Source organism: Lissotriton helveticus, chromosome 1_1, assembly GCF_964261635.1.
Source record: "Lissotriton helveticus chromosome 1_1, aLisHel1.1, whole genome shotgun sequence".
NCBI classification, from domain to species: domain Eukaryota; kingdom Metazoa; phylum Chordata; class Amphibia; order Caudata; family Salamandridae; genus Lissotriton; species Lissotriton helveticus.
The window spans coordinates 1,665,304,021-1,666,457,453 of record NC_136057.1 but is presented as its reverse complement, the minus strand read 5'-3'; the positions used below and the strand labels follow the sequence as shown (position 1 = coordinate 1,666,457,453).

Genomic DNA, 1,153,433 nt, shown 5'->3' with positions numbered 1-1,153,433 from the left:
CCTCACTCAATAGGTGGGTTTCCTGCAACATGAGAACAGAGGGCTGGAGACGTTCAGTGTACCGGAGAACAGCTATATGTTTAATGCGATTGAGCATGCCATTCACATTACAGGATAGAACCTTAACGTCTATCATGGGGGTGGTCATCCTTGTGCTGGAAGCCTTATGTCATGAGTGGACCTCGGGGAGCCGCTAGTGTGGAGGCGACCTGGGCCAAAGAGGCCTGTGTGGGTATAATAGCTAAGCATGTGCTCTCACTGTCTGTTACTTAAAAGCTGTAAAGCCAAACAAAGACAAACTAACATAATCCACATTGCCCCCAATAACCCCTTACCCCATACTTCTACCCCTGAAGCATTTGTCGCCCTAAACCAAGATATAACAACCCACAAACAAAAAAGTAAACTGTGCAAATAATAGACACCTCCTCAGTTGCAAGATAATATTACAAAACCTACACTTGATAACAATATGTCATTAGAACAGTTCCTATCCACCCAGCCGGGACATCAACTGCCTCACTAAAATAGCTGAAACAAGTGGACTATTGTGATGAAGCATTAGCTGTCCTAGTCTGAGATCCGGAAAATTCCAGTGTGAACCCGGGGAACGCAGTGTGGTTGTCCTCGCCAGTGGCCGCACACTCTATGTTGGAGCCAGAGGAGTCCAGGCAGCCGCAGGGGCATGCATGGCGCCTGCGGGATCTTGTTAATTTCTTTATTGATGGCTTCAAATATGGGCGTAAGGAGTTCCCTAGGGGCCCTGGAAAATCATCTTCAGTCTTGTTACCCTGGCTGAGCTCTTTCATCTCAGTCGCCCACTCGCAGGTCTTTTCGGGCATTTCGAAGACATAACTCTTAGAGTTGAAATTCACTTTCAGTTTCGTAGGCAAGATGCACATATACTGAAGGTCAAGAGCACACAGTTTTTGTTTGACCTCTTCAAGAGGGTCTGTGCTCTTGGACGGCCCAGGTATAGATGTGAAAATCATGATACGTGAGTCCTGGAAGTAGAGGTCGGACCTCTCTCTGGCCTCAGAACGGTATTCCTGTCGTAGTGATTAAGGAGCCGGGTGATTAATGGGCGTGTGGGGTCCCACAGTCTCTCACTTCAGGTATCGGGGTTGACTTTATCCTGGAGGGATTCTTGGCTCCACACCTACATACATGCTGGGTACACTTAGGTACATCTAGTTAGGGTTTCATCGTAGGAGTATGCATTATTACTGTAATGTATTTTTATACCTGCCTGTATTAATTGTTTTAGCAAAATGGTAGGAATCTACCATCCTTTTACTCTGTTGGTGATTACAAGCATGTACATCTATTTCTGTCTTATGGTTGTTTCAACACACCTATTTTACACTAGAATTACGCTGGTTCAATAAATACTTATTGAAAACGTCCCCACCGTTTATTCTGTGTATTTCTCTGAGACGAGTGACTGAGCGAAAAGTACTGTATCCATAATCCCTGATGGGACAGAGTAGTCATGTTAGATAGTTGCCAATAACCATTCTCTCCTTGGTAAGAGGAGTTTACCGTGGCACTGTGAGCTAGCTGGTATACAGGCGAACATACTCGGTGGGGGTGTCTGGAATCAGTCTGAAAACCAATACAACAGTCTATGTTGTGTAATCGCGCAAAAACTATATAGGTTCATAGGAATTAAATGGCACACTGTGTGGTTCTTTTTCATTTAACCTACACTAATAGATCTGGTCAAAAAACCTGCTTAACCTTTCTTCTGGATAAGCCTGAAGGCTGCTCCCCACAGATACCACTAAGAGAGCTTTCTAAAGTTGTCTAAGAACACTAAAATCACCATAAGATTTGCCTGGATTAGTGCAAGGTGCTTCAATTAGATAAGTGTGCACCATATAGTAAGCAAGCCTCTTACAAGGACTATCAGGATAAGGAAGGTGGGTACACAATGCTGGGGGGATACTACTCTGAGAGTTAGTGGAAGTCGTTGGTAGAGATAGACCGCTTACACTAAAGGATGAGGTAGAAGAATCCAACCCACACACAAAGACAGTCCTTTTTTGAGCTGGGACAGACCATTTTTGAGCTCTTTGGGCTCACACCTGAAAAGTTCAGGCAGACTTTTTGTACATCACAGAGGGGGCACCACACACCTGGGTGGACTTTATAGAGGCATCAGGAGAGGCAATGGATGGTTGGGTAACAGGGTGGAAACTTATGAAGGGCGTTACCATTTGTTGGTTAAGGAACACATTTTGTCTACTTGTCCATCAAGGAAGGTACACCAGCACCGTTGTGGACTCAAAGCTAACTAGTTCTGGAGAGCTGGGCAAGATATCATATGAGTGAATTATGGCAAGAGTGTGGGAAAGGGCCCCTTTTTTGACATGGTACCCCCACTTTTTGGCTGTTATCAGGTGCAAATTTGACACAAGTGCACTGTCCAAGTCCTAGTGTCAGATCGGTTTTGGTGCAGATAAAATCCCTGTGTGCCATGACTGCAGACACATCATGCAGTAAAGGTAAGCAACCCCTACAGCAAGGAAGGGTGCACTATACTACACATGTGGACATATCTGCATGAGCAGATATGCCCCTGTGATGTCTAAGTCAATTATTGGATATCAACAGTGAACAGAGAAGCCAAGTACGAGTGATGAACACTGATAAAAACGAATTCCCCAGCTACATGATGGTTTCCCTGAAATCTATGGCGTTTGGTATCGAACACCTTGTATTAATAAACCTGAGATTTCAGTGGTGGATTTATTAATATGCACTGAGAGGGCACCTTAGAGATGCCCCCTGAATACCTTCCAGCCTCTGGTGTGCTGGCTGACTGGTGTCGACCAGCCTGCCACTGCAGACAGGTTTCTGACTTCCTGCAGGCCAGAGCCTACGCTCTCTGAGGGCAGAAACAATGCCTGTTCTGGCCAGAGGTGTTGTCACCTTCTCCAAGCAGGGTGGCTAAGTTATCACCATATCAAGGCAAGAGGCCTCAAAGGTCTCTGCTGACTTTGATATGTGACCATGGCTTCCCAGACAGGAGAAATGGCAACTCCCTGCCCTGGGTCCATTTAGCACCAGGACAGGTGGGAAATTATATATCTACAGAGGCGTGGTGCACTACCAGGCCAGACACACCCCTAAGGTGAGATGCCGGATGTGCTCCCCTTTAGGAACATTCCACCGTCTTGGTGATGGCACAATTAGGAATTCTGGGACATGGTTATGCCCACTTCTCTCAGGAAGTGGTCATATAGGGGATGCAGTGACCCCAAAGCTAAGTAGCCCATTGGCCACCACCATTCACCCCCCTTAACACCCCTAACTCTATTATTTAGGGGGGGCCTGGCACCATACAAGCAGAATGTCAACCTAAGAAGAAGGAGGACACCGAAGAGCAGACAGATGCTGAGTCCTATGATCTCATGAAAGATACCTTGACTGAGGGTTTTGGACTAGTCACTGAGGAGTACAGGACCAGGTTCAGGGAAACTGCAAAACCTTGTATTAGACATGGGTAGCTTTTGTTGATTTCTCAGTCAAAACACTAAGTTGCTTGTTAAAAGGTAACAAGGTACATGACTGCTGGGCTTTATAATCTTATTATGAAAGAGAATCTCTTAAGTAACCGTGTTTCTGAAAAATTGCATCAGTACTTGGTGGGCCTTAGTCCAGGCTCTCCCCTAGAATTGGGAAAGAAGGCTGACCACTGGGTCAAGACAAGGGTAACCAAGAAAACCCATGGTAGGGGTGGCCAAAAGAAAGGGAGTTCTAAGACCCCCGAAGGTAAAGATGGTGAGCAGTCTAAAGACAAAAACAAAGAATCTTCTAAAGGCCCCCAAAAGCCTATTAAGGAGGGTGGTTCCTGAGACAATACACAGACCAAGGGTGGGTATCAGGGTAAAAACTGGGATTCCTAAGAAGGCTTGGTGCTTTAATTGCAGAGCCAATGGGCTGTGAACTGGAGACCTTATCTGTTCCAAAAAAGGCTGCCCTAGTGCACCTGCAGACCCTAATGCAGTGTTAAGTCTTGAGATGGGATCCTTGATGTGCCCTGACCAGGTCAGAGTGCACACTGAAACAACTCTAGTCCCAGAGGGTGGAGTGGATGTAGCTGCCCTGGATGTCTTTCCCAGTAACCTGGAGAAATACAGACAACAGCCACATATTAATGGGGTTAGAGTTAAAGCACTGGGGGATACAGATGCAAGTGTTACTATGGTGACTGAAAAAAGAATATCCCCAGAACAGTATCTGACTGGTAAGACCATCACAGTCCTCAATGCTGACAACCCGGCTAAGGTCCATCCCATGGCAATGGTGTCCTTGGAATGGGGAGGGGGTTACTGGCCGAAAGAAGGAAGTGGTATCCTCTGTAATTCCTGTAGCCTGTCTGCTAGGAAATGATCTGGAGTCCTCAGCGTTGGCTGAGGGCGAAAGAAAAACTCATGCATCCATCCATCCCAGACCAATGATGGTGTGTTATTTTTCTAAATAGGTGTGGATCTTCTAGTGGATCTTAGAGTGTGTGTATATCATGTATTGACTGTGTGAATGATACAAATGTCTAACACTCCTCCTTGATAAGCCTAATGCTGCTCGACCACACTACCACAATAAGAGCACCTTGGGATTGTTAAAGCAAGCCCCTGTCCACTCATAAGGGATACCTAAACTCTCTACACAATTTACCTTTTTTTGGTATATCATGTAAAGAGCCAGCGTCCTATAAAGAGTAACCAAGAAAACCTGGGGGGCGATCCCAAGAAGGGTGGATACTAGGCCCACAGAAGAGCAAAGAGGGAGGTAGTAAACCTACCAATCAGGTTCCCTCAGAACCCTAAGGAGGTCAAGACCTAGCCCACCTTTAGCAAGCAGTGTAGTGGGGACCAGGGGTTGAGGAAGTTGTGTGGTTTGACTGTCTGCAGCCAGGACACCACAGAGGAGATGCAGCATGCTCCAAGAGAAGGGTTACCACTGGGATGGCTAGTGTGGCCTTTGATAAGGACTCCTCAGATGATGAATTCCTAGTAGCTTTTAACTGGGAGAAGGGTCCAGATGGTAAGCTGGTGATCCATGATGGTGGTAGTAGGAACTTCCACCAGACCAAGGTGAAAAGGATTTCAATCAATGCCCTGAGAGACACAGGTACCGGTCACACCCAACTGGTGGAGAGGCTAGTCTCCCTAGGCCGGTATCTGCCAGGAGAGGTAGTAATTGTAAAGGCAGTCCAAGGGCAAGTCACTGTACGCCCTGTGGCCTTAGCGTTCCTAGAAATAGGGTGTACCATTAGGTGGCATATGGTGATAGTCAGTCCTGACCTTCCACCTAAATAGCCTCCTAGGCAATGACCTCCTAGAGGTTGACTTGGATTCCGTAGGGGTGCCCACCCAGAGCGCTACCAATCCCAAGGATTCTGGAGGACCTGTGCCTAGGGTTAGGAGATGTAGACACCAGAGGAGAGGAAAAGGTAGAAAGGGAGACCATCCTTAGATGGAGACCCAGGGAGCCTGGGGCAATCCACATGAAGTAGGGCAGGACACCAAGACTGACATTGGCAATGCCTTTTCTGTCCCCATGTGAGACTGAGCCAGCCCAAGAAGTCCTGGAGTGTCAGGTAACTGCTCAGATTGAGTGCCCCCCAGAAGTAAAAGAAGGAGGGTGTCTGCTGCCTGAGGAGGTACCCCTCCACACTCTGAGGAACTGGGGAGCTAAAGGAATCCCCAGCTGCCCCTCAAGGAGTACATCCACATGTCAGTGGACAGCTCAGGGTTTGGTTGTAGGTACCCCCTTTGCTAATTGCAATGAAAGCAAAATTACTGCCCACAATAGCATACGGCAGCGTCTTGCACCACGGAAAAAGTGCCACCCTCCTGGACAAAATACAAACTAAAGTCTTAAAACGGGTTTTTGTGCTACCAAATAGTTCTTCTCCAGCTCAAGTTAGACTTGATTTCGGACTACAATCTCAAGTTTTACTGAAAAAATATGAAGCCATCAAATTCTGGTACAATGTCTGGAGGAACAAGGAGAATATAATGAACGGCGCACTCTGGGAAGCAATCCAGACTAGTCCGAACTCCGACTATTCAAAGTACCTAAAACTTTCATTGGAAGCAACCGAGCTGGGAACCTTGTGGGAAACAAAACTGCCAGTTCCTTCGTTCAACCAGGTGGTTAAAAGGATTGCTAAGAAACACCTGTTTCTTATTGACAAAATAACTTTTAGCACCCGAACCCACGCCTGGATGACCATTAAATCGTACACAAGGCCCGCTCCAGCAGTTTACCTAGACACCGCATTCTCGCTGACACTTAAACGTAAATTCCTCCATTTACGGATGGGCATTCTGCCCACAAAACTAGAACAACCTAAATGGAGACTGCAAGAAACAACGGAATGCGATCTTTGTGGTGCAGGTAAACAAGACATTATGCACATAGTTTGTATCTGTCCTGCCATGTATCAAGGTCGGAGGCACTGGCTGAAAGACAAACTCAACGAGCAAGGAGTCCGCACCTGTCGATCCGCGATAGTCCAGATTCTATGTTCAGTGGACCCACAACTGATCTGCCGATCAGTAAAATTTCTGGACAGCTTTGTGAAAAAAAACGAGGCCCACAGCCATCGAACCGATCCTCGTCGAGACCTAAGAACACTGTTTGAATGACAATTTTGTGCTCCAGCAAAGCTCACTGGAACCAGTGACAGTCTTTTTGTAATATAGTTTTTATATTCGTCTTTTAAACTCTCTTCCCTTTCCCTTCTGCTACTTATTATTCCTTCCCCATTCCTTAAAAGTTGTTTTAAATGCTGCAGAATGTTATACATTGTAATGGTTTTAATTAACCGAGCAATAAAGAATTTACTTACTTACTTACTTACTTACTTACTGACAACTGTCAGTAATGTCTTTTGGGTGCTTGGCTTTGTGGCAGCCCAAGTCTTGGCATGGGAATTAGACCATATGCTACGAAAAAAGGTAGGCCCCCTATGTGAGAAGTTGGCCTGATATATGATGTTCACTAATTCTAGTGATCACTTTGTATCAGTCCAAACAACCCCTTATGGTGATTGGTTGTAAGTCAACCTTATAGACCAGCTATCCTAGTAGCGTGGACAAAAGCAGTCTTTAGGCTAAACTCTTTTGGCATGTGAAGCCAGCTGTTTTACCACAATATAACCCCTTGAATACCAGATGAAAGGACACCACACAGGTTGTTATGAAAATAAAAGGATATTTATTAACTAACATACACCTCTGAACTCTTTATGAGGTCAGAGGGCTAAGCACATGACAATACTACAAAAGAAATACGAGTTCGCACAATATTTACACGAGTGCCTTAGGGGCACGACAAACCATATACTCAAAACAATGGAATGCGAGGAAGGAAAGTACTGTAAGGAGATCCAGAGACTGGAGGATAGGTGGGACTACACTACGAACTAGGTAAGTAAGGAGCAGGAGGCCCACGGGACTCACGTGCAGAGTGGGAACTCTCACACGGGATGCGTACCAACGTCTATGGATCTTACAATTTAGAAAGTTACGGATTCCGGACGAACCCGGCTGGATGGAGGGAAAACAACAGTGGACCTGGACACTAGGATAGTGAACACTGACTTCGGCACCTAGAAGCTTTAGTTACCTAACCCACAGGCTGCGGGTGCATAGGGCTGAAGTGGTGTCGGGTTTGCTGCGTTGATCCCGGTGATGCCTGAAACAAAGAGTTGCTGGCAGGCAGCCAGATGGAGGAGTCCGGTGGTTCCAAGGATGGAACTGGGAAGAATTAAGTCCTGAAAGGGAAGGGGACAGAGTCTTGGTCACTAGCCAGTGACGGTGCTGGAACCAGGAGGGAACCAGATGCTGTCGCCGCGTTCAGGTGGAGGAAGGTTCGCTTCTCTCTGTAGCTGCGCGGACCAGGAGCTGTTCTTCATGACCAGGCTGGAGGCACGAGCTGTCCCACGTAGTCTGCTGCTGTTAGCGGTGTCGGATCGTCGATCTGGACAACAGGCCTTGGCTAATGCAAGCCACGCGGTGGAACAAAGATGGCGTCTGGTGTGGACCAGGAGGGTCCGGGGTGCTTCTCTTTTGCAAGGAAGCAAGGGCCAGTCTGGGGAACCAGACTAGCAGTGTTGAAATCTTCGGGTCGTCGTCTCAGAGGTCACGAGCCAGCCAGCAAGTGACCAGACAACAGGAAAGCAGCAACCAAGTAAAAGGGGCCCCACGCAGATCACGGGGATGCTGGGGGGCTGGTCTTTGGAGCAGGAGCTGCGTCGGTGTGGGGCTTCTCAGTCCCCAATGCACTCACTCGAGGAACTCTCGGGGGTCGTGCTGGAAGCGCTGTGCAGGTTTCTTCAAGATGGCCGTCTCCACATTGCTCGTCGCACCCACGGGTCCCAGCTGTGCTGTGGATGTGGGTAGAGGTCAGAGGGGTCTGGAGGTCCGGGTCTTGTCGAGCTGGATGGTCGGATTCCGGGCTGGAAGGACTTTACAGCAAACCGCACAGGAGCTTGATGGTGCCTGCGAAGCAGGATGGTCACTCCCTGACCATAGGGGAGATTCTTCAGTCTTCTGATGTTCAGGAGGTCGAAGGTCAAGAGCTTCTTCGTGGAAGTTGTCAAGATTAATCTAACTGGGAATGGGACCAGCTCCTACCTTTATTCAGCTAAAGGGGGCTGCACTACGACTAGGTCCCTCCCCTGGGTGGGACCAGGAAGGGGGGTGGTTACAGCCCCTATCCTTTGTCCGGTTTCCCGCTAGGGCTGGGGCTGGAGTGCCCCAGCAACTGGTTGGAACCGGTGTATGCACAGGGCACCTTGTGTGCCCCAGGCATGTCTCATTCCTTTCAGCCTTGGCCTACCTAATACACAAAATCCTGTCTGGGGTGGTGCTAGCACCTCCCAAGGCAGGAAACCCTTTGTCTGAGCCCCCCTTGCTGGAAGGACTCCCAGCAGTAGGAGGTCAGACTTGTGTCTGTGGTGGCAGCATCCATCTTGTGATGCTGAGGCTCGAGTTTACTTTAACCGGGGTTCACAGTTACATACATGTCGTGTCCCTCTAGAAGGGTGGAATGCTACCCCCGTCGCCAGAATTGGCGAGGGGGTAGTATTCCAATTCGTATGACACCTTACTCGACATGTTTTGATAATGTTATACCAGAGTTAGCATTTAACCGCGAGGATTATAATGCACTTAAGAGTATATGGTATAGCGTTATCATGGAACAGCTATTAGGACTTGGTTCCACAAGCTGCAAACGGGCTCAGCTCAGGCCAGAGCACCGTCTCACATAATTCCAAGCACTCTGCCTTCAGGATTGATAAGGCCTTCCATAGGGGTGACTGATAGGAATATATGTGTCCATTTTTAGGGTTAGATATAGGGAACTATATCTAAAGCAAAGGGTGATTACACCACCTTGCCCCAGCTGTCGTGCAGCCAGTTGTGTCTGTTTTGGATGGCCAGCCAGGGGTGGCATAATACATGCTGCAGCCCCTGGTAGGCCCTGGGTACACCTATGCCCTGGATACCTAAGGTATACTGTACAGGGACTGATAAGGTGGCCCAGTACCAATTGGTAAATGCACCTAGGGTACATGGTTGTAATTTAGAGAGAGAACAGCTAGGCTGTGGGTCTGATTAGCAGGCCCACAGCCAGGGAAAGTCGTAAATCAGTGAAGCAAAAAGCAAAAATCTGGGGTGGCCATGGGATTGCAGACCCCACTCTCCTACATAACCCCCCCCCCAAACTTAGGGACATCAAACTAACCTTGACCAGGTGAGTCTTCTTGTTCTAAGTGGAAGTACCTGGAGAGACCATCTGCATTACCATGGTCAGTTCCTGGGCGGTGCTCCACTGCAAAGTCCATCCCCTGTAGGGAAATGGACCACCTAAGAAGTTTGGGGTTTTCACCCTTCATTTGATTTAGCCATAAGAGGGGCTTATGGTCGGTCTGAATCTTGAAGTGAGTACCAAACAAGTATAGCCTCAACTTCTTCAGGGCCCAAACCACAGCAAAGGCCTCCCTCTCAATAGCTGACCAACGTTTCTCTCTAGGGGTCAGCCTTCTACTTATAAAAGCAATGGGCTGGTCATGACCATCAATATTCAGCTGAGATAGAACAGCTCCCACACCCAACTCAGAAGCATCTGTTTGGACAATGAAAGGTTTGGAGTAGTCTGGACTTTTGAGAATAGGTGCAGTGCACATGGCCTGCTTTAGGTCATCGAATGCCTTCTGACAGCTAACTGTCCACTGAACTTTCTTTGGCATTTTCTTACTTGTCAGGTCATTAAGTGGAGTCACAATGGTTCCATAATTTCTGACAAATTTCCTATAATAACCAGACAGGCCGAAGAAAGCTCTGACCTGTGTCTGGGTGGTTGGAGGAGCCCAGTCCTTTATGGTCTGTATCTTGCTCTCCAGAGGTTGAACTTGGCCTCCACCTACAAGGTGGTCCAAGTATACAACTTGACTCTGCCCTATCTGGCACTTAGTAGCCTTGATAGTGAGGCCTGCCTTTTGCAGGGCCTTAAAACTTTCCTTAGGTGGATCAGGTGATCCTCCCAGGTGGAGCTAAAGACAGCAATATCATCCAGATATGCTGCACAAAAGTCATCCAACCCAGTGAGAACTTGGTTCACCAACCTTTGAAAAGTGGCAGGTGCATTTTGCAAACCAAAGGGCATCACCACAAATTGGTAATGACCTCCTGGGTAGAAAATGCTGTCTTGGCCTTGGCATCCTCAGCTAACCTGATTTGCCAATAACCAGCTGTCAGGTCAAATGTACTTAAGAAAGTTGCAGAAGCCAACTTATCTATCAGTTTATCTGCCCTAGGTATTGGATGGGCATCTGTCTTAGTGACAGCATTGAGACCCCTGTAGTCTACACAAAACCTCATCTCTCTCTTACCATCCTGGGTGTGAGGTTTAGGCCCTAGAACTACAGGATTAGCCCAAGGGCTCTCTGAGGGTTCAATGACTCCCAATTCCAACATCTTTTGTACTTCAGTTTTTATGCAGTCCCTGACGTGGTCAGGTTGCCTGTAAATTTTACTCTTTATAGGCAGACTGTCTCCAGTGTCCACCTCATGTGTGCACCAGTTTGTCTGACGAGGGGTCAGAGAAAACATTTGTCTGAAGGATTGAAGGACTTGCTTACAATCCTTGTGTTGATGCTCAGAGAGGCTGTCAGAAAAGACTACACCATCTACTGACCCATCATCAGGGTTCTGAGTGAGCAGGTCTGGGAGAGGGTCACTCTCTTCCTCCTGTCCCTCATCTGTGGCCATGAGCAAGCCCATGTCCTCCCTGTCAACAAATGCTTTGAGCCTATTCACATGAAGTACTCTGTGAGGGCTCCTGGGAGTTCCCATGTCCACCAAGTAGGTGACTTCTCCCTTTTGCTCAATGATGATGTGGGGTCCAGACCATTTGTCTTGGAGAGCTGTTGGGGCCACTGGCTCCAACACCCACACCTTCTGTCCTGCATGGTAAACAGTTAGGACAGCCTTTTGGTCATGCCAAGCTTTTTGGAGTTCTTGGCTGGCCTCCAGGTTTTTAGATGCCTTCTCCATGTACTCTGCCATCCTGGAGCGGAGACCAAGTACATAGTCCACTACGTCAAGTTTAGGCTTTTTGAGAGGTAACTCCCATCCTTCCTTCACAAGACATAGGGGTCCTCTTACAGGATGTCCAAACAAAAGCTCAAAAGGGCTGTAACCAACCCCCTTCTGTGGGACCTCTCTGTAAGCAAACAGAAGGCAGGGTAAAAGGATGTCCCATCTTCGCCTAAGCTTCTCAGGTAACCCTTTTATCATCCCTTTGAGGGTTTTGTTGAATCTTTCAACAAGCCTATTGAATTGTGGGTGATAGGGTGTGGTGAATTTGTAATTTACACCACACTCCTTCCACATAGCAGTCAAGTATCCTGACATGAAGTTTGCACCTCTGTCAGAGACAACCTCCTTAGGAAACCCCACTCTGGAGAAAACTCCAACCAGGGCCCTAGCCACCACAGGAGCTGTAGTGGTCCTAAGGGGAATAGCTTCTGGATACCTGGTGGCATGATCCACTACCACCAGTATAAATCTGTGCCCAGATGCTGTTGGGGGGTCCATTGGTCCAACAATGTCAATCCCCACTCTTTCAAAGGGAACCCCCACCACAGGTAGTGGTATAAGGGGGGCCTTTGTGGTGCCACCTGATTTGCCACTGGCTTGGCAGGTGACACATGAGCGACAAAATTCCTTAGTGTCCTCAGACATATGAGGCCAGTGAAAGTGTGGGGCAAGCCTGTCCCAAGTCTTGTTCTGGCCTAAGTGACCTGCAAGGGGAATCTCATGGGCTAAGGTGAGAAGGAAACCTCTCAGAGACAAGGGGATGACCAGCCTCCTGGTAGCACCAGGCTTGGGGTCTCTTGCCTCAGAGTATAGGAGTCCATCGTCCCAATATACCTTATGGGCACCTGTAGCATTCCCTGCAGCCTCAGCAGCAGCCTGCTGTCTGAGGGATTCAAGAGAGGAACAGTCTAACTGTGCCTGCCTCAAGTCTGCCCTGGAAGGTTCCCCTGTCCCAAGAAACTCAACCTGTTCAGGCTCAAGCTCTTCTAGGACAGTTCCTTCTGGGGTCTTGGGGTCAGTCTCCTGAGAGAGCTGATCCTCCACCTGAGGCAGGGGGGAAGGGTCAACCTTACCCCTACTGCTCTTTCTCTTGGGTAGTGTCTGGTCCATTCTTCCAGGATCCAGCACTAGTTCAGCTGGGCATTTCTTGGCCTGTGACCTAGTCACAGCAAGGACATGTGCTGATAAACCTAACATTTCCACATGAGTCCTATACTCCACATCTGACCATAAGGAGGATTCCAAATCATTGCCCAAAAGACAGTCCACTGGGAGGTCTGAACTAACAACAACCCTTTTGAGGCCATTTACCCCTCCCCAGGAGAAATTAACAAGTGCCATACTATGGGAGGTAGTGGCATTGCTAGCATTGGTCACCAGGTAGTCTGAACCTAGTATTACCTGGTCAGGGTCCACAAAGTTTGGTGTCACCATAGTGACACTGGCACAAGTGTCCCTGTAGGCCTGAGCCATTTTTCCATTGATTAAAGGCGTCTGCCTGTACTTGCCCAGAGTACTGGGACTTATTGTAGGGGTCATATCCATGTCCCCAGTACAAACAAGAACAGCCTGAGTAGGTATCCTGACTAAGTCAGAACCCGCCTCAGTTCCCAGGGTTAACCCCACTATAGCCTTGGGAGGATTACTACCACTACTAACTGTACTAGGGGGTGCAGATGCCTTAGGGGCAGTAGTGGTAGGAGTTGGGCCTTTCTTGGTGCACTCACTAAACCAGTGAGTATTACTTTTGCAGTATTGGCACCATGGTTTCTTCTGACCATTATTCTTCTTCTTTTGGGAATTCTGGGACCCACCCTCTTTAGATTGTTGGGGCCCTGTTGAAGACTTCTGGTCATTTTGCTTATTCTCATTACCCTTGGGGTCTGCTTTCTTTTGGCCACCACCCTGGTTCTGGTTCTGCTGCTTGACCCTAGTCCTGACCCATCTGTCTGCCTTCTTTCCCAATTCTTGGGGAGAGGTCAGATCTGAGTCAATAAGGTGCTGATGCAACAACTGATTTTGACAATTATTTAAGATTTGTTCTCTCATAATTAGATTATACAATCCTGTGTAATCAGTAACTTTACTTCCCAGTAACCAGCCTTCAAAAGCCTTAGTGGCACAATCAACAAAGTCAGCCCAATCCTGAGACTGAATTTTCTGGGTGTCTCTGAACAGCAACCTGTACTGTTCAGTTGTTAAGCCAAACCCATCAATCAGTGTATTCTTCAGGACTTGGTAATTGTTAGCATCCTCAGCTCTAGTAGTGAGGAGCTTATCTCTACCTTTACCTTCAAAGGAGAGCCACAATATAGCTGCCCACTGACTCTGGGGAATGCACTGGACAGTGCAGGCCCTCTCCAAAGCAGTCATCCATTTGTGGATGTCATCCCCTTGTTTAAAGGGGGGCACTATTTTACTCAGGTGTCTAGTATCAAAACTCCTGTCTTTATCCTTAGGGATATTGCTGCCACCAGTGGGGACTACCCCACTCAACTGTTGCTCTCTAGCAAAGGCAAGCTTCTCCTTGGCAAGGGCAAGTTCTTCCCTCTGGATCCTTAGATTAGCCTGTTTCATCCTTGCTTCATGTTCTCTCCTCTGAGGGGAAGTCATTCTCCTCTGGGGAGAAGTCATTCTCCTCTGAGAAGAGGCATGAGAGTGCACAGATCTATTGGAGTCCCTAGAATGAGACCTATCTCTTCTAACTCCAAAGTTAGGCCTGCTTAGGGTCAGTACTGGGGTCCCCCAGATCCTTCCCTATGTAGGTCTAAGTTGGCCCTAGTAAGTCTGCTGACTAGCTCAGGACCTCTGTCTGCCTCATCCCCAGAAAGAACCTCTTCATCCTCCTCCTCCTCTACTTCTTCAGTTTCAGGGAGGTCAGGATCACCAAGGGTACCTTCTAAGGCTGGCATGCTCCCATCTGTATGAGTAGCTTTTCTAGCATCATATGTCTCTAAGAGACCTAACAGAAAGGGAGTGGTAGGGTTAGAACCCTGTTTCAATTTCCTGGAGGTACACAATTGTCTCATCTCCTGGAAACTGAGAGCTGCATATCTGGAAAGGACCTGTGGAGGGTCACTAGCCACTAGGGGAGTCTCTGTGGACTCTCCATGGGTAGACATGCTTTCTAGTGAGGTGTAAGTGATGCACCTACCTACACTATGGGTTTTCCTACTGATCCCTTGCTAAGAGTTGTAGTCAGGGTGTGCTAGGCCCTTTCTACTACAACAGCTGGTTCAGTAGAACTCAGAGTATTTCTAAGCTTGTTATATGTACCTAGGTACCTTATGTGATCTTTCAAACGATATCTCAAGATTATACGTGGTAAGACAACAGCAAGCTCAAATCCCAACCGCTGCACACCAATGTGAGAAGTTGGCCTGATATATGATGTTCACTAATTCTAGTGATCACCTTGTATCAGTCCAAACAACCCCTTATGGTGATTGGTTGTAAGTCAACCTTATAGACCAGCTATCCTAGTAGCGTGGACAAAAGCAGTCTTTAGGCTAAACTCTTTTGGCATGTGAAGCCAGCTGTTTTACCACAATATAACCCCTTGAATACCAGATGAAAGGACACCACACAGGTTGTTATGAAAATAAAAGGATATTTATTAACTAACATACACCTCTGAACTCTTTATGAGGTCAGAGGGCTAAGCACATGACAATACTACAAAAGAAATACGAGTTCGCACAATATTTACACGAGTGCCTTAGGGGCACGACAAACCATATACTCAAAACAATGGAATGCGAGGAAGGAAAGTACTGTAAGGAGATCCAGAGGCTGGAGGATCGGTGGGACTACACTACGAACTAGGTAAGTAAGGAGCAGGAGGCCCACGGGACTCACGTGCAGAGTGGGAACTCTCACGCGGGATGCGTACCAACGTCTATGGATCTTACAATTTAGAAAGTTACGGATTCCGGACAAACCCGGCTGGATGGAGGGAAAACAACAGTGGACCTGGACACTAGGATAGTGAACACTGACTTCAGCACCTAGAAGCTTTAGTTACCTAACCCACAGGCTGCGGGTGCATAGGGCTGAAGTGGTGTCGGGTTTGCTGCGTTGATCCCGGTGATGCCTGAAACAAAGAGTTGCTGGCAGGCAGCCAGATGGAGGAGTCCGGTGGTTCCAAGGATGGAACTGGGAAGAAGTAAGTCCTGAAAGGGAAGGGGACAGAGTCTTGGTCACTAGCCAGTGACGGTGCTGGAACCAGGAGGGAACCAGATGCTGTCGCCGCGTTCAGGTGGAGGAAGGGTCGCTTCTCTCTGTAGCTGCGCAGACCAGGAGCTGTTCTTCACGACCAGGCTGGAGGCACGAGCTGTCCCACGTAGTCTGCTGCTGTTTGCGGTGTCAGATCGTCGATCTGGACAACAGGCCTTGGCTAATGCAAGCCACGCGGTGGAACAACGATGGCGTCTGGTGTGGACCAGGAGGGTCCGGGGTGCTTCTCTTTTGCAAGGAAGCAAGGGCCAGTCTGGGGGACCAGACTAGCAGTGTTGAAATCTTCGGGTCGTCGTCTCAGAGGTCACGAGCCAGCCGGCAAGTGACCAGACAACAGGAAAGCAGCAACCAAGTAAAAGGGGCCCCACGCAGATCACGGGAATGCTGGGGGGCTGGTCTTTGGAGCAGGAGCTGCGTTGGTGTGGGGCTTCTCAGTCCCCAATGCACTCACTCGAGGAACTCTCGGGGGTCGTGCTGGAAGCGCTGTGCAGGTTTCTTCAAGATGGCCGTCTCCACATTGCTCGTCGCACCCACGGGTCCCAGCTGTGCTGTGGATGTGGGTAGAGGTCAGAGGGGTCTGGAGGTCCGGGTCTTGTCGAGCTGGATGGTCGGATTCCGGGCTGGAAGGACTTTACAGCAAACCGCACAGGAGCTTGATGGTGCCTGCGAAGCAGGATGGTCACTCCCTGACCATAGGGGAGATTCTTCAGTCTTCTGATGTTCAGGAGGTCGAAGGTCAAGAGATTCTTCGTGTCAGTTGTCAAGATTAATCTAACTGGGAATGGGACCAGCTCCTACCTTTATTCAGCTAAAGGGGGCTGCACTACGACTAGGTCCCTCCCCTGGGTGGAACCAGGAAGGGGGGTGGTTACACCCCCTATCCTTTGTCCGGTTTCCCGCCAGGGCTGGGGCTGGAGTGCCCCAGCAACTGGTTGGAACCGGTGTATGCACAGGGCACCTTGTGTGCCCCAGGCATGTCTCATTCCTTTCAGCCTTGGCCTACCTAATACACAAAATCCTGTCTGGGGTGGTGCTAGCACCTCCCAAGGCATGAAACCCTTTGTCTGAGCCTCCCTTGCTGGAAGGACTCCCAGCAGCAGGAGGTCAGACTTGTGTCTGTGGTGGCAGCATCCATCTTGTGATGCTGAGGCTCGAGTTAACTTTAAACGGGGTTCACAGTTACATACATGTCGTGTCCCTCTAGAAGGGTGGAATGCTACCCCCGTCGCCAGAATTGGCGAGGGGGTAGTATTCCAATTCGTATGACACCTTACTCGACATGTTTTGATAATGTTATACCAGAGTTAGCATTTAACCGTGAGGATTATAATGCACTTAAGAGTATATGGTATAGCGTTATCATGGAACAGCTATTAGGACTTGGTTCCGCAAGCTGCAAACGGGCTCAGCTCATGCCAGAGCACCGTCTCACATAATTCCAAGCACTCTGCCTTCAGGATTGAGAAGGCCTTCCATAGGGGTGACTGATAGGAATATATGTGTCCATTTTTAGGGTAAGATATAGGGAACTATATCTAAAGCAAAGGGTGATTACACCACCTTGCCCCAGCTGTCGTGCAGCCAGTTGTGTCTGTTTTGGATGGCCAGCCAGGGGTGGCATAATACATGCTGCAGCCCCTGGTAGGCCCTGGGTACACCTATGCCCTGGATACCTAAGGTATACTGTACAGGGACTGATAAGGTGGCCCAGTACCAATTGGTAAATGCACCTAGGGTACATGGTTGTAATTTAGAGAGAGAACAGCTAGGCTGTGGGTCTGATTAGCAGGCCCACAGCCAGGGAAAGTCGTAAATCAGTGAAGCAAAAAGCAAAAATCTGGGGTGGCCATGGGATTGCAGACCCCACTCTCCTACACCCTGGTCAAGGTGGGGTTTGTCCTTCGTGAGAAAGAAGTTAAAAGGGCGAAGTTCTACAATTGGACTAAGCCCCCATCCTTCTTTGGCACCAGGAAATGACAGGAATACCATCAGATGCACACTTCTGATGGCGGGACCCTCTCTATAGCTCCTTTGGCCAAGAGCCTAAACGTCCTGCTTGAAGATGGACAAATGTTCCTCCAGCAGATGGTCTGTAGCTGGAGGAAAATGTGGCAAATCACCCAGGAATGGTAAGGTATATCCTTTGTGGACAATGTCGTGCACCCATTGATTGGATGTAATGCTCTGCCACCCTTGGAGAAAATGTTGAATCTTGTCTTTAGCAGTGGGGCCAGCCTAAAGCTGTTTTGTGGCTGTGGTGGGGGGCGAGGGATTGGGCAGTGCGCTATCCCTGAGGACTTGGATGCTACCGACTAGGTCCCTGACCCCAGTCTCGAATGACTGGGCTGTCTGCTGTTGCAGTGGTGGCCTGTGAATTTGTTGAAGCATCGCAAGGCCGAAACAGCATGGTGTTGCCCTACTTTCTTTAAAGTGCTGTAAAGCAGAGTCTGATTTATCACCAAACAGACAAGTCACGTTGAATAGCATGACCATCAGGGATGCCTGGACGTTGCCTAAAAAAAAAGAAAAGTACTTCTTATCCAGTCGTGGCGCTGAAGCACCATGCTGGTACTGACCGCCCTGCCGAAGCAGTCAGTGGTGTCCGGTACTGATTGAATGATGTACTTTGTGGCATCCTCCCCTCTTGGATAAATATTTTCAGGTAGGCTCTATATTCATCTGGGACAGTTGGCTTGGTCTTGTTAACCATGTCCCATGATGCTTGTGAGTAGCTTCCAAGGAGACAGCTGGCATTGACTGACCTTAATGCTAGACCAGCTGAAGAGAACATCCATGTCCCAAAGACTCATACATTGTGACTCCCTTTCTGGAGGTGTAGTGGAGAATTAATTTGGGTTGGTGGTTGCTGGTCAATGCTTGGACCACCAAGCATCCCACAGTAGGATATTGAGTCAGGAAGGTTAGGTCTCCTGTAGTAGGTCTATGCCTCTTTGCCACTTGCCTATTTATGGTCGGGCAAGAATAGGGTTTTTGCCTACGTACCCATTAATGTGTCTGTCAGTGCTTCATTTAACGACAAGAGTGGTTTAGAAGTCTCCCCATGCTGCAGGACTTCTGTGAGCACGTTCATTCAAACTTCCACAGAAGGTAATTGAAGATCAAAGACTTCTGTCGCATGTTGAATGACCACTGCGAAAGAGGCTGGTTCTTCAGTAAAGAGTCTGGTTGAATTCAATCCTGTGTCTGGGGTAGTATCTAGCCCACAGACTCCCTAAAGGTCCATATAAAAACTGCTGTCATGAATCTGATGCTTATCTGTGTCATCCTTATTGTCATTAGGACCATGTAGACTAGGATCTTAACACGAGCCAAAGAAATTGTCTATTTGGGGTAATGATAGAGTCCTATTTGAGACTGAGAAGTGTTGTGATGTTGGTAGGGACAAAGTTGGGTACGGGATGCAACTGTAGCCCAAGTTGTGTTGGATTTGGTTCGGAGTCTGGGATGGATCCACCAGCAGTAACCTGACTGAAGGCCTCCTCAGATCCATGGGGCCCAAAGGAGCACCAGAGGGAGCCATTAGGTTGTTGAAGATGTGCAACATGGTCTCTTTGAAGGCTTTTATCTGTTGCAGCATCGCTAATGGCCCTGGAAACTCTTGCTGCATTGGGATGAGTTGGAGGATTGGTTCCTCGGCAGAAGTTGATGACTGGCACCAGGACATCTGCACAACTTTTCAGAATGAGATTGGCAGAACACAGGAGAGTCATGCTTATACTTCTTTTTGAAATTGGATTTACCCGAAGCCTAGCAGTGGAAGACAAACATTCAGGTTAACGGCATCAAGCACAGGAGCTGGTCCAGTCTATCAGCTGGGAGCAGCCTCTCTTCGTTTTCTGATGATGCTCTGTGATGTAGAATTTGGCTTTGCATTCCCGTATCACCTTGCTATTCATCCTGGAACAATCTCCGCAAGTCTTTTTTTTTTAATACATTTCTTTATTCGTTTTCATTTTTTTTCCTAGTCTGCAAGGACATTGCATGTGCAGTTACAGTTGTCACAAGCAACCTGAGTTACATTGTTGCTTTAATGACCTTACAGACAGTGATTCGTGCGTATCTAGAGGAGTTGAGGCACGCCCTAAGTGGGTGTAGTGTCAGTCATATGATCCTTACATGGGATCCCTGAGCCTACTATGATGGAGTATGGACGCTTGTAGGAGTGTTATTAGGTGTTGTGTACTGCATGTGCAGGGTGGGTGGGACTGAGGGGGTGTGGAGGGATAGGAGAAGACGGGAGTAGATATTGAAGGGTTAATCGGGTGCTGTGTGAACATGCCTAACGAAAGACCCTGGTGATCTGAACCCTATCATCTATCCATTAACTCGTTGCTATCAGGTGGTTTCTCAATCATGTGCAGAGTATATTCGGTTCCATGTGAGGGGAAACTGAGATTTGAGGATATCAGTATGAGCGTTGGTCATTGTCTTTGTTAGGTGAGCCTATTGTCCCCACTCGCATCTGGTGCCCTCTACGGTTCAGATTATGGGAATTAGGGCCCTCGCCATGCCTTCTTAAAGTCCAAAAGTATAGCATTCTGTGCAGCCGCCAGCAGGGTTTGTCATCTCGCCTCCATGTTACACTCTCTGCCTGCACCCAGTTCATGAGGGAGCAATCCCACGCTTCCCTTGGTGGGGGTGTAGGACATTTCCATCGCTTGATGATCAGGCACTTTGATGTGATTAGGCCTAGGTCTATAAACAAGGATGTCACCTTACATTTTTTCACCCTGTGGAACAGACCCAGGACGCATTCCTCCGATGCGTTCTCCACTGTGTGTTCAGTGCAATCTGAGAGGTTGGAGGTGACTGCTAGACAGGAAGAGGTTAGGGCGTGTGGATCAAATCTGCATTTATTAGCTTGCAGAGCGGGCAGTACGCAGTGTGCTGAAAATATCTATCTTTTCAGGCGTGAGGTACGCCCTTTCGATTATGTAGTGTTGAATGAGGTGGAATCTGTCATTCCTGAGTATGAGCACTGGCCCTGCTAGGATGCCTTCCCACTCTTTCTCAGTGCTAGGGCGGTGGAGGTCAGTATTCCAGAGGTTTCTGAGTAGGGTCAACGGATGTGCCACGTGCATGCGTGGCGATTTAGCGAACCATTTAACAAGGTGTCTCCCTGCGCTCATGACATGGATGTATTGGATAGTGTGGTGTGTTGTGGCATGCTGTATCGCGTCTCCACACAGTGATCTCAGTGCTCGAAGCAGGGAGGCATGCAGTAGGAATTGTCCTCTTAGCAGTCCGTCTCCTGTCGCTAGTGTGTTAAAGAGTGCTAGTTGTCAGTCACAGTAGAGGTCTCCCAGTGTGTGCAACCCAGCTGCTTCCCATGTTAGGAGGTCATTCCTGGTAATGCTACTGCGGCCTTGCTGTGTGCCTAGTATGGGTAAAGCAGGTACATATGGAGTGTGGCGCTTGGTAAGGAAGAGGGCATGTTTGAAGAATTTGTATGCCACTACCAACATCAGTTGTTCGGGTGTCTTGCCCCACCTTCCAGGGTGAAACAATTGCGGGATGGATGGATAAGACCAGGCCTGTTGGTGTGTGGCCGTGTCTCCCAGGTGTTGCCTGCTGATCCACCTGGCTACCCATTGCAGTTGTGCTGCCAGATAGTAGTGTTCCATGTGAGGCACCGCAAGTCCTCCCTGTTCAACCGGTAGGTATCATTTGGACAGCGCGACACGGCATTGTGTGCTGTTCCAGATACAGTTACATATTGTGCACTCAAAATAGCGGAATAAGGGAGGACAGATATATAACGGTGGGTTCGTGAAGGAGTATAAAAGTCAGGGCAGCACAACCATCTTTAGTAAAGCTATACGGCACATGACCGTTAGTGGTAGGCCCCGCCAGAAGGCCATCTGTGATCGTATGGCCGTTTTGCTCGCGTAACATTCCCATCCAGTAGGTCATCAGCTTAATGGTATATCCTAACCCCCAGGTAGCGGAAGACGTGGGTTGCTATCATATGCTTACATAAATGATGGTCATTTCTGGATCTAAGGCGGATGGATCAAATGGGTATAGGCACGATTTTGTCCAGTTAACCCGGTCGGATAGAGATACGAAGTCAGTGAATATTTCTTGCAACATCGTCACAAGGTGCCTTAATGTCACTGATGTAAAGGAGAAGGTCATCTGCATGGAGTGAGACCGAGTGTGTTCCCTCTCCTTGTGGTATCCCATGTTACCCCTCCTCACCAGAGGGCTGCCGCCAGCAGTTCCACAGCTAAAGTTAACAAGAGCAGGGACAGGTGGCATGCCTGTCTGGTGCCGTGTCCAATGGCCACCGGACCCGACAAGTAAGGGCCTGCCTTCACTCTTGCCTTGGGGAGGGTGTATAAAAGTTTGACCAGATGTAGGAAGCGATTGCCTAGGCCATATCGGAGCAGGATAGCAAATATGTAATCCCACTTCAGCGTATCAAACGCTTATTCTAGATCAAGAATCATGCATTCTGAGTACGGCCATTAGACCGTTGAGTACTAGGCTAAGCATAGGTGAATTAGATGCTTAAACGCCATTTTGCCGTTTTTGCACACAACACTATATGCCTCTGTTCTTGTTAGTCAAACTGCTTGCTTTTCTTCACATTAGAACGGTCTGTTTTTCACATCTCTAGACTTACACCGCGATCTCAAGTCTGTATAGAGTGTTCAAGGTCAAATAACAATGTATGCTGTTGATTCAAGTTGATCGGCCCACGCTCTAGACATAACACGCACACAGCTGCAAATAACTGAAACTCTGGTGCTTTTAATATTGCATTGCATGCATGATAGGGGCACTTTGAGAAAACCTTTCCATCTACAGAGAGCTGTGCTGACCCTGGGATGTGATTCACTTCACCTGATCTTGTAGGTATGGGGTTCCCCGTTTTAACCTAGAGATCTTCTATTATTATAAAAGCTATCTCCTAGCAAGGGGAGGGTGGTACACAAGGCGCTATAGACCTGGTTCCACTATCATTCCACTATCAATATAATATGATTTCTCCCTTTGTATTTTATGGAATTGTAACAATGCTGATTGTTTTATTTCTGTGTATTTGTTTGCTAATGTTGGCCAAAATACTGCATCTTAGAGCACGTGATCAAAATAAACATTTTAAACTATACTGTGTCTCTAATTACTCACGAAGTGGACTTGTATGAGAATAAAAACAAGAGTGTGCTTGGTTTCCACTATTCCTGAGAGTTAACTAAGTCGCTTGTTCTGGGTTGTTTAATCATTGGTAGCTTCACTGTAACACGGAGAACGAATGAGACACTGATGCTAGACGGATTGGGGTTCTGGGCACAGGTTTTTGTACTACAATTTATATGAATTGTTTTTGTCTTCTTTGTCCTTATGAGTGAGATTGACATTGCACTGCATAGTTGCGCAGCCCTAGGGCGTAATCTGACGCAGTTTAGAGTGCCTGACGATGGTATGTCGGTGATCTTTGTTGTGAGGGCAGATACAGCGTTCCCCTTTGAGCTATTCTACTCTTGGGTTACGTTTGCTGCAATAGATGCGGATGATGAAACGTTCCACTCCTACACTCACACTGTGACACCTGCGAATTATACTCCATATAGGACACACAAAATTCCAATCTCTGAATGGAAGCATCGGACTTGGTTTAGTGGTGCCCTCCCCCACACCGTGACTCCGGTCCGGTTAGGCACTTTGTCAATCCCTGGGGCCACTTGGCCAGACTTGGACGGGTTCACACCATGTCCGCAATATCTAAATGTCCCTGTAGACGAGTTGCGTCTACTACATACCTACTTGATTGGGGTGCATTGGGCTTTAGTATAATACGTTTATCTCAACTCCAGGTGGGGGCACCTGGGATTGCGCTGCAACCAGTTGGACCGGCCGGGACGTCTATTAGTCCTGTCATGGTTAATTCGGTAATGGGTAGCGCCCCCAAACTAAGGACAATATGCCTTATTGGCTTGCTGAGAAATTTAACCAACTGGAAGCAGTGTTTCCTAATACGACACCTGTGGAAAAATACAAGATCCTCACAATTAGTTTGCAGAAAGACTTAGTACTAGAGGTAGCCGATTGTGAGAATTGAGGTAAAGTATTTGCAGCAGTATATGCCAAGTGCTTCGGCACTACGTCTATGACTGTACTGCCCTCCGTGATCAAGCGTGTTCAGGATAAGCACGGTCCGGAGGCGGCAGTTGAGTTGGGTATGAGGCTGGTTTGAGTGTTTGACATAGTTGCTGATCTCATCCTGGCGAATGTGAAGGGAGATGCGGTTAACTTTCAGGTGTCTAATGCTTTTCGCATTGTCGCCGACGCAAGAAACCATGAGCGTTATTGCAGAGGCTTATAAGACAATTGGCCGCAACAGTTTGGTTTTAAGCCTTTTGCTAAAACAGCAGCTCAACCGCAAACACAGACAGCGAAGTCTAATAAAGACGACCGTCCAGTTTTTCCTAAACAGAATTGGACGAATAAAAAAACAGGGAAAGCAGCAACAGAAACAAGGGTCACGTCCTGTATCACCGATACCCATGTCTAATGAGTGCACATATGATTTGCGGGACTGCACAAGAATTAGGCCTCCAGGTAGAGTTTGGGTTCCTAGTCAACGTTCTCGTCGTTCTTCACAGGAAACATCGGGCTCACAAGCCGGTGGAGGAGAATGCGGCAGAGGTCGAGATGCCCCGCAAGGAAGCGAGTAACCTCGTTCGACTGATGGTAAAGGCAAGCAGGACGACTTTCCACGTCAACACCCCCAGTTTCAGAAAAATTAATTTGCTGCGTTAACCGCAAGGTATGCCACCGATAGTGAGAATACAGCTTCGGAACCTGACATGGGCATTAATGCTGCTAGACAGCGCAGTGGAGGTTACAATAGTGCGGCAAGCACTGTTTCCATATCTGAAGGTGACAGCAACTGACACTTACATCACGGTGGAAACTGCTGACACTAGAGTGGCTCCCCCTGACAGACTATATGATATAGTATTTTTAATCGATAGTGACATACAATGTGTAATAAAACAGATTTTTGAGAAAATCTGACCTCTACTTATGACATTTTGTTAGCTGAGGGATATTGTCCCCCACCTTTCGTTATTGCCGCTCCCAGGGGGGAGGAGGTAATCATCACTAGTTTTCACACACTGTGCCATGGAGCAGGTGGAGAACTTTGCAGAAGAGTGGGCTCTGGTGCTTGCACCAGCTTTGTACTATAATCAGGACGGATGGGATAAACTTTCGCCTAGGCATGAGATACCATTGCGATCTATGCCACAGCCACAACCTCAATATCCCATGCGGCGGGAAGCGAAGGCTTCCTTTGCAGAAATCCTTGAACACTTTGAATATCATGGTGTGATTGAGACATGCATGTCACCCTTGAATAATCCTCTTTTCACTGTAACCAAACCTGATGGGTCGTACCGCCTACTTTTGGATTATCGGCATTTGAACTCTCATTGTCGTACATGCGCGGTACAGAACACCCACAGTTCTGCCCTCGTAGATAGTCTTGTGAGGAAAAGGTTTAAAACCACACTTGACATTTCCAATGGCTTTTTTAGTCATAACCTGTCCGCTATTAGCAGTCAATGGACAGCTTTTACTTCTGGCGGCAAACAAAAACAATTCAAAAGATTAGCCATGCGCTATAAAAACAGCCCGGGCGCTTTTGCCGCACGTGTCGTCTCTTTGTTAGACGGCACAGACCTGGATGCGTACTTGTACGTTGATGATATTTATCTCACGGAACACGAATTATGGCCGCATCTCTCACGCGTTGACCGCATCATAGTCATGTTTGCGGACTACGGATACAAATTTAGTTTTGCAAAGTCACACCTTGCAGAGTACACAGTGTCATTTCTGGGCTATGAGCGCAATAATGAAGGTCGAGGTCTGGCACCTCACTTCCTGGAGAAATGCGCATGTTTGCGATCACCTACAACTCTGAAAAAACTACAATCTTTGCTGTTTTTTTTAAATATTTTGGACGATAATACATTCCCGATTATGCCCAGCGTATCAAGCCGCTATATGCCTTGATACAACCTACTTATTCTGCAGTCCAGCTACCTTGTTGTTTGGGGGAATTTACCTCGGAGCTGCTGCCTCCTCATTTCCCTGCTCTGTTGCTGCTTGTGCCGGTGTCCTCTCGCCGCCTCAGTCCATTGCACCGCAGCGAGGCGAGCGAGGTGCAGGGAGACTACAGCCCCCAGCACTCCTTGCGGCGGAAGCCGCCTACGCCCTCACCGCGCCCGGAGGCGCATAAAACACAGCTGAGCCCCGGTGGAGTGGTGGTCCAGCTACCTTGTTGTTTGGGGGAATTTACCTTGGAGCTGCTGCCTCCTCATTTCCCTGCTCTGTTGCTGCTTGTGCCGGTCCCCTCTCGCCGCCTCAGTCCATTGCACCGCACCGAGGCGAGCGAGGTGCAGGGAGACTACAGCCCCCAGCACTCCTTGCGGCGAAAGCCGCCTATGCCCTCACCGCGCCCGCAGGCGCATAAAACACAGCTGAGCCCCCGCCCTGGGACGCGCCGGGAGAAGCCCGGGACAACGGCGGGACCATCTGCGGCCGTCCGCGGTCGATAGCGGTCGGGCGGGCCACCCTTCTAAGTTGCACTTGAGGTGAGTGCATATTTGTACTATGGGGAAACGCACCACTATTACTTCCGCCCAGGCTTCCAAGAATACGTCTATCATTTCCTCTTCCTTTGAAAGCATGCTTGAGAATGCCTTTAATATGGTTACAACAGAGATCGCAAATACCAAAAGAAGAATGTCAATGGGATTATCAGTTCCTGATTTAAACTCTCTTAATGGCTCCGAAAATGGCGGTCTTATAACTTCTCTGCCGTTATCGCCGAGCATAATAATTGTTCAACCCACCCATAATGATAACCCATCTGTGGGCTCGATGACGGATAGTAATGTGATTGCCATTTCTGACTCCCAGCAGGACACTGAAGCTATAATTGGTAACAGCACCCCGGTCTCTAATACTAAGATTGTAGGAGAGAAGAGGAAGAGAGGTCCCTCAAAAATGCCAATTAACAAGAGGAAACAACCACCCCGCTATAAAAGTCAACCAACTCCGCAGAGTATGTGGTCACGTGGAAAAACTGTAACAGGCGGAGTACCAGCCAGTGTGACCAAGCAACTAGATGATAGTACTGTAGATTTAATTACAACGGGAGTGGGACTTAATTCCACTTGCACACAGACTGAGCTAATTCCTGCAAATGGTAGTTTAATCTTATTTTTAAACGTTTGGATAGATTAGAAAGCTTGGTGAAGAAAGAAGACGCTAAAAGAAAAGGTGTTACTATTATTGACCAAATCAGGGGCGAACAGCTTTTGAAAGAAATGGAGGCTGTCAATAGGGGCATTGGGGGGGGATTGGTCAACCATAATACATCTGGTATTAAAAATGTATGTGAAAAGTGTGATGTTGATAAAAATCATCCGTCCTCTAATGTCATGTCCACTATTGTGGTGGGCACATCGTCGCCGCCATTGTTGTCCGTAGTAGACAGGCCCCGTTGTCAAACCTCCGTGTCTACGGCAGCCTCGCCTGCCCTATCCGTGTTAGCCCCCGCAAAATCAGTGAAAGACTTAAACAACAAGCCTATTCCTGCCATATGGGCCAAAAAACATATGGAGGCTGTCCTCCATCTGCCCCCAGAAGCATGCCCCTATGTTATAATTTTAGCTGGAGTACCCCTCTGAAAGAAGAGCAAAGCGAGTCCTGGGACCAGCTTAAAAATAAGTGTATTGATTGGCTGTTCAGGCACAAAGGGATGGGTATGGAGATCACTAATGAAATCCTGATGGTATGACGGGTGGGATGGGTAGGACCTTCGGTTAAGAACATCATGGGCGACTGCATAGTCGTGTAGACATCCTTCCCTGGTGAAATATCTATTAAAAGGTAACACCAATCGCTTTAGTTTCCCAACTGTCATAACCTCATTACCCCTAGGTTTCTTTTACAGACCTCCTCAGAGAGCCTATAACCCAGTTACACCAACATACTCTATACATAATCGGTTTAGTGCTCTATATGACCTGGAGAGCCAGGACTGACTACCAAAAGAACTCCTGAATATTGTAGAACGGCCCCAGGATGTAGAAATGGTCAATCAGGTCGTGATCAAACCTAGGTTCACTAGTACCTCTCACAAAGTTTACTTGGAAGAATCGCTGCCATCCTGCCCTGCCACGGATGACCTTGGTTCCTCAGAACAAAATTTAAACATACTTAGTTGGAACATCGCCGGTTTAAAGTCAAAGATGGAAATGGTAGAGTGGACCGATTGGATTAGTAATTTTGATATTTTAATGTTCCAAGAAACATGGTGTACTAGTGGTTTGCTTCTTGAGGGATTTTCTTGTCATAATAATATTGTACCTATCCCTGTAGCAGGCCGACCTTGCGGGGGATTATCTACATGGATAAAGATTACTGCAGGAAGTAACATTAAACCCCTGGAGACAAATGATAGTAACTTCCAGGCCACAATCTATTCTAACGGGATCACATTATGTTTAATACATTTTTATAATAATGATTTTATCTCACAACGCAATAGGAATTTTATCAATTTGTTTGATTTTATTGACAAGATTGTAGATGAACAAAGGTATGGCAAACTGGATGGCATCTGTTTGGGGGGTGACTTCAATGCGCATTTGCACAAAAGCATGGACAACCCAGCTGTTACAACTGTTCGGGTAATCCCCTGCAAAAGAGGGGAAGAACTGCATAATCATGTAGCCATTCGGGACTTAATTAACGTTATGGAGAAAGTTGGTTGCACGACAGACAAAGGTTCACTGCCTACCTTTAGAGGACGTGGTTGCTCATCTACAATTGATTATGTTTTTATATCTTCTTCCCTTGTGAATTGTTTAGTAAAGGCCGATGTTTTAAGTACTGCTCACAGTGACCATAACCCAATTCTGACAATTATTAAATTTGCTAACAAATTTACAAAACGTAAGGAAATAGGGGCAAAGAATCTGGTTGCATCAACCGACAAACTTAAAGTAATTTGGAAGGGCATAGATAACAAGGACCTCCTAGCACGTATTATAAAATCTTATCCCATATTTGTGGAAACGTGCTTGTCTAGTAGATGCCTAGGTTCAGAGATCATTCAGGCTTTTACTGGGTTATGCGCGGGCATTAAACAAGAAATTTCTAAACCCGTTAGTAACTCAAGTAAAAACCCTAGATGGTTTAATGGCACTTGTTCACGGGCAAACCGAGAATTACGTGATGCACTAGCTGCGGAACCCAGGGACAGGAATATGGTCAGAATCCTGAGAGATCACTACAAGAAAGCAAGAAAAACACGCATAGAGGAGTTATTGAAGGAGCGGTGGGAATCTCTCGCACGCTCTGCTGTACTCAAAGATGTCACTGGGTTTTGGGGTGAGGTAAAATCTATGAGGTCTTTGGGCTCAAATATCACCCCGATAAATTGCAATATAGCTAGTAAAATGTGGGAAGAGCACTTTTCAAGAATATATACAGCATCAACAACGACCACCGACAGTTATTGCCCAGTTAACACGGTTAATATCTCTATAACTAAAGTGGAAGATGCCATAAACCAAAGGGCAGGAAATAAAGTGCCAGGTCCTGACGGATTATCAATCGACCTAATTAAATCTGAGCCAGATTTCTGGTCCCCCTTATTATGTAACGTTTTTAACAATTTGTCCCATACTACCATTCCAAATACCTGGTCGAATAGTATCATTGTTCCTATCTTTAAGAAGGACGATAGACTTAATCCTGGTTGCTATCGCCCTATATCCCTGATTGATAATACTTTGAAGATTTTAGGAAGAGTTATTTTTAATAAGATCAGGAATTGGGCAGAGGACACTCAAATTTTAAATTCTTGTCAGTTGGGATTTAGGAGTAACGTGGGAACTGTAGAACAGTGCTTGAACCTAAATCTGATACTGGGCAAATATACTATTGCCAAAAAAGCCCCATTGTATTTGGGTTTCATGGATTTAAGTTCGGCATTTGATTTTGTTAATCGTTCATGGTTATGGGAGATTCTTTTAAATTACGGGCTGGATAAGGCACTTGTATACTTTTTGGCGCATCTCCATAGAGACCTGAAAGCGCGGGTCAGGATAAACAATGAAGGAGAGGTCTCTGGGGATATTTTAATTGGTAGGGGGGTTAGACAAGGTTGTGTCTTAGCTCCCCTACTTTTTATCCTTTATATAAATGAATTAAGTAAATCCCTGTCTAAATCAACTTGCGATGTCCCAAAAATCAATGGCAAATTGCTCCCCGTAGTTTTATATGCGGACGATGCGGTCCTGATGGGCTGCACACCAAAAGCACTTCGCACTTTAATAACGGGTTTTGTATCCTTTATGGCAGATTTGGACCTGTGTACCAACTTTAATAAATCATATATAATGTCTTGCGGGCCTAAAAAGCACCGCATTCATTATATTGTGTCAGGAAAGGAGCTCTTAAAAAGCACTACTACTTTTCCCTAACTGGGTCTAGTTTTCTCAGACTCAGGATCCTGGCAGCCACATGTGGTCCATGGGAAAAACAAACTCGATAAGGCCATAAACTTAATTATCAGCCTCCGACAGCCAAAACAGGCAGAGGTTGTAATTCCATTATTACAGATCTACAGAGCCCAGTGTATACCGACGGCGACTTATGGCGCAGAGGTGTGGGGGTATACAAATTGCAGCAGTATCCAAACTGAAGAAAACAGATTCTGTAGAAAAGTATTAGGGGCCATAATTTCAGCACCTACCTTCATATGTCATAAGGAATTAAATCTTCATTATGAGGAGGATTTCATCAAGTCGCGGCCAGTATTATTCTGGCTAAAGATATGGCGAAATCCTGCCGCACTTTTAACACAAGAAATAATTACAGACTGTCTTAAATGCGACAGGGGTAGTTGTATACACTGGCTAGGAGCAGTAAAGAAAAGCCTAGCCAGTGTAAGATTGGAGCATATTTTCCTCTCTCCTCCATTTACAGACGGTAGAGACTTAAAGTCCGTGAGAGGGGCATTGTATGATTTATACCGCAAGGAAAGAGAAAACATGGAGCTCCACAAACCGTCAATCATTAGATACACCCCTCTCTTGGTGTCACCTGGCAGGAATAACAATATGCCCCAGGTATACAGGTATATCTCAGAAAAAACCTTGGGAGATGGAATAGGAGTCTGCTATTTCGCCTCAGGGACGGGAGTATAAAATACTCACTTTGTTTCCCGTTAGGTTTTAACAAAAGCTTAGAGAACCTGTCTTGCCAGTGTGGCATCGGTTGTAAACAAACATTGTTACATTTTTTGCTTTTCTGTGGATTTTCTGTGAGATATACTAAACTGTATTTAATCCCTTATTTTAAAGTACATGCCATTATTGATTTTAATTTGGCATTTAATTAAATACTGCAGTTAGGTAGTGATGACCTGATTTTTAGAGCAAGCTCCTTTCTGAAATCTGCGATACGCTCGCGAGTTTCTATGAATATGCCATAGACAAAAGTGAACCTTTTTGCACATATACCTGCTTTTTTGCACATAGTCTAAAGTTTACGTATTGCAGATTTGCACATAGATTTCGCTAGAACTGTTGTTTACATAATGTATATACAGTAACTATTTGTACTTTATTGCCATTCTTGCACATTGGTCTCATGACGATACTGAAGTTTGTATTTCCAACCCGTTTTTATGTATTGTTTTATGTGATCAAATATTTATGTACTATTGGCTGTGATGATTTGTACTTTTTATGGATATTTTATATCCGAATAAAGACCATTTGACTTGACTTGACTTATTCTGCAGTCTTTGCAGTCTGCTCTTCTTGAATCTAAATACTTACTGACTTGAGACAACCACACAAACCTGGTAATAAGATTTGTGCCAAGATTTCACGTACTTGACGATTAATGAGGGAGACACAGTACCTATTGCTTACAAGTCACACTTGTACACTTCGGCTGAAATGCGCTTTTCTTCTGTTGAAAAGGTTTTGACAGCTTTACAGATTGCGATTCTAAAAGAGAGAGCTCTGTCACAAGGAAAACGCATGTTGGTTGTAACACTGTATCCTGCCTTTGAAGCAGTGACAAAAGGCAGTGTACAAAACTCTAAAGCTTTACATCCACGTTGGATACAATGGGCCACTTCACTAGCGTCTCCTGATGTCACATTTATCTGTGATTCCACATTGCAAACACAGGAGTTTTTACAGTATGAATTTGTTCATCCTGCTCCTTTGTCAATGCTCCCGCTTGAGGATTACCATTGTATCATTTACACAGACGGTTTGGCGCAACCGGCAACAGAATCTAAACATTCTTACTCAGCGGCTTGCGCAATAGTGGCTGGTACCATTGTGAATTGATTTATTATTTTATTTATTTAACGACAATTTATTCTTTTGGACTCAGAATGACTATCGGAATTCCAAAGGTAGCACAGTTAAGCATAAAATGCTATGGGTTCGAGTTACAGAACTTAAAGAACGTCTGCCTCCCGTAAGTGTAATTCATACTCTTGGTCAAAAGCGCATAGGAGTACATGCTGTTGGCAACAGTTTAGCTGACGAAGCCGCGCAAACAGCAGTGGCAACTTACTTAGTAGCAGCAGTTACAAGGTGTAAAAGTAGGATTGATGATAACATCTTGGCAGCTATTCAGGCTACAGAGAAGGTTGATAATTACCCTAGGGGTTTCTCTTCTAAATACTCTTATAATTTAAGTCCTAATAAAGTTTCCTAAGTGAGAATTAACAACATTGGTGACAGGTTGATTCCCAACGTGGAACGCAGGATTTCCTTGATAACAGCCGCTCACAAAGGCATTGCCTCGGCTTATGCCAGCGTCTCAGCGGTTGTCTCTATCTAACAGCAACGTTACTGGTGGCGTGGGTTATACTAACAAACTCGTAATTATGTCCTCTCTTCTGACATATGCCAGCTGATTAAACCTTTGACTGCTGCACGTCCGCCACAAACTCAGCTATACATATCTAATAAACCACTGGGTTGTGTTTATTTAGATCATTGCAGTCCTTTTCCTTTTGATACTGCGTTTAAGTTCATCTTAGTTGCATGGATTTGTGCACACGTTTTCTATGGGTTTGGCCACAACGCAGTGCTGATGCTCAAAATGTCGTACAAGGAAGCCATGAGGTCGTTGGGGTGCAGGTCAAATTTTCGTCTCCATACCGGCCTGAGGGCAATTCTGTTGTGGAGCAAATTAACCTTGACTTAATGCAATCCTTGACAGCTAGAGTTTTAGACACTGGCAGCAACTGGTTCGCCCATTTGTATAGTGTACAATGTGCACTTAATAATCTCCCTAGAAGATCTCTGGGTGGGCAGACCACAAACGAAATGCTCTTTGGCATAAAAATGTTTGTCCCAGACCTTGATGGTCTAGACATGGCGGCAACAGCCGTACTCTTTGACGTAGATAATCATTCTGCTTTATTACAGAACCTAGAAGAGACTTGTGATAGTCTTGCAAAGGAACATTTGCCCTCCACAGCTGATGCTGCACTACAGATTCCAGTAGTTGGCTGGCTGCTTAGAGTCGGAAAACTGGCCCGTGAGAAGGTGGAGAACAAGAAGGAGTTAGGCCCCTCTTATTGTGCACCTGTTCCAGTGCTTGGCGTGCAGGGCACAAAAACAGTCCTTTTACCACCACTTTGTGGTCGCAAGCATAACAGGTACATCTCCATAGACAATGTCAAACTACAACAAGTGGCCGATTCTTCTTAGTATGACTCCTGTGGTCTCATTTCCAGCGATGCTGAGAAATTCTGTTTTGGCCTCGACAAATGACACCAGGCCTGACATTGCCATTGAGATGCACACAGTTGCTAATCCGTTATTAAATCCGGCAGCTGGCGATCCACATGAAGATTCTGAGTATACCTATCCCACAGATGTGTCATTGCCTGGTGGGCAAGCAAGTGCAGTTGACCAGTCGTGTTTTTCATTTAACACTAACTCCACAACATCGAGTGCACCATCGAATTTTTCTATTTTTGTTACTTAGTTCAAAAGACATTTTTTAATTCCACCTTGGACTTAAATCTGGTTGGTCCTCATCTCCATTTATTTGTTCATGTTGATTGGGTTTGTGATAGGTAAAGTCCATTGACTAGACGAAAAAAGACTAACAGAACGATCTACAATTAGGTTAATTGATGGAACTTAGGCCCCACACTCCTCATCGAACATCATGAAGCGAGACAAGACTTTTGTCAACATCACGGCCTGGCCTGTGTTAGATGGGATTGTATGAGATGCTGTAAAATTTCAAATTCATGGACCTACAGAGGTGGTTAATGTCCTGAATGAACTTCGTGTTTCTATGGGGATGTTGTGAAACAAAATATTCGCTCTGATGATTGGGATGTCCAAGCCGTTGAAGCTCTTTTTTCTGATTTGAAATATTATGCTGCATTGGATGCTGAAGATTTGCATTTGAACTCTGCAAATTATGCAGATTTCTTTTGTTATCAACACTACGGCCATCATTTTCTGCATAAAGCTAATACTTTTAGAAAAGTGGTTAATTTTACCCAATGGGAACATTGCCCAGCTCCCATCGAAGGCAGCTCCAGTACCTTTTTGAAAACATTTACATATTTCACTAACTTTCATTGCTCCAATACAGACTCTTTTTATTTTAGGATGAGTTCTAAGTCCACCTCGAAAGTTAGGCTCACTCACACTAAGTTGCTGTATTCAAATTACTTTATGGGTCAGTTAGCTATAGGTGGCTATGAGCTGTGGAAGGATACAGTTGATCTTAAATCTGTTTGGGGTCCTAAACCCTTGCAGGTGCAAGGCACAGAAGCTTTACATCGTGCGTGCCTTATCCCGAACCACATGTTGTTTTTGAATAGTGCAATTTCTCAGATAACTTATTTTGGATTGGCAACTTCAAAACAAATGAATGCCCCTAAAATTCCTAATCTGTATGCTTATGTTTGAACCACTATGCCCTAGGCAGGTATGAACCACTGGGTACCGCCTTTCTCCATGAAGTTTGGTCTTTGCCTCTCTCATACAGATACCTGAGAGATGGCAAAGAGGTTTACTAAGAAGGAGAAGAGTGCACTTCCACACCTGATCACTCACTCGTGTGTAAGAATATACCATTGCCCAGCGCTTGTAATACACAGGCTCCAAATTTAGCTTGCATTTTAAAAGGAAATCCAGTGCCGGCTATTATACCAACTTTCATGCTGTTAGCTAACGGCAGCTATTTACTTTTAAATAATAAAGCTTGCTGCGGGACTTAAGCTGGGATCCCTTACATTGTGACGATCTCACAACGTGTAGTTTGTTGTAAACATGTGCTTTTCCTGCCCCCGCATGGGAGGCTCGACATCTCAATTTGGCCTTCCATTCTGACCCTGAAAGCAGAGTTCAACAAGTTGAGCAGAATAAGGGCTCTATTGTCCCAAAAATAAGTCGCTCTTACTTCTTCTCTTGAAACATTTGTCCTCACATAGCTAACACCCTAACAGAGGTGCATGCGCTTTTAAATACCGATCTCCCACTTCATTTCGGTGCCGTGATCCACACTATTTTCAATGCCTCTTCTACAACAGGCTTGGACCATTTTTTAAACTTGTGGGCTCCGGCCTTTTGACCTCATTCCAAACTAGGGGGCCGATTAGGATGGCGCATCCCAGAGGTGGAGGGACCGTCCGCATGGGCTGTGGCGGTCCCTCCGTGCAAATTAGGATGTGACCGCCACCCTGGCGGTCACATCCTGGATATTTAACATTGCGGCGGGTGCTGCTTCAAGCAGCACCCGCCGCAATGTTAAAAGTGCATGTTTTACATTTACATGCACAAAGCGGCAGGCACCGCGCGGTGCCTGCTGCTTTGTGCATGTAAATACTGGGGGGTACCATAGGTACCCCCCATGTGCACCCCCCACCCGCCTACACCCTGGGGGCCCACAAGGGGCCCCCAAAATCAAAAGTACACATGCTTTTCCACGGCGGAAAAACCGCCGCGGAAAAGCATGTTTACTAATGCATCCTAATTTGGCTGGCGGTGTCTGATAGACACTGCCAGCCAAATGAGAGCGTTTCCGCCGCGGTTGTAATCCGACCGCGGCGGAAAAGCAGCGGACAGAAACCAAGACCCACCAGCCATCGTAATGCGGCGGTGGGTCTTTGGTGACTCCGCAGAGGATTTTCCGCCTCCTCCGGGCCGGCGGTGGCTTCCGCCGGCCCGGAGGAGGCGGAAAATCCTCCATCCTAATCGGCCCCTAGATTTGGTGTGATACCGGCATTTTTTCATTCTATTTTTTCCAGCATCTTTGGCGGTTTCCCTCTAATTCTCGCATTGGCTGCCGATGTGCTGCTGTTGATTGGCTTGCTCCCGAATGGCTGCACTGTCTGTTCCACAGCTGTCAGACTGGCTCTACAAACTTTGAGCAGTACCTGTGAGTGCCGGTAGGTGGAGTCATTCGGCTCTGCATCAGCTGCAGTGTAAGTGACGTGCACAATGCCTACATAGGTGATACCCCAGCATGCTGACATCAAATACGTTCGCAACCTTTTCACGCCAGAAGGCCGGAGCCACAAAGGTTGCTGATGTACCAGTGTGTAGATAGTAAGGATCTGATAAGGGTTACCATATATATAGAGAAATCCGTTCACGTAGCGGGGAGGATGGGAGGCTCGCTAAGGAACCTGCAGCTGGATAGAGTCTCTACTAGATAAGGAAGTACTGAAGGTAAGTAGCTTGTTCATCTGATAGAGAGTTCTAGCTGCAGATTCCTTACCTTAGAATAGATACCCAAGCAATACCTATCCGGAGGTTGGTCTGAGAACAGATTTAGCCCAAGAAGTCCTGGAGTGCCGAACCGGCATGGCCCGGACTGTCCAGGTAGTAGAGCTAGGTAAACATTTGCAGAGATGCCCACGTTGCAGCCTGACAGATGTTCTCGATAGGGATTCTGTGAGCTAACAAAGTGGTCACAGCTTTGACTCTAGTTGAATGAGCTCTCTCAAGACTAAATGCCTCTTAGGGCCCTATTCCGATCTCGGTTGGAAGGGCTTCATATCGGATTTGGTTTTACCTAAACCAATCCGGTGCCCTTGTTTCCGACCGACTCGTTCCCAATTCCGAAGGACCGAGTACGATGCCTGGAAACTCTTAGCGCTGACCGAATCGTTTTTGGAAGGCATACGGGGAGATAGAGCCCTCCGGAGCCGAATAGTACAGTCCTATGAAGTAGGTTTTCCAAGCGAGCAAGTACGATGTGCGATTCAGAAAGCCTTTACGATTCCTTTTGCCTGGATCGAAAAGGCTGTGGGAATCGGTCTTTGGGGGCCTGTATTCGGCTTCCTTTCACCCTGTTCCCTCCGACTTGTGCCCGTGGTGGTACCCATGGGTCCCCCCTTTCAGACTATGCACAGTGTGGCAGGCACCAAGGGGTGCCCGTCACAGGGTGCATGATGATCCCCAACCACCCCTTTTGTCAATGGGAGCTTGTGTATGCATTTAGTACACAGGCTAACATTGAATTCAATTAGAGTCCAACCAAATCGTATCCGGATGCATTCAAATGTATCCTACTTGTTCGGTCGGCCTCCCCTGACACAAGTCATATGGAAAGCATTCCAGACACAAGTCGTTCGGTTTGCTTTCCGAATGAGATCGGAATCAGGCCCTTAGAGTGAGATTCACCTTGGAAACTCCAGGGCACAGCAGTTCTGACATTGTCCATTCTCGGTGGTGGTAGATAGATCTAACCAAGGTTCTCCCTAATCCCTGAAGAGATCTTGCACCACCGCCAGTTGGAGATGCCATTCGTGATCCGCTAGGCAGCAACAGCTGAGTTCATCAGCTCTGGTGTTCAGAGAGCCTGCCTGATGTTGAACCACCAGGGAAATACTCTGATGTTTCAGCCATGTCTAGAGACGAAGGCTCTCTTGATACAGGTTCCATGACATGCCACCACCCTGCTTGTTGCAATACCACATGGTGGTGGTGGTGTCCTTGAATACCTGAACTTGCCTTCCCTATAAGGAAGGAAAAAAGACTTTCAATGCCAGTTGGGTCGCTCTCAACTCCAACAGGTTTATGTGGAGCCAAGACTCCTCTGATCTCCACCTCTCCCAGATGACAGCCTCAGCCCTGGAGTAACGTATCGGTCACTACAGTCAGCTCTAGATGAGTAAGGAAGAGGGGTCTGCCTCTCATCCAATAACTGTTCATTAACCACCACTGCAGATTTTTCACAGTTCCTTTCAATATCTGGACCAGGCCGGAGAGATTCCCTGGATACTGCACCAATTGGGACTTCAGGTCCCATTGCAGAGCCCGCATATGCCAAGGAGCTTGTTTTATCAGCAGGATGCAGGAGGCCATGTGGCCCAGCAGTGTTAGAGTCAGTCTCACCAAAATCCAGAACAGAGGCTGAAACATCAGATTCATAGCCTGAATGTCCTGGAGTCTCTGCTCCGAAGGATAGGCGTGAAACCACACCATGTCCACAATAGCTCCAATGAAAGGGAGCATCTGTGAACGAGACAGGTGTGACATCGGCATGTTTATGATCCTGTCCTATCATAAACCACAGGTAGCGCAGATGGGCTAGCAAGAATGGTATATGGAAATAGGTGTATAATGAATAAGTGCCACAAGACAGCATATGAAAAGTGTAACCACCCAATCAACCTATTAATAAATGTAGACAATCAATTATGGAACTGAAGTATTGAAAAACAAAAAGTTCCCTTACCTGCTTTAATGATTTTTCTGGTGGACACTATCTATCTGTAGATTCCTCTACTGTAAAGCAACCCCAGGAGTCTGTATCCAGAAAATGTTAAAGCTCTCATGTCACTGATAGAGAATGCTGGTTTCGGATGACGCCCAAAGTGACGTCGAGTGATGTCACTTAAACCATACAGCACCCACCCTGGTGCAAAGACGTCAGACCCCATCCATTTTTTACCAGCCTTAGAGGCGAGCAGACAGACTAACATTAACAGAGATGTGTGGTACCAAAATGTAAATTAGGAACTTATTAGCTTGTCCTATAACACATTCGTCAAACAGGAAGTTGCACGGGCGGGTTTGGTGTGGAATCTTCAGGTAGAGTATCCATAAGAACAATTGTTACTGCATGCAAATCAACTTCTTCTGATGGATACTTCTACCTGCCATTTCCTCACCTGTAGGACAGATTTCAGAGTAATACTCTCCACCTGGAGGAGGTTTGGTGGTGGTTAAAGGTGAAGGTGTGTAGGGACACCCACATTGCCACCTTGCAGATTTTTGCGATAAAAGTGCCTCTGGCGAGGGTTGAAGAGATGGATTAAGCCCTGGTAGAATAGGCTATGATCCTACTAGAGGGTCTTTCTTGGCCAAAGTTTAGCAAGTACTAATGCAGAGAACAATCCACATAAAGAGATCTAGTTTGCATTGTTTTACAGTTTTTAGCACCTCAGTATCATATGAAAAACTGGTCATCCAGTCGTAGGTCCTTATTACGGTCCAGATAGAATTTGACAGCCGATCTAGGATCCAACCGACGAAATTCCTCGTTCTCTTTAGCAGGCTAAGGCGGGGATAAAAGGATGAGTGGGTGATGGGCTGGCCCAAATGGAAGGGAATCCTTACTTTTGGCATTAAAGCAGGCCTGGTTCGCACCAACAGTTTGTCAGGATAAAAAGAGGTAAAAGGGGGAATTGGAACTGGGACCTTGTAACTCACTCACCAGTCTGGTTGAGGTTATAGTTACTAAAACAGTTGTGAGAGTTGACATCCTTAAGGGACAACTATTTGGGGGAGAGAGCTCAAATCGATTGTCAGTCAGAAAAGTCTAGACTAAATAAAGGTCTCGCTGGCGCACAACAAAGGGGGCTGGAGAGTACATATGCGTCAACTACTTAAAAAAAAGCATGACAATGGGGACTTGAAAAGAGTTAGCTGATCTGGTAGAGAAAGGAGTGCAGATAAGGCAGCTAAAACCCCTTCAAAGTGTATATTGCACAACCCCTCTGAACAAGCAAAATGTATATTGCAGGATCTGAGACAGCTTGGTCGGCAATATTATTATGTACACTCCATGCAACACAATTGCTCATTTGAGTTTAGTCCTTGGTTACTGTTAAAATCGGTGAGAAACTTGGCATGTACTTCAGTTATTCATTATCTTTTTAAATTTACATCAACATGTCCCTTAATACCTAGGATTCAGGGACCATTGTAATTTTATTTATATAATAGTCAAAGTATGACAGTGATTCTGATTCTAACATTTATGCACAAGTAAGGATCACCCAAAAGGGGAATTCTTAGCCAAAACTGGCAATGATAGTTCAGTAATAATTGTATTCTATATTTTTCAGTAACATAAAAGTGTACAAATGAAAAAAAAACAAAAATGATAAAAATGTTTCACATTAAGAAGGAAAAAAAAAATCACACACACAATAATTTCCGTATATACATTGCGACTCAAAAACGAGGAAAAGTGCCCATTCAACGTCCAATTTTATCCACTCTAACAGCTAATTTTTATACAAGGGGATTTGTTAGCTGGTAGATCACTAAACTTTTCAGTTATTACAATCATCTTAAAAATGCTTGAAACTTAGTCATTACAAAAGTCCACATATCAATAAAATCAAACAATAATCATGCAGGAATATACCTTACTGAAGGAACTTCCACCCGCAGGTTTTTCCTTGAAGCTATTGCACAACACAAAAGTGGAGTGTTTAATTGCTGTAAAAATAAAAGAGCTGGTCTGCACTGTCTAAACTTATATGTTTTAAATATGGGCAATAACATTTCTTCCTGTGAATTTCATAATATCGACAAAAAAATACAATGTGCAAATTTGTTTGCACGGGCACAGTGCAAGCTCTGACAGGGAATGACAATTGGACAGCCCACCATCAGAGTCAACATATTTGCCCGATATTGGGTCAGTATAAACCTTTGCTGGTCATTTTGTACCAAAATCGGGTAAGATTTCAAGCCTTCCTGGTGGGCCGTCATACTATAAGCAAGAACAGATGGTTTAGCTCTTTCCCCCACCCATTTCTCCCGCATAGCCTTGTTCTGGACACAATATTACAGCTTATCTTTGGCTAGCAATCTAGAGGAGTCTGGTTTATTAAAAAGATCCACTAAGCCAATCTCCTCACATAGGGATTTTACGTATTTTAGGGATAGGATCTCCATTGCATGAAAATGTTCATGGTGTACCTGAGGATTAATTTGTTCAGCCCTATTTCCACTTGCGATAAAAATGAGTGCCAGAGCATGATATAAGCATCGTATAAGATATATATGGGGTTCCCACTTCAGAATGGGCTATGCAGTTCGAGCATCTTGGAGGAAGATCTACTATATGTTTAAGAAGTGAATCTTTGACCCTTTGGATATTCCGTGCATTAGCCAGTCCCCAGACTCCTGCGGCTTATGAGGCCACTGCCACAATCTTGCTCACATATATAGTGAGGAGTTCCCTTACTGCCTTAAATACCAGCTTCTTTATAAAATAAATTATGAGATTAATGGATTTCTCCATTAGCGCACACCTATTCACTATCATGGGGGACCAGGAATTTTTACTCTCAAAAAGTATTCGTAGTTAGCAGAAGGTAGGTGATTTGCTCAATGTATGCCCTGCTGCATAAATGGCAGGTTTTACCACGTAGGTCATGGTATATGCCTTAGTGCCATTTACTTTCAGGGTCAGGTCCGACATAGAAGCAATTAAGTCATCAATTGGACCATGCAACCCACTCCCGGTTTGGAAAGGAGTACGGCATCATCTGCATAAAGTAAAATTGGGAGGGGGGGCAAACCAATCATCGTTGTATCACTAGAAGATATACTTAGGACTGATTGTACCCAGTTCGAATATAGGGAAAACAGGACGGGGCTAGGAGACAGCCCTGCCTAACCCTTCCTCTGATGTTAAAACTGCCCGTGCATTCGCTATCCCTTTCAAAATGCACACAGGTATTAGCGCCTGAGTACAATTGCCTAGTGAAGGAAATAATTCCTGCCTCAACCCCTAAATCCTCCACGATTTTCCACAGCTTTGAGTGGGAAACACAGTCAAAGGCTGCTGACAAATCCATGAAGGATAGATATAGCGATCCCTTCTTAGCGACTGTGTACTTCCCAATGATGATACTTAAATTCAAACATCAGTGGGCTGTACTCAGCCCTTTTTTTTAACCCAAATTGAGTGCCAACTAATAGATTGTTAGTGAATGCTCCGTCTTTCAACCTAATGAGTAATATATGCCCCAAAACGTTTGCAGTGGCATCCAGCAGTGATACGGGCTGATAATTTTGTAGTAGGGATTTATCACCTTTTTTATAGATCGGGATTATAATCGAGGATTTCCATGATGTGAAAGGGGGGGCATATTTCTACACTGGCATTATAGACATTCATGGGTAACAGGGCCCACAGGTGTTGCTGCTCCCGATACGTATCCAAAGGATTCCTGTTGGGGCCTGGGGCCTGGGGCCTTCCCTTCACTGCTTTCATCCAGGGCGCTTTTTTTAAGTTTAGAAAGCTTTATTGAATAGAATAAACAAAGTAAAACATCATTACATGAAGTGATGACAACAAAACAAAACAAAAGCCTATGATGATGACATAACAAGTTCCACCAGGCATTATATGATATTTTTGTAGTATCTTTCCAGTTAGTTGTAATTATCTGAAAAGAAATTGCTATACAAAGATCTATAAATGTACGTACATTACAATGAACATTCCATATAGGCGAGGAACCACCTAAGAAAATGTGTACAATCTGAAAGGGAAAATTAGTGTTTAAAATAATGTTTCGTTTTGACCAAATGCGAGACCAAAGGGACTTAACCAACGGACAATGAAAGACCATGTGTAACAAATCACTGTTATCATGTGAGCACTTTTTGGAATCAAGTAACTTGAATTTGTTGAGATCATAAGGAGTAAAATAGAGTCTGTTATAAAAAAAAAAAAAAAAGTCTGTGTGGTGCTGGCGGATCGGGAAACTGAGTGTGCTTTGGACCAAATATTATCCCAAACCTGTAAAGATAATTCTTGGGCTATGTCTTTTTCCCATAAGAGCTCAAGTTTAGATTTGAGCCTGTCAGTAGTGGGCTGGGAGAGTATTTTGTAGATAGCAGCAGCTCTGAGAGGAATGGAAAAGTCTGGTGGAGATGGGGCAGTGGTAATTGGGGAGCTATTTTGAGAAATAATACAGGTTAGAGCGTGGCTAAGCAGGGGAAATTTGGAAGAATACGCATTAGAAAGATGAAAGGTGTCTCGTATGTCTGGAAAAGATCTTAAAGAATTATCAGTAAGTAAGAGGTCATAAGTGATAATACCTTAAGCAATCCATTCATTCCAGAAAAGTGCTCTATTATTAATCTTGAGGAATTTAATATACCAGATCGGAGTAAGAGAGTGAAGATCGGCTTGTGAGAGAAAAGAGCGAAACAATGGAAGGGCTAATGCTTTGGAGTGTTTAAATATTGGGGTAAGAAATCTCTTTGGAGGTTGAGATAAATGAGTAGCTGTAAGGAAGGAAAATGGAGCGAGTTATGCAAGTTCTAGTGAGCTCCAGGCTGCTAAGGGAAGAGAGGAGGTGTCTGTTAAGAAGGGCCAACTTTCTTTGAGAGTAAAGGCTAAATGAAAGCGAGAAATATTAGAAATATTAGAAAAATTGACCCCACCTAAATCTTTAGGTTGTTGGAGGCGAGAGAGAGAAATCCTAGCTTTGCGATTATTCCATAGGAATTTTGTTAGAAGGCAATTAATCTTTTTGAAAAAAAAGTGCGGGAGAGAGATGGGGAGCATTGAAAGATAAAAATTGACAATAGGGAGTAACATAATTTTAACAGTTGCAAGCCTCCCCCACCAAGATAAGAAGAGAGGGGACCAACCGTCTGTACAGATGGCGATTCTAAAAGAGAGAGCTCTGTCACAGGGAAAACGCATGTTGGTTGTAACACTGTATCCTGCCTTTGAAGCAGTGACAAAAGCCAGTGTACACAACTCTAAAGCTTTACATCCACGTTGGATACAATGGGCCACTTCACTAGCGTCTCCTGATGTCACATTTATCTTTGATTCCACATTGCAAACACAGGAGTTTTTACAGTATGAATTTATTCATCCGGCTCCTTTGTCAATGCGCCCGCTTGAGGATTAGCATTGTATCATTTACACAGACGGTTTGGCGCAACCGGCAACAGGATCTAAATATTCTTAATCAGCGGCTTGCGCAATAGTGGCTGGTACCATTGTGAATTGATTTATTATTTTATTTATTTAACAACAATTTATTCTTTTGGACTCAGAATGACTATCGGGATTCCAAAGGTAGCACAGTTAAGCATAAAATGCTACGGGTTCGAGTCACAGAACTTAAAGAACGTCTGCCTCCTGTAAGTGTAATTCATACTCTTGGTCAAAAGCGCGTAGGAATACATGCTGTTGGCAACAGTTTAACTGACGAAGCCGCGCAAACAGCAGTGGCAACTTACTTAGTAGCAACAGTTACAAGGTCTAAAAGTAGGATTGATGATGACATCTTGGCAGCTATTGCTGCTACAGAGAAGGTTGATAATTACCCTAGGGGTTTCCCTTCTAAATACTCTTATCATTTAAGTCCTGATAAAGTTCCCTATGTGAAAATTAATGACATTGGTGACAGGTTGATTCTCAACGTGGACCGCAGGATTTCCTTGATAACAGCCGGTCACAATGGCATTGCCTCGGCTAATGCCAGCGTCTCAGCGGCTGTCTCTATCTCACAGCAACGTTACTGGTGGCGTGGGTTATACAAAGAAACTCGTAATTATGTCCTCTCTTCTGACATATGCCAGCAGATTAAACTTTCGACTGCTGCACGTCCGCCACAAACTCTGCTATACATATCTAATAAACCACTGGGTTGTGTTTATTTAGATCATTGCAGTCCTTTTCGTTTTGATACTGCGTTTAAATTCATCTTAGTTGCATGGATTTGTGCACAAGTTTTCTATGGGTTTGGCCACAAGGAAGTGCTGATGCTCGAAATGTCGTACAAGGAAGCCATGAGGTCGTTGGGGGTGCAGGTCAAATTTTCATCTCGATACCGGCCTGAGGGCAAATCTTTTGTGGAGCGAATGAACCGTGACTTAAAGCAATCCTTGACAGCTAGAGTTTTAGATACTGGCAGCAACTGGTTCGCCCATTTGTCTAGTGTACAACGTGCACTTAATAATCTCCCTAGAAGATCTCTGGGTGGGCAGACCCCATACGAAATGCTCTTTGGCATAAAAATTTTGGCCCAGACCTTGATGGTCTAGACATGGCGGCGACAGCCGTACCCTTTGACGTAGATAATCATTCTGCTTTATTACAGAACCTACAAGAAACTTGTGATAGTCTTGCAAAGGAACATTTGCCCTCCGCAACTGATGCTGCACTACAGATTCTAGTAGTTGGCTGGCTGCCTCGAGTCGGAGAACTGGTCCGTGAGAAGGTGGAGAACAAGAAGGAGTTAGGCCCCTCTTATTGTGCACCTGTTCCAGTGCTAGGCGTGCAGGGCACAAGAACAGTCCTTTTACCACCACTTTCTGGTCGCAAGCATAACAGGTACATCTCCATAGACAATGTCAAACTACAACAAGTGGCCGATTCTTCTTAGTATGACTCCTGTGGTCTCATTTCCAGCGATGCTGAGAAATTCTGTTTGGCCTCGACAAACGACACCAGGCCTGACATTGCCATTTAGATGCACACAGTTGCTAATCCGTTATTAAATCCGCCAGCTGGCGATCCACATGAAGATTCTAAGTATACCTATCCCACAGATGTGTCATTGCCTGGTGCGCAAGCAAGTGCAGTTGACCAGTCGTTTTTTTCATTTAACACTAACTCCATAACATGGAGTGCACCATCAAAGTTTTCTATTTTTGTTACTTAGTTCAAAAGATATTTTTAAATTCCACCTTGGACTTAAATCTGGTTGGTCCTCATCTCCATTTATTTGTTCATGTTTATTGGGTTTGTGATAGTCTTTTTTCGTCTAGTCAATGGACATTACCTAACAGAACGATCTACAATTAGGTTAATTGATGGAAATTAGGCCCCACACTCCTCATCGCACATCATGAAGCGAGACCAGACTTTTGTCAACATCACGGCCTGGCCTGTGTTAGATGGGATTGTATGAGATGCTGTAAAATGTCAAATTCATGGACCTACAGAGGTGGTTAATGTCCCGAATGTACTTCGTGTTTCTATGGGAGATGTTGTGAAACAAAATATTCGCTCTGATGATTAGGATGTCCAAGCCGTTGAAGCTCTTTTTTCTGATTTGAAATATTATGCTGCATTGGATGCTGAAGATTTGTATTTGAACTCTGCAAATTATGCAGATTTGTTTTATCATCAACACTATGGCCATCATTTTCTGCATAAAGCTAATACTTTTAGAAAAGTGGTTAATGTTACCCAATGGGAACATTGCCCAGCTCCCATCGAAGGCAGCTCCAGTACCTTTTTGAAAACATTTACATATTTCACTAACTTTGATTGCTCCAATACAGACTCTTTTTATTTTAGGATGAGTTCTAAGTCCACCTCGAAAGTTAGGCTCACTCACACTAAGTTGCTGTATTCAAATTCCTTTATGGATCAGTTAGCTATAGGTGGCTATGAGCTGTGGAAGGATACAGTTGATCTTAAATCTGTTTGGGGTTCTAAACCCTGGCAGGTGCAAGGCACAGAAGCTTTACATCGTGCGTGCCTTATCCCGAACCACATATTGTTTTTGAATAGTACAATTTCTCAGATAACTTGTTTTGGATTGGCAACTTCAAAACAAATGAATGCCCCTAAAATTCCTAATCTGTATGCTTATGTTTGAACCACTATGCCCTAGGCAGGTATGAACCACTGGGTACCGCCTTTCTCCATGAAGTTTGGTCTTTGCCTCTCTCATACAGATACCTGTGAGATGGCAAAGACGTTTACTAAGAAGGAGAAGAGTGCACTTCCACACCTGATCACTCACTCGTGTGTAAGAATATACCATTGCACGGCGCTTGTAATACACAGGCTCCAAATCTAGCTTGCATTTTAAAAGGAAATCCAGTGCCGGCTATTATACCAACTTTCATGCTGTTAGCTAACGGTAGCTATTTACTTTGAAATAATCAAGCTTGCTGCGGGACTTTGGCTGGGATCCCTTACATTGTGATGGTCTCACAATGTGTAGTTTGTTGTAAACATGTGCTTTTCCTGCCCCCGCATGGGAGGCTCGACATCTCAATTTGGCCTTCCATTCCGACCCTGAAAGCAGAGTTCAACAAGTTGAGCAGAATAAGGGCTCTATTGTCCGAAAAAGAAGTCGCTCTTACTTCTTCTCTTGAAACATTTGTCCTTCACATAGCTAACACCCGAACAGAGGTGCATGCGCTTTTAAATACCGATCTCCCACTTCATTTCGGCGCCGTGATCCACACTATTTTCAATGCATCTTCTACAACAGGCTTGGCCCATTTTTTTAAACTTGTGGGCTCTGGCCTTTTGACCTCATTCCAAACTATATTTGGTGTGATACCGGCATTTTTTCATTCTATTTTTTCCAGCATCTTTGGCGGTTTCCCTCTAATTCTCACATTGGCTGCCGATGTGCTGCTGTTGATTTGCTTGCTCCGGAATGGCTGCACTGTCTGTTCCTCAGCTGTCAGACTGGCTCTAGAAACTTTGAGCAGTACCTGTGAGAGCCGGTAAGTGGAGTCATTCTGCTCTGTATCAGCTGCAGTCTAAGTGACGTGCACAATGCCTACATAGGTGATACCCCAGCATGCCGACATCATATACTTTCGCAACCTTTTCACACCAGAAGTCCGGAGCCACAAAGGTTGCTGATGTACCAGTGTGTAGATAGTAAGGATCTGATAAGGGTTACCATATATAGAGAGAAATCCGTTCATATAGCGGGGAGAATGGGAGGCTCGGTAAGGAACCTGCAGCTGGATAGGGTCTCTACTAGAAAAGGAAGTACTGAAGGTAAGTAGCTTGTTCATCTGATAGAGACTTCTAGCTGCAGATTCCTTACCTTAGAATAGATACCCAAGCAATACCTATCCGGAGGTTGGTCTGAGAACAGATTTAGCCCAAGAAGTCCTGGAGTGCCGAACCGGCATGGCCCGGACTGTCCAGGCAGTTGAGCTTGGTAAACATTTGCAGAGATGCCCACGTTGCAGCCTGACAGATGTTTGCGATAGGGATTCTGTGAGCTAACGAAGTGGTCACAGCTTTGACTCTAGTTGAATGAGCTCTCTCAAGACTAAATGCGTCTTAGGGCCCAATTCCGATCTCGGTTGGAAGGGCTTCATATCGGATTTGGTTTTACCTAAACCAATCCAGTGCCCTTGTTTCCGACAGACTCGTTCCCAATTCCGAAGGACCAAGTACGATGCCTGGAAATTCAAAGTGCTGACCGAATCGTTTTCGGAAGGCATACGGGGAGATAGAGCCCTCCGGAGCCGAATCGTACAGTTCTATGAAGTAGGTTTTCCAAGCGAGCAAGTACGATGTGCGATTCGGAAAGCCTTTACGATTCCTTTAGCCTGGATTGAAAAGGCTGTGGGAATCGGTCTTTGGGGGCCTGTAGTAGGTTTCCTTTCACCGGGTTCCCTCCGACTTGTGCCCGTGGTGGTACCCATGGGTCCCCCGTTTCAGACTATGCACAGTGTAGTGTGGCAGCCACCAAGGGGTGCCCGTCACAGGGTGCATGATGATCCCCAACCACCCCTTTTGTCAATGGGAGCTTGTGTATGCATTTGGTACACAGGCTACCATTGAATTCAATTAGAGTCCAACCAAATCGTATCTGGATGCATTCAAATGCATCCTACTTGTTCGGTCGGCCTCCCCTGACACAAGTCATATGGAAAGCATTTCGGACACGAGTCGTTCGGTTTGCTTTCCGAATGAGATCGGAATCAGGCCCTTAGAGTGAGATTCACTTTGGAAACTCCAGGGCACAGCAGTGCTGACACTGTCCATTCTCGGTGGTGGTAGATAGATCTAACCAAGGTTCTCCCTAATCCCTGAAGAGACCTCGCACCACCGCCGGTTGGAGATACCATTCGTGATCCGCTAGGCATCAACAGCTGAGTTCATCAGCTCTGGTGTTCAGAGAGCCTGCCTGATGTTGAACCACCAGGGAAATACCCTGATGTTTCATCCACGTCTAAAGACAAAGGCTCTCTTGATACAGGTTCCATGACATGCCACCACCCTGCTTGTTGCAATACCACATGGTGGTGGTGGTGTCCTTGAATACCTGATCTTGCCTTCCCTATAAGGAAGGAAAAAAGACTTTTAATGGCAGTTGGGTCGCTCTCAACTCCAACAGGTTATGTGGAGCCAAGACTCCTCTGATCTCCACCTCTCCCAGATGATAGACTCAGCCCTGGAGTAACGTATCGGCCACTACAGTCAGCTCTAGATGAGTAAGGAAGAGGGGTCTGCCTCTCATCCAATAACTGTTCATTAACCACCACTGCAGATTTTTCACAGTTCCTTTCAATATCTGGACCAGGCCGGAGAGATTCCCTGCACCAATTGGGACTTCAGGTCCCATTGCAGAGCCCGCATATGCCAAAGAGCTTGTTTTATCAGCAGGATTCAGGAGGCCATGTGGCCCAGCAGTGTTAGAGTCAGTCTCACCAAAATCCTGAACAGAGGCTGAAACATCCGATTCATAGCCTGAATGTCCTGGAGTCTCTGCTCCGAAGGATAGGCGTGAAACCACACCATGTCCACAATAGCTCCAATGAAAGGGAGCATCTGTGAACGAGACAGGTGTGACTTCGGCATGTTGACAGTGAACCCCAACGTTAACAGGTTAGCCATAGTCTGGAGGAGGTTGATGACTGTACGGGGTGAGCTCGCCTGCAACAGCCAGTCTTCGCAGTATGGGAAGACTAGCAGGCCTGACCCTTCGAAGGTGCGTCACTACCACCGCTATCACTTTCATGAACACCCGAGTGGCACTGGTGAGGCCAAAGGCAAACGATCCTGTCCTATCATAATCCACAGGTAACGCAGATGGGCTAGTAAGAATGGTATATGGAAATAGGTGTATAATGAATAAGTGCCACAAGACAGCATATGAAAAGTGTAACCACCCAATCAACCTATCAATAAATGTAGACAATCAATTATGGAACTGAAGTATTGAAAAACAAAAAGTTCCTTACCTGCTTTAATGATTTTTCTGGTGGACACTATCTATCTGTAGATTCCTCTACAGTAAAGCAACCCCAGGAGTCTGTATCCATAAAATGTTAAAGCTCTCATGTCACTGATAGAGAATGCTGGTTTCGGATGACGCCCAAAGTGACGTCAAGTGATGTCACTTAAACCATACAGCACCCACCCTGGTGCAACGACGTCAGTCCCCATCCATTTTTTACCAGCCTTAGAGGCGAGCAGACAGACTAACATTAACAGAGATGTGTGGTACCAAAATGTACATTGGGAACTTATTAGCTTGTCCTATAACACATTCGTCAAACAGGAAGTTGGACGGGCGGGTTTGGTGTGGAATCTTCAGGTAGAGTATCCATAAGAACAATTGTTACTGCAAGCAAGTCAACTTCTTCTAATGGATACTTCTACCTGCCATTTCCTCACCTGTAGGACAGATTTCAGAGTAATACTCTCCACCTGGAGGAGGGTTGATGGTTAAAGGTGAAGGTGTGTAGGGACACCAACATTGCCACCTTGCAGATTTTTGCGATAAAAGTGCCTCTGGAGAGGGCTGAAGAGATGGATTAAGCCCTGTTAGAATAGGCTATGATCCTACTAGAGGGTCTTTCTTGGCCAAAGTGTAGCAAGTACTAATGCAGAGAACAATCCACATGAAGAGATCTAGTTTGCATTGTTTTACAGTTTTTAGCACCTCAGTATCATATGAAAAACTGGTCATCCAGTCGTAGGTCCTTATTACGGTCCAGATAGAATTTGACAGCCCATCTAGGATCCAACCGATGAAATCCCTCATTCTCTTTAGCAGGCTGAGGCGGGGATAAAAGGATGAGTGGGTGATGGGCTGACCCAAATGAAAGTGAATCCCCACTTTTGGCATTTAAGCAGGCCTGGTTCGCACCAACAATTTGTCGGGATAAAAAGAGGTAAAAGGGGGGAATGGGAACTGGGAGCTTTTAACTCACTCACCAGTCTGGTTGAGGTAATAGTTACTAAAACAGTTTTGAGAGTTGACATTCTTAAGGGACAACTATTTGAGGAGGGAGCTCAAATGGATTGTCAGTCAGAAAAGTTTAGACTAAATTAAAGTCTCACTGGCGCACAACGAAGGGGGCTGGAGGATACATATGCGTCAACGACTTTAAAAAAAGCATTACAATGGGGACTTGAAAAGAGTTGGCTGATCTGGTAGAGAAAGGAGTGCAGATAAAGCAGCTAAAACACCTAAAAAGTGTATATTGCACAACCCCTCTGAACAAGCAACATTTATATTGCAGGATCTGAGACAGCTTGGTCTGCAATATTATTGTGCACACTCCATGCAACACAATTGCTCATTCGAGTTTAGTCCTTGGTTACTGTTAAAATCGGTGAGAAACTTGGCATGTACTTCAGTTATTCAGTATCTTTTTTAATTTAAATCAACATGTCCCTTAATACCTAGGATTGAGGGGCCATTGTAATTTTATTTATATAATAGTCAAAGTATGACAGTGTTTCTGATTCTAACATTTATGCACAAGTAAGGATCACCCAAAAGGGGAATTCTTAGCCAAAACTGGCAATGATAGTTCAGTAATAATTGTATTCTATATTTTTCAGTAACATAAAAGTGTACAAATGAATAAAAAACAAAAATGATAAAAATGTTTCACATTAAAAAGGAAAAAAAAAAATCACACACACAATAATTTCCGTATATACATTGCGACTCAAAAAGAGGAAAAGTGCCGATTCAACGTCCAATTTTATCCACTCTAACAGCTAATTTTTATACAAGGGGATTTGTTAAATCACTAAACTTTTCAGTTATTACAATCATCTTAAAAATGCTTGAAACTTAGTCATTACAAAAGTCCACATATCAATAAAATCAAACAATAATCATGCAGGAATATACCTTACTGAAGGAACTTCCACCCGCAGGTTTTTCCTTGAAGCTATTGCACAACACAAAAGTGGAGTGTTTAATTGCTGTAAAAATAAAAGAGCTGGTCTGCACTGTCTAAACTTATATGTTTTAAATATGGGCAATAACATTTCTTCCTGTGAATTTCATAATATCGACAAAAAAATACAATGTGCAAATTTGTTTGCACGGGCACAGTGCAAGCTCTGACAGGGAATGACAATTGGACAGCCCACCATCAGAGTCAGCATATTTACCCGATATTGGGTCAGTATAAACCTTTGCTGGTCGTTTTGTACCAAAATCGGGTAAGATTTCAAGCCTTCCTGGTGGGCCGTCATACTATAAGCAAGAACAGAGGGTTTAGCTCTTTCCCCCACCCATCTCTCCCGCATAGCCTTGTTCTGGACACAATATTACAGCTTATCGTTGGCTAGCAATCTAGAGGAGTCTGGTTTATTAAAAAGATCCGCTAAGCCAATCTCCTCACATAGGGATTTTACGTGTCTCAGGGATAGGATCTCCATTGCATGATAATGTTCATGGTGTACCTGAGGATTCATTTGTTCAGCCCTATTTCCACTTGCGATAAAAATGAGTGCCAGAGCATGATATAAGCATCGTATAAGATATATATGGGGTTCCCACTTCAGAATGGGCTATGCAGTTCGAGCATCTTGGAGGAAGATCTAGTATATGTTTAAGAACTGAATCTTCGACCCTTTGGATATTCCGTGCATTAGCCAGTCCCCAGACTCCTGCGGCTTATGAGGCCACTGCCACAATCTTGCTCACATATATAGTGAGGAGTTCCCTTACTGCCTTAAATACCAGCTTCTTTATAAAATAAATGATGAGATTAATGGATTTCTCCATTAGCGCACACCTATTCACTATCATGGGGGACCAGGAATTTTTACTCTCAAAAAGTATTCGTAGTTAGCAGAAGGTAGGTGATTCGCTCAATGTATGCCCTGCTGCATAAACGGCAGGTTTTACCACGTAGGTCATGGTATATACCTTAGTGCCATTTACTTTCAGGGTCAGGTCCGACATAGAAGCAATTAAGTCATCAATTGGACCATGCAACCCACTCCCGGTTTGGAAAGGAGTACGGCATCATCTGCATAAAGTAAAATTGGGAGGGGGGGGGCAAACCAATCATCGTTGTATCACTAGAAGATATACTTAGGACTGATTGTACCCAGTTCGAATATAGGGAAAACAGGACGGGGCTAGGAGACAGCCCTGCCTAACCCTTCCTCTGATGTTAAAACTGCCCGTGCATTCGCTATCCCTTTCAAAATGCACACAGGTATTAGCGCCTGAGTACAATTGCCTAATGAAGGAAATAATTCCTGCCTCAACCCCTAAATCCTCCACGATTTTCCACAGCTTTGAGTGGGAAACACAGTCAAAGGCTGCTGACAAATCCATGAAGGATAGATTTAGCGATCCCTTCTTAGCGACTGTGTACTTCCCAATGATGATACTTAAATTCAAACATCAGTGGGCTATACTCAGCCCTTTTTTAAACGCAAATTGAGTGCCAACTAATAGATTGTTAGTGAATGCTCTGTCTTTCAACCTAATGAGTAATATATGCCCCAAAACGTTTGCAGTGGCATCCAGCAGTGATACGGGCCGATAATTTTGTAGTAGGGATTTATCACCTTTTTTATAGATCGGGATTATAATCGAGGATTTCCATGATGTGAAAGGGGGGGGCATATTTCTACACATTCATAGACATTCATGGGCAACATGGCCCACAGGTGTTGCTGCTCCCGATACATATCCAAAGGATTCCCGTCGGGGCCTGGGGCCTGTCCTTCACTGCTTTCATCCAGGGCGCTTTTTTTAAGTTTAGAAAGCTTTATTGAATAGAATAAACAAAGTAAAACATCATTACAGAAGTGATGACAACAAAACAAAACAAAAGCCTATGATGATGACATAACAAGTTTCACCAGGCATTATATGATATTTTTGAAGTATCTTTCCAGTTAGTTGTAATTATCTGAAAAGAAATTGCTATACAAAGATCTATAAATGTACGTACATTACAATGAACATTCCATATAGGTGAGGAACCACCTAAGAAAATGTGTACAATTTGAAAGGGAAAATTAGTGTTTAAAATAATGTTTTGTTTTGACCAAATGCGAGACCAAAGGGACTTAACCAACGGACAATGAAAGACCATGTGTAACAAATCACTGTTATCCTGTGAGAAGGACCAACACTTTTTGGAATCAAGTAACTTGAATTTGTTGAGATCATAAGGAGTAAAAAAGAGTCTGTTATAAAAAAGAAAAGTCTGTGTGGTGCTGGCGGATCGGGAAACTGAGTGTACTTTGGACCAAATATTATCCCAAACCTGTAAAGATAATTCTTGGGCTATGTCTTTTTCCCATAAGAGCTCAAGTTTAGATTTGAGCCTGTCAGTAGTGGGCTGGGAGAGTATTTTGTAGATAGCAGCAGCTCTGAGAGGAATGGAAAAGTCTGGTGGAGATGAGAGAGATGGGGCAGTGGTAATTGGGGAGCTATTTTGAGAAATAATACAGGTTAGAGCGTGGCTAAGCAGGGGAAATTTGGAAGAATACGCATTAGAAAGATGAAAGGTGTCTCGTATGTCTGGAAAAGATCTTAAAGAATTATCAGTAAGTAAGTGGTCATAAGTGATAATACCTTAAGCAATCCATTCATTCCAGAAAAGTGTTCTATTATTAATCTTGAGGAATTTAATACCAGATCGGAGTAAGAGAGTGAAGATCGGCTTGTGAGAAAAAAGAGCGAAACAATGGAAGGACTAATGCTTTGGAGTGTTTAAATATTGGGGTAAGAAATCTCTTTGGAGGTTGAGATAAATGAGTAGCTGTAAGAAAGGAAAATGGAGCGAGTTATGCAAGTTCTAGTGAGCTCCAGGCTGCTAAGGGAAGAGAGGAGGTGTCTGTTAAGAAGGGCCAACTTTCTTTGAGAGTAAAGGCTAAATGAAAGCGAGAAATATTAGGGAAATTGACCCCACCTAAATCTTTAGGTTGTTGGAGGCGAGAGAGAGAAATCCTAGCTTTGCGATTATTCCATAGGAATTTTGTTAGAAGGCAATTCATCTTTTTGAGAAAAAAAAGTGCGGGAGAGAGATGGGGAGCTTCGAAAGATAAAAATTCACAATAGGGAGTAACATCATTTTAACAGTTGCAAGCCTCCCCCACCAAGATAAGAAGAGAGGGGACCAACCGTCTGTACAGATGGCGATTCTAAAAGAGAGAGCTCTGTCACAGGGAAAATGCATGTTGGTTGTAACACTGTATCCTGCCTTTGAAGCAGTGACAAAAGCCAGTGTACACAACTCTAAAGCTTTACATCCACGTTGGATACAATGGGCCACTTCACTAGCGTCTCCTGATGTCACATTTATCTTTGATTCCACATTGCAAACACAGGAGTTTTTACAGTATGAATTTGTTCATCCGGCTCCTTTGTCAATGCGCCCGCTTGAGGATTAGCATTGTATCATTTACACAGACGGTTTGGCACAACCGGCAACAGGATCTAAACATTCTTAATCAGCGGCTTGCGCAATAGTGGCTGGTACCATTGTGAATTGATTTATTATTTTATTTATTTAACAACAATTTTTTATTTTGGACTCAGAATGACTATCGGTATTCCAAAGGTAGCACAGTTAAGCATAAAATGCTACGGGTTCGAGTCACAGAACTTAAAGAACGTCTGCCTCCCGTAAGTGTAATTCATACTCTTGGTCAAAAGCGCGTAGGAATACATGCTGTTGGCAACAGTTTAACTGACGAAGCCGCGCAAACAGCAGTGGCAACTTACTTAGTAGCAACAGTTACAAGGTCTAAAAGTAGGATTGATGATGACATCTTGGCAGCTATTGCTGCTACAGAGAAGGTTGATAATTACCCTAGGGGTTTCCCTTCTAAATACTCTTATCATTTAAGTCCTGATAAAGTTCCCTATGTGAGAATTAATGACATTGGTGACAGGTTGATTCTCAACGTGGACCGCAGGATTTCCTTGATAACAGCCGGTCACAATGGCATTGCCTTGGCTTATGCCAGCGTCTCAGCGGCTGTCTCCATCTTACAGCAACGTTACTGGTGGCGTGGGTTATACAAAGAAACTCGTAATTATGTCCTCTCTTCTGACATATGCCAGCAGATTAAACTTTCGACTGCTGCACGTCCGCCACAAACTCTGCTATACATATCTAATAAACCACTGGGTTGTGTTTATTTAGATCATTGCAGTCCTTTTCGTTTTGAAACTGCGTTTAAGTTCATCTTAGTTGCATGGATTTGTGTACAAGTTTTCTATGGGTTTGGCCACAACGCAGTGCTGATGCTCAAAATGTCGTACAAGGAAGCCATGAGGTCGTTGGGGGTGCAGGTCAAATTTTCATCTCGATACTGGCCTGAGGGCAAATCTTTTGTGGAGCGAATGAACCGTGACTTAAAGCAATCCTTGACAGCTAGAGTTTTAGATACTGGCAGCAACTGGTTCGCCCATTTGTCTAGTGTACAACGTGCACTTAATAATCTCCCTAGAAGATCTCTGGGTGGGCAGACCCCATACGAAATGCTCTTTGGCATAAAAATGTTTGTCCCAGACCTTGATGGTCTAGACATGGCGGCAACAGCCGTACCCTTTGACGTAGATAATCATTCTGCTTTATTACAGAACCTACAAGAGACTTGTGATAGTCTTGCAAAGGAACATTTGCCCTCCACAGCTGATGCTGCACTACAGATTCCAGTAGTTGGCTGGCTGCCTCGAGTCGGAGAACTGGTCCGTGAGAAGGTGGAGAACAAGAAGGAGTTAGGCCCCTCTTATTGTGCACCTGTTCCAGTGCTTGGCGTGCAGGGCACAAGAACAGTCCTTTTACCAACCCTTTCTGGTCGCAAGCATAACAGGTACATCTCCATAGACAATGTCAAATTACAACAAGTGGCCGATTCTTCTTAGTATGACTCCTGTGGTCTCATTTCCAGCGATGCTGAGAAATTCTGTTTTGGCCTCGACAAACGACACAAGGCCTGACATTGCCATTTAGATGCACACAGTTGCTAATCCATTATTAAATCCGCCAGCTGGCGATCCACATGAAGATTCTGAGTATACCTATCCCACAGATGTGTCATTGCCTGGTGGGCAAGCAAGTGCAGTTGACCAGTCGTTTTTTTCATTTAACACTAACTCCACAACATGGAGTGCACCATCAAAGTTTTCTATTTTTGTTACTTAGTTCAAAAGACATTTTTTAATTCCACCTTGGACTTAAATCTGGTTGGTCCTCATCTCCATTTATTTGTTCATGTTGATTGGGTTTGTGATAGTCTTTTTTCGTCTAGTCAATGGACATTACCTAACAGAACGATCTACAATTAGGTTAATTGATGGAAATTAGGCCCAACACTCCTCATCGCACATCATGAAGCGAGACCAGACTTTTGTCAACATCACGGCCTGGCCTGTGTTAGATGGGATTCTATGAGATGCTGTAAAATGTCAAATTCATGGACCTACAGAGGTGGTTAATGTCCCGAATGTACTTCGTGTTTCTATGGGGGATGTTGTGAAACAAAATATTCGCTCTCATGATTAGGATGTCCAAGCCGTTGAAGCTCTTTTTTCTGATTTGAAATATTATGCTGCATTGGATGCTGAAGATTTGTATTTGAACTCTGCAAATTATGCAGATTTGTTTTGTTATCAACACTATGGCCATCATTTTCTGCATAAAGCTAATACTTTTAGAAAAGTGGTTGCCCAGCTCCCATCGAAGGTAGCTCCAGTACCTTTTTGAAAACATTTACATATTTCACTAACTTTGATTGCTCCAATACAGACTCTTTTTATTTTAGGATGAGATCTAAGTCCACCTCGAAAGTTAGGCTCACTCACACTAAGTTGCTTTATTCAAATTCCTTTATGGATCAGCTATGAGCTGTGGAAGGATACAGTTGATCTTAAATCTGTTTGGGGTTCTAAACCCTGGCAGGTGCAAGGCACAGAAGCTTTACATCGTGCGTGCCTTATCCCGAACCACATAATGTTTTTGAATAGTACAATTTCTCAGATAACTTGTTTTGGATTGGCAACTTCAAAACAAATGAATGCCCCTAAAATTCCTAATCTGTATGCTTATGTTTGAACCACTATGCCCTAGGCAGGTATGAACCACTGGGTACCGCCTTTCTCCATGAAGTTTGGTCTTTGCCTCTCTCATACAGATACCTGAGAGATGGCAAAGAGGTTTACTAAGAAGGAGAAGAGTGCACTTCCACATCTGATCACTCACTCGTGTGTAAGAATATACCATTGCACGGCGCTTGTAATACACAGGCTCCAAATTTAGATTGCATTTTAAAAGGAAATCCAGTGCCGGCTATTATACCAACTTTCATGCTGTTAGCTAACGGTAGCTATTTACTTTTAAATAATGAAGCTTGCTGCGGGACTTTGGCTGGGATCCCTTACATTGTGACGGTCTTACAATGTGTAGTTTGTAGTAAACATGTGCTTTTCCTGCCCCCGCATGGGAGGCTCGACATCTCAATTTGGCCTTCCATTCCGACCCTGAAAGCAGAGTTCAACAAGTTGAGCAGAATAAGGGCTCTATTGTCCCAAAAAGAAGTCGCTCTTACTTCTTCTCTTGAAACATTTGTCCTTCACATAGCTAACACCCGAACAGAGGTGCATGCGCTTTTAAATACCGATCTCCCACTTAATTTCGGCGCCGTGATCCACACTATTTTCAATGCATCTTCTACAACAGGCTTGGCCCATTTTTTTAAACTTGTGGGCTCTGGCCTGGCTTGTGGGCTCTGGCCTTTTGACCTCATTCCAAACTATATTTGGTGTGATACCGGCATTTTTTCATTCTATTTTTTCCAGCATCTTTGGCGGTTTCCCTCTAATTCTCACATTGGCTGCCGATGTGCTGCTGTTGATTTGCTTGCTCCGGAATGGCTGCACTGTCTGTTCCTCAGCTGTCAGACTGGCTCTAGAAACTTTGAGCAGTACCTGTGAGTGCCGGTAGGTGGAGTCATTCGGCTCTGCATCAGCTGCAGTGTAAGTGACTTGCACAATGCCTACATAGGTGATACCCCAGCATGCCGACATCATATACTGGTCTGATGTACCAGTGTGTAGATAGTAAGGATCTGATAAGGGTTACCATATATATAGAGAAATCCGTTCACATAGCGGGGAGGATGGGAGGCTCGGTAAGGAACCTGCAGCTGGATAGGGTCTCTACTAGATAAGGAAGTACTGAAGGTAAGTAGCTTGTTCATCTGATAGAGACTTCTAGCTGCAGATTCCTTACCTTAGAATAGATACCCAAGCAATACCTATCCGGAGGTTGGTCTGAGAACAGATTTAGCCCAAGAAGTCCTGGAGTGCCGAACCGGCATGGCCCGGACTGTCCAGGCAGTAGAGCTTGGGAAACATTTGCAGAGATGCCCACGTTGCAGCCTGACAGATGTTTGCGATAGGGATTCTGTGAGCTAACGAAGTGGTCACAGCTTTGACTCTAGTTGAATGAGCTCTCTCAAGACTAAATGCGTCTTAGGGCCCAATTCCGATCTCGGTTGGAAGGGCTTCATATCGGATTTGGTTTTACCTAAACCAATCCAGTGCCCTTGTTTCCGACCGACTCGTTCCCAATTCCGAAGGACCAAGTACGATGCCTGGAAACTCTTAGTGCTGACCGAATTGTTTTCGGAAGGCATACGGGGAGATAGAGCCCTCCGGAGCCGAATCGTACAGTTCTATGAAGTAGGTTTTACAAGCGAGCAAGTACGATGTGCGATTCGGAAAGCCTTTACGATTCCTTTTGCCTGGATCGAAAAGGCTGTGGGAATCGGTCTTTGGGGGCCTGTAGTAGGCTTCCTTTCACCCGGTTCCCTCCGACTTGTGCCCGTGGTGGTACCCATGGGTCCCCCGTTTCAGACTATGCACAGTGTGGCAAGCACCAAGGGGTGCCCGTCACAGGGTGCATGATGATCCCCAACCACCCCTTTTGTCAATGGGAGCTTGTGTATGCATTTGGTACACAGGCTACCATTGAATTCAATTAGAGTCCAACCAAATGGTATCCGGATGCATTCAAATGCATCCTACTTGTTCGGTCGGCCTCCCCTGACACAAGTCATATGGAAAGCATTCCGGACACGAGTCGTTCGGTTTGCTTTCCGAATGAGATCGGAATCAGGCCCTTAGAGTGCGATTCACCTTGGAAACTCCAGGGCACAGCAGTGTTGACATTGTCCATTCTCGGTGGTGGTAGATAGATCTAACCAAGGTTCTCCCTAATCCCTGAAGAGACCTCGCACCCCCGCCGGTTGGAGATGCCATTCGTGATGCGCTAGGCATCAACAGCTGAGTTCATCAGCTCTGGTGTTCAGAGAGCCTGCCTGATGTTGAACCACCAGGGAAATACCCTGATGTTTCAGCCATGTCTAAAGACGAAGGCTCTCTTGATACAGGTTCCATGACATGCCACCACCCTGCTTGTTGCAATACCACATGGTGGTGGTGGTGTACTTGAATACCTGATCTTGCCTTCCCTATAAGGAAGGAAAAAAAGACTTTCAATGCCAGTTGGGTCGCTCTCAACTCCAACAGGTTATGTGGAGCCAAAACTCCTCTGATCTCCACCTCTCCCAGATGACAGCCTCAGCCCTGGAGTAACGTATCGGTCACTACAGTCAGCTCTAGATGAGTAAGGAAGAGGGGTCTGCCTCTCATCCAATAACTGTTCATTAACGACCACTGCAGATTTTTCACAGTTCCTTTCAATATCTGGAACAAGCCGGAGAGATTCCCTGCACCAATTGGGACTTCAGGTCCCATTGCAGAGCCCGCATATGCCAAAGAGCTTGTTTTATCAGCAGGATGCAGGAGGCCATGTGGCCCAGCAGTGTTAGAGTCAGTCTCACCAAAATCCTGAACAGAGGCTGAAACATCAGATTCATAGCCTGAATGTCCTGGAGTCTCTGCTCCGAAGGATAGGCGTGAAACCACACCATGTCCACAATAGCTCCAATGAAAGGGAGCATCTGTGAACGAGACAGGTGTGACTTCGGCATGTTGACAGTGAACCCCAACGTTAACAGGTTTGCCATAGTCTGGAGGAGGTTGATGACTGTACGGGGTGAGCTCGCCTGCAACAGCCAGTCTTCGCAGTATGGGAAGACTAGCAGGCCTGACCTTCGAAGGTGCGTCACTACCACCGCTATCACTTTCATGAACACCCGAGTGGCACTGGTGAGGCCAAAGGCAAACGATCCTGTCCTATCATAAACCACAGGTAACACAGATGGGCTAGCAAGAATGGTATATGGAAATAGGTGTATAATGAATAAGTGCCACAAGACAGCATATGAAAAGTGTAACAACCCAATCAACCTATCAATAAATGTAGACAATCAATTATGGAACTGAAGTATTGAAAAACAAAAAGTTCCTTACCTGCTTTAATGATTTTTCTGGTGGACACTATCTATCTGTAGATTCCTCTACAGTAAAGCAACCCAGGAGTCTGTATCCATAAAATGTTAAAGCTCTCATGTCACTGATAGAGAATGCTGGTTTCAGATGACGCCCAAAGTGACGTCAAGTGATGTCACTTAAACCATACAGCACCCACCCTGGTGCAACGACGTCAGTCCCCATCCAGTTTTTTACCAGCCTTAGAGGCGAGCCGACAGACTAACATTAACAGAGATGTGTGGTACCAAAATGTACATTGGGAACTTATTAGCTTGTCCTATAACACATTCGTCAAACAGGAAGTCGGACAGGCGGGTTTGGTGTGGAATCTTCAGGTAGAGTATCCATAAGAACAATTGTTACTGCAAGCAAGTCAACTTCTTCTAATGGATACTTCTACCTGCCATTTCCTCACCTGTAGGACAGATTTCAGAGTAATACTCCCCACCTGGAGGAGGGTTGATGGTGGTTAAAGGTGAAGGTGTGTAGGGACACCCACATTGCCACCTTGCAGATTTTTGCGATAAAAGTGCCTCTGGCGAGGGTTGAAGAGATGGATTAAGCCCTGTTAGAATAGGCTATGATCCTACTAGAGGGTCTTTCTTGGCCAAAGTGTAGCAAGTACTAATGCAGAGAACAATCCACATGAAGAGATCTAGTTTGCATTGTTTTACAGTTTTTAGCACCTCAGTATCATATGAAAAACTGGTCATCCAGTCGTAGGTCCTTATTACGGTCCAGATAGAATTTCACAGCCCATCTAGGATCCAACCGATGAAATCCCTCGTTCTCTTTAGCAGGCTGAGGCGGGGATAAAAGGATGAGTGGGTGATGGGCTGACCCAAATGAAAGTGAATCCCCACTTTTGGCACTAAAGCAGGCCTGGTTCGCACCAACAATTTGTCGGGATAAAAAGAGGTAAAAGGGGGAATGGGAACTGCGAGCTTTTAACTCACTCACCAGTCTGGTTGAGGTAATAGTTACTAAAACAGTTTTGAGAGATGACATTCTTAAGGGAGAACTATTTGGGGGAGGGAGCTCAAATGGATTGTCAGTCAGAAAAGTTTAGACTAAATTAAAGTCTCACTGGCGCACAACAAAGGGAGCTGGAGGATACATATGTGTCAACGACTTTAAAAAAAGCATTACAATGGGGACTTGAAAAGAGTTAGCTGATCTGGTAGAGAAAGGAGTGCAGATAAAGCAGCTAAAACACCTTCAAAGTTTATATTGCACATCCCCTCTGAACAAGCAACATTTATATTGCAGGATCTGAGACAGCTTGGTCTGCAATATTATTGTGCACACTCCTTGCAACACAATTGCTCATTCGAGTTTAGTCCTTGGTTACTGTTAAAATCTGTGAGAAACTTGGCATGTACTTCAGTTATTCAGTATCTTTTTTAATTTAAATCAACATGTCCCTTAATACCGAGGATTGAGGGACCATTGTAATTTTATTTATATAATAGTCAAAGTAGGACAGTGTTTCGGATTCTAACATTTATGCAAAAGTAAGGATCACCCAAAAGGGGAATTCTTAGCCAAAACTGGCAATGATAGTTCAGTAATAATTGTATTCTGTATTTTCCAGTAACATAAAAGTGTAGAAATGAGTAAAAAACAAAAATGATAAAAATGTTTCACATTACGAATGAAAAAAAAAATCACACACATTAATTTCCGTATATACATTTCGACTCAAAAAGAGGAAAAGTGCCCATTCAACGTCCAATTTTATCCACTCTAACAGCTAATTTTTATACAAGGGGATTTGTTAAATCACTAAACTTCTCAGTTATTACAATCATCTTAAAAATGCTTGAAACCTACAGCCTTATTCATCAACGGGCCGTTTTGCGAGCCCCAAATAGCGATTCATAGCGAATCGGTATTAAGGACTCGCAAAACGGTATTCATGATGTATAGCGAGAAAAAAAAGCGATTCGCACGCGGCCGCAAATACCGTTTCCGATCATCGAAAATCGCATAAAAATCGCTATTTCCGGCAACATCCGTGTCGGAATAGCGATATCGCAAATAGCGATATCGCTAATAGCGAGATCGTCAATAGCGGGACCGCAAAAAGCGCGAGATCGGGAAAACGGGAAGTCGCATTTCGAGCACAGTGATGACATCACAACCAGGAAGCAGCCAGTTCCCACCCCCATTCACCACAGTGAGGCAGACCTCGAGGCAGCAACAGAGACAGCTCCTGCAAGGACAACTGCTAAGTTGGACTACCACCTCCAATACCACTGCAGCAATGGCTGAGGAGGCAGTACCTGGGCCCAGCAACCCCGGGCGCAAGAGGAAACTCAAGTTTTCGGAACAAGAGTTGGAGCACCTAATTGAAGGGGTGGTGGAGAACCACTCCAAACTTTTCGGGAAAGAATCAAGGAGGGTGCCCGAGCAGGAGAGGCGCAGGATCTGGCTCAGGATAGCGGCCGCAGTGAACTCTGTGGGTGTGGCCGACAGGTCACTGGATGACCTGAAGAAAAGGTGGTACGACCTCCGAGGTCGTGCCAAGGAGAGGGTCGCGGAGAGGCTGGGAGAGTCCCTGGGCACTGGAGGGGGAGGACCTACAGTCCCTCCAAACAACCCCCTGGAGGATCGCGTTGAAGACACGCTGGAGGAAGAGGCGTGTATTGGAGTCACCCGAATGGACTCATCCCGCCCCACCCAAGAGAGCCAAGGTAAGTGGCATGCAACTGCGACCCTGTCCCCTATGAATGGCCATGACCCTATAGCCTCCCATAATGTTCCAAAGTCATGCCATCGGTGCACATCAGTTAATGCCCTAAAGCATTGTGGGACATGTAGTGTGGCCACAATGTACAAGTACCCCAATGCCGCCTGACAGGTCCAAAAGTACGCAATTCTATAGGCAGTCAGGGAATGTCACCCAGCATGCATGTAGCAACTGTACGTGTGACAGATACATGCAACTAATGTACGTCCACTTCCCCTCACAGGTGGCGCTGACAGCAGCGACAGCGAGAGGCTGCACATAGATGAGGATGCACAGGATTACGAGGAGGTGCCGTTACACACACAGCCTCCTGCGTCTGCCGCAGCAACTACACCTGCAGCCCGGCCCACTACCACTGTGCCTCCAGCCTCTGCCCCAGCACCAACACCTGCATCCCGGCACACTGCCACTGTGCCTCCAGCCTCTGCTGCAGCACCAACACCTGCATCCCGGCACACTGCCACTGTGCCTCCAGCCTCTGCTGCAGCACCAACACCTGCATCCCGGCACACTGCCACTGTGCCTCCAGCCTCTGCTGCAGCACCAACACCTGCATCCCAGCACACTGCCACTGTGCCTCCAGCCTCTGCTGCAGCACCAACACCTGCATCCCGGCACACTGCCACTGTGCCTCCTGCCTCTGCTGCAGCACCAACACCTGCATCCCGGCACACTACCACTGTGCCTCCAGCCTCTGCCGCACCAGCAATGCCTAGCTTGACTCCACCAGCAGCTGGCGCTTCAACATCAGGTCACGCGACAGCGGCGACACAGCGGCAACCCACTGTAGCAGGCCAGCAGAGCAGGCGTGGCAGGGCTCGCCTGCAGACCAATGCTCCCAGCACCTGGAGTGGGAATGGACAGCGGCTGCCGAGCATGAGTGTCGAACGTCGCATGCTCCGGATTCACCAGCTGCAGGCACGCCGGCAAGGGGCCATACAGCTGCAGCTGCATAACATTGGCCGCAATGTGGTAGGTGTGGGGGACCGGATGGACCGCATGACGGCTGCCATGGCAGGTGTGGGGGAGGGGATGACCCGCATGACTGCAGCCATGGAGGCCAACACAGCTGCAATGATTACACAGCGCAACACGGACCGCCGCTGCCACCGTCAACTACTGACCCGGCTGATGGCTTACACCCGGTCAAACTATGTTATTGGCAATGCCACCTCGCAGCTATCGCGCCGGTGCCTGGCGCAGCAGCAGCAGCTCATTCAATGCTGCGAGGATGTTGCCAGGGTACTTGAGGGCCTGACCACTGCCGTGATGGCACTTCACCCTGCTGTACCTGCCACTGTCGGGGGTGACGATGCCAGTGAGGGGACATCAAGTGTGAGCAGCCACTCTGCCTCACATGTAGGGGCGCTGAGACGCAGCACCAGGCCCAATGCAGGGACACGTGCGGTGGATGAGGAGGAGCCGGAGAGGCGCTTGGGTGCTTCGCGCCGGAGGCGCACCTGACTGAATAGTACTTGTACAGGCACAGGCTGAACATAAGCCTGCCCTGTGTATTGGACGCAGCAGTATGCTGAAATACTGTTTGCAATGAAAGGATGTCAACTGGAAACATTATTGTGATTCAAACAATAAGATTTAATTTGGCATCACACATTGGCGTAGTGTCATTATTAAATTTTGCATGCAATTGTGATTTGTTGGGTGAGGGGAGAGGGTGCACTAGAAACAGTTCATTGTGATGTGGTTGCGGCGTCTGTGGCCTTCAGCTGGGTTCTCCCCGTGTGCATGACGCCCATGTGCAGGTGGCCGGTCGTCCCCTTCCGACTCACTGCCAGATATGTCAACAGGTATCCTGCGCTTGGTAGCAATGTTATGTAGTATTGCGCAGACAGCCACAATGCGGCAACACAATTCAGGACTGTAGTACATGGCCCCACCTGTCTTGTGCAGTATGCGGAAACGGCTCTTCAGTAGCCCAAAAGTCCGTTCAATGCAATTCCTTGTCCGTATGTGTGCAACATTGTAACGCCGTTGCTGTGGTGTAGCAGGGTTGAGGTATGGGGTGAGGAGGTATTCACGGAGGGCGTAGCCACTGTCACCTGAATGAGAGGAGCAGAGGGTGAGTGCCTGTGCTGCGCAGCTACTTCATTGCAATGTGACATTGTTGAAAAAGTGTACTTACCAAGTAGGTGTCCTTCCCCAAAGTCTCCCCTGGCCAGTCGTGTGTGGAGGCCGCTGTGCCGGAATATGAATGAGTCATGGGTACTCCCTGGGTACTGGGCCACTATGTCCGTGATGTATGTCTTAGCATTGCAGACCATCTGTATGTTAAGGGAGTGGTAGGACTTGCGATTGCGGTACATGTACTCCGTTGCAGCTGGTGGGCAGATGGCGATGTGGGTACAGTCTATGCATCCTATCACATGTGGGAAATGGGCCACATTGTAGAATTGTAGCTTGGTCAAGTCCAGATCCTGTTGGCTGGTGGGAAATTTGATGTGTCGGTGTAGCTGGGTCGGCATTGCGTCAACTAAACTCCTGAGGCAGCGTGACATGGTGGGCTGGGATATCCCCCCAGCAACCGCTACTATCCCCTGGAAGCTCCCGGAGGCCAGAAGGTGCAGGCTACACAATACCTGGACATGTGTAGGCACGGCATTGGTCCGCCTTGTTGGGTGCTGCATCAGGGGGTCAAGGTCCTGTATTAGCTGGATTATCATTTCCCCATTCAGGCGGTACTTTGCATATATCTGCTCTCTGGTTTGGCCCAGCAGGGTGACCCGCTGGCGGAATATCCTGTCCTGGATTCTGCGTCTCCTCCGTGCTACTCGCTGTAGCCTTCGCCGCCTGACCACCATGTACATTCCTGGCATTGTGAGACTCCAACTGCTGCTGCTGAATCTCCTTATGTGTGTTTGGTCAGGCCTGCACCTGTTCCTGATTGGCCAACGGTTTTTCAAAAAAAAAATTCCAATGGCTTTTATGGTTACCACCTGCTTTGGGTTGTCCTTAATTTGCGCCTCCCAAACAGCGATTTTGTTTTTTTTCGCTATTTGAGAATTTTCATGAATACCGATTGCGCTTGTATAGCGAATTCGCAATTTCTTTTCGCAGATTCCGTGGTTTGTCGCACTCCTGCAGGGATTCTGAGAATATATTTGCGAATTCGCTATTTTTGGATTGCGCTTTCGCTATTTTCTTGGTGAATGCCGATTAGGGAAATTGCGCCCGCAATAGCATTTTCGCAGCTATTGCGGGCGCAATTTTGCTTCATGAATCAGGCTGCTAGTCATTACAAAAGCCCACATATCAATAAAATCAAACAATAATCATGCAGGAATATACCTTACTGAAGGAACTTCCACCCACAGGTTTTTCCTTGAAGCTATTGCTCAACACAAAAGTGGAGTGTTTAATTGCTGTAAAAATAAAAGAGCTGGTCTGCACTGTCTAAACTTATATCTTTTAAATATGGGCAATAACATTTCTTCCTGTGAATTTCATAATATTGACAAAGAAATACAATGTGCAAATTTGTTTGCACGGGCACAGTGCAAGCTCTGACAGGGAATGACAATTGGACAGCCCACCATCAGAGTCAGCATATTTACCCGATATTGGGTCAGTATAAACCTTTGCTGGTCGTTTTGTACCAAAATCGGGTAAGATTTCAAGCCTTCCTGGTGGGCCGTCATACTATAAGCAAGAACAGAGGGTTTAGCTCTTTCCCCCACCCATCTCTCCCGCATAGCCTTGTTCTGGACACAATATTACAGCTTATCGTTGGCTAGCAATCTAGAGGAGTCTGGTTTATGAAAAAGATCCGCTAAGCCAATCTCCTCACATAGGGATTTTACGTGTCTCAGGGATAGGATCTCCATTGCATGATAATGTTCATGGTGTACCTGAGGATTCATTTGTTCAGCCCTATTTCCACTTGCGATAAAAATGAGTGCCAGAGCATGATATAAGCATCGTATAAGATATATATGGGGTTCCCACTTCAGAATGGGCTATGCAGTTCGAGCATCTTGGAGGAAGATCTAGTATATGTTTAAGAACTGAATCTTCGACCCTTTGGATATTCCGTGCATTAGCCAGTCCCCAGACTCCCGCGGCTTATGAGGCCACTGCCACAATCTTGCTCACATATATAGTGAGGAGTTCCCATACTGCCTTAAATACCAGCTTCTTTATAAAAGAAATTATGCGATTAATGGATTTCTCCATTAGCGCACACTTATTCACTATCATGGGGGACCAGGAATTTTTACTGTCAAAAAGTATTCGTAGTTAGCAGAAGGTAGGTGATTCGCTCAATGTATGCCCTGCTGCATAAACGGCAGGTTTTACCTGCGTTTTGCCACGTAGGTCATGGTATATGCCTTAGTGCCATTTACTTTCAGGGTCAGGTCCGACATAGAAGCAATTAAGTCATCAATTGGACCATGCAACCCACTCCCGGTTTGGAAAGGAGTACGGCATCATCTGCATAAAGTAAAATTGGGAGGGGGGGGCAAACCAATCATCGTTGTATCACTAGAAGATATATTTAGGACTGATTGTACCCAGTTCGAATATAGGGAAAACAGGATGGGGCTAGGAGACAGCCCTGCCTAACCCTTCCTCTGATGTTAAAACTGCCCGTGCATTCGCTATCCCTTTCAAAATGCACACAGGTATTAGCGCCTGAGTACAATTGCCTAATGAAGGAAATAATTCCTGCCTCAATCCCTAAATCCTCCACAATTTTCCACAGCTTTGAGTGGGAAACACAGTCAAAGGCTGCTGACAAATCCATGAAGGATAGATATAGCGATCCCTTCTTAGCGACTGTGTACTTCCCAATGATGATACTTAAATTCAAACATCAGTGGGCTGTACTCAGCCCTTTTTTTAACGCAAATTGAGTGCCAACTAATAGATTGTTAGTGAATGCTCCGTCTTTCAACCTAATGAGTAATATATGCCCCAAAATGTTTTCAGTGGCATCCAGCAGTGATACGGGCCGATAATTTTGTAGTAGGGATTTATCACCTTTTTTATAGATCGGGATTATAATCGAGGATTTCCATGATGTGAAAGGGGGGGCATATTTCTACACTGGCATTATAGACATTCATGGGCAACAGGGCCCACAGGTGTTGCTGCTCCCGATACGTATCCAAAGGATTCCCGTCGGGGCCTGGGGCCTGCCCTTCACTGCTTTCATCCAGGGCGCTTTTTTTAAGTTTAGAAAGCTTTATTGAATAGAATAAACAAAGTAAAACATCATTACATGAAGTGATGACAACAAAACAAAACAAAAGCCTATGATGATGACATAAGTTCCACCAGGCATTATATGATATTTTTGAAGTATCTTTCCAGTTAGTTGTAATTATCTGAAAAGAAATTGCTATACAAAGATCTATAAATGTACGTACATTACAATGAACATTCCATATAGGCGAGGAACCACCTAAGAAAATGTGTACAATCTGAAAGGGAAAATTAGTGTTTAAAATAATGTTTTGTTTTGACCAAATGCGAGACCAAAGGGACTTAACCAACGGACAATGAAAGACCATGTGTAACAAATCACTGTTATCCTGTGAGCAGGACCAACACTTTTTGGAATCAAGTAACTTGAATTTGTTGAGATCATAAGGAGTAAAAAAGAGTCTGTTATAAAAAATAAATAAAAAAAAGTGTGGTGCTGGTGATAGAGCGCGCAGGTCACCCGACTAATTATTTTACCATATACGTATCGGGCCCATAAACTTTAATTTATCATATTATTAATCGGGCGACCATACACTCTACTACCAGTATTCCTTGTTCCTTCCTATTTATTTCCAGTGTACCCGACTTACCATTCCTCCGTTACGGATACCTAAGATCACAATGGATCAGGGAGCTAGCTGTAAAAGAAAGGCAGACACCAAAATACTTATACTTTATATATTCTATTTGTACTTTTATAATAACCACAAACTCAAGAAGTTTTGAAAACCTTTATCTAAAATTCTTCAATCTCAGAAAGCATGAGGTTCACAATGAACAAACAGTCGATAACCAAAATCATAAAGAGCACATATCCATAAAGGAAATAAATGAAACCAACCATTGGTGAGTCTCAAGGAAGGTAAGAACAAGGAACATGCTAGGCAGCAATTTCAGAATTTTGACTTAATATGGAGAGACTAAAGGACGGGGAAGAATAAAGAGCATACTAGAATTTCACAGGGAAATATTTCCCCATAAAGAGGAACTATAGGTAAAATGCAAATAGACCATACTAATAAACCGGTGCAATTACTTGAATCGACTAAACAATGGGTAAAGACAAGGAACATCTATGTATCATGAACTGAAAAGGAATGAAATTAAAGGATGGGTAAGAAAATGGAACATGCTAGAATAAACGACAATTTTATGTATGACTTGTTCATTCAGAGATGCGAAAAAGCATGGAAAAATCAATTTTGCAAGAGTATGACTTTGTTAAAGCAAAAGAAAGGAAATAATAGAAGGTGCACAGTAGACTTTCAGCACTATATTTACCTAAAGTGGTGTGAAGACCAATCCTGGCCACGGGTCAGTTAAGGACGGGAGAAACCCCAAGGATGGACAGTCACCAGTAGGACAGCAAGGGCGGAAAGGACACCCCAGGACAGGACAGGAAACCCAGATTAGGATCAGGACAGGACCACCAAGGCACGACCAGCACCCGCAGTGCGGAAGCAACGCCTGCGCTCCACCCTCTCTGCAGCTATCAGTCAGAACCCCGATTGGGTTATCGAACTTCCCAGCAAAGTGCTCCGCCAGCACTTAAGGTTTCTTAACAAAACCCTCGAGTCTATGGAAATTTCGGACAGAGTGCTCCGCAGCCCTCTGTATCAAGTCACCTATTGAGTGCGTTGGGTCAGTGACAGGTCAGCTATTCGGACAAGTCGGACAATTTCTCTAGCTAAACCTAGGCTAGTTATACTGTTTTCGGGTCAGTGTACCACCCCCCAAATGTTGCAAGTGTAAGAATTTGAATTTTCGATTGGTCCACAAGTAGGCCAGGTTAACACACCAACCACATTTCACCTTTACAAGTCTTCATTTACATATTCTGGGACCGCCTATTGAATTTGGGGTTCCCATGAGATGTTCTACAGAATACAATGGAATATATACAAATGTAGCTTTTGCAGTACAGTTCAGCTTCTTTCTGCTGGGTCGCAGGTCACTCTCTCAGGAGCATCTTAGCTGTGGCTGCCAGCTGGCAGAGTTCCACTGTTCAAGGTTTTCTTCCCTCTGCCAGGGTGACATGCGCAGTAGGGACTTCTAAGATGGGGTTTTCTTCCCTCCCAGGCCCATGAATTACGATACATGAAAAGTAAGCGAGAACAAATTAGCAATACAAGGAAAAAATGAATACACTGTATACCATGAATAGCTACTCTATACCCCTTACTTTATAATACCTATAGCATTAGTATTAGAGGCACACGAAACAGTAGCGCAAAAGTAGCAGCGCAAGCTTCGGCATGTGAGAACACAGAGTGGCCATCTTAATGCTAGTGCGCAAGTGCAAAATATTCCCACCAGAACTGCGAGTACGTCACGTCAGGTGAGTGTGACTAACGCATGCGCAGAAGAAACCCCGCCAAGCAGCGGCCATTTTTAATGACAAGCATTGTTGAGGTTAATACACACATAAGCAAGCATCTCTCGGATACCCCAAATGTCAGAATAAAGGGGAAATTAGTAAGACGAACAGGTTGAGTTAATTTATTATAGTTATTCGAGGTTCATGAGTACGAGCAAGTCGCGTAACGTGCAAAATCTTGGTCCATCAATCCCCTCTTTGATGATATTTACTATCATCACAAAACAATAGAATCAGATGCCAACTTTCACAATTTTCCCAATTCAATCTCTTCCAACATTCGATGACATTTTTCTTTCGTTTCTTTGTTAGGGTGAGAATTTTTCACCCTTTTATAAATCTGATTATTCAGTTCCTCTAATTCAAGTTCATCCACGTTCCGTTTCACGCCTCTCTTATTCACAGTATATTTTCTTTGGTGTTTGCGACATTTGCAACAGACAAATATGAGGAATATGACAAACCCTATTCCTGCTATTGGCATCAGTACCGTAAACAATAAACCTCTACCTAAATTTGCAAACCAATGACCTACAGCTGAAAGACCGTCAGTAAGTCTTTTCCAGGCACTGTCAACCTCCAGTGGTTTGAGTTCCTTTTCCAAATTTGTAATGTTTCTTACATACCTTTGGATTCCCACACTTTTATCAGGTATGTAAGTGCAACAATGTTGCGCTTTCAACATTCTGCAGACTCCACCCTCCTTTGCTAATAAGGTGTCAAGGGCAAGTCGGTTCTGTAAAACCATTGATCTGATCGCAACCATTTCTGTATTGACCATCAGGAAACCTCCAGCAGTGTCGGTAGATAACCGATCTACTACTGTTGACAGTTTGCAAATTTTGTTCGAGTTCAGAACCACTCCCACTGCAGGTATTATTGCACTAAAAATATCTCCTACAATCTCACCTGCAGTTTCTCTTTTAATGCGTACTACTTTGTTAGTTTCTTCAGCGCTTCCAGTGATTTTCCCCACATGGTATATCTTTGGGAAGACAATACCAAAATAGCAACTCCCGTACCAATGGTCGGGTAATTTGTAAGCCTTGTTCCCACAAATAAAATAAATTCCAGGAAACACCGGCTCTGTCTCATCTTTGAAACCCCACCCTCCAATTACTTTGTAATTATGCTCGCATTCACTGGAACCAATGAAAACATTGTTATAATAACTAGTCATTTCCCTTTTTAGACAGAGCGTCCCCTTCTTTTCGAAGTCAAGGAGCATAGCAGCATTTGCTCCACCATTTGAGGTGCTCCCTATATTTTCTGCCCATTTAGGAACTTTATGGTTCCTGTCTTTGGCTTTCTTTTGGAAACTCTCTCTTCTTTTCTCTACCATGTCCAGAAACTCCTTTTCCTTCTCATGTAAAGAACAGGTCAGGTTATTTTTATGTGCATCATCTATATTAATTTTTCCTACAGTTAGAAAATAATCACTCATAAACTTAGCTACATCCCTAGTCGTATGTACAGGGTTCAGGTTTCGTCGAACAGGAAGTTCAGAAAATGTCACGTCAGAGTTTGAATAGTAATACTGTAAAGGTCCTCTTTTATAAAATAAACTAGTCAGTATACTACAGGAAATTCCATAAGTTAAGGGCAGGTGATGGTAAGTCACGCCTTCAGCTACTGAAGTAGGTAGCTTCATGCAGACATAACAGTCGTCTATTTCCATAGTTTCTACATAATGCAATAGCAGGTTTGCAAAAACATTTAAATGCGTCTTGTTCTTAATCTTGTTAAAGTGTAATCCTTCCTCATCTGATGCTTCTAAGTTTAATTGTCTTCGTTTTAGACTAAGTGGTTTGTCCAACACGTCTACTCTTCGTGGTGTCTTTCTAGTATGTGTTTCTACAGTGTCGTCAGGTAGATTATTATTTGGGTACAAACTTGGGTTCTTGCTCATCATAGATGGAAGTGTTACAGTTAATCCTATCCAAAGGATCAGTACTATTGCTACACTACATAAACATACTTGACAGCACGTTTTACACCAACTTCGTCTCGGTCTTCCATTCACATTTGAATCGGACATTTTCGCTCAAAAGAAGCTTTTCCACCCCTCTTTGTAACTTTGCACAGGTAGCTTACACTGGGCAATTTCAGGTTGGTTCGTCTTCTTCGGCAGACTGGTCACCAGTCAGTTCTTCGTCACTTTCGTCACTTATCTCAAGATCCTCAAATTCCTCCAACACTAGGTAAGTCCATTCAGGATCCTGATACTTTTCGTTCAGTCTTTTTATTCGGGCACTTCTTCGCTTAGTGCTTTCTCCAGGTGGCTCTGTTTTATTGGAAGCTTGTTTCCTCTGCTCACGCTTCTCTTCTACGGTTTTCAGTCTTAGTCTCAGTCTTTTGATGTACCTTGGTTCTCTATTATTTTCTCTGAATCTTTTAACTGGCACTGTTGTTTGGCTCTCTTCTAATGCTCTTTTATTTTCGTTCTGTTGTGGCACTTCTGCTTCTGTTTCCTCCCTTTCTATCTGACTAGTCCCAGGTCTTATTTCGGTTTCTTCTGCTTGGTTGCTAAGCTGGCCTTGTTCTGGTGTAGGCTGGATTTGTCTTTTGGACGTTTCACTTTCTGTCTCCTGAACACATTCGTCTATTTCTATCTGATCCTGTTCAAGCACTTCGAACCTTTGATTTTCTTCCGCTTAAACTTTCGCCCTAATTTCTATCTGTCCCTTTTCAATCTCAGGAGTTCTTGGAGGTGTGTCAATAACTTGTTCTGTCCCTATCTGACCTTCCTCCTCATCAGATTTGACATGGATTTCGATGATCTGATTATCTTCTCCTATTCCTGTCTCTTCCTCACTATCCCACTCTCTGTCTGCATATGTCTGGCTTCTGGTTCTTATCGGATCAACAGTCAGGTCGATCACTGGGATCCATTCATCTTGACTGGTGCTTGGTTGTTCATCATCAGCTACTTCAGGCCCAACCTCTGGAGACCCCTCAGCTGGACAACCTTCAGCGTCAGTTTTTTCGTCTTCAGTTACCTTCTTCGTATGACTGGCATGGATCCACTTTGGTACTCCTGCACACTTCACCGCTGTCGTGGTCACCAGGATCACCTGTCTTGGCTTTCCCCACTTCGGTGCAAGACAACTCGATCGGGTGTGCTTCTTAAGTACCACCCAATCGACTGGATTCAAGTTATGGACTGGAGTTGCTGGACTGGCGACGGCGTCTTCCCCAATCTGGTGAGAGATAGAACGCACTTGGTCACCCAGTTGCTTGCAGTACTCAAGTACCAAATCATCAGAAATGCTTATCAATTTGTGTCCTGGTACCCATGCTTGTCACATTACTCTTCCCATCAGGATTTCATGGGGACTCAGGCCTGTATTTCGGTCTGGAATACTTCGGATTCCCATTAGAACAAGAGGTAAAGCCTCTATCCAGTTCATGCCAGTAGATTCACACATCTTTCCTAGTCTCGACTTGATAGTGCCATTCAGTTGTTCCACCACTCCAGAAGCCTCTGGGCGATATGCACAGTGCAGTTTCTGTGTAATTTTGAATGCTCCACAGATCTGATCAATTACTTCATTCTGAAAATGCCCACCTCTGTCTGATTCAATGGTGACCGGAACCCCGAACCTAGGTATCAGTTCTCGTGGTAACATATTGGCTACAGTGATGGCATCATTCTTCTTGGCCGGGTAAGCCTCTACCCATTTGGAAAATAGGCAAACAATGACAAGGACGTACCTTATTCCTTTACAAGGGGGTAACTGAATGAAATCAATTTGTAATCTTATAAAAGGGCCTGCTGCTTTTCCAATTTTTCCCAGGGCAACTACTGTTCTCTTCCCGGCATTGTACTGCTGACATGTCAAGCACCTCTGGCAGAGTCTCTCTGCTATCTTCCTGAACTTCGAATTGAACCATGTCTGTTGAAAGACACGAACCATGGCATCCCTACCAATGTGTGTACTTCCATGTATTAGCCGGGCCATTGGAACAAGCAAGCTGTCAGGCAATACAGGCATACCATCAGGGCATACAACGACACCATCCTCACTCCTCTGGTGACACCCAAACTTTCTCCATCTTCTCCTTTCCTTAGGTGCTGCTGCATCCTGCAATTCTTTCAACTCCTCCCACGTATGTACACTTTCAAACACCATAAGTTGGCAGCTGTTTCTGCTCCCTCCCAATTTGATATTGACTGACATTTGATGTCTTGCACAATGTTGGGCTAGTTGGCCAGCATAATTATTACCTACTGTCACATTGTCCTCACCCGATTTGTGAGCAGCACACTTGACCACTGCCAATTCTTTTGGTAACTGGATTGCTTCCAGTAGTTCTTGTACCACTTTTCCATTTCTGATAGGAGTACCTGAAGAAGTCAGGAACTCTCTTTGCAGCCACAATTGGCCCAAGTCATGCACAACCCCATAACCATACTGACTGTCAGTGTATATGGTTATTCTTTTATTTTTCCCAACTTTACAGGCTCTCGCCAATGCAATCAATTCGGCTACTTGTGCAGACTTTACTCCAAATAGATAGGATGCTTCTACAGCACGTGATACTGTGACTACAGCATAGGCAGCACTTAGGCCTCCATTCTCGTGTCTCAGACATGAGCCATCTACAAACCGCTCATAATCTTCCACAGGTAGGGGCATTTCCTTGATATCTGGGCGTGGTTTGGTACTAAACTCTGTCAGGTCAATGCAGTCGTGCTCGACCTCTCCCTTTGCTTCTGCAATCAATGTCTCTGGTAATAGGGTAGCTGGATTCAATATGTTACACCGAGTAATTGTTACATTTGCAGCCCCCACAAGAATCCTCTCATATTTAGTCAGCCGACTAGGTGTGAGATACTGGGTTTTAGTTCTGGTCAGTAAGATTACAACTGCATGTGGAACATACACAGTTACAGAATGTCCCATAATAATGGATTCACTCTGTTCAAGACTCATGCAAGTCGCAGCTACTGCTTTCAGACATCCAGGTAATCCAGCGGCCACTGGATCCAAAGTAGCAGAGAAGTATGCTACTGGACGTCTAGTCAGACCATGCTCTTGAGTTAGGACTGACAGTGCACAATTGTCTCGTGTATCACAAAACAGTGCAAATTCTTTCAAATAATCAGGCATTCCCAATGCAGGAGCGGTACACAGATATTCTCGTAATTTTGTAAACGCTGTCATGCCTTCCTCATTCCCTTCCACTGGGTCCTTTACTCCTTTCCTCGTCATTTTTATCAATGGCTTTGCTAGGACTGCAAATCCCACAATCCACTGTCTGCAGTATCCTACAACCCCAAGGAACATTCTGATCTCCTTTTGAGTGTTAGGTAATTGCATGTTTCGAATTATCCTAATTCTTTCTGAAGTAACTCTCCTGATACCTTTCTCTATCTGATGCCCCAGATATTTTACTGATTTAGTACAGAACTGCAATTTGTCAGGTGATACTTTATGTCCTCCTTCACCTAAATGGTTCAGTAAGGCAATGGTGTCAACAACACAGACTTTCTGACTTTTAGACGCCACCAAGAGGTCGTCTATATATTGCACCAAAACTGAGTCTCCAGGTAAGACTAAGGATTCAAGGCACTTTTTCAGAATCTGATTAAAGATTGAGGGGCTTTCTGTATACCCCTGAGGGACGCGATACCAAACGAACACGTGACTGTCGAATTCAAATGAGAAAAGAAATTTGCTATCTGTGTGCAATGGGATTGAAAAGAATGCATGACATAAATCAATAACGGTGAACCATTCAGCATCCCATGGAATTTGATACAAGATCACTGCTGGGTTCGGAACAATAGGACAGCAAGGAACAACAATTTTGTTTACCTTTCGCAGGTCCTGCACTACTCTGTACTTACCACTAGGTTTCTTAATGCCAATTATCGGGGAGTTACAAGGACTACTCAACACTTCTTGTATGATGTTTGCTTCTAGCAATCTTTTTATTTCAATGGCAACTCCTGCTTTCACATCTGCACTCATTTTGTATGGTTTAGTATTTGGGTAAACTGCATCTTCCTTTATGGCTATTTTAATTGGGTCAACATTTGCCATTAGTCCTACATCTTTTCCAGTAAAATCCCATACTTCTGGTTTCACTGTCTGTTGGAGTTCTTCAGGTAAGTCTTGTACCGTCAATATTTTAATTTCTGAGTCAGGTCTTATGAGCATTCATTTGTATATTCCATCTTCGTCTGGGGTTTGTATCTCGACGCCCTATGGTGTGCAAAAGATGGTGCAGTTCATTTTACACAACAAATCACGTCCCAATAAGTTTACAGGACTGGTATCACAGACAACAAATCTATGCATTTCTTTGAAATTCCCTATTGTAATCTCCATGGGTTCAGTAACTGGGGTAATAATCAGTTGATTAGATACACCCACTACTTGGATTGCTTCTCCCGAGAGGGGTAGGTTGGGAACATCTGCTGTTCTTACAGTAGAACGGGTAGCTCCAGTGTCCAACAGAAAGGTGACATCATTGCCTTCAACCTTTCCTTCAATGTATGGCCCTGACTGGTCTACCGGCAAGGAGGCGCCAAGTACGCCAGGCACAGTCAGTAAGGTTCATCACAGAGGAAAGTGTCATTCAACAGAAATTGCGAAGTTGCTGCATTTCTATCCTCCTTTCCTCCCCAAATTTCTATGTCTTCACCCTGCTGTGCTTTTCCCTTAAAATTCGGTCTAGGAGCTCGGGGCAACTGATTCGCTTTTACCTGTTGCTGGGTCTTTCTTGGCTTTTCATTCTGCGTCTGTGGATTTAAATCATTAGTTTGGGGGTTACTATTTTGTGCGTATGGACACTCGTCTCTCCAGTGCCCTATCTGTCCGCACCCGTCACCGGGAAACTTCTTTTTGGCTTCCTCACGGCTCATTTTTACTTTGGGCTTCCCTCCACCCCCAAAACCTTGGTTGTGGGTAGTAGTATTCATTTTATTTAACTGCTTTCCTTGTTGCTCAGCTAATTTTACTTGTGCCCACATGACTTTTCCCTTTAAGGCCTTTCGTTTGTCCGCCATCTCATCCTCGCAGTACTTGGCGTACCTTTTTTTTTTTTTTTAAACTTTGTTTATTAGAGTTTTTGTAACAAGAGAGAACAAGACAGAACATACAATGCGACATTACAGCGGCTGGGGTATGTGGTCTACATATCAGTATCAAAGTAGGGGCAGGAATCATAGCACAGTTAATTACATCGAGGTGGCCAGTGCATCAGCAATGCGGCAACTGGCAGATTGTTTACCATGAGCAGGGGTAGTTCAGTGGCAATCAGGCATAGGAAATAAACAGGAGGGCCACATACACTACATCAATGGGTCGACAAACATATGGAAATATACATGAGCAAAATCAGCAAGTCAGTAGGTAAGCGACAGGACTACAATGCAACATATGCATCCGAAAGGCAGCACAATAGTCATATTAGCATAGGCAATGCATAACGATTGGGTGTATGAGGTACGTTACGCCAGATTATCATCACCATCTCCAGTGGGGTCCCCCGTGAGCTCTCCATCACGAGCCGTCTGGGCTCGAAGATAGACTACCAGGGGCTGCCAAATGTCTCGCGGCCTGCTGGATACGGGGAGCAGGTCAGCGAATGTCGCGTGTTGATCCTGACTGTGTGTCATATCAGCAAGCCATTCTTTGAATTTGGGAGCTCTGCCACGCCCCCATCTGCATGCTACGCGCCTCTTTGCTAGGAGGAGCGCGATGTCTACAAACTTTCTGCATTGTGAGGGAATGTGCGGTGTGTGTCCCAACAGCATGAGCAGCGGTTCAGGTTGTATGGATGACCCATTCATGGAGGCTAGAGCAGCATGTACTTGTTGCCAATAGGTCTGTATGGGGGGGCATTCCCAAGCAAGGTGCAAGAAATCAGCATGTTCTGCGTGGCAGCGGTCGCAGCGGTCTGTATCAGCTAAGCGAAATTTATATTTTTTCACGGGGGTATAGTACAAGCGCTGTAAGTATTTGTAATGAATTATTTTGAGCCTACTGCTTGCCGATATACGAGCCGTAAGAGTACAGCAGTATATCCATTGGTCCTCAGTTATGTCAAGAGCTAGTTCAGTAGCCCAGCGCGTTCTCGCTGAGGTCACCGGCAGCGGGCATTCCGCTCGTATATGACGGTACATTCCCGAGACCAAATGCGATCCATCACGCGAATTCAGCAGGAATTGAAGCGGAGGCGAAATGGCAGGCTCCGCAGGGTAGTCAGGAAGTAGGGCGCGCATGCCCTGGTGGAGTCGTAGATAGTAAAATACCTCGAGCGGGGTACGGGCATGCTCTTTGAAGAATGCATCAGCGGATTTAAAATGACCCGCGGTGAACATGTCACCCCAGCACGTAACCTTTAGGGCCGCGCAGAGGTTCTGAAAGCCTTTCTCCTGCAGGAGTGCAAGCTCGGGATGATATGTCAATGGCAGCAGGGGAGAGTATAATAGTTCGCAGTGTAGTCTTTTGGCCAGTCGACGCCACGCATCAACAGTACATGTGACCGACGTATGAGGCGTCGTTATGGCTGAGGGCCGACAGTGCAGCAGGCCCTCCAAAGGCAGGGGGCTGGCAATCCAGTCCTCCACCGCCAACTGAGGCATAAAGGGAGTAGGGCGAAGCCAGTGGTACGCATAGTGCGCCTGCGCGCAGAGATAATAGGCTTCGAAATCCGGAAGGTCAAACCCCCCTTTGTCATACGGTAGGATCAACATTGACCACTTAAGTCGCGGGCCTTTGCCTCCCCAGAAAAGGCGACAGAGCTCTGATCTCAGTGTCTTGAAAAAATAGGCTCCCGGGTGAAAGGGGATATTGAGAAAAAGATAGAGAAAGCGTGGGAGCACCACCATTTTAATGAGGGAAGCTCTCCCTGCCATGGAAATGGGTAGGGTGATCCAGCGGTCAACCAGGGCGGTGAGTTTCGTCACAGCCACGCCATAATTTGAGCGAAGAATCTCATCCTTGTCGCGTGAGATCTGTATGCCCAGATACCTACGGTCAGATCTGCACCGCTCCAGGGGGTAATCCAGGGGAAAGTCGGGTACAGCATCTGTGAGCGGAAAAAATTGGGATTTCGTCCAGTTTATCTGCACCCCCGACAGTCTTCCAAAGACCACAAACTCTCTGAGCAGGGGGTTCAGGTTGTGCACTGGGTCCTTAACGAACAAAGTCATATCATCTGCATATAAGGACACATCAATTTGGCGCTGGAGGCAGCGAATTGCTCCCTCACCGTGGAGCTGGCGGAGCCGGCATGCAAGGGGTTCGACAGCAATCGCAAACAACAGGGGGGACAGTGGGCACCCCTGCCGTGTGCCTCTGGAGATATCAAGTGGCGCGGAGAGATGACCGTTGATCAGAACTCTCGCAGTAGGCTGAGTATATAACAGTCGAACCCAGGAGATAAAGATGGTGGGGAATCCCATGCGGGACAAAACGGTAAACAAATAGGGCCACTCAACAGAGTCAAACGCTTTTGAGGCGTCCAAGAAGATTGCTGCGACGGGAAGGTCAGGGTGGATCGTATGAAGTAGGGAGAAGAGAGTGCGAAGATTATGTGAGGTGGAGCGGCCCGGGACAAAGCCAGACTGGTCGGGTAATACTATCCGGGTCATAAGGAGTGATAACCTAGTGGCTAGAACTTTGGCCAGTATTTTAACATCACAATTTAAAAGTGACAGGGGGCGATACGAATCACAAGATGTGGGATTTTTGCCAGGTTTCAACAAGGAGGTAATGACGACCTCCCGCATGGAGCATGGGAGGACGCCGTCCTCATAGGATTCCGTGAACACCTCTCGGAGGACCGGGGCCATGACATCCACGTAGGTTTTGTAGAATTCCGCGGGAAGACCGTCCAGTCCGGGCGCCTTCCCGTTACGTAGCGACATTATGGCATCCCTTATTTCTCCCAGTTCGAAAGGAGCAGCAAGGAATTGCCTGTCGACATCGCTTAACCAGCATAAGGCTATGTCACTTAGAAAATCGTCGTACTGGATGTCGGGAGTGGTGACTGTGGTATAGAGTGTGCGATAGTGTGAAACAAAGGCATCCAACAATTCATCTGAATCCCTAACAGTGTGACCTCGGCTATTAACCACTTCAATGACAGTATTGTCTACGCGCGGCGGGCCTGTCAGTATAGCCAATGCCTTGCCAGGCCTATCCCCCTCACAATATTTCCTCGCCTGCCAGTGTTTGTTCCTAAACCTAGTCTCTCTGTTCGCTTCATCTTCATAGTGTGTAAGCTTATCCCTGAACTCAGCATGTGCATCAGTGTTATCGCCCTCCACCATTCGCGCCTCCAATGCCCTTAGCTCATCCTCAAGCTTCCGGATCGTGAGCTGTATGTCACGCAATACCCCAAAGCTCTTAGACATGCAATGGCCCCTGATAGTGACTTTGAATGCCTCCCAAATAGTTTCTACAGATGCAACAGAGCCCTTGTTCCGAGGGAAGAAGGCAGTAATCTCATCCTCCAATTCAACTCGGAAGACCTCATCTAGCAAGGCCGTCGGTTGCAGGCGCCAACGTGATCTAGGGCAATCCCAGCCGGGAAGCAACAAAGACAGCAGAACCGGGCTGTGATCCGAAGAAGTTCTTGGGAGGTGTGTCACTGCATTCACCCCAGGCAGCGTTTCACGGGTCAGAAAAAAATAATCTAGTCGCGCCCAGGTACCAGTCTGTGACGTGAAGTGTGTGCCCTCCTTACCGCTAGGGTGCAGCTGTCGCCAGGCATCCAGTAGGTTGCCCTCCGAGAGCACACCCACTAACGCCTCCCTTGATCTGGGTTTGTAAAGTGTTGCCCCATCGGCCCTATCCAAGTGAGGCGCTAACGCTATGTTGAAATCACCCCCCCAGATGACATGGCGGGATCCCACATCTAAAATCTTACCCCACAATGTGGTAAAGAAACAAGGCATGTCAACATTAGGGGCATAGCAGTTAACCAACGTGACTGTGTCGCGGCCCAGCCGCCCCCAGAGTAGTACGTAGCGGCCATCCTTATCTGCCATCTCTCCACATACCTGGAAGGGAACATTGCGTTTAACCAGGAGGACAACTCCTCTGGCATAGGAGGAGTATGACGAGAATGACTGAGTAGCAGCCCATTTACAGCCAAAGGTAGGGCGCTCTTGTGGAGCCAAATGTGTTTCCTGCAACATAGCGATCTGTACCTGTTGGCGATCTAAATATGCAACAACATTTCTACATTTTTTAGCATCGTTGAGCCCTCGGACGTTCCAGGACAAGCATTTCAAAGGTACAGTAGTCCCAGAGCTAGCCATTATCCGGACAGGGCCTAACTAAAACATTGTGCCACCACAGATTCCAGTATTGCAGCATCTCATGTATAAGATCACAGTACACCGGTACCAACCAGCCAAATGTCGTCTTCAACAAACCAACCATCCCCAAAACAAGTCCCACCCCCCCACCCACTACTGCATCCCAATCATGCCAGCAGCCAGTCAGTCCCTTACCCACCCACCGCCCATTACCCAGATATTCCCAAAACTCGACTAGAACAGCGGGGAACTCCCGTAGGGGGAACATCAGCAAAGGCGCACAGCCACCCCCTTTCCCAATCGCCTCACAATCGAGACCATCCATGGTTGAGGCAGGAATAGTGGGGGTGGTTCCTACATATCTTGGACCGTCTGGGGTCTCAGTCACATTCAGCTCTCGGTAAATACATCATCGCCACCTGAAGCAACAGTCATAAGTTAATGATAGTAAGGCAGTCCCAAAACAGATACTTGCGGGGAGGGCAGAGCCCGTCAACCTTCATCGACCACTGGGGGCACATCCTCCTCGAGTCCCTCACGAACCTCTCGCCGATCCCTCTGTGCTCTACGATGTTGTTTTAGGTAGTCCTCAGCTTTACTCGGATCCGTGAAGAAGCATTGTTTACCCTGGTGTGTCACCCTCAGCCTGGCTGGGTAAAGCAGAGCATAGTCTATCTGGGCCTCCCTCAATTTTTTCTTGACAGCCAAGAACTTCCGTCGTTCCTCCTGCACAATGGGGGTAAAATCGGGATAGAGAGAAAAAGCAACTCCATTGTAGTGTAGGGTACGTTTGGTTCTGGCAACTCTTAAGGCGACATCCCGGTCACGGTAATTCAATAGTCGGGCAATGATAGGCCGTGGCGGCAACCCAGGCTGCGGCACAGGAGCCAGGGATCTATGTGCTCTCTCCACAATGAACTGTGACGAGAAGGCATCCTCCCCTATGGACGTCCGGAGGAGTGACTCGATGTACAGTTCCATTCTTCCAGTGGCTGTGGACTCCGGAATACCCGTGACGCGGATGTTGTTGCGTCGGCTACGGGCTTCCAAGTCCTCGTTCTTGGCCGCTATGACCCTAAGCAGGTTGTCCATACGAGCAATTTGGGAGGTGTGGGTGGCAGTGAGGTCATCGTTGTCCGATATGCGTTGTTCCGTCGCAGTTATTCTCTCCTCATGCTGGTCAACCTTGTGAACCAGCGCGTCCAGCCTGGAGGATATGCTGTCCACCTTCTCCACCACAGTGGCAAATCCTTGGCGCATTTCTTGGAAAAGGCCCTGCAGATCAGGCGCTTTCGTGGGGGAGGGCGCAGCAGTAGGGCCCGCGCCGCTGGGCCCAGGGTCCACCCCGTTCGTCTTCGTACCCTTCTTGGCGCTCTCAAAGCTGAGCGTCGCTTGACGGTGCTCCGGGCGCACCATCGTGCTCCTGCGCCGCACGTGAGCAACCGAAATGGGATCTGACAGGGCAGAGATGGGTCACTACGTGATCAAGCAGGATGGTGAGTCTCACTGCCCGTGGTCCATGCAGCAGACAGAGCAAAGGAGCGAGGATGAGACGTCAGACCCCGGGAGTCACATGCAGTCGCAGCTGGCCGGAGGGGTTAGGGCCGCCAGGAGTATGGTGCGGAGGGGGGGCAGGGAACTGCAATATCTATAGTGCCTACTTGCTTCTTACAGGCTGGACGGCCGCAGATCAGTCTATGCACTTCCAGGGCCCCCAGCCGAGTGTGAGTACAGTGCAGCAAGCCTTCAGTTCAACCTGAGCAATGTGGAAGGGCAGGCCAGTCCGCTGTGAGGGCCGGGCCCCAGCGAATCGCAGCAGGGATAAGTCAGCTCGCCTACCGGGGAGCGCCGGCACCACCACCTCAAAGGCGCCCGCAAGCGCCAACGAAGTCCGCTATGTACCAACTTCGTTAGTTGGGTAATGCCCCAAATGTAGCCAGTTACTCACTGCGCAAGTTTGGGTGTCACGTAGATGGAGGCAGCTCAGCAGGGGCAAGTCTTCTCAGCGTAGTTTTGACTGGCGACCGCCCTTAACGGGTGATCGAGCCCGCCAAATAGCACCAGTGCCGCGTCCTCCTCAGCCAGTGCCCTCAGCTAGGCAGCACGTAGGGAGGAAGGCGTGCGCAGTCCTGCGAGGGTAACCGCCGCAGTTGAAGATAGCTCAGCCCAGCCCAGCCCGTCTGGCAGAGCGCGGCGGGTTCCTGCGACAAGCCCCCGGCCAGGGGCCCTCCGCCTCGTGGTCCGCACCGGCCTCGCGTGAGCGCCGGAGGCCGATTCCCCCACCTCTGCGGGGTCCGAGAGTGCGCCGGTGAAAGTCCCAAAGCAAATATCTTGGCTGGGGTGGCTCCCAGCAGTCCCAAAGTTGGACCGAGTGTAGAGGAGGCTGATGGACGTCGGTTCCGCCGATGCACGGAAGGGCAGCCCTCCAGACGGTAAGGATTAGTGCAGGATCAAGGTCGTAGGAGACGGGAGCCACTTAGTTAAGCGGCCATTCCGTTTGCGCGCTAAGCCACGCCCCCCGTACTTGGCGTACCTTAAAACCTCATCCATTTTCTTAGACTGCCAACAAATGTTGTTGTCTTTGATCCATTGGCAAATTTCAGGTCTTAAACCGTTTAAAACCTGTAAATGAAATGGGTCATGTCCTTCATCTCAATGTTATCTATACCGCTGTATGTTTTGAACACCTGCAACAGTCTTTCGTAATAGGAATGCACAGTTTCATCTCTATCCTGGGTAGTTCTATCTATTCTGGTCCAATCAGTTTCCTTTGCAGGCACCTTTCCTTTCAGATGTAACATTACCTGATTGTATTTGTTCATTACATCATCAGAAGGAGCCCCTGTGAGAGGGTCCCGCGGGTATTCCTTACTAGGCCAATCAACAGCAATTTTACATTCTGTCCACAAATCTACGGGAACTACGATATCGAAAAACCCATCCAGATCTTTCCACAGGCATTTTTGAACCTTCACGAACCTCTCAACCTGTCGGTACCAATCTACAGGATTCTCTCGCAATTTAGGGAAGTCATTTGTAAAGGCCACAATATCCTGTCGGGACCATGGAACATGTACATACTTTCCACCTGGCACTTCTCGCATCGGATATAATTTTTCTGCCTTGTCTGCTTCTTTTAAGACGAACTCGGAAGCCATCTGTTTTGACCTAATTTCCTCCTTTTTCTTTGCCCACCTGGCTTTCCATTTTTCTAATTCTCCCCATTTTTGCAACAGATTCACTAATTCTCTGATCTGTACCTTCTTCCCCGATACATTCATATTTTCCAGATCTTTGTCTCAGAACTCTGCTCTGTAGGGTTTCTGCAATGATTTAGATTTCCCAATATCAATTCCCATACTAGCCGCGGTGTCCACTAACTTCTCATGGAACACCCTAGTATTACGAGTGATGCTCTTACAGATAAACAGCAATTCTTCTTCAGAAAAAGTATTTAGTCTGTCTAACCCTACATTCCCAGCCATCAGTTCTTCCAATTCTATTCTTAACTTGTAAATATCTAATGGTCTCGATGGGGAATTTGGTTTTTCTAATTCTCGACTCCATCTCTCGATTTCTTCACGAGTTACTACAGTGGCAAGTTTAGTACCAGAAGCTGACTCAATCTGCACTTCCCCTGAACTGAAAGGAGTGTTCCTTCTCTGTGAACCCCTTTCCAGCTCCCTTACTGGCAAATCCATCAAGGAAATTACAGATTCGCATTCGCTTGCCTGATCATCTACAATTAAGGGCTCTTTTCTTGGCTGTACTATAGCCGGGGTAATAATCGGTGTCTTGGGACACCCCTGTTTATCCCCATATAAAGGAACGACTGGTCCAATAGTTACTGGGATGGTCAGGGCTTCAGGACTTGTATTTAGCTGGGAGATTTTCTGAATTAATTCTGTTCTCTGTTTAATTAATGCCTCTTGCTCTCTCTCCTGTAATATTCTTTCCAGGCTTACTTCAGGTACTATTTGCTGAGTCAGGGTTGGGGCCGTGGGATGCGTCATACTTGGTCCCTCACCATAATTAGGTTTCATGAATGGATTTCCTATGCTAAAAGGTCTCGGCATCTCCTGATAAGGAGGTATTTGACAGCTGTCTCTTACATTTACAGGTCTAGACCCCTCTTGATAAGGAGGTTTCAGGCAAGCATCCCCTACACTAGAGGATCGGGGTCCTTCATTATAAGGAGGTGGATTTTTCATGAATAAGTCATCCAAAAATCGTCATCTGAATTCCCACTGGTCATCAGATGCTTAGTCTTTTCGGTCCTTTTCCCTCCCATGGGATCTTCTAGGGCCATCATAGGATACAGTCCTTCTAATATCATATTCTGCCTCCATTGTTTCATTCTTTTCTCTCGTGTTTCGGGTTTCACTTTAGGATACCATTTGGTCAACCCTTTATCCATTCGGGGTTAGTCCCTCTCAAATGCCTCTATCTCCCATTCCTCGAGGGCTTCGTACTGCGTTAATCTGGGTCTGGGATGTAAATCTTTCATTCGGGTTCTCAAGTTGAACAGAATCCTGCCATTAAATGTACCCTCTAACGGAAATGCCAAAATTCCGTCATCCTTTGTGTATTCCACCCAATTTTCCAACCATACACAAGAGTGGTAACCTTTATCAAACATCATGAATGATGCGGGAGTATTTGGAGGTGGGATTACAACTCCTTCTCTAGTCTTGATAGGCTTGTCTCTTTTGAAGTAATTCTTTACTTTGCTTACTAAGGTCATCTTCCTCTTTTCTCCGTACATGACGCTTTTACGACCTTTCCAGTGATCTTTTCCAAACCCTAGTTATCTTGGATCAGGTCTAGTCTCTGGAGTATACGAATGCCACATATACTTTTTCCGCAAGCGACTTTGTTTACAAAATCACTTCCAATCCAAAAGCGTCTCTTATTTTCGTGCAACCAATCAAATGCGCGATTTCAAATAACCTCGACCAATGGGTGCGTGGCCTTTTCGTGAGACAGGTTCTCACGCTTCGGCACTCACCCCTCCTTTACAATACTAGCTCCGCTACACACCCGCTGTCTCTACCAATCCCAGCGCGGCACAGAGTGACGTCAGAGCAGCCCCGCAACTGACTCCCTCCTTCACAAGGTAACGGAAACTATTATTTCTTTCTTAAAGTGCAAGTGCGTTATTTAATTTACAACGTAAAAACATTCGCCACTGTACTCGAGTGTTTAGAAAGAAAGAGTTTGTTTCACTGCAAGTAAACCTCTTCTGTCTACTTTTCAAATACTACGAGTAGATCTCTTCTGCCTACCCTTCACTCAAGCATCAGAGTGCCTGCTACTTCTTTGACTCATCCACTTCTTTCTGGGATATATATTAAGTCTAAAGTTTCACTAGGGAACTCCTTTGCTATCTATCAAGTTTAGACGTACCTGCTACTCCTTCCGTGTGACCCTTACTAGGTTATATCACTATAGAAGTTTTGCCAGTGAACTCTTTGCTACCATTTATTCAATCATACATTTAGAAAACCCTAATTAGTGCTTCCAGTTCTACCTAACCTGCACCAATTTTCCTCTAGCCAGTGACCTCAAAGCGAAATGGATTCTCCTCACCACTCGCTATTCAATTCCCCGGGGATTCCAGACAAAACATATAACAGTCACTAACGAGTTTTGTTAAAACATATATCAATATAGCAGCAAGAAAAACAATTTAAAACATTTCATAATTTTTAAAGCAAAAACATTTCACGTGATTGATCAATCTAGCAGCAATAAAATGTTCACAGTTTAGCAGCAAATAATCCTTTTAGCAGCATCCAACCTACCTATCTTAACTAGTCCTACCTAACTTTAACTAGTCCCTAACCATAGCTCTGCTACCAGAAAAATACTGATAGAGCGCGCCCAACTAATTATTTTACTATATACGTATCGGGCCCATAAACTTTAATTTATCATATTATTAATCGGGCGACCATACACTCTACTACCAGTATTCCTTGTTCCTTCCTATTTATTTCCAGTGTACCCGACTTACCATTCCTCCGTTACGGGTACCTAAGATCACAATGGATCAGGGAGCTAGCTGTAAAAGAAAGGCAGACACCAAAATACTTATACTTGATATATTCTATTTGTACTTTTATAATAACCACAAACTCAAGAAGTTTTGAAAACCTTTATCTAAAATTCTTCAATCTCAGAAAGCATGAGGTTCACAATGAACAAACAGTCGATAACCAAAATCATAAAGAGCACATATCCATAAAGGAAATAAATGAAACCAACCATTGGTGAGTCTCAAGGAAGGTAAGAACAAGGAACATGCTAGGCAGCAATTTCAGAATTTTGACTTAATATGGAGAGACTAAAGGACGGGGAAGAATAAAGAGCATACTAGAATTTCACAGGGAAATATTTCCCTATAAAGAGGAACTATAGGTAAAATGCAAATAGACCATACTAATAAACCGGTGCAATTACTTGAATCGATTAAACAATGGGTAAAGACAAGGAACATCTATGTATCATGAACTGAAAAGGAATGAACTTAAAGGATGGGTAAGAAAATGGAACATGCTAGAATAAACGACAATTTTATGTATGACTTGTTCATTCAGAGATGCGAAAAAGCATGGAAAAATCAATTTTGCAAGAGTATGACTTTGTTAAAGCAAAAGAAAGGAAAAAATAGAAGGTGCACAGTAGACTTTCAGCACTATATTTACCTAAAGTGGTGTGAAGACCATCCCTGGCCACGGGTCAGTTAAGGACGGGAGAAACCCCAAGGATGGACAGTCACCAGTAGGACAGCAAGGGCGGAAAGGACACCCCAGGACAGGACAGGAAACCCAGATTAGGATCAGGACAGGACCACCAAGGCACGACCAGCACCCGCAGTTCGGAAGCAACGCCTGCGCTCCACCCTCTCTGCAGCTATCAGTCAGAACCCTGATTGGGTTATCGAACTCCCCAGCAAAGTGCTCCGCCAGCACTTAAGGTTTCTTAACAAAACCCTCGAGTCTATGGAAATTTCGGACAGAGTGCTCCACAGCCCTCTGTATCAAGTCACCTATTGAATGCGTTGGGTCAGTGACAGGTCAGCTATTCGGACAAGTCGGACAATTTCTCTAGCTAAACCTAGGCTAGTTATACTGTTTTCGGGTCAGTGTACCACCCCCAAATGTTGCAAGTGTAAGAATTTGAATTTTCGATTGGTCCACAAGTAGGCCAGGTGAACACACCAACCACATTTCACCTATACAAGTCTTCATTTACATATTCTGGGACCGCCTATTGAATTTGGGGTTCCCATGAGATGTTCTACAGAATACATAGGAATATATACAAATGTAGCTTTTGCAGTACAGTTCAGCTTCTTTCTGCTGGGTCGCAGGTCACTCTCTCAGGAGCATCTTAGCTGTGGCTGCCAGCTGGCTGAGTTCCACTGTTCAATGTTTTCTTCCCTCTGCCAGGGTGACATGCGCAGTAGGGACTTCTAAGATGGGGTTTTCTTCCCTCCCAGGCCCATGAATTACGATACATGAAAAGTAAGCTAGAACAAATTAGAAATACAAGGAAAAAATGAATACACTGTATACCATGAATAGCTACTCTATACCCCTTACTTTATAATAACTATAGCATTAGTATTAGAGGCACACGAAACAGTAGCGCAAAAGCAGCAGCGCAAGCTTCGGCATGTGACAACACAGAGTGGCCATCTTAATGCTAGTGCGCAAGTGCAAAATATTCCCACCAGATATGCAAGTACGTCACGTCACGTGAGTGTGACTAACGCATGCGCAGAAGAAACCCCGCCAAGCAGCGGCCATTTTTAATGACAAGCGTTGTTAAGGTTAATACACACATAAGCAAGCATCTCTCGGATACCCCAAATGTCAGAATAAAGGGGAAATTAGTAAGACGAACAGGTTGAGTTAATTTATTATAGTTATTCGAGGTTCATGAGTACGAGCAAGTTGCGTAACGTGCAAAATCTTGCTCCATCACTGGCGGATCGGGCAACTGAGTGTACTTTGGACCAAATATTATCCCAAACCTGTAAAGATAATTCTTGGGCTATGTCTTTTTCCCATAAGAGCTCAAGTTTAGATTTGAGCCTGTCAGTAGTGGGCTGGGAGAGTATTTTGTAGATAGCAGCAGCTCTGAGAGGAATGGAAAAGTCTGGTGGAGATGAGAGAGATGGGGCAGTGGTAATTGGGAAGCTATTTTGAGAAATAATACAGGTTAGAGCGTGGCTAAGCATGGGAAATTTGGAAGAATACGCATTAGAAAGATGAAAGGTGTCTCGTATGTCTGGAAAAGATCTTAAAGAATTATCAGTAAGTAAGTGGTCATTTTTTTTTTTTTTTTTTTTTTTAAAGACGTTTATTAATTTTTCATAGCACAGTACAGATGGCGCAGCCTACAACCCTGTGGGCCGGCCGCAACTTGAGGAGGCATGTACGAAATAAATGAGCACAAGCAAGAAGCATGCAATTTCGTGCCGGCCAACAATCATTGCATATGATGTACAATATCTTTCACGGTATAGGTGCCTCTGCGCACAACATGTGTAAAATGAACGTCATTTTTTTATGTTCATTTTGTATATATAAGCAAAACATTGCAACTTAGGAAACTGGACAAGTCTCATCTGTGTGTCCCATTCTGTCGGCTGTATCTTCAGCGAACATTACCGCACCCTCGGTACCAAGCCCAGGAGGAGTTCTCGCTGACCTCAGCTGCGTGTCAATAATGTGGATGCGGATGAGGCACTTGTGCGGCCTACCTGCGCTGCGAATCGCTCCACCTGCCAAGTAATAGCAGAGCTGTACTTCCCATCTCTACTTCGTGCAGCGACTCGTGCGGGTGGCTCTATAGACTGACATGCAGCTGGTGAGAGAGACGTGGCCTGCGCCAGTCCCCTCTCCTAAGTCTGTGGTCGCTTGCGCATCCTAGCTGACAGACTACGTGTGGGAGGTAAGAGTCCAGAACATATAAACGGGGGTGGTTGTGTGGGGGGGGGCCGTGGGCAGAGCGGGCGCGTTAAAGGGAGCGACCTCACGGAGAGCGGTCTGCGAGACATCGCAACAGGCCTGTACTGTTATGCGTCTGCGTGTGAATGACTATCCAGACCATCGATTAGCGTATTGGACATGGGGTGTTCACAAGCGCCTGCTGGCTAAACAACTGGGAAGGCGGCAGTCCCCACTGGTCAAGAGACGCCACACCACCAGTGCCCTCAATGTGTGTATGACGTGGGGGGGGGGGGGGGAGAGAACACCTATTCATACACCCAGCTTCCCTACAGCTATGTGGTTCGTGTCAACGCGCTTATTACGGACCCTATATGAGCCCTCTGGCCGTCCTTTCTTCCTGTAGGGATCGCACAAACCCGTCCCAAATCTGCGCAATGGGGAATTGTCTCAAGCCCGCAACTTCTTCCTTGTGCAAAGCCACGCTTTCCGCCCCAGCCCAGTTAGTAAAGGAGGCGCACCAGTATTTAGGGATTGGCGGCCTCCTCTCCTTCCAATGTTTAGTAATCAGCCGCTTGGCCGTGATGAGGCCTAAATCCCAGAACCTGGCGTGCGTCTTATTCAGTTTGTTCCTGCCATATAAACCAAGTATGCATGCCTCCCAGGTATGTGGTAGCCCAGGGCCAGCGCTGTGCGTTAGGAGAGACGCCACCTCCCCCCAGTACGAATCCAGTGAGGGGCAATTCCAGAGCAAGTGTAAAATGTCCGCACCTATCAAATCGCATCTGGGACAGGCGGCGGTGTTAATCTTGAAGTATTTGTTGATACTATCTGGTGACAAGTATGCCTGATGTATTATATAAAATTGGATGGTTCGGAAGCGGGCATTGCGCGGGATGTTCATAGGGCTGGCTAAGATCATTGCCCACTCCTTATCCGTCCATTCCCGCTGTCGGTGGGTCGCCCACTTGTCCCGCGCCGGTTGCGTGGACCGCTGCGTGTGTAGGAGGAGAGCCTGCGCCAGCCAGTGGATTATGTGGGTGCCGTTGCCCATTACATGTAGGTACTGCATCACATGATGCATCTGCGGTTCCTCCCCAACGCCCCCCCAGGAATCCGCGTATGCCCTTAGTATGGACGCATGGGTCAGGAACTGCCCCGCCGGTAGACCTGCGCCCTCTGTCAGCTCCTCGAATGGAAGCAGAGCACCGTCCGCATAAAGGTCACCCAGTGTCTCTACTCCAGCCGCCGTCCAACACTCTAGGATGCGCGCTGTTACCGCTCCGCATCTCCTGGGCGTGCCCAGCAGAGGAATCGCAGGGGCATATGGCTTTACTTCCCCGGTCAGTTTTAAACTGCGGAGGAAACACTTGCGGGCCACAGCCACATGCAGGGGCAGCGGGCGTGGGCCTTTAGTTAGGGGGTGGAACAGCGCGCATATCTGCGCGTCTGTCCATGTGTACGTAGCGGTGGCCGTGTCATCCAGGTGCGTGCCACTCAGCCAGTGTGTCACCCATTGCAGCTGCGCAGCCAGATAATACAGTTCCATATTAGGAACTGCCAGCCCGCCCTCTGTTGTCGGGGAGTATAATTTCGACAGGGCCACTCGGGGTCGCCCCCCATTCCAGATTAGGTTACGGACCATTGTTTCTAGGTCCCGGAAGAGTTTAGCGGGGACGTAGGACGGGATGTTGGCAAAGTGATAGAGCAATCCTGCTCGGTACATTCAGGGGCAGTGTCTTCCAGAAAGCCATCTGCGCACGTAGAGAGGACACGGCACGTCCCAGGTTACCTTCCAATATGGTCTCCGGGTCTCTATAGATATGTATCCCAAGATACTTAAAGGAGGTGGGATACCAGGTCAGCCTGGCACCTCCAAGGGTCACGTCGCACTCCTGCGTTTCTTGGCTGAAGGAGTACACTCCGGACTTCACCCAGTTGACCCTGAGTCCTGATACTGTTTCGAAGGTCTGGAAAATGTCCGACAATTCATCTGGCACTGCTGTGAGGTCTCGTACATACAGAAGTAAATCATCTGCGTATAGTGAAACGATATGTGTACCATCCGCCAGTGGGATTCCCCATCCCGCCCCCCGCGACCGTAGTAGCGCCGCCAGGGGTTCAATTGCCAGAGAGAAAAGTAGGGGCGACAGCGGGCAACCCTGTCGGGTACCTCTGCGCACCAGTACTTCCTCAGAGAGTAGCCTGCCCATACGCACCCTGACACCCGGCCGCTGATAGATAAGGTCCACCATTTCTTCGAACGCTCCCCCCAGGTCAAAGCGGTCCAGTACTGCCCCCAAGTAAGGCCACTCCACCGAGTCAAAGGCCTTCTCGAGGTCTAGGACCAGACAACCCGACCTCGGCCATTGAGGTACTGCTTCCACCTGTACCCGGAAGAGTCGACGAATATTACGCGAGGTGCTTCTCGCTGGCACGAAGCCATTTTGGTCAGAATGAACCAGGGCAGGGACCTCCGCAGCCAGGCGGCGAGCTAGCAAAGAGATGAATATTTTATAGTCGGTATTCAACATGGCCAAGGGCCTGTAAGAGCCCATACTGGTCCCATCTCTACCAGGCTTCAGAAGAGAAACCAGGTTAGCCTCATTCAGCGTGGCAGGAAGCGCCGAGTCCTCTATTGCAGCATTGTACATTTTGAGCAGTTCCGGGATCAGTATATCTGAACAGGTCTTAAAGAATTCGGCAGGCAGGCCGTCTGGGCCTGGCGTTTTGCCATTGGACAGTGCGAAGATAGCCTCACGCAGCTCTTCCCTCGTGAAAGGTGCCCCTAGCTCCCCCCGCTGCACTTCCGTAAGAGTTGGTAGTGGGATGTGCTCCAAGTATTCAGCTATGGTCGCCGACGAAGCCCTCAGCTGTGACCTATACAGTGCCTGATAATGCTGCACGAAGGCCTGATGTATCTTACTCTGTGTGTGCACTACGTCCCCCAGGGTCGTCCGGATGGCTGATATTGGCTCAGCGCGGTTTTCTTGTCTGACTAGCCAGGCCAGCAATCTACCGGGTTTGTCGCTGTGTTGGTGTGTTCGCGCCAAGTGTGCCGCAAAATTGATGTGTCGCAGGCGTTCTAGTAGCGCCTCATGTTCCGCGCGGGCCTCATCTAGCTCGGCGCCCGTCCCCTCCACCGCCTCCTGCTCCCGGCGGAGCAATTCAGCCTCCACCCGGCATAGGTCGACCTCTAATTGTTTCCGTATGCCGCCCTGTGTCCCCAGGCAGTGACCCCGCATCACCACCTTGAATGCGTCCCACTCGACCTGCGGGGAGGACGCCGTGCCTGCGTTATCAGTGAAATATTCTGCTGCGCGTGCCTGCAGGGAGTCTCGGAATGGGGCGTCTAGCAGCAGGGCCGGCTGTAGGCGCCACATGGGGATGGGCGGGTGGGGGCGCTCCCAGGCTATGTGCAGTGTGTGCGGGTTGTGGTCAGAATGCGTCCGACCAAGGTATTGTGTATCTGTTATGTGCGGCAAGAGCTCCGATGACACCATATATCTGTCCAGGCGGACATGCAACGAGTGTGCCCCTGAGTAATAGGAGTATATTTTAATGTTAGGGTTGTGTGCGCGCCAGGCATCCCGTAGGTCCCACTGTGTCGCCCATTGGGTGAGTGCCCTTAATTGCCCCCTGAGACGTGGCATTGGGCCCAGGCGGGGCCGAGCGGTCCAGTGCGGGATCCAGTACCGTGTTATAGTCCCCTCCCAGAACCCAGGGGATGCCATGCCAGGGTGCCAGCTTTTCCGAAACGCGCGCCAGGAAGCCCCCCTGTTCCGTATTTGGAGAGTATATGGACGCTACAACTATAGATTGCCCATCCAGGCGGCCCTTCACTAGCACATATCTGCCCTCCGGATCAGTCTGCACTTCGGACATCGCAAAGGGAGTACCCGGCTGCACCCATATGAGCGCCCCCCTGGCATACGATGAGTACTCGGTAGCATACAGCTGCCCCCTCCATCTACGCCGCAGTGCGACTACCTCTGCTTTGTTCAAGTGTGTTTCCTGCAGAAGTGCGATGCGTATCTGGTGTCTCTTCAAGTATGAATATATCTGATAGCGGCGTGCTGGTGTGTGCATACCCCTAATGTTCCAGGTGCATAGTTTGGTAGACTCCATCATACAGCAGTGTGTTCCTCCATCCCGTCCCCTCAATTGCAGCCCAGCGCCCATCCGCAACAACTCCACCGCCAGCTCTCCCCCGACCACCCCCCCCAGCGCGCCCACAAAAGGTCAGGAAGACATCAAAAAGGGGATACAAAACACATTGTAACAAAACCCAACTGTAGGGAAACACCCCTGAAATACCAAAAGGGCAGTAGCAAAACGGGCCACCGTCCATACTCTATAAAGAAGAGGGACAACTATTCAAATCTGGGGGGATCGTGTGCTACTCACAGTCCTGACAGTTCTATGAGGTGTGCAAGAGGAAAGGTCTAAACCCTTCCCTGGGCCTCATGGGCCAGTCCAGTTACAGCCAATGTCAGCGCGCCAGAGCTGGACGTCTTTAGCTCCATGGGGGACCCACCCCTGCAGCCTGTCTTTGGATTGGGTATATAAATGTTTGCTGACACATTGCCTGCACAGTGCGAGAAAGTCACATGCTGCAGGGGGTCAATGCAATCCCCGGCCATGTAGGGAAGCCAGGGAGACGGTGCCACAGACCAAGGGAGGGGGGGAGTGGGAAGCGTGGCATTAGTGTTCCATCATCACCTTACCTTCTCGAGGGTCGTTGGAATAGGAGAAGTACTCACGGTGCGCTGGTGAGGCCAACCGCCAACCTAGCTGTGGGGGCCCCCCCGACAGACGCCCAGCATGTAGCATTACCAAGCGACCCTTCGGCACCATGTCGATCTCGTCTCTGCAACAGAGTTCTCATATTACGTGCGACTTTTCCTTCAGTGGAGCAAGTCTGCCGTCTGCGGTGTGACCTCCGGAAGTTCCACAGACATCTGGGAGTCCGGCAGTCCATAAATGGCTTCTTCATCGCTGAGATTGGTCTGTTGGCCAGGGTCCACGGCGACTTCCGATCCAGGAGAGTTGCTCATTTGGGAGATACGTCGGAGCGTAATCCTGTTGTTCCATAAGCATTTGGTCAGCTGGTGGGGAGTGACGCGACGGTTCCTCCGGTCGTCGGTTCCGCTGGTCCCTGTTCCCACGGTGGCGTCTCGGTCCGCGCCTTCGCGGCCGCGTCCCGTTCTCCTGCGTCTGCCTCGGCGTCTTATCAGTACCACTGTCCAGCCAGTCACCGACCTCCTCTGGGGTGTTAAAGAAGTAAGTCTTGTCCCGCGCCACCACCCTCAGTTTGGCAGGAAATAGGAGGGAATACTTCAAGCCCGCCTCCCTGAGTCTCCGCTTAGCCTCCAGGAAATCATGTCTTTGACGCTGTACTCGGATTGTGTAGTCCGGGAAAAACATGACGTGTGCATTGTCAATGCGGACTTCGCCTAGACGCCTGGTTTCCCGCAGCACTGCGTCTCTGTCTCTGTAATTGAGGATCCTGAAGAGGAGCGGCCTTGGGTTCATGCCCGTGGTGTGGGGTCTCGTTGGGACTCTGTGTGCCCTCTCCACCACAAATTGCGGCTAGAGCGTGTCCGCAGGTAGCAGCTCCCTGAGCCAGTCCTCCACTCTTTGTGCGGGTCGGGTCCCTTCCCATTTTTCGGGGACTCCCACCAGGCGAATGTTATTGCGTCTCGCCCGCCCTTCCGCATCCTCAGCCCGGTCCTCCAAGAAATCCACCCTGTTGAGGAGATCCTGTACGTGTTTGTCCGTCTGGGCGACCCTGGGTTCAAGGTCTTTCACCGCACCCTCCAGCGTCTTGGTCCGGTCCGCCAGCTTCCTGTGGTCATCGCGTAGGTGTGTGAGGTCAATCGCGACACTGTCAATTTTCGACTCCAGGGAGGTTCTGGTCTGCTGAAGCGAGTGCTCCATGCGCTCCATAGCCGCAAGCACGCTAACCAACCTCGCAGCCACCTGATCAGCGGCCATCTTGTCCAGTAGCTTGCTGGTTTTTCCTTTTGGAGGGGCTCCCCCTGTCCCGGTGCGCGTCCTCACTCCACCGGACATGTGCAGGTCTTCTCTGCCAGTGTCCTAGATGTTGTAGGACAGGATTGTTCGCATGGCAGGTCCTGTCATCAAATGGCGCCTCCCCAGCGTCCCTCCAGCGTCACACGCGGCTCCGCAGCTCAGTCGTCTCGTGTGTGGGCTCAGCAGGTCCCTCCTCAGGGCCGCGCTCGCCGTCCCGCTCTCAGTGTGGGCCTGGACTATTTGCGGGCTCCCTTCCGCGGCAGGTATGTTTGTGAGCCGTTCATTCAGTGCCAGTCGCCCGGCCCGGCCCCTGCCCTCTGTCCGCGTGCCTCGCCAGGCGGGCGGTAATGTTCCTCGCCGGGAGTGTGAGGGCCGCGTCGCAGGCACCGGCGTGAGCTCCCAGGTAGTGAGCAGCCGGCAGTCACGTGCTGCCGCCCTGCAGCAAAGTATGAGGCTGTTCAGTCTTATGCAAGGGTCCGTAGGGCCAGGGTAGCACCAACAGTCATCCGGCAGATCTGCCACGTGGGCCCGTGGGTCCCCCCCAGTAGCCCCGTCAGCACCACTCCAGGGCGCTGCTCCCCGATCGCGGCAGTGGGGGGGCCAGGCAGGTCCGTGCCGGAGGGCGAGCCCAGCTCCACTCAAAAGCTCCTCGCGGGCAGCCGCAGCCGCCGTGCGGGTCGCTCAGCGCAGTGCGGGATCTGCAAGTTTTTGGCCTGTGCCCCCGGTCTCCCCTCCCGGCCGGGGGGGAGTCCGTTGTCTCCGGAAGCCACTGGGAGGGTCGCCGCAGGCCGTGTTGGTTCTCCGGCTTGCTGGCCCTGGTCGCTACTCCGCCAGGTTTGTCTCCGCACAGCCGTGCAGGGGTGTTCCGCTCCCGGGTCCCGGCAGCCCCTCGGTCAGGCAGGTCCCGCCAGGCGCCCGCTCCGCACCCACAGCAGCCCCCCCGTGGGCATCCAGCCACGCGGCAGACAGGGCATCTAGTGGCTATCGTGCCTGTTCCTCGGTGAAGGACTCTGCGGGGTACGGTCCCGCCCCGGTGAAGTGCGCAGTGTGGGGCCTGTGTGGTAGGCCCAAGCCGCGGCCTCCCGTGATCACTCCACCGACCTCGTCACCGCCGGCACCGCAGGCGGGTCTCAGGAAAGGACGGTGCTCGGCCCGTCGGGTCTCCGTTGCCAAAATCGGCCGCAGTGCCGAGAATCACCCCGGGAAGGTCCGCTGAAAGTTTCAGGCGGCTCCGTGCTGTTTTAGCGGATAACTGGCCCAGGGAAGGGGAGCTCAGCACGGAGCTCTACCCGTGCACGTCCACCACCATTGCGTGCTTAGCCACGCCCCATCAGTAAGTAAGTGGTCATAAGTGATAATACCTTAAGCAATCCATTCATTCCAGAAAAGTGCTCTATTATTAATCTTGAGGAATTTAATATACCAGATCGGAGTAAGAGAGTGAAGATCGGCTTGTGAGAGAAAAGAGCAAAACAATGGAAGGGCTAATGCTTTGGAGTGTTTAAATATTGGGGTAAGAAATCTCTTTGGAGGTTGAGATAAATGAGTAGCTGTAAGGAAGGAAAATGGAGCGAGTTATGCAAGTTCTAGTGAGCTCCAGGCTGCTAAGGGAAGAGAGGAGGTGTCTGTTAAGAAGGGCCAACTTTCTTTGAGAGTAAAGGCTAAATGAAAGCGAGAAATATTAGGAAAATTGGTCCCACCTAAATCTTTAGGTTGTTGGAGGCGAGAGAAAGAAATCCTAGCTTTGCGATTATTCCATAGGAATTTTGTTAGAAGGCAATTAATCTTTTTGGAAAAAAAGTGCGGGAGAGAGATGGGGAGCATCGAAAGATAAAAATTCACAATAGGGAGTAACATCATTTTAACAGTTGCAAGCCTCCCCCACCAAGATAAGAAGAGAGGGGACCAACCGTCTGTACAGATGGTGATTCTAAAAGAGAGAGCTCTGTCACAGGGAAAACGCATGTTGGTTGTAACACTGTATCCTGCCTTTGAAGCAGTGACAAAAGCCAGTGTACACAACTCTAAAGCTTTACATCCACGTTGGATACAATGGGCCACTTCACTAGCGTCTCCTGATGTCACATTTATCTTTGATTCCACATTACAAACACAGGAGTTTTTACAGTATGAATTTGTTCATCCGGCTCCTTTGTCAATGCGCCCGCTTGAGGATTAGCATTGTATCATTAACACATATGGTTTGACGCAACCGGCAACAGGATCTAAACATTCTTAATCAGCGGCTTGCGCAATAGTGGCTGGTACCATTGTGAATTGATTTATTATTTTATTTATTTAACAACAATTTATTCTTTTGGACTCAGAATGACTATCGGGATTCCAAAGGTAGCACAGTTAAGCATAAAATGCTACGGGTTCGAGTCACAGAACTTAAAGAACGTCTGCCTCCCGTAAGTGTAATTCATACTCTTGGTCAAAAGCTCGTAGGAATACATGCTGTTGGCAACAGTTTAACTGACGAAGCCGCGCAAACAGCAGTGGCAACTTACTTAGTAGCAACAGTTACAAGGTCTAAAAGTAGGATTGATGATGACATCTTGGCAGCTATTGCTGCTACAGAGAAGGTTGATAATTACCCTAGAAGTTTCCCTTCTAAATACTCTTATCATTTAAGTCCTGATAAAGTTCCCTATGTGAGAATTAATGACATTGGTGACAGGTTGATTCTCAACGTGGACCGCAGGATTTCTTTGATAACAGCCGGTCACAGTGGCATTGCCTTGGCTTATGCCAGCGTCTCAGCGGCTGTCTCTATCTTACAGCAACGTTACTGGTGGCGTGGGTTATACAAAGAAACTCGTAATTATGTCCTCTCTTCTGACATATGCCAGCAGATTAAACTTTCGACTGCTGCACGTCCGCCACAAACTCTGCTATACATATCTAATAAACCACTGGGTTGTGTTTATTTAGATCATTGCACTCCTTTTCGTTTTGATACTGTGTTTAAGTTCATCTTAGTTGCATGGATTTGTGCTCAAGTTTTCTATGGGTTTGGCCACAACGCAGTGCTGATGCTCGAAATGTCGTACAAGGAAGCCATGAGGTCGTTGGGGGTGCAGGTCAAATTTTCATCTCGATACCGGCCTGAGGGCAAATCTTTTGTGGAGCGAATGAACCGTGACTTAAAGCAATCCTTGACAGCTAGAGTTTTAGATACTGGCAGCAACTGGTTCGCCCATTTGTCTAGTGTACAACGTGCACTTAATAATCTCCCTAGAAGATCTCTGGGTGGGCAGACCCCATACGAAATGCTCTTTGGCATAAAATGTTTGTTCCAAAGGAATATTTGCCCTCCACAACTGATGCTGCACTACAGATTCCAGTAGTTGGCTGGCTGCCTCGAGTCGGAGAACTGGTCCGTGAGAAGGTGGAGAACAAGAAGGAGTTAGGTCCCTTTTATTGTGCACCTGTTCCAGTGCTTGGTGTGCAGGGCACAAGAACAGTCCTTTTACCACCCCTTTCTGGTCGCAAGCATAACAGGTACATCTCCATAGACAATGTCAAACTACAACAAGTGGCCGATTCTTCTTAGTATGACTCCTGTGGTCTCATTTCCAGCGATGCTGAGAAATTCTGTTTTGGCCTCGACAAACGACACCAGGCCTGACATTGCCATTCAGATGCACACAGTTGCTAATCCGTTATTAAATCCGCCTGTTGGCGATCCACATGAAGATTCTGAGTATACCTATCCCACAGATGTGTCATTGCCTGGTGGGCAAGCAAGTGCAGTTGACCAGTCGTTTTTTTCATTTAACACTAACTCCACAACATGGAGTGCACCATCAAAGTTTTCTATTTTTGTTACTTAGTTCAAAAGACATTTTTAAATTCCACCTTGGACTTAAATCTGGTTGGTCCTCATCTCCATTTATTTGTTCATGTTGATTGAGTTTGTGATAGTCTTTTTTCGTCTAGTCAATGGACATTACCTAACAGAACGATCTACAATTAGGTTAATTGATGGAAATTAGGCCCCACACTCCTCATCGCACATCATGAAGCGAAACCAGACTTTTGTCAACATCACGGCCTGGCCTGTGTTAGATGGGATTGTATGAGATGCTGTAAAATGTCAAATTCATGGACCTACAGAGGTGGTTAATGTCCCGAATGTACTTCGTGTTTCTATGGGGGATGTTGTGAAACAAAATTTTCGCTCTGATGATTAGGATGTCCAAGCCGTTGAAGCTCTTTTTTCTGATTTGAAATATTATGCTGCATTGGATGCTGAAGATTTGTATTTGAACTCTGCAAATTATGCAGATTTGTTTTGTTATCAACACTACGGCCATCATTTTCTGCATAAAGCTACTATTTTTAGAAAAGTGGTTAATTTTACCCAATGGGAACATTGCCCAGCTCCCATCGAAGGCAGCTCCAGTACCTTTTTGAAAACATTTACATATTTCACTAACTTTGATTGCTCCAATACAGACTCTTTTTATTTTAGGATGAGTTCTAAGTCTACCTCGAAAGTTAGGCTCACTCACACTAAGTTGCTGTATTCAAATTCCTTTATGGATCAGTTAGCTATAGGTGGCTATGAGCTGTGGAAGGATACAGTTGATCTTAAATCTGTTTGGGGTTCTAAACCCTGGCAGGTGCAAGGCACAGAAGCTTTACATCGTGCGTGCCTTATCCCGAACCACATATTGTTTTTGAATAGTACAATTTCTCAGATAACTTGTTTTGTATTGGCAACTTCAAAACAAATGAATGCCCCTAAAATTCCTAATCTGTATGCTTATGTTTGAACCACTATGCCCTAGGCAGGTATGAACCACTGGGTACCGCCTTTCTCCATGAAGTTTGGTCTTTGCCTCTCTCATACAGATACCTGAGAGATGGCAAATAGGTTTACTAAGAAGGAGAAGAGTGCACTTCCACACCTGATCACTCACTCGTGTGTAAGAATATACCATTGCACAGCGCTTGTAATACACAGGCTCCAAATTTAGCTTGCATTTTAAAAGGAAATCCAGTGCCGGCTATTATACCAACTTTCATGCTGTTAGCTATCGGTAGCTATTTACTTTTAAATAATGAAGCTTGCTGCGGGACTTTGGCTGGGATCCCTTACATTGTGACGGTCTTACAATGTGTAGTTTGTTGTAAACATGTGCTTTTCCTGCCCCCGCATGGGAGGCTCGACATCTCAATTTGTCCTTCCATTCCGACCCTGAAAGCAGAGTTCAACAAGTTGAGCAGAATAAGGGCTCTATTGTCCCAAAAAGAAGTCGCTCTTACTTCTTCTCTTGAAACATTTGTCCTTCACATAGCTAACACCCGAAGAGAAGTGCATGCGCTTTTAAATACCGATCTCCCACTTCATTTCGGCGCCGTGATCCACACTATTTTTAATGCATCTTCTACAACAGGCTTGGCCCATTTTTTTAAACTTGTGGGCTCTGGCCTTTTGACCTCATTCCAAACTATATTTGGTGTGATACCGGCATTTTTTCATTCTATTTTTTCCAGCATCTTTGGCGGTTTCCCTCTAATTCTCACATTGGCTGCCGATGTGCTGCTGTTGATTTGCTTGCTCCGGAATGGCTGCACTGTCTGTTCCTCAGCTGTCAGACTGGCTCTAGAAACTTTGAGCAGTACCTGTGAGTGCCAGTAGGTGGAGTCATTCGGCTCTGCATCAGCTGCAGTGTAAGTGACGTGCACAATGCCTACATAGGTGATACCCCAGCATGCCGACATCATATACTTTCGCAACCTTTTCACGCCAGAAGTCCGGAGCCACAAATGTTGCTGATGTACCAGTGTGTAGATAGTAAGGATCTGATAAGGGTTACCATATATATAGAGAAATCCGTTCACATAGCGGGGAGGATGGGAGGCTCGGTAAGGAACCTGCAGCTGGATAGGGTCTCTACTAGATAAGGAAGTACTGAAGGTAAGTAGCTTGTTCATCTGATAGAGACTTCTAGCTGCAGATTCCTTACCTTAGAATAGATACCCAAGCAATACCTATCCGGATGTTGGTCTGAGAACAGATTTAGCCCAAGAAGTCCTGGAGTGCCGAACCAGCATGGCCCGGACTGTCCAGGCAGTAGAGCTTGGTAAACATTTGCAGAGATGCCCACGTTGCAGCCTGACAGATGTTTGCGATAGGGATTCTGTGAGCTAACGAAGTGGTCACAGCTTTGACTCTAGTTGAATGAGCTCTCTCAAGACTAAATGCGTCTTAGGGCCCAATTCCGATCTCGGTTGGAAGGGCTTCATATCGGATTTGGTTTTGCCTAAACCAATCCAGTGCCCTTGTTTCCGACCGACTCGTTCCCAATTCCGAAGGACCAAGTACGATGCCTGGAAACTCTTAGTGCTGACCGAATCGTTTTCCGAAGGCATACGGGGAGATAGAGCCCTCCGGAGCCGAATCGTACAGTTCTATGAAGTAGGTTTTACAAGCGAGCAAGTACGATGTGCGATTCGGAAAGCCTTTACGAATCCTTTTGCCTGGATCAAAAAGGCTGTGGGAATCGGTCTTTGGGGGCATGTAGTAGGCTTCCTTTCACCCGGTTCCCTCCGACTTGTGCCCGTGGTGGTACCCATGGGTCCCCTGTTTCAGACTATGCACAGTGTGGTAGGCACCAAGGGGTGCCCATCACAGGGTGCATGATGATCCCCAACCACCCCTTTTGTCAATGGGAGCTTGTGTATGCATTTGGTACACAGGCTACCATTGAATTCAATTAGAGTCCAACCAAATCGTATCCGGATGCATTCAAATGCATCCTACTTGTTCGGTCGGCCTCCCCTGACACAAGTCATATGGAAAGCATTCCGGACACGAGTCGTTCGGTTTGCTTTCCGAATGAGATCGGAATCAGGCCCTTAGAGTGCGATTCACCTTGGAAATTCCAGGGCACAGCAGTGCTGACATTGTCCATTCTCGGTGGTGGTAGATAGATCTAACCAAGGTTCTCCCTAATCCCTGAAGAGACCTCGCACCACCGCCGGTTGGAGATGCCATTCGTGATGCGCTAGGCATCAACAGCTGAGTTCATCATCTCTGGTGTTCAGAGAGCCTGCCTGATGTTGAACCGCCAGGGAAATACCCTGATGTTTCAGCCATGTCTAAAGACGAAGGCTCTCTTGATACAGGTTCCATGACATGCCACCACCCTGCTTGTTGCAATACCACATGGTGGTGTCCTTGAATACCTGATCTTGCCTTCCCTATAAGGAAGGAAAAAAGACTTTCATTGCCAGTTGGGTCGCTCTCAACTCCAACAGGTTATGTGGAGCCAAGACTCCTCTGATCTCCACCTCTTCCAGATGACAGCCTCAGCCCTGGAGTAACGTATCGGTCACTACAGTCAGCTCTAGATGAGTAAGGAAGAGGGGTCTGCCTCTCATCCAATAACTGTTCATTAACCACCACTGCAGATTTTTCACAGTTCCTTTCAATATCTGGACCAGGCCGGAGAGATTCCCTGCACCAATTGGGACTTCAGGTCCCATTGCAGAGCCCGCATATGCCAAAGAGCTTGTTTTATCAGCAGGATGCAGGAGGCCATGTGGCCCAGCAGTGTTAGAGTCAGTCTCACCAAAATCCTGAACAGAGGCTGAAACATCCGATTCATAGCCTGAATGTCCTGGAGTCTCTGCTCCGAAGGATAGGCGTGAAACCACACCATGTCCACAATAGCTCCAATGAAAGGGAGCATCTGTGAACGAGACAGGTATGACTTCGGCATGTTGACAGTGAACCCCAACGTTAACAGGTTAGCCATAGTCTGGAGGAGGTTGATGACTGTACGGGGTGAGCTCGCCTGCAACAGCCAGTCTTCGCAGTATGGGAAGACTAGCAGGCCTGACCTTCGAAGGTGCGTCACTACCACCGCTATCACTTTCATGAACACCCGAGTGGCACTGGTGAGGCCAAAGGCAAACGACCCTGTCCTATCATAAACCACAGGTAACACAGATGGGCTAGCAAGAATGGTATATGGAAATAGGTGTATAATGGATAAGTGCCACAAGACAGCATATGAAAAGTGTAACCACCCAATCAACCTATCAATAAATGTAGACAATCAATTATGGAACTGAAGTATTGAAAAACAAAAAGTTCCTTACCTGCTTTAATGATTTTTCTGGTGGACACTATCTATCTGTAGATTCCTCTACAGTAATGCAACCCCAGGAGTCTGTATCCATAAAATGTTAAAGCTCTCATGTCACTGATAGAGAATGCTGGTTTCGGATGACGCCCAAAGTGACGTCAAGTGATGTCACTTAAACCATACAGCACCCACCCTGGTGCAACGACGTCAGTCCCCATCCATTTTTTACCAGCCTTAGAGGCGAGCAGACAGACTAACATTAACAGAGATGTGTGGTACCAAAATGTACATTGGGAACTTATTAGCTTGTCCTATAACACATTCGTCAAACAGGAAGTCGGACGGGCGGGTTTGGTGTGGAATCTTCAGGTAGAGTATCCATAAGAACAATTGTTACTGCAAGCAAGTCAACTTCTTCTAATGGATACTTCTACCTGCCATTTCCTCACCTGTAGGACAGATTTCAGAGTAATACTCTCCACCTGGAGTAGGGTTGATGGTGGTTAAAGGTGAAGGTGTGTAGGGACACCCACATTGCCACCTTGCAGATTTTTGCGATAAAAGTGCCTCTGGCGAGGGTTGAAGAGATGGATTAAGCCCTTTAGAATAGGCTATGATCCTACTAGAGGGTCTTTCTTGACCAAAGTGTAGCAAGTACTAATGCAGAGAACAATCCACATGAAGAGATCTAGTTTGCATTGTTTTACAGTTTTTAGCACCTCAGTATCATATGAAAAACTGGTCATCCAGTCGTAGGTCCTTATTACGGTCCAGATAGAATTTCACAGCCCATCTAGGATCCAACCGATGAAATCCCTTGTTCTCTTTAGCAGGCTGAGGTGGGGATAAAAGGATGAGTGGGTGATGGGCTGACCCAAATGAAAGTGAATCCCCACTTTTGGCATTAAAGCAGGCCTGGTTCGCACCAACAATTTGTCGGGATAAAAAGAGGTAAAAGGGGGAATGGGAACTGGGAGCTTTTAACTCACTCACCAGTCTGGTTGAGGTAATAGTTACTAAAACAGTTTTGAGAGTTGACATTCTTAAGGGAGAACTATTTGGGGGAGGGAGCTCAAATGGATTGTCAGTCAGAAAAGTTTAGACTAAATTAAAGTCTCACTGGCGCACAAAAAAGGGGGCTGGAGGATACATATGTGTCAACGACTTTAAAAAAAGCATTACAATGGGGACTTGAAAAGAGTTGGCTGATCTGGTAGAGAAAGGAGTGCAGATAAAGCAGCTAAAACACCTTCAAAGTGTATATTGCACAACCCCTCTGAACAAGCAACATTTATATTGCAGGATCTGAGACAGCTTGGTCTGCAATATTATTGTGCACACTCCATGCAACACAATTGCTCATTCGAGTTTAGTCCTTGGTTACTGTTAAAATCTGTGAGAAACTTGGCATGTACTTCAGTTATTCAGTATCTTTTTTAATTTAAATCAACATGTCCCTTAATACCGAGGATTGAGGGACCATTGTAATTTTATTTATATAATAGTCAAAGTAGGACAGTGTTTCTGATTCTAACATTTATGCAAAAGTAAGGATCACCCAAAAGGGGAATTCTTAGCCAAAACTGGCAATGATAGTTCAGTAATAATTGTATTCTGTATTTTTCAGTAACATAAAAGTGTAGAAATGAGTAAAAAACAAAAATGATAAAAATGTTTCACATTACGAATGAAAAAAAAAATCACACACATTAATTTCCGTATATACATTTTGACTCAAAAAGAGGAAAAGTGCCCATTCAACGTCCAATTTTATTCACTCTAACAGCTTTTTTTTTATACAAGGGGATTAGTTAAATCACTAAACTTTTCAGTTATTACAATCATCTTAAAAATGCTTGAAACTTAGTCATTACAAAAGTCCACATATCAATTTAATCAAACAATAATCATGCAGGAATATACCTTACTGAAGGAACTTCCACCCGCAGGTTTTTCCTTGAAGCTATTGCTCAACACAAAAGTGGAGTGTTTAATTGCTGTAAAAATAAAAGAGCTGATCTGCACTGTCTAAACTTATATGCTTTAAATATGGGCAATAACATTTCTTCCTGTGAATTTCATAATATTGACAAAGAAATACAATGTGCAAATTTGTTTGCACGGGCACAGTGCAAGCTCTGACAGGGAATGACAATTGGACAGCCCACCATCAGAGTCAGCATATTTACCCGATATTGGGTCAGTATATACCTTTGATGGTCGTTTTGTACCAAAATCGGGTAAGATTTCAAGCCTTCCTGGTGGGCCGTCATACTATAAGCAAGAACAGAGGGTTTAGCTCTTTCCCCCACCCATCTCTCCCGCATAGCCTTGTTCTGGACACAATTTTACAGCTTATCTTTGGCTAGCAATCTAGAGGAGTCTGGTTTATTAAAAAGATCCGCTAAGCCAATCTCCTCACATAGGGATTTTACGTGTCTCAGGGATAGGATCTCCATTCATGAAAATGTTCATGGTGTACCTGAGGATTAATTTGTTCAGCCCTATTTCCACTTGCGATAATGATATAAGTATCGTATAAGATATATATGGGGTTCCCACTTCAGAATGGGCTATGCAGTTCGAGCATCTTGGAGGAAGATCTAGTATATGTTTAAGAACTGAATCTTCGACCCTTTGGATATTCCGTGCATTAGCCAGTCCCCAGACTCCCGCGGCTTATGAGGCCACTGCCACAATCTTGCTCACATATATAGTGAGGAGTTCCCTTACTGCCTTAAATACCAGCTTCTTTATAAAAGAAATGATGCGATTAGTGGATTTCTCCATTAGCGCACACCTATTCACTAACATGGGGGACCAGGAATTTTTACTGTCAAAAAGTATTCGTAGTTAGCAGAAGGTAGGTGATTCGCTCAATGTATGCCCTGCTGCATAAACGGCAGGTTTTACCTGCGTTTTGCCACGTAGGTCATGGTATATGCCTTAGTGCCATTTACTTTCAGGGTCAGGTCCGACATAGAAGCAATTAAGTCATCAATTGGACCATGCAACCCACTCCCGGTTCTGGAAAGGAGTACGGCATCATCTACATACAGTAAAATTGGGAGGGGGGGGCAAACCAATCATCGTTGTATCACTAGAAGATATACTTAGGACTGATTGTACCCGGTTTGAATATAGGGAAAAGAGGACGGGGCTAGGAGACAGCCTGCTTAACCCCTCCTCTGATGTTAAAACTGCCTGTGCATTCGCTATCCCTTTCAAAATACACACAGGCCTTAGCGCCCGAGTACAATTGCCTAATGAAGGAAATAATTCCTGCCTCAACCCCTAAATCCTCCACGATTTTCCACAGCTTTGAGTGGGAAACACAGTCAAAGGCTGCTGACAAATCCATGAAGGATAGATATAGCGATCCCTTCTTAGCGAGTGTACTTCCCAATGATGATACTTAAATTCAAACATCATTGGGCTGTACTGATCCCTTTTTTTAACCCAAATTGAGTGCCAACTAATAGATTGTTAGTGAATGCTCATTTCAACCTAATGAGTAATATATGCCCCAAAACTTTTGCAGTGGCATCCAGCAGTCATACGGGCTGATAATTTTGTAGTAGGGATTTATCACCTTTTTCATAGATCGGGATTATAATCGAGGATTTCCATGATGTGGGAGGGGGGGGCATATCTCTACACTGGCATTATAGACATTCATTGGCAGCGGGGCCCACAGGTGTTGCTGCTCCCGATACATATCCAAAGGAGTCCCGTCTGGGCCTGGCGCCTGCCCTTTACTGCTTTCATCCAGGGCCCTTTTAACCTCAAGCAAACTAACAGACTGGAGAGTGTGCTGCAAGATATCTGTCTCTTGGTTTCCTACACTATTTTGTGTCAATTGTTCCATGCTCGTCGGTGGGTGATTATCGTAAATTACAGTAAAATAGTCTAAATGAGGGGGGACCCCCGACACTACAGTGATACACACCATTCTGCATATGGGAGCGGGCAGACACCTGGTCACATGGCTCTACAAAGCTGTCCGAGAACTGATCCTCAACCCCCTACATTTGTTATGTCAGACATGGGAAACTGAAATATGGCAGGTGTTTAATGATAAAGAGTGGGACACAGCATTAGAATACTCTAAAAAGGTCTCCAGGAACGCGCGTTTCAGGAACATAAAATTAAATATCCTCCACAGAGCATACCTAACACCACACCGTTTCCACCATTTTTATCCTGACACGCACTTTGCATTCACCCGATGTCAAACCCCCGAGGCAGACTTCAAGCACATGTTCTGGGACTGCCCCACTATTCAAGAATATTGGGATCGCGTACACCGGACAATTTGGGTGACAACCAAAATTACGACCGTGTCCATTTGGGAAGAATGCGCCCTTGGGATCTTCCGCAGGCGGAAGACCGAAAAAGTGCAGAACTGCTTTGCATCCCTAGCCATTCTCTTACCAAAAAGAGGAATAGCCATGCACTTGTGGGTCTTCTCGGGACCCCCGGAAGCAGCCTGGGAGGCGCCATGAAGAAATGGGGTAAGGCGGAAGAAGAGGTGTTGAGAGAAGAAGTAAAGGGAATTCGTAAACATCCCACATCTCTTGAATGGGCACAAATATTACACCAATTCAGACACGAAACAAACCCGGCGAAAGTACCGGTAGACTCCCAATCCCAGACCCCACCCCTATCCCCCATGGTGTCGACGGCAGATGGACAAAGACAGAGCCCAATCACCTAAATCCGGTGCTCTACCAAAGACACGTCAAGTGACCTCAACAATTACACCAGGATGATTCATCATGAGGCCCCCCACATACGTAACTCCGCACCGTACAAAGGTAACACAACCGTCCACATAATCGATCTCTCAGATATACATTCCGATAGCTCCCCAACATTTCCCCTAGTTTTACCCCCCAGTTTGCAGTTTGTATTTCCTCATCGCATGTTATGAATCCGATGATTTTTGGACGGGAACGCATTTAGGTAATATCAGATGACACATGGGAGGAAAACATGGGAGTAAAACTTGTGTACACACTCACTGGAAGCAAGCCCAGCCAGGTTATAGTAAAATACCACCGAGGAACACAAACCGGTAGGGTTGTCTCTCCCAGGAACTTTTCACAGGGTCTAGCTTTATAATGCTTGTTATGCAGTAATGATGTGCATGCTATTCTTTACAATCATATCGCTCCTAACTGCAGTCAAGTGTCAATGTATTACAATGATATAAGATGTTAATATGTAACAAGGAATGTAAAAATACCAATAAACACATTTTAAACAAAAAATGACAGTATAATGGTCAACTCAAGCCTCCTCTGCAATGTGCACTTCAGTTGAGGGTTCATGGGGCCCCCTGAAATAGTTCTTATTAATCACCTTTCAAAAGGATCTACTATCCTTGAGGGCGATGGCCTAGACCAAACCCTCCCATGCTGATTTTATTATGCGCTTCTTTCTCCAGGCAATGGTCTGTTTAAAATGCACACGCGCCAAACTAATTCATATCGGATCCTTTGGTTGCTGCTGTAGAGCTATGTGCAGCTGCTTTTTAGCTAATGTACTCTCCGAGTCAAACCATCCCGTCGCTCATGCTTGCGATGGCTGTGACCTACTACTCAGTGCCTGTTTAACAGATAGAGTATTAGCTGAAAAAGAAGAAATGATTTGTAGTGGGTCAGCCTCATAATCTAAGCATAGCTTTATCCTCTGGCATAGTGTGCTGTAAAATAAATAGGAGGAATGCTAAATGATCTACTTTCACCCATTTAATAGAGTGTCTACTAGTCGTTGCAAGGATTGGATCAAATCCTAGCTTTAATGAAGTTTTACTTTTCATAGCAAGGATCACCCTGACCTCTAACATTGCGTGGTCGCTATACCCCGAAAGGGTATTTTAAAAGCCTTTGATAACTGGGTCACAGGCTTGAGAGGCCATGATATAATCAATGGTGGACTCAATTATTTCTAAAGAATGTAGCTGCTAAACTTTCGCTCCCATTCAGCTTTCTATTTTGTATCCTGAGGCTTAACTGCACCACTAGACTATTCAGGGCTGTTTCATAAGTATCATGTTTAAAATGAGCGAGGGCCTCGCCTTGCAGATCTGTAATTCCGCAGATTGGTGTGTCTACAAATTAGCAATAAAGTATATTAAAATCTCCTACCCAAATAATGCTCACAGAATCATAATGCGGGGATGTGACTGGATGACTAGCTCCAGGTTCATCACTACTTGGGTGCTCGAGCTGTCAAAACAATTATTGTAAAAATTAATTAGGAGAATGTACCATGGCTTGCCAACCTCACATACCAATAACGGAAAGTAGGGAGATTCATTAATGGATTTCAAGATTTTTCAATACATGGTGTTCAGGATGTAGATCGCTAGCCCCCCTTCTGGGGTAAAAAAAAAACCAAAAGATATATCCGTCAACAGGGTGAGCCACCGTCTCCCATGTTTCCTGTAAATAAAGGATATGGCCACCAATCTGTGCCAATCAGGTACACCAATCTTGTTTTTGAGCCCTGCCACATTCCATGATATGAGCCCTACCCCTGGGTGTGTAGATGCATGTAGACCTTTGCTATAACCTGCGATTTCCTTCACTCCAGGGAGTGCAAAGGGAATGGGATTTCTGATAGTCGTCATATAATCCTTACAGGTCTTTGGCACAGGTGTTTCACTGCTATCCTTATTTCTCATACATGTGTAGAGTTACCTAATTCAGGGTCAATTCAGCTCAGATAGTCACTCAAACTTGTTTCCCGCTCTCCATGGCTCTCTCTTGTTCCTAGGTAACATCCAAGGCTTCGGAAGGCTATGCGACCTCTTTGGGTCTATAAAAAAAGCCATGGGGACAGTTGAGATCTTGTTTGATGCCAGTTCAGTTGACCTGTATGGATGCAGAACCCTCATAACTAGGGCAGGGTTGTGCAAGTTTCACAATCATGCAATCTCCTGTGATAGAGTTCTCTCCTCTACCCACCCAGCTCTCCTGTCTAACAATTATTATTGAACAGCTCACTGACTCCCTTCAATCTAGCCCTTGCCCCTATCCAGTGAACCCATTCATTTTAAGTTAACTCCAGGTTTCATCCTTTTCTCTGGAGATCAGGGAGACACCTACAAGGGCAACCACATACGGTACACAAGCGGGCGGCAGGTCCATGGTCCTGGGGGGAGATGGTCTGTTTCCCATTTCCTTCTGTTGCTTCTATACTGGTACATGTTTAATAGCTGTATTCATGTTTACATCCAACCCATGATTCCAAGACCCTACATTTAATCTGGTATCCTCCCTCTTAGGACCCCCTTCTGCTTCATTCCCTCTTTTCACCTTTGGGTCTCTTTGATTTAGGGCAATTTTGTTACATACAGCCCCCTTCATAATCTTGTCCAAAAATCAGCTACAGACTGTAATAGAGTTTCAACCGACGTCCGTCGACTAGACACCAATGAGATCATGGAGGACACCCTCTGTTCCATAGCGACCAATGTGTCATTGATATCTCTATAAATTCTTGTCACAGATTCAAGACCTCCCTATACATCCCAGATGGACACACTTTTCTTATCCATAGCCACAGCCTGTCGCTTTCCCGCCTTGATACCAGTTTGCAGGGGAGGGAGCTTAGAATGACCCATTTGTGTGCCCTTATGCTTCGATTTCTTTTTTCCGCGGGGTTATTGCGCAGGTCCCAGGGGATAGTACATTTTTTGGGGCAGGGTAGAGGTTGCCCCCCGGGGGCAGGGCTGCTCAGGGGTCTATATCTAGTGGTGTGCTCTCCTGTGTGGTTTCAACTAATACCATGGGAGCAGTTGACTCTGTAATTATAGTGCCAGCTTTTAAAGTTGCCTCGAGTTTAGTTTCAGTGTGTTTGATCTTGTTGTTTAGAGCTCCCATTGCCCCTGTTCGAAACTTTTTCTAGAGGGCCACTAGTGACACACTCTGTCATGTTAAGTTTCCCTTTTCCCATGATCTCTCAGGTTTTTTGGTCTCTCCTGGACGATCCAATGGGAAGTCAATACATTTAAGATCCAAGGGCCGCCTTGATGTCGATGGGCGAAACCAAGGAAGTTGGCCCGTCCCGGCCTCCTTCGGTCACGGATGGGCCCGGGCGCGTTGCGGGTGAGAGTGTGGCACTTTCTAGCACCCTGATGACAGCACTCCTCCCCTTCCTCTGGCGTTCGCCTCCTGGCGCAGATACCTCTGAGACCTGAAGTCCAACAACACAGGTTCGTCTGCAATGATAGTAATTAAAATGGCCCTAGACAGACACCTGGCTGCGCTCTAACCTGTATGAAAAAGGGCATGTCAATAACACCCTGCAAGCTGAAATTGTGACTATGAGAAAAAAAGTGCATCTGCAGGAACGACTCCAAAATCTGCTTTGGGAGTGAGAACGGCGCAGATCCTTCTTCTGCCGCACTGCCAGGAGCTTCATTGCCAGCTCTCGAATTACTTTGGGGAGCATCGACTAGCACTCAGCGCAGACCTTGGAGTCATGACTCGAACCCAAGCACCAGAGACAAATCAAATAGGGATCAAGCACAGACATTTTCCTGCGACATTCCCGGGAAGGTTTAAACCATGTAGGTTCCATAGGGGACATATCCCTAGCACACAGAGAGCAATAGCTCAAAAACTGACAAAACATGGTCCAAAAATGACAGAGGTAGCTCTCCGGATCTGTGCAGTTGCACAGAAAGAAAGGAACTGATGTCTTCACGCCGGTGCAGCGCTTACATGGGAACTGCAACGTCACTTCCGATAGGGCCACTGCCAAGATGATGAATGCCACCTACCGGCGCACAGAGGTACTGTTCAAGGTTTTCCGGATCCAGTCTGATGCCTGGGGAATATTCCAAGGTGAGGAACCACAGCTAGAAGTCTATCAGTAAGAGACTGCCGAACGCAAGTAACTTGTTCTTCTGACAGATTTCTCCCCTTTATAATGGGTACCAAAGGAGAACTATTTGTAGGTGGGTTTATGGATGGACTCAAACCAAAAAGTCCTGTATGACCAAGCATGCAAGAAAAAACCTCTTGGTGAACCTGGCAGCCCAGTAATGCTTTGTGAATGAGTGGGATACGGCCATGTAGCTGCCTGGCAAATATCCAGAAGAGGAACTCTGCATGCCAGCACGGTGATATCAGCTTTGGCCCTGGTGGAATGAGCAAGAAGTCCTTCCCAAGGCAGATTCTTGGCCATGCACAGCAGATTATAATGCAGAGAACGATTCAGTGAGGGCTGGTCCTCCTCTGAATGGCCTTGCCTTTTTTTTGCTCCAGCTAAACCAACGAAGAGCTGATCATTCACCCAATGTTCTCTTGTGTGTTCAATGTGAGTACTCAGTGCACTTTTGGGGTCCAAGCAATGGAGTCTATCATCCTTAAATGGGTGAGGTGGAGCAAAGAATGCCGTCAAGGTGATATTTTGACCATTGTGGAACAGCATCAGAAATGTAGGCAAAAAAGAGGCCCATATCTGCAAAACCAACGTATCTCGGAAGGTGGTGGTGAACGGGCAGATTGACACAGAGACCCAGAAGCTTGCTCCCCTGTGATGCTGATATTATGGTGACCAAAAATCAGTCTCAAGTGTGAGAGGTCGTACAGGGCAGCTATGAAGCAGCTCAAAGGGAGTGCACATCAAGTATATGAGGACAAAGTTAAAGTCCCATTGTGGCATGACAAAGGTTAAGGGAGGAAACAAATGTTCCAAACCTTTTACAAAACTAATTACAACAGGTGATTTAAATAATGATGGCTGGTCGGACAACCGTAAAAAGATCAAAAGAGCTGAAAAATACCTTTTTAACTGTCCTCAAAACAAAGTCAGAAAAGGGTTCAAGTTACTCTGACTGATGGAAGCCTGCACCACCAGAGTCTCAGTAAAAGTGGTGGTGATACAAAAAGGTGAGTTCACCAATGGAGGATCGCAATTTGGCAGTTCACTGGGGTGGTGGTGGGGGGAAGAGAGCAAGGCTTGGGCCATGCCCTTAGGAGAGTATTGGTGAGTGCCCCATTAAAAGAAGTTGGGACTCGGACTAGTTTGCCATGGCTGGAGTACTTTGGTAGAACACTGGTTTTGACCTCTAAGGTGGAGAACTGGAGGTCGAGAGGTTCGGCCACCCTCCGCATGACCACCACAAAAGACACACTTTCCTAAGTGGCAGGACCTGGTGGTGAAATAAGACCAGCATTAGGAGAGATGTCAATGATCATCATACCATTTGCCTTTGTGGTAGGGTTTTCAAAGATAAATAAACTGCTGTAAAGCATCTGGGGGTTCCAGAAGTCAAATATTTCAACGTAAAATACAGAAAACAATTCCAAATTGTTTTGAATTAGTTGTCCCAATTCATTCCCTTTTTACAAAAATGAAAATTAATTGAATAACATGATTTTCAGTCCATTATACTTGCATTGTCTCCAAATAATACAGTTCACCCCAGACAGCTTAGTCCAATTAATTATCCTTGAACAGACAGCCTACAACAACCAACACGTGACAAAAAAACAGAGGACTCGGACAGCACACCTCTTATTAATTAGCGGTTTAGTAACCTTCAATCACAATTGTGGGTATATGTACCCCTATTTACTTAAGAAACCGAGACAGCAGTAACAATTTTAGACAAACATAGAGATCCAAAACACGTATTGAAGCTTGATATTCTTTTTATTCCAAACTGTGACTTCCAGTAAAAGTTCCCAGCACGCGACTTGCCGACACTTGTTACGTCTTACAAAGACTTTCTCAAGGCTGGAAATGTTAAAATATACACCAATCAATAAATTGTACACATAAAAACACTTAGACGCAGAACAACATAAATAAATCCAGTACTACATACATATTCTTGTGAGCATAACTTATCTGTATGAACCAACACAAACATAATTTGTACAACAACAGTCATAATGGAGTTGGTACTCAGAAACACAATAGACAGATATCAAAATCAATCATAGTCCTACAAACCATGGTGTGAAGTATCAACATTATTATATAAATTGTTAAAAATTATGAGAATTTATGATTTAGAGAGATTCAGGAAATATAGGAGATGTGAGAAATGTTGTGGGAGAAAGCTGTAGTAAAGAATAGTCAGAATGAAGAAGCAAGTCAAGCAAAAGCAACCCAGGAATACGCCACCAGAAAGGTTGAAATTATCTAGTGGTAAGAGTCCAAAAAAGATAGAACTATTATTTATAAAGAATCTATGAGCAAATAATAGATTCCTTATAAATAATAGTTCTCTCTGTGGTTTGTATACTCCTTATTGAGCCAGGTCTGGTGGCTCAGTGGACTAATGCGTCTACTGCAGGGGCCTGTGTTCGACCTCATGGTCACAGGTTCAAATCCCGGTGGGTCCACTCAGCCTTTCATCCATCTAAGGTTGATAAAATGAGTACCATTGAGTTGGGTAACAACAAACATCTGTTATTCAGCGCCAAGGTACCCGTAGTGAACGTGCGCTATACAAATACACCTGTTATGTTATTGAGACGGCTAATGAAAAGCTTTCCTCAGTCGGATGGACACCAACCCAGTATTGGGTGAGGGATCTAGCCCCCTGGGGCACTACATACCAATTGCCATCATCACAAAATGAGACAAAACCTTCCTCATCCTCATCATAGTCGTCTCCATAAGGATAGCTGTGGTCAGAGTATGCACCAAAGAGCTGGTGCAATGTTTGTCCGTGGCAGGGGAATTGCATCAAAGTCAGATCGGCTCAGAAGATGCTGCAGCTCATCAAATTATCAATGTGTCCAAGGTCAAGACAATGCTGGCTCAGAGTCAGACACCACAATGGGTTGCAGATCTTCCTCTGGCAGTGAGGTCAGTGCCAGCACCGATGCTCAAGGAACCTATCAGATTTTGGCACTAACTTCTATGCCAGTATGGTACCGCACATTGGTTCAAGGGGCCAAGATAGCACTGAGGGGTACCCCAACTGGGAGTCCTTGTGGATCCTTGGGACCAAAGGCAGACCAGAGGGAGTCAGAAAGATGCGCTGATGGCCTCACAAAAGGCCTCTACCTGCTGCAACGCTGCTTATGAACCTGGAAACTTGGTGTGCCTAGGGACCAGAGATGCAATTGGATCCTTGGTGAAACGGAGCAAGACCTGGAGGTAAAGTAATGCCCTCGCATCTTCTCAGGAGATAAAGAGTGGCAGGAAAAAGCTGATTCTCTCTTGGACTTCTTGTGTTTTTTCTTCCAAGAGTTTAGCCTAAGGCTGCTTGACCGCACTACCCACTAATAGAGCACTTTGGGATTTCATAGCTAGCCCCTGTCCACTAATAAGGAAATCCCTGGACTCTTTACATGGTATATCATCGTATTGATGTATCCCATAAAGAGCCAGCTTCCTACAATGAGTATTAACATTTTCCAAATTCTGAAGGTCATACGCCACCATCACTGTGACACTCCAATGCCTATGCCCCACCACCAAGTACAGATGATGGGATAGGAGCCAGACCCATTCCTTGTCCCGAGAGCCAGTCCCTCCTGCAGACTGAGCAAATATACTTTCCATTAATGAACAAGTTACATACCTTCATTAATGCCTTATCTGTTAAAGACTCTATCTAGACACAGATTCCTTACCTTAGAATTATCCCAAGGCGTGAGATTGGATCTGGAACTTTTTCATGAGCAGTACCCCTGTGTGCTGGTAGGTGGCATTGTTCAGTTTCACGTGGAGTCTTCTGCAATGTCTGCGCAAAAGTGCCATGCACCGTACTTATATAGGCGTCACACCAGCACATTGACCTCAGTTTCTCTTCGCGACTTTCCACGCCACCAGTGAGGATTCACGGAGAACTCTGACAAATGGTGTGTAAAACTATGGCCCTGACAGGAAAAAACATTTTTCTAAAAATCCGTTCACAGGGCAGGGAGGATGGGATGGTCAGTAAGGAATCTGCGGCTAGATAGATTCTCTACAAGATAAGAAATTACCAAAGGTAAGTAACTTGTTCTTCTGAGAAAGACTTCTAGCCACAGCTTCCTTACCTTAGAATAAACACCCAAGCAATACCTACCCGGCATGGGTCTGTGAAACAATTTCACACGAAAAAAGTCCTGCAGGACCGAACGGGTAAAGTGCCCATCCTAACTGACCCGACTGTCCAGGCAGCCATGCTTTGTAAGCATGTGAAGAGAAGCCCACGCGGCTGCCTGGCAGATGTCAAGGACTGGTACTTTGTGCAGTAACGCAGTGGTGGCAGCCTTTGCTCTGGTGGAGTGAGCATACAAACTCTATGCGGGTCGCTTCTTGGCCAATCGTAGCATATTTCAATGTACAACATGACCTTTCAGATGTGGTCCATTTTTGCATGGCCTTCCCTTTTTTGACTTCAACATACCCTACGGAAAGTTGGTCGTCCATCTGGAACTAGTGGGCCGTCAAGATAGAAGGACCACGCTCTTTTTGGGTACAATTGGTGGAGTTTCTCCTCTTGTTTAGCGGGATGTGGCAGAGCAGGATAGGCAGGCAGGGTGATTGATTGGCTCACATGAAAGGGAGTGACCGCCTACGGAAAGAAGCGCGCCCTAGAGCGAAGAAGCAGTATGTCAAGGAAGATGCTCAGGTACGGAGGCTTAGTTGACCAAGCCTGGTGCCCACTAATCCTCCAGGCAGATGTTATGGCCACAAGAATGGCAGTTTTGATGGTAAGGAGCCTGATGGGACAATTGTGTAGCGGATCAAAGGTAGCGCACAAGGAAAAAGGTAGCACTAAATTTAGCTCCCACTAGGGTATGGTAAATAGTGAAGAAGGAAACTTGTGTTGGAGACCTCTCAAAAACCTATTTACAAAAGGGGATTTGAACCGAGTGGCTGATCTAGCAGTCGTAGAAATGCCAATAAAAGAAAGATAGCCTTTAAAGGTGCCCACAACAGAGAACTACTGGGCAAGAGAAAGAATAAACAGAAGTACCCGAGTTAGGGGAGCAGAAAGGGGATCAAACAGTTTTTTTGCACACCATGCCACAATCTTGCTCAAACTGTAGGAGTATACTGTGTCTTGGTGGAGAGACGCCTGGCTGCCACAATAACATTGAAGACTTAGGCGAAAGGTCGAAAACTGCCAACTGTTGCGGCTCAATCTCCACGTATGAAGGTATTGGCATTGATAGGTTCAGGTGTAGAACTCTCCCCTGTTGCTGCGACAGAAGATGTTCCTGAAGGGTCAGCCTGATCGGAGGACCGACACTATTGGTCAGAAGCTCAGGATACCAGACTCTCCATGCCCAGTCTAGAGCCACAAGGACGACTTTGGCCTGGTCATTCCTGATCTTCTTGAGAACTCTGGGAAGGAGTAGTATAGGTGGAAAGGTGTACAGGAGGTCTGACCTCCACTGGAGACGAAGTGTCTCCGAGCGAGAGACACCTTTGTGCTGACATTGTGCATTCTCTGAAGTGGCTAACAGATCTAACTAAGGCTCTCCCCACTGCTGGAAGAAACCTTGCACCACCTCTGGATGGAGACATCATTTGTAATCCACTAAGCATCTGCGGCTGAGTTCATCCGCCTGGCATTCAGAGAGCCCGCTAGATGTTCAACCACCAGGGATATGCCCTGATGTGCTAGCCATGTCCAGAGGTACAGGTCCTCTTGACACAGGGTCCACTAGCCAACTCCACCCTGCTTTTTGCTGTACCATCCACATGGCTATGGTGTCCGTGAACACCTGCACGAGCCTTCCCTTGATGGAGGGTAGAAAGGCTTTTAATGCCACTGGATCGCTTGGAGCTCCAGCAGGTTGTTGTGGAGTCCAGATTCCGCTGGAGACCAGAGGCCACTTTTAAAAGCCCGTTTACAAAATTTCTCGCAGAGCAGCGCATCAGCTGGCTCAGCGAGACCTAAAAAAAAGAGTCAGCCTTGAAAGAAAAGCAAATGAAGATTTACTGGATGGGAATTAAGGTCAAAGCATCAAGAGCTATAGTGGTTTGAATGATGTAGTTTGAAGGATGCAAAAGCTCTCGTTCTTTTCTAAATCTGATAAGTTGGTTTCGGCTGACTATACTTCAGGCAAGAAAAATAAGCAGTGTAACCTCCGTGAGGGGGAAGGGACTATAAAGCATCCTGTCCACTAAGAATTGCAGAAGGATTTGATTAAAAAAAAAAAGGCATTCTATTTTTCAAACAAGTGGCAATTTATCCAAGACCGTATCAGCCAAAAATTGCCTGCATTACTCACCAGGTGAATTTGTTTTGCTAATTCTACACAGTGTTCAGGGCACATAATATTACCTGAAATTTAAGGTCCATAATATCACCCCTGAAGATTAAATTGGTGAAGTAGTGGAATCAAAGTCAAGTACCTGCTTTCTCCTCTTTTGCCTTTTCTTGTACTTCTGTTTAGATATTTATTACGTCGGAAAGAACATACATAAAATGGATCTATCTCCAAAGTATGATTTGACTTAGATGTAAGCAGCCTCGTGGTTAGTATGGATGATTGGATTTATTTTGTACCAAACCCATGGTCCTAGATACCCCCAGTATCAATGAAATGGTACTGGTACTCTTGAGAAGACAAACTTAACCCCCAATTTGAAGGGTCTGCTCACAAACATTTCTACCTCATTGGGTGATTTGGCCTGAGGAACATGATCAAACCGAGAATACCCAAGCACCAGTTCTATGGGAATGCAAGGAAAAGTGAATGTAGTGGAGAGGGAAACATGTATAATTGTTTTTGATGCAGAATGGAGAGTTAAGAATAGTGTTCGTACTGAAATTTTAAGAAGAGCAGTTTTTAGAATTCATGATCATCATCTGAAATGACTGATTAGGAAAATGATACACACTGCGATTTCGGTATTGTTTAAGCAAATTATGAGGTTTTAAATGTGCATATGATTGAAAAAGAGTACAAACCAAAGACGCACAAGGTTTGTATGATTCCACTGGATCAAGGTGGTAGTCAGAGTTCGATCTGTAACTGCTCTTTGAAAGTCACATGATAAAACAAATTGAGGCATCACTGTGGCTTTTTCCAGCGTTGATTAAAAAGAAGGCAGTGTCTCCGATTTTAGAGTGTGTGTCGACATGCGCAATTTAAATGAGACTATCTGCATTGTTCTGCAGTGACATCTTCTAGAGTTGTGGGGTCCTGGGTAATTATTTTTTGGGGCCCTCTGTTTGGAACAGCTTTAAATGTATCACCCCTTTTCAGCTCATGTAAGCCCTCATGATGACGAACAATACTGAATTATATGTTAAACCTTCAGAAATGGGGATAGGCAAAAAAAAATTCACAAATGGCAAACATGTCCCTTGTATGGCTTCCAGGTAGGATCCCCCGTATCCTCGCTTCCGTCGAAAAAAGGGAAAAAGAAGAGGCCAAGGGATCCAAATAAGGTGGAAAAATCCTGGTGACGTATCCTATGGAAATTTACACTTTCTTAGGTGGGTGTTGAGGGGGAGAATAGAATGAAAAATGGGATATGTACGACATCATTAGGTGTCCTAAATCCATTCACCTGGACAGTACACAGGTCAAAGCCTATAGAATAATGTTCTCCCTCCCGCTTTACACATCTCCGGCTCAAATAAGACTGGAGTTCGACCTGCAAAAACAAGACCTAGCCAGGTATGGGGCATATATCATATGTTGGCACAAACTAAGAAGTGCCACTACAAATACACTAAACTCTCTCTTCCATGTACAGGGCACCTACCACCATGGTTGTGGGAAGATGGGAAAGAGACCTGCAGGCTATGTAACTCCAACAACGGTGACATCCTTCACGTAATCTGTTTATGTGAAGAGCTACACCAAGCACGAGAACTGTTCCTTAAAGACCAATTCAAGCAAAAAGGGATTTGCACCACAAGGCAAGCAGTGCTTGTCTGTCTGAATCCGTCAAACACCAAATTAAATTGCAGATTTGTGAAATTTCTGAAGGTGGTCGAACAGAGAATGCCAAAAATGGTGGAAATCGCTATAGAGCCAGGCTGATTCACAGATGGACAATAGGACCTAATGACATCTTATTAAACATGTCCATCGAGCACTAGGGGGGGGGACAACTTTGTGTAAGTAGAGTCCACGCGGTAAACACAGTATATGGTTGAACTGGACGAGAGCAAGTTAAAACCGGGATCAGTACTTTCCAGCAGTTAGTGTAAAAAAGCGTGTCTTAACCAGTTTTATTGAATTATCTTTTTAAACTGTAATGAATTTCTTACTTCTTGATTTTTCTGAAAGGTTTTAAACAACAATGTTTTAGGAATTTTTGTAATACGTATTGCAATGGTTTTGATTAACTATGCAAATAAAATAAACTTCATTCAGGTTGACATGTTCCTGCATCTAGATATATTTTTTTTATTTGCAAAAATGTTGTATATAATTCATGGTCCAACAAGATAGGTACTCCCTTTGTAGCAAAAAAACATAAGAGTGATGTGTTATATGTTTAGTGGACTAGAGAATTATATTAATATAAGACACATACACATATCACTTCAAACTAAAGCTTTAGTTGCCTAATATTTATAATCGCAAATCCCCATCACTACTGACCGTCTTGCGTTAACAGTGAAAATGTAAGAGCTGCTCTGAGGATTGTCACCATTTTATTGATAATCCTCTAATTGTCTCCTAATTGCTCTTCTCCTGCCTCATCCTTCTCCTTTTCATGAGTGTGTACTTCCCTTGCTAAACAGTTACCTGTACCTCTGCTGAGTAAGAGAAATCGAATACAGCAGGATACAGGAAATGGACAAAAATAAAGGGAACTGTATAGCAAGAAAAGTGAAGTAGAGGGATAAGTGAGTAGAGATAGAGATGATGTAAAACTATATGTAAAGTAAAAATAAATGATGAGGTTGCCAGATGGAAAGATAGAGTGGTAAAAAGAGGAATGTTGTTAGAGGGCAGTAGAGAGATAGAGGGAGAGATATATGGAGAAGGACATTTAGATAGAGGCAGAGAAGTAGAGTAATCCAAGGGGTAAGGTAGGCAAAGAAGTATTGCAGAAAAAGAGGTTAATTAGGGAGGTAAAGGCAGTGAGAGGTACAATTAGACTTGAAGAAAAGCAGAGATGGAAGGTAGGCAGCAAAATGCAAAGAGTTATAGAAAAACAGCACAGGTAAAGACAGGAGTGGGGAAGAGAGAAAGGTGTGAATGGGTAGAAAGACGAAGATTGTTAAAGCAAAACAAGTTAGATGAGAGATGTGAAATAGAGAAAAAGATGGGGTTTACACAGAGCTAGAGAGAGGGAGTTGGGAAGGGATGGTCAGGTAGAGAAATTAATTAAATAAAGCAAGAGGTTCATAGAGCTAGTTGAGGTGGAGGAGTACGTTGAAATGGAGAAAGAGTTCCAGAGAGAGAGAGGGGGGGGGGGAAGAGAGAAAGAGTTCCAGAGAGAGAGAGGGGGGGGGGGAGAAGAGAGAAAGAGTTCCAGAGAGAGAGAGAGGGGGGGGGAAGAGAGAAAGAGTTCCAGAGAGAGGGGGGGGAAGAGAGAAAGAGTTCCAGAGAGAGAGAGGGGGGGGGGGAAGAGAGAAAGAGTTCCAGAGAGAGAGAGGGGGGGGGGGAAAGAGAGAAAGAGTTCCAGAGAGAGAGAGGGGGGGGGGAAAGAGAGAGAAAGAGTTCCAGAGAGAGAGAGGGGGGGGGAAAAGAGAGAGAGAGAGAGAGAGAGAGAGAGAGAGAGAGAAGAGAGAGAGAGAGAGAGAGAGAGAGAGAGAGAGAGAGAGAGAGAGAGAGAGAGAGAAAAGTTGATGGCAGTGTAAAAGGGGTAGTTGTAGAGCAATAGAGGTAGCCGGAAAGGATTAAGACATTGACAGCGGTGAAGTAAAGCTAACCAAATTATAAAAGGGGCGGTAGGGAGGCTTGGTAGCGAACTAATGCTGAGGTAAACTGAGAGATTAGGTTGGGAGAGAGCAGTGCTATAGAAAGAGCTGAGGAAGAAATTAGAAAGATGTGAGGCTAAGTGGCGAGGTGAAGAAAAGACTAAGAGAGAACTAGAGAGAGGTGAAATAGTAGACAGCGAGAAAGACAGAGAGGTGCGGTAAAAATAGACATGAGGTTGTGTGAGAAGTGAAGCAGATGGAGGCGAGATACTGGGAGGTCAGGTGGAAAAAGAGCAGTAAAGTACAGAGAGCAGGAGGAGGTAGAAAGAGCTGAGGCAAAGCGAGGGGATCAAAAGTGACAGATATAGATGTAGGAACAGAGTGATAAAGAGACGGACATGGTCGCAAGAGAGATTCAGTAAATTATGGTATATTGAGAGAGGTGAGGTAGATAAGTACAGAGAAAAAGAGGTGCTGTTTATCAGAGGTAGAGCCTTGATAGTTGAAGAGATGGTGAAGTAGATCAATAAAGAAAGATTGTGAGAGTTCAGGTGGAGGGGGAGCTGAAATAGAGAAGGAGTTCCAGAGAGAGAGATGTGTTTGTGGGAGAAAAAGAGAGAAGGGTTGATGATAGAGTATAAAAGAGCACAGGTATTGAATCACAGGTGGACAAAAGGGAGTAAGATAGTTTTGAAGGAAAGGGAACAGATGTATAATGAGGGAAAGGTGAGGCGAAGAGGGTTGGTAGTGAACTAGTGAAGGGGCAAGTTGAGAGGTTAGGTAGTGATGAAAGAGTGCAGGTCAGAAAGCCGTGAAGTAGAGGGAGAAAAGAAATAGAGTTGCGAGGAGTGGTGAGGTAGGGAAAGCTAAGAGACATAGGTAGGGTAGTAGAGACAGAGAGCTGCAATAAAGTTAAATAAAAGGTTGTGTGAGAAGAGAAGTAGATTGAGGAAAGATACAGGTAGGTTAGATGGAAAAAATAATGAGGTGTATAGAGAAGTCCGGTAGACATGTGAGATAGATAGAGAGGGAGGTTCAAGGTACATGGAGAAGTAGAACTAGAGTGAGGTTAAGAGAGAGGGTGAAGGTAGAAGAAGTGAAGAAAGAAAATCCCATAGAAAGAGTATTTCTTTAATTTAATTGGCACCAACTGCCTGAGAGTGCTAGGGTTAAGGCTAGATTGGGCAGGCCAGGCATGCACACCAAGGGGCAGATTTTCTTTATCGCAATGCAGCACAGCAACAAAAGTTACTGCACAAGGGTGAGAAAGCAGCACAGAGCCGTATATATTAGATATGGCCTGCTGCTGCTCACTATTCGCTCGTCACGTTTCTTGCCCTAAAGTGCGTCCTCAGGGCAGCAGTGGGCGTGGCAAACACAGGGAGGTCAAAATTACTATTCTAACTCCAGTCTTGAAATATTCGGGGAAAGGTCAACTTTCCCTCAAATATTCCAGGAGGCTTATTTAGTATTTCAACTCTAGTCCTGGATTATTTTGAGGAAAGTTATAAATTCCCCAAGTATTTTTCGGAATAGTTGAGAAGTAGTAATTTTGAATGGCAGTAAGTGCTGCCTGAAGGGCGCAGCTCAGGGCCAATCACTAGGAATACTCCACTACCCCTATGGTGGCGCACAAACAGGCTGCTTAGCGCCTTGCACAATCTTTGCACCATGGGTAGGGAGTACTGCCTGACCAACTTTGGCGTTTTAGCGTGCTAGTATATCCACACAATAAAGTTTAGTGAAAGTGTGTTGTGGACCAAGTTGCTGCTTTGCAAATGCCAGCTATGGGGATGTTCGCTAGGAAAGCAATAGAGGCCCCCTGTATCGTGGTAAAATTGGCTCTAAAAGGAATATGCAAAGTCCTCTTTGTATAACATGTTTGGATACAATTAACTATCTATCTGGCTATGCCGACTTTGATAAAGCCTTCCTTTTATGGGGTTTGGAAGAAGTAACAAAGAATTGTTGAGTCTTTCAAAATGGTTTTGTCCTATCCACATAGTACATTAAGGCTCGCTTAACATCTAAGGTGTGGAGGGTCTGTTCTGCAACTGAGTTAGGTTGAGGAAAGAAAACTAATAGTTCTATAGATTGACTAAGGTGGAATGGAGAGACCCGCTTAGGAAGAAATTCAGGGTTGGTGCAATGGACAACCATATCTCTATGAACCTGAAAAAAGGTTCTTCCAATGTCAAAGCATAGAGCTCACTGACATATCTGAGTGAGGTGATATCAATAAGAAATGCCACCTTCCAAGGGAGGAATTGAAGGGGCCATGAATGAAGGGGCTCCAATGGCGGACCCATACATCTTAATAGGGCGGTATTGAGATTCTACACCAGGGTGATGGGTGAGTCCCGTGGAGGAATGATCCTTTTGAGGCTCTCCATATTAGCTTAGATTACGGGAATTCTAAAGAGAGATAAGCAGCCACTGCAGCTAGGTGGAGATGGATGGAGGTGAAGGCTAGTCCATAGGTTTGTAGGTGCAGTATGTAGCAAACAATGTCCTGGACGTTAGCTGCTAAGGGGTCAATGTGTTTGGAAATGCAGTAACAGATACACCTTTTCCATTTGGCAAATTAGCAGGCATAAGTAGTAGGCTTGTAAGCCTCCTAGAAAATATTCATGCATTCAAGAGGCAGATTGAAGTAACTGAACTCTAAGACTTTAGGAGTCAGATCATGTAGTGTAGTTCCTATATTCCCAATAGGCTCTGCGCATTGGAATAATATATCCTATAGATGTGACCTAGGACTGAGGTCGACTAGGTCTCTATCGAATATATTAAACTTAATTGTGAATGCCAGCTAGCTCAGAGGTCACTAGAAACTTTCTCGAATACACAAGAAGGGATTTGTTTCTGATAACCGCCTAAACATGACAACTTTGTTTCCCCTAGATAAAAACGTATCTTCAGAGTCGTGGAAACAATAGATAGATATTTTACTCAGTCAATCGTGCATGCTTCGTTTCACCAGAGGTGCAGAGAAATAGAGAGACAGGCGTTTTCAATAAAAGGGTTTTATTGAACAGTCTTCTTTCTCATGCAAAAGAAATTAACTGCTACAATCGAAATACTGGTTGAAAAGTATAATGCGTACAGTAAGAAGAGTATTATAAAATAATACTGTAAAAGCATTGTATGGTTTCTAAATCATAGATAAGTACATACATAAATAACGGGGGCTAAAAAGTACTCAACTGGTGCTTCTAAAATACGCCTACCCCAATGTACCTAACCTAAGTCTAGTATGAGGGAAGAAGTAAGTATGGTGTAGCATAGGTTTAGTTTCTTTGCCAAGAATCTATCCAAGATTTCTCTTAGGGTCTAATCCGCTCCGTACCTTGGTTTTAGAATGGAGGAGGTCTGGTATCTCTGTGTCGCACTCGATTTCCCAACACCCCGCAAGGGGAGCTTGGAAACACTGGAGCTGGATTCTCAGCGAGAGAAAGGCAGCCTCTCTGTCAGTGCGTCAGCTGGAGGGTCGGCTTCCTTCGGCACTTGCTGTAGCGAGCTGCGTCGGGCAAGTAGATAGTCGAACTGCTCCAAACCACCGTGTGTTTGCTAGGGCAAGTGTAGGCATATTTATACCTTGAAGGTGCCTGGTTTGATGTAAAGTCAGACATAATAACGTCACCAAAGAACCCCAAGGGAATGGTAGTTCTTAGAAACTACCATTCCCTTGGAGAATTTCTAGGGCAAATAAATATTCAAGAAAGGGGATGTCCCTGACTGCTGAAGCCGAGTTTTCCAAGAAATCGTTGTGGCTTTTTGGAACTAGTGGAAGTAGCAATGCCTGTATTTGGACTGCATGGGCTATGTCTAAATATGGGTATGATTTCTATGCCTATATAAGGGCAATGTGAATTGTACCTATATAAGGGCATGAACCGTGAAAATTTCACTTGGGACCTAAAATGCTATACAACAATCACAAGGTTGAGGCTTTTGGGGTCAGGGTGCCCGATTCCTCTATGGTTCTGCATGAGAAGGTCTGGCCTGTTGGGGAGCCTCTCATGCGGAACAACCAATAGCTTGATGAGAGTGGTGAACCAGGGTTGTCTGGCCCAGGTGGGAACCACTAGAATGAGAGTGTGAGGTTTGCTGAAGCCTCTGACCCACAAACAGAAGGAAAGGGAGAGGTAGAAAAGCGTATTCACATATCCCTGACCAGTTCATCCATAATGCATAGCCCACGGACTGTGGGAATCTGGAGGCGAAGTTTAGGCATTTTGCCTTTTCCGCTATGGCAAACAGGCCCAAGTTAGTCAACCCTGTCCCTGGAAGTATGAGAGGATGACTCGCAGCTGGAGTTCCCACTCATGGACTTGTTGCTGCATCCTGCGGAGGAGGTCAGAAAAGTTGTAGTCTGCCCCAGAACATCCCCCAACAGCAGGTAGAATATATGATGGAGACCCCACGCCAAATGGTCAGAGCTAAGCTGGGGAGAGTGGGTGCCTCCCTGTTTCTGTATGTAATACATGGCTGTCCTGTTGTCTGTCTGGATGATGACTATGTTGCCCATAGTGTGGGGAAGGAAGGCCTTCAATGCTAGAAGGACGGCTAACAGGTAGGGGTGGTTCCTCTGCTAATGCGGAGGAGCATTGCCCGCTGCACTCAGAGTAAGAGAAAGGAAAAATAAATTAATAACCTTGTTATTATAATTTTATTTTTAACTACCGGGCTGGGTTAGGGTGGGGCCGATGGAATGAGGGAGGAGTGGTTTACACAGCCAAACAGTCATGTGCACTTTACATGTTCCCCACCGGGCTTCAATGCACAGCCTGGTGAGGAACATTCACAGGCTCCCGCTACCTGTCTGAGCATCGAACCACAGCACTCAGACAAATCACAAAGGGGAGGGAGCCTGGGTGCTTCCTGTTTGCAACAGAAGCTGAGGAGAGATGGCGGTGTCGGAAGAGACTGGAGCTGATGAAAGACGGCGGCCGGCAAAATGTAAGCGCTCTTTTTTGTTTGTCCCTCCACCCCCGTTCCCTGATAGCCGCCACTGCTAACAGCTCTAGATAGTTGATGTGGAGACCCCAGTGGCTGGGTTCCCACTTGACTTGAACAGTCTGGTTCTGTAGATACACATGCCACCCCGTGAGAGATGGGTACATTGTTATAGTCATCTGCAGAACTTGGTCAAGCAAAGGCTGCACTTGAAACAAATTGTAGGTGTTCCACCACTGCACAGAGTGATGGGTGAGGAAGCTGAACAAAACTAGATCATCCCAATGACCCTCTAATACAGACCATTGATGAGTTAAATATTGTTGCTTGTAGTGGTTACATGTGTAACCTGGCGTGGGGAACTATGGCGATGCAGGAGTTTATCATGCCAAGGAGGTGCATGGCCATCTGTACTATGACCTGCTCATCTGGCTGAAAAAGAGGCAGCAACACATGGAAGGACTGGACCTTGTGGGACTAGGAGAAGTCTGGGGCACTTCTGCATTGAGGATTACCCCTAGATATGGTTGGATCTGAAGGGGTTGAAGGTGGGACTTTACAGTATTAATGGTAAACCCTAGGATGGTGAAGAAGTTTATGGTGGCTTGTGTGTACGTGCGACACTGCTGCTGCGTTGCTCTCGTTATCAGCCAATCCAGTTGCAGAAATACTTAGATGCCCTATCTTCGTAGGTGCGCGGCCACTACTGTGAGTCGTTGTGTAAACTCTCGAGGTGCAGTTGTGACTCTGAATTGAAGCACCTTGAATTGATAGTGTTTGTCACTGAGGTAACGACGATGCGCTAGATGAATCGTGATGTGGAAGTAGGCGTCTTTGAGGTTACTTTGCTGTAGCAATGAAATGGAAAGAAAATTTATAAAGCGCGATAGCTGCCCTGAGGTGTCCTAGCGCTACAGACTAGTGAGTACTGGTGGTAGGGAGATAAGTTAATCAGGGTGTGAAAAAAGTAGGGTTTTTAGATGCTTGCGGAAAGATAGTAGATTGGGGTCTGCACGCAGATGGAGGGAAAGGGGGTTCCAGAGTTTTGATGCATTGTATGAAAAGGACCGGCCTCCGCATCTGTTTTTTTTTTATCCTAGGGACTGTCACCAAGAAAGAGGTTGATGATCTGAGGTGTCTTGCGGGGCTGTATGCAGTGATCAAAGGATGATTGATGGGAGGTCCAGTTTTCCAATAGGCTCGGTGGGAGATACAGAGAGTCTTGAACTCAATTCTTCGTCTCACTGGCAGCCAGTGAAGGCTCCTCAGTCCGGACTTAACCGAGAGGCGACGGGGGATTTGGAGTAGTGTGCGTGCCGCGCAATTCTGTACAATTTGGAGCGTATTCAGGGTGGATTGGGGGGCTCCTAGGTACAGGGCATTTTCAAAATCCAGTCTGGAAAGGACAAGTCTCTGGATCATTAATTTCCTGTCTTGGAAGGGCAGTATAGGAAGGATCTTCCGTATTAGCCTAAGTAGGCCAAAACAGGTCTCCGATAGTTTGGTGGCTTGGGCGTTTACATTAAGAGATTTATCAAGCCATATGCTAGGCTCTTGATTTTATCCTTAGGAGTGGAAGGTGTACCTAGTGAGGGAGGCCAGAGTGCCTTGAGAGCTAATGGGGAGGGGTTGCCTAAGAACATTAGCTCGTTTTTTTCGCCATTCAGTTTAAGGTATGACAGGGTCATCCAATTGGAAATCTCTTCCAGGCAGGTCTTGAGGTTGTCGGGGTTTGTGTTTAGTTGGTTGAGGGACACCACTAGCTGGGTGTCATCCGCGTATGTAATGATTTTTATTCCGAACGGACGGACTACCTCAGCTAGTGCCCCATATAGACATTAAACAGTGTCGGGCTCAAGGACGAGCCCGGGGGAACACCGCAACGAAGGGGCTTACTCGGGGATGTGATGCTACCCTTGAATACTTGGAAAGAGCGATCGGTGAGGAAGGATTCAAGCCAGGATCTGGCCTTACCCGAGATCCCGATATTCGCAAGCTGAAGGAGTAGTGTGCTATGGTTGACAGTGGCGAAGGCGGCACTTAGGTCCAGGAGGATTATGGCGGCTGAACCTCCCTGGTCCAAGATCTTCCTTGCCTCCTCCGTCACTGCCAGTAATGCGGTTTCGGTCCCATGCTTGGGGCGAAAACCAGTTTGAGAGTCATCGAGCAGATGGTTAGACTCGATAAAATCTACTAGTATGGTGTTGGTATGTTTTTCGAGTATTTTGCTCATCCAGGGGAGTAGGGAGATAGGCCTATAGTTTTTTAGGTCTGTCTGGTCAAGGTTGTTTTTTTTTTTTAAGAGGCTGTGGGAAGCGCTGTGATGGCGCTCCACTCCCAGCTGCACTGCTATATAGGATTCAAAATCCATTACGTCCATTTACCATTACGAGGTAACATTATGCAAAAACGATTATCACTTTCTTTATCAAAGTTTTATCTCCATTTTTTCTTTTTTAATCAGTTTGTCTAATCCAAGTCCACATCTATCACAAAATGCATTTTTAAAAGCTTCTCATTTTCTCGTGTGCCCATCCGAGCCTCTTCCGGAAAACGATAAAAAACGCAACTAGTAGTTCCGAGCAGCAGTTCTTTATTTTGACCCAATGCATTTTGGGCGGATTATTGGCCCTTCGTCAGGGGTAACTGTGAAACAATAGTTACGAGAAATTCATTAGCATTCCATAATCTTCTAAGTTTAACATATATAACCAATTACTAGACGATTTCAACTAAATTCAAATGAATACAAAAGTGACTTCTCATGTGCATTGACAGTTCTAACATAAAACGAAAATAAACCCTCCACATTCATTTTGCTCTTTTAAGACTGAGACATCACACCTCACAAAACGTGATCCCCACGTACCCATTAGAATACCAGCTTCTTACTCTCCCAACTAATTCTTTCGTATAGTACAGCGTCGAGCATTTTCTCCAAATTCACCTCGGATTCGGGTGAGTCCTCCAATCAAAACTCTATCCCTCTTCTATCTCGTCTTTTTCACAACTACATATTTAACATGACATGTTTTTCAATCACTTCCTCCCATGCCTTCCAACATTCATGTTGTTTGCTTAATCTACCCGAGACCTCATAGCCGTATATCTTCCAACCCCTTCACTCCACATACCTGCTCATTCTGCCGTAACTCTCACTGCGCTGCACGCACTAGAAACCGTTGGTTATCTCCAGTCCCCCACTTGCGGGTTTAAACACTAGTACTCCACCCCCTTTCCACGTGATTTAATTAATCACCTGACGCACTATGCTTCCCTTAAACTACAACTCCCATAGTACTTTGGTGACTCAAGGATAAATATACGCAAATGTACCGACTAACAAACATAATCAATTTCTTTGGATGCACTATTAAATTCACAGCATGTCCACTCCAGTTGTTCGGGATTGTTATGGGGTCTGGTATTGTCCAGATTCGTCCGCCAATCAACCAAAGGCAGTTTGGGCCAGTTTCTATGTAGAGAAGTATTAGTTTGTTGCGGGGAGTGTGAATTAGGAGCCGTCCAGGCGAAGGAGATAAAATAGTGGTCAGACCATGGAATGGGGGAAGGAGTACGGACTTCCAGCTCCGGACAGTTACTAAAAATGGGGTCGAGAAGGTGGCCTTTCATGTGGGTTGGGTTGGCTACTAACTAGCGCTTGGACGCCCCAGGGCAGCAATCGCGCTCTACAAATCGACATTTCATTCACTGGGTGAGTTGTAAGGCCGCTAAACTGGCGAGCAGGTGAAGGGCAGTGGGATTGGAGGTGTCGTCAAAGTAGATATTGAGGTCTCCCAGAAGAGTAAAATTAGCTGGCGTGGTCGCTAGACAAGCCACTATGGGAGGAAGGCTAGTGACTAAGTCTCTTAAGGTTCCAGGAGGACGATATAAGAGGAATCCCGAAAACATATTGGTGGGGGAAAAGTCTATTGCAAATGGTAGGCTTTCACAATCTGGAATAAGGTAGTGAGAACTACGGCATTGGAACGTGTCCCTAAAGATAATCAATCAATCAATCAATCAATCAGGTCATTTGTAGAGCGCACTACTCACCCGTAGGGTCTCAAGGCGCTGGGGGGGGGGGGGTGCCGCTACTGCTCGAACAGCCAGGTCTTGAGCTTCCTCCTGAAGGAGAGGTGGTCTCGGGTCAGGCGCAGATTGGTCGGAAGTGAGTTCCAGGTCTTGGCGGCCAGGTAGGAGAAGGATCTTCCTCCTGTTGTCGCTCTTCGGATGCGGGGGACGGCAGCGAGGGCGTGGTTGGTTGATCTGAGGAGGCGCTTGGGAGTGTAGAAGTTGATCCGGTTGTTGAGGTAGGTCGGGCCTTGGTCGTGTAGGGCTTTGTGCGCGTGGGTGAGGAGACGGAAGGTGATTCTCTTGTTGACCGGGAGCCAGTGCAGATCTCTCAGGTGTCCGGAGATGTGGCTGCGTCGGGGGATGTCGAGGATGAGTCTCGCCGAGGCGTTCTGGATCCGCTGGAGTCTCTTCTGGAGTTTGGCAGTGGTTCCGGCGTAGAGGGCGTTGCCGTAGTCCAGTCGGCTGGTGACGAGGGCTTGGGTGACCGTCTTCCTCGTCACGGTGGGGATCCACCGGAAGATCTTCCGTAGCATGCGCAGGATGTTGAAGCATGACGAGGAGACGGCGTTGACTTGTCTGGTCATGGAGAGGGAGGAGTCCAGGATGAAGCCCAGGTTGCGTGCGTGGTCCGTCGGTTTGGGTGCGGTGCCCAGGGCGGGGGGCCACCAGGAGTCGTCCCAGGCGGAGGGCGTGGAGCCCAGGATGAGGACCTCCGTCTTGTCTGAGTTCAGTTTCAGGCGGCTGGTCGTCATCCATTCGGCTACGTCTCTCATCCCTTCGTGCAGGTTGGCTCTGGCGGTGGCGGGGTCGTTGGTCAGGGAGAGGATCAGCTGGGTGTCGTCAGCGTAGGAGATTATGTTGAGGTTGTGTTGGCGTGCGATGGTCGCGAGGGGGCTCATGTAGACGTTGAAGAGGGTGGGGCTCAGTGAGGATCCTTGAGGGACGCCGCAGATGACTTTGGTGGCCTCTGACTTGTACGGTGGTAGGCGGACTCTTTGTGTTCTTCCGTCGAGGAAGGAGGTGATCCATTCCAGTGCCTTCTCCTGGATTCCGATGTTGCTGAGGCGCCGTACTAGGGTGCGGTGGCAGACAGTGTCGAAAGCCGCGGAGAGGTCCAGGAGGATGAGGGCCGCTGTTTCTCCGTTGTCCATCAGAGTTCGAAGGTCGTCAGTGGCGGCGATGAGGGCGGTCTCGGTGCTGTGGTTCGCTCGGAAGCCGGACTGTGAGGGGTCGAGGGATCCATTCGTCTCGAGGAAGGCGGCCAGCTGTTTGTTGACGGTCTTCTCGATGACTTTGGCCGGGAACGGGAGAAGCGAGATGGGACGGTAGTTCTTGAGGTCGGTGGGGTCTGCTGTGGGTTTCTTGAGGAGAGCGCTGAGTTCGGCGTGCTTCCAGCTCTCGGGGAAGGTGGCGGAGTCGAAGGAGGTGTTGATGATGTCCCGCAGGTGGGGTGCGAGGACAGCGTCGGCTTTGTTGAAGACGTGGTGAGGGCAGGGGTCGGTCGGAGATCCGGAATGGATGGAGTTCATGGTGCGGATGGTGTCTTCGGTGCTGATCGGGGTCCAGGTGCGGAGGGTGGTGGTGGGTGGCGTCGTTGCGGTTGTGGCTTGCGTTGGTTGGTTGTTGAAGCTGTTGTGTATGTCCGTGATCTTGTTGTGGAAGTAGGACGCGAGGGAGTTGCAGAGTTCTTGCGACGGCGTTGGGGTTGGATAGCTCTTTCACGATGTTGAAGAGTTCCTTGCAGTTGTGTGCGTTGTTGTCCAGCCGGTCCTTGTATGCATTTTTCTTGGTGGCGCGGATCAGTTGGTGGTGTTTCCGGGTGGCGAGCTTGAGGGTGGTCATGTTGTCCGTCGTTGGTTCCCTTCTCCAGGCTTTCTCGAGGGCTCGACAGTTCTTCTTGGAGCTCTTGAGTTCGTCGGTGAACCATGGTGTTTTTCTGCTGCAGGATCTGCTGGGTGGGGTTCTCAGAGGGGCGAGTTCGTCCGCGCAGTCGTTGATCCATTTCGTGAGGTTGTCGGCGGCCTGGCTGGGGTTCGCTGAATTGGCGGGAGGGTGCTGGCTCAGGGAAGCGGTGAGCTGGTCGGCTGTGATCTTATTCCAGCTTCTTCGAGCAACCTGTTGCTGGTGGTGGTGGATCGTCGTTCTTCTGAAGGTGAAGTGGACGCAGCTGTGGTCCGTCCAGTGGAGTCCTGTTGCGTGGCTGAAGGTGACGTCTTTGCTGGATGAGAAGACGGCGTCGAGTGTGTGTCCGGCGAGGTGGGTGGGGGTGGTTACCAGTTGCTTGAGTCCGAGGTTGTCGAGGTTGTCGAGCAGGCTGATGGTGTTGCGGTCGTTGTTGTTCTCCAGGTGGAAGTTGAGGTCCCCCAGGAGGATGTAGTCGGCGGAGGGGAGAGCGTGCGGGCTGACGAAGTCGGCGATGTCCTCGCTGAATCGTGTGCGTGGACCCGGGGGTCGGTAGATCAGGGTGCCTCTGAGGGTGGTCTTCGGGTTGGTGTGGATCTGGAAGTGCAGGTGTTCAGCGGTGGTGAGGGTGTCATCGGTGTTGGTAGTGATGCGGATGGTGTCTCTGTGGATGATGGCGATGCCTCCTCCGGTCTGGTTGTCGCGGTCCCTCCGGGTGATCTTGTAGCCCTCTGGGATGGCGATGGCGATGTCTGGGGCTGAGGAGGCGTTCATCCAGGTCTCGGTGATGAAGGCAACGTCGGGGGCGGTGGTGTCGAGCAGGTTCCAGAGTTCTACAGCGTGTCTGTGGACGGAGCGGGTGTTGAGCAGGATACACTTGAGGTGGGTGCTGCTGGAGTTCGGCTTGGCGGGTGCAGGGAAGGTCCGGATGCAGGTGAACTTGCAGGCGTGGCAGCTGAAGGGTCCGTGGGTGTGCTTCGGGGCGGCTCGGTGACATCCTGGGATGTGGCCGGTGTTGAGTGCGATGAGGTCGGTGGCGCTGTAGGTTCGTCGGGTCGGCTTCCGTCGGTGGGGGCCAGGGGTCCTGGCGCTGGTCGCGGTCCGGTCGCGGACGGGCGCAGACGGGCTTACCTTTGGCGCGCCTTCGGCGCACCCGCTGCGCGTGACCGCTGCGCGTTCGCACGGTCGCCATTTAAGGCGAAGTGCGCGGGTGGGCGGAGCAGCTGGGAGGCGGGAGCGGGGAGGGAAACAGAAGAGAAAAGGGGCGGGGCTAAAGGCGGTGGCGGGAAGCGGGAGCGGGGGGCGGCGAGGTGGGCAAACGACGAGAAACGGCAGATACAGCAAAACAAGCACAAATTTAAGTGAAAACGGGGGAAAATACAGTGATACACGATCTGGGGCACAGGAAGAAAAAACAAGCACAAATTCAGGACAAAAACGGGGGAAAAAGACAGTGATACACGATCTGGGGCACAGGAAGAAAAACAAGCACAAATTCAGGACAAAAGCGGGGGAAAAGACAGTGATACACGATCTAGAAAAACAAGCACAAATTCAGGACAAAAACGGGGGAAACCAAAGGAGAGCGCTCAGGGCGGCAGCGAGGCCGGCGCTGAGGCAGAGGCAGGCACTGGGGGCACACGCAGCAGATGGTGGCCGTGCGGCGCGGGGGTGTCCCACAAGTGGGTCACACTCACCTGCGTCGCACGGTCGCCATTTAAGGCCAAGTGCGCGGGTGGGCGGAGCAGCTGGGAGGCGGGAGCGGGGAGGGAAACAGAAGAGAAAAGGGGCGGGGCTAAAGGCGGTGGCGGGAAGCGGGAGCGGGGGGCGGCGAGGTGGGCAAACGACGAGAAACGGCAGATACAGCAAAACAAGCACAAATTTAAGTAAAAACGGGGGAAAATACAGTGATACACGATCTGGGGCACAGGAAGAAAAAACAAGCACAAATTCAGGACAAAAACGGGGGAAAAAGACAGTGATACACGATCTGGGGCACAGGAAGAAAAACAAGCACAAATTCAGGACAAAAGCGGGGGAAAAGACAGTGATACACGATCTAGAAAAACAAGCACAAATTCAGGACAAAAACGGGGGAAACCAAAGGAGAGCGCTCAGGGCGGCAGCGAGGCCGGCGCTGAGGCAGAGGCAGGCACTGGGGGCACACGCAGCAGATGGTGGCCGTGCGGCGCGGGGGTGTCCCACAAGTGGGTCACACTCACCTGCGTCGCACGGTCGCCATTTAAGGCCAAGTGCGCGGGTGGGCGGAGCAGCTGGGAGGCGGGAGCGGGGAGGGAAACAGAAGAGAAAAGGGGCGGGGCTAAAGGCGGTGGCGGGAAGCGGGAGCGGGGGGCGGCGAGGTGGGCAAACGACGAGAAACGGCAGATACAGCAAAACAAGCACAAATTTAAGTATTAAGTATTAAGTAATGGCTATTCCCCCCCCCCCATTACCTGTTTTGCGATCAAGGCGGGCTATTTGGTACCCATGGGGAATGGCCTGGACAAGATCTGGTTCAGAATCGTCGGTAAACCATGTTTCGGTCAAAAAAACGATATCTGGATCGAGATCCTGGATAAGTAGATGGATTTCTAAGGAGTGTTTTACAAGAGATCTATAGTTTAGAAGGAACATCTTGTACTTATTTGTGGGAGTTTTGTTAGGGGATGCTCCCTTAAAATGAAAGCCACACGATGAGCAAGTGGTCTGGGGGACAGCCGGGTGTCAAGAATGGTCGCATGATTTAGGGGCTTTGCACCTTAGTTCGTGGAGTTTACAAGCGCTATAGGTTGTTATTACTGGTGCCCAAGATATAGGGTTTATTGCCCCTGGACCCGGGCGGCCGCGGACGGGCGCAGATTGGCTCGCTTTTGGCGCGCCTTTGGCGCGTCCGCTGCGCGTCCGATAAGGTGTGGCCATTTAAGTCAATGAGGGCGGGAGGGGTGACCAACTTGTCCACCGACCCAATCCTCAACTAAGATGGCGGCTGGAGAGAACCCCACCCTACAGCACCTAATCGGCTGCGGTGGGAAGGTGAGAGTGCTGGTTAGTGCAAAAGAAGCAAGGACACAATTTTTAAAAGTACAATCTGAAGAGTGACCATGTGGAAATGTTCTGACAGGATGTATGTGTTGAGGGGGCCTGAGGTCCAGGATAGGCCTGAGGGACCCGTTCTGCTTTGGAATGAGGAAGTAGAGGGAATATACTCCTGTGCCCTGTTGGTGTTGCGGCACATGCTCTAGGGCCCCTTTGAGAAGGAATGCTTGAAGCTCTTGTTATGTTATATGTTATGTTATACTGGGGTTTTATATAGCGCACGGCTACTCAAAAGAGTGTCCCGGCGCTTTGTTTTGCAAGCTATCTACAACACAACACGAGGAACACAGACAGATATTGGTGCTCTGGGGAGAGGTCGTGTCTGCTTGGTGGTATGTTGGGAAGTGTGAAAGGGAGCTCCACTGGTCTGAAGTGATGTGCTGCCAGATGTGGAAGAACCTTTGAAGTCATCCCCCTACAGGTAGTGTGTGGTCAGGGGGAAGGTGGACAAGTCACTTCTTTTAGGGGAACTGCCCTTACCTCTACCTTGTGAGCTGCTACCATGGTATACCCCTTGGAAGTAGCCCCTTGTGGAGGGTTGCTGAGCCTGCTGACGTTCTAAGGAAATGGAGGCGTCTGGGAAGTGTCCTTAGAGCCACCTCAGCAGGCAGACCTGCGAAAGGACCTATGAGGCGTTGTTTCCTGTAGGGCACCCATGGCTTTCATGTGTTTTTTTAACTTCTTCAGCATCTCATCAACCTGTGATCAAATTAGGTTCCCCCCTTATCAAAGAGAAGGTTGAGGAGATGCTGTTAAACATCAGGCTTAAAACCAGAGATACGGAGCCATGCTTGTCTGCAGTGTCCGCAGCATCTGATTGTAGTGTTACAAATGAGCTTGCCTGCTGAAAATAGCTAATTCTCTTGTTTGCAGTACTCCTCTGGGAGATGTTGATGGAGCCCCCATCTTCTCCCAGTGGGCCCAGTCCTATCAAGAAGGTAAGCCGATGGAGTTGGCAATGTGCTGTTGGTTGGCTGATTGCGCTGTAATGCGTTTACCTGCTGCGTCAATACGCATTTTTTCTTTGTCCGATGGTCGCCGGTACTGTGTGCATTGGCTTGTTTGCGAGCCGTATGCACACAGGAGTCAGAAGTGAGTTGACCCCAAATGTAGAGTGCGCCAGAAGGGGAGGCCTTGTATTTTTTTTGTCTACCCATAGGTGTGACTACACGCGCTTTAACTGGCTCCCTAAAGATGTCCGTAACCAATTTAAACATGCCTTTGAGTACGAGTTAGTGCAAGGAGTGTTGTGCGTAAAACAGTAGGTGGATGCCTAGGCTGCCACTAGCATGTAATATTTTATGTTAGCAGGCACCAGGTGGCATCTTTCTGGTACAAAGAAGTGCACCATCACCCAAAGTAGCAAAAATGCAATATCTGGCCGTAGGTGTTGGAGAGGGAGAAGTAAGCGGGAAGGCAGGTGAGAAATCGAGAGGAGTGGGAAAAATGATAACCGTGTAAAGGGAAATGTGTATAACACCGTAGGGTGATAAAAAGAGGGCCAGAGAAGCAGATGTGAAGGAAGAGTGTGATGGATGCGAGGATAACTGAGGGCAAATAAAGGTGAAACAAAGGGAAGGTGGGGAAATATTGCCAAGAGAACTGAAAGCCGGAAAGGCGAACACGATGGAGAAGCAAGGAAAGAGAAAAAAGAGGAAAGGAGTGAATGGATAGAATGGGGGTATCTAATAGACAAGAAATTCTCTCTCAGACGGTGTAATGGCAAGGGAGGGAATAAGAGCAGCATGGGGTTTGACATTTTTTTATTAAACAGTCCTAAAGGCTCTCGGGGTTATCGCGGTATAAAGTCAACTCTTACAGCCTCCAAACCTAACATTTGCTGCTCAAAAAAGCAAAAATTGCATTTTTTTAAAAATAATATCCAGAGTTGGTTTGTTTGCCGTTTCTACTTACTCATATATGTCAACATTACCACATGCCTGTGGGGGGGGGGGGGGGGAGATTAACTTCAGCCTCTCCAAATAATTTCTATAAGCTGTCCAACTGACCAGCAGCTGTTCTGTTGGCACTCTATACACTTTCTTCAAGTTACCGTTACATGCCCTTTTCCACCTCTTTGGTAAATACAGACACTTTGATTGACGACTGGTGCTCTCTAAGAAAGGTGCATACAAGGACACCGATACCTGCTTAGTGGATGCCTGTGGCCGCAGTCCCCTCTACGGGCAGAGAATGAGAGGGAGTTGCCCTCAAGGGTAAAGCCAAAAAGGTAATTAGTGTAGCAAGTTTAGTGACACCGGGCTCTCTGGGTCTAAAGGGCCCACTGCTCCCTACTAAGGCGAGCTTTTAATACCAAACCGGGGTGGGAGGGCGGCATCTTCCTTGCACGTATTAGACCAGTGGGACCATTGCTAAGCAACTGCTCCAACTAACAGTACAGTAGACCCAACACCAAAACGACCAACCAGTGCCCTGCTAAAATAGAGAGACTACTTCCTCATAGATGAAAAAATCTGGGAATAGTGAAGTGGGAGATTTAGAAAGAAGAAAACAAAACAGGAAAAATGTATTTGTTCATTACCTATCGTACCAGCTCCCTTGGCTATATTCTTAGCATGAGCTGACCAGGAAGTGTATTCGGCAATCCGTTGACTTCCGTCCTCTGAACACAGTTCCAATAAACAAATAGAACGCTAAATTGGTTCTTTGGTATACGAGTAGCGCCCACCATGCTGCAGGACAAAACAGCTTTCCCAATTCCCCCCATTCCAAACAATAGAGGAGGCAGAGTTTGTCTTAAACCAGTGGTGCACCCGCACCACAGAGGAGCGGGGGAGGGAGCGCGGCAGCGAGGCGAATGCACTGATGCGCGTGCTAGACACGGACGGGAATGGGCGTTGCAAAGGTGGGACATGTGCCCGCCTTTGCCCAATCGCGAGCCTTTTGTTTTTTAAAAACGACATGCGAAAGCCAATGCCTGCCGGCGAAAGCCTGTTCACACGCACGAGCGTGTGGTCAGCTTTTAAAACCCCTTACGAGAGGTCTCGGGCTGCGCGAGCAATGCTGTGCACTGCAACGCTAGGCGCGAGACCTAAAAAGAGGGGGGGTGGAAGGTAGGCTCCAACCTGGAGAAACCAGAGCATAAAGGCATCGAAGTACCTAGAAACCTATCCTCCAATATGCCAAAAGGGGAAGAAAAGGAACAAATAAACAGGACAAATCTCCTGTCAGAAAAAGGGAAAGAATGTACTCAAAGAAGGCACAGCCCCCCCACAGGGAGGCAAGTGCAGAAGACCAAGCTAAAAGGCCTCGCAGAACGGGGAGGAAGGGCAGGCCGTAAAGGAATCTGCGGCTAGAATCGTCTCTACCAGATACATCGTTACCGAAGGTAAGTAACTCGTACATCTGATAAAGACTAATAGCCGCAGATTCCTTCACGTAGAATAGATACCCTAGGCATACCCAGGGGAAAGGAAGGTCTGCAATAGGACCCCACCAGCCTGGTCATAACAGAGGTATCCACAGGGGCTGAGTCCCAAAGACAGGACGAGGAGCCCCGTCCTCCAGGCAAGCGGAACCACCGCAAGCAGAAGACCACCAACCCCCCAAGGGGATGCGGGGAAAAGTACAGAAGAGGTAGCCCATCCTCACACAGCAGAGGAAACAAGGCAAGTCAAAAGGAGGCCAAAGCACCCCACGCCCATACAAGGCGAAAAAACCTTCTCCCAGGCTAAGACAAGGAAGAGGAGCACCGAAAGAGAAGAGCAAGCTAGAGACTCCAAGGAGAAAAAGCAGAGCAAGGCAAGCCTCCCCCCACCGGAAACACACCCCGTGAAGAGGGCAGCCGAGCCTAACCCAGCCAGAAGGCAAAGACCAGACAGAACGGCGCTGTCCGCAATAAGCAGGCAGAAGCCGAAAATGGCAGCTCAAGGTCACCCAGGAAGAACCGTCCAGCGCCCCGCAAGGACAGACTGCACCCGAAAGGGAACAAGACTCAGGGACCATCTAATCTCACAGGGAGGAGAGGCAGAACTGAGAGCAAGGCCCACTGGAAGGAGCGGACAAGGCAAGGATGACTGTCCCCCCAAATCACCAGGAAGGCACAATGGTGCAGAAAAACAGTAGGTCAGCACCAGCAAGTGCAGCCAGACGCCAAGAGCACCACGGAAGGATGCGCTCAGGGCAAGCCAGACGCCAGTCGAAGACTGAGAGCAAGAAGGCGAGAAAGGTCCAGACACGCTCCAGGGAGGAATCCGCACACACAGCCCAAAAAGAAATGGAACCAGGCAGATCCAAGACGCCTGGCCGCAGACAGCAGGCCGGACCAGGCAAACAGCGTAGTGACCCCGGATAAGGACAACCCGGGCACAACTCAAGCCAACCCAAGCCATCAGCAAGAGGATTACAACTGCAACATACTTTAACACCACGGAGAACAGAGGACCGAAGGCAATCACAACTCCCCAGCGCATAACAGCTATGTAACAGCTACCACTGCCCCACACAAGGCATGTTACGTCCCAAGACATGGGAATCTCTTAGGAAAAACTTCCGCATCAGAGGACAACAGAAAGTACCTGCGGAAAACCACAGAAGGCTTGTCAAGCAGCCAAAGAGAAAAACAGAAGGCCTAGTTTCAGGGCCTGCATGGTGTAGAAACCCAAAGAAAAAAAACAGTGAAGAAGATGGGCCGGCCATCAACCAACAGAACCACAGTCCCAACAAGGAGGACTTGAGTGGTCATGAAGCACACAGAACACACAACTGGGGCGACCCGCCCCAACGGAAGAACATCTCCAAGAACCAGATCAACTCACAGGTCACTGAGGGGTAGAAGGAGGAGGAGAAGGGGGGAGAGAGGGGGGGCGAAGCCCCGCCAAGAACCTCTGAATGGCCGAGTCCGCAGGGGCGTGGAACAAGAGAGCACCATCAAAAGGAAGGTCCACCAGCCGTTCCCGAACGGGAACACCCTGTCTCGAAGCCAGGCATGGCGGCGAAGGGCAACCGAAGAAGCCATGGCACGACCCATCACCTCCGAGATGTCCAGAGCGGAGTGAAGAATAAACGCCGCCAGCACCCGGCCATCCAACACATGGTGCCTCAAATCAACATAGCGGTACAAAAGGGGGTGGTGATGGACGGAGCATCTGAACCAATCAAACACTCACACCCAGTCAACAGATCTGGGTTTAATCCATCACCGTTCTTTAGCCCACTCTGCCACCCCAGTTCAGACATGGCCATATGCAAATCAGTCTGACCCTGTGCCTCATGGGAACAGTCCAGCCCGAACTGCCAAGCCATGCCTGCCCTAGAAACAAACTTCCTAGGACTGGTTTCTGGCATTTCAGCCGTCTTCAGCCAGGCTTGCTTGAATCCAGTGGCAAAGTGAGCAAGAGACTCACGTCTGAGCATACCCTGCCAACTTATGGCGAACAAAGCGGTACAAAAGGGGGTGGTGATGGACGGAGCATCTGAACCAATCAAACACTCACACCCAGTCAACAGATCTGGGTTTAATCCATCACCGTTCTTTAGCCCACTCTGCCACCCCAGTTCAGACATGGCAATATGCAAAACAGTCTGACCCTGTGCCTCATGGGAACAGTCCAGCCCGAACTGCCAAGCCATGCCTTCCCTGGACCGGAAACAAGCTTCCTAGGACCCGTTTCTGGCATTTCAGCCGTCTTCAGCCAGGCTTGCTTGAATCCAGTGGCAAAGTGAGCAAGGGACTCACGTCTGAGCATATCCTGCAAACTTATGGCGAACAAAGCGGTACAAAAGGGGGTGGTGATGGACAGAGCAACTGAACCAATCAAACACTCACACCCAGACGGCTGTAATGCGTGGAAACGTGAAATCCTTCCATGTAGTATTGCTACTTCAATATACTCTATTTGGGTGATTATTGTGATATTGTTTTTATGTGCAATGTTTTTTAAATTGAGTACTTTTGCCAATTTTATTGTATTGATTGTGTATTGCTAATTAAATGTACATTATATAAAGAACAAATTCTTTTTTTTTATGAACTACTGTGTTGTGTATCCCTATGGGGGTGTTCTTAGTGTGGCTGATCAAAATGTATGATAGCGGGGTGATTGGATACTAACATTTTAAAATACTATTCTATTCCAAAGGGAATCTTATTTTGACATTGCCTAGCCAAATCACACAGCGTGTTAAGGGCCTGAAGAGACGCATTGGTTGAGGTGAACATATTGCGCCCCCAGGAGTCCAGGCAGCGTGCCTCCCGGTGACGGGGGAGACAACAGCGGCGGCAGAGATGAAAAGGCACTATGCAAAAGTGGGCCTCCGGTAGAGGGGTGGAGGGAAAGACACACCGGATCACGCGGCGCCGGATGGTGGCTGTGTAGGTGGTGTTGGGGCACCGGGTCCTCCGTGGCGGGACGGACCCAAGTCCCCAGAGAGAAGAATAGAGTGAACCCTCGAAAGGAAGCAGCAGCTCCCTACCACCAGAGCCCTGATGGAGAACCTCTAGAAGATGATCCACGGGGAACTGAGTAACTAGATCACCCATGAGCAAAATTCCCACAGCCGTGGAAACAGCACGAGCGAAGGCCGCACCCGCCTCCTTGGGGCCCCGCAGAGGGGAAAGCAGCACCTCAGTAGCGACGGCTGCAGGCTAAGATGGCCATCTCCCAAGCCAACCGGATGGAGAAAGGGCCAGGTCCAGAAAGAAGGAAGAGGGACCGAGGAGTGGGGGACCTGCGGCTCCTCTGGCGAAGACCGCGGCCGCAGAGTTGGCATGGAGCCGCCTTTAGATGACGCCGGGGAAAAAGCCACGACGCGTCGGCCCGTCTCCGGGGATGATGACAACAACAAGCGTCGAACCTGTGGAGTAGAAGCATTCGAGGACGAGTCAATGATCCGACCCATTCCTGGCGCCGTAGAGTCCGCAATCTGAGGCAGGACTTCGTCTTCCGATGCCAGGGGAGACGCCGGAACGATCTCCACCACAGTGCTTGGCTCAGGAGACCGGGGCTGGGCCGGAACTGGGGCGGCACCGGCCTGACCTCCGACGAGGCAGCCGCCTGTGTGGAGGAACAAGAGGGACCCGGGGAGGGATGAGGAGATCTCCGCCAGCCTCGACCCATGACGGGACGAGAGGGGCCCTCTGCCGACCCCTGTGGCGCCGCCAGGAGCCGCTGGCGCCGAAGCGGCATCACCTCGGCCTCAGACAAGATTGCCGCCCATTCAAGGACCGTGAGAGGCTAGGGGGTGCGACCCGAGCCACGGCAACCTCCCACAACACCACAGTGTCTCCCGTGGGAGTTTGCGGCATAGCAGAGGCGCCGGGGGCCCGAAGGAGGGGCCCCCGAAGGGCCACACCCCAACAGCACCACGTCCTCCGAACCTGGATCCGAGCCATTCGGTGCCAGAGCCGCCAGGGACGCCACAGAGGGTCCCGGACACTGCAAGGGATCTGCTGACGTCCCTGGAGGGGAAGGAGGAAAAGGAGAAGCCAGCGAGGCCTGCAAAGCCGCAACATATGTCTCCATCTGGGCTCTAGTCGCCCCCACACTGGGAAACGGCGGATAGGGGGATGACACAGGCCGCACCACCCGCGGAGAGCCCGTGCCCCCAAATGGGCAGGAACCAGCGTGTGGGGACAAACTGCAACACTTACCGACAGGTGAGCGATGCTCCTCTGACCTCGGAGAGGGATGATATCGATGAGGGAAGTAGCGGGTTCGACAACCCTCCGCAGGGGCCGGGCAGGGTAATGACGCTGACCTGGACATGTGAGCCGAAAGAAGTTTTATCCGCCACTCCCGCCGGGACTTCGGTTTCATCTGCTGGCACGCCTCACAATCGGTGGAGTTTTGGTGTTCCCCCAAACACCACATGCAGATGAGGTGAGGGTCCATCACCGACATCAGGAATCCACAAGACAAGCACATCTTAAAACCCGAAGGCATTCGCACACTGTCCCCACAAGCATGCAATAGTGTAAAGGGACAAAAAGGCTTAAACAGTCCCAGAGCACGAACCGGATCCGCGTTGCACGAACCGGATCCGCGTTGCACGCGGAAAAAGGAAAAAACTGACGTAGGTGCGCCCGGGTGGGACTTATGTGACCTCGCTGATGTCACGTATGTGGACAACGCCTGGGCGGAGTCACGTGATGCCGTCCCCCCAGCGTGCAGGGATGCTGTGGCAAAAAGTTTTCAGGGTCCAGTCTCATGCCTGGGAATAATTCTACGTAAAGGAATTTGCGGCTAGTAGTCTCTATCGGATGTGCCACTTACTCTGCTTGGGTGGTGGTGGAAGTTCTAGAGCCTCATCAAGGCTGAGATTCCTTTTGGATGTCTGCTTGGAAGGCGGGGTGCATGGGTGAAGATACGATCCTTGTGGTCTGGAGCGGATGTACATCAAGGGAAAGGTTTTAAATGTGAGGAGTCTCTGGTTATAGATTTTCCAGGTCGTTGGGCAGTTCCCTTATGTCTTTTGCTCGCCACAACTCCTAGCGGCATCAAACAGAGAGTCCGCCTTGTGTGTTCTCTTTTGCTTGACAAGAACTCTGTCTCCTTTCTCGAAAACCGAGTTGCGAGCATGTTGGTGTAAGCCTTCATTTTGCATTTGAGAGAGTGGGCTGTGACACGAATCTCATCGGGGTCTATTGACCGGCTGGTGGTCCATTGAGGTATCCTCATTCAAAGATTTCTCCCAAACAACAAAATCGCAGGAATTTCTCCTGTTGTGGAATGAGGTGTGGACAGTAGGCATGAAGGCCTTGGCGCAGAGGAGACTTGAGGCTGATGCCTTCCAGTGCAGCATGTTGAGCACCCTTTTCTAAGTACTCATAAATCATTTAACAACGCCATTTGCCTGGGGCCAGATAGCTGTACTTTTTTGATGTTCAAACTATTAAGAAAGTCTTTGAACTTTCTGGTATTGAAAGGTGGGCTGTTCTCAGATTTGAGAATGGAGGGAATACCCCATGTTGGGAAAATGTCATCCAGCATTTAGATGACTCTGTTATGAGTGCTTAATGACAAGTCTTCCACTAGAGGAAAACGTGACAATTACCATAGAGATGATATCTGTTGGGAAGGGGTAGGGGGGGGTTTGAAGAAATCAACGGCAATCTTCTCCCAGGGTTGCTTAGGTAGATCAGACATGTTCAAAGGGTGCTTAGACGTTATGGGAGACAGGCAGTTGCATAGATGACAAGCTTTCAGCTCCCTTAGAACTCGCTCATCAAGACCAGGAACCACACTCGATCCCCGAGGGCTCTCTTGGTTTACGGCAATGCCATGATATCCTTCATGTTCCCGTTCAATAACTTGTTGCCTCAGGCTTTCAGGAATAACCCTTCTTGCCCCTCATAGCATGACACCATCATGTGTAATAGAAAGTTATTTATGAACCTTTTTTTAATTTATGGTACTTAACATCTGTAAGAGGTTGAATATGCTTCCTCCATGATTGTGTTGTAATGATTTCCTTGAGCGTAAACATGTCTGTCAGTATTCGTATGTGTCAGAATCTGTTCAATAAAAAGAGTTGCAGGCACACTCAACTTTTCTATTAAATTGATGTAGGCCTAGGCCGCCTTGGACGTTGTGCTATGACACTGTAGTTGCAGTTGTGAAAAGCAGTCTTCTGGGTTTTCATCGTTCTCCGGGTTGTGCACAACAGTGTAATCATACTCCTGCAGACGCAACCCCCCCCCTCTCGATGCGAAGGGGCATCCTGGCTTTCAAATTTCCACAACCCCTACCTCTCGATGCAAGGGGGCATCCCAGCTTTCGGATTTCCAAAGATGGTGAGCAGCGCTTGATGATCAGTGACATGGGTGAGATGCTTTATGTTTAGAAACATATGGAAATGTTCACACACCCACACTACTGCTAAGCTTTCTTTCTCTGGCTGAGAACAAGCACGTTCAATCTGAGATAGACTCCAGCTAGCATAGGCCACAATATGTCTCTGAGCGTCCGGCTGTCCATTGTGTTGGTCAAGGATCGCATCCAACCCCACCGGGCTTGCATCCACCACAATTTCTATATGCAATTTAGGATTAAAGTAAGCCATCTCAGTTGCAATTTCAATTGCGCGTTTAATTTTATGGAACCTTTGGTCACATTCACTTAACTATGCAAATGGAACATCTCGCTTTGTTAGTTCTCTTAAAAGGGACACTCACAGTAGCAAAGTTACAAATGTACCCGAAGCAAAAGCTGGCCCTGCCTAAGAAGGATACTCCATTAGTTATTATTTAGACAAACCATAAAAATGAATCTATGTCAGCCTCAAATACTAGTTGAACTTTTTTTTTCTCCTTTTTCCCGGACAAACTTTTACATAAATACAATATACAAAATCTCAATCAGCTTTCTATCCACAGACATCATACTCTCACTTCGTCATCTATTTCTCACATCCAATCATCTGAATTCAAACCCAAACAACGGCAAAAATTCTACAACAGTCTTTCTAGTTCACTAAAGTACAACATTTACAAAAAATCACAAAGTGACAAAATATTTACAGTTCACAAAAGCCAAATTATTACCAAACGTTTGTTTGGCAAACAATGCAAGGTCGACGCGTTTCGAACCCCCTTCCTTTTGAGGGTTCTCTTCAGGACCAAAATGGCTTTACTTATTATAGAACGGCCTACCGCTCTCAATATCTTAAAGGGCAAGTGGTAAGCAATGTGGTGTCCAAATCTTATAGCTGTCCTGTATGTAATCTATGTCTTTGGCACGCAGGAGCTATTAATGTTCAAACAAGGCGGCGTTGCCTGCTTTTCAATGGTGGCTGGCTCCTCTGTAATGATTCTTTTATTTCTTAGGGCCAAGGCAACAGTGTTTCCTTGTTCGATGGCTGACTCCCTCTCAATTATGCCTTTCTCACGATAATCGTCTCCTGCCGGTGATTAAGCCTCCATCCGTAGTACGCCTATAAATAGCGATTACCAGTCGGAAGCAGGAAGAGTAGCCCGAGGCACCCAGAAAGACCGGGCAGGCTGCACCTGAACGAGGGAATTGGACCTGCAACGTGCATAAACGCCATGGAGAGCAGAGGCCCAAAGGCGACCACAACACCCAAGCACAGAACAAGCTATATAATAGCAACCACTACCCCACATAGGGTATGTTAAGTCCCAAGACATGTGAACCATCCTAGGAAGAAACTTCCGCAGCAGAGGACAACAGAAAGAACCGCGGAATAAAACCAGCAGATGGCTTGTCAAGCAGTCAAAGAGAAAAAGATAGAAGGCCTAATCTCGGGGCCAACCTGGTGTAGATAACCCAAGCAAAAACACACAGTCAAGAAGGGCTGACCAGCAGCCAACAGAGCCACAGTCCCAACAAAAGAGGACTCGCAGGCACATGAATCACACAGATCACACAACTGGGGCGACCCGCCCCAACGAAAAAGAACAGCTCCCAAAAAACAGATCAACTCACAGGTCACTGAGGAGGAGAAGGAGGAGCAGCAAGAGGAGGAGGAGGAGGACGAAACCCCACCAAGAACCTCCGGATAGCCGAGTTAGCCGGGGCGTGGAACAAAAGAGTGCCATCGAAGGGAAGTTCCACCAGCCGTTCCCGAACATTTTCCGGAAACACACTGTCCCGAAGCCAAGCATGCCGGCGAAGGGCAACCGAAGAAGCCATGGCACGACCAAGCACCTCTGAGATGTCCAGAGCGGAGCGAAGAATAAATGTCGCCAGCTCCCTGCCATCTAACGCATGGTGCTGCAAATCAACACCAGCACCCTCCTGCGAAGCTGCAGATCCAAGGGACTCCGCCGAGTCCCACAAGCAAGAGGTGGCCCTAGCCAACACACAAAGCGTTAAGGGCCCGCAGAGCCACACTGGTCGAAGCGAACATATTTCGCCCCCAAGAGTCCAGCCAGTGGGCCTCCGGTGATGGTGGAGACAACAGCGAAGACAGGGAGGGAAAGGCAGTCCGCAAAAGGGGCCCACTGGCAGAGGGGTGGAGGGAAAGACACACCGGGTCAAGCTGTCCTGGAAGGTACCGGTGGAGAAGGTGTTGGGGCACCACTTCCCCCGTGGCGGGTCGCCCCCATCAGGGAAGAACGGAGTGAACCCTCAAAGGGAAGCAGCAGCTCCCTCCCACCAGAACCCTGGTGAAGAACCTCCAGAAGATGATCGGCTGGGAAATGGGCAGCCGGATCACCCATGTGCAAAATTCCCACAGCTGCGGAAACCGCGCGAGCGAATGCCGCACCCGCCTCCGTAGGGCCCCGTGGTGGGGAGAGCAGCTCCACTGTTGGAGACTGCTACAAGCTAAGGCGGTCATCACCTAAGCCAATCGGAGTGGGGAAGGGCCAGGTCCAGAAAGGAGAAAGAGGTGGAGAGGAGTGGAGGAGTAACTTTGTTGTTTCATGTGGTGATTCTTTTCAGATTTGTTATTCTCCTTGCAAGCGGCCAATCCTACATGCACATGTCAGTCTGTGGCTGACATCACCATCACACATCCATTTTCCTCACCAGCACTCAATGACATCAACGAACAGTTGGAAGATGAATTTGATAACAATCAACTTTGTTGCTACTTGCCTTAGTCGATGTTGCCAATTGGCCTTCTGGGAGTGGCTAGAGTGCTTCTGGAACTGGTGTCCATTTTCTTGTTTATTCCTGGCGCACTTAGTTTGTCTTTGGACAACAGTTATTAAATGTTTTTCCTTCCTGCAGCCTTTGCATATTGTCCGATGGCAGGACATTTACCTTCATGTGGAAAGGAAGATGCACAGTTTAAACGCAACTTTTTTCTTCTGAGGCATTACTCTGTGGGCCTCTGCATCATGTTTCTGCTTGCTTTTTATGCTCAATGCGGATTCCTGGGTTGCTCCAGCTTCCATATCAGCAGCTTGTTGATCGGAACGTTCCTCTGCTCTTGCAGCCATGAGCACTTTCTCCAAACTGAGCACTACTGTCAGCATGCATCTTCGGAATGAATCAAAGAGGCAACCGTTGATAACCTGTATGGCTTCTTCATCATTGATTTAATTGAACTTGCAGTGCTTTATAAACGTGCCAAGTCTCTCAACAAACTCATCCATTGTCTAACCAGGTTGCTGTTTTGCTTGGTTGAAAGTGTACCATTCATAGTCGACACGGGGTTGAACTTGGCCACCAACGTCTACTTGATCTTATGTTGCTATTTCAACAGCTTGTGATATCTTCTTTATCACCTCTTTTAATCTGTTATCTGCTAGGTTCTTTAAGTATCTGATCTTTTTGTAATCTGCTTCTTCTATAGCATCTATGAAGTTATCGAATATTTCAATTCAGACAGAACATCTGGTGCCAATATTCTGCTTTTAGATGGTATCGAATGGAGATGGTGGATTCAAGATTGTGGCTGCACCATACTTAGTACTCTTTTCAACAGCCGTCGGAGAGCTTCAAAGCTCGAAAATCTTTTGAGTTGCACTGAGTGCAACCAGCTGCCACTGTGGTTGCTCCTGCGGGGACCAATGGCTTTGTAAGCATAACCCCAGTGCTTACATCTGGGTTGTTGTAGATGCTGTGTGCTACCTTGAGCGACAGCGAACTCTTGATTGGAGGTCAGGTGGCACTATTCTCGTTTACTTCAGTTTGTAAAATTGTAGTTTTTATATCAGATTTTCTCTACATTTAGCATGCTGACTCAATGTTATGCTGAGGTGCAGTATCTCCACTTTTGGACATACCAGTAGATTTATGGCAGGCTTACTCACTGTGCTCCTCTGTAGGGCCTCCGACTTTGTCGAGGGCTTTGAAGGAACAAGTTACTTACCTTTGGTAACAATGTATCTGTAAGAGGGATATTTTAGTTATAGGTTCCTTACCTTAGAATTACCCCAAGGCGTCAGACTGAATCCGGAGAATATTTCTTCAGCAGTACCCCCTGCACATTGGTAGGCAGAGTCGGTTGACTCCACTTCCGTCGTCTGCGTTGCCGGGATGATGCTGTGGTGCCTACTTAGAAGCCGCCCCTGAGCGCTGACGTCAGTTCTGACACAACTTTCCACGCCAAAAGTGCAGAGCTATGCAAGTCACTGACCACTGGTACGCCACACTAGGGACCTGCAACGGAGTCCCTATCCCTAGAAGTCAGTTTGCAGAGCGGGAAGGATGGGTGGGGCGGTAAGGAATCTATAACTAATATATGTCTCTTACAGATACATCATTACTGAAGGTAAGTAACTTCTTCGTCTGAAAGACACTATTAGTTATAGATTCCTTACCTTAGAATAGATACCCCAGCAATACCAACCCCGGAGGAGGGTCTGTGAACCAAGTTCACACCAGAAAGTCCTGGAGGACAGAACAGACATCCGTCCCTCCGGACTTGACTATCCATGCAGTAATGTCTGGTGAACGTGTGCATAGAAGCCCACGAGACCACCTGGTAGATGTCAATAATTGGGATTACATGTGACAGAGCAGTGGTTGCTGCCGTAGCTCTAGTGGAATGAGCGTGCATCCCCACTGGAGGTTCCTTTTTAGCTAAAGCATAACAAATCCTGATACAAAGGACGACCCACCGAGAGATGGTACGCTTTTTCACAGCCCAACTTTTCTTGGCAACCACATAGCCAACGAAGAGTTGATCGTCCACCCGGAATTCCTTCTTGCGGTCAAGGTAGAAAGACAGTGCACGTTTCGGGTCCAGATGGTGCAGAGGCTGGAAAAAGGTGGGCAGAGTAATAGTCTGTCCGATGTGAAAAGGAGCAACAACTTTAGGCAGGAACGAGGGCCTCGTTCGAAGCACCACTTTGTCCAGATAGACCGAGAAGAAAGGGGGTTTAAAAGAAAGAGTCTGAAGCTCACTCACTCTTCGAGCAGAGGTGATGCCAACAAGAAAGGCAGTCTTCAGAGTAAGGAGCCTGAGAGGACAGTTGTGAAGAGGCTCGAAGAGAGCACACATAAGGTAAGTCAAGACAAGGTTCAAGTCCCACTCAAGCGTTATGAAAGGAGAAGGAGGAAAGAGATTAATAATGCCTTTAAAGACCCTACTTACAATAGGGGACTCGAACAAAGAAGGCTGATCTGGAAGCCGAAGGAAATCAGAAATGACTGCCTGGTAGCCTTTAAGAGTGCCCAGAGCAGAGCCCTATGGGGCCAAAGAGAGAAGGAACAAAAGAACCTCAGAAAGCAGGCAGAGAGGGGGTTCACAGCCTTTGCTGTGCACCATGCCACAAACTTGTTCCATCGACAAGTGTATACCGTCTTAGTGGAGGGACGCCTGGCTGCCAAGATGACATTACAGACTTCGGGAGGAAGGTCAAAAGCTGTCAACTGTCACCGCTCAATCTCCATGCAAGGAGATGGAGGCTGGACAGGTCCGGGTGGAGGATCGTCCCCTGCTGCTGCGACAGAAAATCCTCCCGAAGGGGCAGTCGTATCGGAGGATTGATAGCCATGCTCAGGAGATTGTGCCAGTCCGGTGCCACGAGAATGACTTGAGCCCGTTGCGCTTGATCTTCTCCAGCACTCGGGCAGAAGTGGTACAGGTGGAAAGGCGTACAGGAGGCCGCAACTCCACCCGCGACAAAAAGCATCACTGAGCGAGTGCCGCCTTAGAAACTCCAACACACGGAACTGCTGACAATGCGCAGTCTCTTCAATGGCGAACAGATCTAACCAAGGCACTCCTCACTGCTGAAAGAGACCTTGCACCACCTCTGAGTGAAGACGCAAAACGTGATCCACCAAGCACCGACAGCGGAGTTCGTCCACCCTGACGTTCAGAGAACCTGCCGGGTGTTGAACCACCAAGGTCATGCCCTGATATTCCAGCCATGTTAAAAAATGAAGAGCCTCTTGACAAAAGGTCAAGACCCCACTCCACCCTGTTTCTTGCAGTACCACATGGCGGTGTTGTCTGTGAACACTTGCAATGCCTTCCCCTTGAGGGAGGGAAGGAATGCCTTCAGTGCCAAGCGAATTGCCAGGAGCTCCAACAGGCTGATAAGGAGCCCAGACTCCACCGATCTCCACCTCTCGCAAACGGCCGCCCCGTCCCAGTAGTGATGCATCGGTCACCACCATGAGTTCTGGTTGGGGGAGGGAGAGGGAGGTGCCTCTGACCCAATCCTGGTTCGTTAACCACCACTGCAGTTGTTGCAGAGTTCCCTCCGAGATATGGAAGTAGTTGGAAAGATTCCCCAGATGCTGCGCCCACTGGAACTTCAGGTCTCACTGCAGAGCCCACATATGCCATCTGGAATGATCCACCAGCAGGATGCAGGAGGCTCAACAGCCTCAGTTATTTTCACCAAAATCCAGGACAGAAGCAGAAACATCGGTATCGGAAAAGCCTGAAACTGCACAGTGTGCAGAACATCTCTGATGAAAGGGAGTGACTGAGAGGGAGTCAGGTGTGACTTCGACACATTAATAGGGAACCCCAGCAAATGCAGGAGGTCTGCCGTAGTCTGGAGGTGGGAGACAACAGCCTGGGGTGAGCCCGCCTTCAACAGCCAGTCGAGATAGGGAAAGGCCGGGACACCTGATCTGCGCAGATGAACTGTGACCACCGCCATCACCTTCGTGAACACCAAGGGGTACTGGTAAGGTCGAAAGGGAGCACGATGAACTGAAAATGCTTGTGGCCTACCGTTAACCGTAGGTAACGTCCGTGGGCTGGCTAGATGGGATGTGGAAAGAAGTGCCCTGCAAGTCCAACGCTACCATCCAGTCTCCAGGGATTAGAGCAGATAGGACCTGAGTCAAGGTTAGCATTCTGAACTTGGAGGCCCTGAGGTCCAGGATAGGACGCAGGCCTTTGTCCTTATTGGGCCCTGGAAAGTAGTGGGAATAGCAACCAATACCTACTTCTGGTGCAGGAACCCTCTCGATAACTCCCTTAGCCAAGAGAGCTAAGACTTCCTGGCGGAAAAGCGCCAAATGATCCTCTGACATGCGATCTAAAGATGGTGGCATGGAGGGAGGGGTAGTCTCGATGGGGCGGGAGTAGCCTTTTCAGACTATCTGCAAAACCCACCTGTCTGACGTGATGGATTGCCAGTGGGAGAGGTAATGGCGAATACTGGTGCCCACTGGTCGTAGATGGGCCTGAAAGGTCAGACTAGGAGGGTTTGGCAGCTGCTGCAGGGTGGGGAAAGGGTGTACTGGCCCGCCCGCCCGCTTGTTCCCAGACCCGGGTCGCTGGGTCCACGCCAGCGGCCACACAGGGGCTGGCTAGCTTGCGTAAGCCGGTGGCTTGACTAGTCTAGGGGTGGTGGGGTGCCCCTTCTGTAGCAGCGAAAGTGGCAAAAAGCAGACTGTGGGGATGGGAGGACGCAGTGAGGCCCAAGGATCTGGCCGTAGCCTGAGAGTCCTTAAAAGCGCTCTAGCGCCAAGTCTGCCGTGTCACCAAAAAGGTGACAGCCATCGAAAGGCATGTCCAGCACAGTTGACTGAACATCCCCCAAAAAACCAGACATCCTCAACCAGGCATAGCGACGAAGGGCTACCGACGTGGCAATAGTCCTGCCCAGTGAATCGGTGGTGTCCAGTCCAGGGCAGATTGTGAATTTTGCTGCGTCTCTCCCATCTGCCACTGCTTAAGAGAGAACAGCCAGGGCCTCCTCTGGGCACTGAGGCAGCACCTGTGTAACCGAATCCCCAATGGTATGGGAGTACCGGCCCAAGAGGCACGCAGTATTCACAGACCGCAGTGTCAAGCTGGAGGAAGAGAACATGCACTTCCCAAGATGATCCAGCTTCTTGGATTCCCTGTCCGGGGGTGCAGAAGGGAATGCGCCCTTGGAAGAAGAGGCTTGGACCACCAAGCTCTCGTGGGAAGGGTGTTGGGTGAGGAAAAGGAGATCGCCGGGGTCCTGGCGGTGGGCAATCGTCCATTCCACAAGAGCCCCTGTGCTGGGCTTGGACCAAAGTGCCCAGAAGCATGTCCGTGAGGGCTTCATTAAAGGGCAAGAGGGGTTTGGAGAAAGTTGACGCCAGTTGAAGCACCTCCATCAGGAGATTAGTCCTGACTGCCTTTGTAGGGAGCTCCAGGTGTCCTATGCACCACCACTGTATAGGTTGCACCTTCCTCCATAGCCATGGTAGGGGGAGAAAGCATGCCAAGGTCTGGGGAAGTATCCAGACCACTTGCGTCACCCAATTCCTCTCTCCAGTTCAGTTCTTCCAGCTGGTCTGTCAAAGGGCGACCCCTCCCAGACCTCATCACCACACTCAGGGCGATATTGAACACCTGGGATGAACAAGAGAACAAAAGTACCCTTCGGCATTGGATTTGATGTCGGCCGACGTCAGTCCGGCTCCAGGTCCATCTCAGGGGTGAGGAGGGGGACGGCTTCGGCCGGGGGCAGGGTTGGCGCCGTCATCGCCGGGGAAGGTTGAGTAAGGTCGACTGGTCGTCGATCTGGATCCAGGCCTGGATCCAGGGGACCCTCTGATGCCAGAGCCAGTGCCCCCACCATCGATGGCCCAGTGCCCCCAACCCAAACACATGGTGAAGGGCTTTGTAGGGGATATCCCAGCTCCAGGAAATGGGGGGAGGCGCAGAGTCGTCCCTGAGTCAGACGCCAGAGACAGGCTTAGAGAGACAATGCTCCGGGTTTTGTGTCGCGTCAGTCAACTGATGGGGGGACGGCAAAGAGCGACTGTGCTCCTTTGCCTTCTTCTTGTGCTTCAACTTACCCAAAGAGTGCGAAGACTTGGACGAGGTGTGGTGGCTCCACGACTGGTCTCGAAACCTTCCTCTCGAGCGAGAGCGAAGCCGACTGCTGGGCCTCCAAAAGCTTTCAGGACCGCTCCCACAAAGACTTAGGATTCATGGCCAAACTGTAGGTGCACGACTTCAGGTCGTGGTCACGCTCCAGGCACCAGAGGCACCCGAGGTGCAGATCCGTCATGGACAACAGTTTGTGACAGGAGTCATAAGGCTTGAAGCCGTTCCGACGATGGGACATCCCTCGCGCACCAGGAGTCGAAGACTCTAAAAAGACATCAACAAAAGTCGAAAAAGGTTTAGTCAAAAAGTGGCCAAAGAGAGAAGGAACAGAAGAACCTCAAAAAGCGGGGTAGAAAGGGGATCCACAGTCTTAGCTGTGCACCATGCCACAAATCTGTTCCACCTACAGGTGTACAGCGTTTTGGTGGAGGGACGCCTGGCTGCCAGAATGACATCACAGACTTCAGGAGGAAGATCGAAGAGTGTCAACTGTCGCCGCTCAATCTCCAAGCATGGAGGTGGAGGCTGGACAGGTTCGGGTGGAGGATCGGCCCCTGCCGCTGCAACAGATCTTCCCGAAGAGGCAGATGGATCAGGGGGGGGGGGGGTCGATGCTCATACTGAGTAGCTCAGGATACCAAACTCTTTGAGCCCGGTCTGGAGCCACAAGAATGACTTGGGCCCGGTCGCGCCTGATCTTCTTAATCACTCTGGGCAGAAGTGGTATAGGCGGAAAGGCGTACAATAGACTGCAGCTCCACTCGCGATGAAAAGCGTCGCCGAGCGAGTGCCGCCTTGGAAATTCCCACGCTCAGAACCAATGACTGCGCATTCTCTTCGGTGGCGAATAGATCTAACCAAGGCTCTCCCCACTGCAGAAAGAGACCATGCGCCACGTCCGAGTTCAGACACCATTTGTGATCCACCATGCATCGGTGGCTGAGTTTGTCCGTCCTTGCGTTTAGAGAACCTGCCAGGTGTTGAACCACCAAGGTAATGCCTCAATGTTCCAGCCATGTCAGGAGGCTCTGCGCCTCTGGTCCACGACCCCACCACGCCCTGTTTGTTGCAATACCACATGGCGGTGGTGTTGTCTGTGAACACCTGCTCTACACTTCCCCGGACAGAGGGAAGGAATGTCTTCAGTGCAAGCAGGATCGCCCGCAGCTCCAGAAAGTTGATATATCAAGCCGGGACTCCGCTGGAGACCAGAGGCCTCTGACCTCCGCCTCTCCCATGTGGCCTCCCCATCCCAGGAGAGAAGCATCAGTCACCACTGTGTGCTCCGGTTGGGGAAGGAAGAGGGATCTGCCTCTGACCCCATTGCGATTCGTGAGCCACCACTGCAACTGTCGTGCAGCGCCCTCCGAGATCTGGACGTGATCGGACAGGTTGCCCTGATGCTGGGCCCACTGGAACTTCAGGTCCCACTGAAGAGCCCTCATATGCCACCGTGCATGTGCCACCAGCAGGATGCAGGAGGTCATCTATCTAGACTGAAACCTGGGATAGAGGCTGAAAGAGCAGAATCATAGCCTGAATAGAATATCCCGGACTCGCTGCTTTGGAGGAAAGACCCGAAACCGTGTTGAATCCAGAAAAGCTTCAATGAAGGGGAGCTTCTGAGAGGGACTCAGGTGTGACTTCGGCACATTGACGGGAGAACCCCAGCAAGTGCAGGAGGTTGGCCGTAGTCTGGGGGTTGGTGACGACTGCCTGGGGTGAGGCCCCCTTCAACAGCCAGTCATCGAGGTAGGGGAAGACTGACACCCCTGACCAGCGCAGATGAGCTGCGACCACCGCCATCACCTTCGTGAACACCCAAGGGGCACTGGTAAGGCCGCAGGGGAGCATGGCAAACTGAAAATTCTCCTGGCCTACCGTAAACCGCAGGTAACACCGGTGGGCCGGCAGGACGGGGATGTGGAAATAGGGACTAGGAAGTAGTGGAAATAACAACCACTCCCTACTTCCTGACCGGGAACGCGCTCAATAGCCCCCTTGGCCAAGAGGGCCGTGACTTCCTGACAGAGAAGAGCCAAATGATCCCCCGACATGCGGTGGTGCCGAGGAGGCATGGCCGGAGGGGAGGACAGAAAGGGGAGCGAGTAACCGTGACAGATTATCTGCAGCACCAAGGTCCGAGGGAATTGCGCGCCAGTGGTGGAGGTGGTGACATACCCTGCCTCCAACTGGCATGGGGTGCTCCCTGAAGCTCAGATTAGGAAGGCTTAGAGGCAGAAGCAGCGGGGTGGAGGTGGACTGACCTGATCGCTGATTACCAGACCCGCCCCTGCGGAAGCCACGACCTTGGCCACGCTGGGGCTGGTTCTGCACAGGCTTAGTGGAGGAGCGTGCTTGGGAGCCCTTAGCCTGGCCACGAAAGGAACGAAACCCAGACGTGGCAGGGGGCTTAGTGTCAAGACCCAAAGACTGGGCCGTGGTGCGTGAGTCTTTAAAGCGCTCCAGGACATTGTCCGCTGTCGTGTAGTTCCTATATTCCCAATAGGCTCTGCGCATTGGAATAGTATATCCTATAGATGTGACGTAGGACTTATGTCTACTAGGTCTCTATCGAATATATTAGACTAGACTTAATAGTGAGTGCCACCTAGCTCAGAGGTCATTAGAAACTTTCTTGAATTCACAAGAAGGGATTAGTTTCTGACAACTGCATAAACATGACAACTTTGTTTCCCCAAGATAAAACTGATCTTCAGAGTTGTGGAAACAATAGATAGATATTTTACTCAGTCATTCGTGCATGCTTCGTTTCACCAGAGGTGCAGAGAACTAGAGAGACGGGCGTTTTCAATAAAATTATTTATTGAACAGTCTTCTTTCTCATGCAGAAGAAATTAACTGCTACAATCGTAATACTGGCTGTAAAGTATAATGCGTACAGCAAAAAAGAGTATTATAAAATAATACTGTAAAAGCATGGTATGGTTTCTAAGCCATAGAATACATACATAAATAAATAAAGACTAAAAGTACTCAACTGGTGCTTCTAAAATATGCCTACCCCGATGTATCTAACCTAAGTCTAGTACGAGGGAAGAAGTAAGTGTGGTGTAGCATAAGTTTAGTATTCTTTTTGCCAAGAATCTATCCAAGATTTCTCTTAGGGTCTAATCAGCTCCGTACCTTGGTTTAGAATGAAGGAGGTTTGGTATCTCTCTATCTCAGGACTCGATTTCCCAACACCCCGCAAGGGGAGCTTGGAAACACTGGAGCTAGATTTCTCAGCAGGAGAAAAGACAGCGTCTCTCTGAGTGCGTCTGCTGGAGGGTCGGCTTCCTTCAGCCCTAGCTGCGTCGGGCAAGTAGATAGTCAAACTGCTCCAAACCACTGTGTGTTTGCTTGGTCAAGTGTGGGCATATTTATACCTTGAAGGTGCAGAGTTTGACGTAAAGGTGGACATAACGTCATCAAAGAGTCTCAGTTCTTTGAAAACTCCATGAGTTCTTGGACAAATCAATATTCAAGCAAGGGGAAGTCCCTAACTGCTGAAGCCGAGTTTTCCAAGAAATAGTTGTGCATTTTCGGAACTAGTGGAAGTAGCCATGCCGTATTTGGACTGCATGAGCTATGTCTAAATATGGTTATGATTTCTATGCCTATATAAGGACATGGTGATTTATACCTATATAAGGGCATGAATCCGGAAAATTACACTAGGGTCCTAAAATGCTATACAACACCTCCTTGTCACCAAAGAGACGGAAGCCATCAAAGGGCATGTCCATGAGCGAGTTCTGGACATTGGGTGAGAACCCAGTGGAACGCAACCAGGCGTGGCGCCGCAACACCACCGTCGTGGAAATCACCCTGCCCAACGAATCAGCGGTATCCAACCCACACCTGATAGCAAACTTCGCCGCATCCTTGCCCTCCGCAATCGCTTGGGTACGGACAGCCTGGACCTCCTCAGAGCACTGAGGCAGAACCTCTGCCACCGAATCCCACACTGCGTGGGAGTAACGGCCCAATAAGCAGGCGGTATTAACCGACCTTAACCCCAAACTGGCCGAGGAGAACAACCTCTTGCCTTATTGGTCCAGCCGCTTAGAGTCCTTATCCGGCGGAGCCGGGGGGAAGGCACTCTGTGATGTCGAGGCCTGAATGACCAGGCTCTCAGGCGTGGCATGAGTGGTCAAAAAAGGCGGGATCACCAGGCGCCGGACGATGACGCCTCGCGACGTTTTTATCCGCCGAGGCCGGCCGCAACCAAGTCCCCAAGAGGACTTCGGTAAGGGTCTCATCATTGAAAGGGAGCAGGGGCTCCGATGACGTAAACACCGTCTGGACCCCCTCCGTAAGTAAGTTGGTCTTAAGGGCCATCGTAAGGAGGTCAAGGTAGAGGGCCTCCACAGCTCGACGGAGCACTATGGTTTAGGAAGCGCCCTCCTCCGTAGTAGGCGGAAAGGATGCAAACCTTCGGTCCGAAGACACATCAAGTTCACCCGCATCTTGAAGGTCATCCACCCAATCCTGCTTGGAGTCACACTGCCGCGCAAGGGAGTCCTCGGAGCCATCCCAGTCCTTGTCTGGCTCCGGGGTGGAAGGAGCCGGCCGCTGCGGCAGGGCCTGAGCTGGAGAGGGAGCAAGCGGCGCCGGGAGCGACACCAGACGAGGCGGCACTGGAGCCGCATCCCAACGCGTATCCCAGGCCGAAACAAAATGGTCCGGAAGAACGGCACCCAGTGTGGCGACTGTGGCCGAGCCTTGGGCGGCGCTGGGGCCGGAGTCAAAGGCAACGCCGGAGCCAGCGGTGCTGCACCTTGAGGCGCGGGGGCCGGAGCCGAGGGCGCTGAATCCAGTGGCTCCGGGGCTGGCGCCAGAGGCAGTGCTGCCAGGCCAACAGGATATAGACACTAAACCGCGGGCCCGCAGGCGCGCCAGCGGGAGCCCGAGACCTAAACAGGCAGTCCATGGCAGCAAGGAACTCTTGCACCTGTTCGGGAGTCGCCGACGGACCCAGGTATAGCGGGTAGGCCGCGGGACTCCCAGGCTCTGGGGAGCGACGGGGGGACGTCGGAGAGCGAACACGCTTCTTCGACTTTTTCTGGCGTTGCTTACCGGAATCTGAAGATGAAGACTTAGAATCCGAGGAGCGGCGAACGTCCCTTAGATCCGGAGCAGTGGCAAAAGGAGTGCCGGACCTCCAGCAACTTCCGGCGCCGCTCCCTCAATGCCTTTGGGCCATGGCACGACCGTCCCGACAATCCCGGGATCCATGATCCTGCTCCTGGCAGTAGAGGCAGACATCATGGGGGTCCACCACCGACATATTACGGTGGCACGACCCACAAGACTTAAAGCCAGGCATCCCTACGTGCACCAGGAGACAAGAAAAAGAGACAAAAAGTCTAAAAAAAGTGGTAAAAAAAATGACCAAGGTACGTGCTCAATCCGGATCTGTGCTTTCGGCGCGGAAAAAGAAAGAACTGACATCATCTCGCATGAGTGGCGCCTAAGTACTCTCTGTGATGTCATCTTAGCGCCTACGATGCCAGTGATGGACGCGGAGCCGCAGGATGCTACCTACTGGCACGCAGAGGTACTGCTAAGAAGAAAAACTTTTCCGGATCCAGCCTGACACCTGGGGATATTCTAAGGTAAGGAATCTGGGGATATTCTACGGTAAGGAATCTATCACTAACGCGTCTCTTTCAGATACAGTGTTTTTAGTACAGCTTGGCCTACACTAGCTTGTTGTATTGCTTGTACATCCACACAGTAATGTAGAGTGAATGTGTGTGGGGTAGACCATTTTGCTGCTTTACAAATGTCATCTATGGGGATATTCCCCAAGAATGCCATAGATGCCCCTATTTTGCGTGTGGAATGCACTTTAAGGGGAATTGATAATGTACACTTTGCTTTTTGATAGCATACTTAAATGGTTTTAACAATCCACCGTGTAATTCCAGATTTTGATATAGGATTGCCCTTATGTGGTGGTGAGAAAGCTACAAAAAGTTGTTTAGTTTTTCTGAAACTGTTTGTTTTGTCAATTCAGTAAAGAATAGCTCTTTTAACGTCAAGCGTATGAAGAGCTCGTTCAGCTACGGAGTCTGGTTGAGGAAAGAAGACTGGGAGCTCAACCGACTGGTTAAGGTGAAATGGAGAAACCACTTTAGGTAGGAATTTAGGGTTTGTCTGAAGAACCACTTTGTTGTGATGTATTTGCAAAAATGGTTCTTGTATGGTTAAGGCCTGGAGTTCACTAACTATTCTGAGTGATGTGATGGCCACAAGGAAGGCTACTTTCCATGTGAGAAATTGTAACTCACATTTGTGTAAAGGTTCAAATGGGGGACCCATGAGCCTGGTAAGGACAATGTTTAGATTCCAGACTGGAGAGGCTGGGATTCTGGGAGGAATTATCCTTTTGAGACCTTCCATGAATGCTTTAATAGCAGGAGCCCTAAACAATGACAATTGTTGTCTGTTTTGCAGGTAAGCTGTTATGGCAGCAAGATGTAATCTTATGGATGTGTATGCTAGATTACATTTTTGTAGATGCAAGAAATAAATAATGTTTTGAATGGAAGCATCTAATGGATTGATTATGCTTTTATTGCAGTAAATCACAAATGTTTTCGATTTAGCTGCATAGCAAACTCTAGTAGTAGGACGTCTAGTCTCCTTGATAACATTCATGCAGTCTGGTGGGAGGTTGTGGTATCCAAACTCTAAGACATCAGGAGCCAGATCGCTAGGTTCAGTTGAGCTGGATCTGGATGCTTTATGACTCAATGGTTCTGTGTGAGAAGCTTTGGTGAAAGGTGTAACTTTTGGTGTGGAACTACTGAGAGTTCCAGAAGTGGTGTGAACCATGGTTGCCGGGTCCAAGTTCGAGCAACTAGGATCATTGTGAGAGACTGTTGTTTTAGCTTGCGGACTAGTAGCGGAATGAGTGGGAGAGGTGGAAAAGCGTACGCAAATCTGCCTGACCAGTTCAACAATATTGCATTGCCCTTGTACAGTGGGTGTAGATATCTGGAGGCATAGCTTGGGCATTTTGTGTTTAAGTGTGTGGCTGATGACTGAGCAGATCTGCTATCTGATTGTGTGTCCCAGGTAGATGCTGTGCTAAGAGGTATATCTTTTGAGGAATGGCCCATCTCCATATGCTTTGTACTAGTTGTGAAAGCTGTAGGGAGTGTGTCCCCCTGTTTTTGTATGTAATACATTTCTGTCATGCTGTCCGTCCGGCGAGGACAGCTTTGCCTATGAGATGTATCGGAAATGACTTGAGAGCGAGAAATATGGCCAGTAACTCCAGATGATTGTTGTGAAGGAGTTTCTGTTGAGGGGTCCATATACCCTCAATGGTATGGGTTAAGAGATGAGCTCCCCAGCCGGTGAGCGATGCGTGCTCTGTTGGCACTATTTGTGGAACCGGGTCCAGGAACGGCCGTACTCTGGAAAGATTTTGTGTGTTCCACCACTGCAGAGAGCGATGTGTGCGGCTGTCCACCAACAACAGATCTGTAAGCTGAGCCTGGTTCTACTTATGTGCCAAACATTCCAGTAATGGATGCATTTGGAGTCTTGCATAAGGGACAATTAAGATGCAAGAGGCCATCATCCCCATGAGCTGCATAAAAACTCGAGCTGGTAGTGATATTTGTGGTTGAAATGTTATGAGAGCTAGCATACTGGTGATCCTGGCAGGATTGGGGCTTGCTAGTGCCTTGGAAGTATTTATCGTTCCACCTAGATACTGCTGGGTGTGGGATGGTTGAAGATGTGACTTGATAAGGTTTATTGTAAACACTAAGTTGTGAAGCAGCTGGATTGTCGTGTGTTTGTTGTAGACAATATGTGTGTGACTTGGCTTTTATGAGCCAGTCGTCCAGGTAAGGAAACACATGAATGTGTTGTCTTCTTAAGTGGGCTTCTACCACTGCGAGGCATTTTGCGAAGTCTCTGGGCGCTGTTGTCACTCCGAATGGAAGGACTTTGAACTGGTAGTGTTGACCGTCCACTACAAACCGTAGGTATTTCCCGTGAGCAGGGTGAATAGGAATGTGAAAGTAGGTGTCCTTGAGATCTAGAGTGGCAAGGAAATCGCCTTGTTAGAACAGTGGAAGGATCTGTTGCAGAGTGACCATGTGAAAGTGGTCGGATTGTATGTACAGGTTTAAGGTTCTGAGGTCTAGTACTGGCCTAAGAGTACCGTCCTTCTATGGGATGAGAAAGTAAAGGGAATAATCCCCTGTACTTTGATGATATAGAGGAACCGGTTCTACTGCATGTTTTTGCAAGAGAGAGAGAATCCTCTTGCTTTAGAAGCGTAAGATGTTCAGTGGACATTGGCCTTTGTCTGGGTGGTATGTGAGGAGGGGTAGAGGTGAGTTCCAGGCAGTAACCATACAGGATAATTTGTCTCACCCACCTGCCGTGATGTTGTTCCAGACAGGTAGGGACTGTGATAGTCTTCCTCCGACCGGAGTGGAATGGTCTGGAGGAAGCAAAGGGAAGTCATTGTTTGGTAGTATGGGAGTTACCTCGTGCTCTCCCCTTGTTATTATTTCTTCTGTACCCACCTCTAAAATATCCCTTGTTGGAGGATGTTTCTATAGGATTTTTATAGGAGGAAGTTGTAGCCTCTGTGGTAATGTGTTTAGATCCACCCCTATAGAAGGAGCGACAAAAGGACCCCTCTGTTGTCTGAAATTGTAATGCTCCCTTAGATTTAGCAGTGTCAGTGTCTTTTTTCATTTTTTCTAGAGCTGTGTCTACAGCTGGCCCAAAGAGGTGTTCGTGATCAAATGATTGATTTAAAATAGTTGTTTGCACTTCCTGTTTGAAACCGGATATGCGTAACCATGCATGTCTGCGGAGTAAGACACTAGTGTTAACAGATCTAGATGCAGTGTCAGCTGCATCAAGGGCACATTTGATGGAGGCATTTGTAATTTACTTACCCTCCAGGACTAAATCATTGGCCTTGGTTTTGTATTGGTCCGTTAAGTGTTGACATTTTACAGCTCATCGTAGAGAGTCCTGTCATATCTGGCAAGTAGAGCTTGTGCATTGGCTATTCTCCAATGATTGGCTGGTTGGGAAGCAACATGTTTACCTGATGCATCCAGCAGTTTAGATTCTTTATCTGGGGGTGGTGCATCACCAGAGGTTTGGGAATTAGCCCGTTTTCTTGCATTGAACACTACCAAGGAGTCTAATGGGAGTTGTGCCTTGATGGGATCTTTAGGGGCAGGTCTATATTTTTTCTCAATGCATGTATTGAGAATCCTGGCCCTGACAGGGTCTTTAAATATATCGGGTGCATGTTAAATTACCCCTTTAAGCATGGGCAATGTATGTATGACTTTATGGGACTGAGCAAAAGTGTCCATTAAAAAAATCTTCTTCCATGGGGTCTGAATATAGTGACATGCCATGGTATTGAGCAGCCCTATTAATAAGTTGGCTAAATCCTATATTGTCGTCTGGGAGTGATGGCTTAGATGGGTATGCATCTGGATCAGGAATGTCTGGAATCGTCAATCATCCCATGTATCCTGTGGAGGGGTAGTGTTATCATTAGGGTCATCTACAGGATCATTACAGTGTTCTTCCCTACCCCCTAAACCATCATCATCCTGGGGTAATAAGGGTGAGCATGGAGATACTCTAGGAGATTGTATTGGAGAGTTTATGGGAGAGAAAGGTTTAGCAGGAAGAATAGGAGAAGAGGGTCTTATGGGTTAAGTTGCAAAGTCTCTCTTCTTAGCAGGCACCTCAGGTGTATGCGAGGTATCAGATTTCCTCATTTGCTGTAATACTGATAATATGGCCTGTTTTAGGGTCCACCTGTAATATTTTTGTTTTGGGTCGACAGGATCTGATCGAAACAGTTCATCCTGGTCATCTGTTTTCGGTGCAGATTTTTTCGGTTAAGAGCGTGGCTTTAGTTTGGTCTCTGGAGCCTTGGGAGGAATTTTGTGCTCCGTCTGCATCGAAGTTGGCGTCGAGTCAGAACTTTTTTCGGAGCGGAAGATTTTTTGTGTTTGTCCGGTTCAGAGGCCTTATGGTCTTTTGGTGCCAAAGGGCTCGGTATCGAGGCCTTTTTTTGAATGGGGTGTACCCCCGATTTCAGCACGGAAGGTGGTTTAATCCCTTCGACGCTCATGACGAGCTGAGCTCGTCATGAACCGCGGGTTTTTTAAAAGTGCCGCGCACAGCGGGAAAATGCGCCACACGGATGGCGTTAAGGACAGTGCTATGTGGCTTGCTTGGTCCAGAGCTGCCGGAAGGCTTTCTTTTTTCTTCGGAACCGGAGGCAGGGCTTCTGAAGTTTTCTTCTGGTCTTGACTAGGGCCTGCAGGCGAAGTCTTGACTAGAGCCTTTTGCTTTTCTGGTGGGGCATGAGCAGGGGCTTTTGTACTCACTCGTTGACTGGAGTAATGTCATCGGACCCCAAGTCATCCTCTTCGGAGACGATCTCGAGCTCCTCTGTATCCTCTGCCTCTGGAACATCGGGCATTCATCGAAGATATTTCCAGTATCGGTGCAGCTTGTTGAGCCATGACGTTTCGTCGAGCCCGGCGATCACGGATGGTTTTCTTCGATCGAAAAGAGGCCCAGGCTTCGCAATCCTTTTTCTCGTGTTCTGGTGATAGGCAAAGGTTGCAGGCCTGGTGATGGTCACTGTGTGGAAATTTAGCTCCACACTGGGGCATTTTTTGAATGGAGTTCTTTCGATTAGCCGTAGGCCCGAATGGTGTCGATAGGCCCAACGGCCCGCGTCGACAACCGGAGTCGAGAGATTTGAGTTAGCGCATCGAAGGCACGTGAACGAGACAATACCGTTGAATATGATAGGTTGTGTGTCGAAAAAGTTGAGAAAACACGGTGCCGAGCTGAAGCGCAGAAAGTCTAATCCGAACCCTATGGCGGAAAACAAAAATCTGGAGATAGAGTCCATGCCCATGCGCACTACTAACCTAAGGAGAAGTCAGCTATCTCGTGACTACAAAGACTTCTACAATAACAAAGTGCAAACATCCGAGCCCAACACCAGATGGCGATCTATGCTACAGTATACAATCTACAGCTCATGTGCCTCAAACACATGGTTCCTAAAACTCATTCTCCAATCTAATTAAAGAAATTCACTAAACAAGTATTGGCAAAACCAATAGACCTTTACTGCACAAGAGTTGTTGGCATTTTCAATGTTTTGTTTAGAAATGTTGTGCAGCAGTGTGGCTTAGCCGAAAGTTAAGTAGAAAAAAAACTGTATGATGTGGTCACCACCCACCGCATTTTTTCTCTACTTTCAGCCAAGCTGCACTGCTTCCACGCACACACACAACATGGCTTAAACACATTGGCAAAACCAATATCTCTTGCATAGATCTCACCTTTGTAACCTGTACAGTTGCCATGCTGCACTGCAGCTTGAGTAAAGTTTTTTAAAATAAAGGCTCTGATGCGGCTGCCATTTTATATGCACGTGCACCACACACGCGCACCTACAAATGGCTGGTGTTTTTTTTTCTTTTTAGTCATAGATCTGAGTTGGAACATAAACTAAAAATAAAATAAAAGTTGTAAGCAATTTCTTTTTAATGTGTGAGAGGGACACAACAAGGGGCTGGGGGGAAACAACACAGAGTTCGATTGGGGTGTGGGAGGAACAGTGAGAGAAGGACGCTGCCGGTGGGGGGCAACAACAGGGAGGGAGTGGGCACGCATTTGGGTGAAACAGAAGGGCAAGGTAAACGGGGAATGACAGGGAGAAGCACTCAGGCGACAGAGAAAACACGAGTACAGAAGGAGAGAAGTACATGTTAGAGGCAGCTCAAAAACAAATGCACTACAATGGAGAGCTTAATACAAAAGAAAATAGTGCTTGAAAAGTAAGCAGTAAAAGCAGGGATGTCAGTCGAACAAAGAGATGGCAAAGAGACACTGCTCCATGGGAAGAACAAACACAAGACTGACTATCTGGGCCACCAGTAAGATGAAAAGAGTGACAGGAAAGGCAACCAATGGTAAGGAATGGGTGGGCACCAAGGCCCTCTATGTTCTTGGTAAGCTACAATATGTATCGCAACAAACAGGTCATGCACTCCAGGTCCATGCGTTATCTTCTGCTTCAGACCAGGTTTCTTATTTGAATTCTGGGACTTGTAGTCCTGTTTTATAAGAGAATGAACAAAACAAAAAATCCCACAGTAGAAAGAAGAAGCATGGACTGGAGCAACACCTCACGCATAGACCTGGGAAACTTGGCAGGACTGCTGACTAGTAAACTGAACATAAAAAGACAACTTGCAAAGAAGCGCAAACAAGGGGCGAAAGGTACATGAATATGTGGATGTTTACGAGAAAAACACATCTGTTCCTGTCACACACAGGGATGAGATGGCCTCATAGCGTCACTTGCAACTAATTCAATATTGTTACACAGAGGCGAGTTAAACTTGCCGTGCTGTCACACTTGGGTGAGTTACACATTTGACTGTCATACAAAGTTGCGAGATAAACCTGGTGCAGTCACATGCAGGAGTGAGATAACCCTATTGTTTTCACCCACGGATGTGATAAACAATGTATTATGAAACACGTGATATTATCCTCGTATTGTTACTCACTGGAGCGGAAGGAATAAACGTTTAGTCACAAACTGAGTGAGGTGAACCTCTTGCGGTTTATCTCATGTACTGGTGAACATAAACCTCATGTGGTCACAGGGTGGGAAATAATCCCCTTATTGGGAAACACGCCTTGAGGTCAACATTTATGGGCAGATTTAGCAAGAGATAAACCTCGGGGAACATACTCTGGGTACTAAATCTCATGCAGTTACATACTGGGTGAGAAGATCCTTGTGTTGGTAAACATTGGCGGGAATAAATCTGATATTGTGACGCACAGTGTGTAATAAAGCCATTATTGGGAAACCCGAGGACGAGAGAAACTATTTTTTACAGGGCTTAGCGTGAGATAAACAGCATGTCCCTACAACTGTGTAATAAAACAGTCATTACAACACCCATGTGAGATAAACCCCCTTTTCATACTGAGCTTAAAATAAACCTTGTTCTCACTCACGCACTGGAACACTGAAGATATTAACACACACTTAGTGCTTGGAATAATGTCAGTTCAGTATTTGGCCGAAGAAAGATTAATATCCTCACCCTTTGTACTTGAACATTTTGCAATCTAATTCAACCTTTTTGCAAAATAAATAATAGTTCTCAAGTATCCAATGTACAAAAAATTAAATTAAATTAATATAGGACTTCTGCAACTGAGGCACTGCGGTGACCTTGCAAACAATGACGAATACGTTCTCTAGTAATACTAAATTAGCGAACAATGCTGAACAAAATAACCTACGAAGACACAAACACACACACCTCACTGAACTACCTGCAAGTTCTTGTAATTATATTTACACAGAGTACACTTTCGCAGCAGCATGCTGGGACTCTGAGTTTTGGTCTGTTTGTTTACCTCAGCATGCCTCTTGGAGTGCTCGCCTTCGAGAGTGGAAATGTAAACTTTGCTAATGCTCTTTGTACGGCCCCTCGAAGACTGCATGAACTAAGTATTAGGCAATCTCTATCGTGCAAGAAATCATATTTTTTTCCGCTGTAAAAATGGTAAAGAACACACAATTGGAACAAGCATTTGCAATGCAATAGGTCTCGCATTCACACATGTTTGAGCTATTGGCATTGTAAATGACAATGCCTTTTATTTATGTTTTGGGTTTTAATCCCTTGGCCGCGGCGATAATTCCGCCGCGGCGCTAGGGGGCAGGGGTGCCGCGCGGCGCCGCCATGCTCGTGACGGAACCATTCCGTCACGAGCCGCGGTGGCGCTGTACTTGTGACGGAATGGTTCCGTCACGGGCCCGCCGGCTCAATAGAACGCGCCGCGCAGGCGCGGCGGCCGGGCCATGACTGAACCATTCCGTCACCAGCACAGCCCCACCGTGGCTCGTGACGGAATGGTTCCGTCACGAGCATCCGTTATGAGCACGCAAGGGGTTAAAACATAAATAAAAGGCATTTTCATTTACAATACTAATAGCTTAAACTCTCGCAAATGCAAGACCTATTGCTTTGCAATAAAGGGCCTTCTCGACCACTTGTTAGATTGTAAATATCAGAGGAAGAGACCGGCCTGCAACATCTTCAAAGTAGTGATAAATAGTGCAGTGAAGAAGATGAGTAAGTGTTGTAAATTACACAGACACAAAGTGTGAAGTGAGAGTTGCATATGATAAGAGCTATAAACACTAACAAAGCGCTCCAATACCTTTCGCTCTGTGATTACACTGTTGCGGCTCAGGAGGAAGAGGGGGGGTGGCATTTCCTGCCCACTCGGTGATTTGAGTGTGCAGTGTGGCATTGCGTAATGTCATTGTTATCTTTGGCCTAATGAAAAACACTCCAGCTGTAGTAGGGTCCTGGCTTCACCTCCTGGTGCAGGGCGGGCTGTGTTTTATGGTAGGCATGGAGGGAGGAAGGGATGGTCTCAGCTGCAGCTTGAGGCTCGTACAGTGACCGTGCTATTACTAGTGAGCGAGAGGCGCTGAGGTGGTGGTATTGGTGGTGGTGGTGGTGGTATTGGTGGAGGTGGGGGTATTGGGGGGTATTGCTGGAGGTGGGGGTATTGGTGGTGGTACTGGTGTTGGTGGCGGTATTGATGTTGGTGGCGGTATTGATGTTGGTGGTGGTATTGGTGGTGGTAGTGGGGGTATTGGTGGTGGTGGTGGGGGTATTGGTGGTGGTGGTGGTGGGGGTATTGGTGGTGGTGGTGGGGGTATTGGTGGTGGTGGTGGGGGTATTGCTGGTGGTGGTGGGGTACTATTGGTGGTGGGGGGGTACTATTGGTGGTGGTGGGGTACTATTGGTGGTGGTGGGGTACTATTGGTGGTGGTGGGGTACTATTGGTGGTACAATTTTGAAAACAACCACTCAGGTGGCTTTAGTACAGATGACATGTAGCACAGATGTGCTGTTGTCAACTTCAGCCCATTAGCACAGGATTATGTGCTACCTGGAATTCACACTACCTAATTAGCTAATCATTTCTAAATCTATTTTACTGGGGCGGGGGGGGGGGGGTTGAAACAGATACGAGATAATGCTGGGTTAAAGTGATTGAAAGAAGGGGCCCGTGTTACGGGGCAGCCGTGCTGCTTAAAAAAAGCACAAGCGTTTACAGCTGAAGCTGCAGTAAGACAAAATTAAATAAAACCAATAGTGCTTACACACTAAATAGCAGGTCCCATGAAACAACCGAAGTAACAGGGCCAGTCGCCATGGGAGGGTTCAAATGAAGACAAGGCTGTACTAAGGAGGGACTAACAAGCATATTAACGAATCCGAAGGAAGCATTTACGAAAGACAATGTCACAAGCCAATGCAAAATATGGGAGGAGAGTGGGCGCTGCTTCTCTCCCATACTCTACTACAGCAGTCTCTCAGAGTGAGCAGTGCATGCACGCTGCTGCTAGGCTCGACCTAAAAAGCAGAGGGTTGCGCCCTTGACAGAGATTATCTCTCTAAAAGATACATTGAGGACAGCAAGTATTGGGTAAAGACCGGTAGAACAGAGATTGTTTGGATGGAGCAGGAATACCATTTGTAGATGCTTTGGAAGGGAGAAAAGGAGGTAGCCTGACAGGTAGGGATCGTGAGAACAAAGGATGAACAAACACTCTGTTACCCTAGAACTATGAACCACTTATCCTAAGAGGGAGTCTCATTTTTTAACAGAAAACATTTTACTATTTAACAATTTTCTCTCATTATCCTTCACAACCAAAGAGTGACTCTTTACCCCTTTTCTCAGTCACACAGATATTTCTCATCTTCATTCTTTACCTTCCAAGCCTGCACACTACCATACAGAAACAAATCAGTTCATCGTGCGCAGATCAAACAACTAGCTTAAAACTTACAATGAAGATCCATGGTTGACCAAAAGAGGTTCAGTTCACTTAACCAATCTTTAAAGACGGAAGGGAGTAACCCTCAACTAAAATTCGTATAATGGGTTAAAACAGTCTTGCTTTTCATGCAGGTTATTGATTTTGACATTCAGCACTTTTAGGTAGTACAGGTCGGAATTCTTTTCTATTTATGGAGTGATCCATTTTTATTTAACATCAATTATTAACACTAAGTAACTCGGTTCAATTACCATCAAGCTAGGTTGTTCCCCAAAATGTTGCACGAGACTGCTTATTTTAATATATTGAAGAGGGCCTCCACTGTCTCTCACAACAGGGTCTAACCTGCAAGGAAAGAACGAGCTGGGTGCTGTGGGTAGATTGAGGGCACAGAGACACTCCCTGAACAGTGAGATTTCCAGACAGGCAAACACTATTAAACCATAGCAGTAAGTAAAATATCACAAGCGCCTTTATTTAAAACATACTGGTTATTTTCAAGAACACGCTATCGCAAGTGAACGCCAATGCAAACAAACTGAATTTAGAAGCAATGAAATAACATTCCTACAGCATACCGTAATCCGATAAGTCCTTGGCTAGCAACCTGTGTTCTTTTTAAGAAGTATTTGCGCCCCCTTTGTCTTTGTATGATGGCTTGCAGGGGGGCTCCCCTTCCAGAGGTGCCTGCACTGCATCTTAGGTGTTGGCAAAGTCCTTGGAAAAAAACATTTGTGCACGAGCCCAGGGCTGCTAAACTGCAACGAAGAGAGTGTATTGTTGTTCACAAATCAACAGACTTCAATGTTATTAACTAGTGGATGTGCCGATGGGTGTTAAAAATGTGACTGACCACTTTAGCAAACTGGTAACTATCACCCAATACCATGACGTTTCCTCTGTGTCACAAAAACTTGACTAAGTGAAGATTTGGGACCTATGCAGAAGGACTTGGCCCCTTCGGTGTTAAGTACCAATGCCAAGTACAAAGGATAAAACAAGACGTGCGCGCGCACTGGCAAAAACGAAACCTATCGTGGGGCGGGACTTCCGTTTTGTGAAGCCCGCGCCCACGGAGTGCCTGGCCAGAGGAGCAGCGCGGAGGCTGCAGATGTCCGGAGTGGCGGTAAGTGGGCCTTAGTTGTAAGGGGGGGGGGGTGGGGGGTGCGCTTCTGTGTATGTGTGCGGCGGGGCGGGGGTCTCTGTATGTTTGTGTGCGTGCGTGTATAGGTGCGCTGGTGTGGGTGTGTGTCTCTGTGTGTGCTGCTGCGGGGGGGAGGGAGGTGTCTCTGTATGTATGTGCATGTGTGCATGGGCGCAAGTGTGTGTGTGTGTGTGTGTGTGCGCATGCGTGTGTGGTGTTGGATTGCGAGAGCATGTGAATGGCAGGCAGGGGATGTGCACAGCGCCGTGCGCGCCCTCGAGGGCAAATCGGAGACGGCAGAGGCTCGTGCTTGTACACCGTCTCACATTCCCCCAGACACGCCAGCAAAAGATCTTTCGCAGACAAAAGCATGCTTCGCATGCTTTTTAGGTCTGCTCGACCTAAAAAGGGGTGAGGGTGCGATGACAGGTGAAGCAACAATAACAAGATGGGGAAGGGTGTGGGTGTATCTGTGAGTAAAGATGGTGGGAGGGTTGGGAGCGCAGGGGCAGCAACATCGACAAGCGGTGGGTGGGAGGGGGCAGAAACAGCACGAGTACAAAAAGTTATCTCAATCAAAGCACGAGCAGTGGAGAGATGCCAATCAAGAAGAATCAATCTGTGCTTTGTCCATGCGCCAGAGAAGAAACAGGAAGTGATACTTGGACTGCACTGTCTAATTAGGAGGCAGCAGAGAAGAGTGACACTGATGCTAACGAATGGGGGAACTCTTACCGCCCTGTTGCTGCTGCTCTACTGTGGCCACGAACTTTTTGCTGAACCTTTTGCTGACCCCTAGCTGACACTACGGACCTGCCCGCCTGTCTCCCGCTGCCCGGCTGCTCTTTTTCCAGCTAGAGCGGGGCCGCCGAGAGGAGACTGGCGAGGGGCGAACTACATCCCCCAGAAGCCCTTGCGGTGATCCGTGTCACTGGGAGCGCCAGGCGGCGCTTTAAAACTGCATCAGCCCCATCGAGTGGGGGAACTCTTACCGCCCTGTTGCTGCTGCTCTACTGTGGCCACAAACTTTTTGCTGACCCCTAGCTGACACTACGGACCCGCCTGCCTGTCTCCCGCTGCCCGGCTGCTATTTTTCCAGCTAGAGCGGGGCCGCCGAGAGGAGACTGGCGAGGGGCTAACTACATCCCCCAGAAGCCCTTGCGGTGATCCGTGTCACTGGGAGCGCCAGGCGGTGCTTTAAAACTGCATCAGCCCCATCGAGTTGGGGAACTCTTACCGCCCTGTTGCTGCTGCTCTACTGTGGCCACGAACTTTTTGCTGAACCTTTTGCTGACCCCTAGCTGACACTACAGACCCGCCCGCCTGTCTCCCGCTGCCCGGCTGCTCTTTTTCCAGCTAGAGCGGGGCCGCCGAGAGGAGACCGGCGAGGGGCGAACTACATCCCCCAGAAGCCCTTGCGGTGATCCGTGTCACTGGGAGCGCCAGGCGGCGCTTTAAAACTGCATCAGCCCCATCGAGTGGGGGAACTCTTACCGCCCTGTTGCTGCTGCTCTACTGTGGCCACAAACTTTTTGCTGAACCTTTTGCTGACCCCTAGCTGACACTACGGACCCGCCCGCCTGTCTCCCGCTGCCCGGCTGCTCTTTTTCCAGTTAGAGCGGGGCCGCCGAGAGGAGACCAGCGAGGGGCGAACTACATCCCCCAGAAGCCGTTGCGGTGATCCGTCTCACTGGGAGCGCCAGGCGGCGCTTTAAAACTGCATCAGCCCCATCGAGTGGGGGAACTCTTACCGCCCTGTTGCTGCTGCTCTACTGTGGCCACAAACTTTTTGCTGAACCTTTTGCTGACCCCTAGCTGACACTACGGACCCGCCCGCCTGTCTCCCGCTGCCCGGCTGCTCTTTTTCCAGCTAGAGCGGGGCCGCCGAGAGGAGACCGGCGAGGGGCGAACTACACCCCCCAGAAGCCCTTGCGGTGATCCGTGTCACTGGGAGCACCAGGCGGCGCTTTAAAACTGCATCAGCCCCATCGAGTGGGGGAACTCTTACCGCCCTGTTGCTGCTGCTCTACTGTGGCCACGAACTTTTTGCTGAACCTTTTGCTGACCCCTAGCTGACACTACGGACCCGCCCGCCTGTCTCCCGCTGCCCGGCTGCTCTTTTTCCAGCTAGAGCGGGGCCGCCGAGAGGAGACCGGCGAGGGGCGAACTACATCCCCCAGAAGCCCTTGCGGTGATCAGTCTCACTGGGAGCGCCAGGCGGCGCTTTAAAACTGCATCAGACCCGTCTCGCGGGATGCCGGGCGAAGCCCGGGCCAAGGGTGGGCCCGTCCTAGCCCGTCACAGACCGGAGGAGACTGGACTGGGCCCCCCCTCCAACAGTGCATACAAGGTAACTCCCTCATGCTGCCTGATATCATCTTACTGTACTCATAGTGCCTAGATAGCTTGCTATCATACTATAAAAATACATAACATTGGAGTCGGCCAGTCCTCGCTTTTCTACAACTGTTAGATCATCCTCCCTCCATAATAAATGTCACCGAGGGGCTCCAGAAGTAAAACGCTTCAAAACATGGCTAAATCTGTTGGCCCCATTGATCAATTTATTACTAAAGCCAACCAAACCATTGATCAAACTATAATGTTATTAGATCGTCGAGTATCCTATGAACTGGAACAAGCAAGACGCTCGTCATTGGGACCCCTGACATTAGCGCAAACACCTATAACTCATCAGGAGAAGGCAGTTGCCCCGGAAACATGCGCGGACATTCACAGCATCCCAAATCTAGTCAATCTGTCCGCGTCTCTGTCATTGCTGGACTCACAACTGACCCAGGCGCTCGAACAAACACCTGATATTTTTCGAGTCCACCCTTGCTGGACAACGATCCTGTCCAGAATGAACATAGGGGGCTAAGGGAGGGAGCAATTCCGAAACAGAAGAGCACAAGTAAAAAAAAACACCATAGACATTAAAACTTCAAAAACAAAAAAGTTACAACACAAGCCACGTCCCAAGAACCAGAGAGAGAGAAATAAATTAAATGAGCAAAGGCAGAAAAACAACATCCCTAAAGAAGCAACAGCAGACAATAGTGCCATTAATTCTCATCTCATTGCTGTGGACCATAGCGTGAATGAAAGTAATAACAACAGTGCCTACAAGGAAGACCTAGATCCCCATTCAGACAAGGGAAATAGAATAACCGAAATAGATCAGCATTTGATGGTACGGATAGCTGATATAATAAAACATCAGCTACAGCCTATCCAAAGGAGTTTGGAAGTTATAGAGAAGCAAATAGCAGTATTAGTTGCTATTTCAAAAAACCCTGCAAATTTAAGAAACCAAGGGCCGACAAACATGGGAGGACCAAAAAATATAACTGTTAACACCAAGCCAGGACAATCTTCCAATAACGTCATGACTGCAACTAACACCCTTACCACTAAGGTAGGAGAAAATGTCAATAATTCAACTAAGTCCTCTGCTACGCTAAAAACTAAGTCCCCCCAAAAGCTCCCAAGGAAAGTTTCAGACTTACAGCAAAACCCTCCCCCAACAAATATCCCCCCCAGGCCACTTCTAATAAATACTCCACATCATGAACAGCCACAGAGGTATAACACTCAGGCAGAACGGATAAAGAAGAGATGGACTAAACCCATAAACCTCTCCCCTGAGGCAACCCCGTTTGTAGCAATTCTAACAGGGGTCCCTGAACTGAGTCACGATACAGATGAACCAACCTGGTCCTTATTAAATAAAGTTCGCTATTGGTTGAACATCAACAGACCAAACCCGCAAAATCATGCTACCAGAATCACCACAGCAAGAAGGGTTTCATGGATGGGACATCAACAAAAAACAATCCCGGGAGATTGTGTTATAGTTAATTTTGAAAACCCTCGGGCAGTGGACTATATTTGTTCCTGGGATACAGTGGATAGGAATGGAGGTATAAACATCAAACGTCTATCCTTTTTTTATCCCCCGATATGCCATTATCCTGAAGGCTCAAATTGGTCCTCAAATTGGTCTTGGAACCAGCCAGAGAACGGACAAAGGGGCTGGAATCAGGGAGAATGGGGGTATGAAAATAGAGATTAGGCCGATTTGAAAACCAATAGTAGGAGAGTACAACAACAATCACATAGGGAACTTTGGGGTGGAATACCAACCTTCAATAGTTACAGCTGTCTAGAGATGGTTGATTGACCATCATCACAAAGGGAGTATGACATGATTAGCCCAACAAACATCAGAGACATAACTATAAATACATCAGAACACCCTACAAACATCTGCTTCAATGAGGGTTCGCCTATATCAGCTAAAGGGTCAAATGGATTAAATAAGACAATTGTATACCTAACCATGGTAGATCCAACACATGAGCTCCTTCTCTCTCCTGAGGATTTTACTGGTACTCTCTTTCCTATACAAGATAGCCCAGAGGTGCGGGGAAGCGTTCTAAATTTGAATGGCGAACTACAGCCAAGTTACCCTGAAGAAAACAGCACCCAGAGCAGGGCATCAATCACCACAAGTCTCAATTCTGAACTTAGGCTATTATTTTGGAACTTGGGGGGTCTAGCCACTAAATATTCTGAAAACAGTTTCCTCTATTTGACAAATTTAAGCAATGTAATTTGCCTTCAGGAAACTTGGCTCAATGACCCTATCCACCTCATGGGCTATAAAACATACTTCTCAGAAGCTATAAGATCTAATGCAGGTAGGAGTAAAGGAGGGCTAATAACATACGTCTCGAATCTCTGGCCCTGCTGTGAAATAATCCCCTTAAAGTTAGAGCAGAACTATCAGCTTATTAATCTGCGTGGAACTAGACAATAGGTCTACACCATTATTAACTTTTATAACAACATGACCTTACTCGAATCAACTAGGGTTTTAAGCGAGATTTTCCATCTGGTACACGATCTCGCAATAAAATATGTAAAGGATTCCCATACAGTAATCTGGGGAGGAGATTTTAATCTCCATTTATGTAACAAAAGCGATACCCCCAACTGCGGGATCATTGATGAAGACGGAAATTGTCTAACCCACTTTACTCATACATCTGAGGGTAACAACATGCAGACGATGATGACTGGACTGGACATGGGGTTCGCCAATAAATTAAAAACACCTATAACTGAATTTGTGCCAACCTTTAATGGCAGGGGTTTTAAAAGCTTGATAGATTACGTTCTAGTGTCTACCAATAAAGCTTCAAACATTAAGACCTTTGAAGTACTTAACAATGCACTCAGTGACCACTCCCCCATTAGCATGACACTCCAGGAACCTAAACTGCAGAATAGAGGAGACATAGTCCAGCTAAGCTTGTTACATCAGCAGTCACTAATATTGGATAGGCTAAATGGTTTCGCATTAAACTGGGGCAAACTAGATCAGGATGCCACAACCATAAAGATAGTAAAACCATGCAGAAATGAGATAGAAAGATGTTTAGACCCCTCTACAACTCCAACTGAGATTCTGGTCAGCTACGGTGATATTGTGGAAAACATTAGGAAAGAACTAACTAGGTCCTGTAAACAAAATAAGACCACTAGAAAGGGTTGGTTTAGTACAGAATGTACGAAAGCTCATACTAACCTAAAGAAGGCTCTAGCCAAAGCAGAAAGAGATAGAGAGGAGGTCATAAAATTAAGGAAGGCTTATGCACTCGCAATCCGAACCAGAAAAAAGGAATTACAAGTTAATTTATGGGCCCAACTACAGAGAAGTAGCATCCTAAAGGATAGTACAGCCTTCTGGCAGATAGTAAAATCTCCTTTTCCAACAGAAAAAGTAGACGTACCATCTCTAGACGTCGCAATCAACGCAGGGGAATGGGTGCAATATTGTTCTGAGGTTTTTAGTGGGAAAAAAGTTCCTGAATCAGAACATCCGGATTCCCTGATACCAGTGAAATACCCATTAGCCCTCCACTTTACATTGAACGAGACGGAGAAGGCAATAAAAACTGAAAAACCCGGAAAAGCACCAGGACCGGACTCAGTCCCCATGGACCTTTTTAAATATATCCCAGATTTGTGGTCCCCACTACTTACCAACGTATTGAATGCGGCAAAGGAGATCGGCTTGGTCGATTCCTGGTTGGCTTCGATACTGGTTCCCATATTTAAGAAGGGAGATAGAGACAGTCCTGCCTGCTACCGTCCCATCTCACTCCTGGACTCACTCGGGAAGATGGCAGGGCGCATTCTTCTCGACCGTCTCCAGGAGTGGACGACCGACCATGGGGCAATCTCGGACCTGCAATACGGGTTCAGGGCAGGACTGAGTACAGTGGACCAGACCCTAAACTTGACTTTACTGGCCGGAAAGTATGTAGATGCAAAATGCTCTTCATTACACATGGTATACGTGGACCTTACAGCAGCGTTCGACTGCGTTGAACATCCAAAATTATGGACAATTATGCTGCAAATGGGAATTGACCCACCAATAGTCGATTTCCTTCGTGAACTATATACAGGGGCAACGGGAAGAGTGAGATTTGGGACTGGTGGCCAGCTAACTGACAGCTTTCTAATAGAGAAGGGGGTCAGACAAGGGTGCGTGCTGGCCCCTTTCTTATTTACCTTGTATACTAATGGGCTAGAGGCTACAATGTTAGAGGGTGCAGAAGATCTTCCAGCAGCCGGTCGTCGGCAGATACCAGCTTTATTATATGCCGACGACGCGGTGATTCTAGCCCGAACCCCAGTCCAGCTCCAACGGGTTTTGAACAAGTATTGTTCGTTTATGGCCAGCTTGAATCTCAGAGTAAATATAAAAAAGACGTACGTGATGCACGCTGCCATAAAGCGTAAAAAAACCAAGAAAATTTATGTGGATAAATCTCCCCTTGAAAGAACGGAGACATATCCCTATTTAGGGATTTTAATTGACGAGGCCTTTAAGTGGAGGGAAGCCGTCAATTCCCGCAAATTGGCTTTTTTAAGGGCCGTTGGCGCAGTGAAGGCTTTTGCACTTCGGTTAGGTAAAAGACCTCCGACTGAAATGCTTAAAATATATAATGCAAAATGTCTCAGTATTGCGACCTATGGAGCAGGGGTCTGGGGTGGGGCAAACGTAGATCAGCTTCAAAAAATTGAAAATTCTTTCCTAAGGTTCTTGTTGGCAGTCCCAAAAAGTACCACAACATATGGTTGTCATCTTGAACTCGGTTTGGATTATGTTTCAGACATCATTAAAATCCAACCAGTCATGCTGTGGCGAAGGATATGGGCAACGGAACAATGTTATCTTACGAGAACAATTGTCAAAGACTGCATGAAACTTGACAACATGGGAAAGATTAGATGGCTGGTTTACGTTAAAACATTTCTCACGGACATTGGATATGCAAGATTCTTTGATGACCCCCCCTTCAGTAACAGACCTCTCAAAAAAAGATCTAAAAACAGTATGTTTGTCTCATTTGTCCCAAATGCGTTTGCTAAGTGAAATAGGGAAACCAACTGTGCAGCAATGTTTATTGATACAATTTGTTCCTACTATCCAACCATACCTACAGTTTAATTTAAATTATTATGGGAAATTTTTGTTGACCCGTTTTAGGTTCAACATGTTTCATCGTATGATTTCCTTTCCTTCCCAAAACGACTGGTCTCCTAATCTCCCCCCCTGCCCTTGTGATCTAATTTCTTTACAATCCACCATTCATGTACTTTTTTTTACAAATTTTATGTTTTACCACGTAGGCGGTGGATAGTACCACTTTTGAAGGTTCTGAAGATGCGTCAATGCCGCCCAGCTTATCTGGCCTTACAGTTTCTGGAAAATGAACCCATGGCAAAATCTATAGTACATTTTCTTAAATTTTGCGTTAGGCATCGAACAAATCTGTGAGAAGTGGATCGAATTGTTTTACGTGTAAATGAATATTGGTGAAAATAGGTTTTTAATACTTGAAATTTAAAAATTTTAATTTTTTATTCTTTTTAATGTGTTCTTTTTATGAACTTTTATGGTCTTTCAAAAATAATGGAAAACCGAATAAAGATGATTTGATTTGATTTGAATGGTAAGCGATGGACGGACTCAAATCCCTTTTTAACAATAGTGTCTCACAAGCAAGAGCACATGCTAATCCCACATGCTCAATCCTAAAAATGGAAATCCTCAATGTTGATTGTCTTGTCGAAGATTGATGCCTGAATTCTCTATGCTCTTCCAAATTTTTCAGGTCTTTCTAGGGAACTCACACCAAATAACTCCAAACACTCCAGTGGAAAAAAATCCAAAATGGAGGTCACTCTAGTCTGCATCTTAGTGAGAAATACTGACTCTGCCCTGAATGATGACCAGAGTTAAAAAAAAAAACTACAGCACCATACACTGGGCTGTATGTATGGCGAGAACAACATGGGGGGAGCCAGAAATACACTTTATTCTTGCACGTTAACCGAACATACTCCAGAATAGATTATTTGTTGACGAGCAATGCCCTGACCCCATTAATAGCTAAATCGGAGACTGGCAACATCTTTATTTCAGACCATCTGGCCATCACCCTACACCTAGACCTAAGACTAGGGAAGTATAATCCAATAAAATGGGTTTGCACCCCTCTCTACTTCAGGATCCCATCCTTAAAAAGGAAAAGCAGACTGCACTGATGCCTATTTTGTAATTAATGACACAAACGCTATGTCCCCAGTCACAATTTCTAAGCAATACTAAGGCGGAAATTAAGCTCAATTATGGCCAGCTTAAAGAAAAGCAGCCCCCTGAAAATCCAAACAGAGTCTGAAATTCACAATGTAGCACGGCAGTAGGAAGACACCCCCTGTAACGAGTCCCGCGTGGTGACTGACATCTGGGACCCCGGGAGCACTGGGAAGGTGCTCTTGAGCGGGACCCTCCCCTTTACATCAGCTGCAGCCTCACAGACTGGAAGACAAACCGGAAGTACAAGTTACTTACCATTGGTAACGATGTATCTGGTACACACGATTCTAGCCGCAGATTCCTTCAGTAGAATTATCCCCAGGCGTGAGACTGGATCCGGAAAACGTTTGCCACAGCATCCCTGTGCGCCGGGGGCGGGGCAACACCACGGTACTCCGCACAGGCGTTGTCCGCATATGTGACGTCAGCGAGGTCACATAAGACCCACCCCGGCGCGCCTATGTCAGTTTTCTTTGGAAAACTTTTCAATGCGGAGCCATCAGACAAAAAACTGTGGGAGCATGGGAACAGTGTGCGAAAGAGTAGAAAAAAGGAGAGAGAAACGACACCATAAGGAACAATGCAACACTACAGTGTCCAAAGACAGGGGCATAAGAAAAAACAGAGCAGAGCCCTGAGCAGCTACCCTGCCAATACATAGACAGCCTTCCCCCTGAAACAAGGAACATGTGTAAAAAGCCATGATACATGTAACAGGCCCACCACCCCCATCCAGAAATAAGGAAGGGGCACCAGTCCCAAGACAGGCAGAAACACAACCTCCAAGCCAACCCAGCATAGAGGGCAACCACCCCCCGAGGAATAAGGGCAAGGCCTAGCCAGATGACCCCTATTCGGAGGTAAGCAGAGGGGCCAGGACCCTCAGCAGCAACACGAAGGGAGGGGAGGGGAGGACAGAGATTGGAGGGAAACCCACCCAAATCTGGAGTAACCAGAGCAGCGGGGCACAGAAGCACCGTAACCCCATCTCCAAGGAACCAAGAGGAGGAATGAACCACAACCAGATGGAGTCACCCGTCAGGAGCAAAAGAAACTACTCACAGGAGACACAGCCCCCACCAGGAGGCGAGTACCGAAGACCAACCCAAGGGTCCTCGCAGAACGGGGAGGAAGGTGCGGGCCGTGAAGGAATCTGCGGCTAGAATCATCTCTACCAGATACATCGTTACCGAAAGTAAGTAACTCGTACATCTGATAGAGAGTACTAGCTGCAAATTCCTTCCCATAGAATAGATACCCTAGCAATGCCCACGGGGAAGGGGGGTATGCGAAATGACCCCACCAGCCCGGACGGAACAGAAGGTCCCACAGTGGACCAGATCTGCGGGCTAGAAGAGAAACTTCATCCCGCCAGGCAAGAGGAACCCCCACAAGGAGAACACCACCGACCCCAGAGGGTGTATGAGGAAGAGGAGACTGAAGAGGCATGTACCCTCACAGCAGAAGAACCAAGGGCAAGGCTAGAGGGGCCGAAGCACCCCACTCCCTTACAAAGCAACAGAGCTTCCATCCACTGCCAAGACAGGAAGAGGAGGAAGAAGAAGAAGACGAAGCCCAGAGAGCCCAAGGAAAAGAGGGAAAGGAAGGTGAGCTCCCTCCAGATGGAAGGCAACAGGCTAGCCAGAACAGCGCCAACAGTCATAAGCTGCAAAAAGCGAGAAGAACAGCCCGGGTCCCCAGAAAGACCGGGCAGTCTACGCCTGACAAGGGAGCATTCAGAATCACCGCAGCCTTCAGGATAGCGGTAGGAAGGTGAGAAAATGGCCGGCCACAACACTACGAGGAGCCGCGCACACAACCTCAAGAAGCAAAAGCAACATACAGAAACACCATGGAGAACCGGCACCCGAAGGCGACCAGAACTCCCTAGCAGAGCGCAAGCTATATAACAGCAACCACTACCCCACATAGGGCATGTTAAGTCCTAAGATATGGCAACCCTCTTTGGAAGAACTTCAGCAGCAGAGAAAAAACAAAAGGGCCACGAGGAAAAACACTCTCGCAGAAGGCTTGACAAGCAGCCCAGGCAAAGCAGAAGGCCTAATCTCAAAGCCAAGTCTGTGCAACAACTCCAACAAAACACACACATAGTCAACAAAGGGCCGTCCAGCAACCAACAACGCCAAAGTCCCAAGGAGGACTCAATAGCCAGAAAGAACACTCCACAGTCAGAACAAGCGGCCTAAGAAGGCCCAGAACCAGCCCAACTCAGCAGTCACTGAGGAAGGGAAGGAGGAGGAGGGGAAGGAGGGGAAGGAGGAGGATGTTAAGGAGGAGGATGATAAGGAGGAGGAGGAGGAGAGCGACGAAGCCCTGCCAGGAACCTGGATGGCGGAGTCAGCCGGGGCATGGAACAACAGGCTGCTGTTAAACGGAAGATAAATGAGCCGCTCCCGAATATTTTCAGGCAACATGCCATCCCGAAGCCAAGCATGGCGACGGAGGGCGACTGAGGAAGCCATGGCCCGGTCCAGCACCTCCGAGATGTCTAGAGCGGAGAGGAGAATAAATGCCGCTAGCTCCCGGCCATCCACAGCATGATGCCGTAAGTCCACCTAGACTGTCTCTTGGGAGGCTGCGGATCCCAGACACTCAGCCGAGTCCCACAAACAAGAAGAGGCCCTAGCCAAAACACACAAGGTGTTAAAGGCCCACAGGGCAGCGCTGGTAGAGGCGAACATGTTACGCCCCAAGAATCCAGCCAGCGGGCCTCCCGGGACGGCGGAGTCAACAGTGGCGGCAGGGAGGGAAAGGCGGTCCGCAAAAGTGGACTGGCAGCAGAGGGGTGGAGGGAAAGGCACGCCGGGTCACGCGTCGCCGGAAGATGCCGGTGCAGAAGGTGCTGAGGCACCGGATCCCCTGAGGCGGGATGCCTCCAAACCCCCGTCGGGGAAGAAAGGAGCGAACCCTCAAAAGTAAGATCTCCCTCCCACCAGAGCCCTGGTGGAGAACCTCCAAGAGATGGTCCGCTGGAAAGTGAGCAACCGGGTCACCCATGCGCTGAATGCCCACGGCCGTGGACACCGCATGAGCAAATGCCGCACCCACCTCCGTAGGGCCCCGGGGTGGAGAAAGCAGCTCCTCCATGGGTGACGGCTGCAAACTAAGGCAGCCGTCCCCGAAGCCAAGCCGGACGGGCAAGGGCGAGACCTGGAAGTCAGAAGGAGCCGAAGAATGAAGGACCTGCTGCTCTTCCGACGAACACCTCTGCCTCAGGAAAGGCGGGAAGCCGCCCTTCGACGACAACGGTGAAAAAGATGCCACACGGCGACCAGTCTCCGGGGAGGACGACACTAATATACAGCCTGCCTCTCGAGAAGATGGAGTGTACAAAGACGAATCCGCAGCATGACTCCTGCGCGGAGGCGTAGAGTTTACCGTCTGAGGCAGAACGTCGGCACCACCCGGTTTTGCCGGACAGGGTTTCTCCAGGTCACACTGCGTCGGGGACCAGAGTGGAGCCGGAGCCGAGGCAGCCGCCTGCGCGAAGGAATGAGAAGGGCCAGGGGAGTGGCACAAAGCCTTCCGCCAGCCGCGGCCCAGAATGTGGCGGAGATCGCCCGGCAAATCATGTGGCGGCGCCAGGGACGATTCAACCTCCAACTCGCCCTCCGACGAGGCAGCTGCCCGTGGGGAGGGACGAGGGGTCCCCACACAGCCATGACCCAGAGTGGGATGAGGTGGGTCCACCGACCCCTGTGGCTCCGCACGGTCCAGCCGTTGCCGGCGCTGTAGCGGCGTCAACCCGGCCTTAGACAGGACCACCTTGTCAAAGGACCGAGAGGGGCTCGAGGATGCGACCCGAGCCCCAGCGACCTCCCGCGACACCACAGGGACTCTCGCTGGAGTTTGTGGCAAGGCAGAGATGCCGTGGCCTGAAAAAGGTGCCCCAGAGGAGCCGCACCCCAACAGCACCACATCCTCCAAGCCTGGATCCGAACTAGTCGGCGCCGGGGCTGAAGCCGCCGGTGGTGCCACGGAGGGCCACGTGCAAGGCAAGGGATCCGCCGATGCCCCAGGAGGGGAAGGAGGAGACACCAGCGAGGCTGCAAAGCCGCCACGTGTGTCTCCATCTGGTCTCTCGACGCCCCAGCACCGGGAAACGGTGGATGGGACGACACGCGGGCCGCATCACCCTTGGAGAGCCCACACCCCCAGCAGGCCGGAAACCAGCCCCCGGGGACAAACTGCAACACTTACCCACCAGGGAGCGACGCTCACCTGACATCGGAGAAGGGCGAGGACGACGACCACGGCCGTATCTGAAGCCGTCCGCCGAAGCAGACCGAGGGGAGGACGTCGACCTGGAGAGACGCGCCGAGAGAAGTTTCATCCGGTGCTTCCGCCGCAACTTCTGCTTCAACTGTTGGCACGCCACACAATCAGTGGCACTGGGATCCTTCCCCAAACACCACATACAAATGAGGTGAGGGTCCGTTGCCAACATAAGACGCCCACACGTGCAAGTCTTGAAGTCCGAAGGCATTTGCACACAGATCCACAAAAATAAGGGCTAATGGATGGAAAAAGAGGGCCCAAACAGGCCCGTAGCAAGGACCGGATCCGCGTTGCACGCGGAAAAGGAAAAAACTGACGCAGGCGCGCCGGGTGGGTCTTATGTGACCTAGCTGACGGCACGTACGCGGACGATGCCTGGGCGGAGTCATGCGGTGTCGCCCCGCCCCCGGGATGCTGTGGCAAAAGTTTTCCGGATCCAGTCTCACGCCTGGGGATAATTCTACGTGAAGGAATCTGCGGCTAGTAGTCTCTATCAGATTAAAGTACCGGGGTCACTGGGTCAGCGTTTCTGCATCGAGTAGGCAGGCTGGCAACCGGGACAAGGACATCAAGGGACTAGTCAGGACACGTGAGGCCAGATCTGGCAGTTGCTGCAGTCGAGGGATGGCGGTGAGAAGAGGAGGCAGCCCAGTAAACCAGAGCACTCGAGGGAAGGTGAGACAGGTGAGGCGGTCGTGACACGGCTTCAGGCAAGTGGCACAAGAGAGTGCGTGTGGTATATGTGGCTGATTATTTGCACATGCATATCCGATTGGGATATAGGGCTCCAAACCAAAAGCATGTTAAAGGCCTCTGGGAGCAGGGTCTTTTGTTGGGCACTCCTTACTGCACAAAGTGCACGTACAGATAGTTGTTGCAGGAAGGAGAGTTCTCTTTCATAGTATGACCTGTTGGAAGAGGTGTCTATCACAAGCAACATTGGCTTTAAGTGTACACAAAAAGGTGGAATGGTGACAACTTGTTGAAATCAACATAACCCAATTCTAATAGCCTTATGGCTTTGTTTTCCCCGAGGGTGCTATCCGGATACTGAAAGAAGTCCTGAAAGAAACTCCAAGAGAGATATACTTTGTAGAAAAATAAAAAGACTGAGACTTATTATTTTGGCTTATGAAGAATCAGACTGTGACACAATAAAACTCCCAATTTTCACAATAGTGCGTGGGCTGATCTTTCTTGTCCTGTAACACCCCCACACTAACCCTCATGCAGCAATTGACCACACTTTGGGGCAAACTCAGAGCCATCATGCTTAATAAAGTGGTACACACCTATGCATCTGCAACGTAATTCGTACAAAAGCCACAATAAAGTAGGACCCTATTTCGTGCATCTAAGGGGGAAAAAAGCCAATTCATATGTTGAAGAATTGCTCACTGCCAAAAGGTATAACCCTTCGGAAAGAACTCGAGAAACGGAAGGAATTCCAGTCCTTTCATGAGAAGCTGTACCTATATGAGGAATATCCATTTGCCTTCCAAAACGCTATATACTTTAATTACGAGTTACTTACCTTCGGTAACGATGTATCAGGTAGAGATGTTGTCTTGCCAGATTCCTTAACTTGGAATATCCCCAGGCGTCAGACTGGATCCGTTTTTTTTTTTGCAGGAGCACCTCTGCGCTCCGGGGGACAGCGCCTCCCGACCCCGCCCTGCCTTCGCCCACGGACGGGACGTCAGCAAGGTCATATTAGTCCCTCCTGGCATGCTGACGTCAGTTTTCTTTGGAGAAACTTTTCCGCAGCACAACGCTGAGCCACCAACAAAACTGTGAAAATATGGGAACAGTGTGCAAAGGATGAAAAATCCGTAAAAGAAAGAAGGCGGATGGTGCAAAACACCATTATAAAAGACAGAGTCAGCCACTGTCTGAAAATAAGTGAAGTAGTAACGACAGAGCGAGCTCTCATAAAAAACCTGTTAGACCTGGCACCTTGGCGTGAGTTTCCCTTCCACTTTTTGCTGATGTGCCTCAGATGTTTTTGCTGGTGTCCGCTGCTCAGGGCACTGCGCCATGGCCAACCCGTGCCGCAGTGCAAGTGCTCCCAATGTAAAGTGGAACTGTGATTGATATTCCTGATTGGTTCATTGGATTTACTGTCAGTCCCCAGTAAAGTGCACCAGGAGTGCCAGGGCTTGTAAATGCCAATACTGCTAGTGGGCCTGCAGCGCTGGTTGCGCCACCCACAGAAGCAGCCTTTTAAAATGTGTCTACGGTCTGCCATTGCAGAACCTGCGTGCAGTCTGGTACTGTCATGCTGGCTGGGCAAGTGCGCACACTTGCCAGCCTCTAAACCTTCCCTTAACTTCATATTAGTCACCCCTATGGTAGGCCCAAGGGTAGGGTGCATTGTAAGTGTAAGGTAGGACATGCTCTGATGAGTGTGGCATGTCCTAATAGTGAATTACTGCCAAATTCGTTTTTCACTATTGTAAGGCTACCTGTTCTCTTAGGCCAAGATGAGCTGCTGGAATTATTACACTCTATAATCCCAACAGGCTCGGGGAACATGGTAGAAAATAAAGTTTAGTATGCCTGAACTCAGAATAATAAAATACTTCTTTTAGTAAAGTTTATTTTAATATCCTGTGTTTGCAAATGCTACTTTTAGAAAGTTAGCATTTGCTTGCCTAACCATTTCAGCCCACCTCTGCTTGGATGTGTATCTGGCTGTCTGGGATATGTGAGTGACAGGGCTGGGGGATGACAGGTGGTGAAAGCAAGGATTACCCCTTGGTGGGAGATGGGAGTGCCCCTGGACTCTGAATAGGGCTGTGCTCTGCCACCACAATGCTGGCTCCGCCCCCTGGGGAGCGACATATGACTTAGCCGGTACCTGGCCCAGGAAAGGCGAAGCACTGTCAACAAGGTACTCCTGGCTGCACCTGTCCACACAATGCTGGCTCCACCTCCTGTGGAGCGTCTGATGTGCCTGCCCCTCACACTGAAAGCAGAAATCAGAGTACACCCAACAAGTGCTCAGAGACTGAATGAAGTTATGCAAAGGCCCCCCTGGCCTGTGAGAACAAAGAAAACTCTGTATAAAAGTAGGAGCCCTGCTCCTTGTAAATCAGAATCCTGTTTCCTACAAAAAACCTCTGCCCAACTAGAAGGAGAAGAAAACGCTGGAAGGACTGGCCTGCTGCTTGCCTTGCTGAGGAAGGAGAGGAAAAGACTTTGAAAAGACTTTGCAGACTTGTGCTTTGAAACATTCTCCAAGGGCTTGTCTGAGCTTGCCCCCTGACCTGAACCCCAGGACTAGTGGGTTCTTGGTGCCTTTGCTCGTCCTGAAACTCGAGCCGTGTGTGCATCCCGCCGGAGTAAGACTGCGCTCTCACCCCTCCCGCAGGAATTCCTCTCCGAAGATCGTGATCTACGCCGGGTTAACAGCTGCACGGGCCGTGCCCTGTGACCCCGCTTCACTATCTCGGAATCTGATCAGGCCGCACCGCCCCCGTTGTGGAGACCCCCGCACCGCCGTGCTGAGGGTCGTGGGCCGCGCCTGCCTGAGCGCATGCACCCGCTGACGCCAGGATCCAAAGGTGCCCCTTGATCATCTGAGTCGCACTGACCCGTGTCCGACTCACACCAAGAACTAGCAACGTTCGTCAAAGATTCCTGCAACGGGCTCGGGGCCCGCAATGTGTTATTTTCCCGTCATCGAGGCGTGTGCATCAAGAGTGCTGGAGGAGGAAGCCTACGCTCCCACGAGAGTCCTTGAGGGTGAGTGGGAGTCGAGCGTATCACTTCCGTCCTCCTATCTTGGCCCCCCAGCCCCCTGACAAGCGCCCTGCTCCTCAGAACCCTCCCGCTGCACGAGCCGCACAGTTCAGCCCGGCTCGCACCAAGCTCTGTCCTCGCTAAGTCCCGAGCCGCTGGGAAGGGCCATACGCGGCGAAGGCTTGCTCCCGCTAGATGCGTGGTCCGCGGTAGGGCTCCGGTCTATTTCGTCGGGGAGAGCAAGCGAAGCGCACAGAAGGCCTAAGACTGGCCTGAGGTCCCCAGAACCTGCCCAGGAAGTAAGATTAAAGTAACTGGAACTAAGAGAACTATTTTGGAAGTAATTTGAAGTGAAAAGAAACCTTTTGTGAACTAGAACCAAGAAGAAAAGCTTGCCTATTTACAATCTGTGGCCTAATCTAAAAAAACTTTATATTTGGTCTTGTGATAAATCTTGTCTGCACATATATATATTTTTATATAAAGGAACGTATTTTTATATATTCACAGCTTGGTGTCCATTTGTGGGGGGATTGGTACATTCTACTGTGTGTGTTATTACAAATGCTTAGCTCAGAAACGCCTGAAGAATAGCCTTGGCTGCTCACGCCACACACCTAGAGGGTGAGCAAGGGTAATTCTAAGGGGTCATCCTTTGCCCTGACTTAGAGGAGAGGGTCCCTGCTTGTCACAAGTGAATACTTGCGCCAACCAGAGACCCCCAATTCTAACAGAACCCCACAAAAAGAAGCATGGACCCTTTCACAGGCTGAGTACCAAGGGAAGAATATCTCAACAGACAAAGATATATTGCTATTACCACGTAGTACTGCACCAGCCAACAAGGACGGGCACAGGAAGAACAACAGTCTATTGCGAGAAGGTATGAAAAGAATAGCACTTCCAATATAGAACAAGCATTGGCATAGCCAATAGGTCTCGCCTTGCGGACCTTATAAGTGTTTAGCCATGCAACGGTTGATGTTGTTGCACCAAGGATATTGTGCTGCATAACTAAATACTTGTAAGGTCCCAAAAGCGAGACTTATTGGCTATGCCAATGCTGGTTTACATAGTAACTTGAGTATCAGCTACGTCCTATTTCCAAATAGACATCTAGCATGTCAACCGACCAGAGTGAGAGAGATATAGAGAGAGAGAGAGACATGTAGAGAGAGATTCAGAGAGATTTAGAGAGCGGGAGAGAGAGATTTAGAGAGATATATTTAGAGAGATTTAAAGAGTGAGACTTAGAGAGAGAGATTTAGAGAGATTTAGAGAGAGATTTAGAGAGAGAGATTTAAAGAGAGATTTAGAGAGGTTTAGAGAGATTTAGAGAGAAAAGAGATTTAAAGAGAGATTTAAAGAGATTTAGAGAAAGATTTAGAGAGAGAGGGATTTAGAGAGATTTAGAGAGAGAGTGTGAGATTTAGAGAGTGAGATTTAGAGAGATTTAGAGAGAGAGACACACGAGGATGCAGGAAGTGGAAAGGAGAACTCGGGATGAGACGAGATCAGGGACAGGATGTGAGAATGAAAACGGGGGGGCTGTAGTGGTCGAGGGAAGGAGGAATGTGGGGGAAGGGGGTGTTAGGGGGTAGAGGGTCACACAGAGGAGTAAACATCAAGGGGCAGGAAAGCACTATAGAAACGCTACTTACAGTACACTGCTAGGTGGTGACAGACATACGAAGAGAAGAGAGCCTGGAGAGAGCGAGACGGCTGGGGGCTTGCCCAGAGGCCGGGGTGGGGAGGGGGCACAGAGATGCAGGAGGGTATGAAGGAGATTTGTGGGGAGAGAGGTGGTGGGAGAAGGACGCCCTGGCACAGAAACGGGGACGAGGGCAGCGATGAGACGGTAGGAAATGCGAGATGCGAGAGATGCAGGGAGAGGTGAGAACAGGAGGGAGAGAGGTACAAGATACGGACTTGCTCTCTTTTTTCCCCATGTGCAACAAACTTGAGTAAGGCTAAATACCGGTTTGCCTCAATGCACAGGTTACTACTTGTGTAACGATATATCTGTAAGAGACATTAGTTAGTGATAGATTCCTTACCTTAGAATATCCCCAGGCGTCAGACTGGATCCGGAAAGTTTTGCTTAGCAGTACCCTTGCGCGTCAGTAGGTGTCGGCCTGCAGCTCTGCGTCCGTCATTGGCAACGTCAGTGACGTCACGGAGAGTACTTAGGCGCCACCATTGCGCGCGGACGTCAGTGCTGTACACGACTTTCAGTGCCCGGTAAGCAGAGCCATGCAAGATACTGACCATTGGTGCAAAAAACTAGGGCCCTAAAAGGGGATGACCTTAACCCTTGTAATCAGTTTGCAGAACGGAGAGGATGGGCAGGGCGGTAAGGAATCTATCACTAACTAATGTCTCTTACAGATATATTGTTACACAATTAGTAACTCGTGCATCTGAAAGAGACACATTAGTGATAGATTCCTTACCTTAGAATAGATACCCCAGCAATACCAACCCCGGTGGTGGGTCTGCGAACAAAATTACACCAGGAAGTCACGGAGAACAGAGCGGCCAAAGAAGCCGTCTCTCCGTACTGGACTGTCAAAGCAGTAGTGCTTTGTAAACGTGTGCAGCGAGGCCCACGTAGTTGCCTGACAAATGTCCTGCAAGGGAACGCCGTGTCCCAAGGCAGTAGTGGCTGCAGTTGCCCTGGTCGAATGGGCACGCAGCCCCACAGGAGGCTCCTTCTTGGCCAAGGAGTAACATGCTTTGATGCACAGAACGACCCACCGGGAAATGGTCAGTTTGTGCACAGCCCAACCTTTTTTGGCGCCCACATAGCTAACTAAGAGCTGATCATCCACCCGGATCTGTTGTGTACGCTGCAGATAGAAAGCAAGCGCACGTTTTGGGACCAGACAGTGGAACCTCTCCTCTTCCCTGGAAGGATGCGGAGGTGGGCAAAGTGATGGTCTGCCCGATGTGGAAGGGCGCGACAACCTTTGGCAAGAAAGAAGGACGGGTCCTTAAAACCACCCACCTTGTCTGGATGAACAGAAAGAAGGTTTAGAAAAAAGAGCCTGGAGCTCACTCACTCTTCTGGCAGAGGTGATAGCTACCAAGAAAGCCGTCTTGAGAGTGAGAAGACATAAGGGACAGTTATGATGGGGCTCAAAAGGAGCGCACATCAGAAGAATCAAGACAATATTTAAGTCCCATTGAGGCATTATGAAAGGCACGGGAGGAAACGTGTGTAATGCCTTTGAGAAAACGGTTAACAACCGGGGACTTAAAAAGAGAAGGCTGATCAGGAAGCCTCAGGAAGGTGGAAATGGCAGAAAGATAGCCTTTTATAGTGCCCAGAGCAGAGCCCTGCTGAGCCAAAGATAGGAGAAACAGAAGAACCTCCGAAGAGGGGCCAAAAGGGAATCCACAGCCTTTGCTGTGCACCACGCCACAAATTTGGTCCATCGGCAGGCATATACCGTTTTAGTGTAGGGACGCCTGGCTACCAGATCGACATTACAGACTTCGGGAAGAAAATCGAAAGCCGTCAACTGTCGCCGCTCAATTTCCACGCATGGAGGTGGAGGCTGAACAGGTTCGGGTGGAGGACAGTCCCCTGCTGCTGCGACAGAAGATCCTCCCGAAGAGGCAGACGGATCGGGGGATCGATGCTCATACTGAGTAGCTCGGGATACCATACTCTTCGAGCCCAGTCCGGAGCCACAAGAATAACTTGGGCCCGGTCACGCCTGATCTTCTTCAGCACTCTGGGCAGAAGTGGTATAGGAGGAAAAGTGTACAGTAGACCGCAGCTCCACTCGAGACAAAAAGCGTCTCCGAGCGAGTGCTACCTTGGAAATTTTCAACGCCCAGAACTGATGACATTGTGCGTTCTCTTCATTGACAAATAGATCCAACCAAGGCTCTCCCCACTGCTGAAAGAGACCTTGCGCCACGTCCGAGTTCAGACGCCATTCGTGATCAATCAAGCACCAGCGGCTGAGTTTGTCCGCCCTGGCGTTCAGAGAACCGGCCAAGTGTTAAACCACCAAGGTAATGCCTTGATTTCCAGCCATGTCCAGAGGTGCAGAGCCTCCTGACATAGGGTCCAGGACCCCACCCCGCCCTGTTTGTTGCAATACCACATGGTGGTGTTGTTGTCCATGAACACCTGAACTACACTTCCACGAACAGAGGGAAGGAATGCCTTCAGTGGAAGTCGGATTGCCTGCAGCTCCAGAAAGTTGATATGGAGCCGGAACTCCGCCGGAGACCAGAGGTCTCTGATCTCCGCCTCTCCCAAGGGGCCTCCCCATCCAGGGAGGGACGCATCCGTCACCACTGTGCTCCGGTTGGGGAAGGGAGAGGGATCTGCCATTGACCCAATCGCGATTCGTGAGCCACCACTGCAGTTGTTGTGCAGTGCCCGCCGAGATCTGGACAGGTTGCCCTGATGCTGTGCCCACTGGAACTTCAGGTTCCACTGCAGAGCCCGCATATGCCATCTGGCATGTCGCACTAGTAGGATGCAGGAGGCCATCAGGCCCGGGGTCCGGAGGGTCATCCTGACTGAAACCCGGCATAGAGGCTGAAAGATCGGAATCATAGCCTGAATATCCCGGACTCGCTGCTCGGGAGGATAAACCCAAAACTGCGTCAAATCCAGAACCGCTCTGATGAAGGGAAGCTTCTGAGAGGGACTCAGTTGCGACTTCGGCACGTTGAGGGAGATTCCCAGCAAATACAGGAGGTCGGCCGTAGTCTGAAGGTGGGTGACGACTTCCTGGGGTGAGCCCGCCTTCAACAACCAGTCGTCGAGGTAGGGAAAGACTGACACCCCAGACCTGCGCAGATGAGCTACGGCCACCCCCATCACTTTCGTGAACACCCGAGGGGCGCTGGTAAGGCCGAAGGGGCGCACTGTAAACAGAAAATGCTCCTGGCCTACCGTGAACCGCAGGTAACACCGGTGGGCCGGCAGGACTGGGATGTGAAAGGAAAATGCTACTTACCAGTATGTATCTGTTCTTGGCATGTAGAGCTGCAGAGTTGTACACTTAGCATTAGATCGCCACCTGGTGTTTGCATGCTGTAGTCGTCTTGGAAGACGTCTTTTGTAGTTACGAGATAGGTGACTCCTCCCTTGGACGATAGTACGCATGGGCATCGGCTCCATCCTTAGATTGTATTTCGCCATGATGGAGTTAGTAGGAATAAAGAAGGGATGTCCATGTGTATATCTAATTAATATGAAACTGGAACAGATACAGGTCCCAGGGAGGCGGGAGGGCGTGTACAACTCTGCAGTTCTACATGCCAAGAACAGATGCATACTGGTAAGTAGCATTTTCCGTTCAAGGCATATGAGCTGCAGATTGTGCAGCAGTGTCTCCCCTAGCGGTGGTCGTCTGTGTCTGTTGTAGTATTTTGAAAGAGAGTTTTTAGAACAGCTTGGCCTACTGCAGCTTGCTGCTTGGCTTGCACATCAACACAGTAGTGTTTAGTGAAGGTGTGTGTTGTAGACCATGTTGCTGCCTTGCAGATGTCTTCTAGGGGAATGTCCCTAAGAAAGCCATAGAGGCTCCTAGTTTGCGTGTGGAATGCGCTCTAGGAGGAACTGTTAATGTATGTTTTGCTTTTTGATAGCATATTTGTATACATTTTACAATCCACCTTTCAATTCCAGCGTTAGAGATGGGGTTGCCCTTATGTGGTGGAGAGAAAACTACAAACAATTGCTTTGTTTTGCGAAAGGATTTGGTCCTATCTATATAATAGAGAAGAGCTCTTTTACCATCTAGTGTGTGTAGAGCTCTTTCTGCTACATAATCTGGGTTTTGGAAAAACATTGGTAACTCTACAGATTGGTTTAAATGAAACAGAGTAATGACTTTTGGAAGGAATTTAGGATTTGTTCTGAGAACCACTTTATTACGGTGTAATTGTAAAAATGGTTCCTGTATAGTGAAAGCTTGAATCTCACTAACTCTCCTAAGAGAGGTAATAGCTACTAGAAAAGCTGTTTTCCATGTGAGGAATTGCAGTTCACATTTGTGTAGAGGTTCAAAAGGTGGTCCAATGAGCCTTGTAAGAACAATGTTTAGTTCCACACTGGAGAGGGTGGTAACCTAGGAGGAATGATTCTTTTTAATCCATCCACAAATGCTTTAATAGCAGGCACTCTAAATAAAGACAGATGTTGTCAATTTTGTAAATATGCTGCAATTGCTGCCAGATGTAGGCTTATAGATGAATATGCCAAGTTACATATTTGTACATGTAGAAGGTAGCAAATGATATTTTGGATAGAAGCATCTAGGAGATCAATTTGGTTATTGTTGCAGTAAAATGGCAAATCTTTTCCATTTAGCACCATAGCAAGCTCTAGTAGTAGGTCTTCTGGCTTCTTTAATGATATTCATACAGTCTGGTGGTAGGTTAAGATAACCAAACTCTAAGACCTCAGGGGCCAGATCGCCAGATTCAGTTGGCTTGGGTCTGGATGTCTGATGTCTCCATGGTTCTGCGTTAGCAGGGATGGTGTCAGACATAGTTTTTGGTGTGGAACTAGGGACAGTTCTAGCAGTGTTGTATACCACGGTTGGCGTGCCCATGTGGGAGCTATAAAATCAGTTTGAGCGACTGTTGTCGTAGCTTGCGCACTATTAGTGGTATTAGTGGTAGTGGAGGAAAAGCGTTTGCAAATCTGCCTGACCAGTTCATCCATATCGCATTGCCCTTGGACAGCGGGTGTGGAAACCTGGCGGCGAAGGTTGGGCATTTTGCATTTTCGTGTGTGGCGAACAGATCTATGTCTGGATGACCCCACTTGTGAAAGAATGGTAGAAGAACTTGCGGATGTAGTTCCCATTCATGAATTTGTTGTGTCTGTCGACTTAACAGATCTGCTATCGGATTGTGAACTCCTGGTGTTCTGCTAACAGATATATGTTTTGTGGAATGGCCCATCTCCAAATGTTCTGTGCAAGCTGGGATAGCTGTAGAGAGTATGTCCCCCCCTGTTTTTGTATATAGTACATGGCTGTCATGTTGTCCGTCCGGATTAAGACAGCTTTGTTTTGTACTTGGAATGTTTTGAGCGCTAAGAATATTGCTAGAAGCTCTAGGGGGTTGATATGGAACGATATTTGTTGAATGGTCCATTGCACTTGAGTTGTATGATGTAGGAGATGGGATCCCCATCCTGTGAGTGATGCGTCTGCTGTAAGTAATATTTGTGGAACAGGTTCGAGGAACGGCTGTCCTTTTGTCAAGTTTTTGGTGTTCCACCACTGCAGAGCGATGTGTGAGGCTGTCTACCAACACCAGGTCTGTTAGTTGTCCTTGAGCCTGATTCCACTGTTGTGCTAGACATTCCTGTAATGGACGCATTTGTAGTCTTGCATATGGTACAATAAAAATGCAAGATGCCATCATGCCTATTAGTCTCATGAACACTCTGGCTGGGAGAGAGTGTTGATGTTGAAACGTTGTGACTAAGGCTTGAATGCTCTGTATCCTTGCTGGACTGGGATACGCTAGAGCTGTAGACATGTTTATTGTAGCCCCTAAATATTGATGTACATGAGAGGGCTGTAGGTGCGACTTGGTGTAGTTGATTGTGAACCCTAAGTTGTGCATTGTTTGAATTGTTTGATGTGTGTGTTGGACGCACTGTTTGAACGACTTGGCTTTTATGAACCAATCGTCTAGATATGGGAAGACATGCATCTGTTGTCTTCTGAGATGTGCTGCTACTACTGCTAGGCACTTTGTGAACACTCTTGGTACAGTTGTTACCCCGAATGGAAGGACTTTGAATTGATAATGCTGTCCTTCCAGTACAAAGCGAAACCAAAGGGGATGATGGAGCAAATCAAACACTCACCCCCAGTCAACTGATCTGGGTTTACTGGGGGTGAGTGTTTGATTTGCTCAAACGTTCCGTCCATCATCCCCTTTGATATCGCTTTGTTCGCCCGAAGTTGGCAGGGTATGCCCAGACGTGGGTCCCTTGCTCACTCTACCACTGGATTCAAGATAGCCTGGCTGATGAGGATTATGAATCCGAAATCGGTCCCAGGATGCTTGCTTCCGGTCCACGGAAGACATGGCTTGGCAGTTCGGGCTGGAATGTTCCCATGAGGCACAGGGTCAGACTGATTTGCATATGGCCATGTCTGAACTGGGGTGGTGGTGTGAGCTAAAGAATGGTGATGGATTAAACCCAGATCAGTTGACTGGGGTGAGTGTTTGATTTGCTTAAACGCTCCGTCCATCATCCCCTTTGGTATCGCCTGCGAGAAGGATGTATGGGAATGTGGAAGTAGGTGTCCTTTAGATGTAGTGTTATAAGGAAATCGCGTTGTTGCAGCAATGGGAGCACTTGTTGTAAAGTGATCATATGAAAATGATCTGAGTGTATATATTGATTGAGGGGCCTGAGGCCGAGAATTGGTCTCAGTGTCCCGTCCTTTTTGGGTATTAGAAAATACAGCGAATGAACTCCTGTTCCTTGATGTTGTAAAGGAACTATTTCTATTGCGTTCTTTTGAAGAAGTGATAGGACTTCTTGTTTGAGCAGTATAAGATGTTCTGCAGACATTGGACGCTGCCTGGGTGCTATGTGTGGAGGGGTAGCTGTAAGTTCGAGCCAGTAGCCATACTGGAAAATTTGTCTTACCCACTTGTCTGTTGTGATGGAATTCCAAACAGGCAGGAACTGTGTTAGTCTGCCCCCCACAGGAGTGGAGTGCTGTTGGGGGAGCAGAGGGAAGTCACTGTTTTGTGGTGGAAGAGGTTTGATTATTGTGGTTACCTCGACCTCTTCCTTTATTGTTGTTGCCTCTATATCCTCCTCTAAAATATCCTTTACTGGAGGATGTCTGTGTATTGGATTTGAAGGAAGATGTATTGTCTGCTCCAGTCGGTTTGGAGCCTCCTCTATAGAAGGAGTGACGAAAAGAGCTTCTAGCTTGTGTGGATTGCAAAGCTCCCATAGATTTGGCTGTATCGGTATCCTTCTTCATTTCCTCAAGTGCTGTGTCTACCTCTGGTCCAAACAATTGCTGTTGGTTGAATGGCTGATTTAAGATGGTAGTTTGCACTTCCTGCTTAAATAATGAAAACGCGTAGCCACGCATGACGTCTAAGTAGAACACTAGTGTTTACAGCTCTAGATGCAGTGTCTGCTACATCAAATGTGCACTTGATTGACTCATTTGAAATTAATTTGCCTTCTTGTATAAGGTCGTTTGCCTGCGCCTTATATTGGTCAGGTAGATGTTGTAGTAATGTCTTAAACTGATCATAGTGAGCCCGGTCATATCTTGCAAGGAGGGCTTGTGTGTTAGCAATAAGCTATGTATTGTTGGTAGCTTGTGCAGCTATCCTTTTGCCTGAAGCATCTATTACCTTAGATTCTTTATCAGGAGGTGGTGCTTCACCTGATGTCTGTGAGTTTGCTCTTTTTCAAGCATTTAAGACATGACACGGGAATCTAAGGGTAGCTGTCATTTAATGTAGACAGGATCCCAAGGAGCAGGCCTGTACTTTTTCTCAATTCTAGGGTTTAGAATCCTAGCACGTACAGGATCTTTAAATACTTCTGGAGCATGTTTGATGACCCCTTTAATCATAGGAAGAATTTGAACAGACCTTTGTGATTGTTCAAACGTATCTAATAATAGTCTTCCTCTACCTCATCTGAATGCATGGTGACCCCATGATAGATGGCAGCCCTATTCAATAAGTGCCCAAAACAAATGTTGTCTCCTGGGGGAGAAGGTTTTGATGCATATGAATGTGGGTCAGGAATATCTGGCACATTTTGTAGGTTTGGGTACTCCCAATCTGGATCATCAACGGGGTAGGTAAAAGGCTCATCTGGGTCTACCCCTCCCCCTATGCTATACTCATCATCATTTGGAGGTGTATGTGGTGAAGAATGAGGAGGAGAGTTTTCAGGAGAATTTTGAGGTGAAATATTAAGAGGAACAGGAGATGAAGGAGAAGGAAGTATAGGAGAAGAAGGGTGCATAGGAGATGTGGCAGAGTCCTTCTTCTTGACAGGCACTGCAGGTGTAGGTGCTGTGTCTGATTTCCTCTCCCTGTGTGGTGTAGTGGATACATGACCTGTCTTTGGGTCAATGTAGATCTTCTTTTGTAGAGGATCAGGTTGGAAAAGGTCTTCTCCTTGCGGAACCTTTGCCGGTGCCGATTTTTCGGTCCCGGGCGTGGTTGCTGCTTGTCTTTAGCCTTAGGAGTTGTTACTGTGTCCTTTGGCGTAGATTTCGGCACCAAAGGTATTGTTTTCGGAGTTGTAGGCTGTTTTGAGGGCTTGAGCGCATCGGAATCAGGCCTTGTAGGTTTTGGTACCAAAGATATTGGCTTCAGAGTGGAAGCTGGCTTCATCGGCCTCGAGGTGTCAGACGCTGGCTTCATATTTTTGTCTTTAGAAGTCGACGGTTTTGGAACCGGGACTTCTTTCGGTTTTGGTGCCGAGGGAGCGGGTGGAATCCCCACGTGCGGCTTGCTCGGTAAGGAGCTATCGGAAGGCTTGAGTATTTTCTTCGGAGCCGGGCTCGATGACGGGGCTTTAGAAGTGTTTTTTCGGTCGTGACTGGGCCCCAGAGGCGGAGTGTTGACCATTGCCTTCGATATGGGTGGTGGGTATGGGGCAGGAGCAGTAATACTCACGCTCTGACCCGATGGTATGGAGTCGTCTGCCTCGGATACGATTTGGAGATCGTCTGAATCTTCTTTGAGAACGAGCGGAACTTCTTCCTCGAAGATATCCATCGGTTCTGGAGCCGATCTCTGCATGTCGTGTCGACTGGCCCTCCGATCTCGAATTTTCTTCTTAGATCGAAAGGACGCACAGGCTGTGCAGCTGGATTCGTTGTGTTCTGGTGATAAGCACAGGTTACAGACCTTGTGATGGTCACTGTGTGGAAACTTTGCTCCACACTTGTGGCATTTTTTGAATGGTGTCCTTTCCATGAGGTGTAGGCCTCACAGCGTGGATAGGCCCAACAGCCCGCGTTGACGACCGGAATCGAGCTGATGGAGTCGAGTCGACGTTTATCGATATCGAAAGTAGTTTGGTGAAGTTTGAATACGTTTTTATGCGTCAAAGTACTTGAAAAGTAGATTTCGAACCGGAGCGGAAAAGTTTCATCTCGACTACTAACTCCATCATTTCCAATCATGGCGAAAAACAATCTAAGGATGGAGCCGATGCCCATGCGCACTATCGTCCAAGGGAGGAGTCACCTATCTCGTGACTACAAAAGACTTCTTCCAAGACGACAACAACATGCAATCATCCGAGCCCAACACCAGGTGGCGATCTAATGCGAAGTGTACAGTCTGCAGCTCATATGCCTCGAACAAATGGGTCCTGCAAATCCAATGCTACCATTCAGTCTCCAGGGTCGAGAACAGTCAAGACCTGAGCCAGGGTTAGCATCTTGAACTTCTCCTTCCGGAAGAAGCGATTCACGTCCCGGAGGTCCAAGATAGGACGCAGACCCCCTTGGTCCTTCTTGGGGACCATAAAGTGGTGGGAATAGCAACCACTCCCTACTTCTGGCCCAGGAACGCACTTGATGGCCCCCTTGGCCAAGAGGGCTGCAACTTCCTGTTGGAAAAGAGCCAAATGATCCCCCGACATGCGGTGGCACTGCAGTGGCATGGTTGGGGGTGGGGACTGAAAGGGAAGGGAGTAACCCTTGCAGATTATCCGCAGCACCCATTTGTCTGACTCATCTTGCGCCAGCGGGGGAGGTGGTGGCGGATCCTGCCTCCCACTGGCGTGGGGTGCTTCCTGAAGCTCAGATTAGGAGGGTTTAGAGGCGGAAGCAGCAGGGGTGGAGGTGGATGGACCCGCACACTGGTTCCCCGCCCCTGTGGAAACCGTGACCTTGCTGTGGCTGGTTCTGCACAGGCCTGGTGGAAGGGCGCGCCTGGGCGCCTCGACCCTGGTTACGAAAGGAACGAAAACCAGGAGTGGCCGGGGCCTTAGTAGAAAGACCCAGGGACTTGGCCGTAGCCCGCGAGTCTTTAAAGCGCTCCAGTGCACTGTTGAACAAGTTACTTACCTTCGGTAACGATATATCTGTAAGAAACAGTAGTTAGTATTAGATTCCTTACCTTAGAATATCCCCAGGCGTCAGTCTGGATCCGGAAACTTTTGCGTAGCAGTACCCCTGCGCGTCGGTAGGCGTCGTCTGCAGGCGTCCCCTGCGGCTCCGCGTCGTCGGCGTCGTGCGCCGTGATGACGTCGCTGGAGTATATAGACGCCGCCTCCGCGCGCTGACGTCAGTTCTTTGCACACAGCTTTTCCGCGCCAGAACACGCAGAGCCATGGGAGAACCAACACTGGTGCCATTCGAAACTAGGGCCCTGAAAGGGATGTCCTTAACCCTAGGTATCAGTTCGCAGAACGGGGAGGATGGGCGGGGCGGTAAGGAATCTAATACTAACTACTGTTTCTTACAGATATATCGTTACCGAAGGTAAGTAACTTGTTCATCTGAAAGAAACAGGTTAGTATTAGATTCCTTACCTTAGAATAGATACCCCAGCAATACCAACCCCGGAGGTGGGTCTGCGAACCAATACAACCTACACCAGAAAGTCCTGGAGGACCGAACGGCCAAAGAAGCCGTCCCTCCGGACTTGACTGTCCAGGCAGTAATGCCTCGCAAAGGTGTGCAGCGAGGCCCATGTAGCCGCCTGGCAAATGTCCTGCAAGGGGACTCCCCGGCCCAGGGCGGTAGTAGCCGCCGTGGCCCGAGTGGAATGGGCCCTCAGCCCAACAGGAGGCTCCTTCCGAGCCAAAGAGTAGCATGCCTTGATGCAGAGGACGACCCACCGAGAGATGGTCCGTTTCTGTACCGCCCTTCCCTTCTTCTCACCCACGTAGCCAACAAACAGTTGGTCATCCACCCGGAACTGGCGTGTGCGATCCAGGTAAAATGAAAGCGCACGTTTTGGGTCCAGACGATGGAGCCGCTCTTCATCCTTTGAAGGATGCGGAGGCGGGAAGAAGGAGGGCAAGGTGATGGACTGCCCAATGTGAAAAGCAGAGACTACCTTGGGCAGGAAAGAAGGTCTAGTCCGAAGAACCACCTTATCAGGATGAACAGACAAGAAAGGAGGTTGAATAGAAAGAGCCTGGAGCTCACTCACTCTCCTGGCAGAGGTGATGGCTACCAGGAAGGCCGTCTTTAAAGTGAGAAGACGGAGAGGACAGGAATGAAGGGGCTCAAAAGGAGCGCACATCAGGAAAGTCAGAACCAGGTTCAAGTCCCACTGAGGCATCACGAACGGAGTTGGAGGATACATGTGCGTGATGCCCTTCAAGAATCTTAACACAATAGGGGACTTGAATAAAGATGGCTGATCAGGGAGCCTCAAGAAGGCGGAAAGGGCAGAAAGGTAGCCCTTGATAGTGCCCAGAGCAGAGCCCTGCTGGGCAAGGGAAAGGAGGAAGAGGAGAACCTCAGACAGAGGGGCAGAAAGGGGATCCACAGCCTTTGCTGTGCACCATGCCACAAATCTGTTCCACCGGCAGGCGTATACCGACTTTGTGGAGGGACGCCTGGCTGCCAGAATGACATCACAGACTTCAGGAGGCAAGTCAAATGGCCTCAACTGTCGCCGCTCAATCTCCACGCATGGAGGTGGAGACTGGACAGGTTCGGGTGGAGGACCGTCCCCTGCTGCTGCGACAGAAGGTCCTCCTGAAGGGGCAGGCGGATCGAGGGACCGACTGTCATGCTGAGTAGCTCGGGATACCAGTATCTTCGAGCCCAGTCCGGAGCCACAAGGATAACTTGTGCCCGGTCGCGCCTGATCTTCTTCAGCACTCTGGGCAGAAGTGGTATAGGCGGAAAGGCGTACAACAGACCGCAACTCCACTCGCGCCGAAAGGCGTCGCCGAGCGAGTGCCGTCTTGGAAACTCCAACGCGCAGAACTGATGACATTGCGCGTTCTCTTCTGTGGCGAATAGATCTAACCAAGGCTCTCCCCATTGCTGAAAGAGGCCTCTCGCCACGTCCGAGTTCAGACGCCATTCGTGATCCACCGAGCACCGACGGCTGAGTTCGTCCGCCCTGGCGTTCAGAGAACCTGCCAGGTGTTGAACCGTCAGAGTCGCGCCCTGACGTTCCAGCCATTGCCAGAGACGCAGAGCCTCCTGGCAAAGGGTCCACGACCCCACACCGCCCTGTTTGTTGCAGTACCACATGGCGGTGGTGTTGTCCGTGAACACCTGCACTACACTCCCGTTGACAAAGGGGAGGAATGCCTTCAGTGCTAGGCGAATCGCCCGTAGCTCCAACAGGTTGATATGGAGCCGGGACTCCGCCGGAGACCAGATGCCTCTGATCTCCGCCTCTCCCAAGTGGCCACCCCAGCCCTGGAGGGACGCGTCCGTCACAACCACGTGCTCCGGTTGGGGAAGGGAGAGGGATCTGCCTCTGACCCAATCGCGATCCGTAAGCCACCACTGCAACTGTCTCGCAGTGCCCTCCGAGATCAGGACATGGTCGGATAGGTTGCCCTGATGCTGGGCCCACTGAAACTTCAGGTCCCACTGCAGAGCCCGCATCCGCCACCTGGCGTGATGCACCAGTAGGATGCAGGAGGCCATCAGCCCCAGAAGCCGCAGCGTCAACCTGACCGAAACCCGGGATAACGGCTGAAAGATGGGAATCAGAGCCTGAATATCCCGGACCCGCCGTTCCGGGGGATAAACCCGAAACTGCGCCGAGTCGAGAACCGCTCCGATGAAAAGGAGCTTTTGAGAGGGACACAGGTGTGATTTCGGCACATTGATGGAAAACCCCAGCTCGTGCAGGAGGTCTGCCGTCATCTGAAGGTGGCGGACGACTGTCTGGGGCGAGCCCGCCTTCCACAACCAGTCGTCGAGGTAGGGGAAGACTGAAACCCCTAACCGGCGCAGATGAGCCGCGACCACCGCCATCACTTTCGTGAACACCCGTGGGGCGCTGGTAAGGCCGAATGGGAGCACGATAAACTGAAAGTGCTCGTGGCCTACCGTGAACCGCAGGTAACGCCGGTGGGCCGGCAGGACGGGGATGTGAAAATACGCATCCTGCAAGTCCAACGCTACCATCCAGTCTTGCGGGTCTAGAGCAGCCAAGACCTGAGCCAAAGTCAACATCTTGAACTTCTCCTTCCGGAGGAAGCCGTTGACGTTCCGCAGGTCCAAGATAGGACGCAGGCCTCCCTTGTCCTTCTTGGGTACCAGAAAGTAGTGGGAGTAGCAACCACACCCTACTTCTGGCCCAGGAACGCGCTCGATGGCCCCCTTGGCCAAGAGGGCCGTAACTTCCTCCTGCAGAAGTGTCAAGTGGTCCCCCGACACACGGTGGTTCTGTGGTGGCATGGCTGGAGGAGTGGACTCGAAGGGGAGGGCATAGCCCCTTCGAACGAGCTGCAGCACCCACCTGTCCGATGTTATCGCGCGCCAGCGGGAGTGGTGATGGCGAACCCTGCCACCCACTGGCGTCACGTGAGCCCGAAAGCTCGGACTAGGAAGGCTTGGATGCAGCAGCGGAGGGAGGCGTGGACTGACCCCGCCGCCGGCCTCTACCGCCACCACGGCGGAAACCACGGCCGCCACCGCGCTGGGGAGCGTTCTGCGGCGCGTGGCTGGCAGCACGCGTGGGACCGCCCCTCCCTTGGCCACGAAAGGGGCGAAACGAACCCGTCTGCTGGCGCTGGGTCGAAAGACCCAAGGACTTGGCCGTGACCCTGGAGTCCTTGAAGCGCTCCAGCGCGTGGTCCGCTTTGTCACCAAACAGGCGACTGCCATCAAATGGCATGTCCATGAGTGTATTTTGGACGTCTGGCGAAAAGTTGGCAGATCTCAGCCAAGCATGGCGACGAATCGCCACCGTCGTGGACATGGCCCGTCCCAGGGAGTCGGTCGTGTCCAGACCACAACGGATCGAGTACCGCGCCGCATCCCGGCCTTCAACCAAGGCCCGGGTGAGCTTGTCCCGCACTTCCTGGGGGCATTGCGGCAAACACTCTTCGACCGTATCCCACAGGGAGTGGGTGTAGCGGCCCAAGAGGCACGCGGTATTACAAGACCGCAGTCCAGCGCTCAAAGAGGAAAAGACCTTTTTACCAAACTGGTCATACCGCTTTGATTCCCGATCGGGCGGAGCCGACGGAAATGCGGACTGCGAAGTGGAGGCCTGGATCACCAGACTCTCCGGGGAGGGATGGGTGGATAAGAAGGCAGGGTCGTCCGAGCATGGACGGTGACGCCTTGCCACATTCCGGTCAACCGGTGCACCGGAAGCGGGCCTGGACCAGGTGCCCAAAAGGACATCCGTCAGGGCCTCATTAAACGGCAGCAGAGGCTCCTGGGGGCATGACTGCGGTTTAAACACTTCGGTCAGAATGTTCGGTTTGACCTTCGCGACGGGGAGCTCAAGGTGCAAGGCCTTGGCAGCCCTCATCAGGACCACCGAATAGGCAGCACCTGCCTCAGACGCCACAGGGGACGGGGAGACAAACCCAGGGTTGGGCGACTCGTCCAGGCCACTGGCATCACCCAGATCACCTACCCAGTCCACATCATACTGGCAGGCACGGGATAAAGGGTCCTCAGACCCCTCCCAACCCTCTCCATACTCATCCTCATCATACCCATATTCTGGGTCGACGATATAGACATCGGGGTCAACGGGCCCATCGGCGTCGGATCCGGCGTCGGCCGACGCCGGTCCGACTCCGTGTCCGGAGTCGGGGAGGGAATGGGGGTGGCGCCGCGCGGCGTCGGTGCCGGGGACCCGACGCCGGCCGGAGCCGACGGCGGAGTCGCTGCACCACGCGGAGGCGGTACCACGGGTTGGCCCAAAGGAACCGACGCCGGAGAGGCCGGGAGACCAGCCGGCGACGAACCTGAGGGACCCAGCGGCGCCGGGACCGGAGCCACCGGCGGCGTCGGGGCAGAAGCACCCGAACCGCTCGGGCCCCCAGACGGGACCGACGGCCCCGCAGGCGCCGTAGGCCCCGCCGGAGGAGACCTCGCCCTCATAGCAATGAGGAAGGCCTCGATCTCCTCACGCGACGCGCCTTCCCCAGGGACCGACGGGTATGGGGTAGACGGCGTCGGTGACCCACGCGGGCCCGCGGGGGTGGGGCCACCCGAGCCCCCGGCCGCATCACGCGGGCGTCGGGGGGAGTCGGGGTGCGATGGCGACGCCCCGACTTCTTGTGCTTACCTGACGAACCGGAGGAATGGTGGCGACTCCCGGAGCGCCCATGGCGGCTCCGCGATCGTTCCCTCGACCGCTCCTTCGACCTCCGACCGGACCGGGACCGCTCTCGACGCGGGGCCGACACTCGGAGCTCGAGAAGCTTGCGGGACCGCTCCCGCCTAGCTTTTCCAGTCAAGGCCCGACAGTCGACGCAGGACTCCACGTCGTGGTCCGCGCCCAGACACCGGAGGCAGAGTCGATGGTGGTCGGTGACCGACATCATGCGGTCGCACTCGTCGCAGCTCTTAAACCCAGGCATCCTACCGGCACCGTAGAAAGATTAAGTTTTACAAACACTTGGTCAAAAGACCGGAGTACTGCTCTTCGGATCTGCGCTAACTGGCGCGGAAAAAAGAAGAACTGACGTCAGCGCGCGGAGGCGGCGTCTATATACTCCAGCGACGTCATCATGGCGCACGACGCCGACGACGCGGAGCCGCAGGGGACGCCTGCAGACGACGCCTACCGACGCGCAGGGGTACTGCTACGCAAATGTTTCCGGATCCAGACTGACGCCTGGGGATATTCTAAGGTAAAGAATCTAATACTAACCTGTTTCTTTCAGATAGTCTTGTTTCCAAACAGGCAGGTGCCATCAAAGGGCATGTCTATGAATGAACTCTGGACATCGGGCTGGAACCCCGTAGAACGCAACCAGGCATGGCGCTGCAACGCCACAGTCGTAGAGATCGCCATGCCCAGGGAGTCGGCCGTGTCTAACCCACACAGGATGGCAAACTTAGCCGCATCTTTGCCCTCAGCAATCGCCTGAGAAAGGGTAGCCTGCACCTCCTCAGTACACTGAGGCAATACATGATCAACGACGTGGCGGCCCACACCGCATGGGAGTAGCGGCCCAACAAGCAGGCGGTGTTCACCGACCGCAGCCCGAGGCTGGCCGTAGAGAACAACCGCTTCTCAAACTGGTCCAGCCTTTTAAAGTCCTTATCCGGCGGGGCCGTGGGAAAGGCACTCTGGGATGTCGAGGCCTGAATGACCAGGCTCTCAGGCGTAGGGTGAGTGGTCAAAAAAGCGAAGTCACTGGGCGCCGGTCGGTGGCGTCTGGTGATGTTTTTATCCACCGGGGCCCCCCGTGGCCGGCCTCGACCAAGTGCCCAAGAGGACACTGTAAGGGCGTCGTTAAAGGGAAGCAGCGGCTCCGCCGAAGTAGACGCTGTCTGGAGCACCTCGGTGAGGTTGTTGGTCTTGAGGGCCACCCTGGGGAGGTCAAGATTGAGGGCCTCAGCAGCCCGACTGAGGACCATCATATAGGAGGCACCCTCCTCCATAGTAAGCGGGGGAGAGGCCAACCACGGGTCAGAAGAGACATCGAGGTCGCCTGCATCCTCCAAGTCGTCCACCCAATCGAGTTTGGAGTCACATTGCTGAGCAAGCGGGTCCTCGGACCCTTCCCCGTCGTCGTCCGCCTCTGGCGTAGAGGGGGCCGGTCGTGGCGGCAGAGCTGGAGCCTGAGATGGGAAGAACGGCGTCGGGAACTGCGCCGGCCGGGGCCGTACCGGCGGCGGCTCCCAATGCGGATCCCAGGCCGGAGCAAAATGGTCTGGGAACCGGGTCAAGGGTGGGATGAATGGCACCCAGTGCGGTGCCGGAGGTGGAGCCAAGGGTGGCATCGGGGCTGGAGCCAGCGACGCAAGATCCTGTGGCGCCAGGGTTGGAGCCGATGGCGGAGCCGATGGCGGAGCCGCCGGGCCAGCAGGATCTGGACACGGGTCCACGGGGCCCGAAGGCTCACCGGTGGAAGCCCGAGGCCTGTAAAGGCGATCCAAAGCAGCAAGGATTTCTGCATCTGTTCGGGAGTTGCCGACAGACCCCGGTACGGCGGGTAGGCCACAGGACTCTCTGACTCCAGAAGAGCCGCAGGGGCGAGGCCCCTGTCCCCCTCGTCCGCTTCCGAGGAGGGACGAGGGGACGTCAGAGAGCAAACACGCTTCTTCTAGTTCTTTTTATGGCGACACTTACCGGAATCCGAAGGCGAAGACTTGGAGTCCAAGGAGCGCCGTCTCCGGTCCCGCGAGCGGGCCCGGGAACGGCCCCTAGACCCGATGCTGGACCTCCAGCTACTTCTGAAGCCGCTCCCGCACGGCCAGTCACGGGACTCATGGGAGTCGTGGTCGGCCTCCAGGCAGTAGAGGCAAACATCGTGGGGGTCCGCTACCGACATGTTTCGGCGACAGGTCCCACAGGACTTAAAGCCGGGCATCCCTACGTGCACCAAGAGAAAAGTGGGGAGACAAAAGTCTCAAAATAGTGGTCAACAAGCATTTACAATGCAATGGTTTTGCCTTTGTTAAAGTTAGAGCTATTGGCATTGCTCTTGACATTATTTTTATGTATGTGTTTTTTTAAAAACATAAATAAATGGCATTGTCATTTACAATGCAACTAGCTTTATCTCTCGCAAATGACACACACAAACACCCACAGAGAGCCCCCCACACACACACAGAGCCCCCCCACACACACACACAGAGCCCCCCACACACACACCCACACAGAGCCCCCCACACACACAGCCACACAAAGCCCCCCCACACACACACCCACACGGAGCCCTCCACACACACCCACACAGAGCCCCCCCACACACTGCGACCCCCCCCACACACTGCAAGCCCTACACACTGCGACCCCCATTTCAATAGATGTGTGATGCTTACCTGGTACTAAATTGGTCCATGCATGGCTGAAAGGTTGAAATGGTGTAGGAGGCAAGGGGACAAATGTGAGCATGGAGAGAAAGGAGTATAAGTTTGAGATTAGTGACTGGGTGAAAATAAAATCAGGAAGGACACAGGGTGGTCTTTCCAAATTAGATGGTCTATTTCAGGTAGAAAATGTCAGTAGGTTCTTTGTGTTCTTGAGGGGGGGATAGGTCCAACCGGCACCATAATCGGACGTTTATTGTTTATACCCATTCACAACAGGTAACTAGGCAGGATGGTCGTCTCAGAGCCCAATCAGCAGTGAAGCAACAAGGTCCCTAAACCTCCGTAGAAGCATGTGAAACACTGAGGGGCCCTCCTCACCACACACAGGGCTGAATCTGCACTCTGAATCTGCACTCTGCACTCTGAATCTGCACTCTGCACTCTGAATCTGCACTCTGAATCTCCACTCTGCACTCTGAATCTGCACTCTGAACTCTGAATCTCCACTCTGAACTCTGAATCTCCACTCTGCACTCTGAATCTGAATCTGAATCTGCACTCTGAATCTGCACTCTGAATCTGCACTCTGAATCTGCACTCTGAATCTGCACTCTGCACTCTGCACTCTGCACTCTGAATCTGCACTCTGAATCTGCACTCTGCACTCTGCACTCTGAATCTGCACTCTGCACTCTGAATCTGCACTCTGCACTCTGCACTCTGAATCTGCACTCTGAATCTGCACTCTGCACTCTGCACTCTGAATCTGCACTCTGAATCTTGAATCTGCACTCTGAATCTTGAATCTGCACTCTGAACCTCCACTCTGCACTCTGAATCTGCACTCTGAATCTGCACTCTGAATCTGCACTCTGAATCTGCACTCTGAATCTGCACTCTGAATCTTGAATCTGCACTCTGAATCTTGAATCTGCACTCTGAATCTTGAATCTGCACTCTGAACTCTGAATCTCCACTCTGAACCTCCACTCTGCACTCTGAATCTGCACTCTGAATCTGCACTCTGAATCTGCACTCTGAATCTGCACTCTGAATCTGCACTCTGCACTCTGAATCTGCACTCTGAATCTGCACTCTGAATCTGCACTCTGCACTCTGAATCTGCACTCTGCACTCTGAATCTGCACTCTGAATCTGCACTCTGAATCTGCACTCTGCACTCTGAATCTGCACTCTGAATCTTGAATCTGCACTCTGAATCTTGAATCTGCACTCTGAACTCTGAATCTCCACTCTGAACCTCCACTCTGCACTCTGAATCTGCACTCTGAATCTGCACTCTGAATCTGCACTCTGAATCTGCACTCTGAATCTGCACTCTGCACTCTGAATCTGCACTCTGAATCTTGAATCTGCACTCTGAATCTTGAATCTGCACTCTGAACTCTGAACCTCCACTCTGCACTCTGAATCTGCACTCTGAATCTGCACTCTGAATCTGCACTCTGCACTCTGAATCTTGAATCTGCACTCTGAACTCTGAACCTCCACTCTGCACTCTGAATCTGCACTCTGAATCTGCACTCTGAATCTGCACTCTGCACTCTGAATCTCCACTCTGCACTCTGAATCTGCACTCTGAATCTGCACTCTGAATCTGCACTCTGCACTCTGAATCTGCACTCTGCACTCTGAATCTGCACTCTGCACTCTGAATCTGCACTCTGAATCTGCACTCTGCACTCTGAATCTGCACTCTGCACTCTGAATCTGCACTCTGCACTCTGAATCTGCACTCTGAATCTGCACTCTGCACTCTGAATCTGCACTCTGCACTCTGAATCTGCACTCTGCACTCTGAATCTGCACTCTGCACTCTGAATCTGCACTCTGCACTCTGAATCTGCACTCTGAATCTGCACTCTGCACTCTGAATCTGCACTCTGCACTCTGAATCTGCACTCTGAATCTGCACTCTGCACTCTGAATCTGCACTCTGAATCTGCACTCTGCACTCTGAATCTGCACTCTGAACTCTGAATCTGCACTCTGCACTCTGAATCTGCACTCTGAATCTGCACTCTGAATCTGCACTCTGCACTCTGAATCTGCACTCTGCACTCTGAATCTGCACTCTGAATCTGCACTCTGAATCTGCACTCTGCACTCTGAATCTGCACTCTGCACTCTGAATCTGCACTCTGCACTCTGAATCTGCACTCTGAATCTGCACTCTGCACTCTGCACTCTGCACTCTGCACTCTGCACTCTGCACTCTGCACTCTGCACTCTGCACTCTGCACTCTGCACTCTGCACTCTGCACTCTGCACTCTGCACTCTGCACTCTGAATCTGAATCTGCACTCTGAATCTGCACTCTGCACTCTGAATCTGCACTCTGCACTCTGAATCTGCACTCTGAATCTGCACTCTGAATCTGCACTCTGCACTCTGAATCTGCACTCTGAATCTGCACTCTGAATCTGCACTCTGCACTCTGAATCTGCACTCTGCACTCTGAATCTGCACTCTGAATCTGCACTCTGCACTCTGAATCTGCACTCTGAATCTGCACTCTGCACTCTGAATCTGCACTCTGCACTCTGAATCTGCACTCTGCACTCTGAATCTGCACTCTGCACTCTGAATCTGCACTCTGCACTCTGAATCTGCACTCTGCACTCTGAATCTGCACTCTGCACTCTGAATCTGCACTCTGCACTCTGAATCTGCACTCTGCACTCTGAATCTGCACTCTGCACTCTGAATCTGCACTCTGCACTCTGAATCTGCACTCTGCACTCTGAATCTGCACTCTGAATCTGCACTCTGAATCTGCACTCTGAATCTGCACTCTGCACTCTGAATCTGCACTCTGCACTCTGAATCTGCACTCTGCACTCTGAATCTGCACTCTGCACTCTGAATCTGCACTCTGCACTCTGAATCTGCACTCTGCACTCTGAATCTGCACTCTGCACTCTGAATCTGCACTCTGCACTCTGAATCTGCACTCTGCACTCTGAATCTGCACTCTGCACTCTGAATCTGCACTCTGCACTCTGAATCTGCACTCTGCATCTGCACTCTGCACTCTGAATCTGCACTCTGAATCTGCACTCTGCACTCTGAATCTGCACTCTGAATCTGCACTCTGAATCTGCACTCTGCACTCTGAATCTGCACTCTGAATCTGCACTCTGAATCTGCACTCTGCACTCTGAATCTGCACTCTGCACTCTGAATCTGCACTCTGCACTCTGAATCTGCACTCTGCACTCTGAATCTGCACTCTGCACTCTGAATCTGCACTCTGAATCTGCACTCTGCACTCTGAATCTGCACTCTGAATCTGCACTCTGCACTCTGAATCTGCACTCTGAATCTGCACTCTGCACTCTGAATCTGCACTCTGAATCTGCACTCTGAATCTGCACTCTGCACTCTGAATCTGCACTCTGAATCTGCACTCTGAATCTGCACTCTGCACTCTGAATCTGCACTCTGCACTCTGAATCTGCACTCTGCACTCTGAATCTGCACTCTGCACTCTGAATCTGCACTCTGAATCTGCACTCTGCACTCTGAATCTGCACTCTGAATCTGCACTCTGCACTCTGAATCTGCACTCTGCACTCTGAATCTGCACTCTGCACTCTGAATCTGCACTCTGCACTCTGAATCTGCACTCTGAATCTGCACTCTGCACTCTGAATCTGCACTCTGCACTCTGAATCTGCACTCTGCACTCTGAATCTGCACTCTGCACTCTGAATCTGCACTCTGAATCTGCACTCTGCACTCTGAATCTTGAATCTGCACTCTGAATCTGCACTCTGAACTCTGAATCTCCACTCTGAACCTCCACTCTGCACTCTGAATCTGCACTCTGCACTCTGAATCTCCACTCTGAATCTCCACTCTGAATCTGCACTCTGAATCTGCACTCTGAATCTGCACTCTGAATCTGCACTCTGCATCTGCACTCTGCATCTGCACTCTGCATCTGCACTCTGCATCTGCACTCTGCATCTGCACTCTGCATCTGCACTCTGCATCTGCACTCTGCATCTGCACTCTGCATCTGCACTCTGCATCTGCACTCTGCATCTGCACTCTGAATCTGCACTCTGAATCTGCACTCTGCATCTGCACTCTGAATCTGCACTCTGAATCTGCACTCTGAATCTGCACTCTGAATCTGCACTCTGAATCTGCACTCTGAATCTGCACTCTGAATCTGCACTCTGAATCTGCACTCTGCACTCTGAATCTGCACTCTGAATCTGAATCTGCACTCTGAATCTCCACTCTGAATCTCCACTCTGAATCTCCACTCTGAATCTCCACTCTGAATCTCCACTCTGAATCTCCACTCTGAATCTCCACTCTGAATCTCCACTCTGAATCTCCACTCTGAATCTCCACTCTGAATCTCCACTCTGAATCTGCACTCTGAATCTGCACTCTGAATCTGCACTCTGCACTCTGAATCTCCACTCTGCACTCTGAATCTCCACTCTGCACTCTGAATCTCCACTCTGCACTCTGAATCTCCACTCTGCACTCTGAATCTCCACTCTGCACTCTGAATCTGCACTCTGCACTCTGAATCTCCACTCTGCACTCTGAATCTCCACTCTGCACTCTGAATCTCCACTCTGCACTCTGAATCTCCACTCTGCACTCTGAATCTCCACTCTGCACTCTGAATCTGCACTCTGAATCTGCACTCTGAATCTGCACTCTGAATCTCCACTCTGAATCTCCACTCTGAATCTCCACTCTGAATCTCCACTCTGAATCTCCACTCTGAATCTCCACTCTGAATCTCCACTCTGAATCTCCACTCTGAATCTCCACTCTGAATCTCCACTCTGAATCTGCACTCTGAATCTCCACTCTGAATCTCCACTCTGCACTCTGAATCTCCACTCTGCACTCTGAATCTCCACTCTGCACTCTGAATCTCCACTCTGCACTCTGAATCTCCACTCTGCACTCTGAATCTCCACTCTGCACTCTGAATCTCCACTCTGCACTCTGAATCTCCACTCTGCACTCTGAATCTCCACTCTGCACTCTGAATCTCCACTCTGCACTCTGAATCTCCACTCTGCACTCTGAATCTCCACTCTGCACTCTGCATCTGCACTCTGAATCTCCACTCTGCACTCTGAATCTCCACTCTGCACTCTGAATCTCCACTCTGCACTCTGAATCTCCACTCTGCACTCTGAATCTCCACTCTGAATCTCCACTCTGAATCTCCACTCTGCACTCTGAATCTGCACTCTGAATCTTGAATCTGCACTCTGAATCTTGAATCTGCACTCTGAACTCTGAATCTCCACTCTGAACCTCCACTCTGCACTCTGAATCTGCACTCTGAATCTGCACTCTGAATCTGCATCTGCACTCTGAATCTGCACTCTGAATCTGCATCTGCACTCTGAATCTGCACTCTGAATCTGCACTCTGAATCTGCATCTGCACTCTGAATCTGCACTCTGAATCTGCACTCTGAATCTGAATCTGCACTCTGAATCTGCACTCTGAATCTGCACTCTGAATCTCCACTCTGCACTCTGAATCTCCACTCTGAATCTCCACTCTGAATCTCCACTCTGCACTCTGCATCTGCACTCTGCATCTGCACTCTGCATCTGCACTCTGAATCTGCATCTGCACTCTGAATCTGAATCTGCACTCTGAATCTGCACTCTGAATCTGCACTCTGAATCTGCACTCTGAATCTGCACTCTGAATCTGCACTCTGAATCTGCACTCTGAATCTGCACTCTGAATCTGCACTCTGAATCTGCACTCTGAATCTGCACTCTGAATCTGCACTCTGAATCTGCACTCTGAATCTGCACTCTGAATCTGCACTCTGAATCTGCACTCTGAATCTGCACTCTGAATCTGCACTCTGAATCTGCACTCTGAATCTGCACTCTGCACTCTGAATCTGCACTCTGCACTCTGCACTCTGCACTCTGAATCTGCACTCTGAATCTGCACTCTGCACTCTGCACTCTGCACTCTGCACTCTGCACTCTGCACTCTGCACTCTGCACTCTGCACTCTGCACTCTGCACTCTGCACTCTGCACTCTGAATCTGAATCTGCACTCTGAATCTGCACTCTGCACTCTGAATCTGCACTCTGCACTCTGAATCTGCACTCTGAATCTGCACTCTGCACTCTGAATCTGCACTCTGAATCTGCACTCTGAATCTGCACTCTGCACTCTGAATCTGCACTCTGCACTCTGAATCTGCACTCTGAATCTGCACTCTGCACTCTGAATCTGCACTCTGAATCTGCACTCTGCACTCTGAATCTGCACTCTGCACTCTGAATCTGCACTCTGCACTCTGAATCTGCACTCTGCACTCTGAATCTGCACTCTGCACTCTGAATCTGCACTCTGCACTCTGAATCTGCACTCTGCACTCTGAATCTGCACTCTGCACTCTGAATCTGCACTCTGCACTCTGAATCTGCACTCTGCACTCTGAATCTGCACTCTGCACTCTGAATCTGCACTCTGCACTCTGAATCTGCACTCTGCACTCTGAATCTGCACTCTGAATCTGCACTCTGAATCTGCACTCTGAATCTGCACTCTGCACTCTGAATCTGCACTCTGCACTCTGAATCTGCACTCTGCACTCTGAATCTGCACTCTGCACTCTGAATCTGCACTCTGCACTCTGAATCTGCACTCTGCACTCTGAATCTGCACTCTGCACTCTGAATCTGCACTCTGCACTCTGAATCTGCACTCTGCACTCTGAATCTGCACTCTGCACTCTGAATCTGCACTCTGCACTCTGAATCTGCACTCTGCATCTGCACTCTGCACTCTGAATCTGCACTCTGAATCTGCACTCTGCACTCTGAATCTGCACTCTGAATCTGCACTCTGAATCTGCACTCTGCACTCTGAATCTGCACTCTGAATCTGCACTCTGAATCTGCACTCTGCACTCTGAATCTGCACTCTGCACTCTGAATCTGCACTCTGCACTCTGAATCTGCACTCTGCACTCTGAATCTGCACTCTGAATCTGCACTCTGCACTCTGAATCTGCACTCTGAATCTGCACTCTGCACTCTGAATCTGCACTCTGAATCTGCACTCTGCACTCTGAATCTGCACTCTGAATCTGCACTCTGAATCTGCACTCTGCACTCTGAATCTGCACTCTGAATCTGCACTCTGAATCTGCACTCTGCACTCTGAATCTGCACTCTGCACTCTGAATCTGCACTCTGCACTCTGAATCTGCACTCTGCACTCTGAATCTGCACTCTGAATCTGCACTCTGCACTCTGAATCTGCACTCTGCACTCTGAATCTGCACTCTGCACTCTGAATCTGCACTCTGCACTCTGAATCTGCACTCTGAATCTGCACTCTGCACTCTGAATCTGCACTCTGCACTCTGAATCTGCACTCTGCACTCTGAATCTGCACTCTGCACTCTGAATCTGCACTCTGAATCTGCACTCTGCACTCTGAATCTTGAATCTGCACTCTGAATCTTGAATCTGCACTCTGAACTCTGAATCTCCACTCTGAACCTCCACTCTGCACTCTGAATCTGCACTCTGCACTCTGAATCTCCACTCTGAATCTCCACTCTGAATCTGCACTCTGAATCTGCACTCTGAATCTGCACTCTGAATCTGCACTCTGCATCTGCACTCTGCATCTGCACTCTGCATCTGCACTCTGCATCTGCACTCTGCATCTGCACTCTGCATCTGCACTCTGCATCTGCACTCTGCATCTGCACTCTGCATCTGCACTCTGCATCTGCACTCTGAATCTGCACTCTGAATCTGCACTCTGAATCTGCACTCTGAATCTGCACTCTGAATCTGCACTCTGAATCTGCACTCTGAATCTGCACTCTGAATCTGCACTCTGAATCTGCACTCTGAATCTGCACTCTGAATCTGCACTCTGCACTCTGAATCTGCACTCTGAATCTGAATCTGCACTCTGAATCTCCACTCTGAATCTCCACTCTGAATCTCCACTCTGAATCTCCACTCTGAATCTCCACTCTGAATCTCCACTCTGAATCTCCACTCTGAATCTCCACTCTGAATCTCCACTCTGAATCTCCACTCTGAATCTCCACTCTGAATCTCCACTCTGAATCTCCACTCTGAATCTGCACTCTGAATCTGCACTCTGAATCTGCACTCTGCACTCTGAATCTCCACTCTGCACTCTGAATCTCCACTCTGCACTCTGAATCTCCACTCTGCACTCTGAATCTCCACTCTGCACTCTGAATCTCCACTCTGCACTCTGAATCTGCACTCTGAATCTCCACTCTGCACTCTGAATCTCCACTCTGCACTCTGAATCTCCACTCTGCACTCTGAATCTCCACTCTGCACTCTGAATCTCCACTCTGCACTCTGAATCTGCACTCTGAATCTGCACTCTGAATCTGCACTCTGAATCTCCACTCTGAATCTCCACTCTGAATCTCCACTCTGAATCTCCACTCTGAATCTCCACTCTGAATCTCCACTCTGAATCTCCACTCTGAATCTCCACTCTGAATCTCCACTCTGAATCTCCACTCTGAATCTGCACTCTGAATCTCCACTCTGAATCTCCACTCTGAATCTCCACTCTGCACTCTGAATCTCCACTCTGCACTCTGAATCTCCACTCTGCACTCTGAATCTCCACTCTGCACTCTGAATCTCCACTCTGCACTCTGAATCTCCACTCTGCACTCTGAATCTCCACTCTGCACTCTGAATCTCCACTCTGCACTCTGAATCTCCACTCTGCACTCTGAATCTCCACTCTGCACTCTGAATCTCCACTCTGCACTCTGAATCTCCACTCTGCACTCTGCACTCTGCATCTGCACTCTGAATCTCCACTCTGCACTCTGAATCTCCACTCTGCACTCTGAATCTCCACTCTGCACTCTGAATCTCCACTCTGCACTCTGAATCTGCACTCTGAATCTGCACTCTGAATCTGCACTCTACACTCTCAATCTGCACTCTACACTCTCAATCTGCACTCTTGAATCTCCACTCTGCACTCTGAATCTCCACTCTGCACTCTGAATCTCCACTCTGCACTCTGAATCTGCACTCTGAATCTCCACTCTGCACTCTGAATCTCCACTCTGAATCTCCACTCTGAATCTCCACTCTGCACTCTGCATCTGCACTCTGCATCTGCACTCTGCATCTGCACTCTGAATCTGCATCTGCACTCTGAATCTGAATCTGCACTCTGAATCTGCACTCTGAATCTGAATCTGCACTCTGAATCTGCACTCTGAATCTCCACTCTGCACTCTGAATCTCCACTCTGAATCTCCACTCTGAATCTCCACTCTGCACTCTGAATCTGCACTCTGAATCTTGAATCTGCACTCTGAATCTTGAATCTGCACTCTGAACTCTGAATCTCCACTCTGAACCTCCACTCTGCACTCTGAATCTGCACTCTGAATCTGCACTCTGAATCTGCATCTGCACTCTGAATCTGCACTCTGAATCTGCATCTGCACTCTGAATCTGCACTCTGAATCTGCACTCTGAATCTGCATCTGCACTCTGAATCTGCACTCTGAATCTGCACTCTGAATCTGAATCTGCACTCTGAATCTGCACTCTGAATCTGCACTCTGAATCTCCACTCTGCACTCTGAATCTCCACTCTGAATCTCCACTCTGAATCTCCACTCTGCACTCTGCATCTGCACTCTGCATCTGCACTCTGCATCTGCACTCTGAATCTGCATCTGCACTCTGAATCTGAATCTGCACTCTGAATCTGCACTCTGAATCTGCACTCTGAATCTGCACTCTGAATCTGCACTCTGAATCTGCACTCTGAATCTGCACTCTGAATCTGCACTCTGAATCTGCACTCTGAATCTGCACTCTGAATCTGCACTCTGAATCTGCACTCTGAATCTGCACTCTGAATCTGCACTCTGAATCTGCACTCTGAATCTGCACTCTGAATCTGCACTCTGAATCTGCACTCTGAATCTGCACTCTGAATCTGCACTCTGAATCTGCACTCTGCATCTGCACTCTGCATCTGCACTCTACACTCTCACTCTGCATCTGCACTCTGCATCTGCACTCTGCATCTGCACTCTGCATCTGCACTCTGCATCTGCACTCTGCACTCTGCATCTGCACTCTGAATCTGCACTCTAAATCTGCACTCTGAATCTGCACTCTGAATCTGCACTCTGAATCTGCACTCTGAATCTGCACTCTGAATCTGCACTCTGAATCTGCACTCTGCACTCTACATCTGCACTCTGCATCTGCATCTGCACTCTCAATCTGCACTCTACACTCTCAATCTGCACTCTCAATCTGCACTCTGAATCTGCACTCTCAATCTGCACTCTGCACTCTGCACTCTGCATCTGCACTCTACACTCTCAATCTGCACTCTACACTCTCAATCTGCACTCTCAATCTGCACTCTGAATCTGCACTCTCAATCTGCACTCTGCACTCTGCACTCTACATCTGCACTCTGCATCTGCATCTGCACTCTACACTCTCAATCTGCACTCTACACTCTCAATCTGCACTCTCAATCTGCACTCTACATCTGCACTCTGCATCTGCATCTGCACTCTGCACTCTGCACTCTACATCTGCACTCTGCACTCTACATCTGCACTCTGCATCTGCATCTGCACTCTACACTCTCAATCTGCACTCTACACTCTCAATCTGCACTCTCAATCTGCACTCTCAATCTGCACTCTCAATCTGCACTCTCAATCTGCACTCTCAATCTGCACTCTCAATCTGCACTCTCAATCTGCACTCTCAATCTGCACTCTCAATCTGCACTCTGCACTCTCAATCTGCACTCGGCACTCTCAATCTGCACTCTGCACTCTCAGTCTGCACTCTCAGTCTGCACTCTCAGTCTGCACTCTCAGTCTGCACTCTCAGTCTGCACTATCACTCTGCACTATCACTCTGCACTATCACTCTGCACTATCACTCTGCACTATCACTCTGCACTCTGCACTCGCACTCTGAATCTGCACTCTGACTCTGAATCTGCACGCCTTAAAATCCACTCTCGGTTCCTTTGTTTGCCTGATGTTCGTTACGAAATTTTATTAAAAGGTGAGCAGGAAGTTTCAAAGTGCGACAGCATAAACATTTTTTTTTAACTATCAGCTTACGATTCCTACCTTATTTGGAAGTTTATCTACTTGAAATATTCCCTTTGTTCTGTAGTAAGCAGACCTTTTTATTCCTCGTGTTAATACGCATGCAATGTTTGTCAATGCCCAGCGGGTCAGGCAGTGTTCAGTAGCACAATATTGCTGCCTCGTGGCCTTTCGCTGCCGCGGGAAGTGCACAATTAGGCGATGCTGTGATCCCGGGTGCACTTTTCTGGTCGGAAAGTGGAAAGTTAGTGGTTTCACAGTGGGGGTCGGTGCCCTATAATAGGTAACACATGGGAAGCTCTAAATAAATAACTTCATCTAATGAGGCTGTCATTAAATAAAAAAAAGTAGCATGCTCGCCACTGGGACATTTATCACCGCACAAATTAGTCTGTTTTCGCCTCATTAAAATAAAGAGAAACCAGCGTGAATTCGGTATACTTTACTCCCATGAAATAAAACACATCCAGCAAAGGACCTAACTCTAAAACGGATATTCACATATTTGTACATCATTTCAGTCCTTTTTAATGTCCACAACGCTAAAACGTATAAAATAAACAAGCTTATAGTAACAATGAAAATGCTGCATCGGAAGGCGGGTGCCGGCTCAATGCCGGGACAGATTCGGGGGCGTTCCCGGCTTTTGGCTGACGTCGCGTGACGTCGGCAAAAGCCAAAGAATCTCGGGAACGCCCCCGAATCTGGTCCGGCATTGACGGACAGGCCCCTCGTCCAATGGCTAGCCTCCATTTATGGAGCTAGCCAATCGGAGGAGGGGGCGTATCCCGACCCACACACACAACTCAAGAGGTTTTTTTGGCACATGCGCAAAGCGCATGGCCAGTCAAAACCTAAAATACGCATGCAATGTTTGTCAATGCCCAGCGGGTCAGGCAGTGTTCAGTAGCACAATATTGCTGCCTCGTGGCCTTTCGCTGCCGCGGGAAGTGCACAATTAGGCGATGCTGTGATCCCGGGTGCACTTTTCTGGTCGGAAAGTGGAAAGTTAGTGGTTTCACAGTGGGGGTCGGTGCCCTATAATAGGTAACACATGGGAAGCTCTAAATAAATAACTTCATCTAATGAGGCTGTCATTAAATAAAAAAAAGTAGCATGCTCGCCGCTGGGACATTTATCACCGCACAAATTAGTCTGTTTTCGCCTCATTAAAATAAAGAGAAACCAGCGTGAATTCGGTATACTTTACTCCCATGAAATAAAACACATCCAGCAAAGGACCTAACTCTAAAACGGATATTCACATATTTGTACATCATTTCAGTCCTTTTTAATGTCCACAACGCTAAAACGTATAAAATAAACAAGCTTATAGTAACAATGAAAATGCTGCATCGGAAGGCGGGTGCCGGCTCAATGCCGGGACAGATTCGGGGGCGTTCCCGGCTTTTGGCTGACGTCGCGTGACGTCGGCAAAAGCCAAAGAATCTCGGGAACGCCCCCGAATCTGGTCCGGCATTGACGGACAGGCCCCTCGTCCAATGGCTAGCCTCCATTTATGGAGCTAGCCAATCGGAGGAGGGGGCGTATCCCGACCCACACACACAACTCAAGAGGTTTTTTTGGCACATGCGCAAAGCGCATGGCCAGTCAAAACCTAAAAAGAGACCAAGTTACGTGCTCAATCCGGATCTTCGCTTACTGGCGCGGAAAAAGAAAGAACTGATGTCAGCGCGCATGGGTGGTGCCGAAGCACTCTCCGTGACATCATCTCGGAGCGGACGACGCCAGTGACGGATGCGGAGCCGCAGGACGCCACCTACTGACGCGTAAAGGTACTGCTAAGCAAAACTTTGCGGATCCAGTCTGACACCTGGGGATATTCTAAGGTAAGGAATCTATCACTAACGTGTCTCTTTCAGATATAATTATGTAAGCTGGGAGAAAAGCGCTTGTTCGTTTTGCACCATTTTGCCCAATACGTGGCATTTCAGCAAACCCCTTTTGTTCCCCCGTATAATATCCAAGAGGTAAAAATGCTGCGCATTCTAGTATTTATAAAAGGCAGGCACAGCCCCGTCACCCCAGGGCAGGTCGAAAAGCGCTAAGGATTCTGTTCAGGCAGGTAGCGCACAGAAAACGTTCAGTGTTCAACGGGAGGTGGGTGTGGGGCTCTGGCTCGTACCCAGCCGAGGTATCGCGAGTACAAACTAATCGGCGTAGCAACGGCATTGTGCAGTATTTCAGTCCTGAGAGACTGCTGTGTCTTCAGTTTATGGAACAAGAGTGCTGTGTCTTAGTAGATTAGGTGCAGACTGAGTATTGATTAAGGGGTTGGGGGGGGGGGGGGGGGGGAGTATGCGCTCGTGAGAGAGCGACATGAGAAACTGAATGGAGAAATATAGCGAGCATGCGGAGAGAGAGGAAAAGATTATAAGAGGGGGCGAGAAAAGATGTGAACACTTGGAGGAAAGAAATATATGGAAAGAGACGGGAAGATACAGAGGGAAAGAGAAAGTAGAATACAGCCGCAAAAAGGACAAGCCCGGCAGGGAGTGGTGCGCGCGCACTCGTGTTGCTGGTAACTACATGGAAGAAACAAGCCCGGGAGTGGTGCGTGGTACGCGTGCAGTCTGCTAATTTTCAAGCACTGCACTCGTGCTTGTGGCGTGCCCCTGCTAGCTCCCGCAAGGTGGATGCCGCCACGAGCATGAGTGTTTGCTTCCAAAAGAGCAGAGCGACTGCTAAAGGTCCTCCTATGCAGCGGAGAGGTCTTTACACTCTCTAGATCTCCAGAGGGTTCTGAAGTTTTACCCGGCTAAAACCCTTCCACTTAGGAAGTCTGACCGGCTTTTTGTTAATTATGGAACCACTAATACTGGTCTGTCAGCCTTGAAAAGGTCAATTTTTTGCTGGATAGTCTCCTGTATAGCTCTGTCTTCCCAATTAGCTAACAAGGCTTTACAGGGTAGACCTCATGCACACTCCACTAGAGGGAAAGCTTCTGCTATGGCTCTCCTTTGTAATGTTCCAATCTCTGAAATTTGCAAGGCGTCTACATGGCGTTCGGTTCATACCTTTACCCGCCATTATTGCCTAGATTCAGACACAGGCCGATGCCCAAGTGGGACAGGCCTCTTTGAGAAATGTATTTGCATAGTTGTATGTAAAATGTGAAGTTTATTCATGTCTCTCTGTATACTTATTTGCTTGTCCGCGAGACTATGGGTATGAGCTTGCTAATCTATTCATAGATTATGACTATTGATGAGTATCCCCTGGATGAGAAGGATTAGTTACTTACCTGTAATCCTAGTTCTCAACCAGGGGTATACTCATCAAAGTCATAAGCTCCCGCCCACCTCCCCGGGCGAGCATAATCATAAAGTTATGAAAGGTTTCTATGGATTTACTCAGGTGTCATGCACCATCAAAAAGAACTGACCCAACTGCCACCTGTGGTGCATCATGGGAGCAGGGGGTCGCCTTCAGGTCTTAAAGGGACGGTACTCCTACTCTAATGCCTTAAAGGCAAGGTGTCAGTCTTTCTTTGTTTCTTTATACTCTGCTGCAGCCTACTGGCAAATGCCTGCAATTACAGGTTTTCCTATGGCAATAAAGCATTGTTGTATGCAAAAGTTTACTGCTCTCTTTCTTCCTTCGGGGTTGGGAGAGTACTACTGTGTGTATGCTAATTCATGTAATGTTGCGGCAGATTTGACAGTTGGGAAATGTTTTAGGCTGCAAATATATGTTTTCACATATGTATACATATATATTTATATGTATTTTCTGTATGCTCCGGGATCCCGCACATAGGCGGGGATTATTCATAGATTATGACTATTGAGGAGTACCCTCTGGATGAGAACCCTTATTGCTTGAAGATGCCGGAAAGGACACCACCGTGCACTTAAACGTACTAAGAAAAGACACCACCGTGCAGAACGAGGGCAAGCTTGAGAACAGCACTGAAATGCTCCTTGAAACACGGAGACATAGGACCAGACCTCGCAGTAGCGAAGAGAGGCGGAGATGTAGAAAAGGGGATATCCCCATGGGATATATATATATATATATATATATATATATATATATATATATATACACACATATATATACATATATACAGAAATGCAGAAACGGGTTTCAAAGTTTCATGATTTTGTTTATTTCACCCATAATGGTCCAGACAAGTGTCCGATATATATATATATAGCAAAGGGGGGGCGAGCCACGACCACGCAACTACGGGTGCCATAGGAGGAACCCACCTAGTGCACCAGTGGCAGGAAGTTGCCGCATTTTGAAGTGCGTTAAAATACGGTGAAAACCTCCAAAGGAGGAGAAGGAGGCACAAATGCAAGGCTCAGGCAAGGCGACCCATGGCGTATAGGAGAAAGCGCCAAAAGGCACAACACTGAACACCGCGCAACGGTAAGACAATGGCGTCATTGGACGTAGAGAGCCCAAAGGGGCCGCTATGCCCGCCTGACGTATAGCAGAGCTATACAATAGCTTACAGGTACCCCACTTGGAGTATGGCACATCCTCAAGAACCCCGGGGGAACATTTCTTAGGACAAACTATAATCAGAGGACCGAACACAAACAACCTGTGGAACACCGCCACAGAAGGCTTACCGCCAGCCTAAATGCATAGTGCAACTGGTGTACGCTGAATAAAAGGATAAACACCCCAGAACATATCAAATAGAGACCTGCGAAATACAGACCTATGGGGGGGGGGGGGGAGGACGAAAGCCCGCAAGGAGGCGCTGAACAGCCGAATCGACATGGGCATCAAACAAAAGGACCCCATCAAAGGGTAGGTCAACAAGGCGCTCCTGGATATTCTCCGGAAAGACGTCATTCTGCAACCATGCATGGCGCCGTAGGGCAACCGAACCAGCCATAGCACGGCCTAAGGAATCCGCAGTATACAAGGCTGAGCGAAATGTAAATTCCGCCAAATCACGGCCATCACGGAGAAAATAAAGGAGGTCAACACGAACACCCTCAGAAGTGGCCGATAAGAGACTCGGCAGAGTTCCAAAGGGCAGAAGTAGCCCGAGCCAAGGCACACACTGTATTTAGTGATCGAAGCGCTGCACTACTGGAGGCGAAAATGTTACGGCCCCACGACTCCAGCCATCTGGACTCCCGGGAGGGAGGAAGCAGCAGCTGAGGCAATGAAGGGAAAGCAGTTTGCAGAACAAACCCCATAACATCTGGGTAAACAAATAGGCAAACTGAATCATGTGCAGCAGGACAATGGCGGTGCAAGATAGAACGAGCCACCGGATCACCGGAAGCTGGCCGAGCCCACATGCCCAAAAGGGCATCATAAAGAGAGGCTTCGAAGGTTAAAAGCGGCTCTACATTTCCCGAACCGTGGTGGAGGACATCCAACAGAGGGTCAACTGGCAGGGGGACCAAACAGGGTTGCATACTCAGGTAACGAGCGGCCACGGAGACAACCTTAATGAATGCCGCACAGGCCTCGGTAGCCTTCCGAGGAGGGGACAGCCACTCATCTGTGGGTGAGGGCTGTAAACTAAGTCTCCCACCCCAAGGAGGTTGACAAATGAACTGAGGATGTGACCAATGCCCAAAAGAAAGCCCCATTGAAGAATGAGGGTCCTGATGGGGCTCCAGAGGAGGTGGGGAGTCTGCTGGGGTCACAAATTCCAAGGGTGGAAGAGGCAAGGATATATCCGGCGCTGCCGGACGTTGAGGCGACGTCGAACTTCCCCCGGAAGCCTCCATAGAGGAGTCAATAATCCGGCGTCGGGGCGACTTTGGTTAGTGCGGACCCCACCCCGGCCCGACTCAGCCCCATCCGGCGCAGAGTCGGCCGCATCCATTCAACGTCAACCACGAAAAGCTCCGCGTCCGAAGGGGACAGTGCCGGAGCCGGGGAAGCAAGCCTACGGCGCCGGACCAGCGCCAACCCCGCCTCCGGACAGGCAGCCGACAGTCCGGAAGAATGAGGCGTGCTTGAAGCAAGGCTGCGAGCACCAGCCAACTCCTGCGGCGCCACAGGGAGCCCCACTGGGCTATGCGGCACGGCAGGGGTGCTATGGGTCAAACGAGAGACCCAGCCAGGGCACGCCCTGACGACACCATATCTCCATCATCCCTAGAGGCAAGGGGCTCAGCCTGGGCCAAACCAGACGGAGACCCCGCATGTAGCGGAGGCTCTGAGAATGCCCCAGTGTGAGGAGGGGACGGAAGGGAGGCCTTCAGGGCCGCGGCATAGGCCTCCATTTGGGTCAGAGTCACACCCGCACCAGTATAAGGAAGGGGCGACTCACGGGGGCGCACGTCCGGAGGATTCTGGGAACTAGTGCCCCAGACAACAGAAGGAAGTAAGGTCGAGGACCTCGGCGACATGCGCTGTGACTCACCCGTGCAAGGCGAATGATGCACCTGGGATCCAGAGGGCGACCGGTGCCGCAAATGGAACCCACTGCCAGAGGGACCTGCTGCCGATAAGGAGGCCGGGGGCCGAGACGACTCCGGCCGGGACAGGCGAGCCGAAAGCAGCTTCATCCTGTGCTCCCGATGGGACTTCGGCTCGAGGTTTTTAGCAGGCGTCGCAGTCCATCGAGTCGTGTTCGCCCAGACACCACATACAGATAGGGTGTCGCGAACAGGAGGTACATGTTTTAAAGCTCGAAGGCATCGCACATTGCTCCAGACGCGAAGCGTAAAAAAAGGGCCTGAAAACAGGCCAGAGGAACCGCTTACTCTAGATCCGCATTGCACGCGGAAAAGAAGGAAACTGATGTCAGTGCGCTGGGAGGGACTTATATGACCTTGCTGACGTCACGTCTGTGGGCAATGTCAGGGTGGAGTCGTGAGGCACCGTCCCCCGGCGCGCAGAGAAAAATCCGGATCCACTCTGACACCTGGGGATATTCTAAGTTAAGGAATCTGCGGCCAAATGTCTCTATCAGATGTGAAGCTTTTCTAAAATTGCAGTTGAGTACAATTGGAAACTCGCATATTAGAAAATGAAGTTAAAAGCGCAATGCACAAGTTACTACTTGTGTAACGATATATCTGTAAGAGACATTAGTTAGTGATAGATTCCTTACCTTAGAATATCCCCAGGCGTCAGACTGGATCCGGAAACTTTTGCGTAGCAGTACCCTTGCGCATCGGTAGGCGTCGTCTGCGGCTCCGCGTCCGTCGTCGGCATCGTGGGCGCCGTGATGACGTCGTCGGAGTACTTAGACGCCGCCTCCGCGTGCTGACGTCAGTTCTTAGACACAGCTTTTCCGCGCCAGAAACGCAGAGCCATGTCAAAAAACCAACACTGGTGCCATTGAAACTAGGGCCCTGAAAGGGGTAAACCCTAACCCTAGATAGCGGTTCGCAGAACGTGGAGGATGGGTGGGTCGGTAAGGAATCTAATACTAACTAATGTCTCTTACAGATATATCGTTACACAAGTAGTAACTTGTGCATCTGAAAGAGACACGTTAGTATTAGATTCCTTACCTTAGAATAGATACCCCAGCAATACCAACCCCGGTGGTGGGTCTGCGAACCAATAATCACACCAGAAAGTCCTGGAGGACGGAACGGCCAAAGAAGCCATCCCTCCGGACTTGGCTGTCCAGGCAGTAGTGTCTTGCAAACGTGTGCAGCGATGCCCACGTAGCTGCCTGACAGATGTCTTGTAAGGGCACTCCCCGGCCCAGGGCAGTTGTAGTCGCCGTGGCACAGGTAGAGTGATCCCGCAATCCAACAGGGGGCTCCTTTTTAGCCAAGGAGTAGCATGCCTGGATACACAAGATGATCCACCGGGAGATGGTCCTCTTGTGCACCGCTTTCCCCTTCTTCGCGCCCACGTAACCAACAAAGAGTTGGTCATCCACCCGGAACTGGCGTGTGCGATCCAAGTAAAATGAGAGCGCACGTTTTGGGTCCAGACGGTGGAGCCGCTCTTCCTCTTTAGAAGGATGCGGTGGCGGGAAGAAGGTTGGCAAGGTGATAGACTGCCCCATGTGGAAGGCCGTGACAACCTTGGGCAGGAAAGATGGCTTAGTACGCAACACCACTTTGTCCGGATGGACAGAAAGGAAAGGTGGAGTACAAGAAAGGGCCTGGAGCTCACTCACTCTCCTGGCAGAGGTGATGGCAACCAGGAAAGCAGTCTTCAGAGTTAGAAGGCGTAGAGGATAGTTGTGAAGTGGCTCAAAGGGAGCGCACATCAGAAATGTAAGAACCAGGTTCAAGTCACACTGAGGCATCACAAACGGAACAGGAGGAAACGTGTGTGTGATGCCCTTAAGAAATCTACTCACAATAGGGGACTTGAACAAAGAAGGTTGATCAGGCAGCCTCCGAAAGGCCGAAAGGGCAGAAAGGTAGCCTTTGATAGTGCCCAGAGCAGAGCCCTGCTGGGCAAGAGAAATAAGGAAGAGAAGATCCTCAGAAAGAGGGGCAGCAAGAGGATCCACAGCCTTTGCTGTGCACCATGCCACAAATCTGTTCCACCTGCAGGCGTATACCGACTTTGTGGAGGGACGCCTGGCTGCCAGAATGACGTTACAGACTTCAGGAGGCAAGTCAAATGGCCTCAACTGTCGCCGCTCAATCTCCAAGCATGGAGGTGGAGACTGGACAGGTTCGGGTGGAGGACCGTCCCCTGCTGCTGCGACAGAAGGTCCTCCTGAAGAGGCAGACGAACCGGGGGATCGACTGACATACTCAGTAGCTCTAGATACCAGTACCTTCGTGCCCAGTCCGGAGCCACAAGGATGACTTGGGCCCGGTCGCGCTTGATCTTCTTCAGCACTCTGGGCAGAAGTGGTATAGGCGGAAAGGCGTACAGAAGACCGCAGCTCCACTCGCGACGAAAAGCGTCTCCGAGCGAGTGCCGCCTTGGAAATTCCAACGCGCAGAACTGATGACATTGCGCGTTCTCTTCGGTGGCGAATAGATCTAACCAAGGCTCTCCCCATCGCTGAAAGAGGCCTTGCGCCACGTCCGAGTTCAGACGCCATTCGTGATCCATCATGCACCGACGGCTGAGCTCGTCCGCCCTGGCGTCTCAGAGAACCTGCCAGGTGTTGAGCCACCAGGGTCACGCCCTGGCGTTCCAGCCATTGCCAGAGGCGCAGAGCCTCCTGGCAAAGGGTCCACGACCCCACCACGCCCTGTTTGTTGCAGTACCAGATATTGATGGTGTTGTCCGTGAACACCTGCACTACACTCCCCCGGACAGAAGGGAGGAATGCTTTCAGTGCTAGACGAATCGCCCGTAACTCCAACAGGTTGATGTGGAGGCGGGCCTCCGCCGGAGACCAGAGGCCTCTGATCTCCGCCTCTCCCATGTGGCCTCCCCAGCCCTGGAGGGACGCATCCGTCACAACTACGTGCTTCGGTTGGGGAAGGGAGAGGCATCTGCCGCTGACCCAATCGCGGTCCGTGAGCCACCACTGCAGCTGCCTCGCAGTGCCCTCCGAGATCAGGACGTGGTCGGATAGGTTGCCCTGATGCTGGGCCCACTGAAACTTCAGGTCCCACTGCAGAGCCCGCATCCGCCACCTGGCGTGATGCACCAGCAGGATGCAGGAGGCCATCAGCCCCAGAAGCCGCAGCGTCAACCTGACCGAGACCCGGGATAACGGCTCAAAGATGGGAATCAGAGCCTGAATATCCCGGACCCGCTGCTCGGGTGGATAAACCCGAAACCGCGCCGAGTCCAGAACCGCTCCGATGAAGAGGAGCTTCTGAGAGGGGCACAGGTGTGACTTCGGCACATTGATTGAGAACCCCAGCCGATGCAGGAGATCTGCCGTAGTCTGAAGGTGGCTGACGACTGTCTGGGGCGAGTCCGCCTTCAACAACCAGTCGTCGAGGTAGGGGGAAGACTGAAACCCCTAACCTGCGCAGATGAGCTGCGACCACCGCCATCACCTTTGTGAACACCCGTGGGGCGCTGGTAAGGCCGAAGGGGAGCACGGTAAACTGAAAGTGCTCGTGGCCAACCGTGAACCGCAGGTAGCGCCGGTGGGCCGGCAGGACAGGGATGTGGAAATAGGCGTCCTGCAAGTCCAACGCTACCATCCAGTCTCCTGGGTCCAGGGCAGCTAGGACCTGAGCCAGTGTCAGCATATTGAACTTCTCCTTCCGGAAGAAGCCGTTGACGTTCCGTAGGTCCAAGATAGGGCATAGGCCCCCTTTGCCCTTCTTGGGTAACAGAAAGTAGTGGGAGTAGCAACCACACCCTACTTCCGGCCCAGGAACGCGCTCGATGGCCCCCTTGGCCAAGAGGGCCGTAACTTCCTCCTGCAGAAGTCGCAAATGATCCCACGATACACGGTGGCTCTGCGGTGGCATGGCTGGAGGAGTCGCCTCGAAGGGGAGGGAGTAGCCCCTTCGGACGATCTGCAGCACCCACCTGTCCGAAGTGACGGTGCGCCAGTGGAGGTGGTGATGGCGAACCCTGCCCCCCACTGGCGTCACATAGGCCTGAAAGCACGGACTAGGAGGGTTTTGAGGGGGATGCTGCGGGGGAAGGTGTGGACTGACCTCGCCGTTGCCCACGACCGCCCGGACGGCGGTTCCTACGGCCGCCACCGCGTTGGGTATTGCCCTGAGGAGCGTCGCTGGCGGCACGTGTGGGCGCACCCCTTCTGTGGCCACGAAAGGAGTGAAAAGCAGCCGATTGCTGGCGCGGGGCCGAGAGGCCCAAGGACTTGGCCGTAGCCCTGGAGTCCTTAAAGCGCTCGAGCGCATGGTCGGCTTTGTCGCCAAAGAGGCGACGGCCATCGAACGGCATGTCCATGAGTGTGTTCTGGACATCTGCCGAAAAGTTGGCGGACCTCAGCCAGGCGTGGCGTCTGACCGCCACCGTCGTTGCCATCGATCTACCTAGCGAGTCGGTAGTATCCAGCCCACACCTGATGGAATATTTGGCTGCATCCCGGCCCTCCACAAGGGCTTGGCCGAGTTTTGCCTGTACCTCCAACGGACACTCTGGCAGCACTTCCGTGACCTTATCCCACACAGAGTGGGTGTAACGGCCCAAGAGACAGGCGGTGTTGGAAGACCGCAGACCCAGACTAAGGGATGAGAAGATCTTTTTCACATACTGCTCATTTCTCTTGGATTCCCTGTCCGGCAGGGCCGGCGGGAACGCGGTCTGGGAATTGGAGGCCTGGATGACCAGGCTCTCGGGGGTGGGGTGGGTGGACAGGAAACATGGGTCGCCCGGGGCTGGGCGGTGGCGTCTGGCCACGTTCCTATCTACGGGCGAACCCGTAGCGGGCCTGGACCAAGTGCCCAGAAGAACGTCGGTCAAGGCCTCATTAAAGGGCAGCAGAGGCTCGGCCGAGCTTAACTGCGGTTTAAGGACCTCAGTGAGGAGATTAGTCCTCACGGCCGCGACGGGGAGCTCAAGGCCCAAGGCCTTGGCAGCCCTCATCAGCACCACACTGTAGGTTGCCCCCTCCTCCGAAGCCACGGTAGGAGGGGAGACAAAACCAGTGTCTGGAGAGGTGTCCAGGCCACTGGCTTCCCCAAGGTCTCCTGTCCAGTCCTAAAGAGACTGACACTCTCTGGTCAGAGGGTGCTCAGACCCCTCCCAGTCCTCCTCAGCACTCATCTCCTGAAACTCAGGGTCCTCAACTAATGGGGCCTGTTCATAGAAGTGAAACTCCCCAAACAACGTCTGGAGCGGCGCCCATCGGGGCCGCCCGGCGCCGGAACGAGGGTGGAACCGGGGACGGCGCCGCCCGAGGACGGCGCCGGAGGCGACACCTGAGGGTCCGACGCCGGGGATGTCGTAAGGTCCACCGGCGACGAACCAGAACCCGAAGGAGGTCCAGCGGCGTCGGGCCCAAAGGCGCTGGTGGCGCCGGAACAACTGAACCCCTCGGCGCTGGGTCCGAAGGCGTCGGGATAGCGGGAACCTGTGGCGCCGGGCCCGAAGGCGTCGGCGGCGTCAGGGCCGTAGCACCCGATGGCGTCGAGGCCGATCCCCCCGACCCGCTAGGGGTCCCAGACGGGTCCGCTGGGCCCGAAGGCGCCGCGGAGCCCGTCGGAGGAGAGAGTTTCCTCATGGCCATAAGAAAGCGCTCAATCTCCTCCAGCGTCGCGTTAAGCCCAGGGACCGTAGGGTATGGGGCTGGACGCGGCGCCTGCGACTCCGTCGGAGCCGCGTGGGTGGTGTCACCCGAACCCCCCGGCCGCATCGCGCGAGCGTCGGGGGGAGTCCGAAGAGCGATGACGCCGCTTGGACTTCTTGTGCCTCTTACCTGACGACGACTTCGACCCGGAGGAGTGCGGCCTACTCTCGGAGCTCTGGTGGCTCCGAGCCCGCGACCTGTCCCTCGACCTCCCATGGGACCGAGACCTCTCGCGGCGCGGGACCGACTGACGGATTTCGAGTCGCCTGCGGGACCACTCCCGCCTGGCTTTCGAAGAGAGGGCCCGGCAGTCGGAGCAGGCCTTGTCGTCGTGATTGACGCCGAGAAGTTAAACACCGGCGGTGAGGATCCGTGACCGACATCAGGCAGTCGCAATCCTCGCAGTGCTTAAAGCCGGGCATCCCTATGGCACCGTCGGAGTCGAAGACTTCGAAAAATTATCAAAAGCGATCAAAAAAGTTAGTCAAAAATTGACTAGGGTTACGGCTTTTTCCAGATCTGCGCTTGCTGGCGCGGAAAAAAGAAGAACTGACGTCAGCATGCGGAGGCGGCGTCGAAGTACTCCGACGACATCATCACGGCACCCATGACGCAGACGACGGACGCGGAGCCGCAGACGACGCCTACCGACGCGCAAGGGTACTGCTACGCAAAAGTTTCCGGATCCAGTCTGACGCCTGGGGATATTCTAAGGTAAGGAATCTAATACTAACGTGTCTCTTTCAGAAACTCCAATTGATATTGGGTAAGGCACCAGGCCCTAACCACTGTACAGGAGCATGTCCTAAAGCCTTTTTGCACAAATTACTCTTTAGGTTGACCCTTCTATTCAACAAGTTTGCCTCATGCGGCTCAACTACAACCTCTATCACCAAGACTGGCATCTCCGTCACATTGAAGCCAGGCAAAGTCCCCAAAAGCTGTTTATTTATTTATTGAGTTTTATATAGCGCTGGCTAGACCCGGAGGTATCCGAGCGCTTTACATGAGGAAGAAACATGGTTTCAAAACAATTTTACATCATTTACATGTTTTTCGCTCAGTGGTTTCGTTGTTGCAATAAATTGAGCCACTCCAGGATTCCACATCACCTAGTCCCTTTTCACCTGGTATTAGAATCCCATATTAACCTGTTCTGTACCAAATGTAGCTACTATTGTCATCTTCTAGGTTTATTTAACTTGATGCGCCAAACTATTGTCTAAAACCCTGGCAAACAGACTAGACAATCTCCTCACTGGAATCATACACCTGGACAAGTCTGGATTTGTTGAGAGGAGTCAAGTAGGAAAAAAAAATGTATCAGCTCTCCTAGCCTTCTTGGACCCGGAGAAAGCATTTGACTTGGTAGACTAGCGCTCTACAAGGCACTATAGTCCTAAAGAAGTCAGTATAGGCCCATTTTTATATAAATGAATATGGCTAACTATAAAGCCCCAAACGCCAGAATAGCGCTCAATGCTCTGGACTTTATGACAAGGGAAATGAGACAGGGGTGGCCTTGGCCTTCCCTTCTATTTGCTCTAAGCATCAAACACTCATTTCACAACAGGGAGGTGAAAAACGTACAGCAAAACAGTTCAGCACTGAAACGCACAGATTGGTGCTCTTAGTACTCACATTGGAGGTTTCAGTCACTGCACTTGGAAACACTTGCGTAATTGAAAATATTTGAAGAATTAGCAGAAAGTACATATAACATGTTAACATCTTAAACTTCAAAATCGCTAACCCAACTGTAAGCAACTTAAGGACTAAATTTCCACTTTGATCGGCGTCTACACACCAAGTTATTACTGAGTAAATCTTTCACCAAATGTACAGGACTTGTATAAAGCCAACTACTCCTGCCTACGGTTAGAAATCCCACAAGATCTCCATAAATGGGCCCTGTATATCCTCTCCTAAATGGGCTGCATCAATGTAGCAAAAATGTATATTTTACCCAGAGCCCTAAATCTGCTCCTGCCACTCCCAATACTGGTTGAGGACTGTTTTTTCACCTCTCTCCAAGACTCAATAAATATGTTTATTCGAAGGGACTCTAAACCAAACATCCCATTAAAATTACTACAGTAATGCAGGGGAGGATTAGCCCTGCCTAACTTTAAATTATACTGTCACGCAACTCAATTAAGAATTGTGATTGAGTGGTCTGGAGAGTAAGTGGCTACATGTTGACCCTCACATAGAAATGGCAGTCACGACAAGGCCAATGAGAGGGGTGGTTTGGCTATGCAAAAATTAGACAGCACAACGCATATGTAAGCACTTCAATTAAAACAACATTTCAGATTTGGGATACTGTAAATAAAAAATAGCTAAATTAATAGCTTCGTCATTTACAATGCCAATAGTTATAACTTTCGCAAATGTGATACCTATAGCATTTGTAATGCAATATGTTTTGTATTTACAAACCGTGAGAGGACAAAAAAAAGCTCCGGACCACCGCCTCCTCCCAGGCCTTCAAAAGGGACCTCAAAGTTCTCCTCCTCCAGAGACACCTCCAAAAGTAATTCACGTCCTCTTGCTATTTGTGAGGAAGACTTCCCACTACTGATAATTTCTACTTTCCATGACCATGGAAGTGCCTTCCCAGTGTATGCCTGTGATTGGAGGGTCTGCCTTTTTGCAGTATTTTCCATGTACTGGTGTTCGGTGCCCTTTTGTAACATGCACACACCACTCTGCCCTTGCAACACACGGCTGCTACCTCTCACATGTCTTTGCCTTTGATACTTGCACAAGTGCCACCTTGCCCATGTAACGCTTGTTCCTGAGCCTGAGTGTCTAGCACTTATTGCAGGACTATACCTCTAATTATACTCTGTTTTCTCTTATAACTGCACACTTGTCACTTTCATTTCCTCTTGTGCACTTTTGACTACCTCATGTATTTTGGTTGCTCACAATTTTTACTCAAGTATTTTGTTTGCTCACGATTGTCACTATTACCTTTACTACCCATGTATTCTGGTTGCTCACAATTTTTACTCAAGTATTTTGTTTGCTCACGATTGTCACTATTACCTTTACTACCTCATGTATTTTTGGTTGCTCAGTTTTTACTACCTCATGTATTTTGTTTGCTCACAATTGTCACTATTACCTTATGTAAGTAACGTATGTTTTTGCAACCTGTTCTTTTGTAATGTTTCTCATTATGTTTCATTTCTGTTCCTAATGTGAAGCGCTCTGACGCCTTCGGGTAAAGTCCGCGCTATATAAAAATGCATAAATACATAAATAAATAAATACCGCCTTCGGGTAAAGTCCGCGCTATATAAAAATGAATAAATACATAAATAAATAAATACCGCCTTCGGGTAAAGTCCGCGCTATATAAAAATGCATAAATAAATAAATACCGCAAATCAAACATCCTCGTCACTCTGCCGGCCTGCGACCAGGAAGTCAGGCAGGCCGGCGCGACAACCGGAAACAGGAAGTAGGAGGGCGGGAGCCTACCCCGCCTCCCACGGAAGAGCCGCGATTGTTTGGAGCACCGGAGCAGGCAGGAGCCTACCCTGCGCCCCGGTGCCGAAGGAGGGAAGAAGATTCCTGCTGCCGGGCCCTGCAGCTGAGGAGAGCCGCCGCACGAAGGAAGCCGGTGAGTGGGTTGCTGAGCTGCGGGGGGGGGGGGGGAAAGCATGTGTGTGCGCGCGTGCGGGGGGGGCGGGCTGTGTATGTGTGTGTGCGTGCGTGTGTGTGTGTGTGTGTCTTGGAGTGCGCGTGTGTCTGTTTAAGGGAGGGTGCGTGTGTGTATGCAGTGTGTGTATGTGCGCATGCGTGAGTGTAGAGTGTTTGCGCAAGGGAATGAGGCAGGAGAGGGGCACGGCGCCGTGCGCGCTCACGAGGTCAAAACCGAGCAGATCTGCGCTCGTGCACCCTCTCCTGTCCACATTCCCAAAAACGGGTAGCAATAGTTGTCGAAGCACACTGCAATCAATGCTTACGCATTGAATGCAGGTCGTGCTTCGACCTAAAAAGAGGCCTGGACCATGTATCCTTCTCCATACACCCTGATCTGTTTCAACTCAGACTTCACCCCAGCACTGGATCAGGGAGCCTTTGCTAAATGGCAATATGGGGTATAGATTGATAGTAGATATAGGTCATCATGGCAAAATTAAATCCTTGATATGTCATCTTGATTCAAAGATACCAGAAACATAACAACAGTGATATTGACAGCTGCAGCATTGGGTAGTGCAATCCGATAGTAAACTAGCTGCAACAAGAGATAAGACAACCCTGAGAAATTACTAGCCTGACTTACCTTCCTAAGGGGACTAATATCTAAACTATACGCAATTCCGATGAACATGAACACTGCTTCTAGATGTGCTTTTTAGAGCAAGTGGGTGAGAACACTGAACAGATGGATTTCTGTCAGAGAATTGGAAGGGCTATGGACAGATGTCCACAAGACCTGGGCCTCCATTAAAATGATTTTTTTTAATTATAAACTCCTTTATGCTTGGCACTTTTCCCGATGTCCAGCCGTATGTGCAGGCGACAGTGTGATCAGACGGTTCCTTCATCCACATTTATGCAGAATGAAGAATGAGAATGCATACACTTGCAACCCATTTGGTAGGTGGCACCCAAGGCCCTTCAAGAAATATTTATTTCCTCTCCATTTCACTCCCACTTTATTTTACTATCTCCGAAACCCTAAACTTAAATGTACAATGCATGCCAAGGCATTAATTTGGAACTGTTGGCAGGCAGCAAATCAACCATAGCAATGTGGTGGAAGAGGAGAGACCCACCATCGACCAACCACTGGTGTGGACGCCTTGGACACTGTAGAAATAAATCGCCTGATTTGCAATGTTAACAGGAAGCACTTCGCATTAGAGGCGTGCAAGACTCCAATAACTGAACTTGTCAACACACCACCAGAACACAATGTGCCCACCACAACTACATGCTTTCGTTATTATTAGACAAACTGCAATCAAACGCATGTTGCAAGGAGAATCATAAAAGGGCACTGAAACTCATGAAGGAACTGATGGGCCACCGATTTGAGGTGTGACTTATTAAAGCCTGATGCTTAAATACTTATCTATCTGGATGGGGGGGGGGGGTGAGTTTTTGCAGCAGGACCATTGTTTTGTTTGGTTTACCAAATTTGTAATTAAAAAACACTCATTGACAAATAAATACTGTGTACATATGATAACTGTGTGATTCCATAACAATGTGAGCATTAATAAAATCATGTTTAAAAAGAAAAATGTCGCAGTATACACACTTCCAAATCTAAACACTAGATGTAGGAATAATCCACAGAATCTGAATCTAGAAAAGCTTTCTGGCTGCAAAACCACACATATGATTTGATATTACCCTGTTAAACAGATTCTGCTTCATGAATTACAAAATGTAAGGGAAGTGGAAAACATAAGTTCCATCATTCTCGAAGAATCCACAATGTGCTCTGAATAAATGCATGCACGGTCAAAGACTCTGATCCCCACAAACACGAGACAAGCACAGAAATATAAATAATGATTCTAGAGCTTTAAGCAACATCTATCTCACTAAATAGTGCACAGAGATGGTTCCTCTTGCAAATCTCAACTTTATTGCATCTGCAACAGCTTAAAATAAAGTATACCTATTCACATATTTTTTTCTACAGAAACACAAAGAGGCGGAGGTACGTTTGGGCCATTACTATTGTGCAATTTTGCTTTCAGATTAAATCTATAAATTAGCAATTGAACCAATATATTTTCTTTTAAGTTTGAAAACAACTTTCATTTGTTCAGATAACATACATAGTACATGTATAGCACATTCCTTCTCGTCTCCCCGAGAATATTGATGGTAGAGTTTTTTGTTAAAGAAGGGGAAAACATCAGAAATAAATGCTAGATGTGTACGAGCCAGAAAACACATTTGACCAAACTCATCAAAATCTTTTCTGCACATTAACTAACATATAAGCTAAGACATTATTAGAGAAAACGCACATTACAGGTATTGGAAACAACTACTGACAGTTTTAATAAATAGGTTTGAAATGAGCCCAAATGTTGTACATTGCAAAGGAAATAGTTCAAGTGATAAAAGTTTACTGCGGTAAAGGAAAACATTCACATAAGTTTCAAGTTTTTCTTTTTGTAAACATGAATTTCATAGGCTAAATATAAAAAAAGAATGAGATACTGAACTTATGATCTCTACAGTAGGTCCAAACAATTTAGCTGAATAAGCACTAAGGGTATTCCAGTTTTAAAATTAGTTGAAATCTACTAGTATGGAACTGTAACCCAAACAATTATGTCATTTTTTTTTAAATTCACGGGAAAAAAGTACTACATATCGGGACAATGCAATAATAAAAAATACAATAAAAAAAAGGACAAAATGTAACCTATATTAAGTTTACCTAGCAGAGCCAACAGGGTAAAAAAAAAAACAAGTACGTATCAATATCTATACCTACTGAATGCTTGCAAGATATCTTAATTTTCTAATAGCCAACAGTAATTTGTTGACTATTCATATATCATGAGAAGAAAACACATTAATGGAATGTCTTCCAATGTTCGCTGAAGGCTGGTCAATGATTTGCCCAAGTACATACATCAACAACTATTAACAGTATGATAAATAAAAAAATAAGACAAAGGAAACACATTCAATGTGTTAATGTATTAAAAACAAATCAAGATTTTGAATTTTAAAATTGTATAATCACCCTAATTTAAAATAAATAGGAAAAACTTTTTATACATAATTACATGGTATGGCATTCTCAATTTGACAATGGTTAATAGTAAATAAAAATACAAATAATTGTATTTAGGATCAGCAAAACTCTTTCAAACATGGTTTATTGAATGCTCACTCCACTATGCTCTGTACTACTAGAAAAAAATAAAAACAGAGGTGCATTTTGTTTGTCTCCAGTGTAGGACATGTACTATCCATGAAACTGAAGTCTTACTGATATCGTATGCCATACACACTTTTGTTACTATAGCAGAGTAGTAGTCAGAATGGCAAAAGGAAAAACAAAGAAAAGAAGCGTTATATTTGTGACAATAAAAAGAGTACAAAAACTAACCTGTCCTTAATTTAAAAATGAATTATGAATACAATGAAGATCCAGAGAGGTTTTTGTTGTACTTGGATATCTTATACTGAGGATACTGTAACAACCATTGAGCACAGTCCAACATTTTATGTCAAACGTTGACAAATGTTAACCATTTGCGCCTGGGAACCAAATCATGAAGTTGACAGCCTGCTGGAGGAGCAAGTTGGTTACGTTTGCTACTATTTTACGTTGCTAACAAGTACCCTGCTCCTCTTCCCTTTCCAAATTTAACCAACGCTAATACATAATAGTCCACTTAACCTCTCCATAATCTAAAACAAATTGTCAGTGGTTTTCCTTGGATCAGCACTAAGATTAAATGCTAGCATCCTTGTTTCACACTGTTAACTTATGTTGAAGGAAAGGCTCTCTTCAGTCAAAATGGATAAGTGGAAAAGTTCTGTCTTGTGTTGAATTGAAGATTTCCTTATTTTCGATCCTCCACGTACATCAAATAATGACTGCAGTAGAGAAGTGGGATGAAATGTCCTTTTTTTTACCGTGGCCGATTCTTTAGCAATTCTTTGGTTAGTAAAGTAAAGCACCATGATGTTTTCCATCGGGAAAATGAATTTCCAACTGCTAAACTCCTATCAATCATATTGTGTCTCTTATCTTGAAACCAAAAAAGGGCAGTTATCTGATGTGAAAGTAATTTCCAAAAGGACTACAAATTTGCCATGCTTAGTTAACCACTGACATACTTTCATTTTATGCCAAGTAACAGCAGGTTGCCACCTTGCTTCATGTCGACTGGGCACTAGGTGTACAGATCAGTGATTTCACTTCACACCAGAACACATCTGGAATCTGCAGTTTTAACTTGCTTTGGCATACAGTACCTAATTAGAATTTATGACCGAAAAGCCCAGGACTGGAAATTTGCTCTCCAAATGTAACTCACATCGGTTTTTATACTCCTGGGGCCACTCACATAGAAACCACCAGCATGCTTGCACAATTATTTTTCAGATTCACTTTTCACTGTAAAACGAGGAATATTTTCAAATCCTTCTCCCAAAGAAACGAAAACAGAAAGCTGCTAAAATAGCAGTATAGCACCATGGACAGAAAAAATAAACGACAAAAAATACCTAACAGTGGAATCTTAAAATGGTTTAAAAGGCACCTCAAGCCCTCAGTGCATGGGGGCTTGCATGTCACCCAAGGACGCATTCATAAGGCAATGGATTGAACAGATGGGCCACCAATGTACAGCACCAAGTAAAAATCTAACTAAGCATTGTGGCTGTATCTTAAACTATAACTCATATAGAAAGGTGAGTAGAATGTAGTTGGCCCTCCCTTTTGGCGAACCTTCATGTTTTACATTGGAAGTAAGATGTAGCAGAACATTAAATATCCAAAGGCTAATGTTGGAGATTTGCCTGGAGCACCACCTAATTTAGTTTAATTAGATAATGGAACAGATGTGGTAGGAAAAGAGGAACAATCAAATGTTGAGAATAAAAAGAAAAAGAATGTGTCTTTGAGTTGATATTTCGTATGCATTCCTAATCATTCTGTGGCATATGTTTGTAAAATGTACAAATATGCTTCAGTTATCATGAATATAAATAAGCATGAAATTGTCTTATAGAAAATACAACTGAACATTATAGACTGTCCTCTGCCTGGGGAAGAGGACAATAAGGAATTATTTATGGAAAAGGAAACAACAAAAAGGAGTTATCAAAAGGCTGCGGCATACACTGTGAAAAAGGGAATAAAGAAAAACTGGAAGAAAAACAAATGGCATAATTCAAAATGAATTATACAAAAGTGCATAGTTTTAGAACATGGACCAGCATTGACTTTTCATTTAGCGACATTTTGTGGCGGGTTTGCATGAAAGGAAGCAGTTGGCAAATCCCAGGGTTGGACAAATCCTGGTTAGCAATAGAAAACTACAAGCGGAACTAAGAATAGGTATGTGCAAAGGATTGTTATGTTACAGCCCTCAATCATAACCCTGTCGCATTTCATAGCTACAAACACAAATTTTCTAGCTCAAAAGTATATTATATTACTATTTACATATTTAAAATATAGGCTGAGTCTTTCTTTTTATATCTAAAGGAGCAGGGGAATCTTAATTCCACCAGTTAGCAGGTTCAGCCATTGCACTACGTGGTTAAGCAGTGACTTATGGCACTACACTATCAGTTGCATTGGTTAAAAGGAACGATGTAGGACTAAGATGAGTGTTTTCTCGATTTCACTAAATTAAACCCTTCTGCAGAACAAGTACATAAAAATATCTTTTTTATCTGTTAAACACATTTTTAACATTAACGTCACGGTTAGTTTGTCAGCTCTGGCATGTGCAGGAGATAATGATTATTGTCCAGTAATGCTATCCCTTTTGACACATCAGCGATCACAATGTGGTCATAAAACCAAGGGTGGGCGTGATCCAAGACAAAGTAGACATCAATATGATTTCAAATCAAGTGTTAGTTATTCTTTTCCCACCAGCGTCAAGGTTGTCCTAGACCGTAGTGACACAGTAGAGTTTCACATGGTGAAATCCGCAAAGCTTGCCTTCCTCCATTTACATGTTATAGGCTACGTAGATAGGATCGAGCTGGTCAGCCAGAAAACTGTCCCTAAGGTGCATGCGTTGCTTCTCTCCTCGAGAATTGATGGGTATGACCCCAGGATCCACCACCACCACTACTCCAACAATTAAGTAATGTTCATCTAGGACCACATTTGTGACCAAGGGCACCAAGTCCAGGGCTTCCTGCTCCGAGCCACACAGTTCGACCACCACTACTAGCAGGTTCGTCCACGTGAAGACAGCACTAAAATTAAGGAAAACAATGGAAAAATCAAAATCATCCAGAGACAACAAAGATTGGAGGTATTTTTACACACCATTTTCCAGAGTACCTCTTTTTTCCAAGTTTAAAAAAATTACACTGAATCGAAGAGAACACTATCAGAAACTGGTGTCGGAGGAAAATACCTGTCATTTATTGATTATTTCCTACAAATATTATTTTTCTCAGCCTCTTGAGAACTTCCAATGAAAGGTGAAGACTTCTTACTGAATGGAATCCCAACACCTGATACTATTTAGGGATTTCAAGTGGTAATACTGCAAGAAGAAAACTAGTGTACACAAATCAATAGGTACAGTTTTTTGAGGCCTTTATTCTGCACTTCTCCATTTAGCAATTTTACTAGTTACAGATTTTGCACCCCTAAGTTAATCAAACATATTGTGATTGTTTAATAGCAGATGTATGAGTTACTTACCTTCGGTAACGATGTATCTGGTAGAGACGATTCTAGCTGCAGATTCCTTCACGTAGTATTATCCCCGGGCGTGAGACAGGATCCGGAAAATCTTTTGCCACAGCATCCCTGCGCACCGGGGAACGGCATCATGCGTCTCCGCCCAGGCGTTGTCCGCATTCGTGACGTCAGCAAGGTCACACAAGTCCCACCCCGGCACGCCTACGTCAGTTTTCTTCGGAGAACTTTGCCGCGCCACAACGCGGAGCCAGCTGCAAAACTGTGGAGTATAGGAACAGTGTGCGAAAGAGCAGAAAAAGTGGAAAAAGGAATGGTGAGGAACACCATAAAGAGCAGTGCCAGGCACTGCAGTACCCAAAGGCAGGGAAAACAAAATAAAGAACAGAGCCCAGCCCTGAGCAACAACCCTGCCAGGACGGAGATAGCCCACCTTTGAGACAAAGAACATATGTAAAAATATCATAACATGTAGCAGGACTACAACCCCAACCAAAAACAATGAAGGTAAATCAGTCTGGGACAAACCAGGAACGGCAAGACTCCAAGACAGCCCCATCACAGAGTGTGACAACCGTCATAAGGAACAAAGGGCAGAGGCACAGCCAAAAGACCCCAACCTAGAGGATAGCAGAGGGCCCAGAACCCTAGTAGTAAAGGGGGAGGAGGGGGGGGGTGGAAGGAAGGCCCCAACCTGGAGCAACCAGAGCATAAGGGCACCAAAGAACCTATAACCTATCCTCCAATATGCCAAAGGGGGAGAAAAGGGAACAAATAAACAGGACAAACATCCTGTCATAAAGAGGGAAAGAATGTACTCATAGAAGACACAGCCGCCCACAGGGAGGGGAGTGCAGAAGACCAAGTCCTCGCAGAACGGGGAGGAAGCGTGGGCCGTGAAGGAATCGGCGGCTAGAATCGTCTCTACCAGAAACATCGTTATCGAAGTTAAGTAACTCGTACATCTGATAGAGACTACTAGTCGCAAGTTCCTTCACGTAGAATAGATACCCTAGCCATACCCAAGGGGAAGGAGGGTCTGCGAGAGGCCTCAGCAGCCTGGTCATAAAAGAGGGTCCCACAGGGGCCGAGTCCCAAAGACAGGACGAGGAGCCCCATCCCTCAGGTAAAGGAAACCCCGCAAGCAGAAGACAACCAACCCCAAAGGGGATGCGGGAGAAGAGAAGAGACAGCCCATCCTCGCTCAGCAGAGGAAACAAGGCAAGGCGAAAAGGAGGCTAAAGCACACCACGCCCATACACGACAACAAAACGTTCACCCAAGGCCAAAGGAAGAGGAGCACCGAAGGAGAAGAGCAACCTAGAGAGTCCAAGGAGAAGAGGCAAAGGCAAGACTTCCTCCACCGGAAACACACCCAGCGAAGGGGGCAGCCGAGCCTAACACAGCCAGAAGGCAAAGTCCAGACAGAACGGTGTAGTCCACAATAAGCAGGCGGAAGCCGAAAAAGGGTAACTCAAGGTCACCCAGGAAGAACCTTCCAGCGCCCTGCAGGGACAGACTGCACCCAAAAAGGAACAAGAACTCAGAGACCATCACATCGCACAGGGAGGAGAAGTAGAACTGAGTGCAAGGCTTACTGGAAGAAGCGAACAAGGCAAGGATGACTGTCCCACCAAAGCGCCAAGTAGGCACAATGGTGCAGAAAAACAGTAGGTCAGCACCAGCAAGTGCAACCAGACGCCAAGAGCACCGTGGGAGGATGCTCTCAGGGCAAGCCAGACGTCAGCCGATGACCGAGAGCCAGAAAGCGAGAAGGGTCCGGACACGCTCCAGGGAGGAGTCCGCACCCACAGTCTAAAAGGAAGTGGTACCAGGCAGAACCAAGACACCCGGCTGCAGACAGCAGGCAAGACCAGGCAACAACAGCGCAGTGACCCCAGAGAGGGACACCCCGGTCGCAACTCAAGCCCTCCCAATCCATCAGCAAGAGTAGTGCATCTGCAACATACCTTAACACCACCCAAGGAGAACAGAGGCCCAAAGGCAATCACAACAATCAGGACAGAGCTATATAATAGCTACCACTGCCCCACAGCGCTATATAAATACAAACTTTTTTTCCTCCTCTATCCTTCTGCTATCTTTCCAAATCCAAATAACTGACTAACCTATCCACCACTTAAAATGTACTTGCATGTTTCACTATACTAATTCAACACTAATCCTCTATGGGTCCCGGAGTAGCGTGCTACCCACCGAAAAAGGGCTTCGACGCCTCGTCAGGGGTAGGAAGCGCTATATAGATGCAATTACAATACAATACAATACATAGGGCATGTTACAAGGGAACCTCTCGTGAACAAATGTCAACAGAGAATACCTGTGGAAAAACCCGCATAAGGCTTGTGAAGCAGTCAGAGAGAAAAACCAGCAGGCCTAGTCTCAGGGCCAGCGTGGTGTAGAAAACCCAAAGCAAAAACAAACAGTCAAAAAGGGCTTGGCCAGCAGCCAACAAAACCACAGTCCCAACAAGGAAGACTTGAGTGGCCATGAAGCACACAGAACACACAACTGGGGAGGCCCACCCCAACGGAAGAACACCTCCAAGAACCAGATCAACTCACAGGTCATGGAGGGGAAAGATGAGGAGGAGGAGGACTTAGCCCCGCCAAGAACCTCCGAATGGCCGAGTCCGCAGGGGCATGGAACAAAAGAGCGCCAATCCAAGGGAAGGTCCACCAGCTGTTCCAGAACATTCTCCGGGAACACATGGTCTCAAAGCCAGGCAACCGAAGAAGCCATGGCACGACCCGGCACGACCCAGCACCTCCGAGATGTCCAGAGCGGAGCGAAGAATAAACGCCGCCAGCTCCCTGCCATCCAACACATGGTGCCTCAGATCAACACAGGTACCCTCCTGAGAAGTGGCAGACATACAGGACTCCGCCGATTACCACAAACAAGAAGTGGCCGTAGCCAGGAGACACAGCGTGTTAAGGGCCAGCAGAGCCGCACTGGTTGAGGCGAACATATTGCGCCCCCAGGAGTCCAACCAGCGGGCCTCCCGTGACGGGGGAGACAACAGCTCCTCGGTAGGTGACGGCTGCAAGCTAAGATGGCCATCCCCCAAGCCAACTGGAGGGAGGAAGGGCCAAGTCCGGAAAGAAGGAAGAGGGACCGAGGAGTAGGGGACCTGCGGCTCCTCTGGCGAAGACCGCGGCCACGGAGTGGAGCCGCCCTTAGGCGACGCCGGGAAAAAGGCCACGATGGGTCGGCCCGTCTCCGGGGAGGATGACAGCAACAAGCGTCGAACCTCTGGAGAAGAGACGTCCGAGGACGAGTCAACGACCAGACACCGTCCTGGTGCCATAGAGTCTGCAATCTGAGGCAGTACTTCGTCGTCCGACGCCAGGGGAGATACCGGAACGTCAGGAGACCGGGGCTGGGCCGGAGCCCCGGCGGCGAAGGAGCGGTGGCGGTAAGACACCGGCCTGACCTCCGACGAGGCAGCCGCCTGCGTGGAGGAACAAGAGGGACCCGGGGAGGGACGAGGAGTCCCCCTCCAGCCTCTACCCATGACGGGACGAGAGGGGCCCTCCGCCGACCCCTGTGACGCCGCCAGGTCCAGGAGCCACCGAAGTGGCGTTACCTCTGCCTCAGACAAGATCGACGCCTGTCCAGAGGACCAAGAGGGGCTCGGGGTGCGACCTGAGCCCCGGCAACCTCCTGCGACACACCACAGGGACTCCCGCGGGCGTTTGCGGCGTATCAGAGGCACCGTGGTCCGAAGGAGGGACACCAAAAGGGCTGCACCACATCCTCCGAACCTGGATATGAGCCAATTGGCGCCGGCAACGCCACGTAAGCCCCCGCACACTACAAGGGATCCGCTGACGTCCCAGGGGGGAAAGGAGGAGGAGGAGAAGCCAGCAAGGCCTGCAAAGCCGCTGCATATGGCTCCATCTGGGCTCGAGTCACCCTCACACCGGGAAACGGCAGATAGGTGGACGACACGTGGGGCCACACCACCCGCGGAAAGCCCGTGCCCTCAACAGGGTGGGAACCGACCCTTGGGGACAAACTGCGACGCTTACCGACAGGTGAGCGGCGCTCCTGTGACCTCGGAGAGGGGCGATGTCGAAGAGGGAAGTAGCGGGTTCGAGAACCCTCCGCAGGGGCCGGGTGGAGTGATGACGCCGACCTGGACATGCGGGCCGAAAGAAATTTCATGCGGTGCTCCCGCCGGGACTTTGATTTCAGCTGCTGGCACGCCTCACAATCGGTGGAGTCGTGGTGTTCCCCCAAACACCACATGCAGATGGGGTAAGGGTCCATCGCCGACATCAGGCTTCCACAAGATGAGAACATCTTAAAGCCCGAAGGCATTCGCACACTGTCCCCACACACACGCAATAGGGTAAAGGGAAAAGGTCTAAACAGGCCCAGAGCACGATCCGGATCCGTGAAACACGCGGAAAAGGTAAAAACTGACATAGGTGCGTCGGAGTGGGACTTTTTGTGACCTCGCTGATGTCACGCACGCGGACAATGCCTGGGCGGAGTCACGTGATGCTGCCCCCCCCCCCCCCGGTGCGCAGGGACGCGGTGGCAAAAGATTTTCCAGATCTAGTCTCACGCCTGGGGATAATTCTACATGAAGGAATCTGCGGCTAGTAGTCTCTACCAGATATATTATATCTATATACTTTCATGTGTGCATGCTTCATTCCAAATCCAATCACTGCAAAGTTGTGATTGTTTAACATTGTAATGTAAAAGATAGTGTAGGAAGCTGGCTGAGATGTATTGTGTAACGAGTCCAGGGGTTCCCTTATTAGTCACAGGGACTTGCTATGGCAATCCCAAAGTGCTCTGTTAGAGGTTAGTGTGGTCGAGCAACCTCACACTTAACAGAGGAGTGCAAGACATCTGAAAATACACACAATGGTCAATAAATGAGACAAATGACTCAAGAAGGCGATCCACACCGATTTATAAAAAATAGCAAGCATCTTTATATATGTTTAGGCATTAGAAGAAAATCGTTCAGGTAATAAATACCTTTCAGTTCAAAAAGTGGACGGTGCAATGTTAACCTATGGAAGGAAAATCTTATGCGGTATACCAGTTCGTGTCAACGACTTAGGGGACCCTCCCTTCTCCAGGAGTTAAGGTGAGTGGTGGGCAAGGTCCAAGGCAGAACTGACAGAACACCACCAGCGGCACTAGGGCAGCCGGGCGCAGAGGTGCAAAACAGTGTAGGGTGCCAATGTTACCTTATGGAGAAAGGTCGCGGAATAAATAGGCTGCAGGAGGAGACCGAGAGACCAGTCCGGTAAAACCAACAAGTAGCTTTGGTTCTTGCGAGGTTGGTGGAGGTGGGGACACTTTTGGTTCTCTTCTCCTCTGGACTCTGGGTTCAGAGGGTCCTTGGGTTGTCCATTTTCTCCATGCGGCAAGATTTGCCGTCAAGAGGGCCTGGCGGCAGGCGAAGTCAGGGAGTTCACGAGGAGTCACTTCACAGTGGACTGGATACCTTGAGGGCTTGGGGACCACACTGACACAATTGGCCCATTTCGACATAGGCTGGGGAGCTCGGTTGCAGGGGCGCTTAGCTGCATCGGGTTTTGAAAGGGCCGGTGATCCTTCTTTTGCTGTCTGCAGGATGCGTGGGACATTTCCGTTGTCCCTCAGGAGGTCTTGGTTCCTGGAGAAAGTACTGGCAGGTCTACTCGGCTTTGGGTACTCAGCAACTGCAAGACAAGTCGACTTTTGGTGCAATGGGCGAAGTCAGAAGGCAGGCTGGCAGGGTTAGCGCCAAGTCAGTTTCTGGGTCTTCTGTTCTTGCTATGCGACTCTTCTCGTCTTTCTTCAGGTCGTCAGGATCTGCTCTTCTGGTGCAAGGGCTCCCTAAATGTAAAATGCTACTTACCAGTTTGCATCTGTTCTAGGCACGTAGAGCTGTAGATTCGTATACTTGTGCATAGATCGCCATCTGGTATTGGGCTCAGATGTTTGCACTTTTTTTTGTCTTGGAAGACTTCTTTTGTAGTCACGAGGTAGGTGACTTGTCCTTAGGACCATAGTGCGCATGGCATCAAATCCATCTCCAGATTGTTTTGCCATGGAGGGTTATGATGGAGTTAGTAAGAAATAGAAAAGGAGGTCCATGTGTAATGTATCTAAGTAAGATAGTTTTGAAACTAATAGATGTATCCGGGGAGGCGTACAAGAATCTACAGCTCTACATGCCAAGCACAGATGCATCCTGGTAAGCAGCCTTTTCCGTTCGAGGCATATGAGCTGTAGATCGTATACTTGTGCATAGACTACACAGCAGTTACCTCCTTAGAGGTGGCTACCTGTATCTGTTGCACTGGTTTGAAAACGTGTTCTTAATACAGCCTGGCCCACACTAGCTTGTTGTTTTGCTTGCACGTCTACACAATAGTGTTTTGTGAACGTGTGTGGTGTAGACCAAGTTGCTGCTTTGCAGATGTCAACTAGGGGAATGTTGTCTAAGAATGCCATGGATGCCCCTAGTTTATGTGTGGAGTGAGCTCCAGGGGGAATGGTTAAGGTTTGTTTGGCTTTAGCATAGCATATTTGGATGCATTTTACAATCCACCTTGCAATCCCTGTTTTTGAAATAGGATTGCCTTTATGAGGTGGAGAGAAAGCCACAAAAAGTTGTTTAGTCTTTCTAAAGGATTTTGTTCTTTCTATGTAGTAAAGTATTGCACTTTTTACGTCCAGCGTGTGAAGAGCCCGTTGTGCTACTGAGTCTGGTAGAGGGAAAAACACTGGGAGTTCTACAGACTGGTTAAGGTGTAAAGCAGAGTCAATTTTAAGTAGAAATTTTGGGTTGGTCCCAAGAACCACTTTGTTATGATGGATTTGGAGAAATGGTACTTGTATGGTTAATGCCTGGAGTTCACTGACTCTTCTGAGAGAGGTGATGCAATTAGGAAAACTACTTTACAGGTGAGAAATTGTAATTCGCATTTATGCATCAGTTCAAATGGGGGACCCATGAGCCTGGTAAGTACCACATTTAGGTTCCATACTGGAGAGGGTGGAACCCTAGGTGGCATTATTCTTTGAAGTCCTTGCATAAATGCCTTGATAGCTGGTACCCTAAACAAAGACAAATGTCTGTTTTGGAGATAGGTTGCTATTGCCTCAAGATGTATACGCTAGGTTGCATTGTTTTAGATGCAAAAGGTAACAGCTGATGTTTTGAATGGAAGTATCTAGTGGGTTGATTTTGTTATTTGTGCAGTAAATTACAAATGTTTTCCACTTTGCGGCATAGCAAGCTCTGGATGCCTTATCTGTCCATGGTTCTAAGTGAGAAGCTTGGGTGAGAGGTGTAGCTTTTGATGAGGAACTACTGATAGTTCCAAGAGGGTTGTGAACCATGGTTGTCGGGCCCATGTTGGAGCAATTAGGATCATTGTGAGGCAATGCTGTTTGAGTTTCCGAACCACTAGCGGAATGAGTGGGAGACAAATTTGCCTGACCAGTTCATCCATAGGGCATTGCCTTTGGACAATGGGTGTGGATACCTGGATGCAAAGCTTGGGCATTTTGCGTTTTGGTGTGTGGTGAATAGGTCTATTTCTGGGTGGTCCCACATTTGAAAGAATGGAAGCAGAACTTGAGGATGAAGTACCCATTTGTGGATCTGCTGTTCTTGGCGACTGAGTAGATCCGCATTTTGATTGTGTACTCCTGGGAGGTGTTCTGCAAGGAGATATATGTTTTGAGGAATGGCGCATCTCCATATGCTTTGAGCTAGGTGTGAAAGCTGGAGAGAGTCCCCCCCCCCTGTTTTTGTATATAATACATTGCTGTCATGTTGTCTGTACGGACTAGGACAGCTTTGCTTAAACGGTGGATATGAAAAGATTTTAACGCTAGGAAGATTGCCAACAATTCCAGGTAATTTATGTGGAATTGTTTTTGTTGAGGGGTTCATATGCCCTAATAGTATGGGTCTGAAGATGAGCTCCCCAGCCGGTGAGCGATGCGTCTGTCTATCTATCTGTGGAACCGGGTTGAGGAACGGCCGCTCTTTGGAAAGGTTTTGTGTGTTCCACCACTGCAGAGAGCGATGGGTGCGGTCGTCTACCAACACCAGGTCTGTTAGCTGACCTTGAGCCTGGTTACACTGACGTGCCAAACACTCCTGTAAGGGACGCATTTGAAGTCTTGCATGAGGGGCTTTGAAAATGCAAGAGGCCATCATCCCAATTAATTGCATGAACACTCGCATTGGTAGTGAGTGTTGAGGTTGAAATGTTGCTATTAGAGATGGTAGTGTGCTTATCCTGACTGGGTTGGAGTATGCTAGAGCTTTTGAAGTGTCTATTATAGCCCGTAGATACTGTTGTATGTTGGATGGTTGGAGCTAAGATTTGGTAAGGTTTACCTTGAATCCCAAGGTGAGAAGAAGTTGGATTGCTTTGTGTGAGTGTGTTGCACACAGCTGCTGTGTGACTTGGCTTTTATGAGCCAGTTGTCCAGATAAGAAAAGACATGAATGTGCTGTCTTCTTAAGTGGGCTGTAAATACTGCAAGGCATTTGGTGAAGACTCTGGGTGCTGTAGTCACCCTGAATGGGAGGACTTTGAATTGGTGGTGTTACCATCCACCACGAACCTGAGATATTTTCTGTGAGCAGGGTGAATGGGAATATGGAAGTATGCGTCTTTTAAATCCAGAGTGGAGAGAAAGTTGCTCTGTTGAAGTAATGGGAGCACCTGTTGGAGAGTGAACATATGGAAGTGATCTGCCTGAATGTAGAGGTTTAACGGTCTGAGGTCCAATATGGGCCTGAGAGATCTGTCCTTTTTTTTGGAATTACGAAATAGAGGGAGTAAACCCCCATGCCTTGGTGAGGCAAGGGGACTGGTTCTTTTGCATGTTTTTGTAATAGAGAGAGAACCTCTTGCTTGAGAAGTGTTAGATGTTCCGAGGACATTGGACGTAGTCTGAGAGGAATGTTTGGGGGTGGGGGGACGAGTAGAGGTGAGTTCCAGGCAGTACCCATACTGGATAATTTGTCTTACCCACCTGTCTGTTGTGCTTGAATTCCAGACAGGTAGGAACTGTGAGAGACGTCCCCCGACAGGAGTGGGATGATCGGGGGGAAGTGCAGGGAAGTCACTGTTTGGTGGTAGGGGAGGTGCAGTTATTGTTGCTGCGACCTCTTCCTTTACCATTGTTGCCTCTGTAACCTCCACAAAAGTGTCCTTTGGAGGACCTTTGAGTGGGGATTTTGTAGGAGGAAGAGGGATGTTCTGAGCCAATTGTTTCGGAGCCAGCTCTGTAGAAGCAGCGGCGAAAAGAGCCTCTAGGGGGGAATTGAAAGGCCCCTATGGACTTTGAAGTTTCTGTATCTTTTTTTCATCTTTTCTAAAGATGTGTCAACTGAAGGCCCGAAAAGATGCTCTTGATCAAAGGGCTGATTTAGGATAGCAGATTGCACCTCCTGTTTGAATCCAGAGACCTGGAACCAGGCGTGCCTGCGCAACAAAACGCCAGTGTTAATGGCGCGGGATGCGGTATCAGCCGCATCAAACGCACATTTATTTGAGGTGTTTGTGATCAATTTCCCCTGTTGTATAAAGTCGTTGGCCTTTTGTTTGTACTGGTCAGGAAGGTGTTGCATGAGCTGTACAATCTCTTCATAGTGGGCCCTGTCATATCTGGTCAATAAAGCTTGGGCATTGGCTATCCGCAAATGATTTGCAGCCTGGGACGCAATCCGTTTACCAGATGTGTCTAATTTTTACTCCTTATCAGGAGGGGCGGTGTCGCCTGTAATCTGTGAGCTTGCCTTTTTACGTGCATTAGAAACCACAAGAGAATCCAAAGGGATTTGGCCTTTAACGTAAATTGGGTCATTGGGAGCTGCCTTATATTTTGTATCTATCCTGGTGTTGAGAATCCTGGCTCTGACAGGGTCTGTAAAAACTTCTGGGGTATGTCTGAGCATGCTTTTTAACATTGGCAGGGTGTGTGTGGACTTTCAAGTTGAAAGTCTTCCTCTAAGGGATCAGAAGTACGAGTTACTTACCTTCGGTAACGATGTATCTGGAGACGATTCTAGCCGCAGATTTCTTGAAGTAGAATTATCCCCAGGCATGAGACTGGATCCGGAAAACTTTTCTGCCACAGCATCCCTGCGCGTCGGGGGATAGCACCACATGACTCCGCCCTGACGTCGCCCGCATTCGTGATGTCAGCGAGGATACATAAGTCTCACCCCGGCGTGCCTACGTCCGTTTTCTTCGGAAAACATTTCCGCGCCACAACGCGGAGCCATCAAAAACGAAACCCTGAGAATACTGGAACAGTGTGCGAAAACCCAACTATACAGAAGGGAAAGATATGAAAGGTGAGGAACAGAACCATCCAAAATAGTGTAAGGCACTAAGGCACCAAGTTATGGAATGAGAGAATAGAGCACAGCTACTGCAAGCAAGCCTGCAACCAACAGAACGGCCTCCCTGGAGGCAGAAAGCATGTGAAAAAGGGCACAGCAGACAAAGAAGTCTGCAGCCACCGCCCGGAGCCAAGAAGGGGTCCATGGCCAGAAAGGAAGAGCAATGACAAGTCATCCCCCAACAACACCAGCGGGAGGGGGGGTCCCCTAAAAGAACCAAGGGTCGAGACACAGCCAGGGGACCTCAATCTCAAGGACTGTAAGAGTCAGAAGTGTAACAACACAAGGAAGCTGGGCACAAACGAACCATACATTGAAGATCAAATGCATGGGCACCGAAGCACCCAGGCTTTCGTCACCCAATCACCAGAAAGAAGGAATGGAGCAACAACAACCACGCGGGCATCCTCCTAGGGAGGGAGTAAGAAAAAGGAACTTGCAGAAGAACGCGGTCCTGAAGCAGGCGAGTGCTGAAGACCTAGAAGGGTCTTCGCAGAAACGGGGAGAAAGGGCGGGTCGTAAAGGAATCGGCGGCTAGAATCGTCTCTACCAGATTCATCGTTACCGTAGGTAAGTAACTCGTACATCTGATAGAGACTACTAGCCGCAGATTCCTTAACGTAGAATAGATACCCTAGCCATAACCAAAGGGGAGGAGGGTCTGCGAGAAGACCTCCATCACAGACGAGCACAAGACACCCAGCAGGGGACCAGTCACGGGGACAGGGAAAAATAGCCCCGTCCACCGCAACAGGGGATGAGTCACAGGCCTTAAGATGAAGAGAACCTCCGCAACGTCGAAGAACACCTGCCCAATAGGGGATGTATTAAAACGACAAAAAAGGGCAATCCCATCCTTCACCAACAGGAGAAGCAAGGGTAAAACGAAGGAGGCCAAAACACCTCAAGCCCAGTCAACATACCAGGGACCTCCACCAGAAGCCGCAAGGTACCGACAACACAGAGGAAGAAGAGGCACCTACTGACTCCAAGGAGAAGAGGCAGAAGAACGGCAAAGCCCTCGACCGGGAAACATACCCAGTGACGAGAGCAGCCGAGCCCATCACAGCCTGAAGACAAGACAGAACGGTGCCTCTGCAATAAGGCAGGCGGAAGAATAAGAATGAAAGTTCACTATGGCCCGCAGGACAGAAGCAGGAGCGCCAGGGCCCACGCCAAGGCCTCCGGCCACAGAACAGAAGAGCAGGCGGGGCAGCCAGCCGCTGACAACGTTACGAAACTAAACGCCCGGACCACGTCGGGCTCAAAACAAGGGCAAGGCCAGTAAATCATCCTGAACGACCCCTAAAGGGGACCACCCGGACAGAACCGATCCACGAAGCAGTGTGATCAGCTGGAAGAGAAGAAGAGAAACAATTAGGATGGACCAGGCCGTCAACACAGGAAACGGCAGGCAAAGGGCAAAACAACGCGGCAAAACGCCGTAGACGGCCTAGCCATGCCCCAGTAAGGGCCAAAGACCGCACCATCGTAATACAGCCACACCAGGAAGGGCGACAAACCCGCAAGGAGGAGTCCACACCCTCCCCGCGTAAGACAGGGCTATACAATAGCTACATGTACCCCACATAGGGTAGGACACGTCCCAAGAAACCATGGGAACCAATCTTAGTGAAAAAATAATAGCGCATCAGAGGACAAAATCAGACTTGCGGCAGAAACCACAGAAGGCTTAGTAATCAGCCAGAAAGTACAGGCGCACCAACAAAGGGGGCTGGACCTACAGCCAACTGAAGAGAGGGGCCAACCAAGGACCCCGAGGGCACAGTAACCCTCACAGAAAGTGAAACAGCCACTCCCAATACCAGGAGCAAGTGGGATAACGCCTCCCACCAAGATCCGGAAGATCAGCAAACCAACTTACTGAGGAGTAGAAGGAGGAGGACGGAGCCCCGCAAGAAGACGCTGAATGGCGGAGTCTGCATGAGTATTAAACAGCAGGACCCCATCAAAAGGGAGGTCGACCAGATGCTCTCTAATATTTTCAGGAAAAACAGCATTGTGTAGCCAAGCATGGCGACAAAGAGCCACAGAAGTGGCCAAAGCACGGCCAATAGCATCGGCAATATCCAAAGCCACACGAAGAATAAACGCGGCCAACTCTCTACCATCCAACATATGGCCCCGCAGATCAGCACGGGCACCCTCATGAGAAAGAAGGCCCTCCACAGAATCCCACAGGCTAGAAGTAGCCCTGGTCAGCACACACAAAGTGTTAAGCGCGCTCAAGGCAGCACTGCAGGAAGCGAAGACATTACGTCCCCATGAATCTAACCACCGGGCCTCCTGAGACGGAGGGAACAACAAAACAGGCAAACACGGAAAGGCATTTCGCAGTAGAGCACCTTGAGTAGAAGGGTGAAAAGAAAGACAGACCGGGTTATGCGGAGCAGGACGATGGCGGTGCAGTGGTGCCTGAGGCACTGGATCACCCGTGGCAGGGCGCCCCCATAAGAGAATTATGGAGTGACACTTCAAAAGGAAGGAACGACCCCCGTCCACCAGAGCCCTAGTGGAGAATCTCCAAGAGGTTGCCTGTAGGAAATGGAGTGACAGGTTCATCCATCCTCAGAATATCAGCAGCCGTGGAAATAGCTCGAACAAAGGCAACACTGGCCTCAGCAGGACGCCGCGGAGGTGAAAGCAATTCCTCCGTGGGTGACAGTTGCAGACTGAGCCGCCCATCCCCAAATCCAGGGAGAAGTGGCCAGCCCCGGCATAGAGGAGGATCCACACAGGAACGAGGGACCTGTGGGGCCCTCAGGGGAAGGTGGAGAGGCCGGTGGAGAAGCCAGCCGCGAGCCACGTAAAGAAGGGTTCGAGAATTTTGGCGATGGGGACGGCGAAGAGCCTTCCCTGGAAGATGCCGGTGAAAAGGCAACTACATGGCGCCCTGTCTCCGGGGAGGAAAACACCAAGATGGCAGACCTCAGGAGACGAAGGGATCTCAGGAGACTAATCCAGAACCCCGCACCGGCACGGCTCCGTGGAGTCCGCCATCAGCGCCTGATCAGCGTCGACCGGCACCAGACTGGGACTCCGTGGTGCCGGGCCAACTCCTGCCACCACGTGCTCTCCAGGACAATGGGGCGAGGCCGACACCGGACTGGCGACGGGGCAGTCGCCCACGCCGAGGACCGAGAAGGACTCGGGAAGGCACCCCAGGCCCCGGCCTCCACCCACGACTCCACCCAAGCCAGGGAGGAAGGCTCCTGGCGTCGAAACGGGCCCGGCTCAACCTCTGGTGAGGCAGCCGCCAGCTCAGAGGATCGAGGGGCGGGGCTCGGGGGCAAGCCCGGAGTCCCGGTGATCACCTGCGATGCCACAGGGAGCCCCGTAGGGATTTGCGGCGAGGCAGGGACGCTAGGCGCCGAAGAGGGGAGCCCCGAAAGACCACACCTCAACGACACCACTCTCCTACGACCTGGAGCCAAAACCTTCAGCACCTGAGCCACCGGCGACTCCGCGGAAGTCCCCGGGCGAGGCAAGGGATTTGCGGACGTCTCAGGCGGTGGAGGAATGGCCTAAGAAGCCTGCAGAGCCACAGCAAAGGCTGTCATTTGAGCCCTAGTCGCCACCGTGCCCGGAAACGGGGGTAGGGTTGGCGACAGGAGGGGGCGCCCGCTCCGGGGAAGACTGCGCCCGCCGCGTAAGGAGGACAGGGCCTTGGAGACAAACTGAAGGACCTACCAGCTGGTGAGCCACGCCCAAGGGCCCGCGGCGAAAGACTGACACAGACGAAACCGGTGACTCCTTGCCACCGAGGTAGCGGACGGACGCTGGGACGACACTGTCCTGGACAAGCGCGCCAACAGCAACTTAATCCGGTGCTCCCGCCGTGATTTAGGCTTAAGGTGCTGGCAGGCGTCGCACTCCTCCGAGTCATGGTGCTCACCCAGGCACCACATGCAAATTGGGAGAGGGTCCGTCGCCGACATGGGACGTACACAGGAGGTACACGTCTTGAAGCCAGAAGGCCTTCGCACACTGCTCCAATATCGCCAAAGCGTGAAAAAGAAGAGAAGGCCTGAAAACAGGCCAGGACACAATCGGGTTCTGCGTTGCACGCGGAAAAAAGAAAAAACTGACGTAGGCGCGCCAGGGTGGGGCTTATGTATCCTTGCTGACGTCACGAATGCGGACGACGTCAGGGCGGAGTCACGAGGTGCCGTCCACCTGGCGCGCAGGGATGCTGTGGCAGAAAAGTTCTCCGGATCCAGTCTAAGGCCTGGGGATAATTCTACGTTAAGGAATCTGAGGCTAGTAGTCTATCAGATTGTAATTGTACCCCGTGCTATTGGGCAGCCCTATTTAATAATTGGTGGAACCCAATATTGTCATCTGGTGGTGATGGCCTAGATAGATAGAGGTTCGGGTCATTGTGTGGGTCGGGATCTGTGTTGTAGTCATCCCAAGGGTCTACGTCATGTGGGATGGTATGTGCATCATCATCCCCATGTGGCTCTATATTTGCTCCCCTGTCAGTATGATCATCCTAGGTATCTGATGTTTGAGGTGAAAAAGTATGTTGTGGGAAGTGAGGTGGAGAAATCAGAAGATTCGGATCAACTGGAGGAGGAGAAGGAGGTGGGGAGGTGTTAGTACTCATCTCCTTTCGCTTCAAGGGTATTTCAGACTCCTCTGAAGTGTCCAGTTTCCTCTTTTTGGGTCAATAAAAAGAGTCTTTTGTTTTGGATCCGAAAAATCTGGTACCTGTTGTGTGGGTAAAGGGTCTTTTTTTCAGTGCCGAAGGTTTTGAATCAATGTTCTTTGGACCGAGTTTCTAAGGCTTTCTGTGGGGTTTTAGTCTCCTTAGGTTTTGTTATAGGAGTTTGAGAGTCCGAGACTTTTTTTCGGCTCAGACAATTTTTTCGGCTCCGAAGGGGTACCATTTAGTAGGGACCTTCAGAGCTAAAGGTTTTGCCAATTGGGGGAAACACTTACACAGTTTTGGGAAAGAGCTCTGGCACTGGAGAACTGGTCAGCAGGAACACAGTGCACTTCCAGTTGAAATCACATCAGTTACCAGCCAAAAAGTGGGGGTGACCATGTAAAAAGGGCTACTTTCCTACAGATGCACAAGTTACTACTTGTGTAACAATATATCTGTAAGAGACATTAGTTAGTGATAGATTCCTTACCTTTGAATATCACAAGGCGTCAGACTGGATTCGGAAAGTTTTCTTCAGCAGTATCCCTGCGTGTCGGAAGGTGGGGTCGTGTGGTTCTGCGTCCGTCATAGGCGCCGAGATGACATCACAGACTACTTAGGCGCCACCCATGCACGCTGACGTCAGTTCTGTACACGACTTTCCGCGCCAGGAACGCAGAGCCATGCAAGAAACTGACCACTGGTGCCACGAAACTAGGGCCCTGAAAGGGATGACCGTAACCCTAGAAATCAGTTCGCAGAACGGGGAGGACTGGTGGGGCAGTAAGGAATCTATCACTAACTAATGTCTCTTCCAGATATATTGTTACACAAGTAGTAACTTGTACATCTGAAATAGACACGCTAGTGATAGATTCCTTCCTTAGAATAGATACCCCAGTAATACCAACCCCGGTGGTGGGTCTGCGAACAAAGATCACACCAGAAAGTCACGGAGAACAGAACGGCCAAAGAAGCCGTCCCTCCAGACCCGACTGTCAAGGCAATATTGCTTGGTAAACATGTGCAGCAAGGCCCAGGTAGCTGCCTGACAGATGTCCTGCAAGGGGACGCCGCGTCCCAAGGCAGTAGTGGCTGCCATTGCCCGGGTAGAATGGGCACACAACCCCACAGGAGGCTCCTTCTTAGCCAATGAGTAACAAGCTTTGATGCACAGAACGACCCACCGAGAGATGGTCCATTGTGCACGGCCAGACCTTTTTTTGGGCCCACGTAGCCAACAGAAAGTTGTCATCCACCGGGAACTGTTGTGTGCGCTATAGATAAAATGAGAGCGCACATTTTGGGTCCAGACGGTGGAGCCTCTCTTCCTCTTTTGAAGGATGCAGAGGCAGAAAGAAGGAGGGCAAAGTGATGGTCTGCCCGATGTGGAAGGGCGTGACAACCTTTGGCAAGAATGAAGGACAAGTGCTTAAAACCACCTTGTCCAGATGAACAGAGAGAAAAGGAAGTTTAGAAGAAAGACTGGAGCTCACTCACTCACTCTTCTGGCAGAGGTGAAAGCTACCAGGAAAGCTGTCTTTAGAGAGAGAAGACGTAGGGGACAGTTATGGAGCGGCACAAAGGGAGCGCACATCAGAGAGGTCAAGACAAGATTTAAGTCCCATTGAGGCATTATGAAAGGCACGGGAGGAAACGTGTGTAATGCCCTTCAGGAAGAGATTAATAACCGGGGACTTAAAAAAAAAAGGCTGATCTGGAAGCCTTAGAATGGCCGAAAGAAAGCCCCCGATAGTGCCCAGAGCAGAGCCCTGCTGGGCCAAAGAGAGAAGGAACCGAAGGACCTCGGAAAGAGGGGCAGAAAGGGGATCCACAGACTTTGTTGTGCACCATGCCACAAATTTGTTCCACCTGCAGGCGTACACCGTCTTAGTGGAAGAACGCCTGGCTGCCAGAATGACATCACAAAATTCAGGAGGAAGGTCGAAAGCTGTCAACTGTCGCCGCTCAATCTCCACGCATGGAGGTGGAGGCTGGACAGGTTCGGGTGGAGGACCGTCCCCTGCTGCTGCGACAGAAGATCCTCCCGAAGAGGCAGTCGGATCGGGGGATCGATCACCATGCTGAGTAGCTCGGGATACCAGTATCTTCGTGCCCAATCCGGAGCCACAAGGATGACTTGGGCCTGGTCGCGCCAAATCTTCTTTAGCACCCTGGGCAGGAAGTGGTATAGGCGGAAAGGCGTACAACAAATCGCAGCTCCACTCGTGACGAAAAGCGCCGCCGAGCAAGTGGCGCCTTGGAAATTCCAACATGCAGAACGCAGAACTTATGACATTGCGCGTTCTTTTCGGTAGCTAACAGATCTAACCAAGGCTCTCCCCACTGCAGAAAGAGACCTTGCACCACATCCGAGTTCAGCCGCCATTCGTGATCCATCATGAGTTCGTCCGCCCTGGTGTTCAGAGAACCTGCCAGGTGTTGAACCACCAAGGTAAGGCCTTGATGTTCCAGCCATGTCCAGAGGCAAGCCTCCTGACATAGGGTCCATGACCCCACCCCACCCTGTTCGTTGCAGTCCCACATGGCGGTGGTGTTCTCCATGAACACCTGCAATACACTTCCCCGGACAGAGGGAAGGAATGCCAGAAGGTTGATGTGGAGCCGGGACACCGCCAGAGACCAGAGGCCTCTGATCTCCGTCTCTCCCATCTGCCCGCCCCATCCCAGGAGGGACTCATCCGTCACCACTGTCTCCCCGGTTGGGGAGGTTAGAGGTATCTGCTATTGACCCAATCGCGATTTGTGAGCCACCACTGCAACTGTTGTGCAGTGCCCTCTGAGATCTGGACGTAATCGGGCAGGATGCCCTGATGCTGTGCTTACTGGAACTTCAGGTACCACTGCAGAGCCCGCATATGCCATCTGGCATGTTGCACTAGCAGGATGAAGGAGGCCCAGGAGCCGGAGGGTCATCCTGACTGAAACCCGGGATAGAGGCTGAAAGATTGGAATCATAGCCTGAATATCCCAGACTCGCAACTCGTGAGGATAAACCCGAAACTGTATCGAATCCAGAACCGTTCCGATGAAGGGGAGCTTTTGAGAGAGGACTCGGTGCAACTGCGGCACGTTGATAGAGAACCCCAGCAAATGCAGGAGGTCGGACGTAGTCTGGAGGTGGGAGCAGACTGCCTGGGGCGAGCCCGCCTTCAACAACCAGCCGTTGAGATAGGGCAAGACTGGAACCCCTGATCTGCGCACATGAGCTGCGATCACCACCATCACTTTCGTGAACTTCCAAGGGGCACTGGTAAGGCCGAAGGGGAGCACGGCAAAGTGAAAGTGCTCTTGGCCTACCGTAAACCGCAGGTAACGCCGGTGGGCCGGCAGGACGGGGATATGAAAATACGCGTCCTGCAAGTCCAATGCTACCATCCAGTCTCCAGGGTCGAGGGCAGCCAAGACCTGAGCTAGAGTCAGCATCTTGAACTTCTCCTTCCGGAGGAAGCGGTTGACATTCCTGAGGTCCAAGATGGGACGCAGGCCCCCTTTCTCCTTCTTGGGATCCAGAAAGTATTGGGAATAACAACCACGTCCTACTTCTGGCTAGGAACGTGCTTGATGGCTCCCTTGGCCAAGAGGGCCGTGACTTCCTGCTGGAGAAGCGCAAAATGGTCCCCTGACATGCAGTGGAACTGAGGTGGCATGGCTGGAGGGGCAGACTCGAAGGGGAGGGAGTAGCCCCTTTGGACGATTTGCAGCATCCACCTATCCGAGGTAACAGAACGCCAGTGAGGAAGGTGATGGCGAATCCTGCTGCCCACCGGTATGGGGTGTGCCCCAAAGCTCGGACTAGGAAAGCTTTGAGGCGGATGCTGTGGGATCGGAAGTGGACTGACACGCACGCTGGCCCCCTGTCCCACCGCAGCGGGAACCACGTCCGCGCAGAGGTTGGTTCTGCGCAGGCTTCTAGCTGAACTAACATGTCGGGCGCCCCTTCCGTGGCCATGAAAGGAACAAAAAGCAGACGTGGCTGGGAGGGTGGTGCAGAGACTTGGCCGTAGCCCAGGAGTCCTTAATGCTCCAGTGCACTATCTGCCTGATCACCAAACCGGCGAGCACCTTTAAAGGGCATGTCCATAAGAGAACTTTGTACATCCCCTGAAAAACCAGTTGACCGCAACCAGGTGGGGCTACTGTGTAAATCACCCTACCCAGTGAGTCTGCGGTGTCCAGTCCACACCTGATGGCGAACTTTGCTGCATCTTTCCCCTCCGCAACAGTTTGGGAAAGCACTGTCCGAACCTCCTCCAGACACTGAGGCAGCACCTGCGCAACCATGTCCCACACAGCGTGGGAAGAGCGGCCCAAGAGGCATTCAGTGTTCACCCACCACAGCCCTAAGCTGGCAGATGAAAACAGTTTCTTGTCGAACTGTTCCAGCTTTTTGGATTCCTTATCCGGCGGAGCGGTAGGGAATGCGCTTTAAGAAGTGGAGGCCTGGATGACCAGGCTCTCTGGGGTGGGGTGGGCGGACAGAAAAGCAGGGTCACCCAGGGCTGGCCGATGGCGCCTTGTCACATTCTTATCCACGGGGACCCCAGTGGGTGGTCTAGACCAGGTGCCCATCAAGACGTCAGTTAGGGCCTCATTGAGAGCTTGCTGCCGGCTGAAGCGCCTCGGTGAGGAGATTGGTCTTGAGGGTCACTGTAGGCAGATCAAGGTCAAGGGCTTCAGCTGCTCCACGGAGCACCACAGTGTATGTGGCGCCCTCCCCTGCCACAGCAGGAGTAGAAAGAAACCGAGGGTCAGAGGAGAGGTCAAGGTCACCGGCATCCTCTAGCTCTTCTGTCCATTCCTGTTCCGACCCGCACTGCCATGAGAGAGGGTCCTCAGACCGCTCCCAGTCGTGCCCTTCCTCCACTGCCCGTGGAACAGGCTGCAGAGGTGGGGGAGGGACAGGGGAATACAAATTGTCGACCGGCGCCGGTCTGGCTCCGTGTCGTAATTAGGGTCCCAACCAGAAGAAAAATTGTCCGGGAACCTGGGCAGGGGCGGTGGTGGAACGAACGAAACCCACTGCGGCTCTGGGGCCGAAGCCGCCGGCGGAGTGCCCTGCGGCGCCGGGGGCGGAGCTGCCGGCAAGGGAGGGTCCTCAGCTGGGATCGTCGGGCCCGAAGGCGCGCCAGAGGGATCCCGAGGCCTGAAAAGGCAGTCCATGGCTGCAAGAAAATCTTGCACCTGGGCAGGAGTCGCCGACGGACCCGGATAAGGTGTGTAGGCCGTGGGACTCACAGGCTCCAAAAGGTGCCGCAGGGATGGGACCCCCGGCCCCCTCGTCCGCGTCCGGAGACCGACGGGGGGGCGTAGGAGAGCAGAAACACTTCTTCGACTTTTTCTTATGACGTCTCTTACCTGATTACGAGTGTGAAGACTTCGACCCCAAGGAGCAATGATGATGGTTCTGCGGTTGGGCCATCGATCAACCCCTGGACCTCGAACGGCACGAAGACGACTGCCGGGCCTCCAGCAGCTTACGGGACCGCTCCCGTAAGGCCTTCGGAGCCATGGCCAGACTGTCGGAACATGACCGGGAGTCATGGTCGCGCTCCAGACAGTAGAGACAGATGCCATAGGAGATGGCCACTGACATCGTACGGCGACAGGCCCCGCAGGATTTAAACCCAGGCATCCCTACATGGCACCAGGAGTCAAAGACTCAAAAAAGGAGGAGACAAAAAGTCTCAAAAGTATAGTCAAGGGGGCGTGGCTTGCGGCCAACCAAGATGGCCGCGACCTAGTGAGGCTCAGAGGGTGAGACCGACTCCCCCGATACATCCGGCCAGTTATCCTGCTTGAACATTGTCCCGCAGTGCATATCTCCGTGGCGGAGGTGAAGCGGAACCAGGCGATCCCTCTCTGAGGCCCCTACGACCTTGGAGCACGAAGTAACGTCGGAAGGGAAATTGAGGCCTCTGCCCACGTTTCAGGCACCGGCCTCGATCTTGGCGACAACCCGGCGGGTGGACGCCGCGGCTGCCACGGCACGGAGGCGGCACAGATCTAAGCGCCGACACTAAACGACACGGACGACTGCTGCGGGCGGGGACTGCCGGCGGATGGTGCGAGGTGAAGGTCCCCCCCGTGTGGATAGTGAAGACTGATGCGCGGTACAATAAAGATTGTCTTCATGTGCTGAGTGGTGCGGAGACAGGACCATTACGGAACAGTGAGCCGCCAGTGGGGACAGTCTGTTGGTGCCGGGGTTAACGTGCCACTCCATAAGGCTGAGAGACGGCGATAGGAGCCCCCGTGTGTGGTCGGGTCGGGCGCCCCATCCTCCCGCTGCTGACGGCGGCCCCCAAAGAGAGCCCATACCTATCCTGTTGCTCTCCGGTGGCAGTGAGCGGGGGAGATGGGGGAGTGTGGCGTGAGGAGCGCTAAGCAGGCGAACAGTAAGTGAAAGGCCCCTGCCTGAATGGCCATGTGATATGCTGGTTCATCTCCAGGCATGAAAGGACAGTGGTGAGTAGACACGTGCCACACCACTGTGGGGGCGCATCACATTGGTGCCTCTGCTGGTGGCACACTGCACTGTCCGCAGTGCGAAGACGGCATCGCTGGGACTGTCGCACCTTGAACACCAAGTATCCGGAATATACTCCCTGAAGCCTGGCGGCTGCGTGTAGGGCCCACAGACATGATCACTATGGGCCTTGGTAGGTGCAGGGCTTGACCGCCCCCCACTAGCTTGTCTGCTATACATATCATTGAGGCCCGGGGCGGACTGATCATCTCGAACGATCACAAGCCAGAAGATTCAAAAACTGCACTTAGGGTCCTGTGGGTGCTGAACTGACAGTGCTGTGGGCGGGCTGGCAGTGTATGTGCCACGGGGACTTGCACGGACTCCTCCTGGACGCGCCTGCTTAAAGTACGGGGGGCCGGGTGGGGCAATGACCACACCCCCCTGGGACCTGAAATAAACAGCAGCAAAGCCTGCACCTGCTGGTAAAACAGAACAGATTACCCTCCAACCGGGCGGGTTACCTATAACGCAAACGACACATACGTCGTCCGTAACAGTGTGGAGGGGAACAGTGGCAGTTGATCCATCCACAATGAGTGGCAGAGGCAATCGTGCACCCAACAAAGCAAACTTGAAAAATTTGCATATGCTAAGGATTTTCCCCCACTGACGGATCAAAAGGGATCTAGTACTAAAGGAGCAGAGGTGGGGAGTAACCCCACAATAACGCTGGAGGATGTTATGGCGGCCCTGCTTCAGGTGCAAACCACGGTGGGTACGATTTCCACGGACGTTACGCTCCTGTGGGTATATCTGCAAAAAATGTCGTCCGGAGTCACTGCGGTGGAACAGGTGACGACCAAACTCACCACAGACACTGCACTCCTGGTTAAGCGAGTCACACAACTGGAGGAGGACAACAGGCATATGGCGGACAAGATGGACGAACAGGAAGGGCGCTCCCGTCGCAATAACATTCGCATCATTGGGCTTCCGGAATCAGAAGGGGGACCTGCCATGGACCTCTACGTGGAGGATCTCGTAAAGAATACGCTGTAACCTAAAGGCCTTTAAAATTTTTCTCTGTGGAGCAGGCCCACAGGGTACCAGGAGGACACCCACGACCTGGAGCCCGTCCGTGGCCTGTATTGGCACGCATATTTAATCTCAGGGACCGAGACGCCATTCTTCAGACGGCAAGGGTGGCACCGCCCATACGGATCCAAAATTCGGAGGTCTCGTTTTTCCCAGACTACACGACGGCAGTGGCGGCGTGACGCAGGAGCTTTCTTGAGGTAAAGAAGACGTTGAGATCCCGCGAACTGCCCTACACCTTGCTCTTCCCGACACGACTCAGAGTGGTGGCGGATACAAAACCCCAGTTTTTTTGATACGCCGGAGGAGGTGCAGAAGGCTAAGACAACAGGGAAAGACTGGCGAATCTGAAGAACCTGAGCGGGAGGAGAGAGAAGAGGCCAACATGAACAAGGACTCTGGGGATTCCTTCAGGCACCAGGGAAGTATCTACTCTTTTCCTCTGTTTAGTGTATAATGCACTGTTTGTAGCCGATGATTGGGACTCACCTCCCCCAACTAATGACACTGGTACTGATGGTGGGTCTGGACTTTGTAATTGTTGGGGACTGCTTGGTCCACCTTGGACTTTCACCCTCCTGTTCATATAAGCAACGATGTTTCGGGATAGGGATAATAAGCACTCTGCTAAGTTGGGGTGGCGGGCAGTTTGGAGTCCGCAAGGCAGGAAGGGGGATGGAGAGGGGGTAAGTTTATTATTCTTTTTGTTTAATGTTTATGCTATGCACAGATGTGATTTTTATTGCACGATGTCACTGCTCACAGAAACTCTCCGTAGCCTTAATATTCAACAGGTCGTTTGTAGACCTGGATCTCTTCACTCTGATGATGGGGGATGACTCACACGCTAATTCACAGGGAGGACCTGATGTCATAACACCGTCCCTGTCTATACTTACTTGGAATGTTCGCGGCTTGGGTGACAAAATTAAACGGGGCCTGGTCTTGCAATGCATTAGGCGGGGAGGCGAGGCAGTGGTGCTCTTACAGGAGACACACCTCACAGGTACAGCTACTAAGGCATTGGACAGATGGGGTTTTAAGATGGTGTCCCACTCTGAATTCACCTCAGGCTCTAGAGGGGTTGGTATACTGGTAAAAAGAGCAGTTCCCTTTAATCATACAGACAGTTAAATCCGACAACACAGGTAGATTTACTGCTATACAAGCACAATGGGAAGGGAAGTCTGTTAATATTGTCTCGGTTTATATACCACCGGCCCTACAGGAGACGGCCCTCACGGATCTTAGTGTATTTCTGTTGGGGCTTCCGGAGGGTGAACTACTTATTGGGGGGAGATTTTAATTTGGTGGTGATGACTTAACAGAAAGATTCCCTCCCAGATCAGTCGCGTCACGAACATCGCGGCTAGGAAGCTTCATAGCAGCTATGGGACTTGTGGACCTTTGGAGGAAGTTTCACTCTCTGGATCATCAGTTTACCTATCATTCTGGAGTACATAATAGTGTCACCAGAATTGATTATTTTATGGGGTCAGTGGGAGGGCCCGGCACTGTCGCTAGTGTGGAAATCAAGCCGCGGGGCATCTCTGATCATTGCCCCCTACTGATTAGTTACATACACCACCAACAAAAACGGCGTCGGACCTATCAGATACGTCGTAGCTACCTCTACAATCACAAGATCAGAAGGGAACGGAAAACAGTGACGAAACATTATTTTCAAGACAACACTGGTTCTGTGACCTCTTCTGTTACATTATGGGAGGCCTACAAGACAGTGCCTAGAGGACAGGCAATAGCCTCAATTGTGACGCATAAACGTGAGGGACAAATGGAACTCCTAGCTTTGGAAATGGCGGTAACTGATGCGGAGACGCAACACACCAATGACCCAGCCCCTGCAGCGGCCCACAGCTTACAGATAGCGCAGCGCCAACACAGGGCACATTTGACTGAGGCGGTCAAGCAACAACTGGCCCATACACGACACAAAATTTATGAGGTTGGAGACAAGGCAGGCAAGCTACTCGCGTGGCTGGACAAACGGGACAGATGGATAGCACAACTTGCGGTGGTGGGAGGGCAACCTACTACGGACCCACACATAATAGTAAACATGCTAGCATAACTCTACACAACAATATACTCCTCCAATTCTACTATCTCGGAGGAGGAGGCATTCACATACGTCAAAGACCTTAAAATGCCCAGATTAACCCCGGAAGAAGCACAGTCCTTAGACGAGGACCTCACGACAGATGAGGTGACACTAGCTATTAAAGCGTTACAGTCGGGCAAGGCGCTGGGGCCCAACAGCATACCAGTTGAGTTATATAAACAACTGTCGGACACGATTGCACCACATCTGCTTAATATGTTTGATGAAAGCCTAGAGGCTGGGGAACTTCCACTGGACCAACGCACAGCTACCATTGTAGCTATATTAAAACCTGGGAAGCCGGCAGACCAATGTACCTCTTATCGGCCGATCTCCCTCATGAACGCCGAGGCTAAGATACTCGCTAAATTGCTAGCATTACGTCTCTCGCCACATTTATCTAAACTCATACATAAAGACCAGTCTGGCTTTATGCCTGGCAGAAACACAGCGCTCAATTTGAGGAGAGTGCATGGAGTCCTGGCGCGTGCGGAATACCTCCAAGAACCGGCGGTAATACTCTCGCTGGACGCACATATGGCGTTCGACACGGTCCATTGGCCATTTCTTTTTTCGGTGCTGCGCCATTTGGGGTTTGGCCCGCGGTTCTGTGCCTGGATCGGCTTATTATATGAGAAGCCCATGGCGCATGTCACTGCTAACGGCTATATATCACCAGACTTCCCCTTGGCCAGAGGCACACGTCAGGGCTGCCCACTGTCACTGTTGCTATTTGCCCTACTTTTGGAACCTTTGGCGGAATGGATAAGATGGGAGCCTACTATCAAGGGCCTTAAATGGACCGATGATTGGGAAGATAGGATATCCCTGTATGCAGACGATATCCTGTTATACTTCGCCTCCCCAGAGCGCTCTATTGACACTCTTTTGGATGTCTGCACGGCCTACGGACGAGCATCCGGTCACTCTATTAATTGGGCTAAATCCACCATGTACATACTACACGGTCCACCGCCGCACTTACCGGACGGCTGCCCGTTGCGAACTGCAGGCAGTACATTTAAATACTTAGGGGTTCACATCACGGCTAACTCAGCCGACTTCTATCACACAATTTACAACCCCCTCTTGAACGTCTCAAGGGTGACATACGTCACTGGGAATCGCTACCGCTGACTTTGCTGGGCAAAGCAGCGCTTTTTAAGATGATGGCTCTGCCCCGCTTTCTATATATTTTGGAAAACACGCCGTACCCCGTGCATGCCACCTATTTTAAAACAATCGCAGCGCAGATGTCGGTGCTGTTATGGGGGCGTAAGCCCACGTGTATAGCACAGGCCAAGTTAGTGAGAAGCTGGTACGATGGTGGTATAGCGCTACCAGACATCTGTCTTTATTACTGGGCAGCACAGTTAAAAGTCATTAATCAATGGTTACATCTCCCACAGTCTGAACCGGCTTTTAAAGCAGACAGGGCACAGTTGGGACTATCTGGTATGCTGGCCCCCCTATACGATACACCACTATCCCTCAAAGTTTGGGCCATTGAAACACACACTCACCATATGGCATACAGCACTGGCCAGGTTGGGATGGAGGGGGGTATTGACACAGTCGACTCCTTTGTGGGACACGAAGAAGCTGGGGAAGCTCAGGCACACTAAGGGCTTCGACCATTGGGACACCATAGGCATATCGACGATTGGGGATTTGTGGCAGAAAGGACAAGTGCTACCCTTTGATACCTTGAGACAGCACTATGACTTAGCCCCATCAGAACGCTTCAGGTATATACAGATACGCCACGCCTTAACGACGGCACTAGCGCCTGAAACTGAAGTCCCAGATGCGTCCCCTCTCGAGGACAGACTTTTAACAGACTACATGCCATCGAAGGCGACATCCCTAACTTATCATAAATTAATAAATAATTTACCCGACCCAACAGGGCCATTACGGGAGAAGTGGTTCATGACTGTGGGGAAGTTGATGATTCGGAATGGCAAGAGGCGCTGGCATCCCCGAAAGAAGTAGGCATCCCCTCGCGTCTCCGCTTTGTGCAGTTGCGTATACTACATCGATCATACTACACTAGAAACACACTGCATAAGATAGGACGGATAGCACACCCATACTGCCTGAGGGGTTGTGGTGAGGAAGGGACCTTCTACCACACCATATGGGATTGCCCGAGAATAGCAGCTTATTGGACACAGGTAATGAGGACCATGTCTCAATCGGAGGGGATTTCCCTGCTACCGGATCCTAGGCGTTGCCTTTTGAATATATGGGAACCCAATGATCTCACACGTTCGGTACAAGGCTGGATGACGCTGGGTTTGTTGATAGCTAAGAGAAGCATAGCACAGAGGTGGGGTGGGGTGTAAAGGCCTACCCTAGCGGCTTGGAAACATGATATGGATGCAGCGATGATTTCGGAAAGGGCAGTGTTTCGCAACAGGGGCTGTCCTAAGAAGTGGAGTAAAATCTGGGGGGCATGGAATGAGTATAGAGGAAACATTTGCGAACCTCCCTCTGATGATGACGATGATAGCTCCGATTCAGATTAAGACCTTAGGAACACTAAATGTGGTGAGAATCCCGACCACGACTGTTGAACTAAGATATATTTGTATTTGTGTAATAATCAGATTTGTTTCTGTTGAAAGGATATTGTGCATAATCTGTTCTGTATATCTAATGAAAAATGTGCTGCATTGTTTTGAAATGCGAATAAAAATATTCCAACAAAGAAAAAAAAGTATAGTCAAAAAGTGACTAGGGTACGTGCTCTAACCGGACCTGCGCTTGCTGGTGCGGAAAAAGAAAGCACTGACGTGAGAGCGCATGAGTGGCGCCTAAGTAGTCTCCGTGATGTCATCTTGGCACCTATGTGCCAGCGACGGATGCGGAGCCGCACACCACCACCTTACGACGTGCAGCGGTACTGCTGACAAAAACTTTCCGGATCCAGTCTGATGCCTGGGGATTTTCTAAGGTAAGGAATTTATCACTAACGTGTCTCTTTCAGGTAGATTTTATTGCACTTTTCACCTAAATGACTACTGCATCATAGTAAAACTAGGCTGATTTTCAATAAAGCATCTCCTTTGTTTTGCAATGATACACATTTAATCAATTCTTAAAATATATTTTAAGCTCTTAAAGCCTAACTCAATATAGAATTCAGTACCTAATGAAACCATTACTTAAACCCTAACCTTGATACTAACTCGCCCCTTCAGACGCTTGACTCCAAAACCAAATTTGACCCCTAAACCTAACCTTGACTCCAATATAGACATCCCTTAACTATCTGTCATTTCTACCTTTACTTTTCATTGAGCTTGTTTTACAATTAAATGTTTCTACTGAAAAGTATTCGAGGAAAAAAAGGAGATAAATCCATTGAGAGCATGTGTGGCTTTTTCAAACTAGTCCACTTTACCTGTTGGTACAGAGTATATTGCCAAGATGTTTGCTTGTCCAGGAAAAGTGCCTTTTCTGACTAAAATACCTTTCACTGGACCATACAAAATACAAAGATAGTACTACAGTAAAAGCATGCCAACTGTTTCGATACCAGCAGGGTGGATTCAGCATTTTATCAGAGTTGAAAATCACTCAGTTGGGTTATGAGCGCTCCAGGTATGTGAGCACAGAGAGTAAATTAAATTTATGGTATGTACTAGCAGGGCCATCATCATTAAACAATGGGAACTGCCCTGTTCAATTGAATGCTAATGAGCGGTGACATAATGGCCAAATGAGTTAAGACCTTGCTGCAACATTTGGTGAGACCTATAAGTCATAAATTCTAATCCCGAAAGGGCCCGCTCAGATATGTATCTTTGCTCTGTGGATAAACAGGGTACCATTAAATTCGCCAGTAGTAATACCCATTATTTTGGAAAAGGCCCAAACGTGAGATGTATTTTAATATGACGGCAGGAACACCGATACTAATGACAGATGAAGCCGGACAGATGAACTGCACAGTCCTTTACTGACTGTAGTGCTGCATACTCTCAGGTACCATATTTTCCTAAATTCCACTCAGACAATTAAGCCCCCACAGTGTCTCTCACGAGGAAATCCTCTATAATCCCATTGCTAAGGGGACCCTCAAGGTAGCATTTGTAATCCAAGTTGTCATGGGAGAGATCAGGAAGATGGCCTCAATGTCTGCAATAATAGGACTATGTTATCGTTTATGGTTATGCCCATTCCCATGGTATGTACTTGCCTCTCTCATGCTGTAATCACAGTTGTAAAGCAACTGAAAATCTGTATCATGTTTAGTTGCCTGCTGAGAAACATTTGTAGCAATTTAACTTGCAAAGCGACTATAGAGCAGTCATACACTAGGCATTTCTTCAGCTGGACACAATGTTACTATCAATAAATGTTTTGGCTTTGTAATACATTTAGAAAACATGGCCTGGCAATCAGCCTCTGTATGTTAAAAGGCTGAAAATGTCAGGCACTTTCGAATGGCAATAACAAAACTATCCGCCACCTGACATATCACTGTGAATGTTCATTCCTAAGGACTTATTTATTATTGTGATTTTTTTTTTTTTACTCACCAGTCAGATCAGCGAAAGGCAGCAAATAGGTTACAAGCTAGGAAGCTAATGATCATTGTGATGACGGGACCTCAGGTATGGTTTAAAATACGAGACAAAATGAAAGGAGAATGGATCACGAAACCTGGTAATACCAGGGTCTAGGGTTCTGATGTATCAAAGACCCTCATTCACATTCGACAATAGGTGTGGTATATCTTGGTTCTCCGCCCTGCGGCTATGTGAATAGCCTCATCATTGGATCTTTTATCACTTAAACACTGGGTTCTCCAGCTGACCTTTTTCCACCCGGAGGTAGACTGTCTGATTGTTTGACAGTTGTGATAAAAAAGTGAAGAGTGTTTTAGAGTTGTGTGGGTTATAAATACCTCCTGTCCTCAGTTTGAATCTTTAATTGCCAAGGATGAGGCAAGATTAAAAAGTGTATTGTGGTGCTAAGGTGGAAGTGCTACCGTTACACTGCACCTGATGATGGTTTGTGGAAGTGGAAGGTCGACATGTTTCAGCCCTTGATAGCCCTCACGGGTCTGTGGGACTTCTTCAGGACCAGATCAAAGTTAGTTATTATCAAAATAGCCTTTGAGTGGTAAGTACGTTACTCACTAATCTTCATCATAGAGCTCAATCGCTCAACTTTGTTTTTGAGTGATAGTTGCTGATTTAGTCTACAACTCTTGTGAAGGAGAACAATTTGGCTCTTTCGGGGGTCATGAAGGATTCTCGCCCTCCTTGAGCTCCTGGTCGTGCTTGTGTTAAAAATACACTAACAAAATTCACAAGTTAATTAAGTTGATTAGTTTGTGGACTTTTCACAATTTCACATGAATGCAAAATGACATACAAATGGCAGTTTTTATTTTCAGATTTTTCTCATGAAAAACCAACTATTCGTAGATTTTCATCCACTTCTTGGAAGACAACATTCTGCCAAATGTAAGAATTCTTTTTCAAATACTTTTTGCCCAACCTCGTAAGTGCCCTAAAGGACTAGTAGTAATGAAGTGGGTTGAAAGAACAGGGTCGTCTTTACTAACTTACTGGAGATAAAGAAGAGTTACTCTAGAGGAGGTAAAGTTAGAAAAAGTGCACTACAGAGGAGGTCCTTGAGGCAGGTAAGAAAGTGTGATCCTGCTACCAAGTGTGGGGGTGTTTGTGTAGCAACCAAGATCATGTTATAAAATATTTATAAAGTGCAGCTTTTACTCCGAGGAGCATCATGGCGCTATCCAACTAGGAAATTCCACATTCTGAAAGAAGCTGGACCAATCACATGAAGCTGTTACACATAGGTGCAAAATATTCCTCCTGCCAGTATTAATTAATGTAGGTCCTTACCACTCCGCAATGCTCCTGTGTGTCCGAGATACAGATGTTTCAATGTCGATTGGGTGGTAGCGAAGTCCTCTTAACTCCAGTGTTTCATCTAGAGCACCTACTACGTACAGGGCATCATGGCGTTCTGCAGAGAAACAAAATTATGAGGATTTCAAAGTTTACAGAAACTAAAGTTCAATTTGGATACAAACTGTCAGTGCGCCAACCTAGCTCAAGGTACAACACTTTTTGAGAAAAAAACTGCGGATTAGATGGACACATGTATTAATAGTTATATAGGGGAAGACAAAATGCTACTGTGAATATTAAACATTCAATTGCATATACATGCTCTTTGTAAAAGGTGCCTGAAGCTTATCTGAATTAAAAAGAACTTTAAACTTTCAAGATATCTGCACTATGTGTTCATGCCAAGCTCAGTGGGGTGAAGTAGTATGTAGCCCTTTGTATGGTGGTTCGTGCTTTTAGACACCCAGACCAAAAATCTCATTCAACTTGTCAGGTAAAACACAATACTACTTAATATTACCAGCAAGCTATAACCAAAATATTTGTTATGTGTTTTGGCATTGCATAAATATAAGCTATGTGTGCACAACCAGAAACTAAACTAAACTGAAGCTCAGGCAAATGAATAGCTCAGTGATACAACATCTGAAAGTGCCAAGGCAACCCTCTACTGCGCGTAACGCTGTGACATTCTAGCGCTGCTTGATAATTTTAAATCCCCGTTTTGTCTAATTTTGATTTAAATATACTTTACTGTTTTCCCTTGTTTTTATAACTTCCTCCACATTATTGCACCATAATTGTATCCCACACTGTGGTGTTAGCGGCTCACCTGCGCGCTCCCTCGGAGTCTCCTCGCCATCTTGGGGGGTCGGAAGAGGACGTCGGCCGAACGCCACTGCGGTTAGCGCTCGAGCAGTCAGGCTGACTGGCCAGAGGAAACCGAAAAGCTTATTTAAGGCGGAGTGAAAGCGGGTTTCATACAACAATGACCTGCTCCTGATCAGCTCTATGGCTGCAAAGACTTTGCTCTTGTGGCAGAGGAATTGTATACCTTCTATCAACACAATCATGCACACCGTTGCAATTTTGGGTCTGGCAATATTGCCAATATGTGTGTGTCTACCGGTTCCACCACCAAGCTACATGTATCCCCTATCTTCCACATGTGAAAAAGGGGGAGGGAAGGTTGACAGTGTCTCACGGAAGCAACACCAAGGGGAGGATTGTATCAGACTGGTACTCGCCTGATTCCTCTCCTCATCATTGGCTACTGTCAACCCCAAAAGAAATGGGAGAAAAACAAAAATAAAGAAAGTGCATATAGGTCAGACAGCCATCAAGTGTTGTATGTGCTAGAACCCGATGTGATATATCCGTGCCCAAAATAGTGAAAAACAAATATACCACTTTAAAAAGGGTGAGGCTAACTAGCAACTCATGACTTTATTCTGTGCTGTTAGCTCACTCTGTTAAAAGTCAACCGACATGTTTCATCACTTTACCTTACTTTTCAGTGATTTCTTCAGGGTTTCTGGGTGGGTCAGCGTTTAACATGCACCTTTCTTAGTCTTCCCTTATTGTACCTGTAGCGGATGGTAGAACACAACACACAAACACATATGTACATAAAAATATCTCAGTGGGTAGCACCGAGCCCGGTGCTCACTGGCAAATGACCAATTCCTGCATTATAGATTGTATTACCAGGTGGCCTTCTGTGGCAAGCCTACCCGGCCCCCGTGGAAGACTGCTTGACGTGTACCGTCCCCGGTCTCAGTAGTGGGACGCTGTGAACCGCCAATAGGTCGGTATCTATGGCACAAACGAAAAGCGGGATGAGCATTTTTGTAAAACATCGCACTTCGCATATGCCTGTCAGTTTGAGGGCAAGCGTGATTTTACCAGTTCCCCTTCCCCCTTTAATTACAGCCCCCACTCGTGATTTCCCGAGAGGTTCCCCTCTATCTATTAACAGCCTGGCTTGGAAACTCCTTACCGCTAACGCGTGCAGGTGTGGTCTCGGCTCACCCTTCGTGTCTCGTAGCGGTACCGGACGGCTGTTTACAAAGCCCGTTTCCTGGTCACGTGAACCAACGCGTCGAACGTGACGTTACGCGTCGCGTCAATTGCGGGCGCCATCTTTGAACGGGAAAGTATCTAAAAAAGGTATATCTTTATCGCCAATGTAAAATACAATTGGGCAAATGTTTCTAATGGGGTAAAGTACGGGAATGAATATCAGGGGCTAGTAGGCATTAATAATTCCGTCCCTCAAATAGGATCTAAGGAGAAATGGTATGTTTCTATTGTCAACGTCCATGTCTCAACATGACATGTTGCTTCACATGAATATCGGGCGCCATCTTGGAGTGGAAAATTACCTCAAAGATGTATCACCACTGTCAGTTTATAGACGGACAAAGGATCCTGATAGAGTGATATGTGGGGGTCTATACCAGAGGCCAGTGTATATTTATGACTCTGGCCCTCAGATATAGTTAGGAAAATCAATCTGGTCCTATTACCACCGTCCCAAAAAGATTTTTGTTTATAAAGAGAATTAAGTGAGTTTAAAACAGGTAACGTCATACCTTGGCTAGGGTCCCCTATGATTAGTACACATTACAATGTTCATATTTCTTGGTGTGCAGCTAATCTCAGTACTTAGCTGCTCGATCCATATATAATCTCATCAGTGTTGCACTCTAGGTCATTGAGACCTTATTCCACTCAATAATATCATTGAGGCCTTGGTCAGCTGTTAACTCTTCATAGATCCATCGTGCCTCTTTCTTGAGTAGTCTATTGCTCATATTGTGTACATCCCCTTGCACTCTCTCTATCACGACCCAGCGGAGATCCCTGGGTTTGTGTTTCAGGCTGATAAAATGTTGTACCAATTTGGTTGAGAGTTTTGCTGTTTTTAGTGTGCTAAGGTGTTCCTGAATTCTCACCTTAATTTTTCTGGTGGTTAGCCCTATATAATGCAATCCACATGGACAGGTTAATCTGTATATCACGTTACACGTGTTACAGTTACTAAAACTGTTTAGGTGCCACGTACTTCCATTAGTCCTAATGATGGAATCAGTTTTCATTGTCAGTGGACAGATGGTACATTCTCCACATGGATGATGGCCAAATGGAAGGTTAGAGTGGGGCAGCTTAACTCGAGGTCGTGTACGGACCAGACGATCCTTAAGACTGGAGGATCGCTTAAAGGCGAACCTAGGAGGTGGCATTCGCATAGAGTTAGTGTTCAAGATGTGCCAGTGTTTCCTCACTATTTGGCGGATTTTGGTGGAATGTGGTCCAAAGGTAGTAATTACTGGGATACAGTCTTCAGTTTCCTTCGGTTGTCGCTCCAGTAAAGCCTCTCTTGGAGTATTTAGTGCGCGTTTCTTGGCCTTTCTGGAGGATAAGCAGTTCCGGGTGGACTGGAGCTATATAGCCAACAAGTGCACCCGGGACTGGCTTATTTTAATCATCAATACTGCCAAACGCCTCAGTGAGGAGTTGCTCACCGAAATATTGGATATGGAAACCACGATAAAAAACGACACCACCATACTTGATGCAAAAGAACAACTAGCCAAAATCCAGACTGACTTGGGAGAGTACCAAACATACATGGTGAACCAAAAAATAAAAGGCCTAAAACGTAACCTGGATAGGTTTAGTCATGAATGGGCTTTCCCATATACTGAGGATGAATATTATCAGCAGACCAAAGCCCAAAACCCAGCACCTCAACGTGGAAGGGGAGGTAGACAGCAGGCAAGGAGAACTCCACACAACTGGGCGTTTGAAAATACAAGCAGCGAAGATGATGATCTGGACATGCAAGCCCCACAGGGCAATGCCCGAGTGAGATTCCAACCCCAGGGCACCTCTGACCAGGACCTAGGAGCCCTATTTAGGGCTTTTTTAGAGCAACATGAATCCAATCAGAGGGGGGCCAACACGAGAGGCAGAGGCAGAGGACGGGCCAGACATATAACCAACACAAACCAACAAGCCAACTCTCCAAGGATCACCCGCAGCAGGGGTCGAACGCCAATATAACTCCTCTAGAGAACATAGTGGTAAATCTATCAGATTATCCACTGACACCAAATGAAAATACTGTGTTGAATAAAGGCCTTGGCTTCGTTCCCACCCCCAAGCATGACAGTTTTCAACTACGAGGTGAACTCAGTGGAGTAATGAGAAAAATCAAATTACGTAAGTTCTTTGAGGGAAAAGATAATACCTCTACCAACACAGGTTTTTCCACAGACTTAAGGCGACCTTCAAACTTTACACCTTTGAATCAGCAAGTGGGCCCCGAGGTGATAGTATTTGAGCAAAAAGTCCTACAGGACATCGCGGACTTGGAGAAACAACAACATCTCAATAAACCCAGTAATATGTCAAAAACTGACTGGATGGCAGTCAAATCTTTGCAAGACAATGATCTTATCACCATCAAACCGGCCGATAAGGGCGGGGCGGTGGTGGTAATGAATACCTCTGATTATGAGGCCGAGTGCAACAGACTCCTAGGAGTCAGGGAACATTACCAACCTTTGGCTAGAGACCCCACACCTGATCTACAAACCACTATACAGACCATGGTGGCAGCTGCTCGAGAAAAGAAGTGGATCACAGCAAAAGAGGCCGATTTCTTGATCAATCCATCCCCCAGAATACCAGCGTTTTATATTGTGCCGAAAATTCACAAGCCACAACGTCCACCGCCTGGAAGGCCGATAGTCTCTGGTATAAACTCCATACTTGAGCCGCTTTCCCAGTTTGCGGATTTTTTCCTGCGTGAATGCGTGATCACACAACCTTCATATGTGCAAGACACAACAGATATTTTGAGACACCTCCAAACGGTCACATACAATCCTGAAGAAAATCTACTGGTGACGATTGACATCGAGTCACTCTATACTAGCATACCCCAGGAGGCGACGCTGGTGGCAGCAGCCCGCTCCCTGGGGGAGCTAGAATGGTTTTATGACACAGCACAGACTCTAGTACTGCAGTGCATTGAACTAGCTTTAACCCGCAATTTCTTTGCATACAAACAACAACTGTTTTTGCAGACCTCAGGGACTTCGATGGGGGCAACTTTTGCCCCCAGCTTGGCATGCATTTATGTTGGCCAATTCGAAGCCAACCATATTTACCATGCAACTAATCTCTTCCAGGGGAACATTGTCCTCTGGAAGAGATACATAGATGACATTCTGTGCGTCTGGAGGGGAACTCCTGAGACATTGGACTGTTTTCTGGCGTGGCTCAATACACTGGATAGGTGTCTCAGGTTCACTTGGAATGTGGACCGACATAAAGCCACCTACTTAGACTTGGACATCATTGCTACAGCCAACAAACTGGTAACATCAGTACATCAAAAACCCACAGACAAGAACTCGTTGCTACATTATAGATCATTTCATCCAAGGGCTCTGCGAGACAACCTCCCGGTGGGACAATTCATGAGGTACCGGAGAAACTGTACCACTACCAACAGCTTCATGGAACAATCTGAAGAACTGGCTGACAAACTCATTGCTAGAGCATACCCCCGGAAAACGGTAATACAGGCCAAGAAACGAGCACTAAATACTCCAAGAGAGGCTTTACTGGAGCGACAACCGAAGGAAACTGAAGACTGTATCCCAGTAATTACTACCTTTGGACCACATTCCACCAAAATCCGCCAAATAGTGAGGAAACACTGGCACATCTTGAACACTAACTCTATGCGAATGCCACCTCCTAGGTTCGCCTTTAAGCGATCCTCCAGTCTTAAGGATCGTCTGGTCCATACACGACCTCGAGTTAAGCTGCCCCACTCTAACCTTCCATTTGGCCATCATCCATGTGGAGAATGTACCATCTGTCCACTGACAATGAAAACTGATTCCATCATTAGGACTAATGGAAGTACGTGGCACCTAAACAGTTTTAGTAACTGTAACACGTGTAACGTGATATACAGATTAACCTGTCCATGTGGATTGCATTATATAGGGCTAACCACCAGAAAAATTAAGGTGAGAATTCAGGAACACCTTAGCACACTAAAAACAGCAAAACTCTCAACCAAATTGGTACAACATTTTATCAGCCTGAAACACAAACCCAGGGATCTCCGCTGGGTCGTGATAGAGAGAGTGCAAGGGGATGTACACAATATGAGCAATAGACTACTCAAGAAAGAGGCACTATGGATCTATGAAGAGTTAACAGCTGACCAAGGCCTCAATGATATTATTGAGTGGAATAAGGTCTCAATGACCTAGAGTGCAACACTGATGAGATTATATATGGATCGAGCAGCTAAGTACTGAGATTAGCTGCACACCAAGAAATATGAACATTGTAATGTGTACTAATCATAGGGGACCCTAGCCAAGGTATGACGTTACCTGTTTTAAACTCACTTAATTCTCTTTATAAACAAAAATCTTTTTGGGACGGTGGTAATAGGACCAGATTGATTTTCCTAACTATATCTGAGGGCCAGAGTCATAAATATACACTGGCCTCTGGTATAGACCCCCACATATCACTCTATCAGGATCCTTTGTCCGTCTATAAACGGACAGTGGTGATACATCTTTGAGGTAATTTTCCACTCCAAGATGGCGCCCGATATTCATGTGAAGCAACATGTCATGTTGAGACATGGACGTTGACAATAGAAACATACCATTTCTCCTTAGATCCTATTTGAGGGACGGAATTATTAATGCCTACTAGCCCCTGATATTCATTCCCGTACTTTACCCCATTAGAAACATTTGCCCAATTGTATTTTACATTGGCGATAAAGATATACCTTTTTTAGATACTTTCCCGTTCAAAGATGGCGCCCGCAATTGACGCGACGCGTAACGTCACGTTCGACGCGTTGGTTCACGTGACCAGGAAACGGGCTTTGTAAACAGCCGGCCGGTACCGCTACGAGACACGAAGGGTGAGCCGAGACCACACCTGCACGCGTTAGCGGTAAGGAGTTTCCAAGCCAGGCTGTTAATAGATAGAGGGGAACCTCTCGGGAAATCACGAGTGGGGGCTGTAATTAAAGGGGGAAGGGGAACTGGTAAAATCACGCTTGCCCTCAAACTGACAGGCATATGCGAAGTGCGATGTTTTACAAAAATGCTCATCCCGCTTTTCGTTTGTGCCATAGATACCGACCTATTGGCGGTTCACAGCGTCCCACTACTGAGACAGGGGACGGTACACGTCAAGCAGTCTTCCACGGGGGCCGGGTAGGCTTGCCACAGAAGGCCACCTGGTAATACAATCTATAATGCAGGAATTGGTCATTTGCCAGTGAGCACCGGGCTCGGTGCTACCCGCTGAGATATTTTTATGTACATATGTGTTTGTGTGTTGTGTTCTACCATCCGCTACAGGTACAATAAGGTAAGACTAAGAAAGGTGCATGTTAAACGCTGACCCACCCAGAAACCCTGAAGAAATCACTGAAAAGTAAGGTAAAGTGATGAAACATGTCGGTTGACTTTTAACAGAGTGAGCTAACAGCACAGAATAAAGTCATGAGTTGCTAGTTAGCCTCACCCTTTTTAAAGTGGTATATTTGTTTTTCACTATTTTGGGCACGGATATATCACATCGGGTTCTAGCACATACAACACTTGATGGCTGTCTGACCTATATGCACTTTCTTTATTTTTGGTTTTCTCCCATTTCTTTTGGGGTTGACAGTAGCCAATGATGAGGAGAGGAATCAGGCGAGTACCAGTCTGATACAATCCTCCCCTTGGTGTTGCTTCCGTGAGACACTGTCAACCTTCCCTCCCCCTTTTTCACATGTGGAAGATAGGGGATACATGTAGCTTGGTGGTGGAACCGGTAGACACACACATATTGGCAATATTGCCAGATCCAAAATTGCAACGGTGTGCATGATTGTGTTGATAGAAGGTATACAATTCCTCTGCCACAAGAGCAAAGTCTTTGCAGCCATAGAGCTGATCAGGAGCAGGTCATTGTTGTATGAAAGTAATTTGAGTGGGGGGCGGCCTGCTTCTTATCCCCCTAGGCTCCTGTTAATTGAGAGGAGTGAAAGCGGGGTCAGTCTTGACAAGGCAACCCTCTACTGCGCGTAACGCTGTGACATTCTAGCGCTGCTTGATAATTTTAAATCCCCGTTTTGTCTAATTTTGATTTAAATATACTTTACTGTTTTCCCTTGTTTTTAAACTTCCTCCACATTCTTGCACCATAATTGTATCCCACACTGTGGTTTTAGCGGCTCACCTGCGCGCTCCCTCGGAGTCTCCTCACCATCTTGGGGGGGTCGGAGGAGGGCGTCGGCCGGGCGCCGTTGCGGTTGGCGCTCGAGCAGTCAGGCTGACTGGCCAGAGGAAACCGAAAAGCTTATTTAAGGCGGAGTGAAAGCGGGGTCAGTCTTGACAAGGCAACCCTCTACTGCGCGTAACGCTGTGACATTCTAGCGCTGCTTGATAATTTTAAATCCCCGTTTTGTCTAATTTTGATTTAAATATACTTTACTGTTTTCCCTTGTTTTTAAACTTCCTCCACATTCTTACACCATAATTGTATCCCACACGGTGGTTTTAGCGGCTCACCTGCGCACTGCCTCGGAGTCTCCTCGCCATCTTGGGGGGTCGGAAGAGGACGTCGGCTGAACGCCATTGCGGTTAGCGCTCGAGCAGTCAGGCTGACTGGCTAGAGCTCTTCTTAATCTTGCATATGCATGCGCACGGCGCATGCGCACGGCGTGTGTGCCGTAGTAACGCCGGAGTCACGCCAGAGTCCAGCCCGTCTGCGCCATGGACGAGCTGGACGAAGGGGCGATGGGCTCTACTAGGGGCAGACTCGGCTGCAACAGGTATTCTCATCATGATCTGCTGAAACTTAAACCTTCTCGGCAGTCGTGCCATTATTCGTTCTCCCCTGAGGCTTTCCAAAATTCACCTGGCTGTAGATGCTTTGGGACAAGAATTATGGGAGTGGGGGTATCTCCTGGACCCACTAATGCAGGCACTATTAGTAAATCTATGCAGAGCACAAGTAGGGACCATGGATTTCTTATTAATGCGACGTCCTTAATAAAAAACAATGTGCTTTTTAAGGATTTTGTTTTGGATAGAAGACCCTCTTGGGTCTTCATTACAGAAACATGGGCTAAAGACTCGTCTGGACCGGATTTGGTTGAGGCAGTACCGGAGGGCTATACTTTAGTTAGGCAGGATAGAGTGGGACGTATAGGTGGAGGGTTGGGTATTTTGTATAAGGACTCTTACTCATGTCGCATTACTCCAGTATCAGCCCCCCATGATGCCTTTCAGGCTCTCCATTTCTCCATCAATGCATTATATGCTGTTCCATTCATGGGTTTTCTTATATATAGACCCCCTGGCCCCAGAGTACATTTTGGACAGCATCTGTTCGGTATTCTGGAACCTCATTTTGGTTGTGAGCATCTAACTGTATTGGGAGATATTAATTTCCATCTAGAAAATCTAGAGGCGAGCGAAACTCTTTCTCTCCTTGATACCTTATCTGCTTGTGGCCTGCAGCAGTTAGTTAAGGGTTCTACCCACTGAGCGGGCCATACGTTGGACGGTTTTTTTTTCGAATGATAGTCGGTTGACTGTCGATGCCCCTATCCCGCTCACCTGGTCGGATCATTTCGCAGTCCCCTTGAAATTGGAGGTTACCTCTGTAAATAACATCCCGAAGGGCCCCAGTAAAATGGAACTTAGGTGAAATTTTAAGAATGTAACTAATGATTTTCTGGCGCCCCTGATTCCCATTTTGTCGATTTCTTCGGACGAGGATGTGTGTTCAGCGGTGTCTAAGCTAGAAAGCTCCATTATAGTAGCTATGGATGAACTGGCACCTGCCTCCCTACGCTACTCTGCCAGAAAAAGGCCGTCTGCCCCCTGGTTTTCGAAGTCATTAAGACGTCTAAGACAGGGGTGCAGGAAGCAGGAGCGACTTTGGAGGGCCAGCTGAGATATACAGGATAGGGAAACCCACAAAATCCTTTTGAGGGGATATAAGGCTGAGTTCACGAGAGCTACGCAGGAGTATTTTGTGAAGCTTACCACCGCCCTTACTTCGCCTAAAGAGCTGTTTAAGATCGTGGACTCGCTGACCTCCCTGCAGACCCCGGACCCCGTTACCTGTACTCAGCAGCTTTGTGACGACATCGACCTTCATTTCCATACAAAGATTATCGAGATTGTCTCGACTTTAGAGCTACAAAGGGCTTCAACTTGCTCTCCCCCCATTCAATTAATTCCTTCTCTAGTATCGGTTGGGCCTTCTACTCTGGCAGGTCTGTCTAGTTTTCCCCCTCTTTCCCTACAGGAACTGGATGTCCTTCTGACTAGGACCAGATCGGGGTCTCCTCTTGACCCTTGTCCTCTTAAAATCCTTAAACAGTGTAAGGAAACTTTCTTGCCCCCGTAACTGGAGATCATGAACAGTGCAATGCGGGAGGGCATTTTTCCTCCTCAGTGGAAGAGAGCGGTGGTTAAACCCCTGTTGAAAAAGCCTTCCCTAGACCCGGAGGTTCTTAAAAACTTTCGCCCCATTTCACTGCTCCAAGCTCCTGCAAAGATGTTGGAAACTCACCTTAACAAACATCTCGGATCTTTTCTGGAAACCTCTGGTCTTCTGGATCACTCGCAGCACGGATTTCGGAGGGGCCATAGTACGGAATCGGCCCTTACCATAGTGCTCGATAACATCCGCACTACAGTAGATAAGGGCATGAGTACCCTCCTTATCCTGTTGGATCTTACGGCTGCATTTGATACCCTATCTCCCTCTGTGTTAATATCTCGGCTGAGGGAGATAGGGGTGGAGGGGTCAGCCCTTAGTTTGTTGGCCTCCTTCCTGGACCAGAGGGAACAGAGTCAAGCTGGGGGATTTCCTATCTCCATCCAAGCCTGTGCAGTGTGGGGTCCCACAGGGGTCGGCATTAAGTCCGACCCTGTTCAACATCTATGTGACCCCACTTGCCAGGCTTATTAGATCGTTTGGGATGGAGGTAGTCTCCTACGCCGATGACACTCCGATCCTGGTGTCTCTCGCCCAGTCTGCCCAGTCTCCTGCCTCCAATTTTAGACACTGTATGGAGGCAGTTGTTCAATGGATGATTGACAATTCATTGAGGCTGAATGGCGAGAAGACCGAGATCCTAGTGTTCGGCGGGAAGGATGACATTTGGTCTGCTGAATGGTGGCCTTCATCTCTGGGGACTTGCTCTGTTCCTACGCTCTTGGCCCGAAACCTTGGGGTTATGATTGACCCGGTCCTTGCAATGGGTCAACAAGTAAACCGGACTATCTCCACGTGTTGGGGCATTATTAAGATCCTGCGGAAGATCAAGCATTATCTGTCTCTCCAAGCCCGGAAGTAAATTGTGGTAGCACTAATAGCTTCTCGGCTTGATTATTGCAATGCTTTATATGCAGGAATAAATAAGTGCCTAATACAGCGCCTACAAACTGTTCAAAATGCTGCGGCTAAGTTTGTGCTGGATTTGCCCAGGAGGTCATCAGCCACTGCCGCTAGGAAGTCCTTGCACTGGCTTCCGATCGAAGCCAGAATCTCCTTCAAGGTTCTTTGTCTGGTCTACGGGGCCTTGACCAGGAAAGAGAGGGCAGGAATAAAAGACCTGTTGGTCCCTTATGCTCCTTCTAGAAACCTCCGTTCTTCCAAGAAGTTTCTATTATCAGTTCCTCGAGTTCGAAGAGCGAAGTGGGGAGGCGGGGCTTTTTCGAGCCTTGCCCCGAGATGGTGGAATACTTTACCCTGTGAAATTAGGTCCCTGCCATCGATGCAAGCCTTTAGAAAGGCTTTGAAGACTTGGCTCTTTGCCAAAGCTTACCCTTAGTTTTGGGCTCTGCTTTTTATGATTTTATTTTATAGGCGCCTTGATGCCTTCGGGCAAAGTAGCGCGATATAAGTTTCTATTCATTTCATTTAATTTAATTTTCATTTCATTTCATTTAATTTCATCAGCATCAAAAACTCTCGCAAGTACAATTCACATTGCATTGAGTGGCAACTCAGAACAAGTTACTTACCTTCAGTAATGCTCTTTCTGGTGGATAATATATTTAACCACATATTCCTGTACTTATGAATACTCTCCAGGCACCAGACTAGATTTGGAGATTTTTCTCATCAATTCCCTTGTTCGCAGGTAGTTAGTGTTATGTAACTCAACGTTGAGACTGCTGCTCCCCGGAAAGAACACCGAAGCACCAAATTTCCGGCATCCCCTGCGTGCTGACATCAGTCTCTTTCTGAATTCTGTCCAAAAGCGCCAGAGGCAGAGCCCTTCATGAATCAGGTTTGACCAGGTGCAGATCATTCTTTTGGGACCTTTTTAAGGATGGAGAACAGTTCATTCCAAGAACGAGTAGGTGGGAGGATCAGTCAGAAATCTGTGGTTAGACCGAGTATCCACCATAAGGAAAATGCTACTTACCCAGTATGCATCTGTTCTTGGCATATAGAGCTGTAGATTCATATGCGTTAACAGAAATCGCCATCTGGTGTTGGGCTCGGATGTTTGCACTGTGTTTTTCTACGAAGAAGTCTTTGTAGTCACGAGGTAGATGACTCCTCCTTTTGGTAATAGTGCGCATGGGCATTGACTCCATCCTTAGACTGTTTTGCGGTAAGGGTGATGATGGGGTTAGTAAGAGTAGAAAGTCATGTCCATGTATAATGTATCTAAGTAAGATAATACTGCAACAGGTAAAGGTACCCAGAGAGGCAGGTGGGTGCATATGAATCTACAGCTCTATATGCCAAGAACAGAAGCATCCTGGGTAAGTAGCATTTTCCGTTCGAGGTATATGAGCTGTATGTATGTATGTATGTAGGTATACTTATAGAGCGCAGACCTGTCACCCAAAGGGCATCCTGGCGCTTACAGTTCGGACAGCCGCTCTTTACGCTGCTCAGACATTTTTAGGGAAAAGATGCGTTTTTAACGCTTTCCTGAACGGGAAATATTCCCTATGGCTTCTCAGAGAGAGTGGCAGGGAGTTCCAAAGTTTGGCCGCCGCTACACTAAACGCGCGGCCACCCATCCTAACTCTCTGGAACCTCGGGACCACAAGCAGTTGTGCCGACGAGGAGCAAAGAAGCCGCGGGGCAGAGTACCAGGCGAACATATTCTGTAAAGGCACTGGGCCCTGTTGATGTACCGCCTTAAACACCAGGCACGCCGCTTTATACAGAATACGCAAAAGCTGTAGATCATATGCGTTAGCATAGACTATATAGAAGTTCTTTCCCAAGCGGTGGCTAACCTGTATCTGTTGCAGTGGTCCGAAATAGTATTCTTAAGACAACCTGGCCCACACTAGCTTGTTGTTTTGCTAACACATCTACACAATAATGTTTTGCGAATGTATGTGGCGTAGACCAGTTGCAGCTTTTCAAATGCCATCTAAGGGTATGTTCCCTAAGAACGCCATGGAAGTCCCTGTTTTGTGTGTAGAATGTGCTTTAGGGGGAACGGTTTGTCTTCCTAAAGGACGAGTTACTTACCTTTGGTAACAATGTATCTGGCAGAGACACAGTCTAGCTGCAGATTCCTTAACTTAGAATATCTCCAGGCGTCAGACTGGATCCGTAAAACTTTCCGCAGCAGCACCTCTGCGTGCTAGGGGCAGGCCGCACGGCTCCGCCCTGACATCTTGCACGGACGTGACGTAAGCGGAGCCATATATGCCCATCCCGGCGCGCTGATGTCAGTTTTCGTTGGAGAAACTTTTCCGCGCCACAACGTGGAGCCACCACCAAAAACTGTGAGAATATGGGAACAGTGTGCAAAAATTTAAGAACATTTTAATCACAAAGGATAGTGCCAGGCACTGTATAATGCAAACCAGTGGAAGGAAGAGCAGAGCACCGCTCTGAGAAGCACCCCCAGAAATGCGAAGGCCAAACCACCTGTGGAGGTAGAGGAAGATGTGGAAAAACAGCATGGCAGACAACAGAAGCCTGCACCTATAATGTATAACATTGAAGGACGACAAGTCCAGAACATAGGATCAAGGACAATTTCACCATAATACTTTACCAGAATAGACGTCACAACTCCAATAAAAGACCGATAGAATGTGGCAACATAGGAGCAAGGACAATTTCACCATAAGACGTCACCAGAAGAGACGATGCAACCCCAATAAAAGACCGATTAAATGTGACAGAGCCGATAAGACTTGAACCAATGGGTAGCAGGGGTGGTAAGAGACCCCAAGGCGACGGAGTAGGGGAGAGCGGAGGGTGGGAAAAAACCTGAATAGATCCCACACCGTACAATCCAGGTACATGGTGGAAAGGACACATGACATATGAGCATACCGCCACATCACGAGAAGGGGTGGAGAAGAACAAGGAAAACAGAATGAACACTGTCGGAGTGAAGTGAAAAAGTCCCCCTGTAGAAAGGCAAGCCACCCAGAGAGAGCCGAATACAGAAAACCCCACCTGAAAAGGTCCTCGCAGAATGGGGAGGACAGGCAGGCGTTAAGGAATCTGCAGCTAGACTGTGTCTCTACCAGATACATCGTTACCGAAGGTAAGTAACTCTTCCGTTCCGATAGAGACATCTAGCCGCAGATTCCTTAACTTGGAATAGATACCAAAGCCATACCCATAGTGGAGGCGGGTCTGCGACTGAACCCCATGAAGTTCCCGAGGGAAAATAGCTGTCAACAAGGTGACGAAACACATTGGGGACCGCAAGCCAGCGCAGCCACACCAGACCATGAAGCACATAAAAGAGCACAAAACATGGGGAGGCAAAGGCACCACAAGCCGTCCAAGAACAGCATGAAAAACCCCTGTATGTATACCGGGTGAGAGAAAGAAAACACATACTAGATATGATGGTGTGGAAAGGAAAGTGCAGGACTTTGCAAGAAGTGGAACTGTACCTAGAGTCTGATAGATCTGCAGGATCCAACGTGCCGACCGTAAGTAAGACCCAGAGAGATGGCAACTGGTATGACAGAGTTAGCGCATATCAGTGCAGGATGCACAACAGTGGAAAGAAGCACTGTTGAAACTCGCTCCCGCAAAAAATACGTGTGACAGCAGAGGCAGGATGCCAACCCACATCCAGAAAATACTGGTGGTACGAGAAACAGAAGACACGCCAGTACATAGTCGGTCTGTCACAGATATGTGAAAGGGCCGATGGCAATCAGCAAATGCGCCCAAAACAGGACTTACAGAAAGAAGGATAGTCAAGCGGAAGACTGGAAGGTACATAAGCAGACCGTGTGGAAGTTAGAACCACACGAAGAAAAGCAAATTCCATCCTAAAGGGTAGCATGAACAGCCCAGATGCGGGAGACGCAACAGCAAGGTAACCAGCAAAAAGGGGACCAGGCAAGCCAGACACCTATATAAGAACTTGTAGCACAAGCAGACCGGGTCATAGACCACGGACACCTCATGAAGGAACGTTGCCAGCTGGATTCTACTGTGCAAGAGCACAGCAGACAACAAATAAGAAGAAAGACGCTAAAAAATGAAGCATAAAACAACAATAGACTAGGGCATGCGAAAAGTACCAACAGACATGCGGAAGCAGAACTGGACAGGACAATGTCCTGGTCTATAAGCAACATGCGCCCGGGAGGAACAGCGGCCCCCCACAAGACAGAGGGGGAGAAGGAGCTAGGCATGATAGTGGGAACAGTCGGGACCAACCTAGAGGTCCCGGGACCCAAGAAGCGAATACTCCCTTTGAGAGTATCAGAGAATGAACCCAAAGCAGAAGAATGGAAAACACCTGCGGGGCAACCGCAGGGAATGAAGAAAAACTGCTATTGGGAAAGTGGCCAAAAGACGAGGCCATAAGACAATGCACAGCAGAGACGGACATGTAATCCGCTACCTTGAATCACAAGCCCAGTAAGGGCTGATAACAAACAGACCAGAGAGTATCCAAGTTTGCACTAATAGTAATAAACCTACTTCATAGCGGCGTTTGTCCCTTGCAAAGCAAGTACAGGGCGTCAGACGTGAAAGAACAGCCCCTCATGTGAAGGGAACAAGGGTCCCGAGAGACTGAGACCGGCAAAAGGAGAGCAGCCATTATAGATCAGAAGATCACTGCAGTGCTGAAAAACAGAAGGACCTCGTGAAGGTAGGCGAGGGAAAGCCGCACGGCAAGGAACCCATGCCTAGGCCTGGAATCACAACAGACAACAGGAGCCAATTGCAACCGAAGTGCAAGAGAGGGGTGCTAACGGCAGAAAAAGAGAACAGCCTGACCCCTAGAAGGATGTCTGTAATGAAGACTCCATAGGAGCGTACCAATGCTAAGGCAGGTACCCAAAAGCCCGCAAATACCCCACATAGGGTAAGTCTCAACCCCTGCGAGGGGAGTCCTATAGGGCAAAGCACACATTCAGAGGACTGAAAGGAAAGACAGAAACAGACGTCCGGCTGTATGGAACGAATACTGAGATGGCAAAACCACCGCCTACACTATCCGGGTGCTACGCAGAGAACCAAGACATGTTTGAAATCAAACCAACAAGGCAACATCGCCTACTCAGAATAAAAGAATACTCATAAGGCAAAAAGACGTGCAGCAAGAGTCACAGTAGCCCAGACATGAGGCGGGAAACCGCTGAATCTGTGTGGCTATCAAAAAGGTTCACGCCATTGAAAGGCAGATCCCTAAGAGCATCCCGAATATTGTCCTGTAAACGACTGTCGCGCAGCCAAGCATGGCGGCGCAAAGCCACAGACCGAGCAAGAGCTCGTCCCACAGAGTCAGTGGTGTCAAGGGAAGGGCGGAGGGAAAATTGCACCATTCCCATGCCATCATCCTGAATGCGGATCAATTCTACCCGCGGACCTTCTGGAATTGAAGGAAGAAGGTTCTCAACCAAGTCCCAAAGGGTAGAGGAAGCGCATGTGAACACAAGCCATATTCAATGCACGGATGCCAGCACTGGCAGAGGTGAAAAGCTGGTGACCACATGCGTCCAACAACCTAGACTCCCTGGTGGGAGGTAATAGTGGCAAGGAGGAGGAAGACTAAGTCAAAGGCCGCCTGAACAACTAGGCCCTGATCTCTAGGGTGAAGGGATAGACAGAGCGGATCATCCGGGGCAGGACGGTGTTGACGAGCTATGGCCCAATCAACAGGGTCACCAGAGGAAGGCCTCGCCCATGTGCCCAGCATGAGGTCAAACAAAGATGCCCCAAGGGGCAGCAAAGGCTCCACCTCAACCGGCTCCATCTGGATAAGATCCAACGAAGGACCAGAAGGCAGAGAAATCACAGGGTGCTGAAATCAAAGACTAGCTGCCGCCCTGTGAATAGCCCATGCTTAGGCAGCACTAGCCTCAGTTGCTATCCGGGGTGGGGACAACAAACCATCAGTAGGAGACGGTTGGGAGACTGACCTTTCCACTAGAGAGCAAAAGTGGAGGAGCTGGAGGCTGATCCGAAGGCCACGCCAAACAAGGTACCTACACCATGGACCGAAACTACCTCAGATCAGTGGAGCCCAGAGAAGAGTCAAACTCTTGAATAAGAGGAGGCGTAGGCGCTGGCGTCGACCGAATCTGCGTGGGAGTAGCACACCAACCTCATGTGATAGAGGAGGCGTGGACATCGGCACCAACGTCGGCACCGGCGTCGACTGACGTCTAATTGGAGTTGTCTGGACATCGACGACCTCCAAAGGGGACTCTGCCTGGGCGCCGTCCGACGTCGACCCCACTGCAACATGTGGTGAACAGGGTGCTGAGCCCAGCGACTCCTCCGACGTCAGCGCAGGAAGCCGCTCAGGGCTATCCAGAGACTGAAGGGGTGGGCTGGACAGGTGACTGGAAGGACCCTCTGGGCAGTGTCCCGTCGGCGTCGTATCGGCTCCGGAATTGGAGTCGATGCACACAGCCGGTGCCAAAGACGAATCAGGTGGTGCGTTCCCGACATGAGTGCCTTCCACCTTTATGGGACCCGAAGGCGCACCAGGGAGAGGGCGTGACCCAAAGTAAGAGGGGAGTGTTTTAGAATAAGCCTCCATTTGGCCCTGTGTCGCTCCAGCACCCGGAAAGGGAGGGTACGGAGGAGGTGACTGCCAGACACCTGAGCCCAGCAGGGAGCGAGAACAGCGGGCGCCAGCGTCACGCGTATGGGAGGAAGACCCCCCCCCTAGACTTGTGCTTACCACTTTATTTTGGTGAATTTGTAAAAGTGGTTCTGGTATGGTTAGTGCCTGGAGCTCACCAACTCTCCTAAGAGATGTAATGGCTATAAGGAAGGCTACTTTCCAGGTTAGAAACTGTAATTCGCATCTGTGCATAGGCTCAAATGGTGAGCCCATGAGCCTTTTTAGGACTATATTAAGATTCCACACCGGAGATGGTGGAAGTCTAGGAGGAATGATTGTTTTGAGTCCTTCCATAAAGGTTTAAATAGCGGGTACTCGAAACAAAGATAAGTGTCTGTTTTGAAGGTACGCCGCTAAAGCGGAAAGATGTAATCGTATAGACGTATATGCTAAGTTAGCACATTGTAGGTGTAACAGATAGGAAATAATATTTTGAGTTGAGAATCTAATGGATTGACTTGTTTTTTAGTACAATAAATTGCAAATTGTTTCCATTTTGCTGCATAGCATGCTCGTGTGGTAGGACGTCTAGCCTCTTTAATGACGTTCATGCAGTCTGATGGGGGGTTAAGATAATCAAATTCTAAGACTTCAGGTGCCAGTTCGCAAGATTGAGTTGATTGGGATCAGGATGTCTTATCTCTCCATGGTTCTGAGTGAGAAGCTTGGGGAGAGGTGTAGCTTTTGATGAGGAACTATTGATAGTTCTAACAGGGTTGTGAACCATGGTTGTCGAACCCATGTGGGACCCACTGGGATCATTGTGAGTGATTGTTGAGTGAGCTTCCGAACCACTAATGGAATTAGCAGGAGAGGTGGAAAAGCGTAAGCAAATTTTCCTGACCATACCGCATTGCCTTTGGACAATGGGTGTGGATACCTGGACGCGAAGTTTGGGCATTTTGTGTTGTGGTGTGGCAAGCAGATATATTTCTGGGTACCCCCACATTTGGAAGAATGGGAGGAGTACTTGGAGAAGTAGTTCCCATTCATGGATCTGCTGTTTTTGACGACCGAGTAGATCTGCAATCTGATTGTCTACTCCTAGGAGATGTTGTGCAAGGAGGTATATGTTTTGAGGAATGGCCCACCTCCAAATGGTTTGAGCTAGGTATGAAAGTTGTAGAATGTGTATCCCTCCCTGTTCTTGCATGTAGGACATTGCTGTCATGTTGTCTGTACAAACTAGGACAGCTTTGCATAATAGATTTGTCTGAAAAGCTGTTAGTGCTAGAAAAATTGCAAGCAGCTCCATATGGTTTATGTGGAGCTGTTTTGTTGTAGAGTCCACATGCCCTGAATGGTATGTGCCTGAAGATGAGCTCCCCAAACAGTGAGGGATGCGTCTGCTGTTAACACTATCTGTGGAACCGGATCGATGAATGGCCGCCCTCTGAAAAGGTTTTGTGTATTCCACCACTGCAGAGAGTGATGAATGCGGCCGTCCACCAACACCAGATCGTTTAAATGATCATGAGCCTGCTTCCACTAATGTGCTAAGCATTCCTTATGGGGACGCATTAGGAGTCTTGCAAAAGGAACAATTAGAATTCAAGACACCATCATTCCAATCAACTGCATAGACACTCGGGCTGGTTGGGAGTGTTGCGGTTGAAATTGTGATATTAGTGTTTGCATGTTGATATTCTGACTGGGTTGGGGTACGCTAGAGCCTTGCAGGTGTCTATTGTAGCTCCCAGATACGCTTGCATGTTGGAGGGTTGCAGATGAGACTTGGTGAGGTTCACTGTGAATCCCAAGTCGTGAAGTAGTTGAACTGTTTTCTGAGTGTGGTGTAGGCAGCTGTGTTGCGACTTGGCTTTTATTAGCCAGTAGTCTAAGTAAGGGAATACGTGAATGTGTTGTGTTCTTAAATGAGCTGCTACTACTGCTAGGCACTTGGTGAATACTCTTGATGCTGTAGTGACCCCAAATGGAAGGACTTTGAATTGGAAGTGTGGTCCATCCACCACGAACCTTAAATATTTCCTGTGAGCCGGGTGAATGGGAATATGAAAATAGACGTCCTCTAAATCTAGAGTGTAAAGAAAGTCACCTTGCTGAAGCAATGGGAGCACTTGTTGTAGGGTGACCGTGTGGAAGTGGTCCGATTGCATGTAGCGGTTTAGCTGTCAGAGGTCTAGTATGGGCCGGAGAGAGCGTCCTTCTTGGGAATCATAAAGTATAGGGAGTACACTCCTGTCCCTTGGTGATGTAAGGGGACTGGTTCTATTGCATGTTTGTCTAAAAGAGAGAGGACCTATTGTTTTAACAGGGTGAGATGTTCTGGTGACATTGCCCGCTCTCTCGGAAGGATTGTTGGTGGATTGCTAGTAAGTTCCAGGCAATATCGATTTGTATTACCCACTTGTTGTCATCATTTGTCTGTGTTCTTAGGCGCCGGGAAACCCTTTCTGGGTAGCTGTTTGCGCCATATAAGTTCAAAAAATAAATAAATAAATAAATTGTCTGAGGTGATTGAATTCCAGACAGTCAAAAGACGAAGAGGACAGTTATGAAGTGGCTCAAAGGGAGCACACATCAGATAGGTTAACACCAGATTCAAGTCCCACTGAGGCATTACAAAGGGAACAGGAGGAAACATGTGAGTAATGCCTTTCAAGAATCTATTTACAACAGGAGACTTGAAAAGAGAAGGCTGATCAGGAAGCCTCAAGAAGGCTGAAACAGCTGAAAGATATCACTTGATGGTGCCCAGAGCAGAGCCCTGCTGGGCCAGGGAAAGAAGAAAGAGGAGAACCTCAGAAAGAAGGGCAGAAAGGGAATCCACAGCCTTTGCTGAGCACCATGCCACAAATTTGTTCCACCTGCAGGCGTATACCGTTTTCGTGGAGGGACGCCTGGCTGCCAGAATGACATCACAGACTTCAGGAGGCAAGTCAAATGGCATCAACTGTCGCCGCTCAATCTCCAAGCATGTAGGTGGAGGCTGGACAGGTTTGGGTGGAGGAGCGTCGTCCCCTGTTGCTGCGACAGAAGATCCTCCTGAAGAGGCAGTCGAATCGGGGAATCGATTGACAGACTGAGTAGCTCGGGATACCAGTATCTTCGCGCCCAATCCGGAGCCACAAGGATGACTTGGGCCTGGTCGCGCCTGATCTTCAGCACTCTGGGCAGAAGTGGAATAGGTGGAAAGGCGTATAACAGACCGCAAATCCACTCGAGACGAAAAGCGTCTCCAAGCGAGTGCCGCCTTGGAAATTTTAACACGCAGAACTGATGACATTGCTCGTTCTCTTCGGTGGTGAATAGATCTAACCAAGGCTCTCCCCACTGCTGAAAGAGACCTTGCGCCACGTCTGAGTTCAGACGCCACTCGTGATCCATCATGCACCGACGGCTGAGTTCGTCCGCCCTGGCGTTCAGAGAACCTGCCAGGTGTTAAACCACCAGGGTGATGCCCTGATGTTCCAGCCATGTCCAGAGGTGCAGAGCCTTCTGACAAAGGGTCCACGAATCCAGCCCGCCCTGTTTGTTACGATACTACATGGCGGTGGTGTTGTCTGTGAACACCTGCACTACACTTTCCCGGACAGAGGGAAGAAATGCCTTCAGTGCAAGTCGGATTGCTCGCAGCTCCAGAATGTTGATATGGAGGTGGGACTCTGGCAGAGTCTAGAGGCCTCTGATCTCCACCTCTCCCATGTGACCCCCCATCCCAGGAGGGACACATCCGTCACCACCGTGTGCTCCGGTTGGGGTAGGGAGAGGGATCTGCCACTGATCCAATCGCGGTCCGTGAGCCACCACTGCAACTGTCTTGCAGTGCCCTCCGAGATCAGGACAAGGCCGGACAGGTTGCCCTGATGTTGTGCCCACTGGAACTTCAGGTCCCACTGCAGAGCCTGCATGCGCCACCTGGCGTGATGTACCAGAAGGATGCAGGAGGCCATCAGCCGTAGGGCCATCCTGACCGAAACTCGGGATAAAGGCTGAAAGATCGGAATCAGAGCCTGAATATCCTGAACCCGTTGCTCGGGAGGATAAACCCAAAACTGCGCCGAGTCCCGAACCGCTCCGATGAAGAGGAGCTTCTGGGAGGGACTCAGGTGTGACTTCGGCACGTTGATGGAGAACCCCAGCGAATGCAGGAGGTCGGCCGTAGTCTGGAGGTGGGAGACGACTGTTTGGGGCGAGCCCGCCTTTAACAACCAGTCGTCGAGATAGGGGAAGACTGGAACCCCTAATCTGCGCAGATGAGCTACGACCACCGCCATCACTTTCGTGAACACCCGAGGGGCACTGGTGAGGCCGAAGGGGGGCACGGTAAACTGAAAAGGCTTGTGGCCTACCGTGAACCGCAGGTCACGCCGGTGGACCGGCAGGACGAGAATGTGGAAATAAGCGTCCGTCAAATCCAAAGCTACCATTCAGTCTCCAGGGTCTAGGGCAGCCAAAACCTGAGCTAACGTCAGCATCTTGAACTTCTCCTTCCGGAGGAAGATGTTAACGCTCCTGAGGTCCAAGATAGGGCGTAGTCCCCCTTTGCCCTTCTTGGGAACCAGAAAGTAGTGGGAGTAACAACCCCGTCCTACTTCTGGGCCAGGAACGCGCTCAATGGCCCCCTTGGCCAAGAGGGCCGTAACTTCTTCCTGCAGAAGTTGCGAGTGATCCCCCGACACGCGGTGGTACTGCGTTGGCATGCCTGGAAGGGTTGTCTCGAAGGGTAGGGAGTAGCCCCTTCGGACAATTTGCAGCACCCACCTGTCCGAATTGATGGTACACCAGTGGAGCAGGTGATGACTCCCACTGGCGTGGAATGGGCCTGAAAGCTCGGATTAGGAAGGCTTTGAGGCAGATGCTGCGGGAGCGGATGTGGACGGACCAGCTCTCAGTCCCCCTGCTCCGCCATTGACCACATTGAGGTTGGTTCTGCGGCCTGTGGCTGGACGAACGTGCGGGGGTACCCCTTCAGTGGCCACGAAAGGGCGAAAAGCAGAAGTTTGCTGGCGCTGGGTCGACAGGCCCAAGGACTTGGCCATAGCCCTGGAGTCCTTAAAGCGCTCCAGCGTGCCATCTGCCTTGTCGCCAAAGAAGAGATGGCCATCAAAAGACATGTCTATAAGAGTGCTCTCGGCATCCCCTGAAAAGTTCGTGGACCTCAGCCAGGTGTAACGACGAACCGCCCCCGTCGTTGCAATCGCTCTGCCCAGTGAGTCCGTGGTGTCAAGTCCACATCGAATGGAATACCGTGCTGCATCCCGCCCCTCAGCAAGAGCCTGGGCGAGTCGTGCCCTGGCCTCCTCCAGTCACTGGGGCAGCACGTCGGCCACCGTGTCCCACAGAGAGTGGGTGTAACGGTCCAAAAGGCATGGGGTATTAATGGACCGCAACCCTAGACTGATGGAGGAAAACAGTTTTTTGCCAAACTGTTCCAGCCTTTTGGATTCCCGGCCTGGTGGTGCGTGCTGAAGGCGGTTTGGGACGTGGAGGCCTGGATAACCAGACTCTCAGGGATGGGGTGGGTGGACAGAAAGCAGGGGTCGCCCGGAGCTGGGCGGTGGCGCCAGGCCATGTTCCGATCCACAGGAGGGACTGTGGTGGGCTTGTACCAAGTGCCCATCAGAACGCCAGTGAGCACCTCATTAAACTGCAGCAGAGGCTCTGAAGAGCTTACTGGTGGTTCAAGTACCTCGGTGAGGAGGTTAGTCTTCACGGCCGCTGCAGGGAACTCACGGTCCAAGGATTTGGCCGCCTTGCGCAGCACCACAGCATAAGTGGCTCTCTCCTCTATAGCCACGGGAGGAGGAGAGAGAAAACCAGTGTCAGGCGAAGTGTCTAGACCACTGGCCTTCCCTAGCTCATCTGCCCAGTCCTGACTTAACTGGCACTGCTGTGCCAGTGGGTCCTCAGACCCATCACAGTCCTCCCCTTCATACGTGTCCTGATAAACAGGCAGAAATGACGGAGCCGGGGCATAGGCGAACAACTTACCAGTCGGGTCGGGGACAGCGCCAAATGGCGCCGATCCGACTCCGAGGCTGAAACCGGGGCCGGCGTTGCCCGAGGACGGTGCCAGTGGTGGCTCTGAGGAGGTCGGTGCCGGCGGAGGAGTCGTGAGGTCAACCTGCGTCGACCGGGATCCAGGCCTGGATCCCAAGGGTCCTGCGGCGCTGGGACCGAAGTCCGCCGAGGCCGGAACCGGCAACACAGGGCTAGGACCCCTAGTCGGACCCGCGGGGCCCGAAGGCGTTCCGGCGGGTCTCGACGGTGGAAAGAGAGTCCTCATGGCCATGAGGAAGTCTCGAATCTGCTCCGGAGTCGCATTGAGCTCAGGGACCGGAGGGTGTGGGGCTGGATGCGACTGAGCGGGCTCCGCCGGAGCCGCGAGGGCGGCACCACCTGAACCCTTGGCCGAGTCGCGCGACCGGCGAGGGGAGGTCGAAGAACAATGGTGTTTCTTTGACTTCTTTTTGCCATGCCTCGACTTACACGAGTGCGAGGACTTGGATCCCGACGATCGGTTATGACTCCGGCTCCGCGACCAGTCCCTGGACTTCCTCCTCGACGCGAACCTCGAGCGGCGCGCAGCCGACTGCCGGAGCTCGAGTAGCTTACGGCAACGCTTCTGCCTAGCTTTCGACGTCAAGGCCCGGCAGTCGGGGCACGACTTGTCATCGTGGTCGGCCCCTAAACAGTAGAGACACGGGCAGAGGCGGTCGGTTACCAAAAAGATAGACAAAAATGTCCAAGAAGTTAGTCAAAAAATTACTAAGGGTACGCTCTTCCCGGATCTGCGCTTGCGGGCGCGGAAAAAAGAACTGACGTCAGTGCGCGAGGGCGGTGTCTAAGTACTCCAGCGACGTCATCCCGGCGATCACAGCACAGACGCGGAGCCGCAGACGACGCCTACCGACGCGCAGGGGTACTGCTGACGAAAACTTTTCGGATCCAGTCTGATGCCTGGGGATATTCCAAGGTAAGGAATCTAACACTAACGTGTTTCTTTCAGATACCTAATCCTTCCACCAATGGGCTAGTCGTGCCGCTGATGGCAAGCTAAAGGGGTTTTTAAGCATTAGAGGAGGCGGGGTGGGGTAGTATGTTGCTCCTAAGGGCCTGGACATTGTTGCCTGGTTGCCTGACCTTGAAAGACTCTTGTGTCTGCTGTTGAGAAGGCAGACTTTATATTTTCACTGTTGAAAGTCCCTTCCAAAGCCCTGAAGAGGGTGACATTGCAGTGGATACCGCCACACTGCCGGTGAAAGCCTGAGGGAACACACTGGGGCTTTGCTCTCTTTAAAAGTGCTCCAGGGATGAGTCCACTTTGTCTCTAAAGAGAAGATTTCTATTGAATGGCATGTCAAACTTGTAATGCCCATTGAGCTTATTCACATGTGACGCTAAAGCACCATGTTGTTCCTGACTACTCTGCTTGAATAGTATGTGGTGTCCAGCTCAAAATGGATAATGTACTTTGCAGCATCTTGTATGATCTGCACCAAATGAGCAAAGCTTTCTCAGAACTGTGGGCAAGATCTGGACTACCACTCCCAGAAAGCATGCGAATAACGCCCCACAAGCCAACTGGCATCTAAAGCGCACACAGCGAGACTGGCAGGGGAAAATATTCACTTCCCAAATGCTTCCATGCACTTGGATTTCCTACAAGTGGGTGTAGCTGCAAATGAATTTTGATTGTCTGCTTGTGAAGCCTGAAATACAAGTTGATGAAGGATGTTAGAGGAGCAGTCCTGTGTCATCTGAAGACCAATTTATTGACTGGTTGACACGATCCAGATTTAGCCCACGCACCCATTAGGGTAACTGCATGTGCCTGGTTGAAAGAGAGGAACAGTTCTGAATAAGTATGACCTTTATTAGGACTTTCATTCAGACCTCAACTGCAGGAGTTGGAGATCCAGAACTTCCACCGCCGTTTTGATGACCACAGCACAGGAGGCAGGTTCCTCTGTGGAGGACCCAGGTGGGAAGTGTAGTTTAGTGTTTGGAGAAACATCCAGACCACTGGCCTCCTGAAGGTCCAGAAATAAGTTCTCAGTTTCATAACATTGAGATTTATCATCTCCAACATTCCCTTCATCATGGTACTCAGAGTCTGAAACCAAAGGGATTTGTTTAGGCAAAGGTAGCGTGGCGCCTACATACAAATGGGTTTGAATCTGCTGAGGATAAGTTGGATGTGGCTTCGCCAGAGGTTGTGGTGGATTTGCATCAGAGTCCGAAAGGACAATCCGTGCTTCCTCCGACTTCAGTGCCGGCATCGACCAGCAGGACACCATCAAAGAACCTGCCACCTGGTTCAAAGTTGGGGTGAGGGGGCTCGCAGCAGTGTCAAAAGAGACACCACACTATGGGGGACCCATTCAACATTGGTAAACCAACTGGTTCCCTCCTCGGATCCCTGGGGCCCAAATGTGCACCAGAAGGAGCTGAAGTGTGCAATATATATCCAACATGTTCTCTATAAAGACATAGACCTGCTTTAGAGTCACCGATGCACCTGGAAATTCAGGCTGGATCGGGATGAGCTCAGAATGAGCAGGGTCCAAATGATGTGTCCTGACAAGGATGGCAAGATGAAGGGAAGCCCTGTTTAAACTCCCTATGTTTGTTTTTTCTTGGATTTCAATTTACAATTAGACTTGACATCAAAAGAGGACTCTATTTGAGCAGTGGCGGCCGGCACGGATCTGGGGTGGCTGGGGGCACAGGGGTAAGTGGGTGTAAAAAAAGAAAACAACACCTACCTCTTCGCTGCTCAGTCCCACATCGTCTCCCCTCAGCGTCCCCCGAACAGGAAGTCGCAGTCCTCTCACCACTTGGAGTTGTGCAATGAACTCAGGTTGTAGAGACAAACTTGGTTAGGATCTGATGAAGATCTGTCACAGACATCTGTTTGTCACAGCGCTTAAATCCAGTAGTTTTGAGTGGAGACATATCCTTTGCACATTTTATAAAAAGTTTAGGAATATTCCGGTCAGGAGACAGATAAATGAGGGAGCTAGCTCCTGATCTGTGACCAAAGGTACGGAAAGAAACTGACATCAGGACGCAGGGAAGGTGGTTATATGTGGCTTCAGTGTTCTTTCCGGGGCTTGACTGAGTTGACGTGAAACTGCACGCCCATCTACCAGGGCGCAAAGCAATTTCTGAGAAATTTCTCTGGATCCAGTGTAGTGCCTGATGGGTATTCACAAGGAGGGGAATCTGTGGTTAGAAGTATCTACCAGAACAATAGGGTTGTACAGCAAACCTTTAAAGAAACCTTGCAATATAGGATAAGAGAGACCAAATTAAGAGTTTAATTGGAACTGTCTACTGCTAAATTGTTCACGAAGACAAAACTGGCAAGTTAGGTTAAGAGTCGTCTTGACTGGAAAGGCCAAAGTTCAGTTTGGAGTTTACCACTTTTGAGGGGAGGGAAAAGGGTTGAAACTGCCCATTTGAGTAAAACAATAGTTACCAATTCACAAATTACGGACGCTCTTGAACACCAAATTTAAAACATCCCCACCTTGTATAAAATGCTGAAATTGTCTCAGTAATTCAGAATGCTTACACTAGTTACAGCTTATTATACCCAGATCTGTGGCTGGGGATGAATTTTGATTTGTTCAGCATTCCGTCCATCATTTGATCTTTTAGCTCTTGTCGCATAAGTGGGTAGGGTGTGCCCAGACGTGGGTCCCGTGCTCCCTGTGCTACTGGATTCAAGATAGCCTGGCTGATGAGGGGTGATACCATGAAACCGGTCCCAGGATGGTAGTGTTCGGTCAAGGGAGGACCTGGCCTGGCAGTTCAGGCTGGACTGTTCCCATGAGGAGCAGGGTCAAGACTGATTAGCATATGGCTAGGTCAAAACTGGGGTGGTGCGGTGAGCAAATAAACTATGGATTAATCCCAGAACTGTGACCGGGGTGAATGTTTGATTTGTTCAGCATTCCGTCCATCATTTGTTCTTTTTACTAACTAGGGTGCCAACATCTATGTTCAACAATAAGAACACAAAGCAAACAGCGTTTATGTTTTTTTTTAGTTATCTGAGATTAGGAAGGTGGATTCTACTGACTTTATTCACCAATAACAGCTATTAACTGCAAGTCTTACAATGAGGCACCCTCATCTTTGGCCCACATTTCTGTGGGGAGGAAATTTCAAGACGTGTGCACTGACATCCAAAGAATTTGAATTATTGGACCAGAGGATAATGCCTTGGAGCAGGCTTGGTCTTTTCCAACATTCCCGCTGTGTTTTAATTATTTGTCATTCACCATGAAAAAATCTTTGAATTCCCTGTGCATATGACTTCTTTCCTTTTTTTTTTTTTAGAGTATATTTATTCATTTATTTTATCCTTATGGTTTTCTAATGCCCATTGCAGAAAATAAGTCAATTGCCGTTTTCAGAAATCATAACTTGAGTGGGAGAAACCATGTTTTACACAATGTTATCAAGATGTTTCAAATTAATTACTGCTTTTTCTTCCTGACATTCACATTTGAGCTCTTACCTCCACTGGCATCTGTAAGCTCAGTGCGCCGAACAAAACCAAGGTATCCTGTTCTTGCCCAAAGTGTCTGTGTGTCCCCAAAGCTCAATTTGGTGTTGAAATGATCAGCCTGAAGACTTTCATTGTCGTAGATGGTGTAATACCCGCTGGAGGTGTGAGGACTGTTCACCCAAATCTGTAGGCATCACAAACAGAGGTTTTACTCTCAAGCTGTTAATCAATGACCCAGTAAGAAACTTTCAGGCATGATATATTTATTTATTTGAACTGTTTTTTATAGTGCGAACATGATCCTTGCGGGAATCAGAGCTCTTTACAATGATAGGGAACAGAGAAGTATAGAACCCATAGTGTCATAAACAAGAACATGAGAAGGCAAAACCCCAGAAGAGGGCGTTGACCCTTCAATGTTAAGACAGATAGGTAAAAAGACAAAACCATGACAGGCGATTAATAATAATAATTACAAAAACTAGCACAGTACAGGTTAAGGCAACACCCCAGATGAGGATGGTGATATCAAAATGTAAATACAGATAGTTCAGAAAAGGCAATAACATTACAATCGAGCAATAATCATGATGTCAATCTAGAACCAAACAGGATCAGGCTACGCCTCAGATAGGGGTGGCATCAACAAAATGTAGAAACAGGTAGCATAGACTGGATAGCAGTAATCCTGAGTGTAGTTGACGAGTCATAATATGCTAGGAGTTCTTAGGGTCAAGGGCGGAAATTTGTTCATAAATAGTAGTTTAACTTCTTTCTTCAAAGATGTAGCTGAGGGATTCAGTCTAATTTCAGGGGGGGGTCCAAATTCTTGGGGTGACGCCCTAGATGTCTGTGCTGTAGCTTTTCTCTTTGCTGAATCTCGGTGGTTTAAGCAATAGAGTGCTGGAGCTTCTAGAGGTTCTGGAGCCTCCCAAAAGTTCAAGCTTCTGAGCAAGGTAGTTAGGAATATTGAAGTGTAGGGCTTTTTGGGTCATGCATGCAATTTTCAGTTGACTTCTTGCTTCGTAGAGGGGCCAATTGAGGGATTTCAAATCAGGGGTTATATGATTATTTCTTTTAGATCTGTGATGTGCCTTGCTGCATCATTAAGGGGAGCACTTAAAGGGACTGTTTTGGATCTAGGCAAGCCACAGAGTGTGGTACTTCCATAGTCCCACCTGTGAATCATGAGTGCTTCGAGATGGCAGCTTTGAAGTTATCGAGGGGGAGGAAGGGTTTTAATGTCCTTAAGATGTTCATTTGGAAACCCCTGGCCACCACGTGTTGGGCTTGTTGAAAGCTGAATCGACTATACGGGTCTGGTCCCCTTTACTCATCTCATCTACCGATTTCCAATAACCACTTTTGGTCACTGAACTATATAAGGCATGTATGGCACTCCGGCCGGGACGGGATAGCGGGGCACGTCAAAGATGGGAATCTGATATTGGACGTCCCCTTACGGACAAGGAATGGACCTACTGCTTGGAGCAGACACACAGGGTATCCCCTAATCATAGACACAAGTTACTCCATTTTAAATTTCTCTACAGAATTTATGTGACTCCTGTGCAATTGGCTAAATTTGACCCTTCTAAACTGACAAATTGCCCCACGTGCAACGCCTTGGATGCTGACTTCGCCCACATGTCCTGGTCCTGCCCCCACGTCTTCCCCTACTGGAAAGAGGTATTTGATGTGCTATCTCAAATCACTGAAACGCCCTTGGTTCCCTCACCTGAATAGGGGTTGCTGGGATTGGTCCATCGACTCAAACTATGCTATAGATGTTTTACAGCGCTTGCCCTACTGCTTGCAAAGCGCAAAGTAGCCTCTCTCTGGGGAACCAGGAACCGTCCCACAAAGGCGGCCTGGCTCAGGAGCATGGCATACTGCAATGTTCACTCTGAGATTTACGCCTTGCTCCAGCCTCCATCCTCCAGGCCTCGTGATATCTAGTGCATATATCGCACATTTCTACAACGAACACTTCACGCTTCCCAGGCTGTCCCTGCCTCGCCAAGCCTCGCCAAGCCTCCCCGCGAACTGAGAGGACGCGTACAGGACCCCTGGCTGCACCACACGGAGTGCTATTTGCAATGGGTGTATCCCCCATGGCTCTGGAATAGTTATAGCATGCACGCCAATGATGCCATTACTGGCACTGCACTACTTCTTTATGTGCGGTAATGCGCAGAGTCCACCTCACTTAATATGATATGTTTTATATTTTTATTCTTTTGGGTAATAAGTATGTATGTATAATTAGATTTTTTTAAATTCATTTATTTATTTATTTTCTCTTTCTTTTGGCATATCTATCCTATTGGTATTTTCAAACCACTCTCTTGTCTGTTGTAATCCATGCTTTATCCTACCCAGATGTAATGTCGATATTCCGTCCTGCTTCTGATTCAAATGCCTGCCTTGTCTATTATTGTATTGTCTTTTGCGTTGTTTTGTATTATACCTCTGGAAAAATAATAATAAAAAAAAAAAGATGTTCATTTGGAGGTTTGCTTTGTTTGTGGTAGCACTAATGTGCTTCTGCATATTAAGGTTCTGGTTTAGTGTTATTCCCGGTGATCTTTTTTTTTTTAACATAACATTTTATTGAAAAGAAAAATGAGTCAATAAGTCAGTCACATATAAAATGACAGTGGAAACGAGGTACAAATGATTAGAATGACATATCAGCGCACAATTCGAGATAAGGGTCTAGCTCTATCCACGGCCAACTCTGTCGTCGGAGAGTCACAGAGTTCCCCACGTTATTTATTCCAGTGTCCCCATTTCTTATCCCACTTTGCAGGGCAGCCTCTTAGTTTGTATACTGTTTTTTCAGCAAGCATACAGCGGTCCTTCTCAGCCACCCAACCCACCACCAATGGCCTCTCAGCAGAGCCCCATTTTATAGAAATTGAGCGTTTAGTAAGCAGGATACCCAACGCCGCCCACTGTTATTCAAGTTCGTTCAGGTCTGTGGCCCCCCATATGTTGAGGACACTTTCCCTCGGCGACAGTGGGACTGGCTTCCCCAGGGAGTTTCTCATCTTTTGAACAGTTCCCTCCCAGAATTGTTGTATCACCGGACAGTCCCACAATACATGATAGAAGGTGCGAGACAAACCGCGTCTCCTTAAACACAGGTCGTCAGGGCGTCTACCAATTCTAGCCAGTAGTGTAGCAGACATGTAGGCCCTATGTAGTACCTTTAATTGGATCAGACGGAACCGATGATTGATTGCTGTCTCTCTAGGGGACATTAGGGCCGCCCGCCAGTCCTCTTCTTCCAGGGGACCTAAATCTGCCTGCCATTTGTCTCGTAGGGGCTGGAAGGTATCAGGTAGGTTATTACAGAGCTTACGATAGGTGTAAGAGATGGCCTTCGCCGGGAGAGGCTCCGAAAGCAGTCTATCCTCCAAGAGGGATGTCTCAGGTATGGAGGAAAGATCAGGGATAGCGGCGAGGATAGCATGTCGGATTTGGAGGCAGCGGAACAGCTTTGTATGTGCGAAGGAATGTTTAGTTTGCAGGTCCTCAAATGTCAGTAGTTTGCCATTATGTATTAGGGCTCCCACTCTCGAAATCCCTATGGTGTCCCACCGGTCGAATCCCAAGTGGAAGCACAAGGAGCCTAATTGTTACGATGACCAGAGTGGCGTCGCTCTAGTGAGTTTATCCGACCATCCCATACACTTGTTGGCCCTATGCCGGAGTGCGACTGTTTGTGCCATGGGTCCCACGTATCTGTTCTTGGTCGGCTTGCTATAAAGGGCCCCTAGGTAACCCTCTCGCCCCGTCTGACATCTGTCTAGGTGAAAGGCTGGATTCAGGGGTGAGCCATGGATCCAATGGTTGGTGGCCACCTGCTGCGATGACCAATAATAAAGGCGCAGGTTAGGCAAGGCGATTCCTCCGTCATACCAACTCTGGGTGAGCTTTTGAAGGGCAATGCGGGCTGCCCCGCCATCCCACAGCAGAAGTCGTATGTCGCTCTCAACGGCGTTGAAGTAGGAGTCAGGAATCGGGAAGGGACAGTTCTGCAGGGCATACAAGAAGCGCGGGAGCGCCAGCATTTTAAATAAGGCCGCCCTGGTAAGGACATGAAATAGGATATTAATCGAGGACCGGGGGAGGTGACATATCAGGATGTCGTCGGCATAGAGGGAGATTTTATCAACTGTCTCAGCATTCCATTGGAGGCCCCTGATGGAAAAGTCTGTGAGAATCCAGTGGGCCAGGGGTTCCAGGGTGAGGGCAAAGAGTAATGGCGACAGGGGGCACCCCTGTCGGGTCCCCCATGGAGTCGAGATCGGCGAGACGTGTGGTTGTTAACCCGCACTTGGCCCAATAAGTCTGTACAGGAGCTGTACCCATTGGATGAACTTGGGTCCAAATCCAAATCTAAGCAGGACCTCAAAGAGGTAGGACCACTCGATCGAATCAAACGCCATCGTGGCGCAGAGGGACAAAATGGTGGCGTCCTGCTGTAGAAAGGGCTGCCGACTCAGAACATTGTTGACTCTCTGCAAGTTTAGGGCCGTATTTCGTCCCGGGAGGAATCCTGACTGGTCGTCATGGATGAGGGAGGGAAGCACATCGAGGAGCCGATTGGCTAGAAGCTTGGCCAGAATCTTGGCCTCCGCACTGATCAGAGAGATCGGCCTATAGGAACCACAGTCGGTAGGTGGTTTATTAGGCTTGAGGATTACCGCTATGGAGGCCAGTCTTTGATCGAGTGGCAGGGTGCCTTTGTCTAGACTGTCCTCAAACATATTTTTGAGATGTGGGACAATTCCGGGAGACATGCCTTTCAGGAATTCAATGGGGACTCCATTGGGACCCATTGCTTTGCCAGAGTTAACAGCAAAGAGCGCTGTCGTAAGCTCTTCTACCGTGATGTTAGCGTCTAGTGTCTCTTTTTCAGTCTCTGAGAGAGTAGGCAGGCGCATCTCCTCTAGGAGCTGTCGGGACTCCTCCGAGGTGTAGCGCCCTCCAGCGGCATAGATATGCGCTAGGTGGTCAGCGAAAGCTTCCGCTATTTCCTGCGGATCTACGGTTGTCGACCCATCCGGTCTCGCAATGGATGACACCCACCTAGCTCCCTGTTCTCACCTCTCCAACCACGCAAGCATTTTCCCTGCGCGGTTGCCAAATTCATATATGCGGTGGCGTGTGTGAAGTAATCTAGCCTGAGTCTGTAACCGCGCCAGAGCTTTATAGTCAAGTTGTTGGGTTCGGAGACGGGGAGCTGTCTCGTCCGAGGGGGCGGTGTTGTGGGACATTTCAAGACGCAGAAGGTTGGATTCGGCCTGATGGGTCAGGTCAGCATGTTTCCGTAGATAGCCAAGTTTGAGCGCCAGTGCCTTACCCTTAATGACCGCCAGGTATGCTTCCCAGATAGTGACTGCTGAACGTACGGAGCCAATGTTTTCCGTGAAATAAAGGTCGATATGTTCTATCAGGCTGTCTTTGATGTCTGGGATCTGTAGAAGCCAAGGATTGATTATTATGGGGCCTCGGGTGTACTGATGGTGGTATGTTAAGTCCACACTAAGAGGCTAATGGTCAGAAATGCCCCGGGGAAGACCCTTCGGTTGTGTGAAGAAGCCAACATCAGTTGTAGGGCAGAAAAAATAGTCAATTCGAGACATGCTTTTGTGTGCGTTAGAATAGTGAGTGAAGTAAGGAGTATCCGGATAATGGGTTCTCCAAACATCTTCAAGTCCTACAGCCTGTACAAACTCTGAAAGATCAGAACGAGGTCTGTGCGAGGTACTTCTAGGATGTCGGTTGAGTTCATCATTCATCGTCATGTTGAAGTCTCCCCCAATGAGAAGCGTGCCGGTGGGGAGGCCTGTCAGTCGGGTGCCCAAGTCTCTAAGGGAGTCTCGACCCAAAGTCAGTGGAAGATATGCCGATATAATATTGAGGGGGCATCCCTCCCAGGTGGCCTCAACAATTGCAAAACGGCCTAGGGGGTCAGTCCATGTCTTCATGTATGTGAGTGCTAGATTCTTTTTGACCGGAATCCCTGTGCCCCGGGAACCAGAGGTGAACCCCGCGTGTACCAACAGTTTATAACCGCCTCTTTGGAGTGCCTGACAAGTGTTGCCCACCAAGTGTGTCTCTTGCAACAGTACTATGTTGGGGGAGTGGCGTCGTAGGTATTGGAGGACTATGCCGCATTTGATTTGATGCCCTAACCCGTTGACATTCCACGACATGATCGTGATTTTTCTAGTAAGGGGCTGCGGCATAATGGTGGATATTGTGAGATCTATGAAGGAGTGACAAGAGGAGGACCACCCTGCGCAGCTGAGTGGTCGTGGCAAGGAGGAGCGCGGGATCAATGGATCCCGGGACCTCTTGGGGACTAAGTAACACCAAACGGAGACAATTCGCCATGGTTGGACCCTGTAAACGATGTGGAATGTGACAAGAAGAGACTCTGCTGTAGACAAAAGATATAATAACCCACAAAATCAATACAAAACCCTCTAGAACCCCCCTCCCATTCCAGCCAAACCCCCACCCTGCCCCCCTGCCCGCGGCCTTAAAACTATCCATTCCCCAACTAGGCAGAGTGCCTGTCGCCCTCCCAAATATAGACGGGGTGTGTGAAGAGCCATGATGCCCTCGCCCAAAGTCCACAAGATGGTGGAACCTAGTGCTACTTAGGTCAATGGATTTCAGCTGCGGCATTTACATATTACAAGAAACAGTGAGAAAACTGGACGGACCATATTGCCCAGATCAACAAATGGAATGCGTGAAGGCCGTGGTAGAGTACAAATCTGTCGCCACACGGCCGATCAAGAGTAAATGAGCTCAGCAGTATGTGGCCGGTCGTGGGGCAACAACGTGACCGACCATTAGAGAATGTCCCGGCAGTTGGGGCCGTCACTGGTCTGTTTGGCTAGCATCGATGAACAAGTCCTGGCTAACAGAGAGCATGTCAGGGGCGGAATGATCAGCCGATCCTCGGCGACGATTCTGAGTGGTACCTGACTGACGCCACCCTTCGAGCCAGTCCCAAACCTCTGTAGGGGACACAAAGAACCAAGTTTTGCCCTATGACTCCACGCGCAGTTTGGCGGGAAACGGCATAGCGTATTTTTTGCCCTATGACTCCACGCGCAGTTTGGCGGGAAACGGCATAGCGTATTTTTTATGATCTTATCACGGAGTGCCTTTTTGACTTCCAGAAAAATGTGCCGACGAGCCTGAACTTTCACCATGAAGTCGGGGAAGATCGTAATCTGAGCATTCTCCAGGCGCAGGGGTGGCCCCGTTCGCACCGTCTGTAGGATGATATCACGGTCTCGGAAGTTGAATACCCGAGCAATGATGGGGCGGGGGGAGCGCCCGGCTTCGGCCTACCCACGGGACCCTGTGCGCCCGCTCGATGGAGAAGTAATTAGATAGCTGCTTCGGCTGGAGATGTTTCAGGATCAAGTTCTGGACAAAGAGGTCAGTGGCTTGCCCCTCCATTCGCTCCGGAACCCCTAGGATGCGGAGGTTGTTGCGCCTTGCGCGCCCTTCATAGTCGTCGAGGAGCTCTCCCATTTGTAGCTGTTTGTGAAGTTGGGCCACCTGCTGTTGGAGGGGTCTTCCATAAGCGCCGTAGTTTTAACTTCTATGTCCTTTACTTTGGTATCCATTTTACGGAGGTCTGCCCGCTGCAGTGTAACCTCAATGTTCACAGAGTATATGCGGGTCTCCAGCGATGAGCGGACACCAGCTATCGCCTCCATCACATCTTCCAGAGTGGGGGACCGCGTAGCAGGGGGAGGAGTTGCGGTTTTAGGTACATTCTCAGGGTTTGCCTCTTTAGTCTCTCCTTTAGATCCCCATGAAAGTTATTGAGCTGTCGCTGATTTGAGGGCCTGTTGCCTTTAGAAGAGGCCATCATAGAATCATATGCGTATGGTATGGTCAAGCGGCGCGTGCCAAGTGCGTGCAGTCAGTGGAGGCCTCCGCCACCTTCGATCGGGCAATTTTCGCCACACCAACCGGGGATGGCGCCACTAGAACGTCTATGGGCCCAGGTGTGAGCAGGTAAAAAGAAAACAAAGCGATCGTAATGCGTAGGGGGTTGCGACCGCGCTACTCACTGTTTTGCTTGTTGCAGGTAGCACATATGAGCGTCCAGCACAGGAGGGAGCCCAGCCAGTCAGTCCTGGAGGAGAGGGGGGGGAGCCCCAGGACCAGGCCCCTCCATGAAGCTCCGCAATCCGCTGTAGAGTACCTTTTTTCACTGCGTAGTGTTACAGGTTGCCTGGGCGGGCCTCCAGTGTGTCCCAGGGCCAGGTCTGAAGCAGCGTCTAGCAGTCACCCGGTTGCAGCGTCCTGCTAGCACTCACGGGGCAGAAATGGCAAGGCCCCCCTCAGCGTGGGCCACCCCAGCCCCAGCAAGCTCCGGAGGGCAGGGCGGGTACAGGCAGCACTCGTAGATCTATTGGTGCAGGCCGTGGACACCGTCTCCCACGCCGTCGGTCGGAGCCCCAGTCTACGCCAGCTCCTCCTGAGCGATGCGGCCCCACAGAGCGTCAAAATGTGAATTGTAGCCCCATCCATAGGCCGCGGGGGCGAGAGGCAGTCCACCCAGGCGGCGCAGCAGGCGGCGGTCAGCGCAGGTAGTTAGGGCAGTCCTGGGCAATATGGAGGTGGTCCCCGGTTGCAGGCCCACAGCCGGCGACTCACGTAATGGGCGTCACGGGCACCAGGGAGGGCCCGATTACTGCAGCTGTACTCGGCACTCGTAGGGACCAGCAGGGCGGGATCGGCATAAATCAGAAGGCCCTCGTCCCCCGAAACTCCGCTATAGCCGGACAGTCTCCGCAGCGGCACCTAGGCTCTCGCAGCAGCTCCGGAATCAGGCTACATATCGGCCGGCGGTTCCGGCCGCCATTTTAAGGCCGGGAGATTGCGGAGCCTCGGGAGCCAGCTCAGGTCACGGGAGTCCAGAGGCCAACAAAGAGCAGGCGGTCACGTCCAGGCGTTGATGAGGTCATTACCCCCAAGTGTAAGGCTAATAAGCAGCACAGGCTCAGGATCAGTGATAGAAATAATGGCGAGGGCCGAGGAGCCGCTTCAGAACGCGGCCATTCCTCTCGGCTGCAGACCACACCCCTATTCCCGGTGATCTTGATGAATCAATAACATGATGTAAGAAACTGAAAGCTATTAGTTGCTTCATCCATTCATTAATGATGGTTGCATGATTGGAGGGGTGATTAGGAGGAAGACAGTTTTGAGAGTTAAGTTTGAGGTGGTTGCATGGAAAGTAAATTTTGAGTATTTTGTAGTGTTAAATTAAACTTGTGTCATTAGGAATCATCCTATCTGAGGATGATGTCAATGGTAGGAGACGTTTAAGTAGCTACTAATGGTGAAGAGGGATATGAACTAACATTCTATAATAAGACAAGCACAGGAAGTTACTTACCTTCGGTAATGATCTGTCTGGTTGACACCAACTGCAAATACATCACATTTAGAATATTCATATGGAGATATTTTTCAGCAATGCTTTCCACAGTCCTGCATGCAGGCTCCTTGATGACGTCATACTGCCCCGAAAGTTATAGAGTGGAGTCAAATATATGTCTCTACTATGCACTGACATCGGTTTCTTTTTTTAAATGTATTTATTGACATTTATCAATAACGAACATACATCAAGGGAGCACCAGCACAACTGTCCATTTGGCGTTTGAGTTACGTAATTTAATTTCACAATTATTAGTCTTTCTCCTTCTGCACCATAAGAAGCGAGCACTTGAATCTAAGGACAGGTGACCGAGTTCCAAATATCTAACTTGGGACCTTACTATGGTGCTGTTTCTCTGTCGAAATGTGGTAAATAAATAAAGTCCCTATTCGGGCGCCATTATGTGGTAAATAAATAAATAATACCCTATTTTTGAATGAATAAATGAATAACAGATAGCTCAATAAATAAGAGTCAAGATTCGAGGTAGTAGGAGTTTCGCAGGTTTATTACAGCATAAAGGACAGGAACAGGACAACCTGCATAGGAATAGGATGGCAGGGCCCAGCAGCGCTGCTGGTGTCAGGATCGGGACAAGGAAAAGGAAAAAGGATGACTTTTTTAATAACAGTGCATGAACATATATACATAACGCAAACACATAGCATTACATTGCAGTAGGCGTAGCAGTGGGTGGAGCAGAAGGCGTGACGCATAGTAGTCGCGAAAGATAAGGGCGAAAGTAGGTGTAACTGGGCGTATACATAGACATGTGATGCAAACGTAACAGAATATGTCATGAATGGGGCGGAAACAATGGAGGGGGCTACCTGAGGAGCCGGGACCTCTAACCTGATGGTGCGCGCAAACTAGCAATGACGTACCACTAGGAGAAGCTGGGGGCTATGAACTCTGTGCTAGGAGCAGAGACTGAAGTCTGGAGAGTCAGGGCGACATGTACCTAAACAGTATCTAGTATCTGATGTTTAGAGAACATGTTGATATAAACTAGAAGTCAGGAGGGGAAAGGCTAACTTGATTCTAAGACTGGACCATGCATTATTCTACATGTAGTGCGTGATGAAGAATATTAAATGACCATTAAATGCAGTATTTCTCTAACGTGGAGACGTGAAGGCTAGACAATGACGGAAACTATTGATGCGATTCAGTGGCTTAGGAATGCAGAGGAGGAGGACTGAACTGATAACTGGAACTATAACATACTTTTGGCAGACTCAGAGGCTGAGCCAGGGTGAGCCGGGCACTGCGAGGCAGGAAGTAAGTGAAGGGTCGAGGATACAGGTGGGGGCTGTATCGCTCCTCAGCGAGGTTTCAGGAGACAGGAGCTGAATCTGGTGTCCAGGCCCTTTTGAGGCCTAGAAACGGGGACTTTATAATAGAATAACGTACACACTGAGAAACGTGGCAACGTAGCTTTACATAGGCCTGATATTCGTAGTATTCACGAGAACTGGAAACTGGCATACTAGAGGTGGACACAACTGTAATTGCGTCATTAATCGGACATGGGGAATGCATATGCATATTTAATCATGCACACATAACATATGATGGATGACACGTAGGGACACAGAACATGGCAAAATTTACTTTTCCACATTCCCTCCTTGTCACTACGTTTCCATCAGGAAACATCAATTTTCATGATACCATCTATCATTTCATACAGTATCATTTGCTCGTCTCGAATTATCCTGGAACGGGATTTAGAACGGGGCTTGGGACTAGGAATACAAGAGGTAGCACAAATGCCGCAAATCGCAGGGCCACATTGTATACAGAGACAGCAGCTGAATATAATCGCTACTGCAATACCTAGAAAGGACAAGACTTTCCATCCCCAAGCGGAAATTATATTCCAGAACCAACCGGACCATGTCCAGGTGCCTGGATCTTGGTGTAACAGATGGGCAATTTTATGGAGTCTGGTTATAGCTGAATAAACAGACGGCGCGTTATTTGGAATGAAAATGCAGCAACTAGATCCGATGACTCTACAGGCCCCGCCCCTATCGGCCAGTATGACGTCAAGGACGAGACGATTCTGTAAAACGACAAATCTCATAGCAGATTGCTCTTCGGTTAAGTTACCTAGAGCAGAGGCAGTCTCATTTACTACAGCTTCGAGGGTTCTTGTTAACCTACGGATTAGCTTACTATTCTGGATAGGTCCTATAAAGAAGAAGAAACCTCTATTGAAATCTGTATACTGTTCTAGAGCAGTTTCAGTATAATCGACAATTGGGGACTCCCTTTTATGTCTATCGTGTACTAGATGTGTGTTTCTATGATAATCAGGTGGGGCTAGGAAAACAGGTGGCAGTAGGAAGGCAATGTAACAGGTTCCCTCCCAATCGAGGGGCAGACGAACATATGCAGTTTGACCACAAATAAAATAAGAATGACGTGAAGCTTTGAAAATAGATTTCCCACTGTCACTATACTTGACAATAGTAGTACAATCACTATGTCCTACATGTACGGAACCATAATTTCGGACACATAATTCGCCTTTGACTGGCAGTACTGAAATAGCAGGTAAGTCTGGAGTAGTATCAGACTGAACATTCAGGACCATGAAATTCGACGAATAATTACCTAAATTATACACTTCATTTTCTAGATCTAACCCGGTTCTGTGGGGGAGACCTTGCTTGTCTGGAAAACATGTACTGTTAAGAAAAAACATATCTGTTGAGGATGACGTTAACGTGGACCATGCTCCACACGAACCATTATGTGAGAATGGATAAGGAAAAAGTGGCAGAACTCCCTTTGGTATCTGGAAAGGGGGGAGTCGACCACACACCCAACAATTAGTGGCATTGCTGGACTGGTGTGAGTAATGTAACATGCGGATGAATGAGTTATTTCGCATAGCGAGGCGGTAAGAGAGTTCATGAGGAGGCAGATCACTAAACGTGTGCTCTACTGTAGCATTAGCAGACTTATTTACATGAAGAACTGGGAAATACAAGAAAAATGCATAACTGGTGCAGGAAATCATAATGCTGAGAAACAATATGAAACATAGAAAAACGATACATCGAATTGAGTTTTGACTAACTCTCTCACTATGGGGGTCTATTTTATACATGTCAGAAACAGTCTAACCGTTTCACCTAGGGGAGGACTTAGACAATCAAACTGACTGACTTATTTTACTAGACCGGAGTTTTAGTTTATACTCCTGTTGTGGAGTTTTCTCTAACAGGGGAGGGGTTGTAGCAATGTCTTTTGCGGGACAGTCCTTGAGAACAATGCTTTGGCAATCCTTCAAATCCTGGGAAATGTTCTTTAAGACGGGTTTCAGTCCATTAAAAAGTTTAATATGAGAAAGGTGTACCCAGCCTTTGCGTCCTTCCAACTTCACGGCTGTACGGGTGGTGAGGAGGACCTGTCGGGGCTCTTTCCAGCGAGGCTCCAGCGGACTTGATCTGTCAAAGTTGCGGACCATCACCATGGATCCTGGAACGATTTCATGCGGTGCCACCTCGGTATTGTCTGGAAATGCGGCGGCAACCTGTGAACGACATGAGTTGAGGGCAGACATCAAGGAAGCTAGGTAATCTGTCAGCATATTACTTGAAACATCGGTAATACTTCGGGGTCTAGGAGTACCCCACATATTTGGGGGGCGGCCGAATACGACCTCGTACGGGGACAGACCTGATCTGGAATGTGCGACCATGCGCATATAAAACAGAGCAACTGGTAGAGCTACTAGCCAGTCCACACCTTTCTCTTTACACACTTTTGCAATACGGATTTTCAGAGTCTGGTTATGTCTCTCTACGAGACCGGCTGCTTCAGGATGGCGTACACAATGAAACTTCCACTGGTACCCTAACAACAGGGAAACATGCTTCATCAACTCAGATGAGAATGGCTGGCCGTTGTCAGAATATACGACTCTAGGGAGTCCATAACGAGGGAAGAACTCACGAACCAACTGCTTGGCAGTGGTCGCGGCTGTGTAATCTGGGACTGGATATGCTTCTGTCCACCTGGACAAAGCGCATACAACTACAAGGACATACTTGAAACCTCGACATCGCTCCATCTGAATATAATCCATCTGGAGGACTTCAAAAGGGTGGTCAGGGGGCTGGAATCCACCTTGTTCCACCGGGACACTTTTACCTGGATTAAACTGACAACATATCATACAGGTACGGACTTTCTGCTTGGCTGCAGCTCGTAAATGCTTGTTGAACCAAATGTTCTGGATACTGTCTAACATAGCTTTTTCTCCTAAATGTGCTGGACTATGTGCGGTATTAATAATGACTTGAACCATAGAGTCGGGGAGAAACCATGTGGCTTTACCCTTCGTTACCCATCCTTGATCTGTCTGGACCCCTCCTTGTTCGGACCATTTCTTGATTTCTTCGGGAGTAGCATGTAACTGGATATCTATGACATCTTGTGTAGGGTCCTTAACTGTCATGCATGTAATCGGATCTGGAGTGTGTGTCATATTAACTGGAATGTCTAGAGTCTGTGCTGTAAGCTTGGCTGTGCGATCTGCTAGATCATTACCTTGGGAAATAATGTCAGTAACTTTCGTATGTGCTTTGCATTTCATGATAGCGATAGATGTCGGTAAATGTATGGCATCTAACAGAGCTTGAATAAGGAGACCATGCTGAATCTTGGTTCCATGAGAAGTCATGAAACCTCTCTCCTGCCAGAGCACTCCGAAGTCGTGTACAACTCCAAATGCGTAGCGTGAATCTGTGTAAACATTAACTTTCAAGTTCTTGGCGTGTATGCAGGCTTGTGTCAGAGCAACTAGCTCTGCTGCTTGAGCGGACAGGGTGTCAATGCGGTGTGTCTCAATAACTTCGGTGTCAGTAGTCACTGCATACGCGGCGACTAGTTCTCCTGTACTAGTTCTCATACATGAACCATCCACATAAAGTGTCAGGTCGGGGTCTGGTAACGGAGTATCCGTCAGATCTTGTCTTGGCTTTGTCGTAATGTTAACTACTTCCACGCAATCATGTGTGGCTGGATTTGAATTAACTGATGGTAACAGTGTAGCAGGATTTAAAATGTTGCAGCGTCTGATTTCTATGTGTGGCTGGAACAGTGTCAATTCATAACATGTTAAACGTGCAATTGTCAAGTGTTGAGTCTGTGTTCGGTTTAAAAGAACTTCCACAGAATGTGGAACTTGTACTGTCAAGGTATGTCCTAAGACTATGGAATCACTTTGTCTGATAGCTAGGGCTGTGGCTGCAACTGACTTGAGGCACGCAGGCAGAGCCTGGGCTACAGGATCTAATGTGCTCGAAAAATAAGCACAGGGCTTGTATTGTCCTGCTTGATCTTGTGTGAGAACAGATAATGCTGTACCTTCACGTTCAGTGACGAAAAGTGTAAAAGGCTTACTGTAGTTCGGTGTCGCTAGAACTGGAGCTTGGCATAAAGCTTTCTTTAACTCATTGAAACTAAGTGTATGTTCAGATGTCCAAGGGAGGACAGTCGATACGGCTGCCTCCTGTGTCGTTAACTGTATCAGTGGTTTGGCTAGAAATGCATACTGGGGAATCCATTGTCTGCAGTAAGAAGTGAGGCCGATAAAAGCACGTACCTCCTTCTGGGTCTTGGGCTGAGGAAGACTCGCTATCAACTGGATACGGTCTGGTGTCAACTGCCTACCCCTCTTGGACAGCAAGTGTCCTAAGTAGACCACTTGCTGGACACAGAATTGAAGCTTAGAAGGGGACACCTTGTGCCCCATCTCGGCAAGGAAATACAAGACTGTAAGGGATGCTCGCTCGCAAGCACGTTCAGAACGGGCTGTGATCAGTAGATCATCGACATACTGGAGCAGGGCAGTGTCAGTTGGCATGTGAATGTTGTCTAGTTGTCTCTTGAGTGCTTGACTGTAAATACTAGGACTTTCTGTGAAACCTTGAGGAGCGCGTGTGAACATATAGCTCCTTCCATTTAAACAAAATCCGAAAAGGAACTGGCTGTCTGGATGAATAGGAACACTGAAAAATGCGTTCTTGAGGTCTATGACAGTGAAGAACGTGGCTTCGGAATCAATGGCCGTTAATAGGGAAGAGATGTCTGGGACAACTGGGTACTGCGGAATAATACACTTATTAAGCTCTCGTAGGTCAATCACTAATCGATATACTGGGGGTGCATTTGGATCAGTACGTTTCATGACTGGAATGATCGGAGAATTACATACATTGGAGTCAGTTTCTACAACCACTCCTTGAGCCATGAGCTCGTCAATAATTTTGGATAAGGCTGCTACAGCCTCAGGTGGCAATCTGTACTGTCTGATTCGTGGTAACACTACACCTGGCTTGAGAGTCACACGATAGGGTGTGATTTGCATGTAACCTACATCAGTTGGACCTTGCGCCCATAGATGCTGCGGAACATTAGACAGTCTTGAATCAAAATCTCGTAATACATAGTGACCCTTGAAGTCACGTAGGAACAATCGTATTCCCTCTGGGGAACAGCATATAACTGCACCTAACTCTTTCAGTGTCTTAATGCCTAATAGATTTTCTGGACATAACTTAGTAAGTAACAGATCAGTAGTGCGGGACAATGGACCTACTTCTAGAGTAACTGGCTTTGAAATCTCATTTACGATAGGTTTTCCTGAAAATCCAAGGGAAACATTTCTTGAGCCTGAGAGCGGAGCCCCTGGAACTTCGGCGTGACTAATTGTGGTCCTACTTGCCCCTGTATCGATCAAAAACTTTCTGTCTTTCCCTAATACTTGACTATGAACATAGGGACCTTCTTGATCTACAGGTATCTCGATGAGAGGCAAGCCTACCTCCCTCTCTAGGCTGTTTCATGAATACTGCTGGTACTCTGGATACTCAGACTGTGCATACTGGTACATCTGCGATGTAACATGCTGTGTTGCAGCAATAGGCTGCGGTGCTGTAACTGTCTGTGGTGCATTCTGTGGCTGAGGAATCTGTGAAACTTGTTCTTGTCTAGGCGGACGTGGTCTTTCTTTAGTCTTACCAGTAGCTATGTTGTGTTTCAGAACTGCACACTCATTTATGAAATGACCTGGCTGTTTACAATAATTGCAATTCCCTTTAACGGGAGCTGTAGGATGACTGGCTTGATTCGGACCCCTCTTCTGACTGTCTTGAGGAACAGATTGTGCAACTAGTACTTTCATTTTCGTGTCTTTCATACGTTTTCTCTCGTGTTCCTGTTCTTCCCTGATTCTATTCTGGTGGTATTGAAGCATCTGCAACATCTGGGACGGGGTATTAGCTTGCCAGGTACTTTCGACTTTCAAAACTCGATTTTTAATTTGTGGGCTTGAATTCTCGACTAATTTAGTAACAAAAAGGTGAGGGTATGACTCACTACTTGTCTTGAGGCCACTGTTGATGCTGAAACATTTTTCAAATCTAGAATAAAAATCACTAATATCCTCATCTTGCTTCTGTTTACAGGCTGAGATTGCATCCCAGTCTTCTTTTCTAGTTGTCAATAATCTGGGTAAAACTTGTATTAATAATTCCGGTAATTCTTTACATTTATCTCCAAGACCGGTACCTGGTACTCGTGCCTTGTCTTCAGCTTCTAGAACTGCCCAATCGATCTTTTTCTCTCCCACCTCCCATTCTTTTTCCTTGAGCTTTTCATACACCCCTGCGGGCAGCAGAACCTTTAACATTTTAATTATATCTGGGTATGTGTATTCTCCCATACGGAGCATGTCTTTTAATTCTCTATGGAACCCTGCTGGATCTTTGTCATGACAGGGAATTAATTTCTTCATCTCGAGGAGTTCCATCTTTGTAATCGGAGTGTAAACAAACACTCGTTCTAGTTCGCCACCCGTTCCTCTGACTGGGTGGACTTCTCGTAACGGATTCTGTCTCTCCATGTAAAATGGTTTACTTTCTGGGGGTGAGACATGAACAAAATGCGGGTTCAGAAACGTTCTATATTTGTGACGCTGTTCTAGAATGACACTAATTAAGTCGGTACCTAGACCTTTCCATCTATACTGGAGTAACTCGTTCAGGACATCATGTAACGGGCCTGGATCAGAGTGCTGACCCTCATACAATGTAATGAGGTGCTGAATCATATACATACCCGCCAGTCGTTGTTCGGCTGGGGGCATTTTCAGAAACATTTGTGCCACTATTTCGTCTGGAAAAGTGGTAGAATCAGTAATCCATCGGACTGCTGATCGGGCTAGTTCTTGTTCATGCATGGTACTTAACTCACTGTAACCGATTCGTGATTTCAGAATGTGATCGGTAGCTTGGAATACTTGTTCTAGAGAACCTTGTTCTGGTGCTGGAGACTGAAAAATAGACTTGTGTTCTAGGCGTAAATGGCGATCTGGAAATCTAGATTTTCCTACATACGCTATTCTGGCGGGATTCTCGTCCTCTACCTCTTCAGTATCAGAGTTACTTTCTTTCTCGCTTACTTGTGCTGCTTTACGTTGTTCGTGTATCTTTATTATTTCTCTACGGATTTTCTTGTACATACTTTCCATAGCACCGACGGTCTTGTGCTTACCCTCGGCTATATTATCACTCCACCTTGTCAGGGTTCTCATTTCAGCCGGATCTTTAGACGGGTAATCTTGTTCTCTTATTAGACAATTGATCAGAAACTTTAATATCATGAGCTGGATCTCGGCTTTCCTTTGAGACATGGCCTCGCTAATACTTTCTGGATCATCCCCTGTACGGATGAAACGATATATTCTGTCTAGATCTTCTTTCATATTCGGTAAGGTGACTAGATACTCGGCCACCTTTCTTACGCGGAATGAATATAAAACCATATTATCCTCGCCTGGGACTGGATCATAGCCGCATTCGGCAAGGGATTTTCTTATTTCTGCTACAGTCTGATGTCTGGGCGTACGCTGTGACGCTTGTGCATGTAATTCGGCTGTCGTTAAACGCTTGTGTGGCGGCGGGGTTTGAGGAGGACCTCCCCCTGCGGCCCCTAAACTGGAGTCGTCTACTGAGGCTCTTCGTCCTGGCAGAGTGGGAAATGGAAAGGTAGGCTGGACTTGTATGGCGGGCTGGACCGGGGGTACCGTAACAGGTACTCCGGTGTCTGGAGGAGCGGGAAGTGCCTGATTTACAGGGACTGGCGGAGCGCGAACAGGATTTGCATATTCTGGGACTGTGTCGTCCAAATAGGACGAAATGAAAATATCAGCTGCGGTCTGTTTGTGACGTAGCTTGGTCGGAACTAATGGTGGCGGGAAATTACTGGATGCCTCTGGGGTCGCTTTTGGCAAGCCCTCGGCAAGGAGAGGATACATACCCCTAATAAGGGCATGCCTCTGTCTGTCTGACTGTTCGGCTTTGACTTGTTCACCTATCTCGATTAGTTCTTTTTCTTGTGCTCGTTCTAAGGATTCTCTACTTAATTCTGACTTTCTGATTTCCTTTTCAGTTCTTTTATGAGCTTCTTTGCGCCATAACTCGATGGCATCTTTCTGTGACTGTCTGGCTTTCTTTTTCCATAATGCTTCTTCTACTCGCATGATGCACTCGGCATCCCATGTACCCGATACGGGCCATCTATACTTTTCTTCTAACTGTTTGGTATACTCTACCCATAAATCTAGATACAATATGGCGCTTATGCCATGCTTCTGATACATAAAATGACCTGGACTGTCCCTAGGCGGAACTGGAACTGCTGCTTCCAGCAGACCCTTTCTGGTTTTTAACTGACGTAATTTCGAAAAGAGCGGCATGACTGAACTATAATCTAGACACAATACAATACACAATAAACACGATACTTATTCCCCATTCATACCACGACATTAAAATACATGAAGAACATTTAAAAATAACAGTTCGAACAGAATACTACCTGGAATACGGAACACAGAATACATGAATTTTCTCGAGAACAGAACTGACTAGAACAGGAACTAGATGCACTGCTGAAACAGTACGAAACTTACCGGTCTCATAAAGAGACACGTCAAGACCCGTATCCACCTAGGTGAACACTTCGTTTGTGAGTCTGTGTACCACCAACCCACGGACCAGAGTCAATTTAGATTGACCCTGTCTAGATACTACCCCAGTAATGGTACTCACCGGGCAGCAAGAACGGAAGGCCTCGGACTGGACTGGACTGCTACGACGACGGACGACGAACTTCGGACTTCAGTTACGGGTGGGCCTCCGGATACCTCGGACCTTGGACTCTTGGCTTGGGCTCTGGTCGGGACTCGCCGCGTTCCTCCACCGTCTCGTTTGGATGCTGGACCGCCTCCTCCGTCTCCTCCGTGGGCCTGAGGGATACTTGAAGCAGAAATATCTGCCGGTGCACAGAAGAGTTCCGTCACGACTGCAGAGGGTCAGGGGGTCGGCGTGGCTTCACCGACGCGTGGGGAAAGGGCAAGTCCCTGTTCGGGCGCCATTATGTGGTAAATAAATAAATAATACCCTATTTTTGAATGAATAAATGAATAACAGATAGCTCAATAAATAAGAGTCAAGATTCGAGGTAGTAGGAGTTTCGCAGGTTTATTACAGCATAAAGGACAGGAACAGGACAACCTGCATAGGAATAGGATGGCAGGGCCCAGCAGCGCTGCTGGTGTCAGGATCGGGACAAGGAAAAGGAAAAAGGATGACTTTTTTAATAACAGTGCATGAACATATATACATAACGCAAACACATAGCATTACATTGCAGTAGGCGTAGCAGTGGGTGGAGCAGAAGGCGTGACGCGTAGTAGTCGCGAAAGATAAGGGCGAAAGTAGGTGTAACTGGGCGTATACATAGACATGTGATGCAAACGTAACAGAATATGTCATGAATGGGGCGGAAACCATGGAGGGGGCTACCTGAGGAGCCGGGACCTCTAACCTGATGGTGCGCGCAAACTAGCAATGACGTACCACTAGGAGAAGCTGGGGGCTATGAACTCTGTGCTAGGAGCAGAGACTGAAGTCTGGAGAGTCAGGGCGACATGTACCTAAACAGTATCTAGTATCTGATGTTTAGAGAACATGTTGATATAAACTAGAAGTCAGGAGGGGAAAGGCTAACTTGATTCTAAGACTGGACCATGCATTATTCTACATGTAGTGCGTGATGAAGAATATTAAATGACCATTAAATGCAGTATTTCTCTAACGTGGAGACGTGAAGGCTAGACAATGACGGAAACTATTGATGCGATTCAGTGGCTTAGGAATGCAGAGGAGGAGGACTGAACTGATAACTGGAACTATAACATACTTTTGGCAGACTCAGAGGCTGAGCCAGGGTGAGCCGGGCACTGCGAGGCAGGAAGTAAGTGAAGGGTCGAGGATACAGGTGGGGGCTGTATCGCTCCTCAGCGAGGTTTCAGGAGACAGGAGCTGAATCTGGTGTCCAGGCCCTTTTGAGGCCTAGAAACGGGGACTTTATAATAGAATAACGTACACACTGAGAAACGTGGCAACGTAGCTTTACATAGGCCTGATATTCGTAGTATTCACGAGAACTGGAAACTGGCATACTAGAGGTGGACACAACTGTAATTGCGTCATTAATCGGACATGGGGAATGCATATGCATATTTAATCATGCACACATAACATATGATGGATGACACGTAGGGACACAGAACATGGCAAAATTTACTTTTCCACAGAAAAGCCAGGTCTTGAGTCTCTTTCTGAAGTTCTCCGGGGAGGGTGCTGTTCAGAGGTGGAGGGGAAGGTCATTCCCCAGGTCTTGGCAGTGATGTAGGAGAAAGAGCGGCCTGTGCGGAGGATGCAGGGGAAAAATCTCTTCACAGAGTGAAGAAAAGTAGCAGCATTGTTTTTGATACGTGACTGAAAGCACATAAAGAAACAACTGATGTCAGCACACATGGGTGGTGTTTGCATGTGGCTCCATTTGTCACTTCATGAATGGCATTGACACAAAGTCACACAGGGCCACCTTTTGGAGAAAAGGAGCGCTACTTATGAGTTTTTCGGCTAAAGTCTGGCGCCTGGGAAATTTCACAAGTGGGGAAACTGTGGTTAGACTATCCATCAGAAGTTTAATGTCATGTGGGATCTGCCGTGTGGATTTACTCCACCAAAATATATGACAGAAGTATATGGCAGTAAGGACGACCACTACATGATTTGGCTCAGCAGCAGTTCAAAAGCACTGCAATAATGTATAGACAGGAATAGTGCATTTGCCATGTGTGAAAACCTATTTTTGTTATATTAATAAGTGATACCTAAGATCTTGTATGTCTACAGTGCAGGTCTCTTAATAGACGTAAAAAAGGTGGCACATTACTTATTCAATGTAGTGTATCCTCACAGTGACGCAATACCTAAAAACAGTTTGCACCGTTTAGGTTCAGGTATATGCTCCATGAACATGTTTAGGTATAATTATCTTGTATCTCTGCCTGGGAAAATACCAGCAAAATGAATCAAAATTGTCCATGCTTTTTCAAAATCTAATTCGAAGGATGAATAGGATTTTAGCTCACGTTAGGCAAAAATAAAACTTTATAAAACTGTATTTTGTGCTGCATTAACCAAAAGTGGCTTAGAACCAGTTCAGCCACTCATCTCAACTGCAGAAGCCAATTCACATGTCTGCCTATTGTTAACAACCCTGCACTCTACAGGATATCATCCAGGCCTCTGGGCCCTGGAAGGTAGCGATGTGATAAAACACTAGCAGATTAGCCATCTGGGAGGGGGTGCAGGTACAGGTGGCATAAAAAGGGCATACTACCTCTTGTAATAAATGGGGCTAACGGCATCTGCTCCCAATCCCAGCACCTACCTAGACTCTTTGGCTCCAGTTCCAGCAGGATGGAAATTCAGTTCATGACCCTGAGTAACGGAATAAACTTCAGCTAAATAAGGGAGGGTCAGGGTGAGCCAGAGACACTTCTAATGGAAGAAGGGTTTAGCCATTTCGGATTTATGACTTGTTGGAATATTTATAGTAAAGAGTTGAGGAGGGTATGTAAAATGAGTTTAGCATGAAATTAGACCGGATTAGGTGCGAAGAATTCTAAAATCACTATCTAGTGCACTGGATAAGACTTGGATCGTACACAACTTCTCAAAAATTTCTAGACCTTGCAAGAGTACACCTGAAGAAGGCTTACTTGAAGAAAAATGACACAAGGACTCCAGATACCTGCTGACACCCAGGAACTAGAGCTGTTCTCCAAGGTTTAAGCGGCTGATCTCCTTTTTAACTACATCAGGGGCAAAAAACCAAAAAGACTCCTTACTACAAGAAGGCCCAGCTGAATTGACTGTAGAGAAGACCCAGCAAGAAAAAGACCTGCCTACAAATCTGCCCTGAAGAAGCGAGGGCTGCTGAAGTAACCAGGAGGATTTTTTCAATAGTTGGAAAAAAGTGAAACACTCTATACCTTCGGAGGACCAGGACAAGGTGTAAGAATTGCACATTTGTCCGTCTTTGACCTTTTTGCCAAGCTGAAATGAGGTGTCGAGTGAACCTATTATAAAGATATCTGGCCCGCAAAGAGCCTTGCCCAGTTACAGATGCCAGCCTTGCTCCGCAGGGAGATTCTAAGAAGGAAAAAAGTGACTAAGTCTGAAGGTAAAATCTTGGACTGTGTTGAGGCAACAAATCCATCCAAGCTGTGAAGCAAATTAGGTGGGTAGAACACCCAGCTTTATCCAACTCTGAGCTTATATGCCAAATTAAACAGCTTCAGCTGGACGACAACCTACTTTAAGGACCCCCTATCAGCTTTCTCCTTAGATCTTGCTAGAAGATTTTGACTTCTAAAAATAGACAAAGTCAGATGGTAAGAACTTTAGCCAGGGATGAAACATTTGGTGTATCTGACCGTTACTCCATCGCGGTCAGCCTGAAATCACGCCTATGTCACGAGCAACTGCAAATTGACCGTTTTGAATGATACATTAATTTTGTAGAGTTTTTTTTTATAGGTCCCTATAGCACCCTACCCCCATCGTGATTTGTCATTACTCATTACCTACTAGTGCTGTAGTGTCACACAGCTTGTGCAGGAATAATTTCTCCAAACCACAATAACCACTTACAGAAAAAAAAGACTATGCGGAACCCCGCTTAATGTAACCCTTCAAAATATTTAATTTCTCTATTAAAACATGCAAATCAACTTACCTCTCCAAGATGCGAATCTCCAAGAGGTCCTTTGGTCTCCGGATTGACTATTATTACTCGAACTCCAGGTAACATCTAAGCAGAATTTGTGGTTAGACAACAAAAAGTGTTAGCATTTCGACTTTGGTAACCAGAAATATACAAACATTTATGTTGGGAATACAGTCTTTAAAGACTTATGCCAAGAACAGACTACATTTTAAAAAAAAGGAATGGTTGTCTTCTAATTGATAATTAAAGGCCAGCCTAAGACATTTTAGGCCCTTACTACACATTTATAATCAAATAGAATCAGTTGAACTTAGTTTTCAGACTGCATTAACCAGAAATTCACTTTCCCTGTCCCATTCTTCCCTCAGTTTTTGTCACTTTTACACCCAGAGCTTTTGTGGCTTTTCACTGTGTGGAAATATAACAGCCTGGGGATGGGATTCCTTGGGGGAACAGCCATGACAACGCGGGGATTAGCCCGCACTGCCATTACAACGCGGGGATTACAACGAAAGTCGTTATAACGACTTTCGCTGGAGGGCGCTGTTGGATAGGGAATAGTTTAATTTTCTATCCAACACCTTCCCTACTGTCAATGTGGGCTAGAGTTGGAATAGAAAATTAAACTATTCCACTATCCAGCGCCCTCCAGCGAAAGTCGTAACGACTTTCGTTGTAATCCCCGCGTTGTAATGCATGCGGGGTAAAAGCCCGCGTTGTAATGCCATACAACCGATTCTTTGTGCTGTTAAAATATATTTGGAAATTTTACCCAAATAATTGCCAAAACCTACGCAATCTAACCAATGTAGAAAATATTTACTGTTACATCTGCAGGTTTTGAAAAGGGTTGAAATGTAAGTATTATTTTCTATACATCATGAACTAGACATAGTTCAGGCTGTGGTTGCGTCAAATGTGTTTTCAGCTTGTAAACAGTGAGGAAATGAGCTCTTTGCTTTTAAGTGCCAAGCCACACACCTCTTCGCCTTGATGAGCTAGAAATGACACAGCTGGTAGGATAGGCCCTGTAACATATGTACATAAACTGGGGGCGGAGCTTGCCACGCTGCGAGATGGCTGCGTCTTAGACGAGCTCCTCACATATACCAAAAATAAACATCATAATCCTACAAACATAGAAAACTAATCGCAGTAGCTTGGTGAGGATTGACACCACTAACATCTGACTGACGATTATGGCAGGTTTGAGCTGATCGTGGCACCAACACAGCTTGGGGCGAGACTAGGACCCCAGCAGAAGGAAACCGAAACTGAAGCAGCGGCCTGAGGTGGGATGCAAGGCGGAGACGCAAGGCACGTAAGGCAGACCCTGAGAAGGTTTAGCGCCCAATACGACTGGAACTCTGCGAGTTGGCGGAGACGTAGGAGAACCGGGACTATACATTAAGCAGCGGAAGGGAGGAGAGCGCTGCACCCACCGAGGTAAAGCTACACGGGCTAGGCCAGGTACGATTTTGAGAGAACATAGGACGAGTGGGGCGCCGGTCGAAGTGCGAAGGCGAGGCGAGTATCACAGCGGCGCAGGACTTATACAGCCCCCCGGAGGGAGGGACACGACTCTCGGGCTCGGCACTGGCGGTGGGAGCCTAGCGCGGCCTGATCGAGGGTGGAGGCGCCAATCGTGAGTGTCGGACCGGGCGTCCCCCACACAGCAGGACACCGCACTTCTGCCGAGACGAAGATCGGTGGCCTGCCCTAAGATCCAGGAAACACGACGTGGGTCCTGTAAAGCACTGCCTGCCGGAGTGTGCTTGGACACAACAGAGCTGGTCGCATCCACTGTCGGGCAGTTCAACAGTGCGAGGCCCGGGCACACGAAACTCTGGGAGTAGAAGGGGCCCCTGGCTGCTACAACACATACCCACCTAATGCTCCATTAGGAGCGCAAACTGAGGCAAACGGTACAATACTGTGCACTGGAAAGGGGGGCTGCCAGACACCCTGAGACTAGATTAAGCTTGAGGCAATAAGTGGGGCGTGAAATGGTGGTGGACACGCAGACCCTCCCCCCCGCCCTGACAACGTGAAATAGAGCAGAGACTGACACCCATCTTCACAGCAACCAGGCAGGCCTGCACAACGGCACCAACACAAATAAAAAAGGGAGCCTTTCCTACTGCAACGTCCACGCAGGGCGAGATTGTCAGGATCCTGTCGTATACTGCACTATTCTGAGGCCTTTGAACTTCAAGCCTAGACACAAATTTAAAGATTGGCAAGCCTGACAGGAACCAACCGGAAATCCCTTTTGAGCATACCAAAAAAGTCAACAGACCAGAGCACTTAGGAGCAACAGTTACCACAGACGTCGACGGGTGCAACGGGAGGAGTAACAAACGACGACATGCAGGCAATGTTCACCACGATACAGGCAGCATTAACCAATATCGATGGGAAAATTGACTCACGTACCGGGTCAACAGAATGTCGGAACGTATGGACAAACACACGGAGAGGCTAGATATGGCCGAGCGCCGTATATCCGAGGCAGAAGATGCGCATGTCCAGATGGACACTAAACAGGTGAAGATGGATAAACAGTTGGCTGACCTGGCAACTTAGCCTGAGGACTTGGAAGCACGGTCCCGCAGAAACAACATTCGCCTGATGGGCATTTCCGAGACTACAAACACGGGACCCATGGAAAGGTATGTTGAATAGTTGCTCATCTCAATGCTCGGACAGGAGACGTTCTCAGAGAGTTTCATAGTAGAAAGAGCGCATAGATCCCTGGCGACAAAAGCACTAACTGGTTCGAGACCACGGCCGATCATAACGAGAATACTTAATTACAGAGACAGGGACGCAGCTCTACGGAAATCTCGAGAATTGGGTAAGTAGATCCACGAAGGCATGGACATATACATATATCCGGACTTTACAGTGACGGTCCAAGAGGCCAAAAAGAAATTTGGCATGGCAAAACAAAAACGGAGAGATTTGAATATACAGTATGCCATGCTGTCCCCGGCAAGGCTCAAAATCACGGATGAAGGATGGTCGAAGATCTTCAATGAGCCTAAGGACGTATTGAAATGTATCCAACTGAAAGGTAACCAGAGGGGAGACCAGGATGAACACGCCACAACATAGGACGCCAAATAGTAGATGATGGAGGAGCACGTGGCTGTCTTCACTGGATTACTGGCCGCAAATAAGAATGAATAGATAGGCGCAGCCGGTTGGGATCTCTGCCGCTGAACAACTGGAACCATGAACTGCTGGGAAGCGCAGGGGTTACTTGGACTGAAGAGCTCGCCCCACATGGGAACGTTCTCTCCTCGGCCACCTGCTGAGAAGCGGCACCGGAAGCAGAACGCTGGCTGAGGATCACCACTGCTGATGATCTACTACAGATAAGTTGTAACGTGTGCAAAACGATCGCCAAACTGAGGAGCTGGCAGGTAGACAGTGACTGGAAAGTTTTATATTATCGTTGCTGCTATGTTTTATTACCATCCATCACCCGGAATTACTGAAAAAGTGTCATGGTATGATAGGTTTCTAAACAGACTATGTTTTGGCTGGGCATCCACCCATGTGGAGAGCATCCACAGGATCAGGGGCTTGCAGTTATTGCCCCTCTGTGCGCACCACACGCGTTTATGGTTCTTGTTCTTGGGGGGGGGGGGGGGGGATATGCTTCCCAAAAGACCCACAGGGGAGGGGGTGGTGGGTCTTTTGGGAAGCATAACGCTGGGATTGGCTCCGCCAAAGGGTATGGTGCGGAGTGGGCCGGGGTGAAGACTGGGGAAGGTAGAAAATGTCTGGTCGCAAGAGAAGGTACATGTACAGTTTTTACTTTACACTTGAAGTTTGCAGGGCAGTGACTATCACTAGTGAGGACAGATGAGCATGACTGACGCTAGTGTGCCAACCTGAAAAATAACGTTTGTAACGTTGAGTGTTCGTGGGCTTCAAAACCCACAGAAAATACGCAAGGTACTCGCATATTTCGATAGACACGGTATAGATGTGGCATGCATACAGGAAACACACCTTACGCCTACTACTGAAACACGGGTGGGGACACCCTGGGCATCATACCGCATGGCTTCTTCCTATTCGACGTATGCTAGGGGTGTTTTACTACTTGTCAGGCGAACTATCCCATTTCAGCTCATACGAGAGTTACATGATGATCAGGGTAGCTACGTCATAGTGCAGGGCAATTTTGGTGGCACAGTACTAACGGTAGTCACATCATATGGTCCTAATGCACAAGTTACTACTTGTGTAACGATATATCTGTAAGAGACATTAGTTAGTGATAGATTCCTTACCTTAGAATATCCCCAGGCGTCAGACTGGATCCGGAAATTTTTGCGTAGCAGTACCCTTGCGCGTCGGTAGGCGTCGTCTGCGGCTCCGCGTCCGTCGTCGGCGTCGTGGGCGCCGTGATGACGTCGTCGGAGTACTTAGACGCCGCCTCCACGTGCTGACGTCAGTTCTTAGACACAGCTTTTCCGCGCGAGAAACGCAGAGCTATGCTAAAAAACCAACACTGGTGCCTTGAAACTAGGGCCCTGAAAGGGGATGTCCTTAACCCTAGATATCGGTTCGCAGAACGGGGAGGATGGGTGGGTCGGTAAGGAATCTATCACTAACTAATGTCTCTTACAGATATATCGTTACACAAGTAGTAACTTGTGCATCTGAAAGAGACACGTTAGTGATAGATTCCTTACCTTAGAATAGATACCCCAGCAATACCAACCCCGGTGGTGGGTCTGCGAACCAATAATCACACAAGAAAGTCCTGGAGGACGGAATGGCCAAAGAAGCCATCCCTCCGGACTTCACTGTCCAGGCAGTAGTGTATTGCAAACGTGTGCAGCGAGGCCCACGTAGCCGCCTGGCAAATGTCCTTAAAGGGCACTCCCCGGCCCAGGGCAGTTGTAGTCGCCGTGGCTCGGGTGGAGTGAGCCCGCAATCCATCAGGGGGCTCCTTTTTAGCCAAGGAGTAACATGCCTGGATAGACAAGATGTATACAGCTTTCCCCTTCTTAGCACCCACGTAACCAACAAAGAGTTGGTCATCCACCCGGAACTGGCGTGTGCGATCCAAATAGAATGAAGCTTGCAAAAAACATAGTTGATCGACAAGGTTTGGGAAAGACATGGCTTGGTAGTTCGGACTGGACTGTTCCCATGAGGCACAGGGTCAGAGCTGATTTGCATATAGCCAGTGTCTAACCCAGGGTGGTGTGGAGTGCAAAAAACGATGGATTTAGGCCCAGATCCTAGTACTGGGGTGAATGTATGACATTGTTCTACATTCTGTCCATCAACTGTGTTTTTTACAATTTTCACCCCGAGTGGGCTGGGTATGCTCAGACGTGAGTCCCAGGCTCTCCACACCACTGGAGTCAAGCTATCCAGGCTGAATGAAGGCTGATAGCCAGAAACCGGTCCTTGGATGCTTGATTCCGGTCTGGGAAAGACATGGCTTGGTAGTTCGGACTGGACTGTTCCCATGAGGCACAGGGTCAGAGCTGATTTGCATATAGCCAGTGTCTAACCCAGGGTGGTGTGGAGTGCAAAAAAACGATGGATTTAGGCCCAGATCCTTGTACTGGGATGAATGTATGACATTGTTCTACATTCTGTCCATCAACTGTGTTTTTTCCACATAGAATGAAAGCGCACGTTTTGGGTCCAGGCGGTGGAGCCGCTCTTCCTCTTTAGAGGGATGCGGTGGCGGGAAGAAGGTGGGCAAGGTGATAGACTGCCCGATGTGGAAGGCCGTGACAACCTTTGGCCGGAAAGATGGCTTAGTACGCAATACAACCTTGTCCGGATGGACAGAAAGGAAGGGAGGAGTACAAGAAAGAGCCTGGAGCTCACTCACTCTCCTGGCAGAGGTGATGGCAACCAGGAAAGCGGTCTTCAGAGTAAGAAGGCGGAGAGGACAGTTGTGAAGTGGCTCAAAGGGAGCGCACATCAGAAATGTAAGAACAAGGTTCAAGTCCCACTGAGGCATCACAAACGGAACAGGAGGAAACTTGTGTGTGATGCCCTTCAGAAAGCGATTTACAATAGGGGACTTGAACAAGGAAGGTTGATCAGGCAGCCTTAGAAAGGCTGAAAGGGCAGAAAGGTAGCCCTTGATAGTGCCCAGAGCAGAGCCCTGCTGGGCAAGAGAAAAAAGGAAGAGAAGAACCTCAGAGAGAGGGGCAGCAAGAGGATCCACAGCCTTTGCTGTGCACCATGCCACAAATCTGTTCCACCTGCAGGCGTATACCGACTTAGTGGAGGGACGCCTGGCTGCCATACTGACGTTACAGACTTCAGGAGGCAAGTCAAATGGCCTCAACTGTCGCCGCTCAATCTCCAAGCATGAAGGTGGAGACTGGACCGGTTCGGGTGGAGGACAGTCCCCTGCTGCTGCGACAGAAGGTCCTCCCGAAGAGGCAGACGAACCGGGGGATCGACTGACATACTGAGTAGCTCTGGATACCAGTACCTTCGTGCCCAGTCCGGAGCCACAAGGATGATTTGGGCCCGGTCGCGCTTGATCTTCTTCAGCACTCTGGGCAGAAGTGGTATAGGCGGAAAGGCGTACAACAGACTGCAACTCCACTCGCGACGAAAAGCGTCTCCGAGCGAGTGCCGCCTTGGAAATTCCATGGCGCAGGACTGATGACATTGCGCGTTCTCTTCGGTGGTGAATAGATCTAACCAAGGCTCTCCCCATCGCTGAAAGAGGCCTTGCGCCACGTCCGAGTTCAGACACCATTCGTGATCCATCATGCACCGACGGCTGGGCTTGTCCGCCCTGGCGTTCAGAGAACCTGCCAGGTGTTGAGCCACCAGGGTCACGCCCTGGCATTCCAGCCACTGCCAGAGGCGCAGACCCTCCTGGCAAAGGGTCCACGACCCCACCCCGCCCTGTTTGTTTTTGGTCCACTTGTGGGACACCCCCGCGCCGCACGGCCACCAGCTGCTGCGTGTGCCCCTTGCCTGCCCTCTGCCTCGCTGCTGCCTCGTTTGCCGGTTGCCGGCTGCCTCCGCTGCAGAGATTGTTTTTGCCTTGTTTTGTCGATAATTTGTGCCTGTTTTGTTTAATTTCATTTTTCCCTTGTTTTGTCAATACTTTGTGCCTGTCGTGGTCAATTTCTTTTTGCCCGTGTTTTGGTTTTCCTTCCTTGTTGTCCGCCTACCTCGCCGCCCTCCGCCCTCCCTTCCCGCCACCGCCGCTTTTCCCCGCCCCTTTTTCTATTCTGTACCCTCCCCGCTCCCGCCTCCCAGCTGCTCCGCCCACCCGCGCACTTGGCCTTAAATGGCGACCGTGCAACGCAGGTGAGTGTGACCCACTTGTGGGACACCCCCGCGCCGCACGGCCACCAGCTGCTGCGTGTGCCCCTTGCCTGCCCTCTGCCTCGCTGCTGCCTCGTTTGCCGGTTGCCTCCGCTGCAGAGATTGTTTTTGCCTTGTTTTGTCGATAATTTGTGCCTGTTTTGTTTAATTTCATTTTTCCCTTGTTTTGTCAATACTTTGTGCCTGTCGTGGTCAATTTCTTTTTGCCCGTGTTTTGGTTTTCCTTCCTTGTTGTCCGCCTACCTCGCCGCCCTCCGCCCTCCCTTCCCGCCACCGCCGCTTTTCCCCGCCCCTTTTTCTATTCTGTACCCTCCCCGCTCCCGCCTCCCATCTGCTCCGCCCACCCGCGCACTTCGCCTTAAATGGCGACCGTGCGAACGCGCAGCGGCCATGCGCAGCGGGCGCGCCGATTGTGCGCCGAAGGCGCGCCAAAGGTAAGCCCGTCTGCGCCCGTCCGCGACCGGATCGCGACCAGCGCCAGGACCCCTGGCTCACGTAGACCCCGACCGACCCGCCTGTCGTACTCCGCCGCCACCCTCACCGCTCTCAACACCGGCCGACTCCCAGAATGCCATCAAGCCACTCCACGACGTACCCACGGACCTTTCAGCTGCCACGCCTGCAAGTTCACCTGCATCCGGACCAGCCTCGCACCAGCACCCGCCAAGTCGAACACCAGCAGCACCCACCTCAAGTGCATCCTGCTCAACACCCGCTCTGTCCACAGACACGCCATCGAACTCTGGAACCTCCTAGACGCCACAGCCCCGGACGTTGCCTTCCTCACGGAGACCTGGATGAACGCCTCTTCAGCGCCCGACATCGCCATCGCTATCCCAGAGGGCTACAAGATCGTCCGGAGGGACCGAAACGCCAACCAGATGGGAGGAGGCATCGCCATCGTCCACAGGAGCACCATCCGTCTCACGACCAGCACCGACAACACCCTGACCAGCGCCGAACACCTGCATTTCCAGATCCACACCAACCCGAACACCACCCTCAGAGGCACCCTGATCTACCGACCCCCTGGACCACGCACGCAATTCAGCGAGGACATCGCCGACTTCGTCAGCCCGCATGCCCTCCCCTCCGCTGACTACATCCTCCTGGGAGACCTCAACTTCCATCTGGAGAACAACAGCGACCGCAACACCAGCACCCTGCTCGACAACCTCGCCAACCTGGGACTCAAGCAACTGGTGTCCACCCCCACCCACCTCGCCGGACACACACTCGACGCAGTCTTCTCCTCCAGCCCAGACATCGACTTCAGCCACGCCACAGAGCTTCAATGGACGGACCACAGCTGCGTCCACTTCACCTTCAAGAGAACGACGAGCCACCAACACCAGCAACAGGCCGCCCGCAGAAGCTGGAACAAGATCACAGCAGACCAGCTCGCCACCTCCCTGAGCCAGCACCCCCCTGCCAGCTCAGCGAACCCCAGCCAGGCCGCCGACAACCTCACGAAGTGGATCAGCAACTGCGCGGACGAACTCGCCCCACTGAGGACCCCGCCTAGCAGACCCGGCAGCAAGAAGGCCCCATGGTTCACCGACGAACTCAAGAGCTCCAAGAAGAATTGCCGAGCCCTCGAGAAAGTCTGGAGAAGGGAACCGACACCGGACAACAGGACCTCCTTCAAACTTGCCACCCGGAAACACCACCAGCTGATCCGCGCCGCCAAGAAAACAGCATTCAAGGACCGGCTGGACAACAACGCACACAACTGCAAGGAACTCTTCAACATCGTGAAAGAGCTCTCCAACCCCAGCGCAGGAAACAACGACATCACCCCATCGCAAGACCTCTGCAACTCCATCGCTTCATACTTCCACAACAAGATCGCGGACATACACAACAGCTTCAACAACCAACCAACGCACAACATGACCGAGCAACCACCCCCACCACCACCCTCCACGCCTGGACCCCGATCAGCACCGAAGACACCATCCGCACGATGAACTCCATCCACTCCGGATCACCAACCGACCCCTGCCCTCACCACGTCTTCAACAAGGCCGACGCTGTCATCGCACCCCACCTGCGAGACATCATCAACACATCCTTCGACACCACCATCTTCCCTGAGAGCTGGAAACACGCCGAACTCAGCGCTCTACTCAAGAAACCAACAGCGGACCCCACCGACCTCAAGAATTACCGCCCCATCTCGCTCCTCCCGTTTCCAGCCAAAGTCATCGAGAAGACCGTCAACAAGCAGATGGCCGCCTTCCTCGAGACGAACGGATCCCTCGACCCCTCACAGTCCGGCTTCCGAGCCAACCACAGCACCGAGACCGCCCTCATCGCCGCCACCGATGACATCCGAGCCCTGATGGACAATGGAGAAACAGCGGCCCTCATCCTCCTAGACCTCTCCGCGGCATTCGACACGGTCTGCCACCGCACCCTAGTACGGCGCCTCAGCAACATCGGAATCCAGGACAAGGCGCTGGAATGGATCATCTCCTTCCTCGACGGAAGAACACAGAGAGTCCGCCTACCACCGTACAAGTCAGAGGCCTCCAAAGTCATCTGCGGCGTCCCCCAAGGATCATCTCTGAGCCCCACCCTCTTCAACGTCTACATGAGCCCCCTCGCGGCCATCGTACGCAAACACAACCTCAGCATAATCTCCTACGCCGACGACACCCAACTGATCCTCTCCCTGACCAACGACCCCGCCGCCGCCAGAGCCAACCTACACGAAGGGATGAAAGAGGTAGCCGAGTGGATGACGACCAGCCGCCTGAAACTGAACTCGGACAAGACGGAGGTCCTCATCCTGGGCTCCTCACCCTCCGCCTGGGACGACTCCTGGTGGCCCCCCCGCCCTGGGCACCGCACCCAAACCGACAGACCATGCACGCAACCTGGGCTTCATCCTGGACCCCTCCCTCTCCATGACCAGGCAAGTCAACAACGTCTCCTCGGCGTGCTTCAACATCCTACGCATGCTACGGAAGATCTTCTGGTGGATCCCCACCGAGACCAGGAAGACCGTCACCCAGGCCCTCGTCACCAGCCGACTGGACTACGGCAACGCCCTCTACGCCGGTACCACCGCCAAGCTCCAGAAGAGACTCCAGCGGATCCAGAACGCCTCAGCCAGACTCATCCTCGACATCCCGCGAACCAGCCACATCTCCGGACATCTGAGAGACCTTCACTGGCTCCCCGTCAACAAAAGAATCACCTTCCGCCTCCTCACCCACGCACACAAAGCCCTACACGACCAAGGCCCGAGCTACCTCAACAGCCGAGTCAACTTCTACGCTCCCAAACGCCACCTCCGATCAGCCAACCACGCCCTCGCCGCCGTCCCCCGCATCCGAAGAGCGACTACAGGAGGGAGGTCCTTCTCCTACCTGGCCGCCAAGACCTGGAACTCCCTCCCGACTGACCTGCGCCTGACCCAAGACCACCTCTCCTTCAGGAAGAAGCTGAAGACCTGGCTGTTCGAGCAGTAGCGGCACCCCCCCCCCCCCCAGCGCCTTGAGACCCTACGGGTATGTAGCGCGCTTTATAAGTGTCACTGATTGATTGATTGATTGATTTGTTGCAGTACCACATGGCGGTGGTGTTGTCCGTGAACACCTGCACTACACTCCCCCGGACAGAGGGGTGGAATGCCTTCAGTGCTAGACGAATCGCCCGCAACTCCAAAAGGTTGATGTGGAGCCGGGCCTCTGCCGGAGACCAGAGGCCTCTGATCTCCGCCTCTCCCATGTGGCCCCCCCAGCCCTGGAGGGACGCGTCCGTCACAACTACGTGCTCCGGTTGGGGTAGGGAGAGGGATCTGCCGCTGACCCAATCGTGGTCCGTGAGCCACCACTGCAGCTGTCTCGCAGTGCCCTCCGAGATCAGGACGTGGTCGGACAGGTTGCCCTGATGCTGGGCCCACTGAAACTTCAGGTCCCACTGCAGAGCCCGCATCCGCCACCTGGCGTGATGCACCAGTAGGATGCAGGAGGCCATCAGCCCCAGAAGCCGCAGCGTCAACCTGACCGAGACCCGGGATAAAGGCTGAAATAGTGGAATCAGAGCCTGAATATCCCGGACCCGCTGTTTGGGAGGATAAACCCGAAACCGTGCCGAGAACCGCTCCGATGAAAAGGAGCTTCTGATAGGGACACAGGTGTGACTTCGGCACATTGATGGAGAACCCCAGCTGGTGCAAGAGGTCCGCCGTCGTCTGGAGGTGGCTGACGACTGTTTGGGGCGAGCCCGCCTTCAACAACCTGTCGTCGAGGTAGGGGAAAACTGAAACCCCTAACCTGCGCAGATGAGCTGCGACCACCGCCATCACTTTCGTGAACACCCGTGGTGCGCTGGAAAGGCCGAAGGGGAGCACGGTAAACTGAAAGTGCTCCTGGCCTACCGTGACGGACTAGGAGGGTTTTGAGGCAGATGCTGCGGGGGAAGGTGTGGACTGACCTCGCCGTTGTCCCCGACCGCCGCCACGGCGGTTTCCACGGCCGCCAGCGCATTGCCCTGTGTGTGTGGGTACACCCCTTTCGTGGCCACGAAAGGAGTGAAAGGCAGCCGATTGCTGGCGCAGGGCTGAGAGGCCAAGGACCTGGCCGTAGCCCTGGAGTCCTTAAAGCGCTCAAGCGCATGGTCTGCCTTGTCGCCAAAAAGGCGACGGCCATCAAACGGCATGTCCATCAGTCTATTTTGGACATCGGCCGAAAAGTTGGCGGACCTCAACCAGGCGTGGCGTCTGACCGCCACCGTCGTTGCCATCGCTCTACCTAGTGAGTCGGTGGTATCCAGCCCACACCGGATAGAAAATCTGGCTGCATCCCGGCCCTCCACAAGGGCTTGGCCGAGTTTGGCCCATACCTCCAACGGACACTCTGGCAGCACTTCCGCAACCGTATCCCACAGAGAGTGGGTGTAGCGGCCCAAGAGGCATGCGGTGTTGGAAGACCGCAGTCTCAGACTAATGGAGGAGAAGATCTTTTTACCGTACTGCTCGTACCTCTTGGATTCCCTGTCCGGCGGAGCCGACGGGAATGCGGTCTGGGAATTGGACGCCTGGATGACCAGGCTCTCGGGGGTGGGGTGGGTGGACAGGAAACATGGGTCACCCGGGGCCGGGCTGTGGCGTCTGGCCACGTTCCTATCTATGGGCGAACCCGTAGCGGGCCTGGACCAAGTGCCCAAAAGAACGTCGGATAAGGCCTCATTAAAGGGCAGCAGAGGCTCGGCCGAGCTTGACTGCGGTTTAAGGACCTCAGTGAGGAGGTTAGTCCTCACGGCCGCGACGGGGAGCTCAAGGCCCAAGGCCTTGGCTGCCCTCATCAGCACCACACTGTAGGTTGCCCCGCCTCCGACGCCACGGTAGGAGGTGAGACAAAACCAGTGTCCGGTGAGGTGTCCAGACCACTGGCATCCCCAAGTCCACCTGTCAAGTCCTCATGAGACTGACACTCTCTGGTCAGAGGGTCCTCAGACCCCTCCCAACACTCCTCATCACCCATCTCCTGATAATCAGGGTTGTCAATGGATGGGTCCGGCTCATAGAAGTTAAACTCCCCAAGCGGCGTCGAATGCGGCGTCCAGCGGCGCCGCTCCGGCACCGGAGCCGGGTCGAGGGAGGCATCGGGGACGGCGCCGCCCGAGGACGGTGCCGGAGGTGACACCTGACGGACCAACGCCGGGGGGGGGTCGTAAGGTCCACCGGCGACGACCCAGATCCCGAAGCGGATCCAGTGGGTTCCTGCAAAGCCGGGCCCGAAGGCGGCGTCGGGACCACGGGGCCCCGCGGCGCCGGGGCCAAAGCCCCCGACCTGCTAGGGGCCCCAGACGGGTCCGCTGGGCCCGGAGGCGCCGCGGAGCCCGTCGGAGGAGAATGGGACCTCATGGCCATGAGGAAGCGCTCGATCTCCTCCTGCGTCGCGTCTCGCCCAGGGACCGGAAGGTGTGGAGCTGGACGCGGCGCCCGCGACTCCGACGGAGCCGCGTGGGCGGTGTCACCCGAACCCCCGGCTGCATCGCGTGAGCGTCGGGGGGAGTCAGAAGAGCGATGACGCCTCTTCGACTTCTTGTGTTTCTTACCTGACGACGACTTCGACCCGGAGGAGTGGTGCCGACTCTCGGAGCTGTGGTGGCTCCGACCCCGCGAACTGTCCCTCGACCTCCCTTGGGACCGGGACCTCTCGCGGCCGACTGCCGGAGTTCGAGTCGCCTGCGGGACCGCTCCCGCCTGGCTTTCGAAGATAGGGCCCGGCAGTCGGGGCAGGCCTTGTCGTCGTGGTCGACGCCTAGACATAGTAGACACCGGCGGTGAGGATCCGTGACCGACATCGTGCTGTCTCAATCCTCGCAGTGCTTAAATCCAAGCATCCCTATGGCACCGATCGGAGTCGTTCGACTTCGAAAAGATGATCAAAATGATCCAAAAAGTTGACTAAAAGTACTGCTTTTTCCAGATCTACGCTTGCTGGCGCGGAAAAAAGAAGAACTGACGTCAGCAGGCGGAGGCGGCGTCTAAGTACTCCGACTACGTCATCACGGCGCCCACGACGCCGACGACGGACGCGGAGCCGCAGACGACGCCTACCGATGCGCAAGGGTACTGCTACGCAAAAATTTCCGGATCCAGTCTGACGCCTGGGGATATTCTAAGGTAAGGAATCTATCACTAACGTGTCTTTCAGATATAGACGATCCCAGCTTTTATGAGGAAACTGGGACAAAGCTCAGGGAATTTCAATGCGCGCCTATATTATGGGGAGGGGATTTTAATACCTCTCTAGACCCAGCCCATGACAGATCAACGGGTAACGAGCGTTACGGCAAGCAAGCTGCCAAGGCCTTAAAAGACGACATGGAGACGTGGGAGATGGCAGACATTTGGAGAATGAGAAACGTAGGCAGAAGGGAGGGCACGTGCACGTTGACGACACATAACACATGGTCACGGATAGACTATTGGCTACTTACGACAGAAGCATGTACTTGTACGAGGACGATCAAACACCTACCTAAGACCTTATCAGATCATTCCCCGGTATATATTACATTAGAGATCCCCACACATATACCCAGACAATTCACGTGGAGGTTACAGGGTAGCGCCCTGTTAGATCAGGTGTTCCATATAGAGCTGCAACATTGAATAAGAGACTATTTTGATCTAAATGCTGGGTCAGTGAACAATGCAGGGACATTATGGGAGGCATTCAAAGTCACGATTCGGGCCATTGCATTAGTAAACATGCCGGGATCCTGAAGGACATTCAGCAGCAATTGAACATTATAGAAAGAGATATTGGCACACTCGAAGCGGAACATACCCAAACAGGTAACCCTACTCTATTGGGTAAAATAAGGGAACTGATGGATGACTATTTAACACACGCTAAGGATGAGATAAAATATAAAATCGAGAAGATACGCAGCAAGGAACTATGGTGAAGGAGGCAGGCCGGGACGCACTCTGTCCAGCAAGATCAGACCCTCAATTACAACATCATACATAACACAAATCAGGGATGAAGACGGCCACACACTGTACGACACACCGTCCATCTTAAACCCCTTCAAGGGGTACTACTCGCAACTGTATGACACACAACCGAAAACCACCGCAGATTTATTTGCAGGATGTAACACTGGCTTGGCTGTCGGACACCCACCGAAAATGTTTAGGCCACCACATCACGAAGGATGAACTTATAGATGCAATAAACTCCCTACCAAACAACAAAACCCCATGTCTGGACGGGCTCCCGGGTGAGTTCTACAAAACATATAAAGACCTGTTGATACCGCACTTCGCAGCAATGTATGAGGAGTCATATGAAGAGGGTAGACTTCCTGCCTCACTGAGGGAAGCACTTTTAGTGGCACTCCCCAAACCTGACATGGATCCAACTAGATGTGACTCGTATCGCCCCTTGTCCTTAATAAATATAGATGTAAAAATCTTAGCAAAGGTTAGAGCTACCAGTATTCAATTACTACAAGAAATATTGATTCTGCCGGACCAGGCAGGATTCGTCCCAACTAGATCCACCACCAAAACATATGAACCATTTTTGCCCGTTACCATCACCTGGATCCGGAGCTACCGGCGGCGGCCGCTTTGCTGGACGCTGCGAAAGCTTTCAATTCGGTGGAATGGGCTTACATGTTCGTAGTACTGCGCAGGATGGGTTTCCCAGAGCAGTTTGTGAGATGGATAGAGCTTTTGTATCATGACCCGACTGCTAGAATTAGACTAAATGGGCAAACGTCTGACCCCATTCATATAGGAAGAGGGGCAAGACAGGGCTGTCCACTATCACCGATATTCTTTACACTGATTTTAGAGCCCTTAGCCTGTAGAATACGTCAACGCCACTCAAAAGCTGCCTACAGTTAGGCCTACGCCCTCTCAACATTTCTCTATACGCTGACGACATGGTGCTATTCATTCATAATCCAAATACCCACCACAACAACCTTATCAGAGAATATATCCGCTTTGAACAGTATGCAGGGTTGCGAATAAACTGGGAAAAATCAGTGCTCATTCCTCTAACACTAGCTACGACTCAGCAGACACTGAATTACCCTTTAAAGTGGCAACCTGACCCAGTCAAATATCTGGGCGTATGGATACACAGGGACCCAGAACTATGGAAAGGCGCTGACTAAACTTGACGAGCAGATAACCAGGTGGATACAGCTGCCTCTATCGTTAGCAAACAGGATTGCGCTGCAAAAGATGATAGTCCTACCCAAATTTTTATACTTATTTATCAATGTCCCTATCTGGCTGACGTAGGCGTTTTTCTCCAAATTGCGATCCGCTTTGCAGAGACTCACATGGTCGGGTAAACCGGCCAGAGTAAGTTGGAAAGTACTAACGAAACCTTACCATCAGGGCGGTTTTGGAGCACCAGACATGCAACTATATTTTTACTGCGCACAGGCGCAGCACGCACACTACTGGACAAAACATCACTCGTACATCCCACATATAGCCGTAGCAACGGACAGTGTACAACAGGCTCCACTACTGGCTTTTGTATCTAACCCCACATCCTAAACATACACAGACACGATCTACCCTGTACACTGTACCTCAAGGGCATGGCACACGCTAGTCAGCAGGGCGGACAAATGACCTATTTATGCCCCGGCACTCCCCATAGCCAACCACCTGAGACTATCGGTGACACAGGAAAAAAAAAATGACACTGTTGCTGGAGGACATGAAGATCTCCACGATGAAGGATGCCTTCCCGCATGGCAGTTTTATATAAAGGGGCGGCCCATCATTGAGCATACATAACACACCAATGAGGATGTTCGCCCACCTGCGCCTGCAGATGGCGATCAGGGAAAAGTATGCAACTTATCCAGAGGAACCGCCAACACTACTCGCATTACAAGCTCTGCTGAAAGCGCCAACGCACCAGAAATTAATTACCCGCCTATACATTGCATCACAATCAGAGCAAAGAGAGATTAGGAACAAATCACTCATTAGGTGGGAAACACTGCTAGGAGAAACCATTCATGTACAGTGTAGGAGAGCGGGGTCTGCAATCCTATGGTCACCCCAGATTTTTGCTTTTTGCTTCACTGGTTTACGACTTTCCCTGGCTGTGGGCCTGCTAATCAGACCCACAGCCTAGCTGTCTCTCTCTAAATTGACAACCATGTGCCTTAGGTGCATTTACCAATTGGTACTGGGCCACCTTATCAGTCCCTGTACAGTATACCTTAGGTATCCAGGGCATAGGTGTACCCAGGGCCTACCAGGGGCGGAAGCATGTCTTATGCCACCCCTGGCTGGCCATCTAAACAGACACAACTAGCTGCACGACAGCTGGGGCAAGGTGGTGTAATCACCCTTCGCTTTAGATATAGTTACCTATATCTAAACCTAAAATGGACACATATATACCTATCAGTCACTCCTATGGAAGGCCTTATCAATCCTGAAGGCAGAGTGCTTGGAATTATGTGAGATGGTGCTCTGGCATGAGCTGAGCCCGTTTGCAGCTTGTGGAACCAAGTCCTTATAGCTGTTCCATGATAACGCTATACCATATACTCTTAAGTGCATTATAATCCTCGCGGTTAAATGCTAACTCTGGTATAACATTATCAAAACATGTCGAGTAAGGTGTCATACGATTTGGAATACTACCCCCTCGCCAATTCTGGTTCTAGAGGGACACGACATGTATGTAACTGAGAACCCCGGTTAAAGTTAACTCGAGCCTTGGCATCACAAAATGGATGCTGCCACCACAGACACAAGTCTGACCTCCTGCTTCTGGGAGTCCTTCCAGCGAGGATGGCTTGGACAAAGGGTTTCCTGCCTTGGGAGGTGATAGCACCACCCCAGACAGGATTTTGTGTATTGGGTAGGGTAGGCTTGAAAGGAATGAGACATGCCTGGGGCACACACGGTGCCCTGTGCATACACCGGTTCAAACCAGTTGCTGGGACACTCCAGCCCCAGCTCTGGCGGGAAACCGGACAAAGGATAGGGGGTGTAACCACCCCCCTTCCTGGTCCCACCCAGGGGAGGGACCTAGTCAGTAGTGCAGCCCCCTTTAGCAGGAGCTGGTCCCATTCCAAATCAGATTATCCTGAACATATTCTACAAGAAGAAACTCTGGACTTCGACGTTCTGCTCCACAGAAGACTGAAGAATCTCCCTTGTGGGCAAGGAGTGTCCACCCTGCACAAGCAGGCACCATCAAGCGTCCAGCGGCTTCCCTTTGTCATCTTCCTTCCAGGATCCAGACTTCAGAGCCCGACGAGACCCGGATTCCCAGACCTCTCCGACCTCAACCCACATCTGCAGCAAAGCTGAGACCTGTGGGTGCGACGAGACACGTGGGACCGGCCATCTTGGAAGAAACTGCACTTCGCTTCCAGCACGACTCCCGAGGTAAACTCGACCAAGTGCTTTGGGGACTGAGAAGCCCCATCCCAAAGCAGCCCCTGCACCGAAGATCAGCCCTCCAGCATCCACGAGATCTGCGTGGGGCCCTTCTGCTTTGTTGCTGCTCGACGCGTTGTCTGGTCACTTGCCGGCTGGCTAGTGGCCTTCTAGGCGACGAACCTTTGAATCTTTGCTGCTGGTCTGGTTGCTCCAGACTGGCCCTTGCTCCCTTCCGAAAGAGGGGCACCCCGGACTCTCCTAGTCCGCACTAGACGCTTTCTTCACTCACCGCGTGGGTTGCCTTTGCCAAGGCCTGTTGATGCCGATTCCGGATCCAACACCGCCGACAGCGAAAGCCTGCGTGGGACAGCTCGTGCCTCCATCCTGGTCGAAGACACCTCCTGGTCCACGTGGCTGTAGAGTCAAGCGTCCACTCTTCACCTGATCGCGACGACGACATCTGGTTCCTTCCTGGTTCCACTCCAGTCACTGGCTAGTGACTGTGAACATTGTCCCCTCTGCTTTCAGGTCTTCTTCTTCAACAATCCACCCTTGGATTGCACCGGACATCTTCCTCCTGGTCGCCTGCAGCATCTTTTCTTTCAGGCTCCATAGACTTCAACGCGAGAACCCAACGCACTTTGACACCTGTGCACCCGCAGTCCGTGGGTGAGGTAACAAGAGCATTTCGGTGCTCAAGGGTAGTTTAACTGTCCTAGTGTCCAGTTCCACAGTCGTTTTAGTCCTATCTAGTCAGGATTGTCTGTACTCACCTTTAACTTGAACTGTACAGTCCATAGACGTTGTTACGCATCTCGCGTGTGAGTTCACACTCTGCACACGCGTTCCGTGGGCCTCCTATTACTTACCTAGTGTTAGTGTAGCGTGGTCCCATCGATACTACAGCCTCTGGACAGCTCCATTCCTTCTATTGACTTTCACATTCCACTTACTTAGTATATGGTTTGTCGTGCCCCTAGGGCACCATTGTGATTTTGTGCAACTTAACGTATTTTTCGTAAGAGATTGTCATGTGCTTAGCCCTCTGACCTCATAAAGAGTTCAGAGGTGATGTTATTAATAAATATACTGTTTATTTTCATAACAACCTGTGTGGTGTCCTTTCATCTGGTATTCAAGGGGTTATATTGTGGTAAAACAGCTGGCTTCACATGCCAAAAGAGTTTAGCCTAAGACTGCTTTGTCCATGCTACCATTAGGATAGCTGGTCTATAAGGTTGACTTACAACCAATCACCATAAGGGTTGTTTGGACTGATACAAGGTGATCACTAGAACTAGTGAGCATCATATATCAGGCCAACTTCTCACATACAGGACTGGGAATATAGCTGCATGCAATAAAAGTTACTGACATCCAATTGTAATTTGTGTATCATACACTTCAAATTTCTGTATCAATTTTATTACTCCCCGACCCAATTACATAGATACGGCCTAAGAAAACATGACAACTGTCAAAGATGCGACGCTATGCACGCGGATTTCCTGCACCTAGCGTGGGCATGCCCGCAGATATAAAAAATACTGGCAAGATATAATGGATGCAATAACGGGAATGCTAGCCGAACTTGTGCCGAACACTCCTATGGTGTATTTGCTGGGGATATATAAATTAAAGCCCGCAAAGAAGCGGAAATTCCTAGCGGTGTCCCTGTTGTTGGCAAAACGACAGGTGGCCATTAGATGGGGCAGCAAGCGCCCCCCCCCCAGGTTTAAGGACTGGCTTGTTGACATGTCATACTGTAGGGAAACTATGGAGGTTTATGCGGAAGAACTACCGCAGGCATCAAGGCCCCGGGATTTCTGGGAACCACTAAAACAATATCTCCTAACTATGCAGAGTGAGAATTAAGATATGTTAGAAGATGTAAATTAAACTGTATGAGGTCTGAGGTGATTTCTGCTATATTGTGTGAGGAAAGTATGGACATGCAAATGTTACCTCTCTATATAGTTGCACAAGCGCAAAGGTGAATAATGCAATGTGATTATATATAATATTGTAGGCCCCATCGTACACTAGTAAATGTTAATATATCCATGATTGACCTTATGCATTCGCTGAACACTACCTGCTGCAGTTTGTACATGTTTATACATAATTACTGTACATCGTGAACTAAAGATTACGATTTAAATGTGAATTACTTGTCTGACCAGATGAAATGAACAAATTTAAAAAAAAACTTATGTACATAAGCTGATGTAACACCCTCTGCCACAGAAAAATAGAGACTGTTTATCACAAACTTTGATTTAGCAACTACTAGCATTTTTACCTTTTGTTCCATAATATTCAAAGCATTGAAAATATTTCAGATGGAGTACGCAAATTGTGCAAAGATTCAGCATTGAAAGATAACATGAGATTACCTTGCCAGATTCTGAAAGTGGCAAACTCTGTGGGGCTCCTCGTTCAACTAAACGCACCCTGCACAGCAAGGAAAGATATTTTAAAATATTTCAAAACAGGTTTCTACAAATGCTTGGCTTACAAGAAACGTTAGCATGATTAATGGATGTTGATGACTGTGAAATGATTGGCACCGCAGAGAAAGTGTAATATCCATCCAGACGTTTACACTGAAGCCAAAAGTTTTTTCCCTCCAGTAACACACACATAAATGCAAAAGGATGAAGGGAAACACAAACAACACCCAGCAAGGGAAATTTATTGGATGAAAAAAAGGATACAATGTAGGAGTTCTGTCTCTAAAATCTTCCCCAGAGAAAATCTTCATGTCTGACAGCAAATGGTCTGCATGCTCAAAATGATTATGTACAGGCTGGCAAACTTTCAAATTAATTTCTGCTCATTTCTGAAGCATATACTAAGATGATTTACAGTGCAGCTTACATACTGCTTTTTAGATTCTTGTGGCAAACACTGTATCACGTAATTGACCCAAGTGAATAGAAACACAAGATGCCTTATTCCATAGGCTCTTCCAGTAACACATTTCGTTATCCATGTTGCTCATAAAAGGAGATCACAATTCTTTCTTGGAAATGTATCGAGTGCTAACAAGCATAGGAACCTTACCCTCCACCACCTGACCAAGTCAGATGCATGGAAGCTGGAGAGGGAGGGGATGGGCAATAACATGTTAGTACTGCTGAGGAGAACGAAGAACCTGTGATATGAATTCAGCATCTTTCGCATGCATAAAACTCTGCACTCATTTTCAAATCAAAGCTTAGCTGACTCAGTGGTGTGGAGCAACTCAGCCTCTCAAATTCAGGAGGTTGCACTTGCAGTGACGAGCCTGAAGTACCAGGCTGAACCTTATTCATGACATTCTACAGAACCCAAGCAGGACACACAATAGAACACGTTCTACAAGATGCACCCGGCATACCAGACAAAAAGGCACTGAGCTTCAGAACTACACAAGTGCTACCAACACACTACCTAAAAGTTGCACAAATAAACATTAATGTAAGAAGACATTTTAAATTAATGTAATTCTTGCAGGCAAAATCCTTGATGAAAGCACTTTTGACAGGAGTTGTTGTAGAGAACTTTTTGCAACTTAAGTTTCAACGCAGATATATTCAACTTTTTTTTAAATTTTTTTTTATTTTTTTTTATTATTAAGACCTTTATTACAAGATTTCAGTTATACACTGCTGTGTGCCTACAACCCTGGGGCCGGCCGCAAATTTATTATGTATGTGATATCGAGATATTAAACATACATTGCTAGCCTTGTGTATTCTAACTACAGCTTAATATTGCAAGTCATGAGGTCTTAAGGTTTTTGATTCAAATGGTATCGTGACTACTGTGAACTCAAAAATTGCTACAATATTAACCTAACAAACTTGAGACTCCTACAGACAATCCAAGACAGTAATAATATGCAGTTGAGTTATGATGATCATGTACACATGGGACCAAATGCTGCACCAGTTCCCCCTGTTAAATCCATTTCTTGGTTAATCCTCTACGTCTGTGTTCCGTGACTGTAAATAGTCCGTGAGATAGCACCAGAAGTCTTTGGGCCTAGATTTTGCAGGTAATTCTTCCTCATAAGTCTGTAGTTTATCTCTACAACTGGTCATATCCAGTAGCCATCTGTACGTTTTGGGCGTCTGTCTGCTGTGCCAGCATTGTGCAATCTGTCTCTTGGCCAATAGTAGTGCTATCGCACAAAACTTACGCCTTGCAGCTCTTAGTTGTTGAAACACCCCCAGCAAACAAATGCGAATTGTACAGTCTATCTCGATTTGTAACATGGTAGACAGTGCAGTAGTTACCTCCTTCCAGTAAGCGTGCACCGCAGGGCAATACCAAGCCAGGTGCGTAAACCCTGCCCCTTCTCCATTACACCGTTTACACCTGTCGTTATCCTGTAGGCCAAATTTATACATACGTGCTGGTGTGTAATATGCCTGATGTATAAACTTGTAATGAATAATTCTTATATTACCGTTTGGCGTGAGGATTTGTGTTAGTGCACAGGATTGTTGCCATTCTTCTTCCGAGAGTGATACCTCTAGTACCTCGTCCCACCTCGCCTTAGCCCTGTCCCAGTTACCCGGTATCTCGGCCTGTGCCGTGGTATACAATCTAGACACCAGGTGGGAAATATCGTGTGTGGTAATGATCATTTGCAGTGAGTTCAGGGTCTCGGGTTCCACCGGAAATGTCAGGAAGAGTGCTTGCATTGCGCGTTTCAGCCTATAGTGTGTGGAACATTAGCGTTTTATTTTGAATATACCTCAGGTCCTCAGCGCTTACAAAGTTGCCCTCGTGAAACATGTCTCCCATTTTCCCAATGCCTACTTGTTGCAATAGTGACATTCCCACCCTTTCCCCGGTGACCGACAGCGCCTGGTGATAAGGTAAAGGCATCGCTGGTGCGTATATTGGCTCCTTGTGTGCTAACCGTGCCAATTTTCTCCAAGCTTTAACGGTGGTGTCAATTGTATTAATATCTTGATTATGTAGAGGCTGACGGACGTGTGACAGTATTGACGACAATGGAATGGGCGCAGCATCTCCCTCCTCAATAGCAGTGTGTGTGAGATATGGTATTTCATGGAACCAGTATGCTGCGTATTGCGCTTGAGCGCATAAATAGTACAGTAAAAAATCTGGTACCCCGAAACCCCCTCTGTTATATGGCAGTGTAAGTGTTCGAAGGGTCACTCGTGCTTGTTTTCAAGCCCAGATTAGTTTTAACACCAGGGACGTAATGCTACAAAACACTGCTGCCGGCGGCTCAATAGGGATATTATTGAAGAGGTACAGCAGTTTAGGCAGTATATTCATCTTTACGATCGCTATTCGATCCGCTAATGACAGAGGCAGCTGTATCCATCTCGCTACTTTATCCTCCAATTTGGATATAGCCGTACCATAGTTCGATCTGATCACCACTTCGGGGTCTCTGTGGTACATCACACCCAAATACCGCACCGGGTCTGACTGCCACTCCAACGGGTAAGTCTGTGTCCTGCGGGGTTGTCGCAGCCGTCAGAGGTATAATGGAGGACTTGGACCAGTTTATTGTTAAACCTGAATGTCCACCGAATTTTATATATTCGCGCATTATTGGGTTCAAATGGGTCGCGGACATACAGAAGCATGTCGTCCGCGTAGAGGGAGATATGCAGTGGTCTGGATGGAAATTGCAAGGCCGAGGTCTTGTAGTTTTGCCGTATTACACAGGCCAGAGGTTCGAGCGCCAACGCAAATAACAGAGGTGAGAGTGGGCAGCCCCGTCTGGTGCCCCGTTGAATATGAAATGATTCTGAGACATAACCATTAATGCGTACCCTGGCACATGGTTTAGTATATATGAGTGAGACCCACTGCACAAATCGTTTGGGGAACCCCATTCTAAGCAAAATAGTGAGCAAATAGTCCCATTCTATGGAATCGAAGGCCTTAGCGGCATCTAACATGACCGCTACTGCTCTGGTTGATGGGTGGAGGTAGTGGGATAGGGCAAACAACGATCTAGTATTGTGGGCAGTGGAACGTGTAGGTATGAATCCCGCCTGGTCTGGTAGGACCAGACTTGTCATTAGTGGTTTCAAGCGTATGGCCAATATCTTCGCCAGTATTTTAGAGTCGGTATTAATAAGTGAAAGTGGCCTATATGACTCGCAGACCTCCGGGTCTTTAGCAGGTTTGAGGAGCGCTATTATAACCGCTTCACGTAATGTTGGGGGAGTTCTGACTGTTCGAACGCTGTTCCAAACATGCCCACCATATGTGGAGTAATGATGTCAACATACTGTTTGTAGAATTCATTGGTGAACCCGTCAGGGCCTGGCGCCTTCCCGTTTGGGAGCGATTTTATTATTTCAGTTACCTCCTCAACCGTGATGGGCGAAGCCAACATTTCCCTCTGTCCGTCTGAGAGCCATCCTATTGCCACCTTTTCTAAATAGTTAAAAGTGTCGTCTCTAGAAGCAATCGGCCTTGACTTGTACAGTTCCTCGTACTCTGCAGCAAAGCAGTTTAAGATGTCTGCAGCTTGTGTGTGAATCGTGCCATCCTTCGTTTTAACACGAAGAACAGGTTTGAGTCCCTTTCCGTCACAAATCTTGGCCGCCAGCATACTGCCGGGTCTGCCACCCTCCCCATATGATCTGGCTGAGATTTTTCTATCCAGGTACTTAATCTCATCCTCGACGAACGATTGATGTTCGGAGTGCAGAGTTCTCAGTTCGCCCAGAATGGCAATGTCGTGAGTGGTGTCATAATCCAGCTCTAGTTCCCTCATGCGTTTTTCACAGCGTGCAATTTGGGTTCGGATATCTTTTAAAATACCTATCGTGGTGCTCATGCATATACCACGTAATGTGGCCTTGAATGCTTCCCACAATAGACCCGGGTCATCCACCGTAGGTTCATTAATTAGGAAGTATTCTTTGATCGCTTTGTGAATAGTGTCCACATAGACCGTGTCTGTGAGTGCGCGTGAGTTAAATCTCCAATGAAAAGGAGGAGCGCTGTAGTTCGGCAGCACAAGCGTCAACATCACAGGGTTGTGATCCGATAGAGTCCTGGGCAGGACCTTGACATCTCTTGTCCACAATGTAATGCTATCCGAGCCCAGCCAGTAGTCCAAACGTGACCAACTGTTATGAGCTGCAGAAATGTGTGTTGCTCCCGGAGTGTCCAGGAATTTGTGCCTCCAGATGTCTGTCAGCGATAGGTCTGAAAGCATGTGTAAAAATTTAGCCCTGGCCTGCTTGTGTGGTTCTAGTGAATTCGAGGAACGATCCACCCCCTCCACCATCGTCACATTCCAGTCCCCTCCGCATATTATGTGAGTAGCTAGTAATGTTTGGAGATGTGTCCATAATTCCTGGAAAAATTCCGGGGTGTCTGTGTTAGGGCCGTATACATTGAGAAGTGTTAGCTTTTGACCACGGAGAGTGCCTGATACTATAACATACCTGCCGCATGAATCACATATCACCTTATGTATCGCGAAGTTTACTCCTCTCCGTATCAGCGTGATCACCCCCCTCGAATAGGAGGAATAGTTAGCCATGTATGAGGATTCCGACCACCTTCCTCCAATCTGAGTATGTGTGTGAGGTGCAACATGAGTCTCCTGTAATACCGCTATATCTACCTCCCATCTCTTCAAGTAAGCAAACACCTGTCTAATTTTTTTCGGTTGAGTTAGCCCTCGTACATTCCATGTTAAGAAGTTAATGTGCTGCCTACTGGAGCCTTCTATTACCCGTGCCATTTATAAAAGTAAGCATGTAATCTGATTAGAGGATGTTTATCACGCACAAGACAGTACTCCATTTCCCCAGTGCAAAACAACTGTGTCTCACCAGTCCCCATCCCATCAACACTCCTTAGATATACATGTGTAATCTGTCTCAGTCTCAAAACTTCAACACCCCCCCCCCCCCTGCCCCCTCCCCCACCCACTCCAGCATCCCAATTCTGCCGAAGACATTTTCCCATTTTAAACCTCTTTTACTAACCGTACAATACAAACAACTTTGGTGGGGTTTACCCTTTTGGAGGTCCGCTTGGGGCACAACTCTACACCCACCTGAGTGAGTGCAGACGACACACTGCTACTATACATACACGTGAATTGTTTGTGTCCATCTCTTTACCCCCCGCAGACCCTGGATCTTCCGAAATGCCATTAAAAATTGCAGTAGTTGATCCCCTCCCAGCCACCATGCATGACCCCGTGTGTGTGGACGGGTCAGCAACCCCCACTCATCAATGCCTCTCAGTGATTGTCATTGCTCAATCCGGGCTCTCTTATGCATAGACGCTCCTTAGGGAGAGCCTCAATGTTCCTTTCTAAACTTTGCAGGCATTCCGTGTCTATACTGCTGTAAAATATCCTTTCCAGAACCTGGAAAGGGTCAATCGCCAATGTCCATGGATTGTCAGTCGTGTTATTCCTAAGCACTGCTCAGAGCACACGCACATGCACCAATATTACACAAGTCTGCATCTCGCATGTGTCATGCATGTGTCACCTCTGGGCTACCAAGAAAAAGAAAGGATCGTCTTACCACAAGTCTGGTCATTACCCCTTACAGCCTTACTCCGCACCATCAGAGTCCGTGTGTTGATCTTCTCGAGCACGTTGTTTGTTTTGCTGCACCACTTTTTTGACGAAGTCCTGAGCTGCCTTTGGGGACGGTAATATCACTGCCTTATATTTCCACATCACCCTTAGCCTCGCTGGATATAGCATGGAGTATCCCACGTTCAATTCCCTGAGTTTGGCTTTGACAGACGCATATTCCTTCCTCGCTTGTTGAACCGCCACGGTGTGATCCGGGTAGAACTCCAGGGTGTTTCCTTGGTGCGTGATCTTGCCCTTCTCGCGCGCCAGTCGCAGTATGGTGTCCCTATCGCGGTAGTTAAGTATTCTTGCCACAATTGGTCTTGGCGTCGCTCCAGATTTAGGTTTGGGTGCCAATTATCTGTGGGCTCTTTCAACTATGAAAATGTGGGATAGGGCCTCCGTTCCGAAAATGTCTCTGCATAGCTGTTCTATATAGATCTCCATTTTGCCCGTGTTGGTGGACTCCGGCAGGCCAGCAATGCGTACATTATTGCGTCTGGAGCGGGCTTCCAAGTCCTCCTCCCGTGCCTTGATCACCTCCAGGACTCGTTCCATACCGGTACATTTGCTAGTCGTGGCATGCGATTCGTCCTCCACTGCTGATATTCTTGATTCGGCGTTTTCTAGCCTCTCGTCGTGTTTCTCAAGTTTGCCCGACATTCCGTCCATCCTACAGGTAAGATTGTCCAGTTTCCCGTTAATATCTTGCGCATTTGCTTGTATGGACAGCACTATCTTTTCCATGTTGGATGTTGATTCCGCAATTACCGTCCCCTCCCCTTCTGGTGCCTGGTCCGTGCCTTTTGGCGTTTTCTTGTTCTCAAAAGAAATTTTCGGTTGTTGTTTATCCGGTTTCCCCATTTCGGGCGTGTCAGGATGTCCCGTATGCGTCAGTTGTCTTGTAGATCTGATGGTCCTGGCCGTCGCTGCTGTGGTAGCATTCCTAGTAGTTATCCTTGTGGTGAGCACCGCGGCTCCGTGGCCTTCCAGGTTGCGTCTACCCCGCTCACCTCCTCTTGTCGGTCCAGGGCTTTGCGGCTGCAAATTTCTTTTTTTTGCTCCACCCGCGGGCTTCTGCTTAGGTCGTTGCCGCAATACCACTCCCCCGTTCAGTGAAGAAATTGACGTACTATGTGGTCATCATTTACCCCACATGTCAAGGAGGACATGCCTTCTACATGTCAGCAGCATTGTGGCGCGAAGTCTTGGCGCCTTATGTGTTTCTAAATCCTTACAGCGTTCAGGCCCCCTATGCTCCACGACGTATGCAACGTGATAAACGTCTCTCAATTCGCACCAAAATCCCTCCTCTGCGATGCACCCTGGAGACACTCACTTTCGCTCCGATGCGGCGCACCCGCTCTCAGTTTTCTCCCGCTGCAGCCGCAGACGTGCGTGGGCCATGACAAGGGGTCGATCACCAGCTCCCCTGTTGTGTATCCTGTTGCTCTCCTAGACCAGGACCAGAGGTACACTCGATTCGCGAACAGGGGGGCGGGTGGTAGGGGTCAGGTTCCAAAGTTGTGGTCTGTCAGCTCGTGAATCAGTTTGTTTGGTGTCGTGCACTTCTCCTCAGCATCTGAGTGTCCCACACCACATCCGCTCACAGTCCGTTTTAAGATATGCCAGTTCCCTCACCCGCCGTCATGTACGAGTTCGCCGTGCTCCGGGCAAATCACTCGCCGTTCACGCTGTGTAGATGGGCGCCGCCATTTTGAGCGTCATCACCCGGGTCCAGTTAAAGGGGCCGTGCAAAATTCCGCCACAGCGGCGCCCGCTTATTTCTTCCCTCCATGCCCGGGTCGCACCCCTCTGCCAGTGCCTCACCTGCGAAATAGCGCTGATGGAGTTGCAGGGGCCGCAGGGGTCTCGGCGGCGCCCAGGGCATTAAAAGATCGCGGTGCCAGCCGCCATTTTGCGATCGCTCGCCCGGGGCTCCGGCGATCCCCTCCGTTAAAAGGTTGATTCAGCGCCGCACCGCAGCCGGCAGACGTTCCATTCGGGGCAGGATGACTTCACCTCCCCGCTAGTGCGTTTGCCGGTGGTCGCGAGGGTCAAGATGGACAGTTTAGGCCCATGTCAGTGAGCCGTCTGGCGGAGCTGTGTAGCTACCCAGCCATTCCGCTTTGCGCCCCCTAGCGCCTCATATATTCAACTTTAAGTAGCAACATTTAGATAATCATCCTATCAGATCTTTTTGGAAAAGTGTAATATGTTATTTTACAGGCATGACATTGCTAGAAAGACACACATTGTTTGTCACCCATGTGAAATGGTTCCAGGTTTGCATCTATAACCTTAGTATTCAGAATATGAAATGATATATGCACAAGAGATGCACAAATTGTTTTCTTTAAGTAATAGCATTGTATGAAAAGGGGAACAAGTCTTTGCTCACCTGTCGTGTCTTAGTGACTTGAGGTCCACATACACTGTTGTTGGATCAGGCCCAGAAGTTCCCTGTAAGAAATCAATAAAACATAGGATTTTATATCTTTGATGTTAAAATCAGTTTTTCACATAAGCCTAACTTCAACAAGAGAGTAAAGGTGAGTTAAGGAGGGGGTGAACAAACAATTTTCCAGAACTGATAATAGGAGACAGAATCTCACTTCCTAACTGAAGATGGGTACATTCCAGGACAGAAAAGCTATTGGAGTAGGATGGTGGATCAGCTTTGATGCAGGCAAGATTGCCTCAATGACAATGCTGTAATCTCCATACCAATCTTCCATTTTTCTGGGTTTGGTAATCACCCTAAAAATGGGGTTAAAGTAACACCAGCTATAACCAAATGCTTACTTACCAGTAGGACTAGTTTTGCAGCTTGAAGAGTTTTCTGGATTCACATGCTGTGAACTACTAAGCCATCTGGTGGCTGGGTTCGGAATGGTCTTTTTAAAAAAATGATTTATTCTTTGCTGTGGGTGTCGACCAACCACCATTTGGTGGTATATCCATCCACTGTGTGATGTCAGACAGCACCCCGGAAGTTCCTGTGCATAGTTGCCATCTTCAGATTCTTTTTTCCACCGAAAAAAAGTGGCATAAAGCCCAATATAAAAAAGCTAGGACTACTTCTTCATACATTGTGTTTTGCATTGATTATGTATTTTGGGTTCCAGTGTGAACTGTAAATGAACATTGTCAATACAAGTGTAATGTGTTGCTACAATAACATTACCTGAGCAACTGTTTAGTTTGGTATGGCAGCACAGTGCTTGACATCATTTGGTCTTATATAGAAGAACAGTGGTTCCAGTGGATAAGTAGGAAAACAATTTAAGCAATATGTACGCACAATGGCAGTAAGCTTGTAAAGGACTTAGAAATATTAGGGGGCAAAATGGACTCTCTACACAGTTTGTTCATTAGGGTTTTAATAAATACACAAAAAGATAGTATAAAACACTTTCTTCAATTCAAAAAGCTCTACACTTTGTGCGCTGTGTCCCCAAGTGAAACATGGAACCAAAAAGTGACTATATACAGTGAACAATTTAGAAGGGGTTTCCATAAATGCAAGAAGCGACCATACAAATATACATTGTCAGCAGCCTAGGTATATGGTGACACTAGCTGTGTGATGGTCCGTTTTGTAAACTTGTCGACAACTTTCGACCCTCCTATGAATGTGGGGTCTCCTCAGGACTGTTAATGTGGGGACATCTGGATCGTAAAAGGGCGCAACTTATGTGAAAGTGACGTGTCCCGTGTGTGGTGAAAAGAAGAAGGAAGGACTCACGTAAGGACCCAGCCGGGTTCCCACAGTGAGGAAAGCTGAGGAAGGCTGGCTCTTTTGGTGAAGTGCAGAGGGCTCTTCCGATGCCCTGCTACATCCGTAGCACTATATTTTCTTGTATGTAACACCCATTTGGTAGCCTGGTGGTCGAAGCACATTCCGTGTTAAGTATGTGGCCATATGCCCATACATATTTCAAATTCTTGTGCTAAAGCCCAGGAACAATCACAAATAAGCAGTAGCATTTTGCCTTTCATTTAATGTTCATGCTTATGCTGACAGAAGGAAACATTAGTAACCTGTACTCTATGTTCTCTGTAATTGGTATTCCCTGTGAATCCCTAAACCGAGGTGTATCTAGGCACATGCTTCGGACCAGCATAATGCCATTTGTTCAAAATAATTTTACAAAGACAAAGCATGTCTAATATAGTAATAGGCAACATTTTCTACATATTTTAATTTGCATTCGATGTGGCTGAAAACACCACTGTCACAAACATTTTTGTAAAAACCCAAAGTAAAGGGAAAACATAGCTTCTAATAAGCTTAGCACCCACAGCGATAAGTTACACTGCACTTTTAAGAAATTCTAAAGCTGCCAGCCTTCCCATCATGCAGTGTTGGGAAAGGGAGGTAGGTTGTTTTTCTGTCTTACCAAAGAAAGATCCACAAATACTGCTGCCTTTCTGAGGCCTATTTTGGCTGTTGTTTTTTAGATTCACTTAACATTGTTAAACATTCATTTCTTTTACTGAAGTAACTGTTCACTTCCCGAGGTCTCGCTCCTCACCTATATCCATGCCGAATGTCTTTGACAAATGCTCTTTGCAAGGAAGAAAGAAATCATGGAAGTATGAATGTGATCTGTGTGTAATCTACCTTACGAATTCTCACTCAATCTTTAAGTGCAATATATGCTCAGAGATTCCATATATGCCTTCTCGGGGACAGGGAGGGGCTTTGTCCTCAGGGCAAAGGATTGAGAATAAGGCTGTTCAACCGGACAGTGCACTGGCTCCAGAGTGACAAGCGGAGCTGTCACACTCTTCTTCTGCCACTGCTGTTATCAGGTCTGACTCCACATTGGCATTCTGTCACTGAAGTTCATGCACCATGGTGATCCAAGATATTCGAGACAAGTTTGACACACTAGACAGCAAGATGGTCAATGTCAAGCGCTTCCTCTGCCTTCAGGTACTTCTTCGACATTGAGGGCTTTGTCAACATCAAGGGGATCGAAGTCCACAAGAGATCCCTGTAGGAAGGTGGATACCTGACTATGGTTACCCCCAACTTTTTGCCTGGTGTTTAGCTGGTTTTCGACTTAGTTATCCTAGGATCCTGCTATTCAGGACCCCAGGCAATCTACTCTCTCTGTAAAATGGACACCATGTACTCTAGGTACATACACAATTGGGAATTGGTTCACCCTGTCAGCCACTGTAGAAGTGTACCCTAGGTACTCAGGGCATAGGTGTAACCAAGGCCTACCAGGGGCTGCAGCATGTATTATGCCACCCCTGGCTGGCCACTCAAACTGACACGACTGGCTGTTCACTCAGCTGGGGCAAGGTCGTGTAATCACCCCTTGCTTAGGTATAGTATTCCCATATCTACCCTTATATATAGACACACAGTAACCTATAAGTCACTCCTATGGCAGGCCTTGACAATCCTGGAGGCAGAGTGCTTGGTTATGTGAGATTTGGTGCTCTAGAATGAGCTGAACCTGTCTGCAGCTTTCAGAACCATGTCCTTATATCTGTTATATGATATTGCCATACCATATACTCTTAAGTGCATTATGAACCTCGCGGTTAAATGCTAACTTTGGTTTGGCTTTATCTAAACATGTCGTGTAAGGTGTCATACGCTTTGGAATACTACCCTCTCGCCAATTCTGGCGACGGGGGTAGCATTCCACCCTTCTAGAGGGAGAAGACATGTTGTTGCTGACTATCCCGGTTAAAGTTAACCAGAGCCCCAGCGTCACAAAATGGACGCTGCTGCCACAGACACAAGTCTGACCTCCTGTTCCTGGGAGTCCTTCCAGTCACGGAGGTTTGGACAATAGGTTTCCTGCCTGGAGAGGTGCGAGCACCACCCCAGACAGGACTTTGTGTCTTGGGATAGGGAGGGCTGAATAGATTGAGACACTGCCTGGGGCACACTAGGTGCTCCATGCATACCCCAGTTCAAACCGGTTTCTGCGGCACTCCAGCCCCAGCTCTGGCGCGAAACTGGACAAAGGAAAGGGGGTGCAACTACCCCCCTTCCTGGTCCCACCCATAGGAGGGACCTAGACAGTAATCCAGCCCCTTTTAGTTGTATAAAGGTAGGAGCTGAGTCCTAGGACTTTAGATTAATCCTGAATCTAAACTTGACAAGAAACTCTGGACCTACGACATTCTGCTGAATCTGAAGTATCTCCCTTGTGCCCAAGGAGTGACCACCCTGGGCAACCAGGCACCATCCAGCAAATCAACGGCTTGCTTTGTCGAAGCTCCCACCAGGACCCGAGCACAGAGCCTGACAAGACCCAGACTTCCAGACCTCTCTGACCCTCTCTTCACGTCTGCAGCATAGCTGAGATCCGTGGAGGCGACGAGACACGTGGGACCGGACATCTTGAAAAGTCTGCAACTTGCTAACTGTGCAGCTCCTGAGATATCCTCGAAGCTGTACACTGGGGATTGAGAAGCCCCGAATCCGAGCTCCACCTGCACCTAAGATCAGCCCTCCACACTCCACGAGTTCTGCGTGGGGCCCTTCTGCTTGTGTTCTGCTCGACGCATTGTCCGGTGGCTGGCCCGTTGGCTAGTAGCCTCTGTGACGACAATCCTTTTGAACCAACTCGCTGGTCTGGTTGCTCCAGACTGGCCCTTGCCTCCCTGCAAAGGTGAGGCACCTCAGACCTTGCTGGTCTGCACCAGAAGCCTTCTTTGAATCCTGCGTGGGTTGCCTTTGCCAAGGCTTGTTGACTCCAATCCGGCTGACGACCCCTCCATCTGCGAGAACCTTCGTGGGACAGCTCACCTCCAGCACCTGGTCGTCCTCGACGCCTCCTGGTCCGCGTGGTTAAAGAGACAAGCTTCAAGACAGCACCTGATTGCTCCTCAACGTCGTCTGGTTCCATCCTGGTTCCACCCGGTCACTGGCTAGTGACCCAGACTCTGTACCCTCTGCTTTCAGGTCCTCTTCATCCTCGATCCACCCTTGGATCCACCCGGACATCTTCCTCCTGGCTCGCCTGCAGCATCTTCCTTCAAAGGCTCCATAGACTTCAACGGCGAAACCCGACACTTATTCACACCTATGCACCCGCTTCCTGTGGGTGAGGTAACGCGAGTACTTCGGTGCTCCTAAGGGTATTGACAATCCAAGTGTCTAGGTTTTTAGTTGTTTCCTCCTAGCTAAACCGGAAGTGTCCTAAATCCTTCTTTATCTAACTTCTAAGTTCCCATTGACTTTGCATTGACTCACGCGTGTGAGTAAACACACTGCATGCGCCGCCTGTGGGCCTCCTACTTCTAAACTAAGGTTCAGATAGTGTAGCTCCAGCGATTCCCTAGGCCCTAAGCCTTTACTTTTTTCATGACGTGGGACTTATACCACTTCCTTAATATACGGTTTGCTTCGCCCCTAGGGCCTAACTGTAAATTGTGCAACTTAACGTATCCTGATTAAGTAACTTGTTATGTGCTTTGGCCTCTGATCTCAAAGTTCAGAGGAGTGTGTTAGTAAATAAATACATATATATTTTATATATATCCTGTGTGGTGTCCTTTCATTTGATATTCGAGGGGTTACATATGGTAAAACAGCTGGCTTTACACGCCCTCAAGAGTCTTTTAGCCTAAGACTGTTCTGTCCACGCTACCACTAGGATAGCCGGTCTATAAGGTTGACTTACAACCATCACCATAAGGGTTGTTTGGACTGGTGCAAGGTGCTCACTAGAATAGTGATCATCATGTACCAGGCCAACTTCTCACAATCTCCTTGTTAGTAGCTCTCGGACTTCGACCTCTAGTGAGAAGGCCAGAATATGGAGCAGCAAAGGCTTCAGGCGAGGCACCGGAGGTTGCAGGCGGGAGACCAATGACAGCAGAGATAAGTAGAGATGTAGGTGGTCGTAGGGGAACTGTTCTTTCAGCTCACCAAGGACCAGGGGCTTCGGGTGCAGGGGTGCTTTTCAATACCAGAGTCTTCTTACTGCAGCCAGTCGCAGTCAGGGGGAGCCTCTGGATTCACACTGTAGGCGCTGTCTTCGAAATCAGGAGAGGTTAACTAATGCTGGACACAAGGTCAGGATCACTAGGAAGACTTCACTGCACAGGTGAGTCACTCAGACTCAGGAATTGGGCGTCGGATGCAGAGTGGGCTGGGATCACGGTTCCAGCTGGATCCTGAGCGCTTGGAGTCAGTTTCTTCCAGACAGATCTTCTGTCCACGGGAGATTGGCGTTTTTTTTCTTCAAAGTAGCAGTTCTCCCAGGGTTTCCAGAGGTCACTGGCTGCAAGACAGGTCACAGGTTCGCAGAAGCTGGAGACAGGCCAGTAGAGCCGGGGCCAAGGCAGTTGTAGTCTTCGGTCTTATCTGCAGGGATGTCTTCTTGCTGCTTACATACTAGATTTAGGGGCGTTTTAGGGGAGTAGCAGGCAGGGTCAATGGCCACCTTACCCAGGATTACTACACCCCCCATTATGCCACCCTCCTGTGGAAAGGGGCATAGACATAGCCCTGATTGGTGGGGTCCCTCATCTTTATGATGGCAGGGATGAAGATGTGCTTCACCTCGCCTCCCCCACCTTAGGGGTGGAGTTGGTAGAGTTGGGCACATCGCCTCTCCTAAGTTTTCCCACCAGTTTTCCCAAAGCTGGGGTGTAATCCAGGGCCTGCCATCTGCTGCTAGCAGCAGAGGCTGGGGGTCGTATCACAAAGGCGGTAAGCCTTCGGAGCTTCCTCCTTCGAGCACTGGTCCATCCTGGGGAGGAGGTGTGACACCTCTGCCCAGGATGTGCATTGTTTCTGGTCCAAGAGAGCAGGGGGTCTCTACCCAGGGGTCCAGAAACATGTCTGGTAGAGACTTGCTGCCTAAAGCCAGTCACAGACTATACAAGGGTTGGGAGAGTTTTCCGGGGGCACCTCTGAGATGCCCTCTGGATACATGGTATAATAAATCACACACTGGCATCAGTGTGGATTTATTGAAAGGAGTACTTTGATACCAAACACTTTGGAACTCGAATGATTGAGTTTCCAGCCCATGTACTCTCTATGGCTTCACAGGCACTTACAGTATTAAGAAATGGACCCCAATATTGTAGGGGCATATCTGCTCTTGCAGATATGCCCTCACTTGTGGTATAATGCAGCCTGCCTAAGGGGGTGACTTACCTATGCCTTCAGGCAGCGTTAGCTGGCATGGCACCCAGGCAGGGTGCCATATTGACTTTGTCGGTTTCTCCCTCACAGGGGCATGCAAGCTGCAGGGGCATGATCCCAGTGAGGGGGTACAAAGGGACCCTCTTCAACTCCCAGGTCCTAGGTACCATTTACTAAGGATAAACAGGGGGTAGAAGTAGATTGGTGATTAGTTTTCAGGAAAGAAGCACTGGCACAGGGTACCTGGTTGGCTGGCAGGGACCCTGTGCGCTACATTTGAAACCACATCAAAAGCAGGCAAAAATTAGGTGGCTACCCAGGCAAAAGAAGCACTTTCTCACACTGGGTCTTCCAGGCACTCACAGGATAGGCGCTGAGTGGGGGGATGAGGGGTACCCTAATGTATGTCTACGTTGTGAGCATCATGGTCAGACACCACCCGCTGCCCAGGTAGTCCACAGACTGTAAGGAGGACGAAAGGGTGTGGAGCACAGTATATTGTTGAAGCGGATGACTAGATCGTGAGCTGTGGTATAGAAAGAGTATATGCGAACTGTAGGTTTGAGGGCTCAGTAAGCGCCCACCAATGCCCAGTATCTTACCCAATCCACGAACCGGCTCGCCTGAGCATAAGTCGAGGAGGGGAGGGGGGTGAGTGGAAAAAGAGCAGCATAGAAGGGCCGGTGTGAGTCTCCTCCCAGGATCCAAGAAAGGTGAGTCTTCTGGGATAAGACATGGGAAAGCGTTGTCTAGAACGTGTCTCAGTCAGTGCTAGGGGCGTATATGCTCCAGAGTAAGACAGGATTCCTTACTTCCATCGATTCTGGCAAATGAGGAGGCGTGGAGGGTGATGAAATGTACAGCAGTAAAAAAATGCACTCAGTGTGATGCACAGTACCCCAGGGCTGACCTGCACACGGTGTTCAATTTGACTTTTTATTCACACCAAAAGAACACTAAGTTTACCCTCTATCATTACCATGCAGCAGCAGTCAGTCAACACCACACCCAACATCTACAGCGAGGCACATCTGCTCGGGTCCGAGGAAGAAGGTTTCCTTCACACCAGCCGAGCTCACCTCAGGGGTAATCGACTCTGGAGCCGTAAGGCAGGAGAAGAAATAACTTGCAATGTCCAAGCCCTGCACTAGAAGGCAGGAGTATGTGGAGCATGTGTAGCAACAGCAGCACATGCTACGAAGCTACACATTCACAGTCAACAATCCAGAGGTCATCTTGAAAATCTGACATGGATCCAACCACCATGAACCCGTGTTAGACACCTACTGAAAAGCATGCCCATTTCATTAACTTGGTGCAGGGTCTATTTCTCTTCATTTTATAAAATATTATTTATTTCATCAAAAAAAGGAATATGTTCCTTACCCTGTAAGCATCTGTTAATAGCGTGTAGTACTGTAGATCCACATGCTCTGCCTACTCTTGCCATCTAGTGTAGGTCTTTGACGTTTGCAACTTTTATTTCTTTGAAGAAGTCTTTAAAGTCACAAGGTCTAGTGACTACTTCCCTTAGTTGGCAGTGCGCATGGACACCATCCCCACTGTTAGATTGTTTTCCACACAGTGGGTCAGCGTAAAGATGGAGCGTTAGTTAAGTGTTGTGATCATGAGAGAAATTATATACAAAGACCAAGTGAAAAAATGTACAACTGCAACAACCAAAGGCTTGTGATAAGATGAGTGCGCATATGAGACTCTTCAGCACTACACGCTATGAACAGATAATACCGGGTAATTAAAACATTCTGTAAATAGCATGTGTGACTTTAGACACAAATGCTCTGCACAGACTGTAAGAAAAAGAAGTACTACCCTAAGCAGTGCTTGAGATGAAAGGGGAAAATCACCTTGGGAAAGATTTTAGGGTTGGTTTTGAGGACAATTCTGTTGTTGTGAAGTCAAAAGGAAGGTTCTTATAAGTTGAGGGCCTGCAATTTGCTAACATGCCTTCAAGATGTATTAGAGCCAAGAAAAGCAAATGCCAGGAAATGAATTGGAAAGGGCACAAATGCAGGAGCCTAAAAAAGGGGGGGGGCAATGAGTTTGGCAAGGACTACATTAAGGAACAAGACAGGGGCGCGGGTATGCTGGATGGAATAAGAAAGCTTTGATGACAGATTTGGAATAAATAAGTGTTCCCTGTTCTGCATGTAGGGGGCAATAGTGGCCAAGTGAAGGCATATGGAAGTGTCATCTAGACCGGATTACCACAAATGAAGAAGGTAGCAGACAATATCCTGAATTGCATGTTTAAGTGAATCTATGCGCTTAGGGATGCCAGGAGGTGTATCCACTGGTGAAGTGAAAGTGCCAAGTGCTTTGTGATAGCGCTGGCAGATGCGATAAGTGTGTGGTGCCTTGCTATTGGAGATAATACAGGACAGCCATGTTGTCTGTTTTCATTAAGGTTAATTTATACTGAACCTGGTGAAAGAAAGTCTTGAGAGCTACATGGATGGCCAGGAGCTTGAGGTAATTGATGTGAGGCCCCTTTGTTGCAGCAACCACATGCCCTGAACAGTCAGTTGCTGAAGATCCACTTCCCACCCTGTGAGCGAGGTGTCAAAGGTGATGGTCACTGGTGAAACGTGGTCTATGAAGGGCCAGCCCTCCAACTGATTGTTGCGGTTGCCTCACCACAGTCTGCGATGGGAGCTGGCCCGTATCATCTCCAGATATTCCCAGTGACCCTTTGCTCGTGCCCATTGTTAGAGCAGATGCACATGAAGTCTGGCATGGGGAACTATTGCTATGCATTTGGCCATCATTCTAAGAAGGCACATAACCGCTGTGACTGGCAATTGGCAATTTGGCTGAAGAAAAGGCAATATCTGCTGGAATGCATGCATCAGTGCCTGACTGGGGCAACCTTCGCCAGTGACAGGATCTGAAAGGGTTGACGTTTGGAATTGACGATATTTATAGTGAAACCCAAACTGTGGAAGAGGGATATGGTGACTGTCTGGGGGAAGCTGGGTTTGCATATCAAAGGCAGCAGAGGCCTTTGAAGCATCCTGCCTTGATATGCAGATTACATAGTCATACCGCTTGGAGGAGGTGACAAAAAAGGAGGCACTGTTTCTGCCCCAGCGAGCATGGGTTCTCACCAGTGCAGGGTCAAAACCTGTCGGTGGTGGCTGGCTGGTCGGCACCAGTCAACAAGCAAACTAGAGGTTGGTAGGTTTTCAGGGGGCACCTCTAAGGTGCCCTCTGGGTTCATGTCTCAATAGATCTACTACAGACATCACTAGGTATTTATTAAAACAAAGTGTTTGATACCAAACACCATATGTTTTAGTGAAGCCCTCATGTAGCCGAGGAACTCGTAATGACTACTTAATATGACTTCTCTGTTCACTTGTACCGTCTAGTGACTGAACTAGACGGCACAGGGGCATATCTGCTCATGCAGAGTAGACGAAGACAACAGGGTCTGTTCAACGGACAACGCCGGAAGGTAAGGGCGTACAGGAAGATGAGTTTTGGGTAATGACGCCGGTCAAAAACACATGGAGTAAAAGTTGTGCTTTGTTCTGTAGACGGTGCAGTTGTTGCAGTACAAGGTTCTTGTGGCATACGGCAACATTTAGAAGTAAGTAGGTGGTGCATGTCAGGTGATAGAGGTTTTGGGCAGTCCACATCACTAGATTTTATATGAATTCCCCTTTTTGTGTTTCAGAATCAGTTTTTTTCTGTAACGGAGCTCAGATACAGCTACTCAGTATCCTAGTGGAATGTACGTTATCTTTATTATTATTATCAGTATTCTTCGGTAAAGGTCACTACCATGTCACGTGTTAACAGAGCGCATATGTTTGGTGCACTAGACTAAAACCTAATGGCATGTATAGGGAATACCACAGTAGTAACACTTTAGTGCTTGAGGTGCTGGTATGCATGGATATTTTCAGATATTATAAGTTGCATGGTAACAACTGCTGTAGTGTGTCCACACAGCATGTGATGTATGAACATAAACTTAAGATCGGAGATAACATTTGAGGAACATGTTTTGTTTGTTATGTTTTCTTACATGATACATTTTTCTTATACAGTAATTCCCCTGACGAAGATGCTTAGGCATCGAAATGCATTGGGAGTCGTCGCAAGCTCTGATAGAATTATTGTATTACACCTGTATGATTTTGACAATATGTTTTGAAGAAGTGCATTATATATTTGCAATGAAATTCAATTGTGAATATAAAAAAAAAGCTAAATAAGTGAAAAACTTACGAAAAAATCATATACTTTTGAAAAACAACAGTAAAGAGAACTAGACGGTTCAGATCATGAAACTTGTTTGCTTTTGTTTATTAAGGTGTTGATGATACATGTGATTTAATGAAGGTTTAATTGCACATGATTATGATTAAAAACAGTAGGTAGATAATTTTGGCACCTGAGCGAACTCGAACAGTGCATTCCTGCATGGGACACAGTTGTGTCTGATCATGCAGATATGTCCTCACATGTAATATAATACACCCTACCTTAAAGATTTAAGACGTGCTGTAGGAGTGACTTACATATATTGCATGCAGTGCATTGGGACATGGGACACAGGGTGTGTGCCAGGTTGTGTTTTCACTTTTGTCTGCACCATTTCATGCATACTGTTATGGCTGTCTGCATGAGTTTGGTGGTGGGTCCCTTAGGGTGGCACAATACATGCTGCAGCCCTTAGGGACCGTCTTTCGTACCCATGCCCTAGGTACCACGGGTACCATTTACTAGGAATTTACGAGGTACTAAATGGATTGCCAATTGTGGAACAATTGCACAGTTACCCTCTTTTTGGGAAAGAACCTTGGCCCTGGGGACCTGGTTAGAAGGAACCCAGTGCACTTAAGTCAACGTTTAATCAAATGCCAGGCAAAAAACTGGAGTGACCATGTAAAAAATGGGCACTTTCCAACAATTGGCGACTATGAAGCTGGATCCATTATGGTTCTTCTCTGACACAGAACTTAAGGGGTCGAGTGGGCATGGCTGTAAGTGCTATTAGGCACAGAACAGAGTCCAATCGGTACAGATGGCAGAAAAAGCATAATCTAACAATGAATCAGTGCCCATGCACATTTCTAACTAATGAAGAAGTCATTATACCACATGACTCGAAACAACTGTAAAGAAGTCTTTGAAGAAAAACAAGTTGCAAATGTCTGAGCCCAACACTCAAAGGCACAAGTAGGCAGAGCATGAGTATCTACTGTCGTACATGCTATGAACCATCTGTTGCCTCAACACATAAGGCTGTCAACAACATTTATCCCCATTACCCACTGAAGAACAGGGATAGGTTGAAGGAAGGAGTGCTAACCGGTATAAAATCTTTGTCTGATTACCAACATGGTTGATTTTCAAATCTGCAGGTATATTAGTTGCATCAAGCACTCACATCTAATTACAAGCACTGGCAAAGCTAGTAGGTGTGGGTTTAATGTACCAATACATGAAACACTGATACGCTGGAACAAGAGACATGGCAGAAAGTCAGCCGAAACAGAGAGAGTGGGTTATAGTCATAAAGATGCCTCTAAGGCAGTTACATTTAAGGATTCAAGTAGAGGTGAAAGGATAAGCCTAAGCAACAAATAGCACTAGCTGAGAGATGCATACTTCACTATTCTGAATCAAGGCATAACCAACAATTATTGTAAGTGCTGGTGGAGTAAATCCAATGGTTTAAGAGGGCAGTTTCATAGCCCACTGTATGCAATAGGCTAAGCTGTCAAAACCGAGACATAAGGAACAAGTTACTTACCTTTGGTAACCTTTCTGGTGCATACTCGATATAACCACAGATCACAGATTCTGCACCTTGTGAATACCCTTCAAGTGACAGAGTGGGATCCAGAGAATCTTCTAATCACTTACCTTGCGCACCAGTAGGTGGAGCAATGCGGCTCAGAATAAACCCCAGCATCCTACACTCTCCATCCTGGAATAACACAGGATGGGACCGTTTTAAGGACGGAGAAAAGAGTCCATTCCATGGAATGGGGTGAAGAGGAGGAATGTGTGGTTAGATAAATTATCTACTAGAGCGTTACCTAAGGCAACTAACTCCATTTATGATAGATACCTCTAACTCCAGATTCTTCACCTTGTGAATAGATACCAAGGTAGCATTGCCAAAGTTGTGGGTCCATAGAATGGCTCAACCAAAAAGTCCTTTATAATAGTGGAGGAAAGTGCCCCTTTTTGTCATGTTCACCCCACTCTTTGCTCACCAATACTAATGGTTTCGAACTAGTAATGACCAATGCAGAGTACATACACTTAAGATGGCACCCTGTTCACTTGTACTGTCTAACAATTAGACTAGACAACACAGTGGCATATCTGCCCATGCAGATATGTACTCACATGTAATATAATGTACCCTGCCTTAAGGCTATAAATCCTGATACAGGGGTGACTTACATATATTTCATGCACTATCTGAGGGCGTGACACACAGGGTGGGTGCCATGTCATGTTTACACATTTGTTGGCACTGTTTCACACAGTCTGCAATTGTCGGCAGCACGAGTTTGGTGGTGGGTCCCTTAGGGAAGCACAATGAATGCTACAGCCCTTAGTGACCCTCTTTGTACCCAGGCCCTAGGTACCAGGGGTACCATTTACTTGGGACTTACAAAGGTGCTGGGGAACAACTGGACAGTTACCGTGTCTGAGGGAAGGAGCACTGGTGATCTGGTTAGCAGGAACCCACTGTACTTCACTCACAATTGCATCAAATACCAGGCAAAAAGTGAGGGTGACCAAGTCACAAAATATTTCACTTTCCTACAGCCGCCTTGTCAAAGAAATCCTGAACATTCCTTTGTGGTAGAAACATGTTACCCTCTTGAAGTAGCTGTGATGTAGGTGGCGTGAGTAGAGAGAAAGGGTAAAGTGCAGCCATCCTAAATAGTTTTCAGCACCCATCTGTCTGGAAATCCACACCAATAAAAAATTAAAATGTATCTTTATATAATTTTTTACACCAAGAACTTCGTTATTGGGCAAGTACTTTTTAAAATGGCATTTGCTAAATACTCTTGTATTGTTGCTAATCCGGTGATGTTATCCTGTGGGGAAAAAACATATACTGCATACAGGTACTTAGCAGCGACTTTCAGGACCAATCTTCTGGAGTTAGTTTAAGTATGGGTAAGGTCCAAGGCAGCATCATTAGATCACCTCGGTAGGGTCTAGGCATTTGGGTGCAGAGGTGATTTTCGGTGCCAGGTGCACCACTGGGTTCAATGGGAACCGGTCCTGGGAGAAAGAGGCTGCCAGCTGGGACTGGCAGGCCAGTCCGGTGGAACCCACAGGGTGGCTTGGTCCTTGAGATGCTCTGGCACATAGGGACACCATCCCTCCACTTTTCTTAAAGCTGTAGGACTCGGTGCAGTGCTGTCTTTAGGTATCGGGTCCGTGCTGCAGGCCTGTTGCCAATTGGGGGGAACAATTGTTCAGTTCAGGAAAAGAAACCCTGCACTGGGGACCTGAATAGCAGGAACCCAGGGCACTTTTGTCAAAATTGCATAAGGAACCAGGCAAAAAGTGGGGTGACTATGTCAAAAAGCGTCACTTTCCGACAGTATTGAGCTTCATTATCTCCATCACCCCCTGCTTCATGGTGATCTGAATCTGAATGCAAAGGCATTTACCTAAGCAAAGTGTTGCATCTGAAAGGGACTGAATAGATGTGCCTGAAGTCGAGTCAGGCATTACTTTGTTCGTCGTTTGTGACAGATTGGCTTCTGAGTCCAAAAAGACAATTAGTTCTTCCTCAGGTGTCAGTGGCATCAATGAGGGCTTCAACACGCAAGGAACAGGTGAGGTTTAAAAAATGGGGGTGGCCCCGGTGTGGATGAAGATCGCTTAGCAGGATCAAGAGGCACAGGCCGTCTGAAACAGATCCACTGATGTTAATCTGACCAGATGCCTCCTTTGATCCTTTAGGTCTGTAGGCGCACCAGTGGGAGCAGGAAGGGTGCCAAGTATAAGTAACAAGGCTTCTCCAAGTCTGATTTTGAATTTTTTCTTGGATTTCCATTTACCTGAAGAATAAGAATGGGAAGAAAGCCTTGCACGTCTTCCAGTGGTCTATGGAGACTTACAACCAGGCAGCACAGTCCATTATATCCTTTGGGTTCTCATGGTGCAGCCAGACACCTCTTGGAGTTGGGGGATGAACCTAGGCACCAGAGACAAACTTGGTGAGAGTCTGTCACAGTCATCTGTTTGTGACAGTGCTTGCAGGGTTTAAATCCTGTCGTCATGGGGGAGATATATCCCTTGCATACACTATAAATTTTTTGAGAAATATTTCAGTTAGGTGACACTAAAATTGAGGGAGCCGCTCAAGATCATCAACTGAAGATGTGCAAAGAAAGGAATTGACATCAGGGTGTAGAAGTGGTATCTAGATGTGGCTTTGGTGTCTTTTCTGGGGCAAGAAAAGGTCAACTCGGAGTCTCAAAGAAAGTTCTATGGATGTAGGCTGGTGTCTGGAGGCTAGTTACAAGGTGGGTAATCAGTGGTTATAAGTACCCATCAGAAGACCTATGCATGTCCATTGCAGAAAGAAGAAACATCATTTAAACATGCTGTTTCCTATGTCACTAATTTGCAGTCTGATCGCGTTTCATCATTTCAATCCACAAAGTATTATTTGTTTTCTAAGAAGATAAAAAACTACCACTGAAACCAGATTTAAAATATTTGTGTATAATTTATACTCTCACCTGGCGACAGATGTCTTACCTGTAAACTGATAGCAATATTTACTCTTGAGCCAAAGGTGGTACTGACAGCTCGAGGTGACAGACCAAGGTCTTTAAATAGCTTGGAGAAGGTACAAGTTAGTGAAATTCTGGGGCGCTCTTCGGCTACCACCACGCATGTTCGCACATAGGCAAGATTAATTCCCCTTGCCTGCAGAAACAAAAGTAATAACAAGTAGCTTTACTGACACATGGAAGGAACGCTATTTTGAGTATCTTCATCAAGAAAGGCTTTACATTAATTTGTGGAATACTATTAACATTCTAGGTGGACTAGCATAATGCAAAATAAAGCTGTACCATAGAATTATAGAGCAATGCTCCAAATAGCATTTTATTTTAATTAACATGAGTAAATAGGGCAATTGATTAGACTGTTTAACTCCAAGTTCAGATATGTGATCTAATTTCATTGTGTCAACTCTTTCATAGAGCCATTTTTCTACTTCCCTGAAGTTGTTCAAAAGATAATATTTAGCAAACTATTATGTGTAAAAAGTGATCCCCCTTACAAGCTTATAGTGTTAAAATTCTTCACTTGCATTATCATGCAATTACTTTCAAAATGACCCTGATTATTATCATAGATATTTATAATGGTAAGTTATCTGCCAAGAATTGGACTAATTTGCCAAGATTAATGAACCTACACCTGTCATATTTTCAGATAGTTTAAACATAGTATTTAGAGTACAAATGTTTTTAAAAAAATGTAAGCAATATCTTACCTTTAATATCTCAGTCTGATTTCCAAGCCCCTTTGAGCACATTTCCATTACTGAATATGAACAGAATGTGTCCCTTATTTTGTACTGGCTTACAGTAGCGAGCCACAAGAACAGGTTTGTTTCCAACTCCATAGGAGGAATAAGGACAGACTGGTGCCCAGAGTACACACTAACAAAAAGAAAATACATTGGATCCTTAAAACATACTTGGACACTTATCAAACATTTTCAAAACATAAATAGCTTGCAGTACTGTTAACAGCAAGGACATGTTGAAAGCATCCTTACAAATTTCAAAAATACACACTTTCCAATAATTAACACTAAGCACCAAAGTGCTTCTTATGGCTTAAAACCCACTCTAAGATGCATGCTATGTGCCAATAATAAATGTCTGTAAGCTTGATGAATATGTGACATACGAAAGAGTTATTTTCCTGTAATGATATCTTAGATTTCCAGATTTGGTATTGTTCATAGAGTCAGATGCCTGATTCATCCAGTGGGAGTTCCATAATAACATAACAATAGCAGCATAATGGTAACAAGTTTTAAAGAAGCAGTAAACATTGTTACCTCATTCAACTAAACTTCAACATCCTTCAGTCACACTGCAACGGGGACCGGAGTGGGGACCGGAGCATAAGTGGCCAAAGGGCGGCACCGGAACAGCTCCGACTCGACCACCCCCGAGGCAGCCTCCTGCATGGAGGGATTAGAAGGACCGGGTAGTGACCCGAAGTTCTCCGCCAGCCGCGGCCCAGAATGTTGCGGAGGCGGTCCGGAGACACATGTGGTGGTGCCAGAGATGACTCAACCTCCCACTCGCCCTCTGACAAGGCAGCCGCCTGTGGGGAGGAATGAGAAAGGCCTGGAGGGGGGACGAGGAGTCCCCACTCCACCGCGGGCCAGAGCAGGACGAGAGGAGGTCACCGACCCTTGTGGGGCTACCCGAAGCAGACACCAGCACCTGTACAGTGTCAGCTCAACCTTGGACGAGGTCTTTTTACCTGCCCAGAGGGTCGAGCGGGGCTCGGGATGCGACCCGAGCCCCGGCGACCTCTCGCGACACCACAGGGTCTCCCGCGGGAGTTTGCGGCGAGGCAGATGTGCCGTGGTTCAAAGGAGGGACCCCATAGGGGCTCCACTCCAACAGCACCACATACTTTAAGCCTTGATTCAAACCAGTCGGCGCCGGAGCTGCCGGCAGCGACGCGGAGGGCCCCACGCGAGGCAAGCAATCCACCGACACCCCAGGAAGGGAAGGAGGAGGAGACGGCCGCGAGGCCTGCAAAGCCGCCGTGTATGTCTCCATCTGGACTCTCGATGCCCCCTCAGCGGTGGATAGGAGGAAGACACGCGAGGCCGCATTACCCACGGAGAGTCCACGCCCCCGGAAGGCCAAACACCAACCCCCGGCGACAAACTGCGACACTTACCCACCTGGGAGCGACGCTCTCGCGACATCGGAGAAGGGCAGGGACGACAACCACGGTCGTATCTGGAGCTGTCTGCTGAATCTGATCGAGGGGAGGAGGTCGACCTGGAGAGATGTGCCGATAAAAGTTTCATGTAGCGCTCCGGCCGCAACTTCGGTTTCAACTGTTGACACGCCTCACAATCAGTGGTACCATGATCCTCCCCCAAACACCACACACTAACGAGATGATGGTCTGTCACCGACATAAGACGCCCACACGACGTGCAAGTTTTGAAGCCCGAAGGCATTCGCACACTGTTCCACCAGACACAAGACAATTGGTGATGAAAATGGGGGCCCCAAATAGGCCCGCAGCAAGACCGGATCCGCGTTGCACGCGGAAAAGGAAAAAAACTGATGTAGGCGCGCTGGGTGGAGCTTATGTGACCTCGCTGACGTCACGTACACGGACGATGCCTGGGTGGAGCAGAGTGATGTCGTCCCGCCCCCGGCGCGCCGGGATGCTGTGGCAAAAAAGTTACCAGATCCAGTCTCACGCCTGGGGATAATTCTAAGTGAAGGAATCTGCAGCTAGTAGTCGCTACCAGATTTTAGAACATCCCCTAGCACCAGATTGTCTCTGGAAGTTTTTTAGCATAGCCCTTGCATGCCAGTAAATGGTGTTATGCAGCTCTGCGTTGACTTAGCTCCGCCCAAACAGTGACAGATTGCATTGCCTATAGGCATCACCTAAGCACGCTGACAGTTTCTTTCCGGACTCAGTCCGTGCCCTCAGACGTGGAACCCAAAAACTAAATGTTGATGATGCTGAGCATTATCTCGATATTGGGAACTGTTTAAATGTAAAGACTCCATTCCACAGAATGGGGAGGTGGGAGGGTGGTGTTGAATCTTCTGAGAATATCCACGAGAAAGATCATTACCAAAGGGAAGTAACTTGTTCTTCCGATGTATATCATTCAAACAGCAGAATCCTAACTTTTAGAGGAGATAGCAAAGCAGTACCTGACCAGGCCTGATCAAATGACATACTTGGCTGCATCCTGCCCATCTTGAATGTGCAAAATTCTTCCGGGACTGCTGGTAAGATTTCAGCCACCGTGTCCCATAATCTGTTTGGAGTACCTTCCCAGCAAATAGCTGGCGTTGACTGATCAGTGGGCGAGGATACTAGAAAAATATATCCTCTTCCCAAATGCCTCTCGATGACTGGAGGGGTGGTGGGAAAAGAATTGGGTTTAACCCTCCCAGTGGAAAACCTGTACTACCTGGCTTTCAAGAGCAGGGTTTTGCGTTTGCAAGGCAGTGTCACACAGACCAGGTCTGTTCCACCTGTGTTGTTGGGTGCATAAGAACAAGGTTTGGTCCAAGTGCCTATGAAGGTGTCTCTCAGGACCTCATTGAATAGAAGGAGTTCAGATGAGGATGGTCTGGGTTTTAACACTTCAATGAGGACTTTGGTTTTTAACTCAATGGAAGGCAATTGTAGATTCAAGACTCTAGCCACATGTCTAAAGACCATGCGAATGAAGCAGACTCTTCTGTGAAACGGCTGGGAGTCAACCAGTCCTGTGTTGAGGGAAGTGTCCATCCCACTGGCCTCTTAAGTGTCATTATTATATTGTGGGGAGAATTTGCCCCCATCATCACCAAATACTGGCTGGCTCTGGTCAGAGTCCAGTCCAAACAATTGTTGGAGCACTGGAGGGCAGCTCAAAAGTTAAAGAAGCTCTCTTACCAGTCAGAATGTATGGGGCCAGGTGCGTGGGGACTAAACACAAGCACAGCTTCAGCCGAGGTCCAGATGGATTCAGCTTAGCGTTGAAGAGGGCTAAAGGAATGGTGTCCTCTTTTGACCTCAGCAACAACAGTGCCAACATCGATAACACTGGAGCTGGCATGGATCATGGTGCTGGGCGTGAAGTCGGTTCCAAAGTGAGGTCTGAATCCGAAGTAGTATCAGGAGGCACAGATGGCGCGGAGGTTGGACCCGCTAGTAGTAACCTCAGGAGAGACCTCTGCAAATCCAAGGAACACGAGGGTGCACACGAGGAAGGCAGTAGGGTACCAAAGATGCAGAACATTGCCTCTTTAAATGCCTCAATCTACTTGCGTCATCTCCGACAAACCCATACATTTGGGTGCACTGAAATCAGCTGCAGTAGAGGAGCAAGAGTGCAGGGTACTTCGACATCCTAGCGGCTTCTCAGACGAAGTGTGGTGAGCCCAGACTGGACTTCTTGTGTTTCTTATTGGATTTAGACATACCCAAAGACTTGGATCACGAAGATGACCTGTCATTGGACCGGCCCAGAGTCCGGGAACCGGTATGTGTCTTTGATTGAGAGTGTGAGCAGCCCATACACGATTTCCATCGATGTTTGGGGACATACAGCTTTGCGGGTCTCGAATCCTCTTTAATAGCCTCAGGGTACAACACACCTTGCAAGACTTGGAGTCATGTCTCAATCCCCAAACGCCTTAGAGACACCTTATTGCACATTGGATATCATTTTTGGGTAGAAAAAAACTTGTCAACTGATGAGAAAGAAGTGGGAGCTAATTCTAGACCTGTATACGAATGCGCAGAAAGAAAGGGGCGGACTTCAGGGTGCTTGGATGTCGCCTACATGTGGCTGGAGTCGTCACTACTGGAGAAGAGGAGACTAACACCATTCCACTGACTTTCGTGCAGGGGATCTGCTGAATAAACATTCAGATCCAGTATGGCGCCTGAGGATACTCTAAAGGTGAGTAATCCGCCTTTAGAAGTATCCATCAGAAAGACTTCACATTTGTTTTGAGAGGTCGGTGTTTAGTTGCTGTGAAATAGAAGGGCTCCTCACACTCAAAATAATATAATGGTGAACTCTGACCAGTTTACTAACCACTTTTGACATAGGTGTGTTTAAGACCAGACTGCTAATTCAAGAAACTAGAGGAGACTCTGGCTTGAGAGCACTGCTAATGGATGAACATTGTGGTGCCCGATTCACAAAGGTAAACATTTGTGTAAGTTTACGCTTTTTCACTGTTTACACAACTGCATTTTAACCCGTTCGCTGCTGCCGTCGGCCGTTGCGCGAGCTACCTCCCTGGTGCTGCGCACGTCCAACAGCCGACGCGGCCGCACCCGTTTCTTTGAACGTTCAGCACTGGCGCTGAACGTTCGAAGCAGCAAACGGGTTAAGATTAAGTTTACGAGTGATGAGACTCCGCTGTCGAGAACTCCCCACATACAAAACTAAACCTATCTTTTTATGTGTGGGGTTCTCTGCCCAGACAGTCTTTGCACTCGTAAACTTACTATTAAAATGCAGTTTTGTAAATACAAAAAAAACTTAACTTATGAATGAGGCCCAGAGTCCCTACATCAAAATCTGAATCTTTTCGGTTTCCCCCTGGAAGGTTTATTTGTAGATGAGGCTCTGGGATGTGAAAGAATACTTTTGCATTTGTCTGGGATATCTAGGCAGTAAAACTCTTTGTGCTCAGAAGCCATGCTGACAAGATCACAAATGCTGAGTTAAAATGGAGAACCGGTACACTGGATAGAGATAACCTCTTCTTAGATTATGGTAGCAGTATCTGAAAGGAAAATAAAATCCATTAACCAATAGTGCCTGGGCAAAGCTGGAGCTATTAAGAATAGTGGTGCCTAGGCTTTGTCTCATTTTGCGCAGTATTCTCAGAATAAGAGGAGAGAAAGCTTAGGTGAAGGTCCCAGACCATGCTATCACAAGTGCCTTCCTTCATGACCTCTCTCTCTCTCTCCCTTCCTACCCCCCTCCATTGAAGACTTGTAGGGGTGCAAATGTCTGTGTGGCTGTGAAGGAGCAGACTGCATATGACAGCAGGGATCGGGAGTGGAGGCCTGTGACCGGGAGACAAACAACGACCCGGGTGTTCCTGCAGGGAACTTGATGGCGCAGGCTGTGGGAGCTGAGGCTTAGTGATGCATTTGCGGCCAGGAACAGCCCGGCGCAGTGCAGGGCACGTGAGGCCCGGGGAGCCGTGCATGTGGTTCGAGTCATGAGAGAGCAAAGGCTGGAGGCTCATGCCAAGAGGACTTGTGAATCTCTCACTCGAGTTTTCTTTTGCCGAACTTGGTGGTGAGGGCAGGCAGTTGGTATAACATCATACATCCCAGAGGCGTGAGAGGGACAGTTGAAACTGCAAGATTGTGAGGCCCGCTCCGTCATACAGACGCAGGTGGAAGCAAGCTGTGGGGGGTGTGCTGGGCTGTAAGAGCACTGCCAATACATGATTAATGAGGACCTGACTAACATTCTTCTCCTCTTTTATTATGCTAGCCTGTGGCTGCTGACCCATCCTCCCTTTCTCTCTCTCACTCATGCCACAAGATATCCAGGGATTGGATCAAACCCCTGGGTGTGCGATTGGCTGATAAGCGAAGGGAGGAATAGAGGAAAAGTTGATCCCCAGCAGGTCTCTCCGTACCGCTCGTGAGACCATTGGGTCGCCAGAGCAATGGCAAAAGAGAAAGACTCCAAACACTCATGGCAGGGAAAGATGGATCGCCACACCAAAGGGGTGGCTCCCTTGACAGATCCAGAGGGGAACACTAATCCTACGCTGGACAATGCTACACTATTGCAGCGATTCTGTCATCCTGTGTGGTGCTGGAGGGCAAGATAGGGGAGGTGTGCTCAGAAGTCTCCCTCCTGTGACAAGACTTACGGAACGTCTTAGAGAGGGTGACAGTTGCAGAAACCAGGCTCTCGGAGGTGGAGGACACAGTCCAGGACCTTAGGAAAGGGGTGGCGGAGCCCCCAAACCACAAATAAAGATGTTATATGGTGTCTTAAAGTTGCAGAAAATCAGACAAGAAGAAATAATCTCCACTTTGTTGGCTTTCCCGAGGGAATTGAGGGGACCAATTTGGGTGCATTCCTGATGAACTGGCTGAAAAATGCCCTTCCATCTGACTAATTCTCTGTGTGCTTTGTGATAGAACAGACACACAGGGCCCTGAGTGCTAGGTTGCCCCCCGGGAGCCCCACCCAGATCCATAATAGCAAGGTTCTTCAATTACTTAGATCGATACATGATCTTCCGAAAAGTACGCAGCAAAGGGGAGGTTCGATATGACAACTCAAAAATCATGGTATTTTATAACTAGACCCGAGAGGTACAATGTCAACGCCGCACGTTTGACTCGGTAAAGACAAAACTGAGAGCCCTCCAATTGCAATACATGCTGTTATTTCCAGCTAGGTTGAAGGTCCTATATCAAGGAAAGTCCATCTTTTTCCAAACACCAGAAGAGGCATGGGCCTGGCTAGTGGAAGACCCTGACTCTCAACACGAATGACAGAAGAGACTAGGCCGCAAACATCCCGAGACATGAGTGCAAGGCCCAAAGACAAACAGCTGAAGCAGTGGAGGTGGGGCTGTATATCTGCACCGAGTAACAGAGGGACTCTGTACCCAACCAAGAGGCCTGGACAAGGACTGGGAATGTCATTGGACACTGAGGGAGACCGTAGGAAGGCCCTACCAAGAAAACCAGGGAATTCAAACTATTAAGGAACTATCCTCAGACTCTGAGGGATGGCACACACTCGCAGAAGCTATAGCGGCCCTGGACCAAGGCACCAGTACTCAGGGGTCCTAGAAGCAGGACAATGCCCTTTATTCAGGATGACAAGGCCCCTAATAAGGCAACTACAGACTGGAGTGATGGACTAACACACTTACTACTTTAAAGCATGAAGGTGCCCCCCTATTTAGTTGAGGCCTAAGAGGAGGGGGAAGGAAATAAATACAACGAAAAACCTCTTATCTGGCCTATACTGCTTTTTAAATGGTGATAACTCTGCACAAAGCGTATATATTACAGCATAGACACTATAACAAGAATTCAATCTTATATTGAAGTTTGTTTATTTATCAAAAAATATATTTTCTTTTTTTATATTTATACACATTTATATTTTTTCACATTTTCTTTGTTATTTCTTGTAAACATAATACAGAGAAACACTGTTTTACATTGTTCTATCAACATGGACAGGAACATATTTGATTTCTCAAAACAATGTCATATGTGTTCCAACAACCCCCACATTTTTCTCCATCATTCTTCCATTCTCACCTATCATTCTACTCATTCTACTCATTCATACTCACTAGCATACCACACAATCTAAATCACAATAAAAACACATCTGATGTGACAAAGCCTACTCCTCATTCCTCTTTGATCTTAATCATAAAGTTCCAAAATTCTAAAAATGCAGGTAAGTTCCTCAATTTTGGTATTGTCTATTTCTTCTTTTTGGTTTGATCCTTGAGTAGGACTTTCAGACGCGTATCTCTGGCCTACGTACATTTCGGTGAAACATACAATCACCTTCCTCAGGGCCAAAGTGTTTCAAAATTCATTCTTGGGAATAGTATGGGGGAATATATGTCTCTCAGGAGACTGCGGATCTAGATGTTTACGACTTTTTGTGGTCAGAGTACTCTCCTTTTGTTTTTCACTCCTGTTGTTTTGTTTCTTTATTTGTCCTTCTTGTTCTTTTAAGTGTTTGGGTTGTGAAGTACAGTGGGAGGTGGGCGACATTCCTCTTCTTGCAGACAGTTGTTCCACTATGATGTGGTTAAATGTTGCAGTGAGACACTAGAGGGTGGGGTGGGGGGGGATGGTTGGTCGTTGGGTAGGGCATTCAGTTATTCTTTTTGTTACGTTGTATGCAATTGTGTTGGGAGGACACACAGAGGCACTTCGGTACACAGGTTCCACAGGCCACTACTTGACTATTCCACCAGGGTCCCCTATGGCATTAACTAAACCCTCTGAGTGCAAGGACCTAGAAAATAAGATTAAGTGTGGGCTGGTAGCAAAAAACATTAAACGTATGCAACTGGACGCAGTTTTATTACAGGAGATGCACCTGCAGGAAAACCATTGCTGATTCTCCTGATAGGGGGCATATACAAACCTGGCACGTACCGACTATACCTCTGGGTCTATGGGAGTGGCAATTTCTAATAAAAAAAGAATCCCCCTTAAATGGTGGTCCAGAGATGGGGCAACACCCAGGGCAGGTATGTGGGATTGCGAGGTACTTTGGGATGGCAGGAGGTGACACTGGTGAGTGGCTATGCCCCTCCTCGACTACAGGCTCCTACACTGACCAAGGTTGTGGATATCCTCTTGTAGGTGGGAACTTAAAAGATGAAATGCAAGTCACACTTGACAGGTCAGAAGCATGGCCCCACGAACCACCCTGCTGGCCCTGTTGGTCGCCACATAGGGGTTGGTTGACTTATGGGACGCAAGCCCCCACAGGCTGTGGCGGCTCCTCCACAACGGCAGAGGAGCGTAGCCTCACTGCCTGGCTCAAAGCCAGCAAATGAAAAATAAAACTATGTTCTAGCATTTGTCGGCTCTGAGTCCAATTGTGCAGGGAGGGGCTGGGCAGGGCATGGGAGGAGGAGTGCTATATTCGATTCCTAAGTGAGCATAAGCGTGTGGCCGGCAGCCTCAGGCATTGAACAGCCAGGCTGGAGACACCCCACAGACTCCCTGTCCAGAGCGGAGCATCTTTTCAACCCGCTAATCTTTTCAGGCTAATCCCCGTGCTGCTCTCATAGCATGAGAGCAGTACCATGATTGGATGGGAGTCTGTCCCAGGGGCTGCTTGGGCCCAGGAAGAGGACAGGAGGCACAACGTGGGAGGCAGCCGGGGACTTCTGGTACTTTTTTAAAATATGTTATTATTAACACCTCCCGGCGTGCAATGTCCTACTGGGGTGAATTTGTACAGTTACTGCAAAGCAACCTTGCAAGCAAATACGACATTCTCCCTGGAGACAGAAAAAACATGTGAAAAATGTTGCAGCAGATGAAAGAAACCTGCAACCACAGTCCATTAACAGTGAAGGACAAGAAGTCCAGAACAGAAGAGTAACGACAATTTACCCTAAAACAACACCATTAAGGAGAGTCGCATCCCCTGAAAAGAGCTAAGGGCTGAGGCACAGCCAAGAGACCTCAACTCAGAGGACTGCACGAGTCAGAAATATCAAGCAATGAAAAAGGGAAAAAGTATGGGTAGGCCCCACACTGGAAACACCAGGATGTAGGGATGCAGAAGTACACATGTACCTACCAATCAATTACCAGAAAGGAAGGAGTGGATGCAAACAAACAGAACAAGCATCCCGCTAGGGAGGAAGTGAAAGAGGGCACTCGCAGAAGACAAACCACCCAGAGGCAGGCGAGTGCAAAAGACCAAGCTAAGGGTCCCTACAGAACGGGGAGGAAGGGCGGCCCGTGAAGGAATCTGCTGCTAGAATCATCTCTACCAGATACATCATTACCGAAGGTTAGTAACTCGTACATCTGATAGAGACTACTAGCCTCAGATACCCATGCCATACCCAGAAGGGAGGAGGGCCTGCGAGAGAGCCTCCCAGTAGGAAGAAACACAGGGCCCCAAGCAAGGGATGTATAAAGGGGACAGGAAGGGCGGCCCAGTCCCCACCAAGCAGAAGGAAGCAAGGACGAGGCGAAGGGAGGCCCGGACACCCCAAGCTCTGTCAAGATACCAGGGACATCTGCCAGAGAGCCCCGAAGGGACAGACAACGGCAGAGTACTGAGGAAGAACGAATCACCCCAAGACTCCAAGGAGAAGAGGTAGTAACTGAGGCAAAGCCCTCCACTGGAAAACACACTCAGTGAAGGGGACAGCTGAACCGGCCACAGCCTTGAGACAACAGACAAGGCTGAACGGCCCCACAGTGCAAGGCTCCAGCAGAACAAGAGGTAGGAGCACAAGGACCCACGCCGGGACCCCCAGCCGTGGACCAGAAAGAGCAGGCGGCCGAAGCCAGCAGTTGGCAAGCACCACGAAGCCGAGCACCCAGAGCAAGCCAAGCTCAAGACGAAAACAAGGCCAGGGAAATTCAGAATGACCCCAAGGAGACCGATCCGGACAGAAACCAACCAACGAAAAGAAGCGGGACCAGCTAGAAAAGAAGAAGAGAAAGACGGAGGGCGAACCAAGCCGTCAACCAGAACACAGGAAAGTACCCCCCCCCCCAAATCAGTAAACCCAGCCTTTTCTTACATATTCACTGAATCTGTAGCGATTACAGAATCTGTAATCTGTGGGATTTGTTTGCGCTTTACAAATCCCAAAAATAAATAAAATAAATAAACACCAGACAGAGGACCCGGCCAAAACGCCGGACAAAAAAGGGGTGGAAACACCATAGCACAACGCCGCAGACGGCACGCCAAAGCTGGTCTAGCGATGCAATGGATACTGAGAATGACAGAACTTGGAGCAGCACAAGCTACGCCCAGACAGGGCCAAAGAAACTGCACCAGGAGAATACAGCGACACCAGGAGAGGTGAGGAACCTGCAAAAGGGAGTCCACACACACCCCGCATAGGACAGAGCTATACAATAGCTACAAATACCCCACTTAGGGTAAGACTCGTCCCAAAGAAAACATGGGAACCACTCTTAGGGAAAAAAAATCCTGCATCAAAGAACAAGAACATAAGACCTACGGTAGGAACCACAGACGGCTTTGCAATCAGCCAAAAAATACACACTTGCCAAAAGGGCTGAACCAGCAGCCAACAGAAGAGAGGGGCCAACCAAGGGACCCCGAAGGCACGTCAAACCACACAGAACATATAAACGGCCCACTCAAAAACACCAGCTTTCAGGAGCAGGTGAGATAACGCCTCCCATCAAGCCCGGGAGGATCAACAAGCCAGCCTACAGAGGGGGAGGCGGACGGAGTCCCGCAAGCAGACGCTAGATGGCGGAGTCCGCATGAGTGTTAAACAAAAGAACCCCATCAAAGGGAAGGTTAACCAGATGCTCCCTAATATTCTCAGGAAAACAGCATCCCGCAGCCAAGCATGGCGACGGAGAGCAACAGAAGTGGCCATAAGGTGACAGGTTCATCCATCCGCAAAATGCCAGCGGCCGTGGAAATAGCCCAAACAAATGCAAAACTGGCCTCCGTAGGGCACCGCGGGGGAGAAAGCAATTCCTCTGTGGGCGACGGCTGCAAGCTGAGCCGTCCATCCCCAAGTCCAGCTTTAGGGGGAAGCGGCCAGCAGTGGAATGGTGGGGGATCCACGGATGAGTGGGGAACCTGAGGGGCCCCCGGGGAGGGCGGAGAAGCCGGTGGAGGACCCAACTATGAACTGCGGAAAAGAGGGTCTGAGGTCTTAGGCCGTGGGGACGGCGAGAAACCCTCCCTGGAAGATGCCGATGAAAAAGCAACAATGCAGCGCCCTGTCACCGGAGAGGAAAAAACCAGCAGCTGACAAACCTCAAGAGAGGAGGGAAACTCCTCAGGAAATGACTCAAGGACCCGACGCCGGCACAGCACCGTGGAATCCACCACAGGCGCTGGCTCGACATCGAGCGTCACCGGAGTGGGCATTGGTGGCGCCGAGACGACCACCACCCCCAACGGCTCCCAAGGAGGATGGGACGGGATTGGAGCCAGGTCGGCTAAGGAGCAGCGCTGAAAAGGCGCTGGCTCGACCGCACACGGGGCAGCCGCCCGCGTAGAGGGCCAAGAGGGACTCGGGAAAGCACACCAGGCCCCGGCCTCCACCCGTGGCACCGCCGGGACCGCGGAGGAAAGACTGCCTCTGGTGAGGCAGCCGCCTGCTCAGAGGGACGAGGGGAACTCGGGGACGAACCCTGAGTCCCGGCGACCTCCTGCAACGCCACAGGGAGCCCCGTAGGGACTTGCGGTGAGGCAGGGACGCCACGTGTCGAAGAGTGGAGTCCCGAAGGACTACCCCTCGACAACACCACCTTCAAACCTAAAACCGAAACCTTCGGCGCCGGGGTGGAAGCCGCTGGCGACTCTGCGGAAGGTCCCGCATGAGGCAAGGGATCCGCGGACATCTCAGGAGGAGGATGAGGGGCCAAAGTAGCCTGCAGAGTCGCAGTGTAGGCTGTCATTTGGGCCCTAGTCGCCCGACGCCTGGAAAAGGCGGATAGGGCGCACATCCCGGGGGGAACCCGCACCCTCCGCCGAAGGAAGACAGGGCCTCGGAGACAAGCTGCAGGACCTACCAGTCGGCGAGCGGTGCCCTTTAATTCTCAGCAAAGGGGGATGTAGCAGCCGAGACCGGCAGCTCCTGGCTTTCGAGGTGGGGGACGGACGCTGGGACGACACCGACCTGGACAAGCGGGCCGACAACAATTTCATCTGGCGCTCCCACCGTGACTTTGGTTTGAGGTGCTGACAGGCGTCGCAGTCCGTTGAGTCATGGTGCTCACCCAGACACCACATACAAATTGGGTGAGGTTCCGTCGCAGACTTCTGACGTGCACAGGAGGTACACGTCTTGCAGCCCGAAGGCATTCGCACACTGTTCCGAAATGCAAAGCGTGAAAGAGAAGGCCTTAAAACAGGCCAGGACATGATCCGGATCCGCTTTGCACGCAGAAAAGAGAAAAACTGATGTCAGCGTGCCGGGGTGGGGCTTATGTGACTTTGCTGACGTCACACCCAGAGATGCTGTGGCAAAGAAAATTTTCCAGATCCAGTCTCACGCCTGGGGATAATTCTACGTTAAGGAATCTGTGGCTAGTAGTCTCTGTCGGATAACAAATGCTAGCGACATTACACCGGTTATATGACGTGGGGGACAAGGCAAGGAAACTCCTTCCTTGGCTCAGTAAAAAAAGAAATGGAATTGTGATGGATACAGTCTATTACTGACACTGAAGGGGTAATCCATAATACAGATATACAGATAGTTGCAGGCATTCGCTCAATACTAGAAGCTATTCTATGAGGTCCGTCCTCTTAGCAACCCCATAGATATTGCTCGGTACCTGGACGATATCCCTACTTCAATGCTGCAAGCAGAAGCAGTGGAGACACTTGAAGATGATCTCACACTCAGTGAAGTACAAGCAGCTATCTCTAAACTGCAGGCAGGTAACCCCCTGGACCTAACGGTATCCTGGCTGAATTTCATAAACACTAAGTGGATCTCCTGGAACATCAACTGTTGAACCTTTACCCTGGGGTGGGCAAAGCGAGCAAACGCCACCCAGATCTCCAGAAGGCCACAATTACTGTACTATATATGGAGGGCAAACCTAGAGAAAAGTGCAACTCATTCCACAGGATCTTCCTATTGAACGCAGAAATAAAAATTCTAGCTACAATACTGGAGACACAACTACTGAAAGTTATCATACCCCTTATTAACAATGACCAGTCAGGCTTAATGCCAGGTCTGGCTACATGGTTGAACCTACATCGCACTCATAACTGGCTGGCGGTAGTGAAGGACCGAACGTCTCCTCATGTTTTCCTGTCCCTTGACGCAGAAAAGGTATTTGACGATGAAGTCTGGCCGCTTTTAAAGCGTACACCGATTAAGTTTGAATTTGGGACCAAATTCCTGAAATGGGTGGCAGTCCTGTACATGGACCCGATGGCGACCGTAAAGGTTAATGGGATACTAACCTATGACTTCCCAATTAGACGAGAGACGTGGCAGGACTGCCCCTGTCCCTCCTCCATTTTGCTCTCACAAGGGAATCTCTGGCATGCAAGATACAAGCCTACCCTGAAATAAAAAAAGGATTCCCCATCACCCCCAATGATGACATATAGGAGAAAATTTCCCTCTACACGGACAACATCCATTTGTATATAACTGAGCCAATGACATCTACCCAGGAATTATTTCAAACACTTGAAGAGTGTGGGTGGTACTCGGGATGCAAGATTAACTTGGCTAAATCTATGTAATTCTCCATGGGATACTCACTGGACTGGCCACCAATACCCGGACACCTAAAGGAGATGCCTGAGGGTTTTAAATACCTAGGAATGTTTGTGACACCCCAGAAAGAAATATGCTACAACCATAATTTGTGGAGAATAGTGTGCAAGTTCCAGACAAATGTGGAATGATGGAGGGACCTGCCTCTCTCACTGCTAGAACAGGCAGCTCTCTTCAACATGATTACCCTACCCTAATTATTGTATTCCCTGCAGAATACATATTATCCAATCCCACAGGCAACGTTCACTAACATCAACTGGGAAGCGAGGTCTTTGATATGGACATCCCAGAATAGCACTGAAGACTTTAAAACGTAACTCACACAATGGAGGGATTACCCTCCTTGATATTGAGGCAGACTATTGAGTAGCACATTTAATCCCCATCAATGACTGGGTACACGCAACATAGGGCCACCCCACATATAGGCTGGAAAGGGCTCTCATGGAGCCTCGCTCTCACCTACATTATCTATGGTGGTCAAGGAGTTCGGAGATTGCTTCCAGCGACCCAGGTGACTATGGGAGGGCAAAAAGAGCAATTGGCTGGAACCGCAGGATTACCAGAGAGATTCTGTTATAGAGGGGGACATGGCTTAAAGAGCTAGTAAAAAGCTATGAGATTTTAGGGCATGGGGTTTGATTGGAATCTCCACTAATGGATATCTGGAACATGGAGAGCTTAAACCCAGGACGATCTTTTGTAGAGAATACACCCTACACCGGTTCCAGTTTCTTAAATGCGAACAACTGAGACACACCTGGGTAGCGGAAGGGCTGATGGGCACTGAGATACCTGAATATGCACCACTAGAAGGGAGATAGCTACAAGAAGAATTGACAAGGGGAGCAATTTCCCTTACCTATAAGACATTGAACAATAATATGCCTGATCATTTGGTCAAGCTTCAGGAGTGCTGTGAGCGAATTATAGGGGAACTAGAGAACACAGATTGTGAAGCTGCATTGAAGCACTCCAGAGAAGTGGCTCTTAAATCCAAATCATGCTTAATTCAGTTTAAAATACTGCACAGGATATATATGATAGATATTGATTACACACAATGGGTAAGGAGGCAACCCCAACAAGCCTTGGATGCCATGGAGCAAAGGGAAACTTTCTACATACATTGTGGGGGTGTTCCTACCTTTAACTCTACTGGGCTGAGATAATAAAAGAGCTTAGCTCCATCCTGGACGCCACTCTTTCGATGGACCTCAAATACATTCTATTGGGAATCCCAAATGGCATAGATGATTCACACCTCCAACTTCCATTTAGTGCCTGGCTCTGGTTGTTGCAAAAGAGAGGTGAGGCCAGGCAATGGGCGGGGGTGGGGTGGGGGGTGGCGGGAGAGCATGTATTGAGAGGCGGTACAGATACCCACTATTCAAGAATGGAGAAGAGGGATGGAACTCTATATGGCGCCAGAGAAAGTCACGTATCACAGTAGAGGCAGCCCTCGAAGGTTGCGTGCCTGATTAATGGGCTCAAGGACCCTCGGATAGCGCAGAATCCCACACCACTAGAAGGCTAGATAGTTAGCTGATGGGTATAAGACACACTATATGCAGGGATATGTCGTGATTTAATGTGCTTCAAGGAACTTTGTCAAGATTGTACTGAATTTTTCTCCTGGACGTGCCACAGTTTAGGAAGTTATTGTACTGTGTAATTGTCCTCCTTATACTGTTACTGTTTAATTGATCATATGGCTATTCCAGAAAACAAAAAATGTCTAACTTGTGTTCATTGGTTTTCTACTTCCTTCTGCAATGATCTCATTTTTCCAGTAGCAGCTAGCAACTTATAAAAGTGGTGAGGCATTTAAAAGTTAAATATGCTCATAACAGTAAGGCATTTTGCATCATATAAATATAAATACAATGTGCCCTCTTTCACCTCTGCAAAATAAATCTAATTTTGCAGCTTATTGCAAGAAAATAAACATAAACATATCATTCCGCTCCTCTTCAGCAGCACACGTCCAACTGCAAATCTTTGCAAAATAAACTACAGACCTGTGTCCTATCCTCACTAGCCATCTCTGTACTGCATACTGACAGAGAGAGAGACTATAGCAGAACCCCTTTCCCAGTATTTCACAGCGCACAGCACAATATCATGGACTACAACAGTGTCCCCCCTTCAGTTTATGTTATTTGTGCACTTTTATATAGCACAGATGTTGGCCGAAGGCATAGCTTGACCTATCTGCAGTCTCAGAGGCCCCACAGCTTCAATCCCTCCAGCAGCTTCACACCCAGGCAGATCTTTGGCTTGGATTGTGTCCACTTACATGGGTGTAGTCGCATGTAAATCGCAGCATGAAGGCTGCAGCACAACTCCAGCCATGGTATCTGCCGCAGCCTGCCATTTTCTGTAGAGCAGTGCCCTGGCTGCTATCCAGGTCAGGAGTTCTCCTAGATCAACGGCTGGCTGACACTGTTGTGTACCCAAGTACTTCTCAGCATTGATGTGACCCTCACTAACCCTGCGGCCTGCTGGATCACATAGAGCAAGTCACAGGCAGCCTGACTGCAGTTCATGGGAAATGTTCAAGGCTCCCACAGTCGGCATGCAGGGGTCACTGCGTGAATATTTCAACATCCAACAAGGGGTCAGTTTGAAAGCAAGCAAAATCCTTCTATTTTGCATAACACTCTCTTAAGCCAGTTCATAACTGCAAGAGTACCACTGTCTGTCTTTATTTCCAAGATGACTGGCATCATTGATATGAAAACTCACCCGAGATTAAATCCTTCCGCCTCGCATGCTGGCTGACTTTAAAAGATAAGTATTTTGTGCAATAGCATCACAGCCAACCCAAGCACTGCTCTTATGCAGCTTAAAATACTAGGCAGCATAAGAGTAGTGCCAGGATTGCTGGGATAGTCAAACACAGCACTACATCGGAGACCAATGGGGCTGAGTTTCTTCTGTCTTTGCTCCTTGGCAGCTTTAATTGTGAAAGCCTGAACTGCGCATGTCAGGCTGGCCAGACTGAAAACACCAGACAAAGTGACATGCGCAATTCAGTTTACACAGCCTCAGCTGGTCCTCACATCAATCACATCATGTTGCAGCTTGACTGGAGAGGGAGCTGTGTGGCCCCGCACCCACCGGGGAAAGTTGTTCAAGGGAAAAAATGTGACTAATGTGACTGTCACCTAATGGCTCACAGTCAGGGGAGGGGGTCACCGCCCCATGCTCTTATGGATGAGATCACCCCTATTTTTCTCCCTATCTTTATTTGTGAGTTTTATTTGAACATTTTAGTAACAGCATACAATATAACATTAGCTTACATCAGCACAGCAATTAAGAATTGTCGTCATTTTAAAACATTCTGTCATGAAGTAATAAGTCAGTGGCAATTAGAAACATTGCATCCTATTGTGTTGCATCCCAGCTCATACAGTATTTCCTACCGTTCCCATCCCTTCTGATTATCTAATGTCCACTCTGTGCCTCCATTCTCCCTGGCATTCCTCTCTGCCCTGTAGGGAATATCTGATTGTTAAACTATGATTGTCTCTGGGCTGTCGTCAAGCCACAAGGCTGTCCCCAGCAGGATTCTCTTCCTAGTGGCTATGAACTGCTTCACTCCCTCTTCTCATTGCACTTTGTGTAGTCTAATCTCCTCCGCCAGGCCTCAATCCTCCATCTCTTGGCGCCACCAGAGTGGGTTCCTCGCTGAGAGCCAGTAGCTCGCTAGCCGGCATTTGGCCAGTAGAAGGCCCAATATTTTGCATCTGTGCTGCACTTTGCTGCCTTTGGGCCTTGGGAATAAACTCAACAAACATTGTCTGACAGTTGCTGCAAGTTCACTGTATGTCACTCTCTTCAACTGCTTAGTCACTGCTTGCCAGTGTGGCTGCAGGTTACTGCAGGACCATGACATATGTAGGAACCAAGCTCCCTGTTCGCTGCAGCACAGGCATTCCGAAATTCTAGCCTGGTAAACTGTCTGTAGTCTGACTGCAGTCTAATAGGTGCGGTGGAGGTAGCTAAAGTGTGTCAGTTTAAAGCATGCATTGCTCGCTCTTTGGCTATGTTTAACATTCTACTGCTACAGTAAAGTTACAGTGTGACTCCCAGCTGGATGATTATGATGATTTCAACAGAGAGGAGATGATGCCGCTGACACTGAAGAATTAGATAGTATGTTGATCAGCAACAGCAGTGATTGGTAATGGAGAAGAACGTTTCTTTATGGTCTCTGATGCACATTAGGAAGAACTGGTCATATTTGGCAGATGAGCTCAGGAGTTCGCATTTATTACCATTGTCCTTGACCTTTGCTTTGAGAACAGCAAGTGGTAGATCTCAGTGTTGCTGCTAAGTCAAAATGGAAAGCATCTAGATGTTTACTGGGCTGTGGCCAATTTCCCTATGCAATTTGCAAGCTACTACAGAATTCACTTTTTCCATAGGGTTTAAAATTTGTCACTTACAAATCATTTTTGGGATATAGTTTGATTATAAGGAGGGGCTAGCAGGACTACGTTACTTACCCTGTAAGCATCTGTTCGTGGCATGTAGTACTGTAGATTCAAATGCTTTGCATACTCCTGCCATCTAGAGTTGGGTCAGGATATGCGCAACGTATTTTTCTTCTCCAAGAAGAACGTTTCGGAGTCATGAGGTAGAGCAGCACCTCCGTCGGTGATAATACGCATGGGCACCAACTCCATTGTTAGATTATCTTCCCACAGCCGGGTGTGAATGGAGAGTAGAGTAAATCTAAGTTATGAGATGTCCATGTGAATAGAGAGTAAAACAGCAACGGTCACAAGTTTTCAGGGAAGAGGGCGGACATGTGAATCAACACCACTACATGCCAAAAAAGATGCTTACAGGGTAACTAACATATTCCATTCGAGGCATGTGCGGCTGTAGATACACATGATTTGCATAAACTGTAAAGCAGTCCCACCGAAAAACTGTGGCTTACATGTGGGTGTTGCAGTTGTCTGGAAAAGTATACGTGCCCTATATTGGCTTGCTGGCGTGCTAAAACATCTACACAATGATGTTTAGTAAAGGTGTGTGGTGTGGACCATGTAGCTGCTTTGGATATGTCAGCTATTGGATTGTTTCCGAGGAAAGCCATGGAAGCTCCTTTCTTCCTAATAGAGTGTGCTCTAGGAGGTGTACGTAAAGTTCTTTTGGCTTTAGCATAACATGATTGAAGGCCCCTGACTACCCATTGTTTAGTTTTCATGAACGTTTTAGTTCTAGCAATATAGAACATAAGGGCCCTTTTAATATCTAATGTGTGGACAGCCCATTCCGCAACTGAATCTGGCTGTGGGGAAAAAAAGTCAATTCGATTGATTGAGGTAAAAATGAGAGACATCTTAAGGGAGAAATTTGGGGTTGGTGCGGAGAAGCACCCTGTTCCTGTGGAGCTGGAAGAAAGGTTTTAAGTGAAGTAATAAAAACTAGAAATGCCACTTTCCCAGACAGGAACTGAAGGGGCATGTATGCATTGGCTTAAATGAAGGGCCCATAAGTTGTGTAAGGACAATGTTAAGGTTCCATGAGGGTGCATGGCGAAATAATCCTTTTGAGCCCCTCCATGAAGGCTTTAATTACTGGTATTTTAAATAAGGAGATATGTTGTCTATTTTGATAGGCAGCTATTGCAGCAAGATGTAATCTTATAGATGTGAATGTCCAGATTTGTGGAGTGTAATTAACAGACAATATCTTGTACATTAGCTTTGAAAGGATCAATATGTTTTGGATCACAATAGCAGACATATCTTTTCCATTTTGCTGATTAGCATGCTCAGGCGGTAGGTCTACGAGCTTCTTTAAGGATGGTCATACACTCAGATGGTAGATTGAGGTTCTAGGATCTCAGGAGCAAGATCACCAAGTTGAGAGCTTTGGGATCTGGGTGTCTGATTTCTCCAAGGTTCTGAGGGAGAAGCTCTGGCCTGTTGGGGAGCTTCTTGTGGGGAACTACAGAGAGGTCCAGTAAGGTTGTGAACCAGAGCTGACGAGCCCAAGTGGGAGCCACCAACATCATCGTGAGATATGTTTGCATGAGCTTCCGAACCAGAAATGGAATGAGAGGAGGAAAAGCGTAGGCAAATATTCCTGACCAACTCATCCATAGTGCGTTGCCCGTGGATAGTGGGTGTGGGAAACTGGTGGTGAAGTTTGGGCATTTTGCATTTTCTGTGGTTGCGAAGAAAAGGTCTGTCTGAGGGAAACCCTATTTGTGAAAGTATGGAAGGAGTACTTGTGGGTGGAGTTCCCACTTGTGAACTTGTTGCCTCATCCTGCTGAGGAGGTCTGAAAAATCATTGTCTTTGCCCGGAAGGTATTTCACTAACAGGTGAATGTTGCGATGTAGGGGCCTCTCTCCACATGGTCTGTGATAGACGAGATAATTGTGGAGAGCGTATCCCCCAACTTCTTTTGTAGATAGTACATGGCTGTCCTACTGTTCGTCCGGTCTAGGACAACCTTGCGAATGAGGTGAAGAAGGAAAGCTTTCAACGCTAGTTGAACAGCTTGAAACTCTAGGGAAAAGGATGTGGAGACCTCTATGGCTGGCGTCCTAGAGAACCTGTACTGTGAGATTGTTAAAATGAGCACACCGTCCCATGAGTGAGGAGTCTGTCGTGACAGTGATATGGAGAACAGGGTCAAGAAAAGCAAGAAAAGGCTGCCCTTTCAACAGGTTTTTTTGTATGCCACCATTGCAGAGAGTGACGAGTTTGGCGGTCTATCAATACTAAATCCTCTAATTGACCCTGTGACTGAGACCTCTGTTGAGCTAAACATTTTTGTAACAGACACGTGTAGTCGGGAATGAGGTACAATGGCAATACAGGACACCATCACCCCTAAAAGAAGCATAACTGTCCTCACTGCGAATTGTTGATTTGCCTGAAATTGAGGTAATAGTGTCTGAAAATTCTGGACTCTGGCAGAATTGGGATAATCTGATGCTATTTGTGTGACTTGGGAACGTTCATGGTGAATCCCAAGTGGTGATGTAAGAAAGTGGCTCTATATATACTGAACCAAAGTAAGGTAGAGTGTGTATAGAGTCCCCAGTCTCCAGAGGTAAGGCAGAGGTTACAGTTAGATATAACCTTACTCTCTAAAGTGGTAGCTTGGTCGAGCAGTAAGGTAGTATCAGAGGATAGTGTAAAGCATTTGTTGTACACACTCCGCTAGCAAATGGTCTCACACACTCAAGAACTGAACTCTAGGCTAATTGTTTTTATATCAAAAGATATAGTGGTTTTATTTTTCGAACCAACAGGTATCAAAATATACTTTTCTCAATATGAGTGACTTTACGTAATTACTTCGCAGAAAAGGCAATAGACTTTGTAAGTACAATAGCTACAGTGGGTGCAATGGGCAACACAATTTCAAACACAATTTAACATTGAGCTCAATGGGTTTCTCTACATAAATGTAGTTGATTACTTTAAGGATTACTTTTCTAAGCACAGGACTGGATCCTGGATTCGGTGCCCGGGACCTAAGCTGTGAACCGTTAAGTAAAAGCGTTTTTGTTACAGTTGTGATTTATAAAGAATATAAATGTATTTTCAAAGTTGACACTTAGAAATTTTTCGGTGAAAACCAAGCAATGTTATCCTATGGGAGGAAATTAAAGTCACAGGGAATGTAGGTTCTCGTTACTTTTGTACTCCAGTACTGGACTCCTAAGTTCAGCACTGGGACCTCTACTTAAGACAGGTAAGTAATTACGTTTTGTTACGATTTTTAAAGAATATTTGTAGTTTGCAAAAATCGACACTTAGAAGAAATTTCACAGAAAAACAGTCAATGGTTTCCTATGGAAGAAAATTCAGGTAACTGGTAAGTACAGTTAGGATTACTTTTGCGGTTCAGAACTGGGCTGAAAGGTACGGTACTGGCTTCTCTCCTGATCACAGGTGAGTGATTCGGAATTCGTTATTCGGCTGATTTAGATTAATATTTTAAAGTTTCAAAACTCCACACTTAAAAGAAATTTCAAGTGAAACCAGTCAATGTAAACCTATGGAAGGAAAGTGAGTTATCGGCTTTTAGGTAAGTACTCGACTGGTGGAGTTAAGGTTCTGGGCATAGACTCAGGGGTCTCCCAGGGTCGGAAAGGTACAGTAGTTACACCCTCAGCAGTACAGGGGCAGCCGGGTGCAGAGAGAGTACGCCCAAAGCAATCCAATGGAGGGTAGGGGGCCGTTGGTTGGTGGTTGCAAGCAAGCAGGCCACGCGGCTGTGGGAGCTGGGCTACTGGTCACTTACTCAGAGCAAGTGGGGAAGTAGGTAAGGGTAGTTGTTGCACTTCCAGCGGCACTCGGGCGGCTGGGTGCAGGGTGCTTTTGAGCCGTAGGGCGCTCAATGTTATCCAATGGGAAAGTTAAAAAGTGAACAAAGCCTGCAGGCTCAGGGACGGAGATTCTTCATGTGCGACCACCACTTCGAGAGGCAAGTTGGGATCTTGGAGAAGAGGTAGGTACCCCAAAGGACAGCACAGGGAGCCACAGGGCGCCGGATGCAGCTGTGTCTTTTGGTGTCGGGAAATCTTACCCTCAGCTGGTCGCAGTTGGAGGGGTCCCTGGTTCTGAGGCTGCAAGCGTCATCTGGTTGGTCGAGGAGGGTCTTTGGGCACTGCACTTCGGGTCACAGTCGCCGGGGGGGTCGTCCTCTGGGTCTTGGATCACTCAGGCATAGGCCAGGCTTGGCGGGTGCAGAGTGTGCTGGATTCGCGGTTCCTGGCTGGCACCAGGGGTATTGCTGTTTGAGCAGAACCACTGCTCGTGGGAGTCCCAGTCATTTGGAAGGTTCCGGGCAGGCAGGTCCTCCGGGGTTTTCGAGGTTGCTGTCCGCAGGAGATACTGGAGTTTCGCAGGAGCAGGTTCAAGGATCAACAGGCCAGTAGGGTTCTGGGGCCAAGTCAGTGGGCGTTGTCCTTTTGTTAGCAGCTGCACAGCAGGTCTTCTTGTTTCTCGTTCTTCTTCTTGTTCCAATCGGAATATGCAGTAGAAAGGTTCAGAGTGCCCAGTCCTGGGGTGGGTACACCACCTAACCTGCTCCTCTCCTGTGTGTGTGTGTGTGTGTGGGGGGGTGGGGGGCAGGAGTCTAGCTGTGATTGGGCAGGGCTCCCCATCTTCAAGATGATGAGAGCCCAGAGTTGTGCTTCACCTCGCCTCTCCCACCTGAGGGGTGGAGTTGGCATAGGCTGGCACACCCCCTTTCCTCACTTAGGGTTTCCCGCCGATCTTCCCGCCAGAGTGGGGGTCAGAACCGGTGGGGGCCAGTTGCTGAGTACAGCAAGTGGCCTGGAGAAGCTCACAAAGGGTATGCCTTTGAAGCTTCCCTTGCCCATCCTGGGGGAGGAGGCTTGGCACCTCGTCCCAGGATGTGCAATGTTTCAGGCCCCGGAGAGCGGCAGGTTCTCGACCCGAGGGTCCAGAAACATTTCTGGTGGTGGCAGCCTCGGTAGCCACACAATCAGGACACTGGGAGTTGGTTAGGTAAGGTGCTCTCTGTTGTGCATTTTACATTAAATTCCACAATGGCATCAGTGCAGGTTTAATGCGCTGAGAAGTTTGATATCAAACTTCTCAGTCTTCAGTGCAGCCATCATGGTGCTGTGGAGTTCGTAATGACAACCTCCCAGCACCATATACTCCTAATGGCAGCACTGCACTTAGTGCCCAGGAATGGCCCTGGATACTGTAGGGGCAGAGGGCTCATGCACCTGTGCCCACACCACTGGTATAGGGCACACAGCTAGATGGGTGACTGATGGATGCCAGGGCAGTGAGCTTGTTGGCATGGCACACAGGGATGTGTGCCATGTCAACTCTCTGTTTAGTTCTGTACATAGACACTCAGCCAGCAAAAACAGTGTGTGGGTGTCAGGGTACAGGGCCCCTAAGGGTGGCACAATATGTGCTGCAGCCCTTAGAGGTTTTCTCTGGTCACCATGCCCTGGGTACCTAGGGTAGCATTTACTAGGGGCTGACAGGTAGCCAGAGATGCCAATTGGGTTTTACTTTCAACACAGTTTTAGGGAAGGAACACAGGCCCTGGGCACCTGGTTGGCAGGAGCCCAGGGCACACTCAGTCAAAGCAATTCAGCAAAAAGTGGGGGCATACCCATGCAGGAAAGATGGCATTTTCTCACAGTGGAGGAAATCTATTATAATTTGAGTGTGTTGACACTGTTGGCGAGTGTTAGTTTTGATAAGGCAATCGTCCAGATATGGAAATACGTAGACTTTGTCTGCGTAGATGGGCTGCTACCACCGTGGTGGCATGTGGTGAATACCTGGGGTGCAGTAGTCACCCCAAAATGGAGGACTTTGAACTGGTAATGTTTGCCGCCCACCACAAACCTGCAGTATATGTGGTGAGCTGGGTGTATTGGTATGTGAAAATAGGCGCCCTTTAAATCTAGTGTAGTCATGAAGTTGCCCTGTTGGAGAAGTGGGATCATATCTTGCAAGGTAACCATGTGGAAATGTTCTGACAGGATGAAGGATCTAGGATTGCTGTAAAGAACAGACCTTTTTGGGTATTAGGAAGTATAGAGAGTATACTCTTGAGCCTTGGTGTTGAGGAAGGACGGGTTCTATAGCTCCTTTAAGAAGAGGAGCCTGGACTTCCTGTTTGAGCAAAGTTTGATGTTCCAATGATAGCCTGTGAGTTCGAGGTGGAATGTTCAGAGGTGTGGTAGTAAGCTCCAGACAAAAGTCATGTTGGATAATGTTTAGCACCCACTGGTCTGATGTGGATAGAAAAGCCTGTAATCGACCCCAGACAGGTGTTATATGATTGGGGTAGGAGAGGGAAGTCATTGTTAGGTGCATTGTGTTGCTCTACGTGGGGAGGTACCCTTCCCGCTAACCTTGCCATTGTCGCATCTGTAGGCACCACGGTAGTAGCCCCTTGGAGAGGTATTTTGGCTTTGTTGACGTTGATAGACTGGGAAGGCGTCTGAGGAAGTCGCCTTTGAGGTACCATCATAACCGGGACAGCGAAAAGTACCTGTGTAATAGGTGTCTGAAGGATCCCCATAGCTTTTGCTGTCTCAGTACCGTTTTTGATCCTCTCTAATGTGGCATCTACTTGCGACCCAAACAGATCTTTCTTGTCAAAGGGCATATTAGGTAAGTTTAGTAGTACTTCTGGTTTAAAACCAGAAATTCGAAGTCATGCATGGTGCCGGAGTAAGATGCTGGTATTAACACGCCTAGCTGCGGTGTCAACAGCATCTCATTCACAGCGTATATCGGTGTTAGATACGAGTTTGCCCTCTACAACAAGTTCTTGCCCATGTTTCTTATGCTCTTTTGGGAGATATAGGAGATCCTCCATTTCATCCCAGTAGGAGCGGTCGTAATGCAGTAGAAGACCTTGAGAGCTGATGATGCACTATTGATTAGCCGCTTACGCCGCAACTGTTCCCTGCAGCATTGATACGCTTACTCTCCTTATCAGGAGGCGGTGTATCCCCAGTTGCCACACCTACGAGCAGTGGTAGTGACTAGCGAGTCTGGTAATAACTGACATTTAATGTATATGGGAATCAGATGGGGGAGGGCTTGTATTTTTTTTTTTATCAATTCTGGGTGGTATGACCCTAGCCTTAATAGGATCCTAAAATATATTTGGTGTGTGTGGTAGCATGCCCTTTAATATTGGGAGATATTGTGTGGCCCTATGTGTGCTTGATAGTGTATCATAGAGGAAATCCTGCTCTGGAAGCTCTTTATGTAATTCCACGTTGTGGAACGCAGCAGCTCTGGCTATGTTCTCCTGATAAGAGGTAGCGTCATCAGAAGGAGAGGGACAAGCAAGATATAATTCCAGATCTGAGTTCCCCTGGGCATCAGCATCATAGGCATCCCAGGGGTCATCTTTTGGTGGTGGCCCAATTCTATAATGTGCCCCACCATACTCCGCATTATTTGATTAAGGAAACCCTTGAGGTGAGATGTCCAATGGATGTTCCACAGACTGTGGTGGGGAGGGTGATGCTGGTGGTTGAGGTGGAGAGGCTGGTTGCCTTGCCCACTTTCATCCTGTGTTTGGGAGGAACTGGCATCTCCAAAGTCTCTTGAAAAGTTAGCCTCCTTTTAGGTGGAGTTGGAGGCGTTTGGTTGGAGCATTTGCAAGGATACATCTGGTGAGGGGGTTGATGTGGATCTGCTTTGGTTTCATGTCCACCTGTTCTCCGAATCTATGTAGAATTGGCTTCAGTGATGTGTCGGAACAGAACTTGGAACTTGGCTTCGAAAATTTCGGCTCTGAACTAGATTTCGGCATCGAAGCTCCACTCGACGGCGAGGAGGTGGATGTAGATGACGACGGTCCACATCGATGGTTGACTAGGCTCTGGCAGTTGTTCTTTGGCCAAAGTACTTGATGCCAAAAACGTAGGCTTCATTTGGGGTTTTGGAGAGGAGCCGGAGGGCGAGGCGTCTGAAACAATTGCTCAATGCTGACCACGGCCGGAAGACAGTAGTAGACAGAGGGCCTCTGATTGTGGATCCACAGGAGTAGTGTATCTCCTGGAGAGATTTGGATGATGTATGGGGCAGGGGATACCATACTTGCAGTTAGCTGAGCCGGTGTGACGTCCTCCATTTCCAGATTGACTATGAGGTCGGAGTCGGAACTGCCCTCAATGGAAAAAGCCTCTTCCTCCGCAGCCGACGGTTGAGGGTGGCCTTCTTTCTCCTCTGCATCCTCTTCACCGAAAATGTCTGGATTGTCATTGATGATTCTGCACAACATTTCCAGGAGACGCGGGCGTCAGTCCTGAAGAGTTTTCTTCAAGCAGAAAGATTTGCAGGCGTCGCAATCCACTTCCCTTTGTTCTGGCTGACAAACACAGGTTACAGACCAAGTGTTGGCCAGTGTGGGGATACTTTGTGTGGCAACAGAAGAGTGTTCATTCCATCATCAGTTGAGCAATCTTTAAAGACTGTGATGAAGTCTGAAGTAGGTCCCAAAGGGTGAGACCCAGCGAGGGCCACGGTGGTAGTGAATTGAATTGAAATACAGATAACTAGACACGCAAATGAGAAGACACTATTGAAAACAATACTAACAAAGGTAATGGGCATGTGAACCAAAAGGCAACCTGTGACGGAGTCTACAACGGAACAAAGGCACACACGTTTGAACCAGACGGCAGAACTGTGGAGCTGATGCCCATGTGTATTATGACAGAGAGGAGGAGTCACTCTACCTCGTGACTCAAAAGACTTCTTCGAAGAAAAACAACTTGCACACATGCGGACCCAACACCAGATGGCAGAAGTATGCAAAACATACGTTTCTACAGCCACACTTGCCTCGAACATGGTGATTTCTGCAGGGCAATTTTTGCACAAGTGTGATCGGGACAGAGTGGACTGTTCATTTCATTAAAGATGGAACTCTATATAGGATCTGTGGCAACTGGGAGCAAGCACTTGATGGTTTTGATTGATACAGAAAGGGGATGCTGGAGTGGAAACTTATTTGGATGTTCGATCTTTGATATAAAGAAGAATAGGAATTGCAAGCGGTTCTCTATAGAGAAGGGGTTGAAAAGTGTTGCTCATGTGTTGGGACTGAGCAGGAAACATCTTGTATTGGAGCATATTTCAGAGGTGTTGCTAGAGTGAGTTACATTAGGGGACAGCTGATATAGATCCCTCGCTCCACCTTCTACAGTACCTCTGAAGTGTTGCACTTGGAAACATTGCTAATCGATAGTTCACATATACCGCTAGAGTTTGCAATTCATACCTGCAAAGGCACCAGAGTGCAAAGCCGAGCCCGCAGTAAGGATCCAAGCAAATCGCTATCTGCCGGGACGAGTACAGCTCACACTGCAGCTTTATTGCTCTGCAAACTGCATTCACTGCTGCATGGGACATCTGGATCACGCAAGACAAAAAAGAGAATATGTTGTCACTAGATAAAAAAGCCCATCACTCTGTAATGTATCGAACAAACACTTAAAAAGATTTCTGCAGATAAGACAAACTTAGAACTGGAGATCACTTCTCAAAAGCTGCTCACATAGTCTGTACTATGTATGCACACCCTTCTATACAAAGATGTGCATCTTTACATGCATGTCCCGCACATTTCTCAGTAAAAACCTGTTGATGATAGTTTGATAACTACACCATTACCCAATGAGAACTGATACAGTAACTGAGTAACCTCCATACTTTCACATCACATTCTTCCATGTTCAAATTGTGTAAAATATACCTAGAGAAGACTCCACGCAGAGACTACATCATATTCCCAAGTGTTCAATGTAGTCCTTGTCACATTTAACATCTACATGGACCCCTTCAAAATACACCAATAAGCCAACACATAAGTTTTTTTGAATGTCATCTCTTCTTCAGACATTCAATAATTCAAAAACTGTTTGCATCTAATCCAGAGCAGTAGCTCAGTATTTATATGTGTTAACAGGAACAGTAGTACCAATGGTAAATAAAAAAACACTGAGTTCTTTTTTATTTTACAGACTTTATGTCCAAAATTGCAAATCACAAATGAAACCGATCAATACATTTTAGAGAGCTGAAAAGGTTCTCTATGCTCATTCAGTGATACAATGAGAACATAATACATGTATCATCAATAATAGACGCTATTCATATACACAACTGTAATATAATCAACATGCTTCAAGTGCAAAATGTCTACAAAGTTTCAATCCCATGATAATTAAGGGATTATCATCAAGACTGAGGATAATGTTGGCCTGAATCAAAGCATAACGAATAGTTTATTACCTGTCGGTGTAGTTTTGCAGCTTGAAGATCTTTCTGGATTCACTATGCTGTGGATTATTCCCCCGGTCTAGTGGTTGGGTTTGGAATCGTAGTCTTTTCTCTCTTTCTTTTTCCCGTAGCCCAGGTGGGCGTCGACGTCCCACCCTTTGGTGTACTTCCTGTGACATCGGCATGCTTCCTGCGGAAGCTTCTACCTTTGGGCGCCATCTTCGGATTCTTTTTTTCTTGTTTTTGTGTCATGTTCGTGAATCCTTTTGTAATGTTTTCAAGTTCTTCCTTAAGTAAATGAATTTCCACCTTGCCTCTTAAGGTGTCCGTTTGTATATTGTTCTTGTATTTCCACCTTCTCCTGCCTCATCTTTGTGGCGGAGGTGGGTGGGTTCGCTAGTGAATCCAGATAGATCTTCTAGCTGCAAAACTACACCGACAGGTAAGAAACTATTCGTTTTGCAGCGTGAATCTTTCAGGATTCACTATGATGTGCATATGCTTTGTAGCGGTTTGTTATGTTTGTGGCGGCTGTGTGAAAGATGAGCGTTGATTGTTGAATATATGTTGAAGCACTTTCTGTCCTACTTGTGCTTGCTTGTTTATTTGTATATCCACGCAGTAGTGCTTAGAGAACATGTGCACTGAAGCCCATGTTGCCGAAAGGCATGTGTCTTGAATGGATGTGTTAGCCAGGAAGGCTATTGTTGCTTCCTTTTTCCTGGTAGTGTGGCTTGTGCCCCCCTCTGTTAGTTCTTGCCCTGCCTGTTTGTGGCAGAATTGATTAGTTTGTGCGATCCATCGTGCGATGGTGTCTTTTGTTACTGGTCTACCCAGGAAACTGGTTGCGAAGGACACAAGGAACTGCTTTGTTTTCCTGTGCTCTTTCGTTCTTTCCATGTAATGCATTACTGCCCTTCTAGCGTCCAGAGTGTGCAGTGCCATCTCCGCGCTTGTGGATGGTTTCTGAAAGAAGCTCGGTATTTGCATTGTTTGGTTGATGTGAAACCTTGACACCACCTTTGGCATAAAATGTGGGTCCGTTCTCATTACCACCCTGTCATTGTGTATTTGGATGTAGGGTTCTTGTAGCGTCAGTGCTTGCAGCTCGACTACCCTGCGCAGCGAGGTGATTGCCACCAGAAAGGCTGTCTTCATTGTGAGCATTTGTAGTGAGGCCTTATGAATGGGTTCAAAGGGCGCTTTCATAAGCTCTGTCAGGACTAAATTAAGGTCCCATGCCGGTGGCGGCATCCTCTTAGGTGGTATGATCCTTTTTGCGCCTCCAGGAATCTCTCAACTACTTGTGTTGTAAAGAAGCTCTTTCCTGTCTCTCCTCTTGTGTAGGCTACTATCGCTGCTCGGTGTACTCTTAGCGAGGATGAACTTCGTTTTGCTTACAGCAGGTGTGTTAGATATTTTAGCACCGTTGATTCCCTTGTCATTTTTTTGTGTAGCTTTTCCTTGCTGCACTATTGTATGAACCTCTTCCATTTTGCCACATAGCACCTTCGTGTGGTAGGTCTCCTTGCCTCCCGTAGCACCCACAGAGTGCTCTCCGGTAGTCTTAGGTGTGCAAACTAAGGGGTCCATTAGGATGGCGGACAAATCGCCACCGCCATGCAGGCAGTGGCAATCCGTCCGCCATCCTTGCCCGTCCGTAACTCTTCTTCAACCCCGCCATATTACAATGGCGGGGGGGACCGTGGCGGAGGTGAAGACCGTCCACCGCTTTTCCGCCGCTGTCGCCTTGCGACCGTGGCAGAAAAGGCCTGATATGGTGGCGGTGTCTATCAGACACCGCCAGCCATATTAGAATGGTCTTGGAGGAATGCCGCCACGAAAAGGCATACGGTTCCTGCTTTGGGGGCCCGTTGTGGGCCCCCAGGGTGAAGGGGGGGTGCACATGGGGGGTACCTATGGTACCCCCTGCGTTTCACAGCACAACATGGCAGGCACCGCGCGGTGCCTGTCATGTTGTGCTGTGAAACGCGCAACAAGCATTTTTCACATTGCGGCGGCTGGTGCTTTAAGCACTGACCGCCGCAATGTTAAAAATGCGGGATGCACCCACCACTGTGGTGGGTGGATCCTAATGAACAAGTTACTTACCTTCGGTAACGCTTTTTCTGGTAGATACTATATCTGCCTGTGGATTCCTCACCTTGTGAATATCCCCCTTGCGCCAGCAACGTTCGGAAATTTTCTTCGTAGTACGCCGACGTGGGCGACGTCACAGGAGCACGGCATCGCGCGCGACTCCGTCTGACGTCACGACCCCATATCAGGCCCACGCCGGCGTGATGACGTCAGTTCCGCCCTTTTTTCCGTGCCTTCGAGGCACACGGACGGACCAACGATAGCAAATATGCAAATATACAATGTACACAGTACATATAGAACAAAATCAATACAATAGTATAAACCATATACACAGAAAGACCAGGTATAGCAGAGTGGACAACGGGGAGGCGGGTGGGTCAGTGAGGAATCCACAGGCAGATATAGTATCTACCAGAAAAAGCGTTACCGAAGGTAAGTAACTTGTTCTTCTGATAGATACATCTGCCGAGTGGATTCCTCACCTTGTGAATAGATTCCCACAGCAGTCCCCACTCCCGGAGGAGGGTGTCCACTCTGCTACACCAGGAAATCTTGGAGGACAGAGCGCGCGAAGTGGCCATCCCTCCTCACCTCGGTATCCAAGCAGTAATGCTTCGCGAAAGTGTGGAGGGAGGCCCAAGTTGCGGCCCTGCGAATATCCTCAACAGGTACACCCCTAGACAAAGCAGATGTTGCAGACTTTGCCCTAGTTGAATGTGCTCTAATACCCTCAGGAGGGTCCTTACCCGCAAGGGAGTAGCAGATCTTGATGCACAGGATTATCCACCTGGAAAGAGTGCGCTTGTGCACCGCTCTGCCCTTCTTGCAGCCAGCAAAACCAACAAACAGCTGGTCGTCCATCCGGAAGTCTTTAGTCCTGTCCAGATAGAAAGACACCGCCCTCTTAGGGTCCAGGCGATGCAGTCTCTCTTCCTCCTTGGAAGGATGTGGGGGAGGATAGAAGGTAGGAAGGGTAATGGACTGCCCAAGATGAAAAGGAGTCACCACCTTAGGCAGAAAAGCAGCCCTGGTCCTAAGAACCATCCTTTCAGCATGAATGGTCAGGAATGGGGGTTTAGAACTTAGAGCTTGAAGCTCACTTACCCTCCTTGCCGAGGTGATTGCAACGAGGAAGATCGTTTTAAAAGAGAGAAGCCTCAATGGACACTTGTGCAAGGGCTCGAAGGGAGAACCCATTAAAAAGGTCAGCACAAGATTCAAATCCCAGTGAGGAACAATAAAAGGGGTAGGAGGGAACATATTTATGAGACCCCTCAAGAATCTTAAAACCACCGGAGATTTAAAGAGAGAGGGCTGATCCGGCAAACAGAGAAACGCCGATAAGGCCGAAAGATACCCCTTGACCGTAGCCACAGCCAAACCTTGCTGCGCCAGACAAAGAGCAAATTGTAAAATATTAGATAAATGAGCCTTCAAAGGGTCAATATCTCTCTCCCTGCACCAAGAAACAAATTTCGACCACCTATAGGAGTAGATGGACTTAGTGGTGTCACGCCTGGCAGAGAGAATGACATCCACCACATCGTGAGGGAGAGAAAAATAACTCAAGTTGCCCCGTTCAATCTCCAGGCATGAAGGTGTAATGTCTGGAGGTGGGGGTGTAGAACCTGCCCCTCCATCTGAGAGAGAAGGTCTGCCCTGTGAGTGAGACGGAGCGGCGGGTGAGAGGAGAGGTGGAGTAGGTCCGAATACCACACCCTTCTTGGCCAATCCGGGGCGACCAATATGACTTGGGCCCGGTCTTGACGAATCTTCCTCAGAACCCGAGGTATCAAGGGTATGGGAGGAAACGCGTAAAGGAGTTGATTTCCCCAACTCAACTGAAACGCGTCCCCCAAGGCTCCTTGCATCGGATACTGGAGACTGCAGAATGACAGGCAGTGCGCATTCTCGCGAGTGGCGAATAGATCCACCCGAGGAGTCCCCCACATCTGAAAGATGTCGTGAACAACCTCCGGGTGAAGCCTCCACTCGTGGTCGGCAGAGAACTGCCGACTGAGACTGTCCGCACGAACGTTCAGAACTCCGGCCAGATGATTTGCCACCAGACAAATCTGATGGTCCTGAACCCAGGACCAGAGACGCAGAGCCTCTCTGCAGAGACACTGCGACCCTACTCCTTCCTGCTTGTTGATGTACCACATCGCAGTCGTGTTGTCCGTCAGGACTTGAAACGAACGACCGCGAAGGGAAGGGAAGGGAGGAAGGCCTTGAGCGCCAAACGTATCGCCCTCAATTCCAGAAGGTTGATGTGAAACAACCTCTCTTCCGGAGACCAAAAACCCTTGACCTCCAGGTCTCCCAGATGAGCACCCCACCCGAGAGTGGATGCATCCGTTATCACTGTGGCCACTGATGGAGGCAGTTGAAAGGGCTTTCCTTGCGACAGATTGCCTTCCACGCCCCACCAAGACAGATCCGCTGCAGCTTCTCTGGAGATCTTCACTGGCTCCCTGAGATCTCCGTTGTGCTGATACCACTGCCTGCGGAGGCACCACTGGAGTGCCCTCATATGCCAGCGTGCATGACTGACCAACAGAATGCAAGAAGCCATCAGACCGAGCAGACGAAGGACCTTCAGGACCGGAACAACCGCTCCATTGTAGAATAAAGGAATCATCTCCTGAATGTCGTGAATCCTTTGAGGTGGAGGGAATGCACGACATACAGTAGTGTCCAGTACCGCACCTATGAACAGGTTGCGCTGGGAGGGCACCAGGTGAGATTTGGGTACGTTTATCGAAAAACCCAACCTGTGTAACAACTGAGTTGTCTCTTGCAGATGATGGAGCACCTTCTCCGGCGACTCTGCTTTGATCAGCCAGTCGTCTAGATAAGGGAATACAGGAATCCCTGACCTTCTGAGATGCGCAGCCACCACTGCCATCACCTTGGTGAAAACTCGAGGCGCAGTAGTAAGTCCAAAGGGAAGGACCGCAAACTGGTAGTGCTGCGATCCCACCGTAAAACGGAGATACTTCCTGTGCGACTTCAGGATTGGGATGTGAAAATACGCATCCTGCAAGTCGATTGACACCATCCAGTCTTCTTCCATCAGCGCAAGAAGAACCTGAGCAAGGGTGAGCATTTTGAACTTCTCCTGCTTGAGATAGAGGTTCAAAACCCTGAGATCCAGGATCGGCCGAAGCCTGCCATCCTTCTTGGGAATCAAGAAATACCGGGAGTAGTACCCTTGACCCCTCTCCTGCTCTGGAACCACCTCTATTGCACCCTTTCGAAACAGTGCCAGGACTTCCTCCTGCAGGAGAAGCAGGTGGTCCTCCGAACAAAAACCTTGGCAAGGAGGGTAATTGGGAGGGAACTCCTGAAAAGGAAGAGCATACCCATTCTCTACGAGATTGAGAACCCAAAGATCTGATGTAACCGATTCCCAATCTCGTAGAAAATGAGTAAGCCGACCCCCTACTGGCCCTACATGATCCAGAATGGTGGATCTAGGGCTGCTTTGCTGATGCGGGTGGGGGCTGGGCATTATTGGAGGAAGTGGAGGAAGAGGAGACTTGACGTCCACGACCCTTTTGTCTACCTCTATAGGACTTATATAGAGGGTTCTGCTGCTGCTGCTGCTGTTGTTGACCTTGCTTGAAGGGACGAAAAGAAGATCTACCAAATCCTCTGAATTTTCTAGTCGTCGACCCTCTCATCTGTAGACCCAAAGATCTTGCAGTGGCACGGCTGTCCTTAAACCTTTCCAAGGCTCCATCAGCCTTTTTACCAAAAAGGCCAGTTCCTTCAAAAGGCAAGTCCAGCAATGTAGACTGCACATCCGCAGAGAAATCCGAGGACTTTAACCATGCGGCCCTCCTGGTCGCAATAGAGGAACCCATAATTCTAGCAACAGAATCCACAGTGTCCATGCCGCTCTGAATGACCATGCGCGCAGCAGCTTGAGTGTCAGAGATCACTTCATTAAAGTTTTTCCTATCTTCCTCAGGAAGTTTAGGTGACAATTGCTTCACTGAGTCCATCAGAGCATGTACATACCTTCCTAAAAGGCAAGTAGCATTTGTTGACTTAAGAGCCATGCTCCCAGAAGAGAAAGTCTTCTTCGCAGACTGATCTAACTTCTTTGATTCTTTGTCAGCTGGCACTTGAGGGAAAGAGCCTGCAACCCTATTAGAGCAAGCCGCCTGTACCACAAGACTTTCCGGAGATGGATGTGAAGAAAGGAATGCAGGGTCATCAGGAGCCACCCTATAGCGTCTTGCAATAGCTCTCGAAACTGCAGGAGCAGATAATGGTCTCTTCCAAACCTCTTTAATTTGATCAGTCAAGGCATCAGTAAATGGCAGTGTAGGTTCCACAATTGAAGAGGGAGAGTGCAAGACTTCAGTAAGGATGTTGGGCTTGTACTCAACTGTGGGCAGCTTCAAGTTGAGAAGATCAGCAGCCTTCTTAATAACCACGTGATAGGGAGCCACATCCCTAGATGGAGCATCCGAAGCCGAAGGTAGACCCCACTCGGGAGAGAGTTCCAGACCACTAGCATCCCGAAGTTCATCGAAATCATCATCATGATCAGGAAGTTCGCCTTCCTCCACATCAGAACTTTCATCATCCCTTTGTTCGAGAAGATGCTGAGCTCTTCGTCTCGACCACTCCAATCGAATCGAAGTCGACGGATTCGGTAACGACTCCGACGGAGCCGGTTCCGACGTCGATCGAGGAGCCGGAGCAGTAGGATGAGAATCATGGACAGGTGTGGTACCTCGATCTCGACTACGAGGTCGATCCGGAGTCGGCGAAGCCGTATGCGGAGTCGAAGACCTCGGTGGAGCCGTACCGAGCCAAGGTGGAAGAGGCGCCGGCATAAAAGGCATAAATGGAGCTGGGGCGTACGACTGAGGAATACCCAGATTGTACGATAATGGACCCATGGGACCAACAGGCGCTCCAGCGGGGTACATCGCCCTGGAATATACTCCAAACATCGCATTGAGAAAATGCGAGGGATTCTGACCAGGACCAGGAAATGGAGGGTACGGACCTACCGGATGTTCCAACGGCGGCCGTTCCGACACATTCTCACTCTGACCTTCTGGGTCTGCAGGAGTCTCCATTGGAGCCGGAGTCTGAGGAATCATCTCCTCTTCCTCTTCATGTTCCGAAGGATGTGAGGATACCGGATTCGGTTCAGGTTCCGGAGTCGGAGAACCTTCGATTGACAAGACAGGTGAAGGAGAGACAAAGTCCTTACGGTGTTTGTGAGACTTTTTCTTCGAGTCAGAGGATTCCTTCCCTGAATGATGTCTTGAACTGTGCTTCCTCCTCTTATGTTTTCTCCTCGAGGAGCTCGAAGCATGACCTGAAGCAGACTTAGATCTAGATCTAGATCTTTCCCTGGATCTTGACTTCGCTTTAGATCTCGACTCCTCCCCAGATCTCGAACCCGCTCTGGATCTCGACGCCGATCTCGACTTCGATCGAGACCTTTGCTTCGACTTCGATCGTCTCGACGTCGATCTCGAATATCTTCCAGTATCCTGTTTTACCTTCGCTAAAAGTAGTTTAGCTTCACGCTCCAGAAGCGCCTTTGGGTTCATTTTAAAACAGGAACTGCAGTTTTTAACGTCGTGATCCGAACCAAGACACCACAAACAATCCTTATGTGGGTCAGTGATAGACATCATGCGGGCACAAGACCTACATTGCTTAAAGCCTGTTTTCCTCGACGACATCTTCGGTGAAGAATTAAGTCGTAAAAGAGAAACAGTGACAATTAAATAATAGCTAGATACTAAGTATCTCAGAAGATCCCGAAAACCGTTAGCGTCGAAGACGCGGAAAAAAGGGAACTGACGTCATCACGCCGGCGTGGGCCTGATATGGGGTCGGTGACGTCAGACAGAGTCGTGTGCGATGCCGTGCTCCTGTGACGTCGCCCGCGTCGGCGTACTACGAAGAAAATTTCCGAACGTTGCTGGCGCAAGGGGGATATTCACAAGGTGAGGAATCCACACGGCAGATGTATCTATCAGAATGGGGGTTCCTCCGCCCTTGTGGCGGACGGAACCTGACCCCGACAGGATGGCGGACGGACTTTGTCCGTCCGCCATCCTAATGGACCCCTATGTCTTCAGGAGCCATGCAGCTAGGCTGAGGCTCTCTGGCTCTGGGTGTAGTACTTCTCCATTTTGCATGGAGAGTAAGTCTTTTCTTTTCCCGAACTTGTGGGGTGGACCCTGTGCCATTTCCATTATTTGTGAGTACCAGGTCTGCCTTGCCCACTGTGGTGCCACCATGATCAGTGTCATGTTGCTGGTTCTGCACTTGCTGAGTACCCTGCGTATCAGTGGTATCGGGGAAAAAGCGTAGGCAAATGTTTTTGTCCAACTTATCCACAGGGCATTCCCCTGGGATTTTTCCTCTGGTTGCCTGGATGCGAAGCTTCGGCATTTTGCATTCTGGTGTGTCGCAAATAGGTCTATTGTTGGTGTACCCCACCTCCTGAATAGCCTTTGCGTTTCCTGTGCATTGAGCTCCCACTCGTGGGATGCTGGTGTCTGTCTGCTGAGCCTGTCTGCTTCCACATTGTCATTTCCTGGTAGGTGTATGGCTAGTAGGTCTATTTTGAGTGGGATGGCCCATCTCCATATTTCCTGCGCTAGGTTAGATAGTGCGACGGATTGTGTTCCTCCCTGTTTGTTGATGTAGAACATCGTTGTTGTGTTGTCTGTTTGTATCAACACTCTCTGGTTGTACAGTTGTTTTTGGAAGGCCTTCAGGGCGAGGAGCACGGTCTTTAGTTCCAGGTAGTTGATGTGTCTGATCGCATCTGCTGGAGTCCACAGACCCCTCACCTTGAGCTTGTTCATGTGTGCTCCCCATCCCATCTGGGATGCATCTGTGGTGATGGTCACCGTTGGGGTTGGTGGTGTTAAAGGCTTCCCTTTTGTTATGTTCTCCTTGTTCCACCACGTTATCTCCTCCTGCACTGCGTGCGTTACAACCACTAGATCTACCTAACTTCCTGTAGCTTGTGACCATTGTTGTTGCAGCCATTCCTGGAATGGTCTCATGTGGAGCCGTATATTGGGGACCAGGTGTATGCAAGACGCCATCATCCCCATGATCTTGCTCGCTGTCCTCACTGTCGGAGCTCGCCCTGGTAGTGGCGTGTCTCCTTCAGCAGGGCAAGTGTTTTCTTGTTGTTGGGGAACACATTGCTCTGTATGGTGTTGATCTGTGCGCCTAGGAAGATCTTCACTTGCTCTGGCTCCATTGAGGATTTCCTCCAGTGTATGGAGAATTCCAGATCTGTCAGCGTTTTTGTGACCCGCTGTGCATGTTCCTTGCATGTCCTGTGGGAACTTGCTTTTATTATAGAAACTGTGTTATCCCTGTGCACACTTAACATAATTCTTATAAAAAAATGTTTTTAACGTTCTGGTCAGCGCTGCTCCTGTTGCACGTCGTCAATCCGTGCCTTGATACAACAAGGAAGTGGAGGGAGAAAGGACCTTCTCACAGAGAAGCGCGCTCAATTACACATGGAACAATCCGTTCCCTTTCACTGTTCCAAAACGGATTGTAATTCAAGAAACTCATTCCATTTTATTGATGATTTAAGCGTTTATTTTCATCTTTCTGATAATAGGTGTGTTCATCTTATCATGTTATTAAATTCATTTCCCAATCTTCAAAATAACACCCAATGCATTTCGGGTCAAAGAAAAACAAGGACCCTTCCTCAGGGCCCTGTAAGGAAAACATACAGGACCAGGTTAGTGACCTACTCACTGTCATAATATGAACAGTCATCTGAAACAATCAATGCTCCACTATTATGAACATAATGCTATATCATGGCATGTACTGTAAATAACGTAAAACTTAGCTAGTTAAACTCGCTAAATCGAGCTTAAATGCAAAGTTTATCTGACAAAAAATATAAGATATACCCATAGCGAGGATTTGCTTTAAAGTTCAGGCATACATCGTAATTCAAAAGCATCATTAAATGTTACAGGAATTTACCTGTATAAGTGCCCCTAACTTAAAATGAATTGGACCTTTGTGACGAATTCCTACTATTTCAAAGCCTGTTCTCACACTTACTTGAAGATACGGGACAAGACGTCTCCATGAACGCTTCAGACACCATAAGCGGCCGCTTCACTGTGCATTTATCCAATTGTGGGCAGGAATCTTAGCGTGTGACCAAATTAAAGGAAAGTAGTTCATGTAATACTGCATAACCACAAAAGATTAATGGGCTGATTCACGAAAAAGGACACAGAGGGAAAGAACAGGCACTGTCTCCCATGCTCAAATAAATTTATAAGAAACAAGTGTGTTCAATCCTGTCATTCATCCCCACAGGTTGTAGGGTATTAAGTTTTTTGATCCAGAAAAACTCTTTGTAGTCTTTGTTTATTAGGGTCCAGAGTTTTTTGTTTATCAGCCCATTAATCTTTTGTGGTTATGCAGTATTACATGAACTACTTTGCTTTAATTTGGTCGTTTAAATGCAGATATTATACACTAGAGACTATCTTTTGTCTATTACTTTGAACGCTAATGTTTTACATTCCACACGCTGTTTGCATGTACTTGATGAAAATGTTTACTTCGCATCTATTGTATTTTGATATATTAACATGGCAGTGTGAAGCGGTTGTACTCGTGTCATGTGACCCACGTCACATGCAAAGGTCGCGTTAGCTGATTGGTTTAGCAGCCCAGTGAAGTTGGTATACTCGTGTCATGTGACCGCGGTCACACGCTAAGATTCCTGCCCACAATTGGTTAAATGCACAGTGAAGCCGCCCGCTTATAGCGTCTGAAGCGTTCATGGAGACGTTTTGTCCCGTATCTTGAAGTAAGTGTGAGAGCAGGCTTTGAAATAGTAGGAATTCGTCACAAAGGTCCAATTCATTTTAAGTTAGGGGCACTTATACAGGTAAATACCTGTAACATTTAATGATGCTTTTGAATTACGATGTATGCCTGAACTTTAAAGCAAATCCTCGCTATGGGTATATCTTATATTTTTTGTCAGATAAGCTTTGCATTTAAGCTCGATTTAGCGAGTTTAACTAGCTAAGTTTTACGTTATTTACAGTACATGCCATGATCTAGCATTATGTTCATAATAGTGGAGCATTGATTGTTTCAGATGACTGTTCATATTATGACAGTGAGTAGGTCACTAACCTGGTCCTGTATGTTTTCCTTACAGACCCCTGAGGAAGGGTCCTTTTCTTTCTTTGACCCGAAATGCATTGGGTGTTATTTTGAAGATTGGGAAATGAATTTAATAACATGATAAGATGAACACACCTATTGTCAGAAAGATGAAAATAAACGCTTAAATCATCAATAAAATGGAATGAGTTTCTTGAATTGCAATCAGTTTTGGAACAGTGAAAGGGAACGGATTGTCCCATGTGTAATTGAGCGCGCTTCTCTGTGAGAAGGTCCTTTCTAACTCCACTAACTTGCTTTTATTAGCCAGTCATCGAGGTAAGGGTATACATGAATCCCTACCCTCAATAGGTGCGCTGCCACGGCAGCTAGACATTTGGTGAAGACCCTTGGTGCGGATTAAAGTCCAAAGGCTAGGGCTGTGAACTGGTAGTGTGCTTAGTTGATGGTAAATCTTAGTAGATATTTGTGCTGCCTGTTCATGGTAATGTGTAGGTAGGCATCTTTGAGGTCTATGGTGGACATGAAGTCTCCGTCCCTTATCTGAGGAATGACCACCTGTAGGGATGTAATTTTGAATTTTTGTGTCTTTATGTATTGGTTTAGGAACCTTAGATCCAGGATGGGTCTTAGCATTTCGTCCACTTTTGGTACTAGGAAACAGTTTGAGTACACTCTCTTGTTTCTTTCTCTGAATGGTACTGGTTCGATAGCCTCCTTTTGGAGTTCTTGTGCTTCCTCTAGGAGTAGCGCTAGTTCTTCTGCTGAGTGCGCCTTTCTTTTTGGTTTTCTGTTTGGTGGTTTCTTTTCCAGTTCTATGAAGTATCCAAACTGTATGATGTTGAGGATCCATTTGTCTGTAGTTATTTTCTTCCATTCCTGGAAGAAAAGTTTTAGCCTGCCTCCTACTGGTGTTGCATGCTCGTTGATGCTTAGTCCATGTAACCCTCCTTTGTTGACCTTGTTGTGCTCCACCCTTAGAGGGGTCGTGTGGGTGGGCACGCTTGGTGGGGCGGAGTCACTTTGAGGTAGGTTGCTGGCCCCCTCTTCTTGTTTGCCCTCGTCCATTCGCTCTCCCGCGAAAGGACTGGCCCCGAGGCTGGTACTGCCAGGTTTGTTTTTGCTGGCCATGCTGTACTTGATTGTCGCCCTGGTGGGTCTGCTGCATTGTCGGATGTGACGTTCCCGGCTGGTTTCCCCCTCTTCCGTTTGGTCTCCGTGTTGGGTTACCCCTTCTCATTCCACTGAATTGCAAGGCCTCCATGGACCTTGCAGTTTCATTTTCTTTTTTGAGCTGGGGGAGTTTCTCATCCACCGGTGCCCCAAACAGGGTTTCTTCATTGAAGGGGGTGCTCAGAATGTTGTTTTGTACTTCCGGCTTGAAGCCTGAGATCCTCAGCCAGGCATGCCTTCTTTCTGTGACCCCGATCATCATGAGCCTGCTGGATGTGTCAGCCCCATCCAAGGCTGATTTTAGGCATGACTTTGCTATATTCTTGCCTTCCTCCACCAAGAGGGACGCTCTTTGTTGGTATTGCTCAGGGAGGTGTTTGAGCAGCGGTCCGACCTCGTCCCAATGCTGGTATGAGTGTCTTTTCAGTAGGGCAATAGAGTTTGCAATGCGCCAGTGTACTGCTGCATTCCTCTCTATCTTCCTTCCGGTGAGGTCTATCCTCTTACTTTCTTTGTCTGGTGGTGGGCCTGAGGTTGTTGAACGTTTGCCCTTTTCCTGCCTGTTGCCGCAATAATGGAGTCAGCCGTGACGGATCCCTGAATGTAGGGGGGATCTTTAGAGGAGTGCTTGAATTTCTTCTCTGTCCTAGGTGTGACAGACCTGCAGGTCACTGGGTCTTTGAATGCCTCCCTCCCCCGGTCCAGGACACTTTGAAGCATGGGGAAGAATTGACTCCTTGTTTGAGTGGGGAGCAGGGTCTCTAAGAGGAAGCAGGCCTTTGGTTTTTCTTCCTCCAGTTTCACTCCATAAGCTGTTGCCGCGTTCTTGACGACCATGTTGTAGACCCCAATGTCATCTGGTGGCGAAGGCCTCGAAGGGTACGATTCCACGGCCTCTTCTGGGCTTTCGGCATCGAGGTCCTGTGCCATCGAGGATGCCAAGCCGAAACTCGTCCGCTGGTCTTCCTCGCCTTCCTCGTCGTAGTATAGGCCCCTTCCTCTTGGTGTTCCTAGGGCTCTGGAGTTTACGGCGGCCCTTCGGCGTCGAACTCTTCTTCTTCGATTTTGACAATCGGCGGCGGTGGCTTCGACGGAATCGTGAACCTTTTCATCTATTCGTCGAACTCTCTTTTCCTTTGCAGGATGTTATCCTATTTCAGCCTCAAGCCTTCTCTTTTTCCGATCCATTTCGGCAGCCTATTCGGCGTTGAGTGTTTCAGCCGATCTCTTGGACGTAGTCGTCGATATCTAAGTAGCCTTCTTGTCCTTTTCCTTCGGAGTCAAGCGGTCCTTTTCGGGGACGTGCTTCGACGACCTTGGCTTTTCGCCTGTTTTCACCGTCTGGGAGTCCTTTTCGAAAGATCCGCTGGGCTGTTTGTCCCTGGATGCAGCTGCGGGGATCGAGATTTATGGCGCCAGTGCTCCTTTCGTAGACTTAGACTCTGTTTTTCGAGAGTCTGACTCAGGCTTTCGAGAGTCTGTCGGGGTTTAGGTGTCGACGTCTCTCCTACCTGCAGTTATGGCAGAATTCAAAAGGTGTTTTGTCCATTCCTGCGCTCAGGGGGCCCCCTGTGTGCGCATTCTCCGTCGGACGTCGAAGTTCTTGAAGTTCTCCTCCTTTTTCGTCGTCCCGGTTCAGTGATCTTGTTTCTCAATGTCTTCTCCAATCTTTTTCGTGTAGAAATCGGTCTTTTCCCTCTTCTTTCCTCCAAAAACTCTGGAGCCTCTCGGTGACTATCCAGACCCAACGGCGGAAAAAAGAATCTGAAGATGGCGCCCAAAGGTGGGAGCTTCTGCAGGAAGGATGCCGACATCACAGTAAGTACACCAAAGGGTGGGACGTCTACGCCAACCTGGACTACAAAAAAAAAAAAAAAAAAAGGAGAGAAAAGACTACGATTCCGGACCCAACCACTAGACCGCCGAATAATGCACAGCATAGTGAATCCAGAAAGATTCATACTGCAAAACTGTCACAATAGGCGTGTTAAGAAGCCGGAACCATCATCTCCCAAATGGGCCACTTAAAAATGCAATCAGGAGGCACAGACGTACAGAACAGCCACCATCGGAGTGCAAAGAAGCTAAATTGCTGCGTTTTTCAAAATCAATTGGCATATTAGAGCAGAAGGCAACATGCTTCAAAAAAGCAGAAAATCTACACAATGGAAGATCCAGGTGGCTGCTAGTTAGGGCTGTGCGCGTGGAAATATTGTGTCTATTAATGATTCATGTATTATGCACCATTGTATCACTGAATGAGCACCTCTTCATTTCAATAAATTGTGTTGATTGGATTAATGTATAATCTGCAATCTTGAACAATATACATAGTCAGAAAAATAATAAAGAATGCTGTGCTTTTACTACTTACCATAGGGACCACTGTTACTGATAACATGATACTACCTCAGTTCCCAACAGATTCTTGTATTTATGCCTTGTCTTGTATAACACAGTATTTATATGTAGCATAACCTCATCAAAAAAAGGAAAATGATACTTACCCAGTATGCATCTGTTCTTGGCATGTAGAGCTGTAGATTCACATGCTTTGCATAGCCTGCCATCTAGTGTTGGGTTTGGATGTTTGCAATTTGTTTTTCTTCGAAGAAGTCTTTTCCTGTCACAAGGTAGGTAACTCCTCCTTTCGGTGCTAGTGCGCATGGGCATCAACTCCATTGTTAGATTGTTTTCCAGCAGAGGGTGATAATGAAGTTAGAGTAGTAGAAAGAGATGTCTATGTACATATGTATCTAAGTAAGATGTCGCTGAAACAGGTATAGGTACCTGGAGAGGCGGGTGAATCTACAGCTCTACATGCCAAGAACAGATGCATACTGGGTAAGTAGCATTTTCCGCTCGAGGCATGTGAGCTGTAGATCGCATGCTTTGCATAGACTATATAGCAGTTATCTTCCAAAGCGGTGGCTAACCTGTAGCTGTTGCAGTCCTTTGAAATAGTGTACGTAAAACTGCTTGGCCCACACTAGCTTGCTGTCTTGCTAACACATCTACACAATAGTATTTTGTGAATGTGTGAGGTGTGGACCATGTCGCAGCTTTGCAAATGTTATCTATGGGTATATTTCCTAAGAATGCCATAGAAGCCCCTAGTTTACGCGTGGAGTGCACTCTAGGGTGAATTGTCAATGTTTGTTTTGCTTTTGTGTAGCATGTTTGAATGCACTCGACTATCCACCGTGCAACACCTGATTTTGATATGGGATTGCCTTTATGTGGTGGAGCAAAAGCCACAAACAGTTGTTTTGTCGTACGGAAAGGTTTTGTCCTTTCTATGTAGTAGAGTAATGCTCTTTTCACATATAAGGTGTGTAAAGTCCATTCTGCCACAGAACCTGGTTGAGGGAAGAACAAAGGCAACTCAACAGATTGGTTGATATGAAAGGCAGAAATTACCTTGCGTAGAAATTTAGGGTTGGTCCGAAGAATCACTTTGTTTTGGTGTACTTGTAAAAATGGTTCTTCTATGGTTAGTGACTGATGCTCACCTACTCTCCTCGGTGATGTGATAGCTATGAGGAAAGCTACCTTACAAGTGAGAAATTGCAGCTCACACATCTGTGCAACGGCTCAAGGTGGACCCATCAGTCTGGTGTGGACAATGTTGAGATTCCACACTGAAGCAGGTGGAGGTCTTGGGGGAACGACTCTTAAGTCCCTCCATAAATGCATTAATGACAGGCACTCTGAAGAGAGACAAACGTAGTCTATTCTGGAGGTATGCAGCTATTGCTGCCAGATGTAAGCGTATGGATGTGTATGCTAAATTTGAATTCTGCAGATGTAATAAATATTTGTAAAAAATAGATAATCTGACCACCATATTTGTTTCCTGTTTTTTATTTTAGCGGAATAAGGACCAATATAGACCTATTTTCATTGACCAATGAAAAGATTTCTTTCTATACTGGTCCTTATTCTGCTAAAATAAAAAGCAGGGAACAAATAAGGTGGTCGGATTATGTATTTTTTACAAATATTTTCTTCGTCCTTTCTGACCATCAACATGAGACGTAACCCCCATTTTTTGCGGATGTAATAAATAGCATATAATCTTTTGAACTGAAGCATCAAGCGGTTGATTTGATTGTTATTACAGTACATCACAAACCACTTCCACTTTTCTGCATAACAGACTCTTGTAGTAGGACGTCTAGCCTCTTTGATGATGTTCATGCATTCTGGCAGGAGATTGAGGTAGCCAAACTCCAAGACTTCAGGTGCCAGATCACAAGGTTGAGATGACTGGGATCTGAATGTCTTATCTCTCTATAGCTCTGCTTGAGGAGACTGGGTGTGAGATGTAGTTTTTGGTGCGGAACTACTGAGAGCTCCAACAGGGTTGTGAACCAGGGTTGACGGGCCCATGTGGGAGCAACTAGGATTAGTGTCAGGACTGCCTGTCTGAATTTCCGAACCACTAATGGAATGAGTGGGAGAGGCGAAAAGCATAGGGAAATATCCCTGACCAATTCATCCATAGTGCATTGCCTCTGGACAATGGGTGTGGATACCTGGATGCGAAGCTTAGACATTTTGGTTTAGGTTTGTGGCGAACAGATCTGTGTCTGGAAAGTCCAACATCTGAAAGAATGGGAGGAGAACTTGAGGGTTGAGTTCTTCAGATAGTCTGTGCTAGTTATGACAGCTGGAGAGAGTGTGTCCCCCCTGTTTTTGTATGTAGTACATTGCTGTTATGTTGTCTGTACGAATCAGGACAGCTTTGCCTACTAGATGAACTTGAAATGCTTTGAGCGCTAGAAAAATGGCTAGCAGCTCTAGATTATTTATGTGAAGCTGCTTTTGCTGTAAGCTCCACATGCCCTGAACTGTGTGTGTCTGGAGATGAGCTCCCCATCCAGTGAGCAATGCATCTGCTGTTTGCACTATCTGGGGACCTGGGTCGATAAAGAGCCGGCCTTTTGAGAGGTTTTGTGTATTCCATCACTGCAGAGAGCGATGGGTGCGGCAGTCCACCAACACTAGGTCTGATAACAGACCCTGAGCTTGGTTCCACTGACGTGCTAAGCATTCCTGCAGGGGACGTATTTGAAGTCTTGCATAAGGGACTATTGGGATACAAGATGCCATCATCCCTAGTAACTGTATGAACACTCGAGCTGTTAATGAATGTTGAGGTTGAAACAGAGAGTAGAGTCTGCATATTGCGGACATTGGCCGGATAGGGGTAGGCCAGAGCTTTTTGTGTATCTATAGCGGCTCCCACATACGCTTGTCTATTGGATGCTTGGAGATGGAACTTGGACAGATTTACTGTGGCTCCAAGTTCATGGAACAACTGTACTGTTTTGTGAGTGTGAAGTAGACAGCTTTGTTGCAAGCTGGCTTTTATGAGCCAGTCTAAGTATGGGAAGACGTGAATGTGTTGTCTTCGTAGATGAGTTGCGACAACTGCCAGGCATTTGGTGAAAACCCTGGGTGCAGTAGTTACTCAATGGGAGCACCTTGAATTGATAATGATGACCTGCTACAGCGAACCTGAGGTATTTGCGGTGAGCAGGGTGTATTGGGATATGGAAATAGGTGTCCTTTAAGTCCAGAGTGGACAGAAAGTCGCCTTGCTGAAGGAGCGGAGCACTTGTTGGAGTGTCACCATATGAAAGTGGTCCGACTGAATGCATAGATTTAGTTTACTGAGTTCTAGTATAGGCCTGAGTGAGCCGTCCTTCTTGGGAATGAAGAAGTTCAGGGAGTATACACCGGCCCTTGATATTATAGCGGGACTGGTTCTATAGCTCCTTTCTCCAAACAAGAGAGAACTTCTTGCTTGAGAAGGGTGATATGTTCTTGTGACATTGCATGTGAACTTGGAAGAAAGTTTGGGGGAGTGTCTGTAAGTTCCAGGCAATAATCCTATTGGATAATTCGTAGAACCCATGTGTCTGAGGTGATTGTATTCCAGACAGGTAGAAATTGGGAGAGACGTCCCCAACAGGAGTGAAATAATCGGGGTAGAGGAAAGAAGTCACTGCTTATTGTTTGCGGGGTAAGTGCGTGCGGAGTTGCTTCTGCCTCTTCCCTTACTGTTGTTTAGTCTAAACCCACCTGTAAAATGGCCTCTTGATGAGAGCGATTGATTGTTGCCCTTGTAAGAGGAGGAGGTATTCTCTGTGGATATATTCTTGGAGTCACCCCTGTAAAAGACGCACGAAAGGATCCCCTATTTGAAGGTAACCGCGAACAGCAAAGTGTCAACTGCTGGGCCAAAGAGGTGTTCCTTTTCAAATGATTGGTTGAGAATAGAGGCATGCACCTCAGGTTTGAACCCTGAAATTCTCTACCAAGCTTGCCTGTGTAGCAGTACACTTGTGTTTACTCCGCGGGTTGCTGTGTCTGCTGCGTCTAAGGTGCACCTGATGGAGGTATTTGTGATTAATTTACCCTCCTGAATAAGGTCATTAGCCTTTGATTTACAGTCACCTGGCAGACATTGCATTAGCTTCTCTGACTCATCATAATGAGCCCTATCATAGCGAGCTACAAAGCTTGAGCATTAGCAATGCACAAATGATTGGCTGCTTGCGACGCTACCCTTTTGCCTGAGGCATCAATTAATTTTGACTCCTTATCAGGAGGCAGGGACTCACCTGTGGTCTGTGAGTTAGCTCTCTTGCGAGCATTGGAAACCAAAAGAGAGTCTAACGGTAGCTGACCCTTGATGTAGGTGGGGTCAGTAGGTGCGGGTTTATATTTTTTCTTCACCCTGGGTGTAATGATTCTTGCCCTCACATGATCTTTAAAGATCTCATCTGTATGCTTAAGCATCCCTTTAAGCATCGACAGTGTATGAGAAGCTTTCTGAGAGGAACTTGGGGTTTTGAATACGAAATCCTCTTCTAAAGCCTCCTTATGCAGCTCCACCCTATGATAATGAGCAGCCCCGTTAAGTTGCTCAATGTATCCTATGTTGTCGTCGGTAGTGAGGGTCTGGACAGATATAAATCAGGGTCATTATCCGTGTTTAGATCAGTGTCATAATCTTCCCATGGGTCAGTATCCTGTGGCCTATCCTCATCCCCATTACCATCCCCTTCATCCTGTGGGGCAGATGATAGTGGTGGTGGTGAATTTAAGGGTGTGATGAGTAAATTTGGATCAGTGGGCGAAGGAGGTGGAATGTAAGGTGGGGAAGGGTTAGTACCTACATTTTTTCTCTTCAGAGGAATGTGGTAATCCACCTGTAGGCCCATTTTCCTTTTCTCAGGTAGTTTGGCATGGATATGTCCAGTGTCTGGATGTATTACCAGTTCTTTCTGTTTCGGATCCGAAGGTGGAATGTTAGACCGAGGCTCTTTTGGTGGAGTATTTTTTACTTTGGTTGCCGTTTAGGGCGTCGAAAGTTTCGGCTCCGAAGATTTAATCTTTTGTAATGGTGGAATGGCTATATATGCTTCTGTTTGGACGACAAAGGTTTCGTCTCGGCACCGGCATTAGGCGACTCAAGCCGGAAGGCTTTTCCTTGTGTTTTGGCGCAAGGCCCGAGGGTGGGGCACCCAAAACTTTGTCTCGGTGCCAACCTTGGCCCAAAGGCAGAGGAAGGACCGGAGCCTTTTTGGTCTTGTGTTGCTGGGGCAAGGAGGTTTCTGTACTCACGATACGCTGACCCGGTGTAACTTGTTCCTCTTCTTCTATGCTGGAGTCGGCCTCGGAGATATGTTCTGCTACTTCGGCTCCTTGAGCGTGTAGTTCCTCTCTATCGGAATCTTCCCCGAAGATGTCTGGTGCGGAGCCACCCTGATGTTGCATTTCGTGACGTAGAGCCTCTTTTTCGAGCGAAACGATTGCCATGCGTTGCAGTCTTTTTGTCGTGTTCCGGGGATAGGCAGAGGTTGCACACTTCATAAAAGTCAGTGCGTGGAAACTTAACGCGGCACCTAGGACAGAGCTTGAATGGAGTCCGTTCCATCGACTGCTAGCGAGCCCGGCGCAGGTAGGCCCAACAGCCCTCCACAAGTTTTCAGATCGAAGGTCTTTGAGTGGAAACTATATGCGGAGTATGGGAAACGCGATTGAGAAACCATCGAAGGGAACCTAGAAACGGTGCTGAACCGGAGCGCAGCACTTCACATCCGAACCCGATGGCGGAAAAAAAACAATCGAACAATGGAGTCAATGCCCATGTGCAGTATCACCGAAAGGAGGAGTCACGTACCTCGTGACTGGAAAAGACTTCTTCGAAGAAAAACAAAGTGCACACATCCGGACACTAGATGGCAGGCTATGCAAAGCATGTAATCTACAGCTCACATGACTCGAGCAAATAATTATGTTATTCGTCAATAAGAACATTTTACTTATCTTTGGTAAAGTCTTTCTGGTGGATACTTTAACTGCAGATTCCTCACCTAAGAATACCACTCAGGCTGACTCCGGAACTTGTTTCAGCAATGCTCCTGTACGCTGATAGGTTCCACCATGCAGTCTGCCCTGTACAGCCATGGTTCTGTACCGTTCCAGAAGTGAGGAAGTGGAGCCGCATACGAGTGCTGACATCAGTTCCTGATCTCTTTACGCACCCTCATACGTAGAGTGAGAACAATCGTCATTACACGTGTGCAAATTCCTAACTTGGGCACTTTAAAATTTTAACAATAGGCTACTCCACAGAAAGGGGTGGAGGGAGGACAATGAGGAATCTGCAGTTGGATACAGTATCCACCTGAAGAACAAGTTGCTTACTTTCAGGAACATCCTTCTGGCAGATCTGTAAGTGCAGACACCTCACCTTGTGAATATTCACTGAGGCGTCAGATTGGACCAGGAAATTCAAGAGCAGTACTCCTGCAAGCCTGAAGGTGGCGCCATGAGGCTCCACACATAAATTGTTCTGCTCCAGAAGTGAGCAGCATATATTTAACACCCAGGCGCGCTAACGTAGCTTAGTTTTGTCTGTGTCCTCAGTTGCAGAACCCACTGGCAAATTAGCTTTACCCGTGTTTAGGTCTCTAGTTTGTGACCTTTTTAGATGGAAAAGAGTTAATTCCACAGGGAGGTGGGAGGAAGATGACGAATTGCAGTTGGATAGAATATCCACCAGAAAGAGCATTACCGAATTTAGTAACTTGTTCTTCAGATGGATACTTGTAACTGCAGATACCTCACCTTGTGAATAGATACCAAAGCAGTACCTCCCTAAATGGTAGGTCAGTGGAATGGCTCAGACCAAAATAGTCCTGTATCGTTGAACAGGCAAAATGCCAATTCCGGTGGACTTGACTGACAAGGCAAAAGTATTCTGTGAACATGGATACTGACGCCCACCTAGCAACAACTAGCCAGGGTAGGCACTCCACATACGCACAGTGCAGAATTAGCAGCTGCCTTTGCTCGAATGGAATGATCCCTTAATCTTTCAGGTGGCTGCTACTTAGCTAGTGCGCGGCAGATTTAAATGCAGAGGACTATCCACCTAGAGACGGTTCTTTTATGAGCTGCTATACTTTCCTCCCGAGAAGCACACAAAAGGTTAGTCAATGGGCCCAAAGGACTCTAGTACGATCAAAGCAGAAACTAAAGGCTCTCTTGGGATCAAAGCAATGGAGACTCACCTACTCTTTCGAGGAGTGAGGTGAGGCAAAGAATGTCAGAAGGGTAATAGCCTGTCTGAAATGAAAATGTGTCACTGCTTTCGCCAGTAATGCAACTTGAGTCCTCAAAACCATTTTGTTAGGGAAAAAAGTAAGTATGAGGTATGTGGACTGAGAGTGCCTGAGGCTCACTCAAAAGCCAAGCCAATGTTGATGAAATTAAAATGACAGTTTTTAATTTTAACCGACGCAGAGGAAAACTGAGCACTGGCTCGAAAGGGGTGCATGTGATGAAGTTAAGGAGTAGATTCTAGTCCTCAAGTGGCATCACCAAGAGCTTTGGTGTGAACAAATACTGCAAACCTTTGAGGAACCTCATCACAACAGGCAATTTAAACAAGGAAGGCTGATCTGGCAAATGTTAAAGGTCAAAAGAACCAAAAATGGCCTTCAACAGCTGGCGGGTGCAACACAAGCCATAAACATGTCCCAGCGTCCTGTGTAAGGAAAATGCTACTTACCAGTATGCATCTGTTCTTGGCATGTAGAGCTGCAGATTTCTACACTTTGCATTAGATCGCCACCTGGTGTTGGGCTCGGATGATTGCATGTTGTTGTCGTCTTGGAAGAAGTCTTTGTAGTCACGAGATAGAGGACTCCTCCCTTGGACGATAGTGCGCATGGGCATCAGCTCCATCCTTAGATTGTTTTCCGCCATGATGTGAAATGATGGAGTTAGTAGAAAGAAAGAAAGGATGTCCATGCTTGTATATCTAATTAAGATAAAACTGGAACAGATACAGGTCCCGGGGAGGCGGGAGGGCGTGTAGAAATCTGCAGCTCTACATGCCAAGAACAGATGCATACTGGTAAGTAGCATTTTCCATTCGAGGCATATGAGCTGCAGATTCTACTTTTTTTTTTTAAACTTTATTTATTGAAAAGTTCTTGCAGTCAGTACGCTAACATGTAGTTGCGAAAAAACATCATAGGGGAGACATAGCACACATAATTCGGACCCCATGACAGGGAAATACATAGATAAATACAAACATTTGGTCACATGTAACATCTTGAGTCCGCACAAACCACAGATGAGTTAAGAACTCTCAAACAGCAAAGCAAGATATTGCATGTTTTACCGTCCCATTTTGTGCTTAGGAGAGGACATCAGGGCTAGGCCAGAATGGTAATGAGCAGTGATGGATGAGCAAGAAGGGCTGAGGCAGCAGCTAATATGTACATGTAGGAGTAGGTGTTGACACGTCTTAAGGCGCAGTGCCATCTACAGAGGGGTGTTCCAATAAATATGTCTGCAGTGGGCCCCAAATGTCGTGGGGCCGGGAAGAGCATGGGAGGAGTTGGGCGTGAGTGTTGAGTTGGCCTTGCCAAAGTATCCAGTCCGATAACCAATCCTTAAATTGGGGCGCCCGCCCTCTGCCCCATCTACAGGCTACGCGCCGTTTTGCAAGCACCAGGTAGAAGGACACAAAGTGCCGATGTTGAGCAGGAAGTTGCTCGGTGTATCCCAAAAGAGCTAATAATGGAGATCTCGGGAGAGGTTTAGAGGCCATTGAGTGAAGGGCAGTGAGGACTGCATCCCAATAGGTGTATATAGCAGGGCAGTCCCAGGCAAGGTGCAGGAAGTCAGCATGTTCAGCGTTACATCTATCACATCTGTGTGTGTCTCTCAAGCCGAATCTATTAAGTGTAACTGGGGTATAGTAGCTCCGATGTAAAAACCTATAGTGTATGATGCGAAGTCTACTATTGGCTGATACCAGTCCAGTCTGTCCACAGCAGTAAAGCCACTGCACATCTATAATATCTTGGCCCAACTCAGCTGACCGCTGCAGATTCTACACTTTGCATCGATTGTGCAGCAGTGTCTCCCCTAGCGGTTGTAACCTGTATGCGTTGCAGTAGCTCTAAAGAGAGTTTTGAAGACAGCTTGGCCTAATGCAGCTTGCTGCTTGGCTTGCACATCAACACAATAGTGTTTAGTGAAGGTGTGTGTTGTAGACCATGTTGCTGCCTTGCAGATGTCTTCTAGGCCAATGTTCCCAAAGAAAGCCATGGAGGCTCCTAGTTTGGGTGTGGAGTGCGCTCTAGGAGGAACTGTTAATTTGCGTTTTGCCTTGTGATAGCATATTTGTATACATTTAACAATCCACTGTGCAATTCCTGATTTAGAAAAGGGGTTGCCTTTATGTGGCGGAGAGAAAGCTACAAATAGTTGCTTTGTTTTGCGAAAGGATTTGGTCCCATCGATGTAATAGAGAAGAGCTCTTTTGACATCTAGTGTGTGTAGAGCTCTCTCTGCTACAGAGTCTGGGTTTTGAATAAAACACTGGTAACTCTACAGATTGGTTTAGATGAAACGGAGGAATTACTTTAGGAAGGAATTTAGGATTAGTCCTTAGAACCACTTTGTTACAGTGTAATTGTAAGAATGGTTCTTGTATAGTGAAAGCTTGAATCTCACTAACTCTTCTAAGAGAGGTAATGGCAATGAGGAAAGCTGTTTTCCATGTGAGAAACTGCAGTTCACATTTGTTTAAAGGTTCAAAAGGGGGTCCCATGAGCCTGGTAAGAACAATGTTTAGGTTCCACACTGGAGAGGGTGGTAACCTAGGAGGAACAATTCTTTTTAATGCTTCCATAAAAGCTTTTATTGCTGGTACTCTAAACAACGACATATGTTGTCTGTTTTGTAGATATGCCGCAATAGCTGCAAGATGTAATCATCTAGATGAATATGCCAGATTACATCTCTGTAAATGGAGAAGGTAACAGATAATATTTTGGATGGAAGCATCTAAAGGATCAATTTGATTATTAGTGCAGTAAATGGCAAATCTTTTCCATTTAGCAGCATAGCAAGATCTAGTAGTAGGTTTTCTGGCTTCTTTAATGATATTCATACAGTCTGGTGGCAGGTTAAGGTACCCAAACTCTAAGACTTCAGGAGCCAGATTGCCAGATTCAGTTGACTTGGATCTGGATGCCTGATGTCTCCATGGTTCTTCGTTAGCATGGATGGTGTCAGAGACAGTTTATGGTGTGGAACAAGTGAGTTCCAGCAATGTGGTGAACTACGGTTGGCGTTCCCATGTCGGAGCTACCAGGATCAGTTTGAGAGACTGTTGTCTGAGCTTGCGTACCGATAGTGGTATTAGTGAGATTGGCAGAAAAGCGTACGCAAATCTGTCTGACCAGTTCAACCATATCGCATTGCCCTTGGACAACGGGTGTGGAAACCTGGCGGCGAAGGTTAGGCATTTTGCGTTTTCGTGTGTGGCAAACAGGTCTATGTCTGGATGACCCCACTTGTGAAAGAATGGTTGAAGAACTTGAGGATGTAGTTTCCATTCGTGAATCTGTTGTGTTTGTCAACTTAACAGATCGGCTATCTGATTGTGAACTCCTGGAAGGTGTTCTGCAAGCAGATATATCTTTTGTGGAATGGGCCATCTCCAAATGTTTTGTGTGAGCTGGGTCAGTTGCAGTGAATGTGTGCCTCCTTGTTTTTGTATGTAGTAAATGGCTGTCATGTTGTGCGTCCAGATCAAGACAGATTTGTTCCATATGTGCACTTGGAAGGACTTTAGTGCTAGGACAATTTCCAGCAACTCTAGGTGATTGATGTGAAGCACCTTTTGTTGAGCGGTCCATCTTCCCTGAGTTATGTGGTGGAGCAGATGTGCTCCCATCCTGTCAGGGATGCGTCTGTTGTCAGTACTATCTGTGGAACTGGCTCGAGGAACGGCCGCCCATAGGACAAGTTTTTGGTGTTCCACCACTGCAGAGAGCGATGTGTGCGGCTGTCCACCAACACCAGGTCTGTTAGTTGTCCTTGTGCCTGATTCCACTGATGTGCTAGACATTCCTGCAATGGGCGCATTTGCAGTCTTGCATATGGTACAATAAAAATGCAAGATGCCATCATGCCTATTAATTGCATGAACACTCTGGCTGGGAGAGAGTGTTGGTTTTGAAACCTTGTAGCTAAGGCTTGAATGCTCTGTATCCTGGCTGGACTGGGATAAGCTAGAGCTGTATTGGTGTTTATGGTAGCCCCTAGATATTGATGTACATGAGAGGGCTGGAGATGTGACTTGGTGTAGTTGATTGTAAACCCCAAGTCGTGCAGTGTTTGAATTGTTTGAGATGTGTGTTGGACACACCGATTGAAGACTTGGCTTTTTTGAGCCAATCATCTAAGTATGGGGAGACGTGGATATGTTGTCTTCTGAAATGTGCTGCTACTACTGCTAGGCACTTTGTAAACACTTGTGCTGCAGTTGTGAACCCCGAATGGAAGGACTTTGAACTCATAGTGTTGTCCTTCTCGTACAAATCTGAGATACTTCCTGTGAGAAGGATGTATGGGAATGTGGAAGTAGACGTCCTTGAGGTCTAGAGTAGTTAGGAAATCGCCTTGTTGAAACAATCAGGATCCCCCTCAGACCCCTGCTCCCCTAGAATTTTTCAAATGGCCCTTTCTGGTCTAGAAAGTCAAACAATTACTATGCTACACAACTCACTGGAGACCGGGTATCTGCCATCGTGCCTAAAGGAGGCGAGAGTCACAGCCCTCCTGAAGAAGCCAGGAGCCGACGTGGCCAACCCTAAAAACTATAGGCCTATCTCCCAGCTACCCTTCTTGGCTAAGGTCCTAGAACAACATGTTCTGAAAACACTCTCACCCTTCCTGGAGGACCCCCATCTCCTCCAGGAACGCCAAGCTGGGTTTAGAGCACATCATAGCACCAAGCTGGTCATGCTAGCAGTACTTGATGAGCTTAGAGCCATGGCTGACAGTAAAAGACCTTGTGCCTTGATTTTATTAGATCTATCAGCCGCATTCAATACTGTCAGCCATGCTCAACTACTGGATAGACTCGCCTCCTTGGGCATCAGGGGTCAGGCATTTATGTGGCTTGAATCGTTTCTATCTGGCAGGTCCCAAAGAATCCAACTGGGAGAGTGGGTATCCGATAAAGGCATGCTCAACCGTGGAGTCCCCCAGGGCTCAGCCCTATAACCACTCCTCTTTAATGTCTACCTGCAACCTCTGATCGCAGCCTTAGCCAACATGGGCTGTAAAATCTACAACTATGCGGATGACACTCAACTGCTCCTCAGCATTGACAACACCCCACTCGCTCAGGCACAAAACATCCTCAGATTTGCCGAGAGTTGGATGACACCTAACTCACTAAAAATCAACCTTGACAAGACAGAGATCCTGGTCATCCCCACAACAGTTTCCCCCTGGGGGGACCATTTCTGGCCCCAAGAGCTAGGTCCCACCCCCTGACCCATGCCAGTCGTGAAGAGCCTCGGCATAAAAATGTATGCAGAGCTCTCCATGGCCAACCAAATCTCCCTGTGGTCGGTACCTGCACCGGCCTGATTAGGCTATTGCGGAAACTGGTTCCTCTTCTCTCCACCTCCAGACGATTGTCTCGGCCACTATCGTCTCGAGGTTAGATTACGGCAACGCCCTATACATTTGTCTCCCTCAGAAACTGGCAAACAGGCTACAGGTGGTCCTTAATGATGCAGCCATGTTGATCCTTATACTCCCTAGAAGGTCCCATGCCGCTCCGAAACTGCACTGGCTTCCTATAAGGCAAAGAGCGAAATTCAAGGGCCTCTGCATCGCCCACAAAGCAGTCTACGGCCTAGCCCCTTCCTACATAAAAGAACGCCTGGTGGCTTATATCCCAGAACACGCACTGCGTTCCTCTGAGGCTTGTCTTCGGTCTTGCCCACTATACAAGTTCACCTCAAAAGGGGGCAGAGCCTTTTCCGTCCTTGTCCGCCAGCTCTGGAACCAGCTACCTGAGCAATTCCGAAAGGAACCCAACCTTCCCCAGTTCAGGAAACAGCTCAAAACCATCTTCTTTAGGGAAGCGCTAAGCACAGCTTAACCCTAATTTTCACCTGACACTGTCGTCTATGCAGCCCCCCTCCGCCCCCCCTAGCGCTAAGAGACCTGATGGCGATTTAGCGCTATACTTGTTGTAAAGTGATCATGTGAAAATTATCTGAGTGTATGTACATATTCAGAGGCCTCAGGTCTAGAATTGGTCTTAGCGTTCCGTCCTTTTGGGGTATTAGGAAAGAGAGTGAGTAAACACCTGTTCCTTTATGTTTTAACGGAACTAGCTCTATTGCATCTGTTTGCAGCAATGAGAGAACCTCTTGGTGGAGCAGTGTTAGATGTTCTGTGGACATTGGACGCTGTCTGGGTGGTATATGTGGAGGGGTAGCTGTACGCTCTAGGCAGTAACCATACTGGATAATTTGTCTTACCCACTTGTCTGTTGCGATGGAATTCCAGACAGGTAGGAACTGTGTTAGTCTGCCCCCTACAGGAGTGGAATGCTGATGGGGGGGCATAAGGTTGTCACTTTTTTGTGTTGGGAGAGGTTCGATTATTGTTATTTCCTCGACCTCTTCCCTTTTTGTTGTCTCTACAGCCCCCTCTAAAGTATCCTTTATTAGAGGATGTTTGTCTATTTGTTTTAAAGGAACCTGAATTGTCTGCTCCAGCTTGTTTGGAGCCTCCTCTGTAGAAGGAGCGACGAAAGGAGCCTCTTGCTTGGGTGGACTGCAGAGCTCCCATAGACTTGGCTGTGTCAGTGTCTTTTTTCATTTTTTCCAGAGCTGTGGCTACCTCTGGACCAAACGATTGTTGTTGGTTGAATGGTTGATTTAAGATGGAAGTTTGCACCTCTTGCTTAAATCCTGAAATGCGTAGCCACGCGTGATGTCTAAGGAGGACACTGGTGTTTAATGCTCTGGATGCAGTGTCTGCTACATCTAGTGCGCATTTAATGGAGGCATATAAGCTTACCCTCTTGTATGAGGTCATCTGCTTGTGCCTTATATTGGTCAGGTATATGTTGAAAGAGCTTCTCTAACTGATCACTGTGAGCCCTGTCATATCTTGACTCAAAGTTGTTTTTCTTGAGGAAGCTTTATGGTCCGCATCGTGAGTTGTCTCTCCTCCTCCTCAAGGTATTGCGCATGTTCAACAGCTCCTTTGTTAGATACGCTTTTTTTCACTGGCATATAGGAAGTGAGGGCATGGTCTGCTAAGTTAGCTTTGCTGTTGAACATGCTGAATGCGTGTGCATTTGTTTCACAATCTAATACCTGCCAGGGAGGCGGAAGGGTGCAGCACTACAAGCTACGACTAGATGCTTACAGAATAAGTAACGTACTCCATTCGTGGCATGTACTGGCTGCAGTTACACATGCTATGCAAAGCGCACAAGTTACTTACTTGTGTAACGATATATCTGTAAGAGCCATTAGTTAGTGATAGATTCCTTACCTTAGAATATCCCCAGGCATCAGACTGAATCTGGAAAGTTTTCATCAGCAGTACCCCTGCGCGTCGGAAGGTGGCGTTGTGCGGCTCTGCATCCGTCGCTGGCATCGTAGGCGCCGAGATGATATCACGGAGACTACTTAGGCGCCACCCATATGTGCTGACGTCAGTTCTGTACACGACTTTCCGCGCCATGAATGCAGAGCCATGCAAGAAACTGACCACTGATGCCATGAAACTAGGGCCCTGAAAGGGATGACTTTAACCCTAGAAATCAGTTCACAGAACGGGGAGGATGGGTGGGGCGGTAAGGAATCTATCACTAACTAATGTCTCTTACAGATATATCGTTACACAAGTAAGTAACTTGTGCATCTGGAAAAGAGACACGTTAGTGATAGATTCCTTACCTTAGAATAGATAACCCAGCAATATCAACCCCGGTGGTGGGTCATGCGAACAAGCTCACACCAGAAAGTCATGGAGAACAGAACGGCCAGAGAAGCTGTCTCTCCGGACGTGACGGTCAAGGCAATAATGCTTGGTAAACTTGTGCAGCGAGGCCCACATAGCTGCCTCACACATGTCCTGCAAGGGAACACTGCGTCCCAAAGCAGTAGTGGCTGCCGTTGCTTGGGTAGAATGGGTACGCAGCCCCACAGGAGGCTGCTTCTTAGCCAACAAGTAACATGCTTTGATGCACAGAACGACCCACTGAGAGATGGTCCATTTGTGCACAGCCCAACCTTTTTTAGCACCCACATAGCCAACAAAGAGCTGGTCATCCACCCGGAACAGTTGTGTGCACCTCAGATAGAACAAGAGCACACGTTTTGGGCCAAGACGGTGGAGCCGCTCTTCATCTTTTGAAGGACGCGGAGGCGGAAAGTAGGTGGGCAAAGTGATGGTCTGCCCGATGTGGAAGGGCGTGACAACCTTTGGCAATAAAGAAGGACGAGTCCTTAAAACCACTTTGTCTGGATGAACATAGAGAAAAGGAGGTTTAGAAGAAAGAGCCTGGAGCTCACTCACTCTTCTGGCAGGGGTGATAGCTACCACAAAAGCCGTCTTTAGATTGAGAAGACGTAAGGGACAGTTATGAAGTGGCTAAAAGGGAGCACACATCAGACAGGTTAAGACAAGATTTAAGCCCCATTGAGGCATTATGAAAGGCACAGGAGGAAGTGTGTGTGTAATGCCTTTCAGAAAGCGATTAACAACCGGGGACTTAAAAAGAGAAGGCTGATCTGGAAGCCGAAGAAAGGCAGACACGGCCGAGAGATAACCCTTGATAGAGCCTATGTGAGAAAGTGGCTTTAAATGTACTGGACCAAAGTAAGGTGCAGTGTGTATAGAAGCCACCAACCCCAGAGGTATAACCGAGGGTTAAGTCAGGGTTGACCTTCTCTCAAAAGTGGTAGCTTGGTCGAGCAGAACGGCAGTACCAGGGGACAGTGTAAAGCATTTGTTGTACACACTCAGTAAGCAAAAGGTTTCACACACTCAAGGACTGAACTCCAGGCCAATTGTTTTTCTATCAAAAGATAACGTTTTATTTTTAGAACCAACAGGTATCAAAATATACTTTTCTCAGTGATGAGTAATCTCAGGTTATTGCTTTGCAGAAAGGCAATGACTTTGTAAACACAATAGGTACAGGGGGTGCAATAGGCAACACAGTTCTACACACAATTTAGCCTTGAACTCAATGGGTTTTTCTACATAATTACAGTTCATCACTTTGTAGATTACTTTTGCAAGTCCAAGACTGGATCCTAGATTCAGTCCTGGGGTCTAAGCTGGAAACAGTTTAGTAAAAACGTTTTGGTTATTGCAATGATTTTTAAGGAATAAAAAGGTATTTTAAAAGTTCACACTTTGAAACTTTTCAGTGAAAACCTGACAATGTTATCCAATGGGAGAAAATTCAGGTTGCATGTGAAGTACGTTCCCGTTACTTTTATAATGCAGTACTGGGCTCCTAGGTCCAGCACTGGGGTCTCGACTTACGACAGGTGAGAAATTATGTTTCAGTAGTATGAGCGAATTTTAAATAATATTTCAAGTTTTCAAAAGTGGACAGACGAAATTTCTTAGAAAAGCAGACAATGGATTCTTATGGAGAAAATACAGGTTAATGGTAAAACCTGGTTCGGATTACTTTTGTGGTTCAATACTGGGCTACAAGGTACAATACTGGATTCTCTCCTGATCACAGGTGAGTACTTCGGAATTTGTTTCTCGGCTGATTTTATAGGAACATTTTAAGTTTTCAAAACTTCACAGAAGCTTTTTCGAGACAAACCAGTCAATGTTATCCAATGGCAGGTAAGTGAGTTACCGGTTTCAAGGTGAGTACTCAGCTGGTGAAGTTCAGGTTCTGGGCATAGACTCAGGGGTCCCCCCACGGTCAGGTAGGTACAGTTGGTTCACCCTCAGCGGCACTGGGGCAGCCGGGTGCAGAGGTAGTTAGGCCCAATGTTAGCCAATGAGGGGCAGGGGGCCTTCGGTTGGTGGCTGCTGGCTAGCAGGCCACGCGGCTGTGGGAGCTGGGCTCCTGGTCACTTGCTCAGGGCAAATGGGGAAGTAGCATAGGGCAAAGGTTGCACTGCCAGAGGCACTCGGGCGACTGGGTGCAGGGTGCTTTTGAGCCGTTGGGAGCTCAATGTTATTCAATGGGAAAGGTAAAAAGGGAACAAAGGCTGCAGACTCTGGGACGGTGATTCTTCAGGTGCGACCACCACTTCGAGAGGTAAGTTGGGATCCTGGAGAAGCGGTAGGTACCCTAAATAGAGTGACAGGGAGCTGCAGGGCGCCGGGTGCATGGGGTGTCGGGAAATCTTACCCTTGGCTGGTCGCGGTTGGAGGGGTCCCTGGTTCTGAGGCTGCAGGCTTCGTCTGGTTCCTCGAGGAGGGTCTTTGGGCACTGGACTTCGGGTCCCAGTCGCCGGGGGGACGTCCTCGTGGTCTTGGATCACTCGGGCACGGGCCGGGCTGGAGGGTGCAGAGTGGGCAGATCTTGAGCTTCCTGGCTGGCACCAGGGGTTGGTTGTTGCAGCAGAGCCTCTGCTTATGGAGTCCCAGTCTTGAAGAGGGTCAAGGCAGGCAGATCCTCCCGGTGTCCCAAGGTTGCTATCCGCAGGAGTCGCCGGGATTAAGCAGGAGCAGGTTCCAGGATCGACAGGCCAGTAGGGCTGGGGCCAAGTCAGTGGGTGTCGTCCTGTTGTGAGCAGCTGCAAGGCGGGTCTTCTTTCTTTTTTTATTAGGATCTGAGGAAGGAAGGTTCAGGGAGCCTCTAAATACAGAATTTAGAGGCGATTACAGGTAGGGCAAGGGCAGGGACCAATAGGTCTCTGTCCTGGGGTGGGTACACCCCCTAGCCTGCTCCTCTCCAGTGGGAGGGGGGCAGGAACCTAGCTGTGATTGGGCAGGGCTCCCCAACTTCAAGATGGCCGGAGCCCGGGGTCGTGCTTCACCTCGCCTTCCTGACGTAGGGTTTCCTGCCAGTCTTCCCGCCAGAGTTGGGGTCAGAACTGGTGGGGGCCAGTTGCTGTGTCCAGCAAATGGTCTGGAGAAACTCACAGAGGCGGCATGCCTTTGAAGATTCCCTTTCCCCATCCTGGGGGAGGAGACCTAGCACCTTGCCCAGGATGTGCATTGTTGCAGGCCCAGGAGAGCTGGTGGCTCTCCTCCACCCAGGGGTCCAGCAACATGTCGGCTGTGTGGCAGCCTAGGCAGCCCCTCAGTCCAGATGTGGATTGTAGGTTAGGTTTCAGGGGTCATCTCTAAGATGCCCTCTGGTGCATTTTACATTAAACCTCCCACTGGCATCAGTGCGGGTTCAATGTGCTGAGCAGTTTGATACCAAACTTCTCAGTCTTCAGTGAAGCCATCATGGTGCTGTGGAGTTCGTAATGACGACCTCCCAGCACCATATACTTTTAAATGGTAGCACTGCACTTACAGTGCCCAGGAATGGGCCTGGGTACTGAAGGGGCACAGGGCACCCAGCTAGAGGGGTGACTGATGGATGCCAGGGCAGGGGGAATTGTGGGCATGGCACACAGGTGACAGCGGCGCAGGAGGGACAGGGGAATATAAATGGTCCGACGGCACTGGGGACGGCCGTGCCGATCCGGCTTCATGTCCCAATTAGGGTCCCAACCCAGAGCAAAATTGTCGGGAAACCCGGGCAAGGCGGAGGTGGCAAGAACGGAAACCATTGCGGCACCGGGAACGGAGCTGAGGGAGGTGCCAGAGCCAGCGGCAAGCGCGATGGCGGGAGCCCGAGGCCTGAAAAGGCAGTCCATGGCAGCAAGGAATTCTTGTACCTGGGCCGGAGTCGCCGGCGGACCCGGATAAGGTGGGTAGGCCGCAGGACTCACAGGCTCCAATAGAGCCGCGGGGGAATTACCCCTGGCCCCCTCGTCTGCATCCGGAGACCGACGGGGGGACATCGGAGAGCGCAAACGAGTCTTCGACTTTTTCTTATGACGCCTCTTACCCGACTCCGATTGCGAATACTTCGACCCCGAGGAGCAATGGTGATGGCTCCGGGGTCAATCCCTTGATCGACCCCTGGACCTTGAACAACGCAGAGACGAATGCCGGGCCTCCAGCAGCTTTCGGGACCGCTCCTGCAAAGCCTTCGGAGCCATGGCCAGACAGTCGGAACATGATCGGGAGTCATTGTCGTGCTCCAGACAGTAGAGACAGAAGCCATGGGGGTTGGCCACCGACATCGTACAGTGACAGGCCCCGCAGGATTTAAACCCAGGTATCCCTACGCAGCACCAGGAGTCAAAGACTTAAAAGAAGTTGAGACAAAAGTCTCAAAAAAGTTAGACAAAAAGTGACTAGGGTACGTGCTCTAACCAGATCTGCGCTTGCTGGTGTGGAAAAAGAAAGAACTGACATAACCGGGTGGCGCCTAAGTAGTCTCGGTGACGTCATCTTGGTGCTTACGACGCCAGCGACGGATGCGCGGTACTGCTGATGAAAAACTTTCAGAATCCAGTCTGACGCCTGGGGATATTTTAAGGTAAGGAATCTATCACTAACGTGTTGCTTTCAGATCTTGTTGTTTTGTTCTGCTTAATAGATCCGCTATTGTTTTGTCTTGTCCTGGTATATATTGTGCTAGGAGGTGGACTTCGTGATTGTTCGCCCATTTCAGGATGTTCTGTGCTAGCTGTGATTGTTGTATGGAATGGGCCCCTCCTTGTTTCTGAATGTAGTACATTGCTGTCATATTGTCTGTTCGTAGAAGGACATTTTTCCCTGTTATGTTGGGTTGGAATGCTTTGAGAACCAACAGTTCTAACATATTGATGTGTAATGTCTGTTGTGTGAACTACAATGTACTCCATATGAGCAACCCAACCCACAAGTGATGCATCAATTGTGATTGTCACATGTGGGATTGGCTCCTCGAAGATCCTTCATGTTGCCCCCTGCATGGGACCACTGTGATGTTAAGCACTCCTGTAGAGGTCTTTATGCAGTCTTGCATGAGGAACTATCGCTATGCAAGGAGCCATCATACCTAGAAGGCGACTCACTGTTTTGACTTGTAGGCAACGATGTGGCTGAAAAATAGCAGGTTGGTTCTGGAGATTGAGAGTCCTTTGTGGGTTGGGGTATGCTGTCGCCGTGTGGAAAAGTAAATTTTGCCATGTTCTGTGTCCCTACGTGTTCCCCATCTTATGTTATATGTGCATGATTAATATGCATATGTATTCCCTTATGATCGATTAAAGACGCAATTTTAGTTGTGTCCATCTCTAGTATGCCAGTTTTCAGTTCTCGTTAAAGCTACGAGTATTAGGCCTATGTAAAGTTATGTTGCCACGTACAGTCTGCACGTTAATTCATTGAAAAGTCTCCGTTTCTAGGCCTCAAAAGGGCCCGGACACCAGATTCAGCTCCTGTCTCCTGAACCCTCGCTGAGGAGCGATACAGCCCCCACCTGTATCCCTGACCCTTCACTTACTTCCTGCCTCACAGTGCCCGGCTCGGCCTGGCTCTGCCTGCCAGTCTGCCAAGAGTATGTTATGATTCTAGTTATCAGTCCAGCCCTCCTTCTCTGCATTCCTAAAGCTACTGAATCGCATCAATAGTTTCAGTCATCGTCTAGCCTTTACGTCTCCATGTAAGAGAAATACTGTATTAATGGTCATTTAATATTCCTCAACACGCACTACATATAGAATGATGCATGCACCAGTCTTAGAGTCTGTTAGCCTTTACCCTGATAACTTTTGGATTCTATCAAGATGTTCTCTAAACATCAGATACTAGATAGTGTTTAGGTACATGTCACTCTGACACTCCAGACTTTCGTCTCCTCTTCTAGCGCAGAAGTCATAGCCCCCAGTTCCTCCTAGTAACACGTCATTGCCAGCTTGCGCGCACCACTAGGTCAGAGGTCCCGGCTCCTTAGGTAGCCCCCTCCATGTTTCCGCCCCGTTTATGACATATTCTGTTACGTTTACATCACATGTCTATGTATACGCCTCTTGTTCCACCCACTTTATGCCTTATCTTTCGCGACTGCTATGAACTCCACCCACTGCTACGCCTAACTATACTGAATGTAATGCAATTGTTTAACTATAAATATTGTGCACTGTTATTAAAAGTTAGCTGTTGTCCCGATCCTGCCCCCCGGCAGCTGCCATCCTATTCCCGTGCAGGTTGTCCTGTTCCTGTCCTTTATGCCTGATTAAAACCTGCAAACTCCAGCTACCTCGAATCTTGACTCTTATTTATTGAGCTATCTGTTATTATATATCTAGTCAAAAATAGTACCGGTATTTAATTATTTATTTACCACATAATGGCGCCCGAATAGGGACTTGCCCTTTCCCCACGCGCCGGTGAAGCCACGCAAGCCCCCTGATCCTCTGCAGCCGTGACGGAACCATACCGTGCACGTGCAGATATTTCTGCTTCAAGTATCCCTCAGGCCCATGGAGGAGACGGAGGTTGCGGTCCAGCATCCAGACGAGGCGGTGGAGGAACGCGGCGAGTCCCGACCAGAGCCCAAGCCGAGAGTCCAAGGTCCGAGGTATCCGGAGGCCCACCCGTAACAGAAGTCCGAAGTTCGCCCGTCCGTCGTCGTAGCAGTCCAGTCCAGTCCGAGGCCTTCCGTTCTTGCTGCCCGGTGAGTACCGTTGCTGGGGTAGTATCTAGACAGGGTCAATTGCATTGTCTCTGGTCCGTGGGTTTGGGTACACAGATCCAACACGAAGTATTCACTTAGGTGGATGCGGGTCCTGACGTGTCTCTCTATGAGACCGGTAAGTTTCGTACTGTTTTAGCAGTGCATCTAGTTTCTGTTCTAGTCTGTTCTGGAGAAATTCATGTATTCTGTTTTCAGTATTCCAGGTAGTATTTTGTCCGAACAGTTATCTTAAATGTCATTCATGTTATTTCAATGTCGTGGTATGAAAGTGGTGTTCTTCAGTAATTATCGTGTTCATTGTGTATTGTATTGTGTCTAGACTCCAGTTCAGTAATGCCTCTGTTCTCAAAGTTACGTCAGTTAAGAACTAGAAAAGGTCTGTTAGAAGAAGCAGTTTCTGTCCCGCCTAGGGACAGTCCAGGTCATTTTATGTATCAAAAGCATGGCATAAGTGCCATATTGTATCTAGATTTATGGGTGGAGTACACCAAACAGTTAGAAGAAAAGTATAGATGGCCCGTATCGGGTACATGGGATGCCGAGTGCATCATGCGAGTAGAAGAAGTATTATGGAAAAAGAAAGCCAGACAGTCACAGAAAGATGCCATCGAGTTATGGCGCAAAGAATCTCATAAAAGAACCGAAAAAGAAATCAGAAAGTCAGAATTAAGTAGAGAATCCTCAGAAAGAGCCCAAGAAAGGGAATTAATCGGAATAGGTGAACGAGTTAAAACCGAACAGTCAGACAGACAGAGGAATGCCCTTATTAAGGGTATGTACCCTCTTCTTGCCGAGGGCTTGCCAAAAGCAACCCCGGAGGCATCCAGTAATTTTCCGCCACCTTTAGTTCCGACCAAGCTACGTCACAAACCGACCGCAGCTGATATTTTTCTCTCGTCCTATTTGGACGACACAGTCCCAGAATATGCAAATCCTGTTCCGCCAGCTCCTGTAAATAATGTAAATCCTGCTCCTCCAGTCACCGGGGCACCTGTTACAGCACCTGTTACGGTACCCCCGGTCCAGCCTACATTACAAGTACCCGCTACACTGGTCACTCTGCCAGCACGAAGAGTATCAGTCGACGATTCCAGTTTAGGGGCCGCGGGAGGAGGTCCTCCGGGAACCCCGCCGCCACACAAACGTGTAACGTCAGTCGAGTTACATGAACGTGCGTTACAGCGCACGCCCAAACATCAGTCTGTTGCAGATATCAGACGAGCTCTTACCGAATGCCGTTATGATCCGGTCCCAGGTGATGATAGTGTGGTTATATATTCATTACGTGTAAGACGGGTGACCGAGTATTTGGACACCCTACCAAATATGAAAGAAGATCTAGACAGAATATATCGTTTCATTCGTACAGGAACAGACCCAGAAAGTATTGGCGAAGTCATGTTTCTAAGAAAAGCTGAGATTCAGCTCATGCTGTTAAAGTTTCTAATTAATTGTTTAATAAGGGAACAAGATTATCCGACTAAAGATCCGACCGAAATGAAAGTCCTGACAAGGTGGAGTGATAATATAGCCGAGGGAAGACACAGGACGCTCAGTTGTATAGAGAGTATGTACAAGAAAATTCGTAAGGAAATAATAAGGTTACACGAGAAACGCAAAGCAGCACAAGTAAGCGAGAAGGAAAACGACTCTTCTACTGAAGAGGTAGACGACGAGAATACCGCCAGAATAGCGTATGTAGGTAAAGCTAGACTTCCCGACCGACATTCACGTCTAGAACACAAGAAAACTGTTCCTCTTCCAGCACCAGAACAAGGTTCTCTAGAGCAAGTATTTCAAGCTACCGATCACATTCTGAAATCACGAATCGGTTATAGTGAACTTAGTACCATGCATGAACAAGAACTAGCCCGATCAGCAGTCCGATGGGCTACTGATTCTACCACTTTTTCAGACGAAATAGTGGCACAAATGATTCTGAAACTGCCCCCAGCCGAGCAGCGACTGGTGGGTATGTATATGATCCAGCACCTCATTACATTGTATGAGGGTCAGCATTCCGATCCAGGTCCGTTACATGATGTTCTGAACGAGTTACTCCAGTATAAATGGAGAGGTCTAGGTACCGACTTAATTAGTATCATTCTAGAACAGCGCCACAAATATAGAACGTTTCTGAACCCGCATTTTGTTCACGTCTCACCCCCAGAAAGTAAACCCTTTTACATAGACAGACAGCATCCGTTAGGAGAAGTACACCCAGTTAGGACAGCGGGTGGTGAAATGCAACGAGTATTTGTTCACACCCCGATTACAAAGATGGAACTCTTAGAGATGAAAAAGTTAATTCCCTGTCACGATAAAGATCCAGCAGGGTTCCACCGTGAATTAAAAGACATGCTCCGTATGGGAGAATACACGTATCCAGATATAATTAAAATGATAAAGGTCCTGTTGCCCGCAGGGGTATATGAGAAACTCAAGGAAAAAGAATGGGAGGTGGGAGAGAAAAAGATAGATTGGGCAGTTCTAGAAGCTGAAGAAAATACACGTGTACCAGGTACCGGTCTTGGGGACAAATGTAAAGAATTACCAGAGTTATTGATTCAGGTTTTGCCTAGGTTACTAGCCACGAAAAAGGAAGACTGGGATGCAATCTCAGCCTGTAAACAGAAACCAGACGAAGATACTAGTGATTTTTATTCTAGATTTGAGAAATGTTTTAGCATCAACAGTGGTTTGAAGACGAGTAGTGAGTCATACCCTCATCTTTTTGTTACTAAACTAGTCGAGAATTCAAGAACACAAGTTAAAAATCGAGTTTTGAAAGTCGAAAGTACCTGGCAAGCTAATACTCCGTCCCAAATGCTTCAGATGCTCCAGTATCACCAGAATAGAATCAGGGAAGAGCAAGAACACGAAAGGAAACGTATGAAAGACACGAAAATGAAAGTATTAGTTGCACAATCTGTTCCACAGGACAGTCAGAAGAGGGGTCCAAATCAAGCCAGTCATCCTGCAGTTCCTGTTAAAGGGACCTGCAATTATTGTAAACAGCCAGGTCATTTTATAAACGAGTGTGCAGTTCTGAAATACAACATAGCCACTGGTAAGACTAAAGAAAGACCACGTCCGCCTAGACAAGAACAAGTTTCACAGACTTCTCAGTTACCACAGAATACACCACAGACAGTTACAGCACCGCAGCCTATAGCTGCAACACAGCATGTTACACAGCAGATGTACCAGTATGCACAGTCAGAGTATCCAGAGTATCAAGCGTATTCATGAAACAGCCTAGAGAGGGAGGTAGGCTTGCCTCTCATCGAGATTCCTGTAGATCAAGAGGGTCCCTATGTTCACAGTCAAGTATTGGGGAAAGACAGAAAGTTTCTGATTGATACAGGGGCAAGTAGGACTACTATCAGTCATGACGAGGTTCCAGGGGCTCCGCTCTCAGGCTCTAGAAATGTTTCCCTTGGATTTTCAGGAAAGCCAATTGTTAACGAGATTTCCAAACCAGTTACTCTAGAAGTAGGTCCATTGTCCCGAACTACTGACCTGCTACTCACGAAATCATGTCCAGAAAATTTGTTAGGTATTAAGACATTAAAAGAATTAGGTGCAGTTATTTGCTGCTCCCCAGAAGGAATACGTTTGTTTTTACGTGACTTTAAGGGTCACTATGTATTACGTGATTTTGATCCAAGATTATTGAATGTTCCGCAGCATCTATGGGCGCAAGGTCCAACTGATGTTGGTTTTATGCAAATCACACCCCATCGTGTGACTCTCAAACAAGGTGTAGTGTTGCCACGAATCAGACAGTACAGATTGCCACCTGAGGCTGTAGCAGCCTTATCCAAAATTATTGACGAGCTCATTGCTCAAGGAGTAGTTGTAGAAACTGACTCCAATGTATGTAATTCTCCTATCATTCCAGTCATGAAACGTACTGATCCAAATGCACCTCCAGTATATCGATTAGTGATTGACCTTCGAGAGCTTAATAAATGTATCATTCCCCAGTACCCAGTTGTCCCAGATATTTCTTCCCTATTGACAGCCATTGATTCTGAGGCTACATTTTTCACAGTCATAGACCTCAAAAACGCATTTTTCAGTGTCCCCATTCATCCAGACAGTCAGTTTCTTTTCGGATTCTGTTTAAATGGAAGGAGCTATAAATTCACACGAGCTCCTCAAGGTTTCACAGAAAGTCCTAGTATTTACAGTCAAGCACTTAAGAGACAACTAGACAATATTCACATGCCAACTGACACTGCCCTGCTCCAGTATGTCGATGATCTACTGATCACAGCCCGTTCTGAACGTGCCTGCGAGCGTGCGTCACTTACAGTCCTGTATTTCCTAGCCGAGATGGGGCACAAGGTGTCCCCTTCGAAGCTTCAATTCTGTGTCCAGCAAGTGATCTACTTAGGCCACTTACTGTCCAAGAGGGGTAGGCAGTTGACACCTGACCGTATCCAGTTAATAACGAGTCTTCCTCAGCCCAAGACCCAGAAGGAGGTAGGAGCTTTTATCGGCCTCACTTCTTATTGCCGACAATGGATTCCTCAGTATGCATTTCTAGCCAAGCCACTGATACAGTTAACGACACAGGAGGCAGCCGTATCGACTGTCCTCCCTTGGACCCAGGAACATACACTTGCTTTTAATGAGTTAAAGAAAGCTTTATGTCAAGCTCCTGTTCTAGCTACTCCGAACTACAGTAAGCCTTTTACACTTTTTGTCACAGAACGTAATGGTACAGCATTATCTGTTCTCACACAAGATCAAGCAGGACAATACAAGCCCTGTGCTTATTTTTCGAGCACATTAGATCCAGTAGCCCAGGCTCTGCCTGCGTGCCTCAAGTCAGTTGCAGCCACAGCACTAGCTATCAGACAAAGTGATTCCATAGTGTTAGGACATTCCCTGACAGTACAAGTTCCACACTCCGTGGAAGTTCTTTTAAACCGAACCCAGACTCAGCACTTGACCATTGCACGTTTAACAGGTTATGAATTGACACTGTTCCAGCCACACATAGAAATCAGACGCTGCAACGTTCTAAATCCTGCTACACTGTTACCGTCAGTTACTTCAAATCCTGCCACACATGACTGTGTGGAAGTAGTTAACACCATGACAAAGCCAAGACAAGACCTGACAGATATTCCATTACCAGATCCCGACCTGACACTTTATGTGGATGGTTCATGTATGAGAACAAGTACAGGAGAACTAGTAGCCGCGTATGCAGTGACTACTGAGACTGAAGTTATAGAGACACACCGTATTGACACTCTGTCCGCTCAAGCAGCAGAGCTAGTTGCTCTGACCCAAGCCTGCATACGTGCCAAAAACCTGAAAGTTAACATTTACACAGATTCACGTTATGCATTCGGAGTCGTACACGACTTTGGAGTGCTCTGGCAAGAAAGAGGTTTTATGACTTCTCATGGAACCAAGATTCAGCATGGTCTCCTTATCCAAGCTCTGTTAGATGCAATACATTTACCAACAGCTATCGCTATCATGAAGTGCAAAGCACATACGAAAGTCACTGACATTATTTCCCAAGGTAACGATCTAGCAGATCGAACAGCCAAGTTTACAGCCCAGACTCCAGACATTCCAGTTAACGCAACACTGACACACACTCCAGATCCGACTACATGTATGACAGTTAAGGACCCCACTCAAGATGTCATAGATATCCAGTCACATGCTACTCCCGAGGAAATCAAGAAATGGTCCGAACAAGGAGGGGTCCAGACAGATCAGGGATGGTTGACGAAGGGAAAAGCCACATGGTTTCTCCCCGACTCAATGGTTCAAGTCATTATTAATACCGCACATAGTCCTGCACATTTAGGAGAAAAAGCCATGTTAGACAGTATCCAGAACATTTGGTTCAACAAGCATTTACGAGCTGCAGCCAAGCAGAAAGTCCGTACCTGTATGATATGTTGTCAGTTCAATCCAGGTAAAAGTGTCCCGGTGGAACAAGGGGGATTCCAGCCTCCTGACCACCCTTTTGAGGTCCTCCAAATGGATTACATTCAGATGGAGCGATGTCGAGGTTTTAAGTATGTCCTTGTAGTTGTATGCGCTTTGTCCAGGTGGACAGAGGCATATCCAGTCCCAGATTACACAGCCGCGACCACTGCCAAGCAGCTGGTTCGTGAATTCTTCCCCCGTTATGGACTCCCTAGGGTCGTGTACTCAGATAACGGCCAGCCATTCTCATCTGAACTCATGAAGCATGTTTCCCTTCTGTTAGGGTACCAGTGGAAGTTTCATTGTGTACGCCATCCTGAAGCAGCAGGTCTCGTAGAGAGACATAACCAGACATTAAAAATCCGTCTTGCCAAAGTCTGTAAAGAGAAAGGTGTAGACTGGCTAGTAGCTCTGCCAGTCGCCCTATTTTATATGCGCATGGTCGCACATTCCAGATCAGGTCTGTCCCCTTATGAGGTCGTATTCGGCCGCCCCCCGAACATGTGGGGTACACCTAGACCCCGAAGTATTACAGATGTTTCCAGTAATATGCTGACAGATTACCTAGCTTCCTTGATGTCTGCCCTACACTCTTGTCGTTCACAGGTTGCCGCCGCATTTCCAGACAATACCGAGGTGAAACCACATGAGGTCATTCCAGGCGACCTAGTCCTTGTGAGGAATTTTGATCGTTCGAGTCCGCTGGAGCCTCGCTGGAAGGAGCCGAAGTTAGTCCTTCTGACCACCCGCACGGCCGTGAAGTTGGAAGGCAGAAAGGGCTGGGTGCACCTGTCTCATGTCAAGAAATTTCACGGACTAAGAACTAAAACGTTCAATGATACTCCTACAGACATTTTCGAGTCTAAAAATTGCCCTATTCTCAAGGACGGTCCCGCTATTGACTTTGACTCAAAGCCCTCCCTGTTAGAGAAAACTCCGCAGCAGGAGTATAAACAGAAGCTCCGGTCTAGTAAAATAAGTCAGCCAGTTTAATTGTCTAAGTCCCCCTCGGGTGAAACGGTTAGACAGGTATCTGACATGTATGAGATAGACCCCCATAGTGAGAGAGTTAGTCAAAACTCTATCAGATGTATCGTTATTTTATGTTTTCTTCTATTTTTGAGTTTGATGGTTACCTGCACAAGTTATGCATTGCATTTATGTTTTTCAATTTCTCATGTAAATAAGTTTTCTAATGCTACAGTAGAACACACATTTAGTGATCTGCCTCCTCACGAGCTATCCTATCGTCTTGCTATGCGCAATAACACATTTATCCGTATGTTACACTATTCACACCAGACCAGCAATGCCACTAATTGTTGGGTGTGTGGTCGACTCCCCCCTTTCCAGACACCGAAGGGAGTTCTGCCACTCTTTCCTTATCCGTTTTCACATAATGGTTCGTGTGGAGCGTGGTCCACGTTAACGTCATCCTCAACTGATATGTCCCTTCTGAATAGTACATGTTTTCCAGACAAACAAAGTCTCACCCATAGAACAGGGGTAGATCTAGAAAATGAAGTTTATAATTTGGGAAATTATTCTTCGAATTTTATGGTCCTGAATGTTCAGTCTGATACTACTCCAGATTTACCTGCTATTTCAGTACTACCAGTCAAAGGCGAATTATGTGTCCGAAAAAATGGTTCCGCACATGTAGGACATAGTGATTGTACTACTATTGTCAAGTATAGTGACAGTGGGAAATCTATTTTCAAAGCCTCACGTCATTCTTATTTTGTTTGTGGTCAGACCGCATATGTTCGTCTGCCCCTCGATTGGGATGGAACATGTTACATTGCCTTCCTACTGCCACCAGTTTTCCTAGCCCCATCCGATTATCATAGAAACACACATCTAGTACACATTAGACATAGAAGGGAGATCGAGTCCCCGATTGTCGATCAAACTGAAACTGCTCTAGAACAGTATACAGACTTCAACAGAGGATTCTTCTTCTTTATAGGCCCTATCCAGAATAGTAAGCTAATACGTAGGTTAACCAGAACCCTTGAAGCAGTAGTGAATGAGACTACCTCTGCTCTAGGTAACTTAACCGAAGAGCAATCTGCTATGAGATTTGTCGTGCTCCAAAATCGTCTTGTTCTTGACGTCATACTGGCCGATAGAGGAGGAGCATGTAGAGTCATCGGATCTAGTTGCTGCATTTTCATTCCTAATAACGCGCCGTCTGTTTATTCAGCTATAACCAGACTTCATAAAATTGCCCATCAGTTACACCAGAATCCAGGCACCTGGACATGGTCCGGTTGGTTTTGGAGTATAATTTCTGCCTGGGGATGGAAAGTATTGTCATTCCTAGGTATAGCAGTAATGATCATTTTCAGTTGCTGCCTCTGTTTACAATGTGGCCCTGCGATTTGCGGCATTTGTGCTACATCCTGTATTCCAAGTCCTAGTCCTAAGTCCCGTTCCAAGACAATTCGAGACGAGCAAATGATACTGTATGAAATGATAGATGGTATCATGAATATTGATGTTTCCTGATGGAAACGTAGTGACAAGGAGGGAATGTGGAAAAGTAAATTTTGCCATGTTCTGTGTCCCTACGTGTTCCCCATCTTATGTTATATGTGCATGATTAATATGCATATGTATTCCCTTATGATCGATTAAAGACGCAATTTTAGTTGTGTCCATCTCTAGTATGCCAGTTTTCAGTTCTCGTTAAAGCTACGAGTATTAGGCCTATGTAAAGTTATGTTGCCACGTTTTACAGTGTGCACTTTAATTCATTGAAAAGTCTCCGTTTCTAGGCCTCAAAAGGGCCCGGACACCAGATTCAGCTCCTGTCTCCTGAACCCTCGCTGAGGAGCGATACAGCCCCCACCTGTATCCCTGACCCTTCACTTACTTCCTGCCTCACAGTGCCCGGCTCGGCCTGGCTCTGCCTGCCAGTCTGCCAAGAGTATGTTATGATTCTAGTTATCAGTCCAGCCCTCCTTCTCTGCATTCCTAAAGCTACTGAATCGCATCAATAGTTTCAGTCATCGTCTAGCCTTTACGTCTCCATGTAAGAGAAATACTGTATTAATGGTCATTTAATATTCCTCAACACGCACTACATATAGAATGATGCATGCACCAGTCTTAGAGTCTGTTAGCCTTTACCCTGATAACTTTTGGATTCTATCAAGATGTTCTCTAAACATCAGATACTAGATAGTGTTTAGGTACATGTCACTCTGACACTCCAGACTTTCGTCTCCTCTTCTAGCGCAGAAGTCATAGCCCCCAGTTCCTCCTAGTAACACGTCATTGCCAGCTTGCGCGCACCACTAGGTCAGAGGTCCCGGCTCCTTAGGTAGCCCCCTCCATGTTTCCGCCCCGTTTATGACATATTCTGTTACGTTTACATCACATGTCTATGTATACGCCTCTTGTTCCACCCACTTTATGCCTTATCTTTCGCGACTGCTATGAACTCCACCCACTGCTACGCCTAACTATACTGAATGTAATGCAATTGTTTAACTATAAATATTGGGCACTGTTATTAAAAGTTAGCTGTTGTCCCGATCCTGCCCCCCGGCAGCTGCCATCCTATTCCCGTGCAGGTTGTCCTGTTCCTGTCCTTTATGCCTGATTAAAACCTGCAAACTCCAGCTACCTCGAATCTTGACTCTTATTTATTGAGCTATCTGTTATTATATATCAAGTCAAAAATAGTACCGGTATTTAATTATTTATTTACCACAGCCGAGATTTGCTTTTACTACACATTTTGTGACCTCTTGAGGGGCTGTTGTCACACCGAATGGTAGCACTTTGAATTGATAGTGATGACCGCTTACCACAAACCGGAGGTATCTGCGATGTGCTGGGTGGGTTGTGATGTGAACGTATGCGTCCTTCAAATCAAATGCAGTCATGAAGTCACCTTCTTGAAGCAATGTATTACACCCGGAATTGTTACCATGTGGGAGTGTTCTGGTAGTATGTAGTGATTGAGTGGACGCAAGTCTAGTATGGGACGTAGTAAAGGAGTTTAGTCCTTTGGTGTGATATTTGAATGGAACTGGTTCTAAGGCCTTTTTCTCTAGTAAGGTTTTTACTTCTTCCTTTAGCAGATGGAGATGCTGTGGATTTACTATGATGTCTTCTTGGTGGAATATTTGGTGGTTGCTGTATTGCTTCTAGGCAATATCCCTGCCTGATGATTTCTAGAACCCATAGGTCTGATGTTATTATGGAAGGAGTAGTTTCTGTCCTGTAACTCAGCAGTTCTGTAGTGGGGGTATCTCTGTTATAGTCATTATCTAGTCATAATGGCAGCCTATGGTGCTTGTCTGTCCACTTCTTCCTCTCTATCATTCCAGAGGGTTTTGCTGTTAAAGGCAAGGTTTTTCTCTTAGAAAACCCTGGACAGTCTGGGCTGTTTGTGGATTTTGGTGGAATTTCTAGTTGAAGTACTGGACAGTGTAGCCAGTGGATATAGGCTGCATTATCTGTCTTTAAATTCTCTCTTAAGTGTCGATGCAGTTCTGCAGTTTTTTGACAACTCAAGAGATTTTTGATTGCTCCGGGGTCCACGCACATGGGCAGGACTATTCACTAGATTATGACTATACACAGAGATCCCCTACTACAGAACGGTTGTAGCCTTTCCCTGACAGGTGTTATGTGATCGGGGTGAAGTTTTAATAAGTCATTGTTTGGATGTAGAGACTCCTTTTGTGGGTGTGCATCTACCCCTTACTCTATTTTTGTAGACACCTCTGTAGTACCCTCGACCTGTTTGTTGATGGTACTGTTGTTCCCATTGGTAGGTGGGGATCTGTGGCAGTACTCTTGGAGGCCCCTCTCCCATGATAGTGCTGAAAGGACTGCTGCTTTTGTGGTGTAGCTTTTAAAGCACCCATCGATTTAGTATCTTTTAAAAAATATTTTCCAGCTGTGTATTTACTTCTTGCCCAAAAAGATGCTCCCTATCAAAGGGAATGTTTAGAATGTGCTGCTGTACCTCTGACTTAAAACCAAATATGCGAAGCTACGCATGTCTACACAGCATTACTGAGCTGTTAATGCCTCTTGCAGCAGTGTTTGCACTATCCAGTGCACATCTGATGGTTGCATTGGAGATTTGTTTGCCCTGAGCTACTAACTCTTCTCCTGTTTTTTTTAAAGAGGAGATGTGGAGAAGTGTGGCTCAATGGTTAGAGCAGGCAGACCTTGATGCAAAGCTCTGGCCAGGGACCAGGGTTCGATTCCCGCCTCGGCGGGTCTCCGGCTCATTAATTCCCCTGACTGGATATTCTCGCCTAAGTGCCTGTTCTGATCATGGGTCCCACGCTGCAACTCTGGGCAATAGCTTGCTTAGTCTCCACTACGGCCCCAAAAGCGCTGGGATGCCTGGCTGCACCTGGGGGGTGCCCAGGAGTGGACATTTCCCAGGAAAGCCAGGAAGGGTTCCTAAGCGGTATACGGACAGCGCCGGGACACCTCCGGTGGCGGTAGCTGTGCGCTTTACAAATTCCGACATTTACATTTTTTTTTATTTATGTGATGCCTGACATCGACCATATAACTTTGAGAAAATGAACTTGCAGAGTCCAGTCCCAACACCAGTTGGCAGAAGTGCGCATAACATGAGTATCTGCAGCCAAGACATGCTACAAATAACTGGTATCCCTGAAAGTATGCAGTGACAACTGTCCTGACATTTTTGTCAACACCTGATGGAAGTGGAGGAGGCCAAAGGGGAGAAGTGCAAACTGAAAATGCTCCTGGCCGACTTTGAGCTGAAAGTAATGTCTGTGGGACTGCAGGACAGGTATATGAAAATACATTCACAGATGCACGGACAACATCTAGTTCCTGATGTCCAGAGCAACCAAGAGCAGAGCTACTGTGAGCATTTTGAATGTATCCTTCCATAGGAAGGCATTCAGAGCTCTAAGGCCTTCATCCTTTTTCAGCACAAGGAAAGAGCAATGTTAACAGCCCTCACCTTTTTCTGAGTCCAGAATCCTCTCTTTAGCACCTTTGTTGAGCAACACGTTCACTCATCCTGCAATAGAATGGAGAGGTGCTCCTCTTAACGTTGTCAGATGTGGGAGAGACACAGAGACACATCTCATGATGGTCCATCACCTAGGGGTATACAGGAGTATTGCTGGAATAAATCGCAGGACCCTGTCAGGCACTTGCAGAGTATTGTAACGTGAGTAATCCGCAGTTAAGAGGTCATCCGCCAGACGAAACATCAACTAATCTAAACCTACATGGACAGATTTGAACCTTAACTTTCACCCTGTGTTAAGTCTCTTAAATTCACCCTGGAAACTGATCTCACCCTCAATGAACACAGAGCTAAAACTAAGACAGTTTGTTTGTTTAGCCTACTCAAAACAAAAGTAGACAACTGAAGCATTTCACATCTAAAAGAATGACTCCAGGACCTTCGGTCGCACTGTTGGAACTTATTCAGCTATGCATGCAACACTACTAAAGTGCTAATGCTGAAAAAATACAATCTATTTTGAGTAAATTTTAGAAGGATATATTTCTGCAAAGTAGTGTAAATTAGTCACTTTTGATCTAGAGGACTCTGGGGGAGGAAAGGTCATAACTACTTGTTAACCAGGGAAAATTTTTAGTTGTATTGTTAAAGAACCGTCAGAAGCCTGCGATGGATACATACCCCCTGGAGGAAATAAATCTGGCTTATGTTCTAATCATGTTATGATGGAGTACTGTTGATCAGATTAAATCAGTCAGTGAAAGCCTGTGCGAGGGGGTCAGCAGAGAAACACCGAGCAGTAAGAGAAGGAGGAAAGTTTTTCTCTGTAGAATTTGACAGGCCATACTTTATTGTCCTGCAAAGCTTTAATTCCTCTGGACCTGCGAATGTGTTCAAAAACGTCCAAAAATAAAATACAAAGTGGCCTATAAGAACAAACACTTCTTCTGCCTCTGTTCCATGAGATGAGCCTGGTCAGGAGCCTCACCTTAATTCCTGTGAGCATGCCTGTTGTACTGACACTGAAATCAAGGTATGCCAACATTTCTGGAGTAGGTGGCTTGTACACCTGAGGTGGTCGTTTCCTTGTCAGGTCATCTGAAACAAGAAAGAGAGGTTCATGTAGAAACATATACACATTTGGATTTTACGAAACACAAACTAAATGAGGCTCTTAAGGTAATGTCAGAGTGAGAAAGTGGATTATTGGTTGGGATGGATGGTAGTAAACCACAAGAAATAATGTCACTATTCTGATTAGGTCCAGTAAATGCGTGAATAATAAAACATGGGCTCAACCCCTGGTAGCTAATTCACAGAGCTGGCAGCCTTAACTTAATAAAATGTTTAGAAGCATTTATAAAAACCAAAAGACTTAAAAGATTGAAAATACGATACAATAAAAGGAAAATGCTACTTACCAGTATGCATCTGTTCTTGGCATGTAGAGCTGTAGATTCGTACACTTGTGCATAGATCGCCATCTGGTGTTGGGCTCGGATGTTTGCACTTTGTTTTTGTCTTGGAAGAAGTCTTTGTAGTCACGAGGTAGGTGATTACTCCTTAGGACGATAGTGCGCATGTGCATCGACTCCATCTCCAGATTGTTTTCCCATGGATGGTTATGATGAAGTTTGTAAGAAATGGAGAAAGATGTCCATGTGTAATATATCTAAGTAAGATAGTATTGGAACTGATAGGGGTATCCGGGGAGGCGGGTGGGTGTATACGAATCTACAGCTCTACATGCCAAGAACAGATGCATACTGATAAGGAGTAGTTTCTGTCCTGTAACTCCAGTTCTGTAGTAGGGGTATCTCTGTTATAGTCATAATCTAGTGAATAGTCCCGCCCATTTGCGTGGACCCCGGAGCAATCAAAAATAATCTCTTAAAGTGTCGAAAAATGCAGAACTGCACAGACACTTAAGAGAGAATTAAAGACAGATAATGCAGCCTATATCCACAGGCTACACTGTCCAGTACTTCAACTAGAAATTCCACCAAAAATCCACAAACAGCAAAGCCTGTCCAGATTTCCCTTGCTTTAACAGCAAAAACCCTCTGGAATGATAGAGAGGAAGACATGGACAGACAAGCCCCATAGGCTGCCATTATGTGGCTCAGAACAGGATACTGTGCCATTAAGAGAACTTTCCAGAACTTCACAGTATCCCAGAATGCACTGCAGGTCCCTTTTACTTTCAGTTCTTTTTGAAGGCGTAACACGCCAGACCTGTAGCATTCCTTACATGAATATCTCTCTCCAGCGGGGAGGAGGGCGGGCGCTTATGACTATAACAGAGATACCCCTACTACAGAACTGGAGTTACAGGACAAAAACTACTCCTTCCGTAGTAGGGGATCTCTGTGTATAGTCATAATCTAGTGAATAGAATGGCAAGCCCATCCCCACACCAAAGCGGCGGTGGAGAAAAGATAAATAACACCACGACTGTGCGAACAGATTTCGCAGCGAAGCCTGCCCAACCTGAGCGTCTGCCCTGGCATCAGTGTCCAGGCAGTAATGCTTAGCAAAGGTATGGACCGATTTCCCAGTGGCCGCCTTGCAGATTTCTGCAATGGGAACATTACGGAGCAAAGCAGTCGTGGCAGCTTTGCCCCTGGTGGAATGAGCCTTAGGTTTACCCCCTAAGGTCTTACCAGCTTTTTGGTAACACAACTGTATACAGGACACAATCCACCTAGAAATGGACTGTTTAGAGGTAGCAAGACCTGTCCTGACTGATCCATAATTGATAAACAATTGGTCTGACCTACGAATATCCCTGGTTTTATCCAGATAAAATTTCAACACCCTCCTGACATACAGGGAATGCAGGGACCTTTCCGCTGGAGAGGAAGGATTCTGAAAAAACGTAGGCAGAGTTATGGTCTGGTTAACATGAAAGTCAGATATAACTTTAGGAAGAAATTTAGGGTGAGTACGCATAACAACCTTAGCAGCATGAAATACAGTATAAGGTTCTTGGCAACACAACGCCTGAATTTCACGCACCCTGCGGGCCGATGTAATGGCCACGAGGAACGCCGCCTTCCAGGACAGGTGCTGCAACGAAGCCTTATGAATAGGTTTCAAAAGGCTCCTTCATCAATCTGGACAGCACCACATTCAATTCCCATGAAGGCGAAGGAAGCCGGACAGGAGGGAACACTTTCTTCAAGCCTTCCAAAAAATCTTTGATCACAGGGATCTGAAAGAAGGAAGTCTGTGAAGGGCATTTCCTGTAGGCAGTCAATGCAGCCAGATGAACCTTAATGGAATGGACATTAAGGCCAGACTGCGCCAGATGTAGAAGATATGGAAGGATGACATCTTCCTTACATGTCGTTGGGTCATAGTTCTTAGACTTGCACCAGATGCAAAACCTCTTCCACTTGTAAGCATAAGAAGTCCTAGTGGAAGGTCATTTAGCCTCCTTCAGTATGTCCATGCAATCTTCTGGTAGATTCAGATGGCCATATTGCACTATCTCAGGAGCCATGCCGCCAAACTCAAAGAGGAGAGGTTGGGGTGCAACATCTGCCCCCCGAACTTCGTGAGAAGGTCCGGCCTGCACGGCAGCCGTATGTGAGGAAGGAGAGACCAGTGAAGCAGGTCTGTGAACCACCACTGTCTGGGCCATTCCGGGGCAATCAGGATCATCCGCGCCCTGGACTGGGACAGCTTGATGAGCGCCGTCGGAATCAGGGGAATGGGTGGAAAAGCGTACAGAAAGCTGTTCGACCAGTTGATCCATAACGCATTCCCCAGCGTCCCCGGCTGGCAGTACCTGGAGGCGAAGTCTCGGCATTTGCGGTTTTCGGCGGTGGCGAACAGATCTACGTCTGGAGTCCCCCACCTTGCGAAGACTTCTCCTAGTACTTTGTCGTTTATGACCCATTCATGGTTTTCCTGAATCAGTCTGCTCAGTGCGTCTGCCTGAACATTCTGCACACCTGGTAGATGGGTAGCCGTTATCGTCAGTCCTCTGGCTAGAAGCCAGTGCCAGATCGCCTGCGCCTCCTGCGACAGGGTGCGCGATCTCAACCCCCCCCTGCTTGTTGAGGTAATACATCGTGGTCGTATTGTCCGTTTGCACAAGCAGAGAGTTGGTCTGGAAGGACGGAAGAAAGGCCTTCAGCGCCAAGTGAACAGCTCTGAGTTCCAGGAAATTGATGTGGTACGTGGACTCCGTCTGGGACCACGTCCCTTGAATCTGTAAGTCTCCGGAGTGCGCCCCCCCAGTCGTGGAGAGACGCATCCGTCACGATAGTCTGCGTGGGAATGTCCTTGTGGAAGGGAACCCCTCTCAGGAGATTCTCCGCCGAACACCACCACTTCAGGGACTGAAGAGCATGTAGAGACAGTCGTATCCTGTCGTCCCAAGACCCTTTCCTCTGATCCCACTGATCCTACAAGCACTCCTGCAATGGTCTCATGTGCAGCCGTGCGTGAGGCGTGAGGAAGATACAAGAGGCCATCGATCCCAGTAGAGAAGACACCGTCCTCACTGTTGTAGATGGAGTGGTCATAAGAGCCTGAGCCTTCCGAAGGAGTGATAATCGTCGCTCCTCCGAAGGAGACACGCTTGCTGACAGCGTATTGATGGAGGCTCCCAAGTACTGGATGCACTGGACCGGAGTCGGGACAGACTTGGACATGTTGATGTGCAACCCCAGCTTGTTCAAGAGAACGCACGTCTTCTGGAAGTGCGCTTGAGCTTCCGAGAAGGAGGCCTTGATCAACCAATCGTCCAGGTATGGGTAGACATACACCTTGTTCTTCCTTAGGTGTGCCGCTACCACTGCCATGCACTTCGAGTATGTCCTGGGCGCAGACTTCAGTCCGAACGGCAGTACTGTGTACTGATAATAATTGGCGCCGACCTGGAATCGCAGGAACTTCCTGTGTTTGTGTGCAATGGGCACATGGAAGTAGGCATCCTGTAGGTCTATGGCACACAGCCAGTCTCCCTGTTGCAGCTGAGGATAAATCTGATGCAACGACAGCATGCAAAACTTCTCTCTGCGAATCCACTGGTTTGCTTGTCGCAAATCCAGAATGGGCCTGAACTCGTTCTTGTCCTTTTTGCGGACCAGGAAGAACCAGGAGTACAGACCTCTTCCTCTTTGAGACAGAGGCACGTCTTCTATCGCCCTTTTCCTTAACAGGATATCGGCCTCCGCCTGGAGCCCGCGCAGCTGAAACTGCAAGCTGACCGGAGGAATTGATGGAGGCGGGCTGGTGAACCGAAGACTGTATCCATTGCAAACAATATTCAGCACCCACTTGTCCTGAGTAATTTTTCTCCACTCTGCCAGAAAAAATTGAACGCTTCCCCCCACCGGAGCGGGTAACGGATGTAGGGGAAGTAACAGCTCAGGGTCGAGACCCCGCCGCGCCCTTGTTCGCTGTAGAGGACTGCTGACCTCCTCTACCCTTCTGGCGCTTCTGGAAGGGCCTCCGGAACTGCTGCTGTTGTTGCTGCTGCTGTCCCGAAGCCTGTCCTCGCCCTCTGCCCTGCGCCCCAAACCATCTCTGGAACGGGCGGTAGGCTTTCTTTTCTTTGGGCTTCTCCAAGCCCACAGCCGTCAGAGTCTCGGCCTCCGCCTTCATGCCGGCCATTTCATCATCCGCATGTTTTCCGAACAGGGTCTCCCCCGAGAAGGGCAGATTAGCCACTCGCTGCTGGGCCTCCGGCTTGAGTGATGTGAGCCTGAGCCAAGCATGGCGTCGCTGGTTGATCCCATGACAGTAACCATGGGCCGCCAAAAGAGAACCATCAGCAGCCACGCTGATGACCTGGTTCGAAACCAGCATCCCTTCCTTCTGGATTTCGAGGAAATCCTCCCTCCTATCTCGTGGCAGGAGTTCCGTGAACTGCTGGAGGGATTCCCACAGGGCACGATCATACCGCCCCAGCAAAGCCGTATCACTAGCGTTCTTCATGGCCGTAGCTGCCATCCCACAGGCCTTGCTGCCATTAGAGTCGATCCATCGGCTCTCCTTATCCGGAGGCATGGTAGAAGACGGAGAGGTAGAATGTTGTTTTCTGGCTGCTGTCACTATAACGGAGTCCAGAACAGGGTCAATCCTCAGAAAAGCCGGGTCGGAATCCGGAGCCCTGTACTTCTTAAGAAGACGGGATGGAACGGCTTTCGTCACTGCAGGCGTGAGGAACAGCTCCTCCGCTGGCTCTACCAATCCTGGCACGAGCGGTAGTAGAGGGCGAGACAAATGCTTCTTGTGAAGCATTATAAAAAATCACGGTCAGCCGGCAACTGGGGTTGCGGCTGAGGAGGAGGCGGAAGTGGAGGCGGGGTGGGAGCCCGCGGAGGAACACCTCTCGGTAACGGAGGAGGAGGCGGCGTAACTGTCTTCGGCCTAGCAGGGGTATACACAACAGAGTACACCGAGCCCGGTGACCCGCCCGCTTTACTAGGCTGGGACTTTGGAGAGCCTTCCATAGGCCCGTGACGCCTGCCAGACTGACTCCTGGCGCCAGAACTCCTTTTGCCTCATCCCGACGTCGAAGAACGGCGACCTGACGGCGAGCGTCGGCCCCTCGACGGCGAGCTTCGTCTCCTCGACGGCAAGCACCGATCCCTCGACGGCGACCTCCTTCGCCTCGACGGCGACCTCCTTCGCCTCGATGGTGACCGCCTACGTCTCGACGGCGACCTTCTATGCCTCGCCGGCTATCTTCTACGCCTCGACGGCGACCTTTGCCTCGACGGCGATCTTCGCCACGACGGCGACCTTCTCCTCTTCGCCGAACGGCGGTGTCGCCGGGCCTCTCGACGTCGAATACTCAAGGACGACGAAATCGTCACCGGAGACTTAGATGGCGGTCTGTTCAGTTCCCTCGACGCCGAGCGTCGACGTCGCCTTGACCCAGAGCCCTGGGGAGATGGGGAACAGACTGCAGTCATCCCTCTCGACGTCGTGATCGGTGCAATCGACGCCGACGGAGAATGGGGACGTTTGCTGGTCTTCCTGCCCCTGGGGAGCCCCCCAGAGGCCTCAGCATGGGCAGATGAAGCCCCTCCAGACCCACCTTGTGCCTTCCGTCTTCTGTCTTCAAGGCCCTGAAGCCTGATCTTCATCCTATCCCTCAGGGTCCTGCTAGAGAAACCCTGGCAGAAGTCACACTCTTCTGGGACATGGGATGAAGGAAGGCAGATGATACACACCTCGTGTGGGTCAGACTTGGCCTTCTCCCTGGAGCACTCAGGCATTTGTCGAATAATGCAGGCATATTTGACAATTAGAGTGCACCCAAAGACAAACAGGAAGAAACAGCAAAGTACTTTAAGAAAAGCACTCAAGTAATCTGAAAAAAGTGAAAAAATCACCAATAAACCCTTGAAAAGGGAGAGCTCAATGCTCCAGGGTCCTGCTTGCAGGAGCCGGAAAAAAGAACTGAAAGTAAAAGGGACCTGCAGTGTATTCTGGGATACTGTGAAGTTCTGGAAAGTTCTCTTAAAGGCACAGTATCCTGTTCTGAGCCACATAATGGCAGCCTATGGGGCTTGTCTGTCCATGTCTTCCTCTCTATCATTCCAGAGGGTTTTTGCTGTTATAGCAAGAGAAATCTGGACAGGCTTTGCTGTTTGTGGATTTTTGGTGGAATTTCTAGTTGAAGTACTGGACAGTGTAGCCTGTGGATATAGGCTGCATTATCTGTCTTTAATTCTCTCTTAAGTGTCTGTGCAGTTCTGCATTTTTCGACACCTTAAGAGATTATTTTTGATTGCTCCGGAGTCCACGCACATGGGCGGGACTATTCACTAGATTATGACTGTACACAGAGATCCCCTACTACAGAAGTAGCATTTTCCGTTCCGTAGATCGTATACTTGTGCATAGACTGTACTGCAGTTACCTCCTTAGCAGTGGCTACCTGTATCTGTTGCAGTGGTTTGAAAAAGTGTTCTCAATACAGCCTGGTCCACACAAGCTTGTTGTTTTGCTTGCACATCTACACAATAGTGTCTTGTGAAAAGCGTGCGGTGTAGACCAAGTTGCTGCTTTTCAGATATCATCTAGGGGAATGTTCCCTAAGAATGCCATAGAAGCCCCTAGTTTGCGTGTGGAATGAGCTCTAGGGGGAATGGTTAGCGTGCGTTTGGCTTTAAGATAGCATATTTGGATGCAATTAACAATCCACCTTGCGATCCCCGCTTTGGAAATGGGATTGCCCTTATGAGGTGGGGAGAAAGCCACAAAGAGTTGTTTAGTTTTCCTAAAGGATTTTGTCCTTTCAACGTAGTAAAGTATTGCTCTTTTAACATCTAACGTGTGAGCTCGTTCTGCTACTGAGTCTGGTTGTGGGGAAAAAGACTGGGAGTTCATCAGATTGGTTAAGATGGAAAGCAGAAACGACTTCAGGTAAAAATGTTGGTTTAGGTCTAAGAACCACTTTATTATGATGTTAAAAAGTTTCTTGTATGGTCAATGCCTGGAGTTCACTAACTCTTCTGAGAAATGTGATAGCGACTAGGAAGGCTAGTTTCCAAGTGAGGAACTGTAGTTCGCAATTATGCAGAGGTTCAAAAGGGGGAACCATGAGTCTAGTAAGAACAACATTTAAATTCCATACTGGAGAGGGTAGAGCTCTAGGTAGAATTATTCTTTTAAGACCCTCCATAAATGCTTGAATAGTGGGTACCCTAGACAAAGACAAGCTTTGTCTGTTTTGGAGATAAGCTGCTATTGCCGCGAGATGTAGTCTTATCGATGTATAAGGAAGGTTACATTGTTGAAAGTGCAAAAAATAACAATGTTTTGAATAGAAGCATCTAGTGGATTGATTTTGTTATTTGTACAGTAAATTACAAATCGTTTCCACTTAGCGGCGTAACATGCTCTGGTGGTAGGATGTCTAGCCTCCTTAATGATGTTCATGCAGTCTGGTGTGAGATTGAGGTAACTGAACTAAGACTTCAGGAGCCAGATCACAAGGTTGAGTTAATTGGGATCTGAATGTCTTATTTCTCCCTAGTTCTGGGTGAGGCGCGCAGTTTTTGATTAGGAACCACTGATAGTTCCAAGAGGGTTGTGAACCATGGTTGTTGGGCCCATGTTGGAGCAACCAGGATCATTGTGAGGGAATGCTGTTTGAGCTTCCTAACCACTAACGGAAATAGTGGGAGAGGCGGAAAAGAGCAAGCAATTTTGCCTGACCAGTTCAACCATAGCGCATTGCCTTTCAACAATGGGTGTGGATAGCTGGACGAGAAGCGAGGGAATTTTGTGTTTTGATGTGTGGCAAACAGATCTATATGTGGCTGGCCCCACATTTGAAAAAATGGAAGAACTTAAAGATGAAGTTCCCAAATGTTCCCTAATTTTACACAAAAAAAGATGAAGTTCCCATTCATGGATCTGCTGTGTTTGACGACTGAGCAGATCTGCAATCTGATTGTGTACTCCTGGGAGGGGTTCTGCAAGGAGATATATGTTTTGCGGACTGGCCCATCTCCATATGCTTTGAAAGCTGTAGATAGTGTGTCCCCCCTTGTTTCTGTACGTAGTACATTGCTGTCATGTTGTCTGTACGGACCAGGACAGCTTTGCCTACCCGATGGAGTTGAAAGGATTTTAACGCTAGAAAAATTGCCAACGATTCCAGGTAATTTATGTGGAGTTGTTTTTACTGAGGGGTCCACTTGCCCTGAATGGTCTGGTTTTGAAGATGAGCTCCCCAGCCGGTGAGCAATGCGTCTGTTAGCACTATCTGTGGAACCGGGTCGAGGAACGGCCGCCCTTTTGGAAAGTTTTTGTGTGTTCCACCACTGCAGAGTGATGTGAGCGGCTGTCCACCAACACCAGATCTGTTAGCTGACCTTAAACCTGGTTTCACTGACGTGCCAACCACTCCTGTAATGGATGCATCTGGAGTCTTGCATAAGGGACGATGAGAATGCAAGAGTCCATCATCCCGATCAACTGCATGAACACTCAAGCTGGTAATGTGTTGAGGCTGAAATTTGGATATTCGAGCTTGCATACTGCTTGTCCTGAGAGGGTAGGGGTATGCTAATGCTTTTGAGGTGTTTATTGTAGCTCCTAGGTATTGTTGTGTGTTGGATGGTTGAAGGTGGGATTTGGTGAGATTCACCGGGAAGCCCGAGTTGTGAAGCAGCTGGATTGTTTTGTGTGTGTGTTGCACACAGCTGCTGTGTGATTTGGCTTTTATGAGCCAGTCGCTCAGATAAGGAAACACATGAAAGAGTTGTCTTCGTAAATAAGCTGCCAATACTGTGAGGCACTTGGTGAAGACACTGGGTGCTGTACTCACTCCGAACGGAAGGACTTTGAATCAATAGTGTTGACCGTCCACCGCAACCCTAAGATATTTCCTGTGAGCGGGGTGAATGGGAATATGAAAGTAGGCGTCCTTTAGATCTAGAGTGAAGAGAAAGTCGCCTTATTGAAGCAGTGGGAGCACCTGTTGAAGAGTGACCGCGTGGAAGTGGTCTGACTGAATGTAGAGGTTTAATGGTCTGAGGTTCAGTATGGGCCTGAGAGAGCCGTCCTTTTTTGGAATTAGAAAGTAGAGGGAGTAAACTCCTGTGCCTTGATGAGGCAAGGGAACTGGTTCTATTGCATGCTTTTGTAAGAGAGAGAGAACCTCTTGTTTCAGGAGAGTCAGATGTTCCAGGGACATTGGACATTGTCTGGGAGGGATATTTGGGGGAGTAGGGGTGAGTTTCAGGCAATAACCATACTGGATAATTTGTCTTACCCACTTGTCTGTTGTGATAGAATTCCAGACAGGTAGGAACAGTGAGAGGCGTCCCCCGACAGGAGTGGGATGATCAGGGGAAGTGAAGGGAAGTCACTGCTTGGTGGTAGGGGAGTTGCGGGAATTGTTACCACGACCTCTTCCCTTACCATTGTTGCCTCTGTACCCTCCACGAAAGTATCCTCTGGAAGAATTGTTTTGATTGGGGCCCAAAAAGACAATCCTGGCCACGCGCATCACCTTGGAGGCGATTTGAAACTGGCACGCGCCGCGCTCGCTGTGGCTGTCTCCTGGGAAGCGCAAACATACCCAGGCACACCTCCCCCTGCACGCATGCGCACACACACACGAGCGCACATACACGCACGCAGACAGAGACACTCCCCCCCCCACCCCTGCCATCGCACACAGAGACACACACAGGAGGGCACATACACGCACACATACAGAGACACCCCCGCCGTCGCACACATACACACACACGCGCACACACACACACGAGCGCCCCCCAAGGCCCACTTACCGCCAATCCGGTGTTCTGTCGCCTCCGCGGGGCTCTCCCTCAGGCATGGGAGCCCCGCGTCACCACTGCTCCTCGGACCAGGAACTCCGTGGGCGCGAGCTTCGCGCACAAGACGGAAGTCCCGCCCCCACGCTAGGTTTCGTTTTCGAATGCGCGCGCACATATTGCAGTCATCTCGCCTGATCCCCAACACAAACCGACAGCACCTCAAAAGGTCCACTCCATTCTCATAGGCTTCCAGGTTCATTTATTTCTTCCTTTTCCATACAAGAAGTCTCAATTCTGCTGGCTCATATGCCAGGATAAATGTTACAATGCACCTCCTGGCTATCACAACCTCAGACAGTGTGGCGCTTCAAAGTAACTATTTGTAGTGCACACTACTGACCTCATGTTTCATCAATATCAGCGGACATATGGGTTTCTGCTGGCAGTGTTTACTTTATGGTTTATGCAAAGACCATCAATCACACAGGTTAAATTCCCACCATCGGGTGTTCATAGCAGAAAACGCTTCCCGAGAGACTAGCGTTTTGCTCGCTGCTCAATTCAATAGGTCTGTGGATTCACCTGTGTCGAAGAAGGCGGCAATACCCACATAGCAGTTGCTCAATCACCCGCATCATTTTTTGTTGTTAAGCGAACCACCACCTAGCTCTCAGAGTAGAACTGTTGTGAAACATTGTCCTAATTTGGAAATTTATCTCTAGGCTAATCGCAAGCTTTATTTTATGTACAAATAGTTCCTTCCTGCTGGCGCTTTACCAGAAGCCTGCCTCATATAAGCATTGTAATTAGTAAGGATTTCTAAGCACGGTCTACCCAAATCATTTAAAAGTGGTCTCAAAAGAAAATAAGGCACATGTTTACAAAGAGCAAAAAAAGAAAGGGAAAGAGCGATTTAAAACAGGAAAATATGTGGAATGCAGCAGTGTGTTCAATACCCTCTCGTCATGCTTACTCGGCCTTCCCACTTCAGTCAATAATGAAATACCCCGGTCCTATAGACTTTGATGAACAAACAGCAATTCCCTACAAGTTGCAGGATATAAACAGGGCTACTGAGGTGCATCATCAGAGCTGTGTGAATAATAACTGCGTCAGCCCCGTGTGTGAGGTGCATCATCCACATTGCTCAGGTCATCCAAATTCCTGCACTCTGTACCACACTGCTTTCAAGAACAGCATACTCTTGCACACACTCTGACTGCTCACCAATTCAATGTTTGCTAAAAGAAGTTATGCAACGCATTGTCATACACCATGCCAATAACTCAAACTTTAATGCTGCGAGACCTATTGCATTGTAAATGCTTGTTATTAAATATTCATCGACAAACAAGATACAGTGCAGAGAAAGTAGTTGATACTTTCTGATTATCAGATACATTGTCAAACAGAATTGAATAACAGTACACCGTAAGGACACTTTATGGGGTGGGGGAATCATCCAGTTCCATGCCAAGTGGTGGGTTGCAAATATTCCCTCGCATTCATTCCAGTGGCCCCATATCCGTGACCACTTTCCAGGGCAATCCCGTGCAAGATATACAGTCTTTTCCCTATACATGCACCATTCTAGATCCGCTTGCCAATCCTCTATTTTGGGTGGTTGTGAGGCATCCCACTTTTGTGCAATATTTCTCTTTACCAGCATTAACCCCAGTGTGACACATTGCTTGCTAGGGCTATTCAGGTCTGTAGGTTCCCACACAATCAGAAGGCAGCGCCGCGCCTCCAGGCGGAGGACAGATGTGAGCACTTCCCCAATGATGTCATGTACTTTCCGCAAGTATGCCTGCACGTGGTAGCATTCCAAAAGTTTTGGCATGAATGTGCCCACTTGACCACATTGTCGTCTACAATCCCTTCCCTCAGCCCTACCCATGCGAACCAAGCAAGGCCCTGTAACGTACACTCTGTGGAGAATTTTGATTTGCACTAATCTAAGCCTAGCCGAAATTGCCACCACCCTTGAGGAAGACACCGCTTCCTGCCATTCCTCATCATCTAGCTCAAGTCCATCTCTTTTCCATTATTGGTCGAAGAGGGTCTGTCATTTTTTTTTTTTTTTTTTTTGAGAGCCTTTATTGTCACATCAAGTAAATACAAGCATGGGCCTACAACCTCCCCGGCCGGCCACTAGTCAAGTCATAAGTACAGCGATCAGTGTAAAAATTACAGCAGCCCGAAAATCGGGGTCTAATAAACGTCCAGGATATACCTCGTATTCAAGAGAACTATACAAGATTCAGGATTCGAGAAGGTTCAATTTACAATAAAGAAAAATCAGAATCAATGCCATACGGTCATACATGTTCCTACAATAGCAAGCACGAAGCAGGAAATCCGCAATGAATGCAAATACGTTGGAAGTATTGGGGGCAAGGCGTACGAATCAGGATAAACGTCAAAACAAATAGGTTTCGTAGCAAAGCTGCACCCCACCCCTCAAAACGAAACATACAGTAGGAAACATGAAAAACGACGACACCAAAAAGGAAGAAAGACAAAGGGCCATAGAAACAAAGAAAGGACAAATTAACAAACCCCATCCCCCTACCCCCCACCCTGCATCCCTGCAGAAGGCTACGGCCTATCCCCCCCAGCAGCGTGCCTGTCGCCCTAAATAGGAGACCCGAAATATAGAAAAGAGAAAGAGAAGAAAAAGAGAAAAAATGTGGGGAAGAGCCATCGATCTGATCACCCGCCCCCCCCCACCACCGCGACAGTAAACATCCCAAAAGCAAGAGCAGAATAGCCATGGAAAACATTAATCACCGATAGCCCAATCAATAACAGCCCCGCCGGGTGTCTCCCAAATCATCGTCAGCCAACAATAAGTTCGACTATGCCCTAGACGGGCTCACCACTGGCCGTTTCTATCAATAGCAACAACATGTGTCCACTTATCAATAGGCATACAGAGCAGCATGGAGGGTCCAAGTGATCCGGGCAGACCGGGTAGTGTCGTCACTCCATGGAACTTCAGCCACCAAAACACAGCCGAGGATGCATGACGGAAATCCGCCCGTGTCAGTATCGACCCCAAAAACATCCTCCAGTCCGAACACATTCGTACCAGCCAGGGAAAGAGAGTCACACCATCCGATAAGCGCTGAAACGCCGCCAGGGCAGTCCCAACCATAGATCGACGTAGTCTCCCCAGCCTCCGAAGAGAAAAGGGCCTCGACGAGTCACTCACATGTACAACAGATCCGTTTAAATCTATTTCATGAATCAGGTCATCTAGCGTCTCCACAAACAGAGGCGTAGCTGGAGCACTCAGCACTGACGCAGAGGCAAGCACATCGGCGCTTCCTTGAGATCGAACTAATCCCGTGTAGAACGGTGGGACAACAATGGCGGCCATCCTTCTTCCCAGATCCCGGGCAGCCCGGAGCAGGGTCGTATGCAGGGTTGTTAGCACAGCCAGTATATCTCTGGACGTGGGCTCCGTTTCGTGTCGCCAGACCCCAGGACTCTCCCTCACAGCGGCTTCTCTGCCTGGATGTGGTCTGCGCAAGAGGGCGCCATCCGCCATCTTAGCTGATCCGGCCTCTTCCCTCTCCACCTTACCTCGGGGCCAGGCCCCACGTCAAGGCGCAACAGGATTCACAACCCCGCAGGTCAAGGCAGGCTTCTCAGCGAAGGGCCACCAAAAGGCTAAACAAAATCCCCGCCGCTCCCCGGGAGCCGCCCGCCGATTATGGAGGAAGCCATTAGTCAGGACACAACACTGGAAAGGGGGCCAAGTATCGTGCACTCCCCTCGACCCTGCTGTACCGCACATCCCACAAGGCACTCCGCTTGATGGACTGGGTCGGCACCGTCACCATCGTCACCATCGGCCCATCAGATCTCCGGTGCCCTCCGGCCGACTCCTCACTTCCACCAGAGGCCGCTGTTGTCGCAGTCGAGGCCGGCTGCCCTCCTCACTCGACACCTCGGTCCCAGCTCTATGAAGGCCGCAAAACAGTCAGGGACATTTCCAGGGGTCAGCTGCACGCAAAAGCCTCAGGAGCAAACGGTGAGTGAAAGCTGTCCTTCGCCTACTTAAATATGTCGTTACGGCTCAGGATAATTGCCAGGATGTATGCGCGGGGTGAGAAGGCTCACGGAGCCGAGCGTCTAAGCAACCATCTCGGTCGCCAGCTAGGCTCCTCCCATCTGTCATATTATTGATTAGTTTCTTATAGGTTAAGGATATGGCTTTTTCGGGCAAATTGCCGTACAGCAATCGGTCCTCCCATGGGGAGGATTCTGGAGGGGAAGAGCCTCTCCGGAGGTGCGACCGGAACATGTGGCGAATCTGTGCGTATCTGAAACGTTCTGACTCTGGTAAGTTGTGGTGCTGCTGCAGAGAGGGGAACGTTGTCACCTCACCCTTAAACCAAACATCCTTAATCTGTGAGATCCTGATGAGATCCTGATGAGATCCCATTTATCAAACCCTTTTGTCCTCCACAAATGGCCCAATATTTCTGAATCCCATAAAGGGGTTGCCAACATGAGTGAGTGCTCCCATCCCTGTGCCTTGGTTGCAGTGTGCCACACTTTGACCGAATGCTTGGTTGGCCCGGTAAGGAGGTAGCGCTGAGGCTTCAAATAGAGCGCCCTACTCTAATTCCTACCGGGTAGAAGCCATCTATCCATCGCATATCCTGGATCGTCCGGGCGACCATAGGTGCCATGGTTAATAGCTGCGAGGTGAGCCGCCCAGTAGTATTTCTGGACGTCTGGGAGGCTAATGCCCCTGTCATACCAATTCAGCGTGAGTTTGGCTAAGGCTATACGAGGTTTTCCAATCCACAACAAGTCTCTCTGTAGTTCCTGATTTCTTTAAAGTATGATGTAGAGCGGGGTCTCGGGAATTCTGTAATGCGTACAAAAAGCAGGGCAGGGACATCATTTTGAAGAGTGCCGCTTTGCCCAACAGCGAGAGTGGAAGCGCTTTCCAGACGGCAATATCCCGCTACAACCTTTGCCTTGGTGGGAGAAGATTGCAGGTAAAGCGGAGAGTCTGATCTAGGGAAATATAGATACACAGGTAAGTAAAGCCCACTGAGTTAACCCCTTCGACGCTCATGACGAGCTGGGCTCGTCATGAGGTAGCCTCCTCGCACGCTCATGACGAGCCCAGCTCGTCATGTAAAGTGCGAACCTGCAAAATCCAGCGTACGGGCGGAAATCATGCCGCACGCATGCGGTTAATTTGAATTGGGCAGCCTTTTGGTGGGGTGGGGTGGGTCTCCTCTGAGGACGTAAAGAAGAGACTTGGTCCAATTAATGGAGAATCCAGAATATCTCCCAAATATTGTCAAGATATCTAGAACACTAATGAGTGATGCTTTCGGGGAGGCTAAGTATAGCAGAATATCATCCACATAAAGTGTGATGTGGTCTTCCCATTCTGATGACCAACGCAGGCCTCGTATCACTGAGTCTTTGCAAATCCATGTCGCCAGCGGCTCCAGGGCAAGGGCGAGAGAGAGGGCATCCCTGGCGTGTCCTCCTACCAAGTTGGAATCCTTCTGATAAGCGCCCAGTTGATGGACATATTTGTGATTAATTTTCCCTCTTGTATAAGGTCATTGGCTTTGTCTTTAAGTTGGTCAGGAAGATGTTGCATCAGCTTTTCAAGCTCATCATAATGAGCACTGTCATATCTGGCCAACAAAGCTTGAGCATTGGCAATCTGCCAATGATTAGCAGCCTGTGATGCGATGCATTTTCCAGATGCGTCTGTGAGTTTGGATTCCTTATCAGAAGGAGGGGTGTCGCGCCTGTGCTTTGTGAATTTGATCTCTTGCGTGCATTAGACACTACCAGAGAATCTAAAGGGACCTGACCATTAATGTACAGTGGGTCATTGGGAGTTGCCTTATATTTTTTGTCTACCCTGGTGTTAAGAATCCAGGCTCTGACGGGATCCTTAAAAACGTCTGGTGCATGTTTGAACATTGGCAGGGTGTGTGTGGACTTGTGTGGGTTGAAATGTTTCCAGTAAAAAGTCTTCCTCTAAAGGGTTGGAGTGTAACTGTACCCCATGGTACTGAGCAGCTCTGTTAATGAGTTGCACAAACCCAATATTGTCGTCTGGTGGTGATGGTCTAGAGGGATAGAGGGATAGAGGTCCGTGTCATTGTGTGGGTCGGGATCTGTGTTGTAATAATCCCAAGGATCCGGATTGTGTGGAATGGTATGTGCGTCATCATCTTTATCTGGATCTCCGTCCCCACCTTCCTCACTATAATCATCTTCATCATCCAGTGGTTGAGGTGAAAATGTATGTTGTGGGGAGTGTGCTGGAGTAATTATATTTGGATCAGCTGGAGAAGGAGAGAGAGGTGGAGTAGTATTAGTGCTCATCTCCTTTCGCTTCATGGCTATTTCAGGGTGTTCTGAAGTGTCCAATTTTCTCTTTTTAGGAGGCTTGGTTACAACTTTACCAGTCTCTGGGTCAATGTAGAGAGTCTTTTGTTTCAGAGCGGAAAAATCTACTGGAAGCTGTTGCGCGGGTACAATGTCCTTTGTCGGTGCCAAAGACTTGGGGTCAGAATGTTGTTTTGCCCGTGTCTCTGAAGTTTTGTGTGGGGTCTTCGACTCCTTAGCCTTTGGAATAGGAGTTTGTGGCTCTAAGAGTTTCTTCGGCTCCAAAGGCTTGTGGGGCTCCAAAGATTTTTTCGGTTCCGGATGCTTGTCCTTTCTTTGCTTCGATGCAGAGGGTTTGGGCGTCAAGGTTGGTTTTGGTGCCGACAAAGAAAGGCTTGGCACTTCCTTGGTTTTAGACTTCGGTGCCGAAGGTTATTTTTCTGCACCGGAACGGGTTTGGCTCGATCCAGAGTCGGAAAGCTTTTCTTTTTGTTTCATCACAGGGCCCGAGGGCGGGGCGTCTGAAAAGTGTTGTCGGAGTCGACTTGAGCCAGAGTGCGAAGGTGTTACCGGAGCCTTAGGTTTGGTTTTGATTGGTTGAGGGGTTTCGGTACTCACGGACCGATGAGCCGGGGTGACTGCCTGGTCTTCAACGTCGGAGTCGTCGGCTTCGGAGATGGAGATCTCTCCATCATCTTGTTGTCCGGCTGGAGATTGGAATCTGCTCCGAAGATGTCCGGAATCGAGCTGCTTCCGGAAGACATTTCGTGACGTCGAGCCTGACAGTCACGGATAGTTTTTTTCACCTGAAAGATATACAGACCTCGCAGTTCTTGTTTTCGTGCTCCGGGGAGAGGTAGAGGTTGTAAACCTTGTGTAAGTCCGTCTGTGGGTACTTCGCACCACACCCGGGGCATTTTTTGAAAGGAGTCCTTTCCATTGACTGCTGGCATGGTCGGCGCTGATAGGCCCAAAGACCCGCATCGAAGATCGAGGATTTTATATATGTTGAAGATACGCTTCGAAAAGGAAACTCCATCGAGACAATAGCGTCGAGTGGAGAGGGATTGCGCGTCACAGGGGGTTCGAAAACTACACCGACCCGGAGCACAGAAAATCACGTCCAAACCCAATGGCGGAAAAAATCAATCTGGAGATGTAGTCGATGCCCATGCGCACTTTCGTCCTAATGAGGAGTCACCTACCTCGTGACTACAAAGACTTATTCCAAGACAAAAACAAAGTGCAAACATCCGAGCCCAACACCAGGTGGCGATCTATGCAAAAGTATAAAATCTACAGCTCGAACATCCCACTCCAATTTATAAGATTAGTGAATATTTTAATGAAACAAATGAGACAAGAACAACAAACATTTACTAAGGGGACCCAGAGCTATGATTTTCTGATGCTAAAAATAACAATACCGCCAAGCAGAGCAAAGCACCAACCGTGGGCAACTGGTTGGGCTACACAGGGACAAGGGTAAGGATTGAGATCAACTGTAATGAACAGCGAGTTGGATTCGAGGACTATGTTGGTCCTAGTGTGAGAAAGTGCCATCTTTCTTGCATGGTATGCCCCCACTTTTTGCTGAATTGCTGTTGTACTTTGACTGAGTGTGCCCTGGCTCCTGTCAATCAGGAGCCCGGGGCCTGTGTTCCTTCCCTAAAACTGTATTGTAGCTGAAACCCAATTGGCATCTCTAGCCACATGTCAGCCCCTGGTAAATGGTACCTAGGTTCCCAGGGCATTGTGACCAGAGAAGACCCCTAAGGGCTGCAGCACTTATTGTGCCACCCTTAGGGGCCCTGCACCCACACCCTGCCTTGGCAGACTTGAGTGTCCTGGTGCAGACCTAAACAAAGTCAACATGGCCTATGCCAGTGGTGTGGGCACAGGTGCATGAGCCCTGTGCCCCTAGAGTACCCAGTGCCATTCCTGGGCACTGTAAGTGCAGTGATGCCATTAAAAGTACATGGTTGTCATTACGAACTCCACAGCACCATAATGGCTACACTGAAGACTGACAAGTTTGATATCAAACTTCTCAGCACATTAAACCCTCACTGATGCCAGTGTGGGATTTAATGTAAAATGCAATACATAGGGCATCTTAGAGATGCCCCCTGAAACCTAACCTACAATCCACGTCTTGTCTGAGAGGCTGCCTAGGCTGCCACACAGCAGACATGTTGCTGGACCCCTGGGTGGAGAGCCCCCGCTTTCCTGGGCCTGCAACAATGCACATCTAGGGCGAGATGCTAGGTCTCCTCCCCCAGGATGGGCAGGGGGAAGCTTCAAAGGCATACCGCCTTTGTGAGCTTCTCCAGACCACTTGCTGTACTCAGCAACTGACCCCCACCAGTTCTGACCCCCACTCTGCCGGGAAGACTGGCTGGAATCCCTACGTGTGGAAAGGGGGTGTGCCAGCCTGTGCCAACTCCACCCCTCAGGTGGGAGAGGCGAGGTGAAGCACAACTCCGGGCTCCGGCCATCTTGAGGATGGGGAGCCCTGCCAATCAGAGATAGGCTTCTGTCTCCCTCTCACAGGACGAGAAAGAGAGCACTCCCCTCCTCCTCATCCTCATGGCACTTTATATTGAGTTCAGAGGGACTGGACGCAGGACGAAAAACGTCATCCACATAAGAACCATCATTGGAGTTCTCCTCTGCGGACTCAAATAACTGTGCTGGAAGACTAGCACCACTGGTAATAGGACTCAAGTGTAGTGGAACCGGGCGTTTGACCACTGAAGCTGTTACCACTGTGAAAGTAGTTGCAGTAGCAAGTGAATGGTGTGTCGTCGACGATCCCGTCGACGAGGTGGTCGTAGATGGTATTGTCAAAGCGGGAACTCCTGACGAAGGTTTTGGAGCCGTCGACGGTGACAATGTTTTCCCCTTAGCTTACGTCGACGTGGATTTTCACGGCGTCGTCGACGAAGAGGATGCCGTCATCATTGGTTTCGCCGTCGACGAGGCAGTCGTCGACGAAGGTGGTATCGTCGGCGTAGACGCCACTGTCGACGAGGATGTCGCTGTCGACGGGCTGGTCACCGTCGATGAGGAAGATGGGACCGTCGTCGACGAGGAACGTGTCGACGAAGTCTTCGTCGACAAATGCTTATTAGTCAGGGCCGTCGACGAGACAGGTTTGACGGTCGTCGACGAGATTTTAACAATGGAGGAGATTGGTCTCACCTCTTGAAGTGCCGTCGACGAGGTAGACGTCGTCGTTGTCTTCTTTGACATTGAACATGTCGTCGTCATGATTTGTACAGCGTCGACGGATCTCTTAGTCGTCGACGGACGCGTCGACGAGCCCGTCGACAAGCCGGCGCCCGTTTTTAATGACAAGGGCACAGCTTGGGACTGCGACGCCAGAGAACCAGGTTCCGTAGGCATAGAGGCTGGCAGATCCCGTGGGGAGACAGTTTTAGAGACGTCGACAAGCTTCTTTCTCTTCAGGAAAGGAGAAGGCATCTCTGTCTCTGACCCACGCTTAAGAGAGACCTTGGAATGGAAAGAAGACACGCTCTCCATATCAGAAGCTGGATTTTCTGAAGTCTTCAACTTCTGTAGCCACAGAAGGAGACGGGCCTCCCTATTTTTCAAAGTCTTTGAAGAGAAAGTCCTGCAAAACTTTCAGTTCCTTACCTAATGATCCGGGTAAAGGCAGTAAATGCACTTACTGTGAGGATCTTCATGAAAAAGGCGAAGCTTTCCACAAGAAGAACATGGCCTGAATAAAGATTTTTTAGTTGAAGACATCTTCAGAGTTGAAGTAAGCAATAGAAGTAGAAAAAACTGAGCAGAGCTCAAGGAGACTCCCTTCACACGACGTGCGGTAGATAATCTGAGGGCCTGAGCTTCTGAGGAGAAGGTTCTAGAGGGTGCTGCTGCCTGATGGGCTGGAATGTGGACTATTATAATGACTCTGATATGTTACTTTAGTGAATTCTCCCTTTAAGGCTTCTATGGGCCTTTTTAGTTCTATGGTACTTTTAACTTTATTTCTATATTTTATATGTATTACATTTTATATGTATATGTATAATTATATATTTTTCTATATGTGTATATATATATATATATATATATATATATATATATATATATATATATATATATATATATATGTGTATATATATATATATATATATATATATATATATATATATATATGTGTGTATATATATATATATATATATATATATTTTACTACTATTTTATGTACCGTGGGACTCCCACTTCGACGACGGGGAATATTCAATCATGTGAATCTATGAAAGACACCCCTAATACTGGAGAACTAACATTCTGCCTGCTTCAGGTGGAGGGTATGTAAATATTGATTCCTCCCATTCGTGATGTGAAAACTCAACTATATTATCGGCTGGTGGAAGCAGCAGTGTGGAGCTGTTATCCCAGCTTCCAGCTCAATTAATATCTGTCGAAACCGAGCACGGTGCTCCCAGGTTGCAAACAACCAGCCCCTTTGCCCCTGTTTCTTTGTTGTTGTGCTGTACTGCCTAAGTAAGTATGGTCTTGTGTCGCAATAATCTTCCAGACAAATGCTAATTGCTCTATTGACAGCATTTCTGTACATTATTGACACATCATTATTGCATATTGCTTGCTGCTGAATTGTTATCATTCAGAAAGGAAGCCAAATGTATTCCTATTTTTTAATTAGCTTAAGCAATGGAATGGGACTCAATTGTAGCTGCAGCGAGGCGCGTGCGTCCAGAAGCAATTCATTAACAAGCTGTCTCCATTGCACAAAGACAGCCGCTTGTTTAGATTTGCATCGTTCTTTCACTTTGCTTTAGCGGCCGCCCCACACGGCACTCGCGGGCTGGGGCGGAAGCTATTTATCGTTAAAGTGAAAACACGATGCCAAAAAAAACACGCGGCTGCCATTGCCAAAGGCGACTGACAAAACATAGTGGCTACCGACTTATGAAGGAGAGCGTGTAATGCCGCAGGTAAAAGATCCAGTCCTGACGGGCGGTCACAAAGAGTGACAGGGCGGTAACAAGGCGGGACTAAGAAGCCTCATATTGAATCGGAAGCCAGCATTTACCATGGACAATGACAACAGCCAATGAAAAATATATGCGGGCTTCCACAGCACTTCAACATCTAACCCTATTACAATATGCCTCGCAGAGCGAACAGCGCATGCGCTGCAACGCTAAGCCCACCTAAAAATTGAGTTAAGAGTTTGCAGGTAAGTACTTGTTTGCAGGAGTTGGTATTCTGGGGTTAAAACCAGGGTTGCCACAGTGTCAAGGATGCACTCTTGGGATACCCTCAGCGACACTAGGGCGGCCGGGTGCAGAGACCTGAAACCCAATGTTTTCCAATGGGGGATAGGGGGCCTCCGGTTGGTGGCTGCTCAGGAGCAGGCCACAAGGTTGTGGGAGCAAGGTTCCTGCTGTTAGGCTCAGGGCAAAGGGGGATCCGAGTTGGCACCCAAAGTACACCCGCAGCGGCATAGGGGCGGCTGGCTGCAGGGTGCTGTTTTGACATCGTGTGCCTTGTTGTTTTCAATGGGGATTCTCCGGTTGCAACAAAGACTGCAGGCTCTGGGACGCAGATCTTCTGGAGGTGACCACCGGTTGGAAAGGTAAGTTGGATGCCTGGGAATGCTGGGACATCAACGGTTGGGCCACCCAAGGCCTTGGGCGTCGGGTGCAGGGGTGTCTCTAGGCGTCGGGTTTTCTTACCAGCTCCGGTCCTGGTTGAGGGGATCCTCCAGAAAGAGGCTGCAGGTTTCGCTCGGAGATTCACGGCAGGTCAGAGATCACCAGAGGTTAGGTCAGGATCGCCGGGAGCCCTCCTCGTGGTGTTGGGCCACTCAAACTCGGGCCGTAGGTTTCGGGTGCAGACTCGTGGATTTGGCCGGAGCCAGAGACTGTGGGGGAGCAAATCCGGTGCTCACGGGAGACAAAGTCTTTCGTATGGAAGGCAGGGCAGGTCCTTCGATGTCTTGGGGCTTCTGGCTGCAGTACACACCGGGATTTCACTGGCGCAGGTTCAAGGTGGGGATAGGCCGGTAGGGCTGGGGCCAAGTCAGTGGGCGTCGTCCTCTTCTTAGTTTTAGCATGGCTCTTTGGTCCTTCTTCTCTTCTTCTTCTTGGCAAGTTCTTGTCTGAGGAGGCAAGGTTCAGGGTTGCCTTTAATTATGAGATTTTGGGGTGTTACAGGTAGGTAACGGTTGGGACTGATGGGTCCCTTTCTTGGGGTTGGTACACCCCCTATTATGCCACCTTCCAGTGGGAGGGGGGCATATGCCTCACTCTGGTTGGCTGGGTCTCCCCATCTGAAAGATGGTGGGGACAGAGAGTTGCGCTTCACCTCACCTCACCCCTAAGGGGTGGGGTTGGCAAAGGAGGGCACACCTCCCTTCCTTACTTGTTTTTCCCAACGATTCTCTCAACCAAAGTGGGGGACAGAACCGGTGGGGAACAGTTGCTGGAAGCAGCAAAGGCCTGTGGAAGCTCACAAAGGCGGCAATCCTTTGACGCTTCCCCTTCGAGGACCCCGCCCATCCTGCTGGAGGAGGCTTGGTACCAAATCCAGGGATGTGCATTGTTTCAGACCCTGGAGAGCAGCAGGATCTCGACCCAGGGGTCCAGAAACATGTCTGGTGAAGGCAGCTAGGAAAGCAGCCACTCAGCCAGGACACTAGTGTTAGGTTGCTTTTCAGGGTTCATCTCTAAGATGCCCTCTGTGTGAATTTTCCATTAAATCCCACACTGGCATCAGTGTGGGTTTAATGTGCTGAGAAGTTTGATACCAAATGTTCCAGTTTTCAGTAAAGCAATTATGGTACTGTGGCGTTCGTAATGACAAACTCCCAGCACCACTCCTAATGGCAGTACTGCTCTTACAATGTCTAAGAATTGGCTAAGACACTGCAGGGGTACAGGGCTCATGCACCTGTACCCTCACCACTGGTATAATGCACCCAGCTAGAGGGGTGGCTGAGCTATGCCAGGGTAGTTGGTTGTAGGCGTCGACTTTTCACTTTGTTCTGCATCAAAACACGCAGCTTGCAAACGCAATGTGTGCGTGTAAAGGTACAGGGCCTCTAAGGGTGGCACAATAAGTGCTGCAGCCCTTAGAGGCTTTCCCTGGCCACATTGTCTTTGGTACCTGTGGTAGCATTTACAAGCGACTGACCTGTGGTCAAAGAGTGCCAATTGGGTTTTGTTTTTAATGCAATTTAGGGAAAGAACATAGGTCCTGGGTACCTGTTTGGCAGGAACCCAGAGCACACTCACAGTACATCAGCAGTTTAGCAAAAAGTGGTGGCAACCATGCAAAAAGAGGGCACTTTCTTACAGGCAGGTGTTGATTAAAAAGGGATTTGGGCAAGTCTAGGTGTCAAAATTGAAGCTGCTACCAGCATTGGTGCAGAACGCAAGTCAGGTTCAAATGGCTCCGACTGTGCCATGGGTGAACCCACCGGTGGTAAACCGACAGAAGCCCCCTGTAGATCCTTCACACTTGAAGGCATGCCAGAAGGTGCAGAAGCTGCCGGTTTGAATGAGAGGAGCAAGATGATTTTCCAACTGCTTTCGCATGGCCGAAATGAATGGAAACAGTCAGGATTATTGCAGAAGAAATTCACGGCGACACGCCTGCGAGCTCTAACTACATTTCACGAGTCTCAAGATCCTGGACTGTTTTTAAATCATTATCAAGAGCTTCCATACACCCATAAAATTTAAGGCTTGATTAATACTATGAATTGAAGAACAGATATTGGACATCTGTCTGCAGCACAATTGAGAGCCCAAACAAAACCAAGTCTGAGTCTCGAAGAGAATCCTGGAATTGTTGGGGATTCGAAACGCGTTGGCTGTTGAGTGTGGGGGAAGGTAGAACAGGGTGTGCCACAAGGTGACTGAATAGAAATTATTCCCCCCCTTTTTCTAGGTTAACACCCTTAAGTAGGATATGCTTCCCCACCCTCCCACAGGCAGGACAATAGACATGTGTCTTTGAATGAGAAATTGTCCACCTTGTATTTTCAGTGCAAATGCAGAACTGGTTTAACTTCAGGCTGGCACACATAATTTATTGATGTTTGTCTTGTGATCAGTGTTTTGCTGTATATATTTTGTCGCAAATAACGTTTTCATATTATGTATGTGTTGTATATATTGTCTCACAAAAAAATGGTTCTAAATCACGCATACAAATGTGTTGCAATTGTGTGATTTACTAATGTGGTGTTTCCTTTTAAAAGACATGTTCAATTAATTTATGAATGTCTTTTTGAAGTATCAAAACTAAGCAGAATAAATGCTCAAAAACCTCAGAATTAGTGGTCTCAGGTTTATCACGAATATTTAAAATAAACCTCCCTTGACACCTTTCTGTGATTTCAATATTTGGGTGGTCCAGTCTGGGGAGTACAGGACCCAAGCCTTCCCTGTTTTCACTAGAAGGTGCAAAAGAGCGCCAAAAGAGATCAGCATGGGCTCCCTAAAAACCTTGACTATCTATGGCATGACCAATGGCTCAGGAAACACCAGGCGCATTGGGATCAAATGCAGAGTCGGCCCCTCAACCGTAGATCTGGACTGAAAGGCACCTTGACTCCCTGACGACTTCTCTTCAGACAGAGTGGGATGGGGTTGAGTTCTGCTTTATCTTCATATTTTTATTATTCGACCTGGACTTCGATTGTGAAGAAGACCTGTCACAGGAACAGACTTAAAAGCAGAAACAGATCTGAGCCCTTGACTTGGAACAGAGTGGGACCTATGCGAGGTCTGTGACTTCTTTTGGTGTTCGGCAACATACATGTGCTTCATGGTCCAGGATCCACTGTTGGTACATGAGGGCTTATTCTTCACATATCTTGGAGTTTTGCTCCAAGCTCAAACACAAGAGGCAGACGTCATGCGGGTCATTCACCAACATCTGTTTTTGATGCCTTCAAAATGAAGAAACGTACTCTAGCGGTCAACTTTATGGCAATGATTTCCTTGGTGACATAATGGCTCAGTTTCCTTTATGGGCCGCAGGAGATACGCATTGGCCAGCACAAGTCCGAGCACCATAGACCTGATGGCGCACACTCCCCTGGGGCAAGGTTCATCAAACTAAGTACCACTTTCAGGCCATGAAACTGTCTCTATTTCCTGCTGCAGTGTGAAACCTGACCACAGAATACCTACAATTGTGCCAAGGATGTGGGTACCATTTTTCTGGTGCATGCCTAGGCTGAGCTTGCAGCCAGATCCTGCAGTCTCTCGTAGCATGTTAAGGGCACAAGAGCAGCATCCTAATTGCAGCCTGTCACACTGCATTGCTCTAGGACTATGTATTTTGAGGAAAATGTTTTGTTCAAGAGGGCTTTCTTACTATAATTTCTATAAAACCATACGGTCAAAGCCTTACCTGTGTCAATGATAGTTGGCCAAGTTCGTACATCAACAGCCGCAGACGCCTCTTTGGATTTTAGCAACCTCATTAATATTTGCGTTGTGAGGATGCAGGAAGCTTTGCTGACCTAAAAACAAAGACATTTGAATGTTAGCGTGAATAGCAACTTATGGTGCATAAAACCACTGGTTTGCTCAGAAGAGAGGCTATATTACACACACCATTCACAGAAAATGCATGCAGGAAGAAAAAGGGAAATCAGGAAGGAATATGCTACTTACCAGTATGCAACTGTTCTTGGCATGTAGGGCTGCTGACATTCATATCTGTGCATGGTTCGCCGCCTAGTGTTGGGTCCGGATGATTGCACATTGTTGTCCTGGAAGAGTCTTCAAAGTATCACGAGATAGGTGGCTCCTCCCTCGGACTACAGTGCGCATGGGCATCCTCTCCATCCTCAGATTGTTTTGCGCCATTGTGGCAGAGATGGAGTATAGTACAGTAAAAGATGTCCATGCAAAGAGTGAATGCTACAGCTGCGACAGGCACCGGGTAGGTGGGTGGGCGATATGAATGTCAGCAGCCCTACATGCCAAGAACAGATGCATACTGGTAAGTAGCATATTCCGTTCGAGGCATGTGGGCTGCTGAATTCATATCTGTGCATAGAATGTATAGCAGTATCTCCCTTAGCGGTGGCTACCTGTGTCAGCTGCAGCAGTCTGGAAAAGAGTTTTGAGAACAGCCTGTCCTACAGCAGCTTGCTGTTTTGAGTGTACATCTACAAAGCAGTGTTTTGTAAATGTATGTGTGGTTGACCATGTGGCTGCTCTACAAATTTCGTGTAAAGGAATATTTCCCAGGAAAGCCATGGATGCCCCTAGCTTGCGTGTTGAATGCGCCCTAGGGGGAACTGTTAAGGTGCGTTTTGCCTTCAAATAACATATTTGGATGCACTTAACTATCCATCGGGCTATACCTGATTTTGAAATAGGGTTACCCTTGTGTTGTGGGGAGAAGGCAACAAACAATTGTTTTGTCTTCCGAAAGGTTTTAGTTCTGTCTATGTAATATAGCAGAGCTCTTTTGACATCTAGGGTATGCAAGGTCCTTTCAGCTACTGTTTGTGGGTTCTGAAAGAACACTGGCAGTTCTATAGTTTGATTTATATGGAAATGAGATACCACCTTTGGCATGAATTTAGGGTTTGTTCTCAGAACTACTCTATTTGCATGTACTTGAATGAATGGCTCTTGAATAGTTAGGGCTTGCAGCTCACTAACTCTTCGAAGCGAAGTAATGGCAATAAGGAAAGCCACTTTCCAAGTAAGAAATTGTAGTTTGCATGAGTGTAGTGGTTCAAAAGGTGGTCCCATTAGTCTGGTTAAGACAACGTTTAGATTCCAGACTGGTGAAGGCGGGTGTCTTGGAGGAATTACGCGTTTAAGTCCTTCCATAAACGCTTTAATTGCTGGCACCCTAAATAGTGAAAGGTGTTGCCTGTTTTGCAGATATGCTGCTAACGCAGCTAGGTGTATTCTGATGGAAGAAAAGGCTAAATTGCACCGTTGGAGGTGCAATAGGTAGCAGATGATGTTTTGAGTGGAAGCATCAAGTGGGTTAATGTCATTGTTGTTACAGTAAATGACGAAACGTTTCCACTTTGCTGCATAGCATGCTCTGGTAGTGGGCTTCCTTGCCTCTTTGATAATATTCATGCAGTCTGGAGGCAAGTTGAGGTATCCAAATTCTAGGATTTCAGGAGCCAGATCGCTAGGTTCAGCTGTTGCGGATCTGGGTGTTGGATTTGGCCATGGCTCTGAGTTAGAAGACTGGGTGTGAGTCGCAGTCTTTGATGAGGCACCACTGATAGTTCTAGGAACGTTGTGTACCATGGTTGCCTCGCCCACATGGGAGCAACTAGAATTAGCGTCAGGGAATGTTGTCGCATTTTGCGTGCCACCAGCGGTATTAATGGAGCTGGGGGAAAAGCGTACGCAAATTTGCCTGACCAGTTCATCCATATGGCATTGCCCTGCGACTGCGGATGTGGGAACCTGGCGGCAAAGTACTGGCATTGTGTGTTTTCTCTTGTGGCAAACAGATCTATTTCCGGGTGTCCCCACTTCCGGAAGAATGGTTGGAGCACTTTGGGGTGAATTTCCCATTCGTGCATCTGTTGGCTGTGCCTGCTTAGCAGGTCGGCAACTTGGTTGTCCTTTTCTGGGAGGTGTTCTGCCATGAGGAAAATGTTCCTCTGAATGGCCCATTTCCACATTGCTTGAGCTAGGTGCGACAGCTGTGGCGAGTGTGTCCCTCCCTGCTTTTGATGTAATACATAGCTGTCATGTTGTCCGTCCGGATAAACACAGCTTTGTTGCGTGTGTCGCGAAAGCTTTTAGTGCTAGAAAGATGGCCATCAACTCTAGGAGGTTGATATGCATTTTCTTTTGCTGTATAGTCCAGAGTCCCTGTACTGTGTAGTGCAGGACATGGGCTGCCCATCCTAGTAGGGATGCGTCCGCTGTTACAACTATTTGTAGGACAGGCTCTTGGAACAGTCGTCCTTTGCAAAGGTTTTGTGGGTTCCACCAATGCAGAGAGTTGTATGCCCGACTGGTCACGAACACTAGGTCCTTTAATTGCCAGTGAGCCTGGTTCCACTGCCTTGCTAGGCATTCTTGTAGTGGACGCATATGTAGTCTGGCGTGAGGGACTATGAATATGCACAAGGCCATCATGCCTATTAGCTGCATAAACACTCGAGCTGGTAGTGAGTGTTGGGGTCTGAATTTTTGTATAAGCGTCTGCATTCCCTAGACCCGTGCTGTGTTGGGATATGCTTTTGCTGACAGTGTATCTATTGTTGCTCCCAGGTACTGTTGGACGTGGGAGGGGTGCAGATGTGACTTTGGGTAGTTTAGTGAGAATCCTAACTTGTGCAGTAGGTGTATGGTCTTTGACATGTTGTGGGAACACTGCTGGGCTGTTGGCGCGTGTATTAGCCAGTCGTCCAGATAAGGGTACACATGGATGTGTTGCCTTCTGAGATGTGCTGCCACTGTAGCTAGACATTTGGTGAACATTCTTGGGCTGTTGTCACCCCAAATGGCAGGACCTTGAACTGGTAGTGTTGCCCTTGAATGGTGAACCTCAAGTACTTTCTGTGAGCAGGGTGTATTGGAATATGAAAGTATGCGTCTTTGAGGTCTAAGGTTGCTAGGAGGTCTCCCTGGCGAAGCAATGGTAAGACTTGCTGTAGAGTGAGCATGTGAAAATGCTCCGACAGAATGTACATGTTGAGGGGCCTGAGGTCCAATATTGGACTGAGAGACCCGTCCTTCTTTGGAATTAGGAAGTATAGGGAGTATACTCCTGTTCCCTGATGTTGCAGTGGGACAGGTTCTATGGCCAACTTTTGCAGCATACTGATGACCTCTTGCTGAAGGAGCGTTATATGTTCCTGTGACATGGGACGGTACACAGGTGGTATGTTGGGTGGGGTTGAGGTGAGTTCTAGGCAATAGCCATGTTCGATAATTTGCCTGACCCACTTGTCTGTGGTGATATTGAACCAGACATGCAGAAATTGTTGTATTCTTCCCCCGACTGGTGTTATGTGGTCTGGGGGTAGTGTCAAGATGTGACTGCTTTTTGTTAGTGGAGGATCTATTTGCATTGCCTCCACGACCTCTTCCCTTGGTATTGTTCCCTCTATAATCACCCCTGTTGGTGTTCTTGTTATATGTGGATTGTGTGTTAGTCTTGTAGGTGGAGGACTGCTGTGATGTTCCTCGTGCTCCTCCTCTATACTTGGAACGACGAAAGGAGCCCCGGTGTTGTTGGGACTGTAGAACTCCCATAGACTTTGCAGTTTCTGCATCCTTTTTCATTTTGAACAGGATTGAATTAACTGCTGGACCAAATAAAAAGTCTGGGTTGATTGGCTGATTAAGAATTGTAGATTGGACTTCATTCTTAAAGCCTGATATACGAAGCCATGCGTGGCACCTTAGTAGCACGCTTGTATTGATGGACCTAGCAGCTGTGTCTGCCGCGTCCAGGGCACATTTAATGGATGCATTGGTGATGAGCTTTCCCTCTTGTATGAGTTCATCTGCCTGCTGTTTGTATGGATCAGGTAAGTGTTGGAGAATTTCTTCCAAACTGTCGTAGTGCGCTCTATCATATCTGGCTAGCAAGGCCTGTGTATTGGCTATCCTCCAGGAGTTTGCTGCCTGAGCCGCCACTCTTTTGCCTGATGCCTCAAAGATTTTAGACTCCTCGTCTGGTGGTGCAGCCTCACCAGTAGTCTGTGAGTTTGCACGCTTATGTGCGTTGGATACAACCAAGGAATCTAGGGGTAGCTGCCGTTTGATGTATGTAGGATCTGTAGGTGCAGCCCTGTATTTTTTCTCAATTCTAGGGTTTATGACCCATGCCCTAGCAGTGTCTTTAAAAATGTAACTTGCATGTTTTAATACCCCTTTTAACATTGGGAGTGTTTTAACGTGTTTCTCAGATGTTGTTAGTGTATCAAAGAGGAAGTCTTCCTCAACAGCATCAGAGTGCATCTCTACATTGTGGTAGGTTGCTGCTCTATCCAGTAGTGAATTGAATGCTCCTGTATCCTCTGTGGGCGATGGCTTAGTAGGGTATACTGCAGGGTCTGTAATGGGCAGAGTCCCTTCAGTGTCTGGTTCCCCTCCTCCACCCCATGGCTGTGTGTTTGGCTCTTGAAGAGGGTTTTGTGGATAACCAAAACCTACATCTGTGTCCTGATCTTCATCAGGGGTGTAGTCAGAGCGTGCTGGTGATGTTGGGGTATAAGGAGTGGTAGGCATAGCAGGAGTGATAGGTTCAAAGAAAATGGGAGGTAGCACAGTCTCTCTTTTTCTTCAGGGGGATCCTAGAAAGATCTTCAGTTGGTAGAGGTCTTTTCTTTTTGGTATAGACAGACACTTTGCCAGTTTTTGGGTCAAAGTAGATTTTTGACGTCTTCTGTGGAGGGATCTGGGTGAAGAAGTTCCTCTTCAACAGTCTTTGTTTTTGGCGCTGTAACCTTAGGTTTTTGTGTCTTTGGGTCGAGGCTTTTCGTGCTTTCGACTGTTTTTGGTGGTTGGACTGGTTTTGAGCGTTTTTCAACAGTTTTTGTTGGTTGAACGTCTTTGGCTGGCTTCACAACCTGTTTCGGACCGAGTATTTTTGTCGGTTCGGCAGTGTCTTTATGTTGTTTTGGAGCCTGCTGTTTTGGCTCTATGCCCGTTTCCGGTTCGATGGGCTTCGGCTCGACCGTTTTCTTTTCGTTCTCCTTCGGTTTCGCTTTTGGCTCGACGGTAAGTTTTGGGCGTAGGCCTTGTTCTGTCGTCGACCGGTTTCTTCCCCTTGTCGATACCCGAGGCTGTTTTGCTCGAATCGACGTGCTTTTTGGGGGTTGATTCGACATGCTTTTGTTTTTGCGTCGAATCGAAGTGTTTCGGCTTCGAGATTGACTCGACGGCCTTTGACTTTGAGCTCGACTCGACTGTTTTGCTCTTCGATGTCGACTCGACGGTCTTTGTTTTCGAAGGTTGTAGTGGTATTACGGCCTTCGGTTCGACGCCCTTCGGCGTCGATACTTTCGGTTCGATGTAATTCGGTCCGAAGACTGTATTGCCGATGAGTTTCGGTGTTGATGGAACCGATGTCTTGTGATGTGTCTCAGAGGGCTCTTTTGATATGTTCTTAGCCGGGCGGTATAGCGGGGCTGTAGAACGAGGATGTTGATCTCAGCTAAGGCCTGCTGCCGATGCCTTGACTTGAGTCTCTGATAGAGGTGTAGTGTCTATATGGGGCGGTGTACTCACGGTTCGCCCAATGTCGTAATCGGAGTCATCTTCAACTGCTACGATGTCCTGATCATAGGCCTCGAGATCAACGATCAGTTCTCCCTCCTCGGGGTAATAATCGGAGTCTGGCTCCGAGTATTGTCTGCCGCCTTGATCCGAGTCTTCGGCGCTCGCTAGATCTTCTTCGTCATCGAAGATGTTATCGGGCTCTGGCGCCGACCGTTGCATTTCTTGCCTCGCCGCCTGTCGATTCCGTATAGTCTTTTTCGATCTGAACTGGGCGCAGGCTAGGCAACTATCTTCATTGTGATCTGGAGATAGGCATTTGTTGCACACTGGATGCTTGTCTGTGTGCAGGAACTTCAAGTTGCACTGAGGGCAGTACTTGAATGGACTTCGTTCCATCGACGGTCGGTCCACGTGGTGTCGAGAAGGCCTCAGGGCCCGATTCGACAACCGGAGTGCAGCAAAGTTGGAAAAGTGTATCGGCACCGAGCGCTGAACAATACAGACGGATCCGAAGGCCTTTTGGCGCTTTGAAAAAGTTTTTCTTGATTCCGAACTTGGAGAGTAGGAAATTACATCCGAACCCAATGGCGGAGAAAAACAATCTGAGGATGGAGAGGATGCCCATGCGCACTGTAGTCCGAGGGAGGAGCCACCTATCTCGTGATACTTCGAAGACTCTTCCAGGACAACAATGTGCAATCATCCGGACCCAACTCTAGGCGGCGATCTATGCACAGATATGAATTCAGCAGCCCACATGCCTCGAACCTTCAGTTCCGATAAGACATTATCATACTTAGCAACCAGAATAACATGGTTAATCATGGCTGTAAAAAAGCAAGTGTGAATGAGACAAGCGCTTATTAGGGATTGGGCTATTGGGAGCTTCTTTGAGACCTGCTTTTTAAGCTTTAGTATCCTGGCCATGGACTTAGAAATCGCTCTCACTCCAATATGCATGGTAGCTATATGGTATCTGGATGGACTCATGTTCTCCTTGAGCAAAAGCTGCAAGTGGAGTTTTACAGCAGAAAAATTTCATTCATCCTAAAGTCAGCTGGGAGAATTTCAGGATTGGAGAGACTGTAAGGATTAGTACTGGCACATGGCCCCTCCTGATAAGTTTGTTAGATTCACTCAAGATGCGCCTGTATCAGAAGAGAGTGGAAACTGAGCTGAGGGCCAGCTTCCTTGGGTATGAGGGACTTTATGGAGCTGAACACCTGTAGCATTTGTATAGGGGAAAGCAGCACAAAATGAGGCAGCAAGGGGGTATGCTGACTGACAGTTTACAACACTTATAGAGCATACAAATTATATGGCATAAGAAAGAATCCTGAGGTCACAATTAGAATTTTACAAGCAAAAACAGTACACAGAATCTAATGAATCTAAGAGAACACTGGCCACAGAGTTGGCGGGCCAACATAGGATGTGGCAGTCTAAAGGGTATGGTAGTGTATATAAACAACTGAGATATAAAAACACCTAATAAGGGAAACAATTTTAGAGTTTGCATCGGGAGGACCACCAATTTGGGACCACAGAGAAGGATCGGCTCATTGAGGAGGGAGAGTTAGGGCATGGTAGGGTGAATTTCAGAGTGAGGCAGTGGAAGATGATACACCAAAAAAAGAGCCATCTTTACAGAACATCCAGAGATCCACATGCCCTGGGATGCAATCTCCACAAAGGTAGCAAGCAATTGTATAGGACATTCCTAGTGGTGGCATCTGCACTCTTAGGGTAAGTGAGGACATCAATCAGCTTAAACAAAAATGGAAGATGTGCAAATGGATAGTTGCCCTAGGCAAAGGAGATGGGATAGATAGCAACTTATGTCAAAAGGGAGACCTTCACCCATACATAGTCAATGGATCAGTGCTGCAAAATAGATTGTGGGCTCTACTTGGTGGTCCCCTTTTGTTGTATACAGATGAAAATGCATGAGGAGACCTACTTGGTTGTGATCTCTCTGGGTGGACTAATTCTGCTGATCTCTATCAGTGAAGTCTACATGAACAGGGTTTTCATAACGGAGCATACAATATCTTTCCTTCCTCCAACCCCCCAAAAATGGCCCCCTGGTTGAGGAGCTAAAAGGAAGCGCTAAGTGAACAGAAATGCATTAGGAAAGATTACATTTTAAATGATTGCTGCTGCATCACTGCAGACTGTGAACTGCACTAGCAAAGCAAAATACAGTAAAATACATCATATTTCATAAGATGTTCATGTTATCATTTCCTTCTGGCTTATTAATTCCTATTTTTAAATTAAGTTGAAATCAATCAAAGAAAAATAAATAGCTATCCCTTTTGACATTATGCATACAACACGGCTTTAAACTTCATGCACCTCACCAACATGTCTCAAATAAGGCAAAGCACAAAAAATTCTTTCAATAATGCACCCTGAAATGTGCCCAGGTACCCAATGTAAATCTGAACTTCAAAACCTCTTCGTAAGAGGTATGTAGTATATACATAAGCATTTCAGGGCTCACGATGGGTAGCGAAAGCACTATATTAATACCAATACAATACTAAAGTTGAAATTGAAAACCAGTTTGCCCATTTAATTATGTATGCTAGAATGCAATGTGAGGCAACCTGGTAATGGTTTACAGACTTCTTCCACTTTATTGTACTCTAACCAATGTTCTACTGTTTTTTTTCCGTAAAATCAAGTAGTTGTGATGTAAGAAGCTGGCTTTTCATATACCACATCAAAGAACGGTATAGTGTGCACAGAGTCCAGTGGATCCCCAGAGGTGCAGTAAAGGATAAAGTAGATAATAACTTACTCTCAAGATAGTGGTAGCTGGGCTGGGCTGAGCAGTTAGGCTTATCAAAGGGCTTTGTTAAGCATTTATTCAACACACTTAGGCAAGGAATGATAGCACACACTCAAAGACTGAATCTGGACCAACAGTTGGTATAAACAGTTGCTGCTTTCTTATTTTATTCTAGAAGCAGGCAGTTTTACACTTTGCAAAGGTAGTAATACTTTTCAAGAATGCAGTAATGTTTTGTAAATGCAGTATATACGTTTACAGTTTTCAGAGTGTTTTCTGTACATGTCAATCAAGTACCGTGGTATGCTTTTGCCGAGATAAGGTTAGACAGTTCAATGCAGCCAGGTCTGGTGGCTTAGTGGACTAATGCATCCACTGTAGGGGCCTGTGTTCGACCTCATGGTCACAGGTTCAAATCCCGGCGGGTCCACAGCACTGGGGTAACAAAAAGTGAGGGGGCCTCCCTGCACGGTACTTAGAGGGGCCCCCTCCGGGCTCAATCAGGAGCTCTCCGGCCACAGTGCAGTGCCGAGGGGGCCCCTTGGAGCTAGAGGCCCCCCCCGCACCGCGGGGCTGCGTGGGTCTGTGTTACGCCCCTGCACTCAGCCTTTCATCTACTTGAGGTCGATAAAATGAGTACCATTGAGTTGGGTAACAATAAACAGCTGTTATTCAGCGCTTGAGACCCTAGCTTGGGTGATATTGTGCTTTACAAATACACATGTTATGTTATGTTTTAACTACAAAGCAAAACTATGGAGGAAAACAGAGTTAAACAGTGTGCAGGTAAGTACTCTACTTACTGCCCCAGGCTTCAGGGGTTTAGGACAACACAGGGCAATTTTCAAGACCAGCTAGGTACTGCATCACGAGTGGCAGTGGGCGGCTGGGTGCAGAGGTCACTGGGCCTAATGTTATCCGATGGGGCTGGGGGGTACCTCGAAGCGGCACGGTTTTGCAAGTAGGTATACGTGGTCATAGGGCAAATGCCCCAGGGGTTGAAGTGAGCCCAGCAGGGGGCACAAAGCAGCAAAGTTACACCATCAGCAGCACAGGGGCGGCAGGGTGCAAATCCGCGCTCGGCACCCACTGCTTTCTAATGGAGGTCGTCGATTTCGGAAACATGCACCAGGCTTGGACCAGGAGGATGGACAAAGGTGATCAATGGCTTGGCAGGTAAGTTGGGTAACTGGGGGACACTGGGGCACCGTTGGCTGGGCTCCCCGAAGTCGGGGGCGGAGGATGCAGAGGTGCCTTTTGGTGTTGGGTTTTCATAGCTGGTTTTGGTTGCGGTCAGAGGAACCCTTCGAACAGAGGATGCAGCGTCAAGGGGGGTTCCTGGAGAGGTCAGCCACCAATGCAGATAAGGTTAGGATCACCCGGGAAACTTCACAGGATAGGTGAATCACTCGAACTCGGGGTTTGGAGTTGTATTCTTTGTTGGACAAATCCAGTGCCCATGGCAGACAAGAGTCTTTATCGAGGCAGGTCCGGTTTCTGGGGATCTTGGAGGCTGCAGGACTCATCGGTTTCTGCTTGCAGGATCTCTGAAGCAGGAGAGAGGCCAATAGGACTGGGGCCAAAGCAGTTGTCATCCTCTTCTCTGCAGCACAGGGAGGAACGACACCTCTGCCCAAGATGTGCTTTGTTTCAGTATCCAGAGAGCGGTGGGCTCTCTACCCAGGGGTCAAGAAACCTGTCTAGTGGTGGCAGATGACGGGCAGCCACTCAGAAACCACATCAGGGCTGGTAGTGTTTTAGGGGGCATCTCTAGGATGCCTTCCGAGTGCATTTTACAATAAAGCCAACACTGGCATGAAAGTGGGTTTAATGTGCTGAGAAGTTTGGTACCAAACTACTCAGTCTTCAGTAAAGCCACCATGAAGGTGTGGAGTTCGCACTGAATCTCCCAGCCCATGTACTCAAAATGGCTTCTCTGCAAGTACAATATCTGTCAATGGCACAGACACTATAGGGGAATATTGCTCATACAGCTAAGCCCTCACCTGTAGCATGGTGTGCCCAGCCTTTAGGGCTGTAAGGCATGCTACAGGGGTGACTTACACTTGCCACAGGCAGTGTTGGTGGGCAAGGCACACAGGGAAGTGACAACTTCCTGTGGTAAATGGGCATAACCCTGTCCCAGAATTCCTAAGTGTGCCAACAAAAAGATGGCTACTTCTGAACAATAGTACCCACATCAGGTTAAGCCACCTTATAAGTGGTACTAGCCTGAGGGGTGGGCACGCCAACCTGACTAGCTACGTTCCAACATGTCCAAGTGACAAAGGGCTTCGAAGAAAGGGGGGGGGGCAGATTCCTCTGTTGTGAGTAGAGCCAGATTCGCATTTCAAAGGTGGGAGCTTCTTTAAAGCTTGTCAGCCTAGTGTACTACACAGTAGGTCATCCTGAGGGAGGGGTGTTAAACCCCTGTTCCCATGCAGGCTTAGTTTCTGACCTCTTGAGAGCAAAGGATCTTACACTGGGAGGTCAGAAATCTGTCTCGGGTGGCAGTCTGGCAGAAACCAGTCAGCCAACACACTAGGGGCTGGTAGGTTTTCAGGGACACCTCTAAGCTGCCCTCTGTGTGCGTGTACTTACAAATCCACCACTTGAATCAGGGTGGGTTTGTAAATATGAGATGTTTGCTATCAAATATCCCTATTTTCAGTAAAGCCATCATGTAGCCGGGGAACACGCTTTCACCAGTGTCCAGCACATGTTCTAAAATGGCTTCCCTGTTCACTTGCACTGGCAGTAATAGAACTGACCAGCAAAGGGGCATATCTGCTCATACAGGTATGCCCTCCCATGTAATACCAAACACCCCGCCTTAGGGCTGTAAGGCCTGCTGTAGGGGTGACTTGCAAGTACTACATGCAATGTTAGGGGACCTGGCATACAGGGATGTGTCAGGTCATTTTTTCTTTTTTGTCTGCACTAAAACATGCAGCTTGAGACAGCAACCCTGCATGAGTTCGGTGAGAAGTTCCTTAGGGTGGCACAATTCATGTGGCAGCCATTGGGGAACTCTTTTTAGTTCTTCAGGCCCTAGGTACCAGATCTATCATTTACTAAGGACTTATACACGGTGCTTACGGCATTGCCAATCGGGGGGAACAATTGTACAGTTTTAGAAAAGAGCTCTGGCACTGAGGACCAGGTTAGCAGGAATCCAGTGCACTTCCGGTTGAATTCACATCAGTTACAAGGCAAAAAAGGGGGTAATCATGTCAAAAGGGCTACTTTCCTACAGTAGTACTGTGAATTGGTAGTGTTATTCACTTCCCACAAACCAAAGGTACTGTTGATGGGCAGGATGGATAGGAATGTAGAGATAGACTTCCTTCAGATCAGAGTCATTAATTCTTTCGGATTAAGTAGTGGGATGTCACATGAAAGTCCTCCGACAGGATGTTCCAATTGAGCAGCCGTAAGGGCTAAGATGGGCCATAGGGAGCTGTCCCTCTCTTGGATTAATGAAGTACAACTTTGTCTAGTTGAGGTTTGGGCAAAGGCTGTATTCTAACCTTCTGAAGGAGCATGCTGACCTCTTCTTGTAAGAGTATCGTGGTTTTGGATGAGAATGTGTTGGTGTGGTGGTATGCTGGATGGTACACTGCGAAGTTCTATGCAGTAGCCCTACTGAACTGGTGCTAATACCCATGATATGTGCTGATTTCATGAAAAAAAATAGAGGAAATGCCCTAACCTGCCGCTGAAAGGTGTTTTATGAATGTGGGTGGAGGAGCAAGGGAAGGGGTGGGTGAAAGTGGGCAAGTTAGTGCTTGGGAGGAGGAGCTCCAATGTCAGAACTGCCTCTATCCCGGTCACTGTTGCCCCTATAACATACACTCAAGTATCCCTTGCCTGCTGGGGACTTGTGAAAAGACTGTTGTTGACGCTGATAGGATTGCTCCTGCTCTTTAGGTGGATGGCTGGTGAACTCTCTCTGTTCAAAGGCCTGTGCTAAGTGCCTGCTCCCCTACAACCTGCACTTCACCACGACAGTGACAATATTTAATGAGGGAACGTAGCCTGATGACTGTGCCTTGTACAGACCCATAGCCTTATTTAACATTGTGGCACTCTCAAAGGGCGGCCGGGTGCGGAGGCCTAATGTTATCAATGGGGGCTAGAGGGCCTCTGGTTTGTGGCTGCTCACGAGCAAGCCTCAAGGTTGTGGGAGAAATGCTAAGCACACAAGGTGCACCCACAGCGGCAGCTGGGTGCAGAGTGCTGATTTGGCATTGGGTGCCTTGTTGTTTTTAATGGGAGCTGCCGATTTTGGCTGCAGGCTCGGTCCCAGAAGGTTTCCGGGAATAACCAACAGATGGGCAGGTAAGTTGGTGGGCTCAGGGATGTAGGTGCAACTTGGGTTCTCTTCTCCAGGGCGCGGGGTGCCTGGATGTAGGGGTGTCTTTTGAGGTTGGATTGCAGGCGACGTCAGGAGTCCTGGAGGGGTCAACCCACAGTGGACTCTGACTGGAGCGCTGGGGGACCTCGCTGGGACAGGTGGGCCACTCGGATTTGGGCTGTATTCACCGGGTGCAGTGGTGGTTGTAGGCGTTGGTTTTCTTTGTCCTCAGCAGGCTCAGAGTCTGTCCTGGGAGTTTCTTTTGAACAGAGCTGCTGCTCACATGCGATCCGGTCTTTGTTGAGGGCAGTCAGTCTTCCCAGGGGTTCTGGAGGTCACTGGCTGCAGGACAAGATGACTTTTGGTGCATGGTCTCTGGAAACTGCACACGGGCCACTAGGGCTGGGGCCTAATCAGTTCTTCTCTGCAGTCTCCTCTGCTGGGCGTCTTCTTTCGTCCTTCTTAGGTTGCAGGAATTTGTCTTCTTGGTTCAGGACTGCCCCCTAAATACTGTACTTAGGGGGCGTTTTAGGGGTCTCGAGGTAAGTAGCCAATGGGCTACTGACCATAGGTGTGCTCACCCCAAGTGGGGGAGTGGGCACAACCCCTAACCCTGATTAGAGAGTGCCTGCCATCTGCAAGATGGCAAGCACTGAAGAGTGGGCTTCACCTCGCCTCCACCACCTGAGAGGTGGGGTTGGCAGAGGTGGGCACACCCTCTCAGCTGTTCTAGTTCTTCCTGCCTACCTTCCCGCCGAAAAGGAGGTGAGACAGGAAGCGGGTCTCTGTCTGATATCAGGAGATGCTGGGGGTTGCGTTACAAAGGCAGCAAGGCCTTTGAAGTTCCCCTGCCACAGATGGCTCTTCCTGGCCTGGGGGAGTTGTGACCACCTCCGCCCAGGAAAGGCTTTGTTTCTGGGCTCAGGGAGCGCAGGCTCCCATCCCATGGGTCCAGAAACATGTCTCCCGGTGGCAGGCTGGTGGTTATCTGTCAGGGACCCCACCAGAGAATGGTCGTTTTTCAGGGGGCATATCTAAGATACCCTCTGAGTGCATGGTATAATAAATCCCACACTGGCATCAGTGTGGGTTTATTATGCTGAGAAGTTTGATACCAAACAATTCAGTAAAGCCATTATGGTGCTGTGGAGTTTGTAATGACAAACTCCCAAACCATATACTCTTTATGGATTTACTGCACTTACAATGTCTAAGAATGGATTTAGACACTGTAGGGGTATAGTACTCATGCAACTGTCCCCTTACCAGTGGTATAGTGCACCCAGCTAGAAGGGGGGTCTTACCTATACCATAGACAGTGGGTTGCAGGCACAGCACAGAGGTATGTGTGCCATGACGACTCTTCACCTTTCTCTGCACCAAAACACGAAGCCTGCAATGGCAGTGTCTGTGTGTTAAGGTACAGGACCTCTAAGGATGGCACAATATGTTCTGCAGCCCTTAGAGGCCTTCCCTGGTCACAGTGCCCTTGGTACCCATGGTAACTTTTACAAGGGACATACATGTGTGCAGAGAGGTGCCGATTCGGGGTGCCAGGTTACAGTTTTGGGAAAGAACAGAGGCCCTGGCATTGACCCAGGGAACATCAAGTCAAAGTGCATCAGAATTCTGGCAAAAAGTGTGTGGGGGGAGGTTGCTGCAACAGAAACACAATCAGAAAGGGGGGGTAGAGATTTCAGCTAGTTTCACCCTCCTTAATCAGTTATAAACACAAAAAAGACCGGAATACCGGAATTAGAACCTAACTATGGGAGATATTATTATGAGTAGGATATATACATGTATTTCGAGTCCCAGTCACTCTGTTAATTTTTATGGTTTATTTGTTTTTATGGAAAATGAAGGGGAGACCATGGAATTGTATTATGGCTAGATAAATACTACTGGACAAGGCTCAATATGCATGATTTGTCTGGATTTTATCACAGGACGATGCCCAATATGCATAAATAATATGGCATTGGAGGTGTAATAGACATAATGGTGCACACCTGTCAAGGTGGAATAACTCTCTAATGATCTACTTTGTTTTGGCTGGGTGATGTAGATACTTGGTAAATTGACCCCAATGGATTTCATCATTTAAACCGTGGATGTCTGTACATAATTTAAAAACCCAGCGTTGTTCCTTTTCTAGCAGCAGGAGTTCAAGGTTGTCAAGATGCTTGATGTGTTCTAACACTACGCATCTGAGATCATTGGAGGTTGTGTTGTTTCTCAATGAAATGCGTTGTCATTTTTGTAGTAGCTCGCTTACCCATGATGTTACTAAGGTGTTCCACTATTCTGGTACTAACCTTCCTAGTGGTCATACCCATGTAGTGGAGGTTGCAAGTGCAGGTGATCATGTAGACGACCCCTGAGGTGTTACAATTTGTGAATTTTCGCAGTTCCCATGTCATGTTGTTACTGAAGACTTTCTTAGTTGTGGATGTTAGGTGGCACACACTGCAGTTACTGCAAGGGTGGAGTTCGCCCAGTTGTGTGTGTAGTACTAGGTGGGACCCCTCAATTTCAGTTGTTGTTTTGGGGCGTGTATGTACCAGAATGTCTCTAAGGTTCTTCCCCTTCCTGTGGGAGAACACTGGTCTTGGTATATTCAGGTTGCCACTGCTTGGGGTGCACCAAGGTTTCTTTATTATCTTCGTGACCCGATCTGACGATATATTTAACGTGGTGACGCATATAGGCCTTTTGTCTTTCTCAGATTCCTCTTTGTAGTGTGTTTCAAGGAGTGCCTCTCTGTGGTTATTAGCAGCTCTCTTTCTTGCCTTGGATACCAGATGTGAGGGATATTTCCTCGCAATCAGTTTCTCGGATAGTTCCCCTGCTTGGATTTTGCAGTCTTCTTTCTCGGTGCAGTTTCTCCGAAGGCGGAGGAACTTTCCAAATGGGAGGTTCTCCTTTAGTTGTCTCGGGTGGAAGCTGTAATATATTAAACTACAAGACCCGTTTTTTAAATTTAAGCATACAATGAGCAATGGTTTTCCTGGATCTGAACAACTTTGCAGTCAATGGCTTACTCAAGACCACCACACACTTCAAGCCCACTTCTAAGACCTGTCTCTTAATATGACATCTTCCACCCGAGACAGACAACTAAAAAAGAACCTCCCATTTGGATAGTTCCTCCGCCTTCGGAGAAACAGCACAGAGGGTAGAGATGGCCAAGTGTATGAATGTAAATTGAGAACTACAATAACTACAGGAGACTGGGGAGGCGGGTGAGTGAATGTTAATCTACAGCTCTACATGCCAAGAACAGATGCTTACTGGGTAATTAATATCATCCGTTCAAGGCATGTGGGTGGTAGATCACATGCTTTGCATAGACTATACAGCAGTAGTGAGGTTATTGATATGAGGAAAGCAATCATCCATGAGAGGAATTGTAACTGACGTGTGCATTGGTTCAAAAGGTGGACCCATTAGCCTTGTAAGGACTATGTTTAAGTTCCACTCTGGAGCAGGGGTAACTCTTGGTGGTATCCCTCTTTTCAATCCTTCCATGAAGGCTTTAATCACTGGTACTTTGAATAGAGATAAGTGTTGTCGATTTTGCAAGTATGCAGCTACTGCTGCTAGGTGTAAACGAATGAATGTGTAAGTCAATCCAGATGGATGTAAAAGCAAAAGATAACAAATGATGTTCTGTACAGAAGCATCAAGTGGATTGATTTTATTGTTGTTACAATAGATAACAAACCTTTTCCATTTTGCTGCATAACAGGATCTAGTAGTAGGCTTTCTAGTCTCTTTGAGAATAGTCATACAGTCTGCTGGAAGTTGTAAATAACCAAACTCTATGACTTCAGGAGTCAAATCGCTAGGGTGAGATCTTTGGGATTTGGATATCTGATTTCTCCATGGCTCTGAGTGCGGAGACTGGGTGTGAGATGTAACTTTTGATGTGGAACTACCAAGGGTTCCAAAAGGATGGTGTACCAAGGTTGACAAGCCCATGTGGGGGCTACTAAGATCAGTGTGAGTTTGCCTGAGCTTCCAAAACCAGTAATGGAATTAGTGGGATAGGCTGGAAAAGCAAAGGCAAATATCCCTGACCAATTCATCCATAGAGCCTTGCCTTTGGATAGAAGTTGTGGGAACCTGGATACGAAGTTTGGGCATTTTGCGTTGTGTACTGTGCAAACAGGTCTATCTGTGGAAATCCCCACAGTTGAAAGTAGGGAAGAAGAATTTGGGGATGCAGTTCCCACTTGTGAACTTGCTGCCTGTGTCTGCTGAGCAGGTCGGCAATTTGATTGTCTACTCCTGGAAGGTGTTCTTCTAAGAGATAAATTCTGTGGTGAATTGCCCAATTTCAAATGCTTTGTGCAAGGCGGGACAGCTGGAGAGAGTGTGCCCCTCCCTGTTTCTGTAAATAGTACATCGCTGTCATGTTGTCTGTGCGGACTAGGACAGTTTTACCGAGAAGGTGAGTGTGAAAAGCTTTGAGTGCTAGGAACACTGCTAGGAGTTCCAATTAGTTGATGTGGAGACGTTTGTGATTGTCGGACCACAGCCCTCGTACTGTGTAATGATGGAGATGGGCACCCCAACCGGTTAAAGATGCATCTGCTGTCAATACAGTCTGTGGAATCAAGTCTATGAAGGGCCGCGCTTTTGAGGGTTCCACCACTACAGAGAGCAATGGGTGCAGCCGTCTACCAACACTAGATCAGTTAATTGACCCTGGACTGACTCCACTGACGAGCTAGACATTCTTGCAGAGGACACATGTGAAGCCTTGAGTAAGGTACGATTGCAATGCAGGATGATATAATTCCTAGCAGTTGCATAAAAACTCTGGCTGGTAATGTTTGATTGGGTTGAAATTGTAGTATTGTGGACTGAATATTGTGAATTCTGGCTACACTGGGAGAGGCTAGGTCTTCGAGAGTGTTGAGGGAGGCTCCCAGGTAAGACTGCACTTATGCAGGGCACAGGTGAGATTTCTGTGCATTGATTGTGAAACCCGACTGATGAAGTAGGTGTACTGTTGCCAGAGTGTGTAGTATACAGTTCTGGTAAGTGCCTGCTTTGATAAGCCAGTCGTCTAGGTAAGGAAAGACATGGATACACTGACTCCTGAGATAAGAGGCTACTACTACGAGACATTTTGTGAACACTCTGGTGGGCGTGGTGACACCAAATGGAAGTACCTTGAACTGGTAATGTTTGCCTGCTTTAATGTTTACCTGCTATCACAAATCTGAGGTATTTGAGATGAGCTGGATGAATTGGAATGTGAAAGTAGGCTTATTTTGGAGCTAGAGTAGACAAAGTCTCCCTGCTGTAAAAGGGGATGAACTTGTTGAAGTGTCACCATGTGAAAGTGCTCCTACAGTATGTATTTTTTTCAACTCTCTGATCTAGAATGGGTCTTAATGAGCCGTCCTTTTTGGCAATCAGAAAGTAAAGGGAATAACCCCCTGACCCTTGGTGCTGAAGTGGGACTGGTTCTATTGCCCCTTTGAGTAATAGAGACTGCACTTCTTGTTGAAGCAAGTTCTGGGGTCTGGTGACAATTTGTGATATTGAGGTGGAATGTTTGGATGTTTTTTGGTAAGCTCCAGGCAATACCATGTTGGATAATTCCAATCACCCATTTGTTGGTTGTTATTGATTCCCAAATGGGGATAAAGTCTTGAAGTTTTCCTCCGACAGGTGTGGAATAGTCGGGGGAAGTGTGGGGAAGTCACTGCTTATTTGGGGAAGAGGAATTGCAGGGTGTGGTGTTTTTACCTCTGCCCCTGTGACTATTTACCCTATAACCTCCTCTGAAAAATTCTCTTGTAAAAGATGATTAGGAAGATTTCTGTAAGAGGAAGTGTTTTGGTCTGCCTCTGTGGACTTGAACCCTCCTCTGTAAAAAGAACAGCGAAAGGAACCTTTATTTGAGGGAGACTGAAGCGCTTCCATTGATTTTGTTACATGGGTGTCTTTTTTCGTTTTCACGAGCCCTTGATCAACTTCAGGGCCAAAAAGATGTTTCTTGTCAAAAGGTATGTTGAGAATGGATTGCTGGACTACTGGTTTGAACCCTGAAATCTGTAACCAGGCATGTCTCCGGAGTAGGATGCTAGTATTTACCTCTCTAGCTGCTGTGTCAGCCACATCTAGAGTGCATCTAATGTAAGTGTTGGAATTTTGTTTACCTTCTTGAACTAAATCCTGAGCTTTGGCCTTATGCTCATCTGGGAGAAACTGAAGTAATTGCTCCATTTCTTCTCAGTGGGCCCTATCGTATCTTGCTAAGATACCTTGGGTGTTAGCAATACGCCACTGATTAGCTGCTTGCGTACCTTTTCCAGAAGCATCAATGAGTTTTGACTCTTTATCTGAGGGTGGAGCAACCCCAGACGCTTGAGGATTAGCTCGCTTTCGAGTACTGGATACTACTAAAGAGTCAAGTGGTAACGGACCTTTAATGAAAATAGGGACTGTTTTTTATCAACTCTAGGAGTGAGGATTCTGGCACATACAAGATCTTTAAAGATGTTGTCTGTGTGCCTCAACATACACTTAAGCATAGGCGGTGTCTGGCCGGACTTATGTGTTCCTAGAGTCTCAAAGAGAAAATTCTCCTCTAAGGATTATTTTTGGAGCTCCACCCCATGGTATTGTGCAGCTATAGAAATGAACTCCTGATATGTCGGATTGTCATAAGGTGAAGTTGGTCTGGCAGAGTAAAGATCTGGGTCTGTATCCTGTGGAGAATCAACTGTATATCCGTCCAAGAATCTACTGGTAAATGTGTGTCATCATCATCATCAGTATCACCTGCATCAAGGTGAGGTAGAGGAGACTGATGAGGTATGATGTGTAAAGGATCAAGCTGTGGCGGAGAGGGAGGGGATGGTAGTGTGTGCAAAGGACTAGTACCCACATTTTTTCTCTTCAATGGAATCTTATAAGAGCTGTCGTCATCAGGAAGCTTGTGCTTGGATGGCAGTTTAGCATGAATATGCCCTGTATCAGGATTAATACAGTTTTTTCTGTTTCGAATCCGACTTAGGTGGAAGAATGTTCATGTTTGGATCCGGTTGCGTTGCGGGCAGCTCTTTAGTTTTCGGCACCGAAGCTTTCGGAGCCGAGCTGGAATGTCCTTTCGGTGCTGAAGATTTCAGTTCCCAGGAATGTTTCTTTGGTTTTGGTGTCAGAGATTTCGGCTCCAAAACGATTTTGTGGTGAGAGCCTGAAGGTTTCGGCTCAGAAGTGGGTTTTGGCCGACTTGGTCCCAAGCCAGATGGCTTTTCAGAGTGTTTCGGTGCCAAGCCGGAGTGTTGGAAACATCTTCTCGGTGCTGACCTTGGCCTAGGGTCTTCTGTACTCACGTCCCTTTGGCACATCATCGTCCTCGAGGGCAATCTGCGATTCTGGTTTGGAGTCAGACGCCACTGAAGCCTGTTCTTCTTAGTTCGCTGAGACCTCCTCTTGCTCGGAGTCTTCGCCTTAGAGATCCGGTGTGTTGTCTAACTGCTGCCGCTGCATCTCTCGATGTCGAGCCCGACGAACACAGAGAGTTTTCTTTGATCTGAAGGATTGGCACGTGTTGCAGACTTGTTTTTTGCGCTCTGGATACAATCACAAGTAAACACCTGATGTTAGTCTGTACGCAGATACTTCACGTGGCACAGAGGGCATAATTTGAACGAAGTTGTTTCCATCGACAAGGAGCTGGAACAATGTGGATAGGCCGTAAGGCCGCCTGCAAATTTTCCGATCGAAATTGGAGATTTCAAAAGATTGAGTCAAACCACGGAGAAAACGAAATCAAGGGGAACCACAAGGGGAACCAGAGTAACGATTTCGAAGCGGAGCACAGCAATACACGTCCGAACCCGATGGCGGAAAAAAACCATTATAACAATGGAGTTGATGCCCATGCGCACCATCACCGAAAGGAGAAGTCACCTTACCTCGTGACTGGAAAAACGTCTTCGAAGAAAAACAACTTGCAAACATACGGACCCAACACTAGATGGCAGGAGTACGCAAAGCATGTGATCTACAGCTAACATGCCTCCAACATGGGTTTTCTATCCACTGGAGGAGCCAGCGCCAAGGCGTAACAGGCATGCCATGAAACCAAAGGGATACTTCACAGACCTATAGAGGACCAAAGCAGGTAGGGAGATGCCTATCCATTTGAGTTAACAAGTGTGGCAACCTTTGGCAAGAGATACACCAGTATCCTTAGCGGTGCGCTGGAGTCAGGACCAAATGGTAGATTTGCAAACCTACCAATACATTCAAATCAGGGGCACTGGCGGCCTACTTAGCGGAAGACTCAACTGTAGAGGATTCGTCGCCATTCAAGAACAGTTTTTTCTGAAATCCTCGCCTATAAGCCATTTCCAGGACCTACAGGAAAATAGTTAATTCCCCCAAACAAAAAGAGAAAATAAGCTAGAGGCTGGGTCCACAAAACGCAATAATATACTAGGTTTAGTTGTAGAAAACAGCGCCAGAAGTAGGATCTAGACTATCCCGCCCACATCTTGATATTTGGAAGGAACACATGGACTGGTGCATTCTGGCTAAAAAGAAAACCTATGAGGGAAGAGGTTACACTACAAAGTGGGAAAAAAGACGGCAACCATGGTTGCAACACTGAGACCTGTTGTAAGTTATGAAAGAAAATGGGACCACTGCTGCTCTGAGATCCTTTCCTGGCGTTGATGTGTTGAGATAAGTGGGTGAATTTTCAAGAAAAAATACAGTCACGTAAAATAGTGATATTTTATTTTTCTCAGGTGAAAACAAATATTCAATTCTTTGGTGACAAACTGTTAATAAAAGATTTAATAAAAAAGATGCTACTGGACCTAAGTTTTAAACCCTAAGACGCAAAGCATTGTATAGTGGTAACAGTGCAGGATGTGCATGGAGGAAATATTTCAAGCTGGATCTAGACGCAGAGGGGGAAACCCTAGATCTTTCACATGGCAGGACAGAACCAGGTCATTAGTAACTGTGTTACCTAGCCTATACCTGATGGTTACAATTGTAGGGGATTTGACCTATGTCTTTGCTTGTCAGTGATGTTGATGTGATTTGGTGTCTCTCATTGAGGAGCCCGCTGCAATATTTCCTGCCCATTGATATACCTGGCTGCCCGCACCTGGATATACTTCTTGCATTAACGACTTCTTTTTCCAATTGTATGTTTTGCTTTTTAGTCACAAAATTAAAAAATATAGTGCAGGATGTGGGTGTTCACACTGCGAGAAACAGTATCTTCAGTGTCCAGTCACTTTTGTCTGGCGTTGAGTTCCTTCACTAGACTCGGAATTGGGTGCCTCAAAATCTTCTGACCTGGACGTTGCATTGACTTTGCACTCGAAAGTGAGTTGAGGAGTTGGTGTTCTTCAACACAAAGCAGGAGGCTCAGTTCCCTTAGGTCGAGAAGGTGTTGAGGTGTTTCGTGTCTGGACAGGCTCATCTGGAGATTGTGCAGTTCCAAAGCCTTTTCTCAATGCCAATGGCAGCCCTAGAGCAACAGTGGACCAGAGACTGAGGCCTTCTTCTTGGCCTGCTCAGGTTCGACTCATGCAAGAGCGGTGCTCTGCCTTATTTTGGTTTAAGGGTAAGAATAGACACAAACTGGAATAGTATTTATGTCCTTTGTCCAGCCGGACAGGAATTTATTTGGCGATACACACAATCAGAAAGTAATGTCAAGGGGGCACAGCCCGTGATCCACAGTGAACAAAACAAGAGATGCCACGTTCTGCGATTCTGCAACCGGCACAACTCGAGCCGTGATCTGGACGGTTTGACTCAAAAGCGGGACAATCTGAAATACACGCTATCATTGGTCCAAATCGATCCACTTCTCTTGACCTCTACTACCTCCCCACCTAAGGATCTGTCTTGCATGAAAGGCAATTGTTTATAATTCCAAGACAAACATGATTTATATATTTGTCCTGAAGAGGATGCCATTTATCTTGTTTTTCGGCATGGAAACGTCGTCGACACAATAGGATCATATGTACTGAATATGCTTGTGAATACTATGTACAATGGTCACTCAAACTACAATCAAGTCTGTTCACTGATTATAAGTATACAGACCGATATGCTCGTTCTTGCCTATGCTTGTTGTTTTGTCTTGTTCAGTGTGGGTCATCGGCTGTGCCCCCTTGACATTACTTTCTGATTGTGTGCATCGCCAAATAAATTCCTGTCCGGCTGGACAAAGGACATAAGGAATATGCTACTTACCAGTATGCATCTGTTCTTGGCATAGAGGGCTGCAGAGTGGTACATTTATGAATAGATCGCCATCTGGTGTTGGGCTCGGATGATTGCACTTGTTTTTCTCTTGGAGAAGTCTTTTGTCGTCACGAGACCGATGACTCCTCCTTTGGGTGCTAGTGCGCATGGGCATCGGCTCCATCCTTAGATTGTTTTGCCATAGTAGGGTTAGATGGAGTAGTATAATAGAATACAGAAAGAGATGCCCATGTAAGTGTATCTAAATAAGATAATGTTGGAACAGACACAGGTTTCCGGGGAGGCAGGGAGGGCATGTACCACTCTGCAGCCCTCCATGCCAAGAACAGATGCATACTGGTAAGTAGCATATTCCGTTCGAGGCATATGGGCTGCAGATGGTACATTTATTTATAGATTATACAGCAGTTACCTCCCTAGCGGTGGTCACCAGTGTCTGTTGCAACAGTTTGAAATAAAGTTTTTAGTACAGCTTGGCCCACTCTGGCTTGTTGTGTTGCCTGCACATCAACACAGTAGTGTTTTGTGAAGGTATGTGGTGTAGACCAAGTTGCTGCTTTGCATATGTCATCTAGGGGAATGTTTCCTAAGAATGCCATAGATTCCCCTAGTTTACGTGTAGAATGAGCTCTAGGAGGAACAGTTAATGTTCTCTTTGCTTTTATGTAACATATTTGTATACATTTTACAATCCACCTGGCAATGCCTGCTTTAGAGATAGGATTGCCTTTATGTGTTGGGGAAAACGCTACAAATAGTTGTTTGGTTTCCTGAAATTTTGTGTTCTTTCTATGTAGTACAATATTGCCCTTTTGACATCTAATGTATGTAGGGCCCTTTCTGCTACCGTCTGTGGTTTTGGGAAAAAGACTGGTAGTTCCACTGGTTGATTGATGTGAAATGCTGAAATTACTTTAGGCAAGAACTTTGGGTTTGTTCTAAGAACCACTTTATTCTGGTGTAACTGTAGGAATGGTTCTTGTATTGTCAATGCCTGTAATTCACTCACTCTCCTGAGGGAGGTAACGGCTATAAGGAAGGCCACCTTCCATGTAAGGAATTGTATTTCACACCTATGCATAGGTTCGAAAGGTGGTCCCATTAGTCTGGTGAGTACTATGTTGAGATTCCAGACCGGGGAAGGTGGTAATCTTGGTGGAATGACTCTTTTGAGACCTTCCATGAAGGCTTTAATTGCTGGCACTCCAAACGGGGATAGATGTTGCCTGTTTTGCAGGTACGCTGCTACAGCTGCAAGATGTACTCTAATGGAGGTGTAAGCAAGGTTACATTGCTGTAAGTGTAGTAAGTAGCAAATAATATTTTTTGTTGATGCGTCCAGAGGGTTGATGTTGTTACTGGTACAGTATACAGCAAACCTTTTCCACTTTGCTGCGCTTGTCTGGATAGTTGGAGAACGTGCGTCCCCCCCCCTGTTTTTGAATATAATACATTGCTGTCATGTTGTCTGTTCTGATCAGGATTGCTTTGTTGAGAATGTGCATTTGAAAGGCTTTTAATGCTAGAAATACTGCTAGTAGCTCTAGATGATTGATGTGCAGTCTTTTTTCCTGTACACTCCATCTTCCCTGTACTGTATATTTCTCCATAGGCGCTGCCCATCCGGTGAGCGATGCATCCGCTGTTAGTATCACTTGTGGAATCTGTTCTAGAAACGACCGCCCCTTGGAAATGTTTGTTGTGTTCCACCACTTCAGAGAGCGATGTGTGCGGTCGTCTACCAACACCAGATCTGTATCTGACCTTGAGCCTGATTCCACTGTGTTGCTAAGCATTCTTGCAGCGGACGCATTTGTAGTCTGGCATATGGTATTAGCAGTATGCAGGAGGACATCATCCCTAATAGCTGCATGAACACTCGCGCCGTTAGTGAGTGTTGTGGTTGAAATCTTTGAATCAATGAGGTCATTGTTTGAATCCTGACTGGATTGGGCTATACTTTGGCTTTTTCTGTGTTTATAGTAGCCCCTAGATATTGTTGAACCTTGTTTGGTTGCAGGTGGGATTTTGTGTAGTTCACCGTAAACCCTAGCTGGTGCAGCAACTGAATTGTCTTTTGTGTGTTTTGAAGACATTCTTTTTGTGACTTGGCCTTTATTAGCCAGTCGTCCACGTAAGGGAAGACATGTATTTGTTGTCTTTTTAGGTGAGCTGCAACCACTGCTAGGCATTTTGTGAACACCCTTGGTGCTGTTGTGACCCCAAATGGAAGGACTTTGAACTGAGAATGTCCTTCTACAACAAACCTGAGGTATTTCCTGTGGGCTTTGTGAATTGGGATATGAAAGTAAGTGTCTTTTAGATCCAGTGTAGAAAGAAAGTTCCCTTTCTTCAGTAAAGGAAGTAATTGCTAGAGCGTGACCATGTGGAAATGTTCCGAATTTATGTATGCATTGAGAGGTCTGAGGTCTAGTATTGGCCTTAGAGACCCGTCTTTTTTGGGAATTAGGAAGTATAGAAAGTATACTCCTGTTGATGTTGTGGAACCTTCTCTATGGCATGCTTTTGTAGTAGTGATAGTACTTCCTGTTTTAACAATGTTAGATGATCTTGACTCATTGGACGCTGTTTGGGGGGGATGTTTGGTGGGGTAGCTGTGAGTTCCAGGCAATAACCATGTTGGATAATTTGTCTCACCCACCTGTCTGATGTGATGTTTTCCCAGACAGGTAGGAACTGTGATAGGCGTCCCCCGACCGGTGTTATATGGTCTGGGGGGAGCTGTATGAAGTCATTGTTTTGGGGTAGGAGAGTTGCGGTTGTTGTTATTTCCGCGGCCTCTACCCTTGTTGTTGTTACCTCTGTAACTGCCTCTAGAATTACCTTTGGGTGATGTTGGTGTAAAAGAGGTTGATTGCTGGCTTGTGCCTGTATTCTTTGATCCGCCTCTATAGGTGGACCTACGAAAGGAACCCCTTTGAGTTGGCTGTTGCAATGCTCCAATTGACTTAGCCATTTCTGTATCTTTCTTCATCTTTTCTAACGCCTCATCTGTGCCTGAGCCGAAAAGTGTTTTCCCATCAAAAGGCTGGTTCAATAAGGATGTTTCTACCTCTTGTTTGAACCCTGAGACTCTGAGCCATGCATGTCTTCTTAGCATGATGCTGGTGTTTATGGATCTTGCTGCAGTGTCTGCTGCGTCTAAGGCGCACTTAATGGAAGTATTAGTTATTATCTTCCCTTCTTGTATGAGCTGATCTGCCTTTTTTTGATGTTCTTTAGGGAGATGTGTAATGAGTTTTTCTAACTCATCATAATGAGCTCTATCATAACGTGCAAGTAGCGCTTGCGTATTAGCTATGCGCCAGCTGTTTGCCGCTTGGATGCTACTCTTTTGCCAGATTCAAGACCAAGACCAGTCCAGGTGCCCACTAAATTTTTAGTTGACTTGGCGACTTTTGCTTTAAAGAAAAATTATTTCTGTTTTGGAAATGAATTCTATCTCCAAGTCAAAGGAGTCGCTATGGGGTGTCCTTTCGCCCCAGAGCTGGCGGTTCTCTTTATGTCACTCTACGAAGACACCTATGTCCATAATAATAATCCTTTCAGTGAATACATAGCGACATGGTGGCGCTTCATAGATGATGTCTTTATGATTTGGACTGGCGGTGAAGAGAACTTAACATCATTCTTCAATTGGCTCAATACTAGAACGATGGACATACAATTCAGCATAACACACTCAGCGACTAAAATTTCGTTCCTAGATCTGGAAGTCTTCCCAAGTAATGGCAAATTGGCAACATCACTATTCACCAAGCCCACCGATCGCAATAAAGCATTACTGTTCTCTAGCAATCACCCGAGGAGCCTGAAAGAAAATTTGCCATTTGGCCAATTTCTGCGTATTCGTAGAAATTGCTCCTCCATTGAAGATTACAAATTTCACTCTGAAAATCTGGTGTCAAAATTGTGTGACCGCGGTTACCCGAAAAAGCTGGTCCGCAAATCAATGAAAAGGGTTAGATGGATACCCAGAGAAAGTCTTCTTGAACAAAAAACAAAACCAAAGCTGAAACGACAGGTCTGTGTAACTACATACTGCCCAAATGCCAACAACCTCAAAAAAATCATCGGTCAAAACTGGCATTTAGTAAAAAACCTGGATGAAAGTCTAAATGCTCCACCGCTGTTTGCGTTAAAAAAAGACAGCAGTATTGCAAATTATGTGGTAAGAGCAGCCATGAAAAAAGAAGAACAACCATCCTTAAGACGAATGATGGGACTGGCTCCCATCGTAGGCCACCACAAATGTGGTACATGCGTGTGTTGTGAATTGACCATAGAGGGATCGTTATTTCAACACAACGGGGTCTCGTGGAAACATGAGACTTTCAGTAACTAAGTCAAAGTTCGTAGTGTATGGAGTGCTTTGCCCTTGTGGACTATTGTACATCGGCAAGACGAATCAAGAAATCCGCCAGCGAATTGCCCAACACAAATCGAGAATAAAAAACCAAGTGGACAATGCACCCTTGGTCAACCATTGGATTCGGAGTAAACACCACATGAATGACCTTAAGTGGACTGTCCTTTCCCGCGTAGAAAAAGATCCACGTGGCGGTGACTTGGATCAGAAACTCTCTAAACGCGAAGCCTATCTTATTGTGAAGTTTGATACAGCCGTAAGGGGACTGAATGAATTATCGGAAATTTACAAACTTTAAGAAACCTTCAGTTTCCCACACTGTAAGTTCACTCACGCCGGCATACTATCTATTTTACCCAATGGCTCCAAACCAACAAACGAAAATGCCACCATTTCTTTTATCTGCCCCCCCCACATATGCCTGGTTAAGCTTCATTGTCCTTGTAAGTTATTTCTCAAACTACGAGTTTCCTCAGCCAATAAATGGACTTCCATCAGAATCGACACTATCTATTGATTTCACCTGTAGTACCACCCCTGCCCTCCTACCGCATGGTAACTGAGAGCGCATTTCACCTTTGCGCATGCCCATGCAACCAGCGTCTCAATTGTAAAAGAAGACACTGCATTCCCTAATCACAGGCTCAGCGCATGCGCGAGTAAGCAGCGCCTTCTGAAACGCCGTCGGATTGTTTCAAGCAGTAACGGACTGCCGACTCCGATAAGCAGACACATGTTTTCTGCTCATCTCCCCTTAAAAAAAACCCGTCTTGAATCTTTTGCCTATTACTTACCCCTTATTTTCGCTTCAGCCTGATTCCAGCAAATTCCCTCAGCGCTGACGGTGCAAACGAAACGAACCCTCTTCAAGAGTGCTTCATCTCTAATCGGATAAGAGGCTTTTCGTGTTTGCCCTTGAACAAATGCTCGCCCCCTATGCGGTCCAGTTTTAATTAAGTGTTTCCACTTACAGGACAGCCACCCCCCCTCACCATTTACAAGCAAGGACACAAGATCAATCATCCCACAGGTACCCGCCTTACGAGCATTTGCAAATAAACAGTTGCTCATAATGTTTGTGCATATGGCATCTTAGAATACAAAACAAGAGCTGATATATTCTTTCCTGTTTATCTGTTTGTGTCTTTGGATTGATGTCTATAGGTGATTCACTATCTTCCACTTTTCGATCTGCTCCCTTTGGATATATGCTCCTTGTTGGTAAGCAGAGGTCTTCTTGGGCGTTGTAGTGCTCGTTTTGGTTCTGTTTTCAAAGAATTTTTTTTGAAAAAAACTGTGTACATAGGTTCTTTTCTTTCTTTTCCTTGCAGAGTAATCTGGCCCTGATGAGAATCCCTTCAGAACCATAGGGATTTGAAACGCGTAGGCTCCCCTCTTCTCCAGCGTCTGCTTCCATCTGTCCATTGCCTTAGTGTTGATTTGTGGCTACACTTGGTTTTGTGATTTACACACTGATCAATGTTTAGTTACTATAACTCAATGGATTCTAATACAAATTAATGTATGGTGTAAATAATTGTAAATACTTACATTTCCATTCAGCCAGCAGACCGAATACTTAACCTATTGGTTTATTCTTTATCCCATCTAGGTTTAGTATTGTTATTTTGAATGTATGCATGTTTGTGGTATGACTGTGATATGATTGACTGATGATTGTATGGTTGATTTTATTGCCCTGGTTTGTGTCCAACTACTTTCTCCTTTTCATTCTGTATAGAAAAAGTTTCTGTTCTCTGACAGTACAGATTGAAAGTCAAAATTAATGTACTCTTTAAATTCTATGTTTGTATAATAAAACAGCTATTAAATTGCATTTCCCATTTTTTGATCAAGTGACTTTTTATGGTTGAAAAAATATACTAACTAAAATATCAGTATTGGCATTTCTATTTTGTTGTATACTCTTTTGCCAGAGGCATCTATTAACTTAGACTCCTTGTCAGGAGGAGGAGCTTCTCCTGTAGTTAATGAGTTTGCTCTCTTACGAGCGTTTGTGACCACTAGCGAGTCTATTTGTCCCTTGATAAATATTGGGTCCTTTGGGGCTGCCTTATATTTCTTATCAATTCTTGGGTTTAATACCCTAGCCCTCACAGGGTCTTTGAATATTTCTGATGTGTGATTGAGGAGACCCTTAAGCATTGGTAGTGTTCCTGATGTTCTTTGTGCAGCAGGTAGTGTTTCTAAAAGGAAATCCTCTATTTGAGGTTTCGCATGTAAGTCTACCTTGTGGTATTTCGCTGCCCTATTATTTAACTGTGCAAAACCTGTATTATCATCAGGTGGTAAAGGTTTTGAGGGATACAGTTCAGGGTCGTTATTATCTGACACTACATTATAATCTTCCCATGGGTCTGCGTCTTCTGGGACAGTGTCTTCATCATCCCTAGGATGTTCCCCCTCTCCTATGTCACTTTCTACATCTGTTTGAGGTGTAGATGGGCGTGGTTTAGAAGGAATAGCTGGCATAGTGTGAGGAAGAGGGTGTGTCTCTAGGCTGTGGAGAAAGGGGAGGAGTTGTATTTGTCCCCATTGTTCTCTTTTTAGGAGGAGGAGTTTTGTCGTCCAACTGTTCATTCTTCCTCTTTTTAGGTAGTTTTGTCACCACCTTGCCAGTTTGTGGATCAATAAACAAAGTCTTTTGTTTTGGATCTGTCTGATGCTCCTGTGTCGGTACCGAAGTTTTTGGTTCCGAAAGGTGCTTTTGCTTCTGACTGTCAATTTGTGTTTTCGGCACCGAGAGTTTGTTCGAATCCGATATTTTCGGTGTCTAGGAAGTCTTCGACGTCGAAGCATGTTTCGGTTTTGACATGGAATGTTTCGACTTCGAGCTTTCCTTTGTATGGAGCTTCGGTGTCGAAGTCGAGGTGGGCTGCTTCTCGGATCCAACATGGTGGGAGGCCGAGTGTTTCGGTTTCGTTGCAGAGCCCGAAGGCGGGGCGTCGGAAACTTTTTTCGGTTGTCTGACCGGGCTCGAAAGCGGGGTCGACACCGAGCGGGGTCGGTTTTTTGGTAAAGGGACGTCGTCACTCACGGTTTGATGAACGTCGATTTCTTCGACGTCAGACTCGTCCGCTTCCGACCCTGACTCGTCCTCATCTTCTTCTTCCTCTTCGGGGTGCTGGGCCTCGAACAGCTCCGGGATTGCCTCTGACTGCATTCTCGCCGCCTCGTGTCTTCGGGCTCGACGGTTTCTAATCGTCGACTTGGAGGAGAATGCCGCGCAGGCTTCACAGTCCCTGGATTTGTTTTCAGGGGATAAGCAGAGGTTGCACATCTCGTGTAGGTCCTTGTGTGGGAACTTAGCACCACACGTTGGACATTTTTTGAATGGAGTCCTTTCCATGGACTCCGGGCTGGACTACGTCGAGATAGGCCTCCCGGTCTCGTCGACGTAGAAGTTGGAAATCTTGTTGTTGACGTCGAAGCGCGTCGAAATGTAAATGTACTCGCGCTCGATAACAATACCGTCGAATTGGAAAGGGAATACGTGCCGAAATATAACTTTTTTGTCGAAGACGATCCGGAGCGCTTCGATCCTCATCCGAACCCGCAGATGCCCATGCACACTAGCACCCAAAGGAGGAGTCATCGGTCTTGTGACGACAAAAGACTTCACCAAGAGAAAAACAAGTGCAATCATCCAAGCCCAACACCAGATGGCGATCTATTCATAAATGTACCATCTGCAGCCCATATGCCTCGAACATACTATTCCAGTTTGTGTCTATTCTTACCCTGATCACCCAAACTACTAAGGTCCACTGTTTTTTGTAATAAGCTAAACGCCCATGGTCCCTAGTGTACTACCTTCGGGTTCCCTTGTTTCCTATAACTGCCTTGGTTTAAGGGCATTTGGGTGGACGAGGCTTCGTCCAGGTCCTGGCGCTGGGATAGTACTAACGGCCCTTGGTTTCTTCTTCATGGTTGGCCATGCTAGTGTTGATGTCGAAGGCACACTCTCCTGATCTTCTGCCTGAGAGGAGCTCTTGGATAAGATCTCAGGGCTGAGCATCGGTTGGGCCACCGGGATGCCGGAGGAAGCTTCCTCTTGTACCTAAATGCCAACGGGCCCTGCTTGCCAAAAATGTTGGGCGTCTCTGAGAACTTTTGCTGGATCTTTAGGAGCGCCCAACACCTTTCTCTTCAGTACCTCCAAGTCTTTTTGCAGGAAAAGTGTTGGCAGAAGTCACAGGGTGGCTCATTCTCCCAATGGTCGGAGGAGAGGTGGCAAACACCATGCTAGTCTGTCCAAGGATACTTGTCATAGTACTGGGGGCAAAACTGTAATGGTGATTATTCAATAACCCTAATCTTGTCTTTATTATCCGAGGTGAGCTTCCTAAAGATCGAAGAGGATTCAACCGAGTTGTGGACCAGGGCGTCCTGGCAATCAGATGCGGACGATTGAAGAGCGCTGTACCTTCCAGAACTCCTTGAAATGGGTATTCTATGGTCGTCAGTCTCAAGAAGTAGAAATGTTAGGCCCAATGAAGACACAAAGAGTGTGTCACTCTCAGAACAGTATCTGAGCAATTCCGAACCAGATGCTGTGAAAAAATCAGTCCAAAGTGTAGTAGGTGCACATTGTGGGCCAAGTAAGGAGTCAAACATAATCCAGTAATTCAGATTCTTTGAAGAAAAACAAGCCACTCCCTAGATAGCATGAGTATGCAAAGCATGTGAATCTATAGCCACGTATGCTAGGAACATTTCTTTCTTTAGGTCAGCCTTTGTGGGCAAACATGACCACATGTTTCAGCACTTCATATTGTTCTGCTGTAGCTCAGTGGCGTAACGAAACTTGAGGGGGCCTCTGCCAAGTACATGCAGCCTCACCCCCTCCCGCTCCCCCTCAAGCTCCGGACCCAGTCCACTGCTCTCAAGCCAGGGACATGCCAAGGCCGGAGGGGGCCACCCGCACCGCAGGGGCTTTTGTTATGCCACTGCTGCAGCTATCTATTCCTGCTAGGTACGTGCGGTGACACTTAAGACCCACAGCAACCAACAGACAATCCTCCAGCTCATCACTTATCAAAAGCCAGATCATCTTTAGTGGGGTATCTCAACTAGTAGTCTGCCCTGTCGTTCATCCCACCAGGTATGTTAACAACTTAACATTGATATAGCAAAAGTTGGCAAGTTTGTGTGGCGATTCTTGGGGAAGACTGTCACTCTTTGCCACCACTCACAATATTTGTCAACTCCTTTTGGTCAGTGAACAAAGTGAACCTTCTACCACACAAGTAACAAATTCATTTTTCCACAGGGGAGCAACAAGCCTGAAGCTCATTTCCAACTATGAAATAATGTAATTTCACTTCTCTTCAGACATGCGACGCAAAGCTCAACGTCACCTCATGCACTCTTCTTTCATGCGTGAGCACAGCACCTAATCCATGGTAACCAGCATCCACAATCTTTACACAGAACTTTCTTGGCTCATATGGCATCAATGTTCTATCATTAGTAATTTGTTACTTAACCCACTAAAATAAGCTGCCGCTCTGAATTCCATAAAAAAAAGCCACATTTCTCTTGAGTATGTTACTTAAACACTGCACCCTCAGTGTCATAATTTTTGGGAAGAGGTTTACTGATTTCATGGGCGCATTGAGAACCGGAGAAGTACCCGGACATATGGTATGAAAAGATGTCATAAATGTGATACCCCTTGGTGATACCAAAGAATGTATGTTGAAGCCCTCAATTAAATGCCTATTGGGGGAACAGCAGGTATATTCAGCACCGCGTGGAAGATAACGATTTGTGCATAATGGTGTGCGAGTAACGTTCCATGCGTGGAAAGATGTTTGACACGCCTTTAATGGTGTGCTTTACAAGGTCTCTTTAGACATTTTCCTGTACTTTGTGTTTTTATTTTTAAAAAGCTTTCAAAGAATGATGCACAAATAAATAGTGTTCTAACCACCATGAAACAATCTGACGCACAGGGAAGAGGATGTGTGTAACCATTACATTTCTTGTATTCCACCCTAGGGAGTGGTCACTAAGTTTATTTTTGCACCAGCAGCAGTGCTCTGACATGAGTGTGAAAAGCAAAATGCATTCCAGAGCGAGATGACTGTCTCTCTGTTTCTGGATACGTTGCCATAGTCAATGCTTAGTGATGCCACAGGATCGCCAAGGGTTGGAAAGCGGCCTGCTTGGATCACAACATCCCTCGCTATGGCTTCCTGGCTGAGTATTTTAAAGCAAAAGGTGGGGAAGGCAGACTTCGTTCCAACAGGACTGCGGGTGGACAAAAGTTCAATCTAAAGAAAAATAACTGGAAATCCTATCTCAATGCTGAAAAATGGATTCCCAGAATCAGGTATGCATTTGACCACATATCTGTATTTTAGCACAGAGAGTATGGTACGAGTGCTGTTTTTTAATCTTCTGTCATGCGTGGCTTTGCTCATTGCAAACATTATGTTGTAAAAGCGATGACACATGATATAAGTCCAAACTGCAACTTCATTTACAGAACGTATTTAAAGCCACCTCAGTGCAACCAGCAGCTTGGCTTTCAAACAGCAACACTCAAACGTTCATAAAGAAATCAACTCTACACATTCTAAACAATTATGTACATGCAATAATTCCACGCTAAGACATCCTGTAATTACGGCACTCAAACCCCTGCACTGAATGTACACATAACTAGTGCACAATGTGTAAAAAGAACACATAACTAGTGCACAATGAAGATACTACATATAGCGTTTTTCTTCTATAAAACGGAATAAGCATAGGACTTGGTCAAAGACAAGAAAATAGCCTGCAACAAGCGGGAACAAAGGAGAAAAATCAGGTTGAGAACAACTACAAAGATGAGAGGCCATGAGTATGCCAAGACATAACACTAATTCTCAGACAAGACTGAGACAGGTGGGTCACAACCTCTAAGATTTGGGATGATGGGCTGAGTTCCTTACAGTAGTTTAGAGGGGTTGAGAGTGATAGTTCTGGAGTGGTAGGGGAGTTGGCGGATGAAGTTGTTGATTTTTACAAACATTTTAGTTGAAGGCAGCAGACATTGTATTAAGCTACCAAATTATTTGATTGACACACTGCTTCAGAACTACACATGGAAGATGTGGCTGACAACTAAATAAACCTGGAATGTCAATGGCCTAAATGATCAAAAAAGAGGCATGCAGTTTTCCAATACATTAAACAGCATTCCCCAGATCCAATTCTTCTACAGGAAATGAAAATCAAAGGTACAAACTGTATCTTTACTGTCCAACAATGATATACACAAGTATTATTCTATAGATTCACCAAAGGCTTCAGAAGGGTAGTAATATTATTGCATAAATCCTTCCAACTTTAGGTCTCCACAGTGCAAGCTGGGGGCCCAATATTTATCTATATCCGGTTCCACTAAAGGATGGACTTGGACCATCCCGATTGCCTCTGTATTGCTCACGATTTCCTGAGTGATGCTAAAATATCTTACAGATCTCCTGTTTGATGTACTCACTGGAAAGATAATATTGCGAAATTTAAATGAGATCATGTATAGAGCAGAGAATGCAGAGGGGTCTGAAGCTGTCAATGTGAGCAATTCTATGGCCCTATCGGAGTGGGCCGTAGCATTGGGTTAGACAGATGTTTGTTGCATGTGGCACCGAGGGGTGAAGTCTATCACTCAATGGTCGGCCCGGCTCCATTCCTTGCTGCGGCTGGATTATATCTTTCTACTGGGCTTGATCTAAACAATGTTGCAGGGTGCAATTTCTCTCGCACACACTCTCAGATAACTCCCATGTGGACATGAGAGGGGGCCGACTCCTGGATGATAATTTAACTGACCAAGTCAGTGAGGAATTAAAGTCCTATGTCTAATTAAACCAATGTTCAGTGGTACATCAACTACACAGGTAGAAATTAAAATAACGGACCTAGAAAGACAATTTTTTGCTGCATGTGACACATTGTGCTATGCCACTTAGAAAGGATCAAACACAAATTTAAGCAAATGACAGTGGATGTTGTTCAATGGCATGGATAGCAAAACAGTACTGAATCAATAACTTGTATGATAAAATCCAGTACTTTGCTTCCTGGTGAATAAGGAGCTAGACTTTCAATGAATCAATCATGGGTTTTGTATAGTGTGGCTACTCACCCGCGGGGCTCTCAAGGCACTATTGAGGGGAGGGGGAAAAATCTGTGGCAAGCTGGGGTCATCCGAAGAGCCAGGTGTTAAATTGAGATACTTCAATCAGGAGCCAGGAGACGCTCTGGGTAAACAGGAGACTTTTTTCAGGAGTCACAACATAAGGACCTCAGACACAGCTGTTCGTTGCTGACTCACCCTTCACGCTCCGCGCAGGGAGCTCGACTTAGAACGTTCGCCACTGTGACATTCCACAGTCTGTCACAGTGGCGTGACCCATTGTTAACCCAGGTGGAGGGGGGTGAGTGACCAGGTCAGGAAATGCCCCTGCGGCAGAAGATACTACACATCCCCCTCCTTTAAACAACCAAGAACAATTGAACACAACAGAAGAGAATGTACAATGGAAATAAGTAACAGTGCTTGCAAATATCTCGGGCGACAGACCTTCCTCTGACTTGTCCTGGGGAAAGCTTTGGTTGGTTCTGGGCAACCCTTCTCAGGTGTTTCGCACCCCCCGTCGGGTTTCCCTCCCTGTCTGGTGCGTTGTCGGTGTCCACCGTGGGGGCATTGTACCTTACCACTCTCCCCAGATTCCAAATCTTCCCCTCTTGGGTCTTCACCGCATTTTTAAATGACTTTACAATTTTGGTAGGCTTAGTGAACTCGGACCAATCTGCTCTACCAGTGGGTGCTTTGATTTTGATGGGATCCCCCACTGGAACCTCACATCTTTAACTGCATGTAGCCTGTCGAACCTGCCTTCCTGTCGCTCATGGCTTTAAGTTCACAGTCTCTCCACTGCGACTCCTTATCTTGATCAATCCACCCTTTTTGCCACTTCGTCCACCCAGGTACTAACTTAGTGTTTGGCTTCCTGGCTCTGAGTAATTCAAAAGGTGTCTTGCCAGTGGTTTGATGAGGGGTCAGCCTGTAAGCTTCCAGGCGTTGCACAAACTCTTCCTTCCAACACAGCCCATTGGCCCTGGCCAATTGGATCCCCTCCTTGATAGTCTTGTTAAATCGTTCGACCATCCCATTTGTTACTGGGTGATAAAGTGCACAACGCTTGTGTACTATCCCTTTACTCTCCAGGAATTCCCTCATTTCTTTAGAGCAGAGTTGCACTCCATTGTCTGTCAATAAGCTACGTGGCAACCTTCTCTGGCGAATATCTCTTGTAGAAAATCTATGACAACCTTCGTTGTGATTTGACACAAATTTTACCTCTGGTCACCTGGAGTATAGATCCATAAGAACCAAAGTGTACGGTGTGCGATGTTCTCCGGTTAGTGGTCCCACTATGTCCAAAGCTGCATCAACCCGTGGACCCACGGGAAGGGGCCTACAGTGCATGGGTGATGTGTGCTGTTTTAGGATCTTATCACTGGCGGAGCATGGCACACAGTCTCTTATCTTCCTCTCAATTTCGATGCCCATGCTCGGCCACCAGTAGTCTAGCCGTAACCTTTGTTTGGTTTTGGTGACTCCCAGGTGCCCTTCATGTGCTATGGTGACCAAATACTCTCTTATTTATTTATATTTATTTATTTAAAGTTTTCTATAGCGCGAACAAGACCCTTAGGTATCAGAGCGCTTTACATTACATGAGGTAGTTAAAGACAAGAGTTTGTAAGTTCGTTCAATGTAAAGAGGTAGGTACATTTAAAATCAATAGATAGACATTATACATTAGACGTTATACAGGAAGTATATACATGGTACGTCATATTCCGATGTTTACATTAATACTTATATATGTAATATATAATAGATATTATATATGTTTGGATATGGCTAAAAATGAATGGTCTAGAATCATTGATTCCCAAATGCTTATAGTTTGTGTAGCTTTTGTTTTCACTCCTTTATCGAATGTTCTTTTGACCTCGGTCCGACCTATGGAAGGAACTTATTTATTAGGAAGCTTTTCGTTTCCCTCTTGAAGGATGTAGTGTCTGTAATTTTTCTTATGCTTGGCGGAAGTGAATTCCAGATCCTTGGTGCTGCTCCTGAGAATGCTCTGTCGTACGATTTCTTCTTCTTGAAGATGGCTGGTCTCAGTAGCATCTCCTTTGCACTCCTGGCCGGTCTGCTTCCTCCGGAGATTTTAATTTTCTGAGCCATGTACTTAGGTGTGTTGTGGTGTAGCGCTTTGTGGGTTATGCATGCCATTTTCAGCTGGATTCTGGCTTCGTAAGGTAGCCAGTTTAATGCTTTCAGGTGTGGTGATATGTGGTCAAATTTTCTCGATCCGGTTATCAGTCTTGCAGCTGCATTGAGACATGCCTTTAGTGGTGCTGTTGAAATTTTTGGGAGCCCTGCTAGCGTTGTACATCCATATTCAATCCTTGAAATGACTAGTGATTGTACTGCCATTTTAAGATCCGTCGTGGATATGAATGGTTTCATTTTTCTGATGTAGTTCAGGTGATAGCGTGCGCTTTTTGCCATAGCTTTGATGTGGTCTTTCATGTTTAGGTTCTCATCAAGTGTGATTCCTAATGATTTTGCAGATTTAACTAGTGTAGGGGTGCAGTTTAACGCTGTGATCATATTGCACCATTCTTTCCCTTCTGTGTGTTTATTTGGTGGTGTGATTAATAGAAATTCTGTTTTTTGTGCATTTAGCTTCAAATGATTATCTGCTAGCCATTGTAACGATATTTTTAAGGCTTCATTCATTCTCTTGACGTCCTCCATGGATGTTATCTTGATGTAAATCTGCGTATCATCCGCATACATGTGATAAGATATCTTTGAATTTCGAAGGATTTCTGTGAGAGGTTCAATGTATAGGTTAAATAGTGATGGAGATAGCGTAGAGCCTTGCGGGACTCCAATTGAATTAGGGCTTGATGTTGAGAGTGACTGATTGACCAGGAATCTTTGTGTTCTATTCTGAAGGAAAGATTCAAACCATTTTAGCACATTTCCTGCCAATCCCATCCTGTTATGAAGCCTGTTCAATAATTTTTCATGATTTACCGTATCAAATGCTGATGATAGGTCTAGGAGGATAAGAAGACATGTCTGATTAAGGTCTAACGCCTGTAGTGCATCATCGACAATATGTAGGATCGCTGTCTCCGTGCTATGTCCTGTTCTGAATCCTGACTGACAATCGTCTAGTAGTGAGAAGTTCGTGATGTGTTGGCTTAATTGGTTTTGAACAAATTTTTCAATTAGTTTGGCAAGAATAGGGATGTTGGTCACAGGGCGAAAGTTATTTGGATCTGCTGGGTCCGCTGTGGGTTTTTTGATGGGAACGACTTGACCCGTTTTTAGGCAATCTGGCAGGGTTCCTTGGGATAGGGAGGCGTTTATTATTTTCGTCCATATGGGAATCACAATATGATTTATTTCTTTGACGCACTTTGATGGGAGTGGATCGTTATAGTGATTGTTGGGTTTGATGTCCGACAGTGTTTTGGCGATGGTGTTTTGGTCCAGTATCTTGAAGTTATCCCACTGCGCCATGTTTTTTGTGATACGGGTGATTTCCGATGTGATAATAACTGTTTGCGGTGTACCGTTGTCTGTATTATCAATATTGTCAGCTTCATTTTTCCTAAGCTCTCTTTCTAGAGTATTAGCCTTGTTAGTAAAGAAAGATGCGAACTCTTCACAACTTAGTTGGGTTTTTGTCGTTTCTTGGGCAGTTTTGGCCACTTTATTAGATTGCTGTTTTAAAATCTCGAATAGTTTCCACGGCCTATTTTTGGCATTATCTAGTTCTGATCTAATAAAATCCTTTTTTGAGTTTAGGACCTTTTTATTGTATCCGCTCCGTATTCTCCTAAGAGTATTCAGTTCGTGCGTTGATGGGTGTTGTCTCCATTTTCTTTCCGCCTGTCTCAGTTTCCGCCTTTCTTCATTCAGTGTTCCACTAAACCATGGATTTTTGATCTTCTCTGTTGTTCTTTTCAGCTTTAGTGGCATTGTGGTATTGACTATGTTCGATACTGTTGTAGTATAATGATTCGTAATATCCTCTACTGTCAGCATCTTGTTTGGTGGGTTTAGGTTCTTCTCACAGCTTTCTCTTAGTAATTTCATATTCAGCTCTTTGGTATCTCGCATCCATTTCTTGTGTCTGGTAGGTTGACTGGTACTGGTATTCTTCATAGTGTTTATCAGGAAGGTTATGACATGGTGATCTGACCAGTCGCATGGCTCAATTGCTGTAATTGAGGTATTGTTCGTCTTTGAAATTATCCAGTCTAACGTGGCTCCCTTCTCGTGTGTCGGTTGTGTGCATGCTTGGTTAAGGTTTAGCTCCGCTAGAAGATCTTTAAGAGCATTGACCTGTTTGTCATCACTATCGTTCCAGTGTAAATTAAAGTCTCCTAGAACAATGTTGTTAGCTTCGGGATTGAAGTTGGTAGTGATGATTTCCATTAGCTGATCTATGAAGGATGTATTATTGCCTGGAGGGTGGTAGATCGCATGCAGGTTGCATCTTTGATTCTCTGCTGATCTAATTTTGAGATTTAGGTGTTCGCAATATCCGAGTGGTTCTGTTAGTTCTTGGATGACCTCTAACTCCGATCTATATATGCATGCAATCCCACCGCCTTTCTTTTTTGGTCTATCCAGTCTCACTATATTGTACTGCGGGGGTACAAGTAGGTCCATACAAGGTGATGATGATTCCGTTAGCCACGTTTCTGTCAGGATTGTTACATCAATTTAAGGTCTGGGGGGACCAACCTGGTACCTCGGAACAGACAATCCTTGTTGAGAGAGAGAGTTTGTCTCTGACCATCCAGAATGGTCTAAGCAGCTCTTCTTGCTTGTCCTGGTCCACCCATCCTCCCTTCACCTTCTCACAAACTTTCTGTAGGAGCTCGTCAGCTCTAAGTGCTTCCTTCCAGCTACCCTCTTCAATGGCTCCCTGAGTGACGACGCACACGTTCTCCGCTTGGTATTTCTTTGTCAGCCTCCATCACCTCCTCAGCCTCGTCTGTTTGACCGCTCTCCTCACTCATCAATCAAGAAAGAGAGTCAGCTGCCAGGTTCCTCACTCCAGGTACGTATTCCACCTCAAACATGTACTCCTGGAGGTTCACAACCCATCTTCTGATCCTGCTCGAGATGGAGTCTAGCCCTTTTCTGCTAAAGACCTCAACTAGGGGCTTGTGATCGGTTCTCAGGTGGAACTTCATTCCCCACACAAAGTCTCTGAATTTGTTCATCGCCCAATGCGCCGCTAGCACCTCTTTCTCGATTACCAAGTAGTTGACCTCTGCCTTTCGTAGCGAGCGTGACACAAAGGCTATTGTCTCCTCCTCTCTTTCTCCGACCTGCACGAGAACTGCCCCCAGATAATTTCTTGGTTGCAACTATTGGTGCCAGCCACTCCGTGGCATCTACCGGTTCGATCACTTCCAGCTTGCACAATTTCTCCGATTCTTCCTTCACAGCTACCTGTATGGAAATGGGGAGATTTGCACGGAGAACTGCACGGCGAGCGCTGTATAGAGAGCGTTTTTTTTTATTTTAGCGAGCTGATGCTAATTTTAATGTCACTGTGAATTCTTGTGTGAAATACTTTTAATTTGATTGCGCCTCACCTGTGGGCTGACTGGAAAGCTTTGTGAGCACGCACTCGTTAGACTCCCACCCCGGTCCGCCGCGTCCATTGTGGGCGTTTGATGCGGAGGGTGAGGAGGAGGCCAGCACTTCCGGGCTCAGGGCTGCAAGGTCAGAGCTCTAGTTGCGCTGTATGTGATTTGGAATAAAAGGTCAGGAATATCGCAGTCGCGGGGTGGAGACGAGTCTAGCCGGTGGCAGAGGCTGACTCTATCTGCTTTGCACTGCAAGACAAGAACTGCACGGCGAGCGCTGTATAGAGAGCGTTTTTTAATTTTAGCGAGCTGATGCTAATTTTAATGTCACTGTGAATTCTTGTGTGGAATACTTTTAATTTGATTGCGCCTCACCTGTGGGCTGACTGGAAAGCTTTGTGAGCACGCACTCGTTAGACTCCCGCCCCGGTCCGCCGCGTCCATTGTGGGCGTTTGATGCGGAGGGTGAGGAGGAGCCCAGCACTTCCGGGCTCAGGGCTGCAAGGTCAGCGCTCCAGTTGCTCCTACATTTCCATAAATGTGTGTGGGTCCGCGACCGCGCAGCGGACGCGTGCAGCGGGCGCGCCGGAAGCGAGCCAAAGTCAAGCCCGTCTGCGCCCGACCGGGGCATGGGGCCACGACCCCTGGTCGACCCGGGGTCTCCCACATAAAGTATGGAAGACAGGCACTGTTAGATTTATGTCCATCTATTAGTGCACCCTGCTGGCACACTATGGACGCGACATCTCTTCGTAGTTGCTCCGTGTGTCCTTTTAAAATGTGTAAAAAACTGACTAAAGACTTGGACAAAGGCAGGGTACAAGTAGGATTATTACATTGCAGATCACTTAATAAACATAGCAATCAGATCCATGACCTACTTGCTGACGAAGCACTTGATATATTATTTATAACAGAAACATGGCTAGGAGATCACTCTGACCCTGAAATTATAGAAGCCATGCCACCTGGTTATTCTCTCTCCAGACTAGATAGGAAGGAGGGGAGGGGCGGAGGGATTGCAATAGCGATTAAAGCTCCATTGGAATGCTCTCTATCACCCCTGCAGATTGACCACTGTGAAGCAGGTCTATTCACAATTATATTCGGTCCTCAACACTCTATATCGGGTATTCTTGTCTATAGACCCCCAGGCAGGCTCTATGACTTCACCACTAGTCTAGTGGAAGCAGCTGCCCACCTAGCCATAAGGAAGAGCAGAATTATGGTACTAGGAGACATGAATGTCCATTTTGACAACCTACTCGATAGAGAGGCTAATAACATCAGGCAAGAGCTACAGGCCCTACAACTAGATTAAAAAAATTGTTCCCCTACCCATACACATGGTCACCTATTGGACCCTGTCTTTGGGAACTGGAGCGGAGTGAAAGTTCAATCACCCCTACCGGTACCCTGGTCAGATCATTTCTTAATTCCTTTTAAAATTTGGATATCAGACTCTGAGACAAAGAAAGATACTAATAACCATTACCAAGGTCGGAAATGGAAACATTTTTCACAAGAAGCTTTTAATAATATGATCAAGCTAGGAGGGCCGCCAGGGGGCACGGACTGCAATAGCGCTAATAGCAGGTTGGAAGAACAAATTCTAAATGCTATAGATAGCACTGCCCAGTAAAAGACCTAATGGCAGAAAGAAAACCGCCCCATGGTTCACACCCGAATTACAGGCTGCGAAATCCATCTGTAAAAAATTAGAGCGACAATGGCGACTGAATTTCTGCCCTACAATTAAAAAGTGTTACAAATTAGCACAAAAGGAGTATTACATCAAAATACGTACCTTTAAAGCCATGCATTATAAATGTCGTATCGGGGAAGCAGAAAACTCCTCTAAGGAGCTCTTTAAAATTTTTAAGGAGATCTCAGTGTTAACCGTTGACATTACCCAAAACGACTCTGTGGAAACATGCAATAAAATCGCGAACTACTTCTCTGGTAAGATTAATGATATCTATGCCACTTTCTCTGGAAACGTGACTTCTGGACATGATTTTGTAGAAAGGGAAGGAGTAAGTCATATGGAGGTATGCTTACAAAGTTTCGTGGTCCCTCCCCCAGAAATCCTCCATAGCATCTGTAAAAGTATTAAGTCGGGCTCCCCGCGTGACCCTGCTCCACCAAGGGTACTAGGAGAGAGCTTGACAGTACTAGAGCCTTTCTTCAGACATGTGTTACAGCTCTCTTTCACGTCTGCCACTCTCCCGGAAGTATGGAAGAAGGCAATCGTTCTGCCGATTAAAAAGAAATCTAATGTGAGCCACGATATCCTTGAAAATTTACGTCCTATTTCCCTGTTACCCTATTTAGCGAAGGTGGCAGAAAAGGTGGCAAACACTCAGTTAACGGTCCATCTGGAAACTAATAATCTCCTTCATGCCTCCCAATCGGGTTTTCGGTCTGGCTACTCCACAGAGACTGCTCTCCTGAGAGCTACTGAAACCCTGGGGCTGGGAGCAGATGCTGGACATTCCATGGCACTCATCATGTTGGACCTCAGTGCCGCGTTTGACACTGTAGCACACTCCATCTTGCTACAGTGCCTAAACAAAGCCGGGGTCACCGGGTCGGCATTGGGCTGGCTGAAAGCGTTTCTCACCGACCGTAGCTTTCAGGTACAGCGGGGAACTTTTTCCTCAGACAGTATAGCCTTAGAACAAGGGGTGCCTCAGGGCTCTGCCCTGAGCCCGACCTTGTTAAACTTACACATGGCGCCATTAGCAGATGTAGTACAATCGTACGGTGTGGAACTTGTTTCATACGCCGACGATACTCAACTGCTGATTTCGCTATCACAGTCTCCTACTATGGCAGCTGCGAACTTTAAGGCCTGTATGCAGGACCTAGCAGGCTGGATGGATCTTCACTGCCTGAAGCTCAACGGCTCCAAAACGGAGGTTTTGGTGATAGGAGGGAACGAAGCAAACTGGACAAGAGACTGGTGGCCTATATGTCTTGGCCCACTGCCCACTCCCTGTAAAGAGGCTAAGAATTTGGGCATCTGGGTGGATCCCAAACTTTCTTATGATGGCCACATTAACAGGCTTGTGGGAAAATGCTTCGGGGTATTAAAAACTCTCAATCGCACCCTGGACCTGCTTCCCTTAGAGGCCAGACGAACCATGACCCAAGCTTAAGTGACTGCCCGGATTGACTATGGCAATGTGCTATTCCTGGGAACCACTGAGAAAAACCTTAGGCGCCTGCAGGTACTTCAAAATACTGCAGCACGCTTAGTCCTGAGACTACCTAAAAGAGCAGCATCTAAACCATCACTGGCAGCTCTACATTGGTTACCCATAAAAAAAAGGATCCTATTTAAAGCACTTTTAACGTGCTATAGGATTGTTTGGCATAAAGCTCCACAGTACCTTACGGATCTAGCCCTTACCTATGAGCCTAGTAGAGCACTTCGCTCTAAGGGAACAGGCCTACTCAAAGACCCCCGTGTCCAAAAGGCTAGAATGGGAGGCCGCTCTTTTAGAGTGATTGCGGCCAACAAATGGAATTTACTTCCAGTAAACATTAGGCTGGCAGAAACTGAGACTAAGTTTAGAAAACTTCTAAAAACCTATCTCTACACCTTATAGATGCAGTTCAGTCACGGTACTGTCTCTTCTCCACAGCGCGGGGACACGCCGAGATGGCGTCACCATGCGCTCTATAAACTCCTTTAATAATAATAAAGAGATTCCTGGCTTTGGCTGTAACTGGCTTGGATCCTTCTCTGAGTTTTATTCTGTGGGCAGAGTTTCTGAGGCACCCTAATTTCTACGTGAAGACCTCCTTGAACTCTTCCTCTATCTCCATCACGGTCCTCCCCACCTCCTGTACCAGTATCTGGGGATTCTTGTTGGGATTAAGATAGACACCTAACTCTTTCTGTGCCTGCCACCCCAGGATGCTGTCCCCCTTCTTGGATATACGTAAATTTTGGTGACGGTCAGACTGTCCTTGTAGCCTACCGTCCTCCAGAAGTAGCCTTTCATTTGTTTAGGCTGACCACCATAACCTCCCGGTAGTACATCCATCTTCTGCAGTATTAGTTTACCTTTTGATACTTTTTCAAACTCTTCTGGAGAGATTATTGTCTGTTTTGAACAAGAATCAAACAGTGCCAAAATGGTACCGTTCCATAATCGTGCTTATTTTCGGTAAAAAATGGGTGTCTAGTTTCTTTAAATTTATCTCATATTCATTCAACCCCCTCGCATAATTTGCGTTCAGCTCTGGAAGATGTTCTAGTATTTCTTGTCCTTCAGCATAGTGCATCAGCAAAGCCACTTTTCTTTCCAGTTCCAAATTTAGTCCACATACTTCTGCATAGTTCTGGAAAACTTTTTTCCATTTACTCCACTTGAGGGTTGGCTCCCCAGAAGTGGACAGAAAGAAAGGCGCGGGCGTTACATTCTGCATAGTGGCTGAGGGCTAAGGAAAGTGGGGGTGAAAATGAAGAGAAATCAAGCCTTAAATGCGTTTTCAGAGGCAACCGGTCAATTACCACCAGGTGCCCAGCTTGATCAGACCCTCACTCTTTACTGCCAACTAGCAAGAATATGCAGGGGACTGCAACATCACCATACCATAGCAACTCTTATGTGAAGTGTGGGAGTGTATTTTAATTGAATAGGGAAATGCAGAGGAGGGAACCACTGGATGGCGCTGTCCTAAAGTCAAACTGTTGTTAGTAGCAGAGCATACTCTCTTTCGTTCTGCTAGAAAAGAGTGACCACCATCAAACAGCAAGCCAATCTTCCTTGTGGTCTGTTCGCACGCTGGCACCCGACGGTGACACAGGCTACAGTTGGTATCTCGTCGTAGTGCCAGCACAGCGTGAGTAATTGCCCCCTGACGGTTGAAAGGAAAGTCTTAAGTCAATAAGGGTGAAAGCTGATAGCGACCTCATTGGCACCCTTGTCCTAGGCTTTTCTTTGGATAATTATTCTACAAGCTGTGCCAGTCAGCGCGACCGGCAAAACAACGTGCATGCGGATGGCTTCTTCCACCCGATCCACAGCCTTCGCCTCAAAGCAGGCGCTTCACTCCTGGCAGTTCGAGCCTTCCCCCTCGTCGTTGCGTCAAGTTTCTCGGAATACTGTCGCCAATGCTGAGGTCAGCGTGACAGGACCACTAGGATACCACAGATTCCGGTCACCGAGTAGGATAACTCAATCTCAGCCGGCACCTCAGGCACACACTATCCAGCCCAAGTGTCTAATCCATTGTGCTTTGCACTCCTGGGTTCGTATCCCATCCTCGCCGCCACTGTTAAATCGAGATACTTCAATCAGGAGCCAGGAAATGCTCTGGGTAAACAGGAGACTTTATTGAAGAGTCGCCCATAAGGACCTCAGCCACAGCTGTTCGTTTCCGAGTCACCCTTCACGCTCCGCCCAGGGAGCTCGACTTAGAACCTTCGCCACTGTGACATTTCACAGCCTGTCACAGTGGCGTGACCCATTGTGAACCCAGGAGGAGGGGGGTGAGTGGCCAGTTCAGGGTATGCCCCATGTGGTGGAAGATATTACACCAGGTCTTGAGGCCTTTCCTGAACTGGGCAGTGTGGTGGTTTGCCGGAGGAGGACAGGGAGGTTGTTTCAGACCTTGGCTGCGAGGTAGGAGAATACTTCCCTCCTCTTCTGGTCTTGGAGATGCGTGGGATGGTGGCCAGAGAGAGGTCAGATGATTGGGGGGGGGTCTCTTGGGTGCGTGGAAGGAGAGGCGGTTGTTAAGGTATGCTGGTCCGCTGTTGTGGAGGGCCTTGTGGGCGAGGGTGAGGAGCTTGAAAGTTATTCTTCTTTCGATGTGGAGCCAGTGGAGATCGCGGAGGTGTTGGGTGATGTGGTGGTGGCGGGGATGTCTAGGACTAATCTGGCTGTGGCGTTCTAGACGGTCTGGAGCTTGCAAAGTAGTTTCTTGTTGATTCTGGTGTAGAGTGTCGCTGTAGTCCAGTTTGCTACTGATGAGGGTGTGCATGACCATTTTTCTGGATTCGAGCGGATCCATCTGAATGTTTTTCAGAGAATGCAGAGGGTGTTGAAGCAGGCCGAGGATGCGGCATTGATCTGGCAGTTCACCATGAGCGCTGAGTCTAATATGACGCAGAGGTTTCTTGCATGGTCTGTCGGGGTGGGGGGGTTTCTGAGGGTGGGGGGCCATCAGGTGTCGGCTCAGGCAGATGGTGTGGAGCCCAGGATGAGGACTTCTGTTTTCTCTGAATTGAGTTTCAAGCAGGTCCTCTTCATCCAGGTGGTGACGGCTTTCATTCCTTCTTGGAAGTTGTGCTGGTGATGTGGGGTTCTTTGAGAGGATGAGCTGTAGGTCATTGGGATAGGAGACTATGTTGAGCACATGGTTTCTGATGATGGTTGTTAGGGGATCCATGTAGATGTTTAAGAGGGCGGGGCTGAGGGGGGATCCCTGGGGCTCTCCACATCTGGTCTTTGTGGTTCCAAGAGGAAAGGTGGGATTCTGACTCACTAAGTTCTGCCTGTGGGAAAACAACAACAAGTCGAGGGCCTTTCCGTGGATGACGGCGTTGTGTAGTCTGGTGGCTAGTGTGGTGCGGGAGACTGTGTTGAAGGCAGCTGAGAGGTCCAAGAGGATGAGGGCTGACATTTGGCCCTGGTCGAGGAGGGAGCGGATGTCTTTGGTGGTGGTGAGTAAGGCGGTCTTGGTGCTGTGATTGCTGCGGAATCGGTTTGGGAGATGTCCAGCATGTTGTTGGCTTCAATTAAGTTCGCTAGCTGGGTGTTGATGGCCTTTTCAATGACTTTGGTTGCGAATGAGAGAAGGGAGCTGGGCCTGAAGTTCTCGAGGTCCGCCGGGTCTGCAGAGGGTTTCTTCAGAAGGGGGTTGACTTTGGCATGTTTCCAGTTGTCGGGGAATTAGGCGATTTTGAGGAAGCTGTTGATTGTCCAGCGTAGTTCGAGTGAGATGGCCGGAGGCTTTGTGGAAGATGTGGGTTGTGGAGGGGTCGGAGGGCACTCCAGAATGGATGGTCTTTAAGGTGTCTTCTGTCATGAGCAGGGTCCACATGAGTAGGGCCTGTTGTGTGGAGTTGTTAGGGGTGGGAGCTGGGGCTGTGCATAGGTTTTGGTTGTCGAAGTTGTTGTACATAGTCAATCTTGACGTGGAAGAAGGTGCTGAGTTGGTTGCAGAGTTCTTGGGAGGGTGGGAAGTCTGTTTTGCTGCATGGTTTGTTGAAATCATTGATGATGGAGAAGAGTTATTTGGAGTTATGGGCATTGGTGAAGATTCTGTCTTGGAGGAAGTTCTTTTTTGTGGCTTTGATGAGGTGGTGATGTGTTGGGGTGGCTGCTCTGTAGGGGCTGCGTGTTTCTGGGGTATTGTTGTTCCTCCATGTCTTTTCTAGACGTCAGCAGGAGCGCTTGGATTCTTGGAATGCAGGGGTGAACCAGCTTGCTTTCTTGATGAGTCACCCTGTGGCTTTCTGGAGGAGGGGAGAGTGTCGGCGCAGTTGCGTGCCATGGTGTTCGCGTCTGGCGTCGTCAGTGGTGGAGTGCTTGTGAGGGCGGAGCTGAACTGGTCTTCGGTGACTTTGTTCCAGCTTCTATGGGGGCGGCGGTGGGCGAGCTTGTGTCTGGTGGGCTAGCTGAAGGAGAAGTGGAGGCAGTGGTGATCTGTCCAGAGGAGTTCTGTGGTGTGGCTGTAGGAAAATCGGTTTCCTTCTGTGAAGACTTGGTTGAGTGTGTATCCTGCTGTGTGCGTGGGGGTTGTGACAAGTTGCTCCAGTCCTATGTTGGCGAGGTTCTCTAGGAGGGTGGTGGTGTTGGGGTCGTCGTGGTTGTCCAGGTGGATGTTTAGGTCTCTGAGTAGTATATAGTCTGTGGAGGCAAGGGTGTGCTGTGCGATGATGTCGGAGATGGTGTCGGTGAAAGGAGCGCGGTGTCAGGCAGCCTGTAGATGAGGGTTCCAGACTTTAGGATAATTTCTGCAACTAAAAACTCCTCAGGAGTACATGATGTAGATTCTACTGCCATAACCAAACCATTTGCTAATATAGCAAGAGGCACCTGTGCTCCTTAAGGTCAGATCTGCCCTCCCCATCAAGTGAGAGGATGCCAGTACCAACTGTAGCTGCACAGGACCCCAGGGTACCAGACCCCAGGCAGCAAACAAAGATGGTGAAAGTCCAATCCGGAAGGCAACAACATCGAGACCAAGCAGTAGTCGAGGGACATCAGCACCACACAGACCCACTTCCAGAGTGATCCAGCAGTCCTGATTTTTGCACCTCAACTGGCAAGACAGCCGACTGCAAGGCTGCAGGACACACAGAGCCCAACCAACCTTTTTGCTCTGCAACCAAACACCCCCGGCGGACACCAGCAAACAGACTGTGCTACACCTTGTGTCCCGCGGCCCCTGTTGGGAGCTTCTGTACTTGTCCCTAAGTCCCCCTCTGCAGCCTGATCCTAGGTGCACCCCCTTCTCCTTACCAGCGTAGTGAGCACAGTTACCAACTTGACCAGCACCTCTACACCCGACGCCCCATGGCAGGAATAAAAAAACTGCTGATGGTACTTTGGACCTCGGCCCTCTACAACTCTAAGTCCCAAAGGAGACCCCCAGACACCGACCGTAAATACCTGTATGCCATCTATGCCTTTTCTCAGATAAGAAAAGAGTTGTGCGTTAAGACGCATTTAAGGACCAGTTTTACTGATCTGCAAAATTCAATATTTTAAAAAGTAATAACTTGCGATCGAAGTTCTTTGTCAGGTAGCCATCTTAGAGATATGTACTGGGTACTGCTCATTACAAGTTACCCAGCTACATAATGACTGTACTGCAAATAATGGTGTTTGGTATCAAAAACCTAATAAATCCTCACTGATGCCAGTAGTGGATTTATTCTGACATGCACCAAGAGCGCACCCTAGAGGTGCACCCTGGGAACCTAACACTATTTAGTGTGCTGGCTGACTGGTATCTACCAGCCTGTCATCACAGATGTGTTTCTGAACTACTGCAGGTGAGAGCCAGCATTATGAGGTCAGAAAGAATGCCAGCTCTAGCAGGAGGTGTTTACATCTCTTCCAGCAGGATGTCTGAAGATTTAGCATATCAATGCCAGGGGTTTCAAAGTCTTTGATATGCGACCCCAGCTTCACCCAGACCTGAGAATGCCAAACCCCTGCCCTGAGGCTCATTCGGCACTAGGACAGGCGGGAAATTAGCTATACCAGTAGGCGTGCTGCACACCCAGGCTAGTCACACCCCTAAGGTGGGCTATCAGATGTGCTGCTTTTGGTGGAATTAAGAACTTTGGGACAGGGTTATGTCCACTCCCCACAAAATGTCATATAGGAGGGTGTAGAATCCCCAGAGGTAAATAGCCTATTGGCTACTACCTTACAGTCCTCTTAACGCCCCTAAATTTAGAATTTAGGTGGCCCCCTCACAACAGGAAGTTAGATTAATCTGACTAAAGAAGAAGAGGGGCAAAGAAGAGTCGAAAATGTGAGAAATGTAGACCAGCACCAGAATTGGTGCCAAACCCTGCCTGCCTGCTCCTGTCCCTACAATTGCTAAGATCGGACTCCTGCAGGTATGCATCCGCCTAAAGACTTGGAGGGCTGCCAGCACTTTGTCAACCAGCCAGCATCTCCCTTTAAGTGGAGGAGCCACTTCCCTGCAGCCTGCAGGCACCGGCTGCAAAGCCCGCTTCACTGATCTGCTGACCACTGGGTCCACTGGTATGCATCCGCCTAAAGACTTGGAGGGCTGCCAGCACTTTGTCAACCAGCCAGCATCTCCCTTTAAGTGGAGGAGCCACTTCCCTGCAGCCTGCAGGCACCGGCTGCAAAGCCCGCTTCACTGATCTGCTGACCACTGGGTCCACTGGTATGCATCCGCCTAAAGACTTGGAGGGCTGCCAGCACTTTGTCAACCAGCCAGCATCTCCCTTTAAGTGGAGGAGCCACTTCCCTGCAGCCTGCAGGCACCGGCTGCAAAGCCCGCTTCACTGATCTGCTGACCACTGGGTCCACTGACAAAGCAATCCAGTACCAATTTGCGGGGTCCTGGAGCCCTTGCAGCAGCCAAGGCTTGTTAAGTGTCCAGCCTGGACACCAACACCACCAAGACAGACCTACCAATGAAGGACATCAGCATCGCAGAACCCAGCACAGAGTGTGACCCAGCTGTCCTGTTTTGTCTCCATCTACCAGTCGGCCCTAAGAAGTGAGGGCTTCCAACGCATACAACACGCTGGATAAAATATTACTGCACCCGAGCCCAACAGCCTGGGTCTAGACCAAATGACAGTGAACCCTTAGACCTGAGAACCTCAAGAACCAAGCCTCCCTTTGGGTTCCGATGGACTTGTCTCCAAGTCCCCACTTGCAGCGTTTTTCTTACAGGTACTTTTCCTCTTTGACTTTACCTGTAGCATTGGAGGCTACCCTTGCGACCAGCACCTCTGCACCCGGACACACCAGGGCAGGTAACCCGAAACAGCTGATGGTTCTAAGGACCTTGGCTCTTCCTTACCTTAAGTCTAGAAGAACAGTCTTGTAAGTCGATTGAAAGTATACCTATGCAGTATATGTTTCTCCAATTGGATAACTTTACCATGTTCAAGGCTCATGCCTCAAATCCAACCGCTACATTTACTGTTTTTTCTAAAAATCGCTAAACGTACTTATGTGATTGCAGTAATTTTGATGTCTAAATCAAAGAAAAAATGTAAGTTGTTTTTCTCAATTGAACTCAAATTTCTTCCTTGAGTGTGTCTTAATTATAGACTCTGTGAGTAAAACAAATAGTCAACACTCCCCTCTGATAAGCCTGAGGCTGCTCGACCGACCTGCCATACTGCACCTCTTTTTAGTCCACTATATAGAGTTAGCTTCCTTCAGAGTGCACCTCAAAGTATAAGGCCACCACCTACTAGATGTCACACAAACTAACTTAAATAAACCTGTGCTTAGCCCCTGATAATGTGACACGAAGCAGGCAGGATTAAATCAAAGGCTAAGTGTGAATTTTTTAAGCAGTACACAGTTGAATAAGTCGCACAATAAAACAATGCAATGAATTTTAACATTAAGAGAAAAATGTTATGAGTAAAATAAGAACAAAACAAAAAAAATCCAATAGGGGAAACCAGGGATATATATTTTTTATGAATTCAGTGAAAATAGTGCCAAAAAAGAATACAACTCCAATGATAGTATGTGGAAGAGGTAGATGGGGCTTAGGCACAATTTGAGATCAGAAGTGATGAAGCACCCGTAAAAAATGCAGTAAATGGATTGGTCCCAGTGAAAGTGTGAAAGTCAAAAAGTTCAAAAAAGTTTTGAAGTCCCAAAGCAGAAAAAGACTAAGCAGTGAGTCAAGCTTTGCCTCATGCGAGGAATCAAGCCCACTGGCATTCTGTAAACCAAAGTAGCAACATCAGTATAGAGGGGAGGGGGCAAGCCATCCCAATCATCATTTTAGGATACCCTCTGCTCTGGCATAAGATCAGAGTCTGATCCTAAAAGAAAATATAGACTATGCTGGTTGGAGCTACTTGGCAAAGGCACTGGGTAGGCTTAGCAGGGCATAGCCAACCACTGAAAGTCACACACACCCCCTTCTTTAACTGAGTGCCTTTGTGGGATGAACAGATGTACTCATTCATAATAAGGGGACTACAGGAGCAGTGGATTACCACAGAAACACCGGAGGATCTCTGGACCAAAAATCAACTGTTAAGTCATTAGGTTTGGTGGAGGCGGTGGCCAACTGCCAATAATAGGTGATGCAAGTAGATTTGAAATAGTCTGCTGTTTAATGTGTATGTCTATGTCTGCAATGTTTAAATGTTAATCAGTTGTGTGCTTTCTCACCAAGAGGTACTTCTCAGGTGCATGTACGTATGTAGTTACAAATCCTGAACTTCCTGCTGAGAAACACAGAACAGGGACATTAATATACACAACAGAACCCATGCTTAATGCCAAAAAGGATATCCCAATCGGTTGAAAATACCTATGACCTAAATGTAAGAGGCAGACTCTTACAGGACCAAGCTTTAAATTCAACAGTCTGAGCACCAGTGACATCAAGCAGATTCACACACAAACTACCAGGAGTTCCCCACATGAATATTTCCCAAGCGAGAAAATGTAGGCACGCTGCACCATATGCACTGCTTGAAGCCACTCTTAAATACCAACCACAGAATAGGGGAGCATTTTTGCAGTCTATCAACGGAAAAAAAAAAACCTTCCAGGGCGAAATAACAGAAAAAATGAAGGTGGGACATCAAAAGGAGCCATTGCTTCCAGCCTGCATTGAGGCAGAAAGACACAAAGGTTATGACAGTTGGTGATGCAAAGGTATGAGACATGGTATGGTGGCGCTGAACCCAGAGTTCCTTTTGGAGAGTTATTTTTTTTAAGTGAAAGCATCATTTAGGGAAGCTTTTCCCCCCCCAGACTAGTCTGCTGTGTTCTAAACAAGACTGGAAATAGACAGGGCAAGAATGCTGAGTAATGATAAATAAGGTCTCAGTCACTATCTCCTGTTCTTTTGCTAAATGTAACTTCCATCACAATTATTCAGGAAAAAAGCAACCCTCCATGTACATTCAGGCAGGTTCATATTACCCAATTTGCCAATAACAGTTACAAGGTAAATATTTTAAAACAAATATGGTCAAGGCCTGCTTACTTACATCTACGATCATGCGGACGGTAGGCAGAGTGGCTGTGAGGTTTTGTACATGGGGCGGTCGTACTGTTACAGGGATGCATCCAGCATAGAGGCAGCCATAAAAAGCAGCAATCAACTCAATTCCTGCAAGGAAAACAAAACACTGCACTGTAAACAGTGTCATTTACCAACAGCCTGTGCTGAAAGCAGCATGGGCAATACTTAAGAGGAAACTATACCATTCACCTGTGGGAAGCACAGTTCAATTAAAGTAAGGTTCAATTAGACAATGTATAGAATCTCTGGACAATCACTAAAACGCTTACAGATCTGGATGCCAACGTCCAACATTTTGTGAGGGGCATTGAACAAATTAAGAGAGATATTTAATGTGTGTATTGAAAGCTGGTTACATGAGTTGGAAGCCTTACACATTTTAATACATTCTACAGATTGGTGAGAAACATATATGGGCAAAACACCACCATATGCAGTGTGTTTAGCACCACATTAGAAGCGTTCTTAATTAAACACTGACACTTCTTTCAAAAAAGTGTAATGACGGATTTGGACACTGATTGATTGGCCTTTTCCTGGGCAGGTTATATACCATTGGCAATTTTCTTCGCTGACCCTACAATTAATTCTTTCATCTGTTCACATATAGTACCACATGTAAATGAAGCAACACAATACAATAAAATGGGGCTTGAGATCTTTTTCTGTGGTTGCACAGAGGTTTCTTGTCACCGGTGAAATTACTGCTTCTTTTGACGAAGAATTCCTTATACTCCTGAACAAACAAGGTACTCATGGGAAATCAACTATGTGTTGAAGTAATTGAACTCCCAAACCAACCCATGCAGAAGAACAATACTAACCTGAAGCATGTAGGCTGCAGTTGAATTTTGCTCATTTCTTAACCATTTTTTATTCCACTATTCAAATTTGTCTTTTAGCTTTGCATTTGTTACTGAAATTTAAAGTAATTTGGCTCTTGGGTCCACCATCAGTATACCATTCGGGATAAACCCTGAAGCGTTTGCAAAGTTTTTGTGAAGTCACAAGGTTAAAGAACAATGGCCTCTCAACAAAGTCTGAATTCTTGACCAACACACATAGCACATGCTGCATGGGGTTACTCACCAGGAGGGTATAGAAGCACCACATTATCACCAGCATTTAGGTGTCCCTTCTCACAGAGAGTCGCTGCTATCTTTTCCGCTCGTTTGTGCAGCTGCATACAGGTGGCAGTGCACACAGCAGTTCCCTGTGAAGAACATGGTTTTATAAAGGACGCCAAAAAACCAAGTAAAGCAACAAGATCTGCTCCGGCTGGCAAACAAACAATATTAATGTACACTGAATTCAAAGCAAAAGAAATCTCCACTATGTTGTTTGACAAAACACCTACTTGCAGAACACTTTTAAAGCATGCTGCACTGCAGTTTCAGGACTGTTCTCCTACAAGTAGCCAACTTCTTCAGTGAACATATACCCATCTCCCCTTTATTGCCTTGCCTTCAGAACATTTAATAGTGTTAGACAAAGTTCTCCATCTGATACAATGGCCACTACTTGGTTATCATGTACATTGTTTGACTGGTTCTCCTTCCTTCTTCAAATTACTTTCTTCTTTTTTTAAGACGTGTATTTCCTTCTTCACTATGACCTTTATTTCTACCATATGGCTCCAGCCTTGGTCGTCTTTCTCCCCTCTAGACCAGCTCAGTCAGTGAAGTCCTCTCCTTCAGCTTGACCGAAGCATGACACACATAAACTCTTCCCCCAGCCACTTGAACTTCCATGAAGAAACCATCTCATGGCCATCACCCATTAGATGGCCCTTCACTTCCTCGTGTTACTCATTGAAGACACAAATCTACTTTTAATCACCCTTTTTTCTATACCTTGCTAGCCTTGTACAGTAGTCCCCCCTCTCCTATCAATAAAATCATTAATTTTGCTCCCCATACACTTTTCAACACTCCCAGACAGAAACTTATGCACCCCTCTACAGTCAGCTGTCTGATCAATCTCTAAACTCCTCACCACAGTTTTAAAGTCTATTGGGACACCTCAACACCCATCTCTCCCAGAACCTCTAGATGAGAATCCTGCTGTGCTCTTCAGAACTTAACTAGCACACTATACCCAAGTCACCATGTGTGCGAATGAAGTTCAGGCCTATAAACCACTGACATCTCTTCTCTGAAAAGCCCACCTCACGGTGCTTCCAAGAGAATCTTATATACCGGAATACAAGTCTGCCCTCGGACTAATCTTTTTGATGTAAAGAATCTGCATTGATTAGCCCTCCAGGTGAAAATCCCCACTTCTCCCAGCACCACGGTCTTGCAGCTTTATATAATCTTGCACATATAAATTTGTCAATAAGCAAATTATTCTAACTCTACTTTCTTTACCAATCCGATTCACTGTAAATAATTTAGCAGATGTTAGTTCATAACAAAACAAAAAACTAGTGCCTTAATATTATTGAGTGATTTGATATAATTATTTATTCATGGACTACAGTTTCAACCTAAGGTGTCTTGAAGGCAGAAATCAAACCAGGTCGACTCAAGGGAGATAAACAGAGCACTCACAAAAATGGGGAAACATTAAAAACTAGCAGAATCAGGCCCTCAGGAACTGAAAAACATCACATATGCTATCCAGTTCCAGAGGAAGAGCACTCCAGAGCTAGGCACAAACTCTGGAATGCTCCCCCCCCCTCTGGGTGCACTGTGGCTGGGCACCATAGTGGACATGTTTGTAATTGAGGACATTTAAACAGAAGTAGTGCTTCAGATCTCAGATGCTTCCCAGGACATAAGTGCTCATAATGTACCAAATGAAACAGGGCTTTTGCTATAGAAGGTCCAGTGGACAAAACCAATGAGCTTCAATTAAATGCACTCTATCATCAGAAGTGTGCAAAAGCCTGAAATACCATGATTAAGTTCCAAAAGACAGCAACAAACTCTAATGGCCATATTCTGAAGCATTTGAAGTTTGTTAACCAGTAAGTCAAGAAGCATATCCATTGCCTGGGTGTGAGACCATGCACGCACCCAAGATAATAATATGCTTTGGAGGCAGGCAGAAAAGGAAGATTTTCTGTAGCATAATTATTTGTAGGAATCCAGTTGAATAGACCTTTTGCAACTGGGATTTGAAGCAGATCTCTTGGTCAGATAAAATGCTTAGTTTTTCTGTTGTGGAGCTGGTATGTGGGAGGCTTGGCCACAACCTGAACAACAAACAGGATCTTTTCCCTCCAATGAGCAAGATCTCAGGCTTCTCTCCATTCATTTTAAAGTTATCTGCCATCTGTCTTTAAATCTCAGATGGGCATTTCTCTGGACTACAGGTGGAATTAGTTGAATACTGCAAAACAAGCTTCAGAGCTGTGCAAGGCAAAAGTAACAGAAACATCCTTTGTTGCAATAGTTCAATAAACAATATATAACTGTAAAATAAAATTGGGCATGCGCATTTTTGATGCTGATTAGATTACCTTTGCATTCAGGAGAACAAACAATATGTGATCAGGGGTGGATTGAGCTCTCCAGATCAGGACTTCAGCTAGAAATTGGTGCTGTAACCATAAACACAAAAAAGTTTTAAAAAAATGCTGCAAAATCACAGGTTAGTGACAAGGCTGTCATAATTACATTTGAAACGTGTTCCAATAAAGAGTCAGCCTACCTTTTTCACCAAGTCGTTTTCTTCTATTTGCCCTAGATCTCGGCCTGCAGCTTGAGCAATCCGTTTTCCAGCAACAAGATTTCCAACCATCACTGAGGCCGGGCCAACACCTGTGAAAGAGAACAAATTCTAGTAACAATCTTAAACATTATGGAGGAAGAGATCAAAGCCAATGGGAAGCTCATACCATATACTACGTCTACTATTACTAGAACAGTCCAACTCAAAATACTTTTCATAAATTTAGTGGACAGTATATCCTTATAGCTCTTTAACTAGAACAACAATTTCAAGTCTGTACTCGGTTTCACATCCTAATGAACATACAAGGACAGGAATTCGTTTTTAAACACGTTTGAGCACATTCATATATTCTGTACCGGAAAACAAAGCGAAAAAGAAGAATACAAATCATCTATTTGTGCACGCTTTACAGGTTTTCCTGCTACTTGCAAGAATTCATCTAAGCAGAGTGACTTCTTTGGAGAAATAACAAAGATTAAGCCCAGGACTTACCTGGTTGCTTCTGCCGGGGTTTTGGCAGGTTGGTAACACATGTATGAGGACACATTAGAATGTTACATGGGTGCAACATTCCCTCCAGAAAGCGCTGCTTGGTCTGAGATAGGTGGATTCCCCCAAGTGGAGTCTTTGGCAAAGTGTTGGCTGGAACGAGAGCCAGGCAGTATATCCCTACTTGATGAATGCTGTCAATGGCCTGGACGGAGGAGGAAAAAGGATAAAGAACTTAATTTTACCTACACCTCAGTATGTACAATTTAACAAACCCACTTTCAAACTATTTAGTGACAGTCTTTAGACGTTTATCTATATGCAATGCTAGAGACTGAGCCTCCCTCACACACCGCATTCTATACGTGAAAATTAGTAATTACAAATACTTTTTATGTAGTATGAACAGACACGTATTTAAGCTTGTATTTTTGCTAAAACAGGTGTTGTGGGTCATGACTAATTGTTTCATTTTGACACAAAAACAAAAACAAATCTTAGGCCATGCTATTAAAGGGGCTGTTACTATTAGTCTAGAGGGGGGGAATTGTCATATGCCGAATGGGCCCCTTCACTGGTATTTAATCATTTGCTTGTTTTGTTCTTATTTATTCCTTGTATTGACTGCACTGCAGAAGTGAACGTAATGACATTTCCTATTTTTACTGTGATAGTTTTGTACTGAGCATTCTAACTTACTGTGTTGAGCACAATTGCATAAACAAATGTAACTTTGTTTTTAATTTCTTTTCAGGTCGAGTCAGCACAAAGTAAATACAGAGCATATACTTATCACCCTATTCAGTCAAACCCACGTGCATTCATCTTGAGTTTAGAAGTAATGTACTGCACTCTATGTCCCAGGTTCCACACACTCCACATGCTCCCACAAGTATTACCTGTAGTACTCTGCTCATCCACTGGAAAGAATCCTCTTCTGATGCGTCCGGCCGCTGTTCTGCCACTACTACAATCCTTTCATCGTAGAACACAGTCACAGAGAATACTGCGATTCTGCAGAGAGAGGAACAGAGCCAGTAATCTGGAGGACTTAAATTGAGAGCAAATGACTGTTCCTGAAACCAAAGGCAAAACATTTCTGTACTGGTATAAAGTGAATCCGAAAGAGATGTCCAACAAGGCGTATTATACAGATCTACACAAAGTGAAAAATGAAGGACAGGGCAGTACCAGCTTGTCACCCCCTGCGGTCATCGTGATCGAGAAGGAAATGGTTCTTACTTGTAATCATAGCTCTGCAACGCAGGTATTCTCACAAAGGATACTCCGAGTGCAATGCGCTCGATTGGAGTCACGCTGCGACTACTCCTCGGTCCACGAAGGGGGTGAGGCGGCCCTGGTCACAGGGTTGATGTCCGTTTAATTACTCTCAGTGCAATAGAAGTCACAGGCCAATCCTTCCTGGGTCGATAACGTGTACTCTGGAGGTCCCAGTAGCACCTTGTCAACACTAGCAGGCTCAGCGAACTAAGGTGTAACTGTGTGTCAGGTCCTGGTGCTGGAAGGTGGGGACTTGAAGACTTTGGGCTATCAACTTGCCCTGGCAAGCATCTTAGCTGCTGTGTCCCTGCACTGTGAAAAGGAGGCCAGCTCCCTGACTTTTGGAGTCTCTTGGCCTTGTCTGGGCTCTAGAGATGGCTTTTCATCATGCAGGTCACAGCCCCACTCATTTGCTACCCACCAGGTTCAACAGGTGCAGTCCACGCTGGTGCAGTCCCCTTTCTGTTCAACAATTCAGCAGGGCAGTCCTTCGGTCCTTTTTCCAGTCTAGTTGAGATCGGAGTTTGGTGTGCCATAGGTACTCTAATTATGCTCAGAAAATGTACTCAGGGCAGAATGTGGTGGTAGCCAATGGGCTACCAGGTTCCCTCCCATATGATGACCACTTCCTGCGAAGTGTGGCATCTGGGCATTCCAAGTTGTGCCAATCTGCCCACTCCCAAAATGGCAGGCCCCAGTGTGGAGCTCCCTAGATCAATCCAGAGGTATGACTACCAAGGGGACTACACACCCCTGGAAAACCGATTTGACAACTCGTTTTCCCTCTCCTGTCCCAAGTGCCAGCCTGTCGGCCTGAACAATGGAATAGTCTCTCTCCCAAGTGTTAACCATTTGCCCTCCAAAGTCAGCTTCTCCTTTGGAGCTCGCCTTTTGGGGGAAACACCTGTGTGGCTTCCTCCAGGTGGGAGGTGACACCTCCTTCCAGACCAGGCCCCATTTGTATCCTTTCCTGGGAGTCGTTAGCACATCTCCCCAGGAGGGCAAAAAGCTGTCTTGGCTACAGGGCCCCGTGTGCAACCAGTATGTGCACATGAGACTGAAAAGCAAAGCAGCAACGTTGCTAAAGTTGCACACTGCAAGTTGTTATATTAATTTCGAACTGAAAATCAAGTCAGGCTTAATGTAAAAAGTGGTTTGATATTTTGGACGGCCCACTTTGATTGCACTATTCCAGTGTAAATACAGCTGAGGGGTAAGTGCGTAACTGCCCTAGTCATTTGGGTGGGGAAGCTTTTTCATAGTAAAAACGACAGTTTACTTATTTTACTACCAGAACATGCAAAATACGGGTTCTACCCATGAGATACATTGCATCCTGTCTTAGGATTTACTATGCCTGCCACAGGGGTGACTTACATATGCACTAGGGGGAAGTCTGGCTAAGCCGTTGCTTTAAATGGCAAACCTGGGCCAGCAGTTAAACTGCTCCTCTAACCTGCAAAATGGCAGGCTGGGAGTCTTCGTTTACTCTAGTCTCACCCAGGGTGGCACAACCAGTACTGCAATACTTGGGGGGGACCCTCTAGCTTACATGCCCTGGATAGCACTTACTAGGTTAGGGTCTTACAGGCAAGCTAGCTCAGCCAATTGGGTAGAAGCCAATTGATATATCAGTTTAAGGGTAAGGGCGTAGGCACGGAGTTCTGACTATCAGGCGTCTGTGCACTCTCAGAGTCAATAAACCAGCAGCATTAGTCCAAAACATGGAGGCTGATCCTACAAAAAAAAGGCATTTCTTTACATAATATAATTATAAATTTAAACCACAAGGCAGCATTTAGTGTAGTAATGAGCCATATATTATAAAGCCACCCCCAAAAACCTGATCAAACTGCAGAGAAAAATTAAAGAACCATACCTGTCAGGCCAAAAGTGCATCAGCTCACCCAGAGTTCACTGTACCTAGGAGTCCTAGCAGCTTTTATTACCCAGCATTGTCTTAGCAGTTTCCCACACAGCTTCAGTTCTTTGTGAATAGGAGAACAGGGCGTCCCAAAGGGGAACGTTTGTGTAGGAAACTAGGTTTTTGTTGCAGTTGTCCACACACTTCTTGCTCCCTTTTTAGCAACTGGATGCTCATTTTCGACTCTGACAATGCACTGAGGCCTGCTAATAAGACCTCAGTTCCAGCTTAGAAGATGCTAAATCTGTTTGGAGAGGACTGTAATTTACATCTTGATAATTCATATTTTTAACAGATTCATTTTTGTCCAAATAAAACTTAACTCTCTTCTAATCCAGAGAATAAAACGTACTCACTGCTGAAGGCAGGGGATTGGGAACATAAAATACAAGAAGAGAAATTATTTGCTTTACATAACAATCGGACAACCCTGGGTAGAAGAGAGGGATGTGTCCCTAAAACTACCTAGTTGTGATGGAAGATCGAGTAGGTCTCAGTAGATAAGGCCTGTAACTCAACAACTCTCGATGCGGATAGGATTACAACTACAAAAGAAGCTTTCCACGAAAGGTGCTGCAATGTGCTCTTATGGATAGGCTCCAAAGAAGGAGCAATGAGTTTAGAGAAAACTACATTTAACTATCATTAGGGAGTAGACCTTTTAATTGAAGAGTAGATCTTTTTAAGTCCTCCCAAAGAATCTTTTATGGCTGGGCTTGTGAAGAAAGCCCTTTGGTTTGGCCCTTTGGGATGAGCTGTTATAGCTGCCAAATGCACTTTAATTGAGAAGAATAAAGATGTCAAAGGCAATGGATAAGAAGGATTATACTTTCCTGGCAGGATAAATCATGATTTTTTTCAAGGCACCAGACCTCAAATCTTTTCCATTAACACGCATAAGAAATCCTGCTAGATGGTATCTGCTTCTTTGAGAATTTTCATACAGTTAGATAGATTTAAGTGTCTAAACTGTCTAATCTCAGAAGCCATGCTGCCAAATTCAAGGATTGTACTTTTGGAATGGAAGATCTTCCTTCTCATTCTGGACAACAGATCGTGGTTGCATTGAAGTTTCTTATGGGGTTTGAATGACTGGTGAAGAAGCTCTGGAAATCACCAGTTTCTCGACCACTTGGGAGTTATCTGGATCATGGTTGAGGGGGCAGAGTTTGAACTTCATTATCATTGAGGGTATGAGTGGTATAGGATGAAAAGTGTTCAGAAATTTGTTCAACCAAGTCATCAAGAGCGCATTGCCCATTGACTGTGAATCCAATATTTTTCAGCCTTAGTTTGGGCAAGTTGTATTTTAGGGGGGTTGCCTTAAGTCTTTCTGGGAGACCAGTCTTGAATAACAGAGTTGTAAAACACCTTTTTTTGAGTTCCCATTCGTGGTTTTCGTAAAACTGTCTGCCTGGTGATTTTGAACCTAGTAGATGTACAGCTTGAATAAATAGATTTTTCGTTAACAAACTTCTTTTTACTATCACCTCAGTGTGTACACTCTAACAATCCCACTTACCAACTATTTAGTGACAGGTTTATTAATTTATTATTTAGGTGTTTATCTACATGCAGAGCTAGAGTTTGGGCTTCCTTCATACATCACCTTCTGTATGGGAAATCTAGTAATTAGGAACACTTTAATGTAGTATGAAAAAACTTGCATTAAAGCTTGTATTTTTGCAAAAACAGGTGCGGTGGAGCATGACTAATTATTTAATTTTCGCAATAAAAAAACCTCTTTGGCCATGCTACTAAAGAAGCATTAAATGACAATTCTCAATCTTGGGTCTCCCTGTTTGTTCAAATAGTGCATTGTTGTATTATATGTCTGTGCTAGAACTTGTTGTTAATAGTGCTAGTTTACAAGCTCTGAAAGAGAGAGATGGACTGCCTTAAGTTGAAGAACATTGATGTGGTAAAGTTGTTGTTGCCGAGACTACTGGGATCGTCTAAGTGATTTTCCCATCCAGTGAAAGAAGTTTCTAAAACTATGGTCGGAGTTGGAAGATCCTGGTAGAATGGACCTTCTTTAATAAGATTTTTCTGTTGAGCAATCCCTAAAAAGACTGCTGAGTTGGTAGATTTAAGCAGATTCCGACTTCTCAGTCACCTTGATTTTGAGTCCATTTATCTTGCAAGCACTGCTGGAGAGTTCTCATGTGAAAACAGGCGGTAGGTACAAAAGAAATTCAAGAGGCCACGGATTCTAGTAGCGAAATCACCTTTCTCACTGTTGGTTTTTGGCAAGTAACAACTGATGACATTTTTGCCAAATAAATTCCCTCCGCCGAAGGAGACACTTTCTTTGACAGAATTGAGAGATGCTCCCAGATAGGATGATTTTTCCAGGTTCACATGTAGCCTACGTAGTCTAACAACTCACCAGTGTCGCTGAAGTCCTTTTGTGCATGGCAGGCTGTGCGAGCTTTGGTGTGTCCCTTTGTCATAAAGTCTCCATAATGACAGACTGCAGTAAGCTCAATTTCAATCTGATTGTTCAGCTTTGCTGCACCTCTGATGGGAAGATGTTCACTGGGGAAGAGCATTGTGGAGATAATGGATGGTGAAGTAGGAGTATATGACACATCTGTATCATATCTAGAAGTGTCCGGTGAAGTAGATGGTGTTTTCCTACACTAACGCTAAGCAGGAATTTGTGGCTGTGAAGTGGTTTCTGGACTCCTCGAAACCAATGGCACAGGTGTTCCTTGTGGCAATGGTAATACTGGTGCCACAGGATTTTAAACTCTGTGAGGCTCAGGGATAGATGGCAAGTTTAAAGGCTGAAGAGGAACTTGCAGAGGGTCTTGTGATGGAGTGAACATTATTGGTCTCTTTGGAAAACAAAATTTCCAAGGGGATGACTGCATCAGAATATACAGAGATACCTGAATGAACCAACACAGTTGAATACCTCAACAGCAAATGTATTAATGTTGATCTAAAAGTCAACTGTGTTGAAAGAGACCTTCTCGGTGCCGAATGGCAGTGCCGAAGCATTGGCGTTGTCCAATATATCGATGTTGGTTTGTGATGTGCTGTTGTCAAATCTTGTTCACCCACTAAAACTGTTGTCACCACCGAAGGTGGTGGTTTTGATGCCAAAGGTGCTTACATCGATGATAATGGTGCTGCCAAAGTACCAGAGTTGTTGGCGGCGCCATTGAAACCCCTTGATGGCTAACCAGTCGCTGCTGATTGCCTCCACCAATACTCTTGTGAATGGCAAGAGAGCTTACTATGATGAGGCTTAGGGTGATCCTTCTTCCTGGAACTTGCCTGGTGCAGTTTTTTCATGAAACTTACAGTGGGCCACTTCTTTTCATCTCTGCTTATTCTTTCCCTCCTCTGCCCAGAGTTTCTTCAATCACCCTCTTAGGCAAATTCCCTCTCTTCCTTGAGGGCTCCATTAGTAATGTTTTGACAAAAAAGACATTATTTGACAGAATGGGGTAAAAGTAAGATGAACACACATAAGGTATGTTGGCTCAGAGGCAGACATCTTCTCAAAGGAAGTTCACTTCACAAAACGTAAAGGCATTTCTTAAGATGAAAATGCCCTGAAGAATCAGGGCAAATTCAGTTTTCCTCAAGAGATGTCGAATAGGGTTCAAAACTGTTAGACTGAAGAAAAAAACGTCATAAAAAAGGACGGTTGGTTATCCTGAACTAATCTGAGATCCAGTCAGCACAATCTGGAAAAAAATAACTGAGGCTGTGAAGCAAACTGCCAGCATAGTGCATGCTGGGTCATTGAAGCTGATGGCTCTCAAAGCTAAAGTGTATTCTGAGCACAGCTCATTCTCTTTTGACCTGGCAGGCACTTTTCCCCTTATGGTTCTCTGCAATTAGAGCAGGCTTTTAGGTTGCCTTAATATTATATGGGACATTGCTACCTAAACTGCTGCAATGTGGTTTAAAAGTATATTATTATAGTTTTCTACAGAAAACATGCAGTCAACCCTGGCCTGTCAGAATAATGGAGGCGTCACCACATCGTTGAACACTGAGGAGGCTAACTCCAATGTCAGAAGAATATATATATGAAAGAAGCATTCCAGGGTCCCCGCCCGCACTTGGGACTATGTATATGACTATCAGTTAGAATACTACGATACAGAAATGCTACAAGCAAAAATAGAAAACAAAATGGGGAGCCTCTTTACTCCATACTAAAGGAGCTTGCATTAACAGATATGCAAATGTCTGACCCTGCCTGCATAAACACAGCTCCAATAAGAATTTAGTCTTCAGCAGTCGTCGTGTTTCAATCACTGCTGTCACCGGATGTCAAGAGTGCAAAAGCCAACTCAGTTACTAGTGGCTCAAAAAAAAACATGAAAGTAGAAATGAGTATGCATTAGGCTTAACATACATTTTTACTTGAAAGTTGGGGATAATAGGTGCATACACAAAAGACTAACCTGCCCCTGTAGACTGTTTTCATAGATTCAACAGCTAAAGCAGTTGCGACAATGTCATCTGCGTTATGTCGACGCCCGCTGACCATCAGTAATCCATCTATCTTCCCGACCACAAACAAAAGACTTCCCTGAAAATTGAAAAGACCATGGATAATGCAAACATTGTTACAGATTTGGGTTTCTCGAAGGGTAACAGAGCGAAATGTACTGTCTTTTAGGTGTAATTTCTTTCAGGTTCCACAGGGCACAGGCAGTCAAATGAGAAACCAAACTTTAAGAAGCTGCAAGGTTCAAGCGTCAAATGAAATAATACAAAAACGTTCTTTATATGCAACACTGGTTTGTCACACAGTTGATTTTTCACCTATTTACATGTTTGCATCACCTGCCAATAAACACAAGCATCCAATGATCTAAAAGATACTATGATGGAGAATTGTATAATGCAATGATGTTTTGTAGCATGCAAATGTTTTTCTAAAGGCACCAAATGTTTGGTGTGCTAATGGTAAGGTCTGGAGAAGGAGAGATTTTCAACATATTACTTGCAGCTGAGTTGCCTTTCCTGATGTTCCTCACATCTCCAACACAACAGAATCAAAGTAGACATATTTATGTTGGGAAACAGTGCCCGGCCTTTAATGTACCATATACCTCACATTTCATTTACCAGGCACCTGGGAATTGTCATGAACATGGAAAGTGCCCCAAACATTACTTACAGGTCCAACAAAACCCAGCAAGCCAGAACGTATGAATGGTGCCTCTCCAACAGGAGCCCCTGATGAGTTCACAGGTGTCACCTGGAAAGCAATAACCAGAGGTGTGATTTACAGAAACACATTACCAACACGGAAATATGTACATCAGAGACCAAAAGAAGAAAGATGACCCATATCATTTATGTATAGGACTTCACTGCAAAGTCGATCATTCATTCTTACTAAGACTGAGTATGTGACTAGGCTAGTCGGTATAAGCTGGATTCATGGTAATATTACATAAAAACAATTCCTGCTGAGATTACGTTTAAGCACATTTATCACATGTAGATAAAATGTAGCTCTGGTACATTCAAACAGTTTGCCAGGCCTGCATTAAATAATAGCATCTAATCAATGCCAAATGCTTTTAAAACATGATCCGTGACATCCAGAGCCCACATGCAGTCATTTATATGGATTGCCAATACACTTTGGATCTGGCTTCCTATTCTCTTTGTTACTCAAAGATCTTAAACCATTTATGGAAGAATGAAAATAAACATGTAATATTAAAGATTTTGATGACCTGGAGGTGCCATGAAGTTTACAGTTCGAAAACACGTTATATAGTCCAGTCGTTTCATTCAAATGCACATCAAAAAACTAACTCCAATCCAATAACAAGATACCAAAACAATTATGAAAAACAGATCCAAAAGAACAAACCACAGGCAAGAGATAAACAAATGTGCCTTCCACAATTACTTGACATACTCAAACTTGCTACATTTGATTTGGGAGCATATTAGGAAACTGAGCAAAGTCAGTTCTTGCCCAAGAGATGGAAGATGGCTCCCCTAGTCTCATATTGTAGAATGCGGTCTATGGCAAACAGAAACGGAAATATTACAGCTACATGTTTTCCCTCCTCCAACAATGGAAGGCACCTCAGTGGCCCTCCGGACCTAGAACTTCAGCAGGATCCACTACCATGATTCTTAGTTCAATACCCCCAATCGATCAATAAATTGAAGACACATCTTTTCAGAACACTACATCACAATGCATTAACTGTCCTCAACCCAGCTACCTGTCCTACTACTCATTGACTTTTTGCTCTTCTTTGATCCCTTTACAGCACTCTGCTCATCACTTTGGCCAGGGTTACACTACTGAAATACCAGAAACATACATTTCAAAAAGTGCGCCAGATGTTAATACCACTTTCATCAAAAGTACCTTTCTAACCACCTTATCAGCATCCAAGGCCAAAGAGTCACAGGATGCCATGAGGCCTAAAACTCACAGAACTTAGAGAACCAGAAGCCATGGGATCAAATATTTGCCTAATGCCCTAACCTTCTATAGTCTCTGAAATTTTAAAGTACTTTTCTGTCTGGACATGTCCAACGTAACACATATCAATAGAAGAATATTTGCCACAGTCAGGTTTGTCATGTAAACACTGGTGGTCAAAACCTAGTTAAAAAAAAAGCAACTTTCTGGTTGTGTATTCCTGTCCAAGGGGTTTGTCATACCCACAGCCGAAAATGTTGTGAAGATGCAAGAATCCACCATCAGCCCAAACAAGGGGACAACAATGCTCCACCACTACAGGGAAGTCAAATACAACATCTGTACCCTGTGAGAACTATAATGTAGATATAGGTTTCAACGCTGAAACACTTACAACACCAGAGGCACTAAGAACATCTCTAACCTTATAGTTCTCAAAAGCCCTAGGTCTTGTAAGTGTTCCATCTTGATGACGCCTCTCCTCCTTTGAGTGCTGAGGCAATGCTAAAAAGCTGGCAAAGCAATTGGTTGGCCAACGTGGAAGGGAGTCACAACTTTTAGTAGGAAGGCCATCCTAAAACTCAGTACCATGTTGTCCCTAAAGAAGGCAGTGCAGGGCAATTGGACCAAACACTCTTGCAGTTCACTTACACAGCAGGACGACATGCTAGGAACCTATATTTTCTGGCTGGCTTAATCTACAAACAAATACACACACAGTGGAGAAAACTTCCAATTAGAGTATTTGCAAAAAACAACCTTTATTGAGGGATTCTTTTTTATATACAAAGCTTGACTTCGCTTCAGCGTAAAACCTCCCTCACTTCTACTTAAGTAACACTAGCCACCTGAATGTGAGCAGAGACAATCATTCCTTGTCGAAAAACACTGGACAAATTATCTATCAAACAATATTTACCTCAAAAGTGCTTTTTGACACACCAGCTAGACCATAATACATCATGCCTCCAGTTTTGGAACTAACACAGATTTCTCCAATCTCGTCTGTTTTGCAGAGCTGGGGTGCACCTTCAGGCTTCACAATGCACATCACTCCTGGACAAAAAGAATACAATACATTCAGATATTACAGAAAAAAATGAGATGCTAAGGTTTAAAAAAGAAAATATTGTAAAATTATTATATTTAAATTAACACCCAAACATAATTTCATTTCACATAGTAGCCAATGTTTTGAGGACAGTTGAAAACTATCCAATAATTTGTTCCAGGTCATTATGGATTAATTTATTATTTACAAAGCACACTTCTTATACAAGGCTCCGTAGAACTGATGGGTCAAGAAAGAGGTAGAGAGAAGTGAAAAAAAACAAAAGAACAATACAATAAACAAATATATCTGCAGCAAGCATGGATGTGCCTAAAGAGTTAGGGTGGTAATTACCGCTTAAAGAGTTAGGGTGACCTCTAGAAAAAGTCACATCTGCTCTAGCAGTGTTGGATTTGCTAAAGGTGTGTCAAGAAATGTTCACAACGTTTCCATTGATGGCTGGGCATGCCAAAACCTAAAGTTCATTCCTCGTGACATCCTGACAAAACATGGTGCAGCACTCAATGACAACAGTTTGGCAATTTCTTTTTCTTAAATGTCCTGTCAGGGTAAGAGAGGCTGGTAATGAGCAGCCATATACTGAACTGAATGTATAGTTTATGTATGGCATTCTTAAAGAAAATGTGCAGCTAACTCAGACTGGTCAGAATTGGCAAGCTGGCATTAATCAATAGGGATGAAAAAAGGAATTAACAGTCGTGCAGCAGCCAGTGCTTCGCAAGAACCTACTCGAGGAGACCCCAACACCCCCACACATTTAGGCTTAAATCACAGATCCTATGCAGCAATTGTGGCACATAGGTTGGGGTTGAATATAGACCGTCATACGTCAAATGGGAAGGTCAGGTTATTATGAAGCATTTGTTTTATTTCCCAACTTCAACTTATTTCCAGCAACTTCCTCCATCCTCTAATTCATACAGTATTTCAAGAGTTTGGGTTTTACTGAGTTCAGCCTAAGATGATGGGAAATAAGTTGATGTATCCTACTCACATAGAAGGAGTAATGGCCACAGTTATTTTCAATTAGAAGAATTTTCCCCCAAAGTTTGAGTTAACAGTCAAAAGAATATTTTTTGTATAAAAGTAATCCTTGCTCCCCATGAGAATTTATTTTAGGAGAATAATAAAAAACATTTTCATTTTGAAATATAAATGTTTCTATAATGAGACTTACTTTCTTTGCACCCAGAAGCGGCCTCTTAATACATGGCAGCAGGGAAAGCCGAGCACCATCCATTTGGCACAAGGCAGCTGCTCCCACTGGCCTGCACATATTAACACAGCAGGATGGGTGGAAGCAGAAGGCTAGCTGTAAAGTTCCAGTGTTTATCGTTATCTGCTGTGCTTCATTATCAGAATATACGGCCCAATTTTCTAAATGCATTATATATATCCAACATCATGCTTCCCATTCTTCTTCTTCATTAGAGGATAATGTAAAATATCAAAAAAGGAAGCAACATTATCTCTATTATTTGAAAACAGTTGGGATTCGGCCCATGATTACCAAACTGGTATACAAAACATACACCCGTCATATTCAGCACCTTTCATTAATCTTGGCAAAATGATTGGTTACTCCTTACAAAGATGAGCAAATCTCTATGCATGGTTGATTGTCTCACACCGAAAAAACAGTGGCACTACCTTAACGATCATAGTATAAAGATGTCACAACAAAAATATTCTTCTCTTACCGCCTGGCATCACATGTCCCACATCTTGTACAGTCAGAGCAGAGTTCTTGTCTTCGGTGTTGACACGGATCACTCCAAAACTGAGACCGTTCATAGACAGAATGGCTCTGCCGGGCAGTGATGCACCTGGAACTCCAGGCCTGCAAAATGAATAAATACCTAACTTACAAAAACTGCTGCTTCATGCAAGCCAGTTCCCCTTTTCCCTCTTTATCGATAAAACAAACACACAGTTGCTCTCAACAGATGCCCATCCTTTTTCTGAGGATGCACACCTTTTTGGGTAATAGCTTAATGTTCAGCGTCCACAGACTACAGGTCTTTAATTGTAATAATAATTCTTTCCACATGGAAACATTGGTCTGAAACATGGTTGGAAGAGGTCACAATAGAAAACACTGCCACCAACAAAATCTCCTGCAACATGTTGAATTTAACAGACTTGTTTCAAGTAATTTTAGTAGCTCATTTGTACTGTTTTTCATGTAATCAGGTGTAAAACGTTTAGCCTACTTTCAACAGTCACGGGGCTCAGCTCAAACATCTGGAAAAGTGTAGGACAGAATTCCCTCTAGCTAGGGTGACCACACTTTGAAACCCAAAAACAAAGACATTCTACAAACATTGAAGTTCACTACAATTTTGCATCGACTATGGGGCACGGAATGACTTAATTAACAGCCCTCACAAACACAGAGAATGTGGCACTAAGGGGAATTAAATGCAACTTAAAGAAAACAATATTTTCTGTGTCAACTAAACTGCTTTTTGCAAGTGGCTGCTAACTAATTCCGCACTGCAACAAATGAAAACCTTCCTTCCTCTGTGTTCAGTTTGCCCTCTCTGAAAACTAGAACATTTAATAGAATTTGCTAGGACAAGTGCTGAAAAACCTGGATTGTCACAGTGTATGGAAGGGTTTCTTTTTATCCGTCACCCCAAGTTGTTTGGACTGAAGCTGCTGGTTTTTCAACTCTGTAGTGCACTGGGCCCTGCTGTCCAGGTCCCAGTGCTTGTGCTCTGACCCTCAAAGTACGTGAACAATCGGCTAACACCTGATTGACTCCTTAGCATACTTTTAAGTCTCTGGTATATGGTACAAGAGGCACCCAGGGCTAGTAATTTAAATGGCACTATTAGACTGCAGCAGTTAACTGTGCCACCACTGCTGTGACAATGTGAAAATGCGACTCTAGATCTGTCACTGCAGCCTTGTCAAGCACCTTTAAAGCTGCCAACTCAACATCGCAAACAAACCCCTTGGCCAGATTAAAACCTTCCTTTTTAGGTCTCGCCCTGGAATTCGCATCCGAAGGATGCGTCCAGGGACGGAGACTTAAAGCTGCCCGATGCCGGGGAATGAGGGACAAAAAACTGTCACGAGCTTTAGCAGGCGGATTTGGCTGCGCGAACGCGCACGTTCCGTCCTGCGCCGTGCACTTCCCTCCCATACTCCCAGCAAGTCAGGCTAACGCGCATGCATGCACACGCATTTACACTTACACGCAGGCACCCAGACAGGCAACCCCCCACAGTCACACACACACACGCATACACACAGACTCCAAGACACATACACACACACGCACGCACGCTCACACACATACACAGCCCGCCGCCGCACGCGTGCACACACATGCCCCCCCCAACAAGGCGAAGCCCCACTCACCGGCTTCCTCGGCTCTCACCGGCAGCAGGACTCTTCCTTCCTTCTTCGGCACCGGGGCGCAGGTTAGGCTCCTGCCTGCTCCGGTGCTCAAAACAATCGCGGCTCTTCCGTGGGAGGCGGGGTAGGCTCCCGCCCTCCTACTTCCTGTTTCCGGTTGTCCCGCCCGGCCTGCCTGACTTCCTGGTCGCAGGCCGGCGGCGGACTGCAGCACGCGCCATGCTTGTTCCAAGGAGAGGCCGGCGGCTTGAGCAGGGGGATGGGCAGTTTGGTGTTTGCGTGGTATAGGAAGGTGAGAGCCCAGCAGGAGGACGACAACTTGGAGTTTGTTCTCATTTCATTATATTTAATTACACCCCACACTTACCACGTACTGGCGCCCCTTGCACTCACATGCCACCTCTACACTCGCACATTAAGCGCGCATAGCCTCCCCCCTCCCAAGTTGAGGACACCCACGCTCACTTTAGTGCCTGGATGTAGGTTTTTCGGCGGGGATACGGAGGGTGGGTGAGGGTTTTCAGTGGGTTTATGTGTTGCAATAGCAGTCTGTTACGGTGTGCCTAACCCCCTGTAATAATGTCACATTATTGAATGTGAGAACATCAGATATCTCATTTACTTGTTCTTGTAAGCAGGAAATTAAACACTGTGCCATCCTGAAATGTAAGTTCCTCGATTGTGAGTATTTGGTGCTTTTTGATGTTTATCACCATGGCAGTGCTTGTTGTATTCACATGCAGCTTGTTACAACTCGCTTGCTGACTGATCTATTCCCTTTGCGAAACGCTGCAGAGAAGGCAATCGGTCTAACTTCCATTTAAGAACCTGGTGGTAAAGGGCGGTCATGTGGGATAGCAGACTAACAGCAGCGAATGGCATTGTCGATCCTTCTCGATCCCGGGTCCAAGAAATTCACGGAGCACAAGTTCTCGGTCTCGTGAGTGGGTTGATAGACGGATAATGAATGCCATCTGTGTGAGCTGCTACATTCAGGCGGGGTGCGTTAATCCTGTGGGGGGTGCCTGTGTTCGCGCCCCCGCCCCCACACTCCTCTTCTGCCCCCACTCTCCGGAACGCAGCCCCCAGGCCGCCAGACTTGTGTAAAAGCAGAAAGTCTGTCCAAGTCACAAGTGCGTAGCGCACGTGGCAGCCATTTACTGACACTGCCAGCAGGATAGTTCGGTGGGTTCGTGTGCCTGCCGCACAAGGTTTGCCTCGCCAGAGGAAGCTTTCATCCTCCCCAGGTTGATACATTCCGAGCTGCTGTGCCGTGTAATATTAACCCTGCCGTAACCACAGATCATCAGACACAACCCACCCGTGAAATTGCTCAGTGGGTTGAGGCACTGCTGCATGTCTGCAGTAAAAAAAAGTGGTTCCCTTGTTTGGCACCGCGGATAGCCAGTAGTAATCTGTATTCATGGTACAGTACGGCATTTGGCATTAATTTAATGCCATGATAAATTGCAACTCTTCATTTCTGAGCTGATTACCACAAGTGTGAATGAGCACTGATTTTAAATGACAGCTGCTGTTGTACTAAGGTTTACATATTTTGTATGTTTATTATTCGTTAAGTTGCAGTCTACACACAACATTGTTATTGCCTCTAGAGATGGTGAGTGTACTGATTTATAGTCTAGCCTGGATCATAAGGGTCAGGTATACAGGATCTAATGTACTCGACCAAAGTGCTTGCCATCCCTGCCCCATGGAAAATAAACCCTTCCACCTGATAAAAACCCAACATGGTTTGTCCCATATACATTATAGCATACAAGGCTCTTTAAAAAAAATAAATATATATATATATTATATACACCTTTACAAAAAACAAATACAATATAATGCAGTTTTACCTTTTATGGGTTTTGTTTTCTAGACTGTTGAATTTTTACTGCGCACAAGCTGTGGCAGTCGGGACCTATATGAAATAACTTCTGATGAATGCACACAAATATGTATGAATTCTTAAGTTTTATAAAACGTTATGTTACCACTGTCAGTTCTTCCGTAGAGTCCAGTGCAGTCAGTCAGTGGTATCATTTCAGGATTAGCTTTTTTGCAAGTGTCAGTTTTTCATACACAGTAACTTTCCTCAAAATCGAGGCAGGTGTTACACTTGATTTGTTGTGTGTCGAAAGCCTCAGATACGTATAAATTGACATTCTAGCCAATCACAATGCATTGCCGATGATCCAGTATGCAATAGTGTTTAATATTGCTTTTCATTTACAGATGACTGCATTCAATTCTGGAGCAGCAAGTACATTTCCTGATTTTCCTCTATTGTTTATTTCAGCATTCATTTGCACCCCACCCACTCCCCCCGTTACTTTCAGACTTTTCTTTCTTAACCCCTTTAAAGCGTTGTAAATAGACCTCCCCAGTGCTGCGCTGTCCATTGGAACTAGTGCTGAATGGACGTCCAACGGTCGTGCGCAGCACTGGGGAGGTAGTGGCCGTGACGACCGTTGGCCGACGGCAGCAATTAAGGGGTTAAACACTGCAGGTCCTGTCTGGCTTCTCCTTCCTGTTCGTGCTACTGAAGTTCAGATGCAGGATTGGAAGTTTTCTTTGCGTATTTGCATAAATGTGTTTTAAATTGGCTGCTGACTCCTGAAAACATGTAGAACTTCAAATGCCCGTGGGTCTTTTGTCTTTGTGTTACAGCTTACTGGTGGGCGTTTCAGTTGGCTCAGGATTTCAGCCTGATCCAGTGAGTGAAATCTGTAATTGTGGGCATGTGAACTTCTGAGGCCAAAATCAGTTGGTTACATGCTAACATGCAATCCACACCATGCACAGTTACCCCAATACGCGCACACACACAAGCACAAACCCACACGTTCATGCAGTTACATTCATTACTGTTACATATATGACCGCACAAGCACTCACACACATATGAGCTAATTCAGACATGTACAGATATAAAAAAAATAAAGCAAAGACAGACAGATACAAGTGAGTGCAGAGTGACAGTGAGTGCAGAGTGACAGTGAGTGCAGAGTGACAGTGAGTGCAGAGTGCGTGCAGAAACAGTGAGTGCAGAGTGCGTGCAGAAACAGTGAGTGCAGAGTGCGTGCAGAGTAACAGTGAGTGCAGAGTGACAGTGAGTGCAGAGTGACAGTGAGTGCAGGGTGAGTGCAGAGTGAGTGCAGAGTGACAGTGAGTGCAGGGTGAGTGCAGAGTGAGTGCAGAGTGACAGTGAGTGCAGTGACAGTGAGTGCAGAGTGACAGTGAGTGCAGAGTGACAGTGAGTGCAGAGTGACAGTGAGTGCAGAGTGACAGTGAGTGCAGAGTGACAGTGAGTGCAGAGTGACAGTGAGTGCAGAGTGACAGTGAGTGCAGAGTGACAGTGAGTGCAGAGTGCGTGCAGAGTGACAGTGCGTGCAGAGTGACAGTAAGTGCAGAGTGACAGTAAGTGCAGAGTGACAGTAAGTGCAGAGTGCGTACAGAGTGACAGTGAGTGCAGAGTGCGTGCAGAGTGACAGTGAGTGCGAAGTGACAGTGAGTGCAGAGTGACAGTGAGTGCAGAGTGACAGTGAGTGCAGAGTGACAGTGAGTGCAGAGTGACAGTGAGTGCAGAGTGACAGTGAGTGCAGTGAGTGCAGAGTGACAGTGAGTGCAGAGTGACAGTGAGTGCAGAGTGCGTGCGGAGTGACAGTGAGTGCAGAGTGACAGTGAGTGCAGAGTGACAGTGAGTGCAGAGTGACAGTGAGTGCAGAGTGACAGTGAGTGCAGAGTGACAGTGAGTGCAGAGTGACAGTGAGTGCAGAGTGACAGTGAGTGCAGAGTGACAGTGAGTGCAGAGTGACAGTGAGTGCAGAGTGACAGTGAGTGCAGAGTGAGTGCAGAGTGACAGTGAGTGCAGAGTGAGTGCAGAGTGACAGTGAGTGCAGAGTGACAGTGAGTGCAGAGTGACAGTGAGTGCAGAGTGACAGTGAGTGCAGAGTGACAGTGAGTGCAGAGTGACAGTGAGTGCAGAGTGACAGTGAGTACAGTCACTCAGCACCACCACATTATCACTCAGAACCACCACAGCATCACTCAGAACCACCACAGCACCACTCAGCACCACCACAGCATCACTCAGCATCACTTAGCATCACTCAGCACCACCACAGCACCACCACAGCACCACCACAGCACCACCACAGCACCACCACAGCACCACCATAGCACCACCATAGCACCACCATAGCACCACTCAGCACCACCACAGCATCACTCAGCATCACCACAGCCCCATTCAGCACCACCACAGCATCACTCAGCACCACCACAGCACAAATATGTTCTCTCAATGTTTCAAGCTTTATTACAAATGTCACAAAAAGATGTTAATATTTCACTTCTGTTCTTGGATTTCGTTACAATAAAATACACTGAACATAATCTTCACAAAAGTTATTTACAAAAGTTTAAGCTATTGCCATTATAAATTACAATCACTTTTATTAAGTATTAAAAAAAATTAAAAGCCATTGTTATTTGTAATATCAATACATCTAAGTCACGTAAATACAAATGTTGCATTACAAATGCTATAGGTGTCACATTTGCGAAAGTTATAACTATTGGCATTGTAAATGACAAAGCTATTAATTTAGCTATTTTCAAAACCAACACATAAATGAACATTTGGTGAATTACCATTAAAATATTTGACTTTTTTACTAAGATATTATTGTACTCTTTTATGCAAACAAAATTTAGATACTGCATAAATAACTTTAATAAAAAATATTTTATATGTAGCTTTTTATGTAAAAAAAAAACTATAGCACAAAGCAAAAAACAATTGCCATTTACAATGCTAATAGCTCAAACTTAAATAATGCGAGACCTATTGCATTGCACATGCTTGTTAATATGAGTAAGCCACCCTTAGGGAAGGCCTTCGTGGCCCATCAGGCTGTGCTTAGTCTTAAAAAGAAGGGCAAGAGAAAATACAAAATTGCTGTTTTTACTGTAGCAAAGCCGGTGGTCCCATTGGCTTACCTGGAGTTTCATTAGATACCACTTCCTAACTTTCATTTGAACCACCAAATATATTACATCAAGGTATCAAATTAATTGTTACAATAAACCAGACGCGTTGTTGAGATCTCATTTAAGGTAACTTTTAATAGAAAGGTGATTTTATTGATTTTATAAAGTCACCGTGTTGTTATCCATACCTCCGGTATCTCTCCTGACTCCCTGGGGCACGTCTCACCCGACACAACATGTTGATTACCAAGTGGTCACAGATGGCTCAGCTTCATTGGGGCTGCTCCCATTCAGTGAAGCAAATGGCAAACACACATTTGCCTGCCTGTTCCTTTGTGTAGGCAGACAGGCTGGCATCTCCTCTAGAGGGGAAAACCCGTTGGACAACTGGTTTTCGGGGGGGGGGCCCGAAGGGGAGCTTTGGGTTTCATTATGCTGAGTATACCCCAAGGGTGTACCCCAGGTTCCTCACAGGGGAAGAAGGCTTGCACAATCTTGGTTTAGGGTAGGGAGGGGTATCTATTGAATGATTACTTAAAAAAAAAAAAAAAGAGTCAAAGAGAAAAAGTCCAGTACAGAAAAAGATTCCAGACTTATTGAGGACGTTTGCCATGAATTCACATAACATATGAGTTAGGTGTTCGAATAATGGCACTAATTAACTTAGTATTACTGAGATGTTTTAACTATTAGGATAATAAAGGTATTCGGTATTGGAAATTGATGTACACCATGAGATCTAGGAGTCTCCATGAATAACATTTAATGCAATCTACTTGCATAAGTATATGGGACATTGTTCTGTATAGTAACCAACTGGAATGTTTTAATGTTTATCTAGTTGGTTGAATCATGTCCAATCCTGCCTAACAAATGTAATTTTATACAAGTACTGTTCATCATGAAGATCTTCAAGATATAGCGTATCTGTAGATGCTTGCGTTGGTACCTGAAGGAGGCATACATTAAGTATAAGAGTTTATTAATTACTTCTTATCTGAAACCCAACAACATATCTAATGGGACGTGCATCAGACTATGATAATCACAATTCATAAACCAACTGTCACACACTGTACTAATAACTTTCCAAAACATGCATGGAATGGAGGCAGCATTCATACTGCCGATAGTACATGGCAATTTAAATAGCCTTTTAATCCTGTGTTGAGAGTTATCGGTATGTAAGATTCAATAAGACACGGAGTGAATTAAGGTTGTCTGTCAAGATTGAAGACGCACTGATTTACCAAGTCTGTAAAGATTGAGTTAGTGATATAATGGGCAATGTGGTGATGCACGCATGGTGATAGGGGTGTGTATGTAAAACAGAAGGGAGAAAGAGATGCTGGCAAGGTAGTTTGAAGTTATAGCAGGATAAGAATAAGGGGTTTGGACTATTAATTGGTTGCAAAATACTGGGGGCAATTTCCAACCAGTAAAGAATTTTAAGAATGAACCCATGTACAAATAGGTTGGTTATTAAACTTTCGAATCATAGTTGATTGGAATTTGACCTACATCATGAATATTAATGAGGTACGTTGCACAGTAGGAACCACTACAATTGGAGTGAGCTGGGGATAGCAGGCCATCCTGTTTGTGACTATGCTTTAATACCGCAAACTATATATATTTTTTTAATGAAGGCAGTTTTCCTTAAAGGAATCAGGAATGCATCTAAAAACTAAAGTTTAATATTATTTTTTTTAAAGAGTAGGTAGTGGTCTCTTGGACCACCGCCTACTATTCTACTATTCAACAAACCTTTCTTTTTTTTCTTTTTAAGATTTACAAAAGGAAAGTGGTCCAAATGATACATTAGAGAATCCATTCATAGTCTCTTTTCGAACTCTTAAAATGAGATCTGTACATAAGAAAAAGCATTTAAACAGTCACAAATAATGAATTGGAGGGTTTTCCACTGTTCAGATGCTCAGTACGTCTGGACCAAGGTTGTATAAAACTACTAGGGAATTCTAAAAAGTGAGAAGGTACATTAATATGATGCACAATTGTTTTTCTAGTTTGCCATGATTGTTTTGAGATTGAGATGTCTGCTTGTGCGAGGTCTGTCTCTTATGAGGTAAGAATTGTCTAGTAACGATTATGTGAGCTTGAGACAACTTCAACTATGAACCAATATATAAAATCATCTATGCACGGACAAGTGGAACCACTGGGATGAAAATTAGGGAATATGTTCATTGTACAGACACGTTTAAAAAAATTATATGGCATGTAGCCGAGGATCCACTGTGGACGAAGTGATCATAAATAGAAGCACATTGAATGGTGAATCTAGCCCACAAGGTGATCTATTGCTAAAAAGCAAACTGTTAATCCTATAGATTGGTCAATCTAACATACAAGGTAGTCCAATGCCAAAATTGTGGTTATATCTAGAAATAAGTGGAATGGTTGTTATAAAAATTAGGAAATAATTATGAATATATTATACTCTGATTCTTAAACGTCTTAGGCATTTCCTCTGAGGAAGCACAAAAGCACAAAATGCATTGGGATGGCGTACATGCTTACGGTGGAACAATAATTGTGTGATATGATCTAAAGAATTGTGCATGAATCTTCAAATAAACTAATGAAATACCTTTGAAAGTTTTAAAATCTCATTTAAAAGACACAGACGCTTCAAGAGAATTCATAAAAAGTGTTTAAATGCTTTTAATGTAAAGCGATGAAACGAAAAATGAATACCTAAAAGAATTGTGCCAGGCAGCACGAGGGTGCAGTAGGGTTATGTATTAATATGCTTTACACTTGTTTCACCAGTGGCATGTTAAATGAAAGAACGTCTGTGAAATGAACAGTAGGTGGCTGTGTTGGTCATATCAAGGAAAAAAGTAGAACTTAAGTGGAACTTTGTGAAACAAAAATTATTCTAACAATTACTGCCCTCAGCGAAGACACAGCTATTAAGTGGGTGTGGAAGAAGCTTTCATGTAGTACCTGCGAATTGCAACCGTCATGGCTTCTGAAGAGGTGGCACAAGGACAGATCACTTCAGGCTTCAGACCATGAGTCTGGAACAAGCTCAGAAAGGCATCGCAGGAGGACACAGACCCTATAAACAAGAACAAATCTCTTTATAGAGGTCTGCAGCAGATATATTGGACAAATATCACAATTTCACCCTGCAGCATTTTAGAAGGAAAGGTGAAAAGGGGGTCTTTTATTTGGCTGTTTTATACCATGTCATATATTTAGACAGCGATGTTATTTGCTTAACAATTTTTGTATAGTCTAATATTAATACTACAAGCAGTAACTGTCACTTTATGTGCTTTAACAAAACTGTTATCCGTCATATACTTGTCAATTGCTGCTTTGATCAACTTGCCTTTTCCCAACAGTTGAATGCCAAGTGTCAAACTGAAGGGAGTTGCCAGTGAGACAAACTTGTCTTGTTTTCATCCCCTTTTTAAAGGATGTAGAGCCTGTTAGAAATTGCTGGTATGCCACACTATTGGCAGATGGTACTTTGCAGGTACTAATTAACATTAGTATTATATGGGTGTTAACAGCATTAGCTCATATCCCATCTGGCACAGCCCTTTCCCCAGTTATCACTGTTCTTACCTACGTGCCACATAAACTGCATCACCTAAATCGGCTCGCAGGAGCTTATTGACATGTAGTTCACTGGGGAGAATTTATGTTGTGCTGGTCTGGCAATAAAAATAGAACCAGGAAATCTAGATTTTAATACTGGTTTAGCTCTTTACAGCCTCTGTGATTTTAGGAGAATAAATTGCTTCTACCAGAACCTAATTTCAATTAAAGGTACACACATAGAAGTGCTCTGCCACAGGTGGCTATACCAGTATTATTTTGCACGTATGTTAGGTTACGATTTTACCGAAAAAAATTCAATAAATCTAATTTCGAAGTACATTATAAGCCCAAATGTTTGCTCAGCGGAACATTCTCTTAATTTAGTCCTAAATTCTTCCTACCTCCATCTTTTCTGTTTTCCTCGTTTTACACCTTATCTGGAAGCCATCTACTCTATCCACATATCATGGACATCTTAATTTTTCAGCAAAGTGGACATAACTGTGTTCTCTTTCTCAAATAGTTATGACAAAGTTATGTGGTTAAACTCAGTCAAGGTGGTAATTTATGAACGGATTGACTTAGTAACAAACCCAGACTGAACAAAAACACAGTATATCACCAAGAGGTTATTTATTAGCACAAGACTACATACAGCATCCAGCACTAGTAAAAGTTGCCTTTGAAATCAGGGAAAGGATCCTGATGGCAACCAACTTTAGCTAAGGATATTCCTTTTTAACCAATGAGGGATGCTTTGGGGCGTTTTTGCGCTTTTCTGCTAGGCTGATGGTTATTCGTTTAGCACAAAGCAAGCAGCACTCAGGACATTCTTTTCAGATCAGTGTGCCAATGGTCACACTAATCTCAAAATAGGGGTCACTCACAGGGATTTGCACCATCAGTCACAATCAGCATTCGAAGGGAGGACAGGCTGACATCTCTCTGGTCCCGGTGAGCGATCATTGCCCAGTGAAGATCTCGACACTTGACTACTGCAACCCTGGCTGCAAACCAAAGAAAAGACAGAAGGCACTGTTTAATATGCACTAACAACTGAGTTGTTTCTTGGGCACTGCTAACTGTGTTATCACACTGAAATATCCTTATTCATTCTTATTAAACATAGGATGGGCAACATGGCACTGAAAGGAAACTTAGCACAAGAACACCCAATCCATTGAGAGGGTATTACCACACATGTTCCAACAAAATAAGAAAGGTGGGTACCATACCTTTATGAGCATAAACACGCTGCACCCAGGACAGCGGGCAGGCCTTCATCACAGAGTATGGCACACTGACGCAGTGTATCTTGTTCATTACCGTCTGCACAGAAATACAGAAGAGAGAAAACAGTTGAGAGGCCTGATTAACTCTATTCAGCAGCCACAAAAAGGTGCAGGACTCTTGCACTTTTAGGACCCTACATGGTATAATCTCTCATGTATGCTTGAGAGGACACACCACAGACACTTTTATGATGCACAAGATAACAACGTACTAAAAACTGAACATTTAATGTGCATTAATATTTTGTTGAAACAACTGATTTAGGGCCAGATGTAGGTAGGCTATTACCGGTCGGTAACGGCCGAATTCGGCCATTATCGACCGGTAATAGACTTTTCCTATGTAAGAGGCTTTTTTACCGAATCGGTAAATAACGAATCGGTATTTACCGATTTGGTATTTACCGAATCATCATTTACCGATTTGGTATTTACCGAATCGGTAAATGAGATGTAGGAAGCACTGTAAACAGTGCTTCTGGGCTTTAAGGATTCGTTATTTAACTATTAGTTGGTGGTAAATAACGAATTCCTATGTAAATGCAAATATGTGCATTTACACCCATGCCATGTGACAGACAAACATGCCCTTAGGGCATGTATGTGTGCCACATGTGCACACAAGCACTAATCAGGGGTACAGCAGGGTCTCAAAGTGACACCCAGCCACCCTTGACTTTTTCCCAATTTTACCGAAATCGGTATTTACCGATTCGGTAATTGACATTCGGCCCATAGGAATGAATGGCAAATACCGAATCGGTAAATACCGAATCTTAACGATTCGGTATTTTTTACCGATTGATTACCTACATTGCATTTAGCGATTCGAAAATACCGAATCTGTAAAATTCGGTATTTTCGAATCAGTAAATTAAAATTACCTACATCTAACCCTTAGTGACCTCAATTTAGTGTGCAGGCTACAAACCTAACACTTGCCCTTTTGTTCTGGCAAATAGGTTTCCTTTTGACAGATTATCGATCGAGGAGACCCGAGCTAGGTTTAATGCTCATTGCCCTCCCAAGCACATTTTGCATCTGTAGGTAAACCCCTACATATTCTTGGTCCTTCAGCTCCCTTATCTGCCCTAACTGTAAACTCTTTAAAGAATCTGTTTATTTACCATATGAATGAATAACCAAGTGCTAGGCTTTTATAACTCTAAGTATCCCAGTTACAAATGTTGAAACCCCCCTTTACCCCCGAAGCACTTGGATGCACATGAAAGCTAACAAACTACATCAGATCCACACTTTTTGTACAATAAAAGGGACCTCAAACTACAAATCAGAAAATAATTTCTTGGGCTGCATAGAAGCAAGCAATATTTTTGACAACAAAATGCCTAGACCAGTGGCATATTATTCTAGAGCTACTCATAGATTGGAAAATGTTAACAATGAAAAATCCATTAGTACACATTTTACCCCAGTAGTGTGAGGCATTTATTCCTGTTCACCCCCCAAAAAAAATCTATCTTCACTGTGCTTTACTCTACATTAGAGTCGTTGAAATTTGCCCTGATTCTAACTAAGAAAAAAGATTTTTAAGTCTCACTCAAGAGTTAATTATTTCACTGAATTTTCTTTTTAATGATGATGAAATCATTTTTTTCTTTTTAAACTTGATTTTTACAGTGGTTTGACTTTTCTTCTGAAATGCTGATAACTTTTGGAAGTGGCAAATTTGTTTTAAACTAGTGGACTTAGTGCGAGTAAATAACATAGTAGGTTCCGGGAGCAATTCTGTTAGTTTGGCTTGAAGGAAGCTTGGAGGGAGAAGCATATTAGAGGTGTGATGAAAGGGAGGGCATTATCTTGAGAAAGAGGTAACTCGTTCTAGTGCCTAGGACACGTGTTCAGGAGCAGTGAAGCATACATTTTAACATGCTGAGCAGCTGCTCAAGTATTGTTGATGATAAAGTTACCAGGATTGTGGCTTATGGTGAATCAGTGCAATTGGTTTTTAATCTTTACAATCTTTTGGCTTTTTAAAAAAAAAATTTTTACTACGGTTTGACGTTTTTCCTGCACCGCTCATCGATATTGGTGGAGGCAATTTGTTTTGTTGTGGACTAAGTGGTAGTAAATAAACTAGAGGGGGCCTGCGTACGATTCCGCTAGTTATACCTACCCCTTTTTAAAAGGAGATTGGAGGGAATGCGATTAAAGGTCTGGTGCCATCTTCAATAGGAAGGAATATGCTCTAGTGTCTGGGTCATTTGTTCATCTTAACAGATCGCAAATGCGCACAGTGGGAGCACCGGCAACATTCAGAAGGCATGCCAAAGGCAAACCATTCTGCACCTAGACCAAGGGGAGTGGCGGGGAATACTGTAGGCTTTATTAAAATCGTGAAACGCTACTTAATTTAAGGTATGTCAACATCCCAAAAAATGTGCAACCTGCCGATGAGCTTAAATGTACAAGCAAGAGTGGTGAATATGTAAGAACTGAAAATGATGTTTGGAAAGATGCAAAAGACATTTGAAAGATATAAGGAAGATAAACGAGGGGGCCAGGCTTTGAGAGCAGCTAATCAATTTGCAGCAATTTTAATTCATTCACTGTTTAATGTGAAACACATATGGGAGTCTGTAATCTATGTACTGAAAAAGCTTGGGACCTGGTCTTTTCACAGACACTTTGCTACCTGACAGTTCAGGGGCAGATTTAGAGGTGGCAATTCAGCAATCGTACGCAATTTTATATAGAAACAGGAAAGATGAACCTGGTGGGGGACTTGTGATTCTATAAAGTATGATATCAAATCTCCATAATACATCTTTTCCAAACTGGAGATAGATGACTTTCTGATTCTTCAATGGTGGCTGGCAGACAAATACACGATTTTACAACTCTACCACCCACACATCAGCTTAAACATCCTTTATGGAATTGCTGTTACAATTGCTAACTGAATTGCATCCGATGAATAGTAAATTAAGTGTATTGTATGATTTATCATCTCTATAGACAGAAAAGGTGATAAAGTCGCTACAGATATTTTACAAGATATGGAAAATCTGAACCTTATGCAGTATGTGGTGAGCCCTACTGCCCGATTGTGGCACACACTCAAGGAATCCGGTGAGAAGAAACAGAGTACAGGGGCTGGACAGACTGGACAGAGGCAGATCTAGATCAGTGTTTCTCAACTGTTGGCCGCTTGGTAAGTCATGAAAATCCAAGCAATAAAGACAGATGTCTTTAAATTCTGAGTTCATCTTACCACATTTGTGGCGCTTCACAGACACAGGTCAAATGTTAGGCTCTGTCTTTTGACAGATTCCTGCTTATTATTGTAACATGGGGATTGGTGTTTACAAACCCCTCTCACTTTGCAGTCAGAGAAAGAGAAGTGAATTATGTGACAACCTGTAGGATGTCATTTTTTGAAACACAACAAAATGTAAATACCTGTAAATTAACTGTACACATTCAGCAGTTAGGAAGCACATTTTATTTTGTATTTCTGAATTGTAATGGAAACCAAGCTTTTAACAAGACACTTTACTTGGTGATGTTTAAATGATAAATAGTCACTGAACCCTGATTTCCACACATTTATATGTGTATGCAATATAGTCTTCTCAGTAAAAATGTATGTTTGTGCAAATTGGATGGCCATTTCAATAGAAAATGGGTTCTCTTTGAATGACAGTGCACTACCACATGATGGTTTAGTCGCAATGAAAGAAAATGGCCAGCCTCATGTAAATTAAGGCGAATTGTGTCACAAAAGTTTGTCGCTCTAAAAACTGGGTCATGGTTGTAAAAGGTCTGGGAAGTGCTGATCTTCATAAAGCAGCAGAAAGCTTTACAGATGGATGGAAGGAGCTTACCCCTCCTGTTGAAATTGGCATTATATATATACATAAGCGGCGTTCATTTGTGTTCACTGTACCCCTTGTTGTAAGCAGAACGAATATCGCTAAAACACTGACTGTGTTATCCCGCTAGCATAGACCCATGCACACACGTACACACAGCCATTTTAGGTATCATGGTCTCCCAGTTTGCGATCGATCACCAGCGCCCCTTCCCTGACCCTGCAAGCTTCCCCCATGCACCCTGACCGCCCCCGCTATCACATGCACAAGTCACGAGCCCTCCCCTCCCGTATGACTCTGTCTCTGAGAATCGCACCCCGCGCCTGACCAACACCTCCTGTCCCTCCATGAATACCCCTCCTTTGATGACCTCTTCCTCTGAACCTAATTGTTTGCACGGACCGCTGGTCATCCCTTAGCCCGAGGATGCAGTTTATTGCCCACTACTGTATGCACTCGCCTCTCTTGAAAGGAGCCACTATTGATCATGACCACCCCACCCCCTGAGATTCGATCAGGAGCACACATTCCATCGGAATCAACAGCACACTCAGCTGCATGACAGCCCCCTCCTATTGTATGGAGGATAAGGGCCCTTACTGTAGCCACGTGTTGGAATATCTTTGTACTTTACAATGTCCTGATTGTAATGGAGGATGTGTGTGTGTCATAAACCTGTGTATAAAAGACGAAGCCTCAGAGAAACTTGTTAGAGCACCTCCCGAAGACACTATGCGAGCGTCCCAAATGACATGCTCTCCTCTGGAGTAATAAACTCTGTTCTTGTTTTCCTGCCTCCAGCGCCCGTCTCTTTATTTTGTAATTATTCAAGATGGAAACGAAGAGTCGCCCTGCACCAGCAGCCTGGGCATCGGGTGCGATATGGGCTGACTTTTCTACAATTGGCGTCCCAACGCGGGGTCCATCAGCGACATAAGGTCCGGTAAGAGAGGTCCAGACGATGGGGTGAACATCTAAATGATTGGAGTATACCTGCCTTGAGAGGGCCCTCGTCCGGCTGCCGATTGAATGAACTTCACCGATTCCGAACGGACCTCTCTCAAGTGACCTATTGTCCTGACTGGAATCCCACAGGACTGCTGCGGTAAAAACATGGAGAAAAGAGAACGATCGGGCGCTGGAAAAAAGGAAGGCGAAGAACTGTCCACATGGTCCGGTCAAGGTCGTGACACACGACAAATTGCGAAATTGATTGATTGATTGTTTGAAAATACTAGTATTACTTATTGATTGCTTCTGAGAGATTCTCTATTTGCAAACAAGCACAGAGTCGCCATACTCTGTTTAGTCTTTGCAGATAGTGAAGGATAGGTAATGCAGACTTTTGTCCCCATTGTAATCAGTCATACCTATTTTTCTCCCCATTGATTGATTGATTGAATCGAGCATTGAATTGTTCGAAGTTGGTTCTCTTAAGGATCTTCTCTGCCTGCAAACGGGGAAGAATAGGAATATTCTCTCTCCCTTTGCCGATAGTGAAGGGTAGGTAACGCAAACCTTTAACACGTCGTACCTATTTCATTCCTCATTGATTGATTGATTGTCCGAACATTGACTGTTTGGAATTGGTTCTTTTTGGAGGTGTTCTCTATTTGCAAACAAGCACAGAGTCGCCATGCTCTGTCTAGTCTTTGCAAATAGTGAAGGGTAGGTAATGCGGACCTTTGTCCCCTGTTGTAATCTGTCATGCCTATCTACTCCCCACTGATTGATACGCCAGTCTCACCCGGACCATTTCCTAGAGGTAGGTCATCTGGCCCGACCAGAGAGCACCCCTAGTGAAAAGGACATATATAAAATAATAACGAAGTGATCACTATACCCTGTTAACAGAAACTTTAGCATGAAACAACCTGGAAAGAAAGGAATAGGAAAACGAAAATCAGTAGGCCACTGATGAACTTTTTATTAAATAACGAACAAAGGAAACGATAACAATACTTAATGATAAAACCTATGACTGTCCTAGAAACAAGAAACGTTAGAAAAAGTCCGTAATAAGAAACCTGAAAACAGTAAGAGAAACCAAGCGTGACATTGCAACGGTCACAAGGCAACGAGGCTTCACTGCCCCTCACTGCCCCAAACATGTCTGTCCCACCGCCTGCCACGCCCAAATAACGGCAAAACTGGGAAAGATACAAGTCAGCAGACATCCGCCCCATTCTGGAAACTTCCAAAGTGCAACAGGGTTGCGGCTACGCCCAGCCGGAAACAACACATATAGGGCGGGTCCTGCTGCCAACCGTCGACAGGAGATCATCACGTAGGGTGTAGCCGGAGGAGAGGCCGAGGCCAAGGGGACCCGGCCAGGGGGATTGCTACGACCTCCCTGGAGAGTTGCAGGGGAGGGAATGTCCGTGTCCTCGACCCTCCCCTCCCTCTCCCTGTCCGGCCACCATCAACCAGAGGCCGAGGCCGACGGGATCCGGCCGCGGTGGCGGTAACACTGGAGAGTTGCAGGTTGTCCCTCTCTCTCTCCCAGTCATGGCAAGGAGCGTCTGGCCGCCATTAACCAGAGGCCCGGCCCAAAGACGGACGGGACATTTCTCTTCTCTTCCGTAATGGCCGCAACAACACTGGGGGGGGGGGGGGTGTCTTGCACATGCCTCCGACCCCCCCCCCCCCCTCATCGCCTGGTCCGGCCATAACAAATGTCAAGCGAGACGCCGTGGGGTGCACTGGGAGGGAGAGGCGGTGCGTACAAGCCTCTCCCGCCTCCCCAGGTGGAGGCTTCCCAGCTGCACCCTCAGCGCTCCAGGCGCCCGGAAAAGGGTTCTTCCACTGTGGCGATGCTGCAACGCCTCGCCCGGCAGGGTGGAGCCCGTCCGCTCATTTGACCCCGCGATCGCTGGTAGCTGCCGAACTTTCAAAATGGCGATCGACCTGGCAAGAGCGGGCCCAGCATGAAGGAATGGCCCGGTCACTTGTTGACTCCACCACCATAGTTCTCCGCAACCTTGAAGATTCTAGAGGAGCCGCAGGAGTCCCCGACCCCCGCAGATACCCCCGATGGGGAATGACTGCCATGATTGCCCACGAAACAATGGAAATGTAGCCGCAGGACGTCGACACTTCCATGCTGTCGCCAGCCTCAGTTTGAATGACTAGAATCCTGCAGACCACAGTTCGGATCAGTTCCGGTGAAAGCACAGTATGACCCGGTAGGAACATTGTTGCCTCCCTCCCCTTTTGATTGATGGTTCAGACCACCGATCCCTTCTTTTACCCTTTAACGGAACTTTTGGACTGCCAAAAGAAGCTCCGGGCCAACCACGAGTTAGTAGACATTTAGACTATGCCTGGTTCTGCCTGACTGCACCCAAAATGGCGCCGATGCAAATGAAACTTTCAACTCCTTGTTGTACCCCGATTGTTCAGCCCTGGTGTCATGAGATATGTATGGAGGTTTTCTTAACCACATGAATTGATATAGGATGTGTACTGATTACGTGTTCGGACAATTAATGGATTCAGGATGTGTACTGTCAGTTCGGGAAATGAATTGATATGGGATGGGAACTGGTTATAGGTTCGGACAATGAATTGATATTGGATGGGTACTGATTATGTGTTCAGACGGTAAATTGACATCAGATGGGTATTGATTGAACATTCGGACAATGAATTGTTGTTTAAGTTTCGCACATCATGATTATTGAAAGTTGGAAGCCCAACACTTATGACACTCGCTCACACTGAAGTCTCGACATGATTTATTGCGCTTTTCGCACTTTTATTATGAAATAAACGACCACTGACTCCACTAAAGTTTTACTAATAAAGTATCCCCGCATCTACAGTTCCAGCCTGCTCCGTGGCCGGCCCACGGGGTTGTAGGCCCATATTTATGCACCGACATTCTTATTAAAGATTTTTGGAAAAAGCAAACATAGTTGTCACGTGTGAATTGGTAAATTTCGAATAAATGACCACTGTTTAAAGGATTTAAAAAAATATAGTACGGAGAAATATTGCAAAAATGAAGGGTCCAAGTTTTCGTTGTGTGCGTTTTTCCTTTTTGTACAGCCAAAAAGCAACCACTAAAGATCCTGGTGTTTAGCCTATACTTTATGTGCTATCTGTATAAAAAGAGTCACACTAACGGTCCACCCGGGCTTGAACGCCCAGTTGGCAGGGACTGCATCCCGTGGAGATAGGCCGAGTATGCAGTAAGTAAAAGCCTTTCTGGGTTTATGCACGCTAAATGTGTCTATCAATATAGCCCCTGCCCCTTCTTTTTCCCTCTCTCTGCAGGTCGCATCGGAATATCGACCAGTGTATGAAAACGGTGATCTAACGGACGAAGAGAAGGGAAAAAGGGTTTGATTATGGTACCTAACCGCAACTAGCAAACCATGACTATTTTCTCTCCCTGAACTTAGCGCCTGGGAGGGCAGCCTGAAGGGAAAACCACAAAATATAACTTCGCTTGGCACCCCGAATAGTACAACTAAAAAATGACGTGCGCTAATGAATAAGCACCCCACAATTAATTGAATGGGGAAGGTTAAGGAATATTTTGAGGTGAGGTACATTTAAAATCTACTGCATCCTTCTTCGCACCCTCCTAGACATGTAACTTCAAGCTGCCCCATTGTTCTCCAACTGACACCAACCGTTGTCTCAGCCTGGAAACGCATTTGCTAAAAATGACTCGAATAAACCACCGTGAGCATTAGCCCGACCAGGTTAGTTCATGACCAATTGCCCATGGCGTAAGTGTGTACAATCAAAGCCACCAGTAAGGGCAACCGACGGTTAAAAGAGAAGAAAAAGGTAAAAAGAGCTTAGGATGCTAAAAACGCGCAGCATGCAGAAAGGGATAATTTTGGCCAATATCTGTTTTATGTTTTGTCTTGGATTTTTGTATATAATACATGTATTGTCTCCCCGTCTGAGTTTGTGTGTACGTGATGCATGAATCCTACGTCATCCCTCTGCCTGTGTTTCCGTGTTACTTAACCCCTGTTGTTCTGTGTTGTGCGCGCACTGAACGGTCCATTATTATACCCGTCTCTCTCTCTCTCACCCTCTCTCTTCCTCTCCCCATGTCATACGTGTACCGAATGGACCATTTAGGGCGCGGTCTCTCTCTCTCTCTCTCTCTCTCTCTCTCTCTCTTTTTCTCTTTCCAAAAGCCCCGTTTCCTCTTTTAGTGTATAATGACGTTGTGCCTCTCCGGCACAAAAACATTATTGGATTTTCCTCGAACGCAAAGGTGTTAAACAAAATTGACCAAAACCAAAACAATTGTGACTTGCCATATTACTACCTCTCCTTTCTGCAAAACGATAAAACCCGAGTTGGTAATAAAGGAAAGGACAGGTATGACGACGGATGTCCCCTAATCTGGTTTTTTCTAAGGGAACTATAACGTCAATGGCCTTCTGTTTCTCAAGCTCGGTAGGAATACGATCCCCAATGCCCCGATTGTCCCACCCCCCTGCACTTAAATGTGGATGTCCAGAATACCCCACTTCTCCCGATCGACCCCGGCTCCCTGTCCAAATCGTCCCCTTTCCCCCGATTAACCCCAGCTTCATGTCATCTACCCTCGAAAGCGAAATTGATGACTTTGATTAACGTTCACTCCCCAAAAAGAGCATGTTTTACGTCCACCCGCTTCCCCTTCTTCATGACGATAACGCCCCACTTACAAGGGTTAGCCGACCCCGAAGGGAAATGTAAGAGTGTCGATACTTGGGTTAAAGGGAAGGGCGAGTCTCTACATAAGGACTCGATTTTGAGATTGATATAATACACTGTGTATAAAGGTCCAATTTCTCTCCACGTACGTCACGAATGAGCACCGAACAGAGTTATGAATTCCGTAGCAATGCACTCCTACAGACTCCATAAATGACAACTTCTGACTGTGACCGATGAACTTATTCCCCACCTACATAGGATTGGGGACGGAATTGAGATGTATAAATGTCTTCTCCTGCCAGTTTTTCTAAAACTTGTTTTCTACCCATTCAAAGATCCAATTACCGGAGGAGAGGAGCTGGACGTGACGCACAGCCTGGCCACAGATCGTGGAACACGTGTGACCACAACCAAAGGTGGAGCCGCAGAGCAATGAGACGCGGGACGAGGCATAACGTTCAAACTCAGCAGATGGAGGAATGAAGGGCTGCCTTGAAGCCCTCGACTCGCTGACCCACTCGTGCCTGAAGTCCCCCGTCCCCTTTTGAGTCCGACTGTTGGGCTCGCCTGCTCGTCGTCTTTTGCTCCCTTGGTCCCTTGGTATGTTCAAAGATCTGGCCCCACTCCGCCCTCTCTTCCCTCGATTATTCAACAAACTCTTTCATATAAACTTTGACTATGGACTGGGATTTTGCCACGGAAAAAGAAAGACACGCAGGTGCCCAGCATGAGGCACCCCTAAGAAAATGAGTTAGGAAACAGGACTGTGATCTAACAGCAGAGGACTGATCGCACCCTGCAACGCGTAAGGATGATTCCGAGCTGGACTTATAGCTCCACCGCCGGTGCTCAAAAGCGCCAACGAAAAGAAAAACGGACTAACAGAGTCTACCAGTAGTGGTTCGTCGTTGAAATAGACATTTTCACTAAGACCCCCTTCCTGAACTTTCTCTCTCAATTCTTGTTGCTTTCAAAATGTTTTTGGTCACTTAAGTCCAAAGGTCTCATATAGCACTTTTTACTATATGTTGATGTCATTGAAAAGAAATTCAGAACCTGAGTCTACAATATGTCGGAACGTTTTTTCCTGATTGCCCTCGACTACGTGTTATGCCGACCTATGAATAACGCAGCGAATGTAAATTCATATGTACCGTATTCCGCCAATTGTATCGACTGCATATGGCTGCACGCAATTTGCTAGCATTCGACGAACGTTATTTCATTGGCCCCACATGACTATATGTACACTCCATCAGTTGGGGTAAACACAAATGTACTAGCTATGTTTAAAAGCGGCGACTGTTGAAATTGGCATTATATATATATACATAAGCGGCGTTCATTTGTGTTCACTGTACCCCTTGTTGTAAGCAGAACGAATATCGCTAAAACACTGACTGTGTTATCCCGCTAGCATAGACCCATGCACACACGTACACACAGCCATTTTAGGTATCATGGTCTCCCAGTTTGCGATCGATCACCAGCGCCCCTTCCCTGACCCTGCAAGCTTCCCCCATGCACCCTGACCGCCCCCGCTATCACATGCACAAGTCACGAGCCCTCCCCTCCCGTATGACTGTCTCTGAGAATCGCACCCCGCGCCTGACCAACACCTCCTGTCCCTCCATGAATACCCCTCCTTTGATGACCTCTTCCTCTGAACCTAATTGTTTGCACGGACCGCTGGTCATCCCTTAGCCCGAGGATGCAGTTTATTGCCCACTACTGTATGCACTCGCCTCTCTTGAAAGGAGCCACTATTGATCATGACCACCCCACCCCCTGAGATTCGATCAGGAGCACACATTCCATCGGAATCAACAGCACACTCAGCTGCATGACAGCCCCCTCCTATTGTATGGAGGATAAGGGCCCTTACTGTAGCCACGTGTTGGAATATCTTTGTACTTTACAATGTCCTGATTGTAATGGAGGATGTGTGTGTGTCATAAACCTGTGTATAAAAGACGAAGCCTCAGAGAAACTTGTTAGAGCACCTCCCGAAGACACTATGCGAGCGTCCCAAATGACATGCTCTCCTCTGGAGTAATAAACTCTGTTCTTGTTTTCCTGCCTCCAGCGCCCGTCTCTTTATTTTGTAATTATTCAAGATGGAAACGAAGAGTCGCCCTGCACCAGCAGCCTGGGCATCGGGTGCGATATGGGCTGACTTTTCTACAATCCCCCCAATTTTGTAAATAAAAGGTATCTAAGAGAAAATCTTCCTCAATGTCATCTGAATGCATGGGGACTCCATGGTATACAGCAGCTCTGTTTAACAGATGACCAAAACCAATGGTATCCTCTGGAGGGGAAGGTTTAGATGGGTATGATTGTGGCTCAGGAATGTCAGGCACGTTTTGGGGGTTTGTAAAGTCCCACATAGACACATTTCTAGTGTTTGGAAAGTTCCACACACCCTCCTCTACAGGGTAGGAACCAGGTTCTTCTATATCTTCCCCTCCACCCAAATCATATTCATCATCATTCTGCTAAGGAGAATGTGAAGATAATGGAGAATGGACAGGAGAGATTTGAGGTGAGATGTGAGGAGAACCAGGAGAAGAGGGAGGTATAGGAGAGGAAGGGTGCATAGGAGATGTTGCAGTCCTTTTTCTTGGCAGGAACCACAGGTGTGTGTGGGTGGTGTATCTGCTGGTCTCTTCTTGAGAGGCGTAGCGCCTACATGACCTATGTTTGGGTCTATGTATATCTTCTTTTGTCGAGGATCTGGTTGAAAGTTCTTCCTCCTGTACAACCTTCTTGGGTGTCGATTTTTTCGGTGCCGGCGGAGGTTGTTTGGTTTCTTTAGTCTTGGTAGGTGTTATAACATCCTGTGGCGTAGTTTTCGGTGACGAAGGTGTTGTTTTCGGCTTTGTAGGCATGTTCGAGGATTTGGGCACCTCAGAATCATTATTTGTGGTATTCGGCACCGAAGGTGTAGAAGTGGACGGCTTCGGAGCCGGTGCTTCTTTTGGTTTCGGTACCGGAACAGTGTTCGGTTTTGGTGTCAATACTATTTTTGTCGTCGGAGCCGAAGGGTGTTTAGGCTTCGGTGCCGAGGCATCTTTATTTTTCGGTGCCGATGGAAGAGGCTTGCTCGGTGTCGAGGCATTGGAAGGCGTAGTTAATTTCTTCGGACCCGAGTTCGAAGGCGGGGCTTTCGAAGCAGGTGTTCGGTCTCGAATGGGCCCCTTGGGCAGAGTGCTGACCTTTGCCTTCTGTTTAGGCAGTGTATGTGTATGTGGTGCAGGGGCAGTAGTACTCACGCGCTGACCCGATGGAATGGAGTCATCTGAGTCGTCTGCCTCTGATACGATCTGGAGATCAGGTGAGTCTTCTTCGGGAAAGAGCGGAACCTCGCCGTCGAAGATATCTTCCGGTGCTGGAGCTGATCTCTTCATCTCGTGTCGACGGGCCCTCAGATACCGGATAGTTTTCTTTGATCGGAAGGATGCACAAGCTGTGCAGGTCGACTCGTTGTGTTCCGGCGATAGACAGAGGTTGCAGACCTTGTGGTGGTCGCTATGTGGAAACTTTGGTTGACATACCGGGCATCTTTTAAACGGAGTTCTTTCCATGTGGTGTAGGCCGCACGGCGTCGATAGGCCATAACGGCCCACTTCGATGACCGGAATGGAAACGATGGCGTCGAAAAGCCTTGTGGTTGATGTCGAAGGTAGTTTCTAGAAGTTTGAGGATGTTCTGCGCTTCGAAATTGCAGAAAAGTAGTTTTCTAGCCGGAGCGGAGAAACATTCACCCGAACACAGTGGCGGAAAAAAACAATCTAAGGATGGAGCCGATGCCCATGCGCAGTATTGTCCAAGGGAGGAGTCACCTATCGTGGGACTAACAAAGACTTCTTCCAAGAAGACAACAACCTGCAATCATCCGAACCCAACACCAGGTGGCGATCTAATGCTATGTGTACAATCTGCTGCTAATATGCCTTGAACATTTATTTTTGTCTGGTATGTGTTTATCCCAGCATGCAGTTTCCCTTTCTAGTACGTGGTTATCCAGTTAATTGGTTGACAATTTAGTGTACAGCAGAGAGCATTGTGACTCTGCTTTTATGTAGTTACATGTTTTGGCTGAAATGTGTTGCTAGTTCTCATATAAAACGTTAATGACATTTAAAAAAAAATCTCCATATTACCATTTCACGTTGGTGATCACATAAAAGAATATCGCCTCCGACAAGCAATTTATGTTTAATAAGTTATTTGTACCAGATAAAGGATTACTTATCTAGAAATCTACTCTATTATGCACAGACCAGTTTTTACAATAGTATACATAAACTGCAGATTAAATAGTGGTTTATGAAAAAGAAGATTTCAACTTACCGTCAATATACCATGCCATAAACCAGCATCTCTCTTGAAGTCGAGCACGTTGACAATCGTTTCACCTGACAGAAAAAAAGGGTGTCTTCAGCAAGAACAGCTTTGCTTTCACAAGAATGGGACTTGTCCATTATTCTTAATCACAAACATGTATTGAATGGTTTAGGAGGAGCGGACTATAAGGACTGAAAACGTTCTACACTGTTTGGGAACAGAGAGAAGGATTCTCCGTAAACCTTTTCTGTACAATGCCTGACCTGAAATGAACTGTGGGTGTTATAGTGCACACTCTGCAATAGCTTTTTTCTGTCTTTCACAGATTTTCATCAATAAAATCAGAAGCAAATAAAAAGGAAAACCACATATCAACATTTAGACCATCATATTCCTATCAAACCTCATTGCATTCCGGAAACCCTCCCATTTTAAGTCAGCCACAGGAGCATAGTCTTTTTTGTAAGGTGGGGGTTTGGAGTACATAAAATGGAGTGAGTCATCCTATATTTATCTACAAAAGGAGACCATGTATTCTTGTGCTGCTTGCCTCTGAAACCTGCTTACCTGTCACTGTTAACCCTATATGTATAAAAGTAAGGGAGCAACTGTCTTAACCGTTCAAACAGAGGAAGAAAGCATACTGTGAGAGCTTCAGTAGGCATTGGATGAGTGTAGCGATGAAGGATATTCTTGCAAGGACATATTACCGCAAGTAACGAAGCAGGCAAATGAAATGAGCATGCAATCTGCCATCAGTATTAAATCATCAATGAGTTATGCTGATATGTGGCATTAAAATATTATCCTGCAGAGCAAGCGGTAACAGTAACTCATGTTGACATTTTTACAAACATGCTGTTGAAAAATAATCTTTCTGTGTGAGCAAAATGAATATGAAATTAATCAATGACATTCCGAATTTAGATCAATGTTCACTAATATCTGGCTCTTCAAAATTCTGTTAAATAGAAGTACAAACATAAAAAAAAAAAAAAAAATAATAGCATTTTATTGAAGCCCACGGCCAACCAGAAAGCAATTGCTACGAGTCAATAAAGGTGGGTAGCGAGTGTACTTCGCACAACTCAAAGGGGTGGTGCCAGGGTTCTAGCATTGTTTCCAACATGTTTTAGGACTCTCCCTACAAAGTGTTTTACAAGGACCTACCTTCAGTATAGTTGCAGGCCTGAGAGAGAGCTTGACTTTGAGACAACATTGCGATTCGAGATATCGTCACCCCCATCACACTGCCTTCTTTACTCGTCTTGTACTGATGAACACAAATGGAAATAACTGGGTGAGATTTGAGTGTGAGCCCATAACATCTTATCACGGTACGCTCTGCTAGATGCCACAGAATATCCAAGAATCAGAAATGAGGAACGCGGTTTTCAGAAGAGTTCTAGTTCCTCTAGGGTTACTATAGGAATGATCATCTGAGCATTTTACTTCTTGCTTATTTGAATGAGGTTGTTCTCAAAGGCTAATATCCAAGAGGAGTGTGCCAATGCAACCAAAAGAAGACATTTTATTATAATGCTATGTATCAAATTGATTAATTAGTGCTGTCAAGATTGCAAACAAAATTCTCATGTGCTGCTGTGAAAAACCAAACTGTGATGTAACAATATCCCAAACTGTTGAAGTAACAGACAGATGTGAAACAAACATCTGAATGCCTGTCAATACCTAGATGTTATATTCATTTAAGTCCAGATAGTGTGAACTAATAATGCAACAGGCCTGTATGCATTATGTGCACCCGGATTGGAACAATGGAACCTGGACAGCCAATCAGAATGCACCCTGGGCAGGCCATAGTTATCATCCCACGCCCGCTCAGAGAACATTTTGTGACTGCCAACTTCCAGGTCCATCGGGTGAGCTGGTTGAGTCCTGTCCTGCATAACCCCTATTTTTTTTGGCTAATGTAATAGAGCCAGATAGAATGAGTTTTTATTCTGAGCTGCAGCATTTCATTTCCTTTCCAAGTGCCACTGCTCTAGGTTAAAACCTCTGGTCTTCTGTACACAAGATTTAGGCAAAGCTTTAAGTGAAACTAAACCCTATCCATCGCCTAGGAAGTGAAAAATAAAACATTCTTCTGTATGTCTTTGTCAGTTAAGGCTTGTTTCCCCTCTCGTTCCAGCAAGTATGTGGACAAGCATTGTCTTTTAGCAGGGGTACCAGGAAAGAAACTGAACCGCTGCTGCTCAGAAAACAAGCAGTGGAAAATTCTTAAAAAGGGCAACAATGTTGAATGGGCTTTTCTACTAAAGAAAATGCAATGCAAAATGGCCTGTGATACGTACATGTGTATTGTGGTGCTTGCATCATGACGTATTTTGAACATTTTAGTTTACTGTTATAATATGGCGGACGGTCTGGAAATAAAATGGGGGTGAGGGGGAGGCAAAAAGCCTGGCAGCACTTTGGAGCTGTCTTATACTCATAAAAAAAAGTGTAAAACAGATACATAAACTATTTTTCTTTAAGTATAACAAGCACAGAGATAGGAAGAGGGACAAGAAGAAAATGGGAGGGGTAATGAGGTAAAAATAGCCTGTTACAAACAAAAACAAGCACAGACAAAGAACAATCAAGGAAGAAAAGTTAAACGAGCAGCCTGGCAGCACTTTGCAGCTTCTAGGCCCCCAACATATACATTTAAGGATAACAATTTAAGAAATGTATAATTTTGGGAATGGATGGGGGTGCAGGGATACCAAAAAAAGGGCAAGAACAGAGAGGAAAACCATTGATTCAGGAGCAAGGAAGTTTGATGGACACCAAAGCCACCCAATCCTGACAAAGGGGGCCTTATTGAAAGCATACTTTAAGTTTATATAAGGCATTCGAAATAACAGTTCTTGTCAGCTGAGACGTAAAAGGCATCTTTCTCTTAGAGCAGCTTTCTTGATCTCGCCTGCATGTGAGAGAATGCTTCCTACAAGGTGTTGAGGAAACACCAATAGCCTTATTGATCATTCCTTGAACAGCAATAATGGCTGTTCATTAGCCCTCATTATGGGCCTGAACAACCACCAACAGACTATAACCAGGGCCACTGTATTCATATGATTTTGGAGCTGCAGTGTTTTCCAGATATTTATGAACTTGCCGTATCTGCCACATAATCCATCATTTTCTGCATAATCTGCGTTTTATCCCCAAAAATATTTTCTAACTCAAATGGGTCAAAAGTAACTAAAACCTCGGCAACATGTGTTGTTGCACAACAGAAGGCCCTTTGCAAAGGCTTACTGGTCACCTTACAGTTGCTTACTGAGGTGTTTGTTAAACTTGTACTAAGGTTCTGAAACCTTTGCTGATACAGAGCTCACATTTGTAAAAATGACAATACTATCACAAAATGTGCCGCATTACGCTGCATAATTTGCCTTCTCTTACCACATAATTAAATCAACTCAACCGCATAATTTGGCCCTCCCCTGCTGCATAACTCCAGTGGCTCAATTTACAACTGATGTGTTGGAATTTAACAGACATTACTGCCTGCAGGTGCAGATTATAGCACTTAATTAAAACCTTATATCGTATTTATCACTGAGGAACAGTGTGAACAACCAGTACTTCTACCACTCCTGCATCCAATTCTAGTTTATGCACTGATTATGAAGGAAACCTGATTGTAAGTGCATAGGCTAACAAAGGAGTACAATTTGACATGTTTCAGAACTAACTCATAGCTCTAAATAAGCCCATCACTGACTGATGCTCACAAGCTTTTTATCTTTAGGTGGAAAATAACAACCAGGTATTGTTTTAGTGGAAGACTAGAACACAAAATATTTGATGGGAAAAGAGCAAATGTGAGTCACGTCTTTATTGTCTTTTCTCACCAAAGGAGGTCATAAGCTAGGCTTCGTGAGAAGAATTGATTACAACAGTGCTACAATGTAACATTAAAATGTCGAGTGAATTTATTAAATCTGTCACAATATAAACAGATTGTTTTCAGCTGCTTTCACAAGCTGCTTTCACAAATGCGATCACTGTTGCACATATCCACGCATCAAATTATGTGTTTCCTGTAATAATCAGCATTATGCGTACAAATCTACACTAACTGTTACTACATCTCTATCTCGAGCCTGCCCACCAGCTGAAGCGTCCTTCTCTTTACCTCGATGTAGGCTGGTTCCGTGCCTGCTACAGAGATGTGCGGCTGCCAGTCCTTGGGCGACTTGGAGAGATACCTTGAGTCGGTTACAACCCATTTGAGTTTTGGCCAGCCTAAGAAAAACAGTCAAAGTTCATTATAAGTTTTGTTCAACATTGTTTAAGATCAAACTCAAGGGAAAAAAATCTGTTAATATTTACATTTTAGGCAAGGTCAATTTCTACGGGAATCGCTGTCATATGATAGAAGATTAAGTTGTAACTTCTTTTGTTTTAACTTGTGATGACAAACAAGAGACTGCCTAAGACCCGTTAAGTGGAGTCTCTAAAACGCCAGTGCTTTTCTTGTTTTCATTTCTAACTCAGTTTGTCATGGTAAGCGAAGTTTTCCTTACTTTGCATAATACCTTACTGGGTGAACTTAGTTCTTTCGTACTAGTACATCCAGTGCCGCTCGAGTTTGGAGTTAACCTGTGAAGACTTGCCCATCAATCCACGGAGCGCGTGGAGGTCCCTGCCTTTTGTGGACCCTGTAGTTGCTGCCAAGAGAACCGGACTAGCGTGGCTGTAGAGGCGAGAGGTGCGGAGACCGGGACTGCGAGGACCAGCATTCTCTGAAAGATCTCCAGCTGGTTCCTCTTCCCGGCCGAGCCGCGCCCCCTCTCAGCGCCACACCCCCCGCCCATTGCCATATCACCTCTCGCGGCCCCCGCTCGAGTTAACCTGTGAAGACTTGCCCATCAATCCACGGAGCGCGTTGAGGTCCCTGCCTTTTGTGGACCCTGTAGTTGCTGCCAAGAGAACCGGACTAGCGTGGCTGTAGAGGCGAGAGGTGCGGAGACCGGGACTGCGAGGACCAGCATTCTCTGAAAGATCTCCAGCTGGTTCCTCTTCCTGGCCGAGCCGCGCCCCCTCTTACAAAAGCGGAATTGCTAACGCGCATCGCGGGACGTAGCCCGGGCAAAGGGCGGGCCGTCTAAGGCCGTCAAAGGTCGATAAAGGACGGGACGGGCCAGCCCCCTAACATTTGTTTCCCGGTAAGAGACCTATTCCCATTACCATCTGTTGAAAAGCGGGTAAAGAGCGACGAACTATAAGACATTGTTACTGTTCGCCGTTAACTGTGGTTACATATGGAAGTTGTTATCCCTGCATAACCATGTCTTCAGATACTGGAAAAACAAGGAACATAACTGTTAATACATCGAAGGGGGCAGTAACAGGCACAATAGATACATTTTTTAAACGGGTAACTATTGTCCTAGAAAAAGAAATTGCAGACACAGAAAGACGCTTATCGATGGACTTACTAACTGGTAAGCGCTCCTCCCTAGGTCTGATTGGGAAAGCACGTTCACCTGACGTGATAGCCTTAGATTCCCTGAGTGCTACCCCCCCCCCCCACTAACATCACTTCTCTCTCCCTCCTAGGGGCTGTGGGGGATGAGGAAAACAACGAGGAAAATAATAGGACTAACAGCTATGATGTGACATCCCCCTCTAATCTTCAAGTCAGCCCCAATTTATCGAGATTATCCAGCTCGCCCAAACTACCTGTTTCTTCCCCGGTTATCTTAGAACAAGCAGAAAACCAGCCAAAAAAAAGAAAGACTAGTTTCTCTCTCGTCTCCAAGCACGTTCATCACCTTGGATTCAACCCCCCCACTTACACGGTCTCCCAAGTCCAATGACCCACCTATAATGAATAACATAACAGGGTCACTTCCTGATAAAAATCTGGATAGTGAGCTCCTCTCAAAAATAGAGGTTATAGTGAAGTCACTTTTGCTCCCTCTCCTGGAGAGAACGAGATTAATAAGCACACATCTAGATAAGTTGGGTAAGCAAATAGAAGGGAACACCTTGGCTTTAACGAAATTGTTATCACAGCCTAAAAATTCTATGATAAATTCTATTGTTCCCACTGTCCCACTACCAGAACAACCATCTACTAGCGGCGTACCCCCAAAATCCGGCATTACCCAGGGGAAAAAAGCATTAGCAAAATCCTCAAAAAAAATAACTAATAAAGAAAAACCAAAGTTACCTGTAAATATTCAAGTAAAAAATGGAACTACTGAAACTGACAGGGGGGGAAAAGGCTGCAGAGAACAACCAAGCAGAAATAAATCCCCCCCCTGCGAAGACCGACCCACCCTTGAGATATAAACCAGATAGGGAGAAGGGAGAACAGCAAATTCAGCGCCCAAAAAGACCAACACCTAGGATAGTGGATTTACCCCCGGAATCAGCCCCATACACAATCATTATGACTGGGGTTCCGGAATTAGCAGAGGGGGTTAGAAAGAACTACCATGCCTTAAAAAACAAAACTATCTTAGTGCCAAGATGGCCGCCTGGTAGGAGCTCCTGTGAAGAGCTCCCAGTGCTTGGGACCCCGCCTCGGGCTTTATCCCGATTAGCACCCATCAGACCCATCAGAAGCAGAAAGAAAAGTAACTGGATCAACAAAACAAGTAACAGGATTCCACAAGTAACTGGATTACTGAATTACGAACCTGATCGACGACGGAGCCTGGAGTCTGAGGAGCACCGACCGGCCACTGGACACATCGCAACGCCGTGACTCTGGACTTTCCCCCCCGTCGCGTCAGTGGGACAGGGCGGCTGGAACTCCGGGAGCCTGCAGAGTGCACCGTGCTACCCGCACCTCGGTGACCGACACACACCACAGAAGAGGACTCGCAGCGACGCTGGGGAGATGAGTGAGGCCCCCCGCCCACCCCCCCGACCGCTCCAAGGCAGAGGCGCGAGTTGGTGCGCAGGCTGCTGCGACTGGCGGGGAAATGCAGAGAGGAGCCGCCTGACGCACGCACAGTGAGCACTTCACTGCCTGCGGGAGGGCTCCTGACGGGCTGAGGGCATCCGCAGCAACACCGGAGCGGTCCTGAGGGGAGTGAGCCGCAGGAGGGCCCCAGGGACTTCACCGGTCTGTGGGGTCTCGCGGCGCTGGCCGCGCTCGAAGCTACGAGCCCTGTGCTGCCTGTAGGAGGGCTCCTGGCTAAGGGGGTCGATCTACCGGAGCGGCCTGACAAGACTCACGGCAGCCCCGAGGGCGGAGAGAGGCCCCACCCGCCCCACGAAAGAAAGGCAGACTGTTGCGCTGGTTTCTGAGACGAGCGGGAAATAGAGCAACATAGGATCAGAGACGCCGGCTCCACAGCAGAATAGGTGGCGGCTGCAGCGGCTGATCGGCGAATGCGGTAAATTTTACTCAGCATTATAACTACTCTTTGCTGCATATCTCAACAGGCGAAAGCTGGAAAAGGCGCCTAACTCATCAGGAGAAAGCTGGAAAAGGTGTTTACAGTGTTGACATTGCCCCATCCGTTTGATGGGGAAAGGTCTCTACTTTGCCCCATTCGTTTTTCGTTGGTTTTGCAAAACATCTCTGCTCAAAATGGCCGGGGCCATAAACTGCAATTAATCCCCTCTTGCACCACGCCTGAGTCCACGAGGCCCCTCAGCAGCACCACTTAAGATAACTAAGATAACCAGACTGAAGATAACACTCCCCTGGAATGCAAGGTCCGAGCCAGCCGGAATAGAATCTGAAACTGCTTTCCCTGCTTTGAAAACAGCAACAACAGAAAGAGGACCAATGATACTATCCCCCTACTTGGCGGCTGCTTTGGCGGCCATCTTGGACTAGTCATTCCCATCATTGAACATATCCTTAGAACTGGCCATTTATACCAATCCCACCCATCACAGACTTTGCCTAGCGCTGCATCTAATTCTTCGTGGGACTAAATGGCTGCCTTTTATTGCAGTATTATAGATGGTATTTCACACATTTTATGTAACCTGCTCTCATATTTTACTGGTTGAGCACTAGAGTCTTATGTGTCTATTGTAACCTAAGTCTGCACCTATACTGGTACCAGTATATCCTTAGCATTTATTCCAGCAGGTATTTAGTATTCTATCCCTATTTGCATAGCGTATATTTTTGTTAGCTGATCCCATCTCACTTCTATCCCTACTATGCACTGATTGATACCTCATATACCTCATTAAGTTGTAAATTACACCCATTCACTTTATACTACTGGATTACATTGATGCTACCCTTACATTTGGGTTAATTCTGGACACTCTTTAGCATCACGGTTGGTTCCATTTAACTGATTGCTACCTCATTTTACCTGTACATTTTTGTATGCTGCACCAACTCACGGTTTACTCCTGGACGACACCGATCGCTACCTCACATATTGGATATTTGGCCACTCGCTAGTGCCCCATTTATGCTATGCAACCTACGGTTGACATTTGTTCTTGCACTCGTGTATTACTTTTGTGCCTCCTCGGATTCAGTAATTCATAAGTAGCTCAGCCCTTTTCTATATTGTATATGTGGTAAGATACACCTATCTCACCCTCATCCCTATCACTCACCATTCAGTGTTCGCTACCTATTTATTTGTTGATTCTTCGATATAAGCTACCTCACGAGCTGCACTGATTATTACTACCGTCATTCACTCGTTTAGTCATGTAAACTGCACCCAGCCACTTTCTACACTTGACTACGCTGCTGTTACCTAGGACATTCTGATGTGTAATTTGATTTCTACCTAATCGGTTTCCACCTCTCATATTTTGTCCATGGTGTAAGCTGACTGCTACCCCGCATATAGGACACAACAGGTAGGCCACACCTGCACTGTTTTGTTTGTTTTTCGATTTACACTGACCTCTATCTTTTATACAGTTGGCCACTCACTAATGTCATTCCTCTGCCCTGTAACTAGCGGCTGACAGTTTTCTTATTGTCGTCCTGATCTCCTACACCCAACATCACTTCACTCCAAAATGGAGCTCAACGGCAAGCACACTTTAGAATTAACTACCCTTCACACTCTCCAAAAAAGCAATAAACGTTTTAAACATAACTTGTGAGGCTGCACCCGGAAACACCTTTGCTGACACCTACTTCTCATCGGTAAGGGAGCCCTGAATACTGATATCATCTTCCACACTGCACGCAGAGCCCAATGGAGAAAAGCGTTCATATCCCTACTCACCGTCTCCACCACCAGGAAAACAACTCATGGCCTAACTCTCTCCATCACACCTTCCCACCTCTTCCCTGGCAGACTACCATTACTATCTACAATAACGGGATTGTCCTAATTCAATCTACGGACAAGAACCTGGAACTACTAGACAACTTGTTCCCAAGTTCAAGAGCACCTTTCCAAACTGAGGACCCCACCAAAAAACACACCAGCACTATCACCCCTGACGTCGCAGCCCCCACCTACAACACCTCTACCCCCAGCACCCCAGTAAATGTCCCACCTATTGTTAACGCCCACACTCCCCTAGGACCGTCACAAATATCCCCACCTCATATACTAGCCGCCCCTTAACTTAACCCCTCGTTTCCCACTCATACTCCCTCCATTCCCCTCCCCCCTGACATAACAACTCCCACCCACTTCACGCCACCATCTGAACACACCACCGATCGGAGTCTATCCACCCCCCCCATCCCCACGTGGTAGACCCGCTCCCTCCCCAGCCCCCTCCCCACTCCCACCCACGAGACTCTCACACCTGACACAACAACTCTCACCCACAACACGCACCATCTGAACACACACCAGCCGGAATTTATCCACCCCTCCCTCCCATTCCACCCACGGCGGACATCTTTCCCGCCTAGCTCCCTCCCCACTCCCACCCTCGACACTCTCACCCTCCCAACAAAAGATACAGAACATACCGTCTCCTCTACCTTAGCATCCCCCTCCCTCTTCTCCTATACTCAGCCCGCATTACCCTCCTGTCTCCCCCACTGTCTTCAGCCTCCACTCGCTCTTCTATTCACCGGCTCGTCTCCCACTGACGTCACTACCTATGCCTCCCACCCACCGCCTATTTCACCTACCTCACCCACACCCTCGCCCACAACACGCCCACACTTTGAAGGCCATCCCACTCATTAGCACCGCAAGAACCTTCCATCAACGCGAGTACATCCCCCCCTTCGATACCCTGCCCGCTTTCCAGCTCACTACACAACATCGCCAATGGCTCTCACCACCACGCCATCCCCAATACACCTCCTGCCTGACTTTATCCACCCTCCAACAACTCAAAGAGATATTCTACAAATCAAAATAGATGTCCACGCAATCAAAGACCTTCTCTCATCACAGCCCAGTCTACCTCCCATCATCCCTCTACCTACAAACGACGCACCCGCCCTACATACCCTCGCCTCCAACGACACCAGCGTTGGCCGACTATCCCGTTCGCAATAACTCCACGCCCCCGTCGTGTCCTCAACACATTGTCGGACCGCGACCTATGCTCTCTCCTAGACTCTTATGGCCCAGGTCCGGTAAAACACATATCCAACACACACATCCCCATACCCACCAATTCTTACAACCCTCTGAGGCTCCCAACACTCAACAACAGAGGTTCCGTCCCTAACAACCTCAGAAAAGTTCCCCTCACTCTAGAAAGCTCGACCACCCTTCTCTATCCAAACTCAAATGCATCCTACTCAACTGCAGATCTGCCATAAACACTCCTCGACATCGCTGACCTCGTCTCAGCTAGGGATCTGGACCTAGCCATTCTAACAGAAACCTGGCTTACTGAAGCCTCCACCCCGATTATGGACATACTAGTCCCCCCTAACTATCAATCATTAGGCTAGACAGGTCCTCAGACAAGACGGGCGGGGAATTGCATGCATTTTTAGGAGCAACCTCTCCGTTACTAAAGTCACCTCCCTTCCCTCTCCTCTGTGAACTCCTCTGCCTCGACATCACCATGAGGGCAAACAAGTTTGTGCTTTACATCTCATCTATCACCCGCCTGGTGACAATCTCATATTCACTCAAACAACTCATGGACTTGATCACCTCCAATGCCGGTCGGCAGACCACCCAAATCTACCTGGGTGACTTCAAATCTCCATTGGAACGATCAGAAAGACACAGTGGTGAATAGTCTCAAAACTTTCCTCAATGCACTTGACCTCACCCAAATATGCGATAAACCAACACACGACAAAGGCGCGAACTTGACCTCATCATTGCCAAGAGAATTCTACACAACTGGAGGCGATTCTACCATGCGCCTTCTTTATCAATGAAAAAAAGTTTAAACCCAACCCCGGCTCAACCAATCAAATCCAAAAACATGCCAAGAGGGACATGAGAATCTTAACCCATCTACCCTGCCTCCCCACATCGGCAATCTCCTCCTTCCCCCATCTGGTGCCTCGGATGTTCAATCACTGACTGACCACTACCTTGAATCTATGAATACAATAGTCAATGAAGTCGCCCCACTGCAACTGAAGAGAGTCTCCACCAAAACATCTAACCCCTGGTATGACGATAGCCTCAATGACGACAGGCGTACTATGCGAATGGCAGAGCGCACCTGGAGATCGGACCCTTCAGCACTGCACCTCAAAAGGCTTAAAAGCAAGAGAAATGCTACTTCAGGAAAATAAAGCGCACAAAGTTGGACTTCTTCAGCAGTCAGTTGGACCAAGCAAAAAACAGGCCAAGAAAACTATTCGAACTAATCAAGACCCAAACAAAGACACAACCCCTACCATCAAACAGCACAACAAGCGACGCCCCACACTGTGAAGCCTTCGCTGCTTTCTTTAAGCTAAAGACTGACAACATAAGAAATGACCTCATCATGGATGTAAGCCGTTTCCCCAACCACACCAGAATGGCTAACACTCAACCTAAAAACAAGGCATCTTGGCTGTACTTCGATACCTACTCGGAAGAAACAATATACAAACTGCTCTGCACCCTTGAAGCCCTCTAATCACCTCACAGACCCTCTACCTGCTAATGCTGTAAAAGACTTCATCCCTTTGCTCCTCCCTCTCTGGACCAAAATCATCAACAGCTCCCTGCAACAAGGCCTCATTCCAGACTCCCTCAAGGTGGGGCAAGTCACGCCTATTCCTCAAGAAACCTACAGCTGATCCGTCCGACCTAAACAATTACCGGCCCCATCACCAATATCCCCACCCTGGCCAAACTGCTGGAGAAACTCCAACTAACAAAACACATTGACCAATTTGACCTCCTCAACTCTCATCAATCAGGCTTCCGAGCGAAACATAGCACAGAAACAGCTATGACACACATAATTGATGACGCCCTCCAAATTCTTGATCGCAATGAGTCCTGCCTCCTCATCCTTCTCGACCTCTCGTCAGCATTTGACACGGTCAAACACGAGAACTCGCTGGAGCTGCTAAGCACTAGAATGGGTCTATCGGGAACAGTTCTCAAATGGTTTTCGTCCTTCCTTCACAACCGGTCTCAGAAGTTCAAGATCGACAATGTGCTATCTTCACCTGTGCCTGCAGATCTAGGCGTTCCACAAGGATCCTCCCTCTCCCCTACATTGTTCAACCTTGTCATGGAACCGCTTACCACCTTGCTACAAGCTTCCAGTGTCCAATTCCATATGTACGCCGACGACACACAACTGTACCTAAAGCTTCAATCCCCGGATGATATCAAACATCTGAATTCCACGCTTATTAACACTCAAGCCTGGCTAGCCCATAACCACCTCAAACTAAATGCTCTGAAAACTGAGTTCCTACTCATCTCACCCCCGGCGAAAATTTCCACCACCCAAACATGGCTCAACAACCTAACAGCACTCAATGTCCAACCCACCATCGTGGACTCAGCGAAATCCCTAGGCATCACACTGGACGCCAAGCTCAACATGCAGCAGCATGTCAGCAAAGCTACAAAAGCAGCTAATTTCCAAATCAACACACTGAGGAAAATTAAACCCTTCCTCCCTGCTGAAGACTTCCAAAACTGCTGTACAAGCGTTAGTCATCCCTCGAATAGACTACGGAATTGTGGCCTCAGCGGACTCCCGCTATCCACAACAGCACCCTTAAGAGCCTCCTGAACGCTGCTGCGAGACTCATCACTGGCTCAAGAAAACATTCGCATATATCCCCAGACTTAAAGTCCCTAAAATGGCTGCCTTTTGAAGCCAGAATACAGCTAAAAATTGCAGTTATGACACACGCGGCCGTGCACCACAATGCACCCAACTACCTCGCCCAAAAGTTGTCTATATCAGGAGGTTCGAGAACCAATAGAAGCTCAAAAAATCTACTCCTGAAACCGCGTAGATTCCCGGAAAGAGAAAACTTACAAGCGCTCCTTCTCAGGAATGGCACCCAGGATTTGGAATGCGCTCCCTCCTGAAACCAGGCGTATCTCCTCCACTGCACTCTTCAAGAAAGAGGTGAAAACATCCTTCTGGCCAAGATCTCCGGAACGTTATAGGTGCTGATCAGAGACCCTGCATTGCCTTGTGTCAATGCGCACCTTGCCCTTTGGCACTATACCTCTACCTGATGGGGACACTACTACGCTACTTGCTTACTACCGACCAATACATGATACACGCTGAGCCACAGATTCACTCTCCCGATGCCCCCACTCAATGCTCTCTCTATACTAAAACATTGGTATAAGCCTTCCACACACCCAAGGTGCACCTGAACACCTCTGTAGGGGGATCAATGGTCGTCTTATATTATTTGTCTAACTGATTGTATATTGATATGTTTTATATACGTTATTATTATCCTATTATGTTTGTGACTTACGTTGCTCCAATTACCTCTGCTCATTCCTACTGCCCCTACCCTGTCTTTGTGAAGCGCTCTGATATCTGTAAGGATCTTGTTCGCGCTATATAAAACTTTGAATAAATAAATAAAATAAATAAATCTATTGGCTGAAACAAAATAGACCTCTCCTGCACATGTAAACGGGGAAATTTTAACAGTAAGGCTGTCTGGGTGGGATCAAGACCAAAAGACAAGAGGGGGGACGTCATAATAATAAACTTCAAGGACCATAGAGCGGCGAGGTGCATTGGTGATTGGTTTGAGCACATAGGGGGAGATAATATTTCTACACATTATGTTAGCTATTTCTATCCACGAGAATTGATGACAAATCTAAAACATAACCCAATGAAAAAATATTGTCCAAACCGGAGAGAAGTAGGCTATCAACCTTTCCAGAATTTTTTTTTTAATCAATCTCATCAACCAGTATATTCACAGCCACAGTGGGGGAATCAGAATAATAACTACCAATCATTTCCAGAATTCAACATACCCACTTTTAATCCTTTCTCAACGCTGTTTGGGCTGGAGGAAGTAGATTGACTCGACAGTAGACGACCTTCCCTAGTAAACTTCACTCTGGCGGAATCCATCAGTCTGCAGGGTGACACCATTCTTAAAGATCCCCCAGAAAGATTTAAGTTAGAAGGTGAAAATCAGCTGGCTCGATCGAACATGATACCCGGGGGGAGGGGGGGAAATCCTATCCTGGCGAATACAACTAGTACCACATCTGCTCTAACAAATGAGGGACGACACTTGGTTTTGGGGACACCTGCCTTAAACAATGATAGTTGTATGGATGAAAGATCTGACCCTGGTAGGAAAGCATTAAAAATGCAAATTATGTTCTGGAATATTGCGGGCCTCCGTGTAAAAATTATGGATGGCAGTCTCTCAGAGTTTGCTAAAGACTATCAAGTCTTAGCCCTCCAGGAGACCTGGCTTACTACAGAAATGCATCTGACGGGGTATAAAACGTATTTTTCCCCAGGCATTGCAAGCACCCACGGTAGGGCAAAGGGCGGATTGACAACTTTTATAGCGAATACGGTACCAGGGCTAGAAACTACCGTACTCAGCCTAGAATCCAATTATCAGATCTTGAAATTGTCTTTCCAGAGAAAGCGGGTCTTTCTCCACGTAAATATGTATGACAACTTAGTAGAAAGCGAGAGAGTAAAAACACTCGGGGCCCTCCGCAAGAACTCCTTATAGGGATAAGACAAACACAAGGTCTAGAACCCCCAAGTATTGTGTGTAGTAGTAATATCTGTGGTATGGGGTACGAAACAGACGAGCAAATAACGCACTTTAGCCATTCAGTGGTGGGTGATTTTTTAAATGAAACTTTATCCAGTCTGGACTTGGTAATACGCAATGAAATAAAACCCCTCTGTGGAAAACTGGACCCCACCTACCTTGGAAGGGGTAGTGAATCAACAATTGATTACATTCTGACCACAGCGACCCTTGTAAATAAGACGAAGAGTTTTAGAGTAATAACAAATACATTAAGTGATCATGCCGCTTTAGCCTTTGACCTAATTATAGATCAGGGCCAACTATTAGCACAAACCTTAATGGTCACCCTTGCCCAGAATAACATACACCTAAAGAAAAATAACGGCTACACTCTAGGTTGGGGGAAGATAGATCCTGATGAATTAACAAATAAGGTAGTAACTGCGGCATACCCGGCTATACTGAAGTGTTTAGACACTGACGTAAAAGAAGAGGAACTCCTAGTCCATTTTAAGACGATTCTGGAAAAGGTAAATGAATGCCTGACAATAAAGCAAAAAGGGAATATGGCACGAAAAAAAGGATGGTTTAGCCACGGCTGCTCAGTAGCCCATAAAACTTTAAAAAGAGCTTTAACAAAAACCACCAGAGATCAAGAGGAGGTTAGGACCCTGAGAAAAGCATATAGGTTGGCGTGTAAAGTGAGAAAAGAGGAATTAAAGAAAGCCTTATGGAATCAACTCCATGAGAGCTCACTAAGTAGAAATAGCGAACTATTCTGGAAGGTGGTAAAGGCACCCTTTTTGGCAGATACAAAGGACCACCCAAAAGTAGAAGTTGCGATCGAGGGACCAACCTGGGTAAACCATTTTTCAAATTTTTTTTGATAAACCTCCAGAAGGAAATAACAGGGAAATTCAGGGTAATCCATATCCAATTGCATTGGAAGCAGAACTCTATGAGGTGATAAACGCAGTTAAAGCGAGTAAAGGTGGAAAAGCCCCTGGTCCGGACGAGGTGCCAGTCGACTTTTTTAAATTTAAATTAGATCTGTGGGCCACAATCATAAAAAGGGTGTTCAACGCCACAATGAAGTGTGGACTGCTCACTTCCTGGACCCAATCAATTTAGGTACCCATTTTTAAGAAGGGATTTAGAGAGGAGGTGTCCTGTTATCGCCCAATCTCACTCCTGGATTCGCTGGGGAAAGTACTGGGCAGAGTGGTCCTCCAGCGTCTACAGGAGTGGGCGGACGATACCGGGACACTTTCGGATATCCAGTTTGGCTTCCGAGAGGGTTTCGGGACAACGGAACAAGCCCTGAACCTGGCCCTGATGATGGGAAAGTACGTGTTGGCCAAGCGGGAAAAGCTGTACATGGTCTATGTCGACCTTTCTGCAGCTTTTGACTGCGTCTCTCATGCAAAACTGTGGTTAGTCCTGTCCGATATGGGAATAGATCCAGTTCTTGTAACCTTTCTCAGAGAACTATATTCCAATGCCTCCTCTAGGGTACGTTTTGGAGTGCGGGGTGAATTGTCAGAGTCCTTCACAGTGGAGCGCGGTGTCAGGCAGGGATGTGTGCTGGCCCCCTTTCTCTTCTCCCTCTACACTAATGGTCTTGAGGTAGAGATGTTGAGGGGGGGCCTGGACTTGCCCCGAGTGAAAGACCGCCTGGTGCCTGCGCTCCTATAAGCAGATGATGCGGTGATTTTAGCACGCACCCCACGAGAGCTACAAAAAGCACTGAATAGGTATGCAAAATTCATGGGCAACCTAGATCTCCACATAAATATAAAGAAGACATATGTCATGGTGGCAGGCCAAACAAAGAAACACGGGAAGAGTATTTTCCTTGACAACGAAAAACTAGAATCAACCACCCAATACCCTTACTTGGGGATTATGATGGATGAGAAGCTTAACTGGAAAGCGGCCATAGAAGCCCGCGAACACCAACTCTTGCGATCTATTGCGGCACTTATAACATTCACAAAGAAATTAGGAAAAAGGCCACCAGTTGAACTACTCCACATTTATAAAGCAAAATGCCATTCCATCGCACTTTACGGGGCGGGCCTGTGGGGACATAAAAACACAAAAGCCTTACAGGTAGCGGAGAATACTTTCATGAGATTTCTTTTGGCGGTCCCAAAACGAGTATCTACTTTTGCTTGCCATGCTGAGCTGGGAATGCCCCACATTGAGGATCTGGCAAAGATCGAAACCATACTCCTTTGGCGCCGTATTTGGACGTAAAAAAAAAAATACACTTACTAAAGAGATTATAGCAGATTGTATGAAATTGGACCATGTGGAAAAAATAGAATGGATAAGATACGTAAAAAATCTTCTCACTGATTTAGGGATGGCTGAGTATTACTCCAACCCTGAAACGATCATTGAAATCCCGAAGAAAGAGCTAAAAATAAGGGTGTTGAGTCACATGGAAGAGTTACGTACCAGCCTAGAGATTAAGAAACCATCAGTGCAACACTCCTTGGCAGTCATGACTACACTAGAAATGGAACCTTACTTAACTTATGTCGAGTCTCACTTTGAGCGCTTTTTATTGGTAAGATTCAGGCTGAATATTTTCCACAGGGTTGTAGCCTTCCCTAATAGAAACAGCTGGGAAGAAAGCTTAACGGTATGCCCGTGTGAGTATGCCCGTGTGATGAAATATCTGAACAGTCAACGATACACACCGTATTGTTTTGCAAATATTACTCCGCACACCGCAAGCTATGGTTAATTCCCCTGTTGAGAATTTTAGGTCTCAGAAAATGTCGTCCTGCCATGTTCCGGCTGCAATTTTTAAGCTCTGAACTAATATGTAAAACTGTGAGCACCTTTTTAAAATGTATTTTTAAACAGAGTAAATCTTTAATATGATATTGTTTGATTACTTGGATCAAAGAATAAGGGTACCTCGTTTAAATGAAAATATATTAAAACTGTCTTACCTTCGTTAAAATGTATCTTAAATGATGAAATCTATTGTGTAAACGCTTTTATGGTTTTTTATGTAAATTGAAACCGAATAAAGATTTACTTACTTAGTACATCCAGTATTCCTTTCCTTCAGACTCATGGATGTTCAAGCAGTAGGCTAAGACACAGAAGTTTTTCTTGCATGGCAAAATTTAAGGTTAGAAAGCCCAGCATGCGCACATCGTAAATGGCTCTGTCGTTTACCTTGGGCCTTTTCTTTGACCACAAGTTATCAAACATTTATTTGAATTCTGTAAGTTTCCCTGTTAGTAAGGAAATCTGCATTTTCTGCATAGTCAACCCGGATTTCTTGTTTTTTGCTAGGCTCTATATTTTTGCTGGCTTTAGAACTGAGCACTACTATCCAAGAGTAAAGTACCTTTAAGTCTATAGTAAATGGTGTAGAACAGAACTTCCAAAACGTTTTAGAACCACAACCCAATTTTTAGAACAACAAACTTTAGGTCCACCCCTACCTTTAATGGACATAAGGCATGGGTGATTTTTAAATGGAATAACAGAGATTGTTTGTAAACGTCATAACCTTGCCCATGCTCTGTAAGCCAGGATACTGATCTGACCATAAAAGTCACAGACGGTGAACCGCATTAGACTCTGGAGCTGCAACACTTTTCAGAGTGAGGTGCTGGCCTATGGGCTTCAGTTTACTAAAATCACTAGACTTCTTTAAAATCTTGGTGTTGATACCAGTGATTTTAGCAATTTTGAAAAACTTATTTTGCAGCAAAGTATGCGGTAAGGCCTCAAATTCATTTTTGTGCTTAAACGAGGAGTACTGGTGCATTTTGGACTGCACATACGGAATGTGTTACTTACCATGTAAGCATCTATTCATATTGTAAAGTGCTGTAAATTAATATACTCCTACCACCTATTGTTGAGTTTGAACAAATGCAACTTGTTTTTTAATTCTAAGACTTTCGAGTCACCAGGTATAGTTACTCCTCCTTTATTAGGCAATGTTTATTGACTCCTGTGGGACAATGCCCCTTTTTGACATGGTCACCCCCACTTTTGACTGGTATTTGATGCAGTGTTGACGGAAGTGCACTGGGTTACTGCTAACCAGGTCCACAGTGCCAGTGCTCTTTCACAAAATAAAGGTAACTGTTCAACTGTTCCCCAATTGGCAAGACATTTAGCACCTCTGTAAGTCCCTAGTAAATGGTGCCCGTGGTACTTAGGGCATTGGCACTCAAGAAGGCCTCCAAGGACAACAACATGTATTGTGCCACCCTAAGGGACCCACACTCAAATTCCTCATAGACTGCCATCGCAGACTGCGTGACATTGTGCAAACCATGTTTAATAACAGGGCATGGCACACTCCTGGGTGCCCTGCCAAAGACACTGCATGGGCTAAGAGCAAGTTACTCCTACAGCAGGCCTTGGAGCACTAATACAGGGTGCATTATAGCACATGTGAGGACATATCTGCATGAGCAGATATGCCCCTGTAATGTCTAGTTCCATTACCAGTGAACAGGGAAGCTATCTTAAGGTATGTACCGGCACTGTTCTAAACGAGTTTCCCAGCTACATTACGGCTTCACTGAAACCTGTGGTGTTTGGCATCAAACACTGTGTATGAATAAACCCACACGGATTCCAGTGATGGATTTATTAAACCATGCACCTAGAGGGTACCTTAGAGGTAACACCTGAAACCTACTAGTCCTGTAGTGTGCTGGCTGACTGGTCCTGTCCAGCCTGCCACCACAGACAAATTTCTGACCCCGTTCCGGAGGTGAGAGTCCTGCTCTCAAAGGTCAGAAATAATGCCTGCTCTGGTAAGAGGTGTTTACACCTTCTTCAAAAAAGATGGCTAATAAATTAGCGTGTCAAGGCAGGAAGCTTCAAAGAGCCCACTGCCTTTGATATGAAAGCTTGGCTTCCCCCAGACCTGGAAGATGCCACCCCCTACCCTGAGGCCCATTTGGCACAAGGAAAGGTGGAAAAATTAGCTATGTAATAGCGTGTTGCACTGCCAGGCTGGGCACGCCTCTAGGGTGAGCAGCCTGAACTGAACACGAAGATAGGAATTCCACCATCTTCTGCGTGGTTGAATTAAGAATTTTGGGGCACGGTGATGTCCACTCGCCAGAGGAAGTGGTCATCTAGAGGGTGTGTGTGTGAGAAAGTGCCCTCTTTCTGCATGGTTGCCCCCACTTTTTGCTGAACTGCTGATGTGCTTTGAGTGAGGGTGACCTGGAGTCCTGCCAATCCGGACCCAAGGCCTATGTTCTTTCCCTAAAACAGCTTTGAAAACAAATTCCAATTGGCATTCCTGGCAACAGGTCAGCCCTGGAACATGGTACTACAGGTACCCAAGGCACTGTGACCAGGGAAGACCTCTAAGGGCTGCAGCACTTATTGTGCCACCCTTAAAGGCCCTGTACCTTTACACACACACAAACATACATACTGCCTTTTCAGGCTGCGTGTCTTGGTGCAGAACAAAGTGAAGAGTCGACATGGCACACATCCCTGCGTGCCATGCCTACAACCCACTGCCCTGGCATCGATCAGTCACCTCTCTAGCTGGGTGCACTATACCAGTGGTGAGGATACAGGTGCATGAGCCCTGTACCCCTACAATGTCTAAGTTCATTCTTAGATATTGTAAGTGCAGGGCTACCATTAAGTGTATAAGGAGCTGGGAGTTTGTCATTATGAACTCCCCAGCACCATAATGGCTACACTGAAACTGAGAAGTTTCGTATCCAAGTTCTCAGCACATTAAACCACACTGATGCCAGTGTGGGATTCAGTTAAAAATGCACACAGAGGGCATCTTAGAGATGCCTCCTGAAAAACGACCTACCACTAGTGTCCAGGCTGAGTGGCTGCCTGCAGCTGCCACCACCAGACATGTTTCTGGACCCCTGAGTCTAGAGCCTGCTGCTCTCGGGGGCCTGAAACAATGTACATCCTGGGACGAGGTGCTAAGCCTCCTCCCCCAGGATGGGCAGGGTCCACGAAGGGGAAGCTTCAAAGGCTTGCCGCCTTTGTTAGCTTCACCAGGCCATTTGCTGCTTTCAGCACCTGGTCCCCACTGGTTCTGACCCCCACTTTGCGTGGGAGAACCAGCAGGAAAAACAAGTGAGGAAGAGAGGTGTGCCCACCTCTGCCAACTCCACCCCTCAGGTGGGGAAGGGGAGGTGAAGCACAACTCTCAGTCCCTGCCATCTCACAGATGGGGGGGGCCCAGCCAAACAGGGTGAGGAACATGCCCCCCTCCCACTGGAGGGTGGCATAATAGGGGGTGTACCCACCCTAGGGAAGAGACCCATTCATCCAAACCTTTTACCTACCTGTAACGCCCCTAGATCTAGTATTTAGGGGTACCCCTGAACCTTGCTTCCTCAGACAAGAAACCAGAAGAAGAAAAGAAGATGGACCGAACAGCTGTGCCGAAGCTAACAAGAGGAGGGCGCCCACGGACTTGGTCCCAGCCCTACCGACCTGTTCCCACCTCGAACCTGCTCCAGCGAAATCCCGGTGTGTCCTGCAGCCAGCAACCTTGAGAAACCCGGAGGACCGACCTGCCTTCAACCACAAAGACTTTGTCTCCTGTGAACACCGGATTTGTTCATCAACAGACTCCAGCTCCGCGAGGATCCGCAGGTCTGCACCACTCTGGACCCGGCACCCACGACCGAGTTTGAGTAGCCCAACACCAAGAGGCGGTCTTCCCAGCGATCCTGACCCGATATCCAGGGACCCCTGACCTGCCTCGAGTCTCCAGCAGACACCTGCAGCCTCAAACCGGAAGGTCCCTCCAACTGCGACCAGGAGCTGGTAAGAAGATCCGACCAGAAAAGGCACCCCTGCACCCAACGCCCCACGGCCTTGGGTGACCCAACTAACGGTGCCTAACCAACTCCCAACATCCCAACTTACCTCTCAAAGTGGTGGTCGCACCCAGAAGACCTTCGTCCCTAGCCTGCAGTGTGTTTGCAAACTGGAGACTCCCCATTGAAAGCTACATGGCACCAGACGCCAATACAGCACTTTGCACCCAGCCGCCCCAATGCCGCTGAGGGTGCACCTTTTGTGCACCCTCAGCGGCATTGGGGTATTACCCCCATTTGCCCTGTGCTTAAGTCCAGGAGTTTTGCTCCCACAACCCAGTGGTCTGCTCATCAGGAGCCACTGCCCGGAGGCCCCCTATCCCCCATTGGAAAACATTGGGCCTCAGCACTCTGCACCTCTCCGCCCTAGTCCCACTGAGGGTGTAACAAGAGTGCATCCTTGACCCCGGGGGACCCCTGAGTCAAACCCCAGAATACCAACTTCCATAACAAAGTACTTACCTGTTAACCGATAACACTATTTTCCTCCATAGGATAACATTGACTGTTTTTCTATGAAAAGTTTCTAATTGTGGAGTTTGAAAACCTAAGAAATTCTTTTAAAATTTTACTAAATAACACAAACGCTTTTACTCGCCTGTTTACAGAAAATGTCCCAGTGCAGTTTCCAGGTATACTGCACTGTGTAAAAAAAGTAATCTGCAAAGTAATATACTGGTCATTTTACTAAAAATCCCATACAAAGTATATGTACTGAATTCTGAAAAGCATTGCATTATCAGTAACACTACTGTAATCAAATCACAGTACATTTACAATTGTAATCCAAACTGTGTTACAACTGCATTACTACTGTAAAGTATTTATTGCTTACCTGTGCCAGGCTGGCTTGGTTCTAGACAATAAAATAACTAAAAAAATATTTTTATAGAAAAACAATTGGTCTTTGAGTGTGTGAATCCATTTGCTGATTGAGTGTGTACAACAAATGCTTAACACTGTCCTCTGATAAAGCCTTACTGCTCGACCAACCTACCACAAATAGAGAGTGAGGTGCCATCTACTTTACCTCTGCCTACCTTATGGGTTCCACTGGATTCTGTGCACACTATACCTCACTTTAGAATAGTATATACAGAGCCGGCTTCCTACAGTGTGGTGACCCCAAGGGTAAGAAGTCCATTGGCTACTACCCTTCACCCCCCTTAATGCCCCTAAACTGAGTATTTAGGGGACTCCCCGACACCAGGAAATCAGATTCAACAACTGGGAACTGAGGAAGAAAGAAGGAGGACCGAAGAGTGTACAAACTGAAGGATTATACCAGACATTGGCACAAAACCCTGCCAGGCGTCTTGCACTTCAATCTTCACTGGACTGACTCCAACAAGCACTGGACACCCTCCCCAAAACCCTTGGAGGACTGCCCAAGCCCTCAATAACCAGGAAAGACCTCCCTTGGAGTAGAGGAGCTGCTCCCCTGCACCTGCAGGCACCGCAAAGCATCCGCCGGTCCACTATGTTGTCAACCATCGGCCTCACCGAAGGGACAGAGTGGCAGGAGAACGTTGTTGTGCTCCAGGAGGTCAAATTCATCTCCCTACTGAGTTTGGAGATGCTAGGACTTCCAGGAGTTGCCCAGCACCAACACCCTGGGTACCAGAGCAGTTGCAGCAACCAAGGCTTGTTGGTAGTCCAGTCCAGACTCCCAACAGCACAAATCAAGACCTACTGTCGAAGGACATCAGGATTCACCAGGTCAACACAAAGTTGACCCGCTGCCTTTTTTCCCCTATTCACTATGTCCCCAAGACCAAGAGTGAGCCTCTGATTGACCGGAACAGAGAACTGCGAGAGTATACAAACAAACCCCCATTGTATACGTGCCCCTCAGCCTGAGTTAGAGTGGACCAACAGTATCCTTGTTGAGCCCAAGTCCCTCAAGAATTGAGCCCCCACTGTGGGTTCTACCGGACTGGTCCCCCAGTCATGCTTGCAGCCTCTTTCCAACAAGACTGATTCCCCAAGGACTTAAACGGGACACCAGATGCTGAAAAGCACCTCTGCATCCAGACGCACCAGAGCCCAGTAATGTGCCCGGTTGGTGCCACCTTGGACCTTGCCCCATAATTACCTTAAGTCCTGAAGAACAGTCCCGTAAGTCATTGCCAAGTGGCTGAATGCAGTATGTGTTTATCCCCCATAGGATAACATTGCAGCTTTAAACGATACAATGCATTGCATTTTCTAAGACTTGAAAACTTAAAAGGTGTCTAAATTCATATCAAAATCTGTGTTATTTTTATAAATTGGTGTTGGATTTCTTCTTGCGTGTGTGTCACACTTATGACTGTGTGTGTGTAATAAAAGCATCACACTATCATCTGAGAAGCCCACACTGCTTGCCCACACTACCACTAAAGAGAGCATTTGGGATTATTATTTTAACCCCTGTAAACCAGTAAGGCTCGCCTGGTCTCTCTGCAAAGTGTACCTCACTTTGGTGCAGTATAAAGAGAACCAGCTTCCTACATTGGTCATATAGGGGGCATTGTGGCTCCAAGAGTAAGTAGCCCATTGGCTACTACCTTTCACTCCCCTTAACACCCCATTATTGAGTATTTGTTGTCCCCTGACACAAGGAACTCTAATTCGCTTGACAAAAAAAGAAGAACCAAGAAGAGCAGAAGAAGCAAGTACTGCAGACTACTGATGGGCTTTGCTGCCAAACTCTGCCTGGCTGGTTGCTCCAGTCCAGACATTCGCAACAATTCGACTCGTCCTGCAGCAGTGCATACTCCAAAAGCCTCTGAAGGCCTCCAGAACTTTGCCAAACCGTCAGTATCTCCCTTGAAGTGGAGGTGCCACTTCCCTGCAACCTGAAGGCACTGACCACAATGTCCGGTTCACTGTTCTGCTGACCAGCAGGTCACAGATGCAGCAGTCACCATAGAGGAGGTCACTGTGCTCCAAGAGGTCAGATCCGTCTCGCCCCCCCCTTCCACCAATTAAGAAGATGCCAGGACCAACTGGAGCCGCCCTGTACCGATACCCATGCTACCGGACCCCTTGCAGCAATCAAAACATGTTTGAATCCAATCCGGACTAAAAAGATGCGAAGGCGCAGCAGCCTATGAGGGACGTCAGCACAGCAGAGGCCAGCACCGAGAGGGGCCCAGGTGTCCTGTTTTATCCCCTTTTGTAGGTCTAACCGAGAACCCTGGGTGTTTTTGACGCATGGGCACCAGCTGACCAATTCCCTCTGCACCCGAACTCCCAGGCCTGGGTCCACGACAACTGACAGTGCTCACCTGCTCCCAGAACCCCCATGAACAAAGACCCCCGCTGGGAGCTCCCGGACTTATCCTCAAGTCCCCTTCTGCAGCCTGTTTCTAGGTGGCCCCACAATTTTCCTATGGTGTACCATGCAAGGCAACAAACCTGGACACTCCAGGGCAGGATAGTCTAACTTCTGGGTGTACTTTGGACCCTAGCTGTCGGAAGCTGGCTCTGAATATACTTTACCAAAGTGAGGTATAGTGTGCACAGAGTCCATTGGATCCCCAAAGGCTTACAGCCGTAAAAGTCGATAATACCTTACTCTCTATTAGTGGTAGTGTGGGCAAGCAGTAAGGCTTTATCAGAGGGTAGTGTTAAGCATTTACTGTACACACTCGGGCAAGAAATGATTTCACACATTCAAAGACTGAACTCTGACGAATTGTTTTGTATAAAAATATTTTTATACAAAACAATTCGTCAGAGTTCAGTCTTTGAATGTGTGAAATCATTTCTTGCCTGAGTGTGTACTTGGTTATTTTTAGAACTAAGCAGGACTTGGTGCAAGTAAAAAAAAATAGTACTTTTCAAGAATAATACAGTTGAATGTAATTGAATGTAGTCCGATTTGTTACAGGTAGGTCAAAATTCAGACTCAGTTGAAATTACATAGCAGTTACTTGGTAATTACTTTGGGATTACTTTTTTAGGTTACTTTTTAGATTACTTTTTCTACTCAGTGTGATGTGCCTAGATATCACACTGGGACATTTCCTAGACAAAAGGTAGATAAAGTAGTTTTCATAAACAAAACACATTTTCTTATTTTTCTATACAAAAATCCCTATCACAGACGTTTTTCAGAGGAAAACAGTCAATGCAATCCTATGAAGAAAAATGAGGTTATTGGTTTGCAGGTCAGTAAACGGTCTTTGGGGTTGAGTTTCTGGGGTTAGACAAGAGTTCCACCAGGGTCAGGGATGCACTCAAAAAGCATCCTCAGCTGCACTAGGGAGGCCGGGTGCAGAGTGCTGAGGCCCAATGTTATCCAATGGAGGGCAGGAGGCCTCCGGTTAGTGGCTGCTCACGGGCACTCCACTTGGATGTGGGAGCAAAGCTCCTAGGGCTTAGCTCATGGCAAAAGGGGATCCAAGATAGCACAGATAGTGCAGCCACCGCAGCACTGGGGCAGCTGGGTGCAGGATCGACGCCGGGAGCAGTGTTGTTTTCAATGGGGAAGCTCCAGTCAGAACAAACACTGAAGGCTCAGGCACAAAGATCTTCTGGAGGCAACCACCGGTTGAAGAGTTAAGTTTGGATGTCATGGGATGCCAGGACACCGTTGGTTGGGCCACCCAGGCTGTGAGGTGTCGGGTGCAGGGGTGTCCTTTGGCTTCGGGTTTACCTTTACCGGCTCTGGTTGCGAGGATCCTCCAGATAGGGGCTGCAGGCATCATCAGGAGACTTGAGGTAGGTCAGTTATCACCAGATCCCAGGTCAGGATCAGGATCCAGGTCAGGAGACCTCCTTGTGGTGTTGGGCTACTCAAACTCGGGCGATGGGTGCAGAGTGGTGCAGACTCTCGGATTTTGCAGGCGCCAGTGTCTGTTGGTGAGCAAATCCGGTGCTCACTGGAGACAAAGTGTTTTTAGTGAAGGCATGGCAGATCCTCCGGGTCCTGGGGGGCTGCTGGCTGCAGGAGGCACCTGGGACAGGCCGGGACCAAGTTGGTGTCCTCCTTTTCTTCCTTCAGCAGGGCTCTTCGGTTCTTCTTTCTTCTTGTCTGAGGAGACAAGGTTTGGGTTTGTCCCTAAATAGTAAATTAAGGGGCATTTCAGGTAGGTATAGGTTGGGACCAATGGGTCCCTTCCATATGGTACCCCTATTATGCCACCCTCCAGTGGAAGGGGGCAAAAGCCTCACTATGGTTGGCTGGGTCCCCCCATCTTCAAGATAGCGGGGACTGAGAGTTGTGCTTGTGGCAAAGGTGGGCACACCTCTACTCCTATCTTGGTTTTCCCAACAATTCTCTCACCCAAAGTGGGGTCTGAACCGGTGGAGGCCAGTTGCTGGGAGCAGCAAATGGCTGGGACATCTCACAAAGGTGGCAAGCCTTTGAAGCTTCACCTTCGTGGACCCTGCCCATCCTGGGGAAAGAGGCTTGGCACCTCTGCCCAGGATGTGCTTTGTTTCAGGACCCCGAAAGCGGGAGGCTCTCGACCCAGGGGTCCAGAAACAGCTGGCGAGCAGCCAGTCAGTAAGGACACTAGAGTTAGTTCGTATTTCAGGGGGCATCTCCAAGATGCCTTCTGAGTGCATTTTGCATTACATTTTTAATGTGCTGAGAAGTTTGATATCAAACTTCTCAGATTTCAGTAAAGCCATTATGGTGCTGTTAAGTTTGTAAAGACAAACTCACAGACCTTATACTCTTTATGGCTTTACTGCACTTACAATGTCTAAGAATGGACTTGGACACTGCAGGGGTACAGGGCTCATGCACCTGTACCCTCACCAGTGGTATAGTGCACCCAGTTAGATGAGTGGCTTACCTACGACATAGGCAGTGGATTGCAGGCAAGGCACAAAGGGATGTGTGCCATGTCAACTCTTCACTTTGCTCTGCACCAAAACACGCATCCTGCAAAGACAGTGTGTGCGTGTTAGGGTACAGTGCCTTTAAGGGTGGCACAATATGTGCTGCAATCCTTAGAGACCTTCCTTGGTCACAGGGTCCTTTGTACCCAGGTACCTTTTACAAGGGACTTACAAGGAGCCATAGAGTTTTCAATTGGGTGTGCAACAGTACAGTTTTAGGGAAAGAACATAGGCCCTGGGTACCTGGTTGACAGGAACCCAGGGCACACTTAGTCACTGAGCAACAACATCAGGCAAAAAGTGGGGGGCAACCATGCAAAAAAGGGGCACTCTCCTAAATTAGCACCTGAAGTCCTAAAAGAGATTCGTTTGCAAATACCTGTATGCAGTATATATTTCTTTCTCCATAGGAAAGCATTGCTGAGTAAAAATGCATTTGAGTGAATCTTTATTTAGCTGCAAAAATTGATGAACAGCTAAGTACTTACACAATAAAGTTCTTGGTGTTAAAATAAACAGAAAAATATGTTTCATTTTTCTAAATTGGTCTTGAGTTTGTTCTGGAGTGTCTCATTTATTGACTCTGTGTGTTCAACAAAGACATTAACCCAACCCTCTGATGAGCCTAAACTGCTTGCCCTCGCTAAATTATTATTAATTTAAGCCCAAAAAGCCAGTAAAAGTAGTCTGAACTTTTTACATAGTATACCTCATTTTAGTATACTACATAAAACGCAGTCTCCTACAACTCCGTTGTTAGGTTGTTCTCCGCATAGCGGGTGAGTATAAAGACGGGGTGTTAGGTAGGAAAGTGTAAGGTCCATGCAAGAACATATATACCAAGAGTGAGAGTAAAATAAATGTACATCTGAAACAACTAAAGACTTTGAGGGAGATCGGTGGGAACAAGTACATTTACAGCACTACATGCTATGCACAGATGCTTACAAGGTAAGAAACATACCATTCATAGCACATGCAGCTGTAGATGCACATGCTCTAAGTAGATTGTAACACAGTACTTCCCTAAGTGGTGGCTAGACGAAGTATGTTGCACAGGACTAAAATAGAGTTCTTAGGACAGCTTGGTGAACTATTGATTCTTGGAATGCTAAGACATCCAAACAGTAGAGTTTGCTGAATGTGTGTGGAGTGGACCATGTAGCTGCCCTAGAGATGTCACCTATCAGTACAGTTACAAGGAAAGCCATCATGTCTACTTTTTTGCAAGTCGATTGAGAACTGGATGGGATGGCAAATTCCTTCTAGCCGTAATGAAACATGTTTTAGTACATTTGACTATCAATCTAGATATGCCTTCCTTTGAAAGAGCATGTCCTTTATGTGGTTTAGTGAAAGCAACAAAGATGTGTTGAGGTTTGAGAAAGGGCTTGGTCCTTTCAATGGAATACATGAGTGAATGCTTGATATCAAGGGTGTAAAGGGCCCTCTCTGCCAAAGAGTCTGACTGTGAGAAGAAACCAGGATCTTGTGGTTTGATTACGATGGAATGCGAGTACCACCTTAGGAACAAATTTAGGGTTGGTTCCAAGGACAATTCTGTTGCCCACCTGAAAGAAAGGCTCTTCTAGGGTGAGGGCATGCAATTCGCTAACACACCTTAAAGACTTGATTGTGACATGGAAAGAAGCCTTCTATTAAAGGTATTGTAGACACAAAGGTAGAGGTTCACAAGGAGGCTCCATGGGTCTGGTAAGGACAATGTTAAGGTAACTGACATGGGCAGGGGATACCCCGGGTGGGCTAAACCATCTGCCTTCTTTCATGGAAGCCTTGATAAAGGGATTTTGAATAAAGAAAAGTGTTCCTGTTCTGCATGTAAGCTGTAATAGCGGCTAAGTGAAGGTGAATGAAAATATAAGCAAGGCCTAATACCTGTAGACCAAGCAGGAAGCAGATGATATCCTGCAGGTTTAAGCAGGTCAATGTGCTTAGGAATGCAGTAGCAGACAAATCTCTTACACTTGGCCACACAGCAAGCCCAGGTAGAAGGTATGCATACTTCAAAGACAGACATGCACTCTTGAGGGACATTAGGATAACTGGACTCTAGGACCTAAGGAGACCGATCAATTTTCCTGGGGTGCGATGCCAGACTGTACCGTGGTTCTGCATAATAAGGTTAATCCAGTTGTCAGCTTCTTATGGGGCAACACCATCTCTAGAAGGGTCGTGAACCATGCTTGTCTGGCCCACATCGCAGCCACCAGGTTGAGAGTGAGGGACATTAGCTGAAGGTTTCAGACCACGTACGGAAGGAGTGGGGGCAGAGGAAAAGCGTAGGCAAATATCCCTGACTAATTAATTCATACAGCATTGGTCATTGACTGATGTTTGTGGAACCTGGAGGCAAAGCTTTGGTATTTTGGGCGGTTGCAAAGAGGTTGATCTCTGGAACCCCTCAACAGAAGTCCAGGAGAAGGACTTGTCGTATGAGTTCGCACCTGTGACCTTGCTACTGCCCCCTGCTGAGGTCTGTCGAATTGTTGACTCCAAGAAGGTAATTTTCCAGCAGGTGTTTCTGGTGGTGACGAGCCCAATGCCAAACAATTTGTGCTAACACCCACAGCCGTCGTTTGTGTGCTCTGCCTGGCTTCTTTTTTTTTTTTTTAACTCAACACTACTTTGTGGAGAACTTGTATTTTAAAAAAAAGGTCTTGAGAGCTAGCTGGATGGCCAGGATCTCAGGGTAATCGATCTGGAGGCCTCTTTGTTGTCGCAAGAACATGCCCTGAATGGTCTGTTGCTGAAGATGTGCTACTCATTCCGAAAGTGAGGCATCCATGATGATGGTCACCTGCAGAGCATGGTCTATGAAGGGACAGTCCTGCAACAGATTGTCACTGTTCCACCACAGCATCGAGTGAAGGGTGCAGACCCTTTTCCACTCTAGATCCTCCCAGTGACCCTTCACTTTTGGCCATTGTGTTGCCAGTCGTACTTGGAGCAGGAACTTGTAAAGTCTGGCGTGGGAAACTATTGCTATGCATGAGGCCATCAATCCAATTAGGCGTATAACTGTTCTGACAATCTGGGTGAAAACAAGAGACGGCAACTGCTGAAATGTCTGCATTCTTGCCTGACTGGGGTAAGCCTTGCCAGGGACTGTATAGAGTATGGCTGCCAGAAAGGGCTGAAGTTGAGACTTGACGGAATTTATCGTAAAGCCTAGGCTGTACCAGAGGGAGATAGTGGTGTGGGTATGAGCAAGACATTGCTGTTTGCTCGCAGTCTTAATCAGACAATCGCCTACACAAGGGATTACATGAATGTGACTCCTTCTAAGATTGGTGGCTACCATGGCTAGGCATTCTATCAATACCCTGGAGGCAGGGGGGACTCCAAATGAAAACACTTATAACTGATAATGCTGACCACAAATCGAAGGTAGTGGCGATGGACAGGATGAATGGGTATGTTATTGTAGGAGTACATATTGAGAACCATCACAAAGTCACCTTGCTGCAGTAGAAGGATGACATATTGCAGAGTGACAATATGGAAATGTTCAGAGAGGATGTGCTTGTTGAAGGGCCCGAGATCAAGTACTGGCATTAGGAAACCGTCCTTTTTGGCAATGAGAAAATACAGATAGTGCACACACTTGCCATGATGTCACAATGGTACTGGTTTAATTGCTCCTTTGAGGATAACCTCTTCCTGTAGAAGGAGCTTGTATGCGGAGGGGAAGGTGGGTTTGTGGGTAGGATGCTTGGTGGTGTAGCAGTGAGCTCCAGGTGGTAACTGTGCTTTATGATGTAGATGGCCTATTGGTCAGAAGATATCTCTTCCCAGCCAGCTTGGAAGTAACCCTTGCAGTTATTCCCAGACAGGTGTAGTGTGATCGGAGGCATTTGCACTTACAGAGCCAGGAATGGCCCTGGGTACTACAGGGGTACAGGGCTCATGCACCCGTGCCCTCACCACTGGCATAGGGCACCCAGCTAGAGCGGTGGCTGATGTATGCCAGGGAAGTGGTTTGTGGGCATGGCACACAGGGATGTGGTGCCATGTCGACTCTTCGCTTTGTTTTGCACAAAGAAATTCAGCCTGCCAAGGCAGTGTGTGAGTGTCAGGGTACAGGACCTCTAAGGGTGGCACAATAAATGCTTCAGCCCTTAGAGGCCTTCTCTGGTCACAGTGCCCTGGGCATCAGTGGTACCGTTTACCAGAGGCTGACATGTGGCCAGAGATGCCAATTGGGTTAGTTTTGGCGAAAACCACAGGCCCTGGGTACCTGATTGGCAGGGACCCAGGGCACATCAAGTCAAAGTGCATCAGTAGTTTGGCAAAAGTGGGGGGGTTACTGTAACAGAAACCCACTTTCCTACAATGATGGCTTTTTGAATAGTTTTGCCTTCTCTAACCAGCTCTTGCCCACAAAGGTCTGTACTGCTCTGGGAGGTGTTGGAGAAATTCCTTCAGTGCCCTGTCTTATCAGGCCAGTAGGCCAATGGGGTAAGCACTCCACCAGTGTTTGGCTGATTGTACTGCCAGTCTTTTGCCTGCTGCATGAGCTCAAAGGTTTCGGATCGGTGCCAGACTATGGGCTTGACAATGTGTTTCGGTGCCGAGCCGGGAGGCGGGCATCAGAAACGTCATCTCGGTGCCGACCTTAACCCGGAGGTGGAACCGAAGCCTTTTGCTTAATTTGAGTTGGATTTCGGGGCAAGAGGTGTTTGGTACTCATGGGACCTTGACCCTGCAGTAAGTCCTCTTCCATCTCCGAGTCCGATTCAGGAATCGATAAGGGCTGCTCTTCCTGTTCCTCTTCAGTCCCTTGTGCATCAAATTCTTTTTGCTCAGACCCTTCACCAAAGATTTCTGGCGTGTATTCGATGTTCTGGCTTTGCATTTCACAACGTCGAGCCCAACGATCGTGGAGAGTTTTCTTGGAGCAGAAGGATCTGCATGTGTAGCAGTCTTGTCCGTTGTGCTCTGGAGATAACACAAGTTGCAAACTTTGTGTGAGTTGGTGCGGAGATATTTTGCGTGGCACCGAGGGCAGAATTTGAATGGAGTCCGTTCCATAGACTGTGAGGTAGACCAACGCGGTTAGGCCAGTTGGCCTTCCATGAGTTTTCCAATCTAAATTGAAAGTTTCTTCGACCAATACGACAGGCGGAGAAGTAGGATACGCATACGAAACAACTCCGAAGCCGGCATAGTGGATTCGCACCAAAGGGAACATGAAGAACAATTTTGAACCGGAGCGTAGCAATTCACACCCGAATCCGATGGCGGAAAAAAACTATCTAACAAGAGAGTCAATGCCAATGCGCACTATTCCCGAAAGGAGGAGTCAACTTACCTCGTGACTAAAGACTTCTTCGAAAAGAAATTACTTACAAACATCCGGACCAAACACTAGATGGCAGGAGTATGCAATGCATGTGATCTGCAACTCACATGCCTTAGACATCTCTTTACTTTCTTTGTCAGGAGGTGCAGCATCCCCCATACCCCGGGCATTGATGCATTTGCGTGCCATGTAGACCATGAGGGAGTCTAGTGGGACATGGACGTAGATGTAGGGTAGGTCGAGTTTTTGTATTTTTGTTTGTTTTTTGTTATTAATCGACCCTTTGTATGATGACCCCCACCTTGACTAGCTCTTTGAATGTCTTGTGCAGTCTTGAGCATCCGCTTTACATGGGGAGGATATAGAGGGTGCAATGTGTTTTTTAAAGGGTTTTGACCAGGAAGTCATCTTTTTCCTGGACGACGTATCTATCTACTTTATGACAAGTAGGTGCACTGTGTATAACCTCATGATACGATGTAGCGTAGTCAGGTGAGGAAAGATGTGCTAAAACAGATCAGGTTCTGTGACGCCTGGGGGATTGATATCATAGGCGTCAAACAGGTCAACTTTGGGTTCAGGAACATAGGGTTCCTCTGTATACAATGTGCTGCCCTCCTCATAAGAAGAGTGCTGTTAACCATCTTCTGAAGCTGGAGGAGGTGGAACGGATGCTGGTGACAGTGATGGAAGAGGTCGTCAAGCAGGGAGGGGGCTACAACCCCTATCCTTATGTATGATGTACCTTGGTGGAAGTGTGTGTTCCAAGGCAATTTGCTCCTCAGAGGGCAACTTCCTCTTCCTTGGCAGAGTCTCCTGCGGCAGCTTAATGGAGACTTTCCCAGTTTTGGGGTAAATGAAGAGCCACTTTTGGCGAGCATCCATCTCCTCCTGCAAGTGTTAGAGAATAGGCTGTTTAGAGTAGTTGAATCCAGCTATCGATGGTGCTTACAGCGCAGAGTAGATTTTTGGTGTTGATGGGGGTCTTTAATGACGAGGCATTCGGTTTCGGCATCATCTTCGATGCTAGAGTAGAAGAGCCTGTTGGCTCCAAGAGGGGCACAGGCTTATGCAGGGCCTTTGTGTCCATAGAAGGGAGCAGTGTGGGCTCTAAAGGCTTCTGATGATGCTGACCATGGCCCAAAGACAGCAACGGACCGCCTGGCTGTTGAGTTGCTGGGTTTGACACCCGACTCACCACTGAGGATGTGCTATGCCTGTCAACAGGTTCATGGGTTGTGATTGGGTTGCACAGACAATAGCTTCAGGGGGTTGGTGAACCTCGTGTTCTTATTGTTATTCCCCTCAGATTTGGAGGGCAAACTGAACTGCACCAGCTAGGCCTTGGAAGGTCTGGCTTCTTTCGATACTTCGTATTCCCCTAAGATGTCGGGGTGTAATCTGTGTCTCATCGCCACACTTTTTTTCAATGGGCCCACCTCCATTAACATTGGTGTTGGTGGGCTTTCTTCGACCAGAAGGTAAAACAAGCTTAGCACTTGGTCTCATCGTACTCGGAGAGGAAGAGATTACAGACTTGATGGTGGTCAACCAAGAGTAACTTGGAAAGGACACTGGGGCAGTATTTAAAAGACGTCCTTATCACTGACCTGGCATTTTCATTTAGAAGGCACTGAAGATGAGGGGCGAAAGGCCGAGGAGGGAGAACTAGAAGTGAGCGAATGTGTTGAAGTTCCTCAAATGACTGAGAAGCAGGGTCCGTGAAGATTTTTTACGGACAACAAGAGTCAAAGAGGCCTGGCAGTAACACTATTAGGTGCCAAAAACAGAGCCTGATAGCCACACGTCTGAACCCGATGGCAGAAAAAAAAAAACGATCTAACAGTGGAGTCGATGCACATGCGCATTTCCAAATAAAGGAGTCACTATACCTTGAGACCCAAAAGACTTATGAAGAAAAACAAGTTGCAAAACATCCAAGCCCAACACCAGACAAAAGGAGTATGCAGAGCATGTGTATTAACAGCCACACATGCTACGTACATATATATTTTGCAATGTTATACAGCACATAAACAGCCCAAGGGCCCTGAAGTACTTTAAATGAGCACCAGATTACATTACTCATGGGCAGATTCAATCTATTATAAGCCCAGGAGAGTAAGTTATTTGCCCAGAGTTAAAAAGATGTTGAGCCAATGCTGGGACACGAACCTGGTTCCCCAGGTCAAACATTGGCAGCTCTGGTGGTCAGGCCACATACATAGTATTCACATTTGTGTGAAAATCTTACACAACTGGTATAGTTGAGTATGATCACATGAAATGAGCACATTCTCTGTTGAAATGGCTTTGTGAAGTAAAAAAAAAACAGCTACAACAAATACTGGAAGGTACACTCGGAGTCCTGTTTGGAAATGCTTGCAAGGGTTTGTTTTAGGGCTTTGCTCAGCACCTTTGCAACAACAGGGATGATAATTTTAAATACTTAGAGCAGGAATTTCATGACCACCAAAAATTGGGTGCTAACCTACAGTTTGGGACCATCTGGTGTAGAAAGTGAACCCTGGGTCTGTAAGTTAAATGCCACTTGTGGACTACACCTAATGTGCCACCCACTACAGTGGCATTGTAAACATGGCTTAAAGTGTATCATTGTAGCCTGAACCCTGCAGTGTAAAACTCTTCTACTTGACTAAGCTTTTACATTATTTTTCACTTTGACTAAGTTTTGGTACTGTAGAAATACTTTTGAGACTGCCTTAAGTTAAGCCTGTCTGCTTTGTGCCTTAGTTACCAGAGGGTTCAGCTCAGGTTTATTTAGTGATTGACCTGACAAGGGCTGGGATTATTCCTTGAAGTGGGCAGTCACCCACTCTAAATAACCTAATTTCTTAAATCCCTTACCAAATGTTAGTCTTTTCTATAGAGAAGCACACTCAACGTACTCCTTCTCCAACTTACAATAATCAGTTTCAAAGAAGGCTAGAGTGAAGTAGTTTGAACAGTTGCCCGAGCTGTGATTTCATTTCCTACACAGAGGTGGTGAATCAGCTTTATCGTTGGGCCTCTCTCAATTCAGTGCCAGAGAAAAGTATTTTGGAAGGAAGCAGACTAGCCCATCAATTTCAAGTGAGGGTATACTTTTTTTTGCAAAGCACCCCTATAAAAAGATATATTCATGACATGCAGCATTTCCTCTCCACTGATGAGGACTTATCAGGGCATAACTAACTAATGTTGGCTCTACTAGAAGAAACACAAATGTTTGTCAAATGCCAAACATCAAACTGCAAACTATAATGCCCAAAAAGGAGGTAAACCTAGCTTGTCTTGTACCAAGGTAAGTTAGGGAATAAGGAGTAGTTTATCACCTGTAACTCCAGTTCTGTAGTAGGGGTATCTCTGTTATAGTCATAATCTGTGAACAGTCCCGCCCATGTGCGTGGACCCTGGAGCAATCAAAATAGTCTCTCAAGTTGTCCTCTTCTGCAGTCCTGCATAGACACTTAAGAGAAAATCAAAGACAAATAATGCAGCCTGCAATTAACAAGGGTACACTGGCCAGCACTTCATCTTGAAGTGAAAAGGATAGCCAAATAATATCAAAATGTACACATTTTGCTAAGTTTCACACAGAGAAGCTCTCCTTCACAAAAATCATTTGTCATGATAGAGAGGAAGAGTTGGACAGACAAGCCCCATAGGCTGCCATTATGTGTCTGGACAAGGGATACCGTCCCTTTAAGAAATCCTCCAGCGACCCTCAGTATCCCATGAGGCACAGCCAAGGCAAGTTACTTTCAGTTCTTTTTGGAGGTGTATAAAGCCAGGCCTGTGGCATTTGGGATATCCTTGTTTCATCCACCGGGGAGGCGGCGGGTCGCCTATGACTATAACAGAAATACCCCTACTACAAAACTGGAGTTACAGCTAAAAAACTGCTCCTTCTGTAGTAGGGGAGCTCTGTGTTTAGTCATAATCTGTGAATAGAATGGCAAGCCCATCCCAAACAAACTAGCCCAGCGGAGGAAGAAACAGACAAAACCACTACTGTGCAAATAAATTCCTCAGCGAAGCATGCCCAACCTGAGCATCTGCTCTGGCGTCAGAGTCCAGGCAGTAATGCTAAGGAAAGGTATGGACGGACTTCCAAGTGGCAGCTCTACAGATGTCTGCAATGGGAACATTACGCATCAAAGCCGCTGTGGCAGCTTTGCCTCTGGTTGAGTGAGCCTTAGGCTTACCCCCTAGAGTCTTGTTAGCCTTCTGGTAACATAGTTGGATACAGGACACAATCCATCTAGAGATGGACTGTTTAGAGGTGGCAAGACCAGTCCTGACAGATCCATAATTAACAAATAACTGATCCAATCTACGAATCTCCTTGGTCTTGTCTAAGTAGAATTCCAACACCCTTCTCACATCAAGAGAATGAAGGGACCTCTCCGCCGGAGAGGAAGGATCTTGAAAAAACTTTGGTAACATGATCGTTTGGTTCACATGAAAATTAGAGATCACCTTAGGGAGAAACTTTGGGTGAGTCCTCATGACAACCTTAGATGCACGGAACACAGTATAGGGCTCTTGGCAACACAGGGTCTGGATCTCACTTACCCTACGAGCCGATGTTATAGCCACAAGGAAAGCTGCCTTCCAGGACAGGTGCTGCAGAGAAGCCTTATGAATAGGCTCACAAAGGCTCCATCAATCTAGAGAGCACCCCATTCAGCTTCCACGGAGGCGAAGGACGCCTAACCGGGGGAAACACCTTCTTCAAACCTTCCAAAAAATCTTTGATGACAGTGATTTGGAAAAAGGAAGTTTGTGAAGGGCATTTCTTATACGGAGTCAAAGCTGTGAGGTGAACCTTAATAGAATGAAAATTAAGGCCAGATTGAGCCAAATGCAGCAAGTATGCAGGTAAGTAAGATCAGCATTCTTGGAAGTGCACCCAATGCAGAATCTCTTTCACTTGTAGGCGTAGGAAGTCCTTGTAGACGGTCTTTCTGCCTCTTTTAATATCTCCATGCAGTTCTGAGGCAGGTGTAAATGTCCATACTGCACTAGCTCAGGAGCCATGCTGCCAAACTCAACGATGAGAGGTTGGGGTGCACCACCTGCCCTCCGAACTTCGTGAGAAGGTCCGGCCGACACGGAAGTCGAAGATGCGGCAGGAGAGACCGGCGTAGGAGGTCGGTGAACCACCACTGCTGAGGCCATTCCGGAGCAATGAGGATCATCCTGGCCCTGGATTGGGACAGCTTGATTAGCACTGCTGGGATCAGGGGAATGGGTGGAAAAGCGTACAGAAAGCTGTTCGACCAATTGATCCACAGTGCATTCACCAGCGTCCCTGGTTGGTAAAACCTGGAGGCAAAGTCTCAGCATTTGCTGTTTTCTGCGGTGGAAAACAGATCGATTTCGGGAGTGCCCCACCTTGCGAAGATGTCTCTTAATACCTCGTTGTTTAAGACCCATTTGTGGTTTTCTTGAACGAGCCTGCTGAGCGCTTCTGCCTGAGCATTCTGCACACCTGATTCAGAAAAGGAGGTGGTGTTGAACAGAGTGCCTGAATTAAGCAGACCACTCTTACCCAGTCCAAAGATCAGGGCTTGATCCATCACCGTTTTTTAGCTCTGCCCTGTTCCCATGATGCACTGGGCCAGGAACAGACTAATTTGCATATAGCCAGGTTCTGAGCTGGGATGGGGCAGTGAGATAAATAACGGTGATGGATCAAGCCCTGATCTTTGGACTGGGTAAGAGTGGTCTGCTTAATTCAGACACTCTGTTCATCACCACCCCCTTTTCTGTATCGTTTTTGGCCACTATAGGTGTGGCAGGGTATACTCAGACATGAGTCCCTTTCTCACTGCTCCATCAGGATTCAAGCAAGCCGGGCCGAAGAGGCTGAAATGCCAGAAACCGGTCCCCGGTAGCTTGTCTCCTTTCTGGTGAAGAATTGGCTTGGTAGTTTGGTCTGCCCTGTTCCCATGATGCACTGGGCCAGGGACAGACTAATTTGCATATAGCCAGGTTCTGAGCTGGGATGGGGCAGTGAGATAAATAACGGTGATGGATCAAGCCCTGATCTTTGGACTGGGTAAGAGTGGTCTGCTTAATTCAGACACTCTGTTCATCACCACCCCCTTTTCTGTATCGTTTTTGGCCACTATAGGTGTGGCAGGGTATACTCAGACATGAGTCCCTTTCTCACTGCTCCATCAGGATTCAAGCAAGCCGGGCCGAAGAGGCTGAAATGCCAGAAACCGGTCCCCGGTAGCTTGTCTCCTTTCTGGTGAAGAATTGGCTTGGTAGTTTGGTCTGCCCTGTTCCCATGATGCACTGGGCCAGGGACAGACTAATTTGCATATAGCCAGGTTCTGAGCTGGGATGGGGCAGTGAGATAAATAACGGTGATGGATCAAGCCCTGATCTTTGGACTGGGTAAGAGTGGTCTGCTTAATTCAGACACTCTGTTCATCACCACCCCCTTTTCTGTATCGTTTTTGGCCACTATAGGTGTGGCAGGGTATACTCAGACATGAGTCCCTTTCTCACTGCTCCATCAGGATTCAAGCAAGCCGGGCCGAAGAGGCTGAAATGCCAGAAACCGGTCCCCGGTAGCTTGTCTCCTTTCTCGTGAAGAATTGGCTTGGTAGTTTGGTCTGCCCTGTTCCCATGATGCACTGGGCCAGGGACAGACTAATTTGCATATAGCCAGGTTCTGAGCTGGGATGGGGCAGTGAGATAAATAACGGTGATGGATCAAGCCCTGATCTTTGGACTGGGTAAGAGTGGTCTGCTTAATTCAGACACTCTGTTCATCACCACCCCCTTTTCTGTATCGTTTTTGGCCACTATAGGTGTGGCAGGGTATACTCAGACATGAGTCCCTTTCTCACTGCTCCATCAGGATTCAAGCAAGCCGGGCCGAAGAGGCTGAAATGCCAGAAACCGGTCCCCGGTAGCTTGTCTCCTTTCTGGTGAAGAATTGGCTTGGTAGTTTGGTCTGCCCTGTTCCCATGATGCACTGGGCCAGGGACAGACTAATTTGCATATAGCCAGGTTCTGAGCTGGGATGGGGCAGTGAGATAAATAACGGTGATGGATCAAGCCCTGATCTTTGGACTGGGTAAGAGTGGTCTGCTTAATTCAGACACTCTGTTCATCACCACCCCCTTTTCTGTATCGTTTTTGGCCACTATAGGTGTGGCAGGGTATACTCAGACATGAGTCCCTTTCTCACTGCTCCATCAGGATTCAAGCAAGCCGGGCCGAAGAGGCTGAAATGCCAGAAACCGGTCCCCGGTAGCTTGTCTCCTTTCTGGTGAAGAATTGGCTTGGTAGTTTGGTCTGCCCTGTTCCCATGATGCACTGGGCCAGGGACAGACTAATTTGCATATAGCCAGGTTCTGAGCTGGGATGGGGCAGTGAGATAAATAACGGTGATGGATCAAGCCCTGATCTTTGGACTGGGTAAGAGTGGTCTGCTTAATTCAGACACTCTGTTCATCACCACCCCCTTTTCTGAGCATTCTGCACACCTGGCAGATGTGTCGCAGTTATCGTCAGTCCCCTGACCAACAGCCAGTTCCAGACCGCTTGTGCTTCCTGAGACAGTGTGCGCGATCTTGATCCCACCTGCTTGTTGAGGTAATACATTGTTGTGTTGTCCCTAAGAACAAGCAGGGAACTGGTCCGAAAGGACGGGTGGAAGGCCTTGAGCGCAAGATGAACAGCTCTGAGTTGCAGAAAATTGATGTGATACGTGGATTCTGTCTGAGACCACGTGCCCTGTATCTGAAGGCGGTCCGAATGCGCTTCCCAGCCCTGGAGAGACGCATCTGTCACAATGGTCTGAGTCGGTATCTCCTTGTTGAATGGAATCCCTTTGAGGAGATTCACTGGTGTACACCACCACTTCAGGGATTGTAGAGCGTGCTGAGACAGACGGATCCTGTCCTCCCAGCTCCCACTGATCCTCCACACATTCCTGCAGTGGCCTCATGTGGAGGCGTGCATGTGGAGTGGGAAAGTTACACGAGGCCAGCGACCCCAGGAGAGAGGATACCGTCCTCACAGTTGTCATTGGAACGGCCATGAGAGTCTGAGCCTTCCGAAGGATCGATAAGCGTCGCTCCTCCAAAGGACACACGCTTGCCTTGAGAGTATCGATGGAGGCTCCCAAGTACTGCAGACACTGAACCGGAGTCGGGACAGACTTGGATATGTTGATGTGCAGACCCAATTGGTTCAACAGAACAGCCTTCCTGTTGAAATGTAGTTGTGCTTTCTGGAACGTGGATGCTTTGATCAGCCAGTCGTCTAGGTATGGATAAACAAACACCTTGTTCTTTTTCTCAGGTGTGCTGCAACCACGGCCATGCATTTTGAAAAAGTCCTGGGCGCAGACTTCAGGACGAACGGAGTACTGTGTACTGATAGTGGTTGGTGCAGACTAGGAACCGCAGGTATTTCCGATGCTTCTTTGCAATCGAGACACGGAAGTACGCGTCCTTCAGATCTATGGCGCAAAGCCAGTCTCCTCGATGCAGCAGAGGATAAATCTGATACAGGGACAGCATACAGAACGTTTCTCTGCAAATCCATTTGTTTGCTTGTCGCAAATCCAGAATGGGCCTGAACTCGTTTTTGTCCTTTTTGCGCACAAGAAAGAACCTGGCGTATAGACCCTTTCCCCTTTGAGACTGCGGAACAGGTTTTATCGTCCTTTTTCTTAACAGGGTATCGGCCTCCGCTTGGAGTTCGCGTAGCAGGTATTGTGAGCGAACAGGTGGAATAGCTGGAGGAGGGCTGACAAAACGTAGACTGTATCCATTGCAAACAATATTCAGTACCCACTTGTCCGGAGTTATTTTCCTCCACTCTGCGCCAAGAGGTTCTGAATGCTTCCCCCAATCGGAGTGGGTAACAGAAGAGGGGGAAGTAATCCCTGAGGGCTTAGACCCAGCCGGGTCTTTGGTCCCCGATGCGGACTGTTGATTGCCTCTGCCCCTTTGATGTCTCTGAAAGGGCTGTCGCTGAAACATCTGTTGTTGCTGCTGTTCAGCTTGACAACCCTGCCCGCGCTGGAAACGCTGAGAAGAATAGTGTTGTTGGTATGGACGGAAAGTCTTGCGCTGTTCTTTAGGCTTCTCCAAGCCAACAGCCTTGAGCGTTTCAACTTCCGCCTTCATGCGAGCCATTTCCTCGTCTGCATGGGCACCGAAGAGCATGGAACCCGAAAAGGGAAGGTTAGCAATCCATTGCTGTGCCTCTGGTTTCAGGGAGGTAGGCCGCAACCAAGAATGGCGCCTCAGTCACCCTGTGACAGTATCCATGGGCTGCACTGATGATCTGATTTGACACTATTATGTCCTCATTCAGAACCTCCTGAAAGTCCTCGCGCTTGTCCCTAGGGAGGAGTTCAATGAACTGCTGGAGAGGCTCCCACAATGAGCGATCATATTGGCCCAAGAGAGCAGTCGAGCTTGCTGCCTTCATGGAAGTGGCTGTCATGCTGGAGACCTTCCTTCCCGCCGAATCTAGTCTGCGGCTTTCTTTGTCCGGAGAGTGCTGTTTCTTAGCTGCCACCACTATTACCGAAACCGGAGAAGGATCCGTTCGAAGCAACGCAGGATCCGAGTCCTGGGGCCTGTACTTCTTTTGAAGTCTCGATGGAGCCGACTTCACAGAGGCAACCGTCAGAAACAGTTCCATAGCCGGTTCCTCCAAACCAGGCACTAACGGAAGGAGAGGTCGAGACAGTTGCTTCCGTTGCAGCGTCTCGAAGATTACAGAGGTGGAAGGGGCAGGCACAGCGAGTGCGATCCCCAGTTTCGCCGCTCCTCGCAATAGCACGTGTTGAAATGTGGCGATGTCATCGACTGGTAAAACCCTTGTTGGTGGAGAGTCTGACATGGTTGGCGAATATCTGCCACGACTAGAGGAATCCATGTCCCTAGTGTACCTGGTCTGCGACCTGTCGTGGTAGTGACAATGTCGAGATCTGGTCGAGGATCTGTGTCGGCTGCGAGAGCGATGTCTCGTACGAGAGCAAGATCTCGGCACAGCTGGAATCACCTGCACTGGCTGTGGGTGAGGCGGTGGTGGCGTTGGCGCAAAAGGCAGAGGATGCAGCGGTGGAGGAGGAGGTAGAGGTAGAGGAGAAGGAGGCGTCGGCGTACGAGGCCGCGGAGGCGACAGACGAGGGACCACAGGTTGTGCTGTCTCCAGAGACCTAGATGGTGAATAGGTCCTGGAGAGGTCCGAGTCTGAGGTACGAATCACTCTCCTCCTCTTGCGGGCAGACCTAGAGGAGGGCGCTCCCGATGACGAACGCCAGTTCCTCCGTGATCTAGGACTGTCAGATGTGGAAATGCTGACCACCGAGTGTGACAGGTTTCCTGACGAGCTCCTTCTAGATGTCAACTTCCTCCTCGACGTCGACTTTTTCGACGTCAAGAGGGAAGAAGTCCTGGACGGCGACGATCGCCTTCTCGATGGCGATCTGAGCGTCAACGTTGACGGCGAACGGCAGTGTCGCCTCGACGGCGAGCGCAGGTGTCTTCGGAACTCAGACTGACGACGATGATGTGTCGACGTTGTCTGCGATGTCCTCGACGTCGACCTCGTCCGAGGTCTTGACGTCCTTCCCCTCGACGCCGAACGTCGACGTCACTTACACAAGAGCCCTGGCTCGACGGGGAGCATATCGTCGTCATACCTTTCGACGCCGACTTCGTAGCCATCAACGTCGACCGGGACCGGTGCCGTTTCTGGGCCTTCTTGTGACTGGGGAGCCCCCCAGAGGCCGATGCATGGGTAGTGGAAGTAGACAGAGTCCCTCCATGCCCAGAGGTCCCACCTGCATCTCGATGTCTCCTCTGCTCCAGGCCTTGAAGACGGGTCTTCTCCCTGTCATGCAGGGTCCTCCTGGAGAAAGATGTGTAGATGGAACAGGAGTCAGGCACATGAGAAGATGGAAGACAGAGTATGCAAACCCTGTGTGAGTCTGATTTGGCCTTCTTCCTGCCCCACTCAGGGCACATGCCAAATAAAGCTGGCATTTTGACAAGAAATGGGTGGCTTAGCCACTCAAAAAAGACAGCAACTGGAAGAGAAAGGCCCCAGACGTCGAACAAAACACTGAAACTTTCAAAAAAGCTCCAAAAATTGAAGAAATACCAATAAAGGTAGAGCTCAATGCTCCAGGGTCTTGCTATCAGGAGCCGGAAAAAGGAACTCAAAGTAACTTGCCTGGGCTGTGCATCATGGGATACCGAGGGTCTCTGGAGGGTTCCTTAAAGGCGCGGTATTCCTTTTCCAGACACATAATGGCAGCCTATGGGGCTTGTCTGTCCAACCCTTCCTCACTATCATGACAAAGGATTTTTGTGAAGGGGAGTTTCTCTATATGTGAAACTTAGCAAAATGTGTACATTTTTACATTATTTGGCTATCCTTTTCACTTCAAGATGAAGTGCTGGCCAGTGTAGCCTTGTTAATTGCAGGCTGCATTATTTGTATTTGATTTTCTCTTAAGTGTCTATGCAGGAATGCAGAAGAGGACAACTTAAGAGACTATTTTGATTGCTCCGGGGTCCACGCACATGGGCGAGACTATTCACGGATTATGACTATACACAGAGATCCCCTACTACAGAACTTTATTCCAAGGGGTTATATGGTCAAATAAGCCAACTATCGCACCACTCCAACTTAATCTTCTGACACCCCATGCTCTAAAATTACTAGAATCATAGTCGACCTATGAAGGTATCCCTAGAATCTAAACAGGGCGTTCCGTACAGATTCCTTATTGCTTACCTGTGATGGATGCAAATATTTGAGGTGCGAGCCAGGCTTGAGTCACACTCAAACCATCCTACGATTAAAAACTGCCTTGCATTATACATGTAGGGATGAGAAAAGGGGACAATCAGCGAGTACAAGTGTCAATAAGCATGACTTCCACTATTTGGAGCACACACATTTTCTCATAGCTTTGATTCTTGTGGGGCAAGCTTATTTAAACAAAAAAGTGGGATTCAGAGCAGAACAAGCATTGGCAATAGGTCTCGCCTTAGCAGTCTGTTTTAGCCACGTTGTATACCAGTGTGGCTGCTGTTCAGCATGGCTAAAAGTTAGTGGCGTAGAGGCAAGTGGCGTGAAGTTGCATAGATTGGAAAGGTGAAGAGGGGAGCATAGTGTCGTAGGTTGGAGTGACAGTGTGTCGTGTATTGGAGTGGCATAGAGTGGAGTAGAGTGCATGGCGTTGAGTGTTTCAGTGTATAGTGGTCTAGAGTGCAGCAACATAGAATTTAGCAGTGTACAATGCAGTTTTGTAGAATGCAATGTTGCATTATAGAGTTCAGTGGCATAGAGTGCAGTTCTGCAGAGTGGCTCAGAGTGGTGCAGAGTAGAATATAGTGGCATTGAGTGCAGCGCCGCAGAGCGCAGTGGCGCAGAGTAGCGTGTCAGAGTGCAGTGGCGCTAAGAACAGTGGTGCAGAGTAGAGTGCTGTGGCGTGGAGTGGAGTGGACTGGTGTATCGTGCATTGGAATAGCATGTTTCAGAGTACAGTGGGGTAGAGTGTTGGAGAGTATAGTGACGTAGAGTGCAATGGCGTCGTTTACACTTGTACATGCTATGGAAGCACCGTTGCGGGGACCGTTTTCCTGCTGACATAAAAAAAAAGGAGCAGTGTGAACTTCCCCATGAGGAGGCTATGATCTTTGTTTTTAATCAGGGAGTATTTTCTTGGCTGAGAGCTGCTCAAAAACAGGTTAGGCATTTTTGTGCTTTAATTAATCTCTCACAAGGTGTTCAATTTTTTGTTAGTTTTAGAAACCATGCAAAGGAGCACCAAGCATTACTAGAACAACTTTTAACCACTACTTCAGAATTAACTAACCTTTGAATTGAACAATCTCTCCATTTTGAGTTTTTGGAAGTCCCTTCAAGCAGACTTCACTGGTAAGCGCCAAGGCGATGCCACAGCTCCCAAGCAGGAATCCGATCTGCTGGCCACCTGCATCCTGTGTACGAAGAAAAAGTTGTAAGGGTTTAAGCTATGTACTAACTGTTCAGGTTCACCAGGGAGAAAACTTTCACAGCAACATCCAATACAAGCATGGGGAGCACCAGAGTGACTTAAAAGATAAGGACTCAGAGGCCATACTGGTCAGGTAAATGTGCAACAAAAACAGTCACTTACGAACACACAATTACAACTGACATTACGCGCCAATTAATCACTGTATCATGGTGAAGAATATGTAGCAACAAAGAATTTTTTGTATCACTATCGATCTATACACAACTTTTAAAGGAAATTTCACACCCAAATCAAATCACACTCTGGCTCTACTCCCCGGTATTGTTGGTTTTTTTGTCTCCTTTTCAGTGTTACTCAACATAACGCTGAGGCAGTGTGCGGTGGCCAGAATTGCAAATCATGCGCAGCTCAGTTACAGCTGAGATGGACTTTATTAATCTCATGGCGCTTAGGACTTTTTCAAAGATTTTTGTCGCTTTTTCCTTGCAATCGACCACATGTTTTAGGCCAACTAAGACAGGCATTTCTATACTGTTTACACTGGAGTGTCTTGTGTTGAAGCTAAGTTGCTAACTACAAGGCGATGACTTTCATTGTACTGATTTATCCTAAAGTATGGTAGAGGGGAGAGGACAGGAGGAAAGCAAGGTCTGAGCAATATTATGGTTATTGGGGTTCATATAGCCACTATCCACAATTAAGACATGTCCTACATTAGCCATCTCAAGGGACAGAATAATGCTAGACTGGAATATTTGGGCTAGGACCCAGAAGCACTTCTCCCTCACTGTAAACAGCAGCAAAACAAGAAAAAGTTGAGTAGAATATGGAGAGTTACAAAGTAAACAAAACATACACATTCTCCAGAACCCAGCTAAGGATGAGAAGATAGTAAATATCACGAGATAGGAACTGGGTGAAAAAGCAGGAAAGGTTGAAGAACATAAGCCAGTAGACATGGGGTTTGTTTTGGGACTGGACAATCCTAATAACAAATGAATTGTGCTGAGATGGGAAACAGAAAAAGGAAGTCACCGATAGACAACAGAAATACTATAATTTAGTTCATATTATTCTCGCACATTAACTGTTCTACCAAATCTAAATGCAGTATAAATCAACGGGGAAATGGTTAATTTGAGAAATGGTGCGAATGCTCTTGAAAACAATTTAAAGGGTTCTGATGGGGTAATCTCTCTTAGAAGCAGTAAATAGTCAAACAAAATGAACAAGATAGATACCAGCTAAATATTTAGTCTTTTCTGACTGACTACTTTCTTCATAAGCCAGGCGCGGTGATCATGACCAACCACCCTCCAAATGTAACATGGTATAGTCAGGCTTGACAGTCTAAAAGAAATCAAACCAATGATATTAGTTAACTGGAATCTTATCATACCATACCTTGAAAATCTCAATCTCCCTCTCACAACAAAATACTCAACCAGCCATGATTAACTTGGAAGTAGAAACATATCGACTGTTAATTCAGGGGTACTTCTGAATAAATGAGAGCCATTGATTAGTACTCCTTAGTTAACTGGCAAGGCCATTATTATTATTATTGTTGCTTCCTGTAGAGCACTCAAATATCCCATTGAGTTTCCCAGCGCTGGACAAAGGTAGGATGAATCGAGTCCACATATTAGAACAACCAGCTCTTCAAGTTCTTGCAGAACACCGTCAAAGAGGAGCATCTCCGCAAAGATTCATGAAGAGCATTCCATAACTTCCAGCCCAGGTATTTTATGTTATGTTATGTTATCCGGAGTTTTGTAGAGCGCTCAGCTACTCAAGCAGAGTGTCCTGGCGCTAAGGTATGCAAGGGACCGACTTCCCATGTGCACCAGGTGGATTCTAGGCACTTTGCTGAGGGACTGGTTGAGTGATCGAAGTGTGCACGCGGACTGGTAAGGCACCACTATGGTACCCAGGAACATATAGAAGACCACCATCCCGGATCTTTACATTTTATACAGAATGGCATACGTCTTCAAAGAGAAAATAGAAGAAAGATGAAGATATCCAAGTCACAAAAAGTATCCACTATACTGAAAAAAATCAATAAAATCTTTAGCTAAAGAGCTGAGCTGAAACGAGGACAACAAACAATTATGAATACCCATGAAAATACAGGCACTTTGCCGCAGCTGGGCAAGGAATAGTTGGCCATGTGAAAGAACACATACTTCTGAAAAATCACCCTACATAATAACTACAAGATCAATGAAGATGAAAGCCAAAAATAAACGTTGCTAGGGGTTATCCAGGGCTGAAATATTTTCCAAACAATAACAGTCAAAACCTCACCAATAACTTCTGAAGCCGTCCTATAACTTGAACTGACAAAGTAGTAGCCATCAAAAGAAAGTCTATAGTGTGTATAATAACCTTGTCTTTTATGTCCCAAATAGGCATGGAGACATTGAGCATCACTTGGAACCAATGTTCTACAAAGAAACTCTACGACATTGGGCCTAGTAGCTGGAGCCGGTGGCTTGTGATGATTTGAGTCATATGGAAGAAAGGATATCAGCATTCTGAAGAGATATGGAAAGGAAGTGTGAGGCTAAAAAGGCCTCTAAACCGACATGTAAAGATTTAGAAAGAAAGCAAAGTAAGTAAAGCAGATTATTGGAGTCCAGGAACAAGTGGACTTGTGGTGTGTAGTTATCTAAAACAATAAACAGTGACCATTATCTTAATGTCTGATTCAAAATTCAACCATCTCACAATGTGCCTGTGATCAATAATGAAACCAAATCACCCCAAGAGAAATAGCTCTACAATTCAGATGTAAATTATGAGGCTATTCTTTGCTGCTTAGACTTTTGAAATGTGGAACAAAACGTAATACTCCGAGGGATGATTGAAAGCAGACAGCTTCTACATGGGGACAAATATATTCGTTAAATATTTAAGCAACTAACTGTATGTAGTTGAAACGTATCTAATTTAACTACATTTTATCGTTAATTAAGTGTCTTGAGCCCAAAACACTACTTTTGTCTTCTTAAACAGACTAGCATTAGGGATGTGCGTGTGTGTGTTTAAAAGCTACTAAAGCCAGATAGGACTTATTATTCCGTCTGATTAAGTACTTGCCGTCCCCATAAAGTTTAGATTTTCCTCCCTCACTTGTGTTGTACTTGTTGAAATGGTTTGGTTTGCATGCCAGAACTGTTAACAACAAAAGTTTTCAGCACATTATAGTTAAGTGAACACCATCAACACCTGTCACTGTGAATGGAAATCTGTCAGACAGACACGTACATTTACAATCTTGAATTTGCTTTGCTAAGCACAGTTCAATCAGCTTCTAAATTAATGTTAGACAAAAGGTTAATTGTCAGCATTTTCTGGTGTTCTTCCAGCCCCAGCAAATGACACTCTATAAAATGGACATTACCTTTCTAGTCAGAGGTACCTCTATTGGAACAGGGATGACTTCGGCCAGCAAACATCCATAGAAAGCCACCATAAACATGACTGGGTCACTGTTAGGATACACCAGCGCCACCTAAAACAACATCAGAAAAACACAATGAAAAAGGAGAGGAAAATGCTGAAAGATCTACACAGTCCTAACGTTATATCACCAATTAAACTTGATTTTGAAAATATAAATCAAGAAAAACCTAAGTCGGTTGCAATATGCAGCCACCAATATGATGCCCTTGGAACATGTCTTGATAGCCAATTAACACATTTAACGCTTAAGATAGGTCAAAAGTATATAACTCCTTACTAATAGCGTGGAAAAAACAAAATAAGAGGTTTGGGGTAAATTAAAAGCTGTAATTTAAGACCAAGTTTCAGGTGTTTTTTAAGCTAAACCTTTAGTAACCCAACTAGTGATATTTTGTATTTGTATACGAGGGAGAGGTCACCATTGTAGGCTTGCATTTCCATTCTGGTTTAGCACCGTCTACCGCAGAATACAAGAATTCCACAGCAGTCCAGTGTTTTATGTGAGTTGTGGTAAGTATTCGGCGGAGTGAGGGTATTAGATGATTTGTAGTTAATTAGACATGTCATAAGGTTGCTGAGCGGGGCTGGAGGAATCATCCAGATGTCTGCAAGCGAAGTGCTAAGAGGTCCCCAGAAGCAGAATTGGACCAGAGGACGCAAAGAATGATAAGGAAAATTTTACTTACCCTGGAAGCATCTGTCGTGGCATATAGCTCTGTAGATCCAGATGCTCTACATACTTCTGCCATCTAGTGTGGGGCTCAGAGGTGTGTAACTTTTTTTCTTAGAAAGAAAAGTATTTTGAGTCACAAGGTATAGCGACTCCTCCTATGACTGGTAATGCGCATGGGCAACGGCTTCATTTATTGTATTCCCGCATGTTGGGTGAAGATAAAAATGGAGCACAGAAGTGAAAGAAGATTACTATGTAAGTAAATATAGCAATATGTGCAAGATCAAAGGCTTCGGCGGAGAGGGGTGGGTGCTTGTGAATCTACAGCTCTACATGTCACGAACAGTTGCTTTCAGGGTAGCAACATTTTACGTTTGTGGCTTGTGTAGCTGTAGAACCACATGCTCTCCAAAGCAGTTGTGATTAGCCAGAGGAAGTTGCAAAGGATTAAAAAGAGTACTTAATACAGCCTAGCTAACTTGAGCTTGTTGATGTGCTAGACCATCCATACAATAGTGCTTGGTGAACATGTGTTGGGTGGTCTAAGGAGCTACCTTATAGATGTCAGCTACTGGGATATTACCCAGAAAGGCCATGGCGGTTGCCTTCTTGAGAGTAGAAGATGGCCTTGTGGAGCAGAGAGATGTTGTTTGGCCTTGGCATAGCAGGTTTAAACACACTTGATTAGCCACCGAGCTACTCCTGCTTTTGAAATGGTTCTGTGCTTTTGTGTGGTTTACTGCGGGTGACAAATAGTTGTATCTTACTAAATCATTTTCTCCTAATTATGTAGTAAGTGAGGGCTCTTTTAAAGTCTACTGTCTACTTAGTTCTAGTGTGGGAAGAACACTGGGAGCTCAATTGTATGGTTAAGGTGGATAGAAGAGATCACCCTAGGCAGAAACTTTGGTTTAGTTCTGGGGACTACTTAGTCATTGGAAAACTGGAAAAAAGGTTCTTATGAAGTGAGAGCTTGGAGCTCATTGACACACCTGAGGGAAGTGACTGTAGCTAGAAACACAACTTTCCCAGATAGACAAAGGAGTCAGCAAGAGTGAAGGCGGCTCAAAGGAGGGGTCCACAAGTCTACTTAGGACTACATTGAGATTCCAGACAGGGGCCGGCCCTGGGGGATAACCCTTTTAAGTCCTTCCATAAAGGCTTTAATAATGGTGTAAGCAAATTCCTCTTTTTGTATGGTAAACTCCAAGTTTTTAGACTGATGCTGCAGGTTTTTCAGCCTGCTAACCAGAACTCAGTGCCAGTGCGCTGACCCTAAAGTGTATGTTGTATTGCCTGTACCCAACTGGAAATGGCTTACCTACCTGCAAGTCCCTAGTAAATGGTACCATGTTACCCAGGGCATGTCGATTAGAGGGGTAATCCAGGGCTTGCAGCACTGGTTTTGTCCACCTGGAGGCCCCGAAGTAAAAGAAGCCCCCCACTGCAGAATGGTAGAGCAGTCATGCACTGCTAGCCCGACTTTGCCATTGAAAGCAATGGCAAGGCAACCACTTCTCTTGGACATGTGTCTAAGTCACCCTTTTGGTGGGCCTACGAGGCCCTCAAGGCAGGGTGCAACATACACGACAGGCAGGACATGCTCACACTACTGTTGCTTTTACAGTGGAAAGACTATCACTCAATTGGCGAGTACATGGTTACACTCTGACATGAATGTTGCATTTCAAGTAGGCACTCCAAGGTATCAAACTACTCATTACATTAAACCCGACTTGTAACTGAAGTCGAAATTAATGTAACTTGTAGTGTGCAGCTTTACTGAAGCAGCTACTTTGTTACCCTTAAAACTCATGTGCCTTCCAAAGCACACATGGACCCTGCTCCACAAGACGGCGTTTACCCTCTTGGAGAGACGTGCTAACGACTCAAGAAGGAGAATAATGAGGGACAGATGGTCTGGGAGGTGTCACCTCCCTCCTGCATGTAGCCACTTGGTTGTTAGCCCCAAAAGGCAGGCTTCAAAAGTGAAGCTACCTTTGAAGGGCAGATGTGTAACACTACGGGGAGGGCTTCCCCATTGTTCAGGTAGACAGGCTGGCCCAATGAGCAGAGAGGGGTAACCAGTTGCCAAACCAGTTTACCCAGGGGCGTGTAGTTCAGAGTAGCTACACTTCAGGGGTGGTCTAGGGAGATCTAGACACCAAGAGAGGGGTCTCGCCATCTCAAGAGTGGGCAGAATGGTGCATCCTGGGATAGCCAAATGCACACTCCACAAGAAGGGGTCACTAGATAGGAGGGAACCTGGTAGCCCATTGGCTACCAACCGCATCCTGACCTGAGGGCACTTTTCAAGCATAAAGGGGGCAGCCGTAGAACCCAGACCTCAGATCTTGACCGACTTGGAAGAAGGACTGCCCTGCTGCAGTGAAGGACCAGCAAAGAGAGGCTGTACCAAAAAGGACTGCACCTGCTGGCTAGTGAAGAGAGTGACTGTGCCTGCAGTGTCCTGCTCAAGGAGAAGCAGTCTGCAGAGTCCAGTCAAGCCAAAAGAACTCAAAGGGACAGTTGATTGGCCTCCTGTTTGCAGCACAGGGACATACCAGCTGAAGCAGCCTGCGGGAGCAAATTGGTAGCCCAACGTCTTCAAGCTGCTACCACCGTTGCCATGCAGCATGGAGGACCAAGACCTGAAGCACATGGTTGCACCCGAGTTTGCTGAGCCCGGGAGTGGTGTCGGAGAGTTGCTGGAACCCTCAGAAGGCAATTTATCAACCGAGGAAGGATTGGCCTGTGACCGCAACAATAGGCAACTGGTAGTTTTGTGGCCACTGCACTTCGGCCAGACCAGAGAGGATTTGTGGTCGTTGACCCTGTAATCAGGACTCCCTCATCATATTCATGGACTAAATCCCTTAAGGAAGACCCTCGTCGACTATGTCGCATCCACAGCATCCTTAGAACATCTTCAGCATCCTACATCCCTTGCATCAGGACTACTCCATAGTAATCCATTGCAATGCAGATAAAGCGCCTGGAACTGCTGGAGGGCTGCCTCTTCTGTAAAAGTAACTGTTCTTGAGGACCTTGCTGGTCCCCCTGACTAGCTCCCTGCCAAAGTTAGTCGCCCACAGTACTTGTAACCAACCGCATTGACACTTAACTAAGTTTTCCTTGAAAAAGTTTCTACGTGTCAAATTTGTCTACTTTATCAAGGCTTGATCACGGTAAAGAGAAACTGCTTTCATTTATGACTGCTTCAAAAATCTATATCTCTGTAACCTTCAGAATTATCTTTTTCATTCTAACCTCTTAATCCTCAAAAATACAGTCTGTTTTTATAAATTGGAGTCTGATTTCTTGAGTGTTGTGTCTTTTTTTTCTTCAATTGTTTGGTGCGGTTCCTCTGTGTAAGCCTTGCTGCTCAGTGACACAGCTACTCAGCTGAGGGTTTTTACAGTCAAAACCTACTGGACCTAAAATGATTGGTAAGTGTATTATACGGTGAGGTCACACAACCACACCATATTATACACCTAATTGCCTCACAAACGGAGACTCTGAATAGTAAAGAGTGTTCCCTGTTCCGTAGGTAAGCTGCAATGGCAGCCAAATGCAAATCAATGGACATTTAAACCAGACCTAAACGTTGTAAATAAAACAACAGTTTGCACTATCGGATTTAGTGGATCAATGTGTTTGGGTAGGCAGTAATGAACTAACCTCTTGCACTTTGCTGCATAGCAAGCTTGTGTAGTAGGGAGGAGAGATGCGGAGGATGGACATACATTCCGGAGGTAAATTGAGGTAACCAAATTTTAGGACCTCAGGAGCCAAATTGCAGGGTTGAGCTGCTTGGAATTTCGGGTGCCTGCCCCTGCACTTGTGTTGAGTGAGAAGGTCTGTCCAGTTGAGCACCCTCTTGTGAGGGACCACAAACATGTTGAGGGTGATTGTGAACCACGGTTGTCTGGCCCACGTGGGAATCACCAGGATGAGAGATGTTTGCCGTAGCATCTGAAACGCATATGAGAATAGTGGGATAGGTGGAAAAGCACAGGCAAATATCCCTGTCCGGGTCATCCATTGTGCATTGCCCATGGACTGTGCGAGCTGAAACCTGGAGGAGAAGCTTGGGTATTTAGCGTTTTCTGTGGTTACGAACGGATCGCGTTGGGGAACCCCGAACGCTGGAAGTACCGGAGTACAACTTGCGGATGGAGTTCCAACTCATTGACTGGCTGACACATCCTGTCAAGCAGGTTTGCAAAATTGGTGTCCTCTCCCTAAAGGTACTCCACAAACAGATGTACTCTGTGGTGAATTGCCCAATGTCTAATATTCTGCACTAACACAAAAAGCTCGGGAGAGCACACGCCTCCTTTTTAGGAAGATAGTACATGGCAGTCACGTTGTCTGGTCTGATCAGGACTACCTTGTGATGTAGCTGGCAGAAGAAAGCCTTGAGAGTTATATTTAACTGCTGATAATGCTATTTAATTGACGTGGAAGCACTGTTAAAGGGATGTGCAAGTGCCCTGAACAGTCATATCCTGCAGATGTGATAACCAACCCAGGAGATAGGAGTCAGTAGAAACAGTCTCTTGGGGAACCGGGTCTAAAAAGGTCCAGCCCTGCAAAAGGTTGTTGCTGTTTCACCACTGCAAAGAGCGATGGGTGCTGGCTCAAACGAACACTAGATCTTTCCAGAGACTTTCCACTTGTGCCCACTGTACAACAAAGAAAAACCAAAGGTGACTGGGTGTGAGTGTTTGATTGGTTCAGATGCTCCGTCCATCACCACCCCCTTTTGTACCACTTTGTTCGCCATAAGTTGGCAGGGTATGCTCAGACGTGAGTCCCTTGCTCACTTTGCCACTGGATTCAAGCAAGCCGGGCTGAAGACGGCTGAAATGCCAGAAACCGGTCCTCGGAAGCTTCTTTCCGGTCCAGGGAAAGCATGGCTTGGCAGTTCGGGCTGGACTGTTCCCATGAGGCACAGGGTCAGACTGATTTGCATATAGCCATGTCTGAACTGGGGTGGCAGAGTGGGCTAAAGAACGGTGATGGATTACACCCAGATCTAGACTGGGTGTGAGTGTTTGATTGGTTCAGATGCTCCGTCCATCACCACCCCCTTTTGTACCACACTGTACAACAAGGCACTCTTGAAGTGGACACATATGCTAGAGAGCATGTACTGAACGATCCAGGAAGCCATCAAGCCAAGGAGGAACAATACAGTCCTGACCGTTAAGCGGCAATTTAGCTGAAAAAGAGGCGGCAGCAGCAGCTGGAGGATTGAACCACTGCAGGGCTAGGATAGGCTTTCCCAGTGACTGAATCGAGAACTGCCTCTAGAAACTGGGCTGTATTTGAAGGGGTTAGTGGTAGGAGTCTTGACCAGATTGTTGGGGAACCTAGCTTGTGTAAAAGATCTAATGTGATCTGGGTGTGGTCCAAGCATTGCTACCTGCTTGCACTCTTTTTCAGTCAGTCATTGAGCTAGGGGAAGACGTGGACACCGCTGCTCCGGGAATGAGCAGCTACCACAGAAAGGCTTTTGTGAAGAGTCTTTGGGCTGAAGTTACACTAAAGGGCAGACCCTTGACCTGCAAATTCTGTACACACACCACAAACTTGTGGTAGTGATGGTGAGAAGGATGGATGGGTTTGTGGAAATAGGCATCCTTCAGTTCGAGTCCCCTTGCTGTAGCAGAGAAATGATGTCCTGGAGCGTGACCGTGTGGAAGTGCTCCAACAAGATGTATGTGTTGAGGGGCCGGTGGCTGAGAATGGCCCTGAGGAATCCATCTTTCTTGGGGATAATTAAGTGCAGGGTGTACACCCCTTTGCCGCGCTGGTGTGGTGGCACAGGCTCTATGACCCCCTTTAAGTAGGAGCATTTGTACTTCTCTAGTAGGAGGCGCTGATGTTCTGTGGAAGGGAGTGTTTGCGGGGAGGGATGTTCGGTGGTGGAACAGTGAGTTCCAGGCAATAACCATGCTCTAAAATGGAAAGGACCCATTGATCTGAGGTGACTGCAAGTGTGCGAGGAACCCCTGCAGTCATCCTTTGACAGGTGTTGGGTGGTCGGGGGAAGGGAGAGTGAATCACTGGTGGTAGCGGCTCTCTTTGCTGCACACTATCTGCCCCTAGAGTGATTTTCCTTAAAGGCACCCCTGGAGTAACCACAATAAGGTTGCTGATTTTGTTGCTGCCTCTGATAGGAAGCGGAAGTCTTCGGAGAGGGGGCTTTGTTGCCATCACAAGACTGGGTCCTACGAATAGACCACTGCAAGCTGGAGTATCTGCATGCAGGAACCTCAGCGTCTTCCATCAGTGTGTCGGCAGTATCGTATAGAAATATCATCTTCTGTAAAACGCATTTGCTTCTAGGCACAGGTGGACTGATCCAAGATACATTCTGAAAAAAAGGCGACTACAGTGACTGGGTTTGGCTCTTGCAAGGCAAGTGGATTGGGCTGGCAACGGTTACACCGTTGCGGACCACTTTACATAGTCTGTGTTACATAGTTACAAATATTACATAGTTCACGAATGGTCTAGTTAAGGCATGTTCATCGTGGTTATAGCACGTCCAGCAAGCACTCACAAGACCTCATAAGCAATGTACAGGCAAGGCATAGTTGACCATGAATATGTATGGGAGAAGCAAGAGCGACAAGAATGGTTAAAGACAGTGGTTTGGAAAAGGGAAGTATTGTCTTATAATGAACTGCATCAGAGATTGCTTGTGGTGGAGTCAACTGGACATGTTGTTCCAAAGACAGAGCTACCACTGAGATGGACATGCAGACTGAAATAAAACAGCTGTGTGAGTATGGAAGAATAACATGCTGCAAACCAAGTGGTCAGCAGTTATCCCCCCCAAAAAAAAGATAGCCCATAAAAACACTAATCAGAATTACCCTTCGGGGACACGGTTCCACTAATCAGCAACAGCAAAACAAAAATGAACCAAAGGCAGAGCTTCTGAAAAGCTGCCCTCATTTATCCGTGGCATACAATTATAGTCTAAATCTTTAGCCACATCGAGTTCTTTATTATTGTTAACCATATGCACAAATTATAAACACACACCTGCTTCTGAAACACATTTAAAAAGAGTATTGATGAACTTGTCATTACATCCAAAAATAAAACCCAGTCAGTTTTACAGAATGATCAATAAATATTGAAATTATGTCACTTGAAAAACATTATATACAAATGTGTTTAATGAATATTTATTGTAGATATGGTGAACACAAAACTGGAGGTTAGTATTTGTTGGAACCATGAGCCCACACCCAGGTAGAAGAAACTGATCCACGTTCAAGTACAAGACGTCTAAGCATGCTCCACTTGCACAACTGCCCTCATACATTTCCAACAGAATGCCACGGTCTAAAGATCATTAAAAGAATACAAGTTTACAATATCAGAAAAGGTGTAGATATTTTTAAAACAGTACCCGGTCTCCTGGCTTCAGCACCGGTTCAGTTTTGGTTCCAAGTTTATTAAGAAGTGTGTAGGCCAGCCGTAGACTTCTGGTCCACAATTTACCTACAGGAAGGACATTTAGCAATGTGTGTCAGATGACTCGTTTTTAAAAACATTAAAATTGATGCACATACTTTCACCAATCACCAAGACAGCTTTGCATTATTTTCTCCTTTAAGGGGGGATATCAAACACAGCTCTCTGCAATAAGAAAACTGATGGATGACAGGAAATGAGCGACACTCAGTCACGACAGAGAAGCTGGGACTAGAACACTGGTCTAGTAGATGACCACTTTGGTCCCATCTACCTATGCCTTAGTGAAACGGAAGAAAGGACGGCTACAGAGTATGTTGCGTGCCATGTGACATCCAGTAATGGAGACAACTGAACTTTCCCTGGGCAGCACAATCAAATAACCATTCAACCTTCTCTAGCATAAGCCTAAGTGACATCTTTCGCGGCTAGCATAGCAAATGGTTACAATGGCAATCATAATATCTGGGTGAATAGGTCTTTCAGATTTATTAAAAAAAATAACTGGCACAGGACTGAAAGCAGACGCACATTAGAGAACGCTGAAGCAAGTCTTCTCAAGACAATTAATAACAGACGCATTTCTCATTTCTTTAGGAGGCTTCGGGCACTCCCCGGTGACATGGTGTTCCATCACATTCTATTTAACGGCTTGGAAGTTTGATTTCCAAAATCTGACACTGCACTGTCTTTGTACAAGTTCGGTAGGTATACCACTATTCATCAAATACATTTGAATAACAATGGGGCAGCCTACCATGAAAGTGTTAACAGATCTAACATTCTCTGCGACCTCGGTGAAGGAAAACCAAAACCAACATGTCCCATAGAACTCCATGGTGGACTAGACGCCAACCTACCGTAAGTCAGTGTGTAAACTGGCTTCCCCGTCACGTCCAGGGCCGTCAGGCACGGGCACTTGGCCTGAGTGGTGCCCCAGCGTTGCAGCGCAGCTTCAATGGCTGGAGGCCAATTGCAGACCACGCCCAGTGGCTCCCCCTTCACAGGGGTCATTTGACGTCCTTCCGGCTTTGGCTGGTTCGGGTCTGGCCGGGGCACTGAAGGAAAGCGTGGAGACACCAATTAACGCTGCAATATTTGGTTTAAATCTGTCGTAATTCTGCCTAAACGTAGAAGCTTTCACACAGTGTTGTAAACTTTCATATTGTTAAACAACAATACGAAACAAAACACAATAGGTGAGTAATATGTCTGTGTAGCAGCCACAATTTGCTATCAACAAGCACTGGCAAAACCAACAGGCCTTTCTTTTGAGACCTATTGGCTTTGCCAGTGTTCTTAGCCACGACGTACAGCATTCCAGACAGATGAGAAGCATATCCAAATAAGCGAAAAGAAAACCTAAGATGCAGCTGAATGGAGTATATCCTAAATAAAAACAACAATTTGCAATGCAATCGATCTCGCCTTTGGGACCTTATATGTATTTAGCTATGCAGCACATTAACCTGAGTGCTGAAACATCTACAATGCTTTAACATGGAGGGAAAGTAAGCACCAAACTGCGTGACACGCCAGGTATGAGAACACATGGAGAGAAATATTGCCTTTCAGCGAGAAATGGTATAGTCCAAAGCTCAGATTTTAATATAAAATCAGGGCCTTCGGTGGTCATATCACTTAATATACAAGATTTGAAAAAAATATTGTCTACAGGTGCTTGTGGAAGACAATTTCTATTGACTGGAATCTAAAGAATGCTACAGTGATTCTGGTATTTTACTCACCTCTGCTGGTCATTTTCTATCTAAAGGGTTAAATAGAGGCAGTAGCCAGAAAAATAAAAAAAAGAAAGTCCCTCAGCAAAAAGCAATTCTGGAATTTTACTGACCTCTGCTGGTAGTTTTCTGTCAAGACAGTTAAATAGGCGTAGTTGAACAGAAAAAAAGTCCCTAAGCGGAAGGAGACAAGTCCTAGGAATGATCTCCAGAGCCCACAAAGTACATACAAATATAAGTATTATACTAACTAAAGTAAATACAAGAGATGTTGAATGCTCAACCTAAAAAGAGAAGCCTATGCTACAGGTGATCGCATCATTTTGTAGGAACATACCCCTCCCGATGCATGCGTCTACAAAATAGTGCTGCTGTTTTTTTTTCTTTTTATTTGCCATTCTCAGTGGGATTTGCAAATAAGAAAAACAATTTGCAACTCTGAAGGTCGGTTAAGGGGAGCAAAATGGAGGGCGTGAGTCCGGAGAGCGGTATGGAATCAGCAGATAGGGTGACAAGCAGGGCAGTGGGAGGAGAGGCAACAGTCGTCAAGAGGCCACGGGTGGCAGGAAGCAAAAAGAGGATGTAAGTGGGGGGGATGCAACATGGAGAGGGGACAGCAGCAAAACGGAGGGTAGGGGTGAGTAGGAGAAACAACTGGCGAGAGAGCAACACATGCAGCAAGCTGGGGAGAAGCACGAAAAATTAACATAGCGAGAACTTTAAGTCGCGCACAACATGTAGGGTGGCAAAGCGAAGCACACAGGCAACAGTGAGCAAAGCAGGTGGAGAAAAGTACACTAGGGAGACAACTGGAAAACACTTGCACTCTCATGGAGTCCTTAACCAAAAACAAAAAAGCAGTTCTTAAAAGCTAGCACAGAAAGCATATAAATCAGCCAATCAAAAGAGGTGTTTAAGAGACTATGCACAAAGGGACACGATTGAGAAGTAGGCAAACAAAAGTGCAAGTCGGGCAACCAACGGTAAGCTATGGGCGGTCTTAAAGACCCTTTAGGTTTTTAATAAGTATGTGATACTGTGGGAGATGTAAAGAAAAGTAACCTATTTTGATGCCAACATGGCCATGAAACGGATGTATTACAGACAGATGTCTCTGAATAAACGATAGGAATGTCATGTGTACAAACTAAGGCCAAAATTGAACTAAATAAGCTAGCTCCCTATATGAAATGTCCGATCCACATATAATACATACGGGTATAAGAACACTGCAAAGCCCTGCCGAAATTTCTGGGAAGAGACGAAACATGTTGGCTACATTGGCAGTATTCGTGGATATGTGTCAAAAGAAGAACTTTAATAATGGATTATGAAGAATTTTAAACAAATTTGAATGGAGTCTGTGCATTACTTGACTCAGGTTATCTGGAATGTACAATCATTTTTGTAACAGAATAAATAGTGAGTGCTGATCACTTCTGTTAAAATAATTAGGGGATTTATATCCCTATATGGAGGATTAGAGGCTGATCCTCCAGATCTGAGCACCAACTGTGGATACGGTTTCCACTTTAAGTGATAGGTGCGGCGGAAAAGTCTCAGCCTCAATCTGTAAATCCCTTTGCATAATAAAAGGTGTGTGTGTACGACCAGTTTGTGATGCAGTGTTTGGATTTAAGCTGTCTTAGCCTTGTGTGTAACTGATTTTTTTGCATGCGTCATTAATGACGTGGAGAGTGCCGTCTAGACGATCTAGTGGGTGGTTCTGTAAATTGGTATGCCTGCATGGCACATCACATCTGGTGTCGCAGCCTAAGCGTTCCACTGTACCTTCCACAATCTCCTCAAAATCATCCACAAAGAATTCTGTCAGCGGTGGCCGCTTCGGCCTTTTCAGGGTGTTGAGCAGCTGCTGGATCTTGGTGGACACCCGGCTATTTACTGGTACACCTGCATGGACAAGAAAGTATGGTATATAATGAATGGATCAGCCACAGCAGCGCGAAAGTCACATCTGGGTTAAATTAGACTTCTGTATTATGGGTGCCTATAAAACAGCGAGATGAACCCCGAACAACACACCCAGAGATTGCTCTAGCTAGCACACAAATGGATTTCTCAGGAGAAACAAGCTGTAAGCTTGTGAAAAGTCTTTCATTTTATCCGCCTATCGACCTTTTATATAAAAAGAGGTATCTATATGTATCTTTTGAAATCGCGTGAAACTAAGGAAAATGCATAGGGCCTTATGGAATTCTCTACCAGCAGCAGAGTTCAATATTGGGTACCGCATACCGTCCGCAGTATCCATCAGGCTAGACCGTCGGGATGCCTTGTGCATTCCTTTCACCAGTCCATGGGGCGGCAGGTCTATGTTCACAGGGCGCACAGAGGTGGTGGAGGATGGTGGTGCAGAGGTGGTGGCTGTGACGTCAGGTGGCGCCGAGATAGTTTCTGCAAAATACAATACAAAAAGGTGGGCGGAACTAGATTATCGCAGCTAGGAAAAAAATATGTTGGTGCAGTTTTATAGAAAGCAAACTGGACCCGAAGGTATCAGAGCGCCATACATGAGCAACAGTTGTGTTACAGACGGATACATTCATTTTGTTAGGCAAGGGGAGATAAAGTGATTTGCCCAGAATCACAAGAAGTTGAGCTCCACTGTCGAAACTCGAACACCGTTCCCCAGCTTCGAGTTTGACCGCTCTAGCTGTTGGGTCATATCCTTTCCCTTAGTTAAAAAATGAAAACATGAATCGTTAATTAATATCAACAAGACATATTAAACTGCATATCTACAACAGGACAAAATGAAATACTCAAAAGGACACAATTTAAACAATCTAGCCTTAAAGTTTTAAATAGTTTGGACTCTATTTGGTGATATTTGCCACTGCAACTAACAATTCCTTAACTAAATAAAATGACTGTGCACTGTAATGCATACTTTTTCATTTCCATTTTGTATATTTTCAAACACGCAGCACTTTGGATCCCACATGGTTTCAGCAAGGACATTAGTCGTCTCCAACCATCACTCGTCCAGATACTCACAAAAAGGATCATCAGTGGAATAGTGAGGGCAAACTAAGACCGGACAACTTCTCAGGTCTTTTAAAACATGCATACAGGCAGGATAATATTAGAAAAGTCACCTGCTATGCACGTGGACCATGCTACGGAGATCTGCACACTGCCACAAAGTTCACAAAATATTGACTGCTCCAAGTGCATAACAGAGACTGCGTTAGACTCACCACTAGCACACTCCAAAAATGTGTGTTCTTCTACAACTGCTCCTTTTTGCCAATATCCCAAATAAAAGAGTAATATGGTGATGCTATCCTGCTATCCAAGCTGGGAAGACCTCTCCAAGAGCAACGAAATTAGAACAATCACATGCTACAGGAATAATATTAAAAATACGAGTGAATGTAACCATCTGAAATAAAATACCATTTTGCAGACTTTTGCATATGCCTTGGTGCGAACACTGAATAAAAGTGTGGATTTCTAATAAATATTTAATTAACTGCAAAAAGACATAAGAAAAGAAAATCTCTCCATGACTTAAACTTTTCCTTTGCAGGTTGTAAATGAAATACCAATTTTTGCAGACTTTTGCATATGCCTTGGAACAAACACTAAATAAAAATGCAGTTTTCCAAAAATAACTGACTGCAAAAAGACAGAAGAAAACATCTTCCGATAACCGAAAAATTCTCCCTGCAAGTTAGACATTTTGCCTCAGAATTACTGCAAAATGAAAGGAGGCAGAATGCTCATCTTCAGTGAGAAGTTGACCGGTATAATATTCAATGATTCCAGGCAAAAGTTCAAAAACACTGCAAGAGGCACAGACACACACACAGTAGTTATCAAAAATGTAATATTAGCAAATGTCGGTAGACTGTTCTTGATGATGGTGTAGTCTCCCATCCGCTCCCTTAAGAACTGATTGAACTCTTTAGGTGGTAAGTTTTTTGTTTTTAAAATTTTTTTATTTATGGTATTTGCGCATATAAAAATGTACCTAGAATAGAACCGGGCCGCCTTTAAGAGTACATTCAATTTGTATTACAATTGTTTAGTTCAACTTGGTGGTTTCCGGTGCTGTTCAGACAGCCTGCCACACGGGGGCGCAGGTTGTCTAATTTTGTGGTGAGCACAACAGCAGTTTTTTAATAATTCAATATACATTTACTTTACGAAAATATACCAATCATAGCTCTAAAAATAGCTTGGGGACAAGCACTAGTAATTTTTAAGTGTATATTAAAAGTCTGAATTGTCACTTTTATGACTGGTTATTAGTTGTTTTGGCACTGGCACCGCTGGAGGGGGCTGATGGGTGGTGCAAGTTGCAGTGTTCTGATAAATGCCTTGGCTCTTTTTTTTTTATTCAAATTAAGCACTAGACTTCAACTCACTTACTGATGTAAGTACCGACTGTTTGTGCTTCATTGCATTTCTTTATATCAAGTACAGCTCAAGTCAATTGGAAACGGAGCAGGAAACCCTCTAATTTAACTGTCAAGTTCCAGATTCGTTTACATAACATTAACTCATACAACTTGCTAAAACAAAACGATGCTTTCAGTCCCGTGTTTAAGATGGAGGCTACCAATCATTAACTTCCCTAGCCATTTATGTCTGGCACGGGTGGTGGGGGGGGGGGCAATCTTTGGAGGCAAGGAAACATGTCGGCTGCTCTGTCTGTTCCTGGGTGCCTTCGTCACCCTTGTGAACGCAAGACATAGTGTTAAAACAGCCTCGAAAGGGCACCGAGGCTCAGCAAGACGGATTTATGCACAGTACAAAATTGGGATACATCCCACTGCCAAGATAAAGTGGAAAAAACAAAGTTGCAGTTTAAAAAGAATTACAAAAAAATAGTTGGGTACTTGGTAAGAACCACCAAATTTCTCCTATTCGATATTTTGGAAAAATCACAGGTTTTCGTTAACGTCTTGCTTAGACCTACAACACTCCAATATTCAAGGATGGGTTACATTACAATGCCTCAATTATAAGTGGAAACTGTACACTCTTTTTCGGAAGCCCATTAATAAGTCTCTCTTTTTAGGTCTGGCCCAGAGACAGCTTCAGTTGGTCACAAGCCTCAAAATAAACAAATATTTATATATTGTACACACATACCTAAAGGGCTTTTGGTCAGCCTCCATCATCCAGTAGGCTGTTGAAATGTCATTCACATTTCGCTCCTGACGACCATAACAAGGGTTAATGGGTCACTCCACTTCAACCACTGGCTCCCCTTAACTGTGAGTGACAACATTTTGCTAGTGCATATCCACCTGAAAAGTAGTCCACTTCAGCGCCAAGGCTAGTGGACTAGTTTCTGCTTTTGATTGAATTTTTATGTTTTTTTCAGTTTCTTATTGCAGAATCACTTTTATATTGGTTTTGCTAATAAATGAAACATACCCTTTGCATTTTAATGTTCAATAAATGTGTTTGCAAAGCCAAGTGAACAAATTAAAAATGGGGAAAACAAAGAAATTGCAGTCGTCAGAGCTATTTGCTTTGGCAAAACGTGCTAAACTATGGTCTGCTACTTCTATATTGCACTTCCTTAGTACTGCCAATAAAGTCAATAAAATGAGTTACTACTAGTTTTAGACTGGTAACGTAAATGATGGGTTAACATATGCACCGCCAACAAGGACACTGAATCAGACAATCCCAGATTTGAAATCGCATGGGGAGACGCAGCCCCTCATCCTCAGTTGTTTAACAAAAAGAGCACTTGAGAACTGAGAAATAACAATATATCAGTGTTTAGAGATAATTCAGTATGCTAAGGGTATGACTGGAAAGAGGTTGATTTTACTAGCTGTGAAAAGTGGCTAGAAAGGCTGATGTAAGATGCAAACATTTGTACCTGCAGGTTACACAAAGATCCCTGCATTTACCCACTAAGGGTTCTCACTCACTTTTAATCAAATCATTCTTTTGACCTACCACTGTCTTCAAGGTACTCAACGCACAATGGGTTGGCAAATGTGCGCCTTTTCAATGTCTAAGGAGTGCTGTCTCACTAGGCTTCTTGAAAAAGTATTTCTACAATAACAACACACAGACGTTCTTACCTGGCTGAGTGCTGGACAGCACATCTGCCAATGAACCACTGGTCCCCTTCACCTCCCCGTGGGAAAGAGTAGAAGATGCCGACGAGGATGTGGAAGATCCCTGGATTGACCGATTAATCCACGACTCCGTGTTTTGTAAACTTTGGGTGAGTACTGCAGTGAGGGCAGCCTGGCGCCTGAGTGAGCCCTCATCTTCCGAGGCCGAAGAAGTATCTGGAGGGTAAAGAAACCAGCAGTGGGTAATCACAATTTATCACAGAGCACATTAACATGCAAAATATTCCTCATTTCTTCCAAAAATTCGAGCATTGAAACACAGAAATAGTGGAAACTCAGATTTCCAAAGAAAGTATTCAATTAGACTCCCATAATTTCATGTCATCTTCTTGGTCACAAATAAGCCCAAACTATCCATATCTTCCCACCATAATTAAACTACCAACTGACTGTAACGTGACCAAACATGTTAACAAGGGCATTTACCCATTCTAATTTTGAGAATCAGAAGTACAATTATTAAGAGGTTCAGTGTAACTTTGATGAAATGTGACTAATGTACATAGACAAGCCAGAAGAACGTTGTTTAGTAATTGTGGTGCATTATCTTTTCTTCTCTCAAAGATTAAGAGTTATTTATCTAAGCTTATATACTTAAATATTAGATTTGCATCTTGAATATGACTAATATATCTACAATATGGCCTCTGATTGTTAATCTATTTGGTAATTCATATGGTTAAATTAGATAGAATATATGGAGTTTTCTTGTGAAGATGTATTTTTCCTAATCATATGTAGTTTTGTTATAGACTAATTGAACTATTCTAAACTATCACAGTAAATATTGCATCACGTCTTACGGTCCGACAACACATCATTCAAATGCTGCTCTTACACTTACGTTTCTTTATTCCTCAGGTGTGAGGAATATCTTATGGATGTTCTTGACACACAAGTACAGAAACTATATCAGGCTCAAGATGGATTTAGTTCACCAACGCTCTGAGTCAAACTGTCCACAGTAGAACCGTCACAGACATGCAACATCCTTAAACCAACATGCCAAGAGGGGGAGACTCATTCTGTCACAGGACTCCCGTCACACTCAACCTGTGACACAACAGAGTTATATTGTACAGACAAGGACTTCACAAACGCACATCAACTACTGGGCTACAATTCATATTAAAAAGAAAATCACGGCACGGAACCAACACCAAACTACTGGGCTCCCTGTTGAAGTCCAACTAGCCAAAATGTGGTTGCTTTTCATTCCTTCAATTAACCCCTTCGCTGCGGGGTTATTCCCCCGCAGCGCTGGGGGGAGGGGGGCACGCACAGCGCCCACACGCTCATGACTAGCTCAGCTCATCACAGGTGCATTACCTGCCGTGGAACGCTTGCACAGCAGGGGAATTATCCCCGCATGCGAGCGTTCCACGGCTCATGACGAGCTGAGCTCGTCATGATCACCGGAGTGCCGTGGCTCATGACGAGCTCAGCTCGTCAGGAGCATGGGAGGGGTTAAGCACGTCGCCTCGTTTTACTGAACTGACTTCCCTTTCGGGGATTGTTTAACTCAGTTGTTCTTAACCTTTTGACTCCTGTGGACCTTTCCCATAGGAATCTGGCCCTTCCCATAGGAATCTGGCCCTTCCCATAGGAATCTGGCCCTTCCCATAGGAACCTGGCCCTTCCCATAGGAACCTGGCCCTTCCCATAGGAACCTGGCCCTTCACATAGGAATCTGGGGACCCTCCAATAAATCATTACTGAATTCCGGGGACACCGTGGATTCACTACTGGAATACGGGATGGGGACCCTGGCCTAAGCCATTTTTTTTTATTTGAAATGCAAAGCAACACATTAAAATAGAGAAACAGGCATTCATCGAACAAATACAAAAATGGTGAAATATTTAATTTATTCCACAAACAAATAAGTCAACATTTTATTAGGAAAGTTAGAGCTGTTCTGAATTCAATTTGAGCCACTGATCGTCCATACTATATTCTGTTTGATGCACGGACACTTCTCTTATTAATTAATCGGAGGACACCAACTTCATTTACAGCCTTTTAGCCTCCAATTTCAAACTCCTTCACATTTACAGAACGTTTTAAAATTTAAATGTTTCCATTTTGCTAGTGTATTTATATACATCTTGCTATTCTGCTGATACTGTTTCATTTTTTCAAGCAGTCACTGACCCCCTTATTCGGCATCATGGATCTTCAGACCACAGTTTAGGAACAGCTGGTTTAACTGATTTATACTGGCAAGATGCAAAGCAAAATTTGCCTTACGTATTCCCAGATGCCTGGCAGTTTAACCTTATTCATTTCCTATTCTTTTCTACGAATAGAATAAGAATAGAAATCTTGTTTTCATCGACACTGAAAACATGAGTTCACCTCACACATGTAGATTCCAGTTTTTTTATACACCCTCTATAGTTAAGAATCCGTCTTTTTAGGTGTATATGTTTTATTGTATTTTTTTTAACCAGAGTAAACAGTAACAGTCCCTTCACCTTTTGACCCCAATCACCCAGAACTCCAACCCTCCCTATTATCGCCTACTTCTTCTGTGCCTAATGGCAATTAGCTAATCCTTCTGCCACTCGAGATCCAATAAGAGCAATACATTAAGTTCTATTTTGAATGTTTCAGGCCTAATTCCGCTCAAACAGGTGTTCTAGCCGTTTCTTGGACCTATGATTTGTCTGCGGTACTACTGGTCTGTGAAGTCAGAGGACTCATCTCATACAGAATACTTCTTGTCCTAATGTGATGGGAGCACAAGTTCTGTAAATTCTGTGATAAGGAAATACTGGATCCAATCAGTGTAGAAGGAATTTGTCAGTGTTAGCTGGCACCATCAGCTTTTCCGTGGCCAGGATTTGCCACATTTTGTGAAAGCAGATCCGCATTCTCGGTATAGTCTTTTGCTCCAATAGAGTGATAGCAACCATGCATGTGCTGTTTGTTGCTTAGTCGTGAAAGGCAAAAACAACAATTGATAGAATGCAGAACAATGTCTTACATTCACCCCAGTAAAGAGATCTGGGCCTAAATCCATAGTGTTTTGCTCACCCTGTCATTCCAGTTTGAACCCAGCCATATGCAAATCAGTCTTGACCCTGTGCCCCATGGGAACTGCCAGCCCAACTGCCAAGTCAGGTACTTCCTGGACTGGAAACAAGCATCCTAGGACCGGTATCGGGCTTTCAGCCCTCATCAGCCAGGATAGCTTGACTCCAGTGGCATGGAGAGCATGGGACTCACGTCTGAGCATACCCGTCCCACTAGGGGTGACAAATGCAAATAGAGGAACAGGAAAACTCTTTGCACCGGTCAACCAAGGAAAATCACTGTTGAGCTTCAGGGGAGGGTGATGACAAGCACTCCACCAAGTTACTGTTCGAACCACCTTCCAATCACTTTCAAGCTTAGGGTATATCTAGACAATGTAAAGTAAACCTTTTTCGCCCTCCCATCCATGACAGCATTTGTCTTCTGATTTTCCCATTTGTGTAGCCTTCTTCGGCAGGCCTCGAAAAATCTTCTCGCCCACTGGCAATTGCGAATTTTATCAGGGCGAGCTATTTTTAGAACCTACCAGTCCCATTTGCCAGTAAACTTAGGCTTGAAAGGAACAGGTGTTCTGTTCATTGGAAAGTGAACGAGCAATAAAGATTTAATTAAATCTTGTTTTTATTTTGACACATTTGCTGGCTGTTCAAGGGAAGAGGTCACATGTCAGTTTGTCTTTTAACTAATTGCTGCTTTGAAAATAAGGTTTATTTTTCTCTCTCTTACTAGAGTTAGAGGTTTTTGTCAAGTGAGCTGTCTGAAGAGGTCAGTTACTTTTCTCTAACACATTTAAATAAATAGCCTGTAAATTAATATTAAAAGATTTCAAAATATATCCGGAATTACAAAAGCACATTTTTTTGTAATTAAGCAGTTCGATGCAAACAAAGAGTTAAAAAGGAGCAAAACAAACAGGAAAACTTTACTTGGTGATGTACAAATGACATATTTGCAGAAACTATTTCCAAACATTGTTTGTACACTACATAGTTTTATCAGTAAAGCTGCATGTCAGTGGAAAAGTTTGTGGCCATTTCAATGTAAAATCTGCTGATTACAAATGGAAGTGTGCTGCCAATCCATGCTTTAGTTATGTATTTATTAAAAGTGATAGTTTTTAAACATGATTTGAGAAACATTCCTGCCCCGCTTTGATGAAAATGCTGTTAATGAACTAAGAGACAAGTCAGGGGTCATGTGTATCCTACATGTGGTTAGATTTGTATTATATATGGAAAGAAAGCTTATTCTATTAAATGAAATAAAAGAGTTTTTCGTACAGCAGACATGCTGAAGTTGCACATTTAAAGGTGCTCTCATGTGATAATGAAGAAAATGGCGGCTCAATGAATTAAAATATTTGCCCACAATCACATATTTTGAAACCAGTTTAGGGGTCAAGAGCATTACAAATAGGCTGAGTAGATTATTTAAGTCACTAGACTTACAGATCTTGTAACATTTTAATGATTTTTAACAGCCTGTTCGGGTACAGTTACCAGCGCTGAAAGAGTTTTTAAGTCCAATCGCTATTAGTCAATTGTTCTAGCTTTTGTGGATGATCGCTTTAGGATGTCCCCAGATAGGTAACCGCTCCCCGTTTTAGTCAGACAGTCGAAACTTAAACATAAAACAGCGTCAGGAACAACGTCATTTTGATGGCTGCAATCCTGCCTAGCCTCAAGCAGGTATCTGCATGCCATTCCTGAAGTCCACGCTGGTTCTCTCACACATGGGGGGGGGGGGGGAGGGAGGGGGCTGGTTAAGCGGAGAGACTCAATTAATAGTGAGGGTTAATTGTATCTCCAAATACATTACTGACTGTGAGGTCCTTTTAATGGTCATCTCCTGGCTAAATCTACCTCTGCCTCATTAAGGATGCATGTTTTTTTTATTTAATTTTGATGTGCATTTGTCTATACCTGCCTACTTTTGCCATTAATGGCTTGAGAGAGACGAGGGAGCCAGCTACATGATACATTTAAATTCATCTTGGTGTACGCTAGTGCCGGCGATCTTCTAAATCTGCTGAATGTGTGCCACCAGATGCTGAATCATGAAAGCAACGCGTACCACCGAAATGGTGCAACCATGTCTCAAACCCTGCAAAACATGCTAAATATCAAAATAAACCTCATTAAACCACTTAGGGTGCTCTGCGTAACAGGAACCAAGTGAAGTGTGCCAAAAAGATGAGAAGTGGATGAGTGATGAATAAGCTTACAGGAAAGATGAACTGCAGTTTTTTGTACAATTTGCAATTGAGAAAAAAGGTAGCCAAGGAAGCTATGGTAAGAAGGATTGAAACAATCTAGTTGGGAGAAAATGACTAACTGAACCGTGGTTTTCCTGAATTTAAGAGGGAGAAGAAAGATGATCCGCAATAGTGTGATGTGCTAGAGTCAGCTGTTGTAAACTTCGGAAATCTGGAGAGCAAAGGTAACAGTTCTAGGCAAAATAACTTTTAGATTACACAGCATTTTAATGGAAATGGGTGTGGGTCCAAAATCAGAGGGTCACCTGGCTGATAACCAGATTGAACAGAGATCTACAAGTGTGGTTTTGCAAGTAGAGGGTACAGTTGCTAAGGTGACTGAAGAAGTGTGGAGATCCAATAGGAGTAGAACTAATAGAAGGACTTGCTTCAAGAAATATGGAAGAGGGTGCAGTGATCTAAAGAAGATCAAGATTTAATGGTGGGGAGAAGTAAAGAGAGACATTCATTGGAGAGCAGTGAAGTCAGAGGATGGGGTATTGGCTAGAGAAGGAATGGAGATATTGACGAGGAGGCAGGTGGTCAGAAGTATTGGCAATTGAAGTGATTTTACAATTCAAAAAAATCAGAGGGCCTTGCACAATTCAAGAGATGAGGTATTTGAGAGACGTGTACATGGTGGTAAAATGTACTGCTTTGAAAACTAAACAAGAAGAGTTATTGTCCTCCTCAATTTCATTGTAATAGTAGGTGGACTCTTCGTCCAATTGCTTTGTTATATATCTTCAAAGCAGTATTCTACTGTATGCATTCTCCACAGACCAGCTGCCAAGCTCTTACAGAGACAAGCAAGTGTTCTAGAGTACCATGGAGTGGAAGGACAAAGTAGGTAATAACCTTGGGCTGAATAGGGAATGAGTAAAAACAAGTGTGGAGGAAAGCCAAGAATTATAATTGCAGGCAAACGCAGAGTGAGAGCACGTAGAAAAATAAGGCCAGGATTCTAGAACAGTAATAAAATTGCTGAGCTCTAGAGAAGTCCATAGATGGGAGAAAGAGAAAGCTGGGAGAAAGAGAAAGCAGTGACAGTAGAAGGCTGTGAGGGCACTTAGCAAGACTTGAGATGAAGCTCAAAAGAAACAAACAGGTGACGTGTCCATGTCAGTCTACACAGAGTAGATACTGTGATTTATTTGGAAGTAAAATTAGGATCTAGAAAACGACTTGCTAAGTGGGTAGGAGAGACCAAGAATTCAACAACTGTTCAGAAGTACAAATGTACTAGATGACGCGGGGCTATCAAGCCAAATATTTGAGTGCCAAAGGAGGTGGAATTTAGAGGCTTTTGAGAAACTGAAGGCCAGCAAGAAACCATGTTCTGATATTGTGCCCTAGATCTATCGACAGTGCTTGCTTCAAAAATGTTCAATCTGCTCTACTAAAACCTTTTCGGCATCAATAATGAGCAGCTCCTTTACGCATGTGTCCATTTCTCATTGTCCACCAAGTATGGATTTATTTTTTGGGTTCTTGCTTCCCTGCCTTGAGTTGACAGGCTCCCAATGGTTATGGAGACCAATATGAAACAGGCAGTGATTTAGTGTAGCGGTCAGGACACAACTACCACTTTCACATTGGGGTTAGGGAGAGAGATCTGACAGTACAAGCTACAGAACTCTGATCCGTGCTTGGTTTCAAGATCACTGACATTGATGCTTCAGTCACAGAGTGCGGCTCAAAATAAAGATTTTGGAGGACCCACTGGAATACACTAAAGAAGGGTGTCATGCATACGCCTAGATCCAGGGCCTTCAGAACCATTAGCCTGACAATTAACCTCAGTAACTCTTCAATGTTTATTAGATCTTCTAATCTGTCACGATGTTCCATAGTTAAAATGACTAAGCATGCATTTATATATAGGACCAGGTTTCGATTTTGTTTATAAACGGACTGACAGCTGTTCAATATTTAGAGGTCTTCAGGTGTAACCGTTTCATCTCCCTTCTTATTTATTTCAGTCCTGGAATGTGCTGCTCTTGCCCGCAGCTCGCTCGCCAGAAGTCTCATGGTTGTATCTCCCCACCACAGTAATTTTATTTTAGTTTCCATAACGCATATTGTGTCCCACAAAAGTTGAAGGTCTTCAGGTAGGCCCCAATACTTAGGCTCTACTACATTTTCTTTCAGATAAGAAGGATGTGTGTTTCACCCCAAGGAATTGCGTTTTAATGAAGGGCCTGTATTTCTAAATAGGATGCTATGGAGGCCTCGAGAAATATACTCGCCTACTCACTATGGCGAGTAGGAATTTATCAGGGTGATCTATTTTTAGGTTTAATATCTAATTTGGGTATTTCAACAAGTACAACAAATTCCGGACCTACATCTGTTGGCTGGTTGGGCAATGTAAAAATTAAAACAAATATAGAAGAAGACAGCGAGCACAAAGGAAAGATGAGAGAAAGAGTGAAAATAGGAAAGGGTATGTTGCGTGAAATTCCATGTCGGTGCAGGGGAGACTGCAAGCTTGCACGTGAACACATCTAAGGGCTAGCTCCATCAGACTTGGATTGTTTGGGTCAACGGTAATATAAGAAGGTAGGTAGGACAGGTTAATTCTCAGAATTCGTTTGAGAGATATTGTCTAAGAAGCGCCCACATCTTATCAAAGGCTGGCAGTGTTTGACTCGCTGCTGCAAATTATTCTAGCCCTAACAGCTCCCAAAGTTTTTTAAGCTAGTCCCCGTGTATTGGAACTTTTATAGTGCCTTATTGTGAAAAAAAAGCTGTTTTGCCACTCTCAATGCTAACATGATAGATCGCCCCTTTGCAGATTTCAAGAGGAACGTCAGCAGATTTGGGAGACCCAATAAGGTATAGCTAGGAAACCATGGAATTTCTGTTTCCAAGATGGTATCTAATTCATCCAATACTTCCCGCCAAAAGATGTCAATTTTGAGACACTGCCAGAGGATATGAGTTAGTGTTCCGGGATGTCTGCATTGTCGCCAACATGCGCTATCCCCGCCCTACTTCCAGTGAGCAATTCTCGCTGGAATATAATACCAGTAGTGTGCAACTTCCAAAAACATCTCCTCACTGGAAGTACGGTCTGCAGAAACGCGGGCCCGGTGAAATATGTCCCGCCGTTCTTTATCTGTTAAAATATGGGCGCACTCTAGGGCGAGCTATTTTTAGGGCCTACTGGAAAGGTCTGGTGGGAGGGCTCAAACTGGAAAAGAATAGGTGTTCTGCTCACTCAAAGCGAATGAGCATATCTACTATAGGTTTAAAGACAGGTCAAATTTCAGATTATGTCTTCTTATAAAATTCTGCTTATTTTATCATGGAGATTGGTGTCTACAAAATCCTTTAACTTTGCAGTCAGAGAAAGAAAGGCAAAGAACTGTCTGACACTCGTGCTGAGGTACACGTAGAGTGAAATAAAGGACAGGAGGATGTAATTTTTTTAACACATTTAAATAGCTTGTAAATGTACTGTACAAATATTTAAAAATACATTTCAGATGTTAGGAAAGCACGTTTCTTATTTTAATAGTTTCAAAACAAATGAAAACACTGTACTTGGTGATGTGCACATTATACATATTTGCTGAAGTCCAATTTTCACGCATTGTGTGTACGCTACATAATTGTAGCAATAAAACTGCAAGCCAGTGGGAACGTTTGTGGCGTTTTCAATGGAAATGTGGTATGTGTAAATGACAGTGCTCTACCACAACATGGCTGTAGAAATATATTTATTAAAAGTGAGAGATTTTCCAAACATTAACTGAGAAGAATTCCTGGCCCCGACCTGATGACAATTCTTTCAGTGAACTTAGGACTTGATTTAGATCTTTGCGGTATGAATGTTGCATTGCAACACAGACAGGAGTATCCATGCCACCAAGAACTGTGGTCCGCTTCTCAGATTTATATGCAAACGGACTATTGGTTTAATCACGTTGGAGACTACTCCATCTTCACCGTGATTAAACCCTTCTGACAGCCCGATGGAGTAAGAGCTGTCAGAGGGAGACCTCTAATTCATCCCACCTAATTTAGATGGGAAGAATTGGAGATCAGAATTCACTGAAAACTGCTAACTGCCCCCCTCGCATGGGAGACAACTCCCAAGGGGAGTGCTTTCTGTTATATTTTTGAAAAGAAGATGCAGCTTTGGGATTTTCCCTTTGAAAATAATACAAGAAAACCGTTTGATCCAAGTCTGTCGTGTTGATGGAGTTGTACACCAAACTTTAAAAAGCACTGAAAGGAACCGCCAGGACTGAGGTTCCTGCCAATGCTTTAGAAATGACTGCCAGCACGGTAAACATTGGTCAACACCTTAATTAAACACGTTTGTGCAGTGTGGCCATTTTACTGGTCACATGTTTCTGCTGATCTTTATATTTACGTGCATGCATACACCCACTGATAAACTGGGAGCAGTTATCCAGTTGATGTATTTATTTCTACCATCCTTTTTGCAATCTACTTTGAATACTGCCGAACATCAAATCCACCATATTGGAACGTGTTCCTTATGGAAACACTGACCCTCCACCAGGGTATCATAAATAAAAATCATATTTAACTTCAACTTTATCCCATGAAAGACTCAATTTTATGATTGCATGTTCATAAAGTGTATACAGACTCTGTAAACAGTGATTTTGTGTGAACAAAGAATAGTGTGAAAACTTTAAACACGTTTTATTTAAAACAAGTACTTTGAAACAAGTTGTTTCAGATTCATTCAAATGTGACACAGGAAATAATTTTTCTCATTTATTCCTCTTGAGGTCAGCAAATCCATTGAGTAAATCCATTATACAGATCTCTTGCCAATAGCTGGTTTCGATCACCACCTCTCAAACAGTACCAGATTTCACATAATGTTTAAAATTTCAATTACTGTAGGTTGTGACTTCTTAATATGAAGATGCTGCTACGGATGACTTCATATTTTGTTGAAGGGCATGCATGTCTATAAACTATCTATGTGCCCAAAGGATACCTGGCTTCAGAAATCTACTTGTTCTGTATAAAAATCCACTTGATCCTTTTGGCGCCACGCAGTGAGGTGGCGAATTAGGGCATTCTCCTTGCTTATTCTCATAATATATTTGTGTTTGGATTTCAGCAAGGCTCTGATTTTCCAACAGTCTTGCATATCTACTCACCAGGGCTGGAAGTAGGTGGGAAGTGGAAGATTCAGGGTTCGAATCCCCGGTGAGTTTGTGCACACCCTACTAACAAGCATGTTAAAGGGTCCACCAAGTCCATTCTAATCTCTTCCCACACTAGAAAAGGTTGAAAGTATACTTGGGAGAGGTCAGGAATAGAACTTTATTGAGGGTGGATAAAAATGGGGTGTAGAAAATGTTAATTTGCATTTGTTCAGCAGACGTTTGCATACTTCTATGAGTGTTTGTAAAGTGCAGGTTCAAGCTAAGGTCTACTTGTTCTGAAACAACAGATGTTTTTTGTTACCCAACTCAAAGGTATTCATTTTATCAACCTCAGAACGGTGGAAGACTGAAAGGTGGCACTAGGATTCAAACCTGTGGCCCTTTATTTTCGCTCATGCGGAAACAGAGTTCACAAACGTTTATTAGGAGGACAAAGTAAACTGGAAATCTTGCTGCCCTTGATTCCAAACAATATGTCCTGGGCATCGAGTGATAGGATTCCACAACCCTGTTTTTGTTATAATGCTCGAATTGTGGTCAACCCAACTTATTTTTGCTTATCTCATGGTTTGTCCAATATAATAGACACCACATGGGCATCTTGAACGTTATCTGAATGATACATAATGGGTCCTTTTCTGAAGCTAAATTTTCAGCTTTTTAATATCTGTTTTATTAAGCTGTTTACTCTTCACTATATAAATAAAGGATGCCTTTGGAAAAAACGTTCAATATATTATCTCCGACGCTCAATTTTCACTAGTTTAATACAAGTGCAGCAGGCAGCTCAGAAAGCTCAATGGTCCCAGGGACAGAGGCGGTGGGTTTATCAGATGGGGGAAAGGGGCCAGGTACACCCAGCATCTTCTGGTCTCAAGGGCCATAGTTTCGGGTCAAGAACCACTAGCTGAGAGCAGACTGACTAGGGACACAGGTAGCTGGACGTAGGCTTTCTTTTGAACCTCCACAGCAACTGGGAGTTGCATGGCAATCATTCCGGCCGGTTTGAAGGCAGTGCAGGACTGGCCTCCGAAGCCATCATAGGCTATAATGTAACTGCTACTGCTTTGCTAGGCCATGGGTCTTTCACCGCTCCTGCAGTTTTCACTGCTGCAACTGGGTAGCCATGGTGGCACTGATGACCATTCTCCCCCTGGCAATATATTTCTTTGCCGGGAAACTGTCCTCGGCTGTTCGCCAACTCACACGCAGATCAGGTGAGGCTCAGTGTTTCGGTTGCGCTAATTAACTCACTATTTTATTTCCTACCTGTCCCTCCTGATGGAGACAAGTTTGGGCCTCTGGATGTTTATCAATGGTGAAGAAGTGCCAGGCCATGAAAGACTGCTGTTGATCCAAGCTCAGCTAGGACCCATAGCCCCTCCTATAAACCATACATTCATGCCGCTCTGTGTCAATATTTCAGGCAAGTGTGCATTAAACTGCTGGAGCGTTAACTCTTTCCTCCCAGGATCTAGAACAACCAATTCAACTCCAGCACCAACACAATCCCTGTCAAATTCAGGAAGGGTTTGATAGCTCGTTCCCATAAAAAACACTTTATCTCTACACATTAAGAATGACCACCCGCTAACGTTTGGCCTCACAGACAACGATCCCGAATGGTGTCTAGTCTCCACCCATTGTTCAGTGCTTCATCGTTCTGTGGCCAAGTTTGTACTGTGCAAATACATAAACACATACAAGGGAAAGCTGGGAGAGAAGGCAACAAGGGCTTGGGTGAACCTCTAGTACACGAGACAAGATTCTGAAATGGCAAAGAACACTGACCAGAAAGGCTCCAAAAGGCAGACAGAATGAACAATATTTGTGTTTTTAAAGTGCGCAAAAACACAACCAAGCCAGAATAAACCAATTTGCAAAGATGAATTCACATTTTTTTTAAATAAAAGTCAATATTTTATTAGCCTGAGTAGAGTTTGAAAGGTGAGCAGCATAAAACTGCTTCTGTGCGACGTGCCAAAGTTACTTACATGCATTTCTTGTTTCTGTCTGCTTAGGCAAAATATATGCTGGAAAAATGGTGCTCAGGGATCTCTTTACATGATAGAATAAAGGAAAAGGTATTTCACTTATAATATCACGGATTACAAAATAAACAGTCATTTAAATTTTGATTTTTTTGTATTCAATTCTGTTTCCTAAAAGTAAAATGTTTTGACGGGAAGTGTAAATTGGGTGGGGGATGTCAATTGGAGGAAAGATAGAAATAAACTGAACAACCTTTTTTTATAAAAAAAACAAACAACGAAATATGTACTTAAACATCTATAGGTTTTAACATTTTAGTAATCAAGTTTAAAACGAGATATTCATATTAGGATTAGCAAGCCGGATTCTACCTTGCAGTCTGTTTTCTGTTTATTCTATATTACATGCTACGTTCTATTTAGGGTGGAAGGCTTCCCTGACACGCTAATCGCTCAGAATGAAGCCGGCAGTGTTTTCAGCACTAGTTTACGTCCCCTGTTACTCGTTATTGCACTTTCCTCGACTGACTTGCCTAAGTGTTCTGGCCTATTACGTTGAGTTCATTATCCCTTCCATCCGACACAAATGAGTTGAAGTTCTAAAAAGAACTCCCGGGGGAACAGTTAACGTGCAACGCAAGTAGGAGAGAGTGCGCATGCGCGTTTTGGACGGTCCCTAGCTTTGTGTACTTTTGCAATGGGGTTTTGGCCTACATTCTCAAAACCATGGGTTAAATGCTCAGAGCGAGCCACGCTAAGCCCACCCCCATTTTGTAATGTTTAACCAAAAATTTAACTTTTTGGACAAATGCATCACGATCCTACTATTTTGTTGGGTCAGGGAGGAGCGGGAGAGGACGGCTAGATTGGTCGACGTCGAAGCTGGGGAACCAGGTTCGAGTCTCGGCAACGACTGCACAACATCCGGTGATTCTAAATCAATAGCGTCGCTCCTCTCCAAAACAAAAAGAAAAGGCCCATTCCCTCAGCACCCTGGTTCAGCAAATCCCTATATGAAGAAAGGAAGCACCTAAGACTCCTGGAGAAACAATGGAGGCAAGTACCCTCCACCGATAATTTGGCTACGCTTCGTTCAGCAAGATCCAAGTACCACAAGCACATCTTCCTTGGGAAAGCATCACACTTCAGAACCCTCCTTGACTCAGCCAAAAATAGACCCAAAAACTATTTGATCTCATCAAGAATTCTAACTTCTCTCCCCCAACCTCCAAATTGGAGGATTCTACAAAGAAAGCAGCTGAGTTTGCGGTGTTCTTTGACGAAAAAGTGAAATCCCTTGTGGTTCAGGTCGCTCATCCTAACCCTCCAGAGGAGCGCAAATCACTAGCCATCTGGCAGAACTTCGACCCCATCTCTGAAGATGTCCTCCTCAAGTGCATCCTCGAAACAAAGCCCTCCAACCACTCGCTTGACCCCATCCCTAGTGCCATTGCCATTGACTTCTACACCCTTTCTCTTCCCTATTGGACCACTCTGGTCAACCTCTTCCTCTGTCAAGGCTCCCTTCCTGCTCCCTTCAAAACTGGGCAGGTCACCCCTCTGCTTAATAAAACCCACTGCGGATGCGAATGACCTCAACAACTTCCGCCCCATCACTAACCTACCCTTTCTTGCGAAGATCACAGAAAGATGTGTTGCGAAACAACTCTCTCGTCATATCAAGGACAATGATCTTCTTGACAATTTTTAGTCCGGCTTCATCCAAAATTGCAGCACTGAAACTGCCCTGCTGCAAGTGATCGATGACGCGCTGCGAATACTAGACTCGGGGGGGGGGGGGGGGGTCTTGTCTTTTAATTCTCCTTGACCTTTCGGCAGCCTTTGACACTGTTAATCACAACACCCTCCTCAACACTCTGCAACAGAGAATGGGCATGGAGGGTGTGCTTAAATGGTTTGCTTCTTTCCTTTCTGATAGATCCCAAATGATCAAAATAGCGGACAGTCTTTCACCGCCTTTGGCGGTGGGTCAAGGTGTTCCCCAAGGCTCTATTCTTGAACCCACATTGTTCAATCTCTATTTGGAACCTCTGGGAAATCTCCTAAGTGAGTCTGGGGTCAACTATCATCTCTACGCAGACGACACTCAAATCTACCTTAAGGTTGCCTCCACTCACGATCTCTCTGTCCTAAGCTCTACCCTCGACTCCATTCATAACTGGATGTCAACACATCAACTGATTCTGAACCCCTCCAAAACTGAATTCCTCCTCCTCTCCTCCTCACTTTCTCCTCCTCCGGTTCAATCCTGGATGGACCAGATGAATCTGCTGAACAATAAACCCATCATTGTCGACAGCGCAAAATCCCTTGGTGTCATACTCGACACAAAACTCAATCTACTCTCCCACATTAATTCAATCGCAAAGTCTGCCCGCTACCAACTGCGCCTTCTCTGGGGGATTCGTCGCTTCTTCCCGGAGCATGACCTTAAAACCGTGGTCCAATCGCTGGTCCTCTCCAGACTGGACTACTACAATTCTCTTCTGACTGGCCTCCCCAAATCCCACCTATCCCCCCTTAAGTCTGTTCTACATTCAGCAGCTCGTTTCATCTATAGGGCCAAAAGAAGCGACCACATCACTCCCATGTTATCCTCCCTCCGCTGGCTTCCCATCGAGGCTAGAGCTATCTACAAGACTGCCTGCATCACCCACAAAGCCTTGCACTCCTCCACTCCGCGCTACCTGGCGAATAAACTGAATCTCTCTGGAGGCTCTAGACCTTCACGAAATGCGGAAAATCTACTGCTTGAACCTCCCACTTTCAAGAAGGAAAGATCGATGGCCCAAATCTTTTCAGGCAGCGCAGTGAGAATCTGGAACTCACTTCCGCCTCAGCTCCGGACCACCACCTCCTCCCAGGCCTTCAAAACTGACCTCAAAGTTCTCCTCCTTCAAAGACACTTCCAAATGTAATCCTTGCCCTGTCTATTATCTGAAGGAGCCCTTCAATAATTGAAAAATCTACTTTACATGACTTTGGAAGTGTCTTCCCAGTGTGTTCTTGTGGTTTGAGAGTCTGCCATTTATTGCGGTAGTATCCTTCTACCTGTGTTTTGGACTCTTGCGTAACATGCACATGTCACTTTCTCTTGTAACACACTGTTTTCTACCTCTTACTTTTGTTTGTTTTTGATACCTGCACAAGTGCCACCAGTGCCTACGTAACGTTTGTACTTGTGCTTGAGTGTCCTCCTTATATTGCAGTATTATACCTCTGTTTATTTTGTATGCTTTTGTAACCTGCACACGTTACTTTTTCCTCCTGCAATGCACCGTTTGCTACCTCTTGTATTTTGTTGGCTCACGATTGTCAATTTTGTAATGCACCGTTTGCTACCTCTTGTATTTTGTTGGCTCACGAGTGTCACTTTTGTATTGCACCGTTTGCTACCTCTTGTATTTTGCTGGCTCACGATTGTCATTTTTGCCTCATTTAATTTAATGTTTGCTTTTGTTTTTTGCTCACTTGTAATGTTCTCATGTATCAGTTCTGTTCCTTTTGTGAAGCGCTCTGACACCTTCGGGTTAAGTCTGCGCTATATAAAAACTAATAACTAAATAAATAATAAATTCTGGGCAAATAACTATCTCCCCGTGCCTTACAAAAATGAATGTATCCGTCTGTAACGAAACTGGTGCTATGTAAAGCGCTCGGATACCCGATATCTTCTGGTCTAGTTCGCGCTATATAAAACTCTAAAAAATAATTTAAAAAAATCCTATTTGTCAAACAGGGATTCAAAAATTATTTTTCCAATGTGATAACCAAGCAGCAAATTATCTTGAAGATTCTAAAGCCAGCAAACTAGGGCCTGGGTGACTGCAGACCCACATACTGACAAGACAATCCCAGTGCACTGCTCTCCCCTCAGAACATGGTGCACGCTCGGTCTCGGGAACAAGATGCCACCAACATCTCCACATCTCTGAAGCCACTTTCGCTACAAAGGAAAACCGACCTAATGTGAATTCTTGCTTTCTTCTGACAGGCTTACAGGGTTCTCCAAGGTCGGTCCTGGAGGGCCAGATCCATGGCAGATTTTTAAGATCACTACATTTATCTAAATGGGGATATGCTAAAAATCTGGCATCGATCTGACCGTCCAGGACCGACTTTGGATAACCCAGCACTATACCATCAGGAACACACCAAGCAGGCCTTCTTCAGAGTTAGCTGTTGATTATGCCTCGAGAGCTCTCCTGTAACTGTGCCATGACTCAGTCCTTTTACACCAGTTAAGGGTTTGTTTTTCTTGGTTTTGGAACTTCCATCTGTATCTAGGCTATTGGATGTCATGGATGGAACCAATTTAACACATCTTGCATTAACAATACTTGCCGCGTCCCTCTGAATAACCTAGAAACAAGTAAGATTTGCAAAATATACTATATAGCACACATACGTGCTATTTATGAAAATGATACTTACCTGCACCTAGAGTTCTTCAGCACTGGTATTTTAATAGATGCAAATGTTTTAATTATTTCTGACGTCAGAGACCATGCATAAGATCTGAGTGCATAAGATCTCAGCTTTAATATGACACAGACTGGCGTCTAACCGAATCAGTCAGAGCACTCAATGTTTTAACAAAGATGCATATATAGAAAGTGCACCTCAGAAGAACTAAAACAGGAATTAAATATAGTAAAAGGAAGATAAACCTGTATCACAGACCCAGTATTAGAGGGTGCTGTAACATGGAATACTGAAACTGCGGTAACATTTCATGAGCCTAGGAAGTGGTAACTTTCGGTATTTGTATTATCAAGGTCAATGGAAGCTCTGAATAATACAGAAATAGCAGTAGGTGGAGGAAACTGATAATGGTGGCAACAAGTGACAATATATGGCTGGTTATATCAAGGTACTGCAACAAGAACATCACACGAGGAGCAGAGCGCCGGATCCCTGTTTGAGCACAACTCCACTAGGAGCTACCTTCAAGTTTATCGTTTTAGGCTGATTCAGAGGCATTAGGTTTTGAGGTCTTGAGAAGTGAGGAGTGGTTGTATCAAACAGATACGGGACATGATGAAGGGCAGACAGTACTAAAATAAGTCACAGAGCTGTGCCTAGGGCCAGGCGTGAAAGGAACGAAAAGGAGTGGGCACAATTCTAAAGTCAATCCTTTTTGGCACAATGGACAATAGGTAGACCCTGGCTGGCTTCAAGAGGTAGAGTGTCCCAAGACTAAATGTTCATGTGGATTTTATTTTGTGGAGGATTCTTTGGCGAACGTGGGGTGGCTGATGATGAAGCCTGACACCTGGGAGGTGTGCGAGGCCATCCTGTATATTTCTTAGCACACTATGGTGGTGGTCCAACATATTGGAATTTGGTAGTAGCCAGAATAATCCCTCTGTGAAGGCACATCTACATATTAGTGTGGACTGAAGCCACAAGAAGTGGACTTGATGATTGAAAGGCCTGTTTGTTTTTTGGTGGAAACGTACTACACTAGGTACGCTGCTTATGCCTGTGGTGCACTTATTTGAATACTTACAGGGGGTACCATTTGAAATCGAAGAAATGCGTGTAGACTCTGAGGGTAGGTTTGTTCTGGTTGGAGGAAAGTTAGATGGAATTCAAATAGTGCTGGGATAGCTTACATTACCCGAACACGATCATAGCAAATACTGGTCTTAATGAACTAAGGGACCAGCAGGCAGGGCTACCATCAACTGGGTCTTGGGAGGTGGGGGGGAGAGGGGGGGGGGGGGGAAGTCAAGTGTCCCCGATAATACTCTAGATAAATCTGTTTGACCTCTTGTAGGAAGCTGGCTCTGTATTGAATATGCTACTTACCAGTATGCATCTGTTCTTGGCATGTAGGGCTGCTAACATTCATATCTTAGCATTAGATCGCCGCCTAGTGTTGGGTCCGGATGATCGCACATTGTTGTCCTGGAAGAGTCTTCGAAGTATCCTGAGATAGGTGGCTCCTCCCCTGGACTACAGTGCGCATGGGCATCGGCTCCATCCCCAGATTGTTTTTCGCCATTGTGGCAGAAGATGGAGTGAAAAGTGTAAAGGATGTCCATGCTAATCATTGAATACAATAGTATATCTGCAGCTGCGACAGGCACCGGGGAGGAGGGTGGGCGATATGAATGTTAGCAGCCCTACATGCCAAGAACAGATGCATACTGGTAAGTAGCATATTCAGTTCGAGGCATGTGGGCTGCTAAATTCATATCTTAGCATAGAATACATAGCAGTCCCTCCATTAGCGGCGGTTGCCCGTGCCAGCTGCAGAAACCTGAAAAAGTGTCTTGAGAACAGCCTGTCCTACAGCAGCCTGCTGCTTGGAATGCACATCAACACAGTAGTGTTTTGTAAAGGTATGTGGTGTAACCCACGTGGCTGCTCTGCAAATGTCCTCTAAAGGAATGTTCCCTAGGAAAGCCATGGATGCCCCCAATTTGCGTGTGGAGTGCGCCCTTGGGGGTATCGTTAAAGTGCGCTTGGCCTTTTGATAACAGATTTGGATGCACTTAACAATCCACCTGGCTATTCCTGCTTTGGAAATAGGGTTGCCTTTGTGTTGTGGTGAGAAGGCAACAAAAAGTTGTTTTGTTTTCCTAAAGTGTTGTGTTCTGTCTATGTAGTACATCAACGCCCTTCGTACGTCTAACGTATGGAGCATTCTTTCCGCCACCGTTTGTGGGTTTTGGAAGAATGCCGGCAAGTCAATAGTTTGGTTGAGATGAAACTGACACCACCTTCGGAAGGAATTTGGGGTTAGTACGTAGCACTACCCTATTTGGATGAATCTGAATGAATGGCTCTTGGATTGTGAGCGCTTGTAGCTCACTAACACGCCTCAGTGACGTAATAGCAATTAGGAAAGCTACTTTCCACGTTAGGAACTGGAGTTCACACGAGTGCAGTGGCTCAAATGGTGGTCCCATCAGTCTGGTGAGGAACACATTGAGGTTCCACACCGGAGCTGGCGGTGTTCTTGGGGGAATGACTCGTTTCAGGCCTTCAAGGAAAGCTTTAATAGCAGGCACCCTGAAAACAGAGAGATGCTGCCTATTCTGAAGATAAGCTGCGATGGCGGATAGATGTATCCGAATAGAAGTGAACGCTAGATTGCACTTGTAAAGATGTAGCAGATAGCAAATGATGTTAGGGATAGATGCATCTAGCGGGTTGATGTCATTGGCCGTACAGTAAATGACAAAACGCTTCCATTTTGCAGCATAGCATGCTCTGGTAGTTGGCTTCCTTGCCTCCTTGATGATGTTCATGCATTCTGGAGGTAGGTTAAGGTATCCAAACTCTAGGACTTCAGGAGCCAGATCGCCAGGTTGAGCTGTTGCGGATCTGGATGCTGAATTTCTCCATGGTTCTGCGTCAAGAGTCTGGGCGTGAGGCGCAGTCTTTGATGCGGCACCACTGAGAGTTCGAGGAACGTGGTGTACCATGCTTGGCGCGCCCACGTTGGAGCAACCAGGATGAGAGTCATCGCGTGCTGCCTTAGCTTTCTTGCCACCAGCGGTATCAGAGGGGCTGGCGGAAAAGCGTACGCAAATTTGCCTGACCAGTTCATCCATATCGCATTCCCCTGCGACTGTGGGTGAGGGAACCTGGCGGCAAAGTGTTGGCATTTTGCGTTTTCTTTTGTTGCAAACAGGTCTATCTCCGGATGACCCCACTGCTGGAAGTACGGGAGGAGTACTGACGGATGTAACTCCCACTCGTGCATTTGATGGCTGTATCTGCTGAGCAGATCCGCCATCTGATTGTCCTTGCCCGGGAGGTGTTCTGCCATGAGGAAGATGTTCCTCTGAATGGCCCACCGCCACATGCCCTGAGCCAGATGAGACAGCTGTGGCGAGTGGGTGCCCCCCTGTTTTTGAATGTAGTACATCGCGGTCATGTTGTCCGTCCGGACTAACACTACCTTGTTGCACAGATGTACAATGAAGGACTTGAGCGCCATGAAGATTGCCATCAGTTCCAGATAGTTGATGTGCATCTTCTGTTGCTGCGTCGTCCATAGTCCCTGCACGGTGTAAGTGAGCAGATGAGCTCCCCATCCCTGGAGAGATGCGTCCGTTGTCAGGATAATCTGTGGCACTGGCTCCTGGAACAGTCGGCCCTTGCAAAGGTTGTGTGGAGTCCACCAATGCAGAGAGTCGTATGCCCGACTGGTAACCAACACTAGGTCTGTTAATTGTCCCTGAGCCTGTGTCCACTGATTTGCTAAGCACTCCTGGAGCGGGCGCATATGTAACCGTGCGTGAGGGACTATGAAGATGCAGGAGGCCATCATGCCTATCAACTGCATGAACACTCTCGCTGGAAGTGAGTGTTGTGGTCTGAACTTCTGGATTAGAGACTGCATGCTGTCTATCCTGATTTGGTTTGGGTGAGCCATGGCCGTCAGGGTATTGATCGTCGCACCCAGAAACTGCCGGACATGTGCCGGCTGAAGATGCGACTTTGGGTAGTTCAACGAGAAACCTAGATCGTGAAGGAGGTGAATGGTAGTTGACATGTTCGCGGCGCACTGTTGTTCCGACTTGGCTTGAACGAGCCAGTCGTCCAGGTAGGGGTAGACATGGATGTTCTGCCTCCTGAGGTGCGCCGCTACTGTCGCCAGACACTTGGTAAACACTCTTGGGGCTGTGGTGACTCCGAAGGGTAGGACCTTGAACTGATAATGCCTGCCTTGGATAGTGAACCTGAGGTATTTCCTGTGGGACGGGTGTAGTGGAATGTGGAAATAAGCATCCTTGAGGTCTAAGGTTGCTAAGAAGTCCCCTTGGTTTAACAAGGGAAGAATCTGTTGTAGTGTAAGCATATGGAAATGTTCTGACAGTATATACAGGTTGAGGGGACGCAGATCCAGAATGGGTCTGAGAGATCCGTCCTTCTTTGGAATAAGGAAGTACAGGGAATATACCCCCGTGCCTTCCTCCCCCACTGGCACGAGCTCGATTGCTCCTTTTTGCAGCATCACCACCACTTCCTGCTGCAATAAGTGCAAGTGCTCTGCGGACATAGGCCTTTGCCTTGGTGGAATGTTGGGTGGAGTGGATTTTAACTCTAGACAATAACCGTACTGGACAAGTTGTCGCACCCACCTGTCTGTGGTGATGTTTCTCCAGACGGGCAGGAACTGCTGTAGCCTCCCCCCGACAGGTGTTAAGTGGTCGGGGGGCAGTGACAGAGAGTCACTGTTTGCTTGGGGTAGAGGAGCGGGAGTTGTTGTTTCCTCTGCCACGTCCTCTGGTGCTGTTTCCTCGGTAACCCCCCTTGTTCTGTTTGGGGTACGAGGATTGTGCTCCACCTCTAGAGAATTGTGATTGTTGACCCATCTGTCCTCTGGTGACTCCACGCGCACCTGAGCGACGAAAATTGTTGCCACGAAACTGTTGTGATTGTAGGGCCCCCATAGACTTAGCAGTTTCGGTGTCTTTCTTTATTTTTTCTAGGGTGGTGTCAACATCTGGACCAAACAGTCTATCAGGATTGACTGGCTGATTAAGTATGGTTGTTTGAATGTCAGGTTTAAACCCCGATATGCGGAGCCACGCCTGTCGTCTCAGCATGACGCTAGTGTTAATGGCCCTAGCGGCCGTGTCCGCGGCATCAAGTGCACACTTTATGGCTGCGTTGGAGATCAGTTTTCCCTCCTCTATAAGCAGTTTGGTAGCCTCTTGAAACTGCGGAGGCAGGTGTTGTAAAACTTGCTCTAGGGTGTCGTAATGCGCCCTATCGTAACGTGCCAAGAGTGCCTGTGTATTTGCAATACGCCAAAAATTGGCAGCCTGTGCAGCTACTCTTTTGCCTCCTGCCTCTAGCACTTTGGACTCCTTATCCGGGGGAGGAGCTTCACCCGTTGTTTGGGAGTTGGCCCTTTTGCGGGCATTTGCGACCACCAGGGAGTCAAGCGGCAACTGTCCCCGAATGTATGCAGGGTCTGCAGGTGCTGGTCTGTACTTTTTTTCGATACGTGGATTGACCACTCTCGCCCTGGTAGGTTCTTTAAAGATGTCCGCAGCATGTTTGAGGACCCCTTTGAGCATAGGCAGTGTCTTTACTGTCCTTTCAGAGACTGAAAAAGTGTCAAATAGAAAGTCTTCTACTGGGTCAGCATGCATGTCCACATCATGATTAGCAGCTGCCCTCTCAATGAGTGCATGAAAACCTGCAGAATCTTCTGTTGGGGAGGCACGAGCACTGAAAGGCTGTGGGTCAGGCTGTGGGTCTTGCCCCACATCCTGGGTGCTTTGGTCACCAATGTCATCATATGAATCCGGCTGTGCATCTGGTTCATTGATGGGGAAAGTGTATTGGTCATCTTCATCATATCCCTCACCCTCAGAGTGTTCTGGGGAAGGAGTTGGGCTCCTTCTTGGAGGAGGCTGGATAGGTTCCATGAGGCCTGAAGCGTCCTGAGGAAGCCTTTTCTTTTTCAGGGGGATGACATAGGAGTCCACTGGCTGTGAAGTGATTCTCCTCTTGTAAAGGGTCAATTTGCCCGTGTCTGCGTCGATAAAACGCTCAGAATCCTCTTCTGAGTCGAGTACCCGACTTGAAAATGCCCCTGCCGTCGAAGAATCCGACTTCTTTGGCGTCGATTTTGTTGAAAAGGCCTTCGGCGCCTCCTTTGGCGGCAGAAGGAAGAGAAGTTTACCCGCAGGCTTCACCGGAGTGTCCATCGGCTTCTGTGGCGATGGCATCGGAGCCGACGTAGCAGAGGCCTTCTCCCTGATTCTCTGTAGTGAAGCGGCGACGAGGGACGTGTCACTTACAGTGGCCTTTGGCGTCGACGAGGTGTTGACCTTGCCCTCGGATCCGACGTCCTGTTGCCCCTTCTGAGTTTTTGACGATGATGCCGCAGCCGCCGACCCAGAGTCCTTGGACCGATGCGCAGATGTACCAGCCTTCGATCCGTGTGACTTTTTCGGCTCCGTCTCCACCACGCGTCCGACTAACGGAGTCCCAGTCGGAACAGGAGCCGTTTCGCTGGCTGTTGCGGGCTTTGACGGCGCCGCAGCGGTCGACCCGTGCCGACCACCCTTCTTAGAGGATCCCTCCTCTGTCGTCGATTTTGACACTGTGGAATCGACAGATTTCTTCGACTTCTGTGGCCCGGAGGTCGACGGAGTCGATGAAGCAGCGGGTTTGGTCGTTTTCGTTGGTACGGCCGCCATTTTAGGTGTGCTCGAATCCATAAGTTTCGGTTTCGATTTTGGGTCGGCCATTTTAGGTGTAGTCTATACCGTAGGTTTCGGTTTCGGTTTCGATAAGGCCTGCCCAGCAAGTTTGTCCGTGGCCGGGCCGGAAGGCGGGGCCGTGGCTTGCGGTACGGGGTCTAGGGTAAGGCCGACAGGCGATCCCGTGACCCGATCTCGATCTTCGTAACCTTCGGGGCATAGCTCGTCCCCTGAGCTATCTTCCGCGGCCCCATAAACCTCTTCGACGTCCCCTACCTCTTCGACGTATTCAAGGCCTTGACCCCCGACTCCGTCGTCGTGTTCCGGATCTGCCTCGACCTCCGTCTCGGGCGGGGAGATTTGAAGATGATGGCTCTGGTCCTCGTCTTCTTGGTCGCCGAAGATGTTTTCTGGATCTGGGGCCGCTTGTCTGGCTTCAAGGCGCACCGCGCGCCGAATCTTGAGTGTTTTCTTGGACCTGAACCTTGCGCAGGCCCTGCAGTTGCCGTCGTCATGGTCTGGCGAAAGGCATTTGTTACAGACCGGGTGCAGGTCTATATGTGGGTATTTGGACCCACAGAGCAGACAGAGCTGAAACGGACTCCGCTCCATGCTGTAAAGTTGCAGTCGTGTCGCGATGAGAAGGCCCCGATGTCCGAAGAGTGTAAGCACTCCGCTGATTCCGACTCCAAGAGACGGAAGAACTCGAGACCGCACGCAAACAATACCGACGCAAAGAATACAAGGCCTTTTGGCCGTTTAAAGTTAGTTTTTCTCGGTTCCGACAGAGAGACGTCGAGACCGCATCCGAACCCAATGGCGGAAAAAAACAATCTGGGGATGGAGCCGATGCCCATGCGCACTGTAGTCCAGGGGAGGAGCCACCTATCTCAGGATACTTCGAAGACTCTTCCAGGACAACAATGTGCGATCATCCGGACCCAACACTAGGCGGCGATCTAATGCTAAGATATGAATTTAGCAGCCCACATGCCTCGAACATGCTATACCAAAGTAAGGTAGAGTGTACACAGAGTCCAGTGGATCCCCAAAGGTAGGCAAAGGTACAAGGGAATAATACCTTACTCTTTATTTGTGGTGATGTCGGCAAACAGTAAGGCTTTATCAGAGAGTAGTGTTAAGCATTTATTGTATACACTCAGCGAGCAGTAAGGCTTTATCAGACAGTAGTGTTAAGCATTTATTGTACACACTCAGGCAAGGCATCATAGCACACCCTCAAAGACTGAACTCAGACCAATTGTTTGTATCAAAAATATTTCTTTATCCAAGGTGGGTCTGTGAACCCACACAGACTTCAGGAAGAAATGAATACTAATGATCATTGTTAGAAAGGCGGTCCCCGGGGCGGCAGAAGATGTCCGACTGACCTCCCCTAGGCCCACCTCTCCTTCGGGAGATGGCCGAGCGTTTGTCGAGAGGCCTCCTGGGAGAGGCTCCTCTCCTAGAATCGTAACAGCAGAGCAATCACACCACTACAAAGGTACACCACACCAACGGATAACTTCTTAGGATCTTTATCAACAATAAAGATTGGTTCTCTCGACAATATGTACAAGCGGATCGAGGGATCCTTAAAGTCTCGGTACTGGGGGGAAGGGGTAGCGGGACAGTCTTAGTACCAGCCTGGTACGGGGATACCCTGCGCACAGCTCTCAATCCTCGAGCCGGGGGGTTCCGCAAGGATGAGCCGCGGCAGTGCCAGCAGGACTCCGAAGATGGTTTCAGCGAGGTTGGGCCGCGGCAGCGCCAGCAGGACTCCGAAGATGGTTTCAGCGAGGTTGGGCTGCGGCAGCGCCAGCAGGACTCCAAAGATGGTTTCAGCGAGGTTGGGCTGCGGCAGCGCCAGCAGGACTCCAAAGATGGTTTCAGCGAGGTTGGGCCGCGGCAGCGCCAGCAGGACTCCAAAGGTTCAGGGTTCCAAGTAGTGAGTTCTTCTCGGGGTCATCCGCGACAGCGTCATCAGGGCTCTCGACTCCAGGATACAACTGCCGACCTATTCCAGAGCGGCCCCAGATATAGGTCTGGAGTCCTTTGATGTCCGGACCCTCGCGCTTGGGGGTCAGAGGGGCCGGGATGAGGGTGTCCAGACACCCAGCAGGGGGGTGGAGCCAGCGCCCAGGGAGTCCGGAGGGCGATCGAAACCAGGCGTCCGGGGACGGCTGGAGGGCCATCGAAACTCTCCTCCTCCTTGATTCGTCGAGTGTCAGTTTTTACCCCCTGGTCGGATCTTGGTGCCTCGATGTCGGGGCTTCGCTGGGGCCGCGGCCGAGGTCGGGCCGAGGCCACGTGGTCGTGACGTGGAAGACCCAAGATGGAGTCGGGCCTGAGATGGCGGGCCCGGTTAGGGGCCAGACCAGCAGAGAAGGGGTCGCCGGGGTCCTGAGGGGGAGAGCTGGGGGTCGCCCGGAGTGGCGCCTCTCGTTGAGGGTTGGAGAGGGAGGTTCGTCGAGGAGGCCAGGGGTCGTTGCTGTCCAGGGCCCGCCATGCGGGGAGAAGCGGGACCACGCCACGAGGCCGGGTCCAACAATCATATATCAGCGGGGGCAGACCGATGAGATGCTCAGTGGTGACTCACTGCCATGTTCTCAAGGGTGTGTATATTGATGTGCCAAGAACCGCAAGTACTGTGAAGTCAATGGAGAGATGTGCAATGCAGCGTGATTTTCTATGTGCCAAATGTTTGCTTGTTGTGCATCATAATGAATACAAATAAAACAATTAAAAATATATATATTTCTTTGTTTTATTTTATTTTTTAGAACCAAGGCAGACTTGGGGCAGGTAGTTGAATGTAGCTACAGGTAGGTTAATTGTTCAGAAACAGGTCAAGTTAGCACACAAAGTGCACCCACAGCTACACAGGGGCTTCCAGGTGCAGGGTGCTGTTTTGGCAACGGGTGCCCTGTTTTAAATGGAGATTCTCTGGTTGCAACAAACACTGTAGGCCTGGGGACAAAAATCTCCTGGAGGCGAACACCGGTTGGAGAGGTAAGATAGGATGTCTCCTCCTATCTTGGTTTTCCCCCCGATTCTCCTGCCCAAAGTGGGGGTCAGAACCAGTTGGGGCCAGTTACTGGTAGCAGCAAAAGGCTGGGTCAGCTTACAAAGGTGGCAAGCCTTTGAAGCTTCCCCTTCGTGGACCTGGACCATCCTGGACCATCCTGGGGGAGGACTCAGACTCGACTCAGGATTTGCTTTGTTTCAGGACTCAAGAGCTGCAGGCTCTCAACCCAGGGGTCCAGAAACATGTCTGGTAGAGGCAGCTAGTGAGCAGCCACTCATCCAGGACACTAGAGTTAGGTCATTTTCAGGGGGCATCTCGAAGATGCCCTCTGAGTGCATTTTTCATGAAATCCCACGTTGGCATCAGTGTGGGTTTAATGTGCTGAGAAGTTCGATATCTAACTTCCCAGTTTTCAGTAAAGCCATTATGGTGCTGTGGAGTTCGTAATGACAAACTCCCAGACCATATATTCTTTATGGATTTACTGCACTTACAATGTCTAAGAATAGACCTAAGCACTGTAGGGGTACAGGGCTCATGCACCTTTAACCTCACCACTGGGATAATGCATTCAGGTAGAGGGGTGGCTTACCTATGCCATGGCAGTGGAATTTAGGCATGGCACTTTGCTCTGCACCAAAACATGCAGCCTGCAATATGGAGGGGGGGGGTGTGAGTGTGAGTGTGAGAGAGAGAGAGAGAGAGAGAGAACCTTGGGTGAAGATAAATATAGGTAGGTAGGTACAGGGCTTTTAAGGGTGGCACAATAAGTGCTGCAGCCCATAGAGGCCTTCCCTGGTTACAATGCCCTTTTATACCTATGGTACCTTTTACAAGGGACTTACATGTGGCCAGAGGGTTGCCAGTTGGGTTTGTAACAGTACAGGTTTAGGGAAAGAACATAGGCCCAGGGTACCGGGTTGGCAGGAACCCAGGGCACTCTCCGTCAAAGCATTAACATTTGGCAAAACATGGAGGGCAACCATGCAAAAAGGGGCACTTTCCTACACCTCGCTCCCAGGCCCCCATGGTGTTGCAGGCTAAGGAATGGAGTAACTTGTCTTGTTGGTTATTAGTAGAAGTGTGGCGGTTTAAAAGCTCCAGCAAGTGATATTTTATTTTACTCACCAACGCACAACTTTTTCACTGAGGGACTGCAGTCTAAGTTCCTGGCAGCAGCTTATAAACCCAAGGTGATATCTGATCTTAACCAGATGGAGGAGGTGTTACAATGGGGCAGGGTTGTTTCGCCCATACTGACATGGCTTACTCAAATGATGTTGGAGGATCCCTCTTTAGACATACAATATCATACAGCAAAAACACACATTTAACATTATTTTCATGATAATGCCAGGTACATCTTCCTGCCATTGATATGATGGCAAACCCTTAAAATCTTGATCAGGGGATTATGTCAAACACTTACTGGAGTGTGTAGGTCCTCGCTCAATATCTTATATAAAACAGAAAGCAATATATGCATTGGGAGACAGGGCGGGCACACTGTAAGCGGAGGCAGGAGCCACCTGCGGAGCTCAAAAGACTACACAGATATAATGGAAAAACTGAAATGTCTCGCCTGTGACCTATACGGTAAAGGTGCACTGCCAGGGAGTGTATAACTAAACCCCCTAAAGCCCAAAACATGCTTACATTACCTCAGGGATGGCAAAGGTCAGCTGAGCCAAACACAAGCAGAAATTAACTAGAGAACGCCTTTTGGTTTGCCTTTCTACCTGCCCACACGCCAGCCAACAGAGAGAACCCAAGGTCTCGGGACTCGGTGCCCCAGCACCCATCGCTTCCACTGAGAAGCCAGCTCCCAACTGACCCGTGTCTCAAACCGTAAAGGTGCTGGACACCTCCCATGGCGCAGGACGCCAATCTGTTTGCCTTTCTGCCTGTCCGCACACCAGCCGACAGAGAGAACGCCAGGACTCGGGACTCAAGTGTCCCAGCATCCAGCACTTGCACTGAGGAGGAGCCAGCTCCCAGCTTACCCGCGTCGTGCACCGTAAAGGTGCTGGACACCTCCCGCAGTGCGGACCGCAGGTGTCCAGCACCGTAAAGGTGCAGGACACCTCCCGCTGGCTAACAAGTTTCTTGACCCCTCATGGATTCTTTTTATGAAATATTTAATTTGATCTGCCTACAGGAAACTTGGGCTCTAACAAATAGTTTCCATTTGGAGGGTTACAAGTCCTTTTTTGTCCCGGCTAGTCCCTCCAGCTCAGGAAGATCAAAGGGTGGTCTCTTCATCTATGTTTCCCTAGCATTAGATTGTAAAGTGTCAGTATTACCAACGGATAACCCCTGTCTACAAACGTTGTTGTGTAAAGGGCTTGGTAAACTCGGTCTCTTGAACTTTTATAATTGCAATATCTTGTCCCCTGGCTGTTTGTAACACATCCATGCTGGTTCCTTTTTAAGGAATCTGATAAAGGTAGTTCATAATAACCGAATGTTGGCTGGGGACTTTAACATTCATCTATGCGGGGATCCAAGGAAAAGTAGCCTCACTGAACTGGGCTGCCCACGTGAGATGGGTATCCACTTTGAGCATACTGCACAAGGTGATTTCCTTAATGACATATTACATGAATGTGACCTATCCTCAGCCATGTGCACAATAGAACCACGTAGTAAGATTTCTAACCTGTACTTTGTAGGGAGCGGAAGAGGATCAATTATTGATTTTATTCATGTATCAACCCCTCTTTGAATCGATTTCGGATTTCTCTATTGAGGGCAGTATACAACGCGACCTTTATGTGTTCACATTAGCTATCCTCTATTGGTGCCCATCCAGCGAGTAGGGAAAAGCAGGGTGTTGAAAGCTACGGATGGTGGAAGAAGGTTAAAATGGGCCCAGATAACCCCAGAGTCTTTATGATTCCTTATCCACCCGCTGCGGCATCAAGTTAGCACTGTGTATAGCCCCGTGGACAGACCCAGGTGGCATCATAGTAGCTTTTAAAGTTATTTCCTCCACAGTAACATATCTTCTTAGTGTGCCTGCATGGGGTCCTGCTATCCTGCTTCCCAGATGGTTTGAATCAAATTGTTCCAGTGCTACCAGGAACCTGAGGGAAACGTTAGGTATGAGCTTAAGGAACGTCGCTTTAGTTCAAACTTGTAGAATGGAGTATAAAGCTGAATTAGCCAGATGCAAAGCAGCGTTGAAGGAGGAAACATGGAGGAAGCTATTTGAGGCAAGTACCTTGAAGAGTAGCGCCAAGTTTTGGAGCATTATTAACAGCGCATTTTAAATGTAAACACAGGAAATGCGGGGAAGGCTCACATAACGGAGGAGGAATGGGTGCATTATTTCGAGGTTATGTTTCACTGTCTTTCTGACATGAAGACCTCTTGGAGTAGTGGCAGGGAAGTCAGCTTTGGTTGTCTCGGTAGACGAGGTTAGGAAAGGCATTGCTGGGTTGTCCAACGGCAAAGTTCTGGGTCCCGATGGTATCCTACCGGATCAATATAAATCTGATGTGAATTTTTGGGCACCCGTTCTCACAGCCGCTATTAATGTCACAGTAAAAACTGGTCCTCCTGGCTCCTGGGCTACCTCTGCTATTGTTCCAGTCATCAACAAGCATTTGCAATGCAATAGGTCTCGCATTAGGAAAGTTTGAGCTATTGGTATTGTAAATGGCAAAGTTTTTATTTATGTTTTTTTTTTTTAAATAGCTAAATTAATAGCTTTGTCATTTACAATGCCAATAGTTATAACTTTCGCAAATGTGATACCTATATGTGAGGTCTAGATGTAACCCCATTCACACTTTACCTCTCCTACTATGTCCACAGCTGCATGCAGGAATACACACTGCCAAAAAGGAGATCAGGACATTTACACTCTTAGGACCCCAAGATCGAAGCTCACGCTCTTTTTCGTTTTGTTTCTACTAGTATTTTTATTTCCCTGTATCTACCTATCTCTCTATCCGTGAGCATTTCTATTTTCCTTTTTTCTTCCATCACTGAATCGACATGCATTTATGAACCAGTCATATAGTGACCCATGTACGTCACAAATTCGTTGCTCCTGGTGCCTCGTGAATTCTTTAAACGTCTGCTAGTAAAAACGTGTATGAAACTATCTACACAATACAACACAGGAAGATTCGGCATTCATTTTGAATTGCCTCAAATGTTACCTGTACCAGATGATCATAAAGTAAAAGCAAATATGGGAACAGGCAGTTGAAGAGGACTGTCCTGTCCAGTCCCCCTCCTCCTCCTCCTCCCACAGAGTGGTATGATCCATTGATCCGACGTCGTGCCACATTCCGAGACATCGTCCCCGTCCTCGTGCGCCAGTGGAGGATTCCACCACCCGATGCTTTTGTGCAGGGGGTTGAGTTCATTGTTTAGCTTCTCTAGCTTCGTGCAGTTAAAGATTTATGATTCTTTTTCGTACAATGAAGCGATCGATTCCACGGCCTATGTAGTTCCTCTTCATATTTAAATGACCTGTGAGACGAGTGGATGACACATGATGACACATCTTTTAATTTCATAGAGTGAAGCTGTCCTCTGTCCCCCTAGCAGAAGTGCAACCAATTGCTCTTTAGTGCAGTTTCGGTCTGACTTGCAATTTGTTCGTTAGAATAATCCGTGGCTCCCCCAATGGCATGGAATGATCCAGAGCCCCCATCTAATGGAAAGGGGTGATCCCTCTCCCCCTCTCATGCAGTGGAACATTCTGTGGACATCCTCATGCAATGGAGCAATCAAGCATTCGTTGCAGTTTTCCCTTACCTTACAACTGCGAGGGCAGGGAAATCTTCCGAGAGCGCGTGCTGCAGTCCGCCCAGAGCTCGCGCCGCCGGCCTGCGACCAGGAAGTCAGGCAGGCCGGGCGGGACAACCGGAAACAGGAAGTAGGAGGGCGGGAGCCTACCCCGCCTCCCACGGAAGAGCCGCGATTGTTTGGAGCACCGGAGCAGGCAGGAGCCTACCCTGCGCCCCGGTGCCGAAGAAGGAGGAAGAGTCCTGCTGCCGGTGAGAGCCGCTGCACCAAGGAAGCCGGTGAGTGGGGCTTCGCTTTGTTGCTGGCCTGCGAGGGCGGGGGAGCATGTGTGTGCGTGCGCGCGGCGGCGGGCTGTGTATGTGTGTGAGCGTGCGTGTGTGTATGTGTCTTGGAGTCTGTGTGTATGCGTGTGTGTGACTGTGGGCGGGGGGGGGTTTGCCTGTCTGGGTGCCTGCGTGTCTGTGTAAGTGCGTGTGCGCGCGTGTGTGTGTCTGTGTGCATGCATGCGCGTTAGGCTGACTTGCTGGGAGTATGGGAGGGAAGTGCACGGCACGGCGCAGGACGGAACGTGCGCGTTCGCGCACACAAATCCAGGGAAAAAGCTCGTAACACCCTCTTGTCCTCCTTCCCCCGAGACAGACAACATTAGGTCTCCAGCTGGACACCTGCATCCTTCGGATGCAGTTTACCAGCTCGACCTAAAAAGGGTAACAAAGAAAGCACCCACTATTACAGACCTAGATCTTTGTTAAATTCGGTGGTCAAGGTGGCTGGCCGTGTCCTTTTAGACAGGTTGACCAGCTGGGCAGAGGATAATGATATCCTTACTGATGTCCAGTATGGCTTTCGCTCTGGACGGTCAATCGTGGCCCAGTGTTTTAATTTACTTTTGATCCTCAATAAATACACGGTTGCCCGCCCTGGTACTGTTTACCTGGCATTCATAGACCTGTCTTCTGCGTTTGATCGTGTGAACAGTTAAGCTTTGGCAGACCATGCTGTCCTTGGGGGTAGACGGCGATATTGTCTATTCTTCGGAGTGTCTCCATAGGGACACAAAGGCTGACGTTCAATATTCACTGGACCTTAAGGTCTCCCGCCAGTTCCTTATAAAAAAGAGGAGTACGTCATGGGTGTATTCTAACCCCATTTTTGTTTAATACATATATCAACAAACTGGAGAAGGTTTGATTGGAGACCAAGGTAGATTTTTCCCAGGTGGGTCGAGGTGGCCTGACATTTTTATTGTATGCGGATCATGCCTCGGACTGCTAGAGGGCTGCAATCCCTGCTTAACTCCTTCCCATCATTCATGGAAGATCTGAACCGGTCTATAAATGACTCTAAATCTTACAAGATGCAGGTGGGTCCTCGTACAAAAAAGCGGTATCAGTTTAGGGTTGGTCCTGAACTCGTTCCCCGTGCAGATGTCTATTCTTATCTTGGGGCACTGATAGACAAGATCAAATGGGGTCCTTTAAAACATAGAAAGAAGGGAGATTCAGTGTGTGCTAACACTGCCATTTTTAACTTTGATTCAAGATTAGGTAGGAGACCGATTGTGGCACTCCTACAGAAATATCAGGCAAAATGTATTGCCAAAGTCTCATATGGCAATGAAATCTGGGGCTACGTTACCATGGAAGAATTACAAGTGGTTGAGAACAATTTCTTAAAACGCCTTTTGTGTGTGCCCCAAGGAACTTCAAATTTTGTGGTTCACGAAGAGTTGGGCGTGTCCTACCTTTCTGATCTCTTGGCCCTTAGTCCCCAATACTGTGGTCGAAGCTCTGGCTGTACCAGGGATCAACCTTAAGTAACACAATTCTTAAAGAGTGTATGGGCATGTGAAAGATCTGGGCTGGTTAAAGGAGACCTTTCTTAGTCAGAGGACCCTTGAAAGGGAAGAGCAGTGTATGTAGGTTTGCCATTCTGAAAACCGTACAATCCACTGAGCCATATCTCTTAGGGCCCTTTATTGCCCATGACCGTTGAGAGTTTAGAGTCATGTGGCTGCGACAGAAAGTCTCCACAGGATATGCTCCACTTTTTAATGTGTTGGAATTTTTACAAGACTCTCCGGAATTTTTTTTACCACTTCTAGTCTGAACCCATAAGATTTTAGGCATCCAGCTTTTATCTTTTTGCAAACATTACCCAGTAACACCTTTTTCTACATTCTTCATTTTTTTTAAATCAGCGTTGAGGCTCAGAGCAAGCTGCGACCAATCGACAGTGGCTCTAAAGTGAAGGCACTGTGTTGCAGTATACATGGCTGGGGACCACCCATCACAACTAGGGTTTCTGTGCTTACTTCTTTTCTTTGTAAAGTCCCAGCACATATTCACTTTTGAACATACTATTTTTATGTACTGTATATGTGATTTTTAAGTAAGAGCTGTTAATTAGGTTATCCTCTGTACTATGGATTGTGTTAGAGGAACCAGAAGGAAAAAGTCAGAAGTTTTATCGGCTCTCGACGACCTTCTCGACTTAAATTCAGAAGAATTCAATGTCCAAGTCACGGGCGACTTTAATTCGCCGTTTGAGCCCCTTGTAAATGAGGAGGGTTACTTTGCTGAAGAGGAGGATGCCAAGTGGGGCATCCCAAAGCTGGAGCTTGAACCTATAAAAAAAAGTGGACAGATATTGCCATTCAAATTAATTATATCTGTCCGGAAAAGGGTTTGCGGGCTGTAAACGGAAGATCGCCATCAGACAGACTTAGGGCTAACACATTTAACAACAGATATAGTGCTAGCCGAATAGATTACAAATTAATCAGCTTGAAATTATGGCACGCTCTTAGAGACATGATTGTCAGGGACCAGCACGAAAGTGATCACAACCCCTTGTGTGTGACGCTGGAATTAACAGGATTTGAGGCACCTGCCCAATTAGGAAATGAATTACCTCACGTAATATCGTCCCCACTAATGATATGAGACGCTTAAAATGGGTGATGACACTTCAGATGCCCGAACTCCTAGTTGGCATCAATGAGGATATGGATTGTGCCATAACTGAGCTTGAGGCTAGTGCAGCAAACATATCGGATCCTGAGCATATCTACATCAATAACAAATGTTTTGTACACTTGTGTACTTACTTTATTAATCAGGACAAGACCAAAAAGGCTACAAACCGGAAACCAGGATGTTGGTTTAACAAGGAATGTAGAGAGGCAGGTGTAGCATTAGGGCTGGCACTGGCTATCAAAGTGGGTGAGCCAGTAGTAGTGCGAATAGCTAAGGATAACTATAGGAGTACCCAGATAAAGACCAAAAAAGCCTGGTATGACAAAAAATAGTAGGAGCTTAGAGAGGCTTGCGCCTCGAGAAACTCCAAACACTTTTGGATTATAATAAAATGGGACCGAGAAGGGCAACCCCAGCTGCCTCAAAATCATGTATCATAGGATGATTGGATTAATCATTTTAAACCCCAATATGCCCTGGGTTTACTTGAGGAAGATTTGTGCGAGATCACCCATTCGTTTTACCTAGACGAGCCCTTTAGCAGGACTGACGTCGATGTAGCACTTAGATCATTATCGGTCAGGAAAGCACTTGGTCCAGATGGTATCCGAGGGGACATATTTCTTCACGATAAGGCAAGATGGTGCAGATATATTCTACAGTTGGCTAATGCTATTGCCCAGGGAGCGCCAGTCCCCGAATCATGGAAAAGGGACGAAATTATACCGGTTTTTAAAAAAGGGGATAAGTCGCACTCAGGAAATCAAAGGCCCATCAGCCTGATCAATTCACTACAGCAGGTAATGGGGAGGATAGTGCTTAACAAGATCCAAGAGTGGATCGAAGAACATAGTATTTTATCCCCACTGCAAGCTGGATTCCGGGCTTCTACCAGCACCATTGCTCAGGCATTCCGGTTTGTCTTGTTATAGTGGGAAACGGTGGTTCTGGGCATGGGCAGCTTGTATGCTGCATTTGCTGATCTCAAGTCAGCCTTTGATCTTGTTCCCCGTACCAAATTATGGGCGACTCTGCAAGAAATGGGGATGCCATCAGAATTACTAACTCTTATTATTAGACTGCATGAGAACAACAATGCTTAAATTCGATGGGGCTTGCAGGGTAATGTCACTAGTCCTTTATCCAATTGAGAGAGCTGTTTGCCAAAGTTGCATGTTGGCACCCACGCTATTCTCTTTGTTCATCAATGAAATAGTGAACTGTATGGGATCTATCGCCACTGAGGCTCCAACATTAGCAGGTGACAAAATCCCTATACTAATGTTCGCAGACGACAATTATTTCCAAGACCACGAGTGGTCTTCAAAGGGCCTTAACCATCTTCGAGGAGTTTTGCTCCAAACGAGGCTTGGAAGTTAATGTGTTGAAAACTAAACTTATGACATTTAACCCGTACAGAGCATTTAAAGGGGGTATCCAAATGAATGATCGTTTGCTAGAGCAAGTTAATGAGTTTACCTACCTAGGGGTCAATATTTAGGATGACTTGAAATGGAATCACCAAATTGATTTGGCAACTTTAAAGCACCGGCAATTGTCGGGAGTGCTATGTTCTGAATACAACACCACATTTTCAAAGCCAATACGTCCGATACTGCAGATATATAACATGAAAGTCATCAGCTCAGCCCCTTATGGGTCTGTGCTGTGGGGTTATGAGAACCTATCTAAGCTTACTATTGCAGAAAATAGGTTCCTAAGAAAAATTATTAACCTCCCACAGAGTACCCCAATGCGCCCATTATGGTATGACCTGGGTAGGAAATCAGTTGGAGATATAGCAAAACTACGTCCTCTTTTATACTGGCGAAGAATTTGGACCACCCCAGAATTGTCCGTGTATGCAGCAGGCTTTCAGGATGTAAGGGCAGACAATTTCCATCAAATAAAATGGCTTTGGGAGGTCAGAGACATTGTAACAAGCATTGGCATGGATTGCTAGCGCGTGTTCGACCCCTGAGGCTTGAGCCGGGGGCTGTTACCTTTTTAAAATTGTGTGCATTTAAAAATAGTTTTGCGCCTGACTTTGTTATTATTTCATTTTAAAACCTACCAAATACTTGGATCATTCAGCACTTGTCCCCACTCCCAGCGCAGCCGAGTCAGCGCTGACGCTGTGGGAAGCTGGGCTTAGGAGGCCATATTGGGGGGAATTAGGGTTGGCGTTAGAGTTGTTGCTCGCCTCCCACCCGCCTCTAACCTGCATAAAATGATGTCATCATCCCGTCCGCGCAGCGGGCGGGCGTAGCGCCGAAGGCGCGCCAAAGGCGAGCCCGTCTGCGCCCGTCCGCGACCGGACGGAGCCAGGGGCCACGACCCCTGTCCATTTATTGGGCCCCCATATAAGATACAACTCAATCGAGCTGTTAAGACTGAGACCCCTCGTTAAAAAAGAGTGTGATTATTCATATCATCCTCTAAACTTGCCCTTCCAGTGCCGACATTGTCATCTTCATCCAAGAGGCCTTTTGCCTATGGAACATCAGAATTCCTTTAAAATGCTTCTCCTAAATTGCAGATCGATGCCTAGGCATCAAACTGAAATTTCCATATTGCTCGAAGAGTATAATCCGGATGCGGCTTTCTTCACAGAGACTTGGTTAACCGAATCGTCGGTGCCCGATCTTGTCCAAGCACTACCACATGGCTACCAAATAGCCAGAACAGACCGTATCTCAGGAAAGGGAGGTGGATTGGCAATAGTGTTTAAAGATACTTACACCTGTCGTTGCAACTCCATTTCTGTTCCTGACTGTAAAAGCGGGTCGTTCAATTTGGAATTCTCACCAAACTTAAATTTCTCTGGCGTTCTGGCCTACCGCCCCCCTGACACGGCCAGACAGTTTTTAGATTCTGTGCCTTCAGTAATTGCAGACCTGGCTATTACATCAGCCAACTTCACGCTGTTAGGAGATCTAAACATGCACTTTGAAGACTCTGCTGATCACGCTGCCCAAGAATTAATTGCCGATCTATCTGCACTACAGCTGGTCCAACTTGTCTCTTCACCTACACATGTGAAAGGACATCTACTAGACCCAATATTCAGTAATTGTCTAGGTCTAGTGACAGAGCCCCCTATTGCTCTTCCGTGGACAGATCATCAACTGATCCAGCTTACCTGGTGCATCCCTAAACCGCCTGTTCTTTTGACAGGTTTACGGGAGGCTCGAGATTGGCCGAAACTGTCAACTGATGAGTGGGCTCGTGAACTTCAAGCCACAATTCCTCTAATTACTATAGATCCTATAAAAGCAAATGATATCTTCAATAGTTGGATCACTCAGTCACTAGATACTATTCTTCCAATAGTAAAATCTCGTACTAAAAGGTCTAGAACGTCAGCCCCTTGGTACACCATAGAACTTAGGGAGATTAAACGTAAGTGCAAAAGGCTGGAGAGAAAATGGCGTCTGGGATATACAGACCCTGACAAAATAGCATATAGAAACTCCATTAGGAACTATAAGCTAGAGATTAAAAAAGCTCAATCCCAACACTACACACAAAAGATCAATGATGCTAGGTCCAACTTGAGGGAAATATATAGAATAGTAAAGAGTCTAACTGTACTCCCCCAGTCTCCGATAAACAGTGAGGACTTACAAGTCCGCTGTAATGAGCTGGCAGATTATTTTTTTAATAAAATAAATTGTATCTACTCTGCTTTTCCAACTACTCACTCACAGAATCAAGTAGCTATTGCCGGCCTTCCCAACTATGGGGTTGCAGAAAATAAATCTCCAGTACTGGAGAATTTCCCATTGCTGCAGTCGTACCTATTAGCCAGCCTAATGACTCAGGTAAAATCGGGCTTCCCCAGCGACTCGGCCCCTCCTAGATTTTTAAGGACTGTTAGTCAGACCATTCTACCGGTCATGCTAAAGGTACTTAATGCCTCTATCCTTACCAATACAGTCCCCCCTAAGTGGAAAGAAGCCAGGGTAAAAGCACTTGCTAAGAAGCCTAATATGAGCGTTACCAATCTTAGTAATTACCGCCCAATCTCCCTGCTCCCCTGGGCCAGTAAGCTACTGGAAAAATACATCAATAGCCTCCTAACCAAGTTCCTAGAGGAAAATAATCTCCTTGATCCCTCGCAGACCGGCTTCCGCCCCAAGCATGGGACGGAGTCGGCTCTGTTAGCGGTCCTAGAGGAAACAAGGGGCATCTTGGATCGAGGAGGATCGGTGGCAGTCATCCTCCTCGATCTCAGTGCCGCTTTTGACACTGTAAATCACACCACCTTGTTGCAGCGCCTCTGGGAAATTGGGATTCATGGAGGAGCATTGGAGTGGATCCGCTCATTCCTATCCAGTAGGCAATTTCAGGTCTTTGAGGGAGCAACCATCTCCACAAGCAAGCCCTTGGACTGTGGAGTTCCGCAGGGCTCCTCATTAAGCCCGACGTTATTTAACGTCTACATGAGACCGCTGGCTGGGGTCGTCCGTCCGTACGGTATTAAGATCGTTACCTACGCGGACGATACCCAGCTGGTGGTCTCCCTCACGCGGGCTGGAGACCCTGTAGGTACAGTGGACCTGGCAGGATGTCTGAGCGAGGTCAGTAGATGGATGACCCTGTCTTGTCTCAAACTTAATGGGGACAAGACAGAGGTTATGATGCTGGGACATCTAGCACCATCCACGATCAATCAGATCTGGCCAGCATGTCTGGGTACTCCTCCAGTCCCCAGGGATGCCATCAAGAGCCTGGGAGTCTGGTTGGACAAGTCACTGACGTTTAACCATCAGGCCGTTGTACTATCTGCCACCTGTTTTAGCCTCATTAGAGTATTGAAGAAGATTCTTCCATTACTACCGTTTGAGGCTAGACAAATTGTGGTCCAGGGACTGATACTTGCGAGGCTGGACTTTGGAAACGCGCTCTACCTTGGGACCCCTGACTCCACACTAAAAAAGCTGCAGGTAATTCAGAATTGTGCGGCTCGAACCCTGCTCCAGCTTCCCCGCAGGACTTCTGTTAAGGCCGGACTGACAAGATTACACTGGCTTCGGGTGAAAGACAGGATCAGCTTCAAATCCCTTTGTGTTGCTCATCGATCTTTCTGGGAAACTGGGCCACTGATTAGTCGCCCTTTAATCACCCCCTATCTTCCAAGCAGACAACTTCGGTCTACCAATGCCTCACTGGCTGTTGTGCCAAAGGTCAAAAGGTCTAGCTCAGGAGGGCGCTCTTTCTCTCTGAACACGGCCAAATTGTGGAACAGCCTACCTTTTCATCTCAGATCCAACTCAGACCTCACCTCTTTTAGGAAAAATTTAAAAACCTTCCTGTTTAACAAATAGTTTGCTCCTCCTGTATGCTGCCTATGGGCAATACGTATTAGCTTTCAGCGCTGGGACGCCTCCGGGCAGCTATTCTGCGCTTTATAAAACTCATTTCATTTCATTTCATTGTGGAATGATCCATCAAGCTCCCCCTTTTCCACGAAAAAGATTTTGAAAGGAAAATACTGGGAAATGGTAATACATAATATATTGAGAAAGAGTGAGTCGTCTACCCTAACTGGAGCTTTCCTGGAAATCAAATTAATCCCCAGTTTAGAGCAAATTGGGGTTTAATTACAAGACCGAATGACCGGAAGCTATATTTTCAGTTTAGGGTGGGTTTGTTGCCATTAAGAGCCTTCACTGCTAGATGGGATGAGTCTGGTGATAATCTGTGCCATGTATGCCAGGCAAGCAAAGAATCGTTGGCCCACCTATTGTTTGCCTGCGCAGGATATGTCGTATCACGTCGTGCCTAGCTGGCACCAACTTGCAAACTATTAGGAACCTGCAACGAAGCAGATAGAATCCTACGTATGGACACGTCTGCTCCCATTAATAGCCCTGGCAAAACTTTTGGGGTGGTTGCGGCCCATAAAATCACATTCCCTCCATTCTAATTAAGGTGAAGTCAGACTTTGTGTACCTGTATATGAATGATAGAATCTGCCTAGCAAACACAATAGTTAATAGGCAGAAGCAAGTGCCTGTACTAATCACATGTGGCATGATATTTGTACCACTTTTTTTTTAAACTGAAAAATGTGGATAACTTAGTATTTGAGTTTTTAATGTTTTTTTTAAAATGTTTTTATCGTAACAGTTTTTAATGTGTTTAATTAATTCCCCATTCAGGCTTTGTATTATATCCTATTCAGTGTTTTATGATATACTTTTGTACTATGCTTTTATGGCCAATATGTCGAATAAATCTTGTTTGGATTGGTTACACTACTTTTATGGTTTTATGTAATAACCGAATAAAGTGAATATGATTTAGTTTGAACTAGGCCTTTTTCCAATACTGCCAATCTTTATATCGAAGCTCTGTCAACCCCTCGACTGCCTCAATTTAAAAAAAATTGGGACAAATACAGCTCCTCTGATTAGTACTAGACAGGCATGCAGCAATAAATGCATCTATCTTCAAGCAGGAGTTATGGGCGTCACAAGGGATTTGGGGCCAGATGTACAACAGTGTTTTGCCGTCGCAAACGGGAAATCGTCCAGTTTGGGACCGCAAAAAAAAGGCCCTGGCATGTACAAACTTTATTTTGCGAGTCAATGACTCGCAAAATAGCATTTGCGACTCTCGCTATTAGGAAGTGGCGTCCCTTCCTAATAGCGAGTCACAATGGAATATACCATTGTTTTGCGGCCACAAAACACTCGTAGTTTACCACCTGTTTAAGTAGGTGTTAAGCCACTCGCAAACAGGAAGGGGTCCCCAGGTGGCCCCTTCCCCTATGTGAATGGGTGCAGAAATATTTTTTAAGAGCATGCAGTGGTCCCTTGGACCCACTGCCAGCCCTTAAAAAATGAAACATGACGTTTCATTTTTCTTTTTTTAATGCATCTGGTTTTCCTGTAAGGAAAACGGGTTGCATTTAAAAAAAAAACTGCTTTATCTAAAAAGTAGTACAAAAGGGGGTGGTGATGGACGGAGCATCTGAATCAATCAAACACTCACACCCAGTCAAAAGATCTGGGTTTAATGCATCACCGTTCTTTAGCCCACTCTGCCACCCCAGTTCAGACATGGCTATATGCAAATCAGTCTGACCCTGTGCAGTTCGGGCTGGACTGTTCCCATGAGGCACAGGGTCAGACTGATTTGCATATAGCCATGTTTGAACTGGGGTGGCAGAATGGGCAAAAGAACGGTGATGGATTAAACCCAGATCTTTTGACTGGGTGTGAGTGTTTGATTGGTTCAGATGCTCTGTCCATCACCACCCCCTTTTGTACCGCTTTTTGCCGCCATAAGTGTGGCAGGGTATGCTCAGACGTGAGTCCCTTGCTCACTTTGCCACTGGATTCAAGCAAGCCGGGCTGAAGACGGCTGTAATGCCAGAAACCGGTCCTCGGAAGCTTGTTTCCGGTCCAGTGAAGGCATGGCTTGGCAGTTCGGGCTGGACTGTTCCCATGAGGCACAGGGTCAGACTGATTTGCATATAGCCATGTTTGAACTGGGGTGGCAGAATGGGCTAAAGAACGGTGATGGATTAAACCCAGATCTTTTGACTGGGTGTGAGTGTTTGATTGGTTCAGATGCTCCGTCCATCACCCCCCCCCCCTTTTTTTATCTAAAAAGTAGTCACAGGTATTGTGGTCTGCTAAGCCCAGCAAGCCACCATCCCTGGGAGTGCTAGCCATTCCTAATGGGCTCGCAAAGTGCACCTGCCTCATGAATCTTAATGAAGCATGCAATTTGGGACCCCATTTGGAATCGCAAAAAGTGTGAGAAACTGTTGTACATTCCAATTTGCGAGTCGCAAATTGCGAGTCACAAAATGAAGCAATTTGCGACTCGCAAATTGGTAGGGTCATACATCTGTAGCCCATTTCAAGGCGCCAAGCCCCACATTCACATCTACCATCACTGGAGTCGGCCCAGGGCACAAATGAAAATCACAGGACTTATCCCAAGTGATTATAAACCGGAAACCTATTGGAATCGCTCAAGAATAGTGATTCTCCAAATGTAATGCCAAGAGAATCTGAATTTCATTAAAGACACAGAGGCTAATATTATGCATTAATCCTTTAATGCCACTCCATGCAGTAGCACTTGAAAGAACATTACATCATAGAACCAAAGGCAATCTAGAATAGAACATTCACAAAGTATAAATAGTCCATGCACAGAATGATCCTCCTCGTTTAAATGCTGCTCCTCACTCAGATAAGTAGGACTCTGCTCTCTATATCCTTTATATTGTTACCGCTTTATTAATTACACCTTTTATCTTACTATTACTTTTGCAGTGATCGTTTTAGGTTTTTTCATTTAAGTGGTGTGAAATTTAGAGAAACGTTTGCTGATTATTTCACAGTCTTGCTCGTAAATTTGTTCATTTCTACGCCATCCCCTTAGTTTACTCTTGCTGCCCAAGCAGCTTGCTGCTGAGTCGGCTTGCTGCCTGCCGACACCCGTATGGGCTTCCTGACGCTGGGATGCCTGCGGGTAGCCATGCGCTCTATAAATCCCTAACCCAAACCTAAACCTGGCGAGTGCCCCAGGTATCACAGGCCCCCTCCGTGCTGTGCAAGTGCCTCAGGCCTCTGTGTGCGGCCCCTGCTAGCTCACTGGAGTTTTTCCATCCCTCTCTGCACTGCCCTGCGCCGCAACTGGCGTGTGTGACAGAGGCAAGGTACTCCCTCACTCCCCCACAGACTCAAAGCATGCGTCCACGATTAGACTGATGCGTGCGGCGGGGATTAGAATAAAGGCTTGAGCAATGGCATACTTGGGTTTTAGAAACCATCTAAAGTTTCAGAATAGATTTCTTGGAAGTGCCCTTTCAAATTACCCATCGAGGGAGCTGAACGTAAAGGCAGATAAACAGAAATTAGTAGACGAAGAGGTAGAATCTGTGCTGGTAAAAGGGGCTATTGTAGAAGTGAAAATAGAAAGCACAGCCTTCATAGGTACTATTTTCCTGGTGGAGAAGAAAGACAAGGGATGTAGACCCATTATAAACAGGTTCCTGGTGTGCAGACACTTCAAGATGGACGAGATCCACTGTTGTTGCTGCTAAAGAACGACTAGTTGGTTTGGGAAGAGCCCTAATTTACAATCCACATTGCCAAGGAGTACCAACCTTATCTTCAATTCATCTAGCGGGTTGGCTTTACCAATTTTGGTCACTCCTCTTTGGCATTTCTTCAGCACCATGGTATTTTACAAAATTAATGAGGGCTGTAGCTTCCTACCTGCGAGAAAGGGGTGTTTGTATGATCATTTATTTGGCCGATATCCTGATCATGTCCCAATGCCAATCTCAGGTTTTGAGAGACTTGGGCAGGTACTGGAAAGTTTGGGTTTCATAGTGAACAAGGATAAGTCCATTCTAATCCCTTTTCAATTTCTGAAATATTCAGGGTTCACAACAGACAGTCAATGTGGTTCTGCTGCTTCCATTATAGAAGATAACCAAGATACAGAAAGAAATAAGCTGTGTACTCAAACAGGATTCTTTAACTCTAAGGGAGCTAGCAAGGCTTTTAGGTCTACTGTCCTCTTCTATTCAAGCAATTTTTTCTGGTTCCTTACGCTATCGTACTATACAAAAGGATAAAGGTAAGGGTCTTTTGGGGAGGAGTATGGTATGGGGACAAGATATCACTAAATCAAGAAGCTAAAACGGAACTGGTTTGGTGGTTGGAGAATTTAGATGACTGATATGGCCAGGCGATCTTTGGATGTTCACCAGACTTCATTCTAGAGTCGGATGCGAGTCTAACTGGTTGGGATGCATGCTTGGGTGTACAGGAAACTGGTGGATTGCGGTCCAACACAGAGATTTTGCATCAGAAAATTTTTGGGAATTGACTGCAGGTCTTTATGCGCTCATAAGTCTCAGACACTGTTTACAAGGCATGGGCAGTTTTATTGAAAATGCACATTTCTGCAGTAGCCTATATAAATTGCTTAAGAGGGACAGAATCCTTGGATCTGGCGGGTTTAGCCAAAAAAATCTGGCTATTCTGCTTAGAACACAAACTCCGCTTGAGGGCAGGATATCGGCCTGGGATGGCAAACGTAACTGCAGACTGAATTCAAGATTTGTAAGGGATTACAGTGATTGGAAGCTGAACAAGGGAGTGTTTCAGGAAACTAGTCCAGGTTTGCGGTCCTCTGGAGATAGACCTCCTTGCTACAGTGGCATGGCAGTTCCGGCGGCTTTACTCATGAATGCATTCCTTTAGAGCCAGAAGGAGAACACGTGTTTCCTCCCTTCGCAACAATTCAAAGGGTTCTTCAGAAAGTGAAACAAGAGAGATGCGGCCTTATTCTGATAACTCCATTTTAGGTTTCACAGGCGTGGTTCCCATTGACTTTGGAACTTGCTTGCAACATTCCATTATTTGTTCCTGCTATGGAGAGTCTTCTGGTCTCGACAGGTACTTTGAACCTTCTTGCTTGGAAAGTATCAGTATATCTTCAGAGTTGTCAGGCCTTTCGGGATGAGCTTGTTGAGGGGTTTTGGGCTCCAGCAACCCGGTACAGGTATAGAGGACCTGGTTGCATTGGTGCATGGAAAATAACTTGGATCCCATGGAGGCTCCTATAGTTGAAGTAGTTAACTTCCTGGTCGAACAGTTCAATAGGGGTCTCAGTTATAGAACCATTAACTAATAGTACAGATCTAATGTCTCTGCTGGTCACAGTATGATTAATGGCAAAAGCGTTTGGAAGAATGCTTTGGTTAGTAGAGTGCTTGCGAGAATCAGGTTTAGGTGGGGGTCTCCAAACCTTTCGGTACTGAAAGCTACTTATGTTCAATGAAACGCATTGAGAGCTTCTATTATTATTAATGTTGTATAATTTCAATTTTTATATTTACAATAATTCAACCAAGCAAAAGCGTTCTAATTTAATAAGTTGGGATGCACACAGGTGAGACACTCCGAGGTAGCTGGAGAGCTACGGTAGCTCACGAGCTACTGGTCGGAGACCTCAAGATATCAAACATTGAGGGATGGCAACTTGGTTCTGACCTTGTTTTCTACATGGCCAGGTAATAGAAGGTCAAAAAGACTATGCTAAGTAAGTACAAATGTTGTAGCGCATGGAATTGAACTGCCAAGGCATCTTAGCACTAGCGTTTGAATGAGCAGACAGATGCCTCTACATGGTACATGGTAGGGATGGAAAAAAATACAAGTTTTTAGCATCTTCCTGAAAAGCACCCTGTTTGGTTGGAGTCTCCGGGAAAGAGGCATAGTAACCCGAAGCTTAAATGCTCGGAAGGAGAACATTTTCTCAGATAACGAGTAGGAGCGTGCCAGAAAAAACATCTTCTGAAAAAAAGTTGGACCCACATTGTGTAAGGCCTTACGAACCATGCACAAGGTCTTAAATTTGTCTCTCTTGCCAACAGGAAGCCAATGCAAGTCACGAATGCTTTTTGAACTAGAGCTGAATTTGATTATTTTCAAGAGCAGATGAGCTGCTGTATTTTAAAGAGACTGAAGTTTTAATTGCAAGCGTTTCTGGATTCTTAGATATAATGCATTGGAATAATCTATCCGAAATATTGCATGTGCCATGATTGCCATTTTCTGCTGGTTTAAAGGAATGAAACTAGCGTTTACACCCGGGGTCTCCAACCAGTCGATCGCGAGCTACTGGTAGCTCGCGGAGACCCCGGGAGCAGCTCGCCTAGCCCTTGCTGTGACTGGAGGAGATCTGTGGATGGGGCGGGCCGGGCGAAGAGAATGACGCGATGACGCTCCTCTCCTGGAGCTTCCGACTTCTCTCGTGAGAGTCTGACATCATTATGAACAGAAAACGCGAAGCCACTGCAGGTAGGCCCGTTTTTTACGTGCCTCTCTTCCCCCTGATTGTGCCATTTTTCGTGCCTCACATCTGGTGCCCCTCTGGGCTCCAGCAGCCAGGGCCCCTCCCTCTGCCCCAGCCCGGGCTGCTGTTTTGGCCTCCTCCTTGCCTCCGATCCTCTTCCCTTCCCGGGCTGCTGTTCCCTCGCCCTCCTCCCAGCGACAGAGCTAGTCTAAAACTCTGTAGTTTATTACTTGTCGGGCACACAGTGGATAAAGAGAGTTCATCGTATCCCACTGATCTCAAATAAACCTTATAATCTGTTCGGGTGGTTTACACCTCAGCAGGCAGGAGGGCACGCGGCGCTGGAGCGCTCTTCTGGGACTTATTGAAGTGGTTTGTGCTGTCGAATTCAGCCTTCTGTGGGGAGACTTCGGACACTTCCCGCACAGGCTGCTCTGAGTGTCTCGGGTGTGCGTGGGTGACAGCACCAAACGTGCTGCCTGGCAACGCACTTTCAGACAGAAGCAGTTTGGTTGCCAAGTGTGTTCTTCGAAGTTTCTTGTATTTTAGGAATTGATGTAACACACATTTTATATCTTCCAACAATTATCTCTCTGCAGAGAAACATCACTGTAGTGGGTTAAAGTCGGAAATATCTGGTCTATAAAAATACCACTTCTCTCTGCCTTCCTGTGCAGAACCAGGTCCAGGTTCGAGTCTTGGCGGCAGAGACGCTCAACATCCTGTGATTCTGGGCAAATCACTTATTTCCCAGGCCTACCAAAGATGAATGTGTCCTTGTGTAATGCAACTGGTGCTCATGTAAAGCGCTGTTATTCCTTCGGGTCGAGTTCGCGCTATACAAAACTAGGAGCTAGGGCTAGGAGCTGTTGTTGAGAGCTAGAATCGGAGCTGCAGGTCTCTTGGGCACTCTCAGGGAAGGATCTGTGTGGAATGGGGAGTGTTACCGTAGAATGGACCTGGGAGCAAGGAATTCTGCAGGGCCCGTGGGTGCTCCGAGCAAGAACACTCCTCTGCCTGCTGTGAAGGCTTAGCCGGGGAATCCAGAGCATTAATTAAAGACTGTGCTTAATTACTGCCACTGGCTCCTGCATAATAAGCCTTCTCGTTCATGTGACGTTTCCTCTACTTGTGTGTCCCGGCGCATGCGTTTCTCTTGTATAGTTTTCTTCTTGGCTCTGTATCCATCATCATTTATGTATTTTTATCCTTTTGGATAATATAAATGGGAACATTTAGCTTTTTTTGATGTACGTCTTGCTGTCGCATCTGTCATCTCACCACACTGTAAGTAACTAGTACTATTATAGCTCATTGTACTAGTAATGCTCATATAAAGTAAAGTAAAGTCCACATTTGTAAAGCGCACAATCACCCGTAAGGGTCTCTAGGCGCTGGGGGCCGTCGGGAAGATTAAGCGAGCTATTGCCCAGAGTCACATGGTGCTGGGCTACCCTGCCGCCGGAGCCCGGGATCGAACCGTGGTCCCTGGATTCCAGCGTCAGTCGCCCTGGCCGCGGCGCCACACCTCTCCCCATCCTGAAAGGATGAATGAGTAATTTGTGTTAAGTGTGCCTGGTGCCCAAGAAGGAAGTGAAGCACTAAGTTATTTATGCAGGTCAGGATGAAGTGCTTACCTCAGTAAGCCACCTTTTTTCAGGCTTCTCACTGTTATATTCTTGCTGTTGATGCACCATTGTGATAGCCCACATCAGGCACAATCCGGCAACTGCTGCAACCCTTGTTCTGGACGATTTGTTTTCTTCTAGTGAGTTGCTTGGTGATGCTAGTAAATCTGTATTTGTAACTACTCCCCCTTACAGATCTCAAGGTGCTGGGGCCGTTGTGGAAATTAAATGAACTATTGCCCAGCGTCACATGGTGCTGAGCTGCAGCCAGGTATCGAATCGCGAACCCTGTGCTCCGAAGTCAGCTGCCCTGGCCGCTGCACCACACCTCTCCCTGCCAGTGTAGAGGGTGTTCCTGCAGTCCTAGCTGGGGTCCAGGGCTCGAGATTGTTTTAAGTGTTGCTTGGGAGCCATTTGAAGATCTTCCAAAGCATCTTCAGGGTCTGTAAGCAGGATGCAGTGACGACGTTTACTGGTGTGGTCAGTTCAGTTTCGCGTTGATAATTATTCCGAGGTTCCTACGTGCGTGCTGGGAGTGGGTCAAAGTACGGCTGGCCACCAGTTGGAATCTCATTGTGAAGTGTTCTTGCCAAAAACAACTACTTCTGTCTTGTTGGTGTTGATTTAGAGGCAGTTGGCTTTCATCCTGTTACCGACTTCAGTCATGCAGGCCACAAGCTTGTTTCTTTTGTTAATGGTCTTGTCCGAGAAAAAGAGTATGGGTTGCGTGCAGGTGCCTGATGAGGATGGGGGGTGAGATTGTGTCAAATGCGTCACAAATCCAAAGTCATTCCTTTTGGTGTTCTAGGGAACTCTTAAGTCAGGCCTGTCTTGGGTATTTTGTTCAAACCACAGTATGGGCTCTGATGAAATTAGGCTTAAAGTCAATGAAACTGGGCGTGGGGGGTCTCGGAAAAATACGCGAGTTGATTCGGGTTCAGTAGCTCACGACGATTTTCACTGGCCAGAAGTAGATCTGACTACACAAAAGGTTGGAGACTCCTGGTTTACACTGTGCCTAATATCTTGTTTTAGAGATTTGGCTGTTAAGGCATAGCAGTCAAGTAACAGTCTCTAAGATCCATTTGGGGTAATTTTTGAGATTACTTAAAGAGGAAAGACTATGTCCGATACCATCTTTTACCCAAGATATGACTGGTGCAAAAACACTGTGTCATGGACTGCATGAAAGAATAAGACTCCTGTATGAACGAATTTCGTCCTTTTGGTGTTAACCAATTATTGATTTCTTTTGTCAAATCCTTTCAAGCAGTCACCACAGAAACTATTACAAGGTGGATGAAAAGTACTATGCAGCAGATTGGTATCGATTTACTAAAATTTTATGTTCATTCTATGAGCGGATCTATGGCTAGTCAAGCCTTTTGGAAAGGTGGAAGACTGGAAGACATCATGAGAGCAGCTAATTGTCTAATGTTTCCACATTTTCTAAACATTATTGTAAATCAATTGAGCACATGTCTGATGTGGTACTGGAGAGCTACCAATATGCATAATCGTAGCCTTCGGTCTTGTAATGAAATAGCGATTCTCCAAATTTAATGCCAAGAGAATCTGAATTTCATTAAAGACATGGAGGCTAACATTATCCCACTCTCCCATCCCAGGTGGTGCGATTTACAATTTAGAGAAAAAAAGAAAAAAAATAAGATTAATGTAGAATGTAATGTCATAATTAATTGATGTACTTTTATTTCCCTTTCCTTCCTGTCCTTTGGATCAAAATGTCGAACAATTCCTTTTCTTTTCAGATAATGCCCAATAATTCAGTTTCTTTAAAGTGTTTCGCAATGGCCATTAGTTAGTCCTCATCTATCCAAGGAAAAGGGAGCAAATTTGGGAGAACAAGTACCGCATTTTAATGAGGAGGATCATTCTGTGCATGGACTATTTATAAGTTGTGAATGTTCCTTTATGATGTAATGTTCTTTCAAGTGCTGCTGCATGGAGTGGCATTAAAGCATTAATGCAGAATGTTAGCCTCTGATTCTTTAATGAAATTCAGATTCTCTTGGCATTAAATTTGGAGAATCGCTATTCATGAGCGATTGCATTGGGTTTTCAGGTTTATAACCAATTGGGGATAAGGCATGTGTTTTTAGGTCTCGCGCCTGCATTGCACTGCGCAGCGCGAGACCTATATTGAGTGAAAAACTGAGTTTTAGCACGGACCTAGGAATCGCACACGCTTGTGATTCCTTTTCTGCTACCCCATTGGCCTTTGCTTGCGTCATTTTATAAAAGACTGCACGCAATTGACCAAAGGCAGGCGCATTGCTCCGCCCACGGCCTATTGGTGTCTATTACGCGCTTGGTACGCGTAATAGACACCAATGTCACGTGGTTTCAATTGCGCGATAATTGAAAGCACGTCTCGCTGTGGGTGGCGCGCACCATTCGTGGGATTGTTCATTTTTGGATCCTAACACACGTCAATAGCTTTCACCTTGTGGCGATAAACTCCACTAATCTACAAAGAAACCAAGGCATTCCATACAACCCAGGCCAACCAATTCAAAAGCAGCTGAGTACCCTGGCAAAGCAGCTGCGCAGATGCGCTCCTCGTCCAGCATTGAAAGAGCATTAGTCACTATCAGAAGTATGCTGCAGGCTGAGATCTGGACAATATCACTTAGAAGAGATTTCTGATTTTTACCCAAGGGACTATGTGCCAAGAGGCTCTGAAGTCAATGAATGTATATCCTTAAGGATTCTGCTTGGGCCCATGCACCCTGTGGAGAATTCTCACCTTGTTCCAGAACTTCTAATTGCTCAGGCTGTTGCTGAATTCATTCAGCTCAGCTCCTAACATGCAGTGATACTATGAGAGACTCTTAAGAGTAGAATTACTCTTCCATATAAAGCCAAAGACTTTCAAAATATTTAAAGCCTATCATGGGTTTGGAACTCTGGTGCACATGATCACTTTGGAAATATTCTGCAGCAGTGTGACCAGCGACGTGGAACAGGATGCTTGAAAACCAAATCTGCTATGGGAGTGATTTGATTATGGGTATCCGACAACATGCCCATCAGAATCCAGGCTTCCAGTGCATTATAAGCATTAAGATCCATGTACGGAATAAAGCTTCATAAAATGAAATGAATGCATTAAGATCCATCACTGAACAGCTGGTGCCGATGAATTCTAGATTTAGAACCACAGGCTTCAACCCTGAAAAAAGAAGACACTGTGCAGCAAAACCACACCATCAATGCAGAAGTAGCCCCATCATAAGAGAAAACTAAAGAGACAGGCTCTGATTATTCTCTGGCATTGATTTCCCATTGTGAGTACATCTTAGTTTCAAAGAAATGTATTCTACTGTAGAAAAACAAACTCTCCTTTTCTTGGAGGAGTGTTCACATGCATCACTGCCGGGACGTTTTCGAGCCATTAGGTGTACTCGTTCTCTAGTTTTAGGGTACCTCGCTTTATCTGCAAGATAATCCTGTATTTGTTATGGCTGTAAAAGGCTGATACTTCCTTCACCTCGTGGTCAGATTTCCGAAACACTGGATATATTTGTCATGTCCAATGAAAATCTCAATCTTCATGGGGATAATTGTTGACCATGCGTTACTGTCCGTAACCTGGAAGTATGGAGTGGATATTAAACACAACTAAACCTTAAGTCATTATGGAAAATAACATCGGCACTAAATAAGAAATTAACATGCAAAAAAACGAGGTAAGAAAAACACCTTGAAACCAACAAAAGAAACCATTAGGAATTCCCATTTCTACAAAATTTAAGAGTAAGGAAGAGTCAAAGATCTGAGAAGGCCCTCAATGATGTTGAAATGTTTAGAGATCACCTTACAGCGGCACAAAAAAAAAGAACTAAACTGACCGCTAAGGTCTGCGGCTTAAATAGCTTTCATGAGGTCAACATCAAGTCATCTGTTGTCTTATTATAGAGATGCTAAAGGAAACTGAACATATTCAGCAATTTCTGCCCTTACATCGGAGAACAATAAGCCTATGTAAAGGAGTAGGGTGGGACTTCGGCTCATTGCTCATGAACCTAAACAAGGTCAGAAGGTTTACTATCATCTGGCGATGGTCTACGACTGGATGTGGCGAGCTTGCCTTCAGCAGCCAGTCGTCAAGGTAGAGGAAAAGTGGTATACCTGCCCTCCGAAAAGTGGGCAGCAACCACTACCATCGCCTTTGTGAGCACTTGGAAGGGCGCTGGTGAGGCCAAAGGGAAGCGCAGAAAACTGAAAGTGCTCTTGGTCTACCTTTAATTGCAGGTAACGTCTGAGAGACTGCAGGATGGGTATATGAAAATATGTGTCCTGGAGGTCTAAGGACACCATTCAGTCCCAGAGACCTGAGCAGACAGAATCTAGGCCAGCATGAGCATTTTGAATTCGCAAAAAGGTCAAAATAGGTCAGAGATCACCATCCTCCTTTGGCACAAGAAAATATTGAGTGTAACAACCCCCTCTTTTTACAGATGTCAGAAAACTTTCAATAGCAACTTTGGAGAGTAACGCTCGCACCTCATATAACGGAATGGACAGGCGCTCTTCTAAAATTTGCTCTGATATAGGGAGAAGATCTGGCCATGCAAAAAGAAAGGGCAGAGCATAGCAATGCAATAGATCTCGCATTATTAAAGTTTGAGCTATTGGTGTTGTATTATTTAGCAATGCCAATAGCTCAAACTTTAATAATGCGAGACCTATTGCATTGCAAATGCTTGTTGATTTGTGTCCTGGACCGACTCCAGTGATGTTGGACGCCTTGAAATGGGCTACAGATTGCTTTAAAAGTCTTGGGGTGAAAGTAAAACACTCCAGAGAAGATATTTTAGAGAGCAAGCTGTGTGTCACAATGTGCTTGTTAAAAGCGAAGGTTAAATATTGGACCATTATTCCCCTGTCGGTGGCAGGATGGGCAGAGACAGCTTAGATGATCATGCTAACCAACTCATTTTACAAATCTGCCCTTGGTATTTATTTATTTATTTGAAAGTTTTATATAGCGCGAACCAGATCTTTGCAGATATCAGAGCGCTTTACAGAGCATACATAACAGGCCATTAGATATGGCGTACTTGTGGGTAATAAGTGGGGTGGGGTAAGCATAGGAGGGAGCATAGTAAAACAGTTACATCAATAATGCAAGTGGTACAAATAGGTGAAGGCATAGACCGCCAGGTAAATCAACAACACAAGTAATACAAACAATCGAAGGGATCGAACAGATAATACTGATCGGTGCAGCGACTTTGAAACTTTGAGTTTCCAATCATGACTCACCTAGAATAATCCAGTTAAAAGCAGCCAGGCTGGTTTTTAACTATTTAGATTTTCTTCTATTTTAAGTTAAACATAGTAGTAATTTAGAAGATAAATAGCAGTTTCGAATAAATCATTTACTACTGCTAAAAACAAGGCTGAAGATGCCTTCAATCCAACTGCTTTGAGGCAGTTTCATGGGAAGCTAGCGTTCACAATTAAATGGCCCTCCAACTTACCTCACCCATCACCACTTGGAATAAGTATTACATGCGGTCTTCAAAGATTCCAGGTACAATGCATATTTTCGTAGTCTTCAGAATCAATTAGAAATGTTCAAATACCTATTTTGAACAATTCTCTGTACAGTATCAATACAGAACTGTCACCAAAACCTATAAAGCACCTACACAAAAGTCCGTGAGGGGAAACTGGCAGCCACACCGTGCTTAGGAGCCAATAATACATTTTAGAATTCTTAAAAGGATTCCTGCATAGAGACTAGTCAAGAAGAGGAAGGTGTAGCCCTCAGATCTCATAATCTTGCCAATCACAGAGAAGGACAAACAATGTCAGTCTAGGTGTTAGAAAAAGGGAAGAGAATAGAATTAGAGGGAAAGAGTAAATAGGTGGGGGAAAAGAACAGTTGCCTAGACTTTCAAAGGTGTGCCCTGTTCTCTCTAAGCGCGATACTTGGTCATCACTGGGCCACATTCAGATGCGTGCTTCAAAATCCTGTACAGCAAAACTACAGACTGCACGCATATCATATGCACACTGGGAAAATTGAATGTAGAGATCCTAGATTAGAGATTTTAACTGCCTAAAGTTCAGAGTATTTCTTTAAACAAGCAGGTTATTAAAATGCTCCCATACTACCCTTGTACTTGAGATTTAAAAAGCTAAGTAATGAATTTGAAATTCATGACATACTGATTTTACTTTATTAAAATCAACAATGCTGCGTGGCCAACAGGAACAAATTTTGGAAATACTCATCAAATCCGAATTATATACTGTAATAGCCCAAACATGCTTCACAACTTCATAACCTAGTGAAATCACCACTAATGCAAAGAAAGGGAATTCTACCATCCCAATATAACAGCCAACTCAGAAATTACAAGCTACTTCAATAAACTTCGTGGCCTTTTGGGATGAGTTTACAGTTACAAACATCATCCCACTCATTTATCTATTGCCTGAAGGTAATCCAGCAGGTAATCCAGCAGGCACCTGACTTCTAGGCAACTATCTACTGAATGGTCTGTTTCTCTCACTAGACGTCAACAAAGTCATAGTAAATAGGCAAAGTAACTCAATACATACATACATATAGGGCCTAGGTCATATACAGTAACACATTTGACAATTTAAAGTAATAAGGCTCTCATCAGCAGGGATAGAGTAGTTTAGGAAAATTGGTCTAGATCTTGCCAATAGTATCAACCAGCTTGAACAGCCATTTCACAAGCCTAAGCACAAATGCTAAATACATTTTCAAAACACCACCCAATAAATAGTCCTGAAATACTCCCACTTAAGCAAACCGAAGTGTAACATGCATGTTATATGCAGTTACTACGAATTATTTCTACTCCCTCCTTTACTCCACTCTGGATAAGCTTTGTCACAGCCTCATTGCACAATTTTACATGCAAGTCAAATGAATAACTATAGTTGTTCAAACACCCATTCCCTAAACAATTGTTTTGTACATCTACTGAGGAAATATGGTTGAACATAAAATAACCTAATTCCAAAAGCACTGATCTTCAGAAACACCAGCAACACAGAACTCCGCTGGTGGCAATCAGACCTAGGGCCCGGAGCCATTCCCTCAGACCATGCCAGGAACCTCGGGATCCTCACCAAAAACAAGCTCACTGTAAAGTCACAGATCAACGCAGTCTCTTCCTCCGGATTCCTCACTCTGCGCATGCTACGCAAGATCTTCAATTGACTACTCTTACACACGAGACTCATTGAGACACAGGCCCTCCTCACCAGGTGACTGGACTAAAGCAAGGCCTTCGATGTAGGAATACCTGCACATCTCCTACAGAGACATCAGATCATTTAGAAAGACACAGCCAGACTCCTCCTTCGTCTTCCCCGACTAACCCACATCACACCCCACCTCAGCAACTGACTCTACATACAAGGTTCTACACAACCAAGGATCCAGCCTACAGTAACCACCGCCTGATATTCCACCAATCACCGTGAAGACCACGCTCCGCCTCCCTTTCACAAGCCCATACTCCCGGCATCTACTGAAGCAGAAGTGGAGGACGCGCCTTCTCCCACTTTGTATCAAAGACCTGGAAAGGCCCCCATGCAACTGAGGACCATCATCTCACTTCCAGAATCCCGAATGACCTCAAGACCTTACTGTTAGAATAACCCTCCAAGACCCGCAAGCACCTAGATACCCTATCTGGTGATAAGCCACACTATATAAATCCTGATCGATATTAAAAGTCATCTAAAGGTGTGAACATAATACATATGTAGCACACTTTCTCCTTAAAGGTATGCCACCTAAACCATTAACAGATCTGCTAACATTCTTCAGATGGTTGTATCAACTCTTGGGAGACATACTTTGGGGTACAGTGAGACTCCAGGTATCATAATCCACACTTAAGGTGCCTATTGACAGCAGCAGCTCGGAAGTTCCAGATTTTGAAAAATACTATGTGGCTGGCTGTTCGGCTGCAATGGCCCACCACATGGCCGGTGAATCGATCTCAGAGTGAAACAGGACTATCTCTGGGACAGCTTGTAACTGGTGCTGCGCAGACAATCCTCTTTTCCAAATCTCAGCAAGCTGTACAATGTTCTAGCCTGGTGAGAACAACGGTGGCCGTCCTACAGCGTAAACCACAGGTGCCTTACGCCGCAGCTCTACCCGCTGATTGCTAGCAATATGAAACATTACAAGAGCATGGAACTCACTGCTCCGCCTCTATTACAAAATGATTTAGCCCTTTCACACTCTGCGCTTCAGTCATGAGAAGTTCGCTTGCAGAGAATGCTTAAAGACCGGATGAAACTCCCCAAAGCTCATCGCTGGGAGGAATTAACCAATCAAATGCAAGCACACATTAAAAATAATAATAAACATCCCAGAGTATATTTTCCCTTCAATATAAGTGGTGTGTCTGCTCGCAATTCTCACTGCAGTTTCCCTCGAATTATGTCATTATTGTATAGTATGTTTTTTTGATTAACACAATGCTTCTTATATATGCAGTATTAGAAGCACGCCTTACTTCTGACTTGTTCTCTATTCGAATTATAATGGGAATCGACCCTCTTAAAGAACTGCGATTTTGGTCATGTATATTGGCTACCCCTCTCACTTACCCATGGATTGATGAAGCAAGAAGTCCACCTATAGTACAGTTGTGAACGTTGCCTGGTGCCGTAGGTTTCTTTTACCATAGGCGTTGGGGTTCTTTTAGGGTTTTTAGTTGAGAGGATTGTGTGGGATGGGAGAACTTAAAAAAAATACTGTTTAAGTTGGCCAAGTCGATAGTCTGCGATTTATATCGTATTGTATTGTAATTGCATTTATATAGCGCTTACTACCTCCGGCGAGGCGTCAAAGTGTTTTTTCGGCGAGTAGCAAGCTATTCTGAAACCCATAAAGGATTAGTGTTGAATTAGTATAGTGAAATATGAAAGTAATTTGAGTGGTGGATAGGTTAGTCAGTTATTCGGATTCAGAAGGATAGCGGAGGGATAGAAGAGGGAAAAAGGTTTACATTTATATAGTGCTTGTTACCCCTAATGGTGTGTTGAAGCACTTTTTGGGCGAGTAGCAAGCTTCTCCGGAACCCATTGAAGGATTAGTGTTGAATTAGTATAGTGAAATATGAAAGTAATAGGAGTGGTGGATATTAGTCAACTATTTGGATGAAGAAGAGTAGCACAGGGATAGAAGAATACAAAGGTGTATATATATATATATATATATATATATATTCACTGAAAAAACCATAGGTTATAGACCATATATAGTTAGGAATTTGCATTTAAAAAACCTTGAAAATTCACTGGAAAAACCATAGGTTAGAGACCATATATAGTTAGCTGGACATTTTATTGACATAAAACCAATGAAATTCCATATATAGTTAGTTGCACTAACTATATATCGCGCACCCGCAATCCACTGCTGATGATGTCACATATTACATCATTCATGACATGGTCAGTGACATCACTGATGACATCACTGATGACATCTCAAATGACATCACTGATGACATCACTGATGACATCTCAAATGACATCACTGATGACATCATCTAGTGTCTGTGTGTTTTTGTAAAGTTTAAATATGTTTTACATATTGAAGAATGAGTGGATGTATGGAAGACTGAGTGTGTGTGTGGCTGGCTGGGAGGTGTGTGACTCTGTGCATATCAATGTGTACTTGTATCAGTGATTGTATAAGAGAGTAAGTATGTGTTAGTATATGTGTGAAAAGTATGGTGTTCTGTATTTAACTGTATAGATGAGGAAATCGAAGTGTGATTGATTCTTCACAGGACTGACTAGGTGTATGAGTGCATATGATAGTGTTGTAATAATGAGTGACTGTATGTATGAGTGATTGTATGGGTGAATGAGTGAATGTGTGTGTAGACGTAGGAATCAGTGAGTGCGTATGTAGTAACTGGTATTGGTGTGTCATGATGTCATCAGTGATGTCATTTGAGATGTCATCCGTGATGTCATTTGAGATGTCATCAGTGATGTCATCAGTGATGTCACTGAAGTATGGTGTTCTGTGTTTAACTGTATAGATGAGGAAATGGAAGTGTGATTGATTCTTTACAGGACTGACTAGGTGTGTGAGTAACTCCATGGATGAGTGGCAGTGTGTGAGTGTCTGCATAGGTGTATGAGTGCATATGATAGTGTTGTAATAATGAGTGACTGTATGTATGAGTGATTGTATGGGTGAATGAGTGAATGTGTGTGTAGACGTAGGAATCAGTGAGTGCGTATGTAGTAACTGGTATTGGTGTGTCATGATGTCATCAGTGATGTCATTTGAGATGTCATCAGTGATGTCATCAGTGATGTCATTTGAGATGTCATCAGTGATGTCATCAGTGATGTCACTGACCATGTCATGAATGATGTAATATGTGACATCATCAGCAGTGGATTGCGGGTGCGCGATATATAGTTAGTGCAACTAACTATATATGGAATTTCATTGGTTTTATGTCAATAAAATGTCCAGCTAACTATATATGGTCTCTAACCTATGGTTTTTCCAGTGAATTTTCAAGGTTTTGTAAATGCAAATTCCTAACTATATATGGTCTATAACCTATGGTTTTTTCAGTGAATTTCATTGGTTTTTTAAAAGCCAATATCTATACCTGTAAAATATATTCTTTATTACGTGACGTATCACGTAGCAACGTGAGACGCCTCATGACGCGTCGCATAACCGTGACGTATCGGCTCTGCAGCGCAAACAAAACCCGTAACGTAAGCGTGCCGGAGCACGCTTACAGATATATATATTTTTTTTAACCTTAATTAGACAAAATCCACACGTGCACATATCTTGAGGCCTTGCAAAGGCACATCAAACAAACAGTCCCTACAATTTTGCCAAGTTTGCTGGAAATCTATTCCCTTAGTTTTTTTTTTACTGTTTCTCTTGGTTTTCCCCTTGTTACGCTTACCGGGACGCTACCCGGTACGCGAACCGGACGCTCCAAAAACACAAGATGGCGGACTCCCGTTACGCTGCCGGTTAGCTGCCCGGTTCGCGTACCGGGAAGCGCCTCTACCGCGAAAAATCGCGGGGGACTTTAATATCCCCCTCATCAATCCTAGGGGTTTACCTTGCCCCCTTTCCTTCATTTCCCCCTTCTTTTTTCACCACATCTCGTCTCTCGAACCTTCCGAGAGACAAGATGGCGGCCGCTCCGGACTGTTTACAATGTTGACAGCTACGCTGCCGGTTAGCTGCCCGGTTAGCTGCCCGGTGAGCTGCCCGGTTCGCGTACCGGGACGCGCCTCTACGGCGTAAAATCACAAAAAAAAAAAAAATTTATTTTGTGCCCCGCGGGGCACTTTAATATCCCCCTCATCAATCCTAGGGGGTCAGGAGTGGTCTACCTTGCCCCCTTTCCTTCATTTCCCCCTTCTTTTTTCACCACATCTTGTCTCTCGATCGTACCGAGAGACAAGATGGTGGCCGCTCCGGACTGTTTAGAATGTTGACAAACACCGGAGAGCCAATCAGCTTCGCTTCGCGAAGTTCCGTTACGCGTCAGGTACGCGAACCGGGGCGCTAACCGGAGCGCTGTCACAGATATATATATTTTTTTAAACGTTAATTTCTCAAAATCCACTGGAGCACATATATTGAGACATAACAAAGGCACGTCGGGCAAACCATATCTACAATTTTGCCAAGTTTCATGTAAATCTATTCAGCCGTTCGAGCTAAAAGTGAGTCCAACCGCCCTATGGAAAAATGAATGGGAAAAACGCGTTTTGGGACCCCCCTTTTTTCTCGGCCCCCCCTTGACGAAACCCCCCCACATTTTCAGGGGCTGCTCAGAAACAAAATGTGCCATTTTCCTGAAAATTTCAGCCAATTCCGTCAACAAACGCCAAAGTTATTAGACATAGAATTTTCAGAAATCCCATAGAGAAAAAATCCTAACTATATATACCCACTGGCTATCGCCAGTAGGTAATATACATATATAAACATATATAATCTGCATATCTATATAAATATAAATGCATGCATACATATACATATATGCATACATATGCATGTTATTTACATGAAAGTTTTAAAAACACTAATAAAAGCAAAGCTAAAAAGCCACCTCATTACAAACAGAATGGCTTTAACTTAAACGAGGGCGAGAGCTATTGCATTTTCAATGCTTGTTTACTTTGGTTCTATCAAGAAGGCATTCAGATGTGTCACACATTTGCCATAAATTCTGAATGTTAGCACTCTAGTTGCTCATTAGATCACTGTAGTAAAGCTAGTGCTCACCAGGGAAGTCTGTTGCTAATCATGGTTTGCAGCCATTTTCCCGCATTTTTTATCCCGCAGACTTTCAGTCCGCATACCATTATCCCGCAAGGTCATTGACCTCGCATACCATTATCCCGCATTTTTTCAAAACGCATGTGCATTTATCGCGCATGCCTTTACAAAGAATTACGTTTTAAAGGCATGTATGGTAAATGCATTTGCGTTGTGAAAACCACGATGACGAGAGAGGTAAGTGGGTTTGTGTTAATTTTTTCGTGGGTTAGTGATTGTGTAGTGTAGTGTAGTGTTGTGTAGTGTAGTGTAGTGTTGTGTTAGTGTAGAGTTGTGGTGGTTGTTTAGTGTAGGGTCATGCTGGGGGTAGTGGTTTAGGGTTGTGTTGTAGTGTTTGCGTAGTGTATGGTCATGCTGGGGGTAGTGTTTTAGGGTAGTGTTGTAGTGTTTGCGTAGTGTAGGGTCATGCTGGGGGTAGTGTTTTAGGGTTTAGGGTTGTGTTGTAGTGTTTGCGTAGTGTAGGGTCATGCTGGGGCTAGTGTTTTAGGGTTTAGGGTAGTGTTGTAGTGTTTGCGTAGTGTAGCGTCATGCTGGGCGTAGTGTTTTAGGGTTTAGGATAGTGTTGTAGTGTTTGCGTAGTGTAGGGTCATGCTGGGGGTAGTGTTGGTTTTGGGTAGTGTTGTAGTGTTTGCGTAGTGTAGGGTCATGCTGGGGTGTAGTATTTTAGGGTTTAGGGTAGTGTTGTAGTGTTTGCGTAGTGTAGGGTCATGCTGGGGGTAGTGTTTTAGGGTTTTGGGTAGTGTTGTAGTGTTTGCGTAGTGTAGGGTCATGCTGGGGGTAGTGTTTTAGGGTTTTGGGTAGTGTTGTAGTGTTTGCGTAGTGTAGGGTCATGCTGGGGGTAGTGTTTTAGGGTTTTGGGTAGTGTTGTAGTGTTTGCGTAGTGTAGGGTCATGCTGGGGGTAGTGTTTTAGGGTTTTGGGTAGTGTTGTAGTGTTTGCGTAGTGTAGGGTCATGCTGGGGTGTCGTTTTTTTTAGGGTTTTGGGTAGTGTTGTAGTGTTTGCGTAGTGTAGGGTCATGCTGGGGTGTAGTGTTTTAGGGTTTTGGGTAGTGTTGTAGTGTTTGCGTAGTGTAGGGTCATGCTGGGGGTAGTGTTTTAGGGTTTTGGGTAGTGTTGTAGTGTTTGCGTAGTGTAGGGTCATGCTGGGGGGTAGTGTTTTAGGGTTTTGGGTAGTGTTGTAGTGTTTGCGTAGTGTAGGGTCATGCTGGGGGTAGTGTTTTAGGGTTTTGGGTAGTGTTGTAGTGTTTGCGTAGTGTAGGGTCATGCTGGGGGTAGTGTTTTAGGGTTTAGGGTAGTGTTGTAGTGTTTGCGTAGTGTAGGGTCATGCTGGGGGTAGTGTTTTAGGGTTTAGGGTAGTGTTGTAGTGTTTGCGTAGTGTAGGGTCATGCTGGGGGTAGTGTTTTAGGGTTTAGGGTAGTGTTGTAGTGTTTGCGTAGTGTAGGGTCATGCTGGGGGTAGTGTTTTAGGGTTTAGGGTAGTGTTGTAGTGTTTGCGTAGTGTAGGGTCATGCTGGGGGTAGTGTTTTAGGGTTTAGGGTAGTGTTTGCGTAGTGTAGGGTCATGCTGGGGTGTAGTGTTTTAGGGTTTTGGGTAGTGTTGTAGTGTTTGCGTAGTGTAGGGTCATGCTGGGGGTAGTGTTTTAGGGTTTAGGGTAGTGTTGTAGTGTTTGCGTAGTGTAGGGTCATGCTGGGGTGTAGTGTTTTAGGGTTTTGGGTAGAGTTGTAGTGTTTGCGTAGTGTAGGGTCATGCTGGGGGTAGTGTTTTAGGGTTTAGGGTAGTGTTGTAGTGTTTGCGTAGTGTAGGGTCATGCTGGGGGTAGTGTTTTAGGGTTTAGGGTTGTGTTGTAGTGTTTGCGTAGTGTAGGGTCATGCTGGGGGTAGGGGTTTAGGGTTGTGTTGTAGTGTTTGTGTAGTGTAGGGTCATGCTGGGGGTAGTGTTTTAGGGTTTAGGATAGTGTTGTAGTGTTTGCGTAGTGTAGGGTCATGCTGGGGTGTAGTGTTTTAGGGTTTTGGGTAGTGTTGTAGTGTTTGCATAGTGTAGGGTCATGCTGGGGGTAGTGTTTTAGGGTTTAGGGTAGTGTTGTAGTGTTTGTGTAGTGTAGGGTCATGCTGGGGGTAGTGTTTTAGGGTAGTGTTGTACTGTTTGTGTAGTGTAGGGTCATGCTGGGGGTAGTGTTTTAGGGTTTAGGGTAGTTTAGTTGTTTAGTGTATGCTAAAGGCATATTCGTTCTAAAAGTTTTCGTTATTTTAATTTGCGGCCTAATAGTACATGCGGGATTTTTTTTGCGGACTGATGGTATGCGGGATTTCGTCATATATTCGCTAATCATACTTTCTATGGGAAAATGAACCCCCTCATTTTGTTCCTTTTTAAATTAAATGTTTTAAGAGTTACCACTTTATTCCAATCAAGATGGCTTCAGGTGTGCCATACCTTTGTAATAAGTAGGACTGTTAGCACTCTAGTTGTTCTTTAGAACACTCTGGGACATTCTGTCATTGGGCTATAGTTGGGCTACATCTGGCTGATATTTGGGCTACATTTGTTTTTTTTTGTCTCTGGTGGCCATCTTTGGGCTACATTGGGCTACATTGGGCTACATTTGGGCTCCAACATATATATAGCCCAATGTAGCCCAATATATATTTTTCAAAGTTAATTTTCGTAAAAACCACTGGAGCCTATATCTTGAGACATAGCAAAGGCACATCGGGCTACCAGTCCCTACAATTTTGCCAAGTTTGGTGTAAATCCATTCAGCCGTTCAGGCTAAAAGTGAGGCCAACCGCCCTATGGAAAATTGCATGGGAAAAACACGTTTTGGGACCCCCCTTTTTTCTCGGCCCCCCCTTGACGAACCCCCCCCAAATTTTCAGGGGCTGCTCAGAAACAAAATGTTCCATTTTCCTGAAAATGTCAGCCAATTCTGTCCTCAAACGCCAAAGTTATTCGACATAGAATTTTCAAAAATCCCATAGGAAAAAAATCCTAACTATATATACCTACTGGCTATCGCCAGTAGGTAATATATATATATATATATATATATATATATAAAAAAATTTAAGCAAACAGTCTGTGATCGGTGTGCTCTATCCGCGGGTGCCGGTGTCGAGGTCAGACCAAACCTCGCAATAATTTCTTCAAACACAAAAGGCCACCGCACTCCAGAAGTCGTGTTGAAATAAGGAAAGCTTTTAATAAAGCATAAATCCCGCCACCATTACCACCACCCACAATTTGTTTGAAGATATATAATATAGCGCTTGTTACCCCCTGATGCATTGGTGAAGCGCTTTTTTGACTAATAGCACGCTACACCGGACCCCATAAAGGATTAGTGTTGAAAATTAGTTTAGTGAAATAGGAAAGTAATTTGAATGGTGGATATGTTATTCAGTTATTTGGATAGAGAAGGGTGGCGGAGGGATAGAAGAGGGAAAAACGTTTGCATTTTATGTAACTTTCATCTTCAGGAAGAGGCTTTTGGTTTTTTTTGGTTTTTTTAAAGGAAAGGAAAACAAGCATTTACAATGCAACGGTTTCGCCTTTGGAAAAGTTAGAGCTATTGGCATTGTAAATGACAATTTTTTTATTTATGTGTTCGTTTTGAAAACCGATAAATAAATGGCATTGTCATTTACAATGCCAATAGCTTAATCTCTCGCAAATGCCACACACACCCACACCCACAGAGAGCCCCCCCACACAGATCCCCTCCACACAGAGCCCCCCCCCACACACAAAGGGCCCCCCCACACACACCCACGGTGCACAGCAAGTGGCACACAACCTTCATTCTACCCAGAATCAGCAGCAAAGTACCAAGAGTGATGCACAACCCTTACTCAGGCCACCACCGGCAGCATGGCACTCCCTGCTACCTACAACCCTCACCCTTGCCTTTCCTGGTAGGAGGGCACTGCAGGGTGCAATACAACAATCGCCCTGGGCATCATCCTCTACATTTAGAGCGCAAGTGAAATGTACCCCGCGCCCAGGCCCTTCATAGACCGAAAAAAAGGAGAAACATTTCTCGGCGCTATAGCCGGGCCAGCAGAGCAAGTGGCAAAAATGCCCTCAAAGCTTGGATATAACCCAGTCTCTCACAGCGAGCAATGGGTGATAGATAACACGTGACTCGTGGCCAACCCAACTTCCCTGACAGACAGCCAAAAGCAGAAATATCACTCGTTCAAGTATATTTGGCTGCTACCCCCTCCCCCAACAAGAAACCATTCAGGAAAATCAGATGGGCGAGTGGGACAAAAAAGTCAAAACCGATCTTTGCAGAGCACCTACCACGCCCGCAGCGGAGCCTCCTACAAACAGGCCTGTGGCAGGGGGAGCAGGAAGTGCACGGAGCCCGCCCCCTCATTGATGGCTGTTCCCTGGGGACATCCTGTTTTTGCGAGGGGCGGCAGGGGCATTGCTGTTCACCAAACACTATCTTTTAAGCAGGTGGGACGTTTGCTCACGATCACCGGAAATAAACGGTTATAAACACTAAGGGTGAGAAATTCCAACCCCAGACCAGCTATTAGAAACAAGGGAAATAAAACTAAACGAAGTAAAATAAGGCAACAGCACTGTGAAATAAACTTTCATTTGTTGAATATACGGCCAGCGTGGTTTAAATATGGTAACGTTCTATGCTGCGCAGACAGGGAGCTGACCATCGCATGAGAGTTAAATAATTGGTACAAGGAATGCTGTAAGAGCAAATAATAAACAAGCTCCAGTTTCAGCGAACGTCTCCATCTCACAGCGCTACAGACCCCGGAGTTCAAAGACATCGAGGGAAGTGTTATTGCTGACAGTCCCCCTCAGAGAGTTCCATCTACAGGACTTCGCTTGCTAAGAATGAGCAGAGCGGTCGACAGGAGATGAGCAGTTCGGTCATGCGGGACCCGAGGAAACGTACCGAAGACCGGATCGCCTTCCACAGGAGAGGAGAGCTCGGTGATTGAGAGGTTCTGGACGCAGACATCGGATCGGGGAAGCAGGCGGCCTGTACGGGTTGGTTTCCCTGTCCCGACCCCACCCCGCCATCAGTGCGTGAACCAGGGAAGTGGATAACGCTGCAGGGCTCTCCCGCATCTGATGCCGCCGGGCTCCCTCAGCTCACGGGAGCCCGGCAGAGCGCCCGCCATGGTTGTTCTCCTGTCTCACGGGCTGTGGGGGGCGGGACTTCCGGCCGGCCGCGCAGGGATTGGCCGGCCGGAAGAAACAGACAGCAAAAAAACGCCCAGCTGGAGCACGGAAGAAAACACGAAAACGGGTCCGCGTTGACGGACAGTTTCACCTCCCATGCCCCTCCTGGGGGCATACGGAGAGCGGGAGGGGGGGGGGTGCGGGAACGAACACACGGAGAGCGGGAGGGGGAGGGGGGGCGAGAACGAACACACGGAGAGCGGGAGGGGGAGGGGGGGCGGAAACGAACACACGGAGAGCGGGAGGGGGGGGCAGGGGCGGGAACGAACACACGGAGAGCGGGAGGGGGGGGCAGGGGCGGGAATGGGCACTGGCAACAAATCACCTTCCATTGTGTCGGCTCGGAGTAGAGAGCCGGTCAGGTCTGCGTCCTCACATGGAAAGCCATCCAGCTGGTGTGAGGAAGGATGCTGCAGAAAGAAAAAAAAAATAAACACGCCCACCGCCCGATGACGAGCCAAAAAGGGTGGAGATGGAAAAAATCTCGGGAACGCCCCCGAATCTGGTCCGTGAATGACGGACAGATCTCTGTTCCAATGGCTAGCCTCCATTTATGGAGCTAGCCAATGGGACAGGGGGGCGTATTCCAGAGTCCTTACTGAAATCAAGAGTTTTCTCTGGAGGCGGAGCTTACGCTCCGTTCTCCAGGCGAAACCTAAAAAGGGGATTACCTCAGATTGAACTAGCTTTTATAAATTAAAAATAATGTTTGATAAAGAACCCATATTTTGTGGGTGAAAAAAGAAAATGGGCCAACATCCTGAGCACGCCTTTTCACCTTTTGCCATGTCAGTGGGAAAGGGGACACCAACTAATATATTGACATGTTGTAAAAGACTAACATTCACTGAGATTCATTGAGCAGTTAGTGGAAAAAGTGTACAGAACTTCGTAAATATTTTCCCAAATAGGCTTTTAAAAGGGATGATTGCAAGTTTACCATGTCGACCCATTATGTGGCTAGAATGTGATGTGAAATGTGATTCACATCTTTAAATATCAAATAAGCAGGGGGAGTAAGAAATAAGACCGCAACCTTGGAAATGAACCACAATATATTTTTCAAAGAGGAGCATTTTAAACTATCCTCTACCTCTGTAATAAGTATTACAACTAATCTCTGTCAAGTAAACTTGAAAAACAAATCTGACGTGCCATTTCGAAATCAAATGCTTGCAAATGGCTGGCCTGTGGCACACTGCACACAATTCCAGTACAGCTGCTTTTAACAGGCTGGTTCATGTTTCCATTGCCCGAGGATAAATTCTCTGCACAGCAACAAAGAAGAAGAAATGATAAGACTCCATCGCTTATGGAATTTGTTCCTACTTGGACAAAAAGGACAAAATACCTCTCACACATCCAAAATCTCCATTAAACAGGCTACACTCATCTTCTGCGCTTCTCTCAGTCGGCAGCATTTATAGTGGCTCTGCCTTATATGGGAGAAACTCCCAAAAGGACAACATTGTTTTAGTTGAATTTACAAAAATGAGGAAAACCTTTAACCCAGTAACATTTAAAGAAATTCAACAAGCTGCTGAGCTTTGAGGCTTACATCCTCCGATTGCTTGCTGCCTCGGAAGGCTTTCTCCCACTATTCTGCTCAACCCTGCGTGAAAAATTGACCTTGCCCTACTTCTGCTTGGTTGCCCTCCTTTCTTCTTCCAGAGTGACCTTCTTCTTACCTTCCATCCTCCGCATGCCTTCTATTTCTGAGTATAGCCTCATCTCAGTCTCATCCCTGTCGGCCTTAATCCTTCTTATTGTAATTCTGCAATTGGCTCTTTAAAACCCTATCCCTGTAATCTAACAACACCTAACCTCCACCAGCCTACCTATCTCACCAACCATTCACCTGAAACCACATAGCCCCAACTAATGAACACTCCTAACTTGTATTTAATATAATCTATCACTAAGTAACGGGAGTAAATGCATTCAATGTTTCTTGAGCGCACACAACTAATCGCATTAACTACTAGATTAACTACTACATTTGGTTTCTGGAGTAGAGTGCTACCCACTATAAAGTGCTTCAATGCCTCGTCAGGGGTAGTAAGCGCTATATAAATACAATTACAAAAAAATCTGAAAAGGGTCATATATTTGGCAGGAGATTACAATATGAGCAAGGACGGCATTACTAGAGTACACATAGAAACCAGGCACAGGTATTTAAGTATGGGTACAAATGCTAAGATATATGTGGTATAGATTCTAAGTTGTAGTGATACTAGGGTATAGGCGCAAATGTATGCACTACGTTATAGGAAGAGATAGGCATTTAAAGTAGAAGTAGGTGCAGAGGTACTCTTCCTAGGGAGGTGTAGAGGTAAAGTTAGAGATTCTACAATGTTCTAGACAAGGGTAGAAATATTATGGTTTAAGTAAGGAAAGAGTTACTAGAGTATAAACTGAGATACAGATACTAGGTTATATATAGCAATCCGGGTACCAGGGTATAGTAAAGAAGCTACAACAGTACGACAGAGGAACTATAGTAGAGGTCATCGGTAAATAATTAAAAAAAAAATGTTGAGTGAGCCATGAGGATGTATCTACTCGGAACATGAAGAAAATAAATATGGGGGTAGTATGAGCCTTTACTTACAAGACAAAAAGATGTTGGACAGAATGAAAGAAGAAATGAGGACAAAGGGTATCATTGGATCGATGTGATCCTGCAAAGAATTCTTTTGACAAAGAAGATTCAGCAGGATGGATCGGAGAACGTCATGAACAAGAAAAAATCAAGAGGAAAACATTGTTGTAGAGGAAGTTTTTCATGAATAAGTTTCATTAAGTATTTTTTCTCCAAGATCACTATTAACCCATGTGGTCCATACCCAACAACAAAGCAGCAGACCAAGGAGCAAAGTCCATTTATGGCTGCACTTGACAAATATAACCAAAGTCCCGGATCAATGTAATTAGTGTTTGGAGCAAGGAGACCCGCATTGAGGGCTATCCAACTAAAAAGGTTTTTTGGACTAGGGTACCAAAGAAGTACAAATCAACCCAACATCAGACTAAGTCAAAGTGAACAAACCAGATGCATTTGAGATCAGCCCACCCCCCTACGGCGGTTTGTCTTTTTAGCTGTTCCAATCACCTTAAAATAATTAGACGCAACCAAGCACTAAAACTTCACAACTCATTTCACTCTGGTAACCCTTCCTCAGAGATAGTAAAATTGGAGCAGATTATAGACTTTTCTAACGACATGACAGTACTGTAAACCTAGAGAATGAGGCAGCTTATTGACTGGGCACTAAAGGGAAAACTTATAATGAACCTTAATATTACAGCTATTTCAGCTAACTGCGCCCTGGCATCTTCAGGTAACAATTATAGCAAAACACCAAAGACAAGGCCAATCCAACAGGATCATCATTCATTAAAACAGAGTGGGTGTAATTGAAGAAAGAAAATGAACTGGTGCAGTGCTAACAAAGATATGGCATAGCGATTCTACAAGGCTGCAAAAGTGCACCGGTACCTCAAAGCATGGTGCCTGGTGGAGCCATGTTCCAAGAATAGTGAAATAGAGCAGTGACAGCCCAAGTCAGGTGCACTGATGCCAGAATATATCGTGGCACTGGTACAAGGCTTTCTAAATACCAAGTGTGGCTAGGCAGCAATGTCAACAATACATGGCACATTGGGGACGCGTTTCTACTGTTTAACTGGTAACCCAAACTCCCACAAATTCAATTAGAGAACTAAGGGGGACTGGGATCCCGAAAATGACTTGTGTTGACACCTTTTACATAAGGTGGGAATTCCAGAAAAAAAACTGGATCAGACAGCATCTGAAATCACCATTGACTCAAACTAGTAATGTAAAGTTACAACTGAAAGGCCAAATCCCCCATTGTAAAATGCACTCTGGGCTTCTCAAATAAAATATTGGGAGATAGGAGTTAACAGAGTTTACTTGTCTGCTAAACAGCATCTGTTAACCTACTCTTACACAAGATGCGCACTGACTACCCCTCACCAGTGTACATTCAGCATGCATCTGGCTGCAGTGCCTCCTACCTGGGGGTGTACAAGCGTCGGCCGGGGACTGCACAAAAGTGGACCGTCTCTTAGTTGGCATTGGCAACGCCATCTTCTGCTCCTTGTGTTTTGCCAGGGCTGCCTGCACTGCCTCCGTGTGAATATCTGAGGGACAGAGAGAAATATATTAGAATGTACAAAATGAGATCACCAACAGGACAGACCTGTAAAACTATGCCACCAGTTTGTAAAAACATTCAGCATAAAGAAATGAGAACATTTAACATATAACATATCAATATGGCAGCAAAAGGTAGATAGAGCTGCTAACCAAAACGGTGGATAACACGCTTTGCTCAAAAATCAAATCACTCTTCTACACGCCTTCAATATTATTCAACAAGGTCTTTTGAAGTAATAAAAAAAACCATGATCACTCATATTTAAAAAAAAAAAAACACTACGGAATGTTGCATTTCAAACTTAGTAACATACTTAAAATCAACAAAACGTCCTTCTAAAGAACGTAGGTCTGCTTGTTGTGATCTCTGCATGAACTTCTTTGCTGTGGACAGAAAATAAGAATGCATGGTGCCAATGCATGATCCCGCCTGCTTCAGGCCCACTCCGGATTTCAGTATTTCTCCACTGTATTGTTTCATTTCACAAATCAAATGGCTTACCTGTAACACTAGTTGCACAGCTTACACTGATCTAGAAACACATCCTTTGCGTTATTCTCCATCTAGCAGTTTGTCTTAGAAAAGCACATTGTTTATTAGAAAATGCTTTCTGGCCACACGCGGTGCCATAATGCAGTCATGCAAGACAGTGACCACGGTGCATAAAACTAGGTTCCTGAAAGAGAGCCCCTTACTCTAGAAGTCAGTTTGCAGAATGGGGAGGATGGGTGGGGCGCTAATGAATCCATACCTAATATATATCTCTAACAGATATATCATTACCGAAGGTAAGTAACTTGTTCATCTGAAAGAAACTATTAGTTATGGATTCATTACCTTAGAATAAATACCCCATCAATACCAACCCCGGAGGTGGGTCTGTGAACCAAAGTTCACACCAGGAAGTCCTGAAGAACGGAGCGGCCAAAGAAGCCAACTCTCCAGGCTTGGCTGTCCAGGCAGTAATGTTTATTGACCGTGTGCAATGAGGCCCACGTGGCTGCCTGGCAGATGTCATGAAGGGGGACTCCATGTCCCAAGGCAGTAGTGGCTGCCTTCGCCCTGGTGAAATGGGCTCACAACCCTACTGAAGGTTCCTTTTATGACAAAGAATAACACATTTTAATGCAAACAACGACCCATCGAGAGATGGTTGGTTTTTGCACTGCCCAAACTTTCTTGGCGCCCACAAAGCCAACAAAGATCTGATCATCCTCCCGGAATTGTTTTGTGCGATCCAGATAAAATGACAGTGCACGTTTTGGATCCAGACAGTGGAGCCTCTCCTCCTCTTTAGAAGGATGTGAGGGCAGGAAGAGGGTGGGCAAAGTGATGGTCTGTCCTATGTGGAAAGAGAGAACCACTTTGGGAAGAAAAGAAGGTCGAGTTCGAAGGATAATCTTGTCCGGATGAACAGCAAGGAAAGGAGGCTTACAAGAAAGAACCTGAAGCTCACTCGCCCTGCGAGCAGAAGTGATGGCAACCAGAAAAGCATTCTTTAAGGTCAAGAGTCTGAGAGGACAATTATGTAGCGGCTCGAAGGGAGCACACATAAGGTAAGTGAGAACAAGGTTCAAGTCCCACTGGGGCATTACAAAAGGAATAGGAGGAAACAGGTGGGTAATGCTCTTAAGGAAATGATTTACAATAGGAGACTTGAAAAGCGAAGGTTGATCAGGAAGGCAACGAAAGGCTGAAATGGCTGAAAAATAGCCCTTGAGAGTGCTCAGAGCAGAGCCCTGCTGAGCCAAAGAAAGCAGGAAAAGGAGAACCTCGGAAAGGGGGGCAGAAAGTGGATCCACAGCCTTTGCTGCGCACAATGCCACAAATGTGTTCCATTTGCAGGTGTATACTGTTTTAGTAGAGGGTTGCTTGGCTGCCAACATAAGATTGAAAACTTCAGGAGGAAGGTTGAAGGCTGTCAACTGTCATCGCTCAATCTCCACGCAAGGAGGTGGAGGTTGGACAGGTTCGGGTGGAGGACCGTCCCCTGCTGCTGCGACAGAGTATCCTCCCGAAGGGTCAGTCTGATCGGAGGATCGATGGCCATGTTCAAGAGCTCGGGATACCAGACTCTTCGTGCCAAGTCCGGTGCCACAAGAATTACTTGGGCCAGGTCGTGCTTGATCTTCTTCAGCACTCCGGGCAGAAGTGGTAGAAAGCGTTGCCTACCCAGTGCCGCCTTGGAAATTCCAACGCACTGAACTGCGGACATTGCGTGTTCCCTTCGGTGGCGAATAGATCTAACCAAGGCTCTCCCCACTGCTGAAAGCGACCTGGCACCACCTCCGAGTGATCCATCAGACACCGGCAGCGGAGTTTGTCCACCCTGGCGTTCAGGGAACCTGCCAGGTGTTGAACCACCAGGGACATGCCCTGATGTTCCAGCCACTTCCAGAGAAGAAGGGCCTCCTGACAAAGGGTCCACGACTCTACTCTGCCCTGTTTGTTGCACTACCACATGGCAGAAGTGTTGTCTGTGAACACCTGCACTACTCTTCCTTTGACAGAAGGAAGGAATGTCTTCAGTGCTAGATGAATCGCCCGGAGCTCCAGAAGGTTGATGTGGAGCCCGGACTCCACTGGAGACCAGAGGACTCTGATCCCCGCCTCTCACATGTGGCCGCCCCATCCCATGAGTGACGCATCTGTCACCACCGTGAAATCTGGTTAGGGAAGGGAGAGGAATCTGCCGTTGACCCAATCCTGGTTTGTGAGCCACCACTGCAACTGGTGAACAGTCCCAGCCGAGATCTGGATGACATTGGACAGATTCCCCTGATGCTGCGCCCACTGGAACTTCAGGTCCCACTGCAGAGCCCGCATAAGCCACCTGGCATGATCCACCAGCAGGATGCAGGAGTCCATGAGGCCCAGCAGCCTCAGGGTCATTCTCACCAAAATCTGGGATAGAGGCTGAAACATCGGTATCATAGCCCAAATATCCTAGACACGCTGTTCGGGAGGATAGGCCCGAAACCGTGCTGTGTCCAGAACCGCTCCGATAAAAAGGAGCTTCTGAGAAGGGTGCAGGTGAGACTACGGCACGTTGACTGTGAACCCCTGCGAATGCAGGAGGTCCGCCGTATTCTGGAGGTGGGCGACATCAGCCTGGGGCGAGCTCACCTTCAACAACGAGTCATCGAGAAAGGGGAACACTGGAACACTTGCTCTGCGCAAATGAGCTGCGACCACCGCCATCACTTTCAGGAACACCCGAGGGGCGCTGGTAAGGCTAAAGGGGAGAATGGTAAACTTAAAATGCTCATGGCCTACCGTGAATCGTAGGTAACGCCTGTGGGCCGACAGGACGGGGATGTGGAAATAAGTGTCCTGCAAGTCCAACGCTACCATCCAGTCTCCAGGGTCGAGGGCAGACAGGACCTGAGCCAATGTCAACATTTTAAACTTCTCCTTCCGGAGGAAGCGGTTGATGTCCCTGAGGTCTAGGAGACGATGCAGGACCTTGTCCTTCTTGGGCACCAGAAAGTAGTGTGAGTAGCAGCCATGACCTACTTCTGGCACAGGGACTGGCTCGATGGCTCCCTTGGCCAAGAGAGCTACAACTTCCTGACGGAGAAGGGCCAGGTGATCCTCCGACATGAGATTGAATGCAGGTGGCATGGAGGGAGGGGTAGTCTCGAAAAGGAGGGAGTAGCCCCTTCGGGCTATCTGCAAAACCCATCTGTCCGACATTTTGTTGTGCCAGTGGGAGATGTGATGACAGATCCTGCCGCTCACTGGCAACTGGTGGCCCTGAAAGATCAGACTAGGAAGGTTTAGAGGCTGCTGCAGAGGGGGCACTGGTGGACCAAACCGCCTGCTGGCCCCCAGACCCAAGGCGGTGGGTCCCACGCCTCCGGGCCCGCAGAGGCTGGACAGCCTGCGCAGGTCTGTGTCTCTGTGCAGAACGTGGTGGGGCACCCCTTCCGTAGCCACGAACTTGGTGAAAAGCACACTGTGCTTGGCAAGAGGTGGTAATGAGGCCCAAGGATCTGTCCGTAACCTCAGAGTCCTAGAAGCACTCGAGCGCATTGTCCGCTTTGTCGCCAAACAAGCAACGGCCATCAAAGGACCTGTCCAAAAGAATAGATTGGACAGCGCCCGAAAAGCCTGTGGACCTCAGCCAGGAGTAGCGTCTCAGGGCTACCGATGCTGAAATCGTCCTGCCTAGCAAGTGGGCGGTGTCCAGCCCACAGCGAATGGCGCACTTTGCTGCATCCCTCCCTTCAGCGACAATATGGCCCGGGCACTATGGCAGCACCTGCGTAACCGTGTCACACACAGAGTGGGTGTAACGGCCCAAGACACATGCGGTGTTTCCCGATCACAGTCCTAAGCTGGCGGAAGAAAACATCTTCTTCCCAAGATCATCCAGCTTCTTGGATTCCCTGTCAGGGGAGCAGTAGGGAACTCGCCTTTGGATGTTGAGGCTTTGACCACCAATCTCTCAGGAGTAGGGTGTTGGGAGAGGAAAGTGTGGTCGCCCGGGGCTAGGCGGTGGTGTCGGGCAATCATCCTATCCACATGAGACCCTGTGCTGGGCTTGGACCAGGTGCCCAGAAGTATGTCTGTGAGGGCCTCATTAAATGACAGTAGGTGCTCCGAAGAGGCTGCTGCTGGATGAAGCACCTCAGTCAGGAGGTTAATCCTGACTGCCACCGGAGGTAGCTCAAGGCCCAAGGCTTCAACCGCCCTACGCCACATCATATCGTAGGAGGCTCCCTCCTCCGTAGCCACGGTAGGGGGAGAAAGTATACCAAGGTCTGGGGATGTATCCAGACCACTGGCCTCACCCAGTTCCTCTCTCCAGTAAGGCTCTTCCAGCTGGTCTGGAAGAGTGTCAATAGACCCCTCCCAGTCTTCCTCAACCTCCTGGGGCTGCCACTCAGGGCGATAAGGAATGCCAGGATAGAACAGAGGTACAAAAGTACCAGTCGGCGCCGGTACCGTTGTTGGTCGACACCGGTTAGGCTCCGTGTCCATGTCGAGGGGAGGCCGAAGCCGGCTGGGGACACAACCAGCATTGGAGATGGCGGAGGTGTCGTCGAAGGATCCGGCACCGGAGGTGTCGTAAAGTTAACCAGCGCCGATCCAAATCCAGGCCTGGATCCCTGGGGGTGATGGATTTGGCGCCGGAGGTGTCGCAAGGTCGACTGATGCCAATCCGAATCTATGCCTGGATCCCTGGGGGCCCTGCAGTGCCGGAATCCAAGGCTTAGAACACCCAGCCGAGTACATGGGCCCGAAGGCGCCCAGAGATGGAGTGGAGAGCTTCGTAAAAACGACAGAGATGGGCAGGGGTCGTCCCGGCTCCCGGGAAGGAAGGAGCCGACCCAACAGGCTCCGCGGGCGGAGCCGGACGACCTTTCTCATCCCGTGTTGTGTCGCCCAACGGACGGGAGGATGCGAAGAGCGATGGTGCTTCTTAGCCTTCTTCTTGTGCTTCGACTTACCCAAAGACGAAGACTTCGAAGAGGAGTGATGGTGGTGACTCCGCAACCGGTCCTGCGACCTCCCTCTCGGAACCTCGAGCGGCTCGGAACTGACTGCCGGGCCTCGAAAAGCTTTCGGGCCGCTCCCGCAAAGACTTCGGGTTCATGGCCCGGCAGTCGGAGCACGACTTCAGGTCGTGGTTGCGCTCCAGGCACTAGAGGCACATGAGATGTGGATCCGTGACCAACATCAACTTGTGACAGGAGTCACAAGGTTTGAAGCCGGTCCGTCCATGTGACATCCCTTGCACCAGGAGTCGAACTACAAGAAAAAAGAAGTCGGCAAAAAGTCGAAAAAACTCTAGTCAAAAAAGACTAAGGGTAGCGCTCTCTCCGAATCTGCGATGGCTGGTGTGCAAAAAGAAAGAACTGACGGCAGCGCGCAGGGGCGGCGTCTAAGTAGATACCACGACGTAATTCCGGCGATCATGATGCCAAAGATGAAAATCGACACCACCTACCGACTAGCAGGTGTACTGCTGAAGAAAAATTCTCTGGATCCAGTCTGGGGGTAATTCTAAGGTAAGGACTCCATAACTAATAGTCTCTTCCAGATGTCTTGTACAAACCTCAACTACAACATATGGCTTATCCCAATCTCTACAATCATGCTAAAGGTGCTTGTAGCCACAGGCTACAGCATGCAACACCTCAACCACAAACAAGCTAGAGGAGGCCTATCGAGGAGTACACAATCCTAACTGCTTGCAGTTCCTCACATCCTGCATCCCTTCTCTCCACTGCCTTAGCTACAAACTACATAAATCAAGCCCATCCTGAAAGAAACCACTAACCTGCTTAGCAGCACACCCTCTAACTACTCCAGTTATTCCTTTCTCATGAACTTCAACTTAGACCCTGAAGTCATAGTGTACCTCAAACAACATGTTAATGAATGAACTCATTTTGAAGTAATTGCTCTAAAAATTCGAGAGCCTAACAGGTTGCTTTACAAACTATTGACACCTCTAGTTTTAGGCTTGGGGTACACTGGAGGAGGATGCACCAATCCATCTGAGTTTTGCAGCCACACAAAAATAAGCGTTTCAATAAAAAGATTAAAAAAACGAATAAAAGTACAGTTCATTCACTGCTCTCAGGTGGCCCCTCTGGTAGTCATTCTAAATTATCAAGCATACACTTGCCATTTTTCACAACGTGACAGTTCCTTATCACTCGGATATTTAAAGCCATCGCCCCCAAAATTATTAAGGTTTAGATGTTTTTGAAGGAGGAATATTTTCAAACATTTTTGCAGCACTGTAGTGCAAATGGATCTAACTCTTTTGCCTCATGCAGCATTTGACAAGCTACAAATTATAGTTTCGCTACACCTAATGTAACGATCCAGCCACTAGACTAAGAGTGGGACGGATTATCAATGTTTAGGTTGAAATGCTCACAAAGCTTCGATCTGCATCTCGCCCAGCCAAGAGAAAACCCTGCAAAACAACCCTCAGTTCTGTTTAGCCTCACATAATTGATATCTCAGTTGCCAGTGTCAGTGCCAATGGAGACATAGGAGTCTACTGTGGCGGCCGTAAACACGGGAAGAGAAGGCATCCATCTTGTGTAAGTCTTCACCACTCCCTTCTGTGAAGGACAATACTGACATGATGGAAACTTCTGTTACTGAAGAGTTGAATATTTTGTTTAACTCTTGAAACTAAAGTAATGAAAATGAGCATTCTAGCATCTTTAAAACACTTCTGGATTTACATGCTGTGCATTTCTCTGTCTTGTCCCCAATTTCTCTTTTTTCTTGTCCTTTTGGGTGTCCACCAGTAGGTGGGTATAGTCCACCCTCTATGACATCAAACGCAGATCCAGTGCATGGTCGGTGTCTTCAGATTCTTTTTCCCCCCCTTGATGACCTGTACTGTTCTAGGGCTCTGTACCTTATCGTAATTGCAGCCATTTCACCTTGCTGAGCACCCTCACCTCTTCTAGGGGAGGTAGAAGGGGTTCATGTGAAACCAGAAAAGTCTTCAAGCTGCAAAACTACTCTTATGCTCAAGTCCCCTTTTTGTTTTGCAGCGTGGATGTTTTCTTCATTCACACACTGTGCACTAAATATGCAGCAGTATTTCCTGCACTTGGGAGGCTGGGCAGTGCAGAGCGTAGGCTTGCTGATAGGTGTCTTAAGACCTTCTGCCCCACCTGAGCTTCTCTGTCACCTTGAATGCCTACGTACTAGTGCTTTGTGAACATGTATACTGATGATCATGTGTCTGTTGTGCAAATATGTATGGATACATTAGCAATGAAGGCTAGGGTGGCTTCTTTTTTCTTAGTGGTGTGAGCCGTTTGTCATTCTTCCAAAGTCACCCGACTAGTTTTTAATAAGTTTGAAAAGTGTGTACTAGCCACCCTGCGATTGTCCCTTTGGTGACAGGTAACTTTAATGTTTGCAGGTGTAAACGAGATAAATATTTGATTGCCTTTCCCATTCTGTCTTGTTTTTTGCAAGAAATACAGTACGGCTCTCCCGACGTCTAATGTTTGCATGTGTTTTTAGCTTTGGAAAAAAGGTGGCAGTTGTACCGTTTGACTAACGTGGGAAGGACATATCACTTTAAATAAAAGGGAAAAAAATGTGGATTTGTCCTCATGACAACCAAATCTTTGTTTATTTGTGGGTACGGTTCACACACTGCGAGTGCCTGCAACTGACTGACGCTTGGCAGCAATGAGACGGCAGCCAGGAACGTTTTCATGGTTATGAATTTTAATTCTGCTTCATGCAATGGCTCAAGTGGTGCCGTCATCATTTGTGTTGGAACCAATTTAAGGTTCAACACTAGTGTGGTGGCTGACCTTTGTGGCATAATTCTATTTGCCCCCTTACAAGGGTCTTTTACAGACTGGTGTGGTAAAGAAACTGTAACCTGTGGTGCCTCCCATGTATCAATTATGGGTGCACAATGTACTGTGATAAATGTGTATGAAAGCGTCCTAAGAACAGATACCCGATGACAGTGGTGTGTACAGTTAATTATGTCTCAGACTCTCCTTACAGCACCAGTGGATAATCTGTTTCACTGAGTAGAGCAGCATTTGTGTGCTGGTCCCCTGGGCCCTCTCAGTACTTCCATGCACCTTTCCGGTAGGCCTAGGAGCGGCGCCACTGGACAGACTGGCTGGCTGGCTTTGGATTACATATTCGTCCCTACTCCGGTGCGCTGCGACCGGTCTAGTCTTGGAAACTGGCTATTATAGTCCTTATTTTCAAAAAGGGAGACAAACTTTCTCCAGCTTGTTATAGACCAATCTCCCTTATTGATTCCACTGTAAAAACCGTAGGGTGAGTTATTTTGTCCTGCCTAGTAGTCTGAGCACAGGAAAAATAAATGTGGTCTAAAGTTCAGTTTGGCTTCAGAATTGGGATAGAAAATGTGTAACCAGCTATAAATCTCCATCTTATAGTGAGGAAAAGTGTTGGCTAAAAAAGGGGACCTTGCACTTGGCTTTTCTTGATTTAATGATTTAACGAGTGCCTTTGACTTAGTAAACTGAGAAAACTTTGGATTATAATGGAGAAAATGGGTGTTGATGCAGACTTCCTTAATTTAATCAGACAATTACACCATGATCTGAAAGTCACTGTGCGTTGTGGCCTAAGAGGTGCGAGGCAGGCCTGCATCTTAACCCCTTTATTGTTCCCACTGTACATAAATGAAATAAACAGTCACTTAATACGGTCAGGTAAGGATCTCCCCAAATAAGGAACCCAACCAACACCGATCCTTCTGAATGCAGATGATGTGGTTTTGATTCCCTGCACGGCCAATGGCCTGCAAAACCTTTTGGACCATTTTGAGGGCTTTAGGAAAAACTTAGACTCGAAAGTCAATTATGCGGAGTATTATGTAATGACGTGCCGACCTATTAATAACAAATCAAAAAGCTTCGCAATGCGGGGTTCGTAGACTACAAATTTGCATTACTTAGGCTTAACTTTGAGCTCAAACCTCTTATGGAAATCCCTCCTCTTGGTGAAAACGCAACAACTTGGCAGGAACATTGAGACCATCTTTCGCTTTTCTAGAAAATCAAAACAGGAACCAACAGCAGAGATAACAACTCTTTACAAAACAAAAACTCCACACATTTAAGCTGCCACTAGGAGTTGAGATTGCCCTATATTGAGAATCAGATTGGTATAGCCCACACCTCTTGTGAATGAATAAATGAATGAATACGCACTTGTATAGCGCATGGCTACCCAAGGGCGTCCCAGCACTTGTGGATAAAATGTTGGCTGAACACAAAGGCGACATTAGGCAGGTAATGTATTACTGACTGCCTATCATTAGAAAAACCATTAGGATACCCTTGGTTTGCCTACTTAAAATGTACTTTGTATAAATGGGGCTTAAAGGAAATTATCCTAAATCCTCAAAACCTTAGTGCAAATAGCAGGGAGACTGTAAAACAACATTAAGCAGAGCTTCTTCTAATGCGAAGTTATTGAGAGCACAGACCATGGAAACGATTGATCACTATTTTGCAGGTGTCAACTGTCAGTAATATTGAACCTTCTTTATTGTTGATTGAAAATTCTACTTGCAAGTCATATCTTACATTGTTTAAAAATCAACTTAATGTATTTTACATTTGCTTTTCTGTCTGCATGTGTGTGGCAGTATGACTTGTCCCCATGCCACTGTAACACCGAGAAACAGAGCACTTGTCACTTTTTCAGTTTTACACTTTATATTCAGTCCCTAGATCCACCTTTTTAAAACCTGAATTGTGAAATGTAACAGGCATTTCAGGCTGGGTTGGAAGTTTTACAATATTCCATTTTTATTAGGAGTGCCGTAGCCATCAGGAAACGTTAAGAATGTATATACTGATATTGATAACTATTTTATATGTCTTAAATTCTCAGAAAATGTGCTAGCTGCAAGGACAAAAAACACAGTTGATGGACAGAATGTAGAACAATGTCATACATTCATCCCAGTACAAGCATCTGGGCCTAAATCCATCGCTTTTTTGCACTCCACACCACCCTGGGTTAGACACTGGCTATATGCAAATCAGCTCTGACCCTGTGCCTCATGGGAACAGTCCAGTCCGAACTACCAAGCCATGTCTTTCCCAGACCGGAATCAAGCATCCAAGGACCGGTTTCTGGCTATCAGCCTTCATCAGCCTGGATAGCTTGACTCCAGTGGTGTGGAGAGCCTGGGACTCACGTCTGAGCATACCCAGCACACTCGGGTGAAAATTGCAAAAAACACAGTTGATGGACAGAATGTAGAACAATGTCATACATTCATCCCAGTACAAGGATCTGGGCCTAAATCCATCATTTTTTTGCACTCCACACCACCCTGGGTTAGACACATGTCTGAACTGGGGTGGCGGAGTGAGCTAAAGAACGGTGATGGATTAAACCCAGATCATTTGACTGGGGGTGAGTGTTTGTATTGTTAACGCTCCGTCCATCACCACCTTTGGTTTTTCTTTGTTTGCCCTAAGTTGGCAGGGTATGCTCAGACGTGAGTCCCTTGCTCACTTTGCCACTGGAGTCAAGCAAGCCCGGCTGAAGACGGCTGTAATGCCAGAAACCGGTCCTGGGAAGCTTGATTGAGGTCCAGGGAAGACATGGCTTGGCAGTTCGGGCTGGACTGTTCCCATGAGGCACAGGGTCAGATTGATTTGCATATGGCCATGTCTGAACTGGGGTGGCGGAGTGAGCTAAAAAACGGTGATGGATTAAACCCAGATCAGTTGACTGGGGGTGAGTTTGTATTGTCAACGCTCCGTCCATCACCACCTTTGGTTTTTCTTAGCTGCAAGGACGCCGCATGCATTTGGATATTTTAAAATGTTCTGTATTTTCATTTGTTTTGTGATTATTGCATGGAATGAGCTTTTAACGTTTATTATGGCTTCAAAATCTTATATGAATTTTTTTACGAATACTGTACAAAGAAATGTCTTTTTAATTGCTTTTATGGCTCTTGCTGAATAAAGAAAGAATGACTGTAGTAGTAAAACTTTATTTTGGCCGTACGGCCATAAAAGTAGAAAATAATATGTACGCAGATAACAAGTAAAAGCAATATGTACACATCACATAGCTAAAACTTCCAAGTTACAAAATAAAGTGCATTGGAAGAAAAACGTCATCCAACTAAAGTGCATAGTGCATAGTAACATAGCACACAAAAACTGTACATAAGTGATTAAAAAAAGAACTACATTAAAACACACGCAAACATTTAGAAAGCAGTTCTACACGTAAAACACAATTTGTGCAAAAATTACAATATCAAAATTAACCTAATCCTACCATTAGCAAATTACATACCCAAAACCGATATAGTCCAAAATAACATATGCTTAAGTGAGAAAAAGAAAAACAAGAGAAAAGGACAAAAACTTCAGTTCAGGGTCCGTTATGCACTTCTACCTTTGAATTGCTGAATCTCGATACTTGTGCAAATAGCCACGAGCTAATATATTTCTTTGTTGCAGAAAAAGTACTATAGAGGGTCAAGCAATAATAAATAAATGTATAAAAATTACCACAAACGTACTCGTAAACAGGTCTGAGATAATTAAATTAAATTCAGTATGTAAAATATCAAATAAGAATGCCTGAATATAATTAGGAACCTAAAGCATAAAAACTATTATTTCCCTCATACAAGACAGGATCACTCCATGGTCTGTTATACTCAGCGTCTAAACCGATCCAATAGAGAAGCACTAATTTAATATATATATATATATATATATATATATATATATATAAAAAATGCTAATTTGTTTATATTCAAATTGGTCCCATGACAAATCTACGTAGGAGAATCCTACGCGCTCAGTCTCCATGCCCACAACAAGAAACGAGACATTGCAAACACAATCAGTTAATTTGTTTAGCTTTTCAGAAGAGTGTATCCTGGTATTTACTAACCCGCAGAGCCTTACATAGCGGAATAATCCATTTCACACGAGGTCTTCTATATTTAGCACAAAAGAAGAGAAAATGTGCTTCAGTCTCATTTTGCGATGGACAGAGTGTACAGTCATATGTTTCTTGGCCTGTTTTTCCCCATTTAGCTGTAACGGTATTCTAGGCCAAAATGCCCATTCTAAATTTAACATACAAATGTTTTGCCTTGGGGACAAATTCTATTCAAGTACTGCACGTAGTTAGGGGAACACTTGAAGTTGAGACATTGGCCTGATCATTCCAAATCTTTTTTAGGATGGATTCCCAGTAGGCTTGCTTAACTTTCTGGATGCTGCCCTTCCTGATCCCCTGCGGAGAAACTCACAGCTCTTCCATTTTAATCTTGATAAACTTAATTTTAACATACTTAACCCACAGGGCGAATGTTTGGGGGTCCTGGGAGATCAGGTCTGACATGGCATTCCTATAAGGCTTCATCTCCTTTGAAATTCAGCAAAGGTTTTAAGGCTGTCACTGGATGAATAGGCTTAAGGGGCATGTCAAATCTAAGTTGTATAAGAGGGGTACTGGTGGGCAAGTTTAACAAGGACCGGATACATTTATTTTCAAGCAGCGTACGTGCTTGCCAGTTGTGTACCCGCATATCTCAGCGCCATATGTTGCAACTACAGCTTTGTACACACTAAGAGCTGGTAAAATAGCCCCCCTCCCCCGCCAAGAAAGCCTTGTGCTTCCTTCCAATAGCTGAAGCTCTTTGATGGAGAATGGTTTTAGTTTTTTCCTATTTGGGTGGGTCCATGTCACGTTGTATGACTTCCTTACACCAAAATACTCAAAGTATGTAACCTGCTCAATGGAAACTCCCTCTATGGCCACTTTACCCCGAAATGTTTTATGCAGCTATAAGACCATATACTATAGCCTTATAGCCCGCAGTAGCAGGCTTGTGAGGAAGATCAGGGGCAGGAGAAAGCACCCACTATGGCAATCCCCAACGACATTATGTGCCGTTGGTCTCCCTACCGTCTTTATGACGATGACGACGGTACCAGCAATCCGGTAGTCAGGACTCTTTTCCCCGCCCCACAGCCTGACGCGTATGACCCAGAAGCCGGAACTCAGCAAGCCAACCAATGCACAGACGGGATCAAAGGTCAGCACCAACACAAAAAGCCGGAAGTTGATTGCATCAGCGCGCCAGCTGAGCCGGAGAAGACGGAGAAAGCAGCAGATGGCGAGAGAGCCAAGGAATCTACAGAGGGACGAAGAGTCGACGGAGGAATCCGCAGCGAGGGTCCAAAGACCCTGAAACCTGGTCCAAAGAGTGGTGGAGCCCGGAGGACGCGCATGAGCCGCCACAACTCAAGGAGAGTTGTGGCAGACACGGTACGTGACGGGCAGTGGGTAGAAGGGGGGGGACTCTGAGCGGGACACGTGCTGGGAGACGCGGGGGTAGTGATAACCTTTTCTCCCTCTGTTTTTATGTACGCGCCCGGGGCACTGATCCAAATGCTAAAAGTCTCGCACCCGGGGTTTTGAGTATAGGAAAACGCTGGGGGTCTTGCTATGGTTGTTAAGAGTGCCGATACCCTCACACCCTGTGTTTTACATAGAAGCACGCTGATGTTCTTGCGCCTCTCCTTGTAATACGCTAGAAGCCTCTTCACGTATTCCCCCCCCCCCCACCTCACTGAAAAGCCCAAACTCGCACGTGGTGTGGTGACGGAATATATCAAGGATATTGTCCTTAACAGGGTCAGTGACCGATATTTTCTTTTCCTTCTTTTCGAGTGCCTCCAGTACTCCGGGAAAGACTCTACCCATTGAAGTACCAAGAATCTGCCGTTCCTCTGGAGCGTTTTTTTTTTTCCTTCATCGACCACCTGACGAGCTCTCTAAGAGTGGACCCGGGAGTTCACTCTCAAGACTGACTCTTGAGACATTGTACTCTTCTTAATTTTTTTAATATATATTAATTAATCTCATTCCATCCACCACTATTGTGGGCTACTCCCTCTTCCTAAATAAACCCTGCAATATTCAACCCATACGGCCTCCTCGCTTCTGTTTCTGACCTTCCCTCCGACACGGCTATACCGGCTATTATAGGCCCTCTCCAGCGTTAAAGGCCCGAGGCGAGGGCCTTTAACAAGGGAGAGGGACTTTAATAGCCAGTATAGCCCAGCTACGAAGGGCTATAAGGCTATTAGAACATTCTGCCACTAGAGGGTAGAATGTTCTAACAAATAAAACAAAGCCTTAAGTGAGCGCAAGTGGATTGGAATCCCCTCAGGCTCCCTGAAGCCTTTGTTCACAGCCAGAGCTGTGAACAAAGAAACATTGGAACGTTGGAGCTCCAGGCTTATACCAGCCATTATAAGCCCGGAGCTACTCCATTGTTTTCAAAGGAGCTACCAACATTCTAATGTTCTAATTAGATTTAGTGGGACTTATTTCCAAAGCCCTGCTCACACAGAAGGCTGTAAAGGAATCCAGTTCCGCTAGCAAATCCATGAGAGTTCTTGAAATGAGAAGGGTATTGCCTGAAAACATTAAGATTGGGACAGGAGCACCACTTAATTTGGGTGCATCATGATGACTTTGTGCTATGTAAGCTACAGCACCATTAATACAGAGGATAAACACAGTGGGTGCCAGTTCACATTCCTGGCTGATGCCACGCTCTACAGGGGTCTGGTTTGTAAGCTCCCCAGTTCCACCTCACCCTGGCATATGTATCGGCGTATAAGTATCAGCATTTGTAAAAGATCACCTGTGAAAATCATAAGATTCTAGAACCCTCCACAGCTCTTCCCTTGGAACCAGATAAAGGAAGGCGACATAACAATGGTCCCGCCTCAAGGTGCTATATTTCCAGCACAAAATTTGAAAGCGGAAAACTTAATCATGGGTACTAATCCCTTTCCTGAACCCTGCTGGGGATCAGTGAGGATACGATTTATTTATTTCATTATTGATGATCCAATAATCATGATTGTAACCGGAACAAAATATGTCTACCAAAGGTCTTTTGACTGTCAATTAGACTTATTGGTCTAAAGTTAACTGGTGAGTATCTACTCCCCTTCTTATGATTTGGCACTATTAAATCACCGTGCCATGTTGGGGACCCCATCCCCCCACACGGCCCAGGGATGTGGAATTTGTATAGCCCGACGCCCAGGATATATTGTTTGGGGCACAGGGCAACAAGTTTTCCTGTGTATTTTGTCCTTGGGACAAGTAGGCCCAACCCCCTGCAGCACAAACCCTTTGGCTGCCAGTTTGCAGTACCGCATTATGGATCAGGGAAGGGCATTGTCTGCAGTTACGGCAAACTTTTTGTCCATATGTTAATGCTGTTCAAACTTGTATTTAGGGTTCATTAACTGAAAACCTATATTATTAGAGTGAGCGCTCTAAGTAAATGTTGTAAGCTCTGACTGCACTTCTACAGTTGTTCCAGTATGTGTACACACGTTTTCAAAGTTTAGAAATATGAGGCTATGTATAATACTCCCAGAATGCTCCCTGATTTGATGCAAATATTTGCAGAAGCTTGAAAGCAAGATTGAGGATTCTTTGCTTTCAAAATACAATGTTAATAAAAAAATGAAAGCAGGAAGAAAAAAAATTCACTAAACTACCGGTAAACATTTCAGGTACCAATTCTTTGCAGCATCATTTAGTAACATGTGTTGGTGCATGCTATTATTCCAAAAAAGTGTCATCATTGATAATCAGTGTAACCAGTTTCAATAAGATTATGTGAAACAAAAATAAACCAGCATTGGCAAAGCCAGTCGGTCTGAAATTGGTGGTCAGCTTTTCAGTTTTGTCAATGTGTGAATTGGTTTGGCATGTTTATGTGAAACCTTATTGATGTGGGAGCTGCCGGGCTCTCACCATTATAACAAACACTGGCAAAAGCTAAAACAGTTTTTTGTCTCAGAAAGCACAAACTGCCACAGTATTTACTGGCACTGAACAAAACTACTTTGTGTGCCGATATGCTCCTTGTGAAAGAGCAGAATGCTGGCACTCACAGTGAAGCCAGCCGATACATAGAGAGAGAGCAATAGAATGTTAATAAACGCAAAGGGCTATGGTCAACGCTATACCAAATTGGGGGGTCCAATTATTAAAGAAAGTCTCAAAAGTGCACTCATGGTATATGTCCTTGCATTAAGTGCAGCTATACAGCCTCCGTGAAATCCAATGAATTTACAGAAGTAGGACAAGAAATAGTACTCCTAGCAAATATTTGTGAACTGCATTTTAGCATGAGCAAATATGCATGTGTAGATTTGCTCGTGCGAAAATCAGAGTGTTTGCAAGTTCACTTTACCACTAAACCACTTTTTTCCCAAATTTTTAAAAAGGTTTACCTGCCATTGTCAGGAGTAAATTTCCAACATTATGATTAGAGAAGAGTTGTTGAAAACCCTTAAAACATACAAGTTAGTAGGTTTGCACAGACTCGAAGGGCATTCTAACCCTGAAACTATTGCTTACCGTTACCTACAGCCCCAGTATGTAGATCTGCGGAACGTGGCAACATAAGGGGATTGCAAGTATTCAAACACTACTATGGTATAAGCCCTGGCTTACTCAGAGACACTATATCAGAGCCTCTATATAATGAGATTCCTGCCATAATTTGTTGCCACACTACATGGCACCAAAGGGACAAGTGGATTTTGTTACAGAACAAGTAGATTTATGAAGTAACCTGCCTCATGGACAAGTAGATATTTTATTAAATTCCACACCCCTGCCCCATACGACAGCATTACTTAAGGTGTTAAGAAATGGCGCCCAAACCTCAGGGAGTGATAAGTATAGGTCCCCAGAAATGCCGTCTAAGCATGGTGCCTTTTCTTTTTTTAGTAATTTTAGGGTCTGTCCTGTTTCCTCGAGGCTAAATGTTAGATGCTCTCTTCTTGACTCTTCCACTGCCTTATCTTCAGGGCGAGAGGCAGTCTCCGCGACTGTACACATTAGTGGCTGCATCAGTCCCTGTTGAGCTCCTTAAATCCGTCTACCCAAATCTCCGGCTGGATTGCTGAGTCCAAGGAACTCACTGTTGTCGAGGTAATAACAACCAGCTTCCAAAATAGTTTGATGTTTCTGTCCTGAAGAGCATCTGTTAAGAGTATCCACTGCCCGGCCTCCCAGTCCCTTTTAGCTTCCCTTAGTGTTGTTTAGTATATCCCCCTTTCTTCTCTTGTCTCAATGCAGTTCCCTTTTTTTAGTGTAATTAGAAGTCTGTCTTTGGCAATCCAACAGGATTTTGGGTACCATCTACGGGGTTTTATTGGTTTGCTTCCCTCCTGCATGTCTTCTTTGAACAAGGTCCTCAATTGTTCCATCAGATAAGAATGTAGGGTCACAAAATTTGTCTTAGGAAAATTGCAGCATTCATCTATCATAGGGGTGATTCCCTCTAAAAAACAAAATGTACATTTGGGCCTGGACTTTGTTGTCTTTTGCCAGTGCAGACCAATTAACACTTCTCATATTGATTGTTATCACAAGCTTGTTGTGGAATATGCTACTTACCAGTATGCATCGGTTCTTGGCATGTAGGGCTGCTGACATTCATATCTGTGCATAGATCGCCGCCTAGTGTTGGGTCCGGATGATTGCACTTTGTTGTCTTGGAAGAGTCTTCGAAGTATCACGAGATAGGTGACTCCTCCCCTAGACTACAGTGCGCATGGGCATCTTCTCCATCCTCAGATTGTTTTTCGCCATTGTGGCAGAGATGGAGATAGGAAAGTAAGAGATGGCCATGCCAAAGATAATGCTGCAGCGGCGACAGGCACCGGGGAGGAGGGTGGGCGATATAAATGTCAGCAGCCCTACATGCCAAGAACAGATGCATACTGGTAAGTAGCATATTCCGTTCGAGGCATGTGGGCTGCTGAATTCATATCTGTGCATAGACTGTATAGCAGTATCTCCTATAGCAGTGGCTACCTGTGCCAGCTGCAGCAGTTTGAAAAAGAGTTATGAGGACAGCCTGGCCTACAGCAGCTTGCTGTTTTGCTTGCACGTCTACACAGTAGTGTTTTGTGAAAGTGTGTATGGTGGTCCATGTGGCTGCCTTACAGATGTCTTCAAGAGGAATATTTCCTAGGAAAGCCATGGATGCCCCCATTTTCCTTGTAGAGTGTACTCTTGGGGGGACGGTTAAAGTGCGTTTTGCCTTTTGATAACATATTTGAATGCATTTAACTATCCATCTGGCTATTCCTGACTTTGAAATAGGATTTCCTTTGTGTTGTGGTGCAAAAGCAACAAATAGTTGTTTTGTCTTCCTAAATGATTTAGTTCTGTCTATGTAATAAAGTAGGGCTCTTTTCACATCTAATGTGTGTAGGGCTCTCTCAGCTACTGACTGTGTATTTTGAAAGAATACTGGCAGTTCTATTGATTGGTTGGTAAGGAAATTGGATACAACCTTAGGCATGAACTTAGGGTTGGTTCTAAGAACCACCCTGTTGGCATGTACTTGCATGAAAGGTTCTTGGATTGTTAATGCTTGTAATTCGCTCACTCTTCTGAGTGAGGTAATGGCAACCAAGAATGCAACCTTCCACGTTAAGAATTGTAGTTCGCATGAGTGTAGAGGTTCGAAAGGAGGGCCAATAAGTCTGGTAAGTACTATATTTAGATTCCAGACTGGGGAGGGGGGTATCTTGAAGGGATCACCCTTTTCAAACCCTCCATGAAGGCTTTGATTGCTGGTACTCTAAATAGTGAAAGATGTTGCCTGTTTTGAAGGTATGCTGCTATAGCAGCGAGGTGTAGTCGTATAGAAGAGTATGCTAAGTTACATCTTTGTAGATGCAGCAGGTAACATATAATGTTTTGTATGGAAGCGTCTAATGGGTTGATTTGGTTATTGTTGCAGTAAATAACAAATCTTTTCCATTTAGCTGCATAGCACGCTCGTGTGGTTGGTCGTCTTGCCTCCCTAATGATGTTCATGCAGTCTGGGGGCAAGTTAAGGTATCCGAACTCTAAGACCTCAGGAGCCAGATCGCTAGGTTCATCTGATTGGGATCTGGGTGTCTTATTTCTCCATGGTTCTGAGTTAGAAGATGGGGAGCAAGGCACAGTCTTTGATGAGGAACCACTGAAAGTTCGAGGAACGTTGTGTACCACGGTTGTCTCGCCCATGTGGGAGCAACCAGGATTAGTGTGAGTGAGTGTTGTCACAGTTTGCGTGCCACCAGCAGGATCAGTGGTGCTGGGGGAAAAGCGTACGCAAATCTGCCTGACCAGTTCATCCATATCGCATTGCCAAGTGACAACGGATGTGGGAATCTGGCGGCAAAGTACTGGCATTTGGAGTTTTCTTTTGTGGCAAACAGGTCTATTTCTGGGTGACCCCACTCTTTGAAGAATGGCTGGAGAACTTGGGGGTGAATCTCCCATTCGTGTAGTTGTTGGCTGTGCCTGCTGAGCAGGTCGGCAATCTGATTGTCCTTCCCTGGAAGGTGTTCTGCAAGGAGAAAATTTTTTTTGGGAATGGCCCACTTCCATATGCTTTGTGCCAGATGGGACAGCTGTGGAGAGTGCGTTCCTCCCCGTTTCTGGATGTAGTACATTGCGGTCATATTGTCCGTCCGTTCTCAACACCGTCTTGCTGTACAGGTATTTCTGAAATGCTTTCAGGGCTAGGAATATCGCTAGCAATTCTAGTTGGTTGATATGTAGCCTTTTCTGTTTGGTTGTCCAGAGCCCTTGTACTGTGTATTGAAGGAGATGAGCTCCCCAGCCTGTCAGTGATGCGTCCGCTGTCAGTACTAGTTGTGGAACCGGCTCTTGGAAGAGTCGCCCCTTGGAAAGGGTTTTTGGGTGCCACCACTGCAGAGAGTTGTGAGCGCGACTGTCTACCAACACTAGGTCTTTTAGTTGTCCTCGAGCCTGGTCCCATTGCCGTGCTAGGCATTCTTGTAATGGGCGCATCTGGAGTCTGGCATGGGGGACAATGAATATGCAGGAGGCCATCATGCCTATGAGCTGCATAAAGATTCGAGCTGGCAGAGAGTGTTGTGGCAGGAATTTGCGAATGAGTATCTGCATGCTGGCTATCCTTGCTGAGTTTGGATATGCTTTTGCCACTGAGGTATTTATAGTGGCTCCCAGGTACTGCTGTGCGTGGGATAGTTGCAGATGTGATTTTGGGTAGTTGATGGAAAACCCTAGACTGTGTAGCAACTGAAGTGTTTGAGATGTGTGTGCTGTGCACTGTTGGTACGATTTCGCTTGTATTAGCCAATCGTCCAGATAGGGGGAAACATGGATGTGTTGCCTTCTGAGATGTGCTGCCACTGTCACAAAGCATTTTGTAAACACTCTTGGAGCCGTGGTAACCCCGAAGGGCAAAACCTTAAATTGGTAGTGTTGACCTTCTATTGTGAACCTGAGGTATTTTCTGTGGGCTGGATGGGTATATGAAAATACGCATCCTTGAGGTCCAGGGTTGCTAGGAAATCTCCTTGTTGGAGCAACGGGAGCACTTGCTGTAGTGTGATCATATGGAAGTGTTCCGATAGTATATATTGATTTAGGGGTCTGAGGTCCAATATTGGTCTGAGGGAGCCGTCTTTCTTGGGGATAAGGAAGTATAGGGAGTATACTCCTGTCCCTTGCTGGTGGAAAGGGACTTGCTCTATGGCCCACTTTTCCAGCATGCATTTCACCTCTTGTTGGAGCAGGGTGATGTGTTCCGTGGCATAGGACGATGTCTGGGTGGTATGTTTGGTGGTGTAGAAGTCAGTTCTAGGCAATAACTAAACTGGATAATTTCTCTCACCCACCTGTCCGTGGTAATTGCGTGCCAGACAGGTAGGAACTGTTGGAGTCTGCCTCCGACCGGTGTTATGTGGTCTGGAGGCAGCGTAATGAAGTCACTGTTTTGTGGCAGTGGAGGCTCTGGTGTTATTGCCTCCACGTCCTCTTCCCATATTACTGTTGCCCCTATAACCTCCTCTGTTTGTGTTCTTGTTGAAGGAACCTTGTTTGTTACTTTTGTATGAGGCAGATGTTTGCGAGGTATTTCCTCGTGTAGTGGCCCTGTATGAGGAGCGCCGAAAGGAGCCGCTGTGTTGCTGAAATTGCAATGCCCCCATTGATTTTGCGGTTTCTGTGTCTTTTTTCATTTTATCCAAAATGGTGTCGACAGCAGGGCCAAATAGGAAATCTTGATTGACAGGTTGGTTAAGAATGGTGGATAGCACCTCATTCTTAAAACCGGAAATACGCAGCCATGCATGTCTGCGTAATAAGACTAGTGTTAATTGACCTAGCTGCGGTGTCTGCTGCGTCAAGCGCACATTTGATGGAGGCATTTGTTATAAATGTTCCCTCTTGTATGAGGTCATCAGCTTGTGCTTTCAAGGGCTCAGGCAGGTGTTGCATTAGGCTTTCGAGTTGATCATAATGCGCCCTGTCGTAACGAGCCAGTAGGGCTTGTGTATTAGCAATCCGCCATGAGTTGGAGGCTTGTGCTGCTACCCTTTTTCCTGATGCCTCCAGTATTTTTAACTCTTTATCAAGGGGAGGTGCTTCCCCTGTTTGGGAGTTGGCCCGTTTACGTGCATTAGCCACTACCAGTGAGTCTAGTGGTAACTGTCCCCTGATGTAAGTAGGGTCTGTAGGAGCTGCCCTATACTTCTTTTCTATTCTGGGGTTGATTACCCGTGCCCTGGCTGTATCCTTAAATATGTCCGGTGCATGTTTCAGAACTCCTTTAAACATGGGAAGTGTTCTAACACTTTTTTCTGAAGTGGGGAAGGTGTCACATAAGAAGGCTTCCACAACAGGGTCATTATGCATATCTACATTGTGGAATTGTGCTGCCCTGTCTATCAGTTGATTGAAGACTACGGTGTCATCTGTAGGTGACAGCTTAGTAGGATAAGAGGGTACATCAGGGATGGGGTGGGTGTTGTAAGGGTCTGTTGGCTCTTCCCATGGTTCCTCTTGTGGTTGAGGATCTAGTGGGAAATCATATTGAGGTTGTGGCTCATCCCCCATGTTACCCTCATTGTCCCCATGGTGAGAAGGAGAGTAAGGAATGTAAGGATTAAAGGGTGTAGTAGGCATGATAGGCTGAAAAGGAATGAAGGGTCTAGAGGGAGAAGTCCCAAAGTCCTTTTTCTTTAATGGAATAGGGGAATGTGATCCTGAGTCCAAAGGCCTCTTCTTTCTATGCAGGATGGTAACTTTACCAGTGTCTGGATTGATGTATATTTTAGCTTGGTCGTCTGATGGATCTGGGTGGAAGAGCTCTTCCTCTACAGTCCTGGGTTGAGTGTTAGACTTCTTTGCGTTGGTAACACTTTCTTTTTCGACGACTTTTGGTGTTTTTTTGCTTTTTGTCGGCTCGGGCCCTTGTTCGGGGTCGACGAGTGATTCGGGGTCGACTGGAACTTTCGGGTCGACACGTTTTTTGTGCTCCGTAGGCTTTTTGGGATGAGTGTCCTTTTCCGAGTCAACGTTCTTCTTCGGATCGACTGGTGTCTTCAGAGCACTTATCTTTGGGTCAACAGGTTTTTCCGGCCGTGCTACGGGCTACGGTACGGCACCCTTTTTATTTGCGACCTTTGACGGGTCGATGGATTTTGGACCGGTAGGCTTATTCGGGTCGGCGACCTTCTTCGGTTTGGCGTCCCTAGGCTGCGTGCCCCTGTTCGGTTCGACTACCTCTTTGGGGTCGACGTTTTTTGGCTGAGCGGCCTTCTTGTGGTCGACAGTCTTTTTTGGCTCGATGCTTTTTGGCTGTACGGCCTTCTTCGGTTCGACGCCCTTCGGGTAGACGACCTTTTTTGGCTCTGGAACCTTCTTCGGAACGATGTTAATGGGCCCTGGGGTCTCTGAAGGTTTCGATTCCGGTTTCGGAGCCGAGCCGGATGGTGGGGCTGGCAAAACTTTTTTATGATCTTGGCTAAGGCCTTTTGGCGATGCCTCGACCGGAGCCTTCGGTAACGGGCTTATTGGTGTCGGGGGCAGTGTACTCACGATTTGCCCCGGTGGGATCTCGTCATCGGAGCCTGAGTAGTCCTCAACGGTGACGATCTCTAGGTCCGAGTCTTGAGCGTCCAGTAGTTCCTGGTCATCATCGAAGATGTTGTCCGGTTCCGCTGCCTGTCGCTGCATCTCTTGCCTAGCGGCCCGTTGGATCCGTATGGTTTTCTTCGACCGAAACTGGGCGCAGGCCGGGCAGGTTTCTTCCCTATGATCTGGGGAAAGGCACTTGTTGCATACCGAGTGTTTGTCAGTATGTGGGAACTTGGAGTGGCATTGTGGGCACCTTTTAAAAGGGCTTCTTTCCATCGACGGTCGGCTCACGTGGCGTCGAAAAGGTCCAGCGGCCCGCGTCGACGACCGATGGGAGATGGAAAGCTGGATCGAGTAGAGAGGTACCGAACAAGAACAATACCGTCGAAGTCGAAGGCCTTTAGAAAGTTTTGTTTTCGATTCCGAAGTTGGAGTTTTGGAGTTAGCATCCGAACCCAATGGCGGAAAAAAATCTGAGGATGGAGAAGATGCCCATGCGCACTGTAGTCTAGGGGAGGAGTCACCTATCTCGTGATACTTCGAAGACTCTTCTAAGACAACAAAGTGCAATCATCCGGACCCAACACTATGCGGCGATCTATGCACAGATATGAATTCAGCAGCCCACATGCCTCGAACATACAGTTCTTAGAGCAAGACTATTACATTTAAATGGACAGAGGTCAAAAACAGCACTTGACGCTTGATGATTACTATCAGCTCTTCCTACCACCGTCTTATAGAGACAAGGCCAAAGAGCTTGGCCCGGGAATATGTAATCTAAATGGCTGGTATATACTCCTCTTTTAAAGGTAGGTTGAGTCTGATTTGGTGTTCCTATTCACTAGCCTTAAGCCCAAACTCACAGCCAACTCCTCTAATTGGGCAGCCACTCTAGAAGTTTTCTTACATTCATCCTGACCTACACTAGATGTTACCATGTCTCTGGCTTGACTATAAGGCATCATTCAAACCCATGTGAATCTTGGGAGTTACAGTCCCAGCCATAAATACTTGGGCACCATTGTTTAAATGAGTCAGTGCATCTGCTATAGACTCCACTGTTGCTGATTGAGAAATCTTAAGGACTGTTCTAAGATACATATTCACAAGGGCTAGATATCTTATCCCTGAACGGGAATACCATTTTAATCTCAATAGCCAGAGTGAAAGAATGACTGACTACTTGTCCCTCTTGTATGGTTGAAAAGTCTTGCCGATAGTGTTGGGTATTGGGTCTGCACTAGAACCCCTACCTGAATTCGTGGATGTCTTTCTGAAACCGATGGGTGACTGAAATGCCCTCCTACTTAAGAGATACAAAGGATATTCTGAACAAACTGAGCAATATTACTTTTGACACAGAAACAGATATACTATTGACTCTGGATGCGGAATCACTACACACTAATAATACCCGGGAATCCACTCTGGAAGTGATAGAACTACTAGAACAAATACAATGGAAAGTAAATGAAGCCAGCAGGTTTCATCTTAGACTGCGCCCATTTGCTCCTTACAAGGAATGTGTTCAAATACGAAGGGACATTCTATTTACAGACCCATGGAACTTCCATGGGAAGTACTTGTGCTCCAAGTCTGGCATGTCTGTACGTTCATAACTTTGAAGCACTATACATCTATGATGATGCCAATCCTTACCTGAATCACATCTGGTTGTGGAAAAGGTACATTGACGATGTTCTGATGGTATGGACGGGTATCAGAGAAGAAGCAAATGAGTTTAATTAATGGATTAATAGTCTGAATCCCCACTTGAAGTTTACAATGGAATATAGCGCTACGGAGATGACCTTTTTAGACCTAAGGATTTATCTGGATGGAGGAATCCTGAAAACAGAGGTCTATTACAAACCCACTGATAGGCAGAGCCTCTTTGGCTTCTAAAGCTTCCATGCTAGATCCCTAAGGGTTGGGCTCCTAATCGGACAGTTCCCGAGGTTACCGGATGGAACACTCCCCTTCCCACAGGGAATCAACCTTGTGGCAATTGCGAGGTGTGCCAATACACAAAGAGATGCACTGCAGTTGACTCGAGAATGACAACGCCATAGAAACTTAAAAATCTCACGAATTGTAACTCCAGCGATGTGATTTACGTCATAAAATGTCCGAGCAACCTACTCTACATAGGGATAACAACTAGGAAAGTAAAAACACGTATCACAGAACATTGGAGCACAATATGATGTATGAAAGATAATATCAAACTTACCAAACGCTTTATAGAAAGAAAACACACTGCAGATAACGTAGAATGGTATGTCATAGAAAAACTAGAACATAGTCATACAGATATAAGCACAGTTACCTATATAGTGTCCACAGAGTCCAGTGGAGCCTCAAAGCTAGGCCGAGGTAAAAGTAGATAGCACCTCACTCTCTATTTGTGGTACTGTGGGCGAGCAGTAAGGCTTTATCAGAGGGTAGTAAGCATTTGTAGTACACACTCAATCAGCAAATGATGTCACACACTCAAAGACTGAACTCAGACCAATTTTGTTTGTAGCAAAAATAGTATTGTTATTTTATTTCTAGCACCAGTAAGTGAAATAAATGTTTTGCAAAATATTATGCAGTGTTTACAAGTGAATGCAAGTTCAAAATGCAGTTGTTTTAAATACAGGTAAGTCAAGGTATTGAAATACTGTACAAATTACTTTTTAGTTACTTTTTAGGTTACTTTTTCTACTCAGTGTGATATGCCTAGATATCACACTGGGACATTTCCTAGAGAAAAGGTAAGTAAAACCAGTTTGGGACAATTGTTTTTTTTCAGGTTTCTATACAAAACAACTCCACGCTAAGAACATTTTTCAAAGAAAAACAATCAATGGATTCCTATGGAGAGAAAGGAAGTTATCGGTTACCAGGTAAGTACTCGGTCTTAGGAGTTGAGTTTCTGGGGTTAGAGCAAGGCTTCCCCCAGGGTCAAGGATGCACTCTTGTTACACCCTCAGCGGCAGTAGGGCGGCCGGGTGCAGAGTGCTGAGGCCCTATGTAATCCAGTGGGGGATAGGGGGCCTCCAGTTGTTGGCTGCTAACAAGCAGGCCACTGGGTTGTGGGAGCAAAGCTCCTGGTATTGGGCTCCGGGCAAAGGAGGATCCTGTTTAGCACACAAAGTGCACCCGCAGTGGTGCAGGGGAGGCTGGGTGAAGGGTGCTGTTTTGGCGTCGGGTGCCCTGTTGGTTTCATTGGGGATTCTCCGATTTCAAGAAAGACTGTAGGCTCGGGACAAAGATCTTCTGAAGGTGACCACCTGTTGTAGAGGTAAGTTGGGATGCAGTTACACAGTCGGTTTAGCCACCCAAAGCCCTGGGGCTTCGGGTGCAGGGTAGTCTTTAGGCGTCTGGTTTCTTTTATCAGCTCTGGTCGGGGGAGGGATCCTCCAGAAAGAGGCTGCAGGCTTCGCTGGGAGATTCGCGGAAGGCCAGAGATCACCAGATCTTGGATCAGAATCGCCGGGGAGACCTCCTTGTGGTGTTGGGCCGGGAAACATCCATTACAACACAGTCATTACAACGCAATACCTTTACAACGCGGCTGTTACAAAGTCTTTTACATTGCATGCCATTACAACGCAGCCATTGCAACGCAGCCATTACAATGTATGTCACCATAACGCATGCCCTTACAATGCATGCCACTACAACGCATGCCCTTACAATGCATGCCACTACAACGCATGCCACTTCAACGCATGCCACTTCAACGCATGCCACTTCAACGCATGCCACTTCAACGCATGCCACTTCAACGCATGCCACTTCAACGCATGCCACTTCAACGCATGCCACTTCAACGCATGCCACTTCAACGCATGCCACTTCAACGCATGCCACTTCAACGCATGCCACTTCAACGCATGCCACTTCAACGCATGCCACTTCAACGCATGCCACTTCAACGCATGCCACTTCAACGCATGCCACTTCAACGCATGCCACTTCAACGCATGCCACTTCAACGCATGCCACTTCAACGCATGCCACTTCAACGCATGCCACTTCAACGCATGCCACTTCAACGCATGCCACTTCAACGCATGCCACTTCAACGCATGCCACTTCAACGCATGCCACTTCAACGCATGCCACTTCAACGCATGCCACTTCAACGCATGCCACTTCAACGCATGCCACTTCAACGCATGCCACTTCAACGCATGCCACTTCAACGCATGCCACTTCAACGCATGCCACTTCAACGCATGCCACTTCAACGCATGCCACTTCAACGCATGCCACTTCAACGCATGCCACTTCAACGCATGCCACTTCAACGCATGCCACTTCAACGCATGCCACTTCAACGCATGCCACTTCAACGCATGCCACTTCAACGCATGCCACTTCAACGCATGCCACTTCAACGCATGCCACTTCAACGCATGCCACTTCAACGCATGCCACTTCAACGCATGCCACTTCAACGCATGCCACTTCAACGCATGCCACTTCAACGCATGCCACTTCAACGCATGCCACTTCAACGCATGCCACTTCAACGCATGCCACTTCAACGCATGCCACTTCAACGCATGCCACTTCAACGCATGCCACTTCAACGCATGCCACTTCAACGCATGCCACTTCAACGCATGCCACTTCAACGCATGCCACTTCAACGCATGCCACTTCAACGCATGCCACTTCAACGCATGCCACTTCAACGCATGCCACTTCAACGCATGCCACTTCAACGCATGCCATTACAACGCATTATAAGGTAAGTAATGGGGATTTTTACGTTTTAGGGAGGGTCTGGGTTTTGGGGTTCATGGGAATAGTAATTTCTACCCACACACTATCCAACACTTACCCTACTGTTGCACTCACTGGAGTGGGAATAGTATTTTTTACCCCTACACTATTCAACACTTACTCTACTGTTGCACTCACTGGAGTGGGAATACTAATGTTTACCCTTACACTAAACAAAACTTACCCTACTGTTGCCCAAAAAGTATTCTGCGTTGTAATGGAATGCATTGTAAATGTAGTTTCTAAAAATGCATTGTGATGGCATGCATTGTAAAATCATGCGTAGTAAACGGATGTTGCGATGTGAAAACCACATTGTAAAAGCATGCGTTGTAAATGTTTGCGCTGTAACGTGTACTATTCATTTGGTCACTCTAACTCGGGCTGTTGGCGACGGGTGCAGAGTGGTGCAGACTCACGGATTTGGCTGAAGCCAGAGCCTGTTGGTGAACAAATCCGGTGTTCACAGGAGACAAAGTATTTTCTTTGGAAGGCAGGGCAGGTCCTCTGGGTTCTTGAGGTGGCTGGCTGCAGGACACACCGGAGTTTTGCTTCTTGAGGTTCTAGGTGGAGACAGGCCGGTAGGGCTGCGGCCAAGTCAGTGGGTGTCCTCCTCTTAGCTTCGGCACGGCTGTTGGGTCCTTCTTTTCTTCTTGGTTGTTGCTTGTCTGAAGAGGCAAGGTTCGGGGGTGCCCCTAAATACTAGATTTTGGGGCGTTATAGGTAAGTAAAGGTTGGGACCAATGGGTCCCTTCCTTGGGGTGGGTCCAACCCCTATTATGCCACAATCCAGTGCGAGGGGGGGCATATGTATCACTCTCGTTGGCTGGGTCCCCCCCATCTTCAAGATGGCGGGGACAGAGTTGTGCTTCACCTAGCCTCCCCAACCCAAGGGGTGGGGTTGGCAAAGGTGGGCACACCTCCCTTCGCTTGGTTTTCCCACCAGTTCTTCAGTCCAAAGTGAAGGTCAGAACTGGTGTGGACCAGTTGCTGGAACCAGCAAAAGGTCTGGGGAAGCTCACAAAGGTGGCAAGCCTTTGAAGCTTCCCCTTCGTGGATCCTGCCCATCCTGGGGGAGGAGACTTGGCACCTAGCCCCAGGATGTGCATTGTTTCAGACCCCCGAGGGCAGCAGGCTCTGGACCAAGGGGTCCAGAAACATGTCTGGTGGTGGCAGCTGACGAACAGCCACTCTGCCTCAACACTAGTGTTTGGTAATTGTTCAGGGGGCCTCTCTAAGATGCCCTCTGTGTGCAATTTTCATTAAAACTCACACTGGCATAAATGTGGGTTTAATGTGCTAAGAGGTTTGATACCAAACTTCCCAGTTTTCAGGAAAGTCATTATGGTACTGTGGAGTTCGCAATGACAAACTCCCAGCACCATATACTCTTAATAGCATTACTGCACTTACAATGTCAAGGAATTGGCTCAGACACTGTACGAGTACAGGGTGCATGCACCTGTACCCTCACCACTGGTATGGTGAACCCAGCTAGAGGGGTGACTGATCGATGCCAGGGCAGTGGGTTGTAGGCATGGCACACAGGGATGTGTGCTATGTCAACTCTTCACTTTCTTCTGCACCAAGTACATCAGCAATTCAGCAAAAAGTGAGGGCAACCAAGCAAAAAGAGGGCACTTTTACACATCCAGGGCAGATGAGGTCCAAATCCCATGTCAATACAATAATAGGCGAAGGGCAACCTTAAAATAATTTTTCTTGAATGCCAAATTTGAGTGTAGTGGGACCAATGGAGTGCTGTTTGGGAGAGCAAATAGGTGCCTGATAAACCTATTCTCGGAGTAGGCTAGTGCGCTACAGTTAGCATAGCCCAAAATCTCTGCTCCTTGTAAAGCTGCTCTGAGGTCCTTAATATTATATATCACAATTGCTTGAGCAGCTTTCTTTGAAAAAGTTTTATTCTATGTCTTTAGCACTTGAGACAAATAATGCAATAATGAGCAATCAGCTTTGTGGGCCTCCGTGGACAAGCCATGGCTTGGCGTCAACCTTAGCCCCAAGTAATCAAAGTAGGATACCTGCGTTATTGTGGTTTTTCAACGTTATGTGATGACTACTCAGGACCTAAGCACGTGGTCAAGGATATGACTAAGAAAAGTTAAACTCAGGTCATAAATCTTCTCACTTAAGGTACAAATGCGGTGTTAGTAATACAACAAGTTTGTGCAGCAGATTCACGTGGAAGCTACTTAGCTTTACTATAATATGCGTGATTCATAATTGAATGGAAAAGTTGGCCTCTGAGTTGCAAACTTGGTATGCAGGATTGAGCTTGAGCTGAAGATGGAAAGATTATATCAGTACAAATGTTCTTGCTCCCCAAAGCAATTAGGTTACCTCTTCAGAAATGACATTATTCTAGTAGCCATCATTTGTACCTGGTACGTGCACAAGATCTTTCCAATATTGTAATACTTAAATATAGCTTTTCTCAAACCACTCCTACCCTTTGCAAACTTCTGTAAACATATCATTTGGCACATCAGGTGACATAAAAAAAATTAAGAAAAATTGAAATTAACATGAATAGTTTATGAAAATCTTAAATCTTCTTTAATTACAAACTTGTGTTGATTTTTTATTTTACTCTGTGCATACTCCATTGCATCTAACAAATGATCACTATGTTTGCAAAATGCCACCAAAGAGATGGGTCTGGTGATTTATAGATGCATCAGATGGTCACTGAATGGAAATGCTCAGCCTGCTGAAGTCATTACCTGAACGGTAGCGTTCATCACGGGCGCCTCCGGAGCGAGCACGGTGATAGCGCGAGCCGGACTGTGCGGGAGCGGCAGAGGGGGCAGGCGTCTGACTCCTGTGCTCCTTCTGCAACGCAGGGTCCACACCTGAAAGGACAAGTTAGAACACCTTTACTTTGCCGCTCTCACTCCTGGATACCCATTTCCAAAAGTATAGATGAGCACTCAGACTTTTGTTCACATTATGACCATTCTCAATAAAGTCCCTCATAGAAAATGCATCTAATTTGGAGGCTGTGGTCTTTCACAAGGGGATAAACAATAGGAGGCATGTTAACCAGAAAACTGTCCCACCAACATGTTACAATTTCCCAACGGCATCAAAAACCTTTTGTGACCTTTTAAATCTCTTCACGTGGGATAGGCAAACAGGTGGAGACCTCAGGCTGATGTATTGTTTTCGGTACAAAAAGGGGATGGTGAAGGACGGATCATCTGAACCAGAGGCGCAACTAGAGGCAAATTTGGTGGGGGGGGGCTAAGAAAAAATTCGGGGGGGCTGAACCTTTAATCAGTAGGCAGAGTGGAGCTGCAGGGCCTCCAACAAGGGGTGAAGCAACAGCAAGGCTTAATTAACATTCAAATGGTCTTTTAACCCATTGCCCGTGGCCAGAATTCCGCTCCTGTGCTGAACATTTCGATCGCAGGCGTGGTCATGACGGCCCCCAGCCGTCATCAGCATACGAGCACTGAAGCCCGGTGAGTCCAATGGGTGTTGCGGGCCTGATTTGAACCAATCAAACACTCACACCTAGTCAAAAGATCTGGGTTTAATCCATCACCGTTCTTTAGCCCACTCTGCCACCCCAGTTCAGACATGGCCATATGCAAATCAGTCTGACCCTGTGCCTCATGGGAACAGTCCAGCCCGAACTGCCAAGCCATGCCTTCCCTGGACCGGAAACAAGCGATCTGTTGACTGCGTGTGAGTGTTTGATTGGTTCAGATGCTCCGTCCATCACCACCCCCTTTTGTACCGATGTATTGTTTTCAACACGTCCTAGCTGAAAACAGAGCCTACTCCCAGGAGCAAACACTCTCCTGCATCTTATGAAATTATTACAGAAGAAGGCTTCTGTGAAGCCTTTACAATATCTATACAATGCATGTGCATATATTGTTCTGGAGTAGCATGCTACTCGCCCAAAAATCTCTTCAACGCCTCATCAGGGGTAGTAGGCGCTATATAAATGCAATTACAATACAATACAATATTCCAGGTAGTGGGTGAGACTGGGCTACCTCTCCAGTTATAAGGAATAATGGTTAAAAAAAATAACTTAGTTTCCAGACCAACACTTAAAGCTACACAGCAGAGTAGAGAAGCGATTACTCCTAAATGCACTGCAAATCACTAGACAACTTTACCTAAATCCGCGAGACACGGTGTGCTCATAGACTCCTACCAATAATAACGGATATTAACAGAGTGTGGAAAACTGCAGACCAGCTTTTTGGTATTTCCAAGACTCGCACTGAACAGAGTTTCCACTGAGCAAATGTTACATGGTCCAAACGCCAGCCCTCGCCTGTATTTTCGGAATCAACTGGCCCACGGAATTCTGTATTCAGCCAATGAGAGGAAGCATACTTTGCCACAAAAAATGAAACTTTTGAGAACCTTCAGAAACACAAACGCAGAACTAAATGGCATTCGCTTTTATAAAACAAGGACTCAAATGCAGTGTCACATCCTGCTGGTCATTCACCTGCAGCTTCAACAGATCTCTGCCTCGCTCACTCAGCCACACAAAGAAATAGTACCAGGCTAATACAGTAAATGCCACACAACACGCAGGCAGTGGATTATACAAACACAACTACAAAGTTACACACAAACGAAAAGCAGTTAAATTGTCTGGTGTCTATCATTCTGGTGGGTATACAAAGTTATGATCAGTAACCACAGACCTGCAAGGACGTAGAGGTACATTTTTTGCTGCGCGGTGATCTGCCCCTGGGGAGACGGGTTCAAAGCGCCTTGCACAGAGTGTGCATTGCTAGCACAGGGAGATTTTTCAGCACTGTGATCCTGTTCTACCTGTTTCTGGCCCAGCAGTGGAAATCGCCCTCGCTGCTGAGAGGGGGCTGCGCTCTCCAAACTACTGTTCATTCATTCATTACAAAAGCAGGGAAAGCACAGGCAGCTGCATAGCCACAGCAGGGCTGGGCACAAGTGGAGACAAAACACATGAAAAAGTGTGGAACTAATAGATAAACTCGTGGGAGGGGAAGCAACTCGAAGCAAGGGGCCTGGAGTATTCGTGAGGAAAACTTTTGTCGCATTCAACAGATGAGAACATTTTACTACAACGACGTCACGCCTGGACGGTGATCAGCTCTTATGGTACAAGGAAGCCTCAGGAATATTTATTCGCTTATTTTTCATCGGCTTTAAAAAATCAGTTTATGTGATTAGATTTTGGAATGTGGGAAACAAAGGATCTCAGCCCTTCAAGGAAAGATCAATGCATAAGCAAGACTGCAGACTGTGTGATTATAAATATGAATCTTTCCAACATATTTTCTGCGCATGCCCAAAGTTATTAAAAGAAAGATATTAAAAGAAATATTTAATTAACAACATGAACATACGAAAAAGCAGTAATCACCTGGCTAGGTGGGACCTCAACCCCCTAGTCTGCAAGGGGGTAAAAATGTTCAATCTGTATTTAAAGTTAATAGGTCAAAAATCTGTAGAATTCCAAATAGATTCTTAGAATTAGAGGAAAACTACAAAGACTTGCAAAGATAACGAGCGGTCATAGATTCACAGTCTTAAACACGGTGTATTTTTTGGAGTGATGTTTTTTCAATCTTAACTGCCATTAACTAAATGACCATCGAATGTAAATGTAAATGTTTTTGTACTTGTATAGCGCACAGCTACCCGCAGTGGGTTTCCCGGCGCTTGTACGAATACCGCAAGGGAACCCTTCCTGGCTTTCCCTGTGAAGTGTCCACTCCTGGGCACCCCCATGATGCAGACCAGGCATCCCTTGTGTTGTGGGGGCCGTTGTGGAGACTAAGCAAGCTATTGCCCAGAGTTGCAGCGCGGGACCCATGATCAGAATAGGCACTGAGGCGAGAATATCCAGTCAGGGGAATTAATGAGCCCGAGACCCGCCGAGGCGGGAATCGAACCCTGGTCCCTGGCCAGAGCTCTGCATCGAGGTCTGCCTGCTCTAACCATTGAGCCACACTTCTCCACATTGAGCCACACTTCTCCACAATGTAGAACTAGGATTAATTGTTTTCAAATTCTATTAATGATTATTAGGATGTCTCCGTGCTGTAAAACACGTTGCTTGGTGTAATGGTTTTTCAAAGACCGAACACTTGAATAAAATTGAACTGGTATTGGAGAATCACCACTAAAGCACATTCACACCCACGGAGTGCTGAAAGAAAAAGAAACAAGCACTAACTAAGCCTAAAGATATCACCTATAGAATGTGGGTGCCGAACTGTTGGCTTTGCCAGTGTTTGTCTCTGAACAATTGTTTTTAAAAAATGTATGTAAAAGAAAAATGTAAAAAAGAAATTCTAAATACTGGAGGAATATCAAACAAACATCTTATGGTATCTCAAGCTGTAGGCTGAATTCAATGTTCATAATCTGTATAAATGGCTTGGTTTATTTTTCAAATACATTACACTCAGAAAACTCCTAACTGAATTTAGAAAGAATAATGATGTGTTAGAATGTAAAGGGAAATGCTTGCCAAGGCTTTATTTATTTTCCACAGGATTCAGTCATTTGGTCTCTGTAGTAACCCAGACAAATAGGTTTGTGGGCTTCTTGGAGATGTGTCCTGCTAAGTACACCTTCTGCCTCAGACATCAGTTGCAGCAGGAGGCCTTTCCCACAACGCCATAAAGCCTGTGTGTGGCTTGTGCTTTCATGCAGTATGTGGAACGCAGGTCATCAAACAAAAACAGCACAAAGTCTGCTCTTCAGCCATATCCCAGCACAAATACATATGCGTGTTGCTATGCTTCTCCAGACAAGGTGGTTGAGTTGGGGGTGCAACACAGCAGGAGTGTAGGAAGCAGTATTCAAGGCACTCTAAAGAGTGAGCTGGAAAACACATACGCTCTTTATAGAGTGCTGACTGAGAAAGAAACAAGCATTTACAATGCAACGGTCTCGCCTTTGCAAAAGTTAGAGCTATTGGCATTGTAAATGACAATTTTTATTTATATGTTGGTTTTGAAAACAGATAAATAAATGGCATTGTCATTTACAATGCCAATAGCTTATCTCTTGCAAATGCCACACACAAACACACAGACCCACACACACACAGAACCACACACACACACAGAGCCACACACACAGAGTAGTATGGTTTCTTGAAATCATACAAATCTATCACAAACAGCGGTACTATTAATGGAAGATTGACCGAATATAAATATCAGTGTCTGAAATTAAAAAGTCTGGAAATATCATACACAAGTCTGCTCGTATTGTGGATTAGGGTTTTTTGACTGCACTCAAAGATTCCCACTGAAGACCCAGTGCAGATCAACTCTACCTTACCATGGCCAAGTCTCTAGTGGTACCACTACTCAAAGTGTTCCAGGGCACTGCAAAAGGGACCAACATTCAACATTTTGAGGCAAGTGTGTTTGTGTGATCGCAAGCGTGCAACAGGTTCTCTCAATAAGTGAGAAGATGTGCCAATGCCATCAAGCTTTAAAAAAGAAACCAGACAAGGACTGGGGAATTGCTTCCCCTCCCGCAAATTACAAAACGAGATTACAGCCCCAGTCACTATGCTAAGAAGTTGCTTGAATATTTCCTGTTCACACTTACCGCACGCACAAGCAGAGCTGGAAGCCAACAACCCAGTTCTCATCATTCAAAAGGGTTATGTCACATTTACATTTTGCTTAATGAAATCGTGATCTCTGCAACATTCACCCTGAAAATTGCTCCACAACCACTAATACCTAGGAAGAAGGTGTCTGCATGGACAGTGAACAGCGCCAACTCCTTTTCGTATAGATTCCAGTGGTAAATACGAAGTACAAGCTCTCTCTAACCCATGCGATGGAATGGCCCTTGCGCTGAAAAGTGGCACTCTGGTGCCTTGTTAATATAGCGCTCTGGCAGGAGCAGTTTTTTTCCACCGGGCCAAGCCCATTCCACCAATCTGCCCTCATAATGGATTAGTATGGAATTTAAGAACCCCATCCCCCCACCCCTCAAAGGGGATACAAAGCAGCAGCCTGCCCCGCAGACTGGCATTGCCGGTTAAAGTGCACCATATTTATTTATTTTATTTATAAAGTTTTATATACTCACTAGCTCCCCCACCATGAACACCAGGTAAAGCCCAGCCACCGCCACCAGTCTATGTTCTAGCTGTTCTGTGTGAGAAATGCTTGCACTGTCACTTTTGTGCCGCTCCTCAAGTGCCTAAATTGAAAAGAATAAGTGTAGGTGCCCCAAATGTTCTTCTGGCGCATGTGCTTCACCTCTGTGAGTACTCCACATGGTACACCACTGTGTGTGAGGGATGTCCACTTCCGGTGCCTGTGCTGCATGGTCTGCACCTCTGTGTTTGAGGGTTGTTCCCTTCTGGTGCCTGTGCTGCACCTGTGTATGAGAGTTGTTCCCTTCCGGTGCCTGTGCTGCACCTCTGTCATTGTGTGCGAGGGCTGCTCACTCCCGCTGCCTGTGATGTAAGTACCCTTTCTATGTATGAAAGACGTTAGAACGGTGGCTGCGCATGCTGTAACCCATGTGCTGCAACTGCCCAATAGCATCTGCCATGGCAGAGAGGGGGGCTCAGAATGTCTGCTGTGTGGTTAACCCCTGGGGGTAACAACTGCCAAGGTCCAGACCCCGCTTCAGTCCCTGTCACAAGAAACCGAGTACAAGTGCCACAGTCGGGGCCTTCCTTCTGCTATAATGTGCTCTCCATTCCTAGACTCTCTCCTCACAACCTTTTAAGCAGACATGTCTAGCTTGCTCCCATCCCTAGCCAGGATCCAGATTCTCATGTTGGGTTTGGCGCTTTGGATTCATATGTAAACACAAGAATATCCCAGTGTCTTCGTTAATTGGAGCAGAACAAAAGAGAATGCATAATTTAAACAAGCGTCTCTAAATGGAATCAGGCACTCGATAACGAGGTTCCTGCTGACCTGGAGTCATTTGGCACCTTAGAGTTTATTAAAAGTCGTAAAATCATTCCCTTGGTGCTGGGACCATTTGTGCGACATCCTTACTGCGGGATCGAACCAGCCCCTCTTCCATTAATAGCGTCGGACAGCGCCGAACGCGTAGAGCCATTAGTGCTTTCGCAAGATACATGTTTGTTGGCCCAACACGGCATTCCTCTCACAGTCATCCCTAAACATTGCATTGCGTCAAAATTGACCCCTGCTCCCTGCTGAAGCCATTGTGGGTGTGTGACATTACAGCGCATCGTCCTGTACAGTAACAGAGGTCTAAATTGCTGGGACGTGCCGATATTTTGGTAGCTTTGGGTGTGCCTAACATTCCTAGAGGACACCTTTATTGTTGTTAGGCACGGGGATATTAGGTGATTTGCCCAAAATCACGTGAAGTTCAGCGTCCTCTCCAAGACTCGAACCCACTTCACCCGCTTCGAAGTCGGACGCCCTGGCCATTAGGCCAACACCCCGCCTCAAACGGGCGGTGTGCGCTTGCCCCCGTCCGCCCATTAAACCACGAACATTTACCACAACCTTGTGTCTGAAACTGGCTACACGCCACAAACAAGTGCGGGCACACGTGCAGCCGTCTCAAGAAGGGGCGCAAAGACAGACCTTCGCTCTCAACTGCCCGAAGCATGCCCCATATCTCAGCTAAAGAGAACGCTGCACCTGCGGTCCGACAACAGAACGGGTTCCTGTAACAATGCCGGCCAGCACGCGCCCTCCCCCGGAGGGCATAAACAACGTTACGGGCTCCCTGGAAACCCACCTCAAGGCCCAAGAGCCCCATAGAGCCCGGGGTCCTTGTCCCCCTGTGTCTGGGCGTCGGCAGGGAGACCGACCTGTATGGGCTTCCCGGCGACCGAGTGTGACGGCGTCTACTGGCAAAGAATACATGGGTAGAGGGAAGGGGGGGCTAGAGCGGGACAAAGGAGAGCTGCGGGTGGAGGGAAGGGGTGCACAAACAGGGAGTCAGAGGCAAGAAACAACGGCACAAACAGGGAGGCAGGGGCACGAAGAACGGCACAAACAGGGAGGCAGAAGCTTACCTCATTTTCTCGGTAGACGCTGCTCGGAAAGCACAGCGCGCCCTGTAGGGATTCGGGGGGCGTGTTTTTCGTACTCTCCCCTTCCCATTGACTGGAAGGTAAAATTCCAGCCAATGGTAAGAGGAGAGGGCGGGACTTAAAAAAAGACGTGGAAACACCCCCGAATCGCGTTGTGACGGGGAAAGAGTAATTGACAACCATCTCTTCCAATGGCTAGCCTCCATTTATGGAGCTAGCCAATGGAAGAGAAGGCGGGACAAAGACCCACACTGTAGGATCATAAGATTTCGCCTGCGCGAGCACTGCTGCGCAGTGCTACGGCCAGGCGAAACCTAAACATGTATTCCCTAAATGGGAACGAATGATGCAAGTCAGTCAGACAAAATGATCAAACACAAGGGAGGGGATAAAGACAAGCAACAGGAGCAAGCAAATGAGTCAAATTACAACCAATGTTAAGCAATGGCTGGGCTGTAAGCCCACTGTAAATTCACAAAATGTGTCACAGCTTCACATATACAAGTGCTACATCAAAGATTGGACATTCATAACTCTCTAAAAGATCAGGTCAGAAGCACAATGTCATGGCCTGATTCTCAAAGCTTCCAAAATATGCACATTTGGCTAACAGGCACAAAAGTTGGTTTGCAATCAATCATGAAATTTGTAGAGCGCACTACTTACCCGTGAGGGTCTCAAGGCGCTTGGGGGGTGGGGGTGCAGCTACTGCTCGAAGAGCCAGGTCTTGAGTAGTCTCCTGAAGGTAAGTAGGTCTTACACCCCTTAAAGGATTTACTCGCATGAAGATTTTCATGTGAGCAAGGCTTATCAAAGGGGCTAAAAGTATGAAATAAGTGGAAATTATCATGTTGGAATGCTTTGTGAGTGTGCCTACAACCAAAATTTGAGAAATATAACCGGGACAAGTCAAGCAGTAAAAAAACCAACAACAAAAAAAATAAAGTTTGAAAAAGTGAATTTGCACTTGCTCAGCAGATTTTCATGTAAGCACATATATGTGCTTATTTTTTCCGGTGCGATAATGGAACGTTTTCTATGCGTATGCCTGAATTGAAGCCCTGCAAATATTGGTGGATTACAGGCCTACTTCTGTCAATTCTAGTGAGGCCCATAAAGTCTTATACCTGCACCCATGCAGTGTCACGGACCTGCGGTGCAGTTTTGTGACTTTAAGAATGGGATGCTTAATTAATTTATTTGCGTGTTGACAATAATGGCTTTACAATGATTTACCTTTGAAACAAGCTTTACTTAATGATGTCTTAAGAGTACTTGCATTTAAAGTTGCCCTTAAAAATTGCAAGATAATTTATCAAAACTGTCTATCTTTATCAACTTTTTTTTTTAAGTTGCAAATATTTGGGGGCTGTTTTACTTAGAAAGCAAGCAATCTCTAAGCTTACTTCCCTTTTGCTGAATGTATCTCCATATAAACAAAGAGCATTATTAATAGCTTCAAATTTTAAGTTTTGCAAACATGAGTACACATTTTTATATTGGAACCACTATCTGTAATACAAGCTGAGCTAGCAGCTCACGTTATTCCCAAAGAGTACTTGCTCAAAGAAAGACTTACGATAATGAATCATATTGAGCCTGTTATACTTGAAGATGCTTATTTTACCTTAGCAGCACGCAATCCTGATAGCAAAAGTGTTTGTGTTGCAGGGGTTTGAGCCTACTTGACTTAAGAAGTGGACAAAAACACTACGACTTCTTGTCTCTAACCCGAAACAACATGTCACGTGTGTGTGTTCATAATATACATAACAGGACGTTGACAATCAGTTAATAGCGGTCTGCAGGTGAAAACTACAAAGGACATTAATTTTACGAATGCAAGGTTGATACTCATTGGTGAAGTGAGGATAGTGTGGAAGGCCCCGGTGAGCCACGCAGTGGGAGACCGGGAGGATCAAGAAGAACCAGCCTGCATGGTACACCTCTGTAAGAGGTTTACAGGGTGTCCAGTTCCTGGATAGCTGCAGGTTCACAACTGTCCCTAGATGATGCCCGACTGGTAGGCCTAAATAAAGTAATACTGGTCAATATGCACTCTGGGCTGTATTGTTACAGGCGCTTCCAGTATTTTGCGAGGTGATAGGGTTGGTGTGGGTGAAAGGGTAGTAGCTGGAACACAAGTCTAGGTCTAGCTTGTGTTTCTACTATTTAATAATGACTTCCTTTATATAATACTTGCTACTGCAATTTTTCCAGTTTTGCAGAGCTAGCAATATCACTGCTCAATTTAACAGCACTTCATTTATCAATCTTGGAAAAACCAAATGCTGAAGTGGGCCTGCCAAAATTCAAACATGTTACCTTCGGGACACAACTGTCAGTAGAAAATAACTCACTGAGCCATCGTGGTGACATTTAAAGGGATTTCACTAGACAAGTTTACCTTCATGAGATCAATGTCCCCATTGGGAGTTTCAAATCTTCGATAGGTTAAGAGTGGAATACGAGATTTAGACGAAATATCAATGATGGCGGCTAAGATTGTGTCCGTAAATATGGGGATTTAAAGTAACTCAATAATGCAGCTCAGTCGACTGAGTTTCAAAGGATTGTCCTTAGGTTTATTGGTAATCTCCATGTTATTGGTCCTGATCCTATCCCTGAATGTTTTTTGGCATCAGTTAATTTGTGCACCATGAGGCATGGCCGAGGTGTCCACTGGATTGTGTAGAAGCAAAGGCTGTCTTTACCGATGCTGTGTTTGCGTGTAGTCCATTTACCTTTGAGAGCTTTTTCCCCCAGACTGGGTCTCGCACCAGCGTTTTACCAGTTAGTGAATCTTTCATGCATAAGTAGTCGATTCCTGTGGATATTGCAGCCGAGCATTAAAATGGATTCCATCTTTCCTGTGTTGTAAACATCAAATAGTAACTTTGTCCCATTTTTCGTCAGGAAGTAAAAGATACAAATTTGGGGCCCCTCGGGGACCATCTTTGATGCCTACTCTATTAAGTGTTTACGTGGCCCCATTAGCACCATTGATAGAACCTTTTGGGATCAAAGTAGTACCCTAGGTCAAAGACGCACAGTTAATTCTATCCATAGCTAAAACCACTGAAGTTTCATAAACCTCCTGCAAAAGGTGTTTATCCAAGGTTGTTAAGTGAATAAAAACGAGTTACTTAAAGTGTAAAAACCAAGATCCTTGTTCACGGGAAGACCAACATTTCTAATATCAATGACTGGTGACCTGCTGGTGTGCCCACCTCTCCAGCTTTGGTAGCTAAAAGCCTGGGAATAAAGTTTGACAACAAACTCACTTTTTTTTCAGCAAATCCTCAGTACCCCGGGCATGTGTTTCTCTTTACTTCGCACCCTAAAGAATTTTTGGGATCTTCTCATGTTGGATGCTTGATAAAGAGTGGTGCATGCGCTAATTACTTCCGGAATAGATTAAGCGAAATGACTTTTTTTTAGGTTTTATTCAAAGTTCTGATTAATAGGTTGCTGGTGGAAAGAAAACACTGCTGAATGATTGGTTTTGAGAGTCCATCACCTGCCTCCACTTTTCAACATCTAAAACATTGGCATTGGCTGCTAGTGCATCAGCACGGTTTTATTTATTTACGTTCGGTTTAAGGCTCTTGCCCTGGCGCACGGAGCATATCACAATGGACTGAACTATTTAAGAGAAAGGTTTCAACATTATAATCTGCGTAGAGAGCTAAGATCTCGTAAGCCTGTGATCTTTAAGCTGACAACTTTTCAACTGAAAAGCAAGGGAAGTAGATCCTTCTCTCTTCTTGCATCAAGCATGGAATGAGCTTCCCATATCCCTTTCGATCGTCAATACTGAACTTCAGTTAACAAAACTTTAAAGACTTGGTTATCTGCACCCCGTTAATACTCAGAATAGACAAATTCATCTTGCTTTTTGGTCTAGCGCCAGGACGCCCTATGGGGCAGCTGCTTGCGCTTTACAGATCAATTAATTAAATCATTACCTGGTTCTGGGTTTGACTTAATTAAAAAGAATTTGTTACACTGGTTAAATCGTGTGGACAGCCGAGCAATCTGCAACCAAGGCAAGCAGCTACAAAGCAGTAGACATGATGGCCTATTGGGTGACAGGCAGGATTAAGGTCACTTGAACATGTCAGTTCTTCAAAGAAAAGCTCATGATCGAAGAATCGCAACATAAGTTGGAAAGCACCCCTTCTGAGTTGCATTTAAACTTGACGAAATCAAAGTTAAAATCTTCGATTTCAAGAAATCCGTCCCTACAAGAGCACAAACAACTCAATTAAGTCACTTTCACCTAAAATCCAACTACGTTTTAATCCGCACACATCCAGCAGCTAAGGCCAAGCATTAATAGTTACAGCATTTGGCTACTCAAAAGGAGCATGAGCCACTTCACCAAAGAATACAACAACATAAGTGAGTCAGTAAGTCAGTAACTGACTGACATAAGTGCAAAATTCCGCAGCAAGTACGTCAGCCAGGTATAAAAAATACAAATCACGTAAATAGGAAAGCCACATTAAAAAATAAGAATGCTTGTGTCAGACAGTAAGGCCATTCAGACTTTAGTATGCTTGGAAAAATATCATTTTTTCCCAGAAATATAGTTTTTAAGCGTTAATGGGACGTCAGCTTTGTGTTCCAGCTGCTGCTTCTACATACATTCTTGCAGAGGGTCTTTCCCTCAAACACCTCATTGGAGGAACAGTGAGCACCCATCGCACAGGCATCAAGTTGGTTTCGATCAGGAAGGGTTATGTTTGTTAAAGAATAGTCAATAAAACGTATTAAGAGTAATTTTAGGTTTGCCTACTAGGAACTGACATTGCACAACAGTTACGTTTAACAGAACGCCAACGATCAACCAAACCGAAACCACTGTAAACCACCCAACTCAACTGTAGAGTCCCAGAGAAGAACAGCAAAACCTGTAATGCTTTAGGGCCGGATCAACTCAGGCCTTGGACCAGTAGCAACTATTATGATCCCACAGCCGCGGTGTTAGACGGGGACCCTGAGGGTCGGCCGGATACTGGGGGAGAGATCCCCGAGTGGGACCGTCTCCGGCGATCGTACAGACAAGTTACCTCCCTCCCCACAAACAGGCACCACACCAAGTCGAGTTCAATGCTTTATGTAAGGTTCTTAAGGCAAGGATATCAGCGATACAGGATATCTCGGACCCGGGGGTCCTCTCACTTCTAGTCTCTGTAGGGAAAAGGGGGTAGCGGGACAGTCTTGGTACCGGATCGGTACAGGTGGCGTTAAGAGGCGAGCTCACAATCCTCGAGCTGGAGTGTCGGTGGATCAGGCCGCGGCGGCGCCAGCAGGCCAAGATGATAGTCTCACAAAGCAGAGGGCCGCGGCAGCGCCAGCCGGCCCAGTCGATGGATTCACGAGGCAGAGGGCCGCGGCAGCGCCAGCAGGCCAAGACGATGGTTTCACGAGGCAGAGGGCCGCGGCAGCGCCAGCAGGCCAAGACGAAGGTTTCACGAGGCAGAGGGCCGCGGCAGCGCCAGCAGGCCAAGACGATGGTTTCACGAGGCAGAGGGCCGCGGCAGCGCCAGCAGGCCAAGACGAAGGTTTCACGAGGCAGAGGGCCGCGGCAGCGCCAGCAGGCCAGTTACGGATGAGTTCTTCTTGGGTCTCTCGACTCCAGGATACAACTGCCTTCCTGTCCTGGGGCTGCCTCAGTTATAGGTCTGGCACTCTTTGATGTCCGGACCCTCGCTCTTGGAGGTCGGGAGGTCTGGGATGAGGGAGTCCAGACACCCAGCAGGGGGGTGGAGCCAGCGCCCGAGGAGGCTGGGGGTGCTCGGCACCTGGCGGGGGAGAGCCATCGACACTTCGTACTCCCATTGACCTGCCAAGTGGGCCGTTCACCTCCTGGGTGGAGGGTGGTGCCGGGATGTCGGGGCCTGGTCAGGCCCAGGGTTGGGGTCGGGCTGAGGCCGCACGGCCGCGTGGTGCCGTGTCCAAGATGGCGGCTGGGCCGGGCAATGGTGCTGACGGTGGCCCGGGCCCTGTCCTGCGGGGAGGGAGCGAGCCCTTCATGTGGCCTGTCCAACATGCGTCCCCCCCAGCTGAAGACGGGGAGAGTCACCCATCTTCTTGGGGACTTTCCTCGTCGAGGCGGAAAAAGCGGGACAGGCCATCCGCGTTGGCGTGGTCTTGGCCGGGTCGATGTTCCACAGTGAAGTCCATCCCCTGCAGGGAGATGGACCAACGTAGCAGCTTCGGGTTCTCCCCCCGCATTTGCATCAGCCATTGCAGGGGTCGGTGGTCTGTTTGCACCCGGAAGTGGGTGCCGAAGAGGTAGGGCCGGAGCTTCTTGAGTGCCCAGACAACGGCGAAGGCCTCTCTCTCTCAATGGTGCTCCAGCGCTGTTCTCGGGGCAAGAGGCGTCGGCTGATGAAGACCACCGGATGGTCGACCCCTTCGGCGTTGAGTTGGGAGAGGACGGCCCCCACACCATGATCGGAGGCGTCCGTCTGCACAATGAACTCCCGGCTGTAGTCGGGAGCCTGGAGCACGGGGGCCGTGCACATGGCGGTCTTTAGCTTTTCGAAGGCCGATTGGCAGGCCGGGGTCCAGTTGACGGTTTTGGGGCTCTTTTTGGAGGTGAGCTCCGTGAGGGGCCCCACGATGCTGCCATAGTCCTTCACGAACCGCCGGTAGTATCCGGTGAGCCCCAGGAAGGCTCGGACCTCCGTTTGGATCGTAGGGGGTTGCCAGGCCTGGATGGCAGCGATCTTGAGTTGGAGAGGGGCCACCAGCCCGCTTCCTACTTGGTGTCCTAGGTAGGTCACGGACCCTTGGCCAACCTGGCACTTGCTGGCTTTGATGGTGAGCCCGGCTTGCTGGAGGGCGTGTAGAACCTCCCGCAGGTGGCGGAGGTGGTCGGTCCACTGGTGGCTGTACACAGCAATGTCGTCCAGGTAGGCGGCGCTGAAGTCTTCCAGGCCCGCCAGTACCTGGTTTACCAGCCGTTGGAACGTTGCCGGGGCGTTTTTCATGCCGAAGGGCATGACTTTAAAGTGGTAGTGCCCGTCTGGGGTAGAGAAGGCGGATCGTTCTTGGGCCCTAGGGGTGAGGCCGATCTGCCAGTAGCCCGCTGTTAGGTCGAAGATGCTCAGGTAGCGGGCGGCCCCCATCCGGTCAATTAGCTCGTCTGCCCGGGGGATGGGATGAGCGTCGGTCCGGGTAACTGCATTCAGCCCCCGATAGTCCACGCAGAACCGGAGCTCAGGGGCAACGCCCGGGGCAGCTGCCTTGGGAACCAGGACGACTGGGCTCGCCCAGGGACTGTCTGAGGGTTCGATCACTCCTAGGGTCAGCATTTTGGACACCTCTGTCTGGATGCAGGCTCGTACCCGGTCTGGTACGCGGTACGCTCGGTGTCGAATAGGAGGGCTGTCCCCGGTGTCCACATCGTGGAGGCACCAGGGGGTGACTCCGGGGGTGAGGGAGAACAGGGAGGCGAACTGCCTCAGGAGCGTTTGGCAGTCTTGGCGTTGCTCCGGGGACAGGGCCTCGGAGAGCTGGACCCCTTCCACTGAGCCATCCTGCTCGAGGGCCCTCAGTAAGTCCGGAAGGGGTTCGGAGTCTTCTTCTGTCCCAGTATCGGTAGCCATCAGGAGGCTGAGTTCGGATCGCACAAAATGGGGTTTGAGCCTGTTGGCATGGAGGACCCGTAGGGGGTTCCGGGCAGTCTCCATGTCGATTAAATAGGTGACGGGCCCCTTGCGTTCGATTACCTTGAAGGGCCCGGACCATCTGTCTTGGAGTGCACAGGGCTCAACCGGGGACATCACCCAGACCTGTTGTCCAGGTTCGAACTCAATGGAGGACGTGTGTTGATCGTACCACCTCTTCATGTCCTCCTGACTGGCCTCGAGGTTGGCTTTGGCGGCGTCTCGGAACCGCCGGGTCTGGTTGCGGAGAGCCAGGAGATACCTGTAGATGTCCGGGGGAGTTTTCTGGGGAGGCTGCTCCCAACCTTCCTTGACTAGGCTGAGGGGGCCCCGGACGGGGTGCCCGTACAGGAGTTCAAATGGGCTGAAGCCGAGGGACTTCTGCGGGACCTCCCGATAGGCAAACAGGAGGCATGGAAGTAGCACGTCCCACTGGCGTCGAAGGGGTTCTTCTAGACCCCTAATCATCCCCTTGAGGGTGCGGTTGAATCTCTCGACCAGTCCGTTTCCTTGCGGGTGATAGGGGGTCGTGAACTTGTAGGTGACCCCGCATTGCTGCCAGAGGGACTTCATATATCTGGAGATAAAGTTCGTGCCCCTGTCACTGACGACCTCCCGGGGGAACCCCACCCGGGAGAAGATCCCCATCAGGGCCCGGCCCACCACGGGGGCCGTCACAGTCCGAAGAGGGATGGCCTCGGGATAGCGGGTGGCGTGGTCTACAAGGACCAGGATGAACCGATGTCCTTGGGCTGTTCGCGGGTCGAGGGGCCCCACAATGTCTATTCCCACTCGTTCAAACGGGGTGGTGACGACAGGAAAGGGTTGTAACGGTGCTTTGATTTTTCGGCCACTTTTTCCGCTGGCCTGGCAGGTGGGGCAGGCCTTGCAGTGGTTGGTGACATCCTTCCGCATGTGGGGCCAGAAAAAATGGGTCACCAGGCGGTCGTAGGTTTTATCCTGCCCCAGGTGTCCGGCAAGGGGGACATCGTGGGCTAAGTTCAGGAGGAAGTCTCGGAAGTGAAGGGGCACCACCAGCACCCGACCGGCCCCTAGTTCTGCAACTTTCTGCTCGCTGTAGAGCAGGTCTTGGTCCCAGTAGATCCAGTGGGCCCCCGAGGTATCCCCGGTGCGCTGGGCCAGGGCTTGCTGCCGGAGTCCTTCGAGAGAGGGACAAGTTTTCTGTTCGGCCCGGAATTGTTCCTGCGTGGGGCCTCCCTCCTGCCGCCAGTGTGCCAGGTCAGGGACGTCCCGAAGCTGGTCGGATCCTTCTTCGGTTTGGGTCAATGGACTGGCTTCTGGGGCGGCCTCCTCTGGGATGAGCGCGGGAGGAGGTTCTGGCCACTCGGGCTCTTCCGGGCTGGGGACCGCGCGGGCGGTCATGGACCGGGTCGTGACGCAGACCCATTCGGGGAGGCCAAGCATCCCCAGGTGCTCCCTCCGCTCGACAGCTGCCCAGGGAGAGCTTTCAAGATCGTTTCCTAGGAGGCAGTCCACGGGGGCATCATCGCGGACAGTTACTTTTAACATCCCTGTTACTCCCCCCCACTCGAAGGGGACGCAGGCCATGTGGCATAGGCTTTCAGAGTTGTCGGCTGATCGGACAGGGCAAAGAATGTTCGGCAAGATTTGGTCTGGAGTGACGAGGTGGCGTCGGACCGCCGTTACACTGGCCCCGGTGTCGCGGAGGGCTTCCGCCCGGCGGCCATTAATGTTGACCCATTGACCGTACTTCTGTGTGTTGGCGGGAAGGGGGGCCCGCGGAATCATGTCTCTCTCCCCTAAGCAGACCAGTGCCATGGCGGCGGGTGCCCATTCAGAGGGATCGGCCTCGTACTCTTCTTGGTCCTCCGGGATTAGTTCTTCCCCTAGGGCCGCCGCTGCAACTTGGCGGGGGGTAGTGTTCGGATTCTTTGGGCAGTTGGGATCACTGGCGTAGTGGCCGGGTCGCTGGCACCTGTGGCACGTAATGTTGGCCCGGAAACCGGCCCGGACGGCAGGGCTTCCTCGGCCAACCGGGGTCGAGGGGTTTCTGGGGGGTGACGAGGGGCCGGGGTCTCTCCCCCGACCCTGACTCCCTCCTCCCCCTCGGGGGCGATACGATCTGGATAATTCGCTGGGTGCGTTCCGGCCAACTCGGGTGCTTTCCCACCGGTCGGCTTCGACGGCGAGTTGTCGAGGGTCGGTTAGCTTACTGTCCAGGAGGTGTTGCCGGAGCTCCACGAAGCAGTTGTTCGACAGGTGTTCCCATACGATAAGGTCAAAGAGTTGTTCGTAGGTGGTTACCTTGTTGCCCTTGATCCACCCCTCGAAGGCTCGGCTAAAAAAGTTCACGTACTCCACCCAAGTTGTACCCGGAATCCGTTTGCAGTCGCGGAACCGTTGGCGGTACATCTCAGGTGTGAGCCCGTATCGAGTGAGGAGGGCGGCCTTCATGTGGTCGTAGGAGGTCATCAGCTGGTCCGGGAGTTGCAGCAGGGCGTCCCGCCCTTCGTTGACAAACCTCCCCCATAATCCGGCTCCCCAATCGCTTCGGGGAATCCGGTGGGAGGTCATTGCCACCTCATAGGCTTTAAACCACTGCTGTATATCATCGTTCTTGTGGTATTCCCGGATGACATCTTTGGGGATGTGAACCTTGGGTTCGGTCGAGGCAGACGGGGTCGGTCGTTCGGGGAGCCCGAGGTCTTTATCCTGTTTCTGGATCTCCAGTGCTTTGAGATTGCGCTCATGTTCGTACTCTAGTTTCTTTTCCTCTAGCTCCCTCTGTCTTTGCTTGTCTTCTCGCTCTTCCCTGAGCCGTTGTAGTGTAGCTCCTATTTTCCCAATAGGCTCTGCGCATTGGAATAGTACCTACAGCAGTAAAGGCCTAGGCCAGACGTTAACTAGGTCTACTACTGTCGAAACTAGACTTAATTTTTGGGTTTGCCAGCTAAGCTCAGAGTTCGCTAGAAACTTTCTCGAATGTTCAAGGAAGGATGAACTCCCCTGATTAGACAAGAAGGGATTTAGTTTCTGACAACCATAGAACATGACAACTTTGCTCTCCCCTAATCAAGAGTCAATCTCGAGAGTCGTGTGAGCACAAGGCAATTATTTTACTCAGTCAGTACGTGCATTCTTAGTCTCATCAGAATGTAGAGAAAAGGAAGAGACGGGCGTGTTCAATAAAAGATGTTATTTATTGATCAGTCTCTTTTCTCGTACAAGAGAAATGGATCGATATTATTGCGATACTTATAGTTAAGTAAAGTGCATACATTAGAAGCAATAGTATAAAATAATACTGTAAAAACATTGATATGGTTTCTGAGCCATATGATGTTTAAAATGATTAAAATATATTTACATACACATATACATTTGACTAAACGTACTCAACTGGTGTTTCTAAATACGCCTACCCCGTGTACCTGACCTAAGTCTAATGCGTGGGCGGGAATAGAAAGTTACAGTTTAGTTTAAGTTTGTTTTTGCCAAGTGAATAACTAAAGAATTCTCTAGGAGGGGTTATTCAGTTCTGTACCTGGAATTTAGGATGAATGAGGAATGGTATCTCTTTCTCTGCTCTCGATATTCCAGGCTGCCTGCGAGGGCTGCCCAGAAGCGCCGGTGCTGGGTCTCTCGGCTTGAGATAGCAGCGCGTCTCTCAGCGCGTCAGGAAGGCGGGGCTGCTGCCTGCGGGGTCTGCTTCTGCTCTCGGCTTCGGCAAGTATGGCTGCTCCGTCTTGTCACCACGCGTGTGTTTGCATAGGGCAAGGTCGGCAATATTTATACCTTAAAGGTGCCGAGATTGACGTAAGGATGGACATAGGTACGTCAATAAAGATGTCATACGACTTGCTCGTTAGCACATTCTTTACTAAAGTTCTCTGTGAAATCAAAACAATGGCCGCACGGATTATCCAGGTTGTCATAGGTTTGATTTGTTATGAGAACGTCGTATGCCTTATCAGGGGCTGGAGGAATATCGCTTGTCTAATTAGATCTCAAGCGTTATGACCTAATCAGATAACACGTTCCTGTGCCGTAGTGTGACTGCGTCAGATAACGGTATCTGCATCATGGGGGATTTCTTGCCTCATGGGCTGACTGTTAGTTAACTAGCTAGTAAGTTTAACCAGAATAGGGTCAGGAATAGGGGGATCGAATCAGAACCTATAGAAATACACAACACCCACTCCACGCTAACTATGGTCATATCTACTAATCTATGCATAGTATAACATAGTACAACATACTATAGAGTATAGTGTATACCTTACCACCCCAAAATACATAAATGCATTTCGAAATTTTCAAATATACTGAAAAATTGCAGTCATATATATTGTATGCACTTAAGCTATGAATTAGATGCAAAAGTGAACACGCATTGTTATGCATTATTGATTGTTGGTATATGAGAAATACACATGAAATGGCTCTTAATATGGCTATACAGAAAAAAAGTCGAAACCATTTCATCACATAAAATCTATTGCGAACATACCAGCGGGCAGCTAAAGTCTATAAAGTCTATAAAGTATCTAAAATAGAAATCTTAGTTCTCTAGGAATAGTCTCTTACTTTAAGCAGAAAATCAGTGTCCCGGGAAAAAATATATAGAAAAATATTTTAGGGGCTTGCTGAAAAAAGTTGCTGTCCGTGAACTGGATTGTAATTGTTCATGTGACTTTATTTTTAAAGTTGAAGGCCGAATTCAGGGAACGCCGTGTGCGAGTTTACTCAAAAGTCTCTATTTCTGTTCCGGAGAGAACATCATATCATTCAGGCTTTCGAAAAAACTGTCAACAGCTTCATGGGAAAGTTCCACTAAGTCGGAAATAGGGGTAACCATGCATTCATGCGCATGATTGTCTCCATTGACATTCTGATTTGCATTGCTGACAGAAGGTCGTACCTGTTCGATGCTGCTTTCATCTTGAACTTCACTACTCTTCAATCGCAGTGGTGAAGATTCCAGGAATGCCGTCATCAGAATTGGCAGCCTTTGAGGGCAGCACAGTGCGTGAACCTTGGTAGGAACCAACAGTGTATCTGCATCCACCGGCGCATCCGATTGTAGCGTCAGACAGGTGTCTAACACGCATTCTTCTCCGCATAGCAGACACCTTAGTACAGGTAAAACACACCTTTGCCACATTGGTCGAAATTATAGAAACCAAGTCATGTTTAGGTCTCTAAGCCGGGATAGTCCCAGGATTTTTGATATCCGGTCCCGGTATCCAATGGCTAGGATCGTATCTTCCATTGTCGCGAGAGTTTGATCTGTGACATGGGTTGCCATAACGAAAAATAAGGACTAGGAATAGGATTCCTGCAATTAGTCCTAGGATCAGGGGAAGTCCGCCAAAAATCGAATGGACGAAGTCTGGAAAAATACCCAGTATGGCTTTGAATGGTGTTAATGCCATCGAAAATACTGTCTTAAATACCTTTGAGACCCCTGTGGTATCAGAAATATTTAAGATTTCGCTCAGGATTTCCGCGAAATGTACGGGGGAATTAGTTGATAATAATGTATGTATCTCTGCAGTCGTCCTTGCGACTTGTAGATCATACGTTTCTTTAGATGACGTGAGCCTTGCTGGCGTCTGAAGAAGCACTGTTTTCATTCTGCTTAAAGTGTCTATTCGAATAGAAGTAATTTTCAAACTGGGCCATGCCCTCGCCTCCCTGTCTGGAAAGGAGCTGGGGAACAAAGAACGTCCACAGCACTTGACCTTCGCCGTCGTAGTGACGAGATAAGGAGTCCCGGGCATAAGACTACAGCATCTGCGGTCTACAATAAGAATGTAACTCCCATTATAGAGTCTTTGAAAGAATGGTTCTATTTCAGTTGCAGGTGCGCCTTGCTGGTGACATGAAAGGTTGTATGAATTCCCTTCACAGGCTCCGTGCAAACTAATACCGTTACACAGAAGCGTGCCGCTTAGTGACATAGCACAATTGTTGCCACTAAGAAACACTTTCTGTCCTTTGTTACTGACACATGCATGTGAATAGGGCAGGTTCCATGTTGTTTTAAGGTACCCCTTTCCCAATTTCTCGTACATGCCAGCCTGTATATATTTTTGGCAGTATTGAAACCTGAAGGTTGAGATTGGAATATTTATGATTCCGTGGATTATCCATTCACTGACAGGTCGTTCTGACATTGTCAACGGTAATCTTTCTAGTTTTTCAATGCTCAAGATTGTATAATCAGCACCCTTCTGCGCCATACCGATTTGTCTATCAGTAAGGTTAAAGATTTGAAATAGTGACGTTGTGTTGATTAAACGCCAAGGCACATAGCCTGAACGCAGATTTTGTAACGTCCAGCCAAGCTGTACAATAGAACGCAATTGTGACTGACCATGTTGTAATAACAGTAAGTCTTGCGATAATATATCGATTGCTGAAGACACAATGCTGTCCAATGAAAAAATTCTGGAGGACAGAGTCATTAACCCATTGTCCACTACAGAAAGTGATTTTTCCAAATTAATACGGTCAATTTCCCGTATTCTTTCTGCTGTCTCAATTTGAGTAACCTTCCAGGCCTCATTGTATGCTGCATATACAGAGGCTGCTATGAAACGCTTTTGACGCTGTTTGCGTGGTCCCATTATGAAATCACGCAAGTCAGCACCATCAGTAAGTAAAGTTAGGTGTTGCTTAATTTCAGGCAGTGTGGAAGTTTGTAGCCATTGAAGGCATAATTTGCCCACACTGTAGGTTGTTATTATCCCTGGGTGATGTCTTTGGGGATATCTAGGGTCTGGCCTGTTCGTTTTGAAACCCTGTGTTTTATTCACGAATCTATCTTGACAGTTATTTGTATCTGTGGGCCAGATCAACCATTGTTTCCAATCAGGATGTGTTCTGTTTTGGTTAAGTATATGGTTTATGTCTATTTCTTCATCTGTTTCAGAGTTATTGCTAAACATTGTTGGCTTTGGAATAGACAGGTTATTTAAATCTTTGATTTTGGCTAAGCCAAGACAGGTGGTTTGTTGAACGGTGTCATTTAAAAATATCATTTGTTCTGGGATCATGCAGGCTCTAAACAAAGCTTCTATACCCTGTACTTGCCATTCTTTTGTACCCCAAACACTTTTCAAATCAACATGTTTGTCCCAATAATCAAATCCAAAAGTATTCATTTTTTCAAAGAAAGAATCTGAATATATCAATTTTGTGTTGGTTATCATGGTTTTCATCCCTGTCTTGTTTGACAATTTGTAATAAAATGTTTCAGCATTAGTTATGTTAAAACCTGAAAAATATGAATATTTGCCATACACGGTTCTAGAGCTCCCTTTTGGAGGTGTAGCACAATGTTCCCATTGATTAAAATTTAAAACATTTCTAGGTTGTGCAGATTTATGCAAGAAATGGTTACCATAATGGTTATAGCAGTACATGCTGTCATAATTTGTAGAACCCTGCAAATAATCATGTTTTGTAAATTTAGCAGACATTACTAAGTCAGACATCATATTGTTTATACTTTCAAAGTCCCAATCATCAGCAAATGAGTTTGGTTTTGCAAAGTCACTCAAGGAGATCTTGATTTGGTGTGGATATTTCAGGATCTCGACCGGACCATAAATTTCATAGTCAGTGTTGTCCCAGGCTACCCCACCAGATATTGGAATTGCTGTGAAGTTGGCTGAAGAAAGTTCTGAAGAAAGTTCTCTTTTCTCGACGTGTGAAGATGTGTGTGGTTTGAGGACCAAGTTGATGTTCTGACTTGCTGTGTCCATTTTAGCATATTTTCCCTCAATGAAGCGTCCCAAGGTAAATACCATGATGAGCCAAAGTATGAGGATAAATGCACCAAAACCCACCCAAAATTCAATCCATGGAGAAATCAGATATGTTTCTTTTAGTTGTTTCAAAAGTTCCTTCGCTTTGTCTTTAAAGGATTTTGATGATGGCTGTGTCTTTTGTTCGCTGAAACCGTCAGAGGAATCATCGAAGTTGATGAAGTAACCGGATGCAGTTCTGTCAATTGTTCCAATTGGTTCAGGATTTTTGTTTCTTGCATTTTCACTTGGTACTTCTGTATAGATTGGTGTGTCTCTGCTAAATGTCTTTATTTGGGTTTTCAGAGGTCTAAGTTCTATTGCATTGTTGCATAGTCCTTGTTGTTCTTCTGTAGGCGTTTCGAATGTGATGAGCCTCTTTGATAGGACCTCTGTACTGGTAGCAAACCTTGGTGTTCTGCTACTTATTGGGAGTCCACTTGGCCTACTGTTGGTTATCGGCCACATGTTGTGGTTTTACCAGGTCGATGGATACAACTCGGTTCTCCTTTTTTCCAGCAAGTGGCGGTAGTACAACTGATCTTGTCCCGTTGACAGACAATACAGGAACTGCTTTTCTGTAAGAAGGCCCAAATTCCTTCTTTACCGCGATCTTCTCCCTGACTAGATCCCCGACTTTTGGAATCCAGACAGGTCTTGCTGGGACAGGTGGTGATTCTTCAGTGGTCGTTGGCTGTTCTTTCAACTGTATGTTGCTCAGGTCTTTTCTTGTTTTGTTTAAGTCCTGCAAAATAGCCAAACGGTCTTTGACATCAAAGCTTTTTTCTGTTACCACTGAAGTCTGACTATCAAGGTCAGAGATCAACATCCTAGTTCCGAATAATAATTCGTACGGACTGAATCCCTTCAGAGAATTTCTTGGCAAGTTATTTAGACTACGTTGGACACTTATTAGATGTTTGACCCACCCAGCTCCCGAACCTAATGTCCTTTCCATTATAGATTGCTTTCTGCCTTGGTTTTTTCTTTACACCATCCCATACCCTCAGGAAGGAAGTGAGAAGATTCCCGCTGGGCTGTGCTCATTTGGCCATTCTTTCCCCCCCCAGGCTGGTTTGCCTGAGTGAAAAAAAAAATGGTCGAACGTAGCATGCTCTTAGCGTATATGCCATTTAGACTCGCAAATCTTGTATAACAGTCCGGACGTCAGCCGAGTGCTGTGGATCTACATTATAAGTGGAACTAGCCTGTGTATGTTAATCGCAAGCCATTCTTTTTGTTGGTAATATTATCTGCCTTGATACGACGAGGTATTAAACTGCTTCTCTCCCCACTGCGATCTCTGTTGCAGTTTGGGCAGTTTTTTACAAACATGGTGTAGTGCAGGCTCATGCCTGGCCACCAGTACCGTGATTGTAATTCTTCCAGAGAATCTTTTAATTTAAGGTGTCTGAGACCCTCGCCCATGTGTGCGTCTGCGATTAACAAGTTTCTCCTGTCCATGTTTGGAATCACTCTATCCCCCACTCCAGGGATTCGAGCAAAAGGGACGGAGTTTGCATCGATTATGTATGTATAATTGAGTGGATAGTTGATCGGTAACGCTGAGCAGTCGCCTTTTGATGACGTTTTCACCGCCAGCAATGTTTCGCCGTCAATGTATTTTAATGTACGCTTTTTTCGATCTACGGGAGCCGGTTTACTGGCTGCCGCTGCGGCTGTTTCAGCCAATGAATTCCCTACAACGTGAACGCCATCACGCTGGTGACTCAGTGAGTGTGTCACGTGAGTCTTTGGTAGTTCTTTTTTCAAAAGAGCTACCTGTTCCCAGAGCAGTCTCTGCTTTATTGGTGCATCCGTGTCATCTTTGTAATCGTTCTGAATCCAGGTCTGCAAATCCTTGTTATATGCTTTGACGCAGAAATATGAATCTGACACTATAAGTGTCGGGAATTCGCGATCCGCATTATCTAGCGCCATTTTCAAAGCTATTATTTCAGTTTGTAGTTCTGAATTAGTTTCTACTGAGTGTGATTTTGTTAATAGAGGTCTTAGTTTACCTCCGTGCCACACTTCTTTTGTAATCTCACATGTGGGATTGTATGCATGTTCTCCCCAAACGGAGGGTTGAGCATGTCCGTCTGTATAGATTACACAGGCGTAATGTCGTAGAGGCAGAATGTCGATTGGCAGAGGATACGTTTTTTCATATTTTAGATTTTTTAATTCTTCTAGTTCTGGATCAAAGAAGTAATATACTTTGTCCGTTGTGATTGAATTTACCCATTGTAACCATTCTGGATCCAATGTTGTTGTTGGTAAATTACACGGTGTTGTTAATGCCTCAAAGGCTGATTCTGCTGTTCTGACTGTGATATGTCTACCGTCAGCTATGTCTTTTTCTCTAGCTATTGCGGTTTGAACTGCTTGAACAATTTTTCCTTTGTTGCTGAATCTCTGTTCAGCTTTTGTGTACAAATGTGATTTGAATGCAATTGGTACCTTATCTCCCTCATTAGAGGTTAGGTATGTGAATCCGCATCTCCCTGGGATGACTCGGATCACAAGGTTGCGTGTATTATCACGGGTTTCTAATTTTGTTTTAATTAGCATGTCTGTTTGTAAGGATCTCAATATTTCTGTGTGTGCTTGAGTCCAACTGGATCTTTTAAAGTCTGGTTTAATTAGATCGTAAAGGGGTTTGACCCTTTCTGCGTAATTTGCAATGTAAGTTCTTCCGAAATTTAGGAAGCCTAGAATTGACTGTAGGTTTTTTAGTGTTTTAGGAGCTTGGATTACGGCACATTTCTCTAGGAAATTGTCTGCCAGGCTTTTGCCTTCACTTGATAACTCATATCCTAAGAATAGGACCGTCAGATGGGCAATTCTGGACTTTTTGAAGTTGAATTTGTAACCCTCTGCAGCGAAACCAAGTATTATGGTGTTCACTCTTTTCAAGTGAGTTTCCAAGTCATCATCTGTTAAGTAAATGTCATCGACATAAGATAATGCTTCATCATCATATAGTTGTAGTAATTCTGTTACTCTCGCTGAGAATACCCCCGGGCTGTTCTTGTACCCCTGGGCTAACCGACAGAATTGTTTTTGAGTGCCATTTACTGAAAATGCAGTTAAATATCTGCTCTCTGGTGCTATGTTTTGACAAAAGAATCCGTTGGAGATGTCCAAGGTTGTTTTGTATTTTTTGCGCACTATGTTATTCATTAGTGCAGCACTGTGTGAGTTTTGCACTGCAAAAGTTTTGCAACATGTGTTAAGGTGTCGGTAATCCAAAACTAGACGATATGAATTGTCTGGTTTGGAGACCGGAAACAAAGGATTGTTCATTTGTGAGGTGCAAGTTTCAATCACCCCCTGGTATTCTAGCTGATCTAGTATTTCATTTACTTGTTTTTTAGCTTCTTGCTTAATTGGGTACTGCCTTTGTGCAGTAGGTTGTGATTTTAACTGGACTTTGTGAGGAGGAGAATCCTCATCCCATCCTACGTGATTTTTATATAAAGCAGGTGCTAAGGCCACTGCCCACTTTCTAGCAAGTGTGTATTTTTTATGAATCGGTATTTGATTCGAGAAGGCAGGCATAATTACTTCTTCGCCATGAGGGCACTCCCTGACAAACTCCGGTGGCCAGTCTTTTTCAGCTAGAAGGATGTCATAGCCCTTGGATAGGTTATCCCAAAATAGTCCCCTTATTTTCCTAGTCTTATCTCCCTCTATACGTAATGTTATCTCGTATATTTTGTGGGGCTTGCTAACTCTGGTATCTGCAGTTTCCACTTGAAGGTATTCATTCGTGTCCACTGTCTCCAGATGATTCATAAGGACTTTGCGAGCTATGCTCACCTCTGCTGCGCTGTCTAGCATTGTCTGAGCCCTTTCTCCGTTTTTCAGTTGTGTCCTCAGTATTCTCGGCATTGTTAACTACCTTGATACTGGCTACCTTCTTTTTTGGAAATTGTGATTTCTTTTTCAGTTGAGCAGGTTCCTTGTCTTTGGACTTGGCGTGCTCTTCTGATCGTCCTCTTCTTTCCGATTTCTGCGAGGAATTCTGAAAAGATTGAGACGGACGTGTATCAATGTCTTGATATCTATCAGGTTTTTTAATATTATCCCTATTTCTAAGGTTATATCTATTCCCAGAGGGTTCACTCTGAGGTGACCTTTGTCTCGGGTTTGGAGATTTCTCTCTTCGCCTAGGAGACCTTCCTCTGGACTGGAATTTCTTTTCTTTAGGATTGGATTGTTTATTTCCATCCCAGTTCTTTTTTGGTGAATTATTATTAAAAAATATTTTTTCTGGACTTGTAGTCAGTTGCGGTTTTACTGGTATTCCACCTAGACTATCTCTGCCTAGTTCTTCATAGGATTTTTCTATGATTCTGGCAATTTCAGCTGGTTGGTCTGCTATATCTGTCTCTTTTAACCTCTGGCGGATCGCCACGTTTGCTGCTTCACCCTTTATGTTGGCTAGTAATATAGCCGAGACCTGCTTGAAGTCTTTCAGTAATTTCATACCAAGAGTTAAAGCAGGTTCTGGACCGTATTCATCTTGAATTTGTTTTAGCACATCTGGTATTACCGAAATGGATGGAACACCGTGCGTTTTTGTGTAGATTGAAGCAAAGACCGTACCCCAAGTGTCACAGTCCTCAATGTGTGGTGCGATTCCCATTGGGAGACATATAGTCAGAATCCTGTGCTTTTCTAATGGGGTGGTGTCAGGAAACACCGCCTCTATTTGGGTGATTTTCTGTGCCAACCAGAATGGTATCTGTTCCCGTTTAGCTGGAACTTTACCTAGGCAGGATTGGATGTTCTGTGGTGTGATTTTATTTGTGTTCCCCTGGTGAGGGGTCAGCTGTGGAATTTTAATCGCTGGCTGAATTGTTGAAGTCCGCATTACATACTGAACTAATTGTCTGTGAATTTTTAGTAGTTGTTTTAGCTGTATTAATAGCTCTGGTGCAGTCATCTCGTCGATGTCTGGATGTGGTGTGTATCCGGCTAAGACCGGCCACGTTGCTCCTGGTCTTCCTAAAGGACCGAGCCTTGTAATGTGATTATTATGTTTTAGGGCGCCATCAAATAAGAGCAAATGCTCTTGGAATTTGAGTGGTACTTCCACCTCCTCGAAAGGAGTATACTCATTAGGAGGTTCCTCTATTTTGTAATAGTGGAAGTACTTTGTTACAGCATTTGCTGCTGGAAAATGTATCCATGAATAGTATACCTCTGTCTGCCGATATTCGTGTGCCTCGATTACGAATATGACTGTGCCACCTCTAGGTGTCAGTCCATTTTCTATAAGTTTTAAGGTTATAGATCTCCTTTTGATGACCGGAATGAGTATTATATCCGCGTCTGATGCTTGCATGGTAGCATCAGCATCTGCGAGTTCAGTTGCTAATCTAACTGCCTCTCTTTCATCATCACTCTCTGCCATTTTACAGACAGGATGGTATTATGTTTGTTTGCAGATCAGGTTTCTTTATGGAACAAAGATTAGATGCACAATATTTTGGAACGGTGTATCCTTCAACGTTGACTATACCAAGAACCATACATAGGAGTTCCCTCCTGCGAGGTTTTGGAGGATATAATAACCTTTCACCCACTCCAGACGTCTTTGGAGTATTTGGGAAAAGGGGTCTGAGTGAGAAAGCACGACTGAGTTACTCTAAATGTCTTACGTTAGTTTTATCGCCCTTTCCAAACACGTTGGGCGCCATGTAGTGTAGCTCCTATTTTCCCAATAGGCTCTGCGCATTGGAATAGTACCTACAGCAGTAAAGGCCTAGGCCAGACGTTAACTAGGTCTACTACTGTCGAAACTAGACTTAATTTTTGGGTTTGCCAGCTAAGCTCAGAGTTCGCTAGAAACTTTCTCGAATGTTCAAGGAAGGATGAACTCCCCTGATTAGACAAGAAGGGATTTAGTTTCTGACAACCATAGAACATGACAACTTTGCTCTCCCCTAATCAAGAGTCAATCTCGAGAGTCGTGTGAGCACAAGGCAATTATTTTACTCAGTCAGTACGTGCATTCTTAGTCTCATCAGAATGTAGAGAAAAGGAAGAGACGGGCGTGTTCAATAAAAGATGTTATTTATTGATCAGTCTCTTTTCTCGTACAAGAGAAATGGATCGATATTATTGCGATACTTATAGTTAAGTAAAGTGCATACATTAGAAGCAATAGTATAAAATAATACTGTAAAAACATTGATATGGTTTCTGAGCCATATGATGTTTAAAATGATTAAAATATATTTACATACACATATACATTTGACTAAACGTACTCAACTGGTGTTTCTAAATACGCCTACCCCGTGTACCTGACCTAAGTCTAATGCGTGGGCGGGAATAGAAAGTTACAGTTTAGTTTAAGTTTGTTTTTGCCAAGTGAATAACTAAAGAATTCTCTAGGAGGGGTTATTCAGTTCTGTACCTGGAATTTAGGATGAATGAGGAATGGTATCTCTTTCTCTGCTCTCGATATTCCAGGCTGCCTGCGAGGGCTGCCCAGAAGCGCCGGTGCTGGGTCTCTCGGCTTGAGATAGCAGCGCGTCTCTCAGCGCGTCAGGAAGGCGGGGCTGCTGCCTGCGGGGTCTGCTTCTGCTCTCGGCTTCGGCAAGTATGGCTGCTCCGTCTTGTCACCACGCGTGTGTTTGCATAGGGCAAGGTCGGCAATATTTATACCTTAAAGGTGCCGAGATTGACGTAAGGATGGACATAGGTACGTCAATAAAGATGTCATACGACTTGCTCGTTAGCACATTCTTTACTAAAGTTCTCTGTGAAATCAAAACAATGGCCGCACGGATTATCCAGGTTGTCATAGGTTTGATTTGTTATGAGAACGTCGTATGCCTTATCAGGGGCTGGAGGAATATCGCTTGTCTAATTAGATCTCAAGCGTTATGACCTAATCAGATAACACGTTCCTGTGCCGTAGTGTGACTGCGTCAGATAACGGTATCTGCATCATGGGGGATTTCTTGCCTCATGGGCTGACTGTTAGTTAACTAGCTAGTAAGTTTAACCAGAATAGGGTCAGGAATAGGGGGATCGAATCAGAACCTATAGAAATACACGACACCGTAAGTGTTCCAGGGTTATTTTTTGTTCTGCCAGCTTGAGTTCTCCATCCAAGCGAAGTCGGGCTAGTTCTAATTCGTGGAGTCTGGTTTTTTCTCTTTCTCGGATCTCTTCCAGGGAGAGACCCGCTCTTTCTTTAGTTGGTGCGGGGCTCGTTTCGGTTGTTTGTGTTCGGGGTACAGCCGTACCCGTTTCCGCCCAGGCTTCTAGGGCTCGTTTGAAGTCTTCCTTCATACTCAGACCCGTGGTTGGGAGACCAAGTTCCATGCAATATTGCTTCAGTTCTCGGTGGTTGTAGTCTTCCAATTTTTCCATCTGGAATTTCTCCGTTGTTCCGCTTTCTGTTGTCATGGTGGTCGTGTGTCGTGGGTCGGGTGACTTTCTGTACGATTATGCGTAGGTTCGGATCCCGTCGCTGGCCACCAATGTTAGACGGGGACCCTGAGGGTCGGCCGGATACTGGGGGAGAGATCCCCGAGTGGGACCGTCTCCGGCGATCGTACAGACAAGTTACCTCCCTCCCCACAAACAGGCACCACACCAAGTCGAGTTCAATGCTTTATGTAAGGTTCTTAAGGCAAGGATATCAGCGATACAGGATATCTCGGACCCGGGGGTCCTCTCACTTCTAGTCTCTGTAGGGAAAAGGGGGTAGCGGGACAGTCTTGGTACCGGATCGGTACAGGTGGCGTTAAGAGGCGAGCTCACAATCCTCGAGCTGGAGTGTCGGTGGATCAGGTCGCGGCGGCGCCAGCAGGCCAAGATGATAGTCTCACAAAGCAGAGGGCCGCGGCAGCGCCAGCCGGCCCAGTCGATGGATTCACGAGGCAGAGGGCCGCGGCAGCGCCAGCAGGCCAAGACGAAGGTTTCACGAGGCAGAGGGCCGCGGCAGCGCCAGCAGGCCAAGACGAAGGTTTCACGAGGCAGAGGGCCGCGGCAGCGCCAGCAGGCCAAGACGATGGTTTCACGAGGCAGAGGGCCGCGGCAGCGCCAGCAGGCCAAGACGAAGGTTTCACGAGGCAGAGGGCCGCGGCAGCGCCAGCAGGCCAAGACGATGGTTTCACGAGGCAGAGGGCCGCGGCAGCGCCAGCAGGCCAAGACGAAGGTTTCACGAGGCAGAGGGCCGCGGCAGCGCCAGCAGGCCAGTTACGGATGAGTTCTTCTTGGGTCTCTCGACTCCAGGATACAACTGCCTTCCTGTCCTGGGGCTGCCTCAGTTATAGGTCTGGCACTCTTTGATGTCCGGACCCTCGCTCTTGGAGGTCGGGAGGTCTGGGATGAGGGAGTCCAGACACCCAGCAGAGGGGTGGAGCCAGCGCCCGAGGAGGCTGGGGGTGCTCGGCACCTGGCGGGGGAGAGCCATCGACACTTCGTACTCCCATTGACCTGCCAAGTGGGCCGTTCACCTCCTGGGTGGAGGGTGGTGCCGGGATGTCGGGGCCTGGTCAGGCCCAGGGTTGGGGTCGGGCTGAGGCCGCACGGCCGCGTGGTGCCGTGTCCAAGATGGCGGCTGGGCCGGGCAATGGTGCTGACGGTGGCCCGGGCCCTGTCCTGCGGGGAGGGAGCGAGCCCTTCATGTGGCCTGTCCAACACGCGGAAATACTGTGTTTCTGAAAATAATCTCTACACATTTCTTTCACTGCTGCTTGAAACAGACTGTTTGAACGCCCCCCTCGCCCCACTTCTCAAAGGTAGTTCTAGCGAGCCTGGCCTTTGGATACTCTTGGGCAGGGCTTTAAGTGGATGAAAAAAACGGAGGGGTCTCTCAAAGGGGCGTGGCTGATGTAATTAAGGGTGTGGTTTAAAAACAGGTAGGCTAAAAAGTGTGTGCTTAGCATAGTGTGCCGCCCGACTTGTATTTTGCGGTTTCTGTCATTGCATCCAGATATATGATACAACAAGTAACATATCTACAACAAGTCAGGACTATTGGCTTTGTCAGTGGTGGTTAGTGGCATAAGATAAATAGGCAGCAACTATGGCTTGCATATAATATTAAAAAAGCTTCCCCTTAAAGCCCTGGTGACACCACGAAAATGTAATTGCTCCGGAGTTTCAAAAAGAGAAGGGAAATCCAGAAAGCAAATGACCGTCTTTAAAGGATTTCCCTCCAACCTGCAACGCTCCACTGGCATGACGTCATGCCGTAACTTCTCCACTAGTGAGAAGTGTGCAGTGTGAGGACGCGCACATCAATGTGCCTGCTGTAACTGCACTCTGGGGGAAAACGGACCGCCTGTGCCAGGGCACAAAACAGAGCCCAATAGAGACCAGTTTTGAGGCCTCCTTTAAAAAACTGGCGATGCTCAGCACCGGTGAGACCAGGACCACTTAAAACCCTGCTCTTGGGTGTAGAACGTCCTACAAAATATTTTAAATGCATTAAAATAAACAGATATAAATTGGACAACGGATCAGACATCTATGTACTCTCAAGATCAGGGTGCTCTTAAAGTACTCCAAACAGCAATGCGATGTTGATGTTGATGCGAAGACCTTGGCCTCCCATGTTACACCAGCACTAGAGGTGAGCCGGGCCCCACCGCAACTAACGGGGCGCCCTCGCTGCTCTCCTCAGAGAAGCGCTCCAGTCTGCTCTGCCCCGGGGCTTGCCTGACCCCAAAATGGCAGCGCCTTAGGGACATCGGTGCCAATGACTCCCCGGACAGACTTTCAAGCTCGCGATCGGCTGCTGCCTGAGCATAGCCTGAAGAGCTCTCCTCCTGATCCCTCCTCCTGTGCCCATCCAGCGTCGGTGTTGCTGAGGCTCCTCCAGTTGGCCCCAAATGATGTGGGTCGGCTTTGTGGCGTGTTCTCCCCTCCTCCCGGGACTGCCTCCCGTTGTGTGAACAGCTGTTTTGGCGCCTGTGGTCTTTCTTCCCTGACTCCTGGTATCCGGATCGAACTCCTCTGCCCCAGCTCCCCATGGACGATGGGGCTGTGACTTTGCCACGGATTGCCTTTCTCCCCCCGGACTTGCTGGCTATGGCAGCCCTCTTCCTGGACTTTCGGACCTGGACCTCTGAGTTACCCGCCATTTTCTTTTTATGACTCGCTTCTTCTTCTACCTTTCTCCTCCGCCACTTTAGCGATCTCTGACCTCCCCCTCTGTCCTAATGACCTTTCTATTGTCTCTCCTGCTGCCTCTGACACACTCCTCGCTGTCTTACTCGTTACTATCTGCTTCCCTCTCTGGTTTGTCTCACTTTCCTGCCCTTCTCTGTCCCTCCCTTGGTGTTGTGACTGCATCCCCCCTCCGACCCCACCTAATGGAACTCTGCTTTTCTGTATATAGAGAACTCTAATCACTAGTATATGCAGTAGACCTTTGTACTCACTACCATTCCTATGTGACTCTCATGGACTTCTTTACTTTTTCTTTTGTCCTGGCCGCCATTTTACTGCTGCTCTCGGACATTTTTCTCTGGACCCCGACCCGCCATCTTGTCCATTCCCTCGTCTTGTACCCTTCTCCCTCGTTTCCCCTCTTGACGATCCTCAAATGTTTCTTCCCTTTTCTGTTTTGCCATTTCTCCATACCCTTGTATCCCTCCCACCCTCCCGTGGTGCTGTGACTGCGTCCACCCTCTGACCCCACTTAATGGAACGCTGCCTGAGAAAATCTACTATGTGTGTATATATATGTATATAGAGATAACTCTAATCACTAGTATATGCAGTAGACCTGTATACTCTCTACCATTCCAATGTGACTCTTAGAGTATATCCACTTGTATCCCTTCCCTATGTATATAGAGATAACTCTAATCACGAGTATATGCAGTAGGCCTTTGTACTATCTACCATTCCTATGTGACTCTTAGAGTATATCCATTTGTATCTCCTCCTTGTGTGACTTTACATCTTGTACATTTGCAATTTTTTCTGTTTGTATCCTTTATGTAACGCATGTAATCCTAAATCCTTATGTTTCTCAACTGGTTCTTATGTAAAGCGCTCTGACACCTTCGGGTAAAGTTTGCGCTATATAAAATCGCATTAAATAAATAAATAAATAAAGATGGACCGCTCGTCCCGAGCAAGGAGGCGGAGTCCGGGAGGCACGTGACGGTGACATGCTGGTCTCTGGGGGACAGCGTTGCTATATTTGTTCTTCCACAAAGCGTGCGTCTGAATGTCCTATTTGGACCCAAACGGAAAGACTTCGAATAGTGCTTTATGAAATCGACATGGAGGGCAAAATGCACTTTTCACTTGGTTCGTTAGAAAATAAAAATAAAAATGTTCATACATGTTCGCTGTCTGCTATAGCAACTACTGGTAATTCAGACAGTGTAAATAATAGAGGTTTTTTTCATTCATAACACCTTTGGCTGTTTTGCAAATGTGCAAGAAACTTTCCCCCAAAAATTATTGCGTGCAAGTGCATGAGTTTCTGTTTGACCCAGTAAATGGCCATGAAATTTGGTCAGAAGTTCGGGGTAAGATGAAACAGACAGAAATGGGTCTCAAAAGATACATTTGACGAACACATAGCAATGGAGCGCACCCCCACTCCTCCAGCTTTTATATAGTCATGTGAATTTAGACTACCTGCCTCCCGCCAGCAAAACCGAAGTCCGGCTGTAGAGATATACGGTCCGACATATGGGGTGGCAGGGCCGCCTGATGAGTGCTAATCTGCTATGGCATGGCACATACCTACGCCCTGTCGTGGCTCTATTAGGTTTCCATAGGTGGGATTTGTTAGGTATATCTACACTGGGAGATGTCATGCAGGGCACTACCCTCAAATCATGTCAACAGCTGCAGACAGATTTTCAGCTGAAAAAGACACAATTTTATAAATACCTCCAGTTGAGGCATGCACTCGCCCCCCCTTCTTCACTCACCCAACACCTTGCCCGAATTTCATCCCCTTGAGGGCCGCCTGCTAATGGGGGACTTGGGGGCACATAAGATACGTCAGCTATACCAGACACTGACCACCCACGCCCACACAATACTGCATAAGATGAGGGAGGATTGTGGAACTACCTGACCTGACTGACGGTGTCCTCACGCTACCGTCATATCCAATTTAAATATATACACCGTATATACTTCACTCGATCACACCTATGGAAGATGGGTGCCATCCAGTCCCCCGTGTGTCTTCGATGCGAGAGGGAGGGTTGGACCTACCGACACACATTCTGGAGCTGTAATGCACTGCAGCCATTCTGGTGCAGGGTAGCGTCCCATGAGGCACATGGTCAGACTGATTTGCATATGGCCATGTCTGAACTGGGGTGGCGGAGTGAGCTAAAGAATGGTGATGGATTAAACCCAGATCAGTTGACTGGGGGTGAGTGTTTGATTTGATCAAACGCTCCACCCATCATCCCCTTTGGTATCGATTAGCGTTCTGTCTGTGCCAGGTCCTCTCGTAGGACTTCCCATTTGACCGAGATTATTTCTACCTCATAGTACTGACGGGATTGGTGGGAACAGATACAAGCAACACTTGCTCTTCTTAGCCCTCACTCTCGCCAAACGCGACTTTGCCAAACTATAAAAGAGAACGTCCCCTCCAACAATCGGCGGATGGAAGAAGGCCCTTGCTAGATGCATGGGAGCAGAGACTGCGGTCTTCCAGGTCCGGGTTAGTCCCCAGAAACACAGGAAAATATGGTCCCGATGGGCGGTTTATGGGGGAGTAGACTTACCTCCCTTACCATTCACAGACCCCTCATAAAATTGCCCTCCCATACACGATTGGTCCCTGAACAGTCCAGACAACAAAACGCTACCGTCTGTACTCACATATATCCAGATTTAATACGTTTGTGGGGTCTGAGATTACCTGTGCTATGTTTATACTGTTTTGCCTGCAGGTTTAGCAGGGGTTACAGCCAGGCGGGCAACTAGAGCCAAATTTTGGGGGGGGGGGGGGGCTGAAAAATATTTGGGGGGGCTAATCCTTCCAACCATAGAGAGTGGCTAAAAGAAGGGGAGAAAACACACCAAACGCGTAATTTACACGTAAATGGTCTTTTAAAGACCTGTTAGGCACTGGGTGCTGCTGCAATTAGATGGCTGCCAGCCTGCAAAGCTGTGCCTGGGTTGACACACACGACGGGGGGGGGGTGGCTGAAGCCCCGTGAGCCCAATGGGTGTTGTGCGCCTGGTTACAGCTTCATGCATATATTGGTACTCCTGATATATCTTGTGTTCAAAATGTATACAGCGGGCCAGGGCCCTTTATGCACCTTGAAAACTCAATAAAATGTTTTTTTTTAAAAAGATACATTTGATTTCAAGTGTGAATTTTGCCACCTCCTAGAGCCACAAGCATGGCAATGCCAACAGGTACAATGTGGGCATCACAATTTCGACCTTGTAGATACAGTGTTAGGCATTGCATATGTTTTAAACATGCTCTATGTCTTTGTCCATCAGCAGCACTTGTTTGTACTTAAACAGGAGATTAGCAGACAACACTAGTCAATATTTTAAGCGTTCATGTACAAAAGTATGTGTCATACATAGTGGTAGAGATTACTACTGAAATGAATCAGCTAGTACAGAAGTGCTGCCTGACTGAAAGAGTGGGATGGACCATAAAAATACGTTGGCATAATCTGCAAAAATTGATTTTTTTATTTTACAAATCTAAAGATAGCACCTTTTAAGTAACCATGGAGCGTTCCAGGGTTACTACGGTGAGTGCCTTGGAATACAGAAAATGTGTTGTACCATACCACTGTCCTTTACACGTAAGTGATATCAAGCTCTGGAGAGCAGCACGTAAAAAAGCCACAGCACTAGTCAACAGGGGTGCAGTGGTTTCACAAGGATGGACCAGCACTATACAAGAAACAGCAAGTACTATGGGATTGGGAACACGTGTGCCCAATGTCACCCCCACTTGAAGCACTGTGTTTTGAAAAAAGGCACAAATACTTCTAGCACGTCTTTCAAAGTCGCTCCTAATGTTTATAGTGCAGCAACATCGCCTTAAAGTCTTACCGTCTACAAATCATTGACAACATAAATGTCCAAGGAGTCACTGTAACAAAATATGATCTCTCTGTTCTAATGATGTCTGCATCTCTGTGATGACTTCTGTTCTTTATGGGAGAACTATGGTTATATGCTTTTTGTTTAATGTAAAGAGCTTTACCACCAAGAAGTCAGGCCATGGATACAAATATTCTGCATTAAATAGAAGTACATATATAATTACCCACCGAAAACAAATAGGAAACTTCTATGTGGTGGTACGGGGGGGTGGGGGCCTAGACTGCATAACTGCTTTATCTGCAAGGGTCGGCCAATCAATAAGCATCTGTAGAGCGCTGCACTATCACCCTTGGGGGTATCAGGGCACTGGGGTCAGAGGTCTCAGACAAAAAGCCAGGTCTTCAGGAAATGGGAAGAGGGGAGAAACTAGCAGAAAAGACAAAACATAGGGCAGAAAGATGAGCAGAAAGCCAGAGCAGAAGAGGGCAAACCAGAGGGCAGGCAAGAAACGGCAGAGCAGAGGCCAGAAAAGGCAGAACAGAGGGTAGAAAAGGCATTACAGAGGACAGAAAAATTAGCAGAAATAGGCAAAACAGAGCAAGAAAAGAGCAGAGGAGGAATTAACAGAGGGACAGTAGGTGGACAGGCAGCAGAGGGTAGCGGACTGCGGGCAAGCTGAACAGGAGAACAGTTGCAGGGGGGATCTGGCATGCGGACTGATCAGACTAAAAATACCTGTGGTTAAGATGCCACAGCAAGCTACAGACTCGCCACTGACATCCTAGCATGGCCAACTCACCTATGAAATAAGGAAGTACACAGCAACAGTTACAGATGAACAATATTTAAAATAAATCAGTGAACATGCGATTTCTGCCACAGGTAAAATACCCTGGAGATATCGCAATGAAATCAAAAATAGACAGTGAACAGAACAGGGAAAGGTGAAATGTCGACAGGCATGTGTGGCCTTTGCACCAATAGATACGTTTGGTCAGAATGTCAGCATCTTCATTATCCCTTGGATGCACAAGTCAATGAAAATAAATATGTCACTGGGAGGCGGAGAACCCAAAGGAGGCAAGGTTTCCCCTAAAAGGAAAAAATCCCTGCAACATATGTCACTGAAAATAAAAAAGGTATGTACAATACCAGTATGATCATCAAAGTATTATTATAAGGAACAATCAAACCATGCAGCTTTGGATATCGGACGGCCATGGCACCAGGGTCCATCGCATCACATGTGATGATTAGAACAACTCACCTTGCAAGAAATTATTCATGAGCATAAGACTAGGACACCCATCATTACAACTGAGTAGGACTGCCTCCATTAGGCATAATCTGAGAACACAATACCATATTGTGCTGCTGCTGCTGCGTTTTTCCACACACTGATGCCACATTTGAAATCATTAACACCATATTGTGTTGGGGGGGGGGGGGTCGGGGGCAGTAGATAAAGAGAGGAACAAAGTGGTTAGGAATTTGAAAAAAGTGACAATATACAAACAATATTTGCACCCCTTTTAGCCTCTGCAAAACGTGGAAACATTAGTGGGCGAGAATTGAAATCAACTCAGTGGGACACAGAAGAGACCAACAACACATTTAAGAGAAATACCCAGAAGTATAAAACAAGCATTTACAATGCAATGGTCTTTGTTAAAGTTAGAGCTATTGGCATTGCTCATGACATTATTTTTGTTTTTAAAACATATAAATAAATGGCATTGCCATTTACAAAACCAAGCTTAATCTCTCGCAAATGCGAGACCTATTGCATTTGCACCCACACACAGTGCCACACGCACATACACACACAGAGCCACACACACACAGCCACACGCACCCACCCACACACACACAAAGACAGAGCCCCACACACACACACAGAGCCCCACACACACACAGAGCCCCACACACACACAGAGCCCCACACACACACAGAGCCCCACACACACACACAGAGCCCCACACACACACAGGGCCCCACACACACACAGAGCCCCACACACACACACAGAGCCCCACACACACACACAGAGCCCCCCACACACACAGAGCCCCACACACACACAGAGCCCCACACACACACACACAGAGCCCCACACACACACACAGAGCCCCACACACACACACAGAGCCCCACACACACACACAGAGCCCCACACACACACACACAGAGCCCCACACACACACACAGAGCCCCACACACACACAGAGCCCCACACACACACAGAGCCCCACACACACACACACAGAGCCCCCCACACACACACACAGAGCCCCACACACACACACACAGAGCCCCACACACACACACACACAGAGCCCCACACACACACACACACAGAGCCCCACACACACACAGAGCCCCACACACACACAGAGCCCCACACACACACAGAGCCCCACACACACACAGAGCCCCACACACACACAGAGCCCCACACACACACAGAGCCCCACACACACACAGAGCCCCACACACACACAGAGCCCCACACACACACAGAGCCCCACACACACAGAGCCCCACACACACAGAGCCCCACACACACAGAGCCCCACACACACAGAGCCCCACACACACAGAGCCCCACACACACAGAGCCCCACACACACAGAGCCCCACACACACAGAGCCCCACACACACAGAGCCCCACACACACAGAGCCCCACACACACAGAGCCCCACACACACAGAGCCCCACACACAGAGCCCCACACACACAGAGCCCCACACACACAGAGCCCCACACACACAGAGCCCAACACACACAGAGCCCAACACACACAGAGCCCAACACACACAGAGCCCAACACACACAGAGCCCAACACACACAGAGCCCAACACACACAGAGCCCAACACACACAGAGCCCAACACACACAGAGCCCAACACACACAGAGCCCAACACACACAGAGCCCAACACACATCACAACTGCATTAAATACTTCAAGTTTGGAACAAATGTGTACAGAAACATGACAAAAGATATGGCCAAGGAAATGCCCATTAACATGGAAGAAGTTCAAAGAATATATCATTGCAAGCCAGGGGAGGTTTTAATCTGGTACCTTGAATAGAGCAGTGATACAGCAAATCGCAACTGTGGCAAGAGGCTGTTCACACTTTCAGCTGTTTAGAATTTAAAACACACCCCTATATGCATTGGGGCCGTAAGTATTTGTGGCTAGTCTTAGAAAAGTGACATTTTCTCTCCTCAACCTCCTTAGCATAAAGATTGTCTCCTTCCTAAAGCAATCCTGTGCCCCCAGGACCAGCTGAAGCTGCAGAGAGCCACCGGTGCAGAATGAACAGGAGTGCAACAGGCAAGCTGAGCTAAAACAACTTATACTAACACCGCTCCCCCCAGAAGCCCCCCGCACTAGCCATTCGCAGGCACACCTGACTCCCGCTCCTGCAGAGAATTTGAAATATTCCGTGAGCCGAGATAATTCTTCGCCAGATAAAATCTGAATGTGTCGGGCTGAGGTGGCCAGTCTGCGGCTCCCGGACACCCCGGAAGTGTCCGGCAGTTACAGTGGAGCCAGCGGTACGGGGACTGGGGGGAGGCAGCCTGAAGGCCAGGGGCGGCCAGGGGCCCAACTCCACAGGAAGCGGTGATCTGTCCCCATCCAGCAGATGGCGTGGGTTCCCAAAGCCTCAAACACACACCTATATTCACATCCCCCAGGCCTCACAAACCCCATACATCTGCACATACACACATGCACACACACTGACACACATTCACACAGACAAACTCACACGCATACACACCAGCAATATAATCGTACTTTCACAACGAAAGATGCAGTAAAATGCCCACACACCATCCAAAGAAACAACGTTGTACACCCAGGTGCATACTCTACAATTTGGCCATCGCACGCCAAACTGCACAGTAAGTACACTGCCCGAGACACACACAGACCACACACACACAAACCATGGTCGTACATAAAAAATGCACCGCACACACATGCATCCTCAAACACAGAAACGTGCACGGATACACAACAGACTACCCACGTCAAACAAGGCCACACACACACGAACACAAAATCACTTCACGCAGGGCCGCTCTATAAAACGCTTCCCCAGCTCTGCCACCCTGGGGGTCCAGAAAAGTTTTAAATAGTGCAAAAAAATTTCTTTTGGGAAATTTGGTTTAGAGCCTCTCCTAAAGAAATACTGGAGCTTTTCCTAACTTAGAGCAATTGTTTATGGGCAATTAAACGAACAAATCTGGGGCCGTAACTAGCATGCACTGATAACTCTACCTTTCACTCCAAAGAAAACAAGAACGAGCACAGCGTTTGGCCATAGGAAAGGACGTAAAAACAGATTGGTGTTAAGGATCTGGGTTCTGAACATAACATGATCCCACGAGCCTGACTCTCCAGTCGCGTAAACACGTACCTTACAGAGCTGTTGGCCTTGGGATAGCTCCTCGAAGGGGTAGCGCTGGTGGCACTTGGTGCACGCGTACAGGGCAGAGGCCATCCTGCGGCCGAGTAGATGCCGCGCTGCTTAAGTGCTGGACACCGGCGATGCTCGTGTGTGCACGTGGCTGGCTATGTGCAGATCAGGGGCGGTGGACGCCGATTGTGCGCTGCCTCTGTCTCCCTCCGCTCCGCACAGCCCTATGCCGGGGATGCTTCAGCGCCGCCAGTGATTCTCGAGCGAGTAGCACCAGCAGCAGGACTCCTCCTCCTCGCCCCTCCCGTCTCACAGACCGAAGGGACTCCTGCACCTGCGGCTCTCATCCCCGCCCAGCCGGGGGAGGGGCGTGGTAGAACCTTTGCTAGCGGCGGAACTTAGAAGGGGAGGGGCCACAGACCCAGCCACAGGCACCACCCCACCTATGACCTCTCTCTGAGCAGGCGGCCGGTGACCACCCTTTACCGAGTCCGAGACCTGTGGTGCAGCTAAATCAGTTACAATGGCCATTTGCACCAACAAATGCACACGGTTTGAAAGAATGCTCTACAACTGGTCAAATCAAATTTCCCGTTCCTGTTTGGGCCACAGTGCCGCACAGAATATGTTGCAACGCCCCCCATGGTGCAAGCACAGCAGCAAGGCTGCCATACGGAAGACCGGACCTGGAGCCTAAACAAACAATCAAAATGGTGGCAGCAGCTGCGGATAAGCCCCGTCCTTTTCAGACTGGGGGGGCGTGTTTTTTGTTGAGTGACTGAAGACGTCACAGAGAAAGGACAGCAAAAAACACGTCCCTCAATCCGAAACGGACGGGGCTTATTTTTAAAAAATGACGTCACAGAAACCTCTTCTCCAATGGCTGGCCGCCGTTTAGGGAGCCCGCCAATGGAGAATAAAGGCGGGTTTAAGCCTCGCTACTCTGAGACAAGAGATCTCGCCAGCGAGACTGCGCATGCGCAGCCTACGCTAGCCGAGACCTAAAAAGGACCCTACTAACTGTTTTGATGAAAAGTTGGAACTAATAGTAACTGGGGGTTCGTCAATATGACTTGCAGAAAAGAAGGGTTTTACCATTAAATCAAGGAGTTCAGTCATCAAATCTCCATTCTCATGTTGGCAAAGCTTTCAAAAACTGTTCTAAAACACAGCAGACAATTTTTCTACGTTTCAATTTGTGCAGTAATTTTCTAGTCTTTAGGACCACTTTCAAGTTCCTACGCAGACAATGATGCTAAATATACATTTTAAATTGCACCCTGCAAAATCAGTACCAGTTCTAAACTCGCACATTCAGGATACACCTCACTAGGTAACTTTACTCTCTCCTCCAAAGTACCATCTGGTTTGTAACTATCAAACTCCCTTTAGAGAACCTTCTAAATTAAACATTGCTATAATATATGAAACTCCGCTTAACTCGCCACCTAGATGCCTAAGATGAGTGGTCCTTAACGTCCAACATTTTATTAAATCAATTTTATAAAGTGTCCCGACATCTACGAGTGAATGAAGGAACGAAATAGGACTAGGGGTGTGGATTTCCGATTGCCCAACACCTAGGACAAATTATTGGGGGTCAAGGAAGAGGTCTTCACTTCGTTTTGTCCCAGGGACAAGTAGGCTCTACCCTCTGTGGCACAACCCCTTCGGCTACCAGTTTACAGAGCCACACTATTTTTATGGGAAAGATGTTAAGGCAATATATGCAGCCTTATGCATAAGATTATCAAAATTATATACAGGGTTTATTCAGGGCAAGCGCTTTGAGGGAATAGTGACCTGTAGGCTCAGCTTGCGCAGCAGGCATTTGTCCCAATATTTAAACATAACAAATTTGGGACTACTTATGTTGTATTATGTGCAAACACATGCTGAAGAATGGTAAAAAGAAGGGTGATTTTAGTTTGAAAGCAAATAATGTACCCACAAATATTCGCAACTTTAAAAAAAAATGGAGGAAGGTTATAGTTTTGTTAATCTCTCAAGCACTGTATTTGTTTTCAAAATAAAAGGTTGTCAAGAAATATTTAAGACTTAAAAAAGAAACAGACGATGGTTACAAACAGCACTGCAAAACGACTGTGCAATTTCTAAAAACAACCGTAAACATTTCTCTAAGGCATCATGTAATAGAAATTGTTTGATATATGTCAATATATTTTAAAAAAAGGAGAATCGGTGGGAAACTATTATTTGCACCATAAAACAAATTAATTAGGAGCCCATCCCTAAAGAAAGTCCCAAGAGAACGCGTAAAGGTCAATGCTCATGGGACGGTCCAGAATTACGACTTTTAAGAATTCTCAAGATTTTACAGAAGTAAGCTCAGAAAACCACAACTGTTCTAGGTTTCCAGGTGTACTGCTAACACACTTTTATGAATTCCACTTTCACTGGAGAAAATACTCAAGTTTATATTTGTTCATGCAAAAATCTGCAGGGAAAGTCCAAATTCACATATTTCCCCAAGAGAGACTCTCCAACTTTGTTGTGAGGTTCCAGCCCATCATCAAAAACGTTTTACTCCTTCCTTTGTCCGAAGTGAATTTCAAACCTCTTCCAGGGTGGGAAGGGGTTGGAGAAGAGTTGGTGAATATCCTTAAATATGCACATTTGTGGCTATACACATCCTCACACGGCCTCGCAGCCCTGGAACGACCACTTCTGTTCTACTTACAACCTCTAAGAGAAGATTTGCAGACATTGACATTTTCGTACAAGTAAATCCTTTAATGAACAGAAAACACAATGGCATGTGTTACCAGAACTTACATGCATACATAGGTCATAACATTTGGAGTTTGGCAAGCACTTGCGCAGTTAACCTAGTTATAAAATATAAATGTTGAGGCATTAATATATGCTTGCAATTTGCAAACGAGGGGAATGTGACACAGTAAGTTGAAGTTCTCTTTTTAAGAACTCCACATGAAGTAAGTGTAGAAAGTCAGACTGGGACGATCTTCTTGATCCTTAGTTGGAAACTGGTCACTGGGCTGCAAGTTGAATCTAAGTTTATTTACAGTAACTTTTTCAAAAACCGAGTGAAGGCTTAAAAGTTAATTTGCCAGGGCAATTCAGAAGGTGCTTACTCAAACTAATGTATGTATATGCATAAGGAACGCCTAGGAATATTCTAAATATTTGACATAAATAGAGCACTGGTGCGTTCAGCGTCCAGTATAATCAGAAAGGTGGAATAATCAGAAAGGTGGAATAATCAGAAAGGTGGAATAATCAGAAAGGTGGCATAATCAGCGATATTCCTATCAGAGCCCTGGTGTAATCGTGGTTATAACTTGTCAACTTACTACATAGCACCAAATGGGACATGTCATTTATTTTTATTTACAGGACAAGGAAAATTCTGGAGCATTTCGATTCTTTCACAAACAGATATTTTATAAAATTCCAGATCACTGTAGTACTAAACAGAGATCACGCACAAAACAACTGTTTGGGAATCATAGAGAATGCCAGGTTTTAAGCTGTTTTCAAAAAGTGGGCAACTCTGGAATGGCTGTCAGGCGAGCAGACAAGGAGCCTGAATGTGTTGGACCCGCCTCAGAGAAACTCCTACTGCCAATCCCCTGTCTTTTAAATTGTAAAAGGTGCTTGAAATGAAGGGATCTAGAGGACTGTGCTTAATAACTTTGAAAAGAGACATTAGAAATGGTGGCATGTAAGAGAAATGCTTTGTTTCCTTTCTTCACACACATCAATGTTGATCAATGCTGCTCATTTTCTCATGAGACATCACAGTGCCCTAAATAACAACACTGAACTTACAACATACAAGAGAATAAAGGACTTAAAAACGAGAATTAAATATAAGCCCATGGGGAATATGACACAGGGGACAAGGCAAGTCTATGAGCCAAGTGAACAAAAGACAATGCAAGCTTGTGATGAAAAGCACAGAAGACAATACAGGCCTACACAGACGGAGCGGGTACAATAGTACTGTGCTGGTCTTTTACATGCTTCATCGTGTCCAGGCACATCTTGATCTTTGTGAGCCCCATTTCAGTATTTGAAACATACTAGCACAGCTTCACACTTCAAATGTTACACATAATGCACCAAGCGTATTGGGTCGAACAGGGCATATATGAAGCAATGCAAAACAAACAAACCCAATCATTGATAACCAACAGAAGTCAGAAGGTCCCCACATCCAGTTGTAGGCCTACTTCTGTTGGAACAGCCCTCTGCTTCACCTCTCAGTCAGGTCCGAGACTAAGCCATAACCACTTAACCAATAGCTGCAACACATAGTTGAAAGCTGAGCGAGACTCATGTCTGCAATGGAAAACTCAAAACCATCTAGAAAGTCATCTCCGGCTTTCCAAAAGCAATCCCAGGCTAAAGCAATTGCAGATGTGTACTATCCCCTTGGCAAATGCCATAACAGAACTTTAGCCCAATGCAATCCAACTCCTAAGATCTCTCCAAGTTACAGCCTGAGGAGGATCCACTGGTAACCCCTCAGCATGTGCAGCTTTTTGCAGTACATGTTCTTAATGCCACGTTGTCTTCTACCTTTTAATCTACAAGGACGCAGAGGCTACTCAGCAATAAATCAATGCTTCACACCTTACAATCTGGTAAAAAAAAATATAAATTTAAAAACCTTAAGATCTACAACGTAAATATCAACACCAAATGGCTTTAGCTCGATTTCACTGTTTCAGAAGAAACACAGGGGGAATGTTTCAGTACCTGAAGTTGCAAACCACAGCCTGACTCGTCAATGAATCAAGCTGGGAGACTAGTAGCTTGAAAGTACTACAAGATGGACAAGAACACTTAGATTAGGGGAGATACGAGAAATATACAAGCTGAAATTTGTGATTTGCTATTCAACATATTTTAAAAAAACCTGATCCATTGCACACTATTTCACTTTTTAGTTAAGACGGTCATGTTGCAAGTAACCCGGCTGCCACAAGACTCATTTTGGATTACAAATGAAAGCAGGTCTTGGTAAAATTTTGGTTTTTCAATCAACTATACATCCCCTTCATGTTCAAGCTCTGCTTTGCACATTAGTCTCATTTACTAGTGACAGAACTAGTGAAGAAGGAATCCGTACGGTAGGGCTCTAGGGACCCATACAACATGGTGCATACACGTGTCCCCGTTCCAGTGGGTTCAAGTCATCAAGTGCGTTGCAGCTCAACCACCACCCTTGGGCTCGGCCATAATGCGCACTCTGTGCCGCTGCCCAAAGGGCGTGGAAGGGGAGAGGATGACAGGAGAAAAATGACCCTTCCAGATTAATGAACCCAATCCACTGACCTCAGAAATTAGCTTGCACTCTAGCATGTACATATCTCCCACCGCTCGATACTACCTGGAAATGGTATTGGCCCAGCTAGAAGTCATCGTTTCATTCAAATCTGAGCACTTGACGCTGAGCAGGAGGTGTCTGTGCAGGAGTACTTGGAGATATGAGGCTCGCATTCTTGTCCAGCAATGTAAAAATTTAAAACTGGGCTTCTAAAATGTACGTCAGGGGTTACACCGTGCCTGTGAAAACCTCTGTGGGTAGTGCTGAGGAACAGGTTACATGTATTTACAGACTACAACAATGTTGGCTTTGTGCAGAATTCTGTTATAGGGAAATAATCCCAAAAATAAAAAACCTAACCCCAGCTTTAGTGAACAGCTTGGAAGGTGGGACAACTACAAAATTCAGTTTTTCAATTTAGTAGTGTTTCGTATGCAAGAGAAACAATTCTCGCAAATCAGCAACTGTAGGTAGCATGGGCAGTTGATTATCAAAACTGCTCGCGTTGCGAAAATGACATTTTCGACCTTTCAAGCCAAAGACCTCACAGAATAGACACTTTGCTCCATTCTTCCTCCTTCAGCTGCCTCCTATTTTCTGCTAGGGCTGAAATTGGCAACTGCAGAAAAGTTAATAGAGTTGCTGCCTGATCCGGTCACCACAATCATGACCCTTGATAGCAGGTTTGCCAAGGGCACCACTGGGCACGCCGGGGTACGAGTGGATATCCCTGCATTAATGCCAATGATCTGTAGCTTAACACATTAGCTTGTTGTTGATCTTAATGTGCTGCTTGCTGACACCGTGGTGTTTTGTAGTGTAGTCAACAGCGGGTGTTGCAGAAGGCACACTTAAGGGTACTCACCTGAAGGGTGATGAACAGACGAGGCGCTGTGCCTACTCTGTCCTCAAACACACCTGTGCTCAGCATTGTCCGCACACATTTCTGCGGAACCTCAAGACACTGGCTGTACTCTTCTCAACCAACTGCAAAAGGCGCATCGCTGCTGCAGAAGAGGCGGGAGTGATGGACTGCTCTGTAATGTAATGAACTATCCCAGGAGAGCAGGAGCCTGGGACCAGTAACATGCACTAAAGAGAAGTGGCCAATGCCTTCCTCATTTTAGAAAAATACTGCTGCTTGACAGGTGCCAGAACCCTAATGCAATTACCCGGAGAAGAGTTGGTGGTGATCGATAAGAACTCACAACGACACACATCCACACCGAAAAATCCCCGCGTTCCTTCAATTCTCTACGCGTACTTTTACAGTAAACACGTATGGCTTTGAGAAGGCAAACCCTGCAATCCAACAAATAATTCGAAATGAAAGAGCAGATCTATTCAAGCCTGCCTAAAATTGAATCATGGACTAAAGCTGTACCAGATGTATCTTTCCAAACCCAAACTAGGATCTCATAGCTTCTCTGGGGCACTAACAGCCTGTGTTATGCCTGTGTGAAGCACTGTGGCTCTATGGGCAGTACGAGATGCTGTGCCTCACACACCCTCAGAAGGCACTAAGAACAAGGTCGTTAGCACCACAGCATTCACAGAAGCTACCTGCCCTGAGTGGAGACCACAACTTATGCTGCGGTAATAGACTTACAACTGAATCAGTCTTTCCCTGTCATTAAATATCACTGGTGGAGGAGTATAGAGCAAAAGGGAGCAACGTCACATCCCTAGGCACAGGGGGTGGACCAGGTTTACTGCAAACCCACAAAAATACGTCATGGCTGAAAGCACTGTCTCCGTCCAGCAGGTCTTGCCTCGACAACCACGGCCAACTACAGTGCAACATCAAAACGTTGCACAAAAATAGGCATTTTCCCAAGCAGGGGAAAAACAAATCAGCCCGAGTAGTTCAGGTGGGAAATGGACTCCAGTTTTGAGAATAGCTAAAGTAATCAGTCAAAAATACGAGGTGAAAGAATTTGTAGTTACTAATGACGTTGCCAGGTCAATGTGGTGCTCCATTTCACAAAAGGCCCCAACAACAAAGGCTTCAATGTATTTCCTAACACATTAAGGCAACTGCCATCTTTGAATTAACTCCTCCACATAAGATGAGCCTGTGAGTCAATATAGAAGCTAACATTCACTTCACTATATGTTTTTGTTTTGTGCTCACACTGCTTCAATGGTTGTCTTGACAAGGGAAGGGTACTGGAACGCAGTCGGCCCAAGCACCCAACATTGAGATGCCACGTCTTTGAAACGTTTATTCAAATGTTAGAGTGAATAGGGACCTCCATACTTCAGTAACATCTAGGGACGTTTTTGAGCCCAAGACGAAGAGTTAGAGCATTTTGATCACATGGCAAAACTCTTGCGTAAAAAGATGGCTGGCTTTTGATAACAAGGCTAAGAGAATTCTAGTTGTGTGGACAGATGCCTGGTGATGACTATCAAGATTGCCTTGGACATGGTGGAAGGCTAGCCATCGATCTGAACTTTTTTATTTAGTCATTCTTTCATAGTTACAGCTGCACTACATCAGTGCTCCAAACAAAAACAACAAAGTCACAAGAGAAACAGTCCTCCCAAACCCTCCGGCCTCCCTCCCTCCAAAGCATATATCCTGATAGTTAAATACTTCTGAGGTTACTTTGGCCTGACAGTGTCAGAACTCCGTGGTCAGCATCCACTTCAGCAGCCAGCTAGCCTGGCAGCTGATTGCTGCCCTCACTCAGGTGTGCATCCCATGCCAGCAAGTAGGCCTGCAACATGCGCCAAATGTCCTTGGGTCTCTGTGTCGGCGGAAAGAGTATAATAGAGATCCAATCATTCATTACATGACACCAAGTCTTCAACCCATTGGTTTACTGTCTGGGCTTTAGCTCTCCCCCAAGCACAAGTCACCCTACGTTTAGCCGTCAGCAAAGCTACAGTACCGAATCTCCGCATTGGGGAGCAGCCGACCTTGGGAGGTGTGCCCTTGGAGGTTTTTGGCAGGTGGAACAACCCGGGTGACATTTGGGCTGGTTTTGGGCTTGTAAGATTGGGCTGGTGGCACTGACTATAGCCAGCCATTTTCTAACACGTGCCACCATTTTGTGTGAAGTGACATGGTGGCCGATACTTCGTTAATAAAAAATGTTTTAGTTAAAAACTAACATGTTGGCGGACGGGCGTGTGCGGGAGGCCATGAGCTGGTGGCGGAGGCAGGATGCATGGACCTCGTGTCCCCGAACGCACGTGTAGCAGCGCCTGGCGAGGCCTCAGCAGAGGGAGTCTCAGCGGCTGTCCTTGCCTGCTCTTTCGAACCGCGGGCTAAGGTGAGCAGTAGGGACCGCTCGAGGTCAAGGAGAGCGGCCCCAGACAGGGAGAGAGACCGCACGGAGGCCAGAGCTTGGTTTTATAGCACTGCGGGGTGAGGGCCCTGCAAGCAGAGGCCGGCCAGGCCAAAACTTGAGAATTTGGAGGAGGCTGCACGACTAGCGGACTCCTCCCATGACAATGTCTATAAGGGAGACCGGCCTGAGGGGTGGGGGGGGGGGGAGCCTATAGTTTCAGGCCAGTGTGGGAAAAGCAAGGAAAACGGTACTATGCAAGGGGGCGGGCCATTAGGCCACATGCTCAATCAAGTTTGAGGAGAGTGAAGCAAGGGCAGTTTGGGGGAAACCAAGGAGGCTTGGGGTGTGAGGGGCAGGAGGTGGGGGGCTGCATTGAGAGCGACAGTCGGCTATGAGAGGTTTTGGGGAGGCAGAAGGGGCCTGGAAGGGGGAGGCTCACTGGGGGAGAGGGGGTCACTTGGGGGAGGGGGCCATGAGTACCGACGGAGAAGGGAGTGGGAGAAAGGCTATAGATTGCGGAAGGGAGAGCAGTAGTTAAGGTCAGGTTTGAGGGGCAGTTGCCCTCAGTGTCGTTTGCCGCAGGAGTGTGGCTAGAGAGGGCCCCTTGCGGATGTGGTCCAGCTGGTCAGAGAAGGGAGAGTGGAGGCTGGGATGGGAGCAAATCCAAATGGGAGAGTAGTGAGGATGGGGGGGCTATAGGAAGATGAAGATGGGGTCCTGGTAGTAGGACCCTCCACCACACAGGTGGTGGCCATGTTGGAATGGAGAAGGGGGGAAGGAGGAGCAGGGGAGGAAATGGGTGAGGTGAGGGAATGGCCTGGATGAAAGATCTGAGAACCTGTCAAGGTGTATTACCACAAGGGGCAAGAGAGGGGAGTGGCTCCAGCGTGGCGGAGAGGCAGTCAGCATGAGCAATTTCGGTAGCAGAGCGTCGGGTGAGGCGACAAGGAAGTGGTAACGCCACAAGGTCAATAAGGTGGGGGGCGTTGGCTCTGGGTACCCAATCAGGGAACGGAACAGATAGGCAGGAACATTAATCCCAGCAACCTGGACTTACCTTTATTTTACAGGCTTGTCGTGACAGCAGGCATGCAAACTCTGGAGAGCTTTATGCGGATCCATGACCAGAGAGGAAGAGATGGCAGGATCTAGCGTGGCCAGAGGGAAGCAGACATTGGATGGCTGCCAAAAGAAGTTCTGGATGGGACGTTGCGGCCCCCGGGGGGAGGGCCACCATGCGAGGCCACGGCTGGCAAGGGGATGGCAATAGGGTGTATCACGGCCCCTCGGTGTCCCTCAGTTGATGTGAAGGGGTCTACTGTCTTGGACTCAGTGCGATTGGATGCAACGGTCAGGTTACCCACAGGCATGTGGGAGGGTGTGGACCCTCATCATCAGCTGGATTATGATAAGAGGAGTCTTGAAGAAGGTGAAGTGGTGGAAGATGAGCCCCTCGAGAGGCAGAGGAACGCCAATTGTTGCAAAGAGGTGCATGCAGGGGAGGGGGACATAGTGTATTACAGGTGTGTCGCGCAGATTTGGAGAACCAGCAAAAGGCATTGGAGGATGTGAAATTTTGCAGCTGGATAGATGCAGGGGTGGTGACAGAGGCACAGCTTTCAGCAGCATAGGCAGCAACTGCTGTGGGTGAGTCCAAAAATGGAGTGAAGGGAGTGGGGGTGACACAAGTGGGGAAACTGATCAAGGGCCACTGGCCACACCGGTTTTCCCACAGGAGTGAGGCAAAGGGAACAGAGCGCGGGAGACTAAGGAAGCTCAGGATGGGGGGGGGGTCAAGTAGCATAAAGAACATAAGATTAAGAGGCCCCCTTATATGGGGTTGACTAAACCCTTGGGTGCCCATTTAATGACAGCTACTAAGGAAATAACTTGTAAGGGGGAGTGTGTGGAGATGCTGAAGCTGCTCCAGAAGGAACTGCGGGCCTAAGAGGGTTCCAGGGAGAAGAAGTATGAGCTGTCCAAGCGGCCCAAGGTGCCGGCAACCATCAAGAATTGGACAGCAGCATTCTTAATTTGCGCGAGCGTTTACTGCGAAAAGAACCCGGAATAGTTTGTGTGCCTATTTAAATATATGGATGTGATTAGAAGGGCTCAGCTCACACACGGGAACCAGGCATGGGCACAATACAATGAGGAGTTTTGTGCATGTTTTTCATGGGACCCTCGAGGCAAAGGGGGAGAGATTGATAATGTCCTGTGGCACCAGAGAATGGGCCCAGAAACGTTTGGGAAAACTATCTTTACCACAAGTGGCCATCCACTGGTGTTCTGGCCATTTCAGCTGTGTCCCGCCAGGGGAGGGGCAAGGGCAAAGATGCGGGGGGTTCGGGTCATGCTGGAACGTAAACAAGAGTTTCCTAATTTCCGGCGTAAGTGCTCCAGGTGTGGAGGGAGTGATTCGAAGGAGAGGGCAAGGGCAAGAGCAATAGATAGGACAGCGGCATAAATACCAGAGGTAGGCACCAGGGAATCAAGGAGGGCGCGAGTCCCAAAAGAACATGGGCAAGGGCTCATACGCCAATTAAAGTGGGGCGTTCGATTACTGGTTATAACAATATCCCAAGAGATCTGACACAGAGTTGTTGAGTGCAGGTTTTCGGGGGGGGTTAGGCTGGGTTATTAGGGTCCAAGTTCACGTCGGTGGGCAGAGCATTTGAAGTCCCTCACACAGGTGGTGCGGGCAAAGCTCATAAAGAAGGTGCAAGGGGACAGAATGGAGGGCCCCTTCAGCGTATGGCCAGTACATGACTTGATAGTTTCACCCATTGGGGTGGTGCCAAAGAAGAACAAGAGTCAATTCAGGTTGATTCAACACTGGTTATGGCCGGAAGGGGGTTCAGTCAATGATTACATATCAGAGGAGGTTTCATCGGTATCTTACTCCTCAGTGGTTGTGGCAATGACATTGGTAGAACAGGTCGGTCATGGGGCCTTATTGTCTAAGTGCAACAAAAAAAAACTGTTTTAGGCTGTTGCTCAAGGAGGACTTACAGTTTCTGGGGATACAGTTTCACGGGTCCTGGTATTTGGACAAAGCCACCCCGTGGGGTGCTCCATATCCTGCACACTTTTCAAGTGCTTCAGTTCCTTTTTACAGTGGGCCTTCACATGGCAAACGGGGTGGCCACAGTGACACACTACCTGGATGATATCTTTTTTGTGGGTCAACCCAGTTCTGTGGACTGGTAAGTTTTAGAAAAGTCATGGGCCACTGGCACTGGAAAACACAGTTGGGCCCGATACAGTGCTTTCCTTTCTGGGTATTGAGATTGTTTCAGTATCCTATTTTGTCCAGATGGACAAAATAGTCCATATACAGCTATTGCTAGACGTCATGCTAGAAAAGCAAAAGGTAACTGTCAGGGAGGTGCAGGTTCTGCTCGGCCATCTCAACTTTGCGTGAGAGCAGGTGGACTTTTTGCAGGTGGCTAGATTTGTCACTTGTGGGGCTATCACTGTCACATCACCACAGCAGATTATCGGCAGGCGTAAAAGAGAATTTACGCATGTGATGCAGGTTTTTCAATGATATCCTGATAGTGTCCCTGCAGGACTGTGAATGGGGTGTACAGAAATACTCAGACGCTACGGAAGGTTTGAGTTTCGGGTTGTACTGGCAGAGCATGTGGTGTGCAGAGTAATGGTCAGTGGAATAGAAGAGGGGACTGGAGCAATGCTCTTTTGCAATTTTCCACCCTGGTAGTGGCTGTGGCACTCTGGGGTCAGGAGATGGCACACAAGAAGGTATTGTTTCAAATTGACAATATGGCTGTGGTGCATGTGGTCAATAGGCAGTCTGCACGGGATGAGCAGGTGCTCAAACATTTGAGAGTTTTGCGGTGGGTTGCTTGAGACATGATATGGTTTTTAGGGCTAGTCACATGCCGGGGGTGGACAATGACACTGTGGATGCTCTGTCTTGTTCACAGTGGAAGAGGTTCCATGGGATGGCCCCGGACGCTGACAAAATCTAGACACCAATGCCTAAATTTGGAGCATAGGCAAGAAAGGATGCTTTAGTTAGTGGTATGGTCTCTAGCAGAATCCATATATAAGTCATATGCGAATGCTTGGCAGGAGTTCCTAGCCTGCGGGGCTAGTTGGATGCCGGGATTTGGAACAGGATAGAGGACGTGGTGCAGAACATGCTAGCATTAGTCAATGAGGGATTTTATAGAATCACGATCAGAGGGAAGCTGGTGGAATTGTTTTTATGGGCAAGCTCCTGTGGGGCTATGCTCCAACGGCCGGGGAACTGGGGAGGGGGAAACTCCAGGGGTGGGTGAGAAAACAGGTTGCAAATCTTGAATGCGGAAGCCAGTGTCAAGGCAACTTTTAGGCAAAGTGGTTAGGGTCCTGCCGGCCACATGCAATGGCAGGGAAGAAACTAATTTGTTCTCCATGTTAACGTCGTCCATTTTTTTCAGGGCTTTCAGGGTGTCCGAACTGTTGGGGCAAAAGGGATTTACAGGGTTAGTCTGGGAGGATATTGGGGGTATGGATGATGGCTTACAGCTGTGCATTTGCCATTCTAAGACTGATCAGACAGCCAGAGGGAAGGAAGTGGTGTTGCAGCCGTTCCCAGTTCAGGTCCAATTTCCAGTGAGGTGGGCCACGAATCTTAGGGCAATTAGCGGGGTGTCACAAGGGCCAGTTTTTTGGTGCATGAATGGCATAGGTGACTTCTTTTCAACTATAGTGGGTTCTGAGGAAAGCATTGACAGCACTGGGGGAACCGCCTGGAGATTATGGGACCCATTCCTTCAGGATCAGAGTGGACACTGAAGCGGCACAGCATGAACGGGGTAGGGGCAGGATCATACTACTGGGCAGTGGTCATCGGATCACTTTCATCTATATGTGAGTTTGGGACAGTGGGCATGTTAATAGTATCACGTTTTTTCTTTTGCATCTCATATAAATTGTTCTTTTCAGGTGCAGTGGCTGGTCCAGATTCAGTGAAGCTATCGATTTGGATAGCAGGACATTCTTTTGTTAAATGGTTGGAGCGGTATGAAGTCCAGAAGGAGCAAGGTGCCAATCTCGGGCTCAATCATCGGCTGTTTAAAGTAACATGGCATGGAAAAGGTAGTATGCGGTGGCATGAACTGTTGCAATGTTTGAATGTTTTTTGTTGGTTTTTTTTTTTTTTTTTGTCATTTTTTGGTTTACATCTCCAGCACAATAAATCAAGTAAGGTACAAGCATACAGCATAATCGCCCTATATTTTGAAAAAGTTTGCATATCAACTCCCGAACCGGCAGGCTGTATAGCAATAGCGAAGATGGCGGAGGTTGCCTTGTCTACCGCTTTGGTAGTTACATTTTCGTTTAAACATTACTGAAGTATAAAAGAACTCCAACCCCCTCCACCCCCCAACCCTGTCCCTTCCCAAACTCCCCTCCCTCCCCCCCCCCCCCCCCCTCCCCCCGCTGCCGGGTCCATGGAAAGAGTCAAAACAGGGCCTATGGTGGGTCACCGTGTGTCAATTCTTCCTGGGTCAGAGCCTCCCCCTGTCCCACCAGTACTGATTCCTTACTGTTTTGTGTCAATTGGGAATCCTGTCCCACGAACTCCTGAAACAATACCCCCCAAGGCTGTAAGACCTCAGGAAGCTTCCCATCCCTTCTTGTATGGCGCATGTGCTCTTCCTCTGCCAGTGCCCATTCCCGCAGATCTGCCCTTCATTTCCGCAGCGTCGGGCCCTGTCGGGACAACCAGTGAATTGCAATACGACGCCAGCTGTAACCAGGCCTAACATTAAGAACCGCCTACTCACTCTCCGTTTGGGATCCCGGGGGATTAAGCCCAGGAGACAGGGACGCGGGTCCAGGTCTATTATCCACCCGACACCTTCGTCAGAACCTCCAGAACCGACACCCAGTATGATTGGAACATGGGGCACGCCCACACCATGTGCACGAAATCTGCCCGGGGACTACGACATCTCGGGCAGTGGGAATCCCTAGTATTATCAATGGCCTGGAGACATTTAGGGGAGTGGTAGGTCATGTGTACAATATTATATTGAATTTTTTTGAAGCGGTTGCTCACTGACACCTTCCGCACACTTTCATGTATTCTTTCCCATTCACGGGGAGTAATCTCTTGTGGACACGCCTGCTGCCATTTATCTTCTATCGCCAAGGGCCGTAACCTTTTATCCTCCCGCAGAGCCCTGTAGAGGTGAGTCACGAACTTCCGGCCCCCCGTCATTGCCAACATAGTGACCAAAGTATGGGTGTGCGCCGGAGCCTCCGGAAATGAGGGCCATAGCTGCCGCGCAGTCGCCACTAGTTTAGCGTATTGAAGAAATTGCCCCGGACCAAGTTCGAAGGCGGTAACCGCCTCTTGATAAGTGATAAATGTATCATTGGGATATAGATCAGCCAGCATCAGGCAACCTCCCTCCGTCCACTTGTCTGTGGACATGACCCGTGCAATCCGGGCAAAGGATGGCATCAGCCATAGATCCAAGTCAGGGGCGAACGGCTTGTTGCAGATGAGGCGCCTCACCACTCGATCCCAAATCGTGGACACCAACCGCACCAGCGGGGGGCTGTGATCTTGCCGCCCCGCCAATGTTTGAATATGTTAATGGGAAGGCACATATGTCCAGATATTTTGGGGCTCCACTTAGGGAGAAAACAACATGGTGGGACTGACGATGATGAAGGAGAATAAGAGGATCTTTTACAGATTTAAGAGACAGTGGGCAGGCAGTATCGCCCTATGGACGGAGTTCATCCCAAGCAGGCAATGGAAGAGGGCGATAAAGCGTTTGATAAGGGCACGTGGAAAATTATTCAAGATATGCGCGTTTTCTATAGAGACGAGCGTTTCGGCAAGGTGGATCACCCAGAATTGAATTATCACGCCACAGAATTGGTTTTTTTTTTAGAGGGGACGGGGTTCACTTGTCTTGCTACAGGATGGAGCTCTACCTGATGCAAGTGAAAGGGATGCTCAAGAAGACACTCAATGTGAGACAGGTGAACAGGAATCCTGGGTGTGTCTTTCGGAGTGGCGGTTGGCTGTTTAAATTGCCATGTTGCTAGATTAAGATTATTTTTGTGAACATAGTTGAATAAGGACAATGGGGAGTGGGGGAGTAATAACGTTAACTAAAACTTTTTTGGAACTGTCATACCAATATGCTATTCCAAGTCACTGGGGCTCCCGTCCTAAACACTTTTGGGTTTGGCTGAGTCTGTCTTCGGGGCAAATAGGCATAGTTTTGCAAACTGTGAGGCTCTCTGCTGGTTGAGGAACATGTGAGGCTTATTTCCTAGTGTGATTGTCAGGCGCGCTGGGTAGAGCATGGCAAACGGAATACCCGCCTGTCGCAGATTATATTTCCAGGGAAGATACTCCTGACACTCCTCCTGCACCACAATAGCAAAGTCAGGGAATATTGCAAAGGAATTTAATTCATATGTCAGTGTTTATTTTTCTCTTCCTAGGTGCAATGTTGTGTCTCTGTCCTTCAAATTTAGCAGTCTCGCAATTAATGGAAGAGGCGGTGCTCCAGGGGGAAGCATGGCATGCTTCATGGGCCGTCAAAAGAGGAGAGAGGTTATCTAATCCGAATAGCGTTTTGAGGAGGGTCTCAATATAGTTAACCTTACTGCCAACACCGGTGGATTCTGGGAATCCCACTATCCGCAAATAGTTATGCCTGGATTGCTTCTCTAGGTCTACAATTTTAGCCTTGATGACATCATAAACCTTAGCCATATCCAAGAGTTTTTCACCAAGTCTGACTGAGTCATCCCCTACAGTGGAGATGCGAGTTTCGGCTGCTGTAAGTCACTTCTAGTGTTTATTAAGGGTAGTAGTCATCCAGTACACTTTGCTGTTGAGAGCATCTAGATTGCCATCTGTGGATGTAAGGCTTTTTTTCAAATGTAAAGAAGTTTTTTATGTCCTTTTCCTATTTATATTGTTCCCCTCCTCCCTCCAGTGGTATGGTTGCTCTGTTGGTTGATTGCGCCCTGCTGTGTTTCTTTGCCTCGTAGTGGAGTGTGGCCTGTTTTGTGTCCCCTTTTCGCAGACCTGGGGCATCTGAGCGGTCACCTATGGGTTCCTCCTATCTGGTGCTTCGCTCCCGATGTGCATTAGTTGAGCACCAAGCGGGGTGGCCACCCTGTGGGCTGAAACAGGCACTCGCGGTCCACAGGGCCTATGTGCAAATACTGGGGGCCCATCCAGCTCACTTTCTTCACTGGCTCCTTACGGCACCTGCCTCCAGCTGATGTGATCTCGTCACACGACTGCTATGCTTCACCTCCAGGCGCCATTAATCTGTTTAGCCCCCAATATTCAGCATCCGTTCAGCCACGATCTGACCCCCATCAGTTGTGATACCTGCTCCAGAACACAGAGCTGACATTTAATGTTTCCAGGTGCCGGGTCTTTGTCGGGTGGGCCACCCGGCACAAGGAGTCTCATGGAAGTGCAGCCATCTTGGAGATAGTTACTCTGGTGACCCCCAATCAATCTTAACTTTGATGGAGAGTACAGGTCTACATTGGTTTTGTAGGATTGAGTGTGTAAGTAACCACTTGAAACTCGTGCAGAATTATTCTGTGACAAAATAAGTACTGACGAGCAAGGCTGTATAAAGGTCATTGCTTAGTAAGTTGGATTGCAGAGCAGCGACTGGATATAAAGGAGGAAATTATGTGATTTCATAGCTTTGGAGATGGGAGGGACAAATAGACAGGTTAAGGAAATGGGTTAGTCCTTGTAGTTCCAAAAAATGTGTACAAATGTGTGCATTTTTCATCCTTATTATTACTTGCTTGTACACATCATATAGAGCTTTCAGGGTTGCAATTTGAACCAGTTTCTCTCTAATTTTGCACAATGCTGTTTCAGTTGTTGCAGAGCATGATGGTGGCCGTTGCTGAAGAAGATTTTTATCTTCTAGTGTTTTAAGTTGGCTGTGATCTAGTATGCCCAGAGGACTTCAAGTGGGCATTTGGCCAGAGCTCAGAAACACTTCCAGGAAGGTGATTGGCTGGAGGTGTCAGAGATTTACCCAAAAAGTCACTTTCAACCCTGTGACAAGATCATCCTCCAGTTGAAACTAGATGAGGGCAGATTTGTTCATTTGAGGGGCAGATGAACAAATGAAAGAGAGGTATGTCAGAACCTGCCCACCAGAACTTGAGGGAAGAATCAATGATTAGTTGTGTAAACAAAAGGTGGCAGGATCTTCCAATTGTTTGGGCATGTGCATCTGAATAGTCATTCATCCTACTTAACGTCATGTCGCCAAGCTGAAGAACTCGCCTAAAGTCACTAACTACGGCACAGGAGACAGCCATTGCTTGTTTGGCCATATTAAACCAGCACAGAAGTTAAACAGCAGCCAAGTTAAAGAAATATTTTCACCTGATGTCAGGGCCGTTCTAGGATTTTCGGGGCCCTGGGCAAAAGGGAATGTGGGTGGCCCCCTGAAATATGTGACACCTATGGGGTGGGGGGGAGGGGGTGTGCTGCTTTGTACAGACTCCACCTGAGCCACAGCTCCTCCTCTCAGCCACCCTCAAGCACCTCTTTTACAGCCCATTTCAGACTGAAGGTGTGAGATTTGCTTAGGGCTGAGAGTTAAACCTGTGTGGGCTAAAGTGCCGACAATGGGCGTCCTGCGGAGTCTCTGAATGGGTAGCGCGAGAGGTGTGCCCCCTCCCCTGGGCCTTCACACACCATCCCTTAGCCCAATTGTAAAGAGACGCATTTCATCAATTTTGATCTGCAGGGGTACAGGAGGACTGGTGAAGTGTTGCCATTGTGCGGGCCTCATGCTGGTAGGCAGAGTGCGAGGCCCTGGGCAGCTGCCCACGCTTAGCGCAGGCCCTGTCCGGGGTATCTAATGGACCTGCGGTGGGCTTCAAGGAACTACATTTTTGTTTTAGCAAGGTACAGAAACGCCTCACTTTAAGGAAAGGTGTCCCCAAACAATCCAGCGTAATGCACATATCACGTTACACGTTTGCTCTCCATCACAATAGTCTAAGGAAAATCGTAGCGCCATGATGATAGAGCGCCAAGACTACAACGGCGCAGGTAGAACGGCGCTGTGGAAATGGTTATCGCACGTTTGAAAGAAACGAGGTAAAAAAAAAAAAGTCTTTTAAAAATGAACTTCCGTTTCTTTATTTTACGGAAGGAGTCAACAACCCACAAGGTGGCAGCAGAGGCTTTTAACACCGATGTGCTCATAGAGGGGGGAAAATCAATTAAAGATGGCGTCCTCCAGCTGATTTCGAGAGAAAGGAGGTATTTTCTGTGACAGAAAAAAAATACTCAAGGGCATTGTGAGAAACACCTTCCATATAAGCTGCGTTCGGGCTGAATGGAGGCGTTTGCCATGGACACCCCTAAAGGGAAAGAAACGGCACTGCGATACACATATGTACACCATGTATGCACGTGCTTTATTTGCACATAAATATATTGCGTGTTTATATAACTCGGCACGTGTTTAGTTACATAATTTAGGTTCTGTATTTATACATACATTGTGCTAGTTTGTTACGTGTTTTTAGTCATCGTTTAAGTTCGTGTGTTAATATATCAACCATGGGACTATTATACAGTGGGTTCAGCCAAATACTTTATGTCTGCGTGATTATATACTGAGTGTGTGTGCATCACATGCACATATGTTTATACAAACATCTGGGTGTGTTCATATCCATATATTGTGTTTGGTTATGGTTATCAGTTTATTGCTTCTTCGTATATCAGAAGTTCATTCAAGCGGAGTAGAGTTTGAAAAATGTTCCACTACTGTGTTATTTTTCGGTGTATTTTGTGACTAAACTGCAAAGTCATATGCATTAACATCATCTGTCCATTTACTACGCTGTGGCTGTTAAAACTTAATAAAGTAGTTTATCCCCCTCCCCCAAAAAAAGTGTATGTTAACTTCGAAAAACATTAGCGAAGGTAAGTTACCAAACTCAATGATACACATGAGGAGTAAAACGCTTGAGTATTACAACATATGTTAATGTTATTTGTTCCTTTACATGCAGGGCAAAGCTGCTGAAACGCTGTGGGTCGTTTTGTATGGAGCTTCAAGTTATATTCTTGTGCTGTCTCCGTTTGATTTAGAGATTATAAATCCACGCAATCTTTGGTCTAAGTATTTAACTCCATTTTGTCAAACGTAGGCAGTTACCAGCAGAGTCAGATTGGGATGAAAAAATGACCCAGGCACCCCAAAAAAGTGTCCCACTTTTGCAGATCGCAACCTTTCATGAAACATTGTGTGGTTATCATCAGGAGCTTATTTTGGGGAGAAATCTGTGATAAATTGTCCTTTTTAAAGATTCAAAGGCCAGTAGCCTCACCCAAGACTGCAAACACCATTAATCCATTATAGATCACCAACCTGCCTTCTGATGCATACCTTCAGGTCAATAAAGCGCTCACCATTGGGTCCCTGAATGCGTTGCTCTCTCCGAGATCTCCAAGCCCTTGCTCACCCCCTTGGATCTCTGGATCTCCTGTCAGGACCTAAAACTCCTGGTCATCCCTAGGGATTCTCAGTCAATTCTAATCAACATGGCCCCAGAGGTTTCACTCACCCGCAAGTCTTCTGCTCACTTCAAGGACCCATGGGTTCAGCGGATCGTAAGGACTTTAGCTTCTTACTCCCTATCAGTTGGTGCCTAAACTACCCCCTTTCCAATAGGACCCGTAAGCTCATTTCCACTCTTTGGTCCCCTGAGCGTACAGCTCACGCTCAGATCTCTGAAGCTCCAGCTCACTCTAAGGTGCCTTTGGATTCCAACTTATCCTCTTGTCACCTGATTTCCCCGTTTATCCTTAGACTCCGTAGCTCTTGATCACTTATACCTAAAAGTTTCAGGATACCCTCAGTTCACTGAAAACCATGTTCACCAGGAGATTTTGCAATGTTTAGATTTCCGTGTAGTTCCCTTGCCGCTTGGCACATAATCACCACCAAATCTTTAAAAGTCCTGTTTACTCTCAGTGGGCAGAGCAGGTGAATATTTGCCTCAGGGGTATTGCTTCATTTAGGTCCCCGAGTCTGCAGCTCACCATCAGCTTTCTGAGGTTCGTGTTCACTCTCAGGTCCACAAAGCCTGGCTTGCTCTCGGGTCTCAAAGGCTCCTGGTTGTACCAATGACTTCTGCCCACCATGTGCTGCCCAATGCTCCTCACTGTCATTTACTTGTAGCTCCTTGCCCTACTTGGGGGCGCAAAAGTTCCTTCACAAGGACATTTTCATCGAACCACTGGCTAACCTTAGGCCCCAGAGGTTCCTGCTCATCTCCAGGCCATTCAATCGCCTTCTCAATTCCACATCCAAACCTTCTTGGTTACCTTCTGAAAACTGACTTTCATGGGCACTTTGAGGTCTCCTGAGACATCTGCCAATCCTTAGGGGGTCGGAAAAGTCCCTGCTAAACCTCGGGCATTAATGGTTGTACATAACTAAGGCTTTCATCAATCTCACATTTGGTTGTCACACGGAGGCCTCTCCGCATGTGATATCTTGGAGGTGTAAGACAGTTTGGTACTTGAGGACTTCTGTGTTGCAAGAAACATGATTTGAATGAACCTGCTTGATATGCTACAGGAAATAACTCCAACTGGAGCGGTTCATTTATTTTCTATATATTATCTCTACCCCTGTTCACCTTTGCTGACCCACACCTGTAAACAGTCTCTCTCTCTCCTTTTTCTGGCACTCACTCCTCTCTTTACCCCCTCATTTCACCTTCACTGTCATTCTCACCTAGCGCATCTATTGGATTTTCTGTCTCTCTGTCTTTCCAGCTATAATACGAATGTTTCATTCTCTGTCTCCCGCCCTCAGCATCGCTCTTATTTCCCTCTATCCATTTTACTCTATCCCTTTATCATTCACCTTCCCACTCTTCCTCCTCTCTTATTTTCCTTGTCTCTCTCTCCCCTTCTTTCATTTCCCTCACCGATCTCTTTACCTCTCTAACTTTCTTCCTCCGTCTATAAATCTACCATCTCTCTCACTTCTCTGCCATGTACGCTTTCTTTCATTCTTTTTGTAACTCCAGTGTCGTTATTTCCCACTCTCTCAATTTGTCTCCATTTTGAGTTTTACGTTGGTTCTATTTTCTGTCTTGCAATTTCTCCCTTTCTTTTGCTGTACTTTTCTGTGTCACACACACTCATTTCATCATTTCAACTCAGATATGTCCCGTACTACACCTAATTTTTCTGTTAAGTTCTATTTATTGGCTGACTTTTTCAGTGGCTAACTCCTTTAGCAAACCTCAACATTTGCAGAAAAGGACCAGTCTCCATAGGAAGTCAATGGATTTCCGTCCTTGGAAGTACTTTAAGTTTTGCAGTTTTCCAAAGGTGATTCAGGGAAGTGGAGGGAAATTGTGTTGGCTCTGGTGGTGGATAGCCCAAGAGCCTGATATCAAGTTGGGTGGTAATGGAAACGCCACCTATTTCTAGAGGAAGTGTTAAAACCAAAGGAGAATTGGTGTTCCCTTTACGATGCCATCTTTTTAAAAAATTTTTTAAAGAAATGCCATTGGTTGGTTCCACTACAGATTCAGCACTTCCTATAGGTGTCCGCCAACTTCTAAATCAAGCCATAGACTACTGAACCATCAAAGATCTATGGGGTGTGCATGAAGCACTAATTCACCTGTTCCTTATTCTCACTGGCCAGGAAACTTCGAACATCCTTTACTCCATTAACACTCTGTTTCATCATTCGCTGTTCACTCTTTTCCCTTTGCCGTCTCCTTTATCTCCACTTTTGTTTCCTTTCTTCACACTCTCTCTCTATACCAGTCTACCATTCAACCCTTCTTTGCACCTAATCTTTCCTCCCTCTCGCTTCCTTTTTGGATCTGTCTCTGTCTTCTCGTCTTTCACCCCAGGACTGAGGGTGAATTTGTTTTTTTTTTACATCAATACTGCCAAAAAAAAGGTGTTTTCTTTTTTCAGTTTCTATTCATATTTTTTTTAATTGCAAAGTTATTTAAAACTTTTTTGGGTTCTTGGTGTTTATCTCTCATTCCATTGCACAGTATTTCAATGAAACGCCTAATCTTAATCCGAGACAGCTGACAGCAGTCACCTGCGGTTTTTCTGCCCGATCGTTGTGACATGCTGTGGGGGACAAATGACTCCTCCCCACACCAAAGACTTGTTAATTGCACTGCTCAAAAGACGTCCCTCCCTCAAAGGCTCACTGTCACCTTCTGAGACCGTGGATGAAAGGAGGTGCACCACATGATGTGCGTTCTCCAGCCGCCCTATTGTCATTTATAAATAATAATTACTGGACCTAATATGTGGCTTGCTCAGACTACCTCTCACCTGAAGCTGCATCAGTTTATTGGAAAAGTCAGCCCAGGTATAAGGAGTTGCTTGATCCACAGATGAAAAAAAGGGCCCACTAGCTGGCCTCTGCCACAATCCCCTCGATTGACCCCAGCTTCCAGGTAAACTGGGTCTCAGGAGCACTCATTTTTTTTGTTTCCATGAAGTTTCTGAGTAGTATCAGACAAAATGCCTCTGTGAATTAAAGTTTTACCGAAGACAAATTTAGTGGTCTCAAAATTCCAGGAAGACCAGCTCAGCCATCCAAATTGGGGAATAGCAACATTGGTTATATACAAAGCTTTGGAACTGCAGATGTGGTATATCTTGCACTTGATAAATACACATCACATTGATACTATTAAATGAGAAGACTTGCGCACAACATTTTTCCTGACAGACCAACCAGATCAAGTAACCTAAATGTTAAATTATCTAGTAACAAGCAAAGCAGAGGACTCTAACTGAGTTTATGAAGAAATGTATTTGAACATTCTGAAACGTGGTTGAGCTCCAATGCATAATGGGTTTGGGTTTCTGTCGCTTGTGAGGAATCCAAGTTCCAGACATCATGTTGTGTACCATCGATTCACATTATACACACTCCATAGGCTCAACGTTAGGATATAGACACCCCTAAAAACAGTGGGCTATGCACGCTAGACTCACGTCAGTTCTCGTGCTCTCGGCAACATCTCTTCCTTAAGCGCATTACCATGTAGAAACCGGTTAGTGAACATTACACAACACCTACATAAGCAAACTACACCCAACACCATACCAACTATGTACTCTGAAAGGGCGCCCATCGTAAATTGGAGACTCTTGGTGTCATCTCCATGGATTTGAGGGACTCTAGAAATTCTGTAATACAACGCAATACATTGCTATCTCAATGCCTGTGAATATTAATTCTGGGAATATTTGTAGCTTTGAGTATCACAAGGAGTAAATTATAATTTCAGTTATCTAGTGAGAAGAGCATTGGGCCTGCTGTGCAGTTTCTAAGTAAATGTTTTTGAGATCTAATAAGCATTCTGAAAGGTGTTAAAAGCAATCCGGAGTCATGTGGTTGGTCTCTGTACTCTGAATAAAAGTAAAGATGTTTTCAGTATTGTGTATCTGCCTGGTGAGGCAAAATGAGCAACCTTTTAAAATAATTTGGAATATAAGGCACTTAGGAAACAGTGGGAAACACGGAAGAGTGCAGAGGACTGAGGGACTCCTCCCGAGTCCCGAAAATGACTTAAATTGCCGGGCTCGTGTAGGCCCCGGTTCTAATACTACAGCACGATCACCTGTTCAGGAGGTCGGAATGGGGTTTAACTGGATACTGCAACCTTTTCCCATTGCTCAATGCTGTATATGTTTCCCAAATGAAATGATGCCGATTTTAAGCTGGTGAATTGCGTTCCAGGAAAAAAACACAGGTATGTGCAGTTCTTGCACAGCAGCTTTTGTCCTGTTTTGGATACAAGTTTCTGTTTGCACTCAAGCCATAATTAGTAGTACCCTTAAGAATAATAACTCAAGTAATTTACTGTGCTACGGAAGACAAAGAAACAATACCCATAGATGAGCATGGCAACCATCACATGTCCGTAGAATCTCTATTTTGCTGTTGAACAGAGCTACAAGTGTCTACGCCATGGAGGGTGCAGCAGGTTGCCATCTTTAGGTCTCACCTAAGACAGCACATTTGCTATATGTTGTGGGATATGTTAGCACACAGTATGTGCTTAGAGCCCACTATTCCTTATCATTGGTCGGCTTTGTCACTCTCTTTTGCTTGTTTTTTATTCGTTAGCTTCCGTGATCTTTCCATTCTCTGGTGGTGTTTGTCCCTCTCCTGGAGCCTGTTGTGTTCTTCCACAGCTTCTTTTTCAGGTGATACATTTTAGGTCGAGCCTAGAGTCAGTGCTCAAAGGGTTGCTCTGGTGAAGATCTGCTGTACTTCAGAACGTGAGGGAAGCCCCGCCCATATTTTTCATCTGCTTGTGTCTTTGTCCTTTGTAAATACTTCCTTCGGATTAGTTTATAGGCTTGTTAGTCCTCCCTTATTACGGCCATGTCGTCATTTGTATCCTCCCATGGCTACCGGCCCCTTTACTGAGAGTGTTACATGGAACGTGTTATTTAGACTGTGAGCACTATTTTCTTTAATAAGGTTCTCCTACTGCCTTCTCAACTCCCCCCTACCTCCTGCTGTCCGTGCTTTCTCACGCCCTTCCCTGCCCGCACTCCTGTTGTCCGTGCCTTCTCGTTCCCTTTTCCCCCCCCCCCGCCCGCACTCCTTTTGTCTGTGCCTTCTCAAACCCCTCTCTCCCGTTGTCTGGTCCTTCCCCCCCTTCGGCCCTCCCTCCCGTTGTCCGTGATGACTACCGCTTGCAATGCAATAGGTCTCGTGTAAATGTGAGTCCTAGTGCATTGCAAATGGTTGTTTTTATTTTTGGTTAAGCACACTACAAGAGGGCACATGTTTTCCATTGGTTTCCCTCAATCTTGCGTGTGTTACTCTTTCTTGCCTGTGCGCTTCTTCCCTCACCCTCTCTCCCTTAGTTATGGTTCTTGTACCCCCTGGCCTGCCCTTCATTGTTCATTTGCTTTACCATCCTCACCTACTCTCCGTTGTCCATGTGCGTACCTTTCACCGCACGACTTCTGTTGTCCTTATGCTTCCTCATCACCTCCAGCTTACTCTTTTGTTCGTGTGCTTTCCCATCTCTGCCCACCCTGCGCTGACCTTTGTGCCCACCCTGCGTTGTCTGTATGCTTCCCCATTGTTGCCTCTCTATTCTCCCTCACATACATCCTTCTCTCCCACCCTCCCTGTTTCCATGTCCCCGACACGCTCCCACAACCCACCTCTTTGTTTTTTTCTTTCGTAAAGTTCATCAGTGGTTTAAAAAAAAGTACATTAGCGCTATATCAAAAAAGCCCATTTCGCACAACGTTTTATTTACTAATCCATCTTGGACTGGTAAATAAAAAGAAAAAAATGCTGGCCTCATTTTGAAGTCACATGCATCAGTGTTGGCATGCGCCTACAAAATGACTTAACACCACATCATATAAGTGTTTTTTTAACATAATGTTCAGCTGTGCTGCTGTAGAGCACAGTCACCGAAGTTCTTAAGTCTTATAGGTAAGACTAATTGACTTTGCTAATGCTCATTTAAACCGAGTTTATTTATCTACAAGTAGGTCTTGCTCCACATTCTATGCTCGCAGTGTGGAGTAATCAATAACTACAAGTGGACAATTTAACTCTGCCTATGTGAACTCCAAAATCAAAGAACGGCTGTGTCGCAATGTGTAAAAACTGAAATGACTGTATATGTGGCATATCATGGCAAGGAGACAGGAGAGGCTGTCACACTCCTGCACCATCCCACACACATCAAGTGCCCTGACTCTGTACAAAATAAAAGAGATACATCAGCACTGAACACTGCATTTGGTGGGCGAGGTATTGATTTTTATGTCAGGGGCAAAAGTTATTGTTTGTGTAGTTCACCATAAGTGGCCACTTTCAGGGGATTTTCCGTTACAATTTTTAGGGGAATTTGAGATTTAAAAAAATGTATATCAATAAAGGTGTTTTGAGCAGAAGAAGAGATATATATATACATATATATATATATATATATATATATATATATATATATGACAGATTCTAGAAATTGACTACATCCAAGAAAAAGCCGCCACTCCAGGAATTCATCCACCTTGTCATTTATTTAACAGGCTGACGCGTTTCGACCTCATGGTCTTTGTCAAAGCCATATACATACTTGGAAACACACAACAGGTTTTTGAGAACAGACCCAGTCTGGATTTAGAGCAGGCCACAGCACAGAAGCCATCCTGGTCGGGATAATTGATTTTCCTATACCATCTGTGACAGCAGCAGCAGCTCTTACGGTAAGGAAGAGGAGCATCGCCCACTGCTCTCAGAAGTGAAAAAAGGAAAAATAAAATGATAAAATATGTTATTTTATTTTTCTTTGCTGAGCCAAGTACAAAGCAGGGTTGGGGCACGGCCAGCCATCCTCGTTGACAGCGGTAGTGCTGACACTGCTGAAAATGCGCATGTAGGTTTGGCCGTCCGTCTCAGGGCGGCCTAACCGACATGCGCATTTAGATCTTTCCACTAGAGCTGTGTTGCACAGCAAGGTGGAGAGAGGTACAGGCTCTCAGGCCCTGACTGAGCGGCAAACCAGGCCGCTCAGACCAATCCTGGCGCTGCTCTCATCCTTGTTATTGCCAGCATGAGAGCAGCGTCTGGATTGTTGTAGGGAGTCGGGGAGCCTGCCAGGAGTCATACTTATTTGGTTTCATTGTCTCCTTTCACTTTGAAGACTGACCTCGGAAATATGGTGTCATCAAGGGTCTATACGGTCATCCATTCCTTTTAGTACGTAAGTCTAGCCCGTCAGTGAGAGGATATGGCGCTTTTGTCCTATGCTGGCACTTACCTCAATAACTAAAATACCTCTCAAAGAAAGTCTGTGGGTTTCCAGGACTGGATCCCAGCCATATTCCTCCAGCTAAATAGAGATCAGATGTAAATTTTGGTATGGGGACACAAATCCCAGACTTGGTCCCGGTACCTCCAGTAGTCATATTTGGGTACTTTTCCCCCTCCAACAAGTGAAAAGGCTTCACTTTTGAGAGATTCCAAGCTTTCTATTTAAAAACAGATGGCAAAAATCTGGACCTCCTGCACTGCCCTTCTGCACTGGCCAGGCTGATACATTCCATCATTCTCTCCAGTCTGGACAAAAGTTACAAGTGTTCTATTTGTGCTTTTCTGAGCACCACATACCACAGACTTTAAACAATGGCAGCAGGGCAGGCAGCAGAGCAGGCTTGAGGAAGTTCGAGGACTGACGCGTTCTACATCGGAGGACTGAGTTGAAGTGGTTCTAAGGAGTGAGCATCGGCCATCTTTGATCGTTCATTAAGTGCAGTCAGACCTTTCCAGTCGGGAGGCTTGTGGCTTCTCCAGATTCCCAGGCTTGGTCCTACAGGAGCGGGAGGCAGAACATTCTGAATTCTAGCCCCCACACTTTGGAGCAGTTTGTCACCGAGGCGTCGGCAAAATACCTCGCACTTTCAGTTCAGCAAGTGACTGAAAAACTTTCTTTTGTTAAGCTTTGTTGGTCTGTTTGCTAGACACAACGCTCGCTCTGCTCTGTTGTATTTACCCCAACACCAAGATACTCCTGGCCTGGGTGATGGTAGCACTGTACAATAAATGTATACACAGAGACAGATCATGCACCAACATATGTGTTCGCCTCGTGCAAGGTGAAAACAAAAACAATTGCTGCGGCTATTCGTGAAGAAAATGGTCAAGGCATTTAAATAAATACAAAAATATATATTAGATTGACGCAAGTACAACATTGTTTAAATGTGCAAGATTACTTTTCTCGTCAGAAAAGGGAATATTGTAAGACCTTTATTTATTCCATTACTTTAATCCTCATAAAAAGGAAAAGTCAGGCATTTGTTTGTGTATTTATTTAGGGAAATACGGTCGTGCTCTGTCACCGATTTCCCACCTGCGCTTCTACAGAGGACACAGATATAAAACTGAACGCATCGCGTTCTTTTAGTATAATTAGCATGATTGGCAGGTGTTTTCAGCCCGCGAAATATACACATTTGAGCAGATTCGTATTGATGAGTAAGTAGGCCTTCAGTGATCCAATCCTGCATCATATGAACTGATCTCTGCAGCTGGTGGAATGAGTAACCTTACTGCCGGATTTGCTTCCCATCTTTGCGTCTGCATAAGGGGAGTGTGGAGCTGCTGTTATTCGATTCCAAGTTAGTTCATGTGTGGGGGGCGGCAACAGGTTCAACCACAGCTGTCATCACCTCACACACCAAGCACCGCCCTTGTGCCTCTAGGCGCCGGCCATGGCTCAGCAACTCAGAACTTCTAAGGGCACGGGCCTAAACACTGGGGCTTCTTTTTAATAACAGCGCTGTGACGGGCATGGTGGGAGGCTGGCAGGGCAGCTCAGTTCAAAGGTTCAGGAGTATCACACTACAGGTGGGGCCTCCCCTACCAAACCCCCCCCCCAAATACCTGCCCTGCTCCCTTAGGAAGGCTGTCCATTCGTGCTCTTCAAAAAAGGCCTAAGCTGCTTTGTTAACTTTCCCCCGCATCCACCTGATTATGTGCTAAGCGCACCCATTCCCATCACCTCTCAGAGGTTCACCACCTGACCAGACCCTCCAGCGACAGCCCAGCAGCCCTCAGAGTGCAGGGCTCAGCCTGAGATCACTTTCAATGCTCGAACTGAGCGGCCAGTGAACACCACTTGGCCACTGGATTCAAGCAAGCCTGGCTGAAGACGGCTGAAATGCCAGAAACCGGTCCTAGGAAGCTTGTTTCCGGTCCAGGGAAGGCATGGCTTGGCAGTTCGGGCTGGACTGTTCCCATGAGGCACAGGGTCAGACTGATTTGCATATGGCCATGTCTGAACTGGGGTGGCAGAGTGGGCTAAAGAACGGTGATGGATTAAACCCAGATCTGTTGACTGGGTGTGAGTGTTTGATTGGTTCAGATGCTCCATCCATCACCACCCCCTTTTGTACCCCTAGCCAGACCAGCATAGAACCAAGGCTGCAGGCCACAGCCCACAGATACATATGCTGGACCGGGACTCTTGACCTCTTAGAAGAGGACTGTGACACGAAGACCCGCTGACCGCGTGCCAGCCCTCAAGGGTCGAGAGGTGCATCAAGGCTCCGGGTTATCTCTGCACCACCAGCCAAAAGACGGTCCCCACACTCTTTAAGGTTGGCGTAGCTTGTAGTTAACACTAACACTGTTTATATGTGTGCAGTGCATGGTCATGGTGTCATTATAAGCTCGAGTGTCATCATAGCTCGGGCGCCATCATGGTTAATAAATGTACAACAATTCGAGGAATCTGCACAACAAACCTGTTCTTACAGAATCATTGCATTTGGCGGATGGGATTCCCTGTTGCATATTGGGGGATTTCCCATCCGCTGACTTACAAGTGCATTATGGCCTAGGGCACTTACACTACGGGGAGGGGATATGCGCAAGGTTGTGACGGAGTGTCCCACCCGCCACATTGCAGAATAAAGCTGTTGATGTACAAAATGTTTTTCAGAGTACTTGGCCGCACATGGCCCAGTTTGCAACCTGCCCTAGGCATTTAAAGCAACACTATCTGTAATACCTTTGCAGCTCTCTGTGACCTAGAGCAAGGCATTCCTTGCCTGACACTGTTCGAATGCTGTAAGGCATGCATGTTAGCTCCAGCGAAACCAAAGGGCGAATAGCAAGGGTTGCCTCTGAAATCTTCTAGTAAACAGGGAACACCTGCACCCTCTGTTTGCAGACAGAGAGCAGCAGGGTTCCCTGGTAATAATGCGCAAGACTGTCAAACAAGCATATGCAGTGCTGACTGTAAATTCACATGGACTTAAGTAATTCTCTCAGGACATAAGTCTTCAGATGGTGCATTTATCTTCCGTCTTTATTTTACTGAGCAACCCAAATTAACAGCAATATATCCAATAAGGACTTCCACTCCCATGAGTCCTTAGAGTAAGACAACAATCCACCAATTAACATCCAGGCGTCCTTATACAACATTCCTCAAGAAAATACCCTTCCTCTTTCTTCGCTGTGCATCCACCAGATAGGTGTTTTTCTTGAGATTTGTTTTCTATGACTGTTTGTGTGTTCATAAACACTGTTGTTTAATGAAGACCACTTCATCCGCTGTGTACAAGTGGTCAGATGCAGTACTCTTGACACAAGAGGCCGCGCTAGCATGGAAGCCGCTGCTTCGACTCAGCGTATAATTGTAGGCTCACTGAGCCACTTGGTTAGTCTCCGCGACATACGGTCTTCTTTGGAGGCTTATATCCATGACTGTGAAACGCATTTTGCATCATGGGAGAAGAGTCGAAAGAGCACAGAAGGACTCTTTTGAGGTGCCACAGCAGCACAAAGAGCAGTGACAATTCAGCCCCACAAGAGGGAGCAGAAAAGCTCCCATCTTGCTGGTCCCAACTTGTAAGTGCAGTTCGAGATGCACTGGTCAGAACCCCCCCCCAGGATATTGCGGCATGGATAAGCAAATTTGGTGGCACAAATATAAAAATTTAGCTGCGTTTTTGCTGCACTTTATTTTACTCATAATCATTCATTTTCAGCCTGAAATCAATGGAAACTGTTTTAGCAGAGTATTACCCTTTGCAATAGGCATGTTTAAAGTGTCTGCAGCTCTACGGAAGCACATCTCCAGTCCTAATCTCGTGGGCGGGAGCTGTATTTCTCCCTGGGATGTTCTAGTGCCCATGTATGCACCCCTGGCGGGGCATCGCTGCCTCCCAGATCTGTGAGGCAGGATACCTCTAGTCCTTTTAGCCAGTCACTGGCCACTATAACTAGTGTCAGGTGTCACAGTACTGATTCATGTTGGGGCATCCTAAGTGGAAAGTTAAATTCTTTCAACAATCTTGCTGGTGATGGTGTTGTAAGTCAATGGTGTAAGACTTCCTGCCTCCCTGGGACTTGCTGGTACAGGTACAAGGCAGCTAAGGGTTATGAACATGTATTTAGCGCAGGCTCACCCACTTGATGCTATACAGATGTCGTTGGAGCTTCACAGCTCGGATTATTTTTATTTCTTGTTCTGAAGCGCTGCTCTTTTGGGATCTTAAAGGCTTCTGAGCTGTCTTGGGCTGCTGAGAAATCCTCCATGCAGACTCTCCAAGTTTGCTGGCCTTGTGCAGACCTTGCTGGGATGTTGATGGCTGTTCCCTTGGTAAGTACAGTCTAGCTCCTCATGCAGGCAGGCAGGTACGTTCTCCTTCCCTCTGCAGCAACAAACATTTGCGCAGGAATCCGGAATTGGTGCCGGTCTAGATGCCCACCTCCACCATGACTTACCCTTCAGAAGTGTACGGATATGAAACACGAGTCAAGGTTATCAAGCACAAAGCTGCTCATGAACAATAAAGCAGCAACTTTTTACAGCGAGTAAAAGACTGGCTGCATGTAGCAGCATGCACTGGGGAGAACTGGGACAGCCTTTCTGGAACCAGAGTGAAACGGCACTCACTATCAGTAGAAGGAGAGCAGCAATCCAGAATACTGGCAACAGGCTTGGACTAGTGGAGAAAGTCTGCCGAAAGTCAAAGATATATAAATTAAGTACTGGCTTAGTGGTGCCAGCGACTCTTTTCTTCCTGGGGACCAAACCGGGAAAGTAAAGTGAACCAGAGGATGCCCTTTTCAAACTTCAAACACTTCCCTCAATCCCAGGGAAGTCCATCATTTCTTTGTGTCTGGGTTTTCCAGCTCCTGAATTGAGGAGTCTCAGGATTGAACTGGTAAAGTAAAGTTTGTGAATTCGAGTAAGACAGGGCCCAGAACAACAACACAGGAAGAATGGAAGAGGTGTGGATTGTACTCGAGCTTAGAAGAATCTACAGTAACACAGCAGAGAGTTGGCAGATTCACCCCAACCCACAAGGTACATCAGTTATCAGAAAGGGGATGCAGAACGGGAGCCTGCGTGAAGGAGATGGGACTCCAGCACACGCAGAGGTTTCTAGTGGACTCCACCATTCACAAAGCTGATGTAAAACACATGCCCACACCTTCCACACAAAAGGAAGGGAAAGGACCCCAGTACTCTAATATACCTTTAGCTGGGAAGAGCCAGTTCATATTCTTATTATGAGAGGAACGCATAAAAAGGCTTGTACAGCTGGACTAATTGTTGATGTTAACACTAGCACCATTCAATTGATCGCTTGGTTGAGGGGGTGGGGTGGTAGCAACCCTGATTCATGAGATGGGTATTTTTTGGGTGGCTCATTGTCCGTAAAGTACAGCTCTCTGGCCTAAGAGCAGGGCCGGATTGGCCGTAGCGGGCACTGGGCAATCCCCCGGTGCGCCGCATGGGTGGGGGGCCGGTTTTGGGCCCCTGGGGGCCCTTTTTGTTAGAGCCGTTTTAGAAGCATAGCTGCAAAATCGGCCCTGTAACAAAATCGGCCGAAAAGTTTTTCCAAGCTGGGCACATAAGTTTCATTCCAATATCTGTTTACCTGTGTCTCAGGTTAGGTTTGCACTAGGATGCCGCATTTCACCGGCAGTTTTGTGAAAATCGTGGCCTTTTTACAAATGGGTTTGGGGTCGCACACTACTCGCACACCGGCGGTGTCGCCCCTAAGGACTCTGGTCAATGTAGTAAAGTGTTCGCGATGCATCATCTTTCGATCTTCTGCTATCTTCGCTGTCTTCGCCATCCCTGGACACGTGTTTCGGGGTATTACCCCTCATCAGCAGGGATAGGCCTTTTTACAAAACTGCTGATTACGCATTTTCCTTGCAAATCACGAAATCCTTGAGGATCTGACTGGTCAGGAGTGGAAGCAAGAGCAAATATCTGCAAAATGTGTTTTTCCTAAATACTTAATCCTTCAAGATGTCTGGGGAAAATTCACATTTGCTAGCTCCAGTGACTTAGAAGAACTTGGAGCTTTAAACAGTCATTGGCAAGGGTAGCGCAGGATCCAGCAGCACCAGCCAGGCTTTGTATCCAAGAGCTAGGTGGTCTGGCAGTGTCCCAGCCTTTCCAGTATGGGCCTCACAGTCCCGTTTTAGTGTCAGGTGAATTAACATCCTTTTGAGCACCATGGCAAGAGCTTGCAGAGAAGAAACGGCAGAGGAAGCGAGTGAAGAGCAGTTCTTCCTTCCTTTCAATGACCAGCTGAGGCCGTATTACAGATGGTGCCCCAGGGGCACAATGGGCGTTTGCGCCTGCTTTGCACGCCCCCGGGGCACTTTGGTATTGTAGAAGGGGGCTCAGAAGCTTGTGTTTCCCCTTCTATAATACCGATCGCTAGCAACAGAGGGTGTTCTCGCATTTGCATAGGGGCGTGCCCTATGCAAATGAGGGAATTCCTTTAAATCTGCGCCCATGCCATATTACAGATGCGGGCGCAGAGTCAAAGAAGCCCTCAGGAGGCGCACTGATAATGCGCCATTTAAAAGTTGACGCACTGTCAGTGCACCTCCTGGCAGCAGCTCTCAGCAGAGGGTAAAGTGGGTCCCATGGATCCCCTTGCAGGCGGGTGCAGTCACTGACTTCACCCGCCTGCAGGGGGTTCTCTAAACCCCTTTGAAAGCGCAGGCGGGTGCACTGTGAAAACACGGAGCAGCTGCTTCCTGTTTTCACATGAATGTGCTGCCCCATGGCAGCGCGAGGTAGCGGCTGCCCTGGAGGCAGCGCATACACTATAATGGGGCACAAACAATGATTATGTATAATACGGCCCCTGGTGGGCGCTACTAATGCACCTATACAGAAAGTGGTGACTGTGCTTTAGAACCCTTGAGCAGACAAATACTGTAGCTGGAAGTTCGAAGTAAGCAGGAACCCCTAATGGGGCAGGACCCCAAGGAGTCAGCAAAAAGCCGGAGAAAACCAAGATAAAGAGAGCGAAGAGCTCTTCCCCTTCGGACAACTTAATATACCTTACACAGGGTGTCTTGAAATAACACATTAACACCTTTGAAGACCCTAGGGAGGAAGGTAACCCTGGGAGGATGAGACTTATCCACACTTAGGACCTTGAGGACCAGACAAAACCAGGGGCACCTGACCAGGAGAGTTTTCGGCCAGAAGATTTTCGGAAGGACCGGCAGGGGAACACGACGAACCGACCATATTCTCCAGCCACCCAAAGTAGTCAGATGGCCTTCCAAGTGGCCCAGCAAGAAAAAATGAAGGGGGTGGAGCGAGTCCATATTTGAAGCATCGCAAGAGATCAAGGTGGCAGAGATACCTTCAGAGACGTTTTAAGGCATTGGCAAAGTGGACTCCGGCCCAGACCCCAGACTTTCAGGGGACCTGCGACAGTGCCAGCTTTGCTCTGCAGAGTCTCTTGCCCTGATTACCATGAATAATTGCGTTAAATACAGTTTCCCTTTATTTTTAATGTGAGTGATGTGTGAGTCTATATTACAGACATTTTGCAGAGAAATGTGTTTATGTTTCATGCAACAAAAGCGTTTATTTTAGATGAAAATATGACCTCCCATATTGGAGAAATGGGAGGGCATCACAGAGATTATATGCAGTAATGTTAGTGAGCTGCTGCTGCAGTGTTAAGATATTAAAAACACGCATCACTAATCCTGAATATTCGATGTAACAACTTTAGAATTTGGACGATTGAGTCTGTGCACTGTCAGTGACCTGGTCAAAGACAGCAAGAAAGGGATGAACTTGGACCATAAATTCAAAGCTGTTCTGAAGATGGTGCCCCAAAATACGTTCGGCTCCAGACCCCCAAAATCCTTAAGATTTCCCTGGCGGCAGTAACTCACCAGGAAGATATATAGGTAAGGTCTATCCATTCTTCCCAATCAAGGTTACGGGAAGGCTACAGCTATTTCTTCACAATAGGTAGGAAATTACAGGGTTACGTGTCATCCAGGTTATTCACATGGTTCTGCGGAATTTCAGACAAAACAACAACAAAAATCAAGATCCAGACCACCCTCCTTTTCCAATGCCCTGGCATCCCTCACAGGTCTAGAAGTGGAGTACCTGCTGGCCAAGGGTGCAGTGCTTCCTACTTCTTTACACCCAAGAGGTTTCTTCAGCAATAACTTCTTGGTAGAAAAGAAAGATGGACTTAAAGCTGTCCAACGATTGCTTAGTGTACCACAAATTGAAAAATGGAGGCAATGCATCACTAGGGGACATCTTGTTACCAGATGATAGAATGGTGAAGTTAGACCTGAGTGAGGAGTATCTCATGATCCCAATTTACGCGCCTCACAGGAGATTCCTCCAATTCACATGGTAGCAGGTGTACGAGTTCCAGGCCTTATCATTCAGTCTCCAATCCGTACTGTGGAGTTTTACCAAGGCCCTAAGGGCCAGTTGTAGAACATCTAAGATTTTAAGGGATGCAATTTATCGTCTACATGGGCAATATTCTGTTGATAATCCAGGACCCTACCATATTGAGGAATGGCTTGAGTGCAGTCATGTCCCTTCTTCAGTTTCTAGGGTCAGTGATCAACATGCAGAACTGCTAGATCAATCAATCGTATAGATTCTTTTGGGCATTGTAATCAATTCACTGCAATGGAAATGTAAGCTCCTCCAGAGGAATAGGGCTCATCAGAAGTAAACTGAGGAAAACATTGACAAAACAACCGATCTTGTTGAGTCACTAAGCGAGAATCTTCTCAAGTCTGCTGCATTACCAAACAATTCAAAGGCTCAAGCCTGCATTCATCAGGAGAGGTCTGACCTCCGCATAGGAGATAACTCTGACAGACAAGCCTAATACTGAGACGGAATTGTGGCTGGACTATGCGGAGATAATTTTCGTCACCGTTCCAGGACTGGTTATAGATTTGGATGAAAGTCAATCAGGATGCTGAGGAAGCATTATGGGAATACTCCCACAGGAGGATTATGGTCAGAATAGGAAAAAGAACGGCACATCAAATGCCTGGAGCTTTTGGCAGGATCATTTGTGGCAAAACACTCCAAGAGGTTCCCCATCTCTGCTCTATGCTGCTGAAGATGAACAAAGTATCAGCGGTTCAATATAAACATTAGGTGGAACAAAGTTGAGTTCTATAGACGAACTTGGCAAGGAATTTTGGTACTTCTAACTGTTAAACAGAGTATCAGCCCAGCAGAATGCCTGCAGTGGAACAGAATCTGCCCACAGATTTAAATTCAAGACATATGAAAGACTTCAGCACATGGAAACTGAACTCAAATATTTTAGTTGCTAATGGACAAGCGAGGTCCATGCAAGATGGACCATGAACTTTCCCATTTCTTTAGTTGGAAACAGGAGCCTCTCGCGAAGGGGAGAGATGTATGCCTTCAATATTGAACAAGGAATTTGGGATATGCATTCCCCCAATCCCATTCTCGATGATCATGAGACTGATGCCACAGGTCCGGTGAGGAGGAAGAAAGCCAATCTGGTATTGGTGATACCACTGTAGAGATTGCAAGCTTGGTTTCCAGTTCTTCTGGTAGTTTTTTTTAACTCTCCAATACTTCTTCCCTAGTTTCTGAACATTCTGATGGTTTTGTACGACAGATCGCATCAGCTGATTCCAGTGGGAACTCTTCAACTGATGGCCTGGAAGATTCCAGAAGGATGTCGAGATACTTCAGAGCTTTCCGAACAAGCTTCCAGCTTCATCAGGAAGGCCTGGGCAAATTCCACAAACATTACAGTCCTGCATGGATAGATGGGCCTGTTGGTGCCCGGGAAAGAGCCTGGATCCTGCAGGAGCTGATGTAGTTTGAATCCTGAGCTTCATGTCTGAATTGGCAAGTAAAGGAATGGCTTATTACACCATCAATGGTATGTGCATTTGTAAAGCGCACTAGCACCCGCAAGGGTATCCTGGGGCTGAGCAGGAGTGTGCCAAGGGTAGGGTAGTTCATTGAAAAGGCAGGTCTTCAGCTTCTTGCGGAATTCAATAAGAAAGGAAGAGGCTCTGATGTAGAATGGGGAGGTCATTCCATGCTTTAGGAGTGATGTAAGAGAATGCACATCCGCCTGAACTGGTTCTGTGCATTCGTGGGAGGTATGTGAGAAGGATTTCTTTGAAGCCTAGGTGCCTGAGTGGCTGGTGGAAGGAGATTTGACTGTTCAGGTAGGTGGGTCTAAAGTTGTGTAGTGATTTTGTTCTTTGTCAGCGCACTGCCATCTTACGTAGAGGACAGTAGGAATTTTCTGGCACATATTGACAACATTTTCTGGTAAGATGATTACCTCCTGATGTAGGAAGTCTGTATACTAACATAGGGCATGAAGACAGAGTTGCTGCATGTAGATCTTTTCTGAAAGATAGATCACTATCATTTCTCTTTCATTCTGAAATGATTATCTAGATGATTTGGATTTGCCTCACCAACAACTTTTTATCTTTGATGACACATTTTCAGACAGATCCAGGGCACTGTGATGGGCATCTCTAATGCCCCCAGCTTCACTAATCATTTGATGGGCTGGTGGGAGGAACGGGTGGTCAGTGCCCTGGAAGAATTTAAGACACATGTAATAACATGGATCTGTTAAATAGAGGACCTCTTTGTAATTTTGAAGGTTAACTCCAGAGAAGCAGTTCAAGTTGTAACTTTCTTTAATGATAATTTTAACCTTAAATTCACCAGCCACTTGAGCAAAATGGAGATTACATTTCTTGACTTTAAGGCACACATAATTGACAAGAAGATAACCAAATTGTAAAGGAAAGCCACTGCAGGGAACACCTTACTTCATGCCCATAGCAGCCATCCCAAATCATTGATTAACCACATTCCATATGGGTAATTGTTAAGAGCTTATCGTAACTGCAGTATGCCAGAGCCTTTACGAAGGAAGGCAATATCATGATGACAAGGATGGGTTACCTACTTCAATTTAGAATTACGCACTTTGCAGGGTTCAAGAAACTCGCAGTGAAGACTTACTTATCTCTAGACCTACCACCATAGCCAAAAACAGGTTTATTACAACATAAGATCAGACAGCTAGAGATGTGAGACACAATCTGGGCAAACACTGGGAGATACTTATGAGTGACAATAGTTTAGAGGGGGCAATTGATGTTTTTCTCAGAGTGACATATAGGAAAGGCAAAACTTTAAAAGACAGACTTAGTAAGAATCGCATCTTGTTCCCATTGTCTGACATCAACTGTGGCGTTCATCCATGCAAGAAATGTAAAACTTGCAAGAACAGCTCTAAACACTATCAAATATCTCTCACCCTTAAAGAATGGGTTTAGAAATATTGACAAATATCTTATCTGTACATAAGATTTTGTTATTTAGGTCTTGGTGTGTCCTTGTGATTAGTTGTACGTGGGCAGCACTATCCAACCAGTTAAGAAATGTGTGTTGGAGCAAGTTAGAGCCATCAGTCATAATGACAAACATTACCCCGGTAGTGACACACTTCACGCAAATCCGTGGTGGGTCAGTAGTCTATTGAAGAATTTTGCTATTGATAGAATTCCAGTGACAAAAAGAGGTGTGACAGAACACAGTCACTCAGATGTTTAGAGTCCTGGTACATTTTGGAATTAGACACGCGTTTTAGATTCCGAATGGATTTTCCTGATTCATGCACTTTATAGGTACAACTCACGTTGCCCTTATATAGGCATAGAAATCAAGTCCTTATTTAGGCATAGACCATGCAACCCAAATACAGGCATGGCTATTTCCATCTGTTCACCAAACGTCACAACGATTTCTTGGAAAACCAGCTTAAGCTGTTATGGACTTCCCCTTGCTTGAATATTGATTTCTCCAAGAACTCAGTTTTACAATGAACATCTATTCCTTAGGGTTTCATTCATCACGTTCATATGCCCGACTTTAAACATGGCATTCCTAAATACCTTCAAGGTATAAATATACCTTCACTTGCTATGGCAAAGCACGGTGGTTCGGAGCAGTTCGACGACCTACTTGCACGACGCAGCTCGCTACAGCAAGTGCCGAAGGAAGCAAACTCTCCAGCTGACGTACTGATCAGGAAGCTGCCCTCCTCTGCTGAGAAATCCAGCTCCAGTGTTTCTGACTCCCCAGTGCGGGGTGTTGGGAAATCGAGTCCCGAGACAGAGATACCAGACCTCCTTCGTTCTAAGGTATGGAGCTGCTTAGAACCTAGAGAAACCTTTGGTAGATTCTTGGCAAAAACTAAACCTATGCTAAAGACCATACTTACTTCTTCCCTCGTGCTAGACCTAGGTTAGGCACATTGGGTTAGGCGTATTTTAGAAGAACCAATTGAGTATTTTAGTCTATGTTATTTATGTTTGTATTTTTATGTGGCTTAGAAACCATACAATGCTATTACAGTATTATTTTATAATATTCTCGCTGTACGCATTACACTTTGCCTTCGGTCTAACGATTGTAGCAGTTCACCTCTCTTGCATGAGAAAGAAGACTGTTCAATAAACCTTTTATTGAAAACGCCCGTCTCACTATTTCTCTGCAAACTCTGTAGAAACGAAGCATGCACGATTGACTAGGTGAAATACTTATCTATAGTTTCTACGACTCTGAAGATAGTTATTCCAGTCCTAGGAAAACAAAGTTGTCATGTTTGTGCGGTTGTCAGAAACTAATCCCGTCTTGTGAATTCGAAAAAGTTTCTAGTGACCTCTGAGCTAGCTGGCACTCACAATTAAGTTTAGTATATCCGATAGAGACCTACTGACCTAAGTCCTACGTCATATCTATAGGATATATTATTCCAATGCGCAGAGCTTATTGGGAACTTAGGAACTACACTACATGGCGCCCAACGTTTGGTAAGGCACTAATTTACCGCTAGATACTAAAGTAACTCAGTCGTGCTTTTCTCAGAGACCCCTTTTTTCCGCAATACTCCAATAGACATCTGGAGTGGGTAAAGGGATAATATCCGCCATAGCCGAGTAGGACGAAAATCCTATGTATTAGCTTTTTGGTTTGTTCAACGTTGAAGGATACAGTGTTCCAAAATATTGTGCACCTTATCTTTGTTTCCTTGAAACTTGCTTTGCAAACTTTCAGTCAACAAAATGACGGATAGCGATACCGAGAACGGTGGAGCTGCAGCTGATCCAGTAGATTTTAACATAACAGGTTTACAAGAAACCGATGAGGACGCTATAAACATACCTCTAAATTTAAGGAAAGCCAACACTATAAAACTTATAAAAAACGGCCTATCAGCAAGAGGTGGTAGGGTAGTTTTTGTGATAGAGGCACATGAATATCACAAGAGAGAGATATTCTATTCATGGATAGTCTTCCCGGAAGCAGATCCAAGAACAAACGTGTTTCACTTCTACAAAGAAGATGAACCACCAGAGGAATACATTCCTTTCGAGGATATCGAAATTCCACTAACTTACTAAGAGCATGCGCTCTGGTTTAAAGGCGCCCTAAAACATATAAATCACATTACCAGGCTCGGTCCACTAGGTAGACGAGAATCAACATGGCTAGCTTCAGCCAACTACAGACCTGACCCAGACATTGAATCAATGTCAGATGAACAATTACTTAATAATATACAAAAATTAATAGAATTACATAATTAAAGGTCTTTGCTAAAAACACTCCTACTCCTATTAAAAAGAAGTGGGAAAATAGCAAACAAACTTCTAAAGAGAAGTGTTCTCAATCCAGAAGTAGATCTCCTCAAAATGAGCCCTCTGAAAGGAGGTATAACCTCAGGAATAGGGATACTTTGAGAAAACCTGACAGCTATCAAGATACTGATACAAGTTCCTCTCGTACCTTTCAGACTTCGTCACAGAAATCCGAAAGAAAAGGACGGTCAGAAAACAAGGAAGAACGCGTGAAGTCCAAAGACGATCAGCACGTTCAGAAAAAACAAGAAACCTCAATTCACGAAAAAGAAAGTAGCAGGTCTGAAAATCAGACATGCCCACTTGGGCTAGAGATTGTTACCATCCCTCCTGCCCCTTATTCAGGATTTATTTTCTGCACTAATACCATCCTGCTATATTCAACATTTGATGAAAATGTGTTTATTTTCAATCAAACATGGCAGCTATTATTCTGTATTACAATTGATGAATACACTGCTTTGTCTTCCCAATGGCATATACCAGTTTGCAAATCAGTATTGCTGTATGTATTTTGAAATAATTAATGTATCCGTTGTTTATGTTGTGTAACATATTCCAGGTGGGGCAGATTAATTTGCAACATTGATTCCTTTACATTGCTTTAGACATTATAAAATGGCCACGATGCTGAGTTTTTCAATGACAAGGCAGCTTGCATGTTAGCCCATTATCTAGACTTAGCCTATGTGTGGGCTTTTTAAATTAGTCTATGGGAAGTTACTGCCACCTGTGAACAAATCAGTTTCCGCCGAAATTAGTCTGGTGTTTGTCGATGCACAATATGCTGCACTGGATTTTCACCAAACTTCTTCAGTCTACACAATTCCTTGGAAATGTTTTAATGCTGTGTGTTAGGTAGTGCCTTGAATTAGTGTCTGAGGAGTTTGAAATTAGCCTGTGTGTGCATCAGGGAGCCAGTGGAGCTCCCCGAGATGTTGTATGTTATGAGTTCTGTGTGGGAGGTTGAGATGACTTTGGCTACAGAGTTTTGGATGGTTTGTAGTCTTCTGGTGAGTTGCTTGGTGAGCCCTGTGAAGTGGGTGTTCCTGTAGTCCAACTTGCTGTGATCATGTATGCATTTAAGAGGGTGAGGCTGAACATTGAACTTTAGGGCACTCCCCAGATGAGTTTGTGACCTTTCAAGGAGCAACTTGTGTTCTATCAGTTTAGAAGGAGCAGATCCAGCAGAGAGTGGCTCCTTCAATTCAAATCTTGCACAGGATGGGGTGTGAGGCCCTGTCAAACTCTTCAGAGGGGTCCAGGAGGATGAGAGATGCATGTCTCCTCTGTCAATGATCATGCGAATGTCTATATCGGCGATGAGTGCTGTTTCTGTACTGTGGGTGGCCTGAATCTAGACTGTCTAGAGTGGCATCAAGGAGCTGGTGGTTGCTGAGGTGTTTGGTAAGGAATCGGTTGACTAGCTGCTATAAGACGTTGGTCAGGTATGGTAAGAGGGAGATAGTTCTGTAGTTCGAGAGCGTGGCTTGTTCATTGGATGTTTTTTGAGCAGAGGTGTGTTTGTGGCACTTTCCAGGTGTCTGGGGATGTCACTGACTAGATGGAGGTGATAAAGGTGGGTTTTAGTTATTTGTTGATAGGTAGGAGTCCCATGGTGAAGGCGTGGTCGAGGCATGTATCAGACAAACTTCGTGGTAGATGCTTGATGTTCCATATCTGCTGGTGGTAGTGTCTGAGGGAAGATTTGAAGATGTCTTTATCTGTGGTTTCTTTACTTGTTCTCCATTTGAACTTCAGTTGCTTGCAGTGCCGTTTTGTCTGCCCGAGTTCCTCTGCGTATCAGCTCATCTGTGGTCAGAGTCTTGCCATCAAGTTGCGCATGAGGGGGGCCAGAGCATTGGCACATGCACTTAACCAGCTGCTGAAGTTGATGGCTTTCGGTATGTTACTGGTGAGCTCGGGCTAGAGTGCAGAGTGGGTGAACGCCCAGTCGTCTTTGATGCTTCTACAGCTGCAGCGGGCATGTCCAGTGGTGGTAGGTCTGTGCAGGATGGGAATGCTGAAACGGACAAGGGCCTGCTGTGTCAAAGTTATAGTTGCTAGCTTGTCAACTGTGATGTTGCTGATTGATGAGAAAATTAGGTCAATTAGATGTATGGTAGTGTGGGTGGGTTCAATACGTGCTGAGTGAGGCTCAGGTTTTCTAGGACTGTAGAGTTTATGTCAGGGTAGACTTCTAGGTGAAAGTAAAGGTCTTCCAGGAGGATGAAGATACTGGCATTGATGATGGGTGCGACATACGTGATGTTGCTTGTGAATTTGGTTTGGGGTCCTGGTAGTCTGTATACGAGAGTTACGCCATGGGAGAAGTTGGCTGTGATGCATTTCTTGAATGTGAGGTGTTCCAAGTAGCTGATGAGCATGACCATGTAGGTGGTGTAGCTGGTATATTTAAGTATGATGGCGACTGCCTCGAGGCTTGTGCTGATGGTCTTTCCTGCTGATCTTACAGCTGGCGGGGATGGCTGTGGCAGTGTCTGGGGCAGAGGCTGAGTTTAGCCATGTTTCTGAGTCATTCAGTATATCCCAAATCTCCTGTGGTATTTTTGGTGAGCAAGCGGGTGTTCAGGAACCCGTGGGTGGCGGTTGGTCTGTGTTGAGTGGATGACTGGTTAGTGTGAGCAGGTGGAGTGCTGGGTGCTATTGGTTCGGAGTGCTGAGTGCAGGGTGTATGAGAGCCCATGAAAACTTGCATGATGCATATGTGGACGCTCCCTCCGTGTGTGTGGTAAACCCGCAGTGCGGCAAGCAGTGCCGGGGGTTGAAAGCGCAGAGGAGTGTGGCAAGATAGCAGTGGGCAGGGAGAGAACTAGGGTTCCTGATGTTGGGTGTAGGGAGCATCAATGCATGCAGATCGGCAATCTCAGATTGTCATTTATTGTGCACCGGAAATACAGTGGGAGAAAGCGCCATGGTCTGTAAACTACTCCAAGGGATTCGATTTTCAGTTCCTCCCAAGCCCAGGCACACCTGTTTATCTGGCTCAACGTCTTCTGGAATCCTGGCAAGATAACCCGTTTCTCCCAGGAGGGAGATATCAGGTAAGCTGGAAGTGTTGTTGTGCATTATTTCCTGAAAACTGAATTTAGATGTCGGGATAGAGTACTAAGTACTGTCCCAGGATGGTTAATTATTCAGCTTTACCAAACAATTCTTAGCTTTGAGTGATGAGCGTTCTGAGAATACAAGGAAAGATGGAAGTAGTAAGACCTCCACGTGTGTATCAATTTATGACTGCCATTAAACACCCCTTAAGCCGGTTTTCTCGCTTACGATAAGTAGATGGGTACACTGGATCATGAACAAGACAGGTATAGATAATTCCAGTTTTAGGGCCCATTCAATGAGGGGGGACTTTGACTTCTAAAGCATTTTATTTTCATTGGGGTGTGTTTAGAAGACATTCTGAAAGAAGCTGATCGGTCCTCGAAAATGACTTACATTATTTGTCTTTTAAATCTGTGAGGAAGGTGGCTTCATTAGCACTAACTGAGCTTAAAACCTGAAACTTCGGGTTCCAGAGACAGAATGAAAAATTTCCGAGCTATTGTAAGGCGGCAGAGGCAATGATTACCCCAAATGAATCTGCTGTTAAGCGTGCATCCTGCCAAAAAAATAAGGACGCTGTTATATCATTGAGAAGTATATTTTCTTAGATTAAAGTACGGCGCTATGCTCGAAGTGTGAGTAAACTTGTCTCATAAATTGAAATTATGATACTGACAGAGTCGTAAATAAATCAAGAGGCCATGGAGATTCTAAATAAAGAACTTTGAAAGTGTTTTTCTTGAGGAATTTCAACATGGACGGCTGGATGTTCATTGGTGGATTGTTGTTTTACTTTAAGAAGGCATGGGATTTGTAGTCCCAAGTAGATATACTGTTGTTAATTGGAACTGCCGAGCATTATAATTATAAAGAAGAAAGATAAATGGATTTTTTTTGACACAATGTCTTTAATAGAAATTAAACTCTCACGTTAGGAAGGAAATGTCTCATTCTTCTTGGGCTGTTGAAACTAGTTATCCGTACATGCATATCTCCCCAATGCTTTCATCGACTGTGCAATAATCAGACTTAATGCACCAGCAGAGATGTTATCTACCAAAGGCCTTGCATGGATAAGCTGGCGCGCACCTCTTAAACGATGCCGGCTGCCTCTCAAACCTTTTCACTGTCTGGTATCTGATGAAGGCACTGTCAAGCAGCATTCTCTGGAGGTGGAATCATTTATGGATCCTAAACAAGGGAGCTGAAGGGAAGTGCTCAGTGGCACACTTCAACGAGATGCGTAGATCTGTGATCAGACGCTCCACTGATCTGAACTGCAAGTGGCTAACTATGACGTCACAACAACTACACTTAGGAGGGCCATGGCATACAGTGATACATGGTTGCCATCAGTTAATAAGCATTTAATGTGCCATTTGTGAACAACCACAGCTTTTGTGCTGAGATAACCCTACCTCCGCAGCATATAATCAACCAATCGCGTAATATTTGTGACAGTGTGCTCAAGTAAGACACGAATATTCAGAGATAGCTTGCTTTGCGCCCCAAATAAAATGTGCCAGGGAAACAAGGAGGCAAAATCTCAAGGCCCTTATCTATGAAATAGCCCTCTTTACACAGACTTTCTTGACTTTCTTTGTGTTACCAAAACTAAAATTCTCAATAACCCCATCTGCACATAAAAATCAGACCTGACAAACTGCTCCTAAGTCCCAAAAACACCATCCACTGCTGCAAATTGAGCTGCTCATTCCAACAAGCAGAATTACTAATCCATCTACAGCTTAGTGTACAAGGGAACCAGACACCCACCTGGCCACAGAGCAGAAAGGCACCTGCTGGGTCACACAAGAGCTTGGCGCACCGAGACAGACCTTTTCACCTTGATACTGCGGGGGCAAGTATATCTGGGTGGCACACAGCTGTGGGATACTTGACAGACGTTTTGGTAATGTAATGGGCTAGTATTTACCGTGTTGAAGACTGAGTACGAACTGATCAGACCTTGAGCTAGTATTGTACTTTACTATCAGTCTTTCCCACCTACCTGTAAAGTGGAAAGTAGCCTAGACAAGGGGGGTGATGTTGGGGAGAATGCCATGCTCTAGTGCTACAATTATAAAAGAACAGTAATCGCTCAGCAGAACATGTAAATTATAATATGATGGGAAAACAAGTATGCCTATATGTGTTGTCCAATAGACTCAAATCTTTTTTATCAAACAATATCATTGAATAGGTGGGTGAAAACAAACAAACAGATAAATTAACTAGGCGACTGAGGTATGTGACAGAAGTAAAAAACAAGCATTAAAAATGCAACAGGTCTCGGCTTTGTAAAAGTTAAAGCAATTCTGTTTGTAATTAGGTGGCTTTTTAGCTTTCGTTTTATTAGTGTTTTTCAAACTTTCATGTACATAACATGCATATGTATGCATATATGTATATGTATGCATGCATTTATATTTGTATTTATATAGATATGCAGATGTATATAGGTATATATATATATATATATATATATATATATATATATATATATATACATGTGTGTGTGCGGGTAGAGGTGTAGAGGGAGAGTGTACAGAGGTAGAGAGTAGGGAGTGAGTAGTAGGGAGTGAGTAGTAGAGAGTAGGAGAGAGTAGTAGAGAGTGAGTAGTAGAGAGTGAGTAGTAGAGAGTGAGTAGTAGAGAGAGTAGTAGAGAGTGAGTAGTAGAGAGTAGCAGAGTAGTAGAGAGCGTAGCAGAGTGTAGCCAAGAGTAGTAGAGACAGCAGTAGTGAATAGGAGAGCGAGTAGTAGAGAGTGAGTAGTAGAGAGCGAGTAGTAGAGAGTGAGTAGTAGAGAGTGAGTAGAGAGAGGAGTAGAGTGAGTAGTAGAGAGTAGTAGTGAGTAGAGCGTAGTAGAGAGTAGGAGAGAGCGAGTAGGAGAGAGCGAGTAGGAGAGAGCGAGTAGTAGAGAGCGTAGTAGAGTGTGTAATAGTGTGTAGTAGTGAGTAGTTGAGAGAGAGTAGTATAGAATAGGAGAGTGAGTAGTAGAGAGGAGTAGTGAGTAGTAGAGAGTCTTGCTGCAGATATTCCTCTGAAGCCACGTGTTGTGTATGCGTACGGTACACACTAATTCACAATAAACACGGCAAGGGGGTGAAGCTGCCGTGCACGCGCCTCGTATTTAGTACAACGTTTGGAAGTTACGAGCTCTGAGAGGAGTGAGTTCCCTCTGCACGGACGTTGTTCAGTGCACCCGCCTGCGATTTTGATACCCTCCGGGTGCGGAGGGGCAATCTAGTAAAATAAGTGAAAATTCGAAGTCAGAACGAAACATTTGTAAGTAATTTGGTGCAGTCAGTAGGCATGAATGAACGAGGGCCCGGCGTCCTTTCAACAAAGCGCAGACACACACACATATGCCCAAGTGTCACTTGACAACGAACAGAGGCTGCACCAGAGTGTGGAAAGGACATGTTGGTGCTGCGCAGATAAAGAACGCATGGTGACGTCAAGAGCACCTTTATGCTTCTTTGTGCTGCTCCCAAGTACTTGAAATCTCATCCTGAAGCGTTTCCACAAACAGTACTACCCCCTGCGAGACCCGTATCGCCAAGAACATGTTGCCAGCAGAAGAGTGAAAGCTGTAAGTCACTGCCGGGCCCCCAGATTCCAAGCAAGGACCAACCCTGCATAGGTCGCAGCAGCGCAAGCTCCCCTAGCACATATAACAGTCACAGGACAGTAGATTGGAATGACTTTGTAGCATTCTCTGAAAAGAAGAAAGATGGTATAACACAGGTAGTGTACACTCACACAAACCCCGAGAACTCGTTCAAAATGTGTATTTATTTGTAGTTATGTTTATTTAATGTGTATTTTGCTTTTATGACAAGAGATCAGCTGCAAAGCACGTACATACAAACATATATTAAACACAAAATAGATAAACTTAACAGTCGCGCAATACAGCATAAAACAGCGATGCAGCCTCAATATACACTACAGCAATATAGCGGTACAAGCTTCAATAACATACACAGAAGTGTATCAGTACAACATTTGTAGCGTGGATTACTTCTCATACACAGCAGGTATAGACTGTGCAATAGCAGTGCAAGCTTTGACAACATACACAGAAGTCCACCAGCTCAAAATCTGTGGCGTGGATAGCTTCACACACAACAGGTATAGAATGTGAAGCAGCAGCTCAAGCTTCTATAACATACACAGAAGTGCATCAGCACAAAAGCTGCAGCGTGGGTTACTTCCCCACACACAACAGGTATAGAATGTGCGGCCATGGTGCAAGCGTCTATAACAAACACAGAAGTGTACCAGCTCTAAAGCTGCAGTGTAGTTTACTTACCACACAGGACAGCTATGGAATGTTCACCAGCAGTGCACGCTTTCCACACAAGCATAAAGTAATAACTGCACATAGTACAACAGTGCGACCTTGACCATATAGAAGACAGAGCACACGGGGAGAGTAAAAACAAGGCCAACAGGGGTGCACGTTTACCCCAAAAAATAAAATAACAGGCACACCACAGAAAGCAGCAAGGGAAGATTCTCAAACACTGAACAGGTATCACGATGACCCGATCAATAGCAGTGTAGACGACCATGCCTGAATGGGCGATAGCAAAGTGCAAATTTTCTCCAATGAAAACAGGTGGGGCGCGGCATCAGTAATGCAAACATCCGAGCAACACAACAAAGTCAATACGGTCAACAGTAGCCACGCTCGAAACATTGAAAAATAACAAGTAAAAGTATGGCCAACAGACAGCATGTTTTTCCTGCAACAGCACAGCTACAAGATTGACATAGACAATTGAGGTGAAAGCTTTACTGATTCAGAACAGGCACTGCAGGTGTGCACGAGTCTTAGGCACATCACTGATCAAGGCCATAGTCGTCTTGTCTGAAAAATGAAATACATAAATGTGTCCAACCAATGCTCACTACGTGCTCGTTTACTAACGTGAGCAAACCAGCTTTAGTTGTGTATAATCGAAAGATAAACATGCATTTACAAATGCAGGAGGTTTCACCATACCCCACCCTCTTTCAAAAATCAGGGCACGGGCAAAGAGGTATCATCCCTAGCTTTCGGTTACAGAGTTTCATAAGCATGTACATCCCAGAGTTTGGCAGAAAAAAACAGTTATAGCTGAGACAAAATGGTCCTGTTGCATTTCTGGTGCCACTGCACCTTTTTCACTGTACATAGTTGCAGCCCTTCCCACTTAGACAACTTTTTACAAACACGTGCTACAGTGTCTTTATTAGCTTCGCTTTGGTTTGGGTCCAAGCAGTCTGGAAACCGCCAACAGGCTTCCAATCCCGTACAAATACAGGACAGTTACTTTAAATTCTGGACAGCAAGCGACCATTGCTAGAGTGTTTGAGTTCATTATTAAAAGATGCTCAATATATTGCAGCCAACACTCCCCTGTAATCTCGCTCCCCCCCCCCGCCCAGGGGTCATAAAGAGGTGCTGTCTATTTTCTCAAAGAGGGAAACACATGCCATTAGTGTATCGTTCCATCTGCCCTTCCATCACTGTAATTATGTCACTGGAATGAAGAGGGGAGGCTGTGGGCAGGGGGGATGCAAAGGGAGGTTGTTAATTGTCTGCCAGGCACCCTGGGGACTTTGGGATAGGAGCCTCGTGTCTGCAGCCTGCCCTTACGTACAAAGCACTTGCAAATCACTGGGAAAAAGTGAAAGCGTTCACCAGGCAGCCCTGGTTTATTTTTACATCTCGCTTTCACTTTAAAGTGAAAGCGGGATGCAAAAATAAACACGCGCGGAGCGTGTCTTTATGGGGCCATGTGTTTGAAACACATGGCCCCATAAAGATAAGAAAGCTTTTATGCCAGAAGGAAGGCAGATGATGCCGTCCAAGTGGGACGGCTCAAAAAGAGAAAAGAACCTGTCACAGGGAGCTCTTTTCCAATGGCTGGACACCGTTTAGCATAAACGGTGACGCCGGCCAATGAGAAAGAGGGGCGGGGCTTGAAGCCCTTGAATGAAAACCCTCTAAATCATTAAATCTCGCCAGCGAGACTGTGCATGTGCGCAGCCCACGCCAGCCGAGACCTAAAAAATGTGTTTGTCACAATTCAGAACAGCCCTTTTGCAAATTACTATAAATATTACTGTCGGGTCAAGGTGCTCTACTGTAGCAACAACACCTTTGCTTATGTTAATCACTGATCCATGCTCACCTGGTCTACTAATACTGAAAAAATGGGACTGAGAAGCAGGGAAAGATATAATCAATACTAAATCTACATAAATTAATCATTGATACAACTTGAAAATTCCGAGATTCTTCTTTTATTGAGTACATCCAGTTATATTCACATTGTTTTCTTTGCTTGAAGCGTACTACTGTATGGTGTGGTGCATCGAACATTCAATTCTCCTATCTACAAAACAATACATAACATTACAAATAGTGTCGTATAAAAATCACCATAAAAACACTTCTACCTTCCATACAAATAATTATTGAGGACTGTGCATAAAATTCCAGCAAAATCAATCTGACTGATAGTCTCTGGGGTCCGTATGCATATACAAAATGAGAATCGTTGGTATTAGGGCAACATACAGTGTATTTAATACATCTTATAATCAAAAAACTTCAAGAGACTTCATGAACGAGGTGTCTATATGTGTCGTCCAATAGATTTGAATCTTTTTTATCAAACAATATCATTAAATAGGTGGGTGAAAACAAACAACAACCAGTTAAATTAACTAGGCGACTCAGGTATGTGACGGAAGTAAAAAAAAATTAGTGTCACAATTCAGAACAGCCCTTCTGCATATTACTATAAACATTAAGGTAGGGTCAAGGTGCTCTACTGTAGCAACATCACCTTTACTTATGTTAATCACTGATCCATGCTCATCTGGTCTACTAAAGCATTCCCATTACTGACAATGGAAACAGGGCACCTGATCCTAATTTACAGGCAAGAAATACTTTTCTTTTTACAATATGTTGAACAAAAAATGTATTATGTTTGATGACAGACGTGGCCAACACTGAATTAATTTTCCAAGTAAATATTACTGTCAGAATCCATATAAAGATCGCCACAGCAACAAACCTACCCTGCGTCTGAGGAATGTACGGCGCCAACAGTTTAGCTCTCTTCTTTTCATAGCCCTTCTGCGTGATATCACCTAAAAAGAAAGAAAAAAAAATCTTTACTGGACTGTAACTTTCAGAAAACTGAACCATCTTTTTTTTTTTTTTAGAAACAATATCCCCCCATCATCATAACTCAAACTAGGTTTAATAGTGATGATGCAACTATTCATTTATTAAAATCTCAACATTTGTTTTTTAATCATACATAAGAAAGGCAGCTCTTTAGTGATGTCAGGAGATTACACAGTTAGCCAAACACAGTTAGCCAAACACAAGATGATTAAAGATGTCACCATCTTCAAAAGGAGAAAAGTTCATCAATTAACCAAAAATGTTTCTATGTTGCCAAACCCAAAAAGACCCCTGAAATTACTTCCTATAAATTTACAATTGTTATATTTTAATCTTGAAAAACACTACCTTTTTAGGTCTTGCCTAGCTAACGCAGCGCAGCTGCTTCACTTGGCAAGAGACTATTGTCGTCGCTTTGGTTTGCAAAGGGAGACAAACCATGTGTGTGCCTGGACAGGCGATGTGCATGCGCACAGCGTCAGTACACTCGGTACGCGTGCACATCTCCTGTCCCCGTGTAGGGCTAGGGTTACACAGCGCCCCCCACGTCTGCTCCACGATTCAGCTGGCTATATTTTTCCCGTAAGAAAAGTGTATTACAAAAATTCTCTTACAAGTTACCGCACTGTTAGTTTTATCGTCTCGGAAGATGTAAAACAATGACAAAAAAAAGCCATACCCTAGGACGCCCCCTGGTCTTGGCACCAAATCAAACCCCAGCGCCTGAGCATCAGGAAAGGAGTCAGAGCATCACTAATAGAATCAGATCCACCCCCCCACCCCCGTCGGAAAACAAATTAAAATCCAGGGTGTGCAACAGGAACTCTGAGTGGGTGTAAAATGCAACAGAGCGCCTGGGACGGTGGAAGCTACTGGCGCGGACATTACATTAACTGAATATGAAAGCTTGGAGAGGAAGGGAAACAAACAGCAGCCCACCTGCCAGTCCGGGCCAGACGTCAAATCCACTCCGACGAGAGCAGACTTCGGATAAAGAGACGCTGCTTACGCATAGGTAACAATCTATTAACATTTAGAAACTAATTAAACCGCCTCCTCGCTGAATACACAGAGGCCCCGAGCTCGCTTTCTTTTAATCTTCATAAAATAAAAATCTGTTCATTCTTTAATCAAGTGTGAGCGACGCTCAAAGGCAGCGAAGAAGACCAGTGTTTTTACAAAGCCACGATTCTAATGACAATGTGGCAAAGTGAAAAATACACTTTACAATGGGGGCTGAAAACAATTTTTGGCAATGTTGAAGACCCGTAATCTAATCCCATATGGACCAGCTTTTCTGTTTGTGATCTCCTATGGAGCACAGGCACAACTCCAGCAGTGGGGGCCAATTGAGATGGGGGGGGGGGGGTTACTCAGGCTTATTTTACTCATGTGCATTTTTAATTTGTGTGCCATGAAAAATATAAGTTGTATTTCGCACATTTGGACTTTTATTTAAACGATAAATGTGCAGTCACGCGTCCATATTTACTCATTTAAAGCTCAAAATGCGGCTATATAATACCTCAGCACACTCTTTTAAAATAAGTATTTTTATCGACAAACACATTTGACCATCTGCAATTTCTCAAAAACATCTCAACCCTATCCAACTCCCCATTCTGTTAACAAAACGCAAATGCAGGCCTTGCAGTAATGACAGACATCCTGGTGAGCCACTCAAAGGACTAATAATCTTATGTACCAGTCCTATAAAAACACAAAATGGAAAACACATTGTGTTCGTCTATAGTTATTTATAATAATAAGAAAAAAAGTACCAGGAAACCTAATGTTAACAGATTTCTTACAGAAATCCCTGTTGATATATTCTGATTGGCTTCACTTTCATGTCACAGTTGTTAACTTAAGATTCGAATGCACATATCAGTTCTTACCTTCCACCACTTATATGCTCTTAACAAGTGCATCGTTTTACCGGTTTATGGTTGCTCTAAAGATAAATAACATTCAGTTTCATACAGCGCTTTAATACCGTTCTGTTTCATACAACGCTTTAATACCGTTGTTTACCCTGTTCCCCAATCCGGTCACTTTTGGCAGAGGGAGTCTCCGAGGCACACACAAATAAAGTGAAATGCCCAGTAACACACATTTTTATCAAGTGGCAAAGCCGGGCTTAGTACAGATGTGTCCGCAGTAGACAACGTACTCACTGCAGTGCCTCGCTTCTCAAGTGAAGAGTGAAGCACTATAATGAGGAATGTGTGTTAATCGTCAGAAAAGAAGGTCAAGCGATAGGAGCACAAATACAGCTGATAAGGCCCACTGGAGTTTCTGCCCGGGACACAAGAAAGGGACTGAAGTCTGTATTCACTTCTGGAAACGAACCCTGTACGCATGGAATGGGAGCATTAGGGCTGCGGAGTGTCTGATAATACGAATATATGATGATACAACGAATTCCGTTGCAACGCATGCCTTTACCACGCATGCGTTACAACGGAATTCGTTTACCACGGATAAACTTTTCCTCGAATAATTGCGTGGTGACGTCATACGTCGTTAAGAGAAAACGGCATTTTTTCCCGATTTCTCTTAAACGACGCTGACGCCGACGTGACATATGGTGAGTTGTTTTATTTGGGGGGGAGACCCCCCCAAGCCCCCCTTTTTTTATTTTTACCTTTACCACATATGCCTTTACTACAAACATCGTAGTAAAGGTATGCGTGGTAAAGGCATTAGTGGTAACCACGCATGCGTTGTACTGCATGCGTGGTTAAAGATTTCGGGGAAACGGCTTCGTTGTAAAGGCCGTTTCCCTGATAATACCCTGGACGCCACTGCATTTTATTAAGCACACCTGCTCTGTGAAAACGAGTGTTCCAATTCCTCTCAAGAACCTCAAGAGATGTCCGAACACGATCTGAGTGTGCACGAGACTTCTGTGCGCCACCCCCCAACCCCATCCTGTTCTTTTGAGCTGCCAGTGAGAGCCCTGTGCTCTCTCTTATAACCAGGAGGGAGCTAAATTATGCAGCAAGAAAAGGCAAATTATGTGGCATAATGTGGCACATTTTGTAAAAGTATTCATTATTTCATCATTTTCAAATTTGGTAACACTTTCTGGGCCTTGGTTGCATTACATGAGTACCAAATGAACGCCCAAATATATCAAAATGCAACAGAAAGGTGGCCAGTCCAGCTTTACAAAGGCCCTTCCGCTGGCAACAGCAACACTATTGTCTAATTTTTAGTTACTTTCGAACTACATGTTGTGCCTGCAGTAGGAGAACCCCAGTCAAGAAAATAGTGCTTACAGTCTAAATAACACGTGCACTGTAACCGAAGTAAAGGGGCCAGTCTCCATGGCAGGTGACAAATAAGGAAGCGGTACTAAGAAGAGACTAACAAGCGGTGGGGCTTCTATTCCCTACTCCTCTACAATACGTCTCGCAGAGCATCGCATGCGTGCTGACTCTAGGCTCTACTTAACAAGCATTTGCAATGCAATAGGTCTCGCATTTGCATAAGTTTGAGCTATTGGCATTGTAATTTTATTTGTGTTTTGAAAACCTGAAAGCGGTGCGTAAATAAGCACTTTGTACTTGTAGTCCTTGCTTATGACAAGCAAGTCTGGCAGTAAATGAGGCACAGTTACTGCCAGCCTTGGTTCTCGTAAGCAACGACTACAAATAGAAAAGTGCTTGTTTACGATCGCTTGCAAGTTTTTAAAACACATACATAAAAGGCATTGTCATTTTCAATGCCAATAGCTCAAACTCTCACAAATGCGAGACCTATTGCATTACAAATGCTTGTTTGTCTTTAAAGTCAAGCGGGGCAAGTCAATGGGGCGGTTATATTTTGTGTACATGTATAATCAAAGCTTACTCTCTTGTTTAAATAGGAGGTAAGGTCATCACTTTAGTGTAGGACAAAAATGAATTTAAATCCAAAACACACATTCAAAGAGCTTCCCTTATTTGGAATATCACCTCTACGAATAGGGTACAATTTCATATTTATTTATAAAGTTTTATATTAAAAGCTCTAAATTAAACCCACAAACATACTGCATGAATTTTCAGATATAACAGATGGCAGAGCAGATGAACCATACCAGTTAAGCATCCCAGACTCTGCTAGTGTAATTCTTTCAGAAACCTATAAAAAGAAAAAGAGTCCCATCCAGATTCTTTTTAAAAAACGAAATAGTAAAGCAAAAATTGATGGCTGAATTTGTAAGATCTCATATTTTTTTAAAAAAAGGGTTATTACTACACAAAAACTAAAATTAAGATATTTGTATAGTTCCCTTTCTTTCCTTTTTTTAAATACCTACAGTAAGTTAAGGATGTATTTACAAATGGATTCATAAATGAATTGCAACATTCTTGGGGCTGAAATAATTGCACAAACTTCGCTCCAAACATTACAAAATCCATGATGTTTTTACCAAATTGAAAATTGGAGGAAATCAAAGTTTCGACCGCAAAAAGTAGGCAGAAATTAATACACCTATATAGTAACCTTTAAAGCAATGAATATATTTCAGCCAAGTATGATAACTTTGTTTATTGCAAAACAGTGCAGTAACAGGCTACTGTGCTGATAATGTTCTATACTGGAGTCCGCCAGGAGACAATTATAAAATGTGTTTGAAAACAGTTTCATCAATGTAATGAATCTTCCACATGCAACAGAACTGAGCAATATAGTGCTCTGTGGCTTTTATATGGTTCAACACTGTGTGCTTCTAGTTAAATGAAGAAGACCAAGTGAAACATTTGATTAAGAAAATCAGCCACTGCAATAAAAGTCAGGTATCTACCACTGAATTGTCTTTAGGTAGTACTACATATAAACAGACCCAAATCTACCAGGTGCCAAGGAGTTCCTATAAGGAGAACTGTACATCGTACATGTGGATGCATTCCATTAGAATAAAAGTTTCTTTCAGACATAAGATGATTCAAAGTTATGCATTTAAGAATAATTGTCCATATGGAACTTCTCTGTTACATCTTAGCACACAGAGACTACATTCTGGCCAACCATACCAGTGTCTCACATATACAACGTGATTGTACAGGCGGGATAGTTTAAAGTAAATCTATGGCATATTATACAACCAGGAATAACTGCATTCAAACACACTTGTACTGGACCGTTTAGGTACTGTGGAAATTTGAGAATCTAAACGCCAAGATATGTTATTAGGAATCAGTCTGTGTGTGAACTACAAAATACAGTAGTGTGTAGTAAGTCTATGGAGAGAATGCATGCTTCAGAGCCACCTTTGTCACCACTCTGCAGTCTATGCTTCTCGTGTACATGTGATCGTCAATAGCGCGCTCAAGACATCTGATTGTCCTCCTCTCTACGCAACCACTTTGGTAAGGAGGAAATATCTTCTTCATACAACCAATGAAAGGCTATGCAAGGACTTTAGATCCGTCACTCAAGTAAGGTGCACTAATTTGTTTGTCTTCAGGCCCCACCTACATAGTGCCTTGCAAGTCCACACAAAGAAGCTGCGGACCAGTAATACCACCAAAAAAGCAAGTGCTCATTTTACGGCAATGCAAGAAGGGTCACACTCTCCCCAAGATTAACTACTCTGCATGCTTTTTGCATGCCGAAACAGTTGCCCAGTTGTGTTGTTTAGCACCACCTTGCCGGCCCACTTTGAAGAAATCAAATTACAATTTGGATCCGAAAGTTATGTTAATATGAATCAGAAGTAGGATTTTAACAACCACAGATACACATGGTTATTAAAAACAGACAGGGAAACACAGAAACCCGAACAATCAAGTGGAACAAAAAGTAATTTGGTAGACGTATACTCTACTAACTATATTTTTAAAACTAAACATGTGGTTTCAGTGCAACTTTGACAAAACTTAGCTGGTGGTAGGGACATCGATTTAGGTAAATTGAAATAACAAAAGATGTTTACTGGTAAGGGTTAATAATAGCATGGGTAGTGGGATTATTGTCATACTATAGAAAAGACAATTTCGTTTCACCAGTGTCTTGCAACCCACATATCAAAATAAAAAAGGTAAGAGCTTCACTGACTTCACATTTTTGCACATGTTATCTTGAGTTGAGCACAACATTGATTTATTAACAGGGTATAGATGACTGGTCCAAAAGGGCTGGATCTATGCCAAATGGTCAGCAAAATGACCAAGTAGATGTTCAAAATGGAAACCTATTCTGTGCAGGTGTATTTCACATGCATATATTGAAATTCTGGCATAGGTTGGTCATTAGGGTGGGGTGAGGTTGACTTGTATGTTAGATGGTTGAAATAGTAGGTTTGATGGCGGGAGTGTGGAGAGGAATGGAAGTTGGAGGGTAGGAGTGGTACCTTGGTGTTGGGTTTCTGAGTTAACAGTAGTAGGTGAGTGTTCTAGGCTTTACACCACCATGAAATGAATGTGGCTTAAGCTGATCAGTTTAATATTTTTGACTAATGCTATTTTTGGTTATGGATTCAAAATAAGGCCGTGTGATGTCATATTGAAAGAAAGATGGCACCGTTACATTAATGAGAGAAACTATTGTCTTTTAATGGAGAAACTCTGCTACTCATACGTATTTCATCTTAAGGTGTTGCACTACTCCAGTAGGGGTCCCATGTTCCAGAAGCTCATGGATTTTAAACACTTTGCAGAATTCGAGACACATCAGCAACAAGACACACAGCCCTTAATTTTTGCTATTCAGCACTCCCTTTAGGAGTCTGGTGGGCAAACAATTTCAGCTACCAGGCAACCTCAGCAGTACTGTTCATGCAGCACAATTCTAGCTCAAATGGAGCAGCTAGCCTTCCAAGTACCTGTGCTTAATCTGAGGCGGAAAAGGTCTAAAAGGTCTACTAACAACGGGATACATATTTGTTATTTATCATCCCAGGCCACAGAAGGCCGAGACGGAAGTATACCGGCAGGAAGGCACCACTTATTCTACTAAAGTGATACAGCCCTGAAGAAGTCGTGGGTCATAATCCCATAGCGACGAAACACGTGTTGGCTGGAGCAACTGGAATGAACAATAAACCAGCAACATCACACTAAATTTCATTGTTTGTTATAATTTACTGTACTACCAATGTGTGTAAAGAGGCTATTTATGTGTGTGTGCTAGGGCGTATTAGCACCCCATCAGTGGTTAGAAGCGCTATATAAATACAAACCTTCTTTCCTCTTCTATCCTTCTGAATCCAAATAACTGACTAACATATCCACCTCTTAAAATGTACTTGCATGTTTCACTATACTAATTCAACACTAATCCTCTATGTGTCCCGCAGTAGCGTGCTACTAGCCGAAAAAGCGCTTCGACGCCTCGTCAGGGGTAGTAAGCGCTATACAAATGCAATTACAATACAATACAATATTATTTTTCGATTGTGCGAGTTTTAAATCATATGGACCTTATTAGGTAGTGACGTGGGGAATGGGGTCAGATGTGCATCTAACCCTTTTCATCCTCCTTCAACATTTCTAATATGTCCAACCTTTCCAAAAGAACATATAAAAATGCACTTTGATCTCATATTCTAGTGCTTCGGATACAATCCTAAATCAGGTGGATTCTTAATATCACAGTCATCAAAAATGACAACTTGTACTTAGTCACCCGAGGAACATTAGAACATTGATGCTTTATTCCAAACAGTCTCTACCAGCTTCTTCAGGCATGTAGATCCATGCAACTATATACATGAAATTAATATACTCAGTGGCTACTGTACTACTCTTCTCATTGCCAAGATAACCAAAACAACTTAAACTGCTACTATACTTTCGTTTGGAATCCGCAGTAAAATAAGAGCGCCAAAAAACAAGCATTGTCAAAGCCAATCGGTCTGTCTTATTAATGAACTGTCAAGCCAGACCTAAAAATCCATGCATGTCAACACTGCATCCTCATATCTGCGCCGCTGCCACAGAAAAACACCATAAATGAACTAGATATCCAAAACACTTTAATAGCATTATATTGGCATGTGTGTACCCCTTAAAGTTCAAGTTCAAGCTGGATAAATATTCAAAATGACAACAGCTGTGTGGAGGGCAAGCACTTCTTTTGTGGAAGTTACACAACTTCTTCCCAATAAAAACATGAACTACTGGCTCCTAACATGTGGGCAGAGCCAGAGCCCTTCTCTTTTCTGGCTCCCAGCATGTGGACGGAGCCAAAGCCCCTTTCCTGGTGATTCTCACATAATTGTCTGGTGACAGCTGCCTTGCCAAGCCAGACTATAAAAATCAAACCTTCAGCTTAAAATGTCCAACTTGCGTCTGAGCAAGAGTCTTAAGACAAATTTGAGGCTGATCGGTTCTATTACTTAATACAGACCCTCTTTATCCACGGTCACCTAACAATGTTTAACTGGAATGGAAAACACCATCTTGAAGCAGGACCTGTAAACATATGTGAGACAATAAAAGTCATAAAACACAGCTTTGCCCTCACTTGCCTATGTGCCCCATATAAAGGCTCCAAAAGGCACCTCTCCATCTTGGTAACTGTGCTTAAAATCTGTTTGCAGACAAAGAAAATAAACTTCTACCAATCCAATACATTTCAAGATGGCTATATTTCTGTAACAGTATTCACCCATTTAAACATACCTTTCGCACCACTTTCCCTGTATTAAATAATTCCCAGTCTGCTTAGAAAGCAACCTTCGAAACAGTGGATGAGGGAGCTGTAAATGTCTTTCCCGGTAAAGTGTAGCGGTGTGCTGCTTTTGTTCGCCTTGAGACGGTTGATCAAGTCAGTGAAAATCGCCAGCATACTAAATCTCTTTCCAGACTATTGCTGGCAGCCATGGAAGTGAAACCAAGGCATTTATGAGCACGGAATATGAAATAACCTACCTTTCCACCAGTGGCATGGCATTCATAAAATAGAGAAGTTCCCTGGCAACGTAGCAAAGTACAACTGTCCCTAACTCGCCTAGCTTATGATCATTAGAAATAGGGACTTCTTTTTGTTCCAAGTCTTCCAACCTGGCACATTGTAAATGCTATAACATTATATGTATTTAAAAGTATAACTGCCCCTTTAAAGAAATTGCTGGCCTAGTAAGTCTTCCTACTGTGTAACCCATAAAAGGCTGGTTTGAAAAATTCTTCCTCAATGAAGTCATCCAACCAGTGCGAATAAGGTAACACACTGCATATAAGCCCGACTGCGAAGTCAACTTTAACAAATTTGAATCAATACCAAAGCTCTATGAGCCCCATGGATATATTTTCTTTATTGCTTGTCTTTAACTGCAGAAACAGAGGGCCATACATAGTCAGCCCAAATAACAATGACCTGCACCTCCACAAAGTTAATTCCCCCAGAACAAGTTCTACAACTTAGCCGGTAGCAGTGTCGTGTTTTTCTTACTTACCTAAGGAAGGGCCTTACTAGACCCAAACTCTGGAGTAGGAAGGAGTAACATTTTGAATGTGTGGACTAGAGGTATCTTCAAAGCCTCAATCACAATGACTCGTGAGAGGTGCCTTCGGTGTTAAATTCTGCATTTCAATACAAACTGGGTTGATATACCTCAAATGAGGTGGAACCTCATTGCCCACTTTCTGTGACAGTCTGTGGCAAATAACGTCTTACAAAACACACTGGGCCCAGTTGAAATGCGATTAAAATACATTTGTGTTAATTCCCAACACTTACGGATGTTTTATACAACTGGTGGCGGGTGGGGCATCTTAAGCATGTTTCCTTCGTTTTTAGGTCTTGGCTAGTAACGCGCGAAGCGCATTCTCGCCAGAGAACTATAGTCGGCGTTTCAGCAGAAAGAACGCGACGAAGGGAGACAAGAGCTGTCCGCCCGCCCAGCATTCCCTATGGCGGCAGCGGATTCCGACGCGCGCCTTCGGATCGGGCCGCGCCCGTGAGCTTCTACCGTAGACAGCTCACGTGATGTCGCGCGGCCCAATCCGAAGGCGCGCGTCGGAATCGGCTCTCGCAGTCCCGCCCCTTCTCGCCGGACCGGCACTCGCCCTGCACAATGCAAGCCACACTTATTAAATTTCCATGAAGTTTACCGATTTTGCAAGATCAGTAGGGTGGGCCCGGCGGGGAGGCAGCACCTCTGAGGCAGCCAGTGCCTTGCGGACACTTTGCATTCTGCCGCTCTCTGCCGCTGTAGCCATCCACTTAATCTCCACAGCAAAGATTAGTTTATTCGATTAAGCGTGTTCCCTCCGGACCGTCCCCGCAGCTCCCTGGAAAACATCAAGAGCGCCTCTCACCAGCCGCGCGAGCTGCTAAAAGGATTCAATAAAGTAAACGCGCGCCCCCTCCCCTTCTTCCTTTCATATGATTGGAAAATAAATTGAAAATGAATTTCGGCTATTGCTTGTGTTTTAAATACGAGATAAAGGTCGGCTGCCTCCAGCTATCTCGATGGCGGGAGTTCAACAGGAGCATGTTTCGCAGTTATAAAATTGTGTTGTCGCTTTGCGGATGTGTCAGACCATCCACGTGTGCATAATTAGGCCGTTTGATATTTAAATCGATAAGCGCTGGTTTGTGCAGCCGGAGGCAAGGCTGGGGAGGGATGTTACACTGTAGCTGCTCGACATTTCGATCTATAATTGTTAAAACAATTGACTATCCTATTTCTTAGCTTCGTCGGTGCCCTTTTCACCTTTGCCTGCACCATGTTTCGATTTTTTTGTTGTCTGAATTTATTTTGTATGTTACTACATGTTTTGAAATGGGCAGTTTTCACCTTACTGCAGCATGTACTAAATGTCTCGAGTTAATTTTTAAGTGTTATGTAGTGTTACTGTTTTTTGGACATCTTGACCTGGTGGAAAGAATGACTTTTCGGGTTGGTCATGGTGGCAGGTTCAATGTGGGCTCTAGAGTAGTGTAGAAGCTTCTAGAGATTTACTGGGTAATATTTGGTAATATTAAAATTCATGGCAAGTGAATTTCATATTTTTTTTTAAACTAGCGACTGCACTTGTAACAATTCTCATAAGAAAAGGCAGCATAACATTACCAAAATGGTCTGTTAAGTTTTAAAAACAATTAGCAATTTCGCGGCTGCACTGCTACTGCCGGCCCTTTGAATCAACAATTAGGCTTACTCGAATCCACTTTAATTATTGGACTGAATCAAAAGGGAATTGCCTGTTTCCTAATTTATAGCATCTAAAATGAATAATATATATCCCGTTCTTGGAGAACACCTCTTTTTGTGGCCAGACGTTTGACACATTTGCAATTTCCCATCTCCTAAAACCATGAGCAGAAACATAAATGTAAGCACCACCTCAGTATTTATTATTATAATACAGTATGTGCATGTCCCTAGTGTAATTATTACACCGAAGGAGCTGATGCTTATTTGACTCGTGTTGAATGTTGCATGTCTGAGCAGCCCCTGTATTCTTGGATGCTCCAAGAACGGCCTTTCTTTCCCCAGCTACTTTTGGAGAAATAGTGTATGGATATAAAATCCGAACTTTTAGCTGCTATCTATTGTTACCTTGGTCAGTGGTACTCTTGCCATATGAACAGTCTGCCAGATCTTGTTGGAATGTCATAATGATTTGGTATTAATTGTTCCTTTGACTCGAATGTGTATGTAATGCAAGTGAGATCTAAAGCGCAGCATGCCACCACTGCTACAAAAATAAATACTTATTTTTTTTGGCCTACAATTTATATACTTTTGTTGCAGTTGGTGTTGCAATATTTAGCAATGCCAATAGCTCAAACTTAATTAACCCGAGACCTATTGCATTGTAAATGCTTGTTTTCTGTTCCTACCATCTTTAAGGTGCGCAGCAGCCTCCAAGCCCTGAATGGTCAGAATAATAGTTCCAACCTGTTGGAGGTGGAGCGGACCCCTCGGGTGGAATAGTTCTGGGTGGTTCCGCTGGAGGGAGGCCCTCTGATCCCTCAGGGCTCAATTGCTGGTGCAGGAAGCAACTGCAAGGTGCCCTGGTCTTCCTCTTATTCATCCCCCAACTAATTAGATAATCCTATGGCCGGATGAGGTCCAGTAGTGACCCCAGCTTCATGTGCTACCAGTGACTGGCTAGAAGGTCAGTGTTGCAGGTGGACTGGGGAGTGCACTTACTGTCTACGCCTACAGTTAACCTCCGGCTGGATATGGAAGGTCTCCAGCTCGGACTTGCAAACAAGCCTGCACCACAGTGGATCCTGCTGCCTGTGATTTAAGGGAGCTTGTTCCCGGAGGATGCTTCCCCTAGATGCAAAGCCGAAAATACTTCTCCCTCATGAGGAACAAACTTCCAGGCGTACTTAAGAGTCCAGCAGGCAGGGGTACACCACCCATGAGACTGTTGACCACGTTCCTTAGGGGCTTGGTGAACCCGAGTTTGGAACGATTTGCTCTCCACTGGTTTACAGGCCCTTATTCTGAATATTTTGAGTTGAGCCGTGGAGTCTCTCCATTGGATATGGACAGGCCAATGAAAAAGGAACACATACGGGTGAGAGAATAGCCCGGTCCAGAAGCAAGAACATGGGGAAAGACAAGCCTCTCTCCTCGCATGCGTAAACTGAGGTACATACATTTACAGCCCCACCATCAGAAGTATCCAAAAAAGCTGGTGAAGTGGTCTGACCCATCGCCTCTCTGGCTTATCTGACAGTGGGGATATACTGCAATCTATACAAGCCTCCAAAGCAGCATTTAACACAAACTTCGGGGAAGTAGCTGAAGATGTGACACTCCTCTGTCAGGACTTGTGTAATGTGTTCAATAGAGTATTTGAATCGGAAGGGCGTATAGCAGAACTGGAAGATGATGACCAGGAGGTGAGGCCTACTGTGTCGCGATGGACTGTGATGTCCAACACCATAGAGAAATGGTGGGAGATGCCACAAACAGGGCAAGGAGGAGCAACCTTCAATTTGTTCATTTCAAGATGGTGCAGAGAACTAGTCGTCCCCAAGAAATTCCTTGAAACTTGGATTACCTCCTGGATGCGAGCAGATACATTGTCACCATGTTCTAGAATTGAAAGTGCTCACAGGACTTTGACACACAATCCGACTAGGGTATCCCAGGGATGGTTGCCGTCTTCAAGGACGTCTTAACGCATAGTGCCTTATGGACAAGCAGTGCCCACAATTTTTTATGCAAGACAACCATGCGAGGAGTAGCAAAAGCCTTTCTAAAAGCAAAGGAGAGGGAAAAATACCAGCCTTAAAGAATAATATCCCTGCATTTGTACAGGAGGAAACCGTGCAATGCCCAACTGAGGAAGATAAAGCATCTCTGAGACAACTCTGTTTTGAAGAGGCCAGTCAATGCTGGATAGCCTCAAACAGGTGAGTCTGTGAATGGGGGGGAAGAAGTCTGGTAAATTACTAGGCTGGTTGGCCCCTAGGGACGTCACTCCTAGAGTGATTTCTGATTTGCTTGATCTTAAAGAGAAGAAAGTATAGAAGGCACTGGAGATGCTGCTTATTTCCAAACCCTAGATGCAGACCAAGAGAACTCCATGCAGGAGCCTGTATCCCCTCTTATTGCAGACCTCTCCCTGCTGACACTGAGCATGATAGGCAGGGCTACACTATATCAACCCATCACCTCAGCTGAAACTGAAGGAACTTTAAAAGAGCTGAAACCTGGGAAAACACCAGGACCAGATGGATCCACCCCACCCCCAAACATTATTGGAAATGTCAGCCTCTCCTCTTGCCACACTTATTGGAAAAGCACTTATGTAGAAGGGTCAGTTTTCTGCTAACCTAAATCTGGCCATTGTTGACATCCACAAATCAGCTTGTCCTTCCAACCAATGTGCTGCCTCCTGTATAAATGTTGGGATTAAGAGCTATGCTACAGGCTCCTCAGAGTATTAAACTTGTTTGCCCTTCTGGAGCAATGCTGCTTTATTCCCCACTGAAGCACTCAGCAATGCACACATAGGGTACATACTGCCCTAGTGCAGCTTCATTAGCGGAAGATCCTAGGGCCTCATGCTTAAGGACTTTTAAAGAGCATGTTATTCCCTTGATTGGTGTGCTTACATGCATGGGGTTTGGTCCTCGATTAATGTACTATGTTTAGGCCCTTTGAGCCCATCCCCAGGCACAAGTTCAAGTGAATAGAATTGTTTCACCACAATTCTGGGGCTGAGAGGAACCAAGCAGGAGTGTGCCTTGTCCACCCACTTCTGTTTGCCCTGGCATTAAAAACATTGTCAGAGTGGGTCAGATGTAACACTCTGGTCTGGGGTTTCCATTGGAACTACAGCATGGTAGACCGTAGAGCTTTGTATGCAGACAACTTTTTTTTATTATTGACCCACACAATGTCACCAGTCCCTGACTGAGCCAAAAGCTTGAACTTTATGAGGAAGCCTCTGGCTTTTACGTTAACTGTCCAATTCAGGGCCTTTGGTGCCTCACAGTAGACTGGCTACCTACATGGGAAAGCTGCTCTAAATGCATGTAACCTAGAATGGGTTAACGTGCCCAAGGACCCACACTTAAACGTGACAGAGTGAAGGCTCACTCCATTTGCTAATGTAGTCCAGTTTGGACATGAATTTCCCCTGTATGGTTTAAATGTGTGCACCCCTGCCCTGAGTAAGCCAACTGCATGTGAGACTGGGATCCTAACAATTTCACTCCCCTGGTTAACAAGCTTATCTAGTAATGACAAGGAGAGGGTGCACTAACAGTGCCCTTTTTGTGGACAATGAACGAATGTCCATGTTATGGGCTGTTGACATCAAACAGTGATGGCAACATACTCATTTCTGGAAATTAACTGAACTTAATTGAATTTTTTTTTCTGTGCCAATAGGGAGTTAGGCCTACCAGCCCCACTAGTGTAAAGTTAATTTCCATATAACATGTAGACCTTTGAGCTGACACGCTGCGTGTGTATTTTGCATGTCTGTATGTATGTGAATGTGTTGCGCACATGTCGTAGCTAGATTCCATGTGAGATTTGAGAATGAGTGCTGGGACCAGACTTACAATGTGAAATAGTGTAGATGATTGTGGATCTTGAAGTACCATACTCTACCTGCACTCCTAATTACCAGGCATTTCCCCCCTTGCAAGTTTGGCTGGTTTTTCCCGTTAAAAATTTCAGTGATGCTGTAATTATCACACAGTGTGCGATTCCGATCCCTGTTTGTTCTTTGACAGGCAAATTTAGTCTCAGATTCTTTCCATCACATAACTGTCTTGCTCTCAATAATATTTCGATGAGTTTGTATCTTTAGCATTTGTTGTTTCCAATGGGGCAGATTTACTTAGAAGTCATGCAACGCAACGCAGCAACCAACGCAGCTGTGCTGCATTGAGTGAAGGGAGAAAGCAGGACAGCGCGGTATCTAACATAAGGTGGGGTTGCTCTCACCACCCAGCACTGGCACAATTTAGGTTGTCATAAGGTACAAACACACACTTGCACTGCAGTCAAGAGAGCCTGTGCGATGACTAATAAAAGGTTTGGTACTGGAAGGATACTATGTTTGGCCATAGTTTTAAAAACTTTTCGAACTTTGTGTGTGTGCTGCATAGTACATCACACATTCAATGTTTGAAAGGTTTGGCGAAACAAAAAACTCTGCGCCAGTTTGCATCATTTCTGGTGGCAGTGAACTGGCGCAGTTTTGACAAATCTGTCCGAAAGTGTGCCGGACACCACTGCGGTGTATCGGTTTTGATCTGGGGTGATCCACCTCTTACTGGTGCTTACCTTGCAAGGGGACCGATTAAGCCATGAGAGCAGACTGCATGGTGCACACAAAGCTCTGAAACAACAAACGCAGCCTCATCATGCTGTAGAAGGCCTTCGGACGCCCAGCAGGCCCATTCACCCAGGGAGTGTGTAAAGCACTGTTAGCCCAATGGTCATTGCGCCCTGACAGTTTTTAAATCTCACAAGTTTATAGTAACACTCTGCTATACGCTTAGTGTTACATTTCAAGTGATGTTTACATTGCTGGTTTCTATGCCACTGCCTTTAAGAAGTACAAAGAAGCCAGAGATGACACCATGTGGCAAATCTCAAACGTGTTGGTAAAGCCAAGAGATCTGGTGTGGGCGTCATCAATATATTTTTGTCTAAAAAACACTGGCTAAAAGCAAAAATATGTATTTGCCCTCAAAATGCACACTTTGCCAAAGCAGTCTGGCACTGAAAGGAACTACTTCTCGTGGAAGGGCACAATGGCATCACTCCCAGTGGTTAGTTAGGGTATGGTTCAAGTGGGCTGACCCACTGCCCCAAGCGGCAGTGGGCGCAAGAAAAACTAAGGGCACAAGTCCTAAAAAAAGAAGTGTGGGGACGCTGTCACCGGAAGTGATGTCACGACAGTAAGTGACGTCACGAAAGGTGGCTCGCACCATCGGGCTCATTGCCTCCCCTCGCTCACCCCTTAGATGCGATTGCATCAGAGAAGCCAGCACTTGAGCAGCGTGCTGTGAGCTCCAATCTCGCCCCAGAGAGGCCAAGGAGTTAAGTCCAGCTGTTTGCCAGGGGGGACAGCGTCCACCCGGTAAAATAAGTAGGGGGGGGACACCGTCCACCCGTGTGGTACCCCGACTCGAGCCCTGGAAAAACCCAAATGACACAAAAGACCAATGGTTCAAGAGAGCTGCCTCAAAACCCCAATAAATACGAATGTGTATAATTTTAATAAAATGAAGCGGTCTTGGTAATGAAAAATCAACGTTTTGGCTGCTCTAGAGCTTCACGTGAGCGGCTGTGTGGGCGGTTCTGTAGGAAGAGGTTTCCAGACATTAGTGCCTGCGACACAGGCAGCTCCTCCTCCATGGGGTCAAAGGCTACCTCGGGGCGGACTCCAGCATACTTCGAACAGGCAACAAAACCCGAGAGGGTGTGCCGAACACACCGAACGTGCCGAAGCAGTGTGCGAAGCGATAAACGACGCGAATGGACAGATGCCAACGAGAAGTGGCAGAACCCGGCCTACAGAAGGTTTGCTCCTCGCCACTCCGCCGGCGCTTAACGCGGCCTTAAATTACATCTCGCCGGATTGCAACGGGAAATGAATTCTTCGGATCAGCACAGCAGTCTGTTTCCAGTTACCCTTGGTGACTGGCCTGTCCGATTTTTTAATTATAATGACTGAACGCGCGGTGCGCTTGGATACAGCCCCAACTGGCGGGTAAACGCAGAAAGAAGCTACTGCAGTCTCCTTGTAGCTTCATTCAAGAGCGTTGGTAACTTTTTTGAAAGCCGGGAATATTTCTGCTTATATACTACACAGATACATGACCCCTCCGACTCACCAAAGGCCGCAGCCCCACCATCACTGCTCCGGGTCGACTCCAGCAGGTTGATAATAGCATAAAAACACGCTGGCTGTTTGTTCCCTCTCTCTGCTTTCCTGTTCTGCAGGAAATGGAAACATTTGCAATCAGAACATAAATACGGATTTCCTAGCAGCACTGACTTCATTTAGCTGGACAGGAAGAGGATGAGACAATAAGAACCCTGGCGAGCTCCAGGGCCGCCCCAGTTGCCCTCCAGCCATCTTCCATCTGTCACGTGGCAGAGAGGAGCGAGCTCGAGGAAGGCGGGGAAACACCACGGGCTTTGTGTTTTACCAGTGGTTGGACTCTTCACTATCGCATCTTTCATAGTGCGGCCAACAATGCTCTCTATTCAGCCACGCCGGCACCAGAGGCGCGTGAATGCTGTCATTTCAGATTCAAAAGAATAGCAATACACAGAATTGTAGCTGAATCATTTTTTCACAGAATTTTATATAGCGCGAACTTGACCCGAAGGTTTCAGAGCGCTTTACATGAGCAGCAGTTGAGTTCCACCAGGACACAATTCCTTGTTTTGTTGTTGTTAGGCACGGGGAGATTAAGTGATTTGTCCAGAATCACAGGATGTTGAGCGTCCCTGCCGAGACTCGATCCTGGTTACTCAGCGTTGAGGTCACCGCTCTAGGGGTGGCTTTCAGTTTCACCAAGAGGTTCTGAGTGACCAGGAAATTGACATCATAGACAGCAGAAGCTTTGCACTCATTGTCTACCAGATCTCAGTGGTGAAAAACACCATTGTCGTTCATTTTCCACCCGTGTGCAATTTCCATGCTATGTAGGGCCCCACAAATCATATGTCCCTGCTTTCAACTGCCAGGCAGATGAATAGCGGGCCCCCTATAGAACATGCTTCTCCTCCCTAAAATACCTGGCCTCCTACCAACCTCCGTGACATCCCTCCTTACCCCCTCCCGAAACGGAGCACTCTCCCCTCAAGGCAGAGAGACTGTGCTGCGTTGTCACACTCTCAGAGACCTGCTATGAGTAACAACTTTTGTTACCCACAAGTCTTCGGTCATAGCAGTGAATAACCCGCTTAAGAAACTGGCTGTTATAAACCAACTCAATGGCGCCCATTTTATCGATCGGAAGAGCAAAACGTGGTCATCAATATCGTTAACAGAACCTGCAAATCACTACAGCAGGCACTCGACCTAATAAACTCCCCTTCCTGCACTGAACAAGATGCACTACATGCTCTCGGTTAGAACAGGCACAGGCTGTCACTATCTTCCAACACCGACTGAGAGACGTGAATGACCCCCTGGTTTGGCTGGGTTCCAATGTGTACTCCCTTTCACACAGCAAACTTCAAGACAGTGAAAGTGAGTTTTGGCATGGTCGGTTGTGTTTTACAGAAAACACCCCTTTCAACCGAGTAGTACAGTCTCAGGAGCAGTGTACGTATATCAGAGGATGTACATTGTTAATGCCAACTTACACATCGCACACCAAAAACCGAATAACCTCCAGGTGGTTAAATAACTGCCGTTATTTTCCCAACTCAAAAAAAGTTGTTGTATCGACCTTGGAATAAATAAATGCTGAGTCAACACTATCCAGATTGCAACATTGGTGACAAAGTGTATGTGTGCGTCTACTGCATACACTTAATCAATCGAGATATCCTGTCTCTATCAAAGATCAGCAGGGAGAAGCTTCGCATCCACGACAATTCTTCCAGCTCTACAGAACTGCAAAGAGAAAAGGAACACTAACATGTGCAAATGCATTTTAGTACATTATACTGTACATTACACTAATTTTAACAGGAGTTCCTGGGAACAAGTAAAATTCAGTTTGAAATAACACGGTATGTCTGGCCACTAATAATAAACGTGGTCCATTAACATCCTGTTTAGAGCAAAGGTGCTTACAAATACACACTCATCACAAATTTATTACCACAGTACAGCACAGCACATTGAACATGATAAAACACTGTTTATTGCCACACAGATTACATACTGCAAAGACTTTATGCTGGAAAATCACTAATTGTCACAAGTCTTTTTTCAATGTCATTTACCACCCAGTATGAATTTACCCATTGAACCCTGGTTTTGTTAAATACCTTTTTTTTTTTTAATTAAAACACATTAAAATGCCATGGCATAAACCAAATATGCAAAGGCACAGTGTAATATGCTATTAATTGGCATCAATGAGGGAGTAGCAGGGCGTCATGGCCCACTTGAAGCAGGCACTACAACTTCAGCCCAACGTAGATTAGTGTAGGGGTTTCCACTTCGTTTCTTTCCATTTCGGTTCAATTTTGTGCCATTCGCGAATTTGCAAAGTTGGCCAACGTCGTACAGGTCTAATTTTGATCCTTTTTCACTTAAAACAAAGTCACCGCCAGCTTCCACGTTTGGCCCCAGGAATGCTAATCTACTTATTGGCAGACATCATCAACTTCATAGCTAAATTGATTTGTTAAAATAATACAAACATCAATTTCCAAATGGACAACTAATAAACGGCCGGTATCTAGCTAAGCACACTTTCAAAGCCCACACACACAACTCTTTTCGACGAAAGAAAACCTGTCTCTAAGCCCCTCTTGCCTCTGCTGTTCCACAGCCTGTGCGCCGCGATTACATGACATATCTATACATATGTATGACTTTGATGATCACAGCCGGAAAGATTAGTCACTGGAAAAACAGACCCAGGCACCGCAGGACCCAGCAAAGCAAGGCCTGAACTAACACAAACCTCGAAATAGCCAGGGTGTCTCCGGCAAACACTCGCAGCGGTATCTGCTGTGCCCGCTCTGGCTAGCATCAAGCAGGGGAAACAAAGGCATTCCTCTGGCATTACTGGACCTACACGGCGCTGTCCTGCCGCTGCCACCAACCTGCCTCGTTCTCGGGGCCTGGAAGAGATTGCAGCCTCTTCCCGGCCCGCCTACAAAGGGCTACATTTCATAATTCATTCCACCACAACCCTCGAGAAAATGGCGCCAAGCCAAACTACAGGTCTACACAGTGGCGTGACGACACTCGAGTTGGGCCCCCCTGCAAAGTACATGGAGGAGGCCCCCCCCTCCGGACTCATTCACCTCTCGGGCCAGGGTATTGAGCTGAAGGAGGGGGGTAGTAGGGTTCGGGGGGCCTCACCGCACTTACGGGGCCTTTGTTACGCCACTGGGTCTACAGCTCCAAGTGAGTGACCAACTGACAGCCTAGCGTCCTAAAATATCTGTAAATGCTAAGGGGAGGCAAAGGTTGGTATTTAACATTTCAAAATGTCAAGGAGAAGGGATTAACATGGCCTGAAGGCTGAGTGAGTTTACAGAGTGCTTGACTTTACTTATGGTCACTGGTTCTCTCAGCGTTTCATTGGTCTACTTAAACGAGTCCCGCAAGATGGGTAACACGCATCTAATTTAAGCTTCAAGAAAATACTTAAAATCATGAACGTCCACTTTATAAGTACACCTTATACTGTGCAATTAGAGGGACACCAGAAATATGAAGAGAGGAAAAATGAGTTTTGTTCAAAATCACAAAAATCATACAGATTAAACAAAAAAAAGATAAAAAGGTCATGAAAAATTCGTGCACCTACAGAGCATTGTATGCATGCATTATTTAATTATTTGATGTCATCTTAATAACATTTTGGAGCTCTGAAGAACAAAGAGGCAAAGATGAAAGGGATAATGGGGCCAGTAGGATGAGAAAAACACCAATATCGGACTCTTCCCTCGCTGACTCAGCAGAGAGGACTTGGCCATACAATCCAGAATTCTTATGTTAAGTATTTGATGAGAAGCAGATGGGAGCTCATTTTGGAAGGAGGTTTATTTCTGGCCAGGCTATTTGAATATTTACTGTCAAGCCACATCGCAATATCAGCTGTATGTACATGAGCTAAGTGTCAGATGTAATAGTTTCTGTACTTTGGTAAATAATATCACAATGCCATAAAAGGATATAAAAAAAAGCTTTGTCTCCTACTGGTGACTCAGCTTCGGTGGTCAAACATGGAGGGAGTTCAGAACAAAGTTGTTGTGGAATTCTAGGTTGGCAGAAGAGAACGAGAAGATGAGCTCTCCCGTTACCCGATCTAACACATACGTTTCATTTAATAGGAGATCACATGCAACTCGATGACCAATATTTTGGAGGACAACCAGCACCAGGCGGTATCAGCCACACTTCCCACCCTAGACTGTGAGCCCGTTCTACTTCAACTGGACAATGCAACTACTTTCATATGTCTTTAAAAAACCCATCACCCGCCCTCCCCACTTGTTAACAAAGACGACAAATAATTTAGTGTGTGCAACACAATGCCTGCATTTCGGCCAAATTCTGGACAATGGTGCCATTGAAGTGACAAGACTCCACAACACAGAGGATAAAAGAGGTAAATGGGCAGGCGAGAATTATTTATAACATGTTTTCTTCTGTAAACAGTGCCCAATAGTGGTGTTTAGCCTGATTTTAAGCATTAATATTAGTAGGTAAGGTGGCTCAGGCACACTTCAGCAAGGACTATGCTCTGTATCTATTTTTGGTCAAACTGGGAGGCCTAGAGCTTTAGAAGTGTGCTGTCACTTCTAAAATCAGAAGTTTGCCTCTCAGATCACTTGTCCAGCCCTTAGAAGGGAAGATGTTAAAATGGCGCCCTGTGTGTGTTGTGCAGGGCGACATCAGCACCAACGAAAGTATCCTTGGCGCTGAGGACGTTTGAGACTCAGATATGGCAGGAATACTCCTCGGAGGGTTCGGCGAAAAAAAAAAAGAAAAAATGTGCACTGGATTGGAAAAAGAGTGAGGAGGATGGAATAATGTTAGCAAGGGAACACTGAAAACTAACATAAGTGTGTTTATAAACTTATATTGACATTAATTTCGGTCTACCGAGAATAATTCTAATAAGATAGCGGTCAAATGCTGTCAGTTTTACAGAAATTGCATTCTTTTAACTAAAACACTTACCACCTAGCCAAACACAATCAAATCTAGTGCCTCAAACCTACCCCCTTCTTTAATATTTCAATACTTTTGAATGAATCTCTAACCAATCTGGCCTGTCCCCAAATGGTTTACTGCCTCTTCTAGGATAGGGATCAGATCGCTACCACTAGATGGTGCCCCCAATGGCTGCCTGTGGAGAGTAGAATTCGCAAATGTATTATGCTTTATTAACTGACCATGCCCTCCCTACCTTTTCTAAAGGTCAAGGTAACTGGCATATCAATATTACTCTTCAATATATCTGTTCAATATCTCAACCATCTGTCGAGGCTCTAAAGGCTCACACAGGGAACATCCTCCCTAATCACCTCCATTTTGAAAGTGAACACTTTCCTTTCAAGTGCAAGCTTTAGTCCTTCCTTTTAATCTAAGGTGGGGGGCGCTCATCTCAAAAACCAACTCCTACAGAACTATGAGTGCGCTATACAAATGCTATATACCAGTTATATTTGTGCGTCCCATCCGATTATGTTGGCGTCACAAAGCAGATATTGACCTACAGAGCGTCTACTTCTTCCTATCCATCTCACATACTGCTGACAGCTGAACAGAAATCTATGTTGAGTACCACTGCTACCGGTTTATGATTTAGTCCCATACATTATTGGTCTCTTATGGATGTCCACCCTTCTTGATCTCCACGTTTTCCAAAACCTTCACGGCATCATGCTGTTGTTACATCTAAACCAACATGTAATGTAATGCTGATGCAATACCATTACAGGGGTACTAAGATTCCAGATGATAGCTACATACACACACGTAATTTTTACAAATGTAATATTTAAAACTGTGTGCACGGAACTGCAGATGGAATAAATAAGTCGGAGTTTAAGCTACATTTGATTCCATTGTTTTATAGTTGACGCCCCCTTCCCCCCAATGGTGTCCCTGGAATGTAGCATTTATGTTCAGACGTCACTCTCAGCATCTACGCACACTTTAGCTATTTTAAGGTTAGTGCACCAAGTCTTTGGAGGAATTATTTTCCACCAAGGTGCTTGCGAGTCTATTGGCAGGATTTACAGAGGATCCATGGATTCTCCTCAGAGTAGTGGATTTATTGGTTTTCAGTAGTATGGCCCTTACTTCAACTACTATATACCAAGGCCTTTGCCAAGGCAGATAATGGGAAACTTCATATACTGGATACTGTGCACACAATGTTGGTTACACTGAGAGTCGCCAAATACCTTGCACTTAAGTTGAGACACAACAGTCCTCAGCTCACGTGTGACAGAGGCAGCACCATTTCTCTCATCCTCAATTTGACCCCGGAGACAGTATCTAGCATTCCTTTCAGACATGTATTTGTACACATCTTGTACAGGCCAACTATGCGGAGTGAACCGCTTTGTGGCAATGAAATGGACATTTGTTGTGTGTGCATATCAGCTACCGGTCCAAGGATGCTTGTTTCCAGTCTAGGGAGGACCTGGCTTGGCAGTTCAGGCTGGACTGTTCACATGAGGCACAGGGTCAAGACTGAATTGCATATGGCCAGGTCTAAACTGGGGTGGCATGGTGAGCAAAAGACTGATGGATTTAACCCAGATCTCTTGACTGGGGATGAATGTTTTGATTTGTTCTGTATTCCGTCCATCAATTGTGTGTCTTTTGCTTTCTCGCCTAAGGTGCGCCAGGTATGCCCAGATGTAGGTCCTGGGCTCACTGTGCTACTGGAATCAAGCTATCCTGGCTGAAAAGAGGTGAAACCCCGAAACCGGTCCTAGGATGCTTGTTTCTGGTCCAGGGAGGACCTGGCTTGGCAGTTCAGGCTGGACTGTTCCCATGAGGCACAGGGTCAAGACTGATTTGCATATGGCCAGGTCTAAACTGGGGTGGCATGATGAGCAAAAGAATGATGGATTTAACCCAGATCTCTTGACTGGGGGGGGGGATGTTTGGATTTGTTTTGCATTTCGTCCATCAATTATGTGTCTTTTACCCTCAGTACTAAACACATTCGATAAATGTATATTTTCAATAACATTTTCAACAGAATCCTTAGAAATATGCATGGCAGACCAAAACTTGGGCATACTTTGGTAAACCTGAAACTTGGAAAAAAGTTTCAATCTATGCAGACACTGAAAATAGTTACATTTGGAGATTACCTTTCAGATTTACAATAGACGCAATATTTATTAAATGCCTGTGTGAATTTTTTTTTCATATTAGATCTACTGGGAGAAAAAAAAATGTTTCTTGTAAGTTAAACACCTTTTATTGAAACTAAAAACAATGGAATTTGTTAAGATCTTATATTTTGTACCATAATATAGAAGGCTATGCCGGGTCAAACACCTTCCTCAAATTATTCTACTTCTTAAGTGAGAAAAATATTTTATTCAAGCACCCAAAACTAACTATAAATAGAAATATGCAGCTCCAGAATTAAGATGGGGAAAGAATCTAATTTTAGAATTACAAGTCTTGAACCAAAACCTTTTGAACAAAAGTACAAAGAAGTGCGAAGGGTTTGACTTCTAGCAAATTCATATCAACCATATCCTTTCACTAAAAATACCTAAAATTCCGAAATCCACCCTTAAGCTTGCGGCCTCCAAACTTTTATGCATAGACCATTATCCTCTTCACTTTATCTCATGGTAAGAGGAGTTTTTCTCCTGCTTGATTGGCAGTTGATAATCCTTACTCCCATTATTGCTATTTTTTTAAAGATTTCACTTATAAGGACCCATTCTTAATAGCCTGTTATAGGGACTGATATGCTTAGGTGTTTACATTAATGGAGAAACATTAAGATAACAGAGCAAGAGGCCAGCAGGTGTTTGGTGCAACCTCGGTGCTGACCCCACATTCCATCAACGTCGTATGAGTATTCCATTCTTCTGAGGTTGATAAAATGAAGACCAATTGAGGCAGGTGGTAACATTTGCTACTTAGGCAATTCAGCAGTGTACATACATGGTTACTTCATTTATACATATGAGCAAGTCATTGGCATTAATTCTGGTCCGCCTAATAAAAATGGTTGCTCCTCCATCCAGTTGTGACTTTTATGGGTGTGGCTTATCACTGGAGCAACATGGCCACTTTAGTAGTCGTCCCGGACTTGGGTAGAACTTGGGTAGACAGAATTGCTATTTATATTGTGGAAGATGACTGTAGCAGAATAGGAATGCATCAAGAATCTGAAAGTATATCCAGGGCTTCTATAGACGACAGGTCCAACATATAGGTTTTATGATGTCCAGAACTCTCCTCACTGCAACCCAGTACAGTGAAAAAAGCTTTTCCTCTATGTTACGGCACTGCCTGCTCATGTACCCTGCTTGGGTCAGGCCGTAGGGGTGGAGTCCTGAATCCAACGGTATAGACCGACTGGACAGAAGTATCAGTGTCACCAGCGTGAAACATCTCAGTAGTAAATATGCACTGGAGGTGGTTTGATTTTATTTCCGAATACAGCAGATGCCACAGAAATAAATAGAAGGGGGGCATATGCTTGCTTGAAAATGTTTGTGTTTAAAAAAAATGTATAACTTTAATAGAACAATACAGTTGTTTCATAGCAAGTAGGTGTTCCTGGAACACAAAAGAAACCCTTTTTAGTTGCCTGTCAATTGATATTGAAATGCCTCTAGTCAGGTAAAGAGAGGAAAAAGCATATGATAAGCGTCAGTGACAACTCACATCCTGCTGGGCGTGAAGACAGGGAAAATAATGGACTCGTGTTTTGCAAACCCACTGATCCACAACACTAGCAGGTGGCCTGAGATTGTGAGCTGGACGTTTTCACTAGCTTCTTTTGAGGACTTTCAGGGCTCAATACTTAACAAGGCATACATTTGACATATTTATCTAGAGACTATTCCTGCCTCGTTATTAGGTTATTTTTTCCTTTTTTTTTTCTTTCCAGAGTTATGAGCTTGTTTATCTGTAAATACCTCCAGGCCTCTTTTCAGCCGAAGCACTCTCCTTCCTTGTCAGATGAAAGCACTTGTTGGGAGAGAAGAGGTGCCAAACAGGAACTAGGAACATTCTTCAAAATGTTGGAAAGACAGGATAGGCGACAGTATGGTTTATTTTTCAAACTCGCTTGTTTTCAGAATAATGGAAATTCGAGAGCAAATAAGAGTATTTTATTTTATTAGAGAAGGCAAAGTTTAGAAAAGTTGTAAGGGGCGAAGATACAATGACATTGAAAGATGTCTGAGAGTCCATATGAATACTAGTACCACAACATGGTTCCAGATGTTGGAACGCAAAAAAGGTCATTTAATGTAGAATGAATGAGGGTAAATTGTTTGATGTCCCAAATTTTGAGATAGTAATTAACAGTTCGAGGTAGTAAAGTAGCCTTAAGTAGTGTGCAACTGTATGCCTCACCACAAATTGATATTAACAAATCTCCTTTATCATCAATTAATGAGCTAATCAATTCTACATGATATATTGGTATCCACTATCCTGTATGTATCCACACAATCCAGTTTCACCCTTTTGATGGTTTCACTTTTGTCACACAACCAGTAAACTTGTCACTATGACTTACATGGATTTAAATAAAAAAATTGTGACAAGCGGCATGTACGCGATAAGCACTCCCAGCGGTGGACTTCTACCATATTGCCTGGAAATGTTCAGTGCTGCAGCCCTTCTGGGAGCTATGCCATATACTCCCCTCTGTTTTAGGCCGCTCCCCAGAGGTCACCCCTCATATGGCCTTGCTCGGGTTGCTGGAAGAAGTCGGGGCCCAAGAGCCAAACGTACATTCCAGGGGATGGCTTGTTTGGTTGCAAACGTGATGTGGCCCATGCATGGAAGCGACTGAAGCCGCCGACAATTAGGTGCTAGTGGGAAGGGGTGGACTGGTGTGCTCATCAAGAGAAGCCAGTCTTTGAGGCTCATGGCTGCCCCCAGAAGCTTGTGAGAATATAGGGGAAATGGTGTGACTATTATGGTATCTCGATTTGAAATGGTAATGTTGTACATCTTAAGTACCCAAGCTTGCCGCAATGTCACTCTTGTATATCAAACGTATCTTGCACTGTGTGATGAACTGTCTTGCAGCAAAACTTTAATAAAGTTGGTTCTATATAAAAAATAAATCAAAACGTGGTTGATAAACAGAGAGCCGGAACTCCAAAGCAACAGAGTCATACTTGGTTTCCACTCAAACCTTCAATATTTTTTTATCATCTTCGAGTTATAGGAATCCAACCAGCCAACACGTGGTTTCGTTGCATAAACATTAGTACTGTTAGCTTCATCAGGGCTTAGTTCGGTATAGTTATCTTCACACAGTAGTAAATGTATTCAGGTTGTATTCTCGGGTGTGATATCACTTACCGTTCCTCAAAGTTCGGCTTGAAGATATAATAACATTGAAGATTTGCTTGGATACCAAGTGTAACACTTTTGTTTTGTTGTGCGGCTAAGTATCTATCAATGGTTTTGGCACTTTCTCTTACTTGGAAGCTCAAGGAGTGACTGGCAACCCTTATTGCTGTGCACCCAACCGTTGCTAGACACGCATTTTATAGCATTTTGTGACTTTGGATAAACAAACTTGGAGAGCTTCGAAGATTCTCTTGCCACTCCACAAATCTTATTAAATCAAAAGTAATTAAGTGAATAGGAGTCAAAAGGCTACACATAAAGCACATTACCTTCATGTTAATCTTGCATCTACTGTGCATTTTATTTTAAACCTTTCAATATGCCAAATAAACCCCATTGCAGCCTTACATTATCAAAAAAATCATAAATTAAAATACACAACTATATACACAGAGACTTTAGGTCAATCTGCTTTATCCACTGCTCTGTGAACTATCACATTCACGTTTTGTTTCAAACCCCTGACAGCTGAGAGCTTGGGAGTTTTCCCGATCACAGGGGCACAACTAACTCAAAAAACATAAAGTGCACTTCATAGACGGGGCTCATGGGCCAAAAGTAAACTTTCCCAATGCTTCTTTCTTTCCTTTCCGATCATTGAACTCATGTTATTATTTGTAGTGATCATTCTGCTCTGTAATCAGGACTTCGATATTCAGTAACTGAAATGCAATTATTCATTATTATTGAACAACATCAAAAGGGGCACCCCCAATGTCTGACCTATTGGATTTGCCAGTGCCTGTTTTATTCCCCCCCTTGACTCTCCAGTAGAGCAGCATATGAGTTTTTGATAAAGTAAATGAAGTGGGAGATCTGGATCAATTTTTATAACCTTTGCTGATCATAACTCTTAAGCATTTCATATTATTTCATGCTATGTATCTTGCCCTAATACAGCAAAAACTATTTTTATTTTATATGCTTTGGGTCAATTTTAGCAGTGAATGTGTGAGACTGATTGCTTTATTATTTCATTATATGTTTTACGTTCATATCTTAAGTTGAGGTCTACTGCACTGTCCCCTAGTGGAGTTGGGGAGCCGAGCAGTTTTTAAGTACGTGCATGTCGTGTTGCGTCTCCTCAGTAGTGAGCTAAACTTGCAGGTAAACATTCAATGCCACTAGAAAGTGACACAAGGTTTCTGAAAGAAAGGGCAGGAAGGAACACAGGTTAGTTATTACGAAGCAGCAATATCTCATTTTCTTTCTAGTCTTTTTTTTCTTTGTTTTATACTAACAGAAGGCCTTTGTTTTATGTTTTTAAGTGGGACAAAATATCTTTCCTTTTGGGTTCGGTAGCTGGTCAAGCGGCTTCTTCTAGATGAATCCTCCATGTGGGCACGAGTATAAGCTAATCGTCTAGAGCGCACTGAGCATGGTCTAGAAAATTCCCCTTGAATGTGTTCACTATCCTCACAATACTGGTTAAATTTAGTATCCTCGCTTGCTCTAGACATTGAAAGCAGAACAAAACTACTTTTAACAGAATCGGTATGCAAAAATAGTTTTTTCAATTTTAGTCCTAAAAACAGCATAAAACTGTACCAAATAATAAACATACATAAAAATTTTAATATACTGATAGAACACTATAGAATGTGCTTAATAGCCAGGCATAAGAGTGCAGGATATCTTACAGCAGTGGGCATGGGTGACACTAGGAAGTCATTATTTACTGTTCTAACGTCGTTCTTAGAATATTTTGGGGAAAGTTAAGAAGAAAAAAAAGTCTTAAAGTGTTAAAAATTGGTAACTTTACTTTTTCCCAAATGCCGCCGTGCGGGGGCCACTCAGGTGCAAAGAGAATGGAATGCTGTTCTAAAAGGTTATTAACACACCCAACATTAACGCATATTCATATGAATGATATAACTGTTTGCACTGGTGTACAGCTTGCTGTGTTGATCATATATTACTGTGTGGTATAATGCTATTCTGACCTTGTGTCCGTATCTCCGAAGTCAGTTTTCAAACATATCTGTGCGAATCGATGATGACAGTCATGTTAAATGTAAAATACCAATTAAGATATTTAAACATAATAACGCATTGTTATTATAGTTTTTCCATGGCTCAGCTGGTTAGGGGCGGGACGGAGCTGGGCTGTTACAGAGGAGCAGGGGAGGAGTGGTGAGCACTCTCTTAAGTGAGCATGACGGTTTGGCTGGCCAATCTTGGCCCGACCAAACTATATGATATTACCTCATTCCCTCAATTTGTAAAGCGCTCTGATATCCTTCGGGATCAAGTTCGCGCTATATAAAACTTTATAAATAAATAAATAAATAAGAATCATTTTCTTGTGGTTAATATTAATATAGTTTCAAGAACACCTACCAGCTATGAAGCACCCGCATTGTTATATTAAATGTATATATTTTTATAAACATTATTTTTTTTAGACCAGGTATATGCCCCCTTTTTATTTCTGTGGCATCTGCTACAATCGGAAATTAAAACAGTGTAACCATCGCACCAGCTTGCCAACCATAGACCATTGGACTTTGCCAATGAATATTTTACGTTGCATTTCACGCCGGTTCTTGAAGGGGGTCTGAGAGGAAGAGACGCCTGCTTTGCAACAGTATTTACAACAAGGGGTGGTGATGGACAGAGTCTCTGAATTAAGCAGAGTACTCTCACCCAGTCAAGAGATCAGGGCTAGATCCAACACCGTTTTTTAGCTCATTGCACCATCCCAGTTTCAGAACCTGGCTGTATGCAAATTAGTCTGTCCCTGGCCCAGTGCATCATGGGAACAGGGCAGACCAGACTACAAAAGCCAATTCTTACACTGGGAAGGAAACAAGCTTCCGGGGACCGGTTTCTGGCATTACAGCCGTCTTCGGCCCGGCTTGCTTGAATCCTGATGGTGCAATGAGCAAGGGACTCACATCTGAGTATACCCTTCCACGCTTAGGGTCCCTTGCTCATTGCACCATCAGGATTCAAGCAAGCCGGGCCGAAGACGGCTGTAATGCCAGAAACCGGTCCCCGGGAGCTTGTTTCCTTCCCAGTGTAAGAATTGGCTTTTGTAGTTTGGTTTGCCCTGTTCCCATCATGCACTGGGACAGGAACAGACTAATTTGCATACAGCCAGGTTCTGAAACTGGGATGGTGCAATGAGCTAAAAAACGGTGTTGGATCTAGCCCTGATCTTTTGACTGGGTGAGAGTATTCTGCTTAATTCAGAGACTCTGTCCCTCACCACCCCTTGTTGTAAATATTTTTGTCCACCCTAAGCGTGGAAGGGTATACTCAGACATGAGTCCCTTGCTCATTGCACCATCAGGATTCAAGCAAGCCGGGCCGAAGACGGCTGTAATGCCAGAAACCGGTCCCCGGGAGCTTGTTTCCTTCCCAGTGTAAGAATTGGCTTTTGTAGTTTGGTTTGCCCTGTTCCCATCATGCACTGGGACAGGAACAGACTAATTTGCATACAGCCAGGTTCTGAAACTGGGATGGTGCAATGAGCTAAAAAACGGTGTTGGATCTAGCCCTGATCTTTTGACTGGGTGAGAGTATTCTGCTTAATTCAGAGACTCTGTCCCTCACCACCCCTTGTTGTAAATATTTTTGTCCACCCTAAGCGTGGAAGGGTATACTCAGACATGAGTCCCTTGCTCATTGCACCATCAGGATTCAAGCAAGCCGGGCCGAAGACGGCTGTAATGCCAGAAACCGGTCCCCGGGAGCTTGTTTCCTTCCCAGTGTAAGAATTGGCTTTTGTAGTTTGGTTTGCCCTGTTCCCATCATGCACTGGGACAGGAACAGACTAATTTCCATACAGCCAGGTTCTGAAACTGGGATGGTGCAATGAGCTAAAAAACGGTGTTGGATCTAGCCCTGATCTTTTGACTGGGTGAGAGTATTCTGCTTAATTCAGAGACTCTGTCCCTCACCACCCCTTGTTGTAAATATGCTTTGCAACAGAGCATTTTATTTTGCCCGCAGACAGGCCACGAGCCCCTCGGCACGTGCTTGTCTTCACCCACGTAGTCCCAGCAGATTTAAGCTGGGGTGCCCCCTCTGTCCTGAAAGTCGAACCTCTCGACTATTTGCATGGGCAAAGGCCTCTTTATAACCCGTCTGGGCGTGCCCGGCCTGACCTGGATCCTGGTGAAATAATAACAGTGGCTGTTGATTCGCGGGAAGGGTGTCCATCAGCAACTTACGCATCACCGTCCAAAAATCTCAAAACAAACAGAAAAGGCTATTGGAAGATGTGAATAATGCACCTTGTAGCCCGGCGGGCTGCAGCACTCGAGACAGGCTGAGGATGAGTCAGTAGGTTCCTGCTTACCGGGTATGTTTCTACTCTGCTGTCTTCTCGACATGAAAGCAGACCAAAGGCGAGCGGCATGTCTCAACGCGCCCATCCTACAGGCTGGAATAAACACACTTCGGTCCCAGTCACACCGCACCACACAGGGAATCAGGGGGTAGAGAGAGAGAGGGCGAAACATGCAGGTCTCCGACACTGAACAACATGGGATGTACATGCACAATTTAAACCGCTCCATTCTCCCAAGTCTGTGTGAAAATTGTACGCAAAAACAGCCCTCAAGAGCGTACTTTGCAGAATCCGGATTGGTTTCGTTTTATATTTGCAAGGTGGATTTAGGAGTGCCTCAATCCCGCAGTGTGTCTCAGGTTTATGGTAAAGATAGGTCGAGATTAGCGGGTGTGAACCCAACATGCCATTATTTTCCCTCTAAGAGTTCTTATGGACATGTGTGACTAACGTGTACATCCATCGACAGCTCATGGGACTCTGAATCAATATAAATTCTGGTATCTGCTCGAAGAACAGTAATTACCTTAAGGGAGGCAACCAGACTCCTCGGTTTAAACTGAGTCAGAAATATATTTCTCCCATTTTCCTTCTGGCACAATGAGGCAGAGGACAACAACTCCAGAATCTTGGTCAAACTTGAGTGTTAGAGGCTACCTGTGATCACTTCCCTCCTTTACCCAATTGTGTAATCCTGAGCAAAACACTGTACCTGCTTGAAACACTTCTTACAGACTGAAAAACCCGAACTGGCAATTTGGCTGGCATTTTGAGTCCTACCCAAAATATTTTTAAAATAGCGCTGCAGTGGGCAAAAAAATAGTTACTTTCAGTATAAAATGCATCCAAGATTCAAACTGTGCTTTTGAGATCTGAATGAGTCCCTAATTAATGGCATAGCAAACACTCCAGAACAGGTGGAAGGATACACTAGACAACAGGAGGCAGAGAAGAATTCACATCTGGGCAGAGACAAGCCTGTGCTGTGTATATTTTAAAGAACTAGTAACCAAAGGTCTGCTGACAGCTGTGTTCTCAAGCTAAACCTAAAAAATGAACACCTAAGAATAGGATGACTGGCATGGAGCTATGAAGAAAACCTCTGGACTTTCACATTTTACTGGAATTATTTCTCTGGCTCCCATGCCACATTTATGAAGTGTATTTTTAAACCAAAACGTAAAAAAAGCTTGAGGAAAAACCTATGGACCGGCAGTGTGAGGACAAGGGAACACTTCTTATGAGCACAGGGAGCTGTTGCAGCCTTAAGTACCGTTCAATACCCAGATACTTCAATTTGAGGCAAGATCACAATAACATGACTAACATTCTTCAAGGGGCCTGAAAAGATTGCGAGAACTAGTTAAAACAAAATGGAATACCTTAAATCTCAGCATATGTGGGTTTATTTTCACTTGGATTTTGATGCAATCCTTTCTGGGTGCTTCACGTGTATGGTTAAAGCTTCATAAAAATGGCTATAATGACGCATGCATGATTTTTGAGTGTACTAAATTTATGTTTCATTTTCTAAACGTGTAAAATCAACTAGTCAACCGGAGAAGTATCATATTTTTGAAGAAAAAGAATAATGGAAAGAAATCTTGTGTGACAAAATGGGGTCGTTTTCAAAAGGTGGAGACCGAAAACTCTTAAAAAATGTTTTTAATATAACACATATGTTGTGCAGACCTACATCCTCAATGCAACAGACTGAAAAATGTATATAATTAAAGATGTACGTTTATTTTTCAAACACTGGTAGGGTCTGAAAGAACAGATCAACACATCTGCATAGGACCCAGCACGTCCATACATACACCCAAGTGTGTATTTGTACGTGACGTGCCCAGGGGAGGTTTGTATCTGAATATACCGCCCACTGATTTTAACAAGCCTATCAATTGTACAAATGAGCCGGTATGAGCACATGCCTGAACGCATTCCGAATTTGAATGCAAGTGCCCTCCCGAACACACCCCATAACAGTTGAGCTACACTTAGTGGCACAACCTTAGAAGACGCAACAAGGTTTGCCTGGCAATACAAGCATAGGAGCGTAGCTATCAATAGTGCAGCAGGTGCAGTGGCACTGCGGCCCAGGCTATGAGGGTCCACTGCACCCCAGTATGTCTTTATTGATTCCAAATCAGAAGCTGAAGGACAATTGGCTTGCTTGCATTAGGGCCCACAACACCCAAGCTATGCCACTGTGTGAGCAAGTGGGCCTAGTAACACAAATAAGTAGGCATCAGGGTTGGATTGGGATCAAAAGTAGACCTGGGCAACCCCCAAAAAAATAAGTGGGCCACATTTCGTGTTCTCTAAAAGAAGCATATTTGCTTAACTTCACTGAGATAAAAAAAAAATCACATGCTGCCAGGACTAATTGTTCTGGGATTAGTTCACACTGGTAACCACACTTGGATATAAGTAAGTCCACTTCTGCTCAGGCCCCCTGCCCAAGCCACATACATTAATGGGCTGGCCCAGGGAGAGGTTGGGAATGACAACTCCGTCCCATTGGTCAAAGGGGGGAAATAGAGGCCCATCTGCCTTTGGAAAGGCTGCTCACTGGGCCACTGGCGGTATCTGCACAGACAGTCCAAATCGGCCACCACGCTGGGCAAAAAAACTGGGCCACAGCTGCAACTCTGATACGGGCCCATTGCCCAAGGTCCCACCTTACCAATCCTACCATGGTGGCCGCAAACAAGATCCAACAGTGCAAATAAATGGAAGCGCCACAACCACGAGGACCCCGGCAGTGCAAACAAGTGAGTGGCAAACAGGGAACAAGTCCTAAAAAAAAAAAAAAGAAGAAGGGGGGGGGGATGCTGACATCACGGAAGTAAGTGACATCACGAAAGTTGGCTTGCACCATCAGACTTATTGCCTCCCCTCGCTCACCCCTTAGATGTGATTGCATCAGAGAAGCCAGCGCATGAGCCGCGTTCTGAATGGGCTCCAATCTCGCCCCAGAGAGGCCAAAGAGTGAATGTGTGGCTCCATTTCCTTCAGTTATCGAGCTCCCAGTAAAATAGGTGGGGGGACGCCGTCCACCCGCGTGGTACCCCGACTCGAGCCCTGGTTGCAACAAGCCAGCCAGCTCATTCAAGGTCAGAATCAAGTAAGTATCTTGAAGAGTCTTGAACACAAGTGCGGACGGGCAGTGCGCGGGATCAGAGGGCAGGGCGATTTGGATGGCACCAGTTTGGACAGCGTCCTGCCCAATTTCACATTAACGCCGGTATTCAGGCACAGAAAGCATAATATTCAGGAGAAAAAAAGTATGTGACAAGTACTAACAGGTCACTGAAATCGTACAAGTCTCCTACTCCAGAAAACATAGAATAAAGGGTATATATAGGTGGAGCAGTGCTGCACTCACTGAAAGGGCCGAATGTGCATGCAAGACTGGCTTTGTAACAAGTCCTCTCAAAAGGTGTTGTTGCTACTCAGCCCAATCCCCTTAGAGTGTGTGCGAGAGAGAGTGTGTGTGTGTGTGTGTATTTTTCATATTTCCACCGTGACACCACGAGGCCACTTCACGGCACTCGTCATGCTCTCAACACAAAACCCAGCGTTCACCAGGAGGTGCAGCTATCTACAGCCAGGGCTTACTCTCGGAGTGATCATATGAACAGCTCGGCAGCGCCCACGAAGGCGAACCGTGGGCGGAGAGTGCCCCAAACAAAGGAAGTTTGGACACAGTACAGACAAAGAAGCGAGAACTAACTCGAAGGAAGCGCGACAAGACACCTCAAGGCGGGTTCACGAGGTACGACTTGGTCTCAGTAACAGGAAGTTCACGTGCCGTCCCTTCCGGAAGAGGGTCGACCCAAACACTCCTCGAGGTCCTCGACCTCGGAAGTGCATCGCAGTCTGGGGCCATCGAAAAAGAGAGGGGTGGTCATCAGGGGCAAGCCGGAGTCACGCGCAAGAGGGCACCGTGCCAAGGCCGCCCCGCTGCAGTCGCCACAAAAGCTGCGTTATCAGAAGCTCTAAGGACATTTCGAAATAATTACTCTCTACAGACTTTACCAAAACACTACAAAACGTTTAAATTTAAAACTAAAACCACTAGCACAGTAGGAAAAAAATACCCTAAAACATGAATTTATGCCACACAATACATCAGTGTATGCGATGTAGAATTCGTAAAGTAGAGGGCTCCAACGTGTTTGTTAGCAGCCGCCGCCACATGCCAGGGTTGTCGAGTCTGGCTAGTTTTAATGCACTTCATGCCGCTTTCTTCAGACACCCTATCCTCCCTGTCACTTTGCATAACTCTTGGAATCTCCTTTTCTTCACTGCCTCTGTTATACAGTAAAACGTGAAAGACAAAAAAATCGTTTTCATCCTACATCTAGTGACCAAAAAGCTGACCGATCTTTTATAAATACTGCATTGTCCAAGGCTTGTCAATGTGTCTGATGCTTGTGAAATTTAAAAATGAATCCGTTTACATTGACTTTTTCTAGCTTATTTTAAATTTCATGTCAAATATATGATTATGTCAACCTTTCACTACAATGGCACATGTTTTGTTAATGGTAGCAGCTTCCAACTCATTGTCACTACACAAGACAGACTAGCTAGAGCTTTCAGAGTGAGTCACAAAAATGTCGGTCTGTTGAGAACAGTTACATGAAGAGGATTCTGTGTCTGCCAGCAGGAACCTCAACGTATGCCTGGCGGTATACGGTTTTAGCTACAGGAGAGTGAGAAAACGCTGAAAAGTGCTTTGTTAGGGCCTATATTTTAACTAAATATCATGTTGGAATGCATCTGTACAAGGGCATTATCGGAGTCCTAGTGAACACACACACTGTATGAACAGATGTCATGATGGGAATGAAAACTGGGTGGCTGAACTTCCCTAGCACAAAGACTCCAGTCTCCTAAGCGGCCTTCTGCACTCCAACCTCTCTTCAAAACTTCAGGTATTTTTTTTTGCAGTTTTAAAATGGTTACCTGTCGCAGGATTTTGCCCCCTGTCCTGGCAAAGGAAGGTTTACAAGAACACAGCAACAACAATACTTGAGGAGCGTTACCTTTTTAGTTGGATCCTATTATCATCCACAAGACAGAAGATTGCGTTGCCACTATCTCACTCGGGTGTAGGGGGACAGGCTCAACACATTTGTAAGTGGAGTTCTTTGGTTCTGACCTCAGATGTATATGGTCACTTCTCCCTTATGACATCGCACTGTTTTTAACCTTGCCAATTGACCAACCATTAAAAAAGTAGTGGAGCCCACAGGCAATTTTAATTTAATTTCACAGTCCCTAAAACTACATAGCCAAAGGACTCCACTTAAAAACGTTTTGAGCCCGTTCCCCCACACTAGATAAGCGGGACGAGGTTCCGATGATGAATAGGAGGTACCTGTGGGTGAGGACCCTAAATATATATCCTACAGGGCACAGTGATTTTCACAGATTTACCTTTGTGAACAATCCTACACCGGAGTGAGTTAATGGCAACGCAACATTCTGTTTTGTGGATAGTAATAGGATCCAACTAAAAAGGTGACCGTCCTCAAGTATTGCTATATATGAAAAAATTGGGAAGTTTGAGGTCAAACCTTACACATACTTCTCACTCCTCGTAATTGCCGTTTTACAAGAACGCAGAACAAACAGCTTGTGTTAATAAACAATTAATTAACCTTTGTTTCCAGTGTGGTTTCAACATTTCTTGAGGCTGCACTACAACTGAGGAAGTGTTATGATTAGGATTTTGGGATAAGGGCATTCGTTCCATTATAAGCAATATAACCTTTAAACCTCTGGCTTGGGTGTGTTAATAACCTTTTAGAACAGCATTCCATTCTCTTTGCACCTGAGTGGCCCCCGCACGGCGGCATTTGGGAAAAAGTAAAGTTACCAATTTTTAACACTTTAAGACTTTTTTTTTCTTCTTAACTTACCCCAAAATATTCTAAGAACGACGTTAGAACAGTAAATAATGACTTCCTAGTGTCACCCATGCCCACTGCTGTAAGATATCCTGCACTCTTATGCCTGGCTATTAAGCACATTCTATAGTGTTCTATCAGTATATTTTAATTTTTATGTATGTTTATTATTTGGTACAGTTTTATGCTGTTTTTAGGACTAAAATTGAAAAAACTATTTTTGCATACTGATTCTGTTAAAAGTAGTTTTGTTCTGCTTTCAATGTCTAGAGCAAGCGAGGATACTAAATTTAACCAGTATTGTGAGGATAGTGAACACATTCAAGGGGAATTTTCTAGACCATGCTCAGTGCGCTCTAGACGATTAGCTTATACTCGTGCCCACATGGAGGATTCATCTAGAAGAAGCCGCTTGACCAGCTACCGAACCCAAAAGGAAAGATATTTTGTCCCACTTAAAAACATAAAACAAAGGCCTTCTGTTAGTATAAAACAAAGAAAAAAAAGACTACAAAGAAAATGAGATATTGCTGCTTCGTAATAACTAACCAGTGTTCATTCCTGCCCTTTCTTTCAGAAACCTTGTGTCACTTTCTAGTGGCATTGAATGTTTACCTGCAAGTTTAGCTCACTACTGAGGAGACGCAACACGACATGCACGTACTTAAAAACTGCTCGGCTCCCCAACTCTACTAGGGGACAGTGCAGTAGACCTCAACTTAAGATATGAACGTAAAACATATAATGAAATAATAAAGCAATCAGTCTCACACATTCACTGCTAAAATTGACCCAAAGCATATAAAATAAAAATAGTTTTTGCTGTATTAGGGCAAGATACATAGCATGAAATAATATGAAATGCTTAAGAGTTATGATCAGCAAAGGTTATAAAAATTGATCCAGATCTCCCACTTCATTTACTTTATCAAAAATTCATATGCTACTCTACTGGAGAGTCAAGGGGGGGAATAAAACAGGCACTGGCAAATCCAATAGGTCAGTCATTGGGAGTGCCCCTTTTGGCGTTCTCAATGTTGGTTCGGTCATGGTTTATGGTGACCTTTGTTGCTGGTGGGGGTGCTGCCAGCCCCTCACCCATATATATATTTTTTTAAATGGCTAAAAGCAAAAAATGCTTTGGTCTCAAAGAGCACATATTGATCAGAGTGTTTCCAGGCAATGAAAGGAACTCCTTCCTGACAGTGTCTATGGACGCTTTGTGAAAGAGCAGAACGCTGTCACTCACAATTAATTTAGACAATGGTTGAAGTGTAATGATCCACTGCCCCGGGCTGTGAGCAGAACAAAATGGTACAGACACAACAGATCAATAGAGGAAGAGGGCTGACTGAAAGCCGCTATAAAATATGTATTATTTTAGTCAAATCAAAAGGTATGGCTAACCCAGATCTAAAAAGAAAACTCTATAAAACAACACTGTGGTACAATTCACCAAGGGCCACCAAAAGCATAAAGTGTTAGTGTTACGTGGAAGGAAATTTGCATTGAACATACTGAATAAAAAATTGACTTTAGGCTAGGGGTACGTGGAGGCATAATTAAAACACACACATACGCCTTTTGATTGCTCATCCACACGTATCAGCAACATCTACATCTGTATTTTTGCTTGCCGCCTTGCTCCTCATAGGTACCAGGATTTTAAAACATCCACCCTGTTGTGACGTCCTGGCCACGCTCAATGCTTTGAAAGGTAAATGTACTGACTAGTGGGAAACAGCTGCTTCGGAGAACAGTTTGAAAACAAAGGTACCTTTTCTCTCGACACTCAGACTGTGATTTTGGATGCAAAATATTTACTTTATTTTCAACGCACTAATGCCAATTAGAACAAACTTACGTATTAGCCCTGCATTTCTCTGGTTCTGCGTCTGACTCAAGGATCCAGGCAATCGGCACTATATAATTAGTAGTAGGACCACTGGAGCAGAGGCCAGCAATAGGGTACTAGGCTCTGGTGCACTTCAGAGCCTCTTTCAAGGGTCAAACCTTGGCTGTAGCAGGAAGCCAGGACTAAGCAGGCCTCCCATTATGAAAGTCACTTATTTAGAGAGGGCTGCATAAAAGCATTATCATTGGTGGATGAAGCATCTCACGTCATCAACAGATGAGGGTGACTGGTCCTCAACAGCAGCGGACGGAGTAGACAAGGACCCACGCCTGAAAACCCAAGGTCGGCTTTGTGTGAGACTGATGCGCTGGCACCGAAACATAGTAACAATGCCATGTTCTGTTCCAAACCGATCATTACTGAGCAGCCTCTGGTGGCCATGATCACATGATGCATTTACAAGGAGGTCTCCATTTTGCAGATGCCGTTATAAGATTTTTCTTGTCAAAGGGGAGGATGTGGCCTAAGGCAGGACTTAAGCGTGGTGAAAAAACAGGTGGGGGGAGGGGGCTCTAAAAGGGGAGTGGCCAATGTAATTAAGGGTGTGGCTTAAAAACCGCAAGCTAAAAATCTGTGCTTAGCATAGTGTGCCACCCGGCTGCTATGTTGCTGCTTCTGTCATTTAATCCATATATATAACACAACAGTTAACATTACACATACAACATACCAGGACTACTTACTGGCTTTGTTAATGGTTGTTAGTTGCATAAGATAAATAAGCAACAACTATGGCTTTGTTGTATATAATATTGAAAATGCTCCAGTTCAGAAATAATGAGACTGTGAAAGAACTATACTGAGTCACTTTGAAGTTATATCAAAGGCAGGGAAGGGTGGTACTGCTGCAGAATTAAGATATATATTTTTTCATTCTAAGGGTAAAGGGCAAAAATGGAGAGCCTGATAGGGACCAGTCTCAGCACCTGCGTTTTAGAACTGCCAGTGCTGAGCACTGGCAGGACCCGGCCCACTTAAAGCCCTGGCCTAAGAGCTAGAGGGGTTGAAGTAGAAGCTGGGGAACTGGGTTTGAGTCTCAGCAGGGTCGCTCAACATCCTGTGATTCTGGGCAAATCACTTAATCTACCAGTGCTTAACAAAATGAATGTGTGTCTGTAACGCAACTGGTGCTCATGTAAAGTGATCTGATACTTTCAGGTCAAGTTCACGCTATATAAAACTCTGAAAACAAAAGAAGTTAGGTGTTATTACTCTTGGCTGTTTCATGGCTACGAAATACAGAGAATAGCATCAAGACTCAGATACCCTTGATGAAAACTATCCTTTGTAAACACCGGGTTGAAATTTACGTGTTCCAACTTGATGGAGATAAAAAGTGAGCTATGGGGAGTTGGAGATAAAATACTTGTTCAATAAGTTTACTTTTAACTCAGGCCCCATTGATGTAAGAAACGGGCACCGCACATATGAAGTAATGGTGTACTTCTGCACCGAGAAGAATCTACCCTTCAAGACATAATTGCTCAAAAGTTTATCTACACTGTTTGGTATGAGCCAAAAACCACAGCATGTGACCAAAGCTCTTCTGCATTGGTTTGAATTTTAATTCTATTAATCCGATAAGGTAGTTATTTAAAGAAAGATTGACAGCAGCCAGAATAAAATACTGCCCTGAACGGGCAAAAGGCAGCCGCAAAAGTTGAAATTTTAACTCTAAAAGTAACCAAACTGCATACAGAGACAACATAACAGACCCACTTTAGGAGGGTAATCAATTATCAGTTAAAGCTACATGAATAACTCTATAATCGTAGGAAGGACTAGGACACCCGCAGCCTGCGTTTTGCCCCAAGCAAACTAACCAAGGAAGGTAACCTACTGTATCTCGGTGACCAAATCACAAGAGCCTAGAATGCCAGGTAGCAGTAAAACTGTGGTTGTTTTCCAAATTCACACCTGCATCTTCCACGCGAAACCTGAAAATGTTCTTTGTGCACTTCTTTGATGGACATCCCCAATGTGGAACACATATCTTGACCACACCTTGCTGATGTCCCAAACTGTAGTTCCGATAAACCGCTTTTTCAGTGGCTTCCAAGTCATAGCCATATTCTCAACAGGGGCTTGGGATGGGAAGTAGTCTTCCTGCTACCACACATGCAAGCATCCGACTGCTCAGAAAGCCCCTTCATAACAGACTAGCCACAAGCACCCACACAGGCAAACAATGCCCGCCCCCAGGTCTAGCATAAAATGAACCCGGTGGTGCAGTAATGGAGATGGGCAATGTGCACGTAGGCTGACCTTTATGCACTGCCTCGTAGCGCTGTCTAAGGCAGTGCATGAAGGCCAGCCTACGTACACATTTCCCTGGCCAACGAAAGGATGCCATTGTTTGATAACAGAGCTCACTGGAGGTGTGATGTACTGTGCAAATTAAAAGTGGCACAAACTTCAGAAGGATTCCTTCTTTCAGCTGAGCCATGTCACATAATCAGAAACACCTTTTACATCTTCCAAGGAGGCCAGCTCGCCACTGTGGCTTCACCAGTCACACTCTTACCATACAGTACTCAAACGTACTATTCTGCACATATGTATGTAAGCGTATGCCACTTTAAAGCCACACCCACTCAAGTTATGTTGGCATACAATACATCTTCTTACCAGACTATATACCAACCATCCTGGAGAAGTAAAATGAAAACTTCCAGATACACGCAATATGGTACCAAAGTCAAATAAACTAAAAAGATTTCTCGAAATGCAGCTACCTGAAACCAAGCAATGGACAATTGAACAAAACAAACGTCAATGTCACATGGCACATGCCTCTAGGTACTGCATGAGCTACACAGATCCAGTACAGTATCTACCCACGTGCTCTCCACCACTACACGATACATCAGTCTACTCCAACCTTCCCGGATACTACTGAATAAGATTCACCCCTTAGCATTGCAAAACACAACCAAAACAATATTATAAAGCTTCAGAAATGCTTCAGAAAAATCCCAGAACGGTAAATGGAACTTGGATTCTGAAAGCACTTCAGGACCATACAAAGAGCGGGAAAGCGCTATATCATTGCTCCAAAGCGGATATCCAGGAATCTGGTCCTCTTGCCATACACTGGACACCCCTGATTTGCAAGCAAGTGCGCCTCCTTTCAACAGTACCCACAGGCACGCTCTACTTCATCCAAATGATGATAAAAAGCACGCAGTAAATTCAAATTAAGCTGCCGGACTGAACCTAACACACCAAGTAAGAGATCACATTCTTAGGCGGGAATACCCACTTCCGAACGCTGCTATTTTAACAGCTCTGGAGGAAGCAACAACAATGCCATCCACTCTCCGACGCATTAATATTTAATTCTGGTTGACGTGTTAAAGGGGCCATGCCCTTCCGCTCGGTTTACCAGCTGTTTCCTGAAGTAATTAATAAGGGGGAACCTCGAATTCTGAAATCCAAACCGTCCAACCTGAGGGAAGTGGTCCAGAAATGGCACCTGTCATTATTGAATGCGGCACGGCCAGCCACGTTTTTCGAGTGTCCGGGTTAATGCCACATTTTCACAATATGCACAAACATGCATTTACATAGTGTGAATGGGAATGGTTTTTTCATAAAATCTACCGTGCGTGCTCTGCCCTCGGGGGCTCGCTGAGACAGTTCCGGTTCGGCTCACAAGTAGCACGTGCTGTTGTTAGTCCCGCCTTCATGACTAACAGTAAACCAGCGAATCACGGCCCTTTCTGAAAGGAAGAGAACTAAGCATGCGGAAGAATTTAGCAAGCTTTTGTAAACCTTGACTACGTACCTTTTAGAGACTAACCAAATGTAATCCGGGGTTGGGGAGGTAAAAACAATACCGCCTGTCAAAATAACGAGCATTAAAACTACAGCAATTATCAACTGAGGCAGTAACTCGCAGGGTTGTACTCCCATTTCCATAGCGCACTCCAGTTTGAAAGACTGGGGGCAATAACCATTTCAAGTACACATTACCCGTACGTTTTCTATATTTAAAAATCACCTGTGTAGTTTGATAAAGCCATAAAAGGACTAGGGGCCCGATACACGAAGGTAAATTTACACTTTTGAATGTCATACTTCTTTTCATAACACTGGAAATTAAGCACTTTCTATTGATTTTAATTCTGGTTGTTTGCAATGATTTTAATTAATTGTGCAATAACGTATCTATCGCTTTCGAATAAGTTTACGATTTTTCCCAATTCACAAATGAATTTTACGAGGAATATATTTACAAATACACACGTGTGAATTAGGCCCTAAGTGTTTAATTCATCCTTGAATATTTCTGTAACTTAACTTAGATAGAGAGGTACATGAGCAACTTTAAAGGACTTCCTCAACTCCAACACATGGTGTCATAGCAGAGTAGAGGTAACATCAGTGCTCAGACACTGTAGGCAGGTCGGATGGGAAGTATGCACAGGTCGCCTTTGTTTATTTTCCTGAAAAGGTCTGGGCCAATCCGCCTCACACAGGTACACCCTAACTTGGACTTTGTACCGGTAGGTGCAGCCATTACTAAAACTGCCAGAAATAAACGCTCCAGTTTAGAGAATTTCAAGGCCAGAGGGCTGGTCTCAACGTGTGACATTGAGATGTTTTAAAGGAAAAATATAGAAATTACTTAAGATGTTCACTAGTAAAAGAGGGAAGAGCATGGGGGCTAGCCATGTCTCAGGAGCTAAGACAGGCTTCGCCAATAGGACGGCGCACCTTTGCTTGCATATTAGCTTAGCTTGACCTCCTTCGTCCCAGTGACCCACAGACCAAATCACGACAGGACCAGGCCAGCCATTCACCCGTCAAAGGTGGAGAGCCGAATACCAAGGCTTATGGGAACCCCATTTATTTTTGAATTTGTAAACCTTCAAGACACTGAGCAGAATTATACTAACGTCATGTACTGTAGATGTAAGGATTTTATTTTCACGTGGTTATGTTTTCCTGCTAACAACCCTCTTTCTTTCCCACACGTACTTTTGCCCTATGAGCCCGCCCGAACCCTGCACCCACACAGCCCTGACCGCAAGCTCTCACCCTATGCCTCCAACCATGCTCACTTTAATCTCTCCTTCCCCCACCACTCCCGACGACCTCCTACCACAGAAGGACCAGACAAGAATCACTCAAGCCGCGCTATACTGACTATTTATTAGGATCAATCAGCGCCATCATCTTTTTTTAAATCCATACCATAGCTTGACGCTCGGCTTGTACACACGTCGGAATAAACTAGGAGGGGGGCTTTCCATGCAGTGTCCTCCGAATGGAGCATCACATCGAGGGAGGCCACGTGATTACAATGCACCAGCCTGTTTGCGTTACATAAATAGGGCAAGGTCATGATCCATCCATACATTCAGCAGCAGCAAAGACCAAGTCATACAATATTCACAGCCCCCTTCGGATAAAGGCTGCGTGGCTCAAACGAGGAACTCAATATTTTCTCCGGAAGTGCTCTTGTCAATTTTAAGTCTGGCTTTAAAGTTCGTTTTCAAACTGGGTAAACTCTTTGCAGTCAAGGACTTCTTCCTGGTTTGTTTTTTAAATAATGCTGTACAGGGATTGGTATACTAGGAGTTATAGCAACACACTCCACCAGGTCATTAAGGGTCAGAAATTACAGCCAATCAAAACAACAGAAAAAGCAGCTCCGGAAATTGAGAGATGATTATACAGTGGTGGGATCTTCCAGGCAAACAGCGGCTCCGGAAAGGTTACTACATTGGTTCTTTCACCAGTGGTTCGAGTACGAAGCCAATGGTCGCTTAAGTATTTAACACATGCTCAAATACATGAACGAAGACAATCCTGTGGGATGACGGAACTCCTATATTACCCCACCTTTTGCAAAAAGGCCATGAGAATCCATTTTATTTATTTATTTATTTTAGCGATTTGTATAGCGCCTGGTGACCCAAGGGCATCCCCGCGCTGTAAGGAGATTGTTTATCCTGTAAGGAGAGGGAGGGAGGAGGAACAATTATTTCGGGAATAGGTGCGTTTTCAGTTTTTTGCGAAAGGTCAGGTAGCTGGCTTCCAGTCTGAGGGTGCGTGGGAGGGAATTCCATCTCACGGCCGCTTGCACCGAGAATCGTCGGCCTCCGGTGCGGGTCCTTTTGAATTTGGGGACGTTGGCCAGGTGCTCACTGTCTGAACGGAGGGATATGGATGCTTTGTAGGGGGTGACCAGGCTGCTGAGGATAGTAGGGCCAGATCCGTTGATAAGTTTGTGTGTTGTACACATGGCTTTGAATTCCACCCTTTGGCGAACAGGGAGCCAGTGCAAGGCCTTGAGGGCTGGTTTTGCTGACACTCTCGAAGGAAGGTTCGTGAGCAGACGGGCCGCAGCGTTCTGTGTCCGCTGTAGTCTAGTCAGGGTGGCCTCTGGAGCGCCCAGGTAGACCATATTGCTGTAGTCAAGACGGGACAATACTAGCCCCTGGATCAGAAGTTTCCTAGAGGCAGGTGATAGTAGTGGGAGGATCTTACGGGTGGTGCGCATGAGCCCAAAACAGGTGCCAGCAGTTTTGGCCGCTTGCGTCTTCATGGTGAGCTCCGGTTCGAGCCATACTCCAAGGGTTTTGATTTCACGCTTCGGGGAGGGGATTTCTCCGAATACGTCGGGCCAGACTGTTGGGGGGATAGTTGCCCATTGTTTTCCCAGGAGCATCACTTCGGTCTTAGACCCATTTAATTTTAGTGATGAATCACTCATCCAGCTGTGTATTTGGGTAAGGCAGTTCGCCAGTTTCTCCGGGTGGTCGGCTAGTTGGGATAGAGAGACGACCAGTTGAGTGTCATCAGCGTAGCTTACCATTTTTATGTTAAATGGTGTCACCACGTCTTCCAGGGGAGCCATATATGCGTTAAAAAGCGTCGGGCTCAGGGAAGATCCCTGAGGGACCCCGCTTGTGAGGGGGAGGGTGGCTGAGTGGTAGTTCCCGTCCCATACCTGGAACGTGCGTCCGGTGAGGAAGGATTCTGTCCAACTAAGTGCCGTCCCGGTGATCCCTGCTGCCGCGAGCCGATGGAGGAGGACACGGTGGTTGACTGTGTCGAAGGCTGCGCTGAGATCCAGGAGGACCACTGCCACTGACCCTCCTGAATCCAGTATGCGCCTTGCCTCCTCGATGACGGCGAGGAGGGCAGTATCTGTGCCATGGCCCGGGCGGAAACCAGTTTGGGATTCCCGTAAGATGTTGTTTGTTTCAAAGAACTGGGACAATTGTCTGTTGACCAGTTTCTCAGCTAGCTTGCTGATTGCCGGTAGGAGAGAAATTGGACGATAGTTTCCCATGTCTGCTGGATCGAGCTGTGGTTTTTTAAGGAGTGCTTTTACCACCGCGCTCTTCCAGCTGGCAGGGACAGATCCCTGGGTAAGTGAGCTATTAATGAGCTCCGTGACCGTGGGAACGATGACAGGGGCCACGGTTTTGAGGAATCTGATGGGAGCCGCATCAAGTGGTGAACCACTTCTCATTTTGGTCATGGTTCGCTCGACCTCCAGACATGTTACTGGCCTGAATGTCTCAAGTTGAGGACGAGGATTACTTTCAGTTTGACTGGGGGGTGTCGGATTGTCCAAGTGGCTGGTGGGCCCGGGAGGGGGGGAGGGAAACTAGTATACGGGCGATTTTATCGTTGAAGTACGTGGCTAGGTCATTACTTCAGTCCACCGAGGGGACACTGGAGGACGGGGAATGGGGTACTTTGAGCAGCTCCTTTACGATTATGAAGGATTCCCTGGCTGAATTAGAAGATTCTGTAATCCGCGTGTCATAGTGGGATGCTTTGGCGTGCCTGATGGCATCTTTGTAGAGTCTGACTGTATTGTGGTATGCTTCCTTGCTGGAGTGCTGCCAGTCTTTCCTCCAAAGCCGTTCGGCTCTTTTACAGTTTTTACTGAGGAGTCGGAGGTCAGTGGTATACCACGGGGCGGACCCAGGTTTTCCGTTTTTATCCTCCCTAGTTCTTAGTGGGAGTACGGAGTCCAGGGAGGTGGTGATCCACTCTCTGAAATTGCTGTCAGCGACAGCCGGGTCGTCTGCGCGTGCCGGGCTGGTGTTTTTAAGAATGCTGGCCCACTCTTCGGTAGGAAGTCTGGACCAGGTCCTGTCCCTGATGTAGGTGGGCGGTTTTTGAGGTTCCTGAAGAACCTGGCAGTAGGAAGGAAATTAGGAAATGGTCTGTCCAGGGTAAGGGGAGGCATCCTTCACTTGCATCGATGGAGTGTTAGTGAACACGGATCCAGCAGGTGACCCTTGGTATGAGTGGGTCCGGAATTAAGGATGTGGATGTCAAGTGCTGCAGATCAGCGATCAGGTCAGCTGCTGTCTGGTCAGTAGGGTCATCGAGATGGATGTTAAGATCTCCTATTATCAGGAAATTCGATATGGAGTGGGCCAGGGTTGCTACAGTGTCCAGGAGAGCGCTCGCGAAAGGGCCTGGATGCCCGGGAGGGCGGTAGACAAGGACTCCTGTCAGAGAGTTGGTCGAGTCTAGCTTGATTGTAAATTGCAGGCTTTCAGAGTCAGGGATCTGTGCATCCTCAGATTTGCAAAGAAGGTGGTCCCGGTGGATGATGGCGACACCGCCACCTCAGCCTAGGGGGCGGGGTAGGGACTGAATGAGGAAGCCTGGAGGGGTTGCTAGCACCATGTCTGCCTCAGAATGTGGGGCGAGCCATGTTTCCGTGAGGAAGAGGATATCAATCTTTTGGTCTTCAATGAGGTGGTTGATCTGCGTCGCATGTTTGGGGAGCGAACGGCAGTTAAGTGAGGCCAGTATCAGGGCAGCAGGCTTGTGAGGTTTTATAAGTAATTTGCGTTGTACTGGCTTGCAGAGGGTACAGCGGATGAAAGGTCCATTTAGGTCGTGAGTGTATTTACAAGAGGGGGTGGGGGGTCTGAGACTTAGTAACTCCCGATGTGAGTATCTTACCTTAGGGGCAGCTGTATCCGGCAGAGGTAGTGGCCCTAGGCCCGGTCGTGCGCAGACGGGCGCAGACGGGCTTGCCTTAGGCGCTCCCGCTGCGCTCGTCCGCTGCGCTGGTATGGCCGGCACATTTGTAGTCTCTGGGGGTGGGCGTGGCCTCGCAGTGGGCGTGGCTACCGCCTTGGGCGTTTCCTGATTCAGCGCTGGGGTCGCTGTGTCAGGGGTGGTCGGGGGGGTCTGTGAGGGCGCGTTCAGGTCAGCGCTTCCAAGCAGGTGAGCTCTAAGGTCTTTAAAATTCTAACACAAGTGAAAATGGTGCAGTTTTTAAAAACAGATGAAAATACAGTCCTCCGGCTTCCGCCTCAGAGGATAACAACAGAAAGATAAAGGTTAAGAGTCAGAGTGAGAGGAAATGCATTAAAGGGTGTTTAAATAAATCTGTCAAGAAGTGGGTGGTATTAAAAGTAGCATAGAAAATGGGTAGGTAGTGAATATATATAAGAAAGATATAGAAGGAAATAGAGGATAGGAAGTAGGAAGATGGAAAATGATTATTACAAAGGAGAATAATATTCAGTGCTCCAGTCAAAGATGGCCGTAACTATTATTAAGTCCTTTTTCGATTTCTATTAGTCCATTAGGCATGAGGGACAACAACAATAAGTTCTTTTTCGATTTCTATTAGTCCATTAGGCATGAGGGACAACAACAATAAGTCCATTTTCGATTTCTATTACTCTAATTAGGCGAGTAGGACCACAACACCATGATAGGGGAAGGAAGGCAAAATGGAAGTAAAAATGATTGTTAATGATTAGTGGGGACAAAATGGGCGCTTCATGGGGCATTCATGGGGCTTCATAGTTATTTGTGGTGTGCACAAAAGGCTATAGTATGGCATCGCAACCCTGTCAATGGTCCAGATACCACTTTCCAAATAGTGCTTCAGCTTCTATTGCAGATCGAAGTTTGATCCGCTTCTGGAGATGTGTGGTCGATAGTGGCTCTGTCACCACAACACAAACCACTGTTCCAAAGGCAGTTGCAGATCCTTTCCTCAAATAGGCCACTTAGTGCCTCTGCCACAGAGCCATACAACAACGAAATTACAATGTATCTGTTTATATCATCGTGTATTTTTATTACACCCAAGGGCTACTTTCTAATGCCACCTCAGACAGAAGTTCCTAGTTTATTACCTATTCGTGTGAAGGAAGAGAAGAAAGTAAAGGGGTGAGATGTTTTTGTGGCAGTTGTTGAATGCAAGTATATGTGCTCAGCCTTCAGCAAGTTAAGCACTAGACAATATTTGCCCATCAAGTAGAGAATGGACTTGATAACGCAAGACCCTCTTTGAATTTCCCAGGAAGAAAATAAGACTAAGACAACACTGATTCAGCATCAGAAGTGTGTTTGATAGATTCACAAGTGCAACTTTGAATGGCCCATCCATGAAAGTAAGCTGTCCATGGTACATGGATGTATTATCAAGGAAACAGAAATGACATTATTGCGAACAATATTCTTTTGAGAGTAGAGTTATGGTCTTTACAAAAGAAACATTCTAGCAATAGGGCTATTTACAGATTTAATAGGGTAAGAATGTCTTTTATAAAGTTAAAAAGCTGAAAACATCGGCCACACTGTACCTACTAGACATTTAGCATTACAGGACCATACAAAAAGAATAAAAACATTATCCAAAGCACATCATATTTGTGCTTTTGCCGATTATTTGCCAGTGACATCAAAGCAAAAACTGCATTATGTTTGTCACATGGTGAAGATGCACTGCGGAGCACATAATTCAAAATCTAATCTGAATAGGCTCCCTTGACAGGTGAAAATTGCCAATACAGTAAGTGACAAGAAGCAATTGGACTACTTTTACAATAAACTCCAAGATAACATTGCAGCCGGTTTCTAAACCACTGAGTCAGTCTGTACTTGGCTCACAATACATTTCCTTGATATCTGAAAGACTGGGGCAGGTTATCCAGTTTGCTACGGAAAAAAATGGATTCAAACTCTTATAAGCCATTGATTAATTGATTACCATCCTTAGCAATAGAGGGCTGAGTGACCAGGATGGAAAGTGCACCCATACTGAGAATGAGCTATCATGCCACAGAAACAGTGGTTGCACCATACAAATGTAAGTAATATACTGTAGCAAAATAGGAGTGGAATTGTGGGTGCGCTGACCTCATACACCTCATACACCTCTCAACCTCGTTAAGTTGACTTGGTTTCAAAGCAGTGCAAGATATCCAACAGTGTTGGTGCATTCAAGTTCTGTTCCTGAATACACGAGATTACTCACGGTCCGAGTCTAAAAAAATCAATCTGCTCCCACTTTGATAGTATGATTGAATTACTCGGAGCAATAATGTCCAAAGATGGGTGTTTCACTGAGTGAAAAGCGTATAGGGATTGATCACTGAGGTCTTGCTTCTTTATGCATTTATACCGTTACGGCTTCTTGGGATCACCGGATGATCAGAGCATGCTCAGCAGTAATCCCTTAAGTCCCTTTAAGGGTTCTGAGGTCTTTTAAGGACATGTTTCAAGTTCCTCAGCAATGCCAACTAGGCCATGTAATCAGATGCATGCACTCTGCCAAGGTTGCATTGTTCTCGTGTTTTTGCAAAGTGTCAAGGAAGGCCTGCTCTCCCTTTCCAGACCTGGGCAAGGAAGTGTTATCCTTACGGTCCTGTACGGGGCCAAAAGAGGCCTTGCCATCCTATTCCTGCAAATTAAGAGGACTTGCCAATGCTCTTCAATACTGGATCGTGTCCAGGTCTCCCTCTAGTACTGTTTTTAGAGACCTTGTACTCGCTACTGCATTGTACCGAGGCCTTGTTCTCACATCGTACAGAGACCTTTTTAGGTTTCGGCTGAAAAGCTGCGCAAGCAGCTTTTGCGCAGGAGAAATCTATTGAGTTACAGTATGTGGCTCTGGAATCCGCCCTCTGTTTCATTGGCTAGCTCCATAAATGGAGGCTAGCCATTGGAACAGAGAGGCGTCCGTCATGGCCGGACCAGATTCGGGGGCGTTCCCGAGAATTTTTCCCTTTTGGCTACGTCACGCAACGTCAGCCAAAAGCCGGGAACGCCCCCGAATCTGGTCCGGCCGGGCCGTGCTTGCTGCTGTCCTGCCTTCCTCCGTGTCCCTCCTCCCGCCGTCCCCCCTCCCCTCGCTGTCCTGTGCACGTTTCCCGCCTCCCTCCCGCCGTCCGTGTCCTCTCCCGCCCCCCTCCCGCCGTTCGTGTCCTCTCCCGCCCCCCTCGTCCTCTCCCGCCCCCCTCCCGCCGTTCGTGTCCTCTCCCGCCCCCCCCTGTCCTCGTTTTACCTTTATTTCCTTCAAACTTTCCTGCTGGTTTTTCCCCATGCTTTACTTGCTCTTCCCCTCTACGCCATTTCATTTGGGTTATTATTCCTCCCCACCATGGCTTTTGTTTTTTATCACAAGTTCATGTGGCTCAAATCCAGATTGCGACAGGCAGAGCGAGATCGCCAGTCAGCAGAGGACGCTAACAGGCTCTTCAAGCAGGAGTTTGGGGACAAGATCGACAGCCTGCAGCTACACGTGGAACAGCTCGTGAAACAGCGGTGAAGACATGTTTTGTTGAATACTTCTAGTGATAGATATGCTACTCTGTTAAACAACTCGATAAAGCTTCATGGATGAGAAGGCTGGCTGCGGTAAAAACTTAAGGGTGAAACAGATGGGACCGTATAAGAGTTTGTATCTTAAATGCGTGTTCCTCCCTTCAAAGCATGATTTTTAGTGCAGTTTGAATAGGACAGGGTTTTCTATCCTTTATAGTACAATGCATGATTGCGAGTAACCCTATGCTTCGTTATTCTTAAGCACTTTTAGATAGCTCAACAGTGATTAGTAGCACTCCAGAAACAATGCATACAAAAATAAAGTGGATGATTTACTTTTTTTTTTAAATGGCAAGCTTCGAAGAAAAGTAGCGGGCCTGCAAGTTTATTTGGACAATTGCACAACATTGACACATCAGATGATGAGGCTAATACAACTGGGGCATATTGCATAGCAATGGCATCTACCTAGTGAATGTGTACTGTTGGTTTGATGCAAAAATTGTGCCTTGTGTATTTCGGGACCAGCTCTTCACTGAATGTTACAACTTGCTGATTCTTGTCGTTCTCCTCCTTTAGTGCTCCATCTTTGAGGATGCATAGACCAGTTCCAGCAGCTCAGAGAGTAGCAGATCGGCACAGCGTCATGCGTGTCAATTGTAATTTGTAAATTATATTTATATAGTGCTTACTAGTGCCCAGTCCTGAGCTCTAATGCTAGGGACGTGCCAGTGGTGGTGGTGGGGGGGAAGGGGGCTCCGGAGCTCCGAGCTGCCCGTCCTGCGTTTCAGCTTTTGTTATGCCACTGGCGCGTGAGCTCCCCCTCCTCTTGCAGGGCCCACAGCTGCCGCTTATGCACAGGGCAGTGGCTGGTGGTGGGGGGTCTGGCGGTGAGGAAGGGTCCAGACACGTGTGTTATGTGCTTTAACTCCCCATCCCTCAGCAGCAGGGGCACCCCTCACTTACATGAACCCCAGCCCTGGCCGGCGCAGCATGTCTGAAACAAAGCGGAGAATACAAGCGCTTACTTTAGTACTCTCTGCAACTGCAGAAAAATGTAAAGGTATTGTTTTCTGGTTCCCGTGAGTGAACAAAGGGAAACCCTGAGACTGTATGTCGTGCGCACGTAAAGAGAAACCAGGGTACGAGGGTCTGAGTGAGTGAAGCTGGGAGAGACACGGGGCGGTAAACGCGGAGTCGGCAGGGATAAAGTCGGAGGCCCTGTGGAGTTTGTACAACACAGTGGGCTAGTGCCTGTTTTACTGTGCCTGTACGGTACCTTTGTGGGAAGAGATTTCAACACTCAACAGATTTAAACGAGGTTTTGCTTTTAGGTGTCCTGTTAGTGTCACTCTGTAAAAACTTTACTTTCTTTCAATGTCCGCCCCCCCCTCCCTCCACCCATCCCCCACCCCCCACTGAATTAGGGCCCGAGTGGGCTTGTGGTGCCTTATTTGCTTCTATAGGTACGTGTCTGTCCTACAGGAGCGGGATGCAACAGAGCCACCATTAAAGTCAAGTAAACTGTGGGGGTTACTTGTTCGATATTAAACGTGTTCCTCCCGTGTTGTCCGAAATTCTGTGTTTGTCCTGTATTGTTCTATGTTATGTTTTGCAGAGCATTCTAAGCAGCGCATAACATTCAAGAACGCTTCTAAGTCAAGAGAACACCAAACCATTACTTACAGCATAATATGGGGTAATCTTTTTTAGCTGTCTTTTACGTCACCCCATGTTTGATAAAGTTAAAACAAAGCGGAGAATACAAGCGCTTACTTTAGTACTCTCTGCAACTGCAGGAAAATGTAAATGTATTGTTTTCTGGTTCCCGTGAGTGAACAAAGGGAAACCCTGAGACTTCGGTAAAATGCCCTAATCCGTGCCCTATGAGGCTGTTTGGCGACGGAGGAGCAGGGAAGGGGAAGAACTCGCTGCTGCAGCTAGTTACGTCTGAAGGAGGCTTGGCTTCTGCAAGGAAAGTTTGCCTCGCTGAGTTGGGTCTGACTTATGCAACAGGTGAAACATTTTTGTGTTCGAGTGTAAAGTGTTTTTACTGATGTGCCCACTCTGATGTTGTTAGCTTTTTTTTTTTTAAAGAAATATTTTTTCACAGATCTCAGAACGTAGACCGACAATAGCGTTCGTATCCCCCTGGGGAAGCCTCGGAGTGCTGAATGAGCCCAGAGCCTGCCGCTTCTCACAGATGCGCAGGGCAGTGGCGTAACGAAAATGTAGCCTCCCGTTCCTACAAAGTACATCCCCCCCCGGCTCCTGACCCAGTCCTGAGCTCTAATGCTAGGGGCGTGGTGGTGGTGGGGGGCAGGGGGCAGGGGGCTCCGGAGCTCCGAGCTGCCCGTCCTGCGTTTCAGCTTTTGTTATGCCCCTGGCGCGTGAGCCCCCCCTCCCCCTCCTCTTGCAGGGCCCACAGCTGCCGCTTATGCGCAGGGCAGTGGCTGGTGGTGGGGGTCTGGTGGTGAGGAAGGGTCCAGACACGTGTGTTATGTGCTTTAACTCCCCATCCCTCAGCAGCAGGGGCACCCCTCACTTACATGAACCCCAGCCCTGGCCGGGCGCAACATGTCTGTGATTGTTGAACCTCGTTGAGAGACCTGTGACTGCTACAGCGCCACTGCTCCGATGAGGTCACTCACGGCGTCTTCTCCTAGAAGACCCCTCTGCGAGGGTGTGGGCGCTGAATTTTCTTTTTTCACGTGGGTTGTAAGATCATTTGAAAATACAGTCTGCAACAGGGGGGCTCTGCGGGCCCAGAGTACACACTACGAGGCCTTCCACCCGCCGAGCGGCTCTTCCTGCGTTTTTTGTGAACGTTGCTTGGTTTCTTTTCGGGGTCTGATGGCACATTTTAGGGGCTATCAGGTAAATATGTCATTTTAGGGACGGGTGAGGCCGGTCTTAGTTTATCTTCAGTCAGAACTGTGGGCAGGACAGTCAATGTGGTGAAGTTTCATTGATGTGGTTTGAAGGTCGCACGTGTAGGTCACTCATAGCTGCGTGGGCCGGTGCGCCTGCTGCAGAGACCTGGGACACCAACTTGCACGTGTGTTTGGAGCCGGCGAGCTGGTTGGAAAGGTGTGCGGACCAACATTTGATCCACAGATCAGTGATCTGCCTCGCCATGTGCTTCTCTGCCTCTCTTGTATTCTTTCCTTCACCTGTGTTGCTTCCTCCCTGTCTCCATGTTGCTTTGTCTCGTCGTTTTGTGTTCACTTGTGCTGCTTTGACTTGCCGTGTCCTTCTCTGCCCCTCCATTGCTCGTCTTTCCTTCACCCATGTTGCTACCCCCTGTCCGCATCCTTCATTTTCCTTCTCCGCCCGTATCCCCCGTTCTCTGTTTTGCTTCTGCTCTCAACCCTTGCATTTTTTTTGTAGTTACTGAGCCAACTCGGTGTGTAACAAAAAAAAAGCCTATGTAATTTGTAAGGGTGCGCTTGCAATTGTTATGGCACACATGTCTACCAAATGACACAGCTGTAGGCGTCAAATGTTTTTTATTTTCAACTCTTTAACATAAGACTTGGGCATTTACATTTGCCCAGTCATCCTGCAGGCCATATTGTAGGAATATGACAAGGCCCTAACATTTACATAGAACTCAAGAACTCATGATCATTTCTCTTATGTTAGTGATTTTATAAAGTGCAACATATACACCAGATGCCCGGACAATAGAAGAACTAACAAAATGTGCTGCTGCTTGAGAGAGAGAGCCCAAACCTCCTGATGACCAGGTGCCATGGGATTAAACGCATAGTTTTCATCATTGCTGGCCCCAAGGCAGACTTTGAGCATGAAGGGTATGCTTGTGTCTTGCTCTTGCTGAGACCTGTATACAGTAAGCAATTGCAAAGACACTTCTCCATAGGATGCAGACCCATTAATAGTTTGAGGAGGGCAATCACATGGAGCCTAAATTATAAAGCCCTGGTGGAGGCTAGTCATCCTTGGACTTGACTATCCAAACATCATATTGTTGTTAGCATCTCTTCTTAACGATACACACGAGGTAGACGTCATGTAAAGGGTGAGCTCCGTGTTCTTTTTAAGAAAGCATTTGATTCCTCTTTGTATTGCATTGGTCGTGGATAATACCTGCTGCATGTGCTTTCCTGTGGTTTCTCTTATTGCTGCTCTCCTGTTCAATATGTTCCAGCCTAACATCAAGTACCAAAGCCACTTTTTCCCAGGACAGTGGCACTCCCTGCAGCTTAAAAGTCCCAAATTCAACAGGCCAGATCAATGAAGAGGGAGCTTGGATGATTTATTAGGGCTGATGCTAATATATGCGAGATTAAGATATTTCTTTCTTATTTTCTACACAGTTTCTTCTTTCTTCTTTATTTCTATATCGCTTTAACTGCTGCTCTTCTCTTTGTCGTTATTTCAAAATACTTGACTGTGCCTCTTAAAAGTGTTCAAATCTTATGGATGCATCTCGTTACATATGGTACCCACAATCACTTCAAGTACGTATGTTGTGATCGGTAGTCTCTGTCACCTGCTATACATTCCACCATACAGTTTAAGATTCTTTTTTGTATTTGTATTCATCCATTTACACCCTTTTACGTTAAAATAGCTATAGCTTTACTGTATAGTTGCTATAAAAGCTTATAATATGGTATAGTGTGCACTTAAAAAAAATCACTCCACTGCAAACAAAAAAGCATGAATAAAAAACATTGCCATTTACAATGCCAGTAGCTCCAACTCCAACAAATGTGAGACCTATTGCAATGTAAATAACAATGCCATTTATTTATAAGTAAAAAAAAAAAAAGAAATGTCATGAGCAATGCCAATAGCTCTAACTTTTCCAAAGCCGAAACCATTGCATTGTAAATGCTTGTTTCCAGTTCCTGCTGGATTACCACTAGGCCTTGCCATCACACATCTACATTTTGTTGACACCTTCCCGCATCGTCCAAAGAAGCTCTGACCTCACACCGACCCCTTGGGCAAAGAGGCCTTACTCACACTCACACATTGAGCCAATGGTCCCTTGCCTTAGTCGTACACTGTGCCAAGAAGCCTTTTCTTTCTCATACTCCTTTGTTGTGCAAAAATGAAGCAGAGGCCACACATTAGGTCTTGTGTAGAAGACGTGTTCCATCATTCTTGCATTTTCATAGAGACCTTGTCCTCACACTTCCTAACTGTGCCAAAAGTCCTTACTCGTACACTCCAAGATTGTGAAGAGACCTACTTCTTACACTGCAGCATCATGTAAAGAGGACTTGTTCCCACACTCCCATATTGTGCAGAGGTCCTATCTTACATTCACTACTTGTGCAAAGAGGTGGTGTCCTCACTTTCCCAAATTTCCCAAATTGGCCTTGTTGTGACGTGGTTGCATTGAGCCTTGTTCTCACACTACCCCTCTTGCGCAGACCTTATTCTCACACTCCCATATTTTGCAGAATCCTCTTTGTGCATCTTGTACTGAACTTGCCATGTGATGCAGAGGCCTTGTACCCCCAAAACCTCTACTGTTATAAAAGTTAGTCCTCGCACTTCCTCCCTGATATTACCGGTCCTTGCTATGACCCTCCCCACGCTGGCCAGAGGCCTTGTCACAATCCTTCACTGAACAGATCTTAGGCGTGCACTCATGTACTGTGAAAAGGGGCTTGTTTTCGCAAGCTGCCACATTGTGCAAGGATATCTTGTCCTCACATTCCTTTAGCGTGCAAGGAGTCGATACCCACCACACTGCTGCATTATGCAAATCAAGCCTGTACTCACATTACAGCATTGTGTGGAGAAGCCTATTCACCCATGGCTGTGTCATTAAATATAGGCACTGTTCTCCACCTCTCCCAATGTGCAAGGAGGCCCTTTTATCAACAAGCATTGAAAATGCAATAGGTCTCGCAGCATTAGAGTTAGTGCTTTTAGAATTGTTTATGGGTTTTTTTTGTAAATCTTTAGCATTTTTGTTTCCTGTAGCCAATGCTAAAGAATTTCAAAAAAAAAAAGCCATAAACATTTTTAAAAGCTCTGAAATGCAGTCTGAAATGCTGGATATATATTCAGTACAGATACACTATATTGTTAATGAAGACATAGGATATAATATGTTGTACTGTATACACACAATTAGATGGGAACGTGCTGTGTGTGTCAGCGATTGAAAGAGACTGCACTCAGAGTTGCTGTGCGCATCAGTAAACACCATACACATATACAATAGCACCACACCCAAACAGAGCCTCTCTCAGTCTGGTAGTGTCCCCAGGGCCAGAAGGGTCTTCAACCCATGCTGTCTCCCCTGGACATCATGCTTGGGGACTTTAGGGCTCTGATGCTAAAAAAATAAATATATAAATATTAAAGGATTTATGAAGTCACGTCACGTGCGGGCGCCCAGACTAGCAGTGTGTTTCAATAAAAGAGCCTGCGGCATGCTGAATTGGTTTCTATAGGTGGTCTTCATAATAATAGCTGACTGGCGTCCTCCCCCCATCCCCGCCTAAACCCAGAAGCCCCTCTTCATCCGCTAAGGAAGTGGTGACAAATGGCTGGGCGTCAGTGCGTGATAATGCGGCCCCAGCGGGAGCTGCCAGGGGTAGCGGCACGGCCCAGCCCTTGACCAGTGACCAGAACAAATACAGCACTTAATGGGCCGCAGTGAGGTGAGCGTGGCCGGGCTTCACCTTGGGAGCTCCTCTGGGGACGTGGGAGGGAAGAAAGGAGCGCACGCGGAGAAAGGCAGACAGTTGTCTACGAGAAGAAAATCGGGGAGAATGGGGAATGAAAGAGGCCGTAGGAAAACAGGAGGACAGGGGGTGACGCGGGAGAGTCTGGTAAAACCTGAGCCGAGCACCAAGAAGGGAGAATATACAAAGTGTACAGGAATAAAACTAAAAGAGAGAGAAGAGACGATGAATCGCAGAAAAAATGCAAGGGTAAGAGCAGGTGAGATGGCGGAGCAGGACCCTGAAGCGGAGTTCGGAGATAAGGAATAGTAGAGAAATGGACAGAGCGAAAGTGCGCGCAGAACGGGGTTGAAGTAACGAGGAAAGTACTAGGAAAATGTGTATGCAAAGAGGTGTGGGCGGAATTGAGAAGAAAAAGTAAAGCGATTGGATTGAGGCAGTAAGCAGAAACAAAGAGAGAATGACTGATGAATTAAGTGAGAGAAATGTGTGGAGAACAGATGAGCACGAAGAGAAGTGGGGGCGAGAGGGTAGAAAGAAAAGAGAAAGATGTGAGAGTAGGCGGGAGAAACGAGGAGCTAAGGAAACAGAGGTAAAGGGAGGCAAACGTGTGGGGAGACGAGGAAAGCAGACGTGGCAAATGTTGGAGAAAAGAAAGGAACAGGAGATGGGCATAGAAGGAGGTTCAGAGAGGGAATAGAAAGGAAGGGATAGAAGTAAGGGGCAAAGAGTGACAAGTGAGCAAGAAGAACAAGACGGAGGGAAGAGAGGGGAGGGGGGAGGAGAAATGCGACACGGCGGGAAGGGGCAGGCAGGATGACTCAGGGGAGGGGGCGGAGCAGGGCAGAGCGGCATGTGGGTGTGAAGAACCGGGCCTTTGAAGTGAAGCTAAGCTTCACTTCAAAGGTGTCGGAGGAATGCGGGCGGCTGTGCACGCGCTTTTAAGCTCAATGCACATGCGCATTGAGCTTAAAAGTCACGGGCACTGCAAGGAATCGCCACGATTCCTTGCAAGTTAGATAAAGTCTGGATGAGCCCCTATAGTCTCGCTTGCTCGATGCGCATGCGCATCGACAGGCGAGACCTAAAAAGTTCTCACACTGAGTACAAGAATTGAAAATGCAATGGGTCGCACCCTCATTTAAGTTAAAGCAATTCTGTTTGTAATTAGGTTGCTTTTTAGCTTTGCTTTTATTAGTGTTTTTCAAACTTTAATGTACATAACATGCATATGTATGCATATATGTATATGTATCCATGCATTTATATTTGTATTTATATAGATATAAATGCATATATATGTATATACATATAAATGCATATATATGTACATACATATAAATGCATATATATGTACATATGTATTTTATTGTAATTGCATTTATATAGCGCTTAGAACTCCTGACGAGGTGTCGAAGCGCTTTTTCTGCGAGTAACACGCTACTCCTGGACCCATAGAGGATTAGTGTTGAATTAGTATAGTGAAACATGCAAGTACATTTTAAGTGGTTGGTAGGTTAGTCAGTTATTTGGAATGATAGCAGAAGGATAGAGGAGGAAAAAGGTTTGTATTTATATAGCGCTTGTTACTCCTGATGGGGCGTTGAAGCACGCTATTCAGGAAGTCCATAAAGGATTAATAGTGAATTAATATGGTGAAATATTAAAGTAATTTCCGTGGTGGCTATTAGTCAGTTATTTGGAGTGAGAAGGGTAGCGGAGGGATAAAAGGGGAAGAAAGGTTTGCATTCATATAGCACTTGTTACCCCTGATGAGTGTTGAAGCACTTTTCTGGCGAGTAGCACACCACTCCGGAACCCATAAAGGAATAGTTTTGAAAATTAGTATAGTAAAATATGAAGTAATTGGAGTTGCGGAAATGTTATTCGGTTATTTGGGTAGAGAAGGGTAGGTGGCGGGATAGAAGAGGGAAAGAGGTTTGTATTTATATAGCGCTTTCTAGCCCTTATTGGGTTTTGAAGCGCAAGTAGCACGCTATTCTGGAACCCATAAGGATTAGTGTTGTGAGCGCGTAGAGAGAGGTAGACAGGTAGAGGTAGAGAGAGAGTGAGGGGTAGAGAGAGAGTGAGGGGTAGAGAGAGAGTGAGGGGTAGAGAGAGAGTGAGGGGTAGAGAGAGTGAGGGGTAGAGAGAGGGAAGGGGAGAGGGAGAGTGAGTAGAGAGAGTGAGTAGTAGAGTGTGCCTTTTCTGCCTTACACTTGAAAGGTGTACATTTTGCTGTAGAAATCAATTTTCCTAATGTTTTGTGTGGTGAGGTGCCCTAATTAGATCTCTTTATCCCAGATGCAAGCTACCACGTTAAAATAACAGCCTATAACGGGATGCTAATATAGATAATACACAGAGACGCCACCTTTAAGATTTCTGCCACTAAAATGGGTGAAAGGCGTTAGCAGCACATTTTGCTAAGAGTTGTTTTCGGGAGTCAGAGTGGCGGGTTGCACCGCGTTAGCCTCAGACGTGCGCCTGGCGGTTTCCGGGACACACTGGTTCCCATCTGAGCGGAGGTCGAGAAGCTTCCGGTCCTGGGAGTTAGTGACATAATCCTTCTCTCTGGCCTCAAGAGAAAAGATTGTCCTTTAAACAGTTCGCAAAATGTGTCCGAGAGATACCGGACCTCAGAATACAGCTAGGGTTATCACATCCCATAACTCCTGGAAGACGCAAGCTAGTAAGCACTATAAACAGTGTCTTATGACTAGATATCCGACGCATCAAACGTGTGCAGGTAAGGAAGTCCTCTGATATTGCACAGAGCCAGGCAAGGATATAACTGATCACTTCTTTAACCGGAGAGCTGGAGCTCATTGGGTAAAACCTCCTACTCCATACATCTATCTTTGTGAACCTTGCAGCCACAAGTTCCAATCCTACCCAATATGATAGTTGCAGGTGCCTTGCCCCCGCGAGCTGAGTTTGTCACTGTAACCTGCAGGTCACACATGTGAACCTAAGGTAGTTCACAAGACCAACGCACTTCTACTAAACTCAGGTAGATCAGAGAGTCGTATCCCTGTCAAAGAGCGCGACACTTTTATGCATCTATTGTTTACACTGCGGGTCATGACAGGACCGTCCCATTCAGCCATTTATTGTGCCAGCTAACCATAACACCTCAAAGAGCCAAGAAGCAATGCGCTTTCTGGGTGTGCGCTAAAGAAATTGTAACTATTCCACAAAAACACTTGGGCTACAAACAAACACGGGCCGGTGGAAACATTGTGGGAAAGGGTGGTCCGGCGCTATGGTTACCCCCACCCCGCTCCCCCTCATAGCTCCTGAAGCACTTCAGCGCTTTTCCAAGAGTGGCGGCTCGTCTTTTATCTGCGAGATAGAGAGCGATTAGGGCGTGAAAGACACACAGATGGGCTCGACAGCGCAACGCACTGGCACTTACTGTACCTCAACAGGCTCCGAGCAAGAGACAAACATGGGGTGGAGCGAACACTCGCGACATTAGCAGACAGTAAGGAGGAGAAAGAACCTGCAACAGTGAGACGGGGTTGGGGGGTGAGGAAGAACGAGCCGGATCCAGTGTTTTCGGGGCACCTATTGAGCGTCTGGCTTCCGGCCCAGCACTTCATTCTTCTGCAAATTAGGGACTGGACACCGCACTCTTGGAATACTAGCGGCTAGGTGTCCATGGAATCTCTAGCTCACCTACTGCCTACCCCCAGTTTTCATTTAATTACTCGGGTGTTCGTTACCATCACCTACAGCGGGGTGGCTACTCCTACGAACAAGGCTTGCCATCTTACTGAGCCCGGGCACCCAGGCGCTGCTAGTTTGTCCCAATCCTACCAACCCGCACCCACCCCATCATCTGCTCGAACCCGTTCACGAACCTTCCAGTGCTAGGCAGCGACGCCCATGTCGTAGGGATGCTAGGTCCAGGCAATGGCACATTGCCTCACGTCGGGGCACATGGGACCGGACCATCCTCCCCGTTACTCAGTGGCGCCTCCTGTCCGAGGAAGTGCCCTACCTGCGGAGCGGCTGGGCTTGCGCTTGCCTGGGTACGTGTAGTGCTGAAGGTGCTACGTGCAGAACGCCGAGGATAGCACTTCAGCAAAGAGCATTGAAGGCACCGCTCGCGTAAACACACGCTTCCCTAGAGAAGCGCAAGGTACGAACCGCTGGGGGTAAGAGTGGCCAGAAGAAGCAAGAGAAACAGAGCACGCAGCACAGTGCCCATGGGTGAAGACAAAATAGTGCGCCCCTCACACAAGAACACGGGAGAACAAGCGCTCGCCATGTCTCCGACTTTTCTCTCTTTCTGCCGTCCCACTTGGACGGACTGCCCGCTGGTGTAAAAGGTTTATTATCTTCTTTATGGGGCCATCTGTTTCGCCCCATAAAGATAACAAACCTTTTACACCAGCAGTAAGTCAGGGCAGTCCGTCCATGTGGGACGGCAGAAAGAGAGAAAAGAGTACGTCACACAGAACTCTTTCCCAATGGCAGGCCACCGTTTAGCAGAAACGGTGACGCCGGCCAATTGTAAAGAGGGGAGGGGCTTAAAGCCCATTAGTGACTCTCCCTCAAGATCAAAAGATCTCGCCAGCGAGACTGCGCATGTGCGCAGTCTTGCGCTAGGCTTCGACCTAAAAAAAAGGGGCTTGATCCCATACTGCTTAGCTGTAGTCAAGACATTGATTTACACTACCTCATTTTGCAGTGACTTTTTTTTCACATTCCCTCGTTGTACATTCCCCCATTGTACTTAGACTTTTTCTTGCTCATTCGTTGTGTGGAAACATTGTACTCATGCTCTTGCATTGAGCAGAGACCTTGGCCTCACAAGTACCATTGTGCCAAAGAGATTTTGTTCTCACATTCCACAATGTTCCAAAGCTTACTTTTCACATGAGTATAAAATGAGCCAGAGCTCTGGATAGCATACCCAAAGACAAAAGAGGGCTTTTGTTTATCTTGTTTACCCATAAACACTAGATGGCAACAGATTTTCAGGATTCACACAAGATAAATGTACATACCTCAAATCTAAATGGAAACCATTTATTTACTTAGTAAGTGGTCATCCTAAAAGCCTTGGCACAGACTCGTCCCTACAGCAACTGCACCACACCCCATGGCTTAAATGAACTGGCGCTGTTAGTCGCCTTTCCGTTCCAAGAGCTGAATAAACTGAAGCGAAGGCATAGAAAAGTCCCCTATATGGGTTAAAAAAGCAACATTAAAAAAACTCTAAGAAGTAATATTGTTTGCTGGTTGTATTTTCCACCGCATCGTTTGGCCTTGCCTGTTTCTTATCAAGTTCATAATACAAGTAGGGGGGCGGGGGGGCCACCTACACTTCCACAGCTCATCCTGCGGAGAGACCGATTCAATATTGTTACAAAATGCTCACTGTCAGAACCAGCGCAGGAGTCATAGGGCATTTACGTTAGTAGGCATCAATCGAAAAGATGGAGCTTGTTTGCCTTTGGCGCCCTGAGGTGCTCCTATTAGTGTCCTGTACACTCGACACCAAGTACACAATTTTAGCCCTTGACTCCCAAGGTAGTGAGGCGAGCGATCAAAGGTTTACTGATGGGAGTAGGGCTAGATCCTCAAAACTCAACAGTGTGCAAAACAACACCCAAAGGATTGTTAAGTCAATACGTTTGCTTGTAAACACAAAGTGTTTTATTATACCACTATTTAACATTACATAGGTAGGAGGTAGAGAATGTGAGCATATTCACTGTATTATCCCACAGAGCCTAGAGGGGCAATACCTCATGGGAAATCTAGACAGCTGTAGGCTCGCTTTGACAGAAGTCAGATTCTCTGTGTTACGGTGATCTGTAGGTCCCGCTTTCGTACTGCTCTAACCTTTTAACCAAATGGTTTCTAGCAATGTTGAGTCAACGATGCTTACTTACAGTGGAGCCTCACTACCTTCAACTTGTGTAGCGGCTTCCAGTTTTGAGCTGGAGTTTTCCGGAGCAGTTATTGGCCCCACTACTCAACACCGCCGTACTCTGAAGTCGTTCGTGGAAAAGATGGATGACGACAGGCTGGGAAGTGACAGCATGTCTCAGCTTTAGCTTTGTACGCCCAGCACGTCTGTCACCAAAACAAAGAGCTTGGCCATAGAGCCCAAGTCTCTAGGATCCCAAGTACACATGCAATAGTGATGCCAGAGGCACATTTGCAAGCACTACACAGAGTTTAGTCTCATACTTTTTGGTGCAGCAATCTGCAGGATCGACGAAAGGTGACTGGAAGGAAGTACCTTCACAGCCTCTCTCTGTTATCCAGCAAACCTTGTTGATAATATCCAAGCCAAGGAGGGAGTACAAGATCAAATCAAGGCCCAGAGGGCGCCACCTGTCACGTGCACTTGATGACAGGCATGCACAGTTCACCATGGGATTTAGCAGCTCCAGTGTTCGCACAAAAGACCATAGTGCAGTCATTGCTGTTAAGTTTGGTCAGTATACTCCCTTCTGATCAGCTCCACCTGCAGGGCTACAGATGGGCTCTCCTCTGAGCATACTCCTGGAAGCGACACCTCAAGTGTCCCTTTCTCATTTAGCGGGGCGGTCACTCATACAAAGCAGACCTCTTTCTCCTGAACTTGGTTGCACGCTTTTAAGGTAATGTCTCCTTACTTGACTGGGGGAGCAGACTGTCAGAGACACCAGCCTTGGTGCTCAGGGATTCCTCTGCCACGTGCAAGCAGTGCCTTCACTTGTCAACGAGAAGTCCAGGAACATTGACTGCATGTTGTAGTCCTTCTCTAAAACTCACAGCCCAGGTAGGACTTTTGTATTCATCACCTGCACTTTGAAATTCTTAGCCATTCCGTCATCAGATGATGGTAGGCAGTAAGGGTGACGTGCGGAGAAATCTACTTCCAGACACTCAAATCAGGCGCACAAAGTCTGTGCACCTATCAACGTTTTGGGAGCAACATCTCAGTCGTGGGGGTTGCTGGAACAAAGTGGAAGTCCTGACATAAGGCTGGCCTTGCACTTCTCAAGAGAGCTCAGTCACTGGCTCCCTATACCATATGCCCTTGCATAATTGGAGTGTCAATAAAGAATGGCAAACGTCAAGGCATGTCTCAGGCCTATATATGCATTGCTAAAGAGCCACCTGTCTCCAAACGTCCAAAAAAACTTACAGGAATGAAAGCAATGCACTATGCTTGTCTTGCAGGTTACATCCACCTCCATTTAATGCGGCATCTCTCTAGTGGCAACCTATGATCGATTCCACTGAGCCCATAGTAGCACATGATCCATACATTTCTGGCTCAAGCTACCACACACCAATACTAAACACACAAGCCATACATACACTGATTGTACTAAAGGACTCGGTTACATGAGGCAGGACAGAATTACCATGGTGAGGCCATTAGGAAGTTCACCAATCAGCAGACACAGGCAGAAAGGCATGTTCCACTACAACTAATAACAAGCTGCCTCCAGTGCTAGTCTCAAGTGATCTAGCAAGTTAATGGCTATCAAACTCCTCAAAAAGGGACAGTGCTTGATATGTGCTATGCCTTGGGATATCGGTGACAAATGTTTATCCTGTACAATATACATGTATATGATGATTATCTGAAGCTTGTTTTTATGTTTAATAAAAAGAATAACAATTTTTTTTAAAAAGGACGGCGTTTGATGCACCCCTCCAAACCAGAGGACTCATCTACTTCTCAATGTCACCAACTAACCAACATCTGCAATGCACTAAGTCTCGCATTGCTGAAAGTTTGAGCTTTTGACGTAGCAAATAATGCAATGCCAATAACTCAAATTTTCAGTAATGTGACACCCATTGCGTTGCAGATGTTTGTTTTGAGTGCCTATTGCCCAGCTCCTGTCAACGGCCGTGATGGACTGGCAGATGTGGGTTAGGGAAAGAGACAGACCTGAGAGCGAGGTAGTGAAATGAAGCACCAACGGGTGTGAAGGGGAGTAAGAGAAAGCCGGGGTTTTTAAAAGAAGCAAGAGGAATGCTGCTAACAAGCTAACTGGCACCATTCGCAGATAGACATGAACGGCCAGGGTGGGGTGGGGAGCAAGGGAAACTAAATGCTCAAAGCGCTTGATGTACAGAATAATATAGCAGAAGCAACAGCAAACCAGCAGGAGAGAGCCTGTGGCGTAACCTCAACAGCTGCCAACGTTTGACCTGGGGAACTGGGTTGGTAAAACTGTGACAGTAAAAAATAGAATGTAAATACATGACTCTTGTTGTCGTCACTAAAACAATGGCTGGAATGGCAATAAACTGACAAAAACAATATACAGCATGGAAATATTCAGCAGGAGCAGCTGCGGACGACTAGGAGGAACGCTAAACACGAGGGGACGTGGCGACATGGGAAGCACCAAAAACAAAATTAACGTTGTGCGAACCCTGTAAAATTTTAAATAACAATAACAAGTGCAGAACATGTATCAGCGGTGAAGCAGAAGCATTGGTTAATGATTCAGCCGGGAACCTTTCAGCATAGGCAAGTAAATATAACACGCACGAGCAGAGCAGAGGCAGACCAACAAAAAAAGAAGAGTGCTCCCCAAGTCCCATTAATTAACATGAAGAGTAACAGCACAGTAACAGGGGAAGTCCTCATGGGAGCTTACAAAAGTGGAAAAGGAGGAACTACTAAGCCTATCAACCAATGAAAAGCAGGCATTTAGGAAGGGCAGCAACAGGAACCAATTAAAAAAGTGGGCATTTTTTCAAGCCCCTATCTCAGATACAGCATGTCTCGAAGAGACAGCACAAGTGTTGCCTAGGCAAGACCTAAAAATGGGTACTCCGCTTACACAAATTATTAAATATACCAGAGATTCATCAAGGGGCAATTCAGGGTAGGGGTGCATGCTCATAAATCATGCAGGGGACCTTTGTGTGCCAATATCAAAATGTGTCCGCTTGCTGTACTACGGTATAAAAAGGCACACATAACTAACAAAATATATGATCTCCACCTGGCATTCCTTGAAGTCTACACTGCCTCTAGAGGGATGCATGGTTTCATCACACGGTCTGTCCATGGCCACAATTGCAAGCTATCATCCTTCCGAGGAGAAAGTGCATCCCAATGTGTGCCAAAGGATACCAGGGTTTCTTGTGGTGGTTTCCTACTCACTAATAGTTTGTACCCTTTTGGACAGTAGTTATCCTTCTAGCCTGATGTCTTACACTTGCAATGATCTGTGCTTTGTATTTTCTTTTTGCCAAAGAGCTACCCAATCGCATCCATTCACATCTAACTTAACCTAAATAAGCAGTAAAAGACAAATTATTAAGTATGAAGTCTAGCCAACTGTTTAACATACATCTAGCTTTAAACCAGCGATAATGCTTTTCTCTTGGAAAACTAGACATTTACTTTAGCTGAAAAGTGTCTGCAATGGAACAAATTTGCATTAGATGATTTAGAGACACTATCGAGGAATACCGCCCTGACTCAACTCTACCTTGGCAGTCGGAGAATAAGTACTATCGTCAACATTAGTGTAACGGATCTGCGGAAAATGGCGGCTCCTGGGAAAAATAAAATACACGTTTTATGCGTCTTGAAGGGCGCCCAGATTCTGAATGCACCACAATGCCATACAAACGCTCTAAATAAATGCACATAACAATAAAAAAGATGCATCAAATTGGAAAGGATGAGTAGTTACTAAAAAAAAAAAAAAGTTATCACTTTTAATTTTTAAAGAACTACTCCGTGGGCTTCATGTTTTTAAACAAAACAAACACTTTGTTTCAGACAGGTTCAACCATCTTGCATTATTTACAGCCCATTAAAGGCAAACCTAACTTTGGCAACGATCCGCCTGGAATACATTTTCAATATTAAAGTCTATTACCCTTTCTCAATGTCATTGGACGACGGGCTCCCACCAGACACACAGGCTGTGACAAAACACTCTCAAATCAATTGCACTTTATGAGCAGAGTGCTGGTAAGTGGGCCACTATGTTCCATAAGTGAGCTATGGAAGAACTTCAGAGTGCCAGGATGTCTGTCGAATGCTCTTCCGGAGGACCCCCTTTAGCACTCGATACAATACAACTTTAGTGATAATGTAAGAAAATACTGGGGAAACCTCCATTGCGGTGTGATATTCCTGAATTCATCTGCACAGCCCTCTTTCTGCAACCCTTAACCAATGGGTTTCACCCGATGACCCAAGCATATCCTATAAGTTGCAGGTATGCACAGTATTGGTGGGTGCAGCCAGTTGTCAGCATCAGAGGAGCTTCAAGACTTAAAGTTCAAGTTGTTAATTTAAAAGCAGAATAAGAAGAAGGATTTTCAGTTCCAATACCAAATAGTAGGAAAATAATGAGCAGGTCCGTAGAGTCCCGGGGATCCAGCATGGAGGGCGACCCCTCAGGAACAAGAGCCCTCACACATCCCAGGTGGGTGCCATTCTTCATGATTGGGCGAGCTCCATGTCGGGCCAACCTAGTAACTATCATAGATCATCATTTCTGATAATAGCAATTAGCAGACTTTTTTAAAAGGGCCACATCTATTAAAACTTTTTTAGAGGGCCTTCTGACCTGATTTTAACTTTTACTTACTTGATAGACATGTCAGAATAAAATTTGTTACACCTATGTCCACTACCAAGCCCCACACCTAGGCTTCTCAAAAATCACAAACATACAGAAAAGATCTCTGGTAAAGAGCCCTCTTGTGGGAGCCCGTTGGGCATTGCAGCGCCGGCCCGACGTGGAGCTCGCCCAATGATGAAGCATGACACCCACCTGGGTGTGTGAGGACTCACTGCTCCTGAGGAGGCACACTCCCTGCTGGATCCCAGGACTTTACTCACCTGCTCATTATTTTCTTACTGTTTGGTATAGAAACTGCAGATCCTTCTCAGGTTATAGTCATATTTGGAGCACGTATGCTGGACCTTTAAGTGCTCCTGGTTACCCCCCTTTTTTTGCAAAAAAATGTAAAACCAGCGCCATTTGAAATTTTTGTGGCGCAAAACATAAGACCGTTTATCTGAAGAAAAGCTACGCGAGGACAGTATGTTCAGGACATGAATTGGCAATTTGTAACTTATGTCTTATGTGAGATTAGTATTTTGGGTTTTTAGAAATCGCAGTTTACCAAGATTTTAAACTGTGAATCCCATGGCTACCATTTAATTCTCTCCCCAGTTTACCTTTCCCAATAGGCTTCTCCCCTGTCTTATTTAGCTAAAGGCCAGGCACCCAACAATGGCTACTCACGACGCTGTACACATTATCGTTTAATATGCTTCTTTAACGTGGCAGAGCTCCTCAAGCAGAGCGGTCCCATTACATAATATATAACATTACTGATGAGCTAGAGGACAGTTGCCATGCTCGACGGTGGGCAGCAACAAATAATTTCTAGACACAATCCATTTTAAACAGAACTTTAACAGACACTGACAATGCAAAAAGGTCAAACTTATAAATGAAGTACCTCTTTATTAATTGGGGTTTAGACACACAAATCATCTAAAATATAGTTAGTCGTCCGTCCTGCACTCATTAATTTAGCCACCAAACACACTGTTGCATGTACTCCATTAAACAACAACAAAACACACACAAATTTAATATAAGGAATATAAATTGAAAGAATACAAGTAGACAGAAAAGCCACATCAAATGTTACTGCAAACGTGTTTGCAATAACAAATAAAATTAAACAAAGCACTGTATATAGTGTATTGTTGGTTTACACTTCCAGGATGGCCACCATGTTTAGTGCCAACCTGCTGGCCCATACTGGAATGATAAAATAATAATACACCATTGACAATACCATTCCATAATGGTCGCTTGTTTGAGAGGCAGGATGCGGTGCACTGCAGAGGAAATTATCTGCATGGGAGTGAACAGATAGCACTGTCTTGGCAGCTGCAGTATGCAAAAAAAAAAAAACATTTTATATATATATATATTTATTGGCAAAAAAAGAAGCAGAGAACTCTGGGTAGTTCTCAAGTTTAGGTGGAAAGCAGCTCCAATATAGAGCACTTTCAACACCAGTGACACTCTAAATTTGCTCACCTCAAATGTCTGCTTTTCTGCCAAAGTCTTTAAGCATAGGATTAGCAGAGTGCCATCCACGCCGAGATAGATAGGGACAAAGTCTTTTAACATTTCCACAGCAAAGTCTTTAAGCATAGAATTAGCACAGTGCTATCCTTGCCGAGCTGTAAAATGGCCAAAGGAGTGGTTATGGCTTTGGCCATTTTACAACTCGGCAAGGATAGCACTGGATCACAGGAGGGGGAAAAAGTGACGCAGGACATTAAAGTGAAAGTGCCAGATGGCGCTTGGAGCAGCAGCCAGCGGAAGGAGCTGGACACGCTCTGTGGTGGGGGAGGGCGAGGAGCATTCGAAAGGAAAGCCTTCATCCAGCCATCAGGGGTGTGGAATTTATTAAAATATCTACTTGTCCATGGGACAAGTTGCTTCATAAATCTACTTGTCCTTTAACAAAATCCACTTGTCCCTTTGGTGCCATGTGGTTCGACGACAAATTATGGCAGCAATCTCATTATATAAGAGCTTATATAGCCTCTCTGATTATGCCAGTGCTCATACCATAGTGGTTCTTGAATGCTGGCAATCCCTTTATGTTGCCACGTTTCTGCAGATCTACATACTGGGACTGAAGTTAGTGGTAAGCAATGGTTCCAGGGTTGGAATGCCCTTTAAGTCTGTGCAAATCTACTAACTTTAATGTTTTAAGGGTTTTCAACAACTCTTCTCTAATCTTTTCCAGTACTGAGAAATTTTGGAAATTTACTCCTGACAATGGCAGACGTAAACCTTCTTCCAGAGTTGGGAAAAAAGTGGTTGATGGGAAAATTACCTTGCAAACACTCGGGATTTCGCATGAGCAAATCTACACATGCATATTTGCCTATGATAAACTGCAGTTCACAAATATTTTCCAGGAGTACATTTCTTGCCCTACTTCTATAAATTCTTGTTAATTCATGAAAGCCAGATAGCTGCACTTAATGCAAGGACATATACCAAGGGTGCACTTTGAGACTTTCTTTAATAATAGGGCCCCTAATTTGGTCTGGCGTTAACCACAACCTTTTGTGTTTATTAAAATTCTCTCTCCCTCCCTCCGTATCAGCTGGCTTCACTGTGAGTGACGGCATTAAGCTCTTTCACACGGAGTATATTGGCACACAAAGTAGTTTTGTTCAGTGGCGGTAACTAATGTGACAGTGTGTGCTTTTTTAGACCAATTTTTAGTTTGCTTTTGCCAATGTTTGTTATAATGGTGAGGTCCTGGCAGCTCTCACATCAAGAAGGCTTTACAAAAACCATGCCAAAACAAGTCACGTATTGGCAAAATTAAAAAGCTGACACTAATTTCAGACCTACTGGCTTTGCCAATGCTTGTATATTTTTATATTTCTCATAATCTTATTGAAACTGGTTACACTGATTTTCCAATATGAATATTTATGCGAAATACTAGCATGCATCAACACATTTTACTAAATTATGCTACAAAGAAACGGTACCTGAAACTTCACAGTAGTTTAGCAAAATGTTTTTTTTTCCTGCTTTCATTTTTTTAGGAACATTTGATATTGAAAGCAAAGAGTCATTAATCCTGCTCTCAAGCCTGTGCAAATATTTGCATCTAATCAGAGAGCATTCTGGGAGCATTATGCATAGCCTCATATTGCTAAACTTTGAAACCGTGAGTACACATTTTTGTACTGTAACCACTGTCAGTAGTGCAGTCAGAACTTACATTTACTTAGAGCGCTCACCCTAATAATAAAGGCTTTCAATTAATGAACCATAAATACAAGTTTGAACAGCATTAACATAGGCACACAAATAATAACTTGACTTCAGGCTGTGCCCTTCCCTGGCCCTTAATGTGCTACTGCAAACTGGCAGCCAAAGGGTTTGTGCTGCAGGGGGTTGGGCCTACTTGTCCCAAGGACAAAATGCACATTAAAACTTGTTGCCCTTGACCCCAAACAATATGTCCTGGGCGTCGGGCTATAGGAATTCCACATCCCTGAGCCATGTGTGGAATGCAGAAAGCCATATGGCGGGTGCGCGCACGCGTGGCCGCAAGCTGGTGGCCAAGCAAAGCTGGTGGTAGCACTTTGAAATGCCACTAACAAAATGTCTTGCAGAGCAGCGCATGCGCTAGCTCAGCGAGACCTAATAAAAACGTATACTGTATCTAGGTTAAGAAACAAGTTAGAAAAATAAACAACTTTTTAATACTTATTAATAATTCAATTGTTAAGTCTGATTTTTAATTCATTTAGAGGAACAGTAACTTTTAGAAAGTTATCTTTTACCTGTCTTTAGTTCCTGAAGGGTATTTTGAAATTCACTCTCTAGCTTCTCCTATGTACATTTATGCCAACATAGCTGTCATTTAATTGATAGTCTGAATGTAGACATGTTCCAATCCCCACACTTTGAACATTCTGTTAAAGGGTCGACCCTAGAAAATCTGCTTCTTGAAAATGAACTTTATGAACCAGAGTTCTTTGATAGTAAAGAAAGGGTCTCTACCTATAGTGCTAGGGATTGCAACACTATCATTGATTATATATTTATTTCACCAGTTATGTTGCAGAATGTTATCTTTTATAATGCTATACATTCCACATATAGTGACCACAACCCGGTTGTGTTGAACATGGAGGATAATGTTTTATTTTTGTTTAACAAAAATTCTGAATTAGATATCGTTGTTGATATCACTGCAAAGGATCAAGGGAGACGGATGAAATGGAGTAAAGTTATACCGGAGGAATTCCTTTACTCCCTAAATGAGAAAGTGGGCAGTGACATTAATGTTTGTAGGGAGCCATTGAGATTCAAAGGGAATATAATTGGGTCCTTTGAAGCCATCTGTCGCCAGGTGGCAGACGACCTAAAATGTATATCCACAAACCGAGAGAGAAAGGTTGAGGGGTGGTTCAATAATGCATGCTCCAAATCACACCGATTACTCCATAAAGCAGTGAAAAGGGTACCCCGTGATAGAGAGGAGGTGGCAAGGCTTAGGAAGCAGTACAGTCAGGATATCCAAATAAGGAAAAAGGAAATTAAGAAACAGGCGTGGGACAATTTGTATGAAAAAGCTACCCTAAGGGATAGCGCAAAGTTCTGGGCCATTGTCAATACACCGCTGTTCAATGGTAAAGAAAATGCGCCATTGGAGTTAAATATCCCTGAGAAGGAATGGTTGGACCATTTCCAAAAAATTTATGGCAGCAACATTGATCTAGGACCTCCTAATTTAACACCGATCGACAATCAAGCCCCCCTTTTAAGTTTCACTATTAAAGAGGTACAGAGTGCTATCGAGGGCATGTCATCACAGAAGGCCCCTGGGCCAGATGGCGTACCCGCAGATATGTACAAAACAAACTCAGCAATGTGGTCAGTTGTACTTACTAATGTTTTTAATGTAGTTGGTATAGATAAGATAAGACCTCCAACTACCTGGTCACAGGCTGTTATCATCCCCATTTTTAAGAAGGGTCAAAGGGGGGACCCTAGATGCTACAGGCCAATATCTCTGCTAGATTCCTCATTTAAAATCTTGGGCAAAATAATACTAGAGAGAATCTCAGCTTGGACCACCGATAAAAACATCCTGTGTGAGGCCCAGTATGGGTTTAGATCTGCTAGAGGTACAGAAGACCAATGCCTTAATTTGCACCTTATACTGAGCAAATACACTGTAGCTTCAGGGGGGAAGATGTATTTGGCCTTCATGGACTTGTCCACAGCTTTTGACCTAGTCAATAGGTCAAAGCTGTGGACAATACTCCTTGAAAAGGGACTGGATCGTGCTCTTGCGGATTTTTGGCACGACTCCACAGTGATTTAAGGGCAACTATCCGTATGACCCAAGAGGGGAACTGTACCTCTTTTTTTTTAAATCGGGAAGGGGAGTGCGCCAAGGGTGCATTTTGGCACCTATGCTCTTCTCCCTTTATATTAACTCCCTTGGAGAGTCCCTAAAAACTGCCTCTGCAGATGTGCCCTGCATGGGTGGTTCCGTGACGCCGGTACTTTTATATGCCGACGACACGGTACTGATGTCAAGGACCCCGAAGGGCCTTCAACATTTACTTAATACTTTTGGGGCTTTTATGAAAGACTTGGATTTGGTGATTAATGTAGGAAAGTCGCATGTCATGGCTGTGGGTAATTCTAAAAGCAATATTAGAACCCTGACCTGCAACGATGCTGTACTTACTAAGGTTAAAACCTTTACATACTTAGGAGTGGTGTTCGACGAGAAAGGGACATGGGCACCACAAATCCAGAATAAGACCGCAGCTGTAAAACGATCATCTGCTGCTATACTGGGGTTCGCCAAACGTCTTGGCGGCAAACCACCAGAGGCTATATTATCCATATACAAAGCCAAAACCATGGCAATAGCCAGATATGGAGCCTCTATTTGGGGATATAAGAACACAACCCATATCCAAAGGGCAGAGAATATTTTTTTGCGATCTGTTCTGGGCTTACCAAAATCCACACCTGCTCACTCAGTACATATGGAACTAGGGGTAGGTTATATTGAAGATATGTTGTCTTTTGCACCACTAAGGGCTTGGATTAAAATTTGGCTTAATCCCAATTTAACATTAAATCACACGATTATTAAAGACTGTATGGGGCGGGATCGTGTGGCAGAGATTGAGTGGCTTTCATACATCAAGAAAATCGCACAATACCTGGGCCGCCCTAATTTATATACTAACCCTGAAGGCCTTCAAAAAGATGACATTAATTGGGCGAAACTGGAATATATAAAGAAAAGAGAAGCCGAAAGAGAAACATGCGAAATCATGAAGCCAACCGTGAGGTCACATTTTTTGACAATAACAACCGTAGCCATTGAACCGTACTTGGCGGTAGTAAACAAACCTTTCCATCGGTGGCTTCTCACTAAATTTCGCTTTAATCAGTCTCACCTCTTGTTGGGTGAATATAATAAATGGTGTAAACCCCATGAGAACGCCCCCTGTAAGTGTGACGATTTCTCGGACCAGGATTCTATCCACTTTTTCTTTTGTTGTCCTTTTTTTAGAATTGCAAGAGAGAAATATATTAAGCCAATATTAAAAGAACTAAAGTTTACCCAAGCCAAACCGGCCTTTCGGTTTTTACAGTTAATGGAAACACCTCTAATTATGTATGGGGTAGCAAATTTCCTCACAATGTCCATTAGGTCTCGTCGAAATATACCTCAGACACTGATTAATTGACCTAGCCTTTGTCAAGAATTGTACACCCAGTCGGGGTATCACTGTTAAATGATTGTATTATAGGTTTGTAAATATTACTGTAAATAGACCATTGAACAAACCCATACCACAAACAGTAAAAATGAAATGAAATTTTGTAGGAAAATATAGACAGTGCAAGTATGACGAAAAGTATTTTAAATTTTTCTAAAAACTTTTGTAAATATGAAATTTGTAAATATGGAATTTGAATTTGTACATAATGAGTCTTGTTTTTTAAATACTCCAATGATCAACTATGAATGTATAGCATACTTTTATGATTTTAATTTAATCGAATAAAGTGTTTTTGACTTGACTTGACTTCTCCTAGCTAGTAATTAGCCTTAAATATGTGTGAATAGGTGTGAAAGGCCTCCCAAGAGTAATAAAGAGGCTGACCTGAATGGGCAGAGATAACTTCTCTGAACTCCACAGAATATGCAGACGATTCAACAAGGCTCAGGTGCGCATATTGGAGAGATCAATGTTTATTTTTATTTTTAAGTTTATTTTTTGAATTTACACTCCTAATTTACCTGAATGTTGGGTGGTTGCAAAACAGAGCAAGAGGGTCGAAGCAAATCCTTGATGGGTCAAGTGCATATGGGCCCACAGGTGTGTCACAATCTAAGAAGTGAAAGCTGAATGTAAGGGTTAGGCAGCTGCTCTGTGACAGAAGCAGCACAAGTATAGGCCATGCATTGAGTTTAAAAAGCACAAACACTAAAAAGGTGGCGTAGGTCCTAGCTTCAGTCAACACTCCCACCATCAATCTCAGATCATGCAGAAAGGCAGGACATGTAGTGGCAGACTGTACACAGCCTAGACTGCATGGCCCACACCCTGGCTGAACATAATTAGCCAGTTAAAAGCGCTAATATACAGACCGGCAGTATGGACCTTAGTTAAAGCAGACAGAGCTTGGACTACACATTCAATGAGTTGTTTTCCATTTGGCTGATTGCAGTGCTGAAGACGATTTGCCATCAACAAATCAAAGGTTCCTGCTATTCGCAGGACACGAAGCCTGTTCATGACCTGAGTTAGCTCCTCCACCTGATCCTCATGCTGAATTCAGGGAGCTGCGGCATGGCGGGTATGTTCAGCGCAGTTTAGATGGCGTGTGCTCCCTTGTCAGGCAGGACCAAGAGTCCCAAAAATTGGCTCGCCTTGAAACAAATTGACTTGCCATGGTGAGTAGGTGAGTTGATTTTTCAAGGCTTGCTTCGCCATCTTGAAATGCCCGAAGTGGGAAGAGTTGGCCTCAAGAACGTTTATCCTATTGCTTGGGCACGCCTAGGAGTCATGTCTAAACACTAGCTGTGTCCGGCATAAATGCGGCACCTCCAGGACCCACTTCAGAACACTTTCTGAGCCTATGGAAGACCAGAACAGGAATGGACCTGATGTCTGTGACCTAAGAGGAGCCATGGCGGACAGGACCTGCTCCATCTGGATGCATTGCTGGGGAAAAAACTGGTTTACATTACTTTTTTTTAAAAAAACACTTAAATACACCATTTATAGTTTACTAAATAAAAGTATAACTTCTGACCCCATCCTGCACTGACCTTTGGCGAGGCACTGCATCCGCCCCTGCACAAACACCCAACCCACATTCTCATACCTTTTTTTTTATCATGTCATAATAGATGTAATATGTGAGATCATAAGCAGTACACAATTGGGACTCATGATAGCTATTTTCTCATTCCAACACCTAACTATAACATAACTTTAAGCTTTGTTTTTTCAGGGAAATTCAGGGGGCGAGGTGTTGATCAAATTCTAAATAACAGTCAACCCTTCGCATGCAGCCAACCATTTCTGAATGTTCACTTCTACACAATGGTCCAGATATCACTAACCTTTTGTGGAGATTAACCAATCATGACCCACTCAAACATCTCTTTAAACTCAAATCTCTCTAAAACTACTAAACAGATTTACATCAATTAACAAAAAATATGCTTTGAGTAAAGTTCTAACTTTCTGCCAAATGTGGTATCATTTCATTCACTTTTTTTTTCTGTATCAGAATGCAAAGTTTCCTATTGGAATTAACACAGGAAATCGATGTTTTGGAACTCCTCCTTTTTCTTGGATTCCGCTTGACGGATCAGCATGAAACTGTCCATGAAGGAGCCCGAGTGACGTGTTTGGGAATATCCTGTACAGATTTGTTAAATGGCTTTAAAGTTATTAAAGAAATAATAGAGCCACCAGTGTAATATTTGTACGTATGTATATGCATTTTCTAATGATTAAATGTTTTTTTTTTAATTAAAACATCCAGGCATACTATGACGACTGGCATTCCAAAATGATTCTAGCTAGAAGTATTACACTGCAAATCATCTACCCAGGGCGTTTGTCAAAGGAGGTAATCAACACCAAAATCCTTGGCTATAAAGGTAATCTGTGAGATTTAATATAACATACTACACATCTACAGGCTTTAACATGATGCAATAATAATCCACCCGTAAAATCTTATTGCCTTTAACTCACAAGTTTCACAATAAGTCAGGCCTACCTACTTACACAATGTTCCACACTAAATAGACCAAGACATAAGTTCAATGAACCAATAAGAGCTTTTGACTTAACTGTTGGCTTAACATAACCAAAACAGACCTAAAGAAGTGCACATAGACAGGAAGTTTATTGGCTTTAACATAGGTTTTAGTGATAAATACATCAGGCCTACTGCTTACATCCTAACTTTTCATAACAAATGCGTTAAATCTACAGCAACTAATATAACATTTCCCAATGAATCAGTCAGGTTTATAGCTTTTATCACTTGCTTGTTACCAAAACAATATAAAATCGCTCCAATAAGGGACTAAGGATTATTGTGGTGCCAAACTTTTATACCAACAGTTTGTAGGACTGAGTCACCGACACCAAAACCATTGCCAACTATGATAGCCTATGACATTCCAGGAAACAAAACACTCTCCTACAGACTTCAGCAGTGTAACAACCACCCACCCTTGAAATACTGCTGCCTCTAAAGAATGTTTATCAAACTAGATAAGTAAGGCCTACTTGTCTTGTCAAGACATTAAGTAATAAACAGATCAAACCTATGGATCAGGCATAAGATTTCCATAGGAAAGATAATGGACTATAGCCTTTGCCTTTGGTGTGACACTAAGGCAAACACCACTAAAGTGTACATAAGCCAGTAACCATCATGCATGCAAACACAAACTGGCCCAAAATAATGGTTGGCAAAAAACACAAAATGTCTCTCAAAAGGGCTGAATACAAATAATCACAGTGGAATTCTTCTCCCCTCTGGGCCCGAGGGGTGATCTATGCCAAACCCCTTGCCTACTAAGCTAATCTATTAGACTATAAATAACAAACTATTTGTCTACAATTGGCGACACAGTATGATAACAAATAAACTGTTCAAGTCCTATTAGCTTTAACAAATGTTTTTATAACAATTTTGCAGCGTGAATCTTTCTGGATTTACTATGCTGTGCATTACTCCACGGTCTAGTGGTTGGGTCAGGAATCGTAGTCTTTTCTCTCTGTTTTTTTTTTTTCATAGCCCAGTTGGGCGTGGACGTCCCACCTTTTGGTGTCCTTCCGGTGACATCGGCATGCTTCCTGCGGAAGCTCCCACCTTTGGGCGCCATCTTCAGATTCTTTTTTCCGCCGTTGGGTCTGGATCGTCACCAAGAGGTTCCAGAGTATTTGGAGAAAAGAAGGAAAAGACTGAAATGTACCGAAAAAGATTGGAGAATACATCCAGAAACAAGACCACTGAGCCGGGACGACGAAGAAGGAGAACATCGAAGACTTCGACGTCCAATGGAGAATGCGCACACAGGGGGCACCCTGAGCGCAGGAATGGACAAAACTCCGTTCAAATTCTGCCGCAATTGTCACCACAAGTACACACAGAAGGACCAGCACCCGGTTTGCAACCTCTGCCTGCCAGTCGACCACGAGAGCAAGGATTGCCACGCCTGCTCCGACTTCACCCCAAAGACTATCAGGGTTAGAGAGAGACAGAGGAGAGCCAACTACAACATGCAAGGCCATGGTCTACCTCCGTCGCTTCGGGACTTGGGCCTCTCCAGTGAGGAAGAGGACAACATCGCCGAGGAAGAAGATGACTACACGGTCATAGAGACCGATAAGAAAACATCAAAAGAGGTAGGAGAGACGCCGACCCCTAAATCCCCAACAGACTCTCGAAAGCCTGAGTCAGACTCTCGAAAAACAGAGTCCAAGTCCACAAAAGGAGCAATGGCACTGAAAATTTCGACGGCTGCCGCTGCAACCAGGGACAAACAGCCTAGCGGATCCTTAGAAAAGGACTCCCAGAGGGCGAAAACACAAGAAAAGCTGAGGTTATCGAAGCACGTCCCCGAAAAGGCAATCTCGACGCCGAAAGAAAAGGACCCCAAGGCTACTTCGACGGCGACATCTACGTCGAAGAGATCGTCCGAATCACTCGACACCGAACAGGCCACCAAGATGGAAAGGAAAAAGAGAAGGCTCGAGGCCAAAATGGATAACACCCAGCAAAGGAAAAGAGAATTCGACGAGCGGATGAAAAGGTTCACCATCCCGTCAAAGCCGGCGACGGCAACAGCTTATGGAGTGAAACTGGAGGAAGAAAAACCAAAAGCCTGCTTCCTCTTAGAGACCCTGTTCCCCACTCAAACCAGAAGTCAATTCCTCCCCATGCTACCAAGTGTACTGGACCAGGGGAGGGAGGCATTCAAGGAACCAGCAAGCTGCAGGTCTGTCACACCTAGGACAGAGAAGAAATACAACACTCCTCTAAAGATCCTCCCTACATCCAGGGATCCGTCACGGCTGATTCCATCATCGCAGCAACAGCCAGGAAAAGGGCCAACATTCCCACAAACTCAGGCCCACCACCAGACAAAGAAAGCAAGAGGATAGACCTCACTGGAAGGAAAATAGAGAGGAATGCAGCAGTACACTGGTGCACTGCCAACTCTAAATGTCCTACTCAACAAACATACGTACCAGCATTGGGAAGAGGTCGAACAGCTGCTCAAACACCTCCCTGAGCAATACCAACAGAGAGCAACACACCTGGTGGAGGAAGGCAAGAATATAGCAAACTCATGCCTGAAATCAGCCCTGGATGTGGCAGACACACCCAGCAGGCTCATGATGATCGGGGTCACAGAATGAAGGCATGCCTGGCTGAGGGTCTCAGGCTTCAAGCCGGAAGTACAGAATAACATTCTGAACACCCCTTCAATGGAGAAACCCTGTTCGGAGCACCAGTGGATAAACTTACCCAACTCAAAAAAGAAAATGAAACTGCAAGCTCCATGGGGGCCTTGCAATTCAGAGGAATGAGAAGACACACCCCGACATGGAGGCCAAATGGAAGAGGGGGAAACCAGCCGGGAACGTCACATCAGACATTCCAGCAGAGCTACCAGGGCGACAATGAAGCACAGAAGGGCCAGCAAAAACAAACCTGGCAATACCAGCCTCGGGGCCAGTTCTTTCGCGGGAGGGCGAATAGACGAGGGCAAACAAGAAGAGGGGTTCAGCAACCCACCTCAAAGTAACTCCGCACCACCAAGCGTGCCCCCCCACACGACACCTCTTTGGGAGGGGCACAACAAAGTCCTAAACCAATACATAAAAACACAAAAATTCAAGATGACATCTCTACAAGAAGTCATTCCTCAGATAAGGGACGGAGACTTTATGTCCACCATAGACCTAAAAGAAGCATACCTACACATTCCCATGAACAGGCAGCACAAACATCTACTAAGATTTGCCAACGACAAAGCACACTACCAGTTCACTGCCCTGGCCATCGGACTAAAATCCGCACCAAGTGTCTTCACCAAGTGCCTCACAGCCGTGGCAGCGCACCTACGGAGGGAAGGGATTCATGTATACCCCTACCTCGACGACTGGCTAATAAAAGCAAGTTGCTACAAACAATGCAAAGAACATGCACAGCGGGTCACAGAGACACTAACAGAACTGGGATTCTCAATACACTGGGGGAAGATCTAGTGGTTGTAACGCACGCAGTGCAAGAGGAGATAGCGTGGTGGAACAAGGAGAACATAACAAAGGGGAAGCCTTTGACACCACAAAACCCAACAGTGACCATCACCACAGACGCATCCCAGAAGGGATGGGGAGCACACATGAACCAACTCAAGGTGCGGGACCTGTGGACCCTAACAGATGCGATCAAGCACATCAACTACCTGAAACTGAAGACCTTGTTCCTCGCCCTAAAAGCCTTCCAGAAACCACTGTACGGGCAAAGAGTGTTGATACAAACCGACAACACTACAACGATGTTCTACATCAACAAACAGGGAGGAACATAATCAGTCGCACTATCCAACCTATCACAGGACATATGGAGATGGGCCATCCCACTCAAGATAGACCTCCTAGCTATACACCTACCAGGAAATGACAACGTGGAGGCAGACTGGCTCAGCAGACAGATATCGGCATCCCACGAGTGGGGGCTCAATGCACAACACACACAAAGGCTATTCAAGAAGTGGGGGATACCAACAATAGACCTATTTGCAACACACCAGAATGCAAAATGCCAATACTTCGCATCCAGGCAACCAGGGGAACAATCCCAGGGAAATGCCCTATGGATTAGCTGGTCGAAAAAATTTGCCTATGCTTTTCCCCCCCGATACCACTGATACACAGACGCTGATTCTGGTGGCACCACAGTGAGCCAGGCAGTCATGGTTCTCACAAATAGTGGAAATGCCGCAGGGACCACCTCACACGTTCTGGAAATGGAAGGACTTACTCTCCATGCAAAACGGAGAGGTACTCCACCCAGAGCCAGAGAGCCTCTGACTAGCTGCATGGCTCCTAAAGACAGAGTTTGCACACCTAAAACTGCCGGAGAGCACACTGCGGGTGCTACAAGAGGCAAGGAGACCTAACACACGGATGTGCTATCTGGCAAAAGTGAAAATATTCACACAATGGCGCATCAAGGTAAAAGTACACAAGAAGATGACAAAGGAATCAACGGTGCTAAAATATTTAACACACCTGCTAAAATCAAACCTAAGTTCTACCTTGCTGAGAGTACAGCTAGCAGCGATAGTAGCCTACACAAGAGGAGAGACAGGAAAGAGCTTCTTTACATCACAAGTAGTAAAAAGATTCCTGGAAGGGGCTAAAAGGATCGCACCACCAAAAGGATGCCGCCACCAGCATGGAACCTTAATTTAGACCTAACAGAGCTTATGAAGGCGCCTTTTGAACCCATCCATAAGGCCTCACTACAAACGCTCACGATGAAGACAGCCTTTTTAGTGGCAATCATCTCGCTACGCAGGGTAAGCGAACTAAAAGCACAAACGCTACAAGAACCTTACATCCAAATACACAATGACAGGGTGGTGATGAGAACGGACCCACACTTTATGCCAAAGGTGGTGTCAAGGTTCCACATGAACAAGACAATACAGATACCAAGCTTCTTTCAGAAACCATACACAAGCGCAGAGAGGGCACTGCACACTCTGGACTCTAGAAGGGCAGTAATGCATTACATGGAAAGAACTAAAGAGCACAGGAAAACGAAGCAGTTCTTTGTGTCCTTCGCAAGCAGTTTCCTGGGTAGACCAGTAACTAATGCCATCATCGCACGATGGATCTCAAAAACAATAGAATTCTGCCACAAACAGGCAGGTCAAGAACTAACAGAGGGGGCACACGCCCACTCTACCAGGAAAAAGGGAGCAACAATAGCCTTCCTGGCTAACACACCCATTCAAGACATATGGCTGTTCTTCAGTGCACACGTTCACTAAGCACTACTGCGTGGATATACAAATGAACAAGGAAGCAGAAGCAGGACAGAAAGTGCTTCAACATATATTCAACAACCAATGCTCATCTTCCACCCAGCCGCCACAAACATAACAAACTGCTACAAAGTCTATGCACAGCATAGTGAAGCCATAAAGATTCACGCTGCAAAACGAATAGTTTTACCTGTCGGTGTAGTTTTGCAGCTTGATGATCTTTCTGGATTCACTAGCAAACCCACCAACCTCCGCCAGAAAGATGATGCAGGAGAAGAAGGTGGAAATACAAGGACAATATACAGACACCTTAAGAGACAAAGTGGGAATTCATTTACTTTAAGGAAAAACTTGAAAACATTGCAAAAGGATTCACAAACACAACACAAGAACAAGAAAAAAAGAATCCGAAGATGGCGTCCAAAGGTGGGCGCTTCCGCAGGAAGCGTGCCGACGTCACAGGAGGGACAACAAAAGGTGGAACGTCAACGCCCACCTGGGCTACGAAGAAAAAAAAAGAGAAAAGACAGATTCCGGACCCAACCACTAGACCGCGGAATAATGCACAGCATAGTGAATCCAGAAAGATCTTCAAGCTGCAAAACTACACCAACAGGTAAGAAACTATTTGATAGGACAGATCTACTGTATTTGGTATAACTTTTCATAATAAACAGATCAGACCTATGGCATGGGATATCCATTTTCTCAATGAACAAAAAAGGCCTCTAGCCTTTCTCACCTGGTTTGTCATCATAACCAACTCAGGCCTACTGTATTGAGTGCCTGCTGTCCAACAAGACAACATTCGGGCACTCCTAAGAGGGCCTGCTGTCAAACATTTTTAAAAAAGCAGCTCTTCTAGCCCCGTGAATTGTTTGAGGGGATAAGAGCACCAAATAATTTACCTAGTATAGTAATATGTACAATGTCATGAGACAAAATACCTCTCCTCATGTTTTACAACAGAGCAATAACAATTCGGGTTTTAATGCTATGACTGCAGGGCAAGCCATATGGTTTTCAGTTGAAATAAATAACAACCCGTTGAAAACAAAATGGATCATACTATCTAAATTTAGCAAAAAAAAGTGTGCGAACAGATAAAAAAAAAACTCAAAAAGGGTCGACTGCGGGTATTCAGTGGTTCAATAATAATAGCATGGGTTAGATTACCGCAGGGTTATTAGACAGTAAATAATTAATAATCAGGTCTTACTTACTGACATTGGAATGTAGGCAGACACCTTTAATAGCCCATAATGATAAAAAAGGGGCAGAGCTATTTAGAATAATATGGTAGACCATGAGTAGACCGAACGATAAAAAAATCAAATGTTTGCAGTTATCTTATTCTTAGTGACTGCAAGCACAAATTATTTAGAGAAGCATTGTTAGTGGCAAAGTAATAATCTAACAGGGCTTGGTCATTGGCATCATAATACTGCAGTATTAAAGCTACAAGTATTGGCGAAGGGATGATGACTGGCACAAACAATTATCACAGACGGCATACTAGCAGAATAAGTGCTTGGTCAGACCAACAGGATTTCGCAGGAATATCCGACTTTGCTTCTGTTACATAGTATTTCCTCTTAGTAGAGAGAGACGATAGGGTTTTACTGTTAACAGAACATGCATGTGGACCATGGCCACTTTCCTCAAATAATACAGACAAAATGTGCAATATAGACCTTACTTTGTAATTGAACCAAAAGAAATATGGAGAAGTTATTGTGAGAAATATTTACTATAATACTAGGCAACTGAGCAGTTGGGCCTTTGTTCTGATTTATACAGCAAGGACTGTTCCCTTTATCTTGACAGGTTCTTTTTAGGTCTATTAGGCAATTAAACTAGGCTTATATGTATCATATATGTGAATACAGGACCTTAAAGTCAGACCCCTGGAACTATTGGTCATTTGTGTCATTCACACTTTTCTTTATTAGCCCCTAAGTACACAGCATGGGGCAATGGGTCTGCCCACTTCAGCCACTGGCTAACTTCTCTCTGAGTGATGACATTCTGCTTTCTGACAAGGTGCACACGCACAAATAAAGTAGTTTCCTTCAGTGCCATATACCACTTTAGCAGTGTGGACTTTTTGACACCAAATTATGTTTTGCTTATAGACTTTAAAAATATATATATTAATGAGGACCTTGCTGCTCCCCCAATAATATTGTGTTACAACAACCGTATCAAAACAAGCACTGAAAAAGCCACAAGAATGTTAGCTAACACAAGACCTTCTGGCTTTGCCAATGCCCGGTTAGCATGAGACCCAACATAGACCCACAGAATGGAAACCTTCTATTAAGCAATGTGGCTCTTTAAGCGCCTACTAAGACTGCTGTATCGATGAGGAGATATAATCACATTACCAAGGCAATAACACCACTAGGGTCACATCCTTTAGAGCCTCCAGTTAATCTTAGAGTGGTCTAAACCTGACCTAAAAGTGACCGTCCTGACCTGTTCAGAAGCAGTCGCTCTCCTTCACCTCCTCTCCCCCCTGGTATCGTAGCGCTTGTGCCTCAGCTGCCTCTACGCTTTGCACCAAAATTGCTGTGTTTGTGTTGCGCTCCACTGCTGATCACGCGCTCTACTACGGTGGAATTATTTACATTGTGGTTTGGTTATTTTAAAATATTGTGATTGCTCGCATTGTGGTATCGTATTTCATATTTTGACATTGCCCGACTGCTGGTGTATTCTAAGCGCTACACCACTGCTAAACGCTTTGTGTGCCCTGCAGCGTTTATTATTGTTGCTGCCATTTTGTTTGTTGTGCCCTCTCGACCGTCCCTCCACCTCGCTCCCGCCTCCCAGCTGCCCCTCCCACGCTCCGCCCCTCCACTATCCATTAAAGACAGATGAACCAACGCGCAGCAGTCGCGCCGAAGGTGCGCCAAAGGTAAGCCCGTCTATGCCCGTCCGCGCCTGGACCGCGCCCAGCGCCATACCACCTGGCCCCCGCAACCCGCACTCCTCCCGCATATCGTATGACGCCGCCACCCTCTTAGCCCTTAACCCCGGACGCACACCACAATGCCTCGAAGCTGCCCCGGGACGTACCCACGGTCCTTTCACCTGCCTCTCCTGCAAATTTACCAGCATCAATTACAATACCACATCCACTGAATCCAAACACACCTCAGAATCTAACCACCTAAAATGCATCCTGCTGAACACCCGCTCGGTCCACAGACACGCAACCGAGCTCTGGAACCTACTCGACACTGAATCATCGGACGTCGCCTTCCTTACAGAAACCTGGATGAACGCGTCATCACCCGACATCGCCATAGCCATCCCGGAAACTTACAAGATCATCCGAAAAGACCGCACCGTCCAAACAGGAGGAGGCATCGCCATCGTCCATAAGAACACCATCAGAATCACTACCAGCTTCGACGATAACCTTACAACCGCCGAACACCTCCACTTCCAGATCCACTCCGACCCTAGAACCACACTCAGAGGTACCCTCATCTACAGGCCTCCAGGAACCCGTAAACAATTCAACGAAGACATCACCGACTTCATCAGTGCACATGCCCTCGCCTCCGAGAACTACATTCTATTAGGAGACCTCAACTTCCACCTGGACAAGAAATACGACAGCAACACCACCACCCTTCTTGACAACCTGGCCAATCTCGGCCTCAAACAACTCGTTGACACCCCCACCCACTTAGCCGGACACACGCTCGACCCTATCTTCACCTCCAGCAAACACATCTCCTTCAATCATACCACAGCTCTCCATTGGACGGACCACAGCTGTGTACACTTCAGCTACGAAACCACCTCGACCCACAACTCCCCACAACCTATCCCCCGAAGAAAATGGAATAAAATCACCACCGACCAACTCCTCACATCGCTCAACCAAAACCCACCCGCCCTATCATCGGACCCAAACCAAGCTGCCATCAAATTCAAACAATGGATCACTCACAGCGCTGACGAATTAGCACCCTTGAAAAACCATCTCACCAAACAAGACAGTAAAAAGGCCCCCTGGTTCAACGAAGACCTTAAGAAATCCAAAAAGCTATGCCGCACTCTCGAGAAAACGTGGAGAAAAAACCCAACCACCGACAACATGACCACCCTCAAGGCAGCCACCCGCAAACACCACCAGCTGATCCGAGCCACCAAGAAATCAGCGCTCAAGAATCGACTCGACAACAACGCCCATAACAGCAAGGAACTATTCAACATCGTCAAAGAATTCACCAACCCCACCACAGCCTCAAACGACATCACTCCCTCCCAAGACCTCTGCGACTCGTTATCCTCCTTCTTCTACAACAAAATTGCCGACATACATAACAGCTTCGAAAACAGTTCCAACAAACAATCCTCTCCACCCCCCTCAGAACCTAAACCACCCTCTAACAACCTCAGCGCCTGGAACCCAATCACCACCGAAGACACCATCCGCCTAATGAACTCCATCCACTCTGGCTCGCCAACCGACCCCTGTCCCCACCACATCTTCAACAAAGCAGACTCAATCATCGCACCCCATCTCCGCGATGTCATCAACTGCTCCTTCATCTCTGCCACCTTCCCAGAAAGCTGGAAACATGCCGAAGTCAGCGCCCTCCTGAAGAAACCCACAGCAGACCCCTCTGAACTTAAAAACTACCGCCCCATATCCCTCCTCCCATTCCCGGCCAAAGTCATTGAGAACGTAGTCAATAGCCAACTCGCTGCCTTCCTCGAATCCAACAACTCCCTCGACCCCTCACAATCTGGCTTTCGAGCCAAACAGCACCGAAACCGCACTCATCGCAGCAACAGACGACATCCGAACTCTACTGGACAACGGAGAAACAGTGGCCCTCATTCTACTCGACCTCTCCGCCGCCTTCGACACTGTCTGTCACAGCACACTCATACAACGCCTCAGCAACATCGGCATAAAAGGAAAAGCCTTGGACTGGATCATCTCGTTCCTAGCTGGGAGAACTCAGAGAGTCCGACTTCCCCCGTTCAAATCAGAGGCCACCGAAGTCATCTGCGGTGTACCACAAGGATCATCACTCAGTCCCACCCTCTTCAACGTCTACATGAGTCCACTCGCTTCCATCGCGCGTCAACACAACCACAACATCATCTCCTACGCAGACGAACCCAGCTGATCCTCTCCCTCACCAAAGACCACAACACCGCCAAAACCAATCTCCACGAAGGCATGAAAGAAGTAGCAGTATGGATGAAAGACAGCCGCCTTAAGCTCAACTCGGACAAAGTGGAAGTGCTCATCCTAGGATCAACACCCTCTGCCTGGGACGACTCATGGTGGTCTTCAGACCTGGGCTCAGCACCCATACCCACGGACCACGCACATAACCTTGGCTTCATTCTAGACTCTTCACTCTCGATGACCAATCAAGTCAACGCCGTCTCTTCCTCCTGCTTCAACGTACTTCGTATGCTCAAAAAAAATTCCACTGGATTCCCGCAGAGACAAGAAAGACTGTCACCCACGCACTGGTTACGAGTCGACAAGACTACGGAAACACCCTCTACGCCGGAATTACAGCCAAATTACAGAAAAAACTCCAACGCATCCAAAACGCATCAGCAAGACTCATCTTGGACATCCCTCGCCAAGATCACATTACCGGCCACCTGAAAGACCTCCACTGGCTTCCCGTCAACAAGAGAATAACATTCCGTCTCCTCACCCACGCACACAAGGCCCTCTACAAACTAGGTCCCGAATGTCTCAACACTCGACTATCCTTCTACACACCCACCCGCCAACTGAGATCCTCCAATCAAGGCCTCGCCGCAGTTCCACGTATCCAAAGATCCACCATGGGAGGTAGATCCTTCTCCTACTTGGCGGCCAAGACCTGGAACTCACTCCCCACTCACCTCCGCCTTACACAGAACCACATCTCCTTCAGAAAAGAACTTAAAACCTGGTTATTCGACAAATAATGAACCCCCTCCCCAAGCGCCTTGAGACCCTCTGGGTGGGTAGTGCGCTATATAAATTCTTGAACTTGAACTTAAAATACCTTTATCCCTCTACCATACTGTAACTTGTCAACTGCAAACAGGCGACACGAATGTTGCTGGCCTCTGGCTCTTCACTGCAAATAGTTGTAAAACTTGTATAAGAAAAAGGTGCGATCATGGAGACAATACCCTGCTCTGTCACCCACCTCATCACTTCTGCAAGCTAGGCTCCACCAAAGTCTCCATTACTGACTCGGAGATAAGCTGTGCTGTTTCAGGTCTGCTATAGAGTTCAGCCGCAACTCTCTGAAGAGAGGTGTTCAAAAACTCCATTGAAATAAGGTTTTAAATTACAAGGAGACCAACTGGCTTGGAGTCGTGGGATGACTACATGTTAGTGGTGGGGCTGTGTTTTCTTGCAGATCTCGGAAGCACTGCAGATCCATACAAGATAAAGCTGACAGTCAAAAAACAAGGAAGCTCATCAGTTTTGTTCAATTCATGTTCCTCGGGTAAAACCACAATTTCAATCAGCAAATGTCAGACATTCTTAGGTCTGGCATGACAGCATAGCTGTTGCCCAACATAATGTGATCAACCTAAAAAAGAGCTTTCTGAAGAATTACAGAAAGGGCCTTTGTCTTTGCCCACGTTGGTAGCACGGAGTACATATTTTAATTGGGCAAAAGTTTACAGCTTCCACAGAAAAATAGTGCTCTCCCTTCACACAGCCATGATAATGTTGTTTATTTATCCAGCTGACTGAGCCAGAAGCAGTATGGCTGCTTGAGCTTGAGGGGTACATACATGGCAATGTAATGCTGTTAAAGTGTGTTAGATAACTGGACAATTTAGGCATTTGCATTTCTCCGGCAGCATCATAAATAGAGGAAGAGTCACCAGGAATACACTGCGGCCCAACACCCTCCCTTTCCATCATTAACTTTAGACTTTGTAGTGTAGTTTTGTGTTTGAGAGTAGTGTAAAATGCTCAGGGCAATACTAACCTACATGGATGTTTAAGTCTGGGGTGACAGTGCAGATGTTGCTTGAACTTATGAGATCAACAAAACAAATTCAGATTAATAGAGAGAGAGGTTTAGGCTCCACTCACATGTTTTTGCCTCCGAGTACAAGATTTGAGTGGGCCAAAATTGTGTGCTTCCACTAAGAAAACTGCTTGTATTTCACTTTTTGTTTTGTGGCAACCTGGATACACCCACACAGAGCTGGTTAAGGTGGCAAACCGATAAACATGGCTATAGGCCTGACATGTTTATTGTGAAAAGAATATGTTAAAATCAATAGCAATTTAAATCTCAATTGTTTTCACTTTATATTAAAGCCTATGGATAGGTATTTTGGAATCTAACAGATTATTGTAGTGTGTAATTGTTTTGATGTTGGATACCCGTGCGCCAAACCATGAAGATAGAAGGTTTGCTCTGTGAGAATCGAAGGTTTGCTGTGTGCAAATCTTTGTTAGGCCCGCTTAGTTGATAAAGAATTTTTCTTAGGCAACTGTGATTTTGTCAAACTTTTTAATTTTAGGACTGTGTGTGTGTGAGATAGGTGCCTTAACGAAAAGCTTACAGTCAAAACTGTAGCCCAGAGTTGGTTATGGCCTGATTGGTGAATTATGTCCGAAGTAATGCCTGTGGTATGCTCATTATTAAACAATATTGTAATGCCAGATGGTCTAGGTTATTTATTCTGAAAGTCATTTGATAAAAGCATTAATTATTTAACAGTAGATCATCCTTACATTGTGCTACAGGCTATAGACCGGTATTTGTTCCATGTAATCTAACAGATTACTGTAGTAGGCAGGGATTTTGGCATTGGTACTCACTCTGACAAAGCTTGGGAGTAGAAGATTTTGATTGCAAGGATTCTTGTTAGGCCCCTTTGAGTGTGACTGTATATACTGTTTTGCCAACAGTAATTTTGGACATATTTGTAACATTGTTACCAGCTTGTGCAACTTCAGTACGCTTGTGTTGGATACAATTTCAAGCCGATGGTAAAAGCTGACGACCTTATCAGTTCACTGGGAAATCTTATGTCAGTCTTTAGGTGTGATCTGTTTATAATGATCAATGAATGACATGAGTGAAAAATAGAATTTTAAGGGTAGATTGTCATTACAGTGTGCTAAAGCCTGTAGGCAAGTATTTTGTTACATGGAGTTTACAGATTACTATAGTAGGCAAGAGTTTTAGTGTTTGCGATCCACCCAAAAAGAACGTGGGTGTAGAAGATATGCACTTTAATCATCCCTGTTAGGCACTTTTAGGAACAGTACTTTGCTTTCCCAACTGTAACTTTATATGCATTTGCAAGCCAACGACTGCATGCCTGAAGATTGCCTTGTGAGATCGCTTATGCTCAGTACAATCGGCTTGAGTTGGGTATGGTAACAAACCAATGATAACTACAGGCTTAATTGCAAGGAAATATGCCAAACAACATATGTCTGGTTTGTTTATCACAGAAAGAGTTTACAAAGGCAGCGGTTCTGGCTTATTTATTGTGAAAAACATATGGTAAAGCCAACAAGCCTTTAACTGTGGATTGATATCCGTTTACGTTCGCAGGCTGTAGAACGGTATGGGGCACATGGAATCTCTCAGATTACTATAATAGGCAAGGCCTTTGGTGTTGGTCACCCTCATTGACCTTTTCATAGCTTTCAATGCGTCTCCCACCATACACTCATCTATCGACTTTGCCAGATTAGAATTACAGGCAATGAGCAACAGATTGATGGCATCCTTCCTCGTGGGACGCACCCAGAGAGTCCGCCTCCCTCCCTTCACCTCGCAACCCAAGTCCATCATCTGCGGAGTACCCCAAGGCTCGTCCCTCAGTCCTACCCTCTTCAACATCTACATGACACCACTCACAGACATCGTCGGATCACACAACACCAACATCATCTCCTACACCAATGACATTTAGCTCGTCCTCTCACTCTCAGCGAACCCCACCCTCACAAAGACCAACTTCCACAACTGCATGAAGAACATTGCCACATGGATGAGAGACAACTGCTTTAAACTTGACTCGGACTAAACGTTAGTCCTGATCTTCGGCAGACACACTGCCCTTTGAAACCACTCCTGGTGGCCAGCGGAGCTCGGACTTACCCCCACACCTAAAGAACACGCCCTCAACCTCAGCATCATACTGGACAGCGAACTCTCCATGAAACATTAGGTCAATGCCATCGCTGAAACCTACTTCGACACATTCCCCATGCTCGGCAAAATCTTCAGATGGCTTTCAATCAGCATCAGGAAAACTGTGAAACAGGCCATCATAACTAGCCGGCTCGACTACGGCAACGCACTCTATTCTGGCACCACCTCCATACTCATGCAAAGACTCCAGACAATCCAGAACCCATCAGTCAGAATGATCTTCAATTTTATATGCATTTGCAAGCTAACAACTGCATGCTTGAAGATTGCCTTGTGAGATCGCTTATGCTCAGTACAATCGGCTTGAGTTGGGTATGGTACCAAACCAATGATAACTACAGGCTTAATTGCAAGGAAATATGCCAAACAACATATGTCTGGTTTGTTTATCACATAAAGAGTTTACAAAGGCAGCGGTTCTGGCTTATTTATTGTGAAAAACATATGGTAAAGCCAACAAGCCTTTAACTGTGGATTGTTATCCGGTTACGTTTGCAGGCTGTAGAACGGTATTGGGGCACATGGAATCTCTCAGATTACTATACTAGGCAAGGCCTTTGGTGTTGGTCACCCTCATTGACCTTTTCAGCGAACTCTCCATGAAACATCAGGTCAATGCCATCGCTGAAACCTACTTCGACACAATCCCCATGCTCGGCAAAATCTTCAGATGGCTTTCAATCAGCATCAGGAAAACTGTGAAACAGGCCTTCATCACTAGCCGGCTGGACTACGGCAACGCACTCTATTCCGGCACCACCTCCATACTCATGCAAAGACTCCAGACAATCCAGAACCCATCAGCCAGAATGATCTTCAACCTGTCCAAGAGGAGACATCAACTGAAAGACCTTCACTGACTCCCCGTCCTGAAGAGATGCCAGTTCAAGCTCTTGACCCACCCGTATAAAGCCCTCCAAACTACATGAACCACCGCCTGACCTTCCACCAACCAACCAGAAACCTCCACTTCGCACACCTCATCCAGACACCATGCATCTGCCACAGCAGCACCGGAGTACTCTTGTGCTCTCATCTCACCACCATAGTAGGGAAAACACTTACCCTCCACTTACGCACTTCGCTGAACCACTTCAGGAAGGGACTTAAGACCTGGCTCTTCAACTGATACCTGCTGCACAGCACCTGGAGACCCCACGGGGTGATAAGCCGCACTATACAATTACTACCCCACTCTGAAAATCTTCATTGTTTTTCACTGTGATGATTTTTATTGGGCATTATTGAGAGGGGCTCTTTTTTGGCAAATGTAATTTTGTACATATTTGTAATTTTATATATGTACACCGGACGGTTGCTAGTTAATGTGCACTGCAGTAGGCCCATATTGTAGTGTAAAGCCATTAGCAAAGGCTAGAGGCTATATCTATTCAGTGGGAAAGGTTATGTTAGAGTCCTTAAGAATAATCTGTTTATAATGAAAATGTGTGACAAATCAAGTAGGTGTAACTTACTTATTGTGAAAAGTATGTGCTAAAGACAATATGCTTTTATGGGTGGATTGTTATTACACTCTGCTAAAGCTTATCGGCTGGCGTTTTATTATATGTCATATTTGCTGTGCATTCAAGGACAGATGTCAAATGTCCGGCCCTGTTTTCCTGGTAGATTGGTGTTTACTTTTCTTTATCAGACTTCAAAGTGAAAGGATTTATTGAAATCTTGCTATGAAATAAAGGCTTTTTCTAGCACACAACACAATTTAAATGTCTGAATATGAACAGTGCAGATATTTCAGAATATATAAAAATTAGGAAAGCATAAAAGAAGCATTTACTTTTTTTGTCATTCTAAAGTATGATGGAAACAAATATTTGAATACAACAAAAACAAATGAATACACTAGGGGGTGACATTTCCACACTATCATTCGTGCACTGTATACTTTCATCAGCAAAACTGTATGTCTGTGCAAATGTAGTGGTCATTTCAATTAACAAGCATTGCAAATGCAATAGGTCTCGCATTAGAAAAGTTGGAGTTATTGGTCTTGTAAATGACATCTTTTATTTATTTGTTGGTTTTTAAAATTGCTCAATTGATGGCTTTGTCATTTACAATGCCAATAGTTATAACTTTCGCGAATGTGACACCTATAGCATTTGGAATGCAACATGTTTTGTATTTACGTGACTTAGATGGCAGCTCTGGTCGTTATGCCACATCTCTAGAGAGCAGGAGAGTGCAGCAGGGGAGAGAAGCACAGCAATGCAATAGGTCTCGCATTAGGAAAGTTTGAGCTATTGGTATTGTAAAGGACACATTTTTTATTTATGTGCTTGTTTTGAAAATAGCTAAATTAATAGCTTTGTTATTTACAATGCCAATAGTTTTATCTTTCGCAAATGTGACACCTATTGTAACACAATATGTGTTGTGAGGGTGAGTGAGGGTGAGGGGTTGAGGGTGAGTGAGGGTGAGGGGTTGAGGGTGAGTGAGGGTGAGGGGTTGAGGGTGAGTGAGGGTGAGGGGTTGAGGGTGGGTGAGGGGTTGAGGGGTTGAGGGTGAGTGAGGGTGAGGGGTTGAGGGTGGGTGAGGGGTTGAGGGTGAGTGAGGGTGAGGGGTTGAGGGTGAGTGAGGGTGAGAGGGTGAGGGTGAGTGAGGGTGAGTGAGGGTGAGGGGTTGAGGGTGAGGGGTTGAGGGTGAGTGAGGGTGAGGGTGAGTGAGGGTGAGGGTGGGTGAGGGTGAGTGAGGGTGAGGGTGAGTGAGGGTGAGGGTGGGTGAGGGTGAGGGTGAGTGAGGGTGAGGGGTTGAGGGTGAGTGAGGGTGAGTGAGAGTGAGTGAGAGTGAGGGTGAGTGAGGGGTTGAGGGTGAGGGGGTGAGGGGTTGAGGGTGAGTGAGGGTGAGTGAGAGTGAGGGTGAGTGAGGGGTTGAGGGTGAGTGAGGGGTTGAGGGTGAGTGAGGGGTTGAGGGTGAGGGGTTGAGGGTGAGTGAGGGTGAGGGGGTGAGTGAGGGTGAGGGGTTGAGGGTGAGTGAGGGTGAGGGGGTGAGTGAGGGTGAGGGGTTGAGGGTGAGTGAGGGTGAGGGGTTGAGGGTGAGTGAGGGTGAGTGAGGGTGAGGGGTTGAGGGTGAGTGAGGGTGAGGGAGGGTGAGGGTGAGTGAGGGTGAGGGTGAGTGAGGGTGAGGGTGAGTGAGGGTGAGTGAGGGTGAGGGTGAGTGAGGGTGAGTGAGGGTGAGGGTGAGTGAGGGTGAGTGAGGGTGAGGGTGAGTGAGGGTGAGTGAGAGGGTGAGGGTGAGGGTGAGTGAGGGTGAGTGAGGGTGAGGGTGAGTGAGGGTGAGGGTGAGTGAGGTTGAGGGTGGTTGAGGGTGAGTGAGGGTGAGTGAGAGTGAGGGTGAGGGTGAGTGAGGGTGAGTGAGGGTGAGGGTGAGGGGTTGAGGGTGAGTGAGGGTGAGGGGTTGAGGGTGAGTGAGGGTGAGGGGTTGAGGGTGAGGGGTTGAGGGTGAGTGAGGGTGAGGGGTTGAGGGTGAGTGAGGGTGAGGGTGAGGGGTTGAGGGTGAGTGAGGGTGAGGGGTTGAGGGTGAGTGAGGGTGAGGGGTTGATGGTGGGTGAAGGGTTGATGGTGAGTGAGGGTGAGTGAGGGTGAGGGTGAGTGAGGGTGAGGGTGGGTGAGGGTGGGTGAGGGTGAGTGAGGGTGAGTGAGAGTGAGGGGTTGAGGGTGAGTGAGGGTGAGTGAGAGTGAGGGTGAGTGAGGGGTTGAGGGTGAGGGGTTGAGGGTGAGTGAGGGTGAGGGTGAGGGGTTGAGGGTGAGTGAGGGTGAGGGGTTGAGGGTGAGTGAGGGTGAGGGGTTGAGGGTGAGGGTGAGTGAGGGTGAGTGAGGGTGAGGGTGAGGGTGAGTGAGGGTGAGTGAGGGTGAGGGGTTGAGGGTGAGTGAGGGTGAGGGGTTGAGGGTGGGTGAGGGTGAGGGTGAGGGTGAGGGTGAGTGAGGGTGAGTGAGGGTGAGTGAGTGAGGGTGAGTGAGGGTGAGTGAGGGTGAGTGAGGGTGAGTGAGGGTGAGTGAGGGTGAGTGAGGGTGAGTGAGGGTGAGTGAGTGAGGGTGAGTGAGGGTGAGTGAGGGTGAGTGAGGGTGAGTGTGAGTGAGGGTGAGGGTGAGGGAGGGTGAGGGGTTGAGGGTGAGTGAGGGTGAGGGGTTGAGGGTGAGTGAGGGTGAGGGTGAGTGAGGGTGAGGGGTTGAGGGTGAGTGAGGGTGAGGGTGAGGGTGGGTGAGGGGTTGAGGGTGAGGGGTTGAGGGTGAGTGAGGGTGAGAGTGAGTGAGGGTGAGTGAGGGTGAGGGTGGGTGAGGGTGAGGGGTTGAGGGTGAGTGAGGGTGAGTGAGGGTGAGTGAGGGGTTGAGAGTGAGGGGTTGAGGGTGAGGGGTTGAGGGTGAGGGGTTGAGGGTGAGGGGTTGAGGGTGAGTGAGGGTGAGGGTGGATGTGGTGGTGGATGTGGTGGTGGATGCGGTGGTGGTGGATGTGGAGGTGGTGGTGGATGTGGTGGTGGATGTGGTGGATGTGGGGTGATTGCGGCTTGCAAGCTTATTCCGCTCACGTTATGCAGTTTCAAACATGATTGCCACTATTACTCTCAAATTCACTTGGCAGCAAACTGGTGAACTAATTAAAAGAAAGTCGTATTCAGCGTTATGGCCGGTACTTTATTCCAGCAAAGTGGCAAGCCAGTACACACCAATGAGCTAGTAAAGCTAAAAACACACCACATGGCACAATTGCTGGCTGAGCGAGCAGAAGTAAGCCAAACAGCTTTCCCGTAGCTAAGGAGAGCTGAGCTCTTTTTGTAGCAGCACGCATAAGAAAAGTCCCGTATTTTCACCAAAACACTCTCTGATAATGATCAGCCGAATTCAGAAGGCTTCCTGCCCTCATATATTCCCAAGAGAGCAGTAATCTTATAAGGAAATGCTGTCATCACACCTAAAGCTACGGATGAGGAGAGCTTGCTGGAAGACATTCAATTAATGAAAAAAAAAAAAAAAGAAAAGGAGACACGGCCGGCCGGCCGTGAACTGAAAGCACGGCCGGCCGGCCGTGAAAAAGCCTTTGATGCCGCAGGGGGTAATTAGGGGAGGAGAATGCCTGGGCTGAGGCACAGCGCCAAGCCTTTGATGCAGCAGGGGGCGGAGCGGGAAGAGCTGCTGGCGGCACTAAGTTGACGATTTGATGCTGTGCACGCGCATTTTAACTAATTGCGCTTGCGCATTGAGTTAAAAGTGCACATGCACTTCATCAAATCGCCAGTGAATCGCCAGTGTAGGTAAGCTTTGTTTAAGCCCCCATAGTCTCGCTCTGCTCAATGCGCATGCGCATTGACAGGCGAGACCTAAAAATGTGTGGTCTGTAATGGAAGTGTGCTACCACACAATGTATACTACACTTTAAGCCTCTACACCACTCCACTCTACACCACTCCGCTTTATACCAATGGATTCTACAATGCAGCACTCCACTCTATGCCACTGCACTTTACCCACTTCATTTTACTCTGCAACAAACTTGTCTATGCCAATACGCTCTACGCAACACCATTTTACGCTACTCTGCACCACTCTACGCCACAATTCTAAACGACTACACTCTATGCCGCACCACTCTAGTCTACTCTGCACTACTCTGGTCTACGCCACTGCATTCTACCATGCTGCAACATGCCACTCTAGGACACCACTCTCCTCTTTGCCACATTTAGCCATGCTGAACAGCAGCAACACCTACATTTCTACATTTTCGTGATCTACCTTTTCTCTATAAAGTTCTATAAGTAGGGTTTTCTTGAGCATTTCATTGCTTTTGTTGTGGCTCATTTAGCTTTATTGCTTAATTACTTGGATAAATTATTGTTTCTCTATTGGATTCTTTGAGTGGCAGTACGACTCACTTTGGTGTGGAGACCGTGCTATTTAGATAAGAAATAAAATCCATACAATGTTGAAATTCAAAATGAGTAAAAGAATCCACCAGCGCTACCTATAGGAAAAGCAAACATTCCTTTCTTGAATGCAGGAGTTTGTTTGTGTGCTAGAATAAAGGGTGGGATATCTGAAAATCTAGCTTAGTCTCTTGGCCATTGTTTTGTTAAGTATTAGTCAACTATTACCACTCAAAGCACGGGCCCATATGTTATCTAAACACAAGGCTACATTCTTTGTGCAGGACGCATTTTACAAAAAAAGGTCTACTGGGATAATACCACTATTCAGAGCCAACTCTATTGCACGTCCATTTTTTGGGTCCATCTTCAACAAAAATATCGGGTACTGACCCCTCTCTTGTTTTTTTAAGCCAATGATTAGTATCATTGCCTATGGAACCGTAACCCCTTACTTATGACGTGCCTTGTACGTGCCACATCAATTCCTTAAGATTGGTGTTGGTTATGCATACATTAATTTCAGAAGCAGAGCAACTGCTTAACACCAGTAAATTACAGTGTGATCATGAAATGATCAAGTGACCCAGTGAAATTACCAGCAACGTTACGTTGTTCTTACTTTTTACCCAACAGCACTTTGCTTGCCAGGACTGGTAATTTCCTTTCTAGTTATGAGAACTGCCAAAAAGTGTTAGCGTGCCAAGTACTGCTGGCTTGCATGCCAGAACTCCTAAAAGGTGCTCCTAATGACACTAGGCCAGTTGATACTGAGTGAGCGCGTCCGTGCTCTGCAGTCTTGTTTCTGGTATGGATCTTGTACTCCAATATGGTACACATACTCAGGAGTTAGCTCAGGGGTGCAGGCAGAATCTACTGGCATTTGCCGGATGCAATCAGGCCAAAGACCATCCGCAATCAAGGGGTAAGTAGATCAAGGTGTATTTAGAGGTTTGGGAAGCTTGTAGATTTTTGGAACCCTTGAAGAGACAGGCAAACTTGGTGTCTGAATTATACTCAAGCAAGGTCTTACCAGGCGTGAACATGGTTGACCTGTCACGGTAGACCATGTTCTTGCATGTCACAAACCCATTTGTGTAAGTCTCTAAAAATATTGCAGCTTTCACGGATGAAGTGTGGCAGCGGCCTCCACCTCCCTGCCCCCGTCTTACCTGCGGCCGTCGTGAGGCGGCAAACGCAGGAATCACCAGCACCCACCTTACATGCGGCCACCGCGGGTTGGCAAACACAGGGATTGCCACGGGTGTCCATAGGTCTAGCTACGCCACTGTCCAACCCACTTCAATTCAATCCTGCAGTATGGTACTTGCCAGACATTAATGCTGTACAAGACTATTCCAGATGTTATCACATATTCTGCCATTTCCTTATATTTCAGAATTTATAGTCTATATGCAAGTATGAACCAAAGAACCCTTTTTAAATAGCCTTATAACATAACCTGTAGCGGCACACAGCTCCCGGAGCAGCAACGTCCCAAGACATGAAAACAAGAGATGCAAGAAAACCAGGTACCAATCCTTAAGCTGCTATCTTCGGAGCATCCAGAACATGATCCATATTCAGAAAGCTCCCTCCTTTCTCTTCAACAAACAAATGATGATTTTTGATGCACCCATGTATCTCCCCACTGACCACGACTTTCTACTCCCAAACTCTATAAAACCCTTTCTTCCATGTACCATCCCTTTCTTGTTAAGGCATTTACTTACAGTTCAAGCAACATACCCTTTTTGAAACCGGTTTTAGATTGAGCTCTGTAAAACCAACAAATATTTCCACAACCTTTTATTTCCATATGCCAAATGTAAGACACTGTCACTGAATGAATGACAGATTTGTAGAGCTCAACATTATCCAAAGGCATCGAAGCACTGAATGCCAATCACGAAGTACCCCTGCCCATTACCCTGGCCAGATTATAGTAAGAGAAGCCAGGTTTTTAAGGCCTTCCTAAATGGGAATGCAGTTTAATAAGAGTTAAATGAAGGAGGGAATTCTAGATTTTGGTGGCTGCAACCGAAAAGGCTCTGTCTTCCCTATCTCTTCCTCTGAACTTTGGGGATGACATTCACCCATTTTCATAAAGAGATATGGTTCTCCCTGCTTGGCTTAAGACTGTAGTGTAGTTCCTATATTTCCAATAGGCTCTGCACATTGGAATAATAGATCGTGCAGCTTAGACGTAGGACTTAAGTCGACTAGGTCTCTGCAGAATATATTAGACTTAATTGTGAGTGCCAGCTAGCTCAGAGGTCACTAGAAACTTTCTTGAAAGTACAAGGAGGGATTAGTCTCTGACAACCATATAACCATATAACATGACAACTTTGTTTCCCCAGAATGAAACGTTTCTCTAGAGTCGCGGAAACAATAGACGGCTATTTCACTCAGTCAGATGTGCATGCTTCGTTTCACCAGAGTTGCTCAGAAATAGAGAGACGGGCATTTTCAATAAAAGTATTTATTTAACAGTCTTATTTCTTAAGCATAAGAAATGCACTGCTACAATTGAAATGCAGGTTAATAAGTACAATGCATATAATACGAATAGTATTATAAAATAGTACTGTAAAAGCATGATATGGTTTCTAAGCCATAAACATAGAATACATAAAATGCATAAAATACATACAGTGATAAAATAGTGGCTAAAAGTAGTCAACTGGCGCTTCTAAAATACGCCTACCCCGGTGAACCTAACTTAAGTCTAGCACGAGGGAGGAGTAAGTGTGGTGTAGCTTAAGTCTAGTAATTTTCTGCCAAGAATCTGTTCCAAGAATTCTCTAAGGGTCTAATCAGCTCCGTACCTTGGTTTTAGAATGATAGAGGTCTTGTATATCTCTCTCAGGACCCCATCTCCCAGCATCCCGCAAAGGCAGCCTGAAACACCGGAGCTGGATTTCTCGGCAAGAGAAAAGACAGCGTCTTCTCAGTGCGTCAGTTGGAGGGTCGGCTTCCTTCGGCACTTGCAGCAGCAGGGCGTCGGGCAAGTAGTTAGTCGATCTGCTCCAAACCACCGCGTGTTTGACTGGGCAAATGTAGGCATGTTTATACTTTGAAGGTGCAGAGTTTGACGTAAGATTGGACATAATATCGTCACTAGTGCTTCATTTCCTTGAAAACTCCAGGAGTTCTTGGATAAATTAATATTCAAGCAGGGGAAAGTCCCTGACTGCTGAAGTCAGGTTTTTCCAAGAAATCGTTGTGGATTCTCAGTTTAGTGGAAGTAGCCATGCCGTATTTGGGCTGCATAGGCTAAGACTAAATAAGGTAATGATTCCTATGCCCATATAAGGATTGGGTGAATTATACCTATATATGGGCATGAATCGGGAAAATTACACTAGGGTCCTAGATTCCTACATAACAAGACCTTTAAGAACCTTTTATTTGCATATTGAACACCACAAACAAATGCTGGAAAACCAAGGATTAGATTTAGATTCACACTCTGGTCAATAGTAATGTGCTACTCAGAGCCTCCATATGTTCACTTATGTGGGCAAACACAAATTGCAACATCTTTGTAACATTGCACACCTTGCCAGCTTAGGCAACACTGTTTTCAAAATTGCTAAGAAAGATATTAACAATCTATCACTTTGTACAGGTTTTCCGAGCTCCTGACTGCTACACTAAAACAAGCACCGGCAAAGTCAATAGGTCTCACGCTTGTTGATCTACTGGCTCTGCAAATGCTTTTTACTGATGCTGTGTAGAATCGTAAAAAAAAAAAAAAAAGGAACATGCGCACTGATGTGGCCGATTGTAATAAGATGATCTGTAGCCGAGTAGTATGGATTGATGATGGTTTATTGAAGGATAATTAGGTTGAATCATAAAGTCATTAAAGTATCATCTAAGGATCATATAAGTATATTCAAGTCTCTCCTAAGCCCCACCAGGAGCATCTCTCTTGCTGCTCAGCCCTCTCTACCAACTGTCATCCATCCACCAGGCACACCACACATTCCATATTACCTCACACACTCAACATTCCACCATCCACCAGGCACACCACACCGATGTTGCAGGCTGCTTCTTTTTTCAGGTATACCAATTGTTGAAGCATACATGCACATGCGTTAAGATGCAGGGTTCACATATAGAAAGATGTGAGTGCCCCTTTCTTTTGTTTTTATTTAATAGCTGACGACACTTACATTGGTATATAAAATAGCGAAATTATATTAGGGCAAAATCGGCTTTCATATCGCGGTGTGGTCCTGCAGCACAATGGCAGGTGCCAGGGCCTAAACAAAACAAAAAAAGAGCGAGTGGATGCAAGGGAGCAATGGATGCACACTAAAGCTCTTTATATAATGCAGAGTGTCCCTGCAGCAAAGGGCAGCTACCATTCCCTTGCATATAACCTGCAAGTATAAAGAAGGAGCTGGTAGGGGAGGAGGGGCAGATGAAGGGAAAACAATGAGCGGGGTGTTTAGAATGGAGTAGCACAACACGAAAGATCAATGGAACACATGCACTCTCACGGTCTACTTAGTGAAAAAGAGAACGTAGTTCCCTACTTATGAGCAGTGGAAGGATACAACTCAGCCAATAAAATGAATGGTAAAGAGGATATACTCCAGTGGAGGTACAAACACAAAAAGAGGAAGGCAAGCCAATGAATAACAAGCAGGTAAGTTAGATTGGTGCAGAATCATGACCTTCCTTCTGGGCCCTATCTGGCGTCTAAGGGGAACAAATATTCTTGCTTGAGTTAACGGGGTGGAGGACTGTCACAAGTACAATGAAAAGGTGTGCAGGGGCATATCAACAAATCACTAATCTGATGTTTTGGGAGTGTACTCACAGAGAGCAGCGAATTGAAGTGAAGTAGCGGTTCCAAGATTTCTTGTATTCACAAGTACTCTTAGGATAGCCTACTTTAATCAACAGGTAGCTCCAGCAATGCTGACATTGTGTCACACTACAGGTTTTTCTGTCTGTGGTGAGCACATAACATTTGTGGAATCAGATTTCCATTCCTCTTAGGGCCTCATCTATGGCTCAGTACCAAGCACAGTGACCAACCACAGGGTAAGCTAGAACAGATCAATGGAGGATCAAATACCTCAGCTAAATTCCAGCCCAATGGAGGTAACATCTGTTGATGCTGTAAAGATACAGTTGGTCATAAGATTACAACACCCTACTTACATTGGCAATAGACAGTACCTTCTCATGCAATAGTTCCAAGAGAGACCTGACATTTCCTAGATTCTCTACAAAATCAGGGCCTCAGTTAGTAATTAAATCAGTTCTGGTCAGTAACCTGTGGCCGAGTCTCTCGCAGTCCTACAGTTTGCAGTTATGAGTTAAAAGAGAACTGGCTCATCTGATAGCAAAATAGGTGGATCCCTGTTTTCAGACAGCCATGTCCAAGATGGAAGGAAAAATGCCAGTCTTTATGGTGAGCCTTCTACAGATCTGCCTATCTGATCATAGCCAGTTGTTTAATTATCAGTCCACTGCTTGAAGGATGCATTTTTGCAGCTGTCCAGGTAAAGAAAGCTCATCCCAGCTTCAGGAAACATTAGCCGACATTTATCAGTAGGCAAATGTACAAATTATAAGTAATCACATGTGCTTTATCTCCACCACCTTACAAGGTAAAGCAACAGCTGGGGCCCTGATACCCAAACCAATGTGCTGACGGTACTCGAGTTAGCAGAACAAAAGAAGCAGCAGAGAATCGAAATAGCATGAATTTACATCAGCCCCTCCGAGGCAAGGTCATTGCTAATGTGATTTCTAAAGCGCAATAACTCTGGCACATTACGACATTGTGACACGCCAATGAAAAGAGGCAACAGCTGCATTGGTCAGCTTCAGTAGAGGCCGAGAGGGAAGGAAGACAAAGAAAACGTATTTATTTATATTGGGACAAGTAGTAAGAAAAACTGATAACATTTAAACGGCAGGCGAACGCCAGGACACCCCGAAGACCAGCAATAACTGAAAGAACAGGAAAAAGTTATTGTTTTATATTGTGGGGTCAAAGCCAAATGGTTTTTACATTGAGTCTGAAAACTACCTACCTTATAATAGAATGCTATCAAAATAACCACTTGTTTCTAGAATCTTAATATTTTGAGAAAGCAAAGTAAGATAGATAAATATGTCCAAGATCATAAAACAACCCCAGGTATGAAGTCGAGATTATAAGAGGTCCGTTGGCTCTGTACAGGCCAACTCTGCAGACACACCACATCTCCAGCTCTTGGGAAAATAAAGGATACAGAAAACTCCAAGTTGCACATATCGGTTTTAGTCACTAGACCGCGCAGAAGCCCATGGCAGCTTCAGAGCATAATGGATAGAACGAGCACTTCATCATGGTTATATTTATAGACAGATTGAGAAAGCTCTACCTATCTAACGCAATAACTTCAGAACATGGTACAATGTACACATATGAGAGCAGTACACACGTCATATCGCATATACTCTGATGGGCCCGAGACCAGCAAACAGGCACAGACAGGTGAGAATCAGTGGAGCCAAAGCAACACTCCCCATTATTTATTGCCCAGGTCTCTAGGCGCGGTTGCACAAAAATTCTGATCGTCGTGCATTAGTCATCGCCTCATGCTTATGTCGGCATCATAGCACCCAGCTTGCCCAAACGTTTACCCACAACAGAGCAAAAAGGCAGTGCTGGGTGGCAGTTCCAAGCAGGAACGCTGCTCTTTTTTGGATTGTGGAAATTCTGACCTTGCTGTAACAGGTTTAACAAGTTAATAGAACGGCTCAGAAAAAAACATTTTGGTTCGTAGATGTCTTAAACGTGCCTGTACTAACAGTAAGGCATAAGGGACCAGAAGTTTCTGAATTTAGCGCAACAGGGTGCCGTCATTTAAGTATTTAAAGTCGTATATTTGATGCACGACACGACTCGTAGACCGTACGATGAAGAATTCTGCATACCCCTGTCATGGCAATGTCGAGGTACTGCCTATAAAAGGGACCCTCCTATCACTATTCCCTTAACTAAGCACAAAAAGGCAAGTTTGGGAGTATTTGGGACCTCGCCTACGGTACCAAATACAGCGAAAAGGCCCCCGGAAGTTGCAATACCAAACAGCACAGATGCGGCAGCTTTCCACATTAAACCTTATACTCTTTCCAAAAGTGACAAGTGAAGATTCGTGTAACCTGAGAAAACAAAATACAGCAGTGTCCCCCTGTAACGAGGTTTCAACCCGCGGGTTATGTCTCCTCGTTGCCACCCACACTGCCGACAGCTGCGTGAGCTCTGCGTGCATCTCCGTTAAATATTGCAGAGGCCGCCGCACCCCCCCCGAAGGGGGGGGGGAGGCTCCAGGGCCGGCGCCTTAATCCACGCCGAGCCCCAGTGGAAGAACCGGTTCTGGGCGCCCAGAAGCGGCAGGAGGACTTAACACCTCGCAGGGGAACATCCTGTGGACACCAAGGAACCCCCAGCCAATCGGGGGGACAGCATGGTACAAACCCACCAATGGGGGGCCAGCTACAAGGAACGGACGAGCAGAAGTGGGGGGATATAAGCCACCGCTCCCCCAGTTAGCTCCTAATTTTGCGGAGCGGGGGAAGCGGCGCACCTGAATTTTTGGACCCACCCACCCACACCTAGGAACCAGCAGTTGTCGCAGTGCTGGACAGCAACACAAGCATTGACGGGAATGGTTACAACGGATGGCTAAGGAGACACACCAACAGGGCGGTGTGTAGAAGTAGGCCACTCATTTTGGGATGCCGCACGGCAGGGTGAGGTGGCCTGGCCAAGGAGGGGAGTAGCGAACGGAGACGGCGCTCGCGGCCCAGACCCGGCCGGACGGCAGGGCACATAAAGGTAGCGAGTTGGGGCCTAACTCCTTGGAGAAGCTACCCCTCCATACACGCAAAGGGCGTGGGTGACCGGCCAAAATGGCGGTCCCTGAGGTAACACGACAATGAGGAATACCAACGGACCAACAAAAGAACTGGTTTGGTAGGCGTGCCATCTACGAACTGAATGTACCACGATATGATCTGCACAATATGATGATTGACATGTTTATGACCCAGATATGATTTATGACAATGAAGACGACATGTATTATTTATGACCAAGAGATGATTTATGATGATGATGACATGTATGATTTATGAGCCAGAGATGATTTATGATGATGATAACATGTATGATTTATGACCCGGATATGATTTGTGACCACGGCGATGGCATGTATGATTTATGACCCAGACATGTTGTATGACACGTTTATGACCCAGATATAATTTATGGGATATTGTGTTGACATGTATATGACCCAGATATGATTTATGATCCCAATAAAACTGCGGCCAACAACCACCACAACAATTACGACCTTGTTGGCTAAATGTATTGGGATAACATTGGTTGGGGTATTTGGGTAGATACTTCCCACGGTATGGGAGAGTGCGGGGGTTATAAAGCAACGCGGGCGAGGGACGTGGCGTCACCGCGCCTGCCACGGCCGCGCACGCGCTGTCACGAGTATGATGTCGCGTTAGCCGTAGACACACGAGCTCTTCCTCACGGTCCTCGGTTATTTGTATTCGCCGTCCGTTCAAGGGATGTGTGTCACAGTGGTTTCTCATGCATTATTACAGTGCTTTAACTGGGCAGGTAATGTCCGGTACTAAAATATATATATATATATATATATATATATAGAGCAAACATATGATCTAAAAACAAAGCATTTTAGAGTCAACGCGGTGCACACCCTAAAGACAGCATACAACTAATATGAAATCTTTAAAATCACTCCCTTCCCATGAACAGTGGTGAATGGTAGATGGACAAAATAAAAATTAATGTCCCAGGGTCATAATAAGCTAAGCAGATAATGTAAAACAATATGCTTTCCTTTCTTTCTCAAAATGAAGTATTCAATTCTTCATGTATCTTTTAAAACTCCCTTCACGATTCATTACGTTTTCACAATTTTTTTTTGTTTGAGGGATGCGAAAGGAAAAGCTTCCTTTTTAACTCATAACACTCTAATAATGAAAACAGATAGCATGCAATGCATACATAAAGGCAATGTTGACACCCCTCCCCATAAACTTAAAGAAAGCCCGATAGAAAAATGCTAAATGGATTACACTATCTTTTAAATACATTTCCAGCTCCAAAGCTTCGTAAGTATTCTTTAACCGTGCTATGGCTTCTTTTTCCATCTAACAACTCTGAGTCCTGAATTCCACTCACAGCGCCTAGACAAAGACTCTTGTAAATCCAACTGCCTTACTCAGTCTTCCGTTTTGTTCCTAAATTTTAACAAGCATTGGCATAGACAGTGAGTCTTGCTTTTTTAACTTAATATGGCTTTCCCAAAACTTTCTGGCAACGCTGTGCAGCATAGGCAAACACAAAGGCTCTTTAACGATGTTCTGCATCAATGGCCAGCAGGGCCTACACAAATCATTAAGAGAAAGTGTACATATGGCTATGCCTATTAATGTTTGTATATGTCCAGTAAAAAAAATTACCTCCCTTACCCTGCAGGCCTTCAAAATTATGAATTTGGGTGAGAGTCGCAAATCCGGTTTAAGTTTTTGTCACACAGCAGAAGCTTTCACCGATCCACAAATATTTAGAATTTACCCAAACTTTCTTGGCTGAACCCAAAAATATTTGCAGGCCAATTCTGGGTATTACCAGTCCTACCCAATATCCTATTTCCAACTGTTGTCCTATATCTGAGTTTCACTGTGGAATCTAGACAACGCCCTCATTTATCTTTTTAATAAAAGATGAGGGATTTACATTTGCAAGGAGCGATCTCAAATGTAGCAATCTGTCCATTCATAATTTAGCAGCTGTGGCCTGAAGAGGACATAACATTGTCCAAACTTCAGAGCATTAGCTCATTCACACAGAAGAGGCCGAAATAAAGTTCTGGCCACGAATGTCAGTAAAATGAATGAAGTAGAAGACAACCACCAACAATACGGCAGCCATGGGCTAATGCAATAATGGAAAACACTGGAAATGCAAGAACCCTCAAATAAAATGAAAGTTCAAAAAGAAAAAAAAGCAACCTCCGGCTGATGGTGAGACAAGTGAGGTGTAATTATACATTATAGGCAGCAATAACACCTTTGTAGCTAAGGTTCATGTATACTTTATTTTATTGTTTTGCTTATAACGCAGACCCCCTTTTACAAATCTTTCCAAAAATTTCAATTTATTTTGGGTTGATTTTTCGAAAGCTGTTCACATCTTGGTCAAAGAACATTTTTCCCATTTTAATCCTAAAGAGAAGTTTGTGACGACAATTGAAAACAAGCCAGTGGCGTAGCAAGGGGGGGTGTCAGCCCCAGGCGGCACGAGTTTTGGGGGCAGCAGCCTCCTCCCGCTCCTACCTGCCATCTCGGGGGTGCAATCTCCCCCACCCCTGCTCTACATATCAGCGGTCACAGAGAAGCAATAGCCGCCGAATCTTGCCAGCACCCCCACTCTTTAATGGGGCCGCCGCAGGGCGGCAAAGCTGGGACTGCCACGGGCAGCCATAAGGCAAGCTTTGCTACGCCACTGAAACAAGCAGTGGCAAAGCAAATAAGTCTTACCTTTATAAGGTGAATGTAAAGCTACTGGCTTTGCCAATGCTTCTTTGTAAAATACTGTTTAAAAACATAACAATAAACACATTAAGTACTGGAGCGAAATTCAACATATGTTAAGGTATTTCAATTAATCAATCACTCAGCAGCTTTGTAGAGCGCTTCTTGTCATCCATAAGGGTATCTAGGCACCAGCAAGGTCCAGTTGATTAGACGAATAGCTAGGTCTTCAGGGACTTTCTGAACTCTGGAAGAGATGGGGAGGTCTGTATGAAAGGGTATCTCGTTCCATATCTTCGCTGCTAGGTAAGAGAAGCGGGTGAGGGTTAGTGAAAGGGACCCGGATCGGAGGTGTCTGATGGGCTGATGGAACTTCAGGCGGTGGTTCAAGTAGGTGGGTCTGCAGTTGTATAAGGCCTTGCATGCATGAATCAGGAGCTTGAACTGGCATCTTTTCTCTACAGGTAGCCAGTAAAGTTTGCTGAGGTGGGGGGTGATGTGGGTTCTTCTAAGGAGATCCAGGACAAGTCTACCCGTGATGGTCTGTAGTTGTCGGAGGGGAGTTGTGATTCCTGCATAGAGCGCACTGCCGTAGTCCAGTCGGCTGGAGAGGAGGGCCTGAGTAATGGTGTGTCTTGAGCTTGGGGGTAGCCATTTGAATATCCTATGAAGCACAAGGAGAATGAAGAAGCAGGAGGAGCAGACTGAGTTGACCTGAGTCATTATGGTTAGCTTGTTGTCCAGAATGATGCCTAGGTTCTGCGCTTGGTCACTGGGGGTAGGAGTATGTTCGAGTTCTGAGGACCACCAGGATCCGTTCCATGTGGAGCTTTTGTTTCTGAAAATCACTACCTCTGTCTTATTCGTGTTGAGCTTCATGCAGTTGTGCTTCATCTAATTGACGTCTGTCCTGCAGTTGTGGATGTTGGTCTGGGTGTTGATGGTGTCTTCAAAGAGGGAGAGGAGAGGATGAGTTGAGTGTCGTCGGTATAGGATATGATGTTGAGATCGTGGGTTTTGGTGTGCCCGAGGTGTCATAAGTGTTGAAGAGAGTGGGGCTGAGCAAGGATCCTTGAGGTACGCCACAGATGATTTCCTTGGGTTCAGAGGTGAGGGAGGGAAGGCGCACTTTTTGAGTTCTTCCAGTGAGGAAAGAGGCAATATATCTGAGAGCGGCTCCTTGGATGCCTATGTTGTGCAGCCTTGTGATGAGTGTGTGGTGGGAGACTGTATGGAAGGCTACAGAGAGGTCTTGGAGAATCAGAGCTGTAGCCTTTCCTTGGTCGAGCTGGGCTCAGATGTGATTGGTAGCCGTGATGAGGGCTGTCTTGGTGCTCTGGCTGATGCGGAATCCAGATTGGGGGGGGGAGTGGAGTAGGACGTCCCCGGGTCCAGATGTGAGGAGAGTTGTTGATAGTTGGCCTTATCTATTACTGCGGAGAGGGGGGAGTGTATGGGGGGGGGGGTGGGAGGAGGGGGGCATGTGGGGGTGGGGGCATGTGGGTGTGTGTGTGTGTAGAGTTTATTAGTCCATTAAAACCATAAACAAGATCATACAATTCATAGACTTTAATAAAGCATACAAGAGTAATTTAAAAAGATTTGGCTGGGAGCAGGGACATCGATCAATAGTAGTGAGTTCTCTGGCATCTGCCGATGGTAGTAGGTTGACTTCTGCGTGTTTCCATTCCTCAGAGAAGGTGGCCATGGCTATTGAGGTGTTGAACAAGGTTGCGAATACGTGGCTGATTCTGGCTTTGCCTAGGTTGAAGATGTGGTGACGGCATGAGTTGGTAAGGCCCATGAGTTGACCGAGTTCATGAAGGAGGCGGTGTCCTGTGGGGCGATCTGACTCCATTCGGTTAGTCGGATGTCTGTGGTGGTAGCAGGGTCATTGTGTTGCTTGAGGAAGACGGCTGCCTTGGGCTGGGTTTTGAAGTTTCTGTAGATGTTGGCGATCTTGTCATGTTAGTAGTTTGCAAGGTTGTCACACAGTTCTTGTGAGGGAGTAATGTTGTTTGTTGCAGCTAATGGGTTGGAGAATTCTTTGACTATGATGAAAAGTTCTTTGCTGTTATTGGAGCTTGATTCGATGCATGAGGCTAGTGGCCTTTCTTCAATTCTCTTAACTATCTGTGTTAGAGGGCTGTCTTGAATGTGGACTTGTTGGTGTGTCCTCGCTAGTACAACATCAATTTTCCAGTTGTTTACAGTGTTGTTTAGCAGTTCATAGGTCTTCAGTGTACTAGCTAGTCTGCTTGGTGGACCTTCTGTTGTTGCTGTTGCCAATGGGAGCGACGCTGTCTGAGCAGCTGGTGATCCAACTGTTGAAGTTTCTGACGTTCCGGTCTAGGTTATTAGAGGAGATGGGGTGGGTGGGTGGTGTTGAGGGGGTTGATCCATGTGTTCTTTGAGACTTTTCTCCAGCTGCGGTGAAAAGAGTTAGGAAGACTATGGGTGGACGTCAGTAAGTTGGTGATGATGACGATGGAGTGGTCAGTCTAGGTTAGTTCTGCGGTGTAGCTATACCCGATGCGGTCACTTGAGGTGAAGATGTGGTCTAGATTGCAGTATGTGTGGGGTCGTGGACGAGTTGGGTGAGTCCGATGTTTATGCTGTCGAGGTGGTGAGTAGTGTTATTGTCATTGTATTCATCAGGATGGAAGATGAGTTCGCCGGGAAAAATGTAGTTGTTGGAGTTTATGGTGTGGGGGGGGCAATGAAGTCAGTGATTAAGCTGCAGAAGGCTGTGTGTGGTTCTGGAGGACGGTAGGTTAGGGTGCCTGTAACTGTGGTTTTGCTGTCTGTTTGGAGTTGGACATTGAAGTGTTCCTTAGCTGGGGTGATGTCATCATTTGTGGAGGTGCATCAGAAGGATTCCTTGTGTATGATGGGGTTTCCTCTCCTAGGCTTGTTGATGCGGTCGTGGTGGGTGATCTTGTAACCTTCCGCTATTGCCGTGACGATGTTGAACGTGTAAGTGGGGTTGAGCCAGATCTCAGTGAGGAAGAGGGTGTGAGAGTGGAGCTGAGATCCTAAATCTCAGTGGTGTGTTTGCATAGTTAGCGTGTGTTGAAAAAGTGAATGCAAGGTGGTGTTTTTGTTCCGGTAGTGTCTGTGGGGGGTGCTGGTTGTGGGCTAGTGTGCTGTGGCAGTGGGTGCAGGTGAAAGGTCCTACTGAGGAGCGTGGGTCAGCACAGTGGCACTGTTTGTTGTGGCATCCAGGGTGTAGAGCTTGGCAATGGTGTATTGGCGGGGAAGGGGCGTGAGGGCCAAGGGTTGCGGTGCTGGGCGCAGTCTAGGAACGGACGGGATCTGTATGTCTTGCCTTTAGCACACTCGCTGTGTGGTCGCGCTGCAGCCTACATTAAGTAGGTCCTGGGGTGAGCAGGGCTTCTGTTGGCGGGAAGAACGGGGAGCGTAAAAATCCGGGCAGCAGCAGTGTCACTGGGTCAGACTAGTACAAGCAGGAACTTGAGGCCACAGGCAAATGGCAGATTAGGAGCCCAGGTGCAAAACTGTATTGTGAGTTCAATATTTTCAATCTTTGTAAACGGACAGTTTCATTATTGAAATACTTTTCACTAAGGAAACTGAACACAATTTATTAAGAAAAATGAATTGTCAGAACGTAAAGGAAAGCACTTGCCGTGGCCTAGTTTACTTTCCACAGGACTTAGAACTTTAGCATGCTCCAGCCATCTGATCCGCTGCAGCAGTCCAGGAAGAGGCTAAGTCAGGCTAAGCACACCGTCTGCCTCAAACACCAGATGAATGAGAAGCAGAATTATAAAAGGTGTACGTTCAAAGGGTGGTAAAGATACTATGGTCAAGGGGAGGAACAAACAAGAAAATGAAGTAAATTCACTCAATTAGAAGCAAGCAAATGAGAGTGAGAAGAAAGTCATCTAATGGTAAGCAATGAGCAGGTTCCAAGCTTACTGCCAATCAACAGGTCTTTCAACAACAAACAGCTAAAAGACAGGTAGGCAGGACTTAATAATGCTAGAAAACTTCTCAAACTTGCTTTAGAGAGGCTGATGCATTCTTTTTTATTTTATTTAGTGTATATTTATTTAGCAGTTATTGAGAGCCTCCTTTTGAGTATCACACGCTTTTGGAGCATCTCCTCAATACAACTATCAAAGTAAAAAATCTCATCTATGATAGATCTTAATCTTTGCTTTATTCCCCATGTTAAACATTATCAGAAATAAACACCTTCAGTTTATGAAACATTGGAAACCGTATAGTTTCCTTCCACTTGAAAAAAGAAAATGCATATTTTGTGGTCACCATCAAATCAAGGGTTCACTGCTAAAAACGCCTTCCTTATAGGCATCGGTGTAGTTCTGAGGTTCTCATGACATTTACAACACAACATACATTCGGTCTTGGGGTTTAGCATGTAACCTACCTCTCCCCCACAGGTCTTCAAAGCACTACAATGCATAATCCAGTGTGTACCACTCCTGATTATTTCAGCCTGTGTTGTTCATGGGCCAGACGACAGTGTTCCTGGTATTAGTAACCAAAATAGGCTTTCTTTTTAACCCCTTCCGTGCGGCCGCGATTCCCCCCGTGTGCGGCAGCCGCACGAACAGGGCGGGGCCGTGACGAACCCCAGCTGTCATCAGCACACGAGCACCGTGGAGCATGACGGCTGGGGTTCGTCACCAGCATGGAAGGGGTTAAGATACCAAAGCTGCACTCCAGACAAACTAAGTACTGCAGATCGAGACGGACGACCCAACAAAGGACAATGGCATACAACAACTTACCGACCCCTTTCAGAATGACAGAATTGGCTCCTAGTAAGACAAAAGTACCAAAAATCATTTTGACTGCGGTCCACAAGGAACATTCCTTTTCTGACAGCGTAAGAAAAACTGACATGTCTTATCAAAGAGGATAGACCTCCCCTTCATGAAGTTCCTGGGAGTACTCCTGACCGTGACTGACAAAAAGGGGACTCAGTTGTTCCTTGGTGAAGAGTTATATGGTCAAGGAGGGAAGAAGGTTAATAGGAGGGTAGTGCTCAGTGGAGGGCTACCCTGGGCATCCCATTAGTTGGAATGAATGGCCTCACACTCTTGCAAGTGTCATGCTTCATCATCGGCCGTTGCTCCTCGTTGGACAGGCGGTGCAATGTCCAACGGGCTCACCTCTAGGAGGGGCTCTTTGTCGGAGATCTTTTTTCCAACAGCCTGTGGGTGAAGTGCAAGTGAGGGGCCAGGTGAGGGGTGGATAGTGTAGGTGGGTGCGTTAAAATATAGCACGGGATACCGGAGATCAGTTTATTCTGGTGGTTCCCATACTATAAGTTAAAACCAGTGGGTAGCCTATGATCGCCAGAAGTTAGGTTCCGTATCACTATCTAGGACTACAAAGCGTTCTGTGAGGTCGACATGTTTCTCGCTTTTGCAATTATGCTGCGATTCTTCAGGACCTAATATAATTATACATCTATCACAAGGGAAGACCTAATAAAGTGTCAACCTATAAACATTATATTTTCTGTTGTACTACCTGGTTAAGACTGCTCTTGCCTAGAGGAGACAAAAGAGAGAGTTACCAAAATACACAGACAACAATTTCCCATTCTTGACCGTGAACACACTGTGGTTGTGTGAAGAGAAGTGACTCTGTGGCTGTGACATTCTGTGAGCAGTGACCGTTTAGTATCAACTTAATTCACGTATACCACATGTCACCTCTATCATAATTCAAATTAAAATAAGCTTAAAAATCAAATTAAAACATGATAGCAGTGGTTTCTTCATGGTGTCTACTTCGTAAAACCACTGTGGGTTACTTAGTTACTCACCTACAGGTCAAGGAGTACAAGTGTCAACAGTACCCGGTAGGTGTGACTTCAAGGGGGAGAGCCAATAGGGGTTTAATGGCTATAAGGAAGACAAAGGCACGTAATTCCAGTTTTGTCAGGGGTCCCCAAACGCCAAAACAACTCATGGTTCTAGAATTGGAGATGGTGTTTCTTTTGTGCTTAATGTTTCACGCTAATAGTATTAGACATGGCATTGTAGGGACACTCTTATACATTCATTCTTCCATTCGATAATATGCAGCTTGTTTGGTCAATGCATTCTCTAATTTATGCGGAGGCCTCAGTGTTGTTTTAGCCATGTTCTATTAAATGTTAGCTATGGGTACAGGATATAGGTAAAAACGTCCAAAGTGCAGCATTCACACACTTAGTTCTGTATGCATATGCCAGGGTCACCGATAGTGTGAAAGACACAACCGTGTGTTGGTTGTAATGTCGCCCGTTCCCTTCTATAGCTAGATTGGGGATTCAGAGGCAGTCGTGCTCGTGCGTTATCGGTAAGGAAACGCCAGCACTAACTTCAGCAACGCCGGGCAAGCACACAAGTATCCTGGTGTCGGGGCGAGCGAAACAATCTCGCTGCGCTCCCAGCAGACGGTAAAACGCACGCGCCGCTCACTTACTTCTCGAAGCCTTGGTCAGAGCTAGTACGCCTACCCATCGCTACCGGTGTCCGGATAGTAACGGGTTCCCGGTACTCGAATGGTTATATCGGAAGTTTGGTGCGTCACCAGCGCGTCTGGTGTATCACGTGATTAGTGGTGCTAGCGTGGTCGCCATCTTAGAAGGTGCAGTCCAGGTGTATCAACGATTAACCAACCAGGGGTGCATCAAAATAAAGGGTGTTAGTACAATTACACTGTAAGCGAGGAGAGTCAACAGTGTAAAAGACAACTAGAGTTGTGGTCAGAACCCATTATATTGGACGTTGCCAAAGCGCCTGGTATATCGTGTGAAGACCGACGTTAGCATGAGCGCCATCTTGGAGAGGGGAATCAAACCCATTGAGTTTATAGACAATGATGGATTAATATGCATTCGTGTATATAACCCAATGGAACTCATCGTATATTAAGCAATATTTACAGAAGCATGGTCAGCGAGTGTCCCTTCATTGTGAATTGCACACTGTTCTTACAGTGGTCAATCAGACTATTGGAGCTGGTTCCAGACTAGACGTTGTTAAAGTCTAAAAAGGAGGTAGGATGCATACAGGAGGGCATGGGAATTTGAATCCACCATACCTAGGACATAGAGGAGTGGTATTGCATCAATGAAGTCATAGGCTGCTCCATGGGATATCCTCGTTGAGTCCCTGCTTATCTGAGGATAACCTATGTATCCACCGCTGTTCCTTTTGGAATAGATCCTGTTTTGATCTTTTATTGGGGATTTCAAGGATGAGCCACCTTATGGAGTCGGCAGTGTGGTTGTGTTCCAGAAAGTGTCGACACATCTTGGTGTTGGATTTCTTACATCGTATATTGCTTCGGTGTTCCGATATACGAATCTTGACCGGTCGGGTGGTCATGCCCACATATTGTAATTCACAAGGGCACCTAATAAGGTAGATGCGATTGGAGGAGTTACAATTGTTATGGTTACGAATTTCCCAGGTGAATGTCTCTGTTAAGTTGATAGACTTGGTGACATTAGTGAAGGGGCAGACACTGCAGGAACCACATGGGTAGTGTCCCTTAACTGGAGGGAGTTGCCAAAGTGTGTTCTGTCTGCGGACTGTACTTTGTTTTGGTCTGGTGTGGACCAAAATGTCTTTTATATTACTGGACCTTTTAAAGGCAAACCTTGGGGTCTCAAGAGTCAGCTCTCCTGTGTTGAGAATTTGCCAGTGTCTCTTGACAATTCTCTTAATGTCATTAGAGATAGGTGTAAAGGTTGTCACACAAGTCAAAGGATTGGTATCTTGTGTGGTTCTGATATTATCCTCCAGGAGTGCCTCTCTATTGTTGTTCTGTGCCCGCTTCCGTGCTTTGTAAATCTCCCTAGTGGGGTAACCTCTTTCTTTCAAATTTCGTGAAAGAATACTAGACTCATTCCTGTAGTCGGTGAGGTTGGTGCAATTGCGCCTAACCCGCAGAAATTGCCCAAAGGGAAGGTTCAATCTCAAGGCTCTTGGATGATGGCTTGAGAAGAGTAATAAGCTGCTCCTGACCGACCAGTCACTTTTCTTCCTCTGTGTGGGAAGGGATCAAGGGTACTGAAGATCTAGTCTTCATTCCTTTTGGAAGAAGCCAATGCTGTACAGAATAAATAATAAAAGTCCCTAATATTTCCACAGGGCTAATGTCGGATTAGAAAATGTGTGCATATACTATTCCCAAATATCTGAAATCAGCAAAAAATAAACCCACCCCATTTCACAACATTCTTCTATAAATGAACAAATGACTTTACCTTTCTCAGAAAAGGTTGTGTTTCCACCATGTTCTATGGTATAACTTTTAGACTAGACTTGAGTATTCATTTATAAAGCACAAACGTAAAATAATTGTGTTTTTTGAGTGCTTAGCCACCAATCAACATGTAGAGAACAAGGGCTGTTAGCCATGAGTCTTACGGCAAGTGAAAAACAAATGTTTTAGCAGTTCCTGAACTGATATGATTAGAGGTGGTTCACAGGGACAGAGGGAGAGAGTGTTCGACACAGTGTGGACAAGCACAAAGAAGAAGCGAATTCCCTAACGCACTGACAAGATAAGGGCGAAGTACATCTAGGACAAGTCGACACAAACTCCAGTGAATAATGCACATAACCTTGAAGGGTGTCCTTGCTGGAAAGGGAGCCATTGCGGGATTCGGGGTAGCAGTAATGTTGGATTCAAACTTCAGTCCATAAATACCAGCCGAAAAACCTGGTTTGGTATGACCCGGAATTACAAGCAGTGGATCAACTATGACCTGCAATTCACAGATTCCATTCTGTCCATGGGTAATCCCTAGCAAATAACCATCTCCAATGGCTGTGAGATGATCTATGGTAACCGGAAGTAAATGGGAAAGGTATTGAAAACCTTCGTTCTTTACATTTGAAGGATTGCAGGCTGTGGAGTAACAGGTCTACCCGAACGAGCAAACCATGTGACATTTAAGGGAAAAAAATCAAATTTAAACATTTCTATTTTGCCAGCAATCACCTATGGGCACATGAGTTTGATTGAGGCCTCAAGGGACACATAGTTGGGGCAATTATTTGACTTTTAGCCACCTCAAAGTTCAGATGCCACGGAACTGTGAATGTCAAGTTGGCAAAATAAGTACTAAACTAAGCACTGTATTTCAATAAGAAAAGTATGCTTGGTAGTTTAAACATATAGCGGGCACCCTGCTCCCTGGCCAGGCCCATCTTCCCATGATTACTTGACGCCAACTGGCAAATCAGTCTTCCTTTAGTCTTTCCAAATCCATGGACGGGAAGGAAGGCTCCAAATGCACTCTTAAAATAAGACATCTTTAAAAACAGTTAATTTCAATACCCTTCTAAATTTTTCAAAGTGAACAAAAAATCTCAGCATTAGCTCCAGCCATTACATTACATGTTCGGGGTTTACTAAGGGCATTCCTAGGAATTCCATTTTTAAAAGATCATTTGCTCCACCCCCCCCCCCCCCAACTTTTCAAGAATGGGAACAAGGTGCAAAGGGCAGAAAAAATGCCTTTAAAGTTGCCCAGTGGATAAACTCCAACAATCTCAGTGTTTGCGTGGAAACACTGAGGTGAACAAATGGATATTGCCTTAAATTTAAAAAAAACAGGACTCCCAATGGCTGCACACATTCTTTGGCTTGGGGCGAAAACCCTTGAGAAAGGACAACAGATTGGTTGATCGCAGAAAACGAACATTTATTACTAGTCATAAAATGAGTGTGGTTAGCCTGGTTTTTTTTTGTCGCCACAGTTTGGGATCACTATTTTAAGCTTCGACTCAGTTCGGTTACTCCTGCACGGCGTCAAGTTCATCGCAAACCTCTGATCGCGAAATGTTTCTTCACAGAGAAGCAATGCTGCCTTGTAAATGTATTATTCTAAGCCAATGACTGGAATTATTCTACAGTGGGTGTTTCGACGTTAAAATGTCCAGAATCCAGCTGCTGCTACTGCTTGCAGCTGGAGTCTAGGAAGAAGTAATTTGATATCTGGCTCATAGCACTGAACGAGATCACTTCTTCAAGCTACATTTCACATCAGAGGAAAAATTGCAAGGGCTATTTGGAGTGAACTTGCCAAATACCGGCAGACCTCACCCAGCTCCACCCAAGTATAGCTTTGTACACATGGAGACCATTAATGGATGCGCAGAAAGGTCCACGCCAAATCCACTCCTCCTCGCAGAACCTTGCGAGCAGCAGGCTCCTGAATGTTGCAAATCCCAAACCAATTAGGGATCAACCAGTAGCAGCTTGTAACCAACTGGCAATCCCAGCCTAGAATGGACATCTGCTTAGCAAGTACCTGCAGGTGGACGCAAAACCCACACCCCTTTCACCCATTGCAATCTCTAGAGACACTACTCTTTGTCAAACTCGGACATTGTTATATACTCTGTTCAGTATTCTCTCTAAACACATCATTACCCCATAGGTTCAACCCACAATTCCACATCAGGGTCAGATTTGTAAATATATTGTCTGCTACAGCACTTAGAAACAGATTCGAACACGTAATAGTGCTTTGTATATTAATAGCATTTGTTTAATGCAACATGAACCAAGAAGCGGGTACTCGAAAATAGTAGATAAGAACCACCCCAATCTATGTGGTATGCACATGTCCCAGCCTGCAAAATTCCTTGCCTACGTTCATACCATAGACTCTGCTTAGTCTCCAGCCCTACCTTTGCCAATTTTTAGGTCGAGCCTGGGCAGCGCATTTAAGGCATGCTGTATTAGAGTATGGGGTTGAAGCTCCGCCCACTCTCCGCCCATATTTTACATTGCCCTTAGTAAATGCTGGCTTCTAGTTTGTTAATAGGCTTGTTAGTCCCTCCTTAGTACCTCCTTGTCTTCATTTGTAACCTCCCATGAGGACTAGCCCTTTAACTTTGTTTACAGTCAGAGCACTATTTTCTTTATTGAGTTTGTCCTACTGCATGCACAACATGCTTTCCTGCAACATTCAGCATGCCATGCACACTTTCACTTTCCAAGCAGCTCAGGACATTGCAGCCGCTTCTTTAAAATAAAATAGGTCTCGCATTCACAAGAGTTTTTGCTACTGGCATTGTAGATGACAATGCCTTTTATTTAGGATTTAATTATCAAAACAGATAAATAAAAGGCTAATTGTCATTTACAATGCCATTAGCGTAAACTCTCACAAATGCCAGACCTATTGCATTGCAAAGGCAGTGAAACTAGTGAAGAAAAAAAAATCTGATATTTTGAATTTTTAGGTCTCTTTTGGTAGAGCTATTAACGAGATCCATGTATAACAACTTCTTATACACTTTCGAAAGCATCCACACTAACAGAAAAAATTTTGTGCTTGGCGCTATGAATGTGAAGTTCTGCAGATATGTACAGCGCTCTATCACTTGGAAGGTTATGCAGGCGTGAGGCTAGCCAAACGTAGGGCCCAGATTTGGGAGACTAGCTTTTCACCAGCTGTCCCAGCAGATTTTGACAAATTTAACTTGTGTCCTAGTTATTTTTGGTGTTTTTTTTTTAGAGAGGATCGACTGAAAACAGAGTGAGGCAGGTTTTTATGTGCTTAAAGGCAGGACAACTTAGCAATTGTTGTCAGAACAATTTAATTAATGCACATGAGGCTAGATTTAAAAGTTGCTTTTAATTTAGTTCCTTAGCGCCTCATTGTCTGTGCTTCTAAATTGATGTGTGCAGCCATTTAAGTTATTTTGTGCTTGTCGGCTGATGTAGAAGTGTAGTACTTCTATGTTTGCTATAAGTCTTGGTTTTCAAACTCTGATCACCCGAGCCTAGCAGCACTACTCGAAAAGCCGAGTGTAGCAGCAGGTCAGTTCACGCTTTAGGTGTGATGTAGGAGACGGCTCAACAGCCAGATCTGGTTTTCCAGTATATGTGTGGGATGTGCACAAGTAGGAGTGGGGATGAGCAGAGGTGTCTGCAAGATTTGTGAAAGCAGATTCAATTGTTGAGGTATGCTGAGCCAGTATGATGTAGTGCCTTGAGTGCATTTATGAGCAGTTTGAATTGTGCTAGTTTGTGTATGGGGAGTCAGTAGAGCTCCTTCAAGTGTGTTGTGATGTGACGTGATGCGAGTGCATCAGGTGAAGTTGAGAGTGATTCTGGCTGCTGTGTTCTGAATAGTCTGCAGCCTTCAGGTGAGTTTTTTGTTGATCCCGGCATAAAGGGTGTTCCCGTAGTCAAGTTTTCCAGGTGCCGATTGAGAGCCATTTGAAAATCTTCCTCAGCATCTTCAGAGTATTGAAGCATGAGGCGGTGACTGCATGGACTTGGATGGTCAAGAAATGTCAACTTCCAGCCATAAGGAGTCACAGGATGAATAATGAATGAAGATGATACTACAGCACTTTCGAGTGGCTACATTAAGATCTGAGAGATCGTCCTGAGATTGTATTAATCATAAATCTCATTAAAAAAATACAAGAATCTGATCCAATTATGCCAGTTTTCAAACATCTGTGTTATTCATGGATAGTGATGGAAGATAAAGCTTAGCCTTCTATTGTGGCCGTTCTTCCACCTACTTCAATACACACTTTAACTCAAAAATTTAGAGTCAAGAAAACAAGCGTGGTTATAATTTCTTCAGACTTCATACATATATAATTTAATTTTCTACGTTCTTCAGTTTATATTTTTGCAGTACACGCATTCTTCAGTCTCTTTTCACATCGACCGAAGTAAACAAGGGGGCAATTGCAAACAGGGTTTCTTCTATTGCCACTGTCACATGTCATACAGGCACCATTCTACATAGTTTCTTAACACAGAAACTCGGTCTTCAAACTCTATTTGTTTTGCAGAACAAAATCCTCCAAACATAGTTCTAAGGAAATGTATCCCCAGTGTTGCAACCAATTTCAGAAGCTGTGTGAAAAAAAGTAGTTATGCAAAAAAATGTGGTTGGTCCAATGGCTCTGGAGGATCATTTTCATCACTCATTCATTTTCATTACAGGGGATGCACGTCAACTTGGGCACAACATTTGATTTCTAGATTAGGGGTGTTTAAAATTTTGAGTTCTGTGGACCCCCAGTGAATCACTACAGGAAGCCAGGGCCCCCAACTAAGCAATTTGTGCGAACTGACCCTCAAAATATTTACACAAAAACACAGAAGCAAAGTTTCATCCAACAAGTAACAAATTATGAAATATTGTACTCATTCACAAAAAAATATGCAGAAATTGAAAGTTTAATCGGGATGGCTGGAGCTTTTCTAATTTGTATTTTGAAAAGACGAAGCATTATGATGGACACTAGACTATCACTGTCTTTTTTGCTCTTCAAGCATGCTCTATAGGCACCTATCAGTGCTTCAACCGATGCCCACAATTGTCCCAATTAAATTCTGTTTACTGTACATGCATGTACTGTTCCCACGTATCAAAATATGGATACCAACTTCATTTTTAGAGTCCAATTTCCAGTTCCTTCACAATTACAGAGCATTTGAAAATATCCAGTCTTCAATGTACTATATTAATCTGCTAAAATTATATTTTCTAAATGGTCGTGGGCCTCCTGGGTAGGCGCTGTGGATCCCAAGGAGTCCGCGGACCCCAGATTAAGAACCACCGTTCAAGATAAATAGAACAATGACCAACACGTCCACTTTAAATAAATTCCTCACTGCTTGTGCACTGTCAGAGTTGAGGTGATGCCGACTGAGCTGCATGGATGGTGACAGAGCTGTGGGGGACAGGTATAGGGCAGCTAGGACTGACGGAGGGTAGTGAGGTACCGCGCTGGACAGTAAGGGGGTGGAAGGCAGAGAGGACCAGTACAGGGCAGAGAGGACCAGTAGAGGGCAGAGAGGACCAGTAGAGGGCAGAGAGGGCCAATAGAGGGCAGAGAGGGCCAATAGAGGGCAGAGAGGGCCAATAGAGGGCAGAGAGGGCCAATAGAGGGCAGAGAGGGCCAATAGAGGGCAGAGAGGGCCAATAGAGGGCAGAGAGGGCCAATAGAGGGCAGGGAGGACCAGTAGAGGGCAGGGAGGACCAGTAGAGGGCAGGGAGGACCAGTAGAGGGCAGGGTGGACCAGTAGAGGGCAGGGTGGACCAGTAGAGGGCAGGGTGGACCAGTAGAGGGCAGAGAGGACCAGTAGAGGGCAGAGAGGACCAGTAGAGGGCAGAGAGGACCAGTAGAGGGCAGAGAGGACCAGTAGAGGGCAGAGAGGACCAGTAGAGGGCAGAGAGGACCAGTAGAGGGCAGAGAGGACCAGTAGAGGGCAGAGAGGACCAGTAGAGGGCAGAGAGGACCAGTAGAGGGCAGAGAGGACCAGTAGAGGGCAGAGAGGACCAGTAGAGGGCAGGGAGGACCAGTAGAGGGCAGAGAGGACCAGTAGAGGGCAGAGAGGACCAGTAGAGGGCAGAGAGGACCAGTAGAGGGCAGGGAGGACCAGTAGAGGGCAGGGAGGACCAGTAGAGGGCAGGGAGGACCAGTAGAGGGCAGGGAGGACCAGTAGAGGGCAGAGAGGACCAGTAGAGGGCAGAGAGGACCAGTAGAGGGCAGAGAGGACCAGTAGAGGGCAGAGAGGACCAGTAGAGGGCAGAGAGGACCAGTAGAGGGCAGAGAGGACCAGTAGAGGGCAGAGAGGACCAGTAGAGGGCAGAGAGGACCAGTAGAGGGCAGAGAGGACCAGTACAGGGCAGAGAGGACCAGTACAGGGCAGAGAGGACCAGTACAGGGCAGAGAGGACCAGTACAGGGCAGAGAGGACCAGTACAGGGCAGAGAGGGCCAATAGAGGGCAGAGAGGGCCAATAGAGGGCAGAGAGGGCCAATAGAGGGCAGAGAGGGCCAATAGAGGGCAGAGAGGGCCAATAGAGGGCAGAGCAGTAGAGGGCAGAGAGGACCAGTAGAGGGCAGAGAGGACCAGTAGAGGGCAGAGAGGACCAGTAGAGGGCAGAGAGGACCAGTAGAGGGCAGAGAGGACCAGTAGAGGGCAGAGAGGACCAGTAGAGGGCAGAGAGGACCAGTACAGGGCAGAGAGGTCAGTGAGAGCAGACAGGATGGTGACACATCAGGGGCAAGAAAAGTGGACAGGGACGAAGAAGAGAAAAGAGTATAAGGACCGCAGAGAGAAAAGCACGGGGTGAGAAGAGAAAAGATTACAGGGAGAGAGCAGAGAGGATAGCAACAGAGTAAGGGGGACAGAGTAAGGAGGACAGAGCAGAGAGGATAGCAACAGAGAAAGCAGGACAGGGAGGACCACTCTACTATTACTAGAAACAAAGATGAGGATACTACAGACGATTAAAATAACCTTACTCTAAACCCTTGAATTAAAAGGAGTACGGCTGCAGAACTCCATGGAACTCATTTAACTGAACTCAAATTCACGACCCAGCCGTGACTCTTGTGGAAGCCTTCACCCACAGATTAATATACAGTTGGCCCCCAACCCACTGCAGCAACTTAAACCGTTCTACTAACACCATTCCTTAGAGACAAAAAACAGCATTTCAGTATGTGGCTGGTCCTGCTCGTGTGGCGTGCCAAAGCAATCCATGCTGGGGCTGCCAGAGCCAGCCAGCTTCCATACATGGCAGCCTGAGCAAAGGAAGGTCAACTCAGGATGGAAATATTGCATATGGGCTTAAGGACCGTGCTATTTATAACACAATGCGTAGTCGCTCTAAGTCCTTCTGTGAACATGCCTCTCCGATTCACCTAATGCCAGGATACGATAAACAGTCATGCAGTAATCTTATAAAATAGCTCAGTTGGTTACAGTGCCTGCTTCAGAGATCTGAGTGTGACCCATGGTTTCTAAGGGGAGTCAGCCGTAAAAGGTTTTTAGCAGGTGACATGCAGATGAGTGCACAGATTCAGGGTTGGGCTTGTGTGGCTACTTATTTCTAAGAATGGAGAAATCTACAAAAATCGAAGAATATACATTCCACAAAAGACCCAATGAGATTATTATTTAGATTATCAATAAAATCCCCCCAAATCCTTTGGTAGCCCTACAGCTTTATGATAAACAATCCATGAAAGAAAACCTTGTTTTGCTATTCAACATGCCTACAAAAGAGGCAGAACAAACAGATCTCTCCCCAGCAATCTGCACGTCTATGTGCAAATCTTCTCTCGGGGCTTGGAGAACACCCACGCACAATCTGCACCTGGCAGAAGTTACCTAGAAAGTTTGAAACAGGAAGAGGCCCAGGTGTCCCGACACAGAGCACTAACCAGGGATTTTTAATCATCAGAAAGGCCTAGAGCTGCAGCTGCGCTCCCCTTTCCAAACCAAACCCTTACCGGGAGAGGTCGGACAATCAACCAGTTCAGGAAGGATGTTGTATACTCTTACTTGGTTCAATTGTGTTTTGTCTGTAAGGGGAGAAGATGTGTTGTATATTCTTACTTGGTTCAACATGACTACTTGGTGTCTGTAGTCCTTTCTTAGTGTTCCTACCTTCTCTATCGCCCATAGTTCCTAAGGGTGCTTTATCTGGTGTGTGAGATTCCAGCCTTGGCAGTTGGTCTGGTCAGCTGTGGGGTTTACTGCTCTGCTGTCTTATTCTATGTAACTTAATAAACCTATCTTAATATCCTGAAGACGTGTCCTGCTACCTACTTAAAGTATTTACAACAAAGGACCTCAAGACCTGGCTCTTTGAATGACCCCAGCACTTAGACGGATCTGCTCCCCACCTCCCCCCAGCGCTTTGAGACCCTCACGGGTGAGTAGTTGCGCTCAACCAACCCTTGATTGATTGACTGAACTGCTTGCAAACTAATGTCAGCGTAGCCTAGCGGCAAAGAGGCAGTACAATAAGATTTAAAGGGAGAAGCCTCGATATTTCTGAGACCCACCCACATACAGTTGTTACGTATGGGGCAACAGTGAGAAAATGCTGGGACGCGGACATTAGACAACCTGTAGGATAGGAAGAGTTTTTAAATGTAATGCTGAGCTGTGCCATGCAAGGCCTTGTGTCCATGCAAAGGGTTTGGAATTAAATCCTTGACTGACAGCCAACAGAGGGATTTTAAAGCTGGACTGGAGTGCATAAGAGGTCAGAGGGCCTGGTTTGGGGCTTTTTAAGTTTTCTTGTGGTTCAGTAGGAAGGTCATGTAATCAGAAAGGGTCCACCTCAAAAAAGGTTTTTTTTTTTTTTTTAAATGTATCCTGTTGACCTTGGGGTACACACATTTGGTTAAAATACCCCTCACACACCAAAAGGGCCCTTGGTGTCATGCTTCATCATCGGGGTCTTCCCGCCCGGCTACCGGACGGGGCAGTGCTGCGACAAGCGACTACGCTGGAGCACCTTTATAATTTGTGGGTGCTATGTGAGTGAATGGAGTGAGTGTCAGTGGGGTCAAGGGTGATAGACAAGTGATGATTAAAAAAATACCTGGCCTAGTGATACAAAAACTATTTAATAAACACTGGCTGGTATTGTTAAAAAAGGTGGTGTCGGAAAGGGTAAGCGGGTTAATGGGCTTACTTTCCTGTGTGGGTCGACATGTTTCGGGGCGACATGCCCCTTCGTCAGGACCGGGGTAAGAGATCCCCCTGTCACTCACTGATGTGTCGCCACAATGGGTCTATTTACAAAAAGGTGAAAAAAAGGGATCAATGTGTATGCATATATACTTTATATTAGTCACACACTTCCCTAGCTATGTAATAAGATACTCATGTAGTATGCTTATTATGATGAGGAGCGATGCCTCATGGGCCAACACTAGATCGAAGGGTAAAGTAGGGGTCCAATCAGCCCCGGCCTCGTTGTGCTTCCTCCTTCGTCCGTGGCCTCCGTGGTGACCAAAATTATTTGGTGACCACGGAGGCCACGGACGAAGGAGGAAGCACAACGAGGCCGGGGCTGATTGGACCCCTACTTTACCCTTCGATCTAGTGTTGGCCCATGAGGCATCGCTCCTCATCATAATAAGCATACTACATGAGTATCTTATTACATAGCTAGGGAAGTGTGTGACTAATATAAAGTATATATGCATACACATTGATCCCTTTTTTTCACCTTTTTGTAAATAGACCCATTGTGGCGACACATCAGTGAGTGACAGGGGGATCTCTTACCCCGGTCCTGACGAAGGGGCATGTCGCCCCGAAACATGTCGACCCACACAGGAAAGTAAGCCCATTAACCCGCTTACCCTTTCCGACACCACCTTTTTTAACAATACCAGCCAGTGTTTATTAAATAGTTTTTGTATCACTAGGCCTGGTATTTTTTTAATCATCACTTGTCTATCACCCTTGACCCCACTGACACTCCATTCACTCACATAGCACCCACAAATTATAAAGGTGCTCCAGCGTAGTCGCTTGTCGCAGCACTGCCCCGTCCGGTAGCCGGGCGGGAAGACCCCGATGATGAAGCATGACACCAAGGGCCCTTTTGGTGTGTGAGGGGTATTTTAACCAAATGTGTGTATCCCAAGGTCAACAGGATACATTTAAAAAAAAAAAAAAAAAACCTTTTTTGAGGTGGACCCTTTCTGATTACATGTACTTTCGCAAGAGGAGGACGTGCCCACCTCGGTGCCACCTAGCACCACCTCTTCCTCCCCACTTTGATTTCCTTACTCAGTAGGAAGGTCCTCTTCCTAGTCCACTGCAGTAGTCGAAGCGAGAGAGACAGGATAAGGTCTGTTTGGTCTTCAGTGTGCTGGAGAAGGAGTTATCAAGATGATGAAAGATAATTTTGGAAGCAAGCATTTAAACGTTGATGATGACCCCATGATGTCTAACCCACTTTTATGTGATTGAAGAAGAGCGGAGTGATTTAGGCCATATCACCGGCATAGGCTTGGAAACTTCATTACCAATATATGGGAACATGAGGTTTCTTCGCAGTCCAAAGTCAGTGGGGATGCGAATCAAAGTAACAACTAGATAGGGTCTACATAAAGACTCTATTAGGATTTGCTTACTTAAGCTCTGCTGCCTGTTGGGTCGCAATACTGACAATAACGCTAGCTCAGTCCTAATTATCAAACAAAATATCCAAATATATATTTCTCCCAGAAATACTAAAGAAGATAGTTTACCTAGATATGCCAGTAAATGCATTCTTCACTACAAGAAAGCATCCAATGCAGAACACAGACAGTTACTTATGCAGTGGCGCTCATTACAAGCCTTTCGCTACTGAACCACGTCATACCCATTGCTGCCTGCGTTTCCGACGATATGGAGTTCACATTTATTGTAAACCTATATTTACCTTTCACTTTAGGTTCAACTTATTTAAGCTAGTTCAATTATCCCAAATTTCCATGTGCAACAAACTAACGACCAGATTGGCCTTAACTGAAGTACTCTTTGATTATGCTCTGTAATTTCCTCACCCTGATGATGACCCATTGAATCATTCCCAGTTGAAACGCAGTCAACTCAAGTGACAATTAGACCGAACGAATCACAATCTGATTGAATCAGATTTTTAGGTACAATGGACTAATCATTTACCAATACTTATGTTTTTAATCACTTAAATGTCATGATTTGTATAAAACACACCTTCATGGAATTTCATTTGCAATGTGTGAGCATTTTAGTGATAAGCACTTTTGCCTTTACTATAGGACCACTAAAAAATACTGAATCTTTATTACGAAATCAAAATGTTTTTTTTTTTTTGTATGGCCTTCACATCATCTTTGCGTGGGCCATCAATTGCTACATTAATATACTGAATACTCAAACACATACCACGCAGAATCAATGTAGCCTGAATAATATTATACGGAAAAGTATAAGCAAACTTCTTCTCAGCTTTTTTTTCTCAAATGCTGCTCCGTGCTACACTTTCTAATCTTAGCAGAGTCAACTCAGCTTCTCATCCTTCAGACGGCATTGTATACCATTAAATGGGCGTTTGCAAACATTTGCTATCAACAACGAATAAAAACAGAAAAGCTTTTGTATAATTTGCGGTTTAAAAACCAAGATCTTTTAACATTGGAAAATATACTTGGAGGAGAAAATGGCAGAACTCCACAGGCACAAACGAGACTAACGCGAATTACAAAAACAATCAAAGGAGGAATAGGAATAAATGTATGCGAATGTGAGGATTTCAGGTAGGTGTTGTGGTAATCCAAAAAAGCATTTCCATTACAGTCTTGGCTTCTTCCCGGATGTCAGTCGTCAGACAGATAAAACAAGCGGTTGGCCTGCCAAGAAAGGAAATTAAACAACTGAGGCACATTGAGAGGAGCAAACAGGAGCCCTTGAATGGATAGGCGGTAACGGGCCATAACAACGGTATCCGAAACGTATCCCGAGCAAAGCATGCCAGGGTCTGGCACACAGCTCGAGGGAGCCTGGCGAGCTAGTCTTTGCAGTATAGCTATGAGAAGGAAGTGCACAGAAACATTTGGCATACAGAATGAGCAAGCACTGCATTAGGTACTTCAAGTGGATCAGTCGAGGCCTACTCGCTTGTCATGGTAATCTACATCGGCTAAAGTTATGACCCTCCGTCTCCAAACTCAACCTTTTTAACCCCTTCGACGCTCATGACGAGCTCAGCTCGTCATGAGGTACACCTCTCGTACGCTCATGACGATCTGAGCTCGTCATGAACCGCGGGTTTTAAAAAACTTCAGCGCACAGCGGGAAAATGCGCCACACGCATGGTATTAAGGGTGCTGGGTGGGGAAATGATGGAAGCAAAGCCTTCCAGTCCACCAGTTGTGTATGACCATACATTAATCTGTGCATTCATTACAGGCTCCAATCCAAAACGTGAACAGACACGTCTGTCTTCTTCTCTCAAAGGGAAAAATAATTTGGACTGGACACCTTACTGCTGTTCCAAGTGTAGGCAGTTCCTTAAAAACAAATCTCTGATGGGGTGATGAGCAAACCAGACTTCTCTTAAGTGCTCTATGTTGGAAAGGCGACCCCAGGGGAGACAGAAGGTGTCTGTCCGCCCCGAGACCCACCCCTCGGTATGGAATAGGCCGAGCACCGTAGGGAGGCCTCCTTGGCGAGGCTCCTCTCCTACAATCGTAACAGCAGGGTAATCACACTACTTACAGATAGACACTACACAGGAAGGAGGTTCACAAGAATCTTTATATAAGTACTCAAAGCAAGTTCTTGGCAGGATAGCGGCCAGGATCGAGGGATCCGTAATGTCTTGATTTCGGGGGAAAAGGGGGTAGCGGGACAGTCTTGGCACCCACTGGTGCGTGGATAGTTCAAGGGTTCAGGCCGCGACAGCGTCAGCAGGGCCTCGGAGGTAGTTCAGCTTGGACAGGCCGCGACAGCGTCAGCAGGGCCTCGAAGATAGTTCAGCTTGGTCAGGCCGCGACAGCGTCAGCAGGGCCTCGAAGGTGGTTCAGCTTGGTCAGGCCGCGACAGCGTCAGCAGGGCCTCGAAGGTGGTTCAGCTTGGTCAGGCCGCGACAGCGTCAGCAGGGCCTCGAAGATAGTTCAGCTTGGTCAGGCCGCGACAGCGTCAGCAGGGCCTCAAAGATAGTTCAGTTTGGTCAGGCCGCGACAGCGTCAGCAGGGCCTCAAAGGTAGTTCCAGGTGCAAGAGTTCGGATCAGGATCAGCCGCGACGGGGTCAGCAGGGCTTCGACTCCAGATACAACTGCCGTCCTGATCCAGGGCTGGCCCAGATATAGGACTGGAGTCCTTTGTTGTCCGGACCCTCGCGCCTGGGGGTCAGAGGGGCCGGGATGAAGGTGTCCAGACACCCAGCAGGGGGGTGGAGCCAGCGCCCAGGGAGGCTGGAGGGCGATCGATACCAGGCATCCGGGGACGTCTGGAGGGCCATCGAAACTTACCGCCTCTCGGATCTGTCAAGTGGCTGCTCGACCACCTGGGAGGATCTTGGTGCCCCGATGTCGGGGCTTCGCTGGGGCCGGGGCCAGGGGGGCGGCGGCCACGTGCTCGGGACGTGATGGGCCCAAGATGGAGTCGGGCCAGAGATGGGGCCAGGCATGGTTGCTGGACCGGCGGCGTTGGCGAGCAGGGCCCGCCGGGGGCCAGGAAGAGGGAGAGCCGTAGATTGCCAGGGGGTGGCCCTCCTTGCGGGTTCGGGAATGTTCGTGTCAGGGGGGTCGACAGCAGATCGACGGCGGCCCGATGTCGTCCGGGGCCCGCCATGTGGGAGGGGTCGGCCCACGCCACGAGGCCGTGTCCAACACACGTCCCCTCCAGCTGAAGGCGGGGAGAGTCACCCATCGTCCTGGGGACTCTCTTCGTCGAGGCGGAAGAATCGGGACAGGCCATCAGCGTTGGCGTGGTCGTTGCCAGGGCGATGCTCCACAGTGAAGTCCATCCCTTGGAGGGAGATGGACCATCGCAGCAGCTTCGGGTTTTCGCCACGCATGTGCATCAGCCACCGTAGGGGCCGGTGGTCTGTCTGCACCCGGAAGTGGGTGCCGAAGAGGTATGGCCTGAGTTTCTTAAGGGCCCACACGACGGCGAAGGCCTCTCTCTCGATGGTGCTCCATCGTTGTTCTCTGGTCAGCAGCCGCCGGCTGATGAAGGCGACTGGATGGTCAATTCCCTCTGGGTCCATCTGAGATAGGACCGCCCCGATGCCGTGTTCCGAGGCGTCGGTCTGGACCACAAACTCTCGGCTGTAGTCGGGGGCCTGGAGCACAGGGGCGGTACACATGGCTGCTTTCAAGGTCTCGAAGGCCACCTGACACGCGGGTGTCCACTGCACTTTCTGTGGCCGGTTCTTCGAGGTCAGTTCCGTGAGGGGCCCCACAATGCTCCCATAGTTCTTGATAAAACGCAGATAGTACCCCGTGAGCCCCAGGAAGGCTCGGACGGCGGTCTGGTTGGCCGGGGGTTCCCAGGCTAGGATGGCGTCGATCTTGGGTTGGAGGGGAGCCACTTGGCCGCTCCCCACTTGGTGTCCCAGATAGGTCACGGACCCTTGGCCTATCTGGCATTTGCTGGCCTTCACAGTTAGCCCGGCCCGGCGGAGGGCGGTCAGGACTTCCCAAAGGTGTTTCAGGTGCTCAGCCCAGTGGAGGCTGTAGACCGCAATGTCGTCTAGGTAGGCGGCACTGAACTCTTCTAGCCCCGCCAGTACTTTGTTTACTAGTCTCTGGAAGGTGGCCGGGGCGTTTTTCATGCCGATGGGCATCACCTTGAACTGGAAGTGGCCGTCGGGTGTGGAGAAGGCTGAGCGCTCCTGGGCGCTAGGGGTGAGGCCGATCTGCCAATACCCGGCGGTGAGGTCGAAGGTACTGAGGTACTTGGCGGCCCCCAGGCGGTCGATCAGTTCATCGGCCCGGGGGATGGGATGTGCATCGGTTCTCGTAACAGCATTCAGCCCCCGGTAGTCGACGCAAAACCGGAGTTCTGGCGGGGTGCCAGGGGCGGCGGCCTTGGGGACCAGGACCACTGGGATGGCCCAGGGACTGTCGGAGGGTTCGACTACCCCCAGGGCCAGCATCTTGGTGACTTCCTTCTGGATGCAGGCCCGAACTCGGTCGGGGACCCGGTAGGCCCGGTGTCGTACTGGCTGACTGTCCCCGGTGTCGACATCGTGGACACACCATTGGGTAACCCCGGGGGTGAGGGAGAACAGATCTGTGAATTGTCCCAACAGTTCCTGACAGTCTCGACGCTGCGCGGGGGCCAGGTCGGGGGAGAGAGAGATCCCTTCGACGGAGCCGTCCTTCTCCGTGCACTTTAGGAGGTCGGGCAAGGGCTCGGAGTCGTCTTCGGTCCCATCGTCGGTAGCGAGTAGCAGGCTCAGTTCTGTGCGGGCAGAATGAGGTGTGAGCCGGTTGGCGTGCAGAACCCGGAGGGGGTTCCGGGGAGACTCCATATCCACGAGGTAAGTGACGGGGCTCTTGCGCTCGATCACCTTGAAGGGCCCCGACCATTTGTCCTGGAGGGCACAGGGTTCGACCGGGGACATGACCCAGACCCGCTGGCCCGGCTCGAACTCGATGGAGGAGGAGTGCTGGTCGTACCAGCGTTTCATGTCCTCCTGACTGGCCTCCAGGTTGGCCTCTGCAAGGGCCCGGAACTTCCGAGTCTGGTTTCGAAGGGTCAGGAGGTATCGGTAGACATCCGGGGGTGCGCCTTGGACGGTAGTTTCCCAGCCCTCTTTGACCAGGCTGAGCGGACCTCGGACAGGGTGTCCGTACAAGAGTTCAAAGGGGCTGAACCCCAGGGATTTCTGTGGTACCTCCCGATAGGCAAACAGGAGGCAGGGCAGCAGGACGTCCCATCTGCGTCGTAGTGGCTCCTCTAGGCCCTGTATCATCCCCTTGAGTGTCCGGTTGAACCGCTCCACAAGTCCATTCCCTTGGGGATGATACGGGGTGGTGAACTTGTATGTGACCCCGCACTGTTGCCACAGGGACCGCATATATTTAGATATAAAGTTCGTGCCCCGATCGCTCACGACCTCCCGGGGGAATCCTACTCGGGAGAAGATCCCCATCAAGGCTCGCCCCACCACGGGAGCGGTGATGGTTCTGAGGGGGATGGCCTCAGGATAGCGGGTGGCGTGGTCCACTAGGACAAGTATGAAGCGATGCCCTTGCGAGGTTTGAGGGTCCAGGGGCCCCACAATGTCTATCCCCACTCGCTCGAAGGGGGTGGTCACTACTGGAAAAGGTTGGAGCGGGGCCTTCACCTTCCCCCCGCTCTTTCCGCTGGCTTGGCATGTCGGGCAGGTGCGGCAGTGGTTATGTACATCAGTGCGCATTTTGGGCCAGTAGAAATGGGTCACGAGGCGGCTGTAAGTTTTGTCCTGCCCCAGGTGCCCGGCGAGGGGCACATCGTGCGCCAGGTTCAAAAGGAAGTCTCTGAATCGGAGGGGAACCACTAGCACTCGGCTGGCCCCCAGCTCGGCAATTTTCTGTTCACTATATAGGAGGTCGTGGTCCCAGTAGACCCAGTGGGACCCTGAGGTGTCCCCGGTAGCTTGGGCAGCGGCTTGTTGGCGGGTCCCCTCGAGGGAAGGGCAGGTCCTCTGCTCCTGCCGAAACTGTTCTCGGGTGGGACCACCCTCTTGGCGCCATTGGGCGAGTTCGGGGATGTCGCTGAGCTCGTGGTGGTTTTCGGGCTCCGAGGGCCTGGTCTCGGAGTCGCATTCTTCATGGATGGCCGAGGGTGGTGGCTCGGGCCACTCCGGCTCTTCGGTCGGGGCGGCCTCGGTCGCTGCCGGGGCTCGGGCCGCCATAGATCGGGTCGTTGCACAGACCCACTCTGGTAGTCCCATCATTCCTAGGTGCTCTCTCCGCTCGACTTGGGCCCAGGGAGAGCTCTCGAGGTCGTTCCCAAGGAGGCAGTCCACGGGGGCGTCGTCCCGGACGGTCACCTTGAGGGTGCCCGACACTCCCCCCCCATTCGAAGGGAATTCGGGCCATCTGGCATAGAGTTTTGGAGTTGTCGGCGGCCCTCACGGGGCAGCGTACGTTCGGGATGATCTGTTCGGGGGTCACCAAGTGGCAGCGGACGGCGGTCACACTGGCTCCCGTGTCTCGGAGGGCTTCGGTCCGTCGTCCATTGATGTGGACCCACTGACGGTATTTTCGAGTGTTGCTCGGTAGCGGGGCCTGGGGGACCATGTCTCTATTGCCCAGGCAGGCTAGGGCCATGGCCGCCGGTTCATACTCGATTTGTTCTTCCTCGTAGACCTCTACGTCTTCTTCTCCCTCTCCTCCCAGAGCTGCAGCAGCGAACTGGCGAGTCGGAGGCCCAGTGGTGCCGGGACGCTGGTTCATGGGGCAGAGGGGGTCACTGGCATAGTGACCGGTCCGCTGGCATCTGTGGCAAGTAATGTTCGGGTGGGGCCCCGGCCGTGCTGGGGGGTCCCTCCTCAGGGACGGCGAGGTGTTACTCAGGGGGGACCCGGGAGGGGGCCCCCGGCCCGAGGCTGGCGGGAAACTTCGGCTCTGGTTCTGTCCTCCTCCGCCTCCCCGCTGGCGGGGGTGCCCCCGGCCGCCCTGACCGGTTTCTCCTATCGGTGTTCGGGGGACCCGGGTGCTCACCCATCGATCTGCCTCGACGGCGAGTTTCCGGGGCTCGGTTAGCTTGCTGTCGAGTAGATGCTGGCGGAGCTCGATAAAGCAGTTGTTGGAGAGGTGCTCCCAAACGATGAGGGTGAACAGCTGCTCGTAGGTGGACACTTTGCTGCCCTTTATCCGTCCTTCCAGGGCCCTGCTATAAAAGTTCACGTACTCGACCCACGTGGTACCGGGGATTTTCTTGCAGTCTCTGAATCTCTGCCGGTACATCTCGGGGGTGAGGCCATACCGGACAAGCAGGGCGTCCTTCATGTGGTCATAGGAGGACATTACGTCGTCGGCCAGCTCCAGCAGGGTGTCTCTTCCTTCGCTGACGAATCTCCCCCATAAGCCGGCACCCCAGTCTGATCGCGGAATGCGGTGCGCGTGGCGACGGCTCAGGCTAAAGGAGGCCACGCACTATCCGTCGTTACCTCGTGCTTGTTCTGAGCCGAGGGGGAGGTGAGGTTCTTCATCCCTAAAATTGGGGAGATGATACACCACCCATGAGAATGTCTGTAGTTTGTTTTTCACAGCACAAAAAGTAAGTGTTGCAGTAGTGATTCATAGGTCCTGACGAAAGCCTATAAAGGCTGAAACATTTTGACCAGATAACATCTATGGTAAATAGCAAACTATTTTTTCTGCTACTATCACTCTGTTTTTTAATCATGTCCTCTTGATGGGCAGACCTAATAAAGTTTCCTCTTTGACATCAAGATAGGCATTTTTACATCACCTGGATCATTATCCTTTCTGTCTCACATATTCTTCTATACTTTCTTTGAGCACTGGAACTAAGCCCTATCAGCCTCCAACTCTGTCATCTCCTCTGGTTGAGGGTTCAACCATTGGGTCCCAAGCTAGCCTCAATTTCTCCATGAGGAAGGGCTTTTTGGACACCAATTTTCAAACATGAAATCCCAGATGACGAAGTTCCACTAGTGAGTGGGCTGATGGGTACTTTTTATTCTTAATCCAGTTCCTAGTCTGGACTGTATTTCAATATTTTCTATCCTCTGTATCTCTCCTGCTCTCTATCAATCTTGTTATTCCAGTTACCCTTGTGGAATACTCTTTAGGTTCTACATCGCTTCTGGATTTTACAGAGACCTGTGACATCTTTCGTGTGTTTAAAAAAAAAAAATAATAATAATAATAATAAAAGTAATACTCAAACACATCATACGCTCACCCAGCAGCAAAAGAGAATTTGTGGCCGACATCCGAAAATGTATGCCAACACCACTAAATGGATTCTGTGCTGAAGGTGGCCTGGCTTTTTTATCATAAGAGCCCAGTTATGGCACGTAAGAAAAAGCCTCACTTTGGAACACAAGAACCCTTATTACGGACCACAAGATCCCTCCATGAGGCACCACAACAAGGACCCTCATTATGGATCACAAGAAGAACCCCCATTGCAGATGCACCTAGGGGCTTCATTGGGCGCCACAACAAGAGTTTCCACTGGACACTCCAACTAGGGTCCCCCAGCATGCACTGGGCACACTGAATGTCATCTCTGCAGCATCCCAGCAGGCAGGCTTCATCCCTGGCCCAGGAGCTTTGCGTGGTTGGCAACGCCAAACCGTCATTGTTGGAATGGAAACAATTCGAGAAACAGGTTTTTGGTGTCCCTAGTAATTTATTTGTTGCGCTGTAAAGTGAACAAACTCCTGTTTTGTATACAATGTTCGCATTATGTAAAGAATTTTAGGTGACAAAAAGCATAATGACCGAATGTACTTTTCCAACGTAAAATAATCCCTCGTGCATTCAATGGAAGCACTCCTATACACCCAACAGAATGACAGTTACTCCTCTTGAATGAACCAAGACGTGATTAAGAACAGTTGTTCCTAACCTTCGGACTTCTGTGGTCCCCCACTGTGTTATTACTTGAAGCCTGGGACCCCGGCATAAGCAATATCTGGCACTTGAATCTCAAAACAATACAAAAAAGACAGAAACAAGTAAACATCAAACAAATTATGAAAAGTTTGAAATATTTTAATTCCCAAAGAAATACATACATAAACATCGACATTTTTATTTGATTGAGAAGTGTGGAGTTTCTCTAAATTTGCTTTTTAATACTAAAAGAAGAAGTAATATGTTAAATTCTAGCATTTCACTCCAAACGCATGCTCTTTAATTGTTGTTGCTTCAATTGAGGACACCCATCCTCCGACCTATACTCAAAGTGCTATATTTGTGCTGTTTCAACAAATCAAGCTAAGCATGCCAAGTTAATTTTAACCTCCAATTTTAACTTGCTTCAAATTTACAAAACAATTTAAAGGGTTTAATATAACATGTGGCTTCCTTAAAATATATTTTATCCATCTGCTAATAATATTCACTTTTCTAAATAGTCGCGGAGCTCTGGGGGTCCATGGAGCACAGGTTAACGAACACTGTTGAAGTATAACACAAGCCAGTGGATGAAAGGGACTCACCCTAACAAGCTAAAGCTTTGAAGTGGGCAGACCCAAAGCCCACCCAGTGCATATAGAGCACAAGAAGGTATTTGCCAGACCACATAAGAACAGTGGCATGTTCCTAGCGGCAGGCGGATAGCACTCTCAGAAAGGGTAGATTTAGGCTTATGGATATGAAAACATTGATTTGTCCTTAACAGTCAGTCAGAGAAGGGGACACAATATTCTGGGAAAATACTCTCGCCATATGTTCTAATAGCAGTTGTGTTTTGAGGACTCCACTTGATTTTTGGAACACCGCCAGAGTTCCTTTCTTTTTTTACTTCAAGCTGTAGAGTCTGGAGGAGATGGGATTCCTAACTACGCTGCAGGTTAAAAATATAATACAAGAGGAGCGCTTATTCGGCAGAGGTGTGGTTGTACCGCATTGGAGCTAAAGATAATAACTGTGTGGGAGGAAGGAATCTCACGAGTCACGAACGTGTCTCTACCACCTCTGCGTGGTGGAAAGAACACCCCGGAGCCGGGAGAGGCACAGGCAATAGTAAAAACCCACCGAATCGCCATTTAACATTTGAATGTGATCACCCCATTCACCCCGCTGTCAGCATTGCGCCCCTGAAAGTGTCACCGTAGTCTGTTGAGTACTGACAGCCGAACACCACACTTGAAACCGTAAAAACGACACAACAAATGTTAAGCCACTGCTGACCAGGGCTGAACGTGGGCCACTACATCAGCGGCTCGCTCAGCAGCCCATCAACTTGAGACCTTTATAACTGGACTGCGCATCTTCAACAAGAGGCACCAGACATTGAAGGTGTCCCTGAGCGATGCCTCCATTCACAAGTCAGAGGCTAAACATCTATTGACCCATGCTTACAAACCAACGCTGATAAGAGGTACTCAACACCACCTTATTTGAATATAATGTACACAAAAGACTGTCCTTAGTGAATTAAAGTCCTCCATTAGACGACAGGCTCTAGGTGACGTTAGGCGTAGATGTTCTCATCTTCTCTTCCTCGCAGACACAAGCACACCATAGAACATGAATAAGAGCACAGCTCACAAGGGGCATTTGGGGGGTAGCCAACCACAAGGGCAGATTGGGAGGGTGGTGCAGTCCAAGAACTGCCAATTTAAATTGGGCTACATGTGCAGCCCAATATAGCCCAAGTTATACAAGGGGTTCAGTTGGGCTCTCTGCCACCATTTTAGGTTCAGGTGACCTGGTGGTTGGTGACAGGGAGAGTTTAGGTGTTTTTTCAGAGCTTGCATTTAGAAAGATTTGGTGTTGGTACGCTTCATTACAATCTCCTTTCAGCATTGTTGGGAACAATGTTGGTGGCTGACAGCAGGGTAGCAGAGGCGATGAATCTCCATAAGGAGGCCAGACGGCTTGAACTCATATGTGAGGCAGCGGTGTCCGCAGCCCATCAAGCATCAGCGCATTTGGCTGCTGCAGTGGTGGTATGTTCGCCGCAGTGCATGTGACAGGCACCAGCTCCTGTGAGGGACCAAACAGTGTTCAGGAGAGCAGATCCTCAAGGTGCAGAGAGAGGAGGAACGTCAGTGTGAGGCGGGCCCGAGCACACCCCAGCGACCCAAGTGTGAGTAGAAGGCATGGGGTGTCATCGCGGCTAAAGGAGATCTGGGCGCCTGGACAGTCACAGCAGTAAAGACCGCAGCCTGAGGCACCCAGTAATTGGGTGCAGCGGCCCCTTCGTGCAGTCTGCCCATCACCGGAGCCAAGGGGAGTCGGATGTCTGGGAAGTGGGCAGCATCAGAGGAGCCGCCCACGATCAGCATTGCAGACATAGCGGCAATCAAGGCAGCAAAGGATGCCGGAGTCGGTGGGAGGGTCGTGCATGCCCGGCAAGGCAGGAAAGGGGGCGGGGGACAGATGTAGATGGTCGCTGGGGGAACTGATGCAGATTTAACTGTGGGCAGTGCATGGTGCACCGCCCGCCGTTATAAATCCAGCAGCAGGCAATATATTGCCGGAATTGAGGAGGGAGCATATGAGTCCTGTGAGGCAAATGGGTAGTACAGAGGCAATGCAAGGCACCACCTTTTGGGATGACTCAAAGTGAAGGGCACGGGGTGCACGAGGGTGCGGCCGCACAAGGGGAGGTATGTCACTGATATAGGTGCAGGCACAGAAAAAAAATGGAAGGTGCAATAGGCAAGCAAAGTGCGACAGAGGGGCAGCCGTGTAGAGAGAGGCAGTGGAGGAGAGGCAGTGGAGGAGGGGCAGAAGAGAAGGGAGAGAAAAAGGAAGCGCTGGAGAGCGAAGAGCTCAAGATAAAGAGGTTAACGTATATGGGAATCACAAAACCGTTGGGAGCCCTTCTTATGCTGGCCACCAAGGAACGGATTAGGAAAGGAGAGTATGTTTAAATGTTCAAACTTTTGCATAGGGAGGTGCGATCCAATGAGGGTTCAAAGGAAGAGGAATATATGCTGGCAAAGTGGCCAAAAGTGCCCCTGACGATTGAGAATTGGACTGTAGCATTAATCCAGCATTAATGTAGCATTAACTGTGAAGATTATCCAGAGTGTTGCACGGCCACGTTGAAGTACATGGACATGATCCAAAAGGCCCAAATTACGGGGGGAGGTTATGCATGCGCCCAGTACGATGAGGAATTTTGAGAGAGCTTGGCATGTGACCCGGAGGCAATGTGGGGGAATTTGGATTCGGATCTTTAACAGCACACAATGGGGGATGCGAAGCTGGGCAAGATAATTTTTACGGAAAGTGGTTTGTCAATAGTGTACAGTTCATTTCAGGGTCGCACAATCCGGGGAGGGGTGGGCTTCGCAGCAAAGGGCCTGATGGGGACGGGGACACCTGCTGGTTTAATAAAGGGATGTGCACTCTGGAATACTGTACGTTTTGCAACAAGTGCTCCGATTGCGCAGGCCGGAAACCCCTCATCAACTGTTTCGGGCTGGCAGTGTCCATCAGGGACAGGGCACAAGTCAATGGGAGCAGACAGGGGTCTCACGAGCAGCACCAATTCTCTGGAAACCAAGGAGGGAGGGGGGCCCAGGGATTTGGTGCAAAAGCCTCGTACTCCGGTTAAGCTCGAAAGGTTGGAGTAATGGCTCCGTTTCTATGGGACGGGTTTAGATGGGGTTTTCGTTTTGGTTTACACGGATCCTCTTGCGCAGCGGTGCGCCAATAATCTGCGGTCAGCAAAAGAGCATAAACGGGCTGTGCCAGAAAAGTTAGATATGGAGGTTTCAGAGGGCAGGATGGCAGGCAAATTTCATGATTAGCTGATGGAGGAGCTGATTGTTTCACCGATAAGGGTGGTGACCAAAAAGGACTGGCATTCGTTTTGCTTGATTCAGTATTTGTCCTGGCCAGAGGGTGGGTCAGTTAATGATTTCATTGAGAGGATGTGGCCTCATGGCATATTCCTCCTTGGATGTGGCCATGTCACAGGTTATGACAGCAGGCCCAGGGGCACTGATGGCAAAGTGTGACATGAAGTCAGCTTTTCGGCTCTTTCCTGTGCATCCAGTGGACTTTCAGCTTTTAGGCATACAATTTGAAGGACGCTGGTACATGGATGAGGCCTTACCCATGGGATGCTCCATATGGTGCCTTGTTTGAATGCTTCAGCTCAAACATTTGTAGTCGCTGTGTACATGGCATACGGGCCATCAGCTGGTATCCCACTACCTGGACGATTTCTTGTTTGTGTGGGCACCCGGCTCAGCAGGCTGCCAGGGTTTTCTGGTAAGGTTCCAAGTGCTCATGGCAGACCTGGGGGTGCCTTTGGTATCAGAAAAATCAGTGTGTCCATAGTGTTGTCATTTTTGGGCATTGAAATAGAATCTGGTCGGATGGAAGCAAGGTTGCCACAGGAGAATATGCTAACATTGTTAATGTGCATGCTAACAAGTGACAGTGAAAGTGAGGGAGGTTCGGGTGCTGCTGGGTCACCTAAACTTTGTGTACAGGGTGGTAAGGGCAAGTAGGATCTTTTGCATGAGTCTCGGACTAGTGCTCTCGGGTTTTTCATTGCTCATCTTTATGTCAGGCTCTCAGCAGGAGTCAAAGAGGATGTCCGAATGTGGTGTTTTTTCATGAAGCCCTTCAATGGTATTCCGTTGGCGCGGCAGGGTGATTTGAGTTTGGATGTACAGATATTCTCTGACGCAGATGGTGGTCAGGGTTTTGGTCTGCATTGCAGGGCAGTGGGTGCACAGAGCCATGGCCACAACTGTGGGCAGAAGGGGGCAGGAGCACTGCCTTCCTAGAATTATTTTCTCTGGTGGTAGCAGGGATCTTGAGGGGAGTGGAGTTGGAACAGAAGGGTGCTGTTCAGAGTTGACTACATGTCTGTGGTACAGGTTGTGAACAGATAGTCAGTCAGGGACGCAAAAGTTTATGAAATTACTGCGAGTTTTTGTTTTGGATTGCTTGCGTCACAATTTTTCTTTCAGGACGCAGCATGTGCTAGGTGTGGACAATGACCGTGCGGATGATTATCTCGCTAATAGTGGGGGAGATTCTGTGGGTTGGCCAAAGACGCATACATAGACCAGATGCCAATGCCAGAGAAGTTGTGGTCAGTAGGCAACATAGGATGGTACAACTAGTAGTAGGGTCCCCCACAGAATCGACACAGGGAGCTTACGGTCAGGCATGGATGGAGTTCTTAGCCTCAGGGGCACAGCGCAAGGAGGATGGATGGTTGGGGGCAGAGGCTGCAATTCAGTTTATGTTAGATTTAATAGGCCGATAATATGGAATTTACTTTGCAGTGTTTTGTGTCTGGTGCTGCAGGTGTGCAGGGATGCGTCGGAGACTTGCTTGTTTTCAACCCTTATGTCATGGATGCTCTTCGGCGCATTTTGGGTGTGAGAGTTGCTGGGTGGCAGGGGTCAGTGAGGAGTAGTGTGGGAAGATATTTCAAGGCGGTAGAGCAGATGGGAGATTTGGGTTAGCAGCTCCAAAACGGACCAAAGCGTGCTGGGGACTAGTGTAGTATTGTACGCAGTAGGGTCACCTGGGAAATGTCCGCTGGGGTGGGGCGAGCAATGGGCGAAATGTTGTGGAGTCGACTCTGGCATGGTTTTCAGACACCGGTCTGGGAAAAAGCCTACAGCATTTTATCTGCTTTCTTTGCTTCATAAAGCGCTTGAGAAATTGGGCTTACTCCCTGCCAAATATGATACTCATTCCGTCCGCACTGACGCGGCACTGGAAGCAGGGAGTTAAGACTTGGAGTGCAAAGTCATTATACATTTGAGGCATTGGTCCTATGACTGCTACAGGTGCAATGTGTGGGTATTGGGCGATGGCGAAAGTGCAGCGGGTCAGGATTTTTGAAATCCTTTCTGCTGTTTTGATTATTTACAAGTTCCATTGCGTGGCCGGCGGCGGACATGGCCATCTGGGTGGTGAGCCACTTTTTCCATCAAGTGGGCAGGATTACAAGGTCAAAGGGGTTTTGGGGCCAATTTAGGTTTTAATAATCGTTTGTTCCCAATTACTTGGAAAAGAAAAGGGTGCATGTGTTGAGTGAATTATTGCAGTGTCTGAACGGTATGATAAAGAGAGGTAGGTGCCCGGATGTGTCGATTACTCACTTAGAGGAAAATGATCTTGTGAAGGAGAAGGGCGTATTACTTATGAGGACAAATTAAGGCGAATTGGGCAGGCTGTCTTATGGAAAGAGTTTGTGCTCAGGGAGGCCTGCTGCCACTGACAGGGCGCAAAAGGAAATTGAATCAGGAAATGTTCAGTTTTTGCAGAGGTTGGATTTGTCTGTATTTGTCATTCGGACATTAAATTTGAGGCCAGGGCTTTTTGCTGGGGGACTGAGTCCATTTGTCATGCATCAGGATGGATTTACAGGGAGATAGTATGCAGGGCATAAAGGAGAATGGGGCAGAAAAAGTTAGCAGGCTCACTTTTTCTGGATGGCAGGCGCCTGGAAAGTTTTGCAGGAGTTCTCAGAAGTTAGGTTGGCGAAACATGAGCAATGGGGGGGGTAGGCAGGTAGTTCAATGTTCATTTTAGAACGTATGTTTGCTTAGAAGTTCATGCATGCAGTCAGGCTGTAGGAGAAATATAAAGTTGAAAATATTGAAATGCACAACAATTAAATGAGATAGCTGGGTGGTGGGCATGTGGGGGCGAAAGGGTGGGTACATTGGTTAGTTCAATTTGATGTACAGCTAGGTTTTGGCGATAGGCCAGGAAACGTTTGTGATGTGCACCTGTTTCAATAAAGCAGCCTTTTTCACACAACAAAGTGGTCAGTGATATGTGCTGTGCCTCTCTATCCCAATCTCATGTGACATTGAAATCTTTGCTCGTTGTACGTGCTGCATCCTCACATAAATACACACACTTCCAGTCAAGCATGCATGCCGTGACTCTAACCTGCCGGAGGTTACACTGCAATATACTTTAGTACCATCATGAACCCACTGAGCTGTACTTCCGGCATGGACGGCGTACCCTCTAATAATAAAAAGCACACGGTACAGTTCCCACATCTAGACTCAAGTGCAGCATAACTAAGCACATTTAGCCTAAATGGCTGCTTATTTCTACCGCCCAAAAGGTTCCTAAAGTGCCTGCTCTTTTGCTCACCACAAGTCTGGTGCTCAGCCAGGAAATCTGATTCAACATGCATTGTTAAATGCTATACATTAACATCTTATCGAGAGGAAACTCATCTAAGCGTTATTTGCTAAGCCTACATTAAATAAAATGTTAACTTCACATTTTGCAAGCCCGACAGCAACCCCATTAGGGAGAGGGAGAAAAGCTCGTTTTCCCACCTGGCCCCGGTTTTTATGTTGAACCCAATAAAACAGACCCTGGCAAAGCCAATAGGGCTGGCTTTTAAACCCAATTGGCGTCACCAATGTCTTTTGGTGAAGCTGTACATCATTGGCATGATTCTGTGTAGCATGGCCAATAGTAACGTTGTTTTGTTTTTTAATGTAATGTTAAGTACATTTTTTTATGGGAAATTTACTGTCAAGTCTACCAGACAAAAAAGAAAACATTTTTTTTCTTTTAGTGGACGTTGGATAGGAGAGAAATGGCAAGGTAGAAGAGACGGGGGAGACGCAGGCTGGAGAGGACAAAAACAGGATATGAGGAAGGACAAGGACACCACATGGTGGGGGAAGCACACGAGTGTGGAAGTCACACAGCACAGGTAGAAGCACCCAAGAGAGCTTGCAACACAAGAGAGGTAGCAACGGGGTGCCAAGGGGGTCATGTGGTAGTGGTGGCAGATATCAGTTGGGGCGAGAAGCGCACGAGGGAGTGAGGTAGAAAACACATGCAATCTCATGGAGCGTTTAAGTAAAAAGAAAAAAAAAGCTGTTCCTTAAAAGTGAGCAATAGAAGGACAGAAGCCAATCAGTTAGATAGATGGTAAATAATGAAGCCTTCAGGGGAGGCAGAAACACCAAATGAACAAGCTGAACAGAGAAAGCCATTAAATAAGAAGTAAGCAAATGAGAGGGAAGCTAACCATTGTAAACAAAGGGCTGGATGTTAAGCCCCTCAAAGCCCACAATAGGTATTTTACGCACTGTCAAATCGGCTCGATCAGAAAGGGGCACAGCAACGTTGAACCGGTTTCTATAAAAAAATGCAATCACAATTTCCCCCACTTTGATATATAACCTTTATAACTGGACAAGAAAGTAGGAAAGAGCCCAAGAGTATTCAGAATCAATCCTATACGTTTAATAAGGTAAATATAGTTGGAAATTGCATACAAAAGAATGCACAGAAATTAAATTCTTGCATTGCAATTCTAAATTTACAAAACAAAATTCACAGGCATCAAGCATGTCACAAACGAAAAGTTCCAAACCCCATTTTCTGAATAAAAAAAAGAACAAGTGATGGACAGAATGCTGAATAATGTCAAACATTCACCCCAGTACAGAGATCTGGGCCCAAATCCATCGTTTTTTTGCTCCCCATGCCATTCCAGTTTAAACCCAGCCATATGCAAATCAGTCTTGACTCTGCTGTCCGTGGGAAAAGTCTGAACATATTTTTATTTTTTGTAACATAATGGTTCAAATTGGCAATGGGTCTGCCATCCTGGACACATTTGTGATCTACATTCTATAAATTGAACAGATAATAAACATATTATTAAATTGTAAATGTTTTGGCCGTTCGCAATTTGTGTGTATATATTTATTTATGAAGTTTTATATAGCGCTAGCCTGACCGGAAGGTATCGGATCGCTTTTCAACAAGTAGAGAGCAGTGCAAAAGAAGGCAAATATAATACAGTCAGCCATGCGTTCAGGATAAAAGTCAAGTAGAAATGGCCAACCGCATCGAAGATGAGGGCCAAGGCGTTTTGACCACTCCACGCGGTTTCTATCTGTTCGGAAGGGAGCGGTCGAGGAAAAGGATTTTGAGTTGGCTTTTGAATTTCGGGAAGTAAGGAATAGTTCTGATGTGGGGGGATGGAGTTCCATATTTTGGGAGCATTTCCAGCAAAGGACCTGGCCGTGGTTTTTTGTTTTCGTGCTTTGAGTGGGATAAGAAGTAGGGTGTTAGAGGTTCTGAGAGTCCTGTTCTGACCCGCTTTTCTGAGTTTGGATGCCAGATATTCGGGTTTGCCTGTGTGAAGGGCTTTATGGGTGAGGCAGGCTGTTCTAAAGTTCGCCCGCATTTCTATAGGTAGCCACTTGAGTTCTTTTAGTGCCGGAAAAATGTGATCGAATTTCTTTATTCCAGTGACCATTCTGGCTGCCGCGTTGAGGGTGGTTTTCAGAGGAGCAAGGTGAGTTTTGGGAATTCCCGAGAGGATTGCATTTCCATAGTCTAGTTTTGACAGAACCAATGCTTGGGTGGCTTGCTTGAGATCTTTGGATGGAATGAAAGGTTTGATTTTGTTAAGTGGTTTTAAGTTAAGGAAGGCTCTCTTGGCCGAAATCTTGATCTGTTTGGTCAGATCAAGTTTAGAGTCTAGCATGATGCCTAATGACTTGACGGAGTCAGCCAAGGAGAGGTTCCCATTGAGCCATTCGTATATATGAATATATATATGTGCAAAAAAGAAGGAGAGAACTCTGGATAGGTCTCAGTTTAGGTGGAAAGCAGCTCCTGTTAGAGCACTCTCAACACCAGCGACACTCTAGATCTGCTCACCTCAAATGTCTGTTTTTCTATCAAAGTTTTTAAGCATAGGATTAGACAGTGCTATCCATGCCGAGATAGAAAATGACAAAGTCTTTCGCCATTTAAACAGCAAAGTCTTTAAGCATAGGACTAGTACAGTGCAGTCCTTGCCGAGCTGTCAAATAACAAAAGCCATTTATCACTCCAGGCACAATATTACAGCTTTGAATTGGTAAAATACCAACTCAAGCCAACCTGAAATGAAAAAAAGCAACCCTTTCATTTCAGGTTGGCTTGGTTTCCACGTCCTTTCAGGTTAAGTGCCAATCTTTACAACACATGTGGTTGTGTAACCCGAGCGACAGAGTGGGGTACTGGAATTTAATTCATACATGACCGTTTTAGACCTTACTGCTTTCAGGAGTTTAGATATGGTTTGTAAGTAGCGCTATAAAAACAGACTTCCACGCCACTGCTATTACAATGCCAACATGACCATTACCACAAATTCTTTATAATGAACATGACTTTACCACGCATGCCCGGTTTCGTTGTAAAGGCATGCGTGGTAAAGGATTTGTGGTCCAAGACATGCTTGGTAAAGGCATGTTCGTTGTAAAGGATTTGTGGTAATGCTCATGCGTGGTTATGACCGCGCTGTAATGGCGGTTTCCCAACAGAAAGCATGAAGGACCCACAACATAGAGATAGTAAGTTTAAATCCTGCAACACCAGACAGAAAACACAACGACCCAGGGAAGATCTTTTTTACACTCTAGCAGAAAACAACTTATGCTCTACTAATCTTCATTATAGAAAATACAATATCAGTTCTACGACACCATAACAGAGTTAATATAATCTAAAGTAAGACAACCCAAGAGAGTCAATTAAACAGCTTCAGGATGGCTATGGTTAAATGACCGCAATTTCACCTTAAAAAGAGGTTTGGGAGTAGCAGATTTCCTTGCCTACTATCGGGCATCCCATGTGGGAGTAAATTAAACTAGATTTTCGACTCAGGTTCAAACCTCGTATATATGACTAACTATCAATGAGGGGTGGACCTGCACCTATTCAGTTATTTTATGGGGCCAGTTTGCCTATGAAGGTCCAGCAGCCACTAGGTTGTGACTTAGACATACAGGCCTGATGTGCTTGTCCAAGAAAATGAGAAAGGAGGTACCCCCTCCCCCCTTTTAGGAAGAGACATTTTTGCCACACTGGGAACAGTTGTTTCACACCATCACATGAAGTACTCCCCAAATTTACAAGAGAAATTGGAGAGCCGCGAATGGCAGTATTTTTTCTACTTTCAGCTTCAGCACGCACAGTCAGTCGCCTTATCTGAATGCACATGAAAGCCTGAAATTCCACCCTTTAGAAGTGAAACTTAACGATTCTGTGTTACCATACATCAAAATCTCTTGAATGTATGAAACTAATTAAATATATACCAAACTTCTTTATCACATATGGATAAGTGTGGAAGCTGACCCTCAATCTGATGGAAAAGGAAGACAGTCAGTTAGCCTTTATGGCCAACGGGAAACAGCTACCTCTTCTTGTTCTAGACCAGGTTTCTCCAACGAGTAGCTCGTGAGCTACTGGTAGCTCTGCAGCTAGCTGTAAGCAGGTCTCCTTTGCGCAGCCAGGCCTGATAAATTGTTTGTTGTATTATTATGTGTATACCTAAATTGAAAAGCGTTTATTCGAGATAAAAATGTGTGTATTTTCAGAATTCATCCCCTGATGTTTACCAGCAAGCTTGTTGGCTTTCTAAAATATATTTAAAGCCAATATTTAAGTGATAAATCATATGGCACTGGGGAACTGTAGAGCTCATATTACTTTGGTGCCAGGAGCTTTGCAGCTACACCTTTTTTACCTATATAGAGGGATTCTCAATTGATAATGCTTTTTAGGTCGAGCCTTGGCAGCACTTGCGCTGCTCTGCAAGGCATGCTGTATTGCGGTGGGGACTTGAAGCTCTGCCTCCATTTTTCATTGGTTTGTGTCATTGTCCACCGCCTAGCAGGCACCCGGCGTTTCCCCGGTGGGCCGATAGGGTGGGGGACGGGGTTTGGGCTCCTGGGGGGGCGTTTTTGTTATCGGGGTCGGCAATATCGGCCCCCAGTAACAAAATCATCTGAAACCGGCCCTCGCCAACTGCTCGGCTGCACTCCCCCTCACCTCAAGGGGGGCCGGCTAAGCAGTTCGCCAGGGCCGGTTTCTGTTCCCAGTCTGGTCCTGCTCCACTGTAAACTGTGGCTGTTCATTGGCCAAAAGGCTTAGTAGTCCCTCCTTAGTACTGTCTTGTCTAATCTTGTAACCTACCATGGTGACACCGCCTGTTACTTGTGTCGGTAGGCTTTAATTACAGCCACGGAGCACTATTTTCTCAAATAGCTTTGTCCTGCCTTCGACATGCTCTCTCCTAATGCTTTTTTTCATTTTTATAGCACGTATTAGCAATGCAAAAGGACTCACATTTGCGAAAGTTTAAGCTATTGGCATTGTAAATGACAATGCTTTTATTTATCAGTTTTAATAAAAAGCATTGTCATGTACAATGTCAATACCTCAAACTCTCAAATGCGCGACCTATTGCATTGCAAATTTTTGTTTACATTACTGCTGGCAACCCGACCAGAGGCACTGAAATGATCACTGCTAGTATTCTTGCATATAGTGGTAACAAATGTATTTTTGTCTGATGGGGTCACTATTACAAGGCTAATAATATTAGTATCTCTGGATGATAATCATTGAACATAAGTAGCTCTTGTTATAGAAAAGGTTAGAGACCCATTCTAGACTCATAAAAGGCAACTACTTCACCATAAGTATTTAAATAAGGCATGGAAATGGCCAATGGGACAAGACTCCTCTCCCGGACACGCCAGACTAAGGATGGGGATTGCCTCCACAAAGAATGGGGTCATTAAAGGCTTTGGGAGGCAGTGGGAAGGGTCTTGTCAGATGTTACAGGTCAACAAATCACTGACACCCCTGCAGGCCTTTCTTAACACATGGCAACTTAGATTTGAACAGGTTCAGTTGGTCTTATGAGCTTGCACCTGTTTATCACCAAAAGGGAAATTGCAAGGTAACGGAGGGCGACAACAGTCCCATGTTTTATTTAATGTAAAGCAGATGAAGAGTCCTCAAAAAGTCCATATATGAAGATTGTTCTACCCAGGAAAACACAACATCTGGGTTGTGCTAATAAAATACTGTGGAATGTCTGCTAAACACTTTGCTCTCTTAAGGTTATAAGGCCCATTTCTTTACTGTGACCAACTGACACTACTGATTGCACTCTGTGGGATTATGGCCCGATGTTAATATGGTTAAAAATGCAGTCTTGTTGTAGTACAAGGTCGTTTGACTTATGCCCCCAATAGAACAGTTTCTAAAATATACAGCCAAAGTGTAAACCTGTGGCACTCCAAAAACTCCTCACACTTCAAATCCAACTAGTCTCTCGGCACAATCTCACAATGATGCAGCCTTTTGGTTTCACGCATTTCAGTTGAAATCACAAGTCATGCTAAATAGAAGCCCAAAATTTCAAGAATACGTTGGCTAACCACCTGCCTAGCGCCAAACAGCAAATTCCAAAGTAAGCAAAACTCCCCAATACAGGATGACTGGAAACGGAGACACTTTTATTAGCCATCCACAAACTTGGACCACACCTGTGAGTACATCCCAATGCTTTTGGCAGGCAAATTCTCCATGTAGCCATCTATTAATTGTACAAAATTAGTACAGTCAACACTAAATGGGTCCATAACAGTGGTTCACACTTATGCCAATCAGGTGACTGGCAGACAGAGAAACAATATACCAGCGCAACAAGCAGATAATGAATAACTAATTAGTTAGGTGGGGAAAGTAGGAACGTTTTTAAACACAGAAATATGTGCTGAAAGTGCAGCATGACTTGTTACAAAGATGGCAAAAGCAGAAAAGGGGAAACAAAAAAATGTAGTTATCTTCCTATATAATCCTAAATACCTAGGAAACAACATTTTAACTAGAGCATTTAACTGAAAGTATCTTGAGGATAGAGCGTTGAAACTCCAATCTAAATATATTTTAAAAATAATTGACAAAAAACAACTTTGTCTTCCAACTAAAAAGCTCAGGACCCAATACGAATTTCTAGGTTTGAACTAGAAAAAAGTTCCTACAAGAGATAAACGTTCTGGAATTCATCATGTGTTAGAAATTTAAAATGGAATATCAAACCAAGAAAGCCTGAATCCGGGAGTCAATTTTCTTATATCTACTATTTTCCTGACCGTAGAAAGGAGGAGGAACATGCAAAGAAAGAGCTTAGAACTAAAAAATTCAGATCAAAATAGTTAAGGTGGAATTGGAAGGATGCCCTGGGCAGGGAAAAAGTGTAGTGGCTGGGAAGACGAGAGAAGGCAAAAACTCATTCCAAAAGTAAGGTTAAAAAAACAGCACCAAGGAGCAATTTCCCCTTTCCACAAGGCCCAATTTTTTAAAAAACATTTCAAAGACTGAACAGATGCCAGGAGGAGGGAAAGGACTTGCTAGAAATGGAAAGGAAAGGTGGGGGAAGTTAAAAGATTTAGAGAGGGAGGGAAGATCAGAAAGGGTTCTTTTTCATTCTCCAGGTTCACACAGGCACATACATTTAAGTACCTAAGTGCAGATGCTGGCACCGTCGGTACTTTGGCAGAAATTGAGGATCTGTACATGACGACTTCAAACGTATCTTCTACTTCCACCATTTCACTGAACAGTCCTTACTTAGCAGAAACCTAGTTTTAACTTATTGACAACTCAGGGGGTTATTGTGCTTGCTAAGTAGAACTGAATCTAGCCTTTCAGCCTTGTATGGTCCATGCACCTATAATAGTATAGTTGTCTAAAGGATATGCGTGTTATTGGATTCTGACGAGTTAGAGCAAAAACCAAGATCACTAATTCCAGCTCTTTACAGTACAGAAACAGAATGTGACCCAGAGCAAAACAGAGAAAAACATGAAAGGGAGGAGGAGAAAGACACAAAAGCAGTGACAAATGGCTCAAGAGGGAATGAAAAAGAGTGAGCTAAAGATGCAGAGAGTTTCTGGTGGTGGAATCAAGACTACGCAGCCTTAGTATTCAGCTCGCCTACCTTCGATAGTGCTGGCTGAGGGCTTCAGAGCAAAGGTTTGGGCCCTGGCACTTATTCTTTCACAAATTAGGCCCCTAGAATGTCTCCAGTTGCACCATTTATGTTGCCTATCTGTCTCCTGACCCCTTTGTAAATGAGTTTAGTTTTTATTTCTACCACTTCTGATTACAAGCAATCACAATTTTTGCCATTTCCACAATGCATTCTCGTATCATGTCCACTAGATTGGGGCACGTCTCTGGGCCTCAAGGATATTGAGACGGTAACGCTGGTGTCAAATGTGGAGGCAGTTCTACAAATCAATAATAAACTGTAACATAACTTAGCAATGTAGACAATGGAGGCAGTGGTATCACGCCACACTCAGTCATGGCCTACTGAAACAAAATGGCGTCACCCAACAGTTCAACAATGCAGCCCGATACGTGAGCATCTCCGCCAATAAACTCACCAGCCTTCAATATCAGCCTGTCAGGAAGGCCAGTCCACCGGAGGTTAACAGTACTTACGAAATAACTTCAATTATTATAGTCAACATTCAGACACTACTTAAATTCTTGTTAGATCTAAATGCGTTTATTTAAAGAGTAAGTTCTGAAAATTTTGTTTTAATAAAGCAGTTTATAAGACAAAAAACATGCTGACTGAACTAGAATAGAAAAACTGGATCCTGATTTAAAAATAATGGAAAGCCTGTGTGCGGTCTGTCTGTTTCCCTCTTTTCATAACTCGTTTGGAGATTAGTGCTCTGGCACTTGAGATACACTTTGCTTCTGAATACAACTCCCACGGCGCTGTCCTCCTCCGTATAACATCAGGGCGGCCTTCACATCGTTATGCAATTTTATATTTCACGTTTCCATTACTGATTGGCAAGGCATACAGCAGCCTCTCTAAAATCCAAAAATATCCACTCATGCAATGTAGAAGCAGAACACATGACTCACAATTGTTTTATAAACTGCATGGAATCCCAGCTTGTTACTTTTTACATGTAAAGAAGACGTTTCTGGAAGACATGCTCTTTGGCTACTACCATCAACTTCTGGCAAGTTGGTTTAATTCGGAGTGGAGCACCAAGTGGCAATACTGTTTTTTTTTAAATCGTCAATCTTCAAAGGCCTCAAGTTTCACAAAAACGTAAAATTTGCCAGAATCCGTTGACCCAACTTTACGCAAAAAGGTGTAGTAAGCACAGGGCCCTTAGCATCAATAGAAGGCCAAAAAACAAAAGCATGGGTTGTTTCAGCACACGAAGGTCAAAAAGGTACAAAGTGAGGTCATCTCCGAATGGAACAACCGAGTAAAACTTGCAGGACTGCAGCTGTAGCAAGTCGGCTGCTGAGACACCTATAAACCAGGACTGTAATAGCAGTTTAAATATATATAATCTTGTCCACTCCAATTTGAGCTGACTAAACAAAAGTGTTTGCAAATACACATGCCATTGTGCTCCAATGTCCTATTTTTTATTACATTCGTCATTCTATTTGTATTCAGTTGCACTTCAAACATTTGTTTGATTTGTTCTTTTGGGATATTGATGCCCTTGTTTTATCATATTATGGTATCTTCGTCCCAGTCCATTTTTATACTACCATATCTTGATAATTTTTCTTACTTGGTGACATCTTGGTTTACCCTTTTTAGGTCTCGCACTGCGAACCGGATCGCGAAAGCGATCCGTCGCTGCGAGACTTATTGTGATCATTTCATCTTTCAAGGGCTCAAGGGGAACAGACAGCGGACAAGCAATGTGAACGCGCAGCTCCTTGACTGGGATTAGGTCGCGCGCGTCAACTAAACAGCATGTCAGTTTCAGTTTTTACACGCGACCCTCTACAGTTTGTGCCTCATGCACTTCTCGCATACACACACACACAGCCACAGCTTTTCGCACTAGCACGCACACACACACACGAGCACACACACAGAGAGACACACGAGCGCACATGCACGCAGACACACACACACACACGAGCACACATACCGCCCGCCTGCCGCCGCCCCCACCCGCCCAGGGGTGAGATTTCCCCCCCTCTTTCCTCACACTCACCGGAGAGGTCGGCGCGGGCCCCGCCGAGCAGCAGGAGGCAGGCGGTGAGCAGCAGCGGCGGCTCCATGGCGCTCGGTCCGTCCGTCAGTAGGCGCATGCGCAGGAAGCCCTTTTTGTAAGTACAGGTATTTTCGATCTCCCCCCGTTCTGCCTTTTTTAGTGCGCATGCGTGTCATTTCACGCTTGCGCACGAAGTAATTTTTCATTGCGTTTGAAGCTCCCGCGGCAGCGTTACCACCATTGCCAGTTGTGCTCCCCAGCTGCAGTCTTTTTTAGTGCGCATGCGTGTCATTTCACGCATGCGCAGTAAGTCCTTGTTATTCCATTTGAAACTCCCGGGGCAGTGATAGTGGCAGTTAACCAGCTTGTGACCGCGGCGCGTTGCTGGACGAGGACCGGACTTTCATCCCTTGAGAAGCCCAGCTAGAGGACAGGAGAGGCTGCTTCAGGTACTGCGCGTTGTGTAATTTATCGGTCATTAAGAGGCTTTGTTATAAACGCATCTAACTGTGCTCACCACTTTCTTGTCAGTGGGCCGCGTAGCTGAAGGCCCCTGGGGCTAGGCAGGCAACCCAGAAGCGGTCAAGCCCCTCCGAGTTTATTTATTTCATGCATTCTTATAAAGCGCGGACTTTACCCGAAGGTGTCAGAGTGTGTGATGGCACTCCCCTCGGCCCGGAGAGCACACATGGCAGCCTCATGGAAGGCGTCTCCGAGGGCCTCCGTGGCCCCCACGGGGCTCTCCGCTGTGGGGAAGGCATGTGAGGTCTAAGTGCGCAGGAGAGAGGGGCTCGTCGAGGCCTGCATGTCGCCTTTGTAGTTTTGAAAGGATCATGTGGGTGAACCAAATGATAGCAGTACCCAGGTGTGCTGTTTAATCCCTGCTATGCTCAGCTGCGGGGTCTTTTTATTCACAAATCTTACGTAGCTCTGGCCATAACGCGGCCTGGTGCGAACAGGTCAAACTGATGTCTCCCCTAGTGCTCCTTAGTAGAGCCAGCCATCACGCCCACAACGCGCCAATGCTAATCCTCCTTCAAATGGATATATCACTCTTTCACCCCCTAATTTTTATTTTAAAAATGCGCCCTAGAAAGTCAGTAATAACTAAGGCCTGTAGATAAGACTCAGCCCTCCCTGGCCGTTCGAGGACGGGTGGGCAGAGCAGGACAAGGACTTGACTGTCTTTTCCTTCTTACCCAAATCAGACAAGCACATTCTCCACTTATGCGCTGCCGCTGCAACCCCCCCCCCTTATTCCCTCTTTGTCTCCCTCCTCACTTAGTGAGAACACCGACTCTTACCCTCTATTTTTTCCATTCCTTCATTTTTCCCCCCTGTGAAATGGATAAACAAAGCAACATTTTTGCTGGAAATGTCTTTATAACGTTTTTGAATTCCAAAGTTCAGCCTCGAGATGGAGAGGGGAAAAAAGGTTCGAAATATAAATAATTAAATGAAACAAGCCAGAGTGATCGCAAAGTGGCCTGATTGGGTTTTATTCACACCCCAACACATTAGGGCCACTTTACAGAGTTTGCCAGTTACGCGCTACTGTTGTTTTCTGCTCTTTTTGTTTGAAAAGTATTGTTTTCCCCGGGTGGGTAAGTGCACTATTCATGTAGGTACTCAATACTCTGTGATGCGTGGAGTGTTAAACTTTTAATATGATGTCTACTTTTTTGCTTACTTTAGCTTATAAAATGTATACCGTTGCTCTGTTTTCAGGAATGTGGTCTTTATAAACCATACTGCTGTCATGTACTTAACTTATCAGGCAAAAATACTTATTGATTTCTGAAAAATGTAAAAGTTAAGTTTACCATGTTGTTCCTGCTTATATTTGACACGCTTTACAAAATCTTGCTTTCACTACGAGTGTTTGCTTTTTCTAGGATGTTACTTTTTTTCAGGCTGCATATTACTTTTTTCTAGTGCATAATTTGAATTGAGTCGCAACCAGGTGTTTATAGCGGGGCCCAATTGGGTTGTAGCTGAAAGAACTGCATGTTTCTCTCAGCGGGGCATTATGGTGTTCAGTAAGAGAGAGAGAGGATGTGGCACTACGGCCAGAGCTGTTCAATTTGGAACTGAGGAACCATGGTTAAGCCTTAATGACCAGACCATTCTCTGGAGGGAGCACATTTCCATACTAGAATTTAGATTGCTTCACTGGACCTTTGAAGCCCTGCTCTCCTAGCACTAGCAGGTGGACCCTAGCAGTGGAAGTGTGGGTTAAGCTTGAAGGCCTGTCCACTACATTCCATACTGAAGTTCATCTCCAGCCTTGTGGGTAATCTCACGAAGCAGCACTCCCTAGAGCAACATTGACTGTCACTGCGGTCACAGGACCATTGAGGCCAGTCCGCCCCACCCATTGGTACCGCCATTGTCATTGTTTCAGCAGTAGGAGGGCAACTCGCCAGGGATTGGCAATGCAGGATTTGCACACACACCAAACTAAATTTTCAAGCTTCACGTTTCAGACACTGGCATTCTTAACTAATTGGTTAAGCGGAGAAGCTTGGAAGAAATTATAGGTTTTCTGATTTTACATTGCTCATTCAGCCACTGGATGAGCATCGTGTGCCCTCTCATAGTTTACATCAAAGGTTAATGTTAATAATGTGTTTAATTTGTGGTGCTTTAGTTTAGTGTGGGCGACAACCAGTAGCCACATGAAAGCTTGGATTCTTTTTTTTCTCAAGGGGCTCCCATGCGGCACCAGAGCTAGGCATCTGGGCCAAGCCTTATTGGCCTGCACACTTTTTAGTTTAATCTCACATTACTTGCACTCAGCGGGAATGTGGATACTGCCAAAGAGGTAGTTGGCTTTGCTACTTGTGATGACATTGGAAAAAGTAGGCCAGGAAATCAGATTTTATAGGCAACACTCACCTGCAACAGTCTGGTGTGTACTGGCTGCAGTAAAACTGCAGATACTGGTCCTACTACTGTGGGACTGATCACATAGACCTCCCCCTTGTAGTTATGTGGTGTTCTGATATGATTAATTGCTTCACTAATTTCTTGGTACTTGCAATGTTTGTAGATTGTCCGTCATTTTAAGCCACCTTTGTCATTGCTCTAAATTCTCCACTTTTCCTTTAGATTGTTTAGGACTCCCAGCCATTGCCACCCTTGTTGTTATTTGTTACTCCGTGAGCACAATTTTATTGTTTGGGTTGCCTCTGCTCGTGTTTTGGGATTGAAGTTATTTTGTGATTTGCGACTACACTGCGCCCCACGTTTATGTTGTGGGATTTGTTCAGCTTTGACACCTGTCGCTGCTCCCAACTGCAGCACCTCTCCCCGTCTCCCGCCCATCCTGTCGCTGCTTGTTATTTTAAGCTATCATACTTCTTTGTAGAAAGCCTTCAGAACTGTGGCTTTGCTGGGCATGTGCATTCACAGTGTATTCATTTCAGGGAGCTTGTGTTTAAAGTGGTGAGGCTAAATATGAAAAGTGATATGGGGAGGTGTCGGTGTGGGCTACCGGGTGAGCATTTTTGGAGTGAGGTTAAATATTGCTTTTAGAGATCTATGTTCATTGTGTTTTGATTGAGGCGAGCCTGTGTATGCAGAAGGATTTTGTTTGGGGCCCTGCGAATATGGAAGGGTCTTGTAGGGGAACGGCGTGTTCCCTGGCCCCTACATTTTTAAAGGATTTGCTTGGAGGAACATCCAAGGCAGCAAAGCGGAATTTCCTGGACATGAATTCTCACGTTATGTTTTGTTTTACAAAAGGTTAACACTTAACTTTCCTTCCTAGTATTGAAAAAAGATATATAAAATGGATACCCAAAGTTTTCAAAGGACGGGCTTCTTGGCTGCACCTCTTTCCTTTCATAGATGTCGCTTTCGGGCGGGAACTTCTGCTCGGGCTTTGCTCCCATTTGAAGATCATTACCGGCTGTGAGCGGGCACCATGGCGAAGAGCGCCCTGGTGTTAAGGAACGCAATCATAGGCTTGGCGGAGTGCCCGTCTCACAGCATGGTGACTGCTGTGTGGGGCGCTTCCGCTGCAGGGTATATGATATATCTCGGTGTTTGTAGATGAGCCTTTGTTGGTACAAAGTGTGTGGTGCATTTATACTGATACCTCCTTGTCTCAGAATCTCCCCGCTTAGTGTCCCCCTCCACCTTCCAAGAGATCCTAACAACTCTCTCCTAAATGCCTTCCTTCATTTTCAAGGAATTGCCAACAACTTACTCCAAAGGGCCTTCTTTCCACAACATCCCAACAACCTCTCCAAAGTGGCCTGCTTCAACAAAATCCTCAAAACTCTCTCCAAAGTGCCCTCTTCCGCCTTCCACAAGACCCCCAACCTTTCTCTCCTAGTTGTCCCATTTCAAGGCCTACAGACTGCACTGTTCATAGCCAAATAATGGCTGTTCACCAGTGGCACGTCAAGTAACAGTAAAGAGTAGATGTTGTAGCACCAAGAATAATGCGCTGCATGGCTAAATACTTCTAAGGTCTCAAAGGCGAGACCTATTGGCTATGCCAATGCTTGTTTAGCATATGGTTTCTTGCTTTTATCAAAAACTTGCCTGACCACTGCACAACATGGATTCATCAATTCTAATTAACATTGGCCCTCAAGCACCTGAAAGCTGCAGAAATTACTACTCATCTAAAGAAACATATGAACGGCGCAAGAAAGCTTACTATCACATTTCTATTTACACACCTACTCCCCAAGTCAGGGCAGAACAAATATTTAGATCTCAAAGAGGGTGAGGCCACTAATGGGTGGGCACTGGAGCAATACCATCCTCTAATAATATTTGGCTTCAGTACTCCAAGAGCCTTGTAGGTTGGGATGTGTAATAGCTTCAACTCAAAAACAAAAGCCCGCCCCACACAATTCATCATACAAGGCGAAAGAGGTGATTTTAAGCCAAATGGGCCAGTTTTCATGTACACTCAAATCCGTTTTTCGAGTATAAAGACCAAACTCCAAGTCAGGTCCATATAAACTTTTGGTTCTTTGAAAACATTTACACTTAGCAACATTTTTGGCCACATCCGCTCGAATGGCAGCAGGATGCCGGGTATTACGCTCTTTAACCCACGCCATGCACTGTTAAGGGGTTATATTATGTGGGGTATGTGCAGTTATATAGTGTGCATTCTGCAAGTGAATGATGTCAAGGAGTGGGTGAATAACCACTGGCCCTAATTATATGCTAGTAAGAAAGATCATGCTAATAGGGAATGTCAAACGCATGTCCTTAACTCTTGCTGTCCTACAAAGAACAGCCTTTTTGTTCTGCCCCATGCCAAAGGATAGAAATCTTGGTATGACTGCTGACTCAGCTCCTCAGATTTACACAGTATTTCCAAATCCGCAAGCCAAAGAAAGTTTTTACGCTCCTGACTTTAGCTAAAGGGAATGCGTGCACTGATTCTATGGCGTCCACTTGGGTTTGTCGCAGTATCTCCTTCAAAAGCTGCAAATATTACAAACTTTTGCAGCTCGTATGATTTTGGCTGCTCAATGCTTCCCTGAAGAGTTTGAATGAAAATAGGGACCTTGACAAAAACAGACAATACTTCCACCCACTTTGTTCTAGCTCAACATTTTTTTTAAAAGTCCATTCCTCGACTCAAGAAAGTTAGCGTGAGAGGGTCAATGTTTGATAGTTTTGGTGCCCTCCTTGTTGAAAATCTTCCCCTTAAATCTCAAGTCCATCTTTTCCTGTTTGACCTTTTGATTCCCACTGCAAATCACCTTATCCTCTAAATAAGGCTCATCTTTAAGGTATAATTCTTCCCCAAGCGTTTAAAAACCAGTAATTGATTTGGAAACTAAACAAAAATCACTTAATATACCAGGTATAGAGTTCTGCATCACCATTCGTTTTGGTACCTTCTGACCCAGGTTTCAAGGATTCCGTCGCAGGCCAGAGTCTGTCTGTGAGGTACATTAAATTCTAGCCTGTGTAAGTCACCATTGAATATCTGTTTAAGAGTGTGCTCTCAACATTAACCGAGCAAAAAAGTGGTATCACCCTATACTGCTTCCAGGCCAGGTCATACGTGCATCGACGAGATTAATACGCTGCAAAATTCTAGATCGACACAGAATGATTCCAAGAGGTGGATCACACCATGCATCGATAGCAGAACACTGGTGAGTAGCAGTCATCACAAAGAGACCCAGTCTGATTGAAGATCAGAGAGCAAACTGTGTTTGATTTCAATAATTCTGCTATTAGGGTATTTTCTATTGAATCTCGGTATTAAATAAACATTGATAAAGCCAAGTGGTCTGAGTTCAATGTGCTAACACATGCAGTATAAGCAAATTAGAACGAAAGGATTGGGAGGAGCCAGCAGAGGACTATTGTTATACAGTAGTATCTCATGCAGATAGTGCAAACACTTGAGTGGAAGCAGAAGGATACACCCAAACAGCCAACAGTAAAAGGTGAAAGATGAATACTTCATTTGACTGAGCAAAGGAGTGACTGACACTTCTGGTAGAAGCTTGTTAAAGATAGCCAACGGCTGGAAGTGACAGTCCCAAAGCGCTACCTTATGTATATTGTTAGCAATATGTCGGTTTCACAGCTGCAGTTTCAAACTCGGGCCCACAAAATAGCATTACCCCCTTCCCCACAGAAAACTGGGTAACTATATAGTTTTACATTACAAAACAATTTGGAACTTATTATTTAGTTTTCTCCAGTGGGTTGTTTGATATGAGGTGGAGCTCCCTGCATCAACCTTATGCACGCTCCTCAACTTAAAAAAACATTATTTTTTTATTTTTTTAAAAGAACAGTGTGAATGGGATGGCCACTGCTCCGATCTCTTACTTTTTCCTTTTATATTTCCACTGTACTCAATTTTCCTCTCCTTTTGTAGTGTCACCCTGCAGAGTAATGGACTTTGTGTTCCTTTAAAAAAACCTTCATTGGTACGCTCAAAATTTTGATTTTCAGTTACAATATTTCTCACCAATATTTTTACTCTAAATACTTGCCCAATCCACTAGTTTTGTTTTTGGGCAAGCTAGTTTCTAATTGCGCTCATCAATTCTTTGATATAGACTTATTTGTTTAATCGATACCCGGATAATAAGCTGTGCCGTTTCCTAATGACTAAATATACAGTGCCCCCCACCTCAAGTGTTACCATGGGCCCTCAAACTTATTTCTGTGGAAATTAAGCACTGCGTCCACCAACCACTCGAGACAAAGAGAGGGAGAGCTGCCTAAGTCTCCACAAGTGGGGCCCACGAAATAAAACAGAATTGAGTGTCTCATGGGGAGCAAGAAGCCCACCACCACCGTGAGGGGACACCGAGACAACAGACTGCATGGGAGAAGGCAAGCCAAGCCCTGCTACAGGTGCTGCACGTACTATCAAAAAAGATGGGTGAACCCCTCCAATGCATAGACTTGCTCTGGTATTACAGGAACTAAAATGATCATCAATTAATTCAATTTGGCTGAAATCAGGACTAGTTATGAGTTGGGGCCCCCTGCTCCTCAGGAAATACACTCCAATCTCCTATTGATTGTTGAACTGTAGCTACAAAAATAGACATAGCTCGAAAACCCAATAAAAATAATGGACTGGATAGTGTTGCAGGACAGCAGCGAAATTTATGGATGTCACATTCCTCGATGTCCATTATATTTAGCTATAATTGGTAGGCAAATGTAGCAATGCTAATTAAGAAACATGAATCTATAATTTATTCAAGCATCGTGAATATGAGCAATCAAGATATCGGAGGAGCAGCAACCAACCAGGCACAAATGTCTTGGCATCCACCAGATCCTTGTGGAACATTTGCTTAGAACAACATTTATTTGCGTACATTACATAATAGTGTAACAATCGGGAAAACCACATCGTAGGGTGCCGGCGTTGAAACGGAACAAGGATATTAACCCACAAAAAAACAAAGGCTGCAAGTGAAAGTCTGGCAGAAGAGCTAGCTAAGAAGGATTGCAAACGAGGCAGTACTGTATGGCATCTGCCGCAGACTGTCTTGGCTCAACCCCGCGGAGAGGTCTAAAGATAGACAGATCAAATCAATTCAGTAGTCTTCTTGTACCATCAATATAAATAAATGGATATCGTAACCCCACTAAGGCGAGTAAGTCAGTAACTGTTGAATTAATGATCATTCTGTGAATTTAACATATTAATATAGTATTCTTTCAGACCATGTGATAGAGGCCAAATGTATTTAGACAACTTTATTTTACTATAACTGATTACAAATTTTGCTTGACTTTGCATTTATGTTAAAAAAGGTATTTGCTCCAACTGGTTTATTTGCTAGACTTCTAGAGCACAACGTCACATCCAAGGCTGTTCACATTGCTCAATTAACAAAACAATTGATGAGTCGTACTACAGATGGGTTTTACTTCCTAGTCCTGGTGAAGGATGTTCAAGACTAACTCACTATGTTGTCTATTAACCTACAACACTCTGGCGACTGTGGATGTTGTTTTTCTGCACAGTTCAATTTCATTGACATTCGCACTAGACAACCCGGCTTGTGAATATTTAACAGAGTGCTGTAAACTATTACCTGCAGCTGCGTGTGGCCGGGCTTGGCTCCGCTGAGCGCTGTTGGCCGGGCTTTGCTCCGCCATTCTTCTTTCTCGAGGTGGGTGCTCCCGGCCGGGCTTGGCTCCGCCGGGGGGTTCCTGAACGACAACTACAACCCCCAGCAGCCCCATCGCGGCTTCGCCGCCGCCCTCACATCCAGGAAGCGCCGGACGGCGCATAAAGGAGAGCACGCCTCGGAGTCTAACGGGGGGTGCTGTAAACTATTACCTGCAGCTGCGTGTGGCCGGGCTTGGCTCCGCTGAGCGCTGTTGGCCGGGCTTTGCTCCGCCATTCTTCTTTCTCGAGGTGGGTGCTCCCGGCCGGGCTTGGCTCCGCCGGGGGGTTCCTGAACGACAACTACAACCCCCAGCAGCCCCATCGCGGCTTCGCCGCCGCCCTCACATCCAGGAAGCGCCGGACGGCGCATAAAGGAGAGCACGCCTCGGAGTCTAACGGGGGGTGCTGTAAACTATTACCTGCAGCTGCGTGTGGCCGGGCTTGGCTCCGCTGAGCGCTGTTGGCCGGGCTTTGCTCCGCCATTCTTCTTTCTCGAGGTGGGTGCTCCCGGCCGGGCTTGGCTCCGCCGGGGGGTTCCTGAACGACAACTACAACCCCCAGCAGCCCCATCGCGGCTTCGCCGCCGCCCTCACATCCAGGAAGCGCCGGACGGCGCATAAAGGAGAGCACGCCTCGGAGTCTAACGGGGGGTGCTGTAAACTATTACCTGCAGCTGCGTGTGGCCGGGCTTGGCTCCGCTGAGCGCTGTTGGCCGGGCTTTGCTCCGCCATTCTTCTTTCTCGAGGTGGGTGCTCCCGGCCGGGCTTGGCTCCGCCGGGGGGTTCCTGAACGACAACTACAACCCCCAGCAGCCCCATCGCGGCTTCGCCGCCGCCCTCACATCCAGGAAGCGCCGGACGGCGCATAAAGGAGAGCACGCCTCCTCGTCCCGCGGGACGCGCGCGGGCGGGCGCCGGGCTAAGCCCGGGCAAAGGGCGGGCCCTCTGTGGCCCTCAGGGGACTGAAGGAGACTGGACTGGGCCTGGCCCCTTATATTTCTCCTCTGGATTACTTTCGCGCCTGGAGCGTGTAAGATATTTGATTAACTTTTATTTTGTGTTTTATAGTTTGTTTTAGTATTGAGTGCTTAGATTGACGGGTATCTGTTTGCAAGTATTAGTTCCATTCATATTCACAATGTCAAAACCCAAAGAAGGTAAGGTGCCGGCGGGCCCTGCTACTCTTGATAATTTTCTGGTTAGGAAAGTAAGTCAGATAAATAACAATAGACGTGCATCATTGGGGAAAAGCACTGTGGAAGGGGAAATGCCATTGGAAAATTCCCCTATCAGTCTATTACAAGGATGTGTGATTAACTCGACTGATGTCATTTCCATTGACCCCCCAGTATCCATCCTAGTTAACGTGGAGGCTGGATCTGACCCTCAGGTGCTGTCATGTCCTGATACTAGCCCTGATACTATTGTGTTACATGAGCCCCAACCAGAAACTAGGGCCATAAGAACTTGTAGAACACTGTCTCAAAAGGTAACGGGGAAGCAAGATAAGTCCAAAAAGAAAAAGGATGGTAAGGCTACTTTTAGCCCTGTAATACCTACCCCTTTTGTCTTTACGGGCACTAACAATGATGGTAATGATAATGGTGTAAGCATAACCTCTGATTTTTTTGCTTCACTTATTAAAAAACTGGAAGCTTCTTTAACAACTAAAATGGAGGAGCTTATCAAACCATTAACGAGTAAAATAGATAACCTAGCAAAGGAAGTAACAAGGCTGGGTGGTCTTTTATCAGCAAAGAATGGTGGTACATCTAGTGGAAATGTACAATCTGGGAGTAATGGTAGAGATCCTGCCGTTATTAATGATATACGTAATAAGGCAACGGGGAATGCTGCTGTTGCAGTGGTTTCTGGCTCTGAAACTCCTATTCGCCCAGACATCCCTGTGGCAGTGGCCCCTTTGATACCATCTACAAAGCAGACAAATAGTAGAGTGCCCAGACCCCCGAGGTATAATCGATATCTTAATTTACCTCCAGATTGTGCTCCGTTTGTGGCTGTATTAACTAATGTGCCCCCTTGTGGGACACATCCAGCATCTCCTTTTGATGAATCCCAATCCTCTTTGAAAAATAAGACTGTATCTTGGCTTAACAAAAATTGTGGGTTCCCTGTGTCATACTCGGAACAAATTATGACAGTAAGACGTGTAAACTGGGTAGGGCCATCTAAAAAGACTGGGGTAGGGGACTGTATAGTCGTAAATTTTAAACACCCCCAGCACGTGGCAACTATCCTTTTGAGAGCTTCTGCTTTGGTATATAACACGAATAGTATCTGTGTACGTCCCTTGGGTTATTTTTATGCGCATCTCTGTAAACCTACATCACAACAGAACTTAACCAGGCGGGGGCTAGAACCTTATACTCCTGTGCAGGAGTCTCAGTTCTTTTACAATGTTACTGATCCCTGTGGGTCTGGTGGGCCCATTAGAACTCATAATAGGAGTTCAAGTAACGGCCATTATCATCATGGGTCGAATGTAAATATACAGAATAGATTCGAAATGTTATCCGGTCTTGAGCAGTGTGACTGACTGGGGGCACCTGCGGCTCAGATTATTAGGGCCTCAGGTGAAACTATAAATTCTTTGAACCCGGTGGGCAGATCCTCAGGAATCCTTGCTGTCTCCTGGAATATTGCTGGTCTTGCGGCCAAAATGTCTGATGTAAACTGGGTTATTTACATCAAGCAGTTTTCTATTATTTGTCTCCAAGAGACCTGGGAGTTGGGCTGTGATCTGTTTTTAGAAGGGTATAGGGCCTTCTTTGTGCCGGCCCTGCCTTCTGTGCGGGGAAGGCCCAAGGGGGGTCTTGTAGTCTTTGTCTCCATACTGATACCATGTGTAGTACGGAGATTGGAAGCTCAGCATGCAGGGGTCATGGGACTAATTCTATCTGGTGGTAATGTTCTTGTGGGACTAGTGAATTTTTACAATGCTGCTCTTGATAGTGCAGGTCCGAAACACATCCATGTTCTTAATTCCTTTGTCTCTAATTTTATGGGAAAAGTGGGCCATAACCTCATGATTCTGGGGGATTTTAATCTGCATTTATGTGTTGATCCATTGCACAAATGCTTACCAGAAATGATCTGTGCGCGCGCAGATTGTCTGCATATGGAACACACTGTAGAGGGGGAAATGTGTAATGACTTAATGAATGACCTTGACCTCTCTTTGGCTATGTCTTTAAAGGATCCTTCATACTGTTTTGATATCCCTACTTTTAAGGGACATGGTAGGGGCACCTTCATTGACCATATTCTCGTCTCGAGGACTATGCAAACCTTTGTAGATTCTTTTTGCATCCTCCCCAGTGAATTTAGTGACCATAATCCTGTCATAATCTGTTTGAACTGTCCGTGGGGGAAAAGTGGTCCCAAAAATACTGTTCAAGGAAGTTTGGGCACAACAGATGGGAGGAGGCGGTTAAAATGGTCAATTGACTCAGCGGATACACTCTATAAAAACATCTCTGAAGGGTGTGCAGAGGACATTGACGTTTGTATTAACGGGGGAGGTGAACCTAAAACGGTTCTAGAGGCTTATCAAAATATAGCGGAGAAGGTGTCAGCGTTCCTATCCGTTCCTAATAAAACCCACACAAAAGTAGGGCCGAGATGGTTTAGTCATGATTGTACTGTAGCTGCTCGCAAGCTGAGGCTTGCTTTGTCAGCTTCCCCGAGGGATCGGGAGGTTGTAAAACTTTGTAGAAAGGAATATAAGGCTATTACTATCTCCCGTAAGGAGCTATTGAAGAAAGAGGCGTGGGAGGAATTGCTTGACCCCTCTACCTTGAATAACAGCACCAAATTCTGGGCTTTGGTTAAGAAACCTTTCTTGTCCGAGGACCCCGGGGACGGAATTGTTTGCTGTATATCCAAAGAGGAATGGGAAGGCCATTTTAAAAGTCTATACTACTCTGAAAACGCTAGCTCTATGACTGATGCCCCCTGCGACAGGGTTAGCACTATTATTTTTTATGAAAGTGAGGTTCGGGCAGCCATTATGGGCCTCACTGTTAATAAAGCACCAGGGCCTGACGGAATACCCCCTGACCTTTATAGGTCGGATCCAGCTTTCTGGGCGCCCATTCTGGTCGCAGTATTTAATGCTGCGGCCACTGTGGGTTGTCCGGAATCTTGGGGACTATCAACTATAGTTCCTGTATTCAAGAAGGGAGATAGGGGAAGCCCACTTTGCTATCGACCCATATCCCTAATTGATTCAATGGTGAAGATCATGGGGAGAGTTATACTTCAACGCCTAATAAATTGGTCGAATGAGAACCACATTCTGACAATTTCTCAATATGGCTTTTGTGAGGGGCGTTCTACCATAACGCAGTGTCTCAATCTGTTCCTTATTCTGAATAAATATACGGTCGTTCAGAAGGGCGTAATTCATCTTGCCTTCATGGATCTCTCCTCAGCCTTTGACTGTGTCAACAGGGGGAGGCTGTGGAGGACCATGAAGGAGAAGGGAATAGATGGGGGTATTGTGGAGTTCCTTGCGGATCTGCACAATGAAACAAGAGCCAACGTGAGGTATTCTTCGACTGGGGAAACCACGGGTTGTTTTCCAATCAATAAAGGCGTACGCCAGGGGTGTATTATGGCCCCTTATCTTTTTAATTTTTATATAAATGACCTGGAGGCCGAATTACAGGAGATAAAATCTGATTGTCCAAGGGCGGGTGCGAGGGGTATTCCTTTGCTTTTATATGCCGACGATGCGGTCTTAATCTCACGAACAGAACTAGGTCTTCAGGCACTTTTGAATGGTTTTAACAAATTTATGTCTGATAGGGACCTTACAGTCAACAATACAAAATCTTTCATAATGCATGTTGGCCGTCAACCAAAGAAGAAGTTCAATTTTAAATTGAATGATGTCCCGATACCCATCACCCAGTCGTTTTCCTACCTGGGGGTCTTATTTGATACGAAGATGTGTTGGGCCCCACACTTGGCCAAGAAAAAGGGGGAAATGTCTAGGGTAAATGCTTCTATCTTCAATCTTGCTTCTAAACTGGGCAAAAAGCCGAATGTGGCCATGATGAAATTATATAACGCTAAATCCATAGCCACTGCAGTATACGGGAGTGAGATATGGGGCTACACAAACTGTGAACAACTTCAAATAGTTGAAAATAAATTTTTAAAGCGTCTGCTGTGTGTCCCTGGGAGCACACCGAATTTAGCTGCTCATGAAGAACTTGGCTGTTTGCATTTATCTGACATAGTTGGACTAAAACCGTTGCTGTGCTGGGTAAAATTATGGTTAAGTGATGCAATCCCTTTGACCCACTTGATAGTGGAGGATCTTTTATCGCTTGACCACGCAATGCGAGTGCCCTGGCTCAAATATTTGAAGTCTCAATTCTTGAAGCTTGGCCGAGTAAACTTGTTTGATAACCCGGGGGACATAGTTAAGGGTGATGTTGCTGCAATTAAGAGTGCTTTTTACCTGAACCGTAATGCTGTAAGAGATGAAGTTGAGCTCTTGAAACCTAATGTTAGAACGTATATTATGCTGAGTACCTGTAATTCAATGGAACTGTATCTAACATGCTCCTTCACCACCCATGAAAAATTTTTGCTGACCCGTTTCAGGTTTAACATCTTTCATCAGCTTTTAATTAGACCTAAGTCGGACATTTTTAAGAAACCAGCAGCTCCCTGTGGCTGCGACGGGAAGTCTCCACAGGATATGCTGCATTTTATATTTTTATGTACGTTTTATGAATATCCCCGTAAGCGGTTTTTGGTTACCCTTTTAAAGAAATTAAATTTTAACCAAATTAGACCCGCCCTTGTGTACTTACAGTTGTTGCATCCTGATAGTGTTCTTCAGGTGTTAGAATTTTTAAAAATGACTATGAGACTAAGAAAGTGTCTGGATGAGTAAATGTGCATTAACTGCAGTATATGGCACTATCGCACTTTATTTTGTATATTCTGTATTGGACATTACTTGCACTTTTTATTCTGATTCTGTCAATGCACTCGTTTTTATGATATATTTGAGTGTATGTAATTTAAGATTGACTTTGTGATTACTGTGATGTTTTTATTATGTTTTATCTATTGTGTACTTTTATGGATTGCAATATATCCGAAATAAAGTCAATTTGAATTGAAAAATTTGAATTGAACCCGGCTTGTGAATATTTAACAGAGTGCGCATGTATATATTTAACTGTATTAGTAGTTCCTCATGTATCTTACAAGTATCCTCTTGAAGAAACACTTCTTTAAAATAACTCCTCAATAAAAACACTTAGCTGCACTATAAAAGCATGGGCATGGCATACCCTTGTTGTATACTGTAGCGACTGCTCATTCAGGGATAAATTATAAATTAGCTCAAGGCAAGCTGGGAGGGATTTAATAGGTCTACATGTCGTTTGGCAGCCCTTCAGAAGTAGAAATAGTCTGGTTGTTAATCTAGTGGTTATGGAACGAAACAACAGCATTTCGAATACAGATTTCTCACCTAACTAAAATTCTGCAATACGGAGGAAAGTAAACTGAAAAAGCCAGGTAGCTAAAACCCTAGCAAACCAGTTGACAGGCAACAAAACTAACAAGTAAGAACTCCTGTGACATAGAGGACAAAGCAGGGCCTAGATACAGCTTCAAAGTGTCAGCCGAACAATGTTGGAGTTTCACATGAATCATTCTTCAATTGAAGCATACAGGCATTTGCTGGGGATAAAGCTTCAGTAGGTCAAACATAATGAAACTTACTGAGGAAAAATGTTGGTTACAGTACTGGCATTTGTAGTGGTAGGCAATATATTCTGCATATTATTGGTACACCGTTTTTTCAAGTTTAACTCGAAATATGAGCTATCCATTGCACTGGGTAAACACCTCACCCAGTGGTGTTGGTATATAACGGGTGCAGTAAATACCTCATTTCCGTCTTCTCCACTCTGAATCAGGACTAAATAGTAATATTGCCAATTAGATTTTTAAAGGACCTAATACCTACAAAGACTTTAAACACTGATTAAATACATAGACAATACAGCACTAAAGTGTCAAATAAGTATTTATTATTATAGGGGAAGCCCAGAGAAACAAAGTCTGCATGATCAACAGAATCGTATCCTGACAGACAGGGAACCTCACCCCAACCTATACTATAGAAAGGTATCTTTGAAGGTTTTATCATATTAACTTTAGTCATACTTCTTCCAAGTTATTGCTGATGTTAGAACTGTATTGACTCTTGTAAATAGCCACGGCTTTGTCCCACCATTTACTTTTCCTTATCACCCATCCCTGTACTTTGCCCATGCCTTCATGTATGTAACATACCTTTCCTTGTAAAGCGCTCTGATACCCTAACGGGTGATGTTCGCGCTATATAAAACTTCAAATAAATTAATAAATTTAGTTTCCCAGTCTCCAGCACAACCCCATGCATAAGTCACTAGGCCACAAGTAGCTTTGGGACAATGGCTAAGATGCCCTCAAGTTCAATGAGCTCATGTCTTTTGTTGCTCTGCGCCTGCAGCTTCTCACATGTCGTCACGGGGCGGAAGGTCGAGTTTGTACCAAGCAGGGATCCAAACAATTGATATGGAGGTAATTGTATTGGTAAATGGGGGGAAGGGGAGGCAAGGGCTTTGAGAGGTCCAGTTGGAAAGTTCTGTATCCATGCAATCAGACCAGTTAATTCTCATTCATTTTACACAGCTGATGCAGTTTCACTGATAGCTCAAGACACTCCTCACAATCGGTTTAACAGTAGGGAGAAGTCTGATTCCATTTATTGTATACCATCATATGATGGCTGTCCCACAGCACCTTTGGAGTTAGCAACTGCATCACTCACCTGTCAACAGCATGTTCAGTATGCCTGCACCACCAGCCAGCACATCCAAGCCATCAGGTGACACCCTCAGATAGAAACCAATGTATGATGGTCATTAGCTACACACGTTTTTAACGGGTCCTCTCATTTACTGCTACTAACTATAAGATTCTAATTACCCACCACACCAGGTACTGTACGATCGCATTTAAATAGCTCTACATACCCAGTCATGGGGCACAAATGCACATTAATGGATAGGAAGCTGGCCACACCCTGAGAAAGCATGTGTGTTGTAGGCAAGGGGCCAGAGACATTCTCTTTTCTGGTTTTGGGGGACAGCACCTAGCAGAGCGATGGAACAATGGAGGATAGCAACAGGCCGCAGAATACTTCTAGTGCTGCTGACCCGGACAGCTGCATTTACACCACTGAATCGGATATCCTGATTTGCACCCCACGGCATGCGGCTGGTTTATCCGTTACCTCCCTGGAATGATTAGTCCGTTTTAGTTGGTAGACCCTCACCTGTGGTCATGGGCCAGCTGACAAATCCCTTAGTGGAAGTCACTTTTGGTGTTCCACAGGGTTCAAGCTATACCTGTGCTCTTCAACATATACATATATATATATATATAAAGCCTTTGGATTTTTAGGGGAAGACTTCCATATATACATCTCCAGCATCCAGCTACTCATCCACATGTCTGGGTATTTCTCGCTGTATAGCTACTGCAGTTGTCCAGGAATTAAAGCCCCATAACTGGCATATTTTCAATACAAACAAATCAGAGTTGATGCTGGTGGGCTCAAAAGCCAAAAAAATGCGTTCCAGGGGTGGGTACAGATCACCCCAACATCTGGTTTTTTTCTGAGAAGGTTAAAACACTCGGATAGTATAGGACTATAAGCTAAATATGGAGTGACAGGTAATGACAGAAAGCCAACATAGCAATAGCCATTGAGGATTCCTGTTGGATTATTGTGAGGCAACTTTAGTTGAGCTTATGAAAGAATGATTAGGCCAGCTATGTAAGAGATAAACTTTTGGAGCTGGAGTTGTGGCTGGGTTAACTCTACAGGAACGGTTAGTTGCACCGTCTTAACTGGCCCCAAAAGCAAACTGGTTGAAATTTGGGCCCCTAATTATGCTCTTAAAAATCACTCCCTGTTATGGCTTCACCCACAGAAAGATGAGAAAGAAATTGTAAAAGCTGTGTACACTATCAAGGTCAATGATCAAAAATAGCTATTCATTCCGGTGATCAAAAGAAGCATTTTTTGAGAAAAACTACTGCAGTTTTTAATTGTCAAATGGTGGAACGTGTTTTTCACTGCATTTACAAGTAGCTTCATGCAGTTTAACCTACCCAACAGCAATTGTTCCCAAGAAATTACTTAAAAGGGAGTAATCTTTTACCTGAGCATTGCTTGGCTAAAACCATTCCCTACTAGATGCCCAACCTGGACGCACTGTCCTAAACCATTTAAGTTTCAGAGGAGTGTACAACAAATATTACATGACCGAAGAACGCAGCTCTTCCACCCCTAGCTATCTGAGGCTGCAAGTTGAAAACAGCTACCCCTAAGTAGGAGGGTGGGGTAATGAGGCCACATGTATATTGTGATCTGGCTTCCAGACACAAGCTGGATCTCACAGCCACACTTGATGAGGGGTGTGATTTCATATCAAGCGGGCTTCCTTGCCCCACCAGAGCGCTTTCTGGACCAAGAAATGTGGTGGAGAGCGCAGTGGTTGTGTTATACCTGCTGCTCAGCCCGGGGGTCTGGGGTTGCGGCATGTTGGTGCGTGGTGATGCTGTGGAATGTTGGATGTGTGAGAGTCAGCTGGAGAGTGGACTGAGCAGCAGGAAGGCTGCTCCTGGTAGGGCTCTTCATAACAACTACCTAATAAACTTCCTACCTAATCTTGCTTGGATCACTGGACGTTATTTAATTACAACATTTTACTGCCCCACTGCAGGGTAGAGGTTTTGAAGTGGTGCCCCCTACAAGTATGTACATTAAACAGTCCCCAATAACAAGGGTTTTAAGTGGGATGAAAAGATTAGGGGGTCTTTCAGAGGGGCGTGGCCAATGTAATTAAGGGCGTGGCTTAAAAAACAAACTAAAAACCTGTGCTTACCATAGTGTGCCACCTGACTTGTATTTTACTGTTTCTTTCATTGGATCCAGATACGTTACAACAAGTAACATATCTACAACAAGCCAGGACTATTGGCTATGTCAATGATTGTTAGTTGCAAAAGATAAATAGGCAGCAACTATGGCTTGTATATAATATTGAAAAAGCTTCCACTTAAAGCCCTGGTGGCACCACAACAATGTTGCTGCTCATTGCGTTTCAAAATCCAGAAAGAAAATAACTCTTTAAAGAATTTCCCATCCCTTACAACGCTCACCTGGCATGACGTCATGCCGTAACTTCTCCACTAGTGAGAAGTGAGCACGCGCACATCGATGTGCCTGCTGTCACTGCAGTCCGGGAAAAAATGGACCGCCTGTGCCAGGGCACAAAACAGAGCCCGATAGGACCAGTTTCGAGGCCACCATTAAACAACTGCCGGTGCACAGCACCGGTGAGACCCAGCCCATAACTCATCAGGAGATACATGGATGGATGGATGGATGAAGCAACCAAATCCCTTTGTAATGCCTTTGGAAGTAAATTAGGCCAGAACATCTACCAGGATCTTCAGAAAAAGGAATACAAATCCTGTGAATTTCTCTCACTGGCTGCTCCTTCTTGTACTACCATCGAAGGGCAAACATGGGTGACTATGGGGAGGTACAATATTTTGTTCCATCCTGGAAGAATTTTTCATCAAATCACAAGATTTCAACTTGAACACCAGTTGCTTCAGCTACCAGGGTCCGGTCGGCTGCTCCCCTTAAAGTGAAACTAAATAGATTGTTTTATATTAACTGGGATGCTCTTCAGGTTCAACTAGATCGAAAATTAATTTTACAGAAAATAATTTCAGAATTCAAAGATTAACGCTCAAGTATAAACTTTGAACTGAAAAACTCAAGGATTTTTTTAGCAAAATATGAAAAGCCGAATGCACACAGACAAGCCGTTACATTTGTAGTTCGATCGGGATACGATAAAATTACTATACCTTTTGGAGAACAATGGCCTGTGTCGAATGGATTGTACTAGCGTCAATCATTTGTACCCCAACAAATCAGTTTAAGCAGACCCACAAAAGAGGCACACTGAATGAGGCCGCTTGCAGGTTAAACACAAATACGCCTTAAATATATTAGAAAAGCCACAGGTCAAAGGGCACCCCTACTGTGGATGACGACACTCAGAAGCCTATCCCAGCAAGCAGCAGGAGGGATATGATTCCCTAGAAGAGTCATCCAGACTAAACAGGCCCAACCCCGAGCATAAGAGGTCTAATGATGACACTGGCCGAGCAATGCTGCGTCATGCGGTGGTTATCTCTGTTCCTATCGCCCCGAGCAAACTTACCGGCGATTTCCTTCAGTACAACCCAACTTTAATACAACGTGCACCACGAGTGCAAGCAGCTTGTTATCAGGTGTTTCTAATAACTCGTTGACAATCATTTTATTGGCTGAAGGGGGGGGGGGGAGAGAACTAACTGGCGGGGACTGCCAGGACTAATGCTGGTGCAGTGAACGCTGCAGTGAGCTGCATCATGGCTCGGGGGCAGAGCCGCCCCTCTCACTCAGTACAGAGAGGCTGCCCTAGAAAACGTGCCACGTCCCGCCCCCGCCATTCACACGCAGCTCCCCCGCCTAACTGAAGACACGCACATGCCACCTTAGTGCTCTCACTGGCACCTGATCACTAGGTTTCATGCTGGGGTCTGTTTAAAAAGGGTTTTCCCTGTATACACTTTAACCGCCGATGCACCATTTACTCGCGGTAAGTGGGCGTGGATTAAACAAATAATGTTGAATAAAAATTAAGTTTATTGGATGAAAATATCAGCTTTAGATATACCCGTCTATTCTTACTGCCTGTTGAGATATACACATGGTATATATAATTAACATACTTTTTATATTCATCTACACCTGCTACCCGGAAAACATCTATGCATATATTGTACATGTTAACCGATGGAGACATTGATGCATATCACATACATACACTAAATGTATCGGTTATACAAAAGCACGGAAATACACACATTACAGACCTATAGAAACGTAAATGAGTAAGCCGATATAAAATAATTATGCATGCATCCCTGATCTCAAATAAGCATTGGGAAACACTACACATATGTTATATATACACAAACACGCACAGAAGTATACATATACACGCATGTGCATGTTTGCACAGTTTAAGCATGAGGTAAATTTGAACAGTAAGTTGCTATTACCCAACTATGCTAAATGCTATGGACGCCTTAAGTATGAAAAGCTGCGCACGCCGGCTGCTCGAACAGGCAGTGACCTCTAAGCGCCTCACAGATGTTTCATTCCGGTGTATAAAGCCACTGGCTGGAAACCCAGGGTAAAACAATAATAACGAGGCGGGAACAGCCGTTCATCCTGAAGAGAAGCTGCGCGCGCGCCAACTGGAGGAGAACCTGGAGTGAACCTCCCGAGGCCGCGCCAGGGCACAGGGAAAGCAGGGCTTTCTGAGGCGGACAGCCGGCTAAATACCCAACCCGGAGCGGCGACCGGCGGCAGCTGGCAAGGAGACGAACGGATGCTGCGGCTCCCGGCTCCCTATGCGGGAGAGACATGGCGCAGCCGACAAACCCAAGCGCTCAAGAAGGCTGCAGGTACCCGCTTGCTCCACCCCCAAGGAGGGCATGATTCCCACTCTCCGACAGAACGTAGCCAGTCCTGGAACTGGGGAAAGCACTTCATGTCTAAGGGCTGCAAGTACGTATGATTATTATTGTAAATTCGCTCCTAAATAAATTGACAAGTATAAATGCAATATTTAAGCTATACTGCCATATTTTGTCTCAATTGTCCCCAAATGTTCAATTGTGTTAGGTTAACCTCTTCGAAGCTGATGACGGAACCGCTCCGTCATCAGCCGCGGAGGCGCTGTGCTGATGACGGAGCGGTTCCGTCATGGCCCGCCCGACGTGCCTGCGGGGCACTGATTTCGCGCCGGCGCGTTCTATTGAGCGGGCGGGGCCATGACGGAACCGCTCCATCATCAGCACAGCTCACCCGAGGCTGGTGACAGAGCGGTTCCGACACCAGCGTGCGAGCGCCGTGCGACCCCACCGCCCCCTTAGCGCTGCGGCGGAATAGCCGCCGCAGCGAAGGTATTAAGGTTTACTCGACTAGAAGTATTGATATATAGGGGTTTCTTGGTCTATACTATTTTGTAATATACTGGTTGGTTTAGTGCCCTCGTAGAGATGGGCGAGCCAACCAATTATTAGGGGGAGCCAAGGATATGGCTCAGATCTTAGAGCCCGTTCACGAGCTGGGTCCTGAGAAGGTTTGCCATGCAAATCACATAACAAACATCACCTAAAATATGAGTAAGTCTTCAAAATTAAAAAAAAAGTTTCTTTTACACGTGGAAGCTTAACCATTAACATATCACATTACAACACTACACTGGAAAGTACTTATTAAAAGTGACAGTTTCTAAACAAGAACCATTAGTGAACTAAGAGGCAAGACAGTTGCCATGTAAACCCTGTGCTTGGCTCAGATTATTATAGAGCAACATAATAATTCTATAACATCAAAAATAATAGGTTTTTGTACAACTGGTATTCTGAACTCACACATTTTAAAGGGCCTTCATACATGATAATAAAGGAAAAGTTTTGGTGAAAAAAATATTTGCCAAAGTTTACACAATTTAAGCATGAAAGATGCGATTTATTGAGGTTTTCTGGTTTCACTTTGTACAAGTCAGCCAGTAAATATGTATCTTTTTTTCTTTCCTTATAGTAATATGCTTTGTTTTTATCTTTTTGAATTTTTCTGCAGTTTTTATATAACGTGAAATTGGAGCCCTTTACATAACCACCAGTTATATTGCACCAGGTCACATTCAATGTTTATAGGCCCGAGGAGATGGAGTACTTTGTCCAGGATCACAGAATGTCGAGCACATACACAGACTTGAACCTGGTTCCTCAGTTCCAAAGTTGGCAGCTCTGGCCATAAGGCCACATCCTGGTTGGAGGCAGGCAGAAGCCACATGAAAACTTGGGCTCACAAAGGGTATGACATTATAACAGGACCTTGAGCTGAGCCACAGCAAGGCTTCCGGCTCAAGCTGTCAGTGGCTCGCCCAACTCTAGTAACCGGTTGGAGGTAAGAAGCACTACTACATACATGCAACCACAGAGCATTACAATACTTAACCTGAAATCTTCAGAATAGCCTTTACAACTATGTAACAAGAAAGTTATTGTTTGCTGCCCAAATGGTTACTATTGTAGCTACCATTGTGATTACATGCTCACACAAGACTTTCACGTCACACACACTCAGTACAAAAAACAATTTCTCCCTTGCAATTTTCACTGATACGAAACTTCATTGCACCTGTTATGGACTACTACACTTGTAGATGAGGTGGGACATTTGTCACCGGCACCAAGCCTAGGTACGACCTCATAAAAGGAACTGTTTGTGAACTATGCAGCCCAGATGAACTTTGCAGCCAGGCAGGGATTGACCCAGCACCGGAACTACTTGCACAAAGATAAAAGATGACAAACTTTGGATCCACCCAGCCCAGGAGCGTCCAAAATAGACTGAAAAGACATTAACTATGTCCACATTGGAGACTATCAGACCGGACTGGGAGGTAAAAGAAGCCCATCAGCCTCCTACAGGCAGCTGATCCCACGAAGAGCCACAAAGTGATCTCGAGAGGCCTTCTGCCTTCCCCCGTCGACAGCTCCGTCACTTTAACTGTCCGGTATACAGGCGGGAGAAACAACTGGGACAGGCCCAGAACTTACTTCCGGATTAATAGTACCTGCCGGAACCTGAATTCAGCTGGTTCCCACATCATTCTAGCGCTGACTACACCCCAAACTGAAATCTCAGCAAAACCAAAAGCAATCTTTTCCCACCTATCAGCGGGGAACACATTTTCAGCTCCCAGGTCACTTAAGCGTTAATTTAGCTGCAGACGAGCTATCTAAAAAGTTATTAGCAGTTATGCTCACACCTTAACTCCCATTAAATGTCATTACTCAGCAAGGAAAAGGCCTTCCGCACCTTTGTTTTCTGACAGGCTGCGTAAACTTAGACAGGAGTGTAGGAGGCAGGAAAGATTATGGTGCATTGACCGAACACCCTCAGGCAGAGATTTGCATAAACAATGCTTGAAAGTATACAAAGCAGCTATTTTGGAGGAAAAGGGAAGGTTCTATGTAAAACTTTGAGTCAATTAAATCCTCCAAAGAGCAGATCATGGTGTCCATCACTCATAACATCAGTGACGCCGCTTGCAATTTTAAAAACTGCATGCAAGCAGTCTCGTCTTGGATGGTGCAAAACTATCTGAAACTGAATGGCGAGAAGACGGAGGTTCTTATTTTTGGGGACAGGGTGGACATTTGGTCAGGGGAGTGGTGGCCTGACTCTCTCTGCACTTGCCCATGCCCCGTCTCCCATGGAAAAAAAATTGGGAGTTCTGGTGGACACTTCCTTGTCCTTGAATCTGCAGATTAGCAGGACGGTGGCTACCTGTGTCGGGCTAATAAGGCTTATAAGGAAGATCTCGCAGTTTCTTTCGCTTGCGTCACGCAAACAAGTTGTCGTTGCTCTAATATTGTCAAGATTGGATTATTGCAATGCCCTTTATCTGGGCATTAACAAGGGACAACTGCGGCACCTGCAGCTGGTGCAAAATGCTGCTGCCAGGCTGGTGATTGACTTGCCCAAACACAATTCAGTCTCAGCTTCTCTTCTTTCTCTGCACTGGCTCCTGATGGACCGTAGGATTATGTTCAAAACCCTCAGCCTCACTCATAATGCTTACTATGGCCTGGGTCATGATGGCATTTAAGCCTTATTTCACCATTATGTTTATGATCCCGCTAGGAATCTCAGGTCAGCAAGCAGACATCTCCTTACTGTTCCCAGGTTTAAAAGGATAAGATGGGGCGAGAGATCCTTTTCAATTGCTGCAGCCAAATTGTGGAACTCTCTCCCTGAGGAAATTTCGGGACAATGATCACACACTCTTTTTCGAAAGGTGTTAAAGACCTGGTTGTTCCCTTAGATGTCTGTCAGAGTGTGCCTTTTCTGCCTGCATATTGCTCTGCTGTTGGCGCCTTGACGCCCTTGGGCTAAGTTAGCGCTCTATAAATCTTATATTCAATTCAAGACAGCGAGCGAGCTGTGCTGTGCATAAGGAAAATACAAATGCTCTCAAGAAACAGAAATTTGAACTTGGGTAAACTATATCGATAACGAAAACGGTTTGGTAGCGGGAACAATCAAACTGTAAAACAGATCATGGACTGAGAAATCCATTTCCCACAGTTAAACCTGCAATTAGTAAAATTAATCGATACAACATTTCTCCAGTGGTGCCGTCAAATGCCATTTTCATATCCTTTAGTGACTTGGCAGCATGTAAGGCAGTAGTTGCCCAGGGTCTCTAACTCCACAGATTGGAGAATACAGACCACCACCAATATTGATTTCAAGCGGTCTCAAACTACACTTGAGGTGCCTTCCCTGGCAATGACATCAGCATCTCTTTCTAAGTTATTGTTGGGCAGCGCAGCTGTACAAATACCTATTGTTACCAATACGAAAGTGTGCCTTGGCTTTCCCCTACAGTGGTATACCCTCGCATCTCATCGTTTGCAGTGTCAGTCAATAGACGAACAAGTCCCACTGCATCATTTCCAACGACTAAAAAAAGATAAAAGGTTGTTCCCCGAGTAATGTAATAGGCAATTTCACATGCACTGCAAAGGAGGCCCATGGCTCAATTCCACACTAAAATCATGAAAAGTGGAAGACTTCCAGCTGAACTTCAAACTGGGTGAGTTTCTGGGCAAAATTGCTAACAGATGATATTAGATTTATTGATTCTCAATGTAGGTCAAAATTTATGGAATCTTCTTCTTAGGTGACTAACAACTGTGGAGCCGAACCCAAACGTACGCAGTGTGCTGCATTTCGCAGCAAAGTCCAAAAATGTGAACATAAACATCACAAGACTACAGTTTTGGAATACAAATTTTGTGAAATCCACCTAAATCTTTGACGAAGGTGACTGAGCGAACCTAAATCATGACTGCTTAGGCCAGATTTGGGATCTAAAGCCCTCATATTAACCCCCCCTCCACCAAAAGAAATAGACTGACACTGCAAAACAACAGTGGCAAGAAAGAAGTACTAGTTACGAGAAAGGCATGAAATGGCCCACTGTACGGTTTTGAAATCAAATTTTACTTTACCTAAAATTTCGAATTTCCCATTTCCTTCAACATACGGATATCTTGTCCGTCCCACTTTTTATTGTTCAAATGCATTCGGCCAACTGAGACAATTTCCTGTGTTTTTTTCTTTTTTTTACTGAATTGGTTCTAAACATCCAAAGGCGCCAAATAGGAAAAAAAATGTAAAAGAAAATAGATTTGCCGTTACATATTGATTCTTCTGAATACAAACCAGGTTTCTCTTACAAGGACCCTACACAGATACACTCTAGCCTTCCTAATATGTGTTGATGACCGACAGATCCAACCCCAATTTGGAAAAGCTATATGTTGGGTCATCCTCAAGTCACCGGCGATCTAAGCCCTCAGCTGTATATGTCACAACTTGTGCATGCAAAAATAGTACTCATTGGCCCTGGTCACATGTGACCTCCATCCCTGAAAGAGCAAAAGCCCGCAACCTATGGTTTGAGCATAAAGTATCACCTTCACCTCCTGACAAGGGTTCTCCCCACTGTGCTTGACACATACCAGATCTCTCTAACCCTCGCTGCAGTTACACACACACACCCTTAAAAACACTAATCTGATTTACACTGGGCACCCTATTAAGACTACACCCCGACTGCTGAGCAAGCAATTCCACAAGGTCTGTCTGGTCATCAGGTTTAAGAGATTAACTTAAGGCTTAAGAGATCTAACCATATTGGCCCGCCATGATACCTCTGTACTAGCACCAAATTAAGGAATGGTCAAATTCGCGCACAAAACTTCAATATTGTAAGCTTTTCATAAGCAGCACAGCACGCTGCCTGTGCCATGCTGCTTACTTAAAGTATATAATATTGTAAAAATAGAGTTTGGCGAGACGTGCCAAAGAAAAGAAAGGCACGGCCACCATTGTTAAAGATGACTGTGTGCCTCGCTACGTGTGCACGGTGTAAGCGGGAGGGTGCATTGTGCCTGCAACAGCAGCTAGGAGAAAGTCATTAGTAAAATAGTGCTCACAGACTGTAAATAAAACATACTGAGTAACAAACATGTTACAGGGGCTGTCCTCATGGGAGGTTACAGAGGGGAGATAAGGCGATACTAAGGAGGGACTACTAAGCCTAGTAACAAATCAAAAGCCACCATTCAAAAAGGACAGTGAGAGGAGCCAAATGAAAAGATGGGCGGAGCTTCAAGTCCATATCTGAATACAGCATGTCTTGAAGAGACAGCGCAAGCGCAGCCTAGGAAAGACCTAAAAAGCACAGGAATCTAACAGTGCACAAAGTAACTTGGAAGCTTTGCATGTGACTCTTCAGAATAATCTTCAAATTACGAAACCTGGACAGCACTGCAAACTCAAGAATTGTACAACCCTGTAGGAGAACAATTCACAAAAAAACCTGTTGAACTTGAGACCATATTTTGACAAAGACAGTCTGCAAAAGCATCAACAATGTTAGTTTGTCAAATCCTGCCTACACTATTACACAATCAAATGCCCGATTCTCTTCATAACGAGTAGCACAGCTGGACTATCCACTGACATGTGCCCCAAAATATATTTAAACAGATTCTCCTAGGACACTTTGTGGCCATACTAGCCTGGGCAATCATCGTCCATTCTAACCAGAGCAGAGAATTCTCCAGTGAAATAAACACTTTCTTCATTAAACCAATCCTGAAAAAAGTTAAGGTCCAAACCAAATGAACCAGACACATTACATGTATTGTGTATATAGATTTAAGTTTACCAAGAGCTGGACAAGCCAAGTGAAAAAAAGTAGCCGCCGCTCAGATCTCCAATTTCCTTAAACAAAACAACTAGCACTTTGAGACACCAAATTGGTGTTGATTGCAATCTGAGATGCTCTAAAAAAACACTTGATCCAGTGAAGTCACCACACACTTTCTACTTGACCTCTGAGTAACCTTTCACGGGTAAACAATCAACTACTTCAAATATCAATTGGCACAGGAATTCAGGAACACAGTACATTGGATTAACTCTTACCTCACAGAGAGCGCAAATCATGACGATCCCTCCTTTCTGGACAGCGCCATTTCCCCAAAAGGTAGGTATCTCATAAAACTCAAATATCTCCCCTTGCTCTTCAGTGTACACCTTTCCCTACTCTCTGAGCTTGTCAACTATGCTGATGAAACGCAGATTATTTTAAAACTGGAAAAACCTGAGATCCAGACAAGTCTGGACTGACAATGCCACAGGCAGTCGACTACTGGATGCTAAACGTCAATAGTATGAGAACTTTACTACATATCTTTACTTACCTGGGTTTTCCCATATAGTATACACCACAACACCTCTAGTACTGTCACACCCCGACTACACACACAGACTCTACATCAGACCCACAAAACACCTAAACAAACTTCAACAAATCCAACTGGCAGACAAGTTCTTAGCCTTAACAAACAAGACCTTACGACTCTTGTTCTTATTATCCTGAACTGGCTACCCATGGCAAGAACAATCTCTTTTTAAGCTCTCTCCATCATCCATTGGTCGATCCATAGTACCGATAAACCTTTCTACAGTCCAAACCTAAACACTACCCCCAGAGAAACATCTTCTCACAAACGGCAACCCTTCTCATCATTGCTCCTTCCAAAAGAACTTACATGGAAGAAGCCCCTCCATGTAAACTTGCAAGCGATGGAACTATGAAGACACGTTTCTCTAAAATAGAACTAGCCAATTGGTTAGTTCTTTTACTCCTGGATAACGCTATACAATATGCAATGGAGGATTAACAGATACTCCAGTAAGTTTCAGCACCATCACTCATTTAGGGATGTATGACGCGTACCGTCACAACGCGTGCTTTAACAACGCGTCCCTTACAACGCAAGTCGTTACCACGACTTGCGTTGGGGGGCGCGGATTGAGAATAGTATAATTTATTATTCTAACACCAGTCAGTCCCTGTGGACACTAGGGAAGGTGTTGGAATAGTAAATATACTATTCTTAATCCTCCAGCGCCCTCCAGCGCAAGTCGTGGTTACGACTTGCGTTGTAATGGACGCGTTGTTAAAGCTTGCGGAGTAAAATACGCGTGATAAAGGATGTTTCCCCTCATTTAGTACTCCACTAGCAGTCCTAACAATATCTCCTGTGATTAGACTTCTTGATGCTACAGAGTAGCTCCATGCAGTGGAAGGTTTAATGTTCACCACTAGATGGACGCCATTAAATGTATATTCTGTAAACCCAACTGATGCTCAGCAACAGTGTTTTTTACGCATATCACATGCATGCACAACTGCATCTATTCCCACACTCTATACATCGGACGGTTGAGTGCAGCCTAGTTCTGACATCAAACTTCTGCTCCAGCTTTAAACTTCACACACTTCATTAAACAGTTCCCGTATAAGTAAAACTAGAACCATACCCAGTTCAACCACGCACTCCAAGGGCACGCGTGAAGCTTCATCAGAGGTATGAGCACCATAGAACTGAGTGGGAAAGTGCTATGTAAATACCAGTAAAATATAACATTTGTGACACACTGTGGCAATGGTACATGGCTTTGGATTCCTACAAAGTAAAAACAAGCATTTGCAATGCAATCGGTCTCGTCTTTGGGACCATATATGTATTTAGCTATGCAGCACATTAACCTGGGTGCAGAAACATCTACTGTTCTTTAACATGGAGGGAAAGTAAGCACCAAACTGCGTGACATGCCACATATGGGAAGACATCGTGAAAAATATTGCCTTTCAGCTGGAAATAGTATAGTCCAAAGCTTTGTTTTAATATAAAATCAGGGCTTTCGGTGGTCAAATCACTGAAAATACAAGATATGAAAAAATATATTATTGTCTACAGGTGCTCGTGGAAGACCTCTATGGACTGGAATCTAGATAATGCTAAAGTAATTCTGGTATTTTACTGACCTCTGCTAGCCGTTTTCTATCAAGAAAGTTAAATAGAGGCAGTTGCCAGAAAAATAAAAAACAAAGTCCCTCAGCGGAAAGCAATTCTGGTATTTTACGGACCTCTACTGATCGTTTTCTATCAAGACAGTTAAATAGAGGCAGTTAAAGAGAAAAAAAAGTCCCTAAGCGGAAGCAGCCAAGTCCTAGGGCTGATCTCCACAGCCCACAAAGTACATACACATAAGTATATACTAAAGTATATATAAGAGGTCTCGAATGCTCGACCTAAAAAGTCGTATTGAGAGGTAGCAACATAGTAAGGTGTGAGCACGTTGTTCCTAAAACTAACAGCCAGTGTTTGGGATAGTCAGTCAGAGAGCGTGGGAATATCAACGGTGGAAGCCTACTCGTCAGAAGTAGTACCCCTGCCCCTCCAGGGCTGTACTCCCACAAATTTCAACACTGCCATCTTTGGCTAAACAAAACTGAAAGAAGCGCTGAGGGTCTGCCAAGGGGGTGTAAAGAACACAGTGCGCAGCACGTTTTACATACACAACAAAGTTATTTATATAGACTGGTTCAGTTCTTATCTAAGCTTTCATAAAGCAGGGGTTTTACATATATCTGATCAAATTGGTCATTGTATATATTCTTGTACAAGCTGTGCTGGTTTAAGAAAAGCGTTCCAGAAGAAAAGTCGAAATTAGTCATTGACACAAATAGAGAGACTCTGACGACCATGAGATCTGGGTTCCCTTCCCGGGCACCCCGCGTGATAAAGCTGGGTGAAAAAGGGGCAATCCGTGAATCTCCCTGTGCCTCACTTTTCTCACCTACCAAAAGTGAAGGTGTCTAGAAGCAGAGCAAAAAACACGTCTAAGAGCTACTTAAACGTTCCGAATTTAGGTTACAGTTATATTGCTCTTCTTAGGCTCAAAGTGGAAATATAATCGACCTGCCTTCGCAATCGTAGTTTTTGCTGCTCTGTTCTGCATTCTCTCTTCATGGTTTCCCCTCTACGCACAATGGCCCAGTTCCTGCTCCGCCTGCCACAAAGGTACATAAAAAAATACCGGAAGCCGATTCACAAAGCTCCAAGTCGAGCAAGAGCTCCGGTGACTTCATAAAGCAAACAGAGCAAGAGGTGTTTTTTCCCCTTAAACTGTCATCGGGAACTCGAGATAAGGCCTGATGCAAAGCTAACCTACAGTTACTATACGTACGTATGTACATGTTCCTATGCTATAGTAATAGATAAAGCTGGATTACAGGGGAGTAATCAGGGACGTGTTCTTGCGATAGGTTAACAGAAACTAGGTAGAAAGGTCGAACTAATAAAGTCAAAATGTTTTGAGCTCGAAAATAAACGAGAAACAATTAGGCTCTTATTCGAAATGTGCGGTAATACCGCAATCTGTACATACAAACACCACTGGATGTAGTACTTACCTGGTGTGGCTTCCCCAACATATTCCGACTGCCACACCACAGAATGGGGGCTATCAAGGCAAAACCAAACATTCTGCCTCCAGTCAACCTGAGACCCTCAGAATAGTATTGAGTTTCTCCACACAAACTGGGCCAGGTATTACAGGGGGAATGAAATCCATGCTTCAAAAACGTGAATGTTGCACACCTGTTGGAATCAAGTTCATGACTAAACTGGGGTTACGCAAGCCCGTGGAACGAGTCCTAGCGTAACATATATTTGGCATGTGGCTGACAGCACTAGGGTCGTAATTGTTTCCTTTTTAGGTCTCGCACCTGGCGACGCAGCGCGAAGCACTGTCGCCAGCGACACATATTGTCAGCGACTTGCCTCCGAAGTGGTACAGACCGGTGCACGCGCAGGGCTTTTGGCGATTGGGGTCTGTGGACGCGCACGTACAGGCATGCGCACATCTCCTGTCCCGCTTCCCAGGCAAGCCAGCAAGCAGTTTCACTTTCACCCCATCGTTGGAGCGGCCCGCAATGGCGGGTCCGCTCAGGAAATAAACATTGATACTGTGCCTTCATCGGCACAAATTGAGAGTCCCCCACTCACCCGGTCTGCAGGGAAGGGGGATTCCTCCTGAACGGTGGGTGCTGCAGCCAGAGCACTCCAGCTCCTCTACACTTCTGGCTGCACGACGCGGGCAAGGGAGCCCCGTACTGCTGTGTGCCGTTCTTCCTCTCTGGAGCAGGGGCTCTCTCTACAGCATGAGAGCCCCAGAAGGGGACAGGCGCTGCATGCACCGGATCCACGCGCCGCCACTGGGTACGAGCCGCAGTGAACGCGAAAGTTGCAGGTACCGCGCATGCGTGGGCAGCCCTCGCCCACAGGTCTCCTCCCCGGGCCAGATGTGAAGTTTCTTTCTGTTTTGCTTGGTTTTTTGGATCCATTTCACGGCCAAGCAACTAAATGAAACAACCGCCGACGTCTTGTTTAATGGATAGAGTTACACGATATAGCAACTAAATGAAACAACCGCCGACGTCTTGTTTAATGGATAGAGTTACACGATATACTGGGTGCCTTGGGGTCGAGAGATTTAGAGGTAAGCATGTGGGGCTTCGTTCATAAAATGTTGTTATTCCTAAAATGTTGTTATTCCAGAGTGAGGAACACAGTACTCAATTAAACATTGTTGGGGCGTGGCCAAACATTGACCAAGATAGCCGTAGCTTAGCGAAGCTCCGGTCAGCCGCTGCTAGAAACCCCTGTAAATCCGATTAAACATACGGCTACAGTTATTAAAGTGACTTGAAAAAGTTACACTGACTCTGGGAGGGGCAAGATTTGACCTCGAATCTAAAAACAAGTGCCCTTCAATGGGGCCAACCGTCTCGGCCTGACATGAGAGACGAAGTCCTGGACTGCAGTGAGGCAGAGCTTGGCAGAGGCTTGTGCTCCCGAGCCTTGGGCAGGCCTCCGCTTCATTGAAAAGAAACGTACCCGCGGAAATCGTCAGAGTGGATGGAGCACGGACGGAACTCAGTCCCGAGAAAGGCAGTGATTGCACCGCCAGCCCAGCTGGCGGACCCAACTGTACGGAGACGTGCTCCGGTGACGAGCCGCGGGGAGTAGAGCAGGGGCGCTGGCTGCGGAGTGCAGGCCAAACACCTACAGAAGCGCCCAGTGTTGCTGCCGATCTGGCCATGGTGCCGCCGCCCCCCCCCCCCCCTTCCCCCTTGGAAGCAGCTAAACTATTTCTGAAGCACGGGGCTCCAGGCCTAGAGGAAGGCTCCACGAGACAATTGGGTGCAGTTCCTGAGAAAGCTGACCGGAGCCAGGCAGACCGACTGGTGAAGGGGAGGCCATCCTGTAGGCCAGTGTGAAGTGGTGTGGTGTCCCATATCCGGCCCGACGCTTGCCCTGGTGGGAGCAGCAGATCAAGGGGGCCGATTGGGGACTTGGCTGAGGCCACTGGACAGATGACGGCGGTACAGAGGCCCAATGTGAGAGTGAAGGAGACCAGAGTTAGTGGGTGAGGCAGATGTTAAGTGGGGGCAGAGGGATTGGGAGCAGTGGCCCACCTCATGTGAGAGACAGTGTGGGTGTGTGGTGCCGCCTTTCCTCATGTAGAAGGAATGTGGGAATTTCTACGTAACTAGCCTGAAGCTAGGGTCCTGGCTCGGCTTGGTGGGAAACCACTTTAGGGACGGCCCTACTTCAGCGCTAGAAGTGAGGGGAGGACCTAAATTTGTAGAGCTGCAGTCCATACACACAATAAAATCTGACTGGTCACCGTAGTGGCAGCTGGAAACGTTGAATCACAAAAGTGGTGTGGTGTAGACAGTGGAAGGGAGATGCACAATCTTGAACCCACGAGGGCAAAGCGGAAGGGAAGATACTCGACAGGCCACTGAGGGAGACCTCTTATCCCTCAGGTTGGCGACGGTCCCCTTGGCCTAGCCTACTACCCACCTCCTAAAACAAGAGGAACCACAACAGGAAAGGGGACATATCCACTTGACAGCCAGAACATACATTTCGGGACCGAAGAGATCATGCTCGGCCCTCCAGACAAAAATGGAGACGTACACTTAGCCCAGAATTGAGACCCTCCACCCCAGTAGTAGAAAACCAGCAACTCTGTGGTGAAACAGGCCCCCACGAATGAAGAGATTTGATGTGTGCACATTACATTTTTTATTTAGTGGCCTGAAGGTGAAAGTCAACAAATCGCTGCAGAATATATTGTTTTTGTTCTATCCTGGTCCCCACATCTCTGGCCTCGCCCCCTATATGCACTGATCACACCCAATTACACTCTGGATCACGGCTCCATTACATTTACTTTAATGCTTTTTAACTGCTAAAAAGAACAGTAACAGCGGCGCTGAATTAGCAAGTACACATACCACAAGTTCCGGTTTCTAACTAACCATACACATTTGAGCCTCTTTCTGCCTCAAGCTGTGGGCTCGAGTCCCCTCTTTAAAATTAGTGGCAGAAACTCTGCGCATCCGCGCCCACCCGCAAAATGTGCCCTTGACGAGTAAGTTTCTCTAACTACGAGCCGTGCCTTGCCGCTAAGGAGTTAATTAACCCGCCAGCTCAGCATCATAACTACTTTACTGATGTCATTCCCATATCTGGCTTGAGGGCTAAGAGACACCTGCACAGGAAAGGGAGCAGCGTTAACTGCTTATGCCCACAGTGTCAGTAGAAAATGGGGTGTAAGCAGGGCATCTCACTCTTAACTCTAGGCCCATAATGGGAGGGCACTTGCTCAAAGGGGTGGTCTCCAGAAACACTATCTGAAATATTCAAGAAAAATTAAATTATGTCTGATACCATCCTGTAATGTAACCTCATTGGAATACACTTTACGAAAACCATTACATTAAACTATAGTTGTATCAAGTGAGTATGTATATCATGCATATATTCACTACATCAACTACATTACATTATCATAACTGTCAGTTTGACCAAAGCCATAAATCTATCTCTAATCCTAACTCTAATATTAAACCTAGATAAATCCATATCGAGACGAGGTGGTGTTATTTGACGAAATATGCGGTATTCCCAAACTCCAATGCAAATATGGGTCAATGCGCCTATAGGAAACGCAGATTAGTGGAGCTACACATACATCCTGATGTATATGTATTGGAACTAGTCCACACCCACTGCAACTAAGCAATGATCAAAAAGTCACCAGCATATTCCTCTGTACAATGGTCACTATCCTGGCTGCAACCGCCCTCAGTGGGGTATCAGGATAGATCTGGTTTTATTTAAAATGATCAGAACGGACCTTTGAAAGTCTGTTTTAGTCCCTGGGATTGGATATTTAACCGCCTGCCTCAAGGCACCCGCTTTTATAAAACACCGCGGCCGCCTCCTGGCCCCACAAGCATTGGCAGCTACGGGCTCGCCATTATGAGCCTGCCACCATGTAGCAGAGGATTCCAACCAGCTGCTGCCCCTGGACCAGCTGAAGCGCCTCGGCACCTCCAAGGACCTAGTGAGTAGCATTTCCCTTCTCGACTGCTTGCTTCTTATGCTGTGAACATGCTGCCCGGGGCTGCCATTTGCTACTCCAAACCCACCTTCCCCATGTCTTTGTCCCTAACTCCCTGCCCATCCTTCTCCTCGTGTCTATAATCCTGCCCGCTCTTATCCTCGTGTCTGTGTCCCTGGCCGCTAGTATCCTCGTGTGTGAGCTCATGGTTGTGCCCCTATCTGCTCCTGTCCCCCTGCCTGTCCCTGTAGCCCTGCCCATAAACCTATACCCAGCTGTGCCCTATGTATGTGCCCCTAACCCCAAGCCCGCTCCTGTCCGCGTGTCTGTGTCCCTTTAATACTACCAATATCTGTACCCCTCCAACCCCCAACCACTACTGTCTTCCGTGGTTGTGTCCCTGCCCACTCCTGCCGCAGGTGCCTGTAGCCCTGTCAAAAACACTCTACCCACCCCTACCTGCTATAGCTGCGCCCTGCCACAACCTACTACTACCGCAAGCTCTGTATGCCTGACCCCACCCCATGCACACTCATTCCCCGGGGTCTATCACCCATAATCACCACCCCTACTGCTCCCTCGCCCCTCCACTAACTCTGCCCTTCACGCATCTGTGATTCTACCCCCTACCTCCAATAACCACATCTAGTAACTACGCCCTCCTAACTCCAGGGATACTGCCCTTTTTGCCCCCGTGGTTCGATTCTATTACCCCCAAACACCGCCCTAGCAACAGCTCCCTCCTACCTCCAGTCGCTCCCCTTTTCCTACATCGGTGATTCTGCCCCATACCCTCAATAACTGCCCCTAGTAACCGCGCCTTCCTAACTCCAATCATACTACCAGCGTGTAGATGAGCAATATGCAATGTACTATTTCTCTGGTATGTGTTCCGGAAGCTGCAGTATTAGTATAGGTGGTGTGTGCAGGACTGTTTTTCACTGTCAAGTATTTATTTAATAGTCTATATAAGAAATGTTTAATTGCTACTGTCCAGGGGTATGGGGGATGTTTGGCGAATTAACTGTGAACTGCTGTAACTGTTTGTGAAGGGAGCTCCTATTAGTAACATGATGAAGCCTTTGGCATATTGACATTCCGAATCTCTTTAATAATTAAGAACACTCCGACCCTCTATTATGTTGTATTTTTGGTTTTTTATGTGTTGTCTCTATAGCTTACATCGTAATCACATATCTTTTGTTTACCAAATACGAACTCCCATTGTTCTGTCATCTGTGTGTGCATTTGGTGCCATAGTGCATACTTAGGTCTCGCATTACTGAAAATTACAGCTATTGGTATTGCATTATTATTTGCAATGCCAAAAGCTCAAACTTTTACTAATGCGAGACCTATTGCACTGCAAATGCTTGATTCAAATACAACTGTGTCTGTCAGAGGTACTCTTGCAATCTGTAAACTCCTGACCCTCTGCTGGAATTGTTCCTCTCTCCTCTGTTCCTCTCTCCTCTGTTCCCGGTCCTCCTTACACACACCCGTTGTCCTTCCTTGATATTGGTTATTCTAGGTCCCAATCTGGAGCCTGTATCAGCCCCTTCCCATCCTGTCTTCTTATTCAAAATTCCAGGAATTCTTAACGTTACTGTGGCAGCCCCCACCTCATCACCTCCCAATGCCAGAAAAATAGAGCACGTTTGAAAAGTATGGCAGCCCCATTCCCAAAGACGCCCCTTTGCTTTTAATTGTTAACTACCCTGTTCTGCTTATTTCCAGCATCTCCTCATATTACTGATTGGCTCATGTTCCTTTGCCGCACCTTAACACGATAATGAAATAAGTACACTTACAAATTCGACACCCGCATTCAAAATAACTGCTTTCCCTTTATTTGGGTGCAAGACTGTTTGTTTTGTGTACTACACTGAAATGTAATATTAGTGTGGTTTTACATTTTTCACACTCTTCAAACTTCAAGTTGTTTATATTAGGCATTTTTTCTTTCAAAGCAAACTTTTTTCAAACATTTTTTTAACTTTTTGTCTTGCAAACTCAATTATGTTAACCTTTGACCTAATACCTCGATGATAAATCCTGAGTCACAAGCTTGAGAGGCAATTAACAGTTACCATGTATGTGTTATTTGTATTACAAATGTAGATGGTGTTAAAATATGTTTCCTCCAGAGCAATAAGCAACTTATTTCTTTATAATTATCTCGTTTGCAGTGATAACAATACAAAACAGACTTTATTTTCGTTAGTAGGGTGGATTTTAGTAAATAAACTACTTGTTTTTAAAGAATGTTTATCTGCAGTCCAGTGAACAATGAACCTCAGATACTACCACGGGGCACTAACCAGAAAGAAATCCGATGGACACAGCTTCTATAATTGGTTGAAATCCATAAATCACACGAATTGAGGGAAATTGTCATTTGAAAGCCAGAAATGATTAAGCACTAAATATGTACATTTACACACATGAACATGGAAATTAAGGTACAAATATGGAAACATTTACACAGAAATGTATACATGGATCTAATTATATGTGCACAAAAAATATACACATATTTAAAGACAAAATACAGCCAAAGCTTAGGCTCAAATGTCCAATGTAGCGACCTGGCAGATTTCACACTCTAATTTCAGTCTTAGCAGACATGGCTACTAGTTATGTATATGGCATGGTGAATGGTTGTGCCTTGTTTCCTCAGTGAGAATGTGTGTTGTGGTCATGATTGTCCACCCCCGTACCCATGTATGTGTAAAAAAATAAAATGCCTACAGTCAGAAACCGCTGGCTACATATATGGGTGAGGCTGCAGTCGAATCATCATAAAGACAACAGAAAATCCTGTGTTTTTCAACCTTAATAACTTAGACACCCTAGCTAATCTGAAACACATTTGAGAAAAGGGACCTTCTGAAACCAACCGTTCATCAAATTTTGTGAGTTTTCATCCAGCAGTTTTGAAGTTTGCAAAAAACACATAATTGAGCTTAAAGTCCAGAAAGTGATGACCGTGTACAGGGGCCAAAGAAATGCATGTGTATTTTATATACAATTGGAATGTTTGCATACATTAGATATGGCAAACCGCATGGAGAGCAATCACAAACAAGCTGCACGCTCCGAGCACCTTTACAGCTCTATAGTCATGACTTTCACACTCGCATATGGGCAACAACTTATTTGGATGCAAAGATCCGCCTACTTCAGTGCCCGCCAACACCAAACTCAAAAGACATCAGCAAATGTAACCTGGGCAAAGCCCTCACCACAGTGAACTCTAGTCAGACAGATATACTACCAACACAGTGGAAACGACTTGTGTTTGGTGCCAAAATTAGACTTTGTCCAGTGCTAGCGAGAATCACACTGAACACATCAGCAAACTCAGCGTGGGCAAAGGCCACATCCTTGCAGGCCCAGATACTGCATCTACCATCTAAAAATGTAGGTCACAGATTATGCGGGGATTCAAAATCAAATTTACTCCATGGAACACAAAAGACAACGGAAATCGATCCACAAACCCAGATTAAAAGAGATTTGCTATCTTCTTAGAGACATTGCAATCTTAAAAGATATACCCCTCAATTAGATGTACACCCACAATACATTCCCAATATTGCATGTGGTTGAAAAGGGGGTGGGTGGTCAGTGGTGGTGAAAGAAGAAAAACTTTAAAAGAAGAAATGTACAAGTGGAGTTGCTACCTTAACCTTATGCCCACCCCGCTCAACTCCCACGCATACTCCCATGACTATACTGTCATAAATACAATATTATACTAGGCAATGTACAATATCTGCGATCAAATCTACAATGATGTAATCCCCCTTGCACAGGACAAAAACAGTTAACACAATAATACAAGACCCAAAGTACGCCCGCTTATATTTTTTGCCCCCAATTTCCTCCTTTTTTCTGCTATTCAATGGATTTTGATACATTTGCTTTTATTTTTATAATTGTATTCATTATTCCTTCTCTACTATTACGTATTTTAAGATATGCAATGTTATCATATATTTCTTGTACCGCATTTATGAAATGCTAATAAAAAATTATAACACAAAAAAAAAAAGTACGCCCGCTCAGTACCCCGTTAACTAATACTCAGTGAATAAATGAACGTTTCAAAACACAGGTGTAAAAACACACACTTAACTATACTGAAAATGACTTGACAGTCCTGGGTCATAGTGTGGCCTGCAACACCACGCACAGTTTCGATGACGCTACTTATATATACGTTTGTATACACCAACCTCAGCTATACACATACAAGAGGCAGAGCAGATAGCTTTGATATGTTAAATCACCACAGACCGGGGAGACTCCCCCGCCCCAAACTGGAGATGGACGGTGAGGCCTCGACACAATCTAGGCACCAATCATACAGAATGCACACGTTCTTGGCAGGCAATATCCAGGCATATATACGGCACTGCATATTTCTCAGGGACAAATATCGCTTCCGAATTTAAGGCGGTGAAGCTATGCCAAGGCGCTGCTGGCGTGTATTTATGAGACTACAACGTATGCAAATGGCATCTCCCCTCGAAAGACGCCAGCCGGGGGGGGGGGCGGTATTCGAGCATGGTGACCCTACAAACGGGATTCCTCTTGTAAGTACCTGTTATTATGATGTCGAGGAATGGTACGTAAATACGGGCTATCACGTGACGCAATACATAAATAAAGGATTTTTGCTTGAAAGCACAGAGGAGAATCCATTGCACAAGAAGCCGCAGAGCCTTTGTGCTCCGCCACCGCACTCAGAGGGCTGAACCCCCCCTCCAGGGCTCAGTGCTGACTTACACAAGCTTCTGCAACCAGCCATCCCCAGACTGCGGCTGCCATTTCACGAAGGGCCTCCCAACAGATCGATTTTAGGACATCCACAGAAGATGAATGTACATACAGTGTATCAACATGGAACCAAAGTGCACAGTCCCCGGTCATCCTGACAACCAGCGAGGAACCCGGCCTGGGGAACCCTTGATGGACACACTGATGGAATGAACCTTGAGGGATTTGCACCAAATACAAACATTCTGATTGGATAACTCGTTCTCACGGGGCAAATACCCCAAAGGCGGATATCAGGGTAGGAGGCATGTCCCAAGACTATAAAGGGGTGGAGGGTACAGGAGGAAAGACGTCAAGTGGGGAGGAAAGACGTGGGGCTACTACAACGTCAGAAATGCGCAGGTGGGCAAGAGCGCAAAAGAGGTGGCAGGAGTAGGGAGGGCAATGGTGCAAAGGAGAAGTGAAAGGCACAGATGGCAAGACCATAAAGAGGGGAGGCAACATTGTAAAGGGGAGCAGGGCACAGGGAGACCCTAAAGGCGGAAAAGGGCAAGAACATGTACAGATGGCAAGAAAGCAAAGGTTTGAGGGCAAGGGTGGCAAGAACACAAATGGGGGAAGGCCAGGGGTGGTAAGGAGGAGAGAACGCAAATGGGGAACGGTACAGTAAGCAGGCCGCAAAAGGAGGGCACGGGTGGTGAGACCACAAAGGGGAGGGCACGGGAGGCGTGGGAAAAAAGACAGCAGGAAGAATAATGAGAGGTGAGACCACAGGAAGCATGAGATGAAACTAGGATGTTGGAGAATGGTGGGTGTTAGACGGGGACCCTGAGGGTCGGCCGGATACCGAGGGAGAGATCCCCGAGGGGGACCGTCTCCGGCGATCGTACAGACAAGTTACCTCCCCCCCCACAAACAGGCACCACACCAAGTCGAGTTCAAGGCTTTATATAAGGTTCTTAAGGCAAGGATATCAGCGATACAGGATATCTTGGACCCGGGGGTCCTCTCACTTCTAGTCTCTGTAGGGAAAGGGGGTAGCGGGACAGTCTGGGTACCGGATCGGTACAGGTAGTGGTAAAAAGGCGAGCTCACAATCCTCGAGCTGGAGTGTCTGTGGATCGGGCCGCGGCAGCGCCAGCAGGCCAAGGTGATAGTCTCATAAAGCAGAGGGCCGCGGCAGCGCCAGCAGGCCAAGACGATGGTTTCACGAGGCAGAGGGCCGCGGCAGCGCCAGCAGGCCAAGACGATGGTTTCACGAGGCAGAGGGCCGCGGCAGCGCCAGCAGGCCAAGTCGATGGTTTCACGGGGCAGAGGGCCGCGGCAGCGCCAGCAGGCCAAGTCGATGGTTTCACGGGGCAGAGGGCCGCGGCAGCGCCAGCAGGCCAAGACGAGGGTTTCACGAGGCAGAGGGCCGCGGCAGCGCCAGCAGGCCAAGACGATGGTTTCACGAGGCAGAGGGCCGCGGCAGCGCCAGCAGGCCAAGACGATGGTTTCACGAGGCAGAGGGCCGCGGCAGCGCCAGCAGGCCAAGTCACGGATGAGTTCTTCTCGGGTCTCTCGACTCCAGGATACAACTGCCTTCCTGGTCTGGTCCTGCCCCAGTTATAGGTCTGGTCCCCTTTGATGTCCGGACCCTCGCGCCTGGGGGCCGGGAGGTCCGGGATGAGGGAGTCCAGACACCCAGCAGGGGGGTGGAGCCAGCGCCCAGGCGGCCTGGGGTGATCGACACCTGGCGGAGGAGAGCCGTTGACGATTCCTTCTCCCATTGACTCGCCAAGTGGTCACTCTGCCTCCTGGGAGGATGGTGGGGCCTCGATGTCGGGGCCGGCCGGGCCCGGGGTTAGGGTCGAGTTGAGGCCACGCGGCCTCGTGCTGCAGTGCCCCAAGATGGCGGCCGGGTCGATGTCGTGGGGTAGATGGTGACCCGGGCCAGCTGGGTCCGGAGCTGGTGTCTTGTAGTGGAGGGATTGCAGGGTACTTCGGGTGGTCGTTTGTGGACTCTGGCTGGGGATGCAGGGAGAGCCAGGGTCCTGGTCCCATTGCGGGGAGGGGGTGACAGCTCGAACATGCGGCCTGTCCAACAGTGGGGAAGACCATCATGGAGGGCGTGAAACCAAGACAGGAAGTGAGATCAAGCTGGGGGAACAGGAAGTGAAACCATGTTGGTGGAAGGGATATGGGATTATAATCGGGGAAGTGAGACTATGAAGGGGAGCAGGTTCCAGGAACTAAAACCACAAGCTAGCACTGGGGAGCAAGCAAACCAAACAGCGACAGGGCCTAGAAATAAAACAGTAATGGCGGGCTTGGAAAGTAGACGATGATGCGAAATGGAAACAGTTGGTACGGGGCAGGGGGTGGAGATAAGACAGCAAAAAGGGACAGGAGATGTGACACTGGGGGGGGGGGGGGAGATGAAACAGGAGACACGGGGGGCAATGAAACAGGAAACACTGGGGGGGCATGAAACAGGAGACACTGGGGGGGGCCATGAAACAGGAGACACTGGGGGGGCCATGAAACAGGAAACACTGGGGGGGGGGCCATGAAACAGGAAACACTGGGGGGGGGCATGAAACAGGAAACACTGGGGGGGGGCATGAAACAGGAAACACTGGGGGGGGGGCCATGTAACAGGAAACACTGGGGGGGGGGTCATGTAACAGGAAACACTGGGGGGGCATGAAACAGGAAACACTGGGGGGGGCATGAAACAGGAAACACTGGGGGGGCCATGAAACAGGAAACACTGGGGGGGCCATGAAACAGGAGACACTGGGGGGGCCATGAATCAGGAGACACTGGGGGGGCCATGAATCAGGAGACACTGGGGGGGCCATGAAACAGGAGACACTGGGGAGGGGGGGCCATGAAACAGGAGACACTGGGGAGGGGGGGGCATGAAACAGGAGACACTGGGGAGGGGGGGGCATGAAACAGGAAACACTGGGGGGGGGCATGAAACAGGAAACACTGGGGGGGGGCATGAAACAGGAAACACTGGGGGGGGGGCATGAAACAGGAAACACTGGGGGGGCCATGAAACAGGAAACACGGGGGGGGCATGGAACAGGAGACACTGGGGGGGGGCATGAAACAGGAGACACTGGGGGGGGGCATGAAACAGGAGACACTGGGGGGGCCATGAAACAGGAAACACTGTGGAGGGGGGGGCATGAAACAGGAGACACTGGGGGGGCCATGAAACAGGAGACAATGGGGGTGCTGGAACAGGAGACATCGATGGGAGCTGGAACAGGAGACATCGATGGGAGCAGGAGACATCGATGGGAGACACCGGGGGATGGGAGCTGTAACGGGAGACACCGGGGGATGGGAGCTGCAACAGGAGGCACCGGGGGAGGGGGGGCTGCAACGGAAAGCACCGGGGGAGGGGGGGCTGCAACGGGAGGCACCGGGGGAGGGGGGGATGGGAGCTGCAACTGGAGGCACCTGGGGAGGGGGGGCTGCAACGGGAGGCACCGGGGGAGGGGGGGATGGGAGCTGCAACGGGAGGCACCGGGGGAGGGGGGATGGGAGCTGCAACGGGAGGCACCGGGGGAGGGGGGTCTGCAACGGGAGGCACCGGGGGAGGGGGGGGGTCTGCAACGGGAGGCACCGGGGGAGGGGGGGGGCTGCAACGGGAGGCACCGGGGGAGGGGGGGGGCTGCAACGGGAGGCACCGGGGGAGGGGGGGGGCTGCAACGGGAGGCACCGGGGGAGGGGGGGGCTGCAACGGGAGACACCGGGGGAGGGGGGCTGCAACGGGAGACACCGGGGGATGGGGGGCTGCAACGGGAGGCACCGGGGGAGGGGGGGCTGCAACGGGAGGCACCGGGGGAGGGGGGGCTGCAACGGGAGGCACCGGGGGAGGGGGGGCTGCAACGGGAGGCACCGGGGGAGGGGGGGCTGCAACAGGAGGCACCGGGGGAGGGGGGGCTGCAACGGAAGGCACCGGGGGAGGGGGGGCTGCAACGGAAAGCACCGGGGGAGGGGGGGCTGCAACGGGAGGCACCGGGGGAGGGGGGGATGGGAGCTGCAACTGGAGGCACCTGGGGAGGGGGGGCTGCAACGGGAGGCACCGGGGGAGGGGGGGATGGGAGCTGCAACGGGAGGCACCGGGGGAGGGGGGGATGGGAGCTGCAACGGGAGGCACCGGGGGTGGGGGGTCTGCAACGGGAGGCACCGGGGGAGGGGGGGGCTGCAACGGGAGACACCGGGGGAGGGGGGGCTGCAACGGGAGGCACCGGGGGAGGGGGGGCTGCAACGGGAGACACCGGGGTCTGCAACGGGAGACACCGGGGTCTGCAACGGGAGACACCGGGGTCTGCAACGGGAGACAACGGGGTCTGCAACGGGAGACAACGGGGTCTGCACCGGGAGACCACGGGGGCTTCAACGGGAGACCACGGGGGCTTCAACGGGAGACCAATGGGGGGGCTTCAACAGGAGACAACCGGGGGCTTCAACAGGAGACAACCGGGGGCTTCAACAGGAGACAACGTTTGGGGGCTTCAACAGGAGACAACGTTTGGGGGCCGGGACACTAGACAACGTTTGGGGGCCGGGACACTAGACAACGTTTGGGGGCCGGGACACTAGACAACGTTTGGGGGCCGGGACACTAGACAACGTTTGGGGTCTGGGAGGGGGCCGGGACACTAGACAACGTTTGGGGGCCGGGACACGGACAGGAGACGACACTTGGGGGGAGGGGCTCGGACAGGAGACGACACTTGGGGGGAGGGGCTCGGACAGGAGACGACACTTGGGGGGAGGGGCTCGGACAGGAGACGACACTTGGGGGGAGGGGCTCGGACAGGAGACGACACTTGGGGGGAGGGGCTCGGACAGGAGACGACACTTGGGGGGAGGGGCTCGGACAGGAGACAACACTTGGGGGGAGGGGCTCGGACAGGAGACGACACTTGGGGGGAGGGGCTCGGACAGGAGACGACACTTGGGGGGAGGGGCTCGGACAGGAGACGACACTTGGGGGGAGGGGCTCGGACAGGAGACGACACTTGGGGGGAGGGGCTCGGACAGGAGACGACACTTGGGGGGAGGGGCTCGGACAGGAGACGACACTTGGGGGGAGGGGCTCGGACAGGAGACGACACTTGGGGGGAGGGGCTCGGACAGGAGACGACACTTGGGGGGAGGGGCTCGGACAGGAGACGACACTTGGGGGGAGGGGCTCGGACAGGAGACGACACTTGGCAGACCCTCCAGCATTTCGCGATTTCGCGATTCACGAAAAAATCGCGAAATCGGCAGATTAGCGCGATGGCCGCGATATCTGCTGATTTGGCCGCTAAAAAGGGTCTCCCTGAATAAAGGAAATAATTAAGGATCTTATTGGTTGCAATGTGGCGCTTACGTCACTAGGTGTCGCTGTTGAGCCGTAAAATAGTTGCTTCCTAATGGTCTGAATTACGTGTTATTGTGTCACATAAAGCTTAGTCTTACTAGCAGTGGTTGCAGCTCATCATGTGTGCCAGTGGGGTCGTAACCCCGTCACCACGGTGAGCCCGTGCGGCTCACCACCTCGCCAGCCGGACGATCGTGTAGTTCGGCTTGACAGAGAAATACCGCGTTGTTCCAGTAAGTGTTTACAGTCGGTTTTAATTACTCAAGTTTTCGCCACTGCCGGGCTGGCGCTGCTGACATGGCCGGGCAGTTGCAGCTGTACTTTTTTGCAGTTCCTCTGAAGCAAAGAGGGCATGGTTTTGTTTTCGCTATGGGGGCACCACAGAGAAGTCAGACGAGGGCATATCTTTATCGTGGCTCTCGTGCTCCTGACCTCCCCGCCCCCCAGACAACATAATGACTGTGACACTGATGTCGCTGGTCGCCCTTCAATTTCACACCCAAGGAGCCGAGAGAGGCCCCTCGGTATCATGTCGTTAAAAGCAAAACAGAGCCCCACTGAAGCTCCGGGAACAGCTGCCATCCTGGGACCGTAATAATTAGGGGGTCATTACAAAAATAATCATGTCCCAAAGAACAGCGCTGTGCATTTGTTAGAGGTATACTTTTTGTTCTTTGACTAAATATTTACCTCTAATGACTTTATTTTCCGAATTGAGTTACATTCTAACTTGGTTTTAATGAGTGTCACAGCGTTAAATTGGTGACTACTTCAGCAGCCATCAAGAATGTTAACACATTTTGGGTCTGTAAAAGAGAAGAAATATTGGTAAAAGCTATTGTCAAACGGGTTCTTAATTTGCACTGCAGTCAATAGGTTATAAAAAGGGCTGGTTCCAAGAAGAAGTTATGAAAAAATGAAACTTGCCCGAAAAAAGGTATTGATAGCTGTCTTTAATTCATCACAAAGTGTCACACATAACCAAGTGAAATATTACTCATAAATACCCTGCAAGCCTATAAATGTCACACATGGGAAAACAGAAAACCTGGCTTCTATGCCCATACAATCCAGACACCAGAGCACTCACCCCCTAACTAAAACCATTTACTGAAACTACAGAAACTGAGTTAACTGGCTAGTAAGATCCAGTTTCTCTGTGCTGGGAGACACACAGCAGAGTAATCACAGGGCTCTCTCTGATGCAGTTAAACAACATCCTGTTACTTCCTCCAGCAACAATTGCTCCAACGAACTGCCATCACAAGTCAGCCTTGTGTACTAAATATCAATATTGCATAATCTGCATGGTGCGGCTGAGATTATCTTCTGAGCAGGTACAGTGCCTGCTTGCCCCCTGTTGCTGAGCACTGCTGTCATGCAGTCTATGTCCCGTTAGTGTCCTTCATTTCTGGTACTTCTAATCAATTTTAAGATATAATTAGAGCTTTGTGTTGCTCAGTGGATAGTAATTTCTAATTGTTGTATGTTTCCTGCCTCTTCATTGCTTGATTTTGCTTGTGAGAAAACGTCACTCATATTCGTTGAAATGTCACTCATAATTACACTAAAATTATGAAAATGTCACACATAGCAGTCTGAAACCTTGGCAGCTATGATTTTTTTATTCAGCAAAACAAAACCTGCTAGTGGGGGGCCCGGAGAACAACAAAATCAGAGAGTTTCCTCCCGGCAAGTGGATGACTTTTCACCCTGTGGCTGCCAGTAACGTAACAAGAGAATTCTGTTGGCCTTTGCAGATTGACTTTTTCAGTGCACATGGCATGGTTTACAGAGTGAAAAGGTTCCCGGTTTAGAGAGGGAGCTGTAATCTTGCTTGCTGAGAAGCTTGAAGATTGTGCACCTCCACTTTGTATGCGCCTTGCTTCTTCTTCTGTTTGATCGTAAAGGGGAGTCGGGAACCTTTTAGTTGTTGAGGCTTTCAAAGAGTATTGTGAAGCAGGGGTCAGTTCTATCTTCTAGGTGAAAGTTGAGGCCGCTGAGGAGTATGAAGGCTCTGGAGTTGATTGTAAGCATGAGCAATGAAGTCCATGATGATGCTGGTGAAAGTAGCTCGTGGTCTGGGTGGTCAGTAGACAAGGGTTCCATTTAGGGTTAAGTTTTAAGAGATTTGTAGATTAAAGTTCAGGTGAGTCCATGTGTGGGGTGGTGCTTTCCATGGACATTAAGCAATTGATGGAGCCTTTGAAGAGGTTATAAATATGCTCTACCATTTTTTTAAAGGTGAAGATTGCACCTGATAATGTACATGTACACAAATTGGTGAAATAACTAGTAAGCAGGAGGTGACCTCCCTATGCAGTCTGTCTCACTTATTTGGATCAGCCACTACGATCCTGTGCCCTAGGGTGCCTGAGGAAGAGTTTTCCTGCCTCACAGATCAAGGAGGGAGCGGTACCTGGCAGGGGTACATACATGGGCACTAGAACATCCTAGAGAGAAATCCAGCTCCTTCCTGCGAGGTTAGGACCAGAGCTGTGCTTCTGTAGAGTTGCAGACACTTTAAACATGCCTATTGCAAAGTGGAATGTTCTGCTGAAACAGTTTCCATTGATTTCAGACTGAAAATGAATGATTTTGAGTAAAATAAAATGCCGCAAAAATGCCGCTAAATTTCCATATTTGTGCCGCTAAATTTCCATATTTGTGCCGCTAAATTTGCTAATCCATGCCGCTATATCCTGGGGGGTCTGACTTGGGGGGAGGGGCTCGGACAGGAGACGACACTTGGGGGGAGGGGCTCGGACAGGAGACGACACTTGGTGGGAGGGGCTCGGACAGGAGACGACACTTGGTGGGAGGGGCTCGGACTGGAGACGACACTTGGGGGGAGGGGCTCGGACTGGAGACGACACTTGGGGGGAGGGGCTCGGACAGGAGACGACACTTGGGGGGAGGGGCTCGGACAGGAGACGACACTTGGGGGGAGGGGCTCGGACAGGAGACGACACTTGGGGGGAGGGGCTCGGACAGGAGACGACACTTGGGGGGAGGGGCTCGGACAGGAGACGACACTTGGGGGGAGGGGCTCGGACAGGAGACGACACTTGGGGGGAGGGGTTCGGACAGGAGACGACACTTGGGGGGAGGGGCTCGGAGAGGAGTGTCTCGGAGAGGAGACGACACTCGGCTGGGACAAGAGACACCGGGGTGGGCTGGGACAAGAGACACCGGGGTGGGCTGGGACAAGAGACACCGGGGTGGGCTGGGACAAGAGACACCGGGGTGGGCTGGGACAAGAGACACCGGGGTGGGCTGGGACAAGAGACACCGGGGTGGGCGGGACAGGAGACACCGGGGTGGGCTGGGACAGGAGACACCGGGGTGGGCTGGGACAGGAGACACCGGGGTGGGCTGGGACAGGAGACATCGGGGTGGGCTGGGACAGGAGACACCGGGGGGGGGGCTGGGACAAGAGATACCGGGGTGGGGGGGCTGGGACAAGAGATACCGGGGGGGGGGCTGGGACAAGAGATACAGGGGGGGGGCTGGGACAAGAGAAACCGGGGGGGGGGCCTGGGACAAGAGACACCGGGGGGGGGCCTGGGACAAGAGACACCGGGGGGGGGCCTGGGACAAGAGACACCGGGGGGGGGCCTGGGACAAGAGACACCGGGGGGGGGGCTGGGACAAGAGATACCGGGGGGGGGGCTGGGACAAGAGACACCGGGGGGGGGCCTGGGACAAGAGACACCGGGGGGGGGCCTGGGACAAGAGACACCGGGGGGGGCTGGGACAAGAGATACCGGGGGGGGGGCTGGGACAAGAGACACCGGGGGACACCAGGGGGGGCTGGGACAAGAGACACCGGGGGGGGGCTGGGACAAGAGACACCGGGGGGGGGGGCTGGGACAAGAGACACCGGGGGGGGGGCTGGGACAAGAGACACCGGGGGGGGGGGCTGGGACAAGAGACACCGGGGGGGGGGCTGGGACAAGAGACACCGGGGGGGGCTGGGACAAGAGACACCGGGGGACACCAGGGGGGGCTGGGACAAGAGACACCGGGGGGGGGCTGGGACAAGAGACACCGGGGGACACCAGGGGGGCTGGGACAAGAGACACCGGGGGGGGGGGGGCCTGGGACAAGAGACACCGGGGGGGGGCTGGGACAAGAGACACCGGGGGGGGGGGGCTGGGACAAGAGACACCGGGGGGGGGGCTGGGACAAGAGACACCGGGGGGGGCCTGGGACAAGAGACACCGGGGGGAGGCTGGGACAAGAGACACCGGGGGGGGGGCTGGGACAAGAGACACCGGGGGGGGTCCTGGGACAAGAGACACCGGGGGGGGGGGGCTGGGACAAGAGACACCGGGGGGGGGGCTGGGACAAGAGACACCGGGGGGGGGCTGGGACAAGAGACACCGGGGGGGGGCTGGGACAAGAGACACCGGGGGACACCAGGGGGGGCTGGGACAAGAGACACCGGGGGGGGGGGCTGGGACAAGAGACACCGGGGGGGGGGGCTGGGACAAGAGACACCGGTGGGGGGGGGGGGTTGGGACAAGAGACACCGGTGGGGGGGGGGGCTGGGACAAGAGACACCGGTGGGGGGGGGGTGGGCTGGGACAGGAGACACCGGGATGGGCTGGGACAGGAGACACCGGGGAGGGCTGGGACAAGAGATACCGGGGGGGGGGGCTGGGACAAGAGACACCGGGGTGGGCTGGGACAAGAGATACCGGGGGGGGGGCTGGGACAAGAGACACCGGGGGACACCAGGGGGGGCTGGGACAAGAGACACCGGTGGGGGGGGGGGCTGGGACAAGAGACACCGGTGGGGGGGGGGGCTGGGACAAGAGACACCGGTGGGGGGGGGGGCTGGGACAAGAGACACCGGTGGGGGGGGGGGCTGGGACAAGAGACACCGGTGGGGGGGGGGGCTGGGACAAGAGACACCGGTGGGGGGGGGTGGGCTGGGACAGGAGACACCGGGATGGGCTGGGACAGGAGACACCGGGGAGGGCTGGGACAAGAGATACCGGGGGGGGGGGCTGGGACAAGAGACACCGGGGTGGGCTGGGACAAGAGATACCGGGGGGGGGGCTGGGACAAGAGACACCGGGGGGGCTGGGACAAGAGACACCGGGGGGGGGGCTGGGACAAGAGACACCGGGGGGGGGGCTGGGACAAGAGACACCGGGGGGGGGGCTGGGACAAGAGACACCGGGGGGGGGGCTGGGACAAGAGACACCGGGGGGGGGCTGGGACAAGAGACACCGGGGGGGGGGGCTGGGACAAGAGACACCGGGGGGGGGCTGGGACAAGAGACACCGGGGGGGGGCTGTGACAAGAGACACCGGGGGACACCAGGGGGGGCTGGGACAAGAGACACCGGGGGGGGGGGCTGGGACAAGAGACACCGGTGGGGGGGGGGGGGCTGGGACAAGAGACACCGGTGGGGGGGGGGGGCTGGGACAAGAGACACCGGTGGGGGGGGGGGGCTGGGACAAGAGACACCGGGGTGGGCTGGGACAGGAGACACCGGGGTGGGCTGGGACAGGAGACACCGGGGTGGGCTGGGACAGGAGACACCGGGGTGGGCTGGGACAGGAGACACCGGGGTGGGCTGGGACAAGAGATACCAGGGGGGGCCTGGGACAAGAGACACCGGGGGGGGGCTGGGACAAGAGACACAGGGGTGGGCTGGGACAGGAGACACCGGGGGGGGCTGGGACAAGAGACACCGGGGGGGGGCTGGGACAAGAGACACCGGGGGGGGGCTGGGACAAGAGACACCGGGGGGGGGCTGGGACAAGAGATACCGGGGGGGGGCCTGGGACAAGAGACACCGGGGGGGCTGGGACAAGAGATACCAGGGGGGGCCTGGGACAAGAGATACCAGGGGGGGCCTGGGACAAGAGACACCGGGGGGGGCTGGGACAAGAGACACCGGGGGGGGGCTGGGACAAGAGACACCGGGGGGGGGCTGGGACAAGAGACACCGGGGGGGGGGCTGGCACAAGAGACACCGGGGGGGGGGGGCTGGGACAAGAGATACCGGGGGGGGGGGGCTGGGACAAGAGACACCGGGGGGGGGGCTGGGACAAGAGACACCGGGGGGGGGGCTGGGACAAGAGACACCGGGGGGGGGGGCTGGGACAAGAGACACCGGGGGGGGTCCTGGGACAAGAGACACCGGGGGGGGTCCTGGGACAAGAGACACCGGGGGGGGGCTGGGACAAGAGACACCAGGGGGGGGGGGCTGGGACAAGAGACACCGGGGGGGCCTGGGACAAGAGACACCGGGGGGGGGGGGCCTGGGACAGGAGACACCGGGGGGGGGGGCTGGGACAAGAGACACCGGGGGGGGGCTGTGACAAGAGACACCGGGGGACACCAGGGGGGGCTGGGACAAGAGACACCGGGGGACACCAGGGGGGGCTGGGACAAGAGACACCGGGGGGGGGGGGCCTGGGACAAGAGACACCGGTGGGGGGGGCTGGGACAGGAGACACCGGGGGGGGTGGGCTGGGACAAGAGACACCGGTGGGGGGGGGGCTGGGACAAGAGACACCGGTGGGGGGGGGGCTGGGACAAGAGACACCGGTGGGGGGGGGGCTGGGACAAGAGACACCGGTGGGGGGGGGGGGCTGGGACAAGAGACACCGGTGGGGGGGGGGGCTGGGACAAGAGACACCGGGGGGGGGGGCTGGGACAAGAGACACCGGGGGGGGGGGGCTGGGACAAGAGATACCAGGGGGGGCCTGGGACAAGAGACACCGGTGGGGGCCTGGGACAAGAGACACCGGTGGGGGGGGCTGGGACAGGAGACACCGGGGGGGGGGGGCTGGGACAAGAGATACCGGGGGGGTGGGCTGGGACAAGAGACACCGGGGTGGGCTGGGACAGGAGACACCGGGGGGGGGGCTGGGACAGGAGACACCGGGGGGGGGGCTGGGACAGGAGACACCGGGGGGGGGGCTGGGACAGGAGACACCGGGGGGGGGGCTGGGACAGGAGACACCGGGGGGGGGCTGGGACAGGAGACACCGGGGGGGGGGCTGGGACAGGAGACACCGGGGGGGGGGCTGGGACAAGAGACACCGGGGGGGGCTGGGACAAGAGACACCGGGGGGGGGCTGGGACAAGAGACACCGGGGGGGGGGGGGCTGGGACAAGAGATACCGGGGGGGGGGGGCTGGGACAAGAGATACCGGGGGGGGGGGCTGGGACAAGAGATACCGGGGGGGGGGGCTGGGACAAGAGATACCGGGGGGGGGCTGGGACAAGAGATACGGGGGGGGGGGCTGGGACAAGAGACACCGGGGGGGGGGGGCTGGGACAAGAGACACAGGGGGGGGGCTGGGACAAGAGACACCGGGGGGGGTCCTGGGACAAGAGACACCGGGGGGGTCCTGGGACAAGAGACACCGGGGGGGGTCCTGGGACAAGAGACACCGGGGGGGGTCCTGGGACAAGAGACACCGGGGGGGGTCCTGGGACAAGAGACACCGGGGGGGGGCTGGGACAAGAGACACCGGGGGGGGGCTGGGACAAGAGACACCGGGGGGGGGGGGCTGGGACAAGAGACACCGGGGGGGGGGGCTGGGACAAGAGACACCGGGGGGGGGGCTGGGACAAGAGACACCGGGGGGGGGCTGGGACAAGAGACACCGGGGGGGGGGCTGTGACAAGAGACACCGGGGGACACCAGGGGGGGCTGGGACAAGAGACACCGGGGGGGGGCTGGGACAAGAGACACCGGTGGGGGGGGGGGGGGGCTGGGACAAGAGACACCGGTGGGGGGGGCTGGGACAAGAGACACCGGGGGGGGGCTGGGACAAGAGACACCGGGGGGGGGCTGGGACAAGAGATACCAGGGGGGGCCTGGGACAAGTGATACCAGGGGGGGCCTGGGACAAGAGACACCGGTGGGGGGGGCTGGGACAGGAGACACCGGGGGGGGTGGGCTGGGACAAGAGATACCGGGGGGGGGGGGCTGGGACAAGAGACACCGGGGTGGGCTGGGACAGGAGACACCGGGGTGGGCTGGGACAGGAGACACCGGGGTGGGCTGGGACAGGAGACACCGGGGTGGGCTGGGACAAGAGACACCGGGGTGGGCTGGGACAAGAGACACCGGGGGGGGGGGCTGGGACAAGAGACACCGGGGGGGGGGGCTGGGACAAGAGACACCGGGGGGGGGGCTGGGACAAGAGACACCGGGGGGGGGGCTGTGACAAGAGACACCGGGGGACACCAGGGGGGGCTGGGACAAGAGACACCGGGGGGGGGGCTGGGACAAGAGACACCGGTGGGGGGGGGGGGGGCTGGGACAAGAGACACCGGTGGGGGGGGCTGGGACAAGAGACACCGGGGGGGGCTGGGACAAGAGACACCGGGGGGGGGCTGGGACAAGAGATACCAGGGGGGGCCTGGGACAAGTGATACCAGGGGGGGCCTGGGACAAGAGACACCGGTGGGGGGGGCTGGGACAGGAGACACCGGGGGGGGTGGGCTGGGACAAGAGATACCGGGGGGGGGGGCTGGGACAAGAGACACCGGGGTGGGCTGGGACAGGAGACACCGGGGTGGGCTGGGACAGGAGACACCGGGGTGGGCTGGGACAGGAGACACCGGGGTGGGCTGGGACAAGAGACACCGGGGTGGGCTGGGACAAGAGACACCGGGGGGGGGGGCTGGGACAAGAGACACCGGGGGGGGGCCTGGGACAAGAGACACCGGGGGGGGGCTGGGACAAGAGACACCGGGGGGGGGCTGGGACAAGAGATACCGGGGGGGGGGCTGGGACAAGAGACACCGGGGGGGGGGCCTGGGACAAGAGACACCGGGGGGGGGGGGGGCTGGGACAAGAGACACCGGGGGGGGGGGGGCTGGGACAAGAGACACCGGGGGGGGGGCTGTGACAAGAGACACCGGGGGACACCAGGGGGGGCTGGGACAAGAGACACCGGGGGGGGGGCTGGGACAAGAGACACCGGTGGGGGGGGCTGGGACAAGAGACACCGGTGGGGGGGGGGCTGGGACAAGAGACACCGGGGGGGGGGCTGTGACAAGAGACACCGGGGGACACCAGGGGGGGCTGGGACAAGAGACACCGGGGGGGGGGGCTGTGACAAGAGACACCGGGGGACACCAGGGGGGGCTGGGACAAGAGACACCGGGGGGGGGGCTGGGACAAGAGACACCGGTGGGGGGGGGGCTGGGACAAGAGACACCGGTGGGGGGGGGGCTGGGACAAGAGACACCGGGGGGGGGGGCTGTGACAAGAGACACCGGGGGACACCAGGGGGGGCTGGGACAAGAGACACCGGGGGGGGGGCTGGGACAAGAGACACCGGGGGGGGCTGGGACAAGAGACACCGGGGGGGGGCTGGGACAAGAGATACCGGGGGGGGGCTGGGACAAGAGACACCGGGGGGGGGGGCCTGGGACAAGAGACACCGGGGGGGGGGGGCTGGGACAAGAGACACCGGGGGACACCAGGGGGGGCTGGGACAAGAGACACCGGGGGGGGGGCTGGGACAAGAGACACCGGTGGGGGGGGGGGCTGGGACAAGAGACACCGGTGGGGGGGGGGCTGGGACAAGAGACACCGGGGGACACCAGGGGGGGCTGGGACAAGAGACACCGGGGGGGGGGGCTGTGACAAGAGACACCGGGGGACACCAGGGGGGGCTGGGACAAGAGACACCGGGGGGGGGCTGGGACAAGAGACACCGGGGGGGGGGCTGGGACAAGAGACACCGGTGGGGGGGGGGCTGGGACAAGAGACACCGGTGGGGGGGGGGCTGGGACAAGAGACACCGGGGGGGGGGGCTGTGACAAGAGACACCGGGGGACACCAGGGGGGGCTGGGACAAGAGACACCGGGGGGGGGGGCTGGGACAAGAGACACCGGGGGGGGGGCTGGGACAAGAGACACCGGTGGGGGGGGGCCTGGGACAAGAGACACCGGTGGGGGGGGGGGGCTGGGACAAGAGACACCGGTGGGGGGGGGGGCTGGGACAAGAGACACCGGTGGGGGGGGGGGCTGGGACAAGAGACACCGGTGGGGGGGGGGCTGGGACAAGAGACACCGGTGGGGTGGGCTGGGACAAGAGACACCGGGGTGGGCTGGGACAAGAGACACCGGGGTGGGCTGGGACAAGAGACACCGGGGTGGGCTGGGACAAGAGACACCGGGGTGGGCTGGGACAAGAGACACCGGGGGGGGGCTGGGACAAGAGACACCGGGGGGGGGCCTGGGACAAGAGACACCGGGGGGGGGCCTGGGACAAGAGACACCGGGGGGGGGGCTGGGACAAGAGACACCGGGGGGGGGCTGGGACAAGAGACACCGGGGGGGGGGCTGGGACAAGAGACACCGGGGGGGGGGGCTGGGACAAGAGACACCGGGGGGGGGGGCTGGGACAAGAGACACCGGGGGGGGGGCTGGGACAAGAGACACCGGGGGGGGGGGGGCTGGGACAAGAGACACCGGGGGGGGGGCTGGGACAAGAGACACCGGGGGGGGGGGCTGGGACAAGAGACACCGGGGGGGGGGCTGGGACAAGAGACACCGGGGGGGGGGGCTGGGACAAGAGACACCGGGGGGGCTGGGACAAGAGACACCGGGGGGGGGGGCTGGGACAAGAGACAGGGGGGGGCTGGGACAAGAGACAGGGGGGGGGCTGGGACAAGAGACAGGGGGGGGGCTGGGACAAGAGATAGGGGGGGCTGGGACAAGAGATAGGGGGGGGCTGGGACAAGAGATAGGGGGGGGGCTGGGACAAGAGACAGGGGGGGCTGAGTGAAGAGACACAGGGGGGCTGAGTGAAGAGACACAGGGGGGGCTGAGTGAAGAGACAGGGGGGGCTGAGTGAAGAGACAGGGGGGGCTGAGTGAAGAGACAGGGGGGGCTGAGTGAAGAGACACGGGGGGCTCAGTGAAGAGACACGGGGGGCTCAGTGAAGAGACACGGGGGGCTCAGTGAAGAGACACGGGGGGCTCAGTGAAGAGACACGGGGGGCTCAGTGAAGAGACACGGGGGGGCTCAGTGAAGAGACACGGGGGGCTGAGTGAAGAGACACGGGGGGCTGAGTGAAGAGACACGGGGGCTGAGTGAAGAGACACAGGGGGGCTGAGTGAAGAGACAGGGGGGCTGAGTGAAGAGACACAGGGGGGGCTGAGTGAAGAGACACAGGGGGGGCTGAGTGAAGAGACAGGGGGGCTGAGTGAAGAGACACAGGGGGTGCTGAGTGAAGAGACAGGGGGGGCTGAGTGAAGAGACAGGGGGGGCTGAGTGAAGAGACAGGGGGGGGCTGAGTGAAGAGACAGGGGGGGGCTGAGTGAAGAGACAGGGGGGGGCTGAGTGAAGAGACAGGGGGGGGCTGAGTGAAGAGATACTGGGGGGGGCGAGTGAAGAGATACTGGGGGGGGCGAGTGAAGAGCTACTGGGGGTGGGGGGCGAGTGAAGAGACACTGGCAGGGGCTGAGTGTAGAGACGGTAGGGGCGAGAAGACAGTAGGGGAGAAGAGAAGAGGCCCTGGGTCTGGACGTGTCTGAGGGGCGGTGGGTGCCTGAGAGTAAAGACCGAGGGCTTGCCTCGAAGCCGGATGGCAGCTTCCTCATTTGCTTCCCTCTTCTCCCCCCTCCCCATTACCAGGCACCGGGATCCACCCTCTCCTGCCCAGGGTTCACCTCCGTACCTTCGGACAGCTCGAGCTCCAGCTCCGCCAGCTGCTCCCGGATCTCCCGCGGCAGGGAGCCCACCTCCAGGCCGCGCTCCGCCATCCTGAGCCCGGCGATCAAACCACACAGGCCGGGAAGCCGCCGCGCCAGCACCGCCCGCCGCCGCCCGCCATGCTCCGAGTGCTGGGGGAGGAGAGCGCGGCCCGGGCCGTGCGAGGGCCACCTGGCGGGGGCCGGGAGCTCTGCAGGCGGCGCGCTCTCACACCGCGCCCTCTGCTGGACGGAGCCTGAACAACTCGACATTTGGCGGAGAATGAGCTCGCCCTGCAGCAGCACCGACAGAGGCCACTGCATCATTGGAAACACAACAGCGTGCCTTTTAATAGAAAATTCAAATACTTTTGGGAAATGCCAATGCAATCTAGCTGCTCCTGACAAAATCCTATAGCTACAAGTAAGCGAGACAAAAATATTTGCAGGGCCGACCCAGCTAGAGCCAGGGCTCCTATGTTTTCCTGTTCGAAGCATGAGTAACTAATTTAGACATATTTTTTCTGTTCCTTCTGGCGCGTGTATTGCTACATTTATAAAGGGGTGCGAAGTCCTTTAGATTCCAAAAGGCACACAAAACAATCTGGACTCGTGCTCGAAACTGGCAAATTTGACAATACTTTTTTCCAAGTCAGACTATGTCAGAGGCAAGCAGCCAAAACATTTCTCATGTTAAATATGCAATGTATCCATTACATATACATACTTTAAATATATAAACCACCTTACAGTGTGATATAATATTCATTTTACATTTCGGTGTGGCAGAACCTTGAGTCACAAGAAAAGTCATGAGTAAGTCAAAAGAAGAATTGGGACACTCAAACTCATCTCCTCTTGTTTCCAGTTTTGTAACAATAGGCACTCGTTTGTAAATGCTTCTCAACAATAGAGTTGACATGCAAGGTGCACATATCACATGATAAACCAACATGAGACCATGGACGTAACAAATGCCCCCGCCGTGCACGGAGGGACCCCAACCTTCATGGGGAATCCCAGGACTATATTGATGCTGGAAGTAACACAAGTAAGAGGGTTGAGGCTTAGGATCAGGGCTGTTTGAGTCTTACTAGGGCTAAGCCCAATGTCATTAACTAAAAGCTCCACAAGACAAGAATTCAAGTCAAAACCATAAAGGTTTATTCAAGATCATTACAGATGACAAAAAGTTATTAGTTCAATCATAGGGAATCTGCAATCATAATAAGTCAAAATCAAATAGTGCATGAGATTTAACATGCAATCAATATCTAAAGCAAGTATGTTGGACCCGGCCTCGTGGCGCGGTCCCTCCCCGCATGGCGGGCCCGGGACAGCCATGAACCCTGTCCTCCCCGACGAAACTACCCTTCACGAGAGCCGCCACGCCTGGTGACTCCCGGCTCTCCCCCCTCCGGAACACGGCGACCCCTGTTCGCCCCACTCTACTGGTCCAGACCCTACTCGGGCCACCCTCGCAGGCCCCGACTCCATCTTGGACCCTCCACGTCCTGACCACGTGGCCTCGGCCCGTCCCCGGCCGCAACCCCAGCGAAGCCCTGACATCGAGGCACCAAGATCCGACCAGGTGGTAAAGCGGCCACTTGACAGATCACAGAGGAGGGGAGTTTCGATGGCCCTCCAGCCGTCCCCGGACGCCTGGTTTCGATCGCCCGCCAGCCTCCCTGGGCGCTGGCTCCACCCCCCTGCTGGGTGTCTGGACGCTCTCATCCCGGCCCCTCTGACCCCCAGGCGCGAGGGTCCGGACATCAAAGGGCCCCAGACCTATATCTGGGGCAGCTCTGGAATGGGTCGGCAGTTGTATCCTGGAGTCGAGAGCCCTGCTGACGCTGTCGCGGCTGACCCCGAGAAGAACTCGCTGCCTTGAACCCTGAAACCATCTTGGAGTCCTGCTGGCGCTGCCGCGGCCCAATCTCGCTGAAACCATCTTGGAGTCCTGCTGGCGCTGCCGCGGCCCAATCTCGCTGAAACCATCTTGGAGTCCTGCTGGCGCTGCCGCGGCCCAATCTCGCTGAAACCATCTTGGAGTCCTGCTGGCGCTGCCGCGGCCCAATCTCGCCGAAACCATCTGGGAGTCCTGCTGGCGCCGCCGCGGCCCGACCTTGCTGGTCTCAAGACTGTCCCGCTACCCCTTTCCCTCCATTACCGAGACTTTAAGGATCCCTCGATCCGTTTGTACATATTACCGAGAGGACCAATCGATATTGCTGATAAAATTCCTAAGAAGTTATCCTTGTGTGGTGTCCCTTTGTAGTGGTGTGATTGCTCTGCTGTTACGATTCTAGGAGAGGAACCTCACCCAGGAGGTCTCTCGACGGTGCTCGGCCAACTCCCTACGGAGAGGTAGGTCCCAGGAGGGGTCAGTCAGACCTCTTCTGCCTCTCCAAGGACCGCCTTTCTAACATTGGTGGCAGGCGGTGCGATCCGAGCCGACGCAAATCGTACAGAGAGTGACTCACCCACTACTGACAGAAACACACCGCGACCATGACGACCAAAGAAACCGGACCGACCACGGAGTTCCAGCAGGAACGATTAGAGGACTACAATCATAAAGAATTGAAACAATTCTGCAAAGACCTGGGCATCGCTACCACTGGACTAAGCACCAAGGAGGATTTCAAGCAGGCCCTACAAACATGGGTGGAGGCAGGAGCAACGCCACCCCAGAGCGAAGACAACACAGTTCCGAACATGCACCCGGAGACCGACGCAACCCCAGCGGGCAGCGATTCCGGGACTGTAAGAAGCTCCCCGGTACTACAGGGTAGAGTACGTGAACTTCTATAGTAGAGCCCTAGAAGGGTGGATCAAGGGCAGCCAGGTCACCACATACGAGCAGCTGTTCAACCTCATTGTATGGGAGCACCTCTCCAACAACTGCTTTATAGAACTCCAACAACATCTCCTCGACAGCAAACTGACCGAGCCATGGAAACTCGCCGTCGAGGCCGATCGATGGGTGAGCACCCGGGTCCCCCGGAGCCCGATGGGAGACTACGGTCGAGGTCCCCCGGGGAACCACCGGCCGCGGGGTGGCGGAGGAGGTCAGAACCGGACCAGGGACTTCCCCGCGGGGCTGCCCCCGACCCCCACTTCACCGTCCCTGGCCGGAAGGGGGACCCCCCCAGCACGGCCGGGGCCCCGCCCGAACGTTACCTGTCACAGATGCCAGCGGCCTGGTCACTATGCTAATGACCCCCTCTGCCCAATGAACCAACGACCCGGCTCCACCGGCCCTCCAAACCGCCAGATCGCTGCCGCCGCCCTGGGAGAAGAGAGGGGCGAAGAAGAGACCTACGACCCCGACCAGACCGAGTGGGAGCCCGCCGCTATGTCCCTAGTATGCCTAGGAGAAAGGGACATGATTCCCCGGGCCCCGATCCCGGGCAACACTCAGAAGTACCGCCAATGGGTCACCATTAATGGACACCGGGCGGAAGCCCTCCGCGACACCGGAGCCAGCGTAACGGCCGTCCGTTGCCACTTGGTGACCCCCGACCAAATCCTGCCCAATGTGTTGTGCCCAGTACGGTCGGTGGACAACTCCGAGAGCCTGTGCCAAATGGCCCGTATTCCCTTCGAGTGGGGAGGGGTGTCGGGCATGCTACGAGCATCCGCCCTGACGGAGGACGCCCCGACTGAGGAACCAGAGTGGCCCGCACCTCCGCCGCCCGCAGTAGCAGAGGACGCCGAGCCAGACCCCGAGCCCCTGGGGCCCCCCCGGGGGAGAAATCGCTGAACTTGGCAACCTCCCGGAACTGGCCCAATGGCGCCAAGAAGGTGGCCCCACCCGAGAACAGTTCCGGCAGGAGCAGAAAACCTGTCTCTCCCTCGAGGGAATCCGACAACAAGCCGCCACCCAGGCCGCTGGAGACCCATTGGGGTCCCACTGGGTCTATTGGGACCACGATCTCCTCTACAGCGAACAAAAGATTGCCGAATTAGGGGCCGGCCGGGTGCTGGTAGTTCCCCTCCGATTCAGAGACTTCCTCCTGAACCTGGCACACGATGTACCCCTCGCTGGGCACCTGGGGCAGGACAAGACATACAGCCGCCTGGTGACCCATTTCTACTGGCCAAAGATGAAGAACGATGTGAGCAATCACTGCCGGACTTGCCCCACCTGCCAAGCCAGCGGGAAGAGTGGAGGGAAACACAAGGCCCCCCTCCAACCCTTCCCAGTCGTCAACACCCCCTTCGAGCGGGTGGGAATAGACATTGTGGGGCCTCTGGAGCCTCGCACCTCCCAAGGACACCGGTTTATTCTCGTCCTGGTGGACCATGCCACCCGCTATCCAGAAGCCATCCCTCTCCGAACTGTGACGGCCCCCGTGGTGGGTCGGGCGCTGATGGGGATCTTCTCCAGGGTGGGCTTCCCTCGAGAGGTCGTAAGTGACCGGGGTACGAACTTTATTTCTCGATACATGAAGTCCCTGTGGCAACAGTGCGGGGTCACATATAAGTTTACGACCCCCTAGCACCCCCAAGGGAATGGATTGGTAGAACGCTTCAATAGAACTCTTAAGGGGATGATCATGGGCCTGGAAGAGCCCCTGCGACGTCAGTGGGACGTGCTGCTGCCCTGCCTCCTCTTCGCCTACCGGGAAGTCCCTCAGAAGTCCCTGGGGTTCAGGCCCTTCGAACTATTGTACGGACACCCCGTCCGGGGTCCCCTCAGCCTGGTCAAGGAGGGCTGGGAGGCTGCAGTCCGAGATGCTCCCCCCGACATCTACAGATACCTCCTGACACTCCGAAATCAGATTCGGAAGTTCCGAGCATTGGCCGAAGCCAACCTCGAGGCCAGCCAGGAGGAGATGAAACGCTGGTATGACCAAAACGCCTCTTCCATTGAGTTTGAGCCAGGCCAACAGGTCTGGGTCATGTCCCCGGTCGAACCATGTGCCCTCCAGGACAAGTGGACGGGGCCCTTCAAGGTGGAGCGCAAGAGCCCTGTTACTTACCAGGTGGACATGGAATCCCCCAGGAACCCCCTCCGGGTTCTCCACTCCAACCGGCTCAAGCCTCACTTTGTCCGCACGGAGCTTAGCCTGCTGATGGCTACGGATGGCGGGGCCGAAGACGACTCAGAGCCCCTACCAGACCTCCTGAGCACCTCTGAGAAAGACGGCTCCGTCGAGGGGGTCACCCTCTCCTTCACCCTGACCCCAGAACAGCGCCAGGACTGCCGCAACTTGTTGGGACAATTCGCAGACTTATTTTCCCTCACCCCCGGGGTCACCCAGTGGTGCGTACACGATGTCGACACCGGGGACAGCCCACCTGTGCGACACCGGGCCTACAGACTTCCCGACCGAGTTCGGACCTGTATCCAATCCGAGGTCTCCAAGATGCTGGCCCTGGGGGTAGTCGAACCCTCTGACAGTCCGTGGGCCAGTCCTGTCGTCCTGGTCCCCAAGGCCGCCGCCCCTGGCGCCACTCCCGAACTGAGGTTTTGTGTCGACTACCGGGGATTGAACGCCGTCACCCGGACGGATGCCCATCCCATTCCCCGGGCCGATGAACTGATCGACCGCCTGGGGGCGGCCCGCTACCTGAGCACCTTCGACCTAACCGCCGGCTACTGGCAGATCGGGCTCACACCGGGCGCCCAGGAGCGCTCCGCCTTCTCGACCCCCGATGGCCACTACCACTTCAGAGTGATGCCCTTCGGGATGAAGAACGCCCCCGCAACGTTCCAGCGGCTGGTGAATAAGGTGCTGGCAGGGCTAGAAGAGTTCAGCGCCGCCTACCTGGACGATATTGCAGTGTACAGCCTCCACTGGGCCGAACACCTCAAGCACCTCTGGGAGGTCCTGGCGGCCCTCCGACGGGCCGGACTGACAATAAAAGCCAGCAAGTGCCAGATCGGCCAAGGGTCCGTGACCTATCTGGGACACCAAGTGGGGAGCGGCCAGGTGGCTCCCCTCCAACTCAAGATCGACGCCATCATGGCCTGGGAGCCCTCGGCCACCCAGACAGCAGTCAGAGCCTTCCTGGGGCTCACTGGGTATTACCGGCGCTTCGTGAAAAACTATGGGAGCATTGTGGGCCCCCTCACCAAACTCACCTCCAAAAGACAGCCCCAGAAGGTGCACTGGACACCCGAGTGTCAGGCCGCATTTGAGACACTAAAGACGGCGATGTGTACCGCCCCCGTGCAGCAAGCCCCCGACTACAGCCAGGAATTCATAGTACAGACAGATGCCTCGGAGCACGGTGTCGGGGCGGTCCTTTCCCAACTCAACGCCGATGGGGTTGATCAACCTGTGGCCTTTCTCAGTCGACGTCTACTGGCCCGAGAACAATGCTGGAGCACCATTGAGCGAGAGGCCTTCGCCGTGGTATGGGCCCTCAAGAAACTCTGGCCCTATCTCTTCGGCACCCACTTCCGGGTGCAAACTGACCACCGGCCCTTGCGGTGGTTGATGCAGATGCGAGGAGAGAACCCAAAGTTGCTGCGATGGTCCATCTCCCTCCAAGGAATGGACTTCACTGTGGAGCATCGCCCCGGCAACGACCACGCCAACGCCGACGGCCAGTCCCGCTTCTTCCGCCTCGACGAGGAGAACCCCCAAGAAGATGGGTGACTCTCCCTGCCTTCAGCTTGGGGGGACGCGTGTTGGACCCGGCCTCGTGGCGCGGTCCCGCCCCTCCCCGCATGGCGGGCCCGGGACAGCCATGACCCCTGTCGTCCCTGACGAAACTACTCTTCACGAGAGCCGCCACGCCTGGCGACCCCCGGCTCTCCCCCCTCCGGAACACGGCGACCCCTGTTCGCCCCACTCTACTGGTCCAGACCCTACTCGGGCCACCTTCGCAGGTCCCGACTCCATCTTGGACCCTCCACGTCCTGACCACGTGGCCTCGGCCCGTCCCCGGCCGCAACCCCAGCGAAACCCCGACATTGAGGCACCAAGATCCGACCAGGTGGTAAAGCGGCAACTTGACGGATCACAGAGGAGGGGAGTTTCGATGGCCCTCCAGCCGTCCCCGGACGCCTTGTTTCAATCGCCCGCCAGCCCACCTGGGCGCTGGCTCCACCCCCCTGCTGGGTGTCTGGACGCTCTCATCCCGGCCCCTCTGACCCCCAGGCGCGAGGGTCCGGACATCAAAGAGCCCCAGACCTATATCTGGGGCAGCTCTGGAATGGGTCGGCAGTTGTATCCTGGAGTCGAGAGCCCTGCTGACGCTGTCGCGGCTGACCCCGAGAAGAACTCGCTGCCTTGAACCCTGAAACCATCTTGGAGTCCTGCTGGCGCTGCCGCGGCCCAATCTCGCTGAAACCATCTTGGAGTCCTGCTGGCGCTGCCGCGGCCCAATCTCGCCGAAACCATCTTGGAGTCCTGCTGGCGCCGCCACGGCCTGACCTTGCTGGTCTCAAGACTGTCCCGCTACCCCTTTCCCTCCATTACCGAGACTTTAAGGATCCCTCGATCCGTTTGTACATATTACCGAGAGGACCAATCGATATTGCTGATAAAATTCCTTAGAAGTTATCCTTGTGTGGTGTCCCTTTGTAGTGGTGTGATTGCTCTGCTGTTACGATTCTAGGAGAGGAACCTCACCCAAGAGGTCTCTCGACGGTGCTCGGCCAACTCCCTACGGAGAGGTAGGTCCCGGGAGGGGTCAGTCAGACCTCTTCTGCCTCTCCAAGGACCGCCTTTCTAACAAAGTAACAACCAGAAACAACGTTTGTTAAAGTAACAGGCTGACATAGATTCTTACTTCAATAGAATGCTCAAGAAACGTCTAAGTCTAAACCAATAGACAGATCAGCGCAGAGTTTTCTCAGATAGAAAGCAACAGAAAGTTTAAGCATAAAGTGAGTAAACAGGCTAGCATGGAGTCTGCTACTTAAAAAGTAAGCCAAAACACTGGCATGTTTCCCCAAAACACTGGCATGTTTCCCCAAAACGTCATCCTTAGTAGGGTATCAGGTAGAAAAGCCACAAACATTAGGAGCCAGATGTACAGAGTGTTAGTGAATCAGAAATCCGTCGCAAACTGAATACTGTGTGCTAAATCATAGAAATGGAATGTATGGAATCCATGTGCAGTCCTCAAGTTAGTATGTGAATGGTTTCAAATTCAGAAATGTAGTGACTCCAAATAGGGAATCGCAAATAAGAAATCGTTGTTTGCGATTTGCTAATCTTATGTGCATCACTGTCGGAAATAGTGAATAGTCGCAAACACAGAAAATTGCACATGCAATTTACTACCACCTCGACCCAGGTGGTCATCATGTGGAAACTATATAAAGTGGCCCTGAATCTATCTGAGTTTTTCCAAAATGGCTGCTCTGTATGTCATGGCACAGAGAATGAGGATTTTGACTGGATTTCGGAGAAGGCGGAGAAAACCAGAGTGGATTTTCATGAGTGAGGGTCACACTGTTTGAACAAACAAAGGAGGAGATAGACGCCAAGTATTGGTTAAGTAGCGAAGTAACCCTAGATCTGTTTGCTGATTTAAAGCCTCCCCTTGAGAGTTACACCTTATATAGTAAGGCCATCCCCACCTATGTGCAGGTGTTATGCAGTTTGGATCACTTAGCATCTGGTAGCCATCTAAGTGTGATTGCAGCAGTAGGTGGTGTCTCCCAGAGTTCACTGTCGTAATTTTTACTAACTTTTAACTTGATTCAATGTTAATGCAAATCAATACCTACATATATTTGCCCAGAAATGACCATGAACTGTATACAACCAAGCTTCCTTTTTACAGCAAACAAAATTCCCAAATGTCATTGGATGTTTAGACCTGTGTCAATCTGCTCACCCGCCACCGTAGAGTATTTATTCCTCAACACGAAAAAACTCATTCTATGAATGTACAAGTTCTAAGTGATGCAAAACCAAATGTAATCACTAGACAAACTAGCACGTTTTCTTGGAAGCGCTCATGATTCATTCATTTTCCAACACAGTAGCATTCATTCAAGGCTAGACAGTGGAGAGTTCGATGACGCATACATTTTGGATACAAAGTCTATGTAATTTTTTGACATATAGCAGATTTTAAAATGTGATGTGTAACAATATACATTATTATTTCTGGTGATACTGCATATGCCATGCACCCCAAATAATGACTCCATATATAATTTCATCCACATGCAGTGAGCGTCGCTACAATGTGGCATATAGGAAAGCAGCATTGAACATGTGCAATTCTTCACAATGTAACAACACGCAGAGGCAACTGTTACTGTTTCAGACTCTGAAACTGATGAGGATGAAGAACAACCATCACAACTTCTGCAACATGATAAATTGGCAGCAGCAGAGGGTCAAAGGTGCCATGACATTACTTAGAATTTATTTTTGGGGGTGAGTGAAATCTTGACAAACTAATACTACATAAAATTCAAAGTCATTTGTGCAAAAAAATTAACTTTAATCCTACTTTTATCTAGGACTGTAAGCATACAAAATAACATTACTTCATATCACTAGTAGCATTGAAACATCATTTGACATATGGGTTCTGACCAACAGGACAATCAAAATGAGCACATTGATATTGGACTATGAGTTGCATTTGGTACAACCAGAAGTGCTGGCACCCAGATTTTCACCTCCGGCAGTGCGACACCTGGGGGTAGATGTATCAAAATTCCATTTTGCGATTTCTTAATAGTGATTTTTAAGGAATCGCTATTTAGAATTCGTAAAATGGAATGTATGTAAAAAATCGCTATTTTTTAGAGATTTCTTAGTATTTCTTATTTGCGAATTCGCAAATAAGGAATAATTTCCCATGCATTCCTATGGGCCAGGAGGCCCATAGGAATGATTGCGAAATATTTCTCAATTTGCGAATCGCAATTTGCGAATTCGCAAATTGAGAATAATTTCAAGGGTGCAGGGGTGTCTCAAAGACACCCTGCTGCACCCCTGAAATTTACATGTGTGTGCATATGGCGCACATACATGCCCTATGGGCATGTATCTGCGTCACATACCACCTTCACAAATGCCAAATAGGGCATTTTTAAATAAAATCGAAAATTACCACCAACTACAAGTTGGTGGTAATTTCCGATTTCTTAACCAAAATTCGCAATTTCAGAACCCCACATACATCGCATTTAAGGAATCACAAAATATGCGATTCCTTAAATGCTTAAGAAAAATAAGGAATCGCAAATTATTGCGATTCCTTATTTTGCGATTTTTTAATACATTCCCAGAAATGCAAAAAAGCCTTTTGCGATTCACAAAGGCCGAAAATCACAGAATTTCGGCCTTTGCGAATCGCAAAAGGCTTGATACATCTACCCCCTGATTTCACACACACTTATGGTGTCACTGATAGACATACTACTCACACTAGAGTATTCTGGGCCTCGCTCTCGCGGCATACTTCCTGACTGACACCTGCTATCTGAGTGGTTTGCAAGCTCTCAACAGCATTTGTGATGTGTACAAGTCCATGGGCCACATCCCAGCTGTATTGTCCCATTTCAAACTGGAGGTTGACAGTACATCTTGATAATACAAATGTTGCGTGTGCAAGTTTATATATTGCTCTTACTAAGCGATCCATGGGGCAGACTGCTGACGTTTCCTACGGCTGTGTTGTACATGGTCTGCATTGATACCCAGACATAGGGTCTTCACAGCTTCTGTCAGAGTATCAAGTTTAGCATTCATATGCTTTTGATTATCAGCTAAGGTTGCTGCAATGTTCTCCAATCCTGATACCACCAAACACCGTAACATTTTGAGCAATGAGTTTTATGTTATGGTGGTGTATTATTAAAGTTTTGGAACTTCACAGCAGCTTTTTGTGAATGGACTACATCTCCCATGATGCACAGTTCACATGCAAGGATATTTTAATCACACTGACATTTCCAAGTGTGACACATCTAATATGAATGTGGTGTTTTATATACACAGATTTTCACTATAATGTTCTTAAGGTCAGTGCGTAATATGTATTTAGTGTGGTATTTCGGATCTTGTGGTACACTTACATTGAGAGGTACTTGGCATCTAAGAAGTATCAATAGTTCCAAAGCCTTCCAATGCCTCTGGTTCCGACGTTATTTCAATAAGTTCCTCAAGTGAGTTGAAGGGGTGGGAAGTGGCAACAGTGGGAAGCCTCCTATAGTTCCTCTGACCTGTCAGCCACGTTGCAACTTTCTCCTTTGTCCTGGATCTTAGGTTGTACTATCTTTTTCAAATCTCTTCAATGGACGTCTGTTAATCGTTTTGCTGTATTGCCCTCCATATTTTTCTCATTCAGGAATCAGGTACAGCAAGGATGGTTTTCCCTAAAAGTTCTTCATGGTGGTACACACACTCCTCTGTCAGGATCTCTAGTTCCTTATCAGAAATCTTTAATTTCCGTTTTCTGGCCCTAGCCTCCTTGTTGGTGTACTTATGTGACATATTCATTTTCCTTAGGGGAGGATGGCAAGCCCTCGGGGAGATTGAGAGTGGATTCTCAGCCAATTTTCCAACAGCAATCCTTTCCATGTTCACTGGGGAACTGCTTTGTGGATGTGATGTCATCACAATTGGGCATATGTAGCATTCGCTATTTGCGACCTGATTTGCTATTTCAATAATCGCTATTTAGGGGATCGTAAATAGCGATCCAAATAAATAACGAGTCACTATTTAACACCGACCAATTTCTTACATTCAATATTGTAATTACCTTTTTGCGAGTAGCAAAAACTCGCAAATAGTTAATCACTAACTGTACTATTGTATAAATATGCCTCTACGTTATTTCTAATGGTCCGACAGGCTAGCACTAGCAACGTTTCTAAACACAGACCAATGAACATTCAAATACATTAGATACATTTAATAAGATACATGTAGAAACACCAACTTTACTACATTTTCTTAAAGAGCTGTGCATAGAAAATGAAGGAGATGGCAGTGCATTTAAGTAACTTAACAAACAAGAACACATTCAGTGTGCAAAATGCTCTATCATTTAAACTTAGGAAAAGGGCCTTTAAGATTGCAACAAACAGGAACATCCGGGACATGGATTTCTCAAGAGGAAGGCACATTAATACAATTATATTAATACAGTAACCAACACCACAAACAAGGTTTCCATTTTGCTGAATTTCTGAAATGGAAAAGCACAAAGAGAAACGCATACAAGTGACGAATGCTATTTCACATAAACTAAAAGTGCACTTCCATTCTGCAAATGTGAACTGATGTAAATGCAAGCTGTTTAAGTCCTGATAGGGCTAACTTAAACACATTTAAATTAAGCATAAACTGTGAATGGTTAAAAAGCTTTCATAACAAGAAATATCCGTGAGATATGGAAGTCTCTGGACCCCTTCCACATTCATCAGCGATTCTCGTATTTTGTATAACACTAATGCCTGAGAATATGTAATAAACAGGTCCGACAGAAAGTATGATGCATCAACAAAATGGGCACTAGCACCCGAGAGAATTATTATCTACTATCCTTCTTAATCCAAATAACTGACTAACATATCCACCACTCAAATTACTTTCATATTTCACAATACTAATTCACCACTAAACCTTTATGGGTTCCGGAGTAGTGTGCTACTCGCCGAAAAAGTGCTTCAACGCCTCATCAGGTGTAGTAATCACTATATAAATGCAATTACAATACAATTATTTCCAAAATAAATACTAAGCAACTCAGCTAAGGACTCAGTAGTCCATTCAAATCTAAGTAAGAAAATGAACTTTAGGTTAATATCACTATAACACTTTTAACAAACAGAAGCATTTCTCATTGAGATTTACCTCTTCCTATAGGCAATAAAGTAGAATTGCCAAACAATTGGATCACAGAGGTAGCATGAGCCAAATATTAGGTCACATGTTGAAAAACGAATGCCCAAGATGGCTGGCATCCTCTCCCTCACGAAGAACCCCAAAGGCACCAGAATCATCTTCCAGGAAGAAATGAAAGATGTTGCAGCCTGGATGAGCAACAGCTGCCTAAAGCTCAACTCAGAGAAGACAGATGTCCTTATCCTTGGACCCTCCCCCACCGCTTGGGACAATACCTGGTGGCACTCTGCCCTCAGAAACCCACCCAGCCCGACGGACAACGCCTGGAACCTCAGCATTATTCTAGGCTCCTCCCTCACCACGACTCACCAGATCAACGCCGTCACCTCCACCTGTTTCAACTCCCTCTGCATCTTCCGCAAGACTTTCAAGTGGATCCCCCCGATGCCAGAAAGACGTTCACCCACACACTCATATCTAGCAAACTGGACTACGGAAACACCCTCTACGCTGAAATCAACAAATCCCAGCTACACAAACTCCAGGCCATCCAGAACACTGCAGCCAGACTCGTCCTCTGCACCCCACGACACAAGCACATGCCCCAACACCTGCGAGAACTCCACTGGCTCCCCGTCGAGAGGAGAGTAACGTTCAAGCTACTAACCCACGTCTTCAAATTCCTCCACAACATCGGACCTAAATACCTCAACATAAGTCACTTTCCTCTTACCCAAAAGAAACCTCCACTCTGCCGACCTTGCCCTAGCAGAGACCCGCGCATCCGCAGAAACAGAGCAGGTGGAAGAGCCTTCTCCTACATCACAGCCAAGACTTGGAACTAGCTCCCAGTCAACATCCAACGCTCCCCTACCCTGCACACCTTCAGGAAGAGCCTCAAGGCCTGGCTTTTCAGCTGATCCAGAGCTGCACCCCTCCTCCGCACCCCCGTGCTGTGACTGCAATCAATTGCCGTGCACTATATGGAGGGCCCCTGGAATTTAGTGGCAGTGGAGGGCCAAATTCCGTGGCAGGGTTGAGTAAATTATGTAGAAAAAAAAGGCAAATTAAGTGGCATAAATTGGCATATTGTGATAGTATTACTTCATTATTTTGACACTTGTTAACACTGTACGGGCATTAGCTGCCCCACAAGAGTACCAATATAAACCGCAAATATAGTGATAAGCAACAGAAATGTGACTAGTCAACCTTTGCAAAGGGTCTTCCACTACGAGGCAACATGTGTCATTGTGTTGTTAGTAACTTTTGAACAGTTTCAGATACAAACAATTTTTTGTTAAAATCTACACATTATGCAGCAGGTGAGGAATTATGCAGCAAATGCGGCAAATGTATACTTATGCAAAAAATGCAGCAGTCACACAATTGCATAATTCCAGTTGTCCTGACTATATGTCAGTAGTAAAGTTCAGATAAGCCATCAGTTTGGAGTCCACTTGATCTAAAGGTATTGTTTTCCGAAGCAGCACTTAATTTGCGCCAGTAGTTGCAGGTGGTTAGAACTGGCACTCATTTTTGCGTACTGGGACTTAACCCCCCGATGGGAGCCCTCCCTCCCCAGTGCTGCCGTCGACCAACGGCCGACGCAGCCCCACCCACCCTTTAGAACGCCCGCACCGCAGCAGAAAAACCGCCGCGGTTAAGGCTTTAATATTCATTATCAGACTTTGACCCAGAGCAAGAGAGAGCAGGGCACAAAAGAGAGAACAAATGAGGAAAAGAAAGTTAGGGAAAGAGTAGGAAATGGAGAAATCAGAGTGGAAAAATAAGCTGCAAGAGTGAGATAAAGAGACGTAAATTGTAGAATGGTAGATGAAAGAGACAGGAGGTGGATGAAGAACAGATAGCCATGTTATTCAGCAAACATGAGATTTGGCACCATGGATGGTGGGATCCCAGGAAAAACTTTGGGTCCCAGCACCTATTCTTTTTTTGTTACAAATTAGGCACTGATAGATATATTTGTTTAATATCTTTATTTGTCAATTTTCCAGCGCACACTGCAAGGCAGTCACAGACAAGGAAGGTGATATAAACATCAACAATATTGCACAACAACTTGGTATTACACAGTGTGCTTGTACAAGCGTTGTAGTATTAGCACATTGGAATAGAGAGATAATCTTTAGTAGTTAAGTCTATAGTCCCAACCCACCTTGAATGCAGTGGCTGAACGGTGCTCAGTTCAGCATCATGCAACGCTGAACAATTGCTCCCTTAATCTTCCCAATGCCCCCCAGCACCTGGATACACATAGGGGTGATAAGTTTGCACTTAATAAATGCGAAAATGTGGAATTCAATTGCCCTTTCAATTTCTTAGGCTTTCGGAGGAGCCCAAAGAGTCACTGCTCCGGATATTGGGCAAGCGGCATCTTTGTTACTCAGCAAAGCGTTTCTTCGTTCTTCCGCGCTCTTCCCGGTGGGCGTGTCCCCTGCAAGAGCGCGTGTCCTAGGGATCAACCATTAAACATTTTTGTAGATACCCTTTAGGCACCTTTAATTTTAAACCTCACAGCACGCCCTTTTCACACAACCAGCTCCGCAGTCTTCTGGCATCGTAGCACACCAAAGAGGCATTCGGCCTCTTTGGTGGGGCCCTATGATGAAGCATGACACTGACCAGGTCGGTGTGTGAGGGCTTTCTTTTCCACCCAAAGTGGGTGTGTGATCCCCCAGTTGCTTCGCTCCGTCTCTGTGGCTTCTTGAGACCTTTTTTGTTGTTGGTAATGTGCCAGCCTAGAACTTCCCTCAGGCAGACCAAGACCCCAGCCCAGAATGGAACAAGGACTGGACAACCCCATACTGTACGAAGGAAATCTCCATGATGAATAGAGCTACCCTAGCACGCCGGGGAGGCAATCACGCCCATGTGCCATAGTCTGGAACATGCGAGGTAGACTATGTGTAGGTATGAGACGATATTGAGCAGCGATGACCCCCTCTCTCTGGGAACCCGTGGTTTCTCGCCAGTCATCATCATCTATCTGCTCAAGATCCTGCGTTCATGTCACCCTGAGGACCCGAAAGGAGTCAGGTGTGTGTAGAACCAGTGACTTATATATAAATGAAAACATATGTCCGATGGGAGGTGTTGGAAATGGGATCCCCGGCTGGCCAGGGCTTTCGCCAAAGTCAGTCAGAGACCACCACACCCAAGTCAGGGCAAGGGAGTTACACGCCAAGATAACCCCTACTCACCCTCTAGGTAACGTGGCGCGAGCAGCAAGGCTAAACTTGGAGGCGATGTAGGTTAAGTATTTGCGCACGCACCCCAGCAACAACAACCAAAGGCCCACCACAAAGGAAACTCCACACAAGGTTATGTAAAAATAGCCTTTGTATTATAATAAATATACATCAGATAAAACACACATCTTGTTACACTGTGCCAACAGGCACGGGCGGAATTTACAAGGGATATTGCACAGGACAGGGCCACTTGGACCACTGTCAGGGGTATCAGCACTTTTAGAACTTAGCACTTGTAGAAAGAAAAATCAGTGTAGCACACAATATAAAAATAGAGCACACAACCAGTAATCACTGGTAACAGGACCTCACTAGCACCACCTGTACTAGGGGGAAAAACAACCACCTACACATCTCAATTCCTGTAGGGGTGTAAAGACAAAACACATGATGCAATGCATAACATTCATTCAGAGGTGTAAAGGCACATGACGCATAAACAATACATTCAGAGGTGCAGCAATAACATTGCGCAAAACTTAGATCAGTCACCACCTGTGACAGTCCCTGTGTCCCAATGTCAGGGCCTAAACGTCGCAGTTGCCCACAAAGTGCTGGGCAACTGGTGCAGGGAAAGTTAGGGCAAAGTTGGAGCCTCACTGGACTCTCAGAACAAATGGGCAATGAGCCTCTCTGGGCTCCCAAAGCAATCTGCCCCTCGAGCCTCTCTGGGCTCCTGGACACGAACTGGCCCTCCTGAGCCTCTCTGGGCTCAACGCACAAAATGGCCCCCCAGGAGCCTCTCTGGGCTCCTCAACAATACTGCGGGCGTCAGGGCCCCTCACGGGGGACCCTCGAACACTTGGGGCCGCTTGGAGTCCCCCCTCTGGGGACTCAGGACGACAAATGCCCCCTAAGAGCCTCTCTGGCTCTAGACACAAGGGCGCGAGGTCGCGCTGCTGAGGGGGGCAGGGGGGGGGGCGGACACCGACAACGTGTCCCGGCGCCCCTCCCCTCGCTTCTTGGCAACACTCACCGGCTCTGGGCTGCAGTGCGGCTCCTCTCGTCCCGGGGCTCTCCTCTCCACTCGGGGAGCCTCGGGGACCCGGCCGGCAGCTTCTCTCGTCCCGGCTCGTCGGAGGAGGCGGGACTTCCGGTCGGCCTTTCCTGGGCCGCGCTGGGATTGGCCGGGCCGCTTACCACTTCCGGGTCGCCGCGGGCAGCGCGGCGGCTCGCTTTAGGCAGGCAGGCGGGCTCCCAGACGATCCGAGGAGTGGGCTCCCTCGTAGATCACTCAAAACCGGGCAAAACAATACGGCAATGAGCGGGGTGGCACCCGCGCCGTCAAACCACCACACAGGGCGGGCAAAATACAGCGCTCACGGCGCTCGGGCAAAATCCAGCGCTTCCAAGCGCTAGGCAGGCGATCTCAGCGCTCCTAGCGCTGAAGGGCAGAGAGCAGCGCTCTCAGGCTGCAGGCAACGAAGTCCTCAGTGCTCCCCAGCACTGGAGGACAGGACAGGGCTCCAGCAGGGGCTGGAGGCAGGCAGGGGGGGCAAGGCTGGGCCAGCGCCAGCACACTGGGTCTCCAGGCAGGGAGACAGTCCAAGTGGCGGTCCTCCTGGCCCCAGCAGCAGCAACAGCCCCCTCTGGCAGGATCCAAAAGCAGAACCTTTTCCAAGGGGACACAGCCCCTTCTTATAGTACCAAATCCTTTGTTTCAAGGTGCAGGGTGGGGGGAAAACCAGTTTCAGCTGGCTCTGGAGCACTCTTGATGGCCCAACCACCCATTTCTTTCACTGGGGAGGCTAGGGTCGTTAGACACACCACAGGGGGGCGGAGCCAGCATTGTGTGGGGAAAACCCAGCCCATCCAGGACACAGGTACACTCCTCCCACACATCACTCATGCTAATCTCCCACTCACCACCGGGCAGACCCATCCAGACTTCCTGGAGCCTGGCATGCCAGCCAGCTCCAGCCAATCACGCTCCAGCACCCTCACAGCACATGCACACATATCTCAATGTCCAGAAGTAACACTTCCCTTCTAGACACATACATGCCGCATATACCATCTCGCAGCATTCACTCTCACGAGTTCAGACATACTAAACTCGAGCCTGCACTCCCCACACATCAGGAACTACCAGGGCACACACATTCCCCATGCATTCCTATGGGAGGGCAGGCCAGCCATACTACACGCACGCACTTTCACTCTGGGACACAGGGAAAAGTGCGCAGAGACCCGAAAATCACTGACACAGGGTCACGCATAAGGCAAAAAGTTTAGGGGCGAACCTGCCCTGCGGGCCAAGTCCAACACAACCCCCTTCCAGCCAAAACGCAGGGGAGAACAATCACCACCGTGATGGACTTCCCTGCTTGGGGCGATAGAACACGGACGCAGGCCCGCCACTGCCGGGACACCCTCCTGTTCTATGCCACGGTGAACCCCTAGGGTTCCTTCTAAAGCTACTGTAAGGACCAGCTGGGCTACCCCACTGGTACTCCTCAGCTGTCCGTGGCCAGGACCAGGCCCTAGGCCACCCAGGTGCCACTGGTTCCTGCCTACTCATGAAGTGGGGGGTAGTAACCCCTGGCACATAGTAGCCACTCTCCACTCCTCCTGTCTGCAAGACAGGGCTAGACTGCCACTGGTTCTCCAGCCTAGGGTCTACAACCTCAGGTGGACCAGGAGTCTCAGGGAAGGCTCTCCTCCCCTTACCTCTTCTTTTAGGGTTCCTCCTCCCCGTGCGAGGGGGACACCTAGAACGCCATCCCAACCTAGGGTTTAACCCCTCAGGTTGCACCGGGGTCAGAGTTGGGCTCTCCCACCCTCTGCACCCCCTTCCAGAGGTCTGCCCTCTCCCCTCTGGAGAGGTTCCTCTGGAAGAAGAACCGGTCAGGACACTGGTTACAGTCGTCCTACCCTTCAGGTCAGGCTGATCCTGAACCTGGCCATCCAACCTCCGGTCTAAAACCTTTGGTGGAACAATTGCCTGGCACTCCAGGACTTCTTGGGACTCACCCACAATCCCTCTGAGGCTAACAACTGACACATCTGTTGTGTGACTGTCTGTCTGGCGCAGATCTCCCGCCCTCTGTCCACCTGACAGTGCGTGACGATCCCCCAGACCAGAAGTGGTGCCACCCGGGTCCCTCCAAGAAGATCTAGCCCACCTGGCTAGTCTCTGGTCCACTGGTGCATCCACTGGGAAACTCATCCCCCAATCACTCCTCACGCTGGACTCCTGTACCCTCCCTACCGGAGCGGTACTGCCAGCCTCTGGAACCACAGGAGCTCTGGTTACAGACGCTCCAGGTCCTCTACTCACTAGGAGATCCTCCTCAAATGGGCTAACAGGACAGCCTAGGTCCCCAACCTGGTGTTCCCTCAAGAAACCACCCAGGCTCTGAGACAGGGCTTCGGGCCTCTGGGGGCTCTCAGCCACCCACTGACTCCTGCTCCACTGAGCCAGGCAGTCAGCCCCTACGCCCTTCTCACTATACTGGGACCTAGCTGGGCTACACTGAGCCTCTTCCACCACGCTGGGCTGGAAGATCCCTGACCCACTACTTTCGGAGTCACTCACCAATGACTCTACAGAACCTCTGGCCCTTTCCCAGCGGTCTGCTTCCTCTGCCAGGTCACATGGTTCAGACAATCCACACCCTAACAGGTGTTGGCGCAACCCTGGTGAACAACAACTGAGCAACTGCTCTCTGAGAAACATATCAAACAATATGTCCCAATCACATTTCGTGGGCTCCCGTACCCAATCACACAGGGCTCCACAACAGTCATCCTCAAAGTCTACCCAAGACTGGTGAGACGGTTTCCTAAGGTTCCTAAACCTCAACCTATTCTCCTCCTCTGGGGAAACAGGAACCATACTCTGGGAACTGGGACTTTCTAGACTGAGATTTAAATAGCTGCCACCACTGGACTCAACCCTCCCTGGGGGATCCAGAAAATTAAGACTGCGCTCAGGGGATAACCTACACTCTAGGGCTATCTTCTCCCTGGCCAAGGCCCTCTCAGCCTCTGCAGTCCGCTCATTCACACCCAGCTGCGCCATCTCTCTGGCATACTCTAACCGGAGCTTCTCCATGGCCAGCTGGTGCTCCCTCTCTTCTCTCCTATCCACCCACTCCTCTGGGGACAGGGAAAGGGATGGGGTGCTACACCTGACACTGGACCCAGCAAGGGACTCCCTATCTAGGGGGTACTCACTCTCTGCTGGCGCCCATCCACTGTCACACTCACTCTCCACATCAGACTCTTCAGGGCTCCCCTCAGACCCACCACCCTCATGGTGTGCGGTCCGGGCCCTCTCCCTCTCACTGTGCTCACGCTCCCAGTCACTCTTCTGCCACAGGATCAGGTTATCCCTAAGCTTGGACTGGGTGTCTGACTCACTCACTGGGATGTCTCTCTCCTTACATAACCGTACCAACTCATGCACACTGTACTTAAACAGGCCACAAAGGTTAAAAGGAGATTCCATCTTGACAGGATGCTCACAGACACGTGCAACACAAGGGATCTAGCAATCTGAAGTAGGAGTACACAATTCCAAAACTTCCACACTCTCCTTAAAAAAAGAACTCACTCATGCGTCCAGGGAAACACACCATTCATCCACACACACCCTCCCCTCGGATCGGTAAGGCAGTTTCTACCACCCCTGACTTCTCAACCTGACCAAAAGCGACACAGGTACCAAACTCTGGAAGCAGGGCGGGGGACAAATGTACTGAACACAATTATAAAATGACACTCTTCAGGAGAAGAAACAATGGAATTTCACCAAAAACAATAATCCCCAAAATGTGGTTATCTAACAAATGTAGAGTTTTGAAGTGCGGCCAGCCGCTACTGTGGTACAACGCAAACACAAATCCTTATCCCACCGCTGCCACCAATGTTGGAAATGGGATCCCCGGCTGGCCAGGGCTTTCGCCAAAGTCAGTCAGAGACCACCACACCCAAGTCAGGGCAAGGGAGTTACACGCCAAGATAACCCCTACTCACCCTCTAGGTAACGTGGCGCGAGCAGCAAGGCTAAACTTGGAGGCGATGTAGGTTAAGTATTTGCGCACGCACCCCAGCAACAACAACCAAAGGCCCACCACAAAGGAAACTCCACACAAGGTTATGTAAAAATAGCCTTTGTATTATAATAAATATACATCAGATAAAACACACATCTTGTTACACTGTGCCAACAGGCACGGGCGGAATTTACAAGGGATATTGCACAGGACAGGGCCACTTGGACCACTGTCAGGGGTATCAGCACTTTTAGAACTTAGCACTTGTAGAAAGAAAAATCAGTGTAGCACACAATATAAAAATAGAGCACACAACCAGTAATCACTGGTAACAGGACCTCACTAGCACCACCTGTACTAGGGGGAAAAACAACCACCTACACATCTCAATTCCTGTAGGGGTGTAAAGACAAAACACATGATGCAATGCATAACATTCATTCAGAGGTGTAAAGGCACATGACGCATAAACAATACATTCAGAGGTGCAGCAATAACATTGCGCAAAACTTAGATCAGTCACCACCTGTGACAGTCCCTGTGTCCCAATGTCAGGGCCTAAACGTCGCAGTTGCCCACAAAGTGCTGGGCAACTGGTGCAGGGAAAGTTAGGGCAAAGTTGGAGCCTCACTGGACTCTCAGAACAAATGGGCAATGAGCCTCTCTGGGCTCCCAAAGCAATCTGCCCCTCGAGCCTCTCTGGGCTCCTGGACACGAACTGGCCCTCCTGAGCCTCTCTGGGCTCAACGCACAAAATGGCCCCCCAGGAGCCTCTCTGGGCTCCTCAACAATACTGCGGGCGTCAGGGCCCCTCACGGGGGACCCTCGAACACTTGGGGCCGCTTGGAGTCCCCCCTCTGGGGACTCAGGACGACAAATGCCCCCTAAGAGCCTCTCTGGCTCTAGACACAAGGGCGCGAGGTCGCGCTGCTGAGGGGGGCAGGGGGGGGGGCGGACACCGACAACGTGTCCCGGCGCCCCTCCCCTCGCTTCTTGGCAACACTCACCGGCTCTGGGCTGCAGTGCGGCTCCTCTCGTCCCGGGGCTCTCCTCTCCACTCGGGGAGCCTCGGGGACCCGGCCGGCAGCTTCTCTCGTCCCGGCTCGTCGGAGGAGGCGGGACTTCCGGTCGGCCTTTCCTGGGCCGCGCTGGGATTGGCCGGGCCGCTTACCACTTCCGGGTCGCCGCGGGCAGCGCGGCGGCTCGCTTTAGGCAGGCAGGCGGGCTCCCAGACGATCCGAGGAGTGGGCTCCCTCGTAGATCACTCAAAACCGGGCAAAACAATACGGCAATGAGCGGGGTGGCACCCGCGCCGTCAAACCACCACACAGGGCGGGCAAAATACAGCGCTCACGGCGCTCGGGCAAAATCCAGCGCTTCCAAGCGCTAGGCAGGCGATCTCAGCGCTCCTAGCGCTGAAGGGCAGAGAGCAGCGCTCTCAGGCTGCAGGCAACGAAGTCCTCAGTGCTCCCCAGCACTGGAGGACAGGACAGGGCTCCAGCAGGGGCTGGAGGCAGGCAGGGGGGGCAAGGCTGGGCCAGCGCCAGCACACTGGGTCTCCAGGCAGGGAGACAGTCCAAGTGGCGGTCCTCCTGGCCCCAGCAGCAGCAACAGCCCCCTCTGGCAGGATCCAAAAGCAGAACCTTTTCCAAGGGGACACAGCCCCTTCTTATAGTACCAAATCCTTTGTTTCAAGGTGCAGGGTGGGGGGAAAACCAGTTTCAGCTGGCTCTGGAGCACTCTTGATGGCCCAACCACCCATTTCTTTCACTGGGGAGGCTAGGGTCGTTAGACACACCACAGGGGGGCGGAGCCAGCATTGTGTGGGGAAAACCCAGCCCATCCAGGACACAGGTACACTCCTCCCACACATCACTCATGCTAATCTCCCACTCACCACCGGGCAGACCCATCCAGACTTCCTGGAGCCTGGCATGCCAGCCAGCTCCAGCCAATCACGCTCCAGCACCCTCACAGCACATGCACACATATCTCAATGTCCAGAAGTAACACTTCCCTTCTAGACACATACATGCCGCATATACCATCTCGCAGCATTCACTCTCACGAGTTCAGACATACTAAACTCGAGCCTGCACTCCCCACACATCAGGAACTACCAGGGCACACACATTCCCCATGCATTCCTATGGGAGGGCAGGCCAGCCATACTACACGCACGCACTTTCACTCTGGGACACAGGGAAAAGTGCGCAGAGACCCAAAAATCACTGACACAGGGTCACGCATAAGGCAAAAAGTTTAGGGGCGAACCTGCCCTGCGGGCCAAGTCCAACAGGAGGAAGTAAGAGCACCTGCGCCTCAAAAGGACTAAACTCCAGGAGCTCCTCCAAGACATAGGTTGGAGTGCTTATCCAATCTGCAGGAATCAATAAAATTGGGTTTTGTGGAGTTCGTTTTCTGCCTGTAGGTTAGTGAATGACTTTTTTTTAAAAACATATTTTTATTGAGTTATTCAAGAAGTCATCGTAATACATATGGAATAAAGACGCTCATTTCGGCAAAGGATTAATACAAAGCACTAGTCATGACCCCTATTAGGTCAGTGAATGACGTAATAGTGGTTCCTGTCATAATGTCTCCAGGGCTGAGATTCCAATGAGATCCTGTGATGGGACCACGGCGCCGTCAGCGCGGATACCACGTCGCCCCTCCCGGTCACAACCACCATTCCCTGTCGCCCGGACAACCAAAACAACCAGGACTCCACCCCTTTCTCTTTCCCTGCAGGAACCAGTCCCAACGCAGAACACACAGGAAGGACATCCCCGCGACCCCGGAAGTTCCTCCCCCTTTCCGGAGGCGGACCACAGAAAAGCAGGAAGAACCGACAACACCGCGTTCAAGCAGGAAGACTCGTGGCAGGAGACGGCGTGTGAAGAACCCCCGGAGAAGAGAGGCGAATCCGAACCAGGAGACGAAGTCTGGACGGAGGACTGGTGGAGTCCAGAGGAGGACGCTGGAGAGCGGCCGCAACTCAAGGACGGAGTTGCGGCAGGCCAAGTGAGTACCAGTTCCGCGTGTGTGTAGATAGTAGGCGGTATGAGTGTCTGTAAATAATAGGCTGTAAATACAACCCGTGTAGAAAAGAGTCCCTTCCCTTCACGTTTCACCGCGCACTGTAGATATAGTGTATATACGTGTGAGAGTGGCACCATCACGACTGTAGATAAAAACCCTCCCCCACGTCCTGACACAAAACAACCCTTCACCCTGACCGTGCTGTCTCTTCTCCTCTCCTACCTTCCCCTCCCTTTCCTCACCTTCGTTCTAGCCCCAACACTCCGGTGAAGGAAACAGTCTCCTACCTCGGTTTGACCGACCGATCTAACGGCCCCTATTCTATCTCTCCTTTTTCCCCCCCTCCGAGGATCCACCGTCCGGGAGCTGAGCCGACTGCTGCCTCCAGGTCCAGCCCCGACTCCAGTCAAGACCAACAGCTGTCCCTGGGCGTTCCGCGTAGGAAGACCCATCACCGCGGACTCGGACCCTGCAATCCTTTGGGACTCTCTTTTCCCTTGTGCCCTACCTTTGGAAAACTGTACTTTAATAAACACCGGCTACGAGATAGCCCACTTCATACGGCCTCCACGCTTGTTATTCCGGTCCGCTCCCACCCCACGCTTACAGATCCCAACTGCTGAAGTCCTCCATTTGAGTCCCCTGGGGGAGCCAGCCCCCGGTCCACAGCTGCCTTCCTCTTGTTAGGCGGTAAGTCCAACTCAGTGGCCGAAGTGTTTCATGCAAAACTTGGAACACCACCCTTGTCGCTGGAGAGAGGCCGGAGAAAGTGCACCACCATGTAGAGCATGTGCGATTGGGGAGCCCTGCATGACCCATTTCTCCAGGGAGTACGCTGGGGTGTCAGGGTCCCCAAACCACCACTTAAGAACCACCAGGTATGCTCATCATTAACCAGAATTTAGTGCTGCCCCAGGACTCTATTTAGCTTCATTAAAATATTGGTGTTTGAAAAAATCTTCCCAAATATTTTAGATGTAATTGTAGTTAAACATAAAGAATTTCATAATGCCATATGTTGCTCATACTGTTAGCTACCTCCAAATAAATATACATGCTAAATTAAGACTTCAGCTTTAAATGTGAAAAGTTTCAAGAACAGAGAATGCTTTTCAAGGACATAATGAAGGCCTTTGAATAAGTAAAATTGCATTTAGTCTGCAAATTGCCTTCTGATGTAGAAGCGGGCAATGAGGGCAGCAATTGTTTTTTTCTTTGAAACGTTTTCCTGTCACCTCCACATACCTCTACCTCAGTTTTCATTAACTTCATTTCTCTTTCACAGTACAAAAAAATAAATAAAGAATAAAAAAAAAATGAAAAGCATGTACCTGGATACCGCTGGCCGCTGCCTCTTCTCCGTCCACTTCTCTTCTCCAGCAGCAAGAATCCCACAGCCTCCCAGAATCCCCTAGCCAATCACGACGCTGCGTTACAAGAGTGTTGTGATTGGTCTAAGCACTGTGATTCAGTGCTCAGACAAGGACTGGGAGACTGTGCATGTTCTCCATGCAGGCTGTACACTACAGCCTGGTGAAAAACATGCTAAGTGCGCATGACAGTTTGGTCGGCCCAAGATGGCCAGCCAAACCGTCATGCTTACTGAAGAGAGTGCTCACCACTCCTCCCCAGCTCCTCTATAACAGCCCAGCTCCGTCCCGCCCCTAACCAGCTGAGCCATGAAAAAACTATAATAACGATGCGTTATTTTGTTTAAATATCTTAATTGGTATTTTACATTTAGCATGACTGTCATCATCGATTCGCACAGGTATGTTTGAAAACTGACTTCGGAGATACAGACACACGGTCAGAATAGCATTATACCGCACAGTAATATATGATCAATACAGTAAGCTGTACACCAGTGCAAACAGTTATATCATTCATATGAATATGCGTTAATGTTTCTACATGCCGTTGCTCCCAGCGAAGCTGCAACGTGTTGTTATAAAGTAGTGTCGTTGTTGTTCACTTCTTACACTAGGTACAGCTCGTCTGAGCAGTCCTGACAGGATTTCATGCATTTGCACTGTATGCTTACAAAACTGTGACAGTCGGATCGTAACGTCTATTCCCTGCTTGATGGGAGAGAGGATTTATGTGACGATAGAGTACAAATAATGATCTCTTAAGGATACCAACAAATCTCATTTTCCAAAAACATTCAATATAAACTGAAACTTAGAACTTATAAAGAATACCTGCCATCCACTAAATTCAAACAATATTTCTAACGCATCAGTATATTACAATTAGGAATAATATAGGCACATGTGCGCTTAGCCTCAAATCTGGCGAGTGAGTGAAATAATGCGGCAGCAGGGTATATTAGTTTGTCAACATCTAGGATTATCATGGCAGGGAGCGGGTGAGGTGGCTATCTATATCAGGGTAGGGGGAACCGCAATTGCCCTGTCCATGATTATAGGGACGTGTCGGCTCTCCCTGGCGACATGCGGCTGGTGGACACATCACTGATTTACTGGTAAGGCGGCGTCGGCCACTATTGGGTAGCCAGCCTGCAAGGTAACCATCGGCATATCCCAGCTTTGTGCAATGGGGAATTTACGTGGCCCTGCTGTCTCCTCCCTGTATAGGGCCGTACTTTCCGCCTGCGCCCATATTGCGAATGAGCGCTTCCAGCTAAGTATCTCCGGTGGGGCAGCATTCTTACATTTTTTAGTTGTGAGACGTTTTGCTGTAATGAGGCCCATATCTCGGAACCTAGAGGTGACCCTAGACTTCTTGGATCTGGTGTAAAGCCCTAGCAGGCAGACCTCCCATGACACTGGCATCTCCATGTTTGTGCTTATAGATAGTGTTGTGACTACTTCTCGCCAATAACTCTGAAGGGATACACAGTTCCAGAACATGTGCAACAGGTCTGCGTCATGGTGCTGACAGCGTGGACACGCAGAGGTGACAACCTGGAAGTATCTATTTATCTTGTCTGGGGAGAGATATGCCCTTTGTGTGATATATGTTTGAATGAGTTTAAATCTTGAGTTTCTGGGTGCATGCCCAGCGCCTCCTAATATGGCATCCCATTGCTTGTCTGTCCAAGGCTGGCCTCTGTCTTCCTCCCACCTGATTGTAAGTTGTTGCATCGGCCTCAGCGTGTGTGTGAGAAGCGCCTCCACCAGCCAATATGCCACATGTGACCCTGCGCCCATTACATGTAAGTATTGTATTAACAAATGTGTCGGCTGTTCAACTGTCAGATCCCTCATGCAGCTGACAAAGCCTTCAGGAGGGAATTGTATAGCAGGAATTGGCCCGCTGACAAATCACTGTCCTCGAATAGTGTCTCGAATAGTATTAGCGCACCGTCCCTGTATAGGTCGCCTAATGTGTAAAGCTCTGCTGTGTTCCAGGTCGTCATGGCCACCTCCAGGGTGCCCAGCCTGCCCCATGGCATCCCCAGCAATGGCAGAATCGGAGCATAAGGTGGTATCGTGCGGGTGAGATATACGCTCCTTCTGTAGCATTTTTAGGCTAAACCCAAGTGTAACTGTGGTGGCCGAGGGAGTTTGGCAATGGGTGGAACAGGTGGCAAATTTGAGAATGGGTCCAGGGCTGGTGCATGGTTGCTGTGTCTTCCAGGCACCGATCATTCAGCCACTTCGTTGCTCATTGAAGCTGGGCAGCCAGATAGTACAGTTCCTTATTAGGGACCGACAGTCTGCTGTAGCTAATGGGAGCATACATTTTCCATAGCGCGATACGTGGCCTTCCTTTGTTCCATATCTCGGAATGTTTTTGGTGGGATATAAAGTGGGAGGTTCGAAAAATAGTACAACAGTTTAGGGAGTACTATCATTTTCAGTAAGGCAATACGGCTCATCACAGATAACGGAGGTGTTTTCCAGAATAGCAGCTGGGCACGTATGGCCGATATCACTCTTGTCAGATTGCAATCCATTAAGTCTTCCCGTGAGCGATATATGAAAAATGCCAAGATACCTGAATGTGGTGGGGTACCAGGTGAGGGGCACGCCATTAAGAGAAACCGCTATCTCTGGTACGGTGGCACTGAATTAATAGATCCCTGATTTAGCCCAGTTCATCTGGAGCCCCGACTTCTCCTCAAAGGACTGAAGTATGTCTGCAACGGACGCCGGGATTGCAGTGACATCCCGGAAATATAACAACAAATCGTCCGCATACAGAGAGACAGCATGTATCCAATCTCCCAACCATATCCCCCACTCCTCGCCGTCTCTCCGGAGCAACATTGCTAAAGGCTCCATAGCCAGGGAGAACAACAATGGGGATAGTGGACAGCCTTGATGGGTCCCCCGTCTCACCTGAATGCAGTCTAATATTAGCCTACCAGTACGAACCCGGACTGTGGGTCACTGGTATAAAAGAAGAACCATGTCTAAATAATATTCCCTCAGTTCGTATTTTCCCAGTACAGACGCAAGATAAGGCCATTCCAAGGAATCGAAGGCCTTCTCTAAATCTAGTACAAGACAGCCCGACCGGGGCCAGGCATGCGTGGCATACTGTTGCACTATAAAAAATCTCTGTATGTTTAGGGAAGTACAGCGCGCTGGCACAAAGCCATTCTGATCAGGGTGCACCAACGTATTAACAAGGGGCGAAAGTCAGTTAGCTAAGAGCGAGGCAAAAATTGTATAATCCATGTTAAGGAGCGCAAGTGGACGATAGGAGCCCAATAGGTTGGGGTTCTTGTCAGGTTTGAGAAGAGAAACCAACAAATCCTCGTTTTGCGTATCAGTAAGGGTAGTGTTGTCAAGCGCTGTTTCATACACTTTTAACAGCTGTGGTACTAAGATGTGTGTATACGCCTTGTAGAATTCAGTCGGCAGTCCGTCTGGCCCTGGCGACTTCCCATTGGACAAGGAAAAATCACTATTTCGGATCTCCTCAGAATGGAGAGGGGCATTTAGTTCTTCACTTTGTGCACGTGTCAGCCGTGGCAAGTCTAGTCCGTCCAGGTATGTCTGTATCTCTAGGGGCGTGACTTGTACGTGCGATTGCTACAGGTCCTCATAATGTGTCACAAATGCACTGTGAATGTCTCGCTGCGTAAATGCAATTTCCCCCGTCTCCTGCCTTACCGACACTATGGGTGTCGACGACTCATTCTGACGGATGAGCCAGGAGAGCATCTTACCCGCTTTGTCTCCTATATAGTGGGACCTCGCCGAGTGCGAGGCGTAATTGAGGCATCTTAGTCACTCTATCAAGCGTGCGCGTTCCTCCTGAAGGGGGCCTAGTTGTCCCTGGGTGTCGTCTGGACTCGCCTGCTCTGCGGCGGCCAGCCTGTGCTCTAAAACCGTGAGTTCCTTCTCTAGCTGTTTGCGCATACCTGCTTGCGCCCCAATGTCCCCTAACAACCACCTTAAGGGCATGCCACTCCACCAATGGTGACATGGCTGTACCCACATTTTCTTCAAAATACTGTGCCACAGTGGTGGCGAGCAAATCCCGAAAGGGCGCATCCAGAAGAGCATCTGGCTGAAGGCGCCAGATAAGGATTGGTGGCAAGTCATCCTCCCACTGCAATGAAATGTGGATTGTGGTCAGAGTGTGTACACCCCATATATGAGGGGTCTGAGATACATGGTAGGAGATCGTTAGACACCATGAAACGATCCAGCCGTATGTGTAACCTGTGCACCCCAGAGTAGTAGGAATATACCCTGTCCGGTGGGTTTCTGTGGCGACATACATCAGAGAAGTGCCACTGTAGCGCCCAATGTCCTAGTGCTTTCGCAGCTGTGTGTGTGGCTGTACCAGGGAAGGGTGGGAAGGACCGGTCCAGGTAGGTGTCCAGTACACAATTATAATCTCCCCCCAGAATCACCAGAAGATCATGCCATACGGACAGCTTTTGCGATACATGATTTAAGAAGGCTGCTTGCTCAGTATTGGGCGTATTGAGGGATGCCACTACTACTAGTTTTGCATGGAGTACCCCTTTTACTATAACATAGCTGCCCTCCCCGTCTATCAAAGCGTCCATTACTTTAAACGGAGTCCCCGGCCTCACCCACACTAGGACTCCCCGCGCATATGTAGAATATCCTGTCGCATATAATTGCCCCCTCCATCGTCTATGGAGCTTTGCGATTTCTGTTTGAACTAGATGTGTCTCCTGGAGAAGTGCTATTTGGACGTTGTTAGAACTGGGGGCCTCTAGTTGGCAGGGGTAGGTACCACTGTCCAAATAGGGACCCTTGCTTCTTGTCAGGGTAAGGAGGAAACCCTCTGAGATAACCCCTGCTCACCCTCTAGGTAGCTTGGCACGAGCAGTCTAGGCTAACCAGAGTCAATGTGTAAAGTATTTGTACCAACACTCACAGTAACACAGTGAAAACACCACGAACTGACTCTACAACAGTTTAGAAAAATAAAGGTATTTAATCTAAACTACACAAGCCCAAAACGACAAAAAATCCAACATACACAGTTCAAGAATATGGTTTTAAAAGAGTTCTTAAGGTTTGCGATAAAATTCTTCAGGTTGCGATAAAATAATCCACAGATGCGTGAAAATTTCACAGTTGCGTCACGTTTACTCACAGTACCTTTCAGTAGTGACAAAGTTCCAAAAGCAGAAGCTGGTGCGGTGGAAAACAAGCAACGCGTTGCTCCTGAGACCCTGGGGAGGCGTTTGCGACAGCCCCGCTGCAGCAGCGGGCGTGTTGCGACTTATCCGGTCTGTATGGGGAGGAAGGCCACTTGTTTGGATTCCGGTGCGGAGGTTCCGTAGGAAGTTTGTTCTTGCAAGAGGCACGATGCGACGATCTTTGGAGTTGTGACGATCTCCGGTGCGACGATGCGCGGACCAGCGGTGATCTTCTCTCTCACAGCTCCTCGATGCGATGGTTTCTGCTACGACACTCGCAGCGACGTGATGCGGTCCGCAAGCAAGCGGTGCGGCAATCTCAGCCAGCGACGACAGGCTCTGCGACGACACTCGCAGCGATGTTAGACTTTCCCGCACCGGTCTGGTGCGTCCCGCAAACGAAGGGTGTGACGGCTCTGGCAGCGGCAACAGGCGCTGCGACAATCTCGGGCTTCGTAGCGGCGGGAATTTCCTCGCACTGTCGGGGATGCGCTCCGCAGCGAGCGATGCGATAATTTTCAATTGCAAAAGTCTCTCAAGCTTAGTTTCAAGCTTCCCAGCACACGTACAACTTCCAGAGGCCCCACAACTGGATCAAGCACTCTAGGAAGGACCAAACTCTCTCAGCAGAGTTCAGGGAAGCTGGGGGTGAAGTCCTTTTGTTCCTGGGACTTCAGAACAGGGAGCCAGCTCTTCTCAGGCCCTTGGAGATTCCTTCAAGACAGGGGACACAGCACAGCAGCAGAGTCCTTCCCCTCTCCTTGGCAGCAAACCAACAGGTCAGTCCAGCAGAGCAACAGCAGGACAGTCTTCCTTCTTCAGATTCAGCTTTCTCCTTGGCAGAGGTTCCTTCTTGATTCCAGGATGATCTAATTTTCTGTTGTCAGGGGTCCTGTACTTATACCCCTAAAAGTCTTTGTTCTCTTTGTGCAAGTGGGCCCTGAGCCCGGTCTGAACCAGTTCTGGGTGTTGCTTGAGCACTTTGTTTGCCTGGCTTCTTCTTTCCTTTCAGAGTGAGGGGCAGGGTCGTCAGCCGCCCAGCAGGAGGTAGAGCCAGCATTGTGGAAGGCAGGCACAGCCCTATTCAGGCCCAGGTGCTAACTCCTCCCACCACTCCAGTTGCAAATGCAGTCATTCAGCCTAGGGCTGACTCAGCCAGCCTCCTGGGGAATCCCCAGCCCCTGTCACGCTCAAACCAGACAGTCAATACACAAACAGGCCCAGGCACACAGAAGGGTCAGACAAGAGAACAGCAAATTTCTAAAAGTGCCGTTCTCAAACACAGGATTTAAAAACAACCTTTCCTAAAAGATGTGTTATTAAATTCTGAGTTCAGGGGTACTAGACTCTTATGTCCTATCTTGTTCCTATGAGAAAAATCTTTGGTAACCACTGTAGCCAGCATCCCCCATGCTCTACCTTTTACATACACTGCACCCTACCCAGGGGGGTACCTTGGGCCTTCCATAGGGGTGACTAATGTGCACAAAAAGGGAAGGGTTAGGCCTGGTCAGTGGGGACACTGACCAGGAGGACATGGCAGTTCACAGACTGCATGCAGGCACTGCGGTGGCAGGCCTGAGGCACCATTTTAGGGCTACCCATGTGGGTGGCACAATCAGTGCTGCAGGCCCACTAGTAGCATTTGTCATCACCAGAACTAGGGACTTCATGGTGATACAAATATGCCAATCAGGTACATTCAATCACAATATCAATTTACCTAGGGAGCACTTACACTCTGGCACTGATCAGCAGTGGCAGAGTGTCCAAAGCATCTAAACCAGCAAAAACGAAATCCAGTACAGCATCAAAAATACAGGAGGTAGAGGTAAAAAGATAGGGGGAAACCACGCCAAAGATGCCAGGTCTAACAGACGTGATGGCGTTTCAGATAAGAATATATGAGGAAACGGCTTTCTGGGCTATAAATGCCCCGCATGTTCCATGTGCCTATTTTAATGGGAGCCATAACCAGTGAATGTCTAGGGTGTACCCAATTTTACCCAGTCAAGTGACGGGGGAGGGTGGCAGCGGGCATGTGCAGACCAGCGTAATGTGCGCGACATTGCAGAATCCAATCGTACCACAATTATGTTCTCGTCTACAAAGAATGGCAGAGGAAACATAAAAACAACTGATTATCAAAAATACCATGAGAGCAATTTTGCAACAGGCAATTGCCCAAACTTGCAACACAACAGCACACAGCTAATGCCCTGGGGAGGCTATTGTGCACAGCAACTTAGGAATAAAAGAAAACAGGAGGGGACCGTCATGTATAGCTGAACCCCTTCCCATCCAGACTCTTGTCTGCGCAGGACCCCTGCCAGCTTGCTATGTCTAAAATTCCCATGTTATACTACGCCATTGGAGAGAATATGTCATCAATTCCAGGACCCACCCCGCATTGCTGACCGGTACATAAGCATTAAACACAATCTTTACAGAGTGAATACAACTGACTGGGCACTTCTTATACTTGCATAGCCAGAAGATTCGGGCATTGTCCAAGGTACAGAGAAGAGTGAATATAAGCAATGAATATTACCACACTAAGGCAATGTTGTCGGAGGTCTGTGGAGTGACTTGTGGCAGCCCGCAGGAGTTCTGAGAAATGGGGAAAGCATCAGAAAGTTTCTCATCACTGTTTGGCCCACGGTGATCAGAGTCTGAATCGGATTCCCTCTCCGGGGACCTGCTGATGGTCGCCACTGCCTGCACCGCCTTGAGTTGCCCACTCAATATCAGCTCCGGAGTCAGGCCAGTTGCCTGGTGGGCAGAAGACTGCGACCTTCTCCGCCTCTGTCGGCGGCGCCACATTGTAGTTTCTGGTGGTTGCTCTCTTCGCCCGGCTTTTGATGAATTGAAAGAGTCCAGCCATTCCTCTGCACCTTCCGGAGTGGTAAAGAAATAAGTATTCCCATTCGCCACAACTCTCAGTTTTGCAGAAAACAGCAACGAATATTTAAGATCGCATTGCCGCGGACGTCTCTTTACCACTAAGTAAGAGTGTCGCTGCTTCTGAACTTGAAAGGCGTAGTCCGGGAAGATCTTTACTTTGTGATTGTTCACCTGTATATCCTGCAACTTCCTGGTTTCTTGAAGAACCGCCTCCCTGTCTCTGTAGTTTAATAGACAGATTAAGAACAGTCTTGGGTTCGAGCCTGGAGGTGGGGGTTTGGCAGGCACTCTGTGTGCTCTCAACAAAGTGCGGAGATAGGGCCTCTTCAGGTAACAGCGAACGGATCCAATCCTCCGCATAGGTTACTGCGTTCCTCCCTTCCACTCCCTCCGGAAAGCCCACAACGCGCACGTTATTGCGGTGGGCCCTTCCTTCGGCATCTTCCACCCTGTCTTCAAGGAATTCAACACGGTTGAGCAAATCACGGATGTTTGTTTCAGCTGCTGATACTCATGGTGAGACCTCCGCGAAATCCCCCTCCGTGGCAGGGGTACGATCTGTGAGCTTCCGATAGTCTGCATGTAACAGCATTAGTTCAATCACCACCATGTCTATTGGACCTTCTAAAGAGGTGTGAATTTGATTCATGGTCTCTCCGAGTTTTTGAACTGCTGCCAGCACTGCATCTAGCTTATGCATCATAGGGTCAGTCGTCTTCCCCTCTGCCATTTTGTCCGCCTGCGCCCGGGTCTGTGGATGAAGGGTAGACCAGCCCCCAGCTCCCATCTGCGTTATACCTCCTCGCGACATGGAGCTGTAGGGGACGAGTACTATGTTGAGCGTATCACTCTTCGGCTGTCTCTGGGGCAGGGCTTGTGTGCCCCATTCGATATCCACCACTAGCGAAGCACGCCATCAGGGCAGAGGGACAGGCACGCCTCACCTGTATTGCTAGTAGCTGTGCAGCCGGCCAGTTACCTGAAGGCGGCCAGGCGAGTCACCCCACCTCTGGGTCTAGCAGCGGTATCCTGGAAGGTGAGACGTTACTGATGTGATTAGTAGCGGCATGCCACTGTGCCTCAGTCCAAATCTGCAGCAGCAGATATGCCAATCCAGCTCAGTATGGTGCAGGCGGGCCAGGCACCCAACACCACAAATGTTCCCCCCTCAAACAAACCATACAGGAGGGTGGCATGCCCTACTCAATACCTCCAGGAGCTCTTGTGATGTCTCTGCGTGGCGCAGGCAGGCCAAAGAGGGAGGAGTCCCAGCAGGCCGCAGAGATGTTGCCCAACTGCTCAGGTTCCAGGTGCCACCTTGGGCCAATGGCGCACCAGCTCCACACATATTTATTTATTTATCTTATAAAGTGGGGTTTTGCAGGCATCAGGAGGACCAGGACAAAGGAAGCTCCAATGCCTTCGCTCGGACTCGGAGGGCGGGGCAGTCACCAAGCACGCACACGGTGCAAAGTTTACAGTGCTGCTGAGCTCCTCGCAGCAACCTTGAAGGGGGTAGTTTAGGGACCGTGAAGCAGCCTCCCCACCACTTGTGCACACATCCGCTGCCTCTCAGAGCACAGGGTCCACACAGCAGGGCGCCTCTCCACCCGGCGCGGCACTGCTTCATCTGAGGAGGCCTGATGGGGGGGGGGGGTTAATGCTTTCTCATGAGGAAACCTCACCGGCTGCAGCACTCTGCGCACAGGGGGGGGGGCATAAACAAGAAAACACAGCCCAAAAAGTCATGCAGGGGCACACCATGCTACCACTCCGTGACATACAAAATGTTATCAGGGTTGCCACAGCAGCGGAAGGTCCAAGAATCAAGTTGGGCAGCCTCACCGTTCAGGGCCTAGGGGGCGGGGTCAGTCCCCGGCCTGCGTTCCCCAACCATCCTGGCGCCCTGGAGCCGCTCACAGCCGTCGGGAGGGCAGGGAGGCCCGGTACGGTATTCCGCCACCTCCGCTGGACAATGCCCTCAGCGGGGCATCGGAATCACTTCAAGAGAAGCTGTGGCTGGCAGCGGCCTCTGCAGCGCAGTGGCTGATGTGGTATTGCGGCCAGGAAGGGTAGCCATAGACGGAGCTCCGAGGCTACACGTCCGACTCCATTGCCGGCCAAGCCATGCCCCCATAATAATGATGCGTTATTATCATTTTATTTTTCCCTTTTGAACTGCTCAGTGAGCAATGGGGCAAGACTCCTCTGTCTTAGCGGAGGAGCCACCGCTTGCTGAGTACCTGCACTTCTTCAATTTGTTAACACGAGTGCCTGCATCTCCCAGCACAGCTACAATGTATTTAATAGTGAGTACCAGTATGTCTATATTTCCATTGAAAGCACTGATTATATGGCTCCTACAGGGACACAATGGTGAGTGCTTTCTAAAAATAGTACACAGTACAACATTTACGAGAGACCACAGTTGAGGAGAAAGACAAAGAAGAAGAGAAGGCAGAGGTTGCCTTTTGAAGGAAACAGCAGCCATCCTCTGAATAAAAGGAATAACATACAGCACAAATGAAAGAACAGGAAAGGTGCAGAGAAGGAAGCATAAGGAAAAGACAGGAAGGTCAGGGGCTGCTCTACTAATGTCACTAGTACCCAGTTATGTTCCGCATTGCATCCACCATTTATGTGCCTTGCTTTCTCACCCCTAAGTGCGCCTGGTATGCCCAGGCGTGGGTCCCTTGCTCACTGTGCCACTGGATTCAAGCTAGCCTGGCTTATGAGGGGTGATACCCCGAAACCAGTCTCAGGATGCTTGTTTGTGTTCCAGGGAGGACCTGGCTTGGCAGTTCCGGCTGGACTGTTCCCATGAAGAGCAGGGTCAAGACTGATTTGCATATGGCAGAGTCTAAATGTGAACAATGGATTTAACCCAGATCTCTTGACTTCGGGTGAATGTTTGATTTGTTTCGCATTATGGGCATCATTTGTGTGTCTTTTACTAGTAACCAGAGTGGCACAAAAGAAAACCAGAGAGAAGGCTGGACAGGCGAAATTTGCAAACTACAGAAGCAGGAGCACAGGAGACAAGGTGGTGTAAGTAGTAGGCAGGAGACTGCAGCAAGAGCATAAAAACAAACAGTGAAGAGTTAGAAATGCTTTGCAACAGCAAAATGGTCTGAAGCATGATGGTCAGATCAGGAACATGTTCAAAACAAGATCAACGACCATCCTGTTAGAAGTTCACACCTGGAGTGCCATGGTCGATAATGATCTTACTGTGCCTTGTATGTGGTATTTATACAGAGCGTACCTAGCCTTAAAGGCAGTGGAGCGCTGAGTCTTGGAAAGCAAAAGGGAGGCAGGCTGTGCAGAGTTCTGGGGATTTATCAGCCTGATTCATGAAGCTAAATTGCACTCGCAAAGGGCAAGATTCTCAGAATCTTGCCTTTTGCGAGTGCAATTTTGGCATTTGGGATTCACAATCCCAAATGCAAAAATCGCTAATGAGGAATTAGCTAATATGCGAGGATTAGCATTTAAGGAATCTCTATTAGAGATTCCTTAAATGCTATTCATGACACTTTCAAAAATTGCGATTTTGCAAATTTGGGCCGCTATTTACCGAGAGGTCAGACCTCTCGGTAAATAGCAAAAACTTAGAAAAATGCTTTTAAAAGCATTTTTCTAAGTTGCATGTTGCACACACACATGTCCTTTGGACATGTGTGTGCGCAACACCTGTTCAAATGTGCATTTTAGGGGTGCTACAGGGTGTCCTTTGGACACCCCTTGCACCCTTAAAATCGCTATCTTATTTGCGAGTAGTAAATTGCTACTCGCAAATGAGGGATACTCCCCATTCATTCCTATGGGCCTTTTGGCCCATAGGAATGAATGGGGAGTTATTCCTTTTTTTGCGAGTAGGAAATTTCTACTCGCAAATAGAGAACATGTAGGAATCGCTATTTATTTAGCAATTCCTACTTGAATACCGTTTTGCGTGTCCTCAATAGCGAGTCGCTATGATTCGCTATTAGGGCCACGCAAAACGGCCCGTACATGAATCAGGCTGTTAAATTCTTGGAAAGGTGTACATGTGAAGTTTTGTATTTTTAAGACGCACCTTCCAGGGCATTGTGTTGACTATAGTCCATGCATCCGTGTATTGAATTTCAAGGACCATGTGATTTACAACTGGGAGCTGCACACTTGTTTTATTGTGTTTAAGGTGTTTACAATTCATACATATAACTCAGAAATTGTCTGAGTTAATACATGAAGAGAAAGCACAAGTCAGAAAGAGACAGCAGCAATCCCAGCTCATATTTGCAACTTGTGCTGTCTGCATTTCATGCATTAACTCCGAGAAATGATGAGTTACATGTATTGAGTGTACACACCTCAAATGCAGTGCTTAATTGTAAATGCATATGGGCCATGCCCAAAGGTTTTGCTCAGAAGCCATCAGCCAGCACTATCGAAGGTTGGGGTGCAATACCAAAGCTGTGCATTTTGATTCCACCTGATACCTCTTTAATTCACCGCCAGGCAAGCCCTGCTCCTTTCTCTCGCTTTTGCAGTTTCTTTTTGCATTCCTGCTTTCTCCCTTTATCAGTTTTTTCTGCCTTTCTTTTCCTACCTTTTCTCCCTTTTGTGTTTAACTCTCTTTTGCTCAGGATAAAAGTCTGTTGAATTAGTATAAATAAGTGTTGGTTCCCAAAAATGAGTGCTCGTGGGCTCCACCTGAAAGCACCAGCTCAAATTAAGCGTTCCTCAATCGCAAAAAAAAACAAAAAAAAAACACAGCCGCTCGCTCAGTTTGCGCCAAGCCGGCACACATTGTCACCATGATGCCATAAGACCGACGACAACTGGAGTTAATGTATTTCATGCATCAGTCTGCAAATGGCGCCTCATAGTGGCCACAATACAAAGTTATCAGATGTAAAATACTTCCCTAGTCTCTGCCGTTTACCCGGCTGATCCGGAAACGCAAAATTCGTTACACAACATGATGATCCGGAAGTGCAAGAGTACTAGGTTACCGGGGTTTGTTCATTATTAACCCTCTGCAAAGTGCTATGAGGCAAGCCATTAGCTGCATTGCTTCACACAAAAATAAATAATGCATTCACACGAACAAAGGGAAAGCAGCTTAAGTTCGTTGTGAGAGCTTCGACTGGGTATTGAAAATGACGTTTTTACAGTGTGAGATGTGACCCCAACAGATGCTGCCTACAATTGCTTTCTGTGTCATGATGCACTCGGCTCTCTGTGGCCCATTGGACCACTCTCCAGTCCTAAAAGACTTTTAAATAAGCAATACCATTTTGACATTAACGGTTCGACCTTATCCCTAGAGGGACAGTGGTATGTCCATTAGAACCATTCTAGGGCTCGTCGCCTCGGAAGGGTTAATTTGCACTGAGCTGTTATTTAACACCATATTATATATTTTATGCTATCGGGGATACAGAACATATAGCACTGTCGTACTCACTAAACACACCAGAACAGTTGGTGTAGTGCGGCACTTAAAGCTGATCCTACGCGTGATTTGTAAACGGTACCTATTGAGGTTTAGATTCAAAAAGGTCAAATAAGTCCTAATTTCAGCTCATTCACAGATAAAACAAGCACTGGCAACGCCAATTTTTGTCAGCAGTCGACTTGCGGGATTGCCATTGATTATTTTGTGTTGTCTAAAAGCAAGTACAAATATATAGATTTATAGTGTAAAGTACACATTTCACCAATAGTACCTTGCACTGAAGGGGACTATTTGCAGTATGGAATAGTCACATCAGGTCAACATAGCTCCCGCCCCCAACAACCAACATCCCGCAAATAACACACAAGACACCATTGTTAGATTGGGAAAAGATGCTGCAGGTTTATTACATACAACGTTATGTAATCACGTGGGTTATCTTACGGACGATCCAAGGGCAGGCTGCATTCTCGCCACCTGCCCGCCTGATGAGCCAAGCAGCACAGTGGCGAACCACCCACGTGCTGCGACATTATGGTAATCACTCTACTCACGCCCCTTGCGGGGCGTATCTAGGCAAACCCCCGGTTGCACAGGCCCACAACCTCCCAAAGGACTACTGGGGCGCGGACATGGGTTCCCGGACCTCCCCTGAGGTTCTAGGTTAGGCTCTGGCACCCCTATGTGCCCGCTGAAGTACAGTGTTGCACCTCTCTGCTTCCGGATCGCCCTGTAACTCCGCCTGCAATGAAAAAGAACAAATTAAAGCTCCCCCAGGAGCACCCCCCTTAGCTGATACTCTGGGTAAGCGGTAGGGAGGGGAAAGAGTGTCCCTGCAGAGAGCGTGCGGTGTCCAGAGCGGCAAAGAGGCAGAAAAATGGCAAGGGGGAGATATATACCATCTCTCCCTGCCTGCCGCCCCGGACACGCGTCATGAACCCGCCCCTCCTCAACTGGGCCGCCCAGCATGAAGGAGGCGTGGAGAACACAGGCAGGGGGCGGGGAAGCCCTCCGTGACTAAGGGCACGCCCTCCTAATGGCCACAGGGTGGCCTCGGTCAGCCTCATAGTCACATCAGGTCAACATAGCTCCCGCCCCCAACAACCAACATCCCGCAAATAACACACAAGACACCATTGTTAGAATGGGAAAAGATGCTGCAGGTTTATTACATACAACGTTATGTAATCACGTGGGTTATCTTACGGACGATCCAAGGGCAGGCTGCATTCTCGCCACCTGCCCGCCTGATGAGCCAAGCAGCACAGTGGCGAACCACCCACGTGCTGCGACATTATGGTAATCACTCTACTCACGCCCCTTGCGGGGCGTATCTAGGCAAACCCCCGGTTGCACAGGCCCACAACCGCCCAAAGGACTACTGGGGCGCGGACATGGGTTCCCGGACCTCCCCTGAGGTTCTAGGTTAGGCTCTGGCACCCCTATGTGCCCGCTGAAGTACAGTGTTGCACCTCTCTGCTTCCGGATCGCCCTGTAACTCCGCCTGCAATGAAAAAGAACAAATTAAAGCTCCCCCAGGAGCACCCCCCTTAGCTGATACTCTGGGTAAGCGGTAGGGAGGGGAAAGAGTGTCCCTGCAGAGAGCGTGCGGTGTCCGTAGCGGCAAAGAGGCAGAAAAATGGCAAGGGGGAGATATATACCATCTCTCCCTGCCTGCCGCCCCGGACGCGCGTCATGAACCCGCCCCTCCTCAACTGGGCCGCCCAGCATGAAGGAGGCGTGGAGAACACAGGCAGGGGGCGGGGAAGCCGTCCGTGACTAAGGGCACGCCCTACTAATGGCCACAGGGTGGCCTCGGTCAGCCTCATAGTCACATCAGGTCAACATAGCTCCCGCCCCCAACAACCAACATCCCGCAAATAACACACAAGACACCATTGTTAGATTGGGAAAAGATGCTGCAGGTTTATTACAAACAACGTTATGTAATCACGTGGGTTATCTTACGGACGATCCAAGGGCAGGCTGCATTCTCGCCACCTGCCCGCCTGATGAGCCAAGCAGCACAGTGGCGAACCACCCATGTGCTGCAACATTATGGTAATCACTCTACTCACGCCCCTTGCAGGGCGTATCTAGGCAAACCCCCGGTTGCACAGGCCCACAGCCGCCCGAAGGACTACTGGGGCGCCGACACGGGTTCCCGAACCTCCCCTGAGGTTCTAGGTTAGGCTCTGGCACCCCTATGTGCCCGCTGAAGTACAGTGTTGCACCTCTCTGCTTCCGGATCGCCCTGTAATTCCGCCACAGCCTGGGCGGCGGTCCCCGCCGCCGCCCGGGCCCCCCACCACCTGCTACCTTATTACCTGCAACCTTTGGTCTGAAGTGCCTCTTGTAAGTCAAGGAGGAACAAGTCCAAACCCACTGGCGTGAGGTGCACCCCATCCGCCTCAAAGTACCCATTGATCTTGTCCTGCATCATTTCATGCCTAATGAAACCCATACCCCTCTGTTGGGTGAATTTTTTCATGGCACTATTAATTTTACTCCTGGAGCCCTCTATGGCTTCGCAAGACCTGGCACCCCGCCAAACTCTACGTGGCAAGATCTCTGACCACCAAACTTCACATTCACCCATTAAACTGCACACTTCCCCAAGGTCCATCTTCATTTTGTGCAAGAGGGTGGACCTCCCCAGGTTTGTGAGGTCATTACCACCCAGGTGAATAACTAAGTGTTGGGGAGGGGTCCTACCACTAGACAGGGCTTCCCTTACTCTATGCAAAAGACTGTTCCAGCGCATGCCTGGGAAACCCATCCAAACACAATCTGTGTCCACGAATCCCCGCGTCCAGTTCCTGATCGCTGCCCACCGACCCAACCTGGCCACGGTGGAATGCCCAAAGACCCACACTCTTGACCCTGTCGAAATAAAAGACACAATTCACTTCTACATGTTTATTGAAATAGAATTGCACAGCAGACTTTGATGAGAACTAATAGCTAATGTAGCACAGCAAAAGAAAACATCGCACACAATTATATACAACGGTGCAGAACTGGTGGTAGGACCCCTACCGCTTAAGGACGGATATAGCGCTTGTAACAGGGAGACACCTAGCGCCCCACATTTCGGACACTTGCCAGGGGCATGCCAGCCTTGAAGGCAGCAGTGGCCGCCCCAATTCTAAAGGAATGGCTGGAAAACCTTCTCCCCTGGCTCAAAATTCCTGCTCTGTCGAGTCATGCTAGCATGATTTTGTCCATCTGATACTTGGTCAGCGGGCTCTGGTCTGCATGAATCAGCAGATAACCCAGCACCACTGGACGCTGGGTGAGATATGCCTGAAGAACAGTCACTGGGCAATATCTATCATCCCCAAAGGGGGACAGTACAATAACAGCCCCTTTGCCCGCCTGATCAGTTTTTGACCACCTGAGAGTGATGGACAAACTTTCAGTAATGCAAATGCCCGCCACCCCTAAAGCATCCCCTGAGCAGTCTGACCTGGAACGCGCCACTAACTCACTGCTACGGAAGGCGCCAAGGAATGCTAAGCAAAAGGCCGCTGCAAACAGGGACGCCTCGAATGGAGAATGCGCCACTGCCTGCAGCACATGAAGCATGGATTGCAACGTCGGAAATTCAATGGGAGACCTGCTATCGGGAACCCTAGGTTCATCCCTAGCCCACCCTTTCAAAGCTGCCTTGATCTCAAAAGACCTACAAGGATCGCTGGCCCCTCTTAATCTAGCATCGTGACTGATAGCCGCCAGGTGGCCGCAGGCCCAGGAGTGGGTCTTACCCTGTCTCTTTGCCCATACCACGAAAGCTTGAACTCTGTTCTCAAGGGACAAGGCAGACAGGCCCATCTCATTGGCAGCTTTTTGGAAATTCGCCAGGTGACTGCGATAGCGCCTCCTCGTACCTGGGGCTAGAGACCTCTCCCCTAAAGCTCTCAGCTCCTGCTCCACTCCAAGATGCGCCAAAGGGCTGGTGGGAAGGGGGTCATCTCTGCTCTCGCCTGTGGGCATGCCGCCCGGAAACGCTCCCACTGGAAACGAGAAAGAGCGTCAGCCGCGACATTTTTGACCCCCGCAATGTGCCTAGCCCTGAATTCAATGTTGCAGCGCAGACTCCTACTGGCTAACTCTCTGAGCAAGCATAGGACCAAAGGGCAACTCGCAGTCTGTCCATTAATGGCTTGGACGACCGCCATGTTGTCTGACCAGAAAATAACCTTTCTATCCGACAAGGGGCCAGGCCAGAGGTGCAGGGAAATGACAATGGGGAAAAGCTCCAGTACAGTTATGTTAGAGGTGATCCCGCGCTTGCGCCAGGCATTGGGCCACTCTTGCGTGCACCATAGGTCGCCCAGGATTGCACCAAAACCCTCCCTACCAGATGCATCCGTGAACATACTGAGTGCAGGGCTGTCTACCCACGGGGATCTCCAGATGACTGTCCCATTGAAATCGGACAAGAATTCTGCCCACATAACCAGGTCTTTCTTCAGACCAGCAGACAACTTCACCAAATGATGACGCTTCAAAACATTAGCAGTGACCCTGGCTAACCTTCTAGCAAACATTCTGCCCACTTGGATGACTCTAGCCGCGAAATTGAGCTTGCCCAATAGGCTCTGAATGACCCCCAGGGGTGCCTTGTCTTTTCCTAGCAAAGCCTGGATGTCTTTTTTCAAATCCTGTACCTTCCCGGCAGGGAGTCTCGACACGCCCTTGACCGTGTCCAACTCAATGCCCAGGAATGTCAGAAACTGTGCAGGGCCCTCAGTCTTACAAGGTGCCAGCGGCACTCCCAGATATTTAGACAACTCGATGAAGCAATTCAATCCCTCCCTGCATTCCTGCGTACCCTCTCTACCAATGAATAGGAAATCGTCAAGGTAGTGGGTCACTGCTGAGACACCATATTTCACCGAGAGTGCCCACTGAAGGAAGGAGCTGAAAGCCTCAAAAAAGGCACAAGAGACCGTGCAGCCCATGGGCATGCACTTGTCAAAGTAGAACTCCCCTCCCCACTTGAAGGCCAAGAGGTGCTGACTATTAGGGTGCATAGGCAAAAGTCTAAACGCTGCCTCAATGTCTGCCTTTCCCTGCTCTCCTAACCAGGTCAATAGCCATTTCCAAAGAACAGTAAGATACCGAGCAGGCACTTTCATTTAACCAGGAATTAACAGAATTGCCCTCAGGAAAGGAGAGGTTGTGGATCAGCCGGAACGACCCCGGCTCCTTCTTGGGGACCACACCCAGGGGGGACACCACAAAATCGGGGAGGGGAGGTGACAAAAAGGGGCCAGCTACCCTCCCCAAGGCCAATTCCTTACAAATCTTCCCACTCACAACCTCCGGGAGGTCCCTAACAGACTTCTGGTTCTCTGCATCCCTGCTGACTTCGGGGCCAAGATAAGGGATTTTAAAACCCTCCAAAAAACCTTCGGCTAGGATGGATCTGTCCTTTGCGTTTGGATAATACTTCAGTAGGGTAAAAATGTTGGGTACCACAATGGGAGACGGACCTTTGGACAGGAGGGAAGTGTCCTGAAATGATGACACTGCATGAACAGGGGGGGTTCGGGCAACAGGTGGGGAAAGCATGGGAGCATTCAAAATTGACGGGGCAGGAGAGGAGATATCACTTGTCTCTACTGGCGGGGCCTGCTGCTGAATCTCGCTTGTCGCATGCCGACACAGGGTGAGAACCGCTGCACTTGCTGCAGGCGTGTGCAATTCTGCAGGCCTTACCCCACGTGCAATTCCCCCCATTAAACAACCTACAAGTTGCAGTGATGCCCCTCCTGTTTGTCTGTCTGTTGAACCCCCCCCCGCCGCGCCCCCCCCCAAAGGACTGTTTGAAGTAACCTTTCTTGTCTGAGTTCTGGCCCTTGCCTGCCTCGATTTTCTTCTCCTGCGCGCTAACCTTGGCCCCGGCTTCAGACTTGCCCTTACCCATGTACTGCATCCAAAGTCTCACTTCCATTTGGTCCCAGTCTAACTCAGGGCAGATCGACATCTTTTTTCTGAACTCGCAATCGTATCTGTACCAACCCATACCTGCATTAGACTCCGCTTCTTCCGTTATGACACTAGCATACTGAAAAAGGCCCTGCGCCTGCGCAGGGAAATGCTTGGTAATAACTGCCGCTAAGATAGAGAATGCCTGCCTCCAGTTATTGATGGATTTCTCAGGCCAAGACTGAAAGCGAACTTTCTTATCTTCATCTTTGCCCCCCATCTTCCTGCAGTCCACCCCTTCGGCCCCCAACATAAGGAGGGAGAAAATGTCAATGAACTCCCTACGCCAGATACCCTCCTTGGCCGCTAATGGCACCTGCCATGCTAGAGAGCATTTGCCCGACAATAAGGGTGCCATGGTCATCAGGACCGCCGGCGCAGGGGGGACTGTGCTGAGCGCAGGTGTAGATGCAGCTGGAGGTGCGGGCGGAGCCGGGGGGTCAGTGGGGATAGGTAACAGCGCTGGAGCAGGGGGCGGCGCAACAGTGGGGCTAGCCTGTGCGGTAGAGGTAATAGTAGAAAGAACGGGTGAAGCGCAAATATCCCCACGTTGGGCCGAGAGCCCTCCCCACACCCGTGCCACTGATGAGTCAACTGAAGCCGCGGGGGGGGGGGGATTGGATGCCCCGGGCAAAGCCACCAGAGGCCCTGCCGCAGCCGAAGCCGGCATGGAGGGGGCCCGCAAACCAGCTCTGACCTCTGTCATAAATATAGCGAGGGTGTTTGTGAGCTTACCAAGGTCCTCCCGGGTGGCAAAATCCACCGAAGGAGCCACTGCCGGCGGGAGGGGGGGCGGAAGGGCCCTGACCACAGCCGGGGGGGAAGCCGGCGCGTGGACGATAACATTCCTGATGATTTTGGGCACCCGGCTTTTGGAGGGGGGCTCCGCGGGAAAGTCTTTCACAGTAGGCTTGCGCATACGCTTGGACCTAGTATGACCAGCGTCCTCAATAATGTCATGATCGGGTGTGGGAAGAGCAGGGGCGGCCCCAGAAGCTCTGGGGGGGTTGGCAGACAAAAGTTCACTTGCCCAAGCTACCCCATTAGTCTTGATCAAGTCCAAAAGTGCTTTCAGCTGGGCATCCTGGGAAGGTCCTATCCCTGAATCATCAACCTGAGACGTCTGCAAAAAAAGCGGGGGGGACCCCTGGCTCTCCATTGCTATCCTCGGCTCGTCTCCTGCAAGGAAAAATTGACTGTGAGCCACAAGGACAAGAAAACGTTGCCAGAAGTGCCCAAATCGAGCGGGGGAGGTTGAAGGGACGGGACTGCATGAAAACTGGAAGGGCCAGAACGGGGGGGGGGAACCAGGTGAGTAACCTGAGGAAAAAGTGACACCATGCCCAGCCCCTCTCAACACGATCCACGAAAACCCAATGAAACCCCAAGTTTTCTTGACTGGTGCATACACTAAACACTTCTACAGCCCAGAGGCGGCTCTGCCCCCATATACATACCTCGCAAAATCTCCTGGCGCCTGAATGAGGGGGGGCGGGGGGTGTGAGAGCGACGGGTGTAGAGACCACAGGCCCCAGAAGCTTAAAAACACAAATGAGGCGTAACCCGACCTGAAGGAAAAGAATGCGTGAGACACATGCGCAGGACGGCCCTGGACGGCAGAAAGAGAAATTGAACCGCACTCAATTACATTAGACTGGCATGCGGCATACGCCAATCTTGGCATTGACCATATGTGACACATGAGACGTAAACTGTTCCTCATGGCGCGGCCTAAAAGATCCCCCTGCAGGTAGTACGAATACCGCCAAATAAAGGAAACTGGCCACTCAAGCGGTTGACTATACAACGAGATCGAAAGCGCCTCACCCCTTTAACACAAAGTGGCTGCTCATAGCCCCTTGTGCCTACCTCACACTTAACGCTGATGCTGCGAGGGAGTAGGAGGGGAGGGGGAGACCACCAGGGCGAGCGTGACCAGGGACAGGCAGGGACGAAACTGAAAACAAACTGAGCGTAGCGACACGTGCGCAAATCTTGCAAGGTCTGGGACCGATAATCAAAGCAGGATAAAAGTAGCACATTGAATACGCCTCACCCCCATAACACAAACGATGACACTCTCTGCCGCATATACATACCTTAAATCGTAAAACTGGTACAGCGAGGGGGGGGTGGGGGACCACCAGGACGAGCGCTCAAGGGGTAGGCCGAAACGAGTTCTGCAAAACAAAATGTGCGTTAAAGAAATACCAAAATGCGCCACGATACCAGTAAGTAGCGCAGGAATGATACAACAAAAAGTGCCCCTCGGGGGGAGGGCAAGGCAGCCATCATGAAAATACAGAAACAGGCTTAAGGAATCAAAAGTCACCTGAGAATACGCCGCAAGGCCCGGGCCACGCCAGGCTCCGCGGAAGCGCTGCGACAACAAAAGAAATGAGTGCGAAGCGAGCATGAGCGCGTGCTCAGAAACATACATGCATAGTCATTGCTGCAATTTCAAAACAACGAAATGTCCCCGATGCAGGTGCCCACAAATGGATATCGCCACAAATCAGCAAAGCAGGAGAAACGGCTCCGAGCGAGGGTCGCGGCATGCCCAGGGGCTGGGGATTACCGTGCCGCACCTACCCCGTGCAGGGCCCAAAACGCCGTGCCGAGTGCACCGAGGCGTACCCCAGCGGCCGGGCGTGGCACAGCGCTGCACAGAGCATGACGTGGTCTTCCTGAGGGCCCCTCCCCAGGGGCTGATCACGACGGACAAAGCGGGGAGACCAGCCGAAGCCCGCTGACCCTGCCACGCGTTCCGCCCCCATGCTCCGCCCGGGGACCTCGAAAGCACGACGCGGCTCGGGCCGCAAGATGGCCACGTTGGGCCGAGTTGAGGGGGGGGTGGCACACCCGTGGACCCAGCAGGCTCACCGGGAGAGGCAATGGGCCGGACAAGCTCGTGCAAAGGGGGCACGAAATAACACTTCGGGCACAACAACATCATGGCCCAAGTCACCCCAGCAAAACATGTGGGAATTCGACCCGTGGCCAATGTCCCGAGAAACGCACATCGTGAGCCTTCAGTCGGGGATGACTACCGGGAGGCAATGTACGCGTGGCCGGGGCGGGAGGGGCAGCGGCCCCCCTCCCCACAATCAGGTGGCAGCGGGGGAGCCCAAGGCGCGCAACAAGGTGCACTCGGCCCCGGGCCGCACAGCGGATGCCCACTCCGCAGGGTCTCCCCATCGCCATAAGAGCGACCCAAGGGCCACCGGGAAAACAAACAGGCTTGCTCCGGCCTGTCCCCACGCACAGCGCGCACGGCCAGTGCAACGCTGATGGGGTCCCAGTTGGCCAGTTTACCCCCTCCTCCACAGCGGCCCGACGCTAAGCGGGCCGCATAGCCCCGCTCAAAAACCTCAGAGGGGAGGGAGTAGGCGGAGGGGGGGGTAAAGCCCGTAGGCCTCAGCCCGTAGGCATCACTCACTGAGAAAGAGTGTCCCTGCAGAGAGCGCGCGGTGTCCGGAGCAGCAAAGAGGCAGAAAAATGGCGAGGGGGAGATATATACCCCCTCTCCCTGCCTGCCGCCCCGGATGCGCGTCATGAACCCGCCCATCCTCAACTGGGCCGGCCAGCACGAAGGAGGCGTGGAGAACACAGGCAGGGGGCGGGGAAGCCCTTCGTGACTAAGGGCCCGCCCTCCTAATGGCCACAGGGTGGCCTCGGCCAGCCGCAGTACACGTGGTAGAAGATCTGAATGTGTTCATTCACAGCTGACAGCTAAAGTGGGCTAACCATGTGCCCCATGCTGTGGTGGACTGGAGCAAAATTGAATGATACAACACCATACGAATGCATGAAGAGGACTGACTGAAAGCCCTTGTCACTACGTATAATATATATTGAAAACCAAATGTCTTGGCTAACACCCGACCTTAAAAAAGAAAGGATTTCCCCCCATTTCTAGCAAGCTGGAAATGAGCTTCCGTGTATTGTGTGCCCACCTGACAAAAGCTCCAACAGGTATTAAAACGCCCAAAAAAAGAGGCAGGTAATAGGAAATAATAATGCTTCAGTGATATCAAAATCATTTTGGGCCTGCTCATATCTAGAGTCCTCAAGTCTCACTTATTGCGAGTGAGACTCCCACAGTCGAATGTTGTATTAAGCACTCACTCACAGCAGTCTAGTCTAGTCTAGTCTAGTCTAGTCTAGTCTGGATACTTGTATTGCGCAACATATCACATCCCGAGGGAGTCTCATGGCGCGTGCGGACAATCCTGAGGTGGGAGAATAAGCCAGAAGATGGAGCTAGCAGAAGAGCCAGGTTTTCAATTTTTTGCGGAAGCTCATAAGCTCATGTACGTAGGCTTAGAGGAAGTTCATTCCATAGGGAAGGTGCCATGAAAGAAAAGGCACGCCCGCCATTTCTGGAAGTTTGAACTCTGAGCGGCGTGAGCTGTGACTTAGTGCTTGATCTCAGCTGTCGACCAGGCAGGTACCAAGTCAATTTCTGAGTCCAGTATTATGGTCCTCGACCGTACATGTGTTTATGAACCAGACACATGGTCTTGAAAATAGTTCTTTTTTTTACAGGAAGCCAATGTAGGATTCTCAGGCATGGCAATGAGGGGGATCGTCTGGGTAGGCCTAGAATCAGATGAGCAGCCGTATTTTGTACAACCTGCAGTTTCCTGATATGGCACTCGTTTATGGCGAGGAGGAGTGAATTGCCATAATCTAGCCTATTTACGATGAGGCCCTGAACCAGAATTCTGCGTGCTTCGGTTGGTATCCATTTAAAGACCTTGCGTAGACTCCGCATGATTCCGAAGCAGGTGCCCACCGTATAATTTGTTGTCCATGCGGAACCCTAAATTGCGGACTGATTCTTTTGGGATGCGACACTCCCCTAGCATGCTGAATGAAACCTAAACTTTCTATATAGCCCTGTTCAGAGCAGCTCTTGGGATCACTGCAGTCGACAGGACGCGATCCCACCCCAGTGGGGCCCTTGTAGAGATCATTTAAGTGGACTAAAGGAGCAGCTTTGGACACATATGTGTGTTGCTTCAAAATGTTTGTAGGCCATGACTCTCTTGTGGTACTCTGAAATGGTAAAACAAATCGAAAAGTATGTAAATTAATAGTGATGTTACATTCTGTGGTTGTTGTTGATGTGGAAGGTTGTGTGATAGCATTTGCAATGTTGTCATCAAATATTCTAATTATTTGTCACTCTGCAGAATTTTCAGCACATAAAAGCTCTCCTTTTATGTAGAGATATCATATTTATTTTTGTCCATAATGAGCAAGGCTATTTTTGTGACCCCGGTGATAAGCCAACACCAGTGTACAGCTGTTCCGCAGTGTGATAAATCAAGCCTTGTTAATAATTATATTTATTTGAAAACTGATGGCATTCAGATGCCGGGATAGGGGAACCCGGTGAGAAATTATAAGGAGAATGTGGCCCACATTTTAAATGCAATGATAAGGTTGAGATTAAAACGGTTAAAATGCAAGTAATGTGTAGACAGTCGCTTGCTATGAAGATATTTCTCTAATCACATGGTTTATGACCCTGACCGCCTTCTTCTTTACAGTTACGCATTTAATATAATATATGCTTCCAAATCCAAAGTCTTCCACAGTGTTGTCAGTTTGTCGCTCAAACTGTACATCACTTTCGCATAAGCTGTCAACCTTTTACTGTTGCCAAGGGTAACCACATTTAACATCATAATGCGGTAGAGTAGTGCAGAGAAGAAACTGGGGGAGTTTCGGCATTCTTTTCCACCTCTTATAAATGGTCTTGTTTATAGACTAAATAGCAGGCATGCACCATTCAAAGATCATATGTCTGTCTGTGGCACAACGAGTAGTCCATCAAATAAATTTCGTGGTCCTCTTTGTTTAAAAGACTTATATTGTATGGCACACAATTACTTTATGTATCACCTTTATGGTATCCATGTGTTCTTTATACAACTAGTCATCCAAGTCTTCAGCATTCCGTGATAGGTTCCCTTAATGCATATCCCATCATCTACGTTTATACAATCACTTTGACTCATGGCTGATTGAGTTATATATCTTATAAACAAAGTTACATATGGTATGCTTGTTTGATATGATGATTTCATACATTTTATCCTATACTATGCTTAAGATTTATCCACACAAATTGTTGTCATTTCATCTCTGTTGAACATAGGCTACGTCATAGGATAATAACACAATAATTAACAATAATCTCCTGAATGTGGCATAGTCTATCCCAAAAACCATATTATTCAAAGCCATAATTTCATCAACATATATGCATGCCAAATGTTTTAACCGCCCATTAATTTCTAAACAGTAAATGCACATTTGAACTATATGTAGATCTATGTATGGAAATAAAATATAGACTCCAGCATGTAATGGTTATCATTTTCTATTTTCGTTATAGTTTATATGTTCTTAGTGTCAATTGCTGTGATAACAAATTAAATCGATGTGCCTCTAACCAGCGTTAGCTCAACAAAATATATTCTTAATTTTCCTCAGCTGTTCCTGGTCAAACTGCAGTCACATTGTAAATACACTCACCCTCTTCAACTTGGGGCCATAAGTCTGACAAGAACACCGTCATCTGAAACACACACTCTTTGCAGCCAGCAACATCACTCACACAAAAAAAAGAATTAAAATAACAGACTATTAGAATAAACTTCTGACACGTTTGTAGCTTTGTTGCATTTTGTAATAAAAGTTTCAGATTTCAACCACATAACCTAGAAATATAGTCAGACTTACAAGAAGGTTGGGGAGTGCCAAAGAGTTGTCATTAACTTGCATAAGCTGTTGGTTGTGCTCAGTGGGGAAGAGCTTCAACACTTGCAGTCTGTAGCAGTGACACTCACTGAAACCTGACCTGGATACTTGAAACCTCCTAGAGTGTTTGTCTTCATTCAAGAAGTTGTGCCTTCTGTGCTTCACATTATTGCAAGGTGCTGACTTATAATCCAGTGAGACTGTTTTTGCAGTAGCTCACCTGACGCTTAAGATCAACCTGAAGGATTTAGATTTTGAGCAATCCCATGCAGGGAATCTAGATGAAGTTTCACAAGAGACCAGGATTGATAAAATCACATCAGTATCCTAGCAAATCTCTACATCTCATCAACAGTGGAGAATTTTTACTAGAAGTTGCGCAAATATATCTGGTTGTTCCTAGGGATAGTCTCATGTAAAGTAAATAGACGTAAGGTGTACACGCCATCATAATGTTTTTCTATTGTTCACAGAATGGTGCCAGGTGCAATTAGTAAATATAACAAAAGATGCCAAATCACCATCTTTGAAGGGCATAAGACATGCCAAAAAGGCAGCTGTGTCCTGAATTAGATGGTTGCAATAATGAACTATTGCTTTCCCAGATCCATATCCATCACACAGTACTAACCTTAAATCAGTGTTTGTTGATGGTTGAACACGTGCTGCTGGGTGAGATTATTGAATAGCAAAAAAGATGTCAAACCCCGTTCTTGAAAGAGTACAGGATGCCCCAAGATCATCAATTGTATCATATATTGACCTTAAAGCCCCATTTGTTTACGGTTCAACAAATGGCATTGGGTACTATTATTGTACAACAACACAAAAAAAGCCAATTCGCTGTCTTGAAAGTGTGTAGGACACATTACAAACAACAGTTGTATCATGTATTAAAAAGGTCCTGTGATGATATAGTACTAGCCGAGATTATTAGCCAACATATATTACTGACCTTAAAGTCCCAATGTGGTGGCAATCCCACATACTCCATGGTGTTCGATGCCCAACACCGTGCCGCGGCTCCTATTTATTCTATCTGTTTCACATTGCCCAAAGGACCCAAAAGGTTGCCTGTCCGACACTCCCTGCCAAATCTCTTTTCTGTTATAACATATTGTACCGATTAGGAAAACGTCTGTATTGTAAACAGATGCCACCCTGAAATTGTAATAATCCTGACTAAACTTATGATGGAGTTACATTAGTACCTCTCCCTGATATTTCAACACAATATGCAATTCTGTCCCTTCCTGAGTCAAGAATCATGTTTTTAATATAAAAAGCATTCAACAGGCAAGTGGAATTTTGTAGACCCACATTGCGCATTGGTGTTTAGAACCAATGCCATCTTTGAATTTCTGTGTAACTTACTGTTCAATATTATTCTGAAGGTTTAGAGTGTGCCATGCACATTCTTTCAGTCATATACAATTTCTGTTTTATCATGCTAACAACGAGACCACAAAACTTAGTAAGTGGAGTGGTGTGGCTCACTGGTTAGAGGCGGCCGACTTGTAAGCAGAGAACAGCCCGGGACCAGGGTTCAATTCCCGACGCGTGAGGGTCTTGGACCAGGGTCAACGGACTCGATAATTCTCGCCTCAGTGCCTACTCTAACCAGGGAACACACTCAGTAACTCTGGGCATTAAGCTTGCCTCATCTCTACAACGGCCCCCCAGAGACGCCGGGGATGCCTGGTTTCACCCTGGAGATACCCAGAAAGGGACCATCTCACAGGGAAAACCATGATGGGTTCCCCAGCGGTCTACAGCGCCAGGACACTCGGGTAGAGTAACAGTGCGCTTTACAAGAATCCCACATTTACATTTACATAAGTAAATGCCTAATGTTCTTGAGGATCAAAACTACAAATCGGTTCAGGTACTTGGGCATCCGTAACATGGACGCCATCTTGTAGTTGTTTAGAATCCTACCTCAGCTCTTTTCTTTATGACTTTTAAGGACCACTTAGTTCTCTTATATCATCCTACCACATTTATTTAAAAGGTATACTAACAATATGATATGTGCACATCCTGCCTATATGTTCTATCTCCTCAATAGTAATGAGTGGACATGTACAGTGTTAGGTGAATGCATTTACTTACCAGGCACCAAAAATAATGGGCATGTATAAAGACCTAATAAATGAGGCCAGCTTAATTAAAACATTAACTCACAATCACACTGATGTAAACACAGTTTATTAAAAGATATTAATGTTCCTAACTCAATTCTTTGTTCTTCAAATCATCAGCACATTTCGTTATTTATTATTCGCTCAAAATATCCACAAATATTTGTCCCATATATTTCTATGTATATCATTAAACAGCAATTGGTATTGCTAATAATACATCATCCAAATCAGATGCTAATATCATATCGATAACCAATGATATGAGCTGAATACCAGTTCCATTGTTAGACACAACCTTAGAAACCAAATGAGGACATTTTCAGCAGTGGCAGTTTACCACTTCAAACACCACCTGGACCATCTATCCCATATATTACTTCTATTTTCCTAGGATGGAATGCAATTCATTATATGTGTTGGGATCCCACGATACTGATCTCAATTTACTGATCCATCTACCTCCCATGTCTCTTAATTGCAACTCTCAATCTCCTTCCTTAGGATCTTTTTCACCTGATCAATTCGCTAAAACCTAAATTCCTTGGTGTCCCCGTGGCATTCGTTATAAAGTATCGCTATCTATGCCCCTTGCGTTGTCTTGTAATCTTATTTTCGCTTGCCTGGTTGTACTACCAACATATATTTTGTTATATGGCCACCATAGGATATATATCGTATAATTAGTGCTACAATTGATACATTTCTTGACTGTAAACTTTATATTGGAATTGAAACAAAATTCCTTGCTTTTATTTCTGCCAAACATCTACATATTGGCTTTTTCACAAGTATCGAAGCCCAGTGGTTTACTCCTCTACCACATATCGCAAGCAATCCTCTGTTTCCTCGTGGTATTGACTAGGGCACAGAATATTCCTAATTATTCCACTCCTTTGATAATTAATACGAAAGGCCTGTGAGACCTCACTTGTTATATCTAAGACATTTTGTAAAGCACACCAATGTTGCTACTTAAAAAAATATCTTTCCCCACCAAGCCAAATAAATTGCATGATAAATGCAACTGAACTCAACCCGGTTTTAAGAGTCTCTTCTCTTTTCAGATGTTATTTTTTTTTGCTTTCTTTATACATTTCTTACTATATCCTCTCACTTTAAACCCTTTCTCCAAATTCCTAACAAGCAAATGCTTTTCACTATCATTTCTTCTCACTTGTACAATTCCATCATAAGGTAAAGCTTTCATCATTGTTAGTGGATGAGCACTAGTTGCATGCAAAACACTGTTGCGTGGATGTATGACGTTACAACGCATAGTTTTACAACGCATACCTTTACAACACATTTTTTACAACGCAACATCCATTACAACACATTACATTACAACGCATGCCATTGCAACGAATTTTTAAAAACTACCTTTACAACGTATTCCATTACAACGCATACTACCTTTACAACGTATACCATTACAACGCATACAATTACATTGCATGTATGATTAGTATTGGATAGTGTAGGGGTTAAAATTACTAGTCTAACTCCAGGGGGTGCAACAATAGGGTAAGTGTTGGATAGTGTAAGGGTACTATGCGTTGTAATGGTATGCGTTGTAATGACTGCGTTGTAATGACATGAGGTGTAATTGTATGCGTTGTAGTGTCATGCGTGGTAATGGTTGCGTTGTAATGGCATGCGTTGTAAGGGATGTTGCGTTGTAATGACTGTGTTGTAATGGTAGTGCGTTGTAAAAGTTGCGTTGTAAAGGTTGTTTCCCCTGTTGCGTACTGTGTCCCTACAAAACAGGGTTTAGGTATTTTGGCAAAGTAGCAAAAAGTTCAGGATGAAAAAAAATTTGCTCTCTTTTCATAAAATGTCATAATTAACAGTATGTTATATGGATAGTGGGTTAGATACAGATGGTACTCAAATAGCTGCTCTTTACTGCCCTCCCAGAGAACTATAATATCATCGATAAATCTTCCTCAAAAGAAAATGTATTCTACCCTGATTGCTGCACACTTACTCCAGGTATGTTCCTCCTTATACCAACACATAAAATAGTTGACATAAAGATCGAGCGAAACTGGAACCCATCGCTATTCCCTACAACTTATTGCACCATATTTTATCACATAGAAACACATTCTTGGTGAGTATTATGTCAACCATTTCTAATATCCCAGCGGGGAGTTAAAAAAAATTTGCTTCAAATTTGAACATGAAATCTTTCAGTGCCATCAACGCAAACTACCTTTTCGTTCATGTGTACAAGCTTGTGACGTCAAAGGTGAAAAAGAGCATAGACTCTGAATCCCATTGCAATTTCTCAAATTTGTTTAGGACATACTTACAGTCTTGTATGTAGGATGGTAAGTTCCTAACTTGTAGGAATTTTTCTACATACTCAAAAAGGTGCTATGCAGGGGATTCATTGCCCAAAATGACGGCCTTGTTTATACAAAGCAAAAAAATGCATAGTACGTTCCTAGTAATTGTATGGGCTTCGTGTGCTTTCTTAAGTGTGGATGACCTCTGCTGAACTGGGAATTCTCGTTGACCAGAGTCATGGTGACCTGGTGTTAAATCATGTGGGATTTATGATGAGAGATTTTCTATGCAATGTAAGCGCAGTGATATGTTACCTTTTAAGTGATAGTTTGTATTGGTTAGTTAGAAGAGATAAGATGTGTCAGGTCTTAAAGAAAGTATTGATTTGCGCAGCATAGAACTTTCCCTTTGCATCATTCCACAATGGTGAGTGGTACTGCCATTCGTATAATGTGTCCAAGCATAAAACAAAATCACTAATTAAATATCTGGCACTACTGCCAATCCCATACATGCCTGAATTCACTGCTACTGATGCAATGAGCCACAGCCAAATGTAACCCTTCTTTCTTACTAAGTTGTTTTAAATAAAAATTAAAAAAAACCAGCTCAGGTCTGTAATCCATCTACCTAGATTAAATTGGTGAGAGGAAGATCCGTTCATGCAGAAGCTTCATCACTTCAGGACATCCTCCTTGTAAATCTGAGACCAGAAGGAGCCTCATGAATGCCCAAAGGATGCTGAAGACCCATCTCTTCAAATAGGTCTTTGAGAACCACAGTGGTGAGCACCTTCTTTCTGAGTTCTTCATTCCTCAGAAAATGTTCATTGAGCTACTGTCCCTGCTCCAATAATCCTCACTTACTGACATCTGCCTCTGTTCATTGCCCCTTTTATAACACATAAGGACCTATCACATTTCTTGGTACCAAACATAGATATGAAGAAATATATACATAACTGAATATAGAGAAATATTTACATTTCAGTATCTTGAGAAATCTGTGGATAGCAGGATATGGAGACATACATGAACTGCACTTAGTTTGATTTGGGGAAATCTCGGCATAGCTGCATAATGAGACAATTGGGCATAGCTTGATATTGAGAAATCTGCTCATAGCTGCTTTGAGAGATATCTGTAAAAAAGGGGGTGGTGATGGATGGAGCATCTGAACCAATCAAACACTCTGGTTCAGATGCTCCGTCCATCACCACCCCCTTTTGTACCGCTTTGTTCGCCATAAGTTGGCAGGGTATGCTCAGACGTGAGTCCCTTGCTCACTTTGCCACTGGATTCAAGCAACCCAGGCTGAAGACGGCTGAAATGCCAGAAACCGGTCCTAGGAAGCTTGTTTCCGGTCCAGTGAAGGCATGGCTTGGCAGTTCGGGCTGGACTGTTCCCATGAGGCACAGGGTCAGACTGATTTGCATATGGCCATGTCTGAACTGAGGTGGCAGAGTGGGCTAAAGACCAGTGATGGATTAAACCCAGATCTTTTGACAGGGTGTGAGTGTTTGATTGGTTCAGGTGCTCCGTCCATCACCACCCCCTTTTGTACCACTTTGTTCGCCATAAGTTGGCAGGGTATGCTCAGACGTGAGTCCCTTGCTCACTTTGCCACTGGATTCAAGCAAGCTGGGCTGAAGACGGCTGAAATGCCAGAAACCGGTCCTCGGAAGCTTGTTTCCGGTCCAGGGAAGGCATGGCTTGGCAGTTCGGGCTGGACTGTTCCCATGAGGCACAGGGTCAGACTGATTTGCATATGGCCATGTCTGAACTGGGGTGGCAGAGTGGGCTAAAGAACGGTGATGGATTAAACTCAGATCTGTTGACTGGGTGTGAGTGTTTGATTGGTTCAGATGCTCCGTCCAGCACCACCCCCTTTTGTACCACTGAATCGCGTCCACGTCCCAGCACGGCTTGGGAAACCTACGCAGGATTGGGCTGACGCAGCTGCAAACCCCTTTCGTTGACACAACATTGGTGAAAGGCAGACTGGCCATGAGGAGTAGAAGAGAGGCCCAAGGATCTGGCAGTAGTTTGAAAGTCCTTGAACCTCACTAGGGCCGAATCTGCCTTTTCCCCAAAAAGACTGGTTCCATCAAAAGGCATGTCCATCAAGTTTGCCTGGACATTGCCCGAGAAGCCAGTTGTCCTAATCCAGGCATGGCGCCTCAAGGCCACTTTCATGGAAATCGATCTGCCCAGTGAATCCGTCGTATCAAGGCCACACCTCATGGTGAATTTTGCTGCATCTCTCCCGTCTTTAACTGTTTGAGAGCATCCTCTGGGACTTGTGACAGCACTTCCTCAATTATCGCCCAAAGGAAGTGGGAGAAACGGCCCAATAAGCATGCGGTAATCACTGACCGCACTGTCAGGCTGGAGGAAGAAAACATCTTCTTACCAAATGAATCCAGCCTCTCTGATTCCCTATCTGGAGGGGCAGAAGGGAATGCACTCTGAGATGTGGAGGCCTGCCCCACCAAATTTTCAGGGGTGGGGTGTTAGCAGAGGAACTTTGGGTCGCCCGGAGCTGGGTGATGGTGGCATGCAATTGTCCTATTCACAGGAGCCCTTGTGCTAGGCTTGGACCACGTGCCTAGAAGGACATCAATTAGTACGTCATTAAAGATCAAAAGGGATTCGGAGGTGGAAGTCCCAGGTTGAAGCACTACAGTCAGGAGATTTGTCCTAGCCTGCACAGAAGGCAGCTCTAGTCTGGGTTCCTCGGCAGCCCTTTTAACCACCATGGCACAGGATGCCCCTGCCTCCGTAGCCACAGTTGGCGGAGAGAGCATGCTAGTATCACAAGGGGCGTCCAATTCACTGGCTTCCTCCAAGTACCCCATACCAGTCCAACTCCTCTGCAGAGTCATCCTGGTGTTCCAAAGGGCCCATAGATACCTCCTATTCCTCTCCCGAGCCTAACACATCCTCAGAGTATTCAGGCAACAACATAGAACCCCTGGGTTCAATTAGTATTTCTGACTCCATGTCTTCAGGGATAAGGATGGGGCTGGCGCTGTCGGTGGGCACCGACTTCAGGTCCGATACCGGAGGAGGTCTCAATGGCATGACCGACATCAACCCGGATCTGGGATCGGATCCCCAAGGCCCCACCGGTGTAGCGGCTGGAGCCAACGGTGTTAAATTCGATGCGGCCCCGTGGGCCCAAGGGCTCACCAGAGGCTCAAATACGCAGCGCATGGCCTCGTAAAATTTGTTTTATTTGAGTGTGTGTCGCTCCATCTGCCAAAAAGGGAGGGAGGCGTGGAGTCCGCACAACCGTGCCTAGAGAGTTGGTACTCCTTACGTCTTTCGTTGACAGACAACAGTCAAGGCGAAGATGAAGTCCGCTTAGACAGCTTCTTCCTCTTCACAGAGTGTCCTGAAGACCTCGAGTGGGAGGAAGAGGAATTTGGGCTACGGGAGTGGCCCCGCGACCACATCTTCAATCAGGACCGGGACCTCCGCGGAGTCACGCTGGACAGTGTTGCCTGTCAGCCCTCAAGTAGCTTCATAGCCCGCTCCCGCAAGGCCTTCAGAACCATAGCCCAACAGTCCAAGCACAACTTCAAATCATGGTCTTGCTCGAGACACCAGAGACAAACTAGGTGGGGGTTGGTAACCAACATCATACTGTGGCAGGAACCATACGGCTTGAACCCTGCCTTCCTCGAAGACATCCTCGCACATGAAGTTGGAAAAAAAGCAGAATTCGACAAAAAGTCCTGTCAAAAAGCGCCAGAGGGGTAGCACTTCCCAGATCGGCACTTAACTGGCGCAGAAAGAAAATAACTAACATCTGCGTTCCTTGGTGGCGCCTATATAGGTACCGCAACATCATAACTGACGTTATGCGGAGTCGAATGGAGCCACCTGGTGGCATGCACAAGGGGTATTGCTCAGCAAAAATTAACGGAATCAGCCGGACGCCTGGGAAATTCAAAGGTACGGAATCTGCAGCGATAAGTCTCTATCAGATTTCAGAATTACAAAAAAATGGGCTTCATTCATGCTTTACATATTCCGAAATATCTGCACAGTGCATTTACATACATTTAAACTTTGTTTTGGGCAAGAAAAATACTTTCTTTCACAGCAAGACTGTCACATAAATCCTTTCACTTTGAAGTCTGAGAAAGAAAAGTAAACTTCTAGCTCCCCGGAAGACAGAAACTGACATTTCACCTCTGTCTTTGAATACACAGCAAATGTGACAAGATAAGAACACAATTTAAATGCCTGTTTACAGGAATTCAGTTCTGGTGGAAAAATACAGTAAATACGGTTTGGACAGGAGCAGGAAAAAACTTAAGCTTGATAGTCTAAAACAAATAGCAGCAAATAGAAAGCATGCAAATGTGAGTTACTAACCACAAAGCTAATGATAAGCAATTGGCAGAATGCATTCCCAGGGAAGCTTTCTGAATGTCCCCAAGATGTCTTTAGCAAACCAGACCCCAGTGCTGTCTGGTAGGCATTGACCTAAAAAAGCACGAGAAGCAGAACCACAAAGCAACAATAAATCAGTACTTGGTCCGTGTTCCATAGAAAGAACAAAGAGAAAGTGAAACTGGCACACCCTGACCAATGAGAAGCAAGGAAATGAGTGCCCATGAAGCCAACCAAACCAAGTAAATGGCAGGCTCTAAGCTCCTTTTAAGTTTAAGTTCACAAAAGATCTAGCAAGTGACTACTCTCAGCCAAGACCTATAAAGGAGAAAAAAGGTAAGTAATGCTATTTTATTTCACAAGCACCAAAACCTATCTGTGATCAATTTAAAATTCTCTAGCAGTGTTTTTTTTATTTATTTTTTTATAATTTTTTATTGAGCGGAACAGAAACCAGGTACAGGACGGATAAAAACCAATCTTTACAAAAATGGAAAAGAAATCACAAGAAAAATACAGCTTCTTCTAAAAAAAATCACAAACAGTCAGGCATTCAATGTAGCTATTACTTCATAGAAGAAGAAAAAAAAAAGTGCAAAGTCCATATTTAACTTTTCCAATCTAAAGTGCAAGTATACAAACCATAAATACGTTTTTTCACCTTCTAAAGTGCAAATATAACACAGTACAATACAGTCGAACCAATAGAAGCAAATTGCAGGATGAGTAAAAAGCAGCCTCCTTTTAAAACCAAGAGCAATCAATATAGCTATTAATTCACATACCAAACATATATGCACAACTCATATATTACTTTTCGATTTGAAGGTAGCAACTCTTCGCACATAATGACTTAACCAGTCCACTAGCTGTTAAAATTATTCTTTGAATGATTGAACATAACAAATAGGTAGCACACCACATAACTGACATAGCCTGCAGGCGCTGAACTTCCAAGACCTGCCAAAGTCACTAAAAAGGAGTCAACAACTAAAATGTGTGCTTTTCAAATGAAATTTGCATATCTGAATAGCGCTGCTTATCTAAGCCCTACTGGTAACGTTTTAAAATGACAAGTCCATTCAGTTCAGTTCAAAGGTCTTTATTTCGATTAATACATCATAAAAGACAACATAAAAATATTTAACAGCTTTTTTAAAAAAAACAATAAAGGTAGCATGTGATATAGTTGATTTCATAATACAATTTAGCGAATCACAACAGGACATTATAGCAAGTTAGCAACCGACCCACACGATAAAAATATAATTTAAATTCATGAATTAGAGTCCATTCACTATAGTGCCTGCGACTCATGTATTTGTGCTTGAAGTGAAGCCATGATGCTGGGCTCAGATTATGTGATCCTGGACCACTCAGTGGCATGGATGGAGAAGAGGCATTCGAATACTAGATAAAGGGTTTACACTGGATTTTAGACCTACTGGTAATCAAAACAATCTCCTTCTAGCCTCTGAAATACACTCCGATGGCAATAAATCAAACTACCTTCCATGTTCTGCACCCCCCGTTTTCGATTGATCAGGCTTTTGGGAAGCCCAGATCTAGGACATTGTTGTAATCCTGAAGTGAATTTATTAGGGCAAAGTTGTCAATTTACTGACAAAGAACGGTACAGAGAATATCAGTTGCAGGAGGGATGTAAGGTAAAATGAAGTAATTAAACTGACAGAAAAGAAAGAATTCAAAAGACCACTTTTTCATTAGGTTTACATTAACGACGAAATGACACGAGAGTGAAAATATGGCATCAACATGAAATCAGATAGTTAAGTTCTAATTGTCTGTTTGTCAACGCATTGCCTGATATGGCAAACTCCGTTCAACCTCACCTAAGTGATCCAGCTGTGTTCAACTAAGGGAAGGATACATGAAGTGTAATGTGTTAGTTAAATTTGTGGCTCCTCTCGTCTTGCACAGACTGTGTGCTCGTACATAGAGTTACCAGACATAAGGAAAGTGTAGGAAGCTGGCTCTCTATATAGTGCGACAAAAGCAAAAAGAACAAATGATGGAAGGAACGCTGAACAATGCAACCATTCATCCCAGTCACAAAGATCTACGATGAATCCATCTATTGCTCACCATGCCACTCCTGTTTGGACTCAGCCATATGCAAATCTGTCTTGCCCCTGCTCCTCCTGGGAACAATCCAACCTGAACTGCCAAGCCAGGTCCTCCCTGGACCATAAACAAGCATCCTGGTGGCATAGTGAGCACAAGAACGATGGATTCAACCCAGATCTCATGACTGAGAGTGAGTGTTTTTAAAGTTTCAGCACTCCTTCCACCATCTTATTGCATTTGCTTTGTTTGCCCTAAGTGACCGAGGGTATGCCCAGACGTGGGTCCCTTGCTTGCTGTGCCACTGGATTCAAGCTAGCCTGGCTGATGACGGGTGATACCCAGAAAACGGTCCCAGGAAGCTTGTTACCGGTCCCAGAATGCTTGTTTCTGGTCCTGGCAGTTCGTGCTGGACTGTTCCCACAAGGAGCAGGCTCAAGACTGATTTGCACATGGGTGAGTGCAAACTGAGGTGGCATAGTGAACAAAAGAACAATGGTTTTATTCCAGATCTCTTTACTGGGTGTGAGTGATTGAAAAGTTTCAGCACTCTATCCATCATCTTGTGTTCTTTATATGGTGCACCGAAATGAGGTACACTGCAGAGTCCAGACAAATCCCAAAGGAATTACAGAGGCACAAATGACACCCTAAATGCTCTCTTTCATGGTAATGTTTGCGAGCAGTTGCATATCAGAGGGTAGTGATAAGTATTTATTACATAGTCAAAGGCAATAAATGAGACACACTGAAAGAAATCCAACACCAATTTATGAAAATAACACATTTTTATATGAATTTAGATACCAAGGTCATCTGAATCAGGTAAATACTTTGAGTTATGAATTTCTACAGTTTTCTGAAATGGACACTGCATTTTCTGGACCGGTAAAGTTATCCTTATGGAGGAAAGACATGCATTTCATTCGGGAACTTAGCAACTTATGGGACTGTTCTTCAGGACTTGAGGAGAGTACGGGGCAAGGTCCAAAGCCACAACAACGGGTCACCTCGGAAGACTCTGGGTGCGGAGGTGTGTCACAGCATTGGGTGTCCCATTCACTTCAATGGGAGTACAGTCTGGTTACAAAGAGACTGCAAGCAGGGACTGGGGACTTGGGACCGGGGGGGTGGGGAATCAGTCGGTGGAATCCCCTTCCTTGGACTCGGGCTCTGAAACGCGGATGTACAGGTGCTTTGAGGGGTCAGGTGGCAGCGGTCACAGACATCTTGGTTTGGCAGAAGAGGGGCACATAGGCCAACTGGGCCAGTCAAAAAGTGGGTCTCTGAAGTCCCTCAACGTGCAGGTCAATCTTCCTTGGTGCTGGTGTCCGGTCTGTCTGCTGCAAGTGGTCCAATGCCCCAGGGATTGGTACTGTGTGGCTCTGGTCAGTCCTGGTGTCTCCACACTTGGGGGGGGAGGGACGGATCTGACCTGTGGGAGCACTGCTACCACTGCCTGGGTGACTGCTGCATTGATAGTCCCTGCAGGCGGCAGGTCAGTGTACCAGGTCTTGCTTCTTTCGTGCCTGTGGTTGCAGGAGAGTAACTCCTCTACTGCACAGGTTTCCTGGAGTCTGCACAACAGCAGGATGAGTCTGAAGCTCCACAAGGTTTGGGTGCAGCAGGCAGGCTTGGCGCCAAGTCAGTCTTGCGCCTCGGTACAGCAGTCTTCTCAGTCCACTTCTTTTGTGTCTGTCGAAATCTGAAGATCTCGTATCGGGGGTACCCTAAATACTCAATTTAGCGGCGTTAAGGGGAGTGAGGGGTACTTTTACCCCTGGGGTCACTATGCCCCCTTTATGACCAATTACTGTGGGAAGCGGGCATAACCCTCTCCTACAATCTCTAAATTAGCTGTCATATAGATGTCCAACTCTGAACAGTTATGTCCACTTCAGGTAGCCTACTTTAGGGGTGGTATTAGCCTAGGGGTGGTATTAACCTGCGGGTGGGCACTCCTCCCTGTCTAGCTAATTTTCCCACCTGTCCAGGTGACAAAGGGCTCTAGACAATGAGTGTCTGCTTCCTCTCCTGTGAAGGAAGCCAAACTCTCATATCAAAGGCGATGGCTTCTTAGAAGCTCGCCTGCGTTGGAATGGTAGTCAGCCGGTCATACTGTGTGAGGGGGCGTGTACACCCTCCACCCAAGCAGGCTTGGTTTCTGATCTCATCAGAGCGGAGGCCCTCACCCTTGGGGGTTAGATACTTGTCTCTGGCGGCAGACTGGTGTGAACCAGTCAGTCAGCACACCATTGGCTGATAGGTTCGCAGAGGGCACCTCTAAGGGGCCCTCTGGGTGCATGTAATAATACATTCAGCAGTGGCATCAGTGTGGGTTCATTAATATGAGATATTTGATACCAAACATCCCTATTTTCAGTGAAGCCATCATGTAGTTGGGGAACTCATTTTCACCAGTGTCCTATATGTTTTTATAATGGCTTCTCTGATCACTTACAATATCTGGTAATAGAACTGGACATCACAGGGGCATCTATGCTCGTGCAGATAAATTCTGACATAAAATATAATGCACCCTGCCTTAGGACTCAAAGGCATGCTGTAGGGGTGACATACACATTAGCTGAAGTGACTTTGGCATGACACACGAGTGAGTAATGGGTTTTCACTCATGGTTTGCACCATGTCACACAGCATGCAATGGTAGTCTGTGTGGGATTTGTGGGTGGCATAAAATATGTTGCAGCCCTCAGGGATCCTCTTTAGTACCTCTGTAAGTCCATTTATTAGGGACTTACAGGGGTGCTAAAGTCCTTTGCCAATTGACAACATTTTATTTTGGGGAAGGAGCACTGGCAATGAGATCTGGTTAACAGGCCTCAGTGCACTATTAGATTCTAAAGTCAGCATCTAGTACCTAAACAGGGGGCAAAAAGTTTGTGGAGGTAACTGCAACAAAAAACACAGTACTGCTTATATAACACTCAACAAAATTCGTAATTAATCTGTAATCAAAGATATGCGAAACTGTTGCAGCATCTTTCTTCAGTAGTGTTCTTGTGCTGCACGACTGAACAAGAAATCTCTGTGCAAAGAGGCTCTTATCTAAAGAAGAAAGAGGGGCGTGGGGAGACGTTCCTTATTACCGGTTATGGCGTCACAGCTGACTTGTGTTAATTAGTGAAGGGTCCTACTCACAGCCTTTAGTTATGCTATGCATATGTGTGTGTGTGTATATATATCTTAATTTATCAAGAAGAATGAAAATTGGGAAATATATATATATATATATATATATATATATATATATATATATATATATATATATATATATATATTGGTTACCAATCCGCATTCACTCAGATCAAGGATGGCACTGACACCGTGAATTCGACTCAAAAAAGAAGTTTAATCCATAAAGCTGCTACAGACGCGTTTCGGCGGAAGCCTCCGCCTTGCTCACTTCATCTGCCATGAATGACGCTATCAGTTAAGTACATTCCAGCACATACACAGTTACCTCACTGTGGTTGGCTAATCGTTACCTTAGTTACTAGTGATGTAACGTTTTTTAACAAAAGACATAGAAGAGTCTAGCGCTTAAAAATTTGACAGAATATAAACGTAAATTCAAACGTAAATTCACACACTGTGATACTCAAGATTAAACGTTGATTGTGTTTGTCTAAATCCGTGCATATTATTCCATACCAAAGGTAATTTAAGATACAGTTAAGCACTGTGAATGCCTACCAAGTGGTGCTGCTGCTTACATGCACAGTTTAAACATGGTGTCTATGTCAGCGTTTTATAGCTGGGGAGAGAACACACAGAACTCAAATACGCTATGTGGTAAAATTTCACATTCATGCTTCTCCATATGTATAGAAAACACACCCGCTTTGATAATTCATTGTTTTTGACAGAGGGTTAGATTAATGTCTAATAGTCAGGTTTCCTGCGGTATACATGTGCGTGTTCAAAGTGGTTCACATTCACAAATGCAAATGAATATGTATATCTCATAACAAACCCACATTATTCATCCAGTGTTTTTTGTATAAAACAAACACACGAGAGGATGCTCAAAAGCGACTTGTCTCCAAGTGGAGTAAATTAACGTGTGAAACACTGTATAGAGTGTAAATATGTGGTTACATACACAAAGTAATATACCCATAGAAACTCTATGTACATTACTCCCTGGTTGATAACACACATTGATGTAAATGCGGTGGGTCTCTCCTAGTATTGATGCAAGGTAATTATGTGCTGAATTCAATAAAAGAAATTGTGCCAAAACAAAACAAAATAATTACATAAGTGAAGTTGCAGATGTTTGGGAGTGGGTTGGGTTAAGGGAGCGGGCTACGCTGGACTATATGTGTACTGTCAGTGCTTCGTCTGCATTCAGTCCATTAGGTATTTTGGAATCCAAAAGAATTATATATCTGGATTCCAAACGTCGCAGGGCCAATCTGCGGTTTCCCCCTCTGATATTTTTTGCAATACTGTCGATGACAAAGTATTTGATGTCATTGCTGTTGCCTGAATGTAATCTGTTAATGTGTCTGGCCACTGGGTATGTTTCATCGTTGTTACTTATGGCTCGCAAGTGCTGTAGGATTCGGACATGTGCCGGGTGAATGGTACTTCCTACATACCGTTTTCCGCACTTGCAAACAAGGACGTAAACTGCATACTCTGTTTTGCAAGAGTAGCAGCCCCTAATGGTGTAGGCCTTATTCCTGAATGGGACTTTAACCTCTCTGGTGTTGATTCCTTGTTTGCACGCTTTACATTTTGCGCACTTTGTGAACCCCTTCTGGCTATGCAACCATAAAGGTGGCTTGGTTATGGTCGGTGCATTGCATACCAGCTGGTTGCGCATCGACTTTGCCTTCCTGAAAGTGATTGATGGGCTTCTACCACTCCAACGACCTATTACAGGATCATTCTGCACCAGAGGCCAATGTTTCTGTAAGATTTTTCTCACCTGGTTGTGGTAAGCATTGTACCCCGTTATCATCCTAGGGATGTCCGGCAAGGCCTTACTCTGTTTCTCTGTCTTATCTTTTTTGTCTGAAAACAGGAGATCCCTCCTGTTTACATTCCTGCATTTCTGGTCTGCCTTTGCTAGGGTTTGGGGGCTATAACCTCTTTTGCTAAGTCTCTCAAATAAATTGGAATTAGCTTTGTTTGCACCTGCCTGAGTGCTACAATTGCGGGTCATATGTAGACATTCAGCGTATGGAATGGATTCCTTGAGTTTGACTGGATGGAAACTTTGTGCATGAAGCACAGCGTTTCCGGCTGTTGGCTTTCTGTATGTTCTAGTTTGGATTTTGTTCTGGTCTACATACAGTTCCAGATCAAGAAATTGGATTGTTTCTGTGCTGGTGGAGCATGTAAATCTCAAATTGAGGGTATTCTCATTGATGGCAGCTGCAAATGCTTGTGCACTCTCTTCAGACCCTTTCCATAGGATAAAGATGTGATCTATATAGCGCTTATAAATGATCACATTTTCACCTATGCATGCTGCCTGGGTTACCGCCAATACTTGCTCCTCCCACCAGCCCATATGCAAATTAGCATAGCTGGGGGAGAAGCAAGTACCCATGGCTGAACCTTGTAGATGTTTATAATGCAATTGATCAAATATAAAGGTGTTATTCGTTAAGCACCATTCTACCATCTGTAGTAGCATAGAGGTGTGTTGGTACAATGCAATGGGTCTTTTATTGAGATAATGTTGGAGTGCTTTGAGCCCATCTGAGTGTCTGATGCTTGTATAAAGCGACTGCACATCAAGAGTCATAAATACAAATTCCTCATTCCACTTTAAGTCATATATTTTACGGAGAAAGTCTCCACTGTCTTGAACATAGGCAGGTAGGTCTTTCACAAATAGTTGCAAGAAACTGTCCACATAGATGCTAGTGTTCTCAAACAGACCACCTATAGCAGAGATTATATGTCTCCCCGGGGGTTGCACTGTGTTCTTATGTATTTTCGGTATCAGATAAAGCTGGGGTGTGGTGGGATAATCGTTCTTAAGAAATTCAAATTCCTGCTTATTTATCAAATTCATGCCTTTCCACTTGTAAAGTTCTGCATGATACCTTTCTTGAATTCCCACAATCAGGGTGGGGCTTACTCTGCAGTACCATTCGCGGTCTTGCAATTGTGTCATCGCTTCTTCATTGTACATCTTAAGCGGCCAAAGAACTATGTTCCCGCCTTTGTCTGACCATCTTACCATCTGGGCAGCTATATCCTCTGCTGATATTCGGCTTAATGATTCATCGTACTGTAGTGCAATCATATCGCTCAGAACCGCCATATCTGCAATAGCTAGCGTTTTCTCTGTTTCTGGACCTAACTCCTTCTCGGAGTCTTTTTTTGCACAGTTCCAAAAGTACTTCTGCAATTTGAGTTTCCGTAGGAATTGAAATAAATCTATCCGCGTTTGGGCATAGTCAAAATTTGTCACAGTACAATAAGTTAGTCCCGAAGATAGAATTTTAGTTTCTTCCTCAGTTAGTTTTAAATCCGTCAGGTTCACAACAGTGTTGTCCATATTTCCTAATTGTTCTTCTGCCATTATTGTTTCTTGTTCTTTCTGTAATTGGCTTTTGTTTGTTTTGCCGCCACGTTTGCCCCAGCGTCGGTCTTTTCTCCGTCGGCTCTTTGTTTTTTGTCGGGTTTCGTTTTGCCTTTGTTCCAAGCCTGCCGTTGAGTTTGTGGTCGAAGTGTTGCTAGGCGCTGTAAACGAAAAAGGGCTAGTTCTTGTGCTGGTTTGTGAATTGGGCCTGTTGCCCCAATTGAACTGTTGCTGTCTGTATCTGAACCTATGGATGTGCTTATATCCGTACCACTGGCTACTGATGTCGTATCTCCCCCGTTTGCAGTTGCGGAGAGTTGTTGTCTCTTGATGTTATCGAATTTTCTAGCGAAGGTGTACACTCGCCCATTGATATAGTCATTTCGATCTCTCTGAAACTTTATGGCTTTTCTCTCTTTAATTTCTTCCTCATGCTTTAACAGGCTGGTTTTCATTTCTTTCATCATATTGGAAATCTCATCCTGTTCTTCCCTCGAATCCAGTTCTTTCACAATTTCTTCGATTCTGGCCATTAATTTATCACGGTCACTCACCGCATACTGGATTAGTATTTTCACCATGTTTTGCGATGCCTGGGCACTGTTATCGGCCCAGTCTTGTAGCATGGCCGGGTCAGGATTTTCATACGTTGGGGCCACTAAGATTCGCAGTCCCCTGGGTATTCTGCCCACGTCCAGATATCGTTTCAAAGATTTGATCTCCCACCATTTAGCTATTTCTTTTTTTCCGGAGTTTTTCCAATTCCCCCGCACAATTTGTTGGTGCTGTTGTCTTTTCCAGAATCTACAATTGTGGCCGTTTGTTCGCCTTTAGCGGACTTGCCTGTGTCTGCATCCACGAAAATGTCCAGTGCAGCCTCTTCCCGCTCCTTTACCCATATATATATATATATATATATATATATATATATATATACATACACACTGAAAAAACAAAAGGTTAACTTGAGCTACGTTTAGTTTTCCTTAATGGAGGTCTGAAAAAACCTCAAATTGACTGGAAAAACTGAGTTAAAGTGATTTATGTTTATAAAACCCCAAAATGACATTTGCCTTTTAGGATTATCCATAACCATTTAGGATTAAGTATAACTTGCCCCAATCATACACTGCTTATGACCACACTTGTAACATCACACAACACGTTGAATAACCTCACTGATGAGCGCTGCATGCGACCAACACCCGCACCACACAGTGTTTGACAGTGACCAAGGCCTGGAACTAGGCCAGGCCCGGCACCCAACCCACCACTGGGACAGTGGAGGTTGACCACAGGGCCTGAGGTGCTGCACCAAACCCCCACTGCAAATGAGGCAATCATGGAACAGCAAACCCCATGGCAAAATTGGTGTTTTTCAACATTTTGATGGGCGAAGCTGTCTGGGGATACTACCCTTTCCCCCTCATCGCTCTGTTCAGTTTTCTCCCCCCACCGCCCCCAAGACTCTAGTTCTGAGTCCACTAATAGGTGCCGCAACATTTTTCTAAAGTGAGCGGCCAGACAGAACTTCGGATCCTCAAACCCGGCTTAAGGGTTCAAAGACCCAAAATAGAGAATGGGAGAGAAAGCTTGGTTATCCAATCAGAAAAAAAACACCCGGGTTTAAGGAATGTCCATGGATCAATCGTCCAGAGACATTTTTAAAAGCAGATATATCAAAAACTACTAAACGGGTTTTTCACCATTTGAGGAAAAGGCTTTTTCTTGAATAAAGTTTTACTTTGAGGCCAAGTTTAGTGTGATTCCGTTCAGCTGTTATTTTTTTTCATTGGAGAGCTGGAGTCCTATAGAATTAAAATAGAACATTTCACTTTTTAACCACCTCAGATCCTACACAGAGAGAACTTTCATAGGAAAGTTACGTGGAGGGTCAGAGCGACATCAATTTTCAAGACTCAAAAAAAGGCCGCTCTCCAACCTAATACACAGGTGCTATTGGCACCTACAGAATACATCTATATTCAATGGAGAAAAAAAACACACTCCTGCCATGTTCATTATACCTCTTTGCCGCTTACATATGCACAGAAAAACAACTCTACATACCAAAAGCAAAACATGGCATAGACAACAGTTATGGTGCGTTTCGTGATGCATACTGGACCAGAACTGGCAAATGTTTTTTTTGTCCTCTGAACCATAATTAACCTTTACATATTTTTTTCTGAGCATTTGTATAATTTTCTGGTGCATTCCATTCACCTGAGAGGTACCTCTTCTAGACGTCCATCCTGCCAGGATGTGCACCCAACCAGAGCCTTGATGAATGTAACCTTTAAAAAAAAAATTCACAATTTTCTAAAACTTCTGAATTTAGTTTTTTAATAAAAAAAAGTTAACTCTGTGCTCAGGGGTTTTTAAAAAAATTGGCATACACCAAGTGCATTTGTGACAATTTTTATTGTAATTTATCAAGGCTTCTGTGATCATAGTTACCACCACACCCCTCCACACCCCTTTTTCCGGTGCTTTGAGCAGGCCATGTTGTCTCCTCTGTGAATTTTGGTCACATTGCAAAGTTCACAAATTTCAAGAAAACTGGAAACAAACTGTAGCCACTGATCAGCCTATTACATTCTTGGAAAATTGAAATGTTATTGACAACTTGCAAGTTTAAATGGCCAAGCCATCTCTAAATTGTAATTCTTCAAGTCCAGTGGGCACATTTAAAAAAAAGCTACATCAATAAAACTATGGAACAGATTTACAGTAAATAAAAACAAGCACGCTAAGTGAAGTTATCCATTCCCAGATTGGTGTATATCTGGTCAGTGATTTTGTGTGGCAGCAAATAGCAGAATCTCCTAAAGAAATTTGAACAGGAAATCCAAGTGATGCAATATGTGAAGTCATAAGCAGTGCTTTGTGGGGGCAGGAGGGTTAGCTCAGTAAACTATAACTAGTGATTTTCAGTGTTTCTTTTGTTTTTACAAAATTAACTTTTAGCTAATTTCAAAACCCAACTTTAGCCTCTGTATTTTTCAGTTTTTTTTAAACATAAACTAAGATCTTACCACCATACCTCACTATAATGTCACTTTAACTTGTTGCTTTTCAGTGAATTTCTGGGTTCTTCTGATCATATACATACATAAGCAAATGCCCAATCACCTCAGGCAATATACAGCCAGCAAATCAGGTACAGTGGTACAGAAATGACAGATGGGAGAAAAAACTCCCTTGGCCAGTCATTTGTTATTCTTCGGTACTGCAGGACCAAGCGCCCAGATATACCTAACATTTTCTGGACTTTGGAACACCTTCATGAACCCAAGCCCCTCTTTAAAACACAGATTTACAACAAATCGGAAAAGCAAGCTTTAAGTACAGTTCTAACTTTTCACCAAACTTGGTGCAATTCCATGAATCCATTGCAGCAGTGAGCACATTTTGCTATTGGATTAAGCATGGGAAATAAATGTTTTGGGACTCCTTCCTCTTTCTTGGCCCCCAGCTGGATGGATCACATGAAACAGCCAAGGTGTAAGCAATGTAGGAAGAATCCTTGATATACAAGACCTAAAATAAGATGAATAATGTACAGCTGTGTAATATGGTCCAATATTGCCAACAAGGGGTTCTGGTGACATCATAAACCACGAGGCTTAAACAGAGTGGTTTGTAAATATCACCATCACCTTCTGATGGAAATCTAGGACTACAGAACAGTACTTAATCATTTAGTCTAAATCTGCCTACCTCAAAAACATGGTACAAAAGGGGGTGGTGATGGACGGAGCATCTGAACCAATCAAACACTCACACCCAGTCAAAAGATCTGGGTTTGATCCATCACCGTTCTTTAGCCCACTCTGCCACCCCAGTTCAGACATGGCTATATGTAAATCAGTCTGACCCTGTGCCTCATGGAAACAGTCCAGCCCGAACTGCCAAGCCATGCCTTCCCTGGACCGGAAACAAGCTTCCGAGGACCGGTTTCTGGCATTACAGCCGTCTACAGCCCGGCTTGCTTGAATCGAGTGGCAAAGTGAGCAAGGGACTTACGTCTGAGCATACCCCTTTTGTACCGCCTTGGCCGCCATAAGTGTGGCAGGGTATGCTCAGACGTGAGTCCCTTGCTCACTTTACCACTGGATTCAAGCAAGCCGGGCTGAAGGCGGCTGTAATGCCAGAAACCGGTCCTCGGAAGCTTGTTTCCGGTCCAAGGAAGGCATGGCTTGGCAGTTCGGGGTTGGACTGTTCCCATGAGGCACAGGGTCAGACTGATTTGCATATAGCCATGTCTGAACTGGGGTGGCGGAGTGGGCTAAAGAACGGTGATGGACTAAACCCAGATCTTTTGACTGGGTGTGAGTGTTTGATTGGTTCAGATGCTCCGTCCATCACCACCCCCTTTTGTACCTACCTGAAAAACATGACATGCAAACTACAATTACCAGCATACAAATTGATTTGCATTTGAGCAATTTGCCAGACATGTCACGTGACTGCCTACAAACATTGATGTAGTAAACTTGAAACACTTTTTAACCTCTTCCTGATGAAGCATTAACAAAATTGAATAGATTGGTAATGATGTAGCATAACTTAAGCAAAACAAAATGTATCTTCCACAAATGTATATAAATAAAGTTGACAAGGAGGAAAGATTAACTATTACGTTGATTGGGGTATCGCCATAAAAAATAAATTCTTAATTTACGGTATTGCCTTCAACCTGAGAGCCAACCACACAGTACTAAGTCAATTATATCTGTCATCCCTGTTATAATTTGTTAAAGTTTGTATTTATAAGTTTGTGAAAGATTTTATGGCAGCATGAAATGAAATTCTATGTCAGGAGCGGAGGCTTCTGATTAGACTGTCACTTTCTCCCTTTATTGTACTCCAGCAGCCATTAAAAGGTATCAACATTTTTCAAACAAACAACATTTCCCATGAGCATCAGGGAAAATGGAAACAAAACATTTCCCAGTCACTGTCCAATCCCAGGCCCGGGATCCTCATATCTTCCTCTGCTGGCACTCTATCCTCCTCTTTCTTCGCTGCTCCAGCAGCATACAGATGAGTGCTTTTCCTTTTCCTTTTCTAACTGATTCTATGTCATTGGCGATTTCATTGTTGGATTGCACAGGGTCGCGCAAGCTAGCGCGTTGATATTTTTTCCCCTGAGGGGATTGCAGCGGTGACTCTGTGTGTGGGCCGCGGGGGCGTTCTCCGCTCCTTTCGCGGTTGTTGTCTCAGGCTCTGTGCGCGGGCAGCCTCCCGCCGCTAGGGGACCGCGCGTCCTTCGCTGCCGCTCTGAGGAGCTCTACCTCCCGTCGGGCGTGAGTCGTTGAGTTCCACTTTGTGCTCACGTCAGGAAAGCGGCTCAACTGACTTGCGCACCGCGGGGGAGGAATTGTGTCTTTGTCTTTTGTGTTTCGGGCAGCGCTAAGGATAAAACAAGATCACCAGAGCCGCTGCCTGGAGCCTGAACACCCGCGAGGCGGGTAGGATACTTAGCGCAATTTCGGGACCGGCCCAGGCAGGCTTCAGTTCAGTGCCTCATAACAGAGGGTGTTGGGTCCCAGTCTCATTATTACTGACCCCGCTGCGGCGGGAAGAGATTTATACCTACGGGCTCTGTCCTGTCATACCCCTTAATAACCTTGGCTTCTTGCTGTTGCGCAGAGGCGCTATGGAGTATGATGAATACTATGAGGAGGAGGAGGAGCAGCAGGTCATGTACTTGCTGGTAGATGACCATTTCTGCCAGGTTATGGATTCCTCCATTTTGAAGGCCATAACGCGGGTAGTCGCGCCCCTGGAGAAGAAAATAGATCAGCTTCAGGCACATTGCCAACCTCTTGGGCAAGGGGCAGACCTTTCGGGGCAAACGGGCCCCATAACTCCAGACCAACCATCGACGAGTGCCACAGACCACAAGAGAAAGCGCTCTGCGGATGCGGGGGTGGTTTCCGATACGTTCTCGTGCCTGAACAAGGCGTTCTCAGACGCGAAAACTGCTGATACTCCTTCGACCTCAAAGGAGGCGCCATCTGGAGCCTTCGAGGGGGGTCAGGACGATGCGACCACCGTCGACCAGATGAGTCACCCCAAACCGCGGATGGGGATGGGGAACCAGAGCGTTCATGGCTTCCCGCTGATCCCACCCAGGCGTCTGGCTCTGACCCCAGTTCAGACATGCTCAACCCGGACGAGTTGCTCCACCCACGCTCATCGCACTGGGTTCCCGCCCCCAAGGTGGCGGCATACATGGCGGCCAGGCTTCGTAAGCCTTTGGACCAGGAGGTGCGTAGTTGCCTTCGGGCAGAGTGCCCGCGCCCTGCTTTGGAGGGTAAGGTTACGGTTACCCCAGAGATTGACCCCAAAATGTCCACCTTCCTCACAAAGTTTGTGAAGGACCCCAAAAAGGGTATAGACCGATCTTGGAGGGCCTGCCAAGATAAACTCTTGGACACGGCGGGGCCTTTGGCAAAAATCCTGGACATGGCCGAAGATGCCAAGGCCTCGGGGTCCCTGATTTCCCCGGAGACCCTTTCTGGCTGGGCGCAACGGGCGATTATTTTCCTGGGGAATGCGAATGTAGCCATTTCTACGGAACGGAAGAGATCTATTCTAATCAAGATAGACCCGAAGTTGGGGGAACTGGCCACCTCTGAGGCAGGCCTGATGGCGGAGGGTAACCTCTTCGGTGACCCGTTCGTCAAGGAACTGGGTAAATATGTGAATACCTTTAATTCCCTGGACAAGGCCCATGCGTCCGTGAAACGAATCTTCACACCCCGTGTTTTTGGCGCAGCCAGTCGAGGGAGGGGCCGCTCGTCTGGCAGACCCTATAACAGAGGCTCCTTCAAGCAGGGCGATTCCCACAGGGGTCAATACCAGGATCCTGACAAGTTTGGAAACTTCTACCAGACCAGAGGTTATCCCCGCCGCGGTGGAAGAGGAAGAGGAGACGGTGGCTACAATAATCACAAAGGTGAGACTTCAAAATGTAACGGGCCTGAAAGTGGGGGGCAGACTCCGTTTTTTTCTTCAGGCATGGTCTTCGCTCACCTCCGACGCCTGGGTCTTACAGACCGTCGGAGGGTTCCAAATAGAGTACTCGGGACTCCCCAAGCAGTCCTTCGCCCCAGACCTATCGGCTTCACGCCGGACCAATGCTCTCTGATAGACAAAGAGGTCGCAGATCTACTACAGAAAGGGTCTATTGTGCAGGCGGAACTGCACCGCCAGGTTTCCTTAGCAATCTTTTTCTTGTGGAGAAGCAGGACGGGCGCTATCGCCCAGTGATAAATCTCATGGAATTCAATGGCTGGCTTATCTACCGCCATTTCAAGATGGAGGGTATTCACCTCCTGCGGGATCTGCTTCCGGAGGGGGACTGGATGGTCCGGCTGGACCTGAAGGATGCCTACCTCACGATTCCCATCTTTGCTCCCCACAGGCGTTTTCTTCAGTTCCAGTGGGGTCCACAGGTGTACGAGTTTGCCTCCCTTTCTTTCGGACTGTCATCCGCTCCGTGGTGTTTTACCAAGGTGCTGAAGCCGGTGGTGGAGCGCTTGCGCACGGAGGGCATCCGTCTTATAATTTATCTGGACGACATGCTCCTCCTGCATCAATGTCCACGGAAGCTGCTGGTCCATCTTCAAAGGGCGGTCAACTTTCTGGAGTCCTTGGGATTCATCGTCAACCAGGCCAAATCAGACCTTCTCCCATCGCAGAGGATGCAGTTCCTGGGTTTTATGATAGACTCAGTAGAAGCCACCTTGTCCCTGTCTTCTCGGAAATTGTCCAAGATCAGGCACGAATTGAGACGCACTATGGCACGTCCAATGATCCTGTTACGGCACCTGGACAGAGTGGTAGGTCTCTTGTCGTCGTCCATTCAGGCGTTATTCCCGGGGCCCCTTCATTACCGGGCCCTTTAACGCCTCAAGGCTTTTCACCTCCGCAAGGGCCTTACCTATTCCCAGGTCGTTCCCCTCATGGAAGAGGCGAGGACAGAGCTTCGATGGTGGATCGAGCATATGGATGCTTGGAACGGTCGGGCGATCTTCGGTTCCAAGCCGGATTTGGTGATAGAATCCGACGCCAGCGGCCTGGGCTGGGGAGCACGTTGTGGCGCTGTGTCTACAGGCGGAGTATGGTCATCTGCAGAGAAGGACCTTCACATCAACTGTCTGGAGTTGATGGCAGGTTCCTTTGCGGTGAGGTGTTGGACGAAGGACAGGATTCAGTGCTGTGTCCTTCTAAAGATGGACAATGTGGCGGCGGTGCGCTACATCAACCACATTGGAGGAACCAGGTCCAGGGCTTTGTCCGACCTTGCCAGGACTCTATGGAGGTATTGCCTGTCCAACGAAATATCCCTGTCGGCGGAGCACCTTCCCGGCTCAGCCAACCGGGTGGCGGACTGGTGGTCTCGTCACTAGAGAGACGCCAGTCTTTGGCAACTTCGCCCCGATGTGTTTGAGGCGATCGTGAACAGATGGGGTCCGTTTTCAGTGGACCTTTTTGCTTCCCGTCTGGACGCCCAACTGAAGCGCTATTTCAGTTGGCGGCCGGATCCGGAAGTGACAGCGGTGGATGCGTTTCTGCAAGACTGGAGCAAAGAGAGGGGATATGCGTTTCCTCCCTTTTCGATGATCATGAGAGTGTCAACCCAGGTGAGGAGACAACAGGCAGATCTGGTGGTGATCACCCGGATCTGGAGATCGCAAGCCTGGTTTCCAGTTCTGATGGAACGTTCCAGATCTCCTCAGGAATCCTCAAGGGGATCCTCACCACCTCCTGGCCACAGGCCACCTGTGTCTGATGGCCTGGCGGGTTACAGGCAACGCTGGCAAGTCCCGGGACTTTCGGAGGACGCTGCCACGCTGTTGGCCAAATCCTGGGCAGACAGTACCAACAAGGGGTACCAATCAGCATGGTCTCGGTGGAGTGGTTGGTGTCTGCAACAACAGATTGATCCAATGGGGGTGGACATTGTCCACGTCCTTAATTTCTTAGCCTCTCTAGCAAAGGAAGGTTTGGCGCAGTGGCGGTTCGTCCATTGAGGGCGTTGGGGCGTTGCCCCACTACCCAGACGACCGTCACTGTCACTGACTGCACGCACCAAAAAGTACAATTATTAGACAACAACAACAGCCCGAGTCATAATGATTTGGGTCGGAGTACTGTCACAACAATAGTGACGTCATCGCGATCCCGATAGGGTGTGGGGGGTGGGCCTGTGGCAGTGAGTGGCAGGCTGGCAGTATCAGCGTGACAGGGAGGGCAGCAGCAGTGTGCGCATTTAGGACAAGTCATTTTTATGACTTGCCCACGCATGCGCACACTCGCAGTAGCCCCTTCCCTCCTCCTTCTCCCCTAGCACTCACACAGGCAGAGACCCGGGGGGGCCGGGTCTCATTATGGGCAGTATTAGCCCTGCTCTTTAGCCAATCCTGGTGCAGTGGCGATGTAATGCTGCGCCAGGATTGGCTGAGACAGGGGCTGCCAGTCCAGTGTGCCACCATTCCTGATACGAAGGCGCCAAGGGGAGCAGACTAGGTGGCGCGGACCCGGACCAGCGGTAACTGAGGTAAGTTTGATTTTATAATTCACCAATCCCCCCCCCCCCCCCCCCCCCCCCCCCCCGGTCCCAATCATTTTGGTAATAGTGACATGTTATTTTCAGTGCTTGGAAACAACAGAAGCGTGGAAGGCACAGCTATAAAAAGTGACACGATATCTGGGTAGAGTTTCAATCAGCGGCACCTATGTGTGAAATAAATCGTTAGTTTTAGATTAACATTCTGCAGTGTGATCACCAGTGTGAGTATGACGCACATGTGTGTGCGCGTGCGCGCGTGTGTGTGTGAGTGTGTGTGTACACGAGTGCCTGCCCGCAACTGTTATGAACAACAGTGACGTCTATCACACCTGAGTCGTCAGGCTGCGGCATCTGATAAAAGAGACGGCAAGTGTGCGGGGCAAGTTTGTCCCCCCCCCCCCCTCCCCATCTCCCCATAAGAAGTACTGTGCCCTTGAGAGGAAGCTTCAGACAGTGAGAAAGCTCGTGTATTTTACACAGCCGGACGTAGCCCGTCAGGGGAGATGCAGGACAGAGATGCATCCATCACATCACTCACTATCAGGACGACACCAATATCACTTTCTCTGCTGCAATCGAGTAGTAGTTTTACATTTTTTTTCCAGTTTTGTGTAGCGTTAACTCGAGAAGACGGTATTGGAGCTGCTTTATGTAGGACTCCTATCAGCTACGTGAGAGGCCTCACACTTCAAGGATGGCAAACATTAAACTTGCGCTGATTTTAAATGTGCACTAACCTTCCCAATTAAGCTAAACATATCCAGTGCCTCCTTTTTAGGTCGAGCAGACGTACTCTCAATGCGTGAGCATTGAGAGTGTCTGCTACAGACCTAATGTGACCCGTATTCAGGAGAGTGGACACGACTCAGACGCGCGCTTTTGCAGTCTCAGTTTTGACCGCGGGAGCGCGCGTCTGAGCCGCGCTTGCGCAGAGTAACTCACAGCCAGCCCCCACCCCTCTGCATGCACGCATACACACAGGCGGGCGCTCACACACACACGCTGCCGCCCCCCACCCACCCCTCTGCATACACACAGACACGCAAGCACGGAGCCCCACTCACCGGACACATCCAGCCCCCACCCCTCTGCATGCACGCACGCACACACAGGCGCGCGCGCGTACACACACACATACACACGCTGCAGCCCCACTCACCGGGACTTCTACTCCGCAGGACTCTTCCGACGTCAACGGGCACAGGGACACCGGCACTCCGCTCCTTGGCTTCCCGGGCGGACGCCGGCTGCACGCAGGGCTCTCCTCTCTCTGCACCGGAGCCATGCGCCAGCCACTGCAGCCTGCCTCCTGGGAAGCTCCGGTCGCGTGTCCGGCCCCGCCCCCGTCCCAACAAAGGTTGCCTGGCTTCCTGTTGAAGCCGGGCTGCTGCGGTGAGTTTGCGTTTTAACCCTTTCCTGTCTGTAGACACATCACCCTGGGCACCGCGTCAGCACATAGGACTTCGATATGTGTAAAAGTTGTGTTTTATTTTATTCGCCCGCTTTTCTGTGCTGACACTTCCTTGTTATTTTACTGTAAAAGGCATACTGTGCAGTGGCTATTGACCTTGCATGATTCTGGGATGCAACTATGATGCTCTCTTCTGGCAGTCAGAATTAGTTTCTTTTGTTCACAGGTCAGTACAGCAGTCAAGAAAAATAAAATGCATTATGTTTAATTATAGCCACTCCTAAATAAAATCGCTAAGGCTCGCATTTCGAGTAGCAAAAGCAGTTACCATTACTGCCGTGATTCTGATCGCCAGGAACGCCGTGTATGTTTAGTTTTTTTTTCCCTCTTAACCTGGAGAGTAATCTCTAAGTTAAAGTCTGTAAAGTCTGTAGGAGAATTTGGGGATGTGATAAGGGACTAACGAGCCTCGAGAGAATCACATTGAAATATCTTTAGTAGTTTGCATACTAATGTTCAGGCATAATAAAGCAAAACCGGAAACTGCTCGAAGACCTTCAGCAGTAGCTTATGCATGCTAATAACAAATGCCCCATACAGCTGCCACAAGCACACAGTCCATGAGCGTCCAAGTGATACTTGATGAAAAATGTCTTAACAGGTAATGGGGGAGCTGTTTAGCCAAAGTCCTTATTTGCTGGATTCATTGTCCGATGGTAATTTTAATTGGAAGCCATGGAATGTAATCCAGCCCTACAACTCACTGACTCTCCCTCCCACTCACTGACTCTCCCACCCACTCACTGACTCTCCCACCCACTCACTGACTCTCCCACCCACTCACTGACTCTCCCACCCACTCACTGACTCTCCCACTCACTCACTGACTCTCCCACCTACTCACTGACTCTCCCACCCACTCACTGACTCTCCCACCCACTCACTCTCCCACCCACTCACTGACTCTCCCACCCACTCACTGACTCTCCCACCCACCCACTCACTCTCCCACCCACTCACTGACTCTCCCTCCCACCCACCCACTCACTCTCCCACCCACTCACTGACTCTCCCACCCACCCACTCACTGACTCTCCCACCCACTCTCCCACTGTCCCGCTCTCCCACTCTCAACACAACACATATTGCATTACAAATGCAATAGGTGTCACATTTGCAAAAGTTTAAGCTATTGGGATTGTAAATAACAATGCTATTAATGTATCCATTTTCAAAACCAACACATACAAAAATATTGTCATTTACAATGCCAATAGCTCAAACTTTCCTAATGCGAGACCTATTGCATTGCAAATGCTTGTTTAATTTGCTATGGAATCTATTTATAATTGTGTTCACGAATCTGATCAATGGCATGCCTGCACTCGCAAATGCAGGAAACATGTATTTACATGCATCACACAATTTGCAGGAGCTGGTCTTATCGGCCCTGCAGCACTTTGTTTTTTTTGCAGGCTTCTCGCTAGAAGTGATTTGCTACTGGATTTCACCTCTGTCTGGTTGCTCAATGCTTTCTTAAAACGTGTTCGTTTTTTCACAGTACGTTGACCTACATGCTTTCAAGTACAGACATTTTAGAAAATGTCCTTTTGGGCAGCTCTGGTGTTGGAAGTGGTTCTTCTTCGCCTGCAATTTAAGGAGCCCGAAGAGTAGTCCAGGATAATGAAGCCCCATAACAGAAGGCAGTGATGGGCCGATGGAATGGGTTGTCTGTGGCAAGTTAGTCAATTAGAAGTCGTAGCCAACCTAGGTCCCAAATTTAACATTGTGCAGTATATGTTAGAAAGTACAGATGTGGTCTTGGCATTACAGGGAGCCGCAATTGTAATATCCCAGTATTTTAATAGTGTCCAAGTCTTACCCTCCAGAGGAGTGCTGTTCAGTGTCCTCCAAGGAAACGTCAAAACTATTTGAAAGGAGCTACAGATGTATAGACAGAACCAGGGCTTTAAGTTCACCGGGTCCTGTCGGTGCTCAGCAGCAGCAGTTCTGTGCTCGCTCGCATACGTTAATTCGTTCTGCATACGCCTCACCACTTTCAAATTCCACCAGCCGCCACTGGTTTGGCGTACAGGTCATTCAATACCTTTAGGTCGGCCATCTCGGCAGGTCATACCCCGCTGGATAACCACACGATAGGGGAACACCCTCTGGTTTGCAAACTGCTGCGGGGGATTCGGTTATCAGTTCCTCCGGAACCCCGCTATTCAGTTTTGTGGGATGTGAATAAGGTCCCTAACCTATTTCGAGAGTGACCGTCCAATTAATACTTGTCGAGGAAACAGATTTCAGCTAAATTAGCGATGTTACTATGTCTGATTTCGTGTCATAGGGTCTCAGATGTGAGAGCCTTGGACCTAACGGGTCAAATCTTGACCCCGGATGGAGTTAACTTCCATGTTTCCAGACGTACCAAGAGCGATTCGCGTTCTATCTCGTATCCTGCATTCCCAGATGTCCCGAAGTTATGTGTGGTAAGGGCACTAAAGGTCTATGAAGCGGCGACGGTTGATATACGCCCACAGGGTGTCAAACAGTTGTTCATTGCTCTTACCAGCAGCGGTGCGTCCATTGGGGCGTAGGGGCGTAGCCCCACCAGCCCTGCCATGGACCCGCGGCTGCCGTAAAATAATTAAAATAAAAGTTTTTACTCACTGTGTGACTTTAAATATATTTAGCATGATATTGATTCGGCGCCGCCGGGCAGCACCCGACTGAATCGGGAGTGCGCAGGGGGGGGGGGGGGGGCCGGTGTGGTCACGGTGATTGATTGACACTGTGAGTCAACGACGTCACGACGAGTCTTCTTCTAGCTGTTTTCCCGCATGTATGCTTCGGGCAGCAACTTGCCCGACCATGCGCATGGAAGTCCCCAGGGCCCATTAGCTAGTAGGGGGGGGTGCAGGTTTATGCTGGCGGCACCCCCTGGCAGCAAAAGGGTGACAGGGCGAGCAGTTAGGGTGCCCTCCAAGCCCAGGATTGGCCGGTCACCGCGCAGCACAGCAGGGGCAATCCATATTGGATGCCGAGCGTGGGTGCCCTGCAATGGCCAATCACTGTCTCTGTAGTCATGCAGTGATTGGCCCCTGCCATTTGCGTCGTTGGATCCGGTTCAGGTAACGGTTCACTCGCCTCGTGGACGGTGTGTGGAGTGGAGACGACTGACGAGACAGTGCCTTTTGATTGCCTGACGCCGCCGCCTTTCTTTCTGGAGTGGAGTCGACTCATTCTTCTAGTGTGTGATCGATGTGAGTACAGCTCGTAAACTCCAGCAGTCAGGTGCAAGTGAGGCATCAGCGACTTTGATGCTGTCTCGAGGAGGGTTTGAGTCCATGCATCCTCGTTCTTCCTGTGAATAATTCCGTGTTAGACTGAAACCGAAAGGCATCGGAATCAATGGACCTCTATGTTAAAGTCTTTATGGGATGCACTTTTCTTCGCAATAAGAGCTCTACTCACTTCTCACTTGCTGAAAAATCTCCCTGAAGCGATGAGCGATTTGCAGGATTTGGGAAAACAAAGTGGTCCTCTTTTATGTCTGTACATTACATCATTTCTTTCAAGATCATTAACTGCTTTGTTTTTTGTGTGCAGAGGAATGCATTTTTCTGCCACTTCTGAATAGTCTGATTAGTCGGATTGTGATGCAATGAAGTGATTAGTAAAGCTGGAAGCAACAAAAAATCCCAGGAATGCATTATATTAGACCAGGACATTGATGCCTCTTTTCTGGCTGCAAAAAAATATTTATTACACTATGTTAGTAAAACCCTCTTAAGCTTGCATGCCTTCTCCCTGCATGGAACATATGTGCATTCTGTTAGCTGCCTGGCCTTAAACATCTCTAAATAATATATAATGTGTTACTGAATGACATGTATTTTTATCCGTATATTGATTATGTTTTACAGCACTTAACAAACAAAAGATTCTTACATTTCGTTATGTTGTGATCCCAGGCTCTGTACATAAACACTACCAAGGCTTCGACGAATGCTGTTTTACCTAATGGTATTTCTTGGGTTAGGGTTTTATTTCAGATGCTTTATAAGAGTGAAATATGTTCATTCTATGTTGACATTGTGGTTGAAGTATGCCTACCCTGTAGGAAAGTCGTATAAAAGTTGCATGTATGTGAAAGACAAAGTCTGCCAGGCTAAAGGTATGCATTCTGAAATCCAGATGTGTTGGGATGCACTGATAGGTTCACAGCCACAGAAACAAAGATAAAAATATGGACAATTAGGTGTCAAAACACATATAGAGCCCACAAGGAAGAAAAGCGTTACACAGATAGGTACGCACAAAGCCACGTACAAATGACGATGATGAAGCAACTTCACACGCACAGCTACTCCAAAGAGTGTCCGGGCGTGGAGTTCGGGCCTGACATAAGATCTATTATTTTTGCAAGAAAAGCCATGATTTTAGCCTTTTTTTTTTTAAACGATTGCAGCATTGGTTAGAACTCGAAGCACCAGGGGTACTGTATTCCACGAGACAGCTCCTTGATGCCCGAGAGCTCGTCCTCCTGCTCTAGCTCGTTGAATTTTAGGAATTGCTGCTAAGCGTTTATTAGCAGAACGCACATTTTTCTGTGGGTTATAAACGCAGAACCTAGCTCTGAGATAGACGGCCCCTGTCTGAAGCAATGCCCCAGGTACCAGCACAACTAGTGCTTTAAAGAAGATTCTTCTCTTGATAGGGAGACAATGACGAACTCGCAGATGGGGAGACATCCGTGTTCTAATCAGCAGGTTCAGAAGTAAACGGGCATTTTGGACAACTTGAAGTTTGCCCAGCAACTGATTGGGTTATCCCAAGTATAAGGCATTACCGAAGTCTAATCTGGAGGTGATCAAAGCCTGAATCACCAACTTCTTTGCTGAGAAGAACAAAAAGTGTAAAATGTTCCTCAAGGAATGTACCAACCCGAAGCAAGTACCAACTACTGATCTAATTTGGAGTATGAAATATAAATTCTCATCACATTTTATCCACAAGATTTTAACTGAGCCCTCTTGTAAACTTGGTGGGGAGGGGGCATCCGGCCAAAAGGTTTTCCAGGATTCCAGTGCGGTATTGGCAAACACCAGAATATCTATTTTCCCTACGTTACACTTAAGTTGGTGTATGGCCATTCACTGAAAGACAGCAGTTCGACAGGTTTTAATCTGGGCTCCTGGCAAGTCTTCTCCCCTGTCACATGAGAACAGCAGCGGCGTGTTGTCTGTGTATGATATGGTTTTTAACCACAAGTGCTTCAGCAATCTGGGCAGGCGCCTGAAATACGAGGCGCTTGCAGTTGCGTTTGTCTTCCGTTTTTAAAAAGTTTGAATCTGTGTTATTGTGCACGTATTTTATAAAACTTGTGTTTGGAGCGCCTACCTGCACGTAAAATCTGCTTGTGCTTCACTGGTCACCGCCTCGGTCCACCACGGCTTGTGCCGCTTGAGTGGAGGGCGTCTTCGACCTCTGGCCCGGCCCCCAAGGGCGTTACTCTTCCGCCATAGGCGGGACCGGTGCCTATTTAGGCTGAATCTCTGGCACTCGCGCAGCGGACACGCCTGAAATACGAGGCGCCTGCAGTTGCGTTTGTCTTCCGTTTAAAAAAAGTTTGAATCTGTGTTATTGTGCACGTATTTTATAAAACTTGTGTTTGGAGCGCCTACCTGCACGTAAAATCTGCTTGTGCTTCACTGGTCACCGCCTCGGTCCACCACGGCTTGTGCCGCTTGAGTGGAGGGCGTCTTCGACCTCTGGCCCGGCCCCCAAGAGCGTTACTCTTCCGCCATAGGCGGGACCGGTGCCTATTTAGGCTGAATCTCTGGCACTCGCGCAGCGGACACGCCTGAAATACGAGGCGCCTGCAGTTGCGTTTGTCTTCCGTTTTTAAAAAGTTTGAATCTGTGTTATTGTGCACGTATTTTATAAAACTTGTGTTTGGAGCGCCTACCTGCACGTAAAATCTGCTTGTGCTTCACTGGTCACCGCCTCGGTCCACCACGGCTTGTGCCGCTTGAGTGGAGGGCGTCTTCGACCTCTGGCCCGGCCCCCAAGGGCGTTACTCTTCCGCCATAGGCGGGACCGGTGCCTATTTAGGCTGAATCTCTGGCACTCGCGCAGCGGACACGCGCGGCGGGTAGCCGGCGGGTCGCCGAAGGCTCGCCAAAGGCGAGCCCGTCTGCGCCCGTCTGCGCCCGTCTGCGCCCGTCTGCGCCCGTCCGCGCCAGACCGTCGCCTGTCGCCTGTCGCCCCAACCCCTGGCTGTCAAGCTATCAAATGGCCCCCTATACCCGCGAGGAATTGATCACTATTGGTACACAGGCTAGATGCACGGCCCATCTATGGCATCCAGGTTCTCTCTGCCTGTCATGCAATCAATGTGGCTTTAAGGCCACGGAGACCAATCAGCCACTAGCACCAGCTCAGCCGATAGCGAAGTCTACTACAAAACTATGCCTGGTGAGCCTTAACTGTAGATCACTAGTACAACATCATGAGGATGTGTATGAGTTTCTCGAAGACCACTCCCCTGACCTCCTTTTCCTGACTGAAACATGGTTAACTAATGATACCACTGCCATTTCCAACCTGGCGCTTCCCCCGGGGTACCTTATATGTTTCAAGAATAGACCCAAAGGTAGAGGAGGTGGCATAGCAGTGATCTTTAGAGAAAACTATTCCTGCACCCTTAATCCTACAAATATAACAAATTGTGAGAGTGCGGAATTTAAGGTACGGGTTTCTGATACTTTTACCCTTACGGGGATATTAATCTACCGCCCCCCCGGACCAGCTAGCGCTTTCCAAGAGTCGCTGGTGGCAAATATTACTGCGCTGGCTTTACAACCAGCAAACTTTAGTGTTTTAGGGGACCTTAACCTTCATCTGGAATGTCGAGAATCATCCGCCATACTAAGGTTCCTGGGAGACATGGAGGCGTGCCAGCTCAACCAGTTAGTCGAGGGACCTTCACACATGGCAGGCCATTTATTGGACCCGGTGTTCACGAACATCCAGGAAGCCTCGGTCTCTACTCCCAGCCCTCTGAGTTGGACGGATCATTTCCCGGTTTTTATCTCAATTCAGATACCAGTTAGAAGCAGGGAAAAGCCCCCACCTCTGCTGCGGAGACGCCCCTGGAACAAACTCGACAATATAGAGTTTGTAGCCAGACTCCAGACTTCGTGCCCCAGTTGGCCGAGCAATCCAGATAAGGCTGACACAGCCTATAGAGAGTGGATAGAGGAATCTCTGAATCATTTCATACCCATGAAATGCATCAGGCCTAGACGGGGCCAAACCCATCCATGGTATTCCGAAGCTCTTACAACTAAGAAACAACAATGTAAGCAACTGGAGCGTCTATGGAGGAGGTCTTATGACCACCTTGCCAAAACCAATTTTAGAGTAGCTACCAAAGCATACCATAAACTTATAAAACGATCAAAAGCTGAATACTACACTAATTTGATCAACTCTAGTACTAACCGCTCCAAAACCATTTTTTCCCTAGTAAAGGAGTTGACCAAAACTCCGGAGGGTCCTGGTAATCCCATTGTATCTGATACACAATGTGAAGAGCTGGCCTGTTTCTTTGTAGACAAAGTCAAAGGGATCTATAATTCCCTAATGTCAGAAGGACCCAGTGTCCATCTCAACCTGGAGGGTCTTGCTGACATGCCTTGTGTACTACAATACCTACCACCTATCGAGCAAACGGAGATGGACTCCCTGGTAAAAAAAATTAAGTCAGGCTCCCCGGAAGATCCTGTTAAGCCAGAACTGTTCAGAACATTCCAGGATCCTATTCTGCGGGAAGGACTGAAGTTAATTAACAACTCACTTCAGTCGGCCATCATTCCTTCATCCTGGAAACATGCTAAAGTGGTCCCCCTGTTAAAAAAACCCTCATTAGACTCCACCAGACCGGACAGCTATAGACCCATCTCCTTGCTTCCCTACCTTTCCAAGGTGATGGAGGCCCATGTAAACTACATTCTGACTACGTACTTGGAGTCGAATGGAGGTCTGGATGAATCCCAGAATGGATTCCGTGCTAGGCATAGCACGGAGTCTGCTCTGCTAGCTGTCACGGAACATCTGAGGGAGGGGCAGGACCAGGGCATGACATCGGCCCTGGTCCTGCTGGATCTGAGTGCGGCCTTTGATACGGTCTCCCACAAGATCTTGCTTGCAAGACTGTGGGAGATCGGAGTTAGGGAGAGCGCCTTGGAATGGTTCGCGTCATTTCTATCCGACCGCTCCTTCCAAGTGCATGCCCCGCCGTACTCTTCCAGCATACATCCCCTGGAGTGTGGAGTCCCGCAGGGCTCCGCACTCAGCCCCACACTGTTTAATGTGTACGTCCGCCCCCTGGCCATGCTGGCTCGAGATCGTAACATCAAACTACAATCTTATGCGGATGACACACAGCTCATTTTCACATTCTCCCAAGACACAGAGGCTGACCAAGCGAAGTTCCAGGAAGACATCTTAGCCATATCAAACTGGCTAGCACAGAATTATCTCCAGCTCAACTCTGCAAAAACGGAGATACTCCTGGTGGGGAAAGAAACTCAGAAATGGGATGAACACTGGTGGCCGCCAACTTTGGGCATTCCCCCAGCTCCCAAAGAGGTTGTAAAAAATCTGGGCGTGACGTTGGACAACTCACTCTCCATGGAAATCCACGCTAAGAAAGTGGCAGGCAACTGTTATGGTCGCCTACGCTCTCTGAGACCCATTCTTGGCTTCTTTGAGCCGTGTGTCCGTCAGATTATTATCCAGGCTTTAGTCTTATCCCATCTAGACTACTGCAATGTTTTGATGCTGGGTTCTAATCAGGCAGTGATACATAGGTTACAGAGAGCTCAGAATGCTGCAGCTCGTATTCTGTTTGGACTGCCAAAAAGATGCCATATTTCACCTATTCTTCACCGGCTACATTGGTTACCAATCAAACAACGTATCCAGTTTAAGAGCCTATGTCTCACCCATAAAATCCTGTATGGCACTGGTCCAAAAACCCTGCAGGGACTCTGCTCCTTCTATGTCCCTACGCGTGCCCTCAGATCGGCTGATCTATCTTTGGCACGCACGACCAAGATCCATAGATGTAGAGCAGGTGGTCGCGCTTTTAGGTATCTGGCGCCAAAACTGTGGAATTCGATTCCACTCACGGTTCGGGCCACCTCTAACCACTTTCTGTTTCGTAAACAAATTAAAACTTGGCTGTTTTCCTCCATTTAATCTCCCTGTTGTGTTGTCTGGTTTTTAGGTCTGTCCGCAGCGCTGGGACGCCCCATTGCTGGGGTAGCCATGCGCTATACAAGCAGATTTAACAAGGTGGAATTTAATGCTGAGCCTTGGAGAACACCTACAGTCAGTTCACATGGATTTGAGGAAAAAAAAGGAATCCAGATTTGGTGTCTTTGACCTACCAGGATAGAAGGAAGCGAGACCGTCTAAGGCAAGTCCTGTTACACCAACAATCTGGACGCACGTTAGAAGTCTTGACAAAGACAGACTAAAAGAAACAGTGAAAGAAACACTGACAGAAGCAGGCAGGAACACACACGGACATACACCTATACAAATAGCACGTGCACACCTCTGCAACATGGTGCAACGGTTGTGCTGCGTACAATTTTCAACTGTAGATCTAGTGCCTAACCCCCTTGACGACTGATCTGCTTATTAAGACGGCTTCAGAGAAATCACTGAATCGTCTTAGAAAGACCGGTGGGCCATTATCATCTCACACCCGAAGTTAACATGTGCTTTGCGCATAATAAACACATGAGTACATATGATATCGGGTTCAAAAAACGGGAAACTAGGTACAGATGGATATATGTTACTTCAGGTGTGTTTATGCTGCAGCAGACCGATCCTTTGATATAATGAAGCATGCATTCTGGGTTCCCCAAGAGTATACATTATTGATCAGTCTTGATCTACAAAATAGTGTTGCAGTCTTCTACAACTACAAACGTTATCTCCCGCTCTGACTAGATTATAGCTGAGCTCAAGTGCAACTGCTAGCTCATCCTTATGTGGCCACATAAGTGGGCAACCGAAATGCTTGCTCCAATCCAGCCACTCTTCAAATATAGTTGTTGTCCATCACCTTTTCCCATTTGGGAGCGGCTCATCTAGGGATAGAGCTGTCCCTTTTTTAACCAACATAACTCTGAACAGAGCTGAAGTTTGTGGAAAACAAAACCTCCTCAAACAAGCGCAGTTTTACAAGCTTTCTCTAGGCATAGGAAGATGTGTCTCCTGAAATGGAATAACCCCGGGATAAGCCTCACTCATAACAACCACATGTGCTTAACCTACTGTGGCAGGGCCGCCCATGATTGGGAGTGGTAAGCAATAATACTGTGAGGTTAGGAAGCTGAGGGAATAGTCTGCAGTGATGTAACCACAGGTAATAAAAGTGGTGCAAGCTCGCCAGTTAGAGTTAGTGCTGGGTTAGTATACTACAGTGTCTGTGTTTTATTGTGTCCACTCCAGTCTGCAACACAACAAATGGTGATGAAGGAGTGCCTGTGACAGCATCCGTAATTCAGCAGCACCTGGCGGGGAGAATCAACCACGCTCAAGTGCAGCAAAACCAAAAACGGTGTCAGCGGCCTATGTCTGGATTGAGCAGGAGAGGAAGGCGAGGAAGGAGGCGTGTCTAACTGCCAGCGGGTACCACCACGAAAAGGAGAATATGGGATCAAGACATCCGACTGCTAGTGGGAGTTAAAAGCCGTAAAACTGCCTCCTAGCCACACAACAAGGCAGCAACTAGGACAAATACACAGAAGTTAAAGAGGACTAACAAGGTGAGATCTTGTGGACCTCATGCCAAGCATAAACAACAATAAGGAAAATTACACCACACAGACTCAAAGACTGTATGCATTACCATACTGCACGAGTGTGTGGGGATGCCCTTGATTGATGTTCTAAAGCTGTAGCTCATAGGGTGGCACCTCATTTTATCCATAGGAATTTTTGGAGGTGTCTAATTGTATGGCAGCAGCAGCTACATCAGTAATCTTGGGAAGTGTGAGTCATGTATACTGTGCATGCCAAATCACATAAGTAGCAGACATTTGTGTTTAGAAGGAGATTTTGCTGCCTTCTGAGAGCCTCGAATTTCTCAAGCCCAGGGGACACCCATCCTAGAGGCGTGAAGCGAGCTTCACAGGCACTGTCATCTGAGGGGGACACTTGGTCACCTCCGCTGACAGTTCCAGGCAGAAAGAGGGATTGTAGAAGCCACCAGAAGAAGTAACTAGTGGAGAACTAAGGGGGCCCTCTCCAATGGTTAAGCTCATATATCTAGCCGAGAACTTTCATTCTGTTAACACAAGACACAGGGATTGAAGATTACAAAGACTGCATAATCAGTAGGTCTTTCCAGCAGAAAGCCATCCAATCAAATGTGACAACATTGGGCAATCGTTAAAGACTTCTCTCCCCAACCACATCAGTCTTTCATTTCTGATGATGATGCAAGTAGGTGTAAGGGATATGAGCAAGCTGCGGGCTTTAAGAGGGCTGCACCCGAATGGCAGTAAGCAAAGTGGAGTTGACTTGAGGCCTAGCACATTTGCACAGCCTCTTTTCGCTGCACCGTATCTCCCCTCCACAGAGCGCTGGTTTTCTGACCACCTTTTTGGATAATTTTCTGTGTTAAATTGCTTGGCATTTCATAATTTCCTTGCAATGTAGGATCAGCTATCTTCTTGGGTGATGTAGATAGATGTTGTTATGGAACATGTGGAAAGTATGGCTTTATTTGGCATAGGCACCAGGAATGTTACCCACATTAGAACATTGGAATATTGGGAGCTCCTCTGAAGACAATGTAGTGGCTCAGGGATATCCGTGGCTGATGTAGGCTTTTGCTCCAACAGGCCAATGCTTGTCCTTCTGTTTCCTCCTTTTTTAATTTAGAACATTCTATCTTCAGTGGGTTACTAATGGCCCTCTCCCACGGTATTACTCTGATTTTTGGTGTTTAACAACTGGTATTGGGCTTGGCAGTGGGCTATAAGACTATATTAATATTCCTCTCTATGGTCGTGACTATGGTGGTTTAGGAAATGTAGCTGGTTTATCATACGCTGGGTCCAGTCTTATACGAATAAACTGCTGACTGGGAGATAGGTGCAAAGGGTTGTGGTCCGGGATGACCATCGGTGTCTCCACCACTGGAGTTGTTTTATTTTGCCATTGGTGTGATTGCTCGTTTTCTACTCCACAGTAGCTTTTGGTCAGATTGCAGACCGCTACCAGCCACTGCAAAACGCTGTAAAAGGCCTTGGATGAATTCAGGTTCCTGAATTAACAAATACATTTTTTCTAGCAATAAACACACCCAGGTCCTTCTCCACCAGTAGACTGTTATGGTGGCCGAATCGCCTAGGCTGAGGGTACATTAAATTGAGCATACTGCCATAATATTTATTGGAATACTGATATTGTCTTGGAAATACTTGGTGGGTGAAGTTTGATAGCACATCTCTATTGATCTACATTTGATTAACCCAGCAGCTGGATAATAACTGATCCTATTGATGCAGCGCTTTGCACCATGCAAAGTTCTGGTGCAAACTCAAGTACACATGCAAAACAACAGTTGATGTACAGAATGCAGAACAATGTCATACATTCACCCCAGTACAGAGATCTGGGCCTAAATCCATCGTTTTTTTGCACTCCACACCACCCCAGTTCAGACATGGCCATATGCAAATCAGCCTTGACCCTGTGCCTCATGGGAACAGTCCAGCCCGAACTGCCAAGCCATGTATTTCCTGGACCGGAATCAAGCATCCAAGGACCGGTTTCTGGCTATCCTTGACCTTCACAGCTTCACCCCTTTCTCTCCTTTGCTTCTCCCCCATGTCCCGACTCCCGGGCCCTTCTCCTCAACCCCACTCTTCTGAATTCCTCGAGGAACACACACACGCATCCTCCATGGGTTTTAGTATTTCTGAAAATCACGTGTACTGCAAGAGTAAGCCTTAGCACGGCCACGGGCTATATGATATGAATCGGGCATGGAGTGATTCAACTCAAGCCCTCATTGCGTCACGCAGAACATGCTATGTTGCCCTCCTTTTCCTTCACTTTATAGTACCTTATGTTCACAGACCACCAGCTTCTGGCTTCATTCTTACATCTTCCACTTTCCAGCACTCTGCTCGCCACCTGTAACAACCAAGTCACTTGCCACTACTCCTTCCTGAAGACCCAACTTTAACCCTTGGAAAAGTCAGCAAACCATCATTATGCTTGTGTTTTCCTTTAAACAGAAATATGAGTTTAAAAAAGGTTGGTCTGTGCAACATGTGTTGGCGCACAATTCATTTTGTGGAGTTCTCTGTTCGAAAATTCATTCCATCATCCGGCTAAGCAGTCTCCATATTTTCGCTGCGTTGCCAGTGTGTAATGAGGCGACAACAGTTCACAGTGTTTGTGGTGTTACTATATGTGTGTAATGTGCACATATATCCTGTGGCTGAACTTACACTCAAGTATGCTCTGCTCCCAAGCGTGACTCAAGTTACACAGGCAAGGATTGGAGCATGGAATCCACGCCTGTGCTTTGCCTTCACTCCTGTATCCTTTAATGCTACCAAGATAGTGTTTGCTTCACTGATAAATCCAAGACAGTGCTTATTCATTTATTTATTTATTCATTTTTACATATCGCGGTCATTACCCAAAGATGTCAGAGTGCTTTATGATAAAGTAGGTTTCATTACAAGTGAAATAAAGTTACAATAATTGTAACTGTGCCATTGAATGTCTTCCCTGGTTTCATCTGATTTCTGGTTTTCACGTTCCTGACAATGTTGGGCCACATTACCCCGGCATGGATTTTAAGCTTCATTCTAATGTTTATTTAGGCAATAATGGTGATGTTACAAAACTGGTGCTCATGTAAAGCGCTCTGATGCCCAATGTCTCGGGTCTACTTCGCTATATAAAACAAAAATAGAAACATCAGTTGTTGGCCTATATATGTAGGAGCGTTGGCAGTCTGCCAGACTATGTTTCTGGTCCCAGTAGTGAACTAGCAGCAGGCGGCAGCGCAGAAGCTTAATGTGCCTGCTGCAAAGAACATATATACCTGATACAGATCACAAAATGCATATGATGTAAATAGGTCAGTGAGGCACTGCTTTCGTCAGAGAGATCCTTTTGTTACTTGCAGTTTCTAAGTTAAAATCCTAACATACAACAGCGAGCTATTAACTGTCATCTAAGAGCTGGATGCAAACTGCAAGGAAAAAATTGGAGCGTTATGTTTTTTCCCCACAGTCTTTGTTTCATTACCCTACTGTTTCAAAAATAAATTGTTATCTTTTCATTTTCAGCACCTGACAACCTGATACATTACCGCATTTTGGGGCAATTTTCCAGCAAACAACAAGAGGACCCCAACCTCCTTTGCTGCTCTCTCACCCGACCCCGGCTACAACCCAGCAAACACCAGTGACCAGTGTTAAAGGTAAGCAAACTGATGCTATATATTTTTTTACATGGGAGTTAGGGCTATGTAGTATGTGGTTACTCTCCAGTGTCTCTTTCAATGCCTCCAGCAACCACTATGGCACAGAGAGGCAGGAGGCAGTACCGCTGTATTTTAGCAGTCATTTTGTGGGAAGGGGAGCTGTTGGAGATGTATTTGTATTTGTACTGAAATGTCATATTATTGCACTCCACCTTATACGTTGTATTTTGATTATTGACAGGTTTATCAGCAAACAACAAGAGGACCCCAACCTCCTTTGCTGCTCTCTCACCGACCCCGGCTACAACCCAGCAAACACCAGTGACCAGTGTTAAAGGTAAGCAAACTGATGCTATATATTTTTTTACATGGGAGTTAGGGCTATGTAGTATGTGGTCACTCTCCAGTGTCTCTTTCAGTGCCTCCAGCAACCACTATGGCACAGAGAGGCAGGAGGCAGTACCGCTGTATTTTAGCAGTCATTTTGTGGGAAGGGGAGCTGTTGGAGATGTATTTGTATTTGTACTGAAATGTCATATTATTGCACTCCACCTTATACGTTGTATTTTGATTATTGACAGGTTTCTTTAATATATATATTGGTAAGGCCAGCAACACACCATCATGAATACAGTACAAGAGCTGATTGCAAGGTCATTCCAGTCACGGGCACTTGAACAAAAACTACAGATAAAGCAATTAGGACCTCATCAGCCTGAAATAAACCTACAGCAAACTACCCAAGACAGAGGAAAAATGTCAAAACGTACATTCTCAAATGCCTGGTACAAAAAAGCTGATTGGCTTACAGGGTGCCCTATAAAAAATTCTCTGTTCTGCTTCCCCTGCTTGCTGTTTGGTGGTGACTTTTCTTGGACACGGCAAGGAATGGTAGACCTGAAGCACATCGCTGAAAAAATAAAGAAGCATGCGCTCACAAGAAATCATCTGGAAAACCTGACCAGACTGGGAATGTTGGGGGAAGACGCACCAATTGAGCAGCAGATAAATTATGCATATCGCAAATCCATTCAAAAACACAATGAAGCTGTTGATAGGAACAGACAAAATCTATCCAGGATCATTGATTGCATTCGTTTCTGTGGTGCTTTCGAACTGGCATTGCTAAGCCATGACGAATCAGAAACTTCCTCAAAACCTGGGATCTTCCGAGGCCTAGTGGATTTAATGTCAACCATAGACAAGGATTTGGAAACACATTTAGCACGTGCTACAGTCTTTAAGGGCACCTCTAATACAATACAAAATGAACTCCTTGACTGTATGCTCGAGATTATAAAAAGCCATATTGTGCAAGAGTTGCGAAACACAGACTTTGTGGCTATTCAGGCTGATGACACCACTGATGTGGCCACTAAAACACAGTCCGTGTTAGTGTTTCGGTACCTTGACAGTGACAGAAACATTGTGGAACGGTTTTATGGTTTCACACATTTAAAAGACTCTAGTGCAGCAACCATCACTGAAGCTATACTGTGTCAACTGGACTTAATTTTCCCGGACCTGCCTCAAAAACAAAAACTTATCGCACAAAGTTATGATGGTGCGTCCGTAATGAGTGGAAACCTTGGTGGAGTACAGAAACGAATTCGAGATGTGTACCCTAATGCTCATTTTGTGCACTGTTACGCACACCAACTCAATCTTATTATGCAACAGGCGGTATCAAAGATCAGAGAGACACGAGTTTTCTTTCAGGATATCGGAGGCATAGCAACATTCTTCACACGTTCCCCCAAAAGAACAGAAGCCCTTCATGAGATTGTGGACAAAAGCGTACCAAGGGGATCCTCAACTCGTTGGAACTTTCACATTCGTACAGTCAACTTAATCTTTGAAGAGAGGGAGGGCCTTGAGAAATGTTTTGTCGCCATATCATCCAGAGAAGACTTTGATCGCACAAGTCAGAATGAAGCCCATGGCTTTCTTAGAACACTACAAGACAAAGAGTTTCAGTTCTTACTGTTTTTATTTCATGACATAATGTCTCATGTTGATGGGTTATACGAGCAGTTACAACGAAAAGAAATAGATACTGTCTCTGTGAAAGCCGTTACATCTGCATTTGTACAAAAGATAATGGAAGTGAGAGATGGGGTTGACGATTTGGAGAGCAAACTGCCGGAGCATTCTATTTTTGCAAACCGCAGACAAAACATCACCTCTCTGGTTCGAATTGGAAAGGAGATATGTGACATTGTAATTGTGCAGGCAAAAGAACGTTTTTCATTCACAAAACACTTGGTGACTGCCACTTTATTGCAAAGTAAAGAGTTTGCACGATATGATGAATCCTTCCCTGAGCGTGCTCTGAATCAGGCTGTGGAAGCATATCCTATGCTCAAAAAAGAGCAGTTGAGAACTGAGTTAACTGTACTCTACGGAATGCCTGTGTACCGGAAGGCCACAAGCGCCTTGAGTTTGCTGAGGTTAATTCATAAACTGCATATGGAAAACTCAGAGACAGTGACTTTACTCAAAATTGCGATTACGACTCCAATGACAACAGTAGAAGCTGAACGATGTTTTTCAGCCTTAAAGCGTATAAAGACATTCCTCAGAAACACCATGCTAGAGGAAAGACTAAATGCTTTGGCGATGCTGTCTGTAGAGAGCAAGCTAGTCCAAAAGATACCGGACTTCAATATGCAAGTAATTGACAAGTTTGCTACACTGAAAGACAGACGTGCGGATTTCCTTTACAAAAAGTGAATGCTGCTACTTGTTGGTTGAATACAAAAAATTCTGATTGAGGTAAGAAATGCATTGTTATCTCTGTTTTAAAAAGTTTTGTAGTGTTTGTTCTATTTGGAGACTACACAGATTTGCTCACCTTTGTTCACTGGCCGGACCTGTCTCCCGCAGGGTGAACGATTCGTTGCTTGTGTTGCCTATCAAACCTTTCCCCTTGGCAAATTGCGAAAACCTTTATACCATTTATGTTTGGGGTACTTGCGTGGACCTATGTGAAGTGTGTACAAAGCTCAGCTCAACCAGAATCACGGTAACAGCGCATTGCGCTGCCTCTTTTATATTCAGTATATTGTAAGACTGTTTTTCTTCCCCCGCCTTTCCTTGTTTTGTTTCCCTGTTTTCCCCTTGCTTGCCATTCGTTACTCTAGAGTCTAATATTCAGTATATTGTAAGACTGTTTTTCTTCCCCCGCCTTTCCTTGTTTTGTTTCCCTGTTTTCCCCTTGCGTGCCATTCGTTACTCTAGAGTCTAATAGAGTCGGAAGGCCGTAGGGGAAGACTGTGGACTTTTCTTCAAGTTCCTGACGCTCCTGCGGAACGAACCTGGCAACCATTACACTGCTGTGTAACTTCTTCTACTCTTAGAGCTGAGATTTCCATGAAAGTCTTATAGTCTGAATTCAGCACCTGCGCATAATAGGACAGAATGTATGAAGCTCTGTGGTAATACTGAATAAGCAGCTACATATGTTATGCCATCTATTAATGTAATAACTGCACTTTCACAATTGCTTTATTAACCGTCCTGCTTTCTCAAATTTGCTTGAAAATGCACGATTTTTCTTCTTTTTTTCAAAATTTTCTGGGGGGGGTAACCCCCCCAAACCCCCCTTTTGGGGTTCGGGCTCGCTCGCTACGCACGCTCGCTACTGTGCTGTATGCTAATTAGTTTGCGCCCCACCGGTTTAAAATCTCACCCACCGCCCCTGGCTCTTACTAAACCACACGGGGCGGTTTCATCCCCTACTATTGCGCGGTGAGTACGCTGGGTTATGCAGGAAGCGGGCATAGATATTTCCCGGTTTGGAGCCCATTCTGTGAGAGGGGCAATGGCGTCTAAAGCCTTCTCCCTGGGGGCTCGTCTGGAGGACATTCTGAAAGCTGCAGACTGGTCTTCAGACTCCACCTTCAAAAGATTTTACTTTAAGCTAGTGGTGTGTCTGGCTTCCTTGCTGGTGAACAAGCTTTGAACTAGCCTAATCAGAAGCCTCCGCTCCTGACATAGAATGAAAAATTTCCTAGCTAACGTACAGGAAAGTTTTGATTCTATTAAGGAGGCGGAGGCGAGGATTAGCCCACCCTGTCTTCATTCAGGGACACCTGCTTGACCCCATTTTTTCTAATATCACTGAGCTTATCACCTTGCACGCGAACCCTATCCCATGGTCGGACCACTTCGTCATACCCTTCACATGGAATATTCCTCCCCCAGCCCCGGCCAAACCCTTTAGCACTAAACAAACAAGACACTGGTCCAAGCTTAAGATAGACGACTGGTCAGAAGCGTTAAGAACCACTCTTCCGTCCGCTAACCCAGACATTAATGTAGCGAACTCAGAGTTCAACCAGTGGATAGAGAAGTCACTGGATGCTACCCTACCTAGAAAATCCATAATTAAAAAAAGGGGACCTATCAACCACCCTTGGTTTAGTCCTGAGCTCCGAAAACAGTGCTGTAAAAAAGAGGAGAGATTATGGAGGAAAGACTTCGATCCTGAGACTAAAATTAAATACAGAGCCTCTATCAAAGCCTATAAAACCGCAGGGCCCACCAGAGGCATTCATGCTCACCGGCTACTAGCAGCATTTTGAAGGTGCTGTGTCCTGAATTTTGAGGCGACAAATCAATCACCTCAAACTCAATGCACTGAAAACTGAGTTCCTTCTGATCTCACCTCCCGCGAAAATCTCCACCACTCAAACTTGGCTTAAGCACCTAACTGCACTCAATGTTCAACCTACCATCGTGGACTCAGCGAAATCTTTAGGCATAACACTTGACGCCAATCTCAACATGCAGCAGCATATCAGCAAGGCAACTAAGGGAGCTAATTTCCAAATCAATACCTTGAGGAAACTTAAACCCTTCCTCCCAGCCAAGGACTTCCAAACTGCAGTACAAGCCCTAGTCATTCCTCGCTTAGACAGCGGTAACGTCGCCCTCTGCGGACTCCCCCTATCTACAACTGCACCCCTGAGAGCCTCTTTGAACGCTGCAGCGAGACTCATCACTGGATCAAAAAAACACTCGCATATTTCCCCTGACCTAAAATCCTTGAACTGGCTGCCTTTTGAAGCCAGAATACATCTGAAAATTGCCTGCATGACACACAGGGCTTTACACCACAACTCACCCGGCTACCTCACTCAGAAGCTGACAATTTCTGGTGGCTCAAGAACCACTAGAAGTACAAAGAATCTTCTTCTGAAACCTCGTAGATTCTGGAAGGAAAAAACATATAAACGCTCCTTTTCAGGAATGGCACCCAGGATTTGGAATTCACTCCCTCCAGAAACCAGGCTTATCTCCTCCACTACATTTTTTAAGAAAGAAGGAAAAGCTATCCTCATGGCTAAATTCACCTGAACTTTTACTTTGGAACTATTTGAGACTCTGTTATTTGTTATTTATTATTTGTTAAGCGCGCATACGCCCTGGGGCTTCTTGGCGCTGGTGAGAGAATCAAACATAACAGTGCATAAAAGAAATACAATTACTTTTTACAGTAGGCCTGGGAAAAAAGAAAAGTTTTAAATGCCTTCCTAAAAGCAAGGAGATCCTTGCTATGTCGCAGGGTCAAGGGAAGGGCATTCCACAATGAGGAGGCTAAGAATTGAAAGCTGCTGCCCCCTTGACGTTTCCTTTTGAAACGAGGGACCTCGAGTAGATCTTTGTGGATTGATCTCAAACTGCGCGAAGGTGTATATTTGCGCAGTAGTGATCTAAGGAACATAGGGCCCTTACCCTCCAGAGCCTTGAACACAATGCAACCCACCTTGAAGGTGGCTCTCTGTTCCACAGGCAGCCAGTGCAAGGTCTCTAGTCCATGTCTAATCGATTCCCACTTTGGTACTTTGCAGATAAGTCTCGCAGCTTGATTTTGCAAGTACTGCAATCTTTTAAGTTGACCAATAGGCGCCCCCAAATAGAGGCCATTGGAGAAATCGATATGGGACAGGACTAGAGCACTGACTGTCTGAATTAAAGCCAAGCCTGTAAGAAGATGTGCTATTTTTCTGATCTTCCTCAATTGAAAAAACCCCGAGAAGACCACAGTTCCGACTTGGCTCACCAAGGTGAGATCCTCACTAAGAGTCACTCCCAAGCTTTTCACTGTACGGGATTTTTTTGGAGGCGAGCCCATGTCCGATGGCCAGAAGCTAGGACTCCAACTAATCTCACTCTTCCCAGGTAGAATGAGCTCCGTTTTTCCCGGATTTAACTTAAGGTGGTTTAGGGACATCCACCTCTGAATAAAAGACATGGTGGCTCGAAATTCCTCGGCAGCATTGTGGGAGTTTAACACAAAAACCAACTGCAGGTCGTCTGCATAGTTATAGACATCGACCTTGAACTCTCGTAAGGAAAATAACAGTGGGCGCATGTATAAATTAAATAATAAAGGGGACAAGGAAGATCCTTGAGGAACCCCACAGAAGGAGAATTTTTTAGGGGCTGTGAAGGAGCCTAGTCGGACCGATTGAGTGCGTCCAGAAACAAAAGACTTGAGCCAGGCCAAGGCCGAGTCTCGAAGACCGGCCTGTTTGACACGGTTGACCAAGATGGTATAGTCAACCGTGTCGAACGCCGCAGACAGGTCTAATAACACCAAAGCCTGGTGTAAGTCCCTGTCTGCATTAGACCTTAGAGTATTCTGGACGGCCAATATCACTGCCTCAGTGGAGTGACCAGGCCGGAAGCCTGCCTGGTTGGGTTGTAAATACCCGGAAGCCTCCACAAAACTTGATAGGCAGTTGGTTACATGCGCCTCCAAAATTTTGGATAAATAAGGCAGTAACGATATTGGTCTATAGTTAGAGAGGTCTGAGGAATCAATACCAGGTTTTTTTCTCAAAGGGATCAATAAGGCCTGTTTAAAACTATTAGGGACGATTCCTGACACAAGGGAGTTATTGAGCAGTGGAATCAGGCTGTTTGGGAGCGCCCGACCAATTTCTCTCATTACTTGGGGAGGACAGGCATCCTGAGGAGAGCCTGATTTAACTCTAGTGAGTAGGTCTTGAAGGGCTTGGTGAGTGATTAAAGGAAAGGAATGCAAGGTAAGAGGATTTAAAAAAGTGTCGTCTATCGGGGCACAAACTGGAAGTTTGGATAAAGTGTCCTTAATCAGCATTATTTTGTCATTAAAATAGTCATTCAGCGAGTTGCAGAGCAGTTGTGAAGGAACAACCGGGGGAGAAGTTCTCTCATCATTGCACAACTCCGTCACAATCCTGAAAATTTCTTTCGACTTGTTGGTAGCATTAAGTATTTTAGAAGAGAAATAAGCAGTTTTGTGGGTGTGCAATGTTTTTTGGTAGGCTTTTCGGGTAGAACAATAAGCGATTCTTGCTTGAGGACAGTAGTTGGAACGCCATGTTCTCTCTTGCTGCCTCACTTCAAGTTTTAGTTTCCTCAACTCCGGTGTAAACCATTTATGCGCATCCGCGCCACGCGAGTTATCAAAACGGGTGAGGGGAACACAAACATTAATGGCCGAGTTTAGCCAATCTTGAAGCCTACCTTCGGCTATCTCCACATCTGAGCTCTGCTCTGGCAAAGTAGACTTTAACCGATTTAAGAACGCAGACATGTCCAGCGAGGACCATTTCCGAGTCAGACTGGTGGCCTTCAGCTTAAATTGAAGAGCTTTCTCAACACAAAATGAGAAACTAATAATGAAATGATCAGACCAGCTACAAGGTTTAATATCAATAAAATCAATGGCTAAATTCAATGACCAAAGTTGATCGAGACTGTGGCCCTTTTGATGGGTCTGAGTGTCTATGTGTTGTGTTAAATTCAGATCACTCAGAAGGTCCCTAGTCTCTGCTGCTTGGGGGTCAGATAGAATATTGTCAAACCAGAGATTTAAGTCCCCGACCAAAAGCAGTTTTGAATTATCAGTGGCTAACATGGCCAGTTGCTCCGCAAGAATAGCAGGGAACATAATCATGGTTTGGAGCGGGCGGTATAGTAAAACCACCACAAGTGTCCCATTGACAGTGTCCAATTTAGCAACAATATTCTCCACATTAGGAATATCCAAGGAGGGAAGTTGTCTAAGTTGATGTTTTTTATTGGAGATGATGGCCACCCCGCCCCCAATTTTACCTGCCGGTCGTATCACGGAGATAATATAATAATCAGCAGGTAAGGCGGCCAAGATGTCCGGTAATGAATCCGGGGTGAGCCATGTTTCAGTCAACAGGAGTAAATCCGGTTTAATGTCAGATAGTAGCAAAAAGATATCTATCTGATGTTTGGTCATGGAACGTGTATTTAAATAAAGACATCTAAAATTGCAGGTAGTGACTGGCATACTTGCCGAGACCGCGTAGGTAGAGGAGGGGTCCGTAATCAGGGTGATGGGATTACTGATGCCTAGGCGGAATGTCCGCTTCACCGCATTGAGGGGTACGGGAGGGCACTTCATGGTAGAAGGTCTTAGCGCAAATAATTCGGCGGAAGTATACACCAGAGGACACACAGAGTCCCTAGCCCCTAGTCCCGGACGCTCGCGGACGAGCGCAGACGAGCTTGACTCTAGCGCGACTCCAGCGCGCCTCCGTCGCGCCCGCTGCGCTCGTCCGCTGCGCTCCCTCCACCACATTACGTTTTATGTGAGGGAGCCTCGAGCGACTGGACCGCTGCCACAGGTCCCTGCGCTCTCTGGCTCCTCCCAATATGGCGCCCGTTCCCACCACCAGCCCGGCACTAGACGCCGCGGTAGGTGAGCCGCCCTCCACACAAACGGCAGAAGCCGCGATGGACCAAGGCAGAGGGGCCGCTATTAAGGTAAGGGTGCAAATGGCGCTATGAGTCAGCCGCCCTGCACGCAAACCGAAACACCGTTGCAGTCACACAGTAACTGTTTAAAAGCACATATCAATATCACAGAATTAGTTTAAAAAAACAGGTGAGCAATTGTAGTCCAGTCCGCCGTTGTGCAGCGTCTCTCAATAATGGCGCCGGGCTGCTACCACCAACCCGGAATCCACGAATGAGGAAGGACTCCCTATCGTTTTATGGGAGGGAGCCTCGAGCGACTGGACCGCTGCCACAGGTCCCTGCGCTCTCTGGCTCCTCCCAATATGGCGCCCGTTCCCACCACCAGCCCGGCACTAGACGCCGCGGTAGGTGAGCCGCCCTCCACACAAACGGCAGAAGCCGCGATGGACCAAGGCAGAGGGGCCGCTATTAAGGTAAGGGTGCAAATGGCGCTATGAGTCAGCCGCCCTGCACGCAAACCGAAACACCGTTGCAGTCACACAGTAACTGTTTAAAAGCACATATCAATATCACAGAATTAGTTTAAAAAAACAGGTGAGCAATTGTAGTCCAGTCCGCCGTTGTGCAGCGTCTCTCAATAATGGCGCCGGGCTGCTACCACCAACCCGGAATCCACGAATGAGGAAGGACTCCCTATCGTTTTATGGGAGGGAGCCTCGAGCGACTGGACCGCTGCCACAGGTCCCTGCGCTCTCTGGCTCCTCCCAATATGGCGCCCGTTCCCACCACCAGCCCGGCACTAGACGCCGCGGTAGGTGAGCCGCCCTCCACACAAACGGCAGAAGCCGCGATGGACCAAGGCAGAGGGGCCGCTATTAAGGTAAGGGTGCAAATGGCGCTATGAGTCAGCCGCCCTGCACGCAAACCGAAACACCGTTGCAGTCACACAGTAACTGTTTAAAAGCACATATCAATATCACAGAATTAGTTTAAAAAAACAGGTGAGCAATTGTAGTCCAGTCCGCCGTTGTGCAGCGTCTCTCAATAATGGCGCCGGGCTGCTACCACCAACCTCTGCACCTATTTGTACTATTCGTTTATCTGATTGTCTATTTGTATTATTGGTTTAGCTGATTGACTATGCTCCCTCATGTACCTACCCTATTTTGCTACTCATTTATTACCTACAATTATTCTTTGCTCAAAAGTCTGTTAATCACTCCTCTCTTGTTTTCTTACCCCTTGTTTTTGTAAAGCGCTCTGATATCTGCAAAGATCTTGTTCGCGCTATATAAAACTTTCAAAATAAATAAATAAATAAATAAATAAAGTGGTGTTAAAGGCTACTAAAATAGCCTTTTACGCCGAGAAAATCATTGCATCCCCCAATTCAGCGAAAGAGATTTTTACAATTGTTAAAAGTCTGTTGAAACCCCCTGATCCCCCCTTGGCCCCACAAGCGTCTGGGCCTCGCTGTGAAGAACTGGCACTCTTCTTCCACACCAAAATTCAAAACATTCTTCTGGCCCTCCCACCCGCCTTTATTGCCGACGCTCCTCTGCCACCTGAACACCCTTCTATAGGTTCCACCCTAGAACTTTCCTCTTTCCTTCCACTCACCAAGGATTTGCTATCCCCCCTCCTCAACTCAATCAAGAGTGGCTCCCCTCTTGACCCTGTCCCTATTAACACATTGAAGCTAGTCATGCCTATCATGGTATCTCCAGTTATCAATCTGATTAACACCTCGATCGAAACAGGCATAGTCCCTTTGGACTGGAAAGTGGCCATGGTCAAACCACTGCTAAAAAAATCTAACCTTGACCCCGGAGACCTATCTAACTACCGTCCCATCTCCCTTCTCCCGGGCATTAGTAAACTGGCTGAAAAATGTATAAACCAGCAACTGTCTTCATTCCTAAAAGCCTCCAATTCATTCCATCCCTCTCAAACAGGCTTCTGCCCGGGGCAAGGGACTGAGACGGCACTCCTTAAGGTGGTGGAAGAGTCTAGGAGGATCCTGGACACAGGTGGCAATGTGGCCATCATCCTCCTAGACCTTAGCGCCGCTTTCGATACGGTTAGCCACCGTATCCTTTTAGCCCGCCTTAACGAAAGCGGAGTCTCGGGAAAGGCTCTTTCCTGGCTCGAATCCTTCCTCTGCGATAGATACTTTAAAGTATTTGAAGGAGATTGCCACTCCTCGTCACTTCCCCTGCAGTGTGGGGTCCAACAGGGCTTAGCCCCACACTTTTTAACGTGTACATGCCCCCCCTGGCTAAGATAGTGGCCCCTTACGGCATTGAACTAATCAGCTACGCTGATGATACTCAGCTCGTGGTCTCTCTTAACCAGGCTGATCTGTCCCACCCGAGTCTGAGCAACTGTCTTGAAGAGGTATCAAAGTGGATGGGCTTGTCCCAGCTAAAACTTAATAATCAAAAAACTGAATTGATGTTATTGGGCAGGAAGGCATCATTCAATTCCCCCACCCTATGGCCCCCCTCTATGGTGCCAGCCCAATCCCAAAAAAAGTGATTAAGAGCCTTGGCTTCTGGCTTGATGATGATCTTACATTTAAAGTACAAGCCAGAAAAACTGCTGCCACCTGCTTTGGCTTACTTAAATCCTTACGAAAAATCCTCCCTCAACTTCCTGACAAAGCTAAAAAAATCTTGGTACAAGCCATGATCCTGTCGAGGCTGGATTACGGTAACGCGCTCTACTTGGGAGCCCCGATTTCTGTAATCCAGAAACTCCAGGTGGTGCAGAACTCCGCCGCTAGATTGCTGACGAGCACTAACCACCGCTCCTCAGCTAAGCCAGCGCTGAGATCACTCCACTGGTTACCCATAAAAGAACGGGTACACTTCAAAGCCCTCTGCATTGCCCATAAAAATCTTCAGGGCAAAGGCCCCCCCCATCCTAGCCAATATGATTAAAACACAGAAAGCCTCTAGAAACCTTCGCTCTAATAACCAGAACCTGGCACAAGTCATCAGAATTAACAAGGCTCGCACGGGTGGTCGTCTCTTTTCTTATAACTCCTCAAGGTTGTGGAACTCTCTGCCTCTCCCTCTTCGACAGGAGCCCAATCATCTGTCTTTCCGGAAGAAAATTAAAACTTGGCTCTTTCCTACAAACTAAACTTTCACTTCTGATCCTTCCGGTTGTAGCCGCAAGCGCTGGGATGCCTCCGGGTAGCCATGCGCTATAAAAGAACCATTTCATTCATTCATTCATTCATTCGAACCCTCCCAGAATAGCTGCGTTGGGATGGTAAGTAAAATCTTTATGATGCAGTTTCCTAATATGCTTTTGTAGGCGATGACGTTTCTTCTGTTGATTGACTTGCTCAGTGATGCTACGATGTTCTTATGTTGACTGGCTTATACCGTGAGGCTAATTGTTGGTTGGAAAGTTTACTTCCTGGTGCCTTACCTAGTCTGCTTGTACCGTAGGTTCCGAGGCGGGCAAACAGGACTAGCGAGCAAAGGACTATGGCAGTGTCGCAGGAAGAAAGAGGAGGATAGAGTGCCAGCAGAGGACGATATGAGGATCCCGGGCCTGGGATTGGACAGTGACTGGGACATTTTTTGTTTCCATTTTCCCTGATGCTCATGGGAAATGTAGTTTGTTTGAAAAATGTTGATACCTTTTAATGGCTGCTGGAGTACCATAAAGGGAGAAAGTGACAGCCTAATCCTCGCCTCCGCCTCCTTAATAGAATTGAAACTTTCCTGTACGTTAGCTAGGAAATGTTTTCATTATATTTGACTGTGGTATAAAAGTAGCTTTGTGGGTGCACCGTTATATAATTGTTGTCAGGGTGTATTTTTACAGATGTATTCATGTACAATGGTCTGTGTTTGGCTGTATAATGATAATTTATATTAGGTGCATAATTGTGATAGTGTGAGTATATGATGGTAGTGTTGTCTTTGTTATTATTTGGGTATAGTTTATTATGGCTGTAAGTGTATAAAAGGCACACGTTTGTATGACTACGCTTTTGCAGTCAGACCATATAGCATTGGTATATGATTGCCTTTGCAATATTATGGTTGATTTAAGAGTACAATTTTGTGTGTTTGGCTATATAAAGGTAGGTGTGTTGGAATATACTGGTGTATGTGGCTTGGTGACTGTGCAAACCTCACCGTTGTTCATATAAATGTAGGTTGTTGGGATGTGCATACTGACCCTTTTAGTACAAGTTCGCTTGCACTAGCTCCTCAGTGCAGCAGATGGCCCATGGTCCAAGCTGGGAAGGGAAAACAAAGCAGCGCATATATT

The 1,153,433-nt window shown here is 47.0% G+C and overlaps 2 protein-coding genes and 1 long non-coding RNA gene across 3 annotated transcripts; 2 read left to right on the top strand and 1 right to left on the bottom strand.

Annotated features, from left to right (window-relative positions):
- Positions 1-240,495: 240,495 nt before the first annotated feature.
- On the bottom strand, positions 240,496-1,045,787 carry DIP2B (DIP2 acetate--CoA ligase B (putative)). Its single transcript, XM_078688921.1, has 38 exons — positions 1,045,522-1,045,787; positions 833,625-833,696; positions 740,967-741,095; positions 709,790-709,915; positions 640,203-640,415; positions 636,382-636,540; positions 635,917-636,036; positions 633,247-633,444; positions 632,322-632,413; positions 624,149-624,259; positions 620,596-620,719; positions 578,745-578,854; positions 575,765-575,867; positions 574,601-574,665; positions 560,679-560,772; positions 560,331-560,450; positions 558,838-558,952; positions 549,201-549,340; positions 547,348-547,484; positions 545,151-545,231; positions 544,429-544,556; positions 537,693-537,807; positions 536,797-536,998; positions 536,281-536,390; positions 536,090-536,170; positions 533,713-533,836; positions 532,589-532,710; positions 478,517-478,628; positions 452,428-452,537; positions 401,915-402,045; positions 373,852-374,020; positions 373,104-373,274; positions 357,585-357,646; positions 348,981-349,038; positions 328,341-328,415; positions 304,670-304,844; positions 275,985-276,108; positions 240,496-244,849 (listed from the first exon to the last, which is right to left on the bottom strand). The coding sequence occupies exons 1-38, from the start codon at positions 1,045,604-1,045,606 to the stop codon at positions 244,597-244,599; spliced, it is 4,716 nt and encodes a 1,571-aa protein (XP_078545047.1). The 5' UTR covers positions 1,045,607-1,045,787; the 3' UTR covers positions 240,496-244,596.
- Positions 1,045,788-1,129,018: 83,231 nt separating this feature from the next.
- Positions 1,129,019-1,141,201, top strand: LOC144773895 (uncharacterized). Its single transcript, XR_013600072.1, has 4 exons — positions 1,129,019-1,129,128; positions 1,140,274-1,140,407; positions 1,140,652-1,140,747; positions 1,140,992-1,141,201. It is a non-coding gene; the product is annotated as an uncharacterized LOC144773895 (long non-coding RNA).
- A 661-nt stretch (positions 1,141,202-1,141,862) lies between these two features.
- Positions 1,141,863-1,152,840, top strand: LOC144830562 (zinc finger MYM-type protein 1-like). The gene is made up of 3 exons (XM_078688920.1): positions 1,141,863-1,143,185; positions 1,143,297-1,143,435; positions 1,152,599-1,152,840. Exon 1 carries the CDS (start codon positions 1,141,986-1,141,988, stop codon positions 1,143,141-1,143,143), a length of 1,158 nt encoding a protein of 385 aa, XP_078545046.1. The 5' UTR covers positions 1,141,863-1,141,985; the 3' UTR covers positions 1,143,144-1,143,185; positions 1,143,297-1,143,435; positions 1,152,599-1,152,840.
- Positions 1,152,841-1,153,433: the final 593 nt, after the last annotated feature.

What these genes read in the sequence shown, in the direction of transcription:
- DIP2B (XM_078688921.1), bottom strand. Translation starts at nt 1,045,606, where the DNA reads ATGGCGGAGCGCGGCCTGGAGGTGGGCTCCCTGCCGCGGGAGATCCGG. An exon ending in TTTTGAGGAGATTGTGGAAG is followed by an intron (nt 633,445 to 635,916) that starts GTACAGTGGAAC and finishes GCTTTCCTTCAG; the next exon opens with TGCCCCGGCCAGACCCGAAC. An exon ending in ATCAGACTGAGATATTAAAG is followed by an intron (nt 373,275 to 373,851) that starts GTAAGATATTGC and finishes TTGTTTCTGCAG; the next exon opens with GCAAGGGGAATTAATCTTGC.
- LOC144830562 (XM_078688920.1), top strand. Translation starts at nt 1,141,986, where the DNA reads ATGAGTGGAAACCTTGGTGGAGTACAGAAACGAATTCGAGATGTGTAC.